Source organism: Astyanax mexicanus, chromosome 6 (genome assembly GCF_023375975.1).
Source record: "Astyanax mexicanus isolate ESR-SI-001 chromosome 6, AstMex3_surface, whole genome shotgun sequence".
NCBI classification, from domain to species: domain Eukaryota; kingdom Metazoa; phylum Chordata; class Actinopteri; order Characiformes; family Acestrorhamphidae; genus Astyanax; species Astyanax mexicanus.
In genome coordinates this window covers 4,450,001-5,280,000 of record NC_064413.1, presented here as the reverse complement: position 1 = coordinate 5,280,000, position 830,000 = coordinate 4,450,001, and the positions used below count along the sequence as shown (strand labels likewise).

Below are 830,000 nucleotides of genomic sequence, written 5' to 3'. Positions count from 1 at the left end.
GAATGCTTCAGCTCCATTAGAGAGCACTCATGTGTTACAGGCCCGTAATTGTAGTGTTTTTTCTCTAACAGGAGTAAACCTGCACCTTCAGTTCACTGAACACAACTCATGAAATGATACCAATCAGCCGCAACATTAAAACCACCTGCCTGATATAGTGTACATCCTGTATCCCCATCATAACACCTCTGACCTGTTGATCCATAGCCTCCACAAGACCTCTAAAGGTGTATTGTGGTACCTGGAACCAAAGCGATTCCATTAGCAGCGATGGTGCCCATGACTCTCGGTTGCTGGTTTATCAGTTGTTTTGCCGCCTAATATGTAAATTACATTCTATGGCATCATTGGCAACACATAGCAACACTATATAACAAGCACATGCAATATCACATCACAGCAACACCATATCACCCACAGAGCGACACCACGGCAACATTGTAGCAACCACTTGGAATATTATAGCAACCACAACTAAGCAAATCTGAATAAACTGTATTAAGGCCCAATCCCATTTCACCCCTTAGCCCTACCCCTTCTTTTCAAGTGTAATCCTTCCCCTTGGAACCAGTTAGCTGCTGGTTAACTAGTTAACTTTAGGGCGTATTTTATTGTATGTCTTCAGAAAGGTGGAAGATTATTTGTTATTGTTCATTATTGCCCATTCCTTAATTTCTTAATCATCTGTGTTGGGAAGCTGAAATTAGCTTTGATTAGCTTTTATTTTATCTTATTTTTCCATTCCACCTTAAATGCTGCAGCCCCTGCCATCTGTTGTGCCATTTAAGGTGGAAGAGAAAATATAGACAGCTAGCTAGCTACTGAGACAAATCACTAGCGATCTTTTTTATGCTTGTTATAATTCGGCCATAAAACATTAAACCTACACCTTCAACTATGGTGATATAGTGCTAATCATCACTTTTAACGAGGAAATACTTTTACATTTGTCGTTTTATTTGGTTGCTTGTTCTGCACCATCTTACCAGTGATTCTCATAACCCTGGGTTAGAAGTGTGCATCTTAAAAATCCCCGTTTGAGAGGGCTCATAAGCCCTATTTCTGTTCCCTACCCCTCCAACCTAACAAGAAATGGGACAGGGCCAAAGGGTTGAAATGGGACTGGGCCTAAATGGATGTGATGTACTCTATAGGTCTTATCGTACACCATGCACACCATGCATCTTAAACATCATCAACAGTCTATTTCCACGTCTTGTGCATGGTATAGTGGGGTGTGTTCAGGTACATTTCTGGCGTGTTTCTATCTTGGTGGCGGGAAATACAGGTGCGCCACTGATTGATTAAAACCTGACAACAGTCAAAAGTCAGCCGTCCAATTCTTGCTTAGGTCCATATAAAATACAAAGTGCTAGTACAAAATGCTACTGCATGTAACCAGCTGATTACAACAGTACATGATTACTGAATTTTTTTGGGATTTATAACCACTATAGGTTACTGAATACTAATACTGAATACTGATGTTAAAATCAATTTTAACATTTCAAATCAATCAATACAGCTTGCAATTCCCTAACAGCTTCAAAAACATGCTCTAAACCCTGTGAAACCCAGGACTCGCTATAGCATTAGCGCATGCCTGTGTTAGCCCAAAAATTCCAAACATCCTCACCAATCCCGCACCCCGCAGCCCACAGCGAGGGGAACACACCCCGACGTCTCTGAATATCACACACTCCTCACCGTCAACCACACACACTACCGGTCTGCACTCCAACAGACCCATCAGAAACCACACCGTTCCTTCAATTACACACACACACACACACACACACGCATACACACATACACACTCAAATTCAGGGGTTTTCAGTGATGCGATCACTGAAGTGGCAGAGGATGTGTGGTTCTTACCCAGGCCACAGGCTACCATTACAGACCATTATAGACTATACGCAGCAGAGAGAGAGAGAGAGAGAGAGAGAGAAAGAGAGAGAGACTATAACTGATGATGTTATTATTGTTGTTGTTATTGGCGCCACCTCTGCTAGTTCTCTTATTGAAAACATTCCACTACAAACACTTACAGAAGGGTTATCACTCACTCCAATCGCATTAATGTACTGGAACGAACCCCGCTAATAAAGCTGTCACGACCTGAACTCAATTCAACTGAAGTGCATTCAACTCAACTAAACTGATATAATTTGTAGTGAACTGAACATAATTTAATTGGATTTATCGAAACTGTTGTGCAATGGATTGAACTGAACTAAAGTGAACAGAAGTGCACTGAACAAAACTGATCTGCAGTGCACTGAACTGAAATGAAGTAGGTACAGTAGGTAGGTATATAGTTAGGTCAGTAGTAAGGTAGATACATCAGTATGTAGGTAGGTAGGTAGGTAGGTTGCTAGGTCTGTAGAATAAGTCAGTAGGTAGGTCAGTAGGTAAGTAGGTGGGAAGGTAGGATAAATACATTGGTGGGTAGGAAAGATAGGTAGGGAGGTAGGATAGATAGGTAGGTAGGTAGGTAGGTAGACAGGTTGGTAGGTAGGTCGGTAGACAGGAAAAATAGGCAGGTAGGTCAGTAGGTAGGTAGCTAGGTAGGTCAGTAGGTAGGTAGGTAGGTTGGTCAGTAGGTAGGTAGCTAGGTAGGTCAGTAGGTAGGTAGGTAGCTACGTTGGTCAGTAGGTAGGTAGCTAGGAAGGTCAGTAGGTAGGTAGGTAGGTAGCTAGGTCGGTCAGTACGTAGGTAGCTAGGTAGGTCAGTAGGTAGGTAGGTAGGTAGGTATGTCAGTAGGTAGGTAGGTAGCTAGGTAGGTCAGTAGGTAGGTAGCTAGTTAGGTAGGTCAGTAGGTAGGTAGGTAGCTAGGTAGGTCAGTAGGTAGGTAGGTAGGTAGGTATGTCAGTAGGTAGGTAGGTAGCTAGGTAGGTCAGTAGGTAGGTAGCTAGGTAGGTAGGTCAGTAGGTAGGTAGGTAGCTAGGTAGGTCAGTAGGTAGGTAGGTAGCTAGGTAGGTCAGTAGGTAGGTAGCTAGGTAGGTCAGTAGGTAGGTAGCTAGGTAGGTAGGTCAGTAGGTAGGTAGGTAGCTAGGTAGGTCAGTAGGTAGGTCAGTAGGTAGCTAGGTAGGTCAGTAGGTAGGTAGGTCAGTAGGTAGGTAGGTAGCTAGGTAGGTCAGTAGGTAGGTAGGTAGCTAGGTAGGTCAGTAGGTAGGTTGGTAGGTAGCTAGCTAGGTAGGTCAGTAGGTAGGTAAGTAGGTAGCTAGGTCGGTCAGTAGGTAGGTAGCTAGGTAGGTCAGTAGGTAGGTAGGTAGGTAGGTAGGTAGGTAGCTAGGTAGGTCAGTAGGTAGGTAGCTAGGTAGGTAGGTCAGTAGGTAGGTTGGTAGGTAGCTAGCTAGGTAGGTCAGTAGGTAGGTAAGTAGGTAGCTAGGTCGGTCAGTAGGTAGGTAGCTAGGTAGGTCAGTAGGTAGGTAGGTAGGTAGGTAGGTAGGTAGCTAGGTAGGTCAGTAGGTAGGTAGCTAGGTAGGTAGGTCAGTAGGTAGGTAGGTAGCTAGGTAGGTCAGTAGGTAGGTAGGTCAGTAGGTAGGTAGGTAGGTACATCAGTAGGTAGGTAGGTAGCTAGGTAGGTCAGTAGGTAGGTAGGTAGGTAGGTACGTCAGTAGGTAGGTAGGTAGCATAAACAGATAGGTAGGTAGTTAGGTAGATGAACAGGTAGGTTGGTAGGTAGGTCAGTAGGTAGGAAGGTTGATAGGTCAGTAGGTAGGTAGGTATGTCAGTAGGTAGGTAGTTAGATAGTACGGAACTGAATTGTTTTGTACACTGAGTTTAACTAAAGTGTACTGAACAGAATTGAACTGAAGTAATCTGTAGTGCCACAGCTTTGCTTGAAAACAGGAAAAAGATTAATATATGATTGATTTTGGTATTGGCAGAAACTGAAGGGTTTGGACAACTATCACAATATATAGTATTATTTTATGTTTAAAATACATTATTGATATGTGGCGTCACATATGGATATTTTTATTGAACCCCAATTTGACTTTTGACTAAAGTTACTGCTACATTACTCCACAAGGTAAATCCATGATTCCTGCTATTTGGAGTACTTATTTATCCTCGCATTTAATCCTCTTCAGCAACACAACAGATGCTGTGAAGTATTGTAGAGAAATGTCCTGCGATATATCGAGCATCGAAGAATCACAGCATCGTAACATCATTGCTATTGCAGGCAGCGTATTGTGATAACGTATAGTGAGATACGTTCGTGAGTCATGCTTTACACTTCTCCAAGTAGAACTAGACTAGAGCTGTTTCTAGTGGGCAGGGTTTAAAATTGCCAATTATGTTGGTGTAAATCCAAAGTGTCAAGACTGTGATGTAACAGTTGGAGGGTTTTGGAATCGGAGTGTTTTCCACTGAAGTTTTTTTTTTCTGGTCAACATTTTTTAAACCATGTTTAAATGTTTGAGCTGCACAGTCCATGTTCCATCTCTTATCTCTCGACTATTCCGAGGAAAATGCTGTTTTCAATTCTAAGATGTTTTTCAATGTAAATCTGAAGCTTGCCTGAGGGAAGCGTTGGGTACATTCCTGTACATACCTGTAGATAAACACAGTGTTTACATTCTCTCTCTTTCTCTCTTTACCTCCAGTGGTGCTGATAGAGCACTGAGGGGTTAAATCGGAGATTGCGGGGCTGTAGAGTGCGGTAGAGAGGCTGCAGAGCTGCGAGGGGTTATTTATTGAACGTCTGAGTTGGATTAGAACACTTCCATCCAATCTGCATATACACCCGGGGGGCTGAACAAGGAGGAGGTGACCATGCAAAGCCTGTTACAGGCACACATCAGACCACCCTCGAGTGTGTGTGTGTCTTTCCCTCTCGCTCGCTGAGTGAGTGGTGTCTCTCAAAGGAGCCACAACCCATAACGACAGTCACACTAAACACGCGTTCGCTTCGTTTCGCAGCCGGAGAGAGCGCTCCCCTCGCTAATAACCATGAAAAGATCCTCTCAGCGGCTCCGTTAATGGATTTCTGTGTGACTTACTGATCCCTGTAGGCCTCTAATGTGGAGTCAATGACTCTCTTCTTCTCTCTCTACCTCACACAAACACACACTCTCTTCCTGTCTTTTTTTCACGCACACTAGAAGTGCACAATGTGGTCAGAAATTGTGATGTGCGACAATGCTGTTGGATATCTTGCTATCGATGTAAAACGCAATAAATTAGCATTTAATATAAATTTATTACAGCTATTTGAAAGTTTTTTTTAGCTCTTGCCTTGGTGGCATTCTTGAAGGCACTGTGGACCTCTACCTCACTTTACCTTGCTTTACCTCGCTCTGCCTCCAGCTTTATAACTCCCTCTGTTGCTGCACTTGAGTAGTGCGATTTAATTCACTGTTATTTACAATATTACTGAAGCTCTTACTATGTGTTTATAGCAACATTCATAATACCTGACTCACCTCACTTTATCGCCTTCTGCCCCACTTTCTTTTTCTTACCTGTTCTACCTCTCTCTAGATCCCTCTACCTCATTCCATCTCACTCTACCCCCTCTTTCCCTCTCTGTACCTCACTCTACCTCAGTCTACCTCCTTCTACCTCACTCTATCCCTTAACTTTGCTCTTCAATATACCTCCCTCTACGTTACTCGACAAGCAGTCGTCATCTCATGCCTCGACTACTGCAATGCCCTGCTAATTGGCCTCCCGGCCTGTGTAGTAAAACTACTCCAGATGATTCAGAATGCAGCAGCACGTCTGGTCTTCAACCAGCCAAAACGTGCACATGTCACCCCACTGCTCATTGAGCTCCATTGGCTACCAGTTGATTACAGAGCTCTTACAATCGCCTACAAGGTGATGACAGAACAGCTCCTTCCTACCTGCACTGATCACTCCTGAAGGCTTACGTTACCTCCCGGCCGCTGCGCTCCTCCAATGAACGTCGCCTCGCTTTACCAAACAAACATTCACACAAAGCAATCCAGACTGTTCTCATACAGAGTTCCCCAATGGTGGAACAAACTACCTTCCACTACCAGATCAGGAGAATCTCTCACTATCTTTAATAAACTCCTGAAGACAGAGCTCTTCAAAGAGGACTTATTCTCCTAACACCTCTAACACACTAACTACTTCTAACCTCATTTCCTTCTTCCCCTCCTTCACTTCTCTATCCCCTTATTTCCCTTTGACCTTCTTTAGGCCCTATCTAAAAATGTTTTTACCTTTAACTTCTATTACTTTTGTACTTCACTATTGTAAGTCGCTTTGGACAAAAGCGTCTGCTAAATGTAATGTAACGTAAAATTACGCGCACACACACACTCGCACATGAACATTAAAATTCTCCCAGATTTTGTGGGAAAAGTTAACCGCGTTTCAAAAGCAATAACGACGGTGCGCCATCAGGCCATAAATCCACACGATAGCAGGTGTGCTTCACCGCCAACGGCCAACATCAAAATACGGGCTTATCACATCCAGCAGGAATCCAATATCAAAACATCAACACATCTGACTACGCCAAGCCCGTATCGGTACATCTGCACTGACAGACATCTTACAGAGAAGAGCCACGGTGACCGTCTCCAGGGTGACGGCAGCATGAAGACGAATGGGACATGCCTATTGGAAACGAGAGGCTGCATTCTGATTAGCATACTGGCACTCGTTCTCCCAAGCACTTACCTGTCCACCAGCTCCTATCTGGTAGACCTGACTCCTGACAATCATGTGCTGGTTAAGCATTTAAATATAGGGCCAGAACAACCATATAACAACCATAGCATAAGCTAGACTGGCACTGCTGACATCGGTTACAGTGGGTTTGATATTAATAAAAGTGAATATGAGACAATAGATCAACATTTCATCTTTTATTTCCAGTTATTTACATCCGTCTGAACCCACCAATATTTCTAGTGAGCAAAAGAATACTTTGCTTGCAAAAACTGCATCAAGCATGTGACCCACTGACATCACTAAACTTTTACATTCATCTTCTGTGATGTTTTTTCCAGGCAGTGGGTTTGGGTTATTATCTTGCTGCATGATGAAGGATCTACCAATCAGTTTGGTTTCATCTTTCTTTAAATTCACAGACAATATTTCTGTACATTACAGTTCACTGTACATCAAAGAAGATTAATGAGCCCGTCCCAGAAGAAGCCATGCACACCCAAACCATGACACTACCTCAACTGTGTTTCACAGATAAGCTGGTATGTTGGGATCATGAGCAGATCCTTTCTTTCTCCAAACTTTAGACTTTCCATCATTGGTAAAAAGGTTCATCTTTGTCTCATCAGTCCACAATCAGTTCATAGGTTTGTCTCTTGAACTTCTTGGAAAATTCCAGCCTGGTCTTCCTATTCTTCTTGCCAATAGTGGCTTTCGTCTTCTGGTGAAGCCTATTTATTTTTTGTTTATGACGTCTTCTGCAAACATTATATTGCGATATCTTCACTCCTGCTCTCTGGAGGTTGTTGCTAATGTCACTAAGTCACAGTTTTAATTCTTTTTTTAATACTTTTTTCTCACAAGAAAAATGGATGGATGCAGACAAAAGGTGCTAAAAGCTGAAATGTTTCGAAATAGTTTGTCTTGGTCTACCTGTTCGACATCTTATACGAAGTACACCAGTGATGACTTTCTTCTTCAGTTCTTTAATTCACCCATTGTACCAATGCTTTATTATCAAGTCACATATTGCTATCCCATTCTTTGCAGAGCATTAAAACTGCTGTGAGTCTATCAGTAAATCAGTATTCAAGGTAGCTTTTTAGTTTCTTCACAACTACATATAAACAGATACAATGTTTAGCTTGTTGACTAAACGCACAAGCCTGCAGAAATGCAGAGTGAACAAAGACACAAGTCAAACATTCCTGAGCATAAAAAAGCTGGGGATTTATTACACTTTAGTGTAGTTTAATCCATAAAAAACTCACAAATTACAGCGCGCCGTCCCCGCAGCGGCACCGAGCACTCTACAGACACATTCTTTGAGGTGGAGATGAACCGAACAACCCGGTTAAAAGGATCTGAGCCGCTCTCTGAAAAATGCACCGCAGCATCTCTGATTTTCGTCTTCTGCGAGGAGGACGGAGATAAAAGGGATGGGAACGCTCAGACGGGTTCTTGGCCCGATCACAGAGACCCGTTCTCTCCCGGCTCCTGTCAGAACAGGCTACTGTCATGGCAGATTAGGTAAAGCCACTGGAGGCATTCTCAACGCTGACGCGACCCGACATGGCTGCGCTGAGGAGATTTATACATTTATTTAAGGTGAAACTGTGTTAGGTTTGAGATTAGTTGGCATCCGCTACTCGCGAACAGGGGATACAACAAATGTCAGGACCAAAACAAGCACACAGCCGGCGGCTCTATCGGCCTACAGGACATGTCGGACACGGTGGCCGAGGCCAGTAACGCCCCACGTGGGCAAAAAGACAGAACTTGTTAAACATGAAAATGTGTTTTGAAACAAAACACCCAGAGGAGAAAAAACGGGTAGTTTTCAAACCATCAGCGGAAGAGGAACATAATAACTTCATAATAGAAAACTTCTATAGAACTTACATAGAGAATCAGTACAGTTACATAAAACAGATCTATGACTAACAGGTCTATCCCAGTAACAGGTCTATCACAGTTACAGGTCTACACAGTAACAGGTCTATCACAGTAACAGGTCTATCACAGTAACAGGTCTATGACTAACAGGTCTATCACAGTAACAGGTCTATCACAATAACAGGTCTATCACAGTAACAGGTCTATGGAACTAACAGGTCTATCACAGTAACAGGTCTATGACTAACAGGTCTATCACAATAACAGGTCTATCGCAGTAACAGGTTTATCCCAGTAACAGGTCTATGGAACTAACAGGTCTATCACAGTAACAGGTCTATCACAGTAACAGGTCTATCACAGTAACAGGTCTATCACAGTAACAGGTCTATCACAGTAACAGGTCTATCACAGTAACAGGTCTATCACAGTAACAGATCTATGGAACTAACAGGGCCATCACAGTAACAGGTATATCACAGTAACAGGTCTGTCTACACAGGAACAGGTCTATGACTAACAGGTCTATCACAATAACAGGTCTATCACAGTAACAGGTCTATGACTAACAGGTCTATCACAATAACAGGTCTATCCCAGTTACAGGTCTAAGGAAATAACAGGTCTATCCCAGTAACAGGTCTATCACAGTAACAGGTCTATCACAGTAACAGATCTATCACAGTAACAGGTCTATGGAACTAACAGGGCCATCACAGTAACAGGTATATCACAGTAACAGGTATATCACAGTAACAGGTATATCACAGTAACAGGTCTACAGAAATAACAGGTCTACCACATTAACAGGTCTATAACTAAAAGGTCTATGACATGGATATATCTATGAAACCAACATATTATGGCACAAAGAGGTCTATAATTAAAAGTTCTATGGAATTAACAGGTTTAAGACACCAACAGGTATATGGAACCAAAAGGTCTATATAGAACAACAGGTCCATCAGAGTAACAGGTCTATGGCACAAACTGTCTATGGCACTAAAAGAGCTATGGTCAATAGGTCTAAGACACTAACTTGTATATACAGAACTAACAGGTTTATATAGTACCACTATTCTATATAACTAACAGGTCTATGGCACAAACAGGTCTAGGAGTAACAGGTCTATGGGACAAATGGATCTATGGAATCAACAGGTCTATGATGAACAGGTCTATGGATCTAATAGATCTATGGAACTAACAGGTCTATGGGTCTAACAGGTCTAGGAGTAACAGGTCTATGGATCTAACAGATCTATGGAACTAACAGGTCTATGGGTCTAAGAGGTCTAAGATTAACAGGTCTATGGGACAAGTGGATCTATGGAATCAACAGGTCTATGATGAACAGGCCTATATAACTAACAGATCTATGGAACTAACAGGTCTATGGATTTACAGATCTAGGATTAACAGGTCTAAGAAACTAACAGATCTAGGATTAATAGGTCTATGCAGAATTAACAGGTCTATGGATCTAACAGATCTATGGAACTAACAGGTCTATGGAACTAACAGGTCTAGTATTAACAGGTCTTTGGAACTAACAGGTCTATGGATCTAATAGATCTAGGATTAACAGGTCTATGGCACAAATGGGCCTATGGAAACAACAGGTCTATAATGAACAGGTCTATGGAACTAACAGGCTTGTGACACTAACACATCTAAGAATCAAACAGGTCTATGGCACAAACAGGTTTACGGCACTAATAGGTGTATGACTAACAAATCTATGACAAACTGTATATTGAGCAAACAGGTCTATGGCACTATGATCTTCTATGTTTTTTCTTTTGCATAGCTTCTATTATTTGTACTCTTTTTTATTTTAGTATAGGATTTGTCCTATTCCTGCTGCAGTCTCTACACTATTTGACATTTCTCTGCTGTAGAGATTAAACTTGGCCTAGAATAAAACTCCAAAATCTGTCCATTTTTCTCAGCCTCAAAAAGTCATTGCTGAGTGTCCTTGAGTAAAAAACTCAGCGGATAGCTTTTCTGTGTAAGAGTGTGAGTGTGTGCTCTCTCTATCACACACTGGTCTCCTGACACCGACTGTAACAACACAGTGAATCAGTTCAGTATAGTACAGTACAGTTCAGTACAGTTCACTGAACTGAGAATCAACTCTTAAATACATTCTCTCTCTGACCTAAAGACTCCTTTACTTTAAAGGGATTCTGAATGTTGTCAGTTAAAGCAGATTTTGCTGATTAAAATGAATACTTGATTACTTGTTTATGCTTTTCTCATATACGATTAGAGCTGGTGCTAGCCATTTGGGTGACCTAGGAAAAAATGCATTGTGTTGTCCTCAAACACAATAATTTATTATGCCAAATTCTGGTTTATGCAAAACTGAACAGACATTTTTCCTAGGTTTGACCTCCCATTACTCCAAAATGCTACAGTAATATCATTTGAAACTTATACCTCAAATACATGAGAATAAGATGAGAATAAGGTGTGATTTTCATGTTTTGTATTATTCCAAACTCTAGTCTATATACAACCAAAATAGGCAATTTTTCTTCATTTGCCTAAACTCAAATTCTTACCGTAATATTACTGACGAATACTATTACACATGGTGCCATTTGATATTCCTTTTATTTTTTTATTTTATAGGACTATAAATCTGGGGCTTTTATTATGAAGCCTAAAATGGTGGACTAGGCATAATAGCTTACGACTAACTGACAATGCTAACTGTTTTTGAGCTGATTTAATGACTGATGTTTGATAACGAAGTTTGATTAAAATTAAACATGCTATTAATTTGCAAATCTCAGAAAGAACCAAACTAATTAATGCGCTGTCCATGTATCAGGCTCATTCTGAACAGGCTAAGCTAATGCTAAAATAAATAGCAGACATGCGCAGACTCGCTGTGTGTCGTTTTACCCGTTCACACGTCTCCACTGGTAGTGGAGTTTTCTAAAATCTCCACTTTTAAAGGCGTTCTCAAAAAGCTTTGTTTTTAGTGATTAAATTAGTGATTTTGTGAGAACAGAATGGCAAAATGAAGACAAAAACCTTAGTTTTAAAAATATCTGGATTCATGTGAATGGGCCTTAGTCGACTGGCCAGTTATCAGGCTTACGCTACCTCCCGGCCGCTGCGCTCCTCCAATGAACGTCGCCTCGCTTTACCAAACAAACATTCACACAAAGCAATCCAGACTGTTCTCATACAGAGTTCCCCAATGGTGGAACAAACTACCTTCCACTACCAGATCAGGAGAATCTCTCACTATCTTTAATAAACTCCTGAAGACTGAGCTCTTCAAAGAGCACTTACTCTCCTAACACCTCTAACTAACTACCTTCCACTACCAGATCAGGAGAATCTCTCGCTATCTTTAAGAAACTCCTGAAGACAGAGCTCTTCAAAGAGCACTTACTCTCCTAACACCTCTAACTAACTACCTTCTACTACCAGATCAGGAGAATCTCTCACTATCTTTAATAAACTCCTGAAGACAGAGCTCTTCAAAGAGCACTTACTCTCCTAACACCTCTAACTAACTACCTTCTACTACCAGATCAGGAGAATCTCTCACTATCTTTAAGAAACTCCTGAAGACAGAGCTCTTCAAAGAGCACTTACTCTCCTAACACCTCTAACACACTAACTACTTCTAAACCCCATTTCCTTCTTCCCCTCCTTCACTCCTCTATCCTATTATTCCCCTTTGACCTCCTTTTATCCCTATCCAAAGATGTTTTACCTTTAAACTTATTTTACATTGTACTTGACTATTGTAAGTCGCTTTGGACAAAAGCGTCTGCCAAATGTAATGTAATGTAATGTAATGTAATGTAATCAACTGATGATTCCACTTACTGACTATTTTTAAGGAAGCAGCTCTACTCACTTCTAGAGTGTTAGCTGTTAGCGACATTAGCCTCACAGCTTCAGTAAAACTGTGATTTTCTCCAAACCGCTGCTGTAAAACAGTTGATGTGTTTTAAACTGAAACACTGTAGATCACTGCGCTGCTCACTTGTGCAGCAGGAGGAAGTAGGCCATCTTGCTTCCAGCGTGATAATTGTGAGCCGGCAGGCTCTTACCTGCTCACTGATAAAACTTCAAAAACCTGGCCACTGGAGTCTGAGAGGAGCACTCTGAGATAACATCTCCACCACCCTGCCTCACAGCCTCCACTCCGACCTAAACCATGACTCAACCATTCACTCAGCCTGAGCTCACACACACACACTCCCTGTTACCGGACCCCATGAGTCAGGGTCATCGGGAAGACACGCCTACACTTCTCTTCAACAGCTAGTTCTATCACTTTAGGTTTAAGTAAAATAAAAACGTGCAGTAAAATAACGCTCTAAAGAAGTTTTAAAGAATTTGCAAAGAGTTTTCATTTTAAAATATGGAAAATTCTACATTTCAGAAGAATAAAAGCATATTTGTAAAGAAGGCAAAAGATAATTCAACTTATTCAGTTTAACTATTTTCTGATTATAAGGGACTATCAATAAACGTCTATTTTCTGGTCCAATTCTATAAAAAAGGCACACCATATTATAAGGTACATTAAGCGACACTAGTAAGGATGCCTACATCGAAGTGAGCATGGGTGTCGCCATGTTTCCCTTCTAATGTGGAAGCTGGGGGAAGCGCTTAAGTAAACAAAACTGTAATTCTTAAAAAATATATATTAATAATAATATTTAAAAGTAAAACGAGCACTGGATGTTAATCTACACAGATTTTTCTTCGAAAAAAAAAAACGTTTATTTGGGTAAGTAAAGTGTTTTCGTTTATTTAAAGTAAGCTTAGATTTCCAATATTTTGTCTAAGGGTGAGTATTCAGTGAAGTTTCTCCAGCACTAAGGCTGGGTTCAGCAGCATTAGCATTAGCCGCTAACCGGGGTGCAATCGGGAGGCAAACGCAGCTAGATAGCGCTAGACTAAGGAACCCTGAGTTTATTTCCCCCTTCCTTTGCTTGGGTGGGTGGTGAGGGGAAAAATACATATTTTAAACTTTAAAATGATTAAGAAAAACCCTATGTATAAAGTAACCTTAATTAAAACATTAATGAGAGAAGTTGTGATAAAATTTCAACATAGAGCAGTTTTAACAAAGGAGTTAAACCTTAAAAAATGTAGCAACATTTCAGAAGAATGGAAACGTGTGATAATAAAGTGGTGAAGTGGTGATGAAATCTCAAAGCAGATAAACTGAAAAGATATATATCATCATACTGATTATTTTATCTTCTAGTTGTTTATAAAAACATTTTTAACATAAATATAAAATAATTTTGTATTACCAGGGTAACAATATACAGGTTATACTCTACAGGTTGTGACTGATTTAAACAGAAAGTAAAATAAATAAATGATTAAGATTATTCCCTTTTTTGGAACGATGGTGTTAGTAAAGATCAAAACCCTCACATGCCAGAAGAATCAGCTACCGAAACCGGCTGCTGTGTGGTATGTAAAACCTGCCCTGCCTGTTCTAAACAATGCATTCCATACAGCTCTCTGCTTCCTGCCCGGAGGCGGAGCTTCTGCTGAAAAGGTCACATTTCCAGGTTACTGAGATGTAAACAAGATTTTCCTTGTAAACAAGTCGTTCAGTTTGAAGTGGGTTAAATGGGGCAAAGACAGCAGCAGAATGTGCTTCTTTCAGAGGATTAATGTATGATTAATTAGGAAACAATCGACTGTAACACATCATTTCAAATTTAACAATACTTTAGGAAAGTGTACCATGTATGCATACTTCATGATAAAAGTTTAGTCTACCATGAGACCTCAAATTCCACAAACATATAACAATACTTTAGTTTATGCACACATTTATTTATTTATTTATTTACTTATAAGTATTTACCAGTCAAACGTTTTGACACACCTCTTCTCATTCCATGCGTTTTCTTTCTTTTTTTATTATTAATTTTTAAACGTTTGACTGGTACTGTATTCAAATGTCTCTCTTTCTCAACTTTCATAATTCGTTAGGAAACTATTCTTTTTATATATTCTCTTTATATAAAGCGCTGCCACCATGATCGGGATGCTGCTGGTTCGAATCCCGGTCATGCAGCTTGCCATTAGCTGTTTCTGGGTGGGTAGATGGTATTCTTTCCTATCATCACTCCTAGGGTGATGACGATCAGCACAAGGCTGCATCTGTGAGCTGATGTATCGAAAGCAAGTCGCTGCGCTTTCCTCCGAGTGCGCTGTGATGCTACTCGGCAATGAATAAAAAGAGGCGGAGTCTGACTTCACATGTATCGGAGGAGGCATGTGCTAGTCTTCACCCTCCTGGTGTTGTGGCATCACTAGTGGTAGGGGATATACAGCGGAGTAGCGGCTGAGTAGCAACTGTATGTATTAAGGACATCAGGGGAGGCTAAGTGTGTGGGGTGAGTAAATGCTGGGAGGACTGGGAGTGTTACTGGGCTGTGCTGTGATGCAGTACAGACTGTGGGTGATGGGTTTTGACTGGAACTCGGTTCTGTTTGTGTGCATGTGTCCAGGCCTGTAAGCGGTGCTGAGGAGCGTGTACAAGACTGGGTGTCAGACCTGATGAAAAACAGTGATCTTAAACTGAAGATGTCACCAAACACCCACGCTGTGGGTGCAGGGCATTGTGTGAGGTTTGAGAGTGGCTCTGGCCGCGAGACCAGTTAGGCAGAAACTCTAACCATCACACAGACCTCTACTGCAACACTCTTTAACTGTACAGACTAATAAACAACTTTACATATACAGCCAATCTGTAAACCAATCAACCATCCAACCAACCAACAATCCAACCATCAAACTTAAAAAACAAGCAAGCAAGCAACCAACCTACTAATCAGTCAACTTTTCCACAAACCCACCAACAAACTAAACTATCAACCAAACAACTGACCATGTGGCATAGGAAACAATCAGTCAACCAACCAAGTAACCAACCAAAATGCTAAATAATTGACCAAACAACATACTAAACAACCAACAAACCAAAATACTAAACAATCAGCCATCTAAATAAGTAATTTAACTAGCCAATAAACCAGCTAACTGACCAATCAACCAACAAACAAACAATAAGCCAACCAGCAAACATACTAAACAATCAACAAAATACCCAACAAACTAAGCAATCATCCAACAAACCAACCAACTTACTAAACAATCAAAAAACCAACCAACTTACTAATTAAACAACTAACCAACAACCATTTTAAACAATAAGCCAATCAACAGACTAACCAATCAATCTTCCAACAAACCAACCAACCAACTTACTTCACAATTAACAAAATACTCAACAAATTAAATAATTAACCAAGAAACCAATAACCATTCTAAACAATCAACCAACCAACTTACTAATCAACCAACTAATTAACCAACCAACCAGCGTACTAAACAATAAACCAATCAACAAACTAATAAACATATTAAACAATCAACCAACCAACTTACTAAACAATCAATCAACTAACAAACCAACTTACTAAACAATCAATCAACTAACCAACTGACCAACCAACATACTAATCAACCAACCAACTTACTAAACAATCAACCAGCCAACTTACTAAACAATCAATCAACTAACAAACCAACTTACTAAACAATCAATCAACTAACAAACCAACTTACTAAACAATCAATCAACTAACAAACCAACTTACTAAACAATCAATCAACTAACCAACTGACCAACCAACTTACTAAACAATCAACCAACTAACCAAACACCATACTAATCAACCAACCAACATACTAAACAATCAACCAACCAACTTACTAAAAAATCAATCAACTAACCAACTGACCAACCAACTTACTAAACCATTAACCAACTAACCAACCAACATACTAATCAACCAACCAACTTACTAAACCATTAACCAACAAACCAACCAACAAACTAACCAACCAACTAACCAACCAACAAACTAATCAACCAACCAACTTACTAAACAATCAACCAACTAACCAACCAACATACTAATCAACCAACCAACTTACTGAACAATCAACCAACTAACCAACCAACATACTAATCAACCAACCAACTTACTAAACCATTAACCAACAAACCAACCAACCAACAAACTAATCAACCAACTAACCAACCAACATACTAATCAACCAACCAACTTACTAAACAATCAACCAACTAACCAACCAACATACTAATCAACCAACCAACTTACTGAACAATCAACCAACTAACCAACCAACATACTAATCAACCAACCAACTTACTAAACCATTAACCAACAAACCAACCAACCAACAAACTAATCAACCAACTAACCAACCAACATACTAATCAACCAACCAACTTACTAAACAATCAACCAACTAACCAACCAACATACTAATCAACCAACCAACTTACTAAACAATCAACCAACTAACCAACCAACATACTAATCAACCAACCAACTTACTAAACAATCAACCAACTAACCAACCGACCATCCAAACTAACAACCAACCAACCAGCCAACTAACTAACTCTTACATTTATCAGACTCTTAATTGCTGCTGTTGATAGAATGCGTCAGTGCTGACTGGTGCAGGAGGGTTTAGAAAAACAAACAGCATTTTTAATCACTGCATCTCATTTCCACGGTAACGATCTGTCTGGTGTTTGATGTTGACACTGGCCTGCAGTCCTATTAAACCTTCCTTTACCTTCGGCCAAATAGTTTAGTGAGTGCTAACAGACCTCAGAATCTGACAGGAGCTTATTTTGGTGGAGGACAGATAACAGAGAATCAACATCCAATGCAGAAGACCCCACAGACCAGTGTAGCATTCTTAACTTACATGCATGACAAAAGTTATGGGACCCAGTGTCTGTTCCTGTCCAATTCATTTGTATTGAAAATTTAGTGTACTACAATATAACATTGTCATGTGCATAAAGCTAAATATATATGAAAAAAAAAATCAGAAAGTGGCTCCAAATACAACATCTAATATCTATTATACACAAAACTGACCACTGCCATTGTTCCAAATAAACTGTTAATTAACCCTTGTGTGGTGTTCATATTTTTGTTTCTCGTTTACTTTGTTACTTGTATTTAATTCAGCAAAATTAAGCAATTTTACATTAAAATGCTTTACACATGCTTGCTTCACCTAAATTGCAAGCAATATAAACAGCTTACATGGTTAATATTTGCCCTTTACCTTTCTTATGTTACATTTCTTTCAAAAAGTGCTACTCTTTTTTTATTAGTTTTTTTTTAATAAAATGTAAAAGAAAATGAATTAAACTCAAGATATGAGTAGAAAATTTGTTTAGTTTCAAACTTACAAATGAAGCAATGTTTATTAGCCCTTGGCCAAACATACTGTATGTAATATAAATGGTTGGGGGGGGGGGGGGGGTGTACAGTGTGTGTTTATCGAAAATGTGTTTTGATATATGTTTCTCACAAAAAATGAGCCAATGCCAATGAGTTTGAGTTAGAATTTTTTTTTTTTTAGCATCATTTGATGAAAAATGAAAACGAGTCCCACAGACCCGAACCCCACACAAGGGTTAATAACCAACATTGTGTTTCTGTTAAATGATATAGTATTTTTAAAACCTAATATTGTGATACTTCAATATATTGATATGTAGCTTTTTTGGGGCTTTAAATAAATACACAGTAATTACACCAGGCAGAGGGCTAGAAATATCAGTGCATATCAAACACACACACACACACTCTCACACACACACACACACACACACACACACTCTCTCTCTCTCTCTCTCTCTCTCTCTCTCTCTCCCTCTCTGACACACTCAGGCAAATATGCAGACTCATAAACAAAGGCATTAACACACGCTGCACTGAGTTTGCACCATATGCAGCTTAAAGCAGAAAGTGTGTGTGTGTGTTAGTGTGTGTGTGTGTGTGTGTCGTATGACTTCGTTTTGCAGCTGTAAATGAAGAGGGTGATGAGTGAGAAAGGACAAAAATGAGAGAATAGAGAAAGTACATGAAAAGAGAGAAACACAGAAGGTAAAAAAAAGAGAGGGAAGGAAAGAGGAAAAGAGAGAGAAAATATGAGGGAGAGAAAGAGAGAGAGAGATGAGGGGAAATCGAGCATCGCCTTCGCCCGCCGGCTTTCCCAGCTGTTGTTCTTTCTCTCCATCATTTCTCTCTCCATCATCTATCTCTCTCTCTCCCTCCCTCCCTCCCTCTCTCTCTTTCTTTCTCCATCACATTTCATCTGTTTTGCACCACCACCCTTTCTCTAGTTTCCCTCTCTGCACACTCTCTCACTCGCCCTTCTTTCTCCTCTCCTTTCTCTCTCTTCTTTCTTGTCTTTCTTTCCTCTCTTAGCTCCCCCTTTCTCTCCCTCTTTCTCTTTTTTCTCTGTTCTTTTTTCCGTACTCATCTCTCTCTCCCTCTCTTATTTCTATTTCTCAGTTTCTCTTTTTTACTCCCTCTTTCTCTCTCTCTCTCTTTCTCTCTCTCACAAACTCTGCCCTTCTCTCTCCTTTGTTTTCCCGGTTTACCACTTTATTCTCTCTTCCCTTTAGTCTTTCTCCCACTTTTTTGTCTGTCTCTCCTACCTTTGCTCTCTCTCTTTTCCCTCTCTATTTCTTTTCCTCAGTTTCTCTTTTTTTTACTTCCTCTCTCTCTTCCATTTTTCCTCCTTTAACCCTTTCTCTTTTCTCAGTCTTTATACCTCTTTTTTACCTCTTTGTCCCAAAATCTTTTTTTAATACCATCTCTCTCTCTCTTTCACACTCTGCACTTCTTTCACCTCTTTTTTCTCCCGGTTTACCACTCTCATCTCTCTTCCCTTTAGTCTTTGTCCCTCTTTTCTTTATTCTTCTTTTTTGTCTTTCTCTCCTCCCTCTTTTCCCTTTACTCATCTCTCTCTCTCCCTCTCTTATTTCTTTTTCTCGTTTTTTCTTTTTTTATATTCTTTCTCTCTTCCCTTTGTACTCTCTCTATTTCTCCTCCTCCTTTTGCCTCTTTCTCTATATTTTCAGTCTATCTATCCCTTGCTCTTCTATTTACACTCTTTCTATTTTCTGTATCTCTCTCTCCCTCTCTCTTTCTCTCTCTATTTCCTGCTCTCTCTCTCTCCCCCACATTCTTTTCTTACTCAGTGAAACAGGTCAAGTGTTACAGAATTTCCCCTCCAGCTCAACCTGCCTCATATCTCCCTACGCACACACACACACACACACACACACACACACTCAGGGCAGCTTAGGACCAGCCCAGTGAGTCTCACTGCAACATTACACCCCTAATCAGGCACTGCTGTTTCCTCAGCCGTACACACACCGCACATAAATAACACACTCCACACAGTGCCAGTTCAGCCATGGCATCATATCACTGCACTGCTTCAGTGTGTGTGTGTGTGTGTGTGTGTGTGTGTGTGTAGGGGTAGAGTAGTATTATGTACCTTAGAGATGACTAATAAATACCAAACCTCTACATGCTCCTCTCCCACATGTGTTCTTTCTAAAGGCCTAGAAACACACCAATCTCACCAACTGTTAAACATGGGGGTGGGTGGATCATGCTTGGAGCTTGTGTCGCAGCTGACAAAGAAAGAATATTACTACTACACAAAAAAGAATCCACTACAAAACTACCCTATCTAAAAAAAACTATGTACAGCATGGCAACCTTTTGGAATTTTATAGCTCACTAACCTCTCCAACTGTTAAACATGGGGGTGGGTGGATCATGCTGTGAGTTTGTGTTGCACCCCGTCATGCTGACTGTACATTGTCAGTTTACTGTAAGAGGGAACAATGGTAAAATCCTGGAATGTTTATACGTAGACGGGAATGTAAAACATGAATGAAACTGAGAGGGTTTGTGCTGCTTGTTTAAAATAGCAACAGTAGCTAAGAAACATGGTATATGTGGGTGTAGCTTGAATTGTTTGAATAATAGACTAGCTTAAAATCCACCTATCAACACCCTAGCATTCATAAAGAAACACCATCACAACCACTTAGTATACCATAGCACACTATCCTCTCCGAAGGTTCAATTAGCACAGTAAGAGCCCAGTTTTGCTCAAAATATTGCAATGCACACAACATTATGGGTGACGTACCAGAGTTCAAAAGAGGACAAATTGTTGGTGCACGTCTTGCTGGCGCATCTGTAACCAAGACAGCAAGTCTTTGTGATGTATCAAGAGCCACTGTATCCAGGGTAATGTCAGCGAGATACCACCAAGAAGGACCAACCACATCCAACAGGATTAACTGTGGACGCTGTAAGAGGAAGCTGTCTGAAAGGGATGTTCGGGTGCTAACCCGGATTGTATCCAACAAAAAACATAAAACCACGGCTGATCAAATCATGCAGAATTCAATGTGCACCTCAACTCTCCTGTTTCCACCAGAACTGTCCGTCACCACGATAAATTACTGTGGTCTAAAACCAGGTGTTTCAGTTTCATTTATATGACGAATAGGTTTAATAATAATGAAATAGGTTAAATAATATTAGCTTAAAGTGATAAAGTGAAAATCCACCTGGGGAACAGTACTGAGTGCTGCTGCTGTATGTGTATGTATGGATGGTGTGCATTACGGGAAATCTGATGGGACAGAGCGTCCAGCCCTGATCTTTCTGCTGTCTGGGCCGAGCCAGAGTTAGCCGAGCAGAAAAGAACAGCAGAGGAGTGTGTGAGAAGACTGCAGAGAGAGGGAGAGAGGGAGAGAGAGAGAGAGAGAGAGAGAGAGAGAGTAGAGAGAGAGAGAGTAGAGAGAGAGAAGTGCGCTCTGCTGCGCTGTCAGACAGATTATTTCAGCCCATCCCACATTCATTCATCCACATCCCTCCATCAGCAGCACTCCACCACCCCAGAAAAAAAAGAGCATCAGTGAAAGAGGGAGGGGCTAGAGGACTGCATGGACAGGAAGGAGACTGAGGTCAGATAAGCCGTGTATCGGGTTTTGGTATTCACCACAATCTGTTAAAACCTCGCCCTCCCCTGATGATCAATTCCACTTCTTCAGATACATAACGAACATCAATCAGCTTCTGCTGCGCCCAGAAATCAATGTTCATTCATCCGACTGAATATTAATCAGCTCAACATTCATTTATACACTGAAAAAAAAAACGAATAAACATTCATTTCAATGAATATGAACATTAAACGTCCAATTAATTCTCATCCATTATACCTGGATGGATATACTATGGAGGCACATTAAAAAGCACTCAACAATCACTTACAATTATTTCTAGAAACCATTTAGCAAAACACCATACCAACCACCACCATGGAAGCTGTCACTTAGCAACACAGACCACAGAAACCACCTAGCAAGCCTATGCTGAAACCAGTTGGGATACCATTGGAACCAACCAGCAATTACAAGGCAACTCCAAAGAAATAACCATGCAATGCCAGAGTAACCACCTAGCAAGCCCATGTTGCAACCAGTTAGGATACCTTTGGAACCAACTAGCAATTACATAGCAACCACTCAGTAAAATTATAGAAACCACTTGGAATCATCTGGAAACATCCTCTACACCTAGCAACCACCTAGCAACCATTTTTAGGATACTACAGCAAACCATTTGGTATCCAATAAACAATATCATAGCAATATCACTTGGAATATTATACTGATTGTCATACAATATTAAAGCAAACTACCTAGCAACTCTATTGGAGCCACCTGGGATACCATAGCAACCCATTTGGTGTTATTTTTTAATACGCTTAATTTAAGAAGATAAATGACAATGAATGAACAGGGACAATTCCAGTATTTTGCCCATATATTGTTTTTGATATTTTGAAAGCTATATTTTAGACATTAGCATTATTTTGTACTTTATGTGAACCTTATGTATGGAATTTATAGGACCTGTTTATCGTATGAAAAAAAAATATGACGCCACTTAAAAATTATGAGTTTTTTTTATTTTACCAAATTAAAAACCTCTGGAATATAATTAAGAGGAAGATGGATGATCACAAGCCATCAAACCACCAAACTGAACTGCTTGAATTTCTGCACCAGGAGTAAAGGCGTAAAGTTATCCAAAAGCAGTGTGTAAGACTGGTGGAGGAGAACATGATGCCAAGATGCATGAAAACTGTGATTAGAAACCAGGGTTATTCCACCAAATATTGATTTCTGAATTCTTAAAACTTTATAAATATGAACTCGTTTTATTTGCATTATTTGAGGTCTGAAAGCTCTGCATCTTTTTTGTTATTTCAGCCATTTCTTATTTTCTGCAAATAAATGCTCTAAACGACAATATTTTATTTGGAATTTGGGATAAATATTGTCTGTAGTTTATAGAATAAAACAACAATGTTCATTTTACTCAAACATAAACCTATAAATAGCAAAATCAGAGAAACTGATTCAGAAACTAAAGTTTCTTTTTACATAGTTGTCTATCTGAGTAGCATTTTACAGTGTTGATCTCAGAGTGAGTGTGTTCCTGTATTATTATGAGTGCTGGAGGGCCTGGTGTGCTCCAGCAGAGCAGGAGCAGCTGATTAAACAGGTGGAGTCAGGTGTGCTGCTGCTGCTGCTGAGGTGGAATCAAAGACCTGCAGCTGCGCCGGTTCAGAGACAGGACTGGACACACCCCACCGTTCCTGCTACACCTTACGCCACAGAACACACACCTCAGTGCTTATGTTAGATAACACACCCCTCAGTGTGATTTCTGTCTGACAGAACCCTCACGGTTCTCCACCCCGCGATGAAGCCCAGCGTATAGCAGAGATCGCATGAAAGGACCAGGTGTGCATGTGTGTGTGTGGTGTTTGTGTGTGTGTGTGTGTGTGTGTGTGTGTGGTGTGTGTTTATTTCTCTGAGTGGACACAGTCATCTCCTCCCTTTCATCTGCTGCTCTGTTTTTGCAGGTGGGCCGAACCCTGCCAACTCTGGAGCAGACCAGCTGCACAGAGAGAGAGAGGGAGAGCAAGAGAGAGCGAGAGAGGGAGAGCGAGTAGAGTGGGGAGTAAGGGAGTAAAAGAGTGAGAGAGAGATGGGTAAGAGGTAAAGATGGATAGATGGGGGAATAAGTGAGAGATAGAAATAAAGAGAGGAAGGGAGGGATGAAGAGGGAAAGAAAGAGGGAGAAAGAAATTTTCAGGGTGGGAAAGAGGGAGAATGTGTTGGGGTTATAGAGGGAAAGAGGGAGAGAGAGAGAGAGAGTGAGAGAAAGAGAGAGGGAGAAAGAGAGGGGTAAAAAAGTGAGAGATAGGGTGAGAGGTACAGATGGAGTGATGGGGAATGAATGAGTGAGTGAGTGAGTGAGTGAGGGAGGGAAGGAGCGAGAGGGAGAGGGGGAGAGAGAGTCAGAGAGAGGGAGGAAGGGATGGAGAGGGAGAAATAGATTCATGGAGAAAGAGAGTAAAAGAGTGAGGTAAAAAAGAGAGAAAGAGATGGGGTGAGAGGAAGAGATGGAGTGATGGGGACTAAGAGAAAGTCAGAGAGAAAGAGGGGGGGGTGGAGGGAGCAAGAGATCAATCGGAGAGAGGGAGAGAGAGGTGAGAGGGAGAAAGAGTGAAAGGGGGAGAAAGTGGGAGTTATAGAGTACAAGAGAGTGAGAGACAGAGAGAGAGAGAAAGACATGGGATGAGTGTTACAGATGATGAAGGGATGATGGGGAATACTGATGGAGTGATAGAGAAAGAGTGAGTGAGAGAGAGAAAAAGAGAGGGAGGGAGGGATGAAAAGAGAGAGAAAGAGAGAGAGAGAGAGAGAGAGAGAGAGGGGGGAGTAAAATAGAAAGATAGATGGGGTGAGCGGTACAGATCAGAGCAATGAGGGAGAGGGAGGGATAGAGAGAGAAAGAGAAAGAGAGGGAGTGAGAGAGAGGGAGAGAGAGATAGAGAGGGAGAGAGAGAGATATTGAGAGAGATAGTTTCATGGAGGTAAAGAGAGAGTGAAGATAAAAAGAGTAAAAGACAGAGAGAGATGGGTGAGAGGTAACGAAAGCGAGAGAGCGGAGAGAGGGAGAAAGACAGTTTCATGGAGGGAAAGAGAGAGAGATGGGGTTAAAGAGGGGAAAGAGAGAGCAAAAGTTGGGGTGATGGGAGAGAGAGAGAGAGAAAGAAATACATGTGGCTATACAGGGAAAGAGAGTGAGAAAGGAAAGAAAGAGAAGTAAATGTGTGAGAGACAGGGAAAGGAAGAGAGAGAAATAGAGGTGAGCATGAGAGAAATGGATAGATATAAAAAGAGAGAGAGAGAAGAGGCACGTGTCTTCTCTGTCTTTCTCTCTTTCTGTCTTTCATTTTCTCTGTTCATCTTTCCCTCCTGTTTGCTGGTATGGCAGTCGGCCAATCGCGCATCACTGCTGGGTGATCCCCCACAAGTCACTCCGGCTGTCCGTCCTCTCCTCCATGACAGCCGCAAAGCGAATGAGTGAGAGAGAGAGAGAGAGAGAGAGAGAGAGAGAAAGGGGGGTTTGTGCTCCATGCTCACATCTATAAGATGACAGATAATGATAAAGTGATAAAGTTTCCATTTCACCAATCTGTACGGTACAGCAAACACACACTCTACATAACACACTCTCACACTGGGCTGAGGGTCAGCCAGGCCTGGCTGACCCTCAGCCCAGTGTGAGAGTGTGTTATGTAGAGTGTGTGTTTGCTGTACCGTACAGATTGGTGAAATAAGTAACCATCTTATTGGTTACTTTTCTTTCACAGCCTTTAAACTCTAAAACAGCATCCTGGAGAGTATTAGCCTTACAGCTAGCAGCTTTTAGCCACACAGTCAAACATCCAGTTTTCTTTCTCCATCACAGGAAAGAATAAAAATATATATATATATATCATTCTTTCAGTTTAGTGTTTCTTACACCTTAAACTGGACAGTTATCAAAATGTTACGGTAGTGTGTCATTTCCATGCTAACACAAACCTACAACAGCTGTATTTTAGCTCCGACCAGCATCGTCAAGCACAGACAAGCATGACCAAACACTATTTCCAATAGTGTAACTTCTACCTTCGCACGCACATAAACGTGAGTAAGTGATCCTGTTCTTAATCCATAGGGTTTAATATGATGTCAGCTTTACCGCTTCTGGACAAGGGTTATAAATTCCTATAAACACACTCCTAAACCTTGTGGAAAACCTTTCCAGAAATGTATATTGTCACTGTCCAATGAAAAACAAGCATCTCCAAAACAGCAACTTTACAGGAGAGAGACAAAATATTCTAAACTTTCAATGGAAGTCAATGTAAAAAGAGTTTATTTTCCAGGTCATTTTAAAGTATTTATTTTGGTCTGTTCATCAATACATTTTGGCACAGTGTAAGGGACAGTTTGTGTATTCATATTATGTAGTAAACTAAAAATTGGCAAAAATGTAGATACTTTTCATTGGACAGCGACGAAATACACTCCTAAAAAGACTTTCCACAAGGTTTAGAAGTGTGTTTATGGGAATTTATAACCCTTCGTCCAGAAGTATATCGTCGTATATCGTCGCTGTCCAATGAAAAATAAATATCTCCAAAACAGCAACTTTACAGGAGAGATAAAAAACCTTCTAAACTTTCAATGAAAGTCAATGTAAAAATGATTTTTTTTTTTTCAGGTGAAAAAAATATGGTCCGTTCATCACAGAATTTTGGCACAGTTTGTGTGTTCAGACAGTGATGTTGGACACATGAAGTTTGACGGTCTGTAGAAATAGAGATGAATGACCGCTCTGTCATTTAACATGGTCTATCACTTTGTAGTCTCTTATACTGTGTTATTATATCACTGACAGTTGGCTGTGGAATATTTAGTAGTGAGGAAATTTTACAACTGGACTTGTTGCACAGGCTATGTGGCCTATCACTTTACCACAGTGCTGGATTTTATTCCCTGAGCTCCTGAAATTGACCCATTCTTTCAGTAATGTTTGCATGTCTAAATGCTTGGTTTTATGCATCTGTGGTCATGGAAGTGATTGGAACACCTGAATTCAATAATATGGATGGCTGAGTGAATACATTTGCCGATATAGTGTAGAAAGAGTAGAGAATGTTCTCATCTGCATTTTTCAATCACCTTGACCATCATACTAATGACAAACTAAGAAATATTAGTTTCTGTTTGAGCACTATATAGAAAGATGGTCAATAATGATATGGCCGGTGTATATGTTTCTGGAAAGCAATACACTTCTGCATATGTGCTGCCATGGCTACCAGCCATTCCATCATCACTCATCACACTCATTCCCTTTCATCAGCTCCCATCCCATACCCAAAGCTTAATCAAACTAAACCTCCTTAAAAGGTCAAGGGAACCTGGTCGCCATGGTAACGACACCGGCTCAGACCGATCGATCATCAGTCCTGACCCGGGCAGTGTTCATCAGCGCTGAAACGCTCTAAATCTCCCACTGGGACGGATCAGCTCTTTATCTGTTATCTATAGATAATGCCTTCCCCCAAGGGTCACTGCAGGAGCCGAGGGGAAGACCAGGCAAGCCGAGCTCCTGCAGAGAGAGAGAGAGAGAGAGAGAGAGAGAGAGAGAGAAAGAGTGTGTGTGTGTGTGTCCACCATACTGTTAGGACTGCAGATGACAGGAGTGTCATGGCTGCAGGGCCCAATCGCATCAGTTCAGCTTCTCACTTTAGAACGTGTGGAAAGGAGGAAACAGGGCCTGTAGAACCTACACAACTTACAGCAGCACCAAACCATACACTATTACCTGCTAACACACTACTGGATGCTTCATCCAACATGTCGAGACTCAACTTAGTATATATTGTGTTAAACTTTACAGTATTTATACTCAGACTTGTCCTTAAATTGACTATATTTGTAGTAGGACGAGTCATGAGCTTAATAGTATTTGTACTCTACAGTTTTTGTACTAGAATTGGTCCTCAAAAGTCTTTATTCTAGGATTTTTACAAGTGAAGTATTTTTTGCAATATTAGATTATAAGGCGCACTATCAATGAGCATCTATTTTCTGATCTATTTTTTTATACACAAGGCGCACTGGATTATAAGGCGCATTATGCGACACTAGTAAGGAACAGGGGTGTCGCCATGTTTTCCTTCTAGCTCAGCAGGTCTCACCGCTGGGCAGTGGTGGGGGGAGGGGGTAACGAAGTTAAAGTTAAGTAAAGCTAAGCTAAGCTAAGTAAACAACGCTGTAATTCATAAAAAAACATTTTCTTTTAAAGACAAACGAGTGCTGGATGTTAATCTACACAATTTTAGACTACAGTCTGTTATACTTGCCTCTGGAAGGTGAAAGAGCTAGAACTTAGAGCAATTAGCGTCTAATGCTAATGCTAATGCTGCTCCAGCAGAGCTAGCTGAGGTTAGCAGCAGGCTACAAGCCAATAATACTCCCTTCCAAATGGCGAAAGAGCTAGCGCCTAGCACAGTTAGCGGGTAATGCTAATTCTGCTCCAGTCTCAAGTCTCAGTGCTGGAGAACTGAACTTAAACTCCTGTATAGCGCTGCACTTTAGCGTTAGAGTGGCTTTACTGCTTCTTACATCCTGACTGGTACAGTAGAATTCATACATAAGGTGCACCGGGTTATTTGGGATTGTTGATTTTTGGGAAAATTAAAGGATTTTAAGTTCACTTCATAGTTTTAAAAAATATGGTAATACTTAATAGTTGTACATCATTAAAGATTTGATAGTATTTGAAGATGGGTCTGTCCTGGACTCAACAGTGCTAGTACCCAGAGGTTCTAATTTTCTAGTATTGATTCTGTATTGTAATTTTTATTGTATTATAATCAATTCTTACATTCCCTAAAAAGCCAATATTACATCACTTCCTCTAACGGCGGCCCTGGAGGAATCGCAGAGAAAGACTGAAAACCCACCAGGGATACCAGTGTGTGTTTTTGGCAGACAAATGGCCTGAGGAAGACAAGCAAGGAAGCAAGCGTCAATATGTGTGTGTGTGTGTGTGTGTGTGTGTTTTCTAGTCTTTCAGAAATCACGACACTGCTATTGTGCTCATTCTGTTCATCACCCCAACACAACCACATATACACACAAACACACACTTCTGCACATATACAACTAGACAGAGAGAGAGACAGAAAGAAAGAGAGAGAGAGACAGAAAGAAAGAGAGAGAGAGAGACAGAGAGAGAGAGAGAGAGAAGGCATCTGGTCCTCACGCCAGGTTGCAATCCAAAGCAATTAGAGCGGGCAGATGGCTAAATGGCCGAGGAAAAAGGGGGAAAAAAGGAAAGAAATAAATAAGCCTCGAAGTGAAACTGACAGTGACATGTACAAGTGTGCCAACAGCGCCCAGATTCTGACCCCATCAACTCGCCAAACAGAGTGAGGGAAGGGGAACAAAGGACAGAATGTAGGGCACGGAGCTACTTCTGGAGGAAAAGTCTGTCGTTATATTAGCCTAGCCGCCACCATTCAAACAGGGTCACCTGCTAATGCATTCATACTGCTGAGGAAAAAACGCAACGAGCTGACTGCCTACGGGGCTGCACACTGAACAACACACACACACAGGATCTGTGTCAGAATATTTATCCCATAAATATTTATATGTAATAATAATACGTCCAGTATGAACACGAAGCATATGTTCGACATTTCTATTACTGCAAGCAGCTGAGTAAATAAGAGAAGCTTGCCTCTATGGCTGAAGGCACTAAATGTAAAACATCCACCCCAACAATCAACAGTCCATCAATCAATATGACCTGCTCTTACCAGTATGCAGCAAAAAAACAACAACACCAGAACATCTAAACCCAGAGAAATTTTGAGTACTTATAAGGCTTTTAGGTTAACACTTTTCCAATGACAAGAGACCAGTTATTTCCAAAGGTGTGAAAAGTATTTCCATTCATTACTATGTAGGTAGAAGTATAGAGTATTAAAATACTTCTGTAGAAGTTGAAGTATCAACTCAAGCTTTTTACTCTTTAAGTATAAATGTAAAAGAAATGTAAATGGAAAAAAATGCCATTAAGAACAAAAGTCCTATAGTGCACTACCTTTACATTTTAATACTGAAATTAGGTCCAAACCTTTGACTGGTACTTTAAGTACTTTTTAGTTTAACTATGTTTAACTATGCTTTAGTTTTGTCAGGCCAAATACTACTACTACAAAAAAAATCAAAAGCCCTCAGGGGACGTCTGTGAAAAATATTTCACACTTCTACTCAGTGTTTAAACTCTTGCATCTGGACTGCAATAGAAAAAACAGAAAGACCAGTGAGTTTTTAGGATTTCTCGATCACATGACATCACGTTCAGTAGCTCCTCCATTTCCACTCACTGTGGATCTTTGTGGAAACTTGCCCAAGTTGTGCCCAAGCAGTGGACAAATAGCTATTTTATTAAATGTGAGGAGACAAAAATCAGAGATGTGGGTCTGGATAGGACTAAAATTACTGGAGTTCAGCGAAAAACGTCTGAGAAAAACACGTACATGCCCCCCCCCCCCCCCCCATAAAAGAGAAAATTACCCCAGGTCCCCCTGAGAAACTAATCCCGTCCAGTTAAACTATTTTAAACTAATAAAAATTAGAATGCTAATCTCTTAACAAAAAATTTTAACACCCCATTTTTTATTGGCATTTGTAACAATATACACACAGACAGACAGACACACAGACAGACAGAAACACACCTCCCTTATTCCTTGCAAGCTTCAAGTTTACCTTTAGACCAGACTGCTTCTGTAGATCAAACAAAGCAACAACCTTTAACCAGTGGAGCTGGTATGTGTGTGTGTGTGTGTGTGTGTGTGTTCGTGTTGGGAGTGAAGCTGTTATCAGTCAAACACACAACACACCCCCAGTGCTCTCTACAGTGTGTATATGGGTATTTATAGTGCTAACGTAGAATCCTAGGTCCCAAAACAGGCCTGCATGTAAGAGTGGGCAGCAAATATATGACATCATCTATATATGGCGCCCAAAGATCACCAACTATAATATAAATCTTGATTTTTAGCCATCTGAGGAGTTTGTAGAGTTAGTGGCCAACTCTGAACAGAGTCGCAGAGCTTCAGAAGAAGGAAACATGAGGAGAACTGGAGGAGTCACCAACCAAACAGCTGGTAAATAAATCATACAACATGAGATCATAATCGGCGGATGTCCAATCGGCTGCTTGTTACTGTGCAGTTTATGCAGTTAGTGTTCGCTGATGGTTGCTGTTGTTTACTGGCTCTCTATAAAACAGGTCTTAATCTGATTTTTATGATCTATGCAGCTGTTTAGTGGTGTAGAAATACGAGCCATAACAACCACATGGCTCAAATTCACAGAAGTGGGGTGCGCAAACTTTTGCACTGAACACTGAGCAAACTTATTAAAGACATATTTAAGTAATAGAATGTACAAATATATGTAATAAAAATAGCATTTCTGCATGTACATTCATTTTATGTAAATAATAATCTTATTTCAAATAGACACACTTTGTAGTTCTATAATAATTACAGACTGTAGTCCTGAATCTGTTTTTCAGCATATTTTGTTTATTTATCCTCCTTTCACTCTGTTCTTCTATGTTCAGGACCCCACAGGTATAGATAGAGCCCCACAGAACACGTGCTACAGGTGCATCTCAAGAAATTAGAATATCATTAAAAAATTACTTTATTTCAGTGATTCAGTTCAAAATGTGAAACTCATATATTATATAGATGTATTACACACAGAGTGATCTATTTTAAGAGTTATTTATTTATTTATTATTGATGATTATGGCTTACAGCCTATGAAAACCCAAATATCAGAGGTTTCAGAAAATTAAAACATTATATAAGACCAATTGGTACTTTTGGCAGTGTGGGCAGTGTGCCAAATCCTGCTGGAAAATGAAATCCACATCTCCATAAAAGTTGTCAGCAGCAGAGGGAAGCATGAAGTGCTGTAAGATTATGTGGGAAAACAAAACTGCACTGATTTTGCAAGGAAGTAGGGAAGGAAGGAAGGCAGGAAGGAAGGAAAGAAGTAAGGAAGGAAGGAAAAATGAACAAACGAAAGAAAGAACAAAGCAAGGAAGGAAGGGAGGAAGGAAGAACGAAAGAAAGAAACAAAAAAAAGGAATGACGAAAGAATAATGAAAAGACAAAGAAAGAAAGAAAAAAGAAAGAAAGAAAGAAAAGGAGAAAAATATGTAAACTCTAAAAGAAAGAAAGAAAAAGGAGAAAGAAAAGAACAAAGCAAGAAAGGAAGGGAGGAAGGAAGAACGAAAGAAAGAAACAAAAAAAAGGAATGAAGAAAGAATAATGAAAAGACAAAGAAAGAATAATGAAAAGACAAAGAAAGAAAAAGAAAGAAAGAAAGAAAGAAAAGGGAGAAAAAAATATGTAAACTCTAAAAGAAAGAAAGGAAAAGGAGAAAGAAAAAATAGAAAGAAAAAATAATGTAAAGGCTGAAAGAAAGAAAGAAAGAAAGAAAGAATAATGGAAAGAAAAAGAAAGAACAAGGAGAAAGAAAGAAAGAAAGAACAGGGAAGAAAGGAAGAGAAGAAGGGAGGGTGAGAAAAAGAATGAAAGAAAGAAAGAATGCAAGAAAGAAAGAATAATGAAAAGACAAAGAAAGAAAAAAAGAAAGAAAGAATACTGTAAAGGCTGAAAGAAAGAAAGAAAGGTCCTGACTGTACATGGCCCGACACCATGGCCTAAATAGTCTAAAGAAATTTGACATTATAATCTCTGAGCCTGAAAACAACCTACAGAATATCTAATATAAAATATTCTTATTTAAAATATTATATTCTACATTCTCACGCTGGAGTTTATTGAGCTCTTTAGCTCCACTGATTCTTTATATTCTTTCAATAATGTTTATAATGGCAGACTGCATGGATAGAAGCTTGATTTTATACACCTGTGGCAATGGGACTGAATTAAACCTCTGAATTCAGTGATAACGAATAAAGTGGTGCGTCCAAATACTTTTGTCGTCAATACACTTATACTGTATTTAAACTCAATATGAGCTTGGTTTTTGCATCATTTATTTATTTATTTTTTTTGCTTTAAACATGTAAAAACTGTGTGAACGTAATTAAAACAAAATAATTATTGGTCATTATTTTTGTGATGAGACTTCCCAACTGAAGCATCACCTGTATGTATTTAGGTGTATGCATGTGTGTGAATGGGTTAGTCTCAAATGGCCCATTTAGAAGCATTAGAATTCTCAGACAGCTGTATCTGGGTTATCGATGACAGGTTCCCTTCACACACTCACACACACACACACACACACACACACACACACACACACACACACACACACACACACACACACACACACACACATACACACACTCACACACAGATACACACACACTTTAGCATTCCCAGCACATTTTTATAGGATGCCAACTCTAAAAAGCTGCAGGAAGGAGGAAAAAATAGCACTGCAGAGGAACCAGGCCACACGACGAGGCAGTTTTGTAAATTCCAACAGACTTTAATTACAAACAAAATCAAAATAATAATAATAATAATAATAAAAAAACAACAGTATGACAGAAATTACGACTTCAAAACAAACCATAAAAAAACAACCGCAAAAACACAGAAAATATTACAGGCAACAATAACCTGAAATAAAATGAGTAATAGCACTAATAAAGCACTTACGAGATGATTAAAAAAGTAATGAAAAATCATTTTAAAGACACATTCAACTCAAAAAACAAAAAAACAGGACAGGACACAAAACAAAACAAAACAAAAAAAAAATCCTTCATGCTTTCCGTGGTTGTGGGACACACAGATAATATTTCTATATACACGAAAATCAATCAATCAATAAAATGTGACATCGAATGTTGAGCTGTTTTCTTCATCATCACTTATTTAATTATATGTATATATTTATACTATATACAGAGAGACTGGTTTGGTTGAGTGACATTTAAGGCTTCGATTCAAAATCGCACACACAGCTTTACAACACAACAGAACTTCAAACAGCAAAGCGCTAATGTGGATTTTCCTATAGTGATCATATGCATTCGCTCTCTAGCCAGATCCAGAGCGTAGAAATCCGTCCCAGGATTTCGTGCCAACTGCCTGGCTGGCTTTACGCTATGGATCTGGAGTACCCACTTCTACTCTATGAAGAACCTTAGTGACCCTTATTATAATCAAAAATGAAATGAAAACTATCCCAATAAACAGATTTTACCAGTTGAGCTGAATGACGAGCTTAGTTCTTGACCAGAAATACATTGTAGCTAAAAAATCTTTTTGACATAATGTGAACCATTGTGAACCATTTACACTGTAAAATAATTCATGAAGCTGAATGGACCAATAGAAAATCTTTTTACAATGACTTCCATTAAATGTTTAAAGGTTTTTTTTTTAATACTTTTCCTGTGACGTTTCCATTTTTCAGAAACAAGGTTTTTGCGGTAGAGTGACAATACACTATTCTGGTCAAGAATTAAGCTGGTCAACCAGTTGCTACACCAGTATAGAGAATACAGTACCCGTCAAATGTTTGGACACGCCTCTTCTTATTCGATGTGTTTTCATCCTATTTATTTTTATTTGACATTTTTTTACATTGTAAAGTTAATATTGAAGACATTAAAGCTATACAGGAGCTATGTGCGGAATTATTCAGTAAATAAAAAAAATGGTTAAACAAACAAGAATATGTGTTTTATACTTTTGTACTATAGCCAGAATTAGCTTTGATGGCAGATTTTTTGATGGCAGAACTTTGTATTTTATCAGTGTCATCTAGAATAGGTTTCTCAGCATCTTGAAGTTCTTGAGTTCCTGGATGTTTACTACATAATTTTTAATTATTTTAATGTCTTTAATATTAATCTATGATGTAGAAAATAACTCAAATAAAAAAACCTTTGACTGGTACTGTATATATATATATATATATATATATCTATATATATATATATATATATATATATATATATATATATATATATATATATATATATATATATATATATATATATTCACCTGGATGACTAGCGTGGATTTTGTGGCTTAAATGAAAAGTTTTACCAAACAAGCTAAAGGTGCAGCATGCATGACTGCGAGATAAAATGACTGCTTATTTCCATAAAAAAAAATTATAAAATAAAAAAGTATTTCCCTTTAACAGCGCTTTAGCCAGTGCCTGTAGCCATTAGCCTGAAACTAGTCATGCTAAAGCTACGTAATGTTGTCGTTTTTTTTTCACAGTTTGCCACAGTATTAACTTCCTTGACTAAACAGATTTAAGCACTTAAGTAGTAGGTAACCTATTAAAAACAGCTATATATCTGAATACAGATGCTAATATGTGGTGTAAAGTGGTAGTGGTTATTTGAGATTTTTAAGTTTATTTTTTTTGGTTGGAAACATGATTTTTTTTTTTTAGCTGAATCACTCCATAAATAAATAGCCTGGTAGCTACCTAATGGGCATACATTAGAATAAGGGTTATCTGCATAATGCTAAGTGGTGGCTGTTTGATCGAATTTATGGGAAAAGCATGCATTTTTAACTAAGTCATTTCATTAACAGAAGCATAATTGCTAGAGGGCAGCAATTAGCATGATGCTTTTTGCATAATGTTAAGTGGTGGCTGTTTGTTTTTACAATTACGGTAAATCAACCTGATTTTTTCATTTATTTTGTATTTCTTGCTTGAAATATTCCTACTAAGTGTAGCTTAGTACCTTTTAGCCACACATTAGCATCATATTAACCGCATAGTGGCAAAAATAGGACTGATTTCATGTATTGTTAGCAATATCGTTAGCATTTCTGAGGGAAGTATGTTTACGTACTCCTTGTTTGAAATGCTTTGAAACGTAACGCGGAGACAGAAAACTCAGAACGCAGAGGTTACAGCACTGTCTTAATATTCTCACAGTGTCCTGTCCTTCACTGAAGGTCAGTGTGTTCTCGGCTAATGAGCGGTGGAAGCAGTGCTTTAGCCCCAGAGCGCTAATTCCCGTCTGGCTGAGCTTCCAGCCAGGAATCAAAGTGGGTTACACTGAAAGCGACAGGTTCCCTATTTAAAAAAAAAAATCACACCAAATTTACACACTTTCCACCTATTTTTACCTCATCTGTTCTGGGTCGGTTTTTAGCTAACGAAGCTAAACAGCTAATCCACGCTAATCCACAGCCACTTGTTAGCATCATTCAAAAAACTTCTAAGTTGTCTCATATTAGCTTTAAACTTACAAGCAGCTGAGAAAGTACAGCAAATTAGCTAAAACAGTAGCACCACTTCGCTTTTAAACCTTTGTTTTGGAATTGTTAGCAACCTTAGCATTTTTTGATTGAACAATTCCTATAAATGATAGCCTAAAACAGGCCTGCTAATGCAATGTGTTGTTCTTGTCTGTTGTTGTTTTTTTATTATTCACTGTTTAATTAAAAAATGAAAAGCATTTTTGTCTGAACTATTCATTGAGTAGCAGTCTGGTTAGCAGTGATTAGCATGTTGCTAATAGCTATGTAAAAAAATGTATTTATCAATACATAAACATAATAGCCAACTAGTATACAGATAAAAGTATTAGGGCACGTAATAGTCATAGATTTCTCTTAAATTAATGCCAATTTAAAAAAAAAAAAAAAAAAAAAAAAACACCAAATTAACACAGTTTTCCCCTATTTTTACCCTGATCTGTTCTGGTTTGGTTTGTTCTTTTTTTAGTTTTTGTCTAGCTAATCTACAGCCACTTGTTAGCATCTTTCAAACAGCTTGTAAGTTGTCTCATTTTAGCTTCAAACTGTGTGTAGCAGAAAACTAGCTAAAAACAGCAGCACCTAACACTTTCAAGCCTATAATTGCTATCAACATTAGCTGTTTTTGATTGAAAAATTAAACAATTTCTATAAATGATAGCCTACAGCAAATCATGCTAATGCAATGTGGTGTTTTGTTTGTTTTGTTCTTTTATTATTCAATGTTTTAATTGGAAGATTATCAGCCTTTTTGTCTGAACTATTCCTTTATTAGTAGTGTAGCTAGCAGAGACACAGCAGTGATTAGCATGTTGCTAATAGCTATGTGAAAAAATGCTAAGTGGTGGCTCTCAGTTTATTTATTTTTACATCAAAATGAACCATTGCAAGTTGTATATAGATAAAAGTATTATGGCACCTAATTATTTATAAATTTCTCTTGCATTAAGGCCATTTAAAACAATAGTTTTAACTGTTTTTGTTGGAGTAACTGTCTCTACTGTCCATGGGAGATTTTTAGAGAATTGGGGTGAGAATCTGTTTGCATTCAGTGACGGGAAGAAAAAAAAAAAGATAGTGAGGTCAAGATGAATTTGTGGGAAGCAGGAGGAGGCTACAGTATATTAAAAACTACATTACCCAGCATGCCCAGGTTGTGAAGAGCAGAGGGATGTTCTTACGGATTCGGAAGGGCAGCCACTTTGACAAACAATGATTTACTGTCTGTGCTAGCCAGTTTAAATCACGCTGTGTGTGTGTGTGTAAATGTATGTGTGTGTGTGTGTGTGTGTGTGTCTAAATGTGCGTGTGTGTGATACCCTGAAAGGATGGAAGAATAACTCATTGCCCTACAGCCAGACACCATTTAGCATGCTGACTCACGCACGCGCACTCTTTTCTCTCTCTCTCTCTCTCTCTCTCTCTCTCTCTCTCTCTCTCTCTCTCTCTCTCTCTCTCTATCTCTCTCTCTCTATCTCTCTCTCTCTCTCTCTCACACACACACACACACACACACACACACACACACACACACACACACACACACACACACACACACACACACACACACACACACACACACACACACACACACACACACACACTCAGGTGGATGAGGCCTCTCTGGGAGACTGTGTTGGCCTACTTGTGTACTGCAAGACAACACTGTTGTTGCTATAGCTTGTGCAAAGGATCATGGGTATTGTAGTCAATGCCACTCGTGTTTTCCAAACCAACCACTCCTCTTGTTGTGTGTGTAGCAGATGTAGCGCGACACAGATCTGCTGGGCAAATACATTCCAAGATCAGCCCGTCCGACGTCTTATTTACAATATATAGCAGTATAGACATTTAATCACAGGGTTTTTTTTTTTCATGTAAGAAAAATAAAGTGTGTACATATAGTGCATACAGACACCTCACACCAAAAATATATATATATATATATTTATAGATATGTATATACACACACGTACAGCCTCCCTCTCTCGCTCTGTGTTCCTCTCTCTTGCTCTGTGAACGGCTCGGCCGGGCTCCCACCCTCCACTCGGTGATAAATGAAGCGAACAGAATGAAAAGCTAAAGTGTGAAGTAATGGATATATTTAACTGTGCGGCCATGACAACCGTCTGGGATGTGCGTTTATAAATACAGAGTGGACTCATTAAGATTAAAAGCGATAAAGCGTTAGTTCAAAGCAATAATCATAATCATAATCATCATTATGATCATCATCATATGGCTGTGCTTGATGTGTACAGATTTAAAAGTCAATTCTAGCATTTTCAAACCTGATCTCCAGCTAAAGCATATGGCTGATTACCACAGGCCATCATCTTGGCAAGCTGCTCATTGACTTCCACTGTAAGTGTATAATTATCAAGTCGATAAGATTCCTGTTTAAACATAAGAATTATTACTATAAAAATTTAAATTATTATCCATGGTAATGAACTGTTTACTAGAGATATAAACATATAAGGCAAATACAGAGTGCATACAGACAGGAAATGCATTATCTTTGAGTGAACGTATAAACTAAAGTATCAACTCAATATACTTATAGTATTCCAGTACAATTAAAATGCAAGCACACTGAAATGCCAAAATTCTGCAATTTTTCAGACTATAAGGGTGTCACCATGATTCCCTTCTAATTCAGCAGGTTCACCACTGGGGGCACATAAGTAAACAAAACTGGAGTGGCTTTACTGCTCCTTCATACATAAGGGGCACCAGATTATTAGGCGCACAATAGTTTTTTGGGAAAACTAAAAAAAAAAACATGATAAGTGTACAATTAACAATTGTCTTCAATTAATAGTATATTTACCTATTGACTTCCACTGTAAGTATACCACAATACCAAGTTTTTTTTTCTGAAACTGTCCACTGACTTCCATTATAAATGTGTTTTAAACCACTGACTATGGTATTTTACTTTAACGTTTTTTTCTATTTATTTGATTTTTATTTATTTATAAGCCATTATATTGTCATTATATTGATTACATTATTAACTAATTTTTGCTGATCTTAATATCACATTATATCATGTTTTTTTTTTTAGTGAGAAGAGGACATTAATGTGAATGACCAAAATATTCCTTTTAAAAACTGGTTTCATTTATTTATTTAAATTTTTTTCTTTATATGAAAAATGTTACATGTCAATTTGAGTGTCTGCATATTCCTAAAAAATTAAGAAAAATTAAAAACACTGTAAATGTAATTTAAAGTTATTATTATTATATCGAAAAATGGTCTTAAAATGACAGTAATATCTTTCACACAATTATTTATGAGATAATCTATCATCCGAAAAAAATTGTTATCATTAATGTGTATTATACCTTATGCTCAAATGGCCCATATAAGTAAAAAAAAAAATAATTACGAAGTTTGCAAAAACATACTCGCAGCAGAACATAAAGGTCAAGGTTAAAACAGAGGCTAAAAACTTCTTTAAAAACAAATAGTCCAAATGTAAGACCAGTCAGTACCTAGACACTGACGTTTATTCTTTAGCCTTTATTCTAAAGGGGCTCGTCCTTAACTGAACCTCAGCTGCAACCACAGAGAAGAAACAATGACTCGTAAATGAGGTTTACGAGCCCTAAGCTAGCGGATTTGAACATCCAATTTGCATAAATGACCCCTACAGCACAAGCAAAGCACACAGCAATTTCCTGTGTGTTGCCTTATAATTGATAAATGATAAATTCATGAGGAGCCCCGGGCGGAGCAGCGGCTGCGAGCCCGACAGCACTCGCACACTCACACACACACTCACACACTCAAAAACAACATAGTGTCAATCAGTTCAATCAGTTCATTCATTCAGGGGTCAATTAGCCTATCCAGAAATAACCCAAAAATACCACACGGCTCGCTGGTGGTGATTCACGGCAAAAGCACTAATAAACAGAATGATTCAAAGCGAATCACTGGAGAAGTGAACCGCTTGGGACTAATTAAGAGTGGACAGGGCTAGAGCTGTGAGATTTAACGCAGCGATAAGGGGGTTAATGGCGGGAAACGAGGTCATCTAGGCAGGGCCAGTGGAGCATAAATCATTTACAGATGGAGGAGGCAGATTCCAAAATGATTCACTGAATCGCTGATTCACTGTAGGCCTTAGAGGGCTGACAGTACAATCACCATATAAGAGACAGAGATTGCTACAATGATTTTGTCTGCAACAATGCAATTCATGATTAAACTCATCACGACTCGTCACTCTTCTGTGGAGCGTTACACCTGCGAACGGTCTCTTAAGGTCACTTTAGGTCACTTAAGGTCGCTTAACAATTGAGATTTTACTGATGTAAAAAACATCAGGATGTTCATGTTTGTTTATTTGATCTGTCGTAGTTTAGAATTAGAAGTTCAGAATCAGTAACGTGTATCAGTATTATGTCATAGAAGGCATTACCACCCTCTGTGGACAGAGCAGTAGTAATTTGGTAATGATCGTGACTGGTTAAAAGTGACTCTGGCCATAAATTCCACATCCACATTTAATTGTAGGAGGCTGTGTACCATTCTATAGCATTCATAGGAAACACAAAAAGTCATGGGACATGATACTATATCAATATATTTTTGAATTATTTTGAATTATTCAGTGTAAGCATGAATATGAAGTATGCTATGCATGATAAAACCCCTTATATCATATCATATTATACACTTGTCAATGCATTTAAAGCACAGCCTTGAAAGTCACTGTAATTCACTAATTCACTAAAGTGGCACAATAATAAAAAAGTGGCCTTTCGTTCACTTAATGCAATGCTATTTTAGTGCCTGAAATCAAGACTACAATATGTGTAATCAACTGGTTAGCGAACAGTGAACATCGAACAACGGGAACAAGAGAGAGCAAGACAGAGCGAGGAAAACCAGGAGAGCGACGAAAGAGTGAAGTTTACCCATTAACAGTCCTTTCTACAAGAGAGTTACTGTATGATAAAAATCAATAAGAGTATCTTTTTTTTTTTTTTTAAGAAATGGACTGAACCCTGATTACACAGCACAGTGTGGACGCAAACAAACTTTCACTTTCAAGTGTGTGGGTGTGTATGTTTTACATGTAACGCAGATAATGCAGTGTGCATCCTCCGAAATCGTCTCCATTACAACCATCGCTGTAAATAGGAAGTACTGTATAAGACACAGGATGCGCCTCTTATTTTTCCACTTCATTCCTTCATTATCTTCGTTCTCTAATCCAATCTCTCCATCCTGTGATAATTTTCCATCCAGTCCAATAATAAATCCATCGGTCTGTCTAGTCGTCCATCCTTGAAGCCTCTATTTCTGTCACTCTTTTTGTTCTTTTTTCGTTAATTAAGAGATTTCTTACGAATAAAAATGATGAATAAAAGAAAAAAAAGCAAACAAAACCAAACAAGAATCCTTTGGAAGTAGGTTCACTTCCTTCTCTCCACCTCCACCTCCTTCCCTTTCCGTCTCTTCTAATCCTCATTTCTCTTTCTCCTTCTCTCACTCGCTCGCTCTCTCGCGACATCGCTACACTCTTCCCGCTCACACGTAGACAGCAGTCCGCGAGATGACCGATCCGTCACGTTGCGACTCCATGTCGTCATCCAGGTAACTCCCGCCCATGTCCTGCTCGTGTGGGCGGAGCTGCAGGATGGTGCCGCCTGCTGTGAAGTGGTCGTACCTTTCGTCCTCCTCCTCCAGCTCGTCGAACTTCCTGCGCTCCGCCTCATCCATCTCCCTGCTCAGCAAGATGTCCTGGGCGGTGGGAGTGGTCTCCAGCAGGGCCACGCCCCCCGGGTGCATGTTGTGGTTGGCCGCCTTCTCCGAAAGCACCGGCTCCCCCCGGTAGATGGGCGTGTTGTTGTTGCCGTTGTTCCCGTTGGTGCCGTTCTTGCCGCTTCCGCCGCCGGACCCAAAGAGGCGGGCCACCGAGTCGTACGGCTCCGCCTTGGCCTTGCCGTTGCCGCGGTAACCCTGCTGCTGCCGGCGGTTGCGGGACACAAGGACGAAGATGAGGGCGCCGAACAACAGGAGGGCGAGGAGGACACCGATGATGGCACCCGCCACCACGCCAGCACTGGACTGGGCAAGAGCACCGGCTTCTACGAGGAGGGGAGTGGGTGAAGGTAAGGGTGGGGGGGGGGTTGGCAGAAGGGATAAAGTAGGGAAGAGGAAGAAGAGAAGAAAAGACAGAAGAAGTGAAGGAGGATGAGAGAGAATTCGAAATCTTTCACTTCATTTTCTCATCTGCAGAGCAGGGGTGCAAAAATCACTATATATATATATATATTGTTTGGGATTCTTTCCTTCTAGATTTTGTATAACAGCAATAGAAGGTTGGACAAGATGGGCAAAATATATACACACACACACACACACACATATCCAAATCACAACTTATTTCCTAATTTGGGTAAATAATATGTAAAGTATATGTATGATATTGAAATAAACAGTGTAAAATCGCTGATTATTAATAATAGATCAATGAAACTGTACTGGTTAGATATGAGCAAGTTTTGGTGATTGATAAGATGTGTATTATGTCTATAGCTTACTGTAGTACTCCGTTATAAAGCTCAGAACCCCAACAACATGTAGCTGTTTATATATGTTAAATATGTTGAAAATATATTAAAAATATGTTACAAATATCATATGTTAAGATACACTTCAGATTTCTGAATCAGCTGAGCCTTTAGACCTCAAATATTGCAAAGTTCAGAAACCAATATGTTGTGGAATAACCCTGGTTTTAATCACAGTTTTCATGCATCTTGGCATCATGTTCTCCTCCACCAGTCTTACACACTGCTTTTGGATAACTTTATGCTGCTTTACTCCTGGTGCAAAAATTCAAGCAGTTCAGTTTGGTGGTTTGATGGCTTGTGATCATCCATCTTCCTCTTGATTATATTCCAGAGGTTTTCAATTTGGTAAAATCAAAGAAACTTATTATTTTTAAGTGCTCTCTTAATTTTTTTTTTCAGAGATGTATAACTGCATATTGATACTGAATTATTGCCCAGCCCTATAATAATACTTAATCAACTACTGTTTAATGTTTGGAATCAATCTGAAATTAATTTACATAATTAATTTGGGGAGGAAATAAACCCATAACTTAATCTGAGAAAGAATTTCAAACTTTTGAACTTTTTTTTTTGTGTGTGTTTTAGAATCAAATTAAAATCAAATTGACTCATTGAATCATTGCAGTAACAACTGCTTTGGAATTGAATCTTTTGGAGGTCAGAGAAGTGCACCCCTGCTGCAGAGCCATGTGACTGAGTGAGTTTGTGCGAGTCTGTGTGTGTGTGTGTGTGTGTGTGTGTGTGCGACATTTCTCCTCAGCAGCTCCTCGGGGTAGCTCTCTGTAAGGCCAGTTTGTTGCATTCACACTTTAAAAACCATCAAATCAAGAAGCCACAGCAACACACCAGGGGAAAGAGGGAGGGGAGGTGGACGAACGGGATGGATGAACGAATGGACAGTGGGACGGAGGAACGGACGGATGAATGGATGGAGGGGAGGACATGCTGATGGATGGACAGAGGGCAGAGGAAAAGAGGCTGTGATTGACAACACGAGACAGCAGACAGACGAGTCAGCCTCCGAGCTACAAATATAGAACAGCTCTCTCTCACTGTGTACACACACACACACACACACACACACACACACACACACACACAAATAAATGTGACGAGTGTGTGACGTGATCATTGGCCAGTGTGTCCAGCACATTTCCATGCTTACAAAGATCAAAGAGGTCATCCTGAGCTGTGTGTAACGGTGTGTAACAGGACAGAGCCACATGACAACTAGGACCAATCCAAAAACACCGATTTTAAACAGCTACAAACTGTAAAATATTTTTTGTATTACTATTAATAAATATCAGACATGGCCAACCATTCATAACTATAATATAAACAAGTCCAGAGGTTACAGTGTGAAACGGCACTGACCTATATGATAACTTTGATCGATAGCAACATTAAAAGTGCTTTAAACTGTAAAAATATTATAAATATAATTATATTATAATCACCTTTATCATTTCAAGTAGTCAAATCCTTATCAAGATAAAATGTTGTTAGATTCTTACATACTTTTGTATTATGCAAACCTTTTACGTGTAAATACAAAGCTAAAATTTAAACATTATTTCTGACATAAAGTGATTATGTCTCCTAAAGAAAGGCATTGCAATACATAGTCTCCTGAATGAATTTGCTCCATTAATTAAATCCATATTTTTCACCATAAGGCGCATTAAAATCCTTTCATTTTTCCAAAAATACATCTTATGTATACATTATGACAGTCAGGTATTAAGGAGCAGTAAAGCCACTCTGCTGAAGTACAGCCTCATACAGGATTTTTAGTGAAGTTTCTCCAGCACCGAGGCTGGAGCAGCATTAGCATTAGCTGCTAACCACGCTAAGCGCTAGCTCTTTAGCTGTTCAGAGGTGAGTTTTAGCGGCCTGTAGCCTGCTGCTAACCCCGGCTAGCACTGCTGGCTTACCGGAACACTCAGGGTTCCTCGGAGTAGCGCTGTCCACAACTACAGCTAGTGGTTAACCACTAATTCTAATGCTGCTGCACCCAGCCTTAGTGGAAATCTGGAAGTCTAAGCTTACTGCAAATAAAATGAAGCACTTTACTCACCCAAATAAACAGTTTTTAGGAGAGAAATCTGTGTAGATTAACATGCGGCGCTAGTTTAAACTGCAGTTTTGTTTACTGAACTTAGCTTAGCTTTACAGGTGACACCACCCACTACTAGTGGCGCATAATGCACATTATAACCCAGTGCACATTATCTATGAAAATAGACGTTCATTGATAGTGTGAAAAATATGGTTTCAAAAGGGTTTGGACCCAATGAACATGTATTTGGTCAGATTTCAGCCACTATTTTACTATTTTGTCATCATCGTATATAAAACTTGGATTAATATGACTTAATAAAGTGGCTATATTTGCTGCCTGACAATGTTTTATCATATATTATAGAGGGTTTAAGCCAGGGAGTGGGGAGGCAAAAGAGTCCCCAAAATAGAACTTATCGCTTTACATCACATTGAGATCTCAGATAAAACATGGTGGTGGTAGCTTCACCGGTGGGTTTGGATAGTGAATAAACTGTGAAAGAACTGTTGGCAGCTGTGCACTCTCTCCAGGTATCTTTCAATAATTCACAATTTCACACCAAACCCATCCTGAAATGGGTGTATCACAAAATGTGTATCACAGTTGGCTCTTAGTGTCTGTGGGTGTATTTATATATATATATATATAAGACCCCAGGGGCACAAAAGTGATGTCAACGTCTCCCTCTCTCTTTTCACACACTTTCACTCTCTCTGTCCATCTCTGTCGTTCATGCCTGAGTCACTCCTTTCCTCCACCGCTGCTCTGCTGGCTGTAAGTGGGCGACACTGGCCTAAAAGCAATGCTAAAACAGGAGCTTTGCTTTCGCACTGTCCCCTGGTAAAACACACACACACACACACATCTATATTGAAGAAACACACTCTCTCTACACTCCCTCACTCTATAACCATCGCCTCTCACCTCCACTGAACACACACACACACACACCTACTCTCTTGGGGCACACACACTCACACACACAGATGTACAGCTGTATCCTGTGCAGAGCTTCAGGAGAGACTGCAGGAATGAGATTATTGTTGTACACCCCACTGTGAAACTTCCTCCTTTCTGCCTCACTATCTCACACACTTACACACACACACACACACACACACACACTTTACACTCTTCATCTTCCCCTTTTAGGTAAGATACACAGGGCAGCCCCCACCCCCAGTCAGAATGAGTCAGTGTTACTAATTCTAATTATTTATAATCATTAGTAAACTCTGTATATGCATCACTGATCTGTGAAGGTGGGGCAAAAACACATGGAAATCACAGTGAAATTTTTTAATCGATTTCACTGTCGCAGACAAATTTACAGTGTAACTCTAGAGTCTTGCTAGAGTGGAGTCATCTCGATTGTTCAGTGTAAGCTCGTTGGGATTAAGGGTTTAAATCAGTATTTTTTTTTCTCGTCCTGGCCTTCAGATAAAAGGCTTGGCTCACGCAAATGGTCACGTGAACAATATCAAGTACCAATCTATTATTACATTGTATTTTTATTTTTATGTTATTTTGTTGTGATCAATGGTAGTTTCTGCAGTCAAAAGAAGTATGTATGGTATTTAGGGGTGTCACGATTCTCTTAATCCTTTTATTTCTTAAGCGATTTTATTTCCAATTTTAGCGTCACGATTCGATTCTAGATTTTCTTTTTTTTTAACTTTTACTTTTTAAGATTTTCTTTATTTATTTTAGTATTGTTTTATATATATATATTGTGGCGTGAGGAGGCGGGGGAGCCGTGGGTCCGCCCCACGCCGGAGCGCACAGCCATGTCTGTCCCAGCTGGTCTGGATCAGGACTGATTGAGCCGCCAGCTGGGACAGGCATATAAACTGAGCCTGAGCTGAGGGCTGAGGCTGCACGGACTCTAAAACAAGGCTAAAGAATCTCTACAGACTCTAGAGCCCCACTGGGTTGGAGTTATGTTCTTTTAAGTTCTTTTGGGTGGGGTGGAGGGTGTTTAAAACCGAATAAAGGTATGGTTTGAGTTCATTTACTCCCCGTGTCTGTGTTATCTGTGAGCCTCCTCCTTCCGGGTCACAGTGGTCACGCCCCTAACCCCAGGGGCCTATCACAATATATATATATATATATATATATATATATATATATATATATATATATATATATATATATATATATATATAACAATAATAAGTATATAAATAATAAGTATAATAAACTCTTGCTACCATAACTTTACCCTGAAACTGTGATTTAGGCTTTACATATATAGTACATAAACTTCTTATTGGAAACATGCTCTAATATTAAGCTTCTTTTGTATTTTTACTTTAAATATACACATAAGAGTAGCACGGTTTGACAGGGTAGCACAACTCGACAGAACACCTGATGACTGGCTCGCCATGTGGGCGTATCCGTGTGGGCGTGTCCGTGACGTTTTTTTAATTCAAATGAAGCAACAGGTGCAGTCAATCATAAGTTTAAGATTTTTAATCAACCTCACTGTGATCTATAGTTCTGTAAATCAGCTTTATAAATTTTCAGCTTCTCCTCCGTGGTTGAAAGGCAGCTGTTCTGTGTGTGAGAGGCTCGTGTGTGTACGTGTGTGTGTCTCTCTCACACACAGTGGAACTTTTTGTCGGAGTTGAAAATCCCTGGGCTACAGTGTGCTGTGCCATTTGTGTAGCGCACACGCTTGCGTAGCTTAGCGGGAGGGACCGTCGATCCTCCTTTTGACTTCGAGGCTCGAGACCATGACATATTTTCGATCGACTTCGAAAAAAACTTTGAAATCGTGACACCCCTAATGATATTATACATATGTACATAGTATGTATGAGTATGTAGCATCATAGTATAGTGTTTCTTTTTTTATTTCTTTTTTTTTTTTGCAGGAATGCCCTCTTTCTCTCTTTCTCCTTGCATCCATCCATCTCTCAGATTCGTTTATCGAGGGTTGTTCCCGCTGTCGCCACTAATCTCTCGTCACGCGAGAACTGAAACTTGCAGCAGCATGGAGCGAGTAGTTCTCGCGAGGTTAGGTGCATTTCAGTTTGGAGAGGCACAGGAAAGGTTTTTTTTTTTTTTTTATTATACTACAATACGTGAAAACTATGGGAAGATAGTAATACAGGGCGACGGCGGGAAAGAGGGGTAAAATACAGTCGTTTCCCGGCCAAAACGGGAGACTTGACAGGATTGTTTGACACCCTTATCTCATATGCTAATATCTTTAGTGACAAGCTAGTCTAGCACAGAAGCCACAAGCAATAATACCCACAAGTTAACACAATAGTAGTTATAAGTAATAATTTAGCACACTAGAAGAAGCTAATATATTTCAGCTGCATTTAAAACAGCAAAATTCTGGACTTTTGTGACACCTTATTCAATGTTTATCTTTATCTTTTTATAGTGAATAGATAGATAGATAGATAGATAGATAGATAGATAGATAGATAGAACTTATGAATGAAAAGCCTTACTAATGAGGGAGAGAGAGAGTGTGTGTGTGTGTGAGTGTGAGAGAGATAGAGAGAGAGAGAGAGAGAGAGAGAGAGAGAGAGAGAGAGAGAGAGAGAGATGCAAGGGCAGATCGAGGTCGAGCTTTCAAAAGACCAGCTATTTCCAAAGCTGGGAGGAAAACAGGCTCTAATAAGAGGAAAAGAGGGAAGGAAGGAATGTATTGGAGGGGAAAGTGAGAGAGTGAGGGCGAGGGATAAAGAGAGGGAGAGAAAAATAAAGAGAGAGAGAACGAGAGAGAGAGAGAGAGATAAAACAAAGGAAGCTGCATAACAAGGTTCTGTATATCTACACTGAGCTCAGAAACATCTACGTCTCTCTCCATCTCTCTCTTTATGTCTTTTGCTCTCTCTCTCTCTCACTCTCTCTCTCGCACGCTATGTGTCTCTCGCTCACTCTCTCCTCCTCTCCCAGTCATGGGGGAGGCCTGAATCCATACCTGTCCACACACACACATACACACATACACACATACACACATACACACACACAAAACAACTCCATGACAAGTTAAATCTGTTCAGGCTGACCTGAGTCGCCATGGAGACGGTTGCCGGGGGCCCGGCTAGCGAGCAGGTACTGGCCATTTCACGCCTGTCAAAACTGTTCCACTCACCTACCATCACACTCCACACCCCACGACAACCCCCTCACACCCCTCCGCAACCCCCTCACGCCCCCCACACACTCCCAACACGCCACTTCCTTCACAAAACCCATCGTTAACACAAGCTCTGAGAATCCTTTAGCCTCAAAACTCAACCCCGTCAGAGAGGAAATGAGACGCGTTTTCATTTCCAGCCGCCCAGTTTCAGACGCTGCTGGTTCCCAGGCTCGCGAACTGGGGACTAATCATGCCTCTACTGCCTCAAATATTCTCCTTTATTAAAAAATATAATTACGAAAAAAAGGGCTCATTCAGATTTTGCTGGAGTAGCTGTTTCTAATGTCCAGGGAAGGATTTCTACCAGAGCAAAGAGTGTTAGAGAGGTCAGGATGTTGGATGATCATCACTTTACATTATTACAGAATTTTAGTACTTAAGTACACAGTAGTAGTGGAGTAAAAATAATACTCCAGTAGATACAGATACAGCATTATTTTAGTACTTACGTACAGTAGTAGGGAAGTAAAAATAATACTCCAGTACATACAGATACAACATTATTTTAGTACTTACGTACAGTAGTAGGGAAGTAAAAATAATACTCCAGTACATACAGATACAACATTATTTTAGTACTTACGTACAGTAGTAGTGAAGTAAAAATAATACTCCAGTAGATACAGATACAGCATTGTTTTAGTACTTAAGTACCGTAGTAGTGAACTAAAAATAATACTCCAGTAGATACAGATACAGCATTTTAGTATTTAAGTACAGTAGTGAAGTGAAACACTATTTTTGCTGCAGGACGCATCTGCACTTTAAGGGAGCCAGATCCCAGCAGGAAGGCAGAATTCAGCACAACACCTGGAATGGTGTTATGTATGGTATAATGTATATTCACTTTAGTAACCCATTGGCTGGGTAGTGACAGACTGTGTGGGTGAGTTTTGGGCAGTTTACTCACAACTAGGCTCTTGTGTAGCATAGCAACATAGCCTAATTAGCATTTAGCATCCTCTGCTGTCCTCCTGGCAGAAGAGAATGCAGGGATGAAGAGGAGAGAGGAGGAGGCCAGGAGCTGAAACAGCAGAGGCTGACTTATCGTCCCTGAGCGGCTTGAGCGAGCAAGCGAGAGAGAGAGACAGAAAAAGAGAAAGAGAGAGAGAGAGAGAGAGAAACTAACAAAGTGAATGTGTAAGCAAAACGAAAGAGTCTGAAACAACCTGCAGAGTAAAGAGGATAAGATTGGCAACAGAACGAGTGGGGGAGACTTGAAAAGACAGAAAGAAAGAGGAAGAGAGAGAGAGAGAGAGAGAGAGAAAGAGAGAGAGAGAGATTCCCCAGGGGCGATTTAAAATGCCATCAACGTTCATTCAATCTCTTCCCTCCTTCCTCCCTTCTATCATTCCTCTCTCTCTCTAGTCATCTCTCTCTTTCTCTCACTCCATTAAAATATTATGTGAGGGAGGATGACCATGAGAGCCGGGCGATCGAGGGTTTGAAGGAATAGGGAGATTCATCCAAAAAGTGTCAAACAGGGACAAAGAGAGAGAGAGAGAGACAGAGAGAGAGAGAGAGAGAGAGCAAAAGAGAAAGAGAGAGAGAGAGAGCAAAAGGGAGAGAGGGAGGTGGTAGGTATGGTATTTAAAGTGGTTTCAAATGACTGCTAAGTACCATAGTTGGTTGAATAGGCTGAAACTGTTTTTGCAAGGTGGTGGTTGCTAAGAGAATGTAAATTAGGTGGTTGCTCTGGTGTTATTAAGTGGCTGCAGTTGTACTGCCAGTTACTTGATGGGTGTAATAAAATTGCTAGGTGGTCGCAAAGCTATGTAGTTTCTTAATGGTTGCACCGGCTAGTGTATACCAGGCAGTTGCTGGTTGCTAAGGTATGTCAGGTGGTTTTTATACTTTTCCCAAATGGTCAAGCAAGAGAGTGAAAATGAGAGCATAAGAGAAAACAATAGTGCAAGCGAGAGAGCGCAAGATTACAACTGAATGAGGGGTGGTAGCTACGTTTTTTTAAAAGTGGTTGCTATAGTGTGGCTATAAGTGTTTTCCAATGACTGCCAAGTACCATAGTTGGTTGAATAGGCTGAAACTGTTTTTGCAAGGTGGTGGTTGCTGAGACAATGTAAATGAGGTGGATGCTCTGGTGTTATTAAGTGGCTGCAGTGGTTTTGCCAGTTACTAGATGGGTGTAATAGAATTGCTAGGTGGTGGCTTATCTATGGAGTTTCTTAATGGTGGCACCCCCTAATGTATACCAGATGGTTGCTGGTTGCTTAGGTATGTCAGTTAGCTTTTATATGAGAGAAAACAATAGTGCGAGCTGAAGCGCAAGAATACAACTGAAGGAGAGGTGGTAGCTATGCTATTCAAAGTGGTTGCTATAGGGCTGTTAAGTGTTTTGCTCATTTATTATTAAGTAGTTGGTATTGTGTTGCTACATGCTGACTTGAGTGAAACTGTTTTTGTTCACTGGTTGCTAAGGTATGCAAGGTGGTTTCTTTAGTGCTGCCAGATTGTGATAGCAAGAGAGACAGAATGAAGAAAAAAAACATGAGTAAAAGGGAAAGCAGGAGGAAAATTTAATGAGAGGTAGTTGCTATGGTGAGTTGCTTGGTAGTTGTTAAGGTAAAGTAGGTGGTTGCTATGGTGTTGCCAGATGATTACTGAATGGGTGTAATAATACTGCTAGGTGGTAGATATGGGGTTGCTTAAATGGTTGAAAAGCAGATGCTATGCATGTTGCAAGGGTGGATGCTGTGGCAAACTAGATGGTAAAGCAAGTGAGCTAAAGCAGGAGAAAGAGATGGAGGGGTAGAATGTTTTTTGTTCACTGGTTGCTAAGGTATACCAGGTGGTTTCTATAGTGTTGCCAGATTGTGATAGCAATAGAGACAGAATGAAGGAAAAAAATGAGTGAAAGAGAAAGAAAGAGTAAAATTAAATGAGAGGTTGTTGCTATGGTATTGTAAGTAGTTGCTATTGTGAGTTGCTTGGTAGTTGCTAAGGTAAAGTAGGTGGTTGCTATGGTGTTGCCAGATAATTACTGAATGGGTGTAATAATACTGATAGCTGGTAGATATGCTTACTGGTTAAAAAACAGATGCTATTGTATACAAGACAGTGGTTGCTGTGAAGTTGCAAGGGTGGATGCTGTGGCAAACTAGTTGGTCGAGCAAGGGAGCTAAAGTAGAAGAAAGAGATTGAGATATAGATAGAGAGAGAGAGAGAGAGAGAGAGAGAGGCTAAATTCAGTAATAGCTGGTCAGCAGAGTCAGTGAGGGCACTTCTATATTTTATACAGTCAGACTGAGGAGGGACAAGAAAAATGTGTGTGTGTGTGTGTGTGGGTGTGTGTGTGTGTGTGTGTGGTGTGTGTGTGTCCGTCCAACGACAGGCACCAAAACACACTCCAGTGCGGCCTCCACCAGTGGGCCATAAAAAAGGTCATACATTATACAGAGCCTTCAGCTTCAAACACCTCAACCTGCTACACACTCACTCACACACACACACACACACACACACACACACACACACACACACACACACACACACACACACACACACATACACACACATACACACACACACACACACACACTCTTCTGAGGCTAAATCTTCTAAGTGAAGTTTCTGGCTCACAGACACCACATGCTCTCTCAGAAGACCCAACGCAACCACACTGTGGAAACAGAGGGAGCTGATTGGCCGAAAGCTGACTGATCTGCTGTGGTTGGAGAAGCAGCTTGAAAACAAATAGAATTCATTCAATTTGCCCCTCAAGCCCCTCCTGATGCACTCTAGCAAACTTTTGACCATGCATGTGAATATTCTGCCCCACTTTCATAGAGTTTCTACAGTTTTGCAAGGTGGTTGTTAAGGTATTCCAAGTGGCTTCTATAGGGATGCCAGGTGGTGACTGCCAGGATGAAACAGTTTTTGTTAGATGGATGTTATGGTGTTGCTCAGTGCTTACTAAAGTAGGCGTGTTGCAAAGCAGTTGCTATTATATACCAGGTGGTTGCTAAGGTATACTAAGCAGTTGCTAGAAGCTTTCTGTGATGTTGCAAAGGTGGATAAAACGGTGTCTCTGAAGTGGATGCTAACATAGCGTGCTCAAATGGTTGGCTGGGTGTTCCAGTAGTGTATTTGTAACATCCCTTCATTCAAAAAGTAGGTAGAAACCTCACATCCAATCAAAAAGCGGTATACAGAGCTGAAGCACAAATCACACACTCACAGATAAAGGGGAACGCATGCAGAACAGAGACAAAACAGATGAGTGGAGGATGAACGATCACATGAAGAACAGTATGGACCCAACAAACTGCCTTACACCATTACCCACAATCCTCTGGGAGAGGACACGGACAACCAGTCGCATCTTAAACTGATCTAAAGCAAAAACACACCTAGAACAGTGCACTGCTAGTGTATTTTAAACTATTTACAACTTGGATATAGTGTTTAGTGAAAAGATCCTTCAAGATAATGAAATTATCAAGTGCAAATAATCACATTACTCAAAATATTAAAGTACTATATTTTTCGCACTATAAGCCACACTTAAAATCTTTTAGTTTTCCCAAAAATCTTCAGTGCACTTAATAATCCAGTGTATCTTATGTATGGATTTTACCAGTCAGATATTAAGGAGTAGTAAGGCCACTCTGCTGAGGTACTGCGTTATACAAGAGTTGAAGTTTTAGTGAAGTTTCTCCAGCACAGAGGCTGGAGCATCATTAGCATTAGCCACTAACCGCGCTAAGCAGTAGATCTTTATCTGATTAGAGGTGAGTATTATCAGCCTGTAGCCTGCTGCTAAATGTGGCTAGCACTGCTGGGCCAGCATTATCAGTAGTCACTAACCACACTTTTTTTTTTGCCTTATAGTGCGAAAAATATGATAGTTTCGCAATTGCAATGTTTGTGCAGTTGCATTATTTGTGTAATTTATTGCAATTTATTGTTGTATTTATCTGTGATATTTGAGGTGTATCGTGGGTAGTGGTAATTTTTTATGTAGTATTTTTTGTGTAGTTATTTTATGTATTTTATAGTGATATTTGTGCATTAAATTGTGATTGTGGTGTTCAGTCGTTACTTATTTTTTTCCTAATTGTAATTATTTACTTTTTTGCAAATGTTTGTGTGTGATTATGTTGTGTAGATAACTGTGATTTTAGTTAATTACAGCAAAAATTATATATATATATATATATATATATTTTTTTTTTTAAAGCAGTGCACTTTTTTTTAGCTGTATAAAGAAATAACATTACTGGAATGACTTTATTCCTTTTTAAATAATTTAGTGTCAGTGTGTGCATGTGTGAGCAACACAGCAGCAGACCAGGAGTAGTGTAAGTGTGTGTGTGTGTGTTTGTGTGCTTGTGTGTGTATCCTCCGAGGAGCCGAAGCTCAGTCATGTGAGAGTGAACAGTGTTCTCAGTGTGTGTGTGTGTGTTTGTGTAAGGGTATGCATGGTTTCACTCACCCCTGACCATCACGCTGACCTGGTCCCGCCCCGTGCCGAGGCTGTTCCTGACCTCGCAGATGAAGGTGGCGTTCACGGTCTCGTCCACTTTCACCACGGTCAGTTTGTTCTCCTTCACCTGCACCGTATCCGGCATCAGACCGGACATCCTGTCACGACACGTTAGAGCAACTTTAAAACAGCATCCAGTGGCCCTGATCCTACATTATTACATGCACTTTCTACAAGTCCAAAACAGACATCTAATAGGCCAGTTTAATTCTGTGTGTACAGTTTAGGGTACCAGGCTATATGCCTAGGCTGCAGATCCAACACAGAAATATAAAATGGCCTTAACACGGTAGAGGAAGACGTCTGAAGATGGACTGATTGAATTTTTGCACCAGGAGTAAAGGCATAAAGTTATCCAAAAGCAGTGTGTAAGACTGGTGGAGGAGAACAAGCCAAGATGCATAAAAACCAGGGTTATTCCACCAAATATTGATTTCTGAAATCTTAAAACTTTATGAATATGAACTTGTTTTCTTTGCATTATTTGAGGTCTGAAAGCTCTGCATCTTTTTTCAACCATTTCTCATTTTCTGCAAATAAATGCTCTAAATCACAATATTTTTATTTGGAATTTTGGAGAAATGTTGTCTGTAGTTTATAGAATAAACAACAAATTTCATTTTACTCAAACATAAATCTATAAATAGCAAAATCAGAGAAACTGATTCAGATATTTAAGTGGTCTCTTATTTTTTTCCAGAGCTGTATATGGGCTAAAAAGGGGAAAAAATGATTTGTTTTTCTACAATAAACCATTTCCCACTAAACCTCACTCTGGATGACTCTGGATGATTTTTTAAATATCAGTGAAATCCCACTTTAATATCTCCTCCTGATTTGAAAGCCTTTGGCCTTTATCAAATCCGATGCCCTTGTAGAGGCTACTAACCATTACTGCTAGCAGGATTAGCTATTTATATATCATAGGTCACTGATATGTCACAGAGCCTGAGGTTTATGCTTGTGAAGCGCAGGACGAACCCTGCTCAAGCCCTTAAGTGACCATTGAAAATATCCTGAGCAGCAAGAAACGTGAGGAAGAGGGAAGGAGACAGGGAGGCTGGGAAGGAGACTAATGGTGGAAAGAGGCTAATGGAGGCTAATGGGAAATCATTAGAAGTCCAAACTGGTGGAGTCCACTGAGGAGAGTTCAGTGGGTAGAGCATTATTAGAACAGGCTTGGTAGTTGAGTAGAGAAATGGTAAAACTCACGTTCTCCAGGTCACTGTGGTGGGAGTGGGGTTCCCCTGAGCCTGGCAGGTCAACACGGCATTGGTGCGTCCCAAATACCAGTTATTATCATAGCCCACGATCTGGACCTGAGGAGGATCTGAGAAAACAAGGAAAGGGGTTACAGCACTACTGTTAAATGTTTCTTGCGCTAACTTCTGCAGCATGTAGCAAGGAGCTGTATTTAAACATTAACTAGCAATATAAGCCCAAAGGCACAGCACAGGATAATCTAGCATAGTGCTCATAGTACAGCTTGCTGATTGTCAATGAGCTTAATAACCTGTAGTGTGTTAAACATGCGTATCAGCGCCACTAAAACATGGTAGTATTTCCCTCCTAAAGTACTCAAGTGCACCCAAGTGCCTACACAAACAGCCAGGCAGCAATCTGGAAATAACGAGGCCCTTGAGACTCGCTCTGTTCGGAAGCTCTGCTAATTGGTGGTTAGAGCTGTGGGCGTACATTCAATCACCAGCTTCATCTGGAACGTCTCCGGATTGGGCAGCGTCCGGTGCGACACCACGCAGCTGATCTCCTTGTCGTTGTCGGCCGGAGTCGGAACGAGCCAGTACTCGCTCTTGGAGGTCACCGTGTTGTCAGGGTTGTCCGTCTTCGTTGGGGTCGACGCGTTGCCGTTCAACGACCCTGGCACCCAGGAAATGGTCGATGCCGGACGCCCATTGGCTGACTGACAGCTCGCCACGACGACCGAGGCGGTGCCGGCCTGCACTTTGACAGCGGTGGCCGAGTTCTCAGGCTTGGCTAGAAAGAAAAACAAAAGGGGAAGACAATCAGATAATGACCAACTGGAACTTTCGCTGCTGGATGTCACAAATAATTGGGTTTTTCTTGCCAATTTAGCTGTTTTCAATTCTCACTTAGATATGACTACCCTAAAATCCACCATCATCACACAACCACACAATGCTACCAGCACTGAGAGGGTGAAGGTTTGAGAACATGCGGTCTACATTCACATTTACACGATATATATCGTGATATAAAACAATGCATGTCCCATGTCCATGACAAATCAACAGCTGAGTCAGTGCCGAGCACTCAAAACCGGAGAAAAACAGCAAAACAACAATAATACCCCCTTTAATCAGGCATTTAAATGTCTTTTTAAAAGGTAAATAAGAGCCTTTTTCTGGGATTCAAAGCGTAAATTCAGCTGTAATTGGAAATATCTGCTGTGCTAAACTATGCTGGACTGAGGGGCTCAACCATGTGTACGGAGGCCATGCGGTTACCACGCACTCCCCCTCCCCCTCGAGCTTCTCAGGCAGCAGCAGTCTTACTCCTTACACAGACACAGAGACAGCGCTGTGTATCTATTTCTTGTGTCAAGAACCAAAACAATGCAACATTACATGTGTGATTTAATTGCCTTAAGTGAGTATTGTGCAGGCGCACATCGTGAGCCTTAATTTAAATGTACAAGAGTATAGCTTTTGTATAGGGTCCCAGCAACAGCACCTTCATTGCATAAAAGCACATAGAAAGTCCAGAAAAGCTTGACTTTGAGATTTTTAGAATTTAAGAATGATCAATCTTACTTGCCAAGTGAACAACGCACGGCAGTATTACAGTAAAAATGACTCGAAAATGATTATATTGATGGATATACTTTGCAGTTGTGCTCTAAATACACAAGGTCTAGCAGTTTAATGAAAAAAATACAGCAATACGTGTGTCTATTCAGAACATCAACTGGTAATGATAATATTACACAAGACATAATCTGTCATGACAGCATAGGACATCCACTTATGACCTGGTTATAATGTTCTCGTTACACCCCAGAGATCAAGGTCTCGCTCTCTACCCATCCAGAGAGAGAGAGAGACAGTTATGCACTATTAGACTTTGGCTACGGATGGCTATGGCATCACCAAGGATCAACTAAAAAAAAGTTTCCACCAGCGCTCAGCCTTTACTGGTCCCCACTATCATTACAGCTCCAAGATGCTGGAGTAAAGGAGTTCGGGAGTTTTGCCCTACAAGATGTTGACCTTCATTCCTTGGCGTGCTCTGAGGGAAGAGATGAAGAGAGGAAGAGAGGATGAAGGAGGGAGGAAGGGGACGTGGCAGCTTGGCTCGACCCACAGCGCTCACATTGTACACACGTTCCGCTCCGAGAAAGACATCAAAGCGAGGGTGAGGAGAAAAGCGAGGGAGATGGCGAACGACAGGAGAGGAGCGGCCTCGCCGCATGATAAGCAGGCAGATCAATAGCAGGGAGAGAGGGAGAGGGCGAGAGAAAGAGAGAACGAGAGAGACAGAGAGAGAGAGCCTGGCCAAGGTTACTGCCACACTTCACACACATTAACAGCTGCGCGATTGATCTGACAATATAATTTATAAATCGCGTTAAAGCCCACGCAAAGGGGGGGGAGGGGGCAAATAAAAATAACACACTAATATTCAGCACTGATTCAGAGCACAAATCTCCCTCTCCTAACTGCCGATTTAATTCACTATTTAGCAAATTAGTCAAAAAATCAATCAATAAAATGGGAATGTTTCTGTTTTATTTAGAATAATGTGCAAAAGAATTAACGTTGGAACAGAAGTACAAGAAGTACTATGTTGCACTTCTGTTAAAAGCTATACAATTTAAATTTGTACTTTTACTTTACAGACTTGTACTTTTACTATGTATTATTTTAAGTTTCACATATATAAAATATACACTTAAAAATGATGTTTCTCTTTGATTTTACCAAAATGAAAACCTCTGGAATATGATCAAGAGGAAGATGGATGATCACAAGCCATCAAACCACCAAACTGAACTGCTTGAATTTTTGCACCAGGAGTAAAGCAGCATAAAGTTATCCAAAAGCAGTGTGTAAGACTGGTGGAGGAGAACATGATGCCAAGATGCATGAAAACTGTTATTAAAGTTCTGCATCTTTTTTGTCATTTCAGCCATTTTTCATTTTCTGCAAATAAATGCTCTAAATGACAATATTTTTATTTGGAATTTGGGAGAAATGCTGTCCTTAGTTTTTGTTGCAATAATAATAATTTCAGAGATCATGGCGTTACTGGGAATTTATAATTTATGTAATTATTGTCAATACTCCAAACATTGTTGCCCTAAAATATAAAGCAGTATTATAATGACAATTATGTTATCAGTTCTTTGGTGATAATAGATTTAGGTTAGTAGTTGAAGTCATAGTTGTAGCATTAATACTATTAGAAGTAGTAATATTAGTAGCTATAGCAGAAGGACTATTAATATTAATGGCAACAAAGTATGGTAAATTAATACTATTAGTACAAGTAGCTGTAGTAATACATTTTATTAAACAAATACCTTTAATATCATTACTGAGTCATTCCTATAATTAACACACCCACACACACCCTACTGCTCACCTAGGATGATGAGGCTGGTGACGCCCTGCTCGTTGCCGCTGGGGTAGGTGGCGTACTCACAGATGTACCTTCCCTCGTCCGTCATCTTAATATCTGTGATCTGAATGGTTGGACTGTCCAGCTGGGGGGTCTCCGCCGTAAAACCCACCCGCCCAGTCACCGGGGATTTGGGGTAATTGACCCCAAACTTGGGGTGGAACACTGCGATGTTGGTTCGGGTACCATCAGCCTTTTCAAAGATCCAAGAGACCTACAGTGCAGGAAAAGGGAAGAGAGATATGCTTTAAAATTATGTTTTTTTAACCTAAATTGCTCCTCAGTTCATTTATGGCGTTCCAGACCACAAGCTAGAACCATTTTAATGTCAAAAACATAAGTGCACCCCAACAAACCACACAAGCGCGTTATCTCATCTGATTGGTCCGAGCTCTGATCGGTCTACCACAGGAGCAGGAAAGGTTATGTGTTCCAGATTAGCATGTATATCTGTGCAATGTGAAGCTGATTTAACAGTGCTAAAAATATGCAGCTGCGCTTTTTTTAAAGCAGCGAACACTGCACATACAGCTTTCAGTGTGTAAACAGCTTAGCATGGAGCAGCAGTAGAGACAGCACTTTTTCCTAGCAATGGAAGTTATTTATCTGGGTATTACATCAGGTTAAACTGCACCTGAACAGCAATTTAGCTCAAATATGAGGAGTATATTTGTAACTGGACCAAAACCATCTCCTCTTGCGAGTCATGGTGCAGTTATTCTTGTCCGCACCAGAAAACAATGACTGATTTCACACCAGCTGAAACGAACCGCACCAAGAGTGCAAACGAACCAGAGTCCGTTTAAACTAGATTAACTAGTGCTGGAGTGAAACACCCCCTAATCTAAGCAGGTTATTCTTAGTGTAAGTCTTTTAAAATTAATATTAGTTTGGTGGTTTAACTTCTTATTTTTATGACTCCAAACATTGTTGCCCTAAAATATGAAGCAGTATTATAATTAATACTTATAAAAAAAACGGTAATACTTATAAAAAAGGTTTTAACTTCTCACAATAGCTTGTCTAGACAGGCTCATCATCATTACCAGAGGTTAAGGTAAAACATTTTTTGTGTGTGTGTGTGTGTGTGTGTGTGTGTGTGTGTGTGTGTGTGTGTGTGTGTGTAAATCGATCAGACCAGGTGTGGTGCTATCTGACCTGTGTGAGCTCAGTCTGGCCTTGTTCAGGAAACTGGCATCTCAGGGTCACGGTCTGGCCTGGATATGTCACCACCTCTGGCTGCACCTTCACGCGCTGTGCCAGCGAACCTACAGAGACAGAGGAAGAGGAGGAAGAGGAGCGCCGTGAGAACAGGAAATCATGCTGTTATCTGTTCATCTGAGCAAGAGTACTAGCGTACTCTACTGAGGGTATCATTCACATTCACAGCTAATATGCTTTGTCAGACGCAAATAATCAACCAGTTGCTTTACTCTGTAGCTATGATGCTAATGTAAGCAAATCCAGTAATCCATCCAGTATCTGTTTAGCTTTGCGCCAAAGCTACAATGCTAATATAGCTAGAAAAGTAACTGAAGCAAAATAGCAGACCAGTTGCTTTACTCTGTAGCTATGATGCTAATGTAGCAACTACAAGCAATGTAATAAATAGCCAACCAGTAGCTGTTTTTCCTGAAACATGCTTCTTAAGCTTTGTGCCAAAGCTACAATGCTAACATAGCTACTAGATAAGTAACCGAAGCAAAAATAGCCAGACAGTTGTTTTGTCTAAAGTTTGCACTTTTTGTCCAATAGAAAGACATTTAAGTGGGTCATAAATGTATGAAAAAATATGTATATGTGCAAGAATGTGTAAGTATATTTGGCTGTTTATACTCTTAAAAATCAGTGTTTTTATTTGCTACCTCCCAAATATAATTCATGCCATAGAGGGTTAAAATTCATTAAAAAATCATTCTACTGCAACAAAATAAATAAATTTTATTTAGTATAGTATAGCACAGTATAGATTCAGCAGAACCAAAAAAAAAAACATTTCGTAAACAGTAACTTAATTACAAGTAATAAATAAAATCTAAAAAAGTGCAGCGTATTTTGGTGCTGCATATGAACTGCACACAAAGAAGAAAAGAAAATACTGTAAATAGCAAAACAAATACAGAAAAAGACTGCTTTTAAGAATATCGTGATATCAAGATGTGAAGATTCTTTTTGGTGTCAAAAATGTATATATTATCGAGTATGATGTGAGTTTGCTTTTTGAGCTTAGAGCTAAAGCTACAATGCTAAACACCGATAAACAATGCAAATAGTTAACAGGTTTGCTTTGTCTAGAGTTAGCCTATTTACTTTTGTGCTGAACCTTTAATGCTAATGTTGCTAACAAGTAATTTAAGTGAATGGCCAATCAGTTAGCAACAATGCTAAGTGTTAACTGCAGTGCCCCCAAATCATAAGAAAATTGTTGTCCGACAGACATTGCTATTGGTTAAGTCTGTGTTAATAAAGATAAAACTGGTGAAGGACCATGTCCAGTTCTTGTTAGCAATGTTAGCCTAGCATGTTTTGTTGCATGCTAAAAAAAGCACAGATATTAAACATGCCTTGGCTGATCCACTGAATCTGGGGTCAATAAATCATTTCATAAATTAGTTTTTTCCTTAGACTTTCCTTTTAACAAAATAGCAACTGGGGCATCGCTCCAGCTCTGTGTGTAAGTGTGTGTGTGTGTGTGTAGATGGCTAACAGAAAAGGCTATAAAGGAAATCCTTGCTTTCCTCAAGCCATTTATCATCCTCCAGCACTCTGACAGAGCACATTGTGAACGTTTGTCTTACAGGTGAGAATTCTGTGGAAGAATATGTACGCTGTCTCTGTGTGTGTGTGTGTGTGTGTGTGTGTGTGTGTGTGTGTGTGTGTGTGAAGAGAGAGAGAGAAACAACAAAGAGGAAGAGAAACCATATACAAAGCACATGTACAAGTATTTTCCAAGAAACCTTCCTATCAATAAAACATTATCTCTCTAAAGGTGTGTGCTGTGCTAGCGTCACGCTAACACTCTAACCACATTGATCACAAACTCACAAGCTAATACGCCATCCCTAAGCTCACACACTTGCCACTTAGCTACAAGCTAACGTACCAACCTCTATATTAGCTGTATGATAAAAGTCAAACTAGCGATGGATGCTAATCTACACAGATTATTCTCCTGAAAACTGTTTATTTGGGTGAGTAAAACGCTTCCATTTAATTACAGTAAGCTTAGATTTCCAAAATTTTATCATGGTTAGCAGCACTTAGTGCTAGTAAATGCTGCCCAACAGCGCTACACTGAGGAACCCTGAGTGTTCTGGTAAAGCAGGGCTATATTAGCTAGCGGTTTGTCCCACGTAGCTTGTTTTAACCCGGTAAACACGCAGACTACAGTCCGATATACTCACCTCTGAGCGGCAAAAGAGCTAGCGCTGCAGTTAGCAGCCAATGCTAATACTGCTTAAGCCTCTGTGCTGGAGAAACGTCACTGAAACTCCTTTATCTTTATAACGCTGTGGTAAAATTAATACATAAGGTGGACCATATGTACCATAAGGCATGTATGTAGTCTAGTGGAGTTTAGTGAACAGTGTACATATTTAATTTAATAATTAGTGCTGTTACACCCAATTTAACAGCATTAATTACACCATCTACTAATTTGGACAGTTGGGTCAGTATTCTTTAAGCACTGATGATATTCTCAATATTTTTAAAAAAAGGAAAATTGTGATATTGCCCAACTTTAGCATACACTGTATGAGTGAACGCAGATACAACAAGAGCACAGATCAGATGTAGACAAAAGTTCTGTACCCTCCACCCCACTTCTATAACGCTAGCTCTATATCACTAACTCAGGCACTGGCTGAACTTAAGAGTCCAGCCATTAAAGACTTTTTCCAGTTCCCTCACCTTTTCAAACAACTGAAGGGCAAGAAAACTTGTTCTTTTCACACGATGCAGCTCTTCCTAATCTCTCTAATTCAACAATAAACTTTCAGCTTCAGATTTTTTTTAGTCGGGAATGAAAAAGAAGAGAAACGCGACAGGCGGAATGAGAAACACCATTCGTCATCGTTACACTCATAAGCTGAAGCTCATTTCTCCCCGGCTGACAGATCCAGCGTGCGTACGCCGGCGTCCCAGCCCAACCAACACTACTCATTAGCATTTACACACTCGGCGCTCGCCGTGAATTAATCACGTCAACAAAGATTCTGGAATTGTGGAGCGGAACTTTGTGCCGTTCTCACCACACATGCTATACGGTTAGGGATGTAACAACACAACAGACTGTATAATATCATTATAGCAGAAATGAGACAACGGTGTCATAAATTCAAAATATGTCAGTTTATTACAGAATTAAAAACTCAACAAAACAAAAGCTGTGTATTATTCTGCCCTGGATTTGCACTTAATTAAATGCTAGCTGGAAGCAAATGCACTGCCCAGAAGAAAATGTATTAGAACAAGTTAGCTAATATACTAGCCAGAAGAAAATGTACTGTTAATGTACTGGTCAGAAGGTAATCAAATAAAATCATAGGCTAGCGATTTTAGCACTAGGGCTAAAACACTATATACTAGCTGCAAGCAACTGCACTAGCCATACACAAATTCCACCAGATGTAAACTACTGTTAGTCGTAGATTAATACCCTATTCATATGATACTGCAATAGCCATAAGCTAATTCTCTATTCATATGCTAATACTGTTGTAATAAGCTTATACTCTAGCCATAAGATTATATTGTAGTCATAAGCTAATACCCTAGTAAAAAGCTAATACCCTAGTCATAAGCTAATACCCTAGCTATAAGCTAACATTCTAGCCATAATTTTAATCCCTAGGCATAAGATAACACCCTAGCCAAAGCTAATAGCCTAACCGTAAGCTAATACTTTAGTCAAAAGCTAATACTGTAGCCATAAGCTTATATCCTCGCCATAAGCTAATACCTTAGCCATGAGCTAAAACCCTATTCATAAGCTAATACCATAACCATAAGCGAATACCGTAGTCATAAGCCACTATTACTCATATAATAATACCCTAGTTATGTGCACCCTAGACATTAGTCATATGCTACTGCAATGCTACTAATACCTGGGTCATAAACTACTGCACAAGCCTGAAGCAAATACCCCAGTCATACCCTTAAGCCCAAGTCGTAAGCTAATGCCCCAGTTACACACTAATGACCTAGCCATAAGCTACTTTACTAGCCATAAGCTAATGGCTTATCCAAGCTAATACATGGCCATAGCATATCAAAATAATACACTACCCTATTAACAAGTTAAATTCCAGTAAACCAGCATCAACTAAACATTCTGCTCACCCAGAACTTAATAAACATGTTATAAAATATCAGTTTGCAAAAAACTGAATCAACTCAGCATCAGAGAGACGATATCATTGTGCATCCTGTAACATCAGTGTGAGAGAGGAACAGGCTGGGCTAATGGGGAAGCAGCAGAGAGAGAGAGAAAAACAGAAGCTGTGTGTCATCGCTGCTCTACTTTACACTGCTGTCCTGCCTGCAGGTAACACACACACACTCACACTAAGAGAGAGAGAGAGACAAGGGCATGGTGCTGATGTAAATCACACAAACACCATCCTGTCCTTTTCCGAGGCCTGTCACCCATCATCACATCACACTGCGGCTGAGAGGCACCTCCACCACACCAACGCTCTAATGAAGGCCGAAAGCCGTCGTCTTTATCCCTCCACCAGTCGTCCACTGCCCCCACTATTGTCTCCATCAGCATCCCATTACCCCCCCATTATCCTCACCATTACCCCACATTATCCTTTACATCTTCCCTCTATCAGCATCCCATCACCCCCATTATCCTCTCCATCACAACACATTATCCCTCCATCAACCCCAGTATTCCCTAAATCATCCCTGTATCCCTCCATCACCCCATTATCCTCTCAATCACAACACATTATTCTTTGCTTTTCTAATCACCAGCATTATCCCCTCCATCACAACACATTATCACCTTCATCATCCCCATCATCCCCTCCATCCTTTATCACCCTATATTATTCCTTCCATTATACCTCCATCAGCATCCCATCACAATACATTATCCCCTCTATCAACCACATAATCCCCTCCATCCTCCATCACCCCATATTATTCCTTCGATCATTCCTCCATCACCCCATATTATTCCTTCCATCATTCCTCCATCACCCCATATTATTCCTTCCATCATCCCTCCATCACCCCATATGATTCCTTCCATCATTCCTCCATAACCCCATATTATTCCTTCCATCATTCCTCCATCACCCCATATTATTCCTTCCATCATCCCTCCATAACCCCATATTATTCCTTCCATCATTCCTCCATCACCCCATATTATTCCTTCCATCATTCCTCCATCACCCCATATTATTCCTTCCATCGTTCCCCCAGTACTCCTTTATCCATCCATCACAACAAATTATTCTTTGCATCTCCCCTCCATCAGCATCCTCCATCAGCATCCCTCCTTTATCCCCTCCATCCCAACACATTATCCCCTCCATCACCCTATATTATACCCTACACTATCTTTCATTTTCCAACTTGACCCCCTTAATCAACCAAACACTAGGTAGGTGTGTTTTTTTAATAAAGTGGCTATTTAATAACATGGAAAGTGGATAAAAGCACAAGGCAGGGTTTTCTAATAAACGGTCCTATGAGCTGAATTACAAGGTAGAGGGTTTCTAATAAAATGACCGTGGACCGGACAAAGGTCTGGTGCAGTTTGTCCTTCAGTTTGACACAGCAGTACAGTTTGTTAAAGGAAGCAGGCAGCATGAGTCAATCACACACGCACACACACGAGAGAGAGAGAAAGAGAGAGAGAGAGAGAAAGAGACAAAGTTAGAGCGAGAGAGAGCCAACAGCAGAAGTTAAACTGGAGCTTTTAAAGCTGCAGGGATATATAGGGAAGGTGTGAGCGTGCTGCCAGATGTTTTGAGGTGTGTGTGTGTGTGTGTGTGTGTGTTTTAATGAAACACATAGCAGTGAAAATATGACTGAAATACTTTTTTATGCTGCCTGAGAGTGTGTTATCCTTTTACTTTCTCAATAGCCATTTTCAAACACATACAGACACTTTATTTGTCTAAAAAAAATCCTAAATTGGACTGTATGTAGGTGACTTGCATCTATTTGTGTGTGTGTGTGTATGTGTGTGTTTGTGTGTGTGAGATCATCTTATTAAAAAGGCCATAAGTATATATTGTTATATATGTTATTGGAAACTGTGACATAGCTCTCATGTATAGTTTAGTTAAGTCAGTTTGGACGATACAGGGAAGAGACCTACAGATCCACACATCACTGGTGCTGGTTAAGTCAAACATAAATAACTGCACTTTAAAGGTCCTTAGATGTGTGTGTGTGTGAGTGTGAGTGTGTACACAGGATGGAGCTTTACAGTGCATACCGATCATTCACACTCACAGATTTCCTCCCAACACACACCCCTAATTAAATCCAGACAGAGAGAAATATGGAGAGAGCAAGATATAGCGAGGGAGAGAAAGAGAGGGGCGGAGAGAGGGAAAGAGACAGAAAGAGAGAGAGAGAGAGAGAGAGAGAGAGATTGAAATAACGCACATATCATCAATAATTTGTCTGTTTACAGAAGTGGAGCTCACTGTGAAAAATGTGCATTTCACACACGTGCATGTGACACACGACCGAAACGCAGAATTCCATCCAACTGGATAAATTATTCATCCATACAGGGGAGTGAGAGAGAGAGAGAGAGAGAGAGAGAGAGAGAGAAAAAAAAGAGAGAGAGAATCTCATCTCACTCTCAAGTCATTACCAACAGAGGGAGAAATGATTCTCTTTATAACCCCCATATCTCGCCTTTTCCCTCTCTCTCTCTCTCTCTCTTTCTCTCACTGAAGAGAACATCAGACCCCCCTATATATTTCTCTCTCTCTGTTACTCAGTGTAATATTATTACTTTGTATGTTATCTATGATGGGTCCTCTTATGAAATTTTAATATAATAAAGAAAAGCTGAGGATTTGAGCTGAGAAATTATACACTTGCCAACAGAATTAACAGAATCGCTGTAAATCTACATCAAGAGCAATCATGGAGTCATTTTAATATTATTTATATGTATAACATGTTTAGTCATGTACTTTAAAGACAAAAAAAGACAAGACAAGACTTTAACTCATCTTTGTCCCAAATTGGAATGAAAAATATCAGATTCATTGTGTTTTGCCACAACAACACGGCCACACAAATGGCATTAATGACAAAAAAGACTGGATTTGTGCCTGATACGTGAACGTAGTCAAAGGACCACTTATTTATGCTTGTTTATGTCGATTCTTCAGATCTGTCTTTCGTCAGAAAATCTATATTAGATGGTTTTATAAAGCACACAAAGAAGTTAAAACAGGTAACCCTCCTGTTATGTTCTGGGTCATTTTTTTTAAAGTGTAAAAAATTTAAAGATCTAGGAAAAATAGTTAAAAGTATTTTTTCAGTATGAAACTTCTTCTGCTTGTCTTAATTAGTTTAATCAACATATAATATGAAATATTGACGTTATCAACCTGGAACTTTCTACCGCCCGCATTCATGGCATTAAGGAAAAGACACTACTGGCTTGGGAGAATGCTGCTGAGATGTTTATGGGATTGCTCTGAACTTGTAATTCTATTTCTGAATACTGTGTTTTGTTTTTTGTTTTTTTTAAGATCACGTTGTTTTGATTAACTGGCCATTGGGGTGGGGTGCCTAGGGGAGGGGGGAGGGGGGGAGGGAGTTCGAGGGTAACATACACAATCATCCTCATCATTTTTGTTTTTCAATATTGCAATGTACATTATTGCTTGCAATGTGGATAAAAACGAAAATAAATAAATAATTGATCACAAAAAAACATATAATATGAAAATGGTTCATCTCAAATTGCATCAAATTTGCATCAATCACCCCCTGCAAAAAACTAAAACTAAAACTAAATTGCAATGTTATGTAAAACTATTGTTTTATAAATTGGTCTTTCAAAAGTAATAAATTAATGAAACATTAAAAAAAGTTGGAACGAGTGAATTTTCCTAATAAATATTGCTAGAATAATTAGCAATGGAGTTATTTTTAAAAAAATATTCACACTGTTTGTAAGGATTTTTTGCTGTTTCTAAGAAATGAACATGATAATAGGAGGGATAAAAGAACAATTTTCTGTACTGTACTGAAATAAAGTAGAGTGTATTATTCCTCTCTTTACTTCCGTTCATTTATCTTCACTATTACCTCCCTTTTCTTTTACGCTCCGGTCTGTAGTGTGTAATGGGATCCGGCGCAGGTGCGGTGCGGGCGGATTCTCCAAGCCCGGTCTCAGCAGACGGAACAAAAGGGTCCAGTCACAATACACACTCACGCATTACACCCCCCACCCTCACCCCACGCCACTACGTCTCCATGGATACCCTCGTCACGGAAACGCTCAGAAAGCCGGGTCTGAGCACTGCCGGGGGGCACAATAACTTTCAGCGCACCTCCGCACCGGGGGGCTGATATTAAACATCCTCTAGAGGAGACTGTGGGGGGGGGTTGGAGGAAATGAAGAAAGGTCAACCTGTTGATCAGACTGAAGGTCCAAACTAGAGATTAAAGCTCATTCAAACCCTCATTTAGTGCTACAATCTCACAAGCCTCTTTATTGCAAACATCACCCTTACTAGGTTATTCCAAGGTGGTTGCTAGGGTGTCGCTAAATATTTACTATGGTATAAAGGTTTGCATTCTCAAGGTAGTTGTTGGTTAATTGTTGTTAATATTTCATATGAAATTGACCACGGCAAATTATGATTATAGCAACGGTAAGCTAATTTAGCAAAACAATAGACAGAAAGATCTGGAAAAAGATCAGAAAGTCTGAGTTTACTGTGATGAAGCCGTGCGAATGGTAGTTATGACATAATTAGCATAATGTGACACGAGTGATTACAAAAAAAGGCATGAAATGATCCAATCAGTGCATCACTACCTGCCACCTACACACACACAGACACACAGACACACACACACACACACACACACACAGAGGAGCTCACTCACGCTAATTACACCAGTGGTGTGTGATTACAGAGTCAGAGCGGAGGAAGCTCATCAGACCTGCATATGTATATATATGTGTGTGTGTGTATGTGTGTGTGTGTGTGCACACAAGCACAATGCTACATCTGCTAAACAAAAAAACAACACACACACACAAACACACAAACGCTCACACACACACACACACACACACGACATTAAGCTGTTAAATGAGCCGGCTTGCAGCGTCTCCGTTAGACGATGTGTGTGAGATTAAGTGGAAGCTTCTGATTAGGCGCGGATCATCCTGGATTTACACACACACACACACACACACGTCCTGTGACATCAGAGAAAAGCTAATTACACACACACACACACACACACACACACACACACAAAGAGGAGGGAACTGTGGTGCAGGTTGGAGGAAGATCAGGTGGAATATCAGATATTTGCTTCATATCTAAAAAAAAAAAAATAACAGCCACACACACACACACACACACACCTCATCACTGCAGAGTTGCTGTTGTAATGAAAGGAGAGGAGGAAAGACATGATGGAAGAGAAGGACATCTACCCACAGCCATACACCTAGCAACAATGCGCAACACAACAGTACATTTACAGCATTAAGCTGACACTCTTATTCAAGGTTATTCCTGTTTAGGGTTGCAACGATTAGTCGATATAATCGACAATGTCTAACGAACATGTTTAAACAACATCCAAACATGAATCACATGTTTAGCTGTTTCTATTGTTTTTTTTTTTTACAGATTGAGAACATGGCTGAAATCATCGTTGACTAATCGTTGACTAATCAACCAATCGAAAAAATAATCATCAGATTAGTCGACAACTACATTATTCATTAGTTGTAGCTAGAACTGGGCGATTGATCGATTTTATCGATTAATTCGAATTTACAGTAAAGGATGATGTGTTTTTATGAAAATCGATTTTCTCCCCTGTGGGCTCCTGTACTTTAGAGTGAGCTTAGCCCCGCCCCTCTCTCCCGCGCGAGCCCCGCCCCTCTCCCCCGCGCGAGCCCCGCCCCTCTCCCCCGCGCGAGCCCCGCCCCTCTCTCCCGCGCGAGCCCCGCCCCTCTCCCCCGCGCGAGCCCCGCCCCTCTCAGATCATCTAATTTTATAGAACACTGGCAGTTATTTAAAAGCTTTGTTTTGCAATTCAAACCCAATGGGGAAAAGTCTTTATTTAATAGCATATTAAAGTGTACTTGTTTTCTATTTTGTAAGTTTTGTCAGAAAGAGCACCATTTTTTTCTTTCTATTAGTGTTTTGAGGGTGTGTTTACTTATTTATTTTTTAAGTTTGAGGGTGCATTGCGTCAGTACCTAAACTATGTTGGAGAAAGCTTTCTAAAAGTTACTAGATGTTCTCACTGTTTACAATAGTTTTTGTTTGTTTTTGGTTGCACTTTAACCACAAAGGGGACATTAAAGTAAAAAGTAAATAAATAAGAACTAGTTTTAACCATTTCTTTATCATCTGTAATTTGTATCATCCCTATTTAGTAGGGGAAAATATCGATTTAAATTCGAAAATCAATTTCTTTTTTTTTTTCCCTCTAATTTTTTTGTTTTGGGGGGGCTTTCGCCCAGCTCTAGTTGTAGCCTTATTCCTGTTAATAAGGTGGGCAAATAGTGTTGTTAGGGAGTCTTGCCCAAGGACTCTTATTGGTGTAGCACAGCATCAGTCAGTCACCCAGACCTGGAATTGAACCGCAGTCTCCCACACATCGTAGCTCACTGGCAGGCAGTGGTGTTATCCACTGCACCACACCAACTACAGTATGCACCAACATTCTATGGTATTTTAGATGGTACCATACAGTATGGGGTTGCTGTGGTGTTACAAATGGTTCATATCCGGAGGTTTGATTAGAGTTTAGTGCTTCTGCTTCACACGGACCGGCCTAACTGGTAGTGCACTACTTCTGATCCCCTATTGAGCGGAATGGGACACAGCCGGGGTCTGATCCTCAGCCCCACCCTTCATCTCTGGATCTCTCCCTGCATGTATACTTCCATTCATCCATAGAGAGATAAGGAAATTAAATATTGAGCCTTGAGACACACACACAGACATACACACACACACACACACACACACACACACACACACACACACACACACACACACACACACACACACACACACACACACACACACACACACACACACAAAAACACACAGACACACATCCTTATCAGCTGACTGTGACGCCAGTCTGTCAGAGAGTAAAACCTGTAGAACTTCCTAAACAAGACAAGCACCCATCCACCCACCCCCAACAACACACACACACACACACACACACACACACAAAAAGGAGGGGTGAAAGGTCATCTGAGAACAGGCCAGACTGGGTAACTGGGTGGAATCTACTCCCTTGCACCCCTCCGAGATAGCGTCTCCGCTCCCCAGTGGACGCTATCTCACACACACACACACACACACAGACACACACACACACACACACACACTTACACTTCTATATTGCTAGAAACTGCTTTAAAAAAATATCCTACTGATTTTAGTCCATGCCATCAGTCTCTGTCTCACAGACTGTGTGTGTGTGTGTGTGTGCTTATATACGTGTGCACAAGTTTTATTGTGAAAAAACAATAAAAAGTTGTTAAATAAAGTTTTGCTGCATTTAAACCAGCGGTGTGCGCTCTCTCTCTCTCTCGTTCTCTCTCTCTCTGAATTTATCTCCATTTCACCCTCCACCAACCCATCCATCCATCAGTCTCTCCTTCACTTCATCCTAACCATCATTACCCTCCACTCTCTCTCTCTTTTTCTCTCTCTCTCTCTGTCTATCTGTATCTCTCTTTACATCTCTCTATCTCTCTCTATCTCAGTCTGTCTGATTGTTTATCTCTGCTATCTCTATATCCTCCAACTCCCCAGGCCTCAGTGTAAACATCAGATACCACTTGTCAATCATTTCCAGTTTAAACACTCATTACATTCAGGCAGGGCCGTCATTATGAAAGCCTTTTCCAGACAGTAGAGGCGGTGTAAAATCCTTTGAATGAACAGGTGTCCCATTACTTCTGTCCATATAGTGCAGTATGTGCTGATAGACTGGTATTTAACTAGGTTTAGGATACTCACTCTCTCTTTCGCTCTCGCTCTCTCTCTCCCTCATGCTGTGATTTTGTCAGCTGCACCTCTTCACAGCTCCGACACCCCCCCTCCCCCTCCACCCCCGCCACCACATACACACCCCCTACCCCGCATTCCTCCATCCCTCCCATCCTCCCTCCATCATCAATCCACCCATCCATCAAAACCCCACTCTCCCCCCGCATCTAAATAAATAAAACACAGACCGAGGAACCAGAGGAAAACTAGGACAGAACAACCTGAGAGAGAGAGAGAGAGAGAGAGAGAGGGAGGGAGAAAAAGAGAGAACGAGAGAAATAAAGAAAGATGCACTGTTTATTGCAAAACTTATTTTACAATTTTACCTTGATTCTTAATTAGGATTTAATTTTTTGTAGTTCTGAAACAAGTTTTAATTATTTTTCCCTAAATACTAGCAGACACCATTTAGATCTATCAAAATAATTTTATTTTCAATAGGGATGTTCCATTTTTTATGTTTTTATATAATTTAAATTACAATATCAAAAAATACAATTTTACCTTAAAAAAAAAACAATAAATGATTTCCATCTTTCTATCCTTCCTTAAATAAATTAACAAAAAAATGGGTCCCACTTTAAAATAAGACTACCTTTATAAAGGGTTTATAAATGGTTTACAATTAGTTTATTATTAGTTAATAATTAGTTTGTAAATGCCTTAAAAATCATTAATAATCAGTTATAACACATACATAGAAAGGGCAACAATATAGAAGGCTGTGGGTTCACTATTTGGCAAACAACAGGTCATGGTTGCCTTTTCTACGTATGTGTTATAACTGATTATTAATGATTATTAAGACATTTACAACCTAATTATTAACTATTAATACACTAATTGTAAACCATGTATAAACCCTTTATAAAGGTAGTCTTATTTTAAAGTGGTACCAAAAAATGTAACATGACAACCATTTTGAAATTAATTATAATTAAGATTATATATTTGTAAATGCTGGTATTTCTGTATTTTAGGAAGGGAGACGGTAAGAGTAAACGTAGTGGTTTAGGCCTGACAGACTAGATTTAGACTATTTTCTTTTTACTGTTTTATAATATTCCGACTCTTTGAAAATTACTCGGTCAACCCCAATTTCTGATCATGTGATCAGATCAGAGACATCCCTATTTTCAGGGAAGTAAAATTTGTATGAAATCAATAAAAAAATTTTTTTTACATTTGTGTCATGCCTGTTGTTGTCATCTCATCACTAGTGTTGTAATGCTTTAGGAATGCTGTATTGCGAAAAAAGGAAGGAATTGGAGGATGTAGGATGGGGCACTGGAGAAAGAGTGAGCACGAGAGAAAGAGAAAGAGAGAGAGAGAGAGAGAAAGAGAGAACAAACCATTCACACACTGTTTTACAACAAACCTACCACAGACCATCGCTGCAGCTAATGATCAGTCAGTGATGAAGTTAATGGTCCACAAACTTCCTGAGATGCTCCTTCATACAGGTTTTACAATAAACAGAAACATCCTCAAAAAGCCAGGAGATGTTTATTAATCCCTTCATTATTATGAATAAAAAAACACAATGAGCAGAAGAGCTTATGTAACAGACTGTAAAAGACTGTAATAGACTGTGTCTCAGCCAATCAGATTTCAGAACTTCAGCTCCTCACTCAGTGTAAGAGCTGGATTAGCAGATGATCAGCTGATAGTAAAACAGTAGATTAGGAGTTGTAGAGATGATGGTGAGCTGCAGCCGTGTCTTAAAGCTGGGAGTGAGAGCCAGAAATGAGAGCAGGGAGCGAGAGCATGGGGCAAGTGTGAGGTGCAAGAGCCTTGCGCGAGTGTGGGGAAAGAAACCATGGAGCGAGAGCATGGGGCAAGTGTGAGGTGCAAGAGCCTTGCGCGAGTGTGGGGAAAGAAACCATGGAGCGAGAGCATGGGGCAAGTGTGAGGTGCAAGAGCCTTGCACGAGTGTGGGCAAGGAAGCCTTGGAGCGAGAGCATGGGGCAAGTGTGAGGTGCAAGAGCCTTGCGCGAGTGTGGGGAGGGGGGGGTTGGTGGAAAGAAACCCTGGAGCGAGAGCATGGAGCAAGTGTGAGGTGCAAGAGCCTTGCACGAGTGTGGGGAAAGAAACCATGGAGCGAGAGCATGTAGCACGTATGAGGTGCAAGAGCCTTGCGCGAGTGTGGGGGGGGGGGGAGAAACCATGGAGTGAGAGCATGCAGCAAGTGTGAGGTGCAAGAGCCTTGCGCGAGTGTGGGGAAAGAAATCATGGAGCGAGGGCATGGGGCAAGTGTGAGGTGCAAGAGCCTTGCGCGAGTGTGGGGAAAGAAACCATGAAGCGAGAGCATGGGGCAAGTGTGAGGTGCAAGAGCCTTGCGCGAGTGTGGGGAAAGAAACCATGGAGCGAGAGCATGGAGAAAGTGCGAACAGTGAGGGCAGGATATAAGAGCATGTTGCGATAGCAGGGGGTGGCAGCATGGGGAGTGTTCTAACTATACTAAAGAGAATCTAGAAGTGTCTCTTCCTCATTTGTGGCTCATTGTGTCTCGTCCTCTTTCTCAGGCTCTCTCTATAATACACTTCTCTCTCACAACCCGGCTCTAGCTCAAGTCTTTTTTTTTTACCCTCTCCTCTCTCTTTTTTTGACCACAATTCCCCTAACTGTACTGTAACATCTCACCATCACCACCATAAACAGCACCAGCAGCACACAACCAAACAGAACAACACACCACTGGGCTGACCACAGTGAGCAAGAACACACACAGAGAACCACAGCTAGATACAGAACCCGTGAGAAAAACGAGAACAGTCCGAACACACGCGATAAAAATATACAAGACTACCACTCTAACACATCTATGGAGGGAGAGAGAGGGGGAAGCTAGAAAGAGAGAGAGAGAGAGAGAGAGAGAGAAATAAAGAGAGCAAGAGAAAAAGCTAGATAGAGAGCAAGAGAGAGTGTGTGAGAGCTGGAGAGAGAGAGAGAGAGCTAGAGAGATTGTGTGAGAGCTGAAAAGAGAAAGAGAGCTAGAGAGAGTGTGTGAGAGCTAGAGAGAGAAAGAGCTAGAAAGAGTGTGTGAGAGCTAGAGAGAGAAAGAGCTAGAGAGCGTGTGTGAGAGCTGGAGAGAGAAAGAGAGCTAGAGAGAGTGTGTGAGAGCTGGAGAGAGAGAGAGAAAGAGAGCTAGAGAGAGTGTGTGAGAGCTGGAGAGAGAAAGAGAGCTAGAGAGAGTGTGTGAGAGCTGGAGAGAGAAAGAGCTAGAGAGAGTGTGTGAAAGCTGGAAAGAGAGAGAGAGAGAGAGAGAGAGAGAGAGAGAGCGAGAGAGAGCTTGAGAGTGTGTGTGAGAGCTGGAGAGAGAAAGAGAGCTAGAGAGAGCGTGTGAGAGCTGGAGAGAGAGAGAGAGAGCTAGAGAGAGTGTGTGAGAGCTGGAGAGAGAGAGAGAGAGAGAGAGCTAGAGAGAGAGAACTGGAGGGAGAATGAGGTGGAGAGAGCGAGAGCGAGAGAGGGAGTGTTAGAGAGGGGGGTATTCACATCAATGACTCAGGTACTCAGGTAAAGAAAGCTACTTGTGTTTCCCACTCATTTATTCTCTCTATAATTCCGCCCTCAAAGGACGAGAAAGAACAACTGAGACAGTTGTCACGCACACAGGTAACACACACACACACACACAAGCTTTCAGTCACTCGCTCACTCACTCACACTCACAAAGGCCAGTGTGTAGTTGATGAAAGTAGGGCACACACAAAGCTTTCTCTGTCTCCGAGTAGTCACCATATCTAAACACACACACACACACACACACACACACACACACACACACACACACAAGCTCATATAGCATATAGTCTCTTTATATTAGTGGCTCATTTAGAACTCAAGCCATCAATTCACCCTACTCTTTCCACCTGTCTGCATGTGTATATATACACCAGGAAAGAAAACAAGGAGGTGGAGAAAAAAGGAGGAGGAGGGGGCATTAAAAAAGAAGAGGAGGAAAAGGTCAGAGGAAAGATAAGGAAGAGTAGAAAGAAAACAAGACAGTCGGTAAAAAAAGAAAAAAGTAGGATGAAGATTTTAGAAAAGAAGAAACTGAGAAGGATTTAAGAAAAGAATGAGGTTCGAGAACAAGAAAAGAAGAAGATACAGAAGGAAGACAAGAAAGAAGAAAGAATGGAGGAGGAGGTCGTCAGGGAAGAGCAAAACGAGAAAGAGGACATCAAAAAAAGAACATGAGGAGGCTAAAGACGAAGAAGAAGAATAAGAAGAAGAGAAGAAGGAGAAGACCAGGGCAGTGAAGGCGGTGGAGGAGTGAAGAGGAAAGGATGACAAGGGCAGGCGAAAGAGACAGGAGCTTTAGCAGACAGACAGATCCATTACGTGGCCAGAATCACTGAGAGGGATGAGGTGGGGGCGAGCGAGAGAGGGAGGAATGAGGGATAAAAGAGGAAAGAGAGCGGCGGCTGAAGAGAGAGAGAGAGAGAGAGAGAGAGAGAGAAGAGGATGGATTGCATTCGTCTCTTAAAAGGCCTACAAGAATAAATCGGATGGGACAAAACCACAGGACTGGAGCGGCTGAGAAACGGCAGATCGTCAAGAACATGCCAGACCACCGCGGTGAACACCGACTTAGAACTTGGCTTAAGAAAAATCTAAGAACACTTAAAATATCAGTTATTTTGATGACCAGACTGAGTTCAAATAAAACCTCTGACCAAAGTTTTATTGAGGGCTGATCAGTGTCCAGCTCTAGACCTGACCAGTGTCTTGATTTACACGGCTTTAGGCCTGACCAGAGTCCAGATTTATGCTTGAAAACTGTCCAGCTTTGGACCTGACCAGAGTCCAGCTTGGGTCCCACCATAGTCCAGCTTTGGACCTGCCCAGTATACAGCTTCATGTCTGACCAGAGTCCAAATTTGGGCTTGACCAGCGTCTAGTTTTAGGCCTGACAACTGTCCAACTTTGGACCTGCCCTATGTTTGGCTTTATACCTCAACAGAATCCAGCTTTGGACCTGCCTAGAGTCCGGCTTTGGGTCTGACCAAAGTCCGGCTTTGGGTCTGACCAAAGTCCGGCTTTGGGTCTGACCAGAATCCAGCTTTGAACCTGCCCGGAGTCCGGCTTTAAACCTGACCGGAGTCCGGCTTTATACCTGACCGGAGTCTGGCTTTATACCTGACCGGAGTCCGGCTTTATACCTGACCGGAGTCCGGCTTTATACCTGACCGGAGTCCGGCTTTATACCTGACCGGAGTCCGGCTTTATACCTGCCCAGAGTCCGGCTTTATACCTGCCCAGAGTCCGGCTTTATACCTGCCCAGAGTCCGGCTTTATACCTGCCCAGAGCCCGGCTTTATACCTGGCCAGAGTCCAGCTTTATACCTGGCCAGAGTCCGGCTATGGGTCTGACCAGAGTCCGGCTTTGGGTCTGACCAAAGTCCGGCTTTGGGTCTGACCAGAATCCAGCTTTGAACCTGCCCAGAGTCCGGCTTTATACCTGCCCAGAGTCCGGCTTTATACCTGCCCAGAGTCCGGCTTTATACCTGCCCAGAGTCCGGCTTTATACCTGCCCAGAGTCCAGCTTTGGGTCTGACCAGAGTCCGGCTTTGGGTCTGACCAGAGTCCGGCTTTGGGTCTGACCAGAGTCCGGCTTTGGGTCTGACCAGAGTCCGGCTTTGGGTCTGACCAGAGTCTGGCTTTGGGTCTGACCAGAGTCCAGATTTATGCCAGACAACTGTCCAGCCTTGGGCCTGCCCAAAGTCCAGCTTGATGTGACTAGAGTCCGGCTCTAGATGTGACAAGTGTCTGGCTTTGGGACTAAACAGTGTCTGGCCTTGGGTCTTATCTACTTCTGGATTTAGGTCTGATCAGTACCAGCTTCAGACCTGACCAGCATCCAGACCAATGTGTGCATTTTTGTTAGGCCGGAGTCCAGTATTAAATCTGTCCAGCGTGCAGCTTTAGGCCTACAGACCTGAAGGCGAACTCAAGCTCAGAATCTGAACCTGAGCAGGAAGGAAGGGGACTACAGTTCAGCTGATTGCATAATAGGCTGAAGTGTCTACTGTACTGATGTAGTCAGGATAAGTCAATGTCAGCACAGTTTCATAGGCTGGGCAAAAACGCTAGCAGTGCACCGATATGAACCATTCTATAAAACGAGTGCCATTAGCCTCCTACAAGATTAATGATATGCACTGATATTGAAAAAATGTTCCAAAGTGCTTCCAAAGCATCAACATTCCTAAATGTGTTCTAGTTAACATGATATATGAGAAAACACCATTTCATGAGGAGTAACATACTCGAGCACAATGAGAGTAGCATCCAAAATATCAGCAAATAAATGTTATTTTTTTAACCAAACAAAAGAACACACTGGGGACGGATAAAAAAGGCAGGGTGTTGCTACATTATTACTGAACTCTGACCTTCAGCTCTCAATACTAAAAAAACACTACAAAGTGACCGAATGAAGAGATGGAGGAGGTCATTACACTGTCGAACAGAGGTGAATGACTTCAGCAGATACTGGAAATGAAAGAAAAGAAAAAGGGAAAACTGTTTCTCAATAAAAAGAAAAAAAACACACTGTTAATGCACTGACACTCATAGGGGTGTTTACATGCACTCAGAAATCTGCTTATAATCAGATATAATCAGATCTGATAAGGAGAGCTGGATTTTAACTCAGTAATGGTATTTCTCATTGCAAGTTCTCTCTTAAGTATTCTGGGATTTCTCAGTCTATGCATGTGTGAATACTGACCCTAGTACCAGAAATAAGCAAGCAGTGTTTAAAAGTAAAGTTTTTAGGCTAAAGTAGTTAGGCTTTATGTGGTATTTAAGTAATGTCTTATTCTGTTTTGAGTTTATTGGCTGGTTGTAAAGCAAAAATCTGATAATTGCCAGACTGATGGAAAATGTAAGTTTTCCCATTACATGATTACTTACGTTTATGTAAAAATGTGGATTAGACTACTTCTTTGCTTGCTCCAACACCCATGATGTGGATCTTGGACTAAATTTACTGTTTATACCATGTTTTATGTACTATAAGGAGCACTATCAATGAACGTTTATTTTCTGCTCCATTATCTGGTCTATATCCAGATTATAAGGAACATTTTATGTGACAATAGTAAGGAACAAGGGTGTCACCATGTTTCCCTTCTAATCCAGCAGGTCTCGCAACTAGGGGTTTTTCTAGCCCCTGAGTGTTCCGGTAATCCAGGGTGCTATTAGCCAGTGATTCGTCCGACGTAGCTTGTTTTAACACGGTAAACACACAGACTAAAATCCGATATACTCACCTCTGAACAGCAAAAGAGCTAGCAGTGTGTTTAACAGCTAATGCTAAAGCTGCTCCAGCCTTGGTGCTGGAGAAACTTGACTAAAACTCCTTTTTATAAGTGGCTTTACTGCTCCTTACAACCTGACTGGTAGAATTCATACCTAAGGCGCCGGATTATAAGGCTCACTGTAGATTTTTAAAATAAAAGGATTTTAAGTGCACCTTATAGTGTAAAAAATACAATAATTCGGACTTGAGTGATAGTGAAGCAATATGCACCTTGTATTGAACGTTGGTACCGCGGTCTTATTGGCGAGTACAAGTGCATACCAGTATCCCTAGTCAGCACACTTTCAGAGAATCAGTTCAGGAGCTCCCCAATGGAAAAACAAACCAGAAACTTCTTGCTCATCTATATTTAAGCAGACCTGCTGCAGCTAGCTTAGGTAACAGGTCCACCTTAAAAAAAAAAACACACACAACACCTCACAGAAATAGTCCAGCTAGTGCCAGTTTCTCTTAAAACAGTCCTGAGGGAGCGCGGCGGCTCAGCGCAGAGAATTAGCTTTAAAAGGTCAGTGCTGCTGCTGCTGCTGCCCCTCGGACAGCTCGCCACGCCGGGCATGCTAATGGCATTAGTCCTCAGTGAAGGAGCAGAGCGCCGGTCATGCTAACACACAGCCCACCACTCCTCTGCCGGTCGAGACGGGTGTAATTGCTTCATACACAAGGGCCACAGTATGCAAATGAGCTCTCAATCAATCACTGTGTGCTGTGAGCTTCTGAACCAATCACAGCTTCGTGCTCTAGAGGAGCGATTCTCTAGGGCAGTTTAAGCTGACCTCAATAACACTGCCCATTATATTTACTTAGCTAAAAAGAGCCCATTAGAGTAAGTAAGCCAGAGTGCCAACTTTGTATTAAAAAGTAGGGATGCACTGAATATTTGGCAACTACTTTATTAGTCTGAAAATGTAAAAAAATGTAAAAAAAAAAACAAAAAAAATGTAAGAATAATGTGATTAATTGGATTCAATTCGGCTTGGACACACCTCTTCTCATTCATTTTAATATTGAAGACTATGTTAAAGGTATAAAGGATCATGTGGAATTAAGGGAGGCTCTGTGTGTGTGTGTGTGTGTGTGTGTGTGTTAGGGCTGCATGTTATTGGAAAGAAATTACATTGCAAATGTTTTTTTTTTTTTTTAACAAAATATATATCGCGATATTAAACAATGTGGCCAGCCCTATACATAAATAGATAGATAAGATAGTCCCACCCCCACCTGTGCGCTGTCTTCCGTTCGGAACGATCAAGAACCCTTTAATCAGGCATTTAAATGACTTAAAAGGTAAATAGGAGCGTTTGTTTTTCTGGGATTAAAAGCGTGAATTCAGCTTTAACTCGAAATATCTGCACTGCAAAACTGTGCTGGACTGAGGTGCACAGTTTTCGACACGTGCCCATATTTACAAGCATGCTTCTCAGGCAGCAGCAGCCTGTCACTTACACAGACACAGAGACAGCACTGTGTATCTACTTCTTGTGTCAAGAATGAAAACTTTGCAACATGACGTGTCGGATTTAATTGCCTTAAGTGACACTGCACATCCATCACGATGACGATGCTTAAACGGTACATATATCGTGCAGCCCTAGAGTGCTGTTCTTAGCCTGTTAGCTTGTTAGCTCGCTAGCCTGTCTTTCTCGTCTTTCTCGTCCATCCTTTCAGTGTGTCCAGTCGAATGCTACAAAATCTTTTTACAAATTAAAATTACAAACAGTGATAAGTAACTTTAATCTGATTACTGGATTGGAAATAGTAACGCGTTACTATTCATCGTCTGTATCACTCAGCCCTAATATCCAGCCTGTTACGAGGTCACAGCCAAGGCAGTCCTGCAACACTGGAAGCCAGCTGAGGTGCCATCAGGTCGTTGGCAAGTGGGTCGGTCTGTGACAGGACCAGGTGTGAGGAAGACGAGGACAGGAGGAGAGGAAGGAGGAATGAAAGGCAAAACCCAACAAGGAGAAAGAGAGAGAGAGAGAGATGATGAGGTCATTAACAAACACCCAGGAGAAGGGCGTGGAGCGGAGAGCATTGTTACGTCCCTACTGTTGAATCAGGCTGTGTCTGTTTCTGTAATTAAGGAGCTTCATCCAGTCCTTTTGGAAAGAGTTGGGGATGAGGTGGAGTCATCCAACTTCCAACATCCAACATTCAACATCCTGACCTCATTTAAACTCTTATTGATGAATACAATCAAATCCTCACAGTGATGATCCAAATTCTACTAGAACGTTTTCTCTGGCCAGTAGAGACAGAGACCACCTATAACGCTGGGGCATCGGAACTTTGGTGGATTGCTATTTGAATGGCGCAGTGCTTCTGTGTTTCTCAGTAGAGGAAACTGACACGTGCATTCATGCCTTAAATGTGCGTAAGCAGGTCATTTAGGGAAACTGCAGGTTTTTTTTTTTATTTATTTTGCATTCTTTTTATTGTTGATGTAAAAATTGGGTTTGTGCACTGCAGCATGGTCCTTAACAGTTTGTAACAAGTGTGAATAACAGAAATGAATTTTAGACTGTTGTCTAGATCCTAAATCAGTCAGTGACGCATCTGTGTTTTCCGTTGGCAAGGTAGCAATATGCCTAAAATTTACCTCATTTACACGCCTCTCAAAACTTTCTCAAGCTATTTAAACGACACATGCACAAGGCATGAAAATGGACTAGGTGGACAAGGTGTAAGATCGCAATGAGCACTGAGCATTTCAAAGTGCCTTGCGCAGGGTGTAAGACGGCCAAACTCTTTGATCTATAGCATGTATTGTGCTGTACTGTGAAGTACCACAGGGTTGGTTCTATTTTAGGGCTTATTAAACTGCTGTTAATATTTAATTTTTGAGTGAAAAACTGTGAAAAGTGTGAGTTTACACACAGGGTCAAAGCATACCCTGTTTGACCTTGACCTTCAGATATATCAATATGGTCCAGACCAAAGGATTCAAACAAAGTCTGTTCAAAAGAACTGGTCTCAGTCTTTTTCTGTAGCGTGAAAACATGTTTTTGGGTGGTTCAGATTTTTTTTTTTTACCAATTACAAGAAGTTAAAAATGGCACGCTATATCATCACCCAATAAACAATCGAAGAAGAAAAAGAACAGGTACATTCTATTATGTAGAATGTGCCAGAATAAGATAGGAATGGGTTATGAAACCAAACTAACCAGACTAAATGCGTTATAAAAATGTGTTACAAAACCCTGTACATAAACCCTGGTTCAGACTATGACCTAGGGGTGTGCCATATCGTATCGCACACGATAATATCGTCAAAATTATTAAATATCGTGAACGATTTTATAGCCTAAAATATCATGCCATATCACCCATCTCATTTTCCATTATATATCTACTAGAGACAGATTATATTTGTCTAGTATTATTTATTTTACTTTAATTCTGAATATATGGAGATATTTGGAGTGCATTGTTATTAGCATCATAATATTCTGGATCATTGACTTCTGTTACAAATCTGATAAAATTCTTGTATTTTTTAATATCTCACTAAGGGGTGTGCAGTATTGTAGCGTATGTAAAAAAAAATAAAAAATTAAGTGTTTTGTCGTATAGCCAAGAGTATCACCCCTACTATGATCCAGACAAGTGTGAAAACACACTAAGGGTCTCAACAACACAAACCCATTCACACCCAAAGCATACTTTTGGTCCCCTAAAGTTAGGGAAGGATTGGCGTAAGTGAAAGAGGGCGAGAAAAAGAAGTAAGCCTTTAATCCAGCCGGGGAGCGAGCGGCCTGTACATCCGTTTTGCAGAGGTGTTAGTTTGACGCTGCTCAAAGTCTTCGCTAGGCTCGGCTGACTCGCGAGGGCACGGCTAGCCTTGCTGATCAATAGCGGATCAATACAGCAAAGCCCTGGCTGACTCTCAGACAACAGATGGACACATTAAGGACAACTATGTGTGTATGCTGTGCGGTGGGGTGGGGGGGACAGGAAGGACAACACTACACAGCTCTATTTTCGCCTTACACAGAGAACTAGAGAAGGTGTGGGGAGGGAGGGAGGGAGGGAGGGAGGGAAGCCAAGGTTGCTAGGCTGCTGAGAGGAATCGGCTCTTCAGCTCCGTGTCGCCGTAAATTATTCCGCGATTGTTCCTTCAAGTGGCCGCTCCGCTGAAGGTCAGGAAGAGACTAATCAGAAATGGAAGCAAGCCCATATCTTCACTTTATAACTGTAGAAACATTATTCTTGGGTGAGAACTTGCATGCCTGACAACTGTGTGCATGATTGACAGCTGTCTATAACTGGCGAATGAATGTTTGTTTACTTTACCATGGCGACACACACAGCCTCAAGACAGAGAAGCATCACTTGAATGGTGAATATTGGGTTAACATGCTACTTAGCTCAGCTAAGATGGTTGTAGCTAAGCGACAACCCAACAGTTCACCAGTTCCGGTTGCTCAGACTAGAAGAGACGTAAAGCTATTTTTTTAGCCACGTGATTGGTCAGGTCTCTATCGAGGTCAGCCTACTCAGGACCTACTCACTCGACATTTATCATTTATTTATGTTTATGTATGCCGTTTAAGTATGTTGTCAAATCGGTGAGCTGCCTTGACCTGCGCTGTGTAATATTAATTGTAGTTAGTAAATACATGTATTTGTATATTACATACATAGTACATACATGCAATGTATAGACATAGTGCATATTTTTTCTACTGTATCATTTACTGTTTAGTTTAAACGTTTAGTTTTTAATTATTTTGGCTTCACATTTTTTTTTAGTTAACTGGTCCTTACATAGACTGGTCACAACTTAAAATCTCCTTAAAAAAAAGACAGGTTAAATAAAACAATAATATCAATTGATAGTTGCTTGGTCTTTTCCAGCATACAATAAACACAATAAGGAAGTATTTAGCATATAGCAAGTGAAGTTTTTAAATATCAGCCAAACAGGTTGATGCCGATGATTCTAAAACAAGCAATTATTTTCCATTGTCAATATTATTCTAATACCATTGTATATCCCTAATGTAAGCCATATATCAATGTATGCACAGTTATGGCTGATTTCAAATAAAGTATTCTTTTTTTTCACATGTATTTACTGTTAGATTAACATTACTCATTTGTTTAATTATTTTTTTGGTTTCAAATTTATTTAGCTAATATTTATTTAGCTTACACAGACTGATCACAACTTTAAATCCACTTAAAAAAAAAAAAAAAAAAAAAGACAGGTTAAATAAAACAATAAAATCAATTGATAGTTGTTTGGTCTTTTCCAGCATACAATAAATACATGCAGTTTTAAGCATATTTAGCAAGTGTAGTTTTTAAATACCGGCCAAACAGGTCAATGCCAATAATTTTAAAAGAAGCAATTATCGGCCAATATCAATATTATTCTAATACCATCGTATTTTTCTAATGTAAGCCATTTAACAATGTATACATAAATATGGCTAATTTCAAATTCAGTTTTATTTTTTTTTTACATGTATTTACTGTTAGATTAACGTTAATCATTTGTTTAATTTTTTTTTGTTTCAAATTTATTTAGCTAATATTTATTTAGCTTACACTGACTGATCACAACTTTAAATGCCATTAAAAAAAAAAAAAAAAAAGACCGGTTAAATAAAACAATAAAATCAGTTGATAGTTGCTTGGTCTTTTCCAGCATACAATAAATACATAAAGTATTAAGCATATTTACCAAGTGTAGTTTTTAAATATCGGCCAAACAGGCCGATGCCGATGATTCTAAACGAAGCAATTATCGGCCAATATCAATATTAATCTAATACCATTGTATATCCCTAATGTAAGCCATATATCAATGTATACACGAAAATGGCTCATTTCAAATAAAAGAACTCACATTTCCACATGCATTTCAATATATGGAACTTATTACATGTTGGATATAAGGTAATTGCACATATTCTAATATAGATCATATTTTTTAAATTGGTATATTGCCGTATATCAGATTTCTGTGTAGATTTTAGTCAAATGAGGCTTAAAAACGATCTAGACTCGCACGGCTCGCCGGGCTTTAGTGCAGCTGGAGAAAATGAGGGCTGACAGGTAAGTGGTGTTTCGAGCTGAACCTTTTATAATGATCCAATATGGAATTCATTATGTCATCAGCAGCAAAACTTCTACATTATAACTTCCCTGCCCAGCACACGTGACACACACACACAGACACACACACACACACCTACACACACAGTAGAGTATGTCGTTGTTGCGGTACTTTTTCACAGCAGGAAGCAGAAAGGTTGAAACTGCCAGCATGCTGAATTCATGAGAGCATGAGGGCTTTTAAAACTCTCTTAAGGCCTACTCTGTCTATCTCTCTCTCTCACACACACACACACACACACACACACTTTCACATTTTCAACAAACTAAACCTTTTGGCTTGTACATTTTTCTAAAGCCAGACCGCCAGACCTTAATAGTCAGGAATAGTCTGGAATTTCCCAACCTGATTTCCAGCATACAACTCTGCTACCTTACAGTGTATAACCTCACTACAGCTAAATTCTTCCAGTAAACTTTTTCATGAATGTGTCAGTCAGCAGTGTTCGTTATCGTTGATGAAGCTGTAGCTTCCTTCAGAGATGGGACGACGCCTCTCCACAGGAAAGAATTTGTGCTAATGCATTCCTAGCATAGTGGTGTGGGTTCTCACCACCTCCGTCTGATTGGCATGGCAACCAGAACATCTACAGGAAAGTGAAAGCAAGAAAATCAGCTTTTTTTTTTTTTAGAGCGTTTTGTTTCTTTTGAACTTCTATAATGCTACATAGGAACAGATTACCATAAGCTTACAGTAAAAAAAAAAAAACATGGGATGGACTAATATGAGTATTACGTGTCAATGCTGTTATTCTGTGGTATGTACAGGTGGCGTTTTGCGTATAGAAATGCGTAGCATAGAAATGGTGAACAAATAAGCAAACCAACCATCGTATAAAAGTCAACAAATGGGTGGACCAACAACTAAATGAAACAAACAGTCAGATCAATAGGTGGCACAACAAATGAGTGTATGAACAAACAGGGGACCAAGAAACAAATGTAGACCAACAAACAGGCGGTCAAAAAAACAAATCTAGATCAACAAACCAGTGTACCAATAACCTGGTGGCTCAAGAAATGAGTGTACCAACAACCAGGCAAATCAACAAATGAGTATACCAACAACCAGGCAGAACAACAAACAAGGGTACCAACAACCAGGTGGGTCAATGAACAAGGGTACCAACAACCAGGTGGATCAACAAATGAGTATACCAACAACCATAGAAACATATGTAAGACAACAAACAAGTGAACCAACAAACGAATGTACCAATGACCAGGCAGATCAACAAACAAGCTTACCAATAATCAGGCGGCTCAACAAATGAGTGTACCAACAACCAGGCGGCCAAACAAACAAGTATGTACGGCAAAAAACAAGTGAACCAACAAATGAATGTACCAACGACCAGGTGGCTCAACAAACATGTGTACCAACAACCAGGCGGACTGAGAAACAAAATTAGAGCAACAAACAAGTGAACTAACAAACGAGTGTACCAATGACCAGGCCAATCAACAAAATAGTGTATCAACAAACAGGCAGAGCGAGAAACAAATATAAAGCAACAAACAATTGAACCATCAAACCAGAGTACCAACAACCAGGCAGACCAACAACCAGGAGGACCAACAAGCAGTAGGACCAATAAACTAGTGTGCCAATAACCAGGCAGACCAACAACCAGGCAGATCAACAAACGAGTTTACCAACAACCAGGTGGACCGAGAAACAGGCGGACCAACATTCAAGTAAACCAATTGACATGGGAACCAACAACTGGGCAGACCAACAATGAAATAACCCAGCAAAAAGGCAGACAATTAAATCAAATGATCAAACAAATGGGTGAACCAACAATCAACAAACAAATTGGCACAACAACTAACAAGCAACTCAATAAATGGGAGATCCAACCAATAAAGCAGGTGGAACAATTAAGGGCTGAACCAATTATTGGGCTTTTTTTTTAACCAACAACTGGGTGACGTAATAATGGGCAACAGATGGGCAGAGATACAGATTTGTTGTTAGCTTGTTGACTTTATGATCTTAGCCTGTGTTAGTGTAGAATTGTTTTAGCTCACCAGTTATCTTTTGCTTGTCGAGTATCTCACTAAACAGACTAAACAGAGTGAAATGAAGGGGAATGCATTCATGTGTTCAAGTTGAGTGGGCATAAAAAAAACACATGAGATTTGTGATTTGTGAATGTCCTACTTGACTGACCTTGTCCCGTGTTCAATTACCATCTAACATGTGTATTAATTTCTTGTGACAGATGCCACTGTAAAACGAGCATCAAATGTTATTCCTTTCGCCTGTCAGTTGTTTTAATATCATGTCTGATTACGGCATATTCATTGGATCCATTTACTGTATCTCTAGTAATCTGTGCTAATCCATTATATCCATTAAAACAGACAGCAACCATAGATTAAGCTGGAAAGTGCTGAGAAAATCAGTCCTTCAAATACAGTCCTCCAAATATCCCCAAATGGCTAAAACAGTTTAGGCCTACCCTGCCCAATCCCAACCCAACAGAATTGTCACTAATTGAGAGAAATGGACAGAAGAGCTGCCTCATTCCCAGACTGCCCCCAGGGTGCCAAGCCGACGTCTAAACCCACTGGATGCCATTCCAAGCCCACAAAGTGGCGGTCTGGGCCGAGACGCTTCAGCTGCTAGTGGTGTTTAATGCTATTGGACTTCTGGTTAAACAGGGTGGGATCCTCCTTGCTTTCCCTGCGATTAGGCAGGACCTGCTCCAACAGTCTGGCAACCTCAAGCACTCCACATCAATCTGGCAACCACATGCCACTTCGCAGACATGTTGGCTGTTACGCTGTGGTCACATACTGTGGGAGAAGTGTGTGTTTCTGTGTGGGTGTGTGTGAGAGCATCGCTGGGTGATAAAACTCATTTAATAGGATTATGGAACAGTTAACTCATTTATTACGAGGCCACTAGTAGAAACAGCAGGGACTGCGGTCGCTGGTGAGAACAGGGTCATATTGGTACAGGCAGTAATTAAGATTAAGCAACATAATTTGAGAATTTGGATGGTATTTTGCCACTTTTTGAGCCAAAGACTCACAAAATACAGGGCTACTATATTAATTGAATTTTCCATAACAGAGCATCTTTTTTTAAAACATGGTGGCGGTAGTAACAAAATGAACTAATGAAAATCAGACTTTTTTGAAATTGCAGATAAAAACAGAATCATTAAAAAAAACGAATACAACAGTCTGCAGATACATGATGGTACCCTTAACGAGTGATAGATGTTAATCTATACAGATTTATCTTCTGAAAACTGTTTATTTGGGTAAGTAAAGCGCTTCCGTTTACTTACAGTAAGCTTAGATTTCCAATATATTTTAACAGCGTGGTTAGCAGCAGTGCTTAGCGCTAGTAAATGCGCAACACTAAGGAACCCTGTGTGCTTTGGTAATCCAGGGCGCTATCCGCTAGCAGTTCATTCACCTCAGAGCGGCAAAAGAGCTATCGCTGCGGTTAGCGGCTAATGCTAATACTGCTCCAGCCTTAGTGCTGGAGAAACTTCACCAAAACTCATGTATAACGCTGTACTTCAGCGGAGTGGCTTTACTGATACATACATAAAATGCACAGGATTATAAGATATGTTTACTATATAAAATTAGCAGAGATTTCTGATTGTATTTGTGTAAAAGTAACACAATACACAGTATTTTCATAGTCAGAGAGTTCTGTCCTATATTATAAGGTAAGGATAAAGAATAGCTATCAAACATGGTGATGGTAGTTTCACACACTGTTAAACTGAAACTAAACCTCGCAAAAAAAACAAAAAAAAAAACAATGAGAGAATGGATGTGGACATTTGCATGTACCTACCTTCTTATTCCAACAACACAGAACTAAATATATTTTTTAATTTGTGTTGATTTACCAGTGCTTTTAGTGACATTACAATAAAACCCCTCCATCTGTTACAATGAACTTCCCATATGAGGTTAATCTATACGTTACAGGACTTTTGATAGGACGTTTTTTATTGCGTAGTGATGTTGCCATACGCTTTTACAAATCAGGGCTGGGTTTCCCAAAAGCTTCTTAGCACAAAGATGAGTCTCAACACGGAGAGAGAGTGCTCAGTGTGATACTCGCTCGACCAGCTAAGACGTTTCTAATGCTAAGATGCTTTTGGGAAACTGGGCTCTGGCCTGTGGAATTATCTTGAAAACCAACACACTTCAGCTTCATGAAGAGTTGCCTGAGATGTTTTGACGCCATGTTGACTCACTAAGGGTTGAAATCTGACTGGGAGTTCTTGTAACATGCATTCCAATATTCGTTTAAGAATATTGTTGTCCCGCCTTTGAACAAAAAAGAGCCAATCAGCATGCTGCTTACATAGTGTGTTATGAAGGGTGCATGTGCTAGTGAGAAATACCCTTTTTACTGAGATCTGTGCAAGTGCAGCAGCCATAACAACCCAAAAAATAAAAAAGCTATAAACTTTTTATACGTTTTTTTTTTCCTTCAGATATTATCAGTGATTTCAAATATGTTGCTGGCAATCAAATGAAAATCTGATCTGTGGTTCAAACAGAAAGGATGCTTGTCACAATGTCACTGTGGGATTTGCAGTTGTGGAGACCGCAGGCAAAATGAAACCACAGGAAGTATGCAAGCTTGAAAGCTCAGGAAGGAGAGATTGGCTTTTTGCAAAAATCACAAAGCACACTGTTCTAATTTGATCATTTTAGTCAAAAAGTCATCACATTTTCAGAGGTCAGACCAAAATATCCAGCCCAGTGTTCACCAGTTCAGGAACTTCCTAATGGAAAAAAACACAACTTCAGCCTGCTTCCTCATTTCGGGGGGAGATTTAGAGATAAAATGCAAACTCTGTTTCCCATATGCCTCAATTCAAATGGAAATGCAAACGACTGGAGGTGAATTCTGATGAACACACAGATACCAAGCTCATCTTTGGGCTGTGTGATTATTTATTAGTGGTAGGGATATTGCTGAGCTCTGAAATCAGATTTCCAAATATTGCCTCTGCTGCATATAAACTTTTCTACAGTCTTAAAAATAAAGATTCTTCAAAAAAGATTAAATGGAAAATAGTGGTGGGCGATATGGCCCTAAATTAATATCACAATATTTTATTGTATTTATGCAATAACAATACTCTTGGCAATATGGGAAACATTAAATGAAAAAAAAAACATTTCAAGAATACATGAAATATTTAAAACTACAATAATTTTATCAGATTTGTAACAAAAGTCAATGATCCAGAATGCCATGATACTAAAAATAATGCACTCCATATATCTCCATATATTCAGGATTAAAGTAAAATAAATGATACTGGACAGATATAATCTCTAGTAGTCGCTAGTAGATATATAATAGGAAATGAGAACAGTGTGAATTTTTCTTTTGTTAAAAGTAGTGAAAAAAAGTAAAGTAGAACCCTGGTGTGATAATTCTGGGTGGATGATATTCAAAAATGTTAGAGACATTATTGCGTACAATACGATATGGCACACCCTTAATGGGAAATGCAAAACAAGAGACTCTTTTTTATGGTTTGGTTTCATGAGCAATAATGAAGAGCTGGGCAATATGGTAAAAATATATATCATGGTTTTAAAAGACTTTTCATGATATACAATCAGAGGTGGAAAAAGTACCGAAAAATTGTAGTTGAGTAAAAGTACCTTTACTTTGCTAAAATTCTACTCAAGTAAAAGTAAAAGTACCCATCTAAAAATCTACTCGAGTAAAAGTAAAAAAGTACTCAATTTAAAATGTACTTTGAGTAAAAGTTACATAGTTACTTTTAATTATTTGATGTAAAAAAAGACAAAAAAAAAAACAAATTGAAAAATAAATAAATAAATAAATAAATAAATAAAATAGTTTGTAATGAACTATTATTCCACATAATAATTTTGGATCTTTTAGGCAGTATTTGTTTAGAACACCCCATAAAACATTTTCAAGAACAAGTGGTATAGGTTTCTAAGATCCATTTTTTCCTTTACTGTTGAAAACTTATGGTCATATAGGTGACTATAAACTGTATTTTTACAGTTTTACAGGTCATTATTATTTTTTAACTTGCCATTGCTATGCTTTAACTGCTATTTAAATGTTTTTTTAACATTTAAGCAGATTGTTTAATGATAAAAATACTTACCACCAAATGCTTTCGCAGGTTTGATGTGGAAGTTTTGAAAGCTGACAGCTCTGTTCGGCGGGGCACATTTTGTATTGCATGAGGACGTTATTGCCTTGTTAATTTGTGCCAATTACTATTATTTTTTTTTTAACTACTTTAAAAATTACAAATTACTCATAAAATCTACTCGATTACAGTAACTTGAGTAAATGTAATTCATTACTTTCCACCTCTGTATACAATATATAATGCAAGGTTCTAACACAAAGACAGCATTGTAACAAATGCTTTGCTATTAGTTTAGCAGGTGAGCTAGCTATAGCTTTTAGCCTAGCACATGCCTACCATATGCCCTAAACTGTGATATTATATCATATCATGAAATAATGTAATTTATCCGATACATCCATTTCTAACAGTTCTACTGCGTGTGTGCCCGCTCATCTCTTCCACTGAGAGCCTCATTTACTTTGAGGAAATGAAAAGAAAGCAAAAAAGTCCAAAAACTGCTAAAGCCAAACTTTAGAGTAATAAAAGATGGAGACCACAGTGCCCTTCACCCTCATTTCACCCCTCTCTAAAACACTTTGGTTGGCTGCCCGGCTCGGCTCGAGAAATGATTAAAATATGAGCGCGAGTTAAATGGCCATGTCATCTCCATGAATCTCCGAAGCTGTAAAAGCATCTTGAGATCTGACATCTGCTGAACAAGGAGGAGAGAATGACAGAGAGAGAGAGAAAAAGAGAGATAGAGAGAGAGAGAGAGAGAATGAGCGAGGACGGAGAGCCAAGCGAGGCATGATTGAGGAGGAATTGCTCGTCCTTTCAGCAATCTCTCGCTCATTTTAGCTCCAGACTCCAAAAATGAGAGGATGAAGGATTATGTTTATGACCATCTCAAGGAGGCTGATGATGTATATGAATCTTCAGTCGTCAGTCGCCGTTTCCCCGCACAGGTGCACCGCAGCGGAGGCAGGTAGCACGGGAAGCGCTGCTCAGTAACGTTTATGGCGCCTCTAAACCACAAAGGCCCGTCAGGCAGCGAGCTGTCACTTCGGTATTAGCTCAGGCTTGATCTTAATTGATCCATCTGCCCACAGATGCAGTCCTTCACTGCTACTGTCACCTGGTTGGACAGGAGGCGCAGTAACAAGAAAATGTAGCCTACACTTTAAGAAAGGGGGTTCTACAGGGGTTCTGAAGACAACAACCATTATTTTCAATGACTTTGTAATAGAACATGAACTGCCAGGCCAAAAAAAATATAATAATAAAAAATTCACACACTCTTAATATTTGGTTGGACCGCCTTAACTTTGATTGCAGCTTTACGCATTCACTGTGGCATTGTTTTAATAAGCCTCTGCAATGTTTGCAAGTGTTGCTGGATTATGGAAATTAATTTTTCACCTTGCAGCAGCATTGATGATGGTAGAGTCTGACCACTGCACAAAGCAGCTCTCTTCTCCATCCAGCACATCCCAAAGATTCTCAATGAGGTTAAGATCTGGACTCTGTGGTGAATTCTCTCTCTCTCAATCCATGTGTGAAAATGATGATCTCATGCTCCCTGAACCCTGAACTCTTTCACAATTCCAGCACCATGAATCCTGACATTGTTATCTTGGAATATACCCGTGCCATCTGTAATTTGTACGTTTGTTATTTGATGGAAATGCATTTGTGGCATTTAGAGGTGAATATATTGGACTGTAGTCTGTGCGGTTGGTGTGTTAAAAGGAGCTACATGGGACAAACCGCTAGCTGATAGCGCCTCAGTGTAGCCAAGTCAGGTGTTATTTACTAGTGTTAACATCTGCTAACCGCAGCTAGCACTGCTGCTAACCGCTCTGTTAAAAATATGGTAAATCTAAGCTTATTGTAAATAAACAGAAGTGCCTTATTCACCCAAATGAACAGGTTTCAGGAGAAAAATCTAGTAGATTACTGTGCAACACTCTGTGCAACACTCCTGTTCCTTACTATTGTCGATTAAAATGTGATTATGTATGAAAATAGACGTTCATTGATAGTGCGCCTTATACAGGTGTGCCATATCGTATCGTACGTGATAATATCGCCAACATTTTTAAATATCGTGAATGATATTTTACCCTGAAATATCGTACCATATCACCCACCCCTAATTATCACATCTGGGGACTCCATTTCTTGCTGTTTTTAGCAAAAGAAAAATTCACACTGTTCTCATTTTCCATTATATATATACTCTATAAATTAGATTTTACTTTAATCCTGGATATATGGAGATATTTGGAGTGCATTTTTAGTATCATGACGTTCTGGATCATTGACCTCTGTTACAACTCATAACATGTCATTTTCATTTTGTTGCAGTAGTGTATTCTTGAAATATGTTTTTTGTAATTCAGTGTTTTGACATGTCGCCAAGAGTATTGTTAACGCAAAAATACCATGAAATATTGTGATATTATTTCAGGGCCATAATCGCCCACCCCTAGCGCCTTATAATACGATGCACCTTGTAGTTCGTAAATTACGGTAATATTAAATACTGAACCAGTCATCATTGTCTGTGGTTGACCTGGTTCAACAAATCTAGGTCTACAGACCTTGTATGACTAACACTTTGTATGTGGTTGTTTAGAGCGTGCCATACATTCCAGCCTTCACGTTTTAAGCGCATATAAATGCGTAAAGCCGCATATAGCGCACTAGTGCAGGCTATGCTGTATAAACCAGTATAAACCAACCTTAAAGCATTACTCAGAACATTTTCTATAACATTTACCAAAACCTCAATCATATACTTAAAATCTCATTAGAATAGGTCACAAAGTTCTAAAAGTTCACTTTGCTGTATTTACATTGCATCTGAAATACTAGAACTAGAAAAAGGGCTCTTGTGAAGTCAATTCATCAGTCCTTATTTGAAGACATGAGATGGTTCTACTTAATAATCGTTAGGTGTGCAATTACGTCTCTGTTTTTTTTTTTTTAAAGAATTTACACATTTGTGGGCGGAGCTTAGGGAGGTCAATTAGGAGGTCGGCCATCGATGTTTGCTGAGTTTCTTGTGAAGATACTGCAAACAAAACTCAAACAGCGCAGAAGAGACTGAAGAGTGTTGTTAATAGCTTACACTCCCATATGTGTGCATACACATACACACACACACTCATACACACATTACTGAGTGCATTCCTGTATTTCTTCTCAATAAACCTGTTCCCTCGTTCCTCCCCCCTCTCTCCCTCCCTCCCTCCCTCATTCTCTGGCTCAAACTCAAATAAACAGTGAGGCCTTGAGGTCTGACCCACGGGCTGGTGTGGTGGGGGTGTATGTGTATGAGCAGTGTGTGTGTGTGTGTGTGTGAGTTAGTTTGTGTGTGTGTCTGGATCAGGCAAAGGCTAGTTTCGTGGGGGGTTGGGGAGGAGATTTTGAATACACCAATGACAAACATCCTTCAAACAAAAGCAAGCAGGTCATGAGAGTGAGGGGTGGAGTGAGGGAGGGGAAGAGCAGTGGAAGACTGTTGTTTTTAGGACAGACTCGCACTCCTGTAGTTACGAGGCCTGATTTATAACACGCCACAGAGTGTGTGTGCTTGTTTTGAGGCCACTGCGAGGATCCAGAGGATTCATTCTGAGAGGAAACTAGACAATCTTGAAAGTTTTTGTTAGAAGAAATGCTCTTTTCCTTAATACTGCTATAGTTTTGGAAACGAGAACAAAATCCATATGATAACAGTTTTGTTAAAAAGCAGTGTTTTCCATATTTGTTTTGCTATTTACTGTAAAGCTTTAGAGGTAAAAATTTGAAAGTTGACAATAGGGGTGGGCAATATTATATCGTATACAATATATCGTGACACAGAAATATCGTGATATTAAAAATCCATATTGTGATAATAGAGATGTTCTGTCTTAAAAAGTAGTCTATTATTAACTGTGAAGCTTTAATTGTATTTACTCTATAATTGTTTTAGTTTGCAGTTTATATGCATGCACTAAATATTCTGCAATATGTTTTGCTGCAATATATTATTTTATGCTATATTATTTATTTTGCCACATTATGATTATGCTGTTATACTTTTATACTATATTCCTGAAATTAATTATTTATTTTTCTGTTTTTCCTATATCGCCAAGTATATCGTCATCGCAAAAATACCCTGAAATATCGTGATATTATTTTAGAGCCATATCGCCCACCCCTAGTTGACAATTTAAACACAGAAACTTAGTACTAAGTATTGTGGTAGATTTTTTAACATCACATCACATATATTTTTTTGCTACATTATTATTAGATTAGATTTCTGTGGAATGTTTGACACATTAAACATCCATTGCATTACTACATTCTCAAAAAAAAAAAAATTCATATCGTTATTGCAAAAAATACCATGAAATATTTAAATGCATCATGAAATGTCATGTTAGAGCCAGCTGAACTCCAGCTGATGCCTAGAAGTTACAAAGGAAAAGCAAAACAGACATCAAGTACTCATAAATATAGCAATATCAACCCAGTGTGTGCTTTACACAAAGTCTTGCATCCTTCATACACAACTAGCAGAGAGGCCGTCCAACGCGCACTACTCCCACCTGTTTACACTCCACCTCCACATGCACCCCAGGCTGGACGTTCCGTGCAAGTGTGTGTGTGTGTGTGTGTGTGCATGTTACTTATTTTCACAGCACTAAATGAGGTCAATCTGCTCCCCCCTTGCCCTCCCGGCAGTCTCCCAACCCCCCACCTCTCGGTTGCTCACTCGTTACACACACACACACTTGATGCATTCACACAGAGAAACGTTACTACAGTACCCCGCCTTGGCTTTCAACTTATTAAAAGAAAAACCCACAGCGTCGCCATGGTAACTGCCACAAGCCTTTCTGACCCCGAGTCACATGACCGCGGCTAAACACGTTTCCTTTCAGTTCTTAATTTAACAAAGTAAATCCAGCCTAAAGCCAGAACTCCCGTTTCTTATTCCAGCTGAAGCAGGACCACAGGCAGATATTAATGAAGTGTGATTCCATCCTATATGTGAATTGAATTCCAGCAGAATTATACATCTAAGATAGAAAAGAGGATGTCTATATGTTAAATACACATCCTTCTGGAGATTATTTGGATTGAGGTTAAAAAAAAATTGCCTTTTTCTACTATCCAACAGCATTAGTGAAGCTACCACCACCATGTTTTATCTGAAATCTATGAGATTTCTATGATATTCTGATGATGGTAAAAGAGTTAAAGTTCTCAGAAGAATTCAGCAATCCAAGAACTGTTCCTTGATGACTTTACCGCTCAATACCCCTGTGTATCTTATGTCATTTTAATGTCTGTAAGAAACAAACAAACAATTTGTGAACAAGTTGTCGAGCCCAGATAAAAAATTGCCTCCAGGTCTAGATACTTAACCCATCAGATATATGTCAGGAGCTTGCATGGCATCAGTGATCACCCCGCAAGCTTCGCACATCACATCTTTCTGCAGTTTACAAACAGAGCCGCTTAGCTAGCATCCAAGCTAACAGCGATTTGCTAGCAACCATTGGCTTTTGTCTCCAATCTCCACAAATCTTGAATTGTGAACCAATACACTTCATCTTAAGGCAACAGATTTGCAACCCTTTTATGCTGGTGAGGTAGCATTGCATGTAATATGCATTACATTGTTTATAGTAGTGGTTTAATTCCATTAACTACGACTGAAAAGTTTCAACAGTGACTCTGTTTTCCTCTTAAACGTGTTTAATTATGCATTGTTTTTACATAGTGGCGTGTTCCTTCAAAGCAGCAGGCCAACAGCTATCCGATCCGGTCGTTCCGAAATCTGACGTCTTGCTGTTTGCAAAGGCAAAAAGCTCCCATGGCTCCAAGCAAAACAGATGAGGAGAGGAAGTGAACAACAGGGGCCCTTTTTCTTTTACACCGAACAAACCTCTTTTTTCCCCCCACCAACCTCTTCTGCTTCGTTCATAAATAAAACAAATCTTTTGTTTCCTTATTCCAGCTTCCTCTCTCACTCTTGTTCCCTCACTCCCTTCCTCCCTCTCTCCTTCTCTTTCTCCATGAAGTGCAGCTGATGTACTGTGAAATACACTCGGGCAGAAAAAGGTCCACTCCATGAATAAGTCAAAGAGCGCAATTGCGTTTCTGGAGTGGCGGACGACAACGGTGTCTTTTCACTTTGCAGGAGGAAAAACTTTTCCCACCATGTCACTTCGATTTGCACACCGATCCCCACGAGGCCATGGGACACAAGAATGAAGATTTATGTGTTTGATTTTTTTTTTTTTTTTTGCTCTGTCCCCCAGTGGATAAGCGGCAGCCACTGGGTGGCAGGTCCCTGCTGCCATCGCCAACATGACACCACATGAACACACCTGCTGAATAATTAACCAGCCTACGTAACTGGAGCCAATGGTTAGGCTTTACAGGCAACAGTGAGCTATAGCCAAGGGCAAAACAAGGTAGAAATTAGTGTAAAGCATCTAAACCAAGCTAACATCACCCAGAAGCCTACTGTACCTACATGAGCTTACAAAAACTGAAACAGAAACTGGACTAGTAACCCTGGAGCTCCTCCAGATTCCTATAAAGCACGAGTGTAACCCAGCTGAAATAATCCTTCCTGGTAGAACTGAGTGGACAACTTTTCCTAACCTCCCTAACTTTGTCCTCTAAGCAGTTTGGTCTCTATAATCCGCAGATTTAGGCTGCCACTGTGTAACAAAGCCTTTTAAGGCACTTCCATTAGCATTTCCATGCTTCAGCAATGCTGAATTTGAGCATTTAACTGTTTTTTTTTTTAAACATCCCTCAGAAATTGGGGGACAAAATGTGTGCTGCGGTTACTAAATTAGACTATACAAACTTCAGTATAACAAACACTGCACTTACCCATATACTGACACTACGAAACTAGTAGGTTTTTGGCTTAGAATACTGTAGTACACTACACAAACTACAACACACTATGTTAAAGAAAACATCTATTAAACTATGGTGGTATACCCAGCATAGTGTATAGTGTACCTACTTGGCTGTACAATACTAGTTAGTATATGTATATGTAGTGTACTAAACTGTAGTTAGTACATACAGTAATATAACCTAAATAGTAAGCTATGCCTGTCATGATAATAACATTATCATACAATAAATTGACATGACCTCATTAATATTTGATAATCGTGATACTGTCTATTGTGCTTATTTTTATATTTGTTCACATATATAACTGTGAGCAGTATTTTAGACAGTCATATAATGACCATGCTGCGGACTGCAGTAGGTAAAAAAAAAAAAATATATATATATATTACTCCACACACACACACACACACACACACACACACACACACACACACACACACACACACACACAGTAACAGGTCTACAGCTAGCTAGCTAATATAATTTTTTCTCATTTGGGGCATATATTGAATGGAAATGATCAATACCAACATGGCTAATCATATCTAACCATGGCCAAGGTCATTTTGTTGCAGTAATGTATTCTTGAAATAATTGTTTTAATTCAATGTTTTGTCTTATCTCTAACAGTATCGTAATTGTGAAAACACAATAAAATATCATGATTTTATTTTAAGGCCATATCGCCCACACCTATTGGCAAGCTCAAGCTAAATATCTTTCTGATAAAGCGAACCACAGATAGTAGATTTCAAAGTAAGAATGTTTTTGTTGTTTGTTTGTTAGTTTGTTTATCTGTCTCTTAAAGTCTCTACTGTCAACTTTACTTTAAATCTGATGCTTTTCCTGTTGAATATAACTGGTTTATTGAGTCTCTTAACTACCTTAGCAAAAAAAAAAAAAAGCTGTGTACACTGTAAAGTAGCTTACATGAAGGAGTTAAATTTGCTGGTTGATGAATGAGATGTGTTATCAGTATAAATGTCTATTATCTTTGATGTTCTTGGTAGTTATGATATTTTTTTATATTAATAAAAAAATGAAATAAAATAAAAAACCCTCAGGCTAGTTTATCTGACAATTTAAAAAATGTAATCCGATAAAATTCAAAATTTAACGGTCGACACCCTGTTGCTCTCACGAGCGCCGCTTTAACCTCGGTTAAAACCAGCGCTGTTCTCCTCAGTAAGTAGAGATAGATAAGACGAAGAGAAGGAGGAAAAAAGAGAAGGAGCACAACAGAGGACGAGTAAAGGATAAGTGAAGCGTCTTCACCATTTCAGAGAAGCGCTATTGCTACCGGCTGAAGGGCTACACCTGCCAAAAACACCTACAGAGAAATACCTTGTCTGGCCACACCTCGATCAGGCTGAGGGAAAAAAAAAAATGGCGAACATCGAAACTGAGCAGGTCGAACCGAGAGTGGCGTGAGAAGAAGAGAAAACAGGCTATATTTATTGTAAATATGACTCGTTTTAACTTATTTACGAGGTAGAAATATTAACCTAGTTAGGTTAGCTTAGTATCAACGCGAATTAAGCTAGCTAACTAGCTAAACAAGCCAAGTTATTCCAACTAACTAGCGTAGTTAAGTTAGTTAACATTAAGCTAGTTAACCTAGTTAGCTAGCTAGTTAACTAGCTAATATGTTGAACCGAAACTAAATGTAGCTTATCAGTTCATCAGTTCCACTGATACTTGCTTGTGTAATACCCGAAACCAAAACCAAACTTAATAGAAATAGAAATAGAAAGAAGTTAATGTGACGCCAACACGTTTAGGTCTTAGAGTTCTTACATCCATAACATAACCTAACATAACGTAACATAACTGGCTTAACGTTACCTTGAATGAGAAGGAAGAAAAACGAGCTCAGGAGTCCAACTGAGCTGAGAGAAGAATCCCACACCATGGTGTCTGTCTTGATAGTCCTTCTATCTGATCTTCACCAGGAAAAAACACTGATTTTCAGCACCGAAGCAGCAGTTCAGGACTATTAGGCTTAAAAACAGGTGTCCATAAAAGTATCTAGCTAGTTAGGATAGCTAGCTACTTAACTAACTAACTAGAGATCCACTTCTTGGTTCCCTGTTCAGCAGGAACTTCGGTATCTTTAAACGCTCAGGAAAATCCCTGTTGACTTTCCTCGTCCTTGGTTTTGTTTTCCAGTAGGGAATTGCACTTGGATACAGCAACAACAAAAAAAAACACAGCCTCGTTCCTTTAAACAGGAGAAACGCACTGTTCTTCTTCTTTATTCACACTCTCTTCTCAAAGCCTTCTCAGTGAAGAGAGAAGATCCAGCGATCAGCAGCCAGCCTCCTCTTCTCTTCTCTTCGCTCGCTGTAAGAGTGTGTGTGTGTGGGAGATCGTACTGAACCGTGTTGTCGAAACTTACACACACACACACACACTCATACTGCCTCCTAGCCAACCCGTGTGATGTCACTCAGCGTCACGCCCATAAAATCACCGAAAAACCTTCCCGGTAATATTCAGGGACTTCCTTAAGCGAACAGTAAAAAAACACCTCTGACTATAATATTATCGGTTTCTTCATAATCAGATGTAAAGCAGAGAGGGGAGGGGTGTTTTAAAGGTGTGTTTGACTTCTGTGTGTGTGTCTGTGTGTTATGTTAGCTCATCTCACAGCTTTCTCAGGTTACACCTGAGTCACGTAGTATTCTCACCATAGCTGGTCAGATACCTGTTAAACCAAATGTAAACTTGTTCTAGAGTGGATTAAGGCTTGTAGAACAGAGGTCATATTAGGATATAGCCATGTGCTTAGCTTTATACCTTTATACCTGCCGTAGGCTTAAATTTTAAATGTTTTTGTGAATAAAAAGTTTTTTTTAGATTGATTTACAGTTAGAGAAAAGCAGATATTTACTGCCTGGCCAAAAAAAAGTGTCCATCTGGATTTGAAAAGGATTTTGGTGTAGTAGAACATGATAAAACGTACTTACCTTTGATGAATAGCACATCTTTGTTCTCCCACAGCGTTCCAAAATCCAGAAATGTTAACAGTTTGTCCAACCATCTTTTAGACTGGTGACACAGGGCATAATTTGACCCGATAAATCACTTTTTCCACTGTTATCCAACTCAAAGTAGCTCCACACCTCCTTGCTAGAATCTGGAGAGCCCTAACATTTAAAACGAGGCATTAATAACTTAAAAAGTGCACAAGAAGCTTATTAAAAAAACACTGTTTACATCCCATAATGCTAGCTTCAACTCCGTGCGTGGCCATCTTTGTACTGATGTATATATTTTTGCCACTATCAGTACGAAGATAGCGGCACACCGAGCTGAGACTAGCCAATTTTAATATTAAACATTAGATATTATAAGAGTGTGATGCTTTCAGTTCTCCAAGTTGTATGTGTAAAGTGCTGTATATAAGCATTTTATTTTATTTCGAGGTTGCCTCCTACCCCCATTTTATTTTTTCATGTCAGTCCAAAAATACACCACTAATGAATGAACCTTTTGATTTTCTGTTTTCAGGTACTTTTCAGAACTGTACTTGATGCAAATGGTGCATGTGGTGCATGCAGAATCAACAGTGCTTCCTCTCTTCTGCATCTGCATACAAACAGCTCCATCACTCAACATCCATGAGTTATCTCCCCACATCTCCTCTTTTCTGCCTCGTATCTACTGGTACTGGCATCATGCTCCTCTTTATAGAACACCTGTGGGCAATTTGCTGAATAAATATCTGTGAGGAGCAGTGAATATGACCATGTTGCCGGTTCATGGTCATGATCCTCCCCTCTGGGATCCCTTTAGGTAGATATCGACCACTGCATATCATGAACATCCAACAAGAACTGACTGTTCTGACCCTTTTTTCCGTAGCCATCACAGTTTATTTCTAGTTTAAGTGTCTCAGATTATCACACTTGTTTAATTTTCCTGGTTTAACACATCAACTTAAATAACTGACTGTTCATTTGCTGCCTAGTAAAATATAAACAGGTGCCATTAGAACCAGAAAATTCAGTATGTGGTTTGTGTTGCAGGTATTTGCACGCATATGCTTTTTTTTAGTGGTTTACATTTTGAATATTAAACATAAGATATTATGAGAGTTTGCTAATTCCAGTTCTCCCAGTTTTATTTGTTAAGTGTTGTATGTAAGCTTTTGCGTTCTTACGATGTTGCCTCCTACCCCCCATTTGTACCCCTAATAAATGTATCTTTTAATTTCCTGTTTTCAGGCACTTTTCAGAACTGTACTAGATGCAAATGGTGCGTCAGAAAAAGGTGATGGTGCATGCAGAATCAACAGTGCCCCCTGCCTGCTGCAGCTGCATCTGCATACAAACAGCCCCATCACTCAATATCCTCATCTCCCCACATCTCCTCATTTCTGCCTCGTATCTGCCGGTACTGGCAGCATGCTCCTCTTTGTAGAACACCTGTGAGCAATTTGCTGAATAAATATCTGTGAGAAGCAATGAATGCATTTAAAACAGGTCCGGATCTCCTCTGTAGTTGTGCCACGGACAGGCCGACCCAGTCGATTTGTATCTGAAAACCAGTGGCCATGAGAAAAGGTCCTTGCAGACATGGTGGGCTGAAGACTGATGGGCTTACAGCATGCTTAACATGTGTGTCAACCTAAGACAGATGTGTGGAATTAAAGTGATAGTTTGCCTCGGGACCAGGATGTACAGTACAACATTTTTTTTCTTAACCCACCCCTAGGCTTTAAGACTTGACTCACACCTTGTCAGGTCTTAAAGTGAGCTTTAATAGTCTTGCATTAGCAGGTCTGTTTAGAGCAGATATGTAATGAAGATGCAAAACAAGTCTTGGCTGATGTACTGTATTCAGTGTATTGTGTGTGTGTGAGGGAGAGAGAGAGAGAGAGAGAGAGAGAGAGAGAGAGATTGTTTTTGGCCATGGCTTTAACACTCCTATAAGCCAGCCAAGTCATGTCAGGTTTTATTGCTGTTCTCATCAGAGCCAGGTGTTGAAAGAGGAACAAAATCACAGAGCTGCATTTAACACAGCAGCAGCAGGCAAGAGGGAAAATACAACACACAAGAAAATAATATAAAACAAATAGATATAAATTAACAAATACTTTAGAAAATAAATATTTTGGAAACCCTAAAGCAAGAAGATTGATAGATGTAAGTAGATACTTTGGTATGTAGATATATATGGGTAAATAAATGTATGGATACATAAATATAAAGACAGATATGTAGATATTATAGTACCATAGACTAATATCTTAATAGATAGATAATGGAGTATATAGCCAGATATTTTAGTAGATAGATAGATAGATAGATAGATAGATAGAAGTATATTGACACACGTAATAGTTAAATCAATAATTAAGTATATGTATAGACTAATGTCTAAGTAGAGGTATAACTGAGTTCAATGTGTTTCCAGGAGGCCGTTATTTTCTATATCAAAATCTCACCTTGTGCAAATTTGCTAAGCTGATAAAAGAGAGGACACCTTATTTTAAATAGCAACCTTGTGTGTGAATGTATGTGTGTGTGTATGTGGTGTGAGTGAGTGAGAGAGAGACAGAGAGAGATAGAGATGGAGGGAGACCATGATTAAGCTGATGACGGAGGTGGTGCTCTCTACCTGCCAGCCTAAGCTCCGCGGAGCCTCGCTGAAATTGAACGCTGGCAGCTTTGCTGATTACTGGAACAGCCATGGGAACACATCTCCATTTCAATAATCTCTGACGTGGGGCCTGCTCTTCCTCCGGCTCATCAAAACATAAATCATGCCCTCTATGCAACCCTTCTTCCCCAGAACCATTATCACAACATTATAGGGGGTGTACTCTGATCTCTGCTCTCACAACTATTCAAACACAATACAGAAAAAGGGGGCTCCAGGTGGTTCAGAGGTCTATGATGCTGTCACCAGATTTTAAGATTCGAATGCCCATTCGAATGCCGGATCATGCTGCTTACCATCAGCAGCCAGAGCCTGAGAGCACAGTTGGCCATGTTCTTTCTGGGTGTAGCTCATGTAGCTCTCCCCACCCATCATTCCCAAGGTGATGTTGGTCAGCACATGCATCTGTTCGTTGAGTCACTAAGCTTTCTTCAAGCTTCTTGGCTACCTAGTGGTGCTGCATCAGCAGCAGTTTGTAAAGAGGCTGGATCATTAGGTTGGATATTTTTAGGTGCATTACTAGTGACTGGGGAGTCCTAATAAGAGGATTGTATTTGGCATTACAAATATAGGGGGGAAACTGGGATAAATATATATATATATATATTTAAAAAGAAAGTAAATTTTGAAACTACCTCCACTATGTCTGAAGGATGTACTTGTAGCCTGGCTAGCTCTTACTATAAGTTGTTGATCTGCAAAAAAAAACAAACAAAAAAAAAAAACATTGCATTTCTTATCCACTAAACAAATCCCCCTTAATTCCCTCTTGTAACTATTCTGCTATTGATGGTAGCTCATCTCTATGTTTGCTTGCTTAAGTTATTGATTAGCAACCCTTGTCTTAAGAGCTGAGCTCTAATGTCAACATAAGAAAACTCTCTATTTAGGACACTAATTAGGCCAGTAATCATGCTATAGTCTGCTTACACATTGCTGCTTTTGTATGTCTACTGGGGGCTGTGTACTAGAACTAGAAAGGAAAAATCAATATATGGAAATATTGCAATATTCTGTTTTACAATACAGTGTGTAGTCTCAAAAAAGGTATTGATTTTTGATTACTGGTTTACATGTAAAAATAGAGGTCAGGCAGTGGTTACTATAGTGTTGTGTTTAAACCCTACTCAATAGATAGCAGTGCTATACTCTGATGTTTGATCAGACTGCTCTGATTGCATTTAAGCAAACTTTTCTTTTACTCAAATTTTATAAAAATGAAAGTTGCAGTATTGCATTTAATCACCTTGCTTACAGTATCACAATATATTGCAATATATTAAAATGTGACTTTTGTTTGTTTTTTGTTCTTGAATAAATTGCTGTAAATGTTGCTTATAGGTCATTATCAAATAAAATTGCTATACATGTTGCTTATAGGGCATAATCAAGGCTGCAGAGGTGATCATTTCATGACCTATACACAGTGCACTACAAAGGAAGCACGGGGCCATATCAGATTACCCTTTAAATGTGGCCTTCTTGGAAACTTTAGCAGAACAAATGAGGGTCTGAGCTCAAGAGTGTAATGATGACTTATGTGAGCTATGCTTCATGTATCTACCTGCATCTGTTTCCTCTCACTGTCAACAGCTTCCTTTTTCATTTGTTTTCTCAGCCCCCAACAGGTACGGCGCTCTGAAGCCATCCTGTCACGTCTGCCTCTGCTGCGTCCGTATGGATGGCTGAAAAAACACTGAAGCATGTTGTTGTTTTGGCCTACTTGAAGTTACTTGATTTATGAATATGTTCATAGAGTCTCAGAGTCAAAACTTGGTTCTTAGTAGTTCTGTTTTGATGTCCTGCACTCTTGGGTTGTTAAGAACTCCTTAGGAACGTATCAGAAAGGCATATCTAATAAATCAAAGTGTGACCTCTCTCTTGCCGTTCTTGTTTCATCACTTGTGTAGTTTGCATACATGACATATTGGCCCTGCATGTGTTAATACAAAATGCAAGGAGCTCAAATGAACCAGATCCTCTAGTGGAAACTCCAGACCTACGCTGAATGCTCAGGTCTAGACTATAGAAATTACTACAAAAGCCCCTTTATTTCCAAGAAGTTTCAGATTCCAATAAAAACAAACCAATATTGTAAGGTCAATATGTTTTCACCGTTCATAAGAATCATTAACATCCTATCAATACATAATTTTGCATCCAATTTGTTGTCTATTGTATTGTTGTTCCATGTTGCACTAGGGTTGTCAGGATACCAGAATTCTGCCTTTGATACCCATACCAACTGTAGTATCATGATTCTCGAGACCAAAACGATACTTAGCATTGTCTGAACATGAAGTTATTTCTGCCAAGCATGTCATCCTGCTGTATCAGATTTCTAAACTTAGATTTCTCTACTGTGTATACAGGCACTTGGATGCAGATCTGTTAAGCTAGAGCTTTGTTGATTCTTTCTGCTTTTTTGGAGGATTTATCATATTTTCTGTCTCTGTGTAGCACAGATGTAATGGTAGCCTGACTGTATGAACTTGAAGGGGTGGCAGAGGTTAAGTTTTGAATAAGGAAAACAAAGAGTGAGAGCATTAATAATGCAACATTTAAACACTTGTTGCTTCATTTTATTTATCAATTTTTCACAATATTTTCAGCATGGTTCCGGAGGAACGTTAATTTTGTTGCACTTTGTACCTGTACTCAGATATGATGACAAAAGCCTCGACTTGACTTAGTTAGCTGGTTAATCAGCTCTCGACCTGCATATTGTATGTTGCATTTGATGCTTGGTCAAGATAGTCATGCTGATTATCTACAGAGATGCTGTTTTTCAAAAACCTGACTAAATAATAATTGCATTTCCACTCAAATTCATAATCGTTGACTTATCTTAAAACATCCAAAAGACGTAGAATGATTTTCTCAGACAATGATTTGGTCTCACCCACTGAAAATCAGCATGTGATGGATTGATTACTCTTTCAGTTTCTAATTATGTTTGTAGTTAATTTGACACATTAGGACTTTAGATCTACCAGGCATGAGTCCTGTTGTCGATCTAGGTCTTGTAACATCTGGACCCTTGCAGATCCTATCATAGATGGCACACAGGGGCAGAGCCAACTGCCTGGAAAACCAGGTGGACCAACTTGATGACAGCAAGGAGGGAGAGGGTTAGACATTGTGTCCTCCCAGTTTCCAAGGTTGTGGTGTATCCAGAGCTTACTTGAATCCCTGGGAACAAGCTACAACAGCCCATCTCAGTCCCTTCTGCCAGTGAAGCCCTAACCAATGGGATAGGTTGTATATCTATACCAAGATAAACTATATAGACCATATGGACCGTATTGGGACACATGCTCATTCATTGATTCTTTAAAAATCAAGTGTATTTTAAAGAATCTATCCTTCTTTGTTGGAGGAGCTGTTTCTAGTGTCCAGAGAAGGCATTTTACTAAATTTTGCAGCAATGCAATGAGGATTTTATTGTTGGGGAGGTCGAGATGTTAGATGATCACCACTTTCTAATTCCTCCCAAAAGTAATGGATGGAGCATAAATCATTACAGAGAACAAAATTTCTACATTGCTCCACAACTCAATGCTTTATACCACTTTGTAGCCCACGTCTTGCATTAGGCATGGTGCCAGTAGGTTCATATTTGTTGATCTGCTCCAATGAATCCTATTCTAATGGCAAGCCTTTCCTAGACAATCTGTATTAGCAATGGGTGTGCAACTTGTACATGATTTTACATACATTTTTAATTCCCATATAAATGATTAGGCATCCTCTGCTCATACACTATTGATTTTAACATTCAGAATCACAGCAGATAAATTCAGACTGATGTAGCTGCAGTTGTCCTACTTTGTTTCCTCCCCTCCCTTTCCCCCCATTCTTTTCTATTTTTTAGTCTTACTAATCTTAGTCTGACTTTCCTCCCTCACCTATCTCTTCTACCCCTTCTTTCCCTTCACTTTCATCTCCTGTTTCTCTCCCTCTCCCCCTCTGGTCAGCTCAGAGGTAATTAGAAGCTGATGTGGTACGAGTGCTCGGCGGCCGTGATAACTCTGTTAGCTTTAATTAAAGACATTTATAGGGATGTAAAGACATTTAGCCCAGGAGCTAGAGAGACCAGCTTAGATTATGAGCCCTTAAATTCTCACTCAGGCTTGCTTATCCCTCCCTCAGTGCACACATGCACGCACACACACGTGCACACACACTCTCACACTCACGTACACATTTTTTTTTTTTTATCACAGATAAAAGTCTGCTCTGTTCATTCCCCAAGCTCCCCAATGACTTTCATACTGTACTTACTAGAATCTAATGTCAGAACAAACAGCCAAACAGAGTCTTAAGCTGAACAGTTGGGCAAACAGTTTTTTTTTTTACATTAATAATACACATGACAAAAGTCATTGGACAGCAATTTTATCCTGTGTTATTTGCCATTTTCCATAGAAACTTAACAACGCTACTTTGACCTGTGTGATAATGCATCTCCTGCCTTAAAGATGGATGAAATTTCTGCTAGATTGACTTGTCTGATCACATTGACAATTCTAGCCAGATGCCACTGGTCTCGATCCTTTTCACACATTGTAAATTCACTCTGGGTAGTGATGCCTTCGATGACTTATTCCTGGTACACATGTGACACTCTGGATTAACTAATGTTAAATTCCCTATCAACTTCAAACAGCCTATCCATCTTGAACACACTATCAGACCGTGCTCCAACTCCTATAATTCACATCACTGCCATGATCACTCTGTAAACAACCTCATTACATTCAACGTCACTCACAAGATAACACCTCACACTAGATACGGGTGTGAATGTTCCCATGTCATATAACAATTGCACTCGTGCCACTTTCAGCAGATAGCCAACATATAGCTAACATGGAACAGTATAAGAATGTTTAGCAACATTTTAAAAAGGTTCCGGGAAGGTTAACCTGTAACATTACAGAAACAATGTTCCAGAAATGTTCTGGAATGTGATTGATGATTACATGTCTGATTGCTTCACAATGTTATTAGAACATTTCTCACATAACGTTCCAAGCTAAATGAATACTAATGTTATGGAAATGTTAAAGGTGACATACTCAAAACTATAAATTAAAACATTGACACAAGTTTAAACAAATGTCCAGCAACCTAGCATTGGAGACACTGACCTATATAGCTAAAGGAAAGCATGAGGACTTTGAAGACGTAAAAATTGTAAAGATGTAAAGTTTGTATTGATAGAGTGAGCATTGTGTTTTAGGTAGGAAGGAGCTGTTCTGTCATCACCTTGTAGGCGATTGTAAGAGCTTTGAATTTGATGCGAGCATCAACTGGTAGCCAATGGAGCTCAATGAGCAGTGGGGTGACATGTGCCCATTTTGGCTGGTTGAAGAGCAGACGTGCTGCTGCATTCTGAATCATTTGGAGTGGTTTTACTACACAGGCCGGTTTAAGAAACTTGCCAGATTAAATGTGACATTCAGAAAAGGTTCTACTAACCACAAATTGTTAGCTGGGTTTGCTCATAATCGGTAGGAGCTGGAAACAAAGTTCACACTTTTATTCATAGTGGCGCATTTTTAGGACTGGCATGCCTAAGCTTTGGTGCTGTTGAGCTATACTTTCTTAAAAGTGTTGTGGTGTTTCATATGATTATTTTTTTAGCGATGCCAGTGAAAAACAGCAATGTTTGGTTTCATTAAAATAGACCCTTTATATCAGATGATAGTGTTATATCTTTATGAAACTAATGTGTTTTCTTATGTTATTGCTCACAGGATCATTTGATGTGACTTTATTTTTAAAGAGAGTGCAATTCCAAGTACAAGTCAAATTACTCTAAATAAAACTTGATTCTTCTTAAAAGCTTCGATTGTGCAACTTTACACATCTTGGCATTTTCCCAAGCTGCTATAAGAGGAGCCTCTTGGGGTGCCTGGACAGGATGTTTACTCCACCCCTTTTTCCCTACAAGAGGTTGTCTTACAACCTTAACTTTGCTTGAAATAATAAAGTAATAAGTTACAGTAAAATGACCTTTAATGTGGTTTTGACTGAAAGGGAATGGTACGAGCTTGTTAAATACAGAACTGAAAAACGGGAGCCTGACAGTGGCCTTATTTTTTGTATCGACTGGGTAGACATAAAAAGGCAGAGTGGCTCATGTCTGCAAGAGCAAAATACTGAATTATTAAAGACAGAGAGTTGTTATACATTCCCAAAAGCAAAAAATGACTTGGTCTATGTGGATGTGAAGTGCCAACAAGACAAAATTAGTCTTTTTTGGGTCCTTATTTGTCTCTATTGTGCGGCCAGTGTGTGGCTACATGAACTTCTGCAAAAGCAGGCTTAAAAGGAACGACAGTTAGCCACTTCCTTTGAACAATGGATGTGTAGTTCAACTTGTGTTTGTGTGTGTGTGCGCATAGTTCCATCTATTTATCAATTCCCCACAATGGTGCTGAGGTTTTCCTGTGTGAGGGTGTATGCATATGGTCACGCTTGTTTGTGTGTGTGCAGTATACAGATGTTGTGTGTCCTAGCTGTCACTCTTATCTTGCTTGCTGTCAGAGTTTGTCCTGTCATGGCTTCTTGTGGTTCAAATTTCAAAAGCACACACAGAAATGCTCACACACAGTAGAACCCAGCCCTGACTGTGTGATATCCCCGCACTATTGTATTGTATTGTATTGTTCTTTTGTTGTCTTTACGAACGCAGAACTTCACAATATGAGGAGCGCTTCTCTTTGCTTTGTACTTATTTGTGTTCATCAGGGTCTCATCTTTCCATCTGGTGCAGACAGAGGTATGCTATCATGTTCAATATTTTACAGATAAGAAGTGAGTTCATAGTCATCCTTTTTAGCATGGTAATGTTGATTATTGATAATAATGTATGTGTACGTATTAGAAAACCGATGTACAAAGTACTGCGTTGTTCTGAGCATATATTGGCTGTTCTACCAAGCTCTACTAGTGATGTTCTGCATGGTGTGGTGGTTCTCTAATCCACTGCTAGGCTTGTTTTAGTGTTTTTTTTTTTTTGTTTGTTTTTTTTGATGCTATAGAGTACCCAGCTCATCTCAGCAAGGGATAGTCAGTCAGTTAATTAGGTGGATCAGGTGCATTAGAATGAGGGGAAATCATAAAACATGTGGGCTAGTGGTACTTAGGGACCAGAATTGAGAAGCAATTTGATGACCTTGAGGACCACCATTCAAAAATGGAACCTCAGATAATAGAAATGTCAAATAATTTAGTGTTAATGTAGGAATAGTACTCCGACATGCCACATGCCATGGAACAGGACCTGGGGTTATGGGGTCTCCTGCATTGAAGAGTTGTAGTGCATCTCAAAAAATGCAAATATCAATAAAATGTTACTGTATTGCAGTAATTCAGTTCAGAATGTAAAACACATATATTATATTGATGAATTACACACAGAGTGATCTATTTTAAGCGTTGTTTTTTTCTTCATTTGTTGTTATGTCTTACAGCCAATAAAAACTTAAAAATCAGTGTCTCAGAAACTGTGAATAATATATAAGATCAATTGGTACTTTTGGCGGTTCTGCTGGAAAATGAAATCCTCATCTCCATGAAAGTTGTCAGCGAAAGGAAGCATGAAGTGCTGTCATATTTTCCAGAAAAACACTGCACTGACTTTGGACTTGATAATAAAGCACAGTGGGTCAACACCAGCAGATGACATGTTTCTCCAAACCATCACTGATTGTGGTCCCTTAATTTCCAAATGAAATGTAAAAATTACTGATGATCAGTGATGGTTTGTAGAGATGTGTCATCTGCTGGTGTTGATCCACTGTGTTTTATCAGGTTCAAAGTCAGTGCAGTGTCTACCAGGAGATTTTACAGTACTTCATGCTTCCCTCTGCTAACAACTTTTATGGAGATGCGGATTTCATTTTCCAGCAGGACTTGGCACACTATCCACACTGCCAAAAGTACCAGTTGGTCTAATATAATATTCCAATTTTCTAAGACACTGATTTTTGTATTTTTTTTAAGAAATAAAGTAACTTTTCAATGATATTTATTTTTTTAAGATGCACAAAAACAGTTCTAGCCAGACACTGCCAGTCATGTTCTTTACAGTCAACTGCCTAGTCCAGTGTTATGCCTTCTATGACATAATCCCGATGACACTGCGGATTAAGCATGGTTCCCAGGTCCAGGTTTTCATCCTAAACATCCAGCAGCACTTCTGATTCCACCTATTTAGTAAGCAAGTCTAATTATACAGAGTTTGCTTCTGCTTGGGTTAAAATGAAAGCATGCAGCAGTACTGGCCCTTTGTGGGTAAGATTGGTGACCCCTGGGATCAAGAAATGTTAAATACCTCTATTCTGTCCTTCTGGCACCTACTATAAGACATTGCCCAAACTCCTATATTCCAGTGTTCAATCCTAGTCATAAGATAACACCTCACAACTTACACATGTATGAAATTTGTCCCCTGAGATAACAGTTCATGATTCGTTTATATACAGCTATCCCATGACGCACAGTTCTTCATTTTGTATTCAGTTATGCTGTTCCGTGCTCTTCCTGCTCCTGATTAAGTAATGCTGCAAATGAAAACAGAAAAGTGGCTTTTGGCACATTTTTGGTGTTTTTATGCGTCTCATCAAACATTGCAGAGGATAGTAGCACCAGTTTTATAGAATGATTTAAAAGTGTAATAAAATGAATATTCAAAATGTCTTTTGCTTCAAAAAGTGCTGATAAACTTTTAGGGCACAAAACTCAATAAAAAAATGACTGCAAAAAAGTTATACCAGTGTATTATTTATCATTTCCCTCTCCCAAAACACTTCACATATTGAAATATTTGGTACCGTATTCATATTTTATAGCTGAAATACTGAACAGTGACAAGAGTCGCAACTAACCAATTATTTGTATCTTCTGGGTTTTAGTCAAAGACTGGACAGATGTGGTCATGGTGCCGGAGGGGACGGCGGTCACCCTGCGCTGCTCTGATGGACCAGCTGTACTCTCTGAACGGGTCACCTGGATGATGATGCGGCCAAAAGAGAACCGCTGGACATCAGTGTTTTCGGTGAATACCAGCAGGGGGGTCACTGGCCGGCTCCTGAGCAAACTGGGAGACAAAATTATCCAGATATTTGAAGATGTGTCGCTTCAGTTCACCGCCTCTGCGAATGACGGAGGGCGGTACTCGTGCCTGATGATGCAGGGAAGCGAGACGTACAGAGAGAAGATCACTCTTCTGGCTCTCGTTAAACGTTGAGTAATTTATTCTGACTATCTTTGATAGGGCTGTATGATAAGGGCATAACAGCAGTGTGATTATAGTGCTACATTTTGCTGGAGCTGCAGGAAGGTGCAATCATTTAAATGATTACCAAGAACACCTGTGATTTCTCTCCACTGAAGGCAGAGCAGAGTAAAAGTAGTCGTGTTCCAGTCCACCCTATAAATTTGTGGAAATTACACAGATACTGATTGTACTGCACAAACTCTGGTAATTCTTCTTAAGTGCCAAGACTCATTCTAAACTTTCTCTCAGTGATTTTAGCTCCGGCTCCCCCTGTTCCTGTGAACAGCACTCTGAGGCTGGAAGCTCAGGTTTCTCCTGTTTTTGCTGTTGCTGGTGGAACGTGGCTGTCGCCTGCAGATGTGCCGTTACTCACCGTAGCTCCTTCTCCGGGCACTCTTCTCACCAAGCTGCCGTGGGTCAACCACAGAGACAATGGGCTCTACACCTGCAGCATCCACATCAGTGGCCAGAGCAGCAAGTCTCAGTACAACTTTACAATGAGTGTAAAAGTAGACGGTGAGATATTACATTATATCAGCTTATTTTAAACGCTAGTTTCGATTCTAAACCAACTGTTACCCAGCAAAAGTCTGTCTACACCCAAGTAAGGCCTGACGAAATGTTGAACCATACTGTTTCCAGACAAAGTTTTGTTTCCTTCCTTTTGTGGTATAACAAAACCCAGCCCCAATAAAATTAAATACTGTCCCTATTTTACTGTAATTAAACACAATAACAGATTCCAAATCCAACCAAGTCCAACCTAAGGCAAAATACAATTATGTCTAAAACCAGCTATTTCCAAATCTGACTGATTCCTAAGAAAATTCTGCCCCAAGTCTGTGTGATCTCAAATGTTTTCCAAATGAATCCCTACATATAGCAAACTAAATATGTTTCTAGCACAACAAAATTCTGTCTGAAACCTACTTTAGGCCAAAAAAAAATCAGTCGGAACCCAACTATAGGTTAATAACATTATATATGAATCCAACTAAACAACAAATTTCTGTCTTAACCCAAATATAGCCCAACTAAATCTGTATAAACCCCACTATAGCCAGATTAAATTCTGTCTAAACACAACTAGCCCAACAAAATTCTGCCTGAACCCAACTACAACCCAACAAATTTCTGTCTAAACCCAATTATAGCCTGACAAATTTCTGTCTTAACCCATTTATAGCCCAACTAAATTCTGTCTGAACCCAACTTTAGTCCAAATAAATTCTGTCCGAACCCAACTACAACCCAACAATTTTTGTATGAACTCAATAGCCCAACTAAAATCTGTCTGAACCCCACCATAGCCTGCAGAAATTCTGTCTGAACCCAACTTTAGCCCAACCAAATACTGTCCGAACCTAAGTATAGCCCAGCTAAATTCTGTCTGAACCCAACTGTAGCCCAAACAAAAGTCTGGATTTGACGTCCGTCTGAGCCAAACTGTAACCAGACAAAATTCTAAACTGTCTGATGTATTTATACAAAAATGTGCATAATCTCAATTGTATCCTGAAAATATTCAGTACAATATAATTATTTTCCAAGTCCAGTGGTAGCACAATTAAATGATATCCCAAACAAATTCTCTATGATTTTAGTTGTATCTCAGCTGAATTTTGACTAAACCCAACTACCGTAGAACAAAATTTAGTCTGAAACTGAGTAGCCTGATAAACCCTGAAAATATGCTCCCAATCCAGTTGTAACCTGATACAGTGTTATATAATCTCATTTAGAGTAAACGAAACTCTGTGCCTGCCTATAACACAATATAATTCAGTCCTAAAAGGTAATAAAAGTAGGGAGAAAGGAAAAACTAATCAAATGCCAAAATCTATTATAGATTATGAGATGAACAGACCCAGACAAGTGTTTGAGGAACCTGACATGAAAGGTTGGTTCAAAACAGGCAGGGATCAATATTTTAAGCTTTAGCCTGATCACACCTCTCAGTTCAGTTACACCTTCTTTAACCTTCCACACCACACTGCCTCGGGTAAGTTTTTAGTTGCGAAAGACGCCTTATAAATAAGCTGTCCTGCCTTGCCTTCACTTGGGGAGGGTGGTGTCAGCACACCCTGGATCAGTGCTGTTATTATGGGTGGGTGGAGGAGGTCTTATGAAACCAGGCTGAAGGTTTAAGCAGACGGGTTCAGGATTTCATCCTTTCAGGCTCGTTCCCTTCCTCAGAGCGATTAGGAATCTTCAGGATGTAAAATTTAAGAGTGAAATCGGCAGCCTCTGGCTTAAATATTCTGTACCTTGCTTGATTACTCAGCAGTAGCTCATGATATGGCTGTAGGAGAACATCAGAAATGTTAAAGTCTGCTAACGGAAGCTCGCTATGCCATCACCAGTAAACATAAGCAAACAGACTGAGAGAAACTTAACCTGATTACTGACAGGAACACCAGCACAGCTCCCAGCAGACCACACAAACATCCTGTATACACTTACACACACTATAGACTTACAGAATACAAAATTTTGGTTTTATGACCAATTAATAATCTATTTTATTAACTTGTGTAAAAAGAAGAATAATATATCTGTAACATTGAAGAGGAGGCCGGATGCAAATACAGATCGGTTTTATTGGACATAATAAGAAAAACCAAAAACTAGGACAAGAAAATAAACACTAAGACTATAAAACAAAGACTATAAAACAAATTACTAAACCAGGTCTAAACCAACAAAGAAGTGAAATAAACTAGCTAAGACTCAAACAATATATATATAAAAAAACAGAATTCCATGGACAAAAATTATAACAGGTATAAGATTCACAAACCCAGAAAAACATCCAGACAGGGTCGAACAAAAAGCACAACAGAAAACAAAGGAGCACATGGGGTATTTATACACAGGCACACACAAGGGGGTGTGGCTACAAATAAGACAGGAAGGATTACAGATGACAGGGCGGGGCTAAGGCGGAGACAGGACAATAACAAAACAATGCCATGTGCTAAAGAAAAGAGGGCAGAAGCACATAGAACCAAAAGAGGGAAAAACACAGGACAGACACAGGTTAAGGTGTAAAAATATCTCCCTTATAAAATTTTGATTTGAGAATAAACAATAAGTACATATGTGTCCCTATACTTTTTCATTTAATGTAGTTTTGATAACATATTTAGTTTTTTTTTTCTAAGTTGCAACCTATTTGGTTCATAAAAGGCCTTTGAAAAGCTAATTTGGAAAGTTTTTGGTTCATAAAACCAGTCTAGGCGTGTGTAGGAGGATCCCAAGACTATAAAAGCAATGTGGCTAATATAAAGGCTATGAACCCTTTATATTAAGTTATATGAAGTAAATGTTATTTTTCCTGCTTTCTGAAAAAATAAAAAAACATTTGTGGTTTCTCTTATCTCTTCCCCAGAGAATAAAGTGGCCTCGGTCCCAAATATTATATACGGTAAGACTTCAACCTCATTCATACTCAACACACAAACTGCTTCCTGAACCAATTTCTGATAATCCAAGCAAGCATTCCACACAGTCAGCTCCAGCATGCTACACACTTTAGCACACTCGCAAACTCTCCGTCTCACTTACTCTCTCTCTCTCTCTCTCACACACACACACACACACACACACACACACACACACATACGCACAGCGAGTGTTCATCACAAAGAGGCTGCTGGATCAGAGCTGCTGTTGAGTGGAGTGTGTTCTGAGGAACCTTCTTAAAGCCTAAGAAGATAATCCTCATTCTCATGCCTCTGTGTTCTCCATCTCCTTGTGTGACTCTACTTTCACTCTTACAATGCTCTACTGGCACCACTGTCTGCACAACAATGGCGCTGAAACCGCTAGAAGCGCTGAGGATTACTGCGCTGGATTTAATCAAATGATAGTTCGCTACAGCGTCGCGTTATTCACTCCCACTGTCTGCGAACGTTTCTATCATTCCCTCTCTTTCTCCCTCTCCTTATATCTGTCTTTCACTGTCACTCTTTTAGAAATGTGCCCTTAGCTTTCTTTTACATTATGGTATGAGTGACACTAGCAGAACAGTAGCACAATGTTAATTGTCAGGGTATAAGCTTCCATTACTTGTTAGCAACATTAGCTTCGTCGCTCAAATTGAGCAAAAACTGAAGATGAAATCATCAGATATCATACATGTCCTTAGAAAGGTGTAGTAAAAATATTGTGTAAAAGTAAATAGATGGGCACTATGGTTCCATTACCATATTTTCTATAAAAAATAATTGTTGTTGAATTTGCGACTAATTTGTACATGATGTCAATTTAAGCTTCTCCTTCAAACCTACGCCATAGCCTACACTTATCCAGCAAGAGTGTTGTTGTGTCTTCTTGTCTCTTGTGGACTCCTCTTTGGGTGTTCTTGGAAGGCTGTTGTTTCTTGAAATAAAACTCAGTGCACACTGTCTTCTTAACTGGAATAAAATTTATTTCAATCAGAAGCAAAGTGTGGGAGAGAGCTTGTCAATTCTCGGTGTCCCAGGTTTTTCTCTCTCTCAGTCTTGTAGTCTAAACCGTTTAAATAGTCCCTCACAGTCACTCCTATAGCTCTCATGCCTAAAAAATTCCAACCACCCTATTTACAGCTTTACCATATATGTAAATATGACCTTTTGAGAAGCGGCATGTTGTTTACCTGCAACCACTTGTGACATGCCAATCATGTATAGAAATGGACTTCTCAAAAATAGTTTAGCTGGACACATGAACTTCTCTGGGCTAAAGGCCTCTCAAACAAGAAGTGATAAACATCCATAGTACAGAATACACCTCATTGTGCTATACAGCAGAACGTGTTTATACTTCTGCATGCACTTATTGGCTCTGCGACGCTGTGCACTTTAAACCGTGAAGGCAGGAACACAAGGCCCGGCAGACCAATCACAGCTGCGTCTGTCTGTGTCGCGCAAAGTTTTGTTACCTTTCCAGGGAGGTGCGCATCAAGCTATGGCATAGGGTACGCAGTGACACGTAGGCTATGCTGTAGGTTTAATGCAGACGTAAAAATTGGCCTTTAGCAGTAAAGACCAGAGGCAGAGCCAAACTCACCTTCCAATTTGGTATATACGCCTCCTTCTCCCCAAGCAAGTGTCTCAGACCGTCTTCACTGAGTTTACAGCCTAGCCTAGCACAGCACAGCCTAGCACAGCACAGCACACTGGATTCTTAGTTTCTCTAGTAGGTGTCATGATGTTTCAATAGTAAAAGTGCAGTTGTTGGATTTTATAATAAAATGATTTACAGTACCGTACAGTGGAAATGGGCTGCACAGCACAGCATTAAAACAATACTAATTTAAAATATGATCTTTCAAAACACAACCAGAGAAACAGTAAGAAGATTCTGGCAACAGATACCAATTCTTTATTAGGCAGATGACTCACTATTTTATCATGTAACACTTAATGCCAAGTTGCTGAGCTCAAGATCTAACTGCAGGGGTGTGGGCACTAAATTCCATCCTAGATTTAGCTCTGCTGCAGTGACACAGGCAGATCAAATAGACACATATTAAAAATAATGTTCAACACCAGTACACTATTACAGTGCTGTGAACCCAGCTGATCACCAGTCATCATAACATCCACACAATGTGCATTCTACTGATGTTAGATTGATATGTCTTTTGGTAATTAATTCAAATCAAAGTCTGTACAACATTGTGTTTCTGTAAAATCAAAGATGGATGGGTGGGTGGGTGGATGGATGGATGGATGGATGGGGAAAACACTGCACTTTGGACTTGATAATTAAACACAGTGGATCAACACCAGCAGATGACATGTCTCTCCAAATCATCACTGATCATCAGTAAATTTTACATTTCATTTGTAAATCAAGGGAGCAGAGTCTGGAGGAAGAGTGGAGAGACACACAGTCCAAACTGCTCGAGGTCTAGTGTGAAGTTTCCACCAATCAGTGATGGTTTTCATTTTCCAGCAGGACTTGGCCACTGCCCACAGTGCCAAAAGTACCAATTGGTCTTACATAATATAAATTTTTTTAAAGATACTGACTTTTGGGTTTTCATTGTCTGTAAGTCATAATCAGTCTTTTTGATCTTTCATGGAGGACATTGTTTTTAAATATTTCATTAGTTTCCTTTTTTTGTTACAAACTCTTCCCGTCTTTACTCCTCAAAGACTAAACTTTTTGTTAATACTGTTTTATACCAAATCATGATTTATCACCCTAAATTGCAACTTTTGGAAATATGTTGCAGGCCTAAAATGCACGAATGGATGTGTATTTTCAAATGAAATCAAGTTGACCAGACAGAACATTTGTGCTGTCTACAATAATATAAAAGCACCAGTGATTTCTGTTCTAAACTTGGGGTTGTAGATATATAAAAGCATTAGAGATCTATAATTCTTTCCAGCAGGTACCAAACATCAATTTTCAGAGCAAAGACTCTCTCTACTTCAGTATCTTCCCCACTTATGTCTATAGCTGCGTTCCAAAGTCTAGGGATCGTCCTAGGTGGGCTGCATTTCTTGACCGGTGCAGCATAAAAGACTATTCTTCCAGGTGAAGGACTCTTTGTATATATCCAAGAAATGCAACCAACGTTTGAAATGACTTGAAGGACACAACTGATGTATCTTTCACACGCCTCGGTTACCCACAGTTCACTGAGCATTTCCAATGCGAGGGGGGGGGGGGAAGCAACACCAAAAAAATTGGGCGGAAATGTTACAAAACACTCAGGTGGTGCAGTGTATGTTTTAAAACATTATTTCTTAATTTCAAATTATTTCTTAGCCGTTTTTTTTTTTTGTCCCTCAGTGTGATCAACAGGTTATTAAGAGTGAGTCTTCATAAGATGGTCCCACCCCAACTGTGTCCTAGACATTGGAACACAGCTTGTACCATTTTTCCTTATCTACCTTGCTTCCAGTCTTCTCTCCCTTTTTTTATTCTCTTCTAAATACTCTTGTACTCCTCCACAGACCCCACCCTCTCCAAGGCATCTCTCGCCCAGTCCACAGTCACGCTCTCCTGCCCTTCTATCCACGGTGACTATGTGCGGGTCTACTGGTGGTGTGCTGACTGCTCAAAGGTGCTACCAAAAAAAGTCTTCCAGTCTGATCGCTGGAGGAATCACATGATCTCAACCCCAAAGCCCCGCCTCCAACTGCAAGATAATGGAGAAAACATCTCCTTTCTTCTGAGGCCTGAACTGGACGACGCTGGCCAGTACCAGTGTGAGGTCTTTCTGAACGACAAGGTGTATGGCCAGTCGACAACGGTGACTGTTTTAAAAGGTAACAGTATAAATAGCATTGCGGCTAATGTTTAGCTTGGCCTAGAAAAAGAAAACACAGTCAGGAGACCAAGGAGACCAGGATATGTATTGCAGTCAGTGCAATACAGGCATTCACTGACACTTATTTGTGTATTCTCTTATTTTGGCCTGTGGGCCAAAGCGATAGATTAATATTATAGGATTTTACAGTGATTAATGACTTACAATATGTGCTGGAGAGTGGTCAGTGGTAGCAGTGTTCCAGCCTGGAGTGGCAGTGACAGAGCCGCCGTTTACACCTGGTCACTTAATGTGAGTAGAATCTGGATTGTATCTTGATGAGATTTTAGCCAAATGCATTTATACTTGGTGGACAAATATGTATCTGGTTTGATATACTGGAATCTGTATATTTGAGTGTCCCTTAAGTTGTTTGTGGGATTTGTATTTGTTAAATGCGTCTTGGGCGCATTCACACTTGCATTTTTATGTGTCTTTGTCTTATCCAGATATAATTCTGATACTCAAGACGCATAAAGTGGCCACTTACGAGCGGGGCCTAATACAGCATCCATTCTCAGATCTTGTCCTATCCAGACCTCGATCCATGTTCATTTTTACTTTTGTAGCCTTTATAGTAGCCCAGGAAACTCACAGACCAATTGTATTGTTGATATAACATGTGACACTAATTAGCCAATCAGATCTGTGCATTATGATGTGCACCTGCGACTTGTGTGATACACAGAATAGAGAGACGAAGCAACGGTATCAGGAAAAAGTGAGTCAAAAGAAAAAGGAGCACCAATGCAGTGAACCAAACTCAAGTTTTATTTAAGATTGAACCAAAACCAAGCTTTTATTCAAGATTGAACCAAAACCAAGCTTTTATTTAAGATTGACCCAAAACCAAGCTTTTATTTAAGATTGAACCAAAACCAAGCTTTTATTTAAGATTGAACCAAAACCAAGCTTTTATTTAAGATTGAACCAAAACCAAGCTTTTATTTAAGATTGAACCAAAACCAAGCTTTTATTTAAGATTGAACCAAAACCAAGCTTGTATTTAAGATTGAACCAAAACCAAGCTTTTATTCAAGATTGAACCAAAACCAAGCTTTATTCAAGATTGAACCAAAATCAAGCTTTTATTCAAAACCAAGCTTTTATTTAAGATTGAACCAAAACCAAGCTTTTATTTAAGATTGAACCAAAACCAAGCTTTTATTCAAGATTGAACCAAATGCAAGCTTTTATTCTAGGTTGAACTAAAACCGAGGTTTAATGCAAGATTGAACTGAACTCAAGCTTTTATTCCAGAGAAGACCAAAACCAAACCTTTATTCTAGAGTGGACCAAAATCAAGCTTTTATTTCTGAACTGACCAAAACCGAGCTGTAATTCCAGAATTACCCAAAACCTGAATTTTAATCAAGAACAGAGAATACAGGTTTATTCTTTGAACGAATCTTACAAATTTTATTTGATAATCATTTGTTGGCCACATAAATTGTTATTGATGTAACTACTAGGCCACTTCACTATACTTATAGATAATTCAGAAGATTTTAAAGTTAAAATTGCTACACACTGTTGCTTTAAGGGGCAAAAAGTTGTATTAAGGTAACTGAAGCAGATACTATTCAACCAAATCCTCACACTTGGATTATCTATACATAAACTCGTCTAAAAGTTTAGACCATGAAATATAAAGTAGAAGAAGGTCATAGAGAAATGATAGCGCAGTCCTAACAACACACTCATTCATCTTCCTCCAGACGTACCCATCGTGTGCCCTTAGGTTGCCGGCCTTGGGCTTGTCTCATAATTACACAGTCCGTGGAATCAATCACAGCTGACCGGCGTACAGCAGCCAATCAGGCGGCTCACCCTTCACTCCACCCCCCTTCCTCCTCTTCCCATCTTCCCTCTCTGTTTCTCTTATCTCTCCCCTTCATATCTTCACTTCTCCAAACACCCTCTCTTTCTCCGGCGCTGTAATGTAATGATTTTTAGTAGGCCTCATTACTGATGTCATTATGTGTAATTATACCTGCTGCCAGTCTCTGTGACGACACGTTACGGCATTGCCGTGGTAACCGGTGGGCTCAATTAGACCAGGATTGATTCAGCTGGGAGTGTAAGAAGACACGACACATCAGTCAAAACCAGCTCCGCCTGGCCTGCTGCACTCCCATCTAATGAATACGCATCATTATGACTGCCGTTATTTTGATTTCATTACCTGGTATTTCATTACATTTTCAATTACACTTAACCCTTATTGCTATCTTGCGCTTCATTTTTAACTACGCTTACCCATCAGCAACAGGGCTGCCCATGCTTTAGAGCAGGGGTGTCCAAACGTTTTTTGTTGGGGGCCAGTTAAAAATAACAGTAATTTTCCCAACATGCCTGAAATTTTCTGCATTTGCTGTCCATTTTTAATTTCTTTGGAGTCTAACTGGAGTTGTTAGACCCTTTGGCCCGTTTTCTAAGCTACAACTGAGCACTCTCGCCGCTTTTAGATCTTTGGTTGTTTTTCTGCACTACAACTGCGCATTATCGCCGCTTTTAGACCCTTTGGCCGGTTTTCTGTGCCACAACTGTGCATTCTCGCTGCTTTTAGCCTCTTTGGCCCGTTTTCTGCTCCACAACTGCACATTTTCGCCGCTTTTAGCCTCTTTGGCCCGTTTTCTGACACCTAGCGTCTAAACTTTGAATCGATTATAAAAACCTGCGGGCCAATTTTTATTGTATTTCTAAAATACCCTGCGGGCCACTTCAAAAAAGGAAACGGGCCGCAAACGGACCGCCATAGTTTGAACACCCCTGCTTTAGAGCATTGATTGTGCACCCCCTCAGAAATGCAATACCAGTGAGATGCAATACCTACGTTAACAGTGTGGGGGCAGCAGCTGCAAACTGACCTAATTAAAAGTGACAACATTCATTCAGTACATCCAGTATGTCCTCTTGGTTAATTATGAAAGCTGTTTTCAAGCCAGGGAGCGGTCGAGAGTACCAACCTCTGGTCTTTCTGAAATTGCTGCTCTACAGTTTACTTCATGCAGACTGTGTGCGGTTGTGTGATTGGTTCATTTTGTAACACAATGCTTAAACATATTTTCATTAGTATAATACTATATAACGCCTCATAAAAAACGTACTGTGAAATTACTGGAGTGACGGTACTATAAAAAGTTCTGCTCTGCACAGTAAGTCAAGTGCAGATGCATGTGAGGGTCTTACACTGGCCTGCACAGATAAAAATCTTATCATACAAGAACAGCTGCTTTTTTGGAGAAGCTTCTGCAAGGTAAAATGCCAAGCATCCCAACTCTTATCCCACTCCTACCATCCTCTCAAGGTAATGACTATCATACTCTTTGTCAACCTTCACTGATGACCTTGCATTTAATCAAGACAGGTACTCTCAAGTTGATCAGACATCTTTTGGTTCTGATCTTCATCCTGAGAGATTGACCTTGAGGGATACATCAACACAAGAGCCATCAAAGTCTTTACAAATATGAAAGGGCCCGTTATTCAGAGGGTTAGCTATTCTTCTCCACAAAAATGCCATACCAACACTTTTATGCCTTAAAATGCATAAAATATGATGAAAAAGACGAACAAAAGGCCAAAAGCTGCATATATATCCATGCATAGTTTAAATTCAAATAGTCTTTTTCCACAGATCTCTGAAAACAGTTGATAACTGAAAAATCAGGCCTAAAATCATATAATGTGATACCAGCACCAGCTAATTTAGAAGTTGCAGGACATCAAGGCAAGCAGATCTTATGCCGAACAGCCATCATGTGTCCCTGACATTTATCCGAGAAGATAAAGCCTGAGGTGGAAAGACAGACTGTGGTAGAAGTTACTTAAGAGTCCTTACAGATATTAAAGGACCCATGTTTCAGAGCATTGGTCATGCGCCTCATCAGTGAGGTCAGTGCAGCGCAATGTGACATCAGCAGCAGACTGACAAGTGTACTGACCAGAATGACAATGACAGCATCCACTCTTACCGTCCTCTCAAGGTAATGGCTATCATACTCTACTTGTGGACCTTTGTGGACGACCATGAGTAATCAGGAGAAGTTGTAAATGGTCAAGGCAAGTACTTGTATCATGGTGAACAGCCATCTTGTGACCCTGACCTTTATTCTTTGCCTAAGATGGACAGACAGACCATAGACCAGTATATGGTCTGACCAACATGTTGTTGGTCGTGTTAATATTAACAGTGGAGTCAGAAACACCAAAAAGAGACATGATATTAGCAGCAGACTTACCCGCACACTGACCAGAAAGACAATAACAGCATCCACTCCTTCCATATTCCCCAGTGGTCATCATACTCTACTCTGTGACCTTCATTCTTTGACCCTGAGAAAAATCAGAAGAAGCCACAAGTCATAAAGGTACATCTTGGTGCCCTGTACCTGCACACCAGCCAATGACAGTGAAGTCAGTACATCACAATACAACATCACCAGCAGACTGATGAGAATGACATCTGCTCTTACCGTCCTTTATACCCAGAGTAAATCCAGAAGAAGAGACAAGTCATTAAGGCAAGTACTCACAATCAGACCAGCCATCTTTGGACCCTGACCTGCTCATGTTCAGGTTACTTCCAGATGGATCTTATGTGTTCCTGAAAAGCTTATAGAGCCCATGAAGCTTGGGTGCACCAATAGCAATACAGGACACATTGGGGTCCTAATGCTTTGGGACATTTCAGCCACAATGAAATCCCACATTCTCCACCATTTGTGATCTTAGCACGGGGAAAGGCAGTCACACATCTTGCAGGTCACCAACTCATGTTTATTCACACATTGCACCAAAACAAAACCGATAAACACTACAGTGCTGAAATTGAGCCTGTCCTTAACCCCTTAAGTCCCTATACTGCTGGCTCCCTAGCATGGATGCTAATGTCCCACTTTTTTGTGGCCAGAGGGACTTTAATACAGCTGGGTGAATTTCCCTGATGAGCTCCATGGGAAAGAACTACCCAGCTAGAATTGGGGCACACTCAAACCTGCTGCCTTCCTACACCTAGTAATTGGGGTTACACATAGGGCCCAGCCACTCTTTTAGCGACATGCCCATTCAAACAGGGGTCATTAGGTAATAGTGGTGCAATGGTATGCGTGGGGGTCACGGTTCGGTACGCACAAACACACGCAGAATACACAGTACATAGGCATTCTATAGGAGACTTTTGGAACTGATAAATGTAATGCGAAACTAATGTTCCTGGAAAGTGTAGCTGCAACATCTCTTGCTCTCATTTTTTTTTCTCTCACTATCTCTCATTTTCTCTCTTGCGCTCTCTCTCTGTATGATTGTTTTCATTATAAAGTGATTGACACCACTAATATCATTTAATTTTAACAATATAATGCTGATATTTATTAAAAAGATCTCAAACACTAAAATGCATCCAGTTATATGTTTTGTAAAAATATATATTTGAGCAGTTAAAATAATGCTGTTGTTTTGTTCTTAATAAAGTGCACAAGCATGCTAATTGTTTGTTCCAACAAAATCCAAAAGATGAAGCCTCTCATGATGACAGTAGGAGAGAACCCTGGTTTCAAGCATTTAATAATAAAAGTACTCAAGCCTTGTTCCAACATTCTATCCCAAAAAAGAAAAACATGATTACCGAAAATTTACTGAACCGTGGGGTTTATACCGAGGTGTGAACCAAACCGTAATTTTTTTTGTACCATTACACCCCTATTAGGTAAACATTCTCTTTGTCGACGCTAAGCCTATGACGTCCAGAAGGCTCAACAGTGAGGTTGAGTATCCCAAATCACTCCCCTAGAGCCATTACAAACCCTACAGGCACTGTTAATGCATGCTCAGTGCCACGAGTTCCATGTAGTTTTCGTCCTAGAACAACAACAACGGAACAACACAATGCTACCGGTGCTCGAAGTGTTAAGGCTAACACAAATCTTCTCTTGATCATACAAGACAATTTAGACTTATGATAATACAATATCACTGGAGGGGAACACTAACTGGGAGTTTTGTTACATTAGCTAACAGACGCACACATTTGCTAGCATTGTGAGGAGTAATAGGGAGAAAAGGAAGGCCATCCTACCCATTGAGAGAGAGTGAGGCCAGCCAGTTATCCTCTCTGGAACTCCGGGCCACTGTATATATTATTTATAGGGTCATCTTAAAGGTCAGTTCAGTTTTCTTCTCTATTTTTCTCTCTCTGGCTCTCTATCTTTATCTGAATAACCTTTCTCTCTCTCTCTCTTTCTTTTTTTTTCAGGGAATGCGAAATCCTCTTCTTCCTCTCTGGACCTGACCTGTACGTATGCCATGCGCTCTCAGGTGGCGAAGGTGAAGTGGATTCACATCCAGCGGCCCAACTTTCAGCTGCCAGTCAGAGCAGTTATAGGCCGACTGACCGCCTCTGTCGCTCTTCCTGTCACCCCCAAGACGGCCGGCCAGTACGCCTGCACTCTGCAGCTGAAGTCTGGGCAAACGGTTAGATATACATACAATGTTCCACTGACTCCAACAGGTGAGAGACTTCCATTTTTTATTTTATTTTATTTTTTTCAGCCCATTTTCTGCCAATTTACAGGGCCAATAAGACAACCCACTCAATAGGACTCCCCCTATCACTAGTGATGCCCTAACACCAGGAGGGTGAAGACTAGCACATGCCTCCTCTGATACATGTGAAGTCAGCCACCGCCTCTTTTCCAACTGTTGCTAATGCAACATTGCAGAGTAGCATCACAGTGCGCTTGGAGAAAAGCACAGCGGCTCGGACCTGATACATCAGCTCACAGACGCCTTGTGCTGAACGACGTCACCATAGGAGTGATGAGGGGAAAGAGCACCATCTACCCAACCAGAGAGAGAGCAAGGCCGATTGTCCTCTCTTGGGGCTCTGGTAGCAGGTGGCAAGCTACATGAACAGGATTCAAACAGGCGATCCACTGATCATTGCTGGACCATTCTGAGCCCCAAAACCTCACTTCTGTCCTCTGTTACACTGGTTACGTTTTTACATACTAAGGTTTTGCCCTTAGTGCTGAGGTCCTGGGTTCAGTTCCCTATCTGGGTGCTGGGTGGAGTTTCCATTTTCTCCCCAGTTCTGCGTGGGTTTCCTTTGGGGACTCTGGTTTCCAAGCACAGAGCAAAAAAGGTCAGGTAAATTGGATATTCTAAATTGCTCTGGAAATTAGACAACCTAAAAAAATTGCCCTGGTGTGTGAATGTGTGTGTAATTATATGCCCAGATATGGATTGGTACTCTGTGCTGGGTCAATACTCCAGTGCCTGATGCAGTCCTCCATCTGGATGGTTATTTCCGGTTGAGAGTACTCTGTATTTGATTGGCTGCTGCTTCTCACTGGTGCAATCTTGAGTTTCTTCAGTGGCAGAAAAGTGTTATATAAGTGTAATTGTAAGTAAGTAAGTAAGAAAGCAAGCATATCTGGTTTGTAGTCACCTTCTTCTCGTCTTCTTTTTTTTCTATTTTTCATTGCATATGTTGTCACGGAGTGCACGAGATATGGTATATGGCAATGCTAAAAAATTAAGTTCTATTATATTGTCAGAGTTTTCGTTTGTTGTTTTTTTTTAGTTCTGATGACATTAAATATAAAAGTGTTGTTTCAATGCAATTTCTTAACCAACTTAAACTCAGTATATTTCATAACATACTAATAAACAAAATTAATTTCTACCAACTTAATTAACTATATTGGGTCAAAAAAAAACTAACACAACATTTTTTTGGTAGAAATATACTGATTCAACAAAGCATTTTGAGGTGAATTTGTTTTTCAGACATAGTAAAAAGCATTTTTACTTTTTAAATTAGATGTACATGCAAAATTATGTGAAGAAAAACATAATTGATAATATTGTCATCAGCAAATATTGTTGAGTGTATTTGCATTTATTGAATGATAATCGTAATTGCTGTGCAAAACTGCAAATTTATGTTTTATTATTTGTAATATTAGGATTAAAAAGATATAATAATATTTAATAAGAAGCTGACTGTATGGTCTAAACTTAATAAATAAATAACTCTGTTGTTGCATTTTGCCATTGTGTTATTGCAAAAATAGTCATGATGTTTGTTGTCTGTGGGTGGTATTAAAAAGTCTTAAATGTCTTGTAATTTCCCCAGTCCTGCAGATACAGTTCCCTGTTCATATTTAATTTAAGTTAACTGAAATAAGTAGATTTTTGTTACTAAATTATGTTTTTTTTTCACAGTGTATTGATGGAAACATCTCTTGACAGTATTTTGAAAAGCTTATTAGTTTGAACCTCAACCTTTATACCGGGGTGAATATGTCAGGCTATAGATGTCAAACTGACACAGAGAAGGAGAGAGAGACAGAGAGAAAGAGAGAGGTATGGATGCATATGTCAATGCGAGTGCATGTGTGAGCACCCTGTCTATTTACTCCATCGAAAACATCAACCTAATATGCTAATGATGACACGAAGAATGGAAGCTAGTAGCCACCAATAAGCATGATGTCGTTTTCACAGCACTAGTAAAAGGCCATTGGCAGTCATTCATGTATAAGCAACATTAACGTTATTGACCCATCCATTCTTCTAAATCTAATCATCATAATTCTTGCAGTGGATCAGGATTCGGTTCATCAGATAGGTCAGATTCCAAAGACAGTTCATTTACTTCCTCAGGGAGCCACACCATCAATTATGACCAATCTAGAGCCATCAGTATTGATTAAGGCGCCTGTTTTGCGCTCACACTACAGCTAAGTACATGTAGCTGATCCCGCCGTGACTACACTGTAAAAAAAAAACTGTAGTTTTTACAGGAAAACGCTGGCAGCTGTGGTTACCAGAGTTTTCCTGTTAAAATTACAGACGATAAGTAAATAACTCTACTGAAAAAAAATGTAAATTAATTTACAGTGATTGAAATCACTGCTAAATTACAATAATAATCTGTCAAGTTTGCACAAATTAAATGTTAATTTTGCATAGCAGTGTTCTACATAAAAATACCCTTTCCTGTATTTTTTACCTCTAACAAATGTCTTACATGACTAAAAATAGCGGGCTAAAAGCACATGGTTCAAACATAAATGCATGAGTGTAAAACAGTTACACTGTTCAATATACTGGCATGTAGAGTATTGTGTTAAATGATCTATATAGAGCATTCCAAAGCAAAAAGTGGGCACCCTCATTATAATGTCTGTTACTGTGAAACTTCAAGGATTCAAGGATACTTTTTGTCACACGTGGTACATGAGCTGGAATGAAATTGTGAATTCATGATCTAGTTTACACCCAAGAGCAGTTGTTAAAATAGATAGATAATAAGATAAATGAAACAGATCAAATAAGATCAAATAAAAAACCCAATTAAAAATAGAATAGAACAAAATAGATAAGATAAATACACAAAATAAATAGGGAGAGTTGGCAGGTAGGGAGAAGATGGGTTTGTGCACTGCTGTGTATCCATGTGTGTGCAACAAGTGGTGGTTTATGCATGCTGGGGGGCGTACCTGTTAACAATTCACTACCAAGATAGCAACTTGACTATTGATTGTTTATTGACTGTTAACATCTGTCTAGGTAGGGGTCAGCAATAGGCGGCATAAAACATCTGGCCTGTGAGGTTGTTTGAACCATAATGGACGATAATGAAAAAATAAATAATTAAAATGCTTCTCTGACGAGCTTTTGTTTACATCTCTCACCTGTCTCTCTCTGTCGCACTCGGTACAACTTTAGTTTCCGCCCGTTATCGCATTTCCGCCCGACTTGTCCCAATTCACTATCCAGGGCAGCAGTAGCGTATTGGACTGCGGCCCTGATGACACAGCCAGGTTTGATCCCTGTGAGGAGCGATTTGTTTATTGTTTTATATTTTCCTTTCCTCTTGGGTTTACCTGCTTTGAGATCAACTGTTCTGCACTTGGGTTCAACAACCCTCTGGGCTGGAGAGCTACTAGTCTGTAGCACTCCATCCCATTACACTTCATTTTCCAAAACAGAATTTTTTTGTAAAAAAAATATCTGGCTCGCGGCCAAACTTAATTGTCGACCCCTGTCCTAGGTTGTATTTAGTGAGTGGCACACCTGTGTTTTCTATTGCCAAGATAGCAATTTATGCTAGAAATTTACCTGAACACACCTAATTTCTGAACCACCACATCCATCGGCATAGATATATTCACAATCGCCTTCTCTGTTTAAACAACGACTGTTGGCAGAGGCGGAGAAGGTAGCTTTTATGGGAGTTTGAGTAAGGCCCTGATCTACAGGGTAATCAGTATATGTATCTATTTATTTATTTGTTTTTAATAAGGCTGCATGGAACCTTGGGCTTTTTTTTTTTTTTACTAAGGTTTTAGGCCCTTTAATTCAGGTGCGTGTTAATTTTCCAGAATAACATGAACTGACAGCAAGACAACAGCACCAGCATTGCTGCTCTGTTTGCATACATGATCCCAGTCTAAACCTCATGCAAATCCAGTTTAGGCTTATCGCCTCATCACAGACACTGAGGGAAATTTGACTACACTAAGGGCAGCAGCATTATGTAACACTTCCCTCACCTTCTCTCTGTCTCTCTCTCTCTCTCCCTCCCCCTTCACCATGTCTCTCTCTCTGTCTCTCTCTCTCTTCTCTTCCTGCTCTTCAGGTTTCTCCACTTTCTCTAACCTGCTATTTCAGCTTCCTCTGGAGCTTTTCTGAACATTAAAGTGTTAAGTATGGATCTATTGAATAGATGCTGATTTTATAGGAACACAGTGAACTGATCCCAGTCTCTACTCTCTCCTTCCCATCCCAATAAAGAGCGACCTTGCTGTGGGAGTGATCTGCCTGCTAAAGCCACCACAGATCACTCTGCAGAACCTCCTCTGCCACCTGCTGGTGAGTTCCTCATCCTCACACATAATCCCACATTTTACACAGCTGTAATAAAACCTTTATTAATGCATAGGGATGTCGGATCAGGGTATCCTGTCCCCCACTCAGATCTGTGTCTTATAATGCTGAGTATCAGCCGATACAGATTCAATCTGATCTCTGTGTTTGTATAATTAATACAGCTTAACAGATGTGCTGCTGATTACTACTTTAGTTATGAATATTTAGCCTGTTTAGTGTAGTTATATGTATATTTTGCAAGTTCTGAATGTTTTGAATATTTAATGTATTCAGTATGTTTAGTGTATTTATGTATATGGAGTTTATTTCAGTATGTTTTTTGTATTCGTGTATATTTATCTTATTTAGTGTAGTTCCATACGCTTTTTAATATATATCATTTAATATATATCTATATTACATTTAATATATATCTATATAGTCAGAATATTTATTTATCAGGCTGTATATTTAGTATGTTTATAGTTTTGTATATGTAGCATATTTAATATAATGATGTATATTTCTCTATATTGTATAGTAAATTTATGTATATTGAAGTTTTACTTAATGTATTTGCTATGTTTATTTCTGTATATTTAGTTTACTAAGTATATGTAGTTTATTTTACTATGCTTATTGTATTTATGTACAGTGTAGTTTTGTATATTTAGTATAATTATTATATTTCTGTACATTTAATATATGTTATAAGTTTGTATATTTAATATATTTCTGTATAGGTATGTGTCACAGTTTAGCCCATGTCTGTCTTGTGTTTCTCCCTCATTTGGTCCCATGTGCTCCTGCCCTCTGTTTACCTGTCATGTGTTTCCCAGCCATGTGCTATTGTTGTGTTTTGGTCCTGTCTCTGCCCTAAACCCACCCTGTCAATAGTTATTTGTAACCCCGCCCCCTCTTGATTAATCCTCAGGTGTTTCCAGTTTCCTGTTCCCTCCATGTGTATATAAGCCCCTTTGTTTAAAGCCTTCTTTGTCTAGTCTTTTGTTGGTTTGTTTGCTGTCTGTGATCAGGTTTGTTTCGTGCTGTTTCTTAGAGTCCTGTTTTCAAGTTTAGTGTTTTGTAGTTATGTATTCAGTGTAACTTTGGTTTATTTTGTTTGTTTGTTAATTTGTTTTAGTTTGTTAATTTAATAATTATTATTATTCTGCACTTAGTGCCACTTACGTCCATCCCCTCACTTTTGTAACAGTATGCATACGTAGTATATTAAATATATGTCTGTGTAGTTCTTTATATGTAGTATATTTATGTATGTTTCTGTATATGCAATATATTTAATATATTTCTGTATAGGTCTGAATGTTTAGTATATTTATTAGACATTTCTCTATAGATCTGTATATGTAGTACATTTAGTATACTTTTGTGAAGGTCAGTATATATAATATATTTAATATATTTCAGTATAGGTCTGTGTATGTAGTATATCTATTATATATTTCAGTATAGGTCTGTGTATGTAGTATATCTATTATATATTTCTGTATAGGTCTGTGTATGTAGTATATCTATTATATATTTCTGTATAGGTCTGTGTATGTAGTATATCTATTATATATTTCTGTATAGGTCTGTGTATGTAGTATATCTATTATATATTTCTGTATAGGTCTGTGTATGTAGTATATCTATTATATATTTCTGTATAGGTCTGTGTATGTAGTATATCTATTATATATTTCTGTATAGGTCTGTGTATGTAGTATATCTATTATATATTTCTGTATAGGTCTGTGTATGTAGTATATCTATTATATATTTCTGTATAGGTCTGTGTATGTAGTATATCTATTATATATTTCTGTATAGGTCTGTGTATGTAGTATATCTATTATATATTTCTGTATAGGTCTGTGTATGTAGTATATCTATTATATATTTCTGTATAGGTCTGTGTATGTAGTATATCTATTATATATTTCTGTATAGGTCTGTGTATGTAGTATATCTATTATATATTTCTGTATAGGTCTGTGTATGTAGTATATCTATTATATATTTCTGTATAGGTCTGTGTATGTAGTATATCTATTATATATTTCTGTATAGGTCTGTGTATGTAGTATATCTATTATATATTTCTGTATAGGTCTGTGTATGTAGTATATCTATTATATATTTCTGTATAGGTCTGTGTATGTAGTATATCTATTATATATTTCTGTATAGGTCTGTGTATGTAGTATATCTATTATATATTTCTGTATAGGTCTGTGTATGTTGTATATCTATTATATATTTCTGTATAGGTCTGTGTATGTAGTATATCTATTATATATTTCTGTATAGGTCTGTATATCTATTATATATTTCTGTATAGGTCTGTGTATGTAGTATATTTGTGTATTCTGTATAAACCTGTGAATGTAGTGTATTTCAGCTGGGCTGCAGTAAGGAACCCGTGTCCATTCACCATCAGCTCTTTTTCTCTGTTCTCTCTCTTTTTCTTATCTGTCTTCCAGAGCCGTCTGCAGTCCTCTCTGCTCTTTCTCTCCTCCTGTTTGTGGTACCCGTGGTTGCCGTGGCTGTGGGGATGTTGCTGTGGAGGCGGGGCTGCTGCTCGTCTCGTCAGAGTGAGTGCGGCTATTTGTCTTTTTCTTCTTTGCAGTGAATCCGCAATTGATCTGAATACTGTCGGTCATGATGGACGGAGGCTGTGAGTAGAATTAATTCAGCCCTGTGTGTGTGTGTGTGTGTGTGTGTGTGTGTGTGTGTGTGTGTGTGTGTGTGCAGACGTAGATGTGGAGCGCACTCTGTCTCACTACTCTGGAGAAGTGGAGAACATCTACGAGAACCCTGAGGATCTGAGACAGGTGATTCTGAGTCAGTATAAATCAGATTGGCCCAGTAGCACAGACTGGAAACGAGGTAACTCAGATTTACTGCTGTTTACAAGAATGGTGCAGATAAACAACCAACATCTGTAAGACGTGTCCTGACTGGGCCCTCGTACCAGCCAATCCTTTTACAGTGATACAGGCTGGTAACCTATTACTATGAGTTATCTTGTAATTGTTAAATAAACATCTTGTGATTTTTAGATATTATACAACATATTCTGATTTTAACAAGGTTTAAATGATCGAACACCTGTACCTGAGTGTATAAATAAATCTTAATTGTCATTGGTGCTCACTCCACCAACATTTCTTAAGACAGAGCTAAACGGCTGTAAAAGTAAATGTAGTGCAGTGGTCTGTTGCTGCAAACAGCATGTTGTTTATGCACGAATTAATTAGTAATTCTAAAATATATTTTTTTAGTATTGGGAAATCTTGTTTTTATTATATACACGTAGAACTGCAATTTCAAAAATTTGGACCTTATGTAAATGTAAATAAATAGAATGCAATGAGATTTGTACATTTTATAGACAAATGTTGAAATTGCTATTTAACAAAAAAACAGACTTCTGAACTTTGCACTAATGATGAGCTGGGTGTTCACACTTTTTTTTATTTTGGCTTATTTTGATTTACTGGCTTTTTCTCACTATAAGGCACATTTAAAATCCTTTAATGTTCCCAAAAATCAACAGTGGGCCTTATAATCTGGTGCACCTAATGTATAATTTTTACCAGTCAGGTTGTACTGTACTGTAAAGTACTGCTTTATAAAGGAGTTTCAGTGAAGTTTCTCCAGCACCAAGACTGGAGCAGTATTAGCATTAGCCACTAACTACAGTGCTATCTCTTTCGCCATTCAGAGGTGAGAATAACGGACTGTAGCCTGCGTGATTAGCGTTTCTAAACAAGCTACGTGGGAGAAACCACTAACTGATAGCACCCTGGCTTACTAAAACACTCGGTGTTCCTCAGTGTAGCGCTATCAGGTGGAATTTACTAGCACTAAGCGCTGCTGCTAACCGCGCTGTTGAAAATATTGGAACATATCTAACCTTACTGTAAATAAATGGAAGTGCTTTATTCACCCAAATAAATAGTTGTCAGGAGAGAAATCTGTGTAGATTAACGTGGCAACACCCTTGTTCCTTATTATTGTGACATAAAATGCGCCTTATAATACGGTGTGCCATGTAGTCCTTAAAATTCTTCTCTGCAAGATCCAACCGGTGAACTGTGTTTACAGACTGTGATTTCTGGAAGTGTTCCTGAGCTCTTGCTGTGATGATGGTATTTACTGTAGATGATGTGATATCCAAAGTCTTCACAAATTTGGGATTTTAAGAAACGTTTTTCTGAAATTGTTCCTCCATATTTAAAAAAAAAAATAGATTTTTTTTAAGGCACAGATGCTCATCTTTGCATTTAAGGGACTCTGCCTCTCCAAAATTCTCTTTAATAAAAAAAATGACGTAGTGTAATTGCATATACAGTATAATTGCATAATTACTAATTAATTAAATTTCTGCAATTTTTGAGTGTAAGAAATACGAAACCTGGCTATTCACAGCTAATAATCATGCCAGCAAGGACAATAGGGTTTATATAAAACTACTGGATGTCTGCCAGTCGAGCAGTTATTACTTATCATATCAGTCAACATCTGGTTTAAATTCATACCTCCTCCATCCACCAACCTCCAGACACCACCATTCACTGTTTCTCCCCCCACCTCTCTCTCTCTCTCTCTCTCTCTCCCCACAATAGTCTTCCCCACATGGTGCTGTTTATATGGTGAGTTATCAAATTTTAAAGAGCGTGTTTCTGTGCATATTTCTGTATGTATGTGTCAGAGGATAATAATGCAGCTTCTACAATCTGGTGTGTGTGTGTGTGTGTGTGTGTTCACTTTTTACTGTCAGTCTTACATTAGAAATATTAGAGGATGAGCTGACCCGAACCTCCTCCAGACCATAAATCTTATCTCTTCTCCTCCTCCTCCTTCATCTCCCCCCTCCCTCAGGACCTGAAGCCCACCGGAGAGGCGGACGTGTATAAGGAATTAGACAGGTGAGAGATGATGTGTTCAGGTCACAGAAAGAGCACCACTGGTTCAGCCCCCACCAGTGCATTAATCACCACACTATATTAAAGGAGTACTTCATCTGTGTTCAGCTTTATCTCTGTCTGCTGTATCTGTCTTGTACCATCAGTTACCTCAAACAGTTATTGCAACATGTACATTTTGTGTACTTAGAAAAGAACAAAAAGCACATTGACTCAGTATTGACTTATTCAGGAAGTTGTAGGCTCTAGACTCAGGTCTGAATTTCAGTCATCACCAGTATCTCATGTTACAGCAGAATTGAGAGTATAATATACAATACCTGTAAAAGTTTGGTCGCACATCTTCTTATTTAATGTATTTCTTTCTTTTTGTGGTTTTTTTTTTTTTTTTTTTTTACATACACAAAAAGTGTTAAACAAGTGTAAAACCAGAATATGTTTTATACTTAAGCAGTAATACACAAGACGGAGTTCTATGATGTGTAATATTGGCACTGCTGTGCTGCGGTTGTAGATCAGCGCAGCAGTGCCGATATCACACAGCATAGCACAAACCTTCAATGTATTATAGCGATTATACCACAGTTATATTATTGATAGTTACTGTTTATTGAAAGATTTTGAGTTAAAAAGGACGAGAAAATACGATCTTTTCGGTTATAAACACTCAAGCAAGTTAAAATAGTTCCATTGCTGCTCTGTTTGTAGTTGCGCTGTTTGGCTTGTATGCGCTGCATCGTTGCTGGCTTACCTGTATGTGACCTGTGGTAATACATGGAGAGCTTGGGTTGCAGTCCATTACAGGGCTGATAATGGCACTCACTCACAGAATGTCTCTCAGCCAATCACTCTAATAATTTATTTTTTCTTGCCATGAGCATTCTATCCAACGTATAGACTTATATACAATATAGGCTTTGGTGTGGGCATTTCCAAGCCATCCCCTGATGTATGTAACAAATAAGTTGCACACTGCTATCCCTTGATTTTTGGTATGTCAGTGTGACTAATAATAATAATAATACTATTTATGAGTTTTTGATGAAGTAATTTGTGTTATTAACAATATTAATATATTTTACTGTTATTTAATTATTTTTTGGTTCCACTTGATTTAGAGAACCTCCTGTAGATTCTTTTCTAGGGTTTAGATTATTAATATATTGATTAGGACCAGGGTAAGGCCTAATGTTTTGAGTGTTATTTAAGATCCTGCATTTGTTTGGCTCCTCGTTTGGGTATGTGTTTACCAAGATCAGATAGGTGACAGGCTAAGTCCAATATATGTTAGCAATGTTAACCTAGCAAATCCTGTTCTAAACAAACGAAGCACACATCAGACATGTCTTTGCTGATCGACTGTATGTGGGGTCAGACATCAATCAATCATGTTACTTTTGATTTTTACCAGACTAATTCTTTAAAGCCTTCTGGTAACTATGGAAACCATATGGAGACACATTACCAGAAATGTTTCCCTCAGGGATAAATTTACACAGATTATATTACATATAACGGATTATATTACATATAACTGCTGTTGGCACGCTGCCAAAAGTATCAGTTTGTCTTCTATAATATTCATATTTTCTGAGACACCGATTTTTGGGTTTTCATTGGCTGTAAGCCATAATCAACAATAAAAGAAATAAACGCTTAAAAAATAGATCAGTCTGTGTTTAGTATATCCACATAGTATATGAGTTTTACATTTTCAACTGGGACAAAATTGTGTAAAGAAATAAAAAAAAAATCTTCAGTCACATAAAAGTGAAATGTTTAAATCAAAGAAAAAAACAGGGAAAGCCACAAAAAAATATTACATTTTTATATAATATTGCTATATTATCTCATTTTGTGCATGTGTGTCTTTTCATTCCAGATACGACCCGTGCTGTGGATAAGTTTTCTCAAGTGGATGATGAACTCAAATTAATGTATAAGTAATGTTGGCAGGCAGTAATATCTGTTGAAATAAAAACCTGTAAATAATGATGTCTCTGATGATAAGTGTATGCACTATTTAAATCATTATTCTGAATTTTAACTGTATTGTACATCATGTCATCTGTAATAGACATCTGATATAGATCTATGTCCCACAGTGGACTGGTCACATTACTTTGGTCAATCATGCAGTTCCACTCGGGGCCTTATAAATAACAAACAAACAAACGGAAATACAGTAAATGCTGTAAATCAGTGCTGTCATACACAAACCTGTGTGCGTAACTTTTTGTCTTCAGTTTTGTTTTTGTTATTAAAGGCAATAATTCTGTATAAGAAATATTTGTAAAGTATTTATAAAATACATTTGAAAAAAATTAATTAAAGTAATGCATTTGCGTTATACTTAAAAATAATAATAATAAAAAAATAATAATAAAAATATATATATATATTTATTATTATTTTTTTAAGTATAACGCAAATGCATTACTTTAATTAAAAATTTTCAAATGTATTTTATAAATACTTTACAAATATATATATATTTTTATTTTTATTTTCTTTTTTTTTTCTAATGCATTTCACACATATAGTGATTCATGCACATATATTAATTTCTGCCTACAAACATTTGACAAATAAGTTGAAATACGAAGAATAAAAGAGATAACTATTGTGAAAACACCTCAAAGTTATTTTAAAGATAATAAAATGTCTAAAATAACTTTTAAGCATCTAAAAAAATTATCTTAAAATAATGAGAATTTTTCCAAAGAGAAGGCTTCTTAAAAGCAAATAAGCATCATTGCATTATTGCACTGCCACTTATCTGCATCTGCACTTATCTGCATCCTTAATGTGTGTGTGTGTGTGTTTGACTTTTTTCAAAATTATGAAACTATTATTGCCTCAAATATTGCAATTTGTGTATGTACTAGATTTTTTTTTACATTAAAAGCATTAAAAGCATAAATGATCAAACTGCAGTGTTTGTAGCTCAAAAAAGGTGATCACTAGTTTGAAATGTTGCTGAACGCTTAATTTTCCATGTTTTTCAAATGGGGAATATTAATAATAATAATGAAAGACTTAGATTATAATGCATAAGCATTATAATGTGTTAAAAAACAATTTATGCAGCTATCACCTTAAATATTGCACATTGCTTATGTAGTGGATTAATTAATTTTTTTTTACATTTAAAATAACTTTTTAAAAAACATTGTTTGTCCTTATATAAAATTGTCAGAAATAAGATGTTAATTTTTTACAGATGTTTAAACAGGAGTTTAATAAGGTATAGCCTCTTACCACCTGCAGTATTTGTGCATATATATTAATATATAGCATATATAACTGTAGAATTGAATAGAATTTAATGTACACATCACAGTTTTATATTTACAGTTTTGAATGTTTTGAATTAGCTCAGTTCACCCACTCCGGCTTCCGTAGCCGTCGACCGAGGAAGGATGGCCGGCTGGTTGTGGTTCCGCTGCCTGTTCGGGCCCAGCCTGCACCGGATCCACCGCCCGCTCGAGCAGCCCCGACCTGAGGGAAGAGCCGGGAGGCGGGTACGAGCTGATCCCCTTCTTAACAGCCCGCAAAACGGGCTAAAACTCGGGGTTTGGGCTCGTTAAGAGCCGCTAGGGAAGTGCAGGGCTTTGAGTTGACAGGCTAACCTTAGCTAGCACTGTAGTTAGCTAACTAGCTAATGTCAGTCTGTCAGAATAACTGTAAATGTACACAAATTAATCACTGAAATTAGGTTTTGAGAGTCTTAACTATCAGTTAGGATTATAAAAGGGAAATCTGAGACCTCTCTGATAGCTGTAGTTTATGTTTTAGATAGATTTTCAGCATATTCCCAAGTCTTATTTTTAATCTCGCGTTCCACCTTAAATGCTCCTGCTGTAGCGTTATCATCCTGAGGCGCCAGAATGTAACAAGAGTGCCATTTAAGGTGGAACGGATAGTTCGAGTAATAGGGGAAAGTGGCTGTTTTGCTGTTTTTATTCTGTGCATTAAAATCACTGTCACCTTTACAGGGTTGGGATTATCAGCCGAAAACTTTGGAAAGACACACAGACAGTATCCTCGGTTGGGTAAGTCCTTTCTTACTTACTCTTAAAATCTTAAAGCTTTACCCTCCATGGCTTTAATTGTATTTTTTGAAAGATTGAGAGCCCCTGTGGATATATACAATTAATATAACCAAAATGTTTGTTTTGACTTTTAATAATCTTTTTTTAACTTTTGATAATATTGTTTTGACTTTTGATAATTGGATGTTTTAGAGCAAGGAAGCATAAAACACTGTTTATTAAGTTTACAACAAGAATCTAGTAAGACTATAAGCTGCCATATATATATATATATATATATATATATATATATATATATATATATATATATATATATATATATATATGACCCACTTGTACATCTCATTGTGTTAGATGTAGACATGCCATGTAACATTATATAAAAAAAAAAATAAATAAAACAAAAGCATAAAATTAAAGTACAGTATGGTGTAATAACCAAACTATACTGGTTTCTTTTGGTATATTGGGACTAGGGGTGGGCGATATGGCTCTAAATTAATATCACAATATTTCATGGTATTTTCACGATAACAGTACTTTTGGCGATATGACAAAACATTGAATTAGAAAAAATATTTAGAATTGTATTATTGCATGCAATATGGTATGGCTAACTGAGATATTAAAAATAAAAAAAAATCACATTTGTAACAATGTCATAATACTAGTAAGGCACTTTGAATATCTTCATATATCCAGGATTTAAGTAAAATAAATTATACTAGACAGATATAATCTGTCTCTAGTAGATATATAATGGGAAATGAGAACAGTGTGAATTTTTCTTTTGCTAAAAATGGCAAAAAAGTAGTACTCTGACGCGATAATTTGGGGGTAAGTGATATGGCATGATATTTCAGGGTATAATATCGTTGACGATATTTAAAATTTTTTGGCAATATTATCACGTACGATACGATATGGCACACCCCTAATTAGTACAGTCATGAAAGAGCTGAAAAACTCATGGAATTTCAAAATAGAAATTTTCAGGCCTGGATATGTTTCGGAATGTGTTTTGGAATGTATGTTTAAAATGTAAGAAGTAAAAGAGTTCACATAATTGTGTGAGGAGTAGAAGTAGAAGTAAAAAGTCGTCTAAAGAATAATTACTCCAGTAAAGCATAGATAACCAACATTTCTACTTAAGTAAGGTAATTAACTGTTTTTACTTGGTTAATTGATACCTCTGTTCAATTCTGATATGATTTCAGATCAGATTTGTTTATTAAAAATGTTCCAAAATTAACAGTGTGCTTCTATCACTTATATGTTAATGTTTTTTTTTTTTGTCCCTTCAGGCCTCAGCACTGTGGTCCCTGTCTTATTACAGCTCTCCTCTCATCCTCTGCTATCTGTACAGGAAAGGTAAACACTACTAACAGCTACTAGTATAGCAGTAATCCAGCTCAAGTTAACAAGCTAGTTAATATAGGCTAGGCTAATATAGCTAACAACTAGAAGTGAGCAACGTGATGATGATGATACTAAGGCTGCTACTGAGGCTTATTTTAGTAGGCGACAAATCTACCAATTATTGTTTCGATTCGTTAATTAGTCATAATTATTTTTGCCATGCGCTACATTGTGGTTCGTAGTCTGGAGGATTATGTTCCAATGCATGTTTTACAGCATCTTTACAGCTAAACCTTTTGAGTCCTAGACAGATTTTGCAGGACATAGTAATAGTTTATGAGGAACCCTTACTGTTCCAGTTACCCAGGGTGATATTAGCTAGGGGTTTGTACCATGTAGCTTGTTTTAACCTGGTAAACACGCAGGCTACAGTCCGATATACTCAACTCTGAACGGCGAAAGAGCTAGCGCTTAATGAGCAAGTTCTTAGGCTAATGCTGCTCCAGCAGTGTTTACCGGGGTTAGCAGCAGGCTACAGGCTGAGAATACTGACCCCTGAATGGTGAAAGAGCTACTGCTTAGCGTGGTTAGCGGCTAATGCTAATACTGCTCCAGTCTCGGTGCTGGAGAAACTTCACTGAAACTCCTGTGAAACATTGTACTTCTGCAGAGTGGCTTTACTGCTCCTTTTAACCTGACTGGATTTAAAGGCGCACTGACGATTTTTGAGAAAATTAAAGGATTTTAAGTGCGCCTTATAGTGCAAAAAATACAGTAATTTCTTATATTGTGAGGAAGTTATTGTAGTTATTTTACTAACGGGGATATGTAAGTCCGTAAAATATTGTCCTTTAATTATTTAGATATTATTTCTTTATGTATAACAATTTACTTATTGTATTATTAATAATTGTCTTTGCACTGCCTGTGTAATGCAATATCTTGGTGAATCATGTGATCATCCTCTCCGATATCTGTTCTGCTATCAGTCAGTCAAAATTTTAAGTTTACAGGATGCTTTTTTTTTTTTTTTTTTTTTTTTTTTTTTTTTTTTTTAAGGCTACTTTTAATATTAACCATGGCCGTCAAAAAGCCTTAATTGCAAACCGTTCAAAATGAAAATGTATTCAGTTATGAATGTCTATTGGGCTAGTTTACATTTTAAACAGACTAAGCCGGATATTTAATAGACCTATATTTTATATCTATATAATTTAAAGCATTTTTATACATTAGTAATGGCCGAATCTCTCCATTGCTTGACGTGTGTTGTTGAGCAGCAGGGGTTGGTTTTCCCCTCATTATGGGCTGTGATTATGATGCTGGCATAATGATTGCCTCATCTACTATGATGATATGGAATGAGTCATGCTATTAATACCGTTACCGCACGGACCTTCTGTTCTGTCTCGCTGCTAATCTCTTCATGTGTGTGGAACAGTCCACATGTAGCATGTGTAGCGGGTGGCTTTACACAGATGGGCTCCAGTGTGGGACTGAATTCAGGAGACAGCTGAACAAGGTGTGTAATAATTGTGCAGATTTGTGATGGTCTTTATGTGTGCAGGCATTGCGTTAGTGACTGTGTTGTATCTGCAGAAAGGTAACTTTTATCTTGTTCTGATATCATTAATTTAGGTTAGATCTATTAGTATGTAGTGTGCAGACTGCTTTCTTTCATTGCAGGAGATATAAGCATAAGCATGGTGCAGTAATTCTTATTCATAGCTCTTTGAGACTCGTGAAAAGATGTCCAGATGTCAGGCTTTAAGTCCGTATCATATTTGTGCTTTTGACCAGAAGAGTTTTAGCATGATTTAAATATGGTGAAATGTTGACATTGTGTGTGCTTGTTGGTTTTTATTCTGCAGTGCAGTTTGCTTGTAAATGTAATCGTGTAACACGATTTAGAATTACATATCATGTAATTAAACATGTTTTTAAATATAGAAATGTGTCGCAGCAAAAAATACACATTTAAAAGAGTACTTTAACTCTAAAAAGCACCCTTTTAGAGTGTCCTGGTGTCTAAGAATGCTATTCCAAATATTTCTGAAGTGGCAGTATCGGTAAGCATAGAGTGCTTTCACACCTGCTTTTTTGGTCCAGACTTTCAGACTTTTTAATTGGGTTTTACCCAAAAAAAGAAGGTGTGAAAGGGTGCTGGAACCAATGTTCTAGACCAAAGGACCAGAGTTCCAGAACTACTGAACCATGATCAGCCTTAGTTCCCCAAAGAATGCTGTTTGTAAAACTGTTTATATTATTTTTTTTCTTTAATATCAGCTCCAGAATCATATTGATGGTACACTGAATGAGGTAAAGGGAAATGGCATCTCTGTAATTGCTGGCTCTGGGCCTGAACGATGCAAATGCAGTATGAAACTTGAACTCTCCATACTCTCTCCAGAACTGCATAATAGAATGTGTAACCCAAGTCATTACTTATTATAATAAAATCTTTTAATATTATTGTACTTCCTCTGAAGATTCGGCTCGTGTATCTGACAGCTTGTCAACAAATGCACGTGTACAGCTGTCCATGAGGGGTTGGGGGGGTGTGCTTAAACCCCCTATAGTGGGAGCCCAGGAGCAAAAATACTAATTCTTTCATAATGCTGCTTTGACATTGAATATTGTCTTGTTTTATTGATTTTGATTGTCTTTCAGGCTACATCTGCAGCAGTAAACTAGCCCCATACAGTCAGTACGTGGGTACGGTGCTGGTGTGTTTGCTGGGAGTTGCCTGTCTCAGAGGTGAGTAATTGATACTGGAATATCAAGACTTGTCCTCATTCATTTTATTCCACTGTGGCAGTTACATTTTATTTATTTATTTTTTTTGTAGTAATTTTAACTTTTTTCTCCCAAATTTACACAGCCAATTACCCATTCCACTCATTAGGACTCTCCTATGAATAGTAATGCCCCAAAACCAGGAGGGTGAAGACATTCTAGGGTTGGACAAAAAAACTAAAACACCTGTCATTTTAGTGTGGGAGGTTTCATGGCTAAATTGGAGCAGCCTGGTGGCCAATCTTCATTAATTACACCAGTAAGAGCAGAGTGTGAAGGTTCAATTAGCAGGGTAAGAGCACAGTTTTGCTCAGAATATTGCAATACACACAACATAATGGGTGTCTGATACCAGAGTTCAAAAGAGGACAAATTGTTGGTGCACGTCTTGCTGGAGCATCTGTGACCAAGACAGCAAGTCTTTGTGATGTATCAAGAGCCACGGTATCCAGGGTAATGTCAGCATACCACCAAGAAGCACCAGCCACATCCAACAGGATTAACTGTGGACGCTGTAAGAGGAAGCTGTCTGAAAGAGATGTTCCGGTGCTAACCTGGATTGTATCCAAAAAAACATAAAACCACGGCTGATCAAATCACGCAGAATTCAATGTGCACCTCAATTCTCCTGTTTCCACCAGAACTGTCCGTCACCACGATAAATTATTGTGGTCTAAAACCAGGTGTTTCAGTTTCATTGTCCAACCCCTGTAGATGTAGAGTCAGACTCCGCCTCTTTTTCAATTGCCCAGTAGCATCACAGTTTTGCTTTTGTTTTGCTCAGTGATAATCCACTTTCATAACCTGTTCTCATTAATTACACATTACCTTCTGCAGCACACCCACAGAGCATTATCTACATAGATCTTCCACAGCCATCTGTCCTCAGTGGAGCAAAACAATCACCCATAACTCTGTGTGTTTGTGTTTTTGTGTGTGTGTGTGTGTGTGTGTGTGTGTGTGTGTGTGTTGCTAGGCTGGGGTCGCTGGAGAAACCCTGAGTATCTGCAGTTCATGACCATTCTGGAGGAGACCAGGAAGAGCCACACACCCAGCAACAAGGTAAACCCTCAGCAACGTCTGGCTCAACATCCCCACAGACAGCACTGTAATGGCACTGATGTAATTGTGGCACTTTGTGTGTTTACTCCGCCCCCTTTAGAAAAAACTCGCCAGCTATGACTTCGACTTCTCACACTGGCCTGCAGACTTCAGCTGGAAAGAAGTCAGCAATCCGTACGTTTTCCTCTGTTTTTATATATAAATGTTTTTAGATATTTACACATCTGGATATTTGACTTTCAATTTAATAATACTGAAAGCTTTGTTGAATCTCATGTATAGTGTCATCTGCTGTCTCTGGAGCAATAGAGAGAAAGCAGAGAGGGCGTTTACCATAAGCTGCAACTCCACCATAGACATTCCTTGAGAGTTCATTGTGGGTTGCCAGGTCCAGTAAAAATATATATATTTTTTTGTTTTTTTAGAAGCTTAATCTATCCTAAAGTTGTCACAGAGACTATATTTTCAGTGTAGAAATATTGCAACTCTGAGAGCAGAGCAGAGCAGAGCAGATAGAGGAAGGACTGATCACATGACTGATCACCAAGATATTGAGTTACAAAGGCAATACAAGAGCGCAGTACAGAGCACAGGAAAATAAATAAATAACACAAATAATAAAATGACAGTGTTAGTTTTTTTTTGTCAGTTGTCATTAAGTACTTCATAAAATACATAAATATTCCTGTTAATACGATTATTGCTATAACTTCCTCACAATAGAATAAATCAATTAATTTCTTTATTTAACATGGTGAAAATCAAAGTAACGTATTCATTCTGTTAACCCTCCTATTACGTTCATTTGTCAGGAACAGCAATGGTTTTCCCAGGTTCATTTGACCTGGTGCATGTTTTAATTATCCAAAAGATGTCTGAAAAAATCCTAACAAGCAGTGTGAATATTGTATTACTAATTGCTAATTGCTCCATTGCTAATTATTATCAATATAGTCAATATTTAGTGCAGTGATGTTCCTCACCTATAACAGGTAATGGTTCATTTAGGATAATTCACTCGTATTTTAATGAAAAAAAACACGTTCAAACTTTTTATAATGTTTCACTACTTTATTACTTTTGAAAGACCAACATATAAAACAATAGTTTTATATAACATTGAAACATAACATTGCAATTTTGTTGTAGTTTTTGTAGTTTTCGCAGGGGGTGGAGGCAAATAATGTAACATTAACCATTTTCATATTATATGTTGATTACACTTATTAAAGCAAGCAGAAGAAATTTCATAGTGAAAAAATACTTTTAACTATTTTTATAACTAAATTTGACCTGTGACATAACAGCGGGGGGTAATAATTACACATATTTAAGTGTCCTAAGATTCCTAAAAAGAACTACATCTGGCATGTGTACATTTGTCCAATAATATGCTTTGTAATGTTTAGGTTAATATACATAATATACATTCAATAAACCAGTGGTTATTAAAGTTTTTAGACAACAAACCACCAATGACCAAACCAAAACCTACAAGTAGCACCTATCAGTAAAACTGTATTTCTGGGATGGATGGATGGATGGATGGATGGATGGATGGATGGATGGATGGATGGATGGATGGATGGATGGATGGATGGATGGATGGATGGATGGATGGATGGATGGATGGATGGATGGATGGATGGAAAGAAAGAAAGAAAGAAAGAAAGACCAACATATAAAACAATGTTGGATGGATGGATGGATGGATGGATGGAAAGACCAACATATAAAACAATGTTGGATGGATGGATGGATGGATGGATGGATGGAAAGACCAACATATAAAACAATGTTGGATGGATGGATGGATGGATGGATGGATGGAAAGACCAACATATAAAACAATGTTGGATGGATGGATGGATGGATGGATGGAAAGACCAACATATAAAACAATGTTGGATGGATGGATGGATGGAAAGACCAACATATAAAACAATGTTGGATGGATGGATGGATGGATGGAAAGACCAACATATAAAACAATGTTGGATGGATGGATGGATGGATGGAAAGACCAACATATAAAACAATGTTGGATGGATGGATGGATGGATGGAAAGACCAACATATAAAACAATGTTGGATGGATGGATGGATGGATGGATGGAAAGACCAACATATAAAACAATGTTGGATGGATGGATGGAAAGACCAACATATAAAACAATGTTGGATGGATGGATGGATGGATGGATGGATGCTTTATTAATCCCCAATGGGGAAATTCATTTGTCCAACAGCACACAAATAATAAAAATAATAGTAATACTAATAAAGAAGTAACACAAAAAGCATACAAAAAAAAGTGCTAAATGGTGCTTATTAAGTACACACATCAGGTGTTCAGCAGTCTAATTCCAGCAGGAACAAATGACCTGCGGAACCTCTCAGTCCTGCAGCAGAGAGAGAGGAGTCTATCACTGCGCCTGCTCCTCTGAGCTGCCAGGACTGAAGTGGAAGTGGAAGTGGAAGCGGAAGCTTACACTTAAAGGTTCTAATGGGTAAATCCCTAAACACACATATACTAGGAAAATTACAGGTAAAAACGAAATAGATTTAGAGAGTCCTTAATATTTGAATGCAATATGACTGTTTTTTTTTCTGAGGTCATCTAGTGTTTTACTTCTGGATGCTTCGAGTACCACCAGTGCATTCGTACCACAGTTTAAGAAGCACTTCATTAAACTATTAAAATGTCTTGCAAAATCTGTAAAAGATGCAGTAAAACATGCACTGGATCATAACCCTCGCCCATAGGAACCGCAAAAGGAAGGAATCATTGCTAACAGCCTCTTGTTTCATTTACAGAAAGTTGTCTAAAGGGGGCGTGTCCCTTCTGAAGCCAGAGCCCAAACACAGAGGGGCCGCAGACAGCCTGCTGAATTCAGTACGAACACTTCCATGCCACATTATTAGGTAACCCTCGCATGCTGCTGTTCTATTTCATATAACACACAACACTGTCAGACAAACTGTTATATGATTATTCTGTACAGCATATCTTACTTTATTATATAACACACTGCATCTATACAAACATATACAACTGTATGTAACACCCATACGTACTGTAAACTCACAGTTGTACTGGATGTATATTTGTGTGTGTGTGTGTGTGTGTGTGTGTGTGTTGTAGTTATCTTATAGCTCACTCGTTTGGCCGGAGGATGCTGTACCCAGGCTCTGTGGGTCTGCTCCAGAAGGCCATGAGACCAATGCTGCAACAGGGCCAAGCCAGGCTTATTGAGGAGGTAATCATTAAATATACACATACACTTTACACAGTATTTACATATACAGTACAAGTCATAGGTTTGGACACGCCTTCATTTCTGTGGTGTTTCATTATTTTAAAATGTTTTGCATGTGTAATACTAAATTCATCCGAACTATGAAAAAAAAACTTTTTGGTTAACAGTGTAAAACAAACCAGAATATGTTTTATATTTTACATTCTTCAATGTAGGCACCTCGCGCTTAGATGACATCTTGGATTTGATTTTCTCAGTCAGATTTATGTGGTAGAATCACCTGGAATTTCAGGCTTTCAGTTAACAGCTGTGCCGAACTCATCAAGAGTTAATTACTTGAAATGATTGTCTCTTAATAAAGTGTTTGAGAGCATCAGTTAAAGTAAAGTAGTGAAGAGGTAGAGTTGCAGGTATACAGTGAATAGTGAATATTTGAATAATGTTCTAATCCAGATTATGATGAGAACTACTTAACTAAGTAAAGAATAAAACATTTTTTATTTGGGAAAGTATCCTTAGGTGCAGTTGCAAAGACCATCAAAAAAAACGTTATGATAAAACTGGCACTCATCAGGACTGCCCCAGGAAAGGAAGACCAAGAGTTACCTCTGTTGCACATGATAAGTTAATCAGTTATTAGTCCCAGATAAGAGCACCTAAATGCTTCACCACCTGAAATACTATAGGAGCCATTATAGCAACTTAGAACACCTCAGAAGCCATCTGACACACAAAAGAAACCATATAAGAACACGTTAGCAACAATATAGCACCGTACAGCCCACTTAGCATCATCTTAGCCTGAAACACCATAGCAACCACCTAGTGTCTCATCCTGGTGACCTTGAAGCAACGCCCTAACCACTGCCTGGAACCACTTAAGCTGCAAAACCTGTTTTTATTTCATTCTGTTTACAGTTTTAAATAATACACTTGCACTAAGCTATTCATTCTCTGCTTGTTTGCAGTATGATGGACAGCGGAACAAGTTGGTGGCGTGTGATGGTAATGAGATTGACACCATGTTTGTGGATCGAAGGGGACAAAGAGGACCACACGGGAAAACTCTGGTAAGAACCTGAAGGAGAAATTAAAACAATGGATAATTTAAGATTAAAATACATTCAGACATATGAAATAACTTTTCTACTGACATACTGGCGCATTGCGTTACAGGTGATCTGCTGTGAGGGCAATGCAGGCTTCTACGAGGTGGGCTGCATGAACACTCCACTGGATGGTAAATCTGTGTTTTTAAGCCGTAATTTAAATCAACAGTTTGGCCCATTATCAAATGTTCACAGTCTTTCCATTACTCCAGGTGGTATTTGATTGGTCGAGGCATATTGGAGGTCCAAATCAAAATCGTATTTGGTCAAAACTCACTAATTCACTAATTCATGTTTACTGTAATAATGAACAAACAGATTGGCACATTTTCTTACAAAAAAATACTACCTCCATTTTTGTCTTTTTGCACTTTTCATATGACTTTTAAGATGACTCTTGTTGATTAGTGTGTTTGTGTTTTATATATGAGACTACTTCAAAATAATCAGTTTCTCTGATTTGAATATTTATAGGTATATATTTGAGTAAAATGAACATTATGGTTTTAGTCTATAAACCACTGACAACATTTCTTCCAAATTCCAAATGAAAATATTTTATTCTATTCATTTAGAGCATTTATTTGCAAACATGTGTAAAGGTCAGAATAATTAACCTTAAATAATGCCTAAAAACAGGTTTATATTCATTTAGAAACAACAATGCTAATGTTCTAAGAGTTCAGAAATCAATATTTGGTGGAATAACCCTGATTTTTAATCACAGTTTTTATGCATCTTGGCATGCTCTCCACAAGTCCTTTACACTGCTTTTGGGGGACCTTATTCCACTCCTGGCACAAAAATCAAGCAGTTCAGCTTTGTTTGATGGCTTGTGACCAACTTCCATCTTACATGATTACATTCAGAGGTTTTCAGTGGGGATTAGGTCTTAAGATTGATCGTCAACTTGTTTGAATGTCAGTCAGCCATCACAGGATGACGTCAAGTGACCTATAAAAAGAATGGCAAATGGCAGCTGGCTGAAGTGCATGTACATGCAAAAACAGAACCTAATTTAAAACCTGTGGAATATAATCAAGAGGAAGATAGAGCGTCACAAGCCACCAAACCAAGCTGAACTGCTTGAATTTTTGAGCCAGGAGTGGCATAAAGTCACCCAAAAGCAGTGTGAAAGACTGGTGGAGAGTAGAGGTGTGCCAAAAAATCGATTCACATAAGAATCTTGATTCTCATTTACTACGATTCAGAATCGATTTAAAATGTCCCAAAATCGATTCTGAGGGGCGGGTTTTAGACTGATTTTGGGCTGGGTATTTTTGTTGGACCTGGCAACCCTGGGGATAGCGCTTGTCCCTTCAAACGGAGATCTTCCAGACACACACAGAGCGTAGGTGTTTGAGAATCACCGGTAAGATGGCAGAACAAGCATTATATTACCTTAGATTAACGTGTAGTTTTAATGTTTTATGGCAGAATGCTTCATAACAAGCATAAAAAAGATCGCTAGTAGTTAGTTTCAGTAACTGTTAGCTAGCTAACTAGCTAACTTTCCAGTTCCACCTTAAATAACGCTACAGGTGGCAGCGGGCTGCAGCATTTAAGGCGGAACGGAAAAATAACAATAAGCTAATCAGAGCTAATTTCAGCTCCTCATCACAGAGGAATTAAGGAATGGACCATATGAATTAATTTCTCCACCTCCTGCCCCCTTTCTGAAGAAATACAACGACCTTAAATTAACTAGTTAATCAGCAGCTGCTCCTGAACTTTAGCGCTCCACTGCTATCATCACATCAGCCCAGCAGCGTCACCTACACACCACCGCTAGTAGCCTGGTAATAAAGCAGTGTTATTTATTATTTATTTATTGTTCATTAACGTCATTGTGATATCCCAGTGATTCCTCTGTCACTGAGGACCCACATTCCTGCACATTTTATTGTTTTTGTAACACATTACCTGCTCCAGGACCAGTGTATATTTTGGAGGCTTTTTTCAATAAGATTCATAAGCCAGAAGCAGAAATTTTTATAAATCAAATCGTTTTGAATCAAAAATCGATTTTGAATCGAATCGTGGCCCCCAAAATCGGAATCGAATCGAATCGTGAGATAGTAAACGATTCCCACCCCTAGTGGAGAGCATGCCCAGACACATGAAAGCTGTGAATAGGGTTGCAACGGTATGAGATTTTCACGGCATGATAACCGTCTCAGAAAATACCGCGGTATCACGGTTATCACGGTATCACAGTTTGTTACATATATTATTAAACTGACCCTTAAAGAAATTACAACAAAGGTTTTTTGTTCAATTAACTATTTATTGTAGAAACCTGGAATTATATAGATAATGTCTCCTTAAAAAAAATAAACTGTACACCATCAGGTGAAGGAAACCGGGTTTTTCCACTACTCTTAAGGGCATTAAGAGTGCATATAAAAAAAAAAAAAATATATATATATATATATATATATATATATATATATATATACACACACACACATTACACACATTACATGTCCTCTAAGAAGTAAATATCTGTATTTAAAATATTCAGTACAATTATTTAAGTTTAAATTATTTAAATATTATTTAAAATATTTAATAAACTGAGCCTGGGTCAGTGTCTGATCAACAACTGTTGTAAACGTCCGTTTTACTGCCAAGTTGGTATATAACCAGATACTGCAGAAAGAGGGGATTTATTTCTGACATGATCCTCACAATAGAGATTTCTATTTTAAGGCTTTCACAGCGAGTCTGGTTTTAACACATGAAAAACAGGCACGTCAGAATTTGAAAATGAACGCATGTAAATGAATGGCGTCTTCCACATCCAGTCCGGCCAGGACCTTTACACGGACACGTGAATCCATCGTAGCACGCACTTCACTCCTGTACCTGCGTGCCCAAATTTCTCAGCGCTCTCAGCGCTTTTGCGGGCGCTTACCGCATGGGTTGTGCTCGACTACAAAGAGGTTTTATTTAGGTTCAGATTAAAATTATAAACTAAACACATACTTTGCGCTGCGCAGCGGGGTGGTGTTCTTGGAGATGGGGGAACAGGTTTGACGTATGTCCACCTTTAGCTGTGACTTTACGGCCACATTGATTACAAATCGGATAACCATCCTCGGGTGCGTTCGGCGGGTATCCGAAATAGTCCCACACTGCTGATTTTAGTTTAGCCTTTTTTTAGGCGGACGGAGATTTGTTTAGTCTGATGCACTTTCTGCTGTTCTCACCGCTGTGTGCTGTGAGTAGCTGAAGCGGAGCAGAGTTGCGCATGCGCTGGTGAGTTTCTCCGCTGGCTTGCGTTTTACCGGTAATAAGCAAACCCACACGGTATGATAACCGTGCATTTTGATACCATGGTATACCGTGAAACCGGTTACCGCTGCAACCCTAGCTGTGAAAGACTAAAAATCTGGGTTATTCTACCAATTATTGTTTCTGAACTCAGACATACCTTTTGTACATTGGCTTCATAGCTTTATACATGTTCTTGCTGGTTTGATTGCTATTGGTTTAGCTCATTTTTGACTGAACTCTTGATTTAAATCTCTGTATAACTATAATGTTCTGCCTCTCTGCTCTTTTCTGTTCTGTGCAGGTGGGTACTCAGTACTGGGATGGAATCATCCAGGGTTTGCAGGCAGTACAGTAAGTAAGCCTAAGTCTGCTCTGATAGATAACAATAGCGCTCCTGTTGCTGAGCTTTAGCACTCTGCTATGTGGAAACTCAGGTTTCACTGCTTTACTGTGATGCTTATCTCGGGGATGCAGGGCATGACATGGTTCATTTGTCGTGTAAGTAGTGGTGTAAATGTAATCTGATTAATTATAACAATATTCTGTGATTAACTGTGATTGATCACAGTTGTTATTCTTAAGACGCAAGTTTTTATAGTGGGTATTCAAATTTTAAAAAAGAGAATAAATGGAAAAAATGTTCAGTGCCATTATATCTCTCTCTTTTAGGGTGTGCCTTTCCCTCAGAACGAGGCTAATGCGATGGACGTGGTCATTCAGTTCGCTGTACACAAACTGGGCTTCCAGTTACATGATATAGTTGTGTACGCCTGGTCTATAGGGGGCTTCACAGGTAAACAGTCAGTGAGGACTGACCAGCCACTCTGCATTAGTTTGATTTATATTTCTTTTATTTATAGCATTTGTATTTCTGTTACATACTGTAAAAGGTATGCATACCTAAGGAGCTCAAAATCTACTCTGGCACATTTTTTATTTTTTGACTTTGGACTTGATAGTAAAACACAGTGGATCAACACCAGCAGATATCAGACATGTCTCTCCAAACCATCACTGATTGGTGGAAACTTCACACTAGACCTCGAGCAGTTTGGACTGTGTGTCTCTCCACTCTTCCTCCAGACTCTTCTCCCTTGATTTACAAATGAAATGTAAAATTTACTGATGATCAGTGATGGTTTGGAGAGACATGCATGTCATCTGCTGGTGTTGATCCACTGTGTTTTATTATCAAGTCTAAAGTCAGTGCAGTTTTGTTTTCCCACAAAATCTTACAGCACTTCATGCTTCTGGGGCTACAACAATTAGCAACTATAAAAAAATGGTCATATCCTGAGCATCCTTATTTTTTCTATTTTCTTGGAAAAAAGAAAGAAAAAGGTAAAAAAAAATACATAAAAGTATCCTACAATATCCTTAACATAACATCAAGCCTGTGTGAACATAATATACCAGTATGAAGTACAAATGTAGGGCTTGACAAAAAATAATCGCGACTTAATGACTAATCAAGCTATTAATCAGCAGATTAGTCGACTAATAAAATAGTCATTAGTTGCAGCACTTCATGCTTCCCTCTGCTGACAACTTTAATGGAGACGCGGATTTCATTTTCCAGCAGGACTTGGCACACTGCCCACATTTCCTGAAAGTTTCAATTGATCTTATATAATTTTTTGGCTTTTTACTTTTCTTTCTTTATTTTTTATATACTGTAAAAATGTTGAAGGGTAGCTTAATTTGTTATGTAGGACAGGCATCATTTTAAGCATTATGCTCCTGCCTGGTCCTTTCAGTCACTATTTTGTTGACAGTGTTTGTGGTTTTGATAATTATTGTATTATGTGATGAATAACTGACTGAATAAAGAACTTTCATTATCATTGCTATAACAAATAGAACTAATTATTTATTTGTATGTTTTTTCCACATTCCTTCCTTCGTTTCCCTTTTTTTCCGTCTCTGCTTCAGCCAGTTGGGCAGTGATGTCATATCCTGAGATCCGTGCTCTGGTTCTAGATGCCTCGTTTGATGACCTCTTGCCTCTCGCCCTAAAAGTCATGCCTGACAGTTGGAGTGAGTGTCCCTTATACCATCCTAAAGCATCCTAAAAAAAACGTTGCTGTAATGTTGCCTCTGATGTTAGAATCACTCTGTGTGTTTTTGATCAGGGCCGCTGGTGACCCACACCGTCCGGCAGTACATGAACCTGAACAACGCAGAGCAGCTCTGCAAGTAAGACGCCTTACATCACATTTTCCTATTAACAGTTCTTAAATGGAAATATGATCATAAATACTGTAACCGCGGTTGAGCCGTTTATACCATCACTCATTCTGTTTCCAGGTACCAGGGACCAGTCCTATTGATCCGAAGAACCAAAGATGAGATCATCACAACCACGTAAGAACCGCCTGCAGTCAGAGCCACGCCTTCTGTAGCCTAATTAGTAGAGATACAGCAAATATTTGACAACCAAAAATATTCAACTGAAAATAAATGAAAAGCAGCATAATTTATGCTGAACAGTGACTCTTTAATTAAAAATTGTATAGCAGTGGTCCAGCGGTCTAAAGCGCTGCCACTATGAGCAGGAGGTCGCCGGTTCGAACCCCAGCTCATGCAGCTTTGCCATCAAGCTGCCGGCGTTAGAGGGAGCAAAATTGGCCCTGCTCCCTCTGGGTGGGTAGATGGCGCTCCTCCCCACATCACTCCTAGGGTGATGTCTGCAGCACAGGGCGTCTGTGAGCTGATGTATCAGAACCGCGTCGCTGCGCTTTCCTCCGAGCGCGCTGTGATGCTGCTCGGCAATGCTGCATCGGCAGCAGCTCGAAAAGAAGCGGTGGCTGACTTCACATGTATCGGAGGAAGCATGTGTTAGTCTTCACCCTCCTGGTGTGTTGAGGTATCACTAGTGATAGGGGGAGTCCTAATGAATGGGTTGGGTAATTGGCCGTGTAAATTGGGGAGAAAATGGGAAAAATTAGAAATAAAATTATAAAAAAAAAAAAAATTGTATAGCAGTGTTTAGGCCCACACTGCTTTCTGCTTCCCTCCCTAAATTTCTCAGCATTCAGCATCATTTATCACAATCTGTATCGGCTTACTATCTCTTCACTAACTGGCTGTTTCCAGCTAAAACATACAAGCTGTACAGGGCTAGGATAGTAAAATTAGCTAAGTAACATTTGTAAAAGCTAGCTAGCTAAATTAGCTGTAAGATTATTCCTTTTTTTTTTTTTTTTTAACCAAAACATTAGCTGCCTTTTTCTGTGTACTTTTTACTCACATATGTCTCAGGTAGCACTGATGGTGCATCTCTAGTGATTAAATTAAAGTTGTGTTTGATAGCTGGTTTACACTGAATATTTACCTCTGCTGTTTCTCTGATGTGATGCAGGGGACCAGAGGACATCATGTCCAACAGAGGCAATGACCTTCTTCTCCGGCTACTCCAGTACAGGTGGGATAATACTCCACTCGCTTTTGAAGCAGTACCATTCATTACCATCTCACCTTTGTCTCAGGGCGCTTTCACACTGAGCTTGTTTGGTCAGAACCACAACAGCAGGTATGAAAGGTGCTTTAAACTAAGGTCCAGAAGAACGAAACTAAATTAGGGTAGCTCTGTTGGCGGGATTTACTAGCGCGACTAGCTCTAGGGGTTAGCTGCTAATGCTAATGCTGCTGCACCCAGCCTTAGTGGAAATCTGGAAATATTAAGCTTACTGTAAATAAACAGAAGCGTTCATTTCCCGGAGAGAAATCGGTGTAGATTAACATTTAGTTTGACTTTAAAATATATTTTTTTAAGAATTACAGTTTTGTTTACTTGGCTTATCTTTACTTAACTTAGTTGAGATGCACCTGTATATATCGTTACACCGTGTCAGTGCCAGTATTGTAGATTGTACTAATACCAACAGCATTAGCACAAGTAAAACACTAAATATTCTACAACTCTCTCTCTCAGGTATCCTAAGGTGATGACGGAGGACAGTCTCAGAGCAGTCAGACAGTGGCTGTCTGCAGGGTCGCAGATAGAGGAAGGTGGGTGTTTACTGTTTACAGTACCAGTCAAAAGTTTGGACACATTCTCATGAATGTGTTTTATTTATTTTTATTATTTCCTGCATTGTAGATTAAAATTAAAGAGCTCCTTCTGCTAAAATCCACATTTTCTTGTTCTTTGTGAAATACAATAGGGAAGATTGGGGAGATCCGCTCGCCCTGTGGCATTGATAACATTTATTTAAAGTGAAGTTTAAGGGTTAAATTTATCTAGCAGTTAAAGTGCTATATCTTTATAAATAAGGCTGTATCTCTAAAAATATTTTGTTCTTTTGAGTTTTAGAGCTGTAAATTTGTGAGGGGGGGAAGGCAGATAGGCGTTCTCTGCTGCAGTGATGTTAGCCAATCAGAGGTGATCTATTTGCATTTCTAAATGAAAGAGTTAAAATCCTGTCTTCCTTCAGAGACCACTAATTCAGTGAAATAAAGGAGGCTTATACAGAAACACAGTTGAAAAAGCAGCAGCCAGCACCTCTAGAACGCCTGTAAGACAGTTGGAGAACCATTGCGGGTTCTACCTTATAAAGCTGACTGAGACAATGAATAATGCCAAGAGTTGGTAAATCTGTCAAAAGCTAAATGTGGCTTGATATTTTGGCTTGTTTGTTTTTGTTTACTTCATAATTGCTTCATAGTTTAGATGTCTTCAATATTAATCTATGAATCTACAATAGAAAATAATACACAAAAAACAACATTAAATGAGAAGGGGTGTTTCCAAACTTTTCTTTTGGCTTTTTTAAGGAATCTAAATGAAAAAGTACATTTTAGAGCATTTAAATGATGTGATTTCCTCTTCCTCTCTCAGCGTCTGTGTATTCCGGGTACGAGGTTGATGACGACTGGTGTCTGTCTGTACTCCAGTCCTATCAGACAGACCGAGAAACACCTTTCCCTTGGAGCGTCGGTGAGCACCCACCAATCAGCACTTACACTTCGGCCCAGTTTGTCCCACGTAGTTTGTTTTAACACTGTAAACATGCAGGCTACAGTCAGATATACTCACCTCTGAATGGTTAAAGATCTAGCACTGCGGCTAGTGCTAATACTGCTCCATCCTCGTTGCTGGAAAAACTTCACTGGAACTCTATAATATACTATAACTCTGTACTTCAGCAGAGTGGCTTTACTGCTCCTTAATACCTGACTGGTAGAATTCATACATAGACCACACTGTCAATTTCTGGGGAAATTTAAAGTGTTTTAAAGATTGTGCCTTATAGTGTGTAAATTACGCTACTAGGTTCTTCAGTGCAAACCGTGTTCACCGCTGCTTCTTTTGTTGGAAAAGTGCAATGTCCCTTCTGTCACACCATTAAAGATGAAATGGGGAAGTTTGTTAGTTAGTTAGCTAACTACTGACATGAACTACTAGCAATTTTTCTTTAGGTTTTTATGAAGAAAATGGCCATACATCATTGAAACTACACATTAAACTATAGTAATACAGTGTATCTAAAGTGTGATAGTGAATTAACATGATGCTGTTGTGTTATCAGGTGAGGACATGATGCTGGAAGGCAGACGGCAGCTTGCTCTTTTCCTGGTGAGAGAGAAAGTCATGTCTAATACTCTAGGCAGTGTCATTTTAGCTTCTACAGCTCTGTTCCAACCATTTAATCATTCAAAATGCTTAAATTAAATGTTTTACATCCCATATAACCAATGTAATTCTGATCTGATTTATTCAGTTCTCAAATTTTATTTCAGCACATCCCTACAAAAAAACAAATATATATATATATATATTTTTTTTTATTGGTGGTTAAAAAATCTATGAACCTCCTAGAATTTCCTATATTTCTGTAAAGAGAAATATTAAGAAATATGCAGAAATGTGAAGAGCAGACTTTGATTGATAGATCCCTGTTCTTTAAATTTTGAGTTTAATTTCATCTTCAAACTAACTGCTAATTTTAGAGGTTCACATACTTTAGCCGTTCACTAATATTTACTATTGGATCATTTTTCTCAATAAGTAAATCCTAGTCCTAGTATCATATTTGTCTCATTTGTACTTTTAGGACTTTAGGAAATCTGATTATGTTTTAGCTCATAATTAAACAGAAACTATTCAAACTGTCCCACACTACTGTACACGTCCAGCTGTCCTTGTGTCTGATGTGTATTTTGCCGTGTGTCCTTCAGGCTCGAAAGTACATGAGGAATTTTGAGACGACGCACTGCACTCCGCTCCCCATCACTGAGTTCCACGTGCCCTGGAAGCTCTAGAGAGCTGCCGGAGAAGAGAGGGACGGAGAGAAAGCCACAGAACAAGAGAACCTGAGGACCTCGGACGGAATTCGGTGTCAAAGTTCTGGTTGTTGAGATGGTGTTTTTGTTGGTCGTCTGCATGGTTTGGTAGTTTCTTCGTTTTTATAATTTAAATTCAGGTTATTTTTGGATAATGTTGTTCTGGGACACTGTTGTGTTTTAAGGTTGCTGATGATGAAGACGGTAAAGGTTGGTGCTGCCTGGGCGTCAAGCTTCCCTGGCTTATGAAGTTATGAAGGGATTCAGCCAATCCCTTTTTCTCTCAGACCAGTTTTTCTTTCGTCCTCTGTTTTGTGATCACTCTTCTGAACCCGATGTAAATCAAATAATGCCCTGATGAATGTTATTATATTAAAAATGCATAATAAAGCTGTGGGAGTTTGCGGCTGGTTAATGAAAAGGGAGAATCACGCTGTGGTCAGATCTGAAGACTCGCTGCTTCTGAGAGGGTGAATATGTTCTACACACCTCATTAAAGCAGAACAGGTTCTTTCTTTCTTTGTTTTTTAATTGAAGATGATCAAAGCATCCTGCAGCGCCCTGAAGCCTCAACCCTTTATCATCCTTTCTTCAGAAAGAAAGAAAGAAAGAAAGAAAAAAATAAAGCTCAGAAACGGAGAGGTTTAAGGGTTTAAGAGGTGGGTGTATTCCTGAGGGAGCTGAATGATGGGTTACAGCAGAGCAGAGCTGCGGTCCAGAACTGTGTTTCATCAGGAACAAACAAATCTAATATAATATAATATCCAGCTGATTCCTGGACAAGAGAATCACTACCCTGCTGAAGATAAAAGATAAAGAGTGTGGACAGTAAAAGTGACTACATTCACCAAATTAACCAACCAGTACAGGTACATCTTACTTTATTTCAGTTATTCAGTTCGAAATGTGAAGCGCATATATATATATTATATAGATGTATGTTTATGATTATGGCTTACAGCCAATGAAAACCCAAAAATCAGCATCTTAGAAAGTTAGAATATTATATTAGACCTAATTGGTACTTTTGGCAGTGTGCCAAGTCCTGCTGGAAAATGAAATCCACATCTCTATAGTTGTCAGCAGCAGAGGGAAGCAGGAAGTGATGTAAGATTTTGGGGGAAAACAAAACTGCACTGACTTTAGACTTGATAATAAAACACAGTGGATCAACACCAGCAGATGACAGACATGTCTCTCCAAACCATCACTGATCATCAGTAAATTTTACATTTCATTTGTAAATCAAGGGATCAGAGTCTGGAGGAAGAGTGGAGAGACACCCAGTCCAAACTGCTCGAGGTCTAGTGTGAAGTTTCCACCAATCAGTGATGGTTTGGATAAAGAGACATGTCATCTGCTGGTGTTGATCCACTGTGTTTTATTATCAAGACTAAAGATTTTACAGCACTTAATGCTTCTCTCTGCTGACAGCTTTTATGGAGATGCAGATTTCATTTTCCAGCAGGATGTTGCACACTGCCAAAAGAACAAATGGTCTTATATAAAATTCTAGTTTTCTGAGACACTGATTTTTGGGTTTTAATTGGCTGTAATCCATAAATCAACAATAAAAGAAATAAATGTTTAAAATAGATCACTCTGTGTGTAATACATCTATATAATATATGAGTTTCACATTTTGAACTGAATTACTGAAATAAAAAAAACAGGCCAAATTGGTCCTCTGTAACGACCAGCTTAGTTATATACAATTGTGGTTATCCACCACCTTGATCGTCACAACCAGCTCAGACCATCTGAAACCTTGAGTATTAGCTGCTATATTACACTGTCAGCTTTAAGTTGAAACGAGCTAAACATGAAAAATAACAAAATGAAACATCTATAAGCTCTTGGCTCTTATTTACATGGATATTTGAGCATGAAATATTGATAACAGTCCAGAAATCAATTAATTAACCCCCTCATACCAAAACAAGAGCCAAACAAGATGCTAGCTAATATTAGTATTTAATTTGTTTCCTCATAAAGATAGTTAAGCAGCAGAGACGCACATGATTCACACATACCGGACGCCAAACCATCAGAGTGTAAAAATCTAACAAAGGACGAGGTGCGGTGCAGGGGAGGAAGTTGGAATTTGTTACATCATTCTTCTGAAGTTCTCTATGGCTTCTTTCACTTTCTGCAGCTCCGTCTGACTCTGCCTCAACTGCAAAGAGACAGAATGAGATGCAACAGATTATAACTTGTAATATCCACTAAGCTCCATAACATAAATATCTGTGTATAATAAATAATTTTCTGTGGTTAAGCATTATTAGTTGTGTTCCAAAGTTTGGATTGCATTTCTTGGCCGCGACATTATAACATTACATTTACATTACATTTATGGTATTTAGCAGACGCCCTTATCCAGAGCGACTTACAACAGTGCTTCAAAGTTACTTAAGTTATCCAAAGCTAGTTTGTAGACTAGGATCAAGAGATACATAGAACTTAATCATGTTTAGAACCCTAGGAACCTCTTTTTTTTTTTTTTTTTAGTTTAGGAACTCTTTAAAAAGATGTGTCTTCAGTCGACGTTTGAAGACCGTGAGTGACTCTGCTGTTCTGACATCCAGTGGAACTTCATTCCACCACCTTGGTGCCAGCGCAGAGAAGAGTATGGATGTCTGTTTTCTGTGTGTTTTGAGTGATGGAGGTTCGAGCCGAGCCGTGCTGGAAGCTCTAAGAGCTCTTGGTGCAGATCTGGCTTTGACCATTGCCATCAAGTATGAAGGAGCTGGTCCGTTTTTTGCCTTGTAGGCCAGCGTCAGGGTTTTGAATCGGATGCGGGCGGCAACAGTAACCACTCTGGATCACTCAGAGACCCTTGTTTGAAAATGTAACTGTTTATAATTATGAATTATTTATTTATGTGAAAAAAAAAACGATAAAAAATTTAGTCTTTGTAGGGAAGTCCTACAAAGAACCAGGCCTACATCTCTGTACAACAAAAGATTGGTATAAAGACAGAGTTAATTCCAGACCCTTACAGAGGTCAGTGCAGTGAAGCTCACCACCTCATTCCTCTCTCCTTACCTTCTCAGCGTCCAGTTCCTGCACCTTGGCTGGAACTTTCTCTCTATAGTCACTCTTCTTCATCTTCTCCTCCAGTTTCTCCATCTGCTTCTCCAGCTCTCCCTGCTTTGTCGTCAGTTTGGCCACTTCCTTTTCCAAATCAATCAAACCCTGAAGCAAAGAATGAAATTATTAGGGGTGTAATGGTCCAGAAAAGTCATGGGTCGGTTTACAACCTGGTACAATCCCCATGGTTTGGTACGTTTTCGGTACAGTTGGTGGAAAAAATAAAGAGGCTGGTTGTTTTTTTATAGCCTCACCTTTATTAACTTTATAATAACAATGAATCTTCATTATAATCATGTTTGTTTCGTTTTTTTTAAATGGAATGTTGTAACAGGACTCGAGCACTTTTATTAAATACCTGAAACCAGGGTTCTCTCCTACTGCCAACAACAGCATTACTTTAACTGCTTAAACTACAAATATTTTTCCTAAGAATATTACTGGATACATTTCAGTGTTTCAGCTCTTTTTAGGAATTTTAAGTATTAGATTGTCAAAATGAAATTATATTAGCGGTGTCAATCACTTAAAAATTAATTATAATCATGATGCTGGAAAGAATACACATACCGTTACACCCTTAAAAATTATAAATCAGCTCAAAAGATGAACCAATACACACACCTGACTTCAGACTTGATAATAAAACACAGTGGATCAACACCAGCAGATATCAGACATGTCTCTCCAAACCATCACTGATTGGTGGAAACTTCACACACTAGACCTTGAGCAGTTTGGACTGTGTCTCTCCACTCTTCCTCCAGACTGAAATGTAAAATTTACTGATGATCAGTGATGGTTTGGAGAGACATGTCATCTGCTGGTGTTGATCCACTGTGTTGATCTTTATTATCAAGTCTAAAGTCAGTGCAGTTTTGTTTTCCCACAAAATCTTACAGCACTTCATGTTGCTTCCCTCTACTGCTGACAACTTTTATGAAGATGCGGATTTCATTTTCTAGCAGGACTTGGCACACTGCCCACACTGCTAAAAGTACCAGTTGGTCTAATATAATATTAACATTTTCTAAAACACTGATATTTTCAAGGCTCCTGGTCACTTTCTGAGTGATGAACGCTCTAACCTTCAGCATGAGATGAACGCTGCACTTGTCAGAGGCGATGGCCACCGCACAGCCTTCTGGGATAGCACTGTCGCCCCCGCTCACAGGGTGGACGGCCTGAGAGTAGGAGAGAGTTTGGATCTGCAGGCTGTATTTCTCCACCAGAGACACGGTAGCAGAGTCTATACACTGCAGATAACCTGAGAGAAAAAGAGGGAAAATAACACTCTCTTACCATTTACAACAGATTTTGAGGGTTTGCAAATATCTAATTGTAGTGATGCCTGATATAAATTAAAAGGACACCCCAAATGACCAGTTTCTCTAATTTTGCTATTTATAGGTTTATGTTTGAGTAAATTTTTGATTCTTGTTTTATTCTATAAACTACAGACAATATTTCTCTCAAATTCTAAATAAAAATATTCTCATTTAAAGCTTTTATTTGCAGAAAATTAAAAATAATTAAATAATGAAAAAAGATGCAGTGCTTTTAGACCTCAAATAATGCAAATAAAACAAGTTCATATTCATTTTAAAACAGCAATACTAAAGTTTTAACTCGAGAAGAGTTCAGCAATCAATATTTGGTGGAATAACCCTGATTTCTTTTTAATCACAGCTTTTATGAGTCTTGGCATCATGTTCTCCTCCACCAGTCTTACACGCTGCTTTTGGGTGACCTTATGCCTTTTACTCCTGGCGCAAAAATGCAAGCAGCTCATCTTGCGACCATCCATCTCCCTCTTAATTTTTTTTTTTGAGTTTCTATGAGGACAGATTATTAGAAGTACAGAAAGTTGTACATTCAAAATTTTAAATGAGACAAAGCATGTGAAGGGGGCCTATATGCTTACATACACAAACAGATAATTAACTAAAATATACATAATAATTATAAATGAATAAGTAAATTAGTTCAGAGGAGGCCTGTCATGATAGCATTTTTTGTGGATGATGTATCATCTCAGAAATTGTTGCGATAAACAATATTATTGTCATTTAAAGACAATTTAAATTTAAATGTCTCTACACTATTAATGATAATAGTATAGCATAACATTACATTTATTCCCTTTTAAATACAACAAAATTTTAAATAATTATATATGTGTATAATGTGTATAAAGTTGCAGTTATATAAGATTTTTTTACAGCATGACTGGCTTAAATACTGTGTTTGTTTTATATGTGTACAAACATTTAAATAAACACAATAGACGTTATCACAATTATCAAATATTATTAAGGTAGTGTCCATTTATTGTTCGATAAGTAGATAATGTAATTATTGTGACAGGCCTAGTTCAGTTTTTCCAGTATATTTTTAGAGACATTTACAGAAATTAAAATCAAGGTCCAAATTGATTATTGATCTGATCTTATTTACCACATTTACATGGTAGTAAGTAGAAATGTATAGGCATTCCCAAAAAAATATGAAACTGACCTTATGAAGCAGACATATTACCACACACTTTCCAGCACTGACCTTGTACAGGGTTTTTAATATTTTAGGGTTATAACATTTATAGAATTTGATTTATTTAATGTCTTAACAGTGTTAAAGGTAAATTTGAGCATGTGTGTGTGTGGTGTGTGTGTGTTTTTCTTACAGTCAGCGCGAGTCTTTGTGAGGTTGTAGTCGGCCCTGAGAGATCGAATGGTTCTGACCACAGTCATCACGAACTCCATCTCGCGGTCGATCTCCTCGCTGTGCCAGCAGAACTACACCCAAACAAACACGACAGCAGATTATTATTTACTGTTCCTGCAGCAGCAGAGGAGGAAGAACAGTGCAGTAATAACATCTTTATTTATCATCATCACCTCTGAGCTCTCTGGGTAGGGGGTGACGGAGATGCTGGCCGGGCTGTTCTGAGTCTGTCTTCGTGGCAATCTCTGGAAGAGCTCCTCGGAAACGAAGGGCATGATGGGGGAGAGGAGGCGGAGCCCCACCTCCAGACAGGTGTAGAGAGTCTGCCTGCAAACCTCCGCCTGCTTCTGACTCTCAGCGTCTGTGCTGCTGAACACAGGCTTCACACTCTCCTACAGAGAGAAACCAGAAAACCTCTGTTAAACCACACGTCTTACTACAACTGATACAGAGAGACAGAGACAAAGAACGACAGTAAAAGAAAGAGATGAAGACACAGGAAGAAATACATTTCTTTATCAAGAGAAGACGAGACAAGAGGGACAGATTTTTCCCATCTATCTATCCATCCATCTTATATATCTATCTATCCATCCATCCATCCACCTATCCATCTCATACATCTATCTATCCATCCATCCATCCATCTATCTATCTGTCTATCTATCTATCCACCTTATATAACCATCCATCCATCTTATATATCTATCCATATATCTATCTATATATCCATCCATCCATCCATCCATTCATGCATCCATCCATCTATCTTTACATCCATCCATCCATCCATCTATCCATCTCATACATCTATCCATCTCATACATCTATCCATCCATCCATCCATCCATCTATCTATCTGTCTATCTGTCTATCTATCTATCCACCTTATATAACCATCCATCCATCCATCCATCTTATATATCTATCCATATATCTATCTATATATCTATCCATCCATCCATCCATCCATGCATCCATCCATCCATCTATCTTTACATCCATCCATCCATCCATCCATCCATGCATCCATCCATCTATCTTTACATCCATCCATGCATCCATCCATCTTATATATCTATCCATCCATCCATCCATCCATCTATCTGAGATTGAGATTATAAAAAAAGACCAGAGAAAGATGAGACGGAAGAAAGAATAAGAAAACAAAGACAGAAAAGAGAGAGGACAATTCAAAGAAAGCAATTGATATTTTTACTTGAAATTAACAAGTAATACAGATCAAAAATAGAAAAGGATCAGTGAGACAGACAGACAGACAGAAGAAAGGTACAGACAACTAAAAAGAAAAAGCAGTGAGATAAAAAGAGAAAAAGAAAGAAACTAAATATTTTATACTGCATATTCTTTTACACTACAAGGCGCACTTTAAAATCCTTTCATTTTACAAAAGTCGTCAGTGCTTGTTATAACCCAGTGCGTCTTATGCATGAATTATAACAGTCCGGTATTAAGGAGCAGTAAAGTCACTCTGCTGAAGTACAGTGTTATACTGGAGTTCAGTGAAGTTTCTCCAGCTCAGAGGCTGGAGCAGTATTAGCATTAGCTGTTAACCACACTAAGTACTAGCTGGCTCTTTCGCCGTTCAGAGGTGAGTATATGGGACTGTAGTCTGCGTGTTTACCATGTTAAAACAACCTATGTGGGACAAACAGCTAGCTGATAGCGATCTGGCTTACCGGAACACTCAGGATACCTCAGTGTAAAATACGCACTAAAATACTGGAAATCTAAAGTGCTTTACTCACCCAAAATAAGCAGTTTTTTTAGGAGACAAATCTGTGTAGATTACTCTTTTGTGTTGTGTTTGTCTTCTTACTGTTATCCCTTAATGTGCCTTATGTATGAAAATAGACCAGAAAATAGACATTCATTAAAAGTGCGCCTTATAATACAGTGCACCTTATAGTCCCTAAAATACGGTATATAAAATGTTAAAGAATAAAAGAGAGATTAGAGGACAAACAGGAAATAAAAAAAAAGGAAATAAACGTGAACGAGTGAGAGTATGGCTGAGTTCAGTACCAGATAGACGTCACACAGCTCATAGAGCCAGAAGTTGTAGATGGCCGTGGTGATCGCTGGGAAATCGTAGGCTTGGAATCCGTTCCCACACAGAGTGACGGCAGCACAGAGTCGAGAGAGAATCCAGCGATCAGATACACTCTCACTGCCACACAGCTACAAAACACACACACACACACACAAACACAGAGAAAGAGAGAGAGAGAGAGGGAGAAAATGAGTGTGTATTTTAAATGTCTGTTCTTAAATTTAGAGCAGTAAATCTCTATTAGACATCTTAAAAATCATGGGACTAGAAACTATTAGGTACCACTTTAAAATAAGACTACCTTTATAAAGGGATTATAAATGATTTATTAATGTGTTATTAATGTTAAAAGACATTAATAAGCAGTTAATAAATATATAACAACACATAAATAGAAATGTCAGTGAGCTGAAAATTTGCAACTTTGATTCCACATTCATTTATACTGTCAAACCTTAGATATTCCTAAATACTGATCTTTTTTTGTGTTTTCAACCAATCAGCATTAAACATGTCATATTAATTTATTTGTTTAACTGTTTACTATAAATTAAATGACTAAGCTGAATTAAATGAGTAAGCAAACAATGGATCACTGTTGCCATTTCAATGTGTTGTTACTGTTAATCATTCATTTTTAAAGGATTTACAACCTAATCAATAATACTTATAAAAACTCATTTATAAACCATTTATAAACTCTTTATAAGGGTAGTCTTATATTAAAGTGGTACCAACTATTATAATGTTCCATTACTTTCGCACTGTGTAGCAGCATTCTGGCCCAGAGTGGGTAACTGAGTCCATTTTTCTGGCATGATCGGTTTCATTGGGTACTTTAATGAATAAATCACTTCTTACCCGAGCTTTCTCCCAGGGCACAAATCCCTCCCCCAGAGTCCTCATGGCAAACTTCACAGCATTCCACAGCTTATTGCAGAAATGTCTGTAGCCCAGGATCCTGTTCACATCCAGGTTAATGTCCCTTCCTGTACGTGTGTGATGGAGAGAAAGACATTGGGTAAGGTGTTGTAATACTCACTCTCTAAATATTAAAAGCTACATCATGGGTTCAGAATTACTTCTCAACTTAATAAATGCACATGGTCTTTTACAGGCTGGAGAAGCTAGAAAATAACATTTTACAATCCAATTAATATGAGATATAGAGAGACTCCGCCCACGTAGCTGATTACCGAACTCAGAAGACAAAACTTTGGACACAAAAATCATAAAGGTAAAACTTGGGACTTTCTATCCTTTTAATTAATAATTATTGATTATCTTGTGTATGTAACAATATTGATGTTGAATATTGATGTATTTCTATTGTGTGTTTTTGTAAACTTGAAATAAATCAATAAAGTTTCTCTTTAAAAAAAGGAAAGTTCTTTAGTCCACTCACTAATTTTTTTTAGTAATATGTACCAAGAATATTGTCATCAACAAAATACTGTGAAATATTTTCATATTACATTGGCTGGTCAAAAGAACAGTCATCACCATAAAAAAAAAGGTCACACATTGTAATATTTAATTGGATCATCTTTAGCTTTGATTGCAACACAGATTCACTGTGGCATTGTTTCAATAAGCTTCTGCAATGTCTGCAAAGATTTATTTCAATCCAGTGTTGCATTCATTTTTTACAAAGATCTTGCAGCATCAAAGATTCTCAATGAGGTTAAGATCTGGACTCTGTGGTGAACTCTCTCTCAATCCATGTGTGTGAAAATGATGATCTCATGCTCCCTGAACTCTGAACTCTTTCACAATTCCAGCACCATGAATCCTGACATTGTCATCTTGGAATATGGCCGTGTCATCAGGGAAGAAAAAAAAAATCATCCATTGATGGAATATTCTGGTCTATATTCAGTATATTCAGGTAGTCAGCTGACCTCATTCTTTCAGCACATACTGTTGCTGAACCTAAACCTACAGACCAACTGCAGCATCAACCAACCCCACATCATTTACTTACTTACATCCAGGTGGAGACTATTGTTTTGACCAGGTTCTGTATTTTAATGTCATATTGCCAACCACTATTCGCCACAAAATCTGCATATCATTTGTAGATGAATTCTAACTAAGTTAGGTTAGTCTGCTCACTGTCTGAAAGCTGGCTGTGTGTAATTAATTACCTTGGCTGGTGTAGGCACACAGGGCAAACCTGAGGGCATCGGTGCCACACTCTGGGATTCCACTGGGGTAGTCAGATTTCTGTAACGAACAGACTCATCAGTAATCACTTCAATAACTATAATCAGTTAATCCAGCTGAAACAGGGCTTTACTCTCTTAGTATAAACAGAGAAACACAGAGAAATGAACTGGTGGTAAGAGAAGAGTGATACCTGTCCCTGTTTGGCTTTCTCAATCTCTACTGGGTCCAGATTACTGTCCTTCAGCTGGGCGTGGAGACCCTACACACACACAAATACAAATACACGTATATACACACTTAATGAGAACTGGGGCTAAATCCAACATCGAAAAATGTTCTCCACTGCTCTGAAGTGGGTCTAAACGTTTCACGCTCCACACTCAGGTGGATTGCTTTGAAGCAGCTCCAATAACAAGCAGAAGCTCTTCTCACCTCCAGTGAGATTCCTGTGATGACGTCCAGAGGATCGATGACGTTCCCCAGAGACTTACTCATCTTCCTGCCGTGAGCATCCCGCACTACAGCGTGCAGATACACCTGAGAACACACAAATAGTTATATATATATATATATATATATATATATATATATATATATACAGCTCTGAAAAAATATAAGAGAACACTTAAAAATGATGAGTTTCTTTGATTTTACCAAATTGAAAACCTCTGGAATATAATCAAGAGGAAGATGGATGATCACAAGCCATCAAACCAAACTGAACTGCTTGAATTTTTGCACCAGGAGTAAAGGCATAAAGTTATCCAAAAGCAGTGTGTAAGACTGGTGGAGGAGAATATGATGCTAAGATGCATGAAAAACCACAGTTATTCCACCAAACAAGCAGCCCACTTAACCCAATGAATTTATTTTCATGACTATTTACATTGTAGATTCTCACTGAAGGCATCAAAACCATGAATGAACACATGTGGAGTTTTATGCACTTAATAAAAAATGATCTGTCCTCCACAGTCACCGGACCTGAACCCAATCCAGATGGTTTGGGGTGAGCTGGAGCACAGAGTGAAGAAGACAAAGGAGCAACAAGTGCTAATAAACACCTCTGGGAACTCCTTCCTTCAAGACTGTTGGAAAACTTTTCATTTCAGGTGGCCACCTCTTGAAGCTCATTGAGAGAACGATGCCAAGAGTGTGCAAAGCAGTAATCAGAGCAAAGGGTGGCTATTTTGAAAAAACTAGAATATAAAACATGTTTTCTTTAGTAATTTCACCTTTTTTATTAAGTACCTAAAACTCCACGTGTTCATTCATAGTTTTGATGCCTTCAGTGAGACTCTACAATGTAAAGAGTCATGAAAATAAAGAAAACGGCCTGTACTGTACATACAAAAACGAAATAAATAAAATGTGAAACCAGAAATAAAGTTAAAATAAATAAAAGAAGATGGCATTATCTCCCCACATCAATCTCAAAGTGTTGTTGGTCAGGACAGGCATCTATTATCTAATGTATTATCTGATGAGTTGCTGCGCTTTCCTCCGAGCACACTGTGATGCACACAATTTTCACAATCACATTCCTGAATTGGTCGATACGAAACAAAATATATTCTGATATGGATTTGAACAGTATTAAAGCCACTGCCTGTGGTGTAAATAATCAAACACTGGCACTGCCAGGCTACTTAGGTTTATAGTGTTTGGCTATAAAGTTTTTTTTATTATAATCACAAATTTGTTTTATCTAAATATTCATAATAATAAAAGTTAATTCCTTCCAATTAGGGTGTACTTCTATTCCCATGTTCTTATTAAAATTTTATCAGTGGTATAAAATTGTCTCAAAATTATATCAATTATATTGTTTATCGCAGTTATTTATGGGACAGTGCACTGTCCCAAAAAAAAAACTACAGAAACTGACCTCTTTAAATGGGAGTTTTCCTGTGAGTTTCAGGCCCATCATGACCATCCGCGCCACCCAGAAGAACAGGATATCATGACCCGTCTCCAGCAGAGTGCCTGGGTAGAACACTTTCAGGTCCTCAGTCTAAAACGAACACAAACACACACATATTACACACTGGCATTTCATATTCATCACATTTGATTAAGAGCTGAAATACATATGTATGTGTTTGGGGACACGCTTACTTCGTTTGGCCACCCAAAGATGGAAAAGGGAAAAATTCCAGAGGAAAACCAGGTATCCAACACGTCCTCATCTAACACACACACACACACACACACACACACGTATTAATACAGACATCACTTTTGTGTCACGGCCTACCTTAGTAGTTTTAACACTGAAATTCAAAATTCAAAGTTCACAAGTGGCAGTCCGTATTATTTAGTTTAGTCTAAACTGAAAACAGAAGCATTTCTGAGTGGAGACGAATATGGATAAAATATTGTGTTTAATGGTATCAGTGTGCCGGAACGACCATCCCTGCTAAGACTGGGGTCTTGGGTCGCTGTTGGCGGGAGTTCTTCTGGCCACGTCACACATCTTTACGTAATTACATCACACGTACAGCCTCTAAAAGAGGATCCGGCTCAGTTTTACTGAACGCAAGCGGCTGGTGGAGCAATGGAGACTTCAGAAGAGAAACTCAGACCTCAGTAGCTCATTAATTCATAGTAAAAACAAAAACTAAACAGTGAAGTTTCTGACTGAGCTCTCTCTCTCTCTCTCTGACTGAACATAACCTGGAATCGGATTCATCCGCTCTGAATGGAGACCACATCACACCAACCCAGTTTAAAATGATTCTTACGCATGCTCGGTGCAATTACCCATTCTCACCAGAGAGGGCCCCAATCCCAAAACTTACGGACATCAGCTTTAAGTTACTAAGTTTCTTTGATTATTCAGAATAATTTTATTAGTCATTATTGTGCAGAAACTGACGTAGAAAGATAAGCTTGTCTGTATGTGTGTGTGTAACAGAGTGTGTGTGTGTGTGTGTGTGTGTGTTTTACCTTGGCGTAGGGAGATTTTGTCTGCGGTGACATTGAAGCGCTTGGCTGCTTTCTCTCTGGCTTCTTCTTCTGACCGCCCACTGACCCAGTAATGACCATCCACATCCTACACACACACACACACACACACACACACACCCACACACACATATAAGCACAGAGTATCCTGAAGGTGGCTGATGTATCAGTAATGTTATATAGCTCCGTAGCTCACCTCTCCCGGTTTCACTGATGGGTCATTGACTGTAATGAAATACGCAGGGATTCTGTGACCCCACCACAGCTGACGAGAGATACACCAATCCCTACACACACACACACACACACAATATAAGCAACAAATTTGACAGCTTAATAAATCACACATTTCCTGTTTGTCATAAAATAACACACAACACAGTTTCTCCCATCACTAAAATTGCAGTCCATTCCCCAAGACATGACTGGGGTCTATAGAGTTGCACTGGAGATAAGAGTCTAGTGTAGTAATGTAGATAATACAGGTAAAATGAAATTACTGTAATATTAAATTAAGTTAATGAGGTAATATATAGAAAATTTAGTATTTGGATAGATAATGTGGTAATAAAGCAGGAAATATGCTATTAATATAGATAACATAGTATTATTGCAGATTAGTGGTTGTTAATGAGTTGTAGAAGTATTTTCCGGATTATAAGGTGCACAAAATTATAAAGCGCATTTTAAGCAACAATAGTAAGGAACAAGGGTGTCGCACAGTCATCTACACAGGCTTCTCTCCTGAAAACTGTTTATTTGGGTATTGAGTAAAGAGCTTGCGTTTATTTACAGTAAGCTTACATTTCAATAACTTTCAAGGCTGCGATTAGCAGTAGCGCTAGTAAAGGCCGCCTGACAGCGCTACACTGAGGAACCCTGAGTGTTCCGGTAAGCCAGGGCGCTATCAGCTAGCGGTACGTCCCACATAGCTTGTTTTAACGTGGTAAACATGTAGGCTACAATCCAATATACTCACCTCTGAGCGGTGGAAGAGCTAGCGCTTAGTGCAGCTAATGCTAATACTGCTCCAGCCTTGGTGCTGGAAAAACTTCACTGAAACTCCTGTATAATGCTGTACTTCAGTAGAGTACTTTTACTGCTCCTTAATACCTGACTGATAGAATTCATACATAAGATTTTAAGGCACACTGATTTTTGGGAAAATTACAGAATTTTAGTGTGACTTATAGTGCAAAAAGATACAATAATAATAATGGAGATAACATGGTGTTAATATAAATTTTAGGCTTTGACCAGAACATACAGGTAATACAGGTTATTAATAATATGACAGTTCTGACCTGATGTTGTCCATCCAGTTGAACCAGGTTTTGAGGTGATGATCCGGAATGATCTTCAGTTCCCCATTTCTCACTGCATCTGCAGCCTGCTTCCCCATGTCTGCGCAGTCAACGTACCACTGCGGCTTCAGCAGCGGCTCCACTATGTCCTTAGAACGGCTACAAGCACAAAAACATTGTGAGAAGATTTAAATTAAAGATGTAAATATTTAAACTTATTTAAACACTTTTAAACACTAATTAATTACTCACATTATTGTCTTTCTACAATTAGATAAAATGTATTCCAAAACATTTGTTTAAGTGTGTTTTGCTGTTCTAAGGCCACCAAAAGGTGTTGCTGAAGTAGTTTTTTGTAAGCTTACCTGCACACAGGCACCACCATGGGGTTATCTTTAACCTCTTTAAACTGGCCTCTGTCCTTCAGGGCCTGCAGCACAGCTTTCCTCGCATCAAACCTCTTCATACCCTGCCAGGAACAGCAATAATAAAGATTAAAACATAAAACAACATAAGGAGAATTGTCATATCACATAATATGCAATTTATAATGATAATTATAAATATAACAATGTAACAACTATAAATACAAGGAGGGATGAACAAATTCATTCACATTAGTGCACAACAGTCATAATGGATCCTTTAATTCAGGGGTGTCCAAACTTTTTTTGTTGGGGGCCAGAAGGAAAAATATATTTGAAGTCACGGGCCACTTTAAATTGTACATTTTCCTGATTTTTTAATGTAAACACCATTATACTTGACTTACTATCTTTACCTATCTTTGACAGTGTTGTGTAAACTAAGATTTTTCAAATGGATGTTTCATTTTGATGTCTCTTAATATTAAACTCCTTAATTACGGCAACTTTTAGACTTTTTGGCCCGTTTTTCTGTGCTACAACTGTGCACCCTCTCCGCTTTCAGACTCTTTGGCCCGTTTTTCTGCTCTACAACTGTGCACCCTCTCCTCTTTTAGACTCTTTTACCCCGTTTTTCTGCGCTAGAAATGCGCACCCTCTCCTCTTTTAGACTCTTTTACCCCGTTTTTCTGTGCTAGAACTGCGCACCCTCTCCGCTTTTAGACTCTTTGGCCCGTTTTTCTGCTCTACAACTGTGCACCCTCTCCGCTTTTAGACTCTGTGGCCCGTTTTTCTGCGCTACAAATGCGCACTCTCTCCGCTTTTAGACTCTTTTACCCCGTTGTTCTGCCCTAGAACTGCGCACCCTCTCCGCTTTTAGACTCTTTGGCCCGTTTTTCTGCTCTACAACTGTGCACCCTCTCCGCTTTTAGACTCTGTGGCCCGTTTTTCTGCGCTACAAATGCGCACTCTCTCCGCTTTTAGGCACTTTGGCCCGTTTCTGACACCTAGAGTTCAAACTTTGAATCTCACATTATAAAAACCTGCTTAACAGCGGGCCAACTTTCACTCTATTTCTAAAATACCACCAAAAAAGGAAATGGGGCCGCAAACGGCCCACGGGCCGTAGTTTGGACACCCCTGCTTTAATTTGTCTGTTTGCGAAAATTGCAGTTGTAAATACCAGGAACGGAGGAGGAACGTTGATGAGGAAGCCGTTCTCATCGAGGATGTTGATGAAGGGCAGTTTGTGTCTCTCTCCCACCTCGTAGTCGTTATGATCATGAGCTGGGGTGATCTTTACAGCACCTGCAGCCCAAAAATTATAATAGAGTTTTCAAATTAAAAAGATTTAAATAGATTTAAAATGTAGGATTTCACTTTAAATTTACTGTCGAATACAGAAGTAAGGTTTGGTTTTAATCACTGAAAATAACCTCACTTATATAGTCAAAGTAATTACAATTCAAACATATCTACAGCAGCCAACAAATCCTGATACACTTACCTGAGCAGTGCTATTCAAATCATATATTTACCTCAACAGTGCTATTCTAAGCACAAATTTATTATATTGCTACTCCAGTTTCACATTTAACTTGTTAGCTAGCTTCTGCAGTGGAGAAATAACAAAAATGTACCTCGGTAGTACTACTGTAATAATAAATGTACCTCAGCAGTGCTATTGTAATAATAAATGTTTCTCAGCAGTGCTATTGTAATAATAAATGTACCTCAGCAGTACCATACTAATTACAAGATGATCTCAGTGGTGCTATTCTAGTCACATCTAAGGTAATGTTTCTATTCTAGCCCTGTACAGTCAGTTTGGGAACAGATAATAAACTATAACCGATAAACTACAAAGAACTAGAACTTGAAACTGCCAAAAAACTTTATTTTTTCCACACTTCCTCAACGTTAAAGCAGCAATATTATATACAATGCTGCTGGGGGAGCAGTTTGTTCACTGAAGAAGTTCCGTTTTTAAAAATCAGACTGATTGAGTAAACAGAGAAAGAAATGCATTTATTTAGACACTCATTCATCCCTAAAGGTCTGGCTGACAATGATTATTTTATGATCATTGCGATTTTAGTTCAGGAAATAAAAGCACATTCTTCACTGCTCACCTGTTCCAAAATTCATGTCCACAAAGTCATCGAACACAATGGGCAGTTTACGGTCACAGAACGGGTGAATCACTGTCTTCCCTTTCAAATGCTACAGAGAGGAAGAGAAAGAGAGGAATCAGAGCTGAACGCTTTGCTGTGTGTGAAAAAGTGAAAAGAAAGCCAAACACAATCAGAAAAAGCTTAGAAAGGATGGGGAAGGTTTGGTACCTGGTATCTGGAGTCTTCAGGGTGCACTGCCACAGCTGTATCTCCCAGCATGGTCTCGATACGCGTGGTTGCAACAACGATCTCCTCATCTGAACCAGAAAAGCATTGAAATCTTTAATCAGTTTTACAGCTTTATTTATATCTATTATGCCTAATATACAAATGCATATTGTTACTGTCCAATGAAAAACAAGTATCTCCAAAACGGCAACTTGACAGGACAGAGATAAAACTTTCAATTGAAGTCAATGCAAAAAGAGTTTATTTCTGGTAATTTTGGGGAATTTCTATTGGTCCGTTTATCAAACAATATTGACACACTGTAGAGCTGAGCGGTACACTGGTTCATATGGTATATTGTAGGGTAGTTTTGAACCGGTATACATTTGTCACATTCCTCCATACAGCTTTTTCCAGCGCCGCCTGGCCTCGACCGCCACCCCCACTTTCCCTGCCGGTTTAAACTGCAGAGCGGCGTAGAGCCGCTGATTCACGCACGCAGAGGTATAAACTTGCTCCGCTCTGGATATGCGTAGGCTACGACGTAGGTTAACATAACAGCTAAATCACACTCATCCCTCGCTCCATCCTGCGTGATCAGCACTTTCTCCCCCAAACGAGCCCAGAAACGGTACTAAGTACAGTATCATTTATTCATCAAGTGATAAAACTCCCTAAAACTCGATGATACGAGGTGAACAGTAACTAGAGCCCTGTTTAAATATACTAATACTGTAGCCTGAAAGAGAATATAAATGCAAACTGAACTGAATGTATTTGTTAATTGGAGAAAGAAGAGAATCGTGGCTGATTTTAATACTGCAAGGCCTCTAATGGCTTGAACTATTTATTAAAATATTTAGATTTGTAAAGGAAGCCGTGTTAAAGCTGTTGGTGTAACAGTATTTCTTTTTAAGGTCTATTGTTTACATTGTTTAGCTGGTTTTCTGCTAATAAAGTTTTATTACCTCATATATTATGTATATATTCTGTGGGACAAAGTAAACCCAATAATAATCAAAACCTTAATTTAAAGCCTTAGTGTTGTATATTTGTACTCCTAACAGTACAGTAACTCACAAACCTATATTAAAGCCGAGTCATGCAAAAAATATATATACATATAAATAAATAATAATAAAAATACCGTGATATACTGAGAAACCGTCAGAATCTTGAAAAATACAGTGATCTGCATTTTTAGTCACACTGCCCAGCACTAACACAGAGTAAAGGGCACAGTGCAAGTTTGCTTCCATGGAGCACTTTCCCATTGAGTTGGTTTAACACATGGAAAATCACAAATGCAATTAAAAGCATCACAAAATATGCAACTGGTTAGACTGGTTTAACCTTTCTGGGAAACTAGCATGCATGAATTTGTAATGTGTGAAGTTGATTAAATCAGCTGCTGAGCTTTCAGACAATTTATTTTTTCAATGGTGTTGCAGACACATTTTATTATTTATTAATTTTATTTATTTCACTTTTTTAGAGAGAAGCTCTGCACAGTTATGTCGGTAAACAAAGCAACCGTGTTCAGTGTGAAAACAACTTAACATGGAGCAGCAGAGATGGCATTAGTTCATAGCTGTACAACTGATTTGCGTAATAAATCAAGTTAAACTGCATCTGAACAGCCGTATATGTGATAGTTGGAAAGGATCAAAAACACATTCTCACCACCAACAAACCAGTCCAGAGTTTGATAACTAGAGTATGATATGGGCATAAAAATTGAGAAAACGGCCATAAATGACAACTGAAGAGTCTTTACAGTTTTTACAAATTACTTTAAGGCAAACCAGCCTAAACCAATTTAAAATATATGTTGAAACAGCTGAAAGAAAAAAACACCATCAGAAGTCTCCTGAAGAGTTTTATGCTGGTTTAAAAACAGAACTACCCATTGGGTCACATCTCAAGAGATTACAAAAAATAAAATATAGGTACCAACCTGACCCCTCTATTTTATAGGAGAAAGACACCAGCACACCAAACTCCACCTTCTCCTTATAGCCTGGCACAGGAAGAAGAGTTCTGCCGATCAGCTCTTTCTTGTCCACCTGAAACAGCAGCATAAGAACACATGAATCTCACACTGCCTCTAAATCAAAAGCTCTAATACTACCTGTACAGAGAGAAATGCTTTACTTTAGATGAACTTTTAATTAACATCTGAATTTCCTAAATGTACCTCTATATCAGAGATGGCGGAGTTGAGTGTGCAGGACCAGTTGACCAGTCGTTTGCTCCTGTAGATCACCCCCTCCTCGTGCATACGAATGAAGGCCTCCTGAACAGCGTATGATAGTTTCTGCACAAAGACACACAGACACAATGAGTAACATAGACTAGGGCATCATTATTGCATTTGTTTATTGTGAGAAATAAGCTGAAATTAAGTAATTTACGTTCCTGTTTTGCACAGATGGAACAACACTGTGCATTCTATACTCCTTCGTTATTTTATTGTGTGTGATAGGGTTCAACTCACTGGATCCATGGTGAAACACGCTCTATCCCAGTCCAGAGAAGAGCCCAGCTTCTTCAGCTGGTGATAGATCCGATCTCCCTTTCTAAAGACAAAACAATAACAGACTTTATATTACTTTAAACTAGGGGTGGGCAATATGGCCCTTAAATAATATCACAATATTTTAGGGTATTTTTGCGATAACCATACTGAATTTAAGAAATTACTACAAAAAAATTACTACCACTGCTGAGATACATTTATTATTGGAATAGCACTGCTGAGGTACATTTATTATTAGAATAGCACTGCTGAGGTACATTTATTATTAGAATAGCACTGCTGAGGTACAGTTATTTTTAGAATAGCACTGCTGCTGAGGTACATTTATTATTAGAATAGCACTGCCGAGGTACATTTTTTGACAAAAACTGCTCCACTGTGGTAGCTAACTAACTACTTTCCATTCCTACCTAGTCATCTTAAGGCAGTTTAGCCCTGCTCAATTACCATGAAATTTAAGTAAGGATTCAGTCTGTAATGCTTTCAGGATTAGGGTTTTCCAGCACAGTCAATCAGAAAGGGACAATTTACATATTTAAATGCACACTAACAAAAACAGCCTGTTTAATTCTAATAAAAAAAAACTGGCAATATGGCCTTAAAATGATATCACAATATTTCATGTTTTTTTTTCACTTAAACTTCACAAATTATTTTTTTACATTGTAACAAATAGTGGTGATTACAAAACACAGTTTTGTTTCTTTGCATTATTTAAGGTCTAAAAGCTCTGCATCTTTTTTCTCATTTCAGCCATTTCTCATTTTCTGCAAATAAATGCTCTAAATGATAATGTTTGTATTTAGAATTTGAGAGAAATGTTGTCTTTAGTTTACAGAATAAAACAACAATATTCATTTTGCTTAAACATATACCTATGCATAGCAAAATCAGCTGTATATATAAATATATAAATTTGCGCAAACTCCAAAAAAGCCCCAATTGGCTTGACAGGACATTGTTTCCACTGTTTTAACCAAGGTCCTGGAGGAACTCTCTGTGCAGAATGATGTAATCTGGTATGAAACAGCCACTGCAATGCATTCCTACCTTACTAAAACAACAGGACAGCTCTCCGACCAATCAGAATCAATTCTTTAACAACACCATCACATAATACCAATAAACAGAACCCAGATAAACGAACACAAAGATTCAGGCCCAGTACAGCCTTCATCTCCCGTGTCCCCCTGCTTCACTTACTCGTTCTTCCACTTCCAGACCTCCTGGATGAAGTTTTCTCGTCCGAGGTCGTGTCTGCTCATCCCTCTCTCCCTCATCAGCTTCTTCTCCACCACCACCTGGGTCGCGATGCCGGCGTGATCACAGCCGGGGTTCCAGAGAGTCGTTTCTCCTCTCATTCTGTGCCTGCATCATCACACATTAACCAATAACACGTTAATTTATGACATTACATCACCATTTCCCAACCTATATTTAACCAATACCCTATGGGGGAAAAACTGATTACTGGTTACCATCTGGTCAGGCAGTCCTGAATGGCATTGGTTAAGGCGTGGCCCAAATGAAGAGACCCAGTCACATTAGGAGGAGGGATACACATCATGAAGATTCCGCGAGGGTTTGGTTCACTGAGGCTCTTCCGCTATTTTAAAAAATAGATACAGAGACATATTTGATTTAGAAGGACAAATCACAGAAAGGAGACACATTTTATAGTTTAAAATAGACACACTTTAAAAAACATATTTACATATTAAAAACATAATAATATTAGGGCAAGACAAAATGCATTATTCAATATGACTATAATATGCCTACAAGCCTACATGTGTTCAGGGCTTCGTATTTTGGGCTTCATAAGGAAAATTGGAGAGTTGGAGAATTATGTTTGTAATATGTAAATATGTTTTTTTATAGTGTGTCTATTTTAAACTATAAAATGTGTCTGTGTAGTTATTATGATGAAAGTGTGAATGTGCTGTGTGTAAGTGTGTAAATGCTGCAGTAGATATTGCATTAACATCATCAGTTTCAGCACTGCTTGATTGCGACTTACTAGCTGTAAGCCATGTAAACCCCTCTTTTTTAAACAATATATGATTTTTTCAGGGTTTTTTTTTACAATACACTTTTAAAATATAGTTTAACAATACTAAAACTATTTTTTTTTTCAGTTTTTAGTTAATTTGCTTTCCTTATAGACCCTGGCAGTTTACTGCAACATTTTGTACACTGGATTTTGTACCATTTCTAGTTATTGACTGGACCCGAAGAGCTTAAATAGCACAAATGTGGGTGTTTTAAACTTTAAACTAGTAGTGTATATTAGGGGTGGGCGATATGGCCCTAAAATAATATCATGATATTTCATGGTATTATCGCGATAACGATACTCTTGCCAATATGACAATAAAATAAAAAATACACTACTGTAACGAATCAAAACTTACATTTCATTATATTGTAGCTGAGATATAAAAAATACAAGAATTTTAGCAGATTTGTAACAGAAGTCGATGATCTAGAATGTCATGATACTACTAATAAAAATGCACTCCAAATATCTCCATATATCCAGGATTAAAATAAATTAAAAAAATGATACTGGACAGATATAATCTGTCTCTAGTAGATATATAATAGGAAATGAGAACAGTTTGAATTTTTCTTTTGCTAAAAACAGCAAAAAAGTAGAACCCTGATGTGATTATTAGGGGTGGGTGATATGGCACGATATTTCAGGGTACAATATCGTTCACGATATAAATTTTTTTTGGCGATATTATCGTGTATGATATGATATGGCACACCCCTAGTGTATATCATTCAATTGTAAGGTGTTACTTACTCCGTACTCTGGCTTAAAGAAACCCTGCTTCTCCCACCAGGGGTACCAGGCTGCCTCCACATACTGTGGACTGTACGAGTCAGGAAGAGGGCTTAGCACATCTGTGAGTGTGAGAGACAGATTACATTACAGATTTGAGGGGAAAAACAGATCAACAGAACACAACACAAACAAAAAAAAAGACTGAATTGGGTTTCAGACACATTTTACTGTATAAAATAATATTGTCATGTTTGAAACACATTTTAAGGCTAAATAATATGCACATATAACAATACTATGAGGTACTACATGGTAGGGGTGGGGACAATGTATCGAAATTACAATATATTGTATATATATTGTTTCGACTGTATCATAATGATATGTGGCATTAAATATGGATATTTTATTGAAACACAGGCACTCTATTTATTGTTATTAGTATTGTAGAATCACAGTCTTGTAATATCATTGTTGTTATATAGGATTTCCACCCTTATTACACACACACTGTCACGGGGAGAGTGACCCAGGCAGGGAGACGAGGAGACGGACGCAAGTGCAGGTAGGGTGAAATAAATAATAATTTAATAAATAAATAACAAGTAAACAAAGAAACGAGGAACAAGTAAACATGTAACAAAGATAAACGAATAACCAATAACCAAAACAAAACCAGTGAAACAAGAGAACATAAACTAAGCCAACAAGAGATAACAATAACAAAATAAACAGGGAATATATATACAAGAAAATAAACGAGGAACAGATTAAAGTATACAGGGAATGTACTAGAAACTAAACACTAAGCAGAGGACTGGGAAACGAGGAAATAAACAAGAAACTAGAAAACATACACAAGAGATTAACTGAGGTAAACACGGAGCAATGACTAGGGCTATGAAACACGGAAGAACACAGAGAGACAAAACAACAGAGGTTAGTGCAAAGACCGACGGAGGACAAGAGACAAAGGAAGGCTTTATAGCACACAAGAGAAGTGGAAACACCTGGGGATAGGGGGCGGAGCTACAAATTGACACAGGTGGAAAAGTACTGAAACAGAACACAGGGGCACAGGTCACGTGGGACAAACACAAAGACATGAGACAAGGCCAGGACATGACACACACACACACACACACACACACCTTTTTTCTCGCCAGCTGGAGTAGGAATGTTATATGTAATCACTCCCAGTTCCTTCTTCTCCGGTTTGGCCTTTTTCTACAGAAAACAGACACATTTACAAAACACTGTGCTTTATTCACACTAGCTAACCAACAGATCACTTATTCCCATCTGAGATGATTACCCAGCCATGCCATTGGCCATCAAAGTTCAACTACATGTAACATTCTTTCCACTTACAGTACAAAGAAAGCTTTCCTTAGATTACATTGTAGATCTCCCCCCAATAGTGTGTGTAACCACTGGTGTTTACCTCAGTCTGAGACTGCATCTGCTTCTTCTTCTCCTCCATCTCTTTCTTCTGCTGGAACTTCTCCATCTTCTCTCGCTTTTTGGCCTCTTTCTTCAGCTGGGCTTCCGTCTTTGGTGGCCCTGTGAGAAAAGACAGGGATTATAATCAGCGGGCTATTCACATGTCCACATTCTCTTTTTAGAACTATATTTGTTACAGATGCATATTTATATTATATTTCTATGTCACATCAGTCACTTTCATAATCAATGTCATTGCACACTGCACTTTGCTCTGTTAATTATTGAATTATTTAATTTATTAAAACATTAGCAACATCTACTGCACTGCTCCGTTTACAGATATATCTTTACCTTGTATAGTAAGTTTTTTATAGCCTAATATATTTTCTATCCTTTTTGTTTTAATTTATGTTTGAATATGTTTCTTATTGTATTGTGTTGTTGCTGCTGGATGCCTAAATTTCCTTTGGGATAAATAAAGTATCTATCTATCTATCTATCTATCTATCTATCTATCTAAAAGAGATGATGAAGACAGATTTCTGCTGAACTGTGGTTTGAATTAAACCAAATCTGTTTAAAATCATGGCTTTGAAGGAAAGTAATCTATGGTTGCTCTATAAAGATTTTGCAACATATTTATAAGGCACACTTAAAATCCTTTAATTTTCCCCAAAATCGACAGTGCACCTTATGTATAAATTTTTACAGTCAGGTATTAAGGAACAGTAATACTAATGCTCTCCATCATTATTAGCATTAGCTGCTAACCCCTTTATCAGAGGTGAGTTTTATTGGCATGTAGTCTGCTGCTAACCCCGGCAAGCACTGCTGGAGCAGCATTAACATTAGCTGCTAACCCTGGCTAGCACTGCACTGTTTTCCATGTTAAAACAAGCTAAGTGGGAATAGTAATAGCGCCCTGGCTAACCAGAACACTCAAGGTTCCTTAGTGTAGAGCTGTTGGGCAGAATTAGCCTCTAACCGCAGCTAGCGCTAGCAGTTTAGCTAGCACTTTATCGTTAAATTGATATGGTTCCTGAATGCTTTCACTTCACTTTCACAATAATAATCACACACAGCTGATATAAAATACATATCTAGGTGGGTAAAAATGTCACCAGCTGACTTGTTGCAGTGGTGCCGTCCTATTACAGCACCACACAGGTGTTCAGTGAGCTCTTTACCACAACCTATACTTTTACTAATGTGTGTAAAGGCAGACTCCAGGGCTAGAGGCTTGATTTTATAAACCTGTGGCAACGGGACTGAAAGTAACATATAAATTCTATGGTTAGAAGGTGTCCCGATACTTTTTCCCCCACGTAGTGTACAAATCTGGAATCTGTGGCTTTTAAAGACTTCCGCAGATACTATTTCTGAATCACAGCAGGTTGTGAAAGGCAATTACCCTGGCTAACGCCCCCATACACTCCCACACGCACTCACCGCTGACAGGTGTGCTGCTGGGAGCAGTGCCGTTTGCTGCAGCAGCAGCAGTGGTGGTGTTGACAGCAGAGTTGGATTTAGGAGTCACCGGCACCATTTTTTCACAGAGTGTGATTTTGCCCAGCACTTTCAGGAGCTGCGGCTGATTGACACACGTATCAAACCACCTGCTTACGTTCACCAGGGTCTTCCTGTCTGATGGCTCCAATGCCTGAGAGAGCGTGAGAGAGGAACATGAGCATAAATATCACGCAGGGCCAATCACACCTTCAAACAAACCATCAAAACCTGACATTCAAGAAAAGTTTAGCAAAGAAAAACAACTAAACGGGACTGACTACTGACACCAGATGCAATCAATCAACATCATTCAAGACATGTTTGATATTTCTGTTGTCCTCCTCCTTTTAATTAGAGATATAAATAAGAAAGCATACATTTGTCATAAATATAATACACCTCCTTCTCTGTGTCAACTTTCTCATCACACAAAATAGTGATTTCTACACTGGCTCTATTGGGGTTCTGTATTGCCAGTTGAATGAGGAAATAAGGGGAACAGAACACTCAAGACCAATATATGAATGAACGAATGACCAGAGCTCCAAAACGGGCTATCAGCATGACTAAATACCACTTACATATTTAAAAGGCAGCAGCGCAGCCATTGCAACAGCTACATCAGCCAGAGACAAGCTCTCTCCAACCAGGAAGGTCCGCGGCTCTAAAATCTGATCCAGAACCTTCAAAACACGCAACAGCTCCGCCCGAGAACTCTGCTGCAACTGGAAGATAAGGAAATACATATTAAACATATAGACAACAGAATTATTCTATTTCTACATGCTCAAGAAAAGGCTTCTTAATGATTGTTTAAAAAAAAACAAAAAAACGTTTATTTGCTTTTATTGAAGTCCCTACTGTGGCTTTTTTTTGCCCAACTTATCCCAATACTATTGGATGGAGCTCCATAATTCCACAGTTTTACTTTGTTCCTCCCCCGTATCTATCTGTCGTGCTCGGTGTGACTTTAGTTTCCACCTGTTCTCGTTTTTCTGCCTGTTCTTGGGCTCCCTATCTTCTTATAAGGAAGTTTTTCCCCCACCATGTCTCAATTCACTAGCCGGGGCAACAGTAGTGTATTGTCCTGTGACCCTGACACTAAGTGTTGATTATTTAAATTTGTTGACTATAAATTTAATTGTCGACTAATTGTTAATTTGCAACAGTCCTGCATTAAACAAAATGCTAGGGACAAAATCGCAATGGGAGATGGGTAAAAGGCTTACTCACACAAGTTACACTTACACTTATTCTGACTCCAAAAGTGCCCAAACACCACATATTACATATTAACTCACTAAATATCAGAACATTTCGCGTTTAAAATTATTAAAAAAAAACAATCATTTAAAAAAAACTTAAAGGACAATTTGGATGTGTTTTTTTCTTTTTTTACTGCACTGTCAAAGTATTGGATCAGGACTCGGTATCGACAGATGCTTAAAATTTAATGAATCAGTCTCAGGGGCAAAAAAATGTGATCGGGACATCCCATATGGACAAGCACCTTTTTGTCGACTCCCATCACCCCCAACAGAGGGAAGACCACGGCACATGCCACAGGTGTGAGCTCATTCTCAGCAAAGCTCAGCCACTGCCACACCTCGCTCTGCTGCTGGGCATCGCTGCCCGTCCTCCCGCCCACAGATGCCAGGTACCAGCTGACCGCTCCGGCTCCGCACAGTGCCGTCGCCTCGGCGTCCCGCAGCACCAGGGCAGGGCGACATCGAGCTACTCTGGCTGGGGGCTCCTCTGCGAGGGTCTGCGGGCGGGATGGGGAGAATTCAGCTGCAATAAGGGCCTGCAAACTCCTAAAGTCATCAGGGTGGGAGGACACGTACAGGGAGTCCATCTCTAGAGAGAGAGTGAAAAAGAGAAAGAGAGAGAGAGTGTATGAATATGAATGACTAGACAGGCCAAAATAACTGAGACATCAAAACATTTAGCAGTAAAACACTGCACTGACTTTGGACTTAATATAATACAGTATGGATATATGGATATAATACAGTCTTGAGAAATAAAAGTGTGTATTAATCGTCTGAAAACTTGGTAGGTTCTGGAATTTTTAACATGGACAGGATTCAGTGTAGTGGCTAAAGCATGGAATAAATTGCATATCAATACACATCAATACAAATTATAACAGCATTTGTGTAACATTCATGTTTTTTTTTCTCTTTTGTGTTACAACGGCAAAATCATTTTAACATCAAATATCCTAATGCATACTGCAAATATTGGACATATAAGTATGCATACTGTCATTGCAAAGATACCATGAAATTTGGTGATATTATATAGCGGTAATATATGTTTTGTTGGAGTAGTGTAGGACTGTCGCAATAATTACATTATCAATTTATCGTATAATAAATGGACATGACCTCAATAATATTTGAAATCGTGACAGACTATTGTGTTTGTATATTTAACGATATTAACAGTATTTTAGCCAGTCATGCAGTGACCAATGTGGACATAAGTATGTAAATTAAAAGTATATATTTCCCAATCTAAAATGTCTTAAAATGACAAGAATATTGTTTAATATTGTTTATCTTAATAATTTCTGGCACAATATATCTTCCAAAATTAGTTTTTAATTTTGACAGGTCTACAGTGGTGTATTGTTGAATTTATATATTTTTTTTATTTCAATGTTTTGTTATATTGCAAAGGATATTGTTTTTGTAAACACCTTTGAGAAATATTGTGATATTATTTTAGGGCCATATTGTCTGTACCTAAATGTGAATTTAATTGCCCAGCCCTGTAAACTGTGTCTTGTAAAACTATTCATTTCAAAGTATTGTGATAGCTAAACTAGCTAACATTTATCCCATATTGTCCACCACTAAACTGAGACAGAAAACAGAAAGACTAGCCAATAAATGCCTATTTCTGCTCACTCAGCTGCTTGTCTAAATCAAGATTTTACACCTTGGGTGAAAAAGTACTGCATTGTCAAGATAAGAGTTAAGAAAGTGCTAAGCTAGCTACAAAAAAAAAAATCAACATTTGCCAGCTTCTTCTAGGAATGGTCCGTTCCACCTTAAATACATCAGCTGTAACATAGAGGCGCCGGTCAGGAGCTGTACGTAACTGCTGCAGAATTTAAGGTGGACCGGAAAATTACAACAAGACAACTTAAGCTCCCCAAAAGCTAACAGGCTAGCTTGTTCTTATTCATGTACACTCTTTAATATCGATATTCCAAACAAACAAAACAGCGAGTGAAGTCCCACACTCGTCTTATTCAGTAAAACAGGCCAAACTGAAGCTGAAACCGGTATAAATTAAGGAAATTTAAGGGCAGAAGTAGCACGGGGAAGTGATGACAGGGGGTTACTGTGCTAAACTTCGCTCTCCGCTGCCGCCGGTCAGTCAGACAGGGTTAAAAAAGAGGTCTAGACGTTTCTGAAGGGAACAGGCGGCGTGTTATCACGATTTAACGTCATTTTAAAGCAAAAAAGGATAAAATATTAACAACATAACCAACACGCTCCCACTCACCGCAACAGCGTACAGTCAGCCTTAATCCCGCGTGCGCCAGGCGCGTAGAGTAGCAACGGGCTCTGCCGCAAAGCTGCGGCTAGTGCCGTAAAAACGAAAGTAGTCTGATGCAACCAGACATGCTAATAATAATAATGGAGAATAATAAAGAATGATGGATAATAATGGAGAATGATGGAATATGATGAAGAATGGTGGAGAATAATAGAGAATGACGGAGAATGGTGAAAAATAAATAAGAATAATGGAAAATTATGGAAAATAAGATAGAGAATGATAGAGAATGATGGATAATGATTTAAAATATTTGAAAAAAAATAGAGAATGATGGAGAATAATGGAGAATGATGGAACATGATGGAGAACAACAGAGAATAATGGAGATCGATAGTAACAATGGACAATGATTGATATGTATATATACCAAGTCCTGATCTGATACTTTATCAATATAGAAGCTTAAACTGCGGTAATTAAGTGGAATTTGATGATAAAATAGCCCGGCTGGGCTTTGTTAAAAATCCTTTGCAGGCGATGATTGCCTTAAGTCTGGAACATATGGATATCACCAAACACTAGGTTTTCTCCTTTTATGATGCTTTGCCAGGCCTTTACTGCACCTGATTTTACTTCTGGGATGCTTTAGCAGTATGTTTTAGGTCACTGTCCATCTGTACTGTTAAGTGTCTTCCAATCAACCTCACTGTATTGGTTAAATTTGAGCAAATTAAATCCCTGTAACTTTAGAATTCATCCTTCTGCTTCTATTCTGTCACATCATCAATACATACTAGTGATCCGATGCCACTGGAAGCCAGGCATGCCCATACTACCACCACCATGTTTTACAGGTAACATGGTGAGCTTTGTATCGAGCCATTCCAAGCCTTCTCCATACTTAAATGGTCTCAAAAGTCTCATAAGTGACACTGTTGCAAATTGACAGGCAAAATAATAAGGCCATTAAAGCCACATCCAAGGGTAAACAGAGCCATCTAGTGTACCGACTTCAACACTGAACACTAAAACAATGTTCCTCTGCTGATCTTTTGCAGAATTTGGAACTGGAAATAAGAGTTTTGAATCTGGATCATGAAAAACAGGACTCTGGTAGAGCTAGAAAATCATTTAAAATTTTAGACTTTTGGCTTGCAAAAGCATTTTAGTACTTAAGTACACAGTAGTGAAGTAAAAATAATACTCCAGTAGAAACAGATACAGTATTTTACTACTTATATACACAACAGTAAAGTAAAAATAATACTCCAGTATATACAGATACAGTATTTAAGTACTTAAGTACACAGTAGTGGAATAAAAATAATAATCCAGAAGATATAGATATAGTAATTTAGTACTTAAGTACACAGTAGTGAAGTGACAATAATACTCCAGTAGATACAGATACAGCGTTATTTTAGTACTTAAGTACACAGTAGTGAAGTAAAAATAATAATCCAGTAGATACAGATACAATATTTTAATACTTAAGTACAGTAGTGAAGTAAAAAATTATATTCCAGTAGATGCAGATACATAATTATTTTAGTACTTGCATGAAGATACAGCATTTTAGTACTTAAGTACTGAGTAGGGAAGTAAAAATAATACTCCAGTATATACAGATACAGTATTTTAATGCTTAAGTACAATAGTGAAATAAAAATAATACTTCAGTGGATATAGAATTTTAGTACTTAAGTACAGTTGTGAAGTAAAAATAATACTCCAGTAGATAGATATACAGCATGTTAGTACTCGAGTATAGTAGTGAAATAAAAATATAACTCCAGTTGATCCAGATACAGTATTATTTTAGTACTTAAGTACACAGTAGTAGTGAAGTAAAAATAATACTCCAGTAGATACAGTGACAACATTTTAGTACTTAAATACACAGTAGTGAAGTAGTTCAATACCTCTGGTATTATTAAATCTTGTATTTATATATTTGTATTTGTATTTATATGTTATGATTAGCTTAACCTCCTGAACCTCTGCCTTTGTTGCTAGGCGTCGAGCATGACGTAGCAAAGCTGCTACTTCCTCCTCCGGATGGGATGGGTCGTTTTTTTTTAGGACCTGTTTTTAGGGAGGCTCCGCCTTCCTGTCTTGTGATTGGCTGGTGCTGTTTCGCTTTCTGCGCTTGGATTGGCTGTAGCTTCACACTTGCCATTGAGCCGTGCATTTCTGGCCAATCTCTGTGGAGGGGGCGGGGTTTTGTCGGAATACGGGTGGGAAATGGAACAAGGCGCCGGGATGCTGAGGCTGAGGCTGGATGTGGTCGGAACGGAATATTAGGATATTTATTTAAACGTTTAAACGACATACAGCGAGCAAATACAGACGGAAAAGCAACGGTACAGTGCATTTACGTGTTATCGTGTGTTAAATACGGGTTAAATACTGCGGTTTTAGGGGTTTGGTTGTAGAGCTGTTGTGGCGCATCACATCTAAAATCAGATTCCCACAGTCTGCTAAAGAGAACAAAGACTAACTCATATAAACCTCAAATATTATCTCAAATATATTAAATACATATGATCTAAAAACAGATCGTGGTTCATTTCCATTTTCATTTCATTTTTAGCTCACTATTAATCATTTTTATGTTTTTCTTTGTCGGTCTTTTGTCAGTATGACTTTTTTCATCTCTTTTGTTCACCATCACTTCATTCTCAGCAGCTGATTACATCTGTTTTTTTTTTTCAGAAAGTTTATAAATGTTTCTCTTTTATTTTAATTTTAATTTAGTAAAAAAAAATAACAGCTTAACAGTCGTAATTGTAACTGTTTTCTACACTATATATATATATATATATATGATATTTGTATAGTTTTTTGTGTTTTATAGTGTAATATGTATAATAAATATAGTCACCCAGCCAGCAGCCATAGGCCTTAAAGGAGAAATTGAATACAGCTCTGGAAAAAAAAATTAAGAGACCACTTAAAAAAATATTTGATTTTCTTTGATTTTACCAACTTGAAAACCTCTGGTTTTTACACCAGGAATGGCATAAAGTTATCCAAAAGCAGTGTGTAAGACTGGTGGAGAAGAACATGCCAAGATGCATGAAAACTGTGATTAGAAAAAAAGCAGGGTTATTCCAACAAATATTGATTTCTGAACTCTTAAAACTTTAAGAATATGTCTGAAAGCTCTACATCTTTTTTGTTATTTCAGCCATTTCTCATTTTCTGTAAATAAATGCTCTAAATGACCATATTTTTATTTGGAATTTGGAAATTGGATTTTACTCAAAAATATACCTATAAATAGCTAAATCTGAGAAACTGACTCAGAAATTTGACTTACACTACATTACATTGGAAGAACTTTACTGCTGCTGATTTTAGTTGCTGGTTGTTTATGGGTCTTTCTGGCTTCAGCTTTCTCTACAGTAAGTGAAAAGCATGGTCTGTTGGCTTGAGGTAATTGAAGAACGTTTTATTTATTTTCCTTAAGATTCTCTTGGGCTGCTTTTGCGGTATTCTTGGGCCATTATCCAATTCTGCTGTGAAGCACCATCCTATATCAGTTGTGCAACGGCTTCTAAATCTGAGCAGAACTTTTGGGTGTATATAAGAGCTGCCAGTGATTAACTTAACTTAACATGTTTTCTTAATATCTGATCATGTTTTGATGAGTTTCGACGGAAAATATAATACTTAATGGTCCTTAAAAGAAATCGATGGATTGAAGATCAAAATTCAGAATTCAAATAATTAGATTAATTAATATTAATAATTAATAAGAGGCTTTTCTTAAACATGAACATGATTCTCTGTTCATCTGTGTTTAGTTGGTCACTACTAACTAGAGCTGCTCTGAAAAAAAGAGACAAAGTAAAATGAACATTGTTGTTTTATTCTATAAACTATGGACAACATTTCTCCCAAATTCCGAATAAAAATATTGTCATTTAGAGCATTTATTTGCAGAAAATGAGAAATGGCTGAAATAACAAAAAAGATGCAGAGCTTTCAAACCTCAAATAATGGAACTTAATCATAAAGTTTTAAGAGTTCAGAAATCAATATTTGGTGGAATAACCCTGGTTTTTAATCACAGTTTTTATGCATCTTGTCATCATGTTCTCCTCCACCAGTCTTACACACTGCTTTTGGATAACTTTATGCCTTTACTCCTGGTGCAAAAATTCAAGCGTGATCATCTATCTTCGTCTTGATTATATTCCAGAAGTTTTTAATTTGGTAAAATCAAAGTGGTCTCTTATTTTTGTCCAGAGTTGTATTTGTAATTTTGTATGTGATATGTTTTTAGAGGCAATAACTGCATCAGACATCTGGTTTCTAAGTAGTTTGTGGTAAATCATTTTAACTGGCCGAATAATCTCATGAATTTCACAATTTGAATTGAAATAAGTCTTAGACATCATAACTGACCTGTGTGTGTTCTGTGTTTATAGCTAAGACAATGGCTGACCGAACCGACCTGAAAGCTGAACTTGAGCGCAAAAAACAGCGACTCGCCCAGATCAGAGAGGAAAAGAAAAGGAAGGAGGAGGAGAGAAAAAAGAAAGAGGTAAAAAACAGTTTTTCCTTTTCAATATTAATTGATCCTGAAAATGAGGACCCTGTATACTGTATATGGGGTAGAGCTGGGCAATATGACGATATTTTATCAACATATATTTATATATTTGTATATTTAACAAGCATTATAAGGATAACATGTTTAAAGCAGTGCTTAAAGAACACTGACTTCACTGTACAATTAATTATGTAATAAAGTACTGAGTAATTGGAGCAAAAACTGAATAAAAAAACTAGAAACTATACTACGCATGAAAAAGTCTTTGAATACCAGCTATAAAGAATTTGCCACTGCTGATATAGTTTGTCTTTGTGTCAAAATATTGCAATATAATTGGAAATAATGTCTATGTATTTAAATATTGTGACAATAATATTTTTACCATATCGGCATCTTTCAATGCACGATTATGTACACCATACACAGTGTCTTTTATCCTGTTCGTATCGTTATCAAAATAATTATCAGAAGTATTTCAAATCGAGCAAATGTAAGAAATATATTGTCATATAAATTTGGACCATATCGCCCAGAAGCTACAGTGGCAACACACATTTTTAAGACACACTCTTTGTTATTAAGGAATTGTGCGAAAGTATGTTTAGCAACTGATCAGGAGATCAGGAGATCGCTGGGGGTTTGAATCCCGGTCATGCGGCTTGCCATCAGCTGCCGGAGCCTGAGACATCAAAATTATTCATGCTCTCTCTGGGTGGGTACAGTACAGTAGATGGCACTCTCTCCCCTCATCACTGATAGGGTGATGTCGATCAGCACAAGACTGCGTCTGTGAGCTGATGTATTAGAACTGAGTTGCTGCGTTTTCCTCCAAGCGTTAGCACTGTGATGCTACTCAGTAATGCTGCACCAGCAGCAGTTCAAAAAGAGGCGGAGTCTGACTTCACACCCTCCTGGAGTTGGGGCATCACTAGTGATAAGGGGAGTCCCAATGAGTGGGTTGAATAATTGGTCTGGTAAATTGGGGAGAAAATAGGATAAAAATATATATAAATATATATAAATAAAAAAGGGTTTGTTCGTAAGTTTAAAGGTTTGTTGCAGTGATACCTCATTTTACGACTGAAATCTGCTTTCTTCTGCTGCATTTCTGTTATAGTCTGAGGTACAGCAAAGGGCAGAGAAAGCAACAGAAGAGTCAGATCTGGACCGAAAGAGAAAAGAGACAGAAGATTTCCTGCAAAGCGTTGGCATCTCACCTGAACCACCTTTAGGTATTTTTCTCTAACTTCTCTAATAAATAAAAACGATGACCGCGTGATGAGTAACTCGTATCGTAAAATGTAAGTTGGGTGAACTGTGTTTATTGTATTTTTCCCACTATAAGGCACACCGTATTATAAGGCACACTATGAATGAACGTCTATTTTCTGGTCTATTTTAATACATAAGGCACACCGGATTATAAAGCTCATTATGCAACACTAGTAAGGAACAGGGGTGTTGCCATGTTTTCCTTCTAATTCAGCGGGTTTCACCACTGGGTGGTGGTGGTGGTGGTGGAGGGTAGGTTAAGTAAGTTAAGTAAAGCTAAACTTAATAAACAAAACTGTAATTCTTAAAAAAACACACTTTCTTTCAAATTCAAACGAGCGCTGGATGTTAATCTACACAGATTTCTCTGCTAAAAACTGTTTATTTGGGTGAGTAAAAAGCTTCAGTTTATTTACAGTAAGCTTAGATCCCAAAGTTCTCCAGCTCTAAAGGCTGGAGCATTAGCTAGCGGTTCATCCTAGCAGCTAATGCTAATGCTGCTCCAGCAGTGCTAGCTGGGGTTAGCAGCAGGCTACAGACAGCTAATACTTACCTCTGAATGCCGAAAACAGCAGGTAATATCAGTGGTGCAAAAAGGGAGTATGCAGCCTATGCGACACATAGGCTGCCCCCCCCCCCCCCTAATTTATAAATGCACCTTCCCAACCCAACCTGAAATCTGAAAGGTTTACATACTTTTTGCCCCTCACAAATACGTAATATTGAATCATTTTCCTCAATAAATAAATTACCAAGTATAATATTTTTGTCTCTTTATATATTTTAAGGGAAAATCTAATGATATTTTAGCTCATATTTATGCAGAAATACAAAAAACTCACAAACTATCAAGCTCCAATGTAAAGAAAACATACTAAGACCTCATACTAAGACTTCTAAGCTCTAAACAATGAACACACAAGTGTTGACAAAACATATCTACTGCTTTCAAAAACTAATGTTAAATTAATTATTTCATTGTGATAACACTACACTATGAGCTTGTTAGCCCTGCCATTGATTATGACGTCTTTCAGTTACTGGTGCTTTTAAAGACAAGTAACTTCTTACTGTATTACTTGAACTGATTATTTCAACACTATTCTTTAAACTTAGGATGGAATTTATTGTCTTTTTAAGGCTTGAGAAAATGTGTATGTCTTTGTCAAGTGTTTTCCGAATGACCCTTGAACTGGGTTTGGTATAAGTCTTCACATCCCATTGCATGGTTTTACCACTAGAATATTAGCATTTGATGCATAGTTGATTAAATGTCCTCTCCATGTTTCATTTTTTTGTTTAAACTTTATAATAACATATATATAATGTATGTAAGCAGTCCACAAAAAAAAACAGAAATGTGTACACTCATAACATGGTTAGAATGGAAGGCATGTCCAGGGGGCTAAGTGCTGTCACTATGATCGGGAGATTGCCGGTTCGAATCCTGTTGATGCAGCTCGCCATCAGCTGCCGGAGCCCTGAGAGAGCACAATTGGCCTTGCTTTCTCTGGGTGGGTAGATGAATGCGCTCTCTCTCTCCCCTCATCACTCAGAGGGTGATGTGGATCAGCACAAGGCTGCGTCTGTGAACTGATGTATCAGAACTAAGTCGCTGCGCTTTCCTCCGAGTGCACTGTGATGCATCAGCAGCAGTACAAAAATAGGCGGAGTCTGACTTCACATGTGTTGGAGGAGGCATGTGCTAGACTTCACCCTCCTGTTGTTGGGGCATCACTAGTGATAGCGGGAGTCCTAATGAGTGGGTTGGGTAATGGGCCTTGTAAATTAGGTAGAAAATGGGATAAAAATTTGAAATAAAATTTATAATGGAAGGAATTAGACTGTTTACTATAAAATAAAACTGCACTTTTATTACTCCCAATGTCGCCAAAACAAAATGGCTTATGGCAACTATGTTTACATATGTGTGGTTTTAACACATTTTGCATGTGTTAATCCTAAAATCACCCTTAATTCTGTTACTTAGTGTATAGCAGTTGTATATACATCGAATTCTTAAAGTGTGTCAGAAATCAAAAAGGCTTGAAAATTGCTTGACAATGTCTCCTGTTGTTTTGTTTTTCCTTTCTGCTTTTTTTTCTTTCCTCCTTGCTTTAACCATTTCAATCCATCATGTTAATTTTGATTTGGCTCTTTCTTCTGCCTCTGCTGGCCCCCAGTGCAGCCGCTGCAGCTTTTAACATGGGATACCTGTTATTTTCATTATTTAGTCCCAACCCCTATGTCTCCCTCTTCGCAATCAGTGAGCACACCCAGTGAGGTGGGGAGCCAGGAGTCGGTGGACGGTGGGACAGTAACCAGGTAATTCTTCCCCCAATTTGGTCAACATTACTGATATAAAATTTGTTTTATGATATTATGTACAGTGCTGTGAAACAATATTTGCCCCCATTAGATATCTTTTGTTTCTGCTTGTTTTAATCATAATTATGTCCTGAGTAAATACAAAAGGCATTTTTAAATTATGATTTTATTTATTAAAGATTGAAAAGTGCCAGATTTTTAAGAAACCTTCAGATGATTTAACTGATTAAACGAGTTCTGTGACGCCACAGACAGGAGTGAGACGCTTGCAGTAAAAATCAGGAGAGGTTTTAATAAACAGAGCCAAACCAACAAGCTTAAACTGAGTACTAACAACAGTACAAAACACAAACAACACAGACCAAAACATCAGAGCCAAATCACAGTCCAAAAGGGATAAACAATAAACAGGAAATAAGGGTCTAAACCAGAACAAAACAGCCAAATGAACTAACCAAAAGGGCAAGACAAAATCAGAGACAAAAGCCAAAAAATAGGTCATACACGGAAATAGATAATCAAAGAAATAAAGCTCGGTATGCAGCTGAATAACAGGGGCAATACTTCGCGAGAAACAGGACAAACAGACTTGTATTTATACATAGAAAACCCCCAGTAATTACTCAGAACACAGGTGAAGCAGATCTAACAATCAGGTGCTGATTGGCTGGCTGAGACACAGGATTGAGAGGTGCATTCTGGGAGTTGGAGTATGTGAAGGTGGAAAAGTCAGTAGAAGCATTGGAAGGTGTGACAAGTTCCCATTTATGATTTTTTTTTTAAATATGATACTTTTTCCAAGATATAAAACATTAAGTTAATATCACAACTAATTGCATTTTTCAACCTGTCCTCCTAAATGATATATTTTCCTCCTTTCTTCTGTCTCTTAATGGAAAAATGGCAGATATAGGTAAGGAATAATGTAGGTGATAATGTTTATATGTGTAAATACCTGGACCTGTGGAGTGATTCATTGTCCATTAGTGAGTCAGTATGAGAGTGTTGTATTTTTTCTCTATGTGACACAGACACTGTACAGTGTAATTTGATTTCATCGTATGTGACAGTGTGGTACCTCATGAAAGCATGCATGCGCATTCTTCCAGCTCTTCTCCGGTGGCTAATCATCCGTGTTCTGTTCTCTCCTGTCTGTTTATGTTGTGTTATGCTGGTACGGTCAGGACGCTGCAGTGGGACACAGACCCCTCAGCTCTTCAGCTTCTCGCAGACTCTGAGCATGGGTGAGATTTTCATTACTGGCATATCTGGTCAGAATTTAAAGTGTTAAAGCCATATCTTACATGCTACACAAGGCATGTCTCAATGCTTATTGCTATCTTACACCTTGTGAACAGTCTATTTTTGAAAGAGCTTAAGAATATATCAACTCTGAGGAGCATGGCGGTCTGGAAATGAGGTGTGTTTAGATACATTTCATCATTCAACAGCCATTGCTTCCCAACTTTTCAGTTTTATCAGCAATAAACAGAATACAAAATAAAATAAACGCATGAACGCACAGGTTTCCTCTGCTGAGAAGCGCAGAAGCGCTGAACCTCTAAAACACCAATGCACCAATGTCAGAGCGCACCTGGCTCTTAAAGGGAATAAATAGCAAGTCACACGCTGATTGGTTTATTTCACATTATGCCCAAAACACACTCATGATTAAGAGATATTAAGAGAATTAGTTCATATTTTTTGCACATTTTGAGCCGTGCAAATGTACTGTGTACTTTTCCCGTCGTTACGATAGCAAAGACACACTGACACAGCCTAAATCCAGCTGCACAGTGCATAGATTATTAAAATAGGGCCCAGTGTGATTCTATAAGCAAGTCCCGATTACGATTTAGTTCATTACTTTAAAAAAAACTGAATTATTTAATCAGTACAGCAGCAGTGTTTGATTCAGTGGTTGTATGTGTTTGTTGTGTCTTCATCTGTTGTTTTAATTCTGATCTCAGGTGCAGAATGCGGAGACTTGGAGCATCCAAGATTGTTCAGATTGACTTCATGCCCAAAGAATTGGTGACATATTCTAAAGAGACCCAGACTCCTATTGCTCCAAATCTGTCTGAAGGTAAAACTCAGGATTCTAAAAATGTCAGGACAGTTAGAAAGTTAGAAAAGTAAATATACATGAAATATGCACGGAGGGAATAAAATGTTGCTTGTTTTAAATCGCTCTTTTAAAATAATATGTCTATAAATATTGCCTGTTACTGCCATTTTTTCTGCAACTGTAATGGAATTCTGATTCTGTTGTTGCATCCCGATTATGCAATACTGATTTATTCTGTATAAACAGTGTTTTGGTTCTGGGGAATTGGTTTTTGATGCTATTTAAAAAAAATAGATCTAGAAAAACGATATTGCAATATTGTAAAAATTGGGCAGTTAGATCTAAAATATGAAACCACAAACTGGGTCAAAATCTGCATCATATCTTGATCATTTAAAATCTGCTTATATTCAGTTCAAGTGGTATTATAGTTCTCAAATGGATCACAGCGAACAATTATTTTGATAGTCAATTAATCTGCCAATTATTTGTTTTCCTTAATCGATTATTAATCAGATAAAAAGGGAAAAAAGCAACGATTGATTTCCAACATTTTATTTAATAAACCAAACGGCCATGTGAGTGAGATATACATTTATTACGAATGAGACTCATCTTGTTTAACTACTCTAGCAGGATTTAGGGCCATTGACTGAGAGTGAATTGAATTAGTTTTCAGCTATTTTGAAGCACCAGAGTAGGGTTTTGAGAGCAAGAACCATATAAACTTTAAATTACTAATAAACAGTTTCCTGAGAATTAGCTTTTTCTCATTTCCCACAGAAGAGGAGGAGGATGAGGAGCTGCCAGTGGTCAAACCCAAACCTCAGTCAGATGAACAGGAGGAGGAAGATCCTCAGGAGACTAACAAAGGTAAAAAGACTAGTACCTTGTCCTTTTCCTGTCATTACGATAGCAAAGACACACTGACACGGCCTAAATCAAGCTGCACGGTGCACGGTTGGTGGCTCACTTATAGATAGCTAAAATAGAGCATTTAAACTGTAACGCATCACTGTACATTGTCACTTTGCACCATGTTTACAATAACACTGCTAAAGACTGGACTGATAACAACACTGATCTCCTCTAGATCTTCCACGGGAGCTGACAGAAGAAGAGAAGCAGCAGATTGTTCACTCAGAGGATTTCCTCATGTTCTTTGACCGCAGCATCCGGGTGATGGAGCGCGCTCTAGCGGAAGATTCTGATATATTCTTCGACTACAGCGGCCGTGACATGGAAGAAAGAGAGGGGTCAGTTTTTTTCACATTTACAGCTATATAGCTTCATGTCACAGGGCTTTAAAGTAAGTATACTCTGTATTACTCTGTAACACAGGAATTACAGTTTTGTTTGCTTAGCCTAGCTTTTAACCTGCTAAATTTGAAGAAAAACATGGCCACATCTTTGTCCCTTACTAGTGTTGCATAATTCACCATATAATACCGTGCGCACTATGAAAATATGAAAATAGACCAGAAAATAGACGTTCATTGAGAGTGTGCCTTTGTAACATGGTGCACCTTATAGTGCACAAAATAATTACATTTTTGTACCGATGTTATAGAGGTCTTAATAACGATCAATGTGATATACAGTATATGCTATGTATTAAAACTGAGTTGCCTTGTTTGGTCATTAGGGAGACACAAGCTGGACTAAATATGTCTTTCAACCGACAATTCTATGATGAGCAGTGGTCAAAGCATCGAGTTGTCACCTGTCTGGACTGGTCACCACAGGTAACAGAGATTTCTAGAAGACAACTGAAGACTAGCAATCTCTTCTATTATTATGTCTTTTTATAATATTGCTCTCTATGTTTTTGTCAAGTAGTTTTCTGCAGCACCCACAAAATTAAAAAATGTGGGCCACAAAAAAAAATTCTGTTTTGTAAAATGAAGTGTAATGGGATGGAGTGCTACAGACTAGTAGCTCTCCAGCCCAGAGGGTTGTTGAACCCAATTGCAGAACAATTGGTCTTAAAGCAGGTAAACACACCGCTCCTCACATGGGATCGAACCCGTGTCGTCAGGGTCGTGGTCCAATTCGCTTCGGAATTATAGGAATTATAGGAAGCCCAAGAATGGGCAGAAAAACGAGAGCGGGCGGAAACTAAAGTCATGCTGAGCACGACAGAGAGAGAGACAGGAGAGGAATGTAAAGAAAAGCTTGCCAGAGAAGCATGTTATTTATTTCGTTTTTTCATTATCGTTCATTATAAGCCAGATGTTTCATGCTTGTGGGCCACATCTGGCCCGTGGACCGACCCCTGGTGCACAGCTTGTATAACAGTGTAAATTTACTGTGCCCTCAAAATAACTCAACACACAGCCATTAATGTGTAAAACACTGACACCAAAAGTGAGTGAGTGAAAATGGACAAATTATGCCTAAACACTCTTGGCCATGGAGTTCACTAGAGCTTCACAAGTCGCTGGTGGTGGATCTTAAAGATCTTGCGCTCCTCCTCCTTCCATTCGAGGATGGAGTCGTCCACAGATACTCGAAAGGGTTTAGTTCTAAAACAAGTTAAAACATCATTATGTGCAAAATAAAATCCCTGTAGTTTTGTATTAACTGCAGTGGTGTAAAAGTGATTATCACTCTACAGCTGTAGGTGGAGCCCAGGAGCAAAAAATGGCAATTCTCACATAATGCTTCTCCTATAGATATACCACTATTTCTTCAGAATTCAGTGTTAGTGTTGAGTTGTTGGTTTTCGCAACCAATAGTAGATTAGTAGCACATTACATTTCGGAGTGCTTCGCTATATCTACAAATCCTTACTCAATATATAAATGTTATAAGCCTCAGGTTTCTTGATGATAAGAAAAATTGCACTTGATAATAAAATGAGTTTATTCTTTTATTATACATTCTTAATCAGTTTCAACTTACGTACTGCTTGCAATATTACTGCCTCCATTGCAATAATGTAACTTCTTTTTTTCTTTATTTTTTCCCTTTAGTTCTCTGAGTTGCTTGTAGCCTCTTATAACGCTAATGAAGATGCTCCACACGAACCGGATGGAGTCGTCCTGGTGTGGAACATGAAGTTTAAGAAGACAACTCCAGAATATATATTCCACTGTCAGGTCAGATATCACACTTTCTAGAATTTGTCTTCTATAAACCTAGTTTAAAGGGGAACTCCAGTGTAAAATTGACTTTTGTTGTAGTAAAACATGATAAAAAGTACTTACCTTTGATGAAGCGCACAACTCCCTTCTCCCACAGTGTTCCAAGATCCAGAAATTTCAACAGTTTTTCCAAACACCCTTCAAACTGGGTGACATGGGGCTTAATTTGCCCCCAATAAATCGATTTTTCCACTGTTATTCAGGCTCAATATAGCTCAACATCTCCTTTCAAAATCTGGAGAGCCCTGACATTTAAAATACTTAAAAAAGTATTAATAACTTAAAAAAGTACACAAGAAGCTACAATATGTATATGTACATAGTAATGGCGGCGCTCGGAGCTGAAGCTAGCGTTAACAGTGGTTTTTAATAAGCTTCTTGTGCACTTTTTAAGACGTCCTCTGAGAAAATTACAGGCTGAATTATCTACTGTTTTTCGCTGAACTCCGTGATTCCATGGTGGTAACTTTAGTGTCGTCTGGATCCACATCTCTAAGTTTCGTCACCTCGAGTTTAATATAATTTGGCCACGCATTTCCTCGAAGATCCTCGTTAACACAACAGCAAGTGTCAATGGAGGAGCTACTGAACTCGATGTCACGTGACTTCCTGTTTTTTCAATTGCAGTCTGGATGCAAAAGTTTTAGCACTGAGTGCTAAATATGCGAAATATTTTTCACAGATGTCCCGCTGAGAAACTAATGCCCTCCGGATAGGGCTAAAGTCTCGCAATGGAAATCTCAACCCTTGTGAGAAAAAGATTCTGAACATGTTTGAACTGTATTTCTGTGCTGTATTATTGCAAATATATTAATAAACACACTATGAAAAATTCTGAATTTGATGCGGCTAGGCGTTTGTCAGTCCCAGAGGGTTAATTGATCTCTATGGATTTGGTTAACAGAATTTTATATCCTATGCTCAGTCAATCTGCAATGCAATCAATAATGAAATCACCCATTTCATGTTTTTTTTTTTTCTTCCTGCAGTCTTCTGTGATGTCAGTGGGCTTTGCACAGTTTCATCCTAACCTGGTTGTTGGAGGAACATACTCAGGGCAGATTGTGCTGTGGGACAATCGAAGCCACAGGAGGACGCCAGTACAAAGGACCCCTCTATCTGCTGCTGCTCACACTGTAAGATCATGCTGCTGCAGTACTTTCTCTGAACTTTAGAAAACCATATCAAATCATATATTGTATCTCTGCAGTTATATTTAGAGGTGTACCTCGGCTGGTGTGCTTTGGGTCATTGTCCTGATGCAGAACCCAAGTACACCTGAGCTTAACGTCACAAGCTCATGGCCAGACATTGTCCTTCAGGATTTTTTGGTAGAAAGCAGAATTCATGGTTCCATCCATTTTAGCAGACCATCACACTACCACCACTAGTGCTGGGCGATTTTCACGATTAATTTGGTTAACTCAAATTACAGTTTTACGTGATTTTCAAAATGGAGTAATCACAATTTTACATACAGACATTTTATCTTTTTAATCCAAAATATCCGAAAACACTACTAATTTCTGAAGTGTTTATCCATCTTACCCTGGTTACCAGCGCCTCCAACAGACCAACGCATGCATATTTGCATTCCGCTTAGTCCGAGCATATATTTAGCTAAAAATAAATCCTACCGTTTCTAAAAACTGCAGTGTCATCGCTTTCTGGTAAGGATCCGTGATTAATGGTGAAAAACAATATTATTATCTCCTTTAAAGTTTCTTCTGTGACTCGTTTTGTGTGTTTTTTTCCAATTTTCTGTCACAAACCTGACACTGATTTTCTCAATGCTGTTTGTTTTTTACAGGTAAACCTAGTTCTGAACTATTTCTTTGTCATCTGTAGTTTGATTTTTAGTAAGGGGGAAAAATCGATTTTAATTGTAAATCAGATATTTTGGTAAAATATCAAAGATTATTTTTTTGGCAATAATTGCCCAGCACTAACCACCAAATTCTGTTAATTTTGCATCAGACACACAGCTTTCAAAAAGTTCCACTTTTGTCCTGAGGATCATCAATATGTTTTTTTTTTTTTTTTTGCAAATGTGAGATGAGCCTTTGCATTCTTTTTATCAGCAGTGTTTTTTGCCTTGCAACTCTCCCATAGATACAATTTTTTTCCAGTTATTTTCTTATTATTGAATTGCCTGCAGTTCTTTAGATGTTTTTCACAATTATTTTGGGAGCTTCTGGATAAGTTGTCCATGCCTTTTTACAGTAATTTTGGTAATATTGGTAATATTGATGATCCGATCACTACTGGGATGGTTCAACACTGTTCCATGTTCTCTCCATTTGTGAATAAAACAAAATGTCAAAAGTATTAGACCCTGTCAAAAGTTCATTTTGCCTTGGACTTCTAGGTCATCTATTGTTAATGTACCTCATTTGTAAGTCGCTTTGGAATGAGTGTTCATTTGTATTTTTTCTCTGCAGCACCCGGTATACTGTGTAAATGTGGTGGGAACCCAGAATGCCAACAACCTGATCACCGTGTCCACAGACGGAAAGATGTGTTCCTGGAGCTTAGACATGCTTTCTCAGCCACAGGTGAGCATTGCACTATAAAAATGAAAATGTCGTGAGTTTTGAAGAAACTCACCATCAACTAATCTTTAGTTCAGATCATTCATTTTTTATATGTAGAAAATTTTTAAGTATTGGGGCTCCGAGTAGTCCAGCAGGCAAAGCGCTGCCACTACAATCGGGAGAACGCTGGTTCCAATCCCGGTCATGCAGCTTGCCGTCAGCTGCTGGAGCCCTGAGAGAGCACAATTAGCCTTGCTCTCTCTGGGTGGGTAGATGGTGCTCTTTCTTTCCCCTCCTCCAAAGGGTGATATCGATCAGCACAAGGCTGCGCCTGTGAGCTGATGTATCAAAACCGAGTAGCTGCGCTTTCCTCTGCGTGCACTGTGTGATGCTACTCAGCAAAAGCAGCAGTTCTAAAAGAGGCAGAGTCTGACTTCACATGTATCAGAGGAGGCATGTGCTGGTCTTCACCCTCACCAGTAATACGGGGAGTCCTAATTGATAATTGGCCTTGTAAATTGGGGAGAAAATGGGATAAAAATTAGAATCAAAATAAAAGAAAAAAGAAGAAAAACTTTAAATATTTAGCTTTACCAAAATTAAAATACACATTATATTTTTAGTTGTCCTAATTTAAGTTCGTTTTTAAGTTATAATTTAAGTTCATTTAAATTTAAGTTCAAATTTAAGTTCATTTAATAGCAACTTGCTCTTACAGCCTTCAACACTGAGGCCAGACAGTTAACTATTATATAAAACACATAGTATATAAATCCCAAGGGAAACCAGCAGTCTGTGGGGAATGACTACACACTGATGATGAAAGAGAGAGAGAGGTGGGAGGAGACGTCCAATATGCAAATAGTGTGACCATCAGGTAAAAAAAAACCCTGCAGAATTATTCAGTAGATCCCATTCCATTGACTAAAGAGTCAAACTGAGCATGTGCAGTAGTGCAAAGAGGTTGGCTTGGCCTCAACTAGGGTTCCGCTACAATTTGATAATTTTGCCTGAAGAAATTGGAGAAAATTAGAAACATAAATTACACACTGTTTCTTTCACAGGAGAGCATGGAGCTGATCTACAACAAGTCTAAGGTTGTCGCTGTAACCGGGATGGCCTTTCCTGCTGGTGATGTGAATAACTTTGTAGTGGGCAGTGAGGAAGGGACAGTTTACACAGCCTCTCGACACGGCAGGTCAGTACATTCATTAAGCAATCGCCATTGGTCAACCATATTTATGAGTTAATGCTTGCCTTCTCTCTACAGTAAAGCTGGCATTGGTGAGATGTTTGAGGGGCACCAGGGGCCTGTGACTGGCATCAGCTGCCATAACGCAATGGGACCCATTGATTTCTCTCACCTCTTCACTACCTCATCTTTTGACTGGACGGTCAAACTATGGTCAACTAAAGTAAGAGCTGAGTTTCATTCCTATTCTGTTTCCTTTGAAATAATGAAAATGAGACAAGATATTTATTGTTGCAACAGACAACCAGGCAGATTTATGAATCATTAGACCTAATTCAACCCGCCCACTCTCATTCAAGTTGTATCAGTTGGGCAATACCTGATTTACTGAAAAATAAAAATTCATGGAGCTAGTAATCCCCCCAGTTTCTGAACAAGTGCTGGATGTTAATCTACACAGATTTCTTTCTTAAAAACTGTTTATTTGGGTGATTAAAGCACCGCCGTTTATTTACAGTAACCTTAGATTTCCAGATTTCTAACAAGGCTAGGTGCAGCAGCATTAGTGGCTAGCCCCTAGCGGTAGCGGGATGTAAATAACTGCAACTGGGCTTGAGGAAGGGGCTTGGTTTGCTTTGCATAAATTGAGATTATTGGATGAAAAAGAGTTGGATTTAAAATTTTTAATATCGTTGCTGTCCAAAAAAAAAAAAAAAACATTTAACTCCAAAACATTAACTTTACAGTAGAGACAAAAAAACTTGTAAACTTTCAATGGAAGTCAAAAATATTTCACGTCATTTTGAAGAGTTTCTATTGGTCCATTCATCAAGAAATTTTGGCACAGTGTGAGGGACAGTTTGTCTGTTAAATTGATGTAGTAAACTTAAAATCGACAAAAAGAGATAAGTGTTTTTCATTGGAGAAACTTCACTGAAACTTCTTTATAACACTGTACTTCAGCGGAGTGTCTTTACTGCTCCTTAATATATATAACATGACATAAGGAGCACCAGATTATAAGGAGCACTGGATTTTTGGTGCGCCTCATAGTGTGAAAAATATGTATGTATATGTATGTATAATTCTTCTCTTTTTTCTACTTACAGCATAACAAACCCCTGTACTCCTTTGAGGACAACGCTGACTACGTCTATGATGTTATGTGGTCTCCTGTGCACCCGGCTCTGTTTGCTACAGTGGATGGAATGGGCCATTTAGACCTGTGGAACCTCAATAATGACACAGAGGTGAGCGGGTCCAAAGCTTCTGATCACAGTCAAAAAAGTGAGCAGCCTCATTAGACATGTCTTAATGACAAGACTTTCCAGCATAAAGAACAGAAAAATGATTATGGTTATGGCCATATCTACCCTTCTTTAGTAGTACAGTAGCTGTGTTTTATGTTAGCAATGACTTTATTACTGCACTTCATCTGTCAGACCTCTAATTCTTCTCTTCACAGCTGAAACTTAGACTTAGTCCAATGCTAAGCTGAGCTAAAGGCGCTGTGGAGCAACACCAGCAGATGACATGTCTCTCCAAACCATCACTGATCATCAGTGAATTTTACATTTCATTTGTAAATCAAGGGAGCAGAGTCTGGAGGAAGAGTGGAGAGACACACAGTCCAAACTGCTCGAGGTCTAGTGTGAAGTTTCCACCAATCAGTGATGGTTTAATGGAGAGACATGTCATCTGCTGGTGTTGATCCACTGTGTTTTATCAAGTCCACAGTCAGTCATGCTTTTTATGGAGTTGCAGATTTCATTTTCCAGCAGGACTTGGCACACTGCCCACACTGCCAAAATTACCTATTGGTCTTATATAATATTCAAATTTCCTGAGACACTGATTTTTGGGGGTTTATTTGTTTGATTATTTGCTTGATTATTAAGCCATAATCATCAACAAAAATAGAAATAAACTCTTAAAAAAGATCACTCTGTGATTAATACATGTACATAATAATTGGTTTCACATTCTAAACTAAATTACTAAAATAATGTTAAATTAAATTTTTTGGAAATGCCCTAGTATTTTTAAATTTCTTTCCATTTGTACTTCATTGGTTTTCCTTAAAACCCCTGGAAGTTTACTGCAACATTTTGTACACTGGATTTTGTACCATTTTCCTGAAGAGCTTAAATGGCAAAAATATAAAGAAAAAATGGAATTCTGGAGAAAACAACTTTTGACTTCTTCGGTTGTGAAAATCATAAAACAAAAAAGACGGGTTATTTATCACTTTTCACAAACCTTCCATAAGCTTGGGGTATCAGAGATCCTGTTTCTTTCTAAGTACCTCACACATCTTTGTAACACGTTGCAAAGCTCGTTAGAGGTGTCCGGGCCTAATTACAGTTGCTAGGCAGTTGCTAAGCTCAAAAAGAGATTTAACCAGTAGGAAACCCCTCTAGAAAACATCTAATGAATTCTAGGACCTAAAACATGCCTCTGTAATGTTTTGTTCATTTGTATACTGAGTATTTTAACTCAAGTATATAATATACAGGTATTAATTTCACAAATGTAGTTTAGAGTTATTTTGGTAAACTCTGTATAAACTCTATATAATCTGTCTCTAGTAAATATATAATGGGAAATAACAGAAAGAACAGTGTGAATTTTCTTTAAAATACCCTGGTGTGATAATTAGGGGTGGGTGATGTATCACGATATTTCAGGGTATAATATCGTTTCCGATATTCAAAAATGTTGGCGATATTACAGTGAACAATATGATACACTCCTACTACACTACAACAGTCAGACGTTCATTGCTATCTTGGCAATGCAGGCGCGCTGCACAAGCTCAACACACATACACCTCTAAACTTGCATCAGTGCACAAACCTAACATTACATCAACAACAAACACAATATAAGATAAAATATTATTTCTGTTCCCATAACTGACTGAACCTTCACAGCGTGAATGAGCAGATTTGCTGTGCCAGTGTCAGTTATGAAATAGTGAATATAAAATCATCTATTTTTTTCATTGCCTTTACCAGGTTCCCACTGCAAGTGTGACAGTGGAGGGTTCATGTGCCCTGAACCGGGTAAGGTGGGCATCAGGAGGTCGGGAGGTAGCAGCAGGTGATTCAGAGGGACACGTGTGGATCTATGACGTTGGAGAGGTAAGAGTCTCTTCTTAATCTCTTCAGTTTAATAGACTAAGTGTACTTTTGCCCCGTACCCCTACACCTTGTTTTCGAGTGTGAACATAAACAGAGGGGAAGTAGTAAAGGACAACCCCTTTAAGCACCCGATACAGAAAAAGTTAGTTATAGCAGTGGAGAGCTAAAGTTCAGCAACCTAACTGCTGCTTAACTAGTTAATTTTAGGGCTTTATTATATGTGTTCAGAAAGATGACAGGTGGTGCAGCAATTAATTATTATTTTCTATTTCTTAATTAATATGTGATTTTATTTTTATTCTATTTTATTTTATTTTTCCATTCCATATAAAAATGCCTGCAGCCTCTGCTGCACCAGTTAAGGTGGAACAGGAAAGTTAGCTAGTTACTGATACAATCTACTAGCATTTTTAAAAATGCTTGTTATCAAGAATATGGCCATAAAATATTGAAACCACACATTAAACTATGGTAATATTTTAATAATCATATTTCTTAACCAGTAAAATACTTACATTTCTGGGTTTCTTTGGCTGCTTGTGCCAGTGCCATCTTTTCTTAAAAGTCTTAAAATGTCTTAAATTAAAATCTGGGTAATTAAGGTGTCTTAAATTTACTTAAATTTACTAAAATGACATTTTCAGATAATGTGTTTAATGCTGGTGGGAAAGCACATACTATATTTAGCAGTGAGTTACCAGGGAGAGAACTAAGGTTAGCAGAGAGTTAGCTAACATTACAGGGGAAAGAACTAAGGTTAGCCGAGAGCTAGTTAACATAAGCGGCAAGCTAGCTAACATACTAACTTTATCGCCGATTTAGCTACGTTACCAGGGAGAGGACTAAGGTTAGCAGAGAGCTAGCTAACATTACAGGGGAGAGAACTAAGGTTAGCCGAGAGCTAGCTAACATTACAGGGGAGACACCTAAGGTTAGCCGAGAAATAGCTAACATGCTAATGTTAGCGGTGAGTTAGCTACATTACCAGGAAGAGAACTAAGGTTAGCAGAGAGCTAACTAACATTACAGGGGAGAGAACTAAGGTTAGAGGGGAGCTAGTTCATATACTAATGTTATTGGTGAGTTAGCTAACTTTACCAGTGAGAGAACTAAGGTTAGCAGAAAGCTAGCTAACATTACTGGGGAAAGAAGTAGAGGAGGGCTAGTTAATTTTAGTCGAGAACTAGCTAACATACTAATGTTAGCGGTGAGTTAGCTTTGTTACTAGGGAGAGAACTAAGGTTAGCAGAGAGCTAACTAACATTACAGGGGAGAAAACTAAGGTTAGCCGAGAACTGGCTAACATACTAATGTTAGTGGTGAGTTAGCTACATTACCAGAAAGATAACTAAGGTTGGCGGAGAGCTTGCTTACTAACATTACAGCATTAACTAGCTCTCTGCTAACCTTAGTTCTCACTGGTAACGTTAGCTAACACCGCAAGCCCTCCGCTAATCTAAGTTCTCTTCCTGGTAACGTTACCAGGAAGAGAACTAAGGTTAGCGAGAGCTTACTAACATTACAGGGGAAAGAACTAAGGTTAAAGGGGAGCTAGTTAATTTTAGTCGAGAACTAGCTAACATACTAATGTACCAAGGAGAGAACTAAGGTTAGAAGAGGGCTAGCTAACATGAGAGGTGAGCAAGCTAACATACTAATGTTAGCGGTGAGTTAGCTAACGTTACCAGCGAGAGAACTAAGGTTAGCAGAGAGTTAGCAAACATTACTGGGGAAATAACTAAGGTTACCAGAGAGCTAGCCAACATTGCCGGGAAAAAAACTAAGTTTAGCATAGAGCTAGTAAATATTAGCCTTGAACTAGCTATGAATTGAGTTAGCTATGAAAAGGGATTGGGTCTTGGTGTGTACTAAGATAAGAAATGTGATATGTATATTCTTGTGCATTGTTCACAGCAACTGGCTGTACCTCATTCAGAGGACTGGAGCCGACTGGCACGTGTTCTGATGGAAATCCGAGCAAACACCGACGGAGAACAAGAGGGGGCCATAGAAGTGACTGGCTGAAAGCACAGCAGTGTCATAAACACAGCGCACACAGTATGTGTGGTATGTGGATTAATGTTCCGTAAGGGTGACCAGGGCATGAACTAACACGTCTTGGTTGTGTTTGATCAGGATTAATAGCATTTGCACAATTAATTGGAAATAGAGATGGGCTTGTTGTAACAGTATCTAAAAAAGTCTGCTAAATCAATGCAAAACGTTTAAAAAAAAATAATTTTGTCCACGAAATAGAACAAAAATAATGCCACGACTGCATCACATTATTATTCTGTATGTACTGAATTTTTATGTTTGTATTTTTTTTTTGGGAGGTTTACATTTAAGACTGTATTAAAACAAACCCTACCTTGTGGAGGCTGTATTACGTATAGCCTCACTGTTTGCTTCAATCAGTTCTATCAAGACCACTTAAATCCCTATTGTACGCCCGTCTTGCACCTGCATCAGTTAAATAGCGACGGAGCTTGTGAAAATATCTACGTAGAATATATCCACGGGTGTGGTGGTCTAATGTATGGTGAAAATGAGGAATATTCAGGTAAATTTCTGGCATATTGCCATCTTGGCAACGGAAAACACAGGTGCTCCACTGACTGAATACAACCTAGACAGATTTCAACAGTTCATTGCTATCTTGGTGTTACAGAATACAAAATAATATAACATTGCTTTTCTCGTAAATGAGCTGCTCACACACCTTTACGGCATAAATGAGCTGGCCTTGCAGAAGCGCTGCACCTTTAAAATACCAATCCGCCAAAGTCAGAGCGCACCTGGCTCTCAAAGGGAATGGAAAGTGAAACACTGATTGGTTTATTTCACTTTTTGCCCTAAACACACCTATGAGTAATCAATAGAATTAGTACATGATTTTTGCGCGTTTCAAACCACACTAGGTGTACTTTTCCAAACTCGCCATAAATCAAGCTGGACAGTGTGCGGTTGACAGCTCGCCTATAGATCACTAAAATAGGACCCTAAGTGTCTGATAGAAGTAATATAAAAACAAAACAATACAACTGTACTGTCTATATCTCATACACAAAATCAGATATTTAAAAAAAAATAAAGTTAAGGTTTTAAGTTAAACGCAAACAAAAATATATTTGCCAAACTGCTGTAAAAAGTTCACATACAAGAAAAAAAAAGAGCAAAGGCCTGTTCTGCTTGACCCTGTTTAACCCTGTTACATTTTAAACAGAGGCAGGATGTGCCAAGATGTCCCTTACAACCAATACTTGATGCATATTTAGATAAAGTATACAGCTCTGGCATAAAAATAAGAGACCACTTAAAAATGATGAGTTTCTTTGATTTTACCAAAGTGAAAACCTATGGTATATAATCAAGAGAAAGATGGATGATGCTTGAATTTTTGCACCAGGTGTGGCATAAAGTTATCCAAAAGCAGTGTGAAAGACTGGCGGAGGAGAACATGCCAAGATGCATGAAAACTGTGATTAAAACCAGGGTTATTCCACCTAATATTGATTTCTGAACTCTTAAAACTTTATGAATATGAACTTATTTTCTTTGCATTATTTGAGGTCTGAAAGCTCTGCATCTTTGTTGTTATTTCAGCCATTTCTCATTGTCTGCAAATAAATGCTCTAAATGACAATATTTTTATTTGGAATTTGGGAGAAATGTTGTCTGTAGTTATAGAATAAAACAACAAAGTTCATTTAACTCAAACATTTACCTATAAATAGCACCATCAGAGAAACTCATTCAGAAACTGAAGTGGTCTCTAATTTTTTTTTCCAAAGCTGTAAATGTAAATTTATATATTTATTTTTTTTTAGTTATATAGTTGTAGACTAAGGTTTCTTCACCTTTTTCAAATAACAGATTTTGTTGAATTTTAACAAATCTTCCAAAAAGAACAAAGAACAAGCAAACGATCTTAATATAGTTCCTGGAAACAAAAAATAGAACAATGTGTAATTTTCAGCGGTTATGACACAAGTTTTTTTTTTTTCTACAAATATGAGGTGCCAAAATGCTTTTTTTTTCATATTTAAAAGGTTGTTTGATGTATAAATATAAAATACATGACATAAGATCAGGTGCTGATTTAGAACCTTGTTCTTATACAACAATTGTCTGGCTTGCTCTACCCAGCTGCCTTAATGTAAGTTTAAACAAACAATGCATATAATATAGAATGCTGAATCAATGTTAAATCAATGTAAAACCAATTCTAATATCAGATCAACGTTGTTCCAGTGCATTAGAGATCATTGAAAAGTTACTTTATTTCAGTAATTCAGTAGTTCAGTTCAAAATGTAAGACTCGTTGGTACCAATTATTATTTTTTGGCAGTGTGCGCAGTGTCCTAAATATTTTACGATAATAACAGAAACTAAACAATTGCTTTTGCCATACAAATACTAATACTGTATTTTACTAATTACAGAAGATACTGTATGCATACAGTATCTGTTTTATCTATAATGTAATGTCAGTTATCATGGACACTGGTCATGATGTGCTTCCCTGAACTTGCGATGGACAGACTCTTGGGCATTTACTGAACTCTGTTAATAAATGTTGGGAATATGTGACCAAATGAAGTTAACTGAGATCCAGAGCCATTAAACGTTAACAATACAGGTTCTAGGATGAGAGACTGTCTGTACAATGCCTTTGTTATTACGTTTTATCAATGTATTATCAATGTTAAATGTGTTTATGAGTTGACTCCACCCCTGCCTAATATAAACTAACAGGAACGCATATCCATCCTTTGCTGTGATCACACTTTATTGTGATTGTGCCTCAACCAGCCTATTTATAACACAAGTGTTGATTAGCAAGGGCTTTGAGTTCATTCCAGAACACACACACACTGCACTGGTGAAGTGCTAAATACACTTTAGTGATGCTCGTAAATATCAGAGTAAGGCAGTGACTGCACCTGTTTAAGGGATTTGGGGTCTTTTGATTATAAAGCCATCTAAAGTTTATTTTATTTAAATACACTAATAGAAAGTAAGCTATTAATGTATGTTTTTTTTCTAGTTTTTTTTTATTTATAATGATTGTTGCATACATACTACAAATTAATACAAATAATGATTTTGCCTAATTTTAAAAAATAACAAAAAAATTGTTTCATGTACATAGACGAATTTTCAAACTACGGGTCTAGCATAGCATTCAGCATACTGAAAATAAACCTGCTGTAATACACTTTCTGGCATTCTTGTATCATTCTTTATAATTGTGCAAAAATAAACAGAGACAAAATATATTGTGGTGTAGTTTATTATAGTTTTAGTTTCAAAGCTATATACAGGGGTTGGACAATGAAACTGAAACACTGTCATTTCAGTGTGGGAGGTTTCATAATTTCTTAATTGGAGCAGCCTGGTGGCCAATCTTCATTAATTGCACATTGCACCAGTAAGAGCAGAGTGCGAAGGTTCAATTAGCAGGGTAAGAGCACAGTTTAGCTCAAAATATTACAATGCACACAACATTATGGGTGACATACCAGAGTTCAAAAGAGGACAAATTGTTGGTGCACGTCTTGCTGGAGCATCTGTGACCAAGACAGCAAGTCTTTGTGATGCATCAAGAGCCACGGTATCAAGGATAATGTCAGCATACCACCAAGAAGGACCAACCACATCCAACAGGATTAACTGTGGACGCTGTAAAAGGAAGCTGTCTGAAAGGGATGTTCGGGTGCTAACCCGGATTGTATCCAAAAAACATAAAACCACGGCTGATCAAATCACAGCAGAATTCAATGTGCACCTCAACTCTCCTGTTTCCACCAGAACTGTCCGTAGGGAAATAGGATTCACCCTAAACACTATATGTATATGTATATAATAATAAATGTTTAGCGAACACAAAACACTGCACACATAAATACACTATGCCACCATAGTTTAAACATTAACTTGCTAATTGTCTAATTCGAAAAGAATCTAGAGAGTCAACATCGTCATTGCCTGTGTCTGTGTTCATTGTGTGCATTCTACATATTCTTTTCTCAAATGAATAAAACGCAAAAAGAATATAAAAACATGAATTCAAAGGCAATATTCAGAACAGTTACTTTTTGTGTTTTAATGAGGAGAATATTTTAGAATACTTACTAAATTATACAAACATGCAGTCTTTAAAGCAGTGATTAATAAATAAACACAAACATGTCTTTGAACTTTGTGGTCTTTGTTTCCATTAAAGCATGAATAGAGTGATAAATCATTATCATCAGGATTAGTTGTTTAAGGGATTTACTGAATTAAACAGTCCCTTCTTCAGTCTTCTTTTAGTGGATGTGATCTTTAGTAGTTCAGAGAACAGTGGCTGTCTTAAAGTCCACATTCTAAAAGCTAATTTTCCCGGATGGTAATTACCAACTGGCTGCATATTACTGAATAATTTATATGATAAATGATTAGTGATTATATTCTGCACGGTCAGCATGAACACTGTTAACATCCATTATATCTTCATGTTTGGAAGCTAAAATTTACCAAACTTGCTATATGAAACCAATCAGAAAAAAAAAACTCATGAATCTGAGTTTCTTTGTCCCAATATAGTAAAATTACAACAGCAGCTCAATGCTTTACACCATTCAAGCTCACACCTGGCATAAGGCATAGTGTCAATACGCGTATGTGTATCTGCTATAGAAAGTCCTATTCTATTAGCAGTATTTCCCTATAAATATTGTGTAACGGGTGCAACCCCCATTCACGAGAATGTTTAAAGATTTTAGGGCAGATTCTTACACTATCTTGGACTATACAGCATTTTTAAATTAATATTCACTATTCAAAGGAAGTAAAATCTACAACTTGGCTTGTCCTCCCCTGTATGGAAAACTGCCCCATAGTTTTCCAGACAGTGATTAAGCCTAGTCATGGGCTGTAAATATACACTGCCTGCAGTTCTTTAAATGTTGTTTTGGGTTATTTTGTGACCTCCTGGATGAGTTGTCCATGCCCTTTTGGAATAATTTTGGTTGGTCAGCCACTCCTTGGAAGGTTCAACAGTGTTCCATGTTTTCTCCATTTTCTTTAAAAAGTGCTTTTGATATTCACTCAAGTTTTATTTGTCTGATATTAACGTTTGTTTTTTAAATGACTCTTTTTATTTGGAATTTGGGAGAAATGTTGTCTGTAGTTTATAGAATAAAAAAACAATGTTCATTTAACATTAAACATAAACCTATAAACAGCAAACTTAGATAAACTGATTCAGAAACTAAAGTGGTCTCTTCATTTTTTTTTTCAGATTTTTTTTTATGCCTGCTATGTTTACTTTGCTATGCTACTCTATGATGGAGGACACCTTCCCAGACCCCTCTCGTGAACGCGCACGAGGCGGGCTCAGGTTGCCATGACGATTACGTCAGCGTTGGCGTCGAGTGCGGGCGGGTAACTAAAGGTCAAACTAAAAGACGGAGGGAGACGGAAGGAGGCGGCGTTCAGAATGGCGGAGAGTTTGGCGCCGCTCGGCTGCGAGTAGCCGGAGGAGGTGACAGCGGGCGGGCAGCGGCGCGGCCGCCTCGACGCGGAGTTATTCGGGCTGGAGTGACCGGGACGCTCCGACACGCCGAGGTACCGGCGGCGGCAAGGACGCGGCGGCTCGCCTCGCTCCGGTCAGCGCGAGCGGAGCTACCGTTAGCCGTAGCCTCACAGCGGGCTATCTATCATCTGTTTGGGTCACCAGCGGGACGAGTTTGACGCCTCAGCCCGAGCCGACACTTTTAAAAGTGTGCAGTATCCGGGGGGAAAGTGTCCGCGCGGAGAAAACCAGCTCCCCCAGCCCGGGTTAATACTCCCGTAACTTTAGGACTGGTACACAAACACCCGCTCTCTCCGGGCGCTTAGCGTCCGGCAGCCAAAACAAACTTCTTCACCCATTTACTCGACTTTTTTAGACGCTCTGCTTCGCTATAACTGTCTCGCGCCGTGTTTACGATCTTTAAAAAGTGTTTTTTATACTTAAAAATCAGTCTGAACGAAACACGGCGGCTCACAGCGAACCGTTTATCTCCGTTAGCTAGCGGTGGGTTAGCTGTTTACCAGCGCTCGGCTTTTAACGCTGTGATCTTGACCTGCTGCTGCTGCCTCTCTCTCTCTCTCTCTCTCTCTCTCTCTCTCTCTCTCTCTCTCTCTCTCTCTCTCTCTCTCTCTCTCTCTCTCTCTCTCTCTTCGTTCTCTCTGTTCCTCTCTCTCTCGTCTTTTTTTTCGTTTTGTCTGTCTCTCGCTTTCTTTCTCTCTCTTCCTCTCTCTTATTCTGTCTCTCTATATAATTAACCAAAAGTGTCTCTTTCTCCATCTTTCTCAGTCTCTCCCTTCCCCTCTAGTTACCAATGTTTAACAGTATTCTCAGTAAAGTAAATAAATGGAGAACTTTTTTTAGAGATAAACAATTTCTAGAGTTTAGAGTAGAACAGAATAGAAAATATTCTACATTTTGAAACTATGCAAACAAATTATAATCAATATGTAAAAGTAATTAGACATTTTATCCAAAAGTTTTTGTTTGTATGTTTTCGTTCTCTCCCTCTCTCTCTCAGAAGTCTTCGTAAACATATATAGTATCCCTACTTTACTAGTAAACTGGCTCCAGATACGTAAAGTTCGTAACTAAAGCTGATAGTGTTTTGGTGCACACAATGATGCTTCCTAACGTCCCTGACCTGAGGAGGGAAGGTGTTTCAACTTTCAGCTCTGTTTTTTGTGTGTGTGTGTGTGTGTGTGTACGCGCGCGGTGGTGGTGTTTTGCTCTGCTGGTGTAATATGAACTCTAGAGGGCGGCCAACACACCATAATGCACCCTCTCCCCCTCCTCCTCCTCTCCCCTCTCAGCTTGTGCCTCTTCTCTTTCTCCTCTCTTTCTCTCCTCTTTCTGCTGCCCAGTGTGAACTGTACTGGTTGTTCGTGACTGTAAACATCCCCGACTGGAAGCTGTGTGAGAACTCTGTCGAGCTTTCAGTTGGATGTTTGCTGCTGCTGACCACTGATGACCTCTTGTCCTGGGATCAGTGCATTGACGTTGTAGAGTTGGTTTGGTGGTGGGCAATATGATGTGATTGATGTTGTGATGTTGACATTATTTCTGAAAATTGTATCATTATCACAATATGAGATTTAGTGATGCACACATCTACAGAGTTGCAATAACATTGTGAAATAACACAACTCAAGCTGTAGGCTGGAGGAAGATCACTAGTTTTGCCCCAACACTAGGAAGGTAAAGACTAGCACATGCCGCCTAAAATACGTCAAGTCAGCCATGGTCTCTTTTCGACTGTTGCTGATTCAGCATTGCCTAGTAGCATCACAGCACACTCGGAGGAAAGCACAGCAACTCTGATCCGATACATCAGCTAACAGATGCCTGCGCTGACCGACATCACCCTTTGGAGTGATGTAGGGGGAGAGTGCCACTTAAGAGCAAGGCCAGTTTCTCGAAGCTCTGGCATGACTGATATTCAAACCAGCAATCTCCTGTTCCACTGGACCACTTTGAGGCCCCCCCCCCTCCCAATTATATTGATATTGTGCAGCATATGTTCCTAAAAAGCACCATACTACCTATCAGTATTGGCACATAAAATACTTGCATTGAAGAGATGTTTAGATTTAATCAGTATAGAAAATTAACTGCAGATTTATAACAAAATATTTCTTACTTTTATTTTACCTTATGGGTCTGACAAATGGACAATTACATTGTGAAAAAGTGAAACATCAGTGGGCGAATAGAAATACTGCAAAACGACTAACATAATTTGGCATCATCTAAAAAAATGAGAGTAAATAAATTATTTTGTGAAGTTATCCAGGCACGTGCAGAGGAGGGGGTGGAGGGTGCTTGAGCACCTGCCCGTTTGCGTCTTAGTGCCTTTACTGCCCCCAAAGTGCCCTTTTATTAAATGTATTTAATATTTTTTTACCCTGAACCTCTGAATGTCTCTGCACAGCACCAAAGTTATCATATTTGAGAGACAATAATCTGTTAAATTCAACAAAAACTGAAATAGATCTCAACAATGAGCAAAACATGTCAAACATGGGTTAGTTTGAGTTATTTTAAATGGGCAAATCAACAGAACACTCCATTTGACTGCGAAAGTACAACCATCTTGACTATTGTCAGCAGAACATGTCAAACATGGGTTCGTTTGAGTTATACATTTCATTTCACTGTAGAAGTACAAACATCTCACCTGTATTGCTAGATTTTGCTTAGCATGAGCAAATAGTGGTGTAGACAGAGGACCGTCATGCGGAGCAGCCAGTTTTTTTTGTTTGTTTTTTTTTTAAATAAATGTTCAACAGCAACTTTACTAACCCTGGACCTATTCCAGCTGCAGTCCCTGTAAACATCCTACACTCAGCTTTAGTGTGTCAATACGGCTGAGAGGAGGGTGTTTGCTTTGACTGGTTGGAGAACCTCACAGATGCTGGACAGACTCCAACTTTTTATAATTCATGTTTTTTGTGAAAAATTCTGTGCTGTAAGATGTCAATAAATTGCATACAAGCATTAAACACATTCACGACTACTTGATATACTTTATTTAAACAGTGGGAACTGTGGGTATACAATAATAATACAAAAATAAATAATAAAGGGTACGGATCATTAAAATTGAATTTTCTTAATGGTATAGCATTTACACTGAAATGTCAAAAGCTCTAAACTAGTAATACTATTGTGTCATGTACTTTTTTTATAGCCATTATCCCTAATATTATCCTTTAATTAAAAAAAAAAGAAATACGCAGAAAAGCATTGAATCTGGATTATATTTTGTACTAAGATGAAAATCTGATGTACGAGTAGGTTTTGATATGTTGAATAGAAATTACATGAAAGATAGAAAAAATATAAAAATAAACTTAAAAAAATAATAATTTCTTTTATTTTTGGAGATATGGATGTTTAGCAGTTAATTATTTATTATCAATAAGTTTAAGGATTTATTTTTATCTGGATAAAAAAAACTAGCTAATGCGTAATGTTAAGGAGGCAAATATCTGATGACAGAAGGTGGTCTTTAGTTAACACCTTCATTTAAGTATATTTTTTAAAAGTATTTAAAATAAAAGTATTAAAATATGTACTTAAATACATACTAAATGTACTATTTTGGAACTATTAATGGCAACTACTATACTAGATTGTGCTTTTGAGTACATTTTTCTGCTAACTTAAGTAGATTTAGGTAGGTGTTTTAAGGTAAATTTTAATACTCTTGAAGTATACTATAATGGTACTACTTTGCATATTGATGCACATATTGTGTACACCTTGCTACTGGGAAAACAAATATAACGAATTAATATATAATTTAATAAAATACATTTTAGGGAAATTCATCTTAATAGTATAATAAATTGAAAATGTACCTTTAGTGTTTTTTTTGTTTTTTTGTTTTTTTTTTTTACCTTATTTGAACATACTTTTAATGCTCTTTAGTATACCTTTTTTACTGGGAAAACCACAAATACATTAAATAATCCTATAAATGACAAATATTAGATGTTAACTAGATTTAAGATGTTTTTATTAAGATATTATTTTGCTGTGCTGGGCACACTTCTTCAAGGACAAGCAAAAAATGGTCTGAAAACGTTCAATCCGTCAAGCTTTTGAGTCAAAATACTGAAAAAAGCTTTATACACATTAAAGGCTCCGTGCTAAAACATCTGTCACATTTCATCCCCTCCCACTGGAAGGGCAAAATTAGCATCCAACAAAATACAGATAATATAAACGGTGATGGTCCTGACAGTATTTTTTTTTCTTGTACATTTTACTTTTACTTTACTTAAAAACAAAACTCACAGTCACTGCAAAGAAGCTCTGTGTTTTCCACAAAAAGTGTTTAGAGCATAGGCAGATTATGCTGTTAGAAAGCTAGCAAATACAAGGGGTGTACCCATATTCTACAGCAAATACACCATAGCCAAAAAGTGCAAAGTGATAAATGTTATTTGAAATTAAATTTCACAAGTGCAAGTTCCAACTGGAAACCTTAATCCGTAAACTGTTGACGAGTTAGCAACATGCCATGTTAAGCTTAACTCAAGATGGGTGCAAATAACAGTATCTTATGCCCTATCTGGATGAGATTAGTTTCTTAGGGGGTCCTGGTGTCATTTTTTATTTTATAAATAAAATCTGTGACTTTATTTCTGTGTTATTTCTGTGTTTTTCTCAGACGTCCTCTGAGGAAATTACAGGCTGAATTATCTACCGTTTTTGCTGAACTCCGTGGTCCTCTGGTAATTTTACTCCCATCGGGATCCACATCTCTGAGTGTCATCAACTCGCGCTTAATAAAACAGCTATTTCTCCACTGCCATGCTCCGTGATTACACTTTGTGCGCACCTGTCCACCGACAACAATCGAGTGGAAATGGAAAAATTTTGATTGAACAATTTCATTTCTGGATGTGGCCTATATTTTTTATTCATGGAAAAAAAAATCCAACAATATGGGCACATAAAAAGTAAACAAGAGGTATTCAAGAGTTTCTGTGGTCATAGAAGTAAACGGGGTAAGCGCAATTACTTTGCCCATTTTTGCTGGCATTAATTAGCCTGGTTAGTTAGTAATATATTTAAAATATACTGATTAAAATGCAATATTTAATTACATTTATTCATTAATTAAATAATATTATATTTACTACGGTCGTTGATGGTTTGGAGAGCCATGTCATGTACAGTATGTACAATCATCCAAACCATCACTGATCATCAGTAAATTTTGCATTTCGTTTGTAAATCAAGGGAGCAGAGTCTGGAGGAAGAGTGGAGAGACACACAGTCCAAACTGCTTGAGGTCTAGTGTGAAGTTTCCACCAATCAGTGATGGTTTGGAGAGACATGTCTCAACATCTGCTGGTGTTGATCCACTGGGTTATATCAAGTCCAAAGTCAGTGCAGTTCTGTTTTCCTGCTAAATATTTCAGCACTTCATGCTTCTCTCTGCTACTGACAACTTTCATGAAGATGTAGATTTCATTTTCCAGCAGGACTTGGCACACTGCCCACACTGCTGAAAGTACCAATACTCTTATATATTGTTCAAAATTTCTGAGACACTGATTTTTGGGTTTTCATAGGCTGTAAGCCATAATCATCAACAATTAACTAAAAAAAAAACACTTAAAATAGATCACTTTGTGTGTAATACATCTATATTATATATGAGTTTCACATTTTGAACTGAATTACTGAAATAAATGAACTTTTCAGTGATATTCAAATTTTTTTATCAAATACAAATCTGCTGAACTAAACCCTCCAGGCCTCAGGGGGGCGCGCTCCCCGAGCAGAGACCCCCCAAGCCTGCGCAGCTCCGAGAAGGAGATTCAACCCGCCATACGTGATGTCGCAGATTCGCCAGAAGTTACTGCAGTTACAGTAATTTTAATATAATCAGGCTGTTTAATAATGATGTTTTCAGCTCAGAGCGGGGATTAGCGGCGGTTTCTGCAGCGCGGGGGCCGCGGATTTATTTCTGAAGCATGGACTGTGCGCGAGCAGGTAGGCGGAGCGGGAAAACGACAACAGCGCGTTTAGAAACGCAGAGCGCAGAAACAGGCGAAGCTGGAGTATCAGACTTATCCGGTCCACCTTAAACAGCGCTGCAGTTCCAGCCTGGCTCCTGAAGCGCCAGAACAGAGGCGCTGAACTGTTTAAGGTGGAACGGAATAGTCGAATAAGAAGCAGTGAAACTCAAGGCTCGGCAGAAAACAGTCAATTCCGATGATTTGCTGAGCAGCGGACTCTCTCTGCTGGGAAAACCACACCAGCAAAACATCACAGCTTTACCCCTAAAACACGCGAATTTCACACGTTCCACCTTAACAAACTTTAATTACGTGAACTGAGCAGCACTGGGTGCATTTTAAGAGCTTTATACTGGCTGCTTCTCCATAATCTGCATATTGTTTACTATTGCATCTCTAAAAAAATAAAATATTATTAAAAAGTTACTTTATTTCAGTAACTCAGTTCAAAATGTGAAGCTCATATATAATTATATATAATGTATTACACACAGAGTGATCTATTTTAAGCGTTTATTTGTTTAATTGTTGAAGATTATGGGTTAAAGCCAATGAAAACCCAAAAATCAGTATCTCAGAAAGTAATACTATATTATAAAGTAATATAATATTAGCCCAACTGGTACGTTTGGCAGTGTGACAAGTCCTGCTGGAAAATGAAATCCGCATCTCCATAAAAGTGGTCAGCAAAGAAAAGCATGAAGATAGAGTATTTTAATATTTAAATATAGTAGCAAAGTAAAAATAATACACCAGTAGATACAGAGACAGCATTTTATTACTTAAGTACTAAGTACTGAAGTAAAAATAATACTCCAGTAGATACAGATATAGTATTTTAGTACTTAATTACAGTAGTGAACTAAAAATAATACTCCAGTAGATACAGATACAGCATTTTAGTACTTAAGTATACAGTAGTAAAGTAAAATTAATACTCCAGTAAAGTACAGATAGAGTATTTTAGTACTGAAGTACAGTAGTGAAACAAAAATAATACTCCAGTAGATACAGATACATCATTTTAGTACAGTAGTGAAGTACATTTAGTTTATTACTATACTATCTCTAAAAAACTGACCAGAAGGCCTTCCCACATTTAGCCAGAATTTTAATTATTATTTTAAATAAAGTCTGAATTTTTAAAAACAATAACACATTTAACCTAAGCTTAGTGTATGTGATTACATTTGCTGCTGTTGTGTTTACAGATGGTCCTTCGGTCTTCATGTGCAAAATATGCAACCTGTTCTCACCTAATAAGTCGCTGCTCCTGTCTCACGTCCTTGAGAACCACACCAAGGAGGGGGATGATGCTGAGGAAGTCATTATTCCACTCAAGCCATTACAGTCACCACAAGCACAACCTGCAGGTAGGCAAATATCAGATATTTAGATTCAATAACAAGAATAATTAAATGATTTAGGTCAAAAATTCAACCAGCAAACTAGTAGATTTCTCTCTTCCATTAATACAGAAAAGCCACTTTTTTCTTTTCGTAGACGGTGTTGTGAAAAGGAAACGCGGCAGACCAAAAGGTTCAACCAAGAAAGTCCAAGCAGACAAAGTCAGGACGAATAAAGCTTCCAGTCAGCCAAAGAAAGAGACGCCGGCCGCTCAGCCAGAATCTGCGGCCGAACAGCAAAACGAAGATGACACTGGTTTGGAGTGCAAGAAATGCCATCGCAAGTTCAGCAACAAACGACAAATTTCCAAACACATCTGTTTTGCAGGACTTAAAGAAGCTGCGGACGAGGAGGAGAACCACGGTAGGAGAGTTTACAACTAGAACTGCTCCAACAGATACACTTTTAACCTGAATACTCTAAATTGCCCAGAAAACTCGGATTCTCAAAATTGGCCTGATATGTGAGTTTCAGTATGTATAAATGTGTGTATGTCCTTTTATGGATTATAATTCTATAATCCTAGGTCAGTGCCTTAGTGCCCAACCCAGCACAGAGAGTTCGACAGGGGATCAGTTGTTTGCATTTTCCGGTTGAGAGTATGCTGTGCATGATTGGCTGCCGTGTTGTAAATAGGGAATAATCAAATGGAGTTAATCTACAGTTACAGTAGATACAGCAGTACACACCATTGTCACCATTGTAATCTGTTTTGCCTACAATGCTGCATGACGAAGAGGCATGCAAAGGGAAGTCTAATTTCAGCTCAACACTGGTTGTTTTTCTTCTTCTATTGTTAAATGTTCTATTGTTTAATTTCCTGTACTGTTCTGAAAGTCTGTAATCTATTGGTCTTACCAAATTTTGGTCTTCTGGATCCAGACCATGGTTCGTGGCTCTCTTCACTATCTCAGCTATTTCATTTTAGACCAAACAATATAGATGTGAAAGTCTCCACAGGATTTCATAAAGTTAACACTTTGTTCTCCAGGTCACAATCCCGATGCTGGTAAGAAAGATGATGGAGAAGATGACGTAAGATCTACACCAAAGAAGGCGAGAACAATGAGAACAGATAAGGCTTCTAACGTAAAAGACCCGGAGTCGACAAACTGCACCAAAAACCCCATCGTCAGTGTTGTCCTTGCAGCTCATGAAGCCATTCCTGGTGAGATAATCAATGCAGCATTTGAAAGCATTCTGCCTTAAAAGTTTTCCTATTTTCTTCCTGTTTTGCTAGACCAATTGTCCTACCTAGCTACTTAGCTGTATATCCCCTACCACTAGTGATAATACAACACAAGGAGGGGAAAGACTAGCACATGCCTCCTCTGAAATACATGTGAAGTCAGTCACCACCTCTTTTTGAACTACTGCTGATGCATCACAGCGCACTCGGAGGATAGCGCAGCGAATCGGTTCCGATACATCAGCTCACAGACGCCTTGTGCTGATCCACATCACCATTTGGAGTAATGAGGGAAAAGTGTTCTCCTGATCATAGTGGCAGTGCTTTAGACCACTATATTAGTGTTTTATTAGCGTTATTAGAAATATTTAGGAATCTGAGTAAAACAATTTTTAAATTATTGTATCAATACATTTTCAATGAAATTTTTTTGAAAACAATTTGGTAGTTTGAGCCAATTAATCAGTTCAATGCATAGTACATACATTGTTTTGTTTTGTGCTGCATTGGTTTGAATTTTAAATGATTCATTGGATATTTATGTGGGGCGCAAATATTTTTTGGTGGGTTGAGTGGGCTACCAGTTGCAAAAGTCTTGTTTTTGTACAGTAGAGATTTATAGTAGAAATTGTTTCAAAATCCACTGAAAGAGGCGCCGAGTGGTCCAGCAGTCTAAAGCGCTGCCACTATGAGCGGGAGGTCGCAGGTTGGAACCCCCGATCATGCAGCTTTGCCATCAAGCTTCCGGCGCTCAGAGGGAGCACAATTGGTGCTCTCTCCCCACATCACTCCTAGGGTGATGTCCACAGCACAGGGCGTCTGTGAGCTGATGTACCGGAACCGAGTCGCTGCACTTTCCTCCAGGCGCGCTGTGATGCTGCTCGGCAATACTGCATCAGCAGCAGCTCGAAAAGAAGCGGTGACTGATTCACATGTATCGGAGGAAGCATGTGTTAGTCTTCACCCTCCTTGTGTGTTGGGGCATCACTAGTGATAGGGGGAGTCCTAATGAGTGGGTTGGGTAATTGGGTAATTGTAAATTGGGAAGAAAATGGGAAAAATTTGAAATAAAATTAAGAAAAAAAATCCACTGAAGGTTTTGCTTTGCTTCAGGTGCCACAAAAATAGTTCCAATAGAGGCTGCACCAGCCGAGGCAGTTATCCCACCAGAGACCACCGCCAGCTCCCAAGTACCAGAACCGAAGAAGGGTTATCAGGAATACGCCATCCAGCAAGCTGCTTACGAGGTTCCTCTCAAATCTAACAGGTGCAGTTTCTAAGTTACTTCAAAATTATGTGTTACTCTCTGCAATTATTAATGTGATGTTTACAATTACAATAAATTGCCAGAGGGCTTACCATCATCAATGCTGCAATATCTTGGTTTAAAATTTATGCCACACTGGATTGAAATAAATTAAAAATAAATCTTTTCACACTGCGGAAGCTTGTCGAAACAATGCCACAGCGAATGCAGCCAGAACCAAAGCTATGAGTGGTCCAAAAAAATATTTAAGCAGTGACCATGCTGTGTGTATTGTATATAATCTGCTACTAAACTAGGTACTTTTACTCACAGGTTAGGTCAAACACAGCTGAAAATCTTCACCTGTGAATACTGCAACAAGGTCTTCAAGTTCAAGCACTCGCTCCAAGCCCACTTACGGATTCACACCAACGAGAAGCCATTTAAATGCCCCCAGTGCGACTACGCCAGCACCATCAAGGCCAACCTCAGCGTTCACATGAGGAAGCACACTGGAGAGAAGTTCAGCTGCGAGCACTGCTCCTTCAGCTGCCTCAGCAAGGGCCACCTCAAGGTCCACGTGGAGCGGGTGCACAAGAAGGTAAAGCAGTACTGCCGCTTCTGCAAGAAGAAGTACTCGGATGTGAAGAACTTGCTGAAGCACATTCGCGAGAGTCACGACCTGGAAGATGAGAAGGTTAAAGAGTCCTATGATGAGTACAGACTACAGACCAGAGAGGGCAAGAGGCAGCTTCTGTACGACTGTCAGATATGCGACCGCAAGTTCAAGAACGAGCTGGACCGCGACCGTCACCTCATGGTGCACGGCAGCAAGAGACCGTTCGGCTGCGAGCTGTGCGACCACGGCTCCACCAAGTTCCAGGCTCTGCAGGCTCATATCCGGAAGCATCCCTTCGTCTATGTGTGCGCCATCTGCCTGCAGAGGTTTGTCAGTTCGGTGCGCCTCAAGTCCCACTTCCAGCAGTCCCACCCTGAAGTGGACGAGACCACGGCGTTCTCAGATTCAATCAAGAACAGTTTCTGCCTGCTGAAACCTGGAGACGACATCCAGCAGGACATTGTAAAACAGGAGGAGCTGGACATTACGAAAGAGTTATCTCTCCTTAACGTTCAAGAGGTGCTCATCACGGACGTAGAAGAAGAACAAGAAGACGACGCTGAATGTCCTGAAGGCTTACCTACAGAAATTGCAGCCGACACATTAGAACAGGAGACCCAGGAAGATATAGCATCAACAGACATTGACACCAGTTGCCAAATAATTGAGACCGTTGAAACCCAGACACATGAAAATCAACCCCAAGGCAGTTTACCAAACATGGACTCCAGTGTAACTCCAGGGTTTGACAATCCAAATGAAGATGCAGAAAATGTAGCATTGACTTCGCATACTCCCATAACTGAAACTCAAACAACATCAACCCAGCAGATGTTGTCTACAGACAGTGGTGACGCACCAGTCGCTCAAAATGAGATAGAAGAAACCCACGTCACTCCGAGCAACACTGCCTCTAGTGGTGCGGAGGACTTGGCCACCACACATCAAGAGGAAAAATCAGCGTTCATGCAGATTTTAGACCAAATGCAAAAAAGGCAGCTAAACATGGACATCTTTGAGAGGATACGCAAGATTTACGGAGACCTGGAGTGCGAATACTGTGGTAATTTTAGACCTTCTCAATCATCTCAATTTTTTTGATATCTGTGTAACATTTTCGTTTCGTTAAGTGCCTTTGATACTTGTGTACAGACCATCCATGTAATAACAGTGTAACGTCTGGTGAATTACCAAGCGCATGGGTACAAATGTTATGTAATTGCACATGTGCCAACGTCAATTTTCCCTTGTGTGTAATCGAGCAAGTGTAATTACACCTGTCGTATAGTACGGAGTTTTCACATATAAAAGTTAAAAGGTGTGAAACGTATACACATCCATTACTCATTATTGTAGGTAGAAGTATATTGTAGATACTAGGGTTTAAAATACTTCTGTGGAAGTTGAAAAAGTATCAACTCAAGCTTTTTACTCTTTAAGTAAAAGTGTACTTTTTTACTGGTTTCAAAACTAGAATAAAAGTATAAAAGTAAAAGTAATGTAAGGGGAAAAAATTACACCATTAAGGACAAAAGGTAAGGTAGAGCCGTAGAGTGCACAAAATGTAAGGAATAAAAGTAAAAAGTCATCTAAATAAATGATTATTACTTCAGTAAAGTATAGATAACCAACATTTCTGCTTAACTAAGGTAACAAAGTATTTGTACTTGTGAAAAAGTTGTATATTTAAATGAAAAAATAATGTACTTGAACTATATGTTGAATAATTAAAGTATACTTTTTGTCCTTATAATTTGTACCTATTTAATCAGTATTTTAGTATACTTTTTTTTTCTTCAAAATTTACTTTATTTGGCTGTGTTCATTTTTATACCGATGATGTGCGCAATAAAAACATATATTTACTATTATTATAAAAAGCTGCTTTTTTGGATAAAACTATACTTTTACTAAGTGTTTTATAGGGGACCAGTTAAAACACAATTTTTGTGTTGCTTATAAAAATTTAATCTGTGCTGATGAACATATTATGTGTTAAAACTTTACTTTAGATGTTAAATCTATACTTTAATCACACATTTAATGTTTTTAATGTTCAGTTGGACAGCTTACACAAATATACTTACATTGTATTAAATAGTGGTAAAAAAAAAAGCATATGACTAGTATACTCAATATAAATGTAATGCAAATTACAAAAACATTTTTTTTTTCAAATAAGTTGTAATATAGTACAAATTAGTGGTTTCAAAATAACATAATTTAAGTACAGAACTACTTCAGCATAATTTAAATATATTTTTTCTTCACAAGTGTTGACACCTCCAACAGGAGTAATTTGGGCTGTGATTGTTTTTAAATACTCAAAATCATTATTTACTTTTCATTTTGGGAAGATAACCTATACTACTGTAATTAATCTGCAACAATGCATGCTTTCCCTGTAGTTATTACACTGTTATTACATGGTTGTTAACGTGTAACTACACAGTTATTAGAGACACTTATTATAAAGTGGGACCCTTTTTCTTCTCGGCTTTAAACGCCTCATGTTTTTGGTCCTCCCTTGACAGGTAAGCTCTTCTGGTATCAGGTGCACTATAACATGCACGTGCGAACACACACTCGTGAGCACCTGCACTACTGCTCCCAGTGCAGCTACTCCTCCATCACCAAAAACTGTTTGAAGCGGCATGTCATCCAAAAACACAGCAACATCCTCCTCAAGTGTCCTTTAGAAGGGTGTGAGTACTGCACTCCTGACAAGTACAAGCTGCAGTCCCACGTCAAAACACACACAGAAACTGTGAGTACCTGAGATCTTTATTTTACAGTTCAAAAATTCACCTGAAAACGTTTGCCAACATTTACCAAGTTCATTAGAGATGCACTGAAAAACTTTTTTTTCTGGCCACTGAATAAATGATGTAGCATACATGTATTTTTCCCAAAATGAATTACAAAATTACAATTTGAAAATATTTATTTAATAAATAAAAATTGTAAATTTACTTAAGCAGTGCAATTTCTCTTAGTTTTACCTTAGTAGTGCTATCCTAATCCTACAATTACTTAAGCAGTGCAGTTTCTCATAATTTCACCTCAGTACTGCTATCGTAATCATATGTTTTCTTAAACAGGGCAGTTTCTCATAATTTTACCTCAGTAGTGCTATCCTAATCATACATTTACTTAAGCAGTGTAATTTCTCATAATTTTATATCAGTATTGCTATCCTAACCGTAAATTTACTTAAGCAGTGCAATTTCTTTTAGTTTTACCTTAGTAGTGCCGTTGCTGAACATATATTTACATAAGCAGTGTAATTTTTCCTAAGTGTACCTGAGTTGTGTTATAAATTTACTTAAGCAGTGTAATATCTCAGTAGTGCTGTTCTAATCGTACATTTACTTAAGCAGTGTAATTTCTCATATGTTAATTTTACCTCAGTAGTGCTATCATAATCATACATTTACTTCAGCAGTGTAGTGTCTTATAGTTTTACCTCAGTAGTGCTATCCTAATCATATTTTTACTTAAGCAGTGCAATTTCTCATAATTTTACCTCAGTAGTGCTATCCAAAACATACATTAATTCATATGTAAGCAGTGCAGTTTCTTATAATTGTACCTCAGTAGTGCTATCCTAATCACACATTTACTTAAGCAGAGCAATTATATATCTCATAATTTTACTTCAGTGCATACTCCAATAATTAGTGCATCCCGGAACTTTAACAGAGTTTTTTTTCTTCCCTACAGGTTAAAAACCAGTTCATTTGTCCCGTCTGTAAAGACTCATTTCCAGAGGACAAACTTAGATATCATATCAAAATAAATCATCCAGGTAAATTAAATTGACATTTACATTTTTGTGTATTTAGTTTTTAGCAGCTTTAGGATTTAATAAGGATATAGTAATAATGTGAGTCTTGATTTGATTATTTAGATACATCATGGAGTACTATCTCAGAGGCGCTGGGGATACGTGTTCATGTAAAAGGAGTAATAGGGAAACGAGCCTCTAAATGTCCGTACTGTGACTGCTTCTTCACACGGAATGGAACAGACATGCAACAGCACATATGGGCTCATGAAGGTAAGATAGATCCAATTCCTTATAATAATAATAATATGAGACAATGAGCAAACCTAGATTTTAGTAAAAAGCCTTACGAAAATGTTTGTTCATCTTTATTTTTTAGTTGGGCTGTACTTAATGATTTTTTCATGATTGCTGATAATCTAACAATTAGTTTTCTGATTATTCAATTAATCAAACTAATGTTTTGACCTCTTTAATATCAGTAATATTACCTACAAATGAGTTGACGGCTCACGGCAATTTCAACCAGGGTTCTTTTCCTCGTCTCCAGTAGTTAAATATGTGACTAATGCAGTAACTTACAGTGGTGCTTGAAAATGTATCAACTTTTTTTGAGCTTATTATTTTTATTTATGTTTTATTCTATTAACTACGGACAATATTTCTCCCAAATTCCAAATAAAATATTGTCATTTAGAGCATTTATTCGCAGAAAATGAGAAATGGCTGAAATAACAAAAAAGATGCAGAGCTTTCAGACCTCAAATAATGCAAAGAAAAGAAGTTCATATTCATAAAGTTTTAAGAGTTCAGAAATCAATATTTGGTGGTATAATCCTGGTTTTTAATCACAGTTTTTTTCATGCATCTTGGCATCATGTTCTCCTCCACCAGTCTTACACACTGCTTTTGGATAACTTTATGCTGCTTTACTCCTGGTGCAAAAATTCAAGCAGTTCAGTTTGGTGGTTTGATGGCTTGTGATCATCCATCTTCCTCTTGATTATATTTCATAGGTTTTCAATTTAGTAAAATCAAATATACTAATTGTTTTTAAGTGGTCGCTGTATGTAATATTGGGTCATTTTTCTCAGTAAATAAATGATGAAGTATAATATTTTTGTCTCATTTGTTTAACTCTTCATTTAAGTTTTCTTTGTCTACTTTTAGTACTTGTTTGAAAATCTAATGATGTTTTAGGAAATGTTCAATGCATCGCTGTAATTCCCTAATAATGCAGATTTTTACACTTGATTGTTTCTTTTGCTAATTCATATATTTATATATGCTCTGCTCATGATCTGAAAGGAGTGAAGCCCTTCAAGTGTCCGATCTGTGACTACGCCTCCCGCAGTAAAAGCAACCTGAAGGCACACATGAACCGCCACAATACAGAGAAGACCCACCTCTGTGATTTATGTGGGAAGAAGTTCAAGTCTAAATGCACTCTTAAGAGCCACAAGCTAATGCACTCCGCAGATGGTGAGCCCGTTTTACCTGCATTAATGTTGAAAATAAATGATTGGCTTTTTTAGTTTAGTGTTAGTGATGCTAATAGTAGTTTTTCCATTTCTCTTATCACTCTTGATTCTGTGATATTTTTTAAGTTTAAATATGAAATCAAGAAATCAGTACAGCTCAGGAGGAAGGGCAGAAATGTTTTCAAGCATAATGAATCTTCAACTTTTAGCACTAAGTTAGTTTCTAAGGAAAGATATTAATCAGTTCAATCAGTCAACATGGCTATGGATATCCAAGATCATCCTAACCTTTGTTGAATAGCCCACCTGGAACTCTCCAGTATCCAGTAATGTTATGCTTTTTTCCCCAGCACTCTTTACAACGTGTGCTTTGGTGCATATTTTGCACTGAAAAATCACTTTTTACACTGTTATCCAGTCTCAAGGTAGTTCCACGTCTCATTGGTCGAATCCGAAGAGCTCTAACGTTTAAAATGAGGCATTAGGAACTTTAAAAGTGCACAAAAACCTTATTAAAAACCAAAAACTGTTTACAAGCCATAGTGATAGCTTCATCTCTGGGCGCCGCCATTACTGTGCTGATAATGACATAAACATATACACATAGACTCTGCATAGCCTACCTCCTGGCACAGCAGCCGGCTGCTATGTTGAAGGAGTCAACCACGCGACCCCAGTGCATTTATTTACACTAAGGAAGGTGTTTATTACACCTATAATAGTCACAATTCTACCAATTTGTACCCAATTTTTACACGGTTTGGTTTGTAACAATCAATAGAGATGTAGTTAAAGGTCAAAACACGGCAGTTATGGCATTCTAAATCATGTTTATCGCATAGTAGCACTTAAAGAAGGTTATAAACTTCTGAATAAGACTTCCTGAGTAAGACTTCCTATGTAGGATCTTTTCATTTCAATGACAGGCACAGACAGACAAGAAGAAAGATAGAAAGGAAGACTTATTTGTGGATTTATTCTGATTTGCATATTTTGCTACACTGTAGGTAAGCAGTTCAAATGCACTGAGTGTGATTTCACTGCAGCACAGAAGCCACACCTCCTCCGCCACATGGAACAACACGCCTCTTTTAAGGTAAATTGGTAAACAGCCTCCGGAAATAAAATTTATTCCTAGTACACAGAGAAAAGTGTATATATATATATATAACAGTGTTATAATAATGATACTATTATTTTTACAGCCATTCCGTTGCGCACACTGCCACTATTCCTGCAACATCCCAGGCTCTCTTAAAAGACATTATAATAAAAAGCATCCCGGTGAACAGTACTGCAATGCAGGTCCTGGAACAGCATCATCTGAAACTGTGATGGAGCAAGGTAGGTATCTGTACAGAGCTCTTCCCAGCAAGACACTGCTGTTTCAACTAATCTGACGATTATTTTTCAGCTTAGTTGATTAATCAAGATTTTTTTTTTTTTTTAAACATGACCCCCATTTGTGTTTTGTGTTGGTGGTGAAAACCAAGACAAAAGTTGGGTGCACCCAATTTTTTGACCGCAATGCCACTGTCACTGTCCATATAGGCAATATACACCTTTTTGACATACCTATTGCTCTTCCTATACCATTGTTATGTTTTTTTTTTTTAATGAAACAAAAATAATGAATACTTATTTAGTCTGGTCAGGAATAAAATTCAGCTTTCAACTGTGTTCAGGGCATTTTCACACCTGTAGTTGGTTTCTTTGGTCCAAATCAATTGATGAGTTCTTTCCTTAAAAGAGTTTTCTTCCTCTATTTGGTTTGGTTTCACACATGCATAAACCTAAACCCAACAAAATGCACACTAATAAACCATTGTAACCAATGTAAGTGCATTGTTTCCTCTGATTAACTGGTCAGAGCTGTCTGGCACGTGAGCAAGAAAGTAAATATAGGGAGAAGATTCTGTGCAAATAAATGAGCAGTTTAAAGCTGATTTGATACAGAACTCTAAAATGCTGTGCTTTTACAGTGTTTTTAATGGGATGTGCAGAGTAGATTAACACATGGTAAACAGTAAACAAAGTCGCGCGGCTGCGAGCAGTGAACGCTGCACATGCCACACTGTGTGATGGATGTAAACAGCATGGAGCAACAGAGACAGTGTTTGTTCATAGCTGTGGTAATAGGCTTTATCTGGCTAATATATCAGATTAAACTCCACCTTATCAGCAGTTTAGCTCAAATAAAAGGAGTATATTTGATAGCTGGGTTGGATTGAGACCGGATCACTCTCTCACCACAAGCAAATCACTTTCACACCTGCTCAATAGAACCGCACTAAAGTTACAAAGGAACCAGAGTCTGTTTTAACCGCACCAAATAGTTCTTATGTAAAAACTCCCATAATCACAGAATAAATTTTTTTTTTTAGGTGGAGTGAAGTGCCCGGTCTGTAACTATGTTTATGGCACTAAATGGGAAATGAACAGACACCTGAAGAGCAAACACGGCCTCAAAGTGGTGGAGAACAGCAGTCTCGGGCTGAACCAGTGGGAGGTCAGTTCTATTCATAAATACCAATATTGCTGAATTATTATATGAACCCACTACTGACTGAAACTGATGCTTCATGTTTGTTAAGGTGGTGGAGTCGGTGGAGGAGCCGAGCGCGCAGTATCTTCAGATTGCTGAGACGGAGGATGCTCAGGGAACAGAGGATGCGGTGTCGGCACTGCAGAACCTCCGCTTTAACACACAGAACGGTCAGTCTCAACATGTGAAATGCTTAGTCCCCTAACGAAAAGCATAGTAATGATCAAACCTATCAAACATCTACAGTAGTGTTTGAAAGTTTCTATATTTCTAAACTGCCGGCGCTCAGAGGGAGCAAAATTGGCCCTGCTCCCTCCGGGTGGGTAGATGGCGCTCTCTCCTGCAGCACAGGGCGTCTGGGAGCTGATGTATCAGAACCGCGTCGCTGCGCTTTCCTCCGAGCGCGCTGTGATGCTGCTCGGCAATGGTGCATCAGCAGCAGCTTGAAAAGAAGCGGTGGCTGACTTCACATGTATTGGAGGAAGCATGTGTTAGTCTTCACCCTCCTGGTGTGTTGGGGCATCACTAGTGATAGGGGGAGTCCTAATGAGTGTAAATTGGGGAGAAAATTAGAAAAAATAGAAATAAAATTATAAAAAAAAAAAAGTAGATAAAGAGAACCCAGTTTAACAAATGAGACAAAAATATTATACTATACCTCATTTATTTATTGAGGAAAATGATCCAATATTACATATTTGCGAGCGGCAAAAGTATGTGAACCTCTAGAATTAGCAGTAAGTTTAAAAGTAAAATTAGAGTCAAGTGTTTTCAGTTAATGGGATGACGATCAATTATGTGAGTGGGCGGAGCCTGTTTTATTTAAAGGACAGGGATCTATCAAACCCTGCTCTTCATCACAACACGTTTGTGGAAGTGTATCTTCTAAGCAACTGAAGGCCTCTTTCACAACGGCTAATGTTAATGAGTCTACAATCAAGAGAACACCGATCAACATTGGTGCGCATGGCAAAAAGAACATTGCTGATTATCTGCAGTTTGCTAAAAACCATGTGGACAAGCCAGAACGCTTTTGGAAGAATGTTTTGTGGACAGAAGAGACCAAAATAGATCACTTTGGTTTAATTGGTTTAATTGAAAAGCGTTATGTTTGGAGAAAATAACCTTTTCCCATCTTTGAAACATGGCGGTGGTGGTAGTATTATTAACATAGTTTGGGCCTTTTTTTTAATCTGCATCTAGGCCAGAAATTATATCAGATATTAAATTCTAAAAGTAAATGTCAAGACATCTGTCCATAAACTGAATCTCGAGTGAAGGCCAAGGTCATGCAGCAAGACGATGACATTAAGCACATACAAGTCGTTCTAACAACGAATGGTTAAAGAAGAATAAAGTTAATGTTTTGGAATGGGGCCAAGCCTAGTCCTGACCTTAATCCAATGGAAAAGGACATGAACCAAGCAATTAATGTGAGGAAACTCATCAACATCCCAGAGTTGAAGCTGTTCTGTACAGAGGAATGGGCTAAAATTCCTACAGGCCGCTGTGCAGGACTGATCTACAGTTACTGGGGTCACATAATATTTATAATAAGCATAATATTCTCATATTCACAGTCTCATTTGTTTAAATGGGTGTGGTACCACATCGCCTGAGTAATCATTTGGCTCTCCAGTGCAAAAGTAGCCATAGTATTAGTTGACATTTATCATTTCAGTGTCAAATGGCACATTGGCAACTCTTTTCTTCTGATTGTTGAAGCAAAATGTTCACAATAATCTCATATTCTTCCCTTGTTTGTTGTTCAGGTGTTGTGTCCGCAACAACAGCAGACAGACTGGACCCAGTGTCCGTTAATATTCTTCAGCAAATAATCGAGCTGGGCACAGAGAACCCCAATGCGACCGTGGCTTCTGTGGTAGCCATGGCTCCTGGCACAGTCACTGTAGTGGAGCAGGCAAGTCTGTAAAACCTATCATAGCACAACACTGCATAAATTATAAATTCCTTTAGAAGGAAATTCTTTCTGAACTATTTTATACGTACAGTAGCTCGGAAAAAGTAAGTAAACCCTTTGGAATTATTTGGGTTTCTTTATTATGCAGATTAAATGTTAAATGTTTATTGTCTAAGGGCATTTTCACACCTGTAGTTTCTGGTTTCTATGATCTGGATCAGTTGATGAGTTTAAGTGTTTCTCCCTCTGTTTGGTTTGGTTTCACACAGGCACATCTCCTCTGATTGGTCAGAGCTGTCTGGTACAGAAGTAAGAAAGTAAATATAGTGAGAAGATTCTGCGTTCCAGCACGTATATCTGTGCAGTTTAAAGCTGCTTTAACACCGAATTGTTATTTTCATACATAAGGTGCACCGCATTAATAGGCACATTTTACGCTCCTCCAGTATCTAGTAGTCCTTATATTTCAGCAGGTGTCGCTGCTGGGCCACTAGGTCGAGAGACATGTAAAGCTAAGCTAAGTTAAGTAAACAGAACTGTAATTCTTAAAAAGACAAGTCAAACGAGCGCTGGATGTTAATCTACACAGTAACTAGTAACTAGTTTTTTTTGTAAAAAAAAAAAAAAAAAAAAAAAAGCAACTAGCGACAAATCTAGCGAGTTTTTCTGGTGTTATTGGAGACTTTTGGCGACTCTGAGATGAACACACATGCTCTTCAGTTACTGTCCTCAGTGAGCAGCGGGTGCTGGTGCTACTTTCCTTACTGAGGAGTTGGCAACACTATGCATGTTACACATTAACATTCAGGCCATGCATTGTGCATTTTCTTAGGTGACGGAGGAGGAGGACCAGGCTGGCCACGCCATGATGATCCAGGATGCCATGCAGCAGGCCTCAGTGGGCTTGGGAGAAGAGCACCACCTGGTGGTGTCCTCAGACGACGTGGAGGGCATAAAGACGGTGACTGTGTACACGCAGGGGGACGACGCCTCTCAGTTCATAGTCTACGTTCAGGAGGCCGTGCAGACTGAAGAGACCACCACAGAAGTGGTCTGAACGTCCTCAGGAACGTGGTGAAATAATGTACGCCTGGAGAATCATTCTGATTTAAGCAGTTTCCAGTCTCAAGCGGACGGAGTTACAGGAATGGTTTGGCTGAAAATGAAATCTACGTAGGTTTACTTTTATTCCACATGGTGTCAATCAGCCAATCAGTGCACTAGGAGGAAAGCGCAGCGACTCAGTTCCGATACATCAGCTCACAGATGCAGCCTCGTGCTGATCGACATCACCCTTTGGAGTGATGTGGGGAAAGAGCGCCATCTACTGCCCCCCCACCCAGAGAGAGCAAGGCTCTCAATTGTGCTCTCTCAGGGCTCCGGCAGCTGATGGCAAGCTGCATGACCGGGATTCGAACCAGCGATCTCCCGATCATAGTGGAAGAGCTTAGCCTGCCAGACCACTCAGAGCCCCAGGGGTCTGTATTAGTTCTGTTTTATTGACCGCTGGAGCTAGGAGGCTAACGTCGCTAACAAACACAGACTTGTTTAAATGTTGTTTAGAGCAGAGTATCCAATCAAACGTGCCTTCCCATGCACACACATCAGCCAGGAATATTATGTTTGTGTTCTCTATTGTTTCTATTGGTCAATGAAATAATCATGTTAATGTAGGATTTCCAAATTAAAAATACTATATAATTATGGAGAAAATCTACACAGTGAATTTTGCAAGTAGTCAATATATTTTATACTGTGCTCTAAACCAGTGTTACCTAACCTGAGATGGACTTGTGTTGTAGTGAAACCTGATAACGAGTACAAACTTTTGTCGAATATTCCTCCTCCATTCATCCCCAGCATTCCGAAATACAGATTTTTTAGATGCTCCCAACAGGCTTACAATGCTACTGATAAGGGCATAGAGTTACCCAAATAAATATGGTTTTATGTTTTTTTGGATACAATCCGGGTTAGCACCCGAACATCCCTTTCAGACAGCTTCCTCTTACAGCGTCCACAGTTAATCCTGTTGGATGTGGTTGGTCCTTCTTGGTGGTATGCTGACATTACCCTGGATACCGTGGCTCTTGATACATCACAAAGACTTGCTGTCTTGGTCACAGATGCTCCAGCAAGACGTGCACCAACAATTTGTCCTCTTTTGAACTCTGGTATGTCACCCATAATGTTATAGTGTGCATTGCAATATTTTGAGTAAAACTGTGCTCTTACCCTGCTAATTGAACCTTCACACTCTTACTGCTCTTACTGGAACAATGTGTAATTAATGAAGATTGGCCACCAGGCTGCTCCAATTTAGCCATCTAAACAAAGTTTGTCTAAACATGCTTTAGAATGGATGATATGGGGCATATTTTGCCCCTGCAGATAAATCACCAAATCTTTTTACAACGTTATCCAGGCTCAAAGTAGCTCCGGAAGAGTAGAGATGGGTTATTTAACAAAGGTGAGTACTCTTCCTCATATTTTACTACATGCAAAAGTCAATTTTATATCGGCGTTCTCCTTTAAGCTCAGTCATGGTATTTCTTAGTGCATAAAAACTCTTGAGTAGAGTATTCCATTTCACAGATATTTCAATCTTAGACTGAAAACAAACAGAAATTATCTTCATCATCTAGTGAAGATATTTATTCCTATTGCAGCTTAATGAGTGTTTGGGTTCTGGTTGCCTATTGGTTATTGCCTGACTCAGAGTTTAAAACTAAACTCTGTGTTTTTCCATTATTAATAATCTGCATTAATCTGAAGTGCATGTAAACGCACTCTCTCTCTGTGTTTTGGCTGATTGATTTTGTCTGGGTTAAGAGGAATATTGTACCAAGTACCAAGTTTAGTTGAACAGCCAACATTATTTCTTTAGTGTTGCGCATATTCTACAAGCTTAAATGCAATGGATGCATAAAAAATGCATAAAAAAACACTTGCAAACTGTTTTTTTAAGTTAAATACTGTCAAATTTATTTTCCTTTTTTTCCCAAATTTCTGACACTGGTAGCACATTACTAGAGCATTTAAAAAAATTGAATATCATTGAAAAGTTACTTTATTTCAGTAATTCAGTTCAAAATGTGAAACTCACATATTTTATATAGATGCATAACACAAAGTGTGATCTATTTTAAGCGTTTATTTATTTTATTGTTGATGATTATGAAGCTTACAGCCAAAAAATCCAAAACCCAAAAATCAGAGTCTCAGAAAATTAGAATATTATATAAGACCAATTGGTACTTCTTTTTTTTTTTTTTTGCAGTACGGGTAGTGTGCCAAGTCCTGCTGGAAAATGAAATCCGCATCTCCATGAAAGTTCATCAGCAGAGAGAAGCATGAAGCGCTGTAAAATCTTTAGACTTGATAACAAAACACAGTGGATCAACACCAGCAGATGACATGTCTCTCCAAACCATCACTGATCATCAGTACATTTTTTTAAAGATGTGAATTTCATTTTCCAGCAGGACTTGGCACACTGCCCACACTGCCAAAAGTACCAATTGGTCTTATATAATATTCTAATTTTCTGAGACACTGATTTTTGGGTTTTCAAACGCTTAAAAAATATCACTCTATGTGTAATATATCTATATAATATATGAGTTTCACATTTTGAACTATTGAATTATTGAAATAAAGTAACATTTTTGTGAGATGCACCTGTATAATCACTGAAATTGACAAAAGCACACCAGGCTTCAAGACAGCTGCTATTTCTGTCTTAGCTATGTAGCACTAGATCCATAAAAATGTTAGATAATTATGCCATGTGGTGTTAAATTAACCATTGAATATTCTGTATATAAGATTATTCCCTTTTTTATTTGTTTTTTTGGCCGAACTATCTTATAAGTCAAGTCAAGTCAAGTCAAAGTGGTTTTTATTGTCATTTCAGCTATATACAGAGTACACAGTGAAACGAAACAACGTTCCTCCAAGGACCATGGTGCACATAAACACAGTGTAGACAGAACAATAGTGCAACAGTACAAAAGTGCAGACAGACAATACAACACCATACAGACAAAGAATAATAAATAACAAGACAGTGTGCAAATTATGCAGTGTGCAAAAAGTGTGCAAAAAAGACCAGTGAGGTAGTAATTACCTCTATTACACAGTGTGCAATAGAGTCCAGTGAGGTAGTAGGGTTTTTAGTGCTTTCCATTTTCTGGGGTAAGTGGGGTAAGAGTGTGTGTGCATGTACAGAAAAACCATCAGTTCAGTCTCTGCAGTTGAGGAGTCTGATGGCTTGGGGGTAGAAGCTGTTGCAGAATCTGGTCGTGCTGGACCGGATCTCCTGGAAACGTATCTCCTGGAAAATCGAATGCCGTATTTGCCTTATAAAGGGATGCACTCTGATGCAGTAATGGGTTTACATTCATTTGACAACCCTGCGGTCTTACATATCCTACACATCCCAAACTAAGAACAAATCATTTTGCTTTAACTCCTATTGAACGACAAAAAAAAACTAAAATACAAGACCTTATGTTTTCTAAATTGTCAGTCATACATATGTGCTCTAAAAGATTTCAGAATATTTAACTGCCCTGTCTGTAAAAGAGCACATATATATCATTCATCTCTAGTGCAATCCCTGCCATTTCCACTGTTTTGTAGTTTTATAAGATTGTAAATGTTACGGATACCAAATTATTAAACAGACTTTTACAACTTGGTTCATGATGTCACAATTTGTTTTGAACTGTTTATTCAACATGATACATAATGTACACAATGTGTATAATACAACATTTGCAGAATAACAGTTAATCACAAAAATACAAAATAATTATTTTTGTACTTCTGTTTATTATTAGTTAAATCCAACCAAAGGTGACTTTACAACCTAAACATGTTCCTCCACATTATATTTACTGTTATTAGAAAAAATAATACGTGCTAAGTCTGAAATATATACATGCATTACAAAAACTGATCAGTTATCACCTAATATTATATTTATTATATTATATTATATTAATTGTTATTATTATTTTTATGAATTGGCATGTCACTTCTGTTATATTTTCTCCTCTCCACTCCACATGGTGTCCTTTTATTAAAAGAATGTATGTAGAAATGTACGTTTTATAGAGATTTTTTTTGACAGCGGTTAATATAAATGTTAGTTAACCCAAACCCTCCCAGTCTGATAGCAGAAAAAGACATTACCCACTAAGCCTGTCACAATAATTACATTATCGACTTATCGTTAAATAAATAGACATGACCTCAATAATATTTAGTTTTAATAATGGGGATATGGTCTATTGTGTTTAACTGTATGTTTTTTCATGTATATAAAAGTAAACAGTATTTTACTCAGTCATGCAATACCAATGCTTGAATAACTGTGACTCAATACATAGTGTGCAGTGACTGCAGTAGGTGAAGAAAAAGTATATATTTCCCTATATATATATATATAAATCTATAGTTAATTAAAATTAAGTTTTAGATTTAAAAAGGTAGAATTGCTTTGTCATGCTATTCTATTCTATTGTCATTATGTCAGTGGAATTTAACATCCCTAAAATGACTAACATAACTAATCGCAATCATTTCTGGGACAATAAATCATCAATTTAATAGAATTTGCGCGTCTGGTCATAACAAACACATGTATCATTGGTTGCGATAATGATGTATGAGGTATCAGAAACTTTGGAGCCAAGCCTCTACCTTTAACCTTGGTTTGATAAAGACGCTGTTTGTCATATTATGAGTCACTTAAGAAAACGTCAGACTCCGATTTAAAGCACGAGATGCATCTGAACAAATACGATTTTAATGGTTGGATCTAATTTGAAGAAAGAGAAAAAACTACACGATTTTAGCCCAGTTTTTTAGGTTGTCGGCCATTTTTCGTTGATCGACAACAAAAGTTCTGCAGCAGAGTTGCCAGGTTGGCAGTTTTTCTGCCAAATTGGGTGATTGCTTGAAAATCCAGTTGCGGGTGAAAATTCAGGGGTGGCGGGGTGCGTTTTATTGGGCTACTTTTAAAAATTACCGCGGCCGCCAAAAAACAAAAAAGTCACAAAAAAAACATCACAGTATAACCAAAAACCACCAGGCGATGAAAAAAATCGAAAAGAAGAGAGTTGAGGAAAGGGAAGAACAGAAAAGTGTAAGTAAATGTCAGTTCTTTTTTTTTTTTTGCTAATTATGTTACTATTAAATGTTTTAAACATGACTTGAATATAAAACGGTTATAAAATGACTATTAAAACACTAACATTACAATATTATTAATGACTTTAGGGCAGGGGTCACCAACATGGTGCCCGCGGGCACCAGGTAGCCCGCAAGGACCTTATGAGTAGCCCGCAGGCCTGGTCTAAAAATAGCATTTTTGTTGCTATTCTTTTTTTTTTTAAATCACAGTTGCATTGATGTAATTTTAGATTATATTACATTAATATTAGCTTAGAGATAGCCTATAGTTTATATATTATTATACAATATAATGTAATATAATATGTAATATTATATTAAAATATAATATAAAATGTAAACACTTGCAGAGATTTATAATAATAGTGTTGCCTATTGATATCTGTGTCTTCACATAGATGAATGTCATTAATTATTAATAATAACATATAATTAAAGGTAAATTGAGAAAATTTGTAATTTCACGAGTGTGTATCAAACTGGTAGCCCTTCGCATTAATTGGTACCCAAGAAGTAGCTCTCAGGTTCAAAAAGGTTGGTGACCCCTGCTTTAGGGTAAATAGCAATATTGATAATAAATCCCTTTATTACAAAATACTAAGTCATACACTCATAACTGTTTTGCCATTTGCTTCAAACGTGTGACAGACATATATTTTGGGCTAGTTTAAGGTTTTAGAATGACTCTGGGAATTTTTTTTGTTGGACCTGGCAACCCTGCTGCTCTGAGGCAAATCTGGGATCACTCTGCGCTCCCTCAACAGCGGAGTGTGAATTACTGAAAGACAGTTGACAAATGAAATAATATTTGGCATGCTAGATATCTGACCCAAAAAACGTGTTTCTGGAGAGCAGCCAGGTGAGTCGGCGATTTCCTACAGTAAAACATAATGGTCATTTGTGACACTTTGGGGCTGATCAGTCATGCAGTGTAAGAATCTGAACTAAAACTGAAGGATTTACGATTTTACAGCACAAACAGTCATGTAGTGTGAACACTTACACTAAAGTCCACATTAAGAAAACAATTACACGTTTTTTTTTTTGTTTTTTTGTTTTTTTACACAATTCATAATTTAATAAGGCAGGATAATCTGGACAGTACGGAGAAATCAATTTTAAAAAAAAAAAGAAAAAGATAAAATTAAATGCCACAGACAAAATGTATTACACAGTCACTGAAATCTACAGATGTTTCAGTGCTTTCTGTCGTAATCATTTATCAGTTCTGAAACCTCGCTGTTTTCTACATCCTGGTCCCTGTGCTGTTCCTCCTTCTCCTGCTCCTTCTGCTCCTCCAGCTCCAGCTGTCTCGCGATCAGGAAAGCTTTAGGAGACGTATCATCATCATCATAATCATCTTTCAGCTTCTTGGACTTCCTCTTCTTTTTCTCAATCAGCTTCTGCTTACGGATCTCTGCTAACAAGTCCAGCTGTTCCTGAGTTAATCCAGGTGAGCTGGTGATTTCTGAAGAAGAGACACTTGAGCGCTGTTTATAGTCCTCGATCTGTTTATACAGAGCATCCTGATCAATGTTGAGCCACAGTGCTTTCTTCTTCTCCACTGGGTCTGTAGTGTGCAATCTTGTGCTGTGTGGGAGATACAAAACCAACTGTTCATTTCAAATCATTTTAAATCATTAAATTATGTGGTAAATTGTACAATTTAAATAGTTAAAGATTATATTTTCTGTAGTAACTCTTCATAACAACACAACATGATCAGGATGTTTCATCAGATATGAAGGAAACATGCTGAAATCAGAGCTTCAGACAGTATTTTCTTATTAGAACTATTCATCACATCGCATAATCTGTGTGGGTTTTTTTGGGTTTCGAACCTGCCCACCATCACCATTCCACCAGTCCCACTTCCACACTCAGGGTTGCAAACAGTGCACTGTAGTCATGGAAACAGATGTGCTGGCTATTTCTGTTCTGCTGAACAGGTAATCACTAAGCTTCAGTAAGGTTTGCTAACCATAGCTGGGAAATTTTGGGTATGGGCATTTTGGACACTGAAACGTATATATGTACTGAATAAGCTGCAGACTAAGACTCGCCATCGCTGGCCACTATGTGTTAATCTGGCAACCCATGTGTGCTTTACATCTAGGGAGAAGCGAGTGGGGCAGAAATCTTAATCCAGTGTTTGGAAATTGGACTCCTGTAGCATTTAAACACACACATGCTCGCATTTATTCTTGATTGAGTGACACTGAAACTAACGTTTTTTGTTTTTTTTTTACCAAATTGGAAATCTCTGAATATAATCAAAAGAAAGCTGGATGACCACAAGCCATCAGACCAAACTGAACTGCTTAAATTTGCAAAGCTGTATTTTAGCTCCAAGTGTCAAAAGTCAATTTATGGCCCATTATCAAAGCTAAACACTTACTCAGCATCTTTTCCAGCAAAACTCAGATCATCCTCCCGTGGACCATAATCAGCAATCTCGAGCAGGTTTTCCACCTGTTAACAGCAGCAGCAGACAGCACGAAATACAAATTGAGTCATATCTAGAACACCTTCAACATTTATACCAACATTACACAAAAAAAAACAGGAGAATAAAGTCAGTTACCTCTTTCAGAGCAGCGTATTTTCTATCCCGAACAAAAGTTAATGGGGGAACATTGCCCAGGATTTGCAGCGACATGATGAGGTATCTGCAAAATCGAGCAAGCAAAACAGAAGGTTATTTTGTGTTAGAAAACTAGGACTGGGTATCGAAATTTGATACATAAAAGGCACACATTTTCTACAAAATATTTACCAAAAAATGTATTAACAAAAAAAAAAAAAATATATATATATATATACTCATCCACATTTTTACTGCCCCCCTCTCACAAATACAGGAAAATATAAATATAAATATGATTTAATTTTACCAATCTAATTCTTTTACCAATTAGATTTACCAATCTAATTCTTTTATTTACATTTAAATAACCATTAATAAAAGCCTAAGAAATATGTGCACAATGTTGGTGATTTTAATGCTGAAATTTTGTTTGTTTCTTGAAGATTCAAAAAAAAAAGTTTCTGTTAATATATTGAGCAAGCCAGTACTTTTTAAGAAGCATAGGCGAGTACAATACAGGACTTTTACAATAAGTTTATTATTGTTATCATCAAAATTACAGAAATTATTGTGAATTGATCTGTGGCACCAGTAATGTTGTTGTTGTTTTTGTTCTCAATAAAGCGCCACAAACATGCTCACTGATTTCGATCCAACAAGATCCAAAAAGTTGGAGCCTCCCAGGGTGATAGCATGTGTGAAAACAATTATCACTTCTAGCATTTTTTGTGTTACTTTTTCTGATACCTTTTTGTTAATTGTATTGTTTATATCGGTATGGAAAATGTAAAAACGATACCCAGCCCTATAGACAACAGATGCTAATGATTCCTCAATTATTTAATGTAAATGCATCACTGTTTAACATGAACACAAAGAAATATTACACACCGTATGCGAGGAGCACTTCTGTCCAGAAGCTGCTGGATCTTAAGGTCCGTTTCCTCTGACCAGCTTGTTTTCCAGTAAATTCGACAAGAAGTGTAATCAGCTGTGAATGAAACCTGGAATCACAAAGCAGAAGAGATTTGTTACTTTCTTGTTAATAGTGAAATAGTGAAACTGGGGGTGAACGGAAGTGGGCTATTTCTCAAAAGTTACTAATTATTTTCCTGTTTCACAACACAAACCCAAGTCTACTTATCTTGAAGAGTGTGTAAAATTTAGTTACACTTATATAAACAGCTCTGGAAAAAAAAAAAAGAGACCACTTAAAAATGATGAGTTTCTTTGATTTTACCAAATTGAAAACCTCTGGAATATAATCAAGAGGAAGATGGATGATCACAAGCCATCAAACCAAACTGAACTGCTTGAATTTTTGCACCAGGAGTAAAGCAGCATAAAGTTATCCAAAAGCAGTGTGTAAGACTGGTGGAGGAGAACATGATGCCAAGATGCATGAAAAAAAACTGTGATTGAAAACCAGGGTTATTCCACCAAATATTAATTTCTGAACTCTTAAAACTTTATGAATATGAACTTGAGGTATATATATATATAATTGAATTATCCATTCCTTATTGACATTTTTTCTGGTTTACATTATGTTACATTATGTATGTTTTTTCACCTTTTTTCCCCTAGATGCATTGCTGAGTGTATATGGGAATTATGTGAATTATGTACAGATCATGGTGTTCTATTACAGACAAAAAAACAGTGCTAATCCACTGGTAAAACTATCATTTTTCTTACCTTGGTAATCTCCACACTGTAACTGTGGAGATCTGCATTGATCTCGTGAGAGGACAGCAGGTCCACAACTGCTTTGTAGACGATAATGTTAAGTGTCCTCACTCGCCGACTGTCCTGCTGGTCCTTCTTCTTCTTCACCGGTGTCAGAAAAGCAGACTGAGTAGTGATTACAGGCTGAGGAAATAAAAAAAAAAAGCACGGGACTGGTTAGTCAATCAGAATTTTGAATTTTAAGAATATAAGGATTTTTTAAAATAAATAAATAAAAAAAGAAAAGTTTGTGCTGATTATTCTATAGGTCTCCTTACCTGAGGTGTTTCATACCACCTTCTCTTCCTGTGAGGAGAAAACAGAAAGATTAAAACGTAAAAAAGTTAAAATTCAAACAAGTATAAAATTATAGATACCCAGATTTAAGTAAAAGCACAATCATACTCCAGTAGAGTATGGATACAGCATTATTTTAATACTTAATTACACAGTAGTGAAGTAAAAATAATACTCCAATAGATAAAGATACAGCATTTTAGTACCTAAGTACAGTAGATACAAATACAGTATGTTAGTACTTAGGTGCAGTAGATACAGATACAGTGTTTTAGTACTTAAGTATTGTAGATACAGACACAGTATTTTAGTGCTTAAATACTTAGTAGTGAAGTAAAAAAGTATACTCCAGTAGAAACAGATATAGTATTTTAGTACTTAAGTGCAGTAGATACAGATACAGTATTTTATAGTACTTAAGTATAGTAGATACAGACACAGTATTTTAGTGCTTAAATACTTAGTAGTGAAGTAAAAAAGTATACTCCAGTAGAAACAGATATAGTATTTTAGTACTTAAGTGCAGTAGATACAGATACAGTATTTTATAGTACTTAAGTATAGTAGATACAGACACAGTATTTTAGTACTTCAGTACGTAGTAGAAGTAAAAACAGTACTCCAGAGATGCAGATACAGAATTTTAGTACTTAAGTAGTGAATGCAGATAAAACATTTTAGTACTAAAGAACAATAGATACAGTGTTTTACTACAGTAGTGAAGTAAAAATAATACTTAAGTAGATACAGCATTATTTTAGTACTTAAGTACACAGTAGTTAAGTAAAAATAATACTTCAGTAGATACAGTATTGCAGTATTAAGTACAGTAGATACAGATACGGTATTGTAGTACTTAAGTACGCAGTAGTGACATAAAACTAATACTCCAGTAGATACAGATACAGCATTATTTTAATACTTAAGTAAGTAGTAGAAGCAAAAATAATACTCCAGAGATACAGATACAGCATTTCAGTACTTAAGTACAATAGATACAGATAAAGTATGTTAGTACTTGAGAACAGTAGATACAGTATTGTAGTACTTGAATACAGTAGATATAGATACAGTATTTTACTACTTAAATACAGTAGTAGTAAAGTAAAAATAATACTTCAGTAGATACAGATACAGTATTTTAATACTGACTTCTTTTTCTCCAGCATCTTCATCAGTAGGTTTCTGTTCTGAACAGCAGAGCTGTGGAAGTTCAGGACTCCAGGCCGGCTTTTCTGCTGCTGCTGCTGCTGCTGGGGTTCGGGTTTTAACCCGCTCAGCACCGCGAGCACGCCGCTACAGTACCGAGATAACGCGCATTTCTGGATCCAGTACTGACTGTTAACAGCCAGCATGGCGGAACCGGAGCGGACAGTACCGTAACTATAACTCTAAACACGCTGCTGCGTCCTTACTGCCAGAAACACGCAGCTCTGAGCCTTCAGACTCAACTACACGATCACCGAGCGCACCGAGCGCCCGGGGTTATTACACCACCAGAGGGAGCTCCGCCATTACTGTAGTACTAGTGCTGCATCTCAGAAAATTAGAATATCAATAAAAATATACTTTATTTCAGTAATTCCGTTCAAGATGTGAAACTCATATATCATATAGATGTATTACACACAGAGTGATCTATTTTAAGTGTTTATTTATTTTATTGTTGATGATTATGAAGCTTACAGCCAATGTAAACACCAACAATCAGTACCTCAGAAAATTATATAAGACCAATTGATACTTTTGGCAGTGTACCAAGTCCTGCTTGAAAATGAAATCTGCATCTCAGTAAAAGTTGTCAGCAGAGGGAATCATGAAGTGCTGTAAGATTTTGTGGTAAAAAAAAAAAAAAACTGCACTGACTTTGGAACAAACCATCACTGATTGGTGGAAACGTCACACTAGACCTCGAGCAGTTTGGACTGTGTGTCTCTCCACTCTTCCTCCAGACTCTGCTCTCTCTGATTTACAAATGAAATGTAAAATTTACTGATGATCAGTGATGGTTTGGAGAGACATGTGCAACATCTGCTGGTGTTGATCCACTGTGTTTTATTATCTAGTCTAAAGTCAGTCTATTATTATTATTATTATTACAGAACTTCATGCTTCCCTCTGCTACTGACAACTTTTATGAAGATGGGGATTTTATTTTCCAGCAGGACTTGGCACACTGCCCACACTTCCAAAAATACCAATTGGTCTCATATAATATTCAAATTTTCCGAGATACTGACTTTTGGGTTTTCATTGAGTTTCACATTTTTAACTGAATCACTTTTGAATGATATTCAAATTGCTTGAGATGCACTATTATATAAAAGTGTGGTATTTTTTGTACAAAATAATATACAACGCTGATGCTGGCTTCTCATTCAGCAGCATCTATGAAAATATCCAAAGTGATTTTTGGAAAGCCTGTCCCTTTCTTGTATCTCCTTTATAATGCTACAGGGAGCCCACGTGTCAGTCCTCAATGAATGGGGTTGAATTGAGTTAAACTGCTTCTTTAAACATATTTGTTTTCTGTCCTGTCTAGACTGCTGTAATGCATTATTCACAAGATAACCTAAAACCACTCAACACTGACTGCAGCTTGTTCTGAGTGCTGCAGCCACAGAGCAAACACACACACAAAACACAGATAATTTTACACTTATTTAGAACAACTGTGAGATTATCTGATGGACTGTATGATGAATCCTCCCAAACAGGGTTTAAGTCTAGTCTTTGCACTTTAGTACTGAATTGACAATTCAGTCTAGGACAAGAACTTATTCCTGTCCGGGAACCCGACCGCACAGATCAGGGATTAAGTTTATATTTGGACTACACAGTGTTTTGAATGTAGTCTAGGGCCCTGTCTGGACAGGATGTGTTTCTCAACGGATTCTGGGGTAATTTCCTCTTTTATGGGGGGTCCTCTTTGATTTTAGTCCCATCCGAAATGACCACGTATGTGTTTTTCTCCGACGTCCTCTGAGAAAATTACAGACTGGATTACCTACAGTTTTTTGCTGTGGTCATCCAGTAAATTTTATTCGCATCTGTCCAGATGCACATCTCTAGAGTTTCATCACCTCACGTTTAATAAAATAGACAAAATAGCTAATAACACTTTGGGCGTGTTTGCACAGAGATCCACGTAAACACAACAGCGAGTGGAAATGGAGGAGCTACTGAATGCGGTGTCATAAGACAATCTAAAAGAAAGCCTAAAAACTCCCTGGTCCTCCTGTTTTTTCAATTGCAGTCTAGATACGGGTTTATCACTGAGTAGAAGTGTGAAATATTTTCCACAGATGCCCCCCCTGAAAAACGAATGCCGTCCGGTCAGGGTTTAGGACTAGGCTTAATCCATGTCCAAGTAATCAACCCCCATGTCTCAGGAACAGAGATTAAGCCTAGTGATGGACTGCAGAGCACTTTGAATAGAGCCATTTAGTCTAGGCCAAGGCCTTATCCCTGTCTAGACAACAGACCCCATATATAAGGGACACGTATTAAACCTAGTCTTAGACAATATCCATTCAAAATGCTAAATGTTGTGTAGTCCAAACATTTGTTTACCTTAAGAGAGTTTCAAAACTTACCAAGATCTGATATCTTGATACCTGGCTGTGTCCCAATAGTGCACTACAAACCAAACATGCAGGAGTGCAAGTATCAAGGTACTGTGTATGAACAGTTAAAGTCGACAGGTAGTTTATTTAAAAACAAAGTTCTCAGTGCTTCGTTTTAGATGTCGGGGCCCTCAGAATTCTAGCAATGAAATGTGGAGCTACATTGAGGTTGTTAATGGTGTAAAAATAGTGATTTCTTTACATGGGCAACTCTATTCCCCTATCACTAGCATTGTAAGCCTTGTCAAAGCATTGGTTAAAGGCGCTGCATTTCAGAATGCTGAGTGTAAACAGAGGTAAGCTATTCAACAAAGGTTTCTACTCACACTCATGGGTTACTTCACCCCAAGGGCATTTCACAACAGATTTCACCTTAAAGGACATTCAGAAAAGCTTTTTACATCTTAAAATTGGGCAATAAATATATAATTAAGTAGAATGTATGTTTTAAGGTAAATTTATTTATTTATTAAAATATTCTATATAATAGTTCTTACCTGTGGATAGCAGAATCTTTATCTATATTAACCTTACAGCTCCAGTGAAAAATAAGACTTTTTACTGTAAACACGGCTAACTGGCCTCTAAAGATCTCGAAAGAAAAAAAGTGTGCACATTTGATTATTAAATAAACTATGAATACACTAGTGCATCTCAAAAACACTGAACCAACAGCAGCAGGTGACATGTCTCTCCAAACCATCACTGATCATAAGTAAATTTTATATTTCATTTGTAAATTAAGGGAGCAGAGTCTGAAGGAAGAGTGGAGAGACACACAGTCCAAACTGCTCGAGGTCTAGTGTGAAGTTTCCACCAATCAGTGATGGTTTGGAGAGACATGTCTCTACATCTGCTGGTGTTGATCCACTGTGTTTTATTATCAAGTCTAAAGTCAGTGCAGTTTTGTTTTCCCACAAAATCTTACAGCACTTCATGCTGAACCTCTGCTGCTGACAACATTTACAGAGATACAGATTTCATTTTCCAGCAGGACTTGGCACACTGCCAAAAGACCAATTGTATTTTCTTATATAATATTCAAATTTTCTGAGATACTGATTTTTGGGTTTTCTTTGGCTATGAGCCATAATCATCAACAATAAAATAGATAATTCTGTGTGTAATATATCTATATAATATAAGAGTTTCACATTTTGAACTTAATTACTGAAAAAAGGTAACTTTTTTTTATGATATTCTAATTTTTTGAGATGCACTAATAACTATGAACATGGCCATTTAAACCCACAATGCTACAGGTGCTTACTCTATCTACTATTTTACATAAACAAATGCATAAATAACTGATTGTTACTGAAAGCTGCAGGTTTTTACAGTAAAAATATTGCATACAGAAAATAACTGTGTGCTCATGTGTGCAAAACTGGACGATTTTAAAACGTGATGTGTAATTTTAGTTAAACACATCCCTTAGTTGTGCTATTCACAATTTTATGATATAAAGACTAAGATTCATTATTTTCTGCTGGCATTAGCTTGTTACCCGATCAGATTGATAACCGCTTTAACAACTTCATGAAGAGTAAAATCCACAAAATGTTCAGGAAACTATCCATGTAATTACTTGTGACATCAAAGCCAAAACATTGGTGAACCACTTTAGTAGATAAATATTGTTTCATATGAAATAAAATACATTTAAATGTTACAATACACTCTTCAACAGCATTGATTATTCCAAGCATTTTGACTGTGCCTTACCCACTGTATCCCACGAACGACTGGTGCATACCTTACTCATCAACTGTAGAACCCATTACACACACTCACACACAACTGTATTCAGAATAGGAAACAAAAACAATCCCAAAGTGTCTTTTAATAGAACATTAACTATATTAAAATGCAAATTAATCTGCCAATTAGTATACAGCTCCGTACGCTTGACTCTGAGGGTACTAAAAGGTAAACTTATATGCTTTCATCCAATAGAACTATTTCACCGCAGACCTGCCAAATGCATTCAAGCCCCCCCCTCCCAAAAAAAAGAACATTTAAACATAAAAATGTACAAAAAAAAATCCATACAGTAGGTTTGTTTAAACGGGATAGCTAGCTATGTAAAAAAATTACTTTAACATTATAGAGGTGCAAACTATTTACAAACTGGCTTAAGGAATATCATAAAAGGTACCCAAACAATGACTTTTCTGTATTTCCTTGCTTGCTCTCGAAGACAACACAGACACGCAGGATCACTCTGTCAACACGTAACTTGGGGGGTGTCAAATTCCAACTCAAGTAGTCCATGTCCTTGAAGTTTTAGCATTTTTCTTGCTCTATAACACCCTGTGCAACTTATCAGCTAATCAAGGCCTTTCTGACTTGACAAATGAATGTGCTAGATCATGGAAAACAAGCTGTAGATGCACTTGTCCCGAACGAACTTTTGACACTCCTAACGTTAGCTGTTTATCTTAAAATGAAAAATGTTGTTTCAAGGGTTTATAGCTAGAACATGCTTCCAGAAGAACAAGAAGTATTTCTTGTTACTCGTCGACTTCGGGTTTCGCAGGCGGCGCCACCTCTGGAATGAGAAGGTCGTGTTTAACCTTGTTCACCTCGATCATGTTGAACCCAAGTAGTACCGCAGTCTTCTTCTTTTGGATGGCTTTCATGCATCTGGTGCGCCTGGTGCTGAAGTGAAAGAGTATGTCGGGCTTGTTCATCCACAGACGTTTCGCCAGAACTTGAGTCTCGTTTTTTGAAAGGTAGGGTTTGTGATTGAAGTACTTTGTGAGGAACTCTTTCCTGTCTTCGAAAGATTTCATCTCCATGCCTGTTGGGTCCAGCTCGAGCACAGCTTGGGCACTGGCTGCCTTGCGTCCCCTGCCATTCGCAGCGCCCTCTTTTTTCAGCCGGCCGGTTTCCTTCTTTTCCCTCTGTGCTTGAAAACTCCCCTTAAACTGGATGGGATTCTGTACAGTCCCGTTCACATACACAGTTGGGTCGGGGTCAGGATTTAGCTGCCTCTCCATTTCCTTGACGTTCTTGGGAGCACAACGACAACGCTGCACATGGATTGAAATGGTCTTGGGGGTGGACTTCTCGGAATATACTCCAAAGCAATAAATGCACTTAAAAGCAGGGGACTTTAATATGGCGTGGATGGTGGGCACAATATGGTGCATGGTCTTTAAATGTCCTTCGTAATCCTCTGCGCTTCGAAGCTTCACCCTGCAAAACGGGCAGTCGGTGGGCGCAGACTTCTGTGTGGGCGGGTACACTGCCCTTGCAGAGTGTGGATACATCTTTATGTAGATTTTCTCTAGAGTGCTGGTGATCAGCACAAGGTTGAGCTCCCGGTTGTCCAGCAAGTCTTTGGGCACATCCGTGTTTAAGTTGAAGGCAGCAAACAGCAGGTGGCCCTCATCGTCACAGTTCAGATGGTACTCCATCTTGATGAAATCTCTGTTCTTCTTTACTTTCAAGTTGTGTTCCTTGTTGGTGTGCTCCATGATTTGCTTGAAGGAGTAGAACATCAGGGGACAGAAGAGACACTTCAAGCCGTGCAACAAGTGCTGAAAGATCCACTGCTCCGTCAACAAGACGTTGCACCGTAGGCATTTGACCGTATGGTTGCTCTGTATCTTGAGGAATGGAGCAAGGACTGCCAACTCATTTGGTTTACTCACTTTACGCATAGTCTGCTTGTTGCCCGAAGATGATGCCTTGGTAGGCACAATAAACACGTCGGGCAGACTGCTCTCAGAGGGCGTGCCAGTTGGAGAGCCATTCTGGCTCAACACCACTGGTGTGCTTTTGACTACCTGACTAGGATTTGGTTGTACTGACCCGACTGGAACAGCAGGTGCCAGCGTGTATGTTGGGACTCCGTTGACTTTGTTTCCTGTGGGAATCAGTCGGACCGACTGAGAAGCCATAAGGGACTGCCTGGAAGTGGGCTGATTAACCTGCATTCTCTGATTCACCATCATAGAAGGACGTACACCCATTTTCCCCGGAAGATTGACCTGAACCCCTTGTGAGAGAAGCATTTGCTGTGCCGCTTGAGCTGAAGAGAGGCTGGATATCCCCATGGTCACAGGTACCTGATTGTTTATGGAGTTAACAACAGCAGAGGCCTGCTGATGGGTGCTTTGAAGGGCACTCACACTAGTGCCAGGTACTAAAGCTGAAGGCTGCGATGAGAGAATGACTGGTCTTGCTGAAGGACACAAAAGAGTTGTGTTGGCTGGCCCTGCAAGAAGCATGGTGCCGTTAGATTTTGGCACAGCGTTTCCTTTCACAGCGTTGGTCTGCTGCATGAAATCGGGTCTCGTCACCATAACTGGCTGCTGCGCGCCTTTTGGCACCAGGAACTTCTGCTGTTCACTGTATTTCTGACTCGGGATATACTTCTCCCGGATGAACGGCATGATGTGCCATAGCAGATCAATATGCTTTTCCGAGCTTAAGATATGGTACAGTAGATGCTCAATGGTCTCTGCAGGTAATTTACACTCCTTGCAAAAATACTTGGGAGCCGTAAGGAAGGCCTTCTTCGTCGAACCAAACGCCCTTTGTAAATTTTCTACCCTGTGGCCGAAGTAGCGGTTCAGCAGCGTAGCCGAGTGGTTTACCAAAACGTGTTTCTTCATCACGTAAAGTAAAGAGTCATGGTAGCCGCAGTTTAGACAGGTATACCTGTCTCCAATCGCGTCAGTGGCTGAGACCGCCGCCGTTACGGCTGCAGTCAGGGCCACTGTATTTGCTGGATGACTGAAAGTCTGCACAGGCTGGACCAGGGTGGATGGGGTGAACGTGGCCGATGGACCAGCCTGAGGTTTTGGAGGCACAGAGTGGAAAATCCTCATGTGCTGCTCTGTGACCTTAGGGTGGCTGATGAAAGTGCATTTGGGGCAGCCTGCCAGGCAGGCAAGATCTCTCTCCTCCTCATGACACCGATGCACATGATTTTTGAAGGCGTTAAAGGACCGTGTAGAAAACCAACACAAGCTGCAGCACAAGGCCTTAGTGCGATATCGCCACTGAGGAAAGAAAAGCAGGAGGGGGAGTGGAAGAGAAACAGAAAAGAAAAAAAGTTAAGAGTGACCAATTGCCAGATTTAGAGATGCACTTTTAACCATAATCAAGTTATATAAGGGTGGGAATATTCAGATACTTTTACATCCATTTTGATTCAAGGTGCCAAAATGTGAAAACATTCCTAGTGCACTTCTATTTTTGATATCTACAGCCTACACTATGACTTGTTTCCTGTATTCTTAACAAGTGGTCTTAATATAGTTTGATTTTGATGGGGGCAGTAGTTTTTTTCTTTGCCATCGTAATGGGTTTATGCTGTAAATACAAACAAATAAACAAAAAAACACTAGTATATTAGTTAATTGGGACAACAAAAATGGGAGTGTTTTCCATCAGGAATATTGAGAACTAATCAAAGAAACGTAATTTTAAATACATACAATATTCCCATTCACGTAAAAAGAACTAATCAAATTTGTTGAGAGTTAAAGACCCTTTCAATAAGCACAATCATATTAAATTATATTTCAGTCATTTCATAAGCATTTAAAAAAATAATTTGCTGTTATGCTAATGTTGATTTCTGTGCTAAGCAACTAGTTAATGTATATAGACTTGCCAAGGCTGGAAATTTACTGCAATTACAGCATAAATGTGAGTCTTTAAACAGAAATACAGGTAATATTTTATGCCTTACACTTCACAACTGTATATTTAACCTTACAGTCTAACTCAAGATTATTAAATTAGCTTATTCGCTTCCTGGTTAGCAATTTGTCAATTGCCCCTCATGTATATTTTATTAGCATAATTACTTATTCGCTGAATCATTTGTACAGCTGTTTAAATGCACTGTTGGTCTGAGCCTTGGTTGGTCTAGAACACAATGAGCTTGCCAGATCTGAATGCAATTATATAGAAAATCTATTATTAATAAGACTAATAATTATTAAATATTATAGAAATGTTAATGCATAGTATAATCTATTACAAGAACTCAGCATATTCCCAGCAAGAGCCTTACACTATTACACTTAATGTGGAATATTGTCTCTGTATTACTTTAGTAGGGAAAAGGTGTATTCTAAATAACAAATATTCTGTCAACTGATTTAATTCAGAATCAATTTAACTCCCCACTGCAAAAATGTCACGATTGAACTTTAATAAATGAAATGCCAGATATTTGTTTGTAACTAAAATGTACCTACTAACATTTCAGTGAAAATCAAGCAATATGCAATACTCATTCATTTAAATTAAACATTGAGTTATGAATTTTAGTACTTTTAACAAGTCAGGTACCATCCTCACTTCACAGAAAACTGAAAGTAAATACCTTTTTCTTTCTTTTCCCAAGACTGCCATCTGTGAAATCAAGCCACTCTGTGTTGTTGAAACTGTGCTCCCCCGCATCAAAAGGTTTAAATTTCTGTTTAAAAATGGAAATAACATTTTAATTTAAAAAATAAATAAACACCAAAAGACTAGATCCATCTATCCATCCATCCATCCATCCATCCATCCATCAAACAGGTGCAGGTTTCAGTGTGTACCTTTACTAGGTCTTGACAGTCCTCTAAAGCAAGGTCACACAGGATGCTTTTCACTCGTTTTCTCGACCTTCTGACTTTCTCCAAGTCTTTCACCGGTACTTGAAACATTTTCTTGGTTCTGGAAAACAACAGAGGCTTAATCAGGGTTCATACACTTTTTAACTAATGAATTTCCCTTATTTTCATGACCATATAATATCTAAAACATTAGTGCATACAAGAACAATAAAAACAAAAATCAATTTTTATAATGATTTTTTTTTTTAATTGTCAGCATTGCTTAATTTTTTTTTTATTATAATAAAATGTGTGTAAGATCCTGAGAGCTCAACTGTGTAGGGCTTTATAACTGAACTAACTCTGAACTGATGTCAGTCGATAAATGGAAACACATTTGTAGGTTAAACCATTTCCATGACTTTACCATAACTTCCTGGTTTTTTTTTTCTTTTTCCAAAACTTATCCAGGCCTGGAAATTGCTATTTTCAAATTTCATGACTTTTCCAGGTTTTTCATGACTGTACGAACCCTGTTAATAATAAAAAAAATTCTGAACTCTGATACTATACAGAAATGTGTCTCAATAAAAGAAAAAAATAAGGACTGGCTATAATGTATAAATGTGTTAATCCCACACTCATTTGAAATAGAAACTTACATTAAAGTCTGTTATAGCATCACTACTTCTGATTGGCCAATTATTTATTTTTTTGCCAAAGTCTCTAGCTACTGGGTGTAATTTGGCGATGACTGATTTGAAAAAAATGTTTTTAATAAGCAAAACAGATCACTGTTAACTGGTGTACTGCAGACCAACTTACCAAGTCGATGATCTCTATAGTGGTGCTGATATGAACCAGGGGTCACAAAGCCTGTAAGACAAATACAGTGATTTTAGTGAATCACATCCAGTGACTCTAGACGTGTGGATGTGTGTAATAGTGAAAATTTCTGGCTAATATTCTGCCTCACAACGTGCTGCATTTAAAGTGCTGTGACACATATTCGGCCCTTCCCAATTTCTGCTTATTCTTCTTTTTTTTTTTTTTTTAAATGCTTCAGATCATTTAGATAAATTGAATATAACAAAAACCACAAGCAAACACACAATGCAGCCTTTTAACTGTCATTTAACCTCATAACAGGCCTCGGCCCGTGTATTGTAAAGCAGACACATGATGCAACATTCCAAAGAAATCCAAATATAGATGCAAAACAAAATCACTGAAATCTATCAGTACGGAAAGAGTAACAGAGGACCGCAGTAAAAGCCATTTTCCACAAATAGAGAAAGAGTGAAACCATTCCAGAAGTGGCCAAGCTACCAAAATTTCAGCAACAGTACAGACAACTCATCCAGGAAATTATATATATATAAAAAAAAAAAAAAAAAAAAAAAAAAAAAACAACAGCTAGAGAACAGCAGGCCTCACTCTCCTCAGTGAAAGTGAGTGAACACAATCACAATATGGAGGTCACAAAGAAAAAATAAATCACCCATGGGAGAGTTACAGGGTGAAAACCATAAAACACTGATGACCAAATAGTACACAAGGCTTCGTCTCACAGCTGCCAATAAATTGAGGCAATCCCCAAAGTCTAACTAGTTCTAATTGATGAAACCATACTCTCAATCAGAAAATCCTGAAGGAGGATGTTTGCCCATTAGTTTGCGATTTAAAGCTCAAGCATGGTTGGGTTATGGAGCAGGACAATGATCTCAAACACACAAAAGGTCCACCTCATAGTGGATGAAAAATTAAGGTGGAAGGGTCAAGGGAAAGTACCAATTTTAATCTTGAAGACCTTAAACAGGTGAAATTCTTACAATGTAGCAGAATTAAACCAATTCTGCACAGGACATTGGGGCAAAATTCCTTCTGTCTGACTGCAGTAGTTACTACCAAAGTGGGGCAAGAAGTTAATGGGTGTACGACTGTATTTCCTTCTTACATGGGTGATACAGGTGTTGAATTAACCCATTCCTTCGGTAAAATAAATCATTTTAACAAAAGGTAGCCATGGGGCTCATTGTGGTCCAGCAGGCTAAGCGCTGCCACTTTGATTAGGAGATCGCCGATTCGAATCCTGTTCATGTAGCTTGCTATCGGCTACCGGAGCCCTGAGAGATCACAATTGTCCTTGCCCTTTCCCCACATCACATCAAAAGGGTGATGTCCGCAGCACAAGGCATAATTGAGCTGCGCTTTCCTCCGAGTGCGCTGTGATGCTATCCAGCAATACTACATCAGCAGCAGTTTAAAAAGAGGCGGAGTCTGACTTTTCATGTATCGGAGGAGGCATGTGCTAGTCTTTATCGTCCTGGTGTTGGGGCATCACTAGTGATAGGGGGAGTCCTAATGAGTGGGTTGGGTAATTGGCCGTGTAAATTGAGGAGAAAACGGGGAAAATAATAAAAAACAGGGAGCCAAACTATACTTGGGTTCTTTAAAAAGACCCCTTGGAAACACATTAAGCTTTTAAGATTAGAATTAAGACTACGAATACATGCCTGCTCAAGCATCTTCCCACAAATATGTGGAAGACTCCACTGAAAGACCAAGTGTGACTGAATAATTACAAACTAAAAATAAAAACAACAATTTGCACATGGTTACTAAAACCTGCGTTATTTTTACATCATGTTTTTCAGAAGCCATTTTTGATCCACAGTCCACAAAAACAAACTGAAGCTGCTCATTTAGACAGGTTAAAATCACCAACAGCAGAAGTATAAACCTTGTCACACTCCCTGAAATGAAGTGCAGCACTGGGTTTTAAAGGCGAGACCTATGGAACAATTTGATTTGTTAATATTGTCCATGTCCAGGAAAAGAAAGTGGACATTTCATTAAGACAGGTTTTTAATAATCTAAAAAGTTCAGTTGGTTGATCAGCTCTACTCTTTCATCACCCACAAGTGGTGCCATTGTTGAGCCAGCTGAGCCAGCCGAGCCAGCCTCATCCTAGTTAATAGAGCTTCTCTTAAAAACTGAATTTCAGGCATTTCATAGATTTTTCAAGACACAGTTTGAGTATTATTGTGTATATTTCGGTGAATTGGTTTTAATTTAATGTAAGAAAAAAAAAATCATCACGCTGTGTACAATGAACAATGTTTATAGTCCAGGAGAATCATCGGCATAAAGAATAATGGTCTTGAATTTTCTTAAAGCTATGCAGTCTGCTTTTTATTGGGAATTTTAATTTGAAAAAGTCCAATTATCTGAATGTTTAACTAAAATTCTATTAAATTGGGCGTGACGTAATCAGACTTCCCAGGTAAATAGGATGATCTGGGGATAATTCCAATGTAATTCTATCTGAAAAGGGCTTTAATGGTGTCAAATTTGTTTACCATCTGCTTTACATCACCACCAACACACCACCACTGTGAACAATTCTGGTGCCACTATGATGTTCTAGAACAAAGTGTTTGTGAACAAACAAGATCAAAGTGCAGACAGAGAGACACTAGTAAAGCTCTTTTTTTTTCCACAACTGCATCACAGACACTCTCCTCAGACTCAGACTGTGGGTCTGTCCTTGTAACATCTTCAGTGGAAACTGTGATGAACACTGAGCACTAGACTTGTGGGTGCAGCCAATCAGAATGCAGTGGGCGGGGAGAGGCGGTGTGGGGCGGGGCTTATGCTGTGCATCGACCCACTCATGCTCAAATGACTGACTGGGCCCTGCCTTTTTTTCTAGAACTTGCTTATTCATTTTTAGGGGACATCATTTGTTTATTTGAGAGCCGTTTAGCCTAATTAGTACAGGGGGACCTGAAATTATTAGTAGCTTTTATTTCACCTACACCAAATCTTCTATGCTGTGACAACATTTTGAAACACACTTATATACTTAAAAAAATAAGTAAAAATATATGTTTTACCTCTAAATAATAAAAATAAAACCAATATTTCAACTAGTTACTAAAAGCAAGACTTCTTAACTTATGGCGTGAATTGTATTTAGGAGGGAAAATATATACTTAAAAAGGTTATCAGACCCTGTGGGTAGGTATATCAAACAAATTTCATTTTAAATAACAACAAGCTGATTTAAGTAAATGTGTTTCCCAATAAATTACAATGGAATTAAAGTGTTGTCTTTAAAAATGTATAATTGTAGTGTAAAGAAATATTATGTCAGTGGCATTTTGTCCTAAAATGACAATAAATTCGTTTATATCAATGATTTATTGGACGATATATCGTCCACAAAGCGTATCGTGACAGGCCTAATTATAATCAGCATCTGTTCCATCCAACAACTACAGTTAACTAACGTTAGTTAACCTAGCTAGGTTAGATAAATAACCGAGTCTAACTAGACTTAGCTAGATAGCTAACTAGATGTCTAAAGCTAATCATCCACAGCTTTTAAAACAAATTGCGTAAAAATTTCGTTAAAAACTTCGTAGAAAAGCTTCTTCCATCGTTAGCTTGCAAATAAAACCGACAGGCTCCTGAGGCGCCAAGTGAACTTGGCTGGTTTTCACACAACTGTCCAGAAGCTAGTAGCTAAAAATGATACACATCCAAGCAGAATTGGGCTTTTTCTGAGGTAAAATATTGGATTTTCGTGAGAATTAAGGTTCAGGATCTGAGCCTGGTGCTGTAATTCGGCTCTCCGGAGCTTCTGACAGGCTAAGCTAAGCGCTACCTTCAGCGTCCCGGGCAGAAGGCGCTCAGCAGCGGCTGCGCTCTGTTTTCTTCCGGCGTCAGTGGAGGGCGCGCAGGGCTGAGGAGAGAAGCCGCATCTCCAGCGCAGAGCTCCAGCCTGGCGCTCTGTCGCGTCCCCGCCTCGCTGGGCCGCCTCGCGGGATGCAAGGCGGAGCTGGATGGGGAGATTTTCGCCTCTTTTGTTCGCAGCTCAGTGAAACATCGCCATACTCAAGCTGAAAAACATGGCGCACAGGAAGAAGGGAAGTGACGACGGTGATTTGCATGTTCAACGGCAAGAACGCGCCAATCAGGGGCCAGTGGGCGGGGCTACGCGTGTGGAACACTTTGACTGACATCGACTGACTCCTCCCTGTTTTGGTCCTCAGCTCCTTTGCTTGCCTTACCTGGGTTACCTGTGGGTCTCTAAAGGCCACACCTGTGGTCAGAACAGCTGGAGGTCAAGGGCTGATTGAATAAATTATGTGTCCCAATCTGTGACTTGTTAACTATATAGTAATCACTATATAGTGAACACTATGGAGTGGTGTTCTGTAACAATCCCACAATGCACTGTAATTGGTTGCCAAACAATGTGGGTCTCTAACAGCCACACCTGTGGTCAGAACAGCTGGAGGTCAAGGCCTTGTTGGATGAATGAGTGCAGATAAGATTGATGTCCATATTTGTGTCCAAACCTGTGCCTTGTTCACTATATAGTGAACTGCTAAAGGCCAATCTATACTTCTGGGTCAAGAACTACGCCCACTATGTCTCTAAAAGGCACACCTGTGGTCCGAACAGCTTAGGGTCAAGGGCTGATTGGATCAACATCTGTAGATTTGACTAATGTCTATAGCTGTGTCCCATAGACTGTATATAGCTGGACAGAGCATCGTCTCTTAAAAGTGAAGCCACCACAGGTCGGGCGCCCCCTGCTGTTCGGCTGCAGAAAGCTGTGTAACTCCACCCATCCCCATAGGTTTCAATGGCAAAACAGACAACTTTCAATCACGTTTTTTTCTAATATACTGTAATTCTACCTCCATTATTTAAATGCAACAGCTAGTGTAACCTCTGCTTATATCGTCAAATTTTTATATCCCCACAGAATTCGTTTTTTAAAACTTTATTCGGCTCTATTCAAAAAAGGTGTGGTTATGGTAAAAGGGCTGCTTATGGGCGGGACCAATAACAGACCGTCAGCTCCGCCCCGCTCTGCAGTCTGTGACCGCGAGGCAGCCCTCGGGGGCGGGGTTATTTAAATGAGTAGGCGGTCTCTCCACAGCCTTTCTCCCTCCTCTGGTCTCTACTGCGCAGACTCTGGTCTCTGAATCGCCAAAATGGCGGAAGATTTTGGCTTCATTTTCATTGAATGAATGGGAACGGCGACACGGCGTCCATCTTTATATACAGTCTATGCTGTGTCCCAATCTGTGCCTTGTTCACTATTCAGTGAACTGCTAAGGGGTCTTGCCAGTATGTAGTGGTGTTTGGAAACATAGTGATACATTTTCAGTGTACTGTAACAATCACAGAATGCACTGTAATCGGTTTCCTTACCTGCAATCATTAGATCCCACCTGTGGTCAGAACAGCTTCAAATGATGACTGGATTAATGACTATAGATTAGATTGGTGGATTGTAATTAGGAGGGTGGTACTGACCATTACTCAAGTGGTGCCAGTTTTATTGACCATATGGCCACCAACCATCTGGAGTTGGAACCATCTGAAAAGGCCAGATGGGGTAAAATGTAAAATATATAATGTTCTTTTTACACTTGTTACAACTACTACTACTCATGTAAAGTAAAAATGTGAGACTAGAAATAGAAAAAGACTGTGGAGCTTCGTATCTAATATACTGAAACCAGCCAGCAGAGGCACTAGACCTGTGGTTGCTTCAGTATTGCGAAACCTTGCACTGTCCATGTTTCTACAGTCATTGGGCTAGATGGTGGTTCTTCAGACCTGCAAATGTATGGCTTTCATTCTTCTAGCACACCTGATTCAACTGATCAGCTCATTAACAATCCCTTTCAGACATGCTGTGGGTGTGTTAAAGCAGGAAACCCTCTAAAATGTGCTGGACAAGAGGGCTGCAAGCCTTGTGATCCATTGTGAACAAGCCAATCAGAGCAAAGCTCATCAAAGTACTCCTAAGTTTAAGTCTAAGACTATTCAGATCCAGTGAATGGTGAGGCCACTGAGAAACACAGAGCTTCTTGTCATGTTCGTGAATTTTTTGTTTAGGACTTTCTTGCACAGATAAACATAAACTATTGGCACCATGCCTAATACCAGGAGTGGGATGACTTGGGGATTAATTGGAGTTCTGATCTAACTTATGCCCTTGTCACCAATTTCAATCAAATTCTCACAGCAATGTCTCAAATAAAACCTTCCCTGGAAACATAAACTCAAGTGTCCCAGTACTTTTGCATGGTTCGTGCCTTAAATGTATGTTTGACTACATATTTTAGCGTATAAATATAAATATTTTAGATCACAATAACCAAGATAGCAGCAGACCACATTCTGAAGGTAACTTTTTATTAACAGTACTGTGCATGTGGTTAAACATGGGGTTCACATTGACCGTTAGCTCTGCAGTTAAAGTAAGAACCTGGTAGACTGCCTAAAACTAAGGTGAATGCTACAGCGGACAACTGACAGACTAAAAATATAAAAGTGCTGCTCACATATAAATAGCATTATTATTATTACTAATTAATACTAATACTAATACTAATACCAATTAATACTAATACTAACTAGGAGTTATCACCCACAGTAGACAGCACAGTGGACAATATATGTGTGCTACTGCTACAGCTGCACTAGATAATCTCTAGATGATCTTTCTTTGGCTTAAAGCAGTGGTGTCCAACTACGGCCCTTGACAAAATGAAAGTTGGCCCGTTATTAAGCAGGTTTTAATAATGTGAAATTCAAAATTTAAATACAAGCTTTTGGGAGAACATGGCAACTCCAAAAAAACAGAAAATAGATAGCAAATGCAGAAAATTTCAGGCACTTTGGGAAAATGACTATTTTTTACCTGTTTTCAGAGGGAAGAGAGCATGTTTAATATGTCTGGAATCAGATGCCTTAGTGAAGGAGTATAATGTTAAAAGACATTATGAAACGTAACATCAATTTGAAAAGTCTTAGTTTACACAACACTCTCGAAGATACATAAAGATAGTAACTTATGTATAATGCTGTTTAAAAGATAATCATCAAGAAAATGTATTATTATAAGTAGTATATTTCATTATTTGTTTTATTACAGAGTCTGTGGCCAGTGGCTGCACATATATTTCTTCTTCTGGCCCCCAACATGAAAAGTTTGGACACCCCTGGCTTAAAGTATTTATTGTATCAGTGGTATGAATAAAAAGAATATGCAATGTCTTTAAAAGGAAGGGTAATATCCTTGGCATAAGTTAATCTGTGTCTGCATATAAAAAAGTACTTTATAACAGAGACTATGTGTGAAATTGTTTTCCATTATTTTCCATTTTTAGATATACAGTAGTAAGTGATATGACATCAATACTGATTATAAAGTGGTTAAATGCAAACAAAGCTGCTCAAATTAACATGCAGTCCAAGCAAGACATCAAGGACGAATAACAAATCCATCTGTGAACTTCTGACCATGTGAAAATTTTATAAATAAGACATATTTAGAGATACTTTTAAAGTTTTTGATTTTTTTTTTTGGATAGAATGACTTAATTTCTGAAAGAATTTTTTTTTTACTTATTTGAGTAGTTCTTGCCATAATATGGATTAGAACATTAATCAAATAGAGCTCTTCACTGTATACCTGTAACTCTACCTCTTCACTACTTTACAACTGATGCTCTCAAACACAAGAAATTAAGAGGCAAGAAATTCAAGTCATTAACCCTTGACGAGTTCAGCACAGCTGTTAACTGAAAGCCAGAATTCCAGGTGACTCTAGCTCATAAAGCTAACTGAGAAAATACAGCCAAGATGTGTAAAGCTGTCGTCTAAGCAAGAGGTGCTACTTTGAAGAATCTAAAATATATTAAAAGAAAAGATATTCTGGTTTATTTAACAGGATTTTGTTTAGTAAATACATCAATATGTTTTTCCTCATAGTTTGGATGATACCATTTTAAATCATGAAAATCCAAACTTTTAAGTTCTACTGTATTCAAATAAGTATTTCCATTTCATGTTTCACATCATAGAATAATAACTATTCCATCTTCCTCCATCGCAGCCTGAGGCACCATGAGGCGTTGTCGTATGTCTGAGCGCAACATGCTCAGGATATCCTGTGTGCTGGAGGTGCTCTGTCTGAACGCTGGGCTGCTTCTGTAGTGGTGCTGGTGGATCATTTCCCGGTGCAACGGGGTGCTGGGCTCAGGAGGGATCATGTGATTGAGGGAGGGCTGTGAGCGGCAATACTCTGGAGAGCAGTGGCGCCCAAGGCATCTGTAGCGATCGTGAGCTTTGGAACGGGAAGACTGGGGTGTTGCTGAAGATGGGTGTTTAAAAGGTCTTTCCACAATGAAGTCTGAATCCTCATCGCTTTCAAAGCCATTGCTTGTCCAAACATGGGATCTCATAATCACAGGCAATCCTGGGTAGCTTATAGAACCTTTACCTTCAACAAGATTTCCCGGTTTTGGGGAGATACAGCTGTAGCGCTTGGCATTGTTGAGTTGATTTGCTGGTTTCACAGTGATGATGAGGTTGTAACTGTTGGCAACCATCATGTCGGTCACTTGATCCAAAGACTTGCCCATCACATCGATGCCGTTGACCTCTAAGACCTGGTCGTTGATGGCTAACAGACCCGTACTCTGGGCCAGACCTCCAGGAACCAGCCTCGAGATGAAGATGCCTGGAACCTTCTCCAGACCATGCGGAGTGACCCTGACTGTGGTTCCATCACGGATGTAGATGCCCAGGGGTCTGTTGGTGCCTTGGCTGTAGAGACGAACTCTACGATGGCATTTGGGGAGGATGTCCACATCGATTATGGAGGAGATGGGACGGAAATTCTGCGGCAGGCCGATCTGAACTTGGGGTCTTCTGCGGCTGACCTCTCCACGTGAAGCTGCAGCTGATGATTTCCTTTGCCTCTTTACAGCATCTGTTCTGACGGCATCCTGGTCAATTTCCTCTGGAAAAAAAAAAGAGTTTAAAATGAGCCACTGAAACTACAACTAATCGCTTTGTAATATTATACACATAATATTATCAGCCATATCATTACTACCAGTAACAGATGAAGTGGATAACACTGATTTTCATTATCTGGTTACAGTGGCACCTGCCAAGGGGTGGGATCTAAATATAAGGCATTAAAAAAACAGTCAGATCTTAAATGTAATGCCCCCTGCCCCTGTTTTTCACGTTCTTGATGGAATAGAGGGTTGTGGTGAAGTGTTAAGGCATAAGGCTCTTGCTCATGAATATTCATACATTCAAACATCTCGCCTCTGATTGGCTAACAGCACTGCTACACCAGCAAGACGAACAACAGTTAGAAACGTTTTAAAATAAAGACATTTTTACAATAATTACAGTCTTTGCAATGTCATATGTTACTTTACAACATGTGTAATAATGCTTAATGTCTTAGAGTCTCTGTAAATCGCCAAATCCACCGGAGATCCTATATAAACCTGCGTAAATGCACGGGGTGGATAGTCCAGGTCCAGAAAGTAAAAATCCACTATGGAGTTTTGTTGGCTGAGCCACAGCAGTAAGACTTTTTATTTTTAACTAGTGTACACAGAACTGTTTTAAAAACATACACCTATCTATCTAAACTGTACTTCGCTGGTGGTGTTCCATAGACAAATTCTAACCATTTGTTCCTTAGCTCTGAATTACTGGGTAAAGTATATAACACTGATGTGTTATTCGCACAAATAACAAAGGAATGAACTGCCATGTTCTTCCTAGCATTGTTAGCTTCTATCTGACGTGACGGTGCCACTGGGTGGCTTCAGCTCTGTCTGTGGGCGGTCACAAGCCAATGTGGGCAGGGTCATGAATACTAATTCACGGGTTGACGCAGACACGGGTGCTTTTCCTGACCTTTTACTAGCTACTGCAGACAATGGAGGTTGAGGAAGAGTTTAATCTCAGCATGCATATATACAACTCAGAGAGAACGACTGTATTTAACAAAGAACAAGAAAAAGTTTTAACATTTTAACAGAAGGACACCATTAAAATATGAGGAGCAGATTCAGATAATTGTGTGTAAAAGTAAAAAATCGTCTGAAAAATAATTACTCCAGTAAAGTATAGATAACCATAACCAAATGTTCTACATAAGTAGGGTAGAAATGACCCGTCTGTTTTCTATATCGTATTTCATGAGAAATCCTTTTAGGATGTAGCAGAAGGACTACAATCTTCATCTGTGGACTATGCTAATTCACCAGGCTTGCTGTATCCTTCCATTTTCTCCAGCTCCCTCCCCTTTACCATGATGCACTGCGCTTCTCCTCCCCACACATTTGCTTTCCATCCTCCTAAAGAGAATTTTTCAAATAAGCCAAGAGAGGGAGACAGACCAGCAGACATACAGGAAGTGCTGCTTAACCCATTAGATTTTAGCAGAATGCCAGAGCACTACTGTGGACAATATGGATTCATTTCATTTTGAAAGCTGCAACATCGTTAATATCAACACCTACAATTTGTTTTTCAGGAAACACAAGAAATATATGATAGTTGTTTAGGCTATTTAAAAAGTTGCAATGGTATAATTATATCATACAGTCTAGCAATAGAATCAACCATATAGAATAGAACTAACTGTAATAGAACTATCCTGATTTAAAATTCAGAAAATACTGATTAAAATTACCATTTGTGGAATAATTGATGGAATAATTTTCCCTTCACATTACTTTTACTTTTATACTTTAAGTAGTTATGAAATCAGTACTTATATTAAGTAAAAAAAAAAAGCTTTTAAACGAGTATTTTGAACTCTAGTATCTATACTTCTACCTACAGAGTAATTTGGATGTAAGCTTCTATTGCTTGTTAGCTTGTAGCTCCATTAAAAAAACAAATAATTACTGATTAATTACATTTATTTTGGAGTTAAAAACAAGTGTAATGTAAACTTGTAATCTTTTTCTTCTTTATCACTTTCCTACTTGTTATTCGCTCTCATGCTGGAACTGGGACGTTTTCAAACAGCATCAGAAGACCAACTGGACATGACCGGAACATTTCAGAAAGCAAACAAACCCACCACAGGGGACCAAGAAGTAATTATACTCAAGTACACATAATTCCTGACTAGATAAACTGCTTCCTATTCCGGACAGAAAGGCTGATGGTTATTCTGATAAACCGCCTGTAACTCACATCAGTAAACAGGGAAAACAGAGCATGATATGAGCAGATATATTTTATTTCTAGTCAGTACTTTTTTAGTATTATTTTTATTTCACTACTGTGTACTCAAGTACTAAAATACTGTATCTGTATCTACTGGAGTATTATTTTTTAATTCACTACTGTACTTAAGTACTAAAATACTGTATCTGCATCTACTGGAGTATTATTTTTATTTCACTACTACTGTGTATTTAAGTACTAAAATACTGTCTCTGTATCTACTGGAGTATTATTTTTATTACACCACTGTACTTAAGTACTAAAATGCTATATCTGTATCTACTGGAGTATTATTTTTTTTCAGTACTGTGTACTTAAGTACTAAAATACTGTATCTGTATCTACTGGAGTATTAATTTTTTTACTACTGTACTTAAGTACTAAAATACTGTATCTGTATCTACTGGAGTATTAATTTTTTTACTACTGTACTTAAGTACTAAAATACTGTATCTGTATCTACTGGAGTATTATTTTTACTTTACCACTGTACTAAAATGCTGTATCTACTGGAGTATTATTTTTTACTTCACTACTGTACTTAAGTACTAAAATACTGTATCTATACTCTACTGGAGTTTTATTTTTTACTTTTTACTACCTTTACTGAAGTAATCTTTAGTAATTTAAGCTCAATTTTAGTGTCTTAAAAGGGAAATTTAGACAAAAAAGAAGCAAATAAAGTTTTTGTTCCACTAGACTAAAGTCATGCAAAATATGTAAAAGATTTTAAATATTATATTTGGTTAGTAATTCTGTGTTTATTTAGTTTATCTGTACCTCTGTGCTGAATGAATATGCGCAGCAGTGATTGGGCCGTAGACACAGCCCTGCAGAAGTTTTCATCGTTGTTGATGGGCAGCAGGTCTCCGTGGACGTCTGCGTAGCTGATGAAGATCTCCACGTGACGTAAATGATGTAGGCACAGGAGAAGCTGGAGAAAGTCCTTAAACAGCCCTGGCTCATATCGGTCCACAGAAAACCTCCGAAACTCTGCACCAAACTTTGGGAAAAAAGGAGTTGATCGGAAAAAAAATTATTTTGTTAGTAATGCATTCAGTACGTTCAGCACATTTACTTGGGTAATCATGTACTGGGAAAATTCAATATTTAAATAATTCAGGTAATAATCAGATTTCTACTTGGTAATAAGTCAATAATTTTACAGAAGCACGTGACACCTAACTTGAAACTGTAAACTGATAAACTATATGAAGTTACCTGTGTGAGGTAAACTGTATGAGGTACAGTTCTTATGCAGGTTAACTTGGAGGTAAACTATATGAGGTAAAGTGTGGGAAGTAAACATTGTAAACTGTATGAGATAAACCGTATGAGGAAAACTGTGTAAACTGTATGAAGTAACTGTATAAGTAAAATGATGTTAAGTAAACTTTATGATGTGAACTATGTGAGGTAAACTTTGTGAGGCAAACTGTATGACTTAAACTATTTGAAGTAAACTGTATGAAGTAAACTGTGTGAGGCAAACTGTGGAAAGTAAACCGTAAAAAGTACATTATGTAAACTTTATGAGGTAAACTGTATGAAGTAAACTGTGTGAGGTAAACTTTGTGAAGTAAACTGCATTAGATAAACTTTATAAAAAAAACTGTGAGGCAAAATGTGTGAAGTACACTGTGTATAAACGGTGTAAACTGTATGAAGTCAACTATTTGAGGTAAACTGTATGAAGCAACTGTATGAGGTAATATATGTAAACTTCATGAGAAACTGTGTGAGGTAAACTGTGTGAGCTGTGTGAAGTATACTGTGTGAAGTAAACTGTGTGAGGTAAACATTGTGAAGTGAACTGTATGAAGTACACTGTGTGAGGTAAATTATGTAAACTTTATTAAGTAAACTGTGTGAAGTAAACTGTATGAAGTAAACTGTGTGAGGTACACTTTGTGAAGTAAACTGTGTGAAGTAAACTGTGTGAGGTAAACTGTGTGAGGTACACTTTGTGAAGTAAACTGTGAGGTAAATTATGTAAACTTTATGAAGTAAACTGTATGAAGTAAACTGTGTGAGGTACACTTTGTGAAGTAAACTGTGTGAAGTAAACTGTGTGAGGTAAACTGTGTGAGGTACACTTTGTGAAGTAAACTGTATGAAGTGAACTGTATTAAGTAAACTGTGTGAGGTAAATTATGTAAACTTTATGAGGTAAACTGTGTGAAGTAAACTGTGTAAAGTAAACTGTGTGAGGTAAACTGTGTGAAGTAAACTGTGTGAAGTAAACTGTATGAAGTGAACCGTATGAAGTAAACTGTGTGAGGTAAATTATGTAAACTTTATGAAGTAAACTGTATGAAGTAAACTGTATGAAGTAAACTGTGTGAAGTAAACTGTGTGAGGTACACTTTGTGAAGTAAACTGTATGAAGTAAACTGTATGAAGTAAACTGTGTGAGGTAAACTTTGTGAAGTAAACTGTGTGAGGTAAACTTTGTGAAGTAAACTGTATGAAGTAAACTGTGTGCGGTAAATTATGTAAACTTTATGAGGTAAACTGTGTGAAGTAAACTGTGTGAAGTAAACTGTGTGAGGTAAACTGTGTGAGGTAAATTATGTAAATTTTATGAGGTAAACTGTGTAAAGTAATCTGTGTGAGGTAAATTATGTAAACTTTATGAGGTAAACTGTGTGAAGTAAACTGTGTGAAGTAAACTGTGTGAGGTACACTTTGTGAAGTAAACTGTATGAAGTAAACTGTATGAAGTAAACTGTGTGAGGTAAACTTTGTGAAGTAAACTGTGTGAGGTAAACTTTGTGAAGTAAACTGTATGAAGTAAACTGTGTGCGGTAAATTATGTAAACTTTATGAGGTAAACTGTGTGAAGTAAACTGTGTGAAGTAAACTGTGTGAGGTAAACTGTGTGAGGTAAATTATGTAAATTTTATGAGGTAAACTGTGTAAAGTAATCTGTGTGCGGTAAATTATGTAAACTTTATGAGGTAAACTGTGTGAAGTAAACTGTGTGAAGTAAACTGTGTGAGGTAAACTGTGTGAGGTAAATTATGTAAATTTTATGAGGTAAACTGTGTAAAGTAATCTGTGTGAGGTAATCTGTGTGAGGTAAACATACCTTGCTCTTGACCTCCAGGACTGTGCAGAAGCGCAGAGACACAGATTTGCTGAAGGTCCGGATCATGTCCTCTGGTGATCAGACTCTTGTTTTCTGTGTTTTCCTGTGTGAGTAACCGACACTAACTCGGGCTGCAGTTGAATGGACGGAAAAGCAGGACTGAGAGCGTCTCAGAGGCACTGAGGAGGAGCTCTAAACAATCACTATAGCATCACTTCCTCTGCCATTAACTCTCTTTACCCCTACACTTTTTCTCTCTCTCTCTCTCACTCTGTTGTAACACCATTGGATTTGCTTTCCAACCAACCTGGGTGAGCTTGAGCTGTTTTGTAAAGAAGAATTGGGCAAAAATCTCTAGATGCTCAAAACCGATAGAGACGAAACCCAAAAGACTTGCAGCTGTAACTGCAGTGAAAAATGGCTCTACAAAGTATTGATATAGGGGGGCTGCATACTTTTGCATCACAAACGTTTTTTATATTTTTATTAGATTAAAAATAAAAAAACATGTATAATTTTATTCCACTTCACTATTTTGGGCTACTTTGTGTTTGTCTATCACTGATATATCACATATATTTAAATTTGTGGTTGTGAGGTGACAAAATTGTGAAAAGTTCAGGGGGTATGAATACATTTGCAACCATGGTAGATGCTCCACCATGTACACAAAAAAGTTTGAGATTCGTGTAAAATTGCTTTATTTTTATCTTAAATTTAAACAGGTAGCCGAATCATTAAGCAGATCAAAATTAATGATTACTACATAAAACACTGTATGTACGTTTTTATAGTTGAAAGCTTGGCTGGCTTTACAGTCCTAGATCAGTTTTATCCACTTCTTCATTTGTAGACATCCAAAATCCAATAAAAAAAAAATCACATATGAAGGATTTACAACACAATCTTTAATCACATGTCTTACAGGGTTTAAAACATACATTATTTTTTAGAACTGCCTTAGTTCTCTTGGGCATGAAGTTCATTCTAGAGCTTCACAGGTTGCCACTGGAATCCTCTTCCACTCCTACATGACTACATCACAGAGCTGGTGAATTTTTTCTTTGCGTTCTTCCGCCTTCCATTTGAGGATACCCTACAGATGCTCAAAAGGATTAAGGTCTAAATCTATATGTAAGTACCCTGGCTATTCTAGATATACGTATTATACTGTATTTTTCACACTTTAAGGTGCACCGGATTGATGCATTATGCGACACTAGTAAGGAACAGGGGTGTCGCCAAAGAAAAAAACATTTTCTTTTAATTCAAATGAGTGCTGGATGTTAATCTACACAGATTGCTCTCCTGAAAAGCATTTATTTGGGCGAGCCAAGCACTTCAGTTTATTTACAGTAAGCTTAGATTTCCATTAAGGCTAGCTGCAGTTAGCAGCTAATGCCACCTGACAGAGCTACAATGAGAAACACTGAGTGTTCAGGTAAGCCAAGGCGATATTAGCTAGAGGTTTGTCCCATGTAGTACCTGTGTTTTAACAAAGTAAACACGCAGACTACAAGTGGATAATCCTCACCTAGAGCTAGCACTTGGCTAATGCGGTTAGTGGCTAATGCTAATGCTGCTCCAGCAGTGCTAGCCCGGGTTAACAGCAGACTACAGGCTGATATACTCACCTCTGAACAGCAAAAGAGCTAGCTCCTAGCGGAGTTATCGGTTAATGCTAATACTGCTCCAGTCTCAGTGCTGAAGAGCTAAACAGAAACACTTTTATAATGCTGTACTTTAGCGGTGGTAAAATTCATACATAAGGCGCATTGGATTATAAGATTCACTGTAAATTTTTGGGAAAAATAAAGAATTTTAATTGCACCTTATAGTGCGAAAAATATGATAACATTTCATTTAAAGAATTTAAAGTACAGTAAAATATAATTATCTCAACTCCTAACCAGTGTTAATTTAAAGTGTTTCAAGCAATTATAATAAAAAAAGTGAAGCAGGATGGACGGGTGTGATGATTCCTTGGTCTAGACTCTATATTAAATCTTCACTTCATTAGGAAGTTGTTCCCCATTTACAGCTGCCAGAGCGTTGGTCACCATCCTCTCCACCATGATCTGGGATGTCTCCACTGTGTGTGTCCCGATATGAGGCAGAACAATCACATTAGGAAATGACAGCAAGGGGTGACCTCTGTAACAGAACACATTCAAATCAGTGATAAAAGATGCATACAGTATTATTTCAAGCTGCTTAAATTGGATTTTTTGCTAATCGGATTGGATTTGGCTATCTTGATGGTTCACATTCACAAATGTAAGTGATCTGTATCTGTGTGTAATGTGAACGAACCTGTCCCTGAAACACCTCAAAAGCGCATATTGATATGTGTATAAACGTCTCCTTCTTCACCAACAACAAAAAAACTCATATTAGAGAGACGAGAGACTCGTAGCTTTATAAAGGGAAATGGATGTGTTTGTTAGCAGCTCATATGTGGAGCATCTTTTGCTGGAGTGGAGAAACAGTAAACAGCTGGTCTGAAGTTCATGCTCAGGTCCAGGAGGTACAAAAAAAAGGCCAGGTGGTTTGCTTTTGCTGTTTTTGCAGCTATAGCTGCACAGCTGCACCAAGAGATGTTTTGTGGGTACGAGAGAGAAGCATGTAGCGCAAATGCTAATGTATAAAAAGCAAAAAGACGCATGAATTCTGATTTGACTATTCACATTCATGTCGCATGTCAATGGATCAGATATGTATCCGATTTAGGAACCCATATAAAAGTGACTCAAATTTGGCACATTCACACAGCCATGAAAATCAGATCAGGGTCACTTCAGCCTGGTAAGTAGCATGGAATAACATGAGTAAAATCATGTTTAAAGGTCTCACACAACATGGTTTCAAATAAGGAGCTAAAATTAAAATTCTACCTTGGGAGAGGCTCAGGGTACGTCACATCCAAAGCTGCAGCTTTTATGACTTTCCTCTGAAGTGCATCAACCAAAGCATCCTGGTCAACAACCAGTCCTTCAACATAAATAATTCAGGTTCAGAGATCATATTTTAACGATGGACACACCTTAAATTCAGCGGTACTTCGTTGTTTTAAAATGTTCTGCTTTGTAGATTATTACTAAAGTCATTCAAACTATGAAAACAAAAAACTGGAAAAAATAAAATTATTTAATAAACAAAAAAAGTGTTGAACAAACCCGAATACATTTTTTATTAAAGATTCTTCAGAATTATGAGGTAGAGTCACCTGGAATTCAGGCTTTCAGTTAAAAGCTGTGCTGAACTCATTAAGAGTTAATTACTTGAATTTCTTGCCTCTTAATTCCTTGTGTTTGGTATACAGTAAATAGCCCTTTTTAATAATGTTTGAATCCATATTATGGCAAGAATGAAAGCCTAAGCAGGACTTTTTCATTCGTTCAGAGAAACATATTTCAGCTATTGATTGAAAAAAAAGGGTTTAGGGTTTTAGTGGCTCTTTAAGTTAAATAAAAGCGAAATAAAAGTGAAATAAGGGGGCGCCGAGTGGTCCAGCGGTCTAAAGCGCTGCCACTATGAGCGTGAGGTCGCAGGTTTGAACCCCAGCTAATGCAGCTTTGCTATCAAGCTGCCGGCGCTCAGAGGGAGCAAAATTGGCTCTGCTCCTGGACAGCTCTTCACCTCTGCTGATGTTAATGAGGGTACTGCTGGATTTCATCATGGCGAGTTCTTTAGCTCCAATGAGTTTGTGAGTCTGAGGAGACAAATTAACCACCACCATGACGAAATCTGATTTCTGCAGCAGCTCCTCCATCTTCTCACAGTACACAGCTCCCACTGCCCTCTCCTCCTCCTCCTTCCTGAAATCACAGTGTAATTAAATCAGAGGGGGATTATTTAGAAACGCTAGAGCAATCAGGCAACCGGAGCTACAGTACAAATTTTCTCTCTGATTTGAGGAAAAAAAAGTCTACTAGAGTGCTTCTTTCTAATCATTATGTTCAATTATGATGCCGACTTAAAGTACAGTGGCTTGCAAAAGTATTCATACCCCTTAAACCACAAACGTTAATGTATTTGATTTTTAAAAGACACAGACCAACACAAAGTAGCACCAAATTGTGAAGTAGACTAAAAATTATGCATGTTTTTTAAAGTTTTAATCAAATAAAACTCAGAAAAGTGTGACATGCAAAAGTATTCACCCCCTTTTCCTCTAAAACCCCTAAATAAAATCCAGTGCAATCAACTGCCCTTAGAAGTATTTTTTTTTTTTATAATGTTATTTATGATTTTTTCCCCATTTTCTCCCAATTCGGATGTCCAATTGTCCCACCCCTTTGTGCGTCCCCATCACCGGTGGCACCTGCAACCCTTGGAGGATGCGGACGAGCACACGCCTCCTCCGACACATGTGAAGTCAGTCATCCCTTTTTTCGAGCTGCTGCTGCGGATGAATCATTGCCTGAGCAGCTAGCGCGCTCGGAGGAAAGCACAGCGGCTAGGTTCCGATTCATCCGCTCACAGACGCCTCGTGCTGCCTGGCGCCACCTTTATGCATGATGGGGAGAGAGCGCCATCTAGCCACCCGGAGGGAGCAGAGCCAATTTTGCTCCCTCTGAGCACCGGCAGCTTAATGGCAAAGCTGTATGAGTGGGGGTTCGAACCTGCGACCTCCCGCTCATAGCGGCAGCTCATTAGACCGCTGGACCACTCGGCGCAGAAGTATTTTAATTAGTTGATAGAAGTGGTTTGTTAGGGAACACTAGTAAACAAACAGCATCATTAAGACCAAGGAACTCATCGGACAGACCAGAGATAAAGTTATGGAGAAGAAGTTTAAAGCAGGGTGTGACTGTCTGACACCAACCTTCAAATGGAAATTAATAATTCATATCGGTTATGTGCTTTTAAAAAAAAAACGATACAGCACTGCAAAACAACATATACCAGTATTGCGATAAAGTACTGATATTTCGTTACAGCCCAAACACAAAAACTCTAGTTTAAAAACAGTGTCCTCACCTCCGGCTCCGGTTGTGATAGAGGATTTTCATGTCAAAACCGTAGGCTCTTCTGGCAACCTTATATCCTATTCTTCCCATACCAATAATACCCAGAGTGGCACCGCTGACATCATTTCCCATCGAAGACTCGGGCATGTCTGCTGATTCATAGTGCCTGGAAAAGTTATCTGCTACATGGATAAAACAAGAACAAGGATTAAAAGGATAATCATTAGAGCTGGGACACAATGGGTCCTATTTTAGTGATCTATAGGCTAGCTGTCAATCGTGCAACGTGCAAGCTCGATTGAGTGTCATTATGCCTTTGCTATCGTAACAATGGGAAAAGTACACCTTGATTGGCTCAAAACGTGCAAAAGGCATGAACTAATCCTCTTCATTTTATCATGGGTGTTTTTTTAGGGCGTAACATGAAATAAACCAATCAGCATGTCATCTTCCATTAGTTTTAAGAGACAGGTGCACTCTTGCTTTGGTGGCTTGGAAATTTATAGGGTATTTTAAAAGCAAGTTAATTCCACTACCAAGTTTGACCCCAACTTCTGCCGTAATCTGCCTCAACCATTCCCAACGCGCAGATTTTTTTTCTGCACCAGTGTTTATGGTGAGAACATGATCTGATCTCAATTTCTGATATATTTCTTTTTAATTAAGCTAAACTGTTGATAAAGTGCAGTTTAATCTGATATATTTGCCAGATAATGCTAATTACCACAGCTATGAACAAACACTGTCTCTTCTGCTCCATGCTGTTTACACACTAAGAGTGCGGTATGTGCAGCGTTCACTGCTCGCAGGTGTGAAAACACTCTTTTATATTCAGCAAATTAAGTTCCAATTCAGAAATCTTTACAATCAAGCTGAGATGTTTGTAATAAAGTAGAAAAAGTTTCTTCTATCCAATTTATCATGCATTTTTAATTCAGCACCCCACGATGGCTTTATCCCCGCTCAAACATACAGATATATACTAGTGTTTTAATTGATACCACTTATATAAATATAATTGCATTTACATTTCTTACATTCATTATTTTATTTGCATTTAAATATCCACTATAAAAACTTGCGTCTTAAGAAAAACAAGTGCGATTAATCGCAGTTAATCACAATCATTATAAACAAATAATACACTGTCCACCTCTCATATTTACCTTGAATGATTTTCCTCGCGGACGCCAACATCAGACCCATACCGATGTCCGCTGTGGCATTGTCGACGACATGAGGCGTGTTGCTGACCTTCACTCCAAAGCTGTTAATCAGAGATATATCCAGGTGGTCCACTCCAACCCCACCATTCACTACAGCTTTAAGTTTGGGTAAAGACTGCAGGAGACCACGGTCAACCTTTAAAGCTCCTCCCCACACGAAGACGGCCTGGATCTTGTCGGCAAAGTCCTCTCGTTTTTGAGCAAACGTCTCATAGGAAACTATGGTGAAATGCTTCTCAATGCACGGCGCAAAACACGGGTAGATGGCCTCCTGTCCGATGGGGGCCAGTACACAAGGTTTCTCCATCGTCTGTGCTGAGGGAAGACAACATGAAGAAACTGTTCATTGCTCTCCTAGGTAAAACAGGTGAGACTAGAACTGGATGATATTACTAAGAGTATAGATAAACGGGTTTAAAATACGTCTGTAGAAGTTGAAGTATCAACTCAAAATTTTCCTTAAGTAAAATTGTGAAAGTACTGGATTCAAATCTACTTAAAGAATAAAAGTAAAAAAAAGTAATGTAGGAGGAAAAAATTACACCATTATGGTCAAAAGCTTAGGCTGCAACTTTTTCTAAAAGTCATAATGACTATAATGTAATATACACAGCCTGGCCAAAAAAAGTCAAATTTTTAAAAAATTACCAATTTTAAAAACTACTTTAAAAATGACAAATTACTCACAAAATATACTCAATTACAGTAACTTGAGCAAATGTAAATAATTACTTTCCACCTCTGGGCATGACCCATCTGATAACAGAATGACAGCACCACCACCTCAGTGTTACCCATGTGAGTTGGATTGTTCAGATCACGCAGGCAGATCACGTGACCCACCAGTAGCCCACAATGCCCCAATTCCAGTGACCAGACTAGCCATCTATCAACAGCACAGACCCCCCAACAAACATGCTAAAACATAATTTCTACATCAGATAAATGGTTCAAGAGTGTCACCTTACCAGCTCTGTTACTCCATCCTTCAGAAACTCTACAGGAACTGAACTGTGTGACACTGGAACCTAATGTTTTATACTCTCAGACATGGTTAATCAATCACAGTCTGGATTAAACTCAAAGGGCACTGGGCAGAACAGGGTTTTGGTATAAAACCCAGGAGTTAACAGAGCAGAACAGTGGCAGGAACAGGGTGTCCAAGTCTGAAGACTCTCCACATCTTGTTATTTCAGTCTTAAATGCTTATATTTTTCTTTTAACTCTAATCCTACAGCAGGATGTGGTGTCTCGAGTGGCAGCTAGAGGGGAGCAGAATCACATGTTACAGTTTTTTTCCAGTCTGTCAGTAAGAACTGGGTCAGTAGTACAGTAGTAACATGTGATAGACCACAGTTTCTCTGCCATGGAGACATCATCCTGGAGACATCTGGGTCAGCACGAGCCATTTGGGTACCTTACCAACCCTCCTTTTTCCAATACTCCAAAATGCTACAGAAAAAACACAACCATCAATAGTATGGAATGTGTTCTTAATTGACTAAATTGTGTAATTTGATAAAAAAATTTGATTTGCTGGTTTTATAGGACTTCAAATCAGGTTCATGCAAAACCAAGTCTACATTTTTCCAATTTGTGACTTCCTAGTACTCTTAAATGCTACAGCAATATCACTTGATACTTATAACATTAATAGCATATAATATGTTCTTCGTAGATTCAATTGTTTAATTTGAGAATAATTCAATTTGTTCGTTTTATTAGACTCCAAAATCTGGTAAAAATCTAGTAAAAACCTACCAAATCTACACTTTTCCAAAGTTTGACTTCCCATTACTCCAAAATGTTACAGGAAAAAACACTTAAAAATTATACTAATAATAGTAAGGAATGTGTTCTTTGTAGATTCATTGGTTTCATTTGATAAAAAATTGATTTGCCAGTTTTATAGGACTCCAAAATCTGCTTCATGCCAAACCAAATGTACACTTTTCCAAATTTCAACTTCCTAGTACTCTTAAATGCTACAGTATTATCACTTGAAACATATATCTTAAATACATCACAATGAGACCTTTACAAATTTAGTGGTGTGATATGATAACACATTGATTTTTATGTTTTGTAGGACTCCAAACTCTGGTCTGTATACAACCAATTGTTTGGCAATTGTTATACATTTGCCTAAACATTAATTCAAATTATATAACATAGAAAGTTTTTAATAAACTATCTGTGCACTTTCAAAGTTCTCAGTGTCTCGTTTCAAATGTCTCGAAATTCTTAGAAATCTACCAGTGAACAGTGGAGCTACTTTTTTAATGGTGTAAAATAGTGATTTCTTTGCATAGGTAATGCTTTCCTTGCACTGTAAGCCTGTTGGGAGAATCAGATAAAAGCGCTGTATTTTGGAATGCTGGGGGCAAATGAAGGTGGGCTATTTGACAAAAGTTTATACTTCTTATCATGATTCACTTCAACCCATTTCACCCTCATTTTATCCCCTTTATCGCTATTTTATCACATTTGCATTTACACTTTGCAGTCAAATGTGTTTAGATTTAGATTTGAAATTTGATTGCTGTGTGGGATAGTATATGTAAATTTGCTTACTGCTCTGCAATTATTACTGTTTTACTTGTATAGGGAGGAGACGTAAACATGATCAGTTCATGTTATTTGATAGAAATCTCCTTTAAAGGAACATTAGAGGTTTATTAGCTGAGGTTTGCTTATTTAATTTACAACAAGAGAGACAAGAGAGAGAGGGCAACCATTTAACCAAATTTTATAGACAAGTTAGACAGCTATTTGACAAATTTTAAATATCTAAGCCAGAATAGTAAAGATTACTAAAAAATAAAAATGCCTATATACATACCACTTTTCAGCTCTGTGAAAAATGTATTTATTTATTTATTTTTTAAAGACTAAAGTAGGTCATACCGTGTTTTAAACCACACCGGTTTCTCTGTGCAAACCTTCCAATTCTCTGTGCAAAACATGGGATTTTCCTGGAGGACGCCAACATCATAGCCATACCAGTGTCCGCTGTGGCGATGTCAGCGCTGTTGATTAAAGGTAAACTATCCAGATGGTCCCCTTCTACTGTTCACAACAGCTTTGGATCTTGTCGTTGAAGGGCTCTTAAAAAAGGTGAAAAACACAGTTAGATGCCCTCTTGTCTGACAGTGGTCTGTATTCAGGGTTTCTCTGTAGTCCGTGCTGTTGAAAGACATAAGGAACAGTTGAGATCGTTCACTATTCTCCTAAGACCTTGTCAAACCATGCTAACCTAGCGTTGAAATACAGTGCTGTATTTTAGCTGATGCTCCCAACAGGCTTACAATGCTAACACTAGGGGCATAGTGTTACCCATGTAAGAAATGGCTTTTAAAAACACTGTTAATACACATACCCTGAGGGAGTTCTCTGGGTGCCGCCATATTGAAATTTACTAGTAAAACCCTTTGAGCAAAGTTTATGTCATTTGTTGGTGAGCTTAATTATTTAAGCAGAGAGTCACCAGATATTTTTAGCAACAGCTGGAACCTATGCATTTCACTGAATATTAATTTGCAACCTGTTCCTTTATCCTACCTATTTGTTTGTAATTGTCAGTCTACTTATCAGGACTTCAAACATTTAAACATGGCGGCGCCCAGAGTACTACAATAAACTGTGTTTTTTAATAAACTGTGCACTTTCAAAGTTCTCAGTGAGAGGCCCACAGTGAGAGCCTACCAAAATTACTCCAAAAGGGCATGAACAACATATCCAGAAGGTTGTGAAATAACCCAGAACAGTATCTCCAAGAGCTGCAGGCCTCATGATAGAAAAAAGAGACTTGGGCCCTCAGAATTCTAGTAATGAAGTGTAGAGCTACTTTAAGCTTGATAATAGTGTAAAAATAGTGATGTCTTTGCACAGGTAACTCTATGCCCCTATCACTAGCATATCTTCACTTGTAAGCCTGCTGAGAGGTTCGGCTAAAAGCAATGTATTTGGGAGTACTGGGGGTAAATGGGGGTGGACTAGTGGACTACAGTTTGTACTCGTTATCATGTTTCACCACAACCCAAGTACATTTAACACCAGAGTTCACCTTTAACCCGCATGACCAGCTTTACCAAACCATTCAAACACTGTTTAAATGATCAGTTTAACAACCAAGAAGTAAATTCAGCGAGCTACAAGCTAAAACCCCAAATCCCAAGTAGTTCAGCCAGTAGATTAACCTCTCAGCAGCATTTAAACCCACAAAAACAGGTTAAATCTCCATTTTTGCTCTAGAGAAAGCTCTGAGGAGAGTTTCACTGCCTTACCAGCTCTGTACTCGTTCCTCCTGCTGAACTGTGAGACATAGTTAATCAATAGAAATAGTTAAGAGAAATAGTTAATCAATCACAGCCTGGATTAAACCCAGTGCTGAACCCACAGGGCGCTGAGGAGAGGAGGAGGAGGAGGGTTGGTAAACGCTATTTACAGATATTTCCACAGCTCGTTCTCTACGTCTATCCGTGTTTACCTTTTCCTTCCACCAACAATAATAATGCAGTGACCTGCAGTGTATCCATTAACCGCTAGAGGGCGGCAGATTTGCGTTACTAGTTTCCAGTGGTGTGCGATAAGACTGCTGTTCACAAATTGTTCAAATTCCTTGTTTTATGAAAGCATATTATGCATTTTATGATGTAACAGGTGGACAGAAATGGTCAGACTCTTCATAAACAGCTCTGGTAATGCAGGGGGTGCGTTTTAGACCCGTGGTTCTCTCTTTCTTCGTAATTCCATTGACAACAGGTAGCCTCTGCTCCTGACTCCCAGTCGCCGACTGGATCAGATATCTAACATGACAAATATTTGCCAGGTGCCTGCGACTGGTCAGCGAGTGACTGTGCCGTCAGCGGTCAACAAAAAACTGTTGGCAACTAAAAAACTGGGCTAGTGTGAACCTGGCATTGCTCGTTTAATGCTAACCATACACTATACGACTTCATAAAAACTAAAAAAAAAAAAAAAAAAAAAGACTTTTTATAGATTAAAGTCTGACACCCTCTCACAGCTAAAGACATGCGACAGGTTTTTTTTGTCACAGACTGATTTTGCAAAGATTGGGGATCTTGCAGGGTCTGTGTTTTGCAAGATTCTTTTTGAGATTATTTTAGTTTTATTTATACATACTTTTATTATTTTATACTTTTCCTCTCTGTCATGCTATAAATGGGAAGACACGTCAAAGAGATACTCTTGCTCAATCCACCACTCTGCCAGTTTCTTCTCCTTTTGTACACTCTAGGAGAACCGTGGTTTCCAAGCCATCGGCGGAGTCTCATCCATGTCTAGTTCTGCAAATGCTCCCGCGCTTGCCTTGCAGCTTCCTGTAGCTCTCCTATTGGTTGGAGACAACTGAAGCAGGATAAGATAAGATACCAAAGATACCAAAAAACAACATATTATATCACGAGCTGAAGATTTTCGGGTCACAAAGTCCTCCAGTGAACCAAAGTGAAAGCCATTAACTAATATTCACAAATGGAGAAACATGGAACAGAGGTGAACCTTCCCAGGAGTGACCGGCCAACAGAAATTACTCGAAAAGGGTATGGACAACTCCAGACATCCCAAGTTGCAAAAGTTGATTTCAGGATGGTTACCTATTCCCCCCCCCCCCCCCCCCCCCCCCAAAAAAAAAAACAAAAAAAAAAAACAAAACAAAGGATAACTAAACTTTACTTTTATATTAATTAAGTAGAGAATTCAGAGGTGAAATGAGTTTTATCTATTTTCTTTTTGGAAGGCCCTGCCTCTGATTTCCTTTTTTTTTTGGGGGGGGGAAAAAGCCTTTATTTGACAAAAATTGACAGTAACAATATCACAAAAAAATGCACAACATCAAAAAAATTTCATATCATATTACAATAATTATATTATTATATTAAATAAAATAAAATTAAATATTAATATTGCCTCCGCCATTATCTGCTTTCTCTCACTCACTGAACAAATCCCGTCCGGGAGGGGGGAAAAACACTGCCCGCCCACACTAAAAACGGACTCACTGTCTCACAGACTCTTTGCAGAGAACAGGCCAATCAGAACCCTCTCAGTTTTCTCTCTCTCCTTCCCACACGCGATTAGAGAAAAAAAGTCTGTCGCCTGTGTGCGCGTTTGTGTGCAGTGCGCGTTTGGGGCACTCGTTCTGAATTCTGGGAGAATATATGTGACCATTGGCCCCCATCTGGGTTGTACACTGCACATGAAGCCTAGATGGGAATGGAAAGAGGGAGGAAGAAAGGAAATAACAAGAATAGAAGGATATAAAGGGAAAGGAAGTAAAGAAAGTAAGAAAGGAAAGTAAGATATAGCACAATATGAATAAAAAAGAAAGAAAAAAGCATTTTAAGGTATATCATCCCCCATGCATGATAAATACAGCACATTTTCAATCAGCCTTACTGTCAGCAAGCCCTTTTCAGTGCAAGGCTGCACTAGTGTGTTTACTGCGTTTGTTTGCAGCATCCTGTAAGTGTGTGAAAAACCTAAGCATAATGTCACCCAGCGGGTGGCTCAGGGTGGCCTGCTTCAAAGTGCCGGGTCCTTGTGGTTTCAGTCTGAACATCCTGAGCCCATCCGGTCCTGCTGGCGTGGCTGAGCTAGCCACGGTCCAAAACAGTCACACTGAGCTGCATTTGTAGATTCACTGTTTTCCAGTGACTTTTCATTAGAAGTGTGAACTGTTTTTTTTTGTGAACTGAGTTGTGTAGAGAATGTAGTATACCTGAAATTAAAAATAGTATTAAAAAAGAGTCAGTGAGGTCACAATGTTGGTTCATCCCTGAAACAATTTAAACAATTGCCTTCAGAATCCAGTGGTGTGTAATTTAGTTTCAGTATAAATACACCTGTTCTCTGAAAGCCTCAGTTGTTTGTTAGGGAACAATAATGAAAAACAGCATCATGAAGAACCAAGGAACTCACCAAACAGGTCAGAGAAAAAGTTGTGGAGAACTTTAAAGCAGGCTAAGGTTAAAAGAACATCATCCAAAAATAGAAAAAGTATTCTACAACTTCAAACCTACCGAGACATGGCCATGCACTGAAAAAAATGATGAATAAAATTTACTTAAAAAAAGTTTTCCAACTTTCTGCATTTACTTTTTTTAAAGGAAATTTAATTTAATAAAAATTTAAGTAACTTCAACTCGGCTTCAAGACTTTAATGTTACATAGAGTAAATAAGTGAATTGAATTCAATCAATCCTTTCTTTTATTAAACTTTACTTGATTTATTTTTGCTTAATCAATCCTTTCTTTTAGTAAACTTTACTTCATTTATTTCCGGTTAATCAATCCTTTATTTTAGTAAACTTTACCTATTTTATTTTTGGGAAATCAATCCTTTCTTTTAGTAACCTTTATTTAAATTATTTTTGCTTAATCAATCCCTTCTTTTAGTAATCTTTACTTTCTGCATACAATATTACCTAATTACAATTACTTAATGTATACATTATTATTTTATATAAATTTAGTTAAAACACACATTCAAATATTTACATGATCTAAAATGTTATATTTTTTAAACAGACCAAGTCTCACTGTCTCAACACATGGATGGCATGTAATACATTATTTTAGTATACTAGTATAAAGAATTTATTACATGCCATCCATGTTTTGAGGCAGTGTAATATGTGTGTGTTTGTTTTTTTAACCAAAAATATTAAAATATCAGGAATTATAATATATTATGTATCATAAATTATTTGAGTAATATTGTATAAATTAAGTAATTGTAATTAGGTAATATTGTATGCAAAAATTAAGTAAAGTTTACTAAAAGAAAGAATTGAATGTTCAGTTCCCTTTTTTTTCTCTATGTAACGTAAGTCTTGAAACCAAGTAGAAGTTACTAAACATTATCTGAAATTAAATTTACTTAAAAAAAAGCAAATGCAGATAGTTGCAAAACTTTTTTAACCTTCTAGGGCCTGGCGTCCACGTGTGTGGACATCACATTTTGGGATTTGTAGACCATAATATTTTTTTTTATTCTTTTCCACTAATTTCGCTCTACAAGGGCCTGGTGTCCTCTTATGAGGCCATTATACTGTCACCTAGTGGTGGCAGAAGAGTTTAACAAGTTTGATTTTGTTCAGCAATTTAAATGAACAGTAAATACAGTAAATACTGTTTGTTTTAGTAAAATGTATGTCTTTGTAGTAGGACTTCAAATTAGCCATATTGCTCACTTTTGTTTTGCACTCAGGCAATAAATGCTGCTGTGTTCAGGCACAAAATTAATATTTTGCACATAATTACTAATTGCGACTTCATTGTGTACTATCGAAATATAAAACCTAAGTCCTCATATGTGGACACTGCATAGTGTAAAAAGATAATTCTTTGTTTTTACACTAATCAGGTGCCAATTAGCCCAAATAGCAAAGAGAAATACAAATTGCATGCCATGCAAAAGTTCAGGTCTTAGGAGGTTAAAGTAAATTTTACTCATAATTTTTTTCAGTGTGGTACACCCAAACTGAGAGTTCGAGCAAGAAAAGCATTGCTCAGAGAAGCAGCCAAGAGCCCTATGGTCACTCTGGAGGAGCTGCAGAAATCTGCAGTTCTATCACTTAAAATTTCATTTTAAAAAGTATGAGCTCATAACTGGGATTCCCTGCAGTCATACAACTAAATGAGGTGCACTTCCAGCAATGGTAGTTAGAAGTCAGTAAAGGAAAATCATGTTAAGTGCTTGCTCCACCATATGCAAATAAACACACTCACATGTGCATTTTATTACAATGTACTGTATTAGTCATTGTTTGTAATTATTCTAATGGTTCTGTTACAATGTATTGTATAGAGTTTTTTTTTTTTATTAAAATAAAATTAAGAGAGACATTTTATACTTTTACACCCAGGCTTTCGTATTGTGTGTCCCAGAGGCCGTGCCAGGTACTCAGAGTGCGGTTTTCCTGTCCTTGGCGCTTCCTGACCCACGGCCTCTGCTGTAATGAAACGGGCACTCATGCTACGATATGGCCCTGATACCTCTTTTAGTTTATTTTTAACTCCATTCCAATTAAAGCAGCCCATCTGCCCTCAGGCCCAGTCTGAACACTAGTGTTCTCTCGTGCCTCACGAGCAGCAGGGCAATGAGCTGAGCACAAGAAAGACACAGGATAAATTTTATCAGTGACATCAAACGTGTACCATATTCACATATTTTTATTCACATACCATATTTTTGTAAATATATTATATGTACTTTATTATATTTTAATTGGGTGACACTGAAGATATGACACTTTGATACAGTATAAAGTAGTCAGTGTACAGATTGTATAACAGTGTAAACTTGCTGTGCAAACCAAATAATTAAACACATAGGCATTAATTTTTAAACCACTAGCAACAAAAGTTAGAACACCTTTAAGTGAAAATTAACAAATTGTGCCAAAAGCGTCAATATTCTAATATTCTGCTTTCTCGCCACTTTCTCTGATTTTATTATTTATAGATATATGTTTGAGTAAAATGAACACTGTTGTTTGATTCTATAAACTACTGACAACATTTCAAATGAGAAATGGCTGAAATAACAAAAAAGATGCAGAGCTTTCAGACCTCAAACAATGAAATCAAATCAAGTTCATATTCATAAAGTTTTAAGTGTTCAGAAATCAGTATTTGGTAGAAATTGCTGTTTTTTAATCACAGTTTTCATGCATTTAGGCATGTTCTTCTCCACCAGTCTTACACACTGCTTTTGGATAACTTTATGCCTTTACTTCTGGTGCAAAAATTTAAGCCGTTCAGTTTGGTTTGATGGCTTGTGATCATCCATCTTCCTCTTGATTATATTCCAGAGGTTTTCAATTTAGTAAAAGCGCAGAAACTTATCATTTTTAGGTGTCTAATTTTTTTCCAGAGCTGTATTTTCCAGCACTGCCTAAACTCTCTTGAGCATGGAGGTCACTAGAGCATAACAGGTTGCTACTGGAATCCTCTTCTTTTTCTTCATAAGGACATCACAGAGCTGTGGATGTTTTGCCCCTCCACCATTTGCTCCTCCACCTTTTGTTTGAGGATGCCCCAGAGGTACCCAATTGGATTTAGGTCTAGAGAGGTACTTTTCCCGTCTTTATCAGCTTTCTTAGCAAAGCAGTTGTCATCTTGGAGGTGTGTTTGTGGTCATTGTTGTGTCATTATCATGCCAAAAGCACTCATACAGCGTCAGACCATGATGCATCCACCACCATGCTTCACTGCAGACAAGGGGCAGTTTTCTTGGTACTCTTCACCTGGGCGCCGCCAGATGCTGGACACCATCTAAGACAAACGAATTTATCTTAATCTTGTCAGACCACAGGACATAGTTCCAGTAATCCATGGACAATGCTCTTGAACTGCTTGTCTTCAGCAAACTGTTGCAGGATTTCTTGTGCATCAGCTTCAGAAGAGGCTACCTTCTTGGACAGTGCCATACAGAGAGAGTTGATGCAGTGTGCAGTGTACATTTTGTTCACTGTAGACTGAGCTCATACTTCACCTCCTTCTTCAAGCTCTGCAGCAATGCTGGCAGCACTCATGCATCTATTTTTTTTTTTAAAGCCAACCTCTGAATATTACGCTGGACATGTGGAACTAACTTCTTTGACTGACACTGGGGAGGACTTTCTGAGAGTAAACTGAATGGAAAACTGATGTATGACCTTGACCATTGTGCTGTATCTTAGTTTCAATCTATTTATAGCCTAGGCCATGTTTGTGGAGAGCAACAAATCTGTTTCTCACATTTTCTCAAATAGTCATTAAGTATCATGATGAATATCCAGTGGCCAGTATGAGAGAATTCAACCCAAAACACAAAATTTAGCAAATCTCTTACCCATTCACACCTGTATCAAATTCACATTGTATGAAATTTCATATAATGAATTTTTTTTTCCCGCACAGTACATAATAGGGCTGCACAATGTATCATCTGAGCATCTAGCTAACTCTTCTTTATTGTTATATTCCTTTGTTATACATTTGATTAATTATTAATTTTAATTTACAGACTATCTAGCTACAATAAAAGCACTCCAGAAATATACCATTATATCCACATAGCTTCAAAACTATGGGGGAATGAACCCCTCATCAATCTCAATGCCCAGATAATGGTATTGCTGATCTAAAGATTTATTTTTAGAAATAATCTGTGGATTATCACAAAGAGGGGCTTTCTATAATCCTTGAGGGCTCCTGGATTACAGTAACTCTGGTTTGGGGCACCAGACTCCAAGGTGTTGGTCTTCTTAAAAGTAAGACCTACAAATATAATTGCTTGTGGTTTCCTGTTAAATTTGACAAAGGAATGCCAACCATGGTGTTTTCTACATAAGAAGTCAACACAACATGAAAGTGTGTGTTTATTTTTTTCTAATTTTTCCCCCAATTTTTCCCCAATTTACACGGCTAATTACCCAACCCACTCATTAGGACTCCACCTATCACTAGTCTCCTCCAATACATGTGAAGTCAGGCTTTTTGAACTGCTGCTGATGCACAATGCCACGTTGCATCACAGAGCGCTCGGAGGAAAGCGCAGTGACTCTGATACATCAGCTCACAGGCGCCTTGTGCTGATCAACATCACCCTAGGAGTGATGTGGGGAAAGAGTACCATCTACCCACCCAGAGAGAGCAAGGCCAATTGTGCTCTCTCAGGGCTCTGGCAGCTGATGGCAAGCTGCATAACTGGGATTTGAACCAGTGATCTCCTGATCATAGTCACAATAAGGAACGGTGCATAGAACCACCCTGGCACCACCCCTCACTAATCAACCCCCACCAGAGCCCACCTTCTAGATCAGTTAAAGAAACACCATTTCTGATGACTTACTTGTCATTAAGTACACTTAAGACAGTACACAGCATGATTAGCCAGCGGACTTCGTCTGAGGGAGGCATCTGTACCTACTGTCCGTCGCAAGTCAGCACATGAGGGAGATGTGAGGACTTTCAAATAATGAGTTTTGTTCTTCTATCACAGTTAAGCATGAACTAGCTTGTTTGTATTTTGCCGTTTACCACAAGCTAAATAGGGCATGGATAGCAACAGCTTATTTTGCATAAAAGTGACAGAGCCCTTAAACGGCTCATTCTGAATGAGGACTAAAACTGGTAAAAAATTATTTAATGATATATACAGACCATAGATCTATTCCAACCTGTGTACGAAGAGGTATAATATGCCCCCTTTAATGTCAGTTACTCATTATTAGGATGAAACACTTATTTAACAACACATATATTTGACATGAGTGGCTAATTACTGTATTTGAGCCATTTGCTGAACTTACCCCCAAGGCTATGGCTCATTTTGCCCCACAGCCACTATTTTGGGAAAGTGTTTAATCTATCAGAGCAACATGTTGCTAATCCTTTCACATGTGCTTACACACTGCCAGACTAATTTAATATGTCTGATATAACTTTGTAAATATTGAAGAAACCATGTCTGGTGTGAGACCAATTATACAAAGTGTAATGTTACATGGCTTCAGTATGTGGGTGATGAAACTGGGTGTAAAACCGGATGGATCTCCATGAGTTGAAGATTTTGCTCGACTGTGTCTACCTAAAAAAGGGTTATACAAAACATATCAATTTGGAAGATTTTTCTTTCAGCTTCAATATTGGCTTTGAAACATTAACCCCTTAACACTCCAAGGCTTACTACATGTTAATATAGGGTGCACCATGTTTTTTGCATTCTGTGCTCTGTAAACGGAACCAGAAACTATTTAGCTCTCAAAAAAAAATCACTTTTTCTGTTTCTCTGCTCTCTGTCCGCTTTTTATTTTTCAATTTATTCTTTAATGAAAAAACACTTTTATAGCACCTTTCTAGAAACCCGACAACGCTTTCCAATCATGTTTTACACACAACCATTTATATTTAGCACTCATTAACACACACACACACACACACACACACACTAATGTAAAGCAGCAGCCAATCACACATAGCATACTCTCAACCGGAAATAACCTTCCACCTGGAGGACTGCATCAGGCACTGAGGAGTTGCCAATCCATACCTGAGCATACAGTGATACATACAGTACATACATTCACACATATATACATACATATTTACACCCCCACACACACAGCAGGACCATTTAGACTATTCATTTTTTTCTGGGCTATTAAGGCTATCCAATTAAGTCCATGGAGGAAACTCCACCCAGATAGGGACTTGAACCCAAGACCCTAAGATAAAGGTGTTAACCATTAAGCCACCACACCGCTCAGAAATTCCGTTAGTGAGGAAAGCTATTGCAAATCTTTTTGATACATGAACAGACTAGTACAGTGGCTTGCAAAAGTATTCATACCCCTTGAACTTTTTTTTTTTTACATTTCGTCACCTTACAACTACAAAGTTGTAAATGTATTTTATTGAGATTTTAAGAGATAAACCAACACAAAGTAGCGCATAATTGTGAAGTGGAATAAACATCTGAAATCTTAAAGTATTCAGCCCCCCTTCCCGTTATATCAACATTTAGTAGCGCCATCTTTCGCTGCAATTACATTCTTCTACATATTTGCTGTGTCCCCTACATAGCTTGTGTCAAACTGCATACGGCACTTCTTATGTCTTTCATTGAATCATTTTTTGTGACAGTCTTTCATAAAGACCAGATTTTTATTTTATTAAACTTTTGGAACCCATGCATCATTTTCGTTCCACTTTACAATTATGTGCTACTTTGTGTTGGTCTATCACTTAAAATCTCAATAAAATACATTTAAAAGTGTGGTTAAAAAAGTTTCACTTTTGCACGCCACTGTATTTAGAAATACTTCATATATAACAATAGACTTTAGCTCATATAAGTGTACAGGAATCACTCCCTAGATGACTGTAAATGTGTCCAGCGTTCACTTTTGATTGCTGTGAAGCTGAAGGTGCTTAAACGTGCTCTGGGCAATACTGTGAGCTGGACAGCATGCTTGACTGCAGTGACTAACAAAGTGTTTTGCGAGTGCAGAGGGAATCCTGGCAGAAACTGCTGCTCGGAGATATACTCCCTCCACTTCGTCTAGTGGTAATGTAAAGCTTTTTCTGCTGATTTAATTCCACAGGGTGAGCTTGAGAAAAATAGCAATGATGTGTATATACACTACTCATCAAAAAATAGTTGCACCCAGAAGTAAGTGTCAGACTGCAGTGCTGTTTGGAAGAAAGGTGTAGGTTACCAGGAACAGAAAATGATCAAGAATTTTGAGTGAATAGAATTTTTTATGTATTTATATACAGAAGTAGTGTGTAATACATGTGTAATACCCCTATAATGTATGAGGATAATGATAACCTATCCCATGCAGCTTAAATATATAGGAAAGGAGTGTTGTTAGTGCATCCAGGGATAGGTTTGGTGATGCGGCTGGCCATGCATAGTATCTATGTCTTTAAGACAAGCTCTTGAGATAACAGCAGTATGTGGATGAGCATTGTCCTGTTGGAATAGCATGCCAGGGTATGCGTTCAAAAAAGGTAGGGCTAGTGGTTCCAGAACCTTATTAACATAATGCTGGGCTGTCAAAGTGCCTGTATTAAAAGACACAAGGCCTTTTAGACATGTTATTAAGCAATAATACACGAAAGAGAGAGCAGTGCCAATATTATATACATTATAGCACAAACCTCAAGTGTATTATTGTGATTATATCACAGTTCCATTTTCACTGGTTATTGAAACATTTAAGTAAACAGGATGAGAAAATGCAAACAGTTTGGTTATAAACACTCCGTGTGTTAAAATAGTTCCAAAGCTGCTCTTCTTGTAGCTGCGCTGTAAGTTCTGCATTGTAAGATCTGCATTGTCTGCATTAAATTCTAGTCATGAATAAAGAAAATAAAGCTGTTATTAATTCAGGATGACTGTCGTGGTACTTGCACCTAAATATTGAATGTAAATACTTTTGACAAGTTTGTGTCAAAATGAAGGGTTAATTCTTAATGTATTAAGGTGTAATGGTATGTGTATACTTTGCGAACCGTCACGGTACGGGGGTCACAGTTTGGTTTGCATGCAGAATAAATTGTACAGCCTATGGGAGACTCTCTGGTGCGTGTGCCCCCTCTTTTGCTCTATCTCCCAATATGTTTAGGAAAAAAAAGATGGAGCATCTCATGATGACAGTAGGAGAGAACCCTGGCATTTCAAGCATTTAATAAAAGTGCCCTTTTCCAACATTCAATCACAAAAACAAAACATGGTCATAATAAGGTTTTGTTGTTATTATGAAGTTAATAACGGTGTGGCTTTACAGATATATGCCCAGCCTCTTTATTTTTTCCACCAACCGTACCGAAAACGTACCAAACCGCGGGGTTTATATATATTGAGGTGTGAACCGAAGCGTGAATTTTCTGTACTGTTACAGGTAAGCAAACATTTTCAACTAATTCTTTGTTCCTTGTATAGTTACAAGGTTATTACTATTAGAGTTTGGTTTCTAAGCTAACTAAAATAACCTACAATGCTGGAAATTTAAATGTAAGATTTAATTCGATATTTCCCTTTTATCCGATTAATAATCAATTAGTTGCAGATTAGTCGCAGCCCTGGACGCTGGAAACACACCCATCAGAAAGGCAGCCGGGCTGGGGTTTAAATTTGCCGCTGAGGGCAGGGCTGCGTGTGATAGGACCGGGCCCAGAAGAAAGACGCCAGCAGCGGCGGGTCGCGTTAGCATCGGGTGCCATCGAGTTCACACACAATATGCGGCGGGAGCAGCGCGGCGGACAACCCGGGACTCCTGAGTTCTTTATCCGGCAGCTCCGTCTCCGTCCCCGCCCGCGCGCAGCAGCATGTAAAGCCCAGCGACACGCCGTGAACCGCCGTGAAGGCTGAGGCCAATGCAGGGCTGTGTGTGAGTGTGTGTGTGGTTGTGGTGAGTGTGTGTGTGCGTTTTTTTTTTCGGTCCGGACCCGCAAGAATGTGGTGCTGCGAGGACTGACAATACAGCCGCTCTCATAGCCAACAAATGGGGGACGGGGGAGCTCCTCTCCGGCTCCGACCCCGAGGACATTAGCGCTTAACGCCGCCGCAGCCGCTGCTGCCACCGCCGCCGTGGTTTGGTGCATTGGCTGCCCCCCTTTTTGGTAGTAATCTAGCTTAAATAGCTAACTAGCTATTTACGCTAGCTAACGCTACTGTTTTCGCTGGGAAAGAAAGAAGAAGAGAGAATAAGAAGAAGGAGGAGAAGAGGAAAAAAGACAAGAGAGACAGAGAGAGAAAGAGATATAAAGAAAGAGAGACGAGGCTACAGCTGAGGATTTAAAGGAAAAAAATATAAACAAAAACATAAACAATAATAAAATAACATCAAAACATCGTCCGCCTACCTCCACATATCGCTAGTTACCAGGGATTTAACTAATCACGTGCTTAGCAACGACGCGTACACAGCTAACTAAGCTATAGCTAACCAAGCTAGCTAGCTAACTAGCTAAGCTAACCTAGCTAACTAGCTAGCGTTAACGACCTCATCCAAAATTAATGTGCCGATCTGAAGGCTGACGAGTTCGTTCGCTTTCGGGGAGCAAAAATGAGCAAGGAAAGGCCGAAGAGGAACATCATCCAGAAGAAATTCGTAAGTAGACGATTTTCTCATCCCCACTTGCACGCGCAGCTCTGTTTTTACCCGTTTTAAAGAGCTTTTTGGCTTTTTTTTTTTGGAGTGTTAGCTCTAGCTGTTAATGCAGACTAATCATATCACTAAGTCCTATTGTCCTCCGCGCTGAAGCAGCCAGTTTCTCTCTACTGGAATAAAGGATATAGACTAGCTAACCCTGGCGTTAGTTAACTCGCCGAGCATTATAGCTAACTAACTATAATGTGGGCTTCACTTTGGGTTTTCAGACTAAGGACGGATTGGCAGACTGTAATGTGGGTCTCGCAGTTGACCCAAATATTACTGTGTGTGTGTGTGTGTGAGAGAGAGAGAGAGAGAGAGAGAGAGAGAGAGAGAGAGAGAGAGAAAGAGAGAGAGAGAGTGTGTATGTTTAAGTATCCTCCACTCAGTCACGCTCGCTTCGCATCTGCCGTTTCCTGGTTGCTAGTCAGATTTTTTGGCTTCAACATGATTTAGCTAACCTAGCTAACGTTACATTAACTAGCATTAAAATGTTAGCTTTACTGGTGATAAACATAGCAGCAGCACCAGCTCACTCTTTTAGCTACTAGCTAGATAACTAGCTAACTAGGTTAACTGACATTGTTATATACTGGTAGTTAAGGTTTCATAAGCGTACATAATAATGCCGACCCTGTTAGCTTGCTAGTTAGTTAGCTAGTTAGGTTAGCTAAACTGACTAACTAACTAACTAACTAACTAACTAAATGTTGTTTGCGTTTGTGTTCATGTGGGACTGGACAAAAGCTAATTCAGTATCAGTATTATTGCGATAGAAAATGTTTAAATAATAGTGATAAGATAGGATAGTTCAGTATACATCATGTTATATTATCCCAGCTGACATTTCAATGTTGAATCAGCGTTGAGTCAATGTTGATGTTATGGTTGAATCAACGTTGGATTTTGTGTTGATTTTGAAAAGTGAATCAGTGTTAATATGGCAAAGTTTTTCAACATTGTACGTTCAACCTTTTATAAACCATAGCTCACATTCAGGATGCTCAAAATTGTATGGAAATAAACTGAATGCCATGATGCAAAGTTAACACATTTATTTGTATTCTCTCTCTCTGAATATACATCTTTTATACAAGCTTTTATTACTACAAGTAGCTAAAAGTATAAAATCCCATTGTTAACAGTGTTAACAATAAACCTACATCACTGTAGTAAAGATACAGAGTATACATAATGTTATCCACCACTACCAATCTAATTACTGATCATTTAATCTCAAAAACACAACAGTAAAACAAACAGAACATAAACATAGCCCCAGGTATGGTGAAGAATTGGTGCTAAATTAAAGAGCAATAACTGCTAATAAGTAAAACCACTTTTGAAAATGTATGGAGATAAAATGTAAAATGCTTATTCAAAAGGCAAGGCAGAAGTTTGAGGACATTATGTGTAAAGGGTCCACAACAATTTAACATTTAATGTTGTCTCAACTTTGTTTCAATCGTTGTGAAACAACATTAGACATTTTTATAACCAAATTTCAACTACAATCCAACCTTAAAGGTCGGTTGTGTGCAAGCTGGGATGTTGACAGCTATCTGTAACTGACTAAGTTTTATCACAGGGGACAAGTTTATAGCTACAGACATCAGTTGTGATTCTTTTTTGGCAGTTTTTGTAGCACTTAACTACATTGTTCATGGAATGAAATTATAAAATGTATTGCAATAGTGAAGTGACTAGCTATATTTTAACATTTAGCTAGGTAGCTAGCTAGGTTGGCTAGCTAACATTGTAAAATCTAGCTTATTAAGCTTCCATTAGGGTACACATTAATGTCAACCCTGTTAGCTCGCTAGTTAGTTAGCTAGTTAGGTTAGCTAATTTAGCTAACTAACTAAATGTTGTTTGCGTTTGTGTTTATGTGGGGCTGGACAATAGGTAATTTAGTATCAGTATATAATTTCTGTATTGCGATAGAAAATGTTTAAATAATAGTGATAAGGTTAGATAGTTCAGTATACATTATGCTATCTATTACTGACTGAGTTTCATCACAGGGCACAAGTTTATATACGGTGTCAAAATAGGGTCAAATGTTTTTAGAACCAAAAATATAATCCATAATCAAGAAATTCAAAATGAAAAACGAAAGGGCTATTATTGATATCAAGGATTTTGAAATCATGTTTGTAAATAGAATATTTCTGTTTTGTGGTTTACCCTTATAGGAAATCTGTTTTCGCTTTTAGTTGTTTTTTTTCACAGTTACATCTTCTGCTCTTGCTTTCAATTTTAGAACTTTCTCACCTTTAGTTTTAAGCCTGTTTTTACGGATAAGTCATCATTTAGCCTATCAATTTGCAATGTTCTTTCCCACAACACTTAATAGACATGGTGGCACAAAAGATAGCAAGCGATGAAGCTGAAACCAAGCCTTTTTGGTGCTGAAAACACGTTTTAAGGTGTGGAGTAGAGCAGGGTTTTTGTTGTTGCATTTTCTTTTTTTCTTTTTTTGCAGCCTTGCCTTTGTAATGTGTGGTTTGGCATTGTCTTGTTGAAAAATACATGGATGTCCTTTAAAAAGATGTCGCCTTGAGAGAGTTATTGTTGCTCTAGAATCTAATGCTGTCATCACTGAAGTATACAGTCTGGATCACACAGCATCCATTTCTCTGATTTGTCTGACCACAGTTGACATATCCATTGTGTGGTGATCCATCTCAGATGCAATGGTGAACCCTTTTCTTCTTACCATCACTGTAAAGTAACATATTTCTGTAAGGTTTCTCTCCAATGGTTTACACTGGACTGGACATAATAAGGTTTGACCTACCAACCTGCAAACAGTTGACCTACAGCAAAGACTTGAACTAGACCTGGCCCTTTAGTTGACCTTCAGCTCAGTTAAAGTAAGACTATTATGTATTTTATTGTATTAAATAGCACTTAGGACTAATAACAGTATTGCCAGAGTATTTCTAAACCACATTTAGGCTCAGGCTTACACTATGGTACATTATAAATAGATTCTGGTCAAGCTGTTTGTCCAGTTAATGGTAAAGTGGTACCACCAGGAAAGGAAACTCAAAGGTCAATGAGACAAGTTGTGCATTAGTACTGTTAAGCCTGCTTACACCTCACCACTTGTCTGATTTTGACTGGTTTACAAGTGATAGAGTGAGGTAAAAAGGGCCTTGTGTTCTGGTGGTTTGGGAAAAAAAGTGTGCTAGCTGTGAAAATGGCCTTGGCTCTTTGTGTGTTAGCCCTCACTGTGAGTTCAGCTGGTCATAAAGTGTAATTTGTTGGAGTGCGGTGGGCTAGACCCAGCTGCTGTTGGGCATTTAGTCATATAAAAGAGGCCTGTCAGTGTCTGTCTTATCAGCACACAACTGGCCTGTCAAACACATGCACACATCGACCACAACACACTCAGGCTCTCAAAGGTTGCTTTGTCTTGGATATAAAACTTTGTGCAGGGTTATGGGCAATCCCCCTATAACCCTGCCACCTTTACAAATTACATGTGACTTTCTTTGTTTATTGGCTGTTCAGGGTTTCCTAACAAAGCTGGAAATGTCAGATCCCCCAATACTACGACAGAATTACAGATTTCAGCTATTTACAGTAGTGTTTGGACGTTTACATACACTCATCACGGGTATGAATGTCATGGCTTTATAATATTGGTGTTTTACTAATGTATTTGAACACTTCTGCTTATGTGGTGAAATGAGTGTACAACATACAACTCTTTGTTAACTTTGATTTTGCTATTTATAGGTATATGTTTGAGTAAGGTGGACATTGTTTTTTTATTCTTTAAACTACGGACAATATTTCTTCCAAATTTCAAATAAAAATATTGTAATTTAGAGCATTTATTTGCAGAAAATGAGAAATGGCTGAAATAACAAAAAAGAGGCAGAGCTTTCAGACCTCAAATAATGCAAAAACTGTTTTTTAATCAGTTTTCATGCATCGTCATTGTCATTTTCTCCTCCACCAGTCTTACACACTGCTTTTGGATAACTTTATGCCTTTACACCTGGTGCAAAAATTCAAGCAGTTCAGCTTAGTTTGATTGTTTGTGACCATCCATCTTCCTTTCTGATTATATTCCAGAGGTGTCCAATTAGGTAAAATCAAAGAAACTCATTATTTTTAAGTGGTCTCTTTTTTTCCAGAGTTGTATATCTTTAACATGAATACTATTTTATTTTTGGGTTCTGGATTTCTGTAGATATTGTTGTTCTTGGTTCTTTTGGTACCTCCTGGATGAGTTGTCCATGGCCTTTTGGAGTAATTCCAGTAGGCCAGTCACTCCTGGGAATGCTCACCAGTTCCCTGTTTTTTTTTCTATTTGAGAATAATAGCTTTCATTGTGATTTATTGGAGTCCCAAAGCCTTAGGAATGACTTTTCCAGACTGATAGATGTCAATGACATAATTATCTTATCATCTGTTTTGGATTTTTTTTTTTAGATGAGGCATAACGTTTTTCAATCTTTTATTCTACTTATTGTTTCAGACATGATCTTTTTAAGTCATTTCTTGGTTCTACAATTCATTATTTAATTCATTAAATAATGAAATCATTATTTTAAAAGTGTTTTTTTTTAATAATTACTCAGGTTATCTTTGTCTGATATTGAAGTTTTTTGATAATCTGAAAAAATGTAAGTATGACAAAAATGCAAAAACATAAGAAATCTGTAAGACAAATGTTAAGTTAAATATCCTTTTAGCACCATGACCAAACACTTTTAGTAGACATTTTTTGAATGGTGGACTAGATTAATTTAGATTCATTCCACAACCACCTACATTCATAATACATGCCTTTTTAATTAATTCTGAATTTTTGCTCAGATGGGATTTGGCTATCTGGACAGTTCACATTCGTAAATGTAAGTGACCTTTATCTGTCTGTAATGTGAACAAATATGTCCCTGAAAAGGAACGTCTGTGCATGTTGATGCATTTATGCATGCCTCTTCCATTGTTGCTCTGCTGTGCAGCAACGAGCAGTCAGATCTCAAGAGCAACAGTGTTAGTACAGTGTTAGTACAGTGTTAGTACAACTAAATACAGGTCAACTCTCATGCATATGAACAAATTGTTGATGCAACCCAGACAATGAGAAATAAAATGATTTTGGTTAGAGAATGTCTAATCCCTTCCCTTCCATTTAAACTTAAACTTAACCTACACCTAAACCTGATCCTGAACGTATCCAACTAATCCTAAATTTATTTTTAGTGTTTTGTATACTTCCTTGAGTACATGGCAGGTTGTGTTGTGTGTATTTGGCAATCAACACCACCAGTGGAAAGGAGTTGTAGTGTGAATCGTAAAAAATATGTTTGGAATGTGTTGCAAAAATAGTGTGATATGTGTGAATTTTATCTTGTTGCACTAAAGCACATGTGTAACAGCAAAAGCACTCATGAAAATCTGATTCTTCACATTCTAAACTACGTAGGGCAAACTAGCTCATATTTAAAAAGATTACATTTCACATAAAAAATTAGGGCTGTGACACATTAAAAAAAATTGGATTCGAGACACTTGTGGTGATAATGTGGACAAAGCTCTTGTGTTTGTGCTCTTCACCATGTTGAAACACCTGGTTCCATGTCTTCCTTGTGTCCATTTATCATCCATCTAGCTAAGAATATGCTGAAGGATATTGAGGTATCATTTTTTTTCATTTTCGACAATCCACCAGTTTCATTGGCAACAAAACAGCCGCTCTCAGACTCTGGCTGCTGATGGAAGCAGCATAATCCCAATTTCTAACTGGCGATCATCAGGTTATAATGACTGTGTTTAAATTCCAATGTGTGTAAAGGCCATAGCCATATCTTGATCCCAGACATCTACAGTGTGTTGCCAGGCTGTGAGTAAATATTTGTCCCTTGCTACAGGTGATCTGTTTGTTTGAATTGATATTTTTCAGCATATATTACATGAGCAGTAACATGTTTACCTTTACATTACATCTAGAGCCTTCAGCCGATGCTGTTGCTCAGATCGACATCCGAAAGTGCTTAGCTGCTCACTCAAAAATCATCTCCCACTTGTGTGAATAGTGTGGATAGGCTACCATTCACAGATACCCTTCAGCTTAGATACTGCCAGAGTCTGTGTTATTACTTAGATACACAATTCTTATAGAAAATCTGCTATATAAAATAATTATATAGCCTCAACTACATTTCTAGAGTCAGTTTTTAACTGAAGGTTAAAGTGTTTTCTAAAAGCTATTTTTTCCCACTTGTAATGACTTGGTGACTTTAGCTTTGTGGTGACTCTAGCTTAGCAAAGATTTGTACAGATATGTGTAAGTTTCCCAGTAAGAAACTGGCAAAACAACTGTAAACACATCACAAGAATGAATGTAGAATAGTTTGGCACAGGCTCAGAAGCCTGTTTAACAGGCTTTAACAGCTTCCTCCACTGGAAATACAGGTTGTGTCCCAATTGCATGCATACCACACACTAATACTATTAGACAAAGACTATACCGTATTATTCATACTATAGGGCACACTTAAAAACCCCTCTTATGAGTGTGCACAAACGTCTTCTTGGCTTTAACTTTTTTTAGAAAATGAAAATACCTATGATTCTACGCTGACTCCTGAGAAATAATGAAAAATAGTCAAGTTACCTGGCGGGGGTACTGAATTCGGTAACATAATAGTGCCAAAATCATTCCCGCTTTCAAGCAGCAGAGCTTTTAACTTTGCGAAATGAAGCAAATGTAACACGTAGGGATTCGGTCATAGGTTGCCAGGACTGTATTAATTTCTCAAGGAGGATTGCCTTTTGATTACAAAACCCTCATTGGTCTGAAGAGACTTGTGTAATATATCATACAGGAGAAAAGTTATTGGGTAAAACCAGCTGCAGTGTTTGCATACTATGTTGTATCTTGTCTTGTCTTGTGAGATAAGTGTCTCATCACAACCGTACTTTAAGGCTTTACCCTGGCTGTAAGCTGTAAGGCTTTTAATTGTGATCTTATGAAACTTCATAAACATTTGAAGCATCTGCAATAATTTAACAGCGGTGGGCCACCACTGCAAACATATCTATTATATATAAAATATCTGCTAAGACATTAAAAATGTTTAATGGTAAATAGTTCTAAAAATACTTAATTACTGAATTACATAATTACTGAACAAGCAGGGAACTAAAATGTTTGCTTCAGATGTTTTTTTCTGTTTTTTTTTTTTTTGAAGATGGATATAGAAATTGATAAAAAAAAAATAGCTGAAAACTTCCTTAAAATATCAATGACTTGCTTAAAAATGTGTAAAACAAATGTACACCAAGGCCTTTCACACTCGTCAGAGTCTATAAATAATATTTAAATGTTACGTAACTGTCTTTCTAATGGGGTGTTTAAATAAATGTATTGGAATATGTTGTTCTTTAAGTTAGTACAGGCTGTGCTAGTGGACTGTGGTGACTAATTACCTGTTAAGGAAAAGGAGGGCTTGGCTTACAATGTGCTCCATACATTTTTGGTTGTCGATTGTGCATCCCTAGTGTTAATCCTGTTCCTGTAGGTAGCTAGACGAGTCCTGCCAGTTCGGGGAGATAAAGAGAGACCGTGATAGAGAGAGAGTGTGTGTGTGTGTGAGAAAGAGAGAGAGAAAGAGAGAGAGAGAGAGAGTGGCGTCTCTAAGAGAGACATTATTACCTGACTATACACCGAAACTGAAAATGTATGCCATTCCCCAAACACATTACGCTGGCTCATTGAATCAGCCCAGACATTACCACACTGTCAATCACGATTCCCCGGCAGATCCGCAGCAGCTGGTGTGTTCTGGACTCTGAAAAAGCAGCAGTACACAGTAGCCGGGCTGCTTTATGGTTGCCATTATGTAATCTCTCACTATCTGCTCGGGAATATTACACAACATCATTGAAGACTGTGCCAAAGGGCACACCTGGCAGGTTCATGTTTACAGTCTAATTGTTAGACTGTTAAGATTGTGTAATGTAAACTGGAAGTTCTTCCTCTCTGGAAGATCTATCTTATTATATAAACACGTAACATAACTCCAGTGTACATCACTGGGAAAACTAGAAACATTAGCTGGACAATGCTGTAAGGTTACTTTACACCTTTATATTTTAGTTACCATCTTACATTGACAGTTTTCCCATTCTTTAATATATATAATGTATATATATTATATAATATATCAGCTTAATCACACAATCTTTTAAAGATGCAAGTTTTTAAAGTAGATATATAATGTAAATAAAAGAATAAATCTAAGAAATGTAAAATGCAATCATAATTATATTGGTGGTGTCATTTAAAATACAAGTATTACAATTTATGTGGCCAATTGTCCCACCCAATCAGCTGCTAGCCAGTTGTGTATCCCTATCACAAGTGATGCCTCCTCTGACAAGTGTGAAGCCAATTGCTGCCCATTTTTGAACTGCTGCTAATGCAGCATTGCCCAGTAGCATCACATAATAAAAAAGCGTACTCGGAGGAAAGTGCAGCGACTCAGTACTGATACATCAGCTCACAGACGCCTTGTGCTGATCCACATCACCCTAGGAGTGATGAGGGGAGAGAGCGCCATCTACTGTACCCACCCAGAGAGAGCAAGGCCAATTGTGCTCTCTCAGGGCTCTGGCATCTGATGGCAAGCTGCATAAACATGGAATCAGACCACCTCCCAATTATAGTGGCAGCATTTTAGCCCGCTGGACCACCCAATGTAGGGTCCGAAAAATCTAGAAAAATGCAAAAATGCAAATCAGAGGCGATATGTTTGCATGTATGAATATTCATGAGCAAGAGCTGAATTCCTATCTTACCCCAATCCCCCCAACCCTCCACTCCTCCACTGGACTAAAGCACTGTTATACTGGCTCACCGGAACATTTTTTTTTTTTTTTTTTTTTTACAAAAGCAGCATATATGACATTCATTCATACTGGAGACCACAAGTAGACATTTTGAAATGAATGAAAAAACAATTGAATGAAACCTTTAAGGCACATGTCTTTGAATTTGTGATACACTGTTTTTTTTATCTGGTCTGGTATTGAGTTCGTCAGGTGTCGGAGTTACAGCTTCGTTTATCAGTAATAACCCGCTTATAACTGTCGTCATGGTGTGAATGGCTGGCAGCAGGATTTGGTGTCCTTTTACTGCTATTTTTGACTAGTCTTTGCAGAGCGGCAGCCGGAGTCCTTTGTTAAGCGGATCGTGCTGGGTGAAGGTGTGGTTCGGTCTGCGCTGGTTTCTGCTCTCGTTTACTTTAACGGCCCATTTAAGTCTTGGCACATTTCTCTGTGCGCTATAGGGGGAGTGTTTTTAACATATACAGTGTGAATGTAATTCCTTTTTTATTCTTCTTTTGAAAGAACGTTAAGACCCAGTTGGGCAGCTAATGCAAGAAATCTGGCTTTGTGAGCAGTGGTGGTGTAACACTTAGCTGTGCCTTGGCATTCAGTTTTACTGTATTTACTGTACCCACTACAAATATACCAATCAGCCAATGCATTAAAAGCACTGAGAGGTGAAGCTAATAATACTGATTATCTTGTAACATTGGCAGCTCTCCAGGGGTGAGATATATGAGGCAGCACGTGGACAGACAGTTTTTGAAGGTGATGTGTTGAAGAAGCAAAATGGCCTAGCATAGGAATCTACATTAAAATGACATTACATTAATGTGGCCTTTCCATTTCTGAATGCACACCTGCACTATTCCAACAGGACAATGCTCATGACAGATACTATACCATGGCCAGCCGCATAGCCAGGCCAATTTCTTGGTTTTCTGGCCTGGGCCCACCAGAATATATATTCTCTGTCTTCAATGGATAACTCTACTGACTAACTGACATTAGTTTCACTTTCAAATCATGGAAACAACACACCAAAACCTCAACCTATCCTTTATATTTAACAATATTTGATTAACTTTATATGTCCTTACTCATCTTAAGTTTATTTAACTGAACTGAGATTTATATAGTTATATTTGTAGCCGTGTTCTATCTGAAATGAGTTTCGTTTACTGCAGAGGAGACGAGGCGGAGTGAATTTTGCCTCTTTTTTGAATCTTGGTCAAATGAGAACATAACATTTTAGTAAAAATTGTGATATAGTGTGATTATAGTGTGTTTTATACCAATGCTTTGCTTTTGTAAATATGATAAAGAATTTTCTCTTTCAGTCTGTATTTTGAATTATTTCTTTTTCCTGTTAATTTTTGTTTTTTTTCCCCCCCCAAATAGAATATAGCAATCTGACTTTTGGATATGTTTCAACTTTTTCTTTGACGATGAGTATAAAACAAGAAAAGTGATCTCTTTGATCAAGTCCTTGCTTATTTTAATGGATCAGAGACTGGCTATTTTGTGCCAAATCCAGTTTTGTTACTTTGTTTTTGTGACTGTGTTCAACCAGAGCACACTCTGGCATTTTCCACAATCCACAACTTAGAATGTATATAAGAGTGGACTGGATGACAGTGGTTGAAATCCTTTGTTGTGCAGCCTTCTGCCAATGGTGCTGGCACTAACAGGAATTCTCTCAGATCTTTAATGCAAAAAAAACCCTTTTAATAGGCAGTGTATCAACGTTTATCAAGAGTATTTAAACACTGAATTTAGATTTTTTGTTTTAAATTATATGTAAGTTAAATATGACTAAAATAAACAGTATTTTCAAACAAAGTTGACTTTCCAGCTAGTTCATATTAATGGGCAATACTGAATTCAGCAACAAATTCTGTATATTGCATGTAACTTCACAATGCAATTATTGTGAGACTGTGCTTTTAAAGAAACACAAAGATCTGATTGAGTCTTACTGGGCTGTACTCAGCAAAAAGCTACTTGAACCAGATCTGGGGCAAAACAAACTGGGACATCCCTAGATTTAGATAGGTGTTACATTGTACTAAAACTGGAATCACTGAGTCATGCGCTGTAAATATAGAGCTTTGGCTCAGTCATCTAAAACTTGATATTCAAATTATGTTTGATATGAATATACAATATGCAAGTCACCTCTACAAGCGACTGTAGTAAACTTCAATCAGAATCTACCTTAGCTTTAGTGTGTGAATTCTTTTAATGTTTAGCTCCTGAGCTTCTGAATATGCATATCGTGTTGCTGCAAACACAGTGTCTGGTGTCGACTGGTTGGAGCACAGGCTTCCCAGGGTGCAGGTGTTAATTACATTCTGCTGCTGTCTGCAAGCATGTGCTGAGTAAAAAGAAACACATGAAGGCAAACGGCCTCTTTATCTGATGAGTACAAGGTGTTAGGGAAATTGTCTTCTGGCTACTGTTAGAACAGTGGCTGGACAGTTGCTGGACTGGTACAGAGCAAATCTAACAGAAGCCATATTGTTATTGAATGATGTCTAGGTTGCAGCATCTCCGTCAAAAAAAGACATGTCTTTGGAGTGCTCCTGGATCAGCAGTGGTACTGTATTTTTCACACTATAAGGCGCACCGGATTAAAGGCGCATTATGCGACACTAGTAAGGAACAGGGGTGTAATCATGTTTTCCTTTTAATTCAACAAGTAAAAGCTAAGCTAAGTAAACAAAACTGTAGTTCTTTAAAAAAAATTATTTTAAGTCAAACAAGTGCTGGATGTTAATCTACACAGATTTCTCTCCTGCTTAGATTTCCAGATTTCCACTAAGGCTGGGTGCAGCTAGCTGTGGTTAGCGCTAATAAATGCCGCCTGACAGCGCTACACTGAAGAATTGTTCTGTAAACCCAGGGCGATATTAGCTAGCGGTTTGTCCCACCTGGCTTGTTTTAACACTGTAAACGTGCAGGCTACAGTCCGATATACTCACCTCTGAATGGCGAAAGAGCCAGCATTTAGCGTGGTTAGTGTCTAATGCTAATTCTGCTCCAGCAGTGGCCCATTCCTCCATACAGACCTTCTATCAGGTTTCAGGGCTGTCACATGGCGACACAGAGTTTCGGCTCCCTTCATAGAGTTTTGGGAATGGAAATATTGGGTTCAGGTCTAGAGACTGTCTAGGCCACTCCAGTACCTTGAAATGCTTCTTACGGAGCTATTTTTTTCTAATTTGTCCCCTTTTCTCCCCAATTTACACGGCCAATTACCGAACCCACTCATTGGGACTCCCCCTATCACTAGTAATGCCCCAACATACCAGGAGGGTACCTGTGCATGCTTCCTCCTTTCCTCCTGAAGCCAGCCACCGCATCTTTTCGAACTGCTGCTGATGCAGCATTGCCAAGCAATAAGTGCTCTTGGAGGACAGCGCAGCAGCTCGGCTCCGTTACATCAGCTCATAGACGCCCTGTGCTGCAGACATCACCCTGGGATCTGTCTCACATCTGTATTAGAGGTATTAGAGACGGGGACAAGAGAACGCAGGGTGCCATCAGAGAGAGAGAGGGACACGTGCAGTTTTCGAGACATCCGGGCTGGCACTGTTCTGTTGTCATGGGGGGGATTGTTATGGGGTGGAGCTCGGCTTTCTTGGCTCGGTCTGCAACAATCTGTCTTCACTGCTAGGTGAACGCGTGGAGGGTGCTGTCGCTGAGAACAAAGTGTCCTTGATAAGCAAACCCAGAGCCTATAGTGGTATAATCAGGCTCTGAGGGACTCTCCTGAATATTGTGTCTTCTGTGCTTATTTTACAGACACGCACACGGCCAGACAAGGGCTCTGGATTCGTCTGGATGTCAAGGGATGCACAGTCTGTGTTGCTTTGTCTCTTTTCTATTTTATCTTATTTTATTTTAATTTTTATTTCTTTCATTTATTCAAAGGGGGCAATGCATAGCGGCAGGTGAAATCACACCTACATAAATGCAAAGCGTTTAATTAATTGACCATAAACCTGGAATGAACTGCGTTTGAATTATGCAATTAGACTGGCACTGGAATATGTCTACACGGTAAGATGTGTGTATCAGGTTGACTGGCTGCTCTCTGTACTGTAGTTACTGATGCCAATAATGAGGCTTTTTGGCAGTGCTGTGTGAGAGAGTGTGTGTGTGATAAGGTTGCCAGGTTGTTGTGACTGCTGTTATACTTTATGGCACAAGCTGAAAGGTTACAAAAAAAATGCTCATTTGCTTGTGATAAAGGACTGTATGTGCAGACTGTGGATTTCTGTGAGCCCATGAATTTTTGATAACCGCATCAACATTAGCAAGAAGTTGCTAAAACGCAGAAAAACGGGGCAAAGAGTCTAGAAGCGGAGAGGGTGCGCATTTCTAGCGCAGAAAAACTGGCCAAAGAGTCTAAAAGCGGAGAGGGTGCGCATTTCTAGCACAGAAAACGGGCCAAAGAGTCTAAAAGCGGAGAGAGAGAGCAATTCTAGTGCAGAAAAACGGGCCAAAGAGTCTAAAAGCAGAGAGAGTGCGCATATCTAGCGCAGAAAACGGGCCAAAGAGTCTAAAAGTGGAGAGGGTGCGCATTTCTAGCGCAGAAAACGGGCCAAAGAGTCTAAAAGCAGAGAGGGTGCGCGTTTCTAGAGCAGAAAAACGGGCCAAAGAGTCTAAAAGCGGAGAAAGTGCGCATTTCTAGCGCAGAAAAAGGGCAAATGAGTCTAAAAGTTGCCGTAATTAAGGAGTTTAATATTAAGAACATCATGAAATGAAACATCAATTTGAAAAATCTTAGTTTGCACAACACTGTCAAATATAGATAAAGAAGTCAAGTAAAATGGTGTGTAAATTAAAGTAATCAGGAAAATGTATTATTTAAAGTGGTATATTTCATTATTTGTTATATTACAGAGTCTGTGGCCCGTGACTATATTTCTCCTTCTGGCCCCCAACAAAAAAAGTTTGGACACCCCTGGAATAAAGCATTTAGCAGCACTTAATGATGTCATGAAAAAACTAAGGTTTAGAAGGGAGAACATACAGTGCAACGTTCAATTATAAATAAAACAGTCCAACCAACCTGGCCCTGTGTGAAAATGTAATTTGGGACAAAAGACATGGAACACTGGAAATACCTTTCCACCGAAATGACTAAAAAGGCCATTGACAACTCATCCAGGAGGTCACAAAAGAACCCAGAGCAACATGACCATTTTCTACAACTTTTGGATCATTGTATTGAACTGGTTTTGGGTGATGTGCTTTAAATAAAAAGGTACATTTAGAAAAGTCCAGGCTCACAGTGTACAGAACAGACTGCAAGAACGGGGGTGTCCTTGGAGGCAGCCAGAGCAGAGGATGCACAAAACGTGACTTGGCAACATTCCCTTCAAGTGGACTGGCCAATTTTTGTGGATTTGGGCAAAGAAAAGAACCACTCCTTTGGCCTCACTACTTTCTTTTCCAATGTGAAAGGAAGTAACCCAGTTATCTAATGTCCCAGTGACTTGGGAAATTGAATTGACCCCTCGCCTCCTTCTGAAAGAGGGGTGTTTGTTGGTTAAGTAGAGGGAATGTAATAGAAAAAGCCCCTGTGTCTGTGGCACCTGTAGTATCAGGTAGTAGTTCTGGGGAACTTGTGGTCTGAGATGAGTGCAGTGCCCTGTAGAACTGGACTCAGGTGCACGACAAGATAGGAGCTGTTTAGTTTTACATCTTCTACATCTACATTTCACACACTTTGATCTTTTAAATCACACTCTGTTAAAGAGCAACTTATTCTTTTGCATTGAATCTACGCTGTAGCCTACATGTACACTATAACTATGAACACTCACCCAAATACGAAAAAGATCCATTCATCTGTTTTCTCTGAATCAGCTGAAAGAGTTTGGTTTCAGGCATCATTTGCTTCTGTAAGCTGATTGGATGCTCCCTTATTGTGAATTCACAATACGGAAACCTGCAGAGAACCAACTTGGCACCACCCATCACAGGTCAACCCCATACCAGAACCCATTCACTAGATCAGTTGAAGTAACAACATTACGGCCTGCTGGTTGAAAACCTCAGACAGTACACAGTAGAATTAGTCAGCAGACTTTGTTTGAGGGAGGAATCTGTACCTACTGGCAATCAAGCAAGAACTAGCTTGATCATGTATTGTCGTTTAAACACAAGCTGACACTAACGTGTGGCAAACACTCAGTGTAACCATGGTATGTGGCCAGCAACAGCTTATTTGCATAAAAGTGACAGAGCCCTTAAACAGCTCATTCTGAAAGGGACTGAAACTGGCAAGAATAGAGCAGATGAGATCTCCTTATATGAGAGTGATTTTGTGTAAAGACAAAATCATTTCATGAATACACCTATGCTGTAAATTCAGCATTGACTCAATGCAGAAATATAAATCTGCCTTAAACGAAGGTTAGCCTAGCTTTTAGTTTTTTTTTTTGGTTGAGTTGTAGTTTTATGGGTCATCAATTGTCTTGCCGTTGACTAATTTTCCTGCTTAAACCATCAGTTAATTGCAGAGAGCCTTTAACTGTGTGGGGTGGACAGCAGACAGTAGAGTTTCCTGTGAATGATAGCAAGTTTGGGTGTTAGCCAGTCTGCTAGGTCACAAAGATACCCTTGGAAAACACTCCTTTTTTCTGGTGACTCAAGCTGTAAAACTTGCTGTGGCAGCCTCTTAGAGCCCTTAGCTCTCAAAATCGATGATGCTTCTATCAAAGGTGTGCCTGTTGAAAATTGCTTAAGACTTCCTTTGAAAGAAACTGGCACTATGACTATAAGGCGCACCAGATTTTAAGGCACACTCTCAATGAAGGCCTATTTTCTGGTCTATTTTCATACATAAGGCGCACCTGCTTCCAAAATTTTCCATTGGGGATCAATAAAGTCTATCTATCTATCTATCTATCTATCTATCTATCTATCTATCTATCTATCTATCTATCTATCTATCTATCTATCTATCTATCTATCTATCTATCTATCTATCTATCTATCTATCTATCTATCTATCTATCTATCTATCTATCTATCTATCTATCTATCTATCTAGGAACCGAGTCGCTGCACTTTCCTCCAAGCATTAGCAATGTGATGCTACCTCAGCAGCAGTTGTTCGAAAAGAGATGGAGGCAAGTGCTAGTTTTCACCCTCCTGGTGTTGTGGCATCACCAGTGATGATGGGTAGTGTACAGCTGAGTAGAGTATCAGCTGATGGGTGGGACAATTGGTTTAGCTAAATTAGGAGAAAATGAGAAAAAATACTGGAACGCACAGTTATTGTACAGTTATTCAAGCCTCTACAGTAGATTTGAGTGGTGGATTCCCTCATGGATAAAACAGAAAAATTGGCATCTCTTCAAGACTGCTCTAGTAGTTCCTTTGTTTCTGTTGTCTAGGCCAGGCTGATCAATGCTTGAGTGCTGTGAGGGTCATGTCCTCTTTACTGACCATCATTTATCTGTATTTGGCCTATAATGCTGTAGAGCTGCCATCAGAGGCCAATGCAAAAAAGACTGAATGATGAATAAAATGGGATTTCATTAAATTCCTTCTACGTTTTAAGGTTTTTAAAATTATTGATAAAACTCTGGTATTGATGGGCACTTGCCTGGCAGTTTATTCACAGTCTTTTTTAAAAGCTCCTTAGTGAAGGAGCACAGTTACAGTATACTGAAGGCTTTCCGTTATGCTGAACGCTTTCCAGTGGACGGTGAAAGGGGTGCTATGATTTTACAGTATTTGAGAATAGCCAGAAGGTGAAGCTGGCATAGAATCCAGTGAGTTCTAGATGTCCATTTAGCCACCGTGTGAGGAATGTGTATTATTCCAGCACATCAACTCACCTACGGGGGAATGGTGTATTATGATAACACTGAGGAGACATGTTTGGGTAGCAGGGAGTATGTACAGTAATGAAGAGCTTTCTGACACGTGCTGTTCCTAGGCTTGCACTGCTTTAGAACACTATGGCTAACTGCACTATTTATAGACCAGGCCTGAGATTGCAGTGGTTTCCTTCTGTTTATGCTACAGACCTCTCTGTATTGTATCCAATGCTAAGCTTTAAGCGATATGTTTTCTGTCTTGGCACAAAGCACATGGCAGCATGGACAGGGAATCTGGTCATAGTTGATGGGAAGATGAATGGAATATGGATAAATACAGGACAAGGCTGGAGGTTGCAAAAGTTTGAAGACCTTCCAGCAAGACAATGACCCTAAACAATCATGTGTTAGAATGGCCCAGTCAAAGTCCTAAAGACTTAAATTAAATCCCATTGAGCATCTGTGGCAATACATGAAATTTGCTGTACACAGAAGCTCCTCTCCCGGACATACAATAAAAATGTCAACAAGTAGTTTAAAATATCTAGGCATTATCCGATATCAATATAATTATTTTATCATTGTGCATCTGTAAAAAATCATGTAATATCTAGGCTATGATCGGGAGATTGTTGGTTTGAATCCTGTTCATGCATCTTGCCATCAGCTGCCAACAGTGAGTGAGCGAGAGCGGGGAAGATTGCACAAGTGTGAGAAGTGAGAAAGTGGAAAGAATGCACGAGTGAGCAAAAGACAGAGCAAGTGAGCGAGAGAGGGAGAGACAGAGCGAAAGAGTGGGAGACTGCGCGAGTGAACAAGAGAGGAAGAGACAGAGCGAGAGGGGGAGAGACAACTAGTGAGCGAGTGAGGGAGAGAGGGGAAGGCTGTGCGAGTGAGTGACAGACAGCGTCAGAGAGGGTGAGACGAAGCAAGTGAGTGAGAGAGGGAGAGACAAAGTGAGAGAGGGAGAGAGTGGGGAGTCTGCGCGAGTGAGCGAGAGACAGAGTGAGTGAGCGAAAGACAGTGCAAGGGAAAGACAGAGCAAGTGAGGGCGAGATAGAGCGAGTGAGTGAGCGACAAAAGGGGAGACTGCACGAATGAGCGTGAGACCAAACGTGTAAGCGAGAGAGGGGAAGACTCCGCGAGTGAACGAGAGAGGAAGATACAGAGCGAGTAAGCAAGAGGGGGGGAGAGACAGAGCGAGAGAGCGGGGAGACTGCACGAGTGAGCGAGAGACAGAGACGGGGAGACTGTGCAAGTGTAAGAGAGCGTTCAGAGCAATTGAGCGAGAGACAGAACAAGTGAGCAAGAGAGGGAGAGACAGCGATAGTGAGCGAGAGAGGGAGAGACAGCGATAGTGAGCAAGAGAGAAAGAGACAGCGAGTGAGTGAGAGACAGAGCAAGTGAGCGAGAGAGGGAGAGACAGCGATAGTGAGCGAGAGAGGAAGAGACAGCGAGTGAGCAAGAGACAGAGCAAGTGAGCGAGAGAGGAAGAGACAGCGATAGTGAGCAAGAGAGGAAGAGACAGCGAGTGAGTGAGAGACAGAGCAAGTGAGCGAGAGAGGGAGAGACAGCGATAGTGAGCAAGAGAGGAAGAGACAGCGAGTGAGCAAGAGACAGAGCAAGTGAGCGAGAGAGGAAGAGACAGTGATAGTGAGCGAGAGAAGAAGAGACAGTGATAGTGAGCGAGAGAGGGAGAGACAGCGATAGTGAGCGAGAGTGGAAGAGACAGTGACTGAGCGAGAGACAGAGCAAGCGAGAGAGAGGGAGGACTGCGCGAGTGAGTGAGAGACAGTGTGAGAGAGGGAGAGATAGCGCGAGAGTTTGTGTGCATCAGGGCGCCTTGCTGTGCATGCTCTCCAGGATTTAAACGTTTTATGTAGGTTTAATGCAAAGTATTAAAAATAGGCAACACATTTTTTGCGACATTTCGGTACTTGGTAGCACCGAGACATCTTTTTGGTACCAAATTTTAATACCCAGCCCAACATGTGGTGTTTCCCACTCTTGCTGAAGTTTTAATCGTATAAACATGTTGGCTAGTTTTGTTTTACTGCTGTGAGAATAGTAGAATAATAGAAAGTATTTTCTGTCCGATATGTTTTCTATGGAGTTCATCAGTCAGTACCTGTGTTAGCTTGTTAGCTTTGTAGCTGTAGTACCATATTACTGATTGTTGACCATATGATTACCTATTGTTGCTGTCAGACAAAACCTTGTATCTCCAAAATGATAACTGACGATGTCATGTGTCATTTCTGGTCTATTTCTTGACGACTGATTTCTGTGTTTTTTGCAGGACGATAATGACGGGATCCCCTGGTCGGAGGAGAGAGTGGTGCGCAGAGTGCTCTACCTCTCCCTCAAAGAGTTCAAGAGAGCACAGAAGAGTAAAGTTGAAAATGGCACAGGAATCATAAACCGTGAGTATCCCTCCTTCATTCTTATAGTTCTGATCTGATCTGTTCTAGATAAGAGCCTCGCTGCCTGTGGTCACACTCGCTGATAAGACTGCTGCTTATCTGACAATCATACAGCCTAAAAAAAAAATAAGAGACCACTTAAAAATGATGAGTTTCTTTGATTTTACCAAATTGAAAACCTCTGGAATATAATCAAGAGGAAGATGGATGATCACAAGCCATCACACCAATCTGAACTGCTTTAATTTTTGCACCAGGAGTAAAGCTGCATAAAGTTATCCAAAAGCAGTGTGTAAGACTGGTGGAGGAGAACATGATGCCAAGATGCATGAACACTGTGATTAAAAACCAGGATTATTCCACCAAATATTGACTTCTGAACTCTTAAAACTTTGTGAATATGAATTGTTTTCAAGGTCTGAAAGCTCTGCATCTTTTTTGTTATTTCAGCCATTTCTCATTTTCTGCAAATAAATGCTCTAAATGACAATATTTTTATTTGGAATTTAGAAGAAATGTTGTTCATAGTTTATAAAATAAAACAACACTATTTATTTTATTCAAACCTATACCTATAAATAGCAAAATCAGTATATGTATATCATTGTTTTCTCAGCTAAAGTAAAATAATTGTACACCATAAAAAGGTCACACTATGATATTTTATTGGACCGCCTTTAGCTTAGCTCTGTGAAAAACCTTCTTCAGCACATCCCAAAGATTCTCGATGGGGAATTAAAGCTGCAGAGCGTTAGAGGTATTATTTACATTTTAAACAGATAATCTTCTGGCACATATCCCACTAAACCCAAACCAAATTTCAGATGGTATCTAACGTGACAGTTGTGCTGCATCTGAGTGCGGCTAAGTTAATAATGCACATAAAAGTGACGGGTATTCCCAGTGGTCCTGCTGGGCAGCAGTATTGGTGCTCTACGCCGCGGTAGGAGGCTGACCTTTTGATGGTAGAAGAGAAAGCTTCTCCATTATCAGCTCTACGACTAACGCTCTGCACCCATCTGCCATCACAATCACGTAGCTCAAGAAACCTCTCATTGGTCAGCCATTGCTACCTGTAACTTATTTTATAAATCGTTCTTAAGAGAAAATGACACTAAACAAATTAATAAATAATCTAATTTGTCAGTGTTTATCTTGGCAGATTCCATTCTTTTCAGGATTCTCACTTTTAGATTTTCTGCAAAAGATTCTGCAGGGAGATTTTTCCACACTTTAGACTTTACGTTGTCCTTCTGCTAAAATCCACATTTTCTTGTTCTTTGTGAAATACAGTAGGTCTCTCTGATTTGTACATGATGCTGCACATGCTGTACATGTACATGATGATGTTCTACCTTGACCTCCATTGTCTGTAGCAGCTAGTAAAAAAAAAAAGTTCAGAAAAATAAATCAGTCTGGAAAAGCATAGTCTACGCCAACCTGTGGATTAGTATTCAAGGCCCCGCCCACCATGGCTTGTGAAAACCCACAGGCAGCGCTGAAGCCAGGCAGCAACACTGTCTCGTCAGATAGGAGCTAACAGCGCTAGGAAGAACATGGCAGTTCATTCTTGTGTTATTTGTGCGAATAACACATCAGTGTTAAATACTTTACACAGTAATTCAGAGCTAAGAAACAATTCAAAACGGTCATGCAGCTTGCCATCATCTGCCGGAGTTCTGAGAGAACACAACTAGCCATGCTTTCTCTATAGGGGTATGTAGATGGCGCTAAGGCTGCATGATAGTGGAAAAAATGTACATTAAAATGTTCTTTTTTTCGGCAATATATATCGCGATTTAAAGCAATGCAGGACCACCAATGCATCATCAGCCCTGCGCGCTGTCTCGAGTCCGGACCGATTAAGAGCTTAGTGAGCACCATGGACTCAAAACCCTATGAAAACAGCAAAACAGCATTAATTGACCTTTTAATCAGGCTTTTTAATGGCTTTTTAAAAGATAAATAAGAGCGTTTTTCAGGGATTAAAAGCGTGAATTCAGCTGTAACTGAAAATATCTGCGCCGCAAATCTGTGCTGGACTGAGGTGCACAACTTTCCACACGTGCTCACATTTACAAGCACGTGCCCAACCATGTGGTTTACTCCTGCCCACCATGCTCCCCCTCCCCCTTGTGCTTCTCAGGCAGCAGAAACCTGTCACTCACACAGACACAGAGACAGCGCTGTGTATCTACTTTTTGTGTCAGGAATCAAAACATTGCAACAAGACGTGTTTAATGAAATTGCATGTCCTCCGATCACACACATCGCCGTGACGATGCTTAAACGATATATCCTACAGCACTAGATGGCGCTCTTTTACCTCATCACTTCACACTAAGGTGAAGTCGGTAGGCGCATCCTTTGCATGCGCAGAAGAGAACTATTTTACTAACTCATGTTAATCGTTTAATACCACACAAATAAAAGTAATACCACACAAAAAAAAGACGCAAATTGTCCTGACGTGAGCTGATTCACAGTCAGGATCCAGTATATACCAGGGGTTATTAAACCTCACCTGGTGCTTAGGGGCCCGGTGCACAGCACCGCACAGCTTTGCTTTATTTTCTCAGCCACTTAGTGGCCCATTAGGATTATTATTGTTCTGCCATGATTGCACTGAATATGTGTTAGCGAAGTAAATTATGCCCCGAATAATGCCCTCTCTGTATGGGTTTCCTTTGCCTGGGCTGCATTACGTTCTGGCTGCCTGAACCGTCAGAACGTTCACTCTAATGGGTGAACTCAGTGGCCTGACCATGCATGTGTGTGTGTGTGTGTGTGTGTGTGTGTGTTTGAGTAGCATGCAACATTGCCTGTCTGAGAATGTAAAGGTCAACAGTGTATGAGCTCAGCCCCTGTGCATGCCTAGCACAGCATGCAGGCCTATTTGTTTTGATTATGCTTTAGCGAATGGCGTCATGTTAATTATAAAGCAGCTGATTTTGCAAGAATAGAGAGCTCTGTAATTTTTATTTTAGGTACAACTTTAAATCCAAATCCAAAAAAAGAACTTAATATTTGGTACAGAAACCTGTGTTTTCTGTTCTTTTTAACCCTTGTGTGCTGTTCATATTTTTGTTACTCGTTTACTTTGTTACTTGTATTTAATTCAGCAAAATGAAGCAATTTTACATTAAAATGCTTTACACATGCTCGCTTCACCTAAATTGCAAGCAATATAAACAGCTTACATGGTTAATATTTGCCCTTTACCTTTCTTATGTTACATTTCTTTAAAAAAGTGCTACTCTTTTTTTATTAGTTTTTTAATAAAATGTAAAAGAAAATGAATTAAACTCAAGATATGAGTAGAAAATTAGTTTAGTTTCAAATTTATGAATGAAGCAATGTTTATTAGCCCTTGGCCAAACATACTGTATGTAATATAAATGTATAGGGGGGGGGTGTTTTGATATATGTTTTTCACAAAAAATGAGCCAATGCCAATGAGTTTGAGTTAGAAAAAATATTTTTTCAGTATGATTTGATGAAAAATGAAAACGGGTCCCACAGATCCGAACACCACACAAGGGTTAATCAAGTTTGCACACACTGCAGCAGAGATTTTGGCCCACTTCTCCATACAGATCTTTTCCCGATCTTTCAGGTTTCTGGAGACTGGCTAGGCTGTGTTTTTCAGGTCATTGTCATGCTGGAAGACCCAGCCACAATCCATCATCATGCTCTGATTGAAAAAGGGTTGTTATTCAAAATATTGGGGTACATGACTCCATCTATGTACTCTTTACTGCTGTGCAGTTGTCCTGTCCCCATTGCAAAAAAAAAAGAACACCTCCAAAAAATTATGTTTCCACCACCATGCTTCACAGTTGACACAATGATCTTAGGGTTGTACTTATCCTTCTTCTTTTTCCAAACTTGGCGAGTGGAGTTGATACCAGAAATGTTTTTTTTTTTGGTCTCATGTGACCACATGGGCTGGACAGTAATTCAGCATATGTTATAAGTCGGTATATATTGTGATAGAAAATGTTTCAATAATTATGGTATGATTTTTTTTAAACACATTTCTCATGTTTTAATAAAAATATTAAAAATGAAAACAACAGTAGATGTTGTGCTGAAATCTTACTTCCCTTGGAGTGTAGGCTGAGGGGAATTTTTACACTGTATATTTATTCTATTTTTACATTCTATGATTTTCTGTTATGATCAAAATAAAGGTTAATCATTGATAGAGACATCCGGTACTGATATCCAGTATTCAAAATATATCTGAAAATGACAAGAATTGTATTATTTGCAAATATTTCTGCTACAGTATATTGTCCGAAAATATATAACCTCCTGAAACCTGGACATATGCCTGCCATTTTTTACTTTCTCCTAGCTATTTGGGATTACTAGGACCTAAGATGTATAGAAACTAAACTTTGTCCTTGTACAGGAAGTCATTTTTGCAAAAAAAAAAAAAAAAAACAAGAAAAAAACAAAAACAAAAAAAAAACAGTGTCCTAATGTGGGGACAGTGGTTTATTTAAACATTTAAAAAAAAAAAGACCCTTTCCATTTGTGATCAGAAGGACAAAATTAGTGCAACAACTAAATGTTAGATTTCTACAAAAATAAAATAAACTAATTTTGAACATAAAAGTGGAGGATAATTTTTACCTGGCCCCTGTTTCTGCAATTGTCTGCAATGGCTGTAAAAACCTTTGACTGGGCTTCCCGCCTATTGGTTTACAACCAATTTAGTGTAATGTTGTCATGTTGTGACCACTAGATGGTACGGGCAGTCTCTGCAAAGGGCCAATGTTTAAAAAAATGAAGTATCTTGGTGCAGAGAAGCAGAAATGTAATGTCCCCATATGAGGACACTGGGTCTCAAGAGGATAACAAGGCAAACACACAGACTGCAGTCCAATATACTTGCCTCTGAATGATGAAAGATCTAGCGCTGCAGTTAGCGGCTAATGCTAATGCTGCTGCACCCAGCCTTAGTGCTGGAAAAACTTCACTGAAAATCCTGTATAATGCTTTTCTTTAGTGGAGTGGCTTTACTGCTCCTTAATACCTGACTGATACAATTTATACATAAGGTGCACCAGATTATAAGGTGCACTACTGAGTTTTGGGATAATTAAATAAAATAAAATCTTGCTTGAAAGATTGAAGAAAAGTGTTTTATTTAACTGTATTCCTTTTGGAAATCAGATAATATTTTATTCTCTTAGCTTAGTTTAAAGTAATGTATTTTTTGAATAAGGGTGGCCAAATTTTTTTTCTGTGCACAGTGTTAAAACAGTCGTTCGGGACAGGAAAGACTCTGCGTCTGATTATGTATTGTTGCTGCTAAGTCCGTTGAGCTTAACAGCATGGGAGCAGTTGGAATGAATGAGGCTTATCAGTGATTATACACGGCTGTTATGCCGCTCGATGGCAGCGAGCTTTGAATGAAATCTTAGATAAAAGGCTGCGAGTTCTTAATTGCATGTGGTTTCACTTTCCCCAGCAGTCATCCATTCTCAGATTGCACTGGTGTGTTTGTTTACTGTAGAGATTAAACTGCTGTTCTGCTGTTCATTGTTTTATTAGTAATGATATGTTGTTTGGTGGCGATATGGTTACACACTGGCTCTCGGAAAGACAGACAGTTCAGTGGCCTTAATGACAGCCTCACCGGATTTTACAAGCTTAAACTGATAGTATTGTGATTATGTAAATCATACTGGACAATTTGAATATCAGATTATGACTGCTTATGAATGTAAGGTGCCAAATAGTATATTTGTGTTTCATAATCTTTATTTTCTTTTAGCGTGTCTTAATCCTTCCTTGTAGCCTCTACTCACTACATCCTTTGTAATGTTAAAATGTTAGAATGTTAGAATTGACTTGTTGATTTTTTAGTTTCTTGTTTTAGTTAGAGACATGTCTGGGTACTTGAGAACTCAGTGGACTTCCGCCAGTACGTTTCTATTTAAACTGTGCAGTGCCTCACGGTATCTGTGTTTGTTTTGGCCTCTGACTCCGCCTGCTGCTCCTTCCCCAATGTTAACTCCACCCCCAAGGCTGCCAATACACAACAGCGAGCGAGTGGTGCTGCAGCATGGAAGCTAGCAAGCAGGCAGGTCTCAAAAAAGCTCAGTGACCAAAGTAGGAACAAAACAAGAGTAAATATTGGTAGTGAGTTTGAAAATTTCTCTGCCTCTCCTACCAGCGGCATCTGCTTAGTCTTCACTGGCTTTACTTGACTTCATAACTGATATCTAGATCGGGCTACAACAAAATAAAACAGTAGGCTACTCAAATGTATATGTTAGATGTATATGTTATCTACTAAAGCAGTAAATTAATAGGACCTGAAAGTACTGAACCCAACTCTCTGGTGTGTGTATTTTTGGAGCAGTGGGATTTTTCCTGTACAACAGGCTTGGCTAAGGCTAACGCAGCTAGCAGTGCATAAAGCTAGGTTAGCTAACTACGTCTTTGTGTCTGGGAAGGGCTGGGCAGGGCAGACTACTCTCTGTGGTGTATTAAAATTGATCTGCTGTAGCTGTTTCGCACGCTCGCTCTCATTTCCTTCTGAATTCTCCTTTAAGTTTAGAAATAGTTACTTTTATGAAAAACAATGAATGAAAACATTCAGGGCCCTATTCTAGCAATATATAGGTGAGCCGTTAACCGTGGAGCGCGTCTTTGCTGTCATAACGCCAGGAAAAGTACGCCTTAAGTGGCTCGAAACATGCCAACAGCTTGTACTAATTCTGTAAATTATTTATGGTTGTGTTTCGGGAAATTACATTAAATAACATAAAATAAACCAATCAGCGTTTCACTTTCCTTTGCCTATAAGAGCCAGGTGTGCTGTGATGTTGCCGGATTGGTATTTTTATGGCGCAGCGCTTCTGTGCTTCTTAGTAGAGGAACCTGACCTGCACGTTCACTCTTGGAAATCCAAAGTCAGTGCAGTTTGGTTTCCCAGAAAATCTTACAGCACTTCAGCACTTCCCTCTGCTGACAACTTTTATGGAGATGCGGATTTCATTTTCCAGCAGGACTTGGCACACTGCCAAAAGTACCAGTTGGTCTATAAGTACCAGTTGTAAGCCATAATCATCAACAATAAAAGAAATAAAGGCTTAACATACATATAATATATGAGTTTCACATTTTGAACTGAATTACTAAAATAAAGTAACTCTTCAATGCACTAGTATGTGGAAATGTTTTCAGCTCTCCAGGCAGGTGCAAATGGGCTTGTGTCTTTTCTCCCTCAGGTTCCTTTGCGAATGGTCATCTGAACGGGTCAGGAGCCAAAGCAGGACTGTTCACAGGCAGCTGTAAGGCGGAAAGGTCTCGGCGCACGGCTCAGACCAGCAACGATGACAGCGAATACTCAGGAGAAGGGCCTGCAAGAAAGAGGTGAGTGTTGATTCACAACGGTACTTATTCTCCAAGCCATGATCAGACAGAATCTGGACAGTCTACTTTCTGGTTGTGGTCTGCATTCAAAAAATGTTACAGGGTAAAGTTTAAAGATTAATCACACATGTCTACATGTTAACTTTGACAGCATTATTTATTATGGTTGGGTAGAGAGTAGATCACATTACATAACATTACAGTTAGTGGTCGTTTTTTCCCCAAAAAACAGGTACATTAGCAACAGAGGACATAAAAGAGCCTGAAAGAGACCAATAGGGTAATAACAGGATAGAGGAGGAAAACGAGAAGAACCCTGAACTCAACCCTGAACAGCAAAAAAGCTATCGCTGCAGTTAGCGGCTAATGCTAATGCTGCTGCACCCAGCCTTAGTGCTGGAGAAACTTCACTGAAAACTCACCCATACAACGCTGTACTTCAGCAGAGTGGCTTTACTGCTCCTTAATAATTGAATAATTGACTGGTAGAATTCATACATAAGGCTTTCTGAATTATAAGGTGCACTTTTGGGAAAATAAAAGGATTTTAAGTGCGCCGAAAAATATGGTATTCTGAGGTAGGGGTGGGCGATATGGCCCTAAAGTAATATCATGATATTTCATGGTATTTTCATGATAAAGGTACTCTTGGCGATATAAAATAATAACTTTTTTTTTTCAAGAATACACTACTGCAACCAACTGAAAATTTTATTTAATTATTGCATACAATTTATGTCACACCCCTACCTGAGATATTAAAAATTACAAGAATTCAATCAGACTTGTAAAAGAGGCCAATGATGCAGAATGTCATGAAACTAATAATGCACTTCAAATATCTCCATATATCCAGGGTTAAAGTAAAATAAATGATACTGGACAGATATAATCTGTCTCTATTAGATATATAATGGAAAATGAGAACAGTGTGATTTTTTCTTTTGCTAAAAACAGCAAAAAAAAGTAGTACCATGATGTGATAATTAGGGTGGGTGATATGGCACAAAATGTTTAGGGTATAATATCGTTCAGATATTTAAAAATGTTGGCGATATTATCGCGTACGATACGATATGGCACACCCCTAGTCTGAGGTCAGGTGGTCAGGTTTGTCAGGTCAAGGATTAAAAAAAAGTTTTAAAAGTCTACATTTAGCCTCACACAGACTTTTATCAGATATCAGAGATATTTTGTTGGACTGTGTTGGCCTGTGTTGGACTGGTTTGCAGCAGAAGTTTAGCAGACTCTCAGTTGGGTACGCGTCCGCACAATTCAGCATTACATTTCAGGGCCGATTAAAGCTCTAATCAGCATGGAGCTGGAACTGCACAACCCTTGAGCTGAAAAGGAGTCCCTGCATTCCATTCCACTGATCGCACACTCGACTATTTTACATTATAGCCACTCCAGCTCAAAGAGCTGCATACAAGCTTTCATCTGCAGCTGAAGGTTAATGGAAGCCCAGGCTGGCCCGTGTATTCATGGGAGAGAACTGCTCACGCTCGCGTCTGCGCCCGAGCTCCGCCGCACCTCTCTGAAACCCTCCACTGCTCATTAAGCAGGGCAGGGCTGGATAATTGCCTGAGTGCTGAGACTTTTTGCTGGGCTCGGAAATCTCCGGCTCCCCCTCAGCGCCTCTGCTGCCGGATGATTAATTCTGTGAGTGAGGAGCACGTCGCTGCCGCGCTGAAAGAAGCTGCGAAGACATACACTCGCACACCTCTCTGCCTCGGTATGCCCACGGACAATAATATTTATGGTGGACAAGAGTCTGTTTATTAATCTTCTGCCCTCCCCTGACTGTAAGCCCGGGCTGTCATTTATAACTCCTATAACTGTACACTGTAGAGCAACTACACGGTTACCGAAGCTGATAAACCACATTCAGAACAATTCTGACTCTGTACGTTTCAGAACAATCATTTCACACCACTTTACTTCCATTTATAGCTCAATTAAATGCAATTAAACTGGCAACTGAATATAAAATCAATTGAATTCTCCTTTAACAAAGTGCAGGATAAGTTGTGGAGGCAGTTTGCACAAATCTGATTGGTGGTTGATGAGTTTTCACTATTAGAAAATGTTTGAGCTCCTATGGTCGTTTTTTTTTATACAGAGTACACAAGTTTGGACTCCTATACTTGGCCACTATGGACTTGGTAAATCTGACTCCTGAGTGTATACTCCTGAGGACAGAAGGATGCAGGACTTTTATTCTGTAATTGTTACAGCTGCTGTAATTGGAACATAGAAGCACACTTAATAATAATAATAATAATAATAATAATAATTTAATTTCTCTCCAATGTACAAGGCCAATTACCCAACCCTAGGGTGACCATATTTTCGTTTGGGTAAACCAGGACATTTCCTCACTTTTTGAAAAAACCCCGGGACGCCCGGGACAGGACGTGAAATACGGACATGTCCCGGGAAATACGGACGTTTGGTCACCCTACCCAACCCACTCATTAGAGGACTCATTAGAACTCTTTCACTAGTGATGCCCAACACACCAGGAGGGTGAGGGCTAGCACACGCCTCCTCTGATACATGTGAAGTCAGGCTCCACCTCTTTTAGAACTGTTGCTGATGCAGCATTGCAGAGTAGCATCACAGCGCTAACGCTCGGAGGAAAGTGCAGAGACTTGGTTCTGATACATCAGCTCACAGACGCAGCCTTGTGCTGATCCACATCACCCTGGGAGTGATGTGAGGAGAGAGCGCCATCTACTGTAACCACCCAGAGAGAGCAAGGTCAATTGTGCTCTCTCAGGACTCCGGTAGCTGGGAACAACATAGTCACTTTTTTATAAATCACAAAAAACACATATCAAGTCTAAACCACTACGTTTTTTGCCTAAAAATAACTTTAAACTACATTTTATTACACAGCAGCACTATTTTCTAAACATGATGTTTCCCGTGTCAACATAAACACAAGTACACACAAAAATTGAGATTGAGAAAGTCTATGTGGTTAAAATGAGACAAAATGGATGAAACTTAGTGACTCATTTCAGAAAGCTTTCTTTATTATTGGAAAGCAGGTTAGTTTCTTTATTTGTTTCACTTTCTCAGTTGTGGTAAATGTCTCCCTGTATCACACTTCACTACTACCGATCAGGAGGTGTGAGAGTTACACACACTTCCTTTGAGGTGTGTGAGGTTTACCACTGCTTCATTTTTAACCCACTGGCTGTGCAGCAGCAGAGTTGACATTTCTGACATCTTGGTTCTAAATATAATGTTTGCTGACATTTTTGCAGGGGACAGTTAGAAGTTTGCACAGTAAAATTATAAAATTTATTGAATTAAAAAAGATTTTGCAAAAGCATTATTTGGTGTTGTTGTTATTATTATTATTATTATTATTATTATTATTATTATTATTATTATTATTATTAGTAGTAGTAGTAGTAGTAGTAGTAGTATTATGTTCTAGCAATATTGAATTATTTCATGGCAAAAAAAAACTACTACATACAACAATAATTAGGTGGACATGTAACATCCTGAAGGATTTGTTTCTGAAATTAACATGGTCAAAAATAATGATAATAAATAAATATGCACCCACGTTATTAATTAACTTGTGCTGTTGATTAATAAAAAAATTGCTTTATATTGCCATGACACTCATTTTAATATTGTAATGCTTCTAACAACCTCAAGAAAAACATATTTTAGATTGATATTAAACTTGTGTCTTACTTTTGCAATAGAGCTTTTGAGAAATATCTCTTTTAAATACTTAAACATTGAGTATTTTATGACCATTTACAGTGTTTACAGCACTATTTAAAATGTTTAGTTTTGTAAAGCTGTTTTTCTGCTAATTTAGACTGATTTCTATATATTGTTTAATTTTGTGGGACAAAGTAAACCCAATATTAATCAAAGCCTTTATTTAAAGCCTTGATGTTTTGTACATTTAATCTAAAAGGCAATTATATTTATATTAGTGGTGTCAATTAAAATATTAGTATATACTTGTATGTTTGAGGGGAGATAAAGCCACTGTACTTAATAATGCATAATAAATTGGATAGAGAAAACTTTTTTTATTTTATTGTAAACAACTCATCTTTGTTTTTAAGGATTTCTGAATTAGAACTTAGAATACAGCTCTGGAAAATATAAGCGACCACTTAAAAATCAAATTTCTTTGATTTTACCAAATGAAAATCTCTGGAATATAATCAAGAGGAAGATGGATGATCACAAGCCATCAAACCACCAAGCTGAACTGCTTGAATTTTCGCACAAGGAGTAAAGGCATAAAGTTATCCAAAAGCAGTGTGTAAGACTGGTGGAGGAGAACATGATGCCAAGATGCACAAAAACTGTAATTAAAAACTAGGGTTATTCCACCAAATATTGATTTTTGAATTCTTAAAACTTAATGAATATGAACTTGTTTTCTTTGCATTATTTGAGGTCTGAAAGCATTTTATGCAAATGCTTTAAATTACAATATATCGTTGTCCGTATTTTATAGAATAAAACAACAAAGTTCATTTTACTCAAACATAAACCTATAAATAGCAAAATCAGAGAAACTCATTCAGAAACTAAAGTGGTCTCTTAAATTTTTCCAGAGCTGTATATAGGTTTACTTTACGTAATGGAAACAAGTGAAAGTCTAAACGTACCCATAACAAAGAGGGGGTCTGTTGTCCTTCTTCTGAGCAGCTTTAGAAGTTCTTGATCTGTTGTCGTTCACGTTTTCAACAGTTTATAGTGGGAAATGTGCTGATTCTTGAAGAAGAACAGATACGCCATCATGTTGAATTTATAAGAACGGGCCTGGAGGTTGAAAGCTTCCTTTCGCGTTCTCAAATGTAAACTTATCCAGATGTTAAAGGCAGCATATGCTGAGAGTTTTGTGTCAGTTACACCCTTGGATTTTGACATGGTATTGTAAAGCCCCATTTTCTCCCCAATTTACAAGGCCAATTACCCAACCCACTCATTAGGACTCCCTCTATGACTAGTAATCCTCGGAGGAAAACGCAGCGACTCGGCTCTGATACATCAGCTCACAGACACCTTGTGAGCTGAGAGTGATCAAGGCCAATTTTGCTCTCTCAGGGCTCTGGCAGCTGATGGCAAGCTGCATGACTGGGATTCGAACTAGTAAAGAATAAGAACTTTCTTAGCAGCTCCTTTTTTTAGGAGAGCCATCAACCATGCACAGTGCACTTTGTTTTAGGACGTGTCATTGTGTCTTTGCTATCGAAACGACGGTAAAAAAAAAAAAAAGTATGTCTTGCGAAACAGGCAAGAGGCATGTACTAATTCTCTTAATTAATCATGGATTTGCTTTGGGCGTAACATGAAATAAACCAATCAATGTGTTACTTGCCATTCCCTAACTTTGGTGGCTTGATATTTTAACAAAGAAACCAACCTGTGTGCTCATGCTGTTAAGGTGTGGGAGCAACTCATTTTAAGGAACAGCAATGCTTTTAATTTAGTTTCTTTTTTTTACTGTTGATATAAAAGTTGGGTTTGTGCACTGCAGCTCGTCCTTATGTGTGTAACTGTTGGGGGTGTACGCTCTGTGTGCTTGTTTTTTCAAAATATCAGTATCACAAGCCATGATAACAGACTGTTAGGCTAACTTGTTTGCTATAAATTTACTTAAAATCTTGTTAGAAATCTTGTTTAACTACTCTAGCAGGCCCTAGGAACATTGAAATAGCATGTTGGTGGTGTATGAGGTGATAGAAGTCTGTATGGTGCTGGTATGAGTGGATCAGATACAGCAGTGCTGCTGGAGTTTTTAACCCTTGTGTGGTGTTCATATTTTTGTTACTCGTTTACTTTGTTACTTGTATTTAATTCAGCAAAATTAAGCAGTTTTACATTAAAATGCTTTACACATGCTTGCTTCACCTAAATTGCAAGCAATATAAACAGCTTACATGGTTAATATTTGCCCTTTACCTTTCTTATGTTACATTTCTTTCAAAAAGTGCTACACTTTTTTTTATTAGTTTTTTAATAAAATGTAAAAGAAAATGACTTAAACTCAAGATATGAGTAGAAAATTTGTTTAGTTTCAATTTTACAAATGAAGCAATGTTTATTAGCCCTTGGCCAAACATATTGTATGTAATATAAATGTGTAGGGGGGGGGGGGGGGGGGTGTACAGTGTGTGTTTATTGAAAATGCGTTTTGATGTATGTTTTTCACAAAAAATGAGCCAATGCCAATGAGTTTGAGTTAGAAAAAATATTTTTTTAGTATCATTTGATGAAAAATTAAAACGGGTCCCACAGACCCGAACACCACACAAGGGTTAAACGCCTCAGTGTCACTGCTGAGGATAGTCCACCATCAGCACCCTGTAGGCAGCATACTATGTCCTCCAAATGGTACTTGCTCTGTGGTGGACCTGTGGGGTCCTGAACAATGAAGAACAGGATGAAAGGACGGTAATAATAATAAAGTACTTAGAGAAACAGATACAGGACTACAATCTATAATTATAGAACTACAAAGTTCTGCAAAAAACTACAAGTTAGAACTACAAGTTCTGCAAAAAGCTCAGTGAAGCTAAAAACATAGGAAATGGGTGTTATGCTTGATCAGTGTATGTCTATATTTAACATGTTCTCCTTCTTTCCCACACTTTCTCCAGGCCAAGGCTGCAAGCACAGAGGAAATTTGCCCAGTCTCAGCCAAGCTCTCCCAATGCAACTCCAGTTAAATTACTGGAGACCATGCCACCCAGTCCCAGCCTTCCTCTCAGTGATCTCACCAAGTGCAAACCCAAAACAGAGGACTTCCTCACCTTCCTTTGTCTAAGAGGTACGTTGCTGTGGATGATAAAACTGATGGATGTCTGACCTGCTGACACACATCTGGTTTATTTTAAGTGCAGGATTGTGCGGGAGTGTGGGAACACTTTTTCAGCACTTATCTCAAGCTGCTGCTGCTCTTTTCTGCTCTAACCATATCATGTTCTTTAATTCATAATTCAGTGGGGAAAATATGTTTGATATATTTGATTCACTGCCGATTTTGAAAGTTTTCCCACCTACACAAAATGGAGAGGTCTGTCATTTTTATCGTAGGTATTTACATTTACAGTATGATTTGCATTGGATTGCATAAAGTAAACAATTGATACAATAAAAAAAAGAAATTAATATTTAGTAAAGAAAGCTTTGTTTACAGGAGAAGATACAGATCTTCTCCAGATCTTCAGGTTTTCTTTTGGTTTCAGGTCTGAAGACTGGCTAGGCCACTTCAGGACCTTGAAATGCTTCTTATGGAGCCACTCCTTAGTTGCCATGGCTGTGTTTTTTGGGTCATTGCCATGCTGGAAGACCCAGCCCCTTCCCTTCTTCAATGCACTTACTGAGGGAAAGAGGTTGTTGGCTTCATGTACCGTCTTCTTACCTCCAAATCTATTTCTCTATCTCTCTATCTATTTTAAATGTTGCGATCACCCTCACTGTCCACATACTTATATGCATCTTGTTGTTGGCATGGGTGTTAAACAGTGCATCCATTAGAGGGCAGTTGAGGGTCACACGTTTTTGACAAAAAGCAACAGACATATTTTTCACTTTAACCACTGGGTTCTGAGTGTGAGACTGAGCTAGATTGTATTGGACATTTAATTTGTTCTACCAAATTTATTCTGGTAGATTGTACCATCATCCAATTGAAACTGTGGCCATGATATAGGAAAAAGAAAAAGCAGAGATAGAGAAGGCTCGATTGTCTACGATTTCTTGTCAAAAATATGCACTTGGCTGATATTTCTCTCATTTTGTCGATCTTAAGAGCTAATCAGATCACATTTGGTATTTATGAATTACAACACTGCTGTGCTAGTCTTAATGTAGGTGAATAGGAGACTACAGTTCTTTGTTCAACCACTAGAGTTGGCATACGGCAGCAGATGTTCATTACCAGCCAGTGTTTTAGTCCTTGGCTTTTCCACTCGATCATAAGTGCATCTTTCAACCTTCAAAGTGAGTTGTTATTAACACAGCAACACAAAACTGCTAGCAGCATTAACTACATCTAGAAGCAAACAGTTTTAGAGACACTTAACCTCCAGTCTAATTACAGTGGCTGCAGCAGTCAAAAATCTTAAAGCAGCACTAGGTAGGATTTTCTTGATTTTTGATCTTTTTAAAGAAGTAAAATTACAGTTTGAAACTCACTGCAGCGCTGCATTGAGGTGTAATAGGAGGAATAGCGGTGCTCTCGTGTCTGTGCCGTAGGTCCTCTGAGCTCAAACCAGACTCTGTAAGTTTTCCGAAGCGTCCGCGACCAACGCTCGCGAGAACTGCGACCTGCTTTCCGACCTTTAGTTCTAACAGTTCTACAAAGACTACTGGTTCATTCTTTACAAACTAACATACAGACACTCTGGCAGAAGCTGGAAAGAGACCGAATATGTCTGTGAAAGCCAGAAAACGAAAAAGAGAAACTAATCGGCCTGAAACATTTTTTACACTCTACAACTGTAGGGGGAGCCCACGAGCACAAAATCTCAATTCTACCTAGTGGAGCTTTAAGGTATCACATAGATTCGCTAGTAATGTTTTTAACCAATGTATGGGTTCTTCCCACTCACGCATCTCTGTTACAACTATGGTTCTTAATGGAACCATATTTTTGCATGTTCTTTATGTAAAGAGTTTATGTGTGTGGATATCTGAACTGTTTTCTCAACATTGTGAAATTATTAGTCACATTCTGACTGGCACGTCAAAGCATGCTGCACGTTTCCATGGAAATCAGTGGGATAGTGTTAGACTGCCAGTCTGTTTATAGTCTCAGGACTCTAAAGTCCTGTTGTGAATCTCCGCCGGCTTTAGTCTGCTGTTTTTTTTTTTAATGGCACCAGACGAACTTAGACACTAACAGACTGGCAACAGTGTTTAGCTGTATATATATCTCTATATATATATATAGCCTCTTGTCCCAGTATTGAGATCAAGTGTATCAGTTCAGCATCACAGTAGACGCATTGACATTGACTATGACTGAATCACTGAATATGAACCTCCCACCCTTAAACCCTTAACAGGCCAGTTTTTACGTCTATTTTCAAACATACAGATTTTGGGTTGATTCCTGTTACTGATCTGGAATTATTAGGTTGAGTAGAGAGTGAACAGTTAGCTTCCTTAAATATTGTGTAGGAATATTCAGAGTGTAAATAAGTGCTGAGAATACGGGTTTTGTATCACCTACACCTGTAGCTTGTTTACTGGTCAAGGCATGTTAATAGGTTTTAAACAGGAATTCTGATTGGTTTGGTGTTAAGTTTAAATGTTACACTTAATGCTAAAAAAAAAAAAAGATAACCATGATGAATTTGAAAGTCCCGAATTGAAATTTGGTGGCACAAATCTGGGTCAGATTCGGCACAGAGTGGCTTTATAGGCAGAATGAATTGGTGAGGAAACTGGAATATCACTGTATTAATAGGCATGTTGGCGTATTGCCACTGTTGTAACAAAACCTCACATCTCAGAAGCTTTAGTAGCCTTGTAGCCCAAGCATGGTTAATGCTAAGCACAAATGCTTTATGGAAATAACAATAATTCAATATGTCAATTTGTTGGTGAATGCAAAACCAAATGGAAATTTTTCCCAAGTTTAATTCCCCATTACTCCAAAAAATACTACAGTAATTTCACTTGATACATATGTCATTAATAGTATAGAAAGGCTTCTATAGTGATTTTATGGTGTAATTTGATAACAGTATGATTTGCTAAGAAAACCATGATGAATTTGAAAGTCCTGAATTGAATTTTGGTGGCTGGCTTACATACTAAATGATTACAAAACCACACAAATGCCAGAAGAATGATGGACCCACCAGACTAGAGTGATCAGTAAAGTTTGGTGGAGGAGGGATAATGGGTTGGGGTTTTGTTTGGCCTTGACCATTGACTCCTTGACCCACTTGAATCATTGAACACATTGGGAAAAACACCTTCTAACTGGGTAGCAACAAATTTCCACAGAGACACATTTAAAAGTCTGTACTGAAGACCTTCTGATGTGTTTTTTTTTTTTTTTTTTACAGCAGTCAGTTTTGTCCTCCTCATTTCAGCCCTATTTGCTCACTAGTAGCTCAATATAGGGTTAAAAGTATTGTTTGGGTACTGAATTCAAAGTATCGGTACTGGTATCGAAAATGTTAAAACGAAACCCACTCCTGTTTAGTGATTTGGATCAGTGTTAAGTAATTATACATTTATCAATAAAATGTCCTGAGTTTGTTTATTTTTCCTCCTTTTTTTGGACATTACAAAACAATAAGCTATTTGAAATATTATAGGTGACATAATCATGCACGCTTTATGAGTCCATGAATAACCATTTGGATCTGTCATGACACATTTCACGGTGGGCGGGGGTTTTTAAATCTAAAATCCTGCTCCTTACCCACACAAACAACGATGCCTTTGACTAAGAGACTTCATTGCCACTCATTCAGTGCTGTTGATGGCAGTGCTGTTTCCTGGCCGCTGTCCCAGCTGTGCAGTTCTTCAGCCGCCTGTCTGGCAGATTTCTGCTTAGCGCCGATGCCGAGCTTCTCAATGTGTTTAACCTCACTCCTCTCCGTCGGTTTGTTTTTGTGGCTTATCTGATTATTCTAGTGGTGAGAGCATTGGAATGTCCTTCCTCTTCCAGACACTCGAGGCATTCTGACCTACTGTTCACCTCCGCACAGCTAATGTCTCCCCTGATTCACACAAATCTGGGTCAGATTCGGCACAGAGTGGCTTTATAGGCAGAATGAATTGGTGAGGAAACTGGAATATCACTGTATTAATAGGCATGTTGGCGTATTGTCACTGTTGTTACAAAACCTCACATCTCAGAAGCTTTAGTAGCCTTGTAGCCTAAGCATGGTTAATGCTAAACAATGCCAATAATTCAATATGTCAATTTTATGGTTTATGCAAAACCAAATGGAAATTTTTCCCAAAGTTTGACTTCCCATTACTCCAAAATACTATAGTAATTTCACTTCTTTAACAGTATAGAAAGGCTTCTACATTTATTTATGGTGTCATTTGGAATTGTTTGGTGTCATTTAACAGTTTGATTTGCTGGTTTTATAGGACTCCAAAATCTTTTTTGTTTTTTTCCTATATTTGCCATCCCATTAATTTAAATTCTTACAGTATTATTACTTAAAACATATATAATAAAGCTGAGGACATGCAACCTACACAAACGAGTAAAAGATGCGTTTAATAACTTGTAAGCCAAAAAAAAGCATGATTATTGACTGTATTTTACATGCTAAACATATAAATAAACAGTTAATAGCTAGGCTAATAATTACTAGGAATAATTATGAGTAACATATATTGATACTTATTTTGGACATAAGAAATCACTCAACATAATCAGATTCGTTGCTTAATTATATAATATATATATATTTAGTCTAGCGATCGGTTTCTGAAATATATATTTACATATACGACACATCTGCTCCTCTGTTGTGACTGACTGTAGTTCACATGAGCATGTGTAGCATGATTGCATTAGCCAGCATTAGCTAGCTAACCTTGCTAACCTAGCTAGTTAGCTATCTCAAGGACTCTCTGCCTTATTATATTAGCCCAGCTGCACACAGACCACTGGTATGAATGAGAACACTCAAATTTATAAATGAATTAAAATGCTCATCCCCAGTAAGCTAACCTAGAAGTTGTGATAAATTACCCGTTGTGCTAAATATCCTGGCTAAAAGAGCTTAGCTACCTGTTCAGGAGAAAATTAGCAGCTTAGCGTCTGTCTAAGTTCTTAGTTTTCTCTATCTCTTGAAATAACTGCCCATTTTTACTCCTGTTTTATTCTGTTTTTGGCCATTTAGCTTTTCTATAAAGGCTGAGGCTTTTTATGTTGTGTAGCAGCTAAGATTTGGAACCAGCCCACTTTCTAGCTTCCATGGCTGCAACAAGCAACATGGCTCTAGTTCTAGTAAGAAAATACTGGCTGAAGCTCTGCTTACAAAAGATAACAGTGCTTAAAAGTTTCATGTTTCCTAATTACTTGATAACACAACATAATCATTTTATCATTTACTACTGAATATATAGTACTTATTGATCCTTAAATATTTTTCTCTGTAATGGAGCATTTCACACCAAATTGCTTTGTTCGAATTGTTCAAACTAGATTAGATTAATTATTTATTTATACAGACATTATGTGATAAAGTGTGTAATTACCTTATAAGATAGCTTATGTTTCAATAATGATAACATCTTCATTTGCTCGTTTCCCCATCATCTTCCTCCCCAGGTTGACACTTTGTCAGCCAGAGCAAATATGGCAGACTCAAATTGAATTATTCCTCTCTTATTTTAGACTCACACACACACTCTCTCTCTCACACACACACACACACACACACACACACACACACACACTGGGGTCTCTAAAGACAGAGAGCAGACTGATTAGATCTGGTTTGGATTATTGGCTGAAAGCAAAGTGGGCTAATGGAGTTTCAGACCTAAAAGATGTAAATGAGAGAATCTTTCCTCCGTCCAGTTCTTCATCATCATCATCATCATCCTCATCACTCCTGGCCTCCCGTCACTGTACAGGGTTAGTACGGAGAGCAGAGCTTAGCTGTGTCAGTGCTGAAATGTAACTGGAGCTTACAGTATGTTATAGACCACGATAGATAAGTGATGACACTCAGGAAGCTCACCGGATACATTATTTCACTGTATGCATAGAGGATGAAAATGTAACATTTATCAGTTGTCAGTTAATTCCAGAGATATACCATATTTGGTACCACTTTAAAATAAGACTACCTTTATAAAGGGTTTATAAATGGTTTACAATTAGTTTATTAATGGTCACTAATTAGGCTGTAAATGCCTTAAAATCATTAATAAGCAGTTATGTGGCTGTGGGTTCACTATTTGGCAAACAACAGGTCTACATTCATTTTTATGTATGTGTTATAACTGATTATTAATGATTTTTAAGGCATTTACAACCTAATTAGTAACCATTCATAAACTAAACCATTTATAAACCCTTTATGAAGGTAGTCTTATTTTAAAGTGGTACCCCATATTTTATACTATAAGGCACACTTAAATCAAAAATCAACAGTGTGTCTTTTAATCCGGTGCTCCTTATGTATGAATTAAACCAATCAGGTATTAAGGAGCAGTAAAGCCACTCTGCTATAGTACAGCGTTATACAGGAGTTTCAGTTTAGTACTCTAGCAGTATTAGCATTAGCCGCTAACTGCGCTAAGTTCTAGCTCTTTTACTGTTCAGACGTGAGTTTTATCATCCTGTGGCCTGCTGCTAACCCTGGCTAGCACTGCTGTACCAGCATTAGCATTAGCCGCTAACCATTCTAAGCGCTAGCTCTTTCACCGCTCAGAGATCAATATTATCGGACTGTAGCCTGCTGCTTACCCCACCTTACGCTCCTGCAGTAGTGTTTAGCATGTAAATAAAGGCTACCGGAACACTGCTACACAGAGGGTTCCTCAGTGTAGCACTGTCGGGTGGCATTAGCTGCTATTTGTGGCTAGAGCTAGCGGTTAGCCGTTAAAGATAATATTGTTGCACCCAGCTATAGTGGAAATCTGGAAATCTAAGCTTACTGTAAATAAACTCACCCAAATAAACAGTTTTCAGGAGAGAAATTTGGGTAGATTAACATCCAGCACTCGTTTGACTTTGAAGGAATTACAGTTTTGTTTACTTAACTTACTGCTGTTCCTTACCAGTGTCGCCGGTGTGCACCCCTGTTCCTTACTAGTGTCGCCAGTGTGCACCCCTGTTCCTTACTAGTGTCACCTGTGTGCCTTATAGTGCGAAATTCGATAGCCAAAATTAGTGTGGTGTTCCTTATATTGCTGAGTGAGTGTATATATTATCTTACAATTATTTTGTGTTCCAGACAGCAGGCTGCACAGAATTAGCATATTTTTCATGAGTGACTGTTGAATGTTGAGTGACGGTAACAGTGCTCAGCAGTACTCTATCATTAAAGCTAACAATTAACAGCTTTAATGATGGAGTGAGAATCTATTTCACTTGTCCTCCAAAGCCAAAGACAAAAGACCACAGCTCAGGGGTCTCATTAACCGTAATAAAGGCTTAAAAGCCATCTCAGTGTTCAGGGAACTCAGAGCTTCATTCAAAACACAATGTGACTCTTTTCAGGGCTATGTCATATGGACATAACCTGCAAACAGTACCAGTGACTGAACATTTAAAGAGCCAGTAAACTCTAGACCATATTTTTTTCTATTAATGGCTAAAATTGTGTTTTTCTTAAGTAATAAAACATACCAGTCCTGCTTAAATTTTTATAAACATTTCTAATCTTTAAAAACGCTTTTATTGTGGTAATTTCTGCCTCTGCAGCGCCCTCACAGGTTCAACTGTGCTATAGGCGAGAATGTTGTTTTGTGTACTTTGGTACTCACACATCACAGTATGTAGATCAGTCTATTAATAATACCGCCCCCCTGCAGACGTCCAACCATCTGCATCTGCTGCAGCTCAGCCAATCAGCTCTCCCTCCTGCTCTACCACCTCTAAACCCATACATCACCCAGTGCCCCTCCCAAACTAGCCCTCCCATTTTTTAGCCTTTTTTAAAAATTACAATAAATTACTTAAAGCTCTTCAAAGGTTTTTCGGCACTTGGCTTGGCTGTGTTCTTGTTTAGTTTGATGTAGATTTATTCACCTAAAAATGACTAATAATCCATAGTGGCAGGTTCTATTACGATATATGAAATGTGTTTAACAATCATATAAACGTTATTGATTGCAGAATTATTGATTTATCATCACTTTCTATCCTTGTTTTTGTCAGAATATTGAATTTCTGAAGAGACGCTAAAACACACAAAGCTGAAGCACAAACCGGTCCTGCACACAATCACATGCTATAGCCCAAACCGGTCGCATGCACTCGGTGACCCTGCTGCAAATAAATGGCAGCTGAGGGCATGTGCAGAGCTCCTGAACAGCCCCTCCATTATGAGTCGCGGAGCCTTCAGCAAGGATTAGGAGCAGGTTGGATGAAGGGGGATTGGGGCCACACTGCCATTTCAACCATTAACCTCACTATGCTGTCTCCAGGCCTCAGGCTAGAGGCACAGACCCACCAAAAGGACAGCCAAAGTCAAAGATGAAGCTGCAGAGGCTGACATGGAAGTGCGTAATCAGATGAGTTATTCTCATGGGAATGTTAGCATGCTCCCTCTCATAGTTTTGATTTCAGCAGTGTCAGAGAGAGCATTAGTAGAATGGATGGTTGCAGAACTTGGCAAGCTTTTTTTTTTTTTAGATGATTTCTCTCAGTCTATTCTGGCCTTTGTGTTCTTGGGTGTTACCAGTGCAACCTGACGAAAAAGCCATAATTCTGCAATCCATAATTCTTTAGGTTTCTTTGATATTTCCAAGCTCAGAATGCTCCAAATTGTCACTAGGAGTGATGAGGGGAAAGAGCACCATCTACCCACCCAGAGAAAGCAAGGAAAACTGTGCTCTCTTAGGGCTCTGGCAGCTAATGGCAAGCTGCATAAACGGGATTTGAACCAGCAATCTCCCGATCATAGTGGCAACGCTTAGCTCGCTGGTCAACTCGACAACAAATTTAGTAAAAATGTCCCAAACGCATTTTTTTGATTAATTTTTTAAATGCCGTTAGTTCTGTATTTTTGGAAGGGAGACAGTAATAATGGTGTAGTGTGGTTTAGGACTGGCAGACTATATTTAGTATAGACTTTTTAACTGCATTTTAATATCTATGCTTTTCAAATTATGTTGTTGTAATGTGACGAGCTACTAAGTTTAACATAGCTTTAATTGAAGATTTCAATTTGTGTATGATTCTGCATATGAAACTGTTTCTCAGCCTTCCTTGTCTGCAGTAGCTAGTGAAAGAAAATCCTCAGAAATACAAGTTGATCAGAAGTCTCTATCAACCAGTAATGTTGTCATGTCCTCATCCTCCTTGGCTTGGGACACACGCGTCTCTGCTGCAGTGCTTTTAGCCAATGAGATGAGATATATTTGCATGCATGAATATTCATGAGCAAGAGCCCTAAACCTGTCTTTCTTCAGAGACTTCTAATTTAGTGATCTAAAGCAGAGCTGAATAGAAACACCTGAGCACTTTTTTTTACCAACAGCTCACATGTCATTTATTCATACTAAAGCCCACAACTAGACATTTCAAAATAAATTTAAAAACAATGGAATGAGACCTTTAATTCCATAATAGCATACAATTGTATATTCGCACACAATTGCTTCAAAACACATGGAGAATCAGGCTACAGTCACACCAAGATGAAGTGGCTTTTAATTTCTTGCCTTAATATGACACATATCTCATTAATTCAGATTCAGTGTTTTCGAATCAGATTTAAATCACTTTTGGACGTGATACTAGACTTCATACTACAAACAAATCACTTACATTTATGAAAGTGAACTATCAAGATTCCAAACCAGCCAAATCTGATCTGAGCAGAACATCTGGATTAAATAATGAGGCTTGTAGTGTGAACACAGTCCTCCTGCACTCTCAGAAAGACTCGCTCATGTTTAAAACTGGCCAAAATAGCCCAAATTACTAACAATTACAACAGTGTTGACTTTACCCTTCTCTCTCTCTCCACCTCAGGTTCTGCTGCGTTGCCCAGCAACATGAAGTACTTCGGCAGTGCTCAGGATGATGAAGACGCAGAAGAGGAAGAAGAAGACGAGGATGAGGTGCAAAAGGAGCCGGCGGCTAGCGTTGCATCCACTTCTTGTCAGGCCAGTCCACGCAAGAGCAAAGCCCCAAGCAGGGTTGTGGCCAACGGCCATGGTAATTTACATTTTTTTCAGTGCAACCTACAAGGGTTGGACAATGAAACTGAAACACCTGGTTTTAGACCACAATAATTTATTGTGGTGACGGACAGTTCTGGTGGAAACAGGAGAGTTAAGGTGCACATGGAATTCTGCCGTGATTTGATCAGCCGTCGTTTTATGTTATTTGGATACAATCCGGGTTAGCACCCGAACATCCCTTTCAGACAGCTTCCTCTTACAGCGTCCACAGTTAATCCTGTTGGATGTGGTTGGTCCTTCTTGGTGGTATGCTGACATTACCCTGGATACCGTGGCTCTTGATACATCACAAAGACTTGCTGTCTTGGTCACAGATGCTCCAGCAAGACGTGCACCAACAATTTGTCCTCTTTTGAACTCTGGTATGTCACCCATAATGTTGTGTGCATTGCAATATTTTGAGCAGAACTGTGCTCTTACCCTGCTAATTGAACCTTCACACTCTGCTCTTACTGGTGCAATAATGTGCAATTAATGAAGATTGGCCACCAGGCTGCTCCAATTTAGCCATGAAACCTCCCACACTAAAATGACAGGTGTTTCAGTTTCATTGTCCAACCCCTGTACATACATGACGTGTGCAGGTGTGATGGATCACAGTATAAACCACTAGGGAGTCAGGAATAGGGATGTGCCATATCATATCATACACAATAATATCGCCAACATTATTGAATATATCGTGCCATGTCCCCATCTCCATTTATTACATCAAGGTTTTACTACTAGAGACAGATTGTATCTGTCCAGTATCATATATTTTACTTTAATCCTGGATATATGGGGATATTTGGAGTACATCATGACATTCTGGATCATTGACTTCTGTTATAAATCTGATAAAATACTTGAATTTTCCTTTTTTTTTTTTACAGTTGTTTATTCTTGAAAAAAAAAAAAGAATTATTGCAAAAACTATCATGAAATATTGTTTATTTTAGGGTCATAGGGTCAGAAATGGTATATGTTTATTCTTCTCTATATCCAATCACAATCAGGTTCACTCTATCTGGATGGAGAGATTTATCTGGATAGGGGTTTATTGAACGATGAGAAGCCGGAATGAAGATACGCTAAAATGAAATAGGATTAAAACTGTACTAGCTTAAACATAAACTGTTATTTGACTGGACAAGCATTTAAATACATGATTCAGATATAATTTCTACACTTTTTAATGAGGTGTGAGTACAAAAAGTACTTTTATTATGCATAAACCTCTTTTTATCTATCGTAAAAATCTTCTAGTAAAATGCGAGCGCACCAGGGTTCAGAACGCTGTTGCAGTTGAGTTGTAAACAGAACAGGCATTTGGTTTCCATTCCAGGGCCCCAGTCAGGTGAGTTATGAGTGTGTCTCACCCCACGCTGTGCAGTTAATGACCCGTGTCTATGCACAGCACTCTGTCAGATTGCCTACATTTGCTGTATACAATCTATAGAGCACACGGCATTCACATTCATTGAGGCATGTCACACATGTGTACGCTGTCAGGCAAGTCCTGGTCTACTCCCCTGCAATATCATCATTAACCCTTCGAAGTCTTGAGGGGCGTCAGTAATAAGAAGAGGGCACTGATTGGGTGTTTTAGTTGGTAGATGATACCACGTCCACTTTACTGAGCAAAAAAATATATATATTTTATTATACGTTGTAAAAATATAAAAGTCAGTTTCTCTGATTTTGCTATTTATAGGTTTATGTTTGAGTAAAATGAACATTTTTGTTTTATTCTATAAACTACAAACAACATTTCTCCCAAATTCCAAATAAAAATATTGTCATTTAGAGCATTTATTTACAGAAAATGAGAAATAGCTGAAATAACAAAAAAAAGATGCAGATCTTTTAGACCTCAAATAATGCAAAGAAAGCAAGTTCATATTTATAAAGTTTTAAGAGTTCAGAGTTCAGTTCAGTGGCATCATGTTCTCCTCTCTCCACCAGTCTTACACACTGCTTTTGGATAACTTTATGCTACTCACTCCTGGTGCAAAAATTCAAGCAGTTCAGTTTGGTGGTTTGATGGTTAGTGATCATCCATCTTCCTCTTGATTATATTCCAGAGGTTTTCAATTTGGTAAAATGAAAGAAAACTCATACTTTTTAAATGGTCTTTTATTTTTCCCAAGCTGTAAATAGACGTTACATCCTCCAATCTTAATTTTGGCCAGTGCAAATTTTATTTTACATGTCTGTCCCAGCTCCAGTGTACTGTATATCTTGATTTCTGGTACTTAGGTAAATGCAGCCTGGAACACTCAGTCATTTGCAACTATTTGCACATTAATAGAGGGAGTGTGATCTTCTCCCTTGACACTTTGTTTTTGCACGGAGGAAATGTGATGAATATTTATAATGTGTGAGAAAAACTCAAGGATAATGTGCAGGCTCTAATTAAGTCACAGTTATTATCCGTGATAATATAAGCATCATGTAGTTTTACACAAAATTCTTGAAAGAAGTACTTGAAGATTACAGTGAAAGAAGTCGAGACATTCTGTGGAAAGGGTAGATTTAAAATTGTTTATATGATACCTCACTTAAGACAAGATAGTTTTTAGAAGTCTTTGAGGTGTGAAACACAGTCAAATCTGAGGTCTTTGGGGTGCGAGTCTTACTAGTTTCTTAGTTTTTGGGGCGAAGGTCTGTGGCTCATTTGAGTCTGAGCAGAGTTTGTAGACTGTGAGTCACAATTTATTTTCACACAGGCATAAATCTAAACACACCAAAATGCATACCTGTCAAGTTTTAGATTTAAAAATAAGGGGTATTTTCCTCCTTCCACTTAAAGCCGTCCCACCAGCCCAACGAAGGTTCAGTATCCCTTATATTTTAAGACAGGTTTACAAAAAATCTAAAATAACCACCTGTGAACCACTTACACACTGTTGTGGACATTCCTACATATGTCATTCTTTTAATACAGCCAAATTAAAAACCCTTTTCTAGATTTCATGTCTTTTTTTGGCATAATGCACTCTTTTATATTATATATTTTTTTATTTATTTAATGGATTTAAAATTGAACAAAGGGTGCACAAATTCTGCAAAATGAGTGTTGGTGACCTAAAAATAGTATCATGAGCTTTTACTAAAAGGACATGGACCAGATATGTTCCATCAGTAAAAAATAGTCCTAATGGAGTCTACACAATTCATTATTTTTAATTAATCTTCTTTCTTTTGATCACTCCACCCCTGATCATTTCAGTTAATTTCGGTCCTCTCCACTTTTCTAGTTAAGCTGAGTCACAAGCTGTAATTTTTTTATTTTTAAAAGGTTTAATCTGTGTGTTTTTTTTTTTTTCGGAGACGAGTATTTTTAAGCAGCTATCAGAAAAATCTCATCACAGTTTACATGATTAGCCTACCGTTACCTTTCTTTGCGCTCCGCAAAATCAGCAAGCTGATTGGCTGTTTCTCCTGAGGCGGAACTTTCTCCATGAACCGGCACCACGATTGGTTAAGAGACACAGAGCGGTCAGTGCCCTGTCTCCTCAATAATAAAGTTTTTTAAATTTTAATATAAAACGGGAAATTAACGGGAAAATACTAATACGGGAGGACAGCGGGAAAGAGGAGTAAAATACGGTAGTTTCCCGGCCAAAACGGGAGACTTGACAGGTATGCCAAAATGCGCACCAGTAAACCACGCAAGCACATTGTCTCCTCTGATTGGTCAGAGCTGTCTAACGCGGGACCAAGAACGTAAATATATAATACAACACATATATCTGTGCATAAAGCAGTGTGAAGCTGCTTTAATACTGAATTCTGAAACGCTGTGCTTTCAAACTTAGTGTTTATAATAGAATGTGCAGCGCAGATGTACACATAGTAAAAGGAGTCACATGGCTGCGAGCAGTGAACGCTGAAAGCAGCACAGACCGTGCATGTAAACAGCATGGAGCAGAGATAGCGTTTGTTGTCTTAGCTGTTGTAATTAGCGTTATTTGGTTAATATATCAGATTAAAATGCGCCCTGTCAGCAGTTTAGCTCAAATAAAAGAAGTATATTGACGTATACTGTTTTCACACCTGCTCAATTAAACTGCATTAAAGTACAAACAAACCAGAATCTATTTTAAACTAATCAAATAGTGCTTGTGTAAAACAAAAACCCTATATTAATTGGTGAGTGTATGCAGTCCTGTTTTGTGAGGAAAAAATCTTTGCCATTTAAAAGCAGCTTAAAGTAAGTCAGTAAAGAGTATTTTGTGTATGTGTTATTATTTATGTTTATAGCTAATTACTTACACATAATTCATATCGTAAATTGAATGTTAAATAATAGGACTGTCAACATTGAAGCATTAATGCATACAAATAATTTGAAAACAGTAACAAGTTTTTTTTTTTTTTTTTACACAATTAATTACACCACCAAGTTTGACCCAAACTTCTGCCGTAATCTTCCCAGACCCCACCCAACACGCAAATGTATTTTTTTCTGGAGTGTTTCGCTTGTGGTGAGAACATGATCCAGTCTCGATCCGACCCAGCTATCAAATATACTTCTTTTTATTTTATATGTATATATTAGCCAGATAATATACTGCTATGAACAAATGCTGTCTCTGCTGCTTCATGCTGTTTACACACTAAGAGTGCAGTATGTGCAGCGTTCACTGCTCACAGCCAAGCACTTCTTCTCACTATATTTACTTTCTTGCTCCGGTGCCAGACAGCTCTGACCAATCAGAGGAGACGATGGTTTATTGATGCGCATTTTGGTGCGTTTAGGTTTGTGCCTGTGTGAAACCAAACCAAACAGAGGGAGAAACGCTCCAAATAAACACTTAAACTCATCAACTGATCTGGACCATAGAAACTTTCACAACTTACAGGTGTGAAAAAAGCACTTTTATACTCAGCTAATTAACCTCTAATTCAGAAATCTAAGCTGAGATGATTATAATAAAATAAAATAAAAAAGTTTCTTCTATCTAATTTATCGTGCATTCTTTAATTGACACCACTAATATAAAATATAATAAAATTTTATATTTTTTACATTCATTCTTTTATTTACATTTAAATATCTACTATAAAAAACTATTAGCGTCTTAAAAAGAACAAGTGCGATTAATCACAGTTAATCACAGAATGTTGTTGTGATTAATCAGTTAATCAGATTATTTTTTTAATCGATTGACACCACTATAAATAATGCAATAATGCAAGAACCACACACTATGCTCTGCCTGCATTTTTCTCTCTCTTTTCCTCATGCATGTAACCAGACTCCACTGCCCACTCAGCACATTCAGCAGTGTAATGTGACACCGCAGTCACCTGATCCTCCTCCACATGCTATACATGTCAGAGGGGCTCCACAGTCCATCTACACAGACCCTCCGTCTCACACAAGTTCAAAAGTTGAACCTGACCTCCATGACACAGTGTCTAAAGTGATAGTTCAGCAAGAAAAAAAAATCACAGCTAATGGAGATAAGTAAATACAGTGGAGGGCGGGGCACAACTAAATGCATTTTTATATTTTATATGCAATTTGTTAGTCATATTCTCAGTTATGATGCCCCAATGACAAAGAGGGGGAAGGTTAGCATGTGCAGCACCGGTCAAAAATTTTGACACACTTTGTCACTCAGAGTTTTTTTTTCTTCATTTCCTACATTGTAAATAAATACTGACATCATTCAAACTATAAAGGAACACATAAGGAATCATGTAGTAACTCACATGGCTGGGCACCTGCTTGTAAACGCATGTTTTGAAAGCTATGCAGCTCAGTCTAGCACAGTTTTGCGGTGCATATATTTCTAGTTACAGCTGAATTCCCGCTGGGTTGGGTTATGCATTTTTCAGTGTATTCACTGGTGTGTAGGAAGCTTCTTTTGAGCTCGGATTGATCAGGTATTTGATATTGCTCTTCGTCAACGCCCAATGAGACCAATGAGAGCCATCTCAACTGACTGCAGCATATTAGGCAGGTGGTCTTCTGATGTGGTAATGTTCTGGCACATCATATGGCACCTCATTTGATTAGGCTGCCAAGGATTCCCACACACTGTTATCTATAAAAATGGATGTAAAATAGACTTTAAGCTTTTCTTATTTTCTTGTTAACTTCAATAGCCTAATAGCTCTAGTGCAGGAGTGTCCAAACTTATTTGCTGGGGGACAGAAGGAGAAATATATTTGAAGTCACGGGCCACAGACTCTGTAATAAAACAAATAATGAAATATACCACTTTAAATAATACTTTTTCCTGATTATTTCATTTACACACCATTTTACTTGACTTACTATCTTTATCTTTGACAGTGTTGTGTAAACTAAGATTTTTCAAATTGATGTTTAATTTCATGATGTCTCTTAATATAAAACTCCTTAATTACGGCAACTTTTAGACTCTTTGCCCCGTTTTTCTGTGCTAGAACTGTGCACCCTCTCCGCTTTTAGACTCTTTGGCCCGTTTTTCTGCGCTAGAAATGTGCACCCTCTCCGCTTTTAGACTCTTTGGCCCGTTTTTCTGTGCTAGAAATGTGCACCATCTCCTCTTTTAGACTCTTTTGCCCCGTTTTTCTGCGCTAGAAATGCGCACTCTGTCCGCTTTTAGACTCTTTGGCCCAATTTTCTTCGCTAGAACTGTGCACCCTCTCCGCTTTTAGACTCTTTGGCCCGTTTTTCTGCGCTAGAAATGTGCACCCTCTCCGCTTTTAGACTCTTTGGCCCGTTTTTCTGTGCTAGAAATGCGCACCCTCTCCGCTTTTAGACTCTTTGGCCCGGTTTTCTGCGCTAGAAATGCGCACCCTCTCTGCTTTTAGACTCTCCCGTCTCCCGGGCTGTAGTTTGGACACCCCTGCTCTAGTGCAAAGCTAAAGAAAGCCAAAAGCCAAAAGCTTTTGTGTTAAACGTTTCCTTTAAACACTAAGCCATTGTGGTGAGATTCATTTAAACAAGGCTTCACTGGATATTTCTGGACTAATCTGCTAAATTTAGCTCTTAATGTTTACTCACCAAAAAGCTGTGCCGTTGAGGCTAGCTTTAGAGCATTTTAGCCCTTTTTAACAGTCCAAAGATGGCTTTGACCTACATTTTAATTGAATCCGGACCCCCTTCCTCAATCCCTCGCTGTAAGGAGAGATGCTCTCATCTTCTCAGTGTACGCTGTGGATATAGCCTGTGTGCTTCTGCGCGGAAACTGGCATTGAAAGACACCTCTGTGGGAAGCCTCATGAAACCAGGAGTCACGTCGTGCCGCTGCGCTTCATAAAAGAAATGAGAACCCTTTTCTCTCTCCGCTTTAAACTAGCCGCTGATCTAAATAAGACACTTTTATGTGTGCTGCTGGCCGAGTTCCAGCCGGTCTGGGTGATAAGTTGGCCCCTGGAGAAGCGGCGGTGAGGCTTTCATTTCGAAAAGTGACCCAGAAAGCATGCCAATGTTTTTTTTTCTAAGAAATATTGAGGAGTCTTTGTTGAGTGAAGAGATACGATTGCTAGCAGAGGCTAAAATGAACTAAACCTTCATAGCATTTTTTTTTCCTGGCTCCTTTCTGTGTGACTCTACTATTTTCTGTGAGAATGTGTAAAGCAGTGTGGTGGTTTTAACTCATGCAGGTGAAAAGCTTTAGCTTTGATAATTAGTCTGCTTAGCCTGCTAGCGGATTAGCTTAATCGCAGTTTCTTATGTGTTTTAGCTTTCAGCAGCTCACGCTAAGGCATTTGAGTGTTGGCGCAAGGTTGCTCTTGAGATATGCCTGCAGGGTTCCAGTATTAGAATATTATGCCCTAAGCCAGGGGTGTCCAAACTACGGCCCGCGGGCCATTTGCGGCCCGTTTCCTTTTTTGGAGCGGCCTGCAAGGTATTTTAGAAATAGAATGAAAGTTGGCCCGCTGTTAAGCAGGTTTTTATAATGTGAGATTCAAAGATTGAACGCTAGGTGTCAGAAACGAGCCAAAGAGTCGGAGAGGGAGCTCATTTCTAGCGCAGAAAAACGGGCCAAAGAGTCTAAAAGCGGAGAGGGTGCGCATTTCTAGCGCAGAAAAACGGGCCAAAGAGTCTAAAAGTTGCCGTAATTAAGGAGTTTTATATTAAGAGACATCATGCAATTAAACATCAATTTGAAAAATCTTACACTGTCAAAGATAAAGATAGTAAGTCAAGTAAAATGGTGTGTAAATGAAATAATTAGGAAAAAAGTATTATTTAAAGTGGTATATTTCATTATTTGTTTTATTACATAGTCTGTGGCCCGTGACTTCATAATATATTTCTCCTTCTGGCCCCCAACAAAAAAAGTTTGGACACCCCTGCCCTAAGCTTTCATTGCGTTTAATATCTGTGGCACAGTATATAGGGATGCAACGATTAGTTAATATTATCGACAATGTCGATTATTTAAATTTGTCGACTACAACTTTAATTGTCAAATAATCGTTGTAATTTGTAACAGTAACAGTTCTGCATTACACGAAGTGCAATGGGAGAAAAATGGGTAAATAGCTCACTCACACAGGTTACACTCAACTTGAGTCAGTGTCTCCAAAAGTGCCCAAACAACACAACAGATTATATATTTACTTAATAAATATCAGTGCTTTTCATGTTTAAATAACATCTATACATTTAAATGGCTTTTAAATCTCATGTTCAGCTGTTTCTATTGTTTTTAGAGATGGAGGACATGGCAGAAATAATCGCTGACTAATCAACTAATCGAAAAAAATAATCATCAGATTAGTCGACTACCAAAATAATCATTAGTTGCAGCCCTAGAACAGTACAGACATTCGGCAGAGCAATGACTGTACAGAACATGGACAATGTAACACCTTTCAAAATTCAAGCTCATCTTATTTTTCTCCTTTATCTTCTAGGCCTATCTTGATGCTTGGCACTTCATGATGCTCATTGCTACCTTACACCCCGCTAACAGTGTATATTCATGCCTTCTGTGAATATACCTAAATAAATAAATAAAATAAAAACATTTTCTTTCAAAGTCAAACGAGCACTGGATATTAATCTCTACAGGTTTCTCTCCTGAAACTGTTTATTTGGGTGAAGAAAGTGCTTCAGTTTGTTTACAGTGAGCTTAGATTTCGAAATATTTTCAACAGCGTGGTTAGCAGCAGAGCTTAGCGCTAGTAAATGCTGGCTGAAAGCACAACACTTGAGGAACCCTGACTGTTCCGCTAAGCCAGGATGCTATCAGGTAGTGTGTGTTTACTGTATTAAAAAAGCTACATGGGCGAACCGCTAACCGCTAAGCCAGGATGCTATCAGTTAGCGGTTCGCCCATGTCGCTTTTTTAATACAGTAAACACACACTACAGTTTAGTATACACACCTTTGAGCGGTGAAAGAGCTAGCGCTGCTGTTAGCGGCTAATGGTAATACTCCTCCAGCCTTAGTGCTGGAGAAACTTAACTGAAAACTCACCTTCATAATGCTATAGTTCAGCGGAGTGACTTTACAACTCCTTAATACATGACTAGTAGAATTCACACATATAGCGCACTTTTATTTTTGGGAAAATTTTAGGATTTTAAGTGCGCCTCATACTCCGAAAAAATACAGAAGTTTTGAGATTTGGACTTGCTAGGCCCTTTAGGATCTGATGCTAATATATGTTTTATGTCATGGCTGATTAATGCAAATGTTATAGTCAGATTAACCTTTTGTGTATAAAAGGTGCATTATTGCAAGAGTGTTACTATATAGTTGTTCTAATGTTTTTAATGAGCTTGTTATATTTCAGCTATTTTAATCCTGGCATGATCATCTGTAGCTGTATTAAAACAGTGGTGTTTTTTTTTATGAGTGTGGTAGAGTTTTTGACTGCCTGAGCTAAAAGTGTCATTACTCACAGCCTCTTTCTCTTAAACCTGTGTGACAGTGTTTAACGGGCAGCCACGGGCGACAGGGGAGCGGGAGAGCAGCCTGAGGGTCAGGGGCAAAGATGGAGCCCAGGGGAGAGACAGAGGCTCCGGATCATCGGCCAGAGCTTCCACCACACACAACCTGCGGCCCTGCAAGCCTGCACCGGAGCAAAAACCACAGGTACCGCAGCCTGATTACTGCGTCTGCTGTATGATTATTTACTGTTTTAATTCGGCCATTCTCCTGCTATTTGGTTTTGGTTCAGCTCCTCAGTAATTGAGACATTTACATTCTACATTCATTAACAGACCACAAAGCAGCCGTTACCATGTAAAAATAGAGAACTACATTTTGATCTTTTATCAGTCAGATAAGAAAAAGATGCATAATAAACCAATAAAAAACAAAGCACATCACATTGTTCTGACATTGCTTGACCTCTTTACTGAGGAACAGTCAGCAGGCATCCCCTTATTAAGTATAAAAAGCTGAATTTGGACCAAAGGGGAATGTAATCCACCATGCAAAGTAATTCACACATCTACATCACATTTCACTACACTGTGATTTTATTGTGAATCGAGAAAATGTATTTATTTTAAAGAAATAGTTCAAATCATTGATTTTTAAGACAAAAAACACTATAAATGCATTCACATTGTATTTTTCTAAAATATGAAAAAAAAAACATTTTTAGCTTTTTAAGAAGACCCAAACCTGAAATCAACCAAATTTATTATCATTCAATTCACTAAACAAATGGATAAATAATGTACCAAACAGGATCCTGTTACTGGAACTCACTCCTGTTACTGGTACTCACTCCTGTTACTGGTACTCACTTCTGTTACTGGTACTCACTTCTGTTACTGGTACTCGCTCCTGTTACTGGTACTCACTTCTATTACTGGTACTCACTCCTGTTACTGGTACTCACTTCTGTTACTGGTACTCACTTCTGTTACTGGTACTCACTCCTGTTACTGGTACTCACTTCTGTTACTGGTACTCACTCCTGTTACTGGTACTCACTTCTGTTACTGGTACTCACTCCTGTTATTAGCACCCAGTCCTGTTACTGGCGCTCAGTTGTGTTAGCTAGATGTTCACTATTTTAGCTGATGTTCACTAATCTAGCTGATGTATGCTAGACCTTAAAGGTCTCATTCCATCATTTTTTAAATCATTTTAAAATGTCTAGTTGTGGTCTCTAATATGAATGAATGCCATGTGATCCTTTTTTTGTGAAAAAAGTTCTCAGGTGTTTCTATTTAGCCCTGCTTTAGATCACTGAATTACTGGTCTCTGAAGAAAGAAAGGATTTGGCTCTTGCTCATGAATATTCATACATACAAACATAGCGCCTCTGATTGGCTAACAGCACTGCAGCAGAGAACGCTTAGCTGTCTCCCCCCACAGTCAATTTTACAGCTCCAAAACTCAAAGGACAAAATGTTTTCAGAGATACAGCCTTAGTTAAAGATATAGCACTGAGTGCTAGATAAAGTTAACCCTTAAACATCACTTAATGTTAGACTCGAGTGGCTCCACTGCCGAAAAATGGTATCAATGCCATGGTGCTAGTGCAAATAGAGACTGCCCGTCGTGACGCTGGTCTCCCTGCGGCAGCACGAATATCCCTTCCTGTGACCGGCGGTAATAAACTAAGGCTAAGGCTACTAACTCTTACCTCAGACTTGTTGATTCAGTACTTGGGCAGTTTCACCACGGCAAAGCCACAGAGTTCACTCTATATCAAAAAATCTGATACGAACTGCGTCGCTTTGACCGGTGTTCTGTCAAGTTGAGCTGCCTTGTCAAACCGTGCTTCCCTAGTGTATATTTAAGGTCTTGGTAAAACACAGAATCAACTGGAGATCCGATTTAAACCTACAGTTACTTACAAAAGATAGCTAACGTTAACTAGCTCTGTAAACAAAAGCTGTAAACAGAGTAAACAGAGCTGTTAGCTCCTCCGTAGCTATAGCTCAGGTGAGGTGGGTGAGGCCATGAAGTCACTGGTTGACGTAGACAACCTAACATCTCTCTGATCAACTCGTATTTCTGAGGATTTTCTTTTACTGCAGACAAGGGAGGTTGAGGAAGTGTTTCATGTGCAGCGAGACCTACGTTATTTCACACAGAACAAGAAAAGTGGATTTTAGCAGGATGAGACCTTTTCTAGGTGATGTTATCTAGATGTTGACTATTCTAGCTGATGTTAATGAAATGTTAATAGATATGATTTAATAGGCTTTTACTATTTGATTCTTTTGCTGCTTAACCCCAGTAATATCACCTACAACTGCAGACCCATATTAATTTTGGTCAAAGCTCTTTTTCTTCTTTTTTTCTTTCCAGCAATTAACTGATTACCCTTTCATACAAACAGCCAAAGTAGTCTGAACGCACCTCCCTAATGACCAATAAAAGACAGCATAATTACAGTGCACTCTTGATGGAAATACTCACGAGTCATATCAGGAAATTCAGCAGTGTACTTTTAGCTTAGCCATGTTGAAAGCTTTGAAAGCCCTGTAGTATGGATTGCTCTACACGGTGGAATATATATATATATATATATATATTAATTTTTGACATTATTTCAACACTCACAAATCAAATGAGAAGGCTCAGTTTGCCAGTTTGGCAGGTTTTTCATCATAGCACTAATTAAAAGAGAAGCTTTTCCACTGATTACTTTATGGTCTGGCAATGAATCCTCTCCATAGATATGTTAACTGTCAATTACAGGTACGATCTTGGGATGACAGCACTGCTGTGCTTCAGTACAAATTCATTCACAATTCCTGTCGTAAATCCGTGCAAGATTTAGGCGTAGCGTAATCACACCAGATCAGATTTATGATGAAGGACCCTTAATTCAAACATATTGAATACAGAAGGAAAATGTCCTTTTATTTTAGTGAACTACATGGAGTTTATATTACTATCCCGCATTCAAACTAGCAGGTGACAGAGTGAAAAAGCTCATCATTTCTGTTTCCTTCTTTCCTGTTTTATATGATACATCTTTGCACATATACAGGTGCTGGTCAACGAATTAGAATAATTTGAAGTGCAATCATGAAATTCTTTGGTTGATCTGGAGACGTCAGCGCCGGTCTGCTTGTTCCACAAGTCGGTGAGCTCGGAAGTGGACTTGAACCGGTTGCTGACTGCGATCTTTCTCAGCTGCTTGTTGTCGCGAGCAGAAGTTTTTCGGACGCCGGAACAGTTGGTGCGCTTGCTGCAGTTTTTCTTGAGAGCTTTGCAGACGGAAGACTGGCTGATGCCGAGCTGCTCAGCAATTTTAGTTTGGGTCAAGCCTTGTTGGCGAAGGGCTTGAATTTGAGCCACTATTCCGGTTGAGAGGTCGCGCTGCTTACCCATGATTGATTTTACAACTTAGAAATTCTACTCAACCCTGACTTTATACTGCACAGTGAACACTCTTCACAGAAAACAAAAATTCGAGCATTTATTCTAATTCAATAAAACAACAGTGTCACAGTTAAATGGCCTAAATGGGCCTTTTGGAAAGCTCAGCTGAGCAAATTTTTTTCCAGGTAACGAGTTCTGTGATTAGTCTAAGGAGTAGGACAGGTGCGGTGAACACCTGATTTGCTTTCTGCACAAAAAATGCATTCAAAGAATGTCATGATTGCACTATTTCAAATTATTCTAATTCGTTGACCAGCACCTGTACAGGGAAAATACAAGTTGTAAAGAAAATAATTCAGTACAGTGGGGAAAATCATTTTAAGTTTTGAAAGTATACCTCCTTATACAAAGACATGAATAATCCATCATTGTTATGGTATGTTTATTTTAAAAGACCAAGACAGAATATCAACAAAGATTGAAGACAAAAATATTAAATTAAGACTATAAATGTAATGTGGTCCGATGAGACTTTGACTCTTCATGTTTAGAGACAGAGAAATGCACCGCATGCTTAATGAGAACTTCCTAAACACTAAAGTGTTTAAGTAGTGGATGGGCCTTCCAGCAAGACAATGACCCAAAAACATAAGCCCAAAACAGCAACAAAGGAGGAGCGCCTTAAGATTAAGATGATCATTAAGATCCCGAAGGGGCCTAGTCAGTCATTGATGCTTTATTCTATAAACTATGGACATTATTTCTCCCAAATTTCAAATAAAAATATTGTTATTTAGAGCATTTATTTGCAAAAAATAAGAAATGACAGAAAAAAAGATGCAGAGCTTTCAGACCTCAAATAATGCAAAGAAAACAAGTTCAGATTAATACATTTTTGAAGAGATCAAAAATCAATATTTGGTGGAATAACCCAAATGTTTTTAATCACAGTTTTATATGCATCTTGACATTTTCTCCTCCACCAGTCTTACACACTGCTTTTGGATAACTTTATGCCTTTACTCCTGGTGCAAAAATTAAAAAAATCAAGCAGTTCAGTTTGGTGGTTTGATGGCTTGTGATCATCCATCTTCCTCTTGATTATATTCCAGAGGTTTTCAATTTGGTTTTCATCATTAAGTGTTTGATTAGAAGTGTTTTAGCCTGTACTGCATTTTGAATGAAGCACAGTCTTAAAGGCCTTAAATGCCTGTTTAACTGAATGAGAAATACTGGGTTAAAATTTAAAAATGAATGATGGTTGTTTTTGTTACACACACACACACACACACACAGACTACCGTCCTTTTTTCAGTCCAGACACTGAAGTGACACTTCTGCTGCTGAATGCTGCTCTATTCACAGTAAATGATCTATAGTTATTTATTCCACCATCATAGCTGATCTGTATGCACCTATGTATGGGTTGTGTGTGTGTGAGAGTGTGTGTGCTGTAGAGAGAGAGAGAGAGAGAGAGAGAGAGAGAGAGAGAGAGAGAGAGACAGTGCAGTCTGAAGTTTCTGATGCTCCTGCCAGGGCTTCCCAAAGCGGCAGATGTTTCAGGTTAAGTGTGCTGCAGCAGGCCTATAGCAACACATGATGTCATCTCCTCTCTACCCAACCCCCCTATTCCTCATGCTCTCTCTCTTTCTCTCTCACACACACACACTCACACAGAGAGAGCTAGAGAAAGCAGTTTGGAGCACTCAGGCAGGCTACAGTGGGTAAAAGCGCACTGTCTGATGTGAGTTACTCCATCCAACCTGTGCTTTCAGGCTGTATGGAAGCGTCCGCACTGGTCTACACTCAGTTAGGCCATCAGGTTTTGAGTAGAACAGTCTCCACCCCTCCCCCACCCCTCACACACTCGCAGGCTGAACAATCACAGTACATGGCCCAGCTCACGTGCACACACTCCCCAAAGAGGGACACCGCACCTTCTGCGAGCCCTCTAGTGGAGAAAGGGTGGAGATATCGCAGATATTAAAACTACAGACAACACTGTATTACTGTCCAGTTAATAGATAATTTGATAAGCTTTCTAAAAGAACACTCTGCCATTTGGATCAGTTTAATTCAGTCACCTTATAAATGTTTTTTTTTTCTTTCTGTCTATATGCTGTGTTGTTTGTGTGTTGAATGTTTGTGTGTTTGTGTGTTCAAGAGGCTGTGCCTCTTGCCAGGCTGCCATTGTAAATAAGAAGTTGTTCTTAATGATTTGCCTGGTAAAATCAAGGTTTAAATAAAATAAATAAATAAATAAAAGTTTAAGCTTGTAAGTTTGAAGCATGTGTCTCACACAAGACACAGTTGATCAGCCTAGACATGTTTAATATTAAAAGGGATTATTATTGAGATATCAATATTCTTGGTGATATGACCAAACACTGACATTTTTTAAATTAACAAAAAAAAATACTACTGCAATTTTTTTTTTGTAATGTTTTATTCAGTACCAAAAATTTATACAATTGTCTATTACATACAGTAATTTATCTAGACCCTGATTTTGTATAAACTAATAATACTAACAAAAGAAAAACAAAAATAAAGTAATCTGATAACAAAAATCTACCACCGAACTAAAGTACAGCATATTTATTGCATGTAAACTGCAAACAAACAATTTAAATAAAATATATACAAAACAAACCCCTTTTCGGAATATTGCGATATCATTTTTTTTCCTATTGTGTCAGAATCTTATTTATTCTTAGCTTTTATTTCTTGTTTTAGTTCTTCAATTAGTTTTTAATTTCCTTTTCATTCATTTTATAATTTTATTTGTAATAGTTTTATATCATTACCTTTTTAACTTATTTTAATTAGTTTCTTTTAGTATTTATTTTTTTGTACCATGTTAGTTTTAGCTTAATTTTGACAGTTTTTTATTTAATTAGTCTCTTATGTTCTTTCTTTTTCTTTTTTCTTTTTATCTATTATTCACTGTTATTTGAAAATTTCTTTTGATTTAAAATCAGTCTCAGGTTGAGTCTTGAATATGGTGTAAACCGAAGTCAAGTCTTGAGTCTTTGGGTTGCAATTTGAGTCAAGTCTTAGGTCTCTTAAATGCGAAAACTCCTTTATTATTAATTCTTACTATTTGGTGTAGTATAGAAGAAACTGGTTTTCATCTATTTTTCAAATTTTCTATTTTTTTATTTTTGCACCTCACCTCAGAATTAAAAAAAAAGATTATTGCCTCAAGTTTCTGATTTTTACATCTAAAAAACAAACAAAAAAATAAGAGTCCTGTTTCTTTATCATCAAAGTAAATGGAAAAAAAATGAAATAATTACGTTGTATAACTTCTTTGTTCAAATTTAGCCTGAAACGGTCAGAAAATTGCACTGATAAACGTTACACTGACCAGAGTCAAGCCTTGAATCTCAAATATGCCAGTACGAGTCAAGTCTGAAGTTTCTGGAATGTGATTTTGAATAATTGTTGGATTTTTTTATGCATTCATGCAACTATTTATCTAAATGTTTTGACTGTCCAGAATTCTCTATGATAACTAGAAAACAGTGATAAATTCACCACTGTCTTGTGTGTTGAATGAATTACCTAAACACTTCACTTATACTTTCCCTCTCTTCCTCCAGCCCTCTAAAGTGCAGCGACCGCAGAGAGCCGCCTCTGCTAACAGCCGGAAAGCGCGGAAGGAAGATCTCCCACCTCCTCTCCCGACCAAAGCTGTGAAATACCCCAAGGGCCACGTGACCTACACCAAAGCCAGACTGTTGAAAGAGGCCAAGCTGGACCCGAGCGCGCACAGACGCCACCTGAGCTCGCAACACACCCATGCACACCTTCAGCACATCAACTCAGGAAAAGCCCAGATCGGCCAGGGCAAGACGCAGAAACAGGTGCTATCATCTGCAGCCAATGGCTGCTGCCCCAGGCTGAGCGGACTGACCAACGGCAGGCCGAGCGGGCCTGCTGCGTGCCCACCCCGGCGGGACGGATTACGACAGTCGAAGAGGCAGCTGGAAATGGTTAAGGTAGGATGAATTTTACGCTGCTGACCGTGACTAGTGCTAACCGTGTCTAGTGCTAAGCTGCTGCTTACTGTAAATACATGGAAGTGCTTTACTGACCCAAATGAGAGAAATCTGTGTAGATCAGGGTTCGACAATAGGCGGCCCGTGGGCCAGATGTGGCCCGCAAGCATGAAACATCTGGCTCGTAAGGTGGTTTGAAATATAATGGAAAAAATAAAGAAAATGCCTCTCTGGACAGATTTTGTGTACATTGCTCCCCTGTCTCTCTGTCGCGCTCGGCGTGACTTTAGTTTCCGCACATTCTCGTCTTTCCACTCGTTCTCAGGCTGTGTCCCATTTCACTAGCTGGGGCAGCGGTAGCGTTTTTGGACCGCGAGCCTGAGGACCCGGGTTCGATCCTGCGTGAGGAGCGGTGTGTTGATTTATTTATTTCCCCTACCAGTATTTAGTAATAACAGTGTATTTTTTTTCTCACTGCCCATCTCCAGGCGGGAGCAGCGAGTCAGACTGAAGCAGGGATGGAGGTGGAGGTGAAAAGGGTAAAAGTGCAGGTGGTTCCCCTCGACACACGGAGCAGGAGAGTGGCTCAGGAGGCAGCGGCAACCGTAGGAACCCGCACTAGAGCGACACAAGCAGCAGGATCCCAGAGACCCAGACGAGCCTCCGCCGGGAAGCTCATGTTAACGAAACAGACACACTGTACAGCCACAACTCGGGCCAGGAGCAGCCCTACTACCTCAACCCAGAACCCCAACAGGGACACCCTGAAACCAGCCACAGTTCCTAAACCAGCCAAACCGCCCAGGTCCAGCGCTCCCATCAAAACGCCCACCGCGCCCGAACCAGCCGAGCCTCCCAAACCAGCAGAGCCCAGAGTGGTCCAGGAAAGGGAACGGGGTAGGCGCGGCACCATCCCTGAAATGACGGAGGTTCCCGTCTTCCACCCCGTTCCGCGTGAGTTTCACGATCCCCTGACGTACGTGGACGTGATGCGCCAGCGGGCCGAGCCGTTCGGCCTGTTCCGCGTGGTCCCGCCAGCGGGCTGGCGGCCCGAGTGCAAGCTGAAGGAGGAGATGCGCTTCGTGTCTCACGTGCAGCACGTTCACAAGATGGGTCGGCGCTGGGGTCCCAACGTACAGCGGCTCGCCTGCATCAGGAAGCACCTGCGAGCTCAGGGCATTAACATGGAGGAGCCACCATTAATCGGTAAGAACTAACAATACATATTCTATTTTTTTAAGGTTTTCAAATGATTTACACTGTTAATATGTTTTATTGCCTCCAATTTGACATTATTGTATTAAATGCAATAGCTTGCTTAAGTGCTTTCATACCTACAACCTTGCATTTCCTTTTTTATTTTATTTTCCATTTTCATTGCCACACTACTACATAATATGCACACAACAAATGCAAACTTTTTGTATTGTAACCAGATGTCATGACTTGTAAACCAATAGAAATACCCCAATGTAGTATAATATGTAGAATTAAATAACTAAAATTTTTTGAAAGGGTTATGATCGACGTTTTTTTTTTACTCATTTAGAAGTCGTTATATTCATTGTTTGAGTGCAGAGGTGGTTTTGTGATTTCCACAAGTTGCAGATTTCTTTTTTTGTCACAGACTTCCAGACACGATAACAGTGTCTTCATCTCCGCTAGTGAATGTTTACTAGATATTAGAGAGCTCTTTTGTCAACTATAAAACTATGTTTAATTTAACTGCATTTTCTCCTCCTTACCCTTGGAGCTGCATCTCCAAAATCTGTTTATAAACAGCTCAGAATGGGGGCTCTGAGTGCTCCAGCAGACTATGGCGCTATGCCACTATGATCAGGAGATCGTTCGCTGGTTCGAATCCCGGTTATGTAGCTTGCTGCCATTCAGCTGCTAGAGCCCTGATAAAGCACAATTGGCCATGTGCGCTCTCGTCGTACGTAACTTTTAAGAGATTAGTCTATGATCAGCTCAAATCTTCACTAACTTAAATTAAGAGCTCAGTTTGTGTGTTTATGGAGTTTTAAACAGAGTTTTTAACTCGTGTTTGACCAATACATAGTCACTCCCTATATAACGCAATAATAATAGAGATAGTAGGAAGCCATTTGGGTCACAGCCTTAGTGTGTATGAGCCAGACTAATACAGTAATAGCCGTGTTTGTGGGAGTTGCTGTATTCATCTTATGAATGAGTGACCCATCTTTTCTCGCCCGGTTCTATACTACAAACAGCCCTCTGTCCCTCGCCCGTGGCCTGCTCAGGCTTTGTATAAGTGGGCACTCTTACTCTTAAGCGTCTGGCCGCGGCGTCTGCTTTGGATAGATTAGTGTGCCAGCACTGGGCCGGCTCTCTTTGATTAGATCACACTGGATCTGTGGCTGTGCTTCAGCCAAGGCTCGGTGAGCCAACTCAATCTGGCCACCTGTAGACCGAGCTGAAAAAGCAGCGCTGACGTGCCAAGAGGGTTTGGGAGGGGGTGGGTCATGCTGCTTGCCAGTCCTCCAGCTCCAGGCAGTCTCTCAGTGCCACTCCAGCACGGCTCAAGTTGGCCCCGCAGACGCTCAGCTGGCACTGACGTTCCCGGTGGCTGCCCGTGACGAATGAAGAATGCACACAGCCGAATGTAAGAGGCGGTTACCGTAGAGATAAATGTGAAGAGGCTTTGTTTTTGAACGTTAAGAGCGAATCAACAGGGTTTGTGTCAGCGGGCCTCCAGAGACTGAAATAATCACTTCCACTAAGTTGGTGCAGAAAAGCATCAAGCGCTGAAACTGAAACTGTGGAGGCTACAGATAAGGCAGATAAGATCAAATATTTTTCAGTTAAAGCACAGTTTAAGCTTCTGTAGGTGAGAACTAAAATAAACCGGTTGATCCCATTGGGATCAGACCTCATATAATTCAAAGAAAACAAGTTCATATTCATAAAGTTTTAAGAGTTCGGAAATCAATATTTAGTGGAATAACCCTGGTTTTCAATCACAGTTTTCGTGCATCTTGGCATCATGTTCTCCTCCACCAGCCTTACACACTGCTTTTAGCAAAAATTCAAGCAGTTCAGCTTGATGGTTTGATGGCTTGTGATCGACTATCTTTGTTTTGATTATATTCCAGAGGTTTTCAATTTGGTAAAATTAAACAAAACACATAGTTTTTAAGTGGTCTCTTATTTTTTCCCAGAGCTGTATAATTTGTCCTATTGTAGATCAGTAATTTTAGTTATAATTAATATTAGAAAGCTACTCATACAGTTGGGTTTCTCTGCCCAACAGCACATTAAATATCAGACTAAAGCAGCAGCACAGCGTGTTCTGTACAGCCTGTCTGGCCCTCGTCTCTAGATAAGGTACTGTAGACGACTATTACAGCTGTCAGCAAGACTTAGAGTTGGCTGTCAGCCACAGCAGTGGAATAAATGTGAATGAAGAGGAATTAATTTTAATTTAGAAGACCAGATGTTTAATTTATTTTAATAGAACTGATGCCCATTACATTAAATTGGTCCTGATGCAAAGTTTATTTTATAGCATGTATAAAATAGTATACACTATTGTATCAAATGCTTCCTTTAGTCTTAATTATGCATGCAGTATTTGGCCCAATCCCATTTCTCTTTTGAACCCCTACCCCTTTTTTTTGTCAATTTTGAGTCTTGATATTGGCCAGTGAATAATAAATTAATTACACTGCTTCATTACCAGGTTAATAGCGATGGTCAGTAGGCAACCCTACCAGGCTGATGTGATGAACGCAGTAGAGCCCTAAAGTTCAGCAACCTAGCTGCTGCTGGTAAACTAGTTATCTTTATCATGGTATGTCTTGAGAAAGTGCAGAAATGAATTATTATTGTCCATTACTTAATTATTCTGTGACATGCAGCTTTTATTAGCTTTAATTAGCTTTAATCAGCTCTGCCATCAGTTGCACCATTAAAGATTATTTAGCTAGCTGAAAAATACTACTATAGATTTTTTTGTGCGTGTTATGAAGAAAATTGCCATAAAACATTTTAAACAAAACTACATATTAAACTATGGTAATATAGTCTTATATTAAAATCTCGGTAGATTTAAATTGTCTTAAATTTATTGTAAATTTGCTGTAGGCATCAAATTTTCAGATGGTGCGTTAATGCCGATGGGAAAACATAGTGGCCTGTCGTACACATCTAATCCAGTGAGAGAAATAAGGTTAGCAAAGAGCTAACTAACGTTAGCAGCAAGCTAGCTAACATACTAACTTTAGCTAGCTTAAACAAGCTAGCTAACAATTTTAGGGATAGAACTAAGTTTATCGGACTGCTGGTTAATATTAGTGGCCAGTTAGCTAATATACTAATGTTAGCAGCAAGCTAACTAATGTTAGCAGCACGCTAGATAACATACTAACTTTAGCTAGCTTAAACACAGTGGTGAGTTAGCTAACATACTAACGTTAGCAGCAAGCTTGCTAACATACTAACTTTAGCTAGAGGTTAGAGGTTAGAGCTAGCTGACGTTACCAGGGATAGAACTAAGGTTAGCGGAGAGCTAGCTAGCTATTATAGTAACTTCAGTGGAAAGTTAGCTAATGTTACCGGGGGGAGAACTAAAGAAATGATGACTACATTTTTGAGTCTTAAATGATATTTATTGAGGTCTTAAAAAGGTCTTTAAAAAGCATTAAATTAGACTTTTAAAATGATGTAAGAACCCTGTAGTGTTTATTATAATTTTTTTTTATTATACGAAAAACATTTAATGAGACATTTGTACGTTTCTTTGGTCGCTTGTTCCAGTGCTATCTTTCCAGTGATTCTCATATCGCTCTGTTTTAAGTGTGCCTCTGTTTGAAGGGTCATGCAGCTCTAACTCTTTCCCTAGCCTACCCCTCAATTTTATCAAGATTCAGGACACACTAGCTTTAGGAATGAACATGAAAAACAGAGGGGTAGGGCGAAGGGATGAAATGGGATTGGGCCTAATTGTTCCAATAGTTTTGCACCTCTAATATTTACTTATGAACTGGACCTGGCCCGCTTCTTCCGGCTTCTGTATTGTAGATTAATACAAAAGTCATTCAAACTGTGAAGAAAAATAGATGAAATTATTTATTTTTTGAAAAAGTGTTAACCAGAACCAGTATTTGTTTTATATTTTAGATTCTACAAAGTAGCACCTCTTGCTTAGATGACAGCTTTACACAGCTTGGCTTTTTCTCAGTCAGCTTTATGAGATAAGAGTCACTGATTCTGTTCTGGTGTTCTTCCACAGGCGGCTGTGAACTGGACCTGGCCCGCTTCTTCCAGCTCCTGAACGACATGGGGGGCATGCAGCAGGTGACGGACCTGAAGACGTGGGGGCGACTGGCCGACCTGCTGGGCATCCCGCGCTCAGCCCAGGACCGGTTGGCTAAGCTCCAGGAGGCCTACTGTCAGTATCTGCTGTCCTACGACTCGCTGTCGCCGGGCCAGCAGGCCCAGCTGGAGAAGGACGTTCTGGCCGAGAAGGAGAGCCTGGAGAAGAAGAGCGGGCCCCTGGAGGGCCAGGCCGACATTTCCCAGCACGCTGCTCTGGTCCTGCCGCGCTGCGAGCCCAAGAACGGCCTGGTGAACGGAGCGCTGCACCGGAGCGGGGTTCGGGAGCGCCTCCGTGAGCTGGACCCCACGGCCAGGAGCAGTAGACCAAGAAGACTGGACAAGAAAGGAGAGGACGACGGGGTGCTGAACGAGCTTAACAAATGCATATACAAGGTACCACACATATATTTATATATATATGTGATGGGCAGTGCTGCACCACTGACCACCAGCATCGGAGCTGGGCAACAGAGGGGAAAAATAAGTGGAGTTAGGTCTCGAAACTCCAAGTCCCACAATCCCCAGCGGTGATCAGTGGCAACCAGCCACACCTGTGCAGCAACTCTAACTCTATATAAAGCCCAGTCAAACCAAAATCATTCTCGTCGCACCTTTAAAGAACAGAGGGTGTAAGAAGGGTGTAAGAAAAGAAAAGAAAAGAAAAGAGAAGAAAAGAAAAAAAGAGAAGAAAAGAAAAAAAGAGAAGAAAGAAAATAATATAAAAAAAATATTAAATAAAAGAAAAGAAAAAGAAAGAAAATAAAAGAAAAGAAAAGAAAAAGAAAGAAAAGAAAAGAAAAGAAAAGAAAGAAAAGAAAGCCACACACAAAAAAGATATAAAAGATCTCTGAGCTGTGCTCAGTCCCTTTTGAGTTTGATTGTTTTGGTTTGGTTTATTTGAAGCTTAAAGCTGTCTTTCATTTTACGTGGCATTTCCTATGTTCTGTTTTTGTGCAACATTTTCCAGTCTCCTCTGTGGAGAACCAAACCAAGTTCCACAAGCACACCCTTTTAATACAAACACATTATTAAAATAGATTTATAAATAGCTCAAATAATCAAATAATTATAAATATTTATAATATGTGTATACCAGTGGCGGATGCTGGTCTTTCAAGGACGGGAAGCTCAATTTCGGCCTACATCTTAACACATGTCGTTTTATTTATACAAAAATTCTACTCTCCCTGAGATGTTTTTTTTTTGTAAACAAAAGGCATTATTTTCACTACACAACAAAAAGGTACCCATTCTTTACATTGAACAATTACATACAAAGACGCTATGACATGAATAAACATAAAATGATCATTAAAAAAAACATTACGCAAAATCTTTAAAGTTACTACTTGCCCCTGTTCATTTATGTCCTGAGATAGTTTCATCAAGAGGAATGGCCATCAGTACATTTTATTTATTACAGCACTTCCAGTCAGCCAGCTCACTTTATCATATCAGGGCAGCTGAAAATACCTGTTACTTTTCCCCACCTTTTGCACCAAATTAATCTGAGCAGTTGATCTGCCCTCCTGTTTAACTCTTAAGTTTTTCTTCGTAAGGAAGACTATCAAATGGCTTCTCCAAAATCCGTCCACAACATTAAAACTGTCTGACATTATGGTCAGCTTGCACTGGCGCGAGGCTAGTGTGAAGTGTGTCCGTCTGTGAGTGCTTTGTGATGGTGGAGGGGCTCAGCAGCACCCGCTGGACAGAAACTGCGATAGAAAAGAGTGATAGAAGTCAGAAAGAGTGATAGAAGTCAGTCTCCAAACACAAGCAAGTCGCTAGTCGTTTTTAATAAAGAAAATGCCCCTATAAGGATTAGGAAAGTCTCCGGTTCAACTCAGAACAGAATGAAAATTCTCCCGGCGCGCATGTTTAAACCCAAATATCGCTGATTCGCTCATTTCGCTGTCAATCAAAAAGGGACTCCGCCACAGACAGATCGTCCAATCATCATGCAGAAGCTGAGCGTCCGGGCCGGCCGAGGCCAGCCCACTGGCCCATAGACCCCCAGAGACGCTGAGCGTCCGATGGGCGGGACAAAGCCCAGCATTTATCCAATGACTCGTTTCGTTTGGCCGCGCGCTTTGCTCCGCTATTGAAGTCTGTGCACTGTTTAAAGCAGCGCTGTGAAGCTGCGGGAATGAGTGAGAGGAAAGCCGCGGCGTTACCAGTGATAAGAAGCTAATTCTGAACTAAGTTCAGCGCGGTGTAGCGCATATTTAATCAGTGACATGTACACACAACAGTATATATTTAATCACTTATTTTTTAACATTTTAGGGGAAGCTGAGCTTCCCTTGCAGTCTTAGAGCAATCGCCACTGGTGTATACATATATAAGTATACATATATATAATTGAAGAAATATATAAACATCCAAACATCCATTTTGCTCTGCAATTGGATCCAACACCACCCTCTCCCATAACAATATATATGAACATACACAAGGTCTCGAGATCTATTATCTTGTGAGTGACATTAAACAGTGGCCATAGTACTCATGGCAAGGCAACATGGATTATTGGAATTGGAGCGAGGTCTGATAATTAATGCCAGATGGACGGGATATTCAATTCCCAAAGATTTGAAGGCATTGAATGTTCCCCAGTGCACACTGTGTATTCAGTGGTGTTTCATTATTTAAAATATTTTACATTGTAGATTAATACTAAAGTCATCCAAACTATGATATGGAATTATCCCCTTGCTTAGATGATGGGGCTGCAACAATTAGTCGGCATAATTGACAACGTCAGCTTTCAAATTTCAATTAAATTTCCAAGAGAGAGAGAGAGAAAAAGAGAGAGAGTGCGCATGCGGGAGAAAAAAAGGGGAAATGATGAAGATACACACCTAGTGAGAGAGTATGTATCCTGATTGGCCTCTCCTCAATTATTAGTTGGCCAATGAGGTTTCAGTGTGAGAGGGGCTTGCAGCATGCGGTCGAGACGCGAGTGAAGTGTAATTTCAGCGCTGTGTCCCTTTAAACACAAACAAACACATTTAACTCCACAAAAATACTCTACAGTCTGTCTTTACTGGTTCTGTAGAGTTTAAACACTGACTCTATATTACCCACGGAGAGTTAAATTACTGCAGAGAGCTGCTGAGGAGAGTTTAAACTGGCTTCACTCCTTCATTAACATTATTAACATTAGTTAAACTGATGTCAGATTACTATTACTCAAATTACTGTAATTGAGTAGATTTTATGAGTAATTTGTAATTTTTAGGTAGTTTTTAAAATAGGTAATAGGTACATTTTGACACAAGTAATTTACTTCACTACATTGGAAAACTCCCTGTTACTAAGTAAATAATTAAATGCTGGGGAAAAAAATAAAACAAAAAATAGTTTTGTTCTCCATGGCAGCGCAGCTGAACTTTTCCATGCAGTGTTTATTATTACGGTTAGTGGGAGAGACACTGTGTGAATCAGCTGTGCTCGGGGGAACCGGTGTTCTGTCGAGTTATGCTACCCATCGATATGTGCTTCTTTACGGCACTGCGCATGCTCCGACAAACAGTTTTTTTGGATGATTTCATGTTTTTCATGATAATTCCTTAAGTTTTTATTGAAAACATTAAACAGTCTGCTTAAATGTAAAAATAAACATGTAAAACTATAAAAATACTATAAATACTATAAAAAATTTTAGTCACCTATATGATCATAACTTTTTAACAGTAAAGAAAAAAAATGGATCATAGAAACCTAGGCCACTTGTTCTTGAAAATGTTTTATGGGGTGGTCTGAACAAATACTGCCTGAAAGGTCAGAATTATTATTTGGAATAATAATTAGTTAAACATATTTAATTTATGATTTGTACTTTTTACATCAAATAATTAAATTTAACTATGTAACTTTTACTCAAAGTAAATTTTAAATTGAGTACTTTTTTACTTTTACTCGAGTAGATTTTTCGATGGGTACTTTTAGCAAAGAAAAGGTACTTTTACTCAATTACAATTTTTCAGTACTTTTTCCACCTCTGACTAATGTTAGCAGGATAAGTGTTGGGGAGATACTGTACTCTGTCCTCTTCATTAAAATTAAGTTCTATTTTTTTAGTGAATACAGACTTCATTTAAACAAATACATACAAGTATCCTTGAATCTTCTGAAAATAACATCCAGCCTGTGTGAATGTTTCCTATAATATACTTTGTAATTTTTAGTTTAATATAGGTACGTCAAACTATCAAAATGTACTGCAAAACTGGTTTTAAGGTTTTAACGTGTAGCTGTCCTTACCAGTAGGAAATACAAATGGAGGGCATGAAAAAAATATTTGTGACTAATCAAACAAATAATCGGCAGATTAGTCGACTACTAAAATAGTCATTAGTTGCAGCCCTATTAGATGACAACTTTGCACATATTAGCTGGATTTTCTCAGTCGGCTTTATGAGGTAGAGTCACCTGGAATTCCAGGCTTTCAGTTAACAGCTGTGCTGAACTCGTCAAGAGTTCATTACTTTAATTGACACCCTCTTAATGTGTTTGAGAGCATCCGTTATAAAGTAGTGAAGAGGTAGAGTTACAGGTATACAGTGAATAGTGAATATTTGAGTGATGCTTTAATCCACATTATGACAAAAACTACTCAACAAAGTAAAGAAAAACGTTAATATGAAACTGGCACTTATCAGGACCACCCCAGGAAAGTTCATCATTTACCAGCCTCAGAAACCGCAAGGTTAATAGCACCCTAGATCATTTTACTACAAGTTTACTACACGATACGTTATGTGTCTGGATGACTTCAGTATTCATTTACAATGTAGGAAAAATAATAAAATAAAGAATTAGAAGGTGTGGCCGAACTTTTGACTGGCAGGTTAGTTCCATGACACTAGTTCAAGTCCCATTACTTTTGGCTCATTAGCATATAGAGCTGCAGAGCTGCAGTGAAGTGAAAGTCTATTGGTCAGAATGTAAGCGTGTCAAAAGTTTTGCTGTGGAAATGTCCTGTGATTGGAAAAATGTCCATTTTCCATTTGTGACTCTTTTTGTAACCGTTTCTCTTGGCAGGGAAAATCATTCTCCCTAATGACGTTTTACCGTGCAGCCAGGAACACCATGAATATGTGCTTCAGCAAAGAGCCGGACACAGCTCAAGTCGAGGTACGGCTCTTTTTCACCAAACAACAAACAGTAGTAAGTTACATTACGCCGGCTGTTTCAAAAGAGGGAAATATTCTGCCAATTAAAAACCTGTATAAATGGTGTGAAATGCTTGGATCTGGTAAAGTGTATCACTTTTGTTTCCCAGAAGTGAAAGAAAGTAGATATATGATATGTATTTCCCAACTCCCAACAGAAAGTTGGAAAATGTTAACTGGATACAGATACACAAAAACATAAATTTATGCATTTTGTATCATTAAAAATGAGTATATTACTGTATTTCCAGACTATAAGGCGCACCATATCATAAGGCGCACTATCAATAAACATCTATTTTCTGGTCTATTTTCATACACAAGGGCACCAGATTATTAGGGGCATTTTAAGCAACAATAGTAAGGAACAAGGGTGTTGCACAGTAATCAACACCGATTTATCTACTGATTTCTCTGTTATATAAGTGAGTAAAGCCCTTCTGTTTATTTACAATAAGCTTAAATTTCCAGCACTAGCCGCAGTTAGCAGCAGACTATAGTCCGATAAACTCTCCTCAGTACAGCGAAAGAGCTAGCGCTGGGGTTAGCGGCTAATGCTAATACTGCACCAGCAGTATAGTATAGTAGAGACAGGCATTATGGAAATTGTATTGTACTGTAAATATTGCTGTTAATTACAACTCAGATGTCCCTTGCCACTGTGTGTCAATCTGGCAACCCGTAAGAACTTTGCATGGGCAAGAAAACCATCTATTCAGTGTTCTGAAATTGGACTCCTTTAGCCATTTCAAACATGTGCTCACATTTATTACTGATTGTTCCTTTAAATCAGAACCCCAGTATTGCAATATGTATTCCAATATGTATTGCAATGATAAGACGCTCTTGTCGATACACAGCTGTAGCTGCATCAACTCTTCAAAAGACAAAAGACTGTTGTGATGTATTGTGAGGCCAATTGTGTCCAGTTATTTAATAGGCATAGCTATTTAGCTTTTGTTCATGTTTTTTTACATTACTTATTTTTGGATTTTCTAAATCCCATCCTTTCCTCTGCTCCTGTCCTCCTGCAGCAAGAGTACTGGAGACTGGTAGAGGGAAAAGAATGCCATGTCGCAGTGCACTGTGGGCGAGTGGACACAAAGACTCATGGGAGTGGATTTCCTGTGGGCAAGTCTGAGCCATTTTCAAAGTAAGTACCCATAACTTCTACATAGATTCAAGCTTATTGCTACTTTGTTAGATTCATTATGAGCATACATGGATAATATATTTTATCAGTGGGTATTGAGTAACACTGCTGCCCCCCAGAAGACTGTGGTCCTGTAGCGCACAGCAACCTTTAACCAATAAGTCCTGCTTAAGACTAATAAGACTGCTAATGCTGCATTCACCCGTCTCTGTTACATAAATTAACCTGTAATGGCCGCGACACTCAAAGCTGACGAGAAAGAACCATCACTAGCTAGAGAGCACTTCAGTTTCTGAATCAGTTTCTCTGATTTTGCTATTTATAGATATATGATTGAGTTAAATGAACATTGTTATTTTATTCTATAAACTACAGACAACATTTCTCCCAAATTCCAAATAAAAATATTGAGAAATGGCTGAGTTCAGAAATCAATATTTGGTGGAATAACCCTGTTTTTTAATCACAGTTTTTTTTCATGCATCTTGGCATCATGTTCTCCTCCACCAGTCTTACACACTGCTTTTGGATAACTTTATGCCTTTACTCCTGGTGCAAAAAATCAGGCAGTTCAGATTGGTTTGATGGCTTGTGATCATCCGTCTTCCTCTTGATTATATTCCAGAGGTTTTTAAATCTGCCAAATTAAAGAAACTAATAATTTTTAAATGGTCTCTTATTTTTTTTAAGAATTGTATTAGCCACCTTATTTTACACGACGGCCATTAATATAGATTACACCCACATTGATAACACTGCACTGTAATAGTTTGTTCCACCATTGGGGAACAATGAGACTCTGTATGAGACTGTTCTCATACAGAGTTCCCCAATGGTGGAACAAACTACCTTCTACTACCAGATCAGGAGAATCTCTCACTATCTTTAATAAACTCCTGAAGACAGAGCTCTTCAAAGAGCACTTACTCTCCTAACACCTCTAACTAACTACCTTCTACTACCAGATCAGGAGAATCTCTCACTATCTTTAATAAACTCCTGAAGACAGAGCTCTTCAAAGAGCTCTTACTCTCCTAACACCTCTAACTAACTACCTTCTACTACCAGATCAGGAGAATCTCTCACTATCTTTAATAAACTCCTGAAGACAGAGCTCTTCAAAGAGCACTTACTCTCCTAACACCTCTAACACACTAACTACTTCTAACCCCATTACCTTCTTCCCCTCCTTCACTCCTCCATCCCATTATTTCCCTTTGACATCCTTTAGGTCCTATCTAAAGATGTTTTTACCTTTAACTTCTATTACTTTTGTTCTTCACTATTGTAAGTCGCTTTGGACAAAAGCGTCTGCTAAATGTAATGTATTATAAGGCACACTACCAATGAACATCTATTTTCTGGTCTATTTCCATACATAAGGTGCAACACATTATAAGGCGCATTTTAAGCAACAATAGTAAGGGACAAGGGTGTCGCCATGTTTCCCTTCTAATGGGGAAGCAACTAAGAAAATAAAACTGTAATTCTTCATTCGACCAGCGATCGCTGGATGCTAATCTACACAGATTTATCTCCTGAAAACTGTTTGGGCGAGTAAAGCTCTTCCGTTTACTTCCGTGTACTCAGCTTACGTTTCCAATATTTAAGCGATAAGCTTTTTTTTAACTTTGTACATTAATTTGCAGTTCTCTCACAGCCAAACACAGACACTAATTCACCATGTCAGGACTGACTAGACCCAATGACTGTGCAGACTACGCCTGTCAGTCTGCCACAGAGGCTTACAGACAGCCTGACAGTGTCCAGCAGCTGGACACCAGCTTGTGTTTCTGCACTATAAGAACGTCTGCCAAACGTCTGCCAATACATGTGAATGTGGATTTAATTATTATTATTATTCTGAGGTATACTCTGCTGCTGTGGTGCACTGCAACTGGTGTTTCTGGATTCCACGCTCATCACTTCTCATTTCTCATTAATTCCAGGCATGGATGGAATCTCACTGTCCTTTCCAATAACTCAGGATCCATCCTGCGTCATCTTGGTGCTGTGCCAGGTTTGACCACTGTTCCTGACTTCTCAACATAATAACCCCATTCATTCATTTCAGCTCAGTTTATTTCATCTAGAGCTTTTTAGATGTTGTCAACATTGTCCTCTTGATGCAGCAACCATATTACACATATAGCTTTCAGTGATACACAGTCTGTGCATTGTTTTATTTAAGTTATATCTTTTAATTAGGGCTGTCAACATTAAAGCATTAAAACACAACGAATGTGAAATTAGTATGCGATTAATTTGAAGGAGAGCTCTAGTGTGAAATGGACTTTAGGTGTATTAAAACGTGATAAAAAATACTTACCTTTGTTGAATAGCACACCTCTGTTCCTCAGCAGTTTTCTGAGATCCAGTATTTTGGGCACTTTGCCAAAACAGGCTTTAGAATGGATGATATGAGGCATGTTTTGCCCCTGCAGGTAAATCATCATCCCCCTGTTGTGAGCATTTTATACTAAGAGACCACTCCAGTTTCTGAATCAGTTTCTCTGATTTTGATATTTATAGGTTTATATTTGAGTAAAATATAAATCTCAGTGTTGCTCTATAGCAACATCATGCAGTAAATGTTTAATAAAAAGAATTTAATTACAGTAGAATCACAAAATGTATATACATTTATGTTTTATTGTTTGTTGTTGTGAACAGGAGTGACCATCCCCTGGCTGAATATAGGCATGGTCTTTTCTACCTCATGTTGGTCCAGGGACCAGAATAGCCTTCCATACATAGATTACCTACACACTGGTGCTGATTGCATTTGGTAAGTTCCTTTTTTGTTCAGTATTACCCAAGATACATATATGAGGGGGCTAATGTGATGTGTGTGAACATATAGGAAAAAACTTTATTCATATTTTTCTCACTATAAGGCGCACTTCAAATCACTTCACTTCACTGCTCTTTATGTAAAAATTCTACCAGTCAGCTTTATAAAGGAATTTCAGTTTAGTTCTCTAGCACTAAGGCTGAAGCAGTATTAGCATTAGCCGCTAACTGTGCTAAGCGTTAGCTCTTTCACCGTTCAGAGTTGAGTATTATCGGCCTGTGGCCTGCTGCTAACCCCGGCTAGCACTACTGGAGCAGCATTAGCATTAGCCACTAACCACGCTAAACGCTAGGTCTTTCGCTGTTAAGAGTTGAGTATTATCGGCCTGTGGCCTGCTGCTAACACCGGCTAGCACTGCTGGAGCTGCATTAGCATTAGCCATTAACCACGCTAAGCACTAGGTCTTTCGCTGTTCAGAGTTGAGGATTATCAGCCAGTAGCCTGCTGTTAAGCCTAGCACTGCTGAAGCAGCATTAGCTGCACTACTCAGAGGTGAGTATGTTTGACCGTATCCTGTGTGTTTACTGTGTTAACACAAGCTATGTGGGACCTGTAGCTCTGTCAGGCGGCCTTAGTGGAAATCTGGAAATCTAAGCTTACTGTAAATAAACAGAAGCCCTTTACTCACAAAACATTATTCAGAAATCCATCAGTTCAATCCATTATGCAGTGAAGCATGCATCATGCACCTTTTAATCCGGTGCGCTTTATGTATGAAAATAGACCAGTAGTATAAAAAAAAAACATTCATTGATAGTGCACCTTATAATCTGGTGCGTCTTATAGTGCATAAAATACGATACACTTATTCCTGATAACATAGTAAAATTATTTTGTGTGATGTGTCTTTGTAGGTACTGTATTCCTGCCGAGGAGAAGTCAAAACTTGACAAAGTAGTTCACACACTGCTGCAGGCCAACGGAACCCCAGGGCTCGAGATGCTGGAGAAGAACATTATGGTGAGATGGTTCACATGGTTTAATATAATCATTTCCTCAGTTGTGTGTAGGTGTGACACATGCTAGTTAGATTCTTCCAGTGTGGCAGAGTGAAGGCTAGTCACTGGACAGCTCAACATGCTTGGAGGAGAATGCTTACTGTCCAGTTCCGTCACCCAGAAGGAACCTAGCTAGTGTCACACTGTGGTGTGGGAGAGGGAGGGTCACAACACCCATAGACAGATAGACCACTGCTTAAAAATGTCAAGGCAAGTCTTGTTTACTTAGCATTCATTTTGCAACAACGTCAAGCAGTTTTCTCCTGGATACAAGATCAGCCTTCCATGTGTTTGAATGGGGAGAGCCCAGAATATTGGAAGGTTAGATTACCATTTTAATAACATATTTTAAATCACTAAAAACTTGTGAACGGTCTACAGATTTTAGCTAAATTATGCACAAAAACTCTTTTTAGGTTTGTTATTGCCTAATTTGCTCTTTTAGTTGAGCATTATGGTAACTTTTATTTTTAAACTAGTGGTTGATCTCCTCAATAATAAAAAAAAATAAAGTCTCAGATTATTCTCACTCAGACTCCTGACCACTGATAGTTGATGCAATACTGAAAATGACATTCATGCCAAAACTTAGACAGTTGAGCTCATGTTTTGTATTTTGTATTACCAGCAGTATCATTTCTGAGTTGCATTTATTTATTATACTGTTGCATCCAATATTGCCACATTTAAAAGCCAAAGCTCAAATATCTACTCTGTGATTCCAGCATCATGGCTAAATTTACTGGAGGCACAAATATTTCAGTACCAATCCTCAATGCATGCCCTTATGAAAAGAGAGTATACCTAAGAGCTTTAAAAATATGTTCAATTAGGTAAAGAATACAAAAAGTGCATTTTCTATTTAATATACTCAATGAAAATATACATTAAATATACTTAAAATGTATTTTTCCCCCAGTGTCATTAAGGTGTACTAAACAAAATGTGCATCAATATGCAAAGTAGTACATTTACAGTAAATTTTACAAGTGTATTAAAACTTATGTTTAATAAAACACATACTTAAATGTACTTAAGTTTAAAGTTTACCTACTGCTTTTATGTTATGTTTAAATATAGCATAATTACAACTGAAATATACTAAAGTAACCATAAGTTGTTCCAAAATAGTATATTTCGTATGTGTTTAAGATATGTTTACATATTTTTTATTTGAAAAAAAGTATGTACTCTTTAATGATAAGCATATTTTAAAAATATATACTTAAATGCACTTTCCTTTTACAAGGGTGGAGACACAATCATCAAAGCATGTGATTACAATCAATATACTAACAGCATGAAATGATCAGTTGCACATGGTCAGATAGCCTACATGCTGTGTTTCTGGTGCTATATCAGCTTTTCAAATGGGCCCTCTTGTGATTGTAATAGGTCTCTGGTATTTGGACTTCAGCGTTCATTCACACTTAAAGAGGCACTAAACCCTAAACCATATTATTTTTCAGAAATGTGTTAATTTGACATAATGAAACACACCAATCCTGCTTAAAATGTGTATACACCTTTTCCTAAACCTTAAAAATGCTTTTATTGTGGTCATTTGCGCCTCTGCAGCTCCCTCACAGGTTCAACTATAGGCGTGGACGATGTGTCCGTGTACCAATATGCAAATCAATCAATCAATAATACTGCCCCCCTGCTGACGCCCAAACAGCTCCTCCTCCTGCCCTGCCCCTAAACCCATACATCACCCTGTGCCCCTCCTAAACTACCCCTCTTTATTTATTTATTATTATTTTTTTTTTTTTAGCATTTTTTAAATTTGAGCTGAGAGTGGAGTCAGCTAATATAAGGGGGTTTAATTACCCTTTAAATATTTCCTATTAAATCTCTGTCGAATCCTTTAAAAACGGATTCTAAACAGTAATCTCCTCTCACAGATCTCTCCAGAGGTGCTCCGTCGAGAGGGGGTGAAGGTGCACCGGACAGTGCAGCGGACTGGCCAGTTCATGGTGTGTTTCCCGGGGACCTTTGTGTCCAAGGTGTGTTGTGGCTATAGTGTGTCTGAGACAGTGCATTTTGCCACACCTGAGTGGATGAAGCTGGGCTATGAGGCAGCGAAGGTGAGTGTCTCCAAAAGCAGGAACCAGAACGGCTTTTAGCAAGTCAGCTAACTGGACACAGATCCCAAACCGTTCTACTTACCTTTACTTTGGTTGAATTGCTACACTGACTCTGCGTTTCAATACTGTTTTTAACTTTCCATCAAACATCAACATTAAAAATAGTGTATGTGAAATTAAAGGAGGACTCCAGTGTAAAAAGGACTTTGGGTGTAGTAAAACATAATAAAAAGTACTTAGCTTTAATACCTTTGTTGAATAGTCCACCTCTGTTTTCCTACAGATTTTTTTTTACAGAGTGCTTTTTGCCCAGCACTCTGTACAACGGTCGTTTTGGGGCATATTTTGCACCAATAAACTGCTTTTTACACTGGAATCCAGGCTGAAAGTAGCTTCACACCTCCTTTGTAGAATCCGAAGAACTCTAACATTTAAAACGAGGCATTAATAACTTAAAAAGTGCACAAGAAGCTTATTAAAAACCACTGTTTACATCCTCTAACACTAGCTTCAGCTCAGAGCGCTGCCATCACTGTACTGATAATGACAGACATACACACACACACACACACACACACACACATATATATATATACATAGACTCCACATAGCGTAGCAGCCGGCGCCAGGAGGCTATGTATATATAGGAAGCGTTGCTTCATCACCAAAGGCGACGAGTCAGCATACAGAGAGGAGGTGCAGCGGCTGACAGACTGGTGTACAGTCAACAACCTTCACCTGAATGTGGACAAGACAAAGGAAATGGTTGTTGACTTCAGGAGAGCACAACACACCCACTCTCCACTCAACATCGACGGGTCCTCTGTTGTTAAGAGCACCAAGTTCCTTGGTGTCCACTTAGCAGATAACCTCACCTGGACCCTGAACACCAGCTCTACAGCCAAGAAAGCCCAGCAGCGTCTCTACTTCCTCCGGAAGCTGAGAAAGGCCCGTCTCCCTCCACCCATCCTCACACTCTTCTATAGAGGGACCATTGAGAGCATCCTGAGCAGCTGCATCACTGCCTGGTTTGGGACCTGCACCGTCTCTGACCGCAAGACCCTCCAGCGTATTGTGAGGACAGCTGAGAGGATCATCGGCGTCTCTCTCCCCTCCATCACGGACATTTACACCACCCGCAGCATCCGCAAAGCAACCAGCATTGTGAATGACCCCACTCATCCCTCACACGAACTGTTCTCCCTCCTGCCTTCGGGAAGAAGGTACCGCAGCATCCGGTCCAGCACGACCAGATTCTGCAACAGCTTCTACCCCCAAGCCATCAGACTCCTCAACTGCAGAGACTGAACTGATGTTTTTTCTGTACATGCACACACACTCTTACCCCACTTACCCCAGAAAATGGAAAGCACTAAAAACCCTACTACCTCACTGGACTCTATTGTACACTGTGTAATAGAGGTAATTACTACCTCACTGGTCTTTTTTGCACACTGCATAATTTGCACACTGACTTGTTATTTATTATTCTTTGTCTGTATGGTGTTGTATTGTCTGTCTGCACTTTTGTACTGTTGCACTATTGTTCTGTCTACACTGTGTTTATGTGCACCATGGTCCCTGGAGGAACGTTGTTTCGTTTCACTGTGTACTCTGTATATAGCTGAAATGACAATAAAAACCACATTGACTTTGACTTTATGAACTAATGCAGCAGCAATGTATGGTCTGTTGGTGGTTCTGCTGAAAACAGTATTGAAACAGAGAGTAGGTTTAGTTTTTCTGCAGGACCGTGTGACCTTATGTTCTGTTCTCTGTTCTGTGTTCTCGGCTATGTTTGCTGTGCAGGACCTGAAGAGGAGACGCATAGAGGAGCCATTCTCTACTGAGAAACTGCTTTGCCAGATTGTGACGTCAGAATCCAAACCAGAGAACAGAAATCTTCTGAATGCAGCTTCCTCTCTTATTGTAGATCTCAGGTGAGTTTAAGCTGATGTCTGTAGGGTCTGTAGGGTTTTGCATTTGGGGGATTTAGGGCTTTATCTGGCGAGAATGGGTAATTGCACAGAGCATGCGGAGGAATCATTTTAAACTGGGCGGGTGTGATGCGGTCTCCTCCTTTCAGAGCGGATGAATCCGATTCCAGGTTATGTTCAGTCAGAGAGAAAGAGAGAGAAAGAGAGCGCTCATTTAGAAACTGCTGAGGGAAATGTCTTCAGACGACATAAGAGAGTAAGAGTTATTATTATTATTATACAGTTGTCGGTTTTGTCAGTGTAAATGAATAAACTACTGAGCTCTGAGTTTCCTCTTCTGAAGTCTCCATTGCTCCACCAGCCGCTCACGTTCAGTAAAACTAAACAAGATCCTCTTTTTTCGAAGCTGTACGTGTGACACAAGTGATTAAAGACACGTGACGTGGCCAAAAGAAGAACTCCAGAGAAAAGCAACCCGACACCCCAGTTTTTAAAATGAATATATTATTAGTCTTAGCAGGGATGATCGTTCCACCAGCACACTGGTACCATTAAACACAATATTTTATCCATATTCTTCTCCACTCAGAAATGCTTCTGCATTCAGTTTAGAAACAAAATAAAACAGACAGACACTTAAGAAAGTTTAGGAGTGCCACCCAAGAGATTTTCTAATGGTGATCCAGTGTGTTAACATGATTTAACCCAACTTCAAATTACACCAAATTTTACACTGAGCATTTAAAGAAACAGTCTGATCATTTGAAGTTTGAAATTATACTGATGCTTTTTAGCTGTTTCAGTGCCAGGTTTACAGTCAGATTTATACAGATACTCTTCAATCATCACTGATTGGTGGAAACTTCACACTAGACCTCGAGCAGTTTGGACTGTGTGTCTCTCCACTCTTCCTCCAGACTCTGATCCCTTGATTTACAAATGAAATGTAAAATTTACTGATGATCAGTGATGGTTTGGAGAGACATGTCATCTGCTGGTGTTGATCCACTGTGTGTTTTTCATCAAATTGTTTTCCCACAAAATCTTACAGCACTTCATGCTTCCCTCTGCTGATAGACTACTTTTTATGGAGATGCGGATTTCATTTTTAAGCAGGACTTGGCACACTGCCCACACTGCCAAAAGTTCCAATTTGGTCGTATATAATATTGTCATTTTTTGAGACACTGATTTTTGGGTTTTCATTGGCTGTAAGCTTCATAACCATTAATGATAAAAGAAATAAACACTTAAAATAGATCACGATGTGTGTAATACATCTATATAATATATGAGTTGTCATATTTTTAACTCAATTACTAAAATAAAGTAATTTTTGGTTTCTATCCTGTTCTCTGCTGATGTTAGAAGTGGTCGTGATTCAGGTTTCAGACGCCCCTCTCTCTCTCTCTCTCTCTCTCTCTCTCTCTCTCTCTTTTTCTCACACAGGGACACAGAGATTAGCCAGCGGCGGGAGCTTTTTAAGTCTGGGCTTCGGCTGTCCGCCCGTTACGGCATTCAGCCCGATAACCATTCCCTCACGGAGAGGAAGAAACCGCAGCGCACGCGGCTGGCCGAGGACACGGCTGACCGGCGGTGCCAGGTGTGCCAGCATCTGTGTTACCTCTCCATGGTGAGTCTGCGTTTACATACTCTTCTCTCTGCAGGGAGTACAGTGCAGTGTAGTGTTTAAAAGGAGGAGTCTCACTGTACACATACAGGAACTGAGTACTGTTTACTCTACACACACCTGACTGTGTATTAAAAAGCAGAACCCATCAACAAACTGGGCAGGGATTTGGCATTCTAGGGTTGGACAATAAAACTGAAACACCTGTCATTTTAGTGTGGGAGGTTTTATTCATGCTAAATTGGAGCAGCCTGGTGGCCAATCTTCATTAATTGCACATTATTGCACCAGTAAGAGCTGTAAGAGTGTGAAGTTTCAATTAGCAGGGTAAGAGCACAGTTCACAGTTTTGCTCAAAATATTGCAATGCACACAACATTATGTGTGACATACCAGAGTTCAAAAGAGGACAAATTGTTGGTGCACGTCTTGCTGGAGCATCTGTGACCAAGACAGCAAGTCTTTGTGATGCATCAAGAGCCACGGTATCCAGGGTAATGTCAGCTCAGCATATCACCAAGAAGGAACAACCACATCCAACAGGATTAACTGTGGACGCTGTAAGAGGAAGCTGTCTGAAAGGGATGTTCGGGTGCTAACCCGGATTGTATCCAAAAAACATAAAACCACGGCTGCTCAAATCACTGCAGAATTCAATGTGCACCTCAACTCTCCTGTTTACACCAGAACTGTCCGTCACCACAATCAAATATTGTGCTCTAAAATCAGGTGTTCCAGTATCATTGTCCAACCCCTGTGTATATATATACACAACAATAAATGAGCCACAGTCTGACAACATTATTTATATGTAAACTGATCATTAAAAATCAATAGTATTTATATTTATTTGTTAGTGTTGTAAAACTAAATATTGCAATACAGTACAATATCAATAATTTGAACAATAATGTTTGGGATAATTTTCAGGTCAGGACAGGGTCAGAATTATACATACCGGATCATAACTTTGGTCAAATTTGTCTTAAGAAGCTTTTTTGACCACTTTTTTGATGAGTGCTGGATAGGGATGCATCGATACCACTTCTTGCCTCCTGATAATGATATCGATGCCAGATTTTCAAGTGTCAGCTGATACTGAGTACCGTTACTGATACTAACTCTCACCTAACTCCTTAATAAGTGCCTATAAATTAGATATTTATAATCAAATTTACAATATCGATGCAACACTATTGTTAGGGTCGTTGTTCTGTTGGAACACGCAGCTGTGTGAAAGTTTGAGGCAGGCAGGAGAGAGTGTGTAAGGTTAAACTGATGAATAGTAAAAAGGCTCTTCATTATTCCTCCCAGTCTGTGCAGTGTACCAGTGTTCAGAATAGCCTCAGGACATGTTGCTACCTTGTTGCTCCTCCAGCAGCTTCCAGTTAACGTCAGGTCTTGGTGGTTTTCGTGTTGATGTTCTTGGCAATCCACACCAGTTTCCTCTCAGCTGAGGGGGACACCTCCCTGTAGCTTCCAGTTGTAATAAAAACTGATGATCCTGGAATCTGCGGATGTTTGGAAATATTCTGATGAGAACTTCCTGACTTTTGTAGATCTACAATCATCCTTCTTAGATCTGCATCTTCTTTTTAGTGCATCTAAAAAAAATACCATAGAAAAACTTTAAAAAGTTACTTTATTTCAGTAATTTAGTTAAAAATTTGAAACTCATATTATACAGATGTATTAAACACACAGAGTGATCTATTTTAAGTCTTTATTTATTTTATTGTTGATGATCATGGCTCACAGCCAATGAAAACCCAAAAATCAGTGTCTCAGAAAATTTAATTATTATATAAGACCAATTGGTACTTTTGGCAGTTGTGGGCAGTGTGCCAAGTCCTGCTGGAAAATGAAATCTGCATGTTTATTAAAAGCATGAAGTGCTAAAAGATTTTGTGGGAAAACAAAACTGCACTGACTTTAGACTTGATAATAAAACACAGTGGATCAACACCAGCAGATGACATGTCTCTCCAAACCATCACTGATCATCAGTAAATTTTACATTTCATTTGTAAATCAAGGGAGCAGAGTCTGGAGGAAGAGTGGAGAGACACACAGTCCAAACTGCTCGAGGTCTAGTGTGAAGTCTCCACCAATCAGTGATGGTTTAGAGAGACATGTCATCTGCTGGTGTTGATCCACTGTGTTTTATTATCAAGTCTAAAGTCAGTGCAGTTTTGTTTTCCCGCAAAATCTTACAGCACTTCATGCTTCTCTCTGCTACTGACAACTTTTACAGAGATGCAGATTTCATTTTCCAGCAGGACTTGGCACACTGCCAAAATTGATTGATCTTTGGGGTTTTTATTGGCTGTAAACCATAATAATCATCACCAACAATAAAATAAATTAAACACTTAAAATAGATCACTCAGAGTTTGTGTAGAAAGATGCTGGAGTTTTCCTTTAAATCTGAGTCACAGAGAGGTCACAGCTTGAGTTTCCTACACTGCCCAATTAAACCCAGATCTGGCAACCATTCGTTTAGCGCGTCCCTGTTCCAGACTGGGACTCTAGACTTGTGAGAATGTCAGATTGGCTTGGTTTTATCTCACATCTTTACTCTTGGCTCCTGCAGTGTGTGTTACGCAATGACTGCAGGCTGGCATGGCGTGTGGAAGTGTGAACAGCATCACAGTCAGAGCAGAAACTGAGGGGTTTCATCCAGGGTTTTATATCTCAGCTACTCGACAGAACAGACTCCAGTAAAGAGAGCCGCATGCCACGTCTGTGTGAAAGGGGATGATATCTCAGTAGAGGATACTACATGACCAAAGAAAAATTAACACACACACATCTTGTTCTGAAATCATTACGTATAATAAAGTATTGAAATTGTTAAATGTGTGATGAACTGTAATGCTACATGTTTGGATGCTTCGGTCCATCCATACTGGCTTTTTATGATCAGATTGTCTTCATCTTCTTTAAACAGGTGGTGCATGAAAGCGATAACGTGGTGTTCTGTCTGGAATGTGCTCTTCGGTATATCCAGAAGCGCAGGTCCCCTCGAGGTCTGAAGATGATGTTTCGTTACACTGAGGTAAAATCCTGCAGCCACTCCTGCGTCATTTTAGTACTTAAGTTCACAGCAGGGAAGTAAAAGCAATACTCCAGTATATACCTTAGACCAGTGGTGTCCAAACTACGGCCCGCCGGCCGCTCCAAAAAAGGAAAACGGCCGGCGGGCCGTAGTTTGGACACCACTGGTCTAAGGTATATCTCAGAGGTATTTTAGAAATAGAATGAAAGTTGGCCCACTGTTAAGCAGGTTTTTATAATGTGAGACTCAAAGTTTGAACGCTAGGTGTCAGAAACAGGCCAAAGATTCTAAAAGCAGAGAGTGCGCAGTTGTAGCGCAGAAAAACGTGCCAAAGAATCTAAAAGTGGAGAGAGTGCGCATTTCTAGCGCAGAAAAACGGGCCAAAGAGTCTAAAAGCGGAGAGAGTGCGCAGTTATAGCGCAGGAAAACGGGCCAAAGAGTCTAAAAGTGGAGAGAGTGCGCATTTCTAGCGCAGAAAAACGGGCCAAAGAGTCTAAAAGCGGAGAGTGTGCACAGTTATAGCGCAGAAAAACAGGCCAAAGAGTCTAAAAGCAGAGAGTGCGCGCAGTTATAGCGCAGGAAAACAGGCCAAAGAGTCTAAAAGCGGAGAGTGTGCGCAGTTATAGCGCAGGAAAACAGGCCAAAGAGTCTAAAAGCAGAGAGTGCGCGCAGTTATAGCGCAGAAAAACAGGCCAAAGAGTCTAAAAGCAGAGAGTGCGCGCAGTTATAGCGCAGAAAAACAGGCCAAAGAGTCTAAAAGCGGAGAGTGAGCGCAGTTCTAGCTCAGAAAAACAGGCCAAAGAGTCTAAAAGCGGAGAGTGAGCGCAGTTCTAGCTCAGAAAATCGGACCAAAGAGTCTAAAAGCGGAGAGAGTGCGCAGTTATAGCGCAGAAAAACAAGCCAAAGAGTCTCCTGAAAGTAATCAGGAAAATGTATTATTTAAAGTGGTATATTTCATTATTTGTTTTATTACAGAGTCTGTGGCCCAGTTTTCAGGATCGCCAACATGGCGAAAGATTTTGGCTTCATTTTCATTGAATGAAGGAGAATGGAGACACGGCGTCCATCTTTTTTTACAGTCTCTGCTCGATACAGATACACCATTATTTTAGTACTTAAGTAGTTACAGTAGTGAAGTAAAAATAACACTCCAGTAGATACAGCAGATACAGTATTTCAGTACTTAAAGGAGAAATTTTAACAGTTTGTCCAAACACCCTTCAGACTGGGTGACTTGAGGCATAATTTGCCCCGATAATTCTCTTTTTCCACCGTTATCTAGTAGCTCAAAATAGCTCCACACCTTCTTGGTAGAATCTGGCAAAAAGCTTATTAAAAACACTGTTTACATCCTATAACGCTAGCTTCAGCTCTGAGTGCCTCCATTACTGAAAATAATATATACATATAAGGGGTGTGCCATATCGTATCGTACACGATAATATCGTCAAATGTTTTAAATATCGTGAACGATATAAAACCCGAAAATATCATGCCACATCACCCATCTCATTTCCCATTATATATCTACTAGAGACAGATTAAATCTGACCAGTATTATTTATTTTACTTTAATCCTGGATATATGGAGAGATTAGAAGTGCCTTATTATTACTATCATGACATTCTGGATCATTGACTTCTGTTACAAATTTGATATATATATATATATAAGGGAAAAAAAAAAAATATATATATATATATATATATATATATATAAGGAAATATAAGGATTTCCTTATATATAAGGAAATATATATATAAGGAAAGAGCTGACCTGTGTGTTGATATTCCTTTACCTTTTTATTGTTTTATTGCTTCACAGGAGCAGCTCAACAGTTTGGTAAACCGGGTTAGCGGTAAAGCATCGGAACGGACCGGAGAGAAGAGGAAAGCGGCCAATCCCAGCACTCCACCAGCAAAACGAAGCCCCAGAAACAGGAGCTCCACCCAGGTCTCCACGTTGCGCTCCGCCTCAAAGAACCCCTCCCGCTCTTGACCAAACCGCCAGGCCCATTCCCTCCTTCCCAGCGCCTCGTTCAGCATCGGCCGTCCAGCGGCGCCCCCTCGTGTGGAATGTTGCTACTACAACACGGTGAAGAGTCGGAGCGTCGGAGCCGGAGCGTCAGAGCCGGAGCGTCAGAGCCGGAGCGTAGACACGCGGCTGTTACGTGGCACTTTGTGTTAGATATGAATAGTTACTAGCCGGAGTTAGTGCAAGGAACTGAATGTATGGGACATAAAACACTCAACACACAAATACATACATAAACTTACATACATACATCTAAACACACACACACAGAGAAATGTTACACCGTACTTAAGTAAGTAGCTATCCTGTAAGAACACGGTCGCTAGGGACGTCAGATATAGAAGGGAGATTGGGGAGCCCGTTCACGCACCGAAACTCTTTTTTGCACTAGTACTGAGATTGTTTTTTCGTTTTTTTGTTTGTTTTTTGTTTTGTTTTTTTTAAGAGTATTTTTTTCCGAGTTGTTCCAGCGTTCAATCAAATATAAATATACATATACATAGATATGAATATATCCTATACTGTACCTATCGTTTGTGTTTAACTTGGTGCTGTAGTGTCACATCTTCCGTCGGCCCTTCCGTCAGGCTTTTTTCTCTTGGGCTCACTCATGTTGGATAGGTTTATATATATATAAATATATAAACAGATATGTGTATGATTATGCCCCCTTTTAAGATGAATAGATCTTAGCAGCTTAAAATACCAATAGATTATATTATATAAAACCACAAACTCCTAAACCACCTCCTACCCCTCCCCTCCCCGCCCCTTGTTTATGAATAATTATGAATGATATGAAGGAGCATGGTCATGTTTAATATATATTGATTGATATTGATATATAGTGCACACTACCTGCTGGGCAATCTGAAGGCCTTCAGGGGCCGATGTGATGAGAACTGGCCACTCATTTTAAAGCACATTTCGAGGCCTTTTTTCTTCCCCAATAATAATAAAACTAAAGTGATTAAAAATGATAATAATGTTAATACTAATGATGATGGTGATGATAAAGATGCCCAGAGCAATATTTTCTGAAATTGAGTAGAAATATATTAAACAAATTGTGAAGAAGCACTTTGCCATAAATTCCTATTCCTCCAGGCCAAGCTTTTGTGATTGGTCCACAGTGTTAATCGCCTTTAACACATAGAATATGCTCTTTAAAATCCCCAGAATATTCTTTTCTTTATATAGAATATTTATTATTATTACTACATAACAAAAAGTCTATCACAAATGTTCCCAAATATGTTTATATAACAATAAATAATACGAATTCTCCCTTCACTCTTAAAGCTGAGCCTTTCGAGAGAGAGAGAAAGAGAGGGGCCCACAAGGGTTGGATGAGAAACGCCTTACTCCCCCACCTTATTGGTTTCTTCGTCTGTTCAAAGTTAGATGTTCACAGGGTTGCTGTTGTAACATATTGAAACAAACAAGCGAATAAAAAAAATAAGTGCTGCTTAATCACTGAAGAAGTACGTTAATAGTGGTGATCCCTAGTTTTTTAGCTTTACTTTTTTATTCAAAGGGAAAAAAAAAACAAAAACGAACAAACAAATCTTTTACCTGAAACGTCAACCATGTCGTAGCTAGCCATAACTCACTGTAATAAAGTCCTTTAGTCCAACATGGTAGTCGCCCTCTTCCAAAAAAAAAAAAAAAGAATAAAAGAAAAAAAGACTGGTGTTTTAAGCATAGTAAAAAAAAATCAAGTGTTTCCAAAAACAAAATGTGGTTGTAAACTTTTTTATGGCCTTCACTTTTTTCCCGGCCCTCACCGTTTTCTACCGTAAACCTCCTGCTTGGCTTGCTTTTTATTTATAAGCGCTGTTTCTCAGTCCTCTCAATCTAGTGGAGTTGTTTTGTTTTTGGTTATTGGCTTTTTTACTTTTCCGGTTTGTATAATTTTGTTGTAATAAACAAATCGCTGTCCGATCCTTCCCAACACGCCTCTCGTGTCATTCTGACTGTGTTCAATAATACACCGACATGACAAAAGTCACGGGAGTCATAGCAGTGTGTACGCCCTTGGGAACGCCCACACCTGAATAAGCTGTGAGGTTGTATCTTGTAATTGATGTATGTTTATGGTAAGTTGGAACAGTAGAGGGGATGGATATTCAATTTCTGATGTTTTTTTCTGAAGTGCAGGTATTTAACTAATTCCTGGTAAATACAGTGCCATGTATAGGCGCTTTTCCACCGGCATGGTGCTGGTGCTGGCGCCAGGTTCCCGAATGGTTCTTTGCGTTTCCAACTCATAATCTCAGATTCTGGGCCAGAAAAGCTGGTTCCATTCTGGCCCCACAATCTTGCTGGTCTGGAACCATTGAACCTGTGGCGCGAGCGGCCAAAGGGCGGGGCGTTGAAGCGTCTCCAGGACAAAGTTGTTTACAAACCTCACCTCCATTCAGAGCTAAGAGCAGCAGAAGCAGCTGAATTAATGAAAATGGATCAACAGTGCTTCACCGAGGACAGCAGCACAAGTTTCAAGAGGAGCTTGGGTTCCGCCATGTTGTTTAAATTTTTTTTTTTTTTTGAGCATTACAGTTTTGTTTACTTAGCTTAGATTTACCTAACTTACTTACCCCCATTACCAGCCAGCGGCGAGACCTGCTAAATTAGAAGGAAAACATGGAGACACCCCTTTCCTTACTAGTTTCACATAATCTGGTGCGTCTTATAGTGCAAAAAAATATATACGGTTCATTCAAATGAGTTAGCCAAGTTAGCACTGTGCCACCAGTGGAACATGCCAGCATTACAGCTGACTGGATGCAAACCCTCTGAAGTCAAACACTGATGATTTAAAATATGTACAGCTATTTTATTCAACAGCAGGAAACTAACAAAGAAAAACGACAAGGAGATCAAAGCTCCTTTCCACGTCTCCAGTGGATCCACCTTCAGTCAAATTAGGAGCAACTGAAATAAGCGTACGCTTCATATAGCCGGATTTTTTCCATCATGCAATACATCTGCAAACGATAGCTCTTCACAACCTTGTTGTGTGTAGAAACATGGTGAGTTTATAGGAAAATCTCTATAACTTGTGATATATTTATATATATCTGATGCTGCAATTAGGACAGTCATACAATGTACAGCATTACTTAAGCGAAATCACAGTGCTGAGAAAAACAGTCTGAAAGCGTCGATCTCCGTACGGTCCGGATGTCAGTTCTCAAAGCTCCTTTTCAGTTTCAGACGGATACAGGTTTTAGTTTGTACAGAAGCTCCGGAGCGATCGTAACACAGCGCTGCTGAGCAGCTCCTGTTTTCTGACGGAGCATCAGCAGGGCCGAGTCCAGTTCATGAGCATGCATACGTTCATGTCCATGAAACCGACCCGATTGATTGATTGATTGATTTAGTGTTCGTGGACAGACACTAGGGCGTCTGCGTGTCGCTGTCGTCTGAGTGTTTGAGCCTCTCCTCAGCCTCAGGGAGGCCGGCGAGGGTCATGTCAGCCTGTACCTCCTCCTCGTCAGACTGCACCACCGGCGAGTCTCCCTGTCCGCTCTCCTCGCTGGCGTCCTCCTCCTCGTCCGGCCCTTCGGTCACTCCGCTGAAGGTGTCCGTGCAGGAGGAGGACAGGGACGAGACGGTCTGACGCTTCTCTGCGTGCTCGGGTACCTTCAGGCTGATCTCGGCTGCAGCTGACCCTTCCTCTGAAACCACAAACATTCATGTTAGTGTTAGACCCAAATCAGATTTCTCTTTGTACCCTTTTGTACCCTCCTAGAAGAGAGTTAGAAGGGGGAAGAGAGAAAATACAGATATATAAATATAACAGCAGTGGAGCGCTAAAGTTCAGCAACCTAACTGCAGCTCGTTAACTAGTTACTAGTTATTTAGTTTAAAATACTTTCATTTTCCCACTAAGGCTTGGTGCAGCAGTATTAGCATTAGCCGCTAACCACAGCACTAGCTATTTCAACATTCTAAGGTGAGTATATCAGGCTGTAGTGTGTTAACTGTGTAAAAACAAACTACATGGGCTGAACCGCTAGTTGATAGTGCCCTGGGTTACTGAAACACTCAGGGTTTCTCAGTGTAGCGCTGTCAGGCAGTGTTTACTAGCACTAAGCGCTGCTGCTAACCGCGGTTAGCGCTGTTGCTAACTGTTTACTTAGGCGTTTCTTCCATCTTCCACATTAGAAATGAAACATGGCGACACCTGTGTTCTTTACTATTGTCGCTTAGAACGCGCCTTATAATGTGGTCCACCTTATAGTCTGAAAAATACAGTAGGGGCAGGTGGTGCAGTAATTAATTATTATTGTCCTTTCATTCCATATATTATGTGAAATAAAACAAACAAAAAAAAAAAACGGTCAATAAAATGCTTGAAACTCTTAAAATGTATTTTACAGTACATTCGACTACAGAAAGATTCTATTAGATTCTACAACTGAGCATCTCTCCATCACTGAGACTGATGAGGGTGGTGTACCTGTAGTTGGGGAGACAGCATTATCTTCTCCACCAGAGTTGAGGAAGACATCCAGAGCCTCGTGATCAGAAACGTCAGTGAGGTCCATCTGCTCCAGCATGTCTACATTCACCTCCATAGAGGACATGCTGCCTATTGGACCTGCCCAGGAATAAAACACAAAGAACATTTCCTTAAGCCTTTATCAGTCACCTGCTGATCCAGGTTCTCCAGAACCCCATTTTTACAGAGAGGTAATGAGGATGAAGTAGAACAGAATAAGTGAACAGAGATGCATTCACTAATGCACAAGTGGACAAACATTTGTACTGAGTTTACTGTTAATATGTATTATTGAGGGGGACTAATGGCGGAACACAGGTATGGATATGCAAACAAACACTTTCAATTATGTGTTTTTCTGAAATATACAACTTACTGTTTCCTTCCTCCACATACCCAATTCATTTCATACATTCACAGTTATTGTGTCATGTGTCATTTCTCAATAGCAAGCATTATTTTTCTTAGGTATTTACCTGGGCATTGAAATGATCTTTAAAATGAGCTGGAATTGAATTAAAGCACTTTAACACCATTTACCTTATTTTTTGCACAGTAAGTCGCACTTAAAATCCTATTTTTTTTTCTCAAAAATCGCCAATGAACCTTATAATCCAGTGCGTCTTATGTATGAATTCTATCAGTCAGGTATTAAGGAGCAGTAAAGACACTCCTCTGAGGTACAGCGTTACACAGGAGTTTCAGTGAAGCAGTATTAGCATTAGCCACTAACCGCGCTAAGCACTAGCTATTTTGTCATTTAGAGGTGAGTCTTATTGGCCTGCAGCATGCTGCTAACCCTGGCTAGCAATGCTGGAGCATTAGTATTAGCATTAGCCGCTAATCACAGCGCTAGCTCTTTCGTCATTCAGAAGTGAGTATATTGGACTGTAGCTTGCGCGTTTGCCATGTTGAAATGAGCTACATGGAATAAAACCGCTAGCTGATAGCGCCCTGGCTTTCCAGAACACTCAGGGTTCCTCAGTGTAGCACTGTCGGGCGCCTAGGGGAAAATCTGGAAATCTAAGCTTACTGTAAATAAACTGAAGCGATTTACTCACCCAAAAAAACAGTTTTGAGGAGATAAATCTGTGTAGATTAACATCCAGCACTCATTTGACTTTAAAATATTAATATTTTTAAAAAAAAATATATATAAACAGTTTGTTTACTTAGCTTAGCTTTACAGGGCAAATTGTGAGACCTGCTGAATTAGAAACTAATTCTGGGAAAGGAAGGAAAGGGAAGGAAAACATGGCAACACCCTTGTTCCTTACTAGTGTTGCATAATGCACTTTATAATCCAGTGCGCTTCATAGTGTGATAAATACAGTAGACTTTTTTTTATAAGAGAAATCTGTGTAGATTAACATCCAGCGCTCATTTGACTTTAAAATAAATTTAATTTTTTAAGAACTTTTAAGAATTTTCGTTTACTTAGCTTAGCTTAGCTTTACAGGGCGAGTTGCGAGATCCAGCTGAATTAGAAGAAAATGGGAAGGAAAACATGGCAACACCCCTGTTCCTTACAAGTGTCGCATAATGCACCTTATATTCTGGTGCGCCTTATAGTCCAAAAAATATGGTAGATAACTATATATTTATATTGGTGTTGTGTACTGTGATGCACAGAGATGTGTTTTTTTTTTATCTATATTGTCCATGTTTATTCTCTACACACAGCACACACACACACCTAAACACCACAGCCTCAATAACACACACACGCATTAAAGCACTAATAACACAGGAGGAGTACCTCATCCAGCAGCAGCAGCAGCAGAGCGGCAGCAGTAAGAGAAGCAGAACAGGAAGAGGAGAGAGAGTGAGTTTAGTCTGCCTCCTAATCTCCTAATGGAGCGCCATTAGTTCCCACTTAACACAGCATTAACACACGTAAATATTTAACACACATTTAACAGATCTCTCTATTTATTAATATTTATTAAGGGCACTGGCCTTTACGCAATAGTTTGGGTGATGTTTATGCACAAACCTGGAATGATCATTTTCTACAGTCCATCAGAACAGACACAGATGTGGTTAAATTGTAGTGGATAAGGAGAACTGAGTATCTGTGTTATATTACTATACAGTATTACATACAAAAAAAAAAACAACACACTTACTGTTAAGAGAAAAGGTTTAAAATAATACATTTAGGTGCTTAAAGTCTATGCACAGATGCTATACCACTTAAATTCAGATTTTCTTGTAATACATACTGATTAATCAATTATTTTTTCTTTTTATTCACGAATACATTGAGGATCTCTTATTTTCAATGCATGCAACTTAAAGATACTTAAAAAAATGAATTAAAATGAAATAAATCAAGTATTTAAGTTTTAGTTGAGCTAAAATAAGGAATGTCAGAAAAAAACAATAAAAATTTAAAGATAAACGCATTATAAAAGCAAATAAATATATAATAAAATAAATCAGAATAAAAGGGTAAGAGGACATGCTAAAATTTTAATGTTAAATAAATATTAGAATAATAAACGATAATACAAGACTAAAAAATTAAGTAGCTAAAAATAAATGATACAAATAAAAATAGAATAAATAAAAGGATGAAAAAACATATTAGAATACGAAATTAACATATTAGAAATTAAAAATTCGGAATTAAAAGTTTTAAACGATTTAGTGACTCCAGCAAGTTAAGTGTGATAAACATTATTAAATAATATATACATTATTTATTCTAAATTCATTGGAATATTCGTGAGTGCTAACACAGCAACAACCTAAGAATACATTCTTAGGTTCTGCACACCTCTGTGTGGTTTTGCATGTTGACTATAATTATACATAAATGTTTAAATCATTTGAATTTAAGTAGATTATTGGGTGCATTCTTCAGTTCTAATATCTAAAAATAGATTTTTTCTGCACTTGTAACATGCACAAGTTTTTAGCTCGTCTCATGAAAAGAAGAAAAGCAGAGAAGAGGAACGAAGCAACATGTTTACATGTTTATTTTGGTCTGTAAAAGCTGTAGCTGTGATCACACATCTGACTTCACAGGAAGTGCCTCAAAATGTGACAAATAATCCAGCATTCAATCAGTCAGTCAGTCAGTCAGTCACTACTAACAGTCCTGTTACTGTAAACTAACTGCATTTTAATCAAACGAGGTTTAAAGCAAATTACTTTGTACCTTGTTAGTCTAAACTCTGCTGTTTCCACAAATCTATCTTATTTTAAACTAATATTAAAGCATTAATGTGCAGATAAACACTGTAACAGTACAACCAGAGACCAGAGCTCAGCAGAAACACTGTCTGTATCCATGCAAACCTCTCACCTCTCCTGTCTCCTGTGATCTGCAGGTACCCTGTGGAGAGATATTGCTCCATGTCTTGCTGGAATGCCTCCTCGAAGTACTTCTGCCGTTCTTTCAGCTTCGCCTGCTGCGCATGCTCCACCTCCAGCACCTTCTGGGCATGCTCAGTGTCCAGCTCCGCTAGAATAGGGAACAGACGGAGGTAGAGAGAGAGAGAGAGAAAGAGAGATACGTCTCAGCTCTACATCATCACAGAAATCAGCTTAATCAACAGACTAATCACAACTCTTCTTAAATAATTACAACATATAACCCTGTTATTAATATCTTATTCATTCAAGTAAGATATGTTAATGTATATATATATATATATATATATATATATATATATATATATTTGTATATGTATTGTTATGTATTTATTTTTATTTTTTTACCATTGTATATAAACTTCTTGTTTCATTGCTTTGACAAAAGTTGTTAATTGCAATTCATGCCAATAAAGCTTTTTTAAATTGAAGAAAAAAACAAAAATAGAGAGAGAGAGAGAGAGAGAGAGAGAGAGAGAAAGCAAAAATTAGTTGATACTCTGGGGGGGAAACTAAGTGATTTACTGATCTGCTTCTACTGAAAAGCCAACACACCCACACAGCCCTGTGCAACACACTGTAATCAGCAATCAAACCAAATTAAAAAATCTATTTACCAAACTGCTTGGTTTAGCTGCTGACTTCACTGCTGTTCTTTTCTTATCCACTGTAAGGATTTTTTGGATAACTAAGTATTTGTCCGCAGATTTCAGTTTTTTTAAGCCACAATTCCCTTCTTTCTACGGTTAACTAACACATGAATTTTAGTGTGCATTTAAACGATCCTTTAATCTACAGTATTACTATATTTAAACTGGGCTATAGTTACTGATCTTGAAGCTTTTTTTTTTTCACCTCGTATCCAAAGTTTCATGGAGCTTTATGACTTGTGCTGAATAAATGATTCCGCATCCAGGACTGATTCTGGGCTCATCTGGAGGTTGACAGGAACTTTTTCCAAGTTTTAGATCAATTGTGTAATTCCTTTTATCTCTATTTCTGAGTGAATAATTGCTGTTTGCTGTTGTTTTTCTATTTTTAAGCACATAAAAACACTCAAATAGCAAGGAACAGCTGCAGGAGCTTCTCAGACAAATAAAGCTGTTCTCATTTCTATCTAAGCAGGACAGAGCGAGACGAATGTTTGACTCCACAGAGCTGAGCTACCATTAGCTAACTTGAAGCTAACTTTAGTGTGTTAGCTTGCTATGCTAACTGGCTAGCATTAGCTAGCGAGCTGTGCAAGTATGCTTCTGTGGCGCCCAGCACTAAGCTGTCCCAAAGTTTGTCTGGCATCTATGTGGTGGTATTGGCTGATCAATTGGCTGATCAAACCCAAAATTAGCCCCAAAATCACTGATATCAGAACTAATTAGTCATGCAGTGGAAAAGCAGCCATTGATTTAGGTCATATATACAGGCTGCAAATTTCTAGTAGTGTACAGCTGCTTTAATAGCCATGTAGCTCCATTTCCAAGCTAAATAATCAAATTTCCTAAACGTGGAAGACTGACTACATTTGGAGAGCTCCAGTTAACAAATAAATGAGTTTAGTCTGCATTAAAACGATCCTTCAATCTATAGTATTATCATAATTCAACAGGGCTATAGTTACTGATCTTGAAGCTTTTTTGCACCTTGTATCTAGACTTGTGCTGAATTAATGATTCTGTACCTAGGACTGATTTTGGGCTCGTCTGGGGCTGTGGATCGATTGCGTAATTCCATTTGTTTTTGAATAATTACTGATTGCCGTTATTTTTCTATTTTACTTGTGAAAACCATCATATTGCAAGAAACAGCAGCAGGAGCTCCTCAGATAAAGATAAACGCTGTTCTCATTTCTCTCCAGGTAGAACAGAGTGAGTCGAGTGTTTGACTTCACCACAGTGTATAGCTGCTATATTTATTAGCCATATAGCTTCATTTCCAAGCTAAAGAATCAAACTTCAGGTCACAAACATGGAAGATGGACTACATTTAGGGAACTGTGGTAAATTAAGACTGCTGCCTGAACGCAGCACGTCCCTCTCTGCACGCGTCAGCTAGTCTGTCAATTTTTCCCATCTCCTCGCAATCACTAAACGCAACGCCAACCCTGCTGTCACACTCATTGTCCTGAGTGTTCCTGTCTTTCTCCCACGCTGTCTGCCCATCTGCTTCCCTGCACGGCCTGCAGCTCGCAGGCAGCAGTAGAAACCGTGTGTGGAAGAGAGAGCACGCCGCGTCACACATATCGCTTCATACCCCACGGTGCGGTGAAGCCAGTTCCTCCAGCAGAACGCCGCAGCGCCGATGTGTAAATGAGGGAGCGTCTGCGTGAGCGTGAGAGCGATACGCGGTACACACGCCGCTTCTTTATCTGCTTTATCTCTGACAGGAAGAGCAGCCACTTCACTTAACAGCAGGAAGCGTGGCTGGGTTACTAAAGTGGCTTCGTCTCTATGCTGAGCGCGTGTACTCGATGCGGCGGCTGCTATAAATGAAGCTGCAGAAATGTGCCACAAGCTGCATTTAAACTGTGCAATGAAAGAGCGCTCTGACGACTCACACAAAACTGTAAGAAATAAGATAGAACTACATTGCAATGTTATTCAATTCCACCGTTAGTTAAGTATTGCCATTCACTACTCTGTAGGTAGAAGTATAGATGCTAGGGTTTAAAATACTTCTGTAGAAGTTCTATAAAAGTATAAACTAAAGCTTTTTACTCTTTAAGTAAAAGTGTTTAAAAAGTACTGGTTTCAAAACTACTTAAAGCAGTGGTGTCCAAACTACGGCCCGCAGGCCATTTGCGGCCCATTTCCTTCTTAGGAGCGGCCCGCGAGGTATTTTAGAAATAGAATGGAAGTTGGCCCGCTGTTAAGCAAGTTTTTATAATGTGAGATTCAAAGTTTGAACTCTAGGTGTCAGAAACGGGCCAAACAGTCTATAAGCGGAGAGGGTGTGCATTTCTAGCACAGAAAAACGGGCCAAAGAGCCTAAAAGCGGAGAGAGTGCGCATTTCTAGCGCAGAAAAACGGGCCAAAGAGTCTAAAAGCGGAGAGAGTGCGCATTTCTAGCACAGAAAAACAGGCCAAAGAGTCTAAAAGTGGAGAGAGTGCGCATTTCTAGCGCAGAAAAACGAGGCAAAAGAGTCTAAAAGCGGAGAGAGTACACATTTCTAGCGCAGAAAAACGAGGCAAAAGAGTCTAAAAGCGGAGAGAGTACACATTTCTAGCGCAGAAAAACGGGACAAAGAGTCTAAAAGCGGAGAGGGTGCGCATTTCTAGCGCAGAAAAACGGGACAAAGAGTCTAAAAGCGGAGAGGGTACGCATTTCTAGCGCAGAAAAACGGGGCAAAAGAGTCTAAAAGTTGCCATAATTAAGAAGTTTTATATTAAGAGACATCATGAAATTAAACATCAATTTGAAAAATCTTAGTTTACACAACACTGTCAAAGATAAAGATAGTAAGTCAAGTAAAATGGTGTGTAAATGAAATAATCAGGAAAAAAGTATTATGTAAAGTGGTTTATTTCATTATTTGTTTTATTACAGAGTCTGTGGCCTGTGACTTCAAATATATTTCTCCTTCTGGCCCCTAACAAAAAAAGTAAAAAAGTAAAAGTAATATAAGAAGAAAAAAAGAATTACGCCATTAAGGCAAAAGCTAAGCTTCCCCCTCTCCCCAAAACACAATTTTCTAAAAGCCGTAATGACTATAATGTTATATTATTAAAATGTTAATGTTGATAATATAATTTGGGATTTTGCACTAGACAGTGCCCTAGTGTTTCAGCTGCATATATGCCGATATATTGTTAATTAATGTATTTTGGTAGAATGTAAATATATTAAAGTTAAAGCTTTAGTTGAACGTTTGTAAAACTGGATGGAGTTCTCTTGAGTCTCTACACGGATAATCTTCATACTAGACTACATGTCTGCTATGTTCTTGCTGGAGTGTGTGTGTGTGTGACAGGAAGTCTGAATGGTATATGATTATACTTCTCTACATCCAATCACAATCAGATTCTGACATCTGGATGGAGAGATTTATCTGGATAGGGTATTTTTTATTGAAGGATGAGAAGTCGGAATGAAAACGAGCTGAAATTAAATAGGATTACTAGCAGTACTGGAGCAGCATTAGCATTAGCCTCTAACCACAGCGCTAGCTCTTTTGCTGTTTAGAGGTGAGTATTATTTATCGGTCTGTACCCTGCTGCTAACCCTGGATAGAACTGCTGGAGCAGCATTAGCATTAGCAGCTAACCACAGCGCTTCCTCTTTCGCTGTTTAGAGGTGATTATATCAGAATGTAGTCTGCGTTTTTACCGTATTAAAACAAGCTACATGGGATGAACCACAAGCTGATATTGCCTTGGCTTACCAGAACACTCCGGGTTCCTCAGTGTAGAGGTTAGCCGCTAATGCTAATGCTCCAGCTTTAGTGGAAATCTGGAAATCTAAGCTTACTGTAAATAAACAGTTTACGGAGAGAAATCAGTGTAGATTTACAACCAGCACTCATCTAAAATGTTTTTTTTTTTTTTTAAGAATGACAGTTTTGTTTAATTAGCTTATCTCAGCTTTACAGGTGGCGAGACCTTCTAAATTTAGAAGTAAAACATGGAAACACCCCTGTTCCTACTACTAGGTACTAGTTACTAGTGTCTCATAAAATGCGCCTTATAATACAGTGAGCCTTATGTATGAAAAATACGGTACTTCTACTGACCTCCTATTTATTCTACATGCATACTTCAGATTAAAATGTCACATATAGCTTTAATGTCATGTGTCAGGTTATATTTGAGGGTGTTAACATAAATGCTTACTGAATCATACAGAAATCATGGTCCTTTCCTTTACACACACACACACACACACACACACATATATGTATATGTTGTGCATATATACATCTCTGTATCAGGTGACCGTGAGTAATTGGACTATTGGCTGCTTCACTGCATCCTGGATGCAGTACTTTATGCACAATTGAGAAAACAAATAGTCTAGTTCATGCTAAAGCTGGATTTTACTCATCTTCAGTTTTTGCTGATATTCTATTCTTCTATTCTTTTCCTATTCTGTAAATATTCTCAAAAATAAAGCAGCACTTGTGCAGTTTAACCTCAAAGTGTTTCAGTTCAGCTAAACCCACAATAACACCTACCGTGTCACAGTCCATTTACTCACAGACTGCACTGTAAATTAAAACCAATTAGAGACATGCTGCACACATGCTTGTACTCTCACTTGCACATTCCTTCTTTTCACCACATTCTCCTCTGCTCCGCCTCTAGAGGCTAATGATGAATGGCGGCATGGTAAGACCCTCAGGCACGAACCTCGCATTCATCACATATTCTGAATGTATCACACGAGAAGGAGAAATGCACATGACCACAGTGACGCCTGGCCAGTCCAGTGTAGTCCAGTCTTCAGAAAAACAGAACAATCTTGTTACTCCTATTTCATTTCAGCTTGTTTTTATTTTGACTTTTCTTATCGTTAATAAAACCCCTATCCAGATAAATCTCTCCATCCAGAGAGAGTGAATCTGATTGTGATTGGATGTAGAGAAGTATAAGTATATACCATTCTGACTCCCTATTGGTTTTATACTGTGATCCACTACACCTGCCCCCCCCCACACACACTCCAGCAAGAGCATAGCAGACGTATGTAGTCTAGTATGAAGACGATCCGTGCAGACACTCAAGAGAAATCCAGTCTTACAAAAGTCCAACTAATCTTCTTTAATATATTAACATTCTAATAAAATACATTCATTTACAATATATCAGCATATATGCAGCTGAATCACTAGGGAACCGAGGCCTAAGCCTTTGGTTAGTTAGTTTTATTTATTTATTCATTTTATTTATTTAGCTAAGCTTTACTTAACTTAACCTACCCCCCACCACCATTGTGACACCCCTGTTCCTTACTAGTGTCTCATATTTCGCTTTGTAATCTGGTGTGCCTTATATATACACAAATTAATGAAAAAAATTTATATCATTGATAGTGTGCCTTATAATATGGTGTGCCTTATAGTCCGTAAAACACAATAATCCCCTGTCATGTTCATGAACTACATTATTAGGGATACGAACAAAGAAAGGTAGGAATCAAAAGTTCACAAAGCAGAAACTGCAAACCTTGGACCCTCTTGTCTATGATTGGTTGTCTATGATGAATTTGTTCAGCCAATGAGTGTAGAATGTTGCTTCAAAGCGTCAAAAGCGGCTACAAATTGCATCCTTTCATAGGAAGTGAAGGGGTAGAACTCCCCTAAAATATGGAAAACTGGTTTAGCACAGCAGCCAGAATGATTTTATAGCAAATTAAATAATATGTTTTTTTCTCTCAATGGTATGGTAATTTACCCGTGATTTTCCATTGTTTTATTCTCAAGCATAGTGTTTTATAATTGGAAATAACTGTCTAACAGCATTGAAAAGATGCTGAATGAACAGTCTTGCCTATAAGGACTTTGTTTTGGTAAACTACAGGGATTTGACATCACGGTTTGGTACTGTAGTATTGATCCTGTACTCAGGTCTTCAATCTGTACTTTCAAAAAATGGACTACACCAATTTTTTTAACCCAAACTGATTTTTTTAAAAACAGAAAATGCTTTTTTCCTTCAGCAGCATTCTTCTGCATGGCTATACCCTACTCTACTCCAGTGCTGTGGGCATATACCATCCTCTGGCTGCTAATCAGTGGAAGGGCAACAGAGAGAACGGCAACAGCAGAGGCAAAGCCCACGGGCCAACTGGGTTAATGGCTCTTCCTAATGAAGTTACCTTCCGTCACACAGCGGCTCTAACTGCTAATGCGTTCATATCAGCTCCAGTATGATGATAGAAACCAGTCTTTTCTCTGGGTATTTGTATAAAAGCTATATTGAGAATACCATACTTCCTGGGAATTATATATAAATATACATAATGCTGGGACATTTTAGAACAAACTAAACTACTGTATTAAGGAGCAGTAAAGGCACTCCACTGAAGTGCAGCGTTATACAAGAGTTTCAGTTACTGTTAATGCTGCTCCAGCACAGAGCCTGGAGAAGCGTTAGCATTAGCCGCTAACCACGCTAAATGCTAGCTCTTTTGCGGTTCAAGTGAGTATTACCGGCCTGTAGCCTTCTGCTAACCCCAACTAGCTAACTGTGCAAGACACCAGCTCTTTCGCCATTCAGAAGCAAGTATTTTGGACTGTAGTCTGCTGCTAGCGGTTAGCTGCTAATGCTGCTGCACCCAGCCTTAGTGGCCTAGCCTTAACATCCAGTGCTGGTTTGACTTTAAAAGAAACTTGTTTTTTTTTGTTGTTTTTTTAAGAATTACAGTTTTGTTTGCTTAGCTTAGCTTTACTTAACTTCATTACCCCCACACCACCACCCAGCAGTGAGACCTGCTGAATAAGAAGGAAAACACGGCAAACCCCTCTTCCTTACTAGAGTCACATAATGCACCTTATAATCCAATGCGTCCTACAGTGCGAAAATCCGTTAATAAATCTAGGTATGTCACAATAATTACATATTACGGACAGTATATATATTGTTTGTGGGGAAAAAATCTGCAGTGTATCAAATACTGTACCCAATGTATATACATTGTCAAAAAAAAGTATAAATAACTTATCCTGACAGGCCTAATAGTCACTATAATAGTCTTATCATATTTTAATTTGCTCCTTCTGGTTACATTGTCATTTAAAAAGACTACCACCCTGACCCTTCAAGAAGATTTCAGAAAGAAAGAAATTCCTTTTAAACAGTGTTGATATTTCATGAAATACCTTCCAGTTTTGGACCAGGTCCGAGCTTACTACTGGAGAACGTGGCAGGCGTTCAGGGTTTGATTGTAGTAGGTATAATCCTATAGGGCTCAGCAGCAGCGCCAGAAAATTACCCTGGCAATTGCAGCAATTTCTAATCAGGGCTTTAAATGGAACCAAAAATAGTGTACTTAATATAGGGTACGGAGCGGTGAGCGTACGGATTATTCTATGTGGGCAGCAGGCTAATCCTCTTCTTATTTCCTGTGTCAAGACTCACATGTCTAACCAGACCCCAATCCATCTATTTATAGAAAATTTGTCTTCTTCTCCACTGAGGTTTATTTTATACAGTAGGGCTGACGTCATCCTCTTTACATTGGGATATTAACACCAGTGTGCAGTCCTATAGACTATACTACAAAAATCTATAATATGGTTTAAATATGTAGTTTAATCAACAAGCCACAGTGTGGTTACAGCAAAGTGAACAGAATAGACTCTGATTCAAACTGCTGATGGACTTTTCAGATAGCAGATGCAGGAAATTCTGAATTCCATGTTGGAAATTTCAACAGGAATGTCCCCACAAGTCAAGAAAGCTTCACTAGCCCTGACTTCAGAATCCAAGATGGCTGGACCACACATGATTACTGGTAAAAGATGCAGTGATAAATAAAAATGCAATCATGGTCATTTCAAAGCATCAAGCAAAACTGATTCCAGTGCTGGTGAGGCTTTAAAAACTTATTAACATTTATTTATATGTTGTCTGAGCAGAGGAGGATGGGTCCCCCTTATATGTTAGCCTTGATAGCACCTGTGTTACTATAAGGTACAGGTGAGCCTTGGTTTCTCCCAAGGTTTCTTCCTCCTCCAGCTCTGTCTCTCAATAGCTGTTCTGCATCGTATGTTGAATATTTTGTCTGATTCTCTGTTCTGCCACCACATTTCTGTAAAACTGCTTTTGCGACATCAGTTGTAAAAAGATTCAGCTCCAGTTCAAACTACAGAACCCGGAGTGTGTTGCTTCTTTTTTTGTTACAGCATTGCCAAAGTATTGGATCAGTACTCGGCAGATACTCTAAAACAAATGACTAAAAAAATCCTATAATAATCCACAGTTAATTCAAGCTCCACCCTCATCATATTCTAGAAATGTCATATATAAGAGTCCTAATATATGTAGACTTTTAAAACATTCTCTAAAGCATTCTCTATAACTTCTTGCACAAGTGTAGCTATTTATTCACCGTTAAAATACACTGCCTGGCTAAAAAAAAAACTCTAACACTCTAATACTTCATTAGACCACCTTTAGCTTTGGTTGCTGTTGCATTGTTTCAATAAGATTCTGCAATGTCATAAGATTTATTTTAATCCAGTGTTGCATTAATTTTTCACCAAGATCTTGCAGCAGCAGCATTGATGATGGTAGAGTCTGACCACTGCACAAAGCAGCTCTTCTCCATCCAGCACATCCCAAAGATTCTCAATGAGGTTAAGATCTGGACTCTGTGGTGAACTCTCTCTCAATCCATGTGTGAAAATGATGATCTCATGCTCCCTGAACCCTGAACTCTTTCACTATTCCAGCCCCATGAATCCTGACATTGTTATCTTGGAAGATGAAGAAAAAAATCCATTGATGGAATAAGCTGGTCTATATTCAGTATATTCAGGTAGTCAGCTGACCTCATTCTTTCAGCACATACTGTTGCTGAACCTAAACCTGCAGACCAACTGCAGCATCAGCCAACCAACCCCACATCATTTACTTACTTAATCCAGGTGGAGACTTTTTTTCTTTTTTTTGACCAGGCAGTGTGTATCAGGATATTGGTGAGGCCCTAAAATGGTAACTTTTAGTTCATATATCTACAGTATATCCAACAATACCTTCAGTACAAACGTAAACTGGCAATATCAGTTCTCGACCTTTTCTCCAAAGCACCTCAGCACCTCCTTGAGGTTGGCATTTGAAGAACAATAGAGAATAGAGTAATAGACACTATTCAAAGAATACTAAAGTCAAAGACGCTCTTAAACCAAATATACTGCATATATGTACAGGCTTTCAAAAGGCCAAAAACTTAACGACGGTCACACAAACCAAGTAAGTGAAGAGAGCAAACAGCAGGTGAGCATAGAGTCGACCAGCATGGGTTCCTTACAGTGGTGCCAAACCAACCGGGCTCAATCCCAAATACGGCCAGACTCCTCTCAATCGCGGTGTTCTCCAAACGAAGATCCGCAAACTAAACGTCCAGCAGGTCCAACAAAGCTCACGCGACTCTTAATGACCCATCTGATGAATCCATGAGCTGCACAAGCCTACATTTTTGTTAAAAACCCCCTAATTAATAAAAAAAACGACACTGCCAGATTGCTGCGTGACTCCTCGTTAGCCACAGCCCTCATCACCATGGCAGTTGAACTGCATCCACAGCAGAACAAGCAAACAGGGTTTGAGAAACACCTACACAAATTCTCCTTACTGCTGGGCGAGGACATGCTTCTCTCTCTTTCTCTATCTCTCTCTTCTCGCAGAAGAATAGTGGAGAGGCGAGTCGATTAATCCAGGCTTGGTGTTGGAGGCTTGGAGATGCAGTTAGACCTGCATGATTCCCTGCGTCCTCCTAAAGCTCCTGTATGGACAGGCTAACTGTAGATACTCTCACACACTCACTCACACACTCTCGTGCTCTCTCTTTCTCACACACTCATAAATGCAGTCAGGCAGGCAGGCAGCGAGCGGTCTCCTCACTTTGCCTTCCGATGCGGAGGCATTGCCTGCTCAGGGACACAGCGCTAAAGGCACAGCTGTAGCGAGGAGATGCGAGTCTGGATCGTACCATTCAGATCAATGATAGGGGGGGTGGAGAGCAGGTGGAAATGAACCATGATCTTCACCAGACACCAGTTACTGTACTACCAACCTGTTTCAAAGCCACTCCCAAAAACATAGGATCATACATGGCTTGTCTTTGAGGAATGGAGCAGGTAAAGATGGACCAATCAGCGATTACAATCAAGGGTGGGGCTAGATGGCACACTAAACTTTACATGTAAACTTGTAATATATAATCATCAATCATGCATGATTTCTGTAATTTCATCAACAATGAACGAATGTATTTTTTTTTAAATCGACCACATTTAAAAAGTGTGAAAGTCTAAAATCATGGCATAACCTCATTATGGAGTTTATTCAATAAACTCCATAATAAGCACTAAAATGTAATTCCATTCCATGGTTGCTATTCAATGTATGGGGTAAAAGACGCACTCTCTTGTAATTATCTGCTCAACAGCATCACTTTCCAGGCTACAGGTTGGAAAACCACTGGAAATCCTCACTGATTTCTACATCGATGTTCGGTTTCAACTTTATCCCTCATCTCAGAGGTCGGCAATTAAGTTCAGATATTTTCCAAGCCATTACGTGGCGGGCCACAAAAAAACCCTGTTTCGTAAAATGAAGTGTAATGGGATGGAGTGCTACAGACTAGTAGCTCTCCAGCCCAGTGGGTTGTTGAACCCAATTGCAGAACAGTTGATCTTAAAGCAGGTAACCCAAGAAGAAAGTAAAAAAAAAAATCAATAAATAATCAGGGTCGCGGTCCAATACACTATTGCTGACCCGGCTAGTGAATTGGGACAACGCAAGGACAAAACGCCCTTATAAGGAGATAGGGAGCCCAAGAACAGGCGGAAAAAATGAGAACGGGCGGAAACTAAAGTCACGCCGAGAACGACAGAGAGACAGGGGAGGGATGTAAACAAAAGCTCACCAGAGAAGCATTTTAGTTTTTTTTTTTTTTTTTTTACTATCGTTCATTATAGTTATATTATAGCTGAACCGTGCTTTATCTGATCTTGTGTGTCTTTGGCCCAATTCCTTTTCGCTCCTTGGCCCTACCGCTAAGCCCTACCCCTCTGTTTTGCACTTGCACACCTATGGTGGTAGGGTGTCCTGATTCTCATTTAGGCTTGAGGTAAATTTTTTTGTTTTACGATTTTATCACAGCAGATTGTTTTTACAAAAATCAGACAAAAAGACAGATAAAACAAGACATCAATCATTCAACTGCAATCAGACCAAAATACCTAAATCAGGTGCAAGACTGCCCAATCACATGAGACTTTATAACACATTACTTTTTTGTGTGTCTTTTAGTTTAATGTGAAACACACCAGTGTAAATAGTTTGCAACGAAGAACCCAAAATTCAACTATGTATCATTTTCAGTTTTGGTCCAACTCAAGGGAAGATACCCTAAATACCCTAAAATGGGTGCAGCAGCATTAGCAGCTAATCGCTAGCGCTAACTATGGTAAGCAGCTACTGTTGCTCGACAGTGCTACACTGAGGAACCCTGATTGTTACGGTAACCCAGGGTGATATTAATTAGCGCTTCGTCCCACATAACTTGTTTTAACATGGTAAACACGCAGACTACAGTCAAATATACTCACCTCTGAACGGTAAAAGAGCTAGCGCTTACCATATTTAGTGGCTAATGCTAATGCTGCTCCAGCAGTGCTAGCCAAGGTTAGCAGCAGGCTACAGTCCAAAATTGTCACCTTTATATGTTGAATACTGCTGGAGAACTGAACTGAAGCTCCTGTATAATAATGTACTTTAACGGAGTGGCTTTATGCTGTTCACAACCTGACTGGTAAATTCATTCATAAGGTGCACCAGATTTTTGGGAAAATTAAAGGAAAAATCCAAGCCACTTACCTTTTAGAGACTCCAGTTCTTTCCTAGGAAACACAGAAAAGGACAGTAATCATCAGCTTATATTTAACCCAACCAGGAAGTCAACCTCACTGCACATGCAAATGTCAAAAACACAGCAACACTATTTCATTTTATTTATTTATTATTTATTTATTTTTTGCAGGATCCTGAAACTCATTACACGCAGGGGCTTCAGTGCTAATGAGCGAATCTCCACACACGCAGAAGGAGCTGAGCTGTGGGAGTCGGGCCCAGCTGCTTTCCAACTCGCTGGCTAAAGCTGGAGATGCATGCTTTCGCTGCAGGCTCTATAGGGCATTACACATTGGACCATATAACAGATGCTATCATATACGTAGTAGATGAGCAACAAAACAGAGCAGTACGCCACATTATACATGCACTATATATAGAGCATTGTTTTAGGGCAAAACTGCTCTTATTTTATACAGTAGAAGAGCAGCATATCAGCTAATTTATTTTAGTGCAAACAACCGAGATAACCTAGTTAGCAACATTTAAAGCAGCTGTATTTTTTTTTTTTATAAATTTTATAATGACAAATACTAGCAGTCTTAAAAACTGACTAATCGAAATGTCTGTTATTTTATACACACCTTTTAATCTTAAATAATAATATTATTATGATTATAAATCACTATACATTTTTTATAAGCAAAATCTGTTCAATGCACCCATACATACAGTGTAAAAGGTAAACATACTGTTCTAAACTGTGTATATAATACATGTGCATCTCAAAAAATTATAACATCATAGAAAAGTTACTTTAATTCAGTAATTCAGTAAATAAAATGTAAAACTCATATATTATATAAATGTATTAAACACAGAGTGATCTATTTTAAGCGTTTATTTCTTTATTGTTGGTGATTATGGCTTACAGACAATAAAAAAATAATAAATCAGTGTCTCAGAAAATTTGAACATTATATTAAAGACCAATTGGTACTTTTGGCTGTACTGTGTGCAGTGTGCAAAATCCTGCTGGAAAATGAAATCCACATCTCTGTAAAAGTTGTCAGTAGCAGAGGGAAGCATGAAGTGCTGTAAGATTTTGTGGGAAAACAAAACTGCACTGACTTTAGACTTGATAATAAAACACAGTGGATCAACACCAGCAGATGACATGTCTCTCCAAACCATCACTGATTGGTGGAAACTTCACACTAGACCTCGAGCAGTTTGGACTGTGTGTCTCTCCACTCTTCCTCCAGACTCTGCTCCCTTGATTTACACATGAACTGTAAAATGTACTGATGATCAGTGATGGTTTGGAGAGACATGTCATCTGATGGTGTTGATCCACTGTGTTAAATCAAGTCTAAAGACATTTTTTTTTTTAGAAGTTAAAGATGTGAGACAGTAAATTACCTCTTCTTCTTCTTGTAGTTTTCCAGCTGTAGGATTTGAAAGTGCTTGAAGCGTTGTTGCTCACACTGACCGCACAGGTTGTCCAGGTACATTAGATGACTCTCCATCTCTTCAAAGTCTGCTTCCAGCTGAGCTGTGAGAGGAAGAGGGAAATGCTGGAGTTTATTCGCATACAGACAAGCCAGCAGCTTGATTTTATCATGTGTAGAGGGGCATTCAAATGTTCTGGCGTATTGTGCTGTGTGGTGATACTACAGTGCTTCCACTAGATCTATATTTAACTTCAGAATTTGATGGAATGTGGTAAAATTTCAATTACAAAATTTGGATTTCGGAGTGAAGCAGAAGAGAGGAGAGAATGGCAGTTTAAACTAGGTCCTTTTGAAAGAACTTTGTGTGTCTTACTTGTGTAATAGAGCTTTTGAGAAACATCTTTTTTTGAATACTTTTTGAGTATTTTTTTTATACTTTTGAGTATTTTAGGATCACTTATAGTGTTTACTGTAATTAAAAACCAGGGTTATTCCTCCAAATACTGATTTAACTCTTATACCTTTATTAAGATGAACTTGAAAGCTCTGCATCTTTTTTGTTTTTTGAGCCATTCCTTATTTTCTGCAAATAAATGCTCTAAATAAGGTCATTTTTATAATTGTTGTCTGTAGTTTATAGAATAAAACAACAATGTTCATTTTACTCAAAAAATAAACCTATTAATAGCAAAATCAGAGATACTGATTTAAAAACTGAAGTGGTTTCTTTTTTTTCCAGAGCTGTATATAACAGCCAAGTCGTGCAATAAATAAAAAAACACAGAATCTAGAAAAATACCATGATATACAGTTTTGGTGATACCGCCAAGCACTAAGATGGATTAATCAACAGCTCAAATGTATTAAATGATCTGGAATTTGCATCACTTATTAGCTGGACACTAAGCACAAAAATCAAGATAACGTGTGAGATGACAAGAAAACACATATCAGCTTAAAGTCAGCAGAATTTCTCTCTCTTTTTCTCTCTCAAAGACACAGATTAACATTAATAGAGTGCAAACTATCATTTTAATTAATGTTAGCAACATTTCAGTAATTTTCAAATGCTACAACCCTTGTTTCTGTAGACAAAGGATATCAGCTAATATACAATGGACCTAATTATCCACAGCCTCCAAAAATGCTTTAAATTAATACCTACAGTGCAGGCAAAGCAAAGCTACCCACTGCCACCAAGTGGCAGCTCTGGAATAGGTCTGGATAAAGAGCCATATTAACCCTTTCAGACCCTGCGTCTATTACCATATAGACATGTATTTTCTTGTTTTGTTGCAAGTATCAGTAAATAAGAATAGACCATGAACCAGCCAATGAAACAGTAGCTTAACTTATCATGCTTGTTTTACTGTTTATGGATGATCTGTAAAATAAAAAGGTAAATAAAGCTCTGAAAAAAATAAGAGGGCACTTAAAAATTATGAGTTTCTTTGATTTTAACAAATTGAAAACCTCTGGAATATAATCAAAAGGAAGATGGATGATCACAAACCATCAAACCAAACAGAACTGCTTGAATTTTTGCACCAGGAGTAAAGCAGCATAAACTTATCCAAAAGCAGTGTGTAAGACTGGTGGAGGAGAACATGATGCCAAGATGCATAAAAAACTGTGATTAAAAACCAGGGTTATTCCACCAAATATTTCTAAACCCTTAAAACTTTTATGAATATTGACTTGTTTTCTGCAAATAAATGCTCTAAATTACCATATTTTTATTTGGAATTTGGGAGAAATGTTGTCCATAGTTTATAGAATAAAACAACAATGTTCATTTTACTTAAACATATAACTATAAATAGCAAAATCAGAGAAACTGATTCATAAACTGAAGTTTTCTCTTATTTTTTTTCCAGAACTGTATTAAATATAGTATATGTTTAAACCTATGCAATATAAATACACTGAATGTATGCTCAGTGAGGGTGGATAATAGACAATGAATGTAGAAACAAGGATGTGTTCATAATATTCTGATATCACTGTGCAGATCCGTTTTTTTTTTATCAGGCCAGTCACTATAAGTACTTTTTTTTGGATGGTATCTTGTCACAGAAACTGGGACAGTTTTATGACTTTGATATATGATGTATCGTATTTTTCATACTTTTAAGTTACCCTTAAAATCCTTTAATTTTCCCAAAAATCGTCCGTGCACTTTATAATCTTGTTCACCTTATATTTAAATTATACCAGTCAGGTATTAAGGAGCAGTAAAGGCACTCTTCTGAAGTACAGAGTTATACAGGAGTATAGGCTGGAGCAGTATTAGCATTAGCAGCTAACTGCAGCGCTAGCTCTTTTGTCGTTCAGAGGTGAGTATATTGGACTGTAGTCTGCGTTTTCACCGTGTTAAAACAAGCTATGTGGGTCGAACCGCTAGCTGATTTTAGTGCGCCTTATAGTCTGAAAAATGACAGTAAACCCATAGTTTGATATAAAAAGCCTCTCTCTTAAACCACTTCTTATGCAGACAGGTATAACCTGCAACACACTTTCCATTTAGCGCTCCATATCAAACACAGCACAGCCCACAGCTTCAGTAAGTGCACGGTCTGCCGCCTGCGTTTCATTCCTGTGATAACAGCATCGGTAACCTGGCGGACACCTACAGGATACGCTTGAGAGAGCGAACGTCAACCTCCTTAGCTGCGAGCGCTAGCAGATGGAGCTCCGCAGGGGTTCCCTCTCAATACTGCCATATATCACGGCATCGGGGAGACGGCACGAATCAGTGAGCAGCTGCTCTGCAAAGTCACTCAAGGTGATAGCACTAGCACTGTTTCACCGTAGCACAGTGGAGTTCTTTTAGCTGGAAACGTAAAGTCGAGATGATCACTAGACGTGTGTAAGAAAGACCAGATGCACATTATGCATGAAGAGTCACACGTCTAAAATCAGACGGTCTGCATGAATCCACTAGCGGCTCATGACCAACGTCTGATACAAGAAAAATACAATTTCCTATAAATGGGGATATGTTATACCTCTTTTTACACAGGGAAGAATATAGTAGGTCTATTAGCTTGTGGTTTATGTGGCTAGTGGTTTATGCAAATTTCCTTATAGTGATGTCACAATAAGGGAGCATCCAAATGGTTCATAGAAGCATATGATGATTCCTGACACCACAAACGTGAAACTATCTCAGCTGATTCATCACAAAAAAACGAGGATGGATTTTTTTTTTGCGATTAGAATGTTTAGAGGAGCAGTTGAGACACAAATGGACATGTATTTCTTTTTTTTTACATAATGTGTCCTTTTTAACAAATAACACAGTATTTTGGCTGTCGATTGACACCACAAAAAACAATGTCTTAACTTTTATTTTTTTATTTTAGTTCTTCTCTTAGTTCTTTATTTCCTTTTTATTTCTTTCCTTATTTTATTAATTTTTTATATAGTTTTGTATTATTGATTTTTAACTTATTTTGATTTTCTTATTATTATTATTACTATTATTTTTTATTATTATTATTGAACTATTATTATTTTAGTTCATTTATTTGTATTTTTTTATTGTATTATGTAAAAGTTAGTTTTAGCTTCATTTTAACAATTTTTTTGTTATATTAATCTTAATATAATATAATAATAATAATAATATAATAAATCTTCTTTTGATTCTAATTTCTTATAAATTAAACTAAGTTTTATAAGATTTTTTTATTATAATTCTATTTTAATTGTTCTATCTATTTTTATCTTTTATTTACTGTTATTATTAAATTTAGTTAAATTTTCTTTGTCATCTCAATCTCTGTTTCTGTAAATGCTCGGCTACATTGAAAATTAGGGTTGCCCTCAATGTATTTCTGAGTCCAAAATAAAGGTTGAAAGATTGATTGATTGATTGAACAATTTCTTGATTTTTCTGTTAGAAAATTGGCTGAGAACTATACTCTTGCATAAACTTTTTTTGTAATGTTATATATATATTTTTTAGATCCAGCATTCCAAAACCAAGGCAAATTGAACCTTTAAACTGTTGTGTCTTACCGATTCGAGACGTGATGGTCTCCAGGTCTGTGAGGAAGGCAGGTATTTGCTGTAGCTGTTCCTGCAGCTCCATCAGGGCTCCTCGTCTCCTCTCCCAGTGTGCAGACAGCATCACCACCTCCCCGTCCACTGTCTGAGAGAGATACATGTAGATTTGCATCAGATTTAAACACCACTAGTAACTTGTGGGACTGTGTTGGGAACAGTGTGGAGAATAAAGCAGTAACTTTATAACAACAGGTTGAACACCATGTAAGGAAGAACCTCCTAAATGGTGCATCAAACAGAATAACTATTTGTTTTTAATCATTTGGTCCATTGAGCTTCAAGTGCTGCCACTATGATCGTAAGGACGGTGGTTCGAATCCCGGTCATGTAGCATGCCATCAGCTGCCGGAGCCCAGAGAGAGCACACAATCAGTCTTGCTCTCTCTGGGTGGGTACAGTAGATGGTGCTCTTTCCCCTCATCACTCCTAGGGTGATGACGATCAGCACAAGGCTGCGTCTGTGAGCTGATGTATCAGAACTGAGACGCTGTGCTTTCCTCCGAGCGTTAGCGCTGTGATGCTACTCAGCGATACTGCACCAGCAGCAGTTCAAAAAGAGGCGAAGTCTTACTTTACATGTATCGGAGGAGGCATGCGCTAGTCTTCACCCTCCTTGTGTTAGGGCATAATAATGAGTGGGCCCATTAATACAGATAATGAGTGGCCCATTAATACAGAGTGCATCTTTGGAACTAACAACTAAACTGTATTTAATAAGAAAAATACAACCACTACAGTAAATCTGTGGAAAGCACAAAAAAAAACACTTATTAATTTAGATCAAAAACTTTGCAAAGGACTCAAAACTGTTCTATTCCTTTATTTTCTTCACTTGATTTATTATTTTATCCTTAATGCAAATCATTGTGTGCTTTTCACAGCGTGCAGTAGAACAATGGCACACAATTCGCTGCCAAGCTAAGTGAGAAGTGGTTGTGGACGAGCCAAGTCAGTTTGTATTCTAATCTACTGACGATAAAACAGTTACTGAAGAAACAGAGTGCCAAAAACAGTGCAGAAAAGGCCTGGCAGAGCATCTAGACAAACTGCGGGAACATGTTGAAGATAGATGGGTGTGGGTGGTACATAGTACACTGATGCAGTAACTGAAGCCAAGGCAGAGCTTTGGGGAGCAAATTTGAACCCTTTTGAAAATCACTTTTAAAAAAAACTTTAAAAAATCATACAGTTCTGTACTTTCATTTACGTCTTAAATTATTCACGTCTGTACTGTTGCTGGGCTGCATGTAGAGCTCAGTGGTGTGCAGTAAGGCCCTTCTAATCCTTCAGAGAGGGGGTGAAAATAGGTGCATGTAAATCATTACATAATATTTAGACAGGAAATATAAATTATAGTTATTGTAAAATATAAGCATATATTTTAGTAATTACCTTTAAAAACAGCAACTAATTCAAAGCATTACTCTGCGTATTGGGTGCAGTAATGAGTATATTAGTAAAGTCGCAGGACAGTCTAACCAATCAGATTCATGATTTTCTCTCCAGGGGCGGGGCCATGACTGTCTAACACCTTCTCAGCGCTGTGTATTTAGTAATAAAACAGGATGCATGCTGGATTAGTTCAATAGTTAGATAACTATAATGGAATTGCGACGGTAAATGAGACAAATATCGTGTCATATCATATTAAAAAGCCCTTTTAAAGGCTGCCCTTCAATGTGAAACTAATTCACAATAATAGGCCGTCTGCCTGGTGAGTCTTTGTGTGTACTTAATGTTTTGGCTGACCTGGTGTCTTGTAGGCACACAAATGAGTGCTCTTTGTTGGTCGGCTGTATTTGTAGGAAAATTAAACATTGATTTTGTTGTTTGTAGCTGTTGTATTTTGGGATGTTAATGTGCATCAAGCTTATATAACTAAGTCGAGACAGAGAATATGTAGTTCTAATATAAAAAAAAAAACTATGTATAGTTCGGCGGGTGGGGGGTATGGGGCGGGTTTTGTAGAAGGGGTACTCACTATATTAACTGTTTAAGCCAGATAAAATACTGCTATGAACAAAAGCTGTGTCTGCTGCTCCATGCTGTTTACACACTAAATGTGCATGCACACTGCATAAAGTAGCCGCACCGTTGTAGGCTGATATCCATTGGATTGAAATTGTTTCTCCAGTGGCAGAAAAGTCTGATGCAGCGACAAAACTGAGCAGAAAGTGGTGCGTTTCCACACCCATTACCACGCATCCACCACCCTACTGTGGATAAATGTTTCCCCAATCTATGATTAATTCAAATGTCTTTTCTGTAAAAGGGTATAACTGCTTTGTTCAGCTATTCTATCATCATTATATGTTAGTGGCATTTAATTGTCTTAAAATTACAATAACATTGCTTTTCGCAATAATTCCAAGTTACATGTTTTACTCACTTCTGCAGCTTTGGCACATTCTTTTGTTCGTTTGTGCAGAGTCACCCAAGTGTCTTCATATCTAGATGGAGGAGAAAATTGACAACAGTTACTTAACATAAGACCAGCAATAATTTGTCAATCTCTGCAGCACTTCTATGATTTAACAAATTAGGAGGAGCTACCAGCTGCAGATTGCAGAATTTTAAAGAATCAGTGGAATTACCACATTACTTTACATTACATTACATTATATTTGGCAGATGCTTTTGTCCAAAGCGACTTACAATAGTCAAGTACAAAAGTAATAGAAGTTAAATGTAAAACATTTTAAATAGGGCTTAAAGGACGTCAATGGGAAATAATGGGATAGAGGAGTGAAGGAGGGGAAGAAGGAAATGAGGTTAGAAGTAGTTAGTGTGTTAGAGGTGTTAACTACAAAATTAAAGCACTGTCCAGAAAGTGAATTAAGTCTACATTAAAGACTAAAACTTCATCCCTTCATCTTTACAAAATAAATAAAAATAAGCAAAATAAAGACAAAAATCAATCAGACCAGGTCAAAGAATTATCCACATTCAGATCAAATGAATGAATAAAAATCATACCGGTTCAACACTTCCACTCCAGCTGAGTACTGAGGAAGATGTTCTTCTCTTCTAAGATTAAAAATAAGCACAGCAGATATCAGACCAAGCCACAAATAAAACACAGTTCCCCTAAAATGTACTACAGTGAAAGGTGATTTGGCAACATGTGACTAAACAAACATCCTGGCACATACTCTAATAAGGGCACCCCTATTCATTTTCATGATTTATATTATATGACTTTTTTTTTATTTATTTTTTTTATAAATCATTGGTTGTTCAGATCAGCAATTTTTGTTTAATATGTCATATAGCAGACGAACACAGTGATATTTGAGAAGTGAATGACGTTTATAGGATTTACAGAAAGTGTGCAATAATTATTCAAACAAAATTAGGCAGGTGTATAAATTTGGGCACCAACAGACAAATAACATCAGTATTTAGTAGATCTTCCTCTTGCAGAAATAACAGCCTCTAAACTCTTCCTATAGCTTCCAATGAGAGTCTGGCTTCTGGCTGAAGGTATTTTGGTTCATTCTTCTTTACAAAATGTCTCCATTTCAGTCAACTTTGTTACTGATTCTTTGTTACAGGAAGCATGTTATGTTTTACACACATAAACACTACATGAGTTAAGTGGCCTTTTTAAACTTGTATAGAGATGTGAAGCACGTGGTCGCAATTAACTGAATTAAATGATATTAAAACAAGAATGTTACTATTGTGTTCGGTCTTCATAACATAAACACTAATATTTTAATAATGGAAGTTTAAGTGTTCCTTGTATAATTACAACATTTTATATTCAAATTACAATTTTTATTGTAACTGAAAATTGAAAATTAATCAATATTGAATCAAATTGGGACCTTATGAATTAAAATCAAATCAAACTAGGTAATCAGTGATGATACCCACACCCAGCAGGTATCTTATCGATATTCATAAGTTTGGTTTTGTGACAACGCTAATATAAACAACAAACATTCAGCTGTAGGCTAATGCCTAATGCATACTGTACATCCTTAGAATCTGTCCAGTGTACCGTTGCCAAATGACTCTTTCACTTCAGTTTACTGATCCATGTGCACCTAGACAGGAGGAGAAGAACTACATTCATCTAAAGAGTGTTTCTGAGCATACTAGTATATACCTCTGTTTCTTCTTCACTTTGGCGTCCTTGGACTTGTCGCTCAGGGTCTTAATTCTAAAAAGGTTGAAAACACGAGTGGGAAATGTTCAAATGGTGCTCAGGTGCATGAAGCAAAGTGAAGCAAAGACTGGGGTTTGGTTAAAGCCACATTGTGCCTTCCTCTTTGAACTTTGGCTCCAATGAGAAGTTCCTCATTGTTACTCACATTCAATTCTGTTCTAAACGTGTAGTTAATATGACAGCATACATAAACAAAGCAAGTACAACATGCAACAACAACAGACAGTCAACAGAAATTACAGAAATGCATAGCTAATTACAGTATCTCACAAAAATGAGTAACTTACATCCATGAACACTCAACTTTTTTGTAAATATTTTATTATATTATTAAGACACAATAAAACATTAAATGTCTTTAAAATTCTTTAGAAAGAAAGGCCTGTCAGATAGGTTTTTTTTCTAACTAGCTAATAAGTGTAAACACTGCTCCCTGCTGTACTCTATCACATGACAGTCATCTGAAAGTAATCCAGCTCTTTAGTTTCAGCAGTGCTGAGGAATGCAGCTTTTAGCTGGATGTATTTCAAGCTAAACAGCTAAGAAAACAGTAAGTTAATTCTTAGTAAACCTGGCTGTTTTTCAGATATTACAAGCTAAAATAAGGAATTATAAACATGATAAACTAATTTAAAACCCAAAGCAGAAGAGCTAAGCTAAGTAGTTAGCTATTTTTACTAGCTAGCTGACTTGTTCGCTAATTAGCTACCTGAGCTAACAGTTTAGCTAGCTAGCTAACAGGCTAACACCCTTAAAATCTCACAGAAAGTGAATTTTAACGCTTTATCTAAGCTGTAAAAGTGTTAATAAGTCTAGTTCAGACAGAAACAGCAGTGTGACAGTGTGTGTGGTGTGGATACGCACCCTGTGGTGAAGTCCTGCTGCACTGTCTGCAGTTTCTCCCTGAAATTTTCAAACATCTCTCACCTCGTATCTCCTCAGGTTCTTAACTCCGCATTAAAGCTCCTGTCGGCTCCCTCCACCGCTGCTCATACCCCCAAACCCCGCTGCCGCCCCGCTGAACCCGGTTCTGTTACAGACAGGACGTGTTTTAAACGGCTGCCGCGGAGAGAAAGTCATGCTAAGCTAACGTCAGTCTGTTACACTACTTTCTGCACCTCTACGAGAACGGCGCCCTCGGCTGAGCCGCGCATGCGCAGAGAGCACTGCAAGTCACGTTACTAAAATAGGTCTATAAATAAAGCTCATTTATACTGGACAAAGGGAAATGTATACAACTAAAATGTGTATTTATAATTATTATTATGGATTTATTATGGCAAAAAATATTTGTAAAACATAGATGGGATTTGAAGTCACACAACAATGCATAAAAATACACATCTGAAGGATTTTAATAATTATATTTCAAATGCTATTTTTTGCTATTTTTGAGTGTTCTAAGTAGTATTTAGAAATGTTTTGTTTTTAAATTACATATCTTACTCATATATTAATTATGAGTTTCTTTGATTTTACTAATTTGAAAACCTCTGGAATATAATCAAGAAAAAGGTTGATGATCACAAGCCATTAAACCAAACTGAACTGCTTAAATTATTGCACCAGGAGTAAAGGAGTAAAGTTATCCAAAAGCAGCGTGTACAACTGGTGGAGGAGAACATGCCAAGATGCATGAAAACTGTGATTAAAAACCAGGGTTATTCCACCAAATATTGTTATATTGTTATATTATAAACTTTATGAACATGAACCTGTTTTCTTTGCATTATTTGAGGTCTAAAAGGTATGCATTTGTTTTTGTTTTTTCAGCCATTTAAATGACAATGTTTTCATTTGGAATTTGGGAGAAATGTTGTCTGTAGTTTATAGAATAAAACAACAATGTTCATTTTAAACAAACATATACCGATAAATAGCAAATTCAGAGAAACTGATTCAGAAACTGAAACAGTCTCTTAATGTTTTCCAGAGCTGTTGTATATAAAACTACTTTTTTCTCCCTATACTTACATTTTTGCCTAGATAATCTGTTTTTCAGTATACTTTGTAAAACTATAAAACTGTATTTGGCTGTATTTTCGGATGTATTTAATAAAATCGTATGCTTAGTATTAATTTATGTAACTGCTTTTTTATTTTTTATGATAAAACCATACTTTTACTAAATGTAAAATATATTTAATAAACTTTTGATTAGATGTGTTCATTTATCATTGGGATGATCAGGGGTTGTCTACAGCGCTCTCTAGTGGCCAGGCTCCTGTCAGTTAAAAAAAAAAAACAGGAAAGTTTGCACGTGAAGTCAACAGGAAAGTGAGGTGTGTAACCTTAGTTTAGCCACGCCCTGAACTGAATGCTTGGTTGTGATTGGTTAGTCTGAGTAAGAGAGGCGGGGTTTGGCGGACGGGCTTTGTAAACCCATGTTTCTGTTCTGGGCTGAGGCTCCGTGTGCGGATACTGGATTAATCTGCATGTTTTTCTTGGTTTTAAACATGTTTTGTCTCATAACTCGACCGGACGGAGTGGTTATGGAGGTGGAGGCTGACCCCAAGGCGAACGGAGAGGACTGTCTGAACAAGGTAAACTAGCTTTTAACCTGGTTTTAACCTAAACTTACCCACTGAGTTTACTTTACTTTATTACCGCTTCCCTGCTGGGAGTCGGACTCTGCTCGCTGTTCCTTAGTTAAAAAGACACTAAACCATAAGCCATATTTTTTTTACATTAATACCTGAAATTTGTTTCTTTGAAGTAATAAAACATACCAGTCCTGCTTAAAATCTTTATAAACATTTCCTAACCTTTAAAAAGCGCTTATATTGTAGCAATGCCTCTGCAGCACCCTCTCAGGTTTAACTTTGCTATAGACGAGAAAAATGTTTCCATGTACTTTGGTACTCATACACTTCACAATATGCAAATCAGTCTATTAATAATATCTGCTGACGTCCAATCATCTGTGTCTCTCAGCTATCAGAGGCACTTCTGCTGCAGCTCAGCCAATCAGCTCTCCCTCCTGCTCTCTCACCTCTAAACCCATACATCACCCAGTACCCGTCCCAAACTACCGCTCCCATTTTTTTTTACATTTTTCAAATTTGAGCAGAGGGGTGGAGTCAGCTACAATTAGGTGGTTCAGAACCCCTTTAAAAGCTTCATGTGCACAGAGAACTAATTTACACCATTATAGTTAAAGAGGCACTTTTTTCAATTAAGAATTAAAATGTGTTCCTCTAAAGTAATGAAACATACCAGACCTGCTTAAACTTTTTATAAACATTTAAAGCTTTTTATAAACATTTTTAGCCTTTAAAAATGCTTTTAATGTGGTAATTTCTGCCTCTGCAGTGCCCTCTCAGGTTTAACTGTGCTATAAGTGACACTCACAATATGCAAATCAGTCAATCAAAAATACTGCCTTTTTTTTCTATAACCATTTTGAGGTGGCTGATCTGATTGAATTTTGAGCTGGTTAAGATTAGTGTTTTTAGGCATGTATTTATAGTAATAAGATTGATAGTCTTAAAGTTTGCAACATTAAGCAAAATGTATTATTTATAGACTTCATAGAATAATTCTATTTTTGGATTAATCTATATATTTTTATTAATTATACATAAAATACAAATGTTAACAAAACAACCTCCAGCGTTCTTCACTCTTTTATTATGTAAAATTATTATTACAAATTGTTTGTAATAAAATTTAACTGAAACATTTAATCAAGCATGTTAAACATCACTTTTTTTTGTACTTTGTTTTTGTAGGTTATTGTAGGTTGAACCCCAGTGACACACCACAGCTTTCTCCACATGCTCAGCCCAATGAAAACAAATATCCGTTGGAACAATGTGCTGGAAATAGTCCAGGCTAGTGCAGAAACTGAGTAAAATTAGATGTACTGTTTACAGAATTAAAATACAGTATTGGGTTGGCATTAGAGAACACCAGTCCTTTAAAGGGCGACTATGTGGGCAACATATAGCAAATATATGCTCATTGCAACATGGAAAATGCCTAAAATGTTCATAAAAAGTAAAAAAAAAAATCAGCCAATCTATTTTTGTTCTTGAAAATGTAAGATTGCTTTATTACACTACTATATTATGTCCTTAGATTACAATAATATAATTTATTACAACTATTATGGGGATCATCAAAAGAATAGATTAAGCAAGACCAGTACAAACAACTGGAATATTTTCGTCATTTTGTGGTGAGATTGGATTGGATGGGATTGGATAGAAAATTGGATGGGATGGAATGGGATTAGCCTTCATTAATTCCACAGCAGGGACATTAACAATATTACTTCAGAGGATAGAAGAGAAATGTCAGGATATTTAGAACAATATAAGATAAAAATAAAAGAAAATCTGTGTAAACAAGAAATAAAAGAGAACAAAACAAAAAAATAAAATCCTTGCAGAATGTACAGTTCTATCTGGGTAACACAGATATCATATATTGAATAAATAATAAAATGTCTAAATCACTGTTTTTTCAGGTGTGTCAGAGACTGGGCATCATCGAGGTGGATTATTTTGGGCTCCAGTTTACCGGGACTAAAGGGGAAAGTCTGTGGCTGAATTTAAGGAACAGAATCTCTCAGCAGGTGGACAGCATGTCTCCATGCAGGCTGAAGCTGAGAGTAAAGTTCTTTGTGGAGCCTCACCTCATACTGCAGGAGCAAACCAGGTGAATTATGCTGGGTACTTGGTTGTCTTTGTCTGTGTTACGAGTGTACAGTGTTGATAATCATGTTTTTACATGTATGTAGTATTTATATATATATATATATATTTTATGGGACAACACTGAAGTTATAAGGCTTTGATACAGTGTAAAGTAGTCAGTGTACAGATTGTATAACAGTGTAAAATTGCTATGCGCTGAAAATAACTCAACACACAGCCATTAATGTCTAAACCACTGGCAACAAAAACCATTTAGTGAAAATGGCCATATTGTGCCCAAGAATTGCTTGTTTTCCAGTTTAGATCAACAGTAGGGGTGGGCAATATTATATCGTATACAATATATCGTGACACAGAAATATCATGATATTAAAAATCCATATCGTGATAATAGGGATGTTCTGTCTTAAAAGTAGTCAATTATTTACTGTGAAGCTGAAGAAGTGTATTTATTGTATAATTGTTTTAGTTTGCAGTTTATATGCATTAAAAAATATTCTGCAATATTTTCTGCTGCATTATATTATTGTATGCTATATTATTTATTTTTCCACATTATGATTATACTGTTATACTATTATAATATATTCCTGAAATCAATTAATTAATTTTTCTGTTTTTCTATATCGCCAAGTATATCGTTATCGCAAAAATACACTGAAATATCGTGATTTTATTTTAGAGCCATATCGCCCACCCCTAATCACCAGATCAGAGGGATCAATTGTATGTTAATGAAGTTTGTGATGGTTTCTGTCAATACAGGCATTTGTTTCTGATGCATGTAAAAGAGGAACTTGTCAGAGGAAGCTTGAGTTTGGACTCGGATCAGGTGGTGGAACTGTGTGCTCTGCTGGGCCAGGCAGAATTCGGGGATTACAACCAGAACACAGCCGAATATTTCTACACCCAGATCTACGGCGTGGAACCTGCCACTGACATTATTAACAGGTGAGCCGAAATTTACCTGAACACACCTCACTTCTAGACCGTACATCGCAGAAAATGAGAATATCATTGAAAAGTTACCTTATTTCAGTAATTCAGTTACAAATTTGAAACTCATATATTATTATTATTATTATAGATGTTGATGATTAGGAAGCTTACAGCCAATAAAAACCTAAAAACCAGTGTCTCAGAACATTAGAATATTATATAAGACCAATTGGTACTATTGGCAGTGTGCCAAGTCCTGCTGGAAAATGAAATGAAAATATGCATCTCCATAAAAGATGACCATTTTTGATTTTTCATTGGCTGTAAGCCATAGATCATGAACAATAAATAATATATATGCTTAAAATAGATTACTCTGTGAGTAATACATCTATATAATATATAAGAGTTTCACATTTTGACCTGAATTACTGAAATAAAGTCGCGTTTTAATGATCTTGTAATTTTTTGTATATATTTCACCATGGCTTTTTAAGCAATTCAGGTCAAAAGCTTGAAAATAGATTGTTAAAGGGGTGTAAGATATCAATGTGCATCGTGACATTGCTTGCTATTTAGTAAAAAACAAAAAAATATTATTTTGGGAAACTAAATTACAAAATATATATATTTTGTCAAATACAGGAAAGACACCAAATGTTTGTTTTTATCATTTCTTTCAAATGTATGAACAAAAAAAAAAACATTAAACAAACTTTAATGTAAAATAATAATTAAAAATATTAATTTATTTAAAAGTAAAAAGTCATATTATAACATTTACCTGTAGCTGTTAGTTGGCTGTGGAAGTGTTAAATTCTGAGTGTATAAATGTAATTTGGTGTTTTGGCAGCGTTACTGAGCGGCACAGAGAGCTGGAGGGTTTGAGCCAGGCCTCAGCGGAGTACCAGGCCCTGCAGCTGGTGTCCTCCCTGGAGAACTACGGAGTGGAATGGCACTGGGCTCGGGACACTGAGGGACAGAGGGTGGCCATTGGGGTGGGCCCAAAGGGTCTGCTCATCTGCAAAGAGGATTTCACACCTATTACCAGGTAAAAACGGATAATCGCAGCTCAGATGCTGAGGTTTGAACACCCCTGATGTTGGCTTTGCTTTAGAACATCAATTCATTATATCAGGGCCGTTTCAAGGCATTTGGGGGCCTCAAGCAACATGGACACCCCCACCCTCAGCATTTGCTTGCCTTTTTGAAAGGGGCCTGCATAAGTTATAAAGTTTCATATGTTGAATTAAGTGAATAAACAGTAATTCTTTTTACTAGTGCTGGGCGGTAATCCAACTTATACTAGTATGCATTTTTCACTTAGTGCCTTACCACTAGAGGTGCTGTGGCGTGCCATGTACAACAGCACTTCCAAAGAAGCACCCTGACCCAGTTTACTAGCTAACACTAGCCAGTTAGCATAACAAGCTAACACACTAGAGTGACTGTCGCTTAGCTCTGTACTGCCTGGAGAGAGAAATGAGAGTAGCACTTTATCTGAGGAGCTTCTGCTGCTGTTCCTTGCAATATAAATGTGTTTTTTTTTATCCGAGTAAAATCAACAGCAAGAAAAACAACAGCAAACAGCAATTATTCATTCAGAAAGAAACTAATGGAATTGTGCAATCAATCCACATCTCAGAATAAAGTTCCTCTCGCCCCCCAGACGAAAATATCTTTAATAATAACAACGTATATTACATTGATATTAAACTTGTGTCTAACTCGTGCAATAGAGATTTTGAGGAATGTCCTTTTCTTTGAATACATAAACATTGAATGTTTTAGGTCCATTTTTGTGTTTTTAATTAGTTTTGTAAGCAGGAAGCAGTGTTAAACAATAAAGGTCTATTGTTTATATTCTTTAGCTGTTTATTTTGCTAATCAAGTCTGATTTCTTCATAAATCGAGAAGTTTTGTGGGAAACCCTATACGACTCAAAGCCTTAATTTAAAGCTTTATCGTTTTATATAAATGGTGGTTTATAATTGGCCTGGTCAATACCAACACTGATCACTAAATTAAACCAATATTTGGCCAAAAACTTAACGAAGACCTAACGGCAAATGTGCATTTTTGCCACGTTTTGAAGATAAATCGTATAAACTGTGGTCAAGAATGGATGTGCTCTCTCGGACTCCTGCTGCTGATGGACCATAGTGTCAGTGTCTATGCCGAGCAACTATTGGTCACAAATTGGTCATTAATTGTATGATTGCATGAATAAGTAGACGTATAGGTGAGTGTACTGTGCATGTTTAATTGAATGTCTAATCTTTACAGGTTCATATATCCAGCTATTCAAATGGCGACGCAGTCTGGGAAGAACGTGTACGTGACTATCACTAAAGATGATGGAGATAACCTGGTCCTTCTGTTCAAATTCATCACCACCAGCGCTGCCAGCGGACTGTACCGAGCCATTACTGAGATCCACGCTTTCTACAGGTTTGCAGTCAAATCATATTTTCTGATGGTAGAAAAGCCGTAGTAGATATTGTGAAACAATGAAAAATCAGTTCTGAAGTAAATGTTAACAGACACTATTATTTTAAATCTGTTTACCCTGTTTTTATCAAAGATGTAATCAATCTTTTCTATTGTTGAACTTTGTGGGTTATCTGCAAAACCCACTTTATATTAGTGCATTTAAAAAAAAAATTAATATCATTTAAAAAATATTTTAGTAATTCAGTGTGAAACTCATATATTATATAGATGTTTTACATACAGAGTGATCTATTTTAAGCATTTATTTATTTGATATTTTTTATATAATATATGATCAATTGGTACTTTTAGCAGTGTGGGCAGTGTGCCAAGTCCTGCTGGAAAATGAAATCTGCATCTCCATAAAAGTTGTCAGTAGCAGAGGGAAGCATGAAGTGCTGTAAGATTTTGTGGGAAAACAAAACTGCACTGACTTTAGACTTGATAATAAAACACAGTGGATCAACACCAGCAGATGACAGACATGTCTCTCCAAACCATCACTGATCATCAGTACATTTTACATTTCATTTAAAGTAAATCAAGGGAGCAGAGTCTGGAGGAAGAGTGGAGAGAGACACAGTCCAAACTGCTCGAGGTCTAGTGTGAAGTTTCCACCAATCAGTGATCTGCATCAACTTTAATAAAGATGCAGATTTCATTTTTCAGCAGGACTTGGCACACTGCCCACACTACCAAAAGTACCAATTGGTCTTAAATAATATTCTAATTATCTGAAATACTGATTTTTGGTTTTCATTGGCTGTAAGCCATAATCATCAACAATGAAAAATAAAAAAAGATCACTCTGTATGTAATGCATCTATATAATATATGAGTTTTACATTTCAAACTGAATTACTGAAATTATTTAAAGCAACTTTTCAATGATATTTGAATGTATTTTAAACTCTTCAGGTGTGACACGGTGACGAGCGCTGTGATGATGCAGTACAGTCGGGATTTTAAGGGCCACCTGGCTTCGCTCTTCCTGAACGAGAACATCGACCTGGGCAAGAAGTACAGCTTCGATATCCAGCGCACGTCTAAAGAGGTGTACGACCGTGCCCGGCGCGCGCTGTTCAGTGCAGGGTTAAAGAAGGACGCTCAGCAGCCCGGTCTGTCCCCGTGCAGCCGGACGCACGCGGGGGACGAGGAGGAGGTCTGCAGGCAGAAGCTCCAGAGGCTGCAGGAGGCTCTGACCTGCGTTCTGTGCTGCGATGCCGAGATCGACTGCGCCCTCTGCCCCTGTGGACACGTCATCTGCTGCCAGAACTGCGCCAACCAACTTCAGGTGACTGGAAACAGAAATTTGTGTTGTTCCTAATGACACATAGTACACAATACAGCTTAGTATATCTGTGCAGTACAAAAATCAGAGTACTATTATACTATTGTATAGCTTATCTCAGTCAGCAAATAGAAGCTGAGAGTCACGTCGTGCTCAGAGAGGGTCATCTGTGCTCCAGTGACCGATTAAGTTAATGAGCACACAATATAAGATTTACATAACCTGTAGTGACCCAGCACAAGCCACAACCCAACGGATAGGGAATTACTGTCCCGTGAGCTCAGACTATCAGTGATTAAAGGTCAAGAACCTTCTATAACCCCATAACCAGACATGTGTGATAAAGAACCTCCATTAAAATCTCTTTATCTGTTAGCTTTCACGTTGTCAATTAATACAGTAATGTTCTATAATACAGTAGTGTTTAAAAGTTTGTAAAGTCTTTAGAATTTTCTATACTCTGCATAAATATGTCCTAAAAGTAGATAAAGAGAACCCAGTTAAACATATTAGACAAATTAAACAAAAATATTATGCTTGCTCGTTTATTTATTGAGGAAAAAAAAAGATCAAATTCTACATACTACATAGCAGCAGTAACTAAATTAAATGTTTTCAGTAACTGTAGATCAGTCCTGCACAGCGGCTTGGAGGAATTTTAGCCCATTCCTCCGTACAGAACAGCTTCAACTCTGTGATGTTGGTGGGTTTCCTCAAATTATCTGCTCAGTTTAGGTCCTTCCACAACATTTCCATTGGATTAAGGTCAGGAATTTGATTCCTTGTTTCGAAACATAAACTTTATTCTTTTTGAACCATTCTTTGGTAGAATGACTTGTGTTCTTAGGGTCATCATCTTGCTGCATGACCCACCTTCTTGTAAGATTCAGTTCATTGACAGATGTCCTGATATTTACCTTTAGAAAATTGAATATTTGAGATAATTCAGAATTAATTGTTCCATCAATAAAGACATGTTGTCCTGGCCCAGATGCAGCAAAAGAGGCCAAAACCTTGATCACAGATGAGATGAGGGTCTTAGAACTAAAGGTCGGAAAGCAGGTCGCAGTTTGGTAGAGTCTGGTTTGAGCTCAGAGGAGCTCCGGCACAGACACGAGAGCACCGCTATTCCTCCTGTTACACCTCAATGTGGCGCTGCAGTGAGTTTCAAGCTGTAATTTTACTTCTTTAAAAAGATCAAAAATCAGGGAAATGCTACCTAGTGCTGCTTTAAACCTAAACCTCCACAAAACATTCTTTTAATAGCCTACTACTATTGCTTTGCTCTAAGAGTGATATTTGTTGGTACACCACTTCTGATTGGCCCCCTACCAAAGACCACATAGTCCAGTACTGTAAAACCAGACTCCAGACAGGTCCAGATTTTAAGATCTCAAAGGCATGCAGCTATTTCAGTGGCATGTTTATTACATGGTTATATCACATTTTTTAAAAGTGCTCTAACGCTCCTGATGTTATCTCTCCTCAGCACTGCCCGATGTGTCGTTTGGAGGTGAATCGCATTCAGCACGTCTACTTACCCACTTCTAAAAGTCTGCTGGGACTTGTGGAGCCACGCAGGGATGAGGATGCTGAGCACATTGGACTGACTTCCCATAGAAACATAGCAGAGGGATACAGATGAATATTGCATTGTAAGACATTGTAAAGGAAAAGAACAGTGTTGGTCATATTGTACTCTACTCTACTCTACTCTGTTGGATTTGAGTTGAGTTTGGCCTCAACTATCAGAAATGAGGGAATCTTGGTATCCTTCAGCTCCAAACAAACAGGGTTTTGTCCGTTGGGTCTATTGTAGATCAGGCCCATACAGGTTCTGTCCAAGCCCGAGCCCACCCGGCCCATACACTGTTTTTGTGAGCCTGAGCCCGATTTAAACAAGACATTTTTAAAAAATAAATAGAGCTTTAAAACTGAGCTTTTTTAAAACAATAGAATGAAAGTTGGGCCGCTGTTAAGCAGGTTTTTATAATGTGAGATTCAAAGTTTGAACGCTAGGTGTCAGAAACGGGCCAAAGAGACGGATAGGGTGCGCATTTCTAGCACAGAAAAACAGGGCAAAGAGTCTAAAAGCGTAGAGGGTGCGCATTTCTAGCGCAGAAAAACGGGCCAAAGAGTCTAAAAGCGTAGAGGGTGCGCATTTCTAGCGCAGAAAAACGGGCCAAAGAGTCTAAAAACGGAGAGAGTGCGCAGTTATAGCACAGAAAATCGGGCCAAAGAGTCTAAAAGTTGCCGTAATTAAGGAGTTTTACATTAAGAGACATCATGAAATTGAACATCAATTTGAAAAATCTTAGTTTACACAACACTGTCAAATATAAAGATAGTAAGTCAAGTAAAATGGTGTGTAAATTAAATAATCAGGAAAAATGTATTATTTAAAGTGGTATATATTCGATTATTTGTTTTATTACAGAGTCTGTGGCCCGTGACTTCAAATATATTTCTCCTTCTGGCCCCCAACAAAAAAAGTTTGGACACCCCTGTACCAAATGATACTCCATTGAGTATCTGATCTAGAATTGATCTGATCTATAATTTATTAGGAATTAAGGAATGGGTTTACATCCATGCCAACACTATATGTTTTATGTTAAGGTGGTGGTCTTGTATTCAAAATACATTTGGGAAGTTACATTCTAATTGTGCAATTGAATCTTTAACCATGTTTTGTTTTTGAGTTATATACTGCCAAAAACACTCCATGGTATATATTACACATAGCATTCCTTTTTTATCTGAATGTTGTATCTGAATAATGTATTTTTCTAAAATGGGATTCTATAAAAAAGTTATGACAAAGAAGTGGCCTATTTTTTTTTCTTTAGTCTCATACATTGTTTACTGTGTTTTTTAAATCAATTATATTAGTTTATTTTAAGGAAGAACACATACAGTTATTTATTTAATTTTTTTGCTTTTTAATTTTTTTTTAATCGTGCCATATTTTTTGCACTATAAGGCGCAGATAATTATAAGGCGCATTAATGCATCACTAGTAAGGAACAGGGGTGTTGCCATGTTTTTCTTCTAATTCAGCAGGTCTCACTGCTGGTTGGCGAGATCTGTAAAGCTAAAGTTAAATAACCAAACCTATAAAAAAAAAAAAAAACATTTTCTTTAAAGTCAAACAAGCACTGGATGTTAATCTAAACAGATTTTCTCTTGAAAACTGTTTTTTTTGGATGAGTAAAGCAAATAGCACCTTATAAAACGTATACAGGTGACGGTGTGAATGAAATGAAATCAGCTGTGAATATTTCCAATAGAATGATTATTATGATCATTATACTTATGTATTTGATTTGATAATGATGTATCGGTACCACTTTAAAATAGGACTACCTTTATAAATGGCTTTATAAATGCTTTACAATTAGTTTATTAATGGTTACTAATTAGATCAGTTATAACACATACCTACAAAGGGCAACAATGACCTGTTGTTTGCCAAATAGTGAACCCACAGCCATCTATATTATTGCCCTTTCTATGTATGTATGTTTATATGTTATAACACCACTGGCGGAGAGGAGAGCCCTCAGCAAGCTGCTGAACATCATGGACAGTGTTCAGCACCCTCTGCACCCAGAGCGCCACCACCAGGCAGAGGAGCTCATTCAGCGGCAGACTGCTGTCCCAGTCCTGCTCCACAGACAGACTCAGACTCAGAATGTCTTTTGTCCCTCAGGCCATAAGACTGTTCAACTCCTCTCAGCACAGCAAACTGAAGACTCTGTGACACTTTTTCATTCCGGCAATTCTGGTCACACCATGGACACGCCCCCATCTATGGACACACTCTCAGACTTGCTGATGCCTATAACACTGTTATAACATATAACACTACTAGTAGTTCGTTCACTAGTTCACTCATCTACTGTTTACGGTTCTTTTGCACTGATAAATTTAAATAATTATAAAACTGTCTATTTGCACTTTCTGTATGGCTGACATCAGTTATCCTCACTTTATGCACTTGGTGCATAAACTATCAACTGGTGTTCACTGTCTATTGTTCAACTGCACTACCTCCATTCTCCATCACACACACACTAAAGACTGTACTTTTATACTTTTCATTTTATCTTTTATTTTATTGTATTTATATGTATCATTATATTTTATCTTTTTTTTACTTTGTGTACTGTATACCTGCTGCTGGATGTCTAGAATTTCCCCTCGGGCATCAATAAAGTATCTATCTATCTATCTATCTATCTATCTGTCTGTCTGTCTGTCTGTCTGTCTGTCTGTCTGTCTGTCTGTCTGTCTATCTATCTATCTATCTGATTATTAATGATCTTTAAGGCATTTACAACCTAATTAGTAACCATTAATAAACTGATTGTAAACCATTTATAAACCCTTTATAAAGGTAATCTTATTTTAAAGTGAAGTACACAAACCTTATATCACAGCTTGTGTAGCTGTTCAGCGTGCAGCATGCACTGTTCTCTATGAAGGAAGCTCACAGGACGTTTACAGGCTGCTCCAAAGTTCACTGCGTGTCTCAATCTTTACATTTTAATGTCTGGTCAGAACTGGTTCCAGCCGAGCGTATGTTCAGAGGGCTTATTCAGGCACTGTGTACATAAGGATTATGTAATGGGAGAGGGGCTGCGGCTCTTATGTAAGACGCTGCTGCAGTCAGAAGGTCAGTGTCTCAGGAAGCTTCTCTCTGCTGCTGTCATTAAAGGCTAAAGGTCATTTTCTGGAGCCTCAGGTACTTTTAGATCAGTCAGTTTCGAGGGTAAAAAGAGGGTCAATCAATTATAGAAATTTCCAAATTTCCAGTCATTCCATCGTTTTTTCATTCATTTAACCCTTGTGTGGTGTTCGGGTCTGTGGGACCCGTTTTCATTTTTCATCAAATGACACTAAAAAATATATTTTTTCTAAATCAAACTCATTGGCATTGATTCATTTTTGGTGAAAAACATATATCAAAACACATTTTCGATAAACACACACTGTACACACACCCCCCCCCCACACACACACACATTTATATTACATACAGTATGTTTGGCCAAGGGCTAATAAACATTGCTTCATTTGTAAATTTGAAACTAAACAAATTTTCTACTCATATCTTGAGTTTAATTCATTTTCTTTTACATTTTATTAAAAAAACTAATAAAAAAAAGAGTAGCACTTTTTGAAAGAAATGTAACATAAGAAAGGTAAAGGGCAAATATTAACCATGTAAGCTGTTTATATTGCTTGCAGTTTAGGTGAAGCAAGCATGTGTAAAGCATTTTAATGTAAAATTGCTTAATTTTGCTGAATTAAATACAAGTAACAAAGTAAACAAGGAACAAAAATATGAACACCACACAAGGGTTAAGAATGTCTAGTTGTGGTTTTTAGTATGAATAAATGCCATGTGCTTTAGTCCCATGGTAGAGTGTGTGTGGGGGGGGGTGGGTGTCGAAACTATAGGATTTCTGCTCCTGCTCATGAATATTCATACTGCAAACATATCGCCTCTGATTGGCTAACAGCACTGCGAGCAGGGCCGCCGCTCTGCATACGCAGACAACGCAGCCAGCGTTAGGCCTCAACCATTTTGCAGTTGCAGGGAGCCAAATTGACTGAGAATGAAATGTGTTGAAATTATGACATTATTAAATTTAAAACCCAATGTGAATTATTTATGATACGCTCATCTTTTTTTTCTTTAAACATTGCATGGGGCACCTACTCTACTACTTAAAAGCGGCACGTTATTATTTTTGTGCATAATATAATGCCCCCACCCCTATTGCCTGAAATGGCACGGCTCGGTTTGCTCTGTTGGTTGTTGCCAGATGTGACATTTTCCAGTCAAATAAATAATCAAAAAATGCATGGAGGCGCTAAATCTTGCGCATGTTTAACCATTTTTTAAGTGTATGTGGCCATTCTATACAAAAACTTGTCCAGTGCAATATTTGTGTAAGTTGTGTAAGTAAAATAAAATAAACAAATAGGATGAAAAATCGTAACTTATCTGGCAACCTTAGTCCTAACTAAAGTAGCAACGCTACTTGAGTTTGGCAGGAGACAAGTTCACCGCGCAAAGTTGCTACTAAATGGTAATTCAACTATGAAGCGACGGTTTGAGTCTGGAGCTGAGAAGAAGAAAAAGAAGCAGAAAGATGAGGCCCATTCATCCCTTTCTGGTGAGTAACTTCGATGATAAAGGTTTAAATAGTTTTGATTACTTCATGTTCAGTGGTGTTGCCTGAGCTAGTTACGTTGGCTCCCTGACCAGTTATGCTTAGGGCCTCCAAAACCTTAGCAGCGGCCCTGACTGCGAGGCAGTGAGATGGATATATCAGTTAGAAACATTTTAAAATAAAGATATTTTTACTCTAATAACAGTTTTTGCAGTGTCATATGTTACTTTACAACATGTGTAATAATGCCCTGCTAAGTGCAGCTCAGCTACTGACCTAGTCTTAGAGTCTCTGTAAAATGCAGAATCCACCGGAGATCCTATATAAATAAAGTTACTTACACACAAAGGTGAGTAGTCCAGGTCCAGAAAGTAAAAATCCACCCCCGTCGCAGCAGAGCCGCCCAGGCAGTTGGAAAAAAAATCCTGGAGTGGATTTTTACTTTTAACTAGTGTAAACAGAACTGTTCTAAAAATACATCTTCCAATCTTAATTGGACGTATACAATTATAGACAAATTCTAACCATTTGATTCTTAGCTCTGAATTACTGGGTAAAGCATATAACACTGATGTGTTATTCGCACAAATAACACAGGAACGAACTCGCCATGCTGTTCTTAGCCCTGTTAGCTCATATCTGACGAGAACTTCTGATCGAGTGTGTGAAATGGCAACAGTAGTCCAATTAGCACATTAGCAAGGCTTGTAATGTTAATTAACAGAAATGAATACACATTTTTATGAATGTCTAGAAGGCCCTGTGTGTCCCCCACTCCCAAATACTTCATATTTAAGACAGAACCATAAATAATAAATGCGAGTAAAATTTGTACAGGATTTTATTCGAGTATACAGAGACAGTAAATGTGTACCGTACAACAAATCATTTCTAAATCGGACAGTTTTCTTAAAAGCAGAGTCCAAATCATTTTTTTTTTTCATCTATCTATAAAAAAATGTCCAAGCACCGGCAAACCAAAGAAAGCACAGAAACTCCACGGAACAGTCTCGGATCCATCGTTCACAGAGATACGCCACAACAACAACATCTGAGGTTTGAGTCTGTCTTATTTGCTTTTTGTCAGGGTTTTATATAGGAAACAAGCTTGAAAAAGGGAGAGAGAGAGAGAGAGAGAGATAGAGAGAGAGAGTTATTTTACACAGGTACAACTACTCACACGAATAGTAACAGTATGGTACATTGTTTACACCGCAAAAAAAAGTAAATGATGTGGTTCATTTTCTCATTTATTCGTTTTTACCCCTATAAAAGGATAATGAGACCACTCTGGTGTTTGAGGTTTTTGTAAAAAAAAAAAAGGTAGAGGATTACCTTAAAAGGCAACTCCACCAAATTTTCAAAAATGTCTGCATGAAGAAAGGGTTGAGATGTATACATTTAGAGAGGTTTGGTCAGAAATGGTGTATTTAAGTGAAACTTCTGGCTTAAACTTAGGTTAGAATCGTTCATACGAGCTTTATGTGCTCCTTAAAGCTACAGGTACATCTACAAAATAGAATAGCATTGAAAAGTTACACACAGAGAGATCTATTTTAGTTGTTTATTTATTTTATTGTTGATGATTTTGAAGCTTACAGCCTATGAAAACCCAGAAATCAGTGTCTCAGAAATTGAGAATATTATATAAGACAAATTGGTACTTTTGGCAGTACATTTGGGTAGTGTGCCAAGTCCTGCTGGAAAATGAAATCCGCATCTCTTTCAAAGTTGTCAGCAGCAGAGGGAAGAAACATGAAGTGCTGTAAGATTTTCTAGGAAAACAAAACTGCACTGACTTTAGACTTGATAATAAAACACAGTGGATCAACACCAGCAGATGACATGTCTCTCCAAACCATCACTGATTGGTGGAAACTTCACACTAGACCTCGAGCAGTTTGGACTGGGTGTCTCTCCACTCTTCCTCCAGACTCTGATCCCTTGATTTACTTTAAATGAAATGTAAAATTTACTGATGATCAGTGATGGTTTGGAGAGACATGTCTGTCATCTGCTGGTGTTGATCCACTGTGTTTTATTATCAAGTCTAATGTCAGTGCAGTTTTGTTTTCCCACAAAATCTTACAGTACTTCATGCTTCTTCTCTCTGCTGATGACACCTTTAATAGAGTTCATGCTTTTTTATCAGATTTCATTTTCCAGCAGGACTTGGCACACCGCCCACACTTCTAAAAGTAGTAATTGGTCTTATATAATATTTTAACTTTCTGAGACACTGATTTTTGGGTTTTCATTGGGTGTAATCTATAATCATCAACAATAAAAGACATAAATGCTTAAATCTAATAGATCTAGCTGTGTGTTAGACATCTATATAATACATGAGTTTCACATTTTGAAATGGATTACTGAAATGTCAGAACATTTCACAAGTTCTCCAGCTGTGGTTGCAGCTGAAAATACATCTTTTTTCCCCAATTTTTTTCCAAATATGAGTAGACCGATTTTTTTAGACAGGTTTAAGTATATTTAGGTATACTTAACTTTGACATTTTTACTTTTCCTACATACTTCATACTCAAAAGGTATGAGTACTAGAACCAGGGTGCACTCACAGATTTTAACACCACTGTAAATAACTGTGCTTCTGTCCGTTTACATCTCAACCACTAGACTGTGCAGACAGATTGAAAGATGAGTGGCGCTCCCCTTCAGAACTGCTGTAAAACTACTGTGTTCAGAATCCAGGTTGTTGGTATAAGATAATAAAGCTGGTCAGTTGAGGATCAGTCCAGCAGGTGGAGCTATAGTGAAGTTCTGTTTGTGACCCACTGACTCGTTTATTAACAGCTCTGCTGTTCCAGGCCGGAAACACGGCCGCCACCTCCCGGTGATGAACGCAGTCTGAATACAGATGTGAGAAGAAGAAGTCTGGTGGTGGTGAACAGCTTTAGAAAGTGAACTCCCTCCTCAGTCCGGGTGACATGGCGCTATTGCTTGAGGCTTTTCCTGGTCGTGAAGAGTCGAGGCATGCTTGCACAAATGAATCCGTGCGAAAAAAAAAAAAGGTCTTTGGGCGTCCGAGCGTGAAAGTGTAACGTGACGTAAAGAACACCGAGGCCTACTGAATTCAGAATTCGTACTGATAAAAGCGTGCGTCGCACCGGTCCCAAAGCGCGTCCCAACTCGGTGTGTGTTCTGTGATTTTGCATGGCTATTAACAGAATCAGTCACTTGGCCATTCTGTGAACCTGAGCCTGAAGTCGGTCTGTTTGCTCTGAAAAGTCGAGTCGAAAAAAAAAAACCCTTGAATAGAAGTGTGGTTTGAATAAAATTGCTTCAAAAAAAAAAAAAAAAAAAAGATAAGATAAGATATCTACACTGGTTCCATGACATGTATCAACACAATTGCTGTTTTTCACTTCCAAGACATTTCATGCATTTTAAAAAGGGCAAATCCACCTGCTTTTCAACATGTTCCAGAGCATAGTTCACTCTTTAGGATGTAAAGAAATTCATTTAGAGTGGTTCAGTGTGAAACGGCACAGTAGAGACTCCTACAAATGGGAAATCTGCAGCTAGCGCTGCTGCTAACTGCGCTAAAATATTGGAAATTTAAGCTTACTATAAATAAACTGAGAGAAATCTGTGTAGATTAACATCAAGTGCTTGTTTGATTTGCTGAATTAGAAAGGAAACCTGGCGAAACCTTTGTTCCTTACTAGTGCCGCTTAAATTGCGGCACTAAATTAAATTCCGGTGTGTCATATGTATTAAAACAATATACCTGAAAATAGACATTCCTTAAAAGTGTGCTTTATAATACGGTGAAACATATAGTCTGTAAAATGCGGTACAAAAACGTTGCGCATCTCAAAACGTTCAAAAGTCACGTACTAATTCTCATTTGGGTGTGTTCTCATCAGACTGTCACCTGCCATTCCCTTCTCAGCAGAGGAAACTGACATACATGCTCATGCTGTGCGAGCCAAGATAGCAATAAATGTCTGACTGTTGACTGTTGTCTAGGTTCTAATTAGGCAGTGGCACACCTGTGTTTTTAACTCTACCAAGAGAGCAATACATCAGAACTTTACTTTACTTTAAGCTCATCGATGTAAATATATATTTGGTGGGGGTTGGGGTGTAAGGTAGCAGTTAGCATTGCAACATGCCTTGATAGGAACTGGGTAGGGCCTAGGGTCTGGAAGGTTCGTACATGGTTGGAACAATTGGTGGAGTCTACTGGTGGTTGGTGTGGTGCAGTGGATAACACCAACCACCAGTAACGTCACCTACTTGTAGGCTACCACATCATGTGGGAGACTGGCGTTCAATTCCCTGTCTTGATTCTTCAGGTAAAATAATGGAACATTTTGCTGCCATATGAGTTACACATGAGTACAATGACAGTAAAATACATCAGCACGTAGAATCAGTAATCTAATCTCTATAATCTGTTGTTTTTTATTAATGTTAAAAAAGGCACACAGTACAAGTCTTACAGTCTTTTTGGATGCACTATGTTTTTTTCCCTATGTGAATAACATGAGAGCACAAGTCATACAAATAAGAGAAACAACAAAAAGCTTCTTGTGCAACAACTTTGTGAGGTAGCTTCACATGCTTTAGACGACTAATTCCAGACTAACTCCTCCTCCTGAACAATCCTGAGTTTTGTACGTTTCTCCTTAAACCGTCAAACTGGTCCAATTTTTTTACACCAAATCACTTTAAATGACTTTCTTTACATCCCAGACATTGAAGCATGTAGAATTTTTTTTTTTTTGAAAAATGGGTGGGGTTCCCCTTTAACACATCCACACAGAAACACAAATATGCTTTATTCATAAAGTGTTGTAAGTGCGTAAATCCTATATCCTAGATGGCTAAATGTGCAACCACGCTTTGTTTCATCTATATCATGACATTTAAGGTCACCTCACTTCAAGAAAAAAAAAAAAAAATATATATATATATATATGTATGAAGACGTTTGAGCAGAACAAATATTGACCAACATGAGAGTTGCCCACTCAAAGAGTTTAAAATACTCAAAAATAAAGACATATAAAAGAGACGAACTTAAAGGCAAAGACGTACATTCCATAAACCTACTGTAATGTCTCTGCTTGTGCAAATCGCAAATATTCTGGTACACAAAGAACAGCTTTCTTCTTTTAACAGCACTCCCCTTGACAGTCAGTGTACATTATGACTGCGTGACACAAAAAACATACAAAACACTCCAATTATTAAATCAATACAGACTGCTTTTTTTTCTCAAACGAACAAAGAAACATTTCTTGATATTTGTATACCAGTATGAATTGACGTCTGCTGTTCAGTAACTGCTGAACAATTTGGATAATTGTGTGCTTTTCCCAACATAACAGTCCAATGCAGTAAGTCTGGGCACCCTTGGTCCAACTGTGTATATTATTCTTATCGATCGTTTAAGTGAAAAATTCTCTACAAAGAACACACTTTTACACTTTTACACTTTTAATGCATATTATATATATATATATCATGCAAATTTTTTATTATGCTTTTGGTTATTATATTTTTTGGTTATCCAATGAATCACAAAGTGAATATTCCTAAATAAACTATTTTTAAAACTGTTTTTTGTACAGTTTTGTGCAGGAAAAATCTAATTTTCCAAGTGTATTTTCTGCAGAGCTTTTGTTCACACTATGTAAAAGTGTGGTGTCCAAACCACAAAAAAAAAACACATTTTTATGACTTTTATAAGTGTAACTGTATGAGAAGCCAAGGGATATTACATATAAGAGACAGCGGGACACAACCTAATGACACAACCAATTATATTCAACTAAGAATTCAGTTGCATTTAATGGAGATTTAGGGTTCGGTTGAATTGTGTTGGAATTCAGCACCCCTGCCATGAAAAGCACCCTCTCTCAGGAGCGCGTACGCACCTTCTTCTTCATAAAAGTGGAGATAATCTGCTTTTACTTACTTAGAAAAGTCACGGTTATCTCAGTCATGGTTACATACATAGTGACATAGCACGCACTCCCAAGAGGGGATGCTTTTGCTGAAGAGAGGAGGTACTTTTCCTGATGATGGTGCTGAATTTTGTGTAGAAAACCGGCCAAAGAGTCTAAAAGCGGCGAGAATGCGCAGTTGTAGTGTAGAAAACGCCCCACATATGTGTTAAGCTCTATCGTTAGCTGTACTCGCTTGGGTTTTGGTTTCCGGATTTGTTTTTAAACGGTTGTAAAAATGTGTTAGGTTGTGTCCCAGCCTTCTCTACAGATTGTACATTAGAAACATGAGTCATTTGTTTCTTGGCGCTGTTGGATTCTCTGTGACATCCCACCTTTTTCCTTTTTCTGAACTTTGTTACACTGAGCTTTTAACTTTCGTCTTTGTATACCATCCTGCTATACTGGTTCACTTAACCCATCACGGAAAAAGGAAAGCCCCCCACTCTTCTCCCTTCCACCCCAAAAAAAAGGTAACTCCATGTACTCATCATATTTTTCGCACTATAAGACACACTTAAAATCCTTTGATTTTCCCAAACGTAACTCTGCTGAAGTACAGAGTTATACAGGAGTTTCAGTGAAGTTTCTCCAGCACCGAGGCTGGAGCAGCATTAGCATTAGCATTAGCCACTAACTGCAGCGCTAAGCTCTAGCTCTTTCACTCAGGGTTTATATGTTAAGTGTTGTTGGTGGCAATTACATCCCAGTTAGCACTGTGGCTAATGCTGCTGCTAATGCTGCTGCACCCAGCCTTAGTGAAAATCTGGAGATCTAAGCTTACTGTAAATAAACAGAAGTGCTTTAATTACCCAAATAAACAGTTTTCAAGAGAGAAATCTTTGTGTGTAGATTAACGTCCGGCACTAGTTTCAATTTAAAAGAAAAATGCCCCAGTGGCATGACCTGCTGAATTAGAAGGAAAACATGGCGACACCCCTGTTCCTTACTAGTGTCGCATAATGCACCTTATAATCTGGTGCGCCTTATGTATGAAAATAGACCAGAAAATAGACATTCATTGATAATGCCCCTTATAATTTGATGCGCCTTATAATCTGGTGCACCTTATAGTGCGAAAAATATGGTTTCTTTCACAAAAAATACTCCAAAAATATTTTAGAAATGGCCGTCACAGAAAAGGTCTAAATCCAATCACCCTACAAGACAGCCATCACACACAGAAAGTGTCTATAAATCAAACCCAGTGGCTTTAAACACATCATCATCACACATCATCACAGAAATGCTTTTACAGATGATGCCGATGATTTTTATGATTTTTTGTTTTTTTTTTGCAACTGGATTTCAAATGGCAGCCAATTAAAATAGAGTTTTGATAAAAGAGTGGCCTGTTTCGGGTCTGGGTGTGGCGCTGAACTGCACGGGATGGCTGGCGATATATATATTTAAAATTCTACATTGTGCAAATGGCCGCTGCTCGCGCAACGTATCAGAGGTGAGGGTGTAAACCATCCAATGCCTTCTGTAAAGTGCTAATATTTAAGGGCTGAGCGAAGATTTTGCCTGCACACACGTCCACCGCATGAACATGAGTATGGTTTGGATATTTGTTCATCATCTTCATAGATCATTCATCACAGATCCCATCGGGTAATCTGAAACAGCCGTGTGTCATATATGAGGTATGTGATTAATCTTAATATTGCATATCAAGAGGACTTTCTCAACATATTAAATTCCAAAGTACATTTGTAAAATGGGTTTTTCGTACGTCCTAAAGCTCACTGTTGTGTTTTTATTCTGTCTTGGGTTTGGCTACAAATGAGGGCTTTCTAAATTAGCATTAGCATCAGCATTAGCATTAGCTTTAGTTTTAGCTTTTGCCGTAATAAGGAGACTTATGTGAGGGCCATGAAAGCTTACATACAGCAAATAAAGGAAAGTATAACGACCTTGTAAAACCCTTTTTAAAAGCCTTATTAACTACCTGGCTCCCCAATGCTACATTCATTAGCATTAACTAATTTTAGCATTTTTGTTACATAATTTTAACATCTTGGCATCATGTTCTCTCCTCCACCAGTCTTACACACTGCTTTTGGATAACTTTATACTTTATGCTACTCCTGGTGTAAAAATTCAAGCAGTTCAGTTTGGTGGTTTGATGGCTTGTGATCATCCAATTTCCTCTTGATTATATTCCAGAGGTTTTTAATTTGGTAAAATCAAAGAAACACATCCTTTTTTTTACCACAGAAAGTTATTTTATGACAAACTCATTTAGTCGGCCTATTGAGAAATTTAGCTTAGACATAGAACACCAAATATGGGCATACTGACAACAGTACCAACAATAACAAACCAACTGGCACCCAATTAGCATCTAGCATCCAACATCTTTTTATTTGAACATCTTTATCTAGAACGTAATGTAGTAATGCGTAGCCAGTTATTAAGCAGTTAGTTCTGGCCCTGCAGTGTGACTGGCTGAGAGGTGTACTATGAGTGCCATTATCAGCCGGTAATGCACTGTAACCGAAGCTCTCTGTGTATTACTCTGCCACATGCAGGTAACCTAGAAGCGATACAGCGCTTACAAGCCAAACAGTGCAGCTACAAACAGAGCAGCAATGGAACTTTTTTAACTTGCGGAGTGTTTATAACCAAGCAGATCATATTTTATGATCTATGTCCTCTTTAACTCAAAATTTTCTTAATAAACAGCGATAATGGAACTGTGGTATAATCACAATATTACTGTTTAATTAAGGGAGCAAAACTATGGACTTTTAAAATGATTCTAATGCAAAATACCCCAAAATGTGCTTATTTCACTCTTGTGACAGTTCAGTAATGTAGCAATGAGCTTTTTTAAGCTGTTTACCAACTACTGGCTTTAAATAGGGTTTACAAGGGCGTTATACCATCTATTTACACACTGAAATGATACAGTTATACTCTTTTGGGTTATTAAAACGCTCCGATTTGAAAGCAAATGCATCAAATAATTAAAAAATCCTACAGAATCTCTAGAATTTTGTAAATTGCACAATGGATATTATTTATGCATGATTTGGTTATATCTGTTTTTTTTGTTTGTTTCTACAATGAAACCCCCATTTTAAATAATATAAATATAGCGGTTACATCCCAAATTTAGCTTTAAGTATATTTCAGTTTTCCATATTCCTCACAGAAATTTCAGTTCAAATTTCTAAAAGTCCCTCTAACCTAATGGTCCATATATATATTCTTTTAATATTTTCACTCATCATTAGGACTGATTTGCAATGATGCTACACTCAACATGAAAGTAGACTGCAAAGTGCAAAAAAATAAGATAAATGAGAGCAAAATTAACTTAATCAAAAAAAAAAAAGGAAAAAGACCCTCTCAATATATATATGCCCCAAGACAGTTGTCAGAAACTATACGTTATATGTTTTAATTTTTATTAAATAAAACACATAGTGTAAATACTGTCACACAAAATTAGTTTATGTTACATTAGTCTAAAAAAAAAAAAAAAAAAAAAGGAAAACTATCATGAGACGGAAACTAATCATCACAAAAATAAATCCTGTCAGTCTTGACCTGCTGCATTTATGGGTTTATGTCTGTTTATTTCAGTTCTCAAGTCACTAAAAGGGAACAACTAAAAGTATGGTTTTCCGACAGTGAACTGAATTCAGGTTTTGGGTTATTTTGTATTTTGTTTTGTTGGTTTAAATTATTGAAACACTGAATTATTGAAACACAGTCAACCTTCAGAAGATGCCTTGTCTCTTCTGGGAATCAGAAGGACGAACCGCCATACTGGACCTCCCCTCTATGTTTACCTTAATCTCCTGCGAGAGGAAGGACAGTTTGGGCAGAGTTTCAGGGGGCTCGCTCTCCTGCGACCTTCCTATCTCCCCTTTCTCGGGGGCAGACCACCTCCTCTTGCGTCCGACAACGATTTGAGCTTTCCCCTCTCCTTCATCCTTCGAGAGTATCACTCCTTTCCCAGAGTTGAGACTCTCAAACCCGGCGCTTTCCAATCTCTGCTCCCCTTCTGACCTAAAAAAAACCTTCCCGTTCCTCTGATCCTCTCTCGGAGTCGGCCTGTCTCCTGCCTGTCCGTTAGTCTTGGCTGTTTTCAGATGAATGTTGTTGTGGTTCTTCAAAGTGCCAAAAGTTTGGTCTTTACTCAGAGCACCATTCCTCAGGCTCTTCAGAGTGAGGGAGATGCACACGTCACCCACTGAGAGCTTAGCACAGGACAAAGCTAGCAACTGGGTAGTGCGGTCCGGACAGCAGGACGACCATCCCTGACCAAACACAAAGAAAGGGTACTCCACCAGCACCTCCACACACACCTACAGGACAGGACAGGAGAGAACGCAAGCAGGACTTCAATTTTTTAATATCCCATATTTAATTGTTATGAAAAATGCACCAATTAAGCATAACAACATGATCAACGCCTTGTTTCTACAATAGTCATGACTACATTCCTTCTGCTTCTTTGCATACTTTACTACTTAACCTTTTTTCGCCCTCAGGACCCTGCAGGACCACAACAGAGTAGCTATTTTTATTATTTGGGTGGTGGGGTGTTTATTTTCAGCACTGCAGTGATTAGCACTGATTATCATTGCACTATCCATCATGGTACTTGTCCACTAGCTAAAGCTTTTATGCATCCTATTCATTTATATAGAGAGAAACCTGTTGCATGCCACGTTGAGCACAGCCTCGCCGTCTGGTGAAAAAGTTCAGCAAAGCTCAACTTTATTCAAAGTTGCGCTGCTTCCAGCCAATTGGGGAAGAGCGGCCTACTATGTTACATGCATACGAGCACCACACACAGAACAGGCGCCTTTTATCGACAGAATAAAACAGTGAGGTTGATTAAAAATTTTAAAAATCTTAAACTTATGATCGACTACACCTGTTGCTTTATTTAAATAAATAAAAAAAACTTCAAGGACACACCCACACAGTGAGCTGAGAGATCTGGCACGGCGACATGCATTAAAGAAAAGTGCTAGTGCACACATACAGTCGTTGTCCTGATGCGGCTCAGCCTCACCCAGATTCCACCCAACTCCAGAAGCCCCCAGGTAAGTTGAGTTTGAGACCACTGCTCTAGTCTGTCATCAGTGGTTACAGACTGCTGTCCACAGGACAACATAGATTTAAAAAAAAAATCCTGCCAGCACAACACACACCCACCATGTCAATGTCACCGCAGTGTACCTGCTCTGTGGTGGTCCATTCTGTGGGGTCCTGACCATTAAAGAATGGAGTGTACATAGCGAAACAGATTCAGGACTACAGCCTATAATTATAAAACTACAAAGTGGTCCTTTGTAACTAAGTTATGCTTGATCGGTTTAGATGCAAAATATATGACTCCATAAGGTGACATCACTCACCTGTGCTTTGTGTTCGCCAACTGAGAACTGTATGATGACTGCGTCAGGAGTTCTGCTGGTGTCTATCCGCTCGACTGTGCTTGAATCGATTTTCAGTTCACCGCTAACTTCTGCGCTCTGCAGGAAGTCCTCTGTCCTCAGGTCCTCCACCCGCTTGAGCTCCCCGTCGGCCAGTTGGATGATAGAGCCCTTCATAAAGTATGGAGGCAGGGCTGATGTAGGAGACAGCAGTGCATTTTGAGGGCTGGTTGGTGCTGGGGTGATTACAGGAGCTGGAGGTGCAACCACCTCTGTTGAAAAGACAGGCAGTTGCACCTGTGTGGAACTCTGTATCGCATTCGTCGTATGATGAACCTGATGAACCTGATGAGCCTGATGAGGCTGATGAGGCTGATGAGGCTCAGGTACAGCGACCTCTTTGCCATTAGGGACAACAACAGGGTTCGCAACAACAGGTGTGGCTGCAGTGATGTAAGCCTGAGGCAGGCCTGTGGGAACAGTCGGAACGTTGGTGGAGGGTATGGTGGGAATAGAGCAGCGAGTGACTTCTGTCTCTGCAGATGACGTGGTAATGTTGCCAGCACTCACAGGGATAAGGAGTGAGGGGCTGCCTGAGATAACTAGATGTTGTGGAAGGTTGCTAGGGTACGTGGCCACTGCTTGCTGGGGTCCCCCGGATGTGCTGGTGATGTAGCCAATGATGGGTAGCTGTGTGGCTGAGTAAAGGCTTGTGGAAAGTTCCTGGGCAGGGGCACCGGGAGATGTCTGCAGGAGGGAATGGGGTGAAAGATTCGAAGCTAGAGATGCTGCCAGGCCATCGGAAGATGACAGAGTGAGGGAGGAAACTCTGGAGACTGGCTCCACCATAGATATTCCTGTTCTTTCAACTCGAGCCAGAGTTGACGACTGGTCCTTGTCCAGAGCAGTCTGAAACTCTGTACTGTTATTGGCCACAATGTGGTTGCTTGACACCAGCATTAACGATGTCTGAAATCCTGCACTATCATGCGTGGCATACTCAGCAGGGAGCAAGACCTGAGTTTGGGCCTGGAGACCAAGGTTGTGATTCTGCCTTTGGCTCTCGATACTCTCTGGTTTGCCAGAGATTCCCTTGACCACACTGGTGCTGTGTTTGACCACTGTGACCTCTCCCAAAGAACCGTTCTGCAAATCTCTGCTGTGGGGGTCTGGGTGTTTGGTGACAATGCCATCAGTGTAATGAACAAGCACTTGAGAGGGACCAAGGGCCAGGCCATGAGGAGCAAGAACAGCTGAATGGGGGTGAATTTGAATGGGCACTTGAGAAGTTGGGGATGTGACTGTCAAGCCAACAGAGGCACCCTCTACCTGGACGCACTGGCTGGTTGTGTGGGCTACATTAGGCAAGGTTGAAATCAAATGTTGCTTATGCGAGTTGTCATTAGATGCTTGAGGAATGATACCTGTGGCAGTATAAACCTCTTGGTTGGGTCTACAAGATTGGGATGGACTTGCTGCGGCCGGAACTATCTGGGAGGAGATGTAGCCAGTGTAGGGTCCAATGATTTGAAGGTGAGGTGGCAACTGAGTGTGCTGGATGGAACCTGTTGTTTGGGCAAAGGTGGAGGAAAGGACTGCAGGGTTGGCTGTTATTGTGGTGGCTCCAGAGAAACCTCCTTTGGGCGTGGAACTTCTATAAGATGACAAAGAGCTGGTGGAAGCAGAGGTGGGTTCTGGTAGGTACTCTGTCACTACAGTCGGAGCCTTGGCTGATGGTGAAGGGCTGTCAACATGGGAAACGTTGCTCCGTGATGGAACATGGTTGGGAACGGTGGCCATGCTGGCCATACTGGCTATGCTTGCAAGCCATGCCAGGTTCTCTCCGCTCTGGCTCTCACTCACGGTTGATGCTACCAGCACCTGTCGCTCCTCAAGCGCCAGGATTTCTCTCTTCTTTGGAGGCAGGCACTCATTACTGCGCTCCTGGTTGGACTTCATGATCTTTACGCTTTTCTGCTCCCGTGCTCTACTACTCTGAGTGGTCTGGGTTTAAAAGTAGGACTTTGGTGTCAAGAAGTTCATTGTTCCACAGTCTGCTTTCTACTTAACGTACAATTGAGATTAGGTGTTGAAGCAGAATCTTTCGAGCAGAATCCCGGCGTCTTCATGTGGAACCATCTCCTTAGTAGTGCTTAGTAGTTTCTGTACCTTCATGAGGAAAAAGAACAAAAATAATAATAATTACTCTCTTGCTATTGGGCCCACCTCTGTATCTCTGATTACCTGTCTATCTGTAAAACACAAAGTTAAAAAACCTAGGAATGCTGTGGTGCCTTGAAACAAGCAACCCTCATTAACAAGACACAGATATATTGGTTGTTTTGCTGTACTGAGAATGGACAACTAGCCGCCAGCAGGCGTAAAAATGGCAGGAGAAGAAAAAATATCAGTGTTAAAACAGCTTCACACTGCACAACAGAATCTTATGTTTACTTAACAACATTTATGTTCTTTCTCCTGTGCCAGACAGCTCTGACCAATCACACAGCATAAACCTCCTGGTTGGGTCTACAAGATTGGGATGGACTTGCTGCAGCTGGAACTATCTGGGAGGAGATGTAGCCAGTGTACGGTCCAATGATTTGAAGGTTAGGTGGCAACTGAGTGTGCTGGATGGAACCTGTCGTTTGGGCAAAGGTGGAGGAATAGACGGCAGGGTTGGCTGTTATTGTGGTGGCCCCAGAGAAGCCTCCTCATGCTTGGGTCATTTGTTGGGGTGCATTTTGGTGCATTTAGGTTTGTGTCGATGCAAAACCAAACCTAAGTAAACAAACATATCAACTTATCTGGACCAGAATAACAAACTATAGGTGTGAAAACTCCCTTAGAGATGTGGAGCAAGTCTGGCTGCTGGTTGTCTGTAGCCGGAATGCTAACGCCACATTAGCAAACATCACAGTAGCAATTTTGAATGAGACTGATAGCACTTACTTACAATTTACACTTATATAGCAGCTTTTTACATTCTACACACCCATTTACGCAAAGTATATACTCTTAACCGGAAATGACCATCTAACAGAAGCAATGCATCGGGCACAGAGTGGCAACCCATATTTGGGCATACGATCACACATTGGAAACTCCACCCAGATAGGGACTTGAACCCAAGACCCCAGTGCTGGGGGTCAAATGTGCTAACCACTAAGCCATTGCATTGACAGTAATGTTGGACTAAGCCTGTGCCTGTAGCCAATCCAGGCTGTCAGGTCCACAATGGCGCGAAATGGTAATTATGCTATAATATTAAAAATGAAGGAAAGCGATTGTGTGCTCTGTGTGTTTTAAACTAAAAAAAGCTGGGGCATCTGAACTCAGTGACCTCCCTCTCCCACTCATGGCTTCCAAGACACAGGAGCACCTGGACTATCTGTCCATCCGAAAGAGATAAACAAAGCGACGGAGGAATGGAGTAATAAATCCAGCTAGACAAAGAAAGAGATCGACGTAGCAAGAGAGGGTGAGCGAGAGCGAGGAAGAGCATTGGCTCCCCTGACCCACATTGAGCACAGCCTGCAGCGAGCACAGTTACGGAGCGAGGGAGGAATAGTGAAAACGGAGGGAGAGAGAGAGAGAGAGAGAGAGAGGTGGGGGGGGGGTGTAGAGAGAGCCTGCGATTCCCCAGTCACTGTAGATCCGCACCAATCACTGTCCCACTTTCCTCTGCTAAAGCTTACGCTACACACAGCCAGGCTCACTACTAACTACTCTGTGGTCTATTGTATATGCAGCAGCACAAAGCGAAACACACACACACATACATACACACACACACCACACACACACACACACATGCATGCACACAGCGCCGGAGCTATAATACGCACACTGCAGCAGCACATCCATCCCACAAAGAACAATGGACTGAACGCACAGACACTGGTGTGAAAAATTGTTTGCCCCCTTCAAGATTTCTTATTTTTTTGCATGTTTGTCTCTCTTAAATGTTTGATATCATTAAACAAATGTAAATTTTAGTGAAAGACAACACAAATAAACGAAGGTAAATGAAAGGTTCTTATTATTAAGGCAGAAAAAAAAATCTAAATCCACATAACCCTATGTAAAAAGTGTTTGCTCCCCCCAGTTTAAAATATTAATTTACTGAGGTTTATCACACCTATAAACTGATTACAGGTCTGACCACTGCCACACTTGTTCTTAATCAAGAAATCATTTAAATATGACCTGCCTGACAAAGTACAGTAAACCATAAGCTAAGCATCATGCAAGTATCCAAAGAAGTCCTGAAGGAGAATGTCGAACGTAACGAACTTGGGTTCTGCAGCAGGACAATGAACCAAAACACAGCAGCAAGTCCACATCTGAATAGCCGAAGAAAAAGTTCTGACCTGAATCTTATTGAGATGGTGTGGAATAACCATAACAATGCTGTTCGAAATGCTCGAAAACCATGATCTAAAACATTTAAGACGGACAAACATGCTGTGGAAATACTGCTATCATAAATACTAATAAGCATGCACAATTGCGGTTAATCTGGTATTTTATGAATCAATATATTATTGTGTATTCTTCGATGGAAAGGCATACAGGTCTGGAGAAAAAATAGACCATTTAAAAATTGATTTTACCAAACTGAAAACCTCTGGAATATAATCTAAACTGCTTGAATTTTTGCACCAGGAGTAAAGGCGTAAAGTTATTCAAAAGCAGTGTGTAAGACTGGTGGAGGAGAACATGATGCCAAGATGAAACTGTGATTTAAAAAACAGGGTTATTCCACCAAATATTGATTTCTGAACTATTAAAACTTTATTAATACTTGTTTTCTTTGCATTATTTCTTTGCTCTGCATCTTTTTTGTTATTTCCGACATTTCTCATTTTCTGCAAATAAATGCTTTAAATTACAAATTTGGGTTTAAAAATTGGGAGAAATGTTGTCAGTAGTTTATAGAATAAAACAACCATGTTCATTTTAGGTCAAACATAAACCTATAAATATCAAAATCAGAGAAACTGATTCAGAAATGGAAGTGGTCTCTTCATTTTTCCAGAGCTGTATATATGTTTATACCTCTTTTACACTAGTGGTGGTGATAAATTACCCAGCTATGGTCAGCAACCTTACTGAAGTTATGACCAGTGATGACCTGTTACTCAGAAAAGTAGCCAGCTTGCCCATTTTTACGGATGCAGCACACAGTTGCTGTTGTGCTGTTGTGTTCTATACCTGGCAATCCTGAGTGTGGAAATGGGACTCCGGGAATGATCGGCGGTGGGCAAATTCAGAGGCTACATTAAACACAGATTTCTGTAATGTACCACACAGTTCAAATAAGAAAATACTGGCTGAAGCTCTGCTTCTTATCTAATGAGACATCTTAATCATGTTATGAGTTAAAACAGAATAAACAATCCTCAATGGTCCTTTAAATGTATACACATGCATGCATTTGCTCACAGCTTATCTGAAGTATTTGGTTACTTATACACAGGACATAGTTTGGGGTCTAAAGGTAAATCTTTCTCTAAAGGAATTGCTGAATTTCCCAGAACTACTGCTCATGTCAAGATGCTTCATTAACAATGTGACTCCTCCCACCACACTCACACTGTTTCCCGCCCTCCCTCTCTCTCTCTCTCACGCTCTCTCGTGCTCTTACACACACACACACACACACACACACACAGGCTCTGGCCACAGGGTCAGAGAGATTAACGCTGCAGTATCACTCCAGCTCTGACTACACCAGCCCGTCACACACTGCTGCCCTGTTGCAGAAAGCTAACCCTCGATACACACACACACACACACAAACCAACAAAAACAAGTGCATGCTTCTTTTAAAAGGAACACAAACACATATGCATACGAGCGTGTTACTGCAGAGCTTTAGGCTGCGCTAGCCAAAGCCTAGGCAAATTTATGCAAATGAACCAAGAGTCCGCACATTTTTTGTTTTATATTTTGCACAATTTATCTTTAATTTCACCAAAAATGTATCTGAGTGCTCATAGCAATGCATTAAAACTAAAAATGCCTTTTATGGAGCCACTGGTTAGTCACTCTGGTTGTGTGTTTCAGGTCATTGTCATGCTGGAAGACCCAGCCAAGACACATCTTCAACTCTTTTACCAAGGGAAGGAGTTTTGCACATGTAGTTTTTTTTTAAAAGACTGTTTAAGCAAAATTAATTATGTGGAAATGCATGAATATTAAAGATATATTTTAAGCAACAGCTGATATCATGCATTTAATTTTGCAATCTGTTTCCTAATCATTCATATTTGCTTGTGCTCGTAAATCGACTTATTTTAATTTAAAGATACCTGTAGGTACTATGTGTATAAACAGTGTTTTTAATAAATAAATCTGTGCACCACTTACCAAAACTTAAGCAACTAACAGATATACCATAGCAACACCTTAGCAATTTGCATAGCAACCATTACACAACATGTTAGCAACAATCAACCAACTCCTTTAGCACAGCAATACATAACCCCCCCCCAGCAAGACTTTAGCCACTTAGAGCTATACTTTAGCAACACTTTAATAACCACCCAGTAGCACCTTAACAACCCCCTAGCAACCCCTTTGTAACCAACTCCTATACAACAGCAACAACATTAACCAACCCTAGCAACATCTTAGTAACCAACAATATATACCATAGCAACACAATATCAAACATTTAACAATACCATAGAAGCAACCACCAGACAACATCTAAGTAACCAACTCCTATACCATATCAACACCTTAGCAACCACCTACCAACATCTTAGCAACCAACCCCTATAACACAGCAACACATTAACCACCCCTAGCAACACCTTAGTAACTAACATGTATACCGTAGCAACACAGTATCAACCATTTAGCAATACTGTTGGAGCAAACACCAGGCAACACCTTGGCAATCACCGAGCAACATCTTAGTAACCAACATGTATACAATAGCAACACGATAACAACCATTTAGCATTACCATAGGCAACCAATGCTTATGCCATAGCAACACCTCAGCAACCACATACCAACACCTTAGCAACCATCTATAAATGCCTTAGCAACCAACTCATATACCACAGCATCACATTAACCATCCCTAGCAACACCTTAGTAACCAACATGTATACCGTAGCAACACAATATCAACCATTTAGCAATACTGTAGGAGCAAACACCAGGCAACACCTTGGCAACCACCTAGCAACATCTTAGTAGCCAACATGTATACCACAACAACACAATAGCAACCATTAGCAATAACATAGGAGCAAACACCAGACATTTCCATAGCAACCAACACTTATACCATGGAAAACACATCAGCAACCACCTACCAACAACTTAGCAACCACCCGGAAATGACTTAGCAACCAACTCCAATACCACAGCAACACATTAATCATCCCTACCAACACCTTAGTAATCAAACATGTATACCATAGAAACACCTTAGCAACCACCCAGAAATTTCTTAACAACCAACTCCTATACTATAGCAACACATAAACCACCCCAGCAACATCTTAGCAACTTACAGTTATACCATAACAGCCACTTAGCAACCATTTAGCAATACTGTAAGAGCAACCAACTCCTATACCAAAGCAACACATAAACCACCCCTAGCAACACCTTAGAAACTTACAGCTATACCATAGCAACCACTTAGCAACCATTTAGCAATACTGTAGGAGCAACCAACTCCTATACCAAAGCAACACATTAACCACCCCTAGCAACACCTTAGTAACCAACATGTATACAATAGCAACCATTTAGCAATACCATAGGCAACCAATGCTTATGCCATAGCAACACCTCAGCAACCACTTACCAACACCTTAGCAACCATCTAGAAATGCAACCAACTCATATACCACGGCATCACATAGCAACCACTTAGCAACCATTTAGCTATACTGTAGGAGCAAACAACAGGCAACACCATAGCAACCACCACTTACAACACAGCAAAACTGCTGAGCTGCAGTTACACTTACAGTTTCTCCAGTTTAAATGTGAAAACTTTGTGCAAAACCTCTGAAATTAATAGACAGGCCTGCATGATGTATAGCCAACGTCTCGTCAGTTTCTTTTCACCATTGACACTAAAGTGTCAATCCTGCAACACGTATGACCACCCCTTAACCACCCCTAGCAACACCTTAGTAACCAACATGTATACAATAGCAACCATTTAGCAATACCATAGGCAACCAATGCTTATGCCATAGCAACACCTCAGCAACCACTTACCAACACCTTAGCAACCATCTAGAAATGCCTTAGCAACCAACTCATAAACCACGGCATCACATAGCAACCATTTGGCTATACTGTAGGAGCAAACAACAGGCAACACCATAGCAACCACCACTTACAACACAGCAAAATTGCTGAGCTGCAGTTACACTTTACACACAGTTTCTCCAGTTTAGATGTGAAAACTTTGTGCAAAACCTCTGAAATGAATAGACAGGCCTGCATGATGTATTGCCAACGTCTCGTCAGTTTCTTTTCACCATTGACACTATAGTGTCAATCCTGCAACACGTATGTAAATAAGCCCTGAGTGTCATAATCTCACTGCGTGTGCTGCGAACGAACATCCTGACCTTCTAATTCTCACAGGCTGGGATTAATCACTGTTGGGTCAAAAACAACAATGTCATCAACGTACGTCCAGCAAAAACATGCTGCAAATCTTATCGCAGAACAGTCGCGGCGTGTGCGCACTCGCTCACTCGTTCGCCACTCTCGCAACACACACTACTCCTATACTCCAGAGACCAGCTCTCGGTCTGGTCGCGGGGACGCCAAAGCGTATGATGTCATTGTCAGAACTGAATGAACAGACAGCGTAAGCTTGAGCGCTACCCTTCAGTGTGACCTCAGACGCTGTCTGACTAACCCCCCCAGCCAGGGGACGGTTAAATATCGGTTAAAAGATCGGTTTGGTGTTTGGGAAGGGTTTGTTTGGTGCTAGTCGCGGGCGAGCGTTCCCTTTATCGCTCTTTTTTTCTGCCTTTTTTTTTTCCCAGCAGACGCGCTGTCTCTTTAAGAGGCGGGCTGGGGAGTCCTGAGCTAGACATGAATCCAAACAGAGCTGTTGCTGCTTTACAATGACTGTGGGTTGCCATTCTGCACGTATCGCTCTCTCTCTCTCGCGCGCGCTCTCACTGTTGCTTTCTCTCTCTCTCTCTCTTTCTTTCTTTCTTTCTCTTTCTTTCTCTTTCTTTCTCTATTGCTCTTGGAGAAAAAGATGCACAAATGCACTTCATTGAATGGGTGACATGCAAACATGCATCTGCACTTGTGGATGACAATGTATAATGATAATGCATGCATTCTGTGCTCTAATTAGTATAGTAGCATATATAGTAGAGTATAGTATAGTATAGAATAGTACAGCAGTGCAGTACAGTTGAGTAGTAGTAGAGTGCAGTGTGTCATTGCATAGTATACTATACTATACTACACTATACTACACTGTAGTATACTGCACTATAGTACACAGTACGTAATAGTGAGTACAGTCTAGTATAGTAAACACAAGCGCAAGCATTCATGTCATTGTGAGAATTCCTTTGTGAGGAGACTTACCTTAGATCTATAGTGGTGTCAACATATCTCTCTCTCTCTCTCTTCTCTCCTGTCTTTCTCTCTCTCTCTCTCTCTCCTTCAATCTCTCTCTCTCTCTTTCTCTCTGCCAAGTGCAAAGGCACTCTATCCTTGATTAGCCATCCTTTGTCCAGGCTTAAAGCAGCATGCCCAAACCGCTCCTCGTAAAAATCGCCTCCATGTCCGGCGCTTGGCTTGCTTGTCCCCCTTCCTCCTGTCCCTCGTCCCCTCTTCCGTCTTCTTGTCTCCCCCCCGTCTCTCCTCTTCTCCTCCTCCCCTCCACCCCTCTGCAGTGGGCCCTGGAGGGTCGAGGGCGAAGGAAGTCCCCGTCTTCTCGTTCTCTTTGTGCCGCCTCACATGAAGCCCTTATGTGCGGCGCGAGGCTCAGCGTATGTTATGCAAGGCAATGGGACTGCCAGCATTTCCCTTCCCTCTCTCTCTCTCTGCTTCCCTCTCTCTCTCCCTCCCTCCCTCCCTCTCTCTCTTGTTCTCTACACACACACACATGCTCAGTGCTCCACTGAATGCAGCCCCCCCCCAGTCAGCCTCAGCAGCAGCCTCATCAGGTATTCATTCAAAAAACACACTCCACTTGGCAGGGCGCCCAGACTACACATGGAGGGAGGGAGGGAGAAAGAGAGATTGTGTGTGTGAAAGAGAGAGAGAGAGTGAGAGAAAGAGAGAAAGAGAGAGAGAGAAAGAGGGGAGGAGTAAGCAAGAAGCATAGTACACACAGTAGGATGTACTACTCACCACAGAAACACACACACACACATGCACAGTCAGACACACACACACACACACACTCACAGGAGGCCACAGAAGTAGATGTGCTGAAATAAAAAAGCACACACACACACACACACACACACACACACACAGACACACTACGGAATCCTCCCAAGAGAGTGTTTCCAGTTTTCTCACCGAAGCGCCGCTTCTGTTTTTTCCCTTCGCTTTCGAGGCCTAATTGCGTTTTCCTCTGTGAAAAGCTAATTCCCCCTCTTTTATCACCCCCCCCCCCCACCACAGCCACGTCGCATGTCAGATTAATTGCAAAAGTGTAAATTTTAGTACGTAAGGGAACGAAGTTACGCAAATTAAAAGAATTATAATTTTTTCCCCATTTTCTCCCCAATTTACATGGTCAATTACCCAACTCACTCATTAGGATGTGATGCCCCAACACCAGGAGGATGAAGACTAGCACATGCCTACTCCGACACATGTGAAGTCAACTACAAACGCTGCCTCTTTTCCAACTGCTGCTAATGCAGCATTGCTAAGTAGCATCACAGTGCTAACGCTCGGAGGAAAGCACAGTGACTCGGTTCTGATACATCAGCTCACAGATGCAGCCTTGTGCTGATCGACATCACCCTTTGGAGTGATGAGGAAAAAAAAGTGCCATCTACTGTAGCCACCCAGAGAGAGCAAGGCCAGTTGTGCTCTCTCAGGGCTCTGGCAGCTGATGGCAAGCTGCATGACCAGGATTCGAACCGGTGATCTCCTGATCATAGTGGCACTGTGTTTTATTATCAAGTCTAAAGTCAGTGCAGTTTTGTTTCCCCACAAAATCTTACAGCACTTCATGTTTCTTCCCTCTGCTACTGACAACTTTTATGGAGATGTGGATTTCATTTTCCAGCAGGACTTGGCACACTGCCCACACTGCCAAAAGTACCAATTGTTCTTAATAATATTCAAATTTTCTGAGACACTAATTTTTACTAATTTTCTCAGAAAATGTAATATATTATGTATCATAATTTATTTGAGTAATATTGTATAAATTAAATAATTGTAATTAGGTAATATTGTATGCAGAAATTAAGTAAAGGTTACTAAAAGAAAGGTTTGATTCAGTAAAAATAAATGAAGTAAAATTTACTAAAAGAAAGGATTGATTCAGTAAAAATAAATGAAGTAAAATTTACTAAAAGAAAGGTTTGATTCAGTAAAAATAAATGAAGTAAAATTTACTAAAAGAAAGGATTGATTCAGTAAAAATAAATGAAGTAAAATTTACTAAAAGAAAGGATTGATTCAGCAAAAATAAATGAAGTAAGGTTTACTAAAAGAAAGGATTGATTCAGTAAAAATAAATGAAGTAAGGTTTACTAAAAGAAAGGATTGACTGAAGTTCAGTTCAGTTATTTACTCTGTGTAACTCTATTTAAATCTTGAAACCGAGTTGAAGTTACTTAAATTTATCTGAAATTAAATTTACTTTAAAAAATGCAGAAGCAAATGCAGAAAGTTGTTTAAACTTAAACTTTTTTAAAGTAAATTTGACTCATCATTTTTTTCAGTGAATGCAATAATAAAATTTGGGCCATATTGTCCACTCCTATTCAGTACTATATAGAGGTTATATAGAGCTGAGACCGTAAGAAACTGGTGTGTGTGATTAACTGATCCAGAATCAGACAGATTGGGTATAGGAGGGAACCAGGGCTTCAGTCTGGACAGCTCAGTGTCTAAACCCTACAGAGCCAGGCTGAGTGACAGCCTTTGATAGCTCCACTCCTCTTAATAGAAGGGGATTCTGGCAGGGTTGCTACGTTACTCTGTTTGAAGAGACACTGTACCCAGCAGTCACTGGGGGGGAAGAGGTGAAATAGCAAGCAAGGACTTTTCATTTAGTGTCTGTCTGCCTGTCGGTGTCTCTGCCTTGATATGCTATTAACTTCACAGCACAAGACACAAACTCTATATACCAACTATATACCAACTTTCTGACGCTCAAAAATTAAGATATCAAAAGTTCTACAAGAACAATCTAACAAAATAAGCTAGTTTTGTTAGGTCCACTGATATGTAACACCATCTGCATCTCTTTTTATTTTATTAGGACTCCCGCTATCACCAGTGATGCCCCCCTAACACCAGGAGGATAAAGACTAGCAAATGCCTCCTCCGATACAAGAGAGGTCAGCCACCGCTGATGCAGCATTAACGAGTAACATCACAGGGCTAACGCTCGGAGGAAAGAGCAGCGTCTCGGTTCCGATACATCAGCTCACAGACGCAGCCTTGTGCTGATCGACATCACCCTAGGAGTGATGAGGGGAAAGAGCGCCATCTACTGTACCCACCCAGAGAGAGAGAGAGAGCAAGGCCAATTGTGCTCTCTCGGGGCTCTGGCAGCTGATGGTAAACTGCATTACTGGGATTCAAACCAGTGATCTCCCAATCATAGTGCCAGCGCCTTAGTCTGCTGGACCACTCTGAGCCCAATCTACCAATTTTTTAACTTTTTGATGGTTTAGCTGGTTTACAAATAAAATATGATCAACCTGACCCAATTAGACAATTAGTATCACCAAAACATGCCCATGCTGGTTGACCAGCAATAACACTAACAGACTTGCTCAACCATCAAGGCCGACATGCCCTAGCTGGTTGACAATTTTATCCTGGATGAAAAAATGTATCACCACACGGCAAGAATCTATCCTTTGGCATTGACAAAAATATATTTAAATTAATATTAATTTAACATTTAAAGCAAAAACAAATTTGCCAATGAGGTAAGCTAACTTTTCTTACTAACATTTCTTTAAATAAGTCCCAAAATGAGTGAAGTAGCACCTAAATCAAGCAAAAAAATCACTGATTAATAGTAAAAGTAACTAAAAATATACAAAAATGGAGATACTTTTTTATTTCTTAAGACAGTGGTGATATTCTGTTTCGCTAAGATGGTTGACCAGCAAACAAAACACTGAATCTGACATTTTAAATTCTGATTGGGGCCACCCAAAAAGGCTCTAAACCATAAAACCTTTTTTTTTTCTTTATTTTTCTTCTTTAATTTTAAGTTGTGAAACATATCAATCCTGCTTAAACATTTTAGAAAAAAATTCTAACCTTTAAAAAATGCTCTTTTATTGCTGTAATTTCAGTCATTTTTCCTGATTTCAGATGAGGATGATGTCACTGCTATAAGAGGCACACTGCTTAGTACAATCAAGTCTCCCTCTTTCTCCTCCCCTAAACCCATACATCACCCAGGGGCCCTTCCCAAAGTACCCCTAGCATTTTATTTATTTAATTTTTTTAGCATTTTTCAAAAAAATAAAAAATAAAAAATCAGGGGGTTTAGTGCCCCTTTAAATATGTGGTACTGAAATTCGAGACACATGTCCGATTTACAGCCACTCATGTGACTCTGTCAGAACCAATTACAGCTGTCCAAAAGGAGAAGGAGAAACAACAGAAAGAGAAAGAGCTGAGAGAGCTGAGAGAGTCAGCTCAGAGCCAGCAGGCCAGCAGGTGAAGCATTACAGAAATGTCAGGCGACCATTTCTTACATAATTCATTTAATATGAAGGAGGCCTATTTTCTCAGAAGCATTTTTTATTGCATTTTGATGTAGGCTTATAATAAAATGCATGTATTGATCAAAATATCTGCACAGAACGTCTGTGCACGTCCCTGAATACACAAATGTCAAAGAGCTCAAGAGCACAAGAGCTATAAAGAGCTATAAGTCCAGCAGTGGCACAGGCAGCATCACTGTGGTCCACGTCTAACAGAGGCCCTCTACAGATTTCTCTACAGAGACGCACACACTCACTCACTGTGCTGCCGCCAGCTGTGCCAAACCAGGTGTTTTCCTGCAGAAACGGACAAATCCTCCTGCGGTTTCTCCTCAGCACCTGTTCCACACACTGCACTCCCAGATGTAGCATCTCAACCACTGTTTCACACTGTTCACTAAAACCCAGACATGTCCTGACATGCCTGGACATGTGCTTCACTACTAACTCTGTGGTGAAAAGTCCATGTGCTGGGTGAGATTAATGTGCACAGAGATTAATGCGTAAAGAATGCATAGATTAGATAAGATTCAAGTTTATTAATAAGTTGCTAGGACGTTGCTAAGGTGTTGCTATTGTATATCTGTTGCTAATGTATTGTGTGGGTTGCTAAGGTGTTGCTTTGGTAAAGCTGCAGGTTGGTAATTTGCTGCTAGATGGTTACTATGCTATGGTTTTGTTATGGTAATGCCAATCCTAAGGCGTTGCAAAGATGTAGGAGTTGGTTACTAAGGTGCTGCTTGGCAGTTGCTAAGGTGTTGCAACGATATATCTCTTGGTTGCCAAGCTGTTGCTTTGGTATAGCTGCAAGTTGGTAAGTTGCCGCTGGATGGTTATTATGCTATGTTGTTGTTAGGATAATGCTAATACTAAAGCGTTGCAAAGGTGTAGAAGATGGTTACTAAGGTGTTACATGGCAGTTGTTAAGGTGTTGCTACGATAGTATTTGTTGGTTGCTAAAGTTGTTGCTAGGCAGTTGCTAAGGTATTGGTCTTGGATGCTAAGGTGTTGCTTGGTGGTTGCTAAGGTGTTGCTATGGCATAGCACCATGTACAGCGGGAGAGCATTTGTTCGCTCTGTTAGCGCACGCACCAAAACAGGCAGAACCAAACGGTTCAATAAAATATCGAGAACCGTTGCATCCCTATTAAAAACTTTTTTTTTCATTTCGGTGACATCTCTGTAAATCTTCTGATTGGCTGATATAAAAAAGAGGAATAATAGTCAGGAGCTGCTGCTGTGCTCTGTGTGTGGGCAGGAGGATGAAGTCTGTCTTAGAACTGTCGAGTGGCAGCAGACCCGTCCTCCTTACAAAAATGGAACAATTCACCTGATTGGCAGATTCATCATTCAGTGATAAGTTTGTTTGTATGAAAAGCATGCAGACAATGAAAGATTGCTGTTATATGGTGTCCTGAAAATAGAGGAAGTTGAAAACGTGAATTTAAATGAAGCTTTTGTGCTCAGGGCTCATTTTAAGACTCCCAGCGGCACAAGAACGATAAAAATAATTTTATATGCTGTCCCCAGCATGTGTTTTCAAAACCCCAAAGAAGACATTACCACTGCTATATACAGTATTTTCCTGAACTGGTGCCCTGTCAACATTGTTTTTAAACTGAAAATTCATACATATATAAGGCCTATCTGTATGAGATTAGTTTCTCCGAGGGTCCTGGGGTAATTTTCTGTTTTATGGGGGTTCTCTTTTATGTGATTTTATTCCCGTCCAAATTGACCATGTATATTTTTTTTCTCAGACATCCTCTGAGAAAATTACAGGCTGAATTATCTACTGTTTTTCACGATTAACTTCTGCCGCTGGCTGCTACGCTATGCAGAGTCTATGTATGTTTATGTCTATGTCACTATCAGTACAAAGATGGTGGCGCTCGGAGCTGAAGCACACGTTATAGGATGTAAAAAGTGATTTTTAATAAGCTACTTGCCACTTTTTAAGTTATTAATGCCTCGTTTTAAATGTCAGGGTTCTCCGGAGGATTCTACCAAGGAGGTGAGGAGCTATAGCTATGATACTTTGAGCTGGATAACGGTGGAAAAGGCGATTTATCGGGGCGAATTATGCCCCGTGCCACCCAGTCTGAAGTGTGTATGGACAAACTGTTAAAATTTCTGGATCTCGGAACGCTGTGGGAGAATGGAGGTGTGCTATTCATCAAAGGTAAGAACTTTTTATCATGTTTTACTACAACAAAAGTCAATTTTACACCAGAGTTCTCCTTAAAATAATGTATATACTGTATAGGTAAAGCTGTCTATTACTGAAAGTTTGCTTGCTTTTGTGGGTTGGGTGTTGCATCAGTCTACACTGGTATATAAGTATTGGTGAAACAGTGTGTGTGTGTGTGTGTCTAATTCAGACACAACCGCATGCTCTCTCAGTATGTGTTGGGAATATGAACGGGCCCAGGTTGCCGAGGTAACAGAGGCTGGCTGTCTCCTGATACCTATTAAGAAACATGAATTTTCTTTAATACTGTAAACCAAATCTATGCTTATGCAAGTCTATGTGCGTGTGTATATATATATATATATATATATATATATATATATATTATTTTTTTTTTTTTCCTGGTAATCTCCAGCAGTGGTGCAGCGTGTGACAGATTCTCACTGAAGCATCAAAACTATGATTAAACACATGTGGAGTTTTATGTACTTAACAAAACAAAATGAGCTGAACCTCCACAGTCACCGGACCTGAACCCAATCCAGATGGTTTGGGGTGAGCTGGAGCACAGAGTGAAGAAGGCAAAGGAGCAACAAGTGCTAATAAACACCAGCAAATTACACTGGAAGTTGGGGTCCAACTTGTTGTCAAAACTGAATAATAGCATTAAAACATAATAATACAAAGCTGAATCCAAATGAATCACATACTTTAACGTTGACACCCCTAGAAACAAGATAAAGAGAACATGCATAATTATTGATTATGATTCTGTGATATTAGCTTTAAACATTAACAGTTTGATTTATGTCTTCCTTACAACTCCAAAAAGCATCAGTTTTCCGTGTTAAAAAAAGGTACGTGGGTCAACTCGCTAGCTGATAGCGCCCTGGCTAACTGGAATATTCAGAGTTTCTAAGTGTAGTGCTGTCAGGCAGCATTAGCAGCTAACCGCTAATGCTAACAGCTAATGCTCCAGTCTAAGTGGAAATCTGGAAATCTAAGCTTACTGTGAATAAATGGAAGAGCTTTACTTACCCAAATAAACTTTTTTGAAGAATTACAGTTTTAACTAAGCTGCTTAACTTACACTACAGCTTAGCTAAGAACGTAGCTTCCTTCTAGCTGAATTTGAAGGAAAACATTGGAAACAACTCCTTGTTGCAGCGCCTTATAATCCGGTGCGCCTTATGTATAAAAATAGACCAGAAAATAGATGTTTATTGATAGTGCGCTTTATAATCCAGTGCTGCTTATAGTATAGTGTTGAAAATACGGTATACAAAATTGGTGCAACTCAGTCCTGCTGTATAAAAAAAAAAAACATAAGAATGGCTTAAAAAATATATATGATTAACGTGAGGTTTTTAACCCTTGTGTGGTGTTCGGGTCTGTGGGACCTGTTTTCATTTTTCATCAAATTATACTAAAAAACTATTTTTTCTAACTCAAACTCATTGGCATTGGCTCATTTTTGGTGAAAAACATATATCAAAACACATTTTCGATAAACACACACTTTACACCCCCCCCCCCCCCCAACCATTTATATTACATACAGTAAGTTTGGCCAAGGCCTAATAAACATTGCTTCATTTGTAAATTTAAAACTAAACAAATTTTCTACTCATATCTTGAGTTTAATTAATTTTCTTTTACATTTTATTAAAAACTAATAAAAAAAGGAGTAGCACTTTTTAAAAGAAATGTAACATAAGAAAGGTAAAGGGCAAATATTAACCATGTAAGCTGTTTATATTGCTTGCATTTTAGGTGAAGCGAGCATGTGTAAAGCATTTTAATGTAAAATTGCTTAATTTTGCTGAATTAAATACAACAAAGTAACAAAGTAAACGAGTAACAAAAATATGAACACCACACAAGGGTTAAAATCCTTTTTTATTTTTACAGCACTGTGCATGATTAACGTGAGATTATAAAAACTAATGACTGATTTTGTTTAAAGCAGATCATGATAAGCAGAATATTTTAGGCTGAAATCTTGTATTTTTTTCCCTCTGCAAGTCTGAGGAAGACTGGAATCTCTTGATAAACAAGCCACAGCAACAGACAGGCGCATTTCTTTAGAGCTAAAACATTTTCCCATGTCTCTCAGAGCCAAGAGCTCCATTCATCCCAAAAATAGTCCGGCCTTGCTTACGCACTGCACTGAAAGAACACAAGGAGCGAAGGCAAAAAAAAAAAGAAAGAGAGAAATCACAGCCACATTCTTCTGCTACGTTATGGTCGTTCCTCCACATGTTACACTCATCAAAAGCACTGGGGGATAACGGCAACAAAGGTCAAAAGAGCTCGCGGCTTAATTACGCCCAACCCCAGACTGGTTATTAGGAATTTTTTTGGCTGCTTGCGAGGAGTCAAATAACAGCCCCTTTATCTGCTGCTCTGGCAACAAGCAGTGCTTAGTAATGAGCAGAAGGGAGAGGGCACAGCTGCCCTACCAGTGGTTTGGCAGCCAAGCAAGGAAAGAGGGGAGGAAATCACAGTAAAACCGAGCTTTTAACTGGCTGAATGTAGCAAGTCCAGTTCGTACCCACTGAACCTATTGATGGATCTCTTTCTAGGATTTCTAGAATTGATCAAAATATTCAGAGTGATGTAAATATACAGTGGTGTGAAAAAGTGTTTGCCCCCTTCATGTTTTCCTTATTTCTTATTTTTTTTTTCATATCAATATATTTAAATATCAAAGACAACACAAGTAAACACAAAACGCATTTTTTAAATGAAGGTTTTTATTATTAAGGGAGAAAAAATTCAAACCTTAAAGAGCCCCTAATGTGACATCATGAAAAAAAAAATGAGCGAGATAACGAGATCCTAATATGTGGGAACAAGATAATTAAGGCATGGGAACAAGATAATAAAGGTGTGGCCATGCCTTATCAAGGCTTGGGAATGAGGTAACCAAATCGTAGCCATTAAGGCTAACAAAGCTAGCAGCTCTTAGTGGTTGTGCACAAAGGTAAACAGGTCTGCATACTGTCTGCATCTGAGCCAATCAGCTTTTAGAATAAGAATTAAGAGTTTTTTTTCTGAGAATTATCCCATGTCTCACTGCAAGAGACTCCAAAATATCATCACAATTAATTCAGAGATACAAATAAAACGAAACCAGTTATCTCTCCATTTTCTTACTAAAGATTATTAATTTGATTAAAGGAGCTTTAAGGTAATATTCAGTTTCTTCATTGGCATTGATATTCTCCAGCCAGATTTAATTATCTCGTTCCCACGCCTTAATTATCTCTTAATTATCTCTAATTATCCTGTTGCAACAAGATCCTGAAGGAGAATGTCTGGCCCTCTGTTTGTGACCTCAAGCTGAAATGAACTTGGGTTCTGCAGCAGGACAATGACCCAATGACACCAGCAAGCCCATCTCTAAATTGCTGAAGGAAAACAAAGTGAAGACTTTATCAAAAAAAGGCCTAGTTAAAGTCCTAAACTGAAGGTGGTTTTTGATCGAAAACCCTCCAGTGTGGCAGAATTACAGCAATTCTTTAAAAAGGAATGGGCTGGAATTTCTCCACAGAGAAGCCACACCCCCTCTAGAATGTACAGACCTCATGTCATATCAAGCAGCTTGAGTTCACCACTGTTTATTTCAACAGGTCCTACAGGTATGACTGAGGCAAGGCTGGCTCTGGTTAGTCTATTGCAGGGGCCCGTTTCCTTTTTTGGAGCGGCCCGCAAGGTATTTTAGAAATATAATGAAAGTTGGCCCGCTGTTAAGCAGGTTTTTATAATGTGAGATTCAAAGTTTGAACGCTAGGTGTCAGAAACGGGCCAAAGAGTGTAAAAGCGGAGAGGGTGCGCATTTCTAGCGCAGAAAAACGGGCCAAAGAATCTAAAAGCGGAGAGAGTGCGCAGTTTTAGCGCAGAAAAAGGGCAAATGAGTCTAAAAGTTGCCGTAATTAAGGAGTTTAATATTAAGAGACATCATGAAATGAAACATCAATTTGAAAAATCTTAGTTTACACAACACTGTCAAAGATAGATAAAGATAGTAAGTCAAGTAAAATGGTGTGTAAATGAAAGTAATCAGGAAAATGTATTATTTAAAGTGGCATATTTCATTATTTGTTTTATTGCAGAGTCTGTGGCCCGTGACTTCAAATATATTTCTCCTTCTGGCCCCCAACAAAAAAAGTTTGGACACCCCTGATCTATTGAGTCCGAGTTCCTACTTCAACAGTCTTGGAAAAAGTAAGAAGCCCTGGTCTCTGGTATAAAATCCTTTAGACTTGCTTGATGTTCTGCCACTGTTCTCCGAAGGAAACGTCATCTCTGTTACATGGCAGGTTTCTCCGCACATGAACGGCTGCTGGGTTTGTTAATGTATTTATTTATCCATTTCATTTGCCACGCTCAAATGGATCCTACTGATGGAATCCCACCGGAGTTCTGAGCACGTCTTTGTTGCAACCGTGGCGTATTTGGTAAACACTGATCCTGTTGCCAGGCAAATCCAAAATGCTCCTTTGCTTTGCTTAATGCCGAAGCGGAAAGCTGGAGCTGCACAGTTGAGTGTGACCTCACTTTCAGCTGCAACATTAAGTGGAAGGAGTGCCTCATGGCCTGTCATGGTCAAAAGTGGGGTGGTCAGCGCTTAGAATAAAAGACAAAGACGGGAGGAGAACACTTTCCAAATGTGAAGGTCGATACGTCCATCCAGCCTTCAGAGCGAATCAGAATGGAAAATGCAAATTAGACAAAAACACAGTGTTTCTCACGTTTATTTTGATTGATAACGTTTATGTGATTGAAGCCAGTATAAACCTGAACATGAAAGCTATTTCATGTTTTGTCTGCTTAACTTTTTTTTTTATTAACTTCACTAAACACTTCAAAGTTGTGTAGTGGTAAAAGATACCAAAGTGATAAATGTTTTAAAAAAATTTTTACCCATTTTTTTTCTCCAATTTACAAGGCCGATTACCCAACCCACTCATTAGGACTCCCCCTATTACTAGTGATGCCCCAACACACCAGGAGAGTGAAAACTAGCACATGTGAAGTCAGACTCCACCACTTTTTTCGAGCTGCTGATTGCATCACAGAGCATTGCAGAGTAGCATCACAGCGCTTGGAGAAAAGCACAGCGACTCGGTTCCGATACATCAGCTCACAGATGCAGCCTTGTGCTGATCCATGTCACCCTAGGAGTGATCAGGGGAAAGAAAGAGTGCCATCTACTGTACCCACCCAGAGAGAGCAAGGCCAATTGTGCGCTCTCTCAGGACTCCGGCAGCTGATGGCAAGCTGCATGAACGGGATTCGGACTAGCGATCTCCCAATCACAGTGGCTAGTGGCAGCGCCAATCCAATACTTGTAACAGAACTGTTGTAACAGAAAGGCAAACTCAGGCAAGGAAGAACGTTTAGTAAAGTGGATAAACCAAACAATACTCTTCAAGGTGTGTGTGTGGAGTGAGGGTGTATTTATAGTGAGGTAAACAGGTGAATTCAATACTTAGGTGATTTACTTCCTGGTAGTTTTCTTATACTGACTGAATGATCTTAATAAAGGATTATTTAATGCATCGAAAGAAGCTGAAACAGTACTTACATATTTCATTAATTTCTGATATTAAAACTGAGGAAAATCCAGTTTTCCAAGCTTTTCGAGCATTTGAAATCAACCTCATAGTGAACACAATCCTTTCCTCTCAGTAGTAACGAATTTCCTCTTAATTAAAACTACAGGCTCCGCTCACCTGCTGCAGCTAATTACAGCCTCCACCAGTTAGCTGGCTGAAATAATGGTGCCAACACTATGGGTGCATCCCAGTGTCTAGGCTGCAGCCAAGAAAGTACAGACCTTGGTAGCAGATCTGGTGTACAGGGGCTCATTCAGGGACATTTGAAACAGAAATGGAATAGCTTGTGAGTTTTTTTCTAACAGCACTTTTAGGGTGTTATCAAATTTGTTATCAAAAAAGTTTGGTTTAATTAAACTAAATCCTGGTGCAACAGATTTTCCAGGAAACATGTGTTTTATTATATTGTGTTATCAGGCTAAACAAGACCAGCAATGCTTCTTTGAATGCGGCCTCAATCACAATCAATAATTGTTACCTAATGCCAGGTGCAAACTACACACATTGTTAAAGCTGATGTCCGAAAGTTTTGGGATTTGAGGGATTTAGGGCCCTCTCTGGTGAGAGTGAGTGAATGCACCGAGTGTGCGGAAGAATCATTTTAAACTGCGGTCTCAGTTCAGATCGGATGAATCCGATTCCAGGTTATTACATTACAGTATTACATTACATTACATTTGGCAGATTTACAGACTTACAATAGTGAAGTACAAAAGTAATAGAAGTTAAAGGTAAAACATTTTTAGATAGGGCTTAAAGGAGGGCGAAGGGAAATAATGGGATAGAGGTGTGAAGGAGGGGAAGAAGGAAATGAGGTTAGAAGTAGTTAGTGTGTTAGAGGTGTTAAGAGAGTAAGTGCTCTTTGAAGAGCTCTGTCTTCAGGAGTTTATTAAAGATAGTGAGAGATTCTCCTGATCTGGTAGTAGAAGGTAGTTAGTTAGAGGTGTTAGGAGAGTAAGTGCTCTTTGAAGAGCTCTGTCTTCAGGAGTTTATTAAAGATAGTGAGAGATTCTCCTGATCTGGTAGTAGAAGGTAGTTAGTTAGAGGTGTTAGGAGAGTAAGTGCTCTTTGAAGAGCTCAGTCTTCAGGAGTTTATTAAAGATAGTGAGAGATGCTCCTGATCTGGTAGTAGAAGGTAGTTTGTTCCTCCATTGGGGAACTCTGTATGAGATCAGTCTGGTTTGCTTTGTGTGAATGTTTGTTTGGTAAAGCAAGGAGACGTTTATTGGAGGAGCGCAGCGGCCGGGAGGTAGTGTGAGCCTTCAGAAGTGAATGCTGGTAGGAAGGAGCCTGTCCTGTCATCACCTTGTAGGCGATTGTAAGTGATTAGGTGTAAGCGAGGTTATGTACCGCTCAGACAAAAAATTAACTTCAAATACACACTGGTCGTACTATGGGTAAATGAACCCTTCTGAAGTCTCCATTGCTCTACCAGCAGTTGTGCATTTGTAGCCAAGAAAACGAGCCAACAAGTTGATACGTTGTATAAGTGTATAAGTGTCAATTAGAGCGGAGAAAACTGGCCAAAGAGTTGAAAGGCAGCGAGAGTGCACGGTTGTAGCGCAGAAAACGAGCCAAAGAGCTAAAAAGCAGCGAGAGTGCGCAGTTGTAGCGCAGAAAATGAGCCAAAAAAGTGATAAGCAGCGAGAGTGTGCTCACAGTAAAACTGAGCTGGATCCTTTTTTAGAGGCTGTACATGTGCCGTAAGCACGTAAAGACGCGTGACATGGCCAGAAGAAGAACTCCCAGGGCTCTCCAGATTCTAGCAAGGAGGTGTGGAGCTACTTTGAGCTGGATAACGGTGGAAAAAAACAATTTATCGGATTTATCGGTGCAAAATAATGCCTGGTGCCACTTAGTCTGAAGGGTGTTTGGACAAACTGTTAAAATTTCTGGATCTTGGATCGCTTTAGGAGAACGGAGGTGTGCTATTCATCAAAGATAAGTACTTTTTTTTTATCATGTTTCATGTTTTACTACACCAAAAGTCCATTTAACACCGGAGTTCTTCTTTAATAAATTAAAAAAATCATCGTTTAAAACCTGCGTTTTGTATTTATTGAAGTTATCGACTGTATCAAACATTTGAAAGCACAAACAAACACAGTTGTAGCTGTATCTGTAGTTACTCTGCTGCTGCAAATGAGGCTTTCCTAGTCCTACTGCACGGAAGGAATCCCTGACTGCAGGGCTATTGAGCAGCAGTGGTGGACAGGCCCATTAAACACAGACTGTAATTCAACATTATGAGGCTGTGTGCTGCTCCTGCAGCATCACCACCACCACTACCACCACAGCATTAAACACAGCACAGGAAGTGAGCGAGGAATCCGTGCCTATTGGACAGAAGCAGGTGATGGAGATGGTGGAGGATTATCTGGACGGGTAGAGGACACTGTATCTCGAGGTGATCATGTGTCCACACTTGTCCGCTTTCATCATTGATTGGAGAGAACAGGCTGCCTTCACTCCTTTTCACAGTTCTCATCAGTCTGGACTGATGGCAAAACCGATGTCTCCTCCTCTTTTCCTCCCAGCAGCCAATCAGGGGCCTACTATCACAGTCACTATGGGCTCCGATTGGCGGCAGATGACATCATTACTACAACAAGCTGGAGACATCAATTAATTCATGGCTGCTACACAATGAGCCAATGAGGTTGTTCTGACGGGGGAGCTTGACAACACACAGGCTCCCTGGTTCACTGTGTCCTCTGCTTCCCCCGCCGTGCGGACTACTCGTATGTCTATATTCCCCCACACAGCCTCCGGCAGGTGCAGCGGTATACGTGCAGGCACAGACATGCACACGGAAGCACAGAACAACACATACACACACAAGTGTGTACTCCACGCATGAACACATGTTACTGGAACACAAACACATTCAAGGCATGAAAGCTGATGCTGACAGAAAACATGACTGTGTGTGATCATCTAATCAAGGGATTAACCCCTTAACTGACCGACATTTTTTAATATTTTCTGCCTGATATTACCTGCAGTATATTATGCCTAAAATAACATTTTTGAAGGTTTTGTGTTTGATAAGAAATGTAATTGAAAATCCTAAATGTAATTGTAATAGAAAATGTTTTACAAATATTGACAGAATTCTGCAACTGTCAAAATATAAGGAATAACTAAACTAAACAATTTAAAACCAGTATATTAGCCAGCAGACTTCGTCTGAGGGAGGGATCTGTATCTACCCTCCGTGGCACGTCGGCACATGAAGGAGATGTAAGTACTTTTAAATAATAAGTTTTATACTTTTATCTCAGTTGACACTAGCATGAACTTGTTTGTTTGTGTTTTGCTATTTAGCACAAGCTAACACTAAAGTGTGGTAAATGCTCAGCGTTGCCCATGCAAAGAAATCCCAAAGTATCTCAGTAATACTTTTGTATGCAGTATTTGTCAAAAAAACTGGTGGCAGTGCAAAGAAGTAAGAAAAAAGAAGAATGTGGTCAGATACAGCTTTGAAAATAAATTAAGAGACAACTTCAGTTTCTGATTCAGTTTCTCTGATTTAGCTATTTATAGGTATTTATAGCTATTTATGTTTGAGTAAAATAAACAGTGTTGTTTTATTCTTTTAACTCCCAAATTCCAAATAAAAATATTTATGCTCATTTAGAGCATTTATTAGCAGTAAAAGAGAAATGGCTGAAATAACAAAAAAAGATGCAGAGCTTTTAGTCCTCTAATGATGCAAAGAAAAGTTTTAAGAGTTAAAAAAATCAATATTTGGTGGAATATCCCTGAACTTTAATCACAGTTTTTATGCATCTTGGCATCATGTTCTTTCCTCCACCAGTCTTACACACTGCTTTTGGATAACTTTATGCTGCTTTACTCCTGGTGCAAATAATCAAGCAGTTCATCTTGGTTTGATAGCTTGTGATCATCCATCTTCCTTCTTGATTATATTCCAGAGGCTTTTAATTTTGTAAAATGAAGTTGTTGAATGAGATAAAACCACTGCATCATTTTCCTTAGCTTAAGAAATGATTAGTTAATAAAGGTCTGAGATTTTCACAGCACATTGCACAGACCTTAATGATAACTTAGATGTTTTTTTTTCAAAGCCATTATGTGGTGGGCCACAAAAAAAAAATCTTGGAAAAAAAAAAATGTAATGGGATGGAGTGCTACATACTAGTAGCTCTCCAGCCCAGAGGGTTGTTGAACCCAATTGCAGAACAGTTGATCTCAAAGCAGGTAAACCCAAGAAGAAAGAAAGGAAAAAAATAAATAAATAAACACACTGTGTCGTCAGGGTCGCGGCCCAATACACTACCGCTGCCCCGGCTAGTGAATTGAGACACAGCCGTGAAAAAATGTCCTTATAAGGAGATAGGGAGCCCAAGAACGGGCGGAAAAACGAGAACAGGCGTAAACTAAAGTCATGCTGAGCTGCGACAGAGAGAGACAGGGGAGGTATGTAAACAAAAGCTCTCCAGAAAAGCATTTTATTTATTTATTTTTTCATTATCAATCATTATAGTTCAAACAACCTCACAGGCCGCCTATTCCCGACCCCTGCTTTAAATGAGCTTCTGGCGTACCTTCACAGTGTGAACGCGCAGGTCTGTATCCTTTGCTGAAACTCACAAAAGCGCTGCGCTGTTAAGATACGAAAACGCCAAAGTCAGAGCTCATCTGGACAACATTTCTCACAAATTCCAAATAAAAATATTTATGCTCATTTAGAGCATTTATTAGCAGTAAAAGAAAAATTCTGAAATAACAAAAAAAAGATGCAGAGCTTTCAGTCCTCTAATAATGGAAAGAAAAGTTCAGAAATCAATATTTGGTGGAATAATCCTGGTTTTTAATCACAGTTTTCATACATCTTGGCATGTTCTCCTCCACCAGTCTTACACACTGCTTTTGGACAACTTTATGCTGCTTTACTCCTGGTGCAAAAATGTAAGCAGTTCAGTTTGGTTTGATGACTTGTGATCATCCACCTGCCTCTTAAAACACAAACTAAAAGAAATAGTTCTTGCCTTTTGCTCATTTCAAGCCACGCAAGGCATATTTTTTTTGTACCCTCATGATCCCAAAAACACACTAACATGCTTTAAATCTAGATACGCGATCCGCAGTTGACCAGAATAATGCGCTATAGAACAGTAAAGTAGGGCCACATGGGTCTCTAATCATCTAGCTAGCATACTGAGACTCACTGTCTCAACAGGCCCCTGCTTGCTTTCCTTGTTATTGCAAGGAAAACCCGTTTTGACCTCAAATACTGACACTAATGCCACTAAGCTTCTCTTGTTATTTAAGGATTGTAAGAGAAACCGCTGACCCGAAGCGTGAACTCGCTTCCCTGCAGAATGACATCACACAGGTGCAATAACAGCTCAGAGAGTCATATAAATAGGGCACGGATGAGCAAGGTTGAGCCACGCTCAACAAATTGCACGCTCCGTCCATGATAACGGCTGTGGGATAGTGACAGGGTATTAGCGGGAAGTGGACTCGGAGGGAGGGAGAGAGAGAAAAAGAGAGAGAGAGAGAGGGATGTGAGGGGAGCAGGGGTCTGTTTATGAGAGAGAACCATCTGTCCCTGTCAGCTTTGCTTTCCAAGTTATTCAGGCCCAACACAGTAAGTGCATTATTGACACACAAAGATGGCCTCAGATAAAGCCTCTCTTCCTAATTCAGATTAAACTAAACTAGATTAAACTTCAATCCTAAAGAATTTAATATTTTAATTTGTTCTGTGATAGTAGCGATTAGTAAAAATGTGACACGCCCAAGGATTAAGCCGTAAGCCTAGTGCTAGACTATATTTTCCTTTTAATTAAAAATCTCCATTCAAAATACCATGCAATTCAAGGTTAGCATTAAAGACGAAATCCAGTGTGAAATGGACTTGTGTTGTAGTGAAACATGATAACAAGCACATTTTAACTTTTGTTGAACAGCTCACCTCCATTCACCCCCAGCATTCTGAAATGCAGTGCTTTTAACTGTTGTTACCAACAGACTTACAATGCTTAACAGCTCTAAAAAAAAAATAATAATAATAAGAGATCACCTAAAAATGATGTTTTTCCTTGATTTTACCAAATTGAAAACCTCTGGAATATAATCAAGAAGAAGTTTCATGATCACAAGCCATCAAACCAAACGGAACTGCTTGATTTTTTGCACCAGGAGTAAAGCAGCATAAAGTTATCCAAAAGCAGTGTGTAAGACTGGTGGAGGAGAACATGATGCCAAGATGCATGAAAAAAAAACTGTGATTAAAAACCACCAGGGTTATTCCACCAAATATTGATTTCTGAACTCTTAAAACTTTATGAATATGAACTTGTTTTCTTTGCATTATTCTAGGTCTGAAAGCTCTGCACCTTTTTTTGCTATTTCAGCTATTTCTCATTTCCTGCAAATAAATGCTCTAAATGACAATATTTTTATGTGGAATTTGGGAGAAATTTCCTTCTTAGTTTATAGAATAAAATTGTTTAAATATGTTCATTTTACTCGAACGCACACCTATAAATAGCAAAATCTGAGAAACTGATTCAAATTCATTTTCCAGAGCTGTATATTCTGGTGGCTAACGAGAAAAGAGTGGATTTTTTTTGGATGGTGTGTCTCCTGGTACATTGAAAAAGATTATCATGTTGAATGTAAAACATGGTTGTGGTAGTGTGATGGTGTGGTGCTCCTTTGCTGCTTTAGGACAACAAATTTTGCTCTCTACCAAAAATCTTAAAGAAGAATGTCGGTTCATCAGTTTGTGACCTTAAACTTAGGCATAGTTGGGTTCTGCAGCAGGACAATGATCCAAAGCACACATCCACCTATTAATGGCTCAAAATTAAAATTAAAAAACAACAAAATTAAGGTTTTGGAGTTGCCTAGTACTTTAAAAATCGAAGTGAGATGCAGTGGCATGATCTTAAACAGGCTGTTCATCCTCGTAAATCTTTTAATGTGGCTGAATTAGAACAATTATGCAAAGAAGAGTGGACCAAAATTCCTCCACAGAGATGTGAAAGACTCATTGCCAGTTATCACCAATGGTTGATTGCAGTTGTTGCACCAAGGGTAGCACAACCATGGTTATTTTGGTACATTGGTTTGGATAGATTTTTCCCCTTAAGTGAAAATATGACTTAAAAACGGCTTTTTATATTTACTGTAAATCTAAAAAATGTAAGTATTATAAAACAAAAAAAAAAAATCTGTAGAGGGCAAATACATTTTCACAGCACTGTATGTGTAGGTGACGGATCTAAATAGAGCACCTGACTTTGAGCACCTGACTGAAGAAGTATCTATTGAAACGGTTTTGAGGGAAGTGTTTCTCATAGAACAAATCTGATTTTTTGTGAATCCAGCCATCTTTACATCTGTACACAAGGAGTCTTTAGTATTCTGACACCATCTACTGGTGATTTAGTTTTTTTGACAAAAAAAAAATAAAAAACATATTAAAGCAACTACTTGTTTTAATTGCAGTTTCAGATGGGTAATTGCAATGCTAATAGCATTTCTCCATTATAAATTCCATTTTGTCTATACCCATGGGATCGGATTTTAGTCTATGAAGGCTTTCTCTGTCTCCTTTAAGATTTCTTGCTTATCTGATTAGCTTCTTGCTTAGTTTTGAACAATAGTCTGTTTATTTTTTTGTTGGTATGCATAACCATTAGAACTTGTACATATCTTGTTTCCACAGGTCGCTAAAAGGACAACTAGGAAAATTACCAGGTCGGGAAGGAGCTGTTGCCCAAAGTAAAGGAGTTCAAGTATCTCTGGATATTGTTCACGAGTGAGGAAAGGATGGAGCATGAGGTTAACAGGCAGATCTGCATTTTTTTTGGGCATGTCCGACTAGGAGGAGAACCCAAGGGAAGACCCGGGACACGCTGTAGAGATTATATCTCTCGGCTGGCCTGGGAACGCCTTGGTGTCCCTGCGGAGCTGGAAAAGGTCTGGGCCTCTTTGCTTAGGCTTCTGCACCCACGACCCGGACCCCCGGATAATCGGTAGACAACGGATGGATGGTAAAATTACATCTCAAATTAATAAATCATGGGATGTTTATCTCAAGATTCAAGGAGAGCATAAACACATCATCCTTCTACATTATTTTAGATGTTATATTAAATCTAACTATATTGGAGTGCTTTTTTTTTTTTTTTTTTTACACATTTGTGCCTTAGATATATTATTTATTTCTTTATCTCATTCTAATCTAATTGTTTACACTCTGGACACAGAAGGAAGTGTGGGATTACAATGCTTTTAGGAAGAAGTTGTTACCAGAAAAAACAATTATTAAATATAGCCGCAAGCGGCAATCATCGGGTTCAAGCACCAACTTGCACAATGGTGCCTACTGGAGCATTGAATGGTGATGTGTAAGAAGGTCTAATATGATTGGAGATGCCCTGTCACATTTAGAAATTATCAAGTTTTTCACCTGTTATTAATGTTGAGCAGAGGCCTTTCAACCTGATCAGTGCTTAAATTCACATGTAAATCTAGTGAACTTTGTAGGATATTCATTAAGTGAGTTAGAACTAGTCAAAAGGTGTCTACATGTTATTGGTATTGATCAGGTGGCTTCAACCAGAATGTTCACAAAGTGGTATTCAGATTGACCTTTGAACCTTTGCAGAACAAGCTGAAATGTTTGACCAAACAAGTTTAAATTAACACAAAGGAGTGAATGTTCTGATATGACATGTAATTACGAAGTTATTATAAATCTAGTTCTGAATTAAATGGCGCTTCATCAAGCACCAACTAGCACAATGGTGCCTACTAGAGCATAGGATGGTGATGTGTAAGAAGGTCTAACACAATTGGAGACATTCTGTCACATTTAAAATGATCAAAAGTCTTTCACCTGTTATTAATGTTGAGAAGAGGCACAAAGGAGTGAATGTTCTGATATGACATGTAATGTCAAGTTATTCTTAATCTAGTTCTGTATTAAATGGCGCTTCATCAGAGTGATATTGTACAGAGGTCTTTAACATTGTGAGATTACAGCAAATACTGCAGAGTTACAGCACTTTAGGTTAGAAATTCCAAGGACGCACAGATTGCTTGATGCCTGGAGAGTATTGTATGTGAAATTTTCACAAATGTTTTTAATGAACATTTACCTAGAGACTCTACAGTGTGCAGCAAGACTGAAATGGAGGTGATAGGCCAAATATCCAGAGAGTAGTTTCAATATAGCTATTTTCAAACAATTAGCAATTATGAATGAACAAAGCACTTTTTAAACATAGTTGTATTGAGAAATTTGTCAGAGCCACTGTACTAAATATGGCAAAAACAATTAGATGTCAAAATAGTACAGCATGATTGACATATACTCGTTTTTTGGAACAGCGCCCCCCAGTGGGCGGATTGTTTCAGCACTTTGCAGGTCACTACAGTGTCTCCACCTGAACATAACTGCCAAATATCATCCAGATTGGGCAACATTCAGCCTGCCAAAATGTCTGCTGAATGCTGATTGGCTGATGGTGTTCAGCCATGTTGATTGATTAAGTTGCCCTTTGAACATCCTTTAGAGGCTGTATGATAGATTCTGCATGCAAAGTTTCAACTTGCTAGGTTGCACGGTTGCTGAGAAACAGTGCTCCAAATTTACCTCTTGAAGTGAATGGGGCATATATCCGGAAGGACTAATTTGCATATGGCGGCCATATTGTTTACATATTTCAACTTTTTCTTAATGAATATTGAAGCGCATGCTCTCACGAGTGTTTTGATACCAAACATGCCAGGATTGGTCAAAATTCCTAGGACTAGTTTGCAAAAGTAGGTTTTGCATATTATGCAAATTAGCACAAAATCTATATAGACGGAAGTGCATGGTCCAAATTGGAAAGTTGTTGGTATTGACCCAAGGAATCCATCAAAAAAAGAATTTTGAATGTAGGTCTTATGGTTTTTGAGTTATTGAGAAAATTGTGAAAAATGAATTTCCTTGTTTATAGCGCCACCACTTGACCAATCGGTGCCAAGTTTCATTTCTCTATGACTTACGGTTTAGGCTGCACAACTGTTTTTACAGGAGAAAAAGAATAATAATAATAATAAGAAGAAGAAGAAGAAGAAGAAAAATTTTAGCAAAAACAATAGGGTTCTACGCACCTTCGGTGCTTGAACCCTAAAAATGTTGACTAATATGGGTGATATTTATTGAGCTACACCTACAAAAGTAGAGTGTAATGTATGGGTAATAGATGCGTAACTCAACATGACAAATGTTTTAGCATGGAGTTTTGTAGAATTCTAATGATGAAGTTCTGCAATAATCCATCCTATGCAGCTTGTGCTGTGCTGAAATGGGTGGATTAAACACAGCAGTGCTGCTTGAGTTCTTGAACACCTCAGTGTTACTGCTGGACGTAGAACCGCCCAGCAACCCGAAATATTATTCAGGTCCAAAAAGAAGGTCTAAAAAAGCAAGTAGACAAAATAGTCATAATTTATTAGAACTAAAGGAAGGCATGCAATGATGCTTGTTTTGTACAGAACATTTAGGCAAATAAAAAATAAAAAAAAGAATCGTCTGATAATACAAAGGCATGGGGCAGAATTCCCCCAGTACAATTAGGTTCAGTTAGAATTTGCTTAGAATGTACCTAATCCAGTCTTAATACTCATGTATGCATGTGAGAAAGATGGCAAAAAACAACCACACTTTAAAAACAGCAATCATGGGGCTCTGAGTGGTCCAGAATCCTGGTCATGCAGCTTGCCATCAGCTGGCGGAGCCCTGAGAGAGCACAATCAGTCTTCCTCTCTCTGGGTGGGTACAGTAGATGGCGCTCTCTTTCCCCTCATCACTACGAGGGTGATGTCGATTAGCACAAGGCTGCGTCCGAGAGCTGATGTATCGGAACCGAGTCGCTGCGCTTTCCTCTGAGCGCACTGTGATGCTACTCGGCAATTCTGTATCAGTAGCAGTTGGAAAAGAGGCGGTGGCTGACTTCACATGTATCGGAGGAGGCGTGTGGGGTTCCAACAACATCTTGGAACAGCTCAGATCAGATCAGATCGGACAAGTTCTCTCTCTCTCTCTGGCCTTTTTTTCTAAGAAGGTCCACCATTTGCATCCATGCTCTCTAGCGAGAGATAACCAGAGATCATCTAGGCCGGTTTCTCTTCACCACAATTGTGCCCGCCACAATATCATACACAGTTCTGTTGTGCTGGAAAAAGAGCAGCGTGATGAATGCTGGGAAGAAAAACACGATGGAGAAGTTCTTGTTCAAGGCCCGTACAGTCGACCTGAATGAGGAGAGAGAACACAACCCTAACTGAAACCACAATCTAATACCAATCTTTACTTGCAAACTAATAAGAAATAATCAATACAGTTGGCAAAACAAATGTTGGACATTGGATGAATAATCAGTTTCAGATAAAAGTAGGCATGTATCATTTTGTCGTAACAAATTTGATATCGTGATTAGGGGTGGGCGATATGGCCCTAAAATAACATCACGATATTTCATGGTATTATCGCGATAACGATACTCTTGGCGATATGAAAAAACAAAAATACACTACTGCAACAAAACAAAACTTTAAGATTTTACTATTGTATATGATGATACGATACAGCACTACCCTAACTGAGATATTAAAAAATACAAGAATTTAAGGAGATTTCTAACAGAAGTCAATGATTCAGAATGTCATGATACTAATAATAATGCACTTCAAATATCTAGGATTAAAGTAAAATAAATGATACTGGACAAATATAATCTGTCTCTAGTAGATATATAATAGGAAATGAGAAATGTGTGAATTTTTCTGTCGCGTAAAAAAGAAGATATTTCAGGGTATAATATAAATTTGGCGATATTATCGCGTATGATGATATGGCACACCCCTAATCGTGATACACAACACACTTTTCTAGATATAGCGGGATGTGGATTTTCTGTAATAACTCATCATAACATGATCAGAATGTACCATCAGATATTAAGGAAATATGCTGAGTTTAAGCAACAGCAGCTCTTGTCGGCAGAGCTTCAGCCAGTATTTTCTTATTTGAACTTATTTGTCCAGCACATCTCAGTAATCTGTGTTGGTTTTAGGCTCCGAATCTGCTTAACACCAATCATTCCCTCAGTCCCATTTCTACACCCTGGGTTGCCAGGTTTAGACAATAGCCAATAGCAGTATTTATTTATTGAAACAGGCAAGTTGGCTTCTTTTCTGCAGGTAAACAGGTAATCACTGTGCTTCAGTAAGGTTTGCTAACCATAGCCGGTGATGTGAAGCTTGGATGCAGCTGCTCTGCCATGGAAAACCCATTTAACATGAAGCTCTCTACACTCTACCGTTCTTGTGTTAATACATAATTGTCAAGATAACACAAAATGTAATTTTCTTATAAAATAAAGGGTAAAAAGGGGTTGTAAAAGCTAATATTTTTATTATATATGTATTGGACAGAGATTTTTATACAAAAGTAGCTTTCACTGATAGAGTGATAAAATAAATAATAATATTAATAAAACACCAGTACTTACGCAGACAGACTGACGTCTGTTGCCGGAACCACACGGACCCGATTGGGTTGCACTAAGACCGAGGTGTCACAGGTAACCACTTTTAGGTCAAGCAGAAACTTTCCTGGAGTGGCACCACCAGCTCCCCAAATACATACAACCTAAACAAAAAATGAACAAATGTCAGATATTAAGGAGCAGTAAAGCCACTCTGTTGAAGTACAGCATTATAAAAGAGTTTCAGTGAAGTTTCTCCAGCACCAAGGCTGAAGCAGTATTAGCATTAGCTGCTAACTGCAGCGCTAGCTCTTTCGCCATTCAGAGGTGAGTATATTGGACTGTAGTCTGTATGTTTACCATGTTAAAACAAACTATGTGGGATGAACAGCTTGATGATAGTGCCCTGGTTTACCGGAACACTCAGGGTTCCTCACTTCACACTAATGCTGTCGGACAGCATTTACTAGCGCTAAACACTGCTAACCGTGGCTAGCGCTGCTGCTAACCATGCCGTTTGAAAGTATTGGAAATCTAGGCTTACTGTAAATAAACAGAAGTGCTTCATTTACCCAAATAAACCGTTTTCAACCGAGAAATCAGTTTAGATAAACTTTCAGTGTGCATTTGACTTTGAAAATTTTTTCAACGGGGAGACCCCAGTCAGTCTGGTTCGGGGGCAGCACCTCCAGCACCATCACACTGAACACGGGGGCCCCCCAGGGCAGTGTCCTGAGTCCTCTGCTGTTCACCCTGCTGACTCATGACTGTGCTGCAAAACACAGTTCTAACAGCTTTATCAAGTTCGCCGATGATACAACCGTGCTGGGTCTCATCACCAAAGGCGACGAGTCAGCATACAGAGAGGAGGTGCAGCGGCTGACAGACTGGTGTACAGTCAACAACCTTCACCTGAATGTGGACAAGACAAAGGAAATGGTTGTTGACTTCAGGAGAGCACAACACACCCACTCTCCACTCAACATCGACGGGTCCTCTGTGGAGATTGTTAAGAGCACCAAGTTCCTTGGTGTCCACTTAGCAGATAACCTCACCTGGACCCTGAACACGAGCTCTACAGCCAAGAAAGCCCAGCAGCGTCTCTACTTCCTCCGGAAGCTGAGAAAGGCCCGTCTCCCTCCACCCATCCTCACACTCTTCTATAGAGGGACCATTGAGAGCATCCTGAGCAGCTGCATCACTGCCTGGTTTGGGACCTGCACCGTCTCTGACCGCAAGAACCTCCAGCGTATTGTGAGGACAGCTGAGAGGATCATCGGCGTCTCTCTCCCCTCCATCACGGACATTTACACCACCCGCAGCATCCGCAAAGCAACCAGCATTGTGAATGACCCCACCCATCCCTCACACGAACAGTTCTCCGTCCTGCCTTCGGGAAGAAGGTACCGCAGCATCCGGTCCAGCACGACCAGATTCTGCAACAGCTTCTACCCCCAAGCCATCAGACTCCTTAACTGCAGAGACTGAACTGATGTTTTTTCTGTACATGCACACACACTCTTACCCCACTTACCCCAGAAAATGGAAAGCACTAAAAACCCTACTACCTCACTGGACTCTATTGCACACTGTGTAATAGAGTAATTACTACCTCACCTGGTCCTTTTTGCACACTGAATAATTTGCACACTGTCTTGTTATTTATTATTCTTTGTCTGTATTGTGTTGTATTGTCTGTCTGCACTTTTGTACTGTTGCACTATTGTTCTGTCTACACTGTGTTTATGTGCACCATGGTCCCTGGAGGAACGTTGTTTCGTTTCACTGTGTACTCTGTATATAGCTGAAATGACAATAAAAACCACTTTGACTTTTTTTGAAGGGAAACATGGCAGCACCCTTGTTTCTTACTATTGTCGCTTAAAATGCGCCTTATAATCCAGTGCGCCTTATGTATGAAAATCATTAATGTATGAAAATCATTAATAGCGTGCCTTATAATCCGGTGCCCTTTATAGTCCGTAAAAATACAGTAATTCTTAAACTGACCTCATAGAAGCAAACCAATATCCGATACACCAGAGCCACCAGCATCATTTTCTGCAGATCCTCCATTGACGTGTCTTCATCTATTTCTTCCACAATGAAGTGCATGGCAAATCTTGACAGATCCCTAAAAAATTAATAACAAGCGATCAACTGTAGAGGTTAGAAATTTTTATTTTTATTCCCTTACAGTTCCTATAGTTAACATGTTGGATGTACTAGAAATCAGCAAGTAAGAAGACCTTAACAACTGATGAAAAACACAGAGGCAGATTCTAAAAGAAATAGTAAGTAAATCTGCAATGTCAAAGTATAACAAAGAACGACGGCCTGGGCCACCATTTTAGGCAGATAAAGAAGATCTTTAAATTACTCTTAAATTCTGTATAACAGAATTTCTGTATTTTTTTAGCTGGATGCAGTAATTAATTTTATAGCCTTTGTTTTTTTATTTGGAGCTACATAGATGGGACTACAGAAGGATATAAATGATTAACGCATGAAACTCCAAAATCAGATACAAGTAAGGCTATTTAACGTTATTTAAAACTATTGAAAGCACAGCTAACTAGCTATACTTTTCCAAAACCACTGCTATGATTTGCAGTTTGTTTTAACCCTTGTGTGGTGTTCATATTTTTGTTACTTGTTTACTTTGTTACTTGTATTTAATTCAGCAAAATTAAGCAATTTTACATTAAAATGCTTTACACATGCTTGCTTCACATAAATTGCAAGCAATATAAACAGCTTACATGGTTAATATTTGCCCTTTACCTTTCTTATGTTACATTTCTTTTAAAAAGTGCTACTCTTTTTTTATTAGTTTTTTAATTAAATGTAAAAGAAAATTTGTTTAGTTGCAAATTTACAAATGAAGCAATGTTTATTAGCCCTTGGCCAAACATACTGTATGTAATATAAATGTGTGTAGGGGGGTGGTGTACAGTTTGTGTTTATCGAAAATGTGTTTTGATATATGTTTTTCACAAAAAATGAGCCAATGCCAATGAGTTTAAATATATTTTTAGTATCATTTAACGAAAAATGAAAACGGGTCCCACAGACCCGAACACCACACAAGGGTTAAAAACAGCAAAAACAATGTAGATTTCCAGTTTAACATCACTAAAGTAGACTAAAGGTCACCCACTCACCTCATCCCACTCAGGTGTATGATGCTGAGGACGATGGTCGCTTTTATAAAGAACAGAATAAAGAAATCCACCATCTCAGCCAGGAACCGCTGTAGAGGAGAAGGAATGAAATATTCTCGACCTAAAGCAAATATACAGAGTGTAAGCCACAGGAACAGCAGTGTTATATACTTCACTAACAATTCATAACAAGCAGATTAAAGTACATTCAATTAAATGGAGGCTACCAGAAACTTGAGTATCATAGTGTTCACTTCCCCCCATTCTCTTAAAAAATGTGGTATAAATCTTAAGCTTTTAAAACCTAGAAACCTGGAGGTCTCATGGGCTGTATCCAGGCATTGTGAAATGTAAAGAATTGCAGATTTAGGACACCTTCTGGAGCTGAGATGTAATGCATGTTTGCTCATTACTGCAACGTGTTGTTGTTTGTGTAGTTTGTAGCAAATTGTATTGTAAGACTGTATTTATTCCATTATATGGATGATATTAATGAAAATATCTCAATTTTGTGTCTATTTGTTCCATTTATACTTATATCTAATTATATATCTAATTATATATATATATATATATATATATATATATATATCTAATTATATATATATATATATATAAAATACATGAATTGGCTAAATTTGGTGGAATGAATCATGTCTTTGTCATCTGTAATTTGATTTTTAGTAGGGGAAAAAAATGTATTATAATCGAAAATCGCTTTTTTTTATTTATTTTTAATTTTTTATTGATACAATTTTAGGCCATAACCGCCCAGCACTATCTGGTATATATATATATATATATATATGTATATATATATATATATATATATATATATATATATATATATATATATATATATATATAAATGTAAAACATGATCAGTGTGAATTTTTCGTTGTGTCAAGCAAACTAAAAAGCTAAAAATAAATAAACCGCACAAATCTGTGCAGAAAGAGCTAGCGCTGCAATTAGCAGCTAATGCTAATTCTGCTCCAGCCTTTCGTGCTGGAGAAACTTCACTGAAACTCCTGTTTAACGCTGTAATTGAGCAGAGCGGCTTTACTGCTCCTTCCAACCTAACTGGTAAAACTCGTACATAAAAGGCACCAAAGTGCACTGCCGATTAAAGGAAAACTATTAGTTATTAATTAAAATATGGTGGGTTAATAGACCTCAGAATTCTACCAGAGAATACTGGAGTTACTTTGAGCGTGGTAATGGTGTAAAAATAGTCATTTCTTTGCATGGATAACTCTATGCTGCTATCATTAGCATCTACGCCTGTTGGGAGCATCGGTTAAAAGTGCTGTATGATGGAATGCTGGGGGTGATTGGAGGAGGACTATTTGACACAGGTTTGTACTCGTTATTATGATTCACTACAACCCAAGTTAATTTCATACTGGATTTCTCCTTTAACTTTAAAGGTGAACAGGTTACCTGGCTGTGGGGCATTCCCATTCTGCTGCTGCTGTTGGTGGTGCTGGACGGGCTGAACAGGCGTGGTGCTGCCCCCTCCTCCTCCCCTGTATCCGGCGCTTCCAGCGTGGGTAACAGCGGACAGCTGGCCGGGCAAGGCTGCGACCCCGGCGGGTAAATCTGCCCCCCACGTGGGCGGTGCTGGAGCACCGGCTGCTGCGGGGAAACACGCGGGGAGAGACAGCGCAGACACGGCCGCCCAGCTCTGCCAGCTACAGTACCCGCAGTAGTACTGCCACATCCACTCCTGCAGCTCCCGGCAGTACTCCGCTCTGCTCATACTGCCCCGCCGGGCCGAGGCTCCCCTCTCCCCGCCGCCTCCAGCCCTCCCGCGCGCTGCGGACAGCGCGTCCACCCGCCTTGTAACACTCACACCACAGTCCGCCATGACATACCTGCTCTAAACCATACGTGTTCTTCAATATGTAACGCCAAAAGGCCCAATCCGCCGCTAACGCTGTGATTGGCTAGTAACTACCACGTGCCCTGCGCTAGGATTGGCTAATAGCTAGTTCTCACGTTGCAGTCCACCAATCCTAGCAGAGCAGAAAGGATCTGTCTGAAAACGGGTGGAGATTTATATTATGAATTATATGGAGTTAATTATATATGGAGTTAATAAAAATTATCACAAAAAAATAAATTAAAAAAGGGAAATGTGTATGTTGTAAATAGAAAACAGAGAAAATATGTTAAATATATATTTTTAAAATATGTTTGGTTGCTTGTATAAATCTAAAATAAAATATATTAAATAAAACATGCTGTAAATGATAATTAATTTGATGTAATTTATTGTTTTTGTAAACAGAAATAAAAACAGTTTTTACAACGTTGCATCATACTGAATGGCCCTGGAAATATTAGCATAACTCTATATAATTACACTACCGGTCAAAAGTTTTATAACACCCCCCTTTGTTTTCTTTCATTTCTGCCATGTAAGCTCTTACCTGGAAATGGTACAATATCTAGTGTATCCTGCTGTTAGAGGAAAAAATACTAAAAACTCATCAAAAATACTAAAAAAATCATAAGTATATTATAAATGTAGAAAAACACATTGTTTAAAAAAAAGATGGGGTGATGGCAACAGCTTTAGCCTTATATTAACATGACTGGACTGAGTCTAAGTTCCTGTACTGAAGAGGAGCATCTTTTCTGGGTAATACAGCACTGCTAATGCTATAAAAAAATAGGGGTGTTCTAAAACTGGTTTTACTGGTAGTGCATATTAATAAAATAAATTAAAATAAAATAAATAGAGAATCACAGAACTGTATAGTGTAGTAATAGCAATATTAGACACAGTCCAGAGGATAGGGCCTATGATTAATTTTCTTTTCGGAAGATCAACGGCTGAGCCCGATCAGCTGGAGTATCATCAGGAAAATGGTGATGATATCAAGGTAGAGATTCAGAGCAGCAAAAATATACTCTTCTGGACTGATGCTGTATTTGTGTTTCCCGCCCAGAATTAACTGTGTGTCCATCACCAGATACTATAGAGGAAAAAAAAGAAGAATTATGATTTTTTTAATATGTCACCTTGTAATGCAAATGCACAGCAAATACACTGCCTGGCCTGGTGGTGGGTGGGGGTGAGGTATGGGTCTTGCGCTCCGCAAAACCAGCAAGCTGATTGGCTGTTTCTCCGGCTGCATACCCCCTTTTTGCGCCACTGACTGTGGTGAACAATCAATGTGTGAAAATGATGATCTCATGCTCCCTGAATCACTCTTTCACAATTCCAGCACCATGAATCCTGGTATTGTCATCTTGGAATAAGTGATCATCATGGAAGAAAAAAATCCATTGATGGAATAACCTGGTCTATATTCAGTATATTCAGGTAGTCAGCTGACCTCATTCTTTCAGCACTTACTGTTGCTGAACCTAAACCTGCAGACCAACTGCAGCATCAACCAACCAACACATTATTTACTTACTTTAATCCAGGTGGAGACTTTTTTTTTTGGTCAGGCAGTGTATAAATTAAAGAATATTTCAGGAAATTAAATTTAAAATCAATTAAAAACTTACAATCGAGAAGACCAACGTTCCCAGTGATGCATACACAATGTAAAGATACTGTTGAACACAATATGATATACAAATAATTAGATATGAACACCAGAATGCTTAATTGAAATTAATTTGTTTCTATCAATCATGTTATTTACCTGGGACCTCAAGATTGCGCAGAGCAGACCAAACGATACCAGTGTCCAACATATTGCCCAAATAGAGCCGCTAGCTGCTGTGAAGTCCCACTGAAAACCAAGACAATTTGGACAAGTGTGAGTGCATACAGTCCCCTCCAAAAGTATTGGAACAGTGAAATCAATCGCTTTATTCCTGCTGCAGACTGAAAACATTTAGCATTGAGTTGAGCTCACAAGAGCCCCCCGTTGAACAACTAAAGAAGAACAGCGCGCATCCAACCCAGGAGCAGCATTAGCATTAGCCACTAATCAGGCTAAGCGCTAGCTCTTTTGCCGCTCAGAGGTGAGTATTATCAGTCAGTAGCCTGCTGCTACCCCTGGCTAGCACTGCTGGAGCAGCTTTAGCATTAGCTGCTAACTTTGGTAAACGCTAACTTTTTCTCAGTTCAGAGGCGAGTATATTAGACTGTAGTCTGTGTGTTTACCGTGTTAAAACAAGCTACGTGGAACGAACCACTAGCTAATATTGCCCTAGCTTACTGAAACACTCAGGGTTCCTCTCCTGTTAAAACAGGTAACAAATGCTATTTTTTATAGTATTCTTAGTAGTTTTTTTATTAATGTTTTTAATTAAATCTTACTTTTAATCCTTCTTTTTGCAATTAAGTCAATGTACAAGATGTAGAACTATGCTTAATAATAAGAAAATGTATTTAAAATTTTTTTTGTGTACACATTTATACATGTAATTACCTAGGGACAGAAATGTCGAAATCTGCCATATGCCTTTTGTGCTTTCGAGCTGCCTAGGGCATATTTGTTGTGCCCTCATGATACTAAAGACACACCAAAATTCATCTGTGCCATGCAAAATTGCACTAGTTCATTATAAACTGCACAAGATAAGTTCATTAGAGTTAAAGGCTCCCCAGATAAGAGCACCTAAATGCTTCAAAGAGTATTTTGGTTTGTTTAAGACTTTTAAGTTACTACATGATTCCGGGTCTGGAGCACTTCAGTATTCATTTATAATGTAGGAAAAAAAGGTATTGTATTATAGTATAAAAAGTCCAACTTAAGATTGAGGATTTGCACTTCCTTGATTAGAATGGGGAACTTCTGCATCTACATCTTTATATTACTGACCTTAGACTGCATTGCAAACAAACTCAGAGCAAAGGAAACCAGGGCTGTTGCCCCCACCGCCCACAGCACTGCTTCCGCACTGTAGAACCTGAAAACAAACAGGCAGAGGAATTGTGTTTAAATACAGTTTACTAAGATTAGAGGTGCTACTGATCTCATAACCAATATTTATATTAGGAATAAACCAACAAACAACGCTGGATGATGCCAGTAATTTGCTATTTTTACAGTAGACCTTATAGCAAATGATTTTAAAGCAATTTCAGTGTCGCAGACAAATTTCCAGTGGTGGGCTAAAATATTGAAAGTCTTGCAAGAGTTGAGTTGCGGTCGTGTCTTCTCGATGGTTCAGTGTAAGGTTTTTAGGATTGAAGGTTTAACCCTTTCAGACACTGCGTTCATTACAATAGACAGCATGTGTTCTTTTTTTTTATGTTTTGTTGCAAATAACGCTAATTAAAGCCAATCGTCCATCAGAATAAAACATTAAAACAAACCAATAAAAAATGTACAGTAGCTTATCCACTAGAGACAACAAAATAAAAAGGCTTTTTCTCGTCTGTTTCTCGTCCGTGTATAATATCATCGTAAGTCTTAAAAAAAAAAGGCTCACGCATATAGTGACGTGAACAGTGTCAACATCCAATAGGAGAGCAACATAGGAACATTTGCGAAACTGGACATGCTACACTCTGCTGTGTCTTGTCTTTTTGGCTGTTTTTTTCTGAACAAATCACTGCACACACAAAGGCAGCTGTGGCCAAAAGGTGCTTCTGGTTCTGCTCCATTTTAAAACAGCTTTTTTTCCTGTTAAACTCCACCAGAAGCATGATGAGAAATAATCTCAGAAAGAATCTAGTTGCAGTTAGTGATTCCCAGTCTTTGACGTCTGTGACTGGTCTTTAGATGTGAGAGGGTGTCAGACTATTAAAGTCTGACTATTAAAGTCTATTAAAAGTCTTTTTAGACTCTTTTTAAAGTCGTCTACTGTATGATTAGCATAAATAAGTTTTTTTTTAAATATAATGAGCACACTTACACTGTCACTGATCCAAGCAGTAGACCCTCTGTAATAGTCTGTAATCAGAAAGACCATTCAGAACCACACATTATCACAACACACTGCTTTAATCATATTTAATCACACGCGATTTCTCAGTGTGGCTGAATAAACACCCGTTCTTCTACTTACAAACAGCCCAAGGAAAATGAAGTTTAAGGGAACCTTCCGGCGAACGTCACCACAGCAGGAGAGCACAACGATGAGAACCAGGGTCGCTGCCCTTCATACAGAATTTTAGAAAATTAGAAAAAATTGAAAGTCTGTCATCCAAGACTATGCTTAAATTGTATGGTTTCTACACCATAATTTTGTACCAGACCATAAAACTGAACTGATAGAACTGAAATTCTAACAAATCAGCAGAAATACTGAATGGTGTGTGGAGCTTAATGGGTTTTAACCATCAAAATGAGGACTACTCCAACAATAACTCTATTACTCTGTACTACAAGAGCACTAGACGAGCTGGGATATAAAGAAATGTTAGAATAGTTACATCATGGCGTAGGTAAACCATGGGGTGCCTCTTGCCCACTTTCTCAGGGTATCCCTGTAAAGAGAGAACAAATTGTCATGATGAGGTGCAGGGAAGACGTGGAGGCGGACGTAAATTCAGATAGGGCGAAATAAATAATTTATCAAATAAATAACAAATAAACAAAGAAACAAGGAGCGAGTACCACGAAACAAAGATACACAGAGAACCAATAACCAAAACAAACCAGAGAACATAAACTAAACCAACTGGAGATAATGATAATAAATAAACAGGGAATAACTAATAACTCAAACGAGAGAAAACTAAACAAAGAAAGGAACGAGTGACTGGAAAATAACAAGAGATCAATGAAAAAAAAAAGATAAACAAAGGACAAGGGCTAAAACAGAGAACAACAAAACAACAGGGGTTAGTGCAAAGACCGACGAGGGACAAGTGGCACAGGGGATCTATTTAACCAAACAGGAAACACACTAGAATTAGAAACACCTGGGGAAAGGGGCGGAGCCACAAAATGAGACACATGGTGGAAAACTACTGAGACAGGAGACACAGAGGGGCACAGGTCACGTGGGGAAAACACAAAGAGACATGAGACAAGACAGGAACAGGGCGAGGACGTGACACAAATATGACGTGGATTAAGAATACATGGTTAGACCGTTAACCCTTAAGGGTCCATATCCCATATTGTCACTGTACATTGCCATAAGAAAAAAAATGATACAGCAGAAAGAGTAGAAATTGTTTTAAAATAAACTTTTATTTTGAAAGTGCGCCGAAATCTGCACCCCCACCATGAAAAGCACCTCCTCTCTGGAGCGTGTTTCTAAGTAAAGTTTGCTAAAGCAATTATCTCTGCTTTTATAAAGAAGACGGTGCAGATTTAGGCACTCTTATGGTGCTGAATTCAGTACCCCTGCCAGGAAAAGCACCCCCTCACAGGAGAGGCTGATGGTGATGTTTCTTTTTTTATCTTATTTCTTACAAGTCAGCAGAGCTTAGAAAAGTGTCTTAGTTTTGTTTTTTATTTTCTAAGTAAAGTTAAAGCCAAGAAGACATGGGTGTGCGCTCCCAAGAGGAGGTGCTTTTCCTGGTGGGGGTTCTGAATTCGGCACAACAGAAGTACAGAAAACATGTACTTTGTTTTTTGTGATTAACTGTAATTCCGCAAATGTTGTTCTAAGTCACTATAGAGTGGGCTTTGATTCATTTTAGCAAATGTGTCCCCCCAATATCAAACCCACTCCTATGCCTTTGTCACTGTCCAATGAATAACATGTATCTCCAAAAAAATACTATACAGAAGAGAGAGAAAACCTTCTTAATTATTATTGAAACTTAATCTAATTTTTAACTTTCATTATCAAATTGTACCTTATGTTTGTACATTTATAGCAGTTCCAAACTAGCTTATAGTAGGCACTGAATAATGAGTCTTAAAAGTGTTAAAATGTTCATGAAATTCTTTGTACAAAATCACTCTCATATAAAGAGATTTCACCAGCTCTATTTTTGACAATTGTAGTACCTATTAGAATGAGCCATTTAAGAGCTCTGTCACTTTTTATGCAAATAAGCTGCTATTGTCCACCACATTAGACACATGTTAGTGTTAGCTTGTGCTAAACGGCAAAACACTAACTAGCGAGTACATGCCTAGCTGCGATAGAAGCACAAGAAATGCAATGGACAGTAGGTCCAGATCCCTCCATCAGAAGAAGTCTGCTGGCTAATCCTGCTGTGTACTGTCTCAGGTTCAGGGAGCATCCAATCATCTCATAAAGGCATATGATTCCTGACACCACCAAACTCTTTCAGCAGATTCACAGAAAATGGATTTCTGGATTTACAGGGGCAGTCGAGACCCATACATAAATACAAAGCCACACAAAAAGTGACTTTTGCATAATATTTCCCCTTTATTATGATTAGTCAATGCACAGAGAATCTACCCTCTCCCAACCAGTGACCAATCCCTGGTACAGCTTAACGATTAAGATAAAATCAAATCATTAACCTGGTACATGGAGATAAGCTTGTTACTCACCAGTAAATGAAGGCGCAAATGATTCCAACGGTTATCAGTAACTGAACCACCAGAGTCAAGTACACTTTTCTCACAAACGCTGTGAAGAAATACAGAAGATAAACAGATAAGCACTGACTACATGCATGCGTATGATATCATTGCTTAAACCGTGCACAGCGCAGCTTGATTTAAGGCATGTCAGTGTTTTTTTGGTATAGCAAAGACACAAAAAAATACGCCCTGCGCAGCACGAAACGTGCAAAAGGCATGTACTAATTCATGGGTGTATTTTGAGCGTAACATGAAATAAATCAATCAGCGAGTCAATTGCCATTCCCTCTTAGAGCCAGGTGCGCTCTGCCTTTAGCGGATTTATTTTACTGGTTATTTACAGTTTCTGGAGTAATTATATTTTAGACAACTTTTTACTTCTACTTCTTACATTTTCACACAGGTATCTATTTTTTTTTTACTTTTTACATTTTAAAAATAGCCTCGTTACTCCTATTTTATTCAGCTTGTTTTTATTTTGGCCTCTCATCATTCAATAAAACGCCTATCCAGATAAATCTCTCCTCCATCCAGATTTCCAAACGTCCGACTAAAAAAAAGCTTCTTTAATATATTTACATTCTACTAAAATACATTAATTTTCAATTATATCATCATATACGCAGCTGAAACACTTGGGAGCCTAGTGCAAAATCCCAAATTATATTATCAACATTACCATTTTAATAATATAACATTATAGTGATTATGGCTTTTAGATAAATGTGTTTTAGGCATCCCTAACGCACTATAGGACTCAGTGGCGCTTTTATCTCAAGCTTTTATCCCTAATGGTGTAATTGTTTCCCCTTACATTACTTTTACTTTTGTTGAGTTGATCCTTTAACTTCTACAAAAGAATTTTAAACCCTTTTTTAAACCTACTTTTCACAACTTAAATTAAATTATTCAATTGTTAAAAATAAAAGTTCTGACAGTAATTTTTTTGGTGGTGCCACATACTAGCAACTCTCGTTTACTTTGAAAACCTCTCTGTTTTAGTTCCTTCTATCCAAGTAAAGGTCCTTTAGAGAGAACAGTCTCTGTTTTCCCTTAAAAAAATCCAGTTTGGCATTTTTATGACACTCAAATCAACCAACCTCTTCGAATCACAGCTTCTGAGAAGCAGTTCACATCCTCAAAGGCCTGGGTGTAGTCCGGGGGAGCACTGTCCTGCATTTCAATGTTGTCATGGTGATCGGTGGGAGGGATGACCGCCACCCCAGTCTTGTTTTCTGTTTCATTAGGGTAGGGTTGGGGGAAGGGTTGGGGGTAAGGTGGAGGGTAGGGTTGGGGGTGCACTTGGGGGTAGGGTTGAGGGTATGGTTGGGGGTAGGGTTGGGGGTATTGCTGGGGGTATGTCTCGTTGTATGGAGGTGGAAGCTGCTCATTACTGGTTGCTGCTGGTCTGTCCATGTTAACCTAAGGAACCAAGTAGTACCTAGAAAAGAAAACTTAATTTAGATTACAGTATCCCAATACTAGTTTATAAAAAGAAATAATGGAAAATCAATGGAGACAGTTAGTATTTACTTGTAATTGTTGTTAATACCATTTTGCTTTGTTATATGAAGACAGTGGGCCATATTTTAGTGATCTACAGGCGAGCTGTCAATTGTGCACTGCAGGGTGTCTTTGCTATCATAACGACGGGAAAAGTACACCTTGTACAGCTCAAAACGCACAAAAGGCATGTACTAATTCTCTTAATTATAATCATGAGTGTGTTTTGGGCTTGACATAACATGAAATAAACCAATCAATGTGTCACCTGCATTTCCTTGCATCCTGACTTTGCTGTGTATTGCGTATTGCTATTTCAGGGGCGCATCTACCTGGAAGTGTCCAGCGCTTCTAAGCAGAGGAAACTGATTTGCTCGTTCGTGCTCATTCATTCTGTTTATTGTTGATGTAAAAGTTTGCATTGCTGCCAACAGGCACATGCTATTGGTTTGTGCACTGCTGCTAATGCTGCTAGTGTACATACAGCTCTGAAAAAAAATAAGAAACCACTTCAGTTTCTGAATCAGTTTTTTTTTTATTTTGCTATTCATAGGTATATGTTTGAGTAACATAAACATTGTTGTTTTATTTCATAAACTATAAACAACATTTCTCCCAAATTCTCCCAAGATTATAATATTATTTTTTTTTTTTAGAAATGGCGTAAATAACAAAAAAGATGCAGAGCTTTCAGACCTCAAATAATGCAAAGAAAACAAGTTCATGTTCATAAAGTTTTAAGAAATCAATATTTAGTAGAATAACCATGGTTTTTATTCAGTTTTCATGCTTGTTGGCATGTTCTCCTCCGCCAGTCTTACACACTGCTTTTGGATAACTTTGTGCCTTTACTCCTGGTGCAAAAATTCAAGCAGTACAGCTTGGTCTGATGGCTTGTGATCATCCATCTTCTTCTTGATTATATCCCAGAGTTTTTCAATTTGGTAAAATTGTCTCTTATTTTTCCCAGAGCTGTAACATGTGGGGGTGTACATGTGTTGAGGAAGTGCCTGTGTTAACAATTCACTGCCAAGATAGCAATGAACGTCTGACTGTTGATGAGTGGGGCACCTGTGACACGCTTTGTTCAGGGTGTAACAAAGTACAAACTTTACAAATATACCCATAAGCATTAAAATCATCTTGTTCAGTTGTATTAAGATCAAATGTTTTAAAGTTTTATGCTATACATCTTAATAAAGACATTAATTAAAACGAGAGATCCCACCTTACCTTTTAAGCTCAGCTCAGGCGCAGGTTCTAGTTCCTGAAACACTTCATGCAGGGCAAAGTCTACTCTCCACCTTTCAGTTTCCAGGGAGACAACAGCCAGCGTATTGGCGTCAATCAATATGTCCAATACCAGTATGAGCACCTGTGATTTTACAGTGGAGTTCATTCAAGCAAGTACAGGTCCTATGTTATGTTATGTTCTAGGTCATATTGACCCGTTTTAAAGTTTGAAGTTTTTTTAAGTATTTTTCAGTATTAAAACTTCTTCTGCTTGCATTAATTAGTGTAATTAACATTTGATACAGACAGAGATGTGAGCATGTTATGTTATGCTGTACCGTAAGTAAATTCCACCAACTTGTTGTGTGGTCATTAATAATAAATGAAATGAAATGAATGAAATATAATATGAAAATGGCTTATCTCAAATATTTGCAACCACACAATGTTATGTTTCAGTGTTCAATGTTATGTAAAACTATTGTGTTTTATATGTTGGTCTTTTTAAAAGTAATAAAGTAGTGTAACATTAAATAAAATTGAACATATATTTATGAATTATCCTAATTGAACCATTGCCTGATAGAGGTAAGGAACACCATTGCACTAAATATTGATAGAATAATAAGCAATTGAGCTAATAAAGAAATATTCACACGGCTTGTAAGATTTTTTTGGTTTCACCTTTATTTTGGATAATTAAACACCATTGCTGTTCCTGACGAACATAACAGGAGGGTTAGGGCTATTTATTAAGTAAAAATAATATTTTAGTTTTTGGAACAGTATAGAAAATGTGAATAAAAACCCATGTCTTCTCTTGGTGCTGGTCCACTGTGTTATATTATGTCCAAGATCAGTGCAGTTTAGTTTTCTTTCAAAATCTTACAGCACTTCATGCTTCCCTCTGCTGCTGACAACTTTTATGGAGATGTGGATTTCATTTTCCAGGAGGACTTGGCACACTGCCAATAGTATTAATTGATCTTATAGAGTATTCTAATTTTCTGAGACACTGATTTTTGAGTTTTCATTGGCTGTGAAATGTATTAATGTATTAATCATCAACAATACAAGAAATAAACACTTAAAATAGATCTCTCTGTTTGTAATACATCTATATAATATATGAGTTGAACACTTTTTTAACTGAATTACTGAAATAAAGTAACTTTTCAACTTTTCATTGATAATGCACCTGAAGATGTAAGTGTTTATGGGAGCAATCATGCATGGGAAATGCAATCCCTCAATTTTAATTTACAGGTTACGTCGTTTGACTCAGATTTAACAAAGCTTGTCTCATCAGCATTACTGCTTTAAATTAATTACGCTAAATTATTTGTCAGAAATGCCATCTGTTTCCCAGCTTCTTGTTCCAATAAAAGAAAATGTGTCCTCACACTAAAAATCCTGCAGAGGGCAATAAGTGCTTATACAGTACAGCAGGTGCAGAGCAGCCTGGATACTTCAGCTGCTCTTTAGCACTAAATGAGTGATTATTGGCTCTCTTTTCAGTCTAATGTCTCTAATACACTGTAAAGTAATAGTCATTTACTTTACAGAAGAAAGACAGTTATTTTGGCCCTTACTACAAGACGAAATGACCAGTTAATATTAATGGCTATTACGTATGGTTTGCATACAGCTGTAATTTTTTGGCTTTGATTTTTTTCCATAGGAATTTATTGCACACAGATTGGAGGAGCTGCTGCATAAACCAGATGCTGGGCAAAAGTTTGGGCACACACACACACACACACACCACAACAGCAGGTTAGCAATCACTGAAGACAGCAACCACATTGAACATCTTAGCAACATTTATAAATATGAAAGCAACCACCTGTAATGCCTTAACACCTGCCTAGCAACACCTTAGCAACCACTTCAGAAAGTATAGCAACTCCCTAGCAACCAATTAGCAAAACCTTAACAACAACTTAACACTTTAACAGCTACTTAGTAAACCATAGCAACAGAATAGCACCCACTTAGCAAATACCTGGGATTTCACCATAGAAACTGCATAGTACTTTTCTGAGCCAACTTTCATTAATTTATATAAATAATAAATAATCCGTTCATAAAAAAAATAATTTATATATATATAATGAAGAGTAATATTAATTATATATATATATATATATATATATATATATATATATAATTAATATTACTCTTCATTATTCCTTACTTCTATTTGTAGTTTCACCTTTGTCGTCGAAAATCATTTAAATAATTTAGCTTCTAGTTATTGATTTTAAAAAAGTACTACTAAAAAACAGTATATAGTAGTAAGAGAGTGAGAAAAAAAAAGAGGGAAATAGTGAAAGGGGACGACTTTATTTTTTACTTTTGTTTTAAACAAAATTTAAGCACCTTAGGCCTATCCAGACAGGATTAGTTTGTCAGGGAGACGTCTGTGAAAATATTTCACACTTACTTAGTGATGAAACTCTTGCATCCGGGCTGCAATTGAAATAAAAACAGGAGGACCAGAAAGTTTTTAGGCTTTCTCGGTCACATGACATCACGTTCAGTAGCTCCTCCACTTCCACTCGCTGTTGTGTTTATGTGAATATCCATGGAAATGTGCGCCCAAAAAGTGTAACACATTCCACATTCCTGTTCTGGACGGGAATAAAATCACAGAGGACCCATATAAAAGGTAGGTTAATGTCAATTTCGCAAAAGACAAAAAAAAGATGAACAACAAAACAACCTTTATTAGTATGTGTGCAAAGAGCAAGTAGGAGGAAAGAGAGAGAGAAAAAAATCAGAGAAAGAAACAGAGGGAGAGCGAGAGAGAAACAGAGAGAAAGAAAAATAGAGAGAGAAACAGAAAGAAACAGTTAGAGCGAGAGAGAAACAGAGAGAAAGAAAAATAGAGAGGGGAGAGAGAAATAAAAAAAACAGCAACAGAGAAAAAAGTGAGAAAAACAGCAACAGAGAAAAAAGTGAGAGAGAGAAAAAGAGAGAAAGAAACAGAGGAAAAGAGAGAGAAACACAGAACGAGAGAGAGGAAGAGAGAGAGAAAGAAACAGAGGAAAAGAGAGAAACACAGAACGAGACAGAGAGGAAGAGAGAGAAAGAAACAGAGGAAAAGAGAGAGAAAAATCAGAGAAAGAAAAATAGAGAGGGGAGAGAGAGAGAAAAATAAAAAACAGCAACAGAGAAAAAAGTGAGAGAAAGAAACAGAGGAAAAGAGAGAGAAACACAAAACGAGAGAGCGGGAGAGAGAAAGAAAAAGAGAAAATGAAAAAGAGAGAGACACAGACCGAGAGAGAGAGAAATAAAAAACTGCAACAGAGAAAAAAGTGAGAGAAACGGCAACAGAGAAAATAGCGTGAGAAAGAGAGAGAAAGAAACAGAGGAAAGGAGAGAGAGAAACACGTAACGAGAGAGAGGGAGAGAGAGGAAGAAACAGAAAGAGAGAGAGAGCGCGAGAGAAAGAGAAAAAAAAACAGAAAGAAACATAAGGAGAGCGAGAGAGAAACAGAGAGAAAGAAAAATAGATAGGGGAGAGAGAGAAATAAAAAAACAGCAACAGAGAAAAAAGTGACAGAGAGAAAGAGAGAGAGAAAGAAACAGGAAAAGAGAGAGAGAAACACAGAACGAGAGAGAGAGAGAGAGAGAGAGAGAGAGATGCCCTATCAGTCGCTGGCTCCGCACAAAATGCTTAATATTCAATGACCTATCACCCAAAACAGCGCTGGGATACGTCAAAAGCACAGCGCTTCATTCAGTTGAGAGGAGGGAAGCTCAGAGCTGAAGGGAGCGGATGGCGGGAGGACAGGCTGCCCGTATTCTCCGGTCTCTGAGCTCTCAGCCCTGAAACTTTCCTCCACTCTCAGACACACACACACACACACTCTCAGACACACACACACACACAGGGTCGCGGGCGCGCGTCTGCTGCTGTAAAGGACGGCATGGACGGGCTCCTCGTATCGTATGCAAATGTCGCTGCTGACGTCGCTGGTCATGTGGCTTTTGGCGTAGATCCCCCTGCGCTGCTGGCGGATTTTTTTTCGGCCGTTGTCTTTCGGGTTCGGTTCGACTCTTTACCGTTACCGAGCCAAGCCGCCCGCGCTCGGAGGAAGACGGGAGCACTTTCGGGACGACAGCGCTTCTCTCACAGCCTCCCCACACTCCTCCGTACTGCGTGGTCGGACAGGTAAGGGAAAAAAAACGCCGAATTAAATGGACCCCCCTCCCTCTCCATATCTCCCCTCGTTCTCTCTCTACAGAACCAGCGGCTCAACACACACATAACCTAGCTAACCTAACCTCACCCCCCGGAGAAAGTTCTAACCGCTGCGTCCGCGTAACGCTAGCTAGTTAACTAGTTAGCTAACCCACCTCTAGTTACCTAAGCTAGCCTAAACTCGCTCTGTATCATAGCCTAGCTTAGCTAACCTAACGTAACTTATCCATTCAACTTTGTTTCGTCCTCTCCTGTATCCGTATTGTGGAGGAAAAGTGGGCATGTTTGGGGAGAAAATAGTCCTCACGCCGCTGGCTGACCCCATAACCTGCTTTTCAGCGAGCTAAAACTCATCCGCGCTGTGTTTTTATTTAAATGTTAACGGTCGCCTGTCAGCTATGTTAGCTAGCTAGCCTGGTTAGCGCTTAGTTTGCTTGGGAAAGAGTGTAAAAAAGAGAGAATTTGAGTAAAAAAAACAGAGAGCGGGACGCGGACATGTCTTCTACTCCTGTGGCAGCAAAAAAAAAAAAAAATGACCAGCAAAATATGGCTACCGACGTCGACATGGCGTTTCGGCGGCTCAAGTCTGCGTACGGGTTCGTAACTAACTAGCTATGCTAGTTTCAATTAACGTAGTAAGCTAACTAGTTACGTTAGCTTAGCTAGGTTAATGTTAAACGATAGCTGACTACTAGCTAGCCACACTGTTTGCGAAGTGGCTTGTCCGTTTCTTCAGTATCCATGTTTAGCTAACTAACTATATACGCGTTATTCACGCATAGCTAGGTTAACGTTATATGGATGAAGTGAACGTGGCTCACAGGCTTGAGGTAAACGCTAGCTAACTAGCTAAGCTAGCTGATGCTACTTTGATTTTCTGATTTTTTGGGGAGGGGGGTCCGAGTCGTGTGATGTAGGCAGGGCAGCGGTGACGCCTTCTTCTAGCGAGCTTATCCCTCCAGCTCCCCACACACTGCATGGCTCAGCCACACTGCAGCAAGCAGCCTCTTCACATCTCTGCTGCACCCCCCCGCCTCCGAAAAAAATAAATATATAACGTTATATATAAAATCCCACTGTGGACACTGGCTGGCTGAGCTAATTAACTAAATAGTTAAAAATGTAAGAAGTTTGCTAACTAACAAACTGTGTAACTCTTGTTGTAGTTATCTGTCTTGTTGTTTAAAGGGCAAGCTAGGTCATGAAGAGTGAAATGAAAACAAATCCAGATAGATTTATTGTATAGAAAGGATGTTGGAACTTTGTGAACTTTATGAATTAAAGCAGTGGACTGTATAAATAGCATGGTTGGGTTAAGCACATTTATCTGTCTATTCATCTATATACACTTCATGGATAATAAGTCACCAAATGATCTGGGGTTGCTGCAGTTGGTCAGGTCTTGGTTCAGCAACAGTATTGTGCTGAAAAAATGAGGTCAGCAGCTGACTACATGAATATACTGAATATAGACCAGGTTATTCCATCAATGGATTTTTTCATTCCCGATGGCATGAGCATATTCCAAGATGAAAATGTCAGGATTCATAGAACTGGAATTGTGAAAGAGTTCAGGGAGCATGAGATCATCATTTTCATACATGGATTGAGAGAGCTCGCCACAGAATCCAGACCCTAACCTCATTGAGAATTTTCTGGACATGCTGGAGGCTTGGCGCAGCAGTCAGACTCTACCATCATCAACGCTGCAAGATCTTAGTGACAAATTAATGCAACACTGGATTGAATTGAATCTTGTGACATTGCAGAAGCTTATCGAAGTTAAAGGCGGTCGTTCAACGAAATATTAGTGTTTTTTTTTTGGCCAGGCCAAAATACAGATATATTTATGTGTCACAGACCCTTTAAAGTATATGTGAGGTCCCTAAAGCTCTCTGTCCATCATTGTAATTCAAGAAGTCCCTAAGTGACATACAAAACAAAAAGCGTCCCCCCCACTCTAAAATTAACACTGACCACTGTGAACTTTATGAATGACAAGTTTGAATTAAGCACAGTGTGCTGTGTATCTTTATATTTGTGTTGTTATTAAAAGGGCAAACTAGGTTAATGAAATGTAGTCAAATATAGATAGAATTATTTAATAGAAGGGTGTTGGACTCTGAATGTTATGAATTGAACTGGGCACTATATGAATTGCAGGCTTGGTTTAATCACAGTTTTCTCTCGGTCTATTTATCTTTTCTTCTATATATCCACCTATCTTTGTATCTGGTCAAAAACTGATGTGAGATGTGAACTGTGTGAAATGAAAAGCTTGGGACAAGCACAGCTTGCTGTTCATTTCTCTGTTTTGTTGTTAAAAGGGCAAACTAGGTTATGATGAAGTGAACTTTATGGATGTCCCCTAAGGTGACATCATGTTAAAAAGAGATTTAGTTTACAGATATGCACAGATAGATGTAGTTTACCGATATGCACAGATGGGTTTAGTTTACAGATATGTACAGATAGTGTTAGTTTACAGATACGTACAAACAGGTTTAGTTTACAGGTGTGTGGTATGTTTTTGTGGCCCTTCCCCTAAAACAAAACACTGGCCACTGTAAATAGTATGCATTGTTTGCTCAAGTTAAGCACAGGTTGCTATATTTTTCTCTGTCTGTCATATAATTAAAAGGACAAAATAAGTTATGATGAAATTAAGTAAAAATACAGGCACTCATATCTGCCTACATTGCCAGTGTGTATGGGGTTCCTTTTTATGTATTTCTATTCAAATATTTAGGTGGATGACATAAGGACACTGCATTACCTTATTTATGTAAAGGCAAGGAAGAGCAAGGACCGCCTAGTCCTGAAATGCAGGTTGAAAGGGGTCACAAAGGGTGTCAGGATCTCCAGTACAGTGCTCTGACACATGTTGTGGAGGTTTCCTCAAGTGACATTTGTCATTTATGGTCTTGGAAGCTGGCCCAAAGCACCCTCAAAGAACCCCCCCCTCCCTTTATTTATTGAATGACCTTTAAGAGTTTTATAGCTGACAAGTTATGTTGACAGAGAAAAAGAGAGAGCACCTTGGTGGTGCTGCATCAAGACATCCTAAGAGAAATGCCCCATGAAATATGAAGCATCTAAGTTTTGTTAAGCATCTGTAAATACATCTAAAGCCATCTGAGTGTGATGCTGCACAGAACCACTATTTCTCTCAAGTCCTCTGCTGTCATTGTTGGTTTGGTTGACCCGTTTGCTGAGACTCTCTTTAGTAAATCCATAACTTTGTAGCATATCCTTGTCCAAATAATCTGGATGTGAGCTAGTTTTGGTATATCTGTGGTCATAGCCTAATTAGAAATAGATCTGAAGGTAAGTTTCTCAGTGAGGGTAAAAGTTGTCTCTAGTGAGTGGCTCACAGTAAGAAAAGTTTTATCCAAAGCAAACTTTCTTTTATCAGTCACAGAACCATAGATTAGTCTAGGCAACCATAAAGACAATAACAACTCAAGACCTCAATCCTGCTCAGTGGATTTGGCACAAAATGTGTTTTTGTGCCAGGTGACTGGCTGGTTTCAAAATGGCTGCCTGTGTTCATACTGAAGAGCTGACGTCTTTGAGGAGGTGGTTGCTGCCGCTGCCTCTGCCTGTAGCCTGAGCCGCGGGTGACTAAGCCAGCAGAGTCGCTGATGACATAGCCGTGGGCTGGGCTCCCTTTGAAAGCTCTGTTTTCTCTGTCGGTGGTGGTCATGACTTCACTGAATGGAGAGCCTCTTTGTGAGGGTGTTTTTGCCTCACACTGGGACCAGGTTTTTTTTTTATTAGTAATCCTCCACAAAAAACATTACTTATTTTGCTTGTGTCTGTTTTAGAGGTACAGCTAATTGAGGGGTGTCAGCTTTTGTAAGACCATCGCATCATGGTTTCTGATTTGTTCGCCACCAAGCATAATGCAACAAGTAATGCTTGCTCACTACACAATCATACATACAAACATTTTAGTAGCGTTTAGCATATGCTGTGTTGACTGACTGATTCCTGACTCTACTGTTAGTCAGCTGATGCATCATTTCACTTTAGTCACTGGGGTAACGGTAATGTCCCCCCCCCCCATTAACAGCTGAAAGTTAAACTTTAGGTTTAACAAGGTATGATGCATAATGCACAATAAGTAGTGTATCAGTGTGATTATGTGTCACAGCATTGGCAAAAGTATAATTAAGTGATTAACTTTGTAATCTAAAATAATCGGAAAAAAAAAAGGTTAAAGCAGCAATCCTTAACATTTTTACTTGTAAATTGAAAAACAGTCTTGTTCCTGAGTGGGGAGAAGTCAAAATATTATAATAAATTAAATTAATATGCTTCTGCTACCATTCCATATATTTATTCTAAAAACAGAGGTGTCTGGTAGGTCACAGTAGAGTTGGGTGAAATGCCCCTAAAATAATAATGTAATAATTCCAGAGGTTTTTGCAATAGTCTTGGCGATATGACAAATAAAACATTTAATTATTTTAACTATATTTCAATAGTTATTTTGGATATTTCAACAAAATAAATATGAATTATTAATTTGGTAAAAATAACAGTTTTATACATTTAGCAGAAAACAAAAATCTATAAACGTTTTTCCTTTTTCTAAACAGTAGCTTAAAAAACATTATATTTGTATAAAAGCATTAAAGTTTAGCATAAAAATGTAAGATAAGGTAACCATAAACATCTACTGCTTATGGTGCTGATACAAGAGCTACTGCTAACATGGAGATGTCAGAACATCAAACTCTTCATTAAGTCTTCATTTGCTCATTCACATAAATAATACCAAAGAACAGCAGAATTAGAATTTGAGAGTTAGTGAACTAAATAAGAGCACAACTGAATTGGTGCTAAAATCAACAGGTTTGTCAGATTTTAGTATGCTAGTATGTTTTTTGGCACAGAATCTGGTACCGTTGTAAGATCAGCCCCCCCAAGGCTGAAACCAAGTATTTCCAATTCTCTCCATGCAAAATATATGATGTGATCTTGGACTTTGTGTTGCTCCATATCTTTCTGGTTGGCCTGGCCATTGCGACAGCTCCATTCTGTGGTCCGAGAGATGTTTTTGTGTGGATCTGCAGGAATGCTTTGGATCGTTGTCCTGCTAGCAGAGATCCAGCGACGACCCAGTTTTAGCTTCCTGGCAGTGACTGCCGCATTTTGCCCTGAAATGTTCTGGAACAGGACAAAGTTTGTGATTGTGTGTTATCCTCACAAGGTCTCCAGGGCCTGTGGAAGCGAAGCAGGCCTGTGCTGCAACAACATAATCAGCACCGTGATTAGCTTCCTTTCTGCATCTGCATCTGCATGGCTCTGTTTCTTTTACAGTTTTGTCTTAATGTACACTGACCAGCCATAAAATGTTTAAACTACTGACAGATTAATAATAACATTGATTGTCTGGTTATGGTTGTTTCTGTTAGTTGGCATCTTGCAGTTAAGTGAGCAGTCAGTTTTTGAAAGGGGTGAGCATAAGAATAAGAATCTGAGTCAATTTGACTCCTTTTTTCCTGTTCTGGAACACACACAATGTAGGCATATGATATTATTGTTATGGCTTTTTTAAAGTTAAAATGTTTAAACGTTTCTATTATATTATTTAATGTTCTGATAAGAATGTGTGAAGTATATGAGGCATGTTGTCTGCAGCACTGGGGTCATATGAGGTTAGATCTGTTATCTTTTCCTCTGTACTTACAGTGGTAACTGCATTACAGAGACACCTATTGGTGCATATGGGTGTAGTTTTACTGTTTGACCTTTCATTCTTTTCACAGCAGCAATGTTTCTTTTTGCTGGCGTGTGTGAGTGGTTTGATTGTGCCTTTGGACCATTCTTAGAATAATGGATGAGTGATGTTTCTGTCTGTCTTTGTTATTACTCTGCCATTGTTTAGGTTTGAATGAATGCTGTTTTGGTGCATGATGGCTGTGTTAGGTTTGCAGGAGCCTTGCTTTCTGTATTATTTTCTGATTGTCCCCCCTAGCCATCTTCAGGAGAATGTAGTGTTGTTGATGTATGTGAGTTAGGCCTGTCATAATAATAATTTTTTTTTTTTGGATGATGTATTCTCCCAGAAATAAATGTGATAAAAAGTCATTTTTAGACAATTTAATGGCCTTAATATAATGATGATTAAATGACATAATACAATTGCACCTTTTTAAGGGAAGATTCACATTTGATTAGAACATTTTGGGAGATTTTTTCTCTTATTGCCACAGTCCGTTCTACGTTTGTTTGTTATTCCTTGTGTCACTGGCTAAAACATTGGTAAAGTTCATACCTATGTAAACAAATACAACACACTTATTCGTATTAACAGTATAAAGCCACTGCTTGTGGTATACCTCATGACACATTGGCAGACCTATGGTAGCCTCTAGCACTCTGTATTTAACGTCAGTCAGTGACAGATGCTGTAAATAGTATTTTTTATACATTGATGTACCTCTATTCATTTAAAAATGACAGAATTTATAGAAGGCGGTCACACCTGCCAGATTTGATTTTCAGGAGATCCTTGACTGCTAAATGTTTTTAAAGATTAACTACAGTGGCAATGCTAACTGTATATTCCAGGCTGGATTAATCACTGATTTTTGATAACAGATCAATAGCACTGTGCAGGATGGATTAACTGAATTTTGTTGTTACATATAAAATGTGGATCATGCCTGTAGTTTATTTGAGTCCTTAGTTATTAAGCTCAGAATGCCAGCATGTATTGATCGGCTCAATGCTATCTATCAGACAACCGGTCTGAGTGGGACTGGCTAACGGCTAAAAGGCAATGCTTAGGCCTGTCAAAGGTTTATTGTGCACAATGTATTGTCCCTGAATGTATTGCAATAAACAGTGTTTTTGTCATTTGATATTTCTTGTCACTTGTATCTTGTATGTTCTTTTTAACTACACTGTCCCACTGCCTCCAATAGTGTTGTACATAACATATAGTGACACAGTAATATTGTGCTATAGAAATCCTTATTGTGAAAATAGCAGTATTCTGTCTTGAAAGAAGACTTTTATTTATTTTTTACATTTTGGGGCCATATTGCCCACCCTTAGTCTGCACCACAAGCACAGAGGTGGAAAAGTTTTGGGCTTAGCAGCTGGAGAGTTGTCCTCTTAATGATATTCTGCACTCTTTATTTCCAAACACACCTTTGCTAAAAATGTTTATTTTTTTTATCAGTGTACAGTACTTTTTTTCTAACAGAATCAGTCTTATTTACTTGTTTTTTTTTTTTGGGAGTGGGAAATGTTGACGACAGCAAAAATGATTGAAATCACCACCATATATTCTATGACAAGTCAATAATGTAATTATTGTGACAGGTCTAACTACACTACACTCAAATTTGTTTTATAGCAAAATAACCACTTTGGCTTTGTAATGATGGATAAATTAAACCTTTATTAAGCCTTTAAATGGTTATTTATATCATCGCTGTTATCTCTGTTACAAACATGATTGTATTTAAAAGTACTACAAAACACATAGTTACAGATGCTGCTGGAGAGTTTGCTGATTCTTTCACTCTCTGATCTGATGCGTCTTAGAACTGCACTGCAAATGAAACAGTTGGGGCACACAGTCGCCCCTCCATTTTGAGGTGCACTGTAGGATGTCATTAGGGGACGAATGCTCCGGTGCGCTGGTGTAACTTGTACTTGTACTTTGAAATATCCTAGAAAATGGCTATATCCTCCTGTTAGTTTACTTAATGTGGAACTAGCAGGGGTTGATTTGAGACCCCTCATTTGTCTTGTGTGCACTTATTGTGCGTTTTATTTGTTAACTGCGTGTTTGTGTATGCACCCTGTGGGAAAGGGGCTGCGTACAGCAGGGAGGAGTGAACTGAGAGGCCTTGGGGAAGCACCAGTGCTGAGTTTTGCATTTTTTCTCCCCCATCAGCAACATGAAACTGTGGCTCCTCCTTGATTCCACATTAATACATTAATGGAAACCCTACGACGGGATGTTGATCGTAACCCGGTGAGAAAGTAAATTAATTCTGACTGACAGTGAGAATTTCCCTGCATATGGTCACTTTTAGACAGAGTAAACAGCAGTTTTGGCTAGGGCTGTCATTATTAGTGGGCCTGAATGAGGTTGAACAGCAAAAACACTTGAATTTTTTTTTTCTCTGTTTTGTAAACTTTGTTGTCTTTCTAGGAACTACATCCAAGTTTTATTGTGACATCTTTGACATTATAAACAATGATATAGCAGCAAGCAACTAATTTCTATGTAAAGATATTAGGAGTGGGATTCTCTAAGCACCTAACTTTTCATTTTGATTGCGATTCAGAGATCTGCAATGAGATTTTTAAACTATTATTGATGCATCTTGTAATGATCCGGAATGAATCCTAATATTTAATAGGCTCTTTGACACCATTTCTATTTACTTGTAAAAAAAAAAAAAAAAAAAAAAGGATAGTTATTTTAGTTAATCAGATGATTAATACAAAGATCTTGGATTAATGTTGTTAGGGTAATATTAAAATAAGATAAAGCAGAATCAAGATCTATGCTAAATCTGCATATGAATAAAATAAAAATAATAAATAAATAAAATAAATGAATAAAATAAAATAATGCAAAGTACATAAAGTTGCACGTTTTAATAGGCGCCAGAATACTTTATATATACACACACAGAAATGGGTTCCCAAAGCACCTTATCTGATTTTTAAGTGCAAGTAAATGTGAATAATTTCTCCTAAAATAATAATATTAATAGAAATAATACCTCAGGGGCAGCAATAATAAACATTATTTGTTTAACATTTATTAATTAGTTGAAAGAATGGAATAATTTTTGATTAATATAAGGTAAATAACATGTATAGAGTGCATATATTTCTGGTAAAATGTAGTAAAAAAAATTAATTTAAAAAGTATTCTTAACTATCCCTATATATATATATATATATATATATATATATGTTTATATTAGTGGCGTGAAATGGTCTATATATAGCAATAATATTGCTGTTATATTTGTACTTAGCCAGCCAGATTCAGCCAGAATATAAGTAATGTTTAAATTATTATTATTATTTTTTTTCCATGCAGGTGCCGATCGAAACGTTATCTCAAAGAAAGAGTGGTGGAGAAGCAAAGGCTTCTGCACCCGTACATCACACGCCCTGTTCCCAGGGGAGACCGTCTCTGATAGGTGAGCTTCTTATTTAACTTTTTTTCTTTTTACTTCACAGAGTTAACATCACAGGGTTAGACCAGGAATATAGAAACTATTTGTTTAGTTCACACAAAATTATTGATTGTCCAAATCTGGAAAAATATAGAAAATACAAACATATTTAGTATGGAAAAATATTCTGTTTTCCAAAACATAAAATGAAGAATATATATTTAAAAAAAAAAAAAAAAAAAAAAAAAAAAAAAATATATATATATATATATATATATATATATATATATATATATATATATATATATATATATATATATATATATATATAATATATATAAATTATTTTTTTTTGGACTACAAACAGGTAAAAGTATAATATAAATAATAGTATTTTTGCGAAAACTGCCTCAGAAAACGTGGCAATATTATTGTTTATGATTCGCTATAGCACCCATACTTCAGAGTAATGTGAAAATCCTAATGTAAAGGCACTCGGAGACCATCATGCAGTGTAAAGTTTTTGTTAATGGTTTTTGGGTGATTGAGATTTGTGAGCTGATTTGGACCGGTTCCACTCAGTGGTTGCATGTGTGCCTGAACAGTATCTGAACTGCATCACAGCAAGTCCTAAAATCATTTGTTTAGCTGGCAGGTGCTTTCATTTGTTTTACGGATCATTATCTCCAGTAAATTGCTTGATGACATGATTAGCTCTTCTAGTTAGATGGCACGTTTTGTCAGCCTGTTAGTTTGATTTGTTATATTTGTATTTGTTAGTGAGTAATTATAGGTGTTTAATGTGTCATAGTTATGCGTAATTTCTGTTTTTATGTGGTATAATAATAAGAATGAAATATGCTAATGTGATTTCAGTTTTCATTAGGATACATCAGAGACTTGTGGGTGTAATACAAGAGCCTCCATATTCATTTTTTTTTCTATTGCCCTTGCACTGGATGAGTTGTCAAGTCTTTGACCCTGTTTTTACACCTGGTCACGTATTTTCCTGAGACAAATGGCCTCAGATTTTGTGTTTTATTTGAGTTATAAAAGAACTTCATTGCTTTGGTGTACCCAAATGGTTGCATGGTTTTCTTTTTTCCCCACTTTAAATGTGTACCTGACAGAAATGCAAGACTAGTTCATCATTTGAAAAAGACTTTCTTTTTTTAAATCAGTTTCTTTTAATCTTTTAGGGCCAATTTATACTTCTACGTCGAACCCACCCTGTAGCCTATGTGTCACCGCGTACTCTACACCGTAGCCTGCACTGTAGCTCAACGTGCTCCTCTCTGAAAAAATGACTATGCGTCGTGTGACGCGGATAAGCGCAGCTGTAATTGGTCCTCTGGGCTTTGTGTCCCCACCCACACGTTCCCGCCTTCACAGTTTTAACTGCAGAACGACATAGAGCTGTTGATATGCGCATGCATAAGTAAAAATGCACTATGCTGCGTTGCAAACACTAGCTGGATACGCATAGGCTACGGCGTAGGTTTAACGCACAAGTAAATATTGGCCTTTACTAATGGTGGGGAATCTGTAGGTACCTCACAATTTAATTTGATTGTGATTCAGAGGTCTGCAATGTGATGATAAAACGATTATTGATGCATCTTGATTAACCTTTGTCTTCTATACAAAATTGCACTAGTAGCAGCATGCTTGTATTAAATTCATTTTAGCAAGTACTAACTTCTAACCAACAGTACGTGCAATAAGCAATAAATCAGGCTAAAGACCCCCCAAAAAAATGCTTACCAAACACACAGCTTTCACCCATATGGCTCTCGTTCACTGCTCTAATTTGGAGAACATGTAACTGTAGCTGCCACTCATCGCTGGTAAAATTCAGCGCAGTTACGGCGACGAGATTAGATGTGGCAATGGAAATCCATGCATCAGGAGTTGCAGCAATCCTAACTGCTTTATAGAGTTTCTCTCTGACTTCAGCATGTCCCAGCAGCAGCAGTAGTGTAGCTAGTGTAGCAGTCCTGTAGTATGTGCAATATGGCACTAAAGCCCATATTTAAACTTACTTGCATATTGTTTGGCTCTTGTCAGCATTCTTTTATAGAAGCAGAAGTGCGTCCATACTCGAGCTTTAAATGCACAGGGTGCCAGTCAAATTTGTGCAAAGCAGAACTGCAGAACTGTCCAGGTGCTAGACTTTAGTACTTCTGAGTTCCAGGTTTTACATTCCGTCGTCCTTAGGTTCTCAGTTATAGATAATGTCTAAAAAATTGATTTTCCTTTTTTTTGTCATAATTTTTTTCTCATTCTCCCCCCCCCCCCAAATTTAGCTAGACCAGTTGTTCCACTCATTTAGCTGCTAGTTAGCTGTGTGTCCTCAATCACAAGTGATGCCACAACACAAGGAGGGTGAAGACTAGCACATGCCTTCTCTGCCTTCACATGTGAAGTCAGCCACCGTCTCTTTTCCAATTGCTGCTGATGCAGCAGTGCTGAGTAGCATCACAGCGCGCTCGGAGGAAAGAGCAGCGACTCGGTTCCAATACATCATCGACATTACCTTTGGAGTTTGGGGGCGAAAGAGCCTCATCTGTCCACTCAGGGAAAGCACGCCCAGTTGTGCTCTCTCAGGGATCCTACAGCTGATAGCAAGCTGCATAACCGGGATTTGAACCAGCAAACTCCCAATCATAGTGGCAGTGGACACTTTGATTCAGAATCTTCCTTTTTCACATCGCAATGCATCTATAAATAAAAAAAAATTCCCCACCCCTAATCTTTACCTGTTCACAAAAGGCAACAATGCAGTGTTGTTAGCCTTGTATCATGATGCATATCATATTTCACACTTTTTTTTGCCTGTACACAGCCCTACAGTAACTGGTGTTAGATTATTAACTGTGAGCTGATAAGCTGATTAATTTTCCTTTCCCTCAAAGCGGAAAAATGTAAGGCAACCCTGTTTATACACAGTAGCAGCACAATTGCAGATGTCTAATCAGATACTATAAAATTGTGCATGGTTTGTATTGATGCTGTTTTATTTTGTTACTCAATTGTTCATGAACATGTTCTGTTTTGACTTCTGAGACAGGATTTGGAAATCCTAAAGCCTAGGGCCCCTTAGCTTCAAAGTAAGCCTCCACAACTGTGTATTGGAAATATATTTCCTCATAGGCTACAGTGTAGTCTTTTGCAGGGGAGTTTACGTGTTTGTGGGATATGTGTGATTCAAGCCTTTGGATTCTGTGAGTCAGCCTTACAGTTGGATGTCAGTTGTGCTTGCATGAATCTTACCACTGTTTCTCAAAGCAGTTACAGACAGGCTATAAAAGCAGAGATGATGTTATTCTAACATTCTAACAAAACCCAACAGTTAAAAGAGTAGAAACAGCTCTGTTTGAGCAGGTACATTGTATTAATAAACAGTGTAAGGAGGACAGTAACTGCAGTTATCAGTTATTGTAGTAATCGAGTATTCTGCTGACAATTTGTTTGATTAATCGGATAAAACACACTTTTGTTTGGTTAAAGAATATTTATAAATACACACAAGAGAAAATAAGACTTAGTTCATTACTTAGTTATGAACGATCAATTGGTTTTCTTGTATAGAAAAAAAGTTTTGTATTTTAAATTCACATTGTGCATATGAACAAACTATAATAAACAGTGTTGTCACAAAAAAAAAAAAAAACATCCCATTTTCTCCTCAATTTACAAGGCCACGTACCCAACCCACTCATTAAGACTCTGGTTAATGCTGTATCAAGCAATATTGGAGTCCCATGTCTTGTGAAATTTTACAGATTTTTTTTTTTTTTTTTTGTACAAAACCTAATCTTCTCTAAATTAAACAAAAGCATAAGAACCATTGTGAGGTTAATAAGGGATAAGGGTGATTTCCAGTTAAATAATAACGTTCTTCTTCCCAGAGATGAAGCAAAAGCAATGACTTTGCGTGTAAGCATTCATCAACTCAAATAAAGCAAATTCGATGCAAATTCATTCCATGTGAACCACTACGATAAACATCCCTGTGGCCTAAAAATATCCCAGTAAAAGAATGGAAGTAGTTTAAGATACTATTACAGTGTATCACTGCCAAACCATATTATTTTGGCGAAAGCAGACTAAACCAAAAATGGCCAGAGGGAGTCTCAGTAGATGAACAATTGCTTCTGTTAGAAACCTGCAAAGAGCTCTTAAAGAAGTCTTTTATGTGGCAGTGATTTTCATATTCTTCATTTTCTACCTGTTTCTTCAAATGAAATATAAGGAGGATAAGCTGCATGTAATGTTGAAGGGGCTGGAAACAATAGCTTGTGCATCATTTTAAATAGTGCTGTCTGTTTACAAATACACTTAACTAGGTTATTTGAGAACTAAAAATCTAAATCGTAATCTAGAATTGCTCATATATTTAAAGAATATTAAGATTACATTTTTTTTTAACCAAGCCCTAGTTTAATTTTTTTTACCACAATTAGTTCCAACCCTGCAATGTGATTGGCTGAGAAGCGTGAGAGAGTGCCGTTATCAGCTGGTAATGCACTGTAACTGAATCTCTCCATGTATTACTCTGCCACATACAGGTAACCTAGCAACGATGCAGCGCTTACAAAACAAACAGTGCAGCAGTGTAACTATTTTAACTCGTGGAGTGTTTATAATCAAAAAGATCCTCTGTAACTCAAAATCTTTTATTAAACAGCGATAATGGAACTGTGGTATAATCGCAATAATAACTTGAATATCTTTCTCTCAAAAATACTCTCAAATATTGCACAATATTTTTAGAGTGTGTGTTTTGGTGGATAAACTGTAGATTGATAAATCTTTCCCGACTTATGAATCAGTATTTGCTCTGTAGAATAATGTGAATAGCTTTATTCACCACGTCTGCTCTGCTTGGATTTCAACCCGAAAGAATCGGCTTGGCCAAAAATAGGAATGCGGAATGTTCCTCATCTGGATCTCTGTTGAGAAAATCCCGCCCACCTGCTGCTAGGCCGTTGCTAGGCAACTCATGAGTCCAGATTTTTCAAGGCCTCTCCCCAGGTATGCCAAAAACTGAAGAAACCTGGGGAGATGTGGTTAAAAAAAAAAAAAAAAACTTCTCAAAGCGTCCCGAGACGAAGGTTTACAGTTACAGAAAGATTCTAAAGTAGAGCAACGTTTCTCTGAAGGGTATTAAAACATGCTTATGGATGCAAAGCCACTCAGGACCCCTATAAGCCTACAGTTCATCTCATAACGTGACTATTAGGTTTTTGGTTTTGTTATTCATGCAAGCCCGGAGATGCTGTAGTCCTATCTTACCGGGTCATTACTCTATATCGAGCTGTGTGTTATGCATGCAATGCAGTCACGTCCTGTCTTTGCGCCTTAGGAGCCTGTAATTAAATTTCTGAAGGCCTTGTTTTGCATGTGTAAGCAGTCTCCACCACAATCCCCCCACACATCTGTCGCCATATTGCTGTTACAGTATGTTTTACTCAACGCGCAGTTATTAAATTGTTGAGCAGTGTGAAGGCCAATCAGTTGAAACTCTTGTTTTCTTCACTTCACGCCTGTATTGTAGCAGCTCTGCTTCTGGAGTGAGCTTTTGTGCAGTGCTGCAGGGTTCCTAGGCCCCATTTGATGAGATTTAAATTAATTCTGCCTCAATCCCAAATTCGCCCCCCCCTGCTGCGCTGCACAGTATTAACAAGGCTCAGTCTCCGCCCCCTCACACAGCAGTTCCGCAGCAACATCCTCCCATGGAAGGATGCGGCTCAGCCAGTGGAAAAGCACACAGCGCCTGGCTTCTTCCTCTCTCTGGCTCCCACAACCACCTTTATATAACACACTCGTTTAAATGTGCATCAGATGTGGCTAGTAAGAATAGATATGATCAATATCAGAGAAGAGGTGGAATTAATGGTACTTTAGCAGTGATCTGGCCCTTGTGTGCTGATGTTTTGTTTTGAGTTGTGTATTACAATAGAATATTTAATGCTAAAATAAGTTGTTTTAGAGTTATTGTCCTCATTAATTGAAAAAACTGTACTACTATTTTTCTTCTACAGTTGGTGCTGTCAGTGTGGGCACACAGATATATTAAGCAGTCAGATCTTGAAGGGTTTGAGTTTATTGACAAGAATTTGGTAACATAATGCCATCACGATACAGTTCAATAAAAATGTAGGTGACTGGTTACAACGATTAGTTGACATAAACAACATCAACGACTATAACAGTTTGTCGTCACAGGATTTCATTGTTGACCCATCAATGTGTGATGAAGCAGAGTGCACCCCGTGGGAGGGGTAATGGGCTCACACACGTCCGTGTCTTGCTTAGATAACACCCATACCCATTGTACATTAGCTAGGGCTGCAACGTTTAGTAGATATAATTGGCAGCTATTGTTGATTTATTTAAATTTGTCAACTACTAATTTTATTGTCAACTAATCGTTAATTTGTAACAGTAACAGTACTGCATTACACAAAGTGTTGGTGACAGAAGCGCAATGGGAGATAAAGGGTAAATGGCTCCCTCACACAGGTTACACTTAACTTAGACTTAGTCTTAGGCAAAAGTGCCCAAACACAACAGATTACATATTTAATTGAATAGATTTAATAAATATTTACCAGTAACATCTAGATATAAATTCCTTTTAAATCTTATGTTAAGCTGTTTCTATCGTTTTTAGAGATATAGGACATGGCAGAAATAATTTGCCCTTGTAGGTGTCTCAGCTAGGGCTGGGTTTCAAAATTTGACACCAAAAAGGTACCGACCGAAATGTTTAGGTACTACCGAGTACTAAAGTCTAAAAAAATATTTGGTGCCTGTATTTGATAGTTTGCATGAAACACAAATAGATGCGGCAAACGTGGAGAATACTTACAGCGCAGTAAAAACAACCCTGACAGTGCATACATGCAGAGAGTGCGCTCAGAAACGCAGATCATTCAAATTGTGGATATACCACCTCTGCTGAAATCTCACGCGCTTCCTCTCTCTCTCACTCGCCCCGTCTTCTTCTATCTGTCTCTGAGATATTAAAATACAAAATGATCTCGTCTGCCAGACCTAAATCACACTACATTTTATTACTGTCCCCTCACAATAATGAAATGTATCCAGTAATATGCTTTGGGCAAAATATTTTAGTTTAAGCACTTAATGTTAAGCAGTAATACTGTTGTTTTTGTTCTTAATAAAGCGCCACAATCATGCTCATTGTTTATGTTCCAACAAGATCCAGAAAGTCTCTCATGATGGCAGTATAAGAATGAGTACTCATGTCGGCTGTTGGGTAAATCCGTTGTGTGAGAATAATTATCACTTTTTGTATTTTTTTGGTTGCAATTTTTGGATATCCGTAATGAATTTAAGGTAATGTACTGGTATCGAAAATAAGAAAACAATAAAAACAATACCCAGCCCTAGTCCCAGCAGAACCTTATTGAAAGTAAGACAAAACATTGTATTTTTTTTCCCTGCTGGTTAAATTGTTACCATTGACCCCTTTCTTTGCCCTCAGCACGGTTGTCTTAAAAACAAACAGGGTGCTTCTCCTGGAGTGAGTTGAGGTTGAGATGTGAGATGACTGTGGCCTCATACATATTTCATTAGTCTCCACTGTACTGAGATCCACTCGGGTCACTACAAGCCGGAGGAAAGCCTGACACTGGAGCGCCAACCGAACCTGGCACAAGCTGTGTTTCTTCATACCTTCGCCAGTCAGTTCCCTTTCCCCGCTAATTAAAACCTGAAGGATCTTTTTAATCTGAAGCTGTGAAGCAGCACAAGTCCATCTCAGTCCCTCTGTGCAGTTGCTATAACTACAGCATAGAAATGAAGCCTCCCTAAATTTTTAATGACGCCTAGCTCGTACTGAGTCTGGACAGACCCGGTAATCAATCATAAACTTTTCTCTACAGGTCCAGTCCAGAGTGGCAAGGATCCACTTGTGAACTGTATATTTGTGAAATATAAAAATCTGTAGTTTACACCAGGGATTTACCAAATATTTGTCAACCTAAAATAATCAAATGAGTAAAAAGACAGTGATTAATACTTCGTTATTTTAAGTCGTATTTCAGTGTTTCCTCTAACATAAGAAATTTAGCATCTTTAGTTCACAACACATTCACTTGAAGTGCACTAAAGCATCTTGAGAGAGTCTGATGTTCATAGATCTCACTGTAAAAGGATAATTATTGTTTAAATATATAATGATGTAAGGTACCCTTACACATTATCAACATAGACAATCATGTATATACCAACCTGTTTCAGTTTTGCACTGTTCATACTTACCTGCAGGGTACTTACCTGGGTCAGTCCATTGGGCGAGGAATATAATTAAAACAATTTACAGGTTGCAGCACAGGCTTTGATGTTCTCTCACTCCTACACAGAAATTAAAAATGCACACTCGTATTCTTTTCCTAAACACTACTTTTCTTACATGACCTTTAATGGTGGTGCACTATTTTTAAAACACCGTTTACTGTGGACGTATCAATCAATGTTTCTGTAATTGATGGTGTCATATTGATCTAGGGCGTTTTTGCATCAACACTATTAAAACAGATTAAACAGACTCTGGCTTGTTTGTACTCTTAGTGTGGTTCGATTAAGCAGATGTGAAAACAGTAATCTAATTCAGGTTCTTCTCGCTATATGTATTTTCTTGCTCCCACGTCACACAGTTCTGACCAATCAGAGGAGACAATGTGATCGCATGGTGTTTTGGTTCCCCTTTTTGTGCGTTTACGTTTATGCCTGTGTGAAATCAAACCAAACAGAGAGAAAATGTTCCAAGTAAACAAACTCCATACCTGCTCCGGACCATAGAAACCAACTACAGGTGTAAAAACGGCCATAGATATAAGAGCACAGACCCATTTCTTTATATTGATGCCAAATTCAAAATTGAATCAGATGAATTCAGTGAGCAGCATATTTGTGTTTAGTCTTATTGTGGGAATGACTGTAAATATTAAGGGTTTCTGGACTCGGGTCTGTTGGAATCTGTTAAAATTGCTTGTGATGTTAAATTGTTTAAATGTAACTTCTACTGTTGGTCAGTAAGACTTAATCTGAAAGGGTCTCTTTCTCTTGTCTTTTCAGATTGCGTGGCCTGGGATGCAGTCTCATGAAGTCGGCCACTGCAGCTGACATTAAAAGTCAGCACATATATTCATCTTTCGTCTTCAGACAAAGATCCAATCATCACTTACCAACAGTCCTTCATCAGGGTTGTACTGTCACAGTGCCAGACTAGGTCATGGCTAGTCGAAGAAAATCCACAACGCCCTGCATGATCCGGCCAAGTGATCTGGTGGAACAGGATGATACAGAAGACTGTGTAGACAGTACATTGGAGAACGGATCCTCACATGTGCCTACCAGTGAGAACTGGACAGACAAAACGAATCATGTAAACACTACGCAGGAGATAACTGAGCCAGAAAAGCCTGAGGCACAAATTCGGCCGCAGAAGAAAGTTCAGGGGGGCTATGAGTGCAAATACTGTCCTTTCTCCACACAGAACCTTAATGAATTCAAAGATCATGTGGATTCCAACCATCCTAATGTCATTCTCAACCCGCTGTATCTATGTGCAGTCTGCAACTTTAACACAAAGAAATTTGATACGTTAACAGAACACAATGAGAAATGCCATCCTGGAGAGAGCAATTTCAAGTTCAAAAGGATCAAGCTCAACAGTCAGACCATTCTAGAGCAGACCATTGAAGGTTCAAACTGTGCAGCTATTTATGATGCAACTAGTCCTCAGTCTGCAGAAGACTTGTCAGCGTTTCCCCTGAGCAAATCGATGTCAGTGAAGATGGGCAGGTCAAAATTTGAAGGCAAGCGAACACTGGTAGACGGTCAAATGGATAAACTTAACCCAGATTTACCCAAAAAACAGATCACTGCAGTGAACGTGAACGGAACAATGTTAATCCCAGATGCGACCCTCAAAGACGGACTCTCTCACATAATGCCATCCCTACAGCGGCCCCCCAACTACAGTTTAGTACCAAAAATCGCTGTCCCTCTGAACACAGCAAAATACAATGCATCGCTGGACGGCAACCTCACTCTTATCACTTCGTTCAATAAGTTTCCATACCCAACACAAGCCGAACTCTCCTGGCTCACTGCAGCTTCTAAACATCCAGAAGAACAAATCAAAGTGTGGTTTACGACACAACGGTTAAAACAAGGTATCAGCTGGTCTCCAGACGAGGTCGAAGAGGCACGCAAGAAAATGTTCAATGGAACGATTCAATCGGTTCAACAAGCATTCACGGTCTTGCCTGCTCAGTTAACCCAGTCCACAAAAGCTTCGCAATCACTTCTTCAAACCCTCCCTTGCCACCTCCTTGGACAGTCAGGCTTGGTGTTGACACCGGTTGCAAATGGGTCCAGTGCAACTTGTGCTCCTCTTGCATTAACGCTTGCAAATCAAACAGCACAGGCAGTTAAGAGACCCCTTACAGCCTCTGTGGTTGCCCCTGACGTAAAGAGGCCTTCAATAATCCAAACGGTTCAGACGACTTCTAAATCCACCTCCCCCACGCCCAGTCTTTCTTCAGATTGCAAAAAAACTCCAGAGCAGATTAAAGAGCTCACAGCCAGCTATACCCAGTGCCAGTTCCCTGATGATGAAGAAGTGTACCGTCTTATCGAGACGACTGGTCTTTCCTGGGGTGAGATCAAAAAGTGGTTCAGTGATCAGCGGCATGGAAATCATAAGGCAGGGCAGCTAGTAAAGAATGACCTTCCATTAAAAGAAAACCTGCCTCAGAAAGCCGTGGCCACACAGTTCCCCCTTCTGGAAAGAGTGAAGGGCAAATCCTCTGAGCAAATGAAAATGTTGGAGGAGTGTTTCCAGAGGAACAGCTTGCCAACTCAGGCTGAGATTGAAAACCTTGTGACTGACACTAGACTGTCCAAATCTGAAATTAATGGGTGGTTCACAGAGCGCCGTGCTCTGCGAGACAACCTTGAGCAGGCCTTGTTCAACTCAATGGGCTCCAAAAGACTCGATAGAGGCGCTTTAAATGGAGTTCATGAGCAGGAGGCTCGGGCCAGGTCCTCTCCCCTTCCCCTGCTAACCACCTCTGTGTGCCCAGAAATCAACATCAAGTCTCTTGGCCTTCTGAAAGAAGTTTTCTCGCAGACGCAGTGGCCGTCGCCTGAGGCATATAATCAGCTGGAGCTCCAGACAGGACTCGCTCGCACGGAAATCGTACGCTGGTTCAAGGACAACCGATCCGCCCTAAAGAATGGAACTTTGGAATGGATGGAGCAGTTTCAAAACCTGAGCAACAAAAAGCACAATGGTCAGAACAGCGTGTCAGTAACGGAGCCTGCACAGAGCGTTTTACAGCGACATTTTCAGGACGCAAACGTGCTAAAAGGGGAGGCTGTAGAGAAGCTAGCAGAGAGATCAAAGCTCACCAACCAGGACATTGTGAATTGGTTTACCAGTAAACTGGGTCACAGCTTGCCGGACATCGGCAAGAGCAAGGACCAACACGGGCAGGCAAGTGCGGACAATGGGAGATGGGTAAAGGTTTCCGTGGCTGCTGACAGCGAAAGGAAAGATTCAGAGACACAGAGGGTGGCTCCAGACCCCATAGTGACTGGATGAACCAAGAAAGGTAGCACAATCAGTATTGTTGTACTATGATTTCAGTACTTTTTCCGAATATAGAACCTTGGTTTTATGTCTGCATTCATTATTAAAATCTCTTTATGCTATATTTCAGAATGAATTTCTGGCTTTGCTAATTAATGTTAATGCCAATAGTGTAAGATGGCTAAAATTAGCTGTTACTTCAGAACAGAAGAAAAATACAGGTTTGCTACACTTTCTGAGCTATGCTAAATAATTGTATAGAAGGGATTCTAGCCGACCAGGCTAAGATTTTCTTTTAGAATAGTGCACAGTAGGGGTGGGCGATATGGTTCTAAAATATTATCACGGTTTTTGACAAAACACTGAATTAAAAAAAAAAAAATCAAAAATGCACTACTGCAACTAAATGATTTTTTTTATTTTTTATTATTGCATATATGATATGATATGGCACACCCCTAACTGAGATATTTAAAAAACACAATAATTTTATCAGATTTGTAACAGAACTTAATGATCCAGAATGTCATGATACTAGTAATGCACTCCAAATATCTCCATATATCCTGGATTGAAGTAAAATAAATTATACTGGTCAAATATAATCTGACTCTATTAGACGTATAATGGGAAATGAGAACAGTTTGAATTTTTCTTTTGCTAAAAACAGTAAAAAGTAGTACCCTGATGTGATAATTAGGGGTGGGGGATTTTCGCACAATATTCAAAAATGTTTTCGATATTATTGAGTACGATATGATATGGCACACCCGTAGTGTACAGGTTGTGTTGAGGCTAATTGGCTGGCAAATCAGTCCCTGATCCTCAAAAAGGCGGTGACTGTATATATTATGATGTGATAGGAAATGCAAGAATTGTGTATAAAATATGTGTTTAATGGATATGTAATATGGATAAAGAACAGACTGCTCTAAATTATAAAAAAAGACAATATTCTTCTGTTAATTTTACGATTCTGAGCTATCTGAGATTCTATTTTCTGTCTAGAGAGCACTCAAGCAGTCGTTTTAGGATTTGTTCTGTAAATTCTATATTTTATCTCCCGTTTAGATTTTTTTTTTCTCAGTCATGATCAATATCCTTTGGATGGCCAAGGTTTGCTAAGAGTAAATTTGCCTTTTTCTCTATTTTTACAGGACAGAACAGGAGCTGCTATGACTAACCCTAAAGGGGAAAAGAACATGATCACATTGACATACTTGGAACCAATGATCTCATACCGGGACTCTGACGTTATCAGAGATAAGCAGGGCGAAGACAGTATGTGAAGCACTGGCCGGAACTGACCATGGAGTGCCAAAGTCAGATTGCTATGTTACTACTTGGGTGTTTTGGCTTTTTTTTTTGTTGGTTTTTTTTTATTTTAGAAAAAAGGGCCCTTGTAAATATTTTTCCACAGATTTGTAAAGTTTTGAGGATGAGTTTTGTTACATTTATAATATGGTAGGTTTTCCCGAGCCATTTAGCTTAACCCTTACAGTGGAACATTTTAGTCTTTTGTCAAGGGACGATAAACAGATTCACCTGCTGATAAACGTGGTCACGAAGGCACTTAATATTTCGAATGGACTAAGACAAGCGGTGCTCTTTTGACAGCCATCTCATTCCTGAAACGAGGTGATACTACGGACTTTACTTTGGACCATACAAACATTGCCTGCAGTCTCATACTGTACTTTTTACCACCGAGGTGGACATAATCAAAAACTGAATTCAGTGCAGCGATGTACAAACATGTAACACTCATCTTTGCAATATTACGATCGCAGCAGAATCGTGTTGGCTGGCTTCTTCTGGTTTTTAAGGCATAGATCAATCGCAGCGTCTCAGCTGTGGCCTGCTTCCCAACAGCTCAGTGTATTCTTTCCCCCTCTCTCGCCACTGCTCTAGTGTCATGTTCAGACATGTATCAGGAAAACTGTATTGCTATCGAGAATCATGCTTGCTCTTTCTGAAAGGAAAAAAAAACAGTCTGCTGTAACTCAATAAAACACAACCGATCGAACGTTTAAAACATGTGTTCTGTATAAACCTTTCTGTTGTGTCATTTTGGACATTAGATGCCTGTTTACAGGGGGTCTCAAAAGTTAAACAAAAACAGTTTGGTAGACTTGACCCATTTTAGACACAATATGTGGGGGAGAAAAGGGTCAAATGTGCGATTTTGAATGCGGCCATCTTGGATTCCGCATAAGGTTTTTAAATGTGAAGGTAGGGGTGTGTGACATTTTTAAAAACACTTTTTTAAAAAAAAACTTTTTTTTCTTTATTTCTGTAAAAATGATGTGTAATAGATGTGTTTTACTAATGGGACGGTTTAGAATATTTTAACCAGTGCTACCAAAACAGGTCTCCATTACCAGTTTTGTGCATGAATGGCGTTCTTTGAACATGTTGAACTGATCGACTCTGATTACAAATAATGGACGTGTGAGCGTTAGCACAAAAATCAGCGCAATATATTTACTTTGGGAATAGCAATGGCATGACCGTTATTTGAACCAGCAATCTGTATTGGTAGCACCTTAGACCACTTGCCCCCCAGATAATTTTCAGATAATTGTGTGAACATGCAAGTAGTAGATCTAAAAAGTCGTCTGAAAAAGAATAATTAGTCCAGTAAAGTATAGATATCCAACATTTCTACTGAAATAAGGTAACAAAGTGTTTATACTTAGTTACGGACATCTCTAAACAGTAGTTAACATTTTTTTATAAGTCTTGTTTGAAAAAGATTTTGGCAAAAGGTTGCCTACAGTTATACACCATTTTCACTGTGCACTATTTTGTGTTTTGTAATTTTTTTTTATTTTCTCCAAGAGAAATCAAGAATGATCTCTGATTGATTCAGCAAAACCAATCACATCACACACAGCTACAGTGAGTGTAAGCATTCAATCAAGTCCTGAACCAGAAACAACACTGTACAATGTATTCTTTCTGATCTCTGGAGTTCTCTGAATGGTGGACTTATCCTAAGCAGTTTATTTATTTATTTATTTTTAAATTCCTTATCTCAAGATCTGTACCAGGCATTACAGCTTTCCTAATTCAGGTGACCTCACTGAAGTGTGGTGAGAGCTGAGAGAAAAGATAGTGGACTAGCTGTGGGGTCCTGAGGTCTGGTTTGAGAACTGATGTGTCAACACACCACATTCCTCTGATGACAGACTTCAAATAATACGTTTACTTCCTACCCAAGTTGTGAAAGAGGAGAGTTTCAGGACAAACACTGTATGCCCCTAGTTTAGCTTTCATTGCAAATCATTTCCAGTATTCTTAGACCAAATACACAACTGTAAAATGCCCAGGTAGTATTATTTTAAGGCAACCATGATTTGAGAGTATTGTAGGTCATGGCAGTTGAACTGCAGCTTGGCTGAGCCTCTGTGCACCGTTTCTTTCTAATAGTACGCTTGAACCATGCAATGGCGCCTTCTTGTGCAAGCTTTATAGCTATAGTATAGTATAGCTCCATATTATAAAACATAGCATGATAAGTAAGGAAATGTGGTGTGTTTGGTAGATCTGGTATTTCTTTGTTGTAACAATGCTCCTTGCTGATAAGTCTGACATTGTTGGTAAGCCTGTTAATTTATCTTACAAATAATGGTTTGCACCCATGAATAATGTGAAATCCTCTCTGCCGAAGACAAACAGCAGCTTATTTTTCCATTGACTCATTTGGTGTTTGACAATATTCTCGGCTGGTCTGTTTATATATATATATATCCCCATTATATCCCTTTCCCCAGTATAGCCCTGAATTAATGCACACAAAATAAGACACTGTCCTAATATAAAATCTATATAAAAATAAATCCAATTCAGAAGCGCGCGGGTTTGAATCCTGTTCATGGAGCTTGCCATTGGCTACTGGAGCCCTGATGGAGCACAATTAGCCTTGCTCTTTCTGGGAGGGTAGATGGCTCTCTTTCCCCTCATCACTCCAAAGGGTAATGTTGATCAGCACAAGGCTGCGTCTGTGAGCTGATGTATCAGAACCAAGTCACTGCGCTTTCCTCCGAGCGTTAGCGCTGTGATGCTACTCAGTAATGCTGCATCAGCAGCAGTTGGAAAAGAGGTGGTGACTGACTTTACATGTATCAGAGGAGGCATGTGCTAGTCTTTACCCTCCTGGTGTTGGGGAATTACTAGTGATAGAGGGAGTCCTAATGAGTCCTAACTGGCTGTGTAAATTGGGGAGAAAATAGGGAAACAAATTAGAAATAAAATATTACCTGAAAAGTTTATTCCTATACATGACAAAAGTGTTCTAAACCACAAATAATGCGTAAAAATAAGCTTGCATTACTCTGCCTCATTACTCCTGTAGCGATGACATGCCCTAATGTTTGAGTTGCCTTTTCTTTGATTTTTTTTTCTTTCCAGTGCAGTGGGCGGGGCTAAACTACTGTTTCATTGGCTGGTTTATGGTCTTTTCGGATGGACTACAGATCTCAATTAGTGTTTTGTGCAACAGAACATTTTGGAAAAAAAAAAAAATCATGATGTTCATTGTAACCCAGGGTCTGAAAGGGATATGGAACTTGGCCTTCAGTTTGGAGATACTGCTACCAGGGCTCACTTCAAGTAATGGCAGAACTTGGTTTTGTGAAACACCAACTTGGAAATGCTCTATCCAGATCAGTCTAATGTAGCACGATGATGATTCTTTGAGCGATCAGACACTTTCTGACCACTGTTTAGTAATGGCAAAGAAGATTTAGCAATTTATGGGCGCAACTTACATACTCAGCTCTGCTGCTCATCCCACAAATGCATGTTCCTTTTAACTGTCTCCATTTAAATTAGAAATTAAGGCTTTCCAACAGTATAAGATTTATTGAAAATAAGCCTTGCTACAACAAAGAAATACCAAATCTACCAAACACCCATGTGGAGTTAGCATGTATAGTTGGATACCTAATGATACTTCTTGGCACATATATATAAAGGCTCTTATTCCAGTGATGCAACAAAATTCTTCTTTAATTCGTATTTAGATTTGTTTAAGAGAACCTTCATGAAGTTAAATCCATCAACATAGATCAGGACATGTGTGTTTAGAAGAAAGGTAATAAAATCACTCGAGCCTAAACAAAATCAGTGGGCTTGTCATAAAATTAGAAGCTATATTAAGACTCGTACATGTTCAAATTCTGAAACTGAAAAACTTCTGAAACAAGATACTGAACAATCAACATTAAATTTAAAATAATACAAAAATAACTAAATCAGAACAGTAATATGAAGCCTGCAGACAGTGCCTGAGTGAGTACTCTCCTGAGAATCCAGACGAGCATCAGTCCTCTGGTCATCTCAGCACAAGCTCTGACTGAGCAGCTCTTTCTGCAAGGCTGCTCACAGCACAGCACTGCACACACACACACAGAGCCTCGATTATAGCATTACATGTGATATTGCATCTAGAGCAAAAAGGTCAATAAACACACAGATGTGATCAGACGTGATGCTGTAAAGGGGGTCTGTGTTAACTTTTAACTCTTCGTTGTTTGTGGGGTTGAGTTACAAAAAACTAAGCCAAAAGTAATCAAATAAACAAACGAACGAACAAAAAAACCCTGAAAAGGTATAAAACTTGTGTTCTGCAGCATCGATGTTTCAGTATGCGCCCAAAGTATTAGCATCAGTGTCCGTAGGGGGCTCTGTAGAGGAGAACGGCCTCAGTCGTCCCCGAGGCGAAAGCCTTGACCCCAGTTGTAACGTCCACCGCCTCCGCCACCCCCGCCCCCTCCTGCCTGCTCCTGTGGCACTTGTCTCCTGGTGGGCGGGACGCCAAATCCAGACACTCCTCCTCGTCGATTAGGAAACCACCGGTAGCTGTTCACAAATAGAAAAAAAAAATGTTAACGTATTTCATTTTCAAATTTAAAACTTTATTACCGTATTTTTAGCACTATAAGGTGCACTTAAAATCCTTTCTTTTTCCTCAAAAATTGACAGTGCACCTTATAATCTGGTGCACCTTATATATAAATTCAACCAGTCAGGTATTGAGGAGAAGTAAAGCCACTCTGCTTTAGTACAGAGTTATACAGGAGTTTCAGTCAAGTTTCTCCAGCACAGAGGCTGGAGCAGTAACAGCATTAGCCGCTAACTGCACTAAGCGCTAGCTCTTTTGCCCTGTAGCCTTTGTGTTTACAGTGCTAGCTGATAGCACCCTGGCTTACCGGAACACTCAGGGTTCCTCAGTGTAGTGCTGTTGGGTCTTATTAGCCGCTAATCAAGCTATCGCTTGTGGCTAGCTGCTAATGCTAATGCTGCTACACCCAGCCTTAGTGGAAACCTGGAAATCTAAGCTTACTGTAAAAACTCACCCAAATAAACAGATTTTAGGAGAGAAATCTGTGTAGATTAAAATCAGAGTTTTACAGTTTACAGTTTTATTTACATAACTAGGCTTAGATTTATAGCTGATTTAGAAGACAAACATGGCGACACCACTGTTCCTTACTAGTGTTGCATAATGCGCTTTATAATCTGGAGCACAATATGTATGAAAATGTAGTTCATCCCAAATTTATCAACAATAACATTTTAAAATAACATTAGTATAGTCATTATGGCTTTTACAAAAATGTTTTTTGGGGGGTGGGACATACTTTAACTTCTACACAAGTATTTTTATCCCTAGTATCTATACTTCTACCTGCCCTTGCTGTATGTTACGACCCTGAGCGTAAGATTAATGTGTGTGTATAAATGGGTGAGAACTCACAGGAACTGAGGAGTGGAGAGGAAGGATCTGCCGCCCAGGTCCATTGGGTATTTAAACATGAGGAAGAAGTAGAAGTGACCCACTAAATTCCCAATCAGCTCATTTACCACTCTGAAAGAGGAAGAAGATCATACAGATCAGTGCAAAACTCTGTGTACAGTTTATTTAATATAAAAACTAATGTTTAAGGCTAGTATAGACTGGACACAGTAGGCAGTTTGTGTTCAAATTATGTACTAAAAATGAACAAAAATGGTTGTAAAACAAAGTCTTTATTTTAAAAGGTTCTTACGAGCCACCGATGATGTAGTTGAATCCCAGAATGACCCAGGGAAGATAACAAGCCTGTGAACAGAGAGACGAGAGTTAATAAACTTCACTGTAAAGGTGTTTAAGAAGAGCGAGAGGTCAGCAGAGTGAAGAGCCTTACCTTAAATCTGGTGCCAAACCAGAAGGACACGACCGTCTCTCGATTCAGCTGCGCCCACACGTACAGGACGGACATGATCAGGGGGATCATGAGGAGCTAATGCACAAAAAATATATATAAAAAACAGAAGGCAATCAAAAAAAAAGAAAACGAACCGTATTTTTCAGGTCTATTTTCATACATGAGGCGCACCAGATTATATGGTGCATTAAGCGACACTAGTTAGGATGCCTACACTGAAGTGAGCAATGGGGGAATAATAATAAATAAATGTTAATCTACACAGATTTAAAGTAAAGCACTTCCGTTTGTATACAGTAAGCTTAGATTTCCAATATTTTGTTTAAGAGTGAATTTTCAGTGAAGTTTCTCCAGCACTAAGGCTGAATGCAGCAGCATTAGCATTAGCCGCTAACCGCAGCGCTAGCAGAATGTAAATGCCGCCTGATAGTGCTGGACTGAGAAACCCTGCGTCTTTCAGTAGCCTAGGGCGCTAGGCTATCAGCTAGTGATTTTTTTTTTTTAAATAGCTTGCTTTAACAGGACTAACACAGACTACAGTCCAATATACCCCACTCTGAAAGGCAAACAAGCTAGCGCTTAGTGCGGTTAGCGGGTAATGCTAATGCTGCTCCAGCAGTGCTAGCCGGGGTTAGCAGTAGGCTACAGGCCAATAATACTTATCTCTGACAAGGGTAATAGCCACTAATGATAATGCTCCAGCCTTTGTGCTGGAGAAATTCAGGAATCTAAACTTACGGCAAATAAACAAGCACTTTACTCACCCAAATAAACAGTTTTTAGGAGAGAAATCTGTGTAGATTAACTCGTTTTGACTTCAAAAGAACTTTTTATTTATAAACAGTACTTTCCTAACATGATAGATGATTGTGTAGGAGATATATGGGTCAGTTTCTGTATATAATCAGGTGCAGCAGTGAAAGCTGTACTCTTGTGCTGTGGTCTCACTTGTCTCAGTCATTTAAAAGAGGAGGAAATACTTTCAGATTTCAAACTAAATTAAACAGGACTGTAATGTTTTATATAGCAAGAAAATCACTATACAGAGTCTGAGCTCCGTCTTTACGCTTCATAGAAATTTAACTGAAGGTTTCTGACAGATTTAGAGGCTGTTAACTTTGATCCCAGCCAGCTGTCTGCTCCTCCAGACCCGACCCATTGAACACCCCCAGAACACTTTACATTTTTCTGTTTAAATTTTACTGCATTACTAAAAACAACGCTGTAAAAAAGAGGAAATAATCTCAATTTGTTGATCAGTCTCAAGATAACAAACTTACCTGCATGTCCATCATTAAGCCCGTTATCTAAGTGATGATGTTAAGGCTCATTATGACGTGATATTAAAGTGTATTTAATGTAACAATGAACATACTTTGGTTAAATTTTGAACAAATTTGATGAAAAGCAAAAACGTTGTTAAAGAAAACCTAAAAAAGTAAACGACTAAATCTGTGGCTACATTAAATCCACTGCTACCTTAATTTCAGAGAGACAGAGACACAGAGAGAAATAAAGAGAGAGAGAGAAATAGAGAGAGAGAGAGAGAGAAAAAGAAAGGGAAGGAGAGAGAAAGAAATAGAAATAGAGGGAAAAAGAGAGAAACAGAGAGAGAAAGAAAGAAAATAGAAAGAAAGGAGGGAAAGGGGGAGAGAGAGATGGAGAGACAAATAAAGAGAGATAGAAAGAGAGAGAAAGAAAGAAATAGAAAGGGAAGGGGAGAGAGAAAGAGAAATAGAAATAGAGGGAAAGAGGTGGAGGGGAAAGAGAGAAATAGAAAGAGAGAGAGAGACAGAAAGGTAAGGGGAGAGAGAAAGAGAGAGAGAAATAGAGGGAAAGAGAGGGAGGGGAGAGAAATAGAAAGAGAGAAATAGAAAGAGAAGGGGAGAGAGAAAGAGATAGAAATAGAAGGAAAGGGAAGAGAAAAACAGAGAAATAGAAAGAGGGAGAGAGAGAAATAGAAAGGAAGGAAATAAAGAGGGATATACATAGAAATAGAGGGAGAGAGACAGAAATAAAAAGTGTGAGAAAGAAAGAGACAAATAGAAAGGGAGGGAGAGATTGAAAGAGAGATATAGAAAGGTAAGGGGAGAGAGAAAGAGGGAGAAAATAGAAATAGAGAGAAAGAGAAATAATAAGAGAGAAATAAAAAAAAGAGAGGGGGAGAGATAGAAAGAGAAAAATAGAAAGGGAGAGAAATACAGAGAAATAGAAAGAGATGGAGAGAGAGAAAAGCAGAGAAAAAGAACGGAAAAGAAAAAGGTGCATGTAGAGAGATAAATGGAGAAGTAGATAGAGATAGACAAGAAGAGAAATTTTATTTTATTTATTTATTATTTTTGTAAATGGGAGAGTAATAATAATAATTATAAAATTACTAAGAACAGTAAGTTGGCTTTTCCAACTGTTTATTATGCAATTAAAAATAAAAAACCCACACAGGTGGTTTCAGTGGTGGAGATGTTCCAGCTGTTCTGAAACTCGCTAATATGCAGCTGTGCAGCACAGACGAAGATTTGAATATTTCCACAGGTCTGAACCGTCCCCCACCTCCCTCTTCTTTCCCCCTCTGACTGTGCTGAACCTGTTTAAAGCTCTACATTAAATGTTCATGTCTCGGGTCAAAAGGATACAACGATGCAAAGCCAGTTGAACAGGAGCATGAAGATGTAGTCGGCTGGTCGTCCATCAAAGGCCCCTGAGGGAGACGTTTAACACAACAGGTCAGACACACATCGACGTGAACGTGACGTGAACGTGATGTTAAAGCATATAGAGACACATGTTTAATTCATACTCAGCAGCACAGACCACTGTAAGATTCATCATGCTAATATTAGGAAATGTCAATAGTTCCACTCAAGTTTTATTACTGATAGAAAAGCACTGGTCCAGTAGATCAATATCTACTGAACCAGTGTGAAGTGGCAATAGTCACATCGCAGGACGAGTGAGGTCACTTAAGGCAATTAAATCAAACACGTCACGTTGCAATGTTTGCAATGATTCTTGACACAAGAAGTAGATACACAGCGCTGTCTCTGTGTCTGTGTAAGTGACAGGCTGCTGCTGCCTGAGAAGCACAAGAGGGAAAGGCAGGAGTAAACACGAGGTAACTAACCGAATAGCCTCCATCCACATGGTTGGGCACGTGCTTGTAAACGTGAGCACGTGTTGAAAGCTGTGCACCTCAATCAGTCCAGCACAGTTTTTCAGTGCAGATACTTCCAGTTACAGCTGATTTCATGTTTTTTCAAAAAAATGTTTTTTCAAAAACAAATGCTTTTATTTACCTTTTAAAAAGCCGTTTAAATGCCTGATTAAAGGATCGATTACTGTTGTTTTGCTCTTGATTGGTCTGGACGCGAGACAGCGCGCAGGTGGGGGCGGGGCTGGTGACGTCATGGGCCCTGCCTTGTTTAATATCGCGATATATATCGCCGAAAAAGGAACATTTGCAATGTAAGATTTCTCAAATATCATGCAGCCCTAGTATTGACAAATGTATATACAGGGGATTCCTAAGCTATAGTATATAAAAAAACATTTATATTATCTGAATAAAAGAAGAGTTTACTTTTTCATCCAATCGGAACAGTGCGCTCTAACTACAGAGTACAACACTGCTATCTAGTGGTCGTGGTTTAATCACAACACAAAATTAACCATTTCTAACACAAATCTTTACATCTAAGCTAATAATTAATATCAATGTTATATTAAAAAAAAAAAATCAATACAGCATTGCAAAACAAAGTATCACAATATTTCAATATATTGATACTTTTTTACACCCCTACTACACACTGCTACAGAACTTCTCCAGCACATTTTAAAGATTCTCAATGAAGTTAAGGTCTGGACTCTGTGGTGAACTCTCTCTCTCTCTCTCTCTCTCAATCCATGTGTGAAAATGATAATAAAATGATCTCATGCTCCCTGAACCTTCTGAACTCTTTCACAATTCCAGCACCATCAATCCTGACATTGTTCATCTTGGAATATAAAGAAAAAAATCCAATGATGGAATAAGCTGGTCTATATTCAGTATATTCAGGTATTGAGGTCAGCTGACCTCATTCTTTCAGCACATACTGTTGCTGAACCTAAACCTGCAGACCAACTGCAGCATCAACCAACCAACCCCACATCATTAACATAGTTTGTAGTTTATAATAAATAGAGTCATGTACTGTAGTCTTACCTGTTTCAAGTCTGCTGGAGTACTGATAGAGGAAATACAGATTGACCAGATACAGGAATCCTGTTCCGGGCCCAACTGGAAAGTACAGAGTGGATGTTATCGGCCTCCATATCTGTAAAGAGAGAGAGAGAGAGACAACACAGGAAGATCCATTAAAACCAGTACAGAAGTTACACACGTAATCCAGCATGTTATTATAGACAAGCGAACAGCAGAACGCGAGAGCGCGAGAGCCGTGAGCCGTGTTCACTACACGCCGAGTAAACAAGAGGCACTGAAGACCAGGCTGTTCTCCACCTGTCACAGCTCCAGGCACGCCGCAGTTTTGACAGGCACAATATGCCCACAGATGCTCTGACTGCCTGAGACACGAGGTGTGATAAAGCAGAGCGCCTGTTAACTGATGTCACCCGGTCTCTGCTGCGAGCACGGCGCCGGAGTTTGATCGCCCCTCGTCACTGCCAGCTTCCGACGGCGGCCGGCACGGATGCTGCCGGAGCAGCGGTGGAGCCGCAGCCATACGGGAAGAATCTGAGGCTGCAGATTTATCTGCTCCGTCATCCATATTAGCCTGGTAACTTCCTGGCACGGAAAACTGGGTCAGTAAACAACAGGCATTTTTCACTCCCTTCACAGCCCCTCCCTCTCTCTCTCTCTCTCTCTCTCAGCCTCTCAGGTTCTCTTTCTAACCACAGGTAGCTGACATACGTGAGTTTGTGTGTGTGTGTGTGTGTTTATCATGTTTATACACTCTTTAATCTAACTGCTTCACACTGTTAATAATAAACTTTATTTACGCAGCACCTTTCATACATAAAAAGGCAGCTCAAAGTGCTTCACAATGAAATGAAATAAAACAGAAAAATGTAAAACAATAAGTAATATAAAATAAAAAAAATAAATTTAAAAGTAAATGTTGAAAAAATAATAAATAAATGAAATAAAATATAAAGTAAAATAAACATAAAAATAAGAACAAAAAAGTCAATAAAAAAAATGCAAAGCTAAGCTAGAAAAAAAAAGGAGTTTTTTTGTTAGTCTAATTTACATAAGAGTTAATATGTGGCTTAAAACTGTCCTCTGGAGTCCCCTAGTTTCTACTGACTATTTGTGGCCTTTTTACTTTCCTGCTAAAATGGTAAATAAAATAAAATTAATATTTGTATTGTTATTAGTTTTTACTCATTTAGAACTTTAAAGAAATTGATAAAAGTTTGTCTTATGTATCGACTTTTTTTCTAGGGACAATATTTGTTCTGTTTTTATTGTTCAGGACATTTTTAATGCTAAAATCTGTCCTTTGGTATGACAGTGTCTAATGACCTTATTTGTAGTGTTTTTATTTATTAAGAACTCTTTAATGCATAAATCTGTCCCATGGTGTGACATAAATTCTAAGAATGATATTTGTAATTTAGTAATATAAAATATTGTATTTTTGTAATTCTACTAAAAATACTATACTAAAAATTGTCTTATGGTGAGACAATTTCTAATAAACATTTGTGGTCTTTTTACTTATTTCGAACATTGTCATTCTAAAATCTGTCCTATAGTGCGAAAGCATTTCTAAGAACAATATGTGTAATGTTTTTACTAATTCAGAACATTTTAATGCTAAAATGAACAACTTAACAATTTCTAATGGTCATATTTGTGGCCTTTAATGTTTTCAGAACACTTCAAAGCAAAAACCGTTGTCATAAAAAATAAATATGAAATATTGTAATATTATTTTGGGGCCATATCGCACATCCCTGGTCTAAAGGGTCCTGCAACACCGCATGAATCCGCCCCTGGCCGCCCCCGCAGCGAGGTGACCTCTACACACTGCAGCGCACAGAGAAGTGGGTTAAAAAGCACAGCAGGAGAGCGTGACAAAATAGGAACTTAGTGAAATGGCTGCAATACAGTATACACTTATTCTCTTATTACTCTTTATGCAGTCAATAGTTGCTTAGCAACAGTTTTATTCTTTTCTTGGCAATAAAGTAGTTTATTGTGGTTCTTATTAATCAATTACTTACTGAGAGATTGTATACAGAGTCTAATAATACCCAGTTACACAGACTAAATTCGGTTTATCCCTTTATTTACTCATTTCACTGCTATAAAACCCCTATAAAACAACAAATAACAGAAATGCCATCATCTTTACACATTTTACAATTATAACAAGAACATATTCTTGTTGTTTTTCACATCAAGTTCAAAACAAATAAGCTAAGACAGAAGCAAAACAGATCATCTTGTTTTAAAGGTTTTACAGAGACATTATTAAAATTTTTCGATAACGGACCGATACAATACTTTGAATTTGGTACCGATACCAAAGCAATACTTTTTTCGATACCTTTCTTTAAATTGCAACCAGTTATACAGCGTTTTTAATTAACAGCCGGCATGAGTAATCTCATTCTCATATTGTTACTCCATCTTTTTGCACCTTGTATGCAGAGTTTTAGGAAGTTTTATCTGAAAATTGTGCTAAAAAATAAACGATTCAGGGCTCATTTGGGGGACGAGAGTATTTTTTTTTTCTCTGAGCTGTTGATCAATTGTGGAATTCATTTAATCTCTTTTCTGGGTGAATAATTGCTGTTTGCTTCTGTTGTTTTTCTATTTTACTTGAATAAAACACTCATACAGTGAGGAGCAGCAGCAGGAGCTCCTCAGATAAAAGCGCTGTCCTCATTTCTTTCTAGGTAAAACAGAGCAAGATGAGCATTTGACTCCACAGAGCTGTGCTACTGTCATACCAGTGTTTTAGCTTGTTATGCTAACTGGCTAGCGTTAGTTAGTGAGTTGTGTCAGTATGCTTCTTTGGCAGGAAGTATTACTCCATTACTTCAGTGTGTTAGCTTGTTATGCTAACTGGTTAGCGTTAGTTAGTGAGCTGTGTCAGTATGCTTCTTTGGCGGATTTTACCACCTTGACTCCAGTTGAGTTCCAACACTCCAACACACACCAGAAACCGAAAGACCAGAGTAGAACAGAACAGCAATGCAAATTAACCTGACCAAGCACTTTCAGCTGCACACCAACATCCATCTGTGCTCCCCGTCATACTGAACACTTCCCTCCTAACACCAGGAGCTCGAATTTATAGATTTTCACTGTTTCCATATATTTTTTTAGTATATACAAAGAAATATACGAGTGCATTTTCCCAAAAAAAAAAATCTTTGAAAAGTTACTTTATTTCAGTAATTCAGTTTAAAATGTGAAACTCATATTATACAGATGTATTAAACACACAGAGTGATCTAATTTAGGTGTTTATTTATTTTATTGTTGATGAATATGGCTTACAGCCAATACAAAATAAAAAAAAAATCCATGTCTCAGAAAATTTGAATATTATATAAGACAAAATGCTACTCTTGGCAGTGTGCCAAGTCCTGCTGGAAAATGAAATTCCCATCTCTTTCAAAGTTGTCAGTAGCAGAGGGAAGAAGCATGAAGTGCTGTAAGATTTTGTGGGAAAACAAATCTGCACTGACTTTAGACTTGACAAGAGACATGTTGAGACATGTCTCTCCAAATCATCACTGATTGGTGGAAACTTCACACTAGATCTCAAGCAGCTTAAACCGTGTTCCTAACCACTCTTTATTGATGATCAGTGATGGTTTGGAGAGACAGGTCATCTGCTGGTGTTGATCCACTGTGTTTTATCATCAAGTCTAAAGTCAGTATAATAAAAATAAAAATGCTTTAAAAGGGTTAAAATAGCAGATTTTATTTTTTTGTGTAAAACATCTGGCACATCTGGAACTACAGTGTATGTGTTTTTAAAATACATTAACATTTTTAAACATGGTGTGACTGGTGAAAATATATTTGGCCCCTAAATGAATATTGTGGCCCCTTTAAGAACCTCTACTATGAGCTCCAGAGTCATACGAGCAAACCTCTGACATGAAAGCGAAGGCAGCGTTAATGCTTACACTTAAAATTTATTTTTTATTCAGAATTTAATGTACTCCAATTAATTACACAGGATTAGTTGATTGATTACTCATGTTGTATTAAAAATCTTATTGTGCATTATGATACTATAGTCTTATCGCCCACCTCTAATAAACTGAGCCTATATTCCATTTAAACACACAGTGACCCACGTGTTTCACACAGTCAATGTGTTCGGCGCCCTCTGGTGGACTTCATATTTTAAATAACCATTCCACCTTAAATGGTGCAGTACTTACCTGCTGCATTGTTTAAGGTGGTATGGAATATTATAACTCAAAAGAGCCCATGTCACAGAGCCTTTTAAAAGATGTATAAATTTACTTAGAGCACTTTGTTCTTCACTTTAGCTCACATTAATTTCCTTAAGTGATACATACTAAACATCCTGAGAGCATCACTACAGGACAGTGTGTGAATCTGTGTTCACTCATCTCGCCTTATTTATTTACAGAAAGTAGAAGTGCTTTAAATAGAGATAAAACCACTAAAGCTCCTTTAAAAAAAAAAAAAAAAAAATTCCACATAGGCCTGTCATGAAAAATTAAATGTTTTCAACTTATCACACAATAAACATATATGACCTTAATGACATGTAATAATCGTGATATCATCACATATTGTGTTTATTTGTATGGTTGTTTATATATAAAACATATATTTAAACAGTATTTTAGCCAGTCATGCAATACCAGACCAATGCTTCAACAACTGCAAAAGAAAAAAAACAGAAAAAAAAAAACCATATATTTCCCAAACTATGATTCATTTAAATGTTGTATTTAAAAGGGTACAACTGCTTTGTTGTGCTATTTTACTATCATTATGTCAGTAGCATTTAATGCTAATTTCTGGGATAATATATTGTCCATAAAAATGTTTTATTGTGACAGGCCTGTTCCAACCATTTTAACCATTCAAATGCTTTAATTAAATGTTTTACAAACACCTAGGAAAAAAAAGTAAAATACAAGACATACATTTTTTGTGATATTTATTATATCAGGATTTAACTTGATAAAATGTTTACAGTCATGTGTTCAGAATAAAAAAAAATGAGCTGCTTACTGAATTTATCTGATTTGATTTTTAAAATAGTATCAATATTCAAATGTGGATCTGGGTTCTTTGTAGGTTAAGAATAAAATTTTTGCTTTTTTGTTTATATTTTGTTCCTTCTTTGTTGTTGTACTACACATAAATCCCCCCAATATTTTATCTAGCTATTTAAAAATCTAATTAATTCACGAAAAAAAATAATTCACTCAAAATTTTAGTTAAAAAAAAAAAAAAAAAAAAAAAAAAATACACACAAAAAAAAATGTCTCGCTTTCACACGTGCACCCATGCTTGAACAGGCACGCACATCATTTGCCTCTCAAACCAAGAGCCCTGCTTACCCAGTGATATGTGTGATATGTTACCCTGTGACTTAGCGGCTCTGCACATGCACTCACACACAATTCTGTATAATTACTATATTTTTCACACAAAAAGGTGCACTTAAAATCATTTAATTTTCCAAGAAACCATCAGTGTGTCTTATAATCCAGTGCATCTTATGAATGAATTCTATCAGTCAGGTATTAAGGAGCAGTAAAGTACAGCGTTAAACAGGAGTTTAAGTGAAGTTTCTCCAGCACTGAGGCTGGAGCAGTATTAGCATTAGCTGCTAAAAGCACTAAGTGCTAGCAAATCACAATCCACATAATTGCATTTTGACTAGGTGCAGCGCAGAATTCAAAATGAAATGTAATTACTTGGTGTTACAAAAGTGTAATTAGAAATTCTTATAAAACAATATATACAAAATTATCATATGAGCTAATTGCCTTAGATTTTCCCTGATAAATAAATGAATAAATGACTAATTACAAATCTGTCCTGCACGTTTACTCAAAAGCATTTTTGATATGACGTTTTTATCCTACCTAATAGGGGCGTGCCATGTCATAACGTACGCAATAATATCACAAACAATTCATTATAAAAAAAAAAATCTATATCGTGACAGTGATATTCATGAAAGAAGTCTGTTTTGCTATTTACTGTAGCCCTGTCATTTTTTTGTGGACGTTATTTTGTCCTAGAAATAAATGCGAAAAAATATATTATTGTAATTTTAAAATCATTATATGCCACTGACATAATAGTAATAAAATAGGATGAAAAGCAGTAATATTCATTGTAATATGATAATAATGAATTATACTTGCATTGTTGTTGTAATGTTATTTATCAAAACCTACATGCTATATTTTTTGTGGGGAAAAAAATAAAATAAAAATGATCTATAAATACAGACCTGTGGTAGCAGGTTTTGACAACACAGCCCAAATCGACATAACACTGGATCGCTGGTTCACAGCTAATAATAATTAGCTATCTCGCACCTCTCTCATTAAGACCGAGGCCTAGGCCTCCCTAACCCTCAACCTCCTCTCCCAGCGGCCCCGGCTCTCACCTGGAACTTGTGGAAGAAAGCCTCCGGCCACAGCACGAGGAACACCGGGCTGATCAGCCCCAGCTTCCCGATCAGCGGAACCGCGATCGAGCCCGCGAACCAGTACCGGGTGATGAACGGGACGCTCTTAAACCAGTCCCCGATATCTGACATCTCTCCTCGGCGCTGCGGAGCCCTCAGCCCCGCTCCTCTGTACTCTAACCTGCGGCTACACCGGGCCCTGAGCGCGGCGCTGCGGCTCTGCGGATCGCGGCGGATCGCGGCGGATCGGGGTGAACCCGGTTCGGCTGCTTCTATTTTGGTTGAGTGTCGGTCGGACGCGCTTTTACTCCGTTTACATGACGTGGCCCCGCAGGAGTCGATAGGCTGCGGCCGCGACGCCAAATGACGGTTCTTGCTGCGATTTGTCCGCGTCTCCTGCGCGTGCATGTCAAAATAAAAGCCCCGAGACCGCGAAAGAACACATGAGGAATAATGTAATAAACTTTAAAAAGGGTTAACAAATGATGCAAGATTAAAGTCGTAACATTACGAGATTAGTCAAAACATTATGAGATTAAAGTCATTACATTACGAGATTAAAGTCATTACATTATGAGATTAAAGTCATAACATTACGATATTAAAGGCATAATATTACAATATTCAAGTCATAACATTATGAGATTAAAGTTGTAATATTACGAGGATAAAGTCGTAATATTACGAGATTAAAGTCATGACATTACAAGTTTAATTTCATAACGTTACAAGATTTAAGTCACATTACGAAATTAAAGTAAAAATATTATCATAATATTACAGGAATAAAGGTGTGACATTACGAGAATAATGTTGTAATATTACACGTTTATTAAGACTTTAATGCCATCTCATAATGTCATTCCATACGTCTTTTTCTCTCGTCATATTACTAGTTTATTATCGAAGTAAACTGTTTTTTAAATAGTGTTTGTTAGTTGAGCCCGCCTAAGTGCTTCTCAGAGTATTTTTAGTTGGTTTAATTACACGATTCATTATGTGTTATTTCATAGTAGGAAAAAAATCTTTGACTGGTACTGTATATTTGTAGAGCGAGAAGAAAGAGAAAGAAAGAAAAAAAGAAAGAGCGAGAGAGAGAGAGAGAGAGAGAGAGAGAGTGGGGGGGACTTTTATTTTGTCTTCACGTCACTCGCAGTAGTTGAGGCGGGCTGCAGGAGCCTGATTTGTTTTTGAGTCGCTATCTGAAGTAAAATAAACTGGTTATTTGTGTCGGGCTAGTTTTTATAAACCTTTTAACAACTTTAACACTATTATACTATATTTAGCTACGTGTGTGTACGCTTGTTTTGTTGGCTGAACCCGGTTGTTTCGGATAAATTATCTAACTACGGTTAGCTTAACATGCTAACTAACTAACTAGCTAACTTGTAAACACGCTTTACCCACTCGCAGGTCAAACCGGTTTACTTTCCGATTAATTCAGTTTCTTAACCAGTCCGCTGTAGCCGGAAATCACAGAGGTAACAGTTAGCGTTAAATTATGTCGTTGAGTTCAGTTCAGCCCGCGCTGTCCAGTCTGAAGACATGTCAGGTGGATATTGGGACAGGGATGGACATCGTGTCAGATGTCGCTCTGGATCTGGTGGAAGCCCAAGGTACAGTACAGCTATTTACCTAAATCTAACCTTAACTAATTAACTAACTAATCTTTAATCAAATACAGCCTTTTATACATACAGTTATATATTTCCTACATTGTAAATAAATGTTAAAGTATTTTAGACTATAAAGGAACACGTCGTGTAGTAAACGAGTAAAAAGTGTTAAACAAACCATAAAACCTATTTTGGTCCCACTTATCTGTGACTGGAACTTTCCTGTGCAACAGAGGTAACTCTTGCTCTTCCTTTTCTGGGGCGTTACTGATGAGAGCCAGTTTTATCATAACGTTTTTGATGGTCTTTGTGGTGACTGCACTTGAGGATACTTTAAGAGCTCTTGAAATGTTTCAGATTGACTGACCTTAATTTCTTAAAGTAAGGTTAATTATTGCGAGAATAAAGCCGTAATATTACAAGATTTAAGTCGTAATATTCTGAGTTTAGTCGTAATATTGGGAGATGAAAGTTGTAATGTTATGAGGTTAAAGTCGTAATATCAAGACTTTAATCTCGAAATATTACGACTTTAATAATGCCATTCCGTACGTTTTTTTCTCATCATATACTGAGTTTATTACTAAAGTAATTTGATTAACCGAGTTACTGGTTTAATGCGAAGCTTTATGGTTTACAGCACTGTAAACATGCTTGATGTTTCTTGTAATTGTTGAGAGTGTGTGTAGATTCAGATGCTGTGTTGCTATGATTCTTTTTATTTGTTTTATTCCAGGCACTGATGACAGTCCGAGTTTAAGAAAATTGGAGCAGATGATGTTAGAATGCGCTGCTCTGGACAGAGAGATAAACTGTTTTGTGGAATCTGTTGAGCAGACGACAGCTCATGTTAGTAATTTTAGATCGTTTCAATTCTAATTCTAATATACTTTTTTCTATCCCTCTAATTCATCTTGTATTTTCTCCTGTGTCTGCAGGTGAGACGAGAACCTCCACAGGCCATGTTCTCGCTGTTAAACTCTGTAAAGAATCGCTTTGCTGAACTAAAGGACAGGGATTCAGACGTTCAGAGACACAGCAAAGTAGTGGCTTTCAGAGACAACATCAGGAAATCTTTGGCACAAGGTATCGTACACACTGTCTCTTCCTGTCTCAAACACAGTACAGCGATTTCAACTCATTAAACTCAAAACAATAAATGATGATCTCTGTCGTAGGAAAACTCTTCCTCTTTCATTTATTGGTAGAATAGCTACAATCAAAATGACAGTGTTACTAAAAATCAACTATTTGTTTTTAATGATTCCCATCTACCTGGTTTCAGTTTCTGGTACCACTTTAAAATAAGACTACCTTTATAAAGGGTTTATAAATGGTTTACAATTAGTTTATTAATGGTTACTAAGTAGGTTGTAAATGCTTTAAAAATCATTAATAATCAGTTATAACACATACAGAGAAAGGACAGTGACCTGTTGTTTGCCAAATAGTGAACTATATTACACAGCCATCTGTATTGTTGCCTTTTCTACGTATATGTGTTATAACTGATTATTAATGATTTTTAAGGCATTTTCAACCTAATTAGTAACCATTAATAAACGAATAGTAAACCATTTATAAACCCTTTATGAAGGTAGTCTTATTTTAAAGTGGTACCCAGTTTCTTAATACCACTTTTTTGTTTAGCCAGCAGTGTATTATTGTACTATTATACTATTGTATTAATCGGATTCATTTAGGTAGCAGTTGTTTGAGATAAAAAGGTAATTAAACAGTTCTCATGTGTGTTTTTTTAGTGAACCAATCAGCGGCTGCCCATGTTGAAGAGGAGCTGGATGAAGACATTGCTGTTACACAGAGCCAGACAAACTTCACATGTCCTCTTACCCAGGTAAACTTTTGCTTTTAACAGATACATTAATAGTGTTGTCTCAAAATCCAACATTTTGACTTTGGATATGATACCTGCCTAAATATCTCAATAACAATACTGAAACAATACCACAGCATTTTAACATTATTAATAATACTAATAAAGCTTATTGAAATAATGCCACAGTGAATGCGTGCTTCAATCACAGCGATTAAAAAAAATGGCAGTTTAACAAAATACTTTTTTTTTTTTCTTGGGTGTTTTGCGCAACTACTGGGGTTTTAAATGATAAAATAATGTATTAGCATTAATCACATTATTTTTCCTAGTTAATTTGGTCATATTTCTTTTTTATTTTCCATAAATGCATCTTGTTTAAGCTCTGTGGTTGGATGCAAAGGTTTAATCAAAGTCTGTTTATTACGTAATTTAAGTAAATTCAGGAACATTTCATGGTGTGAGTGCATATTATGTATTACTTTTATAAAAATTTGAGTGGTTTGACCTCATCATTCACAGGTTGAGATGGTAAATCCAGTACGAAACAAGAAGTGCCAACATTACTACGACCAAGAAGCTGCACTGACCATGATCAAGACCAGACACAACAACAAGAAGAAGTTCCGGTAAGCTGCTTTCAGCTGTGTGCATTTCTGCACATTTCACTTAGATATCCAATATTTTGTCTAAGGGTGAGTTTTCAGAGAAGTTTCTTCTGCACTAAGGCTGGGTGCAGCAGCATTAGCATTAGCCACTAACTGCCCAATAGTGCTAGACTGAGGAACCCTGAGTGTTCCAGTAACCCAGGATGCTGGGTTCAGATGTAGCTTGTTTTAACACAGCCAACACACAGACTACAGTCCAATATACTCACCTCTGAACAGTAAAATGCTGCTGCACCCAGCCTTAGAGCTGCAGAAACTTTACAGAAAATTTACCCTTATAATGCTGTACTGCAGGGGAGTGGCTTTACTGCTCCTAAATACCTGTCTGGTAGAATTAATTTCAGAAGTTATTTAGTTTTTTGCATGAGCGCAACAATATGCTGTATTAAATATACTTTACACATCCATCAGTCATCGTGTCATCTTCCCTCTGTTTCTGTCTTTTTGTCAGCTGTCCTGTGGTCGGCTGTTCAAACTCGGATGTGAAGCAGTCAGATTTGGAGTTGGACCTGGTGATGAAGAGATTGATCCAGACCAACAAGAGGCAGAGTGGGAAGAGCTGAGTTTGTACAGAATTAGGAAGAATCGTAATCTTAATCTCTGTTATTGGTAATTATTTCTGTTCGTGGAATTATTTTGTATTTTAAAATTTGTTCACAATGTTTTTTTTTTTTTTCAAATAAATGTTTCTTATTTTTGTGATGTTTAGTCTCTTAACACCCTTGTTTCATAATAAATCATAATAACATAGCAATACTATATATACTATATACAGTACTGTACATGTGTAACAGCAGTAACCACGCAGTAATAATGTCATGACCAATTGAAATCCTATTCTGGTGAATGCGGTCATGATGGATCATAGTTATTAGTGTAACAGTGAGTTAGGCCCTATCCTGGTCCTGGGCTATTTTTTTTTTTCTCTTTTATGTGGGGTCCTCTGTGAATTTATTTCTGTCCAGAACACCCATGTACATGTTTTTCTCAGACGTCCTCTGAGAAAATTACAGGCTGAATTATCTACTGTTTTTCGCTGAACTCTTTTCGTGGTCCTCCAGTAATTTTAGTCTCGTCCGGACACACATCTCACACACAGAGTTTTGTCTCCTCGCGTTTAATAAAATAGCTATTTGTTCACTATTTTGACACAATCTCCTATAATTTAATAATGATAAAATGTGTGTCAGATCCTGAGAGCTCCATTGGGTAGGACTAAATTACTGAGCTGATTTAATTGTTAGCTCAAAATAGCGTTTCTCAGTCAATAACACAAATTTGTAGATTGCAAATTTCTTTTGGGTATTTTTATTTTTCCCAAACTTATCCAGGCCTGGAAATTGCTATTTTCAAATTACATGACGTTTCCAGGTTTTTCAGGAATGTACGAACCCTTAAGTTCGAATCAAACGACACAAAGGACAAAGGACAAAAAGAAATAGGATTGGGTCGAAATGGCTAACATTTTTACACTTGTCCATTTTACCTCTTCCCAACACATCCAAGTTCAACTTCCTTCTTAATATGTATATTCCATCCCCTTTTGGTAGGTGCCACTGTGACAAGATAAATTAATCAATCAAAAGTATTCACTTGCCCACCTGTCAGAAGTTTTAATATTACAGCAGATTGATGTGCACTAAAATGGTACTGTGGTTTGAGACATTTTAAAGACACCAGTGGCATATTGTGAAAATTTAAACCAGAGCCAGATTTTAATTCGATTTAATTTCACTGTAAAATAATCCATCACAACACCCATAAAAGCAGTCCTTCCCCATGTCACAAAGACAGGAAATAATTGCATGAGAAAGAAACATTACAGGGTAATAATACGTAATTATTTTTAGACAGGCGTTTGAAACAGATCGTTCCAGTAACATCTGGATTTGCACAATTTTGTGGCGAAACTCACAAACTCACTTAATTCCCAACATGATTCATTGGAAGAAAACAAACGACCAGTTATTGTAACATGCTTGCGTTCCCCTTACTCCACTGGGGAGTCTCTTTCTGTTCAGTTAAACGTGGCCATCTGGACACTGACTATGGCTCATCTTACAGATAGCACACACACAGCATTCTGCAGCTAACCCAAACGCTGGGTTGGTGTACTAAAGTGAGATTAATGGGAGTGTTTTAATAACATTATACCCCAAGATCACATTTACATGCTTATAGTGTCTCAACAGTTGTTACCAAACTCAAACCGTACCGTAGAGACCCCCATCTCCTTCTCTTGACTGTCCCCTACCCAGTTTCTCAAAAGCTTCATAGAATTAAAGATTTGGATACATTTTTAAGGAACCCAAACTCAACTTGCAATAAAGAGACACCAGTTAGAGAACCACCGACATGGTTTCATTCATTCATTGTTTCACAATTTTCCTCCAGTTCTTATTATTAAACAATGCTAATGTTTTTTATATCCTTAACTTTATAATCTGTAGGATCTCTCCTGCACAATTTGTGGACACTGGTTTGCTCTTGTTTAGATGGGCACCTTTTATATATATATATATTTTTAATTTCTAAATTTTGTCCCATTTTTTCCCTAATTTACACGGCCAATTACCCAACACAACCCACTCATTAGGACTAGTGATGTCCCAACAGCAAGAGGGTGAAGACTAGCACATGCCTCCTCCGATACATGTAAAGTCAGACTCCGCCTCTTTTTCAACTGCTGCTGATGTTCAGCACTGCTAAGTAGCATCACAACGCTAACGCTCGGAGGAAAGCGCAGCGACTCGGTTCTGATACATCAGCTCACAGCTGCAGCCTTGTGCTGATCCACATCACCCTTTGGAGTGATGTGAGGAAACAGTGCCATCTACTGTACCCTCCCAGAGAAAGCAATGCCAATTGTGCTCTCTCAGGGCTCCAGCAGCTGAGGCAAGCTACATAAGCAGGATTCGAACACTTGGAGAGCTGGGCACCTTTTAATCTTTGGATGTTTATGCAAATGGACGGTCAACTTCAGTGTGACAGTGACAGCACGCCAACGGTGTTTAAATATTTAACCCTAGGTCAGGGGTGGAGAACTCCTAGAAAGTTAGCAAATTTCTCTTGAGAAGAAAAATTACTGAATGTAGAGAAAACATATCCATGAGAATCTGTTTAAGTGCATGATCAGATAGTGGGTAGACCAAATAAAAATAAATTATTTTAATTTGATCATGTAAAAAAAGCATTATTTAAATTGTTTTAAATATTGCTATTAGAAAGGAAAATGTGATAGGGTCCTGCTTCTAAAAAAGTCACCAAACTTAAGGACCAAGCTGCCCACCCCTGACCTAGGAAATAGGTCTCCTTGACTATGTTCACACAGCTGCAGGTAAAAGTGGTCTGAATCTAATAGTTTCAGTTCCAATTTGGATCACTTTCACATGTGGTATTGAAATAAATCCAATGCATATCTTTTCTGATTTATGGAAATGCGGCTCTGATAACCACTCCTCAATATTTCTCTCATTTAGACAATCAGCTCATCAGTAGGAATTTCTTAGTTACAAGAAGCTAGAGTTCCTCATTCAAACACTAACTGGAACTACACCGAGTAACTGCTGCACAGGTGCATGCTGTTTTTGTCATTTGTAGAATGTGTAAAGACCAACATAACGTCTCGTGGAGGAAAGAGATTTAAGACTTAGCACCACAAACTGGATACCCCTCTTGAGTGTGCAATACAGAGGTACATTGTAAAAGCCCTTCTCTAAACCCACTCTTAATCAGTATGATTTGATTGAGTATGATTTGACACAGGGTGATGTTGCTTATCAAACTTTTTAGAAGGTTTAGTTGAATGGCTCAGTGTTAAAAAGGGAAACACATCTTAAAAATTTTACAACAACGTCCAAAAAACTTTTTATACAAACCTCAAAAGCATTCCTGATGATGCTGGTAAAGGTGAACATGAAACTGAAATTTCATTTGAAGCACTGCTGCTCTTTCTTTCTAAGTGCTACATGAATGTGAGTTTAGGGGCATTAACTACTGTTTAGACAAATGTTGGATATAAAAGTTTCTTTTAAAATATACAACCTCAAATAAGCACTGGAATTGGTGAGAAAATGAGATTTGGACCCCTTTTACCTGCAGTGTGAACACAGCCCTTAATGCACCCAAGAACATAAAGCAGATTTCATCCAGTTCAAAGGAGACACATTTAGGCTTAAAGCTGTTTTTGTTGTTGTGGACATTTTTCCGTTCATTTCTCTCAGACTGATTTACAGTTATAAGGTCTTGAACTTGTGGCGTTAGAAAGTGATTTCTGATTTAAAAACAAATACTGAGATCATTAACAAAAATATAAACCCAGCATACAAACTTGGCCCAAGGCCTCAACTAAAAAAAAAAAAAGTAAAGAGACAGGCGTCTACTACCTGTCAAAACTCTCGACAGCTTTGTATGTCTGGTTAGAGACAAAGGGACACGGAGACTTATTCCATTCCTTAACAGTACAGTACAGTATGATTGGAGATGGTAGACCCCGTTAGTCCTGCCTAATCGTTGCTTGTTTTTTTTTTTGCTATCTGAAGAATGCTGCTGAAACGCTGCCTTTTTTTGTAGGGAAAGATTGTTTTTGTAAGGAAACTCAACAGCACTCTTAAATAAAAGTGAGTTTTGAATGACGTTGTTCAAAGTGAGCACTTAATTTATGCACTTGCTCATTCTGAACAGGAGCAAGAAGGATGACATGATAATGCGTTTCCCTTTAAGAAATTATTTCAGTGTCTACAGACTGCAGAAATGACGAGGAGCAGACATGAAAAAGGCATCTCCACGTAACCTGGACTCACCATTATTGTAAGTAAACAAGAAAAATGATCTGCAAACACAACCTGTCGCTTTTTGCCTGATTTTTTTTGTTTGTTTGTTTGTTTGTAGATAGATAGAAGAGAGCTTGGTCAGTTTGCTAGCCCGGTCAGCTCTCTGGCCTGGTCCGTCTGTGTAGGGTAAAATCGGGGTACTGTCGGAGTGCCTCCGAGTCTGTTTCAGTTTCGTTGTTGGTCCATGTCCCCCTGTCTCTCCACACCAGTCCGAGCCTGGTGGAGGGGTGGAGCTGCTTTGAGCCTTAGACGCCCGCGCTGCTCTAACCGATGGTGACGCCGAAGCCGCACTGGAACTTGTTCTTGCGGTGGTTGAGGAAGGCGCCAAGAGCCAGAGACAGAGGGAGTGGAAGCAGCTTCTTCTCCAGTGTAGCTCCGACCACCCAATTACTGTCTAATGAACCTGGGAGGAAGAGGAGGAAAGCAAAGTTACTTCATTTCTCCATTAAGTTCAACATTCAGTTCCAATTTTGTCATACTATGCTTCATAGAGTGGCTGGCACAAGTTTTGATACCCCTTAAATTTTTACGCAAGCTTAAATGTATTTTGTTGACTCCAAGTCCTCCTATTCATATGTTAGAATTACCCAGTTCCCCAAGTGTTCCAGCTGTCTAATGCACTGCCACTATAAATCAGGAGATCCCTGGTTCGAATCCCGGTCATACAGCTTGCTGTCAGCTGCCGGAGCTCTGGAAGAGCACAATTCCCCCACATCACTGCAAAAGGGTGATGTCAATCTGCACGAGGCATCTGTGAGCTAATGTATCTGAACCGAGTCGCTGCGCTTTCCTCTGAGAACACTGTGATGCTACTGTGAAGCAGTTTGAAAAGAGGCGGTGGCCCACTTCACATGTGTCGGAGGTGGCATGTGCTTGTCTTGACCCTCCTGGTGTTGTGGTATCACTTGTGATAAGGGATATACAGCTGAGTAGCAGCTGAATGGGTGGGAGAATTGGCCACCCATTGCTCTCCAGCCAAGAATGGGGCAAAAATCTCAGTCTCTAAATGTGGAAAGGAAACCCTAGTTAGCACTAAAAGACACAAGTCGTTAAAGGTATGAGATCACTTTTCATTAACACCTTCAAAGAAGAACATTAGGTGCAAAATGTGCAGGGCACATCACTGCATGAGAGCCTGAAGTGGAAGCATGCTGGAGCCATGCAAGTTATTGTGCAGCCTTATTTTATGGGATTAATGTGACTGTGGGTACCTTTAAACAGAAGATTAGCTTTGGGGAGATCCACCTGGTAGCCAAAAGACACGCTTGTTTCTTGCATCCGTGTGCTTGCCTCAAACTCTACGCCAACTTGTAACTGTGGGGAAAAGGAGGTTTGAAATTAAAAATCAAACAAAAAACAAACTAAACTGTATCAAACCCTTGGTTCAGTGTGATCACAAACCATGGCTAAAATCACTGCATAGCTGTAACAGCAAGCTACACAACACAGCAATATTTGTGAACGTGTGCAACCCAGTAAAACACTGGGTGTTTTTGATAAACTGCTGATTTTTCCTACAAAGAATGGAGAGGTCTGTAATTTATTTCATAGGAACCCTTTAACTGTGAAAGACAGAATCTGAAACATTTTTTTTTTTTAGAAAATCACACTGAATGATTTTTTGTAAAGAATTAATTTGCATTTTGATGCATGAAAAGTATTTGATCACCTACCAACCAGCAAGAATTCTGGCTCTCGCAAACGTAAGTAAACTGCTATCTGATTATTTTAAATACGTAAGTCATTATTTTGATATACTAGTATACTGTACAGAGACAGAAGCAGGTGAGACTAAAACACAATATTGGTACTATCATTCAGGACTACAGGGTTTGGACAGTGAAACTGAAACACCTGGTTTTAGAGCACAATAATTGATTGTGGTGATGGACAGTTCTGGTGGAAACAGGAGAGTTGAGGTGCACATTGAATTCTGCAGTGATTTGATCAGCCGTGGTTTTACGTTTTTTAGATACAATCCGGGTTAGCACCCGAACATCCCTTTCAGACAGCTTCCTCTTACAGCGTCCACAGTTAATCCTGTTGGATGTGGTTGGTCATTCTTGGTGGTATGCTGACATTACCCTGGATACCGTGACTCTTACATCACAAAAGACACACACAATGCTCTTACTGGTGCAATGTGCAATTAATGAAGATTGGCCACCAGGCTGCTCCAATTTAGCCATGAAACCTCCCACACTAAAATGACAGGTGTTTCAGTTTCATTGTCCAACCCCTGTACTTCAGGCGTGGATTCACAAATCATGAAATACTGGTGCATTTAAAGGAATCACACTATCAAAATAAGCCTCTGGACCCTGGGGAGAAGAGATTCATTTAATAACCCACTGGATTCTATTTTAGTGTGTTGAAGAGTGCGGCTCCAACTATGCTGTGTTATGTATGGTAGGCTTCACTGGAGGAGAAAAAAAAAAATCCTCCAAAGCAAAACACTTGCTATCTCAAAATATTGACTTAGTATCTCAAGATATTCAGATAGTATTAGTGCTGGGCGATATAACGATATCGATTTGTTTCGCGATAATTTTTCCCTCGATGACGATGATAAGCCTGTGCAATAGAATTCGATAAACATTCATTTCCATTTCCGTCTAAGTGGCGCGGCAAACAACGAAAACACAACGTGTAATCAATCCAGAAGACGCTGGAGCAAATTAATAAATAGTTAAGAAAATTGTAATAGTTATTCTCATGCATGCAACAAAAAACCCTAAAGAATAGTGGAGTATGGCCCGACACACGCAAACAACCATAGTGTTTGGACTTTGGGAATAAACGGCCGCACTGTTCAGCACGTTTTAAATAAATTTTAAGTAAATTTTAAGCACTAAATGTAATTAATTCAATTTATATTAGGACCTCGGGGCAGGTGCTGCAAAAATGTGTATGTGGGGCGCGGATTAAAGGAAGAGGTTTTTTTGCGGAGGACAGGACAAAAACACCTTAAGAATGATGTCTAAATGACTTTCCTCTAATCTAATATAATTTAACATGGTTTAAGGATATAAAATAATTTCTAAACAAACGAACTTTTTAATATTGAGCTTATGGCCCAAGTGCAAAAACACAAAATCATTTATCATTTAGATTATCTGCCTGAACGCGAGCCCGAACCCGAGCTTGAACGCCAGCCTGACTCAGGCGCTGCATGAACTCGGGCCGGTCGAGAACACCGCTTTCCTCTCAGATTAGGCGGAAGAAAATGGTCTTTTTTTTAATGTAACAAATCACACTGTGATTTTTGTGATATTTCCCCAATTACAGCTCAGCTGCGCGTTTAAAGCTCAACGCATGAATTAATCGGTGCGCTGTGCGCCGCGCGTGCTCGCGGGGGATTTGACGCGTCTGTCAAGCAAGTTAATGGACCGTTTTGGGGGCAGAGATTAAGAAGTACAGCAGGTACATCTCAGATTTGTAGTTTAATGCTCTACTAAATTACTGGCTTTAAAACTGGCTCATGATATGGTCGGTTCTGGCTGGATTTTTTCCTGCCTACAGGCTGCATTTGACGGAAAGCAGCTCCTCAGTCAGACAACAGTGTCAGCATACAAATCGTGTGCGTTTCCTACAGGACAAACCATTTAAAAGTGCAGATAAACTCATTAAAAAATCACACAGTGTCTGTCTGGCTTAAAATACTTTTAATAAGGTACAGCTTTTAAATTAATAAATCAACATTCATTAAAAATCCGTGAGAAGTTCTGTATGCTAAATGACAAGCTAAGCTAATAAGCTAATAACATTTAATAATAACAGAAAAATAGATATGAATTTGGAAAATAACCAACTAAAGTGAGCTCAAAATACAATAATAAATATAATCTAACGAATTTCAAAATATAAATTAGAAATATTGAACTTCAATATTAAATTCAACTTCAACTACAAAAAACGCAAGGACCGATAGAACATAACGAACAGAAAAAAATAAATTTGAAATTGGAAAAAAAGTTCAAAATGCTAAAAGAAATAAAACCTAACGAATTTCAGAATATAAAATCTAAATATTGCACTGCAGCAGTACAAAAGCCTAAGTGCTTAAACAAACAAACCAAAAAACAGCCTATCACAAATCATTTTTTGAGCCCGACCCAGCTGAGGAAAAGGTGGGAAATCTTTTTTTTCCGGCTGGGTCTTGGAAAACTTTGTGGTGAATTAAAGGGGCCGAGTTGCAATTTTTGTTTTACTTTAATCAGTTTTTAATCCGTCTTTTTAAAAACAAATATTCCAATATTGGCTGCCAATCAGTGCCCAATATTCTGAGCTCAAAAAACGCTATTCGGGCCAGCCCTACTAATCTAATATAATTTAACATGGTTTAAGAATATAAAATAATTTCTAAACAAACGAAATATTTAATATTGAGCTTATAGCCCAAGTTTTTTTTTCAGTCATGGAAAATTGGAAAAAATTGGAAAAAAGCCCGAGTTCATGCAGCGCCTGAGTCAGGCTGACGTTCAAGCTCGGGTTCTGGCTCGCGTTCATGATTAATTTGTTTTTTTTTAAAACTAATATTGGAATATTCGCTACCAATTACTGCCAAATATCCGGAGCTCAAAAAATGCTATTCGGGCCAGCCCTAATAATTATGGAGATACAGAAAAAAATATTGTGATAAAACTTCCATCACTCCCTTATTCTCTCACTAATAAAAACAAACCTTTAAGTGTGACACAAAGTGATTTGATTTATATCGTGATACATATCGATATCGACTGATATGGAAAACTATATCGTGATAAGATTTTTTCCCATATCGCCCAGCTCTAGATAGTATCTCAAAATAATGACTAAGTATCTCAAAATAGAGAAGCAGTTTATCTAATAATAATGAACAAATGTGCTGGATTATTTTATTTTTTTGGTAGCAGAAATGGGCTTCCATAATTCAGCACTCATTGCCTGTATTAATTTGTCTGTTTTAACTCATTGCCTGTATAAAAGATACCGGTCTACACAATCAATCACACTCTAACAGCTTAGTAAAAGCTGGTTTCAAGTGTGATGGATCTTCGGTTGGATGAGGAAGATGAAAGGTAAAATTAAGAGTTACCTGGTCATTAGCTTTGTGGTAGTACGATGCATGTGCACCAGCTCCTCCAACAGTCAATGTAGCCACATAGTTGCTACCTGGAAATGAGAGTGGTATATTATTGTAGATTCATTTTTTATTCTTTCATTTAACCCCCCTTATGCAGATGGATCATCTTATATCTGATCTCCTGAAAAAGCTTTCTTAACATCTACCAGCGCGATCAGTGCTGGAAAATAATAGTGGCCACACAAAATATTAACACTTTGGGCACAATTTGGTCATTGTTACTGTACTTATTTTTGTTGCCAAAAGTGATATTAGTGACTTAGAAATAGACATTAATGGCTGTCTGTTGAGTTATTTTGAGGGTACAGGAAATTTACACCGTTATACAAGTTGCACACTGACTATTTCAAGTTTTATTAAAGTGTCATATCTTCAGTGTCATTTCATAAAAATATTAAATTAGATACTGTATTTTATATACAGTATACTGAGATTCTGTATATCATGTGCTGCATTTGAATAACCACATTAATGTATATTAATTGTATGTGTGTATGTAAAAATACCAAGACAAATTTACTGGTGAATAAGTGACTCGAGGTGTGTCTGTAGGAGGTCACACAATTACCTGTATACCTGCCCACTAACGAGGTCACTGTACCCTCTTCTCCTGGTCTCCTGTGGTAAACCAACTCACCACCCAGTGCCAAAGCAGGGGACAGAGACTGAAGATAATGTGCCACTATTATACCTGTGAAAGCAGAGAATAGAAGAATGCAGTGGGATTTTCAGCAGCAGTTTTACAACAAAACCAGGAACATTATTGGAAACTATTGTAATCATGCCATGTGAAACAGCTAGTAGAGCTGGGAAACATTAGTATTAGCTTTGCAAGGAGTTTTTAACCCATTTTATCCCAGACCTATTTCTAAATACAGATACTACATTTCAAAACTGAATCAGATAAAATCAGTGAGCTCATTTTGTTTTTTTTTCCTTAATGCATTCACACACTGTTAGGTGTTCAGAACATTTAGTATGTCACTTAGTTCATTAGTTAAAGTGAAGGAAGTTTACACATCTTTTAAAGGGTCTGTGGCAAATACATCACCATAGGTCCTTAAAAAAAACAAGTAAGTAAAATCTCACTATTTAACTGAGCCATGCACCTGTTCCTGCTGTTTGTGATTCAACATAATTCCCCAATAAACAGACTTTTAAAGGGACAGTTTGCATTAAAAAAAAAAAAAAAAAATCCAGCGATGCAAAAGAGGCATGCCGTTCTGTGATTGCTTTTATGGGAAGTGAAGAGGAAATTTACCAGATCCAACAAGAACGTCTGGGTTGCCGAGAGTAACAGCAGCAGTGAAGTCCTCTCCACGATATTCTGCATCACACTGCCAGTTAACAAACTTGTGCTGCTGTGTCTGTAACGTAAAAACCAAACGTAATGAGTGACATGCTCACACTCTCCACAAGTGCAAACCTGCCTGTGAACCGGTTTAATGTGAATTTAGTTTAGAAGTTCTGCAATCCTGTGGTTTAACTACGTGGATGTCAAAAACTGTCTCTGAAGAAAATAAGTGAAGACCTGACAGATTAAGGCAATACCAACAACTTTAACCAATTTCAGCTGCGTGGATTTACCAGTATCATGGTGTTGTCCACTAGCACTTTTCTTCTATTCCAATTAAGCTACAGAATTAGGTAATCATAAGTTTATGATTTATAGTTATTTATGGTTATAAAAATCCATATTTCACCATTTTCAGATTCTATTTTGTGGTTAAAAGTCGCATGTTCTGTGTGTGTGAGGCTCATATATGTGTGAAGTCACAGCCTGCTCTTTCTTCATTGGCTGGACGCAATGCAGCGGCCAGATTTATCTGAATTAAGTTGAGCTCTGGGATGATTCTTTCTACAGTGAAAAGCACTCACCTGCATAGCCACTTTGGAGCGTACGTGTGTGGTCAGCTGGTGAATAATCTGTGCATTTAGACTGCCTGTGTTGTCCATATCGCCAACAATTACAGGGAAAGACTGTGGAACAAATCAGCACAGATTAGAAACACTACACACAACAGATTAAAGTACATCTATAGTATTTCCAACAGTTTCAATTAAATTCAGTGTTATATCAAAAATATTTACAATTACAGATGATACATACAGATATTTTAGATTTGAATAAAGATAGTAACATCCTATATAGATATAGTAGAGGTGCTACTATTTTTTTTTTTACTCAAAATACATCAAAACAAGTTTAGCAGAAGGCTCACCTCAGCAGGTCCAGTTTGCTTGCTTCCAACATACGTGGATCCAAACCTGTAACCTGATTCTCCAACAGTACTAAGCGTCACTGTGTGGCTAACCTGGAGTGAACCAAAAAAAAGCCAAAATTATACAAATAAGCTTAACCAAGTGTAACCAAGTGTTTGGTTTTTATATTCTTTGCTGTAAAAAAAATCTTAATGTTAATTCCCCGTTTAGATTTTTTTATTTCTAATTTTCTTCTGTTTTTCTCCTAATTTATCTATTTAAAAAATGTATTACTTTATCCCACCAGTTCAGCTGCCAGCCAGCTGATTATCCCCCATCACTAACACAACTCCTCTGACATGTGTGAAACTAATCACTGCCTCTTTTTGAACTGCTGTTGATGCAGCATTGCTAAGTAGCATCACAGTGCACTCGTAGGAAAGCGCAGCAACTCGGTTCTGATAAATCAGCTCACAGATGCCTTGTGCTGATCTACATCACCTTTAGGGGCGATGAGGAGAAAGAGCGCTAACTACCCACCCAGAGAGAGCATGGCCAGTTGTGCTCTCTCGGGGCTCCAGCAGCTGATGGCAAGATGCATGACCGGGATTCTAACCATTCGAAAGATCATGCATTTGTGGGATAAGCAGCAGAGCTAAGTATGTGGGTTGTGCCCATTCATATGTGTAAATATAATACTAATAACACTTGAACTTTGTATAAACTTTAAACTTTGAGGCTGCTCATGATCATAACAGAACACAGAAAAACAAGATTCATGGTTTGTTAACAAGCTTGAACCCAAGCATTCATTAGAATCATTAGCACTGACCTGGAAGTGATTGCTTAACCCCTTGTTGACCACAAGCCGCACGCCCTCCATCTGCATCGGGAAGACCTCTGAAGGTTAAAGGAGGAGAAGTTTGTGAGAATAGTGGTGCACATTGCTCAGGTAAGACTACATGCAAGCGGATAAATCAAGCAAAGCTCTTGGCACACTGACCTTTGCACTTCCGATGACACTCCTCAAACGTCCCAGGGTTGGGCAGAGGGGGCTCTGTGTCTGTCCCAGCCTGGCCGCTCGTGCCTGAGGAAGATGGGGCCGGAGACACTGGGGGCATGGTGAACCCTGGAGGCACTGTGACCAGTCCAGGGCCCGCTTGGGTGCCACTGCCCCCTGAAGCAGGGGGGTTTGGGGAGGTGGCAGCCAACACACTGCCCATGCTGCAAAGAAAAAAAAAATTATTAGAAAAGGTACAGTGTATTAAAAAAAAAATAAGGCATAACAAATTAGGCACGCAAATGTTATTGCATGTATTTGCATATATTAGTCAAAACTAAAGAGCTTAAATCAACTACTAATATGACCAAAAAGACCATTAATCTAAAAAAAAAAAAAAGCAGCGCAAAATAAAGATGCCTAAAATAACACCTCCAATTCAAACCCTGCTAGAGCTGGGAGGATATTCAAATGAATATGATTAATTTAATTACTGTTTCTATGCGATTTTCAAAATAGTATAATATAGATTGTATATCTTTACATATAAAAGCTGCTAGAGCAATTACACAGTGGACCAACACCAGCAGATGACATGTCTCTCCAAACCATCACTGATCATCAGTAAATTTTACATTTTATTTGGAAACCAAGGGACCAGAGTCTCACAGCCTTTCATGCTTCCCTCTGCTGACAATTTTTATGGAGATGCAGATTTCATTTTCTATCAGGACTTGGCACACTGCCCACACTGCCAAAAGTACCAATTGGTCTTCTATAATATTCTAATTTTATACACTGACTTTTGGGTTTTCATTGGCTGTAAATCATAATCATCAGCAATAAAATAAATAAATGCTTAATATAGATGTGTGTGGAACACCTATATATACATTGTAACCAAGATTTACTACACTTTCTACTAGCATAAAAGCAGTTATAGTTCTCAGAAACTGTAGTTTTTGATAGAATATTGTTGTAGTAATGATACAGCTCTGGAAGGGAAAAAAAGAGACCACTTAAAAATTGAGTTTCTTTGATTTTACCAAATTGTAAACCTCTGAAATATAATAAGTAGGAAGATGGATCACCACAAGCCATCAAACCAATCTGGACTGCTTGAATTTTTGCACCAGGAGTGGCATAAAGTTATCCAAAAGCAGTGTGTAAGACTGGTGGAGGAGAATACGCCGAGATGCATGAAAACTGTGATTAAAAACCAGGGTTATTCCACCAGATATTGATTTCTGAACTCTTAAAACTTTATGAATATGAACTTCTTTTCTTTGCAGTATTTCAACAATTTTAATTTTCCTCAAACATCCTATAAATAGCAAAACTAATTCAGAATCTGAAGTGGTCTCTTATTTTTTTTCCAGAGCTGTAGACTTTAAGGTATTTAAGGCATCACTGGAGTTATTTTAGGCTAATTAAATCAACTGAATCTGATTGAAAGGCATTAACTGAACTGGTATCTGTTATTTGAGTGTATCCTTGACTCAGGTCAGCAGCACTGCTGCTAGTTTGGAAGTATGAAGCCATGTTAGTCCTCCACCACCAGTGCTGTATCTAAACAGTTAGAAAAATGAGAAAATAACCTAGTTAACCTACATAATCTTAACTTAAACAACTGCCTTTAACCCATTTACCTGCTGTATTACAGCTCTAAACCAGCGGGTGCAGAAGTGTTAGATTAGCCACAGCTCTGAGGACTGGCCCCACGGCTCGCTCGCTCTGTAGGTTAGTTAGCCGAAGCTGCTAGTTAGCATTAGCTGCTAGTGAGAGGACTCGGAAGGGGAAACCGGGCTGTATTTCTCTGTGCGGGCTGTAATAACTCGGTCCTCCCGCCTCTAAGCGCGAGGACCGCGGGTTAAACTGATATTGCGGGGCTCCGGCAGCGGGAGCGTGCGGTTATGAGCGCTCGCGGGGCCTTGTGCGGTACTCACGTTGTGCAATGCTGCTGCAGTCCAGTTCTTCGGCTACGGAGCGCCGGTACACTGTTATGGCACAACCTACTGACGGCTGACAAGCAGACCCGCCCACCTCAATCAAGTCTGACGTTGATTGGCCGAGACCCGCTGCAGCTGCACAAGGATTGGCTGCGTTGGAGTTCAGTCCTACAGCGATAGGCGAAACGACAATTGCGTCCTCTGACGTAATTTAAACCACGCCCTCCTTAGTTCAAGGGTATTGAGTGGGTTTCCACATTGGACGCTGTGGCAGGCAGCATAGCTGGAAATTAGATTTTTAAAAACTACTTTTTTGCATGATTTTAAATACGTTTTCCAAACTTTTCACAGCTTTAAGATTTTTAATATGGCAAAACAAGAGATTAAGACGTTTTTCATTCCCCAAAGTATCCATTCATACTGTATTATAACAGTGAGATAGCTACAGTGTTGCTTAAAAGATGCAATAAACCCTCTAAAACTAAAACATATTTTTTTCCATTAATAACTGAAATATGTTTCTTTGAAGTAATAATGCATGAAACATACCAGTCCTGCTTGTATTTTTTTTTATAAATATTTTCTAACCTTTAAAAAACACTTATATTGTGGTAATTTCCATCTTTGCAGCGCCCTCTCAGGTTCAACTGTGCTATAGTCATGGATGATGTGTATGTGTACTTTTGTATACAAACACATCACAATATGCAAAATAGTCAATAATACCACCCCTCCCTGCTGATGTCCAATCATCTGTGTCTCACCACTATTATAGGCACACTGCTGCTGCTGAAGCTCAGCCAATCAGCTCCCTTCTGCCACGCCTCTAAACCCATACATCAACCAGTGCCCCTCCTGAACTACTTCTCCTATTTTTTAGCCTTTTTCAAATTTGAGCTGAAGGTGGAGTCAGTCAATATCATGGGGTTTAGTGACCTTTTAAAAGTTTGTGCAATATGAATATGACTTAAACACTTAATAATACTTAATAAGACTTAAACATCATCAAATTGTCTTTAAAGTCTTTAAAGTAGATCAAGAGAACTCGTTAAAACAAATGAGACAAAAATGTTATACTGAACGTTTCTGGTAACTGTAGATCAGTCCTGCACACCGGCTCGGAGAAATTTTAGCCCATTCCTTTGAATAGAACAGCTTCAACTCTGGGACACTGGTGGGTTTCCTCAGAATACCTGCTCACTTTAGGTCCTTCCAAAACATTTCCAATGGATTCATTCATTCATTCATTCATACAACGACTTGTGTGCTTAGGGTCGTTATCTTGCTGCATGCAGCACATATTTCCTGACAATTTCCTTTAGAATCCTCAGATATAATTCAAAATTCATTGTTCCGTCAATGAAGGCAAGACGTCTCACAGCCCTCCTAAACCCTCATACATGGAGGCACATGGAGTAATAAAAATTGTATATTTATAAACCTTCTGCTTTTCTCAAGAGTGCAAAGATTAGTGCCTCATTAAACATGCATCGCAGCGAATTACAATGGAAAGCACATCATTAAAATGAGATGAATTAGATGAATCACTAATAGGCTCATTTAACTCAGTTTGCAACTCAGTTTTACTCCATATATATACAGTCGTAGGTTCACCAGAGTGTTCCAGCACCCAAAAAATATACAACTCTGAATCAGAAAAACATTGGAACAGTGTGGAAAATGTAAATAAAAGCATTGCACCACTAAATCTTGAGAATTTCTATACAAGCATTACATAAAAAGCTTTCATTTTCACGTTACTGAAAATCATAATTGTAATTGTAATAGAAAATACAAAAAAATATTTACGTAAATCTGAAAATAAATGTCAAAATAAAATGAATAAAAATAATAAAATAGGCTTTTTGCTGAACTTTTTTTTTTTTAAATAATTATTTTCCTGAATACAAAACAATCAGCTCATCTCCTCCAAACCTTTAGATTCGTTTTGTTTGTCTAGTTTTTACATCTATATTCAAACCTGCAGAATTGATCAAACCTGGGTTGATTCCTGTTACTGATCTGGAATTATTAAGTGAATTAAGTAGAGAGAAAGTGAACAGGCAGCTTTTTTTAAAGTGTCCTGTAGAAGATTTCAAGTCCCTCAAATAAATGTTTATATAAATGATTTATTTTACTGCAAAAAAAAAAAAATGTTTTGTGCCACCTACACCTGTAACCCGTACACGTGTCAAGGAATGTTAAAGGGGTTAACTTATGTAGGATTAACTGTTTAACCTTAAAAATATATGCAATGATAATATATGTATCATTTACTCTGAAAGAAATATAGATGTTTATTGTCTATGAATCCACCACCAGAGGTCAGTAGCTGCTTGCTTATAGGCTTCACTTAAAGAGTCACCTTGTCTGTTCAGAGAAAGGCAATGAATCATTTGACACAGGCTGTGTTCACATTACAAGCCACATTGCTCAAATCTGATTTTTTTTGCTCAGATCTTGACGGTTCACATTCACAGATGTAAGTGATCTGTATCTGTGTGTAATGTGAACGAATCTGTCTCTGAAACACTGCCTCACATGCACACATTTGTACGTGTATACACAAAACGTCTCCTTCTACACCAACAACAAAAAAACCTCATATTAGAGAGACGAGAGACTCGTAGCTTTATAAAGTGAAATGAATGTGTTAGCAGCTCATATGTGGAGCATCTTTTGCTGGAGTGGAGAAACAGTAAACAGCTGCCCTGAAGTTCATGCTCAGGTCGAGGAGAAGAAAAAAGGTCAGGTGGTTTGCTTTTGCTGTTTTTTTCGCAGCTATAGCTGCATATCTGCACCAAGAAATAAAATGTGGGTACGAGAGAGAAGCATGTAGCGCTAATGCTAATGCATAAAAAAGGAAAAAGATGCATGAATTCTAATTTGACCGTTCACATGTCACATGTCATGTTGCACGGATTGGATTGGATACGTATCTGATTAAGTGACTCAACATATTAAAGTGACTCAAATCTGATTAGTAAAAAAAAAAAAACGAATTTGGCACGGATTTGGCACGTTCACACAGCCATGAAAACATTTGATCTGAGCCACATTGAGCCAAAAAATCTGATTTAAAGTCACTTCAGCCTGGTAATGTGAACGTAGCCATAAAAAAACTATCAATAACTTTGTTTACGTCCCAGTAATTACATTTGGAAAAAATTAATAATCCAAAAATCTAAGGGATGCCACTTTGCTTACGTTTCAGACTGGTTTAAAATTAAATTAATTGTCACACCTTTTCACACCTTTGGTGAGGAGTTTGGTGTGCTTGTAATGGTCAGGTTTGACCTGTATTTTCTGCCTGCTGCTGTTTTTTTCCTGGATTGTGAAGAATGAAAGCAATAAATGGTCTCCATTTCTTCGTACTGGTTATCTTCTACATGTTTCTCCATGAAGCAGAGGGCAAGTTAGCTATGCATCATTAAGCATCTCTCTCCCTGCTGTCATTCGCCCACCAAGCCCATTCATTACATGCTGTCGATGTTGATTTGTTCCAGGTACTCTGGGTTCCTTCTGCCTTCCCTAAATGCACATTGTAAATAAATTGGCTATTATGAATTGCCTCCTGGGTGTGAGTGTGTGAATGATTGGTTGCCTGTGGTACATTATGAATGCTTTGTCTAGAGGGTATTCCTGCCTTGTGCCCAATGATTCCTGTTAGTCTTCCTCTTTATAGTCCTGACCAGGTAGAAGTGGTTGTGAAGATGGATGGATGAATAGATTAACCTTAAATCCTCTTCATTTAAGGTTAAAATGGCTGTCTATTAGTATTATTTTGCTTCTAAACTGAAAGCAGAATCATTTCTGAGTTGAGAAAGGACAAAAAATTGTGTTTAACCCCTGTGTGGTGTGGTTCATATTTTTGTTCCTTGTTTACTTTGTTAGTTGTATTAAATTCAGCAAAATTAAGCAATTCTACATTAAAATGCTTTACACATGCTCGCTTCACCTAAATTGCAAGCAATATAAACAGCTTACATGGTTAATATTTGCCCTTTACCTTTCTTATGTTACATTTCTTTCAAAAAGTGCTACTCTTTTTTTTATTAGTTTTTAAATGTAAAAGAAAATAAATTTAACTCAAGATATGAGTAGAAAATTTGTTTAGTTTCAAATTTATAAATGAAGCAATGTTTATTAGCCCTTGGCCAAACATGTTGTACAGTGTGTGTTTATCGAAAATGTGTTTTGATATATGTTTTTCACAAAAAATGAGCCAATGCCAATGAGTTTGAGTTGGAAAAAATATTTTTTTAGTATCATAAAAAACTGGGCGGGTGTGATGCGGTCTCCTTTTCAGAGTGGATAAATCCAATTCCAGGTTATGTTCAGTCAGAGAGAAAGAGAGAGAGAAAGAGAGAAAGAGCGCTCAGTCAGAAACTTCACTTCAACTACACACTTTGGTTTTACTGTAGGTGAATGAGCCCTTCTGAAGTCTCCATTGCTCCACCAGCTGCTGTGCATTTGTAGCCAAGAAAATGAGCCAAACAGTTGAAAAGCAGCGAGAGTGTACAGTTGTAGTGCAGAAAACGAGCAGTAAAGATGAGCCGGATTCCTCTTTTAGAGGCTGTACGTGTGTGACGTGGCCAGAATGACTCCCACAAAAATCGTCCCGACACCCCAGTTTTTAGAATGAAAGTATTAGGTTTAGCAGGGATGGTCGTTCCAGCACACTGGTACCATTAAACACAATATTTTATCCATATTCTTCTCCACTCAGAAATGCTTCTGCTTTTAGTTTAGAAAAAAAATATTACAGACTGCCACTTTAATCAGATTATGTTTGCCTGATATTATTATTATTTTTTTATCTGTAAGGAGGCAATTGCTTTTTTTACAGCATTCTATGTAGAGTCAATTAAAGAGGTAAATTAAATTATTTAGCAGTGTAAGAAAGAAAAGACATGACCCATCAGTTGTTCTAAAACAGTTTTTAAAAGTGCATCAACTCGTAAACCCACTAACCCCCCATGATAGTCGGCTTAATATTTATTTGTCATACATGCAGTGTAGCCTTCATCACATCACATAGTATCAGCTCATGGCTTTTCTGCCTGGCTGCGGATCTGCAGGCAATACTCTCACTGCACACTCATCAGATTACCGGGACGTCCCTTTAATGGAATTATCTCACGGCAGCTGACTGACGTCTGAGGAGGCACAATTAACACTTACACTGATGAGCCAACACATTCAGATGAAGTGTGCAGGGTTGATTATACTTGAATAACAGAGCAGGCGGAGGTCTGTGAAGCTAGTTCCTACAGTTGATAGCAGGAGAAATGTTCAGGCAAGACAGGAAACAAATTTATATATGTTATAAAGTTTATAAAGTGCTCAAAGTTTGCTGTGGTGAAAAAGTTGAAAATAAGTGTATTGAAATTAGAATTCTGAATTTGGGAGTTTGAGATCTTGCAATGTACATGTGTTAATTGTTGTTTAAAATCTATTAATCAATATATAAACTAAACATATATTAGTGTATTTAAAAATATATATATCAAGTTACTTTATTTTAGTAACTCATACATTATATAGATGTATTACATACAGAGTAATCTATTTTAAGCGTTTATTTCTTTTAATGTTGATGATTATGACTGATGAAAACTCAAAAATCAAGACCAATTGGTACTTTTGGCAGTACTGTGTGCAGTGTGCTAAGTCCTGCTGGAAAATGAAATCTGCATCTCCATAATGTCAGTAGCAGAGGGAAGCATGAAGTGCTGTAAGATTTTGCGGGAAAACAAAACTGCACTGACTTTAGACTTCATAATAAAACACAGTGGATCAACACCAGCAGATGTTGAGACATGTCTCTCCAAACCATCACTGATTGGTGGAAACTTCACACTAGACCTCGAGCAGTTTGGACTGTGTGTCTCTCCACTCTTCCTCCAGACTCTGATCCCTTGATTTACAAAAGGAATGTAAAATTTACTGATGATCAGTGATGGTTTGGAGAGACATGTCTGTCATCTGCTGGTGTTGATCCACTGTGTTTTATTATCAAGTCTAAAGTCAGTGCAGTTTTGTTTTCCCCCAAAATCTCACAGCACTTAATGCTTCCCTCTTCTACTGACAACTTTTACCAAGTTGATGATTTCATTTTCCAGCAGGACTTGGCACACTGCCCACACTGCCAAAAGTATAATAGTCTTATAGACACTGATTTTTGGGTTTTCATTGGCTGTAATCATAATCATCAACAATAAAAGAAATAAAGGCTTAAAATAGATCACTCTGTATGTAATACATCTATAAAATATATTTTGAACTGAATTACTGAGTTCAGCTGGGTTACTGATGATCATATTGTGAGTCTGACTGAACAATTAAATCAGGTTGCCATCATTTCCATCCAAAAAGGCATCATTGTCTCTTATCACAATCACAGTACAATAAAAGACGAGCGATGCTGCTTCAGATACATTATGGCAGTCCCCAGATCAGTGCAGTGTTTTTTTTTAGCTCTACAGCACTGCAGAATACCCTGCTGCACTCAGCTCCTCCGGGACGGGGAATGATGGGGATTCAGCATTACAGCGCAGCCAGGAGACACCCTAACAGACAGATCTAACGGCATCTATCTGTATCTGTAGACCAAGACTGCAGCCAGCAGTGCTCCAAAGCCTGCCTTCTAATTTAGACCTGTTTTTCACAATCCCACACAATTTTACACCATGAGAATGACTGGACAGTATGTGGCACCTATAGAGCTGTGAAAATGGTTTTGATTGGTGCAGTTCTAATTTTAGAATGTAATTGTTTATAATCACACACACACTGATATTTTACCTTTTTTTTATTTATTCAGTGATTTTAACTTATATTGAAAAGTAAATTATCCACTAAATCCCCAATTGTAAAGTTAATCCCTCGAATCCCCAATTGTTTGTGGACACAATTAAAAAAAAAATAGATTTGCAACTAATGACAATTTTTTTATTAGTCGACTAATCTGACAATTATTTTTTTTTAGTCGATTAATCGCGATTATTTTTTTTTTTACCATGCCCTTCATTTGGTTCCTGATCCAATGCATGTTTTACTGCATCCTAACAGCTAAACTTTTAGGGCCCTAGACAGATTTTGCAGAACGTTTTAATAGTTGACCCATATAAAATTACAAACCTTATTATAGTAGATATTTAGTAGAATTTTTTAGAGTAAAAAAAATAAATATGTCCTCAAATGAGATGTAAATATTATATTAACAGACAATATTTCTGTTATCAGTCTCTTAATCAATTATCTAATGTGAGGACGTTTTTTTCTGTTATAATTTTATATATATATATATATGTATATTTTTATCCTGCATTCCTTCCCAGTTTAGCTATGCCCTTTTATCCCACCCACTCAGCAGCTCTGCCCTATCACAAGTAATAACCAACACAAGGGGGTTGAAAGTTATGACAAAAAGTTATCCAAAAGCAGTGTGTAAGACTGGTGGAGGAGAACATGATGCCAAGATGCATGAAAACTGTGATTAAAAACCAGGGTTATTCCACCAAATATTGATTTCTGAACTCTTAAAACTTTATGAATATGAACTTGTTTGTTTTCTTTGCATTATTTGAGGTCTGAAAGCTCTGCATCTTTTTCTTGTTATTTCAGCCATTTCTCATTTTCTGCAAATAAGAAAAATGCTGTAAATGACAATATTTTTAGAATTTGGAATTTGGGAGAAATGTTGTCTATGGTTTATAGAATAAAACAACAATATTGAATTTACTCAAAAATGTACCTATAAATAGCAAAATCAGAGAAACTGATTCAGAAACTGAAGTGCTCTCAGTGATTCATGACTCCAGGATGTAAAGCACATCTCCACCAGAGGGCAATGCCTTCATGCAAAACCAGGCAGAGTTAAGAGGCCCACCACTGTGACCTTTGACCCCAGTACTAATTAGTAAACCGGTGCTGTAGTGTTCTCTCAGCAGAGTGAATAAACACTTCAGTCAGAACCCAGAACTCAGAGCTCTGATCTAAATCAGAACTTATGTCTGCAGGACTGAATTTTACCTTGTCTGCAGGCGCAGCGCAAACAGTCATCACCCGAAACAGGAAGTGTGCTGTCAGACATCAGCTGATACGGTGCGAGAGTAAACATTTCCTTCCCCTCTTCCAACTAGGATAGCGACAAAGAGGAGCCTGTAATCAGAACGAATAAAAAACACATCATTACGCTGAGAAAGTGGATTCAGTTCACAAGTTTACGTTCCCACGTGTCCCCGCTCTTCCCTTTTTCAGATTTATGAAACTGAAATCTATGATGGTAAAGATGAATATCCAGTATGTTAATCTGTCTGTTTGGGGAACAGCTGTAAATTTGAAATGATGAATTTCACGAAGCCTTGATAAACGATGCCTTTGCAGAAGTCATTGAATTTTATAAATTATTTAAAAAATGTTATGTTCATTTTAAATGTAATTTAAATGTAAATGTTTTTTACTTTAGTTTTTAATTATAAAAGTTTTTTAACTCAATGTTTATGTAAGAAGGTCTGATTTTCGGGCACCATGAAAAGTATTCATTTAATATCATTCAACATTTTATTTATTATAGTTTTCAGTTACAATTCCACAATTTACAATTTACATAATTCACAGATACGAACGCACCAAAGTCAGAGTGCACCTCATTCTTAAAGGGAATGACAACTGGCACACTGATTAATTCACGCTACGCCCAAAACACACTCATGATTCATTAAGAAAATTAGTTGATGCCTTTTGCTCATTTCTTTATTTGCAGCATGTTTCTCTGATAGGTTGATAATGTGTTTGTAGAAATACTATATTTGTCATGTTATACAAACACATTAACACTACAGGTTACAAGGACAGCCGAAACAACCTTCGTTAGCCCTTGTTAGCACTTGTTGTGTAACTACTTTTTGGCGGATGGCACTGTCTGTATTAAAGCATATACATATGCTTATATTTTAAGGGTCTTTTATTTTCTTTTTTCATTTTGTAAAAAAAACTGTTGTATAGAAGCAATAGAACACTCGACTTTGTGTGTTATCATGAATAACTTCACAGCTGTGAAGATCTACGACCCAGTCGTGATGTTATTCTATTGCTTAAATAGTGCATCACATTTTATATACTGGTGTGGCACCCAGTATGCAAATTAATTGTGCCAAAAGCCAATGGAAAAGAAGCTGTTAATGGCAACAGACTAAACTCAGTTAGTATAAGTTGGTTCAACTAAAAAATCTTAGTTTCTTTGTATATAATAGTTGTACAAACTCTTTAAAATAAAGTATGTCTGACTTAACGGACATGCATTACACCAGCTTAAATTCACTGTTTTTACACAACTCCGGCAAATCAAGTTGAGCAAACAAATTTTTACCTATTAAAGAAAAATAAATAAGCTGTAGTAGTTATAAGAACTTCCTATCAAACAGCATTGTTTTTTTTTTATTTAAGGAAACCGATTGCCTTAAATTATTTAAGTTACACTAACTCAAATCAAACTTAAATCATACTATTTGAGATGCAATAGTATATATGAGCTTCTGAATGAATGCTACTGAAAACCGAAGATGTGTTAGGAATATTTAAAATTATTCAGGGCAATGCCTCACTCTATTTTTAACATCTTAAGCTGCCTGTTTGTCTGTTTCATTTTTGTTAAAGAAATGCCCCAGATCTCTCCCCCCGGAGATGTTATATAACCAGGCCCAGCTTCCTCCAGCCACCCTGTGTTTAATCTGCTGTTTACGCTCTCACCTGTTTGATGTTCTGGCAAATACAGCATTAATACAGTGATTAATATAATCATGCAGTCTTAGCTTTAGTAAACAGATAAGTGCAGCCAGTGTCTGTGTCTGTGTTCGTGTGTGTGTGTGTGTGTGTGTTCATGTGTGTGTGTGTGTGTGTGTGTTCATGTGTGTGTGTGTGTGTTTGTGTGTGTGTGTGAGTGCTGGCCATATAAATGAGCTTGTTCATTAAATTGAGGTTGGCTGGTTAATGGTCACAGTAGGGATATGAAAGGCCTGGGCTGTAGGGAAGGTGTGCAGTAAAGACTACCTTTAAATATGGTTTGCAATTAGTTTATTAATGGTTACTAATTAGTTTGTAAATGCCTTAAAAATCATTAATAATCAGTTATAACACATATGTAGAAAGAAAATCAACATTATAGATGGCTGTGGGTTCACTATTTGGCAAATAACGGGTCATTGTTGCCATTTCTACGTATGTGTTATAACTGATTATTAATGATTTTTAAGGCATTTACAACCTAATTAGTAACCGTTAATAATTGTAATTGCTAATTGTAAACCATTTTTAAACCCTTTATAAAGGTAGTCTCATTTTAAAGTGGTATCTTAATCAGTATATTTAAAACTTGCTGAAATAGAACAACTTTTTTTTTGGACTAATTAGTCATTTTAGCAAGCATTTCTATTAGTCAATTTATCAAGAAATATATAAACAAAGTGAAAAAAACAGATTAAAAACCTAAAAATATTGCTTGCTGGATCATTTTGCGTGGATGCTGGATAAGTTTTGGGTTGTTTTTGTTCAGTCAGCTGCTGGGTTGGGTTGCTGACTGCAGTGACAGTATCAGCCGATACAGTGGGTTCATTAGCGCCATTAATAATTAGCACCTGATGAAGGCGGTTGGAATAATGAACATCTCTTGGGGACGCTGATTAGAACATCAGGTAAGTCAGGTAAACAGCTTCACACCAGGAAGTAGCAGTGGTAGTTCTGCTTTATTATGATTAAGTAGAAATAATATTAATCTATCTTTGTATTTGAATTCAAGTGAAAATAATAAACAGTAGTTTTTTTAGCTTTTGGTGTGAGACAGCTAGGATTAGCTCTTAGCGGTTAGCTGTTAGCATGCTATAAATGTACATATAGTCTATAGTTCTGCTGTTTTTTTACTTAAAGATAGGAACCTCCTTTCTTCTGATTTGTGTATGTATTTCTGACTATATGACATTTTTAACTACATAATAACGTGTGAAACCTGTATAAAAGCATTATTTCTAAAGGCTAACAGAAGCCTATAAGAGCAGTTACTCGCCTGCTAACATATTAGCTAGCTAGTTAATGAGCATAGCACATAACACACACTACACTCTAAGAAAAGTAAGTACAGATTTTTACTTAAAAGGGTACAAAGCTTGTCGCTGGGGCTGTACCTTATATTGAGGTACAAAAAAGTGCCTTTCAGTGAAAGTCCTTTTTTGTACCCGTGGTTTTTGTGCCAGAAAGGATTATAAAAATTATAAACATTATCATCAACTAAATATGGCTCAAAAACTTGATGAAACTTGAAAATTGTCTGGCTTTAAAATAAAAAATGTGCAATTAAAATATATATTGTTTATTAGTACAGTGATACAGAATACTGAATGTACCCTTTGGCTGGTTAAATGGTACAAATCTGTACTTATTGCTGTTAGAAATGACTTTGTACTTCAGAGGGAACAAATCTGACCCCGTAAAGACCAATATTGTACCTTTGAGGGTACAATTATAAAGAGTGTACCTTTGAGTACAAAAAGTACTCATATCGTACCTCTGTTTTTTAGAGTGTAAGGGAATTTGTGTTTGGTAGATTTGGTATTTTTTTGTTGTATAAACCCTGCTTGGCAATAAATCTTATACCATTGGAAAGCCTATTAATTTCTCTTTTAAATAGAGCCACATTTGTAAGGAACGTTTAGATTTTTTTCTGGAGCGGTTTGCTTCTGGTGAGAACTTGATATTGTCTTGATCAGACCCAGCTATCAAATATACTCTTTTTAATTGAGCTAAATCACTAGACATACTAGAAATATTCCTGCTGCAGGCAGCCTAAACTCTTTTAAAGGTCACCTTCCGCGAAAATCCGATTTTTCTTGTTTTTTGTGGAATACAGTAGGTCTCTCCGAGTTGAATGTGTACACCTGCACATTAAACTGTTTTACAGCCCCCATTGTCTGCAGGAGCTAAGCAAAGAAATCCTCCCTCCCCCCCTCCGAAAAACGGGTGAATTTTGAATTATCTTTCTGCCTACGTAGGCAGAAACTCACAGACCAGCCCACCTTGGCTCGAGAAACTCCCAGAGGCGGAGCTGAAGCGACGCAACATCACCGCTCATCAGTTAGGAGGTGGGAGGCAGTGAGCGGCAGAGCGGTGGAGGGGCGTCGCAGTGCTCCTAGCCAATCAGAGGAGAGATATTTGCATGCTGTTTGCATGTATGAATATTCATGAGCAAAGCTGGAATCCGGTCATTTTGGACACCCCCCTAAAACAGTCCATTAAAAAAGAGCTATACAGAGACACCTGAGCACTTTTTTTTTTTACAAAAACGGCTCACATGTCATTCATTCATACTAGAGACCACAACTAGACATTTTAAAATGAAAGAAAAAACGACGGAAGGTGAGCTTTAAATCCTTACTCAAAACTCATCTTTTTAGGGAAGCTTACTGCTGTTAATATATGTTTACTCGTATACTTTATTTAATTTTTAATTCAATTTAATTTAATTTTATTATCATTTTTTGTTTAGTTTTTAAATACTTGCACTGTTATGTGTGAGTGCTTGTATGCATGTTTGTTTTTTATGCACTATAACTTTTGTCTATCGCTGTGTTGTTTATTATTATTATTATTATTATTATTATTATTATTATTATTATTATTATTATTATAAACTGCTGATAAGGTGCAATTTAATCTGATAAATTAGTTTACATAGATGAAACCAGTAACTACTGGTGTAAAATGCACTTTAATACTCAGTAAATTAAGTTCTAATTCAGAAATCCTTACAAACAAGCTGAGATGTTTATAATAAAGTATATAAAGGTTCCACTATTCAATTTATCATTAGAATTATGCATTCTTTATTCCAGCACCCCTCAAAGATGCAAGTATATACAAGTACTTTAATTAACAACACTAATATAAATATAATTGCTTTTTATATTCTTATGTTATTTACTTTTAAATATCTACTATAAAAACTTTTGTCTTAAAAAGAACAGGTGCAATTAATCACAGTTAATCACAGAATATTCTACTAATTGCACAAATTTTTAAAATGTTACATGTTAAAAATATTTAAACAATTGAGTGCTAAGTCACAGTAATCATTAATTTGTTACACAGTTTTGACTCAGCACTCTGAACTCTTCATTTACCCCAGCGATGCTGAGTCAGTTTTCTGTTATAAAGTAACTCAGCGCTGGATTGTAGAGATGCTCCAAATTGAGTTATTTTTTAACCTTGCTTCTTTTGAGTGAAGAATGTAGAAGAAAAATAAAGAATGTTAGGTACCACTTAAAAGAATAGGAGTACCTTTATAAAGGGTTTATAAATGGTTTACAATTAGTTTATTAATAGTCACTAATTAGGTTGTAAATGCCATAAAAGCATTAATAATCAGTTATTATGTATATGTCTATGTATATGTGTTATAACTGATTATTAATGATCTTTAAGGCATTTACAACCTAATTAGTAACCATAAATAAACTAATTGTAAACCATTTATAAACCCTTTATAAAGGTAGTCTTATTTTAAGGTGGTACCTAAAGTTAAAAATGAATAAATAGTCGTAAAAATGTGTTTAATTTCTTTCAACAATGTCAAACACAAAAGTATTATATGTGATATAATGTTATAAAGGGGCAGAACCAAGGTTAATGGAAGCCAATTGATCACAATGCATCTTTGCATTCCAACTTAGTTCAACTTTGTCTTAAACGGAAATTTAAAAGGCCCATGAACTGATTGTCTTTCTTGTTCTTTTTTTGGTTTTTACATCTGGTGTACCTTCTTTACTCTGGCAAAGCTTTTAACCACGGTCATAAAAGTATTGTTTTTTTAAGAAACCTATATATAAATTATAAATAATCTTTTTATAATATTTTTTATACTCATTCACTCCCTCAAAAGACTGATCACATGGCACCTCGCAGACCACCTGAGTATTGAATACACCTGTTTACAACACTATATATACGCCTGCACCTCACTCACTCACTGCCGAGTATTAGATTGGTAACGAGGGGCAGACAAAGAGGGGCAGGACAAAGGTCAATGGCAGCCTACTCATCATTGATCAAAATAAATCTTTTTTTCTTTTAACGCTGCAAAATGTTTAGCTACATTTCTTAAAAAAACAACAACATTTTTTAAACTCATTGAAGCTCAACTTTGTCTTAAACGGAAATGTAAAAGGCCAATAAACGGATTGTCTTTTGTATTTTTTAAGAAAACCTAGATATTAATTATAAATAATCTTATTATAATGTTTTTTATACTCATTCACTCCCTCAAGTGACTAATTACATGATACCTCCCAGAACACCGGAGTATTGAATTCACCTGTTCACATTACTATACAGTATATACCCCTGCACTTCACTCACTCACTGCCGAGTATTAAATTAAATTAAAATTACATTTAAGAGTTTATTTTGCCTATTGTTTTCTCTGTTATAAAGAGGTCAAGACAAAGGTCAGTGACAGCCTACTGATAATTGATCACAATGCATCTTTTTTTTTTCTTTTTAAACACTGCAATATGTTAAGCTACATTTCTTAACCAAAAACATTTTGTCCTAAAACTCATTGAAGCTTGACGCTGGCTTTAACGGAAATGTAAAAGGCCCAAAAACTGATTGATTTTCTCCTTCTTTTTTTTTTTTTTTTTTTTTACATCCGGTGGACCAAGCGTAAATTTATTGGTCTTTTTTAAGTAGCCTATATATCAATTATATATAATCTTTTTATAATATTTTATATACTTCTTCACTCCCTCAAATGACTGATCACATGACACCTTCCAGAGCACCTGAGTATTGAATACACCTGTTCACATTACTATACAGTATACTATACAGTGCCCCTGCACCTCACTCACTCACTGCCGAGTATGGGTAAATTGGTTCTGTCTGTCTTTACGTTTAAGTGTTTATCTTGCCTATTATTTTCTCTGTTATAAAGAGCGGCAGAACAAAATTCAAAATGTAAAACGTTAAGCTACATTTCTTAACCAAAACCAAACATTTTATCCTAAAACTCATTGAAGCTAAACTTTGTCTTAAATGGAGATGTAAAACATCTTACATCCTGTGGATCATCTTTGCTCTTGCAAATCTATTAAACACAACCGTAAATGGTTTCCTCAGGGTTTTTGTCTTTGTGCTGGTTCATCGTCTGAGTATTGTTTTGGAAGAAGGCATCCTCTGTTTTAAAGCAGGAAGACACCTGGCAAAACCAGCAGACACAATAGGATCACAATTATTTGGAAAGTCATTGTTTAAGGTTGTGAATGTTAGTCAAAATTGGTTGATAAATAAGCACATTAGGAATCTTATCTTGAGGTATGTAAACATTTTTTTGTCTCATAAATAATATAACTTTTAATAAAAATAAAAATATTATTATAGTGACTCCATTGTGGTTTATTTTCCTGCTTATTTTGAGCACAGTTTGCCGACTTCCCCTGAATTAAAGCTGGCAAAATGTGACTTGAATATGACTTGAATATTATGTTAATGAGGATTCTTATTTTTACAAAAAAAGAGAACACAACTATGCATTTAACCCTTGTGTGGTGTTCGGGTCTGTGGGACATGTTTTCATTTTTCATCAAATGATACTAAAAAAATATTTTTTCTAACTCAAACTCATTGGCATTGGCTCATTTTTTGTGAAAAACATATATCAAAACACATTTTCGATAAACACACACTGTACACCCCCCCCCCCCCACCCACCCTTACACATTTATATTACATACAGTATGTTTGGCCAAGGGCTAATAAACATTGCTTCATTTGTAAATTTGAAACTAAACAAATTTTCTACTCATATCTTGAGTTTAATTCATTTTCTTTTACATTTTATTAAAAAACTAATAAAAAAAGAGTAGCACTTTTTGAAAGAAATGTAACATAAGAAAGGTAAAGGGCAAATATTAACCATGTAAGCTGTTTATATTGCTTGCAATTTAGGTGAAGCAAGCATGTGTAAAGCATTTTAATTTAGAATTTTGCTGAACTAAATACAAGTAACAAAGTAAACTAGTAACAAAAATATAAACACCACACAAGGGTTAAACCATTGTTTAATCTTTCGTTTTAGAACAAAATTTCTTTCACTTATTGTGTTTTTTTATTGCTGTTGACAAGTCTGGTCTGATTTTGTGTTCTGATGCCAATCGGAAGGTTACTGCACATGGTAAGACAGGAGGCAAGGGCAAATAACTTGGTATTGTGGGAAATCCAAGACTCTGAGTCATTGTAACAGTCCAAGGTCAGGATCCCAGTTGACAAATACATATTGGACACAATCTTGAAACAAGCTTGAACAAACAAAGACTGAGACAAATCAAAACCAACACTGAGAGAATCCAGGAAACCAAGAGAAAACAAGGACAAGATTCAGGATAAACACATACAATCAGAACAGAGACTTCACAACAAACAACAGACTAAAGAATGCCTGTCTAAATTCTAAGATTAGACACCCAGATTCCTAACTGTCCTGGACAAATGATGATTTGGGTTGGGGATAACTGGAACAGCTCTGGACGACAAATTAAAAGTTTATTATCCAAGGGTGTACAACCCTTAAAAATGATATTTCCAAATTTTTTATTTTACCAAATTAAAACCTCTGGAATATAATCAAGAGGAAGATGGATGATCACAAGCAAATCAAACCAAACTGAACTGCTTGAATTTTTGCACCAGGAGTAAAGCAGCATAAAGTTATCCATAAGCAGTGTGTAAGACTGGTGGAGGAGAATATGATGCCAAGATGCATGAAAACTGTGATTAAAAACCAGAGTTATTCCACCATATATTGATTTCTGAACTCTTTTCTTTGCATTATTTGAGTTAAACAATGTTCATTTACTTAAATACCTATAAAAAACAAACTCAGAGAAACTAATTCAGAAACTGAAGTGGTCTTTTCTTTTTTTTTTCAGAGCTGTATTTTGTCGCTGTCCAATGAAAAACAAGTATCCCCATTTTTGTCGATTTTTGGTTTACTACATAATTCGAACCCAGAAACTTAATTAACTCTTTTTACATTTACTTCTATTAAAAGTTAAGAAGGTTTTATCTCTACCCTGTAAAGTTGCTGTTTTGGAGATACTTGTTTTTCTTTGGACAGCGACGATTTACAGTAGGTGCTTGAGTGTTCATGGGGGGGTGGGTTGGGGGTCAACAAGGGCTAGTGTGAGTTCAACCTAAAACTATCCTACATGTATTGCCAGTATTTCTATTTTGGGCCAAAATTGAATCATCTTTAACCAGTTATGATTGTGTTCCATCTACCATGTATACAGTGTTAGAATGATATGAATCGGGTGATTGGTGGAACCAGGATGATCATGGAGAAAAAAAAAAACAAAAGCACATGGTGAAGAGATCATGGGAACTGTAGCACAGAGCATTTAGACCAACCTTGTGAAAAGAAGGTCTTACGCTCCAAATGGATAACTATTTAACTAGTAAATACAACATCTGTCCGTTCAGGTGAAACACATGCTCATCACACAGAAAATAACTGTGGAGGTGATCTGGAGAATACACACTTCTTTGTTTTTTTGCTGGTGAAATTAGTCACTCAGTGGTTACATCGGTGGGATACTGAGTTGCAGGTAGCAACTATTGGCTATTGGGCCAATTAAGGTCCAAACTATTGTTACTATTTACAAAGCATCCTGGCTTAGAGTTCAAATGTCAGAACAAAATAAATAAAACTGCTAGAGCTAATACCAGATGTAGAAGTAGGGAAATCGTTTCTAGCACGTTCATCAAGTGTTAAACTAGATATGACTGTTCTGTACAGCCAGTTTTTTACCTCACAGTACTATGCTTGGCATTTTAAAAATTAAATAAAATTGCTATTTATTTATTATTTTCTTAATTTCTTTACTACTCTATGCTTCTATTTTTGTCATACATTGTATATTGTTTGAAGTATGTGTAGAAACCATTAAGTTGGACATATGCACAAAATTAAGACAAGATAAAAAACAACCATTTGACCTGCTCTAATGGGATACTACTGTCAACAGCATGTCATCCCATAAATCAAATTAGATTAAATCCAATATTCATAAAGCTTTTCCTAGTGTAAGTGCTGACACAGGATCTGTTTTTGGAAGTCAAATCAAATCAAATCAAATTTATTTGTATAGCGCTTTTTACAACAGGTGTTGGCACAAAGCAGCTTTACAGAAACATGATTACAGGACAAAGAATCAGGCAAAACATTACACATAGAATATACATAATACAGAACCCCCAGTGAGCGCGGAGGCAAGGAAAAACTCCCTCAGAGCTGCAGGAGGAGGAAGAAACCTTGGGAGGACCAAGACTCACATTAAAGGGGGGACCATCCTACCACTGGTCAAACGGCTTTTAAATAGAAATTTAAAAAGTCTTTTATACATCCATATAGGTTTTATGTACTCAGGAGTGTAATAGCGCCACTAATGGCTTGGATGTAATCTGTAGTGGAGAGTAAGATGGTCGATGAGCAGCTGATCTGTGGTGGTGGTGGAGAAGAGCTGACTTCAGAAACTTCCATCAGTCTGGCCGGACAGGAGACGCGAGAGCCTGAGGGTCCAACATCGGTATCGGGTCAGACAGGTGGGCAGTCAGTAACTCGGAGGAAGGCAGAGAGATGGAATTAGTTTTGACTGGATTTATGCAAAACTGAGAATATTAAAACATTATCAGAGTGTGGCAAATGACTCCGGCAGAACTGAATAAAACAGCCTAACTAAAGGCAGAGAGCCAGAAGGTAACATAGACATGGAGGCACCCTGAAACACCAGCATCCACCCACTCCACCGTCCACAAACCTGAGTGACCGTGTGCAGTGGGAGAACAACAGCACCAGCATCTCAGTTTACCACAATTTCCTCTGTCCATGAACCCCTGAATCTGCAGCCTTATCTAAAGGGAAAAACATTAATTACCAAAAGCTAAACTAAACAAGTAAGTTTTCAGTCTAGACTTAAAGATTGAGACTGTGTCTGAGTCCCGAACATATTCGGGGAGATTATTCCAGAGTTGAGGCGCTTTATAAGAGAAAGCTCTTCCTCCTGCAGAGCTCCTCTGAATTTTAGGCACTACTAATAAACCAGCACCCTGAGATCTGAGTAATCGCGGTGGTTCATAACAGGAGATGAGGTCTTGTAAATACTCAGGAGCGAGTCCGTGTAGGGCTTTATACGTTAACAGGAGAATTTTATAGTCTATGCGGAATTTGACTGGAAGCCAGTGCAGTGCTGATAGTACTGGACTAATATGGTCAAATTTTCTAGTTTTAGTAAGGACCCTGGCTGCAGCATTTTGAACTAGCTGAAGTTTATTTAAGTTACTGCCGGAACATCCAGACAGTAGCGCATTACAATAATCTAGCCTTGAGGTAATAAAGGCATGGACTAATTTTTCTGCGTCATGCAGTGATAGGGCATTTCTTAGTAAGGCCTTCGTATGGAAGAGAGCTCCTAGGACCTAACTCCTATACTGTATATCATCCACTCAAGCTCAGCCACTGCAGGTCATCAATATAAACCACAGCGTGTAGCAGCAAGACATCAATCAGTCTTTCAAAGAGTCACATTCATTATTCTGGCCATTTCTCCAATACAGACTGAGCACTGAACACTAATAGCAATGAGCACTAATTGAAAAATAAAGGGCAATAATATGGTGTTTAACAGGCTGTAGAGTCACAAACTGTAATAATAATGGAATATATGAATAATGGGAGTTCAGAAGATGACAAACCATTAAACAGAAAATCCTACAGTCAAAGCTGGAGCACACTGTAGTTTACTTAAAAAACAGTGTGCACTAAATAAATATCTTAAACTAATATTACTTAAGAGTACGCTTGCAAAAAATGTTGCACCATGTTTTTACATAGAACCAACAAATCTTTTTTGGACATTTTTAACTAGAAATCTTAGACTGACTTTACTTAATAATAAGGTTGAAAAAATGTTGCATCATATTTTTATGTTGAACCAACAATTTTTTTGGTAATTTCTCCTAAATATCTTGACTTAATATGCTTGTAAAAATGTTTTTTTCTTCACTATTTTTTACACAAAAAAAATTTTTGGTCATTTTTACAAAACATCTTACATTGGAATTCCTTAATAATAAAATTGCAAAAATGCTGCACCATATTTTTACATACAACCAAAACATAATTTTTGGTCATTTTTAACGTAAAACCAAAACTGACATTACTTAATAATATGCTTGCAAAAATGTTGCACTTTGTTTTTATGTAAACCCATATAAACATTTTTGGTCATTTTAAAATCTTAAACTGACATTACTTAAAAATAGGCTTGCAAAAATATTGCACCACATTTTTACATAGAATCAACAAACGTTTATTCTTCTTTTTTTCTAAAAATCTTAAAACTGACACCACTGACACCAAAAAATTCAGTACACATTTATGTAAAAAATGTCTTTTCCCAGTGAATAAATTTAAGCCTTTTTTAGACTTCCTTAATATTGTAAGATGAACATGAGTAAGACAGCAGGTTTAGCAGTTAAACATTAAATATTTAATTTTAGATCATTTCAAATGAACTTCGTTTTTTTTAACAAGTTTGCAAAACAAACAATACAAAAATCCACATTGTACTCTTTCCTATTGATTTCTTAAGGTAGGTGAAAATACATAAAAAAAAAACATAAAAAGAAAACTTTGTTTAGAACAGGAGACAATTGTGATTGGCCACCAAACAAACAATAAATAATTATCTCCTAAAACGGGTCTCCCAATTTTATAGTGGAGACTCTTATCTACTCTCCAACCAAAACACCAGGAAGATAAAGGTGACTCTACTAAGTACTGTGCATGATACTGCGATACATTGAATACTTTTGCATGTCTCCCTTTTTTTTACTTTTTACTTTTTTGTTGTATTAAAATTATTAAATCATTTTCTTTTTCCTATTTATAATGATAAAATTTACTTAAAATACATGTAAATTTGTGGTAAAAAAAAATAAATGTGTATAAATACTTTTGCAAGCCACTAAAATGATTAAATCATGTTCGTTCCTATTAATAGTTATGCGTTACATTTTGTGTTGGTCTATCACTTAAAATTGACTTAAAAAATACATTTAATTTGTGGTAAAAAATAAAGGTGTATAAATACTTTTGCAACCCATTAAAATGATTAAATCATGTTCATTTCTATTAATAGTTATGTGCTATTTTGTGTTGGTCTTTAACTTAAAATTGACTTAAAAAATACATTTAATTTGTGGTAAAAAAAATAAAGGTGTATAAATACTTTTGCAAGCCATTAAAATGATTAAATCATGTTTGTTCCTATTAATAGTTATGTGCTACATTTTATTGGTCCATCACTTAAAATTTTAATTAAAATGTATTTAATTTTTGGTAAAAATAAAGGTGTATAAATACTTTTGCAAGCCATTAAAATGATTAAATCATGTTCGTTCCTATTAATAGTTATGTGCTATTTTGTGTTGGTCTTTAACTTAAAATTGACTTAAAATACATTTAATTTGTGGTAAAAAAATAAAGAGGTATGAATACTTTTGCAACCTACTGTACATTGATCCTGTAATTGAATTTTCTTTTAAATTCTCTTTTAAAGGAAGGTCTTTGCTCTGTTCAGGATCTAGCAGACATTAATTTAGCTCCTGTAGTGAAAACAGGCCAGGTCTGAGGCTACCTAAATAATGAGGATAGAAGACCTGTCTTTAATCTTCAGGTAAAAAGGAGTCATCCTCATCTAACATCTACCATCTTCAAAGACAGCAGCAGGTCTGCAGTCAGTCAGTGTCGGTCTCTGATCAGCGAGCTCTGAGTCAATATCTGAAGAAAAAAGCTCAGAGAGCAAATAAACAGCCTCTTCTTCTGAAGGTTTCCTGCGCCTGAAGCGCTCCTGTGCAGACCCACTTCCAAAAATAAGCCTCGGCAGGACAGGACAGCTTCACATGAGACACTAATGAGACAGGATAAGGATGTGGACGCAGACATTGTCTCTGTTTGCGGTCAGTCTTTTTCTGTATTCAGGCTCCAAAAACAAACAAACACATACAAAAATAATAATGACCTAAATTTCACAGTGAACAAGAAGTTCATGGTAATACATTCAAATAGATTCATATTGCTGTCTAAATATGTAAACTCTATTATAAGAAATTCTATTGCATCAAATATACCGTATTTTTCATGCTATAAGGCAGGGGTGTCCAAACTACGGCCAGCGCACCATTTGCGGCCCATTTCCTTTTTTGGAGCGGCCCGCGAGGTATTTTAGAAATAGAATGAAAGTTGGCCCGCTGTTAAGCAGGTTTTTATAATGTGAGATTAAAAGTTTGAGCTAGGTGTCAGAAATGGGCCAAAGAGTCTAAAAGCGGAGAGGGTGCGCATTTCTAGCGCAGAAAAACGGACCAAAGAGTCTAAAAGCAGAGAGAGTGCGCATTTCTAGCGCAGAAAAACGGGGCAAAAGAGTGTAGAGAGTGCGCATTTCTAGCACAGAAAAACTGGGCCAAAGAGTCTAAAAGCGGAGAGAGTGCGCATTTCTAGCGCAGAAAAACGGACCAAAGAGTCTAAAAGCAGGGAGAGTGCGCATTTCTAGTGCAGAAAAACGGACCAAAGAGTCTAAAAGCAGAGAGAGTGTGCATTTCTAGTGCAGAAAAACGGACCAAAGAGTCTAAAAGCAGGGAGAGTGCGCATTTCTAGTGCAGAAAAACGGACCAAAGAGTCTAAAAGCAGGGAGAGTGCGCATTTCTAGTGCAGAAAAACGGACCAAAGAGTCTAAAAGCAGAGAGAGTGCGCATTTCTAGTGCAGAAAAACGGGGCAAAAGAGTGTAAAAGTGGAGAGAGTGCGCATTTCTAGCACAGAAAAACTGGGCCAAAGAGTCTAAAAGCGGAGAGAGTGCGCATTTCTAGCACAGAAAAACTGGGCCAAAGAGTCTAAAAGCAGAGAGAGTGTGCATTTCTAGTGCAGAAAAACGGACCAAAGAGTCTAAAAGCAGAGAGAGTGTGCATTTCTAGTGCAGAAAAACGGACCAAAGAGTCTAAAAGCAGGGAGAGTGCGCATTTCTAGTGCAGAAAAACGGACCAAAGAGTCTAAAAGCAGGGAGAGTGCGCATTTCTAGTGCAGAAAAACGGACCAAAGAGTCTAAAAGCAGAGAGAGTGTGCATTTCTAGTGCACAAAAACGGGGCAAAAGAGTGTAAAAGTGGAGAGAGTGCGCATTTCTAGCACAGAAAAACTGGGCCAAAGAGTCTAAAAGCGGAGAGAGTGCGCATTTCTAGCGCAGAAAAACGGACCAAAGAGTCTAAAAGCAGAGAGAGTGCGCATTTCTAGTGCAGAAAAACGGGGCAAAAGAGTGTAAAAGTGGAGAGAGTGCGCATTTCTAGCACAGAAAAACTGGGCCAAAGAGTGTAAAAGCGGAGAGAGTGCGCATTTCTAGCACAGATCTAAGTGATCTCAATGGAGCTTGAGGCTTTAGAAGGTCAGAAATATAGGATGGAGCTAGATCATACAAGCTCTTTAAACAAATAATAAGATCTTATAATCCATCCTGAAACGTACAGGAAGACAGTGAAGCACAGCCAGTACTGGAGAAATGTGCTCTCGCTTTTGTGCTTTAGTTAAAAGACGAGCTGCCATGCTGCTGACGAGCTGCTGACGAGCTGTTGTCCAATGCAAATCAAAAACAAGGTTATAAAAAGTACGACTAAACTGTGTGTTATGTAAACAATCAGCGCAGTAAACTGATTTGAGTAGGTTAAATTCCTGTCAACAGTCAAATCTTCATTTTAATCCAGCTACACAGACAGGCTTTATTCAGCACTGTCTGCAGGAGTCTGCTGCAGGGAGGGAATCTGGAGTTTCATAATAATCTGATGCAGTGGATTTTAAGGTCAGTGTGAGGGCGCTCAACTGGGCCCTCCCACTGCTGTGATTTTCTGTGCCAGTTTAGCCTGGAGCTGGACTTTTTATAGAGCGGTCAGTCAATCGTTCTGGGAGGAGAACGGACTGAGAGAAATTCTGCTGTTCGTCTGTGCTGTGTGTTCACACAGGCCGGCTATCTCATTATTAACACCGTTATTATCTTGAGTTATCCGATCACAGACAGTCAGCACATCAACACATCAAACAGACTGTGTGTGATGGATGAAGTTTGCTATTACTGTTTGTGTTGAACAGCAGATAAATGTATCCTCCTTCTCCGTCTCCTTTTTGCTATTTTAGGAACAAGTAGGCAGTTTGACTGCTGTTCATAACCATGTCTGGCTAAAGCATAATCCCAGACCTCAGCTGAAACTCTGAACCCAGATATTAATATTTAAGAAGATTCCCATGGGAATCCAGGTCACATTCGTTCTGACAGGAATGAGTCACAGAATTACAGATCAGCAGAGTGATCTCAGCAGCAGCAGCAGCAGCAGCATCCCCCGACTGAAGCCTATTTGAAAACCGTTGAACCGACATAATGTCGCTTTAGGTAAGGGTCTAATGGTTTCACCATAGATCAGTTTTTCAGATTTTTTAAAATCTGCACTAAAATGCCCTTTAGAGTGGCCACAAAAAAAGAGTTAAAATTCCCTACTGGCAAGCCCGTTCGAACAAGACATGCAAACCAATCAATTGCAAAGGCCCTGAGCTGGCCTGGGTGGTCTCGCTCCGGATCTACTGAACCATGGTCCCACTCATTTTCGCAATCTTTGACCAATTACAGGAAGTCTTTAAACAAACCAGAGAAAAAAATAATTGGGCCATATTTTAGTGATCTGTAGATGAGTTATGGGTGTGAGAGGTGACTTCCACACTTGTCTTCAATCAAGAAATCACTTAACCCTTGTGTGGGTTAAGTGTGGGTGGCGTTTTCATTTTTCATCAAATGATACTAAAAAAATATTTTTTCTAACTCAAACTCATTGGCATTGGCTCATTTTTTGTGAAAAACATATATCAAAACACATTTTCGATAAACATACACTGTACACCACCCCAACCCCCCCCCCCTAACCATTTATATTACATACAGTATGTTTGGCCAAGGGCTAATAAACATTGCTTCATTTGTAAATTTGAAATTAAACAAAATTTCTACTCATATCTTGAGTTTAATTCATTTTCTTTTACATTTTATTAAAAAACAAATAAAAAAAGAGTAGCACTTTTTGAAAGAAATGTAACATAAGAAAGGTTAAGGGCAAATATTAACCATGTAAGCTGTTTATATTGCTTGCAGTTTAGGTGAAGCAAGCATGTGTAAAGCATTTTAATGTAGAATTTCTTAATTTTGCTGAATTAAATACAAGTAACAAAGTAAACGAGTAACAAAAATATGAACACCAGACAAGGGTTAAATAGATCCTGCCTGACTAAGCAAAGCAGAACAAAATCTAGACATCATGCCAATTTTCAAAGATGTTTTGGAACAAATGAGAAAAAAAGTGCAGAACATTTTTTAAGACATTTCTAAAGTCTTGGAACTCCAGCGAACCACAGTGAGAGCCATTATCCACAAATGTGAAAACATGCATCAGTGGTGAATCTTCCCAGGAGTGGCCGGCCGACCACAATTACCCCAAAAGCACAGCAACAACTCATACAAAAGGTCAAAACTGACAAGGCATCAAGGCAATAAAGTAACACCGGATTCCAGAAAAAGAACATCATACCTTCTGTAAAACATGGTGGTGGTAGTGTGATGCTCTGGTGCTGTTTTGCTGCTTCAGGACCTGGAAGACTTGCTGTGATAAACGGAAGCATGAATTTCGCTTTCTACCAAAAAATCCTGAAGGAAAAACTCCGGCTATCTGTTTGTGACCTCAAACTGAAACAAACTACTTGGGTTCTGCAGCAGGACAATGATCCAAAAAACACCAGCAAGTCCACCTTTGAATGGATAGAGAAAAACTAAATTAAATTATTAGGTTTAGGGGCTAACACTAACACTGTTTTTTTCACACAGGGCCTTGTAGGTTTAAATGTATTTCTCCCTTAATAATAAAAACCTTTATTTGAAAACTGCATTTTGCGTCTACTTGTGTTTGTTTTTTGACAAAAATATTTAAATTAGTTTGATGATCTGAAACATTTAAGTTTTACAAATTGTCAGTCCTGACGCTGTTAGTCTGCCTATTCAGGACAATTGTTCTCCTAAAGACTCCATTTTCCATCATTCTCAGCCCATGGACTACAATGACTCAGCTGAACATGTGACACTGCAGCATTCAGCATCGCCTTCCTTCTGATCGTTCATTTCCGACACCTGTAGTCCTTTTTTTTGCTCCTTGCCGAGTATAATCTAGTTTTCTAGCTCTGTTACGACACACTTTCCTTGCTTTCTTGTTCTTCTTGTTATCAACCTTTATTTTCTCTCTTGCCTAGCCCTCTAGTTTTGTTGTGGATCTTTAGTTACCGACCTTGCTTTCCTCTTTACCTACTTTCTTGCCTTATCCATTTTACTCCTGCTTGTCTTTCCGTGTACCAACTCTTGTTTTGGCTCTTTGTTCAGGTATGTTGTTATTTTTTGCTGCCCTTTTGTTTGCTGTACTGTGTACACCAATTGGAAATCACACCACTGTATGTGTCTCTCATTCTGTTTTTTTATTTTTTATTTAAAAAAAGAAACAAAGGTCAATAGAAATTGATGTGTTGATCCGTTTCTTCTCCTGGCTGTTTAACTGCAAATGGCAAATGTACTGGAACCATTCCTGCTTCTACAGTCTCTCAGCATAAAAGGTCAAGCCATCCTGAATCGCTTGCTCCCGCATTTATCAAAGCATTTATCAAGCTGCAACCCTACACCGCCTGCTGTTTACACTTCAAACAGTGTGTGTGTTCAGTGCTGTTCAATGCTAAATGCTTTTCCTAATCTACGGTAAAAGATAAACTCTTTACCGCCCTGCTTCCGCAAGAGTGGCAGCACCTCGCCATTTGTGCCACTCTCACAGGAACCGCTCCATCAACAACCCTGAACTGTGAACAGATTGCACGTTTAACATGTGGGTGGATGACAGTTGAGTGTGATGTAATTTTGAACCTCACACATGCACTATTTCTCCTTAAAGCCACAGTAGGTGATTTTATAGAAACCAGTAGTGTGCGCTAGTGTAATAAAAATACAACAAAAATATAATGAAAATTTAATATAGCCACAAGCGGCAATCAGCGGGTTCAAGCACCAACTGGCACCTACATGGGGCCTACTAGAGCGTACATAAGTACAAAAATTTTTTGAATACTTTTATATTTACACTTAAGTGAGGAGCTTAAAGGACACTTTAACTTCTGCTCAAGTTTTTTTTTTTTTAAGAGCACTTAAAGTACGTACTCAGTCTGGGTCTCTAGTACTTTATACAAGTCTGGTCTTAACAAGTGCCCATCTATGGGTACTCTTCTGCTCCTCAAATACCAATCAATAAAGCCATTAAGTCTCTCCATGTTGCCATTTACTAGACAGTGCCCCAAAGTCTTACCTTTACATAATATTTTGATGACACAACAGTAATAACAATACAATTTTGTAGTAATAACACAATTGGAATTGCATAATTGTAAAACCATGTAATACCATGGTAATAGAATAGTAATAACAATGTAATATCACAAAACTGAAGGCATTGTAATAACACAATTGCAAGAAAAACTGATACAGGTTGATCTTGGTCTCACCTGTTTACAAAACCTTTCCCCCAGAATGCTGCACTAGTGTTTAAGTACCTTTTGCTAACTGTCATTGTGCCATTCTGTATACTGTAGTGTAGCCTCTGTATTTATTTTAATTAATTGCTCTGTGGACAGTACTCCCTGACAAAAGCACAACCACTTCTGTTATCAGCAGTGCAGGACTTCCTTGGCCTACCAGTCCTTGGCCAGTGATTGATGAACTCACCAATACATTCTTTCTCCTGAATGACTTTCCACACCAAGGTTTGACTAATGTCTTGTATTCTAATGATTGTATTCTTGTTTTACAGCCTCATAATAGCTTTATTTTTGTGCTGAGAACCCAATAGATTTGATAGATAGGCATAGATATTGACCCAAAATAAACTATTATTAAGTGGTTACGGCCGTGATTCTTAAATGGGTGGCATGGTTAGTACTTTTGCCTCCCAGTGCTGGGGTCTTGGGTTCAACTCCCTATCTAGGTGCAGTTTTCATGTTCTCTCTGTTTCTGTGTGAGTTTCAGTTTCGTCCCAAAAGACAAAAAAATATGGAGATCAGGTAAATTGAATACTCTAAAATTGCCCAGAACATTTGGATACTCTAAAATTGCCTAGGACATTTAGATACTCTAAAATGGCCAAGAACTATTGGGTACTCTAAAAATTGCCCAGACCAATTGAATACTCTAACATGTTCCACAACTATTGGATACTCTAAATTGCCCAGAACTATTGGATACTCTAAAATTGCCCAAAAATACTGGATACTGTAAAATTGAACTTTTCGACACTCTAAAACTGCCAGGAATAATTTGATACTCTAAAAATCCTCAGAACAATTGGATACTCTAAATTTGTGTTTCAGTATTGGTCAGCTCTTCATTGCCTGATGCAGTCCTCAGGTGGACAGTAGTTTCCAGTTGAGAGTATGCAGTGCCGAATATGCTGAGAGCTGAATGTAAATAATTGAGTGTAAAATGTGATTGTAAAGTGTCCATGGGTTTCTGAAAAGGCGCTATATAAATGTAAATTTATTCATTCATCAATGTCCCCCAGACAGTCTGTGTTTGAGTAAAGATGTAGACAGTCTGGGAGACCTCATTGACCGGTTTAAGGACCACTTTTCTAGAATGTGGTGTGTCAACAAGTGGGCCACAGTCTCTAACAGTACGCCAGCAGTGATGAGCTACATACTAGAGTTTTACTTTTTAAAGAAAAAGGCCAGTTACCATAAACACACTGTATTCAACAAACCATTCGACCTAAGGGCTTTACTTAAAAGACCAACATTACTCTGAAACAGTCAAATAAGTCAAAGCCTGGTCCCTGGCTGTGCGAATGGAGAACTAAATGTTTGAACTAAAGAATAAACATGAGAAAGTTGAACTTCTCTAATCTCTTCTCTAAATAAATCAATAGCAGTAGCTAAACTGTCTTTAACAAGTTTGTTCTGTGTCATTCACCGATATAAATCTAGAACCTTCCCCTGCTCTGCTCTTTAAATTTATGAGTAATTCATTTTGATGCAGACGTGTTTTGTCACTTGTGCTCTTATAGCTCATACCAACTGTTTCCATCCAGCTGTATTAGCTTTATAGGCCTGAACCGACTGAATGATTGACCTCAGCCTGACTGAGACTGAGAGAATGCCTCAGAATGTATCTGTGAAAGCATGTGGGAAAGCAAATATAATTTTTTTACTCTTATAGCAGCATATATGTTAGGTTAACAACTTGAGAGTGGGATAAGATTCACCTTCCAGCAAGACGATGACCCTAAACATAAAGCCAAAACTACAGTGGAATGGTTTAGATCAAATAATATTCTTCTTATTAAATAATATAATAATTTATCATCACCTCTTTGGACCACATTGTGATTTCCAGTGAACATCTGCCAAATACTAAAGTCATTATATGTCTAAAAAAATAATTTATTTGTGGTTAAGTTTCCTCAATATAGTGGGTCGTGGCAGTGCAGAGATGTAACATCTTTAGTTACAACTTAACAGCAGTAATTCTATTTAGTTTAATTCTTTCAACACTTTAATTGCAATTAGATTTTTCTTTTTGGCTTTTATTTTCTTTGACTGTTTTGGAATAGTCACATACAGCTCTGGAAACAAATAAGATCTCTGATTTTGCTATTTATAGGTATAGGTTTGAATAAAATAAACGTTGTTGTTTTATTCTATAAACTACAGACAACGATTTACCCAAACTCCAAATAAAAATATTGTCATTCAGAGCATTTGTTTGCAGAAAATGAGAAATGGCTGGAATAACAAAAAAGATGCAGAGCTTCAAGACCTCAAATAATGCAAAGAAAACAAGTTCATATTCATAAAGTTTTAAGAGTCCAGAAATCAATATTTGGTGGAATAACCCTGGTTTTTAATCACAGTTTTCATGCATCTTGGTATCATGTTCTCCTCCACCAGTCTTACACACTGCTTTTGGATAACTTTATGCTGCTTTACTCCTGGTGCAAAAATTCAAGCAGTTCAGTTTGGTGGTTTGATGGCTTGTGATCATCCATCTTCCTCTTGATTATATTCCAGAGGTTTTCAATTTGGTAAAATCAAAGAAACTCATCATTTTTAAGTGCTCTCTTATTTTTTCCAGAGCTGTAAATAAGTTGCCGATCACATATAATATGACATTTACATTTTTACTTTTGCAGTTCATACTGAACACCTCCACTAAATTTCCTCAATTCTCTCAATGGGTCAACACATCAGGAACAGTTAAAATAAAGGTACATGCTTTTCTTATCACTGCTGATTACTGTAACTTCTTCTAAGGGTTAAATAAAGTCATTCAGCAGAGTTTCCTGGAAAAATAATGGCATGACCTTCCAGCCATGTCACCTTAAAGAACAGTCATCGCTCATATATTTATAATGAATGGCGTTGGGGAAGTGAGTAAACTCTTACAAATAAATGTGACACAAAGGGATCATTGAGAAATAGAAGAGCTAATTTTAGCTTTATTAAGAACTTTCGGTAACACCTTTTTAAAGGCTGTCTACATACACAATTCACGTACTAATAAAAATATATTAATAAATACTATACGATACTTATAAATATATATGAACTGTTATAACTGTACAGACAACTTATGGTTGACATAGAAACTTATAAACCTACTTCCTGGAAAGTATTCTTCACTTGGGTGGATGTGCTGAAGGGTTTTTTCTTCACCATGTAAAGTGAATATATTTCTCCGTATATTTCTCTGGAGGTCCATGATTTTTTTCCCTAGTTCAACACTGCACTTTTTTTTCCCAGAATGTACAAAACTATTAATTTGGCCACTCTTAATATTTCCATTATTTCTCTGATGATTTCTCTTTTTTTCAGTTTAGTTTCAGGCTAATCTTGATCTGTTTTTCTTCATTTCATAGCACCTTTAAGCACATGTTGTGGGTTCACATCAACAACTTCCAAATAGATTCCCCATAGCCTGCGTCCTGGTGCCGGCTGCTTCGCTACGTGGAGTCTATGTCTATATTTATATGTCTATGTTATTATCAGTACAGTGATGGCGGCGCTCGGAGCTGAATCTCGCGTTACGGGTTGTAAACAGTGTTTTTTTATAAGCTTCTTGTGCACTTTTTAAGTTACTAATGCCTCGTTTTAAATGTCAGGGATCTCGGGATTCTAGTAAGGAGGTGTGGAGCTACTTTGAGCTGGATAACAGTGAAAAAAGCTTTCTCGGATGTATCAGGGTAAATTATGCCCCGTGTCACCCAGTCTGAAGTGTGTATGGACAAACTGTTAAAATTTCTGGATCTCAGAACGCTGTGGGAGAACGGAGGTGTGCTATTCATCAAAGATAAGAAATTTTTAACATGTTTTACTACAACAAAAGTCCATTTTACACCAGAGTTCTCCTTTATCAAATATTTCTGGGCCTAACTGTACCTATCTAAGCTGTAGCTACATATCTTTTTAAAGGTTTAAGGTCAGTGTAAAGGTTATTCACATTACTTAAAGAACACTGTAGCATCTTGAAGTGTCCTGATATATCCTGATATATAATGTTTAACACTATAATGTGTAGTTTAGTAGGTGATCTGGTGGAAAACATACAATTTTAGGGCAGAGACCAGGGTTAAGAAACTTATTTAAACTAAGTATAGCACTCAATTCTGGCTATCCACAACATCCAGCTTCTAGCTAACTGGTTAGCTAAATTAATTTTCGTTAATTATAGCTTACAGTAAGTCCTGCGCTCCTAAATTAATATAAACTATTTAAAAAGGAAATAGTTCTTGGGTGATTAGGTACAACAGCGCAAGTTAAACATTGACTATCTATCTAAGCTAGCTAATTCTAGAGTCTGACTTCTGATTGTCACAGGCTGTAATTCATTAATCACACATGGGGCTTGCCTACTAGCCCACCGCGCTCCGCAAAACCAGCAAGCTGATTGGCTGTTTCTTCTGAAAGGTGAAACTTTATTGGCGTTAAGAGATTTTCCATTCACACAGCGCTCAGTGCCCTGTCTCCCCCGAAACGATTCGGGGCTACTGGAAAATTATTCGGGGCTAAAGCCCCGGAAGCCCAGGTCAGGCGACGCCCCTGATGTTTGGAGTTGTATTTTGGCTTTGATCTTTCTGTATATGCATACACACACCCCCTGAGCTGTTCTCACATCCACAGTGGACCTCAAGTACGTGCTTCTTGTCCACAATCCGAAATACCATAAAGGTATTTTCGGCCTCTGTGAGCACATTCCACCACACTGAATGCCATTTTTAGTTTGAACTCTGTACAGCTGCTGCTCTCATTCAGACGCTGAGCGGCTCCGTGTTCTGCATATTCCAGCGATGCAGTTCGTTTAGAAAAGGACAGAGCTACTCAGTGATTGCTTGGGACACCTGTCCTGCGACAGATGTCCAGAGGTTGTGGCTTGTAGAGGAGCCTCTCTCTGAAATGACAAAATGTATGATCCTCTTTGTTAGTAGCTCATTCCTGTAATTCCTTAAAAGTTAGCTTGCATGATAACCTGAAGCCTTACTTACCCTGAATCAGTGTGGGCTTCTGAATTTGACTAAACCTTAGTCTGCAGCTAAGGTCTCAGCATCTTGAAGGAGTTTCTAGAGGTGCTGACCAACAATAGTTCCCGCTATTGCTTCCCGCTGTGCTCCAGCCAATCCCAAATCACCCATCTGGCTGGATAAAGTTTATTTATCTAGATATAAATATGCCCCAGTAGCCTGCCACAGTGGTCAAACACATGTTTTGCAAGTGTTACAACCTGGTCTAGGTCAGGCTGCAAAATACTCTACATAAAAGATAGGGATAGAGTCCTCCTTGTTCCCCAACCTAACTGGCAAAAATTTAATTTACACTGAACAAAAATATATAAACGCAACACTTTTGGTTTTGCTCCTATTTTTTCATGAGCTGAACTCATGAGAAGATCTAAGACTTTTCCTATGTACAAAAAATGTCACGCCCTCGCTATGTTTCCCTGTGTTTTCCCCGTTTCCTAGTGTGTTTCTCCAGTAGTTTTCCGTCACGTGTCTGTAATTTGTAGCTCCGCCCCTTCCCCAGGTGTTCAGTGTTTCATGTTACTATTTATAGCTCACTTTAGTTCATGTTATCGGTCGGTCTTTGCACCTTCCTCTGTCGTTTGTCTCGCCACTTTTGCTATTGTTTGTTCACGGTTTTTCTTTACGCTCTAGTTACTGTATGTTTTTGTTTATTTCTAGTTCCCATTATTTCACATATATTTCCTGTCACGTTTATTTTCTGTTTGTTTCTTTGTTTATTTTGTACATATTCACGTATTTATTCCCTGTATATATCCCTAGCCCTGTTTTGTTATTATCTGTTTCACGTTTTTCCCAGTTTGTTTGTTTATGTACATATATATTTGTTATTCCCTTATTTGTTTATTTGTGTATTTGTTATTTATTAAAGTCTCGTTCTTACCCGCGTATAAATCCGCCTCCCGTCTGCTCCTCCGTTACAAAAAAAAAGCCTTTTTCTCTTAGATTTTGTTCACAATTGGGACTAAATCTATTTAAGTGAGAATTTCTACTTTGTTGAGATAATCCATTGTGGTAGGCCCCTGGGGTTAGGGGCGTGACCACTGTGACCCAGAAGGAGGAAGCACACAGAGAACACAGACACGGGGATTAAATGAACTCAAAACGTACCTTTATTGGCTTTTAACGCCCTCCACCACACCCAAAATAACTTAAATAAACATAGCTTGCCCAATGGGGCTCTAGAGTCCGTAGAAATTAACTTGGTTTTTGTTTTTAAGGTCCGTGCAGCCTCAACCTTCAGCTCCCCCGTCAAAGTCCTCTTCCATGAGTGAGCTGAGAGCTGAGTATTTATACCTGTCCCAGCTGGCTGCTTAATCAGTCCTCATGCGGGCCAGCTGGGACAAATAGGGCTGTGCGCTCCAGCGTGGGGCGGACCCCCAACTCCCCCGCCTCCTCACGCCACACCATGCACCAGTTGTACACAGGTGTACCTTGAGCTAGTCACAATCATTTTTGCATGAAAGTGTGAGCAGATTCTCCCCCAACTCTGTAATACATGGTTCAAGTCGTTATTTTGATTACTATTATTAGTATTATTAGTATTAGTATATGATTTTTCACAAGCCTGATTTTTGTCAACATGTAATATGCAAGTGTTTGGTCTAACATAGTTAAACAACAAACTGTTCAAGTGATATACACTCTTAAAAAGTTTTTTTTTTCAGTGGTTCCTTAGTAAAGACCAAAAGTGTACTAGAAGTGTGCTAATTACAAAAGATAGGAACAAGAAGCATATTTGTACTCTAATGTAAATAGATCACATGTATTTAACATCAATTCTTAGTACATTCCTAATATACCTGGTGTATAATAATAGTGATACAGCTGTAATACTCATTAAATGTGTTAGAGCATATTTAAAATATGGGGTTACATACATAAAGTAATATGCTTAAATGTTACTTAAGTATATTTAAAATAGTTCCATTTTAGTACAGTTAAGTACACTTAGCACAATTTAAGTAAGACTTTTGTACTATTTTTAAACTGTAATTAAAGTATAATAAGTACAAAAAAATTGTTCCATTTTATCACTCTTTAAATATACTGATTAATAGTTAATGTGGCTACAAGAACACTTTAGTGCACTATGTCATAATAATGCTTAGTGTACTTTAATCTACTTTTTTTTTCACTCGGAGGAAAGCGCAGCGACTCGGTTCTGATACATCAGCTCACAGACTGCTGCTGATCAAGATCACACTTTGTAGTGATGCGGGGAAAGAGCGCCATCTAGTGTACCCACCCAAAAAGAGAGCAAGGCCAATTGTGCTCTCTCAGGGCTCCGGTAGCTGATGGCAAGCTACATGACCCGGATTCAAACTGGTGATCTCCTGATCATAGTGGCAGCATTTTAAACTGCTGGATCACTCAGAGCCCCTAAATTCTATTAAATTCTGTCCTGAATATCGTTACATAACAGGTGATGTCTCAGATTGACATAATCTAGGTTGAGGTGCGACTAACTTCACCTTCATGTTGTTTTTGCGATTCGACCCGCGACACCAATGTTTTGTAAACACAGCTTAGAGTTTCTAATGCTTCAGCTCAAAGCAAGAAAGGTGGAAGTCGTGTTAGCCGGGCATGTAGCAGCGCTAACCCTGCCGTTATCTTCCTGTATCTGCAGCAGCAATGACAATCAGATGTGTCAGATTAACCCGAGGCCACAGCAGAGTGTGGTCAGGAGCTGTTAGTGTAGAAAGTCACAGAGTCTTAGAGTTTGTAGAGCAAACAGAAAATACATTAAACCAGATACTGTGGGCTAACAATGATTTACAGTGGCTTGCAACAGTATTTTTACTCTTTAAACCTTTTTTTTTTACATTCTGTCACTTTAAAACCACAAAATTAAACTTATTTCATTGAGATTTTAAGTGACAGACCAAAATGATACGTTTTTCCAAATTTTTCTCAAATATAAAGCAGAAAAGTGGGAAGTATTCAGAGCCAATACTTAGTTAGTTAGTAGAGCCATTGATTTTACCAAATTGAAAACCTCTGAAATATAATCAAGAGAAAGACTTGAAAGCTTGAAAGCTTGAAAGCTTGAATTTTTGCACCAGGAGTAAAGGCATAAAGTTATCCAAAAGCAGTGTGTAAGACTGGTGGAGGAGAACATGATGCCAAGATGCAAGAAAACTGTGATTAAAAACCAGGGTTATATTGATTATATTGATTTCTGTACTATTAAAAGTTCCGAGTCGTCTAGCAAACTAGCGAATGTGCTGTCACTATGACCGGAAGATCGCTGGTTCGAATCCCTGTCATGCAGCATGCAACTTGCCATCGGGTGCTGGAGTCCTGAGAGCCAAACATGTAGTGTTGGGAGTCGATCCCAACAAGGATCGATTGTCTGGTTCCAGTCATTTGAGGATCTGTGCCAGAGCTTTTTTAATTGATCCAACACACACACACACACACACAGATGGAAAGTGACATGTTTTGCTATGACTGTCTAGACAGCCTGTCTGGCAAATCTGCCCTAGGATAATGAACACACATTACTAGACTGAGTGCATTTTGTTTGGAGGGTGAAATACAAATACAAATATATAAAATCTGTAGCTGGTTTTATAAAGCGCCTCATCATTTTACTCTAACAAGTACTTAAGCAACACTTAAGTACAATTTTTTTTTATAATTTAGGATTTTTACTAAAGTGTGGAGTTTAAAGGACACTTCTTCTACTCTACAACTTCTTCTACTAAAGCTTTACATAAAAAGCTTTCATTTTTGATAAGGAACTGAGAATTGTTTTTTTGTATTTTAGAAAGCAGATCTAGATGTGGAAATGCTCAAGATGCTCAAGATAAGGATCAGAAACAACTGAAACTAGAAACTTCAGAAAGATCTCAGCAGGAAACAAATAAAGCAAATCAAAAAGGGAAATAATTTCATCAACAAAGAGTGAACATATAAAATTAGTATTCTCTTATTGTTAGAAAGCAGCAGTGGCAATCATTTGTTGGTGAGGGGATAGTAGGGTGTTGAAAATTGTTCAAAAATGTGTTGTTTTACCGTTGCGAATCCTGTTCATGTAGCTTACCATCAGCTGCCGTAGCCCTGAGAGAGCACAATTGGCCTTGCTCTCTCTGGGTGGGTACAGTAGATGGTGCTCTTTCTTCTCATCACTTCAAAGGGTGATGTGGATCAGCACAATGCTGCGTCTGTGAGCTGATGTATCAGAACCGAGTCGCTGCGCTGTTCTCCGAACGTTACCACTGTGATGCTGCTCGACAAAGTTCAAAAAGATGCAGTGGTTGACTTTACATGTATCGGAAGAGGGGTGTGCTAGTGTTCACCCTGCTGCCGTTGGGGCACGACCAGTGATATGGAGGTTCTAATGAGTGGGTTGGGTAAATGCCCTTGTAAATTGGGGAGAAAATGGGATAAAAATGTTTTTTTAAAAAGTTTTTTTTATATAACGTCACATGCTATTATCAATATCAACATTAAGTGGGCTGGGCCTGTTTTTTTTTTTTTTGGAGATCCTGACACTCTCTGCTCACTCTAGGAAAGAAACAAACTTCCTATTTGTTGATTAGACCTGGTTAAATGATGTTTATTGAGCTATAAACTAATTTCTTTCCATTTTCAGTTTCTACATTTTCTACGCAACAGCTTCTCCCCCAGCCCCGCTGTGCATGCGTCTACTGGCTGGACTGTGTGTTTCTGGTGCACTCCAGATCTTCACAGGAGGAACATCCTACCAACCGCTTAATGTGCATATTTGAACACAGAGTTTTGAACACAGTCAGAATGAAGGTGCACTTTTCCATCTGGCTTCCAGCTCCCAAAATCAGCTTAATGAGTAACAAAGGCCTGCATTTGAGAAAGTTTTGAGATGTGAAGGAAACTGTGTACTTTGCACTTTAGGCTTAGCTTCATTCCAGGTAACTGAATGAAGGTGCTGAAGAGCCAAAACTAGGAGCCAAAACTAAACGAGTTTTTCCTCACTGCAGTTGTGAAACAACCGAACCCATTGTGCGCAGAGCTGAATGAACTGCCTCCACTCTCCACAATACGGGTCAAGGTTATGTCTTCACTTCCATCCTTACAGAGCAAATCCCATTACCTTAATCAAGAGCACAAAGCCGTAAGCATCTTAGCTAAATCTGAAGCATTACCACACACACTGGCTGTCCAAGCCTCTCACAGCCGCAGCCTCGGCGCAGAGCACCCACCTGGGCAGAGCTAATGGGGAGTGTTAGCAGACGACTATCACATTACACTAACGACAGTAGCTTAACACCTTTACACTTACAATTAGTAAACAATGAGATTTGCTTTAAATCTGTAGACGTTCACTCATCAATGGTGACTTCAGAGCTAGAAGAACAAGATAGTTGTTTTTTAATACTTTATTTCTTTATTTATCATTGGTTTTTAAACATTGGATTGATTATTAAATCCAACAGTATTGGCGCTAATTCAGGTTAATGCAAAACTGAATGGACATTTTCCTAAGTTTGACCTCCCATTATTCAAAATTGCTACAGTAATATCATATATAACTTTTAGGATTAATAGCATGGAATGTTTTATTTGTGGATTTAATGGTGTCGCTTGATAACAGTTTGATTTGCTTGGTTTTATAGGACTCTAAAATCTGATTTATGCGCAACCAAATGGACACTTTTCCTAAGTTTGCCCTTCCATTACTCCAAAACGCTACAATAAAACCACTTGATACTTACATTATTAATAGTACAGAAAGGCTTATTCAAGAATTTTATGGTGTCATTTGATAACAGTTTGAGTTGCTGGTTTTATAGGACTCTAAAATCTGATTTATGCAAAACCAAATAGACATTTTTCCTATGTTTGGCTTCCCATAACTTCCTATAAATTTACTACAGTAATATTTTTTTTAAAACATACACCTTGAATACATAAGACAGTGATCTATATGAATTTAGTGGTGTGATATGATAACACTTTGATTATTTTAATTTTATTGGACTCTGAACTCTGGTCTATATACATCTAAATAGGCAGTTTTTCTACCTTTGCCATTAAAACCATTACAAGTGTTATTTTGTAGGAGTCTAAATTCTGGTCTGTATGCAACCATTGATAGTGATACTAAATGTTGCACAAAAAATGCATAGATCAAAAACCACTATCATGAAAAAGTGGCAGCTATAATTCAGCATCTGTAAGAACCAACCAGGATAGTTCGGGTGAAAATGCTAGCAGGTTTATTGTCCAAAAAAACAGTCAAAATCGTAGTCAAAAACAGGCAGACACAAAAAAACAGATATAGAGCACAAAGCAAAAATCGAACTCAAGGGTAAGCAATGGTCAAACAACAGAGTCAGCTTATTTGTACTCCGGAGAGGCTGATCTTAAAGGTGCAGTGCGTGCAGGTGTGACAGCGTCCACCAAAATAAAAAATAAAAAAATTAATAAATAAACTAAAATATACCAAAATAATTAAAAATCAAAACTAGGGCTGGGATATCGAAATGTAATACCAAAAAGGCATTGACCATAATGTCTTGCTACTACCGAGTACTGAAAGGTCTAATAGAATTTAGTGCTTTTTTTCGATATTTTATATAACGTAACAATGCAGTTGAGTACCAGCCCCAGTACCAGAGCAAACGTACTGTAGAAAACCATCTTTGCTCCAATGAAACCAGATTATAGGATGGATACGCATCACTGCTTCCTCCAAGGCTCGTCAGCGCTTTCCATGACACGTCTACAGACCCTTAACTGAAGCTTGTTTTGATGTCTTCCCTGCGACAGTAAGGGTTCTGTCTCCTGGGATCTCCTGCCATCCCTGAGGCGGTGTGCCAGCAGCTTAGCCAAGAACCAGCGTGGTTCATCCGCAAAATAAAGCTTTACCTGCAGGACTCGCTCTGCTCGGAACCGTGGGCATGGAAACATAATCCGTACTCCAGCTGCGGGCACAGGACTAATTATCCTGCATCCACATATACACATTATTTTACTCTCTTATTTTTTTTATTACATATTAATTGATTTAATTAGTTTAATTTAGACATACAGCTCTGGAAAAAAGTAAGAGATCACTTCAGTTTCTGTTTTATTCTATAAACTACAGAGAACATTTCTCCCAAATTCCAAATACAAATATTGTAATTTAGAGCATTTATTTGCAGAAAATGAAAAAAAGGCTGAAATAACAAAAAAAGATGCAGAGCTTTCAGACCTCAAATAATGCGAAGAAAAGAGTTTAGAAATCAATATTTGGTGGAATAACCCTGGTTTTTAATCACAATTTTTATGCATCTTGTTTCAAGCATGTTCTCTCCTCCACGAGTCTTACACACTGCTTTTGGATAACTTTATACTTTACACTCCTGGTGCAAAAATTCAAGCAGTTCAGTTTGGTTTGATGGCTTGTGATCATCCATCTTCCTTTTGATTATATTTAAGAGGTTTTCAATTTGGTCAAATTAAAGAGACTCATCATTTTTAATAGTCTCTTAGAGTTCAGAAATTTGGTGGAATAACCCTGGTTTTTAATCACAGTTGTCATGCATCTTGTTTCAAGCATGTTCTCTCCTCCACCAGTCTTACACACTGCTTTTGGATAACTTTATACTTTACACTCCTGGTGCAAAAATTCAAGCAGTTCAGTTTGGTTTGATGGCTTGTGATCATCCATCTTCCTTTTGATTATATTCCAGAGGTTTTCAAATTTGGTAAAATTAAAGAAACTCATCATTTTTAAGTGGTCTCTTATTTTTTTTTTTTAGAGCTAATGGGGTGTAAGATAGCAAAGAGCATCGCGACTCACCTTAGGCAGGGTGCACAATAGAGCCACATGTGTTATACAGTCAATTCTATTTGCTGATATCTATAATTATAAATCTTCTGTAGACTCTGGACTCACACACACATTCCCACAAACAGCATACAGGACTCCCGAGGCTGCTATCAGACTGCCGTGAGTAAACACCACCCAGTTCTCCATTGTTCTCACACTTTTTGTTCACTGTCTATTTATGGGTCACTGTGTTTGCTGATGTCTTAATTACCGTTGAGAGTTAATGTTTTGCCAGATGTCCCAAAAACACCAGGCGAGAAAGAGCAGGAAAGAGGCCAAATCAGAGCTCTGAGCAAGCCTGGAGAATCCCATGGGTTTTACAGGTGTGTTCCCAGGAGGCCGAGCTGCTCCAGAGGCCCGTTCACAGTTATAACTGAATGTAATCAGCTGCTTTCTGCTGGAACTCAACTCAACCCTGATTTTAGACCACAATAATTTATTGTGGTGACGGACAGTTCTGGTGGAAACAGGAGAGTTGAGGTGCACATTGAATTCTGCGTGATTTGATCAGCCGTGGTTTTATGTTGTTTGGATACAATCCGGGTTAGCACCCGAACATCCCTTTCAGACAGCTTCCTCTTACAGCGTCCACAGTTAATCCTGTTGGATGTGGTTGGTCCTTCTTGGTGGTATGCTGACATTACCCTGGATACCGTGGCTCTTGATACATCACAAAGACTTGCTGTCTTGGTCACAGATGCTCCAGCAAGACGTGCACCAACAATTTGTCCTCTTTTGAACTCTGGTATGTCACTCATAATGTTGTGTGCATTGCAATATTTAGAGCAGAACTGTGCTCTTACCCTGCTAATTGAACCTTCACACTCTGCTCTTACTGGTGCAATGTGCAATTAATGAAGATTGGCCACCAGGCTGCTCCAATTTAGCCATGAAACCTCCCACACTAAAATGACAGGTGTTTCAGTTTCATACCCCTGTTTATTAGCAGAACAGCGATAAAAAGGTTTGATTTGACCTTGTTTTTCTCCTTTACAGTCAATTTACAATATACAGCTCTGTAAAAAAATAAGAGATCACTTCAGTTTCTGAATCAGTTTCTCTGATTTTGCTATTTATAGGTTTATGTTTGAGTAAAATGAACATTGTTTTATTCTATAAACTACAGACAACATTTCTCCCAAATTCCAAATAAAAATATTGTCACTTAAAGCATTTATTTGCAGAAAATGAGAAATGGCTGAAATATTAAAAAGAGATTTAGACCACAAAGAATGCAAAGAAAACAAGTTCATATTCATATTCAAGTTTTAAAAGTTCAGAAATCAATATTTGGTGGAATAACCCTGGTTTTTCATGCATCTTGTTTCAAGCATGTTCTCTCCTCCACCAGTCTTACACGCTGCTTTTGAATAACTTTATGCTGCTTTACTCCTGGTGCAAAAATTCAAGCAGTTCAGTTTGGTGGTTTGATGGCTTGTGATCATCCATCTTCCTCTTGATTATATTCCTGAGGTTTTTAATATGGTAAAATCAAAGAAACTCATTTTTTATATTAGTCTCTTTTTTTCAGAGCTATACTTTAATATTTTTATCAAGCTAATAAAGCTCACATAAGTTGTTATAGAGCTTAATTAATGATTAAAAGGGTAACAATTAGCCATTAGCAATTGGCCCATGTTGTGTTATTCTTTTAAATGACAGTGTTTTTATATAGAAACATTATATCAGATTATTGTGTGTTATGCAGAGAATCATCTTTAGAACGATGGAGATTTGAGAAGAGGTATACCTTCTGAATGCCATTTTAGCATATTAGCAATTAGCAAAAATTACTACAATATTACTGCAATATTAGTGTAGCATTACAGGACACATTCTTGGTGGTAAAACCGATAATCCTGTTTATCTGGAATTCATTCCATTATATTCAAGACCTTTCTTATTTGCCACTAAAGAATATGACATGAAAAAATGCAGATGTTCTTAAAAATATCATTCAAAGAATTTAAAGCAGAACAAACCCCACCCTTTTCTCTCTTACAGTAAGACTCATGTTAGTGTATTCAGTGTACCCACACACCAACACACTCCTCTGTTAAGGAGAAGTCAGAGGAGTGCTGTAATACTCTAACAGATTGTATAATGACACGGCTGATGTAACTCCACTGAAAAGAAAATGAATTCGAAAAGATTTAGGGCTGCCATCAGGAGCGACTCAAGTCTACCAAAACAGTCTAGAGGCATGTGAGTGTGTGTGAGAGAGTGCATGTGTGTTTAAAAAATACAGAAAAAGGACAAAACATATATATATAAAGTGCAGAGACTTGGTTCCGATACATCAGCTCACAGACGCAGCCTTGATCGACATCACCCTAGGAGTGATGAGGGAAAGAGTGCTATCTATCTCTACCTAGAGAGAGCAAGGCCAGTTGTGCTCTCTCAGGGCTCTGGCAGGTGATGGCATAATTACCATAATTATAATTTTTCAAAAATGTAAACAAACACGGGTTAAAAATCTGTTTATTTTAAAGGATAATTTAATTCATTAAGGGGAAAAAAATCTATTCAAGTCAACCTACCTCTATGTGAAAAAGTGATTGCCCCCTAAACCTAATAATAATGTGGTCATGCCACCCTGCAATCAAGCGTTTGTAGTAACTAGCAATGAGTCAATCTTTCACATCTCTGTGGAGGAATTTTATTTCACTCTTCTTTAAAAAAATTGTTTCACTTCAGCCATTCAGGGTTATCGTGCCAGAGCATCTTAGTCAGACTTTGACTGGGCCACTTTCTCTGAGCCAATCAGAGGTGGACTTGCTCGTGTGTTTTAGATCATTGTCCTGCTGCAAAACCCAAGTACACCTGAGCTTAAGGTCATAAACTGATGGCCTGACATTTTCCTTCAGGATTTTCTGGGGAAAAGCATAATTCATGGGTCAATCAATTACACAAACCCCAGACCATCACACTACCACCACCATGTTTGACTTTTAGTATAATGACTTTTAGTTTGACCACTGAATATCATCGAAATGATTGTTGGAAATGTATGACGGGTCCTTGTGTTTTTTGGTCAGCAGTGGTTTTTCCTTGGAAATTATTGGGTTGTGGAACCCTTTAATGGCCTTTAAGAGTATTCCTACCTCGTACTTAATGATCTTTGCTTAGATGACACAGCATTTAGCATGTCTTTTCTTTTGAAAGTAGTCTAAACTGCTTGCTTGGCAATGAAATACACTTTAAAAAGATATTCTGCCTCAATCTGAGACAGAAATGAAACTGAAGCAGTTGGCTGATATATATTACGTGACTGATAAATCCTGTTGTGGGTTTAATGTAATAAGGATTAATGTGGGCCATTGGATTTAACACAAATAGGCTTTATACAGAACAATTTGACTGAACAATTGGAGCTTTTTATGCTGGACTCCAACAGAAAATGTTAACTGGGGTTAACCACAGCCCAGTTTGAGACTTTTAAAGACTTTGGAGAGTTTGATTCGTTTCCACAGCCTAGTGCTGGGTCTCTAATTTACAGAACACACAGTGGGTTACATTAACCCATGAAAACAACTTGATTTGGTCAAAAGAGTTAATCTAAAATACTATTCCTATTACCATGAGCCAACACTAGACTTTATAACACTTTTGTTAAGCTTCTATGCATTGTTTTTTAATTTAATCAAAATCATTTTCAGCACAATTTCACTACTAAGGTGAGCAAAAGCTCTCATACCTTGAGCTGGGTTTGTGTCCTAGGTCATGGGTCTTCCAGCAGGACAATGACCCAAAACTTACTTAAAAAACGCACCCAGAAATGGATGGAAACAAAGCGCTAAAGAGTTCTGAAGTGGCAAGCAATGAGTCTGGATCTAAAACCCACTGAACACCTGTGGAAAGTTCTTAAAAGTGTCATTGAGAGAAGCACTGAAGCACTGAAACCTGAAGCAGTTTGCAAAATAGTGGTCCAAAATTCCAGTTAAGAGAAGTTTGATGGTTATAGGAAGTGGTTTATTTCAAGGTGTGTAACCAAATATTAAGTTGAGAGTACTAATCATTTTGTCTAGTGTGTTTTTGCATGAAATTATGTCACTTTTTGGCTTTTTTTCCCTTCTTTTTTCCTTTTTTTTATTCCAATACACTCATTACATTACATTACATTTGGCAGACGCTTTTGTCCAAAGCGACTTACAATATTGAAGTGCAAATAATAGAAGAGGTTAAGTACAAAAATAATAGAAGTTAAAAATAAAGCATCTATAGATAGGGCCTTAAGGAGGTCAGAGGGAAATAATGGGATAGAGGAGTAGAGAAGAGGAAGAAGGAGATGAGGTTAGAATTAGTTAGTTTGTTAGAGGTGTTAGGAGAGTAAGTGCTCTTTGAAGAGCTCTGTCTTCAGGAGTTTCTTAAAGATAGTGAGCGATTCTCCTGATCTGGTAGTGGAAGGTAGTTTGTTCCACCATTGGGGAACTCTGTATGAGAACAGTCTGGATTGCTTTGTGTGAGTGTTTGGCAAAGTGAGGCGACATTCATTGGAGGAGCGCAGCGGCCGGGAGGTAGCGTAAGCCTTCAGGAGTGAGTGCAGGTAGGAAGGAGCCTGTTCTGTCATCGCCTTGTAGGCAATTGTAAGCGCTTTGAATTTGATGCGAGCAGCAACCGGTAGCCAGTGGAGCTCAATGAGCAGCGGAGTGACATGTGCCCTGTTTTGGTTGGTTGAAGACCAGACATGCTGCTGCGTTCTGGATCATCTGTAGTGGTTTTACTACACAGGCCGGGAGGCCAGTTAGTACGGCATTGCAGTAGTCGAGGCGTGAGATTACCACAGCTTGTACCAGGAGTTGGGTGGCCTGTTGCGTCAGAAACGGTCGAATTTTTCTGATGTTGTAAAGCGCAAAGCGGCAGGATCGAGCAACTGAGGCCACATGGTGCGTGAAGAATCAATGAATGGCACATGGTGCGTCAATGAATTAAACATGTATAGAACTGTACAACTTGTGTAACTGCAATACTTTTTTTCAGAAAAAATTACAGGAGTGTAATTTTGGCTCTCAGAACCATCACTGACCATAAATAATTTTTTTTTTGCATTTTTTCATTTGTAAATCAAGGGATCAGAGTCTGGAGGAAGAGTGGTGAGACACACAGTCCAAACTGCTCGAGGTCTAGTGTGAAGTTCAACAATCAGTGATGGTTTGGAGAGACATGTCTGTCATCTGCTGGTGTTGATCCACTGTGTTTTATTATCAAGTCTAATGTCAGTGCAGTTTTGTTTTCCCACAAAATCTTACAGCACTTCATATCTTACAGCTTCCCTCTGCTGCTGACAACTTTTATGGAGATGCAGATTTCATTTTCCAGCAGGACTTGGCACACTGCCCACAGTACTGCCAAAAGAACCAATTGGTCTTATATTATATTCTAATTTTCTGAGACACTGATTTTTGGGTTTTCATTGGCTGTAAGCCATAATATTCATCAACCATAAAATAAATAAACACTTAAAATAGATCACTCTGTGTTTAATACATCTATATAATATATGAGTTTCACATTTTAAACTTTTTAAAACATAATTACTGTTGAAACACAGTTGTTACTCTAAATCTGTCTGTATCTGGTGAGATAGAAGGACTTTAAGGGGCATTATTGCATAATTGACCCATTTGGCTGGGAAATAAAGGCACATTCCAGTCACTCTAGTATAGTTTCCTGCAGAGTGGACTGCACAAATTATTCAGCTATTCTAGGAATGGTTCCTCACCACAGGCCTCCTCAGGGAGGGAGAAAACTGCTTTGAACGGGAACTTTAAACTGTGCAGGGAGTGAGAGATCAGTAATGACTTCAGAAATCAGTGTGAAGAACACTTTAACCATCTGTCACTGCACCCTAGTGAATAGAAAAAATAAAAAATATACTAAATTATACTTAAAACATTTTGAGAAATGTCTAAGCATGCTGTAAATATACTAACAGAATTATGTATTTAATTAAAATATATTAAAAGTACATTAATATTATGCTTTCATCAAATGTTTGAAAGTAAACTTTAATCATACTTTTTAAAAAGTACAATATATTGTATTTAAAAAGAAAAAAACAACTATAAAGTACAATTTCAGTTTTATGTAATTTAGTATACTTCTAAAATACTTATTTCCAGACATACTTTTGTACATTCTACTGTTACAGTAGTTCGTTTAAAGCACAATGTATCATTTAACTTGTAAAGAAAACTAGTAAATTAATCTACATTGGTAAAATGCTTTAAAAATATATGTAGGTATTAAATTAATATAACAAAATACTTAAAATGTATTTCAATGCTCTGTAATTATAATTAGGAAAATGTAAATATAAGTAACTGAAGTTAGGAACTGAAGTGATCCCTTAACTTTTTCCAGTGCTTCTAAAATTAGTATTAGCATTCAGTTAATAACACATACATCATACCCTCCTGACCTTAAAATCACTGACATATTATACGCGTTCATGCTGTTGCATTACTGAAGCTGTAATACAGAGGTTTTATCATCTCGTCCCTCTCTGACTTTAATCCTCAACTTCTTAAACTGCCCACAGGGACAAACTGAAGTGAGGATTTGGGCTATTTTAGGATTAATCTGTGTATTAAAGAATAATTGACTGATCCTCATGAGAAACTGAAGATTTTACTCTGCTAAGCGAAGCTCGGGTTGAGTTGGGGTGGGGTCGGTGGAGTTGGGTTGGGTGGGGTTTGGGGTGGGTGGGGTTAGGCGGTGAATCAGCAGCAGCAGCAGTGAGTTGCAGTCATCCAGATGACCCCCAAAATAACCCACATCACACACACTATGTGTGTCAGTGTGTGAGTTATGTAGAAATTCCATATATACAGCTTATATCGTTCTATTCTTTTTTATATACTCGAAATATTTTTCTGTATATATTTTTCATACTGTTCATATGCTTATATACTGGTCGTGTAAATTGAGGAGAAAATGTGATAAAAATTTGAAATAAAATTAAAACAGAAAGAGAAAAAAGTTAACAAAACACCAATATGTGCTATGATGTTTAAAATTAAGCAAATAAACTAAAATAAGTACTTGAATTCAGTTAATTATTTTGTTCTTGCATACCCAAGTGAAAGAAGCCCTGGTGGAGAAGACTCCATGGTGAGTTAGGAGTGGGGGACACGCCCATTATTATGCAAATAAATGATGTGCCATGTCCCAATTCGCTATCCGGGGCAGCAATAGTCTATTGATAGATAGATAGATAGATAGATAGATAGATAGATAGATAGATAGATAGATAGATAGATAGATAGATAGATAGATAGATAGATAGATAGATAGATAGATAGATAGATAGATAGATAGATAGATAGATAGATAGATAGATAGATAGATAGATAGATAGATCCTTTTTTCCTTTCTTCCTGGGTTTACCTCCTTTGAGATCAGCTGTTCTGCAATTGGGTTCAACAACCCTCTGGGCTGAAGAGCTACTAGTCTTTAGCACTCCATCCTATTACACTTCATTTTTCCAAAACAGAATTTATTTTTTGTGGCCACGTAATGAAGCAAATAAACTAAAAATTATTTTCTTCTTTGTATAAACAAGCAATATACAATAAACAGGGGTGTGCAGATGTAAACATAAATGGTCATTTTTATAGGTTAGAATGATAAATGCACAATCGGGACAAATGAATGAATGCGCCATGAATGGGTTTTAAAAAAAAAGCTAATTCCAAGCATGCCTCAGACATCTGTCTCCAATCAACACCACTTTAATTCAACACAATCCAATAACTCAATAATGTCATGTTCTCTAGATTTCTCAAGCATTTCATATCAAACCACCTCTGAATGACTTTGTTCACGTTCACATACAAAAAATACAAGAGAATTACGTAAAAAATGTTGAGAAATGAGAGGAATTCCTCTTTAAAGAGAAGGTTTCAGTTCCTCTCTCTCAGGAATGACCTTTGAGGTTGGGGACAGGCGGCTCAGAGCGCTGGAAATGTGATGACCACGGGGAAACTCTGCTCCAGCCGAAACGCTAGCTGCAGCCCGGGGCTGAGCGGGAGATACGCCGGCTGCGTCGAGGGCTGCCAAGTGCAGCCAAGAGAAACGAGATGCCTACAAACAAACCTGACAAAACAGGAGGGAAGAAAGGGACAAGCTAATTGGAGACAGGAGAGGTGAGCTAATTGGAAGGTGGCTAAGCTAATTGGCTGCGCGTTAGCTTAGTGAAACGTAGCCACGGTGCTCAGCTACTCGTGTTATTTAATGATCAGCTGAGCGTGGTCCTCAGCAGCTCTGACTGGCTGAGATAGGGCACTGCTGAAGACTGATGGAGACTGATGGAGCTCTGGGTTTGGGTAACTGGAGTAATAAGTGGGGTGACCTATTTGCAGTGTGATACTCAGGTAACACTAGGAGTTGGACTGAGATGCCGCCGTACTATAATTGGATTAATCTATAAATCATTTCCTATGAAACAGCCGCTGGGGCTCCATCTCTTCTGCATTAATGTGATGTCACTTAAGATGTTTTAGAACACATGTGAGATTTATACTCTACTGTACACTGTAAAAAAAGGTTCTTGTAAATTTTACAGTAAGATAACAGCAAAAAGTATCAGTAAAAAGTTTATAATGAAGAAATGTAAAATTATACTAATTATTTGTGGAGAAAGAGTACAGCATGTAGACATAAATAGTATTTTGACATAAATAAATACAATATTATACTGTAATTATTCTTGATAATAGCCATATATAATTGAAATGTTTTGGGTCTTTAGTTGCCAACGAAAAAAGCAGGTAGCAGAGATGCTGCAAAGTTATTGCATTATATACTGTTTATATCCTTTTGTACAGTTTATATACTGTCTATATTCACATATACAGTTTATAGTAAAGAAAGTTGATAAGTAAAGACACTAGTAACTTGCTCTTACAGCCTACAACAATATATTTTAGTGAATCAACCATTATAACATTAGAAATGCATACCCAAGAGAAAGTAGCCCTGGTGGGCAAGACTCAAAACACACTGATGGACGTGAGTTAGGAGTGGGGGACACGCCCATTTTTATGCAAAAAAAATTATGTCCCATGTCCCAATTTACTAGCCGGGGCAGCGATAGTGAATTGGACCGCAACCATTATTTTTTTCCTTTTTTCTTGGGTTTACCTGCTTTGAGATCAGCTCTTCTGCAATTGGGTTCAACAACCCTCTGGGATGGAGAGCTACTAGTCTGTAGCGCTCCATCCCATTACACTTTATTTTACAAAACAGAATTTTTTTTTTGTGGCGCGCCACTTATTGGCTCGGAAAATATCTTAATTGCCGACCCCTGTGCTAGATGGTCGAAGCAAAAACCCATATGACATGACGCATGAGGGTTACATAAACAAGATCTGAAAGAGACAGAAGAAAACGTGAGGACAACTGATGAAGTACACAAACATAATTCCCTGCATTATCTATACTTTATTGGACTAATTATTTTTCAGATGTCTTTTTACTTCTTCTTCTTACATTTTCACACAATTATCTGAACTTTCTGCTCCTTAAATTTTAAAATCAGCCTCGTTACTCCTATTTCATTTCAGCTTGTTTTCATTCTGGCTTCTCATTGTTCAATAAAACCCCTATCCAGATAAATCTCTCCATCCAGATAGAGTGAATCTGATTGTGATTGGATACAGAGAAGTATAAACATATACCATTCTGACTCCCTATTGGTTTATGCGCGGTTTATCCATTAAACCTTTACATCACGTCACGCTGTTGCAAAGCGAATGTTTCTAAGTACTGACTTAATACCAGTTTACTATATTTAGACATTATGTGGTTGATTGTATGCTTGCTTATTGCCTTTTAAACTGACTAAAATAGTTTTAAGAATATTTTTAGTAAATCAATGTTGATTCTTACTTTAAGCATGCATTGTTCTCACATTTAAAAGCTCCACTAATAAATCTTTTTTTTTTAGTTTTATCACCGGCTATCAGCACTCTGCACTGTCAGAGAGAGGAGAGTCAGCTGCAGTAAATCACCACTGAAGAGCATCTGAGGAGAACAAGCCTGAGCAGCCGTGGGAATAAAACCTGGACTGCTCCAATTAAATCTGTGTTCCTATTTTTGCAGCGTGCTTAGAAGATTCAGCGGCCGAGAGCCAGGTCCATGATTAAAGCACTATCAGCGCAGGGTTTTAGTAGTGTGCGGTACAAAGCAATACAAAATAAAATTGATTGAAGGCTTAGTTTGGATATTTTAGGCTCCTTATGCTACAGAACTACAAAATCATTCTCATACTAATTCAGAAATCGTCCCCATTCTGTAGAAGACGCCATCCTCCCTCAGGAAAACAAACTCCACTGGGGACAACTTATTGCTACAAATATTTACATTTTTCTTCTCTTGGAATAAAGCATGTCTGAAGACCTTGAGTGCAGGATTTGTTTGGATTCTCGTGGATTAATTTGTAATAACATTGAAACCGCCGCCTGAAACAGATATCCTTTAAGAGCAGGATGAGACAGGGTTAACCAGATAAATCAGAGTACAAGCGGATTGAGTATAGACAAAAAATCTGACTTTTAACTCAACAATAAACTTTAAATGAGCTGCTGGTGTATCTTCACAGTGTGTATGAGCAGATCAGTATCTGCTGCGCTGTTAAGATACAAACGTGCCAAAGTCAGAGCTCACCTGGCTCTTAAAGGGAATGACTACTGGCACACTGATTGGTTTATTTCACATTACGCCCAAAAAACACACCCATGATTAGTTAAGAGAATTAGAGAAGAGAATTTTGAGATGCATAAGGCATATTTTTGTCCTCTTACGATACCGAAGACACACCGACACGCCCTAAATCCAGCTGCACAATCCGCAATTGGCCATTTCGCTATAGATCACTGAAATAGGGTCCTTAGTATTCCAATTCTTCTCAAAGATGAGGTTGATGGGCTTGAGTTCAGTAAAAAAAAATTCCTCATCAAACCCAACAACCCTTCCCCAAACCACTGTCTGAAAGTTGGAACCACTCCAATATAGTTGCAAGAAAAAGTATGTGAACCCCTTGGAGTTACTTGGATTTCTGCATAAATGTGTTCTGATGTTCATCTTCTTCAAGTCACAACAATAGACAAACACAGTCTGCCCAGATAATATGTTTGCATGGTTTTATTGAACACAACATGTTAACATTTACAGTGAGGGTGAAAAAAGTATGTGAACTTTTGGATTTTATAACTGGCTGATCCTCCTTTGGCAGCAAAAACCTCAACCAATCGTTTCCTGTAGTTGAAGATCAGACCTAAACAAAGTTTAGTTGTTGATTTTTACTTCTATGTTTTGGTCATTGTCCTGTTGCATCATCCATCCTCTGTTGAGCTTCAGTTGGCAGACAGATGGTCTCGGTAATCTTAGGAATTTAATTTTTCGTTGATGACAGCAATCTGTCCAGGACCTGAGGCGGCAAAGCAGCCCCAAACCATGATGCCCCCTCCACCATGTTTTACAGTTGGGATGAGGTTTTGATGATGATAGCGTTGTGTGTTCTTTCCAAACAACTCAATTTTGGTTTCATCTGTCCACAGCATATTTTGCCAGTAGTGCTGTGGAACATCCAGGTGCTCTTTTGGACTACAGGTTGGCTGACTCCTGGCTCCAATTAGCCCTTAGAAAAGTCTTTAGCTGAGGGGTTCACATACTATTCCCCCCCTCACTGTGAATGTTAACATGTTGTGTTCAATAAAACCATGCAAACATATAATTATTTGTATGATATTAGTTTTAACAGACTGTGTTTGTCTATTGTTGTGACTTAGATGAAGATCAGAACACATTTAATGACCAATTTATGCAGAAATCCAAGTAATCTCAAAGGGTTTACATACTTTTTCTTGCAACTGTATTTACAATACAAATGTATGTCATAGCATTGCAATTGCAACCACAGTATCTAACATAAGTCAAACTACGGCATGCACCAACCATGCATTCTACACCAGTGAGGTGGAGCTACTTGGTGGAGCCATTGGACTATCCAGAAAATGTTCAGAAAACAAAAAGACTCAGCATTAACAATGTCAAGGACATATACTTATTGACGTACTCGCTTATCTTGCTTTTTTGGACCGAGAAAACACAAGCATTAGCTGTAACCTGATAATGAAAGGTCAAAAGAATGTTGCAGTCGTGATTCTTGACAAAGCCGTTGTGGTGGATCTGAGAGGAAAGGTTGAGGTTTCTGGGGTTGTGGGTTTTAGTTCTGAATAAGTGTCTGTCTGTGAGAATGTGGTGAGACAGTGAGATGTTCTCAGCTATAGCATGGGAAACATGCTCTGAGAACCTTTATCGTTAGCCCACATCATCAATGATTATATCGTTGCTGTGCATTGAAAAACAAGTATCTCCATTTTTGTAGATTTTGATTTTCAGTTAACTAAATAATTTGAACAAAAAAAATTATCCCTTTCACTGTGTGAAAATTTCTTTATGAATGGACCAATAGAAATACTTTAATATGACCTTAAATATATATGAATATTTACATTGACTTCCATTGAAAGTTTAGAAGGTTTTATCTCTCGCCTGTAAATTTGCTGTTTTGGGGATACTTGTATTTTATTGGACAGCGAAGACATTGACATCTAATGACACATAATTATTTGGAACCTGTTGAGAATCTTTTTTAACTATTTATGTCTTTCTGCACAGTGGATTGCAAAAGTATTTATACCCCTTAAACTTTTTTCACATTTAGTCACCTTACATCCACAAATTAAAATGTATTTTATTGAGATTTTAAGTGATAAACCAACACAAAATAGCACATAATTGTGAAGTGTTAACATGTTAACATTTACAGTGAGGGTGAAACGAAAATGATACATGGTTTTCAACATTTTAATTAAATATGAAAAAAGTATTCAGGTATTCTGTATTGTTTGGTTTGTTAGTTTTTTTGGCTTTTGACTATAAACAGTATTAAAAACTTTCCACCTTTTATATCTGTGATGGTCTATTAGAATATCACTGTCCATGTTGAAATTCAGCTCTCCATGCCAACAGCACTCATACAGCTTCAGACCATGATGCTACCACCACCATGCTTGACTTTAAGCAAGGGACAGTTGCCTTGGTAATCCAGATGGTACATCCATTGATCAGATCCAAATAAGTTTATCTTGATCTCGTCAGACCAGGGGACATGGTTCCAGCAGTCCATGCTGTTGCACTGCTTGTCTTCAGCCAACTTTTTGTGGGCTTTCTTGTACATCTGCTTCAGAAGAGGCTAACTTCTAGGACCAATCTGGTGGGGCTGGGGAGGACAGAGGGAAAATGTGAATCAGCCACTTCTGAAAGCAGGACACAGGTGGGATTAGCGATCTTTTAAAACAGGTGGAAGCTGGTGATTGGTGAAGGTAAATTGACATACAAGTGTATAAGTGAAAAAAACTTATTCTGAGTAGGATATACGGCCCTTTTGCCAAGATTGTATTTGGTGCTCCTAAGTGACCCAAATCAGCATTGTTCAGGCTTTGTGCCTATGTGTCCTCAAGGCTGTGACAGTCACCCAACTGAGTCAAATTGACCTGCAGTTACCCCATCATTTAGGGAAGAGCTAACCAGTGTGGGCATCAGAGCTCGCTGATGCAACAGAACAGGCCGTTCGATAGTCGGCTGGATTATTCTGACTCATGTGTACTTGTTAATTTTTTTTTTCTTCAGTTTTATTATGCTTATTTTTTGTTGCATTTTACCAAACTTATGTGCTTATGTTTTTTTTGTTTTGTTTTATTAAAACCTTTAGAATTTGGAGACTTCAGATTCTGAAGATTCTCAGATTTTCCTACTTTAACAGAAAACAGCCAGTGTATATATATATATATATATATATATATATATATATATATATATATGTATATATATATATATATGTATATATATATATATATATATATACATATATATATATATTATTTTTTTTGTATTGAGTAGGCTATTCTTAACCCAGCAGGGACTCATTACAGCTCAACATGCACACATACACCATACATCATATTAATGCTGTGCTGAGAATAAAATATATGCCAAGCACTCGCCCCATATAGTGGTCTCTTTGCACTGATTGATGGGACAGGGTTCTGCAGCAGTGTATATACAGTGCATTTGCACTTAAGTGAGCGTATAGCACGCTCAAGGACGTGAGTAGCTGCTGGTAGATACAAGCATTAGCACTCTCCCAGAGCCACATAGCGTAATAAATCCAGGCGCCTGCATCACTGTAACCTTCAAACTGACCTCTCTCCAGCCAGTGACTCACAGTGCGGGCTGTGAATTCCCACAGCATTTAACATGCTAGTTTTATCTGACAATCTGCAGCAATACTAGCTGGCTAGCCTCACAGGCTAAAGCGTCCACTATGCTAGCTTTATCTAAAAACATAAGCAGGAATCTAGCCAGCTAGGCACACAAATAAAGGTATCCACCATGCTAGTTTTATCTGAAAATCCGCAGCAATGCCAGCTGGCTAGCCACACAACAAAAAGTATACACCATGCTAGTTTTATCTAAGAAATCAGCAGCAATGCTGGCTGGCTAGCCACAAAACAAAAACGTCCAGCATTTTAGCTTATTTAAAAAACACTGCAGCAATGCTAGTTGGCTAGCCTCACAGGCTAAAGCATCCACTACACTAGCTTTATCTAAAAAATAAGCAGGAATCTAGGCAGCTAGGCACACAAATAAAGGTATCCGCCATGCTAGCTTTATCTGAAAATCTGCAGCAATGCCAGCTGGTCAGCTAGACACACAAACAAAAGTATCCACCATTGCTAGTTTTATCTAAAAATCAGCAGCAATGCCAGCTGGCTAGCCACACAAGCAAATGATGCACTATGCTAGCTTTATCTACGAAATAAGCAGCAATACTGGCTAGCTAGCCACACAACAAAAACGTCCAGCATTTTAGCTTTATCTAAAAAATCTGCAGCAAGGCTAGCTGGCTAGCCTCGCAGGCTAAAGCATCCACCAATGCTAGCTTTGTCTGAAAATCAGCAGCAATGCTAGCTGGCTAGCCACACAGGCTAAAGTATCCACCATGCCAGCTTTATCTAAAAATCTCCAACAATGCTAGCTGGCTAGCCACACAAGCAATTGTAAACACCATGCTAGTTTTATCTGAAAATCTGCAGAAATGCCAGCTGGCCAGCTAGACACACAAACAAAAGCATTCACCATGCTAGTTTTATCTAAAAAAAAAAAACAGCAGCAATGCTAGCAGGCTAGCCTCACAAGCAAAAGCATCCACAATGTTAGCTTTATCTGAAAATCAGCAGGACTAATAGTTGGCTAGCCACACAACAAAAACGTCCAGCATTTTAGCTTTATCTAAAAAATGCAATGCTAGCTGGCTAGCCACACAGGCTAAAGTATCCACTGTACTAGCTTTATCTAAAAAAACAAAGCAGGAATGCTAGCCAGCTTAGCACACAAGCAAAAGCATCCACCAATGCTAGTTTTTTTTTTTTTTTTTTTTTTTGAAAATTAGCTGGAATGCTAGTTTATCTGAACTTCTATTGGTGAGCAGTACATGAAGAGGATTCCAGTGGTAACCTGGAAAGCTCTGGTGAACTCTATGAGAGGCAGTTTAAGAAAATAATGGTGGCCATACAAAATATTGACACATTGTGCCCAATTTGGCCATTTTCACTTGGTGGTGTTTTAAGTTATTTTGAGGCCACAGAAAATTAACACTGTTGTCCAATCTGTACACTGACTACTTTAATAATAAAATAATTACTAACATTTAAGGATATATTGTGTTAAATTTGTTTATCTTTTTGTTTATCGTTTATTTGCCTCCCTGTCTCTCTCTCTCTCTCTCTCTCTCTCTCTCTCTTTCTATCACACGCATAAGCTCACTCTGACATGACTAATTAATATAGATCTGCTGCAGAGAGGTCAATACACCCAGCCAGGGTTTTTTCATTATTAACCATGGGGTCCTACAGTCAAGGACAGACGTAGCCGTGTCTGCAGGCGGCCGTGCCGAGCTGTCACTGCTGTGCCTGTAGCCTTCACTTAGCAACAGCGCTAGCAATGTCACAGCATATCCATGTAATATATTCAGATTGACACATTCTGTGCAGCTGGGTGCCCCTCTCTTATTCATATTCACAGTAACAGGCTTTTGCTTGTGTGGTTAGCCAGCTAGCATTGCTACAGATTTTCAGATAAAGTCAGCATTAAAGCTTAGATCAGGCCCGAAAAAATTTGCTCATTATGAGTTCGAGCCCGGTTTAAAGTATCTGTTTCTGTATTAGCCATAGCTCTATAGTTTGTGCCCATCACATTCTTATATTCATAAATTAGTACCTGTTATATTAGCCATAGTTCACATTAATTCTCTGTACTGTTTTGTTCTGTTATTTGTTTGTTGTTTGTTTGTACTGAGCGGGTCAACCCGAGTAGGATGGGTTCCTCGGACTGAGTCTTGGTTCCTTCCAAGGTTTCTTCCTCTTAAAGGGAGTTTTTCCTTGCCACTGTGTCACCATAAAATTGGCATCTCTGTGGTGCTGCTCATAAGAGGCGTGGACCTGTTTTTCCTGTAAAGCGGCTTTGTGACAACCTTTGTTGTAAAAAGCGCTATATAAATAAAATTGAATTGAATTGAATTTAAACCCTACAATTTTTTGTAAGTTAAGTGTTAAAACTAAGCTTTTAAAAAAACATTTTCGGGCTATCTGAATGAACAAAATCTGTTAAGAATTATGTTAATTGACATTGCAACACTGAATAAGCATAGACCTATTATATATATATATATATATATATTTTTTTTTTTATTTTTTTTTTTTCTAATTTTTATCCCATTTTCTCATCTGAACACAGGACATGCTTCCAGTAATCAATGAACAATCATTTTTGAGTTGCTTATCTTCAGAAAACTGTTTGCAGGCTTTCTTGTGCATAAGCTTCAGAAGAGGATTGCTTCTAGGACATTGTCATGCATACAGAGTATATTTTAAGCACTGCAGGTTGACCTCCTATTTCTTCAAGCTCTGCAGCAATGCTGGCAGCACTCATGCATCTGTTTATGAAGTCAAACTCTGGATAAAAACAACCACCGCCATGTTTATTCACATTACATTCTTTTTTAGAATGCTCAGTTACCTTTACACTCTGTTTGGTAACACTTTATAATACTGTTCCATAGTTAATAGGTAACTAAGCAGTAACTAAGCAGTAACTAATTAATAGTGCTGCATTAACACCTAAATATTTTCTATTAACTACCAGGGAGTACTAAATAATTACTCAGTATATAGTACTGAACTAATGATTATAGTAGTTCACTATTAACTCCACATTAATTACTGAAACTTACATATCTCCTGGAGAACTACTTACTAATAATGTCTCCTTTATAATAACTATTCATTAATTACTGCTCAAATCAACATTAATTACTGAAAACCCTTACATCCCACCTGGGGAACTATAGATCTAAATCAGTCTACACAATTATTCTATCAGTGGTGATATTAAAGGCATATTTGAGTGACACCATTTGTAGTAGTAGTAGTAACCTTAATTACCTTATTATCATCATTATCTTCCAAATATTAGCAAGTAAAATATAGTATATAGTAAAATACTACAGTGTGTCGTAATCTGCTTAAACCCCATTTTTGAAAGAAAACAAAAACTTTATAACGTAATATTATTACATAGTAGACATTATTTATGTTCTCCAGAAGACTCTAAGACTGACTGTACTCAATTTTGTTTTAATGGTCACTGCTTTAATTTTCAGCACCAACCTTATAAACGTTCATCTTTAGCCTTGCAGTCTCACAGACTTTACGTGCGCATTATTAGGGTAATTACGGTAATTCCACAGCGCCGGACCGCTAGCCTCTATCAGTGTGTTTATCTGCTGCTGCTGCAGGTTCTTCTATCAGTGGTGATATTAAAGTCAGTGACACCACTTATCATATATTAACCTTACTTACCTTAGTATGCTCAATATCTTCCAAATGTTAGACACACTGAAATGTGCAGTAGTCTGCTTAACCCCCATTTTTGTAATGTTCTGTCAGTGTGTTACAGGTGTTTATTCTAAACCTGTGCTCTTCTTCAGTCCTCCTGGAGATGTGCTCAGTAGAAGTGATGGCTCACATACAGCTTTACTCTAGGCTGTGTCCTAGATCCTTATTCTGGGGGAAATCATGTTTTAATAAATAAATATTTGTGTTAGATAACGGACTAGGCATCCCTGTGTTCTTCATAGATAATTAATAAGGGGTCCCTGACTTCTTTTTTCGGGAGTTAACAGCAGCACATGGTAACCCATTACTAATTACTGAGGAGTTACTGTGTTCTTCTTTAGGAGTTACTGCAAATTACACCACAGTATTATAAAGTGAGAAACATGTTAACTAATTACTAATTACTGAGGAGTTACTGTGTTCTTCTTTAGGAGTTACTGCAGATCATGTCACAGTATTATAAAGGGAAATATACATTAATAATGATAATAATAATAATAATAACACACATTTAACCTAGCTAACTAACACACACATTTAAACTAGCTAACACAATTAACCTAGCTAACACACACACATTTCCCCTAGCTAACTTAGCTTGCTAACTAACACACATTTAACCTAGCTAACTAACACACGCGCATTTAACTTGCTAACACACATATAACCTAGCTAACTAACCCACACATAAAAGTTAACTTAGCTAGCAAACGAACACACATAACCTAGCTAACTAACACACATTTAAACTAGCTAACTAACACACATTTAAACTAGCTAACTAACACACACAACCTAGTTAACTTAGCCAGTTAACTAACACACACACATAACCTAGCTAACTTAGCTGGCTAACGCTAACTACACACACAACTTAGCTAGCTAACACACATCCTAAAGCTGTTTAACAACCCACAGAGAGTCCTCATCTGATCCGGGGGTAAAATAAGCTGGAAAAGATATCAATATCTTGATTACTAGTTTATTTTCAATCAAATACAGAAATATGAAAGCAGCAGAGTTTCTCTTAATCCTCCTCCAGCAGCAGCAGCAGCAGCAGCAGCAGCACAGCAGAGAATTTACACGAAGGACCTGGAGAGCTGCGTCCGCTGTGAAATTACCGTAATTACCCTAATAATGCGCAGAAAAATAAATATCTGTGAGACTGCAAAGGCTGAAGATGCACTTTTATAAGGCTGATACCTAGTATTAAAGCAATGATTGTTACATTATTACAGTCTTACAGTCATTCTTAGAGTCTTAGATGCCTTCTGGAGAACTTTCATCAATGTCTTCTGTGCAATAATATTACGTTATAATGTTGTTTTTTTTCTTCCAAAAATGATGGTTAAGCAGAGTAATACACACTGAAGTATTTTACTATATGTTGCTAATATTTGGAAGGAACTGAGGATAATAAGGTAATTAAGGTTACCACTACTACAAATGGTGTCACTTGCTTAATTCAAATATGCCTTCAATTAATATGCATTTAACTCAAATATGCCTGATTTAGATCCATAGTTCCCCAGGTGGCATGTAAGGGTTTTCAGTAGTTAATGTTGATTTGAGCAGTAATTAATGAATAGTTATTATAAAGGAGACATAATTAGTAAGTAGTTCTCTGGGAGATATGTAAGTCTCAGTAATTATTGTGGAGTTAATAGTGAACTACTATAATTAGTTCAGTACTATCTACTGAGTAATTATTCAGTACTCCCTGGTAGTTAATAGAAAATATTTAGGTTTTAATGCAGCACTAATAATTAGTTACTGCTTAGTTACTGCTTAGTTACCTATTAACTATGGAACAGTATTATAAAGTGTTACCCTCTGTTTTTATAATCTGTTTTTGAAAACAATCAAATGTAACCAATATGTACCTAAAAAAAAATAAGAAATCAGGACAAGCAAATCGTAACTCCAAAACAGCAGAGGGCTATGGTTCAATGGAAATCAATGTAAAAAGGTTTGTTTTCTGGTCATTTTTGGAAAATTTCTATTGGTCTGTTCATCAAGAAGGGTTGAACCAGTGTTAGGGACAGACTGTCTGTTCAAATTAATACTAAAAATCAAAAATCAAAGTATATTAAAAATCCACAAATATGCAGACCTGAACATCATAGTAATATTGAGCCTTCATTACATTTCACTGATACAGTATACATCTTTTTTAAAATTGTATTTCTATTTCAAATTTTATCCCATTTTCTCCCAATTTACAAGGCTAATTACCCAACCCACTTATTAGGACTCCCACTATCACCGGAAGTTCTTCAACACACCAGGACAATGAAGACCAGCACATGCCTCCTCTGACATGTGAAGTCAGACTCCGCCTCTTTTTGAACCGCTTCTTTCGGAGGAAAGTACAGCAACTCGGTTGTTATACATCAGCTCACAGACGCCTTGGCTTGTGCTGATCGACATCACCCTTTTGGAGTTAATTAGGAGAAAGAGCGCCAACCACGCACCCACCCAGAGAGATCAAGGCCAATTGTTGCATGCTGATGGCAAGCTGCATGACCGGGATTCGAACCAGCGATCTCCCGATCACAGTGTCAGAGCTTGACAGCAAACATCTATGAAAGAAAAGAAAGACCAGTTGGACAAGTTAAAATTTTTTTGGAAGGTTAAAAAGGGAGAAAAGTGTAACATTGCAAACACTGTAAACACTGTAATCACTGTAGAGTTTACAGTGTAAACTTTGGACAATGTCTGTATAGAAAACAGAGCAGACTGCTCTTATGTAACCTTCAGCAGTCTGATGGTGTGGGTGCCTCCACCACCACCTCCACCTCCCCCGACCCTGGCTGCAGCCGCGACTCATGTTCAGAGAGATGTCATTGGATTAATCAGCTGCATCAGTCTCTCTGTCCGTTTTCCCCTCTCTGACTCCTGACCTGTAATTTCAGCTGGGCTGGGTCTGCAGGGCGGCTCCTCGCCTGCAGATCACGAGACCGGCCTGTTTATATTGGTAACAGTTGAGTTATGTCACTAGAGGTTAAGGTTCTGAGTGTGTCCACGTGAGTGACCTGCATGCACGTCCTGTCACCATGGAGTGTGAAAGAAGATATATTTATTGTAAACTGCTTTTCCAGCTGTTCCAGATGCAGACAGCTGTCACAACACCAAGAAGATCTCCCAGCTGTTCCACTTCCACAGTGGCATCTGGGTCTAGTGCAGCTTCACTGTGCGAGTGGGTGAAATGCGGCTAATTGGGTGTGTGCAGCTCATGAATAAAGGAATATATTAGCATAATGTTGTTCTTTGACTGGTTTCAAGGTTTTCTTGTAGTTTTTCAGTGAATTTTTTTCATGTTTCTGATGTGTTTTTGGTCTTATTTAAGTCACTATATCATGGTATTTTTATTAATATTTGTATATATATATTTTTTTTGCATGACTGGGCTTTTTTAAAATAGGTTTGTGACTTGTGACTCTACTGTTAGGAGTAAATATATATATACATATATATATGTATATATATATATATATATATATATATATATATATATACATATATATGTAAAACACTAAGTCTTTAGATTAAGGCTTTGATTACTATTGGGTTTACATTGCTCCACAAAATATATACACAACAAATGAAGAAATCAGACTTCATTAGCAAATAAAAAACAGCTGAAGAATGTAGTCAATAGTCCTTAACAATAGATAAAACCCAACAACTTTAATACAATACAATTTTTAAATAGTTCCTTAAACACTATAAACAGACCTAAAATACTAAATGTTTAAGTATTTAAAAGAGTCGCAATTCTGTTCTTTCTCCAGTTAAGAAATACATTCAGTTCTGTCTGCATTAAAATTATCCCTCAAGCTACAGTATTAATATATTTAAAAGGGCTATAGTTACTGTTCTTTATATGCACCTCCACTCCATATCCACTTATATTGCAAGGAACAGCAGCAAGAGCTCCTCAGATAAATCCCTGCCCTGATTTCTCTCCAGGCAGAACAAAGTCGAGCTGCTGTTACTGTAGTGTGTTAGCTTTTTATGCTAACTGTCTGGAGTTAGCTAGTGAGCTGTGTCAGCATGCTTCTTTGGTGGTGCTGTTCTACTGTGAAAAATGCTTTTTTAATTTTTAATTTGCCCCTTCGTCCAACACCTAAATAAATTAATGGATTAATTATTTAAAGCATGTTGGGAGAGTCGACTAAAAGTGCTATATTTCTGAATGCTGGTGGGTGAAAGGAGGTGGGCTATTCAACAAACGTTCGTACTCAATTTCATGTTTCACTACAACCCAAGTCTAGTTTTTTCATTCTAAATATAATTAAATATAATTTTATTAAAACATTGCATAGAATTGACATTGTTTTTAATCAGTCAAATCTTTTGTTTCATTACCCAAAGTGCACAATAAATGACACAAGAACATAATAGTCAAATATTATCTTTATTTAAATTATATCCTTCAAAAATAGCAGAGAGCAGAATTCACAATCAACAATCAACAATTACAATCAACACATCTGACACTTCTGGCTTCATCTGAAAACCACTAATCTTTTAATCTTTAGAAACGCATATTAAGACATTAAGACATTTTCTGGTCCCATTAAAGGAAACGGTGAGCAGAGACTGAAGGAGAACCTTCAGGACCTAATATCTAATATATGAACATATACTGTATATATTACTAATAGCTGGTAGGGTATGGTTCTATTGTCAACTTTGAATAAAAGTTGTATGAATAAAATAGTAGCCTATATGTATCATTTCTGTTTGTATAAATCTGACTGTTCTAATCAGCAGGAGGATTAAGGACAACAATTAATGTCACAACAAAGAGGACAATGACCATCTGCTCACAAATGATCTTCTGGGAATCATTTTACAAATGAACACAGACTGCATAAGCGTCCACAGCGAGATTGCAGTTCACTGTGGGTTGCCGTAAAGGACATGCAAAACAATGCAAATCAATCATTTTTTTAGGGTTAGAGGCATAAGCGATTAAACTGGGACCACTGCAAATCTCTTTTGACAGAATCCGTTGTGCGTATCGGGTATTTGTGCATGTGCTTCTCTGTAAGCCCGAGCGTGCTGTGCCATGTGTGTGTAAGTGTGTGTGTGTAAGTGTGTGTAAGTGTGTGTGTGTGTGTGTGTGCCAGAAGGGATTTTAGGGTTCGCTCTGCTGGAGAGGCAGCAGTGCCTGGGCTTTACTAAGCTGTAGTGATCCTGAAGCAGGCAGAGAGATAGAGAGAGAGATAGAGGGAGAGAGAGATAGATAGATAGAGATAGAGAGAGATTACAACCCTGCGGGATCGGCAGTACCCATCCCAGATGGCCCGGCGGTTCCCTCGTGCCAGCACCACTGGTGCATGATGTAGGCAGAGCTACCTGCCCACTCCCCTCCGCACTGGAGAGAATTGCTCATGTGTTTGTTTCTGCATGTGCCTGTGAGAATTGGCGTCAGGGTGGCCCGGGCAACAGTGGCACCATATGCATAATCACAGTAAATCTGCCTTTTTTTTTAAGACTGCAGGGAATGGCTTCATATACTACACCACATACACTACATGTCCAAAACTCATCCAGACAGCTGCTGTGATTAGCGGACTTCGACATCTTCGGATCGGATACATATTGCATCTAAGGTAAATACACACATATTGCTTTTCAAAGTAACCTTAACCTTTTTAAAACTCATAATGGTTTGAATGATCACCAACACAATCTCAAAAATGCATCAGTAGGTACTAGGGCCGCACGAGAAATATCGTTTAGGCATCATCATCGCGATGTGTGCATGCGCAATAGTCAATATATAATAGTCAATCAAACACGTCATGCTTTGATCCTTGACACAAGAAGTAGATACACAGCGCTGTCTCTGTGTCTGTGTGAGTGACAGGCTGCTGCTGCCTGAGAAGCAGGAGTAAACATGAGGTAACTGCATGGCCTCCATCCACATGGCTGGGCATGTGCTTGTAGACGTGGGCACGTGGGGAAAGCTGTGCACCTCAGTCCAGCACAGTTTTGTGGTGCAGATATTTCCAGTTACAGCTGAATTCACGCTTTTAATCCCAGAAAAACAAACGCTCTTATTTACCTTTAAAAAAAAACAATTTAAATGTCTTAAAGGGCTGATTACTGTTGTTTTGCTGTTTTCCTCGGGTTTTGAGTTGAGCTCGTCACTGACTCAGCTCTTGATTGGTCCGGATGTGAGACAGTGGGCAGGTGGGGATGGGGCTGGTGACGTCATGGGCCCTGCATTGTTTAATATCACGATATATATAGCCGAAAAAAAAACATATGCAATGTAAAATGTTTCTAATATGTTGAAGTGCACGAGTGGCCACTATCAGCAGCAGATAAAGGGTTAACTTGCTCTCACAGCCTTCAATCCTGAGGCCAGAATATATGTATACATACATACTGTACATATGTAAGAGAAGGTAGCCTACGGGGAAATGACTACACTGCAAGCATTTTTAATGTGCTCTCAACTGCCTTATCATTCCAAGCTAATTATTGCTCTTATGGCTGCCCGCAATCAATCAAATCCTCGCTGCAGATGCTGTGTTTTCCAACATCTAGTGCAAATCTTTTCCCAAAGAGTAGAGGATGCTACTGCAGCAAAATGAGGACCAGCTGTCTGGATTATTTTGGACATATAGTGCATAAAAAAACGAACAAACGAAAAAAAAAAAAAAAGTAAATAAAACCAAAAAACCAAGCATGGAAACCTTGGCACTGCACGGCACAGCCCAGCGCTCATGTTGGGTAGGCAGCCATGAGCTTGGGGATGGATGTTAAAGGAGAAATCTGGTGTAAATTGGACTTAAAATTAACTTTTGTTAAAATGTGAATCACCATTCATCCCCATCATTCCCTAATTCAGTGCTTTTAGCCAATGCTCTCAACAGGCTTACAATGCTAGTGATAGGGGATAGGGCATAGCATTTTAAACATGCAGAGAAATCTCCTAAATTTCTACCAATGAAGAGCTTATTAATAGTGTGAAAGTAGTGATTTCTTTGCATAGGCAAATTTATGCCCCTATCACTTTCATTGTAAGCCTTTTGGGAGCATCAGCTTAAAGTGTTGTATTTCAGAATGCTGGGGGTGAATGAAAACAGGCTATTTGACAAAGGTTTATACTTGTTATCATGTTTCACTACAACCCAAGTCCATTTCACACCAGATTTCTCCTTTAACATCAATCAGATTATATATAAAATGGCAGGTGTGTGGTGTCGGCTGAGGCATGCCTGCAGAATTCTCCATAAATCTATAATAAAGAGGGGGATGGACGGCAAAAGGGGGAGGAGCAAGGCGAAGAATCCAGCGGCGCCTCACTGGAACGAGGCACGGACCTTGCGACCCTTCAGAGGCTGAGGAGGACGGTAGTTATCCATCATGCAGCATTCCGGTTCCCCCTCGCCGGAGAAGAGCAGGCTACGGAATTTCTCCATCTGTTCCCAGAGAGAGATAAAGAGACAGAGAGACAGAGAGACAGACAGAAAGAGAGAGAGAGAGAGAGAGAGAGAGAGACAGAGAGAGACATCAGCACCTGCTTTTGCCACTTAAGCATCTAATATGGCACTCACCACAGGGTGCCTATGGCTTAGCCTAAATTCGGATTAGTGCACCACCCTGCTCTCTAACCCTTTAATAAGACTAATATCAGACATCGTTTTCATTCATTCCGATCACACAGAATGGTCATGTCAACCGTAGGGATGCACTGAATATTTGGCAACAAAATTTAATGGTCACACCCTTCACTTGATCTATCGAGATTTTATTACACTATGTGTTGACTTGTTGATGTACTTTTACTCTTTTCTAATATATATTTATTATTTTTTGTTCATTTTATATATATCTGTAATGCTGAAACTTTTTTCCAGTAAACTTCAATGAATTTTAAATTCTAAGCTTTGACTCATTGGTCATTTTTTCATGTTCTGGGATTTCTGACATCCGCATTTTATCTAAGTCATGCTGTGGCAAATTACCCTACAAGTCCAAGTCAAAATGCCATAATAATAATTCATATCAAATAATATTAAACTTTATACCAATTGAATGTCTCATTGGACATTAAAACTGTTTAGTGTTCAGTAAATATTGTTAAATCATAGTTTAAATATATTTATTTTCCTTTGAACAAGACAAAAACATACATTTTGTACATTTGTCTTTAGAATATTCAATTTTTTAAAAAAAGTGGAATTATTTATATTAAATTATACTTGTTTTAGATTTTTTGATGCTCAACTATTGGAAATGGAACGCAAACACAAAAAAATCACAATAAAACTACAAAGAAAAACGATGCATGGGACCAAATGTGTGCCGATAATAAAGACTAAGGTCCCTATATTACACCCTGGGCAAGGTGCATTATGATGCTCATTGCTATCTGACACCCCGACAACAGTCTATTTTCACGCTTAAGCAAAGACACACTGACACCTTTTAAATCAAGCTGCACTTCGCGTCGGTCGACGGCTCGCCTAAGGATCATTAAAATAAGACTCAGAATCTCCATATTATGGATATACCATATTCATATACAGTACGATATTCATAAGAAATCCATTTATTTTAAAAATACAATAACAAAAGATGACCAAAGAAGCCAAATTAATCCAATTAAATAGAATGCACGTGAAGGGCCAAGTGGTCCAGTGGTCTAGAGTGCTGTCACTATGATCAGGAGATCGCTGGTTTGAATCCTGGTCATGCAGCTTGCAATCATCATCTGCCGGAGCCCAGAGAGAGCAAGGCTAATTATATGCTCTCTGGGCTCCGGCAGATGATGATTGCAAGCTGCATGACCAGGATTCAAACCAGCGATCTCCTGATCATAGTGACAGCACTTTAGACTGAAAGTAGATGGTACTCTTTCCCTTCATCACTCCTAGGTGATGTGGATCAGCACAAGGCTGCGTCTGTGAGCTGATGTATCAGAACCGAGTCGTTGCGCTTTCCTCCGAGTGCGCTGTGATGCCACTCGCTAATGTTATAATGGAAAAGAGGCGGAGTCTGACTTCATATGTATCAAAGAGGCATGTGCTAGTCTTCACCCTCCTTGTGTTGTGGCATCACTAGTGATAGGGGATGTACATGGCCTAGCTAAATAGGGAGAAAATGGGGGAACAATGAGAAAGAACCCACAGATTTAGGTTCACAGGGGCTTAAAGAATGCTTAGTTCACCTTAAAGTGAACCTAGCTCTGGCCACCAGAGTTTATGTAGTGATCTCAGTACCATCCTAAAAAAGTCAGACTGTGTCATCAGAACATTTCTCTGCTCAGTGCCAGTTTTCACGTGGGTGCTAGATGGTCGCTAGGTCCAGAAGACCAGTAGAAATCAAGCTCAGCGAGAGGGATAAATGCAGCTCTAACTGTTCTTCTGATTCATGTTCGTCAGCTGACTTTCAGAAGCTGTAAGATGAAGCCAGTGAACAGCCTGGACAAAAGGTGGACGGGAACCCACGCTGCATAATTATATATGACGCAGAATCTATCCAGTGACTAAACTTAACATTACTCTGCTGAGTGGCCTATATTTACCAAACCACATTACCTCCAACTGCTTCAGAACAGGAGAAGCTTTCGAAATAGAGATCCTATTATAGCACTTTAATAATACCTCTGACTGTTTCAGAACATTTTCCTGCCATGAATTCTTTAATACAGTGTGTGGTGACTAGTGGGCAGTATTCTGTGCACTTCTGTAGTTTCTGAAGCTCAGAGTTCAGGAATACTTTAGTTAAATTCTTAAATGGCAGCTTTAAAATAACCACATAAATGCATTGTGTGTTCTTAATGTAAAAACTATATATATTTATGGAATTACAGCACTGTTTAAATCATACTGTTTTATATATATCAGACAAATATAACATGGGTAAATGTAAAAAGCAGTTTTTAAATGGTCATTTCTTTAATTAAGGAAAAAAAAAATCCTTTCAAACCAACCAGTCCCTATGTGAAACCAGTCCTTATTTGCCCAATAACTCCAATAACTTGGTTGTGCCACCCTTGGCAGCAACAACTGCAGTTGTGTTTCTTTTTGGTTAGCAGTGGTTTTTGCCTTGTTACTCTCTTACTTTTTAATCAATAACACTGACCCTAACTGAGGCAAGTGAGAACTGCAGTTCTTTAAATGTTGTTCTGGGTTCTTTCGCGACCTCCTGGATGAGTTGTTCATGCCCTTTTAGAGTAATTTTGGTCGGCCGGTCACTCCTGGGAAGGTTCACCAGTGTTCCATGTTTTGTCCATTTGTGAATAAAAGCTCTCACTGTGGTTTGCTGGCGTCTCAAAGCTTTAGAAATGACTTTCAGACTGATAGATGATCACTGACTGAACTCAACTTTTCAATAAATGTGGATAATCACAGTTAATTTTATGAGGGGGCATTACTTTTTTCATATAGGGACAGGTTGTGGATAGATTTTTTTCCCTTAATAAATTAATCATAATTTAAAAACTGTAGATAGATAGATAGATAGATAGATAGATAGATAGATAGATAGATAGATAGATAGATAGATAGATAGATAGATAGATAGATCTCAAATCCATTAAGAGCAGTAAGTATACTATAGTACTCAGTGGACAGGACCTGGGTAGAGCTGACGCTGATCGACTGCTTGCAGACGATCCATGTGACGCTCTCCAGCAGAGGGGGCGTGGTCAAGGAGCCATCATACGTCCAGTAGTCCAGAGAGCCGGGCAGCAGTATGGTGGGGTCGAAATCTGCAAATGAGGTCTGTGTGCCCTGTGGGAGGAGCCAATGATTAAATTAGTGCTTCTCAAACATCTGATGTAGATGAACTTAGAAACAAGCTGGAGTTAAATCTACAAAGTTTCCAACTATAATTTTCCTAACCTTATATTACTTAATATTAAGAGTTTTACCCATTAGAACCAGAATATAAGCTACACTTCAGTCCTTTGCTCTCACAAAACTACAGTTAAATCAGTATTGACATCAGTTTTATTGGCCCTAGAGTTAAACCCTGTGGAACACCACAAGATAGGCTAACATATCAACTGTCAACTAGGGCTGCAACTAATGATTATTTTGGTAGTCAACTAATCTGATCTGATCTGATTATTTTTTCTGAATAAGGCGATTAGTCAGCGATCACTTCTGCCATGTCCTTTACCTCTAAAAACAAAAGAAACAGCTGAACATGAGATTTAAAAGGAATTTAAATGTTGTCTAAATGTTGTTTAAACGTGCAGAGTTCTAACATTTACTGAGTAAATATGTGATCTATTGTGTTTGGGCACTTTTGGAGACACAGACTTGGAGTCATTTACCCATCTCCCATTGCGCTTTTGTCCCCAGCAGTTTTGGTAATGTGGTACCGTTACAAATGAATGATTAGTTCACAGTGAAATTTGTAGTTGACAAATTTAAATAATCGACATTGTTGATTATATCGACCATAGACTGTATATAGCTGGACAGAGCATCGTCTCTCAAAAGTAAAGCCACCACAGGTTGGGCGCCCCCTGCTGTTCGGCTGCAGAAAGCTGTGTAACCCCACCCATCCCCATAGGTTTCAATGGCAAAACAGACAACTTTCAATCACGTTTTTTTCCAATATACTGTAATTCTACCTCCTTTATTTAAATGCAGCAGCTAGTGTAACCTCTGCTTATATTATAAAATTTTTATATCCCCACAGAATTCGTTTTTAAAAACGTTATTCAGCTCTATTCAAAAAAGGTGTGGTTATTGTAAAAGGGCAACGCTCCACAGCCTGTGACCTCGAGCAGCCCTCAGGGGCGGGGTTTATTTAAATGAGTAGGCTGTCTCTCCACAGTCTTTCTCCCTCCTCTGGTCTCTACTGCGCTCTACAGACTCGGGTTTCAGGATCGCCAACATGGCGGAAGATTTTGGCTTCATTTTCACTGAACGAATTGGAACGGCGACACGGCGTCCATCTTTTTTACAGTCTCTGACATCGACTTATCGCTACAGCCCTATAATCCTGTGCGCCTTATGTATGAAAATAAACCCAAAAATAGACCAGAAAATAGACCAGAAAATAGACGTTCTTTGATAGTGCACCTTTTAATTCAGATCCAAAAAATACAATACTGTGTATAAATAAGCATGTGTGTGCTACATGTGTTTCTGTGAGATGGCTAGTAGGTGGTACTTGGAAGTTTTAGTTTGGTCATTGGTGGTGTGTGGTGTAAAAATCTTGAGAATCACTGGAGTAGATGATTAGAGAACCAATCTTAATCCTGACAAGATAATAAAAGATGCTCTCACAGAACTCAAAAGAACTTACCTTTGACTTAATGGCTTCCATCGCATCAAGAAGCTTCTGGAGCTGCGGGTTTTCATCTCCAATCTGTTCCACATGAAACAGAGATAAAATCACACTGATTAAACTGCACTCCTGTACCACTGCTTAAGGTCACAGAGGCCTTTTATCACAGTTGGAAAAACATTCTGGAAGGAGAATTCACTGATTCCTAATAAAAACATTACATAAGAACTTCAAACAGCTAATTTCTTATCAGAGGGAAAGTACAGCATGTTTTCAAACACACTGACCTCCAGAAAAACTCCAATGACCGCGAGACCGTCGGGTTTGTCCACCGCTTCTCCGAAGCTGGGATATGTAGTGTTCCAGTGTACTAGATGAAGCTGGAGAGAGGAAGATGTTCAAATTATTAAGCATTGTGCCGATGTTGTGCTGAATTCAGCACCCCTGCCAGGAAAAGCACCGCCTCTTCGAGCATATTTCTAAAGTTTCTAAAGTAAAGTTAGAGCACATTTATCAGGAAGACTGTGCGTTCGCTGCCGAGAGGGGGTGCTTTTCATGGCGGGGTGCAGATTTCAGCACTGCTATACTTCTACTCAAGAGACGAAACAACAGCAACTTCACCATGAAGTGTCCAACCACGTTTAGCCTTGGACTACACAACATTCGGAAAGTCTACAACACTAAGTTAAGGGCCCTATTTTAGCAATCTGTACATGACCATTCAAACACACACTGCGCAGCTTGATTTTGCCATCGTAACGTCAGGAAAAGTACACCTTACGCAGTACAAAATGTGCCAAAGGTATGAACTAATTCTCTTAACTAATACTAGGTATGTTTTGTGTTTTGGGCGTAACGTGAAATAATAAACTACTGCAACAATAAATACAACCTAGACAACCGCCGGCAACCATCAGATGTTCATTGCTAGCTTTGCAACACCTGCGCTTGATCCCTCCTCGTTACACACACAGACACAGCCGAGCAGCAACAATAAATAGAATACAAAATACAAAATAACACAACTGTTCTCGTCAATGACCTGCTTGCGCATCATCACAGCGAGAAAAAAGTAGATCAATTTCCTCTGCTAAGAAATGCAGAAGCGCCGCACCGTTAAAATTGCAATCTGCCAAAGTCATAGCTCATCTGGCTCTTAAAGGAAATGAGGGCAAGTGATGCACTGATTGTTTTATTTAATGTTACGCCCAAAAAACAACTCCATGGTTAATTCATAGAAATAGAACATGCCTTTCGTGCATTTTGAGACTCGCAAGGTGTACTTTTCCCGTCGTTACGATAGCAAAGACACACTGATACGCATTCCTAGCTCATATCCGTACCTCAGCAGGGTAGGTTTTGCCATCGACGGTGTGCTCTGAGCCTTTGTCGTCCTGGGAGCCCCAGTGGAAGTGGAACTGCTTCAGTCTGTAGGTGCCGGAAATCGGTCCTCCTGTCAGGCCTAAAGATAGAAATGATGGGAGAAATGATTAACTATGAGCTGAGAGGCTCCTCAGCTTGAAGCCACGCTGCTTTGGCATGCAGACAGAAGGGAGGTCAGAGATTCCAGGAACTTTGGTCTACCAAATCTGTACTTGGCTGTGTGGCAGATTACAGTTACAGTGAGGGAACTGTTTGTTCATGTTCTGGAGAAAGAAGAATGAAGAAATGCTGAAGCCACAACCACCAACCCACTAACCCTGCTGCTCTCCTCAACATATACATGTATAGTATAAACTTGTGGTGTCTATCGATTAAAAAATGTGATCAGATTAATCACAACAATATTCTGTGATTAACTGCGATTAATCATCTGTGCATTTCATTTAGCTTATGCATCCAAGCTTATGCATCCGACTTTATCTTATTTTAGATTTATATATTTTTTAAATATTTTATATTCTATATTTACATTTAAGTTTATATTAATATGATTATTACTACTGGTTTAGATATTCATGTAGGGGAATTCATTTTTGCACAATTACCTGCATAATATTTATGCTTTTTACATCTGCTCTTACATCTGCACATCATACATTGCTCTTAGTTGCTTATTTAATAAAAAACAATAGTATATATTTTATATATTTATACTGTTATATATGCTATACTTTTATATCTATCTATCTATCTATCTATCTATCTATCTATCTATCTATCTATCTATCTATCTAATTGCACTTGTTCTTCTTGAGATGGAAGTTTTAATAGTTCATATTTATGGATAATATAAATAAAAAAATTAAGGTAAGAAATGTAAAATGCAATTTATATACACATATATATATATATATATATATATATATATATATATATATATATACAGTATTAGTGGTATCAATTAAAATACTAGTATATTCTTGTATGTTTGAGCGGAGATAAAACCACCATCTGGAGCAGAAATAAAAGTACAAATATTTCTGGACCTGGACTACCCACCTCTGTGTAAGTAACTATAGGTTTGAATAGGATCTCCGGTGGATTTGGTGTTTTACAGAGACTCTGAGACTAGGTCAGTGGCTGAACTGCACTTAGCAGGGCATTATTACACATGTTGTAAAGTAACATATGACATTGCAAAGACCAATCAGAGGCGATATGTTTGCATGTATGAATATTCATGAGCAAGATCCGAAATCCTATCGTTTCTCCCCCTGCCCACGCCCACTTCTCCACAGGACTAAAGCACGGTTATACCGGATCACAAGAGGATTTTTTTTTCTTTTCATAAAAAACAGCTCACATGGCATTCATTCATACTAGAAACACAACTAGACATGACATTAAAATGCATGGAAAAAAACGATGGAATGAGACAAATTAATGCAGTACAGTATAATCATTTGTTTTCCCACACAACACACTACCCAATCCTGTTAATACAGTATATATAACACCGCGTATTCCTACTAAACATTACATAAGAACTTTAATTAGGAACTTAGAGCCTAATCCTTAATCGTGCTATTCCCATCCGCACTTGATTAAAATTAGGCTTGTGACAAAACAGGTCAACTCTAGCACTGCGCAGATTAGATAAGCCTGCACAGAATGTGTGTGTGTGTGTGTGTGTGTGTGTGTGTGTGTGTGTGTGTGTGTGTGTGTAATTCTGTTTTAAAGGGTGGGGAGGGGGAGTTATGCCTTCTGTGTGTTTGTAATCGGATGACAGTGCATTATATATATTGCGAAATAAAATGCGTTTTTCAGCCTCATACTCTGATGTTGCGTTTGTATTCTCTGACAGCTTGAGCTTATGAAACTCCTCCTCCTCCTCCTCCTGCAGAATCTGGACAGCAGCACATTTTCATGCACTGAGAGTCACCAGGTTAATGATTAAAAAAAAAAAACGAGTCAAAAGTGCAAGGGGTCTTTAAACCCTGCTGCACTGCTCCGACTAAACGCTTAGAAAAAAAATGGCTATGGGCATGACCAGTAAATATCAGCAAAAATGACTCATATTCTCATTATTTTAATATAAATAATTATATATAATATATTTGTGGAAGTAGGTCAGGTGGAAAATTCCTGTTTATTCCAGTCTTGCTGAATCACTGACGCATTCTGTCCAAAAAAGAAGCAGGAAAATAGGATCTCTTTCCCACCTTTTCCCATCTTAATAAGTCGTGGCCATGACTTAATTATCTCATTCACACACCTTAATTATCTTGATCCCACACTTTAGGATCTCGTTCCCCCGCCTTAATAAGTCGTGGCCATGATTTAATTATCTTAATGATCTTGTTCTCATGCATTAGTATCTTGTTCCTACGCTTTATTAAGTCATGGCCACACCTTAGGATCTCATTTATGTGATTTAATTAGACATCGCCATGCCTTAGGATCTCATTCTCACGCCTTAATAAGTCGTGGCCATGACTTTATTCTCTTAAGTTTCTCGTTCCCACGCATTAGGATCTCATGCCTTCCCATGCCTTATTAAGTCATGGCCAAGTCTTATTAGCATCTATATTGTTGAATAAACACCTAAAGTGTGGAATTGCCGGTGGAAGTGTTGAAGCTCTAAGAAAGCACAGCTGGCCTTGCTCTCTCTGGGTGGGTACAGTAGATGGCGCTCTCTCCTCTCATCACTCCTAGGGTGATGTGGATCAACACAAGGCTGCGTCTGTGAGCTGATGTATCAGAACCGAGTCGCTGCGCTTTCCTCCGAGCGCATTGTGATGCTACTCTGCAATGCTGCATCAGCAGCAGTTCAAAAAGAGGTGGAGTCTGATTTTACTTTTCCTTAATAAATCTTAAAAATTTATAAAAAATAAAAAAAACCTTAAGGGACAACTTGGATCTGTTCTTTTTTTTTTTCACTGTATTGCCAAAGTTTCAGATCAGAACTCATTATCAGCAGACCCTCAAAATCAAATGATTCGGACTCAGAGACGAAAAACTGTGTTTAGGACATTGCTAATTAATATTCAAGGATATTACAAACAATACCTCACAGCCAATACAAGAGCAATGGTGCTCTCTACAAGTCATTTCTGGCATCCCTGTGAATACATTTAAATTACTCAGCATGACCAGCTGAAGCTGGAGGATCAACATGCCGAGCGTGAGCAGCAGATTAACACCTGCAGTCTTAAAGTAGCATCTACACTATTACATTAACAGCTGCTGTCTACGTTAATATTCACAACAGCACACTTACAGTTATAAATTAACGTCTATAATATTGAATAAACACCTTAAATAAAAGTGTGGAAATAACATCTGTAGTGTTGCATGAATGTAGTCTTAAATAAGCTCAATAAACTTGATCAAATGAGATATATCGAGTTAATCGTGAATATCTAATCACGATTAAACTTGTGATTAATTATTTTAACTGACTTAGTATTTAGCCACTGCTACTTTTCCAAACTTTTCCAAATTATATCATAAAATCTTGAATACATAAATGTTTACATATATCTACATATATATGTCTACATATATGGATAAATAAATCAATCTTTATTTGAGGAAGTGTATTGATTAATTGTGAACTTAAAGTAACCTAATTTAAATAAATAAAATATTAAACAGACTATTGAATAAATAATAATTGCGTTCTGACCGCACTTATTTGTTCCCACTTGTAGCTAAAACACGTCTTTATAAAATGAATCAATCTTTGTTTGAAGGTCAGCTTTGAGCAAATAAAGTGATTAATCATGAACGTCTACTCAAAGTAATGTTATTAACGGTTTGAATAAATAAAATATTAAATAGATAATAATTGCATTCTTTTTTGTAAAATTAATTAATCTTATTTTAGGGTGAATTGAATGTTTTAGGTTTAAGTGAATGATGTGATTAATCGTATATATCTACCTATGTAATGTAATGGGATTAACGGTTCAAATAAATAAACTTTCGAATAAATAATAATTGCATCATGATTGCACCTATTTGTTCCACACATATAATTAAAACACTTTGTTTCAGGGTCAGATTTGTACAAATCAGGTGATTTATCATGAATGTCTACACAAATTAAGATTATTAAGGGTATGAATTAATAAAATATTGAAAAAATATATAATTGCATTTTAATTGCAGTTTTTTTTATAAAATCAATCAATCTTTCTTTTAGGGTCAGATTGAAGCAAATGAGACGATTAAACACGAATATCTACGTAAAGTAAAGGTATTAATGGTTTGAATTAATAAAATATTGAATGAATAATAATTGCATTCTGATTGCACTTATCTGTTTCCACCCATTTAGCTATTAATTCAAATAGAAATAGAATCTTTGATTTGGGGTCAGATTTGAGCAAATAAGTCTATAAGATTAATCGCTATTATAGGTGTTTATTCGGGACACAGGGATAACGGACCTCTCTCTTGAATAAATAAAATATTGAATAAATAATAATTGCCTTCTAACTGCACTTATTTGTTTTCACACATGTAGCTAAAACACTTCTTTCTAAAAATAATCAATCTTTCTTTTAGGTTTAGATTTGAGCAAAAAAGGTGATTAATCGTCAACGTCTACACAAAGTAACGTTATTGACAGTTTGAATTAATGAAGTACTCAATAAATAATAATTGCATTTTGATTGCATTACTTTATAAAATGAATACATCTTTGTTTTAGGGGCAGATTTGAGCGAATGCGGCGATTAATTGTGAACGTCTACACAAAGTAACGTTATTAAGGGTATGAATTAATAAAATATTGAATAAATAATAGTTGCATTCAAATTGCACTTCTAATCTGTTTTCATCTATTTAGCTATTAATCAAATTAATTCATCTTTAATTTAGGGTCAGATTTGAGCAAATAAGTCGATTAATCGCTATTATAGGTGTTTATTCGGGACATCAGGATAACGGACTCTCTCTCTCTCTTTCTTTCTCTCTCTCTCTATAGCGCGCGCTCTTGCGCACCCGCGCGCTCACTCACTCGAGCTGTCCGTGTCGTCGGCGAAGGTCACTTGCACGGAGTGTCCGTTGTTGAGGAGATCCAGCGAGGTGGAGGGGTCGTAGTGGGGCGCGAGCGGCGCCAGCGCGGAGTCGTGCTCCGCCTCTCCGGTCACGATGTCTATGGGGGACTGTCGGGGTCCGTCAGCCACCGGGAAGCTCTCCACCCACTTGTCCGGTCCTGCAGGGAGAAGAGGGAGCGCGGTGAGCGCGAAGTTCGGCAGCGAGTTGGAATTCTCCGGTCCACCTTAAATAGCGCTGCGGTTCCAGCCTGGCCGATGCGCTTTGGAACGCGTAACGGTGCGCTATTTAAGGTGGACTGGAGAAGTTCGAAAAAAGACACTTAAAAATAAAATCAAGCCAAATCCTAAGCGCAGCCTCGAGCCCAAGTCCCGGGCATGGTGCGGGGCGCCCGTGCACAGGTGCCCGGTGCCCGCGTGCGTAAAAAGTCCCTGTAAAAGCATGGTTTCATTCATTCTCTCTCACCGTTATCCGCTGCGTATCCCCATCCGTGAGACATAGTGAAGCAGCTGCTGCAGTGCGCTGGTGATAAGAGTGTGTGTGAGAGTGAGTGTGTGTGTTTGAAGCAGCCCCGCACAGCACCGCACCGCACAAACACGCGCACGGCGGGGTTTATATAGGAACGCTGCAGCTACGGTTTGGCCATATGATCACACACGCACGAGAGAGAGAGAGAGAGAGAGAGAGAGAGAGAGAGAGAGAGAGAGAGAGAGAGAGAGAGAGAGAGAGAGAGAGAGAGCAAACGCAATCGATCCATGACTCTCTCTCTCACACACACACACGCACACACACAGAGAGGGATGTCAGCAGTGCTGGATTGCTGCAATATCTACAGCTGGTCCACTCCTAAATGTTTTATCTCCCATTGCCCTCTATTAAACGCCACGTGCATGGCACGTTGATGGCGTCACACACATATTATGTGGTTTGAGAAAAAATATATATATTTTTTTTTAAGGGAGCGCATAAAATAAAAAAATGAAATGAAAAAGCGAGGTGCACTACTACCATCTGGTGGTAAAAAAAACACTGCACTTGCCATTCCCATTCTAATGTAAAAAGAAAAAAAAAAAGTTAGTTTTATGTGTCTTTATCAGTGTCATCAATGTCAATCGAATAAAAATTTAATTAGATTAATCACAACAATATTCTGTGATTAATCACACTTGTTCTTCTTAAGACGCAAGTTTTTATAGTGGATGTTTAAATGTTAATAAAAGAATGAATGTAAGAAATGTAAAATGCAATTATATTTATATTAGTGGTGTCAATTAAAATACTAGTATATATTTGTAGGTTTGAGGGAAGATAAAGCCAACATTTTTTTTTTTACTTTATTATAAACATCTCATGGGGCTTAGTGGTTAGCATGTTCACCTCCCACACACACACACACTTGAGTTCAATCCCTATCTTTGTTTTTTTTCCCCACAGTCCAAAAACATGAAGATCATATAAATTGGATACGCTAAATTGCCCAGAAAAAAAATATTATTTTAAACTGATTTGTATATGTATATAGAGGTATGTGTATTGTATAGGATTGTGTGTGTATAAAAAAATTATGTATGACTGTTCCCAGATATGGATTGGCACTCTGTGCTGAGTAAATGCTATAGTACCTGGTACAGTCCTCCAGGTGGGAGGTTGTTTCCGGTTGAGAGTATGCTGTGCGCTATTGGCTGCCGCTTCTCACCAGTGTGTGAATGAGTGCTGAGTATGTATGGTTGTACATTAAAAAACAATGTATAAATTGTAAAGTGTCCTTGGGTTTCAAGATAGGCACTATATATGTGTAACTTCATTCATTTATTAATTCATTTATTAATTCATTCATGAGTTTAATTTTCAGCTTTGCATAACAGACACTTTGTCATCTAATGGTTAGATAGGAAAGGTCTACAAGCCACAGAGTCTTGCACACACTGCGAAATTTGCTTTTCCTACTGTTTGAGTCACCTTTTTATCAGATACAGTGCGACATCTAGTGGTAAAACATTGGAGTTACAGGATAAAGTGAACTTTTTTTTTTAATAAAGACTAAAGAATAGTTTAATCTCTTAATTTATAAACGTAAGCAGTGATCCTGGACCAGTAATCTTAGAGCAGTGACACTAGAGTAGTGATACTGGACCAGTGACCCAGATCAGTGATCAGCTTTGATTTGTGCTTAGTTGGATGCATACAATTTACATCACCTTAGTTTTTAATGTAACTGTAATTTCTCTCTTTTGTGAAATTTTAAAAACAGGCTTCACTGAAAAAGCACCCTCTGTTTAGGTTCTACGTTCCATTTGAAAGGCTGCTCTTGCAATGATCTGATTACTCTCAGCTGAGCAGAGCTTAATTCGCCCATGTGACATGTTCATGGACATGTGAAGTCATGTGACTTGACTTACTACCTTTAAAAAGCTAACATAGGTTCTTCGCTCACCATTTGTTCGTTTTCATGCTTGGTCTATTTTGGAGTGTCTTGCTCTCTTGACTGTGTTTATTTACACGTTGTGAGATGGAGAGGTGATTATTTGCATATATTTTTGCACTTGTATTTTTTATGAACATGTTGTGTTATTGGTTAGCAGCCATGGACTGATATTTCTACTTGATTTGCAGATTCTATTTCTTTTTCTTGATTCTGTTTCTCTGGGGGAATGCTAGTGGAATTGGAGGTAAGAAAAAAAATATTAAGTAGCATTATTTTATGTAATGCAGCTTTTGTGTCCCCTAATGTACCTTTCTCCTACTTTTCTTGTCTCTTGTTAGTCTGGGATGGACGACCTGCTCAGGACTGGAGACGTGGTGGGTTTAAAAGCCTTGAAGATCCACCTTCTCTTTTCCCCAGCCCATCTTCAACACCTCCTAAATGTGCTTATCATAGGAGACCAAGCCCTTTTAACAGTGTGTCTCCACATTTGAAGCCTCAAGGCCCAACCTACGGCCCTGGATACTGGTCTGGGCAATTCAATAAGCCTGTGCCTCAATCACAGGGAGACTCCCTGTATCAGCAAGACAACTTTGGGGTTATTGACTCTTCTAAAAGACTGAGCAGTCAAACATCACCTCAGAACCTCCAGACCCAGTATGCCCCTGCATCAAATCCTGTGGCCACATCCCAGAGTTCAGCAAGTGCATTAAAGTCACCACAACAAGGTAGCTATGGTGTTTCATCTAGTTGGCATGCTTTACAGGGGCAACGCATTCCATTAGCTTCTCATTCTAGACTCCAAACCCAAGCATTAAGGCTTTTGCCCCCATCCCAAAGTTTAGCAAGTGCGCCAAAGCTGCCACCACAGCAAGGCAGCTATGGTATTCAGTCTGGAAACTTTGCTTTATGGAGGCAGACCAGCCCATCAGCTTCTGGTTCTACACTCCAGACCCAGACATCAAGCCTTGCGACCCCATCCCAGAGCTCGGAAAGTACATGGCTAGCTTCACAGAGGCAAAGAATCCCATCTTTTCCTCAGTCCATTTTTGAGACATCAAGCCTTGTGGCCCCATCCCAGAGTTCAGCAAGTGCGTCTGATTCATCACGGCAAGGCAGCTATGGTGTTGCATCTAGTTTTTATACTTCACATGGGCAGAGCATCTCATCAGATACTCTCCCTACGCTCGAGAACCAGGCACCAAGGCCAGTGACTTTGTCCCAGATTTTAGCAAGTGCTTCTAAGCCACCACAGCAAGGGAACTATGTTGTTCCGTCTGGTTGGTATGATGCTTCCATGGAACAGAGCAATCCATCAGCTAGTCAGTTGAGCCAGTATGCTCCAGCCTTTAAAACCCAGTCAAGCAGGCTTATGCCTCCAGCTTCCAAGGGTTTAGCAAATCTGTTTCCTTCTATTTCTCAAAGTTCACCTGACCAGACTGTCCCTGTATTTTCGGCTCAGCTCCAGACTGCTGAAACCAGAAATGCAGCAGAAATTGGTCCCCCTAGCTTGTATACCCCTTTGCAGGGCCAGGATGTTCAGGCATCTTGGTTTGATGCTCTGAACCAGGTCCCTGCTGTGCAAACCCAGTCGTCATATAAGCCGGTGTTCCAATCACAGGGGTTAGAGAATCGATACAACTTTCCACCACAAACTTGGGTCAGGGCTGACCCTTCAGGACTTGCTCAGTGGTATAGAGTGACTAATGCTGGACTTGAGCCTGTGCAGACCATTGAACCATTGTTTCCATTCCAGAGTTTAGAGGTTCTCTATAACCAGGCAGCTTTAGGTAACACTCCACCTGTATCTCAAAGCCCAAACAGTCCAGTATCTTTTGGCTTTGCCTCTCAAAACCGAGGGACTCAAACTTCAACTCAAGCTTTATCCCCACTAAATCCCACAATGCTGCAAGTCGGTCAGTCCCCATGGCCATAGGTTTAACGACTTAACCCCAAAGTGTCCTAGTCCTTTGGCCAAACTTCTGCTGGACGCCAATTGAGAGATCCTGCGCCAGCTGCAGGTGCTCAACTATTCAGCTGCAAGCACCTGGCGGACTCCCCAGGCAGTTACCACCCTGTGCTTCAAAGTGGTGCACCCTAGAAGGGATTCTCTAACCAGTACAGCCCAGTAAGTAATGTTCCGGCCCCCGTGTCTGCTGCAGGAACTGCGAGCAACAGCAACTTTGGACTTGCGCAGAGCCACAGAGAAGCCAGGCACCAGGGGCCTCTGCCCAACAATCGATTGGAGACTATTCCCTAGCCCGGGAAATGTTTCAAAAACCAGTGGCACCTCAACTTGAGATGCGTTTACCAGCCTTCTGAAGTTGAGAGCTTGGGCTCAGTCAGTATTAAATGGTTTTCTATGCATGCGTTTTGTATGTATTTTGCCATGTATTTGTGAATCCTGGATCTTTCATGTTGCACGAGTGGTAAAGCTGTCTTGCCTGTATATTAATATTGAGAATAAAGGACCGTGTGACATACTTTATCATCTCTTGTGTTTTTAATACCCATTCTGCATCTGTATGTATGGTCAGTTAATGTAAGTGACCAATTGGTCAGGGTTTTATAAGAAGATACTAGAAGTGCCATCCAGGTTACCCCATCTGTTGCAATGTGGGGTGGTCTTTCCTTCATCTACATCTACAGGGTGTGACGAAAGTTGCAGGAGACACTTATTTCAGAAATTAAAGGGGAAAACGACCTTTGAATAACCCAGCAAGTAATGGGGCATAACTAGAAGGGCCCTTTTTTCAGGACATGTCTGAACTTTTAACTCTACTGTAGATTAAAATGAAAAGAAGGCTATACTCAGAGTGCTAGCTAAAATCTGTATTTTGGCATCTCTATATCGAGACATGTCATGTCATCTGCTGGTGTTAATTCACCGTTTTATTATCAGGTCTAAAGTCAGTGCAGTTTTGTTTCCCACAAAATCTTACAGCACTTCATGCTTCCCTCTGCTACTGACAACTTTTATGGAAATGCGGATTTCATTTTCCAGCAGGACTTGGAACACTGCCCACAGTGCCAAAAGTACCAATTGGTCTTATAATAGTCTAATTTTCTGAGCCATAAAAAAACGGCACAGATTTACTAGAACAAGAGAGGAAAAAAAACTACTAGTTCTCATTCAGCATTCAGTCAATGAACATTTTTATTTCATTTAGTCTAACATGATGGATTAGAAGTTTAAAATCTGTTTAAAACCACCACCAGTATAAAAAACCATGAACCCTTTACGTCAGAAAAAAAAAAAAAATCAAATGAACATAATTCATCACTTACTCCAGATAAATGCATTCTTTTAGCTACGATACGTCTGGTATCTTTTAGCTTCATTAGTTTACAATGGAAGATAAGTTAGCTAAGCAAACAATGCTAACAAATAATGGACTGTGATCAAGCACAGTGCAAAACATTCAAACATTCTTTAAATACACAGACATGCCAGAAAGTCATGGGATAGCAGTATGCAAATTGATCAAGTGTTACCTCCGTGGATGGCTTGGAAGCACCTATGTCTGTATATGGTTAAAAAGGCTGATCGACATCACCTTAGTAGTAGTGATGAGGGCGAGCTGCATGACCGGGATTCGAACCAGTGGATCTCCCGATCATAGTAGCAGCACTTTAGACTGCTGGACAACTCAGCGCCTTTGAGAAATCACTATTTTTACAACAATAACAAAGTCAAAGCAGCTTTACACTTAATTGGTAGAATTCTGAGGGTCCTGATAGGTGGGAAATTTGACAAAAGCTCCTATTTGTTACCCAAATTTGCTACACCCCATTTTAAACCAGGTTATTTATTTAAAAAGCTGAAACTGGAACAACATCATCATTATCATCATCATCATCTGATTAAAACCTTTGTAGTTTTGTACCCCCGCTATTCATCTATGTGGAGAAGTTTTGTCTAAACTATTGTAAGTGATAAAACAGTGGAAATCTCCTTCATTACAGTCTAACGGTGCTTTCACACCTACCATGTTTGATCTGAACCAAAATATCAGACTTGAAATGGGCAGCAAATCATGATCCAGACCAAAGAACCAAGATTTGGTTCCATTAAAATAGGTGTTCTCTGGATCTGGATCTACTGAACTGTGATCTGGTTTGTCTGTAGTGTGAAACGCTTTTCTAGATGGTTTGAAGGGAAGCTAATGCAGGCTTTCCTCAGCCTTTAAACAAATAGAGGATAAAAGAAGTGGTGTTGTGCTGAAATTAGACTCCCCCCTTGGTGTTCAGGCGAATCACGCATCCATATGGATACAAAATGCTGGTGATTCTGTATCTACTGTAACTGTAGATTAATAAACTTATTTATGAACAGAAATAAAAGGATTTAAAGGGGAATCTGTTGCTGATGCTCATTCTGATGCATGATACGGGTGCCTGGAAAGGGGAGTCGAATCAAGGCAGAGGTAGAATTCAGCACAACACCTGGAAAAGCAACTTACCCAACTGACAACATACTTACTACAAACCAATAAATGTAAACAGTTACACACACAAACCTTTGTGCAGACTCTGGTCGGGGCTTTTTTAAGTGTGAAAACATTCTAAGAGGTCCAACATGGACCAATCTATAATAAAAATAACATAAGTTATAGAAAATAAAATCTAAAAACAAGGCAAGTGTGAGTAAAAAAAAATCTTAGGTCTAAAGTTCACACTTCAGGTCTTTGTAGTCGCTAGGGGTGTGCCATATCGTATCGTACGTGATAATATCGCCAACATTTATGAATATCGTGAACGATATTATACCCTGAAATATCGTGCCATAACACTCACCCCCAATTATCACATCATGGTTCTACTTTTTTGCTGTTTTAAGCAAAAGAAAAATTCACACATTTCTCATTTCCTTTTAAATATCTACTAGAGACAGATTATATCTGTCCAGTATCATTTATTTTATTTTAATCCTGAATATATAGAGATATTTGGGGTTCTTTTACAAATCTGCTAAAATTCTTGTATTTTTTTAATATCTCAGTTAGAGGTGTGCAGTATCATATCGTATTCAATAACACAATGTAAGTTTTGTTTTGTTGTAGTAGTGTATTCTTTTTTTTTTTTGGTCATATCGCCAAGAGTATCGTTATCGCGATAATACCATGAAATATTGTGATATTTTTTTAGGGCCATATCGCCCACCCCTAGTAGTCGCCACTATTTATGACAAATGTAGTGCTGTAGTCTTGTAGTAGGCGATTGAATAAGACAATAATCACACCAGTGTTCACTAGGATTGTTGTGAGCTAACTGATTGTGAGGTCCAATCTGCAGCTCTTCTTCTGGCGGTGAGTTTCTGCCGGAGCTCTCTCACCTCCTGCAGCAGCTCCCTCTCCTCACGGTCCAGTTTATCTCGACCCCGATCTAGAGAAACTGCAGAGCAAGTAGACAAAGAGGAATAAAACATATTTTATCATGCTGAATATTTTAGTAATCTAGTGATTAACACATAGGATACCAGGTACATAATCATCCACTACTGATTTTGCTATATCAGATAGAGACACTACTACTTCCTATCGATGTGGGATTTTACACATTAAACATATTGAAGGTGTTCTTCCGCTAAAATCCACTTTTTCTTTCTCTTTGTGAAATACTATAGGTCTCTTTGAGTTGTATATGAACGATGCATATAAAACGCTTCCTCAACCTATACTGTCTGCAGAAGCTAATAAAAGAAAGGCCTCAGAAATACGAGTTGATCAGAGAAACGTTAGAGTGTCTACGTCAACCAGTGAGTTCATGGCCTCGCCCACTTTGGCTCAGGAGCGCCCATAGGCAGAGCTGAACCTGAGCTACAGCATTAGAAGCTCTGTTTACTCTGTTTACATCTGCTCTTTACAGAGCTAGTTAGTGTTAGCTGTCTTGTGTAAGTAACTGTAGGTTCAAATCGGATCTCCGGTTGATTCTGAGTTTTACCGAGACCTTAAATATACACTAGTGAAACACAGTTTGACAAGGTAGCACAACCCGACAGAACACCGGTCAAAGCGTGTGCTGTTCACGTCGGATTTTATAATGCACAGTGGACTTGAGGCTTTAACGTCGTAAAACTGCGCAAGCACTGAATCAACAAGTCGGAGGTAAGAGTTTGTAGCGGGGCCGCTCGAGTCTGACGTTAAGTGAAGTTTAAGGGTTAACTTAACCTAGAACTCAGTGCTATATCTTTATAAATAAGGCTGTATCTCAGAAAACTTTTGATAAATTTTGTCCTTTGAGTTTTAAAGCTGTAAAACTGTTGTTGGGGGAAGGGAGGTAGGCGTTTTCTGCTGCAGTGCTGTTAACCAATCAGGTGATATGTTTGCATGTATGAATATTCATGAGCAAATCCTGTGTTTTTTTCAGAGACCAGTAATTCAGTGAAATAAAGCAGGGGTAAAGAGAAACTATACCACTAGCTGTACTATCACAATTTAATGTGTAGTTTTAATGTATTATAGCTATTTTCTTCATAATGAGCATAAAAAAATATATATTTGCTAGTAGTTTGTCTCAGTAGCTAGCTAGCTAACTTTCCTTTTCCACCTTTATTAGCAGCATTTAAGGTGGAACGCAAAAATTAAACAAAATAATATAAAAGCTTATTTCACCCCTTCCTCTAAGAACAGAGTTACAATAGAAAACGATAGAAGGCGAATGGGTTAAAAAGGAAAATAAGACTGAGCTTATGATGACGTGTATTTAAATATTTTTTTTACTCACAGCAGGTAGAGGTATCTGAGGAAGAGCGGTTGTTCAGACAGATACTGGTGGTCTCTGCTTGTGTGCTGATAGGCTTGTGCAAAAGTGCTCGAGTTGAGCAGGGAGGGCTGAGCTTCTTCTCCTTTATATGACCTGCAAAGAACACTGAGGGTCATTTTAGCAGACTGCAGATCCTCCACTATTCATAAAATACAAATACTGTACATAATTACAGACACTAAAGAGCAATAAAACTAAAATTCTTCTGCATGTAGTACACACAAAAAAAAACAGGATTCTATTTGCTTTCATAATAATACTCCCACCAATGGCAAGTGATGACGAGTCTTACTCTGTAGCTGATCAGTGAATATAAACACGTTTCAATGTCCAAAATGCCAATCTCTGGTGGTGGTGATAATTTACCCATCTTTGGTTAACGAACCTTACTGAAGCTCAGTGATTACCTGTTAAGCAGAAAGATAGACAGATTGCCTGTTTCCATGGCTGCAGCAAACTGTTTGCATGCTTTTGTGTTCTATACCTGGCAACCCTGAGTATGAAAATGGGACTAGGGGAATGGTGGTAGGCAGATTCTGAGGATAAATCCCACACAGATTTTCATGACATACCACCAGTGACCGGCTCGCTGTGTGTGTGTGTGAGGAGCAGAAGAAGTGATGCTTTCTGTGTGTGTTTGTGTGTGTGTGTGTGTTCAGCCCGAGCTCAAGTTTTAGCCTGTTAGCTTGTTAGCTCGCTAATCTGTTGTTATTTTAGCGTGGTTGTGGATGACCTTTCCAGCAATAAAGCGACGGCTGTAAATGTCTCTCGTCCATCCTTTCAACACTTCCAGCCAAATGCTACAATGTCTTCTTTTTTTAAGGAAAATGACAAAAAAGTAACACAGTGACTTTGATTAAATAGTTATTTTAATCTGATTCCTGTATTGGAAATAGTTATGCTTTAGATCACTCGATGCTGAAAAAAAAGTCTATATAATAGATTAGAGTAACTAAATAACGCGACATCACTGCATTCCACACAGTTCTAATAAGAAAATACTGCCTGAAGCTCTGCAATGCAATGAGCTACAACAGAAAATATAATCCATAATGGAACTTTCAACTATTTAAATTCTTCTGTCCAGTTGAAATTAATCTTTGACGTAACCATATGATTTATGGCCAGAAGCTAAACTCACTATCTGACTCTTCTTGACTTCGCCTCAGCCTCTCCTGGTGCTGGATGATTTCATCTGCATGCTGGGAGTGATGTAATCTCCGCTGGGCTTCTGCAGCAGCAGCCGTACGCTTTTCCTCTTCCAGCTGTCCTCGCTTAGCCACCACATCATCCCACTGAGAACACGCACAAAACAGACCAATCTATGAACACAAATATTGATCCATCTTCATAAATATGAAGAGATATACCAAAGAGGAATTTCATACATGCTTTCCCTGTACTTCAACCATCAGCTGCACCAGCTGCTCCTCCTTCTCACGCGTCTCTCTGCTGAGCTCAGCCAATCGCTGTCTCCGCCTCTCCTGCTCTTCATCCGCCTCCTCCAGCCGCCCAATCACTTCTCTCTGCCAGTCGGCGTCCACTTCCTGCTGCCCCGCCTCTGCTAGAGACTCCTCCACCACCTGATATAAATAAAAAGACAATGGGGGTCACATTTAGCACATCGTAGCACATCTTTGCTATCATAACGCCGGGAAAAGTACACCTTGTGCAGCTCGAAACAAGCATGTACTAATTCTCTTATAATTAATCATTAGTGTGATTTTTGTAAAGTGCAATAAACCAATCAGTGTGTATCTTTAAGATTCCCTTTAAGAGCCAGGTGTGATCTGACTTTAAATGTGACAATGTATTATGTATTGCTATTTCAGGGGCGCAGCTACCTGAACGTGTCCAACGCTTCTCAGCAGAGGAAGATGACTGGTGGACTGGTGCTGTTGATACAGAGGGAGACGTACCCTTTTGGTCTCCTGGCTGAGGTCACTCTCTGTCTGAAGGAGGGTTTGAAAGGTAGAGCTCTCTGCTTCTGCCTTTCTCTGCCAGGTGTCCACCTCAGCCCTCACCTCCTGGCTCACGCGCTCCTGCTCTTTTTCCAGTTGCTGAAAAGAGACACAATCTATTTAGTGACATAGAAAATACCATATTTTACAGACTGTAAGACGCACTGAACGTCTCCCAATGAACGTCTATTAAGTTTTTTTCTGAAGGCCAGAGAGCTCAGATAGATCCGACTATGAAGATTCACCAATTCAACAATTAACACTTTTGTCTGAGATTTAAATAAGACAGGTTCCTTACATGTCCTCTATAATGATGGTCTAATCATGTGCAATCAGTAATAAATGTGGGTCTTTTTGAAATTTTCCTCACTAGAAATTTACATTTCTATTTAGTTTCATTTTAAAAATGATTTTCAAAAGAAATGTCCTCTGTTTTATTTGTTATACAGTGGATATTAAAAGTAGACACACTCTTGTTAAAATGCCAGGTTAAAAAAATGGGGAAACAAAGTGTAATAGCTGTGAAAAAAGTGATTTATGAGCACAACAAACTGGCCACGACTGACCTGCTCGAACAGTCTTCTCTGAGCGTCCAGCTCCATTTGTCTCACTTCTACATGCTGCACAGCTGCAGCCATCTCCTGCTCTCTCAGTGTCGTCTGAACACAGCACACACAGCACACACAATTATTGATCAGTCTCTTTAACAAAACTTAAAAAAGAAAAGAAGGACATTGGAACAGGAGGAGACCTTTCTCTGGATCTGATCGTCCAGGCGGTTGAGCTCGATCCTGCGCTGGTCCTGCTGATGTTTGAGGAAGCGTCTCCTGGCAGCATCCAGCAGCGTGAGCTCCTTCACCTTCAGCTCACGCTTCATAGCAGCCAACCTGTTCCAGCACAACACAGTCAGACAGGGGGGGGGAGTGGTAATAACAGAACAGAATAAACAGAAGAGAACAGAGGGTGGAGGACAGAAGAGAACAGAAGGTGGAGGACTGACCTGGTTCTCTGTTCAGTGAGTTTGTTCTCCTCTTGCTGCAGGATTCTCCTGCGCTGTTCCTCAGCCTGCTGCAGCAGCTCCTGCTGTGTGTACCAGGCCTCATCTTCAGCCTGCTGCCTCACCCTCTCAGCACGCATGTCCTGAAGCACCTGTCTATATATATGTATGTATGTATATATATATATATATATATATATATATATATATATATATATATATATATATATATATATATATATATATATACACACGTATATATACACACACGTATATATATATATATATATATATTTCTTACATTAAGACTGAATAATAATTATAATATTTATAACAATTATCTAGCCATCTCTCAATCTAACTATTTATACATCTATCTATCCATCCATCCATCTCTCCAACTCTATTCACCTCTCCATCCATCTCTATTATCTATTCATTCCTCTATCCAACTATCTATTCATCTATGTATCCACCTCTCCATCCATCTATATCATTTATTTATCTCTCTATCCAACTATCTAGCCATTTATCCATCTCTCCATCTCAACATCTCTCTATCCATCCATCTCTCTATTCACCCCCCATCTCTATCCTCTACTCATCTAGCTATCCATCTATCAACCTATCTATCCATCTCTTTAACTTCTCTTCATCTCGCTATCCATCTATCCCTCTCTCTGGCCATCTATTTATCTCTCCATCTATCTCCATCTTTATCCATCTCTATATCCACCTCAGCATCTCTCTATCCATCTCAACATCTCGCTATCCATCTATCCATTCATCTCTCTATTCACCCCCATTCATCTCTCCAACTCTATCCATCTCGATCATCTATTCATCTATTTATCCATCTATCAAACTATCTCTCCATCTATCTCTCTCTCTATCCATCTAAACATCTCTCTATCCATCTCAACATCTCTCTATCCATCTATCCATCTTTCCATATAGCGACAAGAAATATTTGAATAATGCTTAAATAAATAATAATGATTTTGAAACTAATTTCTACAGTTTTAACAAATAATTACAGGGCACATAAGCTACATTAATTAGCAAATACATTTTTCAGAAGCTTGTATTGCCTCTTGAGTTGCCAGGTTTGCAGTTTTCCCACCAAACTGGGCTTGTTTGATATTAAATGTTGTTTGACATTAAGAAGGTGAAAATACAAAGGACGAGGTGTGCGTGTATTTTGGGCTATTTATATATTTTTTATGCGACTGCAAAAAAATAAAAAAATAAATAAATAAATAATCGCAAGCGGTTAAAAATGAAAATGTACTGTAAAAACAACCTTAGTTACTGGGCTAGTTTAATTTTGTATTTTTCCATTATCAAGTAAAGAAAAACTCATTCCCCACCTCTCTCTGAGGTATTCCAGCTCCTGCTGGCGGATGCGCTCGCGCTCCTGGCTCTGATACTCCACTATGAAGGTGGGATACTTGTTGAAGATGGGGTACTGTCCGTGTGTCAGCGGCTCAAAGTCACTCAGCATGGAGTTCGGATGCAGGTCGGGTGGGGTCGTTTCCATTAATCGATGTGCCTCTTTCAGCATGGCGCTTATGTCCAGGTTGTTGCGATGATGGAAAAAGTACTGCATAGAGGCAGTTTTGAAGGACAAAGGGAGTAAAACTTTAGTATTAACCCTTACAGTGCAAAAAAACACTCAATTAGTTTGGTTGCTGAATGTTGTTTTCAACAGTCACAATGGAGCTAAACAGTAAAACACTTACAAATAAAGTTGCCAAAATGATAGTACTTGGGCAGAACTCTGGTACATTTACTGCCAAACACCGTCAATGTAAAAACATTCACATTTTCTACCATAGACTGTATATAGCTGGACAGAGCTTCGTCTCTCAAAAGTGAAGCCACCACAGGTCGGGCGCCCCCTGCTGTTCGGCTGCAGAAAGCTGTGTAACCCCACCCATCCCCATAGGTTTCAATGGCAAAACAGACAACTTTCAATCACGTTTTTTTTTTACCAATATACTGTAATTCTACCTCCTTTATTTAAATGCAGCAGCTAGTGTAACCTCTGCTTATATTGTTACATTTTTATATGAAGATGTGGTTATTGTAAAAGGGCTGGTTATGGGTGGGACCAATAACAGACAGTCAGCTCCGCTCCGCTCTGCAGCCTGTGACCTCGAGGCAGCCCTCAGGGGCGGGGTTATTTAAATGAGCAGGCAGTTTCTCCACAGTCTTTCTCCCTCCTCTGGTCTCTACTGCGCAGAATCAGGTATCAGGATCGCCAACATGGTGAGAAAGTTGATCTTGCACCGAGGATTGCTACTTCAACAAGACAACGACCCTAAACACTCTAAACTCTGCTCAAAATCTACTAAAGCATTCATGCAGAAAAACAAGTACAACGTTCTGGAATGATCATCTCAGATCATCTCAGTCCCCAGACCTGAATATTACTGATTATAATCTGTGGTGTGATTTAAGCGAACTGTTCATGATCAGAAACCTGAATCAAACCTGACTGAACTGGAGATGTTCTGTAAAGAAGAATGATCCAAAATACCTTAAACCAGAAGTTTTAACCAGACTCTCATTGGAACCTACTACACTTGGAGGCTGTTATTTCTGCAAAAGGAGGATCTACTTAATATTGATATATTTTTTTCTGTTTGGGCCCAAATTTATGCACCTGCCTAATTTAGCTTAAAGAATTATTACACACTTTCTGTAAATCCTTCATTCATTTCACTTCTCAAATATTACTGTGATTTAGGTCATATTTATGCACAAATAACGAAAATTCTAAAGAGTTCACAAACTTTAAGCACCACTATAATTTCACCCAATGAAATAGAGCTACATCCATATACAGCTCTGGAAAAAAAAATAGAGACCACTTTAGTTTTCTCTAATTTTGCTATTTATAGGTTTATGTTTGAGTAAAATGAACATTGTTGTTTTATTCTATAAACTACAGACAACATTTCTCCCAAATTCCAAATAAAAATACTGTCATTAAGAGCATTTATTTGCAGAAAATCAGAAATGTCTGATATAACGAAAAAAAGGATGCAGAGCTTTCAGACCTCAAATAATGCAAAGAAAACAAGTTCATATTTATAAAGTTTAAAGAGTTCAAAAATCAATATTTGGTGAAATAACCCTTTTTTTAATCACAGTTTTCATCCATCTTTGCATCATTGTTCTCCTCCACCAGTCTTACACACTGCTTTTGGATAACTTTATGCTGCTTTACTCCTGGTGCAAAAATTCAAGCAGTTCAGTTTGGTTTGATGGCTTGTGATCATCCATCTTCCTCTTGATTATATTCCAGAGAGTTTCAATTTGGAAAATCAAAGAAAGTCATAATTTTTAAGTGGACTCTTATTTTTTCCAGAGCTGTAGATCAGTGTTACGATGAATTTTAAATCTCCTACCTCAAAGTCCTCTCGTTGAGTACAGAGTAGTAACGGCGCTCTGCAGCACGTCACATACGCCACAGCGGCCATCAGGAGGAAAGAAGGGTGGTAGGAAAAAACATTATCAAACAGCTTCAGCCACTCCTCTCTGGTCAGCACCTCCGAGAACAGGGTCTCCAGCAGGGGCCACGCATAGAGCTGAAGAAGAGGAGACCAGAACCAAGAGAAAAGGCTTCAGCTCAGTCTTCAACAGGTTCAACTGTTCTGATGTATTAGTGACAAGAGTGTAAGAAAATATTGATCTATCAAAGTATCACAATATTTTGTTTTGCAATACTGACTCAATTTTCAAAAATACAGTATTGATATTTAGTTATAGGCTTAGATGTAAATATTGGTGTCAGAAGTGGTTCATTTTGTGTTGTGCTTGAACCGTTTCCAAAAGAGAACAGGGTTTTACTCTGTTAGGTCCCACTGTCCTTTTTTTATTTCCTTTTAATTTTTTTCTATTTTCTCCAAATTTTGCTAGGGCAGTTGTCGCACATGCCTCCTCCGACACATGTGAAGTCAGACTCCGCCTCTTTTTGAACTGCTGCTGACGTATGGAGTGAATTTTGTGCCAAAAGTTTTACACAAAAAAAATAAATCCGCAATCAAAATGTTAGGAATCAAAAGCAAAAATTGTATGTTACAAATTCAAAAGAGAAAAAATATATAGCAAATATATATTTTTAAATATACTTTGTTATTATATTATCCTTTGCAGTTATTTGAAAATTATTTCAGTTTGGTCTTTGCTTTTATTTTTGTGTTTTTGTGAATTTTCTGTGGATTTTTTTGGATTTTTCTGTTAAAGACTTTTGCTTCTGGAATCCCTCTTTTGCTTCTGCTTCAGTTTTTTGCTTCTGAGTTTTGGCACAGTTTTCACGGGTGGGCGGGGCTTAGAAGAAGGGGTTCCCCTTGAATCTCCATTGGTCAGCTGGTTCTGGACTGGCGGGTTCCCTGAACCCTCGTCTGAGACTGACCACGCCCCCAAACACCCGCCAGCTTCAAGCGTCCTTCCAAACACGGAGTGAACAGCAGCTTCCAGCAAACAGCAACAGCAGCAGATACTTTTACAATTAAATATTATACAAACGTTATGTTTAATGTTATATTATGTTATATTATTCTCTGTTTCACTCCATTTAAAAGCTCACATTAGCAAGATGTGCTAAATATTCACGCGCAAATTATGATAGTTGCCTAGTCAATGAGCTAGTGAGTTAGCTAATTACCTAATCAGTGAACTAGTCAGTTATCTTAGTCAATGAGCTAGTGAGTTAGCTAGTTACCTAATCAGTGAACTAGTCAGTTATCTTAGTCAATGAGCTAGTGAGTTAGCTAGTTACCTACTCAGTGAGCTAGTGAGCAACCTAGCCAGCAAACTAGTGAGTTATCTAGCCAGTGAACTAGTGAGTTAGTTACCTACTCAGTGAGCTAGTGAATTACTTAGTCAGTGAACTAGTGAGTTACCTACTCAGTGAGCTAATGAGTTAGCAGGTTACTTACTCAGTGAGCAAGTGAGTTACCTAGTCAGTGAACCAGTGAGTTACATAGTAAGTGTGCTACTGAGTTAGCTACTTACCTACTCAATGAGCTAATGAATTAGAATGCTACCTAGTCAGTGAACTAGTGAGTTACATAGTCAGAGAACTAGTGAGTTAGCTAGTCAGTGAACTAGTGGGTTAGCTATTCAGTGAACTAGTGAGTTACCTAGTCAGAGAACTAGTGAGTTAGCTAGTCAGTGAACTAGTGAGTTACCTACTCAGTGAGCTAGTGAGTTACCTACTCAGTGAGCCAGTGAGTTAGGTAGTTACCTACTTTCAGCATGAATATTTAGCACTCTCGCTAATGTGACTTGTGAACATAACGTTTGTATAATATTTAATTGTAAAAGTATCTGCTGCTGTTGCTGTTTGCTGGAAGCTGCTGTTCACTCCGTGTTTGGAAGGACGCTTGAAGCTGGCGGGGTGTTTGGGGGCGTGGTCAGTCTCAGACGAGGGTTCAGGGAACCCGCCAGTCCAGAACCAGCTGACCAATGGAGATTCAAGGGGAACCCCTTCTTCTAAGCCCCGCCCACCCGTGAAAACTGTGCCAAAACTCAGAAGCAAAAAACTGAAGCAGAAGCAAAAGAGGGATTCCAGAAGCAAAAGTCTTTAACAGAAAAATCCAAAAAATCCACAGAAAATTCACAAAAACACAAAAATAAAAGCAAAGACCAAACTGAAATAATTTTCAAATAACTGCAAAGGATAATAAAATAACCAAGTATATTTAAAAATATATATTTGCTATATATTTTTTCTCTTTTGAATTTGTAACATATAATTTTTGCTTTTGATTCCTAACATTTTGATTGCGGATTTTATTTTTTTGTGTAAAACTTTTGGCACAAAATTCACTCCATACTGACGCAGCATTACCGAGTAGCATCACAGTGCGCTCAGAGGAAAGCACAGCAACTCGGTTTTGATACATCAGCTCACAGACACCTTGTAATCGACATCTCCCTAGGAGTGATGAGAGGAAAAAGCACCATCTACTGTACCCACCCAGAGAGAGCAAGGCCAATTATGCTATCTCAGGGCTCCAGCAGCTGATGGCAAGCTGCATGAAGGGGATTCGAACCAACAATCTCCCGATCATAGCGGCAGTGCTTTAGACCGCTGAACCGAGCACTCGAATGCTGAAATCCCTTAAAATGCCCGTCCCTACTACCTATTACCCAACTAAGGTTAGCAAACATTACTGCAGCTTAGTGATTACCTGTTTTAAAAGTCTAATAGCCAGCTTGCCCATTATCATTATTGATTACATGCTGTTGTGTTCTATACCTGGCAACTCAGGCTGTGGAAATGGGACTGGGGGAATGAAGCAAGTAAAAATTGGAAGCATGCTACATACCTGGGAAGTGACACCACAGTTGACAAAGTGCTGCAGGAGTTTTTTGTCGTGATGCGCCAACACGTTCTCCACCATGCTTAGAACATTGAGAGGAGGGTTTGGGAAGTACTCAAACCAATGCTGGCACCAGTTCACTGAAACAATAACAACATTAAATTAATATAGAAATCTGAGAATCATTGGGAACACAGAATGAAAGCCCATATAGAGATAACCGGAATGCAGGTTTCTTGGTCGGTTCCTGACCTATCAATCATTTCCCATAATTATATACTGTTAATATAAGGGTTCCTTGCATCCAAAGTGTTTAAAATGCAGGCGAGTAAAAAAACAATTGATGAAAACCCTACCCTCCAAAAGGCTTTGCTGCATATACTCACCAATAACTGTGGCCACTACTTCAAAACAGATGAGCGGGTTGTTCTGGAAAAGCTTCACAAACGGAAAAGCCACTAGAGGGAGATACTCAGCCTCACCAAAGATGGAAGACCAGTGAGCGAGAGCAGAGAGAACTCTGGGAATGAACCAGAAGGAGAAGATATTTGTTAGAACTGTTTTACACATTCATGTTAACCCAAAACTTTCCTAGAAATAACACACTGTGCGTGTTTGTGTGTGTAATATCATATCATATAAACACAATATATTGTGACAAAGAAACATTAGCAACCATTTAGCAACACCATAGCACATAGCAACCATCTGGCAACCACACAGTAAACCAGTTAGCAACATTTTAGAAAAATCATAGCAAGAACCTATGATACCATAAAATCCATGTGGCACCATCTAAGTGGGACCATCTTTGTGACTACCCGCTATACCATAGTAACACCATAGTAACCATCTAGGAACACCCTAGCAACCAAAAGCTATACCAGAACACCACTTTAGCAACTACCCTGGACACATTTACAACCACTTAACCACAGTAACCATCTAGCAATGACCAAGTAATACCCTAGCAAGCACCTAGCAACTTCTTAGCAACCACTTAACTTAGCACCATAGCAGCCAACTAGTAAAATAATAGCAACTAGGGTTGCAAATGTTCTTTTTTTGACGATATATATCGTTGTATTAAACAATGCAGGGCCCATGATGTCACCAGTCCCGCCCCCACCCGCGTGTTGTCTCATGTGAGGACCAATCAAGAGCTGAGTCAGCACCATACTCTCAAAACCCGAGGAAAACAGCAAAACAACAGTAATCAGCCCTTTAAACAGGCATTTAAATGGCTTTTAAAATGTCAATAAGAGCGTTTTAAGAGTTTTTTCTGGTATTAAAAGTGTGAATTCAGCTGTAACTGGAAATATCTGTGCTAAACTGTGCTGGACTGAGGTGCACAGCTTTCAACACGTGCATTTACAAGCACGTGCCCAGCCATGTGGATGGAGGCCATGCGGTTACCTCGTCTTTACTCCCAAAACTTACTCAGCTTTAAATTTGTACTGGATTATTGACCAAATATTTAAATATTTTGAGCATTTTAAAACTATTATATAGTATTTTGAGTACTTTATAGCTGATAATATATCTCCCACCTCTGCAGTCCTCTCTGAAGCCTGTGACTCTTGATGGGGTAGCGCTCCTGCAGGCAGAGGAAAGCTGAGTGGACTCCTTTATTAGTCAGGCTGTTATAAGCAGCGTGGTTCTCAGGCAGCCGCAACAGAGAGCGCCAGATAAACATCCTACACAAAACACACACACACACACACACACACATTCACACACATAAGCAAATTTTACAAACAAACTGTATTAGAACACACGAAAGCTTATTAAACTCATCTATATGTACCTGTATTTTTCTGGATATTCTCCAAAAGCTTTCAGTAACGTTCGTAGTCGTTTCTTACTCAAGGCATCTGGTACATCATTCTGCACTCAACATAAAAGACCAAAAGTTACAGTCTGAGGATCAGCATAAACGTTACTATGAAAAAAATGAATGTTTTTCTAAGTGTTTTTTAAACACTATAAATACTACCACACTGGTTCACAGAGCCCCCTAATGAATCACAAATTAAATTAGTATTAAAGCAGTAGACAGTATTTTAAAGGAGAATTTCCAAAAACAATGACCAAAAACATTTTTACGATGTGTTATAATGTCATATGTTTAAGTTTAGGTGTTTATTTTGTCAAATATTGAGTTTAAGCAGTAGCAGTGTGCTGGAACCACCATCCCTGCTAAGCCAAATAATATATTAATTCTAAAAAAATGTGGTTTCCGGTCACTTTTGGCGGGAGTTCTCTGGTTCTAAAACCAGAGTGTGTAGTTGAAGTGAAGTTTCCGATTGAGTCATTGAGTCAGTCAGTCATTGAGTCATTGAGTCAGTCAGTCATTGAGTCATTGAGTCAGTCAGTCATTGAGTCATTGAGTCAGTCAGTCATTAAGTCATTGAGTCAGTCAGTCATTGAGTCATTGAGTCAGTCAGTCATTGAGTCAGTCATTGAGTCAGTCATTGAGTCAGTCATTGACTGACTCACTCGCTCACTCACTCACTGCCATTACCTATTCTCACCAGAGAGCCCTTAAAAGTCCAGAAACTTAAAAAGATCTGCTTTAATTAAGGCTACAGCTAACGATTATTTTTATTGATTAATTAAACTAATAACCTAACTACTGATTTATCAATCGTTGTGAAGGGGTTGTGTGTGCGTCATCAATAAAAACAACACTATTTGTAATGCTACTGTAATGCCACCAAATAGATGTCTCTACAATACCATACTGGTTTGTTTTCTTTTCTTTTGGAATGTTGAAAGACTAAGTGTTTCACCATTTTTTTGTGGTGGTGTTTTTCTTTTTATCCTTTTTTTTTTTTTTTTTAAGGTGTCCTTCTACTAAAATCCAAGTACAATTGAGATACGTAGGTGTATTTTTAGAACAGTTCTGTTTTCTGGTCTTGGACTACCCACCTCTGTGTGTTTACCTAGGTTTAAATAGGATCTCCGGTGGATTTAGCGTTTCACAAAGACCCTGAGTGACTGAAGAGTGAAGAGTGGCTGAACTGCACTTAGCAGGGCATTATTACACATGTTGTAAAGTAACATATGACATTGCAAACACTGTTATTAGTGTAAAAATGTCTTTATTTTAAAGCGTTTCTAAATGAAATCCTATCGCTGCTCTTGCTAAACCTAGGCCTGACCAACTGCAGCATCAACCCCACATTATTTGATTAGTTAAACCCAGGTGGTGACTCCTTTTTCTTTTTTTCTGTCAGGAAGTGTATTAATAATTACAGCTAAGTAAAAGCCAACAAAACCTAACTCCTGAGAAGAGAGTACAACAGAAGAAGAACCTCTTTGTCCTCTAGCGTGGAAACAGTTGTGGATGGCAGACGTTTGGGCTGAATTCTGCGGCCGGATGCTCTGGCTGGACGGGGAACTGCTCCTGTATGAACCTTCATTTTTAAGCAGGAACTGTCACCTCGCTTGTCCGTGGTCACCACTTTCACCAAGGGCTGTGGAGGCTAGGAAAACAAACATAGTTAAAAACAAGGGGATTATGTGCATAAACTGTGAGAGCAGGTCAAAATTTAAGCGATTTTGAGCTAATTAATATTGATTGTATCTGCCATTAATTGCATTAATTGCAAACTGTTTAAAACGAAAATATATTGTGTTGTGAACATCTGTGGCTGGTTTAAGCTTTTAGCGGTGGGTTTTAGACATTTTAGACTTCACACAGGATTTTTTGCTGGACCTGGCAACCCTGGCTGCAGCTCACGGTAACTTTCTGTCTGTTTTTTTCTCTGTCACTCCAAAGACGACATAAAAGATGCTCTGTATGTGCGATTTAAACAATGAGAAATTGTTTAAATGTTTAATGAGCTGATGTACAGTATGAAGATGGGTGTTATCTTGTCCCTTATCTGGTGTGTTTATATTTTTGGGGACATGAAGAGTAAGAAGGGTGTGTGAGCACATTACACTTTTCCACAGGGTGTACTGCACACAGATCATTAATGATACGCCAACAATTAAATTCTGCGTCAACAAATTTTAATAGTTGTCGCTGACGATTATGTCGAGTAATCACTGCAGCCCTAACCGTGACAGATGCTTGTTGACGAGGGATAACTTTTAGCCTAGCACAGACACCCGCAGGAGCGCCCCCTCCCTTCTGGAGTCTTTCATATTACCTTGTTGATCTCTTGAGTGAGAGACTGGACATTGTAGATTCTTAGAGCTCCGTTGTCCATGACGGCAACGATGTGGCGGCCTTTAGGACAAACAGCAGCCGAGGAGATAGCGTCGTCCTGGGAACCGACATCAAAGAGCTGCTTGCACGTTTGGATGTTGATAAAGCGCATGATGCCATCCTGACTCAAAACACCCAGGATCTATAAAAAAAAAAAAAAAAAAAAAAAAAAAAAAAAGTTAGTTACAGTTACAGATACAGAAACACACTCACATTTAGAGCTGTGCAATATGATCAAACATTTATCACGATAGGTCATTTCATTTCTTAATAATATATACAGCTCTGGAAAAAATTAAGAGACCATTCAGTTTCAGAATCAGTTTCTCTGATTTTGCTTCTTATAGGTATGTGTTTGAGTAAAATGCAAAAATAAACATTGTTGTTTTATTCTATTAACTACAGACAAAATTTCTCCCAAATTCCAAACAAAAATATTATATTTAGAGCATTTATTTGCAGAAAATGAGAAATGGCTGAAATAACAAAAAAAATGCAGAGCTTTCAGACCTCAAATGATGCAAAGAAAACAAGTTCATATTCATAAAGTTTTAAGAAAGTTCAAAAATAAATATTTGGTGGAATAACCCTGGTTTTTAATCATAGTTTTCATGCATCTTGGTATCATGTTCTCCTCCACCAGTCTTACACACTGCTTTTGGATAACTTTATGCTGCTTTACTCCTGGCGCACAAATTCAAGCAGTTCAGGTTGATTTGATGGCTTGTGATCATCCATCTTCCTCTTGATTATATTCCAGAGGTTTTCAATTTGGTAAAATCAAGGAAACTCATCATTTTTAGGTGGTCTCCAAAAACGATGACCAAAACCAAATAATATAATTCCCTAAAATAAACATACAGTAATGTATGAACAATTTTTGATGTACTTTCCACTACAAATATGCAGTTAACCCCAACCATGACTTATTCACTTATCGACCTGATACAGGAAACTGTATCGTTACCTGACTGGATCCTCCATCAAAGCTGTCTGGTAAGAAGTCGAGATGTCTCACGGTCCTCACTTGTGGAGGCATCTGTAGAACTCTGAAGAGCTGCTGGCTCTCCAAACACCACAAGTGGATCAAATTCGAGCGTCCGCCTGCAGCCAGAGTCTTTCCATCTCTGCAGACGGAGATACAATAGAGTGACATCAACAACTTGGCTTTAGATAGAATTTGACTATATAGATACGTATATCGTCGCTGTCCAATGAAAAACACTTATCTCCAAAACAGCAACTTTACAGGAGAGAGAAAAAACCTGGTAAACTCTTTATAAAAGTCAATGTAAAAAGAGTTTATTTCAAGTCATTTTGATAAGTTTCTGTTGGTCCGTTCATCAAGAAATTTTGGCACAGTGTAAGGGACAGTTTGTATGTTCAAATACTGTAGTAAACTAAAAATCGACAAAAATGGAGATAAGTGTTTTTCATAGGACAGCGACGATATGTAATACATATATGTAGGTTGCCAGCACTGTATAGAACCCTAAAGGAGAATTGCCTTTTGAAAACAGAAGCCTCACTCGGGGATTTCTGATAATAGTTTTAACGTCTGAAGAGACTTGTGTAAAATCATACAAGAGGAAAGTTTTTGGGTATATGATAAACCCAGCTACAGTACATTCAACTTCCTGTTAAGTATTGTCTGTTTAGAGTGTCTTTTCACACCCCTAGTTGGATCTTACTTACTGTGTGACAGCAAAAGCCTTGTAGTGCATTCTGGGTCCATCCTGCGGGACAGGAAGTTGATACTTGCAGAATAGCGAGTCGCTCTCCCAGGCAAAGATGGAATCATCAGTGAAGCAGCTTAGAATGGTATTACTCAGCGGCAGAAAGATCACCTGAAAAACACGTACAAACAATTGTTTGCCTTAAAGGTCCTGGCAGTTCACTGCTTTTATTTTGTACACTTGAATTTGTACCATTATCGGCTACTGACAGGACCTGAAGAGCTTAATTGGCAAAAATAAAGGTGAAAATATGAGGTGTTGTCAAATTTTGACCAGTATTACCACAAGTATCACTGACTGGTGTTCATTTGAAAGTGACATAATCCTAGCATTCTCCACTGTAAACTAGAGAAGCACAGGTCTTATGAAATTTGCCTTAGTTTATGGATTATACTGTTTTCCTAAACCATTTTTTTAACAGTAAAACATGGTTTAAACACAAGCAATTTGCAGAGTGTGTAACATATTTTTCGGACTATAAGGCGCACTAGATTATAGGCGCACGTTTTCCTTCTAATGGGAAAGTGCCTAAGAAAACAAAACTGGATGCTGGATGTTAACAACTGTTTATTTGGGTGAGTAAATAAAGTAAAATGTTATTTACAGTAAGCTTAAATTGTCAATATTTTGTCTAAGGGCGAGTTTTCAGTAAAGTTTCTCCAGCACTGGGTGCTGGGTGTAGCAACATTAGCATTAGCCGCTAACCGCGGTGCTAGTGGGACATAAATGCTGCTTGATAGCGCTAGACTGAGAAACCCTGAGTATTCCAGTAACCCAGGGAGCTATCATCTAGTGTTTGTCACACATAGCCTGTTTTAAACGTGGCAAACACGCAGACTACAGTCCAATATACTCGCATCTGAACAGCAAAGGAGTTAGCACTGCAGCTAGCGGCTAATGCTAATGCTGATACTGCTGCACTCAGCCTTAATGCTGGAGAAACTTCATTGAAAACTCAGCCTTATAACTCTGTACTTCAGCGGAGTGACTTTACTGCTCCTTAATACCTGACTGGTAGAATTCATACTTAAAGCGCACAGGATTATAAGGTGCACTGTTGAATTTTGGGAAAATTAAAGGATATTATGTGCGCCTTTTAATCCAAGAAATACGGTAGTTTCAATTATGTTCCAGTTATGATAGATCAAGATATGAAAGCATTAAATTAAGCTCCGACCTTTTGTATTCCCACAGACTGCCGCACGTTCAGTTTCCTCCTCCTCTGAAAGGTGTCTAGATCCCACAGCTGAGCCGTGTCGAAGGAGGTGCTGATGGCGTAGCGTCCAGAACTGTGAACTGAGAGGGAGGACACCGCGCCCTCGTGGCCCCTCATCCAGCTCACCAACTGCTTGGTGTCTGAAGTGTAAGGAACATTTCATATTTATGAGGTGCATGGAGAAGCTTAACAATTGTTATTCACAGAGTTTTCACCACTATCTCTAATAGAAGCTTAAACACACCAAGTGTACTGTGCAAATAACAGGCCTTCATCTGTACATCACACTGAATTCCATAGAAATGGACAAAGAAGTTGACAATTCCACCTTAAGGATAGGTGCTACTAATGAATTGGCTGCACAATGTAAAGCTGTACACAAAAGTTTTGGCATCGCGAAGCAAATTAAATCAATGAAATCCCCAAAATCAGTGTCTCAGAAAGTTGGAATATTATGAAAGAATAATTGGTAATTGGTACTGCTGGACTCTATTAACTTATTCAGTGACTTCTGAAGGCAGTTGACGGCACTGGGTTTTATTTAAGGTAAAGGGTGCCGAATACTTCTGCACATCAAACTATTCAGATTTTCAGATTTTTGAAAACAAAAATCTATTTCATTTCACTTCACAATTAAGTGCTACTTTGTGTTGGTTTACCACTTAAAATGTCTATTGAAAAAAAATGACTTTGTGGTTGTAAGGTGATTAAATGTGAAAAGTTCAAGGGTTATGAATACTTTTGCAAACCACTGTAACTTGTTCCGGAAATGTTTCTGAATAAAATGAAAACAGCCAAAGCGAAAGGAATAGTGCTGAACCAATCGTGTGGCTGAAATTGAGCACTAAGAGACAGTACTGCTCTAATGGGGGTTTATTGTGCCTTTCTTTTTTTGTATGAGAAATTATAGATTTGGAACTGACCAAATCAAGAATTTAGTTCTCTGTTTACTTTGTTATTCTGTATCATTTTTATTTTTAGAAATATATATTGTTAACCAAAGATTTATGAACTGTGGAGGCCAGAACTTACCTTTATCAAAGCATTTGATGGAATAATCAGAAAGGGCGACCAGGTACTCAGTTGTTCTGCGCAGATTGAAGGCCAAGGCAGTAACTGCTTGCCCTGTTTTCTGAAGCAGCTTAAATCTGTTAAGATATAGAGGATGTGGGTTGAATGTACTGATCGATAACATTTTTTCTTCTTTGTATGTTTTTTTTTTGTTTTTTTTTTAAGAATTTCATTTACCTGTTTGCGCCAATATCAAACAAATAGATATGCCCATGATGATCCCCAGCAAGGAATGACTCCCCGGTCGTGTCAAACGCCACCTGGAGGAAACGCACAGTCTTGTTCTGATTCGCTGCACTGCGAATCACATTCACCACGATGCTACGAGTTGGAGAGAGAAAAAATGAGGGAAGGAAAGGTTAAGAATAGGGGTGGGCGATACGGCTCTAAAATAATATCACGATATTTCAGGGTAAAAATAATTAATTAATTTCAGCAATATATTATAATAGTATAACAGCATAATCATAATGTGGCAAAATAAATAATATAGCATAAAATAATATAATGAAGCAAAAAATATTGCAGAATATTTAGTGCATGCATATAAACTGCAAACTAAAACAATTGTACAATAAATACACCTAAAGCTTCACAGTAAATAATAGACTACTTTTAAGACAGAACAGCCCTATTATCACGATATGGATTTTTAATATCACGATATTTCTGGGTCACGATATATTGTATACGATATAATATTGCCCACCCCTAGTTAAGAGGGTTTTCATTGAGCTCAACCATATTCACATTTACTGTAGTCAGAAACAGGTTCATATCCAAGCGTAAAAGACCTCCCGTGTCTGTATTTCAGCTCCTTATATTAGAAAAACAGCGTTACATCGTAATATTTCAATGCAAATTATTGGACAACAGTACTACTGTTACTAATGTTTAATAAATTTGCTTTAAAATATTTTTTTTTTCTTTTCAAAAGCGCCAAAAACTCAGAATCAGTATCTTTACCTTAGTGCTGGGTTTGGGTGGGTCTGGGTCTGTCAGAAACCCATAAATAACTTTTATGTGGCAGTAAGTTTCACATTCTCTACTTTTCCTAAACTGAACATAAGCAGGTTATTTTTTGTACATCATTTAAAATAAAAGCTGATTTCAAGGTTGAATAGATCTGCTTGCTAATATTACAACAAAGTTAAATATTACAAAAAAAAAATATTACAACACTTAACTTACCTAAACTTAACAGACTCAAACCATGCCATGATAAACTTTGAAAAATGTGTTTTGAAGAGCAGATCACTGTAATTTAAATAAAACTGGCTCTGCCTACTCACACATGGCTGTCATCCCATAATACTGAATTAAAAAAATATATTTTAAGAATACACTACTGCAAAAACATGAAAATTAAATGTTATTATTGCAATTGCATTGCAAGACTTTTATCAGATTTGTAAAAGAAGTCAACAATCCACAATGTCATGATACTAATAATAATAATGACCTCCATATATCTCCATATATATCCAGGATTAAAGTAAAATAAATGATACTAGACATATATAATCTCTATAGTCTCCAGTAGATATAACGTTATAATGGGAAATGAGACCAGTGTGAATTTTTCTTTTGCCACAAACAGCAAAAAAGTTGCTCACAGAGGTGAGTGATATGGCACAATATTTCAGGGAATAATACTGTTATCGATATTCAAAATGTTGGCGATATTACTACGTAAGATACTATATATCACACCCCTGTTTTTTAATGATATTCAATTTTTTTAAGATGCACTAGTAACAGTTAGCGACATGAGCAGTTTATACAGAGTTTTGAATGGCCATTCTCTATTAAAAGGAAGATATAGGACAGTGTTTGACCTACTGAATCTAAAACTCACCCGTTATTAGATATCACAGGCTTCCGATACCATAATTTTCCACTTTCTTTGCTGCTTATATCTGTGGTTTGCATGTCCGCAGTTTAACGTTACTGGTTCAGGTTCAGCTGCTAAATCTCCACATTCACCAAACCGGTTACCAACAGCAACAGCAACAGCAGCAGCAGCAGCAGCAGCAGCAGCAGAACCGCCGTTACAGCCGAGCTACATTATACTGAAGCCCAAACTAACGAGCTAATCCTCTATTAAACTACATTTACACCGCGTACAGTCAAACTGAGGCTTTAAAGTCGCCTGTTTACTGATTTACTGTAACTTTAGGACTGTTCCTGCTGCAAAAACCTGTAAACTCTTCTCTCTTTACTGATCTGGGGAATCTCTGCTACCGGCCGCATTTAAAACAAAGCGCAGCGGAAACGACAGCCGGATGTTTTGAGCACGCGGGTCTGTTCCAAATGAAGTGCTTCAGTCCACTAGATAGTGCACACTAACAAGTGCACTTTATCAGTTCCGTCAGACACATTCAGACACCGCCGATTACTTTAACTTTTCAGTCTTTATTTATTTTTTAAATAAATTATTATTTTTTTTATTAATAACATTTTCGTGAATATAAAAAAACAACTTTTGCAAACATGTAATGTTCTTTTATAGCTTTATTTATTTATTTATTTATTTTTTCAAACAGTTATGAGGACAATATTCACATCTCTTAATAAATACCATATAAATATAATAAAAACACCACAATTCATAGCTGGCTAAGCATAGAAGAAATCTTTTCATACAAGAAAAAAACAGTGACATAGCTTATAAATTACTGTATACTATTTATAACAACAAAAAACAATAAAAAAACCAAAATCAATTCTGAGGCTTTTGACTAAAGCAAACCTAAACTGGCAGTACAAACTATCATGCATTAAAGGGGTTAAAGGACAAGTTCAGCAAAAATAAACTAATTCATTACCACAGCCCATAAATGTTTGATACAAAGAGATTCTAGGATATTATTGCTAACAGACACTGGCCAGGAATAGTCACATCTCAGTATAAAACAATAGGAATTTGGAATGGTATATGTTTATACTTCTCTACATCCAATCACAATCAGATTCACTCTATCTGGATGGAGAGATTTATCTGGATAGGGGTTTTATTGAACGATGAGAAGCCGGAATGAAAACAAGCTGAAATGAAACAGAAGTAACGAGGCTGTTTTTAAAATGTAAGGAGTAGAAAGTTCAGATAATTGTGTGAAAATGTAAGAAGTAGAAATAAAAAGTCATCTGACAAATACATAATTACTCCAGTAATGTATAGATAACAAACATTTCTACTTAAGTAAGGAAATTAAGTGTTTGTACAAATACTATGAAGTACAATATACTTCATAGCATTTGTTGTTCTAGCTAGTGGGTTGAAACAGGAAATTACTAAATAAGGCCCTTTTTCCTGACTATGCTTATGCAAACAACTTCTAATCTAATTGAGCACATAATACAGTACCTGAACAGATAGTATACCCCTATCTACAGTATACAAATTTACACAGCATACTGTATAAATAAATACAATGTTTTTTTTTTGTAAAAGCACATTTAAAGCAGGTTGTAAATGTTGAACGGATTGTATATGAAATAAACACTATGTATTAAACAATGTTGTGTCCTGTTTTTCATAATATCTGCCACCTTTAATAAAAGGTGCGTAACTTTTCACTCCAGTTCATCCTCAGCGTTTCACCCCTCTGAATCTTCCAGCTCACTCTCTTGCTCCTCTTGCTCGTCCGAGTCCAGGCTGCACCCAACGTTCATGTAGTTGTTGTCCCCGATGATGACGAACTCTACGGTGGAGTCCTTCACCTGGATGCTAGGAGTCTCTGTGGGGTCTTCAGCTGTCACTTCCTGATCTGGTCTCTGCATATCTTCCTCTTTGTCTATTAAATGCAAGCAAACAGAAAAATATAACCATTAACATCTGCATTACAGAAGAAACAGGAAACTGGGAGCTATATCTATATCTATATGTAACCTGACATGCCAAAAGTCAAGGGACAGTATCCCCTGAGGTAACACTTAATAATCAATTTACATAATACTATCCCATGACTTCTGGCATGTCAGTGTTTTTGTACACAAGTATATCAGAATACTGTTACCACCTCCTTGTTTCTACAATCATTGTCCATCTTATTAGAGCCAATCATCACATACAGTGCCATGAAAAAGTGTTTGAATAAGTATTGAATAATAAACAAATAAACTAACGAGGAACTAAATGAACAAAGAAACAAACAACTGAAGCATAACAAAAAAGGAAACAAAGAAACACGAGAACCTGACTGCCGTAAAAACGCACAACCATGGACGACTGAGACAGGAACGAAAGAAACTATTTATACACACAGAAGAGGACAGGAAACACCTGAAGCCAGATAACGAGGGGGCGGAGCTACGTAGAGGAACACTGGACTAGGGTGGAGCAACAAATGAGCAAAGGAAGAGCACATTACACACAGTTACACACAGGACGTGACACAAACCAACCTGGCCCTGTGTAAAAAATTTATCACCCCCCTATGAATTAACTGTGATTTATTACATTTTTTTAAGAAAGCACTTTAACAAAACCTGTCCGACAACATGAAGCTGGATCTATCTGTCTGGAAAATGTTACAAAGTAATTTTTGAAGCTTTAGGACTCCAGAGAACCACAGTGAGAGCTATTATTTACAAATGGAGAAAACATGGAACACTGTTGAACCTTCCCAGGAGTGACAGTCCTACCGAAATTACTCTAAAAGGGCATGGACAACTCATCCAGGAGGTGGCATCAAAAGAGCAACCCAGAAGAACATCTAAAGAACTGCAGGACTCACTTGCCTTGGTTAAACCCACAAGCTGTGGCATAAAGACTGATCATTTCTACTCTTACCATTTGCAAGTTGAGCCTGAGAGAACTGACAGCACAAGTCGTTGTTGTGTCCGATGATGCAGTGGCTGAGCGAGGAATTGTGTATGTTAATGATGTACGGTGGAACTGCTGCTGTCGTCTCTGTCAAAAAACAGAAACAGAAACAAAAAAAATAAAAAACAAAACACGGAATAAAGGACCACTGATTAATAATAGGCCATTGAGCACCTGTTTTGGATTAATGAGGAAGGATGCAAGCAATGGGAATACTATTAAAGTGTAAAATTATAGGACAGATTATGTAATACAGAAGAATAAGTGGCTATACAGGCTTCCAGAAATTGCAGCACAGATTTACAGATGGGCATGATGGTGAGGCTAACCCGTGATCTATGAACCACAACACAGGACATTTAAAATAACGCTTAATGGAGAACTTACACCAGTACATAACAGACATCAGACGTAGAGCTCTATATAGTCTTTCATCTATATAGAAGGCAAGACAGCCAGAAAAACAATTTTGTTTATGTTTTGCATACCTGAGCAGGAGATGTCTTCAGAGTGGTGGTGGTGGTCTAGATCCGCTGCATTTACTATAAGACAGAAACACACACAGTTTAAGAGATAATACAATACTAATGGTTTAACCCTTTAAACTTTAAAGGCCCATTCTTTAACACCGCGCTCTTAAACATTGTAATTGACATATAATTATCACTGTAGATACTGAATCATTAACAGCAGACACTAAATCATTTATAGCAGTTACTGCAAAATTTACAGTACATCCAAACTATGAAGAAAAACATTCTGCTTTTCTCCTCAATTTAGCTATGCCAATCATTAGCACTCAAAAGGAAGACCTAGAGTTACCTATGTTGTACAGGATAATTTAATCAGAGTTACCAGCCTCAGAAACCACAAGTTAACAGCTCCCAACATAAATTGCCAAGTATTTTGATTGGTTTAACTGTTTAATTTGCATTAATTTCTGAAGTACCTGCACAACCAAGAAACTATATTAGTTTCATGCTGTATTATTTCTTTTGTTACACTATATATTAGAAGTATATTCTTGAAATTATTCAAATATGATTTTTTTTTTTATATCACCAAGAATAATGTTTTTGCAAAAAAGATTATATTATTTTAAAGCAAGATAGCCCACCCCTAGTATGGATTATGACTATTTGGGATGGCAACCGAATTCGTTAATCTGAATTACAACAATTATTTAAAACAATATTACTTTAAAATATAGTTAAAATCATAAATTCCATTTACTACCCACAGTAACAGCTGCTATAACTCACCTGTGCAGCCTGTGACGGTCTCAAACAGCGAGGGGTTACACACAGCTAGACATTTGAAGAAGAGCTGACAGGCACGAGGTCCTTTGCGGTGAATAGTGAGCAGCAGCTGGGAGGCTTTCTGTATGTCTGTGGCTGGAGCCTGGATGTGCTGGAACTCATACTCGGTGATGGTGCTCGACCGACACAAACACGCTGATATTTTCTCCACCAATCTGGAGGGCATGGACTTTGTGAGGGTGCAGAGCTGCCGCTGGAGTGTTTTGTCTGTTAAGAAAGAAAAACATTAAAATTATAATAAAATTAATCAAAACTAATAAAAAAAATTATGAAATATTACATTGCAGTTTTTAATTAAAAACCTACTTGTGTGTGACCATGTATTTTAAGTAACTTTTTACATTCAAGAGATATTACGAATTATATCAGTAAAACACATTATTATATGTCAGTCATTTTTCATCGAAGCCAATCACACAAGTACATGAAAATATATTTGAGTAAATATATTAAACTCATCCAAAATATGTACTGAAGTAAAAGTGGAAGTGGGAGGAAAAAAACTAACTCTCCAGTAGATACAGATACAGCATTTTAGTACTTAAGTACATAGTAGTAGTGAAGTACAAATATCACTCGAGTAGATACAGATACAGTGCTTAAGTACAGTAGTAGTAAAGTAAAAGTAATCCTCCAGTAGATACAGATACACTATTATTTTAGTACTTAATTACAGAGTAGTAGTGAAGTAAAAAATATTACTCCAGTAGATACAAAAACAGCATTATATTAGTACTTAATTACATAGTAGTAGTAAAGTAAAAATCATACTCCAGTAGATACAGATACAATATTATTTCTGTACTTAATTACAGAGTAGTAGTGAAGTAAAAATAATACACCAGTTGATACAGATACAGCATTATTTTACTACTTAAGTACAGTAGTAGTAAAGTAAAAAATAATACTCCAGTAGATACAGATACACAGATACAGCATTATATTAGTACTTAATTACATGGTAATTAGTAGTGAAGTAAAAATAACAGTCTAGTAGATAAAGATACAGTATTTTTAGTACTTAAGTACAGTAGCTAATGAAGTAAAAATAATACTCCAGTGTGAATACATTATTTTAGTACTTAAGTACAGTAGTAGTGAAGTAAAAATAATACTCCAGTAGATACAGATACAACATTATGTTAGTACTTAAGTACATAGTAGTAGTGAAGTACAAATATCACTCGAGTAGATACAAATACAGCATTATTTTAGTACTTAAGTACAGTAGTGGTAGTAAAAATAATACTCCAGTAGATACAGATACAGAATTATTTTAGTACTTAATTACAGAGTATTAGTGAAGTAAAAAAAAAACTCCAGTAGATACAGATACAATATTATTTAGTAATTAATTACATAGTAGTAGTAAAGTAAAATATCACTCCAGTAGATGCAGATACAGCATTTTAGTATTTAAGTATGGTAGTGTAGTAAAAATAAAATATTTGTTTTAGTGCTTAAGTACAGTCGCTAGTAATGTAGTTCTACTTCATTACTATTCATCTCTGCATGCAGGTGGAAGTTTCCAACTTAAATTCAAATCTTTAATTTATTGTTTTATATAAATAAATTAATATGAAGGCTAAACTACATTTAAGATATTTAGGGTCAGATATATTTATTTATATTCAGGAGAAATATGATATTTTAAGTACTCAGTGTTGAGATACTTGTGTTGTTTTGAAGGAAAGTGAGAGAATTAACTTCCTCTATGCTGGAGTTTCTCTATAGAGCTCTACAGATAAACAGGTCAGACAGAATATATAAGAAATATAAACTCACCGGGCTGTGTGGCCGCCATGCAGCGCTTAGACACGGTGTTGTCCATCTAGGAGGTAATGTCACATTGACCACACTGTCCCAATAACCGCCCTGCACTATAACTTCACTCCCTGAAATAAAGTGAAACTACAGCAGCGCAGATGTTTGTGCGCATGCGTGTGAGAGTCAGGCAAGAGGGAAGGGGGAGGGGGCGTTATTTCCCTGCGGAATCCCCGAGATTAGATCATACACCATAAGTTTTACTTACAGTCAAGTAAACTCACGTTTACAAGTCGTTTTAGTGCCACTCTTTAAAATAACGGTTTACTTCGAGAATATATATATAAATCATAATATTACGACTTTAATCTTTAATCTTTACAACGGCGTTTTAGGGCCAATCTTAAAAAAATAAAAACAGATTACATGGAGATATATAGTCATAATATTAAGACATAATTTTTTTTATCTTAACAACTGCGTTTTAGGGCCACTCTTAAAAAAATTAAAACAGATTACATAGAGAATACAGTCATAATATTTCAACTTTAATCTTTAATCTTTACAACTGCGTTTTAGGGCTATTCTTAATAAAAAAAAACAGTTCACTTCAACAATAAGTCATTATATTATTAAATATAAAGTAATAATAATACGAAATCAAAGTTGTTATATAACCACTTTATTCTTGTAATATTATGACTGTAATCTCGTAATGTTTCGATTTTAATCTCGTAATATTACAGGTTTATTCTTGTATTATTAATGATAATAAAAAAATTAAGATCAGCGTAATAATTTACAAAGAACACATTAAACAATGCGCACATATATTTTTTACGTTAAAAACCGATTAATATATTTTTAGTATTAATATTAATATTTAGTAATTAATTAATTAATTTGCTTCTATTTATTAGCCTTTTTTTCAAATAAATTAATATTTTTTTTATAATAACCAAAGCCAAACATTAAAATAATAAAACTAAGCCTGAACTCAGAGTTGGTATTATTACTTGTTAGCAGTGGTAAATTTGTTTGTGCGCATTTTGGACGCACAGCTGACGCTCTTGACAGGGCTGTACTGCGTCTTCAGCGCGCAGCGGCTGACGGATTCTGCTGCGCTATAACGGAGCTGTGGAAAAGATGCTGCCGGCCGGTGAGCAGGGAAAACAGCCGAGCTCCGGGTTTAACACTCTGAACCGGGTTTAACCCTGAAAACCGGGCTTAACGCTCTCCTTTTATTAATGTGAGCTGCAGCGAGAGAGGCAAAGATGAAAATCTGGAGCACGGAGCACATATTCAGGTATTAACTAGCCCAGCATGCCTTTATATAGAATACATAACCTACCTATATAAACATACACAGAGCTAGATAACTAGCCTAACCTAGTAGCTAACGTCTGTGATGCTGATTTATATTAAATTAATTTAAATAAACTGACAGACATTTAACTATAGACTGTAGATTGTAGCAGCTCATCTGCATCATACATGCCTGAGGTAGATTCATACCTTAAAGGCCCCATATTATGCAAAACTGAATAATCCTTGTATTATTTTATGTAAAAGAGCTTAATGTATTAGCTTTGTTAGTTAGTTTGTTATACTAGGTTTCCAAATATGGCCAAAACTGTCCATATATCTCAGAAACTAATAATATAAAATCTATCTTTATGCTGTCATAAAAACATTAAAAATACCAGAGACCACTTGAAAATTATATATATTTTTTGTTTTTACCATATTAAAAACCTCTGAAATATAATCAGGAGAAAGATGGATGATCACAAGCCATCAAACCAAACTGAACTGCTTGAATTTGTGCACCAGGAGTAAAGACATAAAGTTATTCAAAAGCAGTGTGTAAGACTGGTGGAGGAGAAACATGATGCCAAAATGCATGAAAACTGTAATTTAAAAAAACAGTGTTATTCCACCAAATATTGATTTCTGAACTTGTAATATTTTATGAATATAAACTTGTTTTCTTTGGATTATTTGAGGTCTGAAATTTGAGGTTATTTTCTGCAAATAAATGCTCTAAATGACAATATTTTTATTTGGAAATTTGGGGGAAATGTTGTCTGTAGTTTATATAATGAAACAACAATGTTCATGTGAATCAAACATATACCTATAAATAGCAAAATCATGGAAACTGATTCAGAAACATTTTTTCTGAAGCTGTAGATGTATTTCACACAGAGTGCTCTATTTTAAGCATTTATTGATTTTATTCTTGGTGATTATGGCTCACAGCTAATGAAAACCCAAACATATGTCTAAACAATTATAGAATATAATATAGGACCTGTTGGTACTTTTGGCATTCCTGCTGGAAAATGAAATCCGCATCTCCGTAAAAGTTACCGTCAGCAGAGGGAAGCATGAAGTGTTGTAAATTTTTGTTTGGGAAAACAAAACTGCACAGACTTTATACTTGATAATAAAACACAGTGGATCAACACCAGCAGATGACATGTCTCTCAAAACCAAGTCATGTGGACAGTGAAACACTTGTCACTTATTTCATCACATTTCACTCTCTAGGAAATGTCATGATGATGAAATCATGTCTTACAAAAGCTTATTTAAAGGTTTTTACTGATACTTCCCATTTTACTATAAAATGCCTGTTCACTCTCAGCTCTGCTCAAAGTGAGCCAAAACGTTTGCGTTTGTTTGCGTTTGTTTGCGTTTGCGTTTGTTTTAGCCACACAAAAGCTTTAACATCTTTTGTTAGCTTAAACATTATAGTCACCTACTCTGTTCTTCCTCCACAGCTACCCCTGGGAGACGGTGATCAAAGCAGCGATGAGAAAGTATCCCAATCCAATGAACCCGAGTGTAGTAGGAGTGGATGTACTGGACAGGAACTTGGACAAAAATGGCCGCCTCCACAGCCACCGGCTCCTGAGCACTGAGTGGGGCCTTCCAGGTGTTGTCAGAGCGGTCAGTAGACATGGCTAGTCATCATTAGGGCACTTTTACACAGAACTTCCCAACACTTTACATTGCCATCCTCACTCCTTCTCTGCATGCCTTTTAAAATGTTGTCCAAATATTATTTAAACAGATATATTCCCTTACAAATCATGTACATCTCACAAAAGTGAGTACACCCCTCATTTTTTGGAAAATATTTTTTATTATACTTTTTCACAGGACAACACTGAAGATATCACACTTTCATACAATGTAAGGTAGTAAGTGTAAAACTTGTATAACAGTGTAAATTTGCTGTGCCCTCAAAATAACTCAACACACAGCTATTAATGTCTAAACCACTGGCAACAAAAGTGAGTACACCCATAAAGGTAAATGCCCAGATTGTGCCCAAAGTTTCTTAACTCTCTTGGGCATGAAATTCAGTTCCACAGTGCCTGCAGCACTCATACAGCCCCAGACTATGATGCTACCACCACCATGCTTGACTGGGACAGTTTTCATGTGAGACCACAGGACATGATTCCAGTAATCCATGCTCTTGTACTTCTTGTCTTCAGCAAACTGTTTGCAGGCTTTCTTGTGCATCACCTTCAGAAGAGGCTCCCTTCTAGGGCAGTGCCATGCAGAGAGAGTTGATGCAGTGTGTGGCATACGGTCTGAGCACTGTTGTTTAAGCTTTGCAGCAATGCTAGCAGAACTCGTGTCTATTTTTTTTAAAGCCATGTAAATGCCCTTGTGTGTGGAGAGTTAGGCTTAACACACTCGGAAATTAATAAATAGTAATTTAAAACATGAACAGGTAAAGAATCTAACTTGAGTTATGTCAGAAATTCAAACCAATGATCAAAATTTCTTTCTGTAGATTTTGGGCACAAGTCGAACCCTCACCTATATTAAAGAGCATTCCATTGTGGACCCTAAAGAGAAGAAAATGGAGCTTTGCTCAACAAACGTGAGTATTTTTATCAAAGTAATGAACTTTTTTTTTTTCTTTACGGTTTTTATTGTTTCTTTGTTTACTGTTGCTGATTCTACAAATAAAAATAAAAATTAACTGTAAATATTGAATATTTTGCTTGGATGTTATGAATTATTAATTTGTTTTATTTATTATGTTATTTTTATTTTTAGATAACCCTTACTAATTTAGTGTCTGTTGATGAGAGACTAGTTTACAGGCCACATCCAGAAAACCCTGAAGTGTAAGTGAAGCATTTTATTTCATTATTATCATCCTCTTTTATCTATCTATCTATCTATCTATCTATCTATCTATCTATCTATCTATCTATCTATCTATCTATCTATCTATCTATCTATATCTCTGTCTATCTATCTATCTATCTATCTATCTATATCTATCTATCTATATCTCTGTCTATCTATCTATCTATCTATCTATCTATCTATATCTCTGGCTGTCTGTCTGTCTATCTATATATCTATCTATCTATATCTCTATCTATCTATCTATCTGTCTGTCTGTCTGTCTCTGTCTGTCTCTATCTATCTCTATCTATCTATCTATCTATCTGTCTGTCTCTATCTGTCTGTCTGTCTCTATCTGTCTGTCTATCTATCTATCTATCTATCTCTGTCTGTCTGTCTATCTATCATGTATCTCTCTCTGTCTGTCTGTCTGTATCTATCATCTATCTATCTCTCTCTGTCTATCTGTCTCTCTGTCTCTGTCTGTCTGTCTCTGTCTGTCTCTATCTATCTATCTATCTATCTCTGTCTGTCTGTCTATCTATCATCTATCTCTCTCTGTCTGTCTGTCTGTCTGTCTGTCTGTCTGTATCTATCATCTATCTATCTCTCTCTGTCTATCTGTCTCTCTGTCTCTGTCTGTCTGTCTCTATCTATCTATATACTTTTTTTAAAGAAACATACACAATGTATAAGAAACATTTTTTTGTCCTCTACCAACAGAACGATATTAACCCAGGAGGCGATTATCACAGTGAAAGGAGTCAGTTTGAGCAGCTATCTTGAGGGACTGATGGCTATGAGTATGTCAGCTAATGCAAGAAAGGTACTTTATTTCGTTGTTTCTAAAATAAAACTCTAAACACGATTTATCACGTGCCCAGGTGCAGTCAGATTGGCCAAGACATGTTTAAAAACCTGACATGTGCTTTGTTAGTGGGAGACTAACATTGCTAGCAAACACTTGTTTGTAAACTGTCAGCAGTCTCATCTTATTATTGTTGTAAATATACAACAAACTCTTAAATGTACTTCAGCTCAGTATGGTTTGAAAAACAGTATGTTTGATCATTTAAACAAGCAAGAGCACAGAGTGTTATCTTTTGTGTCTATTTCTGGCTGTAAGAGCCTGTGTCTATAAATTTTGTTTCATCAGGGGCCCATGCAGAAGCCATTTTTTTTTCAAATAGTGACATATAGTGAACTTGTGCATACTAGTGCATCTGAAAAAAAATGAGTAGCATTGAAAAGTTACTTTATAATGTACATTTAAAAAAAAAACCTTTATAAATGCTTTTATTGCGGTCATTTGCGCCTCTGTAGCGCCCTCACAGATTCAACTGTGCTATAGGTGAGGATGATGCGTAGCTCGATCAATAAACCCCCACCCCCCTCAGAGACGTCCAATCATCTGTGTCTCATCGCCTTCAGAGGCACGCTGCTGCTGCAGCTCAGCCAATCAGCTCTACCTTTTGCCTCGCCTCTAAACCCATACATCACCCAGTTCTCCTCCCAAACTACCCTTGCCGAATTTGGGCTGAACTCGACGGCTCCACCTTCCACGATGTTGTGCTGGAGATCAAGAATTGGAAAGCTAACATTTCAGTGTTGTTGTTGTTTTGTTTTTTTCTTCTTCAATGACCTCACAGTTTAGGCCTCGTGCGAGTAAAGGCCAGTTTCATTCTTTCGTGTTCTGCACTCTATTCTTTTACTGGAATATCCTCTTCAGCAGTCACATGATAAGATGATTGCATACATTCTCGTTGAAAATTTGATGCTTGCTCAGCAGATAAAAGGGAAGCTTAAAAATAGACCTCATTTGCCTGGATGACACAATCGGAGAATTGCTGCATACGGGAGGAGAATCCCAGTAAACAATGTGGTTTTCTCTGGAGCTATTAATAAAGGAGTTCCAGGGTTTCCTCCAAAATACTGACATGAAAAAAATCTAGAATGTTTTTTTGATATACTGTACAGATTCAGATTAAAATTAAATCACCAAATATAAGGTAAAGCACAGAATTTCAAATATTGTGACATGAGAGTTCTTGCTATGAGAGCGGAGTATCTCCGCAGTTTATATTACAAGTGAAAACTATCACAGTCCAATACTTGGTGTAAAAATAGTGATTTCTTTGCATGGGTAACTCTATGCCCTTATCACTAGCTAGCATTGTAATCCTTTTGGAAGAATCAGCTAAAAGTGCTGTATTTCAGAATACTGTGGAAAAAAGGACGTGGACTATTCAACAAAATTTTGTACTCGTTATCATGTTTCACTATAACCCAAGTTTATTTCGCACCAGATTTCTCTTTTAAATTACACACATGACACAATGTTGTTGCTCACATATTTTCGCAGCAATATTTTCAGCTGATGTCTGTCTGCTGTCCTTTTTTATTTTCTGCAGGGATGGGATGCGATTGAGTGGATTATTAAAAACTCGGAGTGTGACGTGTGCTAACATCTCCAGTCTTCTATACGGTTAGTATTAAACTTGTTTGGGATCTGAATATGATTTGTGTATTTTTTTAGTATAGCAGGTAATAGCTAGCATAGGCTTTGCTGATAGAATACTCGAATATGAGCCCGAATATAAAAACATAAATCAGCGTAACCCTGCGTTTAAAAACCAGTATGAATTTTTCACATAGTGCCATACTGCTAGAGGTGCTACAGACCACCGTGTAGAACAGCACCACCAAAAAAGCATACTGGCACAGCTCACTAGCTAACGCTAGCTAGTTAGCATAACAAGCTAACACACCGGAGTGACGGTCACTCTGTCCTGCCTGGAGAGAAATGTATAGAACAGCGCTTTATCTGAGGAGCTCCTGCTGCTGTTCTTTACTGTATGTGTGTTTTTATTCGCGTAAAATAGATAAACAACAGCAAACGTCAATTATACTTTTTTCACAGCACTGTCTATCTTAAGACGTTTTGATTAATAGTTTGTAACTAAATATCTGTGTTCATGTTTTTGAATCACAGGGCCAAATGATGAAGTGTGTGCAGTGGAGAATCAGAACCAGTAGTCAGAAGCACCAGCTATAAAACCACAACTGGTCCGCGTGGTCTGGCTTCACCCAGCTCTGTGTGTGGTCTTACAGTGAGTGTGAGCATCTTCTGAGATGGTTGAGTCTTGGATTTGAAGCTGGTTTGAAGCATCACTTTGGAAACCTCATGTTTAACCTTGTTAAACTGCACTTTTAAGGTAAACCTGTGCTATTTGCAGTCCTCGCTGAAAAGTGGAATGTTATATCAGAATATCAGCAATATGCACTGCTCTGACTACCTCCTTTAAAGTTATGCTAAGTGTATTATAGTCATATGAGAAGATTACTACTACTAAAACTAATATAAACTGAAACTAAGCAGTGAAAAAACTAACAAAAACTAGCAAACCCATTTTAAAAAATAATTACAACTAACTGACTTTGAGGGGAAAACTGTCAAAATGAAAAACATATATAAGAAATCAATTTCGTGTTTAAAGACATTTTTTATTTTATTTTATTTTTAAATTTACTAAAATAATGTTACTCTTTTGTTACTTGAAGGCAGCATTAGGCATTTTTATCAATTAGAAACATATATTTTGCATAAATTATTACACAATCCACTGCATTAAAAAATAAAGTATTGTGGGGTTGCATTAGGGGGGTAATTTGTCATTAATGTATTAATCCCCCCCCCCAAAAAAAAAAAACAATTTTAATTCATGCCATAGAGGGTCAAGAATTCTAACTTAGAAAATCAGCAGCTTTAAATACAGCACCTGAAATGAGTTCCAGGTGTTTTACCTGATTAAATTATTAATCACATAACAAGGAAAGAATAAAGACAAGAAAAATAAAAAAGTACGCTGCCTGGCCAAAAAAAGTCTCCTGGATTTAAGTAAGTAAATGATGTGTTGGTTGGTTGATGCTGCAGTTGGTCTGCAGGTTTAGGTTCAGCAACAGTATGTGCTGAAAGAATGAGGTCAGCTGACTACCTGAATATACTGAATATAGACCAGATTATTCCATCAATGGATTTTTGTTTTAAATTCCAAGATGACAATCTCAGGATTCGTGGGGTTGGAATTGTGAAAGAGTTCAGGGTTCAGGGAGCATGAGATCATCATTTATCATTTTTACACATGGATTGAGAGAGAGAGAGTTCACCACAGAGTCCAGATCTTAACCTCATTGAGAATCTTTGGGATAAAGTGCTGGATGGAGAAGAGCTGATTTGTGCAGTGGTCAGACTCTACCATCATCAATGCTGCTGCAAGAGCTTGGTGAAAAATTAATCCAGCAACACTGGATTAAAATAAATCTTGTAACATTGCAGAAGATTATTGAAACGATGCCTCAGTAAATTGTGTGAAGCACTCAAAGCTTTTTTTTTGGCCAGGCAGTGTATATATCAGTCCAGTTGAGGCTGTGACAGTAGAGGGTCTATGTTTAAACCTTTACATTAAAGTTCTAATATTTTATATTATTATTTTATGCCATAGTAACTGCAGTGATAGAACCAGCAACTGTATATATATTTATTTTGTGCGTTTTTTTATTCAATGAAATGATTGTGTTTTTATTTATTTAAATATTTATGTATAGTCATTTATGTTTGTTTATTTATTTATTGTTATTTGTATTTTTTTATTAATTTATTTATGCTATTTATTTGATATTTATGCTTTTTATTAATCGCACTGGATTAACAAAGCTAAGTCCTACCTTATGTACAGTTTGGTCTTGTTTATATCAGTACACAACCACAGACACACAAACTGAACTCTTATATCCAGATGGCAATACAATGATCCCAGCTTGAGTAAATCTTTTGATTCTGAAAAAATTAAAAATGAAGGATTATGAGGTCGTGCACTAGATACAGCGGTATAAAAAAATAGTTATTATAATAGATAATTTTCATGATTTTTCTTTATAAATCATTGGTTGTTTTGGATCAGCAATTTAACTTAAATATATCATATAGTAGATACACACACAGGGATGATTCTGCTACATTGCTATCTTGGCAACAGAAAACACAGGTGCAGCACTGACCAAGTGGACAAACTGAAACACCTGTCATTTTAGTGTGGGATTTTAGGTTTCATGGCTAAATTGGGGCAGCCTGGTGGCCAATCTTCATTAATTGCACATTGCACCAATAAGAGCGTGAAGAGTGTGAAGGTTCAATTAGCAGGGTAAGAGCACAGTTCTGCTCTAAATATTGCAATGCACACTATAACATTATGGGTGACATACCAGAGTTCAAAAGAGGACAAATTGTTGGTGCACGTCTTGCTGGAGTATCTGTGACCAAGACAGCAAGTCTTTGTGGTGCATCAATCAAGAGCCACGGTATCCAGGGTAATGTCAGCATACCACCAAGAAGGACCAACCACATCCAACAGGATTAACTGTGGATGCTGTAAGAGGAAGCTGTCTGAAAGTGACTTTCGGATGCTATCCCAGATTGTACCCTAAAAAATTCCAGTAAAACCACGGCTGATCAAATCACGCAAAATTCAATGTGCACCTCAACTCTCCTGTTTCCAACAGAACTGTCCGTCACCACAATAAATTATTGTGGTCTAAAATCAGGTGTTTTAGTTTCATTGTCCAACCGCTGTGAATAACAACACACACAATAACATGCAGCAGTGCACAAACCTAACTTACATCTACAATAAACTGAATATAAAACAAAATAAAAATGTAAAAATGAGAAAATTAAACATTTAGATTTGGCTTTAGATGCTTTACACACACACACACACACACACACACACACACTATACATGCATGAATCAGTTAGCATGCTAATCACAGAGGCCAGTAATCATGCATGGCTGGCTTGAATCCACCTTCACCATGTTTTAAAGATGGATAGTATTGTTTTAAATAGATTTAAGGGCCTTGTAATGTACCATTTATTTTTTTAGTTATTGTGCAATTCTGCTACTGAAGTTTTCCGTGTATATTAAATGTAAATTATTATTTTTTTGTTTACAGAGTTTACAAAGTTTCTTTTGTATGTTTTATGTTTCTGAACACTTTTTTTCTTATATTCTTTTTCTTTAGTTTTAAACCTCCTGCATCAAAAATGACCATTTTGGCTGTTCGAATACTTGAGCGGTAAACGGTGCTGTATATAGATGTACTAAATATCTGGCAAGTATGATTAATAATTGTGTTATTACTATGCAGATTGGAATTTAATTATCATTTATGTACTGCATTTCTGTTTGTCTTAAAGGGGCTACAAATGGGATTTTACATACAGAATATATGTTAATTTGTTCTTAATAAATCAGAGCGTACATATAAACCATATTATAGCAATATTTGAAGAGAAGTCATAGTATTTACTGGTCTTACATAATATTCTAATTTTCTGAGACACTGATTTTTGGGTTTTCATTGGCTGTAAGCCATATGACATCACATCAACAATAAAATAAATAAATGTTTAAAATAGATCACTCTGTGTGTAATACATCTATGTAATATATGAAAATATAAAGGGAAATATAAATTTGAAGAGGAAAATTATCTTAAGATTCTTCTTTAATCCCACATGTAGCTCCTTTAACTTGTTATTGCAAATTGATGCTGCATATAACCCTGTTCCATCAGTTGTTTCTAAAATGTATTTATTTTGAAATGAGCTGGAATGTTAACATTTTCATTTCATATCCCCCAATTTACCCTATCAAACTGTGTGATTAAAACAAATAAACTTCTAAATAAGTGTTTGTCTAGTTTATTGGATGTAGTCAAAGATGTTAAAAGTATTGACATTCATTCATTCATTCATTCAGTAGATATCAAGCATCAATACTAGAGTTAAAAATACTTCTTTTGAAGTATTATAGAAGTATCAAGCTTTTTAGGGCGTTTTCACACCAGCACTATTTGGTCCGGTTAAAACGAACTCTGGTCCGTTTGTAACTTTAGTGCGGTTCGGTTGAGCAGGTGTGAAAACAGTAATCGCACTCGGGTGCGGATTAAAAGAACCGGACCAGCTAGAGGAGGTGGCCTCGGTCCGGTCCCAAACGAACTCTGGAGCGGTTCGCTTGTGGTGAGAACGTGATCCGGTCTCGATCAGATCCAGCTATTAAATATAAGCCATTTATTTGAGCTAAACTGCTGGTAAAGCAAGCACAGTTTAAACTGATATATCAGCCAGATAACGCTAATTACCACAGCTGTGAACAAACACTGTGTCCATGCGCGCGCCGTCTGCGCTGCATTCACTGCTCACAGCTGCGTGACTCTGTTTATTATGTATAAATCTGCGCTGCACGTAGAAACACTGTTTGAAAGCTCAGCGTTCAGTGTAAAAACACATATACGCGCTGGAACACAAAATCTTCTCGCTGTATTTACTTTTTCGTATATTTATATTTAACGTACTCACGTGTCAGACAGCTCTGACCAATCAGAGGACACAGGCTGCTCGCGTGGTTTATTGATGCGCATTTTGGTGCGTTTACATTTATGCCTGTGTGAAACCAGACTAAACAGAGGGAGAAAACGCTCCAAGTAAACAAATTCATCAACTGATTCGGACCAGAGAAACGAACTACAGGTGTGAAAACGCCAAAGTACTGGACTCAAAACTACTTAAAGTGTAAAAGTAATGTAAGGGGGAAAGAAAAGCCATTAAGGACAAAAGCTTAGGCCACGCCCACAGAGTCCTATAGTGCACTACCACCCCACCATCAGTTTGATATATCTAATAACTGATGGACACAGTAATATTTCAGGATGGAAATTAGGTTTATTGTACGAACAGAAAATGTGCAATATGCATTAAACCAAAATTTGACCGGTGCAAAAGTATGGGCACCCTTATCATTTTATTGATTTGAATACTCCTAACTACTTTTTACTGACTTACTGAAGCACAAAATTGGTTTGGTAACCTCATTGAGCTTTGAACTTCATAGCCAGGTGTATCCAATCATGAGAAAAGGTATTTAAGGTGGCCAATTGCAAGTTGTTCTCCTATTTGAATCTCCTCTGAAGAGCGGCATCATGGGCTCATCAAAACAACTCTCAAATGATCTAAAAACAAAGATTGTTCAACATAGTTGTTCAGGGGAAGGAGACAAAAAGTTGTCTCAGAGATTTAACCTGTCAGTTTCCACTGTGAGGAACATAGTAAGGAAATGGAAGACCACAGAAGCTGTATGGGAGAGTGGTGCGAAAGAAGCCATTTCTGCAAAAGCACGCCACAAACAGAGTCGCCTGAGGTGTATAGGCGACTATGTTGTATACCTCAGGCGACTCTGTTTGCACCGGTCAAATTTTGGTGCATTTCAGTCCTGAAATATTACTGTGTCCATCAGTTATTAGATATATCAAACTGAAATGGCTGTTGCAAACACCCAAATATTTAGAACTAAAAATGATTAAGATTAATAGGGCTGCCCAAACTTTTTCATATGACTGTATATAATATTCTGAGTTTTTTTGAGACAGATTTTTAATAGATAATTGGTTAACATTGCAATATAGATCTTTTTTTTTTCTTCAATATCATGCAGCCCTATAAAAAATATTATAGTGACAATTATTTTGTGGGTGTAAATGTGTTTGTTCCACTAGTGACATATGTATAAAAGCAAAGACAATGGCATCACCCCACCAGATGGCAGTAAAGGAGTCTCAGAGAGCAGCAGCAGCATCATCAGAGGAACTTGGTTTATTTTCAGCATCATCAAGACTCATGACTCTTTTGGCTCGCTCTTCACAAAGCATCTTTGTTGTTTGCATAACCATAAAGGACTGAACAGGAGTGTTAGAACATCGCGTCCAGGGCGCCCTTGGCTTCTCCTGTTCAGAATAACAGCCAGCCATTGCCTGTATTTAATCTAATGAATCTAAGGAGAAGATCTTTGGTTTTAAAATTCAGAAATTCATGCAAGTGGTTTAGTCAGGAAGGGTTTTTTTTTCATGATACAGTAAAAAAAAAAAATCATGCCATTTAAATAATAATAAAAAATAAAACAAATAAGACATGTATCATTATTGTAGAGCGTAGTAATAAATGCACAGGAGTCCATGTGTCTAACTTTTACTCAGTTATTGATGGATTAAGGCACCTTAAATTAGACTAGGCTTTAGTGTCCTAACAACAGGTCATAATAGAGTCAAGTATCCGCTCGCGCTGCACCCTTTACCACTTAAACATACCTGTCAAGTTTTGGATTTAAAAATAAGGGAAATTTTCCGCCACCCGCTTTGAGCCGTCCCACCAGCCCAACTGAGGTTAGGTATCCTTTACATTGTAAACAACTTACAAAATACAATTAGATTATCAGAATGTAATCGGTCTACTTTTGTTGACACTAAAATGCTGTGGATATTCCTACAAATGTATTTCTTATAATACAGCCTAAAAAAAAAACTTTTCTACATGAAATCTTCACTTTTTTGGCAGGAACGCTCTCTTTTATATGATAATATAAAATACTTGATCAGTTCAGTTAATTTCAGTCCTCTCCACAAATTTTCTCTCTCCAGCTCAACCATATCTTCTACCCCTTTTAAATAATAAATTACACCAAATTACACTAACAAACCCTTCAACTAGCTCTGCGCTCCGCAAAACCAGCAAGCTGATTGGCTGTTTCTCTTGAAAGGCGGGACTTATCCTTGAACCGGCACGACGATTGGTTAAGAAACACACAGCGGTCAGTCGCCTCAATAATAAGTTTTTTACATTTTCATATAATACGGGAAATTTACGAAAAAAAAACTATACGGGAGGACGGCGGGAAAAGGAGTAAAATACGGTAGTTTCCCGGCCAAAACGGGAGACTTGACAGGTATGCTTAAACCACTTTCTTACCAACACAGATTTAAACAAACACAACTGGAAAATATCAAACGTATAAAAGTGGAAAAAAGGTAACTTACTTAGAAAAAGTCTTTGCACACTATTACACTATTATGACTGACAGCTTTGGTAAACGTACCAACATACCAACATACTTCGTCTTTACCACACATTAAAAAAAAGAAAAGAAAAAAGAGAAGAGAAAAAGCACCAGCATGCTTTCACAAACCCAAACATGTCTAACAGTCTAACAGGAGTTACAGATACACTGTTAACTGTAGTTACTGTAGTCAGGAAAAAGACATTCCTAGAGTATATCGTCGCTGTCCTATAAAAAAATATATATTTTACTACATAATTTCAACAGACAAACTGTCCCTTTAACTGTGCCAAAATTTCTTGATGAACGGACCAATAGAAACTCTTCAAAACGACCTGAAATAAACTCTAAACTTTTTACATTGACATCTATACAAAAGTTTAAAAGTTTTTTTCTCTCTCTCTCCTGTTGCTGTTTTGGAGAGAAGTGTTTTTCATTGGACAGCGACGATATTAATATTATATATTAATGTTGCTATTATTATTATTAGTGCACTATCCTTGCAGCATAAGGGCAAACTGCATAATGCATACTTCTTGCACAAGCACATTATTTTTATATTACCATACATTATTATTATTTTCTATAATTAATTGTATTGTCGTCACTTAAAGTAAACATATTCATGCCCAAACAGAATAAGCATAATACCCTTTAAACTTAACTTTACACACATAAATTACATTCACTCATATACTGGTGCATCTCAAATCCCAAATCATCATAGAAAATGATTGAAAATTACTTTATTTCAGAAATTGAAGTCAAAACGTAAAACTCATATATATATATATATATATATATATATATATATATATATATATATATATATATGATCTAATTTAAATGTTTATTATTTTATTGTTGATTATAATTATGACTTACAGCCAATTAAAAAAAAAATAATAATAAATAAGAATTTCATTTGGAAATCAAGGGAGCAGAATCTGGAGGAAGAGTGGAGAGAAAAATAGTACTTTATGCTTCCCTCTGCTGACAACGTTTATGGGGATTTCATTTTCCAGCAGGACTTGGCACACTGCCCACACTGCCAAAAGTACCAATTCTAATTTTCTAAGATACTGACTTTAGGTTTTTTTTATTAACGCATCTATATAATATACAAGTTTCACATTTTGAACTGATTTACTGAAATAAAGTAACTTTTCAATGATAAAAAAATATATAAAGAATGAGATGCACCTCCACATTCAGATTCATCCAAAAACGTCACTCATTACTGTCCTCAATATTAAACATTCAGTCCGTGTCCCTTTTTTTTTGTGCAGATCTCCCAAAAGTACTTCCCAACACTTCTCTAACTGAAGTAATTGTGTCTTCAAGTCAAACTCAAAACTCCAAACAAAAAAAAAATGTCACCTGGAAGGAATAAATATGGTAACGGAAGCCAGTGCGCAGGTTCTGAAGCACTGCACATCAACAGATTCAGCTTTTCACTAAATCCTTGTCTGTGATAGTCAACTGTCAACAGCTACACACAAGGCAGAGATAGTAGGTAGAAAAAAAACTAACAAAACAAAACTTAAAAAAAAAAAGTATTGCAGTACTCCTTTATGCCAGAACTGATCAACCCTGGTCCTCAAGATCTTCCTTCAGCTCTAAGAGTTCAGATCCAACACACTTATGTCTAAATCTGTGTTCAGACTGCAGGCACATTAATCTGGATTCGTTTCTTAAATCAGATCAGTCTTGATCTTTAAGTGATCTAATTTGGGATTTGCCTTTCTGGACATCACAAACTTATGTGAGTCGGCTGCTTTAAATAACCTTTGGCTTGAGTTATACATCAATATAATATATGAGTTTCACATTTTGAACTGATTTACTAATTTTTTTTTTCAGATTTATCCAAAAACATCACTTATTACTGTCCTCAACATTCAGCATTCAGTCCGTGTCTCTTTTTTCTTTTTTTTTTGTCCAGATCTCCCAAAAGTAATTTGGCTTTAGCTTTTTTTTTTTTTTTTAAGCTGGCCCTCTGCTCATGTTTCACTTTTTATTTTGATTAAAACTAAATAAATAAATAAATACAAGTTGGTGTTTTTTGTGTTCTAAGCAAATGCAAGAGACACACTCAAGTCTAATTCAAGCGTCCAGACTGAGACACATCTGTAGAAACTGCAGCTGATTAGAATTGCGTTTTGCAATAATCCGATTTCATGTAGATACAATCTGAATATACCAAAAAAGTATTTAAAAAAAAAAAAAAAAAAAAAAAAAAAAAAATCTGAATTGGTTTGGCAGTCTGAACATAACCAAATATCTAGAAGCTCTGAATCTTCTTTATTATCGCCTGGATAAATAAAGAAGAGCTTTAAACCAGGGTTGGAGCTCAACTCTGTCAGTTTTAAGATCTCCAGGACTGAGCCTCCCTGCTTAAACCTTCCAGAAATCTATTGCACATTTTGATAATTATATACACTATTTACATACAGTGGAAACAAAAGAAAGAAAGAAAAAAAAAAAAAAAGTGTCCAATCAGAACTTGAAGAGGTTGATGAAACCTTGTGGAGACACTGAAATGGTGCAGCTTTCGGGATTGTTGGCTGTGCAGGGATGGTTTGTGTCCTAAAACAGATAAAAATAGATATTTTATTATAAATCAATTATCAATGCATCTTGATGCATCTTTTTCTTCTATATAGGATTTCTTTTTCCTCAATGCTTGACTGCTTGCTACATTTAGAATAAAATTATCTGTAAACGATGCATAATGATTAAAATGAATAATACAAAAATCTAGAATTAATGTAGTTAGGGTAATGTATGGTCCATACAGAGCTGGTTTGAATGTGTATGAATAAAGCACAAAGCATTATGCTTTTTGCTTATCTCGGGGAAGAAGTTGTTTAGATTATCCATTGCATTCCAAAAAAAAAAAAAAAAAACGTTTTATCCATAAGATTATTTAAATAAACTGGGATTAATAATTTAATCACACCAGATTCAACATAAATCAGGATCTCATGTGACTAAGGACTAAGTCATTTTCACACCAGCACTATTTGGTTTGGTTAAAACGGACGGGTTGGTTAGTACTCTTGTGAAAACAGTAATCACACTCAGGTGCGGATCAAAACAAACGGACCAAAACCAGCTAGAGGAACTAAACAAACTCTGGAGCGGTGAGAACGTAATCCGGTCTCAATCCGACCCAGGTATCAAATATACTCTTTTTATTTGAGCTAAACTGCTGATATGTTGCAGTGTAATCTAACATATTAGCCAGGTAACGCTGACTATCACAGCTATGAACAAACGCTCACTCTGCTGCTCCATGCTGTTTACATGCGCAGTCTGTGCTGCGTACACTGCTCGCAGCCACGCGACTCCATTTACTATGTGTACATCTGTGCTGCACGTCCTATTGAAAACATTGTTTTAAAGCGCAGCAGCAAATTTTCAGCGTTCTGTGTTTAAAGCAGCTTCACACTACATATATAGATATACGTATATTTTCTTTCTTGCTCCTGCGCCAGGCAGCACTGACCAATCAGAGGAGAGAACATGCTTGCATGGTTTATTGGTGCGCATTTTGGTGCGTTTAGGTTTATGCCTGTGTGAAACCAAACCAAACAGAGGGAGAAACTCTCCAAGTTGATGAGCTCATCAACTGATCCGGACCATAGAAACTACAGGTGTGAAAACGCGATTAGAATTGAAAATTTATGCCACCCTGACTGGTTATCTTGCATAGTCAGAACTCGCTATGCAGCCTCACTGTTTGGATGTCATTTTTTCCCCTTTGTTTTACATAATGCTTTGTACTCCAGAGGATTCTTTAAATAAACTGGCAAGATTTGTTTGCCTTTTTTACCCACACACCTGATACAATATAAATCAGGATCTCATTTGACTAAATCTTTCAAACCTCATGCGATATGACACTAGTCATATCGATACTGGCTATTGTTGGCTTACGACATTAAAGATTAATTGATTTATTCATTGCATAGAATCATGCAGACCTCCTCAACACTCATTTTTCTCTCACCTTCCAGAACAGGATGTGGCAGTGTGTGCAAAACTGCAAGGTGTCGCTGTACTGCTCTTTGTGTGGGTAGCATCGGCACAGCTTAAAGTACATTTTCTTCCACTCCAGGTGTCCCTTATCCGATACGATGAGGCGCCTGCGGATCTGTGAGGGGTACAGTAAGAGGTCGGTTACTCCATACCACAGTCTTTCACTGTATGAACTGTTTTAATGTGCAGCAGGGTATTTCTCAGTCTAAGGAACGTCTAGAACGCCTTAGGAACCAAATGAATCCAAATCAATTACAGATTTGGAATTACAGAAACTACAGAAAAGCTGGTACCTGTCTTTCTGTGAAGTGGTACTGACACAGGTTCTTCCACAGCAGCCGGTCTTCAGTCAGCACTCCCAGATCAGGACAAACCTGCCCTAGACTCAGCAGGTCTCGTCCGTCTGAGAGGCGGTGCATGATGTTCAGCTGTAGACTGACCGGCAGATCCAGGAGAGTCATACCAGTGTTTGTGGGCTAATTAAAATAGGGAAATAAAAGGAAAAAAAAAGATTATTTTAAAAACTGTAACTATGAAAGTTTGTGAACCGTATTATAATTGTCTATATTTCTGTCTATATTTAAAGTACATAACATGAACCCAGTTAAAATATATGTGTATATATATATATATATATATATATATATATATATATATATATATATATATATATATATATATATATATATATATATTTGATAATTACTTTTTTAAGGAAAATTATCCAAAAAGAGGACACTGTATCTCAAAGAGCAGCTCTTTCTCCAGAGAATGTGGAGGTTCTCATCTTCTTAAAGAAAAACTTAAAAATATAAAAATAACAGTTGTTTTGTCTAGCCTCAAATATGTTAATAGTTTTGGTACCTTAAGGAGAATCTTTCTCTCAGATAAACTTAATAATATATCTTTATTAAAGACAAAAACTTGTCATTCTCAGGGACCGAAGAGTCTTAAAGTCTTATTTTTCATGTTTAACTGTTATAGTAGAATAGAGTTCAGTTTGTTAAGGCTCTAATTGGTCGATTATTTTGTACATGACTCTTCCTGTATTTTTTTATTATTTATTTTGTTATGTTGCACATTGCTGTTTTAATAGTGCACACTGCTGCTACCAAAAAAGCCACTAGATGGCATTACATATATATCTTAATTAAATTATTTAAATTTGACCATTAGTGCCTAATGTGGTGTATTACAGATCACTTGTATCACTTTGCATCACTTATATCAAGCCCACCTTTTGAAATAAGATATTGTAAATTTGATGAATCAAACCAATGACTGACCATAGACTAATCTAAAACTGGCATAGGCCTCTCTGCTGTAAAAAAAAAAAAACCGAGAATCGAATCGAATCAAATCAAATCGAATCGAATCGTGACCTTAAAATCAGAAATAAAATCGAATCGAGGATTTAGAGAATCGTGACACCCCTATTGGTAAATGTTGTGTTCTGCACACCAGCTTGGAGGAATCTTAGCCCATTCCTCCATATAGAACAGCTTTAACTCTGGGATTTTGGTGGGTTTAATCACATTAACTTCTCACTTCAGATCCTTCCACAACATTTCCACTGGCTTAAAGTCAGGACTCTGATTTGGCTCATGGTTCTTAAGACATTCTTTGGTAGAACAACTTGTATGTGCTTAGGGTCGTTGTTTTACTTAAGAATTAAGTATTTTAGCTGGTGGATTACAAATGGACCAGATGAACAGGATCAAAACCATGATACAGGATCAAACCATGATACTACCACCACCATGTTTCACAGATGGGTACACAGAAGGTACTTATGCAGGAATGCATGGTGTAGTGAATTTAAAAGGTGTTAAACAAACCAAAATACTTTGCGAAGCACTTAGGTGCTCTTATCTGCGGTTTCAGAGGCTGGTACCTCTGAGGAACTTATCCTGTGCCACATACACTAGTCCTGATGAGAGCCAGTTTCATCATCATAATGTTTTTGTGGGTTTTTTTGTGACTGCACTTGAGGATACTTTCTAGGCTAGATTCTTGACAGTTTTCAGATTGACCGTCCTTCATTTCTTACAGTATACAGTCTTTTTTATTCTTCACTTAGTAGTAGAGTAGAGTAGTACTTTCCATAATATGGATTGGAACAGTTGTGTGTTGTTTTTTTTTTGCCTACTAGATGATATGTTTAATCACAACTATTTTTACTGTAAATATGAACAATATAAGAATAAATATAATTGTTCCCTGTAACGAATATAAATCAGTGACTAATGCAGAAAATAATGTATATTAAAAAAACTATTGAAATACACATTTATATTAATAAACTATTAACTTATATCCAGCCGATCCATCCATGTTTTTTCGTTTTTTGGTGTGCTCTCGTTTGAAAGATGCTATATGCTCACCCTGTTGATCTGAATGTTGTCCAGCTGCTGCTGCCACTGCAGGATGTTCTCCATGCGATGCACCCAGATATTGATGTTTCCCACCAGCACTGACTTCCCCATGTCCTGCACCAGACTGCACAGCGACACGTACAGCGTCTGCAGCAGCTCCTTAATGGGCCTCACATTCTGTTGATCCTCCAGAACTAAAAACAGAAGCGGAGAGAGGCATGTTCAGAGGATTATAATTTCAGAAAAGCTTTAAAGCTTTGGAAGCATCCCTGAAGAAACATGATGGAGGAATTCTGGTGCTTTGTAAAATAAGCATGGCCATAAAAAAAGGTTATTTATTAGCAACACCATAATCATCATAATGATCTAGAACTTGGTGCACTCGAGTTCTTTTGTTTAGTTGAGGGAACACTTGGTTTACAATACCCCAGTGGTTACTGTTTGCTCTCACAAGGCTTGTCGTTCTTTCCATTGCAGGCAGTTATGAAATTTCCTGTATCTGTGCCCAACTTCAGTTCAGGTTGAAGAGTTTGTTGTGAAGCTGACAATTTACTCTTAAGCTCTTTAATCTTGACAGGATTAATTTCTCAGGGAGTTCTGGGCTAAATTTCTCTTTTATGGGGGTCCTCTGTGATTTTATTTCTGTCCGGAACGACCATGTATGTGTTTTTCTCAGACGTCCTCTGAAAAAAAAAAAAAAGAGGCTGAATTATCTACTGTTTTTCGCTAAACTCCAGTCCTGGTCCTCCGGTAATTTTAATCCTGTCCATACCCACATCTCTGAGTTTCGTCACATCGCTTTTGTCCACTGCCACACATTGTAATTACACTTTGGGCACACGTTTCCATGGAAATCCATGTAAAAAAGACAACAGCGAGTGGAAATGGAGGAGCTACTGAACGCCATGTCATGTGACCGAGAAATCCTAAAAACTCACTGGTCCTCCTGTTTTTTTCAGTTGCGGATTCAAGAGTTTTATCACTGTGAAGAAGTGTAAAATATTTTTCATAGACGTCCCCCTGAGAAAACAATCCCGTCCAGATAGGGCTTTATTTAGATGTTAGTATAGCACTTTTTCCAATTGATATCACAAAGCAGCTTCTCAGAAACATGGAAACGGTCATAAATTATTACGGAAACAAAGCTATAAATGGGGCAAAAGGTCAAAGGGCTCTATTAAAATGTGACTGTTGGCCTCTTGAGTGGCCAAATCTTCATCGTGAGATGAATGAGAGCATTATGACTTAGTATTTACTAAGATCAGAGTGAGTAAGTGCAAGGGGGCTAAGCAGGGGAAGTGGAGGGGGGGTTCTCACCTTTCTGCACGACTCTTTCCAGAATGTTCATGTAGTTCTTCTGCGCCACTCCACTCAGCGAGGGCAGCTGGGACTTGGCAATCAGCTCCAGCAGCTACAAACACAAGGCATAAATTCAGGCCATCACACTTAAGACTTTCCGTTCCAAACATCACTTTCACCATGTTATGCTCCTCTCTCTCTCTGTCCAAGTGCTAGCAACAACAAACCATAATCCCAGAAACGGCAAAGCAGCTCTGCACTCTTTACACACAGTCTTACATCTTTAGAAGCCCTGTTTTGCTTTTAACTGCATAGAAAATCACAGAAATAACTGTTGCACAAAATTACAGATAAATACATTTTTGTAGACAATAACTCAAGTATAAGTTCATTAAACCTTTAGGGAAAATAAACACATCTGTACATATATTAGTACATCTCAAAAAATTTGAATATCATTGAAAAGTTACTTTATTTCAATAATTTAGTTAAAAAATGCGAAACTCATATGTTATATAGATGTATTACACATTTTAAGTAATCTATTTTAAAATGTTTATTTCTTTTACTGTTGATGATTATGGTCTACAGCCAATGACAAACCACAAATTAGTATTTTAAAAAAATATATATATATTATTCAAGACCAATTGGTACTTTTGACAGTGTGGGAAGTGTGCCAAGTCCTGCTGGAAAATGAAATCCGCAGAAGAAAAGAAAAGAAAAAAAAAACATTGCACTGACTTTGGACTAGATATAACACAGTGGACCAGATTTCATTTTCCAGCAGGACTTGGCACACTGCCACTCTGCAAAAAGTACCAGTTGGTCTTATATAATATACTCTAATTTTCGAAGACACTAGTTTTGAGTTTTCATTGGCTGTAAGCCATAATCAATCATTAACAATAAAATAAATACACACTTAAAATAGATAAATAGATCACTCTTTGTGTTTAATACATCTATTTAATATTTGAGTTTCACATTTTCAACTAAACTACTGAAATAAAGCAACTTTTAAATGATATTCTATTTTTTTTAGATGCACTAGTACATAAAAAACAAACACATTGAGAGTTTGCAGTTCAAACATTTGGGTTTGTTAAAACTGTGTAAAGTTGAAATATACATTTTTAAAAACTAAACCAAATAAACAAAAACACTGAGTGGCCCATCTGTCTAAGTGCTGACACAATGCTATAGCCACAACTGATAACTGTTAGCATGTAGAGCAGTCTGATAAAGATCTTGTTACAGAGAATTCCTGTGCTAGCCTCTACCTTTTCCAGCTTAGCATCATCACATAGCATTCACAACTAAACCAACAGGGGGGAATCTGGTTATAAAAAGCCTGACAGACAGACAGACTGACAGATGTTCCTCAGCAAGATACAAGATGGTCAACATAGAGGAAAGTGCGACAGTTCCAGAGCTGAGTAGGGTGGCATGTCTGGCATCCCAGAATGGCAAAGCCATGGAACAAACACTGACCACTGCTTGACCTGAAAACACGTGGCCATCGCCTGCCTGCCTGCCTGCCTGTTGGCCCACCCCCTCTTCCCTTTTCTCACCACCACCAATAAGTCGCCCTCTTGATAAACCTTTCAAGTGCCTTCATGTGGCAGCGTGTACAACATGACATTCTTCATCCAGTTCCACACCAACTGCTACTGCTGCAACTGGCTGTTTACCCAGTTTCCATATACATCACACTCTCTGTTCCTTTCTCAACACACTTTTTAAATGAGGGTCAGAGGCCAAGCTGCTCACAATCCTTATTATAGAAGCTATTGCTTAACTAATGAACATACATTAAATGTTGAATAATAATAGCAATGGAACCTTGTCTAATAAAAGATACAAAACCTGCAGCAGACACTGCCCTTTGTTTGGTCTATTACTCTACACTGGTGAACGCTGCTTGCACCCATTAATTGCCATTTAGTAAGTCAGTAAGTAAGTAGGTGGGTAGGTAGGTGGGTAGGTCGGTGGGTAGGTCGGTGGGTAGGTCGGTGGGTAGGTAGATTTTGTAGGTGCTCAAACCCTCATTGCTAAATCACTATTTTCATCAGTTTGAGATGAAATCCAGGGTGCCAACATTGGTAAGTTGCAAATTTTAACATTCACTTTAACATTTCATTGTATGAAAAGTACTAAAGAAAGAAATATGAATATGCTACAATGAGAAATTCAAGTTTCAATTACAAGTATCCCCAAAACAGCAACTTTACTGGAGATGAAATATTCTTAAATTTCAATGGAAGTCAATGTAATCGGCTTATTTCAGGTAATTTAGGAGAATTTCTATTACTCAATTCATCAGTAAGTTTGTACTAATTATGTAGTAAACCAATTTAAGAGGCCAGTTACCAAACCCACTCATTAGGACTCCCCCCTGTCACTAGTGATGCCCCAACACACCAGGAGGGCGAAGACTAGCACATGCCTCCTCCGATACATGTGAAGTTAGCTACCGCCTGTTTATGAACTGCTGCTGATGCAGCATTACCGAGTAGCATCACAGCACTAGTGCTCGGAGGAAAGCCCAGCGACTCGGTTCCGATACATCAGCTCACAGATGCAGCCTTGTGCTGATCAACATCACCCTTTAGAATGACGAGGGGAAAGAGGCCAACTGTGCAAGCTGCATGACCGGGATTCGAACCAGCTCCTGATTACACCTCAGTAAACTCAAACAGGTTGTAGGTTATTAAAAGAGCCCGCCAGATGAGCACAAGACTGCTATAAAAATAGAGTGTGGCCTACAGTTCCATCCAGAAAGACCACACCATCCTTTTGTTTTGGTGTTACATGTGACGAGGTGCTTGTTAAATCCAATTACAATAATTGATCTCAACTTCTTTCTCCGGGCGGACGTGACCCAATTAGTCACATGATATTCGGTTACGAAACCTGTTAGAGGTGCGTTTAGCCACTGACAGGGCTGTTAAACACCGGCATGTGTTCTGATGGCATCACGCAACCATCAACACCAAACGGACACTCGAGTAGGCTAAACCCCGGAGGATGACTGTGCACCTATGGAGGACGATAGGCCAGTCTTCAGACCTCAGCCCCTCCTGCCGTCTCACGGGCCTGCTTTTTCCACTGCTGCTTAAATTCGATCCCTGTAAGCGAGCTCCACAAAACAGGAGCACACTTGGCTACCTCCGCTATTTAGACAAGCAGAAAGCACATTGTGAGACAAAACTGAACACCATGTCAACAAAGTCTGAAGGGCTGGAAGAAAGCCTCACCAGCACTAAAGTCTAAAGTCCTGTGCTTGTTATTATTACAAGTACATCAGTTGTTTACAAGTTCTCTCTCTCTCTGTCGATTTGTGATTAATACAGCCAATACAGTGCTTGAGGAGAGATTCTTAAATGTGTACAACTGCTGGTAGACAGAGCATCCCCATGTAGAACACAACGCTTACCACGTTTACATTTTACTGCAGCCACTAAAATATTAAAGATGTATTTTTCATAACTTTAGGTTTGTTTGTGCTTATCCTGGTATATTCTGTATGTTATCCCACAGCCCCATTTCTTCACTCTTCTTCATTTACTATAACTAGTAAATTCTAGAGGTGTGCCATATCGTCTCATATGCAACAATATTGCCAACATTTTTAAATATTGTGGGCATTTTTTTAGCGAAATAAAAAAAATCACACTGTTTTCATTTCCCATTATATATCTACTAGAGACAGATTATATCTATCCAGTATCACTTATTTTACTTTAATCCTGGAAATATATGGAGATATTTGGAGTGCATTATCAGTATCATGACATTCTGAATCTAATAAAATTCTTGTATTTTTTAATATCTCCATTATGGGTGTGCCATATTATATTGAATGCAATAATACAATTTAATTTTAAATTTTGTTGCAGTAGTGTATTCTTGAAATATATATTTTTAATTTAATGTTTTGTCATATCGCCAAATAATATTGTGATATTATTTAAGGCAATATCGCCCACCACTAGTAAATATAGTAGAATCAGCACCAGTTTCATATGCTCTATAATTGAACCAAAATGTTTTTAGGATTAATAATAACAACAGCATAATTCATATAAAGTTCAAGTGGATGCCACTGATTTTGGGTGGTAAAAATATTATATTTATATTTTTTACTTTATCACTGGTTTAGGCCCTATACTTTTCTTTGTTTCCCCAACAATCCAAATCACGCAAGCCTCAAAACACAAACATCTGCATTTAGCAGCTGATGACAGACCCATAACACAACATTAGAGCCAAGTGATCAGATCAGAATTTGGCATCATGAAGCATGAGTGGAAAGGTTCTCCAATGGCACAGTGGAGGAGGGGGGAGGTCGGAAGGGGAGCTGAGTCACTTGACTTTCCGGTCTGCTTTCATAAAGCTGCGGCTGTCATTTCTGAGCCCCTGCTGGGAGCCTGACAGTGACCTCCACTTCGCAGCGGCCTGCACTGCTCTCCACTTAGCAGCCTGCCTGACCTTTCCTTCCAGCATCACGCAAAACAAACAACTGTCTACTACTATTAATCAGACATTCATACAGATAAATATATATGTTTCTGCTTGAGACTGTTCTAGTTTCTCAAAAGCATGTCCATATAACAAGTCAGTAACGTGCTATAATATGGCAATTGCAAAAATACTTTGAGTTAAAAAAGGTATTAAGAGCATAACATGTATGTTCAAATGATGTAAAGAATACTATAATGAAAATACACATTAAATATACTTTCTCTGTACTTCCATAAAACATTGTTAAGCAATTTGCTTTAAATTAAATGTTGTGTGTGATAGAAAATATATGTAGTAACATTAAATACTGCTTAAAGTGCATTTTAATGTATTTTTTATCATCAATATGCAAAGAAGTACATTTACAATGTACTTCAAATGTATTTAACACTTGAAGTATAACACATACTTAACACATACTTAAATCTACTTATGTTCGCAGAAGATTTACAAAAAAAAGCACTCAAAAGCACAACCTAAAGTTTTTATGTTGTATTTAAATATAGCTTAAGTTGTCAGATATATGTTATATATATATAAGGTTCAAACTCAACTAACTATATACACATACACACACATACATATATAAATATACAAATATACAAAGTATATTTGAAGCCATACTGTTTAAAGATCATATTTTTGTTTATATCTTAGTTACAATACTACGGTAGCCAATGAAATGAGACATAGCTAATGTATTTAAAGCTACTAATAGTAATTTTAAGCTACTAAGAGAGGTTGAGAAAAATGGTCAAGAAGAAGGAATCATAACGGTTTGTTTTTTTTCCTAAACTCATGCAAGTTTAAGGCCCAAGGAAGAGCAATACAAGAAAGAAAAAAAATCTAGAATTTGGGCCTTTTAATTCTTATAAATTCTATAATAAGCATTACACACATACAAAAGTCACTCATACACTCATTTATATATATTTTACCACCTTTTTAGCTACAAATTGGATGGTCAATACTTTTTTGTGTTTTGTGGGTTAGATGAACACAAAGGAATGGCAATGACAAGTACACTACACACACACACTCACACATGCACACGCACTTGTGCAGAGGGCCTCTTGCCTGGACTTTAGTGATAAGAGCAAAAACAGCCACTCACCAACACACACTCACACACACACTCTCTCTCTCTCTCTCTCTCTCTCTCTCAGAGAGTGGCCTAATGCCCAGCCCTCTCCACTGCCAGATCACTGTTTTGGTTAACCCGTTGTACTGAGAGCGTCGCTCCTGGCGGCTGAGCGGAGTAAAAGGAAACTCACCCTCACGACGTAATTAAACCGCCTGGTGTCCTTGATGGCACTGCAGAAGTCCAAGCGGTTAAAAGCTTCTCCCAGAGTGCAATAGCCATGGCGCTGCAGGGTAACAGTGAGCAGGGAGTTAGAAATACAGTGTGGAAATACTACAATACTACAAACTATATTCATTATAGAAATTATTTCATTCTTACCTCTTTAGTGCTCCCTTTGTGGACATAGATCCACTGGTCTTTATGGAAATCTAAGAAGAAGCGAAACATCAACAGTAACAAGTCAATAAATTATTAAACTATACACAGGACTGTCATTTGTCTGAAAAAACAAAACAAGATCCAAAATAACTCACAAGGAATCTTTGTGTTGTTGTTCAGAAGATCCTTCTTCCTCTTCTTTGTGGCCACATCATAGTTAATGGAGAGGAGCAGGTTCTCTTTATAGTAGGCCTCTTCTTTACAGTGCCTGAAATCAGAAGAAAAATAAACAGCACTGGTCGTAAGGGGTGGGCGATATGGCTCTAAAATGACATCACGATATTTCATGGTATTTTTGCAATAACAATATAACGAACAAATATTTAAAAAAAAAACACACTAACGCAAAAAAAAATAATAATAATTTAATTATTGCATATGATATGATATGACACACCCCTAACGGAGATATATAAAAATATATATAATCAGAATTTTAATAATAATGCACTCCAAATATCTCCATATATCCAGGATTGAAGTAAAATAAATGATACTGGACAGATATAATCTGTCTTTAGTAGATATATGATAGGAAATGAGAACAATGGGCTATAAACAGCAAAAAAGTTGCCAATATTGTTGCATACCATTTGATATAGCACAGCCCTACTGGTTGATACATCTAATCCTATTGTTGCATAATAAAACTTAATAAAGCAAGACCACATGAAGTCTTATATGTACACACATAAGATGAAAGGTAAAAAGAAAATCTATTGATCTGAAGGAGGATTACATAAGTACATAAATGTCAAAAAAACAAACATGTTTTGGTCAGTGCTGTTGGGACTGTACTGGAAACAGTAAAGCAGTAAAGTGGCCAGGCAGATGACCAATAATCCCATTACTCCTGCGTGTATTAATAGCAGGGTGATTAACAGTTGGCCAAACACTGGCCATGGATGTAGGACAACAAAAGAAAGCAGCAACAGAGCAAAGAAAGAGCAGCTCCAGCTACTATTTACTGCTGTATGTAATTTGAGACTCTGCTGGCACAACATTCAGGTTCCCTCCTCCTTCAGCATCCTTCGCACTTCTCACGTTTTATTCAACGTTATCAGACGTAAAAAGATCGATATTATGACGTAAACGACGATATATTATCTGTAAAATATGAGTAAACGACAATATATGAAAAGGTACGGCCTTAAAGTTTTTTTTTTTTTTTTAATTTCCCGTTCCACCTTAAAAAAAACTTCTTAGGATACACTGTAAGTCAGAGGCGCAACAACGCAAGTAATGCAGCATTTAAGGTGGAACGGAGAATGTGAATCTTATATTACTTATATTATAATATCCTTCGCACTTCTAACTGCGCTATTTTCTTTAACGTAATCAGACATAGAAAGGTCGGTGATATTATGACGTAAACCACGATATATTATCTTTAAAGTACGACTAAACGATATTGTATATAGAAAAAATTCTACGTGATTTAATGTTACGTTCCACCTTAAAAAGCTCCATAGACTACACTGTAAACCAGAGACGCAACAACACGAGTAACGCAGCATTTAAGGTGGAACTGATAATGTGAAGCAAAAAAAGAGCAAGATATTACAGCACTCATAATTTCACATCCTTCGCACTTCTAACTGCGCTGTTTGTTTGTTTTTTCAACGTTATCAGGGGTAGAAATGTCAATGTTATGACGTAAACCACGATATTTTAGCTTTAAAATGTGAGCAAACAATATAATATGACAAATACGATGCTAAAGTTTTCTTCGTGTTTTAATTTCCCGTTCCACCTTAAATACCTTCATAGGCTTCACTGTAAGCCAGAGACGCAACAACGCGAGTAATGCAGCATATTTAAGGTGGAACGGAGAATGTAAAATGTTTTAGATTTAACAGCTATCTGGAGGCAAATGACACTCAAAACCTAAGTTAAATTTACGTTTTAGGGACACATGCGTTATCACTGACCGTTCAGAGACGTTGTTATTCGCCTCGTTTTCGTCTTTCGTCGTTTTTTTCCAGCCGTCCTCGGTTTTAACCCAGTTTTGACCAGGCGAGCGCCAGTCCTGTCCGAGAAAAGGCATGTTAGACGCCTCAGTAAACACTAAAGACACAAAATAAAACCCCTAGACTCTGGAAAACCCTGTAAATAAGCCTGTCAGTGCTGTTTTCTCACGCAGTTCTAACTGCGAGATGCTCACCGCCGCTATTTATACCCTCTCAGGCCGAGGAGCCCGGAAGTGCGCTGGGCTCCGCCCCCTCCAGCACGTGGCTTTGTTTACCGTCTGCTTCAATATTGCAAAACCTCGCTGGAAACATCATCATCACCACCATCACCATCAGCTGCTCCTCCACCATCTGAAATATCATAGCCACGGACTCAGAGGGGGGCTTTAACGTGTCTCATAAGATAGAACACGTTTTAAGGGCTCATTTTAAGAACTATGGGAATATTCTAACTACTATAAGTAGTTCAATAATGTTAAGCACTATTAGTGAATTCATGGTCGGCGCTAGGAATGTTTAAGTCATTAACACAAATGCATTTTCAAATTTAAAAAAACAATAATTGTCTTATTTTATAGGGCTGTATTGAATTACATTTGGCAGATGCTTTTATCCAAATAACTTACAAATAATGATTTACATTTAGTAATAAAGGACATAGAAGTTCAAAGTTCAAACATTTTTAGACAGGGCCTTAAAGAGGGCAAAGGGAAATAGTGGCATAGGGGAGGAAAAGAGAGGGGGGTGGGGGGGTGGGGTGCATCCCATTATTTAAATTTCCTACAGTAATATTCTATTATAATATTAATACCCCAACACACACTATAATTCATGTCAAATTTTGTTTTATGCAAAACCAAATTGGAATTCTTCCTAAATTTCATCTCCCATTACTCCAAACCGCTAAAGTAATATCACTTGATACTTATGTCATTAACAGTATAAAAAGGCTTCATCAAGAATTTAATGGTATCATTTGATGACACTTTTATTTGCTGGTTTTATAGGACTTCAAACTCTGGTCTATATACAACCAAATTGTCATTGTGATTGTCATACATTTCCCATCCCATTAATTCAATTTCTTACAGTTTTTTTTTTCACCTAAAACAAATAAAATAAACATTAGAAGAGTGTTTTTCAAGTGGTTTAATTTGATAATCCTTAATAGTTTTTTGTATAGGAGTCTAAATTCTGGTCTACATACAACCACATTTTTCAATCACATTTTTTCTAATTGTGCCATTCCATAACTTCAAATTTCTACAGTAATATCATTTGAAATTAAACATGTATAATATATGGAAAGTGACATTAGTGGTTTAATTTAATTGCACCTAATTGATTTCTCCTTTAATAAGACTTTAAATTGTGCTCTATACATAACAAAATGTTTAAAATATAATTAACCTGAAAACAGATAATATTTTTAGTAAGAGAAAAAGAAACAATGTGACACCGTGCTAAAGTCTAGACACTTCTAAAATAGAGGGAAGAAAGAATTCAATTAAACACCATCAAACAGGAAAATATTACAGGTTGTATCTATTCTGTTTATAATTTTCAGTTGATAATAAAGTAAATCACACAGAAACATTGTGAAGCCTGCATTTTTTGGTCTGCTTTGGGTAGGGTTTGAGAACTGCTGAGTTTGTAGTTAGTCATAAAAAAAAAATTGCTGTTCCCATAAATTACCTGCTTAGGCACCTTCACAGTGTGAAAAAGCAGGTCAAATTCATCTGCTGAGAATCGCAGAAGCCCTGCGCTGTTAAAGTACCAATCCACCAAAGTCAGAGCACATCTGGCTCTTAAAGAGAATAAGGGCAAGTGACACACTGATTGGTTTGTTTCACGTTACCTTACACCCAAAACACACTCATGATTAATTAAGAGTATTAGTCTGGAACAAATGACCATCCAGACTGTTATCAGCAAACCAAATACCAGAATCTGTCATGATATGGGGTTGTGGCAGTACACTTCTGTGATGCATCATTAATACAGAAAAGCACATTGAGGTCTAAGAGCATATGCTGCATTCAGGATCACATATTTTCAGGGATGTCCATGAATTTTTCAACAAGACAATGCAAACCCATATGCTGCACACATTACAATGGCATAGCTGTGGAAGGGCACACAGGTGCGGGTACTGGACTGTACTGGACAGAACACCTTAGGATGTTTGCAGGAAGAATGGGGTCAAAATTTCATCATACATGGTACATGTTTTTTTGGAACAAGGTACAGCCAATCAGAACAATCTGTACAGGTGCAGGGCAGCCAATCAGAACATGCTCTATTTCTGTACAACAGCCTTAAAGGAACAGTAACAAAAACGCAAATTTAATTCCATACAGGCCTGGAGATGGGAAACACTAGCCTAAGGGAAATCCCACCACCAACTAAAAATACTGGGCTGACTGCTCCTTGGATTCTCCCACTGAGTAACATCTCAGCTCTGAGGGTCACTGAGGTCAATAAATGCATTGTTAATGTTTAAACATGACCTTTGCCAGTTACATTGTGGCACAATATGTGAATAAAATGGAGTTAAGTCAAGTTATTAGGAAAAATCCTGTCAGTGTTTTTTTTAAATCTTCAATGGAACAAAGAACTAAGGAGGTCAAAGTTCTCGTGTGAAGTGCAGAACTTTCTAAATCAATAAAACGTTGAAGAACAGACCCATTCTTTCCCACTGATAAGACTGATCAACCCGAGAAAATGCAGCTTACACAGACTTTGGATGTAATCTTGGTCTATAATCTTGGTTGTAGTTAAAATGGGTTAAATCTCTATTTATTATATTCCAGACGTTTTAACCAGTCAAAAGTTTTCTTGCTGCAAAAAAAATTGGCAAGCTTTGTCAAGGTTTCTGTGCTGGACTTCCTTTCCTTAATTATCTTTCTTTTTTGGGCACCGCTGGAATAAGACCGTTTCATGGTTGTGCCGAAGCTATCTTAGTCTACCTCGCCTAGCTTAACTTAAAGAAATAATGTGTTTCGTTTTTTTTTTTTTTTCAACCTTTAGGCCAGCCTGATTTCTGGGGCCTGAAGCAATTGCGTGGTTTGCGTGGTGGTAAAATCAGCCCCTGCTTCTATGGATGCTTAGGGTAATAATACAAAATCTAGAATTTTGTAAAATGTATAGAAGGTAAGTTAAAATTAAAGTGGTTTGATATCAGTAACATATTTTTCAAGTTATACTTGAAATATAACATTATAATCACTTTTCATTATGAAAATATTGCAAGAAAACAACCTTTGGCAACAACAACTCCAATTAAGTGTTGTTGCTGTTTTTGTGGTCTGCGCTGAGGCTATATGCTAAAAAAATAATAATTGTTTGTCTCGAAAGTATTTTATATTTTTAAACATTGTGAATTATATTAGAATAGACGAAAGTCATTGTAAAATATGTTATTGTTCTTAGTCTATTTGGGTTTAATGATTGCTGAGTGCATAGCCATATTGCAAGTTTTTTGTGTTTTGTACTGACCTTATGCTTAAAATGAAAAAAGTATTTTATATTCTTAACATTGTTATTTATATTAAAGTAGAAAGTCATCGTAAATCATGTTATTGTTCTTGGTCTATTTCGGTTTAATGAGTGTGCAGTGTGAAGCCTTATTGTTGTTTTTTGTGTTTTGCTATAGGCTGTATATTAAAAAAAAATTGACATTATTAATTATATTACAGTAGATAGGGAGATTGGTTATTAATAAACATTGTTGTTAAATAACAAGTCTATGCTTCTTCAGTGTTGCAATGTTACGTAACGTCATTCTGAACATATTTCTCAGGTTTTATTTGTCAGATATTAAATATATATCTGATAATCTGAAAAAATTTACATATGATTAAAAAAGCAAAAATCTGTAAGGGGTTAACATCACTGTAGATAAGCTATAATGTAGAATGTATAAATACCAAAATAATAATACCTTATCCTTTCCTTTTTTGAAAGGGAGAGCCTTAAGAGTTTTGGTCAAAAACAAAACATCACTTCAACAACAAAAGGTCACGGATAACATAACAGTGTCCATGACATATTGAACACATGGAACCATGTGACCCAGCATGTGACCCAGTGAGTAAAGTCTGAGGGTTATCACGTTCACAGCAGCATCTGTACCTCCCCATTCCCCATTACCTTTCAGCCTCCATCACCCGGCTCACGTTTCACCTCAGAAGTGAGTGAGTGTTCTGTAAAACCCAGTGCTGACCTGGATCATCTGTACCAAGAAAAGCAGACCACCCACCCCCACCCCACCCCACCCACTCCACTCTACTCCACCCCCCCCAACCCCCCCCCCCCCCCCCCCCGCCTCTAACCAGGATCCAGATCACAATGTGTGTATTATGCAACACTGACACACTACAGTGTAAATCTGAGTACTCTTTTCTGTAGTAAAAGACATTTTATAATATCTATAAAATCTCTATAAATTAACTATAAAATAAATATTATCTTATTGTTATCTTATGTTTTAACTATTGTCTTATAGCCCATAATTTTGTTCAGTATACATTTCAACTTCTTTTAGAGTTCTGTAAAAATGCCTGTACTACTACAGTGTTTTTTTTCATATGGGCATTTCCCAGCTATCCTTATTTTAATTTATTGACTTTTTAAATTTTATCTTAAAATCATCTCATGATGCTGTGTTAAACCTGTGTTAAATCGCTTTCATCCTCAGATCATTTGATTCAACCTCTTTAGGATAATGGCCTGTGTTAGGTGTGACTTAAGCTAATTTTAAGCTTGTTTTAGATAATCAAAATCAAATGTGACTAATGCTATTGTGGGAGTGTGAGGACAAGTGGTCCGGAGGTTACCGGAGAGAGGTGTGGCAGAGACGCAAAAACAGCCTGGAACCAGGTAAGAATCCCTTTTTTAAGTGTTTATTGTGACAAATTAAGCATCCGAACCCAAAAACAAAAATGAAAACAAAACGAAATTTACAATATATATACAAACTATTTACACGCTACACTGGTAGGAGTTAACGGTGGATTGGCAGCTACCACCACAAAAGCTAATACTCAGCTCAATAAACTCCCGTCGGCATACCAGCCACGCTCAACCAGCCCCCCAATAGTGTACCCGCCTGCCTTTAAATACCTTTAGCCTATCCCCAGCTAAACCAACAAGTAATTAACTTGAGGGCAGGTGGGTAAGACAACTATACATGATTGTATATGTACAATATTAACATATTTACAAACAGAATGACATGCATGTAAACATTTGGACGTCCAGGTAAGTATTGATGATAATTTTACAATGTTAATGTATTATTTTCTCTGTTCTCTTTTTCACAGGTACCCCCAGACTCCCCTGCCCCAGGACACCCCTTGGTCTCTACCCAGACCTTAAGGACCCGGGTGGCTCGCGCGCCGCCATTTCCACAGGATCCAGGTAAGTACTGTGTCTGTGTAAAAATGTCTTTGCAGATAAAATGACTCTGGAGTTGGTGGTGATGTATTCAGGGCCCTGACATCATCACAGCTATTTTAATAGCGGGAAATATGTATATATATATATATATATATATTTTTTTTTTACTTATCTTTACCATTTATGGCTTGTCCCCAATTTTTACTATAGTATAAAATGTACTTCTTATTATTAAAGACTGTAGGCTATAAATATTGCACAGTTGTTTAGTCTTATTATTGAATTTTTGTCTGCATATTTTAACCAGCAACATAGCTTTATGGGAAAGAAGTTTTCTGGATGTTCTTATTTTTATTTAATGTTTTTAAATGGTCTAGCAAGCAATGTCTCAAGTAACTAAGTACAAATACTTTGTTACCTTACTTAACAAGAAATGTTGATTATATATATTTTACTGGAGTAATTATTTATTTTTTAGATGATTTTTTACTTCTACTCTTTACATTTTAAAAATAGCCTCGTACAACTAAGCTTCTTTAATTTATTTACATTCTACCAAAATACATTCATTTTCAATATATCAGCATATATGCAAAATATGCAAAATATAGTGCAAAATCCCAAATTTATCAACATATAACATTTTAATATAACATTATATTAATTTTTTTAGAAAAATGTGTTTGGGGAGGGGGGTGGTGTTTTAGAGCACTGTATGACTTTGTGGATCGGCCTTAACTTTTGTTCTTAATGCCGTAACTTTTTTCCCTTAAATTACTTTTACTTTTATACTTTCAAGTAGTTTTGAAACCTGTACCTTTTAACCCTTTTACTTAAAGTAGGCATAAATATATTTCTAAACTCAGACACTATTCTAATGGTTCGACAAGCACAGGGTGCGAAAATGGGTTGTTGAGGGGGTATAAGATAGCAATGAGCACCATGACGCCTCTTGCGCAGGGTGTACGACAGGGACCTATATATATATCACATCATTAAAACAAGTTCCAACCAGTTAAATGGAGATATAAGTGACTAGTGCTTGTGTTTTCTGTCTGAAATCATCTCCTCCTACAGTTTAAGGAACGTAAGCAAACTCGAGCAGTAAATCAAGCCCCAGCAGCTCCAGCCCAGTCTAAATATTATGAACAGGACAGATACCTCTGTGTTTTGGATGTTGGTGAACTTCTGAGGCCTGGGCTGCTGGCTGTTCATTACCAACATTCACTTAGGTTCACTACTGGAGTACAGGCTTCTATCACAGGCCAGATACATTCAACAACATGTGACATTTGTCCCTGTCCTAAAATATCCTTTCCCAAGCTAAGCTAAGTGCTCCCAGCGCTGAGTCCTGCGAGGGGATTTCCTAGACATCCATGTGGCAGATTCCTAAAACTACCGCTCATTTATGAGTCGCGTTTTTGAGCAGATTATGTGTTGAATTTTCGCACTGAAACTGTTCTTTAGACATAAAACTTAATATTTACATGATAAATAGGTTATTTAAGCTGTTTTTTTTTATCTCATTTGCAAAAATGATTAATTAAAATTATCTTCTTTTTTGCATTTTTGGCCGTACCGCCCAGCACTAGACCACACAGAGGTTCAAAAACATATTGGGCAGATGGTCTTAATGTTCTGGCTCATCCCTTCTGAAGGAGGTAAACACAGAACTAGGACTAGCCGAAGGTTCCTGAATCTGCAAGCACTCACTCAGACAAACATAAACACACTGCATCACACACACACACACACACACACCTGTTGCTGTTCCTCTAGCACCAATTTCATCATTCCCCCAGGCTGGCCGGACGAAATGTTTCAATTTACGTTCTGGGCTGTCTGAAGTGCGGCTCAGCCACATGATTCTGTGGGGGTGTAATGTTCTCGCTTGTTTGTTTCCCAAAATAACACGGATCACCTATAGTGCCCCAGCCCCGGACCCTCCAGCATCATCCATCTGCTGGAACAACCTTTAGCACAGTACATTCAGGCTTTACAGGATATTTAACCTGCCCTCCTTTAAAAACATGACCATCGCACTTTAACGTCTTAAAGACTCTTCAGTTAGCTTCACCTTTTGAACCTGCCAATGGTGAACACCTTAGTTAGTTAGTAGATAAGCTGTAGGCCAATATATTTAATCTAACATTTGCAAAAAAACGTCTCAAAATAATCCGTTTCTCTGATTTTGCTATTTATAAGTTTATGTTTGAGTAAAATGAAAATGGTTATTTAATTCTATAAACTACAGACAGCATTTCTCCCAAATTCCAAATAAAAATATTGTCATTTAGAGCATTTATTTGCAGAAAATGAAAAAAAGAAATGGCTGAAATAACAAAAAAGATGCAGAACTTTCAGACCTCAAAATAATGCAAAGAAAACAAGTTCATATTCATAAAGTTTTAAGAGTTTTAAGAGTTCAGAAATCAATATTTGGTGGAATAACCGTGGTTTTTAATCACAGTTTTCTTACATCTTAGCATCATGTTCTCCTCCACCAGTCTTACACACTGCTTTTGGATAAATTCAAGCAGTTCAGTTTGGTTCGATGGCTTGTGATCACCCATCTTACTCTTAATTATATTCCAGAGGTTTTACATTTGGTAAAATCAAAGAAACTCATATTTTTTAAGTGGTCTCTTATTTTTTTTCTAGAGCTGTATATGATTTTTCACAATATATGCCTTTCCCATTTTTCCATTACCTTTTTTTAAGCTGTTGCTGATGCAGCATTGCTCGGAGGAAAGCGCAGCGACTCGGTTCCGATACATCAGCTCACAGACGCAGCCTTGTGCTGATCCACATCACCGTAGGAGTGATTAGGGGAAAAGGCACCATCTACTGTACTGTGGTCTTGCTCTGTCTGAGCTCCGGCAGCTGATGGCAAGCTGCATGACTGGGATTCGAACCAATGATCGCCCGCTGGACCTCTCCCACAATATATATGCTTTTATATCAGTTAAAACTGTATTCCTTCCTCATCCTTTCAGAAAGCATGACAACAGCAGAGCAGCAGCAGCAGCAGCAGCAGCAGCAGCAGGAGTCAGTGCTGGTTCACGACCCCACTGATTTACTGCTTCATGTCTGGACATGTTGATGCTGCAGAGCATTATGAGACTGCAGCAAAACAGCCAAGATATGCAAGACTGTGAGCCTTCCTGGCTTAGCAGGTCATCACACCTTCATCTGAATGCTGGAGCTGTGGAAAATCCGGTAATTCTTAGCTTGTTGGACTTGTTGGACCAGCATTTTAGCTGCTTTGATAAAAATTGCTCTTGTCTGCATTGAAAGAAAATGGATATAATTCCAAAATATTTGGTTGAAGGTTCAAAATTTGGTTGGAGAGGGATGAGAGAGCAGAGCAGACATAAGTGCAGGTAAAGATAAAATTTATTTTAAGACTATAGCCCTATCCAGACAAGATTATTTTCTAAGGGGGGCATCTGTAATAATGTAGAAAATATTTCACACTTCTACTCAGTGATAAAACTCTTTAATCTGGACTGCAATTGAAAAAACAGAAGGACCAGTGAGTTTTTCGATCACATGACATCGCGGCGTTCAGTAGCTCCTCCATTTCCACTCGCTGTTGTGATTTTTTAACATGGATCTCCGTGGAAACAAAACTCAGACATGTGGATCTGGACGGGACTAAAATTACTGGAGGACCACGGAGTTCAGCGAAAAACAGTAGATAATTTAGCGTGTAATTTTCTCAGAGGACGTCTGAGAAAAACATACACGATCGTTGCAGACGGGAATAAAATCACAGATGACCACCATAAAAGAGAAAATTACCCCAGAACACCCTGAGAAACCAATCCTATCCGGATAGAGCTTATGAAAACCAGGCAAGGAATCGTACCAAAATATAATATAAATATAATTCCAAAATATAAATATAATTCCAAAATAAATCGCAAAAAGACTTTTATTTTAAATTCTGTACTTGATACAAACACAATCACATAACAAAATAAAAATATGAAAAACGTTACAAAAACATTACAAAAATATTACAAAAGTGTGTAACATTTAACATTTACACTCTACTATCACATAACAAAAGGGAAAGTTGAAGGTAATACCAGTGTATACAGTATGTGGATAATTCAAGTAGACAGTTTTATAAAGTCACCAGTCTTCTTCAGCATGCTATAAAGAACTATTTTTATAAAATGCAACAAAATAACAAAAATTAAACAATTAACTATGAACCTGATTCAACCCAATACACAACTGTGCAAATGTCTTTCCAAACAGCAAAGAAAACAACAGTGAGAAGAACACAGTAAACGAAACCATGTGGTGGGAATGTGTTGGGATAAAGATGCTCTTCAGAGAAAAGTGCTACACAAATCAAAATTTAGTCCACAAATTAAAAGTCTACTTTAATGCACCACACTGAAGCCGAGCGTTAATCTGTACTTAATGTCATACCCAGATTAGAAACTCCAGATATGTGTTTTTTCTAATGGAAAAAGCAACAAAATGAATCACATTATTACTGTTATTTAGAGTATTATTATCATAATTCACTGATTTTTTGGATTATTAATTCTTTAGCAAGTTTAATAGGAATATATTTTATACACTCACATACCTGTCCTCTGAAAATCAACATAAAACTATTAAACCAAATGAGAAAAACACAACTCAACTGCCAAAGAATTTAAAAATAAATATTAAAATCTTATAATGAGGAGACCAGCCACTGGTTGCAGTATGAGTGGGAGTTCAAGTAACGCTAAACATGGCCTCCGTTTATGGATAAAGTCCATTTCTTTAGTAAAACGAGCCAGATTATCAGGTTACTGCTCAAGCTATGAGCTATGAAAGGGATATAAGCATGCTAGAGGGGAAAGTCAACTGTAATGTGGAGATCTGCGCAAGCGCAGTAGCTATTACCATATTTTTTGCATTTAGAATTCTCTAGTTTTCCCAAAAATCGACAGTGCGCCTTATGTATGATTTTTTTCCAGTCAGATATTAAGCAGTAAAGCCACTCTGCTGAAGTACAGCGTTATAAGAGTTTTTTTTTGTGTGAAGTTTCTTCAGCACTAAGGCTGGGTGCAGCAGCATTAGCATTAGCCGCTAACCACAGCGCTAGCTCTTTTGCCGCTCAGAGACGAGTATATTGGACTGCAGTCCGAGTGTTGCTGTGTTAAAACAAGCTGTGCGGAACCAATCGCTAGCTGATAGCGCCCTGGGTTACCGAAACACTCAAAGTTCTATCGGACAGCATTAACGCCCCGCTAGTGTTGCAATTAGCGGCTAATGCCAGTGCTGCTGCTGCACCCAGCCTTAGTGCTGGAGAAACTTACCCTTAGACAAAATATTGGAAATCTAAGCTTACTGTAAATAAACAGAAGTGCTTTAAACACCCAAATAAACTGTTTTCAGTAGAGAAATCAGTGTAGATTAACATCCAGCACTGTCAAATATCTCTTATAGCTAGTTGTATAAAACAATACTGTTAGCAATGTTCCAGGGTTGTCAACAACCAATCAGGGCTTTAGCTCCAAGCTAGACTAAACTAATCCTAAGCTAATTCATGTTAATTCATGTGGGAAGATGTTTATCAGAGACATAGACCAAAGGAACAGCGCCATGATCAAACAGCTTGAAAGGCAGATTTCCCTTCGACATCCACGTATCTGTTTCTGGGTTGTAGCAGTCGACACTGTCCAGGTCCTCGATGACGTCCTGGCCGTTGATGTATCGTCCTCCAGTGACGTACAGCTCGCTGTTGATGACCGTGGCTGAGTGATGCATTCTTCTCTCTTTCATATTCTTGCATTTAATAAACTGGTTAGCTTTAATGTCATAGGCCACCACTCGTCTTGTGTAACCTATGGAAGTAGGAGATTCTTCAATAATCAATTAATCAACCTAATAAATAGAATTTAATAGATTTTAGTTATTTTTGTTGAACTGACCTCCAATGATGTAGATTTTGTTGTCAATAACAGCAGCAGGGGCGCAGACGTTCTTCACCGTCCTGTTCTCCATTCTGCACCAGAGATTCCTTCCAATGTGGTAGACCTATGGCGAAATTGGGGATTATAATTAAATATATATAAATTAATATGTCTACACATATACATACATCATTATTAATAACGTAGTTAAGCAGTGACATTTGCAACAAATGATTCAATTTGAAACGGCAATATTTATTGAACTATTTCAAACTGATAACTCATGTACTCATTGTTTGCCAGAAAAAGATCATTCACTTTCATATTTACATTTAAAGTTTGTAGCAGATGCGCTTATCCAAAATGGCTTTATGACAGGAATTTATCTTACCTGTATCATTCGTACTGGGTTTTGCATGGCATCTTCCCCTCCAAACACGTAGATTCTCTGGTTATGTGCAGCCACTGCAGGGTGCTGGACTGCGGTTGGCATTGGAGACATAAGTTCCCATTGGTTGAACATGGTGTTGTATCTCTCTACGCCGTTAGAGATCTGTCCATCATCTGTAATCCCACCTATGACGAAGATAAAATGCAGATAGGAGATGCTCTGATGGGCAAATCGAGGAGTCAGCATGGGTTCGGCCATTCTCCACTGGTTGGTTTTGAGGGAGAGAGTGTAAACTGTGGTGCTAGGCACCGTTCCTCCTCCTGATCTTATGGTGAGACCTCCTAAAACGTAGAGGATGCTGTGCATGCAGACGTAGGAGGCACGGTAGAGGCGTACAGGGAGCTTGGCAAGCCACTGCCATCTTTGCGTCTGTTCGTCGAAGAGCATTGCCTCACGGGATGTGCGCTCGTTGTTCTTCCGACCACCTACGACCACTAAAGCTTCTTTGCAGGTATGGCGGCGTGGAGTTTCCCAAAGTGGCTGCAGATCACCTGGGCAACAGGAGCCAACGGAAAAGAGAAGCCGTCGAACTGATTCAATGATCTCAGTACACAGGGAAGAGGACTGCACCAAAGGGTCGTTAGCAATAAACTGGAAGAGGTAGGATGGATGGACGTGTCGCAGCCTCACCCGTCGGAACAGATCATGGATGCTACCTCGCCGGGCGAACGGATCATGATGGATCCAGGTCAGGAGGATCTCAAACACCTGCTCCTCCTCGGCACACAACTGGTCGTCCTCCAGGTAGCCGACTAGCTCATGCAGGGAAAGCTCACAGAAGTCCTCCGAAGACGCAACGTCCGAGAAGCTTCTCACAGCCAATTCTCTGGCTTTTTCCTGAAGACTGACACAGTGCAGGATCTCAGAGAGGCGGATCATGCTCAGGCAGTTGTCCGGACTAAGCTGGGCTTGAAGGAACGTCGAGCAGGCTTCAAAAAGTCTTACGTACTGTAGCATAGCAGCGGCTTGCATCAACGGGAGAACCAGCTCCATGCTGATACTGATGCTTCCTGTGTAGACGTAGTCCACAATGCTACTCAAGATCTCAAAGGGAACATCCTTCACGTCCACACAGGACTGTTGGCTCTCTCGAAAGTTGCTGCAGAACATAGCGTAGAAGTAAGGACTGCTGGACACCAGAACGTTCCTGTGGCAGGGAATCTCCTTGCCGTCCGAACAGAGGACAACGTCTGTGAGGATCTGCTCCTTTCTCAGGTTGTTCAGTTGTAAGGGCAGCGCTTCCATCAGCTCTTTGTCTTTGTAGTGCAGGACTTCTGTTATGGGTCCATCGATGCTGTTGAGTAAAAGAGGAGACAAAAGGTTTAGCATCAGTGATATGGGATTATTTGGGCTTTGTTAGAACCACCAAGACATCTTGGTTTTCAATCCATGCTCCAATAAATGTTTACGAGAGATTGTTACCAAATAATGTTCATGCAGGTCCTGCAACCAGTTGATTGTCCTGCAACCTGTGGACCCACCTTTTCTCATCAGGACAGTGCTTGTCCACATACTGCTGCCATGTCAAGAGTAAAATCTGCAGGAACTTCATGAATATTTAAACTGCATGGGATTGATCACTTTAAGACCATTATCGCCACGCTCTACAACTCTAAGCTGAGACATCTGGGATGTTGCATTATGCATGCAATACATACATATCGCATTTTTTGGACTATAATTCTATCATTTTCCCAAAAATAGACAGTGCGTCTTATAATCCGGTGCATCTTATATATGAATTCTACCAGTCAGGTATTAAGGAGCAGTAAAGCCACTCCACTGAAGTACAGAGTTATACAGGCGTTTCAGTGAAGTTTCTCCAGCACTAAGACTGAAGCAGCATTAGCATTAGCCGCAAATCGCAGTGCTAGCTCTTTTGACGCTCAGAGGTAAGTACATTAAACTGTAGCCTTTGTGCTTATCGTGTTAAAACGAACTATGTGGTACGAACGGCTAGCTCATAGTGCCAAGGGTTACCAGAACACTCATGGTTCCCCCGTGTCGGGCGGCATTTACTAGCATTAAGCGCTGCTAATCACGACTAGCTCTGCTGCTAACCGCGCTAAAATTTTAGGAATTACAGTTTAGTTTACTTAGGTGTCCCTAGTGGTGAGATCTAATTCTGCTGAATTAGAAAGGAAACATGGCTACACCCTTGTTCCTTACTAATGTCACTTAAAATGCACTTTATAATCTGATGCGCCTTATGTATAAAAATAGACCAGAAAATAGACGTCCATTTATGGAGTGCCTTATAATACAGTGCGCCTTAATTCAAGTCACCTAATGTGCCTTAATTTTTTTAAATAATTAATTTGTTTCTGGTAACTTCCCTCTAAATAATCTTCCCTCCAAATAGCACTGCAATCTGATATTTCCGTCTGGACGTCCAACTATTCTTGCAACAACTTATTTGATGATAAATACAAATACACTGATGATGCAATATGCAGTGGTCTTGCTTGCAGTATTGCAATATATCACAATATCTCACATATCATATCAATATATCACCCTGTATTGTGATACATATCTACACATCGTATCGTACATATCGCCAGGTTCTTGCCAATACACAGCCTTTAATGCTGAGAGCAACACGAGTGGCTTTTATTCTGTATGATCAGCAGGTTTACGACTCACATGGCTTCGATATGTGTCAACATGCACATGCACATTAGGGTCATGCACTCTTTATAACCTCTGGATGCACTGTTGATGTTTTTATAAACATATCACATTATGTTTTAATGATAATACAAAGTATAATATCACAAATAAACTCTAAAAGAAGCAAGAAAAATGATATTGAGTATTAATAAGATAATTGGTTTCAGTGGATTCAGTTCATGCATATATTGTTTGTCCCTGTTAACCCTTCTGTGGTGTTCATATTTTTGTTACTCGTTTACTTTGTTTCTTGTATTTAATTCAGCAAAATTAAGCAATTCTACATTAAAATGCTTTACACATGCTCGCTTCACCTAAACTGCAAGCAATATAAACAGCTTACATGGTTAATATTTGCCCTTTACCTTTCTTATGTTACATTTCTTTCAAAAAGTGCTATTCTTTTTTTTATTAGTTTTTTTTTTATAAAATGTAAAAGAAAATGAATTAAACTCAAGATATGAGTAGAAAATTTGTTTAGTTTCAAATTTACAAATGAAGCAATGTTTATTAGCCCTTGGCCAAACATACTGTATGTAATATAAATGTGTAGGGGGGGGGGGGGGTGTACAGTGTGTGTTTATCGAAAATGTGTTTTGATATGTGTTTCTCACAAAAAATGAGCCAATGACCAATGAGTTTGAGTTAGAAAAAACATTTTTTTAGTATCATTTGATGAAAAATGAAAACGGGTCCCACAGACCCGAACACCACACAAGGGTTAACTTTCAAATACACACACACATATATATATATATATATATACATATATATATATAATGCAAATTCCAAATCCAATTCCAAAGACCATGCATAATTTATATAAAATATATACACAATATATACAAATGACCAGCGCATCCACCAATTACAGACCATCACAGCCACCAAAGTTCTCAAGTCAAGGTAAAGCTTGACTTACTTACCTGGTCTCAGCCAACTTGTAGCACATCTTGTATCACAACTATGAATCTCTCTCTCTCTCTCTTTTTATCTCTCTCTCTTTTTCTCAGCTTTTTCTCAGTTCTCTATGTATGTTTGGAGAGGTCTGTAAGTGTAGAAGGTGGATGTTTATAGGGGATGGCTCTGGACTGTTTGTTGTGAAGCTCTCCTTCCACGAGGCCTCAGTGTACATTCCAGTCTCCCTAAAAATAGCAGGCCCTCGTCTCCGTCAGAGCCGCAACTGCTCCCCCTAACGCAGTCCAGCTTCTTTCTCCACCGTCTGCATAGCTGCCTCCACAGAGACCCCCCCCCCCCAACCGATCCACCGCCGCATGTGTGTGTGTGTTTGTTTACAAACGCTGTAAACATCACCGGTACCCAAAAGACATTCCAGGAGCCGACCATGTGCTTGGAAAGACCTCCACCCCAACCCTCTCGGTTCCAGGCTAAGCCCTCCAGCAGCAGCCGGCTCTGTGTTACTACAGCAGCCCGTACCAAACACTGAGGTGATGAGGCCTGGAGAGGTGGAGCTGGGATTGTTCACATTTCTAAAGCTGTTGATCTGTTGTGGAGCTGAAGGACATGGTGATGAGAAACACGGTTGTGTGTAAATACATGTGATGATTATGGCTCACGGCTAATGAAAATCCAAAAGTCCTGCTGGAAAATGAAATCCGCATCTCCATAAATGTTGTCAGTAGCAGAGGGAAGCTGTAAGATATGAAGTGCTGTAAGATTTTGTGGGAAAACAAAACGGCCCTGACTTTAGACTTGATAATAAAACACAGTGGATCAACACCAAAAGTATTCAGCCCCCTTTACTCTGAAGCCTTTAAATAAAAGCATGGGCAATCACCTGCCTGCATGTAAGGTAGTCTCAGGATAAATATACCTGTTCTGTGAAGGCCTCAGTGGTTTGTTAGAGAACATTAGTGAACAAACAGCATCATGAAGAACCAAGGAATTCACCAGACAGTATTCTACAACTGCAAACGTGCCAAGACATGGCCACCACCCACCCAAAGTGACAGATCGAGCAGGGAGAGCACTGGTCAGAGAAGCAGCCAAGATAACCATGGTCACTCTGGAGGAGCTGCAGAAATCCACAGCTCAGCACATTGATTAAATTTCTCAATACCAATTCTCACACAAGACGATTTAATGCAAAAATAATAATACTTTGTTCTATATTTAAGAAAATGAGAAAATAATGGATTTAGCTCTGCTGACAAGCTCTGCCAGTGCTTAAACTCAGCATGTTTTTTTAAATATCTGATGATACTTCCTCATCATGTTATGAGTTACTACAGACAATTTAATCCTTAATGCTCCTTTAAGGTCTGAGACTTTGGTAAATCAGTGATCTATGGATTTTCTAATCATTTAACTCTTCACACATTGTCAATAAGTGAGGCACCCAAAAACTTTTAAATGATAATAAAAAGAACAATACAAATGTGATGGTCTTGTTTTATATATGGTGATCTGTTTAAACATCGAACTTTTTACAAGAAGCAAGAAAAATAACTATTTTATATATATATATATATTAATGAGTTAATTATTTGATTCAGTTCATGCTCATGTTTTTCCCCCCGTTAACTTTTAACTATACACATATTTATATAAAAAGCAAATTTCCAATTCCAAAGACCATGCATTTATATCAATAAAAAGGCTCAGCACATCGAATAGACTTCCCAGGTGTAGGTAGAGCCCAGAAGCAAGAAATACCAATTCTCACACAAGCAAAAATGCAAAAAATGCAAAAAATAATGATAATACTGTGTTCTATATATAAGACAATAAGAAAATACTGGCTTTAGCTCTGCTTAAAAGATCTGCCAGTGCTTAAACTTATGAAACAGCATGTTTCCTTAATATCTGATGATACTTCCTCATCATGTTACTACGAGTTACTACAGACAATATATTTCTTAATGCTCCTTTAGTGTCTGAGACTTTGGTAAATCAGTGATCTATGGATTTTCTAATCATTTAACTCTTCACGAATTGTCAATAAGTGAGGCACCCAAACACTTGGGATAAATAATGTTTTGGTTGATGTTGTTACAAACATATTGCATTATGTTTAAATGATAATACAAAGTACAATACAAATGTGTTGGTCTTGTTATATATATATATATATATATATATATATATATATATATATAAAATGAGTTAATTAATAATAACTTTTAACTATACACATATTTATATAAAATGCAATTTTCCAATTCCAAAGACCATGCATTTATATCAATAAAAAGCTCTCACACAAGACGATTTAATGTAATTAAAAAATAGTAATAATAATAATAATAATAATAATAATATATAAATAATGAAATAAAAATAATAATACTCTGTTCTATATAAAAAAAAGAAAATACTGGCTTTAGCTCTGCTGAAAAGATCTGCCAGTGCTTAAACTTATGAAACAGCATGTTTCCTTAATATCTGATGATACTTCCTCATCATCTTATTAGTTATTACAGACAATGTTCCTTTAAGGTCTGATGATCTATGGTGATCTATGGATTTCCTACTCACTTAACTCTTCACACATTGTCAACAAGTGAGGCACCCAAACACTTGCATGCCACTTAATTTATTCACAAAATATTTCCAGTTAAAATCAGTTTAAATAAAGGTGTCTTTTCTTGGAACTGCTGTTCCATCCTACACAGCACACTGAACATTGAGCAACAGCAGTAGGTGTTCGGTGTCTTATTTGCTGCCGCTACAGTATGTCACATACAAGCAGGGACTGGTGAGCATCTGCTGCTGTTTTGACACTGGGGTTCATGGAAAAAAAAAAGGTGAGTGGAGTTATGTTAGTGGTGGTTCAAGAAACATACAGTACAGGCCAAAATTTTGGACACACCTTCTCTTTTTCAATGTGTTTTCTTTATTTTCATGACTATTGTAGATTCTCACTAAAGCATCAAAACTATGAATGAACACATGTGGAGTTTTATGTACTTAACAAAAAAGGTGAAATTAATAAAAACATGTTTTATATTCTAGTTTCTCCAAAATAAAAGCCACCCTTTGCTCTGATTACTGCTTTGCACACTCTTGGCATCGTTCTCTCAATGAGCTTCAAGAGGTGGCCACCTGAAATGAAAAGATTTCCAACAGTCTTGAAGGAAGGAAGGAGTTCCCAGAGGTGTTTATTAGCACTTGTTGCTCCTTTGTCTTCTTCACTCTGTGCTCCAGCTCACCCCAAACCTCAAATCTGGATTGGGTTCAGGTCCGGTGACTGTGGAGGTTCAGCTCATTATTTTGTTAAGTACATAAAACTCCACATGTGTTCATTCATAGTTTTGATGCTTCAGTGAGAATCTACAATGTAAATAGTCATAAAAAATAAAGAAAACGCATTGAGAAAGAGAAGGTGTGTCCAAACTTTTGGCCTGTACTGTATCTCAGTTTGGTCAACATTACATTTTAAATGATGTAATTAGGCTGTGGCTCCTCCCCCTCAATATTTTTATTGCTTATTCCCATCTGCAGGTTAGAACGAGCTTCACCCAGTTGATAAGCAGCAGTTGGTCTGCAGGTTTAGGTTCAGCAACAGTATGTGCTGAAAGAATGAGGTCAGCTGACTACCTGAATATACTGAATATAGACCAGGTTATTCCATCAATGGATTTATTTTTTCTTCCCTGATGACACGGGTATATTCCAAGATAACAATGGCCGGATTCATGGAATGAATGGAATTGTGAAAGAGTTCAGGGTTCAAGGAAGCATGAGATCATCATTTGGATCCATCACACATGGATTAAAAAAAGTTCACCACAGAGTCCAGACCTTAACCTCATTGAGAATCTTCAGGATGGGCTGGAGAAGGCAATCAATGCTGCAAGATCTTGGTGAAAAATTAATGCAACACTGGATTGAAATAAATCTTTTGACATTGCAGAAGCTTATCCAAACAATGCCACGGTGAATACGCGTCAAAGCAATTAAAGCTAAAGGTGGTCCAACGAAATATGACAAACAACCTTTTTTTTTTTTTTTTTTTTACCTTTTTTTGGCCTGGCAGTGTAATGCTCATTATATTGATACATCAAAATCACATGTTGATCAGTTTTTCACTTCATTACTGAAATCAATATTTTTTAGTCACTGTCCAGTAAGATCTGGAGGAGCATTGTCTTTGTAGATCTAGCGGAAGATCTGTGGTGGTAGGGAGTGTGAAAGAAACAGGTCAGTAGCTCCATCTAGTGCTTATCAGAGCTATAAACTATACTGAGTGATGTAACAGCAGCACTGAGCCAGAACTGTCAGAACTGGGATTCAAACCAACAATCTCCGGTCATGCTTTATAATCAGAAGTGGAAAAAGTACTGAAAAAATTCAATTAAATAAAAGTACTTTTACTTTTCTAAAATTCTACTCAAGTAAAAGTAAAAAAAGGACTCAATTTAAAATGTACTTTGAGTAAAAGTTACATAGTTACTTTTAATTATTTGATGTAAAAAAAAAGTACAAATCATAAATTTAATATTTGTAATTACTTATTATTCCAAATAATAATTTGGACCATTCAGGCAGTATATAAAACATTGTAAAAAAAAAAAAACCAAAAAAAAAAAACAAGTGGCATAGGTTTCTATGATCCATTTTTTTTTCTTTACTGTTAAAAAGTTATAGTCATATAAGTGACTATAAACTGTATTTTTATAGTTTTACAGTTCATTATTATTTTTTAATGTGCCATTGATATGCTTTATCTGATATTTACATGTTTTTTTTTTTTGTTTTTTTTTTTACATTTAAGCAGATTGTTTAATGTACCACCTGGTCAAAATGGCAAATTTACATTTTCTGATGCTGGTAACACTGATGATGAACTTATCCTGTGTAACAGAGTTCATTCTTGCTCTTCCTCTCCTGGGGCATTCCTGATGAGAGCCCGTTTCATCATACCGTTTTTGATGTTATTTGCAGTGATTGCACTTGAGGATACTTTCAAAGTTTTTGAGATTTTTCGAATTAACTTTTTTTCACTTTTTTCTTTACTTAGTTGAGTAGTTGTTGCTTCTCATAATATGGATTTGAGCATTACTCCAATATTCACTAGTCACTGTGAATTACAACTGATGCTCTCAAACTAACATTAGGAGGAAAGAAATTTAAATAATTAACTCTTAAGTTCAGCACAGCTGTTAACTGAAAGCCTGAAATTCCATGGGACTCTACCTCATAAAGCTGACTGAGAAAATTCTGCCAAGATGTGCAAAACTGTCTAATCTAACTGTCATCTACTTTGGAGAATCTAAAATATGAAACATATTCTGGTTTGTTTAACACTTTTTTGTTTACTTAAAAATTGAATATGTTTTCTTTATAGTTTGGATGACTTAATTGACTTATGACTTGATATTATTACTATTGGAACTGCTATTTATATTGAAGCTTTTTTGAAATTCGCCAGCTATAAGAAATAAAATTAAAAAAAAGGATAACATCTGTGATCATCTAATATCAGTACCCAAACTCACTTTTCTACTTGTGGCTTGATTTAATCAAATCAAATGTTTATGTAAAAAATATGTAAAAATAATGTAAATGTAAATAATAATATACATCAATTAAAATGTTACATATATGGCTACATTTTATTTTCTGATACATATTTTCTTGCATGTTAATATTAGTGTAACATTTCAGTTTGGGATTTCCTGACCTAATTTCTCATTAACGAGCAAAAGCAGCCGCCAATTTCATCAATCCCCCTAATTTGCTCCATATGCTAATCAGAGTGTTTCCGGGTCAGGCGGAGCTGGAGGAGCGAGTAGTGTGAGTTTAATAAACGAGGTCCCTGAGCTTCACAGATAAAGAGCTATTAATTGATACTTAGCCTATAGAAGCACTCCTGAAAGAGAACCTCTGAGGAAAACTGGAGTTCAAAGAAAAACCCGGGACCACACGTCCCTGATATAGCATCTATTATCTCTCCCCCGGAGCAACGGAGAGAGAGAGAGAGAGAGAGAGAGAGAGAGAAAGCGATGAAGAGAAAAAGAGAGCGAGAGAGAAAACAAGAGAGAAAGAGAGTGAGAGTTAAAGGAGAGAGAGTAAAAGCGTAAAGAGAGTGATAGAGAGAGAGAATGAGAGAGACCGAGAGAGAGTAAGAGTGAAAGAGGGAGAGAGTTAGAGCAAAAGAGAGAGAGTGAGAGTGAAAAACAGAGAGAGATAGAAGTGAGCAAGCGAGAGAAACTGAGAGAGAAAGAAGAAGAGATAGTGTGAGGGAGAGAAAAACAGAGAGCGATAGAGAGTGAGAGAGTGAAAGTAAGAGAGAGTGAGAGGGAAACAGAGAGCAAGAGAGAGATAGAGAGAGCGAAAGAGAGTAAGTAAGAGAGTAAGAGCTAAAAAAGAGTAAGAGAGAGTGAAAGAGAGAGACAGAGAGAGATAGGAGAGAGCAAGAGAGAGAAAGTGGGCAAGAGTGAGAGCGAAGAAGAGAGATAGAGAAAGAGCGAATAAGTGAGAGAGAATGAGAGAGAGAGAGAGAGAGAGAGAGAGAGAGAGCAATGAAGAGAAAAAGAGAGCGTGAGAGAAAGAACAAGAGAGAGAAAGAGTGAGAGACAAGAGAAAGTTATTATTATTATTATTATTATTATTTATTATTATTTTTTTTCTGTACACATTATATAATATAAATATTATATATTTTTGATGTTGTTCATAATGTTCAAATGTTTTAATAGTGTTCAGTAGATTTCATGTTTATGTATTTATTTTTGGTTATACATCTGTATTCCTTAATGTTGTGCTAATGCTTTGGCAATACTGTTGAACATGGTCATGCCAATAAAGTTTGTTTGAATTGAATTGAGAGAGAGAAAGTGAGCGAGAGTGAAAGCGAGAGAGAGAGAAAGAGAGAGAGAGAGAGAGAGAGAGAGAGAGAGAGAGAGAGAGAGAGAGAGAGAGAGATGAACGCATTTATAATATTAGGATTAGGGCTGTGATTAATGATCTCTATATTAGCGCTCATCATCCCCCCGGGGTCCTGAGTTTCGTGTTTGTGTTAATTGTCTCTTGTTAAGCAGTAGATCTTCTTAAAGCTTCTTCCAATTTGCAATTTTCCTTCTGCTGGAGGAATGGAAGCTTCCTCACCAGCTCAAGCTCATGCTCATTCTTCATGCAGACAGACAGACAGACAGACAGACAGATAGATAGATAGATATAGATAGATAGATACTTTATTTATCCCGAAGGAAATTTAGGAAAGTTAGGTTTCACTTTAAAAGTCTGGTAACAATTTATAATAATAGTACATGTCATGCCATTAACTCAGGCATTTATTAAGGATGAAGTCATGAGGAATTATACAGGAACAAGATAGATAGATAGATAGATAGATAGATAGATAGATAGATAGATAGATAGATAGATAGATAGATAGATAGATAGATAGATAGATAGATAGATAGATAGATAGATAGATAGATAGATAGATAGATAGATAGATAGATAGATAGATACTAGAATGAAGGCTTTATTCAGTGCATAAATATACCAGGAATTAATTAATATGTTTAATTAAGCCCATCCTCATTTAATTCTGTAAAACATCTGTCTTCGTATCGCATGTGTTTTTTTTAGCACCACTCAGTCATATTTTTAGGAAACTTAACATTTTTAATCATTAATATAAGAAAATATACTTATTAGAACATAAACGTACATGTTTTAAACTGTTGTTGAGTATGTATATATATATAATATACACCCACCTGCATGTCCATCCTGTTTTCTTTTCCAGAATGCTAGCTATCTATATCTATTACTACAGTCCACATACTTACAGGTGAATGCCGCACAAAAATGTGGTGGTCATTTCAATATTTTTGCTTGGCAGAATTTAACACTGTTTTAATGTTTTATTTATTAGGTGATCTGTTGTGTCAAAAAAGCAACAAGCTACTTAAAGGGGGTTACATTGTTTTTTTCCAGAAAGGGGTGATAGGACATGTGTATATATATAAATGCTGATATATTGTAAATGAATGTATTTTAGCAGAATGTAAATATATTAAAGTTAGAACAAAACTATGAATGAACACATGTGGAGTTTTATACTTAACAAAAAATGAGCTGAACCTCCACAGTCACCGGACCTGAACCCAATCCAGAGGGTTTGGGGTGAGTTGGACCACAGAGTGAAGAAGACAAAGGAGCAACAAGTGCTAATAAACACCTCTGGGAACTCCTTCCTTCCTTCAAGACTGTTGAAAAACTTTTCATTTCAGGTGGCCACCTCTTAAAGCTCATTGACAGAATGATTCCATGAGTGTGCAAAGCAGTAATCAGAGCAAAGGGTGGCTATTTTGAAGTAACTAGAATATAAAACATGTTTTTAGTTATTTCACCTTGTTTTAAGTCCACATGTCCACATTCATAGTTTTGATGCTTCAGTGAGAATCTACAATGTAAATAGTCATGAAAATAAAGAAAACACATTGAAAAAGAGAAGGTGTGTCCAAACTTTTGGCCTTGTACTGTACACAACCAAACAAGCTTTAAGTGTTTTTAAGACACAATGTAATAAGTCAAACTGAAACTGGCACTTTTCATAGAATTCAGTCTTCCACTCTGAATATCAGGCTTTTCATCCCACCACGCTCCAACTGCTGATGTTGCTCCAGTGCAAAACGTAGCAAATCATCTCACAGTAAATTAGACTATGTTGTGTCAGGTCTGTGTGACCTACTTCTCAAGGCCTGCCTTTTTTCCTGATATGGCCAGGAGAGAATGCTCCACTTTCACAGCAGCACAGTCACTGAAGTTATGTACACACCAGTCAGACTCCAAAGTTACGCCTGTAGACTCCAGCAGAAAAATATCCACTGATGTCCTGTTTAAAAAAGGAGATGAACTCTTTATTCCTCTCATAGTCTGAAATAAAAAAACAAGAATTATTCCAAGAAGCTTGATAAATATGGGCCAATATGTCTTGATTATACTCTTACCCTGTGTTCACACTAGAACGCGACAAATCGCTCGCGTCGCCCCTCGTTTGTCACTTGTGGGCGTGTCAAAGCTTAACACTGTGCATGTATTATGGTCCAGCTTTCGACAGGGAAAAAGGCACAAAATATTGTATTGCTTTAATGGCCCTAAAAAATATGTATTAAATTTGTGTTTGTATTAAATATGTATTTGTTAACTAAATTAAGATCACTAAACTGGTTAAAAATAAATTGATTTTAATTAAGACATGGTGAATGCCTATATACATTTATACATATATATACATTTTGGAGGTAAAATATAATATAAAAATGAGATTCTGCAGCTATGACTCACAAGCTTGCTGGACTTTTGACCGTTTCTGTGATTTATATTCAAGTCCATGTTTTCTGTACGATGGTAGGAAAGAACTGCAAAAGGAACCAAAAGAGACCTTGTATTTGATTGGTCCAAAAAATGCTATACTTTTCAGTGTATTGACTTAGTACATTTAAAAGGTCCTTTAAAAAGTACTTTTCCTTAAAAAAAGACTGATGTAGTTGATTGTGAACTTGTACATTGCACTCCTCTAGAGGTCACTACAGCATAGATTTAAAAAGGCCTGGAGTCCTGCATTTATGTATGAAACTTTTCTAGAAGGGAATCCCCTGAAAGTGCCATAATAAAACCAAACCAAACAAAAATATAGAGAGAGAGTACCCTTCTTTCAATATAGCTAAATAAAGAAAATAAGATAATTCAGCATGAGTTGCATCAGAGCTTGGTTTGAAAGTGGTGATGCAAATCCTTTGAGTCTGAAATGATAAAATCAGGGTAGGTTTTGTGGTTTGATGAGATTGATTAGATTAAAATGAATTAGATCAGCCAATCAGAGAGAACATGATCTGCAGATCATTTGAACAAAGAGAGGACGAATACAAAAGTAATTTTAGCTTCACTAATAAGTAAGTCCTTAATATTGAACAGCTTTGGCAGTGTGTGAGCAACAGGATTAAAATATGACCTGTAACATCACCTAATGTTTGGGCTGTTGCTTGTAACCCTGATGATCCATTGACTGAAAGAAGCCAAGGAAGAAGTCAACAGTCATTCGTTCATTGCTATCTTGGCAGTGAATTGCCTAATGCACATCAGCGTTGTACAAAGTTACGAATTGAATTGAGAGTGACCCTTAAATTCCAAATAAATATTTGAATTTGAGTTTGAATTTCAGTTGAGGTTGAGGTGTAGTTAACAATGAAGCTTTACAGTATATCTGCAGTATATTACATATAATTATAACATGAATTTTATACATATAATATTATATGGACCACAAATTAACAATTTAAAAAAGCATGCTCTATAAAACAGATAATTAAAATTGTAATAACTCTCAAATTGTGGAAAATGATATGACAGAACTTCATTTTCCAGTATACCTTGCTTTCTCCAAGTCTTCAAAATAGTTGTCCAAACATTTAGGCCTGATTATGCAACTATGTTACCTTTACAAAAAGATTGTTTCATTTTATTAATTTGAAATTAAATATTGTTAATTATACCATTACGTTATACAGTTAGTTCCGACCCTGCAATGTGATTGGCTGAGTGGCATTCTGTGAGAGCCATTATCAGCCAGTAATGCACTGTAACCAAAGCTCTCCATGTATTACTCCGCCTCATACAGGTAGGCCAGCAACAATGCAGCGAGCCAAACAGAGCAGCAATGGAACTATTTTAACTCACTGAGTTTTTATAAACAAACAGATCATATTTTCTCCTCCTCTTTAACTCGAAATCTTTCAATAAACAGTGACAATGCAATTGTGGTATAATTACAATAATCCAATTGTGCTATAACTGGTAATATTGCAGTGCCAAATATAAGGGACTCCACCCATTCAGCCTACAGCATTATTTTAACTGCTTTAACTACAAATATTTAAAAATATATTATTTTCCTAAGACAATTACTGGATGTATTTCAGTGTTTGAGTTTTTTTTTAAGACATATTAGCATTATATTGTTAAGATTAAGAGAGAGACAGACAGACAGACAGACAGACGGAGTGAGTGAAAGAGAGAGAGAGAGGGACAGAGAGACAGACAGAGAGACGGCACAGGCAAAAGTGAGATACAGACAGGCAGCGTGAGCAAAAAGAGAGAAAGAGAGAGAGACAGACAGACAGAAGGCACAGGCGAAAGAGAGGGACAGACTGCATGAGCTTAAAAGAGAGAGAGAGACAGACGGTGCGAGTAAAAGAGAGAGAGCGATAGAGAGACAGACGGCGCGGGCAAAAGTAAGGGACAGACAGGCAGGCGGTGTGAGCAAAAGAGAGAAAACAAGAGAGAGAGAGACAGACAGATGGCGCAAGAGAAAGAGAGACAGAGTGTGTGAGAGAGAGAGAGACAGACAGGCAGTGCGGGCAAAAAGAGAGAGTGAAAGAGAGAGACAGACAGATGGCGTGAGCGAAAGAGAAAGAGAGAGAGAGAGAGAGAGAGTACAAGCGCCTAACCCTGCGTTCACACTGAAAAGCGACTGCCGACTATTAGTTTCCTATGGCAGCGCAGTGATGGTGTGTTGACAGTTTGAATGATCTGTGTTTCTGCGCTCTTTGCCCTCTTATCATGACCGTTACACCTTTAAGCTCCACCCATACAGCCTACAGTAATTTAGCTCCACCCATTCAGCCTACAGCAGTATAGCTCCCATTCTCTGAACAATACTTAAGCCATGCCTGTTTTCTGAACAACACAGAAAACCCAGAAGTGTATGGATATATTTTTCACAAGCCCTTTTTGTCTGGAATGCCCCTTTTAACAGAAAGACACATCTCTCCAGCAGAGGCGTTCAACACCTTCAGGTCAGGAACCACTATTACAACTAACCCAACCCCAGGAAGCCTCAGATCAGCCCAGAAATCTCCTCCGCTGTTCACACTTCACATCCTCCAGTGCACTACTGAGGGAGAGGGGTTACAAAGGGATGCTGGCATGGCGTGACACAAAGAGATACACACCAAGCACTTCCAGCAATAATCCACCTTTGACGGAGAGCGGTCGCCTTTGGGACCCTAACCGAGGGGAAGGAGGGTTAAGGGGCTTACTATTAGCTGCTTAAAATTCTTCTGATGTAACCAGAGCGTGCCCACTGGAAACAAAAAGTGCTCTGTGGTACATTTCCCCCCTGTTTTGTTTATTCGTGCTGGTGTTTTGTTCTGCCATTTGTGTGTGTGTATGTGTATATATACAAGTGCATCTGAAAAAATATATTATATATAAAAACCCAAAAATCAGTGTCTCAGAAAATCTGAATATTATACAAGACCAATTGGTATTTTTGGCAGTGTGGGCAGTGTGCCAAGTCCTGCTTGAAAATGAAATCCGCATCATCAAAAAAAATAGTTGTCTGCAGAAATTACACTGACTTTAGACTTGATTATATAACACAGTGGATCAACACCAGCAGATGACAGACATGTCTCTCTAAACCATCACTGATCATCAGTAAATTTTGAAATTTGACATTTCATTTGTAAATTAAGGGAGCAGAGTCTGGAAGAAGAGTGGAGAAACACACAGTCCAAACTGCTCGAGGTCTAGTGTGAAGTTTCCACCAATCAGTGATGGTTTGGAGAGACATGTCTCAACATCTGCTGGTGTTGATCCACTGTGTTTTATTATGAAGTCCTAAAGTCTGTGCAGTGTTTTCCTAAAAGTAGTTTTTCCCTCTGCGGACAACTAATTTTAATGGTGATGCAGATTGGTGATTTCATTTTCCAGCAGGATATGAAAATGTTGGAGACTGTTGGTGGGGGGAAGATAGCAATGAGCATTGCAACATGCCTTGCCCTTTGTGTAAGATAGAGCCCATGGTTTTTCTTAGTGTTTATTTCTCTAAGGGCATTTCTAATTTTGAGTCTTTTAGTTGAGTTTCTTTCTCATACTCTTAGAAAGTTTAAGGTTTTGGGTTCTTTGGATCCAAATGCCTTTGTTGTTTTGGTTTATCTCACTTTTTTACAAGCTTCTAGATCCTGTTGAGTCTCGGTTCCTCTGTGTTTAGTCTTCGTGCTCTTTAGGAAGTTCTTTAAATCTGCTTAGTGGTTGTTCTTCATGGTCTTGTGAGTTTCGGTTTGTCATTATTGGTTCTTGCCACTTTTACCCTCAACTTGATCATTAGATGAACAAGACAACCAACAGTACACAAACACAAACAAAACAAAAAAATTAATAGCCTATAAACTATTTAAATTTTTTATTATTATTATTAACGTGTCTCAGAAAATTAGAACATTATATAAGACCAATTGGTACTTTTGGCAGTGTGGGCACTGTGCCAAGTCCTGCTGGAAAATGAAATCCGCATCTCCATAAAAGGTAGTTTTTCCCTCTGTGGACAACTAATTTTAATGGTGATGCAGATTGGTGATTTCATTTTCCAGCAGGACTTGGCACACCTCCCACACTGCCAAAAGTACTAATTGGTCTCATATAAAATAAACAATTTCTATAACACTGAGTTTTGAGTTTTCATTGTCTGTAAGCCATAATCATCATTTTTTCCAGATTCACTAGTATGTGTATCTGTTTGTGGGTTTGTGGGTTTGCGTGTTTGCCCGCCACAATCCCGCGCCAACTCATTGTCAAAGTCGTCTCAAATGTCACTGGCTCACATGTGGAGTTGTATCTCTGAGCAGGGCTGCTACATCTTTGTAGTCTTTGTCTCGTTTTTTCCACACTCTGAACGGATCTGGGGGCCTTAATGTTACATCACAGGCAGGCTGTGGAAAACGCCGCTCTGAAGAGAAGCAGGCAGAGGCACGAGGTTTCTTGGGGAGCGGAGAAGCTCTTTGTAGGGCTTCAGCACTTTGAGGGATTCCTGCAGCTGAGTCGGAGGCCTGCTGAAATGTCAGGTAGTTGAAATTCCTCGCTTTGCTCGACGGGAGAGTGCTGGAACGAGCGCGGCTCGGTTTAATACACTGCCGGAGAAAATGTCACAGCGCTGGAGATTTCGTCTTACTTCAGGCAGTCGAGCAGCCGCATACCATCCATCCACATGCACAAACAGAAAAAAAAGATGCTTCTGTTGTAAAAAAAAAAATAAAAAATAAAAAATAAAAAATCACATAAAAAAGGAGCAGGAGTGGATTAAGGTGATCAGGGATCCCCGTTTCAAACACTTCTACACACTCAACACACTCAAAAAATGTAGAACAAAATACTGTAAAAGGTGACAGAACAGGTAGACCAAGGAAAACCACAGTAGCTAAAAACAACAAATAACTGTTAGTGGCACAAGAAGTAGTTACACAGCGCTGTCTCTGTGTCTGTGTGAGTGACAGGCTGCTGCTGCCTGAGAAGCGCGAGTGGGAGGGGGAGCATAAGGGTGGGGCATGTGCTTGTAAACGTGAGCCACTCTGCTGACTTACAGTGTTATAGTTTAGTTCTATAGTTTATTTCTCCAGCACGAGACTTGAGACTAGAGCAGTATTAGCATTAGCTGCTAACCGCACTAAGCGCTAGTTAGCTCTTTTGTCATTCAGAGGTAAGTATTATCAGCTTGCAGCCTGCTCATAACCCCTGCTAGCCCTGCTGGAGCAGCATTAGCATTAACCTCTAACCGCGCTTAGCGCTAGTTAGCTCTTTTGTCATTGAGAGATGAATATATCTGACTGTAGCTTTCCCATTTACCATATTACAACAAGCTAACCGCTAGCTAATTTCACCCTGGCTTATAGGAACACTTAGTTTTATTTAAGTATTTAATGTTTTTTTTTTTTTATTATTATTATTATTAAGACAGCAACAATCAACTTCAATTCTGAAATCCTGATTGCTATGTTCATTTGTAAATTCATTAAATAAAAATAAAAAAAGTGTTTTTTAAATTAATAGTTAAATAATTAACTGGGCTCAGCCCTGGATCCTTACATACATACCCAGAAAACGCCCCTCTGTGTCACTGCTGCGTAGATAATAGTGCACCCATCAGCAGCTCTGTTATAAGACAATGACCACTGAATTACAAGGTAGGGGTTTCCATTAAAGTGGCCAGTAGGAGCGTGATCATCAGTAAATGCTCCAATTAGTAGAAACTGAATTTTAGGGTGAAACTGGAACATTTTGGACTACACATGTGGGTGCTCAGCAGGATAATGAGCAACAAAAGATTTGCCTCGCAGCAACATCCAGACACCCCCAGTGCAAGTCCTTTAGCTGGGGTAAACAAACACACTGCACAAGCTCCGGCCAGCTGTTAAGGGACGTAATTAAAACCGGGGCGCACGCCTGGAGGTGGGAGAGAGGAGCCGCTTTACCGATGGGGACAGAAGGACAGAGTTTAGTCATTTCTAAAACCCTTGGAAAGCAGGACACAGACTGACCTGAGGAAAAATAAAAATATGATTTTGTTCAGTTAAAAAGATTCATGTTGAACCATCTTTTTTATTTTTAAGTCATATAATTTTATAAATGACAAATAATTCTCTATGAAACTCCAACAATGCTTGTGCCGTATGCTTGTGTACTGTAATACAATGCAAAACTAAAATATACTAAATATACTAAAGTCATATTTAATCACTTTAAGTATTCTACGGATTTTATATTACAGGTTATCAAACAAAATTTAATATTAGACAAATATAATCTGAGTAAATATATAAAAAGCACTTTGTAAATTATCAATTTATTTATTAACCCTTGTGTGGTTTTCGGGTCTGTGGGACCCGTTTTCATGTTTCATCAAATGATACTAAAAAAATCTTTTTTCTAACTCAAACTCATTGGCATTGAGTTTGAGTTTTCTATAAACACACACTGTACACCCCCCCCCCCCCCTACACATTTATATTACATACAGTATATTTGGCCAAGGGCTAATAAACATAGCTTCATTTGTAAATTTGAAACTAAACAAATTTTCTACTCATATCTTGAGTTTAAGTCATTTTCTTTTACATTTTATTAAAAAACTAATAAAAAAAGAGTAGCACTTTTTGAAAGAAATGTAACATAAGAAAGGTAAAGGGCAAATATTAACCATGTAAGCTGTTTATATTGCTTGCAATTTAGGTGAAGCAAGCATGTGTAAAGCATTTTAATGTAGAATTGCTTAATTTTGCTGAATTAAATACAAGTAACAAAGTAAACGAGTAACAAAAATATGAACACCACACAAGGGTTAAAGGAAAAAATGGTCACTCTGGAGGAGCTGCAGAAATTCACAGCTCATTTGGGAACACTTTTAAGTCATGCTCTCCACATGAATATGGCATTTATAGAAGACAGTCAAGAAGAAAACCATTGTTGAAAGAAAAAATAAAACATAAGAAACACAGTTTGCAGCTTGTAGGAACACAGCAAACATGTGGGAGAAGGTTCTGTTGTCAGATAAGACCAAAGTTGAACTTTTTGGCCTAAAAGTAACACTGCTCTAAACAATCACCCTGAACACACACCATCCACACTGTGAAACATGGTGGTGGCAGCATCATGCTGTGGGAATGCTTTTTTTTTTTTCAGCAGGGACAGAATTGGGAAGTTGGTTAGAGTTGCATGGATGGAAAAGATGGATGGAAATAAAAACAGGACAATCTTGGAGGAAAACCTGTTGGAGGCTGCAAAACTGAGACCTGAGGCTGGGAAGGAGCTTCACCTTCCAGCAAGACGATGACCCAAAACCTAAACATACAGCTCTACAGAGCTACAGTGGAATAGTTTACCAACCTGGCTGAGCTTGCGCTGTTTTACAAAGAAGAATGGGGCAAAATTCTCAGGCTCTAGATGGGCAAAGCTGGTAGAGACAAACCCCAAAAGAGTTGCAGCTGTAATTGCAGTGAAATATGGCTCTAGTAAGTATTGATATTGATAAGTGTGTTCTATCACTTAAAATCTCAATAAAATGCATTTAAGCTTGTGTAGCTGGGCATTACGTACTTGAGCTATCATTTCTATTCACTTTTTAACTGTAAAAGTACGGAATTGCTAAAGCCAATTTTATATTTAAAGCTCAATTCATACAAAACCCAATATATTTTATGAGTAGAAAGATATACAATGAAAATAATTATGAAGGAAAATGTATAGAACGCAGGAAAGTTTTTTTAGTTGAGATATGAAGAGGAGATGGTGGCAAAGACTTCCAGAGAACGATCTACCACCCACAGATATTAATTTCATTCTCGGGGCATCCAGGTCCAGAACCAGAAGATCTGTGGGTACCAGAGGGACAGTGTGGATAAATAAGTTCACTAAGAAAGGAAGGGGCAAGACCATGTTGGGATTTAAAGGTTAGAGGGAGGGATTTAAATTTAATACAGAGAGATGGTTGGCAGCTAGTGAAGTTGTTTGAGGACAAGCGTAACGTGTGGAGTGTGTTTGATGAGTGTGAAGTCATATTTAAAGGAGAACTCTGATGTAAAATTGACTTTGGTTTAGTAAAACATCATAAAAAGTATTTACCTTTGTTGAATAGCTCAACTCCGCTCTCCTGCAGAGATCCAGTAATTTTGTTCTTTTTGCCCAGCACACTTTACAACAGCCGCTTTGGGGCATATTTTGCCCCTGATAAATCACTTTTTACACTGTTACCCAGGCTCAAAGTAGCTCCACACCTCATTGCTACAATCCAGAGAGCTTTGACATTTAAAACGAGGCATTAATGCACTAAATGCACTTCCTGCATTTAGTCTAAGGCAGTTATTGTGCAACCAGCACTTCAGGTCAATGAAGCACGAGCATAGTGACTGGCAGAAAGCAGCAGGGGTAGCAGTACTGATCTAGATCTCAAAGTCATCAGCATAACAGTGGAAATTAAGCCCATGAAATAAGTACTTAGCCTACTTACTCTAAATTTCAGGCATTTTCAGCCTTTAATTCCTTTTATCTTCTTACAATTGTATCTGTTGCTTCATTGCAGGGGTTAAAAATATTTCAAGGCAACCAAAAAAGAATTTCACCATTTTTTTTATGTATGCATGATTCACCTATTGTACATTATAGTGGTGCTAATACAAGACTACAACACAAATAGAGTTACTTTATCATATATCCACTATATTGACAAAAGTATCAGGTCAGCCCTCCAAATATCTTGACCAAAACTTACCCCAAGAGCACAGCAATGACTCATCCAAGAGGTCTGGTTTTTGACAATTTTCTATATTTCTGCATAAATATGGCCTAACAAGTATGTAATATTGCATCATTTTCTGCCTGGATTAGTTTATTTAGAGAGGAGCATTTCACATTTCACACCAAACTGCCCTGAATTAATGTTTACTGTATTTATTTATATATACGCATTAAAAAATAAATACATATATAAATGAATAAATAAATAAATAAATAGATAAATTATTTATTCGTTCATTTATTTATTTTAACATATCTACTTTTATTTATTTACATATTTTTAATCAATTTTATTTATGGTGAATCAGAAGCAACTTTAGTCGCTGGCCGAAGCACCGTGCGGGGATACCTAATTAATGTACAAATGCAGAAATGCTGAAATAAATAAATGTAAAAATGTTGAAATAAATAAATGAATAAATAAATAAAAGCAGGAATACAGCAATCAATAAATACATAAATAAATAAAGAAATGCAGACTCTAAATAAAGATTCATGCTTGGAAATATGTAAACAGACTCCTAATATAAGTTTAAGTGTGTACTTTTTCTTGACAAAATGTATGTATTAATGTATTTATTTATCTTTATAATTATTTATGCGTGTATTTATTAACTTATTTATTCATGTATATGTGCATTTATTGGTTAACACTAAAAAAAAAATTATCCTTCACAGTAAGCAGGTAAACAGCGCGTGCAGTGTATGACGCGAGGGAGGCAGAGTGAGCGCGCGCTGTCTCTTTAAGACGCATCAGCGCGCGCTGTGCGGATATTTAGTCCGGGGAGGGAGAGCAGCTTTCGGCACAACACCGAGCGGAGCGGAGAGAGGAAACTCGGTTTGGGGTGAAAGAGGCTGAAACCGGCCGCGAGTTACTACAGCTTTAAACTTCTGAGGGGGAACCGGAGGCGGAGAGGGAGGACCGCCGTGTTTCTCCGTGTTTCTGCGTGTTTCTCGGTGTTTATTACCGAGACGACCTCGCTCGCGCTCGTCTTCCGTCGCTGGACTCCAGGAAGCGAACAGGTGAAACACACCTGTTCACACAGTTCAGCCAGGACAGGACAGCCATGCGCGCGCTCTGAGCACTGAACCCGGGGAAACCTCGAGAAACTCGCTCCAGTTCTGCGGTTTGAGGATTTTTAATAGATTTATAATCTCATACAGCAGCAACATGGACTAAATTAAGGAATTAAGGACCTGTATCGCGTCGGAGAGGAAGACGTCTTCACTTGACCTTAATTTACGTTCATTAACGATTCGTGCACACGTCACAACGCCGTCGTGTCTACATCGTCTGCGTTGACATTGTTGTTGCTGTTATTTCTGCTGTTTTAAAAAGTCTCTAAACTCTTGGAAATTGTTGAAAAAATAAAAAAGAAGCCTAAAAAAACTTGCTAAAACCCACAAAAAAAGACGTTTTAATGGGCAACCAAGTGGAAAAACTGACCCATTTGAGTTACAGCGAAGTTCCCACAGCGGACCCCAACGGATACGAGCCAACGGAGGATGACTGTCCCCGAATCGGAGTGTCCTACATCTTCTCCAATGACGACGAGCAAGACGACAATGTCGACGGCAATGCCGACGACATGGACAAGGACGACGACGGGAACCGATACGACGGAAGGAACGAGTTGGAGTGCGTCGTCTACTATCGCGACGAGACCGTGTACGAAAGGACCCCCAGGTCCATCGAGGCGGCCACCCAGCCCTGCGAGAACCTGCTGAACGACTCCAAAGCCGGGGACCTGCTGGAGTTCGTGGCCGCCGGGCAGTACCCACACTGGGTCGTGTTTGTTGGGGACTTGCAAGTAGTCCACCTGCACAGGGGCGAGATCAAGGTGGACTTCCTGGTGGACGCTTGTCAGGGACGACGAGGGCGAGTTGTAAACGAGTTGTACAAATTCCGCCCCCTGCGGCCGGCTGCGGTGGTGCAGGCTGCAATGGACCAAGTTGGGGTTAAAGATGGGGACCTGTGCTGGAGGAACTCTGAGTGTTTCGCCGCCTGGTGCCGCTTTGGCCGCCGGGAGTTTAAGGTGGGAGGCGAGATCCGAATCGGCAAGCAGCCGTACAGGATGAAGCTGCAACTGAGTGAGAAGAAGAGCCACGTCTTGGAGTTCCAGAGCTTGGAGGACTTGGTCATGGAGAAGAGAAGGAACGACCAGATCGGACGGGAGGCCGTACTGCAAGAACTGGCCAACCATTTGAACTGCAGCGAGGAGGTTGATAGCGGCTACGGTTGTAACTGATGAGGCAACCTGCCTGATTGGCTTGTTCATTGGCCTGCTCTGGCCTCAGACGCCCTACCTGAAACCCTACCTGTGTGTCATTTCCTGCTGATTCACATCTGATGCAGCTCTCTCGACAAGGAGAAGTGGATGGTTAAGTAATTGCATCACTCAGGTTGTGGGGGGAGCACAGAACAGTGCTGTGCAATGCTGGTGGACTTCAGGAACCTATTGGCTCCATTTCTTTTGAAGGATTAAAATAATAATAATGTACTTTTTTTTCTTGCTTCACCCTCTTGCTTTGTCTCAAGCTGGTGGTTTTAGGTCAGCGAATGCTGGAAATGTACTGTTAAAGGGGTATTCCACTGATTTCTACAAAATTTCTGTAAAATGGTTAATAAATGGTTAAGTAAGGCAAAGTGGTCATTCAGAGTGGGTTTGGTGTGGAACGCTGCATTCTAGGAAACCTAGGAACCAAGGACAGAGTTGTTGTTATTTACAGATGTGGATAGAAAAGTCTGAAGAATGTAATGCCTCTAAATGCTACAACAATGCAATAATACAAAAAAAAGGTTTCTGTGTGAAAATGAATATCAAATAGCTAAAAATAATAATACACTGAAATGTATGAGACATTGTATGAGATCAATAGTTTTGACACAAGAACAAGGCATTGTAAGTCAAAATAATCCCTCCAAATATTTTAGATTAAACAAAACATAAGTAAATTCATATATCTAGTGTTTGTAAGGCATAACTACTTTTTATTGGACGATATATCATACAAGAAATTTACAAAAAAAAACAAGCAAGTACTTTACAACAAGATTTACCACAGTAATAAACATTGTGAAATGGTTAAGTAATGTCTCCACTAATTATTAATCGACACTAGTTAAGACCTTATTAAACATTACTAAATATGTTTAAATTAGGTTAAGAATATAGTAAATAATAATGAATTGACACATTACAAAAAAAAATGTTGTGTAACGATTAATAGTGTCTGAACTAGTGTCAATTAGTAATTTATTGAGACATTCTATTGCACTTGGTACTGTTAAGTAATGTTAGTTATTTTAAAGTGTTACCAAAAATAGAATTTTGTCATTTTAAGAACATATTATGCCACTATACTGATATGTTATGACTATATAATGGCAAAATAATAATAGTTAATGATTTACAGATTACAGTTACAGAGTAACTTTTTTATATATTAATAATAATCGGTTGGACATGCCTAATTGCACTTGTGTAGTAATTTGTATAGGAAATAAAAGATTAAATATGTATGTTTCCATTCAATGAGCCATTTCACATCAAACCCCTCTAAATGACTTTTTGAGAATCGGTGGAGAGCGTGTGGTAGATGTGCCGATATTCGGTAGTATTAAAAGTTTCATATCTGATACACATGATATTATTATTATGATTAGCAATCAATTTTTCAGTTTCTTCAGAGATATTTTTAAATATTTAGAGGAAAGCTTTACTAAAGCTCGGACAATGCTGTCACACTGTAACTGGACTGCACCTTCACAGCTCATGGTATTGCTATTCTCCACTGTGTGCTATCAAAATGTGCACTGTTATAAATATAGGTTCCTTCAGATTGAAACTGTGTCTGAACCCCATGAGCTGCTTTGAGGAACTTTCAAGAAAGCTTAAGATTCTTAAAGAAACATTTTCTTCTACAAACCTGGAGTTTTTATACTTTTTATAATTATTTTCAGGGGTTCTCCCTCTTTTTCCTCTTGAAAAAAAGCCTGAAAAGATACTAGTGCATCTTTAAAAAATTAGCATACCATTAAAAAGTTTTGAAAAACTTTATTTCAGTAATTCAATTCAAAATGTGAAACTCGTATATTATATAGAAATATTAAAACACACAGAGAGATCTATTTTAAGCCAATAAAAACCCAAAATAATCAGTGTCTCAGAAAATATAAATGTTATATAAGATCAGTTGGTACTTTTTGCAGTGTGGGCAGTGTGCCAAGTCCTGCTGGAAAATGAAATCTGCATTTCTATAAAAGTTGTCAGCAGAGGGAAGCATGAAGTGCTGTAAGTTTTTTTTTTTTACTGCACTGACTTTAGACTTTGGACTTGATTTAACACAGTGGATCAACACCAGCTGATGACAGACATGTCTCTTCAAACCATCACTGATCATCAGTAAATTTTTTACATTTATTTGTAAATCAAGGGAGCAGAGTCTGGAGGAAGAGTGGAGAGACACACAGTCCAAACTGCTTGAGGTCTAGTGTGAAGTTTCCACCAATCAGTGATGGTCTGAAAAGTAAATTACTGAAATAAAATAACTTTTCAATGATATTCTACTTAAGATGCCCTAGCTTGTAGGGGAACCAAAGACATGATGCTTAATAAGGTCAATAAATGACAATATTAGCTCTGAAACTGCTTGGTAATAATCAAAGCCTATTTTGCACATACCTGTTTTGATGTGGTCTGTGTGTAAAATTGCATAAGCAATGATTGAAGGGTCCAATAAACACGCCAGGGGTCCTGGTTACCATGGGGCCCCAGTGAGATTGCCCTGTTTGCAATGCCAGTATTTACGTCACTGAATACGTGTGTTTTTTTTCTTCTCAACCCTTGTCCTAAGAACCCAATTCCATTGTACTCTGTTGTTCAGTGACAATAAATGACTTTATTTAGATTAATCTAATCAGCTCTTCTTGAAATGTGTGTTAGAAGAAGGTCACTGCTGAAATTCACATTTTGTGAATCATGTTAAAAGCGTCAGTTTTATAAAGGGCTTTCCTTGCAGGGCTGTTGTATGGTTATGAAAATATTAAATATTTAATATTTCTTGAAGATTCTTATTTGTTGAGTTGTTATTTAAAGCTGATTGAAGACTATTCTCCATACAAAGGTCTTATAGAGGGGTTTTCTGTAAAATTATTAATTGTAGAGACACAAAATAATCAAAAGTGATCAGGTATAGCAATGTCAAAGTCAAAGTCTTGCAAAAACTGCAGTATACTCTTTCCAAAAAAATGTCTCTTTGCAGAACAAGTTATTTTATTAGTGTTTTCACTCATTTCTTTGGTTAATTTTTGGTCAGAGTCAAGACTCTTACATAACAGTTTGACTCTGGGCCTCTAAAAATGCCCTGTTCTTCTGTCATAGCTATTTTATTTACTATTATCCTACAGTACCAGTCAAAACTTTGGACACACCTTAAATTTATTTAAAAAAAAAAAAAAAACATATGCAATTATTTAGTAAACAAAAAAGTGTTAAACAAACCAAAATATGTTTTATATTTTACATGATTGGAAATACATTTAAGTTAACAGCTGTGCTGAACTTGTCAAGAGTTAATTACTTGAATTTCTTGTCTCTTAATAAAGTGTTTGAGAGCATCAGTTATAAAGTAGTGAAGAGGTAGAGTTACAGGTATACAGTGAATAACTCTATTTGATTAATGTTCTAATCCAGATTATGAGAAGCAAGAACTACACAACCAAAGCCCTATCCGGATGGGATTTGTTTCTCAATGGGTTTTGGGGTAATTTTCTCTTTTATGGGGAGTCCTCTGTGATTTTATTTTCGTCCAGAACGACCATGTATGTGTTTTTTTCTTAAATGTCCTCAGAAAAAAATTACAGGCTGAATTATCTACTGTTTTTCTGCGCTGAACTCCTCTTTGTGGTCCTCAGGTAATTTTAGTTCTGTCAGGAAGCACATCTCTGAGTTTTGTCTTCTCACGTTTAATAAAATAGCTATTTGTCCACTGCCGCGCACCGTAATTACACTTTGGGCGTGCGTTTCCATGGAGATCCATGTTGAAAACACAACATCGAGTGGAAATGGAGGAGCTACTGAACTGCGATGTCATGTGACGGAGAAAGCTTAAAAAAACTCACCTCCAGTCCTCCTGTTTTTTTCAATTGCAGTCCGGATACAAGAGTTTTATCACTGAGTAGAAGTGTGAAATATTTTTCACAGACGTCCCCCTGAGAAACCCCTGAGAAATCCCGTCCGGATATGGCTAAAGTAAAGAAACAAAAATTACTTCAACAAATAAAGGTCAGTCAAAAATTTAATAAATTACTGCAAGTATTCTCAAGTGCATTTGCAAAAAAGATAATTAAAAATGTTATGATGAAACTGGCACTCATCAGGATCAAGTTTTCTCAGAGTTACCAGAACCACAAGTTAACAGCTCCCCAGATAAGAGCACCTAAAAGCTTCACAGTTAGTATTTTGACTTGTTTAACACTTTTAAGTTACTACATGATTCCTTATGTGTACTTTTTAATAGTCTAGATGACTTCAGCATAAATTTGCAATGTATAAACATTGAATTTTGACTAGTTTTGTTCTTTCTCTACTTTTTTAAACCTAGTTCCAGGCAGGCGTTACTCCACAGAGCAGGAATCCTCAGTAAAGGGTCGCCAATTTTATCCACAAAGATTTGGCTTGACTGCAGGCTTTCATTGAAACCCAGCATGAGTTCAGCTTATAAAACCAACCCAACTGTTTCAAGACCAACACCAACTGATTAAAAGTGGAGTTGATGTTTAAATGGAACAAAACCTCGCTACCAAACACACCAGGCCTGTGTGGATGGTCCAGTTGCAATGTGTCTCCTTTTTTTTATTTAATGGGAACTGGACACTGGAAATAATAGACAATCTGGTCTAGACTGGGCATTTTAACACCTATAATTTGTTTTTTCTGGTTTGTGTTAATAAATTTCCAAGTTCGTAGGGCTTTCCCCTTGGTCTGTTTTGTTTTTTTGCACCAGATAAAAACTGTCACAACAAACCATGTGAGAATGTTTTGATGTATCATCAAACATTAAGAAACGTGTTAAGTTTAATCACTGGCAGCTCCTGTCAGCAAAGCTTCTGCCAGTATTTTCTTTTTAGAATTTTGTGTTACATCACAAAAATCTGTGTAGAAAATCTGTGTTTTATCCAACAAAAAATGAGCTGACCTCCACAGTCACCGGACCTGAACCCAATCCAGATGGTATGGGGTGAGCTGGAGCACAGAGTGAAGAAGGCAAAGGAGCAACAAGTGCTAATAAACACCTCTGGGAACTCCTTCCTTCTTTCAAGACTGTTGGAAAACTTTATATTAAACTGCACCTGCACAGACTAGCAAGAGATTAGCTCTAACATGAGGAGTTCATCTGATAGTTGGGTCTGATTACCACAAACAAACTGCTCCAGAGTTTATTTTTTTGGGAGCAGGCCGAGACCACTTCCTCTCAAGGGTCTCTGGGTGGTTGTTTTTGTCCGCACCCAAGTGTGATTACTGTTTTCAGTAATCCTGCCCAAACGAATCACACCCAGAGAGAAAATGAACCAGAGTTCAGTTTTTTCTTCTGTTCCAAAATTAGACCTAAACAAAGACACAGAAAAAAATGATGAGAAACATTTTAACTTAATTTCAGATCAATTTAAGTTACTTTAACTCGGTTTCAAGACTTAAATGTTACATAGAGTAAATAAGTGAACTGAACTGAAGTCAGTCCTGTCTTTTAGTAAACTTTACTCAATTTCTACATACAATATTACCTAATTACAATTACTTTATTTATACAATATTGCCTAATTACAATTACTTCATTTATACAATATTGTCTAATTAAGTTGGCTTGGAAAAGCCAACTTATTGTTCTTCGTAATCTTCTTATTTTTATTATTATTATTATTATTATTATTCTCGCCACGTTTTATAAACAACTACTCCTCCTAGAGCTTTCGAGCTAGAACCACGAAACTTCACACGATGGTAGAACTTATAGCCGCGGGGTGTGCTTGTGCTTTTTGGAGCGATACATCGTACGATTTTCGTAAAAACTTCGTAAACGTACGCCCTTTTTTCCATAGACAATGAACTAGAAGAATTTTGAATGGCTGTGAGCGTCACAATTTTTGAGATACGAAGACGAAATTCGGATGGTCTATAGAACTTAGTGAGTTCTTTCCGAAAATATGCTTTACGAAACGATATGTCGTACGGATTTCGTACAAATGTCGTACGAAGTTGCCCCATAGAAATGAATGGGGGGCCCAGAGTTCCATCTCGCACACAAGCAGCTCTGCGCACGGAACCCCTTCTCTCCCCTGCTCCTCCAGTACTGTGGGTGTATGGAGGAGCTGCTGTATGGAGCAGCTATCAGTCAAAAGTTTGGACACCCCGGCACCCCAGCCAGGGCTTTGCAACCACCTATTAACTGCTTAGCAACCACCTTAGCAACCACCTGGAAAACTTTAGCAACTGCCTAGCAACCACTTAGCAACCACTTTAGAAATGATGGCAACTGCCTTGCAACACCTTAGCAACCACCTGGAAAATATTAGAAACTGCCTAGCAACCACGTAGCAACCATGTGGAATAAATTAGCAACTACCTAGCAACCAGTTAGCAACCACCTGGAAAACATTAGCAACTGCCTAGCAACTGCTTAGCAACCACTTTAGAAATGACAGCAACTGTCTAGCAACCACTTAGCAACCATGTGGAATATGTTGGCAACTGCCTAGCAACTACTTTAAATTGATAGCAACTGCCTAGCAACCAGTTAGCTGCTGCCTTAGCAACTGCCTTAGCAACCACCCGGAAAACGTTAGCAACTGCCTAGCAACCACTTAGCAACCACTTTAGAAATGATAGCAACTGTCTAGCAACCACTTAGCAACCATGTGGAATACGTTAGCAACTGCCTAGCAACTACTTTAAAAATAATAGCAGCTGCCTAGCAACCAGTTAGCTACACCTTAGCAACCACCTGGAAAATGTTAGCAACTGCCTAGCAACCATTTAGCAACCACTTTAGAAATGATGGCAACTGCCTAGCAACCAGTTAGCAACACCTTAGCAACCACCTGGAAAACGTTAGCAACTGCCTAGCAACCACTTAGCAACTACTTAGCAACCATGTGGAATACGTTAGCAACTGCCTAGCAATCAGTTAGCAACACCTTAGCAACCACCTGGAAAAGGTTAGCAACTGCCTAGCAACCGCTTAGCAACCACTTTAGAAAAGATAGCAAACTGTCTAGCAACCACTTAGGAACTATGTGGAATGTGTTGGCAACTGCCTAGCAACTACTTTAAAAATGATAGCAACTGCCTAGCAACCACTTAGCAACCACTTTAGAAATGATAGCAACTGCCTAGCAACCACTTAGCAACACCTTAGCAACCACTAGGAAAACGTTAGCAACTGCCTAGCAACCACTTAGCAACACCTTAGCAACCACTAGGAAAACGTTAGTAACTGCATTGCAACCACTTAGCAACCACTTTAGTAATGATAGCAACTGCCTAGCAACCACTTAGCAACACCTTAGCAACCACTAGGAAAACGTTAGCAACTGCTTAGCAACCACATTAGTAATGATAGCAACTGCCTAGCAACCACTTAGCAACACCTTAGCAACCACTAGGGAAACGTTAGAAACTGCCTAGCAACCACTTTAGAAATTATAGCAACTGCCTAGCAACCACTTAACAACATCTTAGCAACCACCTGGAAAATGTTAGCAACTGCCTAGCAACCACTTAGCAACCATGTGGAATATGTTAGCAACTGCCTAGCAACTGCTTAGCAAACACTTTAGAACCGATAGCAACTGCCTAGCAACCACTTAGCAACACCTTAGCAACCACTAGGAAAACGTTAGCAACTGCCTAGCAACCACTTAGCAACCACTTTAGTAATGATAGCAACTGCCTAGCAACCACTTAGCAACACCTTAGCAACCACTAGGAAAACGTTAGCAACTGCCTAGCAACCACTTTAGAAATTATTGCAACTGCCTAGCAACCAGTTAGCTACACCTTAGCAACCACTTGGAAAACGTTAGCAACTGCCTAGCAACCACTTAGCAACCACTTTAGAAATGATAGCAACTGCCTAGCAACCACTTAGCAACACCTTAGCAACCACTAGGGAAACGTTAGAAACTGCCTAGCAACCACTTTAGAAATTATAGCAACTGCCTAGCAACCACTTAACAACATCTTAGCAACCACCTGGAAAATGTTAGCAACTGCCTAGCAACCACTTAGCAACCATGTGGAATATGTTGCCAACTGCCTAGCAACTGCTTAGCAACAACTTTAGAACCGATAGCAACTGCCTAGCAACCACTTAGCAACACCTTAGCAACCACTAGGAAAACGTTAGCAACTGCCTAGCAATCACTTAGCAACCACTTTAGTAATGATAGCAACTGCCTAGCAACCACTTAGCAACACCTTAGCAACCACTAGGAAAACGTTAGCAACTGCCTAGCAACCACTTTAGAAATTATAGCAACTGCCTAGCAACCACTTTAGAAATGATAGCAACTGCCTAGCAACCACTTAACAACATCTTATCAGCCACCTGGAAAATGTTAGCAACTGCCTAGCAACCACTTAGCAACCATGTGGAATATGTTAGCAACTGCCTAGCAACTGCTTAGCAACCACTTTAGAAATGATAGCAACTGCCTAGCAACCAGTTAGCTATACTTTAGCCACCACTTGGAAAACGTTAGCAACTGCTTAGCAACCGTGTGGAATACGTTAGCAACTGCCTAGCAACTGCCTAGCAACTGCTTAGCAACACCTAAGCAACCACCTGGAAAACGTTAGCAACTGCCTAGCAAACGCTTAGCAACCACTTTAGTAATGATCACAACTACCTAGCAACCACTTAGCAACCATTTTAACTTTTCAACGTTATTAGCGTACTTTTCCAAGCCAACTTAAAGTTCGTTCACGAACTTTGCCTTTTTAAGTTGGCTTGGAAAAGCCAACTTCTTGTTCTTCGTAATCTTCTTCTTCTTATTATTATTATTATTATTATTATTATTATTATTATTAAGTTGGCTTGGAAAAGCCAACTTCTTGTTCTTCGTAATCTTCTTCTTCTTCTTATTATTATTCTTACGCCTTTTTTTCTGTACGCTACTCCTCCTAGAGCTTTCAACGTAGAATCACGAAACTTTCACGGATCGTAGGACCTATGCCAACTTAGCGTGCTTGTGCTTTTTGGAGCGATTTATCGTACGGTTTTCGTAAAAACTTCGTAAACGTACGCATTTTTTCCCCATAGGAATGAATGGGGCGAAATTTTAAACGTCCGTAACCGCCACAATTTTTGAGATACGAAGACCAAATTTGGCGAGCTTATAGATCTTACCGAGATCTTTAAATTAATAGCAGGTTGCGAAGCGATACGACGTACGGTTTTCGTACAATTTTCGTACGAAGTTTTCCCATAGAAATGAATGGGGGGCCCAGAGTTCCATCTCGCACACGAGCAGCTCTGCGCACGGAACCCCTTCTCTCCCCTGCTCCTCCAGTACTGTGAGTGTATGGAGGAGCTGCTGTATGGAGCAGCTATCAGTCAAAAGTTTGGACACCCCTGCACCCCAGCCAGGGTTTAGCAACCACCTATTAACTGCTTAGCAACCACCTTAGCAACCACCTGGAAAACGTTAGCAACTGCCTAGCAACCACTTAGCAACACCTTAGCAACCACCTGGAAAACGTTAGCAACTGCCTAGCAACCACTTAGCAACTGCCTAGCAACCACCTGGAAAACGTTAGCAACTGCCTAGCAACCACTTAGCAACCACCTGGAAAACGTTAGCAACTGCCTAGCAACCACTTAGCAACTGCCTAGCAACCACTTGGAAAACGTTAGCAACTGCCTAGCAACCACTTAGCAACTGCCTAGCAACCACCTGGAATACGTTAGCAACTGCCTAGCAACCACTTAGCAACCACCTGGAAAACGTTAGCAACTGCCTAGCAACCACTGAGCAACCACCTGGAAAACGTTAGCAACTGCCTAGCAACCACTTAGCAACTGCCTAGCAACCACCTGGAAAACGTTAGCAACTGCCTAGCAACCACTTAGCAACCACCTGGAAAACCTTAGCAACTGCCTAGCAACCACTTAGCAACTGCCTAGCAACCACTTGGAAAACGTTAGCAACTGCCTAGCAACCACTTAGCAACTGCCTAGCAACCACCTGGAAAACGTTAGCAACTGCCTAGCAACCACTTAGCAGCTGCCTAGCAACCACCTGGAATATGTTAGCAACTACCTAGCAACCACTTAGCAACCACCTGGAAAATGTTAGCAACTGCCTAGCAACCACTTAGCAACTGCCTAGCAACCACTTGGAAAACGTTAGCAACTGCCTAGCAACCACTTAGCAACCACTTTAGAAATGATAGCAACTGCCTAGCAACCACTTAGCAACCACATGGAAAACGTTAGCAACTGCCTAGCAACCGCTTTAGAAATGATAGCAACTGCCTAGCAACCACTTAGCAACACCTTAACAACCACTAGGAAAACGTTAGCAACTGCCTAGCAACCACTTAGCAACCACTTTAGAAATGATAGCAACTGCCTAGCAACCACTTAGCAACCACATGGAAAACGTTAGCAACTGCCTAGCAACCACTTTAGAAACGATAGCAACTGCCTAGCAACCACTTAGCAACACCTTAGCAACCACCTGGAAAACGTTAGCAACTGCCTAGCAACCACTTAGCAACACCTTAGCAACCACCTGGAAAACGTTAGCAACTGCCTAGCAACACCGTAGAAACCACCCCAGATACCATAGCAACACCTTAGCAACCGCATAGCAACACCTTAGCAACCACCTAGCAACATCTTAGCAACCACCCCGGATACCATAGCAACACCTTAGCAACCACCTAGCAACCACCTAGAAACACCTTAGCAACCACCCCAGATACCATAGCAACACCTTAGCAACAACCTAGCAACACCCTAGCAACCACCTAGCAACACCTTAGCAACTACCTGGTATATGTTAGCAATTGCCTAGCAACCAGTTAGCAATAGCTTAACAACCACCTGGAAAACATAAGCAACTGCCTAGCAACAGCTTAGCAACCTTTTCAGAAATGATAGCAACTGCCTAGCAACACATTAGCAATCAAAAGTTTAACCAAAAGTTTTACGATTTCAGCATTTAAACAAGCGTTTTTAGATTTCAGTGTTTAATCAAACGTTTTTAGATTTCAGCGTTTAACCAAACGTTTTTAGATTTCAGCGTTTAACTAAATGTTTTTAGATTTCAGCGTTTAACCAAACGTTTTTAGATTTCAGCGTTTAACCAAATGTTTTTAGATTTCAGCGTTTTTAGCATTTAGTGTTTAGCCAAAAGTTAACAGCATATCAATGACTCTTCACACTCTTCAGACGGAAAAAGCTTAGCAACCATTTCAACTTTTTAACGTTATTAGCGTTCTTTTCCAAGCCAACTTAAAGTTCGTTCACGAACTTTACCTTTTCTAGTTACAATTACTTCATTTATACAATATTGTCTAATTGCAATTACTTCATTTATAAAATAATACCTAATTACAATTACTTTATTTATACAACATTACCTAATTACAATTACTTCATTTATACAATATTGCCTAATTACAATGACTTAATTTATGCAATATTACCTAATTACAATTACTTCATTTATACAATATTATCTAATTACAATTACTTAATTTATGCAATATTACCTAATTACAATGACTTAATTTATACAATATTATCTAATTACAATTACTTAATTTATGCAATATTACCTAATTACAATTACTTAATTTATACAATATTATCTAATTACAATTACTTAATTTATACAATATTACCTAATTACAATGACTTCCTTTATACAATAATGCCTAATTAAAATGACTTCATTTATACCACCTTACTCAATTAATTTACAGATACATAAGATACATAATATAATATAATTCCTGAAATTTAAACATTTTGAGTTAAAATACACATATTACACTGTCTCAACACATGGATTGCATGTAATATATTGCATATAATGCATAAAAAATGAATTACATGCCGTCCATGTGTTGAGACAGTGAGACTTGATCTGTTTACAAAATAATACTTTGGGATTATGTAAATATTGGGATGTGTGTTTTAACTAAAACATTTAAATTTCAAGAATTATAATATATTATGTATCATAAATTATTTGAGTAATATTGTATAAATTAAGTAATTGTAATTAGGTAATATTGTATGCAGAAATGAAGTAAAGTTTACTAAAAGAAAGGATTGATTCAGCAAAAATAATTTAATTTTAATAAATAAAGGATTGACTGAAGTTCAGTTCACTTATTTACTCTGTGTAAAATTTAAGTCTTGAAACAGAGTTAAAGTTTCTTAAATTTATCTGAAATTAAATTTACTTAAAAAAAACAAATGCAGAAAGTTGTGAAACTTTTTTTTAGTAAATTTTACTCATCATTTTTGTCAGTGCAGTTAATTAAATGCTGTACAGCAATATTTTCCCTCTTTCTGGTCCTTCAGGCCTCTCTAGGTTCTACACAGTTGTGTGTAATCTCTATTTGAGTAGTCTTAGAGTGTGTTTGCTGCTTTTGGTGTTTGAGGTGTGAAAGTGTGCACTGCATATATAGATCAGAGTTAGGAAACACTGCTTATTTTAACGCTGGTTTATTTAAAAGTGAGTGTATTTTCCGTGTGGGTAGCTGGAACAGAGAGGCCCTGGCTTAGTCATTTCTAAAGGTCGACGACCAAAGAGCCTCCAAATTCTCAGTTGAGTTGGAAACGTTTCTTACCTTCCAGCAGAGCTTTCATACACACAGAGCTGTTTATTCTCTCAGATTTTTGAAGGCAGTGATGTTCTTATCTGAATGTTGCGCTGAACACTGTCACCCTCTTTTTAAAGGCCTGTGAAACAGACCTAAACCATATACTATAGTCAGTCTCAATAGTCTTTTTAAAATCACTGGATAGTGAAAAAAATATCTTAATGTTCAGTTTACGGAAATGACAAATGGTTTCGTGTAATACTGCTGTGTTTTAAAAGAAAATCACCAAACCAGAGGTAAACAAAACAATCTATTTCCAAAACCCCCAAACTGTTATGTAAGAGTCTTGACTCATAGCCTTTCCAATAAAGAGACGTCCCAAATTGCAAGCTTCAGTCAGTATTTTCTTATTAGAACAGTGTGGTACATTACAGAAATCTGTGTAGGATTTATCTCCTTCCTGCAGAACTTTTATACAAACAGAGCTGTTTATTCTCTCAGATTTTTGAAGGCAGTGATGTTCTTGTCTGGATGTTGAGCTGAACACGGTCAGCCTCTTTTTAAAGGCCTGTGAAACACCAAGTCCTGGATTTATCTGAAAAAAAAAATGGTGGTACTGTTATTTTTATATGCAGACCTATACCATATACTATAGTCTCAATGGCCTTTTCCTGAATCCACTTGAAAAGGCAACTTTGATTTTACACAAATTAGCCTTTTTAGACTGAGGAATGGAAACTATAAACTAAAAATATTTACCTTAATATTGTTGAATAATGTTCAGTTCATGGAAATGACAAATGGTGAACGTTAATACTTTTGTGTTTTAAACGGACATCAGCTATCACCAAACCACAGCTGAAAAAAACAATCTATTTTCAAAACCCCAAAACAGTTATGTAAGAGTCTTGACTCATAGCCTACCCAATAAACAGCTCCCAAATTGCAAGCTTCAGTCAGTATTTTCTTATTAGAACTATGTGGTACATTACGGAAATCTGTGTAGGTTTTATCTCCTTCCTGCAGATCTTTTATACAAACAGAGCTGTTTATTCTCTCAGATTTTTGAAGGCAGTGATGTTCTTGTCTGGATGTTGAGCTGAACACTGTCAGCTTCTTTTTAAAGTCCTGGATTTATCTGAAAAAAAACTGGTGGTACTGTTGTTTTCATATGCAGACCTATACCATATAATATACTATAGTCAGTCTCAATAATCTTTTCTTAAAAAACTAGAAAAAGCTGCTTTAGTCTTCTTAGACTAAAGAATGAAACAAAAAAAATGATTATTTTAATATTGTTGAATAATGTTCAGTTCATGGAAATGACAAATGGTGAACTTTAATACTGCTGTGTTTCAGTAGCCTCATTCCATCGTTTTTTAGTATGAAAGAATGCCATGTGAGCAAGTGGATAATAGTTATAAACATCTTAAAAATAAAGACATTTTTACACTAATAACAGTCTTTACAATGTTATATGTTACTTTACAACATGTGTAATAATGCCCTGCTAAGTGCAGTTCAGCCTATACTGACCTAGTCTTAGAGTCTCTGTAAAACACCAAATCCACCGGAGATCCTATTTAAACCTATAGTTACTTACACACAGAGGTGGGTAGTCCAGGTCCAGAAAGTAAAAATCCACCCCAGGATTTACACCCAGAGAGTCACAGCAGTGATGCCCCGGGGGTAGATTTTTCTTTTAACTATTGTAAACATAACTGTTCTATAAATACACCTACCTATCTCAATTGTAATTTGCTGGTGGTGTTCCATAAACAAATTCTAACCATTTGTTTGTTTGCTCTGAATTACTGCGTTTCCAAAACCCCAAGACTGTAACGTAAGAGTCTTAGCTTATAGCCTTCCCAATGAATACACAAAAATCAACCAAACAAATTCAAAGTTAAAAGACTAAATAACTTAATCTGCATAATGACAATTTAAAAAAGGCATATTGCAGTGTTTCTAAAGCTGTACTAGACTTGGATAGTAACATCAGCTTGAGTAGCACTCAAGCTGGGGTACATTTATGAATAAAATTGCACTGCTGAGTTAGCTTAATGTGCAATTAGAATAGCACTGCTAAAATAAATGTATTGTGTCTTGTTGGCTGGTAGATTTTGTTTCAGCACATCCTTAATGTTTGTTTTAGACAATATTCCCAGAATACATACAGATAAATTATACATATTAATGCAGCCTTTTCTAAAGTAAATCAAATAAGCTTCTAGAGGACTGAAATAAAACCTTACAGTGAGTGGACAGTCAGTACAGTGTTCTTGGGATTCAATGCCTCTTTTATCTGACCCTGAAACTTTTCCCCAGGAGATTCAGTTTTCTTTGTTGGTGTGGTTCAGCTGTAAACCCTAGCTGAGATTGGAGGTGTTGATTTTTAGAGCAGGGGTTTCTTTCTTGGACAGCAGCATCTCAGGCTCTATGGTGATTGTTCTTGATCATTTAAGGATTTTTTTAATATTAGAGTTACGGTTTGAGACGTATTTCAGACCTTGGGGCCCAAGTCCACCCTATCTCATAATATATAAGCTATATGCTGATCTCCACTGTAGCTAAGGTAGTATTTTATATACTGTAATTTGTGGATTTACACTAACGTAGCTAAATGTGCTTATTTGCATATGTGTGATGTCATCACATCAAATCGGTCCATCAATCGTGTTCAATCTCTCACTTGCTATATGGAATAACTCAACGATTTGCATATTTTAAAGGACACATTTATGAATGCACTGAAATTAACAAAATCACAAAATGACTTAAAAAAATATATGCAAATCCTAATCATGATTAATCACAATTTTTCTTTATTAAGACTTAATTTTTTGATAATGGGTATTTAAATCGAATAAAAAATGAATCAGTGTTAAAAACACTGTGGTTTATATTATTGGTGCTGATCCCTTTTTAAAAAAAAGATTTAATTAATCAGAACAATATTCTGTGAATAAACCATGCATAAAATTTTGTATTTTATTAAATATTATTATTATTTTTTTAATTATTAAAAAATGTATTTATTAAAAAAAAATTATATTTTTTAAATGCTGGTAATTTTGTCACTGTATTTTTGGGGAGGAGACAGTAATAATGGTGTAGGGTGATTTACACATAGCAGACTAGGTCTCCTAGTCCTCCGTTTTAATTGTATTCTAATATCTCAGGGTAGTTTTGATGCTTTTTAACGTTAAATATTGTAATGTGTTGAGTTACTAAAAGAGTGAGAGAGAGCATAAATGACTAATTAATTCAAAACTTCTGCATAAATAAATTACTGCTAATGCGTCACCAGGCTCGTACCACAGGAGTTGGGCCGTGGTGGGCTTCCTTTATTTTAATTTCCTGAAATGTGGCAACCCTAACATCAGTGTTCACAATACTGAACTTCAATGGTCAAACAAACTAAAAAAAAAAAAAAAACCCTTTATAATAACTTTCATTAATATGCCATTACCTATTGATTCATTAATTGATAACTGTTATTTATCAATTTTTTTTTAAGAAATTAAAAAGTTGCTATAACATTTGTAAATACTAACGAACGTTGGCAACATGAACTGCAATTGATAAACTTAAATTAGCCCATTTTAAAATTCGTACTTATTAGCAATTTATTAATGTTCAAATTCTAATGAGCTAATGATTTGCTAACATTTTTAATATGAATATCCATGATGATAAATAAGTGTCATGTGTGAGCATTTGTTAATATTTAAATTCTCATGAACCACTGCTTTGTTCACATCTACTGATCATTAGATTAAAGTTATCATAAAGTGTCACCAAAAAAAATCATTAATATATTAACATAAACCACTATTTCAAGTTTCCCTTATTTTATTTTTTTTTAACCGAAGAAGAAGCAAGACACCACTGTATCCAATGGAATCCAATGGAGTTCATCACACCATAGCTTTCTGAATTTGAGTTTATTTTAGATCAGATCCTCTCTGTGACCTGAGATTGACACCCTGATCTAATGATAATATCACTCTTGAGGAGGATTCATGTTGTTGTTGTGAAGACCTGCTGCCAGTAAGACACTCCACAGAGAAGATATAACCTCAACTAGCCTTCATACACATACATGCCTACACCGCTGGCACCGCATCCGCTGGCACCGCGCTGAAGATTCCCAGAGCTGGCGCTCTCTGTAGCTTGGGCTTGCCTAAGGAAGTCTCTGTTTACCCAGAGAAGAGAGGATTTATCCTCTGCTGCTGGAAGAGTTGACTGCGTTCCCGAGATAAGATGTACAGATAGCCGCAGCAGATAAGGGTCGCTCTGAGACCAGTTTCGAACTAAAAGTCTCAGTGAGATTTAAATCTTAAATCCGGCACCGTCATTTGTGTGCTTATAGTTTTAAACAAAACATGCTTTTATCTTTAATGAAGTTTCTGATGAAACTAAACAGTAACATTATTTTTTATATTTATTTTATTATTAAGTGGATCATAGATGGGTCATATACTCTATGTTGTAGTGCATGTCATAAGTAGAGCTCTTTGGACTTGTCGTACAATCTGCACAAGGTGAGTTGCCATCTTACACGCTGTCACCAGTCTATTTTCACACCTTGTGCCCGTGCTGTTAAAATAGCCAAATTTATACTGATAAGTGTGGTGGTCTGTAAGTGAGGTGTGTTCAGGTAAATTTCTGGTGTGTTAACATCTTGGCGGCGGGAAATACACTATAGTCAGTGCGCCACTGACTGATTATAACCCTGACAACAGTCAGCAGTCAACTGCTTTTAGCCTGCTTACAACCACACTTGTTAAACACACGCGCACAGACGCACAGCAGAGCACAAATAGGACTTTTACCTCAACAATAAACAGAATAAAGAAGGTCAGTATCTGTCTCTGCTGAGACACACAAAAGCTCTGCACTGTTAAGATACGAATGCGCCAAAGTCAGAGCTCACCTGACTCTTAAAGGGAATGACAACTGGCACACTGATTGGTTTATTTCACGTTACGCCCAAAATTAACCACACCCATGATTATTAGGAGAATTAATTCATGCCTTTTGCACATTTCGAGACATGCAAGGTGTATTTTTTGTGCCTTCGTGATACCAAAGATACACTGACACGCCCTTAATACAGCTGCATAAACTGCAATTGACCTAAATGCTTCTTTACAGAGTATGTAGGTTTGTTGGACACTTTTAAGTTACTACATGATTATTTATGTGTTACTTCATAGTCTGGATCACTTCAGTTTTCATTTACAATGCAGGAAAAATGTACATATTTATAAGTGTGAGTAGGAAAAGATCAAAATCCTACCAGTAATTGTATCACCTGTTTGTATTCTATAAAATATATATAGGGGTTGGACATCCCTTTCAGACTGCTTCCTCTTACAGCATCCACAGTTAATCCTGTTGGATGTGGTTGGTCCTTCTTGGTGGTATGCTGACATTACCCTGGATACCGTGGCTCTTGATGCATCACAAAGACTTGCTGTCTTGGTCACAGATGCTCCAGCAAGACGTGCACCAACAATTTGTCCTCTTTTGAACTCTGGTATGTCACCCATAATGTTGTGTTCATTGCAATATTTAGAGCAGAAGTGTGCTCTTACGCTGCTAATTGAACCTTCACACTCTGCTCTTACTGGTGCAATAATGTGCAATTAATGAAGATTGGACACCAGGCTGCTCCAATTTAGCCATAAACCTCCCACACTAAAATGATGACAGGTGTTTCAGTTTCATTGTCCAACCCCTGTATATATGTGTGGATTAACTTCATGCCTGTATGTTTGTACAGGAAAGTTATAAAAAAAATTGCCGGAAAGTTTGTGGTCAGTCTGTAGTAGAACTTTGTACTTCGGACTTTCTCGCTCTGTGTTTTCAAATTCCAGGTCTTGATGGCAATGGGGACCCCCCTGACCCCCACTGCCCCCTCCAGTCTGCGTGGGATTCAGACACGTCTGCAATCACAGGACCCTCACAGTGCAAACAGTCTCAGATGTTTCCATGGCAGTGAGGGGCAGGGAGGGAGCCAGGCATTGTGCTGCTAACACAACAGGCTTTTCTGGTGGCTCAGAGAGACGGGTCAGAGAAGATGGCATGTTCATGCTGTTGGAGTTTGAATGTATAGTAGCATATTACAGAAATATACCACAATCAATTACGCATCACGCAGCTTGATTTAGAGCGTGTTGGTGTGTCTTAGGTATCGTGAGTGCACAGAAAATACATTTTGTATGGCTAAAAACATGAAAAGGGCATGAACTAATTCTCTTAATCAATCATGGGTGTGTTTAATTTTGGGCGTAACATGAAATAAACCAATCAGTGAGCCAGTTATCATTCCCTTTAAGAACCAGGTGAGCTCTGACTTTGGTACGTTCATATCTTAACAGCACAGCGCTTTTGTGCCTCTCAGCCAGAGACTGTAAAAAAGATGGACGCCGTGTCGCTGTTCCCATCCATTCAATGAAAATGAAGCCAAAATCTTCTGCCATGTTGGCGATCCTGAAACCCGAGTCTGTAGAGCGCAGTAGAGACCAGAGGAGGGAGAAAGACTGTGGAGAGACAGCCTACTCTTATGCGTTTTAGTATCGTCAGCATTGGGGGATGCGTTTTAAAAATGTCAGCGGGGGGGATGCGTTTTAAAAACGTCAGCGTCCTGTCATTACTGCGCTCCGCAAATTTATTTGGGGCTTGGATTTGGCGCCCCCTCTAGTGCAGCACCCCTATGCATCGCATAGGCTGCATACCCCCTTTTTGCGCCACTGCTTGGGGCACTCGTTCTGAATTCCGGGAGATTATATGTGACTCGCGGGCATCAGGGAGCCGCTACCGAAATGCGGGAGACTCCCGCAGCTTCAGGGAGACTTGGTTTGTCTGCATTGGTCCCACCCCAGCTAGGTGTAACCCAGCCCTTTTCCCACATCTTTGTAGTCTCATCTTGAGTAAAGGCCTCATGTTTCCCTGCATTACTGCCTGATTTATTTTCTTCATGGTGTTTGGCTTGTTTTGTTTGTAAAGTTCTGTTTTATATTAATTTGATCTTTTTGGCTCTTTTAATCTGAGCTGATAAATGATCAAGCAAATACATCACGCTCTTTTTCCGACGGGGTGCTAATAGTCAGAACAGGCACCAAGGAGCGCATAACTGCATTGTCAAAGCGATTATTTACAGCATGTTGATTTGATAACCATCAACGTCTTCCCCACCGATCTGATTGTCATTCCGCCGCTCGCCCTCCGCAGTTCAAACGGATAATCGTGAATATGAATTGCAGTGGAAAATAAAAAAGGATTAGTTTCAATAACATTATGCTAATCGGGAACAGGCCATTCTTCCGCGGACAAGGCCCAACGAAGAGGAATAATAAGCCGCATTGTGCTGGTATTTTAGCGTCTCTAATTCTGCGGAACCTGGCTGCTGGGATTTTGCTGAGCCTGTGCTCCAGGTTCACCCAAACACAATAGGTGCAATCCTTTGTACAGACACGCGTCTAAAATTAAAAGTCCCACACACTACCTGCCTAATTGCATCCATGAACCTTGATGGCATGAAATTCAAAAGACCTTTCTGTTCAAGAATTCTCCCTCCATCACATCTCCTGCAGAGAAGACCAGCCGCCTGCAGAGAGGAAGAAAATACATCCAACCAACTATGAACAATACTGCTTATGCCTGGCCCACACTAGGAAATAATTGTCAGTTTTTAAGGGTTTTTACTGGTTTGCTCTTCCCGACAATCAGGAATTGAATTCCCCAATTTTTTATTCTGTAATGTGTGGTGTCTATAATCCAATCTTTTGGCCGGTGGTGTATTTTGGGTCATTGTCCTGCTGCAGAACCCAAGTTCTTTTAGTTTAAGTTCTCGAACAGATAGCCGGACAATCTCCTTTAGGATTTTTTTGGTTTTTAATGGTTTGCTCTTCCCAGCAATCACGAAAAAATTCCCAATTTTTTAGCCTGTAATAAGTGGTGTCTATAGTCCAATCTTTAGTCCTCCGAACTTCTTGCAGAGCAGATCTTCTTCAGCCATTCAGAGGTGGACTTTTGGATGGTGGTGTGTTTTGAGTCATTGTCCTGCTGCAGAACCCGAGTTTGTTTTAGTTTAAGTTCTCAAACAGATGGATTTTTTTAGGTAATGAGCCGAATTCAAGGTTACATTCAGGGCCGCAACTACATATTTTTGGTGGTGCATGCACCGTTTTAAAATCGGCAGCGTCCTGTCATTACTGTCCCACCGCGCTCCGCAAACCAGTGAGCTGATTGGCTGTTTCTCCGAACAGAGGCTTTGATTTTTGGCTTCATACCCCCTTTTTTCGCCACTGGTTACATTAATCCCAGAAAGTCTTCCAGACATCCTTATATGTACTGTATTTCCCTATAAACACTCCAAACACACAAAAAATCCATCTATTTTCGGTGAATAAGCTGAAAGAGTTTGGTGTCTCTTATTGCGACATCACAATTGCATAGAACCACTCTGGCACCTCCCCTCACCCGTCAACCCCCACTAGAGCCCCACCCACTAGATCAGTTGAAGATCAGAAGCAGTCATTTCAGTCTGCTGGTTGAGAACCTCACAGCAGGATTAGCCGGCAGACTTTGTCTGAAGGGGGAATCTGTATCTACTGTCAACTAGTTAAACTAGTAGCAACTAGTTTAAGTCTTTCTATCTATATGTTACTTTTACGCCAGATAAAAGTAATGAGCCCTGCACAAATCTTCCACCCAGTGAAAAAGCACATGATGTAAAAGGTGCATTGCTCTGAAAGCATGCCAGGTTGATGTTTGACCACTGTGCAAACAGGTCAGGACAGAAATCAAACATGCAGAGCAGCTGCGGGGGTCTGATTTCATAAAGCGTCAGACGCTACCCTGTCTGGCTTCAGAACATTTGAACACATTTTTCTACCTTTTAAAGCATCGCTTCCATCCTGACTGACATCTCACGATGATAAAAAACTATTTAAAAAAAACAATAAAAGAAATATAAGAAGTGGCCTTATTTATTTATTTATTTAAATAATTGAAAGAATTGGGATGTTAGCATATTTTGATTGCTCTATGAGCCCCCCGCTGAAGTCTTATCCTCCAATCCTGAATATTTATTAGATAGCCAGGTGTGCACAGCTGTCACGAGAATGCTTGCTGGGCCATTAAACCAAACATGATCATTTATGGAGGGAAAAATCAAGAAAGAAGAAAAGAGAGCAGACCATCACAACCCACAGACTGGAGACCCATGTTCCAACACTTTCTCATTCACAAGAACAGAGCATATAACATACCTGAAAATGCAGGTATACATCATTATTCGTTTGGACAACACATTTAACATCATATGTATTTGTTCATGAAAGAATCCATTCCATTTTGATATGATTGATAGGAGAATATACTGCATATACAGCTCTGGGAAATTTAAGCGACCACTTCAGTTTCTGAATCAGTTTCTCAGATTTTGCTATTTGTAGGTAAATGTTATGAGTAAAATGAACATTGTTTTTATATTCTATAAACTACAGACAACATTTCTCCCAAATTCCAAATAAAAATATTGTCATTCAGAGCATAAATGTCTTTGCAGAAAATGATAAAAGGCTTTCGGACCTCAAATAATGCAAATAAAATAAGTTTATATTCATAAAGATTTAAGAGTTCAGAAATTAATATTTAATTAAAAGAAATTAATATATGTCTCTTCGCATGTTCTTCTCCACCAGTCTTACACACTGCTTTTGGACAACTTAATGCTGAGTGAGTGTGTGCTGAGGGCAGGATTGGGATGGGGGGTAGAGCAGAGCAGGAAGAGAGTTCAGCATCCTCACAGCCTGATGGATGGGGCTGTCTCGCAGTCTGCTGGTCCTCGCCCCGAGACAGCAGGCTGAAGAAGCTGTGTAGTGGGTGAGAGGGATCTCCTGCCAGATGATAAGGATTCAAGGATTAATATCTGCATTAATTTGGATCAGAAAAATAACTAAATCAAATGATAAGATGACTTAGACAGTACTATAGGTTTTAGGCACAGAGGTGCTAATGCTAAAAATGCTTAACTATTACCACACAATTCTCCAATTAGCCCACTTCTGGACATTCACTCTTTGTGATATGTGGGCCAAACGTGACCCAGGTTTAGCCCACATCGACGTTGCTAACTGAGTTGTCGTAAACATAGTTTGATGGCATTCACACTGAGCTTCTGAAATGCAAACGCACACCGGCTCCATTCCTCCAGGCTAAACGCTGAGCGCTGGCTTACCTTAGCCTGCTCTGTCCCTGCTGTCAAAAAACCAACCACTGAGAGGGACTGACGGTTACAGCAGCCGAGAGGCAGAGCTTACCGTCATGCCACAGAACAGCAACATTAACCACTTACTTCTCCAACAGCTCAGAGAACAGGAAGTGTGTTTGCAGTCACATCGCAGAGCTGATAAGATCCTTTAAGCTCAGTGGCAGCTATCAGCTGTGCTTAAAAGGCCTGAGTGGAAAATTTTAAGGGACAAAAACGTAAAAAAAAAGCTTGTATTTTATGTTGTTTTGGAGTTATACACTTATATTAGAAAGTTTTAGAACAATGAGGCTAAAGCCATTATTTTTGAGACAATTGTTGTTTTCTATTCACCTTGCTAGTAGTGGTTTTCATCTTCTGGTGAAGCCTTCATGCTTTTTTCATGATTTTTTCAGATAATGCTATCTAATAATACTATGTAATACCACCACTCCTGTTTTCTGGAGGCTGTTGCTGATGTCACTAACAGCCCTTTCACTCACAATGTTTTTGACATGTTGACATGACAACTGCTGTAGTTTTCTTTGGTCTACCTGACCAACACCTGTTGCTTAGTACACCAGTGATGACTTTCTTCTTCAAGATATTCCAAAATTGTTGTACTACATTGATTACGCCCAATAATTGTGCTCCAATAATTCTGATTGATTTTTCATCTTGTCTCAGCTTCACAGTTGCACAGTTTTTCACCCATAGACTCTCAAAGCTCTCTGGTTTTTATGTCGGATCATCATGATCCCCAAAAGTTTTCAGGCAAAATTGAGGCCAGCCTTTTGCTCAGCAGTGGTTTTCACCTTGGCACTCTGCCATGCAGGACATTTTAGCCCAGTCTCGTTTTTTTATAGTAGAGTCATGAACGCTGATCCTAGCGTGAGACATGCAGTTTTTTGGATGTTGTTCTGGGGTCTTTATTGACCTCTTGGATGAGTCGACACTGCACTCTTGTGGTAATTGTGGTCAGCTGGCCGGCCACTCCTGGGAAGGTTCACCACTGTTCCACGTTTGTGCCATTTGTGGATAATGGCTCTCACTGAGTCCCAAAACTTTAGAAATGGCTTTATAACCTTTTCCAGACTGATAGATCTCAACTCACATTACTTTCTTCCTCATTTGTTCCTGAATTTAATTAGATATTGACATGATGTGGAGATTTTGAGTGTCTTTTGGTCTACTTCACTTTGTCAGGCAGGTCCTGCAGGTCATTTTGTGTTTATTTTTGTTGTCTTTGACTAATATTTGAATTAGTTTGATGATTGAAACATTTAAGAGTGACAAACATGAGATCATGAAGGGGGCAGAAACTTTTTCACACCACTGTGAAACACTGTGAAGTTAACTGTGAAAGTGAAAAACGCTGATATGACTGTGTATAACCCTCAGGAAACGGTTGTTCACCAGTACAAAGACTAATTTAAGACAAAAAAGACTAATTTTTGCATTTACAGTTGTAAAATTATTACTTTACGAACCCATAACAACCTGTTACCTACATAAAACTACAAAAATCAGTGTTACCTTTCACCCTGTTACTTTTACCCACTAAACAGAAAGCAAAACACCAGGAGAAGTAAACAAGCGAGACCGAATCAGACAGACAGGAAGTTGTACGCCCTTCCTCTAGTACCCATGGGGACCGAGAAGACAATGGTGAAGGTTGCTCGGGGAAGTGTGTGTGTGTGTAGGGGGGGCTTTAGAACATTTTACAGGGGGTTTGTGAGAATAGGTAATTTGGAGTCACGCTAAATATATAAAAGCATCCTGTGAATAGTTTCTCTTTACCAAAATCACAAGCCATCAAACCAGGCTGAATTGCTTGGTTTTTTGCTCCAGGAGTAAAGGCATAAAGTTGTCCAAAAGTAGTGTGTAAGACTGGTGGAGGAAAACCTGCCAAGGTCTATGAAAACTGTGAATCAATACCAGGGTTCTTTCACCAAATATTGATTTCTGAACTCTTAAAACTTTATTAAAATGAGCAGAATGTGAAGGTTCAATTAGCAGGGTAAGAGCACAGTTCTACTCAAAATATTGCAATGCACACTATAACATTATGGGTGACATACCAGAGTTCAAAAGAGGACAAATTGTTGGTGCACGTCTTGCTGGCACATCTGTGACCAAGACAGCAAGTCTTTGTGATGCATCAAGAGCCACGGTATCCAGGGTAATGTCAGCATACCACCAAGAAGGACCAACCACATACAACAGGATTAACTGTGGACGCTGTAAGAGGAAGCTGTCTGAAAGGGATGTTCGGGTGCTAACCCGGATTGTATCCAAAATACTTAAAACCACGGCTGATCAAATCACGCAGAATTCAATGTGTACCTCAACTCTCCTGTTTCCACCAGAACTTTCCCCTTTAAATGTTTTACTCTTTGTTTCATTGCAACCATTTGCTAAAATCGATTTACATGGGGTTTGTGAGAATAGGTGATTTAGAGTCACGCTAAATATATAAAAGCATCTGGTGAATTTTGAGTTTCTCTTCACCGAAATCCAAGAAATAAAATAATAACTTTAAAACGTCAGGACGTTTACTGATGGCGATGGCGGTGACTGATGAGCTGGCATCAGTCCTGAGGGCATCAGCTCTGGAGGTCTCGCTGATACGAGCACATTATGCACAGTTTGTAAGATAGTGGTTAAGAATCTCAAGCACAACCCAAACTCACCCCTCATACCCCTCTACCCCGAGGAATTCCTATAAACAGCGTTATCAGGGGAGGTGTGGCTTCCAGGATTTCCTCAGCCTGATACGACTCCCACTCCACACAGCTTTACTGGCAAAAACAGCAAATCACTGGCATTCCCCAGCATGCACTCTGCTCCGCATCAGAACTGACTGTTTATATAAGTCTTTATTATTATTATTAATGATGTCAATCAATTAAAGAATGAATCAGATTAATCACAACAATATACACAGTATACAAGTCCCTTCCTTGTATTTTGAGGAGAGAAACAGAGAAATGTCTTTATCTTCAATTTAGATTATTTGCAAATTAGATATTTTATTTTAAAATTAATATTTTAATCTGTTAAATAAACTGGTATCGAACACAATAAAGCTCAATAAATTATTAGAATGTGTGTGTGTGTGTGTGTGAGAGAGAGAGAGAGAGACAGAGGGAAAGAGAGAGAGAAAGAGAGAAAAAGAATTAATTATAAGAAGACAACAAAGACGAATATTAAGAAGAAAAGAGAAAGAAGACAATGAAAAAAAGGAAAGAAGAACATATGTGTGAGAGAGAGAGAAAGAGAGAGAGAAAAGAAGAAGAACAGTGTTTGTGAAAGAGAAAGAGAGAGAGAGAGAGAGAAAAAGAAAAGAAAAGAAGAAGACAATGAAAAAAGAAGAAGACAATGAAAAAGAGAAGAGGAAGAGGACAATGAAAAAAGAAGGATATGTGTGTGTGAGAGAAAGAGAGAGAGAGAGAAAAGAAGAAGAACAGTGTGTGTGTATGTGAAAGAGATAGAGAGAGAGAGAGAGAGAGAGAGAGAGAGAGAGAGAGAGAAAGAGAGAAGAAGAAAAGAAAAGAAGACAATGAAAAAAAGAAGAAGAGGAAGAGGACAATGAAAAAAAGAAGAAAGAAGAACATGTGTGTGAGAGAGAGAAAGAGAGAAAGAGAGAAGAAGAAAAAGAAGAAGAGGAAGAAGAAGATGGTGAGTTGAGATGAGAGGTATTTATGAAATTTAATCAATTAAGCTCAATGAATGTTTTTGTGTGTGTGTGTGTGTAAAAGAGAGAGAAAAAAAGAGAGAAGAAGAAGATGGACGGATGAGTATGAGAGATATTTATGAGATTTAATCCATCAAGTTTGAAATATGTGTATTATATAGTATTGATTTTTATATTGATCTATTTCCATACACATAAAAATCCAAACAAAGCTAGAAAATGTGAATAACTGAACAAAATATAAATATATTTTGAGAAATTACAGGTTGAAGGTTATTTTGAGTCCTTTTTTTTTAAATATAACATCAAAAACGTAATCAATTCTTGTCTTTTCTGTTATTTTTAGATGATCAGATTATTATCAGAAGCTGTTAAAAGCCAGAATGGTCAGTTCTGAGTGTGAAAGATCATTTCTTGAAGTTTGGGTGTTTAGGAATGGCTGGTAAATCCACAGCACTGGGTGTAATTAGACCCCCAGAGGGAGAGCTAAAGGCTGAAAAGACCCTTCCACTCTGAAACAATCCCCAGCCGTCTCTGGCCCAAAGTTCGGTCTGTTAGACCAAGAAAATGCAACAGTGAAACCCCACAAAGGGCCTGCTTAACCCTGCAAATACACACTGCTGCTGTTCCATCTGCTGGGCTGATCAATCAAATGTCTGGCGTCTCACCACCAACAATAATATCTCACCTGCACCAAACTCTTTTCTTCTACCCCACCTTCCATGATCCATATGGAGACCGAATGAGCTCCAAATTTCCTATTGACACATTACACACTGAGCGCAAAAGTCCTAAAGGAACTACATCACATCAATACTAAACTCTCTGCTACCTATTACATCCAAATTCATAGAAACTCTAACTGCTTCAATTGCTATTGTTGCTATACACCTAAATATACAGCTCTAGAAAAAAAATAAGAGACCACTTAAAAATGAGTTATTAGAGTTTTTATGATTTTACCAAATTAAAAGAACTCTGGAATATTATCAAGAGGAAGATGGATGATCACAAACCATCAAACTGAACTGCTTGAATTTTTGCACCAGGAGTAAAGCAGCATAAAGTTATCCAAAAGCAGTGTGTAAGACTGGTGGAGGAGAGAGAACATGATGCCAAGATGCATGAAAAAAACTGTGATTAAAAACCAGGATTATTCCACCACCAAACTCTTAAAACTTTATGAATATGATTATAATTTGTTTTCTTTGCATTATTTGAGGTCTAAAAGCTCTGCATCTTTTTTTGTTATTTCAGCCATTTCTCGTTTTCTGCAAATCAAATCAAATCAGGTTTGGACACAATAATAAGAGTGTTGTTCTGATCCCTGTGGATTTTTGATTGAGTTTCGGTGCTGGCAAGGAGTAGAGTTAATCCTGAATGGACTTTATTCTACATTCAGAGAAACTGTATAAATAGCTTTTCAGACCTGCGGGAATTCTGGGGTGTTTTATGTCGCTCTTGCGGCCAAGTCGAGTCCGGGCTATTTATCCCAGTGAAATATAGTCATCACCAGGGAGCAGATTTAGGTAGATTAGAGCATTTATATCATCTCCCTGCTGCTAATTCATCTGAATCCACTTCCAGCACACGGCCAGGGACCCATCTTTACACAGTGTCAGTTGACAGGAGTGGTAAAATAGAACCGCACTGTGTTATGATGCTGTTTAGTCCATGTGTTTTTTTCGGTTATCGGATCTTGTTTGGATTTTACTTGAACACATAAAGAGTGTGAACGTGTCGCCATGTGGAGGCTCTGAAGAGGTGAGGTAAGTTCCAAAACCCAGTGAATTTATTTGTGTTTCCACAGCCATAAAAAACAATGAAAAAAAAAATCAAAAAGAGGAAAGACTATACAAAAAAATCTATACAAAAAAGTCCAGGAGGACTTGGAAGCAGTACTATTAAATAAATAATACTGACTTGTAGCAGCCAGTAGGACTAGCAATCTAGCCCAAAATCCAATGACCAGCAGGGAGGGGAAACCAACCAACCAACCAACCAACCAACCAACCAACCAACCAACCAACCAACCAACCAACTAACCCATCTTTTCCCTCCAAAAGGTAGCCCCTTTTAAATTTGTAGCCCCGCCCCTAATTAAGAAGGACTGAACCATTGCTAACAAGCGGGGGGTGGAGTAAAAATCACACACAATCTCCTACACACTTTTACACAATCTACTGCAGCAACAATATATACAGACATGTCTTATTTTAGGTAAGTATACATAATTATATAATAATATACACTGTTATTTTCTTCCCCACCGGTTTCCATGCCATGAGAATCCATGCCATGGAGAACAAAACTCGGAGTTTTCGGAAATAGCAAAGTAAATTACTCGTGTCAAAATGAACTCGAGTAAAAGTTAAATGACCTATTTTAAAAACTACTTAAAAATTACAAATTACTCATAAAATCTACTCAATTACAGTAATTTGTGTAAATGTAATTCGTTACTTTCCACCTCTGCTAATAACAAATACAGGTCAATACTGAATAAGCTAACAAACAAAGGGGCAAGAGATATATATAGTATAAGTATAAATATATATAGTTCAGGGTCCAGGTGTGTGTGATTAGAAGGAGGGCGAACTAGAACAGCGATGAGTCATGTGTACCGGCTTCAGGAGGATTGGGTGCAGGTGCATCATGGGTAGTGGAGTCTTTAGAATCTGTGGCAGGCAAAAATACAGTATAGTAGGGTTCAAACACTTAAAGTGAGAACAGAATTTCAGGATGCCAGGTCTCAGGATTCAGGATGATATTAATCTCTTAAAACCAGAGTATCCATATGTCCAAAATATTCCACACACCATTTGCTTACTCCTGAAACATATTTCTTCATAGTGCCTCCCAATTCATTCAGAGTACAGCTGAGATTAGGATTAATAACAGAATAATAAGATTAGAGATTAAAGGGTTAATTTAATATTCCTTATGGAAGGGTTTCCTGTAGTGTGTGGCATGCAGTTTTCCTGCCAGACTTGCAGATTTGAGTCTTTATAAACCCCTAAGCTGTTCATTCACAATATCCATACCCAGTTCAGTGCACTCGAAAACATCAAATGATTCCTTAAATCCATCCATCATTCAGTTTTCCTAGGAAAACACCCGTCTTTCCCTTTTGTGTGAGACCCCAGACCTACTCTAATCCCCCTCTTTCCCTTCTGTCTGCTTCACACCAAGTGCTTCCCACCTGCCTAATCTGTGGCTCAACAATGAAGTCATTTACTTACTGGAAGCTATGAGCTATGACCTCCTGAGGAAAATTTCGGTGTAAAATTGCATCAGTTTCAGATTTTTTTCTGTATGTTTTAGAATATACTGAATATATTGATCAAGTACAGTATAGTATCCCATGACTTTTGCCATGTACCATGGAATCTACAGTACGCTGTACTGACCTGTAGGATATGTGAGTAAGCTTTTCTGTTGTCGCTTATAGGTTTACCACCTGTCTTATAAAATCCTTAATCGTATCAGATTTAAAGTATTATATTGGTATTAAATTCAGTATTACAATGAAAAAAAACACAGTCTCAATTATGGATTAGGATAGGCAACCACTGCACACCTCCATTATGGCAGGTTGCTGTCACAGAGCTGCTCTATAGTCAGACTGAGGAGATCCTTTGTTCCTAGAGCTGTCAGTCTCTTCAACTCTTCCCAGTGTGGCTGGAAAAGAGAGAAAGGAAAACCGCTCAGGATGAATCTCATACATTCAAATTATATGTTTATTTATCTGCATTATTGCCACTTTGGATGCTCTAGACACTTTACTAATTACCTATATATATATACAGGACTTGGACAATAAAACTGAAACACCACAATTATTTGTTGTCCTGACGGACAGTTCTGGTGGAAACAGGAGAGTTGAGGTGCACATTGAATTCTGCCGTGATTTGATCAGCCGTGGTTTTATGTTTTTTGGATACAATCCGGGTTAGCACCCAAACATCCCTTTCAGACAGCTTCCTCTTACAGCGTCCACAGTTAATCCTGTTGGATGTGGTTGGTCCTTCTTGGTGGTATGCTGACATTACCCTGGATACCGTGGCTCTGCTCCAATTTAGCTATGAAACCTCCCACAATAAAATGACAGGTGTTTCAGTTTCATTGTCCAACTCCTGTATATATGCTTAGTGTGATTTTGTTCATTTCATATTTAATAGTAAGTCATAATATGCCTAAAACCACATGAACAATTATCCCAATCATCAGTTAAGGTCTTTTTTGAGGTTTAATTCAAGTGCATGGACCTGTATCCTTATTTCTAAACTAACAAAGCAGAATTTGTATGAAAAACATGTCTTTAAAGACTTCAACTTCCACTAAACCCTTTCTTTAAAGAATGATTTCCTTATTTTCTCAGTGTAAAAGCATTGTTACTGTTTAAAACCCCACCCAAGCAGTTCTTGCGATAGGTTAGATTGGATCTAGAGGGATATTAAATAATAAACACAAGGACAATATAGCCTGCAATATTTATTAGACGATAAATTGACTATATCTGATTGTATTTGTGCACTGGACAACCTTAGGGTTATTTTTTTTAAATAATTGAAGGAGCAACTACTGTAGACCGCCCTCGCTCCAATATATCTGAGCAATTTTACCATGTTTGCAGATGATAAAGTATTAAACCCTATCAATCATCATGCTGGACAGATACCTTTCTGTAGACTTTGGATCCAACTCTAAACCAACCCACCTGATTTTGGCCTTCAGCAGTCCTTGATTGACTGAACGGGGTAGTGATGGGATGATACACTGTTTTCAGCTCTGATCTGATTCCGATATAAAACTGCTGATACTGATACAAATTTTGATACTTTTAGTTTATTATTCGTACTATGATTAAGGTTACATAAAGAGGCTGAAACAGACCACACCGAATTTTAAAGAGTATACACAAGTGCATTTAATGTAAATGCGTTCCAAAGTCATTTATTTGACACACTTTATATACAAATACACAGTATTTTCTTACAAATAAAATATTTAAGTTTTTATTAAAAACATAAAAAAAGTGCAATATTAGATATGTTAAATATAATTAAATACAGGGCTCTAGAGAATTTTTTTGCACTGCTTGCGCATGAGACTTTTATTTTGACACGTAGCATAGTGGATTAGCTGCAATCCACTATGCTACTGGTTAACAGGGAAAGCTAACTGTATTTCTAAGCTGAATTAATCACTGTTTTTTGATAACAGATTGATTTCTTAGTGCTGGTTAGAGTGAGGAGGATCTGTAGTTTGATATTCGATGTGGATTATGGTTGTAGTTCACTTAAGATAGGTACTTATGACCTTCACAAGGCGGGAATGCTGCTGATGGCCCGATGCTAGCTAGGCTAACAGACTGCAGATGTTAATGGAGATGGCTAATGGCTAACTTGCGATGCTAACTGTATTTTCAATTAATCTCAAATTAATGAATTTCAAATGAATCGCTGTTCTTACCAACAGATGGGCGTGTTTGTGCTGGTTAGTGTTTGTAGAGCCTGTTGTTTTATACTATATGAGGATTATGTCTGTTATTTTCAGTTCTTTAATGGCGGCGCATGGAGGTGTGGAGCTACTTTGAGCTGGATAACAGTGGAAAAAGCTTTATCGGATTTATCGGGGTAAATTATGCCCCGTGTCACCCAGTCTGAAGGGTGTTTGTGCAAACTGTTAAAATTGCTGGATCTCTGAACGCTGTGGGAGAGCGGAGGTGTGCTATTCATCAAAGATAAGTACTTTTTATCATGTTTTACTACAACAAAAGAACATTTTACACCAGAGTTCTCATTTAAAACCCTCCAAACAATATATAGACGGTTGGCTGCTTCAGATGAATAGTTTTATAAAAAATAAAGCAAAAAATAAAAATAAAAAATGAATAGAGCAAAGTGGAGCAGTGATTCTTCACTGTAACTGTGAGCCAGAAGCTGTCAGTTTGCAGTGTAACAGGGCCGTGACAGAGCAAACGCCTGACCCTGTTCCTGAGTCTCGCCTAGGCTGAGGATCATTGATGTGACACGCATTAGCCCTGTTCCCTCTGATTGGGCCTGCAGTGATGGGACACTTTTCTACTCTCTGCTGCAATACTTAAAAGCCATACACACACACACACACACACATATATATATATACACACACACACATAGAAACACATATAACCACAAGTACCAGGCCAAGTTAAATGCACCCTATTTCCTCACAATACCTGACCCAGTAAAGAGTGTGTCATACTTGTGAGTGTGTGAGACCTGATACAGCAAGAATGAGTGAGACTCATGTGAGTCATTTAATATCCCCTCAAAATAACTGAACTCTGCTGTATATCGGCATGCTTGCCAAGTAGATCTGTATATCTTACTGAAAAAAAAGGCATACAATAGTTTGAAAAAAGTGTTTTGTATGTTTTTTACTATTAAATGTTTCAGATCATCAAACAAATCTAAATATTAGTCAAAGAAAACACATGTAAACACAAAATACAGTTTTTAAATGAAGGTTTCCATTATCCTAGTGAAAAAATGTAGATTAAAGTACACTAAGCATTAATACGCTATAGTGCACTAAAGTGTTCTTGTAGCCACATTATTATTAATCAGTATATTTAAAGAGTGCTAAAATGGAACAGCTTTTTTGTACTTAATATACTTTAATTACAGTATAAAAAGTCTTAATTGTACTAAAATGGAACTATTTTAAATATATTTAAGTAACATTTAAACATTCTTAAACTACTTCATGTATGTATGTAACCCCATATTTTAAATATGCTTACAGTAAAATTATAATACATTTAATGAGTAGAGTATTACAACTGTAGAACTTTTTATTATACACCAGGTATATAAGAAATATTTTAAGAATTGATTTTAAATATATGTGATATATTTACATTACAAATGTAAGTACAAATATGCTTCTTGTTTCTGTCTTTTGTTAGATGCACATTTTTAGTATACTTCTTTGGATCTAAAATATATTTTAATATGCAGCACTACAATTTTTAGTGAGTTACAAATTTACTTTAATTTTAAATTAGTAGTAGTAATTTAATTAAATTTTTAGTTACATGATATATTGTACTTTAAGTGAACTACTGTACCAGTTGTTTTTAACACACTTTGCTAAAAATGTACAAAAATATATTTGGAAATAAGTATTTTAAAAGTATATTGAATTAAAAGTGTACTTAATAGTATTCTATTTGTTTTAAAATATACTATATTTTACTATTTACAAAATTATGATCAAAGTTTACTTTCAAACATTTGATGAAAGCATAATAATATTAATTTATTAATGTAAGTACATTAATCTGTAATCAGTATATTTACAGCATACTTAGACATTTCTCAATATGTTTTAAGTACAATTAAGTATATATATATTTTTAAACCAGGGTATACAAAAAAAACTATTTGCAAAAAGGAGTTGTTGAAATTGATCAAAACGTATACAGTAGCTGTCTGAATTTATTGGCGATACATCCCAGCTAAATGAATAAGTAAATAAATAAATAATTTAATACATTAATGACAGATGCTTGTCTGTCCCAAGTGTCCAAAACCAAAATATGGTCCCCATACAGCACCAGGACACACCTCGGACACACCTCTTCTCATTCAATGTGTCTTTTTTTTTCCTATGATATGATTTTTTTTTTTTACAATGTAAATTTAATATTGAAGATTAATATTAAAGCTATACAGGAACTCATGGTAAATTATTGTGAACTAATAGTGTGAAACTGTCACATCCTGGTCTCGTCTCGTGTCTGTGTGTCTTCCCCACGTGACCTGTGCTCCCCTGTGTCTCCTGTCTCAGTACTTTTCCACCTGTGTCTCATTTGTAGCTCCGCCCCTTCCCCAGGTGTTTCTAATTATAGTGTTTCCTGTTTCTTTAAATAGCCCTCGTCTACCACTTTGTCTCCGTCGGTCTTTGCACCCTCCCCTGTTGTTTTGTCTGTCTGTGCTTCGTAGTTTCTCCGTTTTTCATAGCCTCTGTTCCTTGTTATTTTCCCTGTTTATTGCCCTGCTCAGTTTAGTCTTCCTAGTCCTGTTTAGTTCTAGTTTCCCTTGTTATTCTCTTGTATATACCCTGCTTTGTGTTTATTTTCTAGTTTTGCTCCTTATATATATTCCCTGTTTGTTTATCATTATTATTATCTCCAGTTTGTTTATGTTCTCTGGTCTCCCTCGTTTATTTTGGTTTATTATCTTTGTTACGTGTTTACTTGTTTCTTTGTTTACCTTTGTTATTTATTTATTAAATATTTCCTTTTGTTCTTACCTGCACTTGTGTCCGCTTTCCTCGTCTCCCTGCCTGGGTCATCCGTGACAGAAACAAATCAGAATATGTTTTATACTTTATACTTTAGATTCTTTTAAGTTCCACATTTATCTTTAAGGACAGATCTGCACACTCTAATTATTTTAATCTCAGTTTCTGCCCTTTTGTCCAGAAATAATCTGTACTGTTCCGAACCACACCTCTCTAAAACCACAGGTAGCTGAATCCATAGGTTTCCAGAAGTGTTTTTTTTTTCATTACATGTGCTTAGTAAGGCTTTTGAGCTGTGCTGAAGGTCACATACTGACTTCATGAGCGTTCCTGCAGGCGGCTGAGGGAGCTGGACTGAGCGAGAGTGTGAGAGAGAGATTTATTACATTCCATTACCCTCCCTGCATGAGTCCTGCAAATAATAACCAGCACAACTTATCTCGCTCCGGTCAAACCCTCCACACCACAAAATACTTCAGCAGGAATACACGTTTTTCCATGCCACATCTTTCAAGCTGCTAAGCTCCTCATTTAACACTTAACCCTTGTGTGGTGTTCATATTTGTGTTACTCGTTTACTTTGTTACTTGTATTTAATTCAGCAAAATGAAGCAATTTTACATTAAAATGCTTTACACATGCTCGCTTCCCCTAAATTGCAAGCAATATAAACAGCTTACATGGTTAATATTTGCCCTTTACCTTTCTTATGTTACATTTCTTTTAAAAAGTGCTACTTTTTTTTATTAGTTTTTTTTTTATAAAATGTAAAAGATATATATGATATATGTTTTTCACAAAAAATGAGCCAATGCCAATGAGTTTGAGTTAGAAAAAATATTTTTTTAGTATCATTTGATGAAAAATGAAAACGGGTCCCACAGACCCGAACACCACACAAGGGTTAAAGCTTAAAATTTAAGCTTAAAACTTTGTAGAAATTCTAATATACAGAATTTTCTGTTTCATGGCCAAATTGGAGCAGCCTGGTGGCCAATCTTCATTAATTGCACATTATTGCACCAGTAAGAGCAGTAAGAGTGTGAAGGTTCAATTAGCAGGGTAAGAGCACAGTTCTGCTCTAAATATTGCAATGCACACAACATTATGGGTGACATACCAGAGTTCAAAAGAGGACAAATTGTTGGTGCACGTCTTGCTGGCGTATCTGTGACCAAGACAGCAAGTCTTTGTGATGTATCAAAAGTCACGGTATCCAGGGTAATGTCAGCATACCACCAAGAAGGACCAACCACATCCAACAGGATTAACTGTGGATGCTGTAAGAGGAAGCTGTCTGAAAGGGATGTTCGGGTGCTAACCCGGATTGTATCCAAAAAACATAAAACCACGGCTGATCAAATCACGGCAGAATTCAATGTGCACCTCAACTCTCCTGTTTACACCAGAACTGTCCGTCACCACAATAAATTATTGTGGTCTAAAACCAGGTGTTTCAGTTTCATTGTCCAACCCCTGTATATACAGACTACATTTTACCTTCAATAGAATGCTGTGTAGTCATGTGCTAAGCTTAACCCATTTCTGGGAAATTGCTCTTATGTGTATAAATGGTATAATCCATTGGTTTATAGAGTTTTAAACATTTCTGAACAAAACTATCATAAACCATTGTCAGTAATTCAGCTGAGAGTTCACTGAAGCCTTTCACAAATGAAAACAAGCTTCGATATCATCTCAGGAGCATCAGACACAACACACACACACAAGTCTAACCAGGAAACAGACTGTTTTGATGTGTACAAAAATACACTCCTCGTTCACCAGTAGCCTCATTTCCAGGAAACATCACAATATCACCAACATGATCACCACTGGTGACAGTCAGATAGCAGAGTGAGGGTCTAAACTGATATCTAATTATAATTCCCTCCACAATTACCCCATTTGGAAACTAAGCCCAGAGTGTGATTATCTGCGTTATAGGGTTTTTTCTCTATAAAGTGTTTCTGTGGAGAGCTGAAAGCCACCTCCTATTTTCCACTCGGGAGGCCTGAGATGGATTTAATGCAGAAAATGTGTTTCATAGAACTATTTGATGATTCATATTATCATCCCCCATCATTATGTGGCCTCCTCTAACAACCAAGGTCATGTTCTCAACTGTGAGCAAGCTCTGTCGATAAATTCTATTTATTATTTATTGCTCAATGGATGGAGCAAAAGTTCTTACGTGTTTTGTTTATCCAAGAATCCAAGAATTGGATCAACATTTTAGCCTTCTTTGTGTTTAGATCTGGCTTACACTCTTACTTACATTTAAAAAAAGGGCTCGATAAATGATTTGTCTATCAAGGTCAATAAAGAAGCCAGATTTGCTCTTTATCATGCCAACAGAACCGTCCAAGAACACTGTAAAAAAAAGAAGGAGAAAGAAGAAGAAGTGAGAAGATAGTTGTGGCAGCTGTCTGCTCACTTCTTCTTCTTTCTCCTTCTTTTTACAACTATAGAGACAGTTAAGGTAGTAAAGATTAGCGACCCCAACTCATTGGTAGACCCACCTGTTACTCCAGACCAAGCATCTCAGACTGCCTTCATTGAGTTTACAGTGAAGTATAAAAAAAGCAAAGCAAAAGCTAAAGCATCAGTTTTAAGGCATCATTGTTTTTTAACAGTAAAAATGTTATTCATATATTTTATTACAAATCGATTTACATTTCAATCAATTTAGAGTACCAGAGCTCAGCTCTATTTGATCCATGGGTGTAGCTAGCCCTTTTTGAGGTCCAGCACCCTAAAACTGAAAGTAAACCTTGTGTTTTGTTGTTTTTTTTTGAAGTGTAAGGTGCAGCAAGAGAGATGCGGACACAGACACAATTGCAAGTATTTATTCAAAAAACACAAGAAAACTAAATAAACCAACAATAAAATAAAGCTACAAGGAGACACAGAGTACATAGAGACTGAAAAAACACAGAAACACGTAACCTGACTGAAGTGAAACGCACAAGAACCGATCCTGAACACAGACATAAAAGGGACTATATATACACATGGAAGGGGACAGGAAAAAGGAAGCACCTGGGGACAGGTAACAAAAGGGCAGAGCTAAAAAAAAATGGACACAGGTGAGGAGTGGAAGGTGTGTAACATCCACCAGCTCCGTGATTTTGTCATGAAGGTGTGGAAAGCCAGTCCAGTAGCATCCTCTAAGGATCTAGTGAACTCCATGTCCAGGATAGTTAAGGCAGTGCTAGAAAGTAATAGTGGTCAGACCAAATATTGACATTTGGCACAATTAGGACATGTTCACTGTGTACTCTTAGTAATATCCAGGTTCCATTTACTCAGTTTTTTGGATAGTGTATACTTCTTCCAACAATACATAACATTTACCAAGTCACAAGACTCGAGTGGGCTTGGGTAGGCTTAAATACAGTGGCGTGAAAAAGTATTTGCCCCCTTACAGAGCTTAGATTTTTGCATTTTTGTCATACTTACCCTTTTTGGATTATTGAACATCTTCGATGTCAGACAAATATAACCGGAGTAAATATAAAAAATACTTTTTAAATGGTTATTTAATTTATTAAGGGAATATACATCCAAACCAATCTAGCCCTGTGTGAAAAAGTGTTTGCCCCCATAAATTAACCGTGATTAATCACACTTTTTGGAAAGCTGAGTTAAATTTCACTTCTAACCACAGTCAGGCCTGATTACTGCCAGACTTGTAGAATCAAAAAATTACTTAAATAGAACCTGTCTGACAACATGAAGCAGATAAAATATGTCAAAAAGCAACACATTATGCCCTGATCTGAAGAAATTCAAGAACAGATGGAAAAAAAGTAATTGATCCTCTATCAGTCTGGGTTACAAAGATTTAACAAAGAAGTAATTTCTAAAGCTTTGGGACTCCAGAGAACCACAGTGAGAGCTATTAGCTATTATTCACAAATTGAAAAGACAAGGAACACTGGTAAACCTTCCCAGGAGTGGCCTGCTGACCGAAGTTACTCCAAAAGGGCATGGCAACTCATCCAGGAGGTCACAAATAAACCCAAAACAAAACTGAACTGAACTAAAGAACTGCACAAAGAAATCTGTAAAAAAAACATGAAAATCTGTAGGGGGCAAATACTTTTTCAAACCGCTATAAGCATAAACCAGCTGGAGCATTACTTTAACACTTTAAAACTTTCCCACCACAACACTAGTGCAGCACTGCATTGTGTTTTCTTCTCAGCTTCACACACATTTGTGTTTTTTCAGGCAGTTGCCTGCTGTTTGCACAGTCGCTCTCATAATAACACAGGGAGCAGAAAATACTCAAATGCGCCATGTGGCACAATGTGAATAAAAAGACCGAAAATAATGGTGATGTAACTACTTGCACATTCACGGTGGATTTCCTCTAACAAAGTTTTGACAAACAAACATAGAAGAGCAGGAATTGATTTCTCTCCTCCTCCAGGTCCTTCCGGTCCTTCCTGAGTGCTTTTATAAAGAGCAGAGTTTTGCGTAAATAGAGCACAGAACAGGACGAGAAGCAAAGGCTGGAAATCCTATTAAAGCGACCTGATGTAAGATTATTAAAAGATTAGCTTCACCTAGTTTCATCTCAGTACTCCGTTTTTTCATCTGTGTTTTTTACACAAAGAACCTTTGGACAAATAATACAAAAGGAAAACTATTGAATTTGATGGCCGAGTCTTCGGCTCTGAGGGAAAAATAATAAAATCTGTGCTAATATAAAGATATCCAGAGGCATTGAATAACTAATTACAAATACTTCACTACCTTACTTAAGTAGAAATATTGGTTATCTCTACTTTTCTGGAGTAATTATATTTTTTAGATGTATTTTGCTTCTACTTCTTACATTTTTTACACAATTATCTGAACTTTCTACTCCTTACATTTTAATAAAAATAATTTAATTTCAGCTCATTTTAATTCTTCTCATCGTTCAATAAAACCCTTATCCAGATAAATCTCTCCATCCAGATAGAGAGAATCTGATTGTGATTGGATGTAGAGAAGTATATACATATACCATTCCGACTCCCTATTGGTTTATACACTACAGCAAAAATATAGCAGACGTATGTAGTCTAGTATGAAGATGATCAGTGCAGAGACTCAAGAGAACTCCAGTTTTACAAACGTTCAACTAAGCTTTAATATCTTTAATATATTTATATTCTCCTAAAATACATTCATTTACAATATATCAGCATATATGCAGCTGAAACAGTAGGGAGCCTAGTGCAAAATCCCAAATTTATCATCATTATTTTTTTCATTTTAATATAACATTATAGTCATTATGGTTTTTAGAAAAATGTGTTTTGTGGTGGTTAAGCTTTTTTTTTACTTATTTTTTTTCCTCACATTACTTTTACTTTTATAATTTAAGTAGTTTTGAAAGCAGTACTTTTTAAACACTTTTACTTAAAGAGAAAAAGCTTTAAAGAGTTCATTCTTCAACCTCTGTAGAAGTATTTTAAACTCTAGTATCTATATTTCTACCTACAGAGTAATGAATGTCATTCCTTTTGGCACTATTCATGAGGTCCATCACTATTTGGACAATTAAATATTTTTTGTGTATTGTGTACTGTTCTTTGAAATACTTTTGACAAATGTTCCCACGCTTTTTAAAATCGTTTTACCTTAAATAAATTATAACATAACTATGTAACTTTTACTCAAATTACATGTTAAATTGAGTACTTTTTTACTTTTACTCAAGTAGATTTTTAAATGGATACTTTTACTTTTGCTTGAGTAGAATTTTAGCAAAGTAAAGGTACTTTTACTTAAAATTACAATTTTTCAGTACTTTTTTCACCTCTGCACTTTAGTGCACTATAGCATAATAATGCTTAGTATACTTTAATCTACTTTTTTCACTAGGGATGTTAGATCTCTAATGACTTTCTACAGATTTTCTTTGTGTTTGTGTTCGGCTCATTTGTCCATCAGTAGTGGTGCTGAAAGTCACTCAAACCCGCTTTGTGTGAGTTGGCCTCACTGATAGTGGAACCCTGTGGGTCTGATGCTGTGCAAAGTTTCTAAACACCATTCATGTCTGAAGAACAGAGACATCCTGGTGAGGCTGACTGCAGCAGTAGCATCGTTTGATGGCTCTCTGTCTCGTGGTTTGAGGCTGGCTCCTCTTTACCTTACATTTGTTCCAAATGCCCTGAACCTACTGTTGACATTTGGTCAGGTTTTCCCTCTAGCTGTCTAAACTGACTGAACTGAAGAACTGTAGGACTTTGAGACACTTTGGGACACACTCAGTCAGCCTGATGTCTCCCTCATGTGGTGAAATTGCTGTGATACAATTTCCTGTTCCTGTAATGCTGCTGTTCGGAATAGAATATCAGCACGGCTAAACTATTAAGATTGAGGGCCCTATTGTACACTCTGTGCAAGGTGCTCATTGCTATCTTACACCCTCTCAATGAGCTTCAAGAGGTGGCCACCTGAAATGAAAAGTTTTCCAACAGTCTTGAAGGAAGGAAGGAGTTCCCAGAGGTGTTTATTAGCACTTGTTGCTCCTTTGTCTTCTTCACTCTGTGCTCCAGCTCACCCCAAACCATCTGGATTGGGTTCAGGTCCGGTGACTGTGGAGGCCAGTACACAAGAACTCCACATGTGTTCATTCATAGTTTTCATGCTTCAGTGAGAATCTACAATGTAAATAGTCACGAAAATAAAGAAAACGCATTAAAAAAGAGAAGGTTTGTCCAAACGTTCATCTATCATGAACCTACACAACAATCAACCGTCAGAGTCCACCAGTGGCCTCAGATCCACCAGGGGCTTCAGATCCACCAGGGACTTCAAATCCACCAGTAGCTTCAGATCCAACAGGGGCTTCAGATCCACCAGGGACTTCAAATCCACCAGTAGCTTCAGATCCACCAGGGGCTTCAGATCCACCAGTAGCTTCAGATCCACCAGTAGCTTCAGATCCACAGTGGCTTCAGATCCACTAGGGGCTTCAGATCCACCAGGGACTTCAGATCCACCAGTAGCTTCAGATCCACCAGGGGCTTCAGACCCACCAGGGACTTCAAATCCACCAGTAGCTTCAGATCCACCAGGCGCTTCAGACCCACCAGGGGATTCAGATCCACCAGTAGCTTCAAATTCACCAGGGGATTCAGATCCACCAGTAGCTTCAGATCCACCAGGGGCTTCAGATCCACTAGGGGCTTCAGATCCAACAGTAGCTTCAGATCCACCAGTAGCTTCAGATCCACCAGGGGCTTCAGACCCACCAGGGACTTCAAATCCACCAGTAGCTTCAGATCCACCAGGCGCTTCAGACCCACCAGGGGATTCAGATCCACCAGTAGCTTCAAATTCACCAGGGGATTCAGATCCACCAGTAGCTTCAGATCCACCAGGGGCTTCAGATCCACTAGGGGCTTCAGATCCAACAGTGGCTTCAGATCCACCAGGGACTTCAAATCCACCAGTAGCTTCAGATCCACCAGTAGCTTCAGATCCACCAGTGGCTTCAGATCCACCAGGGACTTCAAATCCACCAGTAGCTTCAGATCCACCAGTAGCTTCAGATCCACCAGGGGCTTCAGATCCACCAGGGGCTTCAGACCCACCAGGGGATTCAGATCCACCAGTAGCTTCAAATTCACCAGGGGCTTCAGATCCACCAGGGGCTTCAGATCCACCAGTAGCTTCAGATCCACCAGGGGCTTCAGATCCACCAGGGGCTTCAGATCCACCAGTAGCTTCTGATCCACCAGTAGCTTCAGATCCACCAGGGGCTTCAGATCCACCAGTAGCTTCTGATCCACCAGGGGCTTCAAATACACCAGTAGCTTCAGATCCACCAGTAGCTTCAGATCCACCAAGGGATTCAGATCTACCAGTAGCTTCAGATCCACCAGGGGCTTCAGATCCACCAGGGGCTTTGTGGGGAATTCAGCGCTGATAATAATAGCCAAGCATCCATTTACTCAGTGTCACAGAAAGAAGAAGGCCCAGAATAAAAGTCTAAAACCACAATGTTTCCTCACATACTAGTCACGATCCACTGACTCAAGAACAGTCCCAGTCTTATTATAGACACGTTCTAAAATACATTTTCCATGAGTTATGATGCTGTGTTCACTCTGTCACTCAGTCAGACAAGACAAGATGTGCTCCTGCCTTTTTTTTTTTTTTTTACCAATTTTTTTATTAGAAGTATTCTGTACAAATATTTGATCTATTTTATAAATTATAAAATTCATAAAGTAGTGAAGAGGTAGAGTTACAGGTATACAGTGAATAGCTCTATTTGAGTAATGTTCTAATCCATATTATGAGAAGCAAGAACTACTCAACTAAGTAAAGACAAAAAAAATGACTTTTTTATGAAATGAAGGTCAGTCAATCCAAAAAAATTCAAGAACTTAAATATCCCTAAGTGCAGTCACTGCAAAGACCCTCGAAAATGTTATAAAGAACCTGGCCCTCATCAGGGCGATGTCGGGAAAGAAAGAGTAAGAGTTATCTAGGTTGCACAGGAAGTTCATTAGAGTTATATTGCAATGCACACAACATTATGGGTGACATACCAGAGTTCAAAAGAGGACAAATTGTTGATGCACGTCTTGCTGGAGCATCTGTGACCAAGACAGCAGGTCTTTGTGATGCATCAAGAGCCACGGTATCCAGGGTAATGTCAGCATACCATCAAGAAGGACCAACCACATCCAACAGGATTAACTGTGGACGCTGTAAGAGGCAGCTATGTGAAAGGGATGTTCGGGTGCTAACCAGGGTTGTATCCAAAAAAACATAAAACCACGGCTGATCAAATCACGGCAGAATTCAATGTGCACCTCAACTCTCCTGTTTACACCAGAACTGTCCGTCACCACAATACATTTTCAGTTTCAGTTTCATTGTCCAACCCCTGTATATATATATATATATTTATAATAATTATACAAACATAACAGACATAACAGACATTCTGTATTTATAACTTGTCTACAATCTTTTAATGTGCAATAATTACATAACATATAATACATAATGTGTATAGTGTAATACAGAATCAAAACAAAGATCATTTACAGAGAACCTGCCTAACTATTCATTAAATAACAGTATTATCATACTGAAAAATGTTAAAATAACAGATAAAATCTATATTTTATGTGTTTTTAACAGTCCACCGCTATTACAGTAGATCTAGTTATAGCATATCATTGCATTATAATACTTGTGCATTATAGTTCTTTTTTTTTAAAGATTTAAAGTGACATACTTTGGAACCAATACACAAATACAATACCGGGGGTAAATCAAAGGATCAACAAACATGAACGTCTTCTCAGCTTGCATTTCACACCCTTTCACCATCACACGTCTTATTTCCTGTACTGTCGAAGATCATTGTATACGTCCGACTGTACCCCGTATAGCTCCTGTTGCAGCGTGCACACACACACATAATGAAAGAGATTAGTTATTTCATTTTGTATGCACTTTATACACACACACACACACACACACACACACACACACACACACACACAAATACAGTGCCATAAACATGTATTTGCCCCTACAGATTTCTTTTCTTTTTTTTGTCATACTTAATTTTTTTTTAGATTTTACAAACACATTTTAATATCAGACAAATTTAACCTGGGTAAATATAAATATAAAAAATATTTTTTAATTATAATTGTATTTATTAAAAGAAAAATCTATCATAAAACCAATCTAACCATTTGAGGGTTTTTCAGTATGAACAGAGTTGGACTTGCTGGTGTGCTTTGGGTCATTGTCCTGCTGCAGAACCCAAGTACGCCTAAGCTTAAGATCACTAACTAATCACTAACTAAACTTTCTGCATCAGGATTTTCTTGTAGAGAGCAGAATTCATGGTTCCATCAATTTTAGCAAGTTGTCCAGGTCCTGAAACAGCAGCCCCAGACCATCACACTACCACCACCATGTTTAAGTTTTGGTATAATTTTCTTTTTCTAAAATGATGTTTTAGTTTTATGCCAGATGTAAGGAGACAAACACTTTCTAAAAGTTCCATTTTTGACTTGTCAGCCCACAGAATATTTTAAAAATACGGCAACAAGTCGACAGCTTGGTTATACTGTTTTTAGCAGGAGTGTGTTTGTGTTTAAATTTTTGTATCTGTTTTTAGAGGCTTCAATGAAGTATTCTTGCTGGCTAGTTGATGACAGCTGTCATCCAGACAAAGCTACCAAGTGCCCCAAGTAAATTGGGAACAGAAAAAAGGCTGCACTAACTGTTCTAGTACGTTACTAGCATTTACAGTCAGGCAGGTAGCTGTTAGCTAACAGAAACATTATTCATATATTGTGTGTCACAGTTTAGCCCATGTTTGTCTTGTGTTTTTCCCTCATTTGGTCCCTTGTGCTCCTCCCCTCTGTTTACCTGTCATGTGTTTCCCAGCCATGTGCTATTGTGGTGTTTTGGTCCTGTCTCCGCCCTAGCCCCACCCTGTCATCAGTGATTTGTAACCCCGCCCCCTCTTGATTGGTCCTCAGGTGTTTCCAGTTTCCTGTTCCCTCCTCCTGTATATAAGCCCCTTTGTTTTAAGTCGTCGTTGTCTAGTCTTTTGTTTGCTGTCTGTGGTCTTGTCAGGTTTGTTGGGTCTCATGCTGTTTGTTAGATTCCTGTTTTCGAGTTTAGTCTTCTTCAGTTTTGTATTCTGCATAACTTTGGTTATCTATCTATCTATCTATCTATCTATCTATCTATCTATCTATCTATCTATCTATCTATCTATCTATCTATCTATCTATCTATCTATCTATCTATCTATCTCCATACGTGACAATTGTGTTGCTAGCCTACCTGCTGCTAAATTACACCACTTCTTCACACAGGCCTAATATGTCCAGTATAACAGTATTTGTTTCCTGCTTTAACTGTCACAGAATTTAATTTAAAGGGGCGCTCACGCAGTTTGTCGTTGCATTCAATTCATAACCAGTGGTTTTGTCTTTGAGCCCCAGACGATTGATTGGTTTGCTTGCCCTGTTGCAACGGGCCCGGCTAATGGTAGTGTTATGACACTATAACATTAATTACTAAAATATATGTGTTCAAATTTTGTAAGCAGCTGTAATTTACCTGATACGGTGATTCTGTAATTTCAACCTCCTTCGGCTTAGTTGAGGACTGGCGGAATTTCCCTTTGCCTAAAAACATCAAAATATTAATGATATTAACAACATGACATCTTTCAACTTCTTCCACATCTAGTTTTGTCTCTTTTTCTCACACACAAAAAATAAACAGTCAATCAATAAACCTTTATTTTCTTTTGGAAATCTTGGTTGTCAGTGCAGCTGAGCTTTTACAGATTAAATGTATTGACTTATAAGAATAAAATGAAATTGAATTAGGTAAAACTATAAAATTGCAAACAAACAGCTAAATAAATGAAATACCTGGATCACAGGAGTTGGCGCGTGTGTGTAATCTGCTCTTCTTTTTTTGCCGTGTTGCAAAGCAGTAAACTGCGACAGCGATTAAAAGTGTGACTATTATATCACAGGTAACGATGCCGATCACGAGCCCCATGTTGATCTGGTAGCATGAGCCGCAGTCTGAAACAGAGAAAACACTAGTAAAAGAAAGATTTTTTTAAAATAAATATTCAATTAGATTTGTAATAAACTATAAATTTAACCCAATGTTTGATTATTTTTTTAACTAAGAAATAGATAGTCACCTCCAGTTGCTGCTGCAGAACCTGATAAAATAAAATAAAAAGATTAGAAATTAAAATGTTAATAAAATACATACAGAACCAGTCAACAGTTTGGACGTGCCTTCACACAAGTGCACGACAATAATATAAGGAGTTAACACACAAAAACACTACAATATTATAAGGGGGTAAAAGAACAATATGACAATAATATAAAGGGTTAACACACAAGAATAGGACAATAATATAAGGGGTTAACACACAAGAACTGGGTAATAAAATAAGGTGTTAACACACATAAACACTACAATAATATAAGGGGTTAAAGAACAACAATATGACAATAACATAAAGGGTTAATACACAAGAATAGGACAATAATATAAGGGATTAACACACAAGAATAGGGTAATAATATAAGGGGTTAACACACAAGAACACTACAATAAGTTAAGGGTTAAAAACCAAGAACACTACAATAAGACAGGGTGTTAACAAACAAAAATACGACAATAATATAATGGGTTAACACACAAGAATACTAAACTAATATAAGGGGTTAACACACAAAACACTACAATAAGCTATGGGTTAAAAACCAAGAACACTACAATAAGATAAGGGGTTAACACACACGTGCCAAAAAAAAAGAGGTAAGGGGTTAACACACAAGAATACTGCAACAATATAAGGGGTTAACACACAAGAACACTGCAACAATATAAGGGGTTAACACACAAGAACACTCAAATAAGTTAAGAGGTTAACACACAAGAACACACAATAACACTGCAATAAGTTAAGGGGTTAACACACAGGAACACTACAATAATAAAAGGTGTTAACACACAAGAACATTACAATAACATAAGGGGTTAACACACAATCGCACGACAGTAAGATAAGGGGTTAACACACATGTACACTTCAGTACACTAAAGGGTTACACTAGGGCCCTATTAATATAAACTAAGGTGTTAACCAAAACAGTACAGTTAAGCTACACGGTCACATGACTATAAACTAAGGGGTTAATACAGAAAATGACTAACATATGGACAGTCACAAATTAAGGCATGCACGAACATCCGACTGAAGGGGATAACACAAAGGTAACTACCACTACTTTTGGCTATAAAAATGCTATCATGTTTTTGTGAAAATTAAAAACATGTTTTGATTCTATTTTTAACATAATAGGGTGTTATATTGAAGCCAAAACATACCCATGATTAATTAAGAGAATTGGTAAATGCCTTTTTGCGCAGTTCGAGCCACAGAAGGTTTACTTTTCTCATCGTTATGATAGCAAAGACATACTCCCCATACTTTATATATCATAACTTAGAGTTAGCTATTTATAGGTTTATGATTGAGTAAAACGAACTTTGTTGTTTTATTCTAGAAACTACAGACAACAGTTCTCCCAAATTCTAAATAAAAATATTGTATATAATGCAAAAAAAGAAAACATATTCGTGAAGTTTTAAGAGTTTATAAATCAATATTTGGTGGAATAACCCTGGTTTTTAATTACAGTTTTCATGCAGCTTGGAATCATGTTCTTCTCCACCAGTCTTACACACTGCTTTTGGATAACTTAATGCCACTCCTGGTGCAAAATATAAAAAAAATCAAGCAGTACAGCTTGGTTTGATGGTATGTGATCATCCATCTTCCTCTTGATTATATTCCAGAGTTTTTTTTTTTTAATTGGTCAAATCAAAGAAACTCATAATTTTTAAGTGGTCTCTTATTTTTTCCACAGCTGTATAGGTCGCCTCACAGTTGCATTTTAAATAACATTTACTACTAAATAAAGGCATACAGATATCTAAAAGCAGTGTGTAAGACTGGTGGAGGAGAACATGATGCCAAGATGCATGAAAACTGTGATTAAAGACCAGGATTATTCCACCAAATATTGATTTCTAAACTCTTAAAACTCCTAAAACTGTTGTATGGGTCAGTTTCGTGGGTGTGTGTTTCCTCCTGCTTGGCAGCTGTAGCCCCTCTATGAGAAGTTCTGCATGGTTTCAGTATCAGTATTAGAAAAATGAAAGTGATTTTGTGCTATTTATCACTATCATTGTCCAACAACCTAAACAGAAGGGGAAACACAGACCAGAAATACTATGGGATGTTACATAACATAAAAGCACTTTTAACCCTTGTGTGGTGTTCAGGTCTGTGGGACCCGTTTTCATTTTTCATCAAATGATACTAAAAAAATATTTTTTCTAACTCAAACTCATTGGCATTGGCTCATTTTTTGTGAAAAACATATATCAAAACACATTTTCGATAAACACACACTGTACACCCCCCCCCCCCCCCCCCCCCAACCATTTATATTACATACAGTATGTTTGGCCAAGGGCTAATAAACATTGCTTCATTTGTAAATTTGAAACTAAACAAATTTTCTACTCATATCTTGAGTTAAATTCATTTTCTTTTACATTTTATTTAAAAACTAATAAAAAAAAGAGTAGCACTTTTTAAAAGAAATGTAACATAAGAAACGTAAAGGGCAAATATTAACCATGTAAGCTGTTTATATTGCTTGCAATTTAGGTGGAGCAAGCATGTGTAAAGCATTTTAATGTAGAATTGCTTCATTTTGCTGAATTAAATACAAGTAACAAAGTAAACGAGTTAACAAAAATATGAACACCACACAAGGGTTAAAAATGTAAAATTAAAAAACTACTACTATTATTATCTACACATCTGATAGAGTTACAGCAGAGGAAATGAGGGCATGACAACATCAACAACTCACCCAATAATCCGAGAGTGATGAAGCACAGGGTCGGACTCATGGTGTTCACAGGGTGACCAAGAGCACAGTGCGCTCTCTGCAAAACCATAAGTGTGTTTTATTTTCACAAGAATCTTCAATCCAGGCACCGCCGCCGCTTCAGCCAGAGCATGAGGATGGACAGTGTGCTGAGCGATGCTGTGTGTGGTGAGAATGTGCTGCTGTCTGACGGTCAGTGGAGGAACTAGGAGGAGCTTTGAGGTTCTTCTCTACAGGCCCTGTGATGTGGTTAGTTTTATACACACTCTTTCACACACTCTCAGAGACACGCACACCCACTACACAAATGGTCACCTCTAACTAACAGCAGTGCTGATAGGAGTCATTTTAGAATGGGTTTTCCCAAAAGCATCTAAGTTTTAATATCTCCTAAACTGGTAAAATAAAAATAATAAAAATAATTTAAAAAAGAGTTTAGAATGGAAATGGAATGGAAAAACAACAGAAGGCGTTCCACCTGAAGTACCTCCTCCAAAAGCAACTGCCTAATATATACAAATATATAAACATATCAGATTTATATAATAAATCTTCTTTTAACTCCTTTTAGACTTGAGTGTCAAGACTCGAGACTTGAGTGTCAAGACTGGGGACTTGACTTAATAGAGACATAAGTGTCAGGACTCAAGACTTGACTTGTTCAAGACTTGAGTGTCAAGACTCGAGACTTGAGTGTCAAGACTCTGGATTTGACTTGTTTGAGACTTTAGTGTGAGGACTCGAGGCCTGAGTGTCAAGACTCGAGACTTGAGTGTCAAGACTCGAAACTTGAGTGTCAAGACACAGGACTTGACTTGTTCGAGACTTAAGTGTGAAGACTCCAGACTTGAGTGTCAAGACTGGGGACTTAACTTAATTGAGACTTGAGTGTCAGGACTCAAGGCTTGACTTGTTTGAGACTTGAGTGTCAAGACTTGAGTGTCAAGACTCTGGACTTGACTTGATTGAGACTTGAGTGTCATGACTCGAGACTTGAGTGTCAAGACTCAGGACTTGACTTGTTTGAGACTTGAGTTTTAAGACTTGAGACTTGAGTTTCAAGACTTGAGACTTGAGTTTCAAGACTTGAGTGTCAAGACACAGGACTTGACTTGTTCGAGACTTAAGTGTGAAGACTCCAGACTTGAGTGTCAAGACTGGGGACTTAACTTAATTGAGACTTGAGTGTCAGGACTCAAGACTTGCGTGTCAAGACTCTGGACTTGACTTGATTGAGACTTGAGATCACAGTAAAACGTGCTGTTATGTCCATGTGCAGGAGCTGTTTAATGTTCTTTACAGATAAGGTGATTTCCATCCAGAGATCAGTGGAGATCAGCTGACTCTGCTGAAGCCTCTGGACTGTGGTTAGCTGAAAGCAGCTCTGTGGTTCTGAGCTTCGGCTCGGCAGTCGTGTCCGGCAGATACTGGCAGTGCGCTGTGGTTTTATCTGAGAAACCGAGCGCAGCCGAACTGGGACACATCTACAAATGAGTCACCAGCACTTTATAACAGCTCTATAACAACTCTATAACAGCATGACCTTCACCTCTGTACCTTCTGACCAGGGTTATTACTATTTATTAACAGGAACCATTAAAAACTAGTCCTATAAGCATAAATCAGGTGAGCTGTTAGTGGAAATCAATACATCCATACCTGCATCTGAAGTTCACGCAGAAGATCAGCACTCAAACCTGTATTTTAGCAGTGATGGGTCTAGGATTTTTTTTGGGTAAGGGACCATCAAGGGGCCATAATATTCGTAGAGGGGGCAAAAATGATTTCATAACAATCAAACATGAGAATGGAGTTGATTTTGTGCTAAATGTTTGACAAAAAAATAAAATCAGCAATAAAAACCTTTAAAAATCAAAAGGGAAAGTGTATGTTGCGAATCCAAAACACTTTCTCACATTTTTAAAATATTTTAAGCAGGGTGACGCCTAGCAGAAGCCTCCCCCGATACATGTAAAGTCAGACTCCGCCTCTTTTTGAGCTGCTGCTGATGCAGCGTTGCCGCGCTAACGTAGCACAGAGGAAAGAACAGCGACTCGGTTCCGATACATCAGCTCACAGACGCCTCGTGCTGATCGACATCACCCTTTGGATAATGAGGGGAAAGAGCGCCATCTACCCACATCTACCCACAGAATTGGCAAGGCTGGCAGCTGATGGCAAGCTGCATGACCGGGATTCGAATCAGGGATCTCCTGATCATAGTGGCAGTGCTTTAGACTGCTGGCCCACCTGGGGCTCATGTTTCTGTGGATTTTCTGTGAATGTTGAATTGTGATTTTTGGTGTCTGGAATCTCCTGGTTGCTTCTGTTATTCTTTTCCTCCAAATATATAGTATAAGTATATAATCTACAATTTAAAAAATTTGATTTTTTTTTTTGTGTAAAGCCGCAAAATTGACTCCAATAAAAACTCCTTTCCAATTGTATTGTATATAGACAGAATGAGTGACAGGACAGTGGCACTTTAGGGGCCAATTCGATTTTAGCTGGGGCCAATGTAGAACCTCCAGTGGCTTTTTGATCCTCAAACTTAACAAACTTAAGATTTTACTTTCTTTTGTGTATTTTGAATCATTGATATACAGCTCTGGAAGAGACCACATCAGTTTCTGAATCAGTTTCTCTGATTTTGCTATTTATATGAATTTATATATAAATGAACATTGTTGTTTTATTCTATAAACTACAGACAACATTTTCCCAAATTCCAAATAAAAATATTATATTTAGAGCATTTATTTGCAGAAAATGAGAAATGGCTGAAATAACAAAAAAGATGCAGAGCTTTCAGACCTCAAATAATGCAAAGAAAACAAGTTCATATTCATAAAGTTTTAAGAGTTCAGAAATCAATATTTGGTGAAATAACCCTGGTTTTTAATCACTTGGCATGTTCTCCTCCACCAGTCTTACACACTGCTTTTGGATAACTTTATGCTGCTTTACTCCTGGTGCAGAAATTCAAGCAGTTCAGTTTGGTGGTTTGATGGTTTGTGATCATCCATCTTCCTCTTGATTATATTCCAGAGGTTTTCAATTTGGTAAAATCAAAGAAAATCATCATTTTAAGTGTCTTTTTTCCAGAGCTATATATTAAAGGCTTCAAACTGCAGAAAAAAAAAATAATTTTGATACAAGCATAGTTGGTTCTGAGTAGCAAACATGCAACATTTTTATATGCTGACATTGTTCTTGTGATATTTTACCTAAAACTCAATTCTTTAATCCACGATACTTTAGATAACCAGTTGAGGAAATCAATTAATTGTTTGAACATTTTAATTCAATTTAACTTAACTAAATCAAGTCATTATTTTTGCTTTATTCAGTGAAGTTGAAACTTTAAAATTAGAAGAATAAACTTTAAATTATTTGTCTTTACGATTTAATTGAGTAAAAGCACAATCATAATTTAAAATGGAACTTAACTTATCTTACGCTGGAGAAACGTTCTCATACAGGCCCTTGTTTTACATGGATTTACTGATTAACTTCTAATTTTTTTTTTGTATGTTATTATATTATATATTAAATATTATATATTTGTTACTCATTATTTGTCTCACAGAATGCTCATCTCGTCTCATCATATCAACAGGAGCATCTGTTTAAGTGAAGCTGTCGTTGTGTTTTGCTGTTTCTTCAGAAAAGTCCCTCAACACTCACACACACACACACACACACACACAAACACACTCACACACATCTGCAGATAAAGAAAGATATTTTAGCCACAGAAGCAGCACAGAAAAAAACATGCTTCTCAGATAAGAACCTTTTTTTATGTTTTTATACACATATACTGGAGGTGTGAGAAAATATCTAAAGAAAAGGATTCTACTTTTAATAGTTACAGAGTTCTCTGTGTTTCTGTGTCTTTTTATAGTTATTATGATGAAAGTCTGACTGTGTGTAAAAGTGCAAATGCTGCAGTAGAGCGTTTCCATTTCTACAGACCATTTCCTGTAGTTTGTTAATCGATGACTTGTTTTACTAAAAAAAGAATAATTTTCTTTTAATAATAGCAAATATAAAAGCAGTATTAGTTAGTTTTACAGCTTTTTTATTTCTTTTTTTATTTCATACTCCATTCATTTATTTTTTTGAGTTTTAATTCATTTTTCTTAAAAGCCCTAGTTGTTTACTGCTAATTGTTTTTTTTATCACTGGATTTGTACCATATTATATTTCAGATTATTCACTGGACCTGAGGAGCTTAAAGAGCCACCAAACCTTGAACCATAATTTTTATTGATTAATAGCTGAAATGTGTTTTTTTTTAAGAATAAAACATACCAGTCCTGCTATATTTTTATTAACATTTTTTTTACATTTCCTAAACTTTAAAAAACGCTTTTATTGTGGTAATTTTTACGTCTCTGCAGTGCCAATATGCAGATCAGACAATCAATGCTGACGTCCAGTGTTGGGCACGTTACTTTGAAAAAGTAATTAGTTATAGTTACTCGTTACTTCTCCAAAAAAGTAACTAAGTTACTAACGGAGTTACTCCACTATAAAAGTAACTATTTACCAGTAAAAGTAACTATGGAGTTACTTTTTTTATTCGCCCGTAAAAAAAAAAAAATAACAAAAGAAAATCATTTATGTAATTACCATTATTATTAGAAAAATAACAAACGAAAATAAACCCAAAATGTTGACAAAAATATAATCTAACGAATTAAAAAAAAAGAAAATTCTCCACACAACCAAAGAAAATACAAAAACTTAAAAACGTTATGCTGAAAAAAAACGAAAAAAAAAAAACGGAAAAACGCGTCTGGGGATGAAATTTAACAAACCAAGCCACACTCAAAGGAAAAATGTATATATAATATAAACAAAACAAAAGAATGGACAAAAAACAACAATCTAATGACCGTTAAAATTGTATTAATATAACAGTTTAACAGCTGAATCAAACAGCTTCACCAAGGAGGAAAAGAGAAACCGAAGCAGCTAAAGAGAGCTTAACGTGCTTAAATCAGAACTTGGCCTGTCCACGGCAATCACTGAATTGATTAGAGCACGCAAATCGTCACAATTGTGCCTCTTTTCACCACACCAAACCATGTAAACCTACAGGCACAGCGGCCAGAAGCTCAAGTTCACCGGAAACTGAAGACACATCTTTTCAAAGAGTTCCTAGACTAATCAAAAAAAAAAAAAAAAAAAAGGTTCCTAGGGTTCTAAACACGATCAAGCTTTGTGTATCTCTTGATCCTAGTCTACAAACTAGCTTTGGATATTTGAAGAAACATCGAAGCACTGTTGTAAGTCGCTCTGGATAAGGGCGTATGCTAAATACCATAAATGGAAATGGAAATGGAAATGGAAAGAGGAGGGGTTAACCAGGGCAAACGACTTCCTAAACCCTCCAACTACTCCTTTTTTATAGGGTTAGAGCGACCACCCCACCATCAATCCATCCTTCCGTCCCTTGTGAATCACACGCACACTTGTGCCTTTGTCTGTATGCGCGAGGTTAAAAAAAAAAGTTTATTGAGCGGCTAAAGTAACGTGCAGTAACGGGGTGTCGGAAATGGTAACGGCGTTACAGTTACAGTCAGAGTAATTAATTAGATTACTCGTTACTGAAAAAAACACTGCTGCTTCTGCAGCTCAGCCAATCAGCTCTCCCTCCTGCTCTCCCACCTCTAAACCCATACATCACTCAGTGCCCCTCCCAAACTACCCCTATCTTTTTTTTTAGCATTTCTTAAATTTAAGCTGAAGGTGAAGCCAGCAATAAACAGGAGGTTTAGTTTCCCTTTAAATCGAAAAATAAACAGAAAAAAATGGGGGTGTTTCTAAAATTTTGACCGGTAGTGTTATGTATGTCAGACATGAAGTCCTGAAGCACTTAGAGAAAAGCGAGATTATTACAGACAGATGACTGGGTTGGAGTATCTCTGAAACGTAAAGGCTTGTGGTACTGGAGGTCAGTGGCATTCCCCTGATGGCCGTAGCCTCTTTCAGCCGAACCGTGCACCCGGCCATAGTGCACACACTAAAAGGTGTTCACACAGTTAAAGGTGTTCCCCTGGCCTCCAAAATCCCCATGCTTTATCCAGGTATGACTTTGAGCTGTTTGTATGTAAAATGCTGAAGCGTAACTGTTACTAAATGAACAGTTAGGTTTGTTTCAGTTTCTTGCATCTGAAAAAAAAAGGAGGAAGGAAGAACTTTTTAGTGTTGTGAAAGTAAAGTCGACCTCCTCTAAAAGAAGAACTTACACAGACGGCAATTAAGTTTGTTCTGAGTGAGTAAAGATATTTATAGTATAATACTCAGCTTCTCTTGAACCTTATAGTACGCAAGGTTTGTTGTTTCACAATGATTCAAATGTGGTTAATTGCAGACATTACCCAACAAATTCCCAAGTAAACCGAGACATTTTGCGGGAAAACTTAAGACCATCTGTCTGCCAGCTGAAGCTCAACAGAGGATGGATGATGCAACAGGACAACGACCCAAAACATAGAAGTAAATCAACAACCGAACGGCTTCAACTGAAGAAAATACTGAGCCTTCTGGAGAGTCCTGACCTCCTGAACCCAATTGAGATGCTGTGGCTTCCTCCTCCATGGGGTCCTCCCATGAACACCATTCTTGTTTAATGTTTTCCGTATTGTAGATGTGTCAACAAAAATGTTAGCATGTACCAGAGATTTCTGTATTCAGTCTTCAGCTGACACTCTAGGATTCTTCTTCACCTCATTGATCATTCTGGGCTGTGCTCTTACAGTCATCTTTACAGGACGAACACACCTAGGGAGAGTAGCAACAGTGCTGAACTTTCTCAAAACTGGTGTGTGTTTATTTTATAGGGCAGGGCTGATTTAAGCAACACATCCAATCTCATCACATCCTGCCTACAATTAGCTCTTAAAAAACTCTTTAGCCTAGGAGTTCACATACTTTTCCCTTTTCCCCCTCACTGTGAATGTTAACATGTTGTGTTCAATAAAACCATGCAAACATAATTTTTTATTAGTTTAAGCCATGGGTGTATTTTAGAAATAGAATAAAAGTTGGCCCGCTGTTAAGCAGGTTTTTATAATGTAAGATTCAAAGTTTGAACGCTAGGTGTCAGAAAAACGGGCCAAAGAGTGTAAAAGTGGAGAGGGTGCGCAGTTCTAGCTCAGAAAAACGGGCCAAAGAGTCTAAAAGCGGAGAGAGTGCGCATTTCTAGCGCAGAAAACAGGCCAAAGAGTCTAAAAGTTGCCGTAATTAAGGAGTTTTATATTAAGAGACATCATGAAATTAAACATCAATTTGAAAAATCTTAGTTTACACAACACTGTCAAAGATAAAGATAGTTAGTCAAGTAAAATGGTGTGTAAATGAAGTAATCAGGAAAAAAAGTATTATTTAAAGTGGTATATTTCATTATTTGTTTTATTACAGAGTCTGTGGCCCGTGACTTCAAATATATTTCTCCTTCTGGCCCCCAACAAAAAAAGTTTGGACACCCCTGGTTTAAGCAGACTGTGTTTTTCTTTTGTTGTGACTTAGATGAAGATCAGAACACATTTAATGACCAATTTATGCAGAAATCCAAGTAATTCCAGAGGGTTCACATACTTTTTCTTGCAACTGTAGAAAAAAAATGTATTATGTTTCTGTTTCTGTGTTGTTTGCGCTGAAGGTGCAGATGGAAGAGATTAGTGAGAACTGAAACCTGTAGGCTACTTCCTCTGGTCACCTGTCACACAGAGATAACAACGAGACTAAAGGTTTAGACACATTATATGCAGGCAGTGATACAGAGAACTGAGTGATTCTACTAAAACAAACACAGTAATAAATCTTATCATCTAAATCAGAAGTAATTAACCCTTCCAACCACTTTTCCATATTATTTTTTATTTATTTGTACTATTGTAAGTTATTTTATTTGTGTCCTCAAGTAAAGCACATTTTAGATTTTCTAATATAAAAATAATCTGATAAACAAAGAGAAAGAAATAACATTTTTCCTCAAAAGGGAGAAATTGATGCTTCGTGGTTCACTGAAAGGTCCATTCTTTCTCTTCTTTTTTATACATATATACATTTAACATAATTTAATTGTAAAACAACACAATTAAAGATATTAAGACACAATGCAATAAGGTCTATCTCTCTACCCTGAGCAGAAAATAACACTGACGCAAATAAACACTCATTTCCATCATTTCTGTAATCTCTGTATCTCACTCGACCTTTCTGTTCTTTTTTTACACAAGCTTAACTGCACACAAACATCCTGTTCAGCCTAACTAAGAAATAATCAAAATACCTACTTTAAAATACGGTATTTTCATTATTTTTGTTGTATAAAAACAAGCTAAAGACTCAGATTATTAATGTGAGTGATTAAACTTATACTAGTGTACACTGAAAAATAAATACACAAATTAAAATCAGACCTGATGCCTGCTAAACTAAAAAAAGGACACATTTTTGGGTGCCGAGTGGTCCAGTGGTCTAAAGCGCTGCCACTATGAGCAGGAGGTTGCAGGTTTGAACCCCCGCTCATGCAGCTTTACAATCAAGCTGCCGGCGCTCAGAGAGAGCACAATTGGCCCTGCTCCCTCCGGGTGGGTAGATGGCGCTCTCTCCCCACATCACTCCTAGGGTGATGTCCACAGCACTGAGCGTCTGTGAGCTGATGTATCAGAACCGAGTCGCTAAGCTTCACTCCAAGTGCGCTGTGATGCTGCTCGGCAAACTTCAAATTTATCAAAGGAAGCATGTGTTAGTCTTCACCCTCTTGGGCATTACTAGTGATAGTGGGTTGGGTAATTGGCCATGTAGAAAATGGCAAAAATTTGAAATAAAATTCTACAAAAAAAAGCACACATTTTTATAAAATAATGTAAACATGTTTACATCATCCTATCCAACCCCTGCCCCATCAAACCACACTCCACACCAACCTCCTGCCCCTATCAAATCATCAGCCCACCCTCCTGCCCCATCACTTGATTATACAGTATCAGTCAAAAGTTTGGACACACCTTAAATCCAGTGGTTTTCCATTATTTAAAAACTCAAATGTTCTGCATTGTACATTAATAGTCATCCAAACTATAACTAAACATATGGAATTGTTTAGTTACTTCATAGTGTGGTTGTCAATGGTAAGGAATGACAAGCTGTGTAATACTGTAACGCTCTGATATATAAGAGAAAGAAACAAGCGGAAACATGAGTCAATTAATAAACAATAAAATAACATTTATTTGTGTTTAACAGTTTAACATTCTACAGAACTAGTTCTGACCATTTCTAGAACAAAATGTTAAAATACAGGTTATGAAATTGCTGTGTCATTTATGTCACATCAGGATTTTAACTTTAAAATATTTACAGTCATAAGAACAAACACATCAAAGATCTGCTTACAGAATTTAAATCAATTTTCCAATGTTCAAAAGTGGGTCTGGGCTCTTATTGGTTAAAATAAATGTCATAGAACACAATACAGAGAAGCATACAGCTCTGGAAAAATGAAGAGACCACATCAGTTTTTGAATCAGTTTCTCTATTGTTGTTTTATTCTATAAACTACACACAACATTTCTCCCAAATTCCAAATAAAAATGTTGTCATTTAGAGCATTTATTTGCAGAAAATGAGAAATAGCTGAAATAACAAAAAATATGCAAAGAAAACAAGTCAATATTCATAAAGTTTGGTGGAATAATTACAATTTTTATGCATTTTGGCATCATGTTCTCCTCCACCAGTCTTACACACTGCTTTTGGATAACTTTATGCTGCTTTACTCCTGGTGCAAAATTCGAGCAGTTCAGTTTGGTTTGATGGTTTGTGATCATCCGTTGTCCTCTTGATCATATTTTAGAAGTTTTCAATTTGGTAAAATCAAAGAAACTCATCATTTTTAAGTGCTCTCTCTTTTTTTTTAACCAAGCTGTATGTGAGTGGAAATGTACATTAGCATTATGCTAACTGTAGGAATGGATGGAAAAAAAGCTTTTTACAAGAATTTTACAAAGCAAACTGCGAGGTTATTGTATTATATTTTGCTATTTCACAGCACACAGTCACATGGTACACATGGTATACCTCATTAAAGGTATCTGGTTCTCAGTGTAAAGTAACAACGTATTGTATTTTACTTTATTGTCATTAAATGTGTTTTTTGCATATCACAGCTTAGAAGGCCAGAGAAAAGAGAATAAGTTTAGCCATTCTACATGACGCCCCTGCAGCAGAGAGGGTTAATAAGGGGCATTTCTCAGGGGGGCAGCAGTGGCAGCTCACAGCGGACCCAAGAATCAAACCCACATCCCTGTGATCAGTAAACCCAGCATTCTAACCACTGAGCTTCCACTTCACTCAGCTGTCTTGAGGGATCCCCCACTCTGTAGAATAGTCAACACAAACAAAAGACAATGGTTTGACGTTATTCCACCAAAGCCACTGTCAGCTTAACACAATGATAAGAAATAGTTTGTCTATATAAATTGGCAAATTGATACAAATCACGATGCAGGGGCAATAATTAAATATATTGCGATAAATTGCAATGCTGTTAAGCAGTGTTCATTTCATTAACAAAAATGACGAAAAATATTCGTTGGCAAACCCATTTTTCATGATGAAAACGAGACGAAAAATAAAGAAAAATTAATACTTAAAAATAGAAACTTGGATTAAATTGATTCCACTTTTCCACAAAAAATAAAAACTGACGAATAGAAAAAATATCTGTAAAACGTTTTTAGAATATTTTTGGAAATACCTAACTAAATATTTTCCAATAAAGCAAATTACAAGGTAGATAAAAAAATCAATTTAGCCATCCTTAAAAGTGTACAAAAGGATAAAATTAAAATAAAAATAGCCATCGTCATCCACACAGGTTTTTACACACAGAATTAAAACATTGTTAGTGATACTAAAATACTGTTTTATGATGTGATTTTTTTTTTTTTTTTGCAGAAATAAGGTTTAAGTGTTTGTCTAAGGTGGAAGCTGACATGTTTTTTATTTCCTCAATGTAAATGTCTATAATGTGGACAGCTGGGGCTAATAATCAGGTACAGCCTGTATATTTCCAATTCTTTTTTTCTTTTTAAAATTAGTGGGTGCAGATTACATTCAGGTGCGCTTAATAGCTCGGAATTTTGACTACAATTTATTTGACTAATGTTTTTTTGGTTTTCGTTAAAACTAGACTACAATAACTACGTCAAAATCACCTGTCAAAATGAACACTGCTGTAAGCAAGGTGTTATACTGAGATTGGTTAAATCAAATTTTAAGACCTTTAGAAAATGCCATAATATAAAAACTCAACACTGCTATCTAGTGAGCGGGGTTTAAACACAACAAAAATCATTCATTACTCATAAACTGTTCATTGAAAAAACAATTCAGTAGCTTTTTCATGACATGAAAAGACCTACAGGGGTTGGACAATGAAACTGAAACACCTGGTTTTAGAGCACAATCATTTATTGTGGTGACGGTCAGTTCTGGTGGAAACAGGAGAGTTGAGGTGCACATTGAATTCTGCCGTGATTTGATCAGCCGTGGTTTTATGAACATCACTTTCAGACAACTTCCTCTTACAGCGTCCACAGTTAATCCTGTTGGATGTGGTTGGTTCTTCTTGGTGGTATGCTGACATTACCCTGGATACTGTGGCTCTTGATGCATCACAAAGACTTGCTGTCTTGGTCACAGATGCGCCAGCAAGACGTGCACCAACAATTTGTCCTCTTTTGAACGCTGGTATGTCACACATAATGTTGTGTGCATTGCAATATTTAGAGCAGAACTGTGCTCTTACCCTGCTAATTGAACCAACCTTCACACTCTGCTCTTACTGGTGCAATGTGCAATTAATGAAGATTGGCCACCAGGCTGCTCCAATTTAGCCATGAAACCTCCCACACTAAAATGACAGGTGTTTCAGTTTCATTGTCCAGACCCTGTATTTGTATTCATAAAGCACTATGTAGTTTTTTTGTCAGTGGTCAAGGATTATGTAGCTGTTCAGAGCTTAATCCTGTCCGGCTCGTCAGGGTTTGCAGTTTGCTCTGACGTTCATGTAGACCTTTTCAGCTGCAGAAACACAAAGACGTGAGTAATTACCATAGTAAACAATGGAAACTGATATTAGGAGAAATGTTAACGTTAACAGGTCAGTGGTTTGTGAAGCCCTTTACCGTTTTCCTTCTTCTGCCGGCGTTTACTAGCGCAGCAATAGGTGACGCCAACGATGAATATTGTAAGAGCAATGTCACCAAGAACAGCACCTGCCAGGGTACCTGGGGCTATACGGTAGCATGAACCTTTCTCTGACAAGGAAAAAACAAAAGAAAAAACAAAGAAAAATAAAGAACGGAGATAAAGAGGAGGTGAAGATAATTAACTTGAGTAACTGTAATATGTTAAAAATGGTGTACAATTAACATTTTTAGGGTGTGAATCTCCCACATCATAGTGATCTGCCTAAAAATGTATTATAAATATAGAATTTTATAACATTTTCTCCCAATTTTATACAATTTTCAACCACGCCTCCTCCAACACATGTGAAGTCAGACTCCGCCTCTTTTTTTGAGCTGCTGCTGATGCAGCATTGCCGCGTAGCATCACAGCGCTAACGCGTTTGGAGGAAAGCGCAGCGACTCGGTTCCGATACAGCAGCTCACAGCCGCAGCCTTGTTCTGATCCACATCACCCTAGGAGTGATGAGGGGAAAGAAAGAGCATCATCTACTGTACTGTACCCACCCAGAGAGAGCAAGACCAATTGTGCTCTCTCTCTCAGGGCTCCGGCAGCTGATGGCAAGCTGCATGACCGGGAGCGGGAATTAACAGCGATCTTCCGATCATAGTGGCAGCGCTTAGCCTGCTTAACCACTCAGCACCCAAAAAGAAATATATTTAACTTCTTCTTTACTCTTTTTAATCTCCACACAGAGGACCTTGATGATCTTATGACACGATTTGAAACGTATTCAGCAGTCCAGAAATGTATAAAGGTGCAAAAACATTTATTACTGAATTATAGACTGATAATAAAACCTTAAAATCAATTGTAAAAGAAAGGGTAGACTAGGTAAGAAGAATATATGTTATTAATTATTATGCATGTATATGTAAGTATTTTTTAATAAGTATCAGAGACATTCTCAAATATTTTCAAAATAAAAGCCTAGTAGATTTGGTGACATCATTGTTAGTGTAGTGTAACTTGTTGGATGCACGTACCTGTTTCTTCTGCACTGCACTGCATGACTTTTGATGGAAATATAATGAAGAGAAAAATTTTATTAAAAACAATGTTAGCTTTGTTTGTTTGAGAGTCCAAAATTCTCAAAATGTTATATAATAAGATGTTAAAAAATGTAAAATAATAACGATTCATTTTCATCCCAGTGTGTGATTATTTACAACATTTACACAGAAAATGTTTTATGTTTTATTCTGCAGCTTTATTAGAAAAACAAGATGTTTGATGTTCAGGTCGTAATTTTTTAGATGTTTTCTGAAATTAATTCAGTGTCAAAAAATATATATGAATAACCCAGATTCCAACGATTAAAAATATCTGACTTTCCTTAAGAATTTTAGTTTATTTTTGAAAAAATTTATTTATTTTGAGAATTTGCACATATTATTTTCAGGCTTGTAGGCAAACAGATTTTTATGAATTTATAAATATACTGTTAAGTAAATGTACTTTTTAATTATAACAGTGTGTATTCTTTATTAAAGTATTGTTAAGCAAACAGACCTGCTAAGAAGTGGATTATGGAGTGTATAGAGTTATATTTTCCACTCAGATTCAGTCAAATAATAGATATAATAGATAATGATCCAAAACATACAGCGTCCCCAATGTAAATAGGCCTTCTTAAGAACCTACGGCCCAGAGTATAGCATCAATAGCCTTACACAGAATCATGACTCATTTCCTGCTTCTGGAAATCTGACCACCCTCTAACCACATTATTTCCACTTAAATGCAAAGAATGGCAGAACAATAAAAGCAGTGTTTTCATAAAAAGCTTATATACTAGTGTATCTCAAAAAAATTGAATATCATTGAAAAGTTACTTTATTTCTGTAATACAGTTCAAAATATGAAACTCATATATTATATAGAAGTATTAAACACACAGAGTGATCTATTTTAAGCATTGTTTCTTTCATTGTTGATGATTTTGGCTTACAGCCAATGAAAACCCCCAGAAAATCAGTGTCTCAGAAAATGTAAATGTTATATAAGACCAATTGGTACTTGTGGTAGTGTGGGCAGTGTGCCAAATCCTGCAGGAAAATGAAATCTGCATCTCTATAAAAGTTGTCAGTAGCAGAGAGAAGCAAGAAGTTCTGTAAGATGTCTCTCCAAACCATCACTGATCATCAGTAAATTTTACATTTTATTTGTGAATCAAGGGAGCAGAGTCTGGAGGAAGAGTGGAGAGACACACAGTCCAAACTGCTTGAGGTCTAGTGTGAAGTTTCCACCAATCAGTGATGGTTTGGAGAGACATGTCTGTCATCTGCTGGTGTTGATCCACTGTGTTTTATTATCAAGTCTAAAGTCAGTGCAGTTTTGTTTTCCCACAAAATCTTACAGCACTTCATGCTTCCCTCTGCTACTGACAACTTTTATGGAGATGTAGATTTTATTTTCCAGCAGGACTTGGCACACTGCCCACAGTACTGCCAAAAGTAGCAACTGGTCTTATATAATATTCTATTTTTCTGAGAGTTTCACATTTTGAACTGAATTACTAAAATAAAGTAACTTTTCAATGATACTCTAAAACTTTTTTAGATGCACTAGTATACATAAAACATCTCCAACACTTTTTTACACCTTAGATTTACACACACGTTTTAAAAAGTTTCCACACTCATACGAACTGGAACATTTTACTTGACTTGTTCAGAAGAGAAAAACACACATTGCACAGGAAATCAGCAAACCCACCAAACACAGCAGCGGTGGTCTGACACGCATGAGTATGAGTATAAGGAAAGAATAAGGTGTAAGAAAGAAAGAAAAAATATCACACTTACCAACAACAGAAAGAAAACCCATCATCAGCATAACAGTATATGCCATTTCCTCTGTCGCTGCTGCAGGTTTGCACCTAAGCAATCAGATAGGAAATAAACAATATATATTTAGGATTAATCCAACCACCAGATAACGTTTCTAAATGCAACACTTACATAACAGTACAGCTGCACAGTGTCTGCATCAGTCTGTCTGTGCACCAATCAGAATCATCCTACTGATATATTTAAGAAAGTTTTTCTATTTGTTTATTTATTTCAATGTTGCTTTTATCTTCTTTAATTCTCCTTAATAATCATTTTAAATCACATTTTTGTTTTTGTATAATGATTTTATTATTGTTTTTTAATCCACTGTGAAGCAATCTGAGCTGCATTAAATTCATTCATTAAAAAGGGCTCTCTTCCTCTCTCACTTTCTTTTTTTGTGTACTTACTTTACACAAACACATATACACACACATAAACACACATATGTGCAATCTCATACAAACGTTTGGGCACCCCTAGTCAATTTACATACTGTCTTGTAGTTTATGTAGAATTATCCCACAGTTACTTCCGACCCGCAATGCGATTGGCTGAGAGGCGTTCTATGAGTGCTGCTATCAGCCGATAATGCACTGTAACCGAAGCTCTCCATGTATTACTGTACTCCGCCACATACAGGTAACCTAGCAACGATGCAGCGCTTACAAACCAAACAGCACAGCTACAAACAGAGCAGCAACGGAACTATTTTAATACGTGTCACTTTCTCTTTTTGTGTACTTACTTTACACAAACACATAAACACACACATATAAACACACACATGTATAGTCTCAAACAAAGGTTTGGGCACCCCTAGTCAATTTACATATTGTCTTGTAGTTTATGTAGATTTATCCCACAGTTACTTCCGACCCTGCAATGTGATTGGCTGAGAGGCGTTCTATGAGTGCTGCTATCAGCCGATAATGCACTGTAACCGAAGCTCTCCGTGTATTACTCCGCCACATACAGGTAACCTAGCAACGATGCAGCGCTTACAAACCAAACAGCACAGCTACAAACAGAGCAGCAATGGAACTATTTTAATACGCAGTGTTTATAACCAAACAGATCATATTTTCGCTTCCTCTTTAACTCAAAATCGCTCAATAAACAGCGATAATAGAACTGTGGTACAATCACAATTATGCACTTGAGGTTTGTGTTATAACTTGTAATATTGGGACTGCTGTGGTAATTTTGGCAGCACAGCAGTGTTATAGCACTCCCTTTCGTGTATTATTGCTTAAATAAGTAAACAGATTACAAGGGAAAATTATTATTTAGATACCAAACTTGTGCAGATTGACAAAAAAACCTAGGACTAGTTTGCAAAAGTAGGTTTTGCATATTATGCACACTTTTTATATTTTCAAAAAATCTACGTGGGCAGAGCTTAATAGTCCAAACTGCAAGATGTTTGTTTTGACCAATGGGATCACATATAAAAAGAATTTTTAGAGTATCGACCTATCAGTATAGATTTATTTCTAAACCCTTAAAAGCTGCTACTTTGAAGATGCGGGTGCAATGCATGAAAATAGACTGTTGATGGGGTGTAAGATAGCAAAGAGCATTGCGACGCGGCTTGTGCATGATGTATGATAGGGCCCCAAATTTGATAAGGACCAAAGTTGATCAGGCATTTTTCTAAATTGATCAACAATGCATTGATCTTGCTGTTAACTGCAGTGCCTTCACACATCAGGCTTTTGTCAGTCATCTCCACCATGACAAAAGCAGGACTTATCACTGAAGATGACCCACTGACTTTCTGAGTCAGTCCACAACAGTCTGGCACGACTTCCCACCTAGTTTCATTCTTGTTGGTTGATGCTTTTTAGGTGCTATTATAACAAATTTTTTGATTATGAGTGTACACTGCAACATCAGATTTTTCCCAGTAGTGTGCCGCCCTAGTAAAGAAACTTACCTTTTAACTTCTTTACACTGAATTATTTACAGTGATGGTGACAGGAACTGTGGGTCTTGATGCCTACAACACAAACACAGGCATTTTATTCACGTTGACAATGGTAATAATGGCCACTCAGTAGAGGTGAGCAATATTTGTATAAATATTTTAATACAATTTATTATTGAATACGATATGATACGGCACACCCCCTATTAGAGCTGGGCGATTAATCGATTTTTACACTTTCACTTTAGTAAAAAGCTTGTGTTAATACTTTAACTTCTATCTATGCTTCAACCTAATGAATATAAGTACTTTTGCACTTTTACACATTTATATCTTTACACTGAAATATTTTTTTTAACACTTTTTACTCAACTATATTAACCAAAATCCTTCCATTCTGAGCAAAGTCATTCCTTTTGGGCATAAAAATGACAGTATAATTTGTCTTGTCATATTAGAAACATTTTAAAATATATATATACTATATACTACTACATATAGTATCTCTACTGAAGTTCTTCATAGCAACTTAATTATTATTTTGTTTATTATTGAATATTTGTCATACACATATGACTATAGACTAGAGACATTTTTCCTGAGTTAATTAAGCTAAGCCTTGTTATAAAAATGATAATAGGACATTAGAGCCACGATAAATAACATTTTAACGTTTTAACCTTGAGTATATATATATATATATATATATATATATATATATATATATATATATATATTTATCTACATTAACTGAAGAAGTTACATGGTTTGTGTACATTATCCTCTACAGCTAAAATTAACACATATTTACTAATCTAAAACATGTCTGGACAACACCGCCACACAGGTAAAATGAATATAAGTACTTTTTACACTTTTACACATTTATATCTTTACATTGAATTTTTTTTTTTATATATATACTTTTTACTCAACTATATTAACCAAAATCCTTCCTTTCTGAGCAAAGTCATTCCTTTTGGGCATAGAAATGACAATATAATTTGTCTGATATATTAGAAACATTAAAAATATATACTATATACTACTATATTTAATGATAAATGATAAATTTAAGTTGTTTTTGTTTATTAGTGAATATTTGTCATACACATATGACTTTAGACTAGAGTCATTTTCCCTGAGTTAATTTAGCTAAGCCTTGTTACAAAAATGATAATAGGACATTAGAGCCACGATAAATAACATTTTAACGTTTTAACCTTGAGTATATAACGTTATATATATCTACATTAACTGAAGAAGTTACATGGTTTGTGTACATTGTCCTCTACAGCTAAAATTAACACATATTTACTTGTCTGGACAACACCACACAGGTAAAATTAAGGTAATTTTAATACAAGTATTAGTTTATAATCAGTGTAATTTACGTTACGTGTAATGTTACTGATAAAAGGATGTCAGTACAACTCTCCGTTCCACCTTAAATGGTGGCAGTTACAGCGCGGAGCTGATCTGAGGTAAATAATACAAACGCTTAGCCATTTAAGGTGGAACTGATAAAGAGGGAAAAAAAACCTGGAGCACTTCCTACCTTAAACTCCTGTGATAAACACCTGGTCCACGTTCACTCAAACTGTTTATTCGCAGGAATAAAGGAAAAAGCTAAAGAATGTTCTGTGGTCCAGTTATTCTGGGTAAAATATAAAACATGTAAAACATCTCCAAGCTTCTTACCTCAGTCCTGAAGCTCTGCAGACTTGAGGTTTAGCTGTTAACACGATGAATAAACCAGCAGAAGGCGTTATTTTTCCGCTCTCCACACTGAACTGTGTTTTTGAGGTTGTGTGGGCTGTACTGCTCTATCTGTGGAAAACAATCTGTACAGATAATTTTTCTCTTTTATAAGCTTGTATTTTGGGTTTTCCCTCCCTTTTTCTTAGCTGCTGATGTTAAAATTTATACAGTATCCCACAAAAGTGAGTATATCTTCATTTACAGCTCTGGAAAAAAAAAATAAAGAGAACAATTCAGTTTCCGAATCAGTTTATCTGATTTTGCTATTTACAGTCATATGAAAAAGTTTGGGCACCCCTATTAATCTTAATCATTTTTAGTTCTAAATATTTGGGTGTTTGCAACATCCATTTCAGTTTGATATATCTAATAACTGATGGACACAGTAATATTTCAGGATGGAAATGAGGTTTATTGTACAGAAAATGTGCAATATGCATTAAACCAAAATTTGACCGGTGCAAAAGTATGGGCACCCTTATCATTTGATTGATTTAAATACTCCTAACTACTTTTTACTGACTTACTGAAGCACACAATTGGTTTGGTAACCTCATTGAGCTTTGAACTTCATAGCCAGGTGTATCCAATCATGAGAAAAGGTATTTTTTATCAAAACAACTCTCAAATGATCTAAAAACAAAGATTATTCAACATAGTTGTTCAGGGTAAGGATACAAAAAGTCGTCTCAGAGATTTAACCTGTCAGTTTCCACTGTGAGGAACATAGTAAGGAAATGGAAGACCACAGGGACAGTTCTTGTTAAGCCCAGAAGTGGCAGGCCAAGAAAAATATCAGAAAGGCAGAGAAGAAGAATGGTGAGAACAGTCAAGGACAATCCACAGACCACCTCCAAAGAGCTGCAGCATCATCTTGCTGCAGATGGTGTCACTGTGCATCGGTCAACAATACAACGCACTTTGCACAAGGAGAAGCTGTATAGGAGAGTGATGCGAAAGAAGCCATTTCTGCAAGCACGCCACAAACAGAGTCGCCTGAGGTGTGCTTTTGCATAATGAGAATATATATTTTGCATAATAAGAAATGGCTTCTTTAATTTTGGAATGCCTTAAGTACCACCAGTGTTACCTGTACCACAGTTTGAGAACCGCTGGTCTAAACCACTAGCAGTAAAAGTGAGTACATCCCTCTCATTTTTTAAAATTTTTATTATATCTTTTCATAGGACAACACTGAAGAAACGACACTTTGATGCAGGGTGAAGTAATCAGTGTACAGAGAGTAGAACAGTGTAAAATTGCTTTGCCCACAAAATAACTCAATGCACAGCCATTAATGTCTAAACCACTGGTTTTTAAACTTTTTAGAACGGCTACCACCAATGACTAAACTAACACTTCCAAGTAATACCTACTGGATATTTCACAGGAACACATGCTTATTTATACACAGTAACCTAGACGTGTAATCCACACACGACATGCTGTCATATCTGCCTGAACCAATTGTTCTTCACCTGTTGTGTGGAGCCTACATACACGTTCTACCAGGTAAAGCACTAACAAACACAAGCAAATGTAATGTTAGGAAATTTACAGGTGAAAAGGTTATATAGTTTAGTCCTTAATATGTGAATAGAAGCAGAATTTTTAATCTAGGTTGAGGTTAGATTGAGGTCATCTAGTTTCCCACCTGTGGTACCCATACCATACCACAGTTTGAGAACCGTTGGCTTAAAAAAACTCACTAGAGTAAAATAACCCTTTTTTTAATGTACAAACATTAAGTATTCAAAATATACCTTGCTGTCAACCAGTACTTATGGAAGTCTATAGAGAAAAGACTTCAACCAAGAAAACCTACTAACTGCTTTATAATTGCAGCAATTGAATGCAACCAATAAATTAAACCTTATTTTTATATCTTTGTTACTGTTATAGTATGACAAGTGATTAAAATGAAGAAAGTAAATAATATAAAAATAAAGTAAACAACATATTTAGTCTGTTTTTTTATTTTATTTCTTTACATTTTACCGGTACTCCGACAAGTGACAGAACATTTTATTACAGTGCCTAACTCAGCATGTACTCTTCTTTAATGACATTTTCAGACACAACATAATAATTATTATTAATAATAATAATAATAATAATAATAAGACAATTCAACCTGACGATTTGGATTGAATGGAATGAACCGTGAAAAACAAACATGGTCATAGTGTCAACGTCCTAGTTTTTACAGCAGAAGTTCACATCTAAATACAGAACTTGCATTTGTTTCCTGGTTAGAACAGGGTAAATTAATGAGTAACATTCAAACAACATGAATAAAAACATGACAAAAAAAAAAAAAAAAAAAGGTTTAGTGCAGGCTGTTCGCTTTCTCTGTGAACAGTGTTATATTATATCCTTGCTGCGCTACTGCCTCATTTAGTTTACACATACTGTCTTAAACAGTCTACACAGGCAGGTGCACAACAGTACTATTCAATAATACAATTAACCTGTTTGAAATACCATAGAGTTTACCCAGTCAAATCTACATGTTAAGAAACAGTATGTTTATGTTATTAAATCAGCATTTTGAACTCCAAAGCAAGGCCGAGAAGAGAAAACTGGGAAAGAACTAAATTGCTGCTATTGGTTGGCACAGCATGACAGTCCTGGGTGTCAATACCAGACAACAGAAGAGTCCTTAGGCAAGTACCCTAACACTACATTCACATGTGTGATCTGTGATTCAAATAGAAATCCCTCTGGATAAAAGTTAAACATGTAGCTGAGGGTCAATTTCTGCAGGCTTAAGTATTTAAGGTTTTTTTTATACCTGCAGTTTTTTTCTCTAGTCTGAATCAGTTAATTTAGAGTTGTTTACTCCCTTGGTGTAGAAAACAAAAGCACACACCATGATGCTGATGATTAAACTATATATCTCGCAGCCCTAGGCACATCGAGGAGGAGAACGAGCCAGACTCTGACAGGTTTTAAGAAGACCAGGCTGTAAAAACAGCCATAAAATGACTAGATGCCATCCATTGCCGACAAGTAGGGCTGGGCGATATGGAAAAAAATCTTATTACGATATAGTTTTTCATATCAGCCGATATCGATATGTATCACGATATAAATCAAATCACTTTCTGTTACACTTAAAGGTTTCTATTTTTACTCAGAAGTGACAGAATAAGGGAGTTATGGACAAAATCACTAGCAGGCTCAGAGCCTTGTGGACAGACACTAGGATGTTAACATCTTGCCAGGTGGGTACAGCTTTTAAATTAATTTTAAAAAGGGGACAAATATATAAACTAAAAAATATGTAAGACCCTTTACATTATATGTCTGTTTAATTTAAATTGCAATAACACTTTATTTATTTTTATAAAATTATATTTAATCAAAAGATCATTCCCCTCCCTGAATGCAGGCAACTACATAAAGCAAAATACAAGAGTATATCACAGTGTTCATTTTGACAGGTGATTTTGATACAGTCTTAGTCTTTTCACTAAAATGTATAATAGTTTTAGTTACATTTTAGTCTATCGGATATTATTAGTTTTAGTCAGATTTCAGTCTAGTTTAATTTTGGTCATATAAAAAGTATGTATTACATATGTTTTACTGTTTTTCTATTTTCTATTTGTTGTAATTTTAGATAATTTACTGCTTATGTTTTTTTTTAAATAAGAGCCTTTAGTTTTTTTTTCATTTAAATTAAGCTAACATTTAAATATTTTAAAAAAAAAGTGGCCTATAATGGAGGTGGGAGGAATAAAGTCAAGTTTCTGAAATGATCCACTTCTACTGCAGTACAGATTTATACTAACATTACTGGCTTTCAGTAGACTAGACTTACATTACTTAAGTGTATTTAAAACTCCAGTTCAGTAACAGCAATGTTTAGCTCAGTTCAAATACAGCTAGACAGATTATATAATCTTCTGTATTTAGTAAAATATCCAGCATAACAGACTCTCTATCTGTTAAAAACTATAAAACACAAAGACAGAGGAGAATGCTGCCCTCAGGGTTTTCTAACAGAAACAGTGAGAGTTAGGAAAAAAGATGGAAAGTGCTTCCTTTCTGTGTGTTTATATACTAACCCCTCACTCGTGCTGAAGTTAACCTTAATTTACACGAAACGTGGATTAACACGGCTAACGTGCGTTACCCATTAGTTTATTAGAATGTAAAAAGCAGTGAAAGCATCTTAGCTAATGATGACAGATTGCACAGATCCCTTTTACACCTAAACATCGCTAACTTTAAACTGGAGACAAGCTAATCTAACTAGCAGCAAACAGAGCAGCGTTTACCTGCCTTCAGAAATCTGAACAAGCTCACCTCTCTAAATATCTTGGAGACGCATGCCTCATATTTAAAAGGTGAGTTTTCCAGTGTAGCGCCGCTGAATAGTATAAATGAAGTTTATCCAGTAAATGGGAGAGAAGGAGCCGCTATGTGAGGAGTTCAGAGTGGAGGGGCTCGGGGGGTGGGGCGGAGGGGGATGGGGGAGGGGTTGTACTGGGCTGAGCAGCAGTTCAGCGTGCTGCCTGATCTCGTGCTGCGCCTTTTCACAACGCTACTTAAACGGGAAATAGAAAATTTAGTTTATCGAATTTCTCGCCCCGACTTATCGCGATATATAGTTTCCTCGATAACTATCGATATCGTTTTATCGCCCAGCACTACCGACAAGACTACAACCAAAATAATTTGTTAACACCAATTTTACAATAAATACTTACTATAATTAATTAGCTAAGGAGGTGCATAGAATATCATGGTCAGTGATGCTGAAAGAACACAGCAGCTGGATTCATTGCTTTTACATTTGGTGTTGGTAGATTTTAATGGCTTCACATCCATGTCAAAAGTCAAGGGGGCAAAAATACAAGCCGGGGGCACAAAAATACCAGGTTAAAAAAATGTACCAGTGTTTTAACTTTTTGCGTGTGTAAATTAACTTCTTGTGAGCACAAATGTGAAACTAGCGAGCAAAAAAAAAGGGAATCGTGGGAATCGCTCCGTCTGCCTGGCTTCAGTGCCGGCGAGGCATTCTCTCCAGGCGGGCTGTTTAGATGTTAGCATAGCCTGTTAGCTAACTCTCCTGCCGTCCTTCCTTCCGTCCGTCACGAAGCCTGAAGATATCAGCCAATAGCGTTCGCTGAGGGAGGCGACCCTGACCCCGCCCCCAAACTGTCAAAACCACCCCTTTCAAAATTCGGGCGTTAAACACTCAGTCAAGCACAAACTGCTGCAGCAGGTAATTCACACATTTAAAAGGTTAAAACACTGGTTAATTTTTTTCATTTGTATTTTTGTGCCCCCGACTTTTGACATTGATGTGACGCCATAGATTTTACATATTTTTTTTTTTTTTACATTTTTAAACAAAGGTGCTATCAAAGGTTCATTGACCAATACTATAAAAGAGCCATTTCTGATTCCATAAAGAGTCAGAGCCTTTCAGTTAGTAAAGAAACCCAACGTTAGATGTGGGCAATATGATGAATTGTGATACTCTTACCGTATCAATAAATGTATAGATTTTTAAGCATTCACAACACTGACAACTGTAAATTTAAGTCTAGTTAAATTGGATGAATTTCAGTGCATTTTAAAGAAGTATTATAAATAACAAATTGGCTTAAGTGTGCTAGACTGTACTAGACTAGGAGACCACTCCTTTCCCTTCTGTTTTATTTCTCTTTTGTTTCTGGGTGTGGCTGTGACTTTTAAACCGTCTAGCCTAGCAATAAATCTGAATTCATGGTTGTTTTTAATTCACTGTTACACTGAACTGTCAGCCTTGATATGTTTTTTCAATCTAAACATAATGAATACCTAAAAAAATTAATTTCAGAAGTCTGCCTTTGCAGTGACTTACTTAATCACAAATACAAGTAAAACGGTCACTTTTTAATTCTGGATAAAATAATTAAAATTAATAAAGCTGTTAGTCTGGATACTTTTTTCCTCCCAAATTTCACTTTTTGAATGCTGACACTTTGAACACACCTACATATAATTTTTTTAATACTAACAGAATACCTTTTCATATTGAAATTAATTTTGAATGATTGAAATCGAATTTTTGAATGATTTTCAATCTAACTTTTAAATTTGTTTAATATCCCTAATTTTACAATGCGATTCCAGTAGAGTTTTCCACCTCAGCCTCGCTTTATTTAAAAAAAAATAATAAATAATGAATTGCAAATTGCATATAGCTTCTGAATGTGGTTCTAAATACACAATACAATACCTGTTCTGCTTCTGAAAGGAAAAGGGCAGAAAGTTGTGCAAAAATCATCTGCAGTGAGAAATTTGGAATGTCAAAGAGCATCTTTCTACAACATGAAGTTTCCTACCTGCTCTATTTATTCACAATTAATATCGCCACAAGACCAGTGCTAAATTTAGCCTAGGTGTATTTTCTTGCACGGTGGTTCAGGAGATGGAGAAAGATGAGAAACAGAGGTTGGAGATGTTCGATCAGAACATGTCGAATGCTCCTTAACGTGGTGGACCATGTCTTTATCTGAAAGAACTACTCCACAAACGTCACACTGCGCGAGATCCTTATTCACCTGGTCCGATCCGTGAGGAGACGCTTCAGAGCTTCCGTGCTCATCCCATTGTTCAGGCTCCTTTTTGATGTTTGGTGTTAACAGGGCAGCACTAGTGTATTGAGCAGTGTTCAATGAAGAGCTTCTTCCCACATCTAACCCAGCAGTCTGTTTACTGGACTGATCATCTCGTTCAGTCTTGACCTTCACTAAACATAAAGGTGTCTCTTGATTGTGTGCTCCATCTGTGGATGAGCTTGGAAGGTTTGAGCAAGCTTTGGTCTTTTGCAAGCTGTTTAAGACCTCTTCGCTCAAGTTTGACAAAACCCCAATTGTCTGTTTGCCCCCTGTATTGGCCTGTGAAATGTTTAATATCTGCTTTAATTCAACAGGAGCTGCTCCATTGATCAATGATCCAGATGTGATTTGGTCATCTAATACGGTCCATCTCATTTTAGGACGATTCACACCAGTCGTCAAAGGTATCAGAACATTCGCAGCAGGACTCGCCAGGCTTTTTAACAAAACTGGTTTGTCTGATTTTGCAGCTTGGCTTGTCGAAGCTAAAGGAACATCAATGATCTGCGGAACAGACAGGAGCTTCTCAGACACCGCAGAGGTGGTTACAATTTTCGGTGGACTCTGGCTGGACTTGGAGGCAGACGGGATGGGCCCTGGCAGAAACATGACAAGAGGGACATTACCAGAATTACTGTCTTTATCCAGGACAAGCGTCCACTGACCCTCTGAAGGCTTTGCTTGGTTACTTAGAGAAGCAACCGTCTGCAGGGGAACACCCTGTAAAACTTTCTTTTGCTGGTCTAGAGTGATCACTTGGAGAACTTTGCTTTTAGAAGAATCGGTACTCTCCTTCTTTTTGAAAGGAGGGGGCTGCGGCTTTGGCTTCTTTGCAGACGGCTGTAAAGAACACACACAAAAAAAGAGTGAATTATTTTATTTTTCTGTGATTAATCAATTATTTGTCAGATGTTCTCTTTATCTTTAATGTACGGGGAGAGTCAAGAATCATAGAAAACCCCCTTTATTCAAGAAACTAGATATGGTGACCCTGTTCTAGAACATTCTGGAGTAACTGGAGTATTATTTATACTTTACTACTGTACTAAAGTACTAAAATGCTTTATCTGTATCTACTGGAGTATTTTTTTTTTACTTCATTACAGTGTACTTAAGTATTAAAATACTGTATCTGTATCTACTGAAGTATTATATTTACTTCACTACAGTGTAATTAAGTACTAAAATAATGCTGTATCTGTATCTACTGGAGTATTATTTTTACTTCACTACTGTACTTAAGTATTAGATATACTGTATCTGTATGTACAGGAGTGTGCAATATCCTATTGCGCGCGATAATATCCAGTGATTCCAAAATAACCTATTTTTTTGACACAATAAGACAAATTCAATATCGTGGTATTGCAATATTCTTGAAAGCAGTATATATGTATTGTTTTGCTATTTACAGCAGTTTATATGGATGTATTTTAGATTCGTGGCGTATTTGTGTTGGTACATTGTTTTACTTCTGTTACACTTTATTTTATATAAAACCAGTCTTGGTGAGTTACTTGGTGAGTTTACAACAGAGACTAACATTTATAGGGTTTCTAATGAATGCATAAAACTGTAATAATTATACTAAATCAAAAAGTTCTTTAAGTTCCACACTTAAGTGGAAGAATTAAAGGATTCAAGAGTGCCTCGCTTTAAATGTCAGGGCCAACAGAATTCTAACAATGAAGTGTGGAGCTACTTTGAGCTTGTTGATGGTGTAAAGAGAGTGATTTTTTTTTTTGCACAGATTATGCTATGCTCCCATCACTAGAAGTGTAAGCCTGTTGGGAGCATCAGCTAAAACGCTGTATTTGGGAATGCTGGGGTTGAATGGATAAAATGGGCTATTTGACTAAAGTTTGTATTCGTTATCATGTTTTACTACAACCAAGTCCATTTTAGACCGAATTTCTCCTTTAAATGTTTAATGTTTTAGAATGATAACTAGTGTCAACTACTAATTAGTTACTAATTACTTTTTACTATTTAACAATGTTTATTAAAGCTGTAAATATTGTTCATTGATGTACCCTTACTGTAAAGTGTTCCCAAATAATCTCTTATTCCCCAACCTTAATCAGGATCAACAATAATTACCTCAGGTGGGCTCACCAACCCACAGGTTTTAAGGTGGCTGTCATAGGCATGCTGATGTGGGAAGCCCAAGCCGCACTCCTTGCAGAGGCACGGACGAACGGCCGCGTGGCCTCCCATGTGCGACATCAGCATGAGCGAGGAGCGGAATCCCATTCCACATTCGGAGCACTTCATGATCCTCTGATGCGTTCCGGCATGCTTCTTCAGTTCCTCCGTGTTGGCGAAGATTTCTCCACACTCCATGCAGCGGATATCGTTCGTCTTCAGAGACGTGGCCATCTGATGACCCCAGCAGCCTGTGTTTTTCTTGTGATTCTCAAAGTCATCTTTACTTTTGAAGACAACCAGACACGCCACACACTGGATGCTCTCGGGCTTACACTGGTGCTTGCGGTACAGCGACGCTAGGCGAAAGTGTCTCTTGCAGTGGACGCAGGTGTACGGCAGAAGGCCCAGGTGAACAAAGCTGTGACGCAGCAGGTAGTTCTTCTTGGAGAAGGCCTGGCCGCAGTCCGTGCAGATTAAAGCACTTTTCTTGTGCCACTTGAGGTGGCGACGCAGCGACCCCTGGTGGTTAAAACTGCGGTCACACTCGGAGCACGGGTACCGCTTCACCTCTTGCTGGTGCGACTGCACGTGCTTTTCGCATTCCTCCATGTTGACGAAAATGCGCTTGCAGAAATCGCACTGGTAAAACTCCTCCTCGAAGTGGTTGCTATCTAGATGAGTCTGCAGGAGATCCGACGACGCGAATCTGGCCAAACATATAATGCAGGCGTAGGTAGTATGGGTGCGCAGATGTGCACGATAGTTCTCTAGGTGGCAGAACTGCTTGTCGCATTCGGAACAGCAGTACGGACGTACACCTTTGTGCACGTGCAAATGTTCTTCGAGCTGGAATTGTGAGGAAAAGGTGAGGTCACACACTTGGCAGCGATGCTCTTTAGTACCATTTGTGTCTAGAAACAAAAAGAGAAAAAGAAATGTGAAATATACATCTTGTACATAAATCTGTTACAAAACTCAGCATTATATCTGACAAATATATTCGGAGCCCAAAAAACAAAAAAAAAAGTTGGCTACAGATGGTGTTTTTTTACTGTTTTACTACATATTTAAATGGTTCTAGATATGCAGTGAACACAGTCAATGTAATGTAATGCAGTGTCCAATTTCCAAACACTTGAGTTTTCTGCCCACCCGCTCCTCCCCAGAGCGGCAGGTTGCCAGATTGACACGTTGGCAAACAACAATTTTTACTCTGTAGCTGATCAGTAAATATATCAATTTCAACATCCAAAATGCCCATCTCTACTACATCAGTAGTGGTGGTAAATTACCCAGCTATGGTCAGCAACTTTACTGAAGCTCAGTGATTACCTGTTTAGCAGAAAAATGCTTGCATCTGTAGCGAGTTTTCCATCCTCTAATTTTTGTGCGCAATTTGAAAAGCGCATAAAGTAATCTAAATATAAAAGGTACAATTTGGGAAAAAAATAATAAATAAATAAAAAATTATACACTCAGATAAGCTAATTTGCAAAAAATAAAAAAAAGAATTTTTCTAATAAATTAAAAACCTATTATTTGCCAGATCGCATGAGTAAATTATGATCCTAATTTTACAAAAGCTTCTAAGATCATCTGAGGCTGTACACAAACACTGGCATTTTGACTTGTCATTGTTATGGCCCAATAAATTAAAGTTCATTTAGAGTTTATGGTCCATGACCAATGACACAAGCACACCTCATCAATCATGGTGTTGTTTTGTGTGATTTTAGTGATTTCTTTAACCATTTCTATACATAATGTTGACACAGTGCAGACTCACGTACCTGAAGAAAAAACACTGTTGTCTTCATCTTCTGTCAAATCAAGGTCATCGATATGGTCATCATCTTCTTCGTCTTCCTCTTCATCATTAACATCATCATCATCAACGTCAATGTCAACATCAACATCAACATCGACATCAATCTCCCAGTTCCCATCTGTCCGTCTCATTCCTTTCTGCTCATCAGGCCTTGTTCCATTTCCATCTGGCTCAATTTGTGAGCCACCTCCACTTATTTGCCCTAGATTTCTTTCCTTCTCCTCTGCAGGTGCTTCTATTGGATCAGGCTGAATTTGATCAGTCTCAGTCTGAGAGTCTGATTGCTGAATGCTAGGTGAAGAGCTCTGACTGGCAACATGAGCATTCTGTCCCAATGAAACACCTGGTTCTTCATCTTCAGCAGATGCAGGTTCAGTAGTTGCTTCAAGGCCTGGAGCAGCATCTTGCGTTTGAGGCGACTCCTTCTGCTTCAACAGCTGAAAATCCCAGCTTGAGAAGCCCAGCTCTGTTAGCTGGATGTCAATGGTCAATTCTGAAGACATGACAGTTTGAGGTGCGTACAGGAATCAGGAGAAATTTGTTGGAAGGGTTGAGGTCCTCTTCTACATTCTTTTCTCTGTGAGACACAAAAGTTTCCTCACTATTTAATTTCGAAACCATTGTTTTTTTGTTTTTTTTTATAAGAAAAGGATCAATAAAAGATAAGAATTGAATGTATAAGACTGCAAAGGTAGCTAGCTAAACGATAAACCAGTTAATGGGATATTTGGCTAAACTCATAAATCTTATCAGAGAATGCTCACAACAAGAATAGCTAGCTAGTTAGCTTGTGTCCAGTTGCTGAGTTACTGAGACATTAATTGCTAGCTTTAGCTAAACATGGTGGAAAACAACAAGTTATTAGCTAGCTAGGTGATTCAATGATAGCTAATTTGGTACAGAATGTATAAATTAATGGCATTACACTGCGTTTTCTCACCATTTTATTTTTAAAAGGCTTTTTATTTTTTTTGTTTTTATAAGAAAAGGGTCAACAAAAAGATTTAACATGTAAGAAAGACTGGTAGACAAACGTAGCTAGATAAATGAGCTAGCTTGTTAGCTGGTGTTCTGTCAATTAGTGCTCCTTGTCACACAGTGTACCTAGCTAGCTATATTTATAGCTGCCTAAATAAACCAGTGGAGGGGATATTTAGGTTGACTAAACGCATAAATCATATCAGAAAAAGCTTATAACATAAATAACTATAATAAGGAGACTTGTATGACCTAAATCGTAAGCTATAGGTTATCAAGGTGAGGTAACTTGTTAGCTAGCAAGCTAGCTGGTGTTCTGTCAAAAAGTGCTCCTTGTCAAATCGTGCTAGCACAGTGTAAGTTACCTAGCTACATTCATAAGTCATGATGGCTAAATAATTCAGTTGATAAGATAAACCCATAAACCATAACAGAGGATGCTCACAAAGAGAATAGCTAGCTGGTGTTCTGTCAATTAGTGCTCCGTGTCACACAGTGTACCTAGCTAGCTATATTTATAGCTGTCTAAATAAAACCAGTTAAGGGGATATTTAGATTGACTAAACGCATATGTCATATCAGAGAAAGCTTATAACATAAATAACTAGAAAAAGGATACTTGGATGACCTAAATCGCAAGCTATAGGTTATCAAGGTGAGGTAGCTTGTTAGCTAGCTAGCTACCAAGCAGATGTTTTGTCAATTAGTGCACCTTGTCAAATCGTGCTAGAACAGTATACATAGGTATATTTGTAGATATATAAGATGGCTAAACAAAGCCGTTGATAGTATATTTTGATTGGCTAAACTCATAAATCATATCAGAGAATGCTCACAACGAGAATAGCTAGCTAGTTGATTAGCTAGCTGGTGTTCTGTCAAATAGTGCATCTTGTTAAATCATGCTAGCACAGTTTACCTAGTTAGCTTAGCCATTTTTTTTAATAATAAATATCAGAGAATGCTTTTAGAATAAGTATAAGAAATGTAACAGTTAACCGAGCTATTTGGATGGCAAAGAGCACTTACTCTCTTAAAACCTCTAACGCACTAACTACTTCTAACCTCATTTCCTTCTTCCCCTCCTTCACTTCTCCATCCTATTATTTCCCTTTGACCTCCTTTAGGCCCTACCTAAAGATGTTTTACCTTTAACTTTATTACTTTTGTACTTCACTGTTGTAAGTCGCTTTGGACAAAAGCGTCTGCCAAATGTAATGTAATGTAATGTAATAAATCCCTAGCTAATCCCTATTTAGTTATATCAGGCTAACTAAACAGCTAAATTGGGTGAAATATATTTTTTTGTATTGTTTTATTTCAATCGTCGCAATGTACGATTTTTTGTAGGAGTGTTCTGTAAAAATCAAGCATAATTGAACCGTACGCTCAGATTGTAAAATGCACCACATTAAAGCTAACAAGTTAAATCAGTAATTCACACATACAACAAAAAATATATACAAATCAGCGCATGCGCAGTGCCACTAGGTAGCACGTATCGAGGCGTAGCACAACTGGACACAACACTGGCTCCTCACCCAATGCCTCATCCAACTTAACCAGCAGGCTAATACAGCAACATTTATACAGTTTATAATGGTAAATGCTATGAAAATAACTAATAAATAACAAAATGGCGTTGTTTAGCTGTTAGCTAGTTAGTTAGCTACCTGAGCTGTAAGCGCACGAATCGCCCGCAGGTTGTGTTAGCTTCACTGCTGCTAACCACCTGGCGCTGCTCCGCTCCTCCAACCACTGCCGCCAAAAACACGGCGCTCATTCGCCCAGACCGAGGCTCCAGAACCGCTCCAGCCGCTCAGCCCGCTTCCTCACACTGTAACGGAGATTTCTGAGTAAAGGAAGGGTGATACTCGCGGTCTGTTCGCTGTTAAACAGAGGGAAATATTCACACTGCGCTTTCTGAAGCTATACTCCGAGCTGCTGCATGTTGTAGGCAGTATTTCTATAGCAACGAATCGCGCATCGTCGCCCCCTACAGCGCTGGAGGAGTGTTTTTTTTTATCAATATTGCTATTTACCTGAAAGTTATAAATAAAATTGTAACATTTTATTAGTTGTTTTATAAGAGTTTTATATCCCATTCAAGAACATTTAATAGTAACATAATTAGCAAAAACTGACTTTTTCTGTTTTAACAGTAATTATCAGAACCGCTCTAGTGACTGGATTACCTGTCAGATTCCTGTCAGAGTTTTTACTGAACTGGAATAATCTGCTTTTAGCAACAAGAAGATAAAAAAAATCACTACAGGAAACTTTAAAAACTCAGCTGACTGGGGTCACTAAATCATCTTAAACTTTTAGTTTTAACTACCTTAAAACAGCCTGTAGTAAACTGTTTTAGTTGAGTTTGTCCTTTTTATTCACTTAATTTTCCATTTTACCTTTTAGACTTTCAATTTATTTTATTAATTTCTTCCTTTTATTTATTCATTGTTTTACTTGATTTACTTTTGGCCTTCTACCTTTTTTTATTTAATTTTATCCTTTATCTTTTTTTATATTACATATTTTATTGCATTTCAGCCTGTCTACTTATCCTTTTATTCTGAAATATTTTAGTTTCTCCTAAATGTTGATTGTTTTGGTTTATAAAGTCCCTTATTTTAGCTCACCTGATTTAATACTTGATTTTATTTTATTTTTTTGCTTGGCTGCATTGAAAATGAGGGTTACCATCAAAGCAAGCGAACATTAGCAAGTGAACATAAAGGTTAATTGACTGATTAAGGATAACAGCTAGGTTACTATGAGAGAAATGGGCCTATAAATAATAAATAATATGTCCTGGTAGGGTAAAAATATGTAATGCAGATAAGGATTCTGTCCTTGTTTTCAGCAAAAAGCACAAAACATACAAGGCGAAAATAGTTTCACTGATGATAATGACAACACGCACTCATTCTGTAGCAGCCCCTTAATGTGGGTTCCTTTAATTTGATACAGTTTAGCCAACATGGAACAAATTACATATGAGAGACAAAGACACAGTAGGACACTTCTTTTTTTCCCCCCACAAGGGCCATGGTTATCAAAGTCTGTGAATTACTAATGTAAAGAAAATCAAAACACAATGGGCTCAAAACTGTATTAAATGTAATTACAGAGGTCACAAAGAGTTGTTAATTGAGTAAAACTGCATCTAGCAAATGTAAGTTTCTTGATGAAAAATGGAAAAAAAAAAAAAACTAAACACATCTGGCTTAACAAAGCCAGATCAACAGCACAGCACCTTCTGATGCATCAAGGCAAAAGAATACAAAGCACAAAGTTTTACCAAGTACTTTGTTTGTAGGGTTTTATAAAATTAATTTATATTACTATGATAAATTGAAAGGTTTCCCAATCTCTGCAAAAAGACAGCGGACAGCTCTACATACACTACATACAATCTAGGAGCTGATATCCAAAATCAATAACAGTTTTTAAATGTGTAACACCCTCATGTGAGAATGCCATTCACAGTACATTCAACAACTCTTATCAAAGTATCATAGTAATATCTATACAAACAAGGTAAAAGACTTATTGAAAGACTTCTTATAGTACAGCTTAATGATTTAAAGTCAGGTCATACAAATTTGTTAAGAATCATCTCGAGTCTTTGCCAAACAGATAGAAAAAGATTAATTTTGGTTTAGCGTCATCATAGCCACACCAATCTTGATTAAGAACTGTACAGTATAATATCAAGTCAAGAACAATTCAAATTATTGGGCAAAATTTCTCTGGGTGGCCAACAAAGACACTTTGACGAAGTTCACGTCTTATGATACTACAGAAAATTAAAACATTTTCTAATCAGTCAGGTTGATGCTCATCATCAGAAAACATTAATTCTATTCAGGTATGTTCCCACCTGACACCACACACACACACACTTCTAAAAAAAATGTAAAAACAATAACTCATTTAAGATATTCATAAAAAAAAAAAAGAAACAATAAAATATTCAATTAAAAGCCGATACAAAGCAATTTTACTGTTAAGTGCCCCCCGCCCTCAAACTCCCCCAAGATGCTCATGTGTGTGATCCACAGGTTTGATTATCCTATATATATTTCCATTAGGCCTGAAACATATACCATGCCACAGATCTAAGATGAAATGAAGATGAGAAGCCACGTGGGGCTTTTTTGGGCTTTCCAGTTGTCACATAAAACCCTAATAGTGTTTGAAAAATGTCTCACGCACTTGTTTTACTTGTTTTCAATCTTGCAAACCCAAACCTAATCCCGCTCTTTCAGTTGTTCCATTAAGCAAACTTTAAAAACGTATACCCAAACCCCTTTATACACAGCACTTCCACGCTGAATTATCTTTTTCCGCGGCCGGCTGGCTTCTCTTCCTCTTTGCCGTGGGACTGTTGGTGAGCCTTCAGGTTGCTTTCTCTGCTGAAGCTCTTGCCGCACGTGGAGCAGTTGTAGCGCCCGGCCGTGTGAGCTCGGGACATGTGCGCCTCCAGCTGCTGGGCACGGTTGAAGCTCTCCTCGCACTCTTTGCAGGGATGAGGCTTTTTCTGCGTGTGCTTCTCTTTCTTATGCGCCCTCAGCGGCGCCAACGCCGGAAATGTGAGGTCGCATTCTGTGCAGGGGATCTCTCGAACAGGCGGCGGTGGAGCCTTCGTTTTCTTGTTCTCCGCTTCATCCTCCTTGGCCTTGGAGTCTTGCGTGGATTTTGGTGGTCTGCCCCGCCTGACCACAAATGGAACCTTTGCCTCCGGTTCAAGTATGGTTACAGCTTCGGCTTGTGGAGTCGAGGGGTCCTCCGAATGGTTGCTCACCCCCGGCTCCTCTCCTGCCTCACTGTCTTCCTTCTTGATCCGCTTTTGCTTCTTATCTCCAGCTGCTGAAGCGTCGGCTTTGGCAGGCCTCCCGCGTTTCTTGGATGAGGCACCGTTGCAGTGCTGGTTGCCAGCGTGGTTCTCCTGGTGCTGCAGGAGTTCCGCCTCTTCCTCGAAGCCTCTGCCGCACTTGCCACATCGGTGGGTCTTTGAAGGGTCATCAGCATCCTCCGTTTCAAGGCGCACAGGGTGTTGGGCCAGGCGGTGGTTACGTAGAAGTACCGGACTTCGAAACGTCTCGTTGCATTCTTTGCACGAAAACTGCCGCTCGGGACATACCTGCCGTCGGTGTGTGGTCAGCTAGGGGCATTAAAAAAAACAACAATTTGATTCACAATTAGGTTGATTCAAGACTACAACAGCAGTAGAACAAATAAAAACAAGCCTTATTGCCTTATTTAGTTATAATCTGTGTTAACAAGGTACTATTCTTTAGTTTGTAGCATGCAACAAAAAAAAGGAAGATGCAGAAGGATACTTTGATTTTCTTACAAAACTTCTCATGCATTATTTTAAATAAATATTAATAAATAAACCTACTCTACTTGTTTCCTGATTGATTCAAAGCAATCATTAAACACTTACCTTCACAATAGACAGGTAAATAAACACAGAAGTCTAAGAACAGCACTACAAAAATCCTTTTTTATCATTTGACCTGTACTTACCTCAGAGAAGGTACGGAAGCTTTCTTGGCAGTGCACACATTTGAAGGGCTTGTCTTCCTTATTGTGGGTGGACTGATGCTGCGTTAGTTCCTCAGAAGACGGGAAAGTGCGGTCACACACATAGCAGGTAAAAAGTGTGTCGCACTGTGGGCAAAGGAGGACAAATAAGCATTAACTGTAAATATCATGCTTTTATTATTTTTAGAACACAACTATTTCTAAAAAGTGCTAGATTATTAAAAAACAAACAAACAAACAAAAAAAGCATTCTACACATGAACTAAATAAAGAATTAATTCACTTTTTGTGACTAATATAAAGATTAGAGCTACAAAATCTAGTCAAACCCAATCTGGGCCCGTGCACATTCTGTCTAAGCACCCTGCATCATTTAGTACTAAGCACAGTGATACTGAGAAACATATAAACATATCAACCAGTCATTTCTTTGGGTAACTCATATTTAAACACTAACCTGCTGCAGTTGTTGTTTGTACTCTTCACGATGACTCTTCTTCATATGCCGTTCTTTGGCTTTGGAGTTACAGAAAGTGATGAAACACTGGAAACACTGCAAGCTCTCATGCTGGTCTGTTGAATCAGAGAAAGAATAATTTTATGCATACGTAAGTAAATTATTTCTATCTTGTGCACACTCTAATTCAAGATCTCATTTAGTTTTGACTAATTGTACTTTTGACTAATGCATTTAAGATATGTGCAGTTTCAGATTTATCAGATTTAGGCCTGTTACAATAAGATTTTTTTTCGTGCACAATATATTGCCCCAGAAATGATTACAATAAATACTATTATTGTCATTTTAAGACTATTTAAATGCCACAGAGATATTAAATATATACAAGAATATCATTACAAAACACTTTTATACCCTTTTAAAGCCAACAAAATTTCTAAATATATCAGGAGGATGATAAAGGGAAAATTACAGGACAGGATAAATTAAATCATTTAATTTTTCTAGGAAAGGCTATCGACCCAACTTGACAATGTCAAATACAGAAAGACACAGCAAACATAAGTGATGACAAGACAAGGGAATGTCATGCAACGTTCTGCTATTATTACTAGTAAAAATCAATATCTGAATATAGTAATTGTAAAAAAAAAAAAAAAAAAAATAAAAAAAAAAAACATTTTTTGTATGTAGTGCCTTAAGTAAAGGGTACTATAGGGTATATATAGGGTTAGGGAGAGAGCTCTTACATGACTGGATGATCGGGGCTGTTGTAGGTTGCTGAATGATGATGGTGGTGTAAGGCTGCTCTACTTTTTCAGGGTCCAGTTCAGAAGTGGCAGCATCTTCTCCACCACCCATCACTATTTCCTCAATCTTCAGTATATCAGAGTCCATTTTGAAGGAGTATCTGTGTGTACAACAAAAGGAAAGAAGAGACCAAAACACAGACAGTTATAGAGCTAGTATAGTAACAATGGGCACAATTTGTTTTTTTATTAATAAAAATAATTGACAGGTTACACAAAACAATCATTAGTTGCAGCACTACAACAGATTCCACCATATTTATTAAACTATAATTGTGGACCATTGCTCTTCACAAAATTGTTTCAGTCCTTGGGATATCTGGGCAGATGAAGAGTCATCAAAACTCTATAATATACAACTCTGGAAAAAAAGTAAAGACCAGTTTAGTTTCTAAGATTTTTGCTATTTATAGTTATGTGATTGAGTAGAATTAACATGGTTGTTTTTTTATATAAACTACAGACAATATTTCTCCCAAATTCCAGATAAAAATAGTCTTTAAGAGCATGTATATGCAGAAAATGAAAAATGTCTGCTTTCAGTCCTCAAATGCAAGGAAAAGAAGTTTATATTCATAAAGTTAAGAGTTCAGAAATCAATAGTTTTAATCACAGTTTTCATGCAAATTGGCATGTTCTCCTCCACCAGTCTTACACACTGCTTTTGAAAAACTTTATGCGACTCTAGGTGCAAGAATTCAAGCAGTTCAGCTTGGTTTGATGGCTTTTGATCATGCATCTTCCAGAGATTTTCAAATTTGGTAAAATCTAAGAAAATCATAATTTTTAAGTGGTCTCTTATTTTTTTTCAGAACTGTATATTGGATTATGGGGAGCATTTCCTTACCAAACCTCCTCTTCAAGTCTAAAAAAAATAATCATCCAAAAAGGGCAAGAAAACACTGTTAAGTCAGTTAACTTAAGACTCGTCTACTTCGACCTTCCTGTTACTCCACAAACAGATTTTATACAACTGTTAATATTTATATAGAAACCTAGCGACAGTAGCGAAAGCTGGAACGATTGTGAAGAATTCTAGTTGTTATAAAACCTAGTTTATTAAGTATAAACCACTAAATTTAACAAAAATAATCCCCTCGTTTCGTGGTGTTACTAATTTAGCTTGCTAGCTAACATTAGCTAAATAACTAACGTTAACTATGTTAGCAAGCGAACTAATACGGCGTTTGTATATAAAGTAGGCTAGTTAGTTATAAAAGAGCAGTCTAAACGAAACGTCTACTAGATAAAATTACAGTTTAGCTCACTGTGTTTAATACTCGCTGCTTAAACTTCGAGAAATCGCAGGGCAAAGCTATGGGGTCAGACACGCAAACTGCAGGCCAGACAGCTAAGCTAACGCTATAGCTAGCTAACAAACGGAGGGCCCAACTGCTAACGCTAGCTAGCTAACTAAGCTAGCCATCCTCCGTTCTCCGCTCTATTAAAACACAGAGACCACCACCAGTACTTCCAGAAAGGCCACGGCGTTTTTAACCTTGCAATTTATATAAATACATCTTTATCTAGCTTTTATAGTTTATAATAAATTAGCTACAGTAACGTTACTCAGGCTGTGGGCTCTGGTTAGCTAGCTCCGCTCATTAGCTCCTGCCTGCGGAGGTTAAACTTTGTTGACTATAATAAGCAGCGCATAAACTGAGCTAAGCTAACGTTAAAAATCAGACTCCTAAACACCCCCAGCTTTATCTTAAACCAACACTCCCCCTACAGTAAAGCCCAGCCTCAGTTTCTGAGAGTAAATCAGGATAAAAAAAAACATTCCAGCTAAAATCCTTACCTTCTACAGCAAGCTGCACTTTTATGGAGGGAAACCAACACCAGCGAGTCATGCAAATGAATGTAATGGGGGCGCAAGTGGGTCGGAGAGCTGCTGCCCACTGCAGCGAGTAGCAGCACCAGCAGCTGCAGCAGAAAACAGGCCCGCCGCCCGACCGAGCGCCGCGCACTGGATAAACTGTGCAGCTCCACTAACGATAATAACAATACAAAAAATATTTATATATGTATGTAAATATATATGAGTAAAATGAACATTGTTGTTTTATTCTATAAACTACAGACAACATTTCTCCCAAATTCCAAATAAAAATATTGGTCATCTAGAGCATTTATTTGCAGAGAAATGAGAAATGACTGAAACAACAAAAAAGATACAGAGCTTTCAGACCTCAAGTTCATATTCATAAAGTTTTAAGAGTTCAGAAATTAATATTTGGTGGAAAAATAACCCTGGTTTTTCATCACAATTTTCATGCATCTTGGCATCATGTTCTCCTCCACCAGTCTTACACACTGCTTTTGGATAACTGTATGCCACTCCTGCTGCAAAAAGTCAAGCAGTTCAGCTTGGTTTAATGTCTTGTGATCATCCATCAATCCATCAAATATATATATAGTACAGTAATGGAGTATAACTACAATTATAAATAAAGCAACCATCACATCAACCCATAAGGACTTGCTTTTATCTCACTAGCCAGACACTCACCTTGTACCTTTTTTACTTATTTGGTGAGACAGTGAAGGTTTATCCTTTATATCTGTATCTACTTATGTTTTATTTCTTTTCTTTTCTGTGCCGAATTGTAAACTTTATACATTTGTAAAAAAAAACAAAAAAACAACATAAAACATTGATCACAAAAAAATATCCCAATGCTGCCACAGCCAAAGGAATTTGGAGTGTTCTGTTGACTGCTTTCTGTAATAACTACACAACACAATACTTGTACTTTTACCTTCAGTACTTGCATAGTATTAAATTGAAAATAAACTACTTGCTTCCACTTTAATGTGGAGCTTAAAGCACGCTTCAACTTCCCTAACTACATGCAAGTCACTCTTTTAATAGTGCACTTGTACTTTTACTCAAGTCAGGGCCTGTAGTACTTTATACATGTCTGCACTAAACCCTCCTGTTGGGTCAGTGTAATGTTGATCAGTTGAACTTTCTAACAGACACTAAATTTTGATTTTCATATTTTTTATTTTATATTTTTGGCTCCTAACATCTTATATTTTTATGTTTCTATTTTTAAATATAAGTATAAAATATATATAATAAGACAAGAGCTGGGATGTGCAGGTGTATTGTGTATGATGTGAAAATGCTGGATTGGGTTGCTGGTGGTTAGCTGAATAAACACGAACCTCAAACAACACATTCAAAAGGCTGGACAGTCTTCTTTCTCTTCAAAATGCACCACGTGGTTTTGTTTGCTTTATTTGTTGACATCGTAAATCACAGCTTTTGTTAGCATTGTTTTGCTTCTAGGATACCATGCTAAATGTGTCAGGTATAAAATGTTTGATTTTACTAAATGCCAAAAAGCTCAAACTGAAATGAAAACTTGAAAAGGGAAACATTAACACAAATGGGCCAAAATAGTGTGTACTCAAAAAATATGGTAAATTAATTATTGAATAGATATAACAACTTAATATTACTACAGTATTTTTTATTTAAAAAAATAAATAAATGTCTTTAAGCTTTAGTAATAATTTGGAAGGTTTTATGTTACAGAAAATGGTCTTAATGGATATATTTTTACACAAATATTATATTCTGCAACCTTGCTTAATCTCTTACATATAATATAAGCTGTTTCTTTCTATGCCTTTAAGACTGGCAGGGGATAAAAGAGCTCTGTCCTGATTAGCTGTCCTGAATTGTGCCTTATTAAAAAAGCACTTATTGAGGTCAGTGCTCAAGTCTAAAGGACCATGGCTACTTACTGTATATTTAACCGAAAAAAAGAAATAAAGATTAATTTTACTAAGATTGTCTGTTAATTTGTTAAAACAACTTTTGTTTAGTTGTTATTACCACAGTAATAAATATTTAATACCACAAACAGGCAAAGTCAAAGCAACAGCAAATTGATGTCTTTTACTGAAGAATTACAAGTAATTACAAAAAGACATTCTGACCATTCATTTTTAAGCGTTAAAATTGCAACTATAAATAAACACTCATCACTTCATCACTGGCAGACCTGTGCAAACGTTTAACCATAACTTACACCTGCTTACAGGTTAAATAACAATGTACAATTACAGCTATATATTTTTTGTATTCCACCTTTTTTCACATACCGCGGACATGAGCAAAGAAAGGTATTAAAAGCAATACATACATGTTTAAAAAAAAAGGTGCAACACTCATAAATGGCCCTTCAACATTAATAAATAAATTTAACAATGAGACAATGAAGAAGAACTGTACAAATAACAGGCTGGTACCACTTTAAAATAAGATTAGGCTGCAAATACTTTAAAACTCATTAATAAGCAGTCAATAAATAAATAACAACATTGAAAAGTAAACAAAAAAAATGGCAAAGTAGTGATTCCACATTTATTTCTACTGTCAAACCTCAGATCTTTCTAGATACTGATCTTGCTTTGTGTTTTCCATCAATCAGCATTAAACTTGTAACTTGTAAGTATGTTTAACTATTTACTATGAATTAGATGACTAAGCAAACAACATATTTCTATTGCCTTTTAAATTTTTCAATTAATGTTTTGTAACTGCTTATCAGTGGTTTTAAGGCATTTACAACCTAATCAACAATACTTAATAATCTAATTCATAAACCATTTATAAAGTGGTACCAACAGGCTTAACACAGAATTTCATGGAAGTAGAAGTGAACAGACTTCATGCAGTCCCCTGGCTGTGAAACTTTAAAAAGCAGTTGTGATTGCGGGAAATGCAAAGGAAAACGCAACACTTGAGACAGCGTACTCGAGAAGTTCGCTCGCATCCTCCAAATCTACACCTGGCCTCTTCGCCCTCTGCGAGCTGCTCTGGCCAGTGGCCGACGCCGTCGTACCGAGTGGCTGCATCAGGCAAAGGAGTGTCAAAGTCATCGGACGGCCCTGCGTACGAATTTGAGCTTGGCCGCTCTGGCGCTGGAGGTTGGGGGGCAGACGATTCTTGGGCAGTACTGCTGGGAAGGATTAGAGCTTTGGAAACTTCCAGACGGAAATCCATAAGCGACAGTGACTCTGAAACGTGGCAATGCTCTTCCTTATACTGTAGCCAAGAGTTAACCAAAGCCAGATCAATAAGGTCCCAAAGCACGGACATTGGCCAGGCACCGGGCAAAGCACTGGTGCACGGTGTACGATAAAGACTTCTCAAGTCTCTGTTTAGATTCACGGCCTTGATCGCCCGCTCAAATCCACTGACCAGCGACGTGGAACGGAACTTTTCCTTCATAACTGCAGACAAGATAAATCCATGATGACATCGGAACAACTTCAGTTTCCCATCTGACGTCACAAACTCATCCCCTACATGCCCCCTGGAACCCCCAACCTTGCCCGCGCTACGCACCCCTGCCTCTAGCAGATGCTCCAACATGGAAGGTGTCGATAGTTCAGGTTTGCAAAGGAAGATCATTCCTTGGTCGTCGTCATTTTCTCGGATAACCATTTTCCCAACTACCTCTTCTCTGTTCGAGTCATTGATTCGCAGGTTTAAGTCCATGACCAAGCCAGCGACATTCACCATGACCGTGTGATGCAGTGAGTGAGTCGGGTGCCTCTGAAACGGAAGGGGGTACTGGTCAACTCCATGGTTGCCTTGCCTTTTAAGTGCACGACACCCTTCTCGAACTCGGTTCACCAGGACCTGAACCTTCCAGAGAGGATCAGTCTTTGAGTTCGTAATCTTTCTGCAATTCTGCAATTCAACCTGGTTCCCACATATCTGCGAGGACATTTTAGACCTTTCACCTGCTGCTGCTGCTGGTGTTTCAACACTGGTTCCCAACTGATTTGGGCTCTTTTGACTGGAATCTTCTGTTGGGGGAGTCAGCCTCAGATTAGACGAGAGTTCAGAGAATCTTGAAGACGACATGGCATCAGCGATCAGGGGAACTCTGGTGCAGTCCTCCCAGTACAGCTTCATACTCGGAAACTTGGATTAATAAAAAAACAAACAAACAATTACTTATGGCCACACAATGGACAAAATGGACTAAATAATTTACTGCAACATTTATTGGGCCCACATTGGATGATTCCTTAAAGCACTGAAATGTCACATTTCTACCAGGCACTTTTGTACGATACAGTATGGCAGTGACTCTTCGATCCCTCATCATGACTACTCAACAAATTACCTAGTTATTCATTCTTTTATTTACATACAGTTCTGTTTCTTACAACAGGTTGTGGACCAGAAGATCAATAAGTCAATTCCCTGGACCGGTGGGAAGTTAACCAGTTTCATTGACACTTCAATAGTTAACCACAATGTAAAGTGTATATTCCCACAGATTTTTTCACTAGTGGGCAGTGGTGGCACAGCAGTTATTTTGATTTCAGGGTTGTGGGTTTGACATGCTGCCACTGCTGGGCCCTTGAGCAGGGTACTTAATCCTTACTGCCTACTGGTATATCTGTGTGTTCACTGGATGGATGGATGGATGGATGGATTTGTTGATGGATGAATAGGTGAGTAGATGGATGGATGGGTGGGTGGATGGATGGATTGGTGGATGGATGGATTGGTGGATAGATGTATGGGTAGATGGTTGGGTGGATGGATGGATGAATAGGTGGATAGATGGATGGATGGATGGATGGATGGATGGATGGATGGGTTGATGGATGGATGGGTTAAAGTTGGAGGACACATCCCATCTGTGTTGATATGGCTGACTTGAGGGGTTGAATTGCTACTGCACTACTGGTGTATATGTGTGTTCACTGGATGGATGGATAGATGGATTGGAGGATGGATGGATGGGTAGATGGTTGCGTGGATGGATGGATTGGTGGATAGATGGATGGATGGATGGGTAGATGGTTGGGTGGATGGATGGATAGGTGGATAGATGGATGGATGGGTTAAAGTTGGAGGACACATCCCATCTGTGTTGATATGGCTGACTTGAGTGGTTTGAGTGAATTCCTACTGCACTACTGGAAATAAAGGATGATTGCCTCTGGACTTACTTTGGTGATTATAGAGTATAGCACATATACTCACAAAGCAGACAGAGAACACATCATAACTTCAATGGGCACCACTTTTAGTAGACACTGGACACAGATACTCAACTAGTGTAGAGAAAGGCAATACAAGACACCATACTTGTGCTGGGTAGATTTGCAGATTTGGCCTTGCAGTAAACCCACCTCCAGTACACACTGTGAACTGTACAGGCTCAAGAGAGGTGCACCAAACCCAAGTATTGAACACATAAACTTGACGTTGATGGCCCATTAATCTAACCGCTGAGCCACCACTAACCCTGGATGGTAGTAGATTTAGATTAGTATCTGTATCCTGCTGTACTGTATTGCCTGTTGGTAAAGTGCCATATATACACACTTTTGATACACACCCTGTGTGTGTTTTAAGACAGGTTTTAAGACATTATTATGACCAGTTTTTCACCAAAACCGAATAAAATGAAAAGAAATCACTGGTCCTCACAATATAATCCTCTAATCCACCACGTTATGACTCACCTTGAGTGTACCCATTGCAATGTGGATTCCAACAAATTGGGCCACCTCTTTTTCAGTAACAGGCTCTGGCAGTTTTGAGGCTTTCCCAGTGCACTCTGCGATTTCTTTCCATGTATCCCAACTGAAATACTGAATGAAGTAGTCAATGGGCTTCCAGGATGTATTTCTTCCTCTCTCTTGGTGCTCCGCATGTGAACTTCTATTTCTGTGGAAAAGAAAAAAGGAAATGACCAAGGAAGCATAAGAAAGGAGTTAATATTATGTTAAATGAACCACAACATGACTGGACATTTTACTTTTCAGCTCATACCTGGACGTTTCATGTTGCTGTACGCCTCTGTTGATGCAGATTCCATTGTAACAAGACATTACATGAGTTTCAGCCTCTGGGTCAGACTGAAAGTTATCAGTGTCCTCCGAGTCTGAGCTCTGAGATAGGAATTCTAGAAAGCCTTTGGAGCTCTGTTGCTCAGTGCCAACTTCATCTGCAAGACAGATAAATATTTCAAGAAGGCAATGAAAAAATGAGCTTTGGTCAAAACAAAGCTTTAATCCAAATACACTACACTCTAATTAAGTACCTTCTTCAACACTGGAGTACACAGTATGATGCAATTCCATTTGTGTGCATCCCATCTGGACTTCTTCGCACTCCTGTAAAGCAGACGAAGCCCCTGTAGAATGGCAGAAAATGAAGACAATTAAATAAATCTGGACACATTTTCCAGTACATAACCTCTCTCTCAAAATGTGTGGAAAACACATCAATCATACATGATCCTGATCTCCTGGTCCTCTCCTCTGGTACCCCTGGTTTGTCAAGTGCAGGTTCCACCAGTATTTCTCTTTCCTCCTCCTTAACAGGGTAGAAAATGCACTGCTTGCCGGCAGACTGAGACACAGTAGAGGAGCCGGAGGGAATCCCACCTGTAAAACAAATATCCAGACGTGTAAATACAATAGTAATAGACCAAGGCCAGAAAAGACCAACAGTTTATAGCAATCAAAAATTAATATATTAATACTGACCTTTTTATTTCACAAAAAGTAACAGTAGTTAAAAGTAAAATAAACATATTAAAGTGTGTTCTAAACCATATACAATTCGTAAAAATTAGCTCTTACTTTGTATGGATGGATGGATGGATGGATACATGGATGGATGGATGGATGGATGGGTGAATGGTTGGGTTTTTTATATGTGATATTGACCTTTTATTTCACCAACAGTAACAGTAGTAATAAGTAAAATAAACATTTTAAAGTGTGTTCTAAACCATATACAATTTGTAAAAATTAGCTCTTACTTTGCCTCGTCGGCTCTAGTGTTCTTTTCCAGTGCAATAGGCAGAGCTAAGCTACTGTTTTAATGATGGGTAAACTTTTTAATGGTGGTAAACCTTTTCATTGGCTGGTTCATGGTCTATTCTGATGGACAACAGTCCTCAATTGCTGTTATGTGCAACAAAAAAAGGCGAAAATATTTGATGTCCAATTCGATGTAATGCATGCCATGACATGTCTCTCCAAACCATCACTGATTGGTGGAAACTTCACACTAGACCTCGAGCAGTTTGGACTGTGTGTCTCTCCACTCTTCCTCCAGACTCTGCTCCCTTGATTTACAAAAGGAATGTAAAATGTACTGATGATCAGTGATGGTTTGGAGAGACATGTTATCTGCTGGTGTTGATCCACTGTGTTTTATTATCAAGTCTAAAGTCAGTGCTGTGTGTAATACATCTATATGATATATGAGTTTCACATTTTGAACTGTATTACTGTAATAAAGTAACTTTTCAATGATATTCTAATATTTTGAGATGCACTAGAGGGCCTATGTGCTTGGCTTTATACACCAGTGGCCAAGAAAGTCAAAACTTGGAAACTGAGATCAATTATTTGGAATTGTTTGGAGTAAATAATTTTGGCAATATATTGTAAGTGACAGTTAATTGTCTTTTTACCTGACTTACCTGTTGTTTCCATATCTTGGATTCCCTGTAAAACATTGGGTTCATGATCCTCTGACTTCACCAGAAACACCTGGACCCCTCGCAACAAATCTCTCTCATTAGGGTGGACATCATGGGATGCTGGAACTGGAGCAGCGGCTTCTTTTTTCACATCCATAGAGGTGCCAGTGGAGGTATGTCCTTCAATATCCTTACAACAAAAAACACAAAAAATATTTCTTGTTTAACAATATTTGATATATCTCTGGTTAAAACAAGAACTCAAGTTTGAGTTTGATGGTTTATCTCAGGGGTCAGCAATTAAGTTTTCCAAGCCATTACGTGGCGGATCACAAAAAAAAATCTGTTTGCTAGTCTGAGTGCTACAGACTAGTAGCTCTCCAGCCCAGAGGGTTGTTGAACCCAATTGGAGAACAACGCTATAATGGGGAAGACCTTTTCTCCACAGCAATTTGAATGGAGATTTTCCATTGAAAGAAAGAAAAAAAAACAACTAGGCTTAATCCTGGTCTAGGATTCAGATCTCGTTGCTATCTTACACCCTGTCAACCGTCTATTTTCACGCCGGCTGGAAAATGAAATCTGATTTTCACAAGAGTTGTCAGCAGAGGGAAGCATGAAGTGCTTTAATTTTTCAGCAGGATTTGGCACACTTCCCACACTGCCATTAGTACCAATTGGTCTTTTATAATATTCTAATTTCCTGAGACTCTGAGATTCACATATTAAATGATACACACATGATATTAAATGTTTTTGAGATCTGTACCTGTATATTATGGAAAATGACAAGTGTGTGAAGCTGCGATGGCGATGCTTTAACGATATACAGTGCAGCCCTACATTGGATGCTTACCTGTCTCCTAGTCCTGCCGCCTTTCCTTTCCTGAGCTGCCAAGATTTTGTGAATGACCGCAGCAGACGAAGTACCATTCCTGTCTTGCTGCCCAGACTTTTGAATCAGTGAACTGTCCTCCGCTTGCGTCTCTTCTGTAACTCCTGTGGTATCAGGTTGTGCATCAGAAACAGCTTGATTTTCGGAGGATTTCTCCAGTGCTGACCGGCTGTGAACTGTGCCGACACTCTTCACTCGTTTTTGTCGGTCCGTTCCTTCGTTCTTCTCCTCGCAGTCGTCTGAGAGAGAGTACATCTGGAAGACTACCTGACATTCTTCTTTATCAGCCTCCAGCTCTTTGGTACCATCGTTTTCTGCAGCGCTTCTTTTCCCAAGCTGTTTCTTTCCTCTACCTCTGCCACCTCGCCCTTTTCGATTTCTCGCCATGGAAGGCTTCGATTGGTTCTCTGCTTCCTGAACCAGCATCTCCTCTTCTTCGTGCTTGATCACTGTTTGGGTATCAGTGTGTTGAGAGGTTGAATTTTCTTGTTGTGCAGGAAGCTTGATTTGAGGTGACGTAGCTGTGTGGATCTGTGGATTGTGACTTGATTCATCTTCTTTCTGTTGACCAGTTGAGTCTTCAGGACAATCGACCAATAGACTAGAGTCATTTACTTGGGTAGGAACATCTTCCTCACTTTGGTCCTCAACCATGACCAAATTCACATCTGAGGGCAACTCTTCTTTAATGTCCATGCTTTCCTGTGGATCAGAAATCAAGCTTTGTGAAAGCGACTCCTTGCCATTTGTTTGAATGTGGTCAGATGATGTGGATGACACTTGTTGAGTGAAAGCCTGGGAACTTTCAGTGGACTCTTCACCAATGGTTTCTAGATTTTTAGAATGTGCATCTTGATCACCCCTGTCTTGAACTTTGCCCTCCCCTTCAGCAAAGGTTGACGCCACTGGCAACGATGGAGAAGAACTGAGGGCAGGGAAGGAGAGTCTATGGACATCCACGTCTCCCAGACCAATCCCCCTCATTTCAGTCTCCATTTCCCAATCAGAAGCTACCTGTATTTCAAAGTCGTGCGGGTGATTGTCATGCGAGTTTGTTAGTACCAGTTCATTTGATCTAGGGCTCATCATTAGGTTCTCAGAATCATCACAGCCTACGCTCGACTGAAGGAGTCCATTTTCAGAGTGCATTGAAGCCATGTGCTCCTGCAAAGCAGAAACCTCAGAGAACTTCGTCCCACAGTCGTGGCATCCGATCGTGAGCCGAGAGAAGGGAGGGCTCAGCGCAATTTCCTGGTCGATTTTTGTAGGAGCTTTCCGTTTCCGCGGAACCTTCGGCTTTGTCTGTAAGAGTTCAGAATCTGTAACACCGTCAACAGGCGCCAATGAGAAATGTGGGTCATCCTTCTTTTTCTTTTTCGATTCTTTTCCCAATGTTTTTGCTTTCTTTTTATTCTGGTTTGCTGTCTGCAGAACTTTATTCTGTTTCCCTCCCTTTGCCTTCACCACTTTAGCCTCCTGTTCTGACGCTTCCTTGGTTTGACTCTTAGGTTTCGGTGGCTGCTCTAATCCCGTGGTCTTGGCGTCTAGCTTGTGCACTTTCAGCTGTGGCTGCTTATGACCTTTCAATAAGAGCAAGGCTTGTTGCTTTATCTGCTCTGGACTGGAAGTTGGAGAACTATTTTTTTGCTCTTTCTCTGCTTGTTTTGACAGCTTCGGTTTCTTCACTGTTCCATTTTTAACTTTTACTTTCTTTGGAGATACTGACTCTGGTGTCTTGCTTTGCTTCTTTTTCTTCGGCGTTGGCGTTTCATCTTGATGAGTCTCCTGAGATTTTCTTTTCTTTACTAAATCTTTCTGTTTTTCAGTTTTTTTCTTCGGAAATTTCCCACGAGGTGTTTGTTCAGGCACGCTTGGCTCTTTCGGATCATTGGGAACATTAACGCTCTTAAGGAGGTCAGAAGAATTTTCCCCAGTCTTTCCTTTTTTCTGTTTCTGATTTTTCTGCTTCATCTGTGATGAACTGTCATTTTGTGAAGACGTTTGCACTTGATCTGCATTTTCGTCTTGCTGATCTTTTAATAGATTTGGAATTTTTGAAGTCTTTGATATTTGTACAATCTGCTGTTTTGGACTTTTTTCCTTTAGGTTTTCTTTAGGTCCAGACGGTACTTGATTCTTCTCTGTAGTTTGCAAGTTGGACAGTTTCTTGCTTTTTGCCTTCTGTGTTTTTTTTGGTACCGTTTTTGATGGCTTTTTAGCTTTCTTTTTAGGGGTCGCCTGTGAAGTGATTTTTGCAACTTCCTTTTGTGGTTTCTTGGACACTTGTTTTTTAGTGATTTTCTTCTTTTTTGGCAATAGCTTCTTTTTTGGGAGGCCATTGCCAACATTTGCCAGATTCGGTTCGCCTATAACCACTTTGCTTGATTGTGTATCTTCTGTATTACCGGAATCCTGATCTAAATAGGAGATTTCTTGGTCATGGTGCACACTGTCAATAGATGGATGAGTCATCTCTGATTCTGAAAAGGTAGTTTCCTTTTGGGACAACTGTTCGGGCTGTTCATTGAGGTCTTTATCCTTTTGAGACAACTTTTCTGACTGTTCCCTAAGGTTTTCATCCTTTTGGGACAACTCTTCAGACTGTTCACTGAGGTTTTGATCCTCTTGGAACAACTGTTTTGTCTGTTTGGTGTCTTTATCCTTTTGGCACATCTGTTCTGACTGTTCCTTGAGGTCTGAATCCTTTTGGCAAATCTGTTCTGACTGTTTCTTGAGGTCTGGATCCTTTTGGGATATCTCTTCTGACTGTTCTCTGAGGTCCTGATCTATATAGGACAACTGTTCTGACTGTTCCTTGAGGTCTGGATCCTTTTGGGACAACTGTTCTGACTGTTTCTTGAGGTCTGAATCGTTTTGGGACAACTGTTCTGGCTGTTCTTTGAGGTCTTGACAATCATCAATAGTGTGTGTCTCTGTTTCTACCAACAACTCATCAGCTTTGTGCTTCTCCAGAGACTCTTCATGGGTGATGATCTCTTCTGCAGACATGATGTCTGTTGACATGGTCACATGTTCCTCTTCAATTTTCTGATACTGGCCGTTTTCACAGTTATTTGCGGGGATTAAAGACGAGAGATCCCTGCTCTCCACAGTGTTGACATCGGAAGCAACTTCTATAATCTGTTCTTCTGTTATTTGGGTGTTTTCATGATAGACCTCTAGCTGAGGAAGGGTTATATCTGACTGTTCAGTCAGTTGCGGTACAAATTGGAGTTGAACCTCGCTTAACTGCGCTACCGCCATATCCGATTCAGCAGCTGCTACCTGTATCTCTGGATTCAAAGATAAAAGTGATTCACTGTTAGCTCTTTCTTCCTGAACCATAGTTTCCTCTTGTTCAACAGTCACCCCAACCACTAAAGACTCTTTGCACGTGGTCTGATCAGCTGTAACTGAAACGGTCTCCTCATGCACTGGCTGTTCTTCTGTTTGGTCCCTTGTTTCCTGCTCTTCTACTGACTGAGCTGCTGCAGGTTCAGTAAAGTTAAAGTGCAACGGCGCGTTTTGTATTTGGTCGACTCCCAGTATCACCAGCTGATTCACTTTTTGGACGTTTCCCAATTTCTCTATTAATCGTTTAATTTGTTCAGCTCCGAGTGGCCCTATTTGGGGGGCTGGTCCAATGGCTTCCATGCGTAGCACTGGAGGTTGCAGTGCTGCAGGCTGAGTTGTATCATGTGGATTTCCGTTTAACTCTTGTCCTGCTACAGAGCTGCTGGAGAAAGTAATGGATTTATTTTGCATGTGCTTAGTTTGAATGTGGAGAAGTTGTGACTTGGCCGTCCGGAAGGATTGTTCACATTGTGAGCAAGCATAGTTCTTAGCAGATGTGCCTAAAAAAAATACAAAATAGATACATAGATATAAGTGTCTGGATATATATATATAAATATATATTATTCCCTTGGGAATTATGAAAATCGCAAAAAATAAAAAAACAGACAATTACTATTTTTGTGTGAAAAACCATTTAAAGGTTTAAAAAAACAAATGTAAAAGCTTCTTTACCAATGTATACATATATTTTTAATACCCACAGCTCTTTTTCCATTTTTTTTTTAAGTGAAAGACTTTTTTATGGCATCACTTAAAGTACCCTTTGTAGTAGAGCTGTGCAATTCTGGACAAAACTAACATTGCAATATGTGTTTTGAGCAACATATATTGCAATATAAAAAATATAGAAACATGCGAAAAATAAAGAATTAAAGAATATAAAAAAATATTTCTTCAGAAGTTAATGATCCAACATTGCAATATTGGATTAAAATAACTAATACAGTTTTTTATATAACCTGCCTCTGATGCATAGCTCATTAAGAAAAAGAACAATTTTCTTTTTTTAGCACCTTCTGTAAAATGAGAATCGTGCAGGTGTACACTGCATATTGTTGCATGAACAATATATTGTGCATCTTTATTGTTAAGAGTGTTTTAACTTAAGTTGAATTAGTTTACCCAACATGTTCAAGTGCGTGAACACTTAAATACTAGTGTCTTTTAATTGTTAACACAAAATACATTAGCAAATTAAAAAGACGGTTTCACACTGCACAAATACAGCTCTGGAAAAAAATAAGAGACCACTTAAAAATGATGAGTTTCTTTAATTTTACCAAATTGAAAATCTCTGGAATATAATCAAGAGGAAGATGGATGATCACAAGCCATCAAACCAAGCTGAACTGCTGGTGAATTTTTGCACCAGGAGTAAAGCAGCATAAAGTTATCCAAAAGCAGCGTGAAAGACTGGTGGAGGAGGAGAACATGATGCCAAAATGCATGAAAACTGTGATTAAAAAACCAGGGATTCTAATAAATATTGATTTCTGAACCCTTAAAATGTTATGAATATGAACCTTTTTTTTTTTTGCATTATTATTTGAGGTCTGAAAGCTCTGCATCTTTTTTGTTGTTTTAGCCATTTTTCATTTTATGCAAATAAATGCTTTAAATGACTATTTT

At 38.3% G+C, this 830,000-nt stretch overlaps 33 protein-coding genes and 6 long non-coding RNA genes across 53 annotated transcripts in view; 17 read left to right on the top strand and 22 right to left on the bottom strand.

Moving 5' to 3' along the window:
* Positions 1-100,970, bottom strand: part of si:ch73-22o12.1 (nectin-2) — a 122,881-nt gene extending 21,911 nt beyond the window's left edge. Inside the window, exons 1-7 of one of the 2 annotated variants that reach the window (XM_007250853.4) lie at positions 100,402-100,970; positions 59,910-60,019; positions 58,716-58,965; positions 55,788-56,087; positions 55,305-55,422; positions 54,042-54,190; positions 36,808-41,861 (exon numbers count right to left, since the gene is read on the bottom strand). In XM_007250853.4, coding sequence (XP_007250915.2) covers positions 41,302-41,861; positions 54,042-54,190; positions 55,305-55,422; positions 55,788-56,087; positions 58,716-58,965; positions 59,910-60,019; positions 100,402-100,468 — 1,554 coding nt within the window. In that variant the 5' untranslated portion in view covers positions 100,469-100,970 and the 3' untranslated portion in view covers positions 36,808-41,301. Of the gene's footprint in view, positions 1-36,807; positions 41,862-54,041; positions 54,191-55,304; positions 55,423-55,787; positions 56,088-58,715; positions 58,966-59,909; positions 60,020-100,401 lie in introns of those variants that run through there. The other variant, XM_007250854.4, reaches the window with a different exon arrangement.
* On the top strand, positions 7,648-9,398 carry LOC125802489 (uncharacterized). The gene is made up of 3 exons (XR_007439622.1): positions 7,648-8,979; positions 9,200-9,301; positions 9,336-9,398. It is a non-coding gene; the product is annotated as an uncharacterized LOC125802489 (long non-coding RNA).
* On the top strand, positions 9,657-10,133 carry LOC125802490 (uncharacterized). The gene is made up of 3 exons (XR_007439623.1): positions 9,657-9,735; positions 9,802-9,835; positions 10,050-10,133. It is a non-coding gene; the product is annotated as an uncharacterized LOC125802490 (long non-coding RNA).
* Positions 99,343-103,231, top strand: LOC111193451 (uncharacterized). The gene is made up of 3 exons (XR_002650540.2): positions 99,343-100,015; positions 102,070-102,354; positions 102,786-103,231. It is a non-coding gene; the product is annotated as an uncharacterized LOC111193451 (long non-coding RNA).
* A 7,597-nt stretch (positions 103,232-110,828) lies between these two features.
* g6fl (g6f-like) lies at positions 110,829-138,634 on the top strand. The gene is made up of 12 exons (XM_022674323.2): positions 110,829-111,013; positions 113,151-113,480; positions 113,765-114,031; positions 116,907-116,942; positions 120,472-120,786; positions 127,084-127,338; positions 131,634-131,711; positions 134,195-134,305; positions 134,466-134,545; positions 136,343-136,369; positions 136,599-136,645; positions 138,525-138,634. Exons 1-12 carry the CDS (start codon positions 110,938-110,940, stop codon positions 138,544-138,546), a joined length of 1,644 nt encoding a protein of 547 aa, XP_022530044.2. The 5' UTR covers positions 110,829-110,937; the 3' UTR covers positions 138,547-138,634.
* Positions 138,635-140,025: 1,391 nt separating this feature from the next.
* On the top strand, positions 140,026-160,237 carry abhd16a (abhydrolase domain containing 16A, phospholipase). The gene is made up of 20 exons (XM_022674324.2): positions 140,026-140,166; positions 140,641-140,697; positions 142,002-142,068; positions 144,727-144,813; positions 145,829-145,914; positions 146,015-146,088; positions 148,732-148,839; positions 149,060-149,174; positions 150,143-150,244; positions 150,351-150,414; positions 153,864-153,913; positions 154,232-154,355; positions 155,495-155,599; positions 155,695-155,758; positions 155,870-155,926; positions 156,924-156,986; positions 157,497-157,573; positions 158,403-158,501; positions 159,094-159,140; positions 159,743-160,237. Exons 1-20 carry the CDS (start codon positions 140,065-140,067, stop codon positions 159,824-159,826), a joined length of 1,632 nt encoding a protein of 543 aa, XP_022530045.1. The 5' UTR covers positions 140,026-140,064; the 3' UTR covers positions 159,827-160,237.
* A 1,568-nt stretch (positions 160,238-161,805) lies between these two features.
* vars1 (valyl-tRNA synthetase 1) lies at positions 161,806-188,764 on the bottom strand. Its single transcript, XM_049480716.1, has 31 exons — positions 188,693-188,764; positions 186,684-187,030; positions 185,755-185,898; positions 185,114-185,324; positions 183,663-183,781; positions 183,370-183,445; positions 182,237-182,337; positions 180,903-181,030; positions 180,628-180,792; positions 179,383-179,464; positions 179,083-179,202; positions 178,843-178,951; positions 176,886-176,974; positions 176,676-176,766; positions 175,727-175,851; positions 174,544-174,647; positions 174,179-174,337; positions 173,071-173,161; positions 172,857-172,962; positions 172,026-172,096; positions 171,796-171,921; positions 170,340-170,444; positions 170,098-170,166; positions 169,886-169,964; positions 168,600-168,727; positions 167,711-167,866; positions 165,838-166,056; positions 165,624-165,735; positions 164,029-164,207; positions 162,896-163,045; positions 161,806-162,023 (listed from the first exon to the last, which is right to left on the bottom strand). The coding sequence occupies exons 2-31, from the start codon at positions 187,026-187,028 to the stop codon at positions 161,955-161,957; spliced, it is 3,828 nt and encodes a 1,275-aa protein (XP_049336673.1). The 5' UTR covers positions 187,029-187,030; positions 188,693-188,764; the 3' UTR covers positions 161,806-161,954.
* Positions 188,765-190,935: 2,171 nt separating this feature from the next.
* On the top strand, positions 190,936-211,325 carry dync1i1 (dynein, cytoplasmic 1, intermediate chain 1). 3 transcript variants are annotated; one of them, XM_022674330.2, is made up of 17 exons: positions 190,936-191,052; positions 193,126-193,241; positions 194,371-194,485; positions 196,793-196,850; positions 198,038-198,097; positions 198,824-198,939; positions 199,705-199,794; positions 200,015-200,177; positions 200,567-200,666; positions 201,897-202,022; positions 203,057-203,203; positions 204,509-204,622; positions 205,666-205,799; positions 205,872-206,016; positions 206,903-207,043; positions 208,811-208,936; positions 210,851-211,325. In XM_022674330.2, the coding sequence occupies exons 2-17, from the start codon at positions 193,134-193,136 to the stop codon at positions 210,959-210,961; spliced, it is 1,854 nt and encodes a 617-aa protein (XP_022530051.2). In that variant the 5' UTR covers positions 190,936-191,052; positions 193,126-193,133; the 3' UTR covers positions 210,962-211,325. The 3 variants fall into 3 exon arrangements, with proteins under 3 accessions (XP_022530051.2, XP_022530049.2, XP_022530047.2); XM_022674328.2 differs by having other exon boundaries at positions 196,760-196,850; XM_022674326.2 differs by having other exon boundaries at positions 196,709-196,850.
* Positions 211,326-222,299: 10,974 nt separating this feature from the next.
* LOC103022982 (zinc finger protein ZFAT) lies at positions 222,300-241,430 on the top strand. Its single transcript, XM_022674332.2, has 16 exons — positions 222,300-222,506; positions 223,744-223,905; positions 224,036-224,302; positions 224,931-225,107; positions 226,242-226,395; positions 226,708-228,056; positions 229,528-229,760; positions 230,717-230,801; positions 230,904-231,053; positions 232,089-232,262; positions 233,269-233,357; positions 233,467-233,605; positions 234,646-234,770; positions 234,856-234,976; positions 236,579-236,727; positions 237,560-241,430. The coding sequence occupies exons 1-16, from the start codon at positions 222,488-222,490 to the stop codon at positions 237,782-237,784; spliced, it is 3,618 nt and encodes a 1,205-aa protein (XP_022530053.2). The 5' UTR covers positions 222,300-222,487; the 3' UTR covers positions 237,785-241,430.
* Positions 241,431-244,067: 2,637 nt separating this feature from the next.
* rbfa (ribosome binding factor A) lies at positions 244,068-249,003 on the bottom strand. Its single transcript, XM_007250847.4, has 7 exons — positions 248,693-249,003; positions 247,522-247,549; positions 247,214-247,387; positions 246,407-246,519; positions 245,513-245,597; positions 245,327-245,400; positions 244,068-244,518 (listed from the first exon to the last, which is right to left on the bottom strand). Exons 1-7 carry the CDS (start codon positions 248,893-248,895, stop codon positions 244,125-244,127), a joined length of 1,071 nt encoding a protein of 356 aa, XP_007250909.3. The 5' UTR covers positions 248,896-249,003; the 3' UTR covers positions 244,068-244,124.
* Positions 249,004-251,914: 2,911 nt separating this feature from the next.
* Positions 251,915-731,270, top strand: LOC125802491 (uncharacterized). Its single transcript, XR_007439624.1, has 2 exons — positions 251,915-251,963; positions 730,318-731,270. It is a non-coding gene; the product is annotated as an uncharacterized LOC125802491 (long non-coding RNA).
* Positions 252,775-262,678, bottom strand: adnp2a (ADNP homeobox 2a). Its single transcript, XM_007250846.3, has 5 exons — positions 262,405-262,678; positions 258,558-258,608; positions 257,736-257,853; positions 257,519-257,611; positions 252,775-256,181 (listed from the first exon to the last, which is right to left on the bottom strand). Exons 3-5 carry the CDS (start codon positions 257,841-257,843, stop codon positions 253,680-253,682), a joined length of 2,703 nt encoding a protein of 900 aa, XP_007250908.3. The 5' UTR covers positions 257,844-257,853; positions 258,558-258,608; positions 262,405-262,678; the 3' UTR covers positions 252,775-253,679.
* Positions 266,467-273,225, bottom strand: pard6ga (par-6 family cell polarity regulator gamma a). Its single transcript, XM_022674334.2, has 3 exons — positions 272,914-273,225; positions 270,603-270,825; positions 266,467-267,573 (listed from the first exon to the last, which is right to left on the bottom strand). Exons 1-3 carry the CDS (start codon positions 272,977-272,979, stop codon positions 266,627-266,629), a joined length of 1,236 nt encoding a protein of 411 aa, XP_022530055.1. The 5' UTR covers positions 272,980-273,225; the 3' UTR covers positions 266,467-266,626.
* zgc:136493 (D-glycerate dehydrogenase) lies at positions 273,800-284,064 on the bottom strand. 2 transcript variants are annotated; one of them, XM_022674335.2, is made up of 6 exons: positions 282,020-284,064; positions 279,053-279,427; positions 277,897-278,068; positions 276,553-276,731; positions 275,808-275,904; positions 273,800-275,067 (listed from the first exon to the last, which is right to left on the bottom strand). In XM_022674335.2, exons 1-6 carry the CDS (start codon positions 282,111-282,113, stop codon positions 274,914-274,916), a joined length of 1,071 nt encoding a protein of 356 aa, XP_022530056.1. In that variant the 5' UTR covers positions 282,114-284,064; the 3' UTR covers positions 273,800-274,913. The 2 variants fall into 2 exon arrangements, with proteins under 2 accessions (XP_022530056.1, XP_022530057.1); XM_022674336.2 differs by lacking the exon at positions 282,020-284,064 and adding an exon at positions 280,081-280,530.
* Positions 294,795-384,688, top strand: jarid2a (jumonji, AT rich interactive domain 2a). Of its 2 annotated transcripts, none has more exons than XM_049480718.1 (19): positions 294,795-295,746; positions 314,788-314,911; positions 322,162-322,306; positions 328,963-329,132; positions 339,009-339,194; positions 349,093-349,256; positions 356,066-356,464; positions 356,953-357,670; positions 361,719-362,197; positions 366,851-366,943; positions 368,016-368,134; positions 370,084-370,154; positions 370,808-370,922; positions 371,843-371,948; positions 373,891-373,992; positions 375,883-376,013; positions 377,460-377,643; positions 380,590-380,697; positions 382,523-384,688. In XM_049480718.1, exons 1-19 carry the CDS (start codon positions 295,702-295,704, stop codon positions 382,694-382,696), a joined length of 3,633 nt encoding a protein of 1,210 aa, XP_049336675.1. In that variant the 5' UTR covers positions 294,795-295,701; the 3' UTR covers positions 382,697-384,688. The 2 variants fall into 2 exon arrangements, with proteins under 2 accessions (XP_049336675.1, XP_049336674.1); XM_049480717.1 differs by having other exon boundaries at positions 373,891-374,073.
* Positions 385,548-413,922, bottom strand: dtnbp1a (dystrobrevin binding protein 1a). 3 transcript variants are annotated; one of them, XM_049480726.1, is made up of 10 exons: positions 413,693-413,922; positions 412,769-412,822; positions 411,631-411,681; positions 411,044-411,104; positions 408,607-408,739; positions 404,552-404,684; positions 403,157-403,179; positions 390,553-390,711; positions 387,198-387,338; positions 385,548-386,412 (listed from the first exon to the last, which is right to left on the bottom strand). In XM_049480726.1, exons 1-10 carry the CDS (start codon positions 413,746-413,748, stop codon positions 386,132-386,134), a joined length of 1,092 nt encoding a protein of 363 aa, XP_049336683.1. In that variant the 5' UTR covers positions 413,749-413,922; the 3' UTR covers positions 385,548-386,131. The 3 variants fall into 3 exon arrangements, with proteins under 3 accessions (XP_049336683.1, XP_049336684.1, XP_049336685.1); XM_049480727.1 differs by having other exon boundaries at positions 387,198-387,329; XM_049480728.1 differs by lacking the exon at positions 412,769-412,822 and having other exon boundaries at positions 413,693-413,918.
* On the top strand, positions 415,202-426,449 carry mylipb (myosin regulatory light chain interacting protein b). The gene is made up of 7 exons (XM_022674281.2): positions 415,202-415,371; positions 417,300-417,490; positions 418,255-418,440; positions 419,282-419,479; positions 420,715-420,879; positions 421,840-422,215; positions 423,702-426,449. Exons 1-7 carry the CDS (start codon positions 415,213-415,215, stop codon positions 423,855-423,857), a joined length of 1,431 nt encoding a protein of 476 aa, XP_022530002.2. The 5' UTR covers positions 415,202-415,212; the 3' UTR covers positions 423,858-426,449.
* Positions 435,682-449,836, bottom strand: atxn1b (ataxin 1b). Its single transcript, XM_022674280.2, has 3 exons — positions 449,384-449,836; positions 439,760-441,946; positions 435,682-438,697 (listed from the first exon to the last, which is right to left on the bottom strand). The coding sequence occupies exons 2-3, from the start codon at positions 441,734-441,736 to the stop codon at positions 438,107-438,109; spliced, it is 2,568 nt and encodes an 855-aa protein (XP_022530001.2). The 5' UTR covers positions 441,737-441,946; positions 449,384-449,836; the 3' UTR covers positions 435,682-438,106.
* Positions 472,010-479,316, bottom strand: fam8a1b (family with sequence similarity 8 member A1b). The gene is made up of 5 exons (XM_049480729.1): positions 478,676-479,316; positions 477,233-477,353; positions 476,079-476,202; positions 474,093-474,232; positions 472,010-472,833 (listed from the first exon to the last, which is right to left on the bottom strand). The coding sequence occupies exons 1-5, from the start codon at positions 479,100-479,102 to the stop codon at positions 472,689-472,691; spliced, it is 957 nt and encodes a 318-aa protein (XP_049336686.1). The 5' UTR covers positions 479,103-479,316; the 3' UTR covers positions 472,010-472,688.
* Positions 479,492-488,851, bottom strand: zgc:110410 (LFG_like domain-containing protein). 2 transcript variants are annotated; one of them, XM_022674279.2, is made up of 10 exons: positions 488,407-488,477; positions 486,771-487,111; positions 485,638-485,716; positions 483,585-483,638; positions 483,218-483,308; positions 483,065-483,102; positions 482,026-482,113; positions 480,898-480,987; positions 480,758-480,805; positions 479,492-480,216 (listed from the first exon to the last, which is right to left on the bottom strand). In XM_022674279.2, the coding sequence occupies exons 2-10, from the start codon at positions 487,084-487,086 to the stop codon at positions 480,067-480,069; spliced, it is 954 nt and encodes a 317-aa protein (XP_022530000.2). In that variant the 5' UTR covers positions 487,087-487,111; positions 488,407-488,477; the 3' UTR covers positions 479,492-480,066. The 2 variants fall into 2 exon arrangements, with proteins under 2 accessions (XP_022530000.2, XP_049336687.1); XM_049480730.1 differs by having other exon boundaries at positions 486,771-488,851.
* Positions 492,326-515,453, top strand: zhx2a (zinc fingers and homeoboxes 2a). Its single transcript, XM_022674276.2, has 4 exons — positions 492,326-492,586; positions 501,705-501,807; positions 510,895-513,440; positions 514,576-515,453. Exon 3 carries the CDS (start codon positions 511,052-511,054, stop codon positions 513,428-513,430), a length of 2,379 nt encoding a protein of 792 aa, XP_022529997.1. The 5' UTR covers positions 492,326-492,586; positions 501,705-501,807; positions 510,895-511,051; the 3' UTR covers positions 513,431-513,440; positions 514,576-515,453.
* Positions 518,414-531,675, bottom strand: derl1 (derlin 1). The gene is made up of 8 exons (XM_022674275.2): positions 531,273-531,675; positions 524,837-524,948; positions 523,266-523,330; positions 521,913-521,939; positions 520,612-520,707; positions 520,474-520,526; positions 520,182-520,292; positions 518,414-519,283 (listed from the first exon to the last, which is right to left on the bottom strand). The coding sequence occupies exons 1-8, from the start codon at positions 531,423-531,425 to the stop codon at positions 519,127-519,129; spliced, it is 774 nt and encodes a 257-aa protein (XP_022529996.1). The 5' UTR covers positions 531,426-531,675; the 3' UTR covers positions 518,414-519,126.
* nsmce2 (NSE2 (MMS21) homolog, SMC5-SMC6 complex SUMO ligase) lies at positions 532,447-536,111 on the top strand. Its single transcript, XM_007250838.4, has 6 exons — positions 532,447-532,909; positions 533,646-533,758; positions 533,848-533,995; positions 534,670-534,764; positions 535,266-535,372; positions 535,863-536,111. Exons 1-6 carry the CDS (start codon positions 532,795-532,797, stop codon positions 535,972-535,974), a joined length of 690 nt encoding a protein of 229 aa, XP_007250900.1. The 5' UTR covers positions 532,447-532,794; the 3' UTR covers positions 535,975-536,111.
* On the bottom strand, positions 537,121-550,586 carry tomm40 (translocase of outer mitochondrial membrane 40 homolog (yeast)). Of its 2 annotated transcripts, none has more exons than XM_007250834.4 (10): positions 550,517-550,586; positions 548,574-548,794; positions 548,403-548,470; positions 547,591-547,683; positions 547,247-547,348; positions 546,630-546,735; positions 545,937-546,059; positions 545,321-545,397; positions 541,455-541,557; positions 537,121-540,646 (listed from the first exon to the last, which is right to left on the bottom strand). In XM_007250834.4, the coding sequence occupies exons 2-10, from the start codon at positions 548,791-548,793 to the stop codon at positions 540,507-540,509; spliced, it is 1,032 nt and encodes a 343-aa protein (XP_007250896.3). In that variant the 5' UTR covers position 548,794; positions 550,517-550,586; the 3' UTR covers positions 537,121-540,506. The 2 variants fall into 2 exon arrangements, with proteins under 2 accessions (XP_007250896.3, XP_022529994.2); XM_022674273.2 differs by lacking the exon at positions 550,517-550,586 and adding an exon at positions 550,220-550,482.
* LOC125802488 (uncharacterized) lies at positions 599,036-601,509 on the top strand. The gene is made up of 2 exons (XR_007439621.1): positions 599,036-599,250; positions 601,053-601,509. It is a non-coding gene; the product is annotated as an uncharacterized LOC125802488 (long non-coding RNA).
* LOC103021731 (carbonic anhydrase 1) lies at positions 613,528-628,469 on the bottom strand. The gene is made up of 7 exons (XM_022674272.2): positions 628,315-628,469; positions 627,812-628,009; positions 622,746-622,864; positions 621,690-621,782; positions 621,421-621,483; positions 619,734-619,889; positions 613,528-616,571 (listed from the first exon to the last, which is right to left on the bottom strand). The coding sequence occupies exons 1-7, from the start codon at positions 628,346-628,348 to the stop codon at positions 616,452-616,454; spliced, it is 783 nt and encodes a 260-aa protein (XP_022529993.1). The 5' UTR covers positions 628,349-628,469; the 3' UTR covers positions 613,528-616,451.
* LOC103027825 (DNA-directed RNA polymerase II subunit RPB1) lies at positions 630,258-632,754 on the top strand. 2 transcript variants are annotated; one of them, XM_022674271.2, is made up of 3 exons: positions 630,258-630,366; positions 630,463-630,518; positions 630,619-632,754. In XM_022674271.2, the coding sequence occupies exons 1-3, from the start codon at positions 630,359-630,361 to the stop codon at positions 632,205-632,207; spliced, it is 1,653 nt and encodes a 550-aa protein (XP_022529992.2). In that variant the 5' UTR covers positions 630,258-630,358; the 3' UTR covers positions 632,208-632,754. The 2 variants fall into 2 exon arrangements, with proteins under 2 accessions (XP_022529992.2, XP_007250895.3); XM_007250833.4 differs by having other exon boundaries at positions 630,613-632,754.
* On the bottom strand, positions 633,411-656,842 carry tbc1d31 (TBC1 domain family, member 31). 2 transcript variants are annotated; one of them, XM_022674268.2, is made up of 22 exons: positions 656,433-656,842; positions 654,752-654,895; positions 654,536-654,651; positions 653,465-653,643; positions 652,247-652,398; positions 651,519-651,678; positions 650,493-650,693; positions 649,650-649,820; positions 648,140-648,219; positions 647,883-648,029; positions 646,719-646,852; positions 646,339-646,472; positions 643,411-643,590; positions 641,365-641,597; positions 639,998-640,150; positions 639,749-639,884; positions 639,564-639,656; positions 638,881-639,096; positions 638,425-638,619; positions 638,178-638,331; positions 636,998-637,129; positions 633,411-635,665 (listed from the first exon to the last, which is right to left on the bottom strand). In XM_022674268.2, exons 1-22 carry the CDS (start codon positions 656,504-656,506, stop codon positions 635,523-635,525), a joined length of 3,327 nt encoding a protein of 1,108 aa, XP_022529989.2. In that variant the 5' UTR covers positions 656,507-656,842; the 3' UTR covers positions 633,411-635,522. The 2 variants fall into 2 exon arrangements, with proteins under 2 accessions (XP_022529989.2, XP_022529991.2); XM_022674270.2 differs by having other exon boundaries at positions 638,956-639,096.
* si:dkey-29h14.10 (uncharacterized) lies at positions 658,148-662,640 on the bottom strand. The gene is made up of 5 exons (XM_007250832.4): positions 662,507-662,640; positions 660,665-660,928; positions 659,891-659,944; positions 659,370-659,489; positions 658,148-658,371 (listed from the first exon to the last, which is right to left on the bottom strand). The coding sequence occupies exons 1-5, from the start codon at positions 662,550-662,552 to the stop codon at positions 658,175-658,177; spliced, it is 681 nt and encodes a 226-aa protein (XP_007250894.3). The 5' UTR covers positions 662,553-662,640; the 3' UTR covers positions 658,148-658,174.
* Positions 663,593-670,359, top strand: prelid3a (PRELI domain containing 3A). The gene is made up of 7 exons (XM_007250831.4): positions 663,593-663,791; positions 665,272-665,440; positions 666,300-666,389; positions 666,569-666,639; positions 667,370-667,472; positions 669,058-669,131; positions 669,639-670,359. The coding sequence occupies exons 1-6, from the start codon at positions 663,760-663,762 to the stop codon at positions 669,109-669,111; spliced, it is 519 nt and encodes a 172-aa protein (XP_007250893.1). The 5' UTR covers positions 663,593-663,759; the 3' UTR covers positions 669,112-669,131; positions 669,639-670,359.
* Positions 675,339-692,524, bottom strand: fbxo32 (F-box protein 32). The gene is made up of 9 exons (XM_007250830.4): positions 692,292-692,524; positions 690,456-690,568; positions 690,301-690,350; positions 690,113-690,205; positions 684,330-684,423; positions 683,022-683,206; positions 680,931-681,113; positions 680,609-680,752; positions 675,339-679,182 (listed from the first exon to the last, which is right to left on the bottom strand). Exons 1-9 carry the CDS (start codon positions 692,405-692,407, stop codon positions 679,093-679,095), a joined length of 1,068 nt encoding a protein of 355 aa, XP_007250892.3. The 5' UTR covers positions 692,408-692,524; the 3' UTR covers positions 675,339-679,092.
* On the top strand, positions 697,180-697,840 carry LOC111193401 (uncharacterized). Its single transcript, XR_002650501.2, has 2 exons — positions 697,180-697,211; positions 697,655-697,840. It is a non-coding gene; the product is annotated as an uncharacterized LOC111193401 (long non-coding RNA).
* On the bottom strand, positions 701,654-708,052 carry klhl38b (kelch-like family member 38b). Its single transcript, XM_007250829.4, has 4 exons — positions 707,708-708,052; positions 704,049-705,402; positions 703,676-703,781; positions 701,654-703,588 (listed from the first exon to the last, which is right to left on the bottom strand). The coding sequence occupies exons 1-4, from the start codon at positions 707,731-707,733 to the stop codon at positions 703,299-703,301; spliced, it is 1,776 nt and encodes a 591-aa protein (XP_007250891.2). The 5' UTR covers positions 707,734-708,052; the 3' UTR covers positions 701,654-703,298.
* Positions 726,592-728,864, top strand: lratd2b (LRAT domain containing 2b). Its single transcript, XM_007250828.4, has one exon. It carries the CDS (start codon positions 727,250-727,252, stop codon positions 728,075-728,077), a length of 828 nt encoding a protein of 275 aa, XP_007250890.3. The 5' UTR covers positions 726,592-727,249; the 3' UTR covers positions 728,078-728,864.
* A 40,654-nt stretch (positions 731,271-771,924) lies between the features above and the next one.
* LOC111193400 (transmembrane immune signaling adaptor TYROBP) lies at positions 771,925-777,875 on the bottom strand. Its single transcript, XM_022674055.2, has 5 exons — positions 777,414-777,875; positions 774,650-774,670; positions 774,366-774,524; positions 774,046-774,113; positions 771,925-772,349 (listed from the first exon to the last, which is right to left on the bottom strand). Exons 1-5 carry the CDS (start codon positions 777,499-777,501, stop codon positions 772,293-772,295), a joined length of 393 nt encoding a protein of 130 aa, XP_022529776.1. The 5' UTR covers positions 777,502-777,875; the 3' UTR covers positions 771,925-772,292.
* Positions 777,876-788,318: 10,443 nt separating this feature from the next.
* On the bottom strand, positions 788,319-796,281 carry hcst (hematopoietic cell signal transducer). 2 transcript variants are annotated; one of them, XM_049480733.1, is made up of 7 exons: positions 796,173-796,281; positions 796,030-796,071; positions 794,481-794,543; positions 792,515-792,588; positions 790,694-790,720; positions 789,644-789,775; positions 788,319-789,539 (listed from the first exon to the last, which is right to left on the bottom strand). In XM_049480733.1, the coding sequence occupies exons 4-7, from the start codon at positions 792,558-792,560 to the stop codon at positions 789,496-789,498; spliced, it is 249 nt and encodes an 82-aa protein (XP_049336690.1). In that variant the 5' UTR covers positions 792,561-792,588; positions 794,481-794,543; positions 796,030-796,071; positions 796,173-796,281; the 3' UTR covers positions 788,319-789,495. The 2 variants fall into 2 exon arrangements, with proteins under 2 accessions (XP_049336690.1, XP_049336689.1); XM_049480732.1 differs by lacking the exon at positions 796,030-796,071.
* Positions 796,282-802,563: 6,282 nt separating this feature from the next.
* Positions 802,564-809,784, bottom strand: wu:fe05a04 (zinc finger protein 236). Its single transcript, XM_007250827.4, has 4 exons — positions 809,480-809,784; positions 806,791-807,405; positions 804,953-805,911; positions 802,564-803,692 (listed from the first exon to the last, which is right to left on the bottom strand). Exons 2-4 carry the CDS (start codon positions 807,329-807,331, stop codon positions 802,625-802,627), a joined length of 2,568 nt encoding a protein of 855 aa, XP_007250889.3. The 5' UTR covers positions 807,332-807,405; positions 809,480-809,784; the 3' UTR covers positions 802,564-802,624.
* A 948-nt stretch (positions 809,785-810,732) lies between these two features.
* On the bottom strand, positions 810,733-816,558 carry znf576.2 (zinc finger protein 576, tandem duplicate 2). The gene is made up of 5 exons (XM_022674262.2): positions 816,430-816,558; positions 814,569-814,729; positions 813,817-813,932; positions 813,342-813,485; positions 810,733-812,973 (listed from the first exon to the last, which is right to left on the bottom strand). Exons 2-5 carry the CDS (start codon positions 814,714-814,716, stop codon positions 812,146-812,148), a joined length of 1,236 nt encoding a protein of 411 aa, XP_022529983.2. The 5' UTR covers positions 814,717-814,729; positions 816,430-816,558; the 3' UTR covers positions 810,733-812,145.
* A 1,957-nt stretch (positions 816,559-818,515) lies between these two features.
* Positions 818,516-830,000, bottom strand: part of LOC103047702 (uncharacterized) — a 16,998-nt gene continuing 5,513 nt past the window's right edge. The window contains exons 4-11 of one of the 3 annotated variants that reach the window (XM_049480715.1): positions 827,751-828,868; positions 824,976-827,708; positions 824,111-824,309; positions 822,918-823,070; positions 822,725-822,817; positions 822,454-822,628; positions 822,144-822,348; positions 818,516-820,581 (exon numbers count right to left, since the gene is read on the bottom strand). In XM_049480715.1, coding sequence (XP_049336672.1) covers positions 819,316-820,581; positions 822,144-822,348; positions 822,454-822,628; positions 822,725-822,817; positions 822,918-823,070; positions 824,111-824,309; positions 824,976-827,708; positions 827,751-828,868 — 5,942 coding nt within the window. In that variant the 3' untranslated portion in view covers positions 818,516-819,315. Of the gene's footprint in view, positions 820,582-822,143; positions 822,349-822,453; positions 822,629-822,724; positions 822,818-822,917; positions 823,071-824,110; positions 824,310-824,975; positions 828,869-830,000 lie in introns of all 3 variants that reach the window. The other 2 variants (XM_015606239.3, XM_015606240.3) reach the window with 2 other exon arrangements.

What these genes read in the sequence shown, in the direction of transcription:
- LOC111193400 (XM_022674055.2), bottom strand. Translation starts at nt 777,501, where the DNA reads ATGGTTTTGCAGAGAGCGCACTGTGCTCTTGGTCACCCTGTGAACACC. An exon ending in CATCACTCTCGGATTATTGG is followed by an intron (nt 774,671 to 777,413) that starts GTGAGTTGTTGA and finishes TTATTTTATCAG; the next exon opens with GTTCTGCAGCAGCAACTGGA. An exon ending in TTCTGCAGCAGCAACTGGAG is followed by an intron (nt 774,525 to 774,649) that starts GTGACTATCTAT and finishes TCTCTGTTTCAG; the next exon opens with ACTGCGGCTCATGCTACCAG.
- wu:fe05a04 (XM_007250827.4), bottom strand. Translation starts at nt 807,331, where the DNA reads ATGTCTTCAGAATTGACCATTGACATCCAGCTAACAGAGCTGGGCTTC. An exon ending in CAACAGTGTTTTTTCTTCAG is followed by an intron (nt 805,912 to 806,790) that starts GTACGTGAGTCT and finishes TTTTGTTTCTAG; the next exon opens with ACACAAATGGTACTAAAGAG. An exon ending in GGTTGGTGAGCCCACCTGAG is followed by an intron (nt 803,693 to 804,952) that starts GTAATTATTGTT and finishes TGTTCTTTACAG; the next exon opens with CCGTCTGCAAAGAAGCCAAA.
- zgc:136493 (XM_022674335.2), bottom strand. Translation starts at nt 282,113, where the DNA reads ATGGCTATGATGTTGGCGTCCTCCAGGAAAATCCCATGTTTTGCACAG. An exon ending in CCGGTGTGGTTTAAAACACG is followed by an intron (nt 279,428 to 282,019) that starts GTATGACCTACT and finishes GTCTTCCCTCAG; the next exon opens with CACAGACGATGGAGAAACCT. An exon ending in TATCACAACCGGAGCCGGAG is followed by an intron (nt 276,732 to 277,896) that starts GTGAGGACACTG and finishes CTGTGATTTCAG; the next exon opens with GAAGGAGGAGGAGGAGAGGG.
- LOC103021731 (XM_022674272.2), bottom strand. Translation starts at nt 628,348, where the DNA reads ATGTCTCACGGATGGGGATACGCAGCGGATAACG. An exon ending in GCAAAACCTACCCTGCTGAG is followed by an intron (nt 621,783 to 622,745) that starts GTACGGATATGA and finishes TCCTCTCTCCAG; the next exon opens with CTTCATCTAGTACACTGGAA. An exon ending in TCATTGGAGTTTTTCTGGAG is followed by an intron (nt 621,484 to 621,689) that starts GTCAGTGTGTTT and finishes CATGTGGAACAG; the next exon opens with ATTGGAGATGAAAACCCGCA.
- abhd16a (XM_022674324.2), top strand. Translation starts at nt 140,065, where the DNA reads ATGGCCGGCTGGTTGTGGTTCCGCTGCCTGTTCGGGCCCAGCCTGCAC. An exon ending in AGGGAAGAGCCGGGAGGCGG is followed by an intron (nt 140,167 to 140,640) that starts GTACGAGCTGAT and finishes TCACCTTTACAG; the next exon opens with GGTTGGGATTATCAGCCGAA. An exon ending in CTGCTATCTGTACAGGAAAG is followed by an intron (nt 142,069 to 144,726) that starts GTAAACACTACT and finishes ATTGTCTTTCAG; the next exon opens with GCTACATCTGCAGCAGTAAA.
- pard6ga (XM_022674334.2), bottom strand. Translation starts at nt 272,979, where the DNA reads ATGATCCGGACCTTCAGCAAATCTGTGTCTCTGCGCTTCTGCACAGTC. An exon ending in TCCTGGAGGTCAAGAGCAAG is followed by an intron (nt 270,826 to 272,913) that starts GTATGTTTACCT and finishes TTTTTCCCAAAG; the next exon opens with TTTGGTGCAGAGTTTCGGAG. An exon ending in CATATTCATTCAGCACAGAG is followed by an intron (nt 267,574 to 270,602) that starts GTACAGATAAAC and finishes TTTTTTTTCCAG; the next exon opens with AGGAAATTGACCAGGATGCC.
- jarid2a (XM_049480717.1), top strand. Translation starts at nt 295,702, where the DNA reads ATGAGCAAGGAAAGGCCGAAGAGGAACATCATCCAGAAGAAATTC. An exon ending in CACCGGAGCAAAAACCACAG is followed by an intron (nt 349,257 to 356,065) that starts GTACCGCAGCCT and finishes CTCTTCCTCCAG; the next exon opens with CCCTCTAAAGTGCAGCGACC. An exon ending in ACTGGTGCTGATTGCATTTG is followed by an intron (nt 370,923 to 371,842) that starts GTAAGTTCCTTT and finishes GTGTCTTTGTAG; the next exon opens with GTACTGTATTCCTGCCGAGG.
- adnp2a (XM_007250846.3), bottom strand. Translation starts at nt 257,843, where the DNA reads ATGTTTCAAGTACCGGTGAAAGACTTGGAGAAAGTCAGAAGGTCGAGA. An exon ending in ACTGTCAAGACCTAGTAAAG is followed by an intron (nt 257,612 to 257,735) that starts GTACACACTGAA and finishes ATTTTTAAACAG; the next exon opens with AAATTTAAACCTTTTGATGC. An exon ending in TTGGGAAAAGAAAGAAAAAG is followed by an intron (nt 256,182 to 257,518) that starts GTATTTACTTTC and finishes TTCTTTCCTCAG; the next exon opens with TGGCGATATCGCACTAAGGC.
- derl1 (XM_022674275.2), bottom strand. Translation starts at nt 531,425, where the DNA reads ATGTCAGATATCGGGGACTGGTTTAAGAGCGTCCCGTTCATCACCCGG. An exon ending in CTTTCTTCCACAAGTTCCAG is followed by an intron (nt 524,949 to 531,272) that starts GTGAGAGCCGGG and finishes CTCTCTTTACAG; the next exon opens with ATATGGAGGCCGATAACATC. An exon ending in AACTACATCATCGGTGGCTC is followed by an intron (nt 520,293 to 520,473) that starts GTAAGAACCTTT and finishes TTCCTCTTTCAG; the next exon opens with AGTGGTAAATGAGCTGATTG.
- klhl38b (XM_007250829.4), bottom strand. Translation starts at nt 707,733, where the DNA reads ATGTGCTACAAGTTGGCTGAGACCAG. An exon ending in TACAAGTTGGCTGAGACCAG is followed by an intron (nt 705,403 to 707,707) that starts GTAAGTAAGTCA and finishes TTTACTCAACAG; the next exon opens with CATCGATGGACCCATAACAG. An exon ending in ACCCAGTACGAATGATACAG is followed by an intron (nt 703,782 to 704,048) that starts GTAAGATAAATT and finishes ATTTCGCCATAG; the next exon opens with GTCTACCACATTGGAAGGAA.
- atxn1b (XM_022674280.2), bottom strand. Translation starts at nt 441,736, where the DNA reads ATGAAGTCCAACCAGGAGCGCAGTAATGAGTGCCTGCCTCCAAAGAAG. An exon ending in TTGGCGAACACAAAGCACAG is followed by an intron (nt 438,698 to 439,759) that starts GTGAGTGATGTC and finishes CCTGTCCTGTAG; the next exon opens with GTGTGTGTGGAGGTGCTGGT.
- si:dkey-29h14.10 (XM_007250832.4), bottom strand. Translation starts at nt 662,552, where the DNA reads ATGGACAACACCGTGTCTAAGCGCTGCATGGCGGCCACACAGCCCG. An exon ending in GACCGTCACAGGCTGCACAG is followed by an intron (nt 659,945 to 660,664) that starts GTGAGTTATAGC and finishes TCTGTCTTATAG; the next exon opens with TAAATGCAGCGGATCTAGAC. An exon ending in TGAAGACATCTCCTGCTCAG is followed by an intron (nt 659,490 to 659,890) that starts GTATGCAAAACA and finishes GTTTTTTGACAG; the next exon opens with AGACGACAGCAGCAGTTCCA.
- nsmce2 (XM_007250838.4), top strand. Translation starts at nt 532,795, where the DNA reads ATGTCGTTGAGTTCAGTTCAGCCCGCGCTGTCCAGTCTGAAGACATGT. An exon ending in CAGGAAATCTTTGGCACAAG is followed by an intron (nt 533,996 to 534,669) that starts GTATCGTACACA and finishes GTGTTTTTTTAG; the next exon opens with TGAACCAATCAGCGGCTGCC. An exon ending in TCACATGTCCTCTTACCCAG is followed by an intron (nt 534,765 to 535,265) that starts GTAAACTTTTGC and finishes CATCATTCACAG; the next exon opens with GTTGAGATGGTAAATCCAGT.
- fbxo32 (XM_007250830.4), bottom strand. Translation starts at nt 692,407, where the DNA reads ATGCCTTTTCTCGGACAGGACTGGCGCTCGCCTGGTCAAAACTGGGTT. An exon ending in ACAAAGGGAGCACTAAAGAG is followed by an intron (nt 690,206 to 690,300) that starts GTAAGAATGAAA and finishes GTTACCCTGCAG; the next exon opens with CGCCATGGCTATTGCACTCT. An exon ending in ACCACTTCACAGAAAGACAG is followed by an intron (nt 680,753 to 680,930) that starts GTACCAGCTTTT and finishes TACCCCTCACAG; the next exon opens with ATCCGCAGGCGCCTCATCGT.
- LOC103022982 (XM_022674332.2), top strand. An exon ending in TCGGGCTGAACCAGTGGGAG is followed by an intron (nt 234,771 to 234,855) that starts GTCAGTTCTATT and finishes ATGTTTGTTAAG; the next exon opens with GTGGTGGAGTCGGTGGAGGA. An exon ending in CAGTCACTGTAGTGGAGCAG is followed by an intron (nt 236,728 to 237,559) that starts GCAAGTCTGTAA and finishes GCATTTTCTTAG; the next exon opens with GTGACGGAGGAGGAGGACCA.
- dtnbp1a (XM_049480726.1), bottom strand. Translation starts at nt 413,748, where the DNA reads ATGTTTGAAAATTTCAGGGAGAAACTGCAGACAGTGCAGCAGGACTTC. An exon ending in CAGCAGGACTTCACCACAGG is followed by an intron (nt 412,823 to 413,692) that starts GTGCGTATCCAC and finishes CAACCTTTTTAG; the next exon opens with AATTAAGACCCTGAGCGACA. An exon ending in AGAACTGGAGTCTCTAAAAG is followed by an intron (nt 390,712 to 403,156) that starts GTAAGTGGCTTG and finishes TCCCTATTCTAG; the next exon opens with CGGAGCTGGACACTGAGCAT.
- lratd2b (XM_007250828.4), top strand. Translation starts at nt 727,250, where the DNA reads ATGGGCAACCAAGTGGAAAAACTGACCCATTTGAGTTACAGCGAAGTT.
- zgc:110410 (XM_049480730.1), bottom strand. Translation starts at nt 487,086, where the DNA reads ATGGACAGACCAGCAGCAACCAGTAATGAGCAGCTTCCACCTCCATAC. An exon ending in AGAAGCTGTGATTCGAAGAG is followed by an intron (nt 485,717 to 486,770) that starts GTTGGTTGATTT and finishes ATTTCTTCACAG; the next exon opens with CGTTTGTGAGAAAAGTGTAC. An exon ending in GAACGTTGGTCTTCTCGATT is followed by an intron (nt 480,217 to 480,757) that starts GTAAGTTTTTAA and finishes TTTCCTCTATAG; the next exon opens with TATCTGGTGATGGACACACA.
- g6fl (XM_022674323.2), top strand. Translation starts at nt 110,938, where the DNA reads ATGAGGAGCGCTTCTCTTTGCTTTGTACTTATTTGTGTTCATCAGGGT. An exon ending in AACGGTGACTGTTTTAAAAG is followed by an intron (nt 120,787 to 127,083) that starts GTAACAGTATAA and finishes TTTTTTTTTCAG; the next exon opens with GGAATGCGAAATCCTCTTCT. An exon ending in ACCCTGAGGATCTGAGACAG is followed by an intron (nt 134,546 to 136,342) that starts GTGATTCTGAGT and finishes TCCCCACAATAG; the next exon opens with TCTTCCCCACATGGTGCTGT.
- dync1i1 (XM_022674326.2), top strand. Translation starts at nt 193,134, where the DNA reads ATGGCTGACCGAACCGACCTGAAAGCTGAACTTGAGCGCAAAAAACAG. An exon ending in GACATGGAAGAAAGAGAGGG is followed by an intron (nt 200,178 to 200,566) that starts GTCAGTTTTTTT and finishes TTTGGTCATTAG; the next exon opens with GGAGACACAAGCTGGACTAA. An exon ending in TATCTGCTGCTGCTCACACT is followed by an intron (nt 203,204 to 204,508) that starts GTAAGATCATGC and finishes TTTTCTCTGCAG; the next exon opens with CACCCGGTATACTGTGTAAA.
- mylipb (XM_022674281.2), top strand. Translation starts at nt 415,213, where the DNA reads ATGTTTCTGTTCTGGGCTGAGGCTCCGTGTGCGGATACTGGATTAATC. An exon ending in GCCACTGACATTATTAACAG is followed by an intron (nt 418,441 to 419,281) that starts GTGAGCCGAAAT and finishes GTGTTTTGGCAG; the next exon opens with CGTTACTGAGCGGCACAGAG. An exon ending in ACTGCGCCAACCAACTTCAG is followed by an intron (nt 422,216 to 423,701) that starts GTGACTGGAAAC and finishes ATCTCTCCTCAG; the next exon opens with CACTGCCCGATGTGTCGTTT.
- vars1 (XM_049480716.1), bottom strand. Translation starts at nt 187,028, where the DNA reads ATGGACTCCCTGTACGTGTCCTCCCACCCTGATGACTTTAGGAGTTTG. An exon ending in GGACATGAATTTTGGAACAG is followed by an intron (nt 175,852 to 176,675) that starts GTGAGCAGTGAA and finishes TTTGGGCTGCAG; the next exon opens with GTGCTGTAAAGATCACCCCA. An exon ending in CACAAAGACTCGCGCTGACT is followed by an intron (nt 164,208 to 165,623) that starts GTAAGAAAAACA and finishes TTTTTCTCTCAG; the next exon opens with GTTATCTGCAGTGTATAGAC.
- prelid3a (XM_007250831.4), top strand. Translation starts at nt 663,760, where the DNA reads ATGAAAATCTGGAGCACGGAGCACATATTCAG. An exon ending in TGGAGCTTTGCTCAACAAAC is followed by an intron (nt 666,390 to 666,568) that starts GTGAGTATTTTT and finishes TTTTATTTTTAG; the next exon opens with ATAACCCTTACTAATTTAGT. An exon ending in CATCCAGAAAACCCTGAAGT is followed by an intron (nt 666,640 to 667,369) that starts GTAAGTGAAGCA and finishes CTCTACCAACAG; the next exon opens with AACGATATTAACCCAGGAGG.
- hcst (XM_049480733.1), bottom strand. Translation starts at nt 792,560, where the DNA reads ATGGCATATACTGTTATGCTGATGATGGGTTTTCTTTCTGTTGTTG. An exon ending in GGGTTTTCTTTCTGTTGTTG is followed by an intron (nt 790,721 to 792,514) that starts GTAAGTGTGATA and finishes TTCCATCAAAAG; the next exon opens with TCATGCAGTGCAGTGCAGAA. An exon ending in CCGGCAGAAGAAGGAAAACG is followed by an intron (nt 789,540 to 789,643) that starts GTAAAGGGCTTC and finishes GTGTTTCTGCAG; the next exon opens with CTGAAAAGGTCTACATGAAC.
- rbfa (XM_007250847.4), bottom strand. Translation starts at nt 248,895, where the DNA reads ATGCTGGCTGTTAACAGTCAGTACTGGATCCAGAAATGCGCGTTATCT. An exon ending in GGTGGTATGAAACACCTCAG is followed by an intron (nt 247,388 to 247,521) that starts GTAAGGAGACCT and finishes TTATTTCCTCAG; the next exon opens with CCTGTAATCACTACTCAGTC. An exon ending in TTTGCTGGAAAAGATGCTGA is followed by an intron (nt 244,519 to 245,326) that starts GTAAGTGTTTAG and finishes TCTCCCACACAG; the next exon opens with CACAAGATTGCACACTACAG.
- tomm40 (XM_007250834.4), bottom strand. Translation starts at nt 548,793, where the DNA reads ATGGGCAGTGTGTTGGCTGCCACCTCCCCAAACCCCCCTGCTTCAGGG. An exon ending in GTGTCATCGGAAGTGCAAAG is followed by an intron (nt 548,471 to 548,573) that starts GTCAGTGTGCCA and finishes TTTAACCTTCAG; the next exon opens with AGGTCTTCCCGATGCAGATG. An exon ending in GCTCCAAAGTGGCTATGCAG is followed by an intron (nt 546,736 to 547,246) that starts GTGAGTGCTTTT and finishes TTTACGTTACAG; the next exon opens with ACACAGCAGCACAAGTTTGT.
- zhx2a (XM_022674276.2), top strand. Translation starts at nt 511,052, where the DNA reads ATGGCTAGTCGAAGAAAATCCACAACGCCCTGCATGATCCGGCCAAGT.
- LOC103027825 (XM_007250833.4), top strand. An exon ending in GAATGCTAGTGGAATTGGAG is followed by an intron (nt 630,519 to 630,612) that starts GTAAGAAAAAAA and finishes GTCTCTTGTTAG; the next exon opens with TCTGGGATGGACGACCTGCT.
- znf576.2 (XM_022674262.2), bottom strand. Translation starts at nt 814,716, where the DNA reads ATGGACTCTGATATACTGAAGATTGAGGAAATAGTGATGGGTGGTGGA. An exon ending in AGCCCCGATCATCCAGTCAT is followed by an intron (nt 813,933 to 814,568) that starts GTAAGAGCTCTC and finishes CTGATTCAACAG; the next exon opens with ACCAGCATGAGAGCTTGCAG. An exon ending in GCTTCCGTACCTTCTCTGAG is followed by an intron (nt 812,974 to 813,341) that starts GTAAGTACAGGT and finishes TAATGCCCCTAG; the next exon opens with CTGACCACACACCGACGGCA.
- tbc1d31 (XM_022674268.2), bottom strand. Translation starts at nt 656,506, where the DNA reads ATGCAAACCACAGATATAAGCAGCAAAGAAAGTGGAAAATTATGGTAT. An exon ending in CTCAACGAGAGGACTTTGAG is followed by an intron (nt 641,598 to 643,410) that starts GTAGGAGATTTA and finishes GCCTCTATGCAG; the next exon opens with TACTTTTTCCATCATCGCAA. An exon ending in CTCACTGAACAGAGAACCAG is followed by an intron (nt 639,885 to 639,997) that starts GTCAGTCCTCCA and finishes GTGCTGGAACAG; the next exon opens with GTTGGCTGCTATGAAGCGTG.
- fam8a1b (XM_049480729.1), bottom strand. Translation starts at nt 479,102, where the DNA reads ATGGCGGACTGTGGTGTGAGTGTTACAAGGCGGGTGGACGCGCTGTCC. An exon ending in TGGGAATGCCCCACAGCCAG is followed by an intron (nt 477,354 to 478,675) that starts GTAACCTGTTCA and finishes TATTTGCTTTAG; the next exon opens with GTCGAGAATATTTCATTCCT. An exon ending in ATACACCTGAGTGGGATGAG is followed by an intron (nt 476,203 to 477,232) that starts GTGAGTGGGTGA and finishes TTAATTTTTTAG; the next exon opens with GGATCTGTCAAGATTTGCCA.